The 1153433-nt window shown below is 41.7% G+C and overlaps 1 protein-coding gene across 1 annotated transcript; it reads right to left on the bottom strand.

Moving 5' to 3' along the window:
• Positions 1-455995: 455995 nt before the first annotated feature.
• LOC122792351 (aprataxin and PNK-like factor) lies at positions 455996-1093974 on the bottom strand. The gene is made up of 5 exons (XM_044060144.1): positions 1093937-1093974; positions 1093601-1093732; positions 813061-813107; positions 628338-628385; positions 455996-457091 (listed from the first exon to the last, which is right to left on the bottom strand). Exons 1-5 carry the CDS (start codon positions 1093972-1093974, stop codon positions 456886-456888), a joined length of 471 nt encoding a protein of 156 aa, XP_043916079.1. The 3' UTR covers positions 455996-456885.
• Positions 1093975-1153433: the final 59459 nt, after the last annotated feature.

Genomic DNA, 1153433 nt, shown 5'->3' with positions numbered 1-1153433 from the left:
GGGTTGGACAGGTGAAGGTTAGTGATGTTAAGGTTATTCTTAAATATTTTGTCCTCTAGTGGGGTCCTTTATGTTTTGATCGGTCAAATCTAAGTATATTATAGCCTTGTGGTATAATTTCAGTATCTTTAGTGATTCCTGTTGATTTGGAGTTCATCTGGTGTATTTAGGAACCTAGCATGTTTTTTTTTCTGGGAACAAAGATGGGATCCTGTAATGTGCTTTGATCTAACAGTTGGTCATGTTTAGTGTAATTTGTATCCCAATCAGTTCAGTTTCTGGGCCTCTAGGAATCTACCAATAAGTGATGTGGTCCTTAACAAATGTGATTCTCATCTGCAGTCATTATTGGGCCAAAAGGTGTGGGAGGGGCAAAATCCTGGAATGGAAGGAGTGCAGTTTCTGTAATAACACACACATATATATGTGCTCCAACACACATGTAGCAATATGTTATATGGATCCATAGCATTGATCAGAGACACTTTGATGTAGTAGTCTAGTGCTTGGATTTTTGAATTTTTTTTTTTTTTTTTAGATTTGGAGATCCATTAGCTGGACTCTGCCTAAAAAGGCACAATTGGGGCAGCAAAGGCTTTAGTGGGTATGTGGAAGCTCTGGAACAAAAGGTGCAAGCACTCCCTAGCAAATCAGGATTGACTATCTAGCATCTCCTCCTATGCTGACACATATTGGATCCCCTTAGAATGACACCAACTATGCAGCCAGTTGTTAAAGCCAATCATCTTCTCCCTGAACTTTGGTATAACTTCAGAAAAAGGAAGGATTCTGCTCAAAACCAGTGTCTTATCTGCATTTGTGTCATGGAGCTCTGTCATGTCTCTCTGCATAACGCTCAGAGTTCAGTGCACTAGGTCACTCACACCCATGTGGACCACTACCATGTCATAATCATAATCATATTTGTTTGGTTTAAGGGATTTAGGGCCATTGAAATGTTGGAAGTCTTTGCTCTTGAATGGTAACTCACTGTCACCATCTCTTTGTACAGTCGTGTGAGAATTGAGTCAGTGTATCTGACAAAAGAGTCACCAATCGCAAGTACACTTTTCTTAGAAGGGCATCTAAGTGCACTAATCATGAAGTGGTTAAATACCTTGTAAGCCTTTACAGTGATAATAGGTATTGTAGTGTTTAATTTCTGCTGAGCCCTAGATTCACTAAGTTTGGGAGGTTTAGGCATGGAAGAGCTGAAGACCATAACCATTATACCAAACCCATCCTTCCAAAACATTCATCTATGCCTCGTCAGGAAATTGAAATCTGGTCTCCCTTCTGACAGGCAGGGATACTTACCACTATACTAATGAGGAAGTTAAATCCACTGAAATTTTTTGACTGGGAATGAAACCCAAGGTGAGGTTGCCAAATCCTAACCACTAGACCACCAGGGATCCCCTAAAATGTTATTATTTATTTGTTTATAAGTAAGTACTATGCTAGCTGCCCATGTGGGCCACTTTAAGAACCGAAAATATTTTGAGTGAGAATCAAACCCTGTGTCTCATGTCTGTGAGGTAAACACCTTAACCATTATGCCAACTTCTAACCAAAATAGGTTACATTGGGATTTGAACCCACATAAGCAAGCAACAGTCACTTCTCCATACTGCGTAATCCGTTATGATATGGGACATCACTAAGAAATGCTTGAAATCTGGATGAATAGATTCATAGAAAAGCAGTCTGCAGACAACTACAAGCCTAGCCAATCAAACCATGTACCTTGTGTCTATGAGGTGAAGACCTTAACCGATATGCCAAAACTAATCTTTATTTTTTTTTAGGTAATTACTAAGCTAATGTCGCCAGAGACCTTTGCAAACCTCACTATGCATCCCAGGTTGAGAATCAAACCTTGTAGCTTGTGTCTGTAAGGTAATAACCATTACACTAATACATATATGTGTATATATATATATATATATATATATATATATAGTGGGACATTTTTGGTACAAACATCAGATTTTGCAGGCCGAAACATACCCACGGCCAGTACAAAGGACAGCACTTCACTTTTTTGCCTAAATAAAAGCTTATTCTTGTAGCATTTTAGTTGCTTATTCTGTTTCTTATAACATTTAAGTGTTTCAGATACAGAATAACTGTTTTATACAACTATCACATTAAATGTAGGAAATAATTTTGTCCTAAAATCTCAGGACATTTTCCATTTTTAACATTTTTTTGCAGGACACAACTGCCCAAAGAGGGACAGTACCTCTCAAAGTGGGACAGGTGGTAACCCTAACACACACACACACACACACACACACACAAATACAGTGAGGTATACTAAGTCCAACAAGCTGAGACTGACCTTCCATTTTAGTTAACTAAGTTAACTATAGTAACTGATTAATAGGTGTCTCACATTTCTAGTGTACAAAAGGGTACATAGTATTATGCGAACAAACCTCTCACTGTACAGATTTTCGCAGAATGTCCAGATTTGTGCCTCATATTTTTGGTACATTTTTCATAAAATGTCCTTTTCTGGCAAATTACTAGCAAATCATTAACCAATGAAGTTAGAAAATAATGACAGACAGAGTGGTGCCAATGCTGTCTATCCTAACAGGGGAAAACAAAAGAACCAATAGAAAATTAGCTATGAATTCTGCCAAAAATGCGTATTTATAGAATACCACAGCAGTTTATTTTTCATCCACAGAACTACTGCTACTAGTTCTTAGAAGCTAATACTTGACCAAAAACTAGAAAATATGTAAGGTAGCATCAAAATTTAGGAAAAGGAAAGAAAAACTGTTGTCAGATGATTAATGTAGACAGACTCTATATTCTTCTATTCTCTTTATTTTTTACTACTTTCCAACTTATATCTTCTTCCAAGTTCAACATTAAAGATTTGAATCCAGCCATTCAAAGCTACAACAGGTATGGACACATCAGTACAACAGGAACAGGAACATCCAGTCCTTATCACATCCACGGACTCGGTCTCCCTCCTTCTGTCTTCCTCTATCTCTACCTAGTGACACAAGACCAGAACACAACAAAAACTTTAAACTGGATAACTGAAACACTTCAGCAATGCAGTAATGGCCAGGCCACTGTATAAACACAACAGTATGTTTTTTTAACCAGACATTAAAAGTACAGTAAAACTGCATAAAATTGCACTTAAACTCTGTAATCATCTTATCTTATCTTATAATATATCCATTGTGATTTATTTAATAGTTCCAAGAAAATAAAAATTAGACACACCTAGGGCATCCGCTAAGGATGAATAGGTTACTCTTAAGACTAGCTGAGGGCATTCACCTAAACCCCTTACCAAGCAAGGGACATGAGTATAGATTAGAAACAAATCACAACTTTCTCTATGAAGGACTCCATACAACTTCAAGGCCTTATACCAGTGGACGAAGCCAAATGCAACATTCAGTATCCACAATAAAAGCAATGTTGTTTCCTCCCAAAAGTACATTTTGGAGATAAGCATGAAAGATTTAGATCATAAAGCCATTAATTAATGTATAAAAGCTATCAAGTGGCATAACTTGCATCTCCCCAACCATGCATTGAGGCAGTCTACTACTTTTCAAAACACCAAAGGCCAGCAAGAAGAGTACATAAGGCACTAGTAGACCAAGTAAAGTAAATAAAAAATTACTTTATTCAGACTGGTTTCGGCTATCCAGCCTTCCTCAGTGAAACAAAATCACAAACATATTCCTAATTAGGCTATATATACCCACCCCCAACCAATGGAAGACATGGTTCAACCTGGAAAATAAAAAAACTGAAAAAAATAATACAAAAGCATTACAAATAGAACAGTAAACTGAAATCACATTTAAGTATTGATATCTATGCATGTGTAAATAAAAAATATATAAAAAATACATATGAAGACATTATTTATACATATGGTAACATACCTACATATAAAAATATAAATGTATGAATATATATATATATATATATATGTGTGTGTGTGTGTGTGTGTGTGTGTGTGTGTGTGTGTGTGTGTGTGTGTGTGTGTGTGTGTGTGTGTGTGTGTGTGTGTGTAATTACACATATGTGTGATCAACACAAAATGTGATCAATAAAATTCTTTGATATACATAACAACAAAAAGAAAAAGAAACATAACCAACTATGGTGTCCTGCATATGCCTTGAAAAGTCATACTCTTATAAACTTATATATATATTTGAGTACAATAACTAGAATTACATAGAACCAGTCCATTATATATGAATATGTTGAATATAAACAACATATAATATATGGAACAAATACTACACACATACATAAAAATCAACAAAATAGACATGAAAATCCATAATGTCCTTCATAAATGGTCATTAAGTCCTGGGGAAAATAACGCCCCTAAGCTAATGATCCAATATTTTTCTTTATGGTTCAGAATTGTGTGCCAGCCCTGTTGGTTACTTCTATCCCCAATTATAGTATCAATAACCTTGAACCTGAACTCGGCATTAGTATGTTTAATTCTGTGTCTGTATAGGGCATTAGTTTCTCTTTTGTTACGGATGTCACTTCTGTGCTCCGACATCCTAATTCTCAATGAGTGGGAGGTTTGGCCAACATAAAAAGCAGAGCATTTGCATGTGGCTAAATAGACTATCCAACTACTACCACAATTTCCAAAAACCTGGAAATCATATACTCTACTAGTGTTGGCACTGGTGAATTGTTTCAGTTTGCTCACAAATTGGCATGACCCACAGTGTCCACATGGGAACATACCCAGTAGTTTGTCCCCAGTCATTGTCATTTGTTGATATACTGCTCCCCCACTCTCCTTATGCTTAAAGTGCGAAAAAAAAGCACTCAATGTTTTTCCACGTCGATAGGAGAATTGGCATCTGGGATCTAAATATTTCCTAAGTTCACCATTGGCCAAAAGTATATTCCAATGAGTATCTAATACATACACTGTGAGTGACAAACTGATAGCACTCGGAAATGAAAGGGACAAAGCATGGATTTAATGCCTTTCCCACAGACTCCAAGTACCATAAATGACTACAAGCAGCTGAGAAATGCCAACAAAAAAGAACATAAAAAGTGTTAATTGGACTATAAAAGACAAAAACATGTAATATCTGGGATGCTTATAGAGTAATGTCATTAAAGTATTGCATCCTGGAAAAACAACTACCCATCCGCCTTCCCATATATCCCTCATAAAAAACAACAGAATTACTTAGAATCTAATCTGAAAAGCTTTACATTTCAGATTTTCCATGCAAAAGATCATCAGACCAAAATTACTGCTTGTTTATTATTAATGAGTTCCACTTACCAGAGGTGAATATGCTCATAGTCTAAAAAAAATATATGCAAAGAGATAAAGTTCAGCCTAATCTGCCTATCTACAGATTAGGAATCTCAGATCTGCAATTCACTTTCCTCATAAAATAACCAAAAGCAGGAGACTAACTGTTCAGAAACTCATCAGGGATACTTGAAACTTGTTCCCTCCCACAGCAAACAAATCTAGTAGTCAACATACTTTAATACTTACCGTTCAAAGGAGATTTTGCCAAAAGATAAACTTCAAACTTACTTATTTCTTCACAACAGTTTACATCATTTAACATATTAAACATTGACAGTTTATAATCTTCAGTATTCATAATAATACTTATGTTACTTTTATCTGCTTTCATAACACGTATCTTATTATTGGTGTTTATGTTTAAATTAATTAAAGCTTCTCTTTCGTCGTTTGTTAAGTTATAAAACTTATTACCCTTGTTTTTACCTAACATTTCCCTAAGTCCACATTCACACACATCATTGAATTCTTTGGAAAGTTGACTGTAACACCACTGTATAAGTAGAGTTTTTTTTTTTTTTTTTTTTAAGAATATATGAACATATAACTGCTATTAAAATGTGATTCAAGTAACGCTTTAGCCAGACAAGCAAACCACTGTCAAAACTTCAGAAACATTTATATTTTTTCCTTCTGGATCATGTGCGTATAGAAGAACTTATAATAGAGTTTTAATATAATGTTAGAATGTAAAGAAGCAGAATAGCAGCTTGGATTGGCTTCTGAAAAAACAGGGTAATATTAAATGTTTTTTAATGGCTCAAAGGTTATAGAAAAATATCTATAAATGATTTCAATTTAAAATGTGTTTATAAATATGATTGATATAATTTTATGAGTAATTTCTTTTTATTTATATTTTGAATATGTCTTTAAACAGAATGTTTATTAATTAATTGGGGTTGGTCATGTGACTATGTTGTTATATAAAGAAGGCATGACTCCTTAATTATTTATTCCGAAGAAGTTCTGACAAATTAAAGAAAGAAAGCACTAAACATATCTGTGGCAAAATCTCCTTTGAATGCTTAGTGCGTTTTAAGTTTTTTATCATTCTTCAGCACTTTTGTGGTTTATACTTTAATACTTCACTCCTGCTTGAATAAGTCTTTAATGTGCTTGCAAAAAACTATTACTTAAGTCCCCTTGATCAGGTATTTTCATTACCATCTCCTGCCTCCCTAGGAATACATTCTCTGTGCTCTGGATTGGTTTAAAATTGCCAAAGATTCCAAAGACAACCACAAAGCATTCTATAACTATGTCAAGAATCTAAATGGCAATGCTCAGATCTGCTCTCAGCTAAAACAGAATGGCATTAAATATACTGATCCAAAGGATATTGCCAATATCCTGGCAGATCTATTCAGTGCCAACTTCACCCCCCTCTCACCCCCTAAATGGCCCATCTCAATACCAGAAGATTGCCAAATTCCAGTAATAACGGCCACACAGGTACAAAACGCACTCTCTAAAGCCAAGAATACAGCATCCATGGGACCAGATGACATCCCGGGCTGTGTACTACATGAACTACAATATGAACTGGCACCTCACCTAAGTGTCATGTTTAATCATAGCCTCACCTCAGGTTTCGTGCCCATTGAGTGGCGCAGAGCTACAGTTATCCCAATCCACAAGGGCGCATCCACCTTGGATCCCGGAAACTACCGTCCCATCAGTCTGACAAGCCTTATCTGCAAGGCCATGGAGCGTATTATCATGGAACTTATAAACAAAGACATTGGCAACCTTCAAACACAGGACCCCACCCAGTTTGGGTTTGTGAAGGGCCGATCTTGTCTCCTGAACCTGATTGACTTCTTTGAATCAGTCTCCAGAGCCATGGACAAGGGTAAGGTGGTCCACACAGCCTATCTAGACCTTGCCAAGGCCTTTGACACCATCCCCCACTCTGGAATCATAGATAAGCTTACTAAGTTGGGCATTAATCCCTATGTCACCTAATGGGTTGCTAAATGGCTTACTGATAGAACCCACACTGTAAAAGTAGCCGACTCCAAATCCAGCTCCAGACAAGTGACAAGTGGAGTACCTCAGGGTTCAGTCCTGGGGCCGCTCTTGTTTGGCATCTACTTCTCTGAAGTACAGGTCAACACTAAGGGACTCTGGCTAACAAAGTTTGCAGATAACTGCAAACTGGGAGCCATTATTGAATCCCCAAATGATGTGGATACTCTACAAAAGGGCCTTACAGAAACAGATGCTTGGTGCCAGAGCCATGGGCTCAAGCTCAATGCCAAGAAATGTATTGTTATCCCCTTTGGGAAAAAACATGTATCCATGAATTACCATATATGTGGCAGTACACTAAACACAGAAAGTGTGATAAGAGACTTAGGGACACAGGTGGACAGTGGTCTCACCTTCGATAACCACATCGCCACAACAGTCAGGAAATCCTTCTATGTGGCACACCTCATCACGAAGGGCTTTTCATCCAGAAAAAGGAGGTCATTGTCCCACTGTACTCATCCCTCATTAGACCCATTATAGAATACAATGCCCCATTTGGTATGTACCTCTCAAGACATCTGCAACAACTGGAAAGGCCTCATAAATACCTCACTAAAAGAATCACAGGCCTAAAGCAGATGCCCCTCGCTGACCGCCTTAAAAACTCCAGCTATACTCTGTCGCATATCGTCTACTCAGAGGCGATCTCTGCTTAACATACAAGGCCATGTCAAACCCAGAGCTGTTGGACATGCTACACTTAAAGAAATCCCAATCCCTCAGAGCTACACGCTCCAGGGATCTAAACCTTGTCATCACAATAAACAAAACATGCTGGAGGGATAGGTTCCTGACCCAGAGACTCCCCAGACTCTGGAATAGATTGCCCATACATGTCAAGCAGAGTGCCTCTTTGGACCTCTTCAAGAGGAACCTTGACGATTGGATGGGAGAAAGGAAATTCACCCCAGGGATCATGTCAGTCGCCCTGCTAGACAGGGGTCCAGGAAAGTAAATAATGTGGGAAGAAATAGCCAGGGAATTGTTATGGCTAGGCTTGTATAAGGCCCTAGGGCTGATAGCCTAGTACCAACCTATGAACCTATGAACCTATAAAAGTACTTCTGTCTATGTTTTTCAAATTATATTATTGTAAAATATAAATTCATGTCCGGAACTCAAAAGTTCTTTTGTTAGCCCAATTCACTATGTTTTTGTAAAGTTAAAAAGTTGACTACTACCATAAATCTTCTCAACTACTGATTTAACATTGACATACAAACTCATATCCAAAACTCATTTGTAACACCCCTACTCAACATATATCTTTAAAGGTAAATAGATTTCTGTCTGAAATTATTGTTGTTTGTCTTTCGGCTTTTTCCCGGTAAGGGGTCGCCACAGCATTACTCCGGTCTGCTAATGATTGGCAGTAGATTTTTACGAAATGCTGAGGTGCCAGCTCGGCGCCCAACCTTCAATGAAGGCATGCCCATTTACGCACGCATGTCTTTGAACGCTAACCTACCGCGAGGAAGATATGCAGACTCCACACAGAAGGCACTCCCAAGCCATGCCGAGAATCGAACGGGAGAACCTCTTGCTGTGAGGTAACAACGTTACCTCTGTACCACTGTGGCATACTTCTGTCTGAAATGATTACGTATCCTAAATGTTAAATTTTACAGTATAATTTACTGTTTATTACAATACTGCTTTTATAGCTGTGTGCATATGATGTGCGAAGACTTTTTGACCCACTGAAAATGGATAACCCAGCAATCAAAACTAATAAAATAAATTGCTCAGGATTTTTCTTCAATTATGATTAATCTGCATCCCCACAGATAAAGCCTAGTAGGTGATACTGCAGGTTATTTATATGAAGATTTACCACCACCACCCCCAGTGCCACCCACACACACACACACACACACACACACACACACACACAGACACACACAGTCAGTTGTTTGACAATGTGCCATTGTTATATTAATGACTTGGCATTTTTATCAGTCTAAAACATTAAGCACCATGTTATTCTTATCATAGTATTTAATAAACAACAGCATAAAACAAGTGTTCTGTAGTTTATCCTTTTGCTGCTCCATGAATCACTTCTCCAGCATGGCTATAACACCACTGGTGAAAATGATTGTTGTAGAAGTAACAAAACACCACAATATCTTTCATGTAGTTTGAAAAAGTAATACTTCTGCAAAAGCAAGGATCTTATTTCAGCTTTCAACTACTTCTCTCCTTGCCCCTCCTAATCTCTTTGCTGCCGGATATCTTCCACTATCACCTCTTCTTTCTTCTTCCTCCTACTCTTACTTTCTCTCATACTTTTACTCACCAAACTTACTGCTATAACTACCTTTCCTGACCTTTTCCTTAATTTTCCTTCTTCTCTAACTCCGTTCCTACTTAACTCTCTTTTTAATGGCCTCTTTTTCTAAATTTTTACTTTACTTATACAATTATGTTCAAATATTTTTCCTTATTTTTACATTAGCTTTTCATGATTTTATATATTTCTAGCATAATTTGTACTACATAGTATATACTTACGTTACTTTCTATTTTCTAGTTTAACCTGTACTGTGCATATTATCTTGCATATTTTTTACTGTGAGTATCCTATATATTTTGTATGGTGGAGCTTTTCTCCCCGGGCCTCCGCTGAAAAAGGGCACAAGTTCAGTCCGACTATCCTGGTCAACAAATGTCAAATAAATAAATAAATAAAGTGTAGACAGATGTTATCCATTTCTTTACTATTTCACATTCCCCACTGAAATCTGACACAAACTATAGCTCAAAAGACTGTGTGGACAGAATTATTTTGCTCCTTTCTGTCTAGAATTTACATTTAGCACCCATTCTGGGAACTCCATCACTTCTTTTACAGTTCTGTTTAAACTCTATTACGTTGTTTTCCTACAAGAATGATCAGAATGCACATGTAAGCTTTTACTTCTCACCTACTTACTCCTCAATCTTTTTAGCTGTAGAAAAGTCATAAAAGTGAGTACCAAGCTATTTGCCATCATGAAACAGAAACATAGCCTAGCAATAGTCAGCCAGCCAGTCCACCAACCTTAACTTCATGTGATTATTAAACTGTGAAAGACACCAATCCAAATCTGCTTACAAGTTTCTTGAAGCTGCCTACCTGATTGGAATGACGTTTTCACTCCAGAGGTTATCCTGGTTGGCTAAATCTACTGCACTGTCAGAAGAGCTAAAAATGCATTCCAGTACTGCCTGGAAACATACTGATGAAAATGATGATGAAATATTTTTGGAGTGGCTGGATGGGGTGTCACAGGAGGATATAGTACATGCTACTGGCCATGCTGCTTGCATTAGGCCTTTTCATAATGAACTATAAAAACATACTGATCTCATCTCTGTGATGCAGACAGATGCAGTCACTCCTGCATCCCAGGAAATTCTGACTAGCAGCCTGGAGGCTGGAGGAGCCAGTTGAAGAGGAGGGCCAATGCAGACTTTTCCATTCCAGGAGTGGCTGCTGGTTTTGTTCATTTGGAAAAGCCTCCTCTGGAGAAAGGCCTGCAGACCTGCTCTACATGTACAGGGATTTGGGTTCACAAGCCCTGGAAGGAGTGGATACACTTCAGCTAAGCAAGGAGAGCATGTACCCACAATGGACTCAACACTACAAGTATTGCACCTTGCCAGCTGAAGACAGATGGGGGGGCTATAGCAGCATTCAAAAAGTCCCATATCTCTTAACACTCTCCCTGCTTCCTGGTCCTTCCAGTGACAGGACAACAGGACATCAACAATTGGGCATTGTTATTCTGCTTTTAGGAGAGAGAGAGAGTGTGTGTGTGTGTGTGTGTGTGTGTGTGTGTGTGTGTGTGTGTGTGTGTGTGTGTGTGTGTGTGTGTGTGTGTGTGTGTGTGTGTGTGTGTGTGTGTGTGTGTGTGTGTGTGTGTGCGCACACATGTTCAGGAGTGGAGGGGTCACTAGCCCTCCATGTCCCTATATTCTGACACCCATTTCATAGAGTGCCTGCAACACAAAAGGTTGCACAGATCATCAATAGTGATTACGAGAGGTAGACGTAACAAAAATTTTATCTAAAAGATGATAATTACCCTGAACAGAGTGTCATCATCTGAAAAAAATTAATATCATAAGATTTTCCCTGAGTCTTCTGCTGACTGAGTCTGGGCTACACAGTCAGGTACGCATTGTAAACAGCTGCTACTTATTCACAACATTGCACAGCATTTGTGGAACTAAAATGGACTGAGTTTCCAAACCAACTTACTTATTCAAAACTACTGACTGCTTACTCACTAATCCACCATCCTGACAACTAAACATCCTTTAGAAACATCTTAGAGAGCTACAAAACAGCCAGAGATCTTCACTCCTTAGACCTAAATCTCATTTTCACAACCATAGCTAACAATTCAGTAGGTAAATCCTTATGCTCGTACTATGTTGTAAAACTGTGGAACTCTACCTCACTCCATCTAAAATAAATAGAAAAGCTACGCAGATTCAAACTATAACTAAAAGAGCACATCACCCAGTCATGGCACTGCTCATGTCATACACTTGACTAGCAACACCATCTCATCTTAACATCACCTTTCATATTACCATACTATAGAATCTAAGTTTTTTTCAATATCTCTTCATATCTGCCTAAATTCTATTCTTTCATGCTCTAGAAAAGTTAAACCTAACCTTTCTTTCTCATGAACTACCTTCAAAGTGTACCAACATACTCATTAGCAGTGCTTTAGCACTAATTACAGTAAGATGTGGTCATGTTCCCTACTTATTGCTAAACTTCCACTTCTTCTTATTCTGTACTATGTCATGCTTTTTCTGTTTATATGGCTGGTGTATATTTACCCTAATGTATTAGGACTATAACATGTTTGCTTTGCATTGTATATGTTTTTTATCTATTTATGGGAATTTGGGCCAGGGTCTTAGCAAACATCCCCTACTCTTTTCTGTAGGTGCCACTTGAGCTTCCACCAACTCAAGCAGATAGAGCCTCTGTTTAATATTTCATCCAAGAAGGGATACACTGACAAATATATCATTCCATCTTCCCATTGTGGGAATAGAACCCACAGCCTTCTGCACCAAAGGTAACTGGGTTATCTACTGTGCCACTGACACTGGGAATGGAGATAGATAGTTCAGAAGTTAATTTGCACTATTTCAGAATGAATATAGTATGATAAGTAGACACTAATAAAAGCTAGATAGAGAAACTTCAGGCATAAATTCATTTTTCCTCACTAACATACTGGAGAACAGGAACCAGACAAATGGGAATATGAACATATTCAAATATGAGTGGAGTGCATTTAGAAGTCTAGGCCATACTACAAGAAAATGGTTGGATGCAAAAGGAGAAATTAGGACATATACCTGTTCTACCTTTAAAGTTTGTTTGATAAAAGTGTTCATTAATACAAATAAAGGTGGCAAATGTTTGGAAAGATCTGAAGCCTCGTAAGTTTTTATTTTGATGTTTTGTTGGCGAAAGCTCTAAGTTTTGTAAGTTTAGTGCTCTGAGCCTTGGCTAACACCAGTTGTTCCCACACAGTCAGTGACAGGCAGGCATCAGAGTTTTTACTACCACCATTAGAGGTGTAGGAATAGTCTACATCATCTTAAAGACATGAGATTAGAACCCACACATACGTTATATACTCTGTGGAATTGTATATGGTCCTTCTCTCACAGGGAGAAGGACAGAAGGAAAACTCATGTATATTATGTAGAAGATGAGGAACGTAATAATTAAATAAATCAAGGATCATAGTAAATATGCAGAATACTTATACATAGAAAGAAAGACTTAGGTGACAAGCAGTGGCCACTCTGAGACAGAAGGCAATTTAGGTATGAATATTATTCACTGATCTCACACAGAAAGCCTAGCTACTAACACACATGTAGGAGAAAAAGAAGAGAAAAGAAAAACAGAGGGAGTGAGGGAACAATTAATAACATGACATTACCAAAGCTAGCAAAGCCCAAGTCTAAAAGAGGAATGGAAGGATTACATAGACCTAGATGTGTGTCTAGTAACAGCACTAGCATTTCATAAAAAGAAGGGACAGAAACTAGACAGGTCTAACCAAGGAGGTAGAACTGGATAAAAAAGGCCTTAAGCAGAAACCACAACATTCAGCACCTGTAAGAGTATGGTTTCATTTCAGGGATGCTGGATGTTTTTTTTTTTTGTACTCAAGTATTTTAATTTACATGGACTTTAGTCATTCTTGACTTATTTTATTGCAGGTGGTATTTCAGAAGACGTATGACCACATGACCACAGTAGGGCTCATTTGCAAAGGTTCCATTTCTATAATATAGCACATATACATCATTTAACCTAAGGCATTATATGCACATCACTGCATCACCTGTAACATAAAGTGTTATGATGAAGTCATAACAATTTTGTTATGTGTTCAACAAATGGGTTTCAAGAAATGCACCTCGAGGCTGAAGCCCAAGGGATGAATTTCTTGAAATTCAGTTTGGTAACTCATAACTATCTGAAGTTATGATTAGCAGCCTCAAAAACACAGACACACACACAAACACACACGCACACACGTGCACACACACACACACACACACACACACACACACACACACACACACACACACACACACACAAGCATGTACACGCACGCACACCTACACACATGCATGCATGCACACCCACATGCACACACATGCACACATTAACACATGCATATCCACACACACAAACAAACACATGCATGCATGAATGTGCACACACACACACACACACGCACACGCACACACACACATGCGCACACACACAAACACATGAATGCGCACACACGCGCACACACACACACACACACACACACACACACGCACACACACATGCAACACATGCGCACACACACAAACATATGAATGTGCACACACACGCATTGCACACACATGCACACAAACACACGCACACACGCACACACACATACACACGCACACACACAAACAAATGCATGCATGGGCGTGCACACACACATGCGCGTGGGTGCACACGCACACACACAAATACACATGAATGCGCATACACACACGCGCGCACGTGCACACACACACACACACACACACACACACACACACACACACACACACACACACACATACACAAACACTCATCATTGGAAAGCACCACCCTTAATCTTTAAATGCTGTCTCTGGTGATCTTGTGTGGTAGCACACGTTAATAAATGGAGATGAACTGGTACGGAACAATGTGTGGTATAATGTATGCATGCTGTGCCTTGTCAGTCTCTTCTCATCTGGTAGGGATTTGCTTTTTTTTATTTTTGCAATCATTTATTTGGGTCAACAACCGCAGTTTCATCTTGTTATACTGCTGTAGTTCATATGTATTTTATCTGAAGAACTAGTCAGACTCTATCAGCAGTAGGAAGCAGAAGTTAGTATTCCCAGATCCCATTTTCCTGCACTGCAATATTTCTGTTTGTAGCTTTTTGTATGTTTCCACTAAAAATTAATTTCAGGTCAATGGTTAATATTTTCAGTGGACTGAACCTGTCAGAGATGCAGCAGGTGAGGCAGGAAATATCTGAAGGGCTTCAGTGAACAGATTAAAGAATGTGGTTATTGAATTATGCTCTCTGCAAACCAAGCACCTAGTCTATGTAAAATCCATTTGGATCAATGTAACTTACGTATTTCGGCTTTCCAGAGGGAACTCACTATCTGCACTGTAACAGCTTTATAGCATGCTTTCCTTTTTATGAATTACTAGCATACTTTTTTATATTGAGTAGCTCTACCAAGATATCCTACATGTATGCATACATTGGTAAAATCATTAAAGAACACACCTGAGAAAGTGCCCTGTAGACTTAGCATTATGTGTGTTATGCTTAGTCTTCCTTTGGTAGGAAATGCATATTCTATGCCTTCCACCATTAAAACAGAAACAACTACACTTTTCCTATGATATTGCTTGCCTACTGAGTAGGGCATGCTTTTGTAAACATTTCAGTTACACAAACTATATAGCAAGGTCGTATGTTGTACAGAAATCTGAACTGCCAACAAATGGACAGGGAACAATATTAGTTCTTACTGTGTTTACCTAAATAATGTGCTTCAACTCTGCTTCTCATTCTGTGACACATACCTCTCAACTGTACAGATTTTCACAGAATGTCCAGATTTCTGCTTCATATTTTGGCCTGTTCCTCATAAAATGTATGCTTTTCTGCCAAATAATTGAGGACTGAAATCACTAAATAATGACATACATTTGAGTTTCAAACTTCATATCTATGCTTATAAGAGCAATATTTAAAAATTGGCCTGATTCACGGTTTTGATCCCCCCATTATTTTTTTTTTTCAGATTTGTTGCTCTCATGAAGAGAATGAGAGAGAGAAGGTTGGATGATGTGGGGATAGTGAATCAGGAAGTGAAACAGATTAGCAAGGAGGAAGTAAGGGCAGCTATGAAGAGGATGAAGAATGGAAAGGCTGTTGGCCCAGATGACATACCAATGGAAGCATGGAGGTGCTTAGGAGAAATGGCAGTGGAATTTCTAACTAGATTGTTTAATGAAATTTTGGAAAGTCAGAGGATGCCTGAGGAGTGGAGAAAAAGTGTTTTGGTACCTATCTTTAAGAATAAGGGTGATGTGCAGAGCTGCAGTAACTACAGAGGGATAAAACTGATTAGTCACAGCTTGAAGTTATGGGAAAGAGTAGTGGAAGCAAGGTTAAGAAGTGAGGTGATGATTAGTGATCAGCAGTATGGTTTCATGCCAGGAAAGAGCACTACAGATGCAATGTTTGCTCTGAGAGTGTTGTTGGAGAAATACAGAGAAGGTCAGAAGGAGTTGCATTGTGTCTTTGTAGACTTGGAGAAAGCATATGACAGGGTGCCTAGAGAAGAGTTGTGGTATTGTATGAGGAAGTCGGGAGTGGCAGAGAAGTACATAAGAGTGGTACAGGATATGTACGAGGGTAGTGTGACAGTGGTGACGACTGCAGTGGGAGTGACAGATCCGTTTAAGGTGGAGGTGGGATTACATCAAGGATCAGCTCTGAGTCCTTTCTTATTTGCAGTGGTGATGGACAGGTTGACAGATGAGATCAGACAGGAGGCCCGTGGACTATGATGTTTGCAGATGACATTGTGATCTGTAGTGAGAGTAGGAATCAGGTTGAGGAGACTCTGGAGAGGTGGAGATATGCTCTAGAGAGCAGAGGAATGAGGGTCAGCAGGGCTAAGACAGAATATATGTGTGTAAATGAGAGGGAGGGTAGAGGAATGGTGAGGATGCATGGAGTAGAGTTGGTAAAGGTGGACGAGTTTAAGTACTTGGGATCAACAGTTCAGAGTAATGGTGAATGTGGAAGAGAGGTGAAGAAGAGAGTACAGGCAGGGTGGAATGGGTGGAGAAGAGTGTCAGGAGTGATTTGTGACAGACGGGTACCAGTAAGAGTGAAAGGGAAGGTCTACAAGAGTGTAGTGAGACCAGCTATGTTATATGGGTTGGAGACAGTGGCATTGACAAAAAGGCAGGAGTCAGAGCTGGATGTGGCAGAGTTAAAGATGTTAAGATTTGCAATCGGTGTGACTAGGATGGATAGGATTAGGAATCAGTATATTAGAGGGTCAGCTCATGTTGGACAGTTTGGAGACAAAGCAAGAGAGACGAGATTGCGTTGGTTTGGACATGTGCTGAGGAGGGATGATGGGTATATTGGGAAAAAGATGCTAAGGATGGAGCTGCCAGGTAAGAGGAATAGAGGAAGACCTAAGATGAGGTTTATGGACGTGGTGAGAGAGGACATGCAGGCAGTTGGTGTGACAGAGCAAGATGCAGAGGATAGGAAGAAATGGAAATAGATGATCCGCTGTGGCGACCCCTAACAGGAAAAGCCGAAAGAGAATGATGAGATTTGTTGCTCTCAGAGGTTGAGACATATGCAGTGTGGCACAGTGTATTTTTTTATTGATACTGCTCCCAAGTTGATTTGGGAAAAATCTGATTTGTACATTACAAAAACAGAATATAAACACAAGCATTCACATTCAGATAATAAGTTTTAGTGAAAAATACAAATTGTCATAAAGAGGATGAAACCACAATTTTTATGCATATTTTACATAGACTAGATGAAACCGTATTTTTATACATATTTTATGTATATTTGATTAAGTACTGAACTGCTTAGAGGTTAGTGCTGCAGCTGCTTGCATGCTGTCTACACTACACCAGCTCAAAACACTACGGAGCTACTTACAAATCAAAATGTAAAAACATAACAGGTACATTTCTGCATGCAATTAATTTATATTTATATTGTATAAAATCTCCACCTTTCTACTATTATAAATATTAAGCATATTTATATGCTATGCAGCAATTAATATTTCTTTATACTCCATTCATCTCTGTTATGAGCTCTGTTTAATGTAATTGGCTAGGCTTTGTGCATATCTTATATGCAAAGTTTGTTTTTGTCCTGAAACTCATCTAGTGCAGATACAGATTCTTAGTTTTAGCACTTAAATTTGATTATTCATGCTCAGCACTTGTTCAGAACTTGTAAGCACTAAATAAGCTATTAATTACTATAGCACTCAATCTTCCTCATTACCTAGAGGAAAACAATTTTTGTACTAACAGCTCTTGTACTCACTTTCCACACTTATCTAGAGGAAAATAGTTTTTTTTATTCAGGCATGCCCAAGGGTCAGCTCCCAGTGTTCTCTCCTGTCTATCTGATGAATCTGGGCATCTTGAGGCAATGTAGAAATTGCCTCATGTGCACAGACAACCCTCTCCTCCTACCACCCAACACTACAACCTGTGAGAGATGCACTTATCTAGCCAAACTGGAGGTAAAGCTCTCACCAACCAAGACTGAACTTGACAGTCATGAGGAGAAGGTAAACATTTGCACCACACCACACTCATCACATAGTCTCACTAAATCTACACCACCAAAATCCACACATAGTAACACAAAAACATTCACAGAGGCTCTCAATAATAATCTGTCTAAGCAACAGAGACCTCCAAAGCAGAAACACAAGCAACCTCCATCCCCCAACACAACCCAAATGACACATAGCCCACAGACTCAGTGTGCCCCTCAACCACAGCCAATAAGGCAAAACAACGTACCCAACACACTAGTCATAGGTGACTCTATAGTCAGGCACACTGATGTCCCATTCACCAAGCTAAACAAGGAGAAGGTTACTGCCAGCTGCCTGTCGGTTGCCAGGATCCGCCACATAACCCACGCACTCAGGTGACTCCACAACAAGTACAAATATGAGTCTGTCATTGTCCATGTTGGTGTGAATGACCTGAGACATACCTCCTTGAACTACATGAAAAGAGACATGGAAGAGCTCTCAGAACTTGTAGCCCAGGCAGGTATGACAATAGCCCTGAGTAGCATTCTGCCATCACCCAGAATGATACTGCAGTACAAGGACAAAATGATTGACTTCAACAATTGTCTAAGCTTCTGGTGTCATTCTAAGGGGATCCAGTATCTGTCTGCTTGGGATGACATGGTCGACAGACCTCAATGCTTTGCCACAGATGGCCTACACCTGTCGCCCCTGGGATTCCGGATACTAGCTAAGGCTCTTGTTGCCCCTATATTGCCTTTTTTACACAGGGTTCAAATAACAAATTCACCACCATAACAGGAACAGGCAAGCAAAAACTGGTTCAAGGCTCCAGAGAGCACCCCTGCACTACTAGGCTATAACTTATACCACACTTTTCGGTCATGTAACCTGGACCAAAACACCAAAGTCGGAGGTGTGTCCATATTCATTAAGGATATCCACACCTCCAGGCTAGTTGCTCAGCATAATGCATCCGAGGTTATCCAAGTGCAACTAACTCTGGGCAAAACTGCAATACAAATTGTAGCTTGCTACAGATCCCCTACCATGTCCCAGGATTCCCACTCCTCTTTTCTTGATGTACTGGAAAATATTAGGGTTCAACCAAACACTCTAATAATGGGCAACTTCAACTACCTCACCATTAACTGGGAAAACTACTCGTGTACCAACAACTTAGCTCAACGCTTTCTGGAATTCATACATTCCAATGCCCTAGATCAACTTATCCACACCCCCACCAGGGGCAACAATATCCTAGACCTAGTCATTACCAACATGAGTGACCGGTGTTCCACACCTGAAGTCAACTCCTCGTTGGTCCGATCCGACCATAAGCTTATCACCCTTGATATCCACATCCCACCCCCCACCCCCATTAAGGAAATACACTCCGGGGATCACTTCTGTGTCTCTGCTTGACAGTGGCACAGGAAAATAACTTTCTTGGGTGGCGTAAGCCATGGAACATTGCTGGCTAGGCTTACGTAGGCCCTTGGACCAATAGCCTAGTACCTACCTATGAACCCCCTCACTGTATACAGGATATGAGTCAAAAATGTTAAGTGTTGTTGGTAGGAGTCCAGGTGCAATGCACTGCAAATGCTGGAGTACAGTCCATCCACCAACCATCACTCCCATCCAGCTTTTCAATGTAAAGAGATGCATTCCATCCAGTTCCTGGCACTGACAATATGCCATTACCATATCTAGTTCCCTGTCTTATCATAAATCTTCCTGCTCCCCCACCTGTAAGTGATCAGAGACCCCTATTGTCCACTCAGTTTGCTGCTTACTGGAAAACTCTGCCATCTCTCCACATTAACAATAGGAGAACTATGACAGTCCCCTGTCATCCACTGGGTATGTCCTTCCTTTTATCAGCCCCACATGTAAATGACTGGATTCTATGATCAACCCCCAAACACAGTGCCAGTGAGTGAAGTTACCTTCCAAAGGTCAGAGTCTGCAGAGGTGTGAGAAGGGCTGCGAGTCAGCTTTACTCAGCACAGACTCACTGCAAAGCATGTGGAAACACAAAGTTAGATTGGAGACAGTGCATATATGAACCCATGGATGTTACTGCACATAAAGGAATACTGTTACTGCTACACAAGGGCTATTACCCTTGCTACTCTCAGACATTGGCCATAAATGCGAATGAATTCTGAAGGGTAAATATGGAGTCACAGCTAGAAGACCACTAACTGGCGTGGCAGCTGAGGTAAAGGATAAATAAAAAAAAATACACATCTGAAGATACCAGATATAGCATGGTGAGTTCCATTAAAACTATCAACAAGCAGCAAAACTACTTTACACAACTGCCTTTCCTCAAGAAGTTATGCAGTGATCCCATGAAAAAAACGTAACCAGACTAGGCACAATTCCATGAAATAGGGACCACAGATGTCATATTAAGTGCTCGTCTGAAAAGCAGTAAAGTGTGTGGTGCAGCCTTGCTGGTGTGGGAAACAAAGGAAGCTATAGAAGTTAAGCTTAAGCAGCTAATTTATTTTGTGTACATTTATAAGCCTGTGGCAAAGATCATGCCTGAAAAGGCTCTTTTAAACAGATCATACACCCACTACTTACAAGTGAAAATGAGTAACAAACACTTTAATGGAGTATATTTTAAAGAAATGTGTGTGACTAGCAAACTGACTAAAAATGATAGCTCATCTACAAAAAAAACAGAGACAGCAAATTTAAGTCTCGGAGCACCATCTAGTTTCAGCAAAGTATAATGCAATAACAAACCTGTCAAGCAGATAAAAAATACAGCAACAAGATGAATCACAAAAATGGAAGTCCACTATATAAAATTAAAACAGACCCATATATTGTTTTCCTTTGTCAGACAAAAGTTTGAGCTGTACTCACAGTAAAGGGAATCCACCCTTTATAAAGAAAAATTAACTCTGGCTAGAGTTATTCCTACAAGACTTTTGTTTTTTGATTGGATAATTTGGCTGGTTCCTGTTTCTATGCCTTAAATAGCCAGTGTTTAAACCAGTTTGGCCTTCTGCCATTGCTTTGCTGTGAGACTGGAAAAGATAACTGCTTATTTTCAACTCTTTTCTGCACTTCTGATTAACTAAAACATTTGCTGCATATCTCTTTAAACTGTGCAACTATTTTTTAAACTTAGTGAATTCAGTCCTTACCTCTATTCTAATCTTTGTCTCCTTTTTGTTTCTATGTTTCGTTTTTTTTACTTGTTGCTCTACTTGAAAAAACACTAGCATAGAGCTGAATATCTATTACTGTTTGTGACCTTTGGAGGTGTAGTGAAATCTTTTGTCTAGAGAGGCCTAGCTGTTTCTTCGTGGAAGGGGGGTTCAGTCTGGTCTGATCTGGCTAGATTTATACTGCAAGGCTGTTTTTTTTTTTTTTGATTGAGTAATCTGGATGGTTCTTGTTTCTCAGCCTTAAATAGTCAGTGTTTGCTTGCTCAAAACTGCAGTGTGTTAGCCCTTCTGCTGTTGCTTTACCGTGAGACTGGAAAAGATAAGTGCTTATTTTCAATGGTTTTCTGCACTTCTGATTAACTAAAATGTTTGCTGCATATCTGTTTAAACTGTGGAACTATTTTTAGACATAGTGAATTCAATCCTAAACTCCATTCTGATCTTGTGTATCCCAGCCACGCTACTTTTGCGATATTAAAGCTTGGTGGCTTTGAGTTGCCCGCATCTAGTATATATTTAATATTGGACACTCCCCCAGTCCCATTACATCAGCTCATTGTACTGTGTACAGTGAGATAAGTTGTGAAGGCCCACCCCTTTAGCTTCTCAACCTTGAATTATCTTCTGTTTCCTCACCTAGTAAAAAAAAAATTATGCCTCTTCCTACTTCATTTTGCTGCTTGTGCTTAGGAGTTCAACTGCATTTAGTTTGCCACATTTATTACTGCTTATAAGTAGCCTTATTAAATTAATGACAGCATTCTACTGAATTGCTGCTTTATTTGAGTTGTTTTTTTACTGTTGCAATTGTGAGCTAATTTATCACATTTGCACTATTTTAAAGCAATTTACTGATTAACTATATTTCATTGCTATGTACTGCAATTCATTACTGTTTAACTACATTTTACTGCATTCCTTTACTGTTTAACTGTATTTTTTCATACTGAGTTCTGTTCTTTTGTCTGTAAGTGGTTAATTTGTGCTTCTTTGTTGAGTTTTACTATGTTTTTAACCTTAAATTGAGTAGCATAGTCTAGATACAGGTTTGTTGCATCCAGAGCTGCAGCTGCATGGTTTTTAACCCTTTTTGAGGTATTCCAGCTACAAATGTGGGACATTTTCCCTTAGGAGCACTTGAGTGATCACATAGTACTACTCATAGATCTTCTACCCTTTACCCTCTTAGATCTCTCTGGCCTCTCTCCCTCAGTTTATGACAAATATGTATGGAGAATTTTCTACATTTCTCCTGCCAGTCGGGTTGATATGGGCATCCTGAGACAGTGTAACAACTGCCTCATGTACACAGACAACCCTCTACTACTACCACCACCCAGGAACACAATTTGTGAGAGATACAGTTACATCAAAAACCTAGAGTCATTGCTCTCTCCCCCACAAGCCAATATATCTGGCACTGAGAAGGCTGTCAACACAAACACCACACCTCAAACACCAACCATACCTACACAACACATCCCCACATATGTAAAGGTCCTCCACAAAAACATACCCTAACAAGAGAGACCTCCGAGGCAAAAACCCACATGAACTCCATTGTCCACCACACCACACACCACAGATAGTCCACACACCTGTGTCTCACAGCCACTACAGCCTAAACATAAACCCAACATATACGTCATAGGAGACTCCAGTGTGAGACACACAGATGTGCTCCATGCCAGGCTGGAGAAGGAGAAAGTCACGGTTAGTTGTTTGTCAGATGCCAAAATCAGCCATATGACCCATGCACTCAAGTCTCTCAACAGGTACTGTTATGACTGTCATAGTCCATGTTGGCGTGAATGACTTGAGATGTACCTCCCTGGACTATATGAACTGAGACATGATCAGGCTTGCTGAATATGTGTCCCAGGTAGGTATGTTCCTAGCCTTAAACAGAATTCTACCATCACCCAGCACGATGCCTCAATACAAACAGAAAATGATTGACTTTAACAATTGGCTTAGTTTCTGGTGTTATTCCAAGGGGATCCAGTACCTGACAGCCTGGGATGACATGATTGACAAACCATGATACTTTGCCAGATATGGCCTGCATCTGTCTCCCTTAGGCTTCAGGCGCCTGGTAAAGGTGCTTGCCTTCCCCATAGTGCCTTTTTTAGGTAATGCCATGAGGTCAAAACTACCAACATGAAATTTTCATCAAAACGTAAATTAAAGGTCATGCTGCTAAATGCTAGGACTGTAAACATGAAACTGCACTCATTGAAAGCATTCTTAACCCTGGAAGATACTGACATTTGTGCAGTCACAGAAACCTGGTTCAAAGCTACAGAGAGCACCCCAGCCATACCAGGTTACTCATTCTATCATACATTCAGAACTCAAACCGTGGGCAGCAAAACAAAAGGATGTGGAGTTGCAATATATATAAAAGACATACACACCTCCAGGCTTGTCAAACAGTATGATGCACAGGAGACACCCCAGGTGCAGTTAACAATTGACAAGACCCCTATTCAAATCATAGCTAGCTACAGGCCCTCAACTTTGACTCAAGATGCCCACTACACCTGTGTGGACCTCTTCGAATCTATCAAGATTCAACTTTACCCTGATCCTGGGTGACTTTAACTATCCAACCATACATTGGAAGAAATACTCATGCCAAAACACAAATGCCCAGAAATGCCTTGATTTTGCCAATGCAAATCCCTTGGATGAGATGGTCGACACCCCTACAAGAGGTGAAACTATCTTGGACTTGGTATTAACCAACATGAGTAACAACTGCTGCATCCCTACAGTGTCATAATCCCTGGTAAGATCTGACCACAAAGCAGTCACTTTCGAAGTCACCATCTCCCCGACCCCCCCCCCCCCCAGCAAGGGAGCTAGGGTGAAACAAAAAACTTCTCCAAAGCTGATTACAACCTCCTGAGAGAAGGTTAGCTTCACAGCCACCTCCCCTTCCATAGGAACTGGCACATATGTCCAAACGTACACCAAAGTACCATACAAGCATTTATATAGCTGCATGGAATCAGGAATACTCAACAGGACAAAATCATCCTCCTCAAGGAAGAGTAAACCTGTCTGGTGGGCATCTGCAATAAATAAACTTTATAATAAAAGGAAACAATGCTGTTTGGGAACAGGAAGGAGCAGGTGCCTAATTGGAAGCAATCTCTCCTTATCCTGAGCAAGCAAATAACAGCACTAATAAAATCCTCCAAAGCAAACTTCAAGTGCAAACTGGCCACATCTGCTAAAGACAGTCATAAGACCTTCTTCACATATGTCCGCAATCTTAAAGGAAGCACCCAGATCTGCTCAGAACTGGTGGTCAAGGACACCACATAAACAAATGCCGTAGATATAGCCAACCTGCTGGCAGACAGGTTCAGTGAAAACTTCACCCCTCTGTTCCCCCATCAGTAAATCAGGACATCCCCAGCACCTGCTCCTCTCCTCTTTCCTCTAGGGAGCAAGTCATCACTGCCCTCTCAAAGGCAAAAAATACAGTCTCCATGGAACCCAATAACATCCCAGGCTACATCCTACATGAACTCAGGCAGGAACTTGCACCATTAGGCACCCTATTCAAGCAAAACCTAAGTACCGGTTTTGTCCCAGCTGAGTGGAGGACAGCCACTGTCATCCTTTCGCACAAAGGTGGAACATTCACCAATCCAGGAAATTCTAGACCTATCAGCCTAACTAGCCTGATCTGCAAGGCCATGGAGTAGATTATCATGGACTTCATTAACAAGGACATTGGCAACCTCCAGACACTCGATCCCAGACAGTTTGGTTTCATCAAGAGAAGGTCATGCCTATTAAATTTGGTCAACTTCTTTGAAACAGTCACCAAAGCCATGGACGAGGGGAAAACAGTGCTTGCCACCTACCTTGACCTGGCCAAAGCCTTTGATACTATTCCCCACTCAGATATAATAGGTAAACTCTCTCAGATAGGCATCAATCCATATGTTACCAGATGGGCAGTAAACTGACTCACTGATAAAACCCACCTAATACAAAACAGGGGAAGCCACCTCAGGCAGTAGAACCATAATGAGTGGTGTACCCCAGGGATTGGCCTTGGGGCTCCTGTTGCTTGGGATACACTTTTCTAAGGTGCAGGCTAAAACCAGTGGGCTATGGCTGACCAAGTTTACAGATGACTGCAAGCTGAGTACTGTCATCAGCTCCCCTAATGATGTGGACATCCTCCAAGAGGGTCTCACCCAAACAAATGACTGGTGCCAGAAACATGGCCTCAACCCGAATGCCAAAAAATGCATCATCATCATCATCATCTTCCCCTTTTGGGAGAGTGATGTCCTCACAAATGATCACATTAATAATAACATCCAAAGCACACATTCAGTTGTGAGGGACTTGAGCACTCGGGTTGATAGCAAACTGACTTTTGACCTCCATATTGCCTCCATTGTACGGAAAGCTTTCTACATAGCCCAACTAATTAGTAAGGGTATCTCACCCAGGGACAAGGTGGTCATAACATCCCTGTATTCTTCCCTTATAAGACCCATTATTGAGTACAATGCCCCTTTCAGCATGCACCTCACAAAGCACATGCAGCAGCTGGGGAGACCACAGAGGTTCCTCACCAGGAGAATCCAGGGCCTCAAACATCTACCCTACACAGATAGGCTAAAGGTCCTGTCCCTCTATTCAGTCACCTACAGACTCCTCAGAGGTGACCTCTGTCTGGCATACAAAGCAATCTCAGAGTCCACCTTGATGGGACTGCTGCATATCCGCAAGTCAAGCTCCACTCGAGTAACCTACATGTGCAACCTCAACCATAACCTATCAGGGCCTCTGGAATTACTTTTAAACTGTAGCCTCCAAACAGGCTTCATGCCTCATGAATGGAGAAAGGCAAAAGTCATCTCTCTGCACAAAGGTGGGCCATCTACAGACCCTGGAAACTACAGACTCATAAGTCTCCCTAGTCTTATATGCAAAGTCATAGAAATAATTATCATGGAGATGATCAATAGAGATATGGTAAACCTCCAGATACTGGACCCAATCCAGTTTGGTTTTGTCAAGGCAGATCATGCCTACTCAACCTGGTGGACTTCTTTGAGAAGGTCACCAAAGCAGTGGATGAGGGGAAAATCCTTCACACTGCTTACCTTGACCTGGCCAAGGCATTTGACACAACAACCCACTCAGGCATTGTTGACAAACTTAAAAAGGTTAGTTACAAACCTGTATGTCACCCAGTGGATAGCCAACTCACTCACAGATAGGACCCAGGAAGTTAGAATTGGGGAGTCCACCTCTACAAAGAGGCCAGTCACAAGTGGCGGCCCTCAAGGATCAGTTTTTGGACTGCTCCTTTTTGGCATTTACTTCTCAGAAGTCAAGGCTACTGTCAGTGGACTCTGGCTGACTAAATTTGCAGATGATTGCAAATTAAGAGCTGTCATTGAATCTCACACTGACATAAATGTTCTCCAGGAGGGGCTGACACAGACAAACAACTGGTGTCAGAGCCGTGGACTAAAACTAAATGCCAAGAAATGCATAATAGTATCCTTTGGGAAGTCATCCATCCCTGGTAACTATAATATTAGCAACACACCCCTGTAGTCAGGGACTTAGGGACACACATAGTAATCTAGCCTTTGACCATCGCATGTCTACAGTGGTGAGGAAATCATTCTATGTTGTGCAACTTATAAACAAAGGTATGGCATCTAAGTCCAAGGAAGTAATTGTTCCACTGTATTCGCAATCATCAGACCTATCAATGAGTACAATGCCCCCTTTAGTATGTACCTAACCAGACATATCCAACAATCGGAACGTCCACAGAGGTTCCTCACTAAAAGAATACAGAACAAAAGTAAAATGTCCTATGCAGACTGCCTCAAGGCTCTTTCCCTGTATTCTGTCTCCTACATGCTTTTGAGGAGAGATCTATGCCTGGCATACAGGGCATTGTCAGACCCCACTCTGATGGACCTCCTGCATATCCACAAAACAAACAGCACCAGAATTACCCATTCTAAAGACTTAAACCTTGCCTGTAATATAAATAGGACCTGCTGGAGAGATAGGTATGTGTCCCAGAGACTACCCCGTCTATGAAACAGGCTCCCCATCCCTGTGAAGCACAGCTCCTCCCTAACCCAATTCAAATGCAACTTGGATAATTGGATGGGAAACAGGTAATTCATCCCTGGCTTGGCACCTATATCTCTAATAGACACAGGTAACGTGGAAATGGTTCATCTCCCAGGTCTATGCTTACACTTATCAAGGGTATCAGAACTTGTCAGAGATTTGGGATGCACAGCTAGGCTTAAAAAGGCCCCTGTGGTCATTAGCTTAGTAAACACCTATGAACCTATGAGCCTAGTCTGTGACATCAATAGGACTTGTTGTCAGGACAGATTTGTGTCCCAGAGACTCCCCCTTTTGTGGAATAGACTCCCTCAGCACATCAAGCAGAGTACCTCATTAACCCTTTTTAAGAGCAACCTGGATAACTGGATGGGGAACAGAAAATACACCCCTGGGATTCCATCTGTGTCCCTGCTGGGGACAGTGAGATCAGGTGCTGACTTGCTAGAACATGGGCTAAATTCTTGGCTAGGCTTGTAAGGGCCTCAGGGCCAATAGCCTAGTAACTTCCTATGATCCTATAGACCATAAAAAAGTGAAAAAGCATTCTCAATATTCTAATCAATGCATGAACCAGGGGTATTCAGGTCATATCTCTCAACTTGCAGACATGGAAAAAAAGGTACAAAGGCTCTTGAAAAGTAGTTACATCCAGCAAAAAATGTAATTACCATAAAATTTGGGAACCAAATAGCACATGACCCTTCCCATTTCTGGTAGGAATATGGGATACTACTCAAAACATGTTTAAAAAACAAAGTGATAGAAATGTTATTCATTTAACATTTGTTTACCAGGAAAGTCCAACTTGGAATTTAACCAATTTTCAGGAGAGACCCGTGGAGAAACACTCCAGAAGCATGTCTGTGTAATGTGGGAGGAAACCGGACCACCTGGAGAAACCCCACATGAAGGACATGCAGACTCTGCACAGAAGATACTCCAGCAAGAATCGAACTAAATCACCTCTTGCTGTAGGTGACAACACTACCACTGCACCACTGTGCTATCCAATAACAGAAAGATGTAAGCACATTGTCAATGAGACAGTGTAAAATCTGTAATCTTTAACTGTATTGTAAAAGTCTATATCACACAAGGTCATTTATTTTTGCTTCTGAAAAAGTGAGATGGTGTCACTAGTATGTTTGTCATGTTGTGTAGATTTCTGTGTACCCGACAGCTTCAAAAATAAATCACACATAATGAGGGGATTCAGAAAATTGTGTGTAGGGATAAATCAAATCTGAAAATAGAGACGTACCTCCTAAAATAGGTACATCATGTGCAGGGGTAAATAATGTCTGAAAATAGGTATGTTTCACCAAAATAAGGACAGCTGAGGGGTCTGATTCATTTAATAAAATAAATGAAAATATAAATTGTCAGGATAGGCAAAAAATATAATGTCAGACATATATAGAGAAGATAAAGAATAGTTTGGGTCAAAGAAAGAAATAATAAATCTGATGGTAGTACAGAAGACATTAAAAATAAAATAAAAGAGACAGACATGAAGACTGAAGAGGATGCCAGATAGAAAATAACAGAAAAGTATTGTGAAAATGATGACATCTTATATAAAATGTTCTGTCAACAGGAAGACAGATAGGAGACCAGCTAACAGTTATTTAAGCAAAAGGAAAAGCACAGAGTCAAGTCCATTTTCAGAGAAAAATAATCTGAAATGGGCTTGCAGCTGTAACATTGGACAATGTTATAATGCCAAGGTAGGCTATGCTTTAATGTTTTTTTTTAGATCATGAAGTACATAGTGGGGTACTAGCTATCTAGATGATAGCCCTAGTCAATACATTATTGTGACAGCTACTGATTCTGCATAATATATTACAATTTAAAGAAAGCTTTTAAAAAAAGAGATTACATTCTATTTAGATATTTTCCTGCTCCCATAACATATGCATGTGTGTGCAGACCCCAACAAACACAGTGACATATATAGTCTGCAAGTAATAATGTGCAAGTGGATAAATGCATGACTTTTGTGTCCCTTATGATTACCTTTGTGTTCATCTGTCTTCACAGTCTGTTTCCTTCATGATGTTATAATTCGTTGTTTGAGCAGCTCAGTCTGTCATTCTAAGAACAAATGGTGTGCTACTGTGACCTATGGAAGGAAGACTGCAACAAAAATACATGAATTTATTATGAACAGATATTTAACTTTAAGGCATATTGCCTCAGTAGGAAATAACTGAAAAAATATACTTCCACAACAGAAAGTAGAAGGCAAAGTGGTTCAAACACTAATTCATTTAATCTGTCTAGAATGTGATATCTGCTCTTTATATCATATATTGTCTGGAAAACTAAGTACAGTCTTGTGTACTCTGCAGAATAACGTAATAAGTGGAAACATAGTTTAATAGACATTAAATTTAATGAAGCTGTCAGCATTAAAACAGCATTATTAAAAGTCTTGTACAGTGAAATATGTGTGTCTCAAACCAGAGAGATGTGCGCACGTGTGCACGATTGAAAACAAATGATAGTATTATCAAACAGTGTATTTCATAAAGCTGTTGACCTCTCCGCATTTGTGAAAGCTTGCAGTTAGTATATATAAGTTAAGATGCTATTTTACATAATTAATGGGAATTTGGTGGGTAATCCCCCCCCAACCTCACACCCAGCAAAAGATTTTGGTTTAACTGTTTTTTTTCCCATTGTTTTTGGAAAAGCAATGTTGCCTTTGTTATTCTATTTTAGACTGTATCATCCTTTGTGACGTCCAATTTATAGTTGTGTGGGCTTTTATTTTTATGTTTTCCATTGCATTTGCATTCACTGTCATGGGATTCATTTTACTGTCATGAATCCAAAACAGGTAAGAATGAAATAAAATATATGCAAGTTTTCCTTTTAGAAGCTTTACAAATATTTGAACCTCTCAGTTCTGATTATATCTTCTTTTATGTATATGGACGTGTTTACCAGCACAAATTAGCTGTTATTGATGCAGTTCATAATTCATAAATAACAAGTTTTATAAGCTGTCTCCCACTGCCAGCCTTTGTATAGAAGCTAAAAATCTATGTGTGGAAGATTCATAGATGCCTTGTGCTGCTTAAATAATAGCAATGCAATTTCCTTTTATTAAAATTGATTTCCTGGTACAAAAACAGTAGTTATGCCTTCTCCTGAATTATCTGTTTATTCTCAGAACTGCTTTCACCTCAGGGAAGACAGTATAACTGCTTTCAATAATTTCAACCTGCAGCTTTAAAATTCCTCTGAATGTCGTCACCATTAACAGATTAGCAGATCCTCTTGTGGCATACATAACTTCTTCTTCTGCAGGTGCTTAACATGACTCCATGACAGTACCTTACAAAGGTTCAAGTCCCAGGGACAGGCAGTTTCTGAAAGTGCAAAAGCAACATTATTCAAGTATTTATGTTGAATATTAAAAGTGAGCTCTGGAAAAGAGTCTTTCAACACACAGATGACTGGGATAATAAATATGCCAAATATTCTGTGAGACTGTGTCTTTCAACTCAGTGGTTTGTTACATTATATAAATTCACAGGCTGACTACAGACTGATTATATTTGTCACTGAACTAATGTCTTGTTAAGCCAGGTTACATGAATCAGTATTTATTCTACTGTGATGTTTTAGTTCTCCCTAAAATAATTTTATTTATAAAGTCATGCTGTCAACAAGCTGCACGCATTTGCTAACATAACTGGGATGTATCCAAAATGTCTTTCTTATCTTAATAACATACTGCAAAACAAATGTCTACAACATTATTAAACTGTTTAGATGCAGACATTTAAGTTGCTAAAAGCTATAGTCGAGATTTTTTTCATTCATAAAATACCCGAGAACCCGTTTCATTTCATACCTTCTAGTAATGTAAAACAAAGAGTGAGAAGGTGACACAGAAAAAACAATCAGTAAAAACTAAATGAAAACTCCAGCTAAGCTAGAACTTCCACTGAGTGACCTCTCAAACTTCTTGCATCAGAGGCACATGGGATATATGCAAATGACCCTTATGAACATCAGGTGTTTTAGCTATATGGCGATTCTGAATACCCATGACTTATTTATTTTTAAGTCGTTTCAATAGACACTTTCAGACCAATAAAGCTGACCCCGACTAGCTGTGGACATGCATATTTGGGCCTTGTTATGACCTCATTAGCACAGCACAAGCAGAGTGTTCGACTAAGCATAAGAAAAACAGGGCTGTTATACCCAGCTGATGTCCATTACCATTAGGGTGACTGGAAAATATCCCAACAACAAACTAAAACAAAAAGTGAGAAGGTGGCCCAGAAAAAAACAATTAGCAAAAACTAAATGAAAAGTCCAGTCAAGCTAAAGCTTCCACTGAGTGACCTCTCAAACCTCTTGTATCAGAAGCACATGGATTAAATGCAAATCACCCTTATGAACATAAGGTGTTTCAGCTATATGGCAGTTATGAATGCCCATGACTTATTTCTTTTCAAGTCATTTCAATAGACAATTTCAGGCCAATAAAGCCAAACCCCTTACCTGTGGATATGCGTATTTCATCCTTATTATGATCTCATAAGCACAGCACAAGAAGAGTATTTGCCTATGTATAAGAAACACAGGGCTGTTATACCCAGCTTATGTCCATTACCATTAGGGTGACTGCAAAATATCCTAACTGACAAACTAAAACAAAAAGTGAGAAGGTGACACACAAAAAACAATCAGTAGAAACTAAATGAAAACTCCAGCCAAGCTAGAACTTCTACTGAGTGGCCTCTCAAACCTCTTCTGTCAGAGGCGCATGGGATATATGCAAATGACCCATATGAACATCAGGTGTTTCAGCTATATGGGGATTCTGAATCCCCATGACTTAGTTCTTTTTAAGTCGCTTCAATGGACAATTTTAGGCCAGTAAAGCCAAACCCCACTAGCTGTGGATATGCATATTTCGGCCTTGTTATGACCTCATCAGCACAGCACAACCATGATTGTTTTTTCTGTGTCACCTGTTCTGTTTTAGTTTGTTAGTTGGGATATTTTGCAGTCACCCTAATGGTAATGGACATCAGCTGCTGTATAACAGCCCTGTGTTTGTTATGCTTAGTCAGACACTCTGCTTGTGCTGTGCTGATGAGATAATAACAAAGCTAAAATATGCATATACACAGCTAGTGGGGTTTGGCTTTATTGGTTCATAGGTGGGTACTAGGCTATTGGCCCTAGGTCCTATACAAGCCTAGCCAAAAAGGTACTCTGGCTTTTACCACCCAAGAAAATTATTTTCCTGTGCCCCTGTTGAGCAGAGCCAAAGAGGTGATTCCTGGGGTGAATTTCCTATTTCCCATCCAGTCATCAAGATTTTTCTTGAAGAGTGCTAATGAGGAGCTTTGTTTGATATAGATAGATAGTTTGTTCCAGAGTATGGGAAGTCTTTGGGACAGGAATCTATCCCTCCAGCATGTTCTGTTTATTGTGGTGACAATGTTTAGGTCCCTAGAGTGTGTAGCTTGGAGGGATTGGAATTTCTTTAAGTGGAGCATATCCAGCAGCTCTGGGTTTAACATAGCTTTGTATGTTAGGCAGAGATTGCCTCTGAGTAGGCGATATGCGACGGAGTAAAGCTGGAGTTTTTTGAGATGGTTTGCGTAGGGCATCTGTTTGAGACCGGTAATCCTGTTTGTGAGGTATTTCTGAAGCTTTTCCATTTGTTCTAGATGTCTTGTGAGGTACATACTAAAAGGGGCGTTGTACTCAATAATGGGTTTAATGAGTGATGAGTAGAGGGGAACAATGACCTCTTTTTTCCTGGATGAGAAACCTTTTGTGATGAGACGTGCCACGTAGAAGGATTACCTGACTACTGTGGTGATGTGATTATCAAAGGAGAGACTACTGTCCACCTGTAACCCAAGGTCTCGTATCACACTTTTGGTGTTAAGTAGACTACCACCTATGTGATAGCTCATGGGTACAGAGTTTTTACCAAAGAGGATGACAATGCACTTTTTGGAATTAAGCTTGAGGCCATGGCTTTGACACCAGGCATCTGTCTCAGTGAGGCCCTTTTGTAGGATGTCCACATCGTTAGGAGTTTCCATTATGGCTCCTAGTTTGCAGTCATCTGCAAACTTTGTTAACCAAGACCTTCTGTGTTAACCTGTATTTCAGAAAAGTAGACACCAAAGAGGAGAGGACCCAGGACTGAACCTTGTGGTACTCCACTTGTCACTGGTGTGAAGTCAGATTTGGAATCTGCTACTTTCACAGTGTGGGTTCTGTCAGTGAGCCAGTTGGCAACCCATCTTGTGACATAGGGATTTATACCTAGTTTAGTGAGTTTATCTATAATTCCAGAGTGGGGGATGGTGTCAAAAGCCTTGGCAAGATCTTGATAGGCTGTGTGAATCAGCTTACCCTAGTCTACGGCTTTGGTGACTGCTTCAAAGAAGTCAATCAGGTTTAGGAGACATGATCTGCCTTTTACAAACCCAAACTGGGTGGGGTCTAGAGTTTGGAGATTACCAATGTCTTTGTTTATAAGTTCCATGATGATACGTTCCATGGCCTTGCAGACCAGGCTCATTAGGCTAATGGGGCAGTAGGTCCCAGGGTCTGTGGTGGCTCCCCCTTTGTGGAGTGAGATAACCATCACTGTGTACCATTCAGTGGGCAGAAAGCCAAAGATGAGGCTATGACTGAACATGGTGCTTAGGTAGGGTGCCAGTTCATTCTGTAGTTCATGTAGAACGCAGCCTGGGAAGTTGTCAGGTCCCATGGATGCTGTGGTCTTGGCTTTGGAGAGTATGGTTTTTACCTGTGCAGCCGTGATTACAGGAACTTTGCATTCTTCTGGTATAGAGTTGGCCCTTTAGGGGGTAAGGGGGGTAAAGTTAGCACTGAACCTATCTGCCAGGATGTTGGCAATATCAGTTGGTTCTATATATTTAGTGCCATTTTGCTGTAACTCAGAGCAGATTTGAGTGTTGCCATTGAGATTTGTGACATAGCTATGGAATGCTTTGTGGTTGTCTTTAGAATAAGTGGAGATTTTGTTTTCATAACTAGCTTTGGAGGATTTTATGAGGGATCTCAGCTTCTTACTAAGGCTGACCAGGGAGTTGTTCCAGTCATGGGATTTTACTCTTTTTTGCAACAGTTTCTTTCATAGGTTCATAGGTTCGTAGGTAGGTACTAGGCTATCGGCCCTAGGACCCATACAAGCCTAGCCAAAAAATGTACCCTGGCTTTCGCCACCCAAGAAAATTATTTTCCTGTGCCCCTGTCAAGCAGAGCCACAGAAGTGATCCCCGGGGTGAATTTCCCATTTCCCATCCAATCATCAAGAGTTTTCTTGAAGAGTGCTAATGAGGAGCTCTGTTTGACATAGATAGGTAGTCTGTTCCAGAGTATAGGAAGTCTCTGGGACAGGAATCTATCCCGCCAGCATGTTCTGTTTATTGTGGTGACAAGGTTTATGTCCCTAGAGGGTGTAGCTTGGAGGGATTGAGATTTATTTAAGTGGAGCATGTCCAACAGCTCTGGGTTTGACATAGCTTTGTATGTTAGGCAGAGATCGGCCCTGAGTAGGCGATATGCGATGGAGTGAAGCTGTAGTTTTTTGAGACAGTCTGCATGGGGCATCTGTTTGAGGCCAGTAATCCTCTTTGTGAGGTATTTCTGTGGTCTTTCCAGTCATTGTAGATGTCTTGTGAGGTACATACCAAAAGGGGTGTTGTACTCTATAATGGGTCTAATAAGTGATGAGTAGAGGGGAACAATGACCTCTTTTTTTCTGGATGAGAATCCTTTTGTGATGAGATGAGCCACGTAGAAGGATTTCCTGACCACTGTGGCAATGTGATTATCAAAGGAGAGACTACTGTCCACCTGTGTCCTAAGGTCTCTTATCACATTTTCGGCATTAAGTAGACTACCAGCTATGTGGTAGTTCATGGGTACAAAGTTTTTACCAAAGGGGATGACAATACACTTTTTGGCATTGAGCTTTAGGCCATGGATTTGACACCAGGTATCTGTCTCAGTGAGGCCCTTTTGTAGTTTGTCCACATCATTAGGAGTTTTGATTATGGCTCCTAGTTTGCAGTCATCTGCAAATTTTGTTAGCCAAAGACCTTCTGTGTTGGCCTGCACTTCGGAGAAGTAGATACCAAACAGGAGAGGGCCCAGGACTGAACCCTGTGGTACTCCACTTGTCACTGGTCTGATGTCAGATTTAGAATCCGCTACTTTCACAGTGTGGGTTCTGTCCATGAGCCAGTTGGCAACCCATCTTGTGACATAGAGATTTATACCTAGTTTAGTGAGCTTATCTATAATTCCAGAGTGGGGGATAGTGTCGAAAGCCTTGGCGAGATCTAGATAAGCTGTGTGAACCATTTTACCCTCATCTATGGCTTTGGTGACTGCTTCGAAGAAGTCAATCAGGTTTAGGAGACATGATCTGCCTTTTACAAATCCAAACTGGGTAGGATCCAGAGTTTGGAGATTACCAATGTCTTTGTTTATGAGTTCCACAATGATACGTTCCATGGCCTTGCAGACCAGGCTCATCAGGCTAATGGGGCGGTAGTTCCCGGGGCCCATTGTGGCTCCCCCTTTGTGGAGTGGGATAACTGTCGTGGTGCACCATTCAGTGGGTACAAAGCCTGAGGTGAGGCTATGATTAAACATGGTACTTAGATAGGGTGCCAGTTCATTCTGTAGTTCGTGTAGAACACAGCCTGGGATATTGTTATGTCCTATGGATGCTGTGTTCTTGGCTTTGGAGAGTGTGTTTTTTACCTGTGCAGCCGTGATTATAGGAACTTTGCATTCTTCTGGTATAGAGATGGGCCCTCTAGGGGGTGAGAGGGGGGGTAAAGTTAGCACTGCACCTATCTACTAGAATGTTGGCAATATCAGTTGGTGCTGTATTTTTAGTGCCATTGTGCTGTAACTCAGAGCAGATCTGAGTGTTCCCATTTAGATTCTTGACATAGCTATAGAATGCTTTGTGGTTGTCTTTAGAGTCAGTGGCAATTTTGTTTTCATAACTAGCTTTGGAGGATTTTATGAGGGATCTCAGCTTCTTACTGAGGTTGACCAGGGAGTTCCTCCAGTCATGGGATTCTACTCTTTTTTGCAACAGTTTCTTTCTTCTGTTGTAGAGTTTGTTTATGGCAGAGGACCACCAGATTGGCTTCCTTTTTTTTAGAGGATAACATCTTGGTTCTATTAGGGATAGCATGATCCATGCACTCGTGTAAGTGCTTATAAAGTGCATTTGTGTAGGATTCGGCAGTCATACCTCTATTGTCCGCCTGCATGGATGTCATGAAGTTTGCCACTTCTGTCTAGTCATGGGATTTTACTCTTTTTTGCAACAGTTTCTTTCTTCTGTTGTAGAGTTTGTTTATGGCAAGGGACCACCAGATTGGCTTCCTTTTTTTTGGAGAATAACACCTTGGTTCTGTTAAGGATAGCACGATCCATGCACTCATGTAAGTGCTTATAAATTGCATTTGCGGATTCAGCAGTCGTACCTCTATTGTCCATCTGGCCTGAAATTGTCCATTGAAATGACTTATTGCTATATAGCTGAAACACTTGATGTTCATAAGGGTCATTTGCATATATCCCATGTTCCTCTGATACAAGAGGTTTGAGAGGTCACTCAGTGGAAGTTCCTGCTTAGCTGGAGTTTTCATTTAGTTTTTACTGATTGACCTTCTAGTAATGTGGAAAACAGTCTGTAAAGGCCGATTAGTTGAAATGATTCCTCCCCATTACCTTTTTCAATGTTGCTAGACTACTAGCCTTTATCCTGACCATGGTGCATTCTGTGACAGTGTATCAACTCAGGATCTGTAAGGTAATTCTGTAGGGATAAATCGCTGAATTACTGTATGAAATGTACTATGGAACTTGCACTACTGCTAATCAGATAATCTGATTAAATATCTTAATTTTAACATTTGCATCAGACACACACTAGCCTGCAGTTGCTATAACCTGCAAATTACATAGTGGAGATGTCACATTTTGGGGGACCCTGGCACGATACAGCATTTATGCACAGAGCAGTCTGGAAAACTGAAATTGTACATAACAGGATAGTCTAATGGGAATCTCAAAACAGGACAACTAAAACTTAGATTAAAGCAACTTGTTCTTTTAATTACTTACTATCCACTCAGTTTAAAGGCACACATCCAGAATGTATTCTAAAGGCTAGGCGCTGTGACATAAAAGTTTTTCATTGGCATAAGCTTGCTGAATGCTATTATAGATCCAGTACAATATATGGAAGGGAGGATGAGAGTAAGTGGGCAATGTCAACTCACCCACCCTTGGGAGAGGGAGATAGCCTGACATATTGTGTGACTGGACCCTAGTAGAGGCAGTAGGCTTGAGACACAGCACACAGTAATTGGGTCAAAGCAGCTACACTTACCAAACTGTTTATTATACAGCAGCTGTGTTACGATAACAACATGGGAACATGTGGGCACTACGCAGAAGCATTACAGGACCTTACAGAAGTCAGGCTCCTGCACTCATTCGCACACAGGCCAACCAAAACATTATCTACACACTTTGTCTGTCAGGATAATGGGCCACTTCTAGACAGCTCAAAGCACAAACCCATTTGGCATAAGAGTGGGACACCACTAGGTAAGATTCTAGTGGAGACTGAGATTTCTCCCTTCAGGGTTATGTATGATGTAAGAGGCTGGTGTAGAAGAATGATTAGGTGATAGTCTGCAAAGTGGAGGGAACTGATGGTTATCAGGCAATGAGAAAGGGAAAACATAATGAAAAAAATCCCACTATTGCTTTGTCTCTCCATCAAGAAAATGGCTTCCCCAGCTGTCCTTCATGATGCCCAGCTTCTCAGAAAATGTGGGTTTAGCATAATAGTTAAGGTCTTCACTTCATAGACACAAGGTAGAGGGGTTGATTCTGACCTTGGATTATTGAGTAGGCATAATATGTCCCTTCAGGGCAGTTAGTCTAGTATTCATCTATGAACCTATATGCATTTATGTCTGGTAATTTCAAAGCAAGGGGTGACTGCAGGAAGCAGCTGAATAAGTATGGCTAACTGGAATGCAGTGGGGGTCTATGACAGCAGGTCATGACAACTTTATCTATAATCAAACAGCAGAGGTGGGTAAGACAGCACTATGGCTTGGAGAGACAAAACTGTAACTGAGGTTGGGGTGACCTGGGTTCAGTTAGTGGCTCAGACATCTGAAGTCTGCAGGGAGGGATGGCATGCCCATCCAGGGAGCAGGGGGGGACATTCCTATAGATGTTCCCTGGAGGAAGGTGTTGTCCATAGAGGGGATTAGCCCACAAATTTAAAACAGGTAAATGCAGGAGGAACCAAGGGATAGGTCAAAATGAAAAAATAGCTCCATGAACACAGTCGATTATATGGCTCCCTAAGATGCCTTCATGTCTTCAAGGTCTGCACTGGCACTGGAGCTATAGGAGAGACTGGTAGACTTAACAATGGATAGGGTACTGTGGTAAATTGGAAAGAATGAAGCCAAAAGGGGAAAAAATAAGGTTATTCACTTTCATCCACAGACTACCACAGTATGTACCCACTACATGGAACCTAGGCAAAATACTGCACGGGTCACCCTATTGCTAACTAGTCCCCCTGAAATCCCCTAGCGCACCTCTCCAGTGGCCCTTTCTCTCCATCCTGGCCTCACACCATCCAGACAGATTAATTTATTTTCATACTTTGTCTTACTTTTTAGCTTTCCTCCATTGCTTTTACACACCTTAACTGGCCAATATACCAGAATAATAAGTCTGTAGGTGTTTGCTAAATTAACTGGGGAGTCTGTGAGCCACTGCATCCCAGAAGTCAAAGCATGCTAGATGCTCTGAGGTGCATCTTAGAGCTTGTTGTACAAACTTTTGATCTAGTCATGGCCTGAACAAAAAATCATGTGTCTTCTTCTTTCCACTGTTTCCATTTCTTCCTGTCCTCTGCATCTTGCTTTGTCACACCAACCACCTGCATGTCCTGTCTCACTATATCCATAAGCCTTACCTTAGACCTTTGTCTTTTCCTGTTACCTAGCAGCTCCATCCTTAGCATTCTTTTCCCAACATACTGAGCATCCCTCCTCAACACATATCCAAACCAAAGCAATCTCTTTTCTCTGACTTTGTCTCCAAACCTACCAAACTGAGCTGACCCTCTAATATACAAATTCTTAATAATGTTCACCCTCATTACACCTAATGCAAATCTTAACTTCTTTAATTCTGCTACCTCCAGGTCTGACTCCTGTCTTTTCATCAGTGCCACCATCTCCAACTCACATAACATAGCTGGTCTCACTACCCTCTTTTAAATCTTCCCTTTCACTCTTACTGGTACCCATCTGTCAGAAATCACTCCTGACACTCTTCTCCACCCACTCCATCCTGCCTATACTCTGTTCTTCACCTCTCTTCCATACTCATCATTACTCTGAACTGTTGATCCCAAGTATTTAAACTCATTGACCTTCTCCAGCTCTACTGCCTCCATACACGCCATTCCTCTATCCTCCTTCTCATTCACACGCATACACGCAGATCACAATGTCACCTATAAACATTGTAGTCCACAGAGACTCCTGTCTGATCTCATCTGTCAACCTGTCCATCACCATTGCAAATAAGAAAGGCCTCAGAGCTGATCCTTGATGTAATCCCACCTCTACCTTAAATGCATCCGTCACTCCCACCGCAGACCTCACCGTTGTCACACTACCCTCATACATATCCTGTACAACTTTTACATACTTCTCTTCCGCTCCTGACTTCCTCATACAATACCACAACTCCTCTCAAATCATGTGTAAGGAAGGAAATTCAGTCTTATTTTCCCCAGGATTCAATAAAATCCATGTAGGCTCTGTGTAGAACCTACACGGAATGTATTAGTGTACAAGACCATGGTTCCTCCTTGGCAGCGTGTCATACATATTAATTATGGCACGCTGCTAAAGGAGATCACAATAATATGGATATTGAATCCATGCAAGCAGAAGTGTACAGGATGTACCGTACTTGTGGTCTGTTCAGAAAACTCCTGGACAGATGGTAAGCACAGGACAAAAATCATTCTAATGTACTCTGCTATAGTTTAAATATTGTTGTGATGTTTTTCTATTTTTTTTTTCTTCTTAATGTGCCTGTTTATGTGGTGCGGTGTGGTGCTTAGTGATGCTGGGCTGTGTGTATACATACACAGCAGACATCTGTCATATATCTAAAAATAGAAACCAGCTGTAATCAATTTTTTCTTTTTTTTCTGCTTGTTTGCACAGCTCTGTGCTTAGTGATGCTGTACTGTGCTTATACTTACACAGTAGACACCTGCCATATAATCTAAAAATAGAAAACAGATGTGATCAACTGTTTTTTTTTTAATTTCTGCTTGTTTGCATGGAGTGGTGCTTAGCAACACCAACAGGCACCTTAATAGTATATATTAAGATATACCAGTTGTCTGTACTATCCAAGTGGCTAAATAGGTTGAGTCACGACCTAGAGTATAATAGGTCCCATGTTCAAGTCCTGAGGAGTTATACTTTTTACATTTATTGCTGTGTAAATGTATGAGGTGACTAAAATGCCAGTTTAATTCAAAATGCAAAATTGTTACATTTAGTAAAGCTGCACAATGCTAAGCACCACTTAAACATGGTCAACAGTCTATTCCTGTTTGCGGGTTGCTAAGATCCGCTTAAACATAGTTGTGTGAGGTTGCATGAGTTTGTGTGGAGCTAAGCAACACGGAGCTTTTTCTTGAAAGTTACAGTATGATGTGTAAGGGTGGGAATGCAGCCTATATTAAGGCCAATAGGTGGGAATTTCACACCATTCATTGGAGTTTTCATTTGGCTGCTGATATGCCTAGTGGTGTTGGTAAGGGAGCGTGCATTTAGGAGCCAGGGTGGGGTGTGCTGGAGTCTAAAGTGTTTGTTGGACTCCTGGTTAGGCACTATGAATGCCGGCTTCTGCAGGGCAGTTACCATGGCTCAGAATATAAGTCTGAGGCCTGGGATCATTTGGCTAAGGAACTTACCAATGCTACTGGTATCCCCTGCACTGGTGAGCAGTGTCATCACCACTACGATGACCTGATGTGGAGAAGAGGGGAACCTCGGACATCTGGGTCCAAGATGCTCAGGCTGGGCAGACCCCACAGATATGTAAGTAAGTTTAGTATAACTTTGTAAATGTTCATGCTGAATCTGAGCAAAACTGACATGCATAATGGTTTGCTTCTCTTACAACAGCTGCAGAAGAGTGAACTCACAAAGTCCAGTCCCATGCAGGGCAGCTGGTCAGGATGAGGTGTGAGTGTGGTAAATAGGGAAATATCAAAGTAATAACCTAATATATAATGTACTGTCAAAATAAATTATTTACATAGCAGTTGTAACAGTCATGTATGACATACCTGGTACATGTAATATGTATAGTAATGAGACACTGATACCGGAAATGGTAAAGCAAGTTAAATTAGGAAAACATGCAGTACTGTGTAGTTTAGCATCCAAACATCAGTTGATGATGGGGTCTACACATATTAACAGGCACTATTCTGCTCTGCTCATTGTGTGAATATGCTGTAGGCTACACGCAGGTAATGACAAAGGTATGTGGGTTATTTCTTAGAGGTCTGACACAGTTATCCATGCTGTACATGCCAGACTTGAAGCAACAGTAATCAATACATTTTAAAGGGTGATGGTGCTGTCATATGTATTGTTTTCAAACAAATAAATGTTCACTATTCTGTTATTCATTGCATGTGTGTTCTATCCTGAGTCCAGTTAACTGTAGAAGGGACATGAATAAAGAATGCAGAAAAAACTGCCTAATAAATGTAGTGCAATACCCACAGTAAGGTTTAATCCTGTGTTCTGTACATTTTGTGACAAATAATGCTGTGTATTCCACCCACTCAAGGAACAAGGTATATGGTTAAGGTAGGTGAAGTTCTACCCAGATATGCATGTGTATAAATGCCAGATTTTAACGTGCATCATCAATATAGTTTCAAGCAGGATTGTGCTTTGATAAGGACTCTTTCAAATAACTGTGCAGTATGTCTGTAGCACTAAATGTGTGTTCTAATCTGACAGTAGTCAAGTGTGAAAACAAACTGAATAAAGAATGCAGAAAAAACTGTTTGATAAATGGAGTGCAATACCCACAGTAAGGTTCAAGCCTGTGTTCTGGCCATTTTGTGACAGAAAATTCTGTGTATTCCACTCACTTGAGAAACAAGGTATACGGGTAATGTACTGAAGTTCTGGCCTGATCTGCATGTGTATAAATGCCAGATTTTAAGGTGCATTGTCAATAAAGTTTAAAGCAGGAATGTGCTATGATAAGGACTCTTTCAAATAACTATGCAGTATGCCTGTAGTCACTAAATGTGTGATATAATCTGAAAGAAGTGAACTGTTAAATTCAGTGAACATTTCCCTGGAAGTCACAGTTTGTGGGCTCTAATCCCATGGCAGACAATTAAGTATTCAATGGCTGTCTAGTCTATGTAGTGTACACGAGTATTACTTTCAACTGTCATGATTTTTCTGAATGTAATGAATAATGGCCCATATGTGTGGTCCTTGATCAGCAGATAAATGGCATTACTTGTAATGAAATTCAGTGGCAAATGTGTTAGCACAATACCTTGCTACTAATGTATGAGCACACTATGTTAATCTGTTCCCAGTAGGTGTGCCACCATTCCACCATGTGTTACAGCTTGGCCCATACTGTCCCATGCTAACAGGTTGAGAGCTATGTATGTGCAGCATCATCCATACATTACTTGCATTCACTGTACTCCCAACTGACATTGTACATTTGTAGAGGTATGCAGTAGTAGTCTGTATAGTAATATTGCCTGCAAAGTTGCTAATGGTATTTTTCTATCTCTCACCCCAACCCCTCTCTTCTTTAATATATTAATGTTATTTATTATTATGATTTCATATTAATATATATTTTTGTAGCAGCCTGTCATGTTGACCTTATGTATAATTTCATATTGGTTTGCTGTTAAAATAATTTTACTAACATTACTTATTGTTGTTTTCCTTATTATAATCCTTCATATTTCATTTGATTACTCATTATTCTTTTCTATAATGTCATTACTAACATCTGTTTGGTTATGTTTATTCTTACTTTATGTTTATATTTATTTTCTACAGCGTGACAAGGTAGGCCAGTTCCTGGTGATCTTTCTACCTTGGCTTCCCCCAGCTGTGGCAGCAGGGCCCAGCATGTCTGGGCTGCAGCCAAGTGGTGCCCCCTCTGTGAACCCTGCACTACCTGTGGTGTCAGGTAGTTCTGTCCCACAGACTGGGTCTAGGCCCTCCTCTGGGAGCAGAGGTGAAGGATGTGATTTTGTCAACCATGACGAACTGTCAGGTAAGGTGCATAGGTTGCTGCGCAGAATTCTTGGTGCATGCCTGTGCTGGATGGAGAGTGCAGCTGTCCATCCTGGTGGGGCAGTCCAACCCCAGAAGCTGGCGTCCACCAATGCCACCACTGGGGCAGTGAAGGAGCAGTGATGACAGTCCCATGGGTGGGGACTTGAGAGACACACTGCTGCCGTGTGTGATGCACATGGGACTGGGATTCCACAACACCCTCCCCATCTAAGGTGTTCACCCTCCTCATGTGTCACACACCAACCCTGTCTGCTATCTTGTCTGTCTTGTCTGTCTGCATAAACTTCCTCACCTACCCAACTTACCTCTTCCACATGTACCTATGTCCCTTCTCCAACATTCCACTCTCACCTTTAAAAAAATAAAAAGGGCACCTGTCCCAAAAAAAAAAAAAATGTATATATATATATATATATATATATATATATATATGTATGTATGTATATATATATATATATATATATATATATATATATATATATATATATATATATATATATATATCATCCCATACATAGCTCTCCATTTTGTGCACGTGTCCACTGGACACAGTTAATTTGGTATAATTAGCTTGACAACGCACTTCTGTTGTCCTTACCCCTCTCTGGGAGTGACAGTCCAAAATCAGCTAACAAATCTGTTAAAGTGGACAGTTGTTGCTGTAGAAGAAATGGACAGCTATGGTTCTTTCCTACACCTTTCCTGCACATACCTACCTGCCTTTCACTATGTTTTTCCCCTTGCTTGCACCCCATTTCACCACTGTCCTATCTCCCATTTTTTTCTTTTCTTTAAATATATTTTGTGCAATGCAGAGCAATGTGCTGCATCACTTAGCTATGCTAAATATTGCTACATTGATATATGGGTGTGAAAAAATATTAATCATGTTCAAAAAGTACACCTGTGCCCACCTGTAAACCCAGGACCATTGCACCTGCAGGTCAGTAGATGAACCTGCCGACCACACAGCTGCTAATTACTATCGGCGTTTCAATCAAAACATAGTAATGTTCAAGTTCCCATCATTAAGCATGTTTCAGTGATGCTGCCTCTCACGCCACACCGCTTAAATCGGCTAAAAGAAAAATAGTAAAATAGTGCTGCAATTGGGACTCTAGGACAGAAATACATCAGTATTATGCCATACACATAAGTAGAGACATAAGTAAGGTATCTAAGTTTGCAGATGACTGCAAGGTGGGTGCTGTCTTAAATTCCCCTAGTGATGTGAACATCCTCCAAGAGGGCCTTACCCAAACTAATGACTGGTGCCAAAAGCACAGCGTCAAACCTAATGCCAAGAAATGAATCATTATCCCCTTTGGGGAAAATGGTATCCCCACTAATTATCATATTAATAACAATGTACTAAGCATGCAATCAGTCATGAGGGACTTGGGCACCCAGGCTGATAGTAACCTGACTTTTGACCACCACATTGCTTCCATTGGACAAAAGGCTTTCTGCATGGTCCACCTCATAAATAAGAGTATTTCATCCAAGAGCAAGGAGGTCATAACATCCCTGTACTCTTCCCTTATCAGACCCATTATCAAATATAATGCCCCTTGCCAAGCACATGCAACAACTGGAGAGACAACCAAGGTTCCTTGACAGGAAATTCCAGGGTCTCAAATACCTATCCTATACAGACAGGCTAAAAGCCCTGTCCCTCTATTCAGTCTCATACAGACTGCTCAGAGTTGACCTGTGTCTGGCATACAAGGCCATCTCAGACCCAGCCTTGATGGAGTTGCTGCATATCCATAAGTCAAACTTCACTCGTGCAACCCATATGCGAGGCCTTAACCTGGTCTGTGACATTAATAGAACTTGTTGGTGGGATAGATTTGTGTCCCAAATACTCCCCCAACTGTGGAATAGACTCCCTCTCCATGTCAAGCAGAGTACCTCTCTATCACTCTTTAAGAAGAACCTGGATGAATGGATGGGAAACAGAAAATATACCCCTGGGATCCAATTGTGTCCCTGATGGACAGGGGAAACAGGTGCTGACTTTGAGGGAACATGGACAAAAGTTTTAGCTAGACTTATAAGAGCCTCCAAGACAATAGCCTAGTATCATCCTATAAACCTATGAATCTATAATAGTAGGTAACCCTGCAATTACATGTACAACATTTAAAAATACACTCCTAAAACATTAATGGAAAAATACAATGTTAATTGGGATTCTAGTAGATAAATACAGCACTTTAAAGCCATACACATGATAATACATGTAACTGAGGTATTTAAAAGTAGATAACTGTGGAATGATATCTGCAACATGTAAAAATACACTTTTGCAACAGTGATTCAGTAGCTCTGTAGGTAACATGAATTGAGAACATTAGGTTTTGGTACACATGGTCATGGGTTCAACTACAGCTGTGTCTAGCACTGAAAATACATTTATGTGGACATCAGCATTATAAACTGTGATATGTATGTATGTCTCATCACCTATTTATCCCCCCAATGCAGCACAGATTTAATGTCTGCTTCTAAGTAATATCAGTCAAAGGCCTACAGATAGGACCACTCTTACCTACTACTATTACAAAAGTACCAACTGCAGAGAATGTCAGTTCATGCATTAGTCTGCATTCCCAGAGGATTTTGAAGTGTGTGTACTGAAATTGTGGCCCAGTAATATCAAACTGCAGCCCACATTGATTTGCTAGTGATATTACAGACAACCACAGCTGCACAAGTAACATACATATATGGAGGTTGTGCTAGACGCAAGGGTTGCCAGCACAATCATAACAGGAGACTACTATGAAATAACACATGACGTGGTAGTTGCCCAACTGTGTGACATAATGGTTAATGTAACCCCTACCTTTTACTAGGACACACCAAGCATTTTCCCTTTTATACTGTGACTGATAGCTTTGGCTAACATACTTACATTGAACACATAACCTAATTTCCAGTGGGATGGGTTCCCTCCATCTTGCTCTGCCTATACAAAAAGGCTGCCACAGGCTCCACACTTACTCTTAAAACTTGTTGTCCTGCAAAGTGTTCACCCTCTCTGCCTATGCCTATTGCCTGCAGCATCAGCTTCAGCTTCAGCCTGTAGCACACACATCTGTATGTAAAAAGTAGCTGCTACAGACATTCTCATTGCGATGACATAGTATTTTTACCCCAGTAATTTTCACCCAAACATATGAGAAAGGGGTTGAAATCTACATTGACCCCTTATATCTTGTTCAGTGGGTGCATGGGATTGGCTGATTATACTACAATGCAGCTGTGTAGGCTACAATTAGCATTCCAGAAGCACAGATTGCTTCAGAGGCAATCACTTGCTGATAACCATGTTAAAAAGGCAAACATCAAGCTAGGGGAAGCATTGTGTATGAGAGTTGCTTTGCAGGGTGAACTCATTGGCACAACATTTATAAATCTGTACCTTTCAACAGAGGAGTATTGTACTCCATTAGGTATGTTACCATTTTATTTTCAACATAATGCATATGTTTGAATATAGTAAGGAAGAATGGTGATTTCATCATTAAGCCTTTCTTAGAACTGTACCGATGACATGTCATCGATCTCCACATGTGTTACACCTACAAAGAAGCTAGTGTACAGTAAAGGTAGAATGGTTTGCATTAATTAGGTACACTGGTCTCCTGGAGATTTCCCTTGACAGCAGTTGTAATAGTACACTGCTATTTGCTTGGCATGGTTGTGTTCATGTATTACAGGTGGTGGCTTAATCTTAGGGGCCACACTACAATGGGCTCCTATGTCAGGTGTGTGATCATACATCAGTATCCATCATGGCACAAACAGGAATAACTTACTATTGCTACTATCCCACATGCATCCACACCCTTTGTATGTTTGCACACTGTCAAGTATCACATGTGTAATCCTACAGTGAATAGTGATAACCATCCTTTATTGATGTATCTCTACATACTGTACTCCCATGTATGTGATCCTGACATGTGCTCCCATTTTCTTGTCTTTCAGGAAAAATGTATCTCTAACATTTGGGGTCCTTTTACAGATGCTGAAAATGATATAATCCTGGAAGCATTGCATCAATACCATCAACACCTGCTGTCCGGGGGAGGACAAACAGGGATGAGCGGGCAGCATTGTGGACTGAACTGGTCTATGATGTGAATGCTACTGGTCACCAGAGCAGGACATATGAGCAGGTGTGACATTGTGCAACCGACATGATCAACATCACACGCAGAAGAGCAGTGGATGAGGCCAGGGATCATGGTGTCACTGTTGGAGGCCATGCAGTAGAATAACCACTGTCAGCCACTGAGGAATTCCTGGCAAACCTAAGAATACAGTACAACTCCCAGGCATCCATCATACAGTATGTTGTGGATGTGGGTGCCACCGTCTCCACACAAGAGGAGCATCAAGGTATGCTTAGTTGGATCAACATTGGAATACTATAGCATTCAGTGTGTCAGGGTGTACAGTGGTTTACGTGGGTGTCATGTGTAGGTTTGTTTTATGGGGAAGGAGGTTAGTGCCACTTTGAATGACATACTCAGATTGTGACCACCATAACAATTAACAGTAGCTACTGTAAATGTGGGATCTTTGGACATATTACCCTGTTATAGTGCAACGTGTGGTACTGTTAATATTACTTCTCCCTCTAATTTCCACAGGATCATTAGGAAGAAGATGCGACCATGCTCCTACTCCTGGTAAGCACAACACTGTTTTGTTAGAGATGTAGATTTAGTGCAATGTATTCACTAAAGTATCATCCCAGGCCTGCTGGCTGCATTGATGCCTGCATGATTGCCAACTACACAGATAGTTTCTGTCTGTACACCATTTAGAATCATATCTATGCCTTGTAAGCGTGAGCAGACTGATAGATTTCACTGATTTTCAGGACATTACAGACTGCCTTATGTGTCAACTTTGCAGAGTGTTGCCAGATGTCAACAGTGTACATTGCTGTTGGTCATGAGATTCCTGTGTAAAGAGCTTTTATTTGCAAGAACTACAGATGTTTGTTAGAAAATAATGTCCTTATGTCCTGCCATATGAGGTTGGGGGTCAAACAAGTCTGTAATAGTGACACCAGTGTATACAGCTTAACATATATTGCAACATAGTACTGCAAAGCATAATAATGCAGCTATTCATGTACTGCTTTTCCCTTTTTATCACAGGTGACCAAGGGAGTTGGTCTCTGTCCCCTTCACAACCTGATGTTAGTGTCTCATCAGACTCTGATGATGATGGTGGGCAAGGCAAGGCACAGGTTGGGGTTGCAGGGGCTGAATCTGTCACAGAGGTTGACATCCCCCTTCTGCCCTCATTATGAGAGTACACAGTCAGTATGCCTACATATACCCAGTCCTCTGAGGCCACAGATATTGGACTGTCAGAGGGTCAGGACATTGAACAAGAAAGTATGCCTACTATGGTTGAAGTGAGTGGCAATATTGCCCATAGCCAAAGAGCTGGCAATGTTCCACACAGGTGGCTCAATAAGGGTTCTCGTAGGAAGCCTGCTCTCCCTCCACCACCTGTTGCAAGTGTCTCATCATGTGTCAACTGGCATATGTTTAAGGCCATTATGGAGGCAAAGGCACATTCTAAAAGGAACTCCAGATGAATGCTCAGGGTTATGGATGCAGCACAGTCTGGCATTGATGACTGCCTCCATCGTGTTGCTGATACCCTGGATTGGTTGACTGATGCAGTTGAAAGATGGTGGTCTCAGACAGATAGAACACTATCTGCCTTGGGACTCACATTGTCTGTGTTGGAGCATCTGGTTGGAGTTCAGAGTCAGACCCATGGGCATAGGTCAGCAACTACACCATTTGAGAGTCCACGTGGCCATGCACAATCACCCTTCCACAGTGGCAGTACATCCAGTGCTCCATAGGGGAGTGTGCTGTCCACACCAAGACATGGCAGGCCATGGGCTCATGTTCCTGGACGTTCCCATGCAGGACATGGTCCCAGCAGACAGATGTCACCCTCAGGTAGTAGCCCGGCTTCCGACTTTGGGCACGGAGGTGCCAGTGCAACTCCTGGCAGAGCCAGTTTCTGTGCTCGGGGGCAGAGACAGTGAACTGTCAGCTCTACCATGCACAGCTCACAGCTGTCCAACATACACATAGGGCTAGCATTGAGGTTGACTGTATTCATGCAGACATTCACACACACCGCTGTTACACTCAGGTGATCTACAGACACACACACACCACATTTACATGGTCCATCTTGCCTGCTTCCCTTCCTGACTCACACACACCTGCCAACCTACTGGGTCAGCCTAGGCCTCTTGCATCGCCATCTGTGCACATGAAGATACCTGTGCCACATCCTTGTCATTCTCCTCATCAATTCAGGGAAATGGAGCTATGTGCCTGATGCACAGAGTGACTATATAAATTACCATGTAATTGTTTAATCCATTGTTGCCTTTGAAATGCCACTTGGACTGGTCACTGAAATATATTATATGCTGCCATTTGTAATGAGTAAACCACATTATTTTGTGAACAGTATGTTGGATGATGTTGTAATGGCTGTATATTTATACAATGTAAGATAACTCATTGAACTGTTTATGTTTCAGTTTCAGGGTGTGTAGGACACACCTATGGGTACACAGGTACAATGAACCCATAGACATCAAACACAGGATGGAATGTCAGTACAGAAGGACAATGTCTTCAGACAGGTAATGCAGTACAAGTGCATGGCTGCATAGATTCATATGTGTATAGTAGGCTAACATGAATATCAGCTTCTTTTAGCCTAGTCATGCATCCCTAATCTCTGACAAAGTCTGTTACCCGTGATGAATGTACGCAGGGTTTGGGGAGCTGACACATCTACAAGCTGTGGCATGGGAGATGAACCATCTACAATTTCCCTGTGTCCATTAGACACATGTGTCCTACACCAGTTATGATTGTCTTGTTCTGCATCCCATTGTGTAACTTGCACATGATGTGCATTACAATGGAAGTGTGCTTTACATGGATGGGGAGCCTGTTACATATAGGGTGTAGACGCTGGGTTACATACCTGTCTCTCCAGCATGTCCTGCTTACACCACAGTCATTTAAGATAAAACACATATATTCCTACTGTAGACACTGATGAGTAGCTAAGTAGTTCAAATATCTGTTAGTAATTCTTTGAATTATAGGTAGGAGTGGTCAGTTAATAGCTTCTGGATTGCAATGATATTTTTAACACATCAAAAAGAATGTGAGAGAGAGTCTGTTAGCAGTCGGTCTAAAAATCAGAAGCCTTAAAACTAGCTAGTAAAATGATTTCCTTATGTTTTGCATGACTCATATAAAGGGATCTTTAAATGGATTTTGGAAAAATAACTCCAAGATCACTTTATAGCATCAGGTCCATTAAGATGTAATAAGCACAGCCACTTAATTATTCAGATATATTAAAATAGTTAAGAGTACAAAAATAATAATGAAAAAATGAGATATAGTGGCAACCATATTTATTTATTAATTCATGCATACTTTTTCTTGAGTGGGTTAGTCCCACTATGCCAATTAACCTCTTTTCAGGGGAGACCTGAGATGACTCCCTTGAAAAAAGGTTAACTGGCACAGTGGGGAATCTCTCCTACTCTTTTTGCTAAGTGCTATGAGACCCTTTATATTCGCCTAATATACCACTACCAATAGAGCTACCATTTTTCTGAAGTTTTTTGTTCAGTAGTAAAGAACAAAAGTGCTAAAAGTACCCATGGTGTCTGGAGCTTTGTCTTGGTGGTTATTTGTGGAACCTTTTCGATTTGGTTTTGTTGTTTAGTTCTTCACCACTGTCTGAGGTTTTTGCTGTGTCATTACTTAGTTACAGCAGTCCTCACTGATTTACCAGAAAAGTCACAAACTTTGAGGAACAGACAAAAATATGAGGAACAAAAATCAAAAACATTGTGTGAAATTAGTAACAATTGAAAGCATCTATCCCCTCATACACACACACACACACACACACACACACACACACACACACACACACACACACACACACACACACACACACACAATTAGATAATATACTTAAAAACTTGCTAGAATAAGAGATCAGGCTTACCAAGAGTAAGTCTAAAACTCAAATGTTTGTCATCACTGATTTGCCAGAAAAGTCACAAACTTTACACAAAACAGTCTAAAATATGAGGCAAAAAATTAGAGGTACTTTGTGAAATCAAGGTTAACTGAAACCATCTACACCCCAACACAGAGCATATGTAAACAATCCTACCTTAGTTTGTGATTTACTTTGGAGTTGACTGGTAATAGAAGTTTTATTTGAATTTATATTTTATGTTATCACTGTTTTTCACGGTTAGTAGGTAGGAAGGAATAGTTTGTTAACAAGATTTACTTTGATTCATATTTTGTTGTTTTACCTTAAATTTTACTGTTGGTTGTTAGAAAGTGATAAGTTTTAGACAGGCAAGTTCTAGCCATCCCAAGGGGTCTAGACAGCTATAAATTCACACAAACTGCAGAGAGAAAAATCTAGAGCATATCTAAACAATCCTACCTTGGCTTGTGATTTATTGATCTTTACTGTTAAAAAGAAGTATGACTGCGAGTGATAGTGAGCAGAAGCTACTGAGTGCCTTCGCACATGATGTAAAGGAATTACAGCTTTTGTCTGGCTTGCAGAACTTATACAGTCAGAAAAACTTTACTATACTTACTTTAGTATTTAGTTGTATATTGTTTGTGTCATTTTTGTCATAGAAGTTGATTTAAGTTCTCTTTGAATTCTGTAGTTACTGATTTTGATTATTCTTTTCTTTTACAATATTTTATTTGTTTGAAGCTGAATATGGATTCCTTAAATGAGTTTGCAATTAATGGTTTGCTAATACACAAATATCTTGTACAGTGTAATAAATGCTATGCATATTTAAAAGTAACAGTTGATAACACTGGTGATCTGTGTTCCTTGTGTCAAAAGTTGGATGATTTGCTTACCATTGTTAGAAGTAAATCTAGACTTAATGATGATTATTGCACAAGTGCAATTGGCACAGCTTGGAGAACTGCTGTTTCATATATTAATGACTGGACTGGTGAGATAAATAATGTTAGGCAAAGAACAAATAGAACACATTTAGTAGGAAATGATGCAGCATTGTCTCTAAATATCATTCAATCCCTATGAAACAAGACAATGACAACTTTGGAATTCTGGATGCAAATATTCAGCAGTCTGAGGATCTGGATTGTTTAGAAAGAAACAAAAAAGAAAGAAAGGAAGAAGTTCACAACAAATAAGGCAGAAAAAGAAACTGATTTCTGTAAAGTAAAGAGAATACACAATAAAAAGGACACTGTTTTGTTATGAAATATTTATGATGAATTAATGATTATATTTTTCTATCAGAAAACCTTCAGTCTACAGGAAAAAGGCACCATTTTTCCGAAAGAGAAGGTAGAAAAAAGAGGCAAGGGGAAGGCGAAAAGGAAGAAATCAAAATTGAATGTGGAAGGATTGAGGAACATTACTGTAAGAAAAAAAGAAGAGAAAGACAGATGTTGACTTCATGACTAAAACTGTGGATTTACAATGCCAACTGGATGAGAATTTAATACACAGTGAAAACAGTGGGGTTAATAAGAATAATGGTGATGAAGATCTATCCTTTATAACAACTGATATAGCAGATATTACTGAATTAGAAGCTGAAGTTTCTTCAGAGCTGGTCAACAAAGATATTCTTGTAATTGGAGATTCAACTATTAGAGGAACTGATACTTACATTTGCAGAGAAGATAATGAACATTGAATAGTGTTATGCTTCCCAGGAGCAAAAATAGAAGATGTGAGACAAGCCTTGGAACTCCTGTTAAAGTGTGGTTTAAATATATACATAAATAACCTTAATTACCTTTTAGTCTTGAGTCAAGAATAACTCTTCTGGATGTGCAAAACATTTTCTCTTTATTTAAATCCACATACATCTGTGCTGGGAGACTACCTTCACAATTTAAAAAAAATCAGTCTCACCAAGCAGTAAAAATACACAGTTTTTATTTTATTTTCTTATCAGTATCATGCATGCAGAATATTGACATTGACAAATAGGATCTCTGCAGACCCTTGTGCTTCTCGCTTAGTGCTGCACATGAACACTCAGCAATCGTGTTTTTAGTAACAATAATGTTTTAGAAAAACACAAGGCATCTGACTTGACAATCAGTCTTGTTTCCTGACCTTGTATATTTCAGTACTAGTAACATTCTAACTCCCCAACATTCCTTGTAACTACCCATCCCAGCCTGGGAAGGTCAGAGCTTACATACAGTGTTTCCTTTCTTGCTTTCAGAAACCAGTCTTTACAACATCCCTTAACCCCTTCAGCACTTCCTTTACCTTCAGTCATCTCTTAATACACTTGCAGCTTGATATTAGAATGCAGTTGTGAAACACTCAGAACTACAATAAGTATTTGTGGTTTGCATAGCTATGCATCTATACTACATATCATTTTTAACATAAATATTAAATAATTCATCAAACATATCTGTGAAGAAATTGTAAGTAGTTTGCATTTTGTGTAGAATAATCATGAGAGATGCATTTGTCTCTAACACGCCTTAATGTAATGAAGTACATATCTGTTTTTATTCATGTCAGTACAAATAATCTCATCCACAAGGATTATCTGACTGTTAGTAGGGAACTGACAGCCCTCTTAGATAGTATAGCTTGTACTGGTATTAGAACACATTTTTTCATAAATCACCTATAGAAAGGGTAGTCAGGTCACAGTGAATGAAAAGAGTTTTGGGGTAATAACCTACATGGAAAAAATGTCCCGTTTTAAAAAATGGAAATGTGTAAAGCATTGATGCCTAGTTTTGGGTGCACATACGTTCAGACAGATTGGCATGCATTTGTCAAGATCAGGGAAGAGAATTTTTGAAGCAGATATTTTGCAATATTTGGCAAACACTAGGCAGGATTTTTGCCAGGTCGAAAATTTTACAGTTCACAGATAGCAACATTTGATAGATCTCTGATGGTTGTTAATGCTAGGAGCATTAAAAATATATATTTTAATTGGAAATTTTGCTATGTCTATGTTCCCACAAGATTGATGTTATTGTTTGTGAAACATGGTTAAGAACAATGACTGGAAACCAGTTCTGTCAGGGTATAAATGTTTTTATTGTAACAGACATTCTAACAAAAGCTCAGGTGGAGGTGTTATGATAGAGATTAAAGATAATTATGAGACCTGTGATTATTACATGTTCAGTGATAACACCAATACTATGGACTGTGTAACTGTGACAATTAAGACAACCCTGGAACATATAACAACCAAAGCCAAGTGCAGATGACCTAGAGGAAATCATACATTTCTTGCATGAAACACAGGAGAGAAGAATAATATTAGCTGGGGACTTACATTTACCAGAAACAGACTGGAATGATATTGATTCAACAACATTATCAAGGAAATTATTCACAATGTATATTCAGGAATGGCAATTGCTCCAAGTTGTAAAAAAAGCCTACCAGGGGATGGAACATAATAGACATTGTTTGTGTTCCTAAAGAAATTACTGTTACTTCAAGTTAAGTTTTACCAATGTTGATGTGCAGTGATCATGAGGTTATAAAGGTTAATTTGTTGCTAGATAATTCTGCCAAACTGAAATCTAAAACAATGCACCGGAGGTTCATCACAGATTATATGCAAGCAAAACAGTCACTATGTAAAACTAACTGGAGTGAGGTGTTCAGTGGAAATATTGCAGATGGAATGTGGAAAGTTTTGAAAGAGAAATTGTTTGAGTGCAAAAAAAAAAAATGTTTAACATCAGGCTCTAGGCATACAGTGTCAGGGGGATCTATTTCCATAAGAACAAGATATCTGATTAAGGTGAGAGACAAAAATATAAGAAATGGAAGAGAGGTTGCACTACAACTTTGAAAACCGAAATAAACAAGCTAGATAAACAGATTAAGCATAGTGTGAGACAAGATCAAGAAACATTTGAAGATAATTTATGCAAAGATATTGAGCATAATAGGAAACCTTTTTATAGATACATAAGATGTGGAAAGAGTGAAGACATACAAATTGATAAACTTTGTGCAGATTCTAAAATTTATTCTCAGACACAGCAGATTATAGATATATTTACAAAATCTTAATCAAAACAGTTTGGCTCCACAAAAGAGTTGATGAGTTGTTCTAGTGATATTCAGCTAACATCAGATACTGGAATCAAATTAGATTTGTGTTGGCCTGCACTTCAGAGAAGTAGATACCAAACAGGAGGGGACACAGGACTGAACCCTGTGATACTCTACTTGTCACTGGTCTGATGTCGGATTTGGAATCCGCTACTTTCACAGTGTGGGTTCTGTCCATGAGCCAGTTGGCAACCCATCTTGTGACATAGGGATTTATACCTAGTTTAGTGAGCTTATCTATAATTCCAGAGTGGGGGGATGGTGTCGAAAGCCTTGGTGAGATCTAGATAAGCTGTGTGAACCATTTTACCCTCATCTATGGCTTTGGTGACAGCTTCAAAGAAGTCAATCAGGTTTAGTTGATCTGCCTTTTACAAATCCAAACTGAGTAGGGTCCAGAGTTTGGAGATTACCAATGTCTTTGTTTATGAGTTCCACAATGATATGCTCCATGGCCTTGCAGACCAGGCTCGTCAGGCTAATGGGGCAGTAGTTCCTGGGGTCCGTCGTGGCTCCACCTTTGTGGAGTGGGATAACTGTCGCGGTGCACCATTCAGTGGGTACAAAGCCTGAGGTGAGGCTATGATTGAACATGGTACTTAGGTAGGGTGCCAGTTCATTCTGTAGTTCATATAGAATGCAGCCTGGAATATTGTCAGGTCCCATGGATGCTGTGTTTTTGGCTTTGGAGAGTGCGTTTTTTACCTGTGCAGCCGTGATTATAGGAACTTTGCATTCTTCCGGTATAGAGATGGGCCCTCTAGAGGGTGAGAGGGGGGTAAAGTTAGCACTGAACCTATCTGCTAGGATGCTGGTAATATCAGTTGGTTCTGTATATTTAGTGCCATTATGCTGTAACTCAGAGAAGATCTGAGTGTTCCCATTTAGATTCTTGACATAGCTATAGAATGCTTTGTGGTTGTCTTTAGCGTCAGTGGCAATTTTGTTTTCATAACTAGCTTTGGAGGATTTTATGAAGGATCTCAGCTTCTTACTGAGGTTGACCAGGGAGTTCATCCAGTCATGGGATTTTACTCTTTTTTGCAACAGTTTCTTTCTTCTGTTGTAGAGTTTGTTTATGGCAGAGGACCACCAGATTGGCTTCCTTTTTTTAGAGGATAACATCTTGGTTCTATTAGGGATAGCATGATCCATGCACTCGTGTAAGTGCCTATAAAGTGCATTTGTGTAGGATTCGGCAGTCATACCTCTATTGTCCGTCTGCATGGGTGTCATGAAGTTTGCCACTTCTTTCTTAAGAAGTGTGAAGATGGCTTTTGAGAAGTTTTTTATGATGGTTTCCCTAATTGGGGCTGGGGGTGGGATGTGGATGTCTAGGCTGATAAGCTTGTGGTCGGATCTGACCAACGAGGAATTGACCTCTGGTGTGGAACACCGGTTTCCCATGTTGGTAATGACCAGGTCTAGGATATTGCTGCCCCTGGTGGGGGTGTGAATAAGTTGATCCAAGGCATTGGAATTCATGAATTCTAGAAAACGTTGAGCAAAAGAGTTGGTACATGAGTAGTTTTCCAAGTTAATGGTGGGGTAGTTGAAATCGCCCATTATTAGGGTGTTGGGTTGTACCCTAATACTTTCCAGTGTATCAAGAAATGAGGAGTGTGAATCCTGGGGCATGGTGGGGGGTCTGTAGCAAGCTACAATTTGGATTGCGGTCTTCCCCAGAGTTAGTTGCACTTGAATAATCTTGGATGCATTATGCTGTGCAACTAGCCTGGAGGTGTGGATATCCTTAATGAATATGGCCACACCTTCGCCTTTAGTGTTTCTTTCTGGGTTAGGTGGGTGAAAGGTGTGGTATGAATTGAAGCCTGGTAATGCAGGGGTGCTCTCTGGAGCTTTGAACCAGGTCTCTGTCACTGTACAGATGTCAATGTTTTCCATTTTAAGGAGTGCCTTGAGTGAGTGCATTTTGAGGTTTAGACTTCTAGCATTGAGTAGCATTACCCTCAGATTTTGCTTGCTTGTACCTGTTACAGTGGTGAATTTATCATTTGAACCTTGCCTAAAAAAGGCACTATAGGGGTGGCAAGAGCCTTATCCAGTATCCGGAATCCTAAGGGCGACAGGTGCAGGCCATCTCTGGCAAAGCATTGTGGACTGTCGATCATGTCGTCCCAGGCAGACAAATACTGGATCCCCTTAGAATGACACCAGAAGCTTAGCCAATTGTTGAAGTCAATTATTTTGTCCTTGTACTGTGGTATCATTCTGGGTGATGGAAGGATGCTACTCAGGGTTAGGGTCATACCTGCCTGGGATACAAGATTGGAGAGCTCCTCCATGTCTCTTTTCATGTAGTCCAGGGAGGTACGTCTCAGGTCATTCACACCAACATGGACAATGACAGTGTTATATTTGTACTTATTGTGGAGTTACCTGAGTGCATGCATTATGTGGCGGATCCTGGCACCTGACAGGCAGCTGACAGTAACTTTCTCCTTGTTTAGTCTAGTGAGTGGAACATCAGTGTGCCTGACTATAGAGTCACCTATGACTAGAGTGTTGGGTACGTTGTTACGCCTTATGGGCTGTGGTTGAGTGGCACACTGAGTTTGTGGGCTATGTGTCATTTGGGTTGTGTTGGGGGGGGGGTTTGCTTGTGTTTATGCTTTGGATGTCTCTGATGCTTGGGCAGGTTTTTATTGAGAGCCTCTGTGAATGTAGGTGTGTGTTTTGTGTTTCTATGTGTGTGTTTTGTGTTTCTATGTGTGTGTTTTGGTGGTGTAGGTTTTGAGGGACTATGAGATGAGTGTGGTGTGGTGCAAGTGTTTACCTTCTCCTCTTGACTGTCTAGTCCAGTCTTGGGTGAAGAGAGCTTTGCTTCCAGTTTGGCTATATAAGTGCATCTCTCACGGGTTGTAGTGTTGGGTGGTAGGAGGAGAGGGTTGTCTGTGTACATGAGGCAATTTCTGCATTGCCCCAAGATGCCCAGATTCATCAGGTAGACAGGAGAAATCACTGGGAGCTGACCCTTAGACATGCCTGGATAAGTGCTTATTTATTAAGTACTAAAAACTGCTTTCCACTAGACAAGTGAGGAAAGTTGAGTGCTGTAGTAATTTGCAGCTTATGTAGTGCTTACAATGAGTTCTGAACAAGTGCTGAGTTGAAAGAAACAGATTTGAGTGCTGAAACTAGATAACTGGCTAGTTATAAGAAAAAAAAACTAGGCTAGAAGGCTTCCCTCCAACACAGAAGGGATTTGGGCTCAGAAGCCTACAAACAGTCTATACCACTTAACAGGAAAGGCAGGAAACAAGCTTAAATTTTTTTTTTTTAAGATTTTACCTTATATGCCTTCAGTCAGGAACAGCACTTCAGGATATGCAAACAGAAATGTTATTCTTACAGCACTGGAAGACAATCTTCATAGAATTTGGTAAATCAGTCTCACTTTACCTAGAAAAACTGTATTTTTATACATTTTTCTTATCAAACTTTTCATGCAGCTTTCTTACGTTACAAGACTCTGACTAATAGAAAACTTTTCAAATGTCCTCATTGCTTGTGATTTCCACCTCGGACATCACGTGAATGCTTTCCTATACATGACCCACCTGCTTTTAAGGGGTCTTTTTTCAGACCTTGGATGTTTCAAACCTTCCCTAGTAACAACGCACTCCTAGCCTGGAGGAGTCAGGCTAACAAATTCCTTTTGCAGTAACTAACATGCCTCGACTTCATGCAACACTTACTTTTTCCTTGTTACATATTAAAAGACTGCAGTTGAGACACAGCAATAACTCTACCATAGGAAGCTGTATTTTTCCACAGCCATGCATACAAATTATATGTTTTTTTAACAATCATATTATAGCATCATTAATGAAACTGAAATTAATATACATTTTAATAAGCTGATCTTGCCCCATAACAGTTCCCCCCCCCTTTGACACTATCAGTGTCATACCATACATGTAATTATATTTTTATTTTCCTTAACTTGATAAAATACATTTCTGCATCATAATAATTATATTTTGTTATAATAGAACTGTCATTGATTGGTACATGTAGTGGCATTTCATGTGCAGATGATGTTAAACATTTTGTAGTCACAGCCTTTAGAATAGAAAATATCAAAATGACAACACCCTAGATTATGCTAGTTTCCAGGTTACCAAAAATACTGCCCAACCATCCAAAAAGTGTCCATTGTTTTGATGTGCTGTCCAGATCGTTGGCTCTTTGCTCCATGGCATTTGCCAGTTTTTCCTGTTCATTGTGATAGTCACTAATATATGAACAGCAATGACTCCCTATGAGGGCACATAACCCTTCTTTTGCAGAAAGCATTATATCAAGTGCCATTCAATTTTGCAACACCACAGTTCACATTTCAGTCATTTCTCGATTTGCCATCATGATGTGATGCAAAGTTTCACTGGCCACCTCTTGTAGAATTTAAGCAAGCATGGTGATTTCAAGCATTGTCCTTTGTACTGTGTACCCAGAATTAAAAAGTAAAAATAAATGCGCTGCCCAGTGGATTGCTCGCTTATTTCTCAGTCTACCTGCTGCTGGGTGTTCGAAATGTTGAACAGCAGGAGAAATATAGCATACAAAGTTTGTAGGCAACCAGGGGTAGGCATGATCACCACAGATGTAGTAACGGTCACTTATCATGCCCATGCCTCACCCCCAGTCATAGCTTTTTAAGTGCAAAGAGTCTAACACACTTTCATGCCTGATGTCATTACATTTGCTTTTCCTACTGATACAGCCCCATTTCTGGCATAACATGTGTCTCCATGATGTGTGGTCACATGTTGAAGAGACACAACCTTTGAAAAATCAGTTACATTATGCCAGGTTAAGCTAATGTCATTAAGGTCATTTTTAAATGACATATGTGATGCAGGGATGGGAATCATAGGAATCCCTGCCTTGGAGTGGTGAGGCATATGCGAACATATCCAGCAGTTTGTTTTGTTTAAATTTTTGGCATATTGCCAAGGGACCAGCAATAAAATGTTTCTCTTGACCAGTTTATAGAAGGAAATAGCAGCAAAAACAAATCAAAGGTACCTGTTGTTACTGGATTCATCATGGACTGCTACTGAAATTGACCTTTTTACTGGGCAGATGATTTGTCACACCTTGATTTCCCTTTGTTGGTTGCGATGATTTCTCTGGGGTCCCCACACAGCAGGTCTTCTTGCAATGAGTCGAATGGATCCACGTTGGTAGTCCTGCACATCGAACTACAGTCAAGGTCATTAGAAGGACCTGAAAAGGACCCTTCCACCTCAGGCTGAGGCTGTTTTTCTTGAAATAAAAAATAAGTACTGAACCAACACGGCTGGGCAAAAAAACCTGTTTATTAAACAAATTGGAAGGTAATAAAATGTGAGCACTTTTGTGATAACACTATTGCTTCTTCAGACTAATAAACAAGTAGAAAGGCCTGAGTTTAAAGAGGAAGCAAAACCAATCAGCTGTCATATGCAAATCTGATAAAATAATTAAAAGGTACACACACAAACAATGCAGCAATTGTTATAAATACAAGGGAAACAGTATGAATAAAATCTAAGTTTAAAAACAACATTAATGTTTAAGCGAGCGTGCTTTCAAGAAAGGTTTAAGGCTAGAAACACCATTAAAGCCAGGAAGTTTCTCTGCATTCAAGAGCACGATCCGTTTCTGTTCAGTCCTTTCTGTTTTATTAGATGTATCACCCCCTCTAATACTAACATCCAAAACCTGGAGTACAAAGAACTGAAAAGTCTGTTCTGAGCCATGCAAACCAATGTGCTGTGCTAAAGCGTTTGTGTCTTTCTGATTCCTAATGTCCCTATAGTGTTCGAGAATCCTGTCCTTCAGTGTTCTGTTAGTTTTGCCTATGTAGAAGGCATGACATACCTGGCAACTTGCAAAATAAACAATATTTTGAGTTCTGCAGTAAGTATAAAAATCAAATTCGATTTTAAAGTTAACGTGAAGATGTACGTGGGTTGAGCCCGTAAGTATTTATTTATTTATTTCCAGTTTGATAACCAGGGAGGTCCACTGGGCTCAAGGAGCCCGTTTTCAGTGGAGGCCTGGGGAAAAAAGCTCCATATTACATACAAGTAAAACAAAAGTAGAGTTATATAATGAGATGTAGCAAAGTACAAATGCAAAATTGAAGAAAGTTCATTACATACTTACATAGTTGATTAGAGAACCATTTGTACAGCATTTAAGTTGGAAGAGGCAATAGATAATGTGTACATGGTTATAAAAACTAACAATTGCAAATCATCTGTAAATAGTTATAAAAACTAATATTTGAAGGATTGTAGTAAATATAAGTTTAGTAGAATAGGGAAGAAATAAAGGTGGAAAGTACACTATTTGCTATGCATACATTCATGATTCTGGTGCATTCAGAGAGAGGTAGTTGAACAGTAGAAAAAGTAGAGTGCATACATGGCAGAGTTGATTGGCTTAGTAAGATAGCATCAACCTTTATATGTAGGTAGTAAAGAGAATCATTCCCAGCTGGGGAGAGAGAGTACAGATAGAAAACTATGTACAATATTTACAATATATACAATCAAGGTATTGATGTAATATTACGTTAGATTCAGAGAGATGCAGCTATTTAGGAGAACGTTAGATTCAGAGAGAGGCAGCTGTTTAAGAGTACAGCATGGAGTAGAGGTACATGCAGAGGAGGTACATGTTGAAGTACATGTAGAAAAGTCTTAGCAGGTTAGGTAGTTAGAGTCCAAATAAGAAAAGCCAGCAAGGGTTGGTAGATGCCAAGTCCAAATAAGTTTATTCAGACATAAGGGACAAATCTCCCATGAAACATATAATCAGACCGGTTTCGGCTCAACAGAGCCTTCTTCAGTGAAAATCAAATAATAAATGCAATAACAAACCCAGTTTCTATATATATATAAAACTGGAAAATCACATGAGAACCAATCAGAGTACATTCAAAATTGGTCATTAAGACCAGGTGGGAACAACACCCCAAGTTTGATGATCCATTTTCTCTCCTTAAAAGTAAGTGTCTCATGCCATTTGAGCTTATCTATACATTTGCCCTTAATACAGTCAATAGTAACAAACTTAAAAGAAGCTGTTGCATGTTTCAAACTGTGTTTATATAATGCATTGTTAGGGCGTTTGTTCTTAATATCACTCAAATGTTCACAAATTCTGAGACGAAAAGCTCTAGAGGTTTGGCCTACATAAAAAGCAGAACAGGTGCAGGTCACCAAATAGATGACCCACTCAGTACTGCAATTGGCCCAAAATCTAATATCAAAGACCTCAGAAGTATTTTTACTACTGAATTCACAAGTATGTATAACCCGGGTACAAAATGAACAGTGACCACATGGGATACATCCTAACACAGGTCCGCCTAAAAGGGAAAATTGAGTGGAAACTGTAGAGTCCGGAAGTGGCCTCTTATAATGACTGAGCTTGGAACCTATAGTTTGTCCCCTTCTAAATGAAAAGGAACACCTATCTCTAAGAAAAGTATGTAGTGTATTCTCAGCCATAAGCACATTCCAATGTCTCTGTATAATATTCATGAAACCCTTTGTGTTCCATCCATAAGTAGTGACCAGCCGTAAAGGCTGTTGTGCCAGATCCTAATTACGGTCTTTGTAACACAGTAGATCCTGTCTGTTCAAATTTGAAGCCCACCGTTTGGCCATATTAACTGTACCAGGATGATAACCTCTATCCCTGAATCTATGGGCCAGGTCATCACGAGTTTTAACAAAGGACTGTTGGCTAGAACATATTCTTCTGGCTCTTAAAAATTGCGATTTGGGTATATTCTGGATGATATGTTGTGGGTGGAAGCTGGTAGCATGTAATAAAGAGTTAAATTCTGGAAATTTCCTAAATAATGTGGTAGACAGGGTGTCATCATCATTCCTATTAATCTCCACATCCAGAAATATCATCTTAGATCTATGATAATTCATCTTAAATTCAATTCCCCATATGTTGTCATTAAGGTAATCCAGAAACTCTTGAAGATAATATTCATCAGCCTTCCACACCAACCAACAGTCATCCAGATAACGACGCCAAATGTCCATTTCACACATATAAATATTATGATTAGGGTTATAAATTATGACCTCCTCAATGTATGCCATAAAAAGATCCGCGTAAATGGGTGCAAAAGACGCACCCATAGCGGTACCTTTAATTTGCCAAAAACATTGGTTTTGATAGTAAAAAACATTGCTGGCCAATACATATTCTGTAAGACATACCAAAAAAGTATTAAATCCAGGTTTGTATAAACCAGATCTAGCCAACCAATAGTCCAAAGCTTGTAAGCCTGCCCAGTGTGGAATATTAGTATAAAGGGAGGTAATGTCTAAAGTACATAGCAGCCAATGAGGTTCAAGTTGTGTATCATTAATAATGTCCAAAAATTGAGTAGTGTCTTGGATCCTAGCCCTAACTGACAAAAGTAACGGTTTTAGATACTGGGTCAAATATTCAGACAGTGGTTCAGTAAGGGACCCATGTCCTGAAACAATGGGTCGGCCTGGTGGATTATTAGCATGTTTATGTATCTTAGGTAAAAGATAGAAATATTGTTTCTTAGGGGACAGAACCATCAGTTGTTCTTTTATAGCCTGTGTAATAATACCCTCCTCAACTGCTTGTGTTAAAAACTGTCCAATTTTACGCTGAAACTTCGGGGAGGGATCCAAAGGTATATACATATAGTATTCCTTATCCCCCAATTGTCTCATAGCCTCCTTATCATAAGAACCCTTATCTAATACCACAACGGTTCTGCCTTTGTCGGCTTGTGTTATAACCAAATTTTTATTAATAACAAGCTCATCAAGACTACGTACTTCATCCATGGACAAATTATTGTAAGATGTAGGAAAATCCCTAAAATAACAATGTAAATCCTGTAATACATTTTTCTGAAAAACACCAACCAAATGTGTCATCGGTGGGTTAAAAGTAGATTTCTTAAACTTGAACTCATGAGAAATGCCACCACCATTGTTCGCATAAAGAACTTTCAAATTTAACAATCGACAAAAATTCACCACATCCTGGGCTAAAGACTGCTCAGATACAAAAAAACCTGGAACAAAGTTAAACCCTTTATTCAATAACCTATTTTGTGTAGTAGTTAACAGAGGAAATATTGTGAACATTAGAATGACAAATTAATGTTCCGTCATCATTTTCAAAAGTGCCTCCAGACTCTGTTTTGATTTGTCTTTTCTTATGTTTCCGCCCCCCTCGTCTGTATCTAGACCAGGAGGGTGTGACAAATTATCTCGTTTGGCATTAGGCAAAACATCCGAATGATTCTCCTCAAGTTCACCTTCTGTAATAGAGGAAGTATCTTCCCCTGAGGTGAAACTGGAAGAATCAAAATTTTTCTTTAAAATGGATTTTGGTCTTTTTCTTTTGGGAGTTGAAAACCTCTTGTTACTATTGTTATTCTCCCTGGGTAGTCTAAAGGAGACATTTTTAAATGAGTCAAAAGGTTTCCCTTTCTCATAATCACCTACATCTCTAAAGATTTTTTTAAGTTTTCTTTCCTTTAGAGTAGATTCCATCTTAGATAAGTCAGTTGTTAATTTTTTCACTTGTATGGAAAAGGAGTCACAAGTTTCAAACTTGTTCACCTCCAAACAGGTGGTCTCCAAATCTTTAACCCCTTTCTGTACCTTCCGTTCATAAAAATCTGCCAAAGCATCGACAAATTTGGAAGATGCTAATTGATGGATATGACCCCAGTCCTCCAGTAATTTGTCATCAATATTTGAAACCAAAGGTTGCACCTTGACCCTGAGACCACGTGGAGTAATATGTTTCTGCTGATATGCCTTAAAAAGGTGTAGATGCCACACATTGGTCCTAACCATTTTCATGTTTTTGCTAAGTTGACTAAAAAACATGTCACATTGTGTATTTAGGTCAGAGCCACTGATGGTAGATGTGTGTACTGAACTATGCGGACCCAATCCAAACACAGATAAATCATCCATATCAGATGATAACCCCTTAATAAGAGGTGACAATGCCATGATTTATTCCAAAAGTCCAGACCACACATAACACAATACAGAAAACTGTATAGTTAAATATATGCAACACCAATAGCCATTAGTGTAGCAACAGCTATAGAAAAAATAATAAAAATCAGTATAATGGGGCCCAAAAAAAAGATAATCAATCATTAACCAAAGATTGGTAGGCTCATTTGAGAAAACCAAAAAAAAACAAACAAAGGAAAAAGGCCAATATACAATAAACAGTACTGATATATATTATATCCTCATACTGTGTATATGTCTTATAGGTAAGAAAACTGACAAATACAATAAGCAGCCCAAGCGACAAAAGTAAAACTATCCAGTCGTCTTACTGCGTATTTGTACAAACACCATATCCAGTAATGGTATAGAATTCACAAATAAGCCTCCAATCCACTATTTTTAAAAGAATATACAGCCCCATTAAAGAATATACATCCCCATTCAAGGTATGTATAACCATTAGCCACAAAATGCTTCTTTCAGTTGTCAATATCATGAGTTCACACTACTGAATCCATATAGCTGTAGCTATAGCAATGGCAAGTGAGCATCAGTATAGAATATATATAAAAAATGAGGTCTAAAAGGTCTTATAGGCAAAGAATAGTAATTAGAATAGGGTTTACAAAAACTAATGCTGCCAAAAAAACATGTTCAAGATAAGTCTACCCCTTCTAAACCCAACGTGGCAGGGTCAAACAAACATATGAGAAAAAACAATTCCCACCATGTTATTCAAAAAATATAAAAAATGAGAAAAAACTTCTGAGATACTGGAGTTCTAACTAACAACCAAATACATCAATGGTGGTATACAAATTGTTAGAGAACTAAATGTTAGCCCAATGTATAAATACGATACAGTCACAAGTTCACAATATGTTATCCCAAAATGAATATGTTATCTACGTAATCCATATGTAGAAAACACATTATCACATACAGAAACAATGTATAAATTATTACCGAAAAAACGGTATAATAAATTGAAAAACGCAAGTGAGTGACAAACCCACCTAAAAGTATATCAAATATACAAGTCCTTGAAGTATCAAAGGAAACATATACCCATTGTCCCAAAAGTCCAGTCAAATTCCCGTCGAGCTCAGTATGTCCAACCAAATCTCGTTCAGCAGACCTTAGCGAATGCAGCCACCGATCCAAAAATGTCCTTTCTGTCTCCGATAGCCAAAAGGGGAAAGCCACAGCAACGCCAAACCAAAAAAACCTCAAAGAAACGCTAGCGATAACGCTAGCAAGTAGGAACAGGAAATGGAACTGCATGTATCAGTCAAAGCACGACTGTGTGAACGCCAGCCCAAAGAAAGCATCCACTTGAAAAAGAGCATCCACTTGAAAAAAATAGGCAAACTAGCCTGACCAAAGTCGAGGCATAAAAAGCACACAGTTTGGAATTCTCATGTCATGAAAAACACCTCCGAAAATGTAAATAGCCTGAAAAAGGCCAGCACAAGCCAACATTGTTCCACAGCAACTGAAAAGGAAATGCAAACAAACAGAAAACAGATGCACGTGGAACCCTGCACAGCCAAACAGTAATGAATCCAAATAAGAAAAGGCAGCAAGGGTTGGTAGATGCCAAGTCCAAATAAGTTTATTCAGACATAAGGGACAAATCCCCCATGAAACATATAATCAGATCGGGTTATACATACTTGTGAATTCAGTAGTAAAAATACTTCTGAGATCTTTGATATTAGATTTTGGGCCAATTGCAGTACTGAGAGGGTCATCTATTTGGTGACCTGCACCTGTTCTGCTTTTTATGTAGGCCAGACCTCTAGAGCTTTTCGTCTCAGAATTTGTGAACATTTGAGTGATATTAAGAACAAACGCCCTAACAATGCATTATATAAACACAGTTTGAAACATGCAACAGCTTCTTTTAAGTTTGTTACTGTTGACTGTATTAAGGGCAAATGTATAGACAAGCTCAAATGGCATGAGACACTTACTTTTAAGGAGAGAAAATGGATCATCAAACTTGGGGCGTTGTTCCCACCTGGTCTTAATGACCAATTTTGAATGTACTCTGATTGGTTCTCATGTGATTTTCCAGTTTTTTATATATATATATATATATATATATATATATATATATATATATATATATATATAAACTGGGTTTGTTTTTGCATTTATTATTTTATTTTCACTGAAGAAGGCTCTGTTGAGCCGAAACCGGTCTGATTATATGTTTCATGGGGGATTTGTCCCTTATGTCTGAATAAACTTATTTGGACTTGGCATCTACCAACCCTTGCTGGCTTTTCTTATTTGGATTCATTACTGTTTGGCCGTGCAGGGTTCCACATGCATCTGTTTTCTGTTTGTAGGTATTTAGAGTGCAATTAAATTTCCAGTTATGGGAGAGGTAGGAATGGAGCTGGGTTTTAAAGTGTTCAAAGTTTTCAGAGATTCTTTGAGAGGGTGGGAGAGAGTTCCATTTTTTTGGCTAAGAAAAATGATAGGAGAAACTGACCAGTGGGACGTTTTGGTTTGTATACAGAAAGTAGATTTTGGTGGGCAGATCTTAGGGCTCTGTGAGGGGTGTAAAATGGTAAGATATTTGTTAGAGCAGGGCTTGTGGGCTTTAGTGAGTTGGAGGCAATCAAGGTGGTTGGGAAGTTCTAGCCACTTTAGCAGGTGGAGAGATGTACAGTGGTGGGAGGAGTAGTTAGATTTAGTTGCGAATTTAGAGATTTTGTTGTAACAGGTCTCTAGTTTTGAAGAGATGGTGGAAGATAGGTTGGTTATTAGGGGTGCACCATACAGTAGTGATGGTAGTAAGTAGGTAGTGGCGAGTGTTTGTCTTGTAGAAGAGGAGAGAAAGTGGGAGTTTCTATATAGCATGCCAAGTTTCTGATGGGTTTTATTAATATTTAGTTGCAAACTGGACAACTACTATGGTGGAGTTGGTATGGCTGATAATATTGAAAGAGCGTTTGTCTAGAGGGAATGTTCTTGAGGGAGAGAAAAGTAGGATTTTGGATTTATTGGCATTTAGGGAGAGGTGGTTTTGAATCATCCAGTTCTCAGTAGTTGAAAAGGCAAACTGAGTTTTTGCTTGGAGCTCAGGGAGATTAAGAGCAGAGCAAACGAATGTTGAGTCATCTGCTTATTGCACTATTTTAGTGTTATGAATGGAAGCATGGAAATCATTAATAGATACATTAAAGAGCATTGGAGCAAGTATGGATCCCTTGGGAACCCCGGTTGGGGTAGGTAGGAAGGCTGAGGTGCCAGTTTGACATTTCACACCCTGGGATCTGTCAGAGAGGTAGCTGTTGAACCAGATTACAGTGTTTTGAGAGAGATTAAGGTTAGAAAGGTGATTCAGAAGGTGAGTATGGGAGACAGTGTCAAACACCTTAGAAAGATCTAGAAGGACTGTGGATACAATTTCTCCAGAGTCACGGGTGTGGTTTACTATGTCTAAGGTTCATAGGTTCATAGGTAGGTACTAGGCTCTCGGCCCTGGGGCCTATACAAGCCCAGCCAAAAAGGTACTCTGGCTTTTGCCACACAAGAAAATTATTTTCCTGTGCCACTGTCGAGCAGAGCCATAGAGGTGATCCCCAGGGTGAATTTCCTATTTCCCATCCAATCATCAAGATTTTTCTTGAAGAGTGCTAATGAGGAGCTTTGTTTGATATAGATAGGTAGTTTATTTCCAGAGTATGGAAAGTCTCAGGGACAGGAATCTATCCCTCTGGCATGTTCTGTTTATTGTGTTGACAAGGTTTAGGTCCCTAGAACGTGTAGCTTGGAGGGATTGGGATTTCTTTAAGTGGAGCATGTCCAACAGCTCTGGGTTTGACATAGCTTTGTATGTTAGGCAGAGATCACCTCTGAGTAGGTGATATGCAATGGAGTAAAGCTGAAGTTTTTTGAGACGGTCAGCATAGGGCATCTGTTTGAGGCCAGTAATCCTCTTTGTGAGGTATTTCTGTGGCCTTTCCAGTTGTTGGAGATGTCTTGTGAGGTACATACCAAAAGGGGCGTTGTACTCTATAATGGGTCTAATGAGTGACGAGTAGAGGGGAACAATGACCTCTTTTTTTCTGGATGAGAAACCTTTTGTGATGAGGTGTGCCATGTAGAAGGATTTCCTGACCACTGTGGCGATGTGATTATCAAATGAGAGACTACTGTCCACCTGTGTCCCAAGGTCTCTTATCACACTTTCAGTGTTAAGTATACTACCACCTATGTTGTAGTTCATGGGTACAGAGTTTTTACCAAAGGGGTTGACATACACTTTTTGGCATTGAGCTTGAGGCCATGGCTTTGACACCAGGCATCTGTCTCAGTGAGGCCCTTTTGTAGGATGTCCACATTGCTAGGAGTTTCGATTATGGCTCCTAGTTTGCAGTCATCTGCGAATTTTCATTAGCCAAAGACCTTCGTGTTAGCCTGTACTTCAGAGAAGTAGATACCAAACAGGAGAGGACTCAGGACTGAACCCTGTGGTACTCCACTTGTCACTGGTCTGAAGTCGGATTTGGAGTCTGCTACTTTCACAGTGTGGGTTCTGTCAGTGAGCCAGTTGGCAACCCATCTTGTGACATAGGGATTTATACCTAGTTTAGTGAGTTTATCTATAATTCCAGAGTGGGGGATGGTGTCAAAAGCCTTGGCAAGATCTAAATAGGCTGTGTGAACCACCTTACCCTTGTCTACGGTTTTGGTGACTGCTTCAAAGAAGTCTATCAGGTTTAGGAGACATGATCTGCCTTTTACAAACCCAAACTGGGTGGGATCCAGAGTTTGGAGATTACCAATGTCTTTGTTTATAAGTTCCATGATGATACATTCCATGGCCTTGCAGACCAGGCTCCCCCCTTGTGGAGTGGGATAACCGTTACTGTGCGCCATTCAGCAGGCACAAAGCCTGAGGTGAGGCTATGACTGAACATGGTACTTAGGTGGTGTGCCAGTTTGTTCTGTAGTTCATGTAGAACGCAGCCTAGGATGTTGTCTGGTCCTATGGATGCTGTGTTCTTGGCTTTGGAGAGTGTGGTTTTTACCTGTGCAGCCGTGATTACAGGAACTTTGCATTCTTCCGGTATAGAGATGGGCTCTTTAGAGGGTGAGAGGGGGTTAAAGTTAGCACTGAACCTATCTGCCAGGATGTTGGCAATATCAGTTGGGTCTGTATATTTAGTGCCATTGCGCTGTAACTCAGAGCAAATCTGAGTGTTGCCATTCAGATTCTTGACATAGCTATAGAATGCTTTGTCGGTGTCTTTAGAATCAGTGGCGATTTTGTTTTCGTAACTAGCTTTGGAGGATTTTATCAGGGATCGCAGCTTCTTACTGAGGTGGACCAGGGAGCTCCTCCACTCGTGGGATTTTACTCTCTTTTGCAAGAGTTTCTTCCTTCTGTTGTACAGTTTGTTTATGTCAGGGGACCACCAGATTGACTTCCTTTTTTTGGAGGATAGCGTTTTGGTTCTGTTTGGGATAGCACGATCCATGCACTCATGTAAGTGATTATAAAGTGCAATTGTGTAGGATTCAGTAGTAATAACTGTATTGTCCATCTGCATGGGTGTCATGAAGTTCACCACGTCTGTCTTAAGAAGCATGAAGTTGGCTTTGGAGAAATTTTTTATTATGGTTTCCTTAATGGGGGGGGGTGGAGGCAGGATGTGGATATCTAGGGTAATTAGCTTATGGCCAGATCGGACCAATGAGGCATTGACTTCAGGTGTGGAACACCGGTCACTCATATTGGTAATGACTAGATCTAGGATATTGTTGCCCCTGGTGGGGGTGTGGATAAGTTGATCCAGGGCATTGGAGTTTATGAATTCCAGAAAGCGTTGAGCGAAGGAGTTGGTACATGAGTAGTTTTCCCAGTTAATGGTGGGGTAGTGGAAATCACTCATTATTAGGGTGTTTGGTTGAATCCTAATATTTTCCAGTACATCAAGAAAAGAGGAGTGGGAATCCTGGGGCATGGTCGGTGATCTGTAGCAAGCTACAATTTGGATTGCAGTTTTGCCCAGAGTTAGTTGCACTTGGATAACCTCGGCTGTATTATGCTGAGCAACTAGCCTGGAGGTGTGGATATCCTTAATGAATATGGACTCACCTCCACCTTTGGTGTTCTGGTCCAGGTTACATGGCCGAAAAGTGTGGTATGAGTTATAGCCTGGTAGTGCAGGGGTGCTCTCTGGAGCCTTGAACCAGGTCTCAGTCACTGCACAGATATCGATGTTCTCCATTTTAAGGAGTGCTTCGAGTAAGTGCATTTTGAGATTTTGACTTCTGGCATTGAGTAGCATCACCCTCAGTTTTTGAAAGAGAGGAGAACAGTTATTGTACTATGGCCAGGATGGAAACCATGTTGTGCAGGGGTGAGGATTTGATTATTGGTAAGGAAAGGCATGAGCTGGAGGTGGATGCATTTTTCAAGAATTTGTGAGATTGAGGAGAGAATGGCTATTGGTCGGAAGTTTGAGATGTTATTATTTTTGCCTCCTTTGTGGAGGGGTAGAATTAAGGCTGCATGCCACAGTTTGGGGACATAAGATTCCTGTATGGATCTATTAATGAGAATGTTGATGGGGATGGCGATACTATCTGCTGCAAGTTTTAGAAAGAGTGAGGCTTAAGTTTAGAGAGAAGTTTTTTATGTAAGAGGTGGAGATGGGTTTTAGATGAAATATTGGGGGAGTTTTGGGAATGGAAGGTTGGGTAGAGGTAGGGGAAGTGGGTTTGAGGAGAGGGGAGGAAATGTGATTAGGGAAGGTCTTGGTGAGTTTAGCTATAGAGTTGGTAAAGAAGGAGTTGAATAGGGTGTCTATTTCTGTGTCATTTACTGGTATCAGGACAAGGATTGCTTTTGGTACCTGGGTTCAGAAGAGCGTTGATGGAGTTCCAGAATTGTTTAGGGTTTTGGAATGGTTAGACTGGAGTTTAGTGCAGTAAGACTTTTTATCTTTTATAATGTGTTTTTTGGCTAGGTTGTGGAGTTGCTTATATTTAAGAAGTGTATCAGGGTGTTTATTTTGATTTCCTGTCCTTGTCTAGTTAAGTGGTGCATTGTGAAGTATTTTCTGCTTAAAAACCTCAGCTTTGGCCGGCTAACAACTTGGTTATATTCAACTGGACGTATAAGAGAATTTAAGTACCTTTAGCTGCACTTTTAAAAAAAAAAAATACGGTATTTAATTTGATTTAAACTGTGTTGAAGGAATTTTAACTGAACTGGCAGTTTTTCTGCTCTTCTGCTCTTTAGTAACTTGAACAGAAGCTAGTGTTTGCTGAATTTTGTTATTTGCTAGTAATTACAGGTGTGGGGGTAGCCACATTCTTTGATTTCCTGTCCTTGCCTAGTTAAGTGGTGCATTGTGAAGTATTTTCTGCTTAAAAACCTCAGCTTTGGCCGGCTAACAACTTGGTTATATTCAACTGGACGTATAAGAGAATTTAAGTACCTTTATCTGCACTTTTAAAAAAAAAAAAAAATACGGTATTTAATTTGATTTAAACTGTGTTGAAGGAATTTTAACTGAACTGGCAGTTTTTCTGCTCTTCTGCTCTTTAGTAACTTGAACAGAAGCTAGTGTTTGCTGAATTTTGTTATTTGCTAGTAATTACAGGTGTGGGGGTAGCCACATTCTTTGATTTCCTGTCCTTGCCTAGTTAAGTGGTGCATTGTGAAGTATTTTCTGCTTAAAAACCTCAGCTTTGGCCGGCTAACAACTTGGTTATATTCAACTGGACGTATAAGAGAATTTAAGTACCTTTATCTGCACTTTTTAAAAAAAAAAATACAGTATTTAATTTGATTTAAACTGTGTTGAAGGAATTTTAACTGAACTGGCAGTTTTTCTGCTCTTCTGCTCTTTAGTAACTTGAACAGAAGCTAGTGTTTGCTGAATTTTGTTATTTGCTAGTAATTACAGGTGTGGGGTAGCCACATTCTTTGATTTCCTGTCCTTGCCTAGTTAAGTGGTGCATTGTGAAGTATTTTCTGCTTAAAAACCTCAGCTTTGGCCGGCTAACAACTTGGTTATATTCAACTGGACGTATAAGAGAATTTAAGTACCTTTATCTGCACTTTTTAAAAAAAAAATACAGTATTTAATTTGATTTAAACTGTGTTGAAGGAATTTTAACTGAACTGGCAGTTTTCTGCTCTTCTGCTCTTTAGTAACTTGAACAGAAGCTAGTGTTTGCTGAATTTTGTTATTTGCTAGTAATTACAGGTGTGGGGTAGCCACATTCTTTGATTTCCTGTCCTTGCCTAGTTAAGTGGTGCATTGTGAAATATTTTCTGCTTAAAAACCTCAGCTTTGGCCGGCTAACAACTTGGTTATATTCAACTGGACGTATAAGAGAATTTAAGTACCTTTATCTGCACTTTTTAAAAAAAAAAAATACAGTATTTAATTTGATTTAAACTGTGTTGAAGGAATTTTAACTGAACTGGCAGTTTTTCTGCTCTTCAGTTATTCCCACCCACCCTCCCTGGTTTTCTTTTGGTGTTAATCTTAGTGGCCTTGAAACTGCCCGCCCCTCAGCCTGCCTCTGGGCTCATCTAATTTGCTCACTCAACTGAGTGCAGTGAGATCATATTCTGATTTCAGGCACTCCTACTGTGTACAAAGAGAGCATCTGGGAAACAGACAAAAAAAAAATAAGCTCATTTCCTGCCTTTCCTGTTAAGTGGTATAGACTATTTGTAGGCTTCTCAGCCCCCAAGCCCTTCTGTGTTTGAGGGAAGCCTTCTAGCTTGTTTTTTTTTTCTTATAACTAGCCAGATTTCTAGTTTCAGCTCTCAAATCTGTTTCTTTGATCTCAGCACTTGTTCAGATAAAAAAAAAAAAAAAAAAAAAAAAAATTTCATCTGCTTTTACTGTATTTGTGTTTCTACCTACTTCATTTTACTTTTGCATCATCTTAAAAATACTCAATTGTATTTATTACTGCTTGGTGTAACTCATTCTAAGCCTTTTGGTTTAAACACTTAGGCTTCGGACCAGTTGTTTTGCACTGAGAGGGTTTGTGGTCTGCACTGTTGTGGCAGAACAGGTAGCTTACATCCTTCTAGGTTGGGAACTGCTGATTGAGGGCTCAGTGTCTGTTATTCTAAAAGTGTATTAATTCTGGTTTAAGCACTTGGGCTTTCAGGCCAGTTATTTTACATTAAGAGGGTTCGTGGTCTGCACTCTTGTGGGAGGAGAGGCTGGACTCTGCCCTTCTGAGCTGGGAATTTCTGGTTAAAGGCTTATAGTGCATGCATATCTGAACTGCTTCTTACTGAAGTTGGTGCGCCTTGTTTGCTGTGGCATAGACTGGATTCGGGCCTGCTGGATCTAGCGTTGTTTGTGTAACTTGAGCACTAATCCAGACATTCTCTAAAGTATTCAATTGTATTTATTACTGCTTGGTTGTAACTTGATTAAAGTGTAGCTATCATTCTAAGTCTTTTGGATTAAGCACTTGGGCTTCAGACCAGTTGTTTTACATTAGGAAGGTTTGAGGCAAGCACTGTGGTGGCAGGACAGGTAGCTTTCATCCTTCTAAGTTGGGAACTGCTGATTGAGAGCCCAGTGTCCAAGTGTATTAGTTCTGGTTTAGGCACTTGGGCTTCAGGCCAGTTATTTTACATTAAGAAGGTTCGTGGTCTGCACTCTTGTGGGAGAAGAGGCTGGACTCTGCCCTTCTGAGCTGGGAATTTCTGGTTAAAGGTTTATAGTGCCTGAATATTTGAACTGTATCTTACTGAAATTGGTACACCTTGTTTGCTCTAGCATAGACTAGATCCAGGCCTGCTGAATCTAGCTTTGTTTATATGCTTGTTGTTTGTTTGCTTGTTATTTCCCTGGAAGCTAATTCCACCTAATACGAAGCTTCTCAGTGCTTCTGTGGATCACTAGTGATATCTGCATTGCTTACTGTACTTATTTCCTTGTTTCACTTGAAAGAAAGTTACTGTTTGTCGTTTTTGCATTTAGTTACTTGTAACACATTGCACTCAAGTTACCTGGCACTTGCTCACTAAAGCAATTATATAAGTCATCACTAAAAATTAAAAGCACTACACCCTCACTCCCCACTGGCCCTTGTTTTTAATTATTAAGGAATTCCCAATATTATTCTAGCATGTCCAAAGGTCAGTTGTCAATCTCCTCTCCAGTCCAGCTGGTGAATCTGGGAATCTTGAGGCAATGTTATAACTGCCTCATGTACACAGACAACCCTCTCCTCCTCCCACATAACACAAATACTTGCGAGAGATGCAGCTATTTAGCCAAACTGGAGGCTGAGCTCTCTCAACTCAGGACTGGCAAGACCAGACAGGAGGAGAAGGCAACTACAGACACCACAAAACCAGCCTCACATAATGCTACCACACCACTGAATCAAACACATAAACACACAAAGACATACTCGGAGACTCTGAGTAAAAATTTACCTAAACAGCAGAGGCCTCCAAAGCAGACACCCAAGCAACTGCTACCTCAAGACACCCCACAAGCAACACATAAACCACAAAAGCAGTGTGCAAAGCAGTCACAGCCCTTAAGGCCAAATACAACACCAAACATGCTTGTCATAGGTGACTCCATAGTCAGACACACTGACGTCCCACTCACCAGGCTGAACAAGGAGAGGGTCACAGTAAGCTGCCTATCGGGCGCTAGAATCCGCCACATAACACAAGCACTCGGGTCACTCCACGGCAAGTACAAATATGACACAGTCATTGTCCATGCTGGTGTGAACAACCTGAGACGTACCTCCCTGGACTACATGAAAAGAGACATAGAGGAGCTCTCTGATTATGTAGCCCAGGCAGGTATGACACTGACCCTGAGCAGTATCCTTCCTTCACCAAGAATGATGCCACAATATAGAGACAAGATGATCAGCTTTAACAATTGGCTTAATGTCTGGTGTCATTCAAAGGGGATCCAGTGTCTGTCTGCCTGGGATGACATGCTTGACAAGCCACGCTGCTTCACAAGGGACGGCTTGCACCTGTCACCCTGGGATTCGGATATTGGCTAAGGCTCTTGCCACCCCATAGTGCCTTTTTAGGCAAGGCTCAAATTCTAAACCTACCACCCTAGAAAACAAAATGGGAAGAAACTGGGGGTAATGCTGCTCAATGCCAGAAGTCTAAATCTCAAAATGCATGCACTCGAGGCCCTTCTCAGTATGGAGAACATTGATGTCTGTGCTGTAACTGAAACCTGGTTCAAAGCTCCTGAGAGCACCCCTGCACTATTAGGTTTTACCTCATATCATGCGTTCCGGCCCCAAAACCCAGACCACACCACAAAAGGAGGGGGTGTATCCATATTCATAAAGGATACCCACACCTCCAGGTTGGTGGCAACGCACGAAGCTTCGGAAACCATCCAGGTGCAACTAACCATAGGCAAAACTGCTCTACAAATTGTAGCATGCTACAGGCCACCCTCTCAAACTCAGGAACCCCACACAGCCTTCCTGAAGACACTGGAGGGTATAAATGTATCTCCAAACACCATCATATTGGGTGACTTCAACTACCCGAATATAGACTGGGAACATTACTCAAGCCCTAACTTTCTAGCCCAACAGTTCCTGGAGTTCATAAATTCAAATGCTATGGAACAGCTAGTCACTGTTCCCATGAGAGGAGAAAATATACTAGATCTCATTATCACAAACATGGGGACAAAATGCTCCACACCGGAAGTATATCCCTCATTGGTGAGATCTGATCATAAACTAATCTCACTGGAAATCCACATCCGTCCCCACCCCAAACAAAAGAGACCACAGTGAAGAACTTCTCTAAAGCAAACTTCACACTACTCAAGACTGGTGTGGTATCCTTCAAGGCCCCTGAGACAGTGGAAACCACAACCCAAGCTGCGGAAGCCCTTACAAATGCCTTCTATGAACACCTCCAGGACTGCATGGATCAGGCAATCCCAAATAAAACCAAGACTCTTTCCACAAAGGGCAAACGTCCAGTCTGGTGGACCCCAGCCATTAACAAACTTTACAATAAGAGGAGAAAGCTATTACATGATAGAACAAAATCCATAAAAGGGAAGTCACCCCTGATCATTATTAGTAAAAAAAATACGAGCACTCATAAAATCAACTAAGGCCAATTTTGAGAGAAAAACTGCCAAGGACAATCATAAGGCCTTTTTCAGCTATGTTAGGAACCTGGGTGGAAACTCCCAGATATGCTCAGAATTAGTCCAAAATGATACAAAAATCACTGAACCCACAGACATTGCCAACATACTGGCAGACAGGTTCAGTGCAAACTTCACCCCCCTCTCCCCCCCTAAAGGAGAGATAACTATCCCAGCAGAGTGTAGCCTCCCAGACATCTCAAATGCACAGGTGAAAGCTGCTCTCTCTAAAGCTAAAAACACAGCATCAATGGGACCGGATGGTGTCCCCGGCTGTGTGCTACACGAGCTAAATGAGGAATTAAACCTGCACATAAGACAGCTGTTTAATCTCAGCCTTACCACAGGATACGTGCCCAAGGAGTGGCATACGGCAACTGTGGTCCCACTCCACAAAGGCGGTGCCTCTATGGACCCTGGTAATTACCGCCACATAAGCTTAACAAGTCTAGTCTGCAAAGCTATGGAGAGGATCATAATGGAGCTCATAAACAAAGATATAGGGGACTTGCAGACATTGGACCCGACCCAGTTTGGCTTCGTCAAGGGCAGATCATGCCTTTTGAACTTGGTTGACTTCTTCGAAACAGTCACCAAGGCCATTGATGAGGGAAAGGCAGTCCATACAGCCTACCTTGACCTTGCAAAGGCCTTCGACACAATACCCCACTCGGGTATTGTAGAAAAACTTACCAGCTTAAATGTAAACCCATATGTCACAAGATGGGTTGCAAACTGGCTTAAGGACAGAACCCACAGGGTTAGAGTTGCTGGCGCTATGTCAGACTCCAAGCCGGTCACAAGTGGTGTCCCACAGGACTCGGTCCTTGGCCCCCTATTGTTCGGCATCTACTTCTCAGAAGTACAGGCCAACATGGGAGGACTTTGGCTGACAAAGTTTGCAGAGGACTGCAAACTGGGCACCATAGTGGAAAGTGCATCGGACACGGATATCCTTCAGAAGGGACTCACAGAAACAGATAGCTGGTGCCAGAGCCATGGCCTGAAGTTAAACACCAAAAAATGTATAGTCATACCCTTTGGGAAAAACAAGGTAACCCCAAGCTACCATATAGGTGGCAATCCACTAAGCACAGAAGAGGTTATCAGGGACCTGGGGATCCAGGTTGACAGTGGCCTTTCTTTTGACACTCACATTGCTAAAGTGGTTAGAAAGACCTTCTACATTGCCCACCTGATCATGAAGGGATTCACATCCAGATCTAGTGAGGTCATTGTTCCCCTGTACTCTTCACTTATCAGACCAATGATCGAGTACAATGCCCCATTCGGGATGTATCTCACCCGACATCTGCAGCAATTGGAGAGACACCCAAAGTTCCTCACCAAAAGGATAAAGGGACTCCAAAATCTGTCATATGCTGCCAGATTGAAGAATCTCCAGCTCTATTCAGTTGCATACCGTCTGCTCAGAGGTGACATGTGCCTGACATACAAGGCCATGTCCAACCCGGAATTAATGGACATGCTCCACCTCAAAAAATCCAAATCCACCAAAACCACTAGAGCAAGCGACTTAAACCTTAGCACGGATATAAATAGGACGTGCTGGAGGGATAGATTTATCACTCAGAGACTCCCTATGCTGTGGAATAAAATCCCGATCCATGTGAGGCAGAGCACCTCGCTGGCTCTGTTCAAGAGAAATCTTGACCTGTGGATGGGAGATCGTAGGTTTATCCCGGGAATCATCTCTGTCTCACTGCTGGACAGAGGCACAACAAACTAATGGGCACAGTATTTTTTCATATAAGGGGTGGCGTAAGCCACAAAAATTTGGGCTAGGCTTATAAATGCCTTAGGGCAGATAGCCTAGTATAAACCTATGAACCTATGAACCTATATACTTCAAGTTTACACAGTTTTCTTGTACCGCACCTTTCACCTGTTCCTGTATATTTTTGTTGTTTGAGGCTGTTTTTCATCTGGAAAATTTTCATGTAAACACAATTAACTGGATGTAGTTGATGACAGGGCTGGTCAGGAGGCTTTGATAATGCTGCTCATACTGTTCGATGATATTGCTGCAAAACATTATGGAGTTTTCAGCAGTAAGAAATCATAGCATTATCTAGCAAAGTTAAATTGGCATTTCCCATTGGAGGGGTAGCTGGAAGGGCCTGTGTCTCCCTATTAATATTTTATACTGACTCAATTTTCTGGTAGAATTCAGTGAGGCCCTCACACTCATTAATGCTAACGAAAGGGCTTTGGGCCACTTTAAGTGGATTTCAGCACAAATCTTTGAAATTTTATTTTTAAGGGTCCTATTTACCCCTTTCGCTAATCCAGATGACTGTGGATGGTTGGGGCAGTGAAGACTCAACTTAGTATTAAAAATGTTGCATAATTCCTTAAGCAATGCATTATTAAAATGTGTTCCCTGGTCACTATTAACAGTACATGGTATACAGAATTTTGGTATATAGTTATACAGAAACTTTTTAACAGCTATGACTGTATCAGCTTTGCGACATGGGTAAGCTTTCACCCATGCTGAGAACATACATACCACCACCAAAATAAATTGTAAGTTATTAGTCCTAGGCATCTGGGTGAAGTCCAGCTGCATGTTAACAAAAGGTCTCCAGGGTGGAGGTAAACATGCAGATTTGGTGCTGGCATGTTTACTTACATTGTACTCTAAACATATACTACAATTTTGAACATACTGAAGTATCAAATAGGAGACATGAGGGGCATATCAACTTTGGGTAATTTGATTAAATAAAGCTGTCTTACCTGTGTGGGGCAGGTAGATGATATGCCCTTACCAGGTAAGGTAGCAAAGAGGCAGGCACCACCAGTCAGCCATCCCGATGTCACCATATGCCATCAAAGGATTTTTTACATCCATTCTTGAGCCACCTCAGAACTTCTCCCTGTGATGCTTCAGCTTAAAAGGCTGACAACTTTTCAAAATTAAACATGTCATTACTGTTGTAGTTTGTTATCGTTAACATACACAGATTTTTGCAACAATCTACTACTGCTTGTTTAGCAGCTTGGTCTGCTAAATTGTTACCCTTTGTTATAACATCTTTGCCCTTTTTATGGGCAAAACATTTGGTTACAGGCAGTCTCTTAGGTAGAAAAAGAGCATCTAACAATGATTTTATGTACCCTGAATTTTGTATTTGATTTTCTGAAGAGGTCAACAACCCTCCCTCTTTTCAATGTTGCCCAAATCATGTACCACCCCAAAAGCATAACGGCTGTCTGTAAAAATATTGGCCACCTTGTCTTTGGCTAACTCACAGGCTTTTTGCATAGCCACTAGCTCAGCTATTTGAGCAGAGTGAACACCCTTTAATTTTTCTTGCAACAATATTGTCTCTTTGGTGCAGACAGCTATTCCCGAGATCAGCTTCCCTGTTTGATTTCTTTCACAGGAGCCATCTAGGAACAAGTTTGGTTTAGCATTGGGTATAGGAGTGTCCTTTAAGTTCTCCCTAGGAGAAATCAACTAGCAAATAGTTAGTTACACACACATAATCATGCTCTTCACCATCCTCAGCAGTAGGCAACAGAGATGCAGAATTTAAAACATGACAGCGGATCAGAGAAATAGATGGATCAGAAAGAAGCGTAAGTTCATATCTAGTTAGATGTGCAGTCAAGAGTGGTTGAGTTTTCATTTTAAGCAAAAGAGATGATACAGAATGAGGGACAGCTACTGTGAGATCATGCCCAAGCTCCAAAAATTGTGCCAGATTAACTAGACTGGCAGCAGTGTTAACTGCCTTTAAACAGGGTGGAAAACCTTTTGCAACAGAATCAAGTGTTGTGCTATAATAAGCTAATGGATGATACCTATCCCCATGTTTTTGTGCAAGTACTCCTTGAGCAAATCAATTTCTTTCATGACAGAATAAAATAAAAGGTTTATTATAGTCTTGTAACCCTAAAGCTGGGGCAGTAGCTAAAGCTTGTTTTAAATTCTGAAATGAATTTTTCTGTATACTATTCCAAAGGAGAGGCTCAAGTGTATTTTGCTTTAAAGGATTTGTCAAAGGTTTGGCAATTTCTGTGTAGTTAGGGATCCACTGTCTGCAATATCCTGTCATACCTACCAAAGACCTAAGCTGCCTCTGAGTAGTCAGACATGGGGCCTTAGATATTGCATCAACACAAGATGGTAACACTTGCCTGCTACCCTAAGATATTAAATGACCAAGATAACATACCTCAGATTACCACAATTGTAGTTTTTCTGTAGACACTTTGTGTCCCTTTTTTGCAAGGATAGTCAGAAGATGCAAGGTATCCTGCTGACATTGCTGAAAGAAATTTGATGCTATCAGTAAATTATCTGCGTATTGTACTAATGCAGACCCACCCGGAAATGTCATATTTTCAAAATCGTAGCAAAATCAATAGAACACCACTGAAGAACGTCTGTGGTGTAACTCTCCCTTTTTTCTGACATTTTCAAAATCGTTTTTCAGAATTTGAGAAAATAATGAAGGAGATTTGGTATATCCTTGTGGCAACCATGTCTGGGTATATTGCTGTCCTTGAAAAGTAAATAGGTTAGCATTAAGCTAACTGTCCTTGTAATCGTTTTTCAGAATTTGAGAAAATAATGAAGGAGATGTGGTATATCCTTGTGGCAACCATGTCTGGGTATATTGCTGTCCTTGAAAAGTAAATAGGTTAGCATTAAGCTAACTCTCCTTGTGAGCCATTTTAAGCCTAGCCAATTATCCCTTGTGAGACTTGAACTCTGTACCTTGTGCTTGTAAGGAAAGCACCTTAACCATTAGGCCACCCTCCCAATGAAAGGTAAACAAAAACAAACTGTTAGGGTGACTATGTATAGAAAAGAATGCTTATGTATAGAAAAGAATGCTGAACATAAATCTATTACAGAAAAGTAATTAGCTGTAGGTGGTATGCAAAACAGTATTGTTGCTGGATTTGGAACAACCAGAAAAGTAGCAGTACTGCATTATTTACAGCCCTTAAGTCTTATACAAATCTGTAAGTATCCTTCCCTGGCTTTTTCACTGGAAAAAATAGGAGTATTACAAGGGCTTTTAGCTGGTATTATTATTTCTTGCTGCATTAGAGACTGGATTATAGGTTTGATACCCTGCTCTGCCTCCGGCTTTAGTGGATATTGTGGAACTCTAAGGAGAGGCTCTGATGGATGTAATTTTATTTTTACTGGTTTTGCTGATTTCAGTATACCTATTTCATTTGCATGCTTAGCCCACAAGTTGGCAGGTACCTGCTGTAGTAACTCTTCATCTGCCTGTATGCTTTCAACAGGCTGTTCATCAGCTTCTGCTAAAACTGCCAATACTTCCCCCTCTGATTCTGTTGGAACATTTAGATACACTTCTTCTGGGGTACAGTAAATAGTACAACCCAGCTTGCATAACAAACCTTTTTCTAGCAGATTTACTGGTGCAGTAGTACTCAAAAAGAATGCTTTTGTTCGATCGGACCTAAAGAAATGGGGATGGGTTCTGAAACAGGATACATAACCGTAGTATTTGTTACTCCAACTGCCTTGACTTTATGCTCTGATACTAGTATTTGACTATCTGAAGTCATTTTTAATACTGACCCCTCTCCAATGTCCTGCTTTTACACAATTGAAGCAAGATGTGTTAGATGAAGCTGGAGGGGCACTGCCAGCTCATTGTTGTCAACCAGCTGCACTTTTTTCATCTCGACCAGCACTTTTGCTAAATCCTCTAGCAATTCTTCTACTCCTTCCTCTGCTTCTGCCTCAACCCCTTGGGTTTTCCAGCTGCTTGATTTGCAACATTAACAGCTTATCCTCAGTATCATTTCTCCATTTTCCCTGATACTCTTTACAGTGATTTGCAGCACTTAATAATTAAGACTCTAAGTCTGTTCCTTGCCAGTCTATGAACACTTGCTTTATTTAATTTTGTACAGGGGCTTGCACACCTTGCACAAAGGCTGTTGCAATAGCTTGCTTAGCTTGATCTTCTTGGTTTGGTATTCCTGAATGTCTAGCAAATGTGTCTTAAGGCAACTCAAGTAGTCTGCAGGGGTTTCCCCTTTATTTTATTTACAGGCCTGTATTTTAGACCAGTCAGTCCTAACTTGACACACATCTGTAATTTTGTTTAACAATGCTGTTCGTTTATCTGTTAATGCATTTCCTGTGAGATTGAAATTTATCTCAGCCTTTTTCAGTAACTGATTTTTTTTATTTCATCTAAAGCAACTACCCTCAGCAGTTGATTAAAATCTGTCAAAGTAGGATTGTAACACTTTATTATAGTTTTTAATTCTTCTTTGAATTTTAATGGATTTTCTCTAATATTTGGAAAAGTTTTAGACATAGAATGCAAATCAGCAGGGGTCCCAGGATGATGAACAAGTTCCCTATTGTTAGCCCCCAAAATTTCCCTGAGAAGTGCCAAAAGATTTCATCCAGAGGATGTAATCTTTTGTTGTACCCTGTCATGTGAGCGTGTATGGTAAGATACAGGAGTGTCAAATACTAATGCCCATGTTGGGGAAGTAAACGCGATCTTAGAAGGATAGGAAGAAGAACCCCCCTAAACTGTAGATGCCTACTTAGAAGATGAAGATTGAACAGGGGAACCAGTCTGAGATATACCAGTATCACGCAAACGGGGTGTCCAATGGACATCAGACCAAAAGGTAGGGGTCTGAGAAACAACACAGTTTTATACAGAAGGTACCCATACTGGTGCATATGGGGGTGGAGGTGCAGTAGCTACTGGAGGGTTATCATTCTCTTTAGAAGTTTTTACGTTTTGGCCATCCTCAGTTTGTTTCAAACCTGCTAAGACAGGATAAAGGTATCCCTTTTTACTGGTCTGTACTGCCCTTTTAACCTCTTTTACTTGTTGTGACAATTTCTTGTTAACATTTTGCAACCCTCTTAATGCTGACTCTTTTAAGTGCTTCACTGTACCAAGAATAAAATGGTGTCATTTGTTTCCCACTTACTTTGGTTTTCTTTTCTTCCAAAGTACCTTTTAATGTTATATGTTTAGTCATATCATAAGTTCCATTTAATGGAAATACCTCACCATAACAATTCTTAGTAAGCTGACACCAGTCATGCAAATATTTACAACTTTTTCCCCATAGTTAAACTACATACAATATGCAGGTGTTCCCTTTTCAGGGATTTGATCTTGCTTTTGCCTATCTTTGCTCCCATTTTTCTTATTTTATAAATAAGTAATAATAAAAATGTGAGGCTTACCTTACAACTCCTGGATTCTGGCAGCTTTGAAGACAGAGAATAACTGTAGTCATCCACACAACATACAGGGAAGGAAGGGTAGGAAGTCTGTTGGCGTGCAGCAACAGAGGAGAGGTTTTGATCAGCCTTTTCCTACAGCACCCCCTTGCTTTTTTCCCAGTGTGAGCTCAAAGGTTACAGCTTGAGCACTGAGGTCAGGATAATGGGGCAGATAGGTACTGTGTTCAGAACTGATTAGTCTTGGACCCTCTAAGGGTACTTCCACGCAATCACACTTTTAAGTCCCAGTGTGCTTTGAGCTCATTCATTTATTTTAACAACCCATACCTCTATGTCCTATCATGCGGTAGGCTCATGAATTTGTTTTAACAGTATATAGTCTATGTCCCAATCATGCTATGGGCTTATGAACTTGTTGTATAGTCTTCGTCCCAATCATGAGGTGGGCTCATGAATTTGTTTTAACAGTATATAGTCTATGTCCCAATCATGCAGTGGGCTCATGAACTTGTTTTAACTGTTTACAGTCTACATCCCAATCATGCGGTGGGCTCATGAACTTGTTGTAACTTTATCTTTAACTTTTAACTTTTTTATTTTCTTTCTCTCATACATTCATACATTGACAGAATAAAACATCTCTCATACTTCTTACCTTTTAATTCTAAGGGTACCACCCTTGACACAAGGTGCCTCCTTGTATTAAATTGTCCTTTACTATATGTGCACAACACTGACTATTCTCATTTGCTGTGGGGTCCTCCCACTATTACTTGTATACTTTACAAACAACTTAGTCAAACAAAAACACAGTCATGCAGTTATTCTACAAAAACACTCATGCATTTATTCTACATTTTGCTAAAATTGTCTAAAAGAGAGAAAGAAAAAAAAAATACAAACCAACCCTTTTCCCTTACAAAACAATTTCCCTGCCAAGGCTAGTATGTTTGTACACCCCGAGTCTCTGACTATTCCATACAAAGCAATGTGGAATTTACACAAAATCTGTGATGGACCCTATTCCAGAACTGCCTTGCATCAATACCAAAGTTTAGATCCAAGTCATAGCACCAAATTGTTAAAGTCATAAATAAATAACATTAATAATTTACCTTATATGCCATCAGTCAGGAACAACACTTCAGGATGTGCAAACTGAAATTGTATTCTTACAGCGCTGGGAGACAATCTTCATAGCAGTTGGTAAATTAGTCTCAGTTTACCTAGAAAAACGGTATTTTTATACATTTTTCTTATCAAACTTTTCATACAGCTTTCTTATATTACAATGACTCTGACTAATAGAAAATGTTGCCAATGTCCTCATCCCTTGTGATTTTTGCCTTGGACTTCACGTGAACACCTTCCTATACATGACTCACCTGCTTTCAAGGGGTCTTGTTATTGACCTTGGCTGTTTGAAACCTTTCATAGCAACAATGCACTCCTAGCCTGGAGGAGTCAGCTGTTCAAAGCTGCAGAAAGACTGGTTTTCTGCATTTTGCCCTGCTGTGATACTGGAAAAAGATGTGTTTATTTTCAATTGTTTTCTGCACTTCTGTTTTACTACATATCTCTGCAATCTGTACAACTGTTTTTTTCAATCAGTGCAACTGTTTTTAGTCTCCTTTTTGTTGTCTGATAGAGCTGAATATCTGTTACTGTTTGTGACCCTTTCAGCTTGTAGTGAAGTCTTTTGTCTAGAGAGGCCTAACTGTTCTTCTTTGTGGCAGAAAGTAATCAGTATGGTTTTATCTAGCTAAAAGCATTCCTGAAAAACTGTTATTTTTGATTGGATAATTGGGCTGGTTTCTGTTTCTCTGCCTTTACTAGCCAATGTTTTAAACCAGTTATACTTGTTTGCTCAAGCTGTTTAAAGCTGCAGAGAGACTGGCCTTTCTCCTTTTGCCCTGCTGTGATATTGGAAAAAGATGTGTTTATTTTCAATTGTTTTCTGCACTTTTGTTCATAGGTTCATAGGTTCATAGGTTCATACTAGGCTATCTGCCCGAGCATTTTTTTATAGCCCAGCCTTATCGCTTTGTGGCTTACGCCACCCCTTTAGTATGGGGAAAATAAACACATCTTGTTTTACTACATATCTCTGTAATGTGTACAACAGGTTTTTGCAATCTGTGCAACTGTTTTTAGACTCCTTACTGTTTTCTGATAGAGCTGAATGTCTGTTACTGTTTGTGACCCTTTCAGCTTGTAGTGAAATATTTTGTCTAGCAAGGCCTAGCTGTTTTTCTTTGTGGCAGAAAGTAATCAGTCTGGTTTAATCTAGCTAAAAGCTTTCCTGCAAAAATGTTGTTTTTGATTGGATAATTGGGCCGGTTTCTGTTTCTCTGTCTTTAATAGTCAGTGTTTTAAGCCAGTTATACTTGTTTTCTCAAGCTGTTCAAATCTACAGCAAGACTTTCCTTTTGCCTTTTGTCCTGCTGTGATATTGGAAAAAGATAAGTGTTTATTTTCAATTGTTTTCTGCACTTCTGTTTTACTACTTTTACTACATATCTCTGTAATCTGTACAACTGTTTTTTCTCACCCACCCAGTTGTTGTGGAGGTCTTAAATCTTGGTGGCTTTGAGTTGCCCACCTCTGGTATAAAGTTCATACTGGACGCAACCTCCAGTCATATTACATCAGCTCATTCTACTGTTTATAGTGAGAACTTAGTAAAGGTCCACCCCTTTAGCTTCTGAACCTTGAATTATCTCATTATCTTCTCTCTCTTCACATTCTACTAAAAAACTGTACCTCTTTCTACTTCATTTTGCTGTTTGCCATATTTATTACTGCTTGTTCATAGCCTCACTAAATTGATGACAGCATTCTACTAAATCACTGCTTTATTAGTGCTGTCTGTTACCATTGTGATTTGTGAGCAATTGTTTCAAAGCAATCTACTTATTAACTATATTTCATTGCTATCAACTGTAATTCATTAGTGGTTAACTGCCTTTTGCTACAGTTTGTTGCTGTTTAACTGTATTTTTTCATACTGCAAGTGCTATTCTTTTGAATATAAGTGATTCATTTGTGCTTCATTGTGAGTTTTTCTTACTGAGTTCTTAACCTTAAAATTGAGTAGCATAGTCTAAATATAGGTCTGCAGCATCCAGAGCTTCAGCTGCATGGTTTTAAGCCCTTTTTGAGGTATTCCAGCTACAAGTTAACTGTTTTGTCTAGAAAAAAAAGTTCTAAGCATTTTTCCACCTTTCATCTAACTAGAGTAGTCCAGATACAGACTTGCTGTATCCAGGACTGTTTTATAAGTTTCTGGGTTCCCCAGACCTTTCTGTGTTAGAAGTAAACCTTCCAGCTTATCAGTGGGAGTGGTAAGCACTAGGTAGCCTATCTATCACAAGAGGAGTGGTTTCTGGCTTTGCAATTGCAGTTTATTGGCTGTCTGGGCAGTTTTTCTATACCTTTCAACTTTCTGGTTTAAAAGCTCATGTTTGCAAGGGTTTGCACTTGTTTAAGCTCCCCAGATTCTGTTGTGGCACCCTGAAGACTACAAGAGCAACAGAACAGAGAAAGAGAGACTTAAAGTGCCTCCATTTTGATTTTTTCTGACTATACTGCTTTTTGCACTTCATTTAAGTAACTTTTCTCACGTAATTGCATTTAGTTTTAACTGTATTTGCTTTAATATTGCTACACACTCAAGTGTGCTAGCTTGCACTGCATTTAAAGTATTTTATTACTGTTTAACTGTTTTTTTCTGCAAAAAAAAGTTCTAAGCTTGTTTCCCACCTTTCCTGTCACTAGAGTAGTCCAGGTAGAGATTTGCTGTATCCAGGACTGTTTTTGTAAGTTTCTGAGTTTCCCCAGATCTTTCTGTGTTAGAAGGAAGCCTTCCAGCTTATCAGTGGGAGTGATAAGCACTAAGTAGTCTATCTACCACAAAAGAAGTGGTTTCTGGCACTGAAATTGTAGTTTATTGTCCATTTGGGCAGTTTTTTTATCCCTTTCAACTTTCTGGTTAAAAGCCCATGTTTGTTCAGGTTTGCACTTGTTTAAGCTCTGCAGATCCTGTTTTCACATCATGCAGGCTGCAAGAGCAACAGAAAGGAGAAAGAGAGACTTTAAGTGCCTCCATTTTTATTTTTCCTGATTATACTGCTTTCTGTACTTGATTTAAGTAGTTTTTTCATTTATCTGCATTTATTTTTAACTGTATTTGTTTTAATATTGCTACACACTCAAGTGTGCGAGCTTGCACTACAATTAAAGTATTTGTATTGTTCTTTTAACTGTTTTTTCTGCAAAAAAATCAAACAAAAAACGTTCTAAGCTTGTTTCCCACCTTTCCTGTTACTAGAGTAGTCCAGATACAGATTTTCTGTATCCAGGATTGTTTTGTAAGTTTCTGAGTTCCCCAGACCTTTCTGTGTTAGAAGGAAGCCTTCCAGCTTATCAGTGGGAGTGGTAAGCACTAGGTAGCCTATCTACCACATGAGGAGTGGTTTCTGGCTCTGACATTTTAGTTTATTAAATGTTTGGGCAGTTTTTCTATCCCTTTCAACTTTCTGGTTTAAAAGCCCATATTTGCGTGGGTTTGCACTTCACTTGTTTAAGCACCACAGATCCTATTTCAGTGTCCTGCAGACTACAAGATTAACAGAAAGGAGAAAGAGAGGCTTTGAGTGCCTCCATTTTGATTTTTTCTAATTATACTGCTTTCTGCACTTGATTTAGGTCATTTTTTTTTCATTTAACTGCATTTATTTTTAACTGTATTTTATTTAATATTGCCACACACTCAAGTGTGCTAGCTTGCACTGCATTTAAAGTATTTTATTACTGTTTTAACTGTTTTTTCGGAAAAAAAAGGTCTAAGTTTGTTTCCCACATTTCATGAACTAGATTATTCCAGATACAGATTTGTTGTATCCAGGTGTCAAAGGAAAAACTTCAAAGACCAATACACGTAAGGTTCAGGTTAAGGCACTTTAATTCTTGCAGCAAGGAGACAAAAACATGCATGCAAAAATACAGAGTTTGTCTAACTAAAATCAGGAAGTGAAGCCATTCTTATACTATTTTTACAGGACATTGCCTACTGAAGCTGACATAGTAAATCACAAGTTTACAATATTGTTTTTCACAGCAGATGTTGCTCATGATTTTCTGCTGACATGACATGACATTTCAAGATTCATGAGAAAACTTTGAAAAAATAGCATGGCCTTGGAGACCGGCAGCTAGTTGCAATTATTTCTACAGTGCTGTGTTACATTTCAAGGTACTCTACTCATTCGAACACAAAGCAATCACAGATTATAGTTCATATTCTTCAAGCGGTCTTTGTTCTACTTTATCTATCCTTCCTGCAGCTGTGTATGTTCTCATAAGACAGACAGGGCTAATTGTCTAAGTTTAATAACATTATAGAAAGCAGTATTGTTCTATTCATTATTTTCCTAACTTAGCAGAAAATCATCTGCTTCTCAGTTAATTTCCTAAGACATAAACAAGATTTTAGCTGCGCTGACAAAATACAAGGTCAGAAAGCATTTACCAGCAGAATAAATGTATTAACCCTTTTGGGCTTCTAAAAAAGCAGTAATGCACACATATTATTACACATTTTTCTAACACCAGGACTTTTTTGCAAGTTTCTGATTTTCCCAGACTTTTCTGTGTTAGAATGAAGCCTTCCAGCTTATCAGTGGATGTGGTAAGCACTAGGTAGCCAATCTACCACAAGTGGAGTGGTTTCTGGCACTGAAATTGTAGTTTATTGTTCATTTGGGCAGTTTTTCTATCCCTTTCAACTTTCTAGTTTAAAAGCCTATGTCTGCATGGGTTTGCACTTGTTTATGCTCCATGGATCCTGTTTTGGCATCCTGCAGGCTACAAGAGCAACAGAAAGGAGAAAGAGAGACTTTAAGTGCCTCCATTTTGATTTTTTTCTGATTATACTGCTTTCTGTACTTGATTTAAGTAGTTTTTTCATTTAACTGCATTTATTTGTTAACTGTATTTGCTTTAATTTTGCTACACACTCAAGTGTGCTAGCTTGCACTGCATTTAAAGTATTTTTATTACTGTTTTAACTTTTTTCTGCAAAAAAAAAAAAACAAACAAAAAAAGTTCTAAGCTTGTTTCCTGCCTTTCCTGTTAGTAGAGTTGTCCAGATACAGATTTGCTGTATCCAGGACTGTTTTAAAAATTTCTGAGGTCCCCAGAACTTTCTGTGCTAGAAGGAAGCCTTCCAGCTTATCAGTAGAAGTTGTAAGTACTAGGTAGCCTATCTACCACAAGATGAGTGGTTTCTGGCTCTGAAATTGTAGTTTATTAAACGCTTGGGCAGTTGTTCTATCCCTTTCAACTTTCTGGTTTAAAAGCCCATGTTTGCATTGGTCTGTGCTTGTTTAAGCACCACAGATCCTATTTCAGCATCCTGCAAACTACAAGAGCTACAGAAAGGAGAAAGAGATACTTTAAGTGCCTCCATTTTGATTTTTTCTGATTATACTGCTTTCTGCACTTGATTTAAGTCACTTTTTCATTTAACTGCATTTAGTTTTAACTATATTTGCTTTAATATTGCTACACACTCAAGTGTGCTAGCTTGCATTGCATTTAAAGTATTTTATTACTGTTTTAACTGTTTTTTCTGCAAAAAAAGTTCTAAGCTTATTTTCCACCTTTCCTGTTACTAGAGTAGTCCAGATACAGATATGCTGTATACAGGACTGTTTTGTAAGTTTCTGAGTTCCCCAGACATTTCTGTGTTAGAAGGAAGCCTTCCAGCTTATCAGTGGGAGTGGTAAGCACTATGTAGCCTATTTACCACAAGAGGAGTGGTTCCTGGCTCTGAAATTGTAGTTTATTGACTGGGCAGTTTTTCTATCCCTTTCAACTTTCTGATTTAAAAGCCTATGTTTGCATGGGGTTGCATGCTGTGCAATGCCGCTAAGCTGGAGTAAACTATTACCAGTTCCAGAAAGTCTGCTCTTCAATTTTTCCCTTAGATCTTGCTAGTTCTTGTCTGTCTTGTACTTCAATTAGCTTATTCACCTTGCACTTCTTCAGGCTTTTTGTAGCAATTATTGTAGCACACATAAGTGCTATCAGCACTAGATGTCCTATAAGGAAATAGCTCCAGTAATTAGTAATGACGACCATCCCCCCCGGCATGTCTAAAGGTCAATTCCCTGTGCTTTCTCCTATTAACCTGGTGAACTTGGGCATTCTGAGGCAGTGTAGCAACTGCTTCATGTGCACAGACAACCCTCTCCTCTTACCTCCCAACACTCAGACTTGTGGGAGATGCGCTTATATCTCCAAATTGGAAGCCATGCACTCTACAGCCAAGACTAGAATATCTGGTCAAGAGGAGAAGGTCAACACCTGCACCATGCCACATGGAACAATTAGCCCTCCAGAACACCCACCATCACACTCCTCACATAAAAACACAAACCACACACCCACCTTTGTGGAGGCTCTCAATAGAAATATACCCAAACAGTAGAGACCTCCAAGGCAGAAACACACTCGACCACCACAACACAGCACAAACCACAAGACACATAGCTCACCTACACAGTGTGCCCCTCAAACTAAGCACCTAAGGCAAAAAGGCTTGCCCAATACAATAATCATAGGTGACTCAATAGTGAGGCACACTGATGTCCCACTCACTAGGTTGAATAAGGAGGAGGTAACAGTCAGCTGTCAATCAGGTGCCAGAATCTGACACATAACACATGGAGTCAAGTCACTCCACAAAAAGTACAAGTATGACTCTGTCATTGTCCATGTGGGTGTGAATGACCTGAGACACACTTCCCTGGACTACATGAAAAGAGACATGGTGGAGCTCTTGGATTATGTGGCCCAGGCAGTTATGACCTTAGCCCTGAGTAGCATCCTATCATTGCCTAGAATGATACCACAGTACAAACAGAAAATGATTGACTTCAACATCTGGCTAAGTTTCTGGTGTCATTCTAAGGGGATCCAGTATCTGTCTGCTTAGGATGACATGATTAACAGACCTCAATGCTTTCCAGAGATGGTCTGCATCTGTCACCCCTGAGTTTCTGGGTACTGGCTAAGGCTCTTGCCACCCCTCTAGTGCCTTTTTTAGGTGGTGTTCCAAAGACCAAATTACCACCATAACAGCTATAAATAAATGCAATCTGAGGGTCATACTGCTCAGTGCTAGAAGTCTAAATCTCAAGAAGCACTTGCTTGAAGCACTCCTCAAAATGGAGAACATCGACATTTGTGCTGTAACGGAGATCTGGTTTTAAGCAGCAGAAAGCACCCCTGCACTACCAGGCTATAACTCATTCCACACCTCTCAGCCCCAGAACATGGACCAAAGCTCCAAAAGCAGTGGTGTCTCCATACTCATAAAGGATATGCACACCTCCAGACTAGTAGCCCAGCATAATGCATCTGAGATACTCCAGGTACTACTAACATTGAGTAAGATGGCGATTCAGGTCATAGCCTACTATAGGTCCCCAACCATGTCCCAAGACTCTCATTCCACATTCCTAAGCACCCTGGAAACTATTAAGATCCAACCCAACACTCATAATAGGTGACTTCAACTACCCCTCCATCAACTGGGAAAACTACTCATGCACCAATGCACTGGCCTGACGCTTCCTGGAATTTATTGATTCCAATGCCCTGGACCAGCTCATTCTTACCCCCATTAGAGGAAGCAACATCCTTGACCTGGTTAATACTAACATGGGCAACTGTTGCTCTACATCAATAGTCAATTCCACCCTGGTTAGATCTGATCACAAACTAATCACCGTGGAAATCCACATCTCACCAACTCCCCCAGCAAAGTTATCCACCATGAAAAATTTCTCCTAAGCTGACTTTGGACTCCTAAAAACAGAGGTGGCTAACTTTACGGCACCCATGCCAATGAAGAATAGATGCATGAAAAAGGTGAAGTCCCAAGACTGGAAAAATTCCCTTATTAGCCTCAACAAAAAGTTGAGATCCCTCATCAAAACCTCCAAAGCCAGCTATGAAGGCAGAATTGTGGCAGACACTAAAAACAACCACAAAGCCTTCTATAGTTATATCAAGAATCTTCACAGCAATACCCAGATTTGCTCTGAGATACCTTCTATACTAAGCCAACAGATATTGCCAACATACTAGCCAATAGATTCAGTGCCAACTTTACCCCTCTCTCCCCCCTAAAGGACCAATCTCAATACTGGAAGAATGCCAGGCACCCAGCATTACTGCAGCACAGGTTAAAGCTGCTTTGTCCAAGGTCAAGAATAGAGCTTCCATGGGACCCGACAATACTGCCGGCTGTGTTCTACATGAATTACAAGGTGAACTGGCACCACATCTGTGTGTCCTGTTCATTCACAGCCTCACCTCAGGCTTTGTCCCTCCCAAATGGTGTACTGTTACAGTCATCCCTCTCCATAAAGGAGGAGTGACTACAGACCCTGGAAATTATCACCTCATTAGCCTGACTAGTCTGATATGTAAGGCTATGCATCATCATGGACCTAATTAACAATGATAGAGGGAATCTCCAAACTCTAGATCCTATGCAATTTGGTTTTGTGAAAGGTAAATCATGCCTGTTCAACCTGGTTGACTTCCTTGAGTCAGTCACCAGAGCTGTGGATGAGGGTAAGGCAGTTCATACAGCCTGCCTAGATCTGGCCAAGGCCTTTGATACCATTCCTCATTTATGAATTATTGATAAACTCACCAAAGTAGGCATCAACTCCTATATCATTAGGTGGGTTGCAAACTGGCTCACAGATAGAACCCACAGTGTGAAAGTAGTGGACTCCAGGTTAGACTGCCGACCAGTCACAAGTGTAGTTCCACAGGGATCGGTCCTGGGTCCTCTCCTGTTTGGCATCTACTTCTCAGAAGTCCAGGCCAACACAGAGGGACTCTGGCTGACCAAGTTCGCACATGGCTGCAAGCTGGTAGCCATTATTAACTTCCTATGTAATGCAGAGATCCTACAGAAAGACCTCACTGAGACCAATGACTGGTGTCAAAACCATGGCCTTAAGCTTAATGCCAAAAACATGCGTCGTCATCCCCTTTGGGGAAAACTCAATTCCCACTAATTACCACATTGATGGGAGCCCACTGAACACTGAAGGCATTATAAGAAATCTGGGGACACAGGTTGACAGTAACCTCTCCTTCGACCACCACATTTCCCCTGTGGTCAGAAAGTCCTTATATGTGGCACATCTCATTACCAAGGGTTTTGCATCCAGGAAGAAAGAGGCCATCATTTCTCTCTACTCTTCCCTCATTAGACCAATCATAGAGTATAATGCCCTATTTGGCGTGTACCACACTAGACACCTGCAACACCTGGAGAGGCCACAAAAGTACATCATGAAGAGGAACCTAGGCCTTAAACACATGTCCTACATGGACAGACTAAAAAAACTCCAGCTATTCTCTGTCTCGTATCATCTACTAAAGCGATCTCTGCTTGACTTACAAAGCCATGTCTGACTCAGCTCTGTTAGAAATGCTACATCTAAAGAAATCCCAATCCCATCACACCACACGCTTTAGAGACCTCAACCTCATTACCACAATCAACAGAACATGCTGGAGGGACAGGTTCATAACCCAGAGACTGCCCATGCTCTGGAATAGACTTCCCATACATGTTAAGCAGAGCACCTCACTGGCCCTCTTCAAGAGAAATCTTGATGAGTGGCTGGGAAATAGAAAGTTCACCTCGGGGATCACTCCAGTGGTTCTACTTGATAGAGGCACTGGAAACTAATGTTGGGCTGCACAATGCCAGGGCACTTCTATGGGCTAGGCTTGTAAAGGCTCTAAGGCCATTAGCCTAGTACACACCTATAAACAAATTCCATTTGCAGTAACTAACATGCCTCAACTTCATGCAACACTTACTTTTTCCTTGTTACATATTAAAAGAATGCAGTTGAGACACAGCAATAACTCTAGCTTATGAAGCTGTTTTTTTCCACAGCCCTGCATACAAATTATATTTGCTTTTAACAATCATAGTATAGCATCATTAATGAAACTGAAATTAATATACATTTTAATAAGCTGATCTTGTCCCATAACAGGTGTAACAAATCTGGAGATTAATGACATATCATTACAGTTCTAAGAAAGACTTAATGCTGTAATCCCCATTCCCCCTAGGTATATTCACATGTATGCATCATTTTGTAAACAAAAAGGTTACATACCTGATAGATTACAATACTTTTCTGTAGGTATGTGGAGATATATAAAGTGTTTGGCAATGGGTTTACTGTCTGAAGAAAGTCTCATACAGACTGGTTCCCCTAGCCAGGTGTTTGCCTTTTTAACATAGTTCTCATTACCAGGTGATTGTCTCTTAACCAATCTGTGGTCTGAAATGCTAATTGCAGCCAGCACAGCTGATTTGCAGTATAATCAGTCAATGACATGCAACCACTGAACAAGATATAAGGCCTTCATGTAGATTATAAGCCCTTTCTGATATGTTGTGCTGGACATTCCTGGGGTGAAGACACTACACCATCACAGAGGTTATGTCTGTAGCAGCTACTTTTATATATAGATGTGTGTGCTACAGGCTGTAGCTGATGCTGCAGGCAATATGCATAGGCAGAGAATGTGAACACTTTGGAAGACAACAAGCTATAAGAATAACTGTAGTAGCTGTGGCAGCCTTGTTGTAGAGGCAGGGTAGAGTGAGAGTACCCATTCCACAGGAAATGAAGGCATGTGTTTAAGGTAAGTATGTTAGCCATGTTGCTTAGCATCACACAAACCTGCTTAGCATCATGCAAACTTGCCCAATCATGTTTTAGCGAAGCTTAGCAACACACAAACAGGGGTAGCCATTAACCATGTTTAAGCAGTGCTTAACACCATGCAGCTTTTTCAAATGTAACAAATTTGTTTTTACATTAAACCACCCTTTCAGTCACCTCACACATTAAAACAGCAATAAATGTAAAAAGATATGACTGCTGGGGATTTGAACCTGGGACCTACAACACTGTAGGCAGTAACTCTACCAATTAACTACTTGGATAGTTAGCAAATGAGTATACCTTCACATATATTACTAAGCTACATGATTGAGTTGCTAAGCACCACTCAGTGCAAACAGCCATTCAAAAAAATAAAATAAAAACATATAGACAAAAACACATAATTAATTGCATCCAATTTCTGTTTATAGATGTCTGGCAGATGTCACCTGTGCATGTGTAAGTGCACCTCAGCATTGCTGCGCTCTGTGCTGCACCACACAAATGAGCATTCAAAGAAAGAAAAATAATTAATTAAATCAGGTTTCTATTTTTAGATGTCTGGCAGGTGTCAGCTGTGTATGTGCAAGCACAGTTCGGCATTGCTGCACTCCGTGCTGTGCAAACAGGCATTAAAAAAATTTACAATTCACGCATATTTGTAGACTAGTAGGGTACATTACAGGTATGTACATTATCCTGTACATAACATCTGTCCAGGAATTCCCTGGACAAGCCACACCCATGGGACACTACACTGCTGCCTACATGGATTCAATATCCGTGTTACTGTGATCTCCCTCGGCAGCGTGCCATGATTAATATGCGTGACACGCTGCCAATGGGGAACCGTGGTAGCGTACATGGGTACAGTCCATCTAGGCTCTATACGGAGCCTACATGGATTTTATTGAATCCTGGGGTATGTCTACATTCTGCAAAAGTTAGGTAAGATTAGGTTAGGTTAGGTTAGGTTAGGTTAGGTTAGGTAGGTTAGGTTAAATTAGATGGTTTGAGAGATGGCAGAATGTGGACAAAGTATTCCCTTCAATATAAAATATGCAGTATCGGCACTCAACTCACATTTGATTTTACAAATGTAAACTATGACATTGCCAAAAATAAATTACTACTGCAGTGAACAATAATTTATTGTATGTACAATAAAAATAAAAATAATAATAACAATAATAAAAATAGAAATATGGTAAAAATACACATACAAACACATACATATAGATATAGGATCATAGCAAGTTAGTTACTAGGCTGCTGGTCCTGAAGCCCTTATAAGCCTAGCCAATAAATTAGCCCATGTTCCCACAAGTCAGCACCCTATGCCCCTGTCTAGCAGGTAGACAAGTGGAATCCCAGGGGTGTATTTTCTATTTCCCATCCAGTCATCTAGGTTCCTCTTAAACAAGGATAATGAAGTATTCTGCTTGACGTGGAGAGGGAGTCTATTCCACAGCTGGGGAAGTCTCTGGGAGACAGATCTGTCCCACCAGCAAGTCCTATTGATATTGCAGTCCAAGTTGAGGTTTTGCATGTGGGTCACGCGAGTGGAGTTTGGCTTGCGGATCAAGGTGGGGTCAGAGTTTGCTCTGTATGCCAGACATAGATCACCTCTGAAGAGTCTGTATGAGATAGAGTAGAGGACAGGGCTTTTAGCCTATCCATGTAAGATAAATGTTTGAAGCCCTGGATTCTCCTGGTCAGGAACCTCTGTGATCTCTTTAACTGCTGCATGTGCTTCGCGAGGTACATGCTGAAAGGAGCATTATACTCAATAATGTGCCTGATAAGGGAGGAATACAGGGAAGTTATGACTAACTTGTTCCTGGAAGAAATACCCTTACTAATGAGGTGAGCCATGTAGAAAGCTCTCTGTACAATGGAGGCAACATGGTGGTCAAAAGTTAGATTGCTGTAGACTTGGGTGCCCAGGTCCCTCACAACTGCTTGTGTGCTTAGGATGTTGTTATTAATGTGATAATTTGTGGAGACGTCTCTCTCCCCAAAGGGGATGATGATGCATTTTTGGCATTGAGTTTGAGGCCGTGTTTCTGGCAGCAGTCATTTGTCTGGGTGAGACCCTCTTGTAGTATGTCTGCATTACCAGGGGAGTTGATGACAGTGCCCAGCTTGCAGCCATCTGCAAACTTGATCAGCCATAGACCTCTGGTTTCGGCATGCACTTCAGAGAAGTATATCCAAACAGCAGGGGCCCCAAGACTGATCCCTGGGGTATGCTGCTCATTATGGGCCTACTACTTGTGGTAGTTTCCCATATTTTGACTGAATTCTATCAGTGAGCCAGATAGCTACCCATCTGGTCACACAGATTTATACCAAGCTGGGATAGTTTATCTATTATGCCTGAGTAGGGAACAGTGTTGAAGTTCTTGGCCAGGTCAAGGTAGGTGGTGTGCACTGTCTTCCCCTTGTCCATGGCTTTAGTGACTGACTCAAAGAAGTCTACCAAATTTAAAAGACATGATCTCCCCTTGACAAAACCAAACTGTGTAGGATCAAGTGTTTGGAAATTGCCGATGTCCTTGTTAATGTGATCCATGATCATGCATTCGATGGCCTTGCAAATCAGGCTAGTTAGGCTGATTGTTCTAAAATTGCCTGGATTGGTGGATGCTCCACTTTGTGCAGAGGGATGACAGTGGCTGTCCTCCACTCAGCTGGGGAAAACCGGTACTCAGGCTTAGGTTGAATAGGATGCCTAATGGTGCTGCGAGTTTCTGCCTGAGTTGATGCAGGATGCATCCTGGGATGTTATCAGGTCCCATGGAAGCTGTATTTTTAGCTTTTGAGAGGCCGGTAATGACTTGTTTCCTAGAGAAAAGGAGTGGGGGGGGGGGGCAGGTGCTGGGGATATCCTGGATTACAGATGGGTTGGACAGAGGGGTGAAGTTTTCACTGAACCTGTCTGCCAGCAGGTTTGCTATATCCACAGCATTTGTGTACGTGGTGTCCTTGACCATCAGTTCTGAGCAGATTTGGGTGTTTCCCCTTAGATTGTAGATGTATGTGAAGAAGGCCTTTTGATTATCTTTAGTAGATGTGGCCAAGTTGGACTTGAAGTTAGTTTTGTAGGACTTCACTAATACCCTTATTTGCCTGTTTAGGCCAAGGAGAGATTACTTCCAATTTGACACCTGTTCTATCTTGGTCCTGGACAGCAATTTTCTTTCCTTTTGTTGTAGAGTTTATTTATAGCCGATGTTCACCAGACAGGTTTACTCTTTCTTGAGGAGGAGGATTTAGTCCTGTCAGGCCTTGCTGAATCCATGCATTTATATAAATGGTTATATAGTACTTTAGTGTATGTTTGGACATTAGTGTCAGTTCCTCTTGTTGGGGAGGGGCTGTGAAGCTGTTTAGACCTTCCCTTAGGAGTTTGTAATCAGCTTTGGAGAAATTTTTCTGTTTAACCCTAGCTGGGGGGGGGGGGGTCAGGGGAAACGGTGACTTTGAAGGTGACCACTTTGTGGTCTGATCTTACCAGGGATGATGACACCATGGGGGTGCTGCAGTGGTTTCCTATGTTGGTTAATACCAAGTCCCAAGATGATGTCACCTCTTGTGAAGGTGTCAACCAGCTGGTCCAAGGCACTGGCATTGATGAAGTCAAGGAATCTTTGAGCATTTGTGTTCTGGCTCAAGTAGTTCTTCCAATCAGTGGTTGGGTAGTTAAAAATCACCCAGGATCAGGGTATAGGGTTGAATTGTAATAAATTTGAGGAGTTACAGATAGCTGGCATGGGTGTCTTGAATCAATGTTGGGGGCTTGTTGCTATCTATGATTTGAAAAGGGGTCTTGTCAACCATTAACTGCTCCTGGAGCATCTCCTGTGTGTCCAATGTTGTGCTAGTTACTTATAAAAGTAATGTTACTATTACTAGTTACTTTTATGTGAAAGTAATATATTACTATTACTTATTACTTTTCTAAAAAAATATATATTAGTATTACTAGTTACTAACTAAAGTGACATGTTACTTTTACATAAGTGTAGTTTATCAGTTATAATACTGAGATTTATTCACACAAGTATGCACATGCATGTAGGTGTATTATTAAAGTTGTATTCACAATGTTACAATAACGATGAATAGCATTTAACAGTTAAAAAACTCCAGCAGATTACTCTTTATACCTGGGTGGCACAGTGGTGCAGTGTTTAGTGCTGTCAACTCATAGCAAGAGGGTCTCTGGTTTGATTCTCGGCTGGGTGCCCCTTCTGTGGAGAGTCTGCCTGTCTTCCCTCTCACGTGTCTTGCATATTCAAATAAGATGATGAGGCTTGGGTGTTTGTTTAAGATGTTTATTACACAAAAAAACATCAGGATGGATGACTGGAACATAAAACTTAAATAAACTAGCTAACTGACTGACTGCTACACACATACATGCTTTCACTCTGGCTGCTTACACAAAATGGCACTCTGCTTGCATGTGCTCAGTATATATATGCATGTATCCACAAGCTACAGTGGCTTTAAAGGTACAACAAACACACTATGATCTACATCTTCCCTCATTGATAACTTTGTCATGCAAATGAAAAATTATGATCAGATATGCATAAAAATTATATGAACACATAAACAATGACAATCGTGTCCAGGTTGCCATGCATCTAGGATTAGGTCTTGAGATATGACCTGACCTCGTTATATAATGATTAGTACTGGGTTTAGCAACATGGACAGTTACTAGGGAATGCTCTTCATTACGAACTTCAGGAACAGGACCAAAAGATGAATTGTTCTCTGGAACAGGAACATTCATAGGTTCATAGGTTCATAGGATGATACAAGGCTATTGGCCTGGAGGCCCTTATAAGCCTAGCCAAGAATTTATCCCATGTTCTCTCAAAGTCAGCACCTGTTTCCCCTGTCCAGCAGGGACACAGGTGGGATCCCAGAGATATATTTTCTGTTTCCCATCCAGTTGTCCAGGTTCCTCCTAAAGAGGGCTAGAGAGGTACTCTGCTTGACATGGAGACGGAGTCTATTCCACAGATGGGGGAGTCTTTGGGACACTAATCTATCCTGCCAAAAAGTTCTATTAATGTCACAGACCAGGTTAAGGCTTTGTGTGTGGGTTGTGCGAGTGGAGTATCTACTGTGTGTCCAGTGTTGTGCTACTTACTTATAAAAGTAATAAGTTACTATTACTAGTTACTTTTCCATGAAAGTAACATATTACTATTACTAGCTATTTGATAGCATACTCTTTGAATTAGAGTCTCAGTTACAGTCAAGATGCTGTAACACTTGCACAGACACCAGCAATATATGTTTCTGATTCCGCCTAAATTCCATTCCTTGTGACTCAATGATGTATGATCTCAGTGCCACACATAGATGTTTCACAACTCCTATTTGATCAAAATCTTTTACTCTCTGCATCCTCACTATCTCTCCTTCTTTTAATGGTTTAAGAGGTTTGCCGGTTTTGTCATAATGGAATTTCTGTGACAAATGCTTTTTCATTAGTTGAGCTTTTACTGCTTTGTTGTTTTTATCACTTGGAATCAACAAATTCTTACCGATTGGTAGGTTTGTCTCAACATCAGTCTCTGAGCAGGTAAATTGTCTCGTGGAATGTTTCTGAGATTAAGCAAACTGAGAAAAATATAGGTTTTGTCTCTTTTGGATTTCCCCAACTGTTTCATACTTTGAACTGCATGTCCAGCCAAGCTGTTAGATTGTGGATACTCAGGACTACTAGTAACATGAATAAAGTCCCATGTCTCAGCACATCTTTTAAACTGCTGACTTGTAAACTGTGCACCATTGTCAGAAATGACTTTGTGCAGACTACCGTGGACTGAAAAATGTCTCTTCAATTTCATAATGACAGTACTGGAAGTTAGGTTAGGAAGTAGGTCAGTCTTGAACCAATCTGAATAAGAGTCTACTAATACCAAATAATGTTGACCATTCCATTCAAAAATATCTATAGCTACTGTCGACCAAGGTAGTTCAGGAATCTGGTTCAACTGAAGTGGTTCTTTTTGTTGGTGCGGTTTAGTACTATTACAAATTGAACAAGCTGATTTCTTTCTCAATATCTTTTGACATAGAAGGCCAAAATAGCAGACCTTTCATGATGATAACATCTTTCATCAAAATCTTGTCTCAATAAGGAAATACTGCTGCACATCTAGTGGTAAACAAGATTGTTTTGCTGGCCATCCATGACTGATCTGGAGAACTGGGTCAGAAGCTGTGTGATTTCTAAGCTCATCAAGATGTGTGGAAGAAAAATTTCTCATTTCCATAACTTCAAAATCAGCTTTTTCATTGTCATGCTGGTCAGTGGTTTGTCTGGGCAATCTGGATAAAGTATCATCAAGATAAAGAAGTTTGCCTTTTGTGTAAACCATATTGAAGTTGCACTTTTGCAGTTTTAACATCATGCATTCCAATCTAGCTGGAGCTGTGTGCATTCGTTTTCTCAGAATAGTAACCAGAGGTTGGTGATCAGTTTCACTCTGGATAGGTCAGCCATAAATATAATCATTGATTGAATATAAAAACATTGAGTAAATATGAGTTTAATGAACATCACATCAAGGTAGCAGGCAGTGGAACTCTGTTTGCCTTTGCCTCATGAACCTTTTTAAAATATGTGATGATGTTCTACCGCTTGATGGAAATCCTAATATAACTATTGGTAATCAACTGATAGAAGAAAAGAAATATCCATTTATTAAGGAATTAACTGTAAGGATTTATACCCCTTTCCTAGGAGTCTAGGGTGATATCTTAAATGATATCTTTCTTCCCATCTCTTATTTAATTATTATAAGGGCAGTTAAAGATTTTTTTAAAATTATTTTTTACCAGTAAAAATAAAAAAAAAACTAGTTATTTTAGGTCCATCTGTAGGAGCATTTGTCAAAACAAGAAAAATAATATATATCAAAATAAATATAGAAGCAAAAGAGAAAATAATATAATATTATCCAAATACTGATAGAAATCTGAGAGATTGCCATCCAAAGAGAGATAGTAAAGTAAATAGTAGAAATGCTTAATCCTAACATTAAAAACTTTAACTGGTCTTTACTCAATTGATGATGTTTACTATATTTATAATATTTAACATATTATATTATCAACAATTAAAACTTCATAAATTTCCACAAAGACCTAGACCTAGACAGCCATCAGACATAACACATTTTGCAAGCCTGCTGTTATTATGACCGCAATTTAAATTATTTAGGAAAATAAAGTAATATTACAGCTACAAAAACTTTTTACTCAAAACAACAATTTAACACTAAAACGAAATTTTCTGATTTTACATATTCACATTATTTCTAGTCAAAAAAAAAGATTATAATTGAAATTATAAACATTCTAATTTGGATATATATAGCCACAAATTGGTTGAATATAGCCACAAATTGGTGAAAAAATCAATAGGTTAATTAGCAATATTAAGAATAACAAAAATTTAATTAAATTCTTAATTAAAAGTATAAAATTAACAGCACAAAAAATAAATCGTTAATATTATTTATTATTTTTTTATGTGTCACAAATCATTGTGAATTATTGTATGTATGTTCAGTACCATCATTTTTCCGGGAAAGACAGAAGATAAATATAATCATTGAACTTTGAACATGCAAATACTATTGCCAAAAGCTCTTTTTTCAATTTGCACATACTGCATCCGAGTTTGCATTAGAGTTCTAGATGCATTGGCTACTGGTCTGCCCTCTTGAAGAATTACTGTACCAAGAACATATTTTGAAGCATCACAGGAAAGATTTACAGGTGTGTGAGCATCATAATATCTCAAAGTAGGTGGACTGGCAATTTTCTGTTTCAGGACATCAAATGCTGTTTGGTGTTGTTCCAACCAGGACCAAGTTACATTTCTGAGTGTCAGCTCCCATAGTGGTGCTGAACGCACACTTAAATCAGGAATGAACTTGCCTAAATAGTTGACCATGCTAAGAAAATGTTATAAATATGTGGCATTGTTTGGAGCTGGCATCTCAAAAATTGCAGCTTGCTTGGACAGATCTGGTTGTAAGCTTGAACTGGTGAACAGATGACCCACATAAGTAACTTCTTTTAGCCTGAATTTACATTTCTGAGGACTCAGTTTAAGATTCACGAGCACAATCTAGAGCTTTTCTGAGGTTTCTATCATGTTCGACTTCATTGCCTCCTACAAGAATATCATCTACTATAAGAGCACATTAATAACCAGAAAAAAATTGCTCCATCGCACATTGGAAGACTTCACTGGCAGAATTTATCACAAATGGCATTTTTAAAAATCTGTACCTTCCAAATGGTGTACTGAAAGTGGTTAGCAAGGAAGATTTTTGATCAAGTAAAATCTGCTAAAATTAACTTTTTCCATTTAAGACAGAAAAAATAGTGGCATTCGGCATGAGAGAAACAACTTCTTCAACTGTACACATTGGATGAAGAGGTTGTTTCAGTGCTTTGTTCAAATCTCTTGGATCAATTAATATTCAAATGTCATCTAAGCTTTTCTTATGAGCTACCACCATGGAGGATACCCATTTGATTGGTACTTCTACTGGAAAATTACTTCTAAATGTGCCATTCTGTCTATCTCCGCCTTTACTTTGCCCTGAATTGCTACTGGAACTTTCCATGCTGGTCTGCAAACTGGACTTACCTAGTGGTCTAACTTCATGGAGTACACAACTGGAGGTTTGCCAAGCCCATCGTTGAAAATATCACTTGTTGTTGTTTGTCTTTCGGCTTTTCCCACTTAGGGGTCGCCATCTTTGAAAATATCACTATATTCAGAAAAAATATTCTGAGTGAAACCTTCATTGTTGAGGTTTACATGGTGGACTTCCTTATTAAATGAAATCAGTCCCATTTTCAAACTATCTTTGAGGCCTAACAATGACTGCATGTGTCTTTTGACTATGTAAAACTGCAAGTCATGGCTGTTCCCAGCAGAATAGCATGGAAGCACTACTGATCCTTTGGTTAGGATCTCTTCACCACCATAAGTAACAAGCTTCACATACTTTGCCAAATCAAGTTTTTCACCAGCTGTTACCTTAGCAAACATTTCTGCTGACATAACATTGCACTTTGAACCAGCATCAACTTTGAGCCCCACAAGTCTCCCATTAATCAGTACAACACAAAATACTTTGCTCTTTGCCAACAAATCTACTGCATTAACCTTTTCCTCAAGCACAGAGACACCATCAACATAAAAAGTAGGGTCAAAGCTTTCAAATTTATCAACTTGCTTCTTGGAATGCTCTCTCTTAATAAAAGAGTGTGCCTCTTTAGATTTACAAAGCTTTCTGAAATTATTCCACTTTTTACATCTGTGGCACTGCTGACCAAACACTAAGCACTTTTCTCATTTAAGTTAATGATTGCCTCCACAATTACTACAGTTGACTATGAGGTTTACCATGGGTTTTGCTAAATCACCCCTCAGTTTTGCTGCATATGCCCTAGGGTTTACTAAAGCTGCCCTGGGTTTCATTGTGGGGAGCCACACCCTTTGGCCTATACCTCTTAACATCGTGCTGCATACTATCAACATTCGTGCTGGAAGAAGCTGCAAGCATGCTGTTCTCATTCGTAAGCATATTCATGTGCTTTTCTGTAAGCTCATATATCTGACAAATCTCGGTGGTTTTGCTTAAAGTTAAATCACTGTCTCTAAGCAAAATCTTTCTCACTGCATCATTATTAACACCACAAATGAGTCTGTCTTTTATCAACTCACCTCACAGATCACCAAATCTGCACATTTTTGCCTTGCTTCTGAAGTCAGTTATATATGCTTCAAAAGTTTCATCAGCTTTTGATCTCTTGTATAAAATATGTGCCTTTCCATTGTAATATTCGTTTGAGGGTTGCACATTTCTCTAAATTTATGTTTTAAGCACTCAGGGTCTTCTCGCGTTTCAGCCTGTGCCACAATATGTCTGTCCCCTCCTCCCCTGCATAACAGCAGGTACCTATACAAATGAATGTTCTCTCTCAATGGCTTCTGAACCAGCTAAATTAAGCAGAATAAATGCTTTTGTACATGAGTCTTTATCAGAAAAAGCAGCCTGTATGAAAATATCATATTCTTGCTTAAACACTCTCCAATTTTCAGCAATATTATTATCAAACACAAGCAGACCAGGTCTGTGAAATCACTCTGCCATGCCAAAGAAGTGTCAAACACACACCAGGTACTTGCAATTATATTCATCTGCACAACAGACTCTTTGAAATAACTATACTCTTTGAAAAGACTATACTGTAATACTGTACGCACTGCCAACACTTTGCACACTAGATATTTTGAATAGCTTTAGTTAATGCAAAAAAGTAGTACATTACAACAAAATACAGTCATTTCTCTTTTTCAAACATTTTATATGATTTGGATATTGTTTGAAATGTTTTCGTAATTATTTCAAGTACTTTTTTCAATATGTCGCAGTTTTGAACATTTTGTTTATTCGGTAATTCATTTTGAATGCTTCATTTTATATTCATTGAGGGAAAAGCCATTTAAATGAGTTTAAGTACCTGGACATATTTTCTGACCTGTTTATAAGTTGTTTGTGAGTTATTTGAGCCACTCTTGTATATTTCTCCATTTATGACCGTGCGCCTCATGGTTTTAAGAAGTTTTGACTTTGGATCCCATTCTGACACCATGTCACTCGTCTTGCGTGTTCAAATAAAATGATGAGCCTTGGTGTTTGTTTAAGATACTTATCACACACAAACACATCAGGATGGATGACTGGAACATAAAACTTAAACGAATTAGCTAACTGACTGACTGCTACACACATACATACTTTCATTCCAGCTGCTTACACAAAATGGCGCTGCTTGCACGTGCTCAGTACTTTTATGCACATGCCCATGAACTACACTGGCTTTAAAGGTACAACACACACTATGATCTACACTCCCTGTGTTTGAGTGGGTTTCCTCAGGGTGCTCTGGTTTCCTCCCACATTCCCAAGACATACTGCAGGTGGATTAGACATTCTAAATTGGCCTTAGGTGTGAATGTGTGCATGTGTGTGCCTTCTGAAGAAGGTTGGGCACTGGGCTGGCAACTCAACAATGTAAATCTCCACTGCCCTTGTTCTGCAGACTGATGATCCACAATGGCGATCCCTAAAGGGCACAGCCGAAAGGAGAAGAAGAAGACTAGTCTTTATAGCTAGAGAATCACAGATAATAATTAAACCAAACCAGCCAGCAGCACAAGACCTATAAAAACCTATCACATTTTGTCTATTTTCAGCAACTAAAACTCAAAACCCAAAAAGAATTTTAAATAGAACATAAAAAAAAATTGTCAATACAAAAGTTGGTTGATCACTGATTCACCTGAAGAGTCCTGCTTGGTGCAGTGGGTTGGGGCATTGGGTGTTAAACTGAAAAGTGATGAGTTTGATTATGATTGGCAGTGGTATGGAGAACCAATGTCATTTATTATACAGCAAGGTAAGGATATGATCTCTAGCAGCTAGAATTGTCCCAGTGTTAGGGGATGTTTTAGTGGGTGAGAGTCACACTGTACCAGGGCAGAGCCGGAGTATGGTCAGCATTAGCTTTCACCTCCTTGCAGTGCTAAAAATGAAGTAAATTTTGCTCTAGACTAATTCTAAAGATCTATTATGAATCCTGCGTGCTATGGGTTGTGTCAGCATTATGTTATAATTTTTTATCTAAATTACCACTTCAAAGTCTCTATTACCTCCTAACATTTGATTACTATCCATACCATATAGGGACCCTGGAAGTTTTCTGTCACTCTTTAGATGCCCATATTGAGAACCACTGGTTTAAGCAAAAGTAACGCACATTTAAGTTACTAGTTGCTAAAAAAAGTAATATATTACTATTGCTAGTTACTATTTTGAAAAAGTAACTAGTTATATTACTAGTTACTAGAAATTATAATATATTACAGTAATATAATACATATTGTAATATATTACTCCCATGACTGTGTGTGTGTGTCATACTGTTTGACCAGTCTGGAGGTGTGTATATCTTTAATATATATATTGAAGCACCACCTCCTTTGGCTTTGCTGCCCTCAGTTTAGGGTAAGTATGTGTAATAGGATGAGTAACCAGGTAAGGGTGGGATGTTCTCCACAGCTTTGAATCACATTTCTTTGACTGTACAAATGTTAGCATCTTCCAGAATTAAGAATGCTTGCAGTGAGTGCAGTTTCATGTTGAGACTCCTAGCGTTCAGCAGCATGACCTTTAAATTGCATTTAAATGAGACTCTCATGTTGGTAGTTTTGACCTCAAGACATTGCCTAAAAAAGGCACTATTGGGGAGGCAAGAGCCTTTACCAGGAGCCTGAAGCCCAAGGGAGATAGATGCAGGTCATCTCTTGCAAAGCATCGTGGTGTGTCAGTCATGTCTTCCCAGGACAACAGGTACTGGATCCCCTTAGAATGACACCAGAAACTAAGCCAATTGTTAAAGTCAATCATTTTTTGTTTGTATTGAGGCATGATTCTGGGTGACAGTAAAATGCCGTTTAAGGCTAGTGACATACCTGCCTAGAACAAATATTCAGTGAGCTCGATCATGTCTCTCGTCATATAGTTCAGAGAGGTATGTCTCAAGTCATTCATGCCAAAATGTACTATGACAGAGTCATAACAGTACTTGTTGAGGGAAATGAGTGCATGGGTGATGTGGCAGAGTCTGGCAACAAACAAACAACTTAACGTGACTTTGTCCTTATCCAGCCTGGTGAGGGGCACATCTATGTGTCTCACAATGAAGTCTCCTATGATTAATATATTCGGTTTATGGTTAAGCCTTGATGGCTGTGAGACACAGGCATGTGGATTATGTGCGGTGTGTTATGTGGTAGGCTGTGGAGTTTGTATGCGTTTTTGTCTCAGAGATCTCTTTTGTTTAGGTGAGTTTTAGTTAAGAACCTCCACATACGTGGGTGTGTGCTGTGTTGGTGTGGGTGATGTTTGAGGTGTGGTGTTTGTGCAGCCAACCTTCTCAGTGCCAGGTATACTGGCTTGTGAGGGAGAGAGCATAGGCTCCAGGTTTTTAATGTAATTGCATCTCTCACAAATTGTGTTCCTAGGTGGTCGTAAGAGAGGTTGTCCGTGTACATGAGACAGTTGCTACACTGTCTCAGGATGCCCATATCAACCAGATTGGCAGGAGAAACTGTAGGAAACTGTCTGTCCATATTTGTCAGAGGGGGATGAGCTAAGGGGGGACAAAGATGGAAAGATCTGAGATGGGTACTAGTAGCTTGTGTTTGTACGGTGGCTATAAAGAAGCTTCACTACCTCAGGACTGAGCAAGTGCTAGTAAGGGAAAATTTGAAGGTGGAATGCTTTGCAATGGGTTAAATCAGTGCAGCAGGCATGTGTCACATGTAAACAAGCACAGCCCCAAGCAAACACAGGGTTTAAATACCAGGAAAGATGGAAGAATCTAGAAGCTCAAATTGCTATCCAATATTGCTATAGAGTAATTTTGTAATGATTGATCAATAAAATATTAAAATATAAAATATACCCAAAGTCCAAAGCATTGACTTGCACATAAAAAAGAATACAATTACAGCCATAAAGTTATTAGTTCATTTTGCATTATTCCTTATCAAATATATATTTTATTCGAACAGTACTGTCCCAAAAATGCCCCAAACCAATCAGATTATGTAAAGTAAATACTGTATTGAAAAAAATGTTGTAGAAGTGAAACAATAGTTACAGTGGTGTTTGGGGAGGACAGAAGATGCACTGAGGAAAAATGACTAGGGTAAACTGTTGTAAAGGCAGTGCCCTCAACATGACCCACATGCATACTTACGTTGAACTTTCTACAAAGAATTCTGCCACTAGAAGTATAGTAAATGAGAAATAGGCCAGGTCTGCCACTTCCAAAAAACTCAACTGAATAAGCAAAATATAAAAATCTTATGCTAGAAAATAGAAATATCTCAGTAAATATGGGAACTGGAGGACTAGTTGGTGGCTAACAAAACAGCATAAATACACACATAAAAATATCATGCTTCTGTGCTAATTATGGATCAAGCTTATAAGCACACCTTGACATGTACATCTTTAACACTAAACACTAACAAAGATATAATTGAAAACTTACTAAAAACAAAGAAAAAGAAAATTTGGAGGAAAGAAAATCATACCACCCAACATCAATGCACTGAAAAAAAGTATTGGTTCATTCTCTACTAGACAGAAAGTCAGGTCATCAGAAGGGGCTCATTAGGATAAAGAGGTGAAAATCTGATTTTTGGTGTTAAAATGCACAAGCTAGATGAGTGCAGACTTCGTTGAGAATTCAGATGTCTTTTTATGGTTCTGATTGGCTCTAGCCTAAGGGCTGAGGCTGAGCTGTAGAACTATTTAGCTGTGCACCAACAAAGTATTTGAGGATCCAACTGCCAAAATGTAGATTCTGGCAAGCTCAATGAGCCCATACAGCTGGGAGTTCGGACACTACAAGTACCCAAGAAAATTTTGAAATTTGTCCAATTACAGGGGCATTTTGAGGCCATATGAAATGGGTATCAGACCATATTCTAACTTAGAATTTCTAAGGTCAGTATTAAGTACTTAAACTCATTGGCTTATGGTTCTATCATTAAAATAGCATTATTTTAATAACAAACACTTAAAAAATTCCATCAATTTTTGTTGAAAAATTCACTCATTAAAAAACAAAGTTGCTTCAGGGGCCTTCCAGGATTAGGGGTCCTGAAGCTTAAGCTTCATTGGTTTCATAGTAGATCCGCCACTGCCAGTCACTCTAGTCCTGTTCTTCCTGGTGGACATACTGCTTGAAGACTTCTAAGTGTATCTCAAAATGTTCCTCCCTGGTGAATTTCTTTTACAGCAGAATTGTATTTGCTGAATGACATTGCTTAGCCAATTAATACCATACACTCAGCAACATTGGCTCTGGTCTGTGGGATTTGCTCCACAGTGATCATCTTAGAGTTTAGGCAATTGTGATACAGGTGCAACCCAGTCAGAAAAGCTTAGGGAACACACCACAGGACCTTCCAAATTAGCAGAAGCCCAGAAGTGCTTTTTCAGATGGAGAAAATTTGCCTCAAACAGTTTGACTTAATCTATAGCTACTATCTGTCTTAAAGCAACAATACTATTTACATCCTGATTTTAAACAAGCAATTACATTTACAGTACTAACAGCAGCATTATTTACAATATTTCATGTCAGTTTTACATCACTTTGAATTAGCATTCAACAAGAATCACCACACTGTATTGTATACTATAAAACAACAGGAGTCCAAAATGGCACACAACAGGTGTTTTATTTAAAAGCAAATGATGTGTATTGGGCTACATTAAGTGGCAAGGCTTCAATGTAAATGTAGAAATATGAGCATACAAGCATACCAAAGTAAGGAGACATGCTGTCATACAAACCAAGTGCAGCTATTCTCCAAGTTTATGCATTGGAATTTATCTGAACTACTAGGATAAATGAAACTGATGCTGGAATCAAAATTGCCAGGAGAGATATTAACTACCTGAGAGATACAGATGACACTAATCTAATGACTGAAAGTGAGAAAGAGTTGAAGCTCCTGATGATGAAGGTGAACCCAACAGCAAGCACAAAAAGCTGGTTTGCTGCCCAGTTTAATATACATACATACATACATACATACATACATACATATATACATATATACATAAATAAATAAATGTATGTCATCTAGTCCAATTATCTGCAAATAGAAGAAATGGAGGCAGTTACAGATTTGATTTTTCTGGTTTCAAGGATTTCAGTAGATGGTGAGTGCAGTCAAGAAATTAAAAGACATTTGCTTCTTGAGAAGAAAGTTATATCAACACTCAATAAGGTATCAAAGAACAAAAACATATTGTCAAGAAAATTCCATATTGTCAAAACTATGGTTTTCCCAGTAATAGCATATGTCTGTGATAGGTAGACTATAGGTAAAGCTGTACACTAGAAGGGTGATGCTTTTGAACTGTAATGCTGGAGAAGACTTCTAAGAATTTTATGAACTACAATAAGATCTGATCAGTCAATACTTAAGGAAACAAATCCAGATTGTTCACTGGATGGCTTGAAAGTAAAACAAAATCTCAAATATATTGACTATAAAATGTGAAGACAATCAAAGGCAAAAGAAGGAATGAATGGCAGAGGCTAAGATGGATAGACACCATTATTGAAGTAACCCAGCACCTCACAAACCTCTGGAATAAACTTCCTGTGCATGTTAAGCAGCGTAACTTGCTGTCTTCCTTTAAACTTAAACTAGATGTCTGGATGGGTATTCATAAATTTACTTCAGCATTGACAGGTATGGCCTTCCTGGAGAAAGGGGATGTGGCCTGATGGAGCATTCTGGCAATACATGAATGGTCATAAGACCCAGTGACCTTGGAATATCTATGAGAAGATGAATATAAATTTGCAAGAACTAAAATTAAAAAAATGTTGACAAAGGCCTGGTGTACAACAGTTATTGAGGGCACAAAGCGTTGGACTCCACTAAACAAATAAACAAAGTTGAATAAAACTTGTCATAGAATATATATTTTAATACATGTATATTGCATGAGATCTGTAGTATATTGTACAACATATGAAAATATTCTAAAATTCACAATAACTGCTGTTTAGTCTTTTTGGAATATAATTAGACCAAACAACTGTCTTCTGATTAACAGAGTGGTACAAATGAAACATTTTTTTTCTAGTAAAGGATATATATATCCTGGCAAGAAGCATTGATAACACAAAACAGGCAATAGTCTAACTACAGCATTAGCTGTAGATTTACCAAATATCCCTGGGATGTTTACTGGATCTGTAGTGCTGCCAGTTTTGACTGAACATAACATGTTATCATATTTTGGTTCAGAAAACATATCTTGTCCACAACATATGCAGATTACAACTGTCACTATGATAGCTGTTCATATCTGTTACCAAATGTAAAGAAGTAAATTGTTTAATAAATTTGCCATAAAAAATATCCTTTAATTAAGTTTTCCATTGATGGTTAATGGACTGATATTAAGACTATCTGTTGTCCCGTACTTGGTGTAACATTTCATTTTCATATAAATCCAGAAAGTCTAGAGCATTCTGTTGAAATTATTGATGATAACTCAAAAGAGTTTTCTGCAATTAATATGATTGCTGTATTTTTATACAGAGCTGGATACTTTTTCTTTCCTTAATATTTATTTATTTATTTATTTATTGACATTTGGTGAATGGGAAAGTCTGGCTGGGTCAGAAACCCATTTCCAGTATAGGCCCAGGGAGAAAAGCTCCAGAATCATTAAAAAATATAGAAAATATCAAGTATTACGAATACATAAGAAAACATTTAGACATACAGAGTTTGTTACAATAATTTGTACATAGGTTACAATATTGGTACTGACATAGCAATAACAGAGAGAGTTGTCTGTTTGACAAGGTATAAATGTAAGACTTATGTCCAAAGTACATTCACTGTTAGACTGCAGGCAGATTCAAAGTAAGTACTGTATTAATCATTTGATAGTAAGTGGAAGAAGGTAGGTGTGGTTTAAATTGCAGTACATTATTAGTGGTAAGGGGGTGGGGGTTTGAGGAGAAAGCAAGGCAAGATAATAGATGTTTGAGGGATGAGTTAAGGAACAGGTTAGAAGGGAACAGGAGATAAAGGGCAAGAGGGGGTTAAGGGAAGAGTTACTGGGAGGTAGTGAGGGATAAAAAGTATGTAGGAGGGTGGTTGGAGGTAAGTGAAAAGAGAGAGAGTAGCATAGGCAGAATAATAGTTTAGGATAAAGGTGACAAAGTAGGGGTAATGAGGGAGAAGTGTGGGTTAGATATTAGTCTTTGAGCATAGGCAGGTGTGTGAGTTAAGAAGATGGATTTTAAGTGTAGTCATACATTCTTTTCATGGGGTATTTCTTTCATGCGTGTTATAGTGTTATTGATGCATGGTAGCTAGTCATTAATAATATTACAGAAATAACTGTAAAAATTTACCAAAGTAATTAACAGATTTACAAACCAAGTACTCAACATAAGCCTACATCATTTAACACTCTGTTAGCATTCTAAAAGCCACAATTAAAGATATTCATAAAGTTTGTAAATGACCTGCATGTACATACAGAGAATGCATTACAGTAAATGTAACTGAGCAATTATCTAAGATGTCCAGTGTTGATCTGACTGCAATGAGTTACTGCCATTTTAGGCAATAAGGTCTAGAATATTACCATGCATAATGGCATGTCAGTCATGAGTATTATGAGGGAAGGGCTGCTTAACAGTCTCAGGCATATGAAAGAACCCTGTCCATTGTGAAAATGAAGCAGAAACTTGCTGTTCTGGACCACTGGGGATACATGAGGCACATTTTAAAACATACAGTCACCTCAAACCCATACCTGATTCTCATAAGGACATTGAGATAATGATGATATGCTGTCCAGGGTTAGAAGACTATAAATTATCTTCACAGACTTCAGGGAATAAATCAACAAAGCTATCAGCAGCAGTCACAGCTGGAGAAGCAGTCTTATGTCCTATAGATCTGAATCTTTCCTTAATGAGTACCTTAACTGCATCACATTTGATGACATCCAGATGCACTCAGGAAGCGTACTAGTGCCAACAGAGCAGAAAAATGTCAGCTGTGTTTACAGTAAATCTTGGCTTCTTCAATCACAGCAGCAAAATAGCCAGAAGTACTTATAATAATGAAGCAACCCGTGTATTCTCATTGTCACTAATTTAACTGATATGCATCATAACATTGCATTTGGTTAAATGTTGTAGCCTTGATTCAACCTACTGTCACGTAAAACTACAGGATGCCTTCATTTACAAACCTTCAGCATGTAAAAGAAAACTTTTCACTTTGTAAGCGTTAAAGTTTCAGTCATGTTTTTATATAAACTGCAAATGTTTTTCAACATTGCTTAACTAATTTAGATACTTTTCAGTGTCACTATGTGACCTCAATCATGGCTGACAACGGTCAGGTTGAACAGCCCACCTAACTATCCTATTATCAAATTAAATTAAATAAACATCTAAGCATTTATTTATCATTTACTAAATGGATAATTTAGCTGGTCCATAAGTGGGTTTCAACCATGACCCAAGTACAATGAAAAGGGTAATTATGACACATATGGACAATTTAGTTTAACCATTCAACATACTATAGACAGATGCACACAAACATGTTCAGACACACATAAACACATACACAGTGGTTCTGTCTCTGAAGTGCATTTGTCATACTACAGGTCTGCTCTGCACATTTTTCTCAAACTGGCATTTTTCAAGGGCCTTTTTTAGCCAATAGAAAAAATGCATGAAGTTCCTTTTCTAGGCACAACTGGATATTTAAACGCTGTATATAACATCAATTACTTAATAACTTCCAAAGAAGGGCTTCTGCTACTTTGTCTATATTGGTCCAGTAAAAGGTATTATATACTGGGACAGATTTCCAAAAGAGTTGCTCTCAGTGTAAGTCTGCCTTATTCCAAAAGACCTGCTCTCAGTGTAAGTGACTTACTTCAGTGTAAGGCCTGTCTATAAACAGGCTTTCACTAAGGGCAAGATTCGTAGCAAACAGTTCCTACAGTTTGTATACCTGCCTGCATGGAGTCCTACAACACTCAGGTTTTAGTTAAAATAAAAACAAAAATTCTTCTTATAAACTGTAGCAAACAGTTGCCACAATTTATACCCTGTCTGCACAGAGCACTACAGCTGTCAGGTTTTAGATATAAAAAGAGATTTTATTTTCAAACTGTAGCAAACTGGTTGCTTGGCTGCTAAAGTTTAGACCACACACAGTGTGGTACAGTGTTCAGGTTAGACCACAAATGCAGTGCCAGCTTTTAAAATATAGTATTGCATTAGAGATCAAGATTGACTGAGAACACCCCTCGCAACACTTTGCACCCAGGGCAGTTACTCCTCTTGCCCTGCCCTAGCTATGCTACGCAACTGTCCACCCTGCTCATACATATCATCTGGAATCTCATTTGGGAAAGCAGTTGGTGATAGCTGAGAAACCTGTGGCTCAGTATTGGCATCATAACCTGCAGAAGGGGAGAGGGAGAAAGAAAGGGAAGGTGCCATTTTTGCGGATATTCCATAAATGGCAGAAAAAAAAACTACGGGCACTCATAAAATCGTCTAAGGCCAGCTTTGAGAGAAAAATTGCACAGGACACTAAGGATAATTACAAGGCTTCCTTTGGCTATGTTAGGAACCTGGGTGGGAATTCCCAGATATGCTCAGAATTAGTCCAAAATGACAAAAAATACACCGAACCCACAGACATTGCCAACATCCTAGCTGACAGGTTCAGAGCAAACTTCTCCCCCCCCCTCCCCACCAAAAGGGCAAATATCTATCCCAGCAGAGTGCTGCCTCCCTGACATCTCAGATGCGCAGGTAAGAGCCGCCCTCTCCAAATCAAAAAACACAGCATCAATGGGACCAGACGGTGTCCCGGGCTGCATCCTACATGAACTCCAAGAAGAGCTAAACCCAAACATAAAACTACTGTTCAGTCTCAGCCTTACTACAGGATATGTACCCAAAGAGTGGCATACAGCAACAGTGGTCCCTCTCCACAAAGGTGGTGCCTCAACGTATCCTGGATACTATCGCCCCATAAGCCTGACTAGCTTGGTCTGCAAAGCTATGGAAAGGATCATCATGGACCTCATAAATAAAGATATTGGGGACCTACAGACACTGGATCCTACCCAGTTTGGCTTTGTTAAGGGCAGATCCTGCCTCTTAAACCTGGTAGATTTCTTTGAAACAGTCACCAAGGCCATTGACGAGGGGAAGATGGCCCACACAGCCTACCTGGACCTCACAAAAGCCTTCGATACAATACCCCACTCGGGCATTATAGATAAGCTCACCAGCTTAAATATAAACCCCTATGTCACTAGATCAGTTGCAAACTGGCTCAAGGACAGAACCCATATGGTTAGAATTGCTGGAGCCATGTCAGACTCCAAACCAGTTACAAGTAGCATCCCACAAGGCTCAGTCCTGGGACTTCTCTTGTTCGGTATATATTTCTCGGAGGTACAGGCCAACATGGAAGGACTGTGGCTGACCAAGTTCGCAGATGACTGCAAACTGGGCACCATAATCGACTCTCCAGCCAACACAAGCATCCTCCAAAAGGGCCTCATAGAAACAGACAACTAGTGCCAGAGCCATGGCCTCAAGCTAAATGCCAAAAAGTGTATAGTCATCCCCTTTGGCAAAAACAAAGTGCCCACAAATTACCACATAGGTGGTAATCCATTAAGTACAGAAGAAGTAATTAGGGACCTGTGGACCCAAGTTGATAGCAATCTCTCATTTGACAACCACGTGGCCAAAGTGGTTAGAAAAACATTTTATATAGCCCACCTAATCATGAAGGGATTCACATCTAGATCAGGGGAGGTCATCATGCCTCTTTACTCATCCCTCATCAGGCCCATAATTGAGTACAATGCCCCTTTTGGGATATACCTTACCAGACACCTGCAGCAACTGGAAAGACCCCAAAAGCAACTCACCAAGAGGATCAAAGGGCTCAAACAGATGCCATATGCTGCCTGGTTAAAGAAACGCCAGCTCTACTCAGTGGCATACCGCCTGCTCATAGGCGATCTGTGCCTGACGATAAAGCCATGTCCAACCCCCACTTAATCGACATGCTGCACCTCAGAAAATCCAAATCCCAGCGAGCTACGCTTGAGAGACTTGAACCTCAGCACTGAAATAAATAGGACATGCTGGAGGGACAGATTCATAAGCCAGAGGCTCCCTTCACTCTGGAATAAAATCCCAGTCCAGGTAAGGCAGAGTCCCTCATTGACTCTCTTCAAGAGGAATCTTGATGAGTGGATGGGAGATCGTAGGTTTACCCTGGGTATCACTCCTGTGTCACTGTTAGACAGTGGCACAGTATACTAACCTCGAAAAAGGGCATAGCAAAATTAATTTAAAATGGGTGGCGAAAGCTAAACACACTCTGGCTAGGCTTATAAATGCCCTAGGGCAGACAGCCTAGTATGAACCTATGAACCTATGAACCTAAATCATATAGTGCAGGTAATGAGTTAAGAGTCCCACACATCCCACTGGACTGAAGGCCTTTGCTGTCTCCAGTGGCAGCCAGCAGCATTCATTTCTCACTTTGTCCATGCTAAAAGAGAAAAAGGACATACCAGCCATCATACGCAGATGTGGGTAAGATGCAATCAACAGTGCAAATGTGCATCTATACATGTATAATCAGTGAGCCATCCGGGTTCAGAAGGGTTTGGAAGTTTAATAATCTGTCACTTAGTTTGAGGTGAATGGCCTTAGCAAAATTCTTAACAGGTTTGTAGTTTGATGGGGATTCTAAGTTAGTTTTAATACTAAAGGAGATCATTTTGTAGTCAGATCTTGCCAGGGAGGAGTAAATGCACGGGAGGGAACAGCATCCCCCACGTCCGTAAGTAGCAAATCTAGGATATTTGTACCTCTAGTTGGGAAGCTAACTAGTTGCTCTTTTTTTTCATTTCTCCAAATCTTTGGGGTTTCTTAGTAAATCTGCCCTACAACAAATAAATTGGCTAGAATTCCCACGACAACTAACCCAACTTGTCTTTACTCACCAAGTAATATACCAGCCAAACAGAACCCCAGCCCTACAACAATTACTCCAACCATATGCCAACACTCGGCAACTCCGATCCTCACACAAAACACTCCTCCAAGTATCCAAAAGCAACAACAAAGCTGGGGACACCCTCTACTCCCACCACATTTCTAAACTTTGGAACCCAATCCTCCAACACATCCTAAATGCTACCAACTAATTCAAAACTCTGCTTAAAGACCACCTTACTAACAACTGGCTCTGCTCCTGCACCAAGCCAGACTAATATCACATAAGCCCACATCAAATTTCATCCCCTTAATTTTATAGTCTCCACGTATATCCCACTCTCACTTGTTAACAACACCTATCAACTACCTGCAGTAAGAGTATAATTTGATAATTCCTTTTCTTTTGTAAGGGTATATATATATATGTACACGTATTAAAGCATACTCAAATGATCAATTAAAGATAGACCCCTGTCCTCACAAAAAAAAAAAAATATATATATATATATATATATATATATATAGATATATACGACTTTAATATATTGTAATAACTTTCTCCTTTTCACTAAAGTGCCTATTGCATATTGTACTTTCTTTGTTGTCTCTAAATATTTCTGTTAAATTCTATGTAAAACCAACACTGTACCTGTCAATTTTGTTCTTGTTTTATTGGAGCTTGTCTTCCCGAGCCTCTGCTGAAAATGGGCTCATGCCCAGATGAACTATCCCGGTCAACAAATGTAAAATAAATAAATAGTATTGTTTCAATCTTTGATGTCAGCCAAAAGTGCTCTTCGCACCACCCATAATGTGCCCAGTAATGACTTCTTCTGCAATTCATATGGGGTTACATGGATTGGCAAAATATCTAAATATGATTGTAAATTCTTTTTTATTAGACCAGTTGGTCCTACTACTATTGAACTCTCTGGTATCTTTCTTCCACATTGCTCTCATTTCTGCATGCAGATCTTGATATTTTATGACTTTGTGTTTCTCTTTACACAAGACACTGGGCCGGATTCATGAAGGCTTGCACGGAGTCTAAGAGAAGAGTAAGACTCCATGCAGCCAACATGTCCGCCGAGCGATCCAGGAACAGCTGGTAGGGCCATGCAACTGAGCTCTCCAAACTAGTCCTACACGGACAGGGCTTGGATATGCAAATTACTTCAATTGCAGATGAAAGCTATGCAAATGAGGTACATTTGCGATCCAGGAAACCCGAACCTGTCCGAGTAGGAGTAGTGTTATTTGCAGAAATGTACTCAGTTGATAACTGAGTACAGTTCTGCAAATAGCAAAACGGAGCCATGACAGCTGCAAAAAAAGCATGCATTTACAGGAGGAAGCATGCCAATGGCCAAAAATATGGCCATTGGCAATGGGAAGTGATGCAAAATAGAAATAAAATAACTTTTTTTTATTCATCCCGATCTCCGGGGTTTAACTGTAGCGCAGCGCCATGCAAACGCGCTGTGCCCTAAAAACCAGAAAATTAATAATTAAGATCCACAAATGTGGATTTTATAGCTAAAATGAATTTACAATGCAAGTGAATGGCAGGCTGAAGACAACATGGCCACCGAGTAGAGGTTGCTTAGGGGGGAAGCTCAGTCTAAGAGATGTAACCAAGCATTAGTAGGCAATCCTATGCAAATGAGAGTTAGGATAGTGAATCGCAAGTTTACATAGGAAATGAGCACAGTCAGTGGAGTGTAGGAGTAGGATAAGGGGAGTAACAGAGTAGAAGATAGGTGACATCACGAGGGGGGTATGTATGAAAGGAGTGAAGTTCATTGGAGCAGAGTGTCATGTGTCAGCTGACAATTACATATTATTGAAAGAGGTGTGTCAACAGGTAGGCTAGGTAGAGTCAAGAAATCGAAGGTGTATGCCGTGGATAGTACCAAAGTTTCTTGCTGAGCGTGCATGCAAGCGTGTGCGTGCCAGTAAACCCGAGTAAGACAGTGTGCACGCGTGTTAGCGTGTGTGCACACGTGTAAGCTTGAGTAAGCATATGTAAAGCTGTGTAAACAGTTGTAAGCACATTTGCACCGGTGTGCGTGCGTTTTAACAAGAATAAGCAAGTTTTAGTCCATGTAAACATGTGTGCACGCGTGTTAGCTGCTGTGCACGTGTTTGCATTTGTGTGTGCGGCACTCCCCCCTGAGGAAACAGAAAGGAAAAAGGAAGCACACCAAATAGTAGGGAAGTTACCAGGGAGTACTAGCAGAGCTAGCAGGTGAAAACAATCAGAATCAGGCAATTACCCAGGCAGAACACTAGCCCAGCCCAGCCCAGCACTTAAAACTCTGCAAACAACAGTCCATTATGTTTCTCTCAAGAGACACTGCAACACTGCAGTAAGCTAATAGAAGTGAAAACTGAAAAAGCTTTACTGAGACAAAAAATGTTAGGGGCTGCCATTGCAGTTATAAGGCGACATATGCAACATGCTGAGGGTGGTGATAATGCAAATGCTGCTGGACAACCCACAGTGAGGAGATGGAGAAGAGTGTACAGGCCCAGGGTAACCTACCAGGGGCTACATGAGCTGGAGATAGTGGAGCGCTATAGAGTGGACAGAGACCTCTTGCAGCAAATTGTTGAGCTGTGCAGGCCATGCCTCACACACAGAACCAACAGAGGGGAACCCATCCCAGTGGAAACTAAGGTATGTGTTGGCCTAAGAATATTAGCAACAGGTACCTTCCAGAGACCAACTGGTGATATGATGGGGATATCACAGGCATCAGCATCCAGGGTACTGCACCAGTTCCTGGATGCCATGTCAGCACATGTCGGTGATCATGTATACTTCCCCAATTCCCGTGAGGTATTGGCCAGCAATATGCATCTCTTCCAGCAAATAGTGGAATACCCTGAGGTAGTGGGTGCAATAGACTGCACGCACATATGCATCAAAGCACCAGCCGGTGAGCAGGGTAGGGTCTACTTCAACTGCAAGGGCTTCCCCTCCATCAACTGCCAGGTCATGTGTGATGCCCAGGGCATAATACTGAATGTGTGTGCTGGCTGCCCTGGAAGCTACCATGATTCCCATATCTGGCATCTGACGCAGCTGTACCAGACATTTGCCAATGGGGACATCCCACATGGTCACCTAGTGGGGGATGCTGGCTATGCACTGGAGCCATGGCTGATGACACCCATCAGAAACGCACACACACACCTGAACAGGAAGGCCATAATGAGGCACACACACAAACATGAAATGTAATCGAGCATGTGTTTGGGCTGCTCAAGTCATGGTTTCGGTGCCTGGACACATCTGGTGGAGCCTTGCAGTACTCACCAACTACATGTACCCAAATTGTCATGGTATGTGCTATGCTATGTAATATGATCCTGCAAAAACAGCTGCAGCAGGACCAGCATAGGCCCAGGCCAAACAGCCCCCCACCATTGCCAAGGCCATCACAGGCAGACCGTGACTCAGAGGAGGAACAACCTGAGCCTGCCCCAGTAGGCAGAAGGAGGCATGCCCAGTATGCTTTGGCCTTGGCAAAGAGGCAACACATAGCACATACACTGGCTCAGTAGGAACTCTGGAAATGATACCTCTCTCTGACCCACACATATAGTAAAAGGGATGCCTACGTTGACACTACCTGCTTTCAAACATGTATAGGGAGTGTAGTATGTGCATCCGACATAGGCAGCCCTGCATCAACACCTGAGGCATGATTGCCATGTGTTAAGCAATATAAAGCAGTGCTAAACAGCATTTACCACCATGTAGTATATGTAAACAAAATCGCACACACCAACTAATACAAATGTGGTCAATGTTGAGTAATATTGGCCAACGTCCAGCAATGATGGTTAATATTGAGCAATGTTGGACAAGCTGGGTCTAAGTAGGGCATAGCTGAACAAAAGCCAACATGCTCATAGTTGCTCTACTGGCCCTTAAGCAGTCTGGTCTGCTCAGTATGAAAATATAAGCAGTGATGGGCCTCGAACCCAGGATACTGTGCACTGTAGTCATAGTATTAAACTACTAAACCATGACAGTACTGCAGTGGTTAGCCTGTATGAAGAAATGTTGATAAGTCTATGCAAAGTATTCCATGGAAACCCTGCAGGCACAGCATAATCCCTGTCGAGTTATGACACAAAGGTGAGTCCTGCAGTAAGAATAGAACCTGACTTTCAACACACACAGTAGAAATGTTAATATTGGACATGTACACATACATCAACAAATGTAGTAGACCTCAGACAGCAACATACTGAAAGGTCACACTGGGCATGCTCACACACTTGAATACATGAGACAAATGTCAGGCAACAGAACACTGACAGTCTGAACTGGGCATGCTCACACACTTAGGCCATGTTGGAGTACAGCAGTGGGCCACACATATCAGGCAGTTGCATGTGTTAACCCAGGAACCTCTCACTATCCAGCAATCTGCCCTGCACACACACTTGTATGACAACAGACACGTATATAATATAGTGGAACCCTGTCATAATCAAATATGTTCTGCAGATACCTAAGCGGTTCATAGAAAGTGGGAAAGCAAAGATGATAAAACCTGCAAACAGTATCAGCAATAAACATTGTGCATCATGAACATTATCATAGGTTCAGAGGTTGATACTAGGCTATCTGCCCTAGGGCATGTACAAGCATAGCCAGAGTGTGTTTGGCTTCTGCAACCCAGTCAAATCAGAACACTATGCCTGTGAATAGTAGGTCACACAAGATAGCCCATTTACATTTAGTGTATTGTGCCTCTGTCTAGCAGGGACCCAGAAGATATCCCATGGGTAAACATACGATCACCCATCCACTTGTCAAGATGTCACCTGTAGGTGGTCAGTGGGTGGCTCTGCCTATGCAAAACAGGGACTACACTCCACAGTGAGTGGAGCCTTTTGGATAATAATCTGTCCCCCCAGCATGTCCTATTAACATCTGTGCTGAGGTATATGTCCCTGGAGTGTGTAGCTCCAAGGGAGTTGGATATCCTGAGGTGGAGCATGTCCATTAATTCTGGGTCAGATATTGCCTTAAACTACAGGCACACAACACATCCGTGTAGGTGGTAAGTGACTGAGTAGAGCTGGAGTTACTGTATCTGAACTGTGCAGGGCATCCATGTGAGTCCCTACATCTGCTTGATGAGTAACATTTGTGGCCATTACAGTTGCTGCAGGTGTCGGGTAAGGTACATCCCAAATGTGGCATAGTAACCAAGCATGGTCGTGATCAGTATAGGGGCACAATGACCACACGTGATCAACATGTGAAACCATGTGGGATATGGTGGGCTATGTAGAAGTACTGTCTAACCACTTTGGCAATGTGATTGTCAAAGGCGAGAGTACGAACAGGTCATGTCCCCAAACCCATAACAACTACTACCATATGTAAAGGATTACTACCTATGTGGTAATGTGTGGGCATGTTGTCATTCTCAAAGGGGATGACTATGCAATTAATGGCATGTAGCCGTAGGCCATGGCTCAGGCAACCGTCATCCTATCTCTGTGAGACCCTGTATGAGTATGCATGTGCCAGCTGGAGAGTTGATTATGGCACCCAGTTTGCAGTCATCTGCGAACATGGGCAGCCATATCCCTCCTGTGATAGCCTGTACATCACACAAATATATACTGAACAAGAGAGGTCCCAGGACTGAGCCTTGTGGGATACCATGTGTAACTGGTGTATAGTCAGACATGGCACCTGCAACACTGAGCATGTGGGTGCTATCCCTGATCCAGGTAGCAATCCATCGTGTGAGATATGTGTCGATATTGATGCCGGTGAGCCTTTGCATAATGGTCGAGTGGGGTATTGTGTTGAAGGGTTGTGCAAGGTCCAGGCAGACTGTGTGGACAACTGTCCCAACACTGATGGACCTGGTAACTGTTTAAAGAATACGAACAGGTCCAACAGGCAAGATCTGCCCACAACAATGCTGTAATGTGTAGGACCCAGTGTCTGTAGGTTTCCCATGTCTATGTGCATGAGTCCCATTACAATACGCTCCATAGCTTTGCAGAACAGGCTAGTTAGCCTTATAGGCCGATATTGTCTGTGGTCTGTTGTGGCAGTATTCAGTGGAGCGGGACCACTATTGCTGTATGCCATTCTGTGGATACAAATCCTGCAGTAACTCTGATATTGAACAGTGATGTAATGTGAGGGTTACGTCTGTCATGAAGGCCATGTACGACACAGGCCAGGACACCGTCTGGTCCCATTGATGCTGTGTTGTCCACTGTGGGGAGAGCAGCACTCACCTGTTTATTCGTGATGTCAGGGTGGTTACACTCTGTTGGGATGGACAGTACCTCCTTGGGGGGATGGGGGGAGACATCTGCACTGAACCTGTTTGCCAGGATGTTGGCAATGTCTGTGGGTTCAGGGTATGTTCAGTCAGTATGCAGTAACACACAGCATATCAGTGAGTGTCCAGCCAGGTACCTGAATTAACTGAAGAAGGCCTTGTGAGTGTCCGATGTGTCTGGTGCAATTGTCCATTAGAAGCGGGCCTGACATAAATACATGAGTGATTGTAGCTGTCTGCTAGTACAGATCACAGATGCCTTCCCTGTCTGGGATTGTGCTCTATCATGTAGTAGCTTCCTCCTTTTGTTGTATAGCGTATTAATGGCTGGGGTCTACCAGACAGGTCCCCTGCCATTGGAGGAGTGAGTCCAGGTGTTATTTTGGATAGCACGATCCATGCAGTCCACTAGGTGTCCATAGAATGTGTATGTAAAGGATTCAGCAGTCTGAGCCATACTTACCACTGACCCAGGGTCTCTGAAGGATATCACCGCGGTATGAAGAAGTGTGACGTTTGCTTTTGGGAAGTTCACCAAGATTACCCAGGATGGGTGTGGGGATGGGATATGGATGTTCAGTGAGATAAAGTATGTTCTGACCTTACCAATGAGGGGTATATCGCAGGTGTGGAACATAGAGTCCCCATGTTGGTGATGATCATGTCCAATATGTTGTCCCCTCTTGTGGGTGTGGTGACTGGTTGTGCCATAGCATATGAGTTTACAAATAGTAGCAACTGTTGGGCGAGGGTGTTGGGGCCTGAGTACTATCCCCAGTCAATGTGTGGGTATTTGACGTCACCCAATATAATGGTGTTTGGGGAGACCTTCATATTGTCCAGTTTTCCCAGGAAAGCCGAGTGTGGTTGCTGAGTTTGTGAGTGTGGTCTGTAGCAGGCAACAAACCAAAAGGCAGATTTGCACAATGTTAGGTGCATATGTATGGTCTGTGATGCTTTGTGCAGTGCTACCAACCTGGAGGTATGTGTATCTTTGATGTATATGGATACTCCCCCTATTTGTGTTGGCCATTCTGAGTTATGTGGTCAGAAAGCATGGTACAAAATATAACCTGGTAGTGCTGGTGTGCATGTGGGAGCCTGAACCATGTGTCTGTTAGTGCACAGATATTGCTATTCTCCATACTGAGGAGATTCCTGAGTGGGCGCAATTTGAGGGTAATACATCTGGTGTTGAGCAGCATTACCCTCAGTGTCATGTACTCTGTAATGTCTATGGAAGTGGGTCTGTCTTATGAGCCCCGCTTAAATAAGGCAGTATGGTGGCAGCAAGTGCCTTAGCCAGTATTCAAAAGTCCAAGGGTGACAGGTGCAAGCTGTCCATAGGGAAGCTACGTGGCATGTCAAGCATGTCACCCCAGGCTGACAGACACTGTATCCCCTTTGAATAACACCAATATGTTAGCCAACTGTTAAACGTGATCAGTTTGTTGGTATACTGAGACATCATACTTGATGAGTGTAAGATGCTAGACAAGGTCAGGGTCATACTGGCCTGGGCTACATGATCAGAGAGTTCCTCTATGTATCATGTCATGTGGTCCAGGGAGGAACGTCTGAGGTTGTATGCAACAGCATGGACAATGATGGAGCCAGTCCTGGACTTGCTTTGGAGTGACCTGAGTGCATGTGTTATGTGGCGGATCCTGGCACCTGAGAGACAGCTCAAAGTGACTATTCCCTTGTTTGGCCTGGTGAGTGGGACGTCAGTGTGTCTGACATTAAGTGTCACCTATTACAAGTGTATCAGGTGTGTTGTTTAGCCTGAAGGGCAGTGACTGTGTGGCACACATGACATTGTGAACTATGTGATATGTGGGTATTGTAGTGGGGTAGCAGTTGTTTGTGTGTCTGCTTTGGAGAGCTCTGCTGCTTAAGCAGAGTGTATGTAGAGCCTCCGAGTATGTGTATGTGTGATAATGTGGTTTGATTGCTGTCACTATCGGTGTATGTGAGACTGATATGTGGTGTGTGTGGCCACCTTCACCATCTGATAGACTATGCCAGTCATGGGTCGAGAGAGCTCAGCCTCCTGTATGTCAATATTGTTGCATCTCTCACATATATCTGAGTGTGTTGGGAGGAGGAGAGGGTTGTCTGTGTACATGAGGCAGATGTGACATTGTGTCATAACCACAATATTCACTAGCTGGACTGGAGAGTACACATGAAACCGACCCCTGGTCATGCCAGTATACTATGATGACATACTCTGTAGCCTGATCACAAAGGATCAGTAGGGTGTTAAGTGTGTAAAAGAGTATAACCGGGATTAGTGCTCAGGTTTGTTGGTGTTTTGTAAAGAGTAGCTGAGAAGGAGTCCAGACTGAGAATCATGACATGTCCTTCAGCTATGTCATAAATAGTAATGTACACTCATATATGTCCTGAGTCAGGGCCAACTGTACCTTACTGTCAGACAGGCCCATATATACATACCCACCTCCCACTGACAATAGTCCCTGACATCATACCAGGAGATATCACATGTAGAATGGCTGAACAGCTCCCCCCAAAGCCAAAAGCATGGCAGCAATTGGATTACATTATTTCCCAATATGTGTCATGCATGCACTACAGAACAAACAGACCCTGCACCTGAACAGTCTGTTGAGCCTCACCCACTCCACAGGATCTGGAACCGTCAAATGTGTTACAGCAACATATGGCACTCCCCACAAGTGTGGGTGCACAACACACCATGGGAAGTATAGTCCAGTAAGCCTATAACGTCTGATCTGCAAGGCCATGGAGTGCATCATGGCTGAAGTCATAAACAGAGCTATTAGAAGCTGACAAACACACAACCCTACCAACTGTGGTATGTTCATGTACAGATCATGGTTCCCAAACATGCTACACCATTTGCAAGGCAGCCACCCAGGACATACATCACTGAACAGAGCTACACATGTCCCACATAGACTTTGAATAGCTCTTCATCAACATTACAGACACATGTCGTATCCACAAAACCAACAATCTATGCATAGATATGTGTTGACATATAAAGGGATGTCAATGTGTCCACAGATAGATCACATAAGGTGAGACTCACAGGGTCTTGTTCAAGCTGTTGATACCTGCCGGCCCACATGGATCATTCCTGGGATTGCATAAAAGAAAGTGTACACACATTACTATGTCCAGTCTGATGATGACAGCATCCTACAAATATACCAGGAGAACAGAAACCACCCAGGAAAGCATATAGTGTGCCATGTCAATGTGTATCTCTCTAGTATCATAACATAGTTAGGTAGGGATTTGAATCCTGCAAATGCTGTTAGTGTGTGTGGGGGGGTATGTGTGTGATTTCCTTTGAGAGGAGTAGCCTTTTTGGAGACTGGGAAAACACATTAAAAGAGGTACATCCCTCTTTGGAATGTCTGATGATGTCAGCATCCTACAAATATATCAGGAGAAACAATACCACCCAGTAAAGCATATAGCGCACCATGTCAAGGCATATCATAACATAGTTTGGTAGGGGTTTGAATCCTGCAAACACTGACTTTGTGTGTGGGGGGGTGTATGTATGTATGTGGTTTCCTTTGAGAGGGGTAGCCTTTTTTGGAGACTGGGAAAACACATTAAAAGGGTACATCCCTCTTTGGAATGTCTGATGATGTCAGCATCCTACAAATATATCAGGAGAACAAAAGCCACCCAGTAAAGCATATAATGCACCATGTTAATGCGTATCTCTCTAGTATCATAACATAGTTAGGTAGCCGTTTGAATCCTGTAAACACTGACTGTGTGTGTGGGGGGTGTATGTATGTATGTGGTTTTCTTTGAGAGGAGTAGCCTTTTTTAGAGACTGGGAAAACACATTAAAAGGGTACATCCCTCTTTGGAATGTCTGATGATGTCAGCATCCCACAAATATATCAGGAGAACAAAAACTACCCAGTAAAGCATATAACGTGCCATGTTAATGCGTATCTCTCTAGTATCGTAACCTAGCTAGGTAGGGGTTTGAATCCTGTAAACGCTGACAGTGTGTGGTAGTGGGGTTTGTGTGTGATTTCCTTGGAGAGGAGTAACCTTTGTGGAGACTGGGAAAACAAAATAAAAGAGGTATATCCCTCTTTGGAATGTCTGATGATGTCAGCATCCTACAAATATATCAGGAGAAGAATAACCCCCAGTAAAGTATATAGCACGCTTTGTTAATGCGTATCTGTCTAGTATCATAACATAATTAGGTAGGGGCTTGAATCTTGCAAATGCTGACAGTGTGTGGTAGTGGGGGGTATGTGTGTGATTTCCTTTGAGAGGAGTAGCCTTTTTGGAGACTGGGAAAACACAATAAAAGAGGTACATCCCTCTTTGGAATGTCTGATGATGTCAGCATTGCATCCTACAAATATATCAGGAGAACAGAAACCACCCAATAAAGCATATAGCGCGTTACGTTAATGTGTATCTGTTTAGTATCATAACATAGTTTGGTAGGGATTTGAATCCTGCAAACGCTGATAGTGTGTGTGTTGGGGGGGTGAGTGTATATGTGTGTGATTTCCTTTGAGAGGAGTAGCCTTTTTGGAGACTGGGAAAACACAATAAAAGAGGTACATCCCTCTTTGGAATGTCTGATGATGTCAGCATCCTACAAATATATGAGGAGAACAGAAACCACTGACTAAAGCATGTAGCGCACCATGTTAATGCATATCTCTCGAATATCATAACATAGTTAGGTAGGGGTATGAATCCTGCAAATGCTGAGTGTGTGTGTGTGTGCCACAGGTGGTCAATGCAGTGTGAGTTTTGCTTTTACTATGGTATGACATATGATTAAAACAGTATGTGCATTGCACACATCAGGTATCTGTGTGGCAAATAAATATGTGTACATGTGACCTCAATCAGTACATAGGTGTGAAGCCTGCATACTACATGAATACATTTGTTTCCTTTGACAGATTGTGCCGCTGCTTCTCAGATCATAGGTCACATATGTATGTATGCAACAAGCCCAGCCACTGTAGTGATCCGTGGCCAAGGTCATCTGTGCCACACACACCCATGACACGTACTATAGAGTACTGTGAGTGAGGGTAATTGCCTGGGGTATATGTCAGACATGTTCATACACAACAACGACTGGCAATAATGGACAGTCATTATAGGTGTACAACAGCCCTGTGGATATGCATGCAGGCCCCTAATGTGTTATGTGAAACACCGATGGACCCCACAATACCTATGGATACGTGGATACCAAGGGACAGATGACATAACACATGTCTGTTTGTACACATTGGTACCCAACATACATGTTGAGGGCTACCACCTATGTGGTACTGTCAGGATAGTATGTCTAGTAAATGTGGATGACTATGCCATAGTCGGCTTACTACTATACAGCATGTATTGGACAACAGGTATCTGTCTGTATGATACCCTTGTGTAGGATATGCGTCCCATCCAGGGAATGCAGTGTAGGCCAATGCATGCATTTCCAGATGTGGATGGACATATCCCTAGTGTGTTTGCATGTACCTAAGAGGGCTATATGCCACACAGGTGTGGTCCCAGGAATGTGTGGCAGTCAATACCACTGGTTACTGTTATAGTATAGTACTGGAAGGATCCAACTGTTACTGAGTTCCCTACAACTGTGTGTCATTTGTCAGGACATCATCTAATGATTGGTTATAGTCATGCTGTTGAGGTGGTGTATACTACCAGACTGCAGATCATTGACAGATATCAACAGTATCACCCACAGCATAGTGTCAACCCATGTCATACACACATGTGTACCCATGTTAGTACATATCTGTAGTAGAATGCATACTGGCCATCGAAAGATACCATGAGATGTTAACAATGTGTACAACAGGGTATGTTGCACATCCCACATGTCCACTATGCACGTACATGCAGACAGTGCACACACCATGTTCACAGATGTACACCTGCTAATTTGTAATGCACACATCACACACGTACTGTCCACTCACTAACACATGCTGGCAACACTGTACACTTCAGCCAAGTGGCACATGGGTGGACAATACATACTCAGACCTAACACTGGTGTAAACAATGCTACAATGACTATCAGAGCTGTGATGCATAATGCCTGCTCAGATATACCTACAAGGATATCATTACACTTTCCTGTTGGCAACTTGCTACTATTGCTACACTGCTATAATGTCACCCTGTGCATCAGAACCATGTTAGCCTATTCCTGCATCAATGTTACAGATGACAGGAGGTGGCACAGGTGTCATCATATGCACAGGGTGTGTTGTTGGTTTGCCAGAGCCCGACATTGACCCATCCAATCGACATGTCTGTGTGTGTGTGTGTGTGTGTGTGTGTGTGTGTGTGTGTGTGTGTGTGTGTGTGTGTGTGTGTGTGTGTGAGGGACAACAGTACAGCATGGGCCAATGTTGATGTAATGTGTGTGTGTATGTGTGAGCCCTAGTTGTTTGGTTAATGTGTGTGTGTCTGCATGCACACAACTCCACCATGTGGCTGCCATATATGGGCGGATGTGGGACAGCCACAGACTGTACCTGCTAGGCCATACAGATCACTGTCTCTGGCCACAGACATGGTACCTGTGCCTGGCAGGGGTGCTACGGGCAGTATCGGGTACCAACCCTGACTGGGTGCTATCATCAGAGGCAGAGGTATGATGACTGGACCCATGTCCCTGCTGGGACTGGCCAGTGCCACGTGCACATGGTCTAGTAGGATGGTCAATGGACAGGCCAGCCCCAGCATTGCTGGGGCTGGTACTGCCACTACGGGAGCGGCTGTGATCCATGGTCCATCCACGATGACTGCCAGCTGATGCTGTTGCTGGCATGCATCCGCATCGGCTTCCCATCCATCCCGCACGGTCCTGGCTCATGGCTAACACATTGTGGAGGACATCTAATGTCTCCCTCCAATGGCTATCAATGACCTCGGTGTAATTCTGGATGGCACCGGCAAGGTCATGGATGCTGTCATTGATAGCAGTGTAATGGGCCCTCTGTGCCCTTAGTCCCTGTCGGGTGTACTGTTCCATACATGCCTGTGCCTGCATTACATCCCAGAACATACTGGAGGTTGTAATACCTCTGGGGGCACATCTGCCAGGGGCAATACGACCAGTGGTGCTCCCCCGAGAACCCCTGGACATCCGCCTATGTGGTACCATTCCAGTAATCCGGCTATGGCTGCTGTGAGGGGATGCATTTGCCATGGGTACCACACTCTCCTGGTCAATGCCGACTGTATGCTGTCCCTCAGCTAAGGCCATTGGTGATGAGGGATGTATTGGCAGTATGAGTGTGCACATAGATGGGGTTGAACGCTGTGTACTGTCGATTGGTGGACCAACGACAGACCCTGTCAGACCTTCCTGTGCCACAATACATGTCTCATCATCTCCACTATTAGTGGCAGTGACATCAGGTTCCCTGCTGCAATCAGACACCCCTAACTCAGCACCTGTGGAAGGAAGACAGGAAACACACTTCACAATCTGTACATGATGTTAGCACACATGCACACATGCACACATGAACACATGCACACATGCACACATGAACACATGCACACATGAACATATGCACACATGAGCACATGCACACATGCACACATGAACACAAATACACTGCTCACCACAACACAAACACACACACACCAGCAATCCAACACATACACAATAGTGGGTGAAGGTGGGTGACAGTATCACAAGGCAAACAGTCACCTCACACGTGTCAGCATGCAGAATATGTGTTGCTCAAGACCATGCAGTGCAAGTGTAGATGGCCCTATTTAATGACATTATACATGGCTTTGATGCATGTGTGTAGTTGTTCAGTGATTGTCTACACCCTGGAACACAATGTGTACATGGACACAACATTGCTGTGCAAGTATTATCTGCTCTGCAATGTCCTGTGCACCATCACTCAATGGTATACATACCATGGCTGCATGTGTTATCTGTGTGACACATAGATTGCCATGTCTGATTACAGTGTCTGTGTCCATAGCAAATAATAGTGGGCACAGGTGTAGCAAATGCATGCAATGTACAGACATGGGATGAGTGGTGCATGTAGACATGAAGGAATCCCAATGCTCGACATGGCCATTGTACAGTGGTTATGGTGAGTGTGGGACATATTGCAGATATGTCGGTGCCAGCCATGACATGGCATGCTACACGACTGCAACATTAAACACCACACATACCCAATGTGTGTCATGTGACCTATACACCCAATAGCATTCCAGGACATATATGTGACTCTTTGTACAGATGGCGACAGCTGTGCATATTGTGTATACTGGCATATGTAAGCACACACACAACATGCTATGCATATTGTGTATAGGTGCATATGTTTGCACACACACAACAATGAGGTGCAAAGCAAAGACCGCTATGTGTAGTACTGTGGTCACTGTAACTGGATGGGGTGTAGTACCATGTGCCATCATCATCATCATCATGCATCTTGTGGTCACTCATGGCTACTACTGTGTGACAGACCACTGCCTAGCATGCTGTACCTGAACTGCAGTGCCATGGCTATGTTCACTATTACACAGCCACTTTGTACATGGGTGTATGAGGTGCCCAATAGGGAGCATTGCCTAACATGACTGTGTTATGTGTTGAAGAGTGTTGCACAGCCCCATGATAGGCCTCTACCCCTGAGGTACATCATGTGTGTGTGGATGACATGTGGGATACTGAAGTGTGACCTTACAGTGGGTGTGTGGTTATGCCATATGTAGCATGTCTTTGTGTACTGTGTATGATAAACATGTTATGTTGTGTACAGGTGTTGCAACTATGCCTATCCAATGTGCAGTACGGGGTTGCCACAACTGTGTCTTATGCTCTGTGTATTGCATGTCAGTGAGGCAGCTACTGACATTACTGAGCTGTGCAATGTCTTACAGCAAACATGCACAACATGCATTATGCGTAGGTGTGATATGTGTACATGGCCTACACCTCACCTATGACATGCATATTTCATTACCAACATTGCAGTTATAACACACTCACCAGCATGGATCGGCTGCCCTGCTGTCACACCAGAGGGACCTATGAGAATATGAGAGAGTTCATCAGTGGCCACAACTGTGGCATTGCTACAGTGGGTATGCTAAACTGCAGTATAACAACAGTCAACAGTCACAGGTGTAGAGATATTATTTGAAATATCAGTATTGCACAACACTAGGCAGCAGAACTGCTAAACACACAGTACACATCTCACGTAGACATAATCTAACAATACAGTTAACTGTCATCTACAGATAGGGCATGTTACCTGCTTGCTCCAGGTGGACATGCTGGGTGGCTCCGGCCTCCATGACAACACATGTCAGAGGTTGATGTTGCTGTTGTCCAGGAGCCACCACGCTTAGGAGCAGCTCCTCCACTCTGGTGAGGGGGGGATGAATGGCCACCCCACCACCTGTGGCAAGCTGTTGTCTTTGGATATCAGACGCACGCCGCCGGACATGTCTAATTAAATCACTGCAGTGATGGCGTACCTGCTCATATGTCCGGTTATGCATGCCTATGTCATTTACCCGATGAACAAGTTCCTGCCACAGTGCAGTCCGCTCCTGCTGGTGCTGGCTGCTTCTGGAGAACAGCATCGTGTACTGCTGCAATAGGCTTTGCAGTATCACCTCTTCCTCATCCGCTGTGTACGATGGGTTGCGTTGGTGGGCCATCTGGCTGAAAAAGATATGAACAATATGTGTGAGCGAGTCCTGTGGCACACTTTACACCTTTAACCACAGATATCACTTTACTGACATATATACCATCCTATTGTCTGTCAGAGGTTACACACATTCAATACCACTTATTGGTTCTCAGGCCACAACTAACTAACAGTGCCTGGCACACTCTATATATCACACCACTATACAACAGTACCCGACACATTGTTTGTGACACATTGCACAACCTCAAGACAGGGGTGTATATCACACCAATGCACGAACAGAGATGTCATCCATTGCAATGGATGTAAAGTACAGGTACAGTAGTACCAGTCAACCACCCTAGTCATTGATGCCATAGCCCTGCCTAACAGATGTGTACAGTTGTTACTATAGGTGGCATACTGCTGTAACAGAGTATATATGTTGCTGGATACACACGTATACCCTGTAACACACATATGATTGCAGCCATTGTACAGGCATAATTACACACACATCAGACAAACATACAACACACCACTGTATGCCAACACAGATGAGCATTACCTGTGTACCATACAGTACTGTGTGCCACTACTTACACACCCTTATGCCTGAGTTTTGTCCTCTGTGCAGACTACAGGAAACACACATGACAGTGTTTCCAAGCAATGTGAACACACACCATACTGTGCTGTTTAGGCCTACAGCTTCAGGTAGTACTACAGTTCATATGGGAGTTGGATTCACCAGCAGTACCACTCACTAAGCATACATGTATTGCTTTAGCCTACAATGAGACACCACATTCGTCAACAAGGAACTACGTCACATCATATGCCGTACTACTATGTCTGCCTAACAGTACATTACACATCATTTGCTGTCCTCACAGCTAGGATAGACACTACCATGTCAGATACAACTTCACACTAAGCTATCACACCTTTACAGACCTTGCACACATTCAGCATTACACTTATTCAACCTCACATAGCAGGTATTGCATTGAGTACATGTGTGAGTGCATAGTGTCATAGGTAGGTAATATGCTGTTGGCCCTAGGGCCTACGGCAGCCTAGCCATATGCTACCCTGGCCTTTGACACACATGTACTTTGATTTCACTTGCCCCTGCCAACCAGAACCACAGAGGTGTTTCCTGGGGTGTATTACCAATCTCCCACACAATCATCAGGGGTATTTATGACAACTGCTAATGAGGAGCCTTGTTTGCTATTGCTAGGTGGTCTATTCTGGTGTATGGCATATCTCTGAGATGGGAACCTATCCCTCCAGCATGTGCTGTTTAGTGAGCTGACAAGGTTTAGGGCCCTAGAGCGTGTATCCCGGAGGGATTGTGATATGTTGCCATGGTGGTTGTCACCCAGCTATGGGTGTGACATACCTCTGTATGTCTGGCAGAGGTCACCTCTGTGTGGCCAGTATGCAATACAGTGTAGATGTGGTTTTGTGAGTCAGTCTGCATAGGGCATCTGTTTGCGGCCAGTATTACCCTTTGGGAGGTATGTCTGTGGCCTTTTCACCTGGTGTAGTTGTCATGTGAGGTACATACCACACAGGGCATTGTGATGAGTAGAGGGGAACACTGCCCTATATTTCTATAGATGACACACCTGTTGTCATGACACATACCACACAGACTGATTACAGGTGTAGTGTGGCACTGTCTTCATCAAAGCGGAGGCTACTGTCCACCTGTGTCCCATGTTCCCTTATCACACCTTCACTGTTAGGTAGATCTCTACCTATGTGGTAGTTAATGGGTACAGTGTTTTGGAAAGGAGGAATGGCACTGCAGTATCAACACTTGTCTACAGTCCATGCCTTGGTCACCACACACCTGTTGCAGTACATATGACCCCGTGTCTCTCTGTCTCTCCCTCTCTCTCTCTATATGTATATATATATACATATATATATATATATATATATATATATATATATATATATATATATATATATATGCATATCTATACACATACATGTACACATCCATTGCTGTACACATGGATGTACATATAGGCACATGTACAGTCCACCTTTCATGGTGGGGATATCACTTATGCGACAGTTGTGGGATGTACAGTTATGTGATTATATTGCACAGTGTTGTGCAGAATGCATGTGGGTGTCCTCAGCCCATGTAGCATTAGCAGGCCTCACTGGCTGTAACACAGCAGATCTGACAAATCAGTCCCACAGCATTTAACCACCACATGACATATATCAGCACTGCATGCTGTTTTCTAGGCCACACACTACGACCTACATAGATATATGCACATATCAACTGTCAATGACAGATATCTGTCCACCCTTCACTAACTGTTGCAGTATGTCCCTTGCCCTATGCACATGTGCAGATACAGATAGATACATACTGCTGCCACACATGGATGATTTGCAGTGTGTAGAGTACTCTTCAGGAACTTCTACTACATGCCAACACATACATGTGAGTTACATACCTTACCTTTGTATTTCCCTGCTCCGTGTGTTACGGTTTTGTAGGTTTTTATTTATTTATTTATTTATTTTGGTTGTTTGTTTTGGGTTTTCCCCCTCCATTTCGGTTTATGTCTCAGTTTCTCTCTCTGTTGTGACTCTGTCTTTGTCTCTGTTTGTATCTACATCCGTGTCTCTCTCTCTCTCTCTCTCTCTCTCACTCTCTATCTCCCAGCACCTGCAATGATAGAATTGCATGTGTGGACTGCAGGTACAGCCTGCTTTTCTAGGTATCTGCACTTGTGCATGTGACAGCCTCTGCACCAGTTGCTGCCCACCATTCAGTAATTGCATGCAGCCTGCTGTGTGGTGATTGCATTACTCACTGTGATTGCAGCCCACTGCTATAAAATGCTAGGTTAGGTAGGCATAGCCCTTTCAGCTTTCCAAGGTGGGGCCCATGCTTGTTTGCTCTGGACACCGTTGTGTCAGTCAGAAGGTTGGTATATGTCTCTTATCTGAAGCTAGGGTTGTAGCCAGTTATATGCATGTTGTACTCAAACCTGAATGTTGCTGCTTCCAGTACACACTTCTCAGTGTAGACATGTACTCACGCCTCCAAATGCTAACACAGGATACATGGGAGTATGTACTTTATTTCTGACTTACACAATTAACTGCCATACAAATGTGGTTATTGCACTGTATTCCTGTGGCACATGCAGTGTTTGTGAACTGCTATACTGTAATTATTATGTTACTCACTTCTGAACAGTTTGTGGTTTGTTTGTGTTGACATTAGCACAGGCTGCTCAACACAACTGGACATAGTTCAGTACTGAGTATGCCTACCTACACCCTGGTTTTGCCTGAATACACAGGTGTGTTGTACCTTTGGGTAGGGGTGCAGAACTGCAAAGAGCATTTTTTATTATCATGTGAGGTTTATCTTACTGAACATACAGGGTTGCTGTGTACCTGTTAGTCTATCAAGGCAAGTAGTCTGTCTGTGTAGCTCACACCTGTGGACATATCCAGATGGTAGCTAGAGGTTAGCCTATTATACTTTGTCTGTGCACCACACCAGTCTTTTCAGCAGTGGCACATTGGCATTGTCACAGTTGTTTGCTAGCAGTACATGGCTACATCCTGTGATATTTCTGTGTTGTACTCCTACATAAGGGCATGCTTGTGGAACTCCTTCCAAAGCTATTTGCAGAGTGTGTAACAGCAGTAATGCTGATATGCCTGTGTGTTTCTGCCTCTGCCAGGCCTCAGATACTCTCAGGTATATATTTGAACAGCCTCAGTGAAAGGTACATATAAGTGAGATACACCTGCAATATATTACTGACATATTGCAGTTGAGACTTTCTTGGGAATCAGAGCATATGTATAAGTACACCTTTTCTGACATGCAAGCAGTGTCTACTCTCACCTATTGACATTATTCACTACGTGTGATTCCACACTTGTCTGCCTACAGTTAGTACTTTTCAGAGTGATTCAGTGGGGCACAGCTAACATTGGTTTACAAATCAGGGACATCCCTGTAAAGCAGTCACAGTTGAGGAGTCTGGCCTCTGCCCTATTCAACTTTGCCAGTATTTATCCTGGTCTGATACTGTGTGGTGTTTGTAAGGTGCTACTGTAACATTATTCCCTGCTAGGATGGCTGGTTCTCCTTTCACAGTCATGTCATGCAATTCCACAACAACTGCTGGTAAAGACCCACAGAACAGGATTTGTGTTATACCATTCCTAATTTCCATTTACATTCCCTCATTGTAATGCATGATATATTTATTTCAGAACCAAGTTATTTGTATATCTGCTGTGGCTTAGTGGTAATTCATGCAGTCTATTGTGTCAATGGTCTGGGGTTCGAGACTGGCAGAGATTTTTTCTTTTGCTGCTCAGCAGAACAAGGGCCCTGCCATAGAGTGACTAAGGCACTTTTAAGCAGTTGTAAGCGGGTTTGCGTGGGTTTGCGCGATGCTTAGCTAAATGCACACATGTGCACACTCGCTTAAACCCGCTTACTACTGCTTAAAAGTGCTTACTCCCACTAACCCCCGTGCTAATTTCTTTGAAAGAAAAGAAAATGGGGAGATAGGAAAGTGGTGCAAAAAGGGGCCACAAAGAGGGACAGACAGTAGGTAAACAAGCTCAGGATGTGCAGGACGGGTGTAGGGAAGGTCCATAGCTGCCCATTTCTTTACCAGCAACAGCTGTGCATATGCAATAAATTTGGAGTGATATTTGAAACCTTCCACCCCTGGGAGAGGGGTGAGGACAACAAAGTATGTTGTACTGCCAATTATAATTATCAGTTTACATGTCCAATGGACATGTGTGTGAAATGGGCAGCTATGTATGGGGCATAATTTTTTGTGGGTACAGATTGCCCTTTTTTTTTTTTCAGGTGAGAGTGGGAAGTGAGGTAGAGGAAGTAGGTATGTCCGGGGAGGTAGGTTGGGGAGGTAAACAGACAAGACAGACAAGACGCATACAGGGGTGGTGTATGACACATGGGGTGGGTGAACACAATTGACAGGGTCGGATGTTTGGAAATCGCAAGCCCATGAGCCCACAGATGGTAACAGTGGAACTGAGATCCCCACCCATGGGCAGTCACCACTGCACCTTCACAGCCCCGAGGGTGGCTGTGCTGGGGGCTGTGTAGGATGGGCAGGCTCACCTGTGAGATGCGCCACTCTCACCTCGAGCTGGCATAGGGGATCAGCGACTGAACGCTGGATCTCCCTATGCACCACAACCCGGACCCTTTGAAGGGTGACAGGTGGCCCTTCTCCACCCACGCTTGCACGGGGGGATGAGCCCCATCCCCTGCAGCGCTTCCACCCAAAGGTGGCACAGGACCAATGGAGGAGGGGAGCCTAGGCTGGGCACCGGACCTGCTGGTGCCAGGTGCACTTGCCAGCTGAGGAGGGACAGGTGGGTCCGCTGGGACCGGCCTTCCCATACGTTCTGTGATTAGGTGTGTTTAATTACAACATAAACAACAGCATTCCAGATTAGTTGTAACAGCATGCAGTAATATTCCCATTAACCCAACACACCAAGGTTCCAACAGTTGAACAGCAAGCATAACACATGCATATATTGAACCACAGTGGATATTCCAACAGCATGCAGGGATGTTTGGTAGCAACAGGCCACCATGATTGTGGTGTTTAAACAGGGCACATGCATCAATGTGAATGCAAATATTTATAGAACAATAGGACATATGTCCCAACAAATATTTAAGATTACACATACCCATTGAGGTGTGGAATTGCATGGTTTATGCACATACAGTAGGGTGCAGGAAAAAACCTCGGTTAACATATTATAATTACCTTTTAGTCTTACTACATTCCTAGTGACTGCAGGTATATATCCCCTACATGTATTATTACACTTGCCACCATACATTAGGTTGTGTAATGGGTTTGGCTAGTTCAATATATGCCTGACCTATATCTGACATACTAACTGTCCAGGATGCAGATGTTACTGCTACATATTTCTTGATTGCATTTCTATTTCTTTATCTACATATCTGGGATGTTTTCACATGACATTTTCACTTTGATTTGTACAGAACCCTGCATTTCTTGACATATACTCACATTTCTGCGGAAAAAATAACATGCTACACGTGTGCCAGATTTACTTATGCATGCCAGCCAGTAACTGACTGTTGCGGACTGTATATATGCTTCACAGCTACTAGCACTTCCATCACCCACTTTATATGGGACTGCACAACTCTGGGTTCCCAGCACTTTTTCAAACAGTACTATTTGTATAATGCAAGGGTACAACAATATTTCAAACTCTGTGATACAGACACACTCCTGGTTTTAGACCTTTATTAATGACATTACACACTTTTCCACAAGCTCACTCCTTTATTTGTTTTAACGGTGCATATGGCAAACATGTTCAAGACATATTATACCTTTATTAATAGGTTAGAACACTCTTTTTTCAGGCTCACTCACTTATTTTATATGACAGTGCCTGCAGAGATATTATTCCAGACATATGTTACCTTTCTTAATGGGTTACTACACTCTTTTTCTGCATCTCTGACGTTTTATCTGACAGTACATGCAGAGGACTTATTCAGGCAATTTTATGGCTGTATTATTGGACTACAACACTTTCTTTCATGCTCTCTCCCATATTTTATATAACAATACATGCAGAATAATCACTAACCTGCCTGGTGGCGCAGCCTTAGCAGCCTATCAGCATGGGCTTGCTGATTCGCAGCACGGTCACCTGCAGCTGTAAAGTAAATGAGGGGATATTGAGACATACCTATCCATTATACATACTCAATTATCAATTCTTACATACTGCATTCCATAGCTACATACTCAGTTGTGGGGCATCCTGCATCCCACGGGCCTCCTGTATCCATTGGTTCAGGCAGTCCTGCTTCTGTCTCTTCAGGTCTGCATGGTGGTGACGGACCTGCTCACCAGTCCGAGGAACATCTGTGGCACTGGTGAAGTCATGAGCTAACCGGTTCCAAGCCTCTGCCTTGTACTCCGTCCCTTGGAACTGGCCCTGCAGGAGTCTTGACTCATGATGGTGGACAAGGAACCAAACCATGTATTTGGACTCCTCGATGCCCCAACGTTGCACTCAGAAGTGTGTTGCCTCTCCGACACCAGCCATTCTAACTGCAGATGTGAGCTACAATCAGTTATGGCATGTATTCCCGCCTATGGGGCTTAAATATGCCACATTTCCTGCACTTTTTTGTGATTGGCCGTTTTTTTTAATTCTCAGCTGACTGCAGACCTGCTTAGTAATGGTTAAACTACCATTAGTAAGTATATGTATTTTTACAGTGGCTGTTTCCCCTAAGTTGTCATGGCTTAGTGGTTCTGTACTTTGCTTCTGATGCACAAAGTCCTGGGTTTGAGCCTTGTCATTCATTTTATTTTCATACTGTCCAGACAGGCTAGGGGGTGTGGCTGCGTTTAAGCAACTTTGCTCTACATTGCTCCTCAGTGCCCTACGGTGCCCTGCTTGGCATGGTGCACACGTCCGAGCAAACACATGGTGCTGGTTAAACCGCTATTTCACTATGGGTACCTCTATTGCACTGGGTTAAGAGTTATTAAACTATGGGCAACTCTATTGCGCTGGGTGAAGCGCTGATTAACTGCAGGCAATTACATATCAGGATCATTTAAAATATTTATTTTGTTCACTGATACATTGGCCATTTCACTGTGTTTTAGTACTGTTTAAACATATTTGTCTGGTATTATTTCATATACTGATTTAAAAATAAATATGAAGGGGAGTGCTGGGACTCAAACCGTGAATACTTCTTCTTTGTGAGAACGCTCTACCATTATGCTATTGCGATTTGGTGTGAGATGCATAAACAATCTTTCTTATGCTCTTCCATGTCAGAATTGCTAACTCTAGCTAAGTAATGGGTACACACGCGCAAATACGGGCAGCTATTTTGGGAATTTAAAAAATAAATTTAATGTTTTGCTTTTTATAACTGTGATGGGGGGGTTACAATATCAGGGAGTGTGGTGTTGGGTGCAGGGACATTTGAGCGGACTCACTCTTGTGTATTTGCTTTTACTTTTCAAACACTTGCAGGGGCGTGGACATTTAGACTGCTCGGCAGTCAGACAATCCCCCTGCTTTCTTACACAGTCCGTGTACAACTTAAGGTTGAGTCAGTGTGCCCTCATGCATATTCATGGCATGTTGACATTATACCGTTCAACTGCAGCCTCCAAGTAAGACTTATTAAGTCTTACACGGAGGATTCATGAATCCAGGGGACTGTAGTCACTGGGTGTAGCAATTTCAATGATCAATGCTACCTTTGTCTTCTTTTCTTAGGCCACTATATCCAGTTTTTAGCATCTATCTTTTGAACTGTTGGTAATGGATGATCCCATGTGATATAAACTTCATCATTTACTATGATGCTTTGTGGCTCATGTTTCCAGTGTTTTTCAGCCACTTCAATACCATAATGTTTGCACAATCCCCAGTGCAACAGTCTTGCCACATTATTATGCCTTTCAGTATACAGTCCTTCTACCATTAATACGTTGCAACCAGCAACAAAGTCTGCAACTGTTTCCAATTCATTTTTACAAAACCTACATTTGTTTGTTTCTCCCACATGTTCAATGGACTTTGTAAACCAGCGTGTATGCAGCCCACTATCTTGGGCCACCAATATTAATCTTTCATCTCTTGGTTTGAATTCACCTTTCCTTAATCATTCCTGCATCCGTTCCTGATCAACATGAGGTTCTTCCAGAAGTTTTCTATACTTGCAACTATATTTATGCTTCTTCCACATTTCTAGCCTTCTCATCTGGTCCTTCACCTTATATTCTTTCTTTTGTTTTTTGGCACATTCAGTTGCCACTTGATTTTATCTACTTCTGGTTTGATTTCCATTCCTGCTTGATGCCAACATGCTTCTGCTAAATTAAGCAGAGAAGTCATCTTAGATTTAGTCTCCTCATGTTTCAAAGCTTTCATTATGTTTGGGTCTTGTGAGGTCAGCAGGTATATGTGGAGTCCCACAGTTGCAGATCTATACATGTAATCAATTTCAAGGAGGGCCATCCCTCCTTCGGAGTGGGGAATATATAATCTTGGTATACAATGATTTTTATAAATCGTTTGGTGATCATGAAGCATGCTTCTTGTTTTACTATCTAATCTATCCAACACATTTTGGAGCTAGTCAGTCACTCCAAAACTGTAAGTCAGGATAGGAAGAGCAAGATGGTTTATAGCTTGGATTTTGTTCCTAGATGCCAATGCTGTTTTCAGAATTAAAGTCTTCTAAAGCATTCCTTAGTAAGTTTAATTCACATTTGTTCATGTTTTATTGTTGAGTCTTCATCAACTCCCAAATATTTATACACTCCTCCTTGCTCAAGTTCTTTTATATCAGATTCCTGTCCCAAACTGATGTTTTCTTGGTGCTGCAGTTTTCCTGATTTAAAGGTTGCTTTTGCACATTTATCAAGACCAAATGACATTCTTATGTCATCTGAAAAAGTTTTGACTACTTGCAGTTGTAATTTCAGTTCCTCATCTGATGAGCTATACAGTTTTAAATCATCGACAAAGAGAATATGAGAAGTCTTTACACTTTGTTATTTTCTAGGACCAAATTGTAGCCATGCCCTAAGCTGTTAAGTAAACATCTTAATGGGTTAATGGCAAGGCAGAATAGCAACGGTGACAGAGAGTCACCCTGAAATATCTCCCTTTGAACTTTTATGCCTGGAATAACAAGTTGTCCTTTATCATGGCTTAATTGCAAAGTGGTCTGCCACTGTTTCATGGTCACTGTAATGTAGTAGATCAGTGTTGGGTGTATCTTATACATTTTTAAGCACTCTTTTATCCATGAATGTGGGATACTGTCAAATGCTATTTTATAGTCAATCCATGCCATATTTAAATTATTTCCATCTTTACAACTAGTTGCTCCAGAGTGTGTGCATTGATGAAGTCCAAAAACCTCTGTGCAAGTGAATTATGGGTTGTATAAGTCTCCCAGTTTATGGAGTATAGTTGAAGTCAGCCATAATCATGCCATCAGGCTCTCCATGGGGCACCATGAATACACAGACAACTAAAATGACGAACTGTGATTCACATCATACTTGCACACTTACTGCTGCTGCTGCTGCATAGCAAGAAATGTGTTCATGTCCAGCCTACATGCACTACTGGACATGTAGTACAAGCAGACAGAGTAGACTGGACCATACTTGTGTCTCATGTCATGATGTGATTTGGCACAATGTACTACACATCCGTGACTTTTCTTGCTGACACACCATCTTAGACATCTTAATATTTGCTGTTTTTATTAAAAAATGTTTTTTATTATATATTGCGTCTATTCATGTTTATGTTGTAAAATACTGAAGCTTTTCATCTAATACCTCTGTATAACTATACAAACATTCTGTGTATACACTGTAAAATACTGAATCTTTTTATCTATTACTTCTGAATAAGTAATTGCAATACTATGGAGCTTTTCTCCCTGGGCCTCCACTGAAAAAGGGCTACTCAGCTCAGTCGGACCATCCCGGTCAAGAAATGTAAAATAAATAAAACACACCAAGACAGCAGCAGAGTAATTCAGTGGCCTGAAACCCTGACTGGGAGCACAGAAACAGTAGTTCTACAGAACCCAGAAGAGGTACACAGTATACCACAGTACTTTGATAAGGATTAGGTCACCATTGTCATACACATGTGAGCCCTTGACTAGAAGCGTCTATGGTAAACCCAGTGGTCATCGGTATGCCTCTGATAACAATAATGTTCTGTAAAATTGTTTACTGCAGCCTCTACCTACATGCAGAGCTGATATAACAAATGTTCTATATTTGTCTGTTTGTGTTTATGTACGTGCATATGCCACTCTTATTGCCCTATCCACCAGTGCTGCCAGTGGCGAGGAATGTGTGCATACTTAGAGTGTCCACTTAGGGGAGGCCATCGCAGGCTGTCACTCTCTACTCATAAAACACTAGGGTTATCTCACTCTACCAATTCATGCCATGGAAGGCCACAGCACTAAATCCTTAGTGACCCTTAGTGACAGACCACATAAGGGTCCTGTTCTGCCAGTGTTATGGGGTGCCTCAAGTCTCACCATGTCTATCTATCACTGTGATCCCACAACATGCTCATTTACTGGCTCACTTAGACTGACCACAGAGGACATTATCTATGACATAATTGTCTCCCCTAAATCTTCAACTCCACTGACCTGTACATCTGCACGGGTTGTTTTTCCAGCCACACATCAATATGTCCGTATGTACCTATGCAGATTATTCCAGCTATGACCTACAGCACCCTCCCTACAATGAAGTCTGATTCAACCATACACTGGCCTTTGTAGCCTACCTATAACATTGCATGCATCATTTCATTCTACATAACACTGCACTGCCACTGTGTTTTGGTCAAGGCTCATGGGGGGATAGAAGATCCCACTGTACTTCTGTTGATGTATACTGGGAAGAATGTTGTCTGGGGCATGTGATGCAACCACTGACTACTCTCTGCAAGCATACTTTTGTCACTTTTGGAGGGTGTAGTTACAGTAGCTGTGATGGAGCCTGATATTCTGGGCCAAAGACTCTCAGGACTGACAGCTGGGCTGTCTTATTACTAGTAATCATGTTATGGAGTATGAAGAATACTCCAATTACCTTGAAAACAGTGGCAGGGGGTGTATTATAGTGCCACCCCACATGTCTAGGTAGCAAAACTGAACTTTCTGCAGGCCAAACACTTGCTCTGCAATGTTCCTGGTTTATGAATGGATGGTGGCGTATTGCATTTAAGCCATGCTGTGTGAGTGACTTATGCATGTCATTAACCAGGTTTTAAGAAGGTATTCTGTTGTACCTGAAACAAGGTAGAAACATAAAAGAAGTTAGGACATGTCCATGGGCGTAAACCCATGTCTCCTGCTCTTATCTGCTAGGTGGAAGGAAGCAACAATATACATGATTTATATTCCATATGTATGTATGTATGTATGTATTTATTTATTTAGGTATTTTATTTGCTTTTGTTTACTGAAAAGGTCTGACTGGGTGCATTGCCTGTTGACTGGGTGCACTGCCTGTTTTCAGCAGATGTTAGGGGAGAAAAGCTGAAGAAATAGTACATGTGGAATAATAAAAAGTCTAAACAAACCCTACAAAAAGATGTACAAAAGAAGTAATGAAATTTATTACAATGGAATAAAGAGGAAATATCAGACAAAGATATAATGTGGGATAAGTTCTAGGAAGTGGCATTTGTGCACATTGCATTACATCACTGAAACAGGAAATTATCAGTATAGATATAATATGTAACATATAACATATAAGATGTAACATGTGTAACTCATAAACACTACCAGGATACTGTACAGCCACATTGGTTTTCAGCTTTTGGATGATGTTCTGAACTACATAGCAGCTGATAGAATGGTAACATTTCCTATTGAAACGTTGTACACAGACAACATGTGCAGCATTTATTGCCACGTGTGTGCAATTCACAGCTTCCAGCACTTCAGGGAGAAGATCAGTGCCACAAAAGCAACATATGGCAGGATGGCACACTTCTCTGCAGTGCTAGGGAAATGCATATGTTCATCCAGAAGCATAACTTTTTGTTAAAACAGCAAATTGTCGATCTACAACCAATAAAACACCACTCATACAAACAGAATAACATTGCTCCACAAGCAATTGAAAAAACATGTAAAACAAACACTTTTGAAGGAGTGCAAGCTCCCTCGAATCCTCCATACGCCCTACTAATTATATATATGTTATCCCCACTGAACTGCAATCTCTTACTAAAATGCCAGTACTTTTTGCACAGCTGATTTTTGATCAGCTGCACCAGCTTTACCACCACTGATGAAAATGTACATCAATGTATGGTTTTGCTCATCCACATGCAGGAGAAATTTATTGAGAAATGTTTTGGGCATTCTGCAGGCTTATACTTGTCACATATCCAGGGTGTCTCATTTGTCTCTAAAAGGTTCCTGTTGACACAACAGCAAGAGTTACACATACCTTGGTATCCACTTGAATAAGAAGTCTGTCCATTCCTCCAGACTCAATTTGTTGGCCATACATGTCAGCCAAACCCAAATAATATCTCCTTCACTGAGGAACTGGTCCATTAGCTGCAATTCACTTCATAACAGTTCCAACGGTGCCATCTGTGGCTTCACTATACTCCTGGGTAGAGACTAGTGGCACTTAGGAACATCAAGTGCTGCTGTACCGCAGAAGGTGCTCTGCTCCAAGGATGCTCTCCAATTGCAACTTTGCAGATTTTGGTCTGCTTTTTCCCCTTATTCTCAGGTGCCACTACTTATGCACCATGATGTCAGTGAATCATGACCTACTTTTGCAGGTCTTAATTTGCATATCATTCTACACATTAAACTGGGCCTGTGCCTCTTCATTTGTATACCATTATATATATATATATATATATATATATATATATATATATATATATATATATATATATATATATTATGTGTGTGTGTGTGTGTGTGTGTGTGTGTGTGTGTGTCATTATTTGCATACCCCCTTTCCTGTACCTTTTTTGTTTGTTGCCATTTAGCAACACCTGATCCTTTAGAAAATTATCTAGCTGTGTGTCTTTGATTTGAGCTCAATAGCATGCCAAAATTTAGCAAATTTGCAGAATTCAAGTTTGCAGTTAACAGACCTACATGCAGATGTCCTTGACACAAATACATGCACATGCCTGTGAATGCACACACACACACACACACACACACACACACACACACACACACACACACACACACGCACACACGCACACACGCACACAAGCACACATGCACACATGCACACATACACACATCCTGTTCTTTCTTTCTTATTCAGTCCATCACAAGTACTTTAAAAGACCTAACAAAAATATTACTCTACAGCTCAGTCTGATAATGAACTATATAACATAATTGTTTTTTGTAAAAGTATATTAATAATAGAACACACTATAATTGCCTTTATGTTGTAATGGAACGTAAATATGAGAAGAACAAAATAATTTAAAATAACCTAATAGGGGAAAAAAACTGAAATGCAACTAAATGAAGCTTGCAAAGCCATGAATTACATGGCAAGGCAGTAATAGAGTACATTATGGAATTATAACATACACAACTAAATCTTGTAAAATATTATTTGTACAGTCCATATACAAATGTATCTATTTATTTATTTACATTTGTTTACTGGGTAGTGTCCAACTGGGCTGGTGGCTCATTTTCAGTGGAGACCCAGGGAGAAAAGCTCCACACATAAACAATACAGAACAGAGCGCAAGAAAGGAAAAAAATCTACATTACTACATTAACAAACATCTGCATTACTACAGTAACTAAAAACATAAGAACATATTTATAATGAGTATTTGAAATTTTGCAAACAAAAATGATTCATTAGTAATTTTCTTTGTAGAAAAACAGCTTTAGTAGAGTACTCCATTGAACAGGAAAATTAATTATTACCTAATAACAAGCAGTGATCGGGCCTAGACTGTGAGGTATGCAACTTTGTTAAGCAAGAAAAAAATTTTGCTTATGAAAAAAAAAAATATAGAAGAAAATAAAAATGAACAGACCAAAGGCTGTGAGGATGCAGACTAAGGTGAGAAAAGCAGACAATAGGAGCTGCAATAGAGGAAAACTGTATAGTAGAGGTATAAAAGAGATAAGGTAAAGCGGTTATCCTGGTGGAGAACAAAGGCAGAGCCAGTTGCTTTTTAGATGTTAATTTAATCTATTTTTAAAAGATGAGAGACAAGGGGTGCATTGTAAGCTTTGGGGAAGAGCATTCCAGGGCTTAGCTACTTTGTTTGAGTAGAGGGAGTTGCCATGGTAGTTATGTGACTGTGTTATTCTACGTAATGGCCTATTGGAAGATCTAAGAGACCTACTGTTCAATTGTAGTTGGAGTAAGGTTAAGATTGCCAGGCAGCTATGCAGGTTGTGTGTGATTTTGTGTTCTAGAGTTAGTTAGCTTAAGGTTAATAGGTTAGGGAGTTATAGCCAGTTAAGCTGAAGAAGAGTGAAGCAATGGTGGGTTTTATGGGGGTGGTCAGTGGCAAACCTTTCAATTTTATTATAGCAGGATTCAAGGTTGTGCAGGTCTCTTTTACATAAGTTAGTAAAGATATGTGAGCAGTAGAGAAGAGTAGGTAGTAGTTATGACCTAGCAGTGGCAAGCCTGGCTTGGCAGGGGGGGGGGGGGGTTAGGTATGGTTTGGCCCTGTAGAGGGCACCTAGTTTGGAGATTACTTTTTTGATGGTTTGAGAGATGTGAATATGAAATTTGAGATGGTCATCTATTGTGATGCCTAGAAGTTTGGCCTGGTTTGAAGGCTCAAGTTTGGTACCATTTGATGAGTGAATATAGAGGGATGGGCAGTTAGATTTGTTAGTATTGTTTGAGAAGATTATTAATTTTGTCTTATTTGGATTTAGAATGAGTTGGTGGTTTGTTAAAAATGATTCTACTTCTAGAAAACCTTTTTGCATTTTTTTCTTTTAGTTCTTGCGGGGAAGGTGCGGAGCAAATAAGGGAAGTTTCATCAGCGTATTGTATGGTAGTTGTCAGTTGGGTAGCTGTATTAAGTGTATTATTAAATATGATAAATAGAAGGGGGCCAAGTATAGATCCTTGGGGTACCCCAGTGGTCACTGGTAGTAGAGGGGAGAGTTTGTTTTCCCATTTAGTAGCCTGTTGATGGTTAGAGAGATAACTGAGAAACCAAGACAGGGCGGCTGGACTGAGGTTGTATGTAGCGAGTCTGTTTTGAAGTAGTTGGTGGGAGATGGTGTCAAAGGCTTTTGACATGTCTAGGAATATTGTGGATACTAGTTGTCCGTTATTCATTAGGTGGTGAATGGTATTGGCGAAGGATAATAAGGCTGTGCTAGTACTATACTTGGGTCTAAAGCCATGCTGGGAATCTGATAGAAGGTTGTTGGTGGTCAGGTGGTTTAATAGTTGAAGTCGAATGCATTTCTGTAGGATTTTTGCTAAAGGTGGGAGGATAGCAATGAGGCAGTAGTTTGTGATTTCTCTGGAGGGGCCACCCTTGTGGAGGGGGATGATGTAAGCAATTTTCCATAGAAGGGCCACATATCGTTCAGAGATAGAACAATTGATTAATATTGAGATAGGATAAGCAATGGATGGGGCAGCAATTTTTAAGAATTTGTTAGGAAGTTGGTCGGCTGATAGGCAGCAAGGTTTTAGTTTGCTTAGTAACTTTTTAACGTAGGAAGTTTGAACTGGTTTAAAGGATAGGGAGTTGGTGATACTGGAGCATAGCGAGGGAAGGGAAAGGGGCAGTTGTTTTTTGGTGGCAAGCAGTGAGGAGATGGAGTTAATGAACTGTGAGTTGAATTGCGAGGCTAAGGGTGTGGTGATATTGGTTGTGGAAGGCGGGGGGAATTGGTTTACCAGGACTGAGGAGGAGGTTTACTGATTGCCAGAATTTCTGCAGGTTGTGAAGGAACTTTTATTGAGTGGTTTGGAAATAGTGCTTTTTATCACTGTTAATTTTTTCTTAGTCTGGATTCTTAATTGCTGATAAGTGGTGAAGTTGGATTTGTCTTTGGTCGACAGATATAGCAATTTGGCTCTATCTCTTTGTTTATTGAGTTGTTTTGCCTCATGGGAAAGCCATGGTAGTTATGATACCATAAACAAGCAAGAACAGATAAGGAACTTCTTGCCTTCGTACTGTATAGCTAACTTTATACAAATTGTTTCCTTAACCTTGTTAAAGTGTTTCTTAAAAATTATAATGTACAAATACTTATAGTTGACACTACCAATTGTATTACCAACATTATCAGATAAAAGCACTCCTAAATAAAATGACATAATTTTATTTTTAATAAATTGTTAACGTATTTTAGAAAACCATTCCAGAACTGGATGAAACTCACACTGGAAAAGGCAAAAAGATTAATCCAGACTTCAGACACTTAGTTAAGCTTGCACTGAGAAGAAGCTTCATATGACCAACTTACATACATAATAAATAGCAAAATCCCAATTATAAATCCCGGTTACAAAACATAGAAAGAAACAAAACCACTAATAAACAACAAACACTTTAATGAATGATGGCTTTTGCCTAATAAAATAAAGACTTTGTCAGTTCAAATTCATATACCAGTACTGAATTCATTAAATACTTTAAAATCAGAAAATATCTTATTTTAAGATCAGTGTACTACCCAGTAAACATATATATATATATATATATATATATATATATATATATATATATATATATATATATATATATATATATATAATATCAGGTGATACATTTCTTGAAACTTTAGAGATAAATAATTAAATGCTATGTTTTTTTTTTTTTTTTAAACAATAAAATATGTGTTTGTTAATACCTATTCAATGATGCCATCTTCTGGTCAAATAGTATTCCAAAATTACAAAACACAAAATACTTTCCAACTTTTCTTGCCAACTATTGTTTAAACACAAGGACTTGATAAAAATATATATTAAAAATATCCTTGTGAACACCAATAGTGGAAGTAAAAGTGGGGAAAGGAGAGTTGCTGTTTTAAAATTGTTTTAACTTAATAATGTTAATTACACTGATACTTTGATTGAGGCCGAGAAGTTTATCAGCCTGTATGCTTGGTTGCCATTCAAACTCGTTTTTTTTTTGTTTTTTTTTTTCGGTAGACTACAATACATACCAGACATGGAAATACAACAACATATATTACCAAGGGAACTTAAAAAAACATTTTAATGAGGGCTGAAGCCTATATGAAGCTAAAAATGTTTACAATATATACTATTAAAGAGTTTAAATGAAGAAGCAGTGCCACAGTTTATGCATTAATGTCAAAAGAAATGTACATAAAGTGCACAGATTTCATTAAATCTATATTCATACTCTATTATGAATGAAAACTACATTGAGCTTCACAAGGTGTTTGCATTTTCAAGTTATATCATTTACTGTTTTATGATCAGTTTCTCCAGCATTTTGGCAAGTGACAGTAGCAATGAGATGGATCTAATTATAAAACATATACTGGAAATTATTCATGTTTGTGTGTGTGTGTGTGTGTGTGTGTGTGTGTGTGTGTGTGTGTGTGTGTGTGTGTGTGTGTGTGTGTGTGTGTGTGTGTGTGTGTGTACAGAGAGAGAGAGAGAGAGAGAGTAATACTGAATAAAACTTTGAAATACCAAAACGTTGAAATATGAAAACATTGAAATCCCTGTAAGTGTAACTCACAACAAGTGCTAACATGGGTCCTGTGAGGGTTATAATAAAATCAGAATACCTACAACAGCATAATGTAGGAAACAGGACTTCTTATTCTCAGCTCAGTGTCAGACACCCATATGTATAATCTATATCTATATACATATTTATATCTATCTATCTATATATGTGTGTGTATACATGGAGGAATCAATGGGCGGCACAGTGGTGCAGCAGTTAACGCTGTTGCCTCACAGCAAGAGGTTCTCCAGTTCGATTCTCGGCTGGGGTGCCCTCTGTGTGGAGTTTGCATGTTCTCCCTGTGTTCGTGTGGGTTTCCTCCCACATTCCAAAGACATGCATCTGGAGCATTTCTCCCTGGGCCTCCGCTGAAAACAGGCTCTGTGGAACCTAGTCAGATTTTCCCGGTCAACAAATGATAAATAAATAAATAAATATACATTCCTATCACAGTGTGTAGGGGGGGGTGAATGTGGTTGTGTGAGTGCCTACAGAGAGCAATTAGGAAATATAAATACTTAGACAGCAGAAAGTAGAACGTTGTAGCTAAACACAGGCATCCTATGACAAGAAAAGGACTTATTTTAATATGTTTATGATGAATGGTAATAGACAACATGGATATGTGGCTAAGTTTCAGGTACTACACTATAATGGAATTCAAAGGACATTATTAGTTATAAAATGCAGCTGTGAAAAATGGGTTCCTATCAGTTAATTGAATGCAGTATTCCACGAACACCTCTTCATCGAACCCAGTTAAACAACATCTTATTCTGTTGAATGATTGTTTTACTGAAGTTATTCCCAGGGGGAAAAAACATGGGCCATCATCGGGGATTTGCCCTTTTCCCCATTGTAGTGTGATGTTGGAGTTGGTATATTTAGTTAGGGGGTGTGCCCACCAGAGTGGGTTTTAAATAGTGCTGTTTTTGTTGTGAGCACTGGATTGACCAAGTGGTTGTTTACCCTGGGAAAGTATTTTGTTTAAATGATCATTTGATGGATTAAGTTTCATTTATTTGGGTTTGATGAAGAGGTGTTCTCATTATAGTGTGTTCGATGAATTTATATAAATCCGTGATAGATACATCTTTTAAATAAAGTATAGCTACTAAAATAATAATTGCAGCGGGCAGGCAAATGTTGTCAGTCACAATCACAAAAAGAAAAAAAAAAGAAATAAAACAGATGTGTTTCTGTAAGGAGTATTCGCAGAACACTGGGAACTATGGTATCCAGCCAAATGATGTCAGTCGCAATTATAAAAAAAAAAAAAAAAATTAAAAAAAGAAATCAAACAAATGTGTTTCTGTAAGGAGTATTCTCAGAACACTAGGGACTACAGTATCCACCATTTGTTGTAGTGTCAGTGCATCACATTGAATGATGTGTCACACCTGACTCTTGTTAATTATGTTTGTTATGGTTCAGGTATCCACTGTTGGGCATCTGAGGTGCAAATGTTATTCACGTGTATACAGAAGGTCCTGTTCCCTTTTTAAAAACATTCATTTTTAGTTGAGTTGCTGTAATGGTAATGATTTAACTTAATTCTCTTACTTTTTAATGGAATCTGCTGTGTTTGCGTTAATTTAATTTATGTAGAATAAAGTCCCTATAACTCTTAGTCCGCAGACAAAGATGAACTGTAAAGATCAACAAATAGCTGTTATTCTGGTGTGGTATGGCAGATTCCTAACCTGCATCACACTTGTGACATTCTTTCTGGGCCATGTGTCTTGAACTAAAAGTGCTAAGGGAAAATGACGTAACATGAAGTGAGGGCACACGCAGTGGAAACAGGAAAAAGGAATACAACAAGGCAGCAGCTGAGATGGTTCAGAACTCCAGCTGCATTGGCTATAAAGAAAAACAGAAACTCTTTTCTTTGCCAGATGACAACCAAATTCAGGCAATGTCATTAGTTTTGCAGACAGAGCAGGTTAAAAATGATCCTTAAAATGCAACTAAATAATATCTTGCCTTGACGTGCTCAAGATTTTCAGAATAATACAAATGTTTTACTGAAGACAAGAAAGATTATTGTATTGATGCAACATTACAGCATTATGGTGTTGATGTTTTCGCATGTTCTTTGTGAGCCGTGACATATGTGCATGCTGTTTAATATATTTCACTGCAGAAAAAAATAATAATGGAGAAGCAACATTGAGCAGCATAGTTTGGCTGTTTTCATATGTTCCACATGTTCTCTGCAAGCTTTCTCAACAATGCATATTGTTTGACTGTTTTTAAAATGAATGCTTCGCCACAGAAAAACAAAAGATAATCATAAGAAAGTAATAGGCACCACTATAGTTTTAGTCCTTTCATGTGTTCCCTGAAAGATCTCACAAATGTTCACTTTTTATCTTCTACTGCAGTTATAAGTCATGCAAAATAAAGGAGAAAGACACAAAAGTGATAAGACACAAACATGCCTGTGAGCTGTCACAACTGCTCGTGCTGTTTTTATTTTTTATTTATTTATTTATTTATTTATTTATTTATTTATTTATTTTGTCTTCCAATACAGTCATAAATCAGACCACAAATAAAAGCACTCCAAAGCTGACCAAGTAATGGAATTCATGACTCCTTTTTGAAAAGCATGATTTTGATGTTGATTACACAATTTCCTTCTCCAAATTAAAGGAAAGCTCTAACTTGGAACTCAGAAGTTTTTCTCATTGTATTTTTGTTTTCTGGGCTATTTTAATATGGTAAAACAACTCTAAGTGCATCTTATAAAATTTTAATATGTTTTGGCACAAAATAACCAGCACAAGGCCTTTCATGCTTTCTTATTTCCTTCCCTAAAACCATTTCAAGTCCCGTTTATGTTAATCATGCTAGACACAAGCAAGTGATGACGTTTTCTTAGTCCAGTAAGATACAGTGGCAACAGTGTGAGTCACAGGCATCTTAGATACTGTAGCAGGAGTGCTTTTATTTTATTTCTGAATGACTATATACATTTCTCTCAGAGCCTGTTGCAAGCCATTCAAAGGAATTTTACAACTATAGTCAAAGAAAGCCAAATTCCAGGTATTGCAATGATTGTAATGTGTGGTCCTGTGTTATGAGCACTGGCAAACCCTTACCCACACTCTTCCTGTGATGTCAAAGTTACCACTGTAATCCAGGGAGCTGTTAACACTTTAAAGGACTTGTTCTGCTGCTCACCAGTGCCTGCAGCAGCAGGAAGATTGTTTTTTTGCTCTGCTGAATGTTGGAAAATGTGCTAATGTCTTTACTGTTTTTGCTCAAAAGTATTTTACAAACAGCAGTACAAAAAAGTACAACTATCTGTTCTTGAATTTGTGTTAGGAGAATTTTTAAACTAAGGCCTTCATGTATTACATTTCCCACTTTATTGCATAGCTGCCCCTAGATTTATATTTCAGCATACTGGCGATTTTATCAAATAATAATCCTTTAGCATGACATCAGTACTTATGTGTGCAAGTCTATCATTTTCTATAAAACTGTTGTAGTTACAGAAAATAACAATTATAAGTGGATCATTATACAAAATATTTAGTCAGCTATAAAGGCTGCCATTTTTTAAACATTTTATTATTTTTTAAAACAAACATACAAACCCATATAAAGAAAAAATATAACAAAAACAACTATTTACAGAGGTCCATAACAAAATTCAATACAGAAAACTAAATCATTGAAATATATCTAATAAATCACTTAATTTTAACCAAGACCTATATTATTGAATGATATTCAGTGTTCTCATTTTTACAGTTGACAATTCCTTTTTACAAACATTTTTAGAAAAAACAAATACATTCAGTAAAAGATAGAGCAGTTTTACATTTCCATTTCTTTGTAATTACTTTCATTGCTATGGCTAAAAAGGGCCAAAGAAGAGGAACATTAAATAAAATCAAGAGTTAGTTATAATACAATTATCTACCCACAACGTTTGAGCAGGATTTCTTAATTCAGCCAAAAAGGTCTTACCACTTTACATTCTATTGTCATATGAAGCCATTCTGCAGCAGAAACTTCATTACATCTCCAACAATTATTCTTTTCAGATTTATATATTAAAGCAAGGACTTTGAGTGAATAAAAGCGTGTTTGATTTTTTTCTACTATAATCCCAAGCTAATGTGATTTATCAGTGTTGGTTCGTGGATTTGCGGAATAAACAATCATCTGGGACTGGCTATCTGGCTTGTACCTTTTTTTGGTTTATCAGTGCAGTTTCGGGTACTTGTGAACAACTTGCTTGTTTCGTCGTTATATATTAAAGCAACTTTACGCAGAGTCAAAACAACTCTATGGAGACTACTTAAAATGTTAAACAAAAAGCTTAAGGCAGGATAACAAAAGACGATGAGTCCTCGGCTTGGACACACAGAGTTTATTTCAACAATAAAAAAGTGAATGCACGCTAAGCGCTTTCATCTGAAACCAGACTTCTTCACGTAACTGTACTGTTCTCTAAATTGTTTAAATAAGTAGCTGACTCACTGACTCAAAACATAAAACAAAACATAATATATATAATATATTACACATATTTCATATACTGTTATGTATATAGAATAATGCAAATAAAATAATAAAAAATATATAAAAATAAATATATAAATGCTATTATGCTGCTGCTAAAATACAATACTTGCAATAATATATAATTTACAAATTCATTTGTCTAAATAACTACTAAAAAAATGCAAATATAATAAATAAAATATAAATTAATAGTAATCATAAATATATATGATAGTACATGGCATATGATGAAAATTTGTTAAAACTGTAAAAAAAAGTGTCACAACAAAACAAATATTAATAATTCTAATAATTCCAACTTTCAACCAATTTAATAATTTAAAATTAATGCTAATTTTAATTGTCAATAATAATGTTGTAATTAATTGTTGCTAAATATTGCTCTGCTTTCACTTTCCTAATGTCCTAATTATATTTTATATTACCTCCATATACAGTTTTATCACCTTTGTATATAAATTAAATGAATCATGTTATTACTTCATACGTCGTGTTAAGCATATCTACCATGTTTTTACTTATAGTACTTTTTACTTATTATATCTTGATTTTGTTTTGCACATCGTCTTTTAAACAATCTTTCTGTCTTACAACATATAGTAAACGGCAGCACACATTATACACATATATGAGTTGCAGCTTATATATTATTGCCATGTAGAATTTAATATATATTATGTAACCCTCTCACTGTAATTATTACATTTTTATTGGCTGTGAACATTTTTCCACATTTTGTTTTATGTTTTGTTGTTTGGTTTATATTTTTGACCTTTCTTTTAGTTTCTTGATATTGTTACCTTTACTATTATAAACTATTTTCATATCAATTGAATATTCTATATTTAAACTCTATTTTACAACAAATTGGTTTATCTTTTCTTCCATTACTTTTAATTGGATAATTCAATGAGCTTTGACATACATATAATCTTACCATGCTCTGCTGAGCTTTGTACTCTTTGAATATCTCCTAATACTGGTTTGTTTTGATCTTTGTACTTATTACCCCATTCTTCTATAATGTATTCAATTGTATTTATTTATTTCTTTCATTTAGTATTCGATTTAAAAATTTCTCTCATCATCATATCCATCATCATTTTTCATTTTTCATCACACATTTGATTGATGTATATTATTATTCTTTGTCATTGTATATTTTATATTAATGCTAATACGGGGCAATTGTTCATTGTATAATCATTAGAAATAATAGACTTGGAATGGTGTCAAGCATGAGAGAAATGACTTAGAGCCGGTATCTTCATCTATATGTATTGTTATTGTAACATAACTCTTTGACAAATGTGTATTAGTTTTATTATTCTCTGTCTCTATGTATTATTGATGTGATTTTAGAATCCACCAAAATATACCATTCTAAAAATACATAAAATTGCTCATAGAATCTGCTCTATGGAGATATTTCGAAGTATAGAATTTCCTACACATTTTAAAATTAAACTTTTATCTTCATCAGAAAGAAGCAATCCCCCGGATTCAATAAATTCTGTGTAGGAATAGTAGTATTCCTACATGGAGTCAATGGTGTTCGTGTCCGCATCCGCCTCTCAGTAGCACACCTTTCATATTAATGAAGCCGCGCTACTGAAATTGATTTGGTGACATGAACACTGAATAAGTGCAGGGGGTGTGTTGCAGTAGTGCTCACAGATCCGTAACATGTCCCCTGCACTGTCAAAGTGCCGTACGGCACTTTTTAAATGCTTTCAGTGCCCGTGTACACTGAAAACAAATGAATACAATGCAATGCAATGCAGGGTGTGTGTGACAGGAACTCTAATACACCTCCTGCATTGTCAAAGTGCTGTACAGCACTTTACAGTAAAATTGTGTCCACAGACATACACCACAACCTCTGCCAGGAAGAAATCTGGATAAAGCCATAAAATAAATGTGGGACAAAGGTCCCAAAATTGGGGAAATTACTAAAATATTGCACAGACAGACATAGAAAGTTGATAGAATGCAGGTTGTGCATTAACAAATATTAATTATTAATAGTAATAATATAGCCAATTAAAGTTGTTGTATTAATTTTTTTTTTCTGTTATAAGTGAAGTTTAAGCATAGCTGAGCAAGTTTGCATGTTGCGGCACTTTGCTAAGCATTGCTTAAACTTCTTATAGGGGCTAAATACAAATGTATAACTGAAATGTTCACTGGCAAGTTAGTGTAGAGGTTAGAGTTCTGCCTTTGTGTGCAGTAGTTTACAGTTTGAGTACCAAGACAGGCCATTCATTTTTACATGGGAAAGCATTATTAAAAATTATGTTTTTTTAAATGATGTAGTAATTGATATTTCTTAACCAGGGTAGTGTAGCTGGTCCAAAATTGCAGTGTCAGTGGATATATGATGTGAAATCCCTCATGTAAACACAAGTGTCCCATACAGTACAGTCACACCTCAAGGTAATATAATTAAAACACATAGGGGTATAGCATGTAAAGTAAAATATATACACCTAATAATATGTCAGTAATGAGTAATTAATGTCCAATATGTGACCATTCATTGCATGAAGAGTGAGCAATGCTTAGCAGTGCTTAGCACCATTTAGCTGGTCTGAGCATTGCTTAGAAAGTATAATTCTAAGCACCATTCAGCTCAGCCAAGCCGATTTGCACACTGCTAAGCACTGCTTAGCATTTGCCACTTTAAGCACAGCTCAACTCAGTTTAGCGGGTTTGCGCATTGCTCAGCTTAGCTCAGCATTTTTGAAAATGGTCCAATGATGGCCAAGGGTGGGAATATGGCCTTATTTAAACCACATGGGGGGAATAAAGCCAGAACCTGTTGTAGTTTGATCACTGCAGGAGCTATGTCTGGAGTTGGAGATGGAGCATGCTTTCGGGTGCAGCGCTAGGGCATTTTGGAGTCCAGGGTCATGGCTGGGCTCCTTGTGCAACACCATGATGACAGACTGCTGCAGGGCCAGTACCAGGGCTCCCACTACAAATGTGAGGCATGGGACCATCTGGCAAGTGACCTCACCAGTGCCACTGGAATCCCCCAAACTGGTGAGCAGATATGACATCACTATGCTGACCTAAAATGGAGGAAGGGGAAACACTTGGTCCAATGGATCCAAGATGCTCAAGACAGCAATGCCCCAGTATTTTGCAAGTATTTCACCCATAGCTGTATCAAATTCTAGCCTGAGTATGTGATAGACAGGTATGCATAATGGTTGTTTTCTTCCTCTACAGCTGCAGAGGTGAGTGCTAGCAATATGGAGGCCCATGTGGACAGACTGGCAAGGCTGCACCGAGAGTGTGGTGAGTACAGATCTATCTTGCATTATATAATGCAATAAATAAGTACAAGTGCATTGTTTACTGCCAGTAGATATAGTGTGTTCTGAGTGTACTGAATAAATAAAGTTTGTCAGACCAATATTGACCTACAGGATATGCAGTACTACTGAATGTAGAATCTGAACTTAATAGAGTAGTGTGTCATGTTACAGAAATAATGATTTATACCACAAACTGTTGTGTTTAATCTGGTATGTTGTTGAAGAAATATAATGTGTACAGGTGCTTCACAGCAAATATGGCTTTGACAGCATGCATCGACTGAGGTTGTTCTGATAACCAGCCGTTATGCAAAACTGTAGATTGTGGAGCTGTAAAACAAAATATAAATATGTCCCGCACTAAGATCTGAACCTTGAATAGTAATGTGTAATGTATTATAGTGAGTCTCCTGCAGTGTCTCCTGCAGCATTGCCTCATGTTAATCTTTGCATTCCAGATCTTATTATTTCAAAGGATTAAGACAGTACACTAATTATCTGTCATGCATGAATCTCAGGCATGTATGTTCAACTGTCATCTCAGTCTTTGGTGACACTACACTTAGATTACAAGGACAGACTGTCTACTCAAGAGAATATTAGGCAGAATTCAGTCAAGCAAGAGACGACAGCAGTTCCCCAATAGCTCAGTGTGATGCGAAATAGCTCTGTCATTCATTTTTGCACATCCATACCATGGTTTTAATCCAGGGAGTGGTACTAAAATGTGTGAATATTTTACACTCAAGTAATCTTGAATATTTGTAAAAGCAGTCAGGTAGTGTTAACAGATATATTTCTCCACAGGTCTTACAGGTAAAGAAATGTTTGTAGCAGCTGTATGAAGGGTATACTAATAAACCATGTACAACTGCTCCACTGTCCAACCCCATGCCTACAAATGACAGCAGGAAAGGTACATACACTATGTACTCCTCCTGGTACATCTCTCAAGTGTCACTCTGTCATGGCTAGTGATTACTGCTGCCAATAACCTTGGACACAGATATGAATCCAGGTGAAGTATGCCAGTAGCACACTCGCACAACATCAGTGCAGGGTACACCTTCATCATATATGTAACCCTGACATGTACGAGTCCCCTCTAGTCATCTACCCAGAGTTGTCAAAGTTTGCCCCATACCATTCCAGGTTGACAGTTTAACAGTAATGTATGTGCTACAGAAACTATAGGCCATAGGTAGATGTAAAGTGAGGGCAGACCTGTAGAGTATTGAGCAGTACTGCTGTGAAAAATAGCAGCCTATTTAGTTGTTAATGGACTTTTTTTCTCTCCCTCCCTCCTTATCTGCATCAATAATTATTATTAATATGCTACATGTATGTTGTTCTCAAAACCTAATGTTGGGACTTGTGTTCTATTATTGTTCATATATTTAATTGGTTGCATGTTAATATACCTTGTTCAAATACCATTGTTGGTGGCCTGTTGCCGTAAATGTAACTAGCATGCTGTTACAATGCTGACTGTTATTACATTTATGCATGCATTCTGTTTGCTATGCAGTTGTTTCACTTCTCTTGTTCTGGGTTAATTGGAACAGCCTCGCATGCTGTTATAACTAATCTTGAAAAGTTTTGTTCATGACTAACCAATACATTTTGAAAAACCTTAACAACATAGCATGTTTGGGAAGGCAGATCCCAGCGGATCCACCTGTCCCACCTCATCTGACCATGACATCAGGCCCCTGCATGTCTGGGACCCAACCTGGAACTGCCTCCTCCACTGGTCCTTCACCACCCTTGGGTGGAACCACCTCAGGGGATAGAGCCTGCCCCCACAGGTGCAGGCTTGGAGAGGAACCTGTCACCCGCAAGGAGTTCCGAGATATGGTGTGCAGGGTCATCCAGGCAGACTTGGATGGATACCTGAGCCAGATCAAGGGCAGACTGGTGCGCCTTGAGGGGCAGGCTGCCCCTGTTGTCCAGCCCACAGCACAGCCACCTTTGGGGCCATGAAGGGATAGTGTTGACTGCCCATGGGTGGGGACCTCATTCCCACTGTTTCCATTTGAGGGCTCGTGGGCCTCTGATTACCAGCCACCCTCCTCATCCAAGATGTTTATCCTCCTCATGTATCATACACTGCCCCTCTCTGCTATCTTGTCTGTCTGTAAAAGCAACCTCTCCTACCCAACTTACCTCCCCAAATGTACCTACAACATTTCCCCAATATCCCACTTTCACGTTAAAAAGGGGGGGCATCTTCCTCCCCAAAAAACACATCCCATACATAGCTCTCCATTGCACCCCCACATACACTGACGTCAATCAATTTACCCCTGAATTACTCAAGCAATGTATGTCGCCCACACCCCTCCCTGTGTGGTGTGTGGCACTAAATTCCAAATTTTCTGCATCATTCACAGCTGTTGCTGCAGAAGAAATGGAGAGCTATGGTCCTTTCCTACACCCATCCTGCACATCCCTAGCTGCCTTTCACATTGTTTTTTTCCCCTGCTAGCCCCCATTTCACCACTTTCCTATCACACTTTTTTCTTTTCTTTTTTGAAATTAGCGTGGGTTTAAGTGGGAGTAAGCACCGCTAGGCAACGCTACAGGAAGCTAAGCATCCCTTGGCATGGCTTAGTGTCACACAAACCTGCCTAAAACTGCTTAAAACTGCTTTAAGCACTTTAACTCATTCAGCCTCTGTTCTGCCCAGCAACAAAATGCCAGGATCTGTGCACTAGGGTCAGAGCAACGTACCACTTCGCCATATGAGATGCTTTTTTAAACATATCATGCATTACAGTCATTTAGCAGTAGGGAAATTAGATATCACTGCCGAATCAAACTTGAGTCCAGAACCTTCTACAGTAGAGTCAGAGCAATGTACCACTATGCCAAATTGGCTCTGGGAATCTATTGATGCACATACCTCTCAACCTCTTAGTGTAAGAAACTGGATGAACACTGACTAAATAGGGAACAAAGGCCCAGCAATAGACACATATTTTACATAGTGCAGTTATACATATCAGAAAGTTGCTTGAGTGACATGGTTTGTTGTAACATACATTTTCTAAAGGATTCAAAGTCTGTCAATCAAACCTTGTCTTTATTTAGTGCCATCAGACCTCAGATTATCCTAGTTATCTGCCTGAAAACAACAAATAATCTGAGGAACAGACCAAACATATGAGCACAAACTCCAGACATTCTGTGATAATATGTACAGTTTTTTATATGCTGATGCATTTGTAAAGTTATCAGGCAGTACAAGGCTATACCTTTAGGGCGAAAAACATCACTGCCAAATTATTAACACAGAACCATTTGAACTGCAGTCAGAGTAACATACCAGTAGTATGCAAAAGTCAAAGATGTCCAGTAGGCTGAAGTTGTACAGATCTATAAATACTTTAATAAAATAACAAATAAAATCAGGTAAGTGCATTTGTAATGTGTTTGCTTCTTCAGACCATAAAATACACATTCAAACTATTTAAAAACAACCATTTGGCCAATCATAATGAAAATATTAGTCATGTGATATAATCATTGATTCAAACCTCTTCTTTTTAAAGCAGGTTTTAAAGAGATGGCACTGTTTAGTCCTGGAGACACATCTGCTCTAAAATCTAGGATCCATTTCAGCTCCAGAAATTCAGTTTCATTACTACCATCACCTTCTCTGATATTAGTATTAAATTGCTGCAAGACCAAAAACTTAAATTTGTGAGTGTCATCAAAATCTAACACATGCTTAGCTAGGGCATTAGTAGGTTTTCCATTCTATATCACAAACATGCTCCAGTATGCGCTCCCTAAGGATACGATTTGTCTTTCCTATGCTATGCATTGTGCCATATAAACAAGATTAACACTGTTACAGTCTGCATAAAAATGAAAACTGATGTCTTTAAAGGTCCTAGGATGAATAATAGAGGTAGTTGACCAAATAAATCTACATGCTTTTCAAGACCTACAGGTATTAATTAGTGCCTTGACGTTCAGACTGTGTCCTAGAAGGCCTAGATTGTTTATAACATAGGCGTTTTAAAGTTTTATTATTCCTAAAGACAAACTGCAGAGTATCACCAATAACTTTGCTTATATTATCGTCCGTCACTAAAATTGGCCAATTCTTTTTCATAATGTCACACACAAAGTTAATATTGCTGGAGTAAGTCAGAACCATTCTGTTTCTATCAGACTTATTGGTTAGCTTGCATTTCTACATTTCTGCTTGCATTATAATCTGTGCTGGTCACATTTTTTAATCATTCTGCTCATCTTCCAAGTGTTTGGCTGCTGAGATTCACCTGCATAAATCAGCTGACAAAAGCTGATTTAAGTATACTTTTCTCTGCACTTATTTAAGATTAGAAATTTGTAGATAATTGTTATATATAATATAATACAGGGAAATAATACTCCCTGGCTCTAGCTGCAGTTAGTTGCCTGAAGTGTGAAAATGTGTAGCCATCTGGATACATTGAAAGTTGTTAGACTGCTTTTGAAATTCTGTGTTACTTAGCCTGGGGGATTCTGCTTGCATTATAATCTGTGCTGGCCACATTTTTTTAATTATTCTGCTCATCTTCCGAGTGGTTGGCTGCTGAGATTTACCTGCATAAATCAACTGACAAAAACTGATTTAAATACGCTTTTCTCTGCACTTATTTAAGATTAGAAATTTGTAGATAATTGTTATATATAATATAATACAGGGAGATAATACTCCCTGTCTCTAGCTGAGCTAGTCTCTCCCCCCCCCCTCTCTGTTCTTGTTGTAGTATTAATCTTGGTGGCTTTGGAATTACCCGCCCCTGCTGTAAATCTGTTTTTGGACACTTCTACTGGGCCCATCTCATTTGCTCACTCAACTGAGTACAGTGAGATCATATTTTGATTTCAGACACTCCTACCAGTCACATCTCCTCTGCTGTGTACAGAGAGAGCACTTGGGAAGGACATCCCCTATAGCATTTTAATCTGCTCTGTTCCCTCCCTCTCCATAAAAAAAAAAAAAATACTTATAGTTTCTTGAGCTGCTATTACATAACTGTCTTCTACCTTAATACCTTAATTTGCCGTTCTGTGTACCTTTAAGTGTTCAAGTGCTCTTATCTGATTTTTCATAAACTTGTTTTTGTCATTTTTAACTTATCTGAATTTATTTAAACTGTATTTGCCTTAATATTGCTACACACTCAAGTCTGCTAGCTTGTACTGCATTTAAAGTGTTTTTGCTATTGTCATTAGTTCATTCTTTTTAATACAGAGAACTTTTTGAGAAAGCCAACCCACTTAACTAAAAAAATATATATATATATTTCTGCCTTTCCTGTAAGTAGTCTAATCCAGATACAGAATTGCTGTATCCAGGACTCTTTGTAAGCTTCTGTGCCCCAAGCCTTTCTGTGTTGGAAGGAAGCCTTCTAGCTTATCAGTGGGAGTGGTAAGCACTAAGTAGCCTATCTACCACAAGAGTGGTTTCTGGCACAGAAATTGTAGTTTATTGGCCATTTGGGCAGTTTTTCCATCTCTTTAAACTTTCTGGTTTAAAAGCCTGCATTTGCACTTGCTTCCCACCTTCCCTGTAACTAGTTCAGTCCAGATACAGATTTGTTGTATCCAGGACTGTTTGTAAGCTTCTGTGCCCCCAAGCCTTTCTGTGTTGGAGGGAAGCCTTCTAGCTTATCAGTGGGAGTGGTAAGCACTGGGTAGCCTATCTACAAGATCCAGATCCAGATTCTTAGTTTTAGCACTTGAATTTGCTTATCCGTGCTCAGCACTTGTTTAGAACTTGTTGTAAGCACTAAAAGAACTACAAATTACTACAGCACTCACCCTTCCTCATTACCTAGAGGAAAACAGTTTTGGTGCTTACTTTCCTCACTTGCTTAGAGAAAAACAGCTCTTGTACTCACTTTCCTCACTTGTCTAGAGGAAAATATTTTTTTTATTCATGCATGTCCAAGGGTCAGCTCCCAGTGTTCTCTCCTGTCTATCTGTTGAATCTGGGCATCTTGGGGCAATGTAGCAATTGCCTCGTGTACACAGACATCCCTCTCCTCCTCCTACCACCCAACACTACAACCTGTGAGAGGTGCACTTATCTAACCAAACTGGAGGTAAAGCTCTCTCCAACCAAGACTGAACTTGATAGTCAAAAGGAGAAGGTAAACACTTGCACCACACCACACTCATCACATAGTCCCACTAAACCTACACCACCAAAATCCACACATACAAACACAAAAACATTCGCAGAGTCTCTCAATAATAATCTGCTCAAGCAACAGAGACCTCCAAAGCAGAAACGCAAGCAACCTCCCACCACCAATACAACCCAAATGACACATAGCCCACAGACTCAGTGTGCCACTCAACCACAGCCCATAAGGCAAAACAATGTACCCAACACATTAGTCATAGGTGACTGTATAGTCAGGCACACTGATGTCCCACTCACCAGGCTAAACAAGGAGAAAGTCAATGTCAGCTGCCTGCCTGGTGCCAGGATCTGCCACATAACCCACGCACTCAGGTCACTCCACAATTACAAATATGACTCTGTGATTGTCCATGTTGGTGTGAATGACCTGAGATGTATCTCCCTGGACTACATGAAAAGGGACATGGAAGAACTCTTAAATCTTGTAGCCCAGGCAGGTATGACCCTAGCCCCGAGTAGCATCCTGCCATTGCCCAGAATGATACCGCAGTATAAGGACAAAATGATTGACTTGAACAATTGGTTAAGCTTTTAGTGTCATTCTAAGGGGATCCAGTATCTGTCTGCCTGGGATGACATGATCGACAGACCACGATGCTTTGCCAGAGATGGCCTGCACCTGTCACCCCTGGGATTCCGGATACTGGCAAAGGCTCTTGCCGCCCCTATAGTGCCTTTTTTAGGCAAGATTCAAATGACAAATTCACCACCATAACAGGAACAGGTAAGCAAAAACTGAGGGTAATGCTACTCAATGCTAGAAGTCTAAATCTCAAAATGCACTCACTCAAGTCACTCCTTAAAATGGAGAACATCGATGTCTGTGCAGTGACTGATACCTGGTTCAAGGCTCCAGAGATCATTACTGCATTACCAGGCTATAACTCATACCACACTCTTCGGCCATCTAACCTGGACTGGAACACCAAAGGCGGAGGTGTGTCCATATTCGTTAAGGATATCCACACCTCCAGGCTAGTTGCTCAGCATAATGCAGCCGAGGTTATCCAAGTGCAACTAACTCTGGGCAAAACTGCAATCCAAATTGTAGCTTGCTACAGATCCCCCACCATGCCCCAGGATTCCCACTCCTCTTTTCTTGATATACTGGAAAATATTAGGGTTCAACCAAACATCCTAATATTGGGCAATTTCAACTACCCCCACCATTAACTGGGAAAACTACTCATGTACCAACTCCTTCACTTAGCGCTTTCTGGAATTCATAAATTCCAAAGCCCTGGATCAACTTATCCACACCCCCACCAGGGGCAACAATATCCTAGACCTAGTCATTACCAACATGAGTGACTGGTGTTCCACACCTGAAGTCAACTCCTCGTTGGTCAGATCCGACCATAAGCTAATCACCCTAGATATCCACATCCTGTCCCCACACCCCCATTAAGGAAACCACGGTAAAAAAATTCTCCAAAGCCAATTTCATGCTTCTTAAGACAGAAGTGGTGAACTTCATGACACCCATGTAGATGAACAATACAGTTAAGACTGCTGAATCCTACACAAATGCACTCTATAAGCACTTACACGAGTGCATGGATCGTGCTATCCCAAACAGAACCAAGATGCTATTCCCCCAAAAAAAGGAAGCCAATCTGGTGGTCCCCAACCATAAACAAACTCTGCAACAGAAGGAAGAAATTGTTGTAAAAGAGAGTAAAAGCCCATGAGTGGAGGAGCTCCCTGGTCAGCCTCAGCAAGAAGCTGAGATCCCTTATAAGATCCTCCAAAGCTAGCTATGAAAACAAGATTGCCACTGATTCTAAGGATAACCACAAAGCATTCTATAGCTATGTCAAGAATCTCAGTGGCAACACCCAGATCTGCTATGAGTTACAGCAAAATGGCACAAAAATTACAGAACCAACTGATATTGCCAACATCCTGGCAGATAGGTTAAGTGCTAACTTTACCCCCCTATCACCCCCTAAAGGGCCCATATCTATACAGGAAGAATGCAGAGTCTCTGTAATCACAACTTCACAGGTAATAGCAGCACTCTCTAAAGCGACAAAACAGAGCATCCATGGGACCAGACAACATCCCAGGCTGCGTTTTATAGAAACTTCAGAACAAACAGGCTCCCCACCTAAGCACCATGTTCAATCATAGCCTCACATCAGGCTTTGTGCCCACTGAATGGCGCACAGCAACAGTTATCCCACTCCACAAAGGGGGAGCCACCACTGATCCTGGGAACTATCTCCTTATTAGCCTGACGAGCCTGGTCTGCAAGGCCGTGTACGTATCATCATGGAATTCATAAACAAAGACATTTGTAACCTCCAAACTCTGGACCCCACCCAGTTTGGGTTTGTGAAAGACAGATCTTGCCTCCTGAACCTGGCCAACTTCTTTGAGGCACCAAAGCCATAGATGTGGGTAAGGTGGTTCACACAGCCTATCTTGACCTCGCCAAGGCTTTCGACACCATCCCCCCATTCTGGAATCATAGCTAAACTCACTAAACTAGGTACAAATCCCTATGTCACAAGATAGGTTGCCAACTGGCTCACTGACAGAACCCACACTGTAAAAGTCGCAGACTCCAAATCTGACTTCAAACCAGTGACAAGTGGAGTACCATAGGGTTCAGTCCTGGGACCTCTCCTGTTTGGTATTTACTTCTCTGAAGTACAGGCTAACACAGAAGGCTCTGGCTAATGAAGTTCACAGATGACTGCAAACTAGGAGCTATAGTCGAGTCCCCAAATGATGTGAACATCCTACAGAGGGGCCTCACTGAGACAGATGTCTGGTGTCAGAGCCATGGCCTCAAGCTCAATGCCAAAAAGTGCATTGTTATCCCCTTTGGTAAAAACTCTGTACCCATGAACTACCACATAGGCAGCAGTCTTCTTAACACCAAATATGTGATAAGAGACCTTGGGACCCAGGTGGACAGTAGTCTCTCCTTTGATAATTACATTGCCACAGTAGTCAGGAAATCCTTCTACATGGCACACCTCATCACAAAAGGGTTCTCATCCAGGAAAAAAGAGGTCATTGTTCCCGTCTACTCGACACTCATTAGACCCATTATAGATTACAATGCCCCTTTTGAAATGTACCTCACAAGACATCTGCAGCAGCTGGAAAGGCCACAGAAGTACCTCATAAAGAGAATTAATGGCCTCAAACAGATGCCCTACACTGATCGTCTCAAAAAACTCCAGCTTTACTCTGTAACATATCGCCTACTCCAAGCTCTAGGGACCTAAACCTTGTCACCACAATAAACAGGACTTGCTGGAGGGATAGATTCCTGTCCCAGAGACTTCCCATATTCTGGAACAGGCTACCCATCTATGTCAAGCAAAGTTCCTCGTTAACACTCTTCAAGAAAAATCTTGTTGAGTGGATGGGAAATAGGAAATACACCCTGGGGATCACTTCTGTGGCTCTGCTCAACAGGGGCACAGGAAATTAACTTTCTTGGGTTGGCGTATACCAGGGAACTTTGTTGGCTAGGCTTACTTAGGCCCTTGAGCCGATAGCCTAGTACCTACCTATGAACCTATGAGCTGTGGACTAGTACGCTGTGTCTCAGATTTCTTATAAAAATAAGGGATAACTCCTTTCATATTAACTTCTTCTATGGGCCACTCTATTACTCCTATACTATATCCCCTTTGCAATAGTTCAATTTATAAAGTGTCTAAGGCTCTGTTCAAAGATGAGGCATCAGTATGTAAACGCATTAGTCTAAAAACTGGTCCGGGTACAGTTCCTTTTATAACAATATACCAGTAGGCCAACTGACCTCTTGAGTACAGCAACTGAGTTATATGAACATCCTGATTGCCAGTCACACAGTACTGTGAAATATGGTGGCTAAAATCACAGTGTACGTGGGCCTCTGACACAGACACAGAACCAGTATGCGGAACAATAAATGCTGCAAGTGTCACATGTGACTGTACAGATTTCTACAGAATGTCCAGGGTTATGGCTCATATTTATGGTCTGTTCCTCATAACAGTTGTGGTATTCTGCTAAATCACTGGGATGATATCAGGATGGAGGTTACTAAATAGTAATACACATTTGATTGTCAGACTTCAAATCCATCAGAAACTGAATGTCAAAACAAACACTGTTACTCTAGCAATTTTCTAAGGTTATGACACCAATATTTCTAATCTCTCCCTATTTGTGAACCTTTGTCCACACATTTTGTTGTGTTGTATGCACATTTCTTATGTTAACAGGTTGAAAGGTATGCAGACATAGCATCTAAAACTGTGGACACAACACATCAATCCAAACAGTGGACAGTATTTCCACCTACCCTCTGTGATGCTGTTGCTCCCACACCTCTTTAATGTTCTTCTCACAGGCCAGGAAAAGGGGCAAGGCCCATATGAAGACCTTAATTATAGCACTGTGTTGCCATGACATTGGCTAATAGGAAGGCAACCCAGCTGTTCTGGATGCAATTAGCAAATGGAAGCAACAGATTGGCGCACAGGTCATCACCTCTTTATGAGCATTACCAACAAAAGGCAAGCTGATGCATATGCTAAACAGGTCTTATTCTTTCATCAAGAAGACAGACTGTGACTATTCACAACACCTTTTGTGAATTTATTCTGAAAAAGGGGTACAGCACTATACCAGATATGTCAAACAATTAAGTATGTAATGGAATGCAAATGGGGGGATGCAATCATGGGAAATAGGAATGTAAACAGTAGCTCTCAACAACAACTCTGGGACTGTTATTTTGCATGCCATTCTGCTGGCCAGCACCTACAGCCATCCCTGATGGCTATGGTTGCAGCATACCTTTGAACTGTACAAGGTTTTGCAGAATATCCTGACATTTGCCTCACAATTCTGCCTATGTTTTCCATAAAAGTTTGTTTTTCTGGCAAATTAATGGCAAATCATGAAGGACTGCAGTCAGAAAATAATGATATCTGGTACTGCAGATGTCAGACACCTGTGAGTAGGTCACCCTACACCACATATGCACCGCTCTCTCTTATTGTGTACCTCAGATGATCCTGGAATGTCCACATCCACCTGTAGTACCAGTCACCTATTTGCCAGATGTAGGCTGGATGACCTGTTACTGTAATGTTGCCCATAGAGGGCACCCAGCAGTTGATGGCAGTGATGTGTGTGGACACATACCAACACAGTCTGTCACAGCAGTCAGGACATTTCTGGTAGTCATGCTACCATCTCAGGTTACTTTGCTATGAGCCATGAGCAGCCATATGCCTAGGCCACAAGTTAGCCCATGTGTATGCAAGCCAGCAGCTGATGTCCACATCCAACAGGGACACAGGTGATATCCCAAGGATGTATGTGCTGTTAACAATCCATTTTACCAGGTTACACCTGCAAAGGTATTGGTAGCTCCCCTACCTGATGTGGACATGGTGCCCATTCCGCTATAGGGTGAGTGCGTGTGACATGGATTCACTTCAGAATCTCGAAATTCTGAAACATCGAATTTCATACAATTGAGACTATATGATCAATGTTTCAAAATATCAAAATTCTGAAACAAATCCAAAAAAAGAAATAACAACAATTTAAATGTTTTTGCATGGGGGCAAGCCCCCCTGCACCCCCACACCCCTGCTACTTAAATATTCCAACTCTGAGATCACACGACAGCGAGGGAAAGGGAACTCTCCCATCCTGTGCTGTATGCAGATCTCCGTTCACAATGACGGAATTCCAAAAGTTCAATCATATGGTCTCGACCATATGAAATTCGATCTTTCACAATTTTGGCATTGTGAAGTGTTCCCGTGTGACACACATGTGAGCTGCCAACAAGGCCAGTCCAGGTCACTTACCAGATTGAGTGTGTGTGTGTGTGTGTGTGTGTGTGTGTGTGTGTGTGTGTGTGTGTGTGTGTGTGTGTTTGTGCAGCCAATAGTCCCAGCAATGTGGAGACCGTGATTTCCTCCCATGCCACAGTGAGGTCACTCCTGATAAGTATGTATGACACTGGGTAGAGGGTTGACCTTATAGCCTACAGGTGTACGGTAGATGTTTGATGGCCTGGTATTCCCTGACGTGGAACCTCCATGGTGTCCCCAGCTGCTGCATGTGCTGTGTGATGTAACTGATAAATGGTGGATTATGCACATTAATGGTCCTCAGTGGGGGGAACATAACACATCATGATAAGGGGGGCAATGCATGCGGTAATCCTGGTATGTTCACAATACTCACACACATAATGTACTGATAGATGGCAGGAGTATAATGTGGGTGTTAGCGGTTGATAGTGCTAGCAAATGTGTATGTGTATGGACTGTACATGATGGTAGGCAATGTATGCGGTCCTGTGATGTGTTCCCCTGTTCATGTCTTCCAGGTGGGATGTATCATAGATGTCACCCACCATACACAGAGGCTGAGACTGCAGTGATCTTGGAATCCCTGAGACTACATCACAGGATACTGTTGTGGAAAAGCCGGCAGCACATACAGCAATGAACTTCCCTGTGGGCAGAACTGGTGGGGACTGTCAACAACATTGGACACCATGACAGGGGCTATGAACAGGTCTGACACCATGCCACAGATGTAATACACAATGCACAACAAAGGGCTACAGCTGTGCCCAGGGACCATGCTGTCACTGGTGGAGAGCCTGCTACAGAAGCACCATGGACACCAACAGAGGAGTTCCTCACCAACATTGGTGGAGCCACCGCCTCCCAGGCACACATTGTCGTGGAGGTTGGTGGCACAGAGTCAACAGCCAAGGAGCATACATGTAAGACCTCAGTGGTCATCATGTCAATACTGTAGCATTCATAGTGGCAGCCTTTGCATACCTGGATGCATATGTCAGGTGAAACTGCATTTGTGGGTGGGGTTTTGTAATGCACACAAGTGCACACCTATTGTGAATGTCAGTGATTTGGGTAGTATCACAGCTCATACTGTACATGTTCATAAATGTACATATTATCCTAAACCAATGCCACGTGTGTGTGTGTGTGTGTGTGTGTGTGTGTGTGTGTGTGTGTGTGTGTGTGTGTGTGTGTGTGTGTTGAGGGACATGGCTGACCTGTGTGGGAGTTAACAGACTTTACAGATTCAGCAGATGTCTACATCGGTGCATAGCAGACTGGCCATGCTGCTAATGTGTGTGTTGAGGGACATGGCTGACCTGTGTGGGAGTTAACAGACTTTACAGATTCAACAGATGTCTACATCGGTGCATAGCAGACTGGCCATGCTGCTAATGTATTGTTTTCCTGACTGAGGACTATTCAGAGGTAACGTCCACCTTTTGGCTGAATGCAGTCCCTTCATCTATGTGGTGAACCACATACAAGTAATTCCTGCCAACTGCCAACACTTGGTGTCTGAAAGAAATTATGTTGCCATCCTGGGTACTCAGGCCTGTCATTGCAGTCTGTGTGTTTATGGGGTAGGTGCTGATGTGGAACTTAGTGGAAACATGTACTTGCTGCATGGCATACTGACACTGTTGTCTGCATACAGACTGAGGCTGGGACCTTCAGAGCATTCCATACCCACTCTATGACTCATAGCAGTGTGTTAACAGTAGCTTGTGGTTCAATGACAGAGTGCAAAATACTTACAGTTCACACAGCCTTAGGCTATACCTACATATGTGGGTGGAGCCAATTAGCATTCATGACTATATACGTGTGGGTTATTGGGGCCACCAGCTAGTGACAGGGCCTTCACATGTATACATATTACACACACATAAGTGATAATGAATGGCTTGGTGACATTATTAAATGTGGAGTGTAGGACATGGCCTGTAGTAATGTGACAGTTAGCAAGACATACCATGGCCATGGCAAGTGCAACACACAGGACTTCCTCTGGTTTGTTACTATGGCATCTTCTATGTGTGACATTACCTTAGCTTACACTATTTGTCAAACATTGAGGTGTTTCTGCTGTGCAATAACTGCTCTATGCAATCAGTACAGGAACATATGACATTTGTGTTGTCCTAATGTCTTGGGATCTCTTTATTATTTCACTTGTTGTCACAGGTCACACCTTGCCAAACATGGACTGCAACCTGCAGGGTGCTACAGATGGTGCCATACCTGTTACCTCTGCATATGTCTGCAGATTGTCCTGATGGCTGACACATACTTTCTTTCCATCTTTAATAAAATGTGGTTTTCTGGCGAACTGTGGGAAAAGCATGACAGACTAACATTGCAGATTGATGACAGCTATTGTCAAGTAATGACACATATACTTTGGAACGTGCATTCACATGCACAGCCTGTTCTGGTATCTACTTTCCATGCATGTTACAGCAATATGTGAAGGTTGTGCTCAATGTTTGATGTTTGCCTCATTTTTCCATATGGATTTAACCAGATGTCTTTCTGTGAGGTGTTGAGAGGTATGCTGGTGGCCATAACACAGGTAAACTGCTGCAACGGGATGTACATACATGCATACATACACATACACACACACACACACACACACACACACACACACACACACACACACACACACACACACTCATGACCTGCCCTTGCTGATAGCAGAACCTGAACCTGCCTAGTTGTACAAATGATACTGCTGTATACATAACACAAACACCATAGAGCTGTTATAGTGTTGCAGTGTCTCCCACTACTATTCAAGTGGGCAGCAATTGCAAGGGCTGTTAGGATTGCCAATAGTGGGTTCACAGGCCCTTAACATGGTATAGCCTTCTGAAACACAGACACACAGCTGCATGGGGACATGCACTCAGAGTTGGCACTTTTCCTATTACATGACCTACCTCTGTAGTTATGCACAATACAGACTGATATGACTACTGCATGTGCCACAGTGCCTTTGTGTTAGAAAATGTGTGACTGTGCTTGTAATATGGATGCCATCAACTGGATCTTTAAAGAAATGACATGGGGAGGGGGCAACAGGCCTTAACATGATATAACCAACACACACAACAGCCACAGGGGAAATGCTTCACACACAAACACACGCTAGTATAGTAGGCTGCATTTAGATTCAAACACCTACCTATCTACATGTACATACTACAGTGCTGCTATTTATCACACTCACCACAATGCTTATGGGCCGATAAGTGTCCAAAGGTACATCTAAGGTGAATGACTTTAGCAGTCCTTGTAAAGTAGGGCAATGGGAGGCCTCACAATGGTATAACCAACATGTACAGGGATATGGTTCTCACCCACACACATGCAGTATCACAGCTGCCAGTATTGAAATTAGAACCCCTACCTATCTAGTTATGTGTATTACAGTGTTATGCAGTTATTGCACATGCTACGGAGCTTAGAGGGCCAAAGAGTGTCCGAAGGTACATCTAAGGTGAATGACATCAACAGGTCTTCTAAAGTAGGGTGATGGGAAATGTACTGGGTGGAGCAGGCCTCAAAATGGTATAGCCAACACACACCCACACAGGATATGGTTCTCACCCACACACATGCAGTAGCACAGTTGTCAGTATTGAGATTAAAACCCATACTTATCTCATTATTTGTACTACAGTGCCATGCAGTTATCGCATGTGCCATGGAGCTTATAGGGCTGAGCACTGTGCAACAGTACAGCTAAGGTGAATGACATCAGCAGGTCTTCTAAAGTAGGACAATGGGAAGTGTACTGGTTGGAAAAGGCTTCAAAATACTGTAACCTACAAACAGACACATGTGCCAGAGCTGAGATTAGAACCCCTACATATATAATAATTTACACCACATTGTTATACAGCTATCACATGCGCCACAGAGCTTATAGGGCTGTTGAGTGTCCAAAGGTACTTCTAATGTGAATGACATCAACAGATCTTGCAAAGTAGAGCAATGGGAAATGTACTGGGTGGCAAAAGCTTCAAAATGCTTACACACACACACACACACACACACACACACACACACACACACACACACACACACACACACACACACACACACAGGCAGGTGATGTGATATTACAACCCCTTTCTCAGTACCAATACACAATAGAGCTCACATTCATGCTGACACATGCAACTGGTTACAACTGGTATGCAATTGTCCGCAGCAGGACATCACTCTATGCCTTTCAGGGTATCCTTGTCTATGACTCACTCTGTGTGTGTGTCTCCCTGTCTCTCTCAATCTATCACTCTGTCTGTCTCTCTCTTCTCCATGTCTATGTGTGGGTATGCTTGAAATATTGTTATATGTTGCCCATATATATGTCTGTGTATCACACACAACAGATGCAGATATATCACATATGGGCCACCTACAGCTAGCTGGGGGTAATCCTGTCTAATGGGTGTGGGTAAGGACAGTTAAGGTGTACATATGCACAATACAGTTATATAGTCCAATGTGGGTTTAGACATAGGCTGTAATTCTATAAGTGTGGGAGCATGCCCAGTATGACCTTCTATAGTAAGAGTGGGACTCCATTCCAGAGATAGCTGTAGTACTCCGGTCCAGGGTTTTGTGTGCTACAGTCGTACCTCTCAATGTGTTAGTGCAAGAAATTTGGAAATAGCCTGCCAAAATGGGACAATGGCCCAAACCTAGGGAGATACTGTAAGTAGTTCTCTTATAAACATAGAATGTTGCTAGAGTAACAGGGTTTGTTTTAGCAGACATTTTCTGACATATATGACGTCTGACACTGAAATGTACTGTGTCATTACTTACTGACAGAAATCCTCAGATCATCACAGTGATATATCTGACAAATACAAGCTGTATGATGCACAGACCAAACTTATGAGACAAACTATAGACATTCTCACCCAATCCGGCCAGTTGAGAGGTGTGGCTACAGCCGATTGACTGATTAAGCTGTGTAAATAGTCCAGCACCTCAGTGATATACTTGGCTGGGGATCTCCTGCTTGTGTGGTATTCTTCTTAACTGAAAAGTCATATCCTGGTGTGGGTACAGAGTGCATTCTACTGAGCAGAGATGTCCATTATATGTGTGGTGTATTCTACATAGCACTGTGATTTCCAGGTATGTCAGTAGCAGAGCAGTACAGAGTACTGTGGTGAACCACCAACAGACATTTGTTGATAGGTTAATATGAAGTTACTAGGCTATTGGCCCTGAAACCCTTATAATCCTCGCAGACAAGAGTGGAACCCATGTTAAGACATGTCAGCACCCAGAGCCCCTGTATAGCAGGGACACAGGTGGAATCACAGGACTGTATTTTCTGTTTCCCATGCACTTATACAGGGAGCACTTCACAAGGTGTATTGTGGTATTTGGCTTGATGTGGACAATCAGTGTATTCCCACAGATGGGGGAGTCTGTGGGACACGTATCTGTCACACCAACAAGCTCTACTGATATCACAGACCATGTTGATGCTGCGCTTACAGGTTGATCGAGTGGGTAAAACTCCCATCAAGGCAGGGTCTGGATTGCTTTGTATGCTAGACATAAGTCACCTCTGAGGAGTCTGTATGGAAATGAGTAGAGGGACAGTGCTTTTAGCCTATCTGTGTAGGGTAGGTGTTTGAGGTCCTGGATTCTCCCGGTGAGGAATTTCTGTGGTCTCTCCAGCTGCTGCATGTGCTTTGTGAGGTACATGCCGAAGGGGGCATTGTACAAAATAATTGACCTTATAAGCTTAGAATACATGGATCTAATGACCTATTTGTCCCTGGATGAGATACCCTTACTTTTGAATTGACCCATCTATGAAGCTTTCTGTACAACAGAAGCTACATGGTGCTCAGAATTCAGGTTGCTATCAACCTGGTTGGCCAAATGCCTCACTACTGATTGTGTATGTAAGATATTGTTGTTAATGTGATAACATGTGGGGATGTCACTCTCCCCAAAGGGGATGATGATGCATATGCAGGCATTCAGCTTGAGGCCATGTTTCTAGCAACAGTCATTTGTTTTGGTGTGACCCTGTTGTAGGATGTCCACATCACTTTGAGCATTGATGGGAGGGTTGGGAGGGTGGCCTAATGGTTGAGGTGTTTGCCTTACAAACACAAGGTGCAGGGTTTGAGTCTCACAAGGAATAATTGGCTAGGCTTAAAATGGCCCGCAAGGGCAGTTAGTCTAGTACTAACCCAACCCATGATGAACCCATGATGACTGTTCCCAGCTTGCAGTCATCTGCCAACTTGGTCAGCCATAGGCCAGTGTTTTTGGCCTGCACCTCAGATAAGTATATTCTGTATACCAGTGGCCCTGTAACCAATCCCTGGGGTATGCCACTCATTACAGGTGTACTGCTTGAGTTGGCTACCCCTATTATGATTATGTGGGTTCTATCAATGAACCAGTTTGCTACCCATCTGGTTACATATGGATTGATGCCTAGTTGACAGAGTTCATGTACTATGGCCAGGTGGGGAATAGTGTGTAAGGCTTTGGCCAAGTCAAGGTAGCTGGTGTGCACCATCTTTCCCTCATCCATGCCTTTGGTGGCTGTCACAGGAAAGTCAACCAGATTTCACTGACATACCTCCCCTTCAGAAAGGCAGACTGTGTGGGTTGAGTATTTGGAGTTTGCCAATGTCCCTGTTAATGTGGTCCATGATAATCCATTGTATGGCCTTGCAGATCAGGCTAGTTAGGCTGATGGATCTCTAATTTCCTGGATCGGTGAACACTCCACCTTTGTGTAAAGGGATGACAGTGGCTGTCCACCACTCGACTGTAACAAAGGCAGCACTTAGGCTTTGGTTGAGTAAGGTGCATAATGCTGCTGCCAGTTCATGCCTGAGTCCATGTAGATTGCAGCCTGGGAAGTATCCAGGGCCTATGGAAGCTGTCTTCTTGGCTTTGAGAGGACAGTGGTGCCCTGTTCCCTAGTGATAAGGGATAGGTGGTTCGGTACTGTGGATGTCCTGCTTTACTGAGGGGGAGGCAGAGGGGAGACATTTCCACTGAATCTGTCATCTAGTAGATTGGCTATATCTACAGCATTTGTGTAGGTGGTGTACTTGACCACCAGTTCTGCACAGATCTGGGAGCAGACATATGTGAGGAAGGCCTTATGATTGTCTGTCTTAGATGTGGGCAATTTGGATTCAGAGTTGCCTTTCGAGGGTTCACTGGTGCTCTTATTTGTTTGTTCAGGCTAAGGGGTGATTACTTCCAATTGTGCACCTGCTCCTTCTTGGTCCTGGACAGCAATGTTATCCTTTCGTTATATAGTTCCTTTATTGCAGATTTTTACAGACAGGTTTACTCTCCCTTACGGATGATGATGCTGTCCTGTCAAGTATTTCTGATTCCATGCATCTCTATATATATGTTGGTATAGTACTGCTGTGTACATTTGGGTGTTGGTGCCTGTTTGCCCAGTGGGGTAGGGGGCTGCTCAGCTGTTTATATCATCCCTCTGGTAGTTGTGATCATCTTTGGAGACATTTTCATTTTACCATGGCTAGAGGGGGGTCAGGAGAGATGGTGATATCGAACGTGAATGCTTTTTTGTCAGATCTTGCCAGGGAGGATGATACTATAGGGGTGCTGCAGTGGTTACGCATGCTGGTTACTGCCAAGTCCAACATATATATCACATCATGTGGGGGTATCAAGTAGCTGTCTTAAGGATTTAGCATAGATAAGATGGAGGAATCTCTGTGCATGTCTGTTCTGGCATGGTTGGTTTTCCAATCAATGCTTGGGTAACAGAAGTCAGCCAGGATCAGGGTAAAGGGTTGAATCTTGATAGATTTGTAGAGAGCCAGGTATGTGGCATGGGTATCCTAAGTCAGATATGTTGGCCTGTAGCTATCTATAATTTGCATAAGGGTCTTGTCAGCGGTTAACTGCACTTGGAATGTCTCAAGTGTGTCAGACTGTTTGACCAGCCTGGAGGTGTGTGTCTGTCTAATATATATTTATACTCCACCTCCTTTGGCTTTGCTGCCCATGTTTTTGGGTCTGGCTGTGTGATAGCATGAGTGATCAGGTAAGGATGGATTGCTCTCCACAGCTGTGTCCCAGGTTTCTGTGAGTGAACAAATGTCACCATCCTCCAGGGTTACGAATGCTTGCAATGTGGGCATTTTCCTTTTTAGACTCCAAGGGTTTAGTGGCATGGCCTTTAATTTCCATTTTGTTAAGTGTTTTATGTTGGTAGTATGGACCCCATGATGTTCCCTAAAAAGGCACTATGGGGGAAGCAAGGGCCTTTGCCAGAGGCCTGAAGGCCAAGTGAGACAGATGCAGGCCATCTCTAGCAAAGCAGCGTGGTCTGTCATTCATATGTTCCCAGGCTGCCAGGCAGTGGATCCCCCTGGGATGACACCAGTAAGTAAGCCAATTGTTACTGACAGTCATTTCCTGTTTGTACTGAGTCATCATTCTGAGTGATGGTAAAATGCTGCTTAAGGCTAGGGACATATCTGCATTTGGCACATATTCAGCAAGCTGAATCATGTCGGTCTTCTTATAGTCCAGGGAGGTACATCTGACATTGTTCACACTGCCATGGAGTAGGACAGAGTCATAACAGTACCTGTTGTGGAGTGACTTGAGTGCATGTGTGATATGGCAGAATCTGGCACCTGACAAACAAGTAAGCATGACTTTCTCCTTATCCAGCCTGGTGAGAGGCACATCTGTGTGTCTCACAATGGAGTCTCCTATGAGTAATATGTTGGATTTATGCTAAGGCCTTAGTGGTTGCAAGACACTGGTGTGTGGACTATGCATGGTCTGTGGTGTGTAGGCTTGTGGAGTTTTCATGTGGTTTTGCCTCTGAGGTGTCCTTTGTTTGGGTTTTTGTTTTGTTGAGGACCTCCACTTACGTAGATGTGTGTTTTGTACTTGTGGGTGATGTTTACTGACTCCATACACTGCATGGCACCTATGTTATTGCACAATTTTTTCTGGTGTGCACATTCTCCATTTGTCTGGCCATTGGTTCCCCTTCCCCTTATGTGTGTCTCTTTGTCCTTCTGCAGTCCAGTCGCAGGCTCTGCCCACAGTGCCTCCTGTTATGTATATGTATTTCTGGTGTGAGCAGGGTCAACACTGTAATATCACACACAGGGTTATGAACTTCACACCTCTGAGTGCACCATTTTAGCAGGTTGTCTATCATTGCACCACTACATCTGATGTGGTCTTCAGACGGTTTGTGTAGCTATGTTATTATGAGGCTACATGTTACAACTAGCTGTCAAACCATCACAGACTGACATCTGGACTGGCCTATATATGACAGTCAGACAGAGGCCTACACATGGGGACTGGGTGCTAATAATGATCTGCCAAACATAGACATTTAGGAAACCAGTTTGGTATTTGCTTGCTTTTTCTTATGGGTATGACGTCTGCTTCTCCACTGTCTGCCATTGATGTTTTGACATGAGCCTTTCTTGTTTTGCAAATAGTTTGGCAGGCAAATGCAATGTTAGGACAAGTAGAACAGATATATGAGGCATACATGTGGTCCTTCATTTATAACCCGGCAGTACACTGACTTTCAGGTACCTGCTGTCCTACTAGGTACTGTGTAGGTTACTCTGAGCAGTGTACTGTTCATCTGTGTGGCCCTCTGTCCCTGACTTGTCCAGCTTTCCTGCAGTAATGGATATTGACTTCTGGACAGTGTGTACAACTCCTACTGTAGGTGTAGCTGGCATGCAAAATAGTTGACAAAGAATGTCTTGGAACTGGGACCCTGTCAACCACAGCACTGTACCTAGGCCACCAAGCCACAATAGCCAAGATTAAGTGCTGCCCACTTCCTGACAGTATAAACCACACATATGAATAGCTCATTGACCCCTGTATATTGTGAACATGCAAAAAGTTATCAAGTTGATTGGGACAGCCCTGGTAATGTGTGCTCTGCTGCTATTACCCTACAAACATAAATGTGCATTTCTATGTGAACACGGGTGTGTTGGGGGGCATACCTGTCAACTGTACACATTTGCACAGACTGTGAAGATGCTGGCTTTACATTTTGGTTCCATTTAACATAGTGTTGTGCCTGTCTTGGAGAATAGTGGCATATCACTAAAGACCAGAGGTTAGAATGTAATAGCAAACATTTGAGTTTCAGACTTCTTACCCTTCAGCGAGTTAATGCAACTGCAAGATCTGCTGTGATACCTCTGTGGAAGTCTGTAAGATGAATATTTCATCATTGTCCCTATTTGTGGGCCTTTTCCAGACATTTCATTATGGTTTTCTATGGCTGACTTGCTGGGAGAAGCTGAGGGTTGAGTATGTAACCCCAACATTGACATTCATGCATGTGACCTATGACCGCCAGTTTGTTAGTCCCCCACATACATTGCAGTGAGTTTTGTCATTTACGGGATTACTGCATACTCTGGGGAAGAAAGTTTTGGGGGGACATTTCCTGCTGTCCCACATAGCTGTCAGTTGTTGGCTGCTATCCCATTAGGCCACCCCATTCCCTTGCATACATGCAGAGATACCTTAGATATGCTACCAAAATGTACTACTCCATTTATTTATTGTTAAGAAGAGTGACTTACCTTATGTCTATGGCAGTTGTGAGGATGGTGCTTGAGGTGTGTGTGTGCATGTCTGAGGGGTGTCATCATCCATGGTTCCAGTACATAGTCAGCATCCCCCACAAGATGGCCATACAGGATGTCCCCCCTGGTAAATGCCTGGTACAGCTGTGAGGCATGCCAGATGTGGGAGTCATATAACTGCCAGGGCTGCCAGCACACACATTCATGATAATGCCCTGGGCATTGCACATGACCTGGCAGTTGATGGAGTGATAGCCCTTGCAGTTGACATACACTCTACCGTCTTCACCGGGTGGTGCTTTGATGTGGATGTGAGTACAGTCTATGGCAAACAGTACCTCTGGGTAGTGTGCTACACGGTGGAAGAAACACATATTTCTGGTTGTTAGAAAAATATGTATTTGAACACATATAAAGTGTTAGTTAAAAAGCAAAAAGTATATAATGCATTTTATTCTATTAACAATATGGCAATAAGAATGATTTTACATGTAATTGCTTGAAGCTTTGGAGCTGCAGTGTATTTGAACTCTGACCCTGGCAGTAGCCAGCTCAGCAAGCTTATGTTTTTCACTAATGATTATCTGCTGGGTCAGGAAATTAAATGTATAAAGCATTGAAAATCTTCTTCCTTCCTCTGGGATAATTGGCCTTGTGAACGTTACCAAGATAAGACACAGCTGCTGAAGTAATGTTGCAAGAAGAACAAAGAAGTATATTACAAGACTGAACCAACTATTGTATTCGAGCAGGCCTGAAACCTTGAAGGAGTAACATTTACAGAAAGACATTATAACTGACCAGGTGCTTTGCAAGGCTGTATTATTCCCATGGGAAAACTTTTAAAATGTATAACATCAGCTTTTTCTTATGAATAGAATATTGTAGACCATAGTGATGTAGGTGCCCTGTGACTAACCACGTCAGTAAGGTGGGCACAGCTTGAGTGTTAAACCTATATAAAATTGTGTACTTCCTGCATCATGTCAGACAAAATTCTGTACTTGTACGTTTTTTTGTCTCCTTGTGTACACTAGTAAACTTTTGCATCTGAGCCTCCTGTGTTGTTATCTTTGTTTTTATTTAACAGTTTGGTCCTCCTTGAACCGGAAGCCCTCAGACAGCTACAGATCAGAGTGTACCGGTGGTCGAATACTGCGCAGGAGAAGCTACCGAAATGGTTCTTCTTGAAATACAAAGACCTCCAACTGAATTGTCGTTTTGAGAGGCTGGCCACTTTCTGATCTGCGGCCGAAGAGCGGTCTCGAACTGGTCGACTCAGGAGGCTCAGGTAGGAAGATATTTGCCTTTTTTCTGTTTTAGATCAGGGACTAGGTTGCAGTAAATACTATTGTCAGAAGATTTGTTATACAGATCAGGGACAAAAGGAAATTACTGTATACTTTGTCAGAGATCAGGGAAACAGAATAAGGTAGGCAGTTATTCTAGATAAACTGTGTAAGGAACTGAAATACCACGTGGTGAAAAGGGTTACGTAACATTTTCTTTTAGAATGGGAAATCAGTGCACTAAAACATCGCGAGATCCGCCCCTAACTGAAGACGCAAAATATATGCAATTACAACGGGCTGATAATGTAAGGTATTATACAAAATGGGTTAATAAATATGGATTTGACGGTAAATTAAATAAAATTTCATTAGTTAAACTTTTAAAACAGCTTAAATCTGACGCAGAAGGTCAGGCAAAAAAACAACAGCGATTAGGCATTCCTCAGGCACACAGGTGGATTGAGGAAGTAAACCAAAGGGAACAAAAAACTAAAAATGCTAAGACGTTATTTTTAGATAAAGAGGATAATAATACAGTAATAGCGACGGCTCCTCCTCCCCCGCCCCCTCCAATGCTTTTTTAGGATATGAAGCAGGAGGACAAGCTGGTCCACCACCACGTTATCCTGAAGTCACAAGAACACTAAAACCATTTGTTAGAGATCCTATTGAAACTAGGTCCCGGACGCGTAAAACACTTGGGGACACAGACTTATATCAAGTAGGGAGAAACACACTAGACGAGAGTGAGGAAGAAATCTGTCCACTAATCGAGGTACCAAATCCTCAGGCAGGACAGGAAGGGCAGGACCCAACTCTTCTAGTATACAGACCATGGACACCGGAAGATATTCGGAAAGCTACAGGGGGAATCCCTCATCCAAAAGTTAATTACACAAAGTTTTTACAAGATTTACAAGGTATGAGGCTAAGTTACCACTTGAATGGGGAAGAAGTAGAACAGGTAGTTAGACAAATTGTGGGTCCAGACTGGCACATGATTTGTGGCACCTGGAATCCTCATAATGCAGAGCTTAAACCACTCCCACATAGTGACGCAGAACTAGACAACAGAGTGAAAGGTCTTACAGATCGAATTTCTGAAAAATGGAAACCTAGAGCAAATTGGACTTGCATTAACCAATGCATACAACAAGAGAATGAAACTGTAGATGGGTACTATGGTAGATTATTGGAATGTTTCAATAACCATAGTGGTATGGCTATTCCTGAAAATCAGACATATGATACCTCGTATGAACAGCAACTGAAAAATGCGTTTTTGAAAGGTTGCATTGCACCTATCAGTAGCTTTATTACAAAGCATATGATAGATCATCGAACAAGTAGGCTACAAGCCTTACTTGAATATGCTAGACATGCTGAAAGACACTTTAATAGTAAAAAGAAAAAGAAGACACAGGTCTTCACAGCTGAAGACGGAGCTGAGGTCTTTGTAGTACAGACAGGTAAAAAGGGTAAGAAAAATGCCCAGGGAAATAGACAATCTGACAAAAGGTCAGAAGATTTTGAAGAGAGAAAAAAGAAAGGTGAGTGCTTTAAGTGCGGAAAGAAAGGACATTTAGCAAGGGATTGCAGGCTAAATAAAAAGGTGACTACAGAAAGCAAGGGTGATGAGGACTGACTATATGATAGTGATGAAAGTCAGAAATCATCAGGAAAAGCTAACAGACAAAGGACAAATGTAAATGTAGTGGAAGAAACAGAGGAAGTGCAAGCAGATGTAGAGGATGAAGAAAGTGAAATTTTAGATTTGGCATTACTGAGCTTGGAGCTCTATCTGGCAGACACAAAACCGGAAGTTACACTTCTGGTAGAAGGAAGGGAAGTAAAATTCCTGTGTGACTCAGGAGCGTCACGAACTTTGATACACCCTTCAAAGTTACCAGAATATTCTGAATCACCTGATTATATATTAGTGAAAGCAGCAAATGGACAGCTATATAGGGAGCCACTCTCCCATGATATAGCAATAACTGACCCTGTTTCGGGTATGACTCAGAAAAGTAAAATTGTAGTTTCTGCAAAATGTCCAGTAAACTTACTGGGAAGAGATCTTATGCAGATATTTGGCATAGCGGTGGTTCCCACTATGCAGTGTATGGAGGCACAAAGACAAATGGATACTTTTGTGGTGCGACCGGAGGGTGAAACTTTTTACTGGTACAGCCAGGTCCTAGTTACGACTGGTCCAGGGGCAGTAACCGAGGAACTGATGAATGTAGCCATCAGTAAGGCCCCCTCCCTTGACACTGACCAACAGCATTTGTTACATTGTACTCTATACTACTGTAGCATGCCAGGACCTGACAAAGAATATGAGCAAGAATTATTCAAAAATCCTGCTAACAGATTAGTATTACGAACCTTGTATTGGGATACTGAGGGAAACAGTGTGGTAAGCTGTTCATTACCTCAGGAATTCATGACACTGTACAAATCTAATCGACTACCACATGTCAGCTTGACAAAGAATAAGGATGTGAAATGGGCGGACTTAGGAGAAAAAGTAACAAGATGGGAAAAACAAACTGAGTTAGAGTTATCAGAACAGGGAATACAAAAACAGAAATTGAATTGGCTAACACAGACACATCTAGCTGTACACTTACAAACTAGTGAAGACAGCTGATTAGCATTCTTATTAGAAGAAGAAGAAAAAGCCTTGTGTGACATACCAAACATCCTTTGGTCAACAGGCAAATCAGATGTGGGACTTATTCAAACAGCAGGACCAGTAACTATTACACCAAAATCAGCATTTAGACCACAGAAAAGACAATACCCCTTGAGGAAAGATGCAGAGCAAGGAATCAAGCCTATAATAGCATTACTCAAGGAAGGAGTACTGGTAGAATCTCTTGATTCACCATGTAACACCCCTCTTTTTCCTGTTAAAAAGGAAAACGGGGAATGGCGGATGGTACAGGATTTACAAGCTGTAAACAATGCAATAATACCCAGAGCACCCACGGTGCCAGACCCACACACCTTGTTGAATGATTTGAAGCCACAACAAAAATATTTCACTGTGGTAGATATAAGCAATGCTTTCTTTTCAATACCTATACATCCTGATAGCCAGTATTGGTTTGCATTTACATTTCAGGGTAAAAGATATACCTATACTCGGCTACCGCAGGGATATTATGAAAGTCCAACGATATTTGCACAAGAAATGGCAAGCAACCTGGCAGGGTTTACCCCACCAGGAGGTAGTCAGATTCTACTTTATGTAGATGACATTTTGCTAGCAGCACTCACACAGCATCAATGCAGAGAGGATACGATAGCATTATTGAAATTTTTAGCAGCACAAGGACACAAAGTAAACAAAAGTAAGTTACAACTTTGGAGAAAACAGGTTAGATACCTAGGATATGTAATATCCAATGAAGGTAGAATATTAGACGAAGACAGAAAAACAGCAATTTTACAGGCACCTAAACCAGCAACCAAGAAGGAAATGATGTCCTTCTTGGGAATGACTAATTTTTGTCGAAGCTGGATATCAAACTATGCTTTAGAATCTGCTCCACTGGCTGATTTGATATATAAAACACCAAGCACAAAATGTATTACAATGGACACCTGAAGCAGAAACAGCTTTCTGCAGACTAAAACAATTGATAGCTTCATCATTAGTTTTAGGACTTCCAAATTACCACAAAAGATTTTTTCAGACCATAGATTGTAAACAGGGATACATGACGTCAGTTCTGACGCAACAGCATGGTGATAAGCAACGCCCCATAGCTTACTATTCATCACAGTTAGACCCAGTGGCACGATCGTTGCCTCACTGTGTACAAGCAGTAGTCGCAGCTGCAATGGCAGTACAGGCTTCGGCCTCAGTGGTATTATTCCACCCTCTCACATTGAGAGTGCCTCATGCAGTCGCAATAATTTTACTGCAAGAAAAAATAGCATATCTATCTCCTGCTAGACATCTTTCATGTATGACCATACTGCTGAGCTAACCTCATATGGTAATTGAACGTTGTACAACATTAAATCCATGAACGTTACTTCCAACTCCTGTGGATGGCACACCGCACAGTTGCCTGCAGGAAATTGAGCAAATAACTTTGCCCAGACAAGACCTCACTGATATGCCCTTGGATGATGCCGAGGTGACATTTTACATGGATGGCTCATACAGAAAGGGTCCTACAGGGAAAAATCTAGTAGGATATGCAGTAGTCACAGATACAGAGATTTTAGAAGCCCAACCCTTACAGCATAACCTGTCTGCTCAAGCAGCAGAACTGATAGCCTTAACACGGGCTTGCACTCTAGCGAAAGATAAATGTGTGAACATATATACTGATAGTCAGTATGCTTTCTCTACAGTGCATGTTTTTGCACAACAATGGAAAAATAGGGGAATGATAACATCTAATGGTAAACTGATTAATCATGCGCAACTTATTTTGAACTTGTTAGATTCCATTCAGTTACCTACTAAAGTAGCTATTTGTAAATGTTTAGCTCATACAAAACAACAGGATACAATTTCAAAAAGAAATGCAAAAGCTGATGCAGCTGCAAAGCAAGCAGCCTCAGACTCAGAAACTTTACTTTTAACCGAGGAATTACAGCCCTCTGAGATTTTAGATCTAGAAATGTTAAAAACGATGCAGACATTAACTACAAAGGCAGAGAAACAAAAATGGGAGAAACGAGGTGCAATCCTCGAAGATGGACTGTATGTCTCCAAAGAGAAAAAAACAATATTGCCGTCTAATTTATTTAGATATGCAGCTTTGTTGAGCCATGGGCAGTGCCATGTCTCAACAGGGGGGATGGTACAGTTAGTAAATCGAATATTCCAAACATATGGATTCACAAACTATACACAAAAATTTTGTGCAGCATGTCATATCTGTAACAAACATCATGCACAAGGGGCATTCAAACCCAAGCAAGGGAGTTTTCCTATACCACCATATCCGTTCCACACTATTTGTATGGATTTCATAGAATTGAATAAATGTGAAGGGAAAAATACTGTTTAGTAATTATAGACATGTTTTCCAAATGGGTAGAAGCTTTTCCAACTAAAAATCCGGATGCAGCAACAGTGGCAAAGGCCCTAATAAAAGAAATAATTCCTAGATTTGGCATACCGAAAGAATCTATAGTGACAATGGGACACATTTTGTTAATCAGACGATTCACCAATTTGGGAGATTCTTTGGGATCTCCTTGAAGAATCATTGTGCTTACCACCCACAGTCTGCAGGACTGGTGGAAAGGTACAATGGAATTTTAAAAGCAAGTTGAGGAAGTTAGTAAGAAACACAGAAGAACTGGATTTGCTGTTTGCCTTTGGCACTGCTGAACATGAGAACAGTTCCAAACGTAAAGGGTTTGACCCCCTTTGAAGTGATATTTGGAAGGGCATATTATGTGCCACAATGGAAAGCTCTCATGCCTGCAGAACTAGAGGCTGACAGCTCATTAGCTAGCTATATGAGGAAACTGTTAACAAATAAAGCTGTTTTGCAGTTGAACTCTTTTTCAGATAAAAGACAGACCAGACCGTTGGAAGCAGTGCTGACTCCGGGGTCCTGGGTGTGGTTGAAAGTTACGAAGAGGAAGAATTGGGCGAGTCCAAAGTGGGAAGGACCATACCAGGTACTGTTGGTGACACCTACTGCAGTCAAAGTTGCTGAGAGGTCGTCCTGGGTCCATCTGACACACCGGTAAAGAATTTTCAGCTTGATAAACATTTTGTGACTGACACACAACAAAGGCAGGATGGCCAAGAGCAAAACAAGTAAAAACACAGATCAACCCCAAAGATGTTGTTTAATCATCTTGCTGACTATGCATTTATTGACTATGATTGTGATGACCTTCCTTTTGTTGTGGTTTTTCCTACATGTAATCACACAAGTGAAAGTGGAGAGACGTGATGAACTGTCTATAGACTGGCATCCAAACTTTAACACATACCTAGCTATGAAGCATGTATATGTAGAGACTATGAACATTTCAAATTGCTGGGTTTGTACTGCTATACCAACAGCATATGGAGGACTGTTGATGTCCGCTGTCCCCTTGGGGATAAATGAGACTTGGGAGAATTTACTTTTGATACAGGTTCTGTAAGATCACAGGACAAAATTGCATTGTATTTGCCTATTACACAAAAGGGAATTGTATGTTTTTACAAAAATGATACACTTCAAGTGGGTTGGAGTAACTGTAATATAACCATATCTTACAAATGCTATATTAAAGCTAAAGATAAAGGCACTGTTTGTAACACAAATTATGATTCATATTTGAGTTTAATGAAAACAACATTAAGTGATGTGCAGAGAAATCCTGTTTTACATAAACAATTGTCTGTTATAGACAAGAAAATGTTTCATTCAGAATTAACCCGCATCAGTACTAAGGTAGAAAACTGTTATTTTGTTTGTGGGAAAAAGGCATACAAATGGCTACCTGAGAATTGGTCCGGCAGTTGTTTTTGGGTTATCTGGTTCCGCCATAAGGCATACTGCAGAATTACCTCTAGGTAAGATACGAAATGTGAGAGATGTAGCCCGGAAACCTGAAGGTCCAATCGGAAAACTTGTGAACCCAGTGGGAAAAATCGAAGCTGGTTGGAAGGACCATCATTCCGTAAAAGATAAAGAAAAATTGACTCATATGGACTTGAGTGACAGTGTTATATCCTGGGCTGGAATACTTCCAGCATATGGAGCAGTCAAATCGATCTGGGAGTTGAGAAAGCTGAAGTAATGAGTAACGCAACTTTTTCTGCTCTCGAACTAGTGACTGATGAACTGAATGTGATGAGAACTGTTGTGCTACAAAACCGAATGGCTCTTGACTTCACCCTAGCGGCGAGAGGTGGTACGTGCGCACTTATCAAAGAAGAATGCTGTGCATTTATACCAGACAATCGACATGAAATTAATGACCACCTAGAGGTAATACAGCAGATATCGGCCATGACTGAACCAGGCCCAAACCCACTGACGAACTTTTTCCAGGGTCTGTTTGGTGGGTGGGGTTCCATCCTAATGAACATTTTGATTGCTATTTGTGTTGGTCTGCTTCTATTGGGAGCATGTGTCTGTTGTGGGATCCCCTGCATGAAAAGATTGATCAAAGATTTTATTGATATATTTGTAACTGAAACTTTGTACCAAGACATTGAATTGGAACTATTAATTCCAGACGAAACTCTTTCTGATGTATAAACTAAATGACTTGCCTAGTTGAAAGTCCTTAAGGGAGAAGGCTAGGGGACGATATAACATTGTTTATATTTCAGAATAGAATAAAAGTATTAAAAGGGAGGAAAATGTTAGAAAAATATGTATTTGAACACATATAAAGTGTTAGTTAAAAAACAAAAAGTATATAATGCATTTTATTCTATTAACAATATGGCAATAAGAATGATTTTACATGTAATTGCTTGAAGCTTTGGAGCTGCAGTGTATTTGAACTCTGACCCTGGCAGTAGCCAGCTCAGCAAGCTTATGTTTTTCACTAATGATTATCTGCTGGGTCAGGAAATTAAATGTATAAAGCATTGAAAATCTTCTTCCTTCCTCTGGGATAATTGGCCTTGTGAATGTTACCAAGATAAGACACAGCTGCTGAAGTAATGTTGCAAGAAGAACAAAGAAGTATATTACAAGACTGAACCAACTATTGTATTCGAGCAGGCCTGAAACCTTGAAGGAGTAACATTTACAGAAAGACATTATAACTGACCAGGTGCTTTGAAAGGCTGTATTATTCCCATGGGAAAACTTTTAAAATGTATAACATCAGCTTTTTCTTATGAATAGAATATTGTAGACCATAGTGATGTAGGTGCCCTGTGACTAACCACGTCAGTAAGGTGGGCACAGCTTGAGTGTTAAACCTATATAAAATTGTGTACTTCCTGCATCATGTCAGACAAAATTCTGTACTTGTATGTTTTTTGCCTCCTGGTGTACACTAGTAAACTTTTGCATCTGAGCCTCCTGTGTTGTTATCTTTGTTTTTATTTAACACTGGTCCTCTCCTCAAAGGTGTTGGGAAATAAATGTGCTCGCTGGCATGTCTCAGCATGGCATCCAGGAACTGGTGAAGTACCCTTGATGCAAATGCCCGTGAGACCCCCATGATGTCTCCAGTAGGTCTTTGAAAAGTACCTGTAGCTAGTATTCTTAAGGCTACACATACCATGGTTTCGACTGGGATGGGTTCCCTTCTGTTGTCTCTGTGTCTGAGGTGAAGTCAGCAGAGCTCGATGAGTTGCTGTAGTATGACCCTGTCCACCCATTAGCACTCTAGTATCTCCAGCTCATGTAGCCTCTGAAAGGTTATCCTGGGTCTGAACACTCTCCTCAGTCTGGGCCAGTTGTCAGCAACATCCTCGTCACCATCCTCAGTCTGAAGCACATAGAGATGTAGCAAAGCAGCCCCTATCATTTTGTAGGTTAAAATTCCCAACTGTGTACTCCAATGGTGCAGAGTATGTGGGAAAAAACAGACTGAAGGGTGTTTACATAGTTTATACTGGTGTGCTGCAGATGCTGCCTGTGTGATTGGCTGACTATGATACATTCCACCTGCCAGCTATATTATTGGGGGTTTGAATGGGCCACTTTGAGTGGCAGAGGCCTTATTACTTATTTGTAGTTGATTGCCTTTATTCTGCTATTTCCCTTTTTTTTCACATTTCTGCCCCTTTTAAGCCCCGCAGCACACCACACAAACTGTAAACATTGTTGAGCAGAAAGGTCCCTTCCCTGGACACAAACATGCTCATCATTTCTTGAACCAGCTAAGCACAGCTAAGCAGCCTCACACACACACCCTGGCTTAGCTGTGTTTAGCTGTGCGCAAATAGAAGCCACAGAGCTCCAATGTGCTTACACCAAGCATGACACACCTCCTTTTCATGTCAGCTGCTTCTTCTGCTTACACCACCGTATTATATCTCCTACATGGTTAGGTACACACAGACATGGTCTCCCATTCCCATAAGTATACGGAATAATAGAAACAGTAATTCTTTAATTATATAATTGGTATTCATAAATTCCTCAGAAAATAAAATGTTCATATATTACAGACAGAAACGTAAGAGCTTTCGTTCTTTAATCTGTTGTAGACCTTCCTCATAAAATAAAATGTTCACACATTACATCATTTAAATATAGTGAAACAGTAACTACATGGTAGAAAGTAACCAACCAAAGTGAATGTGGACATACTGTATTTGCATAATTAAAATGATTAAAAGAGAAGTAATGAAATGCGCAAGAATAAAAATATTTATCATATAAATGCTGAATTATTTTAATTTTTAAAAGTGATCTAAATTAAGCCAACACACAGCACATGAGCAAACCAAGGCTGGAAATAACAGTCCACATCAATGAAAGTGCACAATATTCGAAATAAAAGGCTCCACAGGAATCCACAAAAATGGCAGTTGTAAAAAGTGAACAAGTCGATTTCAAATGTAAAACTGGCAAGTGCTTTCACCCAACAGGGCTTCTTCAGAACAAAAACATCTTTACTAATGTAGTACAGCAATATATACACCTGTTAAGCTAATCAGGACTGTGACATCATATCCTGTCCTTTAAAAATACATATATATAAAACATAAAAAATATATATATATATATATATATATATATATATATATATATATATAAAACTGCGGTGGTGGTGCTGCGGTAGCGTTGTCGCCTCACAGTAAGACGTTGTGCTGTTCGATTCTCAACTAGAGCGTCTTCAGTGTGGAGACATGCGTGAATGGGCGTACCTTCGTTGAAGGTTGTGCGTCAGGGCCGGCAACTCGGCATGTAAAAATCTACTGCCAATCATTAGCGGATTGGAGTTCCGCTGTGGCGACCCCTAACCGGGAAAAGCCGAAAGACACAACAACATATATATATATATATATATATATATATATATATATATATATATATATATATATATGTGGATGACCTGTTCCTTTTATGGACAGGTAATGATATGGACCTACAATACTTTTTTGATGAAATAAATACACTCACGCAGTATTTAAAGTTTACCATGGAAAAATCAGAGTCTTGGATTTCTTTTTTGGATGTATATATAGAAAGGTAAGCAAATGGTTTGTTAAATACAGGTGTATATAGAAAATTGTGCCACAAGAATACACTCTTACACAGAGAAAGCATGCACCCCAGTTTTATGTTTAAAAACGTAATTAGAGGGCAAGCTATGCGAGCCTCACATCTTAATCCTACAACCGAGGGGTTTGAATGTGAGTTATTAAACCTGAATGAGAGATTAATAGACAGGTCTTATAAATTAGAAGAAGTGATGGTGGCAATTGAAGGGGTTGATCTATTGAGGAAAGGTATTGCTTGCCCCTATTTTGCAGATAGGAGTAAGGTTGACAGTACTAGGAACAATGGAACTGAGAGTGAGATCACATGGAAAACAGAAGTTAAGGTATCCCTTTTTTACACAGAGGACATTAACAGCGTTAGAGATATTTTCTCTAAAAATTGGGGAGTTCTCACTGTAAACCCCAACCTTAGGGAGGTGGTAGGGGATAGACCTCATTTCCTTTATAGGAATAGGATGAACTTGCACAGATTATTGTGCTATCCCAAAGATCCTAATAGTTCTTTGAATGACTCCCCACAGTGTGGTACTTTACTATGCAACAGATGTAATTTCTGTGGATATATAGATAGCACTGCTACTTTTGTACATCCGGTTACTTTACAATATTTCCAGTTTAAGGTCACAGCAGATTTTCAGTCCAAACATGTTGTTTATTTGGCCAGTTGTATAGCATTCTCCACGTTTTATGTTGGTAAGACGGACAGGAGGTTAACAGACAGAGTCAGAGAACATTTGTATAACATCCATATTAAATCCACCAACAATGCCATGTCCAAACACGTGCTTGATACCAATGAACAGCATACTTTTAGGTTTCTAGTCTTACAGGTTAACACACCTAGCAATAGGGGTGGAGATGTCAGGAATTATACCGAAAAATGTGAGTTGAAGTGGATCATCAGGCTGAGGGCTGATCAGAAACCAGGCTTGAAGGATAAAGTACCTATTAGACCCATGTTAAAGAATAGGAAATTGAAGGTTATATGATTTTTTATATAAGATTATGCCAGGACTTTTCATGAAGTATTTTTTACATGAAGTACTATTTTTAAATGAACTATTATGAATGAATGATTCTTATATGACCCTGCTTTTGATAAAATGTTGAGATTAGTATATATTTTATATATATAAATGGTAATGGAAAGGGAAATAAGAAAGAAAAGTGCCAAGAAAGGAACTTATTTCTATCAGAATTTGACAAGGGAAGAGAACAAGTTATTGAAAGAAATTGTAGATGACAAAACAGTGAGAATCATGAAACCTGATAAAGGGGGTGGGATTGTGATAATGGATAAGATTCTATATGAAGCAAAGATGAATACCATCCTAAACAATGAAGACAATTATTGTGTAGTTTCACAACAAGAGGTTGAGACGGCACATAAAAAAATTGAGATATTAATTCATGATTTACATTTAGAAAAAGTTATAGATATTAAAATTGTTAATTATCTAAAGGTGGAAAAACCAAGGGTAGCCACAATCTTCGGCATACCCAAAATACACAAAAATCAGGAAAATCCCCCTTTAAGACCCATAGTGTCAGCAGCTGGGGCAATAACAGTTCCATTAGCCAAATATGTTGACACAAAAGCAAAGCATATATGGGTAAACAATAGTACTATTTTAAAAGACTCTTGGGATTTTCTAAGGGAAATAACACCTAAACTTTTTAGAGAAGACATTATATTTATAACTATAGACATAGTTGATTTGTTCTCTTGTATTCCGTATCACGAAGGAATGAAATTGTTCGAGGAAAGTATTTTTTTTGACAATACTATGACTCAAGAAGAAAAAATAGCTACAGTTAGTTTTATGGACGTGATATTGAAAAACAATTATTTACTTTTTAATGGTGAATACTACAAGCAAAAATCTGGAGTTTCAATGGGAGCGGCATGCGCTCCCACATATGCGAATTTAGTACTATCCAGATGGGAAGAAAAATATATTGTAAATTCCAAATATAAAGATAAATGGGTACTTTACCATAGATATTTGGACGATATGGTTATGTTTTGGATAGGGGATATAAATGACTTTTTTGAATTCATGGACTATTTAAACACCACCACAAGTTTCTTGAAATTCACTTATACTACAAATAAGGAAATATTAAACTATTTAGATGTTGAGATTTATAAGTACAAGAGTAGTTTTGAAACAAAGGTATACAGGAAACCAACGTATGTTAATTCTTTTTTACACTTTGAAAGTGCACACCCCTTCCATAGTAAGAAAAACATCTTAAAAGGACAATTTGTGAGGGGGTCTAGGATGACAAGTAGACAAGAGGACTTCCACGAAGAATGTGATAGATTAGAAAACATGTTTCTAGATAAAGGTTATCCTAGTGAATTTATAAAAAATATAAGGAAAGAAGTGGAAATAGGTAGAAGTGGAAGATTTCACCCTATTAAAGGGATTGAAAGAAATATTGATGTTGGTTTAGGGAACGAAAGGATAGAGAATACAAGAAACATAGATGGTGAAACAGAAAGTCATCAAAGAAGATTAATATTAGAGTACAACTCCCTAAACAAAGATATAGGAGGAATATTCAATAGAGAATGGAAAACATTCTTAACATACACTGACATTGAAGAGGTTAGAGAGATAGTACCTAAAATTGTTTATAAAAATCCACCTAATATTAAGAATATGGTTGAAAGTAAAGGGAAATTCAAGAGAATGAATTTGGGTGAACTAGTAGGAACTTTTAAGTGTGGAAGATGCCCCCAGTGTATTTTTATAATAAACAAGGAAGAAATACACTTGGAGAGCAGAAATAAAACAATAAAAAGTTTCAGGTATTATAATTGTGAAACCCAAAGAGTAGTATATTTAGTGACCTGCCAAAAATGTCAATTTTTCTATATTGGAAAGACAGAGAGACCATTAAAAAGGAGGGTCTATGAACATAATTATGATATTAAAAAAGAAAGAGAAACAAACGCCCTTTATAAACACACAAAAATTTGTTCAGGCGCAACCTGCTTGTTTTTTGTATTAGAACAGATTCAGATTGATCCCAGGGGAGGCCCATGGGAAGATACATTAGAAAGTAGGGAGCTTTGGTGGCAGGTACATTTAGACGCTAGTAAAAGTCCAGGGTTAAATGACTATATATCCATAGGAGCTATATTAAGACTAAAAGCAAATAAAATTTAAATGATTGAATCCCAGATTTTAACACTAGGGGGCAGTAGACCATAGAAGATTTAAATAAACATATACTAATATTATTAAACAAAAATAAAACTTTTTTATTTCAGTTTGGAATGTTATCCCCAACCTCACATAAAACAACAACAAAGATTTTATGAAATTTATTAGACATATTTATTAAGTCCCTATAAATTTAACATTTACAAGGTATACAATATTCATTTTGTTACTAGTTTGGTTTTAAACACACTTAATGCACTTTATATTTATTAATACTCTTATATAAATATTTATATATATTTATATATTTATTTATTCATATATTTATATATTTCACATGTCTATATATATATATATATATATATATACAGTTATGTTTTTAAGCATTTTTAACTTTTTATGTTAATCGGATGTGGCACAGGCAACATTGACTTTCCTTTCGTATCAAGAAGTGATCAAGGATTTCATAAATTAAACATTCTTTATAAGTACGTAATGTCAACACACTGTATGGCCTTAAGTTAACTGAGAATATATATATGTAATGGCAGATGCAAGCCTAACATTGAGATAAACCTTCACCAAGTGTATGGCATAACAGTGTGAGTAAGAACACAGAGGAATGTATGTCTTTTGGAATATGGGTCTGTGTGTGCACTACGGAGATGCTTAATAATTAATTTAATGCTCATGAATATTCATGAGAAACTGAAGCCGATAGGGCATTTTAAAATGTGGAAATTGAGTGTTATTGGCACATTTTTCTTAATTAGTAAGACATTTACCTATTTAAATGTTACATTGCACAACTACCTTACATCTGATGAAGTCCCACATTTGTGAGACGAAAACGCGAGTATTATATGTAGAAGAGCGTTAATTCATTTTAGTGTGGTTTATCAATAAAAGTGAACTGTTCACTCGACTGCCTGGAGGTTTTTCTGAGTACCTAGCTTCATCTACAGCAATCCGTTTACAAGTTTGTTTTTTCGCTGTGGAAGCTATACACTTCGGGGGTTATTGGTTTGATTTTGGGTGTGTACTCAGAGAACCAAGGGTAGTAGCCTGCCTTACTTACGCTATGAATTTAGAAGGGCAGGAAGAGCTTGGTTTGACCAGGAAGTTAATTGGTCAGCTTACGGAACTTGTGAATCTACTCACACCAGTGTGCTCGAACTTAATTCTGTTAAGAAGTGATGACAGATCGCAAGGAACCGAAGGGTTAGTTCAACAGCAGCACAAAAGGAAGAGGGAGCTTATGGGCGAGAACGAGGATGCCGGCGACCTAGGAACTTTACTAAATTCTGATTTTGATCCTCGTAATACGCCGAATATTTTCGGTGAAGGAAGTAGTGGTTCCGGTCAAAGGGGAACGATTCACAAGGACTTAGGAGCTAGACCTAAAACCACACCAGGTACTGTTGTTAATAATACTACTACTACCACTAATGAGTGGCTTCAAAAGAACTTTAATTTCCAAAATACTGACTATATGAGAAAAAGTGTTGCAGATGGTGACACATATAGTACTAAATTAGAGAAATTGTATAAATTAATGCTACAATATAGAACATGTGTTATTGAAAATGCCTATTTGAAGGAATGCATTAAAAAGGAAATAGTCCCAAAAGGACTTCGTATATGTAAATACCCCAATAATGTGCAAATGGGGACTGTTTTTTATGAAAATTTATTGAAAACGTTTAACAAATGTGGTTTGGAAGTTGTGCAACATATTATTGATGAAAATGAGAGAAAGTTAATACTTTTAGATAGGGACATTGTTGAAATTGATTTATGTATTAAAAGTGATATGATTTTTGGTATCAAAGAAGAGAAGGAGAAATATTTTCAAATTAGAGGTGACATAGATCTGAAATGTGATGAAATTATACAACGTAAATGGAATAAATTAAATAGGGATATTTATGAATACGCAAATGATTTGAGTTACCCCAAACCTTTACAAAAATACTTTAAAGTTAGTAAGAATTATGGTAACAATTATAACACTCACAATAATAACAATAATAATAATAATAACAACAACAAAAATGCAAGTAAATATCAAAGGAGGAATAGTAGGAATTATAACAGGGAAAGAATAGAAGAGCAATTATATGACCTAGATTTTCCCCCCCTTGGAAATGAAAACCATGAAATATTCTTTGAACAAGAAAATGATAGGAGAATGAATTTTCAGACACGAGGGGGAAAAGGGGAAGAGGGAGATTCAGTTATTAAATACCCTCACCCATTTGGATATGGGTCAAGAACAAAATCTTGATTCTGTACTTGAGACCAATTACGAAGTGGGAAATGACATGGTTATTAGTTCTAATATTAATTTGAACTTTAATTCGAACTTTAATATTGGCATAGTAGCTGAAAATAATGTCAATCATGAGATAGGGGACAACAATATTATTAGGGAAGATGTCAAAAATTGTTTTGAGGGATTTTCTATATATAATTTTAGTAATTATACGCTTGACAAAAAACATTTTAGTCTATTTAGTAAAGGATTAAAATATATTCCATCCAAAAAAGGTGATATGGCTAGTACTATAATAGATATGAAACTTTTCTTAAGGAAAATCAACCTAACTATTTTGGCTTCTAGAGCTGGTTTTAATAATATAAAAGGTTATAGAGAAAACAAAGAAAATAAGGAATTAAATAGGAAATCAACATACAATCCTCCCCTTTTACCACAAATTAAGAACTTGGAAATGGTAATGGAAAGGGAAATAAGAAAGAAAAGTGCCAAGAAAGGAACTTATTTCTATCAGAATTTGACAAGGGAAGAGAACAAGTTATTGAAAGAAATTGTAGATGACAAAACAGTGAGAATCATGAAACCTGATAAAGGGGGTGGGATTGTGATAATGGATAAGATTCTATATGAAGCAAAGATGAATACCATCCTAAACAATGAAGACAATTATTGTGTAGTTTCACAACAAGAGGTTGAGACGGCACATAAAAAAATTGAGATATTAATTCATGATTTACATTTAGAAAAAGTTATAGATATTAAAACTGTTAATTATCTAAAGGTGGAAAAACCAAGGGTAGCCACAATCTTTGGCATACCCAAAATACACAAAAATCAGGAAAATCCCCCTTTAAGACCCATAGTGTCAGCAGCTGGGGCAATAACAGTTCCATTAGCCAAATATGTTGACACAAAAGCAAAGCATATATGGGTAAACAATAGTACTATTTTAAAAGACTCTTGGGATTTTCTAAGGGAAATAACACCTAAACATTTTAGAGAAGACATTATATTTATAACTATAGACATAGTTGATTTGTTCTCTTGTATTCCGTATCACGAAGGAATGAAATTGTTCGAGGAAAGTATTTTTTTTGACAATACTATGACTCAAGAAGAAAAAATAGCTACAGTTAGTTTTATGGACGTGATATTGAAAAACAATTATTTACTTTTTAATGGTGAATACTACAAGCAAAAATCTGGAGTTTCAATGGGAGCGACATGCGCTCCCACATATGCAAATTTAGTACTATCCAGATGGGAAGAAAAATATATTGTAAATTCCAAATATAAAGATAAATGGGTACTTTACCATAGATATTTGGACGATATGGTTATGTTTTGGATAGGGGATATAAATGACTTTTTTGAATTCATGGACTATTTAAACACCACCACAAGTTTCTTGAAATTCACTTATACTACAAATAAGGAAATATTAAACTATTTAGATGTTGAGATTTATAAGTGCAAGAGTAGTTTTGAAACAAAGGTATACAGGAAACCAACGTATGTTAATTCTTTTTTACACTTTGAAAGTGCACACCCCTTCCATAGTAAGAAAAACATCTTAAAAGGACAATTTGTGAGGGGGTCTAGGATGACAAGTAGACAAGAGGACTTCCACGAAGAATGTGATAGATTAGAAAACATGTTTCTAGATAAAGGTTATCCTAGTGAATTTATAAAAAATATAAGGAAAGAAGTGGAAATAGGTAGAAGTGGAAGATTTCACCCTATTAAAGGGATTGAAAGAAATATTGATGTTGGTTTAGGGAACGAAAGGATAGAGAATATAAGAAACATAGATGGTGAAACAGAAAGTCATCAAAGAAGATTAATATTAGAGTACAACTCCCTAAACAAAGATATAGGAGGAATATTCAATAGAGAATGGAAAACATTCTTAACATACACTGACATTGAAGAGGTTAGAGAGATAGTACCTAAAATTGTTTATAAAAATCCACCTAATATTAAGAATATGGTTGAAAGTAAAGGGAAATTCAAGAGAATGAATTTGGGTGAACTAGTAGGAACTTTTAAGTGTGGAAGATGCCCCCAGTGTATTTTTATAATAAACAAGGAAGAAATACACTTGGAGAGCAGAAATAAAACAATAAAAAGTTTCAGGTATTATAATTGTGAAACCCAAAGAGTAGTATATTTAGTGACCTGCCAAAAATGTCAATCTTTCTATATTGGAAAGACAGAGAGACCACTAAAAAGGAGGGTCTATGAACATAATTATGATATTAAAAAAGAAAGAGAAACAAATGCCCTTTATAAACACACAAAAATTTGTTCAGGCGCAACCTACTTGTTTTTTGTATTAGAACAGATTCAGATTGATCCCAGGGGAGGCCCATGGGAAGATACATTAGAAAGTAGGGAGCTTTGGTGGCAGGTACATTTAGACGCTAGTAAAAGTCCAGGGTTAAATGACTATATATCCATAGGAGCTATATTAAGACTAAAAGCAAATAAAATTTAAATGATTGAATCCCAGATTTTAACACTAGGGGGCAGTAGACCATAGAAGATTTAAATAAACATATACTAATATTATTAAACAAAATAAAACTTTTTTATTTCAGTTTGGAATGTTATCCCCAACCTCACATAAAACAACAACAAAGATTTTATGAAATTTATTAGACATATTTATTAAGTCCCTATAAATTTAACATTTACAAGGTATACAATATTCATTTTGTTACTAGTTTGGTTTTAAACACACTTAATGCACTTTATATTTATTAATACTCTTATATAAATATTTATATATATTTATATATTTATTTATTCATATATTTATATATTTTATATGTCTATATATATATATACAGTTATGTTTTTAAGCATTTTTAACTTTTTATATTAATCGGATGTGGCACAGGCAACATTGACTTTCCTTTCGTATCAAGAAGTGATCAAGGATTTCATAAATTAAACATTCTTTATAAGTACGTAATGTCAACACACTGTATGGCCTTAAGTTAACTGAGAATATATATATGTAATGGCAGATGCAAGCCTAACATTGAGATAAACCTTCACCAAGTGTATGGCATAACAGTGTGAGTAAGAACACAGAGGAATGTATGTCTTTTGGAATATGGGTCTGTGTGCACTACGGAGATGCTTAATAATTAATTTAATGCTCATGAATATTCATGAGAAACTGAAGCCGATAGGGCATTTTAAAATGTGGAAATTGAGTGTTATTGGCACATTTTTCTTAATTAGTAAGACATTTACCTATTTAAATGTTACATTGCACAACTACCTTACATCTGATGAAGTCCCACATTTGTGAGACGAAAACGCGAGTATTATATGTAGAAGAGCGTTAATTCATTTTAGTGTGGTTTATCAATAAAAGTGAACTGTTCACTCGACTGCCTGGAGGTTTTTCTGAGTACCTAGCTTCATCTACAGCAATCCGTTTACAAGTTTGTTTTTTCGCTGTGGAAGCTATACACTTCGGAGGTTATTGGTTTGATTTTGGGTGTGTACTCAGAGAACCAAGGGTAGTAGCCTGCCTTACTTACGCTATGAATTTAGAAGGGCAGGAAGAGCTTGGTTTGACCAGGAAGTTAATTGTTCAGCTTACGGAACTTGTGAATCTGCTCACACCAGTGTGCTCGAACTTAATTCTGTTAAGAAGTGATGACAGATCGCAAGGAACCGAAGGGTTAGTTCAACAGCAGCACAAAAGGAAGAGGGAGCTTATGGGCGAGAACGAGGATGCCGGCGACCTAGGAACTTTACTAAATTCTGATTTTGATCCTCGTAATATCAATATTTTCGTGAAGGAAGTAGTGGTTCCGGTCAAAGGGGAACGATTCACAAGGACTTAGGAGCTAGACCTAAAACCACACCAGGTTCAACAGCAGCACAAAAGGAAGAGGGAGCTTATGGGCGAGAACGAGGATGCCGGCGACCTAGGAACTTTACTAAATTCTGATTTTGATCCTCGTAATACGCCGAATATTTTCGGTGAAGGAAGTAGTGGTTCCGGTCAAAGGGGAACGATTCACAAGGACTTAGGAGCTAGACCTAAAACCACACCAGGTACTGTTGTTAATAATACTACTACTACCACTAATGAGTGGCTTCAAAAGAACTTTAATTTCCAAAATACTGACTATATGAGAAAAAGTGTTGCAGATGGTGACACATATAGTACTAAATTAGAGAAATTGTATAAATTAATGCTACAATATAGAACATGTGTTATTGAAAATGCCTATTTGAAGGAATGCATTAAAAAGGAAATAGTCCCAAAAGGACTTCGTATATGTAAATACCCCAATAATGTGCAAATGGGGACTGTTTTTTATGAAAATTTATTGAAAACGTTTAACAAATGTGGTTTGGAAGTTGTGCAACATATTATTGATGAAAATGAGAGAAAGTTAATACTTTTAGATAGGGACATTGTTGAAATTGATTTATGTATTAAAAGTGATATGATTTTTGGTATCAAAGAAGAGAAGGAGAAATATTTTAAAATTAGAGGTGACATAGATCTGAAATGTGATGAAATTATACAACGTAAATGGAATAAATTAAATAGGGATATTTATGAATACGCAAATGATTTGAGTTACCCCAAACCTTTACAAAAATACTTTAAAGGTAGTAAGAATTATGGTAACAATTATAACACTCACAATAATAACAATAATAATAATAATAATAACAACAACAAAAATGCAAGTAAATATCAAAGGAGGAATAGTAGGAATTATAACAGGGAAAGAATAGAAGAGCAACTTTATGACCTAGATTTTCCCCCCCTTGGAAATGAAAACCATGAAATATTTTTTGAACAAGAAAATGATAGGAGAATTAATTTTCAGACACGAGGGGGGAAAAGGGGAAGAGGGAGATTCAGTTATTAAATACTTTCACCCATTTGGACATGGGTCAAGAACAAAATCTTGATTCTGTACTTGAGTCCAATTACGAAGTGGGAAATGACATGGTTATTAGTTCTAATATTAATTCAAACTTTAATTTGAACTTCAATATTGGCATAGTAGCTGAAAATAATGTCAATTATGAGATAGGGGACAACAATATTATTAGGGAAGATGTCAAAAATTGTTTTGAGGGATTTTCTATATACAATTTTAGTAATTATACGCTTGACAAAAAACATTTTAGTCTATTTAGTAAAGGATTAAAATATATTCCATCCAAAAAAGGTGATATGGCTAGTACTATAATATATATGAAACTTTTCTTAAGGAAAATCAACCTAACTATTTTGGCTTCTAGAGCTGGTTTTAATAATAAAAAAGATTATAGAGAAAACAAAGAAAATAAGGAATTAAATAGGAAATCAACATACAATCCTCCCCTTTTACCACAAATTAAGAACTTGGAAATGGTAATGGAAAGGGAAATAAGAAAGAAAAGTGCCAAGAAAGGAACTTATTTCTATCAGAATTTGACAAGGGAAGAGAACAAGTTATTGAAAGAAATTGTAGATGACAAAACAGTGAGAATCATGAAACCTGATAAAGGGGGTGGGATTGTGATAATGGATAAGATTCTATATGAAGCAAAGATGAATACCATCCTAAACAATGAAGACAATTATTGTGTAGTTTCACAACAAGAGGTTGAGACGGCACATAAAAAAATTGAGATATTAATTCATGATTTACATTTAGAAAAAGTTATAGATATTAAAACTGTTAATTATCTAAAGGTGGAAAAACCAAGGGTAGCCACAATCTTTGGCATACCCAAAATACACAAAAATCAGGAAAATCCCCCTTTAAGACCCATAGTGTCAGCAGCTGGGGCAATAACAGTTCCATTAGCCAAATATGTTGACACAAAAGCAAAGCATATATGGGTAAACAATAGTACTATTTTAAAAGACTCTTGGGATTTTCTAAGGGAAATAACACCTAAACTTTTTAGAGAAGACATTATATTTATAACTATAGACATAGTTGATTTGTTCTCTTGTATTCCGTATCACGAAGGAATGAAATTGTTCGAGGAAAGTATTTTTTTTGACAATACTATGACTCAAGAAGAAAAAATAGCTACAGTTAGTTTTATGGACGTGATACTGAAAAACAATTATTTACTTTTTAATGGTGAATACTACAAGCAAAAATCTGGAGTTTCAATGGGAGCGGCATGCGCTCCCACATATCCGAATTTAGTACTATCCAGATGGGAAGAAAAATATATTGTAAATTCCAAATATAAAGATAAATGGGTACTTTACCATAGATATTTGGACGATATGGTTATGTTTTGGATAGGGGATATAAATGACATTTTTGAATTCATGGACTATTTAAACACCACCACAAGTTTCTTGAAATTCACTTATACTATAAATAAGGAAATATTAAACTATTTAGATGTTGAGATTTATAAGTACAATAGTAATTTTGAAACAAAGGTATACAGGAAACCAACGTATGTTAATTCTTTTTACACTTTGAAAGTGCACACCCCTTCCATAGTAAGAAAAACATCTTAAAAGGACAATTTGTGAGGGGGTCTAGGATGACAAGTAGACAAGAGGACTTCCACGAAGAATGTGATAGATTAGAAAACATGTTTCTAGATAAAGGTTATCCTAGTGAATTTATAAAAAATATAAGGAAAGAAGTGGAAATAGGTAGAAGTGGAAGATTTCACCCTATTAAAGGGATTGAAAGAAATATTGATGTTGGTTTAGGGAACGAAAGGATAGAGAATACAAGAAACATAGATGGTGAAACAGAAAGTCATCAAAGAAGATTAATATTAGAGTACAACTCCCTAAACAAAGATATAGGAGGAATATTCAATAGAGAATGGAAAACATTCTTAACATACACTGACATTGAAGAGGTTAGAGAGATAGTACCTAAAATTGTTTATAAAAATCCACCTAATATTAAGAATATGGTTGAAAGTAAAGGGAAATTCAAGAGAATGAATTTGGGTGAACTAGTAGGAACTTTTAAGTGTGGAAGATGCCCCCAGTGTATTTTTATAATAAACAAGGAAGAAATACACTTGGAGAGCAGAAATAAAACAATAAAAAGTTTCAGGTATTATAATTGTGAAACCCAAAGAGTAGTATATTTAGTGACCTGCCAAAAATGTCAATCTTTCTATATTGGAAAGACAGAGAGACCACTAAAAAGGAGGGTCTATGAACATAATTATGATATTAAAAAAGAAAGAGAAACAAACACCCTTTATAAACACACAAAAATTTGTTCAGGCGCAACCTACTTGTTTTTTGTATTAGAACAGATTCAGATTGATCCCAGGGGAGGCCCATGGGAAGATACATTAGAAAGTAGGGAGCTTTGGTGGCAGGTACATTTAGACGCTAGTAAAAGTCCAGGGTTAAATGACTATATATCCATAGGAGCTATATTAAGACTAAAAGCAAATAAAATTTAAATGATTGAATCCCAGATTTTAACACTAGGGGGCAGTAGACCATAGAAGATTTAAATAAACATATATTAATATTATTAAACAAAAATAAAACTTTTTTATTTCAGTTTGGAATGTTATCCCCAACCTCACATAAAACAACAACAAAGATTTTATGAAATTTATTAGACATATTTATTAAGTCCCTATAAATTTAACATTTACAAGGTATACAATATTCATTTTGTTACTAGTTTGGTTTTAAACACACTTAATGCACTTTATATTTATTAATACCTTATATAAATATTTATATATATTTATATATTTATTTATTCATATATTTATATATTTTATATGTCTATATATATATATACAGTTATGTTTTTAAGCATTTTTAACTTTTTATATTAATCGGATGTGGCACAGGCAACATTGACTTTCCTTTCAGATCAAGAAGTGATCAAGGATTTCATAAATTAAACATTCTTTATAAGTACGTAATGTCAACACACTGTATGGCCTTAAGTTAACTGAGAATATATATATGTAATGGCAGATGCAAGCCTAACATTGAGATAAACCTTCACCAAGTGTATGGCATAACAGTGTGAGTAAGAACACAGAGGAATGTATGTCTTTTGGAATATGGGTCTGTGTGCACTACGGAGATGCTTAATAATTAATTTAATGCTCATGAATATTCATGAGAAACTGAAGCCGATAGGGCATTTTAAAATGTGGAAATTGAGTGTTATTGCCACATTTTTCTTAATTAGTAAGACATTTACCTATTTAAATGTTACATTGCACAACTACCTTATATCTGATGAAGTCCCACATTTGTGAGACGAAAATGCGAGTATTATATGTAGAAGAGCGTTAATTCATTTTAGTGTGGTTTATCAATAAAAGTGAACTGTTCACTCGACTGCCTGGAGGTTTTTCTGAGTACCTAGCTTCATCTACAGCAATTCGTTTACAAGTTTGTTTTTTCGCTGTGGAAGCTATACACTTCGGAGGTTATATATATATTATGTTTTATATATATATATATATATATATATATATATATATATATATATGTGTGTGTGTGTGTGTATTTTTAAAGGACAGGATGTGATGTCATAGTCCTGATTAGCTTAACAGGTGTATATATTGCTATGCTGCATTAGTAAAGATGTTGGGTGAAAGTGCTTGCCAGTTTTACATTTGAAATCGACTTGTTCACTTTTTACAACTGCCGTTTTTGTGGATTCCTGTGGAGCCTTTTATTTCAAATATCGTGCACTTCCATTGATGTGGACTGTCATTCCCAGCCATGGTTTGCTCCTGTGCTGTGTGTTGGTTTGTTGCACTTTTTTGCTTTTGTACAAGGAGCATTTATTCCCTGGTAGCTTTCTTTTTATTCTTATTTGATCTAAATTAAAATTTATAAAAACTATATGAATTATTTGATTTTTTTGGACTTGTAAAACCATTTAATATTAATGGCCTCTTACTGATATAATTGCACCGCTTACAGTGTCCACAACACGTAGAATTTACACCATCATCTCTATAATTAATTTTGCTTTCAAAAAGGTTCTTAATGTTACACAACTTTTTAAAGGTAAAAACCAGCCTACCACCTATGATTTGAATCAATTCCAGATTACCAGACAAAATTTTCCAGTTTTTTTACAATCTTCTTCTTCTGGCTTTTCCTGGTTAGGGGTCACCACAGAGGATCACCTGTCCTCTCATGACTGGCAGTGGGGTTTTATGGTGTTGAGTTGTCAGCCCGGTGCCCAACCTTCCACAGAAGGCACACACACATACGCACTCATGCCTAGGGCCAATTTAGAGTACCCAATCCACTTACAGCATGTCTTTGGGATGTGGAAGGAAACCGGAGCACCCGGAGGAAACCCATGATACCACAGGGAGGATATGCAGACTCCGCACAGAAGGCACTCCAGCCGAGGATCAAACCGAAGAACGTCTTGCTGTGAGGAGGCAATGCTAACCGCTGCACCACCATGGCCGCCCTTCCAGTTTTTTACAATGATTTTCTTAATCATTAGAGATGGGCAAAGGATTTCTGGATTTCAAAAAATGTTCTTTTTTCATTTCTGGATAAAGTAAATAATAGTTTTTTTTTGTCAGGAGACTTTAAAACTCTATTAGAGTGCTGGGAATCAGTCTGGCAAATAAGACTTGTGACAGATCATACACCAGGTCTAAATGAGGCTGTTAAAATTAAATGTTTTCTTTTCATCACATTGCTTTAGGATTTATTACATTAATAATTGTTAAACATTTCAGAGCAGAATATTTATTTCAGAGTGCACTTCAGGAACTGTCACTGACTTTGTAAAATTCATTTGGAAAAATAATTTCACAGTTGCTATGCATAAGTGATTTTCATCACAAGACTCTGAATTGGAAGTGCTATAGTAAATGAACTGTTAGTACTTAATATCTTAGTCATTAAGAAATAACAGCTAATTAAGAAAATAATTTACCTCTGTTTCATTGTCAGTTCCATTGGAGTGAAAATATGTTTTAAGTCTAAAAAAAGTTGCTGTTTTGTAGAGGATGCCAAGGAGGCCACCATAATCTGATGAAGATTTATAAGTTGTCTAAACACTCAACATCATCAATACTGTGTGAGTACCCAAGCACATGGTTCATACCATCCCTGGTACAGGTTCTCAAGAATTCACCCAAAATGCTTTATCAACTTCTTGAAAAGCTATAATGTCAATGAAATCAAAACCTAATGTACATAAATTATCACAGGATTCTTACTGCCTACAGTAAATCTCACACAGTCACCATAACACGATAGCTGTAAAAATATATAATAACAAAGTACCCCACCTAAAATGTGAACTAAAACAGACTCCGAAGGCTGTCACATGCACACAGTGTGGCACTTTGTTCACACTATCTATTTAACAATAAAACCTACTTAACAGAGTCCAAATCTATTTTTCTTGCTGCTAATCTAAATTTTCTGAAGTTTTACTTTCTCGAAGAGGAATGTCAAAGTCCAAAATACATTTCCTTCAGCTGAGACTACACGAAGATGAGAACTGAATGGCTGCAACTTGAAAAATAAGCTTGCGGTATTAATAAAACATTCTAACAAAAGATAATAGGTTTTGAGCAGGAAAAGTGACAGAAAAAAGATAGTTAATTTAGAAAGTGGCTCGTAATCATGTTTAACAAATAGCGAATTGAAGGTAAAGGCTGTTAGGCTCAGAATATATAAGAAAATAACATTTTGTTAAGTTTGTATAATAAAATCATGTCAGATAAAATTTTATTTATTATTTATTTTACATTTGTTAACCGGGCTAGTCTGGCTGGATACATGTCCATTTTCAGCAGAGGCCCGAGGAGAAAAGCTCCACTATCAGACTAATACACTATAATATATGAAGTCATTAATAATACTATCTATACAAATAAAACTAAAAACTAATATAGTATAATACGGCAAAATACAAATGCAAATACATTTTTCATGTACAAATCTGACTAGATGACAATCAAAATTCAGTCAGGGGCTGAGGAGAAAAGCTTCAGTATCAAAAACAATTTAAAGTTAAAACAATATCCATAGTAGCTAGTCATGACAACAAATAGGTCTTGGCTGAAAGCAAAAAAGAGGTTAATATATAGTGTTAAACAGGCAGGTTAGTAGTGTAAAAGATATTAAAAGGTTAGAGATAGGTAAAAGGCAGAAATGATGTAAAGAGAAAGGAAATAATAAAGTACAGTTACTGTTAGGTATAGGAATTCTGGACTTAGTGAGGCTAAGGAACAGGCAGTAGGTAAAGGAGAGGGGGAAAACAAAGATAGTGAGAAATATAAAAGGTAGCAGGATTATAGGAGGTCAGCTAAAAGACGCAAGAGACAGAAAAAACAGAGTGGTCAGAGGGGGAGTCAATACAGAACTAAGAACAGAAGAGTGAAGGTATAAAAAAAGGGACTGTGCAAGTCAGTTTAAGTTAGAACAGAGGAGCAAAAGTACACAGGAGCAGACTGGGGACCGTAATAAATTTGCTGAGGTCAGTCAGGATTAGAGCAGGGCATAGCCAGTGAGTTATTAGGTGAGTTTTCATCTGTTTTTTGAAAAGATGGCATGAGCCTAGGGAGGTCAGTTCTGTGGGGAGTTTATTCCAGTAAGAACCGACAGTGTTTGCAAATAAGGAATCACCTGACTTATTATGAGATTTCAAAGTAGTAACTAGTAGCTTGTTGGCTGATCTAAGTGTAGTAAGATTTTTATAAGGAGTGATGAGTTTATTTAGTGTGGGTGTGTTGGAGGGGTAATGTAGAATTTTAAAAGTGATGATTAGTTGCTGAAGTAGTATTAGATTTGGAAGTTCAAGCCAGTTTAGTTTCTTTGTTAAGACAGTGATGAGTTTGGAATAGAGAGCCAGTGGCAAATCTGGCTATACTGTGGTAGGCGGTATTTAGTTTTTGAAGATTAGCTTTAGATATATTGATAAAGGAAGGAGAGGCATACAATAATGTAGAAATGAGGTGAGTTTAAGAGCCACTCGAAGTGGCAGTAAGGAAGGGCTTAAGTCTGTAAAGGGCACCCATCTTTTTATTGACTGACTTGATAGTTAAGTCAATGTGATAGTCAAAATTTAGCTGATTGTCTATGGTTACGCCTAGCAGTTTAGTGGAAAAGTCAGGTTGGATGACAGTGCCATTGCACGATACAATGGAAAAAATGATAGGGGTGGATTTAGAGGTAGGGGTGAACAGTAGAAGTTTGGTTTTTTTCGGATTTAGGAGGAGACAGATATATTGAAACCATTTTTCTGCTGCAGTGAAGACCTCCTGGGTAGCAGAGTGGAGTTGTGCTGGGGAAGAAGCAGAGCAGATGAGAGTGGAATCATCTGCATACTGTATACAAGTGGATGTTGGGAGGGAAGTGGGCAGGTTATTTATGAAAATAGAGAAAAGTAGGGGACCTAGGATGGATCCTTGTGGGACGCCGATAGTAACAGGGAGTTGAGAGGATAGGTGGCTGTCCCAGAGGACTGCTTGTTTTCTATTAGTCAGGTATGAGTCGAACCACTGTAATGCTTGTGAATCAAGTGAGAGGGATTGTAGGGTATCGAGGAGAAGTTTATGGTTGACCATATCGAACGCTTTTGAGAGGTCTAAGAATAGAGCAGAGGAGAACAGGTTATTGTTGCGGTTTTTATTGATAGAGTCAGTGAAGGAGAGAAGGGCAGTTGAAGTACTATGGTAGGGTCTAAAACCATGTTGTGAGTCTACAAGCAAGTTGTTATTTAAGAGATAATGTAGAAGTTGATGGTGAATGCAGCGCTCGATTATTTTGGATAGAGGAGATAGAAGGGCAATAGGTCAAAATTGGAGAGTTCGTTGGAGTTTCCTCCTTTATGGAGGGGAATAATATGGGAGATTTTCCAACAGGATGGGATTTTGGATTCAGTTATGGTTCTGTTTATTAAGATGGAGACTGGGTAGGCTATCTCGGATGCAGCTAGTTGCAGATATTCAGCTGGAAGCTTGTCTGCAGAAGGGGTGCAGGGTTTGAGTTTAGATAGAAGCTTATGTATATAGGTTGTTGAGACAGTACTAAACTTTAGCATGTGTGTGCTGTTTTGAGTGGGGGTAGTTTGGAGGGTTGCGGGGGAGTCATGGTACTTGCAAGTGAGGTCACTGTTAGAGAGAAAAGTTGTTGAAAGTGTCGGCTATAATGTTAGGTTGGGTTTGTGCTAGGTTAGCTGGGGTAGGCGCTTTGGTGTTGCCAGGATGGAGTAGTTTGTTTATTCCTGACCAAAATAGTTTTGGGTTTTGGTGTTGGTTTTGTTGGTATTGAAGGTGGTAGTTTTTCTTGTCCAGAATGGTAAGCTTCTTTGTTTTATTTCTCAGCTGTTTGAAGTTTTGATGGTCAGTTGGGTTTTTGTGGACCTCCATTTAGACCATAGTTTATTTCTAGCTCGTATAGTTTGTTTAGTTGTTTTAGAGAGCCATGGGGCTGCTTTGGATTTGACTCTGACTAATCGGGATGGGGCATGTTGGTTTAGAATTTGTAGGAAGGTATTGTTGAAATGGGTTACAGCCTCATCTATTGGGAGGTATTTTAGAGTAGACCAGTTGTATTCCTTGAGTTCATTTTGAAAGGATGCTAGGTTGAATTCTGTTTTGTTGTGTTTGGTACGGAAAGTAGTTGGTTTGGGATTGTTGAATTTTTGTTTAGTGATAAAGGTAAGGAGGTGGTCACTGATATTGTCAGGGAGTATTCCTGTTTTATAGGAGAAGGGATTGTTGTTGGTTAGTATCCAGTCTAGGATGGTTTGTTTGTGGGTGGATTTATTTATTCTAGTAGGGGAGTTGATGGTTTGATGATAGTTAAAGAGATTAAGGTGAATGGAGGGTGTGGGGGATTTGCAGGAGTTCCAGTCAATGTTGAAATCACCTAAGATTATGGTTTCTTGGGGAAAGCTACAGGAGGCCCAGCTAAGGATATTTTCCAGGGTATTGATGTTCTTGCCTGGAGGGATGTAGGAACATATTATGTTAATAGCCTTGGATTTATTAACTTGGAGTTTGGTGCAAAGTATTTCAGGGGGGCAAGGAGTCAATTAAGGCTACCTGAAGTTGTGATTTGTATAGGACGGCCACTCCTCCGCCCTTTTTATTAAGACGATCTTGCCTTAAAGTGCTATAGCCTGGGGGAGTAAATTTGTTGTCTTTGGTATTGGGTTTAAGCCAGGTTTCTGTGAGACAGAGGATATCAAAGGCATAGAAATCAATTAAGGCATGGAGTTGTGTTAATTTGTTATTAATGCTACGAATATTTAAGTGAGCAATAGAGAGGAGTCAGTGGAGAAGGGTGTGCTAGTATAGTTAGCTGTATGGTTTGAAGGGGTGGGATTGAGGAGGGTATTGGGACCCGGGTTGGGGTGGATGTCCCCATGTATCAATAAAAGTGTTTGTGTGGTTTGAAAGATATTTGTGTATTTTATGGGTATTATATAGAACCGCTTTGGAGGTTGTGAATCTGTAATGGTGTACTTTATGGTAGAGAGGGGAAGGTAGGGGCAGGTTGAAAGTATATTAATATGGGTTTGGTCAGGTAGAGGAAGTGTAGTTGTAGTATGTTTGGCTAATACAGGAGTTTGGCTAAGCCTAAGATGTTCGAGGAGGTAAGAGTGTAGTAGTAAAGCAGGATGTTAAGTAGAAGAAGAGGAATGATTGAGTTAAGGGTTAAAGGCATGTTTTATAGAGTGAAAGGTTAGTAAGTGTAGGACTACACGGTAAAATAATAGTTTAATTAATTGATCTGATTGTAGTGGATGTCTTTGTAAATACTTTAGTTGTTTTGTTGAATGTTATAATCATATCTATTTTAATTACTTGTATAAAATTGTTATGATATTTCTCTTGTATGTTAAAACAATAAACCTGTTTTGGAAAAAAAAGTGTTTCAAAAATAGTCAATAAAATATTCCATGCAAAATCTGCAACAATATCATGCTCTATATGTCATCCAACAATAGCAAAAGAATCCCCAAAACTCACAAGGAACACAAAAAGTGTATACAATATGAGGACAGTACCCCTAGAATATAGGAGAGACAAAATCAGATCATAAAAATTATAGTACTGCAGCTTTTTATAATCTATGGTTTGTCTGAAGGAGGAAAATAATATCCTCTAGAAAGCGTCAATGATAAAAACTATACCCCAAATATATAGAGCCAAAGTGGTCATTGATGGACAAAATAATCAGGTAATGGTTATACTGTTAGACTGAACGTAGATGTGATAAATCATGTTCAAACACACCTAGTTAAGAGACATAAGGCACATAAATATTATTGGTGCCAATATTAAACTTTAATGGTCTATTTAATAATTAGGAAATATAAATACAGTGCCTGGATAATAGTATAGGTTACCTAATGGTGAAAAAATTATAAAAAATGTATGTAAGCACACTGAATAACAGATATTAAATGTTGTATAACAAATACTGCTAGACATATAAACATTGACAATCTCAGTAGAATGATATGTCCAAGATTATAAAAAGTATTAAATCCAAACGCAGAACCACTGTTGCACTAAGTCCCCGTTATACAGATAGTACAGGCATCTGGTGTGGAAAATATTGTAACAGATGCAAATCCTAGCGCAAACACTATGGTAAATAAACTAATAATAGTATAATATGACAAAGTTCAATGATAGATGTAGATGCAAGACACTCTTCTGTTGGCCCTAGATCATATGTCTCCAAGAGTACCAACCACCTACAAACAACAAATATCTTGGAAATATGTCCAAATGTTCAAATGAACGACTGGGCCCAAACAAAAAATACTATCTTGTGAAAAATATATGAAGCACTGATCGTTGCACCACAAACACTGGTGATATAGTCAAACTCTCTGTTTGTCGTTATAAGATAAATGGTACAGTACCTGAAGAATATTGTAGACTGCCCATGTGAGACATATTCCAGTAAAAAAACACATGAAATATCCTACTGGCCCTGGATATGCTGACGTTACTGGTACTTATTCAAAAAATGGAAACCCCAAATGAATATTTCCAAAATATGTCCGAAGTTGGAGTAATCGAAAATAGTTGCATCCTCATCGACCCTAAGAATCACATAAATGAAACACGTAGATGTAGAAATCCAAAAAATGGTGGATGCTAACAACTGGAAACCACGTGTGGAGTTTAGCGACTAAATGTGTAGCCAAACTGCATCTCAAACACACAATCAACACCCCAATTAGATATTTCTGAAGTTGGAGTGAATAAAAATTATAATAGTTGCCTCACCGACCCAATAAGAACGCTGAAGTCCACGAACTCCCAAAAGGCGATGAAACCACACAATTACGAGCACCAGCAAAACTTAACACCTGGAGCCAGGCCCCATTCCCACGAATGAAGCCCGGGTTCCCCGTGAACCAGACGGTGCAGTAAAACTCCCCTTCGTCCGCCTTGTTGACGTTGGAGATGGTCAGGAAAAAGCTGTTGTTAGCCGATGTGTTACGGGTGGGCACAAACCGATCGTAGTCCCCAGATATCTTCTGCTGTTTGTCCCCAGAACTTAACCAGGGCAGGCCAACAAAGCGAAAACTCTGTGCTGTTAGCAGTTCACCATCTTGGCCATGCCCCAAGGCCGCCATCTTTTTAGATGTCCAGTGTCGGAGAATCTTATTGAAACTTGAACTTTACAGGATAAACCATTACATCATCAAATTAAAAAATAATAATTTATTTCCATCTTATTACCAAGATAAAGACTCTATAGCATGCAGTGTTGGTTGTTTATATTACTTTATATGATATTAAGATGACTTAAATGTAGTATCAAAGATTTCTGTGACATTTCAATAAAAGTTAGAAAATATTTGTTCTTGTAACATATCAACACAGTTACCACTTTTCATGTTGTCGCCCCCAACCCATAAGACAGAACTGTCCAAATCAGGACTACTGTGCAGAAAGAGAGGCAGGTGGCAACCCTATCAACTAGGTGCACTGATACTGTTTCTTTTCCTCTCTGCAGTAAAGACAGTGGAAAACAGGTTCACAGCTCTCTGTCATTTTTATTTATTTTTATTTTATTTTACATTTGTTTACTGGGGAGGTCTGACTGGACAGAGCTGTCCATTTTCAGCAGAGGCCTGGGGAGAACAGCTCCAGAACAATTGCTAACATATTATACTGAAGATATTTACATGAGCATTGTGGTTTACACATTCAGTTATAAAATGTAGCAGATAATAACATATGATTGCATAAGATATTTACATAAGCATAGTGGTTTTTACAATTATAAGTATAGCAAGTAGTAACATATGATTGTTGTTCATACAGTATGTTTAGTAGAGATAATCTGGAAGATGTATTGAAGATAAGACAAGAAAGGAAAAACTAAAAAAGGAGAATATAGACAAGTTCATTTGAGGTATATTGATATTTTAAGGGAAAGCTTCTCAACTTAGTCAAGGGGAGAGTTAGTGAGTATAGAAGGGACAGTTGGGAGTAGGCAGCAGTATGTTGGTAAGTAACGTGATAATATATAGTGCATCTGTGGGAGTTTTAAAGAGGTTGTATAGTGGGTAAGGGAAAGGAGTTAGAATATGTCAGCCAGGTGCTAGGCAGTTACAAGTAATGTGTGATAATATATAGCGCATCTGTGGGAGTTTTAAAGAGGAGGTTGGATAGTGGGTAGGGGAAAGGAGTTAGAATATGTCAGCCAGGTGCTAGGCAGTTGCATGTCCAGGAGTTGTTTAGGTGGGAAATAAGCTGTTTTTTGAAGATGGTTTTATTAGGTTGTACCCTGATTTGTAGTGGTAGGGAGTTCCAAGTCTTGGCAATGTTATTAGAATACAGGGAGTCACCAGAGCTGTAATGGCTTTTGGAGATTGCAATTAGTGCCTTGTTAGTGGATCTAAGTTCTCGGTTATTGGAGTTGAGGATGATCAGGTCTTGTAAGACTGGAGTTTTTTATAGCATTCATTTAATTTAATTGGAATTTTTGTAGCAGCTGCTGAGATTCTGACATCAACAGGACTAATTGCCTAAGATTGTCAGCAGTACCTGACAGAGTAAACCACAGCTTTCTCCGTGACTATGGTATGTCGTGCAGGTGGAGGCAAATTTCTCTGCAAAATTATGTAAGAAGTTAAGCTTAAAAAGTGGGTGGGCTTTCCCTTATAATTATTCCATGGCAAGAAAATGAAAGTTTTATAAAGTGCAAGCAGGTTTCTGTTACCCAAACAATACTAGAACCATACTGTAGGTAGAAAAGCAACCCAATGGGTGAATTAAACTGTAGGACAAGGTGGAGTTTTCTTTTAATGTCACTGGCAGATAGCTCACTGCTGGCCTTTGCAGCAGTTCAATCCCAACAAAGCAGCAAGCTTACATTCCTAGAGTATGAATGTGCTTTTTGAGGAGCAATTAGCAATCCTCAGTCTTGACTCTGAGGTGAATGTATTACCTTGTGCATGCTCAGATCAACACAATAATATAATGAAACAAGGTGAGCATCCATAGTATTACTAAAAAAATGGAGAAGTACAACAAAAATCAGTTATCATTATACTGATTTATGTATGTGTTCCCACAACAGAGAAGCCCATTAAAATATAAAGCAATAAAGTAAAAATAACGCAACAGATAAGCAGCATTCGTTAACTACACTATATAGAGGTGAGTTATTATTATAATCTGTACAGTATTGTGGTACACTCACACATTTCCCCTGTAGCAGCCTTAACCAACAACAAGTGTTTTTGCAGGAGAAAGCCCCATACACCATGCTAATTATATATATATATATATATATATATATATAACTCTGAGATCCCACAGTCCCAGTAGAATGGGAGTATTCCCCTACCTAGGGATTGTTGATCTTGTGCACATCGACCATCTATTCCTTTCACCCAAATGGTGTTGACCAAACAGGTATCAACACTGGGCACATTCGACATGTTGTACAAGACCCATATATATAGGTCTACTTTGAGTCACTGAAAATTCATTTCACTGAATTTCAAAACACACACACCAAATTGCTGAAAGCTCAAATCACTGAAAACTCATTTCAATGAATGTAAGTACTGTTGGACAAATAAAACATATATGCCCTTTTCCCCACTGTAGTGCAATCCTGCAGTTAGTATATATAGTTCACACACATTGGCGGTGTCGGGGCATAGCCCCCACCTAGTTTTGGTTTTATATTGTTAGCTTTCAGTGAAATGAAATTCATAAATATCAAAGCTAAGCAGGTGGGAGGCTACACACCCCACACCTTCCAATGTATCACATCATCTCAGCACAGTTTTCATGTTGCCATCTGCAGCATACAAACACCACCAGTTAGAGAACACATTCATTTGTCCCTACACTTTTTTATTTAGAGCCTTGTAAACTAACAGTATGATAAATGATACTTATCATCTATACATATATATATATATATATATATATATATATATATATATATATATATATATATATATTAAAATGAGCTGGACTGTAACCAGATACTTATTAAACAACCTTTGTAAGCCACTGTGCAGGAGAAATCTATAAGCACATACACAGACCAAAGGAATGGCTCCCATGTGCTAAAAGGAGGATGCAGTAAGACAGCAACAATAGTGATGAAACTAATCACAACTATATGGGTTATCACACGTTTATGGAAAATACTAAGCATTGCTTTTCTAAAGTATGGCAATATCCATCATGATGATCATGGATGCAACTTTCTGCTACAACATGTTTCACATTTATATGGAAACATGTCTACATAAGTTCCCAGTGGTGTTGGTGGGCGGACAAGATGGCAGCAACCATTATTATAAATAGATAAATAAAGAAAGAAATTGACCAAACGACTGATAAATAGATAACAATGTAACATCTCTACTGAAAGTTTTATAACAATCATGTGATGTGACAGGCATTAGTTAATTACCACTATGGATCCTCATGAGGGCACTCTTGGTGCAACATTTTGTGCCCTCTCACGTGGTTTAACAGGCTTCTTATGCACAATGTTTCTGAGGCTATATCCATCTGGTCCACACCAATGCCACTTTATCTGTGTTAGAGGCTATGTGGACTTCATTGGTCTTTGGTTATTGGCCCTTTTTAAGCTGGGATTGGCCTGCAAGTATGAATACTCAACTACATAGTTATGCTGTCAAAGTCATGGATTAAAATTCAATGCCAAGAAATGCATTATATTGTATTTTGGGAAAACTGCCACCCAGGCTAATCACTCCATTGATAAGACACCCCTAAGAGTTGACCCAGTAGTCAGGAACACATGTAGACAGTAATCTGGCCTTTTATGAATATGTGTTCACGGTATTAAGAGAATAATTCTGTGTCACCCAACTTATAAGAGCATGGCATCTAGGTCTAAGGAGTTCATGCTGTCACTTTATTTGGCCCTCATCAGACCAAACACTGAGTATAATGCCCCTTTTGGCATGTACCTGACAAAACATATGCAACAGTTGGAACACCCACAAAGGTTCCTTACCAGGAGAATCCAGGTTATAAACATATTATCCTATACAGGTTACCTTAAAGCTCTATATCTATGCTCATTCTCTTAGAGATTACTGAGAGGCGATCTATACCTGGTATACAGGGCATCCATGGATAGAGCTCTGATGGACCTTTTGCACATCTGCAAAATTAACATCATCAGTACTGCTAGATCCATGGATTTAAATTTTGTTTGTAACATAAATAAAACAAGTTGTCAAGACAGATATGTGTCTCGGAGGATCCCCATGCTCTGGAACAGGCTCCCTATCCATGCAAAGCCAAGTCATCCCTAACCCTATTTAAGCATAAACTTGACCAATGGATGGGAAATCAGTTTCTCCTAGGTCTAGCCCCACTGTCTCTGATAGGCAGAGGTGGACAGTAATGCCCAACCTAACATACCTCCCCATAACCTCTAGAATCTTTCTAACATACCCCCTCCTAATAAATGCCCATGACAGATAAGGACACAGTTGGGGTGAGTTGCATGACTAGGCTTCTAAAGGCTCTGGTGGTTGTTAGCCTAGTATACACATATGAATCTATGAGCCTATGAAGCTATAGGCTTGAAGATGTAATTAAAAGTTTCACTGAAAGGTCAAAAATAGATGCAAAATCCAAAACAAAACATGATCTGGTAAACATCTTAACTTTCAGAAGTACTTTATAATCCTAATTAGCCTATTATAACTTCAGTGGGGAAAAATGAAAATGAATCTAAGGATGGTATTCAATACTTGACAAACGAGATTTGTACAGGAAATCTGCCATTTATAAAGTGTCCAGGGACAGCAATCTAAAATATTCACAACTGCAGCTTCATTTTTATTTAGGATGAGTTCCCCTGCAATTCTGCAAGTTTTAAAACAGGATGGGAGAGACAGAAACCAAACTTAAAATACACTACCTGACTTAGAACTGTGACAGTACTGGAGGTCAAAGAGTGTGGACTGATTTGAGTTTATGTTTTTACTGGCATAAACCCTCATGGTGACAGTATGTAATAATAAATTATGATTTATATACATATAGAGTGAAGGCAGATAAATATATACCCTGGGATTTAGTAAACTCTGTGTAGGCTTCGTGCAAAGCCTACATGGAGTTTATGTGTTGGTTTGGTGAGCAGTAGCGTTATTACATATTCATGCCGCACACAATGATTAAATGTAAACAAGCACAGTTTTGTGGCAGGTAACAGTGTTGCCAGCCAGGAAACCATACACAGCAACATGGATAGCGATCATGTTTACAACAGAGCAAACTAGGCTAGTGGAATCGCGCCGAATGCCACAATGATTACCAGGGTAACATATAATAGCATATAAGGTCCAAACACAGTACAGGACAGTGTATTCAGTGCAGAGTATTGTAAAATCCCATTCCAGGCATTCTGTGCAAAAGTTTTATAAATGATCTGTAAGGGTACATGGGCTGCCACTTAAAATAAACAGTCGAGGGAAGTGTGTGTATTGAATAGGGACAAACAGATGAATTGTAGGAATGAACACAGGGAAAGAGGGCAGGTAAAACATTCTAATGTACAGCTGATGAGGCCATGTCAATGGAAGACAGTTGTAGCAGGAACACTAATCACATGTCAATATGGTACAGTAGGGACTGCAAAGTGAAAATGTGTATTATGTGACTGTCATACAGGGTGACATAACAATGGAAAAGATGTCTTTGTGAGAAAAGTATCCTGACATGAACAATACAGAGGACCAAACCAGACATCCATCAGGGATGTTATATATAATTAGGTTTGGGTGCATATTTTGAAGATGTGCAAACTGATTTGCCTGAATATGAATGTAATGTCAGAAGAGGTTTCTAACAAGTGGGACACAGTTATAGGCTCATGGACAATATCAGAATAATAATATCAGTAATCCCATGTATCTGACAGAACATATGTGATTCTGAATGATCATAGATGGTTCTGTACAAACACACTTGTACAACTATTATGAAATGTCAGCAATCTATAAGGGTAATCAAGCACACCGCCCTAACACTGTAACATAGATTGTCGCTCGTATAGTCAGGATACAATAGACGAGACTTTGTGGGTTCTGTTCAAGCAGCTAAACATATAAACAAACTAGCTATTACACTCATAAATGTTCACTCTCTGGCTGCACTCTCAAAATGGCACTGAAGCTAGCACGTGCTGACTATTTATATGCGCGTTCAGTCCTTGAAATGCTACTTAAAGACACAGCACACATGCTCTATTCTACATCCTCCATCTTTGAGAAATAAGTCATGCAATGTTGACATTAATTTAACTGCAGTCAATAAAAATAATTCTTGGTCATGCAATTATACAAAATTAAATACACATATATACAGTTAGGTCTAGGTCACTGTGTGTTTCACACTAGGTCTGGAAATATGATCAAATCGTGTGACATAGAAATTAGAATCAGCTTTAGCAACTGAGGCTGTCTCTATGGAATGTTCAGCTTTCAGGACAAGAACATCATCAAGAATGGAAGTAGAAGTTAAGACACGTTCTGGAACAGGAACATTGTCTGGGTTGCTCTGAGATCTACAGTCTTTATTACAGGAACAATACCGCGATATCGATTTTGATACAGGAAGATGTCTGGAATTCCTCCTGAACTCCACACCTTCAGATTCTACAAAGTAGGATCTCGGCTCGGTACATATACCTGTAACTTAACCAATCCGGTCAAAACTTCTCACCATTTGTATCCTCACTGTCTCTCCTTCTTTCAATGGATGAAGAAATCTGCTCGATTTATCATAGCTGGACTTCTGGAAAGAACACTTTCTGAATAGTTAAGCTCTAATTGTCTTGTTGTTCTCAGCTTTAACCCTCAACAAACTGGTAGTGTTGTTCTGGTTTTCCTAGAAAGAAGTCTCTGAGCAGGTGAGCCAAGTATATCATCACGGGTATGTTTCTGAGATTAAGTAAATTCAAACAGACATCAGAATTGTCACGCTTTGACCTCTCAAGTAATTGCTTTGCACTCTACACTGCAAGTTCAGCTAGTCCATTTGACTATGGATAATCTGGACTACTAGCAACGTGTACAAAGTCACATTCTTTTGCAAATTTCTGAAACAACTGACTAGTAAATTGAGTACTGTTGCCACAAATAACTTTTTGTGGACTATCATGGACTGAGAAATGACATTTCAACTTAGTAATAGCAGCAGTGGACATTAGGTTAGGTAGTAAATCAATCTCAAACCAGTTTGAATAAGAGTCTACCAATACCAAGTAATGCTGATTGTTCCACTTGAATATATCAGTGGCTATTGTTGACCAAGTTAGTTCAGGAACATGACTAAGCTGAAGTGGTTCTTTTACAAATATGGTTTAGTACTACTGGGGCCTATATGAGAATCGCGAACATTCACAATGTCTAATCTGACATTGTCGACATGTAAACAGTGAAACCGCAGAACATCGAAGAGGTAAAAGGAAATATTCAATATAGTGCTGTCTCAGAGTTGGAATATTTAAGTAGTGGGGGGTGTGAGGGTGCAGGGGTGCTTGCCCCCCTGATTAAAGCAAGTAGTTCTATTTTTTGAGTTTTTATGTTTTTATTAGGTGTTCGATGTTACTGGACTTCAACAATATGTTGTCGATAATATCATATTCGAAGTTCAGTAACTTCGAGCATCTAATATAGACCCGTACTATTGCATACTGAACAAGATGAAAGTACTTTATCAATGTCTTTTGCTAGAGAAGGCCAAAATATTAGTCCTCTCACCCTTCTTTTGGTAGATTCGGAACCTGGGTGACCACGATGCAAAATCTGGATATATTCATGTTGTAAGGAAGCAGGAACAACAATTTTAGGACCTTTGAAAATAATGCCATCTCCCATCAACATCTCATCTCGGTAAGGAAATAAGTCTGCACTTCAGGTTTTACACTGGATTGCTTTGACGGCCATCCAACATTAATGTAGCGGTTAAGCTTTTGCAAAATTGGATCAGTCTCTGTATGATTTCTCAGCTCATCAAGTCTCGTGGTAGAAAAATTATGCACTTCCATTACGTCAAAGTCAAAATTTTCTGCATGAAACTGTTCCATTGTATTTTGGGTGATCTGGATAAGGTATCAGCCAGGTACCTTTTGTACAGACCATTTTGAAGTTGTACTTTTGCAGTTTGAGCATCATTTTTTGCAGTCTTGCTGGAGCTGAATGCATAGGCTTCTTTAAAATAGTAACTAGATGTTGGTGATGTTTCAATCTGAATAGCTCGACCATAGATATAATCATGAAACTTGGAACACGAAAACACTATCGCCAAAAGTTCTTTCTCAATTTGAGCATATTGCATTTCAGTTTGAGCATAGGCTACTGGTCTCCCTTCTTGAAGAATGAACTACACCAAAAACAATTTTTGAAGCATCACAGGAAAGGGTTACTGGTTTATGAACATCATAGTATCTTATTGTAGGTGGGGTAGCAATTTTCCGCTTAAGGTCTTCAAATGCTTTCTGGTGCTTTTCCAACCAAGACCATGTAACATTTTTGCATGTCAGCTCTCTCAAAGTTGCTGTCAGCTCACTGACGTTTAGTATAAACTTGGCTAAATAGCTGACCATACTAAGAAAATGTAGAGCTTGAACATCATCTGGTGCTGGTATCTCAAGAATGGCTGATTGTTTGGATGGGTCTGGTTGCAAGCCAGTGCTGGTAAATAAATGACCTACATGTAACTTCTGATAGTCTGAATTTGCACTTTAGAAGATTGAGCTTTAAGTTCACTTTACATGCTCTATCTAGAACTCTTAAAGTTTTTGTCATGCTCTGCTTCAAAATTGCCTCCAACCAATAAATCATCTACTGTTATGGCACAAGGATAACCTGAAAATAATTGCTCCATTGCATGCTGGAAGACTTCACTTGCAGAATTTATTCTAAATGGCAACCTTAGGAATCTATATCTGCCAAATGGGGTACTGAAAGAAGTCAGTAATGAGGATTTGCAATCAAGCATCACTTGCCAAAATGAACTCTTTGCATCTAAGACAGAAAAAAACAGTGGCATTCAGTATTAGGGCTGCAACTTCTTTGAATGTATGCATTGGATGATGTGGTCTCTTTAATGCGTTGTTCAAATCTCTTGGGTCAATACATATTCAGATTTCTTCTGAGCCTTTTTTTGTGGGCTGCTACCATGGACGACACCCATTCAGTTGGTTCTGTAACTGGACAAATTACACCTTGCTGCACCATTTTATCCAACTGAGCTTTAACTCTATCCTGCCTACCTATTGGAACTCATCTTGCTGGTCTGACCACTGCACTGACCTCTGGGTCTAACTTCATAGAATACACAACTGGATGTTTGCCAAACCTATCATTGAAAACATCAGCATACTCTGAGAAAATGACTTCAGTAAAACTGGAACTAGGAGATGTGCTTATATAATGAACTTTTTGGTAAAAGAAAGCAAATTCATTCTCAAACTGTCTTTGAGATGCAATATTGACTGCATGGGTCTTCAGACTGCATAGAATAACAAGTATAACAGTTCTTCGCCTAATGACATGAAAGTACCACTAAGCCTTCAATATGACATTCCTCACCTCGATAAGCAACAAGTTTCGCAAAACAGGCCACACTGAGTTGTTCATTAGCTCTCACTTTAGCAAAAGTATCTACTGACTTTGAACCAGTGTCTGCTTTAAGCTTGGTGGACTTACTATTGATTTGAACTGTACAAAACACTTAATTTCTTGTCAATAAATTCACTGCATCAACCTTTTCACCAACTACTTATACACCATCCACATAGAAAGTGGACTGCTGCAATTCTACTTGATCAGTTTGCATTCTTGAGTGACTCTTCTTTATAACTGTGTGAGGTTTACTTGATTTACATAACTTTTGAAAATGATTCTATTTTATTACACTTGTGGCATTGCTGACCAAATGCTAAGCATTTCTCTCTTTTAGATTCATGACTGGAACGACAATTGTGGCAGTTAACAATAAGACTGGACTTGGGTTTTGCTGACTCACGCCTGTACTGCACTGAGCACGCTTCTTTCTTAGAATTAGCTGGAAAGTTATGTGGTTTCCCCTGGTGAACCAGCAGGGGCTGTGGCGGCCATGTGCTTAGGCCTGCTTCTGTTTGCCATGTGTTGCATGGTGTCTACATTTTGCTCTGGAGTCTACTGAAACCATATTCCTATCACTTGCAAGCATGCTTGTGTGACTTTCTGTAACTTCATGGATTTGCAAATCTCTATAGCCTTTTTTAATGTTAAATCACTGTCACAAAGCAAAATCTTTCTCACAGCAGCACTATTAATAGCACACAAAAGCCTGTCCTTAATCAACTCATCTTTTAAGCCACCAAACCAACACGTCTTAGCGTTGCTTCTCGGGTCGGTTATATAAGCTGCAAATGTTTCCCCTGGTTTCTGATCTCTCATGTAAAACAAATGACTCGCTAATGTAATATTTGTCTGAAGGTTACACATCTCTCTGAATTTGCACTTCAAACACTCGGGGTCTTCCCTTGATTCAGCCTGTACAACAATATGACCGTTTTCACCTTCTCCTTCATATACTGCTGGTGCATACACAAATGAATGCTCTCTTTCTATGGCCTGTGACCCAGCTATGTTTAGCAAAATGAATGCCCTAGTGTGTGCATCTTTGTCAGAATAAGCTGCTTGTATAAAAATATCATACTCTTGCTCAAATATTCTCCAATTCTCTGCAATATTCTGATCAAATACAAGTGGTGATGACTTTCAAAGTCTGTCTGCTATATTAACACATACCAGTGAAGGGTTTTGCAAATATGCACAAACATACACACATATACATATGCCAGAAATTAATGCCAGTACTTGTAACTAAGCCCAATAGCACAACAAGCCTCTGAATAACTGAACTTTGCGAAATAAGTCTCTTGGGCACTGTAATACTCTTGAAATCACCACACTGTAATAAATCACCTCTTATCAGTGTAAGAAACATTTCAAATAACTGCACTGTGTGAATGAACTGGGCAGGAGAATCTCAGAGTAAGAAACATTTCAAAGTAATTTTACTTTGCGAATAAACAATACACAGCACACTAAAACTTCCCCCAAATGGCGGTACTTTGCAAAATAAGGGTCTATATCATAACATCGAAGTTGCAAAACTTCGAATGTTATAATATCTAACCCAAAACCACCAAAGCTAAAAACCTCAAATACTGCGAACAGCGATTTTATTTCACTGTTCCAGCACAAAACACGAAATACATAGACACTACAAACTATTTCTAATGTGGGGAGCATAGCACCCCACACCCCCACACACCCCCTACTTAAATATATCAACTCCGAGATCGCACCACAGTGGGGGAAATAGCAAAGCCGCAGAAACAGCCACCCAAATTCTTCGCTGTTGTCAGTCTTTGAGGTTTTGGGTTCGATATTATAACATTTGAAGTTTTGCAACTTCGATGTTATGATATAGATCCGCAAAATAACTCTTTACAGTGCAAGACACACTCTGTAATGGCGGCACTTTGCGAATAGACACACCCAGCACAAGAAACTTTTCAAAATGTCTGTACTTTGACTGTACTTCACAAAATAGTTGCACTTTGCACCCTAACAAACTCTTCAGAATAAATGCACAGTAATAAGCATACACTGTAAGCACTTTTACACACTTTGAGATACTTTGAATAACTCTAGTTATGCCCTGAATACAATATGAAGTCATAGTTATGCCAAAACACAGCACTTTGCCAAAAAACATGCAGTCACCTTGCTTTATTTATGCTTAATGTAGAAGTGCCCTTTTTGCCCTTATTACATTTGTTTTGTTTGTTTAATCTCTTTTCATGCCCATTGTGTTTTCTTATGCCCATTTTGCTTTAAGCACACTTGTTTTGCAATTCCAAGGTATTTCTGATCCTTAATGTGTTTTCCTGACAATCTTTTTATCAAATATCTTAATCTAAAACATTTCACTTAATCAATAAACCTTTTGTGCCTTTTGCTTGTTTAATAATGTGGTTTGTGCCCTTGCAATGCTCTATTTTAGCTTTTTATAAAATAAACTATTCATGCAAGCTTTTATTACCTTTGGTTCTTTTCTGGCTCTTTTTTGTGCTCATAGGTTCGTACTAGGCTAACTGCCCTTGGGAGCTACTGTAAGCCTAGCCAATTATCTCTTGTGAGACTCAAACCCTGCACCTTGTGTTTATAAGGCAAACACCTTAACCATTAGGCCATCCTCCCAACCCTCATTTCTCTTAGTTTACCTTCACTGTTGTCTCTGCACCTCTTAGCTCTTAATATCAGTCTCTGGCATCCTGGTTCTGACACCATGTCACTCGTCTAGTCAGGATACAATAGATAAGACTTTGTGGGTTTTGTTCAAGCAGCTTTATTATGAACAAACACATCAGGTTGAAGCTTATTAACTTTAACTCAAGGAAACATATAAACAAACTTGCTATTACATGCATACATGTTCATTCTCTGGCTGCACTCTCAAAATGTCACTGAAGCTAGCATGTGCTGACTATTTATATGCACGCTCAGTCCTTGAAATGCTTCTTAAAGATACAGCACACATACGCTATTCTACAGAGATGTTAGGAGGGGTACTGCTATACCTGTATGTGGGATTAGGATCAGTACAGGCTAGTTGACATGGTGTTCATGGCAGATATATATAGCACAATCAAGACTGTCATAAATATAACCCATGCCATCAAAGTTGTCAAAAAGCTATGTATGTACTGTGTGCATCACTGGAACAGGTAGTAGACATGCATCTGGTATAACACCTTGATGGGTGTTCTACACCATCAGACAGTGATGTTTATGCAACAAAAAAATACCTAGGTATGGCCAGTAAGATGTGTGACAGCTCATTATGGTAAAGGTGGTACACTTCAGTTACACATCACTGGAAGATATGTAGGGAGGTACATGAGGAACGGTGCATTGTACTCATCATTGGTGTGATGAAGGCTGTGAACTAAGGATGTATTATGGCCTTCGATGTAGATGTTCTTTACATACTCAGTAGTTGTGTTACATACAAGGAAGTAGTCGGCACTGTAGCCTCATGCTGGTGGATGATCCACCTACTATGTACTCAAGGACAAAGGTCACATACTTGTTGGTCTGCTTATAGGGTGTGATGACTACATAATCTTTGGGTTGTGCATGTGTTTTCATAAAGTAAGAAATCCCCCATGTTTTTGTTTCATCTCATGTGTTGTCATGGCCATGGCAACAATCTTTGGTGTGTGTTGATAATGTCTGTATTATGCTAATATCACAGTTGGAGTCAATGATCGTACACAATCTGTAGTCCATCAGACAGCTGTTTAGACACAGGATGTGTATGTCATTCGTGAAGTCTGTGACTTAAATAATGGACAGGAAAGGGCCTAGCAAACAGCCCTAATGCACAGACCTGATCCCTGGACCTGATATATAGGTCACTTCACACATTGCAACATATTTAGATCCACATCTGGCAGTGTTGAGTGAATACCTCAGTGTGGATCTGTGTCAAATGCCTTGGCCTGGTCAAGTTCCATAGGATGATAGTGTTGTCATCATGCATGCCCTCAATGACCTCTTTGAGGGCATCTAACATATGTAACAGACATGGATGTAGCATTAACAACTCACACATATCTGTTGCACACAGCCGGGATATTACAAGTGTCCATTTATAAAAGGTCCATGATAGCATTTTGGTCTACCTCAAAGATAAGGAGAGACAGGATGTGTCTATACATGGATGCATCAGGTGCTCCCCCCAACTCAGATGGATGCATGTTGATGTACACCCTTCTACGAGAATATAGTCCATATGGAGAGTCGGTTGAAGTGTGTATTCAACCATGTCAGGAAGGTACATGTGCTGAGTCATGCTATAGGTGATCTGTAATGTTGTCACAGCCCATTGATTCTGTATGATAGGCCTGGATGAAGGTAAGACAGTGCACACTGCCTATCTTGATCTAGCCTAGGGTTGTGACACAATCCCCCACTCAGGTATCATTGAGAAACTCTGCCAGCTGGGGACTAACCCTTACAACACTTAATGGTTAATCAATTAACTCACAAACAAAACACATACTATGAAATTTGGTGATTCAACTTCTACTAGTAGAGCTGTCACCACTGGTGTACCCCAGGGATCAGTGTTTGACCCTTTACTGTTTGGAATCTATTTCTCGACAGTCCAGGCTAAAGTATACAGCCTTTGGCTTACCAAGTTTGCTGATTCTTGCATATTGGGTGCAATCACCGAGTCAACTAATGATGATAACATACTACAGGAGGGGCTAACACACACAAAGGACTGGTGCCAAAAACATATGCTCTTCAAAGAAACACAAAAATGTGTCTTTATTTTGGCCTTCTGCAAAGTAGGATTACCTGATAATTGTAGCATTGACAACACTCCCCCTGTGCTGAAACCCAATGGTGTAAGACCTGGAAACACACATAGATAGCAATCTGAACTTTAACTACAAAGTGTCCACAGTTGTATGGAAAGGCTACATTGTGCATTTCATAAGTCAGGCCATTGTATTCATATCTGAGGATAATATAACCGCACTTTACTTGAACCTCATCAGAACACTAATAGAATATAATGCTCCCTTTTGCATGTACCTCATCAGACACCCACAGTAGCTGGAGAGAACACAGGGTTTCTCACCAAGAAAATACAGGGTCATCACATATGTGGAAAGACTGAAAGCCCTGTCACTGTAATCTGTATTGTATAGGATGAGGTGACTTGTGCCTGGCCTCCAGGCCAGTCTCTGACCCTGCTCTAATGGGAATAGTGCACATCCACAAATCAGATATAGCTAATGACATCAGCAGTGTCTGGTGAGGAGAGTATGATAATAACAGTGTCCCACATTCTGGTGTAAAATGCACTCTGTAATGTCAAGCAAGGGCACAAATACACACACACACACACCAGTTAACTGCATTGGGAACAGAACTCCTACGTAAATACAATGACTGGAGAACTTTGTATTTAAGGCAAGTGCCACAGCTCAAGTCTGACTTGGAGAGTGTCAGACAACACTTTATAGCTGATGACATCAGCAGAGTCTGTTCAAAAGAAAATGCTAATAGCAGTGTCCCACGTGTTGGTGTAAAATGCACTCTATAATGTCAAGCAAGGGGACAAACACACACACACACACACACACACACACACATGCACACACGCACACACGCACACACGCACACACACAGACACACACAGACACACACACACACACACACACACACACACACACACACACACACACACAGTTGACTGCAGTAAAAACAGAACCCCTGCCTAAGAACACATACTAGAGAGCTCAGTACTTTAAGCAAGCACCACACCACAAACCTGACTTCTACAAGGCTGCTGGCTAACTTATGGTGGATGACATAAGCACGGATGTTGGAGAGAAGATGTTGGGAAGCCTGCATGAAATGGATGTGTATGCATGTTCAGCTGTCAAGATGCTTCATGTTCTGCTTGTTGACAGATTGATGTGTGTGCAGTGTGTAGTATGTGGTGGTTGTGTTCCAAGGTGCAGCTATGCTTTAAGAAACAGCTTTCCAAACTGTATGCAAATAGGTATGAATATTACTACAAGTATTTGAAAATATGAATGTGTATTGTCATTCTCAAAATGTGCATGGTATGTAATACAACATTTGTTATTAATTTATGTAGTGTAGATGATATATTTGTGAACAAGTACTGACAGACCAGGGTTGCAGTGCATAGGTGAGGTAAGACATGGCTGTACTGTAAATAGGTGACATTTTCTTAGATACATTCTTTATTTATTTATTTATTTTTGCATTTCCACATGTAGTTTCATGTGATGAAGACTACATGGACAGTAAACAAAAGTAATACATGCTATGATTTACTTTGCATAGTGCAACAGCAAGCAGCAGGTTTGCGCGATGGTTGGCAAAGTGTTTGCACATGTGAGATAAACATTTCCACTGATTCCCTGTTTGTGTGTAGTTAAACAATATACAAACACAAGGCTCATTGCCAAAATTATGAGAGTTAGTAGTGAGTGTATGAAAAACACCTACTGCTTAGCTGGCTCTGTGGCAGCAGGTGTAAATGCATTGAAATATTTATTTTCAAGCCCAGATGATTCTGGGTTCAAATCCATATGTATGTAATAGTTTTAAATAAATAGTGATAATGCAATTAAATTATTATTTATACTACAGTCACCCTGTTTTACTGTGTGATGTCATAGCATAGCATGTTTAAAGGACCACTACGGGCAAACAATGAAAAAACATATATTTTTTATCTTACCATGATTTATTGCACCTCCTAAAGCTGCCTGCAGCAAAATAAGTACTCATTCCTAATTGTATTTATTTTTTTACTCTTGTCTGCCTCATGGGGGCAAACATTGTGATTCCTTTGGAAAGCTAAATCTGTCTCAATGCACAGACTGTGAGAACAAATAGCCCTACCATTTGCTGTCAGACTAGACTTCCATTCACTTAGAATGGACCACCTGAAAAAAAATGCCAAGTTTGGGAGTCGGAAGCTCATGTGTCATTGACTGGTATGTGCTGAGTTTTACAAATGTTGTCCCTACTGATGTACTACACATTCTCTGAAAGAAACTTGCAAAAGTGTCAACAAATTACTGAGATAAAAAAGCCTTTTCACAAGGAGCAGTTTTGCAAGTTTCAGTTCCTGGCCAAGTTACTCCTCCCATCTCCCCTCCTTCAGTGGGCTACAGTCTCACATTTCCAGCTTGGGTAGATTCAATTATTTCGTCAGCTTTGCATGACAATAGACATCAAAAAAATCACAGCCTGGTGTGCCACTAAAACTGTTCCCTTATATGTCTCTTCACTTCTGAATAGCATTTCCCAGGAATAAAAAAAAAAAAAAAAAAAAGAAAGAAAGAAAGCGCACACATCAGTCCAGAGTTTGGGCCAATCTATCCATTTCTTAATGTGCACAGTAAAACATTCAGTTTATAATGCGTTCTGGCTGCTGACATGGTTATCTTTACATAGTTATTCTCTTATAGCATAACCTGAACTTATGGTATTCAGTGCCAAGCTTTACAACAGTTCTCAGTTTCTGAACAATGACCTCCCAAACCTCTGATGTGACCCAGTACTTTGTCAATATACTGTAAATACATAGATTAATACAAATATTTGTGCACATATGACATGTACAATAATACATATATACCATCATTAAAACAAGATAAATGCAATATAAGTCATATCTCTATAGTTATGATTTCTACTTTATGACCCTCTGAGTATGGAAACTTCTTTTTGAATTTATGTTCAAGCAATTATTTATTTGTTGCATATTATCTTGTTTAAATGCTTCTCAATATTCTAACCACTGTATGCTGCATCAATTGTAAAACTCTGACTTTTCTCCTTTTATATTTTCTATGCTATTTGTACAAAATAGCTATGTCTGTATAATTTATTTTTATTATTTTTTGTAACTGTTTACTATGTATCTGGAGCTTTTCTCCCCAAGCCTCTGCTGAAAACGGACACCTTGTGTCCAGTCGGACTAACCTGGTAAACAAATGGAAAATAAATAAATAAAATATACTAAGAAAATCAATCAATATACCAAAAAAAATCCAAAACTTAAGAAAAAAACAGAGAAGGAAGGAAATGTTTCCTTGATGCCCTGATGAAATTCCCACTCACTTATTCAGATATTACGGGCAAACACACACACACACACACACACACACACACACACACACACACACACACATATATATATATATATATATATATATATATATATATATTATAACATATATAATATAATAGGCAAAACAACGTACCAAACACACTAGTCATAGGTGACACTATAGTCAGGCACAACAATGTCCCACTCACCAGGCTAATTAAGAAGGTTACTGTCAGCTGCCTGTCGGGTGCCAGAATCCACCATATAACCCACGCACTCAGGTCACTCCACAACAAGTACAAATATGACTCTCTCATTGTACATGTTGGTGTGAATGACCTGAAATGTACCTCCCTGGCCTACATGAAAAGAGACATGGAAGAGCTCTCCAATCCTGTAGCCCAGGTAGGTATGACCGTAGCCCTGAGTAGCATTGTTCCATCACCCAGAATGATACCGCAGTACAAGGACAAAATGATCGACTTCAACAATTGGCTAAGCTTCTGGTGTCATTCTTAGGGGATCCAGTATCTGTCTGCCTGGAATGACATGGTCGACAGACCATGATGCTTTGCCAGAGATGGCCTGCACCTGTCGCCCATGGGATTCCAGATACTGGCTAAGGCTTTTGCCTCTCCTATAGTGCCTTTTTTAGACAAGGTTCAAATGGCAAATTCACCACCATAACAGGAACAGGCAAGCAAAAACTGTGGGTAATGCTACTCAATGCTAGAAGTCTAAATCTCAAAATGTACTCACTCAAGGCACTCCTTAAAATGGAGAACATCAATATCTGTGCAGTGACTGAGACCTGGTTCAAGGCTCCAAAGAGCACCCCTGCACTACCAGGCTATAACTCATACCACACTTTTCGGCCACGTAACCTGGACTGGAACACCAAAGGTGGAGGTGTGTCCATATTCATTAAGGATATCCACACCTCCAGGCTAGTTGCTCAGCATAATGCATCCAAGGTTATCCAAGTGCAACTAACTCTGGGCAAAACTGCAGTCCAAATTGTGGCTTGCTACAGATCCCCCATCATACCCCAGGATTCCCACTCCTCTTTTCTTGATATGCTGGAAAATATTAGAGTTCAACCAAACACCCTAATAATGGGTGATTTCAACTACCCCAGTATTAACTGGGAAAACTACTCATGTATCAACTCCTTCACTCAATGCGTTCTGGAATTCATAAATTCCAGTGCCCTGGATCAATCCACACCCCCACCAAGGGCAACAATATCCTAGACCTAGTCATTATCAACATGAGTGACTGGTGTTCCACACCCGAAGTCAGCTCCTCATTGGTCAGATCCGACCATAAGCTAATCATCCTAGATATCCACATCCCGCCCCCACCCACCATTAAGGAAACCACAGTAAAATATTTCTCCACAGAAAGCTTCATGCTTCTTAAGACAGAAGTGGCGAACTTCATGCACCCATGCAGATGAATAATACAGTTATGACTGCTGAATCCTATACAAATGCACTCTATAAGCACTTACATGAGTGCATGGATTGTGTTATCCCAAACAGAACCAAGAAGCTATCCTCCAAAAAAAGGAAGCCAATATGGTGGTCCCCTGCCATAAACAAACTGTACTACAGAAGGAAGAAACTGTTGCAAAAGACAGTAAAATCCCATGAGTGGTGGAGCTCCCTGGTCAGCCTCAGTAAGAAGCTGAGATCCCTTATAAGAGCCTCCAAAGCTAGCTATGAAAATAAAATTGCCACTGATTCTAAGGACAACCACAAAGCATTCTATAGCTATGTCAAGAATCTCAATGGCAACACCCAGATCTGCTCTGAGTTACAGCACAACGGCATGAAAATTACAGAACCAACTGATATTGCCAACATCCTGGCAGGTAGGTTCAGTGCTAACTTTACCACCCTCTCACACCCTAAAGGGCCCATATCTATACAGGAAGAATGCAGAGTCCCTGTAATCACAACCACACAGGTAAAAGCTGCACTCTCTAAAGCCAAAAACACAGCATCCATGGGACTGGACAACATCCCAGACTGCATTTTACACAAACTTCAGAACAAACTGGCACTCCACCTAAGCACCACATTCAATCGTAGCCGCACATCAGGCTTTGTGCCCACTGAATGGTGCACAGCAACAGTTATTCCACTCCACAAAGGGGGAGCCACCACTGATCCCGGGAACTATCCCCCTATTAGCCTGATGAGCCTGGTTGGCAAGGCCATGGAACGTATCATCATGGAACACATAAACAAAGACATTGGTAACCTCCAAACTCTGGACCCCACCCAGTTTGGGTTTGTGAAAGGCAGATCATGCATCCTAAATCTAATCGACTTCTTTGAGGCAGTCACCAAAACCGTAGATGAGGCTTAGGTGGTTCACACAGCCTATCTTGACCTCGCCGAGGCTATTGACACCATCCCCCATTCTGGAATTATAGCTAAACTCACTAAACTAGGTATAAATCCCTATGTCACAAGATGGGTTGCCAAATGGCTCACTGACAGATCCCACACTGTAAAAGTTGCAGACTCCAAATCTGACATCAAACCAGTGACAAGTGGAGTACCATAGGGTTCAGTCCTGGGACCTCTCCTGTTTGGTATCTACTTCTCTGAAGTACAGGCTAACACAGAAGGCCTATGGCTAATGAAGTTCACAGATGACTGCAAACTAGGAGCCATAGTCGAGTCCCCAAATGATGTGGACATCCTACAGAAGGGCCTCACTGAGACAGATGCCTGCTGTCAGAACCATGGCCTCAAGCTCAATGTCAAAAAGTGCATTGTTATCCCCTTTGGTAAAAACTCAGTACCACATAGGCAGCAGTCTACTTAACATCGAATGTGTGATAAGAGATCTGGGGACCCAGGTGGACAGTTGTTTCTCCTTTGATAATTACATCACCACAGTAGTCAGGAAGTCCTTCTATGTGGCACACCGCATCAAAAAAGGGTTCTCATCTAGAAAAAAAGAGGTCATTGTTCCCCTCTACTCGACACTCATTAGACCCATTATAGAGTACAACGCCCCTTTTGGAATGTACCTCAGAAGACATCTGCAGCAGCTGGAAAGGCCACAGAAGTACCTCACAAATAGGATTACTGGCCTCAAAAAGATGCCCTACACTGACCATCTCAAAAAACTCCAGCTTTACTCCATAGCATGTCACCTACTCCGAGGTGACATATAAAGCTATGTCAAACCCAGAGCTGCTGGACATGCTACACCTAAAGAAATCCCAATCCCTCCAAGCTACACGTTCTAGGGACCTAAACCTTGCCACCACAATAAACAGGACATGCTGGAGGGATAGATTCCTGTCCCAGAGACTTCTCATACTCTGGAACAGGCTACCCATCTGTGTCAAGCAAAGTTCTTCATTAGCACTCTTCAAGAAAAATCTTGATGAGTGGATGAGAAATAGGAAATACATCCCGGGGATCACTTCTGTGTCTCTGCTCGACAGTGGCACAGGAAAATAACTTTCTTGGGTGGCATAAGCCAGGGAAACTTGTTGGCTAGGCTTACTTAGGCCGATAGCCTAGTAACTACCTATGAACCTATTATTAGACTAAATATAGTATTATGTAGCATTGAAATGTGCTGACATTATAAGGGTGACAGTTCATTATTTACTCATAAAGCAAATGTCAGAGTGGAAAAGTTCAAATAGTGGATAAAGAGGAGGAGAGGAAGAGAAGAAAAAGTATTTGTTAGAAGTAATAATTAGGGTATATATGGGAGGCAGGAGAAAAAAAATGAGTAAAAGCAACATTACAAATAAGAGAAACGAAACCAAGGAAAAGAAGAAATAACATGGACAACAAGATGAGGGGGACACTTGTGCAAGTGCAGTGGAGGGATGGCAGCATACCTCTCAAAGAACAAGAAATCTGGACAAGGCCATAAATAATAGGGGACATAGGCCCAAAAATTGGGGCAATTTATACATATTGCACTTACAAACTTAGAAAGTTGATAAACAGGTTTTGCTTTAGAGTGGATTTTCTTAAGGATATGAAGTCTGAAAATCAAATGCCTGTCAACTTTCTGACTTCAGTGTTCAATGACTTGCCAGTGATTTGACAGAAAACTGCAATTTTATGAAAAACAGACAAAAAAATCTGGACTTTCTGCAAAAATCTGTATTGTTGAGAGATATGGATGGGAGCCCTGAACCAACACCCATCAATCATTTTCATTTGTTTGCCAAAGCCATTACAGCAGTGTTTTGCAGAGAGGTGGGAAAAGCCTTAAATTTGACTGGTATGTTGTGTGGGTGTGGGTAGCTGTGTTTGTGAAAGGTGGAGGTGTGCCTTTGTAAGTGTGGTGTGAATGTTATGGACTATGAAATAGAGAGATTTAGTAAAATTGTGCTCAGTGAAGTCCCTAGCAATTTCATCACTGCTCGATTCAGACATATACATTCCCCTGTGTTTGTCAGTACTGATTGAGTGCATTGTTTTGGAGTGTGGTATCACTGCTACAGCTGCTGCTACTCTTTCAATACAAGTATCTGCTTTGGAAGTTTTCTCCAGGAGTCTGTTGATGAGAGACATGCTACAGGTATACAACTAAGACAAGTATAACTAGATAAAGCAATAGTAAGAAAAAGTACTAGGTCACATCAGAGGCTTGGGAGGTCATTGTTAAGAAACTGAGAACTGTTGTAAAATTTATCATTAAATACCATAAGTTCAGGTTATACTATAAGATAATAACTATGTAAAGATAACCATGCCAGCAGCCAAAATGCATTACAAGTTGAATATTTTACTGTGCACATTTTAAAAAATGGATAGACTGGCCTAAACTCTGGACTGATGTGTTTACTTTTTTTTTTTTTTATTCCTGAGAAATGCTATTCAGAAGTGAAGAGACATACAAGGGAACATATTTAGTGGCACACCAGGTTGTGATTTTTTTTTATCTATATTGTCATGCAAAGCTGACTAAATAGTTGAATCTAGTAAAGCTGGAAATGTGAGACTGTAGCCCACTGAAGGAGGTGAGATGGGAGGAGTAACCTGGCCAGGAACTGAAACTTGCAAAACTGCTCCTTATGAAAAGTCTTTTCTATCTCAGTAATTTGTTGACACTTTTGCAAGTTTCTTTCAGAGAATGTGTAGTACATCAGTAGGAACAACATTTGTAAAACTCAACGCATACCAGTCAATGACACATGAGCTGCAGACTCTCAAACTTGGCAGTTTTTTTTCAGGTGTTCCATTCTAAGTGAATGGAAGTCTAGTTTGACAACAAATGGTAGGGCTATTTGTCCTCACAGTCTGCATTATAGGACAGATTTAGCTTTCCAAAAGAATCATGATGTCTGCCCCCATGAGGGCAGACAAGAGTAAAAACAAAATAAAATTAGCAATGAGTACTTATTTTGCTGCAGGCAGCTTTGGGAGGTGTAGTAAATCATGGCAAGATATAAAATATATGTTTTCTTCATCATTTGCCCGTAGTGGTCCTTTAAGGAACATTGCACAGAGGTAACTACACCACAGGATAGCCATTCAACATTGCTTGGTATTGGTGCTTGATGCCAAACTCCACACAAACATAGATGCCAAAAAGTGAAGGGCTCCATTACTTTTTTGGGTACTTATGTGTGTTGTGTGTGATTCCATTTTTGACCAGTTTATAGGAGTTAAAATGGGAAAGATAGAAAAGTAATGAAATGGGGAGCAACAAGGGGAAGAACAAAGGGAAATAAATACAGGAATGTGCAGGAGGAAAGCAGGAAAGAACCATCGCTATCCACTTCTTTAACAGTGTAAACTGAAAATATGTCAAGATATTAGCTGAATATGGACTGCCACCTTCACAAAGAAAGGTGACAACAATGCAACCATGTTATATAGCCAGCTGGACAAAATCAAGTGTGTGTCAAGAAGACACATGTGCGAAATGGAGAGTCATGTATGGGATGATAATATTTTGTGGGGCAGGTGCCTTTTTTTTACTTCCGTAAGAAAGGAATGCTGAGTAAGAAACATTGGTATTTCTCAGTCAGGTAAGTTAGGTAGGTGAGAAAGCAAATGCAAACAAACAAGACAAGACACGGCAATGATGAGGAACACAAAAGGTTGGGGAGAACACCATAACTGGAGTGAGGGAGGGGACAACGTAAGCTCATGCCCATCAAACATGGGGACAGTGAGACTCTACTCCTCACCCAGAGGACTGTCATTCACTGTCTCTTAGTTTACTGGGTACTGGAGTGTTTGATTTCTTCTCCTCCTATGGAACATGAGGGAGAGCAGCCTCTCTATCTGGCATAGATGTACACAAATGCTGCTGTGCATGGCCCTATGCACCAACCCTGGCATCTCCTGATGGATGATGAAATCCCCACCTCTGCCACTACTCTCAGAGGGTACCACAGCACCAGCTGCTGAGGCAGTGCTAACTGAGGGTGCAGGTAGTGCAGGGGCAGCAGAGTAAGTGCTGCCAGGTTGGGTCCCAGATGTGCTGGGCATTGGTGCTGGAACCTGTGGAGTGGGGCAGGCTAACCTACTGGGATTGGCCTACCTCGCAGTGCTGTGAAGTATTTAGTGATTTGTTACAAATGGATAACATGGAGATATTTTGATGACACATAATAGAAAATAAGAAAAAAAGATAAGGGTTGGGGTGAGAGGAAAAAAGAGATACAACTAGTACCATCATATGTGACATACAATGCACTATCACAATTATACAACTATTTTTATCTGAACTATTTATTTAAGTATACGTCCCAACAACTACAAACTATAATTACAGATAGCTCAAATTAATCATTGCAATGTGCATATATTGCACATATGCTTGGTCCAAATATACTGATTACAGTTAACAGGAGGGCATTTATGCCACTTGTACAGAGTTTAATGCATGTAATATTATTAAAGAAATGCAGTATTGTATTGTTGCTATTCATGGTAATTAAGCTCACAACCTCTGACTACAGTCTTACACTGGTTTGTGCTACAAATTTATGCAGGCACACTTGCTTTTACAGTTAGGATATCCATATTCACTTTGATACAACTGTATAGAAAACAAAAAAAAAAATCTATCATTAACTTTTGAAACTACAATAATACTTATCTACAGAAATATAGCACACAGTATACCCCCAGTAATACATTGGAAAACAAAATAAGGGTATCTTATTCCCTCATACATGTAATTCATATCAGCTCCAATATCTAAAATGTTATAAGTGAGATTGAATATATGTGAAATGGGACAACAGTAAAAATGTCTGGAATGTCCTCCATTAGAACCCTGAACCATGTGTATGGCAGCCCTACACTTACACCTGTTGCCACAAGAATGTTTAAATAACAGTTGTATATTTTTCTGTTCATTGCTATAAACTGGACTGTCACAACAGTAAAGATATGTTGTACTTCCTGTATTAGAACCCAGGACCATCTGTATTACAGTTCTACATATATACCTGCTGCCGCAGGACTAGTTAAATAACAGTTGCATAATTTTCTGTTCATTCTTAAGTTCTGTGTTTTAGCTGCCATGCAATTCCGCCTAGCATGTTTGCTTGGTGCACAACAGAATTAATGGAATGTATCTATTTTAAATTATTGACTGCCTGTATCCTGTCTGCAGGTAGTCGATGGCTGCGGGTGCTGGGGGAACTTTGATAACTACCATGCAACATCGGTTAGTGGTGTTACGTGATACAAAGCAAAAATGCAGCAATGTATCATTTTTTACCTTTACACTGTCTACAACCTGTCTTCAGGTATTCTGTCTGTTTCCTGTGTGTGCCACTAGTTCTGGTTTGTGCACTGCTAAGCATCGTGCAAACAAGATAAGCACAGCTAAACCTGACATTCATTATGTTTCTCCATTACCCTCTTTGCGCTAAGCTGCACATCATGCAAACACTGGCATAAAAAAATGGAAAAAAAGGAAAATTAGGTGAAATGAAGAAAATAAATGTATTAAGTAAACAACACTACAAATTTTATGTTGGTACACATGAAATATTTTTACACAGGTCTGGATTTGAACTCTCACTCCAATAAACCTTCAAAACACAGTAAGGGTGTCTTATCCCTCTTTGCCACACAAAGAGCTTTGCATCAGAGAAATGAACTCATTGTGCATGCAACCAACTGCAACATCATCCACAGTGCTAACAAAACATATGACAGTTGTTTGTACATGTATTAATGTCAGATGCAGTGCACTGACTGCTTACCTAACCATTTATGACTATTGCTTGTAAAAATGCAACTCTGTCTTATTTCTCTTTGTTTGTTGCTCATTTTTGTCTTATCTGAGTAGTAATCTGAAGCCACCTCAAGCAGTAGACCACTGACAGAACCCATGTAGTCAAAACAGGGGAAGCCGCCTCAAGCAGTAGACCTGTAACAAGCGGCATACCACAGGGTTCGGTCTTGGGGCCTCTGTTATTTGGGATATACTTTTCTGAGGTGCAGGCCCAAACAATTGGGCTATGGCTGACCAAGTTTGCAGATAACTACAAGCTGGGTTCTGTTATCTGTTCCCCTAGTGATGTGAACATCCTCCAAGAGGGTCTCACTCAGACAAATACTAGTGCCAGAAACATGGCATTAAGCTGAATACCAAAAAATGCATCATCATCCCTTTTGGGGAGAGTGATGTCCCCAAAAATTATTACATTAATAACAACATCCTAAGCATGCAATCAGTTGATAGCAACCTGAATTTGGCCACCATGTTGCTTACGTTGTACAGAAAGCCTTCTACATGGCCCACCGCATAAATAAGGGTATCTCATCCAGGGACAAGGAGGTCATAACATCCTTGTATTCTTCCCTTATATGACCCATTATTGAGTACAACACTCCTTTCAGCATGTACCTCATAAAGCACATGCAGCAGCTGGAGAGACCACAGAGGTTCCCCACTAGGAGAATCCAGGGCCTCAAACATCTACCATACACAGATAGGTTAAAGGACCTCTCCCTCTACTCAGTTTCATACAGACTCCTCAGAGGTGACATCTGTCTGTCATACAAGGTGATCACAGACCCTACCTTGATGGGACTGCTGCATATCCGCAAATCAAGCTGCACTCGAGTAGCCCACACACTCAGCCTCAACCTGGTCTGTGATATCAAAAAGACTTGTTGGTGGGACAGATTTGTGTCCCAGAGACTCCCCCATCTATTGAACAGACTCCTTGTCCACATCAAGCAGAGTACCACTTTACCACTTTTTAAGCACAATCTGGATAACTGGATGTGAAACAGAAAATATACCCCTGGGATTCCACCCATGTCCCTGCTGGACATGGGCATCAGGTGCTGATTTGTCTAAACATGGGCTAAACTCTTGGCTAGGCTTATAAGGGCCTCAAGGTCAATAGCCTAGTAGCCTCCTATGATCCTATGATCCTATGCAGTCTGTAAGACATTCTGTACCATTGCTCTTAAATGTGTGAGGATATTAAATAGCAATAATATACAGCTGTCAACAAATGAAGGGGAGGTTGGATGTTACTGAACAGAAACTGTGAAATGTGTGTTGCTTACTTAAATTTAAAACCTTGATACAACTACTTCTGCGTTTTTGTAAGTATAACCTGGCTGACACTCCCATTGGGGGTAGGGCAGTCTGAATTGCTGTTGTGTTTTATTTTTCCCCACCAGTAATCATTCACAGTTGTAATCCATTAGCAACAAACACTGAAGGAGTTCCTGCACTATATTTACATCTGTGACACAGAACCAAGTAATTGGAATTCAGCAATTCTAATGAGTTCACATCTTATTTGCATATTCACCATGCTCACAGCCCTGAATCTACACCATAAAAAGGGAACTGTGTAGCTATGGAACCTGAAGGAGAGGAGAGTTGTTTATACGGATAATACAGAAGAGGATATCACTTTGGGACATACTTGCACAAAAGACTACTGACCTTGATAAGGTATGTTTGCATTTTTCAGCTTTATACTGCAAATGATGAAATGTCATTAAGAAATAAATCTGTTAGTGTGTGTGTGTGTGTGTGTGTGTGTGTGTGTGTGTGTGTGTGTGTGTGTGTGTGTGTGTGTGTGTGTGTGTGTGTGTGTGTGTGTGAGATATGTATAAAGATATATAGACATTAGCAAATGCTAGTTTTATCTGTATGCAATTCTTAGAAGTGTACTGATAATGTGGGCATGTTTGTCATGGCATTTTACTTTCTCAGATGCACAGCCTTTTTATCTGACATCACGAGTGCTAATATTACAACTGCTTTCTTCTGTACACTCTTCTATTGTTATTTCTGTGAAATATAAATGTCCTATATTGTCAATGACACAGGGTGTTAGTCTTCTAGGATGAACCATACAGACCTCTAGGTGAGTGCTGGCTACAGGTAGACATGACTGGCAATAGCTAAAAATGGAATGTTTTGTGTTAAATCTGTAAATGTTTCGAGGACAGTTTGTTTGATAGCACTTTTAGAATTTTGCTAATGGTTTGTTAGCAAAATGTGTCATTGCCTATTCTTTTCGGGGTGGGGGAGCAAAGTTGAATTTCTGTTTTGACACAAACAAGATATTTTGCTACTGTTACTCTCCTTGTTTTGGATACAATCTTGCTTTGTGTGTGATTGTAATATGTTACAACCATGCAACTCCAATTTTTTTGTATTTGAATATCTTCACTGTTTTATGTTTCTACAGTGGGTAATAGTGAAATGCTACCTTTTGTGTGTTACCAGAACTTTTAGTGATGCAATACTTATGTGTATTATCCTTCTGTAGTGTTTTAGGTTGCCTAGGACTATGGCACCCAGATGTCCCAACCCCCCCCCCAAAAAAAAAAACCTTCAGTGACCCAGAGGAGAAGGTAATTCTGGAAGCTTTTAGGTGACATTCTGCCTTTCTGCTTGAGAGGGAATGTGGAAATCTGTGAAACAGAATGCAAATTTGACAGCGGATAGCTGCTGATATGAATGCAGTAGGCAGCCACAACAGGACACATGATCAGGTGCAGCATAGGGCCACTGACATGATTTCATCTGCACTAACATCAAATTAATAGCTCCTCTCCACTGTCAGGGATCCAGGAAGCTCACTGGAAAGTGCAGAACAGCATATAACTGGTGTCATTGCTACTGTTTCAGGCAGGACACGTATGTCCCAGGAGGAGCTTCCAGGTAGGCTTATCTATCTCAATTGTTAAATACTTCTTGTATAGTAAAATATTGAGAGCAATATTTAAGTTCTCTTTAACATTAAATTAATTTGGGGGGATAGTTGTAGATTGATGCAGTTAACAACACATTCTGATTAATTACCCATGAGCCTTAGAGCGAACTTGTTATCCAAATTCTTGTTAAAAGTATTGCTAATGGACATATAAAAGGCTAAAAGTTTTAGCCCCTGTGTTACTCTCAATTGTGATAACAGTGTTCTTACCTTTTGCTTAACTTCTTCCAGGACCATCATCCATGGGAAGCATAGCATCATCTCCACATGGTAAGCCAAATATTTTTTGACTGCAGTGATGAGCAGTTCAAAGAAATATGTATTTTATCTAAATGTGTGATGTGAGTGTCAGGACTGTGTGTATTGCTGTACTGTCTGTAGTAGTGGTACCACTGTTATTTTGTTAGCATACATTTGAGTATAGTAGTGTAGCTATTAATTGTGTTCCTGTGTTTGTTGCTTACGATCACAGGTGATCCTGACAGTGGAAGTGTAGGGATCTCACCACCTGATGTCAGAGTATCAGCAGACTCTGATGATGATGGTGGCCAAACAAAGATGCAGTTGGGAGGGGGTACAGAGGTTAAATCTGACACTGAGGTTGACATTCAGCCATCCCCTGTAATTCCATCAGACACAGCCAGTAGGCCTGTGTCAACCCATTCCACTGAGCCCTCAGATATTGGACAGGTGGGAGGGTAAGACACTCAATCAAGGAAACGTGATTACTGTGGCTTCAGTGCCTGTTGACTCTGGCCTTAGCCAAAGTGTGGGTGAGGTGCCATGCAGGAGGGTTGTTAGGGGTGGTTGGATGAGATCTGCTGTTCATCATCCACCTGATAAAGGTATGTCTTCCCGTGCCACTCGATGTATATTTAGGGCTGTCATGGAGGCACAGACATGTTCCTATAGGTCCTCCAGAGAAATGCTTTGGATTGTATATATGGCAGAGGCTGACGTGTGTCTTCCTCCACCGTGAGGCTGATTCAATGGATCGGATGAATGACACATTAGAATGGGTGGTGTCTGTGATGGAATAGGATCCTTTTAAGCACAGGTCAGCCACATCATCTGCTGTTAGCCAATGTGGCCATGCCCAATCATGCTCCCATAGTGGCACCACTTCCACTGCTCCATCAGTGGATGAGGTGTCCACACCCAGATGTGAAAGGCCATGGGGTCATGGTTCTGGGTGGCTTCGTGAGGGAAGCTCATCCTGCTGACATCAGTCACATTCAGATAGCAGCAGTACATCTGACCATGGGTGTGGATGTGCCAGTGCAACTCCTGGCAGAGACAGTTTTCATGGCTGGGTATGACAAAGATGAACTAGCAGCTCTACCATGTGCAGCCCACACCTGTCTGACATACCAAGTTGTAGAGCTAGCACAGAGCTTGCCTGTGTTCCTGCAGACACTCACACACCAATTTCCCCTGGATAACCCATACAGACACACACACACAATAATAGCATGGTTCAGCCATGAAGCTTAAAGCTCATTTTGTCTCACTGGAAGTTGCTACTTTATCCAAATGTCTGTCTGCTTCTCTTTCTTACTCACACATACTCACCAACCTTTTGTGTCAGCCTAGGCTTCCTACCCCCACACACACACACACACACACACACAAAACATAAGTGATTATATCTGTGCCATATCCTTGCTTTCTTTCTGGATTCAGGGATACATATCATTTTTATCTGATGCTCATGGTACACAGCTGACTTAGTGCTTAGTATATCTGCATTTGTGATGTTGTTTTGCTAATTGTACCTTTGACATATTTTGGTCTTAGAAAGTTAGACAGTTGATAGAATCAAACATTTTTTGCATCAGTATTTTTAATAATCTTCTGATGGTTGTGAAGTCTGAAAATGAAATGTGTCTCATTGCTTTCTAACTTCTCTCTTTAATGATTTTCTAGTACAAACATATGAGGCTAAACTGAGGACATTCAGTGGCCATCAATACTTTTGAGAGGTATGAATGTGTAAATCTTTGATGCCTGAGGCCTACTACTTGATAGAGGAAACGTAGTCACATAAGTCTCTGCTGTCACATGTTAAAAGTCATTTCTGTACAAATCACCCACCTTTTACTTGCTTACATTACCAGGTAACAAACATGTAAGGATGTGCCATTCATTTGTACTATTACACAATACACTCTAGGTTCAAAACTTCCAGCAGTTACAACAGTTTTAGTTCAGGACTGACTCTGATGCTAGCAGTACATAGCCATTTCATGGGTAGGTAAAGGTTGTGAGCATTGCCCATCAACAATTTTACTATATGTAAGTCCACACCTTAGGTGGTGAGTTAGTGTACTATGCTTTGCCTCTTAGCCTATGCAAGGGCATACTGAGCACACCTACAACTGCCTACACCCACAGCAACTGCTGTATCCCCCTTTCACTCCTTACCTGAATGTGGCTGTGGTGATCTTGCCATTGTTTGTTGGATGTGTGCCTCTTCCCCTTGTTGATCCTGCTGAAGCTGCTTTCTCAGGATGATGTTGTGTAGCATGGCACAGATGGTGAATATGTCAGTATGTGTGTACTGCAAGGCTCCCCCATATGTATCTAAGTACTGAAACTGTGACTTCAGCAGCCCAAACATATGCTCTGTAATATTTCTGGTTTGGAGAGTGTGCCAGATTATGATTTTCTTTAGCATGTGTGTGTGCATTTCTGATGGGCGCCATCAGTCACAGTTCCAGTGAATAACCTGCATCCCCCAGTAAATGACCCTGTGGCATATCCTCCCAGTGAACATCTGATACAGCTGGGAGGTGTGCCAGATATGTGAGTTGTGATAACTGTCTGGATTGCCAGCACACATATTCAAAATGATTCCCTTGGTGTTACACATGACTTGGCAGTTAATAGAGTAGAAGAGCTTTCTATTTATATAGACCCTTCCCTGTTCCTCTGGTGGTGCCTTAATTTCTATATGCGTACAATCTGTGGCACCCGGTACTTCAGGGTAGTGTGCTACATAGTAGAACTCCTGCATATCCGTGGCTCTGCCCTCAGGAGTACAGGGAAAACATATGTGGTCACTAGCATGTTGGAGCATAGCATTCAGGAATTGATGTAGGATCCTGGATGCTGATGCCTGTGACACACCCAGCATGTCTCCAGTTGGTCTCTGAAAGGTTCTTGTAGCTAAGATTCTAAGTACTACACATCCCTTTGTCTCCACTGGTATGGGTTTCCCTCAATTTGCCCTGGGACTGAGTTAAGAACAACAGTGTTTACAGAGTTCCTGTAGTGTGTCTCTATCCACCCTGAAGTACTTTACAGTTTATACCCCATGCAAATTGTGATAAGTTACACAGGGTTTGAAAACTCTTCTCCTTCTTGGCCTTGGTCTATTAGCAGCAGCAGCATAGACCCAAGCCTGTTGCACATACACATGAATTAAAGCAACAGCAGCCCCTATCATTCTTTTTGTGTAGACTCTGTTCCATGGCTGTATTCCAATAGGTTTTGGAATTCACAGGGAAAACCACCACTGAGTCTACACGGTTGCTTTATAGCTTGTTGAATAGCTCCTCCATCTTGGACTGGTTGATTAGCATACAGTTCAGCTGCTTATGCTGTAATTAGCATGCCACAGTGTTTACAGTGTTTGCGCATCTCTACACACCATGTATAGCTGCTTACTGAATCCAAAACAGTGCACTTCCATGTGCATTGCAGCACAACGCGAGCACAGTCTTAACGGACCATGTAGGGTATATTGAATTTGCCCAGCAGAGTTTTTGCTGTGTTTCTGAACACTATGATATACACATACATATATAAATATATGTTTATTTTCCTATGTGTAGCAAAAAAAAAAAAAACTGTTTGCTATAATATTCCTGCCAATCAGTTGTATACTTATGTAATTATTTTGTATTTCCACTTTTTCTTGTGGACTATTTGTATAAAAATTTTCTTTTTTTTTCTTTATTATCTCAAAGCTTTTCTCCTCGGGCCTCTACTGAAAATGGACATATATCCAGTTAGACTAGACTAGCCCGGTCAACAAATGTAAAATAAATATATATATATATATATATATATATATATATATATATATATATATATATATATATATATATATATATATATTTATACATACATACACACACACACACACACACACACACACACACACACACACACATATATATACACATACATACATAGACACACAAACACACACACACACGCACATGCACACGCACACACACACACACACACATATATATATGTATATATATATATATATATATATATATATATATATATATATATATATATATGTATATATGTCTATAAGGTGGAAATAATACATGGGAGGTTAAGGATGTGTTTGTTAATTGCGAGAACAGTAGGACTGATTTGTTTTAGTGAACTGGACTCCATGAGGTTTCCATTGTTCCAGAAGCTTGTTACAGCCCAGACAAGCCTGACTCCTTCTTTCTTACCATGTTTACCAAAGAAATATAAAAGCTGAATGGAAGGAATGCAATCCAGTTTGGAGAATGCAACTTTGTGCTGGCCCCCAAATGGAATAGACTGTGAAGAATGAGCAAAGCTGAAAGATGGAGAAAGAAACAGTCTTGGACCCGAATGATCCCCTATGCACCCACCACCTGAACTTCACAAACTTTGAGCTTACATCCAGAGTATAAACACACACACATAATATATATATATATATATATATATATATATATATATATATATATATATATATATATATATATATATTAATGCTAACCAGTCCTTGTCGAGAAGTCAAAGATACCTTCAAAGGTACTTGCACATCACACTTTGATGACAAGTCTGGCTACCTGAGGTAGAAAGGCAGAGTCCAGTATGTTGACTATCACCAAGAATTTGGAAAGTTTAAGAACCTTCAAAAGTAATAACGAGATAGACTGGGGAGAGCACTGAAGAAAAAGGTTAGAGAGCACATAAAATGTTTTCACCACAAAGCATAATGGCTAAGAGATCTCAGATGCACAGGTAAAATTATTAAAAAATGCAACTGCCTGGGACTAATTGGTTGCAGGTATATTTGCTCAGAGATCCCTCTGAAGGGCCTTAAGCAAAGCTGGACAAAACAATATAAAGATACAAGGCACTGCAGGGCCAAAATTATGATGAAACATGTTTACTGTATGGTCCACTGTAGAGAAGACTTGCTCAATTAATGCAGAAGTCATTAGTTTGATTGTTGCATTCTGAAGAAAAAGCAAAGTAAGCATCAGAAACTGGATGGTGGGAAACATTGTTTATCTACATAGGTAACTTTTCAGGGAATATGGAGATTATTACAAGTTAGTCTAATGAGAAACCCAAATGTTTTCCAAGGATGGTGTTCTTGTGGGATTATCTGCTGGAAGCTAGCCCTAATGGTAGTACAAGAGCAGACTTTGCAGTATAGCTCTGCTGTGACAAAGTGCTCCTAATATAGAAGGCACCTGGCCCTGATAAACTGAGTAGAACTTTACAAACAAGTTGTGCATAGCCCTTAACCTCATGCTTTGTAAGTCTTCTCAGTTATGTAGCACAAGGAGGCACAGTTCAACAACCTTTGTAATTTAACTTGGGAAGAAGAGGATTTCAAGTTCTAGATTTATTTTTATTCCAAGATGGTGGACGTCCTCACCCTCTTCTTGAGGCTCCTACCTAAATAGTCTTTTTATGGTCATTTAGCCACTCGTCTACATCCAAAAAGTCAAATTTTAACTGCCTTTTACCTCTGCAAACTACATCAACATCAATTTTGAGTTTTTTTGGATACATATTGAGAGATTATATACTGCTCTAAGTCTCATTACCTCCAGGGAGCTATCCACTACTCGTATATTATAGGCCTGAATAGGCACATCACAAGCTGAATTTGGGAACAGACTCCTGTTGCTGCTAAAACATATTGATAGAATCTGAAAACATGGAGACACAAACCAGCAAAACTAAATTGTCTGCAATAGTTTCCCCTGAGAAGAAAACTCTTTCCAAAAGACAGAAAATTAACAAACAGCTAGACACTTCTAAATCCAATGCCAAACAGAAGCCAGAGGCTAACATTCATATGGAAGATCTTAAGGAAGCATTGTTACCACTACAGATGGCCGTGCAGGGTTTCTCTGAGCAGCTTTCAGGTTTCGTTAATAAATTAAATCAGGCTATGGAACGTATGGAAAACTTTGAACAGACTGACAAAAATAATAAACTGCTAAAGGAAAAACTGAGTGCCAAAAACTCCATTTTAACAGAAATCCAGCAAAAAATCATTGATTTCGAAGCCAGGAGTAGAAGAAACAATATTATAATAAGAGGTCTACCAGAATCATAGAGCGGCAATCAGTTGATTGAGAGCATGTTACAATTGTTTAACTTAAAACCTTAAAAAAATCTTAAAACCTGGTACACATGCTAGCAGTATTGTAATTGAGAGAGCTCATTGAGCTCTGCACACTAAACAGATGACAAATACCCGAGACAAATCTATGTTAAGCTGCTGAATTATCAAGATGTCCAAAGGATACTATTGGTGGCTAAAAAACAAGGGCAGATCTCCTGGAATGGCCATAAAATAACCTTATTGCAGGATCTCCCTGTAGCCATTAAAGAAAAGCGCCAAAAGCTTTCCCCGTACTGCACTGATCTCATTAAGAGAAACATCAAATTTTAAATGCATTACCCGAATACCCTAAGCTTCACATACAGAGACATCAAATATCCTGCAGACTCACCTAAGTTTGCAAAGGCTGCCTTTTTGAAGTGTTTTGGTAAAGCCCCAGATGCATAATCTCCTGCTCAGGAAAATATGCCTTGCTTCCTTTTCGGTAGCTGTCACTGGTTAAAATGCCAAATTTATAACAATAACAACCTTAATTAACCTAAAACAAGAAGAGTTGACTCTTATAACTTTAAAACACAAATCACTAGCATATTGTGCCTGAAAATGTTCGCCAGACAGGAAATGTCCCTGTAAGGAACATATCTTTTAGCTCCTGTTGGAAGGTAGGCGTGATTTCAAGATACAACTGCCTACCTACGTTCATATGCCTTCCATGGGCAAGATAAACAGACAAATGGCTGAGCTGCTTATCCACAATGCAAGACGCACCCAAACCAATTCGACTCGAGCAATAATAAGCAATCTAACTCTAAAGGTAAAGAGCTGACATATATATTTAAAGAATAAAAGTTTGAGGAAAAAATTAGGATTTTCAATAACTGGTTGCTATTCTGATGATAGATCTCATCTAAGCAACTTGAACTGACACTAGATAATTGCTTATCAGCAGGAGATACCTAGGGCAAATAGTATAAATTGTTGGAACTCAACTCTGAAATTGTTATAATATACAGCTCATTCCATATAATTAATGTTTAATATTAAGCATCTCTTATTTCAACCCTTGTTAGTCAGAATTTGAATATATGCACAAGCAGTGCAAATAGAGCCAAATATAATGGCTCCTATCCTCTACTGATGCTTTTGTTTTAATGAAGTTTAATGTGGTAACTAAATGAATAGTGATGCCAATTTTATAACTTTTGTGTAGCCACTTTGTATTAATAGCTGAGGTTAGTTAAAATGACAAGGGAGCTAGAATTTTTGGTCAGCCTTATTGTTTTAAATATTAAGAAGTGTTTTATTTTAATAAGCTATGTGCTGATGTGACAAGATATTATTGTACTAGGTTTGTTATACCAATCCTTGTCACCTTTTAGCATTTTGGTAAAATATGCCTTTCAGCATATATACACTAGTTTTTTTTCATATAAAGTTATATTCTTATGTTTCTCAGCTTAGATACTTTTCTTCACAAATAATATATTTCTTTTTTAAGCTTTTCTGCAATTATGTTATTGTTATCAACTAGAATTTAACCAAAATGCTTGTATTCAGCAAATAATGTGATGGTTATTTTGTACCTTACTTTACTGTACTTTCTTGTAGGAGAGGATTGGATTATTGTTAGAAGGGTAAGGATGATGACTCTAGGAATTGCATTGCTACTGTATATATGTTTTAGAGTTTTAAAAATGTTAAAAATGTTAAAAATACTGTGTGCAATATTATGCTTAGGTTACACAACCTTCAAATTGGTAAACACCTCATTGTATGTATGTATGTGTGTTCATCATACTTTTTCGTATAGTTTGGGTAAGTGGGTAGGCACAGGGTTGCTATTGGAAGAGTGTGTTAGTGCTACTGTGAACATGCTACTCTATTTATATCTATTTCCTGCCCCTATATTCATTATGTTTATTCTAATCTTCTGGAACCTTGTAATTCATAAGTACCACATCTCCTTAATAATAACATCTGTTTCACTAATCAAACCCTGGGAATGTGGATCATAGATTCCTGGAATGTGAGGGGACTACAAGATAAAAGTAAGAAAAATCTACTGATGCATTTAATTTTTAAATCTGAAGCACAGGAGACACACATGTTGAGTGAGGACTGGAAAGGAGCTTCAACCAAAAAGTGGATTAAAGAAATAGTTGCAGCTAGGGATAATTCAAAATCAAAAAGTATAGCTATTATTATTAAAAAATCTTTTCAGTTAACACTTTCAGATCAACGCTCAGATGAAAAGGTTAGATGGTGTTATTTTATAACTACTAATCCATTCAATAGAAAGTAAACACTTTTTCTTAATGTCTATGGTCCCTGTCAGAAACAACAGGACTTTATTTAAGAAATCTATAATATCCTATGCAATTTTCCTGACCATGAGCTTATATTAGGTGGGGACTGGAATGCGGTTATTTATCCTGGGATAGACCGTACTAGCAACCCCCTCTCTCAAAATCTGCAGGCCTCAACTGCCTTAGTTGAACTAATGACTGACTTATGTTTAATAGACCCTATCTCATTTGGTGAAGGGCAAGAGAGGAAGGGCCTATACACTTATTCTTCCAAATGTCATAATACATGGTCTAGGATAGACTTTTTCCTTATTTCAGAATCACTGGCAGAAGGAGACATTAAATATCATGCGGAACAGAGACACTTTTCAGTTCATTCTAGAATTACCTTAAGGCTACACTTTTCTACCAACTTGGCAAAAAGGGTCAAGAACTGAAACTGGTCCTTAGATGATAATCTACTATCTAATTCAGAGGTAATTCGGGAAATATCTGACATCTTAACACATCTAACTAATAATATAGAAGACATAAATATTCCGCATGATATCCAATGGGCAGCCTGTAAAACCCAGCTCGGGGGGGGGGGGGGGTCCGTATCCAAAAAGCTACCTATTTTAAAAAAGTTGCATTAGAAAGAGAAAGTAAGTTAGTTGCAGACTTGGTAGATTTAGAAAAGAAGTAGCAAAATAAACCTGATCCCGATACTGAAAACCTGATAAATTATACCCAAAGACAACTACATGAATTACATCAACAACATTATTCTATATATGAAATAAAGACATACCTGTGGAAGCATGGAGGTGTTTAGGTGAAATGGCAGTGGAGTTTTTGACCAGATTGTTTAATGAAATCTTGGAAAGTGAGAGGATGCCTGAGGAATGGAGAAAAAGTGTTCCGGTACCAATTTTTAAGAATAAGGGTGATGTGCAGAGCTGTAGTAACTACAGAGGGATTAAATTGATCAGTTACAGCATGAAGTTATGGGAAAGAGTAGTGGAAGTTAGGTTAAGAAGGGAGGTGATGATTAGTGATCAGCAGTATGGTTTCATGTCAGGAAAGAACACTACAGATGCAATGTTTGCTCTGAGAGTGTTGCTGGAGACGTACAGAGAATGTCAGAAGGAGTTGCATTGTGTTTTTGTAGACTTAGAGAAAGCATATGACAGGGTGCCTAGAGAGGAGTTGTGATATTGTATGAGGAAGTCAGGAGTGTCAGAGAAGTATGTAAGAGTGGTACAGCATATGTACGAGGGTAGTGTGATAGCGGTGAGGTCTGCTGTGGGAGTGACGGATGCGTTTAAGGTGGAGGTGGGGTTACATCAAGGATCAGCTCTGAGCCCTTTCTTATTTGCAATGGTGATGGACAGGTTGACAGATGAGATCAGACAGGAGCCCCCGTGGACTATGATGTTTGCAAATGACATTGTGATCTGTAGTGAGAGTAGGGAACAGGCGGAGGAGACCCTTGGAGAGATGGAGATATGCTCTAGAGAGAAGAGGAATGAAGGTCAGCAGGACTAAGACAGAATATATGTGTGTGTGTGAATGAGAGGGAGGATAGAAGAATGGTGAGGATGCAAGGAGTAGAGTTGGTGAAGGTGGATGAGTTTGAATACTTGGGGACAATAGTTCACAGTAACGCTGAGTGTGGAAGAGAGGTGAAGAAGAGAGTACAGGCAGGATGGAGTGGGTGGAGAAGAGTGTCAGGAGTGATTTGCGACAGATGAGTACCTGTAAGAGTGAAAGGGAAGGTCTACAAGAGGGTAGTGAGACCAGCTATGTTATATGGGTTTGAGACAGTGGCATTGACAAAAAGGCAGGAGTTTGAGCTGGATGTGGCAGAGTTAAATATGTTAAGATTTGCACTGGGTGTCACAGGGGTGGACAGGATTAGGAATAAGTATATTAGAGGGTCAGCCCAGGTTGGAAGGTTTGGAGACAAAGCCAGAGAGGCAAGATTATGTTGGTTTGGACATGTGCTGCGGAGGGATACTGAGTATATTGGGAAAAAGATGCTAAGGATGAAGCTACCAGGTAACAGGAAAAGAGGAAGGCCTAAGATAAGGTTTATGGATGTGGTGAGATAGGACATGCAAGTGGTTGGTGTGACAGAGCAAGATGCAGAGGACAGGAAGAAATGGAAACAGGTGATCTGCTGTGGTGACCCCTAACGGGAACAGCCGAAAGAAGATGATAATGAACTAAAATGCATAGCCAGATATTCAGAATGGGCACCGTTCCCAACCAAAGTCCTGGCAAGTATTATTGCAAATAGAAAAGAAACAGGCAGAATTTTGCTACTTCATCACCAAGATAGGGTACTTAGATCAGATACCCAAATACATGATCTTTTTCATCTGATCTGTTCTGAACTATACAGCATGAATAATCAACAACCCTCTTATGAAGAAATAACAGAATTCCCTGATAAAATAACATTCCTTAAATTAAGTAAAAAGCATGTAAAATTCCTAGATGCCCCCATTGAACTAAAATAAATAATTGATCCTATAAGGAGATTGAAAAGGGGCAAGGCACCCGGTCTGGATGGATACACTTTAGAATTTTATAAAGCTTTTAATGTAATTCTATCACCAATACTACTAAAAGTATACAACCATATTAAAATTTATGGAATATCTGATTATCATCTAAATAATTCCATAACAATTTTCATTCTCAAAAACCCCTGGATAAATCCAACCCACATAATTACAGACCTGTATCCCTATTAAATGTAGATATTCAAATGTTATCATCAATTTTAGCTGAAAGACTGAAGAAAGTTATGCCCTTCATAATCTCTCTGGAACAAACAGGTTTCATGCTAGACAGACTTGGGATAATACTCTAACATTAGATACAATGCTGCATCTCAATAAGAATAATAATAACCCGAAGTATGGATTAATACTTGATGCTTGTAAAGCCTTTGATAGAGTGAGCTGGAAGTTCTTATTTACTACCATGTCCCATTTCAACATTCTCAACAGTCTCATTAATCTTATTGAAAATGTATATAGCAAAACTTATACCTATCTCTACATTAATAAGACCTTATCTAAACCTATCAGAATACTGAATGGAACTAGACAGGGATATCCCCTATCACCCTATCTTTTTAACCTATACCTTGAGCCCCTATTACTTTCAATATCTGAAATCACATTTCACCCCATCCCCAAAACTTTAAGTGTCAAGGTAAGTCTATCGGCATACGCAGATGACTTAAATATCTATTTGGAACGCCCCATCTCAGACATTAAGAGATTATCTGATACAATAGATACATTTTCCAAAGTCTCAAACTATCTAATCAATCCAAAGAAATCAATGATTTTCCCTATAAACCCTATAGGCCATAAAGAATATCTATTCACAGAGTCCCCATTCAGAATTAACCACTCCTTTAAGTATCTAGGAATACAAGTTGATCATATCTCTCAATCCATGTATCAAAATAACCTTATGAAAGTATGGATGGGCATTTTACAAGATTTTCATAGATGGCAACAACTTAATCTGTCTTTCTTATCTAAAACAGCAATTATAAGGATGAATATCATACCTAAACTATTGTATCAATTCAACGCTTTAAATCTAGTCATCCCTAACAACTTATTTCAAAAGATTAATAAAGAAATGGCTAGGTTTATCTGGTTCCCAAAAGCGACTAGAATAAGCTATCATAAATTATGCTATCCTAAGTTAAAAGGAAGTCTAAGCTTGCTGGATTTTCATCTCTATTATTGGGTAATATGTGCAAGCAGGGTTATTAGAATCTCAAATTTTACTGAGAAGGACGATACATGGTGCCCTCAGTGGACTAAAATCTGGCATAGCCATGTAAATAGTAATAATTTCAACTCCAAAGCCTTACCCTTCTTAACAGTCAAAAACTTGAATAGCTCCTCTATAAATAGCATTCTGAGGCAAGGAGTTAAGGACTTCCAAAGCTTAATAAAATACATGGAGTTAGAAAGTACCCTCCATTTTTTACAACCAATTCATAAGAACCCAAACATCAGATTAAACAATAACATGATTAACCTATCTGACTATCCCTATGGGATATATACAGACATAAGGAGAAATCACTACGCAAACTCAGAGATGAGCTAAAACTTGGACAGTAGTACACTATCATTCTTTGTCAAATTAGGGAACTTCTCACAATGGTAGTTATGGATGAACCCGATATTGGAAAAGATATATATGATACTATGGAAGTCATAAAAAGCCTATCTAAAAGAAAAAGTATGACATCTAACACCTATAAATTGTTGATGGCCTCTAAACATCAGAATGTATTACTTTTTTTCCAATTACTGGAATCAACATAATAGTGACCTCAGTGAAGAACAAAAGCTCAGAGCAATAGAATCTACCCTTAAGTTTTCCCCTTTTAAAAAGGTAATTTATACACAATTGATGATTAATAATAACACTTATTTTACCCCATGTATTTTAAATAAATTCAGTTCTAATACGTCCCCATCATGTTCATGCTTATTTCCCCAAGCAGATCTCTGGCACATCCTCTGGTCCTGCAGCCACACATATAAACTTTGGTGGTCTCTCAAAGTTAGACTAGAAAAGATGGGTTATCAAAAGTCGACCCTATCATGGGAACTAGTAGTTTTACACATTACTGATCTCAGATTACCTAAACTGAAATTTCATGTACTTATCACCCTATGTTTATTGATTAAATTTTATATAACCAAAAATTGGTTAGACCGCACTAAATTATCTTGGTTTGGCCTCAGGAATCTAGTGATAAAATACATATCCTCACAAAAAATCTTTATTAATAACCATAATAAACAAGAGTATTATCAGAAATTCTGGAAAATTATTTTTGATATCATTCAGGGCGATTAAATAATTGGGTGAATTATTAATCCTGATGCCTTGATTTCAACTTTGGTATGTTAAAACAATGAGTGAGAAGGTCACTGAAAAACGAGTCAGTAAAAACAAAATGGAAACTCCAACAAAGCTAGAACTTCCACTGAGTGACCTCCCAAATCTCTTGTATCAGAGGCACATGGGATATATGCAAATGATCTTTATAAACATCAGGTGTTTCAGCTCATTGGCAATTATGAATGCCCATGACTTGTTTTGTCATTTTACTGGACAATTACAGGCCAATAAAGCCAAACCCCACTAGCTGTGAAAATGGCCGAAATATGCATATATATATATATATATATATATATATATATATATATATATATATATATATATATACAGAGAGACTGTACCTGTGAAAGTTTTCCAATGTTTAAACAGAAAATGGAGTAAAGGAACGGAGCAAGAAAGTTGACTAGAAGAATCAAGGGTATGTTTGAAATGAAGCAAAGATAGGATTTGGGAATTGGAGATAAACAGTAAAAAAAACAGTAACTTAATCTAGGATTACAATTCAATAAAATATATGTGTGAAATATGACAGAACAAGAAAATCTGGAAATATTGGACTTTCAGAATTTCTTGGACTTGGGGACTCTAAAGCATATGCCCTACTTCATGTTATCAATGTTCAAAAATGTTTTGGCGAGGGGAAGAAGAGGGAGAAAGTTAACTGTAAGTAAAGATTTTTTTCTTACTAGCATTATTTTTGTGGTGTATGGTTTTCTTTGCATTCTATAAAGTAAAGTTTTCTCAGTTATTTTTAAGTGCAAGTGGGATTCTATATAGGTGCTGATGTTCTTTATCTTTCTTCTCACTTCTATCTTTCTTCTTGTTCAGTTTAAAAAAAATGTAGGCAATACAATGAAAAAAAAAGTTTGGTTAAAAGAGCATGACAAAAGAAAAACTAATGCGATTTTTCTTATTCTTGCATGGGAAGATGACTGGATTAAGGACCTTAGATTGATTTAGTAAAACATGTTAAGAGTAAGCAAGTAAATGAAAAAGAATATGAAGGTCTCTCCAAACACCATTATATTGGGTGACTTTAACTTCCCAAACATAAACTGGGAGCACTACTCAAGCCCCAACACCCTAGCCCAACGGTTCCTAGAATTTATAAACTCAAATGTTATGGAACAACTGGTCACCACTCCCACAAGAGGGGAAAACATATTGGACCTGATCATCACCAACATGGGGACTCTATGTTCCATACCAGAGGTATACCCCTCATTGGTAAGATCTGACCATAAATTAATCACTATGGACATCCATATCCCATCCCCACCCCCAGCAAAGGAAACCATGGTCAAAAACTTCTCAAAAGCAAACTTCCCACTTCTCAAAACCTTGGTGGAATCCTTCAAAAATCCAGGGCCAGTGGAAAATATGGCCCAAACCATAGAATCCTTTACAAACGCATTCTATGGATACCTACAGGAATGCATGGATTGTGCTATCCCAAATAAAACCAAGACACGCTCCTCCAAAGGCAGGAGACCTGTCTGGTGGACCCCAGCCATAAATAAGCTGTACAACAGAAGGAGGAAGCTACTACATGATAGAGTAAAATCCCTGAAAGGGAAGGCAACTCTGATCAGTACTATTTTATTTATTTATTTTACATTTGTTAACCGGGGGTGTCTGACTGAGCCGAAAAGGCCCTTTTTCAGCAGAGGCCCGGGGAGAAAAGCTCCACAAAGAAAAATTACAGTCACATTTAGTTATTTAGACATAATCAGTATACACACAAATTACAAGAGACATGTTTTTACAGTGGCATGCGGCACAAACAGCAAGAAACTACGATCTCTCATAAAATCATCTAAGGCTAGCTTCAAAAGAAAAATTGCACAAGACGCTAAAGATAATCACAAGGCTTTCTTTAGTTATGTCAGAAACCTGGGTGGAAACTCCCAGATATGCTCTGAGTTAGTGCAAAATGACAAAAAATACACTGAACCCACAGACATTGCCAACATCCTGGCAGACAGGTTCAGTGCAAACTTCTCCCATAGGTGAGAGCTGCCCTTTCCAAAGCAAAAAAACACAGCAGCAATGGGACCGGACGGTGTCCCGGGCTGCGTTTTACATGAGCTCCAAGAAGAACTGAACCCTCACTTAAAATCACTGTTCAGTCTCAGCCTTACAACAGGATATGTACCCAAAGAATGGCTCCACTCCATAAAGGTGGTGCCACAATGGACCCCGGAAACTATGGCCCTATAAGCCTAACTAGCCTGGTCTGCAAAGCTATGGAGCATATCATCATGGAACTCATAAACTCACCAGCTTAAATATCAACCCCTATGTCGCAAGATGGGTTGCAAACTGGCTTAGGGATAGAACCCACATGGTCAGAATTGTAGGTGCCATGTCAGACTCTAAACCAGTTACAAGTGGCATCCCACAAGGCTCAGTCCTGGGACCTCTCTTGTTCGGTATATATTTCTCTGAGGTACAGGCTAACACAGGAGGACTATGGCTGACAAAGTTTGCAGATGACTGCAAACTGGGGGCCATAATTGACTCACCGGCTGACACAAGCATCCTCCAAAAAGGTCTTACAGAGACAGATAACTGGTGCCAGAGCCATGGCCTAAAGCTAAATGCCAAAAATGCATAGTCATCTCCTTTGGGAAAAACAAAATGCCCACAAATTACCACATAGGTGGTAATCCATTAAATACAGAAGAAGTAATTAAGGATTTGGGGACCCAAGTAGATTGCAATCTCTCCTTTGATAATCACATTGCCAAAGTGGTTAGAAAGACATTCTATATAGCCCACCTTATCACGAAGGGGTTCACATCTAGATCAAGAGAGGTCATTGTGCCCCTCTACTCATCAGGTCCATAATTGAATACAGTGCCCCATTTGGGATGTACCTTACCCAACACCTGCTACAACTAGAAAGACCCCAAAAGTACCTCATCAAGAGGATCAAGGGACTCAAACAGATGCCCTATGCAGTTAGGCTAAAGAAACTCCAGCTCTACTCAGTTGCTCACCGCCTACTCAGAGGCAATCTGTGCCTGACGTATAAAGCCATGTCCAACCCAGAATTAATGGACATGCTCCACCTCAAGAAATCCAAATCTATCAGAACTACACGCTCCAGTGACTTAAACCTCAGTACAGAAATAAATAGAACATGCTGGAGGGACAAATTCATATCACAGAGGCTCCCCTCACTCTGGAACAAAATCCCAATCCATGTCAGACAGAGCCCCTCAATGACCCTCTTCAAGAAGAATCTTGACATTTGGATGGGAGATCGTAAATTTACCCCTGGAATCTCTTCTGTGTCACTGCTAGACAGAGGCACGGTAAACTAACCTTAAATGGGCTATCTTCTGTGACCTACTATACAGAGGCACAGTCAACTAATCTAAGAAGGGTGGCGAAAGCCAAACACACTCTGGCTAGGCTTGTAAATGCCCTAGGGCAGATAGCCTAGTATCAACCTATGAACCTATGAACCTAATATTGAATATTATGAAGCTTTTATCTAGCAAATACATGTATGCTCAGTAGCAATTCTTCAGCTGGTCTTCATGTTTCCATGGAAACAATCTGATAAAGAGAAACTGGCTGTCTGGTTCTTGTGTCTCCATGGAGACAATCTGATAAAGATAAACTGGTTGCAATCTAGTGCAGAGGAACTAGCTAAAGGAAAAAATGAGAAGAGAAATTGGCTAGGAGATAATGTTCTCTGAAAGCATTCAGGGGTTTTCCCAGCTGAGAGACCTATAAAAAAAGACAATAGGGGCTATGAGTTTAAGGTTAGTTTTGTCCTACGTATCCTTGAAAAAAAATTTTTTTGCATGAGGAAGAAATGAGGAACAAGATGAAGTAAGGTTTGAATCTCTGGGAATGATGAGGCAGGTACTCTCCTGTTTCATGATGAAGTTGAAAGAAAACGTTTGGAGCTGATAGCACAGATGAGAGCAAACAGATTGATTTTTTTTCCCTGGGCCCTTGCTGAAAATGGGCTTCTTCCCAGCTGGACTTTCCTGATAATCAAGTGTCAATAAAATAATTATATTTATGGCATGCCTCACATCTAAACAATGGCCTTAAAATAGGTAGATCCACTTTCCATTCATGAAACAGCATTGATTTATTTGTGGAAAGAATATGCTACTTGGTTCTGTAGTCACTGTAAATACGTTACAGAGGTGACAATTATGTTGAAAGTTCTAGTGCCAAATAAAACAATAAATAAATAATTAAATAAAGACTATCATTTCTTGGAGTTGGAAAGATTCTGTTTCTGCTTCTTTATTGATGTTCCACATAAATGTGGTATTGCCTGTACTGATTTGAAAGTGTTCTCCAAGGAAGTTGTCCCAAATAGCTGTCAAGGGTCTCTATTCCCCAACCATAATATGAAGACACTGCTTTCATATGCAATGTTATTGAAGAAGCAAACTTGGGTGTCCTTTTGTAAAGGTTGGCAAGGTCATTGATCAAGGAATTATAGACTGAGGAAGGTTAGTTATAGTTTCTATGAAATATGATGCCTTGTTTTAGACAATCCTGAGATCTCATTCTGTTCCTGTCAGGTGGAGCTTAGCATGGAAAACTAGGAGGATGCAAGATGACATACTTCCAGGGTCCTAAAGTATTATCTTGCTGTAATTACATGCTGTTGGGAAAATGGTGTCATTACATTTTGAATTTCCTGCTGTTTTTCTTGGAGTGGTAACTGAGGCTGCAGGGATCGGGGATAGTTTCTGGCAGCTCAATGTGATGCACAAAGACCACGTCAGTGAAACTTTTGGAATAGTGTGTTTGTAGGTTCATAAGTTTGTAGGTTCATATGTGTTTAAGAGGGTAATGATTACAGGGACTTTATAAGTCTAGCCATGCATCCCAAATCTCTAACAAGTTCTGGTTCCCTTGATAAGTATAAGCAGGGCCTTGGGAGGTGAAACATTTACAAGCAGGTGCCTGGGAGATGAACCATTTACAGGCTGTCCATTTGATGCATAGGTGCCAAATCAGGGATTAATTTACTGTCCCCCATCCAATTTTCCAAGTTATACTTGAATTGGGTTAGGAAGGAACTTTGCTTCACATGAATGGGAAGATTGCTCCAGAGAAGGTGTAGTCTCTGGGATACATGCCTGTCTCCAGCAGATCCTATTTATATCACAGGCAATGCTTAAGTCTTTAGAATGGGCATTCCTGGTGTTGTTTGTTTTGCAGATATGCAGGATGGCCATCAGAGTGGGGTCTGCAAATGCCTTGTATGCCAGGTACAGATCTCCCCTCAACAGCCAGTAAGAGACAGAATACAGGGATAGTGCCTTTAGGTGGTCTGCATAGGACATGTTACTCACTCCCAGTATTCTTTTAGTGAGGAAAATATGTGGAAGTTCTAGTTGTTGGATATGCCTGATTAGGTATATATCATTGGGGGCATTGTACTTAATGATGAGTCTGATGAATGCCAAATACAGTGGAAGAATGACTTCCTTGGACCTAGATGCCATATCTTTGTTTATAAATTGCAAAACATAGAATGATTTCCTCACTACTGGAGTAACAATCCCTGTGACTAGGTTGACAGTAAGGAAAGACATTTGTGTCATTTACTAAGATGTACAAACACTGGAGCTAAATATTTGATAAATACACTGGAGGTTGTAGATAACCTAAATGTCAGAAATGTTAACTGAAAATGATGCTGAGATATTCAAACTTTGAGCTATTCCCTATGGCACAACCTTACTAGTATGTATTGTTAGCATCCTTTGAATGTATAAAGCAACAGTTTTTCCAATATTATCATTCTGAATTTCTTTATCTGAACAAATGTGTTAATTTCTGTCAAATCTAGTGTGGATCCCAAGAGTGTTTACATTTTTAGGGACTAGAAACAGCCTAATAAAAGTCTTACGAACCTAAGAACATAAGGACAGTATTGGGCAAGTGATTACAGGAGTCATAGGATGACCATTAGATGCACTTGTTTTTCACTGTGTAAGTGATCGCTGCTTGTATTTTGCAATTTTCTGAGTATTTAACGTGCATTTTTGCTACAGATTACCTTTTCTCCGTCATTGCTTAGCACCTGAACTGTTTTGTCTTGTTATCGCCTTGTAGAGGAATGATTAAGCTCAGGAACAAGGTGTTTGTTCTTGCATTGTAGTTGAGGGTCCTATGTTGCTGTGCTGTTACATTACGTGAGGGTCCTATGTTGCTGTGCTGTTAAATTAAGTGGACTAAGGACATCCATTTTGTGGCAGAATGTGTTTGCCTAGTCTATCTGAGCTAGAAAGCACTCCAGAGGGGTTCAAAATGTAAGTGTTTTACTGGCCAGAGAACTCAGGAGTTAGATTTCACTTTCATTTCTGCTTCTATACATTAAGCATATTTGCAAGGCTCTCTGCTTGTTTCCACAGAGCTCAACAAACCTTGGCTACTTGTCTGTGCTTCAAGAAGTATTTCCACTGAATCCAGTACCATCCAGACAAAGATAAGTTCCCAGACAGTATTATTGCACTTGTTTTTCTCGAAGTGATTGTTGCTTGCATTTTTGCAATTTTTTGAGTATTTAAAGTGGATTTTTGCTACAAATTACCCATTTCCTTTGTTGTTTGCTATTTGAATTGTTTTGTCTTGTAAACACCTTGTAGAGGGGCAATATAGTTAGGAAATAAGTTATATGAATTTGCATTACATTTGAGGATCCTTTTTTGCTCTATTTTTACGTTAAGTGGACTAAGGTCAACCATCTCGTGGCAAAAGGTGCTTGCCTGGTCTGTTTGAGTTGGGAAGCACTCCAGAGTGGCTCAAAATGTAATCATTTTACTGGTTAGAGGGCTTAGGAGTTAGATTTCACTTTCATTTCTGCTTTGACACATCTGATCAGAGCTACTCATCACATAGTGGCAGTTGACAGTGCCCTGGATAGTTAAGTTTACCTATGAAACTAGTACTAGGACTGTAAGGTGTAATTTAGTGAAACATTGCAAGGCGTTAAGCTCATGGCAGTTAGCTTGTGCATCAGATAGCACTAATATCATATCATAGCACTATCTAATACCATATCCTACCAGTATTCAGCTCTAGTCCCGAACCTTAGAGACCACCAACTGTAAAACCTAGTCCTTAAACCATAATAGTCTACCCTAATACAAGTTCATATGACAGGGATATGCAATTTCCAAATGTGTCCATAGCCAGCTTGCTGGATATGGCCATCCTGAGACAATTCGGCAATTGTCTCATGTTCACAGACAAACGTTTAATCCTTAAAGAAGCCAACACTGTATGCAACAGATGTATATATGCAACTTCCTTGGTGGCAAAAATATCACTTACAAACAAGGCTGACAAGAAAACAAACACATTATATCGACCACACATAGTGTCCATCACACACATAGACTGTCTCATACTGAGGCACTAAGAAGCAATCTCCCAAAAACCTGAAAGATCTCCTAAGCTTGCAAACTGTACTCCTGTCAACAGCAATCTCAAAAGCAACACCAAACACTACACATAAGCATACTCACAATGGATCCCCAAAAACCAAGTCCATAAGGCTAGCAAACAGTTTACCCAGGACTCATCATAGAGGACTCCATTGCATGACAAACAGATGCTCCACTCCCACACTGGACGAGGAGAACATTATAGTCAGTTGCTTATCTGGAGAAAGGATCTACCAAGTTACCTGTGCATTCAAGCCTTTGCACCACAAATACCAGTATGAGTCTATCATAGTCCATGTGGGTGTAAATGACCGGAGACGTATCTCTCTGGACTATATGAAGACATTATGGACCTCTTTGAATATGTGTCTCAGACTGGTATATGCCTTGCATTGGTCAGCATTCTGCCTTTCCAAAGATGATGCCACAGTATGAACAAAAAGGATGAAGTAACAATTGACTTAGTTTCTAGTCTCAATCTGGGGGGGGGGGGTTCAATATCTGTCAGCGTGGGAGGAAATAGTCAACAAACCATGTTGCTTTGTCAGCGACGGCCTGCAGCTGTCCCCCTTGGGCATCCAGATCTTGGCTAAACATTATCCACCCCCTTAGTGGCTTTTTTAGACAATACCAAAGTGACAAACCTACCAACATAGCTAATAAAACCCAAAGGAACCTAAAGGTGTTGCTGCTCAGTACTAGAAGTCTTAACAAGAAACACCACACCCAAAAATCTGACACCTGTGCTTTTACTGAGTCATAGTTTAAAGCCACAAAAGGTACTCCGACAGTGCAAGGCTATAGTGTCTTCCACACATTTAGACCATCGGTCACACAGACAGAGACTAAAGGTGGAGGTGTCTTGATCTACATCAGAAACAAATATACCTCAAGACTGGTTAAACAGCATGATACCCTGGAGCAATAGTTTGTCAAAATTCAATGCCCTGCCTAACTCCAAGTTCACAACAGCCTATGCAGAACTTTTCACAGAAACACTCTACAAACATATAAATGGCTACATGGAGACTGCTGTACCTAACAGATGAAAGTAGAAATCAAACCCCCAAACCAAACCAATCATACTGGTGGACTCCTAATCTTAACAAGATACATAACAAAAGGAAAAAAGTCACCATGAAAATAAGAAAGAGATAGTCTTATAATTACAACAGCTCACTAAATAAACTATATGAAACAGGAAACTAAGAGGACTTATTAAAGCCAACAAGACCAATTACAAGGTCAAGACAGTCTCTCAGGCTAAAGGCAACCACAAGACCTTCTACTGCTATGTCCGAAACCCCAAAAGTAATATGCAACAGTGTGGAGAACTTGAAGTAAATGGATGCAGAGTGACAAAGTGACTCTGTTGGCCAACAAATTCAGCTCAAACTTCAGCCCCCACTCCCCCAAACCACCCCCCCATGAAATCCCTACCAGCATAACCCCTCCAATGATTAGCAGGGATCAGGTCATAGTGGCACTCACTAAGGCCAAAAACACAGCCTCAGTGGGGCCTGATCCCAGGTTACCTCCTAATATAGCCTAAAACATGATCTGTCAGTACCACTTGAATCACTTTTCAACTACAGCCTCAAAACAGGCTACGTGCCAAGCAAATGGAAGATTGCAACTCTTCACAAGGGTGGGCCATTAAACAACCCTGAAAACTATAGACCCAATTATCTGACTAGTCTATTATACAAAGCCATGGAATTAATTATCATGGAAATGATCAACAAAGACATTGGCAACCTACAGATACTGGTGGACTTCTTTGAGAAGGTAACCAAGGCAATAAGATGAAGAGAAAATGGTGCATACTGCCTACCTATATCTGGCTAAGGTGTTAATTGCAACCTCCCACTCAGGCATTATGGATTAACTCACTGAACTAGGCATAAATCCATACATCATTTACTGGATTGCTAGCTGGATCACAGATAGGACCCAAGAAGTCAGAATTGATGAGACCACCTCCACCAAGAGGCAGATCACCAGTGGAGTTCCACAGGTCTCTTTGCTGGGCCCTCTCCTCTTTGGCTTCTACTTCTTGGAAGTCAAGATTAATGCCAAGGGCCTCTGGCTCACTAAGATTGCACATAACTGCAAATTGGGAGCTATCATAAATTCCCCCCATGACACCAACATCCTGCAAGAGGATTTAACACAGACTGGTGCCAAAGCAACAGATTAAAATGTAATGCAAAGAAGTGCATTATAGCATCTACTGGGAAAATGTCCACTCAGGCAAATTACTCCATTTGATAAGACACCCCTAAGAGCTGATTCAGTAGTTAGAGATCTGGGAATATATGTAAACAGTAATCTGATTTTTGTCCAACATATAACTAAGGTAGTAAGAAAATCATTCCACATCACCCAAGTTATAAGTAAGTGTATGGTAGCCAGGTCCAGGTAAGTTACACTACCACTTTACTTGGCCCTTATCAGACCCATCATTAAGTACAATGCCCCCCTTCAGCATGTACCTGATAAAGCATATGCAACAGCTGGAATGCCCACATAGGTTCCTCACCCAGAGAATGCAGGCTATTAACCCATTGCCCTCTACAGATAATCTTAGAGCTCTGTTTCTACACTCAATCTCTTGCAGGTTGCTGAACATTGATCTGTGTTTAGCATATAAGGCATCTTAGATGTAGTCCTGAATGAACTTTTACACATCTGGAAAATGAAAAGCATCAGAAACACTAGATCCATGGATATAAAATTTGCTTGAGGCATAAATAAAGTATGCCAGTAAGACAGATATGTGTCTGAAGTGATCCCCATGCTCTAGAATAAGCCTGCCATCCATGTGATACAGAGTCAGTCCCTTATCCAATTCAAATGTAATCTTCACTATTGGATGGGAAATCATAAATTCATCCCTGGAATGGCTCAGATGTCTCTTATAGATAGAGGTTGACAGTAAACATTCCCTAACTAACGTACCCCCCACATAACATTTTAGCAACCCCCTAACATACCCCTCCTAACTACCATACTCCTTCAATATAGATGCATATGCTACAAGGCGATGCAATTGGGCTGGGTTGCACTGCTTGGCTTATGAAGGCCCTGGTGGCCATTAGCCTAGTATATAGCTATGAACTAGCCATATATTCCTTTACACTTAAAAATTCTGCTGCTGTTTACAAGCACTTAATAATGCTCACTTCCAGTATCAGCCCCTAATATAAATTTGTGTCTGCCCATTCAATTGTCAAGACTAGTCTTAAAGATAGACAAAGAAGTATTCTGTTTAACATGTAGTAATAATTTATTCCATAGGCTAGGAATAAGAACAATTAGAAACCTATCCTTCCAACTAGCTGGTTTATTTGTTGTTGTAGATTTAGGTTCCCAGTATGAGTGTTGGCAGAGACATTGGCTTTGCAAAAAAAAGGAGATCAAATAGGATTGGATCTTTCATGACTCCAAAAGCGAGACACAGGTCATCTTGGAGCCGGTAGACTAATGAGAAAAAGGAGAGCTGTGCTAATCTTCTTGGATAGTTGAAGAATTTAAGGCCTTCAATTTTCTTGGTTAAAAATAATTGATAACTTTCCAGTTGAATGATATGCTTGGATTTGTACATACCAATACTGGTACTGTATTTAATGATGAGACTGATAAGGGTAGAGAGCAATTGTAGGCTGACTTTTGTGATCTTGAAGACATTCCTTTGGAAAGTAACTGGGCCATATACAATGACTTCCTGATTTTTAGTGAAAACATCATGACTGACTGTGAGAGAGAATAAGTATTCAGGTCTGTTATGACCGTATCTTTCTGAAGAGAAGTATTATTTATAACATATGAGGTAGGAGCAGATTTTTTCTGCCATATGCTACTATGCTGTAAATTTTTACATTTAAATTTAAATAATTTTCAGTTTACTCAGGCTATGCATACATCGGCCCTTGATGGGACAGATTAATATTAGTGGAGGAGAAGATAACAGGGTTTAACTTGCAGTCATTAACAAACTTGATCAACCAGACATCTAGGATATTAGTCTGAATGTCTACAAAGTAGATGTCAAACAGAAGAGGGGATCAGATTTGTTGATGATGTATTCCTGTTATGGAATGGCTCAGTTGCCATGTTAGATGATTTTGTTAAGTACTTAGAGGTGACTTCACCTTTTCTAAAGTTTACAGCCAGTTTTTCAAAATGGGAAATTGACCTTCTAGATGTCAAAATAACTAAAACAGTAGATTCTCATTTTTCCAGAAGTGTATATAGAAAACCCTGGAGGAGGAATGGTACTCTTCATATAAATTTCATGCATCCAGGGCATGTGTATAATAAGATTTTAAAGGGGTCAGTGTATGCAATTCTACAGACTAAATAATCAAGACAGAGGTTTTGATGAAGCAGTTACTGAGTTGTGCAGAGATTTTGTTAAAAGGGGTTACCCAAGGAAGGAAATAGACATCTCAATTAGTGAGGTGTATGGTAATACAGGGAATAGAGCAAAACCTTATTTTTCCACTGATGTTGAAGTTCAATGAACAGCAGATAATACACAGGAAGTTTGTTTTGATAATATCAATAGTGTTGGGGTATTCCTGTCTTATTCTAGTAACACCAATGCAGTATGTGAAATTATAAACAGAAATTGGCCTATCCTGACAGCAGATAATAAAATTAGACAAATCATGGGTAATAAGCCAAGATTCCTTTTTAAGAATAGGAAGTCCCTCAAGTGTCTGTTGTGTTATAGGGGTAATGACATCCCGAGAAGTTCATCAGAGCACTTAGGAACTTTCCCCCACGGATCATGTGCAGCTTACACCAATATAACTTTTGAACATACTTTTATCCACCCCACTACAGAGAAAGGTGATATCCCTGGTTTGTATGCAAACTGTTGCAGTAAATATCTTGTCTACTTCGTGAGTTGCATGGAGTGTCTGTGCTTCTATGTAGGCAAGACCGACCATTCATTGAAAGAAAGGATCCATGAGCATGTATTAGATATACAGAAGTCAAAGAGTACATGTGCTTTAACTAAGCACGGCAATCTTTATGATCCTATACATTCTTTTAGATTTATGGTACTGCAGTTGTTGCATGAACATCTTAGGCTAGGGGATATTGAAAACAAAAGTGAAAATAATGAGTTAATATGGATAATTTTATTACAGGCTGAAAAAAGATTCGGTATGAATGAAACTGTCCCTTTAAAACCGGTTTTGAAAGCGAGGCTCATTGTTTAATTAATTGACTGACTGGTACTGATTAATGTTGATTTGTGATTACTATTGTATACAAGACTTGATTTTTATAATGCATATGTAGTCCGATGACAGACTAGTTTTTCTAGAAGCAAAGTTATGTTGATTTGTTTGCTGCTGGAACTTAATCTGGAAAATAATGCTTTTGTCTTTGATGGTAATTATTATCTTCAGAAGACTGGGGTTGCCATGGGTACAGCCTGTGTGAACTCATGTGCTAATGTAGTGTTAACTCATTGCAAGCTTGAGAAAAAAATTTTAGTGACCTATTTACTACACATGTTCATTATTCTAAGTGTTTTCTGGATGATGTGTTCCTTATTTGGGAAGGTACGCATCATGAATTAATGGAATTTGTTACCTTTCTCCATAGTACTACTACTTTTCTTAAATTTACTCTACAACTTTCTTGTGATAGCCTTAAGTTTCATGATGTCACTATACATAGAGATATGTCGGGCAATTGAACACCAGTATTTACAAGAAACCTTGCAAAAAGAATAATTTACTGCATATGATTAGTATGCATCCCCGGCATGTGCTCAGAAAGATCTTGAAAGGGCAAGTTATTAGAGTAATGAGATTACATGATAGTGATGAGATGTTAGTTGGAGCCTTAGACTCCCTTAGACATGATTCCTTAGAGAGAGGTTATTCTCTCTCTGAGATTAATACCACTATTGAAGATGTGAGTCGCACTAGGCAGACCATAGTGAAACCCTATTTTTCAGCCATGAGTGATATAGTCAAGCATAATGAAACTAGTAATCAGAATGCTATACCTAGGATCTCATTAACATATTCCACTGATATTAATGTGATCTGTGATGTGATTAAGAAAAATTGGCCCATTACTATGACCAATATTGATCCGAAAAATGCACTAGGTGCAGCACCCAAAACTGTCTTTAAGAATAATAAGACCCTGAAACAGCACTTGTGCTTAAAGCAACTGTTTCATGAGGATAGAGTTAGATCAGAACAGCTTGGTACTTTTCCCTGCCGTTCTTGTAAAAGCTTCTAGCTCCATATGGGGCATACTTTATATTGAACATCCAAGGTCAGGGAAGTATATTTATTTTAATTTTTATGCAGATTGTAGATCAAGCAATTTAGTTTACTTAGCAGAGTGCAGCAAGTGTGCAGGGTTTTATATAGGGAAGATGAATCGTACACTTAAAGAAAGAATTTTAGAACATTGCAATGATATTAGGAATAAAAAAATCTACCAGTGTATTAGCAAAACACATAATGGGTAATGCTGCTGAACATGTATTTAAGTTTTTGGTCTTGAGTCTATCAAAGAATGGTATTAGGGAGGGTTATCTAAGTAACAAGACTGAATATACTGAATTACGGTGGACTGTTGATTTGAAAGCCAACTTCCCCTGGCCTGAAAGAGTATATCTCTTTAAAACCAGCTCTTAAGAGCAGACCTCTGTTTCATTAGTTTTTTTAATTGGTTCTTTTGGATTGGCTTTTGCCTTTTTTTAAATATTGTTAACCTTATGTACTTAGTGTACATGGTCTGAAGAAGCGGGAAGACTGTGAAAGCGATTACTGATTTTTATTCGCTTGTTTTTTTATTAAACAGTTTTTTACTTAACAGTTGTCTCAGCCTAATTGGGCATTGTTTCTGCTTTTACAATTTGGAATCTGTTGGATAGCCAACTTGCAGTCCAGTGGATAATATAGAGGGTTACATTAAATCTGTCTAATTTTTTCCAGAATACTAGCATGGCGGAAGTGTCAAAAGCAATGGCCAATTCAAAATAATCAATAGGCATGGTATGACCACTGTCTACAGCCACTGTAACCTTTTAAAGAAGTTTACTAAGTTCAGGAGACAAGACCTGTCTTTCCCAAACCCAAACTCAATGGGGTCTAGATCAGTTAAGTTACCCATCTCAGCATAAATAAGTTTGGCTATAATACTTTACATGACTTTGCATACACATTTGCCTGTGTCTGCATACATAAGGGAGTTCTGCTATGATACTTGCCAATGACTTTGCATACAAGTCTGGTTCACAGGTTCATAGATTGGTACTAGGCTAACTGCCTTTGTGGGCCATTTTAAGCCTAGCCAATTACCCACTGTGAGAATCAAACTCTGTACCTTGTGTCTGCGAAGCAAATTCCATAACCATCACACCACCCCCTCCCTAATGCAGACAGCCCCATAATTGTTTGTGTCTGTAGATGGGCAACCATCGCATACCAGAGTCACAGTGTCTTTTCTCCGAGCATCAAGCACAAACTCTGTGGTTAGGCTGAGGTTGAACAGTTTAAGGAGAGGTTCAGTACATACTTGGCATTAGATTAATGGTCTGAGATGTTATCTGGGCTCACAGAAGTATTATTTTTAACATTTGTCAGCAATTCTAAGACTTACTCAAAGGTGATTTCAGGAGAAACTGAATTTTTAGAGGTGGCTGGGTCAACTATGTGTAGGTGGGGTAAAGTTAGCACTAGGTATATCTGCTAATATATTGGCGAAATCATTGAGATCAAAATGTGTGACACTATTACAGATGAGCTCAGTGCATTATTGGACATTACTCCTTAATATCCTAACATAATTGAAGAAAGATTTGTAGTTCTCTTTGGTGTCTGCAGTGACCCTAAGTTTGTACTCTGCTCTACATTTTCTAATAGTGCTCTTAAGTTCCTTGCTGGCAAATTTCAGTGTCATCTTGAGGTAGAGTAACAGGGATTACCTACAACTTTTCATTGTTTGCCTTCTTTTATTATTTAGTTTGTTAATACAATAGTTAGACCAGAGAGGTTTATTCCTGAATTTTCCATTCTATTGAGGGCAGTTGAGTACAGAGGTTCTTATGCAGCTGTTTAGGTGCTCATAAAACCTGGAGGTGAATCCAGCAGCTCTTTCAGTTGGGTCCACTTATGGGGACCTTTAGCAATTTTGTATAGATCTTCTACAAGCTGGAATAGGTTTGCCCTGGAGATGTCTCTAAAGATGATCTCAATTTGATAGTGGGATGTTCGAGAAGATGACTGATTTGTGGTCAGATTTAACCAGAGATGGGCTGCAGGGTGGAGTAAGGAATGGTGAGAAGTTAGTAAAGACCAGGTCAAAGATATAAAAATCTCTAGTGATTAGTTTAATAATTTGCTCCTTTGCATTGGTGTTTACAAAATCTAGGAAATGCTGAGCATATCCACCTTTAGAGGTGTAAGTATGACAGTCACTACTTGGTTAACTAAAGTCAGACAACTTCAACAAGAAGGTTTGATAATTAATTCCTCAATGGTATTAAGATAATTTCCATGATCTGTAGAAGGTATTAATGGGGATATGCAACTTGCAACAATGAAGTAATGGCTGGATTTCTTAAGTGTGATTTGGCTTTCCAAGAACTCCACATTAGAGATGTGAGTAATTGATACTGAAGTGATAGTCTTTCAAACAAATACAGATACTCTCCAAAAGTTATCCAAAGATGGAATGCCTGAGGTTATTAATTTTTACATGGGTCACTACTAGGCTGTAGTAGGGACATTATGGCCCTTGTGACATTGCTGATCCTGGCAATGTATAAGCAGCTTACAGTTACCCTGATGCTTTTCAGTTCAGTGAATGCCTTACTATAGAGTCACAAATTACTTAAAATATTTCCCTATGCCTTGACCTGTCCAACTGAGAAATATCTACTGTGATGCCTTCTTAAACAATAACTGATTTGTCAAATACACAACCTGTGTTACCCGATGGATTTCTTATGGAATGGAATAGGCTTTTTGTGGTTTCTGTTGAAATGATATTATGTAACCCAGAGATATAGGTTCATAGGTAAATAATGAGCATGAGGTCCAGGCAGGGGCGGCTCGTGGCATCGGACTGCCAGACTGCAGCCCCCTCAGCAAAAAAGAACAGAAAAACGTACTGTTAGATTTTTAATATTTTATTTATTTTTTATGTCTCAGACTCAGTTGAGTTTAGTGTTGACTTACTTGTTTCTCCGTTGCCGACTCGGTGAGTACGCGCATGCACAGTTAGACCACTTCGGGTTGCGGACTCGCGGTAAATTTAAAACAAGACTTTTTTTCTTTTTCCTATCTGCTGCAGTCCGGAGAGCGAATTGCCGCATCAGTATGATGCCCAGCAGTCTATGCGGTTCCAAACCGCATAGAATTAGAAGGGGTTCGGACTGCGACATCCGCAGGCACGTACATGACATGCTTGGGCTAAATGGCTGCTGATTGGTTGTCACTCTCTTCCTGGGCTTTATGGGCTGGGAAAAGAGCGAGAAGCAAACAGTTACAGCCAGTTTCGGTCAGGACTTGTCTTGGGTGGAACAGGACAGGTGGATTATTATTTTGTGTTTTTAACTTTTTGCTTGCCTTGGAGTTGGCGGTCTAACTTTGTTTGCTGGAGCCTGGACGTGAGACACACAGCAGCTGCAGAAGTAGAGTACAGACTGAAGGGAGAGTTTATCTTTATCTTTTCTTCTTGGTGGTGGTACGTATGGTATATCATATGTTCATATAGGCTCTGTAAACCAACTCCTCTTAGAGACTTGTACTTGATATAAAATCATTATTTTATTTACTATGATACCAAATGATTATGGAATATTGTCCATTAAGTAATTTTTATGTAACTATGGCCAGATTTCAGGTAAACAGGTTGAGACATTATGTGAATTGCTTGAAATTGTATTGGAGAAAAATATTTTTTATCTTTGATAATAAGTATTACTACCTTAGTTCTAAATGGATGGGAGAATGAAAATATTTATAATGGTCATGAGTGTCATGTAGGTAAAGTGCGTTTTTTTTTTAAAGCTTTGTGGACAATGTATTCCTGATTTGGGAATGGGAGAGTGGTGAGTTGATACAGTTCATTGATTATTTGAATAATAGTACTCATTTTCTAAAATTTTCCATGCATAATTCCTCGAGTAGCATAGAATTTTTAGATGTTACCATTAATTATGATGGGACTGATTAACATACATACATACCTCAGTCAGTACATAGAAAGAATGTACATAATAATAACTACCTGCATAGGAAGAGCATGCACTCTTCCCATGTGTTTAAGGGAATTGTTAAAGCACAGATGACACAAATAAGTAGGCTGAATACTGATTTGGGTGGATGTGAACCACAAATGGATGATATAATGCATGAATTTATTGATAGTGGCTATGAATCTAGGTTACTAGCCATTATTAGACAAGATGTTATTGCATCTAGGAATTCTGTAGCTAGACCATATTTTGGTAATGCCCCAGTAGGAATGGAGACAACTGAGGTCCTTAGGAATAATAATACTGTACGCTATGTCACTACTTTTAGTATGTGTAGTGAAGGTATTAAAAATATTTATAACTGATAACTGGGGCATTTTAAAAACTTTGCATGAGTTACAAGCATACCTCTCAACTGTACAGATTTTTGCAGAATGTCCTGATTTTTGCCTTATATATTTGGTCCGTTTTTCATAAAATTGTGGCTTTCTGGCAAATTAGTGGCAAATCATTAAAGACTGAAGTTAGAAAATAAGGACAGACATTTGAGTTTCAGATTTCATACCCTTCAGAAAATTCATACTAATGCAAGACCTATTCTATTATCTTTCTAAGTTTATAAAAGCAATATTTAAAAATTGTCCTTATTTTTAGGCCTTTGTCCCACTTCTATGTATGGCTTTGTCCAGATTTCTTGTTCTGAGGTTGAGAGGAATGACAAATGTGTCAGGGCCATCACAGTCATCCGGAGATATTTCAAATTGTGACATACTTGTTGCACCCCACTCCCCCATGTAGTGACTCTGGATGTGTCCAAGCAAGGCAAGGTGTAGTTAAGCAATGTAAATGTGCAGATTATCCCCCCATCCAAGGTAGACACAAGTACTACAGTGGCTTTTCATCTGTCCTTGATTTTGCAGAATGGTCTGGTTTGTCATATTTATGTACTATTGGTTTATGCTTATTACTCAAAGTGCCTGTTGCTCTGTGTTTAAGTAGCAATGCTTTAATGACCATCAGGTAAGCTTGTCTGAGACCGTACAATGCAAGTAAGCTTTGATAAGCATACTGTTAAAGAATTGCCAGCATTGAAAGCCTTTCTGTTGCTGCCATGCAGAGAATACTTAACTAGATAATGTATAAGCCTTGGGTATTGAAATGCATATGACAGTATGTGTAATAAAGGACAGGATTACATTATTTTAAGAAGCTCATTACACTTGTTGGAAACTTCCAGTCATCTCTGCAGGCTTTACCCATCAACTAAACAGAATGCCAATCATGTGTGGTCCATAACCTGTACAGTAATCCTTTAAGCAGTGTATCTTGAGCTTGTTTCTTGTTTGCTTTTCTTTTTTACTTTGATCATGTTTTCCCCATGAAACAAGTAGATAGTTGTCAGGCAGCAGGTCTTTTTTGGATAAGAAACATTTTTACAAGTGAGGGTATCACAGAGATTGCTGCTTTCAGCATGTTACTTGGTACTTTAATAAAGCTGAATATAAATTATAATTAGAACTGCAGTGCAAGGAGAAGTGGTTTGAGTTGAGTGCTGCTTGTTTTTCTTATGCTTTATTTTGACTGGCATTCCATTAATGTATTTAAAAAGCAATTTATTTTTTCATGCCTCACGACCTTTCTGTTTCCATCTAGATATTAGATAAGCTGTCATGCAGCCAATGCATTGAAATATTTTTATTCTTCTGCACTTCCTTTTGTCTTGATTGGACTGCCATAATGACGGTTTGGCACCCAGGGCAGCGTATTTAATTAAAGTTAGTTTTTGTGGTTTTGAGCATAGCTGCTCCCCTTTCTAGTTGGCCGCACCCCTTCCCATTGACCCCACCCATTCAGCTGCCTCCTGCAGCCCCCCTTTGATTTGAAGTCACCAGCCACCACTGGGTCCAGGAGGCTTAGTTTCTCAGTTGCCCAAGTGCACTGTCTGTGTAAACGACTTGCTCAGAGTCACACAGTGAACAAATGGAGGCTGAGGAAATTAAACCCTGGATTACAGAAAATGGCTCATGTATTGTTTGAAATAACCACATCACTGTAGTTATTTTCTGCCAGGATATATAGCACTGGAAAATGTCTCCCTGGGATAACTGGGATAATTGGGAAGGGAAAGGAGACAAAATCCACTTGGATGACTTTGCACTAAGATTTTCTTGTACCATCAGAGTCTGAAGTAGTTGGGGATAGCTTCACTGCCTATGTTTTTTTTTTCCATAAAGTTGCAGGACAGGTGCATTCTAACTGTAAAGAAGTTTTATTTTACATTTATAAGACAGCTCCTTTGACACTGAGGGAGTAGCCCATGATACCTGTCTGTAAATGATGGCCTAGGTTTGCCTTTCTTTTCAAGAATTGTTATGATGTCATCTGCTGCCTAACCAAAAAGCAAGTCCTTAGTTACTAGGCATTCAATAATTACCATATAGTGCAACACAGGTTAGAGGCAACACTGCTGAGAGATACCAGGAAACAGCACCTACTAGACCAATTACATCTAATCATTTATTAAAAATAGATAGTAATGTACTAGTTATTGTTGACTCCATAATTAAACACATAGATTTTACACTCACAAGGGTCGATAAAAACAGGATGACATTAAGCTTCATCTCAGGTGCCAAATTTGCTGACATCACAAAGGCCCTTTAGCACCATTAAACCAGACAAATATGATTACTGCATGGTGGTAGTGCATGCTGGAGTAAAAAGTCTAGCACACAGAACCCTGAGAGATATGGAGAGAAACATGATGGTGCTCTACATGCATGTCACAAATGCAATTAAGAGGCTAGTTTTGAATAGAATCCTTCTATCACCAAAAATGATGCTGGGGTCTAAAGAAAAGATGACTGGCTTTAACAACTGGCTAAATACCACGTGTCATTTAAGGGGAATCCAACATCTGTCAGCCTGGGATGAGGTGCTTGACAACAGTATGAACTTCTCTAATAATGGCCTACACTCCTTATTATAAGGCTTCCCCTTAATAGTGAAAGCTTTTTCTGCCCCCATTGTGCCTTTTATGGACAAGGTCCTGGACCTCACAACCTAACCTCAAAAACAATTCTTCCACTGGACCATATCAGTCTGGCTTTACTTAATGCTAGAATTGTACACAACAATTTGCCAGACCTTTAAATCCTCCTGTATTTGGAGGACATCCATGTTTGTGTTGTTACAGAGACCTAGTTTAACTGCCCAGAGAGCATCTCCTTAGTACCTGGGTTTTGTGCTTACCAGTCATTCAGACCTCATGCAAACTATGCGGTGTCTCCATATTTGTTAGGGACCACATTACCTCAAGACAAATACCCAGAGACCCTCAAGTCAAGCTTAAAAAACTTCATATCATGCTAAGTAGGATTAACTATCATATTACTGTGGGCTCAGAACTCCCTTCATGTCTTTGTAAAATCACACAACATTCCTAAATATTATTGACTATCCCCAGATAAGTAGGAATGCTGTTATCCTAGGTGATTTTTAACTATCCAATAAGTAAATGGGGGACCTAAATCACCAATGAAGGATATACACAAAAATTCTTACATTTGTAAAGAACTCACTTTGCCAGATTGTAAATGAACCTGCTACAGAAAAGAATATCCTTCACCTGGTCTTAAAAAGCTTAGCTTCTCTACGTACTATCTCCAAGGTAGCCCCTCACTAGTAATCCTCTCTATCAAAGCATCCAAACCAATGGAAACAAATATCAAAGAATTCAAGGACTTTAAATGTACAAACCTCCTACAATTATATAATGACATCTCTAAATTAGAGTATAGCAGTATTACCTACAATGTCAATAATGCTTAGAGTTATGCAGAAAAGTTCTAATCACACCTGGACAAACGTATCATACTGACAGCTCCCGCCATATCTAAACCAATTTACAGGTTTACAAGCAAACCTGTGAGGTGATCCTCTAGCATTAACAAACTATGCAAAAAGGAAGAAATGCTCTGAATTGGTGGTCAAGGACACCACATATACAAAAGCCATCAATATAGCCAACCTGCCTGCAGACAGTTTCAGTGAAAACTTCCCCACCCTGTCCCCCCATCAGTAAACCAGGACATCCCCAGCACCTTTCCCCTCCCCTCATCACCAGGGAGCAGGTCTTTAATGCCCTCTCAAAGACAAAAATATGCAGCCTCCGTGGGACCTGACAACATCCCTGGCTGCATCCTGCAAAAACTCAGGCATGAGCTCTTAGAACCATTAGGCACCCTATTCAACCAAAGCCTGAGCACCAGCTTTATCCCAGCTGAATGGAGGACAGCCACTGTCATCCCTCTACTCAAAGGTGGAGTGTCCACTGATCCAGGCAAATATAGGCCCATCAGCCTAACTAGCCTGGTCTGCAAGGCCATACAACACATTATCACGGACCTTGTAAACAAGGACATTGGCAACCTCCAAACACATGACCCCACACTGTTTGTTTTTTTCAAAGGGAGATCATGCCTGTTAAATGTGGTCAACTTCTTCAAAACAGTCACCAAAACCATGGATGAGGGGAAGACGGTGCACACTGCCTACTTTGACCTAGCCAAAGCCTTTGACACTATTCCTCACTCAAGCATAATAGATAAACTCTCTCAGCTAGGCACCAATCGATATGTTACCAGATTGGTAGCTAACTGGCTCACTGATAGAACCCACTCAGTTAAAATAGTGGAAGCCACCTCTAGTAGTAGGCCTGTAATGAGCGGTGTACCCCAAGGATCGGTCTTGAGGCCACTCCTGTTTAGGATATATTTTTCTGAGGTGCAAGCCAAAACCGGTGGTCTGTGGTTAACTATGTGTTTAGATGACTGCAAGCTGGGTACTGTCTTAAATTCTCCTAGTGATGTGAGCATCCTGCAAGAGGGCCTTACCCAAACTAATGACTGTTGCCAGAAGCATGGCCTCAAACTGAATGCCAAGAAATGCATCATTATCCCCTTTGGGGAAAATGTCATCCCCAAAAATCATCACATTAATAACACATACTAAGCATGCAATCAGTCATGACGGACTTGGGCACCCAGGTTGATAGCAACCTGACTTTTGACCACCACGTTGCCTCTGTTGTACGGACGGCTTTCTACATGGCCTAACTCATAAGTAAGGGTATTTCATCCAGGAACAAGGAAGTCATAACATCCCTGTATTCCTCCCTTATCAGACCCATTATCAAGTACAATGCCCCCTTCAGCATGTAACTTGCCAAGCACATGTAGCAGCTGGACAGACCACAGAGATTCCTGACCAGTAAAATCCAGGGTCTCAATATCCTATACAAACAATCTAAAAGTCCTGTCCCTCTACTCAGTCTCATACAGACTGCTCAGAACTGACCTGTGTCTGGCATACAAGGCCATCTCAACCCAGCCTTGATGGAGTTGCTGCATATCCGTAAGTCAAACTCCACTCATGCAACCTGCATGCAAGGCCTCAACCTGTTCTGTGACATTAATAAAACTTGTTGGCAGGATAGATTTGTGTCCCAAAGACTCCCCCATCTGTGGAATAGACTCCCTCTCCATGTCAAGCAGATTACCTTACTAGCCCTTTTCAGAGGAACCTGGACAACTGGATGGGAAACAGAAAATACACCCATGAGATCCCACCTGTGTTGCTGCTGGGCAGGGGAAACAGGTGCTGGCTTTGTGGGAACATGGGCAAAATTCTTGGCAATGTTTATAAGGGCCTCCAGACCAATAGTCTAGTATCATCCTATGAACCTATGAATCTATAAAACTAAACAGCAGAATAAGCAACCCCAAACTTAAGAAATACATCAATCAGCTAGATAATAAGATAAAAAGGGACAAAAAAACAAAAGCATCCCACAAATTCAGTTTAGCCACAGAAGCCAAAGACTACTAAAAAATACTTCTTTAGTTACATCAGAAAAATTAAACAAATTAACACCCAACATTACTCCAACTTTATTCATCATGGTACCAACTACTCAGATCCAGTGAATATAACTAACACACCAGCTAATAAATTTAGTGACAACTTCACCCCAAGACCCCAATTCTAAACCCATCTATTCTTGATGGAATCACACCACCAATCATCACAAGAGAGATTGCACTGAAAGTACTCTACAAAACGAAGAATGTTTCATCCACCGGGCATGAGTACATGCCAGGTTGCCTAATTAATAGCACTAAGCAAGCACTAGTGGAGCCACTCCTCAAACTCTTCAACCTGAGCTTGCAATTGCCTTTGTCCCAGAAGTGGCATACAACCAATTTGATGCCACTCCACAAGGGGTGCTCTCCCTCAGACCCCAGAAATTACAGATTAGCCTAATAAGTTTTACATGCAATGCCATGGAATGTATCATTGCAGACCTATGATTTCAAAAATATTATCAGACTCGACCCCAGCAATTTGATTCTGTCAAGGGTAGATCCTGTCTAATGAGTCTTGTAAGCTTCTTCAAGAGGGTTACTCAGGCTGTTGACTGTGGACAGGTTGTCAAGTTAGCATACCTTCACCTCGTCAAGGCCTTCAATACCATACTACATGTAAATATAATAAACAAATTAAATGAACTCCAAATTGACCTGTATGTGTTTAGGTGTATAGCCAACCAGCTTAGGGATAAGACTGCCACTCAGAGTGAGGGTAGCAACCTCTGAGAACATGAAGTTGACCAGTGGAGTTCTGCAGGGATCAGTTCTGGGACTTCTGTTGTTCAGTATCTACTTCTCTGATCTCCAATTATTAAGTGAGTATCTCTTGTTAACAAAGTCTGTTGATGACTATAAGCTAGTAGCCATTGTCAAGTCTCCATCTGACATACATGCACTCCAGCAAGAGCTTGTACTTGTAAATAGGTTTTTCTAAAATGGGCTGAAGCTGAATGCCAAAAAGGTGCAGTACTGTAACATTTTGTAAGCAACCCCTAGCTCTTACTTAGAACACAGATAACACACCACTTCAAAACGTAAATGTCGTGAAAGACCTAAGCACATGAATGGACAGCTCCCTTACATTTGACCATCACACTGTAACATTGATTAGGAAATCATTTTACCTTGCACAGCTCATAGCTAAAGATATATCTTCTAGTCCTAAAGAAGTTCTCACCTCCTACTCATTAAACCCATCACTGTGTACAGTGCCCCCATCTTACTAAGTATATCAAGCAATTGGAGAGGCCTCAGTGGTTTCTAACTAAAAAAGATCAGAGACTTAAAAAGATTTTAACTACCAGGAAAGACTGGAGGCTTTTTCCCTCTACTCAGTTTCACATAGACTCCTTAGGGGTGACTTGTGCTTTGCTTATAGGGGTATAAGGGTCCCAGCAGTCAAAGAACTCTTGTACCTCAATAAATGAAACAGTCCAGATAACACTAGGGTCAAAGACCTAAATCTACTCCAACAAATAAATAAGATTACCAAGAGGGATAGATTTATTTTAGAGCACTACCCCTTCTCTGAATAAAATCTCCATCTCCAAATTAAGCAGTGTGACACACTGTCTCCTTTAAAAAATTGAACAATTGGATAGGTATTCAGAAATGCACACTTGGTAATACTGCCCTGGACCTTGAAAAGAGAGGCAGGGTCTATAGGCAACCTTTGGCAAGGCAGATATTGCCTTGTAGCTTGGTTGCCTTGTAAGGCACAGTTGTGTGAGTAAACTTACCACAGCAGCTTCCAAATCTTCAAGGCACCTTCCACGTGCCCTAACTGTCAAGCGGCTTGAGGTGAGCTAACTAAAATGACAGGTTTGGGCACCAAGCACTTCTGAGTTTCATGACAACTGAGAGAAGGAGTCTGAGTCCTGAGAAGAGAGAGATGAATAACAAAAAATAAATGTCCACAACTTACCATGAAAAACACACCAAAAAACAACGGGGATGTGGGGGGGGGCAGTTACTGCAGCAATGATCATTCGGACATCTACTGTTAAATAACTTTATTTACACAACTGCATTATGTTCTTCATATTGAGCTACTTGGGTACAGTACCATGGTTTAGAACAAATGGAAGGTGGAAGGGGAAGGACCAGCATCCACTGGAAAATGATCCTAGCAAAGCCTGGCCAAGACCTGGAGAAGGAATCCAGTTATAGTGCTTTGTAAAAGTACATACAGAGGACCAAGTTGCTGCTTCTTGAATAGTTCTAGAGTCCAACTCTTTCCAAAAAGCCATAGATGAAGCAAGGGCTCTAGTAGAATGTGCTTTGACCCTGTCCGTAATACTTTTGTCATAGTGAGAATAACAAAAGGTAATAGCACAAGAAAAACAAATAGATATAGTCTGCTTTGACACTGGCTGTCACTTTTTCTTGTCTTCACAAGAAAGTAATCACTGATCTGAAGTTCTGAAAGATATTCTTTTGTCAAGACAGCACCTTAGCTGTCTGTGGACTTCAAATGTACGACGTACACTTTCTCATTTTTGGACTCGGAAGAAAACAGGAAGAGTGATAGTTTAGCTTCAAGTAAACAAAGTTCTGACAAGGGAGAAAGCACCCAGCTCTTGTTTTAACTTAACAAACTGCAATTTAAACAAGCAATTCCAGCTTGATTCCATTTTTCTTATTTTTAACAAGAATGCAAAGTGATCTTTGGCACAGACCTTACATAAGAACTTGTGAAAATAGCACATTATTGTAATTTGCGGTGGTGGTGCTGCGGTAGCTTTGTCGCCTCACATTAAGACACTGTCCGGTTTGATTCTCAGCTACAGCGTCTTCTGCGTGGAGACATGAGTGAATGGGCATACCTTCGTTGAAGGTTGTGCATCAGGGCTGGTAACTCGGCATGTAAAAATCAACTACCAATCATTAGCAGACCGGTGTTCCGCTGTGGTGACCCCTAACTGGGAAAAGCCGAAAGACACAACAACAACAACATTGTAATTTGTACTCCAATATATAGAGCAGTTGATCCTGTACAACTAGTTTTCATTTTTGTTAATTTGTTCTACCTTAAGGAAAGTATGTACGGTAGAGAGTCGATTATCCAAACTAATTCGGACCTAGGGTAGTTCGGATAATCACACTGTTTTTATGATCAAACATATAATTGAAGTGGATAAAAAACTACTAAAATCTTCTCTTTTTTTATGCACACGGGAATATACTTTTCAAATATTCAGGAATTCCAGTGGACAATAAAGAATATTTTTCACACATGAGCTGGCTATAAGCTCAAAAATATGCTCAAGTGAATATGGATCATGCTATCCCAAACAGAACCAAGATGCTATCCTCCAAAAAAAAGAAGCCAATCTAGTGGTCCCCTGCCATAAACAAACTATACAACAGAAGGAAGAAACTGTTGCAAAAGAGAGTAAAATCCCATGAGTGGAGGAGCTCCCTGGTCAGCCTCAGTAAGAAGTTGAGATCCCTTATAAGATCCTCCAAAGATAGCTATGAAAACAAGATTTCCACTGATTCTATGGGCAACCACAAAGCGTTTTATAGCTATGTCAAGAATCTCAATGGCAACACCCAGATCTGTTCTGAGTTACATCACAACGGCATGAAAATTACAGAACCAACTGATATTGCCAACATCCTGACAGATAGGCTCAGTGCTAACTTTACCCCCCACCCCACCCCCCCCACCCCCTAAAGGGCCCATATCTATACAGGAAGAATGCAAAGTCCCTGTAATCACATCTATGCAGGTAAATGCTGCACTCTCAAAAACCAAAAATACAGCATCCATGGGACCTGACAACATCCCAGGCTGCGTTTTACACAAACTTCAGAACGAACTGGCTCCCCACCTAAGCACCATGTTCAGTCATAATCTCATGTCAGGCTTTGTTCCCACTGAATGGCACACAGCAACAGTTATCCCACTCCACAAAGGGGGAGCCACCACTGATCCTGGGAACTATCGCCCTATTAGCCTGACGAGCCTGGTCTGCAAGGCCATGGAACATATCATCATGGAACTGATAAACAAAGACATTGGTAACTTCCAAACTCTGGACCTCACCCAGTTCAGGTTTGTGAAAAGCAGATCATGCCTTCTGAACCTGATTGACTTCTTTGAGGCAGTCACCAAAGCCATAGATGAGCTTAAGGTGGTTCACACAGCCTATCTAGACCTTGCCAAGGCTTTCAACACCATTCCCCATTCTGGAATTATAGCTAAACTCACTAAACTAGGTATAAATCCCTACATCACAGGATGGGTTGCCAACTGGCTCACTGACAGAACCCACACTATAAAAGTTGCAGACTCCAAATCTGACTTCAAACCAGTGACAAGTGGAGTACCACAGGGTTCAGTCCTGGGACCTCTCCTGTTTGGTATCCACTTCTCTGAAGTATGGGCTAACACAGAAGGCATCTGGCTAATGAAGTTCACAGATGACTGCAAACTAGGAGCCATAGCTCAGTCCCCAAATGATGTGGACATCCTACAGAACATCCTCACTGAGACAGTTGCCTGGTGTCAGAGGCATGGCCTCAAGCTCAATGCCAAAAAGTGCATTGCTATCCCCGTTGATAAAAACTCTGTACTCATGAACTACCACATAAATGGCAGTCTACTTAATGCTGAATGTGTGATAAGAGACCTTGGGACCCAGGTGGACAGTAGTCTCTCCTTTGATAATCACATCTCCACAGTAGTCAGGAAATCCTTATATGTTGCACACCTCATCACAAAAGGGTTCTCATCCAGGAAAAAAGTGGTCATTGTTCCCCTCTACTCAGCACTCATGAGACCCATTATAGAGTACAACTCCCCTTTTGAAATGTACCTCACAAGACATTTGCAGCCGCTACAAAGGCCACAGAAGTACCTCACAAAGAGGATTACTGGCCTCAAACAGATGGCTTACACTGACCGTCTCAAAAAACTCCAGCTTTACTCTGTAGCATATCGCCTACTCTGAGGAGATCGCTGCCTAACATATAAAGCTATGTTAAACCCAGGGCTGTCCCTAGAGTGTGTAGTTCGGAGGGATTGGGATTTATTTAGGTCCTAAATAAATCCCAATCCCTCCGAACTACACACTCTAGGGACCTAAACCTTGTTACTACAATAAACAGATATTACAATACTTAAAAAAATAAACTTTAACCCACTCACATTCATCTCATCCCTCAAAGAATGTAACTGGCATGCTCTAAAGTACCTCAGTCTAGATGACGCAGTTGAATTTTTTAATACTACCTTCCTGAACATCCTTAATTACCATGCCCCCATAAGATTTTCCAGAACCAAAGCACAACCCTCCCCATGGCTACAGAAAACCACTAAGTCAGAAATGAAAAACAGGGATAAAGCCTGGGAGCACTGGCGCAAAACCAAAACCCCCACAGCTAGACAGAAATTCCGAGAACTACACAATAGAGTCAAAAAGCTAATAAAACGGGACAAATTCCAATACTACCAGTCTGCCCTAGACTCCTCACAACACAGCCCCAAACAATTCTGGTCCTCCATAAACTCCATCCTCCACCCAGGTAAAGTCAGTACCCCTCCTCCTAACATCCCTCACTCCTCAGAAAATATTGCTACCTCATTCAACACACACTTCACCCAAACAATACTATCACTACCTAAACAACACAACCCCCCTCCCCTCCAACCCACACCTTCAACTAGTAATCTCCCCACTGCCTTCTCTTTTTCTCCTGTACCTACCTCCAACATAAAAAACTCTTAACTAAACTTAAACCCACCAAATTAGCAGCAGACAACCTCCCAAGTGAATACCTACAAATCGCAGCTGATGCTCTGGCCTACCCAGTATCCATCTTGAGTAACCGATCTCTATCAGAAAGTTACGTTCCCACATTGTGGAAAGTCTCACATATAATTCCCCTCCACAAAGGTGGACCCTCTGCAGAACTAACCAATTACCGCCCCATAGCTATTCTCTCTCCACTCTCCAAAATACTAGAGAGATGCATACACTCTCAGGTCTCACACTACCTCCTTACTAACAACCTCCTTTCCAGTACTCAGCATGGTTTCCGACCAAACCATAGCACCACCACTGCCTTACTCTCCTTTACTAACACTATCCTTCAGCATAAAAACAATGGCTATCTCTCCTCTGCTACTTTCCTAGACCTATCTAAAGCATTTGACATGGTCCCACACAAACAACTTATCTCTGTCCTCAATAACCTATCCTTCTCACAATCAGTCACCAACTGGTTTCAGAGTTACCTGTCTGACCGCCAACAATCCATTGTATGGCAGAATGACATATCTCCCCAACTACCTGTCTCCATAGGGGTTTCCCAAGGATCCATCCTTGGACCCCTACTTTTCTCTGTTTACACCAATAATCTATCCTCTGCCACCAAACATGGCACACTCATCCAATACGCAGATGACTCAACCATCATCTGCTCAGCCCAGTCCCTACCCAAACTGCAAAAAGTCACACAGGAAGCCTTTTCCTCTGTTGAAACATGGTTATCCGATGCCCAATTAATACTCAACCCAAACAAAACTAAACTACTCATCTTCCAACCCACCAAACATACCCAAAACAACTCTCACTTTAACATCACAGCAAAAGACAACACCACTATATACCCAACTGAACACACCAAATTGCTAGGAGTGGAAATAGACAATAAACTAAAATCTGACATTCACATATCCATGACCATAAAAAAAGTCCACAAAAAACTAGGAGCATTATACAGAAATAAACAATTTCTCACCAAGGCAGCAAAGATTTCAATAGCAAATTCCCACCTTATCTCCACCCTACTTTATGCCTCTCCAGTATATACCAACCTAAGGCAATGTGATCTAAACAAGCTAGAGACCTGCTACAACAAAATTTCCAAATTCGCCACAGGGGCATCCTACCGTAGTCACCACTGTCTCTCACTTGCTGGCTGGGCTGGCTTGAACTCCCTCACCTCCTTCAGTGGTATCAACTCTCACTCGCCCACAAACTAGTAAACCATCCACTAAATATCCCATCCCTCCAGAATCTACTCCAACCCTATCGCACCACCAGACCACTAAGATCCAGCAACAAAAATCACTTGCAGATCACTAAAGCCAATAACTCTGCTGGTGAAGCACTATTCTCTTGCGCCATAGCCAAATTATGGAACTCACTCCCACCCACAATTACCTCCATACCATCATGCACCAACTTCAAAACTTTATTAAAAGCGCACCTAAAAACATGCTGGCTATGCCCTTGAAACTCCCACTCTAATATCATCCACCCCATCCAACTACTACCTTTCTTTCACCTCCACTAACTACCTTGATGATAGCAAGCTCAGATGCTCATAAGCCTAGTACTTATTATACAGCAGGAACTTCTCATTGTTACATTTGTTAATGCCTGTTATGTACTTCACAGATAAAGATTCTAGTTGTCTACTGATGTACTATGTTCTTCATCTGTAAATATGTTGTAAGTAATTTCTATGTTAAATTGTTAATCGCTATGTAATCCAATGTAACTACTGTCTGTTTATTTTACTGTGGAGCTTTTCTCCCCGGGCCTCCGCTGAAAATGGACCCATGTCCAGTCGGACACTCCCGGTCAACAGATTTAAATAAATAAATAAATAAATAAAAACAGAACATGCTGGAGGGATAGATTCCTGTCCCAGAGACTTCCTATACTCTGGAACAAGCTACCCATCTATGTCAAGCAAAGTTCCTCATTAGTACTCTTCAAGAAAAATATTGATGAGTGGATGGGAAATAGTAAATACATCCCAGGGATCACTTCTGTGGCTCTGCTTGACAGGGGCACAGGAAATTAACTTTCTTGGGTGGCGTAAGCCAGGGAACATTGTTGGCTAGGCTTACTTAGGCCCTTGGACTGATAGCCTAGTACCTACCTATGAATCTATGTATAATGTTTACATATTCAGACTTTATGACTTTTCCTACCCAAAAACTTTGGAAAGTTGGTTCTGATAATTGATGTTTCAGATTGAATTGGGAGGGAGGAGGATTTTCAGACACAGGTAGATGTAGCTGTGGACAACTTGAGAGAAAGAGGGTACAATGAATATATATATATATATATATATATATATACATACATAAATATATATATATATATATATATATATATATATATATATATATATATATATATATATATATATCCATCCAATTAGTCGAGGTGAGCAGGCCATGACTACTCATCCCACAGCCTTGTTTCACTCTCTCAGTCAGTGCTCCTAAGTGAACCCCAGAGTCATCTAGGTTAAAGTCAGGACCCCAGCCCTCTCTGTGAGGAAGCCAAGCTCCTAATGAATCCTTTTTCATCATCATGATATTACTCACCATACATACTTTGACCAATTTACCTCGAAGCACTGATGGTCCACCACTCACTCCTGTCAAACTCAGTATGTTTAGCCTTCACAAACATCTCCTGTTATGGAGTGCATTCAAATTCAAATCTTCCCCTGCAAAAATATATCACTATAGATAATCCCCAATATAGGACTACCAATCACTAGCACCAAGTTAACATACCATAACCATAGAACTTAGTCCCATGACACTTCAAATACTAGCCTGTCTATGTACATCATTAACTCATTAACACCTACTGAGAGTCAAATAACTAAGTGTGACATCCCTGACTGTTGGGAAGTTGGATCACAACTAACTAAAGCTCTGAGGCTGAAAGACAATTACATGTGAGAGTAACAAGCAAAGCTGGTTTTTGCATTTCTTTTCCAGCTAAAGTGATTTTCATACAATGAACATGAAAAACACAAACTGAGTACTGAGGTTAAGCTACTGCAAGATAAAAGCACTGTGCGTGATCTGCCTAGCAAGCACTATCAGTTTGAATGGGACAAGGCAGTCTACATAGCTAATGATACCAGCATGATTAACACCATGCCATAATCAGCACTGTCAGCATTAATAAGGGAAAACAACAAAACAAAAATTATGTATCAACCAAAAGCTGAAAATACCTGGAAAGTTGTTCAGTGACAACTTATATAACTTAAAAAGAGAATCATTCCTTTCCTCAACCATCAAGAAATAAATATCTTAAGCCCCCACATTCCCTCTAAATAAATTACAAACTACTAGCCAATATCAGCCCAGCTCAGTGCAGTACATTATTGCACTTATTTATTAATCATACTTCTTATCCAAACACCATACTGCGGTGGTGGTGCTGCGGTAGCATTGTCGCCTCACAATAAGACATCCTGTTCGATTCTCAGTTAGAGCGTCTTCTGTGTGGAGACATGCGTGAATGGGCATACCTTCGTTGAAGGTTGTGCATCAGGGCTGGCAACTCGGCACCTAAAAATCTGCTGCCAATCATTAGCAGACCGGAGTTCCGCTGTGGCGACCCCTAACCGGGAAAAGCCGAAAGACACAACAACTTCTTATCCAAACACAGAGACATGCCAGAAATGATGGAGATAATCATAAAGAGGTTGGTATTATACAAAAAAGTCCAGAATTTGCAGACAGAGGATGTTTAGCAAGAGTAAAAGAAATTAGAGGAAAGAAAAACATTTGCACAAGAACAAATCTCAGAAGTGACAAACAAAATGTAAGTTCTCTAATAGAAAGGATAAACAAAACAATGTTATATAGACAAAGAAATAGTGTACCACCTGGAAAAAGAAGCAACAGAGGAAGTGAGAAAATGTAACAAAAATAAAGGTTTTTGAAAGGTATAAAAAGAAATGTAGACATGAAAAAGAAAAAGAGATCTAATATGGTGCCATATAAAAATGCAAAGGAGAAAGACAAACTAATCAATACAAAAAATACAGCTCCGAAGATATTTGATGAGAAATACAAGCAAAGGCACTCAGGTATGAAAAATTTCACAATACAAGAAATAAGTTCACAAAGGGCGAATGTAGAAAAGAGTTTAGTGAGGTAGAAATTAAACAAATAGCACTTGAAGTGACAGAGTATCTGCAAAGTGAAGGGTTTAGTGTGGAGACTCCAAAACAGACAGTTTTGCAATATGATGAAACAATGGGTCCCTAGATTAAGACACAGCAGGAAGCATCTGAAAATTTGTCACAGGGTGATGTCCTGTTGCCTTCTGTAGGAGACCTACACAGGAGTCATGTTGAAGTTGTACAGCAAGAGAAGGGGCAGGAAACACTGGCAACCCTGGCACAGGTAATGCTGCAGCATAACAGGACAAAAAAGCTTATTTTGACAACAGCCTAAATGCATCATCAAACAATCCAAGAACAAAATATTACAACATAAATTAGTTCTATTACAGTAGATATCAGTAAGAATGTTATAGTACAGGAAGATATATCAATTGTCTTTGTGTCAAAAGCATTTACAGGTGCACAAAACAGATATGCTTAGATAAAAAGGAACTATCAGTAGTGTATGGATGGCAGAAATTCAATGAATGTGTGCAGGGTAAAAACGTTTGAGGGAATAGACCACAAATCCTTGCAAAGCTTACTCAGAAAGTCTTTGTACACGACACCAGCATTACTGGGGATAATGTTATATAATGTCAAGAAGTATGACATGGAAGGAACTACACACAGCAGATATGCTGAGTACAACTTATTTAGCACAGACACTTGAAGAACTGGTAGAAGAACTGATGACTGTCTGGGTAAAAAAGCAGTCATCAAAGACAGAAAAATAAATAAAAGAATTTAAGATGTGTACTGACTCTGGTTTAGAAATGAAAATATTGAAAGATGCTATAATGATAAGATATCTTAAGCAAAAATTATCAGTAAAGAAAGAAATTCAACCTTGTTTTTATTCAAGGAAAAAATAAGTTGTGTCCAAAGCTTAAAGATGAAAGCTGGCAAAATAATATTTTCCAATGAGCTGAAAAAATGCTTTAGAGGATATATAAACTGCACATGGGAGTGGTATAATGCAAATAAACAAAAATAGATGTAATGTTTGGCCCAGGACTGTCAAGTCAGATAGAAAAAGCAACACAGCACTATGCCATCTGCAGTGCATACCATGAGTACAATCCAGAGGAAGAGATGCTAGCATACTTAGTTTCATATCAGCCACAAATAAACCATGTATCTCATGTGTGTGGATTACTACTGCAAGTTCATTAAACTAATTAAAGTGACAAGCATGACTGGTGCATCAAAGGCCATATTCTCAAGGTTGGGGATACGCGATATCTGACAATGATCAGCAGCTCACAAGTCAAGAATTCAGATTTAAGCACAAATTACATCCATCAATCCAAAATGAAGAATCTCAATAGAGAGATGTAGCAAAAGCTATGAGAATTTGTCACCTTGCAGTGGAATACATGAATACATTACCAACTCAAATATTAATATGTAGAAGGTTGAAAAGCAGCTTGCCTATTTTATATACATTGTTGATGCCTGAAAATTAAAAATAAAGTTAAAGAAATTATGAAAGAAAAATCAAGAGGGAGACAGAAATACCACTAAAACAGAAGCTACAGAAGACTTCTAGACATACAAGTTGGTGGCAAAGAATCTAAAAGTTGTATAAAGCCTGCAACTTGAAACTTTAGTAGCTGGCAAAGAAGTTGAATCAAAATCATGGGTAGCTCATGGGGAGCTGGTAAGTTGCATAGGAGAAATTATTCAAAATCAAAGATACAGAAAGATGAGCAACCATAATTGTCACAACAGTTCATAAGAAAACAAAAATAAAGCTGTGATAGGCAAATGCTGCAGACAGGCACAAGAAGTCATGTTTCAGCTTGGAGTTGCATGCATCAAGAAGTGTTTCAAAGAAAGACCAGCATCCAGTAAACCAGTCCTGTTAAACTTTCCATATATGGTACCACTGCAAATGCCAAGCAGAAATAAGGACTCCTCCAGAGTTAAACATGATTATAAGATGTGAGAATTGCATTACAAAACTGTTTTTTTATATATTTTAATGTGTTAAAAGGGTGATTTTGATTTATGCAGCCCAAGACATGCACAGTACAGTATTAAAGTTACCCTACATTGATCAATGTATGCAAAGCATGCACTTCAAAGATACATTGTCTGTTTGTGTGTGTGTGTGTGTGTGTATATATATATATATATATATATATATATATATATATATATATATATATATATATACATACATACACACATACATATACACATACATATAGACAGACTGATAGATGGATATAAATATATATATATATATATATATATATATATATATATATAGTTATACTTGCCTTCATTGCACATATGTTACATCATCCGATATTACATCTCCCCACAGTATCAAGCAGCCAACACATTAAAAATAAGTAAAAAACAGAAAAAAAATTTCTTGCAGGAGAGCAAGTCCCTATAACTCCCCCACACCCTACTACCTTAATAACAATTTGCAACTTAGAGCCACCTGTTTATAATCAATGTGCTATAGCAACCCAACACCCACTTCAAAAAACCCTGTAGGAAATGACAAGTAGTAGGGTGGGACCAAACTCCCTAATTATTCATGACAGCATCATTCAGAGCCTTCTTTCTGAACTGCAAAATCCATGTAAATACTAGTTAAGCAGTTCAACATTAGGTGCTTGATATTTTCTGTAAATTCTACACTACCTGCTCAGTGGGTTCCTATCCACAACTCTTGTTTCAACATGTTCAAGAAATGTATGGACCTTCAGCCATGCATGTCTCCTAATATTAACAGTTGTAGACATCCCCTGTACTGCAGCCATGCTTAGCTAAAATGAGAAATAATAAGCACATACCTATCATAACAGATGTCAAATACATACTTGTCATAACAGATGATCTGTGAAAAGGCCTACAATGAGGAATTGTTTGGATTTCTTTTCTTGAATTGTTCAGTTCAGAACAATTCATACTTTTCTCTAGCTTCTGTGCTGAGGCACATTGCCTGAAGCTGAAACAATATATCATATTTCAGATTATGAGGGTGAGTTCGGCCCCTGTACTTCCTAGCTTGTCCCCTTCTGCAGTGAATGAACCCAATTTGAAAGACAAAAGCATTACAATAAAATAAACGAACACCTGACAAACTTTCAGGAAAGCTAGATGGAGAAACCTTCCACATGCAGAATATTTGGAGGAGAATAAGCAGCCACTGTAAATAAATCACATAATACAGTGAGTAAGTATGTAAGTATTAAAATATGTCAGTGATTTTCCACTATAAAACCCACTGCCAGAATCTTATAGTCTCTCTGCATATGGGGTTCAAGAATGTGACACCCTGTTTAATGTATTACGCTTTGGGCCTGGTTTCCTTACCTGAGTTTTCAGACCAAGAAACAATGCCCTTAGTACTAGTAGGTATATATGCAGCCTCCCAGCAGTCCCACGATATGAACAGTGCAGATAATCCACCAAATTAGAGCCTGGTAATGAAGGTCTATGACGGCATGATAGCTCTGTAGCCAAATACACTTTGCAGACTAGTCAACACCCACATCGTTAGCATAATGCAAAGGGAAGCAGGGAGGCCCAATCCTGCATCCTCTACTGCATCATACCCAGGTTGGCAAAACTACGACTTCCTGGGCCCTATTCATGGGTAGGGACAAATAAAAATGAGTGTCCAACTCTTTGTCAGTAAAGATAATTCTAAAAATTGATACAAGACAGGACTTCTTCCAGCTGATTAAGAACCTCAGGGCCCGTCACTATGGAAGCATCCAAACAAGGGATACTACTGTGGAGTCCTGTGACAATGACAAAAGCAGTTAGTCATCCAGGCAGAGGATTAGACATTGTTCCTTCTTTTGTAAAACATCTGTCACCATAAGTAACACCTTGGTAAATATTTTGGATGTAAAAGAGAAACAAACTGGCTATACCTTGTGCTGAAAGTGAAATCCACCTACAGGTAAATAAAGGAACCTCTTACAAGGAGTCTAGACAATGATTTGCCAAAGACATCCACCATGTTTGCCGGGTGCCCTGATGTAACAAGGGCATGACTCCACTGAGAGTCACCATCATGAATCTGACAAACCATATGTGATTACTGAAGCCATAGAGATCTCAGATCGTATATAGCAATCTCATCTCCTTTAGAATAGTGCAAAGGAAACAGAATCCTTCTACTTTCTAACAAGAAGAAATAGACTGAACCATTTTAGCAGTATGTTAAGAGCTCTGTAAAGATCATCTGCTTACTGAGTGATGTTCTGTCTGGGGGAAGTGAAGTAAGTCGAAGATAAGAATGTCCGTGACCATGGCTACAGTTCAGAGGTCCATGATTATGACTAAAAAATGAGGAAACTCATCTGTAGATTCTTCCTTCATGGAGTTTAGTAGGTGGAATACCGAGACTTAGAACTGTCTGATGTTTGGGCCTTACTCATCTTATGGGGAGTTTTCTTCTTTAAGAAAAATGGCTTGACCTAGAAGAAGAAAAGCTAAGGGTCATTACAAAGACCCTCCACAGCTGGCAATCCCTGCTTCCTGGAGATCCTTGTCTTGGCCCTAGGAGGCCTGCCCAAGTAAGATACCACCATGGAAAGGGGTATTCAGAATGGCTTGTCTGCACACATCCTTAAATAAGGACAGCCTATGTCAACTGCTGCTTTAGTTGTAACATTAGCAGAGTCAAAGATATAGTAGGCTATCTGAAACACCACTGCAAAACCTGTGGTAAGGGACTTTTCCAAAACCTCATTGATCTTAAAATCATGGAGGTTTAATAGCTCTGGAAAGAAAGGCTGGAATTGTGAAAAGTGAGACAAACAATTTGAGTGGAATTCAATACCTTCTGACAAAGTACAGTTGTGTACACTTACCATAAATGTAAATGTTCGAGTGTCTTCACTGTTGCAGTCATCACTGTAGGGTTCTTCCTGCCGGCAGGCAGCCCTCGGTCGGCCAGAATCCCAAAGTCTGGGTCCGGCGTCTGCTGTTCAGTCATGCTCCCTGACGTCAGAGCGTCAGGGGTACAAAGCTGCCAGCCGACGCCATGTTCTCCAGTTTTTCTTGCCCCAGACATCAGGTGCCCAAAAGTGAAGCCTAATAGTAAAAACAAAAATGTAACATACAACAAACCCTATACCCTGTAGCAAATACACCTCAGAAGAAGGGTGAAGTAGGAAACCACAGTAATAAAAGTATAAGAGGGGACAGAAGGGTGGGTAGCCCAGACTGCAACAGTGAAGACACTCGAACATCTACATTTATGGTAAGTGTACACAACTGTACTATGTTCATCGTGTTTCACTGTTGCAGTCATCACTGTAGGGTTGAATCCCAAAGTTGAGATAAAGGGTGGTGGTTATAGAGTAGAAGGGGTGGCTAGAAGGCCCTGCAAGACTGCAGAAGCAAAGCCTGCCCTAGACTTAGAATAAAGAGGGAGATTATAGTGCTTAGAGAAAGTATGCACTGAACTCTTTGGTAGGTACTCTCCTGAGAAAGGCAGCTGAGGTAGCAGCAGCTCTGGTAGAGTGAGTCCTAACTTTTCCTGGGATTTGCTTTCCATGATGAGAGTAACAAAATCTGATTCCATGAGCAATCCATTTAGAAATGGTCTGTTTTGAAATAGCTTTGCCTTGGGAATTTGCTGCATAAGAAACAAACAGTTGTTCTGCTTTCCTGATATCCTTGGTTCTGTCCAGGTAAAAACGAAGCTGCCTGTGCACATCCAAAGAATGCAAGATCCTCTTCCCCTTATTTTGTGGGTTAGTGAAAAAAGTTGGCAGGTGAATAGTTTGGTTTAAAGCCACTTTAGAAACCACTTTAGGCATGAAAGTAGGATTAGTCCTTAAAGACACCCTGTCTTGATGAAAAATAATATAAGGTTCCACAGCCATGAGTGCTTGTAACTCCGAGACTCTCCTGGCTGAAGTCAAAGCCAGTAGGATAGCTGTCTTCCATGATAAATACTTTATATCAGAAGTGGCAGCAGGCTCAAAAGGAGGTAGAGTAAGTTTTTCCAGAACATAGTTGAGGTCCCAGGCAGATATGGGTGGTGTCCTAGGAGGCCTTAAATTATTTGCTCCTCTGAGATATTGTTTCAGAAGTGGATGTGAAAAGATTGGAGGATCTGTATTGTAATGTGCAGAGATAGCTGAGGCATGTATTTTTATGGAGAAGGATAAACCCTTATGTAACATGTCTGTCAGGTAATGTAAAATCAATGGAATATTAGGAATGAGAGGATCTGAATCCTGAGCATGCATCCAGGTGCAAAATCTCTTCCATTTACCCTCATAAGATTTTCTAGTGCTAGGCCGTCTGGCTTCTAAGATGACATCCATGACCTGTTTGGAAAGAGTAGGATAAATCATAGATCCTGGATACGCCAGGCTGCCAGGCTGAGAGTTTTGATATGAGAGTGCAGAACCTGGCCCTGGTGTTGGGACAAAAGATTTGGAATCTGAGGTAGAATCCAAGGAGGCTCCTGGGATAGGTTCATCAGTGTTGAGTACCAAAACTGACGAGGCCAATTTGGGGCCAGTGAAATCATCTTGGGTTTGTCCTGCTTTATCTTTAATAACACCCGTGGAAGAAGAGGTAGAGGAGGAAAGGCATACCCCGAGAGGTTCCTCTAACTGAATGAGAGAGCATCCACTTTCCATGCTAGTTTGTGAAATGTCCTTGTGCAAAAAATCTGTAACTGGTAGTTGAGGGGGGGATGCAAATAGATCTATGTCCGGGCAGACCCAGGCTTCTGTAATCATCTTGAATATTTGGGTGTCTAGCATCCACTCGTGTGGTCTGACAGGTTCCTGCTCAGGCTGTCTGCCAGAATATTTTGTTTCCCTGGCAGGAACTGAGCTTGTAGATCCACTTTGCAAGCTAGAGCTGTGTTCCATAGAGTCATGGCTAGTCTGCAAAGGGGGTAGGAGTGTGAACCCCCTTGCTTGTTTATGTACCACATAACTGTGGTGTTGTCTGTCCATATCAGTAGTTCTCCTGGCTGTAGAAGATCTCTGAAAGCCAAGAGGGCATTCTGCATAGCTAACATCTCTTTTAAATTGATATGTAGGTGCTTCTGATCCTCTGTCCAAAAACCTTGCAGGCCTTTCCCCTGCAAGTGGGCTCCCCATGCGTAATCTGAGGCGTCCATGGTTAACACTTGGTTGGCTGGAGGCAGACTGAAGGCTTTCCCTTTGTTTTGAAGATATGCCATGGTCCACCAATGGAATTCCTTTTGTAGGCAAGGCATGACAGCAATCTGTGTGTCTAGACTGTGACAATGTTGGGACCATACGCTTTTTTAGGTACCATTGTATTTTTCTCTTATGCAGTCTTGCATATGGTATGAGAAGGATGCAGGAGGCCATGTAACCCAAAGCCTGCAGGAATTTCCTTGCAGTTAGCTGAGACATTAATGCCAGGGTTTTGAAAGTTGATGCCAGCTGAAGTTGTTTTTCGGATGCCAGGAATGCCATCTGGGTTGTTGTGTTTAGAAGAGCACCCAGAAAAGTTATCTGTTGTGTGGGTGTCAAGTTTGACTTTTTTATGTTCACAGTGAATCCCAGGTACTTGAGTAGATTTTGAACAAATTCCAGGTGCTGGAGTAGGACATCCTTGCTGTCTGCTTGAATAAGGCAGTCGTCCAGATAAGGGTAAATTTGAATTCCCTTGAGTCTGCAGTAAGCTACTACTGGTGCCAGGCACTGGGTGAAGACCCTGGGCGCAGTAGACAAGCCAAAGGGCAGCACAGAGAATTGGTAATGTTTCGAGCCGGCCTTGAACCTGAGGTATTTTCTGCACTCCTGTCTGATAGGGATGTGTAGGTAAGCCTCCTTTAAATCCAATGTCACCATCCATGCATTTTTGCTCAACATTGGCAGGAGCTGCTGCAGAGTAAGCATCTTGAACTTTGGTATCTCCAGGAAAGTATTTAAGACTGACAGATCCAGGATGGGTCTCCAAGAATTTTGTTTTCTGGGAACTAGAAAGAGCCTTGAGTAAAAACCTTGCTTGTGGAACCAGTTCTATGGCTCTCATAGTCATGAGGGATCCCACCTGGATTAATGCCTCTGCCCATTGGTGTTTTGGTAGGTCTGGCCATCCGTTTGGGCTTGGCAAGGTATGAAAGTGGAATTTGTCACCTCTTGAAACTACATCCAGAAGCCACTTGTCTTTGTTATGTAAGTCCAATTTTGCTGAAAAAGAGATAGTTTTCCTCCTAAAGGGGCTTCCAGGAGAGAGGTTCCTGGAGCCATGTAGGGGGAGTCATTGAGCCTGTTTCCTATAAGATTGAGGTCTGTCCTCTCCACCCCTGGGGGTGGAAGCAGTCCACTGTCTAGGTCTGTAAGAGGTATGTGCTTGGGCCCTCCCTCTGGTGCACCTATATCTACCCCTCTGAGGCCTGTCCGAGCTTGGAAAGGACCAATTTTTAGTTGGCCAATTTCTGCTAAATCTTGGGGGCTGAACTTGTAAGAAATCCTTAACCATGTGCATGGATTTTGCCTTATCCACCATTTTCTTTATCACCTCTTCAGCCTTAGACCCAAACAAAACATTATGTTGAACAGGAGCATCCAGTAGCTTTGCTTTCACTTGATTGGGAAAGTTTTGTTCCTTTAACCAAGCATGCCTTTTAATGACTGTGCCAGTGGCAGCCGCCCTGCATGAAGCCTCCAAGGCATCAAAACCACAGTGTAAGCCATGCTTCCCCACCTGCTCAGTAGCATGCATCAAATCGTGTAATTCCTTATTATCTGCACATGCAGAAATGGTACCTTGCTTTTATTTCATAACAGACAGGAGAAATTGCTGATATTTTAGCATATGGAATTGACAATTTAAAGCCCTAATGGATAAAGTAGCAGAAGTGTACACTTTTTTGCCCCATCTCTCCAAAGCTCTAGAATCCTTATCTGACGGAATAGGGTTCTTAGCAGAGGCGGCCTTAACACCCTTAGGACCCGTAGAAATGGTTTCTGGATCAGCAGTAGGATTTTTATAAAGAAACTGGTGGGAGTCAGGGACCCTGTAATATCTGTCAGGCTTTGCAGGGGCTGGAGGAAATGAGTCAGGAGTTAAATTAGCCTCAGAAAAGACATCATCCACAATATCCAAAATAGGAGGAATAGCCAGGGGTCTGTGTTGGGAAAGAAGAAGGAAATCCCTAAGCCTTCTCTTAGATTCAGAGTACTCCTGTCCTTCCCAGTGAAAATGTTCCCTCATGTCATGTAAAATTTCCCCAAAAGAAAAATCCTCAGAGGGAGAAGCTGAAGGAATGGATTCCTCAACATCAGAATCCTCATAAGGAGGGAAAGCATATTCCTGTTCAGAGGAAGACACTGAAGAAATAGATGCCTGATCAGAGGATTCATAATCCAATTCTTGTCTTGGCCTTTTGTCTGGAGGGGGATGTGAACCCCTAATCATAGTTAGCAAGTCCTCCGCCATTTTAAGCATTTGTTTTTGAGACTTGGGTCCTGGATCAGAGTAGGCCTGGGCTTGAGTCTTAGATTTAGAAAGAGTCTTTGCCTTTGTCTTTGCCTTTGCCTTTATCTGAAGCTGTGTAGGCCTGGAAACCCCCTCGGAAGCTGGTACCTGCACAGCGGCTCTGGACCCATCCGAGGGAGCATTGTCCGAATGTCCTGCACCTGGAGTACTCAAAGGCCTAGTTGGCTCCTCGTGGGAGTCCGTTTCGACAAGTGGTTCTGTAATGGCCGACGACAGGGGCTGCGAAACCGCATCATCGACGATGGCCGAACCCGCAGCTGGCTCTGCTTGTAAACCGTCATCTGATTTGGACCTCAGAGGCCTGTCCTTATCCTTGCGTCATTTGTGAACTCCGGTGATTAAATCTAGCACAAAACCGACAACTAGCTACGTCGTGGTCAGGGCCTAAACAAGGAATACAGTAAGAGTGGAAATCCTTATGAGGTATTTGCTTCCCACAAGAAATACAATTATTAACTTTTTCTGACATCGGTCTGGAGCAAGAAAAAAGTTTCCCCAACGGGGTACTTAGCTTTGTGAAGAAGAAGAAAGTCTTCGGAATGAAGTACAAAAAATATCAGGAGTCAGCCGACCGGCACTTGCGAACTGCTTCCACCGCACGGCAAGAAAGACTGGAGAACATGGCATCGGCTGGCAGCTTTGTACCCCTGGCGCTCTTACATCAGGGAGCATGACTGAACAGCCGACGCCGGACCCAGACTTTGGGATTCTGGCCAACCGAGGGCTGCCTGCCGGCAGGAAGAACCCTACAGTGATGACTGCAACAGTGAAACACGATGAACATCTTCAGATTTCCTGTCTGGACAACTTTCAACTGACATAAATTCTCACAAATACAATTTTGTAACCTACCTGTGAACAAATGTGCATGCCTCAAAATTAGGTGCAAAAAAGTTAAAATATTAAAGTTCCAGCACATACTGATCTTCACAATGATGATATTAATATGTCAGCCAGATGTAATGGTGCTTTTATATTGAAGTAATTAGATAATATGTCAATTTTATATCTCCCTAACCATAATAGACCCAAACTACCAATGCAACCTTTGCTCATGCAGATGTGATCTTGAATTTCTTGGAAAGTATTTTTGTAGATGTCTCTCCATTTTTGAAATATTTGCATAATTATGATTGTATGTGTATTTGCATATTTAATGGACAAATAAATGTAAATTTCTGCACAGCACTAACTATCAGGGCAAAGATTTCCAGCATTGCATATGCTTTCATTTTATACCATATAGTACCATTTATACATCTCCTGGTTCAAATTATTAATACAATTATTAACACAACATATATTCATAATATTTCTGGAAAATAACCCTAATTTTCTGTGGTACTATGCACCCCATTTGTGTATGGAACAAATCATGTCCTCTGTGGTGACTGGGCATGTCAAATCATGTTCCAAAATGCACCTAGGTGGAGAATGCCTGAAACATTTACAGAAATACAATACTTATGCATATATTCTTTATTACAAAGCAAGTAAATACACACTCACACACACACACATATACAAAGTACCATATATACTCTATCTTGGTCAAATTATTAACGTAAATATTAATATGGCACATATTCATAATTTGGCATAAAAGAAAATCACATGTTCCTGCTTACTGACCATTGTTTTTTGGGTCAACAGGCATTCCTAATGTGTGCTAAGCTGTCCTGTGAAATGCAGTTTCACTATGCTACAATGTGGATAATGACTGAAATATTTACATAAGGTAAGGAAATATGCACTCAAATGATAGTTATTGCTATACAAGTATAAATATCTGTAGAGTGATTACAGTTCTACACCAAGCAGCAGTGAAATGTTTTTCAGCATTATGTAAGCTTTCATTTGATACCATAACGTACCATATATGCTTGATCTGCCTAAGATATGTATATAAATATGAGAATTATACATATTTTATTGCCTGACAAAAATTTCTGGGAAATTGTGGTGCTTATAAAATAGCTATCAATGACATGTTTCTGAGTATTATATATATATATATATATATATATATATATATATATATATATATATATATATATATACATACTTTCATTTGACCTTACATCCCAAATAGTTTCTTTCAGGTTTAAGTCATAGTAAGAAAAAATTAAAATGGCACACTTTCATAATTTTACATGAAATAAAATCACAGTACTTCATGTTCCTAGTACCCTATATATGTTCAAAGCTTCTCCTAATTTCTGTGTTGACTCAGCCTGTTAAATGATGTTCCCCAATGCTTTGAAGGGGACATTGATTATGAACCTCAAGAGCTTACTGTAACACTGGTCACCATTACACAGGAAAATGCTTCTATGTACTGCCCACCAAATTAGTTAGTAAAGGACCCATAGCAGTAGGTTTTAATCTCTTCTTGCCTAAATGTACAAAGTGGAGTGCACTGTTACAAGCAAAGCAAACACATCAGCAAACATGACATTCCATGATCACAACACTGATAAGACTACAATGCAGCAGTACATTTATAGTGATTGCCAATACAAAACAACTTGTCAAAAAGTCCAGTGTAAAAACTTAATCTAAAATGTGATATGTTCCTTCTCCATTCATACAATACTGGTACCCATGAGGATTCATGTTGAGTTGCCAAAGATAATTTCAGAAAACAGAAATACCAGCTCTGAAGTTGCACAACAGTAAGCAAACTCCACTATTGGTAAAAGTAGTTTTGGTAAACAGCACTTGCTCTTTTTGATTTCGCAGAAACTACATTCATCCACATAACAGTTTTCCACCCATGAAACCCATAAAAAGCAGAGACGCATTTACACCACTACATACACCAAATTTGTTACTGTCAAGACACATACACTGCAACCCACTGCAACCTTTGTTAGACTCGTACACTGCAACCCATTACAACCTTTGTCAGACACATGCAGTGCAACTCATTGATAACCATTGTTACTGGCATACACATGCAGTGTAACTCATTGCAAAGTACAGTTGTGTAAGTAAATGTGCTGTAACTTTTGGTACTGAAATATATCACTATTGCAGTGGCATAAGACTATATGTCATTTATTCTGCCAAACTGTCCAGACAGTATGCAAAAGCTTTTGGCATCTTCCATGTACACTGTATGTCCAATAATGCACCAGGTATGAAAGGGGATGTACAGAGCCAAACATTTAGGGCTTTCTAGTCTCTAATTAAGGGAGGCTATAATCAGAAAAGATAACATGGCCTGATAGATCCAAATTTGCAACCTAATACCAGAAAGAGGGGAAGAGAACCCCACTTAGGTAAAGAAAAGTGGCTAAGGGACATAAATAAGAAAGTGGATGGGGGGAGGTGTTAATACTGCAACAGTGATGTATTCAAGCATCTACTGTTATAGCAAGCTTACTTACACAACTGCACTGTGTTCATCATTGTATCATTGTTGCAGTAACTTAAAGTTATATGGGATGATTGCCAAAGCTTAGAAAGTGTGGAAGATGCATGGTCAGCATACAGAAGCCCCTGGAGAATAGCTCTAGTGAATCCTATTCTGGCACTGGAAAAAGAATCAGTCTTGGTTTAGTGAAAATGTAAAATAAGGATCAAGTTGCCCCCGACTAGAATGGCTCTAGAGTCCATCCTTTCCAAAAAGTCTAAGATTTAGCCATGGCTCCATTGAAGTGTATCCTGACTTTCTGAGGATGGCTTTTTTCCATGGTGAGAATACCAGAACTGAGTAACCTGAGGCAGACATCTGGATATGGTCTTCTTGGAAACTGGTTGTTCTTTTTTCTTAACTTCAAAGAAATCGTTGACGGAGATGCTCCAAGTCTGGTAACCTTAGCCAGAAATCTGGAGTGAATCTGACCTAAATCAAAGGCATTCACTGTGTTCAACAACAACAAAAAAAAATTTCTAAGCTTGCATTGCACTTTTTTGAACTGCATTCTGACCAACTGCTGCTTAATTTTTTGCTGTTTCTACTGCTATGACAATTTTTTTCTGCACTTGAATTTCTAGTACTTAGGTATTTTATAACATGGGCTAGATTCAGACTTGATGAATCTAGACAGTTTGGTATTAATTGAGCACTAAAACCAGCCATCCTACATTAAGATGGCCCTCCATCACCATTGTGGCAGAAGTGTGTAGCCCAGATTCCATCTGAGTTGGGAATTGTTGGAATAAGGCTCAGTTTTGGGATTTCCTATTGGTTAGTTTGTATTAAAAGTGTTTAACTTTGCTTGTTTAAGCACTGCATTTGCACGTACCTGGGCACTGCGTAATGGGGTTTAGCACTGCATATAAAGACACAAATGCTTAGAAACACAGGTTTTCCCTTGATATCAGCTAGAAACTGCTCCTTAGCTTCACTGCCTCTCTGTGCACAACATAATTGCGCATTGCTACCCGGCGAGCAAGTCAGTTGCACATTCTAAGGTGCTGACGCACCCTTCCACTCTTAGCCCTCCACAAGATAGCTCCCTTTGTTAGTCTCACAAACAAACCCTGGTCCAGCTAGCTCATCCCCACTAGTTTCTACAATATATACCTGTCATAATGGATCAAACGTTTCCCACCATTTCTACAGCCAACCTGATTGACATGGGCATCTGAGGCAATGTAGCAATTGCCTCATGTATACTGACAACCACTTGCCCCTAAAGCAAACAAATACAGTATGTGAGAAATGTAACTATATCATGTAATTATAATCAGTTCTCTCCCCTAGCAGGTTGTCAGCACACACAACTCCCCTCTCACATAAGATAAAGTCAAGATACAAACCCACATATGTGGAGGTATTCACTAACAGCCTACCAAAAGACTAGAGACCTACCAAGTGCAAACAACCTACACATACTGGTACACGAACAGAATCTACCACTAAACATAACAACAAACATATCAGTGTCTCAACAATTAAGCTGCTAAGACAAAACACCTCAAAACCAAATGTCCTAGTCATAGATGACTCAATAGTGAGACACACAGATGTCCCCCTCACCAGGCTGGAAAAAGAGAAGGTCACGATCAGCTGCCTGTCAGGTGCCAGGATCCATCATATCATGCATGCACTCAAGTCACTCAGCAACAACAACCATTGTGACTCTGTCATAGTATATGTTGGTGTGAATGACTGAAGACATACCACTCTGGACTATATGAAGAAAGACATGACTGAACTCTGATGTTCAAGCCAGGTATGTCCCTAGCCCTAAGCAGCATTCTACCTTCACCTAGGATGATGCCAGAGTACGATCAAAAAATGATTGATTTCAATAATTGGCATAGCTTCTGGTCTCACTCTAAGGGGATTTACTATCTGTCTGCTTAGGAAGACATGGTTGACAGTCCATGCTGCTTTGCTAAAGATGGCCTTCACCTGTCTCCTCAAGGCTTTCAGATACTGGAAAACAAGGGCGCCCGCAGGCAGGTGCAAGGGAGTGCACTTGCATCCCCCTGGAATCCGCTGACTAGTTAATCATTTAATTTTAAAAAATATATATATATATTTTTAGGGCGTTCTTCTTTAAGAAGAAAGAAGTCTAGTCGTGGACGTGCTGACATCATCGCGTGCAGTGCACATATTTTCATGTTTGCGAGCGGGAACCGAAACGGACGGTTTAGAGGACTACTTGCGAGCGAGCAGTTTGGTTTAGAGGACTTCTTGCCTACTTGCGAGCAAGCGGTTCGGTTTAGAGGACTACTTGCAAGAGGGAACTGAAACGGAAGATGGGATTTCAGAAATGGATGGACGGAAGATGGGATTTCAGAAACGGAGTGGCAAAGATGCTTGCCCCCACCAGAGTGCCTATTTTTAGGCAATGTCTAAACAACAAAACTTCTGACATAAACAAATCCACTAAAGGCAAACTTAAGATCATCCTGCTTAATGCTAGGATCTTAAACAGTAAACTGCACTCACTGGAAGCACTACTCACATTGGGAGATGCTGATGTTTGTACAGTCACTGAGATTTGGTTCAAGGTCACTGAGAGCACCCCAACTGTACAAGGCTTCAATGCCTTTCACACATTCAGACCCCAAAATGAACATGAAAGAACCAAAGGAGGAGGTGCATCTATCTTCATTAAATCCAAATACACCCCGAGACTGGTGAAACAGGATGATTCTCTTGAGCTATTCCAGGTCCAATTAACTATAGGCAAAACACCTTACCATATCATCCCTAGCTACAGGTCCACCACCATGTGCCAGGAGAAGCACACCACCTACCTGGACTTGCTAGAGTCACTCAGTGTACAGCCAAACACCTTGGTTATGGGAGATTTCAACTATACTTCCATTGACTGAACAACTTACATGAGCACAAACATGAGCACTTCAAGATTCCTGGACGTTGTTAATTCAAATGCCCTGGAACAGTTAGTCTGCATCCCCACAAGTGGCTTCAATGTCCTGGACCTAGTGCTCACCAACATGGGAGGTTACTGCAGTACCCCCTGTGTGTTGCCCTCCCTGATAAGGTCAGACCATAATTCTATCTTGTTTGAAGTAAAGATCAAACCGGACATCCCCACAGGAGTAAAAAAAATAAAGAAAATTTTCTCCAAAGCAAACTATTGCCTACTAAGCAATGGTATAAGAAGTTTCAAAGCCCCTGGCAACATAGCCAACAATGACTCCTATGCAGAGGAATACATAAATGCCCTATATAGCCACTAAAACAAATGCATTGACTTGGCTATACCTAACAGGACAAAAAAAGGTCTTCCCGAAAAAAAACAAGCCACACTGGTGGACTGTCAGTATAAACAAGTTATACAACAAAAGAAAGAACTGATAACTATGGACAGGAGTGAACTTACTCAACAGAGGAAGAATACCCTCCTCGGCTTGAACAAGCAAATCAGATATCTTGTTATGTCCTCTAAGGCTAGTTATGAGTATAAATTAGCATCACTTACTAAAACAATCATAAGGCACTCTTTAGTTATATCTGAAACCTAAAAGGGAATGCCCAGCTGTGTGCCGAACTTATAGTGGACAGTACAACTCACACTAAACCATAGGAAATTGCCAACCTGCTAGCTGACAGATTTGGCAATAACTTCACCACCGTGCCCCCACCAGACATACCCAAAAGCATTCAAAATAACAGTCCTCCACCAAGTATCTCCAAAGAGCAGGTCATACATTCACTCTTCAGTGTCAAAAACACAGTCTCTGTGGGACCAGATAACATCCCAGGCTGCTTACTAGACAATCTGAAACAAGACTTAACAGAACCACTTGGCATTCCCTTTAACTATAGCCAGAGAACAGGCTTTGTCCCGGCAGAGTGGAGAACAGCAACAATAATTCCTCTTGCACAAAGGGGATCCATCAACTGACCCTGAGAACTATTGACCCATAAGCCTAACCAGCCTTATCTGCAAGGCTATGGAAAGAATCATAATGGACCTTATCCACAAGAACATACACAACCTTCAGACTCTTGACCTGATCCAGTTTGGTTTCGTCAAGGGTAGATGTTGCTTATTAAACCTAGTGGACTTCTTTGAGAAAAACACCAAAGCCCTGGATAAGGGTAAAACAGTACATACCACCAATCTTAATTTAGCCAAGCCCTTTGACACAATCCCCCATTCGGGTATCATAGAGAAATGATCCTATCTGGGGATTAAGCCATACATTACCAGACGAGTAGCCAACTGGCTCACCAACAGAATGCACACTGTCAAAATTGAAAAGTCCATCTCCACTAGTAGACCAGTTACCAGTAGAGTACCACAAGGATCTGTGCTGGGCCCTCTACTGTTTGGAATCTATTTCTCTGAAGTTCAGACAAAGGCAGATGGCCTGTGGCTTACCAGGTTTGCAGATGACTGTAAACTGAGCACAATCATAGAGACCCCCAATAATGTTAACATATTACAGAAAGGGTTGACCTAGACAAATGATTGGTGCCAAACTCACAGACTAAAACTTAATGCAAAAAATGCCTCATTATCCCCTCTGGCAAAGAAGTAGCCCCTGCTAATTATGATATAGACAGCCCCCTCTAAGCTCAAACCCAGTGGTGCAAGACTTGAGAACACAGGTTGATAGCACTCTAAACCTCAATCACCATGTGTCCATAGTGGTAAGAAAAGCATTGAGCAGTTCATTAATAAGGGCATCACATCCAAGACCAGGGAGGTCATAGCTCCACTGCACTTGACCCTTATCAGACCACTAATTGAGTACAATGCTCCCTTCTGTATGTACTTCACCAGACAGCTGTAGTAACTGTACTCTGTATCATACAGGGTGCTGAGCAGCAACCTGTGCCTGGCCTACCAAGCAGTGTCAGGCCCTGCCCTGATGGAAATGCTGTACATCCGCAAATCAAATGGGACAAGAATAACTCACTCCATGGATCTCAACCTAGCCTGTGACATGTGGGAGAAACAGCTATATCTCCCAGCAATTGCCACTCCTCTGGAATAAGCTCTCACTCAATGTGAAGCAGAGCTCCACAATGACCCTATTCACGAGCAACATTGACAGCTGGATGGGTGACCATAAATTCACCCCAGGGTAGCACCTACATCCCTCAAGGTCAGGGGCAGTCAGTGCTGATCACAAAATCGCTCTCCTAACAATGGGTATCTAACTGTGGTCAATAAGTGTACTCAGGTTTTTACACAGCTAGGCTTGTAAAGGCCCTAGGGTCATTAGCCTAGTAACCTCCTATAAACCTATGAAAAACAATGAATAAATAGTTGGTCTGAAACCCTGAGCTCTTTAACTTATCTAGGTAGTATGAACTATCTGTGGACACCCAGAGAAAGCAGAATTTTTCACCTTTGTTTTTAGGTTGGGGATAAAAAAACAGGAAGATGAACAGATTGATTTTGAGTAAACTCACAAACCACTTTTAGAATAAAAAAGCAATTTGTTCTAGGAGTAACTTTGTAATTATTGAAAATTAAAAAGGGCTGAAGACACATGAGGTCTTGCAACTCAGATACTCTTCCAGACAAGGTTAGAAGAATCAGTAGCAATCTTCTGAATAAGGAACTTTAGGGAAGAACTAGCTGCAAGTTCAAATGGAGGTACAGTTAACTTCTCCAATACAAAATTAAGATCCCAGGATGGAGACACATGTTTCTTTGGTGGTCTCATTTGTAACATTCCTTTCAAAAATTGTTTGACCTGAAAGGAAGAGGAAACAGTGATTCAAAGGAAAAAAAAACTGAAATGGACAGAAGATGCACTTTAACTGAAGTATAAGAAAGGAGAGATTTGAGCAGTTCAAATAGGTACTGGAATACCAGCTCCTGACCTCTGCTATGGCACCAAGGGGTAAATTTCCAATTTCCCATCCATTGGTCCAAGTTATATTTGAACTGGGTTAGGGAATAACACATATCTGTACTGTAAGCATGTCCTATTTATGTTGCAGATTATTTTTATGTCCCTAGATCAGGTAATTATGATGCTATTTGTTTTGTGGATCTGCAACAGGTCCATCAGAGTAGAATCCGAGGATGCTTTGTAGACCAGGTATAGATCACCTCTCAGTAGCATTCACTTCCTTTGGACAACACCCCCCCTTCCCAGCAAAGTCTGATATGTCTGCTGTTGCAGACTGAGTTGGACATCCTGTTAAAGCAGAACACTAAAGTAGACGTATTAAACAGATCCAGTGCAGAAACCGAGAGGTCTTCTAGGAGATTTTCCACCTGTTGTGAACTCCTCAAGTGAAGCTGCTTGCCTCCTTTCATAATTGTATCCAGATGTCTGCCTCAGGCTACTCAGTTCTGGTAATCTCACTATGGAAAAAGCCATCTCCAGAATGTCAGGGCATACTTCATTTTTTTTGAGGTTGATAAAGTTCTTCCTGAAATGGGGATTCCAAACTCTTGAACTTCAACTCCTTTGGCCACCATCTCCCAGAGAAAGTCTGATGCCTCTACTGTTACAAACTGAGTTGGAATTAGGAGAATAGGAAGACATGAATTTAGATTAAGCTGATATGCCCAGCATAAGAGTTCTTTCCTGATAAAGCAAAGAACTGGCATAGGAAAGGAGACAGAATGCATGCTGGTGCTGGGTCCAAACGAACTTAAGGAACCAATGTATTTTCCTCATATGAAGTCTGAGTCTGGCAAAAGGAACCATTAATATAGCTAAAGCCATATACCTTGCAGTGGTCATGGATTGGTGAGCCACATTTAAAAACTGTACATGGTAAAATGAAACCTTTTCTGATGGGAGACAGGTCATCATGATAGATGTGTCCAAAGGCATCTCAAAAATGTTAACCTGTAAGAGGGACGTACTGAGGATTTCTGCAAGTTTAGTTTGAAACCTAGATTTTAAAAGAGGCTTATACAAAAAAATGCATGCCTGGGTGTCTTGAACTGAATTTGCCAAGATGAAACAATATTCCAGAAAGGGATGTATTTGAATTTCCTGAAGTTTGCAGAAGGCATCTACTGGAGCTATACATTTTGGGGAAAGTCCAATGAGTTAGGTTGTAAATTGAAAATGTAACCTAGACACACACCAAAAAAGCTTAAATGACACCTGAACCCTTTTTGAATTAAGATAGGACGTTATGCATCTTTGAGATCTAGAGTTAATAAATAGGATGAAAAAAGAGGAAAACGAGATTGTAAGGTTAATATTGTGAACTTTGGAATCTTTAGAAAGGAACTGAAAACTAAAAGATCCAGTACTGGTCACCAACTGCCTTCTTTCTTGGCTACCAGAAATATCCTGGAGTAAAATCCCTTTCCAGCTAAAAGTGGGAAACTGGCTCTATAACACCTTGTACTAGCATTTCTGACAGTATTTAAGGAAACAAGTGTGTTTGATTTTTTTTTGGATGGAGGGAGATTCCCTGATCTTGGAAGAAAGGACTCCCACTGCCATTTGTAACACCAGTGGATTACTTCTAGCTCCCAAACATTGGTTATTTGTTTCCAAAAAGGCCGGAAAAGAGACAGGTTGCCTGCTATTTTGAAGGGTTGGCAGAGGTGAAAGGGAAGGCAGGGAAAGGTGCAATTAAATAGACATGCACTCTTTTTTGACAGGGAAGATCCACGGGGCTTTCCATTTCTTCTTATTTTATTGCTTTCCTGAATAATGTTGCCTCTGGCTTAAAAGGTTCCCTGAAGAAGAGAACAGGACTAGAGGTACAGTTTTGGATATAGTTTTGGACCACGGACAGAAAAGCAGCTTTGCTCCCTGCATTAACTTGTACCTTTCTTCAAATTGCTTTAAGACCTTAGCAGAGTAGCTACCAAAAATAACATTCTTCTCTAAGAGGATATTGAGGATCTGGGATTGAACATCCTCAAGTATGTTTTCTGACCTGGCATTCAGCTGAAAGTATATTAGACAGGGAAGAGTTGGAATTTGATGGAGGCAGATTAGACATTATGTGTTGAACACCTGCAAACCTAGTATGAAGATATGTGACAATAAGAGCATCAGAAGAAGGGGGGGGGGGGCTTTTCTATTTGGAATGAGAAGAAACTGATGTTGAGGACTGTAAACACTGAAAGGTTCTAAACAGTCCTTTTACAGAATTGTACCATTCCTCTTGGGACTCTTCAACATTAGTTGGAGTGGAAGGAGAGAAAATGTGCTTAGAATTAAGATTGATTCATGTGAGTGTCCAGCTTCACTGTTTGTCATCCGGACTTCCATATGGGAGTCTGCTGCATCCTCTTGTGCTAAGACTTGTGGTGTACCGTACATCCCTTCAGACAAAATAATGGTGTTATCCCTTCTCAGAAAATGCTTGATGCCTGGTCCTAGTGGACATGCCTGGTTCTTGACTCACAGTAATTTCCCACAAATCAGTACCAGAGGGGTCAGAAAGAGCAGGCTGATGGTCCAAGTGCTCCATGATGGGCATGATAGATTCATCTGTTCCAGACCATGAAAGTGAGATCAAAGGAGGGGATCCTTTAATACACTCTTTAGCAGTCTTCCTCTAAGCCTAAAGTAGGACTTCCAACAAAGAGGAGTCAGTAGCCAGCAGCCAGAGAGGTGTAAGCTAGGCCATCCAGACATCTGTTTTCTACAAAAATAGTTTAAGACTATTAGCTAATCATAAATGGTCTTAGAGTTAAAGTTCATACAAATATCACACAAATGGATGTTGTGTATTTCATTCACACACATGACACTGTCAAAGAAGTGTGGGAAGCCTTGTATGGGATTTGCTACCACACGTGCATTTTCCGCTTCTGCTCGATAAAAGAGAAAAAATATCTCAACATTTAGTCAAAAAATGAAGGAAGGTCCACAAAAGGATACTTTAACAAATCAGAAAGCTGATACATTGATACATGAGCTGATCACTGAAACTGAAGTCACAGCATAGGCAGAAGTCTGACTGAACTCTTCAATGACAACACAGTTCTGAATTCTAGAACCAATATGACCATTTTTATAACATCATACCCCTGTGTTTCAATGGATGTACAATGCATGTGGATTTGTGGAAGGTGCCCTAAAAGCTTTTTAAAGTGGCTAGACATCTGAGCCTTGACAGGATACATCCCATATAGCTTTATGATGCTGCAACAGTGATCAAATGATAAACATCCCCTGTTATTGTTGGATGCATACACTGTAACCCATCACAAGCACTATATGCATAAATAACAACCACCGTAGTGTACACTTCACCTCATTGTTATTAGACATGCAGAGTTCAACCCATTAAACACACCAGACACACATACATATGTGCCCACAAATTACAGTCAAATTACTGACTGTGTACACATTAGATGTCTGATTGAGATCAAATGAATGAATAATAAATAAATACACAAATAACACACACAGTCATATAGTCATATATTTCAGTTTGCTGCTGTCAGGCAACACATAGCATGTGGTGTGTCTGTTTGGCTATATAGAAAGATATAGATACATAGATATCGCTCTCTCGCTCTCTCTCTTTATCTCTCTCTCTCTCTCTATATATATATATATATATATGTGTGTGTGTGTGTGTGTGTGTGTGTGTGTGTGTGTGTGTGTGTATATATATATATATATATATATATATATATACGTGTGTGTGTGTGTGTGTGTGTGTGTGTGTGTGTGTGTGTGTATACACATATACATACGCACAACTCAGACACAGAATTTTACATACATACATACAAATATTTCAAGCATGGGCATTAATGCCCTTCTAGCTTGCCAGCATACCAAAACACTTGCTCTTATAATAAGTATCCAGGCTGTGCTTAAAAATATCTAAACTAGTACTTGCTTTAATGTAATCTGGTAGTCTATTCCATGTATCAGCTGCTCTGTCAGAGAACCAATTAGTACACTTCTCATTCCTATAGAATTTTCTACATAGGTTGTCTGATGATTCTCTAGTACTTTTTGATAACCCCAAACATTCCCAGAGGTAGTTGTCACTAAATGCCTTATATTCCTGAATAAGATCTCTTAGATATCTGTAAGAGACACTGCACAAGTTCACATATTTTAGTCTTTCATAATAACTTCAATTTTCACATCCACGGATACTCTTGGTATATTTCCATTGTAAAACATAAAATCACTGTGGCAGAGCTGTGGTAAACAGGCAGACAGCAAAAATATAATCCAAAAAGACTTTATTAGCGCTTTCATCCAACAAAATGAACTTCCTCAGACAACAAACCATATTGAAGCTATAATGTATATACATCAATCAGTTAATATTAATTAATCAATTAACTTATTACATCACCCTCAGTTTTTAAAGTAACAGTCCTAACCATTAAAATACATCCATAACTCAAAATTTAAACATTTTCTTTAAACAGTTTAAAAAAAAACTGTTTAAATAAAATGTTTAAATTTTTAGTTATGGGTGTATTTTAATGGTTAGGGTTGTTGCTTTAAAAACTGGGGGTGATGTAATAAGTTAATTGATTAATTAATATAAATTGATTGATGTACTTTAGTTATAGTTTCAATATAGGTTCATAGGTAGGTATTGGGCTATCTGCCCGAGGGCATTTATAAGCCTAGCTAGAGTGTGTCAGCTTTTGCCACCCCATTGATTAATTAACTGAGCCTCTGTCAAGAAAGCCAATGAAGTGATCCCAGGGGTGTATTTTCTGTTACCCATCCACTCGTCAAGGTTTCTCTTAAAGAGTGTTAGTGAGGGACTCTGCCTAATGTAGTTAGGAATTTTGTTCCAAAGCATGGGGAGTCTCTGTGACAGGAATCTATCCCTCCAGCATGTTCTATTTATTGTTGTGACGAGGTTTAGCTTACTAGAGCGAGTGGTTCACAGTGACTTGGATTTCTTTAGGTGGAGCATGTCCATCAATTCTGAGTTGGACATGGCTTTGTAAGTCAGGCAGAGATCACTTCTGAGTAAGCGATATGCCACTGAGTACAGCCAGAGTTTTTCCAGTCGGGCTGCATAGGACATATGTTTGAGGCCAGTAATCCTCTTGGTGAGGTACTTTTGTGGTCTTTCCAGCTGTTGGAAGTGTTTTGTGAGGTACATCCCAAATGGGGCATTGTACTCTATGATGGGTCTGATGAGTGACGAGTAGAGGGGCACTATAGCCTCTTTATTTCTAGATGCAAACCCTTTAGTAATTAGATGGGCTACATAGAAGGATTTCCTAACTCTTTGGCAATATGATTGTCAAAGAAGAGATTACTATCTACCTGGGTCTCCAGATCTCTTATTACCTCTTCTGTATTAAGGGGGCTGCCACCTATGTGGTAATTCATGGGTGTTTTGCTTTTCCCAAACAGGATGACTATCCATTTTTTGTTATTTAGCTTGAGACCATGACTTTGACACCAGGTGTCCATCTCAGTAAGGCCCTTTTGCAGAATGCCCGTGTCAGCCAGAGAGTCAATTATGGCTCCCAGTTTGCAGTCATCGACGAACTTGGTTATCCATAGTCCTACCGTGTTTGCCTGCACTTCTGAGAAGTGTATGCCGAACAGTAGGGGTCCCAGGACCAAGCCTTGTGGGACACCACTTGTAACTGTTTTAGAGTTGGACCTGGAGCCCGCTATTCTTACCATGTGAGTTCTGTCTGCAAGCCAGTTGGCAACTCATCTCATGACATAGGGGTTTATGTTCAGGCTGGTGAGTTTTTCTATAATTCCCGAGTGGGGAATGCTGTCAAAAGCCTTGGCAAGGTCAAGGTAGGCTGTGTGAACCACCTTCCCCTCATCTATGGCCTTGGTGACTGTCTTGATGAAGTCAACCAGGTTTAGTAGGCATGATCTGCCCTTAACAAAGCCGAACTGGGTTGGGTCAAGTGTTTGGAGGTTCTCAATGTCTTTGTTAATGAGTTCCATGATGATGCGCCCATAGCCTTGCAGACCAGGCTAGTCAGGCTTATGGGGCAATAGTTACCAGGGTCAGTTGTGGCCCCTCCTTTGTGGAGTGGAATAACCATTGCTGTGCACCATTCTATGGCACATAGCCTGTGGAGAGGCTGAGGCTGAACAGTGTGTTTAAGTGGGGGGTTAGTTCGTTCTGTAGTTCATGCAAGACGCAGCCTGGGACACCATCTGGCCCCATTGACGCTGTGCTTTTGAAAGGACTGTTTTCACCTGTGCATCTGTGATTTCTGGGACACTACACTTTTCCGGTATTGTTGCGGGCCCTTTTGGGGGTGAGAGGGGGGTGAAGTTTGCACTGAATCTATCTGCCAGGATGTTGGCAATATCAGTAGGTTCAGTATATTTTGTGCTATTTTGCACTAGCTCAGAGCATATCTGCGAGTTGCCACTTAGATTCTTGACATAGCTTAAGAAGGCTTTGTGGTTATCTTTTGAATCCTTGGCTATTTTTCTTTCGAAGTTAGCTTTGGATGATTTTATGAGGGACCTTAGTTTCTTACTGATACTGATCAGGGATGCCTTTCCTTCTCGGGATTTGCTTTTTTTCTGAACTAGTTTCCTCCTTCTATTGTATAGCCTGTTTATGGCAGGGGTCCACCAGACTGGTTTCCTTCTCTTAGGGGAATGAGTCTTGGTTTTGCTAGGCATGCCACGATCCATGCATCCTTGTAGGTGCTCATAGAGTGCAATTGTAAAGGTTCTTGCATTTTGGACACTGTTATCCTTTAGCGTGGGGGCTGTGAAACTTACCACTTCTGTCTTACGTAAGGTGAAGTTTGCTATAGGAAAGTTTTTCACTGTGGTTTCCTTGGTTGGGGGTGGTGGTGTGATGTGGACATACAGAGTAATTAGTTTATGGTTTGAGCTAACCAGTGATGGGTTGACCTCTGGTGCGGAACACCTGTCACCCATGTTGGTGATGACCAGGTCCAATATGTTTTCATCTCTAGTAAGGGAGTTTACCAGCTGATCCAGGGCATTTGAGTTGATAAATTCCAGGAAGTGCTGGACCTGGGAGTTTGTACTTGAGTAGTTTTCCCAGTTAACGGTAGGGTAATTGAAATCACTCGATATCAGGGTAGGACCCTCATGTTTTCCAGTGTCTCCAGAAAGGTGGAGTGGTGGTCCTGGGTCATGGAGGGTGATCTGTAGCAGGCCACAATTTAAATTGCAGATTTGCCTGATGTTAGTTGCACATGGATGATCTCAGAGGTATCATGCTGCACCACTAACCTGGAGGTGTAGGTATCCTTGATGAATATGGATACACCCCCTCCTTTTGTGTTTCGGTCCATGTTCTGTGGCCAAAATGTGTGGTATGAGTTGTAGCCCGGTAGTGCTGGGGTGCTCTGTGGAGCCTTGAACCAGGTTTCAGTTACTGCACAGATGTCAACGTTCTCCATACTGAGGAGTGCTTCAAGCGCGTGCATTTTGAGATTTAAAATCCTGGCGTTGAGTAGCATAACCCTCATTTTTTTATTTGTGCTGTTTACGGAGGTGGGTTTGACTTTTGAGCCTTGCCTAAAAAAGGCACTATGGGGGCAGCAAGAGCCTTGGCCAGTATTCGAAAGCCTAGGGGTGACAGGTGCAAGTCATCTCTTCTGAAGCAATGAGGCTTGTCGAACATGTTGTCCCAGGCTGACAGACACTGGATCCCCTTTGAATTGAATATGGTGTGTTATCTGAGGAAGTTAATTTTGTTGGACGAAAGCACTAATAAAATCTTTTTGGATTATGTTTTTGCTCTCTGCCTGTTTACCACAGCTCTACCATAGAGATTTTATGTTTTACCTGGTTTGTTGGATGTTACATGTCTGTTGTACTCTTTCCAGTTTACTCATGCTTGTTTTCTTATAGGGTTTCCATACTATTATTCCATACTCAAGTCTGGGTCGAATGTAACTAACAAACAATGACTTCATTATTTTTGATTTCCTAGACTTTATAAATGTTCTTATACAACCTATAGTTCTATAACTATCATTAACCAATTGGTTGATATGATTAGCAAAACTCATAGCTGAAGCTACCCATATACCCAGGTCCTTAAATGAGTCTACAGTTTCAATCACTGTGTGCTGTATTAAATATTCACCTTTCAACTTATGCCTACCAAATCTCATATGCATAATTTTTGATGTATTTATCAGCATATTATTCTCCTGTGCCCAATGGTCAATTAGTCAAGTTATTTTGCAGACATGCCTTGTCTGTAACTCATGTAATCAGTTTGCCCAATTTCAGGTCATCTGCATCTAGACAGTAGAACACCTCAGATGAAAAAAGTCTGAAAGATACAATCTAAACAAGTAAGGGCCTAGGACAGAGCCCTGAGGGACACCCTGACTGTAACCAATGATTTTGCCTGTCCAGTTGCTGTATGATACTTGCCATGTCCTATTTGTAAGCCATGCAGCTATCCATCTAATCAAGAGTACATAAATACCTAGTTGTACTAATTTATTGATCAGTGTTATTCATATGACCCTGTCAAATCCAGAAGTTAAATTTATATAAATTACATCACAGCACAATTGTCATTCATAGCTGTTATTATATTGTTATAGAACATCATGTTACAGGTGGTAATAGATCTGTTTTCAACATATGCATGCTGATATATGGTTTCAAGCCCCAACCTATCCAGTTCTGACAATAACTTATCTAGTATTATCTTTTCCCCTATTTTTCCACAATATAAAAGTAGACTTAAGGGTCTATATGACTCTGGGCTTATCCTACTCCCCTTTCCCTTAAAAATAGGTTTAATAAGCACATGTCTCCAATCTTGAGGAATCTCGCCATATTTATATGACCTAGTGAATAACAGATATAATGGTACTGGAAGTTCTTGCTATAGTGTTCTCAGGTCATTGTTACTAATTCTGTTTCTTCCCCTGTACTTTGTTTGGATCCAGTTTGCAGAGTTTTATTTCAATATACTCTCATTTGATTCTAGTATCTGAGGTTAACTGGATGTCACTAGAACAACTTACCACCCCTTTTGTGGATCCAAACTGCTTTGCATAAGATTTTGTAAATGTATCTCTAATCTGTTGTGTCTGAGAATAAATTTTAGAATCTGCACACAGTTTATCAATTTGTGTGTCTTTACTCATTCCACATCTTAAGTATCTATAAAAAGGTTTCATATTATGCTCAATATCTTTATATAAATTTTCTTCAAATTTTTCTTGAACTTTGTCTCACACTATGTTTAATCTGTTTATCCAGCTTGTTTATTTCAGTTTTCAAAGTTGTAGTTCGATCTCTCTTCCATTTCTTATATTTTTTGTCTCTCACCTTAATCAGATATCTTGTTCTTATGGAAATATATCTTCCTGATGTATGCCTAGATCCTGATGTTAAACATTTTTTTGATTTTTTTTTGTTCTCAAACAATTTCTCTTTCAAAACTTTCCACATTCCATCTGCAGTTTTTCCACTGAACACCTCACTCCAGTTAGTTTTACTTAGTGACTGTTTTGCTTCCATGTCATCTGTAATTAACCTTCTGTGCATTGGCTTAGATTTCAGTTTGGCAGAATTATCTAGCAACAATTTAACTTTAAAACCCCATGATCACTGCACTTCAATGGTGGTTAAACTTGACTTGAAGTTAGAGTAATTTCTTTGGGAACACAAGCAATGTCTAGTATGTTCCGTCTCCTGGTAAGTTTTTTTACAATCTGAATCAATTATTGCTCCTGAATATACACTGCGAATAATCTCCTTACTAACATTGTAGAATCAATATTATTTCAGACTGTTTCTGGCAAATTTAAGTCCCCAGCTAATATTATTCATCCCTCCTGTGTTTCATGCAAGAAATGTATGAATTCCTCTAGGTCATCTGCACTTGACTTTGGTGGTCTATACATGCCAACAATTGTTATATGTTCCAGGGTTGTCTTTATTGTCACAGTTGCACAGTCTATAGTGTTGGTGTTATCACTGAACATGTAGTAATTACATGTCTCATAGTTATCTTTAATCCCCATCATAACACCTCCACCTGATTTTTTATTAGAATGTCTGTTACAATAAAAACATTTATACCCTGACAGAACTAGTTTCCAGTCTTTGTTCTTTAGCCATGTTTAACAAACAATAACAACATCAAGATTGTGGGAACATAGCAAATTTTCCAATAAAAAAACTTTATTATTAATGCTCCTAGCATTAGAAACAATCAGAGATGCATCAAATGTTACTATCTGTAGGCTGTTAAATTTTTAACATGGCAAAAATCCTGCCTAGTGTTTGTCAAATATTGCAAAATATCTGCTGAAAAATTCTCTTTCCTGATCTAGACAAATGCACACCATCCTGTCTGAACATGTGTGCCCAAAACAAAGCTTGGATGTTCTACACATTTCCATTTTTTAAAACAGGACCCTGCATAGTAGGCTTTCTTCCCTTGCTTTGTATCTTAAAAACCAGCACCTTAAGCTTCTTGCTAAGGATACAATGGAAGGAACTTCCTGCCCCAAGGGTCAGCCATTAGGGAAGAAGAAGAAGGTTAAAAAAACTAAGACCAGAATTTTCTGCTGTTCAGCCTCCGTCGGGCATTTCTGCTGAAGTCACTGACAACCTGGAGGCTTGCCTGGCTTTGTACTCCGATTCCTCTGCTACGACCGGGTTGGAGGCTGGCGAGGATCTGGCTTGCAGCATGTCTTATGAGGCTTTGCAGACGTCCATGTCTGATGTTCAGTGGGAACCACTGTTGATTATTTCCCAGGGGCCCAGGAGTGTTCTGCAAATTTTAGTGAAGGAAGAAACTCCAACTATGGTTATTTAATGCTGTCCTGGGATAGAGATTCTATGTTTTATAGGACACGTGTTCCTTTAAAGAAGAAACAAAAAACTAAACATGTTTCTCCAGCTCCTAGGGAGCTACAGAGTGAGTGGCAAGCCTTTACTCAGGGTTTGTTTAATGCTTTAATGGCATTAGAACCTCCTCATGGGGTTTCTATTCCAGCTCCCCCTTGGTCCTGTTCGCCTTTTAAAAGGCCCAGAGAACAGCATTCCTCTGAGGACGAGTCAGATTCTGATGAGGAATCCCTTGTTTACTCTTTCCAAATTCCTTCTTTAGACTGTGGGTGAGAGGAAGAGGAATCTAATAGTCCTGATACTCCCTTTGAAGAAATTTCCTTGGGAACACAGTCTCCAGAATGATGGAGTTTTTGAATGGGATTGTGCACAGGTCTCTGATATTTATAAGAGGTACTATGAGTTGTTGCAGATGGAATCTCCCAAACCTTCTGCTACTGCACCTGTTTTCGCTGCTTTGTTAGATGCTTTTTCCAATTCCTCTAAAGCTCCTGATTCTCTGATAGGTTTTATACAGTGCCTGAGAATTGTAATATTTTGTATAAATGTCCTGCTACTGACCCCTCAATGGTGTCTGTAGCCTCTGACAGGCCCTCTGAACTGCTTCCTTCACTGAAGTTACTGCCTTCTGATAAAGACAGTAGAACCATGGAAAGACTAGGTAAGAAGGTTTACACCTCAGCTACCCTGGCCTTTAGGGCTATTAATTATCAGACCCATATGTCCAGGTATGTGTTGGTTTTCTTTTCTCAGGCGTGTCAGCTTATTTCTGATCTTCCTGACTCTGAGGGTAAAACTTCTGCTCTTTTCTTGTTTCTTGCTAGGGACTTCTTCTCACGTGGTTCATCACTCCATCAAGTGTAGTTATGATGCAGCACATGCCTCTTCTAGGGATGCTGCTTTTGGATCAGTGATGAGGAGGTATTCTTGGCTTAGGCTTCAGCCTTTACCTGATGTTATCAAGGCTAAGTTGATGAATGCTCTTCTTGATAATAAACATTTGTTTGGGGAAGGTGCTGCTGGTTTGTTTAAGTCCTTTCAGGATAAGGGAAATGCCTTACAGGAACTCAAAGATGTGTTTGTCTCTCCTGTGCCTAAATCTCAGAGAAACTACCCCAATAAGCCAGCCTTTGTTCATAGACAATCTCACCCTCCTACTAAGGATAAAAAAGTGGCAAGCGGGCTCCTGCTGATAAGGCTACTCAAACTTCAAGGACTCAGAAGTCTTCCTTTCTTGATAAACCAGCTGCTGTATGACTATCAGTCTCTTCCCAGCCACATTCCTTTTTCTCTTCACCTTTCTCTTTCTCTTCCTGTTTGGCTTCAGATTACTCAAGATTGTTGGGTTCTGTCCATTATTCGCCAGGATATCTTTTGGTGTGAAAATCCCATCCCCCTTTTATAGGCATTCCTCATCCTCCTTGGGAACAACTTCCTTTTTACCCAGAGGTTCTTCAAGACCTTTCGACTTGGTACTATTCAAGAAGTATCTGTGTCCCAAAGGGGGAGGGGTTTTTATAACAGAATGTTTCTAGTGCCCAGAAAAGAGGGTACTTGGAGACCAGTTCTAAACCTCCGTCATCTAAGCACTTTTCTGATGGTGCCTACCTCTTGGATGTTGTCCCTTCAGACTATGTTTCCTCTTAAGCTTCCTCGGGCCTATATGGTGCCTCTGGATTTCAGGGATGCTTATCTCCATATTCCAATCCATCCTCAGGAAGGTTTTGCATTTGTATGTTGCTTCTTGGAATTTTCAGTTCTCTGTTTTACCCTTTGGCCTTTCTACTACCCCAAGGATATTCACCAAATACCTAGCCCCATGATTGCTTTTTGCAGGCTTCAGGGAATCCAAATATTTTCGTACTTGGATGTCCTGCTGAATCAGGCATCCTCTCCAGAGATTCTTTTACAAAATCTTCAGTTTGCCATTTCTCTTCTTCAAAGCCTGGTGTTCACAATACACTTCAAAAAAGCCTTCTCTGACTCCTTTTCAGGATCATGTGTTTCTGGGTTACAGTATTCAGATGGTGCCTATGCTGGCATCCCTGCCTCCTCCAAAGGCCTTCACTCTCATCTCCTTCTTTCAAACTCTTCTTCCTCTGTACTCCATTACAGCTAGGGAGTTTATGAGAGCTCTGAGTTTCATGGCATCCAACATTCCTCTGCTCCCTTTGGCCAAACTGCACATGAGAAAGTTTCAGTGGTTTCTGAAGTCTGTTTGGCTTCACTATGCACATCCTCTAGACTTTGTAGTTCCTCATCTTCCTTCTCTCAAGAAAGAACTTCATTGGTGGATCCAGGAGATGTCTCTAAATCCAGGGATCCCTTTTCATCCCTCTCTTCCTCTCAGGAGCTGTTCACAGATGCCTCAAACATGGGACACGGAGCAGCTTTTGGCTCCCTAAAAGTACAGGGGGTGTGATCGCCTCTTCAGCAGAAGCAGCATATCAGTGTTAAAGAGATGAGAGCTATTCTGCATGGCTCTTCAGGCTTTTTATCCTCTTTTCTCTCCAGGGCCTCTCAAAGTATTCACAGACAATACCACAGTGATGTGATATATATAAAAAAAAAAAAAAAAGGGAGGAACAAGATCTTACTTTCTTTGCACTCATGGTATGAGATCTTGCTGTCCAGTTTCAAGTGACTCTTCAGGCAGTGTACATCCCTTCAGGTCAAAACATTGTGGCAAACACACTGAGCAGGTCATTAACTCACATCCCTGTAAAGCATCCATTCATGGGATTGTTTCTGAACATTGTCCACCAGTGGGGTGCCCCTCAAGTAGCTCTATTTGCCTCCCCTCTGAACAGGCAACTTCCTCTATTATGTGCCAGAGTCCCAGGTCCTCTGGTGTGGAAGGTAGATGCCCTCTCTTTTTCTTGGAAGGGGATATTTCTTTATGCATTCCCACCTCTTCCTCTAATTCCTAAAGTCCTGTTCAAAATTCAACAGGATGCTCGCAAAATTTCATTGGTGACTCCCTTTTAGCCACAGCATCATTTGTTCCCTCTTCGTTTGCATTTAGCTAAGGGCAATCATAACAAGTTACCTCACAGGGTGGGTCTCTCATCCATCCCCACCTCTCCACTCTTCAGCTGCCACTGTGAGTGACATGATTTTGATTATATCCACATAGACACCTTTGTTCTGAGGATGTACTGAGGGTCCTAAAAGAGGCCAGAAAGTCCACTACTAGGAAATCCCACTTATCCAAATGGAAGATGTTTTCTGTTTGGTGTCTCTCTCATAACCTGGACCCACTTACTGTAGATGTTCCTCTGATTCTCTCTTATTTGTATGAGTTGTTCAGTGCTGGTTTGGCCTATTTTTCTATTAAGGCCCACTTATCAGCTGTCTCTGCTTGTCTACCTTTATCTCCTCCATTAGCTTTAAGATTTGAGGCTAAACAATTCCTTAAAGGCATCCTTCATATGAGACCTCCCAGGAAGCCTGTTCCTCCTCCCTCAGATCTTAAATTTGTTTTATAGAAATTGACTCAGGCTCCCTTTGAGCCTACTGCTTCAGCTTCCTTGTATTATTGTTCTTGGGAGATAGTTATTTTTTGTCTCTTACTTCTGCCAGATGGGTGTCTGAGCTTCAAGCCCTTATGGCTTGTCCTCCTTTTTTGGTATTTCTTAAGGACAGGGTATTCTTGCATACTAATCCTTCTTTTATGCCTATGGTGGTTATTCAGTTGTCACTTAATCAGCCTACTCGTTTGCCTACTTTTTTCCTCTCTTCTCAATCGGACAGTGAGAGTGTACTGCATACTTTGGATGTACATAGACAACTCAGATTTTATTTAGATAAGACTAAAGCTATTAGAAAATCTGATCAGTTATTTGTTCTGTTTCATCCTAGGTCCTTAGGATTAGGTGTATCCAAGCAAACCATTTCTTCTTGGATTTCAACGACTATTTCTTTTTGTTATACCTTTCATGGTAAGAGCCTTCCTTCTTCTGTAAATGCTCATTCTACTAGAGCTGTGGCTTCTTTTGTTGCTTTTTTCAAGGGGTTGGATACTAACTCTATTCTTGAAACAGCTACCTGGACTTCTGTGAATACTTTTATCAAGCACTACAAGTTGAATGGTATCTCCAGAGCTAGAGCTGGTTGTGCTAGGGCCATTCTTCATGGCTTCTTAGAGTACTCTACTGCTCCTTCCTCCTCCCAAGTTTCTTCTTGAGCTTTGAAACTCTTCCATAGGTAAAGAATACTGCAACCAGTTATAGAATGGACATAGTACAGTTGTGTAAAATCTTACCATAACCCTAGATGTCCTTTCTTTCAGTGTTGCATTACTTAGTCCCTCCCTCCTTCTCCCTGTTCCTTTTCCTTCCTGGATGTACTGGTTACCTGCTGGGTTTCCTTGGAATGGTGTTCCTACAGGAGCAATCAGTTCTGAGGATGCTACATCCAGACATCGCCTGTGAGGAGCATATGTGAGGCATTCAGCGCACATTAAAGCAACAGTAGGCTTTAGTATACTGGCTGGAAGTTGGGATACCCATGACAGGGAATCCCATAGGTAAAGAATACTGCAACAGTGAGGGAAAGGACATCTACTGTTATGATAAGATTTTACACAACTGTACTGTCTCCTCTAGTTTAATGGGTTACCAGATACATTTCGGTCATTGTTGATTTCAAGATGGGGTGTTTATTGTTTCTCATACTAAATCTATTTTCAATGTGAGAGTATTTTGCTTTGTTTAGAAAATAGATGTTAGTGATTTTGCTGTAATATTTGAAACAGAAGATACAAATGAAATCCAAATCTCTGTGATAATGGTAAAAGTAAAAAAGAAAATAGTATGTGAGCTGACATGTTTGAAAAATATTTTATGGTAACTTGGGAGAGAGAACCAAGTAATGGGATATTGGTATGACTGATGGGGACTTGGTTTATTACCCTGCATGAGGCCACATTTGATCCAGGTCCGTTAGCTCTAGAGGCATATTCTGAAGCAATACAACATTATCAGCCATTCACTTGACAACACGGAAGATGTCAAGAGGTGAAAAATGAGATGTTGATGTCCTGCAAACATAAAAACTCCCCAAAAAAACAATATGCAGTAATATTTCTGATTTGCTTGTATGACTTATGGATTATTGAACAAAAGCTGCTGCAACTTCTATATTGTTTTTAATTGTTTGCTTTATTCATTGCATTAAAAGATGAATTAATCGGGGGTGGAGCCTGAATGACTAACTGAAAAGCAGCATTTTTTGGAGCTCTATAGATTAGTACTAAATTCAGGAAATTAAATTAACTATTACTAATAAAACTACTAAAAATATTTAGTTAATAGTCTAAAGCAACTAAATACAAATTATGGTGGATTTCTAAAAGAAATTTCCGGTCAAATTACTTAGAAGTCTATACACAGCATCTGAAGAGATGAGCAACCTAAAGAATTCTCATGCTGACTTGACACTAAAAAAGGAACTACAACTGGTGACTACCACATTACAAGAATTATCAACAAAAATGGATGATTTTAAGATTAATCTACAGAACCTAGAAGAGAACTCACAGAAGCAAACAGAAATCTTCAAAGAAATACTTCAGCAACACCAGTCAAAGTTAACAAACATTGAAACTTCTTTGACTGCCATTGATCAAAGGCTCAAAGAGGAGGAAACACAAACAGAGTTTCTCTTGAAGCAAAATACTTGGTTATCTAACAAACTAGATGATCTTGAAAATAGAGAGAGAAGGTCAAACATCAGGATTTTTGGTTTACCTGAGAAAACAGAAGGAGGGGACAGTATATCTTTCCTAAACTCTTGGATACCAGATGTTCTAAATCTTAAATAAGGTTTTTCCTTTGGAATAGAAAGGGCCCATTGTGATCTGGGGAATAAAACTTCAGCAACAACTTCATCAACATCCATCATACCACCAAGATCAATTATAGTAAAATTCTTATCTTTTATGGCCAAAGAACCGGTGTTAAAAACAGCTTGAAGGAAAAGTCCTATAAAATATAACTAGAACACAATAAGATTTGACAATGACTATTCCACTAAAGTGCTGGAACAGAGAAAAAAGGTATGGCCTCTAATAAAAACTCTAAAACATAATAATATTAAAGCTCACATAGCCTTTCCTGCAAAAATTAAAATAATGCACCTAAGTGAGATGAGAACCTTCAACACTCTGGAAGAAGCCTTGCATTTCATTCAAAACAATAACATTATAACCATTTCTGTAGATATGGAATGGGCATCCCCATCCCTGAAGAGAACCACTGACAAAAATGGCTGGACTGATGTAAAAAAAAAAAGAAACAGAAAACTGAATCCAAAGTACCAACTTCTATGAAATCTCTCAAAGTGTCAACTGCAACCTAACTATTAAAATCATCTATATGGTCTCAATATGTATTAATACATTTAATCTCATGCATTTATTCATAACATATACATACAAGAAAAGGTATGTTTCCTATAACTATTTATACATGTCTTATCATCTTATTAAGTTTCTCTTCTTCTCTTTGTTTTAATAAATAAATGTTACAAATTTCTACTACTTAATATAGCTATTTATTTAATCTGGTAATATCAAAGTTAAATTATTATATTTTATAACTATGTATTTCAGCCTACTAATGTCATGTCTATTATTTAATTAATTAATTTTCCTTTTATTAAAATGCTTAGTTATTTTCAGTCCGAGTCTCATACAGTAGCACTTATAGCCTTTTTAGACTATATTAATGAAATGTTCCTTGTAGCTAAGAAACATTCTCATTTTTAAATGGAGAAATGCTATTGAGCTCTGTCAGTTAAAATTAAAGTAACAAGAAGGTATTTCCTCATTGCTGATGCGAATGAGGATGTTAAGAAAGAGACTCGTTTTGAGTTGCAGTTATTACATGTAGTAAATTGTCTATAATATAAAACTGGAGTTTACCTTGCTTATCATTTAGTAATGGTAGAGTAAAAATATATATATGCTTTATCTGATTGGCTTTGATTGTTCCAAACTGGTGTGTGGTTGTCAGTCTAGGTGAGTATACAACAGTTATTTTTTTTCCTCTATTTTTGTTTTTACATTTTAAATATGCTACCTAAATTTCATTCCATGTTAAAATGTTAGATCGATTAGTAACTAACATACTGTGATCGGGAATAGTATAGAATTATTTGAATTAAGCGAAAATGAATGTCCTGCCTTTAGACGATGCATTAGAGTAATGTATGGAAGAGGTGATCTAATGAACTGCAAATACACACAGACTACACATTAATTTATATTCATTACAGTATTAAAACATCAATTTCCTTCCCTGGCATAAATGACAATTATTAGATACCTATTTATTTTTACCTTTGTTATACTGCCCACAGCCTATTGCATAATATATACATTGCAGTCATTGATAATTAGCTGAGGTCTTCGCAATGGCCTTAAATAATGTGTATACTAATGGAGAGTATTGCCGTAATCATCGCTGTTGGTATTATGGTGAAAAACTTTTTTTTTGCTTCTTGCCTCAGATGCACTGATGAAGAAAGGTTGTACACCAGGGTTATGCACTATTTAAAATTTTGTCTGGTCTATCATTGTGTGCTTGCTGCAAGGACTGGGATTATTGTTACAGCTATAGGAAAAAATTGTTACTGAAAGTAGGGTTTGGGTTTCTTAGATGGCTGCATTACTGAGATAGTTGTTACTTGGAATGGCTTGACGATTGTTTCTATTTCGGGAAGTTGGCTGACAGTGGAGTGATTTTCTGGGCAGGGTTTGTTGAAATATCTGGCGATCTCTACTTGTCGGGGATAATTGGTGGGATTTCTCTGTGGAATAGAGGCCGGGAACTGTAATTCTGGTGATGTACTGCTTTGCCGTCTGAATTGATAATGAATGGTGCGGTTTTTGTTGGTTGTAGTTGCAGATTATGTGGAACTGATGTACAGTTGTGTCGGGTCAGATTGGAGAAGCACTGTCGGTCGAGTGAATTGGTGTTGTATGAGGTCAGATAGTATGCAGAGAGTGGGGTTAAAGGTGCAATGGACATGATGTGACCTGACCCTGGTGTCTTTGGGTCAGGGGTGGTGTGTTCCTTGCGAGGGAGAGTGTCAGTGTTTTGAGACTTTTTTTTTTCTCTCTCTCTCTTCTGTTTTCACAGCAGTTGTTTGAGTGGGAAATAAGTGCTTGTGAAGTTTTATAAAAGTCTATTTAGACTGCAGTTTGCACGAGCTAGGGAAAAAGCTTTCTCCTATCTTTAGAATTGCAGAGTAGTTTAATGTTGTCATAACAATGAGTAGATAAGGTTTTGATTGGCTGTTGGTATACTCGTACCCTACAGAAGAACATTCACAACACACTTTAGGAAACAAGCTAGATTTCCCTTATCTAGTTATACCCCGTACAAGAGAATATAAAATTAAATCTGATTGTTGTTTGAACCATATTTTAACAAAACCATTATTAAAGTAAACCAAGCAACTAAAATGATATAAGTACCTGATCAATACATTCATAGAAACTACTATGCTTTACACCACTTAGATAATTTAAACATAAGCATTTTTTGACTGCCTTTCTAAAGCATTACTATAACTATTAGCTGAAATATAATAAGATTAAGCCTATATTCAGATTATAATGTAATTATACAGTCTCTTTTAAATCTGATGAACAGTTCTTGAAAGCATATGTTTATATATTATAAGATATTATATTCTTTTTTAATTTATGTTATTGCTTGAAAGCCTTGTGATTAAGGATTAAAGCGTCTGTGTGCTTAAACAAGTGAATTCATATCCAATATGGAAAGTTATGTTGATGCAATGAGCTGAATAAGTTAATAATTAGTATAATTCAACTGCATTTGTTTTCTATGTTTAGATGGTAATGATATAGTAGTTAATTCATATTAAGCAATGCCTTCTACAACCAAATGTTTTTAAATCACAATAATTGTTGGTTATTAGACTTCTTGATTATTTACAGTATATATGGAGCTCAAAGGAATGGAAAAAGGAAATTAGAGTGATAGTTCACCAGATGTTTCAATCTGTTGGACTAGGAATGTATTTCATTCCATGGTGGGTAGGGATTAATGAGCTAATTAGTATTTATTTTAGTTTTTAAATTGTTCATTATTTTTACCGAGCCTGACATATACTTATTGAGTACCTTAATGATAACATGCTTCACTGAGATAATTGATTATGTACTAATCAATAATACTATATTTTTTAAGGAGGGGATGATTTCAGGTAAAGTTAATGACACCTTTAAATATTTCCTCAAAATAATTTGATATGGACCTTTCTATATTATCGTTAAACATTAATGGTCTAAATAGTCCAAATAAAAGAACTAACTTACTAAGATATCTAAACTTAAATAGATCACAAATAATTTTTTTACAGGAAACACATTTCAAGAGCAATGATAATTTCACATGGAACCCAAGTGAGTTCAAGACCTTAGCATGTTCCAATTTTAAAACAAAGAAGAGGGGGGTAATAATTCTATAGAGAAACAATTTATTAAATCCTGAAATAATACATTAATATATAGACAATGAGGGCCTTATAGCTATAGTCATTCTGAAGTTTAGTAACAGGTTGTGGACACTAGTAAACCTATATTGGTTTCCGGGTATTGGGATGGGGACAGTCAAAAAGCATTTAGATCAAATTACAAGCATATTTAAAGGTAATTTAATAATAGGGGGGACTTTAATTGTATTACAGATATGTCTGAAACTACTAATAAAAATTATCCACGTCTAACAGCTACTGCAAAATTACTAAAAAATGGACCGAATCCTTAAAATTAAAAGATACCTTTAATGTTATAGATAGTAATTCCTTGGTATTCTCCCATCACGATTATAGATATGGTACCCAAACCAGAATTGATAAGATATATATTTCCCAGTATCTTCAAATAAAAATTACTTCCTTTACAATAATTCCTTGCCCCCTCTCAGATCATAATTCTCTAGTTCTAAAAGTGCAAATAAATTTTAAATCACTTGCTTTTCTTACTAGAATTCCTTCATATATTACAAAAATTAAAGAATTTAAGCAATGGTTAGTGAATGAACTCAATTACTTTGCAGATGTAAACTACAATTCAGAAGCGAATATAGTAATGGTATAGGATTCATTAAAAGCTTACATCTATGGAAAAACAATTGCTTGGTATAAAAATAAAATCAAGGAATGGAAATCAGAACTTCAAGAACTACAAAGGAAGCTCACATTATTTAAATCTAAAAAAAATCTCCTAATTTATTAGAGAATAAGAAGACAATAGAAGACTTAAATAAAAGATATATTGAAATCTTAAATCACAAAACGAATTTAGCCATTGAGAGGTTAAAAATAAATTCTTATGCCACCTCTCCAAAACACTTAAATAACTTATCTGTTAAAGTTAAAATGCAATCTAAAGCTAATACTATTGTTAATATACTACATGAAGAAAAAGGTAAGAAAGTTTCGGAAATAGGAGATATTCTAAATGCTTTCAAATGTCATTTCAAAAATCATTTTAAAGATAACAAAAATTTGCCAGAACATCCCCTTTTAGAAAATGTGTTTTCAAATATTAAACCAATCCCTGAAAGTTTACAAAATGAATTACAAAAATCCATTACGCACAAAGAAGTCATAGGTACAATCAAAGAAAGTAAAACTAGTAAATCTCCCGGAATGGATGGCTTAATCACAGAAATTTACAAACTATTCCCCAAAAATATAACCTCATTACTACATAAAACATTTATTGAAATTCAAACTCATGCATTAATTCCTCCTTCATGGAGATACTCCTTAATCATACCCATTTTAAAAGAAAACAAGGGTGATAGTCAATGCAGCTCATACAGGCCAATTTCATTATTAAATAATGATTATAAAATATTTATATCTATATTGGTTAAAAAAATAAAAAAATCCTATGAATGAAATTATCAACTATGACCAAACTGGATTTATTCAAAATAGACATCCACATGATAACATTAAAAGAATATTGACATTAATTGATTATTTAAACAAAGAAAATATAGAAACCTTAATAACTGGACTAGATATTGAGAAAGCTTTCGATTCCTTGAACTGGGATTATTTAATTAAAATCTTAGAAGCTTATAAATTTCCCATCTCCTTCATTACATTTATTAAAAAGGTTTATTAAAACAATTTAACCTATGTTAAATTAGGACCCTTTACCTCAGAAGCTATACAAGTTATGAGCGGTACTAAACAAGGATGCCCTATGTCAACCATTTTATTTGCATTAGCTATAGAACTATTGGCAATATTAATACAAAACAATCCAAAGATAAAAGGAATAAATATATGTGGTCAATATAACTCCAAGATCATGCTCTTTGCTGATGACATACTTCTTACACTACTGAATTCAAAAGAAACATTAGTTGAATTAGACAATCTGATAAAGAAATTTCATAAGATCTCAGGACTCCGATTTAATAAACAAAAGTCTAATTACTTATTATTAAATAAAAAAAAGGATTTTCAAATAGATAAGAATCATATCATAGGAGAACATGTCTCATCAATAAAATACTTAGGGATAGACTTGTGTGAAAATATTCAAGATATATTGAATATTAATTATAGAAGGATCATAGCTACAATAGACTCTCTAGTGGGTAAATATAATAAGTTATTTATAGTTTTTGAAGATAGATTACAGTTAAGTAAAATGATTCTTCTCCCTAAAATTTTGTATGTTGTACAAGCCACTTTGTTAATTCCTGAGAAAACTCACCTTAAGAAAATAACATCAATATTGCTAAGATTTCTCTGGTTTCCTAAAAGAAACAAAATTGCATATACCCATCATATCAGACAATGGGACCAGGGAGGAATAAATTTCCCAGATATTGAATCTTATATAAGAGCAACTTTACTTAAAACTGTGGTTGAATGGATCAAGTCCAAATTATATGTCTAATTGGAAATTGTTACATACAACTATAATAATAAATGAAAATAATTTACTTAAAAATTCTACTTTTCTAGACAAGGACAATATATTATGGTACTCACTGACCTTAAATTATCAATACAATATAACTAAGCTAACCAGGACAAATTTAATAAATCATTTATTTGACTATTTTAGGAAATTTATAAACATGAATATGGATTTAAAGCTTTGGTTTGCAACATTAATTCCCTTCAGCATTACTAAAAACTTTCCAGATAGAATTCATAGAGATCTATTCCTCTCTTGGGAACAGAAAAATCTAATCTGTTGGTTACACTGTCTAAAAAATCAGCAAGTATGGGATTTACAATATACAATGTCAACTTACAAAGTGAATTCTCATGAACGGTTAAATGCTTCAGAATATATTGATGTACTCCAAGGATCTATGTAGGATAATAAATAATTCTTCTTTTTCAAATGCACCAAATTTTATATCCAGATTGTTTGAAATTTTATATAATAATAAGAAATTGGAAAATGGTACTTCATATTTATATAATCTAATAAAAAAATTACAAAACACAACCTAAACCAGCAATATATTACTAAAGGATATATGCTTCAGTTAACCTCAGAAAATAAATCTAATTTACTTCTCTCAGTAAAATTAAATTCTTGTTCTCATTATTGGAGAATATTTACCTGGAAATTCCTTCATAGATCCTTTTTAAGCCCTGATAAAGTTTCAAAAATCAATCCTTCTAATGATGGGTTATGCTGAAGATGTCAACAGTATAATAAAGCTGATTGCTCTCACATTTTCTATGATTGTATAAAAATTAAACCCTTTTGGGAAAGTATTAACAATTTCTTGCAGGCGATTTATACAGATAATTTTGTCATGACCAAGACTTTGTTATTACTGAATATAACTGATAATGCTTATTCTTCAAATAAGACTGACCTTCATTTACTTTGGACTATACTAGCTATAGCTAGGAAATGCATAACAAAGAGATGGAATTCTACCACAGCTCCTGGCAAAGAAGATTTCATATGTCTATTGAAGAGGACAGCCTTAATGGAAATAAAAAAACAAAGAATTTAGACTGTTTCCTAGACCATTAACTAAAAACCCTTGGAAAAAAGTTCTAACTTTGATTGATATTTTGCAAATGGATCTAACCTCCTCATGAAGCAAGTATTATTTAACTTTAATTAAACTATATCTGTGTAATTTGTTATCACGCAAGTTTTAAAATGTCAGGCTAAATGTAAATTTGTATATAGTTAATAATTATCTAACTTGATTGTAAATTGTGATAAGTTTTCATTTATTGTTTATGGCAAATTTAAAATAAAAATCATCTGAGTAAAAAAAAAGATGAATTAATCCATTAATAGGCCTTTGTTACATAATATAGTCTAAGTATATTGCATGTTAGTATTACATTTTTGCAGTACGTTCTTTATAGCCAACAACAGTGAAGGGGTTGATATTTGTCTGATAAGTATAGTCTGCATTATTTGGAGTGATTATCAGAACCATTTGATCTGATGTCAGTTTTCATTCTTCCTCAATGTATGGGTTCAGATCCAATACTCAGATCCAGCAACAAACTCTCAAGCTCCTTCCCTACCCATAATGCACCACCCTTAACATCCCAGATCTCATTTGCTGCTTTACAGTTCAGATGTGGTCACCTTCAGCTCTTGAATTTTCTGTGAAAGATAAGTTATTTTTTATTTTTTCTTCCTAAATTTAACAAATTACTATTTCTTCAATTTTAATCTGAGGTCGAGCTAATCAACCTTACTCCTTTACTTCTAGGACAAATCTCCTTACCTTTACCTCTTGAACTGTTTTATAACTATTAATGCAGAAAATCTGAACTGGAGTAAAATTCTAAAGCTTTTTTGTCATTTACCAGCCATTTTTCTCCATTATTGTGACAGTTTATTTTACAGCTTTCTTTTTCCATTATAGTGTCAGTGTTTTATTAATAACGATGTTTCTTTTATATACATTTATTGCAGTTCTTTAAATTCCATTGCGACAACCTTAGTTATATTGTTTAGGACTGCAGTTTTTATCACAAGTTTCTGTGGACAAGAAAGAATAAACTGATGTTAAAGGCTTTATTGTCATCTTTTTTTCCAAAGTCATTGCCAGGGCTCAACCCCCCCCCCCCCACCATAAAAAATGTAAAGCCCTGTCAAAAGGTCTAGTTTCTCGGCTTCTCTAGTCCCTGCTTCTTCAGAAACAATAAAAAAAAACAAAATCTGCATCCAAAGTTATGCCCGATCTGACCATCATGGGATCCGACCACACAGTTCTTCAGAATTTGAACGAAAGAAGAAATAAATTTTATATTGAAAGGTTTGCTGCTAACTACCTTTTTCCTCAGAACATTGCTGGAGTTTGATATTCAAGGACCCTTCAAAAGGTCCGGGTATTCAAATTCTTTGGCTTCATTTTCATTATAAACAAAAAAAAAAAAAAAAAAAAAAAAGGAAGTGAGAGAGTCTTAAAGAGTTCGGATTCACCCACCTCGGATCTGACATCTCTAAGATCTCTTCCAGATCTTAAATACTCCTTGGATCCAACAAGTTCAACTCCTATCATCGGATCCTAAGTTTTTTCAGCAGACATATTTTTTATCCAACAGACATATTTTTTATCTTCAGATAATAATTATGAATCCAAAATCCTGTAGGGCACTTTTCGGATCATAAGTTCTCCTTAGATCCGACAGGCTTGCTGTTACTTCTGCATTAGATCCTAAGCCTTCAGATCTGACAGACATAAGTCTTATTAAGGAGACAAGAAATGATTTTGGATCTAAGCTCTCTAGTTCCAAAACATTTTCAGCCTTCTTTGGTTCCTAAACTTTCAGATCTGACAGACACAAGTTTGACTCCAGAGAAAATTGGAAGTTTTTTTTAATCCAAATGCACTTTTTGATCCTAATTTCTCCTTGGATCCAACAGGTCTTAGTTGTTACTTCTACATCAGATACTAAGTCTTGGTTCCAACAGACACAAGTCTTATTCCAGAGAATTTGAAAGATTTCCAATCCAAGCTCTCCCTCTGCTCCAACAAACAAATTTTAACTCCAGAGAAAAACTATGAAGACTTTGACTCCAAAGCCCTAGTGCTTCCTTGGGTCGTAAGTCTTCTCCAGATCTGATAGGTTTGCTGTTCCTTCTTCACTGGATCCTAAGCTTTGGATCTGACAGACAAATTTTATTCTACAGAATATGAAATATTGCACATCCAAACTCTTGGGTTGCAAAAACTTTAGAACCTATTTAGGATCTTAAGTACTATTTGGATGCAACAGGCTTGTTTCCTGTGGTGATTAGTTCCTTTCCTTCCAAGTTTGCCTTCCCACTTAATTTTTATTCAGGATGTGAATAAGATGTTGTGAAATTTTCTGCAGCTCAAATCCAGATGGGGATCTTATCAATACCACTCTCTCATGGATTTCTGAGTGCATCTGCTAAGTCTAATTTGCCCCCTTTTCCTACCCAGCCAGTGGTACCCCTGAGAGCTTCAGATATGGATAAAAGAAAGGTACTCTCATTCACTCTTTAAATATACCTAACCATTTCTTTTTAGATACCCTCAGATCAGAATGAGTCTGGAACACCAGATCTAAGAGTGTTTTGGTTCGGTCCCAACCTCTTACCTGCCTTCCTTGAAAGTTCTGATTCTGAGTAACTGGGGGGGGGGGGTTCCCCAAGTGCATCACGTTTCTCTTACACGGTACCCAGGACCTATTTTTGGATCCTACTCACTTTTATCACCTACACAGCCATTCAATCCTAAAGTATCTTTAAAAGGCTACAAACAGATTTGATTAAAGGACTATCTAATTCACTTTCTAGAATGAAAATTGCTGACACTCATCCTTAGTAGTCTCTCTTAGGCTACCCTAAGGACGATATTCTATTCATCCATGAGGTTTATCTTGCATCTTAAGGCATCTCTAGGGCTGTGGGTTCAGGCATTTCCATCAGGAGACATGCCTGGATGAGCCTCTATGATTTTGTGCTGTCTTTCAAGTTATCTTTCAACAGTGCTACCTTTGACAGTTCAGAATGTACACATTTATTTCTTTTAATTCTTAGCTATGTCCTCTCGGGGCTCAGACTGCCTCTCCCAGTTGGCATAAATGCTTGAAGAGCTTGGTGCCCCAACCTAACTCTTGTCAGCTAAGCTTGAGCTGTCTAATGGTTTGCATGCATGGAAGATGCCCTGAAGCTTTGAAAACTTGTCGGCTGTTATATTATTAGCAGGATATGTCCCATATAGGTATGGCTACTGCACCAGTGATCACTCAAATATCTGCTGTTATGGTAAGTTTACTTACATAACCGTACTTTATGTTTGCCCTAATTTACTCTCAGAATGAGATAGAAAACTTAACATTATCTTTTGTTGTGTCAGTTTCTATGGACAGGAGTAATTTATTAGGCTTACCTCAGGTCTTGAGCAAGCTATTGGTCCTTCTTGTAAGGCTGTTTCTGTAAAAAGAAAAAGGGATTCCTCTTTCGGTGAAAAGGTTGACGATCGGGAATCTGTAGGGCTGTGTGAAGGCACAGATGCAATACTTTCTCCTCAGGTTTGTGATACAAATTCTAAAGGAGAGTATGGTTTCTGAAACTTCCTCAGAGGGATTCTCTTTTTCTGAGACTATTTCCAGGATGAACTAGTGTTTTCATTGAGAAAACACTGATATTTGTCAGTCCCTTAATGAATACTATGATTTGCTACAACTGTTTTTCCAGAACCTTTACCCATTCCCCCAGTGCGGTCAGCAATGGAGGATACGTTTTTCACAGCCTGTGGTTTCCCTGACAGCCAAACTGCAGCTCCTAAGAAAGTAGATGGAATGTATAAAGTTCCTCATTCTTTAAAGATTTATACATGTATCCCAGACTTGAACCAGCAGCTATAGCTTTAGTTAATGCAGCCTCAGTCAAGCATTTTGTTAACTCTAATTATTCTGTTTCTGAAAAGGATTGTAAAGCTATTGACATGGTTCAGAAAGAAAGTATATGTTTTTGCAACTTTGTTTTTTAGAATTTTAAGCTGTCAGACTCATATGCTAAAGTTTATCTTGACATTTTGTGAAAGTATAAGGACTATTTTGGCTGTAGTTTCATCATGCGAGGAAAAATCTGCCTTGTGTAATTTAGTTTCCTCCATTTCTCAGGTCACTACTCATTCATTGTTTGAAGTGTGTTTATAACTCTGTAGGTACTGCTTCCAGGGCTGTTACCACTGGTACTGTTCTGAAAAAGTTTGCCTGGCTCTGTTCTCAGAACAGCCCAGAGGATGTTAAAAATAAAGTTTTAATTCTTTGGATACAAGTGAGTTTTTTTTGTTCCTCTACTGCAGAGGTTATCAAAAAGTGTGAAAAAAAGGTAAGCTGATTCAGGGAATTTCTCAGATTTTTCAGCCCTCCTCATCTAAATTTTCCAAGAGATGTTTTGTTCCTTCATCCATTTTTAGCAAGGAACAAAATAAACAAACTTTGCAGAATGCTAGTAAGCAGATGCTTGAAAAGCAATGTCAGGAAGGTTCCAGAAAGAATGCAGGAACTCCAAAAGAACAAAGTACAGTCAGACAAGGCAGAATGACTATATAAAGATAACCCCCACTACCTCTACAACAACCACCACCACCCTAACAGTCCCTTGCCGCTTATAGAAAGTGTGAATCTGTATTTCTCTCCCTTTGTCAACAGATTGTTTCAGACAAATGGGTCCTGAATGTAATTAATCGAGGATACAAATGGCAGTGAGTGGAAATTCCTCCTTTCCAGAGGATTCCTCCTCATCCGCTTGACCAAACCCTAGTTTTTCCTCCCCTCCTATGCTACATCACACGTTGTCCCCCAAGGATAATAAAAGGGGCTCCTCCTTCCCAGGTGGGGAAAGGATTTTATTCAAGAATGTTTTAGTGCCAAAGAAAGAATTTTTGGAGATCATTTCTGGATATTTCTTTCCTGAATCAGTTTGTGATAATGCCAAGTTTAAAATGTTTTCACTTCACAAAGTTATCCCTTTTTCCTCATTTGAGATTGTTCATAATGTAAGATTTAAAAGATTCATATCATCACATTCCCATTCATCTTTATTTCAGGTGTTTCTTAAGGTTTTGTGTGTCTGGATCACATTATCAGTTCTCTGCCTTACTCTCTGGGCTGTGCACTGTTCTAAGAGTGCTCACAAAGTCTCTGACTCCAGTCCTAGTCTATTGCAGACTACAGGGTATCCACATTTTCCATATTTACATGGCTTGTTTATCTTTGAATAGTCTTTTTCAAAGAGTCTGAAATCTCTGTCCAAGATAAGAGATCTCCTACACAGGTTGGGATTCCAAGACAACATAGAAAATTCTTTTTGACACCATCACACAGAATTGTGTTTCTGGGGTGCCTGCTAGACACCTCAGTACAAAAATATTTTTTCCATGGAAAGAATTTGATTTGTATTTAAATCTGTTCCTGGGGTTTTTCATTCAGACTTCTGTCTCAGCGAGGGAGAATCTCAGGATTCTGGGTCCATGGCATCAGTGATTCTCATGATACCTCTTGCAAGGTTTCACATCAGAAAGATACAGTGGTGTCTGAAATCTCTTTGGTTCTTGCATCAACATCCATTGTCTTTTTAAATTCCATTTCTGGGATTTGTGAGAAGGGAAATCTATTGGTGGAGACATCAGATATCTCTCAATCCAGGTCTCACATCCTCCCTTCCTGCTCTGAAGCAGTCAATCAGTACAGATGCCTTGAATTTTGCTTACAGAGCAGTGTCAGGGGGGATAAAGAGCAAGGTCACCTGGACAAGAGAAACAGACCAAATCACATAAATATAAAAGAGATTCTAGCTCTTATAAAGGTTGTCACCTTTCTGAATCATCTGTGATGTCCAGGACCTCTTCACGTAGTTACAAACAATAGCTCAGTGATGTGGTATGTAAAGAAGAACAGGAAGTAAGATCTCACCATCTTTGCAGACTAACCATGTTAGCATGGGATAAAGCTTTGCAGCACAATCTCACTCTTACAGGCATCGTACGTTCTTTCAGAGCAAAACCGTGTAGGAGACAAGCTGAGGAGGACCAAGGCAAGCCCTTAGAAATGGAAACTGAATAAGAGGGTTTTCCAAGATTTAATTCATCTGTGGGGAATTCCTCAGGCACACCTTTTTTCCTCCTCCTCTCTAACGATCAAGGTTGTTTGATATGTCCCAGCCTCATACAATTTCAACTGACTGCTTGGATGATAGGGTCTTAATACCTGTAGGTACCTGTTTTCTAAGTATGTGCAGCAGGTACTAATGGAGGCAAGAAATTCTGCTACTAGAAAATCAATAGATTATTAAATGGAAAAGTGTTTCTAGTTTGTTACAAGAAATGAATCAGCACCCATTCAGGGCCAGTTTTCTCTGGCTCTATATTGTTTATGTGACTTATTATCTTTTGGCCTATCTTGTCCCTTCATCAGGATTCATTTGTTGACAATTTCAGTAGGTCTTCCCATGACACTTCTTCTTTCAATGCAATCTGATGTGAATATGTTTTTGAAAGGGGTATTGCATACCAAGCCTCTTAGAAAATAGGTATTTCCTTCTTGTCATCTAAATTTTGTATTAGAAAAACTAACTTTTCCTCCATTTGAGCCAGCTCATTAGGCCAACACAAGGTTTTGAACATATAAAACAGTGGTGTTCATCATTCCCACTCCTGCAGGAGCCTTTAAGCTAAATGGGTAGTGTCTTACCCAAGACACAACAACTGGCTAGCTTCCAGAAGCTCTGGCTCCATCCCACACTTCCACTCTGACTGTTGATTACTTAGCCCAGAGGAGAGAATATTAACAGTCAGAGAAGAAAATCTTCAGTATTTTTTGTCACCCCATGAGGTAGAAGAGTAGAGGCTTCACAAGACCGGCAGCTGGCATTGCAGCTCCTTTCTGGCAGATAAGTCCCCTTTGGGGAACATTTTCACACAAAAAATTGTAATTCTTATATATTTTTTACTTTTATTTGGTTTTAACTGTTCTGTCACTTGTATTACTGTAATATCAGAAGTTTCCTGCCTGGCATTGCTGTTTTCAACATTGGCTAATTTAGGGGCTTATTTTGGGACTAAATGTACTGCTTATGTAAACTTTTTATTATTTTAAGAAAAGTTTTTGTGGGAAAGTGTTTTACTTGGGCAAGTAGTACAAGTTATGTAGTGCTTGTGTGCTTGCTGTGACAACTACCCTGACATTTTTTCCTGTCAGGCTAAATTTGCTTTAAAGGGGTCTGTGTAGTTTAGTGTGCTGCTTGCGCATTACAATGTTTTGGGGGCTCTGGGTGTATGCAAGTGTGTGTGTGCTGTAGTGGTCTTAACCATTTGAAAATGTACCTTCTGAATGAATCATTCCAAAGCTTCCTACTACATGCAAAGCATCCACCTTGGTAACAGCGAGGATACTTACCCTGCTTCTGCTGGTCCAACCTCTATAGTTCCTAGGAAGGAAGGAAGGAAAACTTACCAGATAGCCTTTGCTGATTCCGTAGCCTCAGTCTTTACCTTGGACATTGATGGGTGACTCTGCAGTGGCCAGCAGTCTTTCTTCAGACCACTCACTTACCTCTCCAGCTTCCTATGGTGTAGTCTTTTCAGCCACCATGATCCAGGGGTCAACCATGTCCTCTTCAGCTGTTCTAGTGTCTGAAGTGGGCATGGAAAAGCTATCTTTATTGGGGCATAGAGGCATAGGGGATGCTGATGGATATGGCCATCAAGAGAAACCTCTTGATGGGGCAGATATTCCATATCTTACTAGATCATCAAGAATACCTGTAAAGAAAGAAATTCAGTAAAGGAAAAAATAGGATTATAAAGCTCCAGTGTGTATGGAGCTAAAGCAATAAATCCTAGCTAGTTTCACTTGTACAAGCCCAAGAAAACTCCAATAATTCATTTTTAGACATGCATACATGGTTAAATTGGTCATGTGTTATCATCCTTAAAAGGACGTGCGTCTAAAGATCTATGCATAAAATCAAATTAAACTTCAATGGAAAGTTCTGAAATGGAAACACTGGATAATGCAGATGCTAAAAGATGGTTTAATGGCAGATGAGTGCTGTTAGCTGTGATCCAGGCCTTAAAATGTTTTTCATTCATTTGATGTCCCCAGGACCTCTCCAGGTGAATACAGAGCTTCATTTTATTTTTCCCACCCTTCCCATCCTTTTCTTGTGGTTTTTAAAGGCTGTGTCTTTGTAGTCTGCTCCTTATGGTAATCTGACTTCCAAAGTCCTTTCCTTGTTGTTGTCTGTTGTGTAACCTGTTTAAGTATTTTCCCACCTATTATTTTCCATTTATCCATACTACTAAGTGCCCACCCATCAAACCAGTATTACACGTGTGTAAACCTCCCTTACAACAGATTGTCTCCCTCTGATTTTCTCAGAGTTTCCATCTGCTTGGCACCCTAGCCACACTCTGAGGGGGTCATGAGTTAATTGTGCTCTATCCTTGGCAGACAAGAGGCTTATTTTACTGCTTTGCACTTCCATTAACTGTTTAGAGTGTGGCTGCTTTTTGTTTTATTTCTTTATTTTGCCTTTAAATCATTCTAAAGGTCCTGAATACTTTAAATTGCCCTGTCAATGTAGTTTAAGTTTTATTGCAGAATTACATTTGCAAGCAGTCTTCTTTGTGTTATAATATCAAGAGTTTAGCAGTGGCCTGTATAGACGCAAACACCCAGAAAGTAAATTTTAACTATAAAACTTCCCTTAGAACTGAAACTTGTAATTTAATGTGGCTAAAACAAAATCATTGTGAGGAGACAACCTTAGAGCAGCTAGTTTGCATTTAAACAGCACTGCTGTCAAATCTTAGTACAATCACACCTAGTGTAGTGCCAAACCCAGAGACCACCAAAGGAGACCTCTGTATAACCTAGTCCATGATTCACAGTAGCCCATGCAAATACAAGTCCAGACACCATGGATATGCAATTTCCAAATGTTTCTGTAGCCAGCATGGTAGATATGAGCATCCTGAGACAATGTAGCAATTTTCTCATGTTTTCAGGCAACCATGTAATCCTTAAAAAAAAGCAAACGCTGTATGCAAGAGATGCATATACACAGTTTCACAGGAGGCAAAAATCTCACATACAAACAAGGTTGTCAAGAACACACGTGCTACACCACACACATAGACCAACCTATGCTGAAACACTAAAAAACAATCTTCCCAAACCTAAAAGACCACCTAAGCCTAAAAATGGTAAAGCCTATCCTCAGCAATCTCTAAAGTACTTATCAAAAGCCAGCACCAAACACCACACACACTCCTATACCCAGTGGAGCCCCAAGAGCAAAGCCTATAAAGAGAAAAACTACCAGCCAGTAAATCCACCAGAATTTATTTAAAACTTTAGAAACTGTTCTCTAACGTCTCGGCTAAACACAAAAGCCTTCAAGGAGTGAAGTGAATTTATAAAATATATAAGTTATGAAATATAAATTATGATAAATTATAAATAAAAATAAAAATATACCAAGCAGTTAGAATGCCGTTCATGGGTACAACCTATAGTTTTAGTTTGTTCTTTACACATAAGATTTTTTTAAAAAAGGGTTTATTAGGAATTTTAGTGGGGATTGTGTATAAATGTTTAAAATTCATAATTTATATTTCATAACTTATATATTTTATAAATTAGTATTTTGAAGGGTTTAGTTTCAAATGAAGGGCATTATGTATAGTTGGATATACTATACTTATATTAATGTAAAAGTGTTATTGTTTTTAACAGACATACAATTTGTAATTTGAAGTTTGATCACATGGCCTTTATGTGGTATTTAAATGAAAGGAAATTATGTGTTCTTTCTATCTGATGAAGTTCCGTTTTTATGGTTGAATAAAGGAACGAAAGCGCTTATGCAGCCTTTCTTGAAGCTGGTGTTGTTGCCTTATTTCAGAGAAGAACCTTGTGCTGTGTAATTTTACATTTGTGATTTTTTGGACTATTACCTGGTTTTTGTGGTTGTGGAACTTGTGAGTTCAAGGGTTCAGACCGGGGAAAGGACAACAGACACGAGAGCCCGTTTTACAATTCCTGCTATTTTAAAAACTTTGTGTATCAGTGCTGGTGTAAATGGATAATTCGCAGATAGAGGAGTCCGTGACTTTAACCCAGTTGTTGGCGCTGATTAATGAAACCAACGCAAAAGTGGATGTGGAATGTTCAAACATGAAAGAAATTGCCAGTTTAAGGGACAGTTTTACTGTAGTGAGTGAAAACGCTGGTTTTGCGACTGTTAGAGACAACACTAGAGATAATTTAAGTGGGAGCGTCTCAACTGAGAAGGCTAATTGATGGAGGTGTGTCTACAGGTGATAACTAAAGGAGTAGGATGGGTCTAGTGGGTTTGAGTACCCCTCCTGTACTTCCCCCAGTGAATAACAGAGACTTTATTAGCTGGTTGAATAGAGAGCTGAAACCGACTGGTCTCCAAGGGGGAACATTTAATGAAGGAGATCCAGTTTTGAACTTGAGTCAGAAAATCTACAAACTTGAAAAAACCCTTAAAAAATTTAGGGGTTTGCAACTAGACATTGGTTTCTTTGAGGACTGCATAAAAGTGCGGTGAGTCCTGAAAGGACTAAGAATGTGGAACTTTCCAAATAACTTAGTGAATGGTTCTGTATTGCACCAGGAACTTTTGGAGCTTTTCAACCACATGGGGATGAATTTCATGCAGTTATTGATTCGGGACAATCAACAACAGCTGGTTAAGCTGAAGGAAGAAATTATCAAGCTGAGAGATCACTGAACATGAGGTGTTTGGTGAAAATAAGGGACAATACCACAGTATTTTTCAGTGTGTGTGGAACAGCACGAGAATGCAGTTAAGACAAGGAAAGGAAAAAAGCTGAAAAGAGACGGAGAGGATTATATACAAAAGAGGGCATATCTGGTCCCAAAGGCTAATGTCCAACATAGGGTTTCATTTGTGGATTCGGATGAGGTATTAATGGAGGCATCTTGTACGGATGAGGGAGAAGAAAGGGAGGTGTTCAGAGATTCCAACACTAATAACGGTCAGGATTTTCAACAAACTCTGAGACAGTCAGTGAGGTTAAAAAACAAAAATGGACAGTGGACTCCAAGGAATGATGGACAGAACCACGGGGGGTATTGAGGTCAACAGGGGGGGTCAAGGAAGGTGGGCAGGTGGACCCTCATGATACCACCAGCGGTAAGTGAACTATTTTTAACAGCTCCTTGGTGACTGATAATGAACTTAACAGTTTGTTAGAGGGTGTTGAAACTTGCAAAAGCACATTTAATGTTCTGAATCAAGAATGTTTAACTAATAAAGAACCTGTTTCTGTTGGTAATTGTGGAGGTGCTGCTAATAAAATGTATGAAGGAAAATTTCCACAAAATATGCATGAATATGTACCTTGGATTGACAATGAGTTAGCAGAGTTTATACTGAATATACCTGAATGTGAGAGTTTTGAACAACTGTAACCTAATTCAAATTTAAATTTGTTGGAAGTTGGGGGGACTAAAGTTTCAGTTAGTGAATATAAGGGGTTAAAGATCTATAATTACACTAATGAAATTTTGGATGTACACCATGGTGAACTGCTTTCTAAAGGGTTCACGTTTGTTCCTAAGGGGCAGAACCATGGGGTGGATACTATAATGGATGTGAAATTGTTTGCCAGAACTGTCAATTTGAATTTATTGTTGGAAAAGGGAAGTAAGAATGATGCCAACAGAACCCCATTGATAAGAAGAAGTGCTTACAATCCCCCCGTAGCAATTTTTGAAAAACTAACTGAAATGGAAATTAGGAACTTGTTGGGTAATCGAACTAAACAGGTATGTGATAATTTAACCAAGTAAGAAGATTGTGTACTGAGGGAATTGAAGGATAATCATCAGGTTAGGATCATGAAAGTGGATAAGGGGGAGGGGTTGTGATTATGGGACAATATGATTACACTAGTAGAATGCTGACCTATTTAAACAATAGTACATTCTTTAGTGTAGCCTCTTTAAATGAGATAAATATCTTTAATAGTAGACTGGATATGGTTTTGGAGGAATTATTCCAGGAATATAGTTTTAGTGAGTAAGAAATAAAGTATTTGAAAGTTAAGTACCCTAAGGTCCCCTCGTTTTTTGGGATTCTGAAGATCCATAAATCTCTGGAAGACCCCCCAATGAGGCCAATAGTGGTGGGGAAGGGGAGTAAAACTGAACCTCTGGCAAAAATGGTGGATTTCCACCTAAAACATTTCTTTGACGGAAAAGATCATGTGCTTAAGGATTCTTGGCACCTCTTAAAAAGTCTAACAAGGAGTGAGTTTAGGGAACATTTGTTATTTGTAAGTATTGATTTGAAGGATCTGTACTTGAGTATCCCGCATAAGAAAGGGATGGAAATGTTTCAAAATGCACTCAGAGAGGATACTAGGTTTTCTAGTGACACGGTGTATGTGTTGCCTACATTGATGGAGCTAGTGTTAAAGAATAATTTTGTATGGTTTCAGGGCGAGTATTTTAAACAAACCCAAGGGGTAGCAATGGGTGCAATTGTAGCACCAGTATATGCAAACAATGTGCTTTGGTATTGGGAAACCAAGTTGGTATTGGACTCTAAGTTTAAGAAGAACATTTACAAGTACTATAGATTCCTTGACAACATTCTGATATTATGGGATGGCACAGAGGGCAAGGTTGTTGAATTTGTGGAATCTATAAATACCACGACAAGTTTTTTAAAATGTACATACACAGTGGGGAATGAGATGGCTGTACACTTGTATAAAAATGTTTTGGAAGGTTGTTTTGAGTCAGGGATATACAGAAAACCTACATTCTCAAATAGTTTCCTGCACTTTGAGAGCGAACACCCATTTTGGCAGAAGAAGAACCTTGTAAAAGGGCAGATGATTAGGATCTCTAGATTAACTAGTGATAATAATAGGTTTTTGGAGGAACTGGGTATTTTGAAGGATTTGTTAAGTGATAGTGGGTACCCTGAATTTCTTCTTGAGGGGCAGGAGCAATATGTGATTGGTAGAAGGAATGAATGGTATCCACCGTTGTTAAAAAATCCTGAGGTACAGATGAGGAAGGAAAAACAGTCTAAGGCTGACTCATTTTGTTGTGTTATGACGTACAATAATTATTCACCTGAGATCCGAAGGATGTTGGAAAAGAACTGGCGTGGGGTGTTTGGAGCTTTTTGTCTACTAGACAAGGTGGGTCCTAACCCTAAGACTGTATATAGAAAAGGAAGTAATATGAAATCATTATTTGAAAGAAATCAGGAGAAAGATAATAGGGTGGCTTTAGGGAGGACGAGTAAGTGCAGAAACTGTAGGGAATGTAGGTTTATGTATGAGACTACAAATATAGTTATTGCAGGTTACTAAAGGGTTATCCACATTAAAGTTGTATACAACTGCCAGACTAAGGGGATTGTTTATGTAGTCCTATGTCAGTCATGTAATTCTTATTACATAGGAAAAATGGAAAATGAACTGAGAAAAGGGTGTACCAGCACAACTATGCTATTAGGAGGCAGGATGGGACTAATGTGTTATTGAGGTATAGTATTATATGTAAAGATTTTTAAAAAATTAGGTTTTGTGTGTTGCAAAAAGTCAAAAGACAGGAAAGAGGTGGAAATTGGTCCAACTTTTTGGAATATAGGGAAACCTTTTGGCAGGTTTTATTAAATGCAAATACCCTGCCTGGCTTAAACGATAGAATTTCGATTAGTAGTTTGCTGAATTTAAAGGTAGAAGAAATATGAAAGAACAAAACTAAATATAAATAAAAATAAAAATATACCAAGTAGTTAGAATACTGTTCATGGGTACAACCTATAGTTTTAGTTTGTTCTTTACCCATAAGATTATTTTAAAAAAGGGTTTATTAGGAATTTTAGCAGGGATTGTGTATAAATGTTTAAAATTCATAATTTATATTTCATAACTTATATATTTTATAAATTAATATTTTGAAGGGTTTAGTTTCAAATGAAGGGCATTATGTATAGTTAGATTTACTGCACTTATAGTAATGTAAAAGTGTTATTGTTTAATTTGTAATTTGAAGTTTGATCACATGGCCTTTATGTGGTATTTAAATGAAAGGAAATTATGTGTTCTTTCTGTCTGATGAAGTTCCGTTTTTATGGTTGAATAAAGTAACAAAATCACTTATACAGCCTTTCTTGAAGTTGGTGTTGTTGCCTTATTTCAGAGAAGCACCTTGTGCCATGTATTTTTGGATTTGTGATTTTTTTGGACTATTACCTGTTTTTTTGTGGTCATAGACAAAGTTCTATATCATATCCTAGCAAGCTATAGGTCACCCTCTATGTCCCTAGAATCCCATAGCTCGTGCCTAGACCTACTGGAGACACTCATCATTAAACTAAATAAAATATTTATGGGACATTTTAACTACCCCTCTTTAGACTGGGAAATATGCACTACCTCATACTTGCAGGCACGATTCCTGGACTTTATTAACACAAATACCCTTGACCAAATTTTGGGCACACCCCCCGCCCCCAGTGGTTCAAACATGCTAGACCTGGTACTCACTAGTATGGGAGAGTGCTGCACCCCCCCCCCTCCCATGTCACATCCTCATAGGTGAGGTTGGACAAAAAACTGTCTCCTTCAAGATAACAATCAACTTGGTAACCCCATCAGACCCTGTAACAGGAAATATTCCAAAGCAAACTGTATTAAACGATAGTTTATCAAAATTCATTGCCCTTGCAACCCTAAGTTCACAACAACCTATGCAGAATTGCTCATAGAGACATTATACAATCACGTAAATGGCTGTATAGGGGGTGTTGTACCTACTGAAAGTAAGCCCAAAACAAACTCTGAAAACAAACCACACTGGTGGAATCCTAACCTTAACTGGGTATATTATAAAAGGGAAAAAACTCATGGCTAAAATCAGGAAGAGCAATTTCCATAATGCTTGGAGCTCTCTAATTAAACTAAACAGGAAACTAAGAGGACTAATTAATTCCAAAAAGGCCAATTACAAGGTCAAGATAGCCTCACGTGTAAAGACATCCATAAGGCATTCTACAGTTATGTCCAAAACCTCAAAGGCAGCACACATCAGTATGTCAAACTGGTGGTCAGTGGAGCCACCTTCAGTGAGAAGAATGAAATATGAATTTGCTAGGTGACAGATTCAGCTAAAACTTCACCCCCACTCCCCTCTGCCTCCCTCCATGAAATACCTACTAGCATTACCCCGCCCACCCCAAAACTATTAACAGGGAGCAGGTCCTAGTGGCACTCGCTAAGGCCAAGAAAACAACCTCAATGGGCCCCGGCAATATCCTGGGATGCCTCTTAAAATAGCTGGAAACATAGGTTAATAGGTAGGTACTAGGCTTTCGGCCCTGGGGCCTATACAAGCCCAGCCAAAAAGGTATCCTGGCTTTTGCCACCCAAGAAAATTTTTTTCCCGTGCCACTGTCGAGCAGAGCCACAGAGGTGATCCCTGGGGTGAATATCCTATTTCCCATCCAATGATCAAGATTTTTCTTGAAGAGTGCTAATGAGGAGCTTTGTTTGATATAGATAGGTAGTTTATTCTAGAGTATGGGAAGTCTCTGGGACAGGAATCTATCCCACTGGCATGTTCTGTTTATTGTGGTGACAAGGTTTAGGTCCCTAGAGCGTGTAACATGACCTATTAGGACCACTTGTGTAACTTTACAACTATAGCCTCAAAAGAGGCTTTGTACTATGAGAATGGAAGACTGAAAAGGTTATCCCCTTCACAAGGGTGGACCATCAACTGACCCCATAAACTACAGACCTATTAGTCTGACTAGTCTAATATGCAAAGCCATAAATTAATTATCATAGAAATGGTTAATAAAGACATAGGCAGCCTGGCGGTGTGGTCAAGTAGTGAAAAGCTAACAATGCCTTGAACAGGAGAATTTATCAACACAATTACAATATTTGTAAAAAAAAAATGAGAAAAGTGTATTGGCTAGGCATTCTCTTGTCTTTGATAATTTTATTAAATTTAAGTTTTCAGTAGTGGAAAAATTAATTTTATGATTTACTGTGGTGACTGGAAAAATAATTTGCCTCATAGAGAAATGATTTGGCAGTTGCGAATGGACACAACCACCTTACTAGGATTAAATGACTTTATAACCATCATCAGTGAGTTAAAGAAACATGCTTTGAGCATTTAAATATTAATAGCTAAATGCAGTCTTTTTAGGGATTTTTATAATTATTTTTGATATTTGTTGTTTTCTCATTTCAGTCATTTAATGAACTGGATTACTAAGTAATTTAACATTTTACAAAGTAGTTGGTTTAGGGGGTGGTTTGATTGATATTTATTTGTAGACTGCTATTAGCAAGTACAATTCTGATGAATTTCTGGATCTAAAGGGGACAAAAGTGCTGCATTGGCTTGGATTTTTTATTCTTTTCCATTCTGCTTTTACATTAAAGTTCAACATATTCTTATGAGCAGTGGATTGGTCATTTTTTTAAGTTCACTACATGGAAAACTCTCAGTTTCATTGCTGTGACGTCTACAAGCCAAGTCTCTGAGTTGCATGCTGTCATAGTAAGTGAACCCTTTCTGGTCTTCTATAAGTATAGGATGTCATTATGACCACATGCCTCATTCATGTTTCATAGTTTACTTTGAATCAAGCCATCAGTCTCTCAGGGTTCTATCCAAATCCTCAGAACCAGGGAGAAAGGATTCTACATACTCTGAACTTGCATACGCCACTTGGGTACTGTCTTGACAGAAGCAAGGCCTTTAAAAAAGCTGATCAGCTATTCATTTCTTATATCGGGACTAAAAATAAGATTGGAATGTGGACGTTTTTCAAAAGATTATGGTATGACTAAAAGCAGCATGAGCACTGAATAGCTGAAAGCCACTGTCAGAAAATGGGGGTCTTGCACTTTATCCACTGTTGTGTGACCATAGAGTTGGTATATGTAAGTTAGTGGGATATGTATGGAGACTCCTCCCACACAGGAGGTTCAGGGGAGCCTTGCACCCCTGGAAAAAAAAGATTGAAATCATGTTAGCTGTGTTTTTCAGTGAATCACATTTGTGATTCTGTTAAAGAATAATCCTTTGGATAATCATGAATCCAAAAGGACAACCAGTGATCAAACAGACTCTTTTCAGATAGTTATCCTTAGATATTGCCTTTTGTTATGCCCACAATGGTAAAGCAGTTACAAACAGTATTAAGGCTGAATCTACAAGGGCCTTGTCTTCTTTAGTGGTATATTAGGAAGGAGTTAACTCTAGAAGCATTCTAGAGGCAGTTACATAGTCCTCTTTGCATAGCTTTACAAGACATTATAGACTGGATTCTTATAGGTTCATAGGTATATACTAGGCTAATCACCACCTGAGCCTCTATAAACCTAGCAATGCAACCCAAATGTATCCCACAAGTTATTGTGCCTTAGATGTTATTTTAAGTGGGTGTACGTTAATTAGGGCATACTTTAATGGCTGCATCTGTCCATCAAAGATATAAGTGTCAGACTGGGGATGAAGTTCCAGTTTCCCATCCACTGGTCCAAGTTGCAAGTGAATAGGGTTAGGGAATAGCTCTGCTTCACATGGATGGAGGTTCTCTGAGATACATACATATCCCTCCAACATGTCTTATGTGTCCTTCCAAAGTACCCTATTTGTCTCTTCAACATGTCTTGTTCTAGATTCAGGACTGGCTTTGCTAGGACCATTCTCCAGGAGCTCCTGGATCCTTATCCTTCCTCCTTCCAGGTTGTATAGGCTTTGGTAATCAACCCATGTAGCCTAAAGACTACTGCAGCAGTGGGAATTTAACTTGCACTTATTTAGAACAGTAGATGTTCAGATTCCTCACTGCTGCAGTAGCCACACCCACATTCCATTCCATGTTATTGTATATAGTTATTGTTGGAAAATTGTTTGGTGGTTATTTCTTGATCTTACAGCTCAGCACAAGTATGCTGCTACTTAACTTTTGGGCAAGAAGTTTAGATTTTCCTCACTGACTGCTTACTTTTCTTTCTCAGGGCTCACCAGTTAGTAGTCAGAGTAGAATTTTGGGAGGTAGTCAGAGCTTTTGGAAGCTGGCTGGTTGTTGCTTCTTGGGTAAGACACAACCTATATAGCCTAAAGGCTACTGCAGTAGTGAGGAATTCGAATATCTAGTGTTATGGGTTAGTGCAACTTGTACAACTGCACTTTAACTAATTTCTCTGACCTCTGCAAGAAGAGTATCTGAGTTGTACACTGTTATGTTGAGACAACCCCTATCTCATTTACCAGAAAGAGTTTAATTTGAGCCAAGCTATCCACCTCCCTGTCTTCTCACCAGAACTTGCAGATGAGGGAGAAATGATATTCTATAACTTGGATATCCACAGACGACTTAGGTACTATCTTGACAGAATAAAAATTTTTCAGTAACTCAGATCAGTTGTTCATTTCTTATGAAGGAAAAAAAAACAAGGGCAACCTGTGTCACAACAGGCTATTTCCAAGAGGTTGTCTCATGCTATTACATTTTATTATACCTCCCCCAACTCGACAGTTCCAGGCATGGTCAAGTCTCATTCTACCATTGACTTCTTCTGTTTTTGTTTTTTTTTCCTGAGAAAAGGTTGGACTTTAGAAGTATTTCCAAAGCAGCAACTTGGTCATTTCTGCAGTCTGCACACTTCTGCAAAGCCCTATAAAGTAGATTCCTTCTCCAGGATTAGCACAGGCTTTGGTAGTGCCATTCTCTAGAAGCAAACAAAAAGGGCCAGATTCAGGAAGCCTCCGTGTAAGAGTTATAACTCTTACACGGAGGCTGCAGTTAAACGGTGTGATGTCAGCATGTCATGCATATGCATGAGGTGCATGAGGCATGCTGAATCACACTGTAACTCTTACACGGTCCGTGTAAGAGAGTAGGGGGCGTGTCCGTAGGCTAAGCCCTGCATGCGGACACGCCCCCGGAAGTGTAGAATGGCTGAAAGTAAACAGCCACGAGAGAGGCCATGGAAATGTAAATAAACACACTACACAACACATTCCCCCACAGACCATCAGTGTACAAAGTGAACAGATGCTATAAAATGAAAATAAAAACTGTTTTATTTTTTTAAAACCCGTAAATGTGTGCTACTGTGTGCGCTCGTGTGCGCGGGTGTGCTACTAGCGCAATTGCAGTTAGCAGGCAGTGGAGAAGGATATGAGAACTAAATATGCAAAGTAAGCCAAGAAGAAATAGCTTAGCGGTACAGTTGCCGGCTTAAGAGTAGGCAGGCAGGGTTTGAGCCCACACAACAACCTTTTTTTTTTTTTGTAAATAAGCACTAAAAAGGCCCCTGACAGTATTGTACAAATGTAAAAGTATACCCTTTTGTAAAATGGAATGAAATTGAGCATATATTTTGAAGTAACACAATAATAAAAATATTTATAAATGTACTGATAGCTAAGCTGCAGTGAGACAGAATGCTTGTAGCTGAGTAGTGTTTAAAAAGCAGCAAATTGCTTGCCCATAGCTAAGCACTGGTTTAACAGGCTCAAACTGTGTGCAACTAGCTGTGCTCAGCTTAACATGTGTGTCACCAGCCAATTAAGGTTTATCCCAGCGCACACCGTTTGCGCGCCGCTCCCACAAGCTAACTGCCAGTGCGCATGCGTTAGCTCTGCGCAAACGAGCGCAGACCTGGTTTTAAGTGCTTAAAAGTGCTTTTGGCATGTTTGATTGACAGGTCCTCAACTCATTTCTAAACAGTCTTGAAAATTAAAAATCAGTGGTCAGATTCGAACCCAGGATACCATGCACTAGAGTCAAGGTACTAAACCACTAAGCCATGACAGCAGTACTTAGCAATGCAGAAATAGCATATATAGGTTCATAGGTTCATAGGTTCATACTAGGCTATCTGCCCGAGGGCATTTACAAGCCTAGCCCATAGTTTTGTGGCTTACGCCACCCCTTTAGTATGGGGAACTATACCCATTATTTTGCTGTGCCTCTGTTGAGCAGTGACACTGAGGTAATCCCTGGGGTATATCTGTGATCTCCCATCCATTGGTCAAGATTTCTCTTGAACAAGGCCAGCGAGGTGCTCTGCCTCACATATATCGGGATTTTATTCCACAGCATAGGGAGTCTTTGGGTGATGAATCTATCCCTCCAGCACGTCCTATTAATAGCCGTGTCGAGGTTTAAGTCTCCCGCCCTTGTGGCTCTGACGGATCTAGATTTTTTGAGGTGAAGCATATTCATCAAATCTGGGTTTGACATGGCCTTGTATGTTAGGCAAAGGTCACCTCTGAGCAAGCGGTAAGCGACTGAATAGAGCTCGAGTTCTTTCAGTCGGGCAGCATAGGACAGATGTTTGAGACCCTTTATCCTTTTGGTGAGGAACTTTTGTGGCCTCTCCAGCTGCTGCAAGTGTCGGGTCAGATATCCAGAATGGAGCATGATAAAGCAGTTTCTGTGAAGTAGATACAATTCCAAAACGGCCAATCATAGAAATGTGCGGGAAAATTGGCATATATAAGCCCCATAGGCGGGAATACACAGCAGAACCGATTGTAGAACAGACCTGCAGGCAGAATGAGTGGAGTAGGGGAAGGACGTTACTTTCGAGCACAGCGGTGGGGCGTTGAGGAGTCCAGATACATGGTCTGACTCCTAGTTCACCATCATGAGGCCCAACTCATGCAGGGCCAGGTCTCATGGGGAGCGTACAGGGCGGAGGCATGGGACCAGTTGGCTCATGATCTTACTAGTACTACTGGCATACCACGCACTGGTGAGCAGGTCCATCACCACCATGCGGACCTGAAGCGGCGTAAGCAAGACCAGTTGACCCAATGGATCCAGGAGGCCCGGGATATGCCCAATGCCCCACTACTGAGTAAGTTACATTTTACTTATGTATGTAAGGAATTCAACTAGCTGATACCATGGAGATGTGTATTCCAATATTACTTGTTTTGTATTACAGCTGCAGGTGTCCGCTCTGTGAACCGAAGGGCGCATGACTGCAAGCTGGTGCGGCTGCGCCACCATGCAGGTTAGTAACCCCACATAGTACTTGTAAATAAATATTATAGTGTAGCACGTATCAGAACACTGCACTGTATTGATTAAAAGAAATATAATGTGCAAGCAAGAAGTGAAAGTCTGCAGGTATGGCTGCAACAATTTCAGCAGTATGCAAGTGTAACTGGAAATATAATTGATAGAAATAAATAGTGCTGTAATACAGATGTCCCACCATTAATTAAATATAGTATAACCTGCAGTAGTCTCAAGAGTACAGCTTCAGAATCCGAGGTAATCACATGTGAGATATATCCCCTGTTGAAATGCTGAATCATGACAGAAGTGAGGCTGCTGGAAAGTGTTTGAATCACCACAGGTCTAATATGTGAACAAAGCCTAGAAGTACCAACCTGAACTGTGAAATTGCAGGATGTGTGAGAGTGACAGAAAGGGTCATGTATAAATAAATAAATTAGTAATAACCCCCGAATATATAAGCCTCAGTGTGTCTCCACAGAACTAAATGCATGTGGGAATTACAAATTAACATCCCAAACTGATTTCAGTGTGTCTGAATCTTGAATGTTTAAGCCAGAATCTGTATATGGTGATGACAGTAAACAATTTGCAGATAGAATGAATGATTGTCTGACAAACTAAACAGCCATAGTTGTCCCCTGTCCTGTCATCGAAGTGTAGCAGGATGATGTAGGTGATCAAATTCAAAATAACTAGGATAGTGATGCATCTGTAACAGGTCTAGCATGACAGTCAAATAAAAATCATTTTGAAACATCAGCCTCAAGTTAATTGTGTACCTATTACAAATGTATATCAATGTATAACTTATGAATGTGTCATCATTTTCTTTCTCCACCCCACCCTATAATTGCAAATTAAAACACTCACTAAATATTGGTATGTGAACATTTCATTAGCCATGGACATTTGTCCTGTTCACAAATATATGCATGTCTGTTTGTGCATGTGCCCTGTTCATACCTGCAAACCTGATGGCCTGTTGCCATTAATCAACCCTGCATGTTGTTTGATTGTGTATTTCCGTTCAAATAATGCATGTGATATTGATATGCCCGTTGTTCAATGGTGTTAATATCTGGGTGTTTGTTTAATGGGAATACCAATGCATGCTGTTACAACTAATTGGAATGGAATAATATGCCACTAACCCAAACTAACATAACATACCCACAAACCTAGAACGCTTGGGAAGGCAGGTCCCAGCGGACCCACCTCTCCCACCTCAGCTGGCGACTGCACCTGGCACTAGTGCCCAGGCTGGACCCTCCTCCGCTGGCCCTGTGCCACCTTCGGGTGGAAGCGCTGCAGGGGATGGGGCCCGTCCCCCCTCTGCAAGCGTGGCCGGAGGAGTACGTCCACTCACCCTCCAAGGTGTCCGGTCTGTGGTGCGAAGGGAGATCCAAGACTCTGTTCTTGGGCCCCTACGCCAGCTCGAGGCACGGGTGGCACAGCTTACGGGCATGCCCGTTGTCCCACCTGCACAGCCCCCAGCACAGCCCCGTCCTGGGCTGTGAAGGAACAGTGGCAACTGCCTATGGGTGGGGATATCAGTTCCACTGTTGCCATCTGTGGGCTCATGCACCTTGGATATCCCAACCTCCATCCCCGTCAATTGTGTAACCCCCCCACTTGTGTCATACACCGCCCCTGTATGCGTCTTGTCTGTCTTGTCTGTTAACCTACCCAACCTACCTCCCCAGCTATACCGACTTCCTTCACCTGACATACCACTCTCACCTGAAAAAAAAAAAGGGCACTCTGTACCCACAAAAAAATTACGCCCCATACATAGCTGTCCATGTCGCACACATGTCCGCTGGACATTGAAACTGTTAATTACAATTGGCTTTACAACAAATATTAATGTTGTCCTGGCACCTCTCTCAGAGGTGGAAGGTTTCAAATGTCCCACCAAAATACTCAGAAATACACAGCTGTTGCTGCTAAAGACATGGGCATCTATGGGCCTTACCCACATCCTTCCTGCAAATCCCATGCTTGTTTCCCTACTGTCTTACCCTCTTTGTGACCCCTTTTTCACCACTTTCCTGTCACTCCTTTTTCTTTTCTTTCAAAGAAAATAGCGCGGGTGTGCGCTTGTGTGCACGGAGCTCACCGCCAGTGCGCATGCGTGAGCTCCGCGCAAACGAGCGCAGACCTGGTTTTAAGTGCTTAAAAGTGCCTTTGGAACTTTTGATTGACAGGTCTTGTACACATTTCGAAAGAAAAATAAATTCCCATTGTCAGTCTCGAACCCAGGACCCTGGTAACACTAGACTGCATGACCTACCACTAAGCCATGACTCTAATACAAGAACATAGTGCTAAAATAAATATAACATGTAATACTAGAAATCAATAGAAAGGTAATATAGGATGTGTACTACCCAAAGCATGTCAGGTAGATTTTAATGCCTGAATTACTGGATTCCCACACTAGTTTAGTGTTCACGGAAACAGCCCTGCTAATCGTTAGCTTGTACATAATAATGTGAGGTAATGTTCATATATGAAAGTATTATATGTACACATATGTATATATATATATATATATAAATATATTAATACATGTGAAATATAGTGGTAGGTGTCAGTATTCACACACACTCACTACAGGAAACAGTGAAGATAAATGCAGCAACCAGAATCTGCAACACAGCCTGACTCCTGTGAGACTTAATAACCCTTTTAACTGCGTAAGGGTGCCTTCAGCACTTTGATTGCCAGGTCCTAAACTCAGTTTGAAAGAAAATAATTCCTACTGTCAGTTCCAAGCCCCTTGGTAACACTAGTCTGTATGACCTACCACTAAGCCATAACTCTCGTACAAGAACATAGTGCTGAAATAAATCTTACATGTAATAGTAGGAATCAATATATAGGTAATATAGGATGTGTACTACCCAAAGCATGTCAGGTAGATTTGTAATGCCTGAATGACTGTATTCCCATACTAGTTTAGTGTTAACAGTAACAGCCCTGCTAATTGTTAGCTTGTACATAATAATGTAAGGTAATGTACATATATGAAAGTATGTATATGTACACATACATACATATATATATATATATATATATATATATATATATATATATATTAATACATATGAAATATAGTGGTAGGTGTCAGTATCCATACACACTCACTACAGGAAACAGTGAAGATAAATGCAGCAACCAGAATCTGCAACACAGCCTGACTCCTGTGAGACCTACTAACCACTTTAACTGCTTAAAGGTGCCCCTAGCACTCTGATTGATAGGCCCTATACTCAATTTGAAAGCAAAATATAAGCATACTAGTAGGCCCTACCACAAGACCATTGTAACACTAGTCTGTATGACCTACCAGTAAGCCATGACTCTCATACAGGAATATAGTGCTAAATAAGTGGAACATGTAATAGTAGGAATGAAGATAAAGGCAATATAGTATGTGTACTACCCTAAGCATGTCAGACAGACTTTCACTGTCCCAATTACTGGACTGCCATACTAGTGTGTGTTAACAGAAACAGCCCTGCAAATTGTTAGCTTGTACCCAATATTGTCAGCTAATGTACATATATGAAAGTATGTATATGTACACATATGTATATATAGCAATACATATGAAATATAGTTGTAGGCGTCAGTACATATACACACTCACTACAGGGAACAGGCGGGAGAAATGCAGCAACCTGAATTCACAACACAGCATGAAGCATGAGAGATGTACTAACCTTCACACTCACAGAACATTTTCCAACAGCATACCAGCATGGTCCACACCCTTACAATCTGAAAGGGCAACGCCTATCTCACATACCCTTTTATAGCACTGTCCTGAAATCACAGTGAGACATGCAATCAGTACACAACTGGCTGTATGCAATTAGCCAATGCTGCCTTACAATTGGTGCAGAGGCCATCACATGGACCTATGCAGATACCTACAAAAGCATTCAGTACCCACACTCCACACATGCAATACAGTCATTGCACAAACCTACTGAGAAAGAGAGAGAGAGAGAGAGACAGAGAGAGAAATAAAAAAAATATACAGACAGCCAGCAGCAAAACCAGCAGCAGCAGCAGCAAACAGCAAGCAGCAAGCAGCACCACTGACACAGCAACAGCTACCACAAACACAGGTAATGCAAAGTAGCAGGTTAATACTGTGTTTACTGTGACACCTCCAAATGTATCATAGTTCACTATCTATAGGTATGTCCATGAGATAGGGTGTGTGTACATAGTCCTGAAATATATACATATGTAATATTGCTGTACATGTTGCCCATACTTAAAACTTCCATAGCTTAGAACACAAGGCCAGTTGTGCATATGATGCAGTAGTTACCAGGGTCAGTAGAGGTTACTCCTCATTGGTGTGGGACCACTGTGTATGTATGGCACTGTTCAGGTACATATCCTGTAGTATGGCCAGGGATTAATATCAGACTGTCATGTGGTGCTATGTCCTCCAGGGGTGAATGTAGCACACATCCAGGGATACCATTTCGTAACAGTGATGCTATGTGTTCTGCAATGTTGAGGGTGGCCCTCACCTGGACATGTGAGAGGATAGGGAGGTTAAAGTCATCTGTGATAACTAATACCGCATGTGTAGCAGAATGGGGGGGGTACCTGCACCTAAAATGTCTGCAACAATGTTGCCAATATCTGTGCATTTGGTGAATGTGAAGCATCTTAACACTGATGACCACAGATGCCTTGCCTTCATGTGAATCTGCCCTGTGCTGCAGTAGCCTCCTGCTATTGTTATACAATGTGCATGTATCTGTAGTCCACTGGACAGGATAAATAAGTGGTGTGCATATGTTCTGGGTTAGATATGTGTGTGCACAGTACATGCAGTATGTGGGATGTCTGTGTTAAGCATATGCAAAGGGGCCAGCAGTGTGTGTTGTGGCTTCCACTGGCCCAATGGGTTGCATGGATAGCTTCACAGTTATAACTAGTGAATAACTGTGTAATTACATGCATACATAGCAAGGTAGTGTACTGTGCTTGTGGTGTTGTTGGGATATGTATATCCAGGCTGAGTAATGTGTGTCCACATCACAGGGTTGGATGGCAACACACATCCAGTATGTAGGGATGAACACCCAGAGTGTTTCAGACGTGTCGCCTGTGCAGAAATATCTGGCCATTACCTGTGCATCCCCCACAACACACACACATGCAACATATGGCAGAAGTACTATAGCAGTACACATAGGTTCATAGGTTCATACTAGGCTATTTGCCCTAGGGCATTGATAAGCCTAGTAGAATGTGTTTGTCTTTCGCCACCCAATTACAAGTTATGCTGCTATGCCCTTGTCCAACGTTAGTATACTGTGCCTCTGTCTAACAGTGACATAGAAGTGATACCTGGGGTACAACTATGATCTCCATCCACTTATCCAGATTCCTATAGAAGAGAGTCAATGACTCTGCCTAACCTGTAGTGTGAGTTCATTACAGAGTGAAGGGAGCCTCTTGGTTAGGAATATGCCCCTCCAGCATGTCCTATTTATGTCAGTGCTGAGGTTCAGGTCTCCTGAGCATGTGGCTGTATGGGACTCTGATTTCCTGAGGTGCAGCATGTTCATTACTGCTGGGTTGGACATGGCTGTATATGGCACGCACAGATTGCCTCTGAACAGGCAGTATGCCACTGAGTCCAGCTGGATTTCCTTTAACTGGGCAGCATATGACATCTGTTTGAGCCATTTCATCCTCTTGATGAGGTACTGTTGTCCTGTACCAGTTGCTGTAGGTGTCTGGTTAGGTACATCCCAAAAGGTGCATTGTACGCAATTATAGGCCTGATGATGGATGAGTAAAGAGGCACAATGACCTCCCCTGCCATACATGTGAATCCCTCATGATTAGCTGGGCTATATAACATGTCTTTCAATCCACGTTGGCCATGTGGTTGACAAATGACAGACTGCTATCATGTTTGTTCCCCAAGTCCCCAATTGCGTCTTCTGTACTCAATGGCCTAACACCTATGTGGTACTTTGTCACCAATGTAGAGGTGTGGGAATCTGCGTTGAATATTGATACTCCCCCTCCTTTGTTCAAGTGTTGGGGCCGACAAGAATGGTAACAGCTATAACTTGGTAGTGCTGGTGTGCTCCTGGGAAACCTGAAACAGGTTTATGTTACTGCACAGATATCGATGTCCATAATGCTAAGTAGGGTTTTGAGTGCGTGTATCCTGAGGTCTAGACTTCTGGTGTTGAGTAGCATCACTCTTACTTCCTCATCCTTTGTGATACAAATGGATGTGGGTTTGCCTTATGAGCCTTGCCTAATACAGGCACTATGGGTGTAGCAAGAGCCTCCGCCAAAATCCAATAGGCCAGGGGTGACAGGTGCAAGCTGTCCCTAGCAAAGCATACCACCCCAAGATGACAGGCATTGGCACACCTGTGAATGACACCAGTATGTCAGTCAATTGTTGGAAGGGATCATCGTGCCTTGATATTGTGGCATCATTCTTGGTGAGGGTAAGATGCTACTCAAGGTCAGGGTCATACTGTCTTGGGCTACATGCTCAGAGAGCTCCTTACTGTCTCATGTCATGTAGTCCAGGGAGGTATGTGTCAGGTCATTCACACCAGCATGGACATTGACTGAGTCATACCTGTACTTGCCTTGGAGTTACTTGAGTGTTTGTGTTATGTGGCGGGTCGTAGTGCCCGACAGGCTGCACACTGTGACCCTCACCTCGTTAAGCCTGGTGAACGTGATGTCAGTGTGCCTGATGATAGAGGCACCTAGTACAGGTGTATGAGGTGTGTTGTTTACTGTTAATGGCTGTGAGTATTCAGCACATTGGCTTTGTGTGATATGTGTTGCACGTGTTTGTTTCCATGGTAGTGGTTGCTTGAGTGTCTGCTTAGGAGGTCTCTGCTGCATAGGCAGACCTGTAGTCCGAGCCTACGAGTATGTTCATGTGTGATCATGTGTTAGTTCTGCTGTCGTGGTAGGTCTTTGTGAGACTGGAAGTGTAGTGAGTGTGGTTTCCTTCTCCACCTGACTGGTTATGGCAGTATTGAGTTGAGAGAGCCTAGCCTCCAGTTTGGTATATGGTTGCATCACTCACATGAGTTTGAATTTGTTGTTAGGAGGAGGGGGTTGTCTGTGTACATGCAGCTGTTATAACATTGCCTCTGGATTACCACACTCACCAGCTGGACTGGAGAGGAGACTGACAACTGACCTTTGGACATGCTAGAATACTATTGTGAATTCCGTAATAATTGAAAACAAGGTCCAGTGGGGAGTGAGGGTGTACTGATATTACCTACTACTGCTGACTGATATAATAGCTACAGTGAGCAAGTGCCAGGTAACCTAAGTGCAATGTGTCACAATTAAGCAAATGCAACAATGACAAGCAGTCACTTGCTGTCATGTGTAACATGGAAATACGTACAGTAAGCAATGCAGATATCAGTAGTGAGTCACAGAAGTGTTGAGAAGCTGTGTATTATGTGGAAGTAGCGTACCAGTGAAATAACAAGCTAAGAAATAACAAGCATATGAACAAAGCTAGATTCAGGAGGCCTGGATGTAGTGTTTGCTACAGCAAACAAGGTGTACCAATGTCAGTAAGATACAGCTCAAAAATGCAGGCACTATAAACCTGAAACCAGACGTCCCCAGCTATGAATGGCAGAGTACAGCCTATTGTCACACAAGAGTGCAGACCACAAACCTTGTTAATGTTAAATAACTGGCCTGAAGGCCAACTGCCTATACCAGAACTAATACACTTGGACACTGGGCTCTCAATCAGCAGTTCCCAACTTCAAAGGATGAAAGATATGTGTCCTGCCACCACAGTGCTTGCCACAAAACTCCCTAATGTAAAACAACTGGTCTGAAGGCCAAGTGCTTATTCCAAATGACTTAGAATGATAGCTACACTTTAATCAAGTTACAACCAAGCAGTAATAAGTACAATTTAATACTCCCTGTATAGAATGTGTACCATGTATTGCTGAGATACTATGCTGATAACCTGTTTGTGTACCTTTCCAGGGGAACATGACTCCAAAAAGGAACCCCGCATATTCTGCTGCAGAGGAGGAAGTGATCCACCAGAGCCTGGTGTGTGACTATGCCATCCTGTTCTCACGCACCACCCAGAATCAGCAGGAGAGGTCTGCACTGTGGCAAAATCTTGTTAGCAGGATAAATGATGTTGGCATGCATGATAGGACATATGAGCAGGTGAGACATCATTGCAGTGATTTGATTAGAAATGTCCGCCAGCGTGCTGCAGATATCCGCAGGCAACAGGTTGCCACAGGTGGGGTGGCCACACATCCCCCCCTCACCAGACAGGAGGGGCTACTGCTAAGTGTTGTGGATCCAGCCCCAGAACAACAACAGCAACAGTCATGCATCATGATGGAGGTTGGATCCACACAGCAGCAAGACACCGAGCGTGCAGGTAAGATGCCATATTTATTTATTGTTATTACTTTTACATTTGTTGACCGAGATAGTCTAGCTGGATATATGTCCATTTTCAGTAGAGGCCTGGGGAGAAAAGCTCCACACATAACATTATAAAGGCAGACAGACAAGTTGTTAATACAGACATCCAACATAATAGAAATATACACCAGCTTGTTAATTAAATCAACATACATCTAAGGAACTCAAACAGTTTAAAGTCATACACAATGTACTGTCGGTTTCAAAGCAATTCTACCTAAAACATAACGGTTATGCAATAAGGCAAAAGCCATATAGATAATAGTTAAAGCTCAGAAGGGTAGAGAAGTAGAAGGAGTATGAAAGATAAAATAATAGGGAAGAGGCAGGAGTCAAGAAGGGAAGTGAGGAAAAGAAGGAAGACAGTCAAGAGGAGGTGGGAGGGATGGGAGAAGTAGGTCAGAGCATAGAAGGACATCAAGGGGAAAGAAACAGGGTAGAAGCTAGTTTTTATGCACAATGAGAGGTTAAAGGTAAAGAGAGGGTGGGGAGAGGGACGTTAGCCTGGAGTACTACAAGAACAAAGCCAGTAGTTTTGGAAGTACAGTTTGAGTTGTTGTTTGAAAAGAGGTAAGGGTGAGATTACAGTTAACTCCTGGTATGTACATATGACTGTTCTGTACACTGTTACTTCATGCACACATAAGGTGTGCATGTGGTATGTATCTGTCATCATGATATGTAATTGTGCATGTGTGATACAGACATTATGAGCAGCTGATGTGTATAAGGGAACTAGTGTACTACTGTACTGTATCATGTGCAAAGCAAATGGCACACTTGTGCCCACTGACATTACTCTCTTCATACTTCCAGGTCCCTCCCATCTAGCAATGAGGCAGGCCATACATGCTGGTGAGTGTGTTTAACATTACCTGAAAAACAATTTATAATACTAGTAAGAGTAGTGTAACTCTGTAGTATACATGCTGGTGAGTGTGTTTAATAATACCTGCAATACCCAGTTTAACAATATTAAGAGTAGTGTAACACAGTACTGATGTGTGTGTTTACTGTGGGGTGTGCATGTGTGCGAGTGTGCCTGTGCCCATGTGTGCATGTGTGTTTGTGTCCATGAGTGCATGTGTCCATTTCTGAATGTGTGCATTAGTATTGAAGTGCATCTCTGTCAAATATGTGTTGAGACTGTAATCTGTGTTCCCTGTTTTCCTCCCGTAGGTTCTGGTGCTGCTCTGGTGACCTGCAGCAGGGAACCTGAATCTTGTGCCCCAGGTACTGATGATGATGAAATGTCTGTAATGGTGCAGGAAGGTGTGTCTGGGTCCACCAGTGGTCAGCCAATTGACAGTACACAGCTGTCAACCCCGTCAATGCGCACAGTCATCCTGCCGTTACATCCTTTGTCACCATTGTCCCTAGGTGATGGACAGTATGCAGTGGGCATAGATCAGGGTAATGTGGTACCTGTGGTACATGCATCCCCACAAGGCAGCCATGAGCAGGGTCCTCCAATGGTACCACGCAGACAGTCGCCCATGGGTTCTCGTGGGGGCATCCATGGCCGTACTGCCTCTGGCCGACGTGCCCAAGGAGGTATGTCAACCTCCACTATGTTTTGGACTGTTATGCAGGCACAGGTACGTATGGAAACGTACACGAGACAGGGTCTGAGGGAGCTGAGAGCATGTCGCACAGCCATGACAGACGGCATGCGTGACGTTGCGAATGCTATCCGTAACTTCACAGATGTCATTGACAGATGTTGTGGGGACATACAACAGCTGCTCCACAACCAGATGTCCATGGGCCAGGGCGATGGTGTGCGTTTACAACGTCGACATGGCCGTATGCCAGCAACAGCACCAGCTGGCAGTGGCCGAGGATGACAACAGGCCCACTCACACACCTCAAATGCCAGCACCAGCCCCAGCAATGCTGGGTCTGTGCTGTCATCAGGACGCCCCAGGAGACCACATGCACGTGGCTCTGGACAGTCCCAACAGGGAACTGTGTCTAGTCAACACACCCCTGCTTCCGATGACAGTACCCAGTCTGGGTTAGTACCGGATACGGCCCGTAGCACCCCTGCCAGGCACAGGTACCGTGTCCGTGCTCACAGACACTGATCTGGATGACCTGACAGGTGCAGTCTGTGGCTGTCCACAAAACCCTGTACATGGCAGCCATTATGTGGGACTGTGTGCGTGCTTACACACATGCAGAAATCTAACACCTAGGTCAAACACATACACACACACTGCACCAACACTGGTCCACCCTGTACTGCTGCCCCTCACAAACACACATACACACACGTGTCAATTGGTGTTACCAGTGGCTGGCTTGGGCATACCTAACCCACACCCTGTGCATATGATGACACTGTGCCACCTCCTGCATACTACAACATTAGTGCAGGAAAAGGTAAACACGTTGCTCATGCACAGGGTGACTACATAGATGTGTATAAGTAGTAACATGTTGGTAACTGTTCACTGTTCCACTATGATTGTGTGTATATCCCAGCAGTCCTGCTGCAGTAACTGTATGAATGTCCTCAATTGTTATCTGCACCCATACTACTTACCAAAGTGTACCAGCTGCACACCATCACATGCTAACATTGACTATGGGAATGTGCATCATGTGCTGTTATGTAGATTCAGCTATATGTATCTGTTCTGTCAAACATACATTTATACACACTCTGCTACCCCCACACATGCACACGCTCACCTGCCATTCCCATTATTTATTACCCTACATGAGTAGCTGTCGATACATGACAGGTACACATTTGAGAAGTGCACTATGTTGTTTACTACCGATTTCCTCCTCTCTACCTGTACTCACAGGGTGCAGGCAACCTCATCAGTTCAAAGGTGTAATGTGCATCAGGTACTGTGGTACCCTGATTGCCACATCAAACATGTTTCCCATACGGAAATGCACACACAGACACATCCCACATCCACACACTTGCCACATTCAGGCTTCAAAACACTATCTAGGTATATTCTGGTACATGTGCGTGTTACAGTAGCATGTAACACTATACTGAGTACTGGCAGTTGTCTGTTGTCATGTTGTTTGTATAGAGTAAAATAATTGTTCGTTTATCCTACTTCGTTTTGTGGACATTACTTGAAGAAGTGTTACCTTACATGTGTTATTGGTACCACCACCTTCTCTTTTGTAGTTTTGTTTGTATAGGGTGCTGTCAACATCACTGCTTGTTAAGGGAAATGTGAACCTGCAGTGCATAGCCCCATTTGGCAAAAGCCACATCCCACCCCCATCATTGTGCACACACACTAACCCCACCCACAGTAAAACACATACTTTCCATTTGCAAGATTCAAACCCATGCCTAACTGTGTTATGACAGTAGAAGCAGACACATTAGCAGAGTGTGCTATTTGCATTAATGGGAGAAATCCTTTCTAATGCTGTACTTAGAGGGTGCTGACATCATCTGTGTGTAGGAGGAGGGATGTGCACCCTGTAGTGTGTTCTCCCAGTTGGCAAAAGGCACTTATCCCTCCCAGCATAGTGCACACACATAAACCCCACTCATACTAACACACATACATTCCCAGGATTCAAACCCCTACCTAACTATGTTATGACACTGGAGAAAGACGCATTAGCAGAGCTCGCTATACGAATTACTGGAGGACTTTAATTCAGGTAATATAGTTATAGAGTCCTGACATCATCAGTGTTTCAAAAGGGGGATCTGCATCCAGTACTGTACTGTCACAGTTGCTAATAGGGGTATTTCCCACACACACATCGATGTGTTCGAGGTTTGCATATGTGGGGGATCCAGTACTCCAGTGTGATTAGTATATGGTTCGATTGCAACAATGAGGGATATACTTCCAGTGGTGAGCATTTTGTACTCATGTTTGTGACGATCAGGTCTAGTATATCTGCCCCTCTTGTGGGAAGGTTGATTACCTGTTCCATAGCTAAAGAATGTCTGATCTATGGGAACCCTAGAGCTTGGGTATTGTGGCTTGTGTAATGTTCACAGTCTATGTTTGGGTAGCTGACGTCACCCAGTATGATGGTGTTTGCAGAGAAATCTATACTCTCCTGTGTGAGCATGAAGACTGTGTGGGAGTCCTGAGTTTGAGAGGGTGCTGTAAGAGCTCCTCTGTGTTTCTTTCCATGTGGTCCAGGGAGGTACGTCTCAGGTTGTTTGCACCAGCATGGACAATGACTGCCTCATAGTTGTACTTGCTGTGGAGTGACCTGTGTGCCTGTGTTATGTGGCACATTCTATCACCCGACAGGTAGCTAAATGTGACCCTCACCTTGCTCAGTCTGGAGGGCGGGACGTCAGTCAACAGCTCATGTCAAGCATGTTCACACCCCTCATAAATGATGTGGAAACCTTCAAAGGCCCCAGGCCTGTTGAAAATATGGACCAGACTGCAGATACCTGTATAAAGGCATTCTATGGACACATTCAGGAATGCATGGATCATGAAACCACATATGAAAGCATGACCCAATCCTCCAAAGGCAGACGTCCTGTGTGCCGGACACCAGCCATAAACAAACTATACAATAGAAGGATGAAGCCACTACATGATACAACTAACTCCCAAAATGTGAAGGCATCACTGCTGAGTATTGGAAGACAACTACAGGCACCCATACGATTGTCTAAGGCCATCTTTGAGAGACGATTCCACAAGCCACTGAGGATAATCACAAGGCTTTCTGTAGTTATGTTAGGAAACTGGGTGGTAATACCCAGATATGCTCAGAGGTAATCCAAGATGTCACACGAAATACAAAACACACAGACATTGCCATCATCCTAGTGGACAGATTCACTGCTGCCTTCCCCCCACCACCACACCAAAAGGGCAAATATGTCTCACATCAGAGTGCTGCCCCCCTGACATCACAGATGCTCAGGTAAGATATGCCCTTCTCAAAGCAATAAACACTGCATCAATGGGACCAGACAGTGTCCCAGGCTGTGTCCTACATGAACCACAAGAAGAGCTACACCCAGACATAACACTACTGTTCAATCCCAGCCTTACTACACGATATGTGGCCAAAGAGTGGCGTACAGCAACAGTGGTCCCTCTACATTCAGGTGGTGCCTTAACGGATCCTGGACACTATTCGCCCCATATGTCTGACTAGCTTGGTCTGCAAAGCTATGGCAAGGATCATCATGAACCTCACATATATAGATATCGGGGACCTACAGACATGTCACCATACACAGTTTGGCTTTGCTAATGGCAGATCCTGCCTCTCAAACCTGTTTGATTTCTTTGAAACAGTCACCAAGGCCACTGTCAAGGGGAAGGAGGTCTACACAGCCTACCTGGACCTTGCATAAGCCTTTGATACAATACCCCACTTGTGCATTCTAGGCAAGCTCACCAGTGTACATATTAACCCCTATGTCACTATGGATATTGCACAGTGGCTCAAGGGCAGAACACACATGGTTAGAATTGCTGGAGCCATGTCAGCCTCCAACCAGGTACAAGTGGTGTCCCACAAGGCTCAGCCCTGGGAGCTGTCATGTTCATTATATATTTATCATAGGTACAGGCCAACATGGAAGTACTGTGGCTGAGCAAGTCGCAGATGACTGCAAACCGGACGCCATAATCAACTCTCCAGCTAACACACGCATCCTCCAAAAGGGCCTCTTGCAAACACACGACTTGTGCCACAGCCATGGCCTCAAGGTGAATGACAAAAGCGTATAGTCATCCCTTTGTCAAACACAAAGTGACCACAAAGTACCACATATGTGTTAATCCATTAAGTGCAGACGAAGGAATTATGGACCTTGGGGTACACAGCTTGATAGCATTCTACCATTTGACAACAACATGGACAAAGTGGTTAGGAAAACATTTTATATGGGCCACATCATCATGATGGGATCCACATGTAGATCAGGGAGGACATTGTGCCCCTTTACTCATCCCTCATCATGCCCATAATTGACTATAATGACCCTGTCGGCATGCACCTTACCAGACACCTGCAGCAACTGGAAAGACCACATATGTACCTCGACAAGAGGATCAAAGGGCTCAAACAGATGCCACATACTGACTGGTTAAAGAAACAGCAGCTCTACTCAGTGGCATACTGCCTCTTCATAGGCAATCTGTGCCTGACATATAAAGCCATGTCAAACCCTCACTTAATGGCCATGCTGCACCTCAGAATATCCAGATCCCATCAGGATACACGCTGGAAAGACTTGAACCTCAGGAGTGATGAACATAGGACATGCTGGAGGGGCACATTCATAACTCAGAGGCTCCCTTCATTCTGGAATATTATCCCAATAGAGGTTAGGCAGAGTGACTCAGTGACTATCTTCAAGAGTGATATTAATGACTGGATGTGACATTGTAGGGTTACCCTGGGTATCACTTATGTGTCACTGTGAGACAGAGGCACAGTATACTAACCTTGGAAAAGGGCATAGCAAGACAGATTTACAATGCATGTTGAAAGCCACACACATACTGGCTAGGTGGATACATGCCCTGGGCAGACATCCCTGTATGAACCTATGGACCTATGTATCTTGTTCACCATTGGCCCTATGTGCTGTTAATCACCAATGCAATCTCAATACTATGGTAGCATGTGCAAAGGTCAGTTGTCAGTCACCTCTATGGTACAGTTGTGGAATATGTGTGTCATGTAGTAATGTCACAGCTGCCACATGTACACAGTCAACCCTATCCCCTACCCACGGATGTACAACACATGTATGAGATGGAAACACATGGCCAAACTGTGGACTAAGCACTCTGAACCCAGTACTGGCATAACCTGTCGGGTGGCATGAAATACTACAGTGACAGCAATACCAATCTGATGTGGACCTACACTGACAGCAATACAAGCATGGAAACACACCGGGCCATTTGTGGAGCCTAAGGATAGCATCCTGCATGACTGGCAGACATCTCTGCAGCTGGCACACAGGCATACATTAGGCCTGCACACAGCACGCATAACACATAGCACACAAATCCTGTGTGCCAAACAAGCACAGTCTGTACAGCTATACAACACTACTGCTGCAGTTGTGTTAGGTACTTTTATTGTCCAGTACAGTGAGGACATGCTCACCAGGCTGGACAAGGTGTAGGTCACAGTGATATGCTCATGGGGCACTGTGGTCCACCACATAACACAAGCATACAGGTCAGTCAGACACATATGACTCAGTCATTGTCCATGCCACCACAGCTGATGTGGGATGTCCCTCACTGGGATACATGATAGGGAACATGGAAGGGATCCCTGAGCAAGTGACACAGGCTGGTAGAACCCTGACCTTGGTTGGCATCAGACCCTCACCAGGGATTCTGACATATTACTGAATGCTAATGAATTACTGTAGCTACAGCACCCTAGCTGAATGGTTCTTAGCATGCGGTCACTGCATTGCTATGGAATAACGTCTTACCACTCCCACAACAGGTGAAAACATGCAGCACCTGTTCATCAACAACAGGTAGACTATATGCCCCAGACCAGGTGTGTATCCCTCACTACTAGGCTGATAGCATCTACAGCTCACACTGTATATACACATCCCACATGCAGCACCTGCACAGAAGACCACAGTCATAATGTTACCCTGTGCAAATACCATGTATTCACATGTGGCAGGCATCACACATGGTAACTATTGAAGGTCACAGGTACATATGTGTATTTGGCACACACATACATCATGTGTGCATTGCCATAACTGGTTTAATCAATGTCATGCATTATTGTGAGGGACAACCCGCACACATGGGCATTCTGTGTGGGCAAAACACACGTGGCATGTCTGTAATCAAAAGCCATAAATAACTGTGATATAGTTTAGAAAGGGGTATGTGCATCCTGTAGTGTGTTTTCCCAGTTGCCAAAAGGGATATTTCAATCATACACACTTGCCAGTTGGTAGATTCAAACCCCTACCTAACTATATTATGACACTAGAGACAGACGCATTAGTAGAGCGTGCTATTCGCATTACTGGGAGATTTTCTTTCTCCTGATATACTTATAGGGTGCTGACATCATCAGAGTTTAGAAAGTGGAATGAGCATCCTGTGGTGTGTTTTCCCAGTTGCCAAAAGGGATGTTCCTTTCATACACACTTACACCCCTTCACACACACTTGCTGGATTCAAACCCCTACCTAACTATGTTATGACACTAGAGACGGACGCATTAGCGGAGCACGCTATTCACATTACTGGGAGATTTCCTTTCTCCTGATATACTTATAGGGTGCTGACATCATCAGAGTTTAGAAAGTGGAATGAGCATCCTGTGGTGTGTTTTCCCAGTTGCCAAAAGGGATATTCCTTTCATACACACTTACCCCACTTCACACACACTTGCCACTTGCTGGATTCAAACCCCTATCTAACTATGTTATGACACTTGAGACGGACACATTAGCAGAGCGCGCTATTCGCATTACTGGGAGATTCCATTTCCCCTGATATAGTTATAGGGTGCTGACATCATCAGAGTTTAGAAAGTGGAATGAGCATCCTGTGGTGTGTTTTCCCAGTTGCCAAAAGGGATGTTCCTTTCATACACACTTACCCCCCTTCACACACACTTGCACTTGCTGGATTCAAACCCCTACCTAACTATGTTATGACACTAGAGACGGACACATTAGCAGAGCGCACTATTCACATTACTGGGAGATTTCCTTTCCCCTGATATACTTATAGGGTGCTGACATCATCAGTGTTTAGAAAGGGGAATGAGCATCCTGTGGTGTGTTTTCACAGTTGTCAAAAGGGATGCTTTTTTCATACACACTTACCAGATTCAAACCCCTACCTAACTATGCTATGACACTAGAGACAGACGCATTAGCAGAGCGCACTATTCAGATTGCTGGGAGATTTTTTTTCTCCTGATATACTTATATGGTGCTGACATCATCAGTGTTTAGAAAGGGGAATGAGCATCCTGTGGTGTGTTTTCACAGTTGCTAAGAGGAACATTTGGACTAAGTGTGTGAGCATGCCCAGTTCAGCCTTCCCATGGCATGTTGTGTGAAAGATGTCTCATTTATCAAAGTGTGTGAGCATGCCCAGTGTGAGCTTTCCATATGTTGAACTCTGCAGCCCATCACATTTGTGGATGAGTGTGACCTTCAACAAATACCTCCAGTTTATGGTTGTGTGTTCTGTGCCATGTTGTGTAGTTACTGTCCAAATGCTTTTTGTGTGAACACAACAGGGAGTATACTGTGCCTGCAGGTTTTGCATGGGATACTTTGCACACAATTGTCAACATCCGTTCATACTGACCTAACACTGTAGTACTGTATAGTGTAGTGGTTCAGTACTTTCACTGTGGTGGTCAGTATCCTGGGCTTTAGTCCTATCACTGCTTTACATTTCCATAGTGTGCACAACAGCCTGGTTAGGGTCCAGTTGTGCACATCTGCACAAAGGCGGTGCCTCTACGGACCCTGGTAATTACTGCCCCATAAGCTTAACAAGTCTAGTCTGCAAAGCTATGGAGAGGATCATAATTGAGCTCATAAACAAAGATACAGGGGACATGCAGACATTGTACTCGTCCCAGTTTGGCTTGGTCAAGGGCAGATCATGCCTTTTGTACTTGGTTGACATCTTCAAAACGGTCACTTAGGCCATTGTTGAGGGAAAGGCAGTCCATACAGCCTACCTTGGCCTTGCAAACACTTTCAACACAATACCCCACTCAGGTATTGTAGAAAACCCTACCAACTGAAATGTAAACCCATATGTCACAAGATGGGTTGCAAACTGGCTTAAGGACGGGACCCACAGGGTTAGAGTTGCTGGCACTATGTCAGACTCCAGGCCGGTCAAAAGTGGTGTCATACAGGGCTCAGTCCTTGGCCCCCTATTGTTTGTCATGTACTTCTCAGAAGTACAGGCCAACATGGGAGGACTTTGGCTGACAAAGATTGCAGATGACTGCACACTGGGCACCATAGTGGACAGTGCATCAGACACGGATATTCTTCAGAAGGGACTCACGGAAACTGATAGCTGGTGCCAGAGCCATGGCCTGAAGTCAAATTGCACAACATGTGTAGTCATACCCTTCGGGAAAAGCAAGGTAACCCCAAGCTACCATATAGGTGGCAATCCTCTAAGCACAGAGAAGGTTATCATGGACCTGGGGACACAGGTTGACAGTCGCCGTTCTTCTGACACTCACATTGCTAAAGTGGCTAGAAAGACCTTCTACATTGCCCACCTGATCAGGAAGGGATTCACATCCAGATCTAGTGGGTCATTGTTCCCCTGTACTCTTCACTTATCAGACCGGTGATCGAGTACAATGCCCTATTCTGGATGTATCTCACCTGACATCTGCAGCAATTGGAGAGACCCTGAATGTCCCCCACCAAAAGGATAAAGGGACTCCAACATCTGTCATATGCTGCCAGATTGAAGACACTCCCTCTCTATTCAGTCACATACCGTCTGCTTAGAGGTGACATGTGCCTGACATGCAAGGACATATCCAAACAGGAATTAATGGACATGCTCCACCTCAAAATCGGCAGATCCACCTGAACCACTAGTGCAAGTGACTTACACCTTAGCATGGATGTACGTTGGACATGTTGGAGGGATGGATTTATCACTCGGAGACTCCCTATGCTGTGGAATACAATCCCAGTCCATGTGAGGCAGAGCACCTTGCTGGCTCTGTTCAAGAGGTATCTTGACCTGTGGATGGGAGATCATAGGTTTACCCCAGGGATCGTCACTGTGTCACTGCTGGAGAGAGGCACGACAAAATAATGGGCACAGTACTGTTTCCATATAAGGGGTGGTGTACGCCAACAAACTCTGGGCTAGGCTTATACCTGCCTTAGGGAAGATAGCCTAGTATAAACCTATGTACCTATGAACCTATCTGACCATGTTGCATTATGTTCAGATGTGAACTACTTACAACAGCCTCATCCAACATCAGTAGTGTATTCCACAACATGGGTGTACATTGGCAAACACTACCGATGTGCCCTAGGCCATTTCTAATGCTAGTCGGAGAGTGTGTTTATCCGTCAACACATTGTAAGTGTAGTTTGCCATGACATATGTCTTGTTTAGTATACTGTGCCTCTGTCTACCTGTGACATAACATTGATACCCAGGGTAAACCTACCATCTCCCATCCACTCATTAGGATTCCTGTTGAGGGGAATCAACGAGTGACTCTATGGATAACCTGTACTGGTAGTTTACTCATGCATGGGGGTGGCTTCTGTGCTATGGATAATGCAGTACAGCTTGTCCTATGTATGTCAGTGCTGGGGTTCAGGTCCCTCATGTGCATAGCTCCCTGCCATTCAGATTGTACAAGGTGCAGCATGTGCATTGATTCCAGCTTGGACATGGCTTTCTACATCAGGCACAGCTTGCGTCTGGGTGGACAGCATGGCAGTGTGTGGAGCTGCACTCTGTTTAATCAAGTGACACATTACATGTGTTTCAGCTCTTTCATACTCCTGGTGAGGTACTGTTGTGGACTTTACAGTTGCTGGATGTGTCTGCTGAGGTACACCCCACAGGGGCTGTTGTGGTCATTTCTAATGCTGATGAAAGATAACTGCAGAACCACAATGACCTCCCCTTAGCTAGATGTCAGAAAGCATGGACCATGCAATCACAAATAAAAACAAGACCCTCTCCACAAAGGGAAAGTGGCCTGTCTGGTGGACCCCAGCCATAAACAAACTGTATAACAGATGAGGGATACTAATGCAAGACAGAGCTACATCTCCAAAAGGGAAGACAGCTGTGATCAGCACTAGTAGAAAGCTACATTATCTCATAAAGACATCCAAGGTCAACTTGGGGACATAAATCACCAAAGACAATGAAGGTAACCACACTGCTTTCTTCAGTTATGTCAGACACCTGGTTGGGTACCCTCAAATATGCTCAGAGTTGGTACACAATAACATATATTCCAGTGACCTGACAGATATTGGCAACATTCCGGCAGACAGCTTCAGTGCAATTTACCCCCTCCCTCACCCCCAAAAGAAGATAGTTATCACAGCTGTATGTAACCTCACTGTCATCTTGGATGTCCATGTGAGAGCCGCACTCAGCAAAGACAAGTACACAGCATCAATGGGACCTGATGGTATCCCCGGTTGCATGCTATGTGAACTCCAGAAGGAGCTGGACCCGTATATACAAATGCTATTTAACCTTAGCCTTGCTACAGGATATGTACCTGAACACTGGCGTACGGCAACAGTGGTCCCACTCCACAAAGGAGATGCCTCCACAGACCATGGCAACTACCACCACACAAGCTTAACCAGCCTTGTCTGCAAAGCTATGGGAAGAGTCATTATGGAGTTCTTACACAGAGACATTGGTGACCTACAGACCCTTGATCCCACCCAGTTCAGCTTTGTACAGGGCAGATCCTGCCTTTTGCACCTAGTTGACTACTATGAAACTGTCAGTAGGGCCATTGATGAGGGCTATGCAGTCCACACAGCCTACCTGCACTTGGCTAAGGCCTTTGACACAATACCCCACTCAGGCATCATAGACAAGCTCAACAGCTGAAATATAACACCATATGTCACAGGATAGGTTGCAAAATGGCTAAGAAACAGAACCCATAAAGTCAACATTGCAGGTGCCTTGTCAGATTCAAAGCCAGTCACAGGTGGTGTCCCACAAGGATGTGTCCTGGGACCCCTCTTATTTGGAATTTAATTTTCAGATGTGAATGAAAACATAGGAGGGTTGTGGCTGACAAAGTTTGCAGATGACTGCAACCTAGGCACCATAGTGAATACATCAGCCGGCACACACATCCTACAGAATGCCGTCACAAAGACGGATAGCTGGTGCCGGACTCATGGCCTGAAACTGAATGCAACTGATGCGTAGTCATCCCCTTTGGGAGGAACAAAGTACCCACAGATCAATACATAGACAGCAACCCACTGAGCACAGAAAACAAATCAGACACCTGGGGACACGTGTAGATAGTGACATCTTGTTTGACATCCATGTTGCCAAAGTGGTTAGAAAGACTTTCTATCTTGCCCACCTTATCATGGAGGGTTTTCCATCCAGATCAAAGGAGGTCATTGTACCACTATACTTCTCCCTTATCAAGCCCATGATTGAATACAAAGCCCCATTTGGTATGTACCTCACCCAGCACTTGCAACAGCTGGAGAGACCCCAAAAGTACCTTACCATGAAGATCAGGGGTCTACAACACATGTCATATGCTAACAGAATAAAGGAAATCCAGCTTTATTCAGTGTCATACCGCATACTTACAGGTGACCTATGCCTGACATACAAGACCATGTCCAATCAGGATTTGGTGGACATGCTCCACAGCAAGCACTCCAAATCCACCAGAACCATGAGAGCTAAAGATTTGAACCTCAGCACATACATGTATAGGACATGCTGGAGGGACAGAGTCATAACTCAGAAGCATCTCACACTCTAGCAGAGTATCCCAGTTCATGTTAGACAGAGTCCCTCACTGACTCTCTTCAAGAGACATCTGGACAACTGCATATGAGACAGAGGCACAGACTAGACAGAGGCACAGTCAAGTTATTCAGTTATGTAAGGGGGTCATAATGTGTCACTACTAAGTCAGAGGCACAATATTCGGAATCTATTCTGTACACTTATTACCACTATAAGAGGTGGCAATAGCCACATCAGTATGGCTAGGCTTATACATGCACTAGGGCAGATAGCCTAGTAGTAAACTATGAAACTATGAAACTATGGTGTATGTATAGGTATTGTCAGTCAAGCACTATAATGTGGTTTGGGGGGCTTGATATCTCCCTGTATTCCAACATTGTTTTGTCTATTCCTTCTAGCATGTCTAGGGATCAGTTGCTAGTGTCGACTCCTGCTCAGCTGGTGAACCTGGGAATATTGAGGCAATGCTACAATTGCCTCATGTACACTGACAACCCTCTCCTTCTCCCATAAAACACACATACATGTGAGAGATGCAACAATATAGCCAAAGTGGAGGCTGAGCTCTCTCAACATAGGACTAGCAAGACCAGAGAGAAGGTGAAGGTAACCACACACACCACAAACCCAGTCTCACATAGCACTATCACAACTTAAAATCATACACATAGACACACAAAGACATACTCGGAGGCTCTGATCAGAATTCTACCAAAACAGCAGCGGCCACCACAGCAGACACCCACACAACTGCCTCCACAGGGCACAGCACATGCAACACATAGACCACAGAGTCAGTGTGCCAAACAGTCACAGCCCTTAAGGCCAAATACAATGCCAGACACACTTGTCATAGGTGACTCCATAGTCAGACACACTAACGTCCCGCTCACCAGATCGAGTACGGAGGAGGTCACAGTAAGCTGCCTATTGGGCACTGGAATCCACCACATAATGCAAGCACTCAGGTCACTCAACTGCAAGTACAAGTCTGACTCAGTCATTATCCATGCTGGTGTGAACGACCTGAGATGTACCTCCCTGGACTACATGAAAAGAGACATAGAGGATCTCTCTGATTATGTAGGCCAGGCAGGTATGACCCTGACCTTGAGCAGTATCCTACCTTCACCAAGTATGATGCCACATAAACAGAGACAAGATGATCAGCTGTACTAATTGGCTTAAACTATGGTGTCATTCAAAGGGGGTCCAATGTCTGTCTGCCTGGGATGACATGCTTGACAGGCCACGCTGATTTGCAAGGGACGACTTGCACCTGTCACCCCTGGGCTTCCGGATTTTGGCTGAGGCTCTTGCCACCCCCATTGTGCCTTTTTTATGCAAGAATCAGATTCTACACCTACCACCCTAGAACACAGAATAGGAAAAACACTAAGGGTAATGCTGCTCAATGCCAGAAGTCTCAACCTCAAGCTGCACACACTCGACGCCCTTCTCAGTATGGAGAACATTGATGTCTGTGCTGTGACTGAAACCTGGTTCACGGCTTCTGACAGCACCCCGGCACTATCGGGTGTTACCTCATATCATGCTTTCCGGCCCCAAAATCCGGACAACACCAAGAAAGGAGGGTGGGTGTCCATATTCATCAAGGACACCCTCACCTCAAGGTTGGTGGCAACACACGATGCATCGGAGACCATCCAGGTGCAAGTAACCGTAGGCAAGACTGCTCTGCAGTTTGTAGCATGTTACATGCCACCCTCTCAAACTCAGGTACCTCACACAGCTTTCCTGAAAACACTAGAGGGGATAAATGTATCTCCGAACACCATCATACTGGGTGATTCCAACTATCCAAATATAGACTGGGATCACTACTCAAGCCCCAACACTCTAACCCAAAGGTTCCTAGAGTTCATACATTCAAATGCCATGGAACAACTAGTCACCATCCCCACAAGAGGAGACAACATACTAAAACTCATCATCACAAACACGGGGTCACAATGTTCAACACCAGAAGTATACCCATCATTGGTGAGATCAGATCATGAACTAATCTCAGTGGGAGTCCACATCCCACCCCCACCCCAGATAGAAAAGACAACAGTGAAGACCTTCTCAGAAGCCAACTTCACACTTCTGAAGACTGGTGTGGTCTCTTTCAAGGCCCCCAAGCCAGCAGACACCATTACCCAAGCCGCTGTATCACTTACAAATGCCTTCTACCAGCACCTCCAGGACTGCATGGATCAGGCAATCCCAAACAAAACAAAGACTCTTTGTACCACAGGCAAGCATCCAGTCTGGTGGACCCCAGCCATAACCAAGCTCTACAACAAAAGGAAGGAGCTACTACAAGATAGAGCAAAATCCGTAGAAGGGAAGACACCCCTGCTCATTATGAGTAAAACACTGAGTTCTCCCATAAAATCATCCAAGGCAAATTTTGAGAGTAAACCCGCTCAGGACTCAAGGGACAATCATGAGGCCTTTTTTACCTATGTTTGACACCTGGGAGGGTACTCCCAGATATGCTCAGAATTAGTTCGAAATTATGTAAATATCACTGTACCTACAGACATTGCCAACATACTGGCTGACAGGTTCAGTGCAGATTTCTCCCCCCCTCCCCCCAATTGGAGGGATATCTATACCAGAGGATTGTAGCCCCCCAAACATCTCAAATGCTGGGGTGAGAACTGCTCTATCCCAGGCGGAGAACACTTTATCCATGGGACCAGATGGTGTCCCCGGTTGTGTGCTCCATGAACTCAATGATGAATTAAACCCGCAGTTAGGGCAGCTGTTTAATCTTAGCCTCACCTCAGGATATGTGCCCAAGGAGTGGCATACAGCAATGGTGGGCCCACTTCACAAAGGAGGTGCCTCCACCAAGCCCGGAAACTACCATCCCATCAGCTTGACAAGCCTGGTCTGCTAAGCTATGGAGAGGATCATAATGGGAATCCTAAATGAAGACATAGGGGACTTGCAGATGTTGGATCCAACCCAGTTTGGCTTTGTCAAGGGCAGATCATGCCTTTTAAACTTGGTTGACTTTTTCAAGACAGTCACCAAGGCCATTGACGAGGGCAAGGCAGTCCACACAGCCTACCTTGACCTGGCAAAGGCTTTCGACACAATACCCCATTCGGGTATCATTGAAAACATCACCAGCTTAAATGTGAACCCATACATCACAGGATGGGTTGCAAACTGGCTAAGTGACAGAACACACAGGGTCAAAGTTGCTGGTGCCATGTCACACTCCAAAACTGTCACAAGTGGTGTCCCACAGGGCTCAGTCCTGGGCCCACTTTTGTTCAGCATCTACTTTTCAGAAGTACAAGCAAACACAGGAGGATTATGGCTGACAAAGTTTGAAGATGACTGCAAAGTGGGAACCATAGTTGGAAACCCATCTGACACAGACATCCTTCGGAAGGGTCTCATAGACACGGATAACTGGTGCCAGAGACATGGCCTTACATTAAACGCTGAACAATGCATAGTCATACCCTTCGGGAACAACAGGGTTACCCCTAGTTCCCATCTAGGTGGCAATCCTCTAAGCACAGAAGAGGTTATCAGGGACCTGGGCACCCGGGTTGACAGTAATATTTCGTTTGACACTCACATTGCCAGAGTAGGCCTGGGGCAGTTCCTGCTATTAGGACAGTGGTCTGCAGCAAGCTATATAGTAGTAGTCAGTTTTAGCCATTGGTATTTGACCATGGCTAATCAATGTTGCTTCTTGTTGTGGTACCAACATGGGGGTGTGGTTATCCATGCCATTTATTGCTAGTCACCCTCATTTTGTAGCTTGATCCATGTTTTTGCACATGTACATCACTGTATGAGGTGTGACCTGGTAGTGTCAGGGTGCTGATGTGGGCTTTGACCCTGTTTTCTATTACAGCACTGATATCTACATTCTCTATACTATGTGCATTTACACTGCACACATTTATACTTCTGGCATTGGGTAGCATTACATCTAGGTTCCTATCCCTTGTGGTACCTATGAGGTAGGTTTGTGTTTTTTGTGGTTTATGATTGGTGAGGGTGGATGTTAGTCGGGTCCTCAGGTGTGCATATGGTACATGGTATTACATTACTTAACACATCACATTCATGCCTCAGGTGGTGCTGCAGGGCTGCCTCTGTCGGATGCACATACTACACTCCCTGTACATGCTTGGAAGCAGGTTGTGTTATGTTAGGCATCCCTGTTACTATATGAGTGAGTCAGAGTGGGTATCAGTCCCAGTGTTCCTACTGACCAAGTGTATGTGCTATGCGTTGCCTCTTTGCCAAGGCCAGGGCATACTGGGCACGCCTCCTTCTGCCTACTGGGACAAGATCAGGTTGTTCCACCTCCGAGTCACCCTCTGCCTGTGGTGGCCTTAGCAATGGTGGGGGGATGTTAGGCCCAGCCCTGTGCTGGTCCTGCTGCAGCTGTTTCCGCAGGATCATATTAAGTAGCACAGCACATATCATGACCATTTGGGTACATGTAGTTGGTGTGTACTGCAAGGCTCCACCAGATGTGTCCAGACACCGGAACCGTGACTTGAGCAGCCCAAACACACGCTCTATGACATTACGTGTTTGTGTGTGTGCCTCATTATGGCGATCCTGTTCAGGTGTGTGTGCATTTCTGATGGGTGTCATCAGCCATGGCTCAAGTGCATAACCTGCATCCCCCACTAGGTGTCCGTGTGGGAAGTCCCCACTGGCAAATGATTGGTACAGCTGCGTCAGATGCCAGATGTGGGAATCGTGGTAGCTCCCAGGGCAGCCAGCACACACATTCATTATTATGCCCTGGGCATCACACACGACCTGGCAGTTGATGGAGGGGTATCCCTTGCGGTTAATGTAGGCTCTACCCCGCTCACCAGCTGGTGCTTTGATGCGTATGTGCGTGCAGTCTATTGCACCCAGCACCTCAGGGTATCCCGCTATTTGCTGGAAGAGACGATATTGCTGGCCACAACCTCACGGTCATTAGGGACATATATATGATCACTGACATGTGCTGACATGGCATCCAGGAACTGGTGCAGTACCCTGGAGGCTGATGCCTGTGATATCCCCATCATATCACCAGTTGGTCTCTGAAAGGTACCTGTTGCTAGTATTCTTAGGCCAACACATACCTTGGTTTCCACTGGGATGGGTTCCCCTCTGTTGGTTCTGTGTGTGAGATGTGGCCTGCACAGCTCAACAATCTGCTGCAGAAGGTCTCTGTCCACTCTGTAGCGCTCTACTATCTCCAGCTCATGTAACCCATGGTAGGTGACCCTGGGCCTGTATACTCTTCTTCTTCTCCTCACTCTGGGTTGTCTGTCAGCATCTGCATTGTCACCACCCTCAACAATTCACCTATGCCTGATTATAACAGCTATGGCAGCCCCTAGCATTTCTGCTCTGAGTTCAGCTTTTTTCAGTTTTCAATTCTGATAGCTTACTTTCTTGCAGTATCTCTTGTGAGAAACACCCTGCACTGCTGTTTGCAGTGTTTTAAGTGCTGGGTTGGGCTTCTAGTCTGCCTGTGTAATTGCCTGCTTCCAATTGTTATCACAAATTAACTCCAGCAGTTTTCCGACAGTTTCCTAGTAATCTGGTTGTTTTCTTTTTCCTCTCTGTTTCCTCAGGGGGAGCAATGTGCACAACAGCTTAAGCACGCTCACAGTTACTTAAACGCGCGCACACATCCCTACACGGTGTTACACGTGCGCACACATCCTTACATGGTGTGAACTAGGCTGATTCATGTTAAAACATGCGCACACTGCCTTCCACACGTGCACGCCCGCGCAAACCGTTGTAAACGGTTTGCAACACGCTCCCACATGTTGAGCCTGCCTTACACGCGCGCACACACGCGCATGCACTTATATCAAGAAACTTTGAGTGTAGGGATAGCATATACCCTCAATTTCTTGACTTTCCTAGTGTTCTGTTGGGACACACCTCCCTCCCTGATGTCTGTCTGTCATCTGTCACCTTACATTGCCCTCCAATCTGGTACATTTGTTTCTATCCTTCCCCCCGTGATGTCACCTACCTCTTACTCTGTTCCTCCCCCTTCTCTAACTCTTACACTACTCAGAAAGTGCTCATTACCTATGTGGCAGTGTGATTCAGTATTGTAACCCTCATTTACATAGGATTGCCTAGTAATGCTTAGTTACATGTTTTACACGGAGCTTCCCCCCCTTGACAACCACTAAACGGAGGCCATATTGTTTTTGGTCTGCAAGTCCCTCCATTGACATTCCATGTAATACATAAATCCCACAATTGTGGGCTTATAAGCTTCGGTTTTCAGTTTTAGGTAGCGCACCCCGTTTGCGCGGGTGTGCGCTGCAGTTACACATCATAATCCCACGAAAAAAAAAAAAGTTATATAACATATTTTTGCAACACTTTATCATGCCAATGGCCACATATTTGGCAATTGGCATGCTTAATGAAACATATGCACCCTTTATTTGGAGCTGACATAGCTCTGTTTTTGATTTTGCAGAAATGTACTCAGTTGTCAGCTGAGTACATTTCTGCAGCTAACACGTCCGTTACACGGACTGGTTTCAGCTTCGTGGATCGCTCAAATACCTCATTTGCATATCTTTGAGCTGCAAATGAGGTATTGAGCATTTCCACGCCTGGTCCGTGTAAGAGACATGTTAGCTGTCTCTTACATGGAGGTTTGGGCTGTACCTGAATTGGGAGGCTTACACGGAGGCTGACACGGAGGCTTACACTACTCTTGAACTCCGTGTAAGCCTTCCTGAATCTGGCCCAAAATAAATAAATAAATAAATAAATAAATAAGATACCGCGCCTGCCAGGCTGAAAGGTAAACAAACAGTTTATTAACCAAAGACACAGGTAAGTGCTTTCATGGTTAACTTATCACTTCATCAAAAACTAGTGAAAAGACAACTTACATTTATATCCAATAACAGCCAATCAAGTATTAAAACCAATTAAGCACCTTCTAAAAAACATTAGTACATAGTATACCAAAAATACAAAAATATCTAGAAAATACCCTAAAGAATACAGTCTAAATAAAAAACAATTAAGACATACTGAAAAATGGATAATAAGCATGAGTTAAAGTCAGTAAACCATACATAAAAAGCTATTTAAAAATTTTCCTAGTAAATGCATATAACATCCACACTTAATGCTTCAGAGGGCGTGACTTCAAAAAGGGCTTTAAAGTAAAAACCCCATTTATGACTGGTAGTTTCTCATCATTAAAGAGCAAAATCCATTTCTGCTCAGCTCCTTCTGTCTAATTAACTATGTCCCCACCTCTCATGCTAATGTCTAAAACCTGTAAAACATAAACTAAAAGGCGTGTTCAGAGCCACACTGCATAGCATGTTGTGCTAAGGCATTTGTATCTTTCTTATTCTTGATATCTCTATAATTTTCTAAAATCCTGTCATTTAGGCATCTGTTCATCTTCCCTATGTAGAAGGCATGGCAAATTTGGCAAAAAGCAAAGTAAACTATGTTTATAGATCTGCAGTCTGCATAAAAGTCAAGTTCTATTCTAAACCTAAGGGTGGGATGGGTATACTTCAGAATACACCACGAAACACTCAGAGAGAGAAGTTCCCATTGAAGGCGAATAGCTGAGGTACCAGGACAGACTGAATAAAATGGATTAATGCCACTTCTGTGTTCTCTCTCTGAGTGTTTCGTGGTGTATTCTGAAGGATTTGTGGTTTGGTTTCCTGAGTTTTTTTTGGGATGGGTATACACCTGTGCAGTATGAATGTGTCTACATGCTGTACACCTTCTGCATGCAAAAGTTCCCAATCTACTAGATTCAAACACAAGCACTGTTGAGTCTTATAACATAAATGCTTTTGAAGAGATTTGTTGTTTCTAAATGAGAAGCATGGTGTGTCACTTATAGTGCCTTTTAATTCATCTATAGTATGTAATAAGCTTGGGTTACATTTAATAATGCTGCAGTAACTGTTGCTGTCACTTGAGTACTGTAAAGAGATCCTAAATACATCATTATTCAGTCTGGAAACATTACCTGTGGTAGCTACCACTCTATCTGTGAAATAAGCCTTACACCTACCTTCCCTCTCCTTCCAGGCATCAGATATAGATAAATCTATTTCTTCTTCCTTGTAACCTCTACTTACAAATTCTAGCTTAAGGGAGCCTAAAGCCTCTCGTAACTGTAAGTCATTACTGTGCAATCTCATCAACGGATAAACCTGACCTTTTAACACATTACGTGAAACATGGCCAGGGTGCATGCTGTTTTTATGTAAATAACTATTTTTCCTCATGGGTTTTCTATATACACTCATAAATACATTTCTCAAACCAGTCTTACTGAGTTTAACGTCTAAGAATTCAATTACACCAAAAGAATAACTGTAAGTGAACTTTAGAAACCCAGTAGTCATGTGCATGTAGGCAATAAAAGCCCTCAGTTCATCCAAAGTGCCATGCCATAATAAAACAAGTCATCCACAAAATGAACATACCAAAGAATATGTTGATAAAAACATTATTTGACAGAATGTTGGTAGTCTACCATTGCACGAGGGCTAGGTTGGCAGCTATTGGCACAGGCAGTGCCCATTGCTACACCAACCTTCTGCAAAAATAATTATTTTTCAAAAACACAAACGTTATTCTCCAGAACTATATAAAGAGATGAGCAAATGAGCTTCACTTTATCATCTGCAAAACATCTTTTGTCATTCTGAAAAGCCCTGATATTTTCAACACCCCAGTCAGTGGGGATCACCGTGAACAAAGACTCAATGTCAAGCGTGACAAACATAAACTCATCTACAATATTAACACACCTTAAATACAATCTTTCAGAAAGTAAGATTCTAATTGTAATCCAATGAGGATAATCTTGGCAGTTGGAACCTTGCTGTCCTTTCCAGGGGATTCCCTTTTGCTCAGAGAACCAGATCGTTCTTCATCTCATTCTGCAAAAACATGCTGCCTTAGGGAACAATGGAACCAGTGCCTTTCAATCTCCTAGGCAAAGGTGATTATTCAAGGATTTTTCCAGTTCCCAAATCAGAAGGATCCTGGAGGCCAGTACTGGAACTTTCGGCTATTCATCTCCATGTCGAGATTCCCAAGTTTAAGATATTATCCCTTCAAAATCTTGTACCTTTAATTCCAAGTTTATCTTCCATGGTAAAACTGCCTTTATCACCACATTCCTTTGCCAAGCAGTTCTTATAGGTTCATTGGTATATACTAGGCTAACAACCACTAGGGCACTTAAATGCCTTACCGTGCAACTCAATTGTGCCACACAAATTTGATTTATAGGGGTGATTTACTGACTGCCTCTGTCCATCAGAGACACTGGAGCCAGATCACTGTAAATTTCCAATTGCCTATCCATTTGTGCAAGTTATGCTTAAATAAGGATAGGGAGGAACTGTACTTGACATGGATGGGAAGCCTGTCCCAGAGAAAGAGAAATCTCTGAGAAACATCTCTGTCTCTCCAACATGTTCTATTTATGTCGCAAGCAAAATTTAGGTCTTTTAATCTTGTAGTTCTGATGTAGTTTGTTTTGCAGATGTGCAAAAGATGATTCATCAAAACAGGGTCCTGGAATGCCTTGAATGCTAGGCAAAGATTACCTATCAGAAGTCTGTATGATACTGAGTAAAGAGAGAGAGCTTTGAGGTGATCCGTGTAGGACATTGTGTTTACTCCTTGTATTATTGTGAGTTACAATTGCTCATGTGTCTGGTCAGGTACATATTGATGGATTAATGAAGGTCAAGTACAGTGGTATGGTGACTTCTCTGGACCTAGATGCCATGCCCATGCTTATAAGTTGGACAAATGTTGGTCAAAGGCTAGGTTATTATCTACATGAGTTCCTAGATCCCTGACTAGTGAATCAACTTTTAAGGGTGTTTTATTGATGATGTAGTTAACAGGGATGGCAGACCTCTGAAAAGGTACTAAAATGCATTTTTTCTTATTGAATTTTAAGCCATAGCTTTGGCACCAAGCATTTGTCTGTATTAGACCTTTCTGAACAGTGCTCTTATCTTGGGGGGGATTCATTAACTGCTCCCAGTTTGTAATAATCTGTGAACTTCTTTACCCAAAAGTCTTTGTCATTGGTTTTGACATCTGAGAAGTGAATGGCTAAGATTAGTGGGCCTATCACAGAGCCCTGGGGACTCCACTGGTGATCAGCCTCTTTGTGGAAGTGGCCTCACTAATTCTAACCTCCAGGGTCCAGGTTTCAGGGTATTAATGAGCCAGCTAGCTATCCAGCATGTTATAAAGGGATTTATACTTAATTTTGTAAGTTTGTTCATAATGACCATACACAGTATTGTATAAAATGCCTTAGCCAAGTCTAGGTAGGTAGTATGCACCGTTTTCCACTCATCCATTAACTTAGTGAACTTTCAAAGAAGTCCACCAGATTCAGTAAGCATGACCTTCCTTTGACAAAACCAAACTGGGATGGATCCAGTGTCTGGAGGTGTTCTATGTCCTTGATAATTTCCATGATAATTCTTTCCATAGTTTTGCAAATAAGACTAGTCAGGCTAATGGGTCTGTAGTTTCCAGGATCTGTTGAAGGTCCTCCCTTATGAATGAGGATGACCATTGAAGTCCTCCATTCATGTGTCACATAGCCTGTTTTATGACTACAGTTAAATATGTGGGCACAAAATTTCACAACATGATCTCAACAACCTCTTTGTTGTGGGTTTGGGTTTCCCCCTAATTCTCCATGAGCTGCAAGATTTGTTCAGGATTTGAGCTGAGGACCTTAGCAGACAGGAGGAGCAAATTAATATTGACAAGCCTTCATTCACCAGATCCAGAGGTGGCAAAAGACAAGAAATCCTCCAAGAAGCCCACCAAGCATAAAGACCTGGATCCTAAGAAAAGGTATGTAGAAACGGCCACTCTGAACTCAGCTCCAAAAATTCCAAGGTTTGAAGTTCTGATGCCTGCACCCTGACATACACTCTCTCTCCAGATTTGGAACTTCTGTATCCTATCATAGTGCATGACTCCACTAGAAAACAAATAGCTATAGAGAAGTCGGATCAGCACCCTCCATCCAGGCCACTTTCAGCGCTATCTATCAAGTCCTTTAGGTCTTATAACAGCAGTTCTGAAGCAGACTTAGACAATTCGATGCAGAAATTTCTGAGAACACAGATCTGAAGGTGGCTGGATCCACATAAATACCCCTAATTTTGGTTTCTTTACCAGTCCAACTATTGGGTCCAGTGGCTTTGGACCCATTGTTCCACTCAGGTTCTGTGGCCTTGGTACACACCCTTACTTTAGCTTCAGAACCAGGATTTGCAAATCTGACTCATTCGACTCCTGCTTTGTTGGAGCCAATGCAGTCTCAGAGATGAGGACTCAAGATGATGACTTTGGCTGCAGCATCACAGCTGATGGGTTTGGCTCAGTTGCTGTAGTTGGAGTCATCAGCCTTTGAAATTTTGATTACAATCCCCTCATTGAGACCTTCCATTCTTCCAGCTTTGGAGCCCACACAGCAACCTGGACAATTTCTCTGAAAGGACAGTGGAATCTGACAGCTGGGGCAGTGTCCTCATATTCAGTGGAAGTAGGATCAGTCTTTCAGACACTGGGGAGGATGATTGCATTTCCCAGTAGAGCAGATTCACAGATACCATTCGATACAGTTCCATCTCATGAACCATCTCCCTCTTGTCCTCTTCTCATCAGATGTCCATGAAGCAGGACCATCCTGTAAACTTCAATCCCTCTGTACAAAAGGAAATTCAGTACACTGAGGAGTCAGCTGACACCTCCCATAATGTGTCCAAGAGAAGAACTTGCAAGAGGAAGTGCCTGGACTCCTCATCAGACTTTCGCACCTTAAATACCTACTGGAAGGATTGGGAGGGCTCCCCACAATCCCCTCTGAAGGATGCTTCTTTCAGCAGAATATTAGAGCTAATGCACCTGAAGTGGACTTAGCCTGTTGACCGCTCTCAGGACAAGATGGTATCATTTGAGGCTTACAGCTTGGCACCATATATATCCTGAGTTGTACTTCCAGCTCATAAGTTGATTGATTTTGTCATTAGAAGGTCAAGGAAGGAGCCTGACACTTGCAAAACAGTCCCTTGCAAACCAGACAAAATTCTCTGCTCACCAAAGGATAAACAACATGGGGTTAAATCTCATGCAGTTGACTCCATCTTTATGGTGGAAGCTACCAAAATAGAACTGTCCAAAGACTCTACTTTCATTTACCCACCCAAAAAAGTAGTCAAGGACAATGGATATATACTTGGGAAGTGGGTATACACTTTGGGCAGTTTTGCATTAAGAGCCCTGAACTTTGCTACACACATGAACAGGTTTCAGCGAGATTTGTACAATAGGCTTTATCTGTGCTGAATAAGTCCCCCCAAAAAAGAGTCCAGAAAACAGCTGGAAGCTACCTTGTCTGGCATTATGAACCTTTTCATGCACCTTATGCATAACACAATGGATGGAGCGACTAGGGTAGCTGGACTCAGCATAGTAATGAGACTCCATGTTGTGTGACTTTGAGGACCACTTAAGGGTGTCATTCACTAATGCCCCATTTGATGAGTCTTCCCTGCTTGTAGCCTCAGTGATAGAAAGGATGCAGAAGTGTGAGTATAATATTAAGACCCTTTCTGTCAATGGAGAGAGGTTTGAGGTTCTTCAGAGAAGATACAGTAGGAACCAAAAAGGACCTTGTTTACTTTGGTCCAGGAAGTCTAAGCATCAGCAATCTGATTCACCTTTTAACAGGGACAGCTGCAGCAGAGGTACCCCTTCAATGGAAACAGACTCAGAGGCCAAAGGGTAAGCAGAACCATGGATATTGCAGGTTCTTTTCAGATCATAGACAGCAGCAGCGTCCCTGAAGGTCTGCTGACTGCTTCACAATGGGGCAGCTGGGAGCCGACCGCATGGCAGATAATCATGCAGGACAAATGAGTAAACAGGATAATATGTACAGATTGTTCCATATCATTTGCACTAACTCCAGCTCCAGTCTAACAAATAGTAACAGACATCCTATCTAGGCAGGCAGTAGGGGCACAAAAAGAGACAGTTTCTCTTCACAAAAAAGAGAAATCCAAGAGGCCCCACCAGACCAGAGAGGGTAAGGATTCTATTCTAAGTTCCTTTTGGTTCTGAAGAAATCTCAGGACCACGAGCCCATTCTGGACCTCAGCCTGTTGAACCAATATGTTCGAAAGACCAGCTTCAGAATGGTCATGGTACAATCAATTCTACTCTTTCTTGGGATAAACAAATGGATGTTCTCTCTCAATCTCCATGACACTTATTTTCATATAAATATTGTGAAATAGTATATGAGATCCCTATACTTCCAGAGAGATCCCAGTCATTATAAATGTATGATTGTGCCATTTGGGCTCACCACAGCCCCCGGGTTGTTCACCAAATGCATGGCTGTCATAGCAGCTCATTTATAACTCAAGGTATGCAAGATTTTCTCATAGCTAGATGACTTGCTCCTGCTGCCCCATTAATGGAGTTTCTTGTGGAAGCCAGGGACTACTTCTTAAGATTCCCAACTCCCTGGGAATCTTACTAAATCTTCAGAAATCCAGTCTCCAACCAGTCCAGAGAATAATATTCATAAGCTGCCAACCAGACACCATCAGATCTGTAGTCCCTTGCCCCAAGAAAGAATTCAAACCTTGAAGTCAGCTATTCAGACTTTTCTATGCAATCATTATTTTACTGCAGCATTCATTCTGAAAGTACTGAAGCTCATGACAATTTCAATATTAATGGTCATTTTGCTCACTTCATATAAGGATTTTGCAATAGCTTCTTCAAGCTCAGTGGTCTCAGCACATTCATCCTCTTTCCAAAACTATCATAGTAACAAATTCATGCAGGAGTCATCTGAAGTGATGGTTATAATTGCCAATAGTACAGTCAGGCAGACCCTTCATAACTTGTGCTCCAGTAGCAATTGTGACCATGGATGCATCCTTCCTTGGGTGGCAGGGGCATTATGAAAGGAGGATGGTCCATGGTCTATGAACAAACAAAGAGACCAACACTCTCATAAATGTCTTGGAGCTGAGAGTGCTCCTCCTTGTGTTGCAAGAACTTTAGGACTACCCCCAAGGCATGATATTGATCCAAGCAGTCAACATGACAGTAGTTTGGTACATCAACAAGCAAGAATGAACAAGATCTTACCCCCTGTTTAGGAAAGCAGTGAGGGTTTTGCAATGGACAATGGCCTTGCAGTGTTTCCTTATAGCAACACACACCTCAGGAGTACTCAATTGCCTTGCAGACAGGCTGAGCAGGTCTCTTCTCATGCCTCACAAGTAGTTCCTCAACCAAATTTTTGATCATTGGGGCACCCTTTGATGCAATCTATTTCCATCCTCCTACAAGAACAAATACAGCAACTATTTTGCCCTGATTTCCACCACAAAGACAGTTACCAAGGAAAGCCCTGTCTCAGCAGTGGCATGTGGGGCTTCTTTATGCTTATTCCCTCTTCCCTTGATATTCAGAAAATGAAAGCAATGAAGTTCAAGGCAACAATCCTCTTCATAGCACCCTTCTGGCCCAGAGAGATCTAGTTTCCCCTTTTAAAAATCTCATCTCAAGGAGCCAACCGGCTCTTGGATCCAGTCTATGATCTGATCACACATTTGCCCAGGAAGCCACACCTGGATCTCCTCAACCTGAAACTGATCGCATGTTTTTTCCAATTCTACTAAAAGCCAACAATAAATCCCTCTCCATGGAGGTGATTAGAATCCTAACAGCATCTCAGAAAGATTCTACCCACAGAATCCATCACAGTATGTGAAAACAATTTGTATTTTGGGTGTACCTCAGAACATTCATCCTTCTTCAGCTTCAGCTTCAGTTTGGCTCAGGTTCTAGTTACTTTGCAAACAAAGTAGAATTGGTTACGATCTCTAATTTTCATGTTTGCTTTCAAGAGATCTCATTTGTTTCCCATAATCTCTGCAAAGCATTTGTCAAAGGAAACTTTTTACTTAGAGCATCTGTCAAGTCTCTGGTCTCTCCCTGGGATCTAAACCTTTTCTTAGAAGCACCGACTAAACCTCCTGTCAAAACTAGCATCCCCAGCAGAACTAAAGTTTCTCTCATTAAAAACTTTTTGGGAGGCATCACTTCACCCAGAAGAATTTTTTGAACTCATTGCCTTGTCTTTATCCCCTCTTTACCTAGTTTTTCACAAGGATAGGGTTTCCTTGTAAACCAACTTATACTTTCTTCCCAAGGTGTCTTCTGAATCTCATATTTCAAAATCTATCCATTTGCCAGTATTCTTTCCTAATTAAACAAACAAAAGGGAACACATCCTATACTCTTTGGATATACCGAGGCAAATGTGTTTCTACCATCTCAGAACCAAATATTTCAGAAAGGATGATCAGCTGTTTGTTTCCTTTGCTCCTAACAAGATGGGTCAAAAAATGTCAAAAGTTTCTATTTCTAGATGGCTGTCATACAAGATTCTACCCATTAAGGTGAGAGTTCATTCTACCAGAACTGAGCCACCTTCTACAGCCTTCTTTAGATCCTCCGCAATGGATGACATTTGTATTGCTGTCACGTGGTCTTCCATGCACAGTTTCATCATGTATTCTAAATTGAACTGTTTCTCTATGGTTAGAGCATCTTTCAGTGCTGATGTCCTGAAAGATCTCCTGTCATGGGGCCACCCTGCATTTTTTATAGCTGGGGATTTTGACCCACATGTTGGATCAGACACAGAATGAATGAATAGGATATGAAAGTTATGTTCTTACTATAATGGTGGATCGTTTCATTCATGTCCATCAGATATAACAGCACTCCCTCCATTCTTCTTCCTAATCTTACAAGACCTGATTGACTACTTAGCTTCTAGAGCCATTGTTTCTTCTTCAGGCACCAGAAAGATACCGAGGTCTTCCGTCATCAAGCTAGATCGTGGTACTTAGGGGTACTGGTGCATTATGAGAGAGAAAATGCTTTACAGGCCTGAGGCTAGAGCACTGATGCTGCCTGTTCAGATCTGACAAGCAGCTTGAGAATCAATATGTTGCATTGGACGGACATGAATGAAAGCATTTACTGTTATGGTACATAACTTTTGTTTCTCTTGTTTCCTAGTACAGGTTTTCCTCCTTCCTAAGCAAAGAAATGCTCAGAAAATTTTAGCACTTCTGTCTTTTTTTATAGAGATCCCCACATGCTTCTGGTAGGGGTAACATCTAGAAGGCACCCAAACCTTTGAGAAGCTGGCCAGTGCAGGAGGGGTAAACCCATATAGCTTTAGGCTACTGCTTCTGTGATGTCTCTGTCCCCTTTTCTTCATCTTCTCATTTTGTACATTTTTATTTAACTTTTGTTGACTGGGAAAGCTCAACTTGGAATGAAGCTAATTTTCAGCAGAGGCCTAGGCAGAAACACTCCAGACAATGTCTTTCTAATGTGGGAGGAAACCGGAGTACCCAGAGAAAACCCACATGAACACAGGGAGGACACACAGACTCTGCACAGAGGGCACTCCAGCCAAGAATTGAACTGGAGAACCTCTTGCTGTGAGGTGACAATGCTACCGCTGCACTACTGCGCTGTCCAAATAGAACAGGTCATATGGTCAGGAGAGGCTCCTAGACAAAATAAACAATTATTGTGGTGGCCTTTATGGGGAATCTGTCTCCCATACTGGCATATATCCTTCCTGGATGACATTAATCCCCAGAAGCAACAGGAAAGCCAAGAAAAAACAAAACCCCAATTGGGTACTTATCTGCAATGACTCAGACTTCAGCAAATAAGACATAGGCTTTCAACAGAAGAACAAAAATGCATTCAAACTGGCAGAAAAGGATGTAGGCATTCAGACCGATGGCCGAAGGATGCTTTCAGACTGGCGTCAAAGAAGTTCTGAGGATGGTATGTTGAGAAGTCACCTGAGGATGGTATGTTGAGAAGTCACCTTTATGCCCTATGCTACACTAGCAGCATATGTGTGATGTTTGACGTAACTTAAAGCAAAAGCAGGTTTTGGTATACTGGCCAGACATTAGGCTATCCATGTGTAAAGAATACTGCAATCAGTGAATGGAAGGATATATACTGAGATCCACAGTCAAATAGCCTACAGTGAAGAAATAATTAGCAGCTATGTAAAGGGTGCAGGAACTGATAAATGTGTAATGCATTTGCTAAAAGCCTAGGACAGTATTCTGTATATATATATATATATATATATATATATATATATATATATATATATATATGTATGTATATATATATATATATATATATATATATATATATACATACATACACATACATACACGTGTGTGTGTGTGTGTGTGTGTGTGTGTGTGTATATATATATATATATATATATATATATATATATATATAAGCATGAATGCAAATATGTGACATAAAGAAAAAAATAAGCAAACAATCCAGCAGCTCTGGCTAATAAGGAAACTAAGGTGTTTCAAAGTTTCACATCCCTTTACAACTGCTCCCTCAAACTGCAGTTCTTTAAAAAAATAATTAAGTAAAGTTAAATGAAAAAAAAATAAAATAGATCATTATGTCAGTTTACTGTCCTACTTCCTAATCAACTCAGTCTAAAACTGAACAAAGCGAAATCATTCAACATAAACATACCTTTCAGCCTGGAAACATCAAAACTCTGGATAAAGGCCCATGAAAAATAGGTACAAATCTGTACAGTGATTAACATAAAAGTTGCATACATAATTATGTAGCTCCACCCACTCTACTGGAATTGTGGGATACCAACTTTCACATGCAAACTGAAGAACAGGCAGTGCCCTATATAAGCATTCCCTTACACACACAACTGAAAACTGAAAACACAGCCATAGTATTCAATATAAAATTTTTGGCTACCTGCAATACAGATTGGGTCATTTATCTTGCTCAGCATTTTACATTGGACAGACATCACAACCACATAGACTACGTATGACTGAACACTTCGGTGATATTAGAAATAAAAGACAATCCAGTGCCTATATAAGCATTCCCTTACACACAAAACTGCAAATTTCAGATTTACTATCATTGATAGGATTATAGCAGACAAATGTAATAAAATTGGTTGGCACTCTATCCTCAATAATAAAGAAAAAAAGTGAATAATTAAGTTGGGTGGTTTATTCCCCCTAGATTAAATGAACAGTTTTATTCCCCCCTAGATTAAATGAACAGTTTTAATTATCCAATGAGAAGGGCTGACATTGGTAACTGTATGGTACATGGCATTAGTGAATTGTATGGCTTACACTGAGGAAGGCTTTATGTAGTTAAAATCGGTCTGGTTCTTGGATTTTTGTAACTGTTTTTTGCCTATATGCCATAATTAAACAATACATTTTACACCACTTTGTGCTGGCCCTGCTTGCCTCATAAACAAAATATGGCCATAGACACTGTAGTAAATGGTAATCATTTTTTTAAATGTGCAACAATGATGTTCACTGGGAAGGGAGAAGATGATGAACCTTAGGATTTTGATTTTGGTGAATTGCAGTATGTGGGTTTTGTGGTAAAAGTAGGGTATTTAATGTTAGGCAATATTCTAATCTTAGCAAAATAATATTATTGTTTGCTAGGATCTCCAAAAGTCATTCTCCATGGCCTACTGATCAGTGGCATAGCTAGGATTTGTGCCGCCCAGGACTATCTTTGAGTTTGCTGCCCTTCCCCTCACAAAATCATGGTCAAATGGGGCACCCCATACACAGCCCTCCCCCCTGCAGCCATTCCAATGTATCATTACTTGGTTATTTCATCCCATTTACCATAAACATTGTAATGTGCATACTGCTTTACTTCTACAATGATTATCTGGATTTCATTTAAAACTTTTTATTTTACATTTTATAGCACAAACACTAATAGACATCTGCTAAACAAAGCAATACAGTCGCAGACTTAATCTTAAAACTTTTCTGCCCTTGAAACTCACATTCATTGAAACAGCATTGAAACCCACATTCAAAGAACATGCATCTCGCCAGTGGTGGATAAAGATTACATTTGGGCTGTTTTCAAATCATGAGTTCATCATCATACATGTGTTCTTTGATACACCTTCCTGGATGCATTAAATTATATTCCTTGTATAATACAGCACACTTGTTAGAGCGAGTTTTAAATTTATTATTTTGAACATTTTTCCAGGAAGCAATAAAACAAAATGCATGAACCAATAATAACAAAACTGCCCAGTTCAGAACATTTCCATCATAAAAGTCTACTCAAACTTCTACAATCTAACAGTATCAATAAATATGCACAATTTCTGCAGAAGTAAAAGTCATCCAAATAGTTCCACATTAAAGAGATCTGTAACTAATGAAGAGGTTGCTGCTAGCAAACAACTTTATATTTCATTGTTTCATCTACAAATAAAGTGCCTGTTGCCCTTGAGGAATAAATTGCCTATGTTACATTAAAAAAATGATAAGCTACTAATATTGTAATAGGAAATGGATGGAAAACTGAGAACAGGTTCATAGTTACTAGGTATCTCTGCCAAAGAGGATATTCTCAGGACTGCAGTGTCCACCCCCTTTAAAAGTACAACACAGTACAGTATCAGCAAGCCATCTACATACTGTGAGAGTAGAGCCCACAGCCTTCTGCATCAAAAGCAAGTATTCTACCTGTTGTGCTGCTAGCAATGCAAACAGACTTGGCATACACAACACTAAACTTAATTTAAAGGGATCAATGGAAATTTGCTCTTTCTTAATTAATTGTAAAATTGGTATTTTACAGCAAATACCAGTCATATGAGTGATAAACTCTCAACAGTCTCTAATTTTGACTTGTATGTTTGCCCTCTCCCTTGTTGGATGTTTGACTGTTCTGGTGAATCACTGAGGGTCAGTTACGGTGCTATATCCATAAACCAGCTTAACAGGTGAAAAGCAATTATTTCCACAGTGTTTTTTGGGGGGTTTTGTGTAGCAAACTGCAGTGGTGTGAAGTTAGCCAGCCAGTAAGATGCACAAAAGGAGTACATTCAGTTCATATTTCAATTTTTTTTTGTAAGATGGGTAGGGCACATTCATGCATCTGTTTAAAGTGGAGGGGCACTTGCCCCCCCCCCCCTTGCCCTATGGTTCAGGCATCCTTGCAGGAGGGGTATGTAGCATACTCTACTGCAATGGTGTTACATGTATAAACTTCTACAAGTCTTTAAGAGAAGACAAACATATAGAGACAGGAAGCATTAAAAAAATCTGCAAAGTGCAGAAGGAAGAGGGGAAAAAAGAGACTAAAGTCAGTTCAATGTGGAGCTGACAAACATTCAGCAGAAAGGCAAGCAGGTGACAGGTACATAAAAATGTTATGTGCATGAAGTGATTTCACCTTTGATGTAAGAACATATTTCTCTGTTATAATAGAATATTAAATATTTTTTTCAAATAGTGTATTAATTACATATTTTATGTTAAATGCATAGTCAGAAAAAATGTCCAGTATGGTATAGATCTACTACAAGTGCTTAAGTCTCAAGTGCTCAGAGACCATTTGAAGGCTCCCTACTGAAGTGCTGACACTCTGAAGAAAAAAAAAAAATAAGACCAATAATGCAGAAGAATGAATAATTAACATTGCTCTTCTCCTTTAAAATGAAAGTTAGATACTCACCATAATGATAGATCCATGTTGTCTGATTTTCATCCAGTTCAACACATAGATTGTTTGGTCCGACCAGATCAGACCTCAGCATAGACTGTGAAGTTTTTGGTGGCATGACTCTAACTCCTCCCTTACCCATAATTCCATGTACTCCACCCTAATACCTCAGGTCGAATTTGCTCCGTCTAACACAAAATGATCTACTACTGTGTAAATATAATAATAGCTGCAACTAAAATAAAGAGGGAAATGGAAGGCAACAGTCAGAACAGGAGTCTTCACAGACAGGGAGTTGAACAGTAAGGGTCTATATTAGAACATCGAAGTTTCAAAACTTCGAATGTTCTATCGACCCGTATTCAGCGAATGCTGAAAATATCAAAGCAACAGAAAACCAAATTTTTTCCTAGAGAAAGAATTCGGTTGTCTGTTTCTGTTGCTTTGGTATTTTCAGTGCTGTGGTGGAAAGTTACGGGTCGGGTTCAGGTAAGTGTGCAATTTAGCGTGGGTTAGGTTAGTTAGGGTTAGGGTGCGGGTTAGGTATGTGTGCGATTGTGTGAACTGAGGGTTAGGGCAGGTTAGGTGAGTTAGGGTTAGGGTGTGGGTCAGGTAAGTGTGCGATTGTGTGGACATGAGGGTTAGGGCAGGGTAGGTGAGTTAGGGTTAGGGCATAGGTGAGGTGAGTGTGCGATAGCGACGAACCTTAGGGTTAGGGTTGGGGTTAAGGTAAGTGGATAGTTAGTGGGTATGTATAGTTTAATGTAGGGTTAGGAGTAAGATTTTAGGTGTTTGTGTGTGGATTGCTGTTTGTTTGGTGTGCTTGTGTTGTGTGTATGTGTTTTGGAACAGCAATTTTTTTCCCTAGGAAAAAATTTGCTGTTCTGTATGTTCGATGTTTATAATTTTCATTTAATAGGGTTCGATATTAGAACATTCGAAGTTTTGAAACTTCAGTGTTCTAATATAGACCCAACAGTAAGCCCCCTGGTCATCCTGAAGTCATATGTGCCAATTTAGAAAGGGGGGAGGAGGGAGGGAGGTTGAACCAGATGAAAATCAAACAACATGGCTCTATTGTTATGGTAAGTACATAACTTCTGTATACGGTGCTGTCAATTTCCAACTTATTCAACATATAGGATAAATTCACAAGTTGTCTCTGTGGGTGGTATCAAGAAAGGATGTTCCAGAGGATGAGGGAGTCAAACGAAGAACATTATCTAAATTTTACATACAGCTTGTAATGAGACACAGAAATATAAACTGTGGACCATGTCGCTGCAGCACAAATGTTGTCAATGGGAAGCCTTCTAGAAAAGACTGTTGAAGTAGATATTGCTCTTATGAAAAGAGCCTTAGGCTTAGATTGTAGAGCCAATTTATTTTGTTATAGATAAAAGAATTGCAGTCTAACAACCATCTTAAAAGTGTAATTTTGGCAAAAGCTTTACCTAATTTTGTCTTTGAAAAAGCGATAAACAACTGATCAGATTTCCTGAATTTTGTTCTATGAAGGTAGAACCTCAGTTGATGAAAACCATCCAACATATGCAAAACATATTCACCTCTGTGTGAGTATCTGAGGAAAAATAATTGTACATTTATACTGACTGATTTAAGTTTCTCTCAGATGACACCTTAGGGAGAAAGTACACATTAGTTCTCAGGAAAAACTCTTCTCAGGATTCAATAAACTCTGTGTAGGCTTCCAGCAGACACTACACAGAGTTTACGTGTTTGTGCGATGGCATGCAGCAGTGCACAATGCATATTAATGAGGCATGTTGCCCCTAATCTATGTTTCGTGGCTCACAACAGAGTTGCTGGCCATGAAACCTCATAAGCGAACACAGATAATTCCTTGTAAAGGAGAGCATCTACAGTGTGCAGATTTGTGCGGAATGCCACAATGATCACCAGGGCTTTATACATTGCAAAACCTTTTCAGCGACCGCAGATAGCAATTCCATGCAAGGAGGAGCACCTATGTTGCATGGATTTGCACGCAATGCCACAATGATCACCAGGGGTTTTACAAATAGCTCTCGCTGTGTTACTGAAACACATTTGCACAGAGGTCAGCTTAATGAGAGGACAAATAACCAGTGGTAGGTAACATGCCTCTCAACCTCTTACAGTAAGAAATCTGGACAAATCCATAAATAAAAGTGAGACAAAGTCCCAAAAATAGGGACAATTTTTAAATATGGCTCGTACAAACTTAGAACATTGATAGAATAACAGGTTTTGAATTAGCATGAATTTTCCGTAGGGTATGAAGCCTGAAACTCAAATGTCTGTCATTATTTTCTAACTTCAATCTTTAATGATTTGCCACTGATTTGGCAGAAAACAACAATTTTATGAAAAATGGACCAAACATAAGAAGCAAAAATCTAAACATTCTGCAAAAATCTATACAGTTGAGAGGTATGGTAGGGACATATTTGGCATAGATGTCACACAGAAATGTGTTAGAATGTAACACTCACAACCTCTTAGAGCAACAAATGTGGACAAAGCCATAATAATGGGGGGATAAAGGGCCATAAATAGGGACAGGCTTTTAATATTGCAATTACAAACTTAGGAAGTTGATAGAATATACCGGTTGTACATTAGCATGTACTTTCTGAGGAACATGAAGTTTGAAACTCAAATGTCAGTCATGAGTTTCTGACTACACTCTGCAATGACATGCCAATGATTTGCCAGGAAAAAAAATGTTACGAGGAAAAGATCACAAATATGAGACAAAAACTGGACATTCTGCACAGATCAGAACAGTTGAGAGGTATGCACTCAAATGTATGCAATACTGAGTCATATTAGTCCAGAGATCATCCCATTGATATGTCAGGAAGCCACATATTTGTTAAGAAAAATATCTGGACATCCTGGGAATATCTGAACAGTTGAGAGGTATGAATGTGAAGTATATGGTCCAAACACAGTACACGATGATGTACTTAAAGTGCAGAGTATTGTGACAGCCCATTCCTGGCATTCTGTACTGAAGCTGTTTTAATGGTCTGTAACAGGACATGGGACTGCCATGTAAAATGATCATCCAGGGGAAGTGTGGGTACTGAATAGGGACACCCAGATGAATTGTAGGAATGAACATGGATAGAGGGGAAACTCTCACATATACAGCAGAGGAGGGCATGTCAATGGAAGATGGTTGTAGCAGCAACACCAAGTACATATCTATATGGTACAGTACAGACTGTACAGTGAAAATGTGTTATCTGTGACAGTCACACAATGTGACATAACAACGGGGGGGATGTCTGTGTGAAATAAGCATCCTTACATGAATAATGCAGAGGACACCTATCAGGGATCTGACATGCAATTGGGGTAGGGTGCATGTTGGGAAGTGCTAAATGATATACCTGCATATGAGTGTTCTCTCAGCAGAGATCTCCAGCAAGATGGCCACAGGTAAAGGATCATGGCAAACATTACAAGAACCAACCACAATCATGGACAATATCAGAATGATACCACTACTAATCGAAAGCCTCTGATGTAATATATATGATGTGGAGTGATAATAGATGAGCCTGCCCACACACACTCATCAACTATTATGATACATCCACACTATATGAGGGTAACCATGCACACTGTCCTAGTACTGCAATGTTTGCAGGAAGCATTAGGAGGGATGCTGCTATACTTGCATATGACAATATGATTAGTACAGGCTACTTGCCTTGTATGCATGGCATATATCTATGGCACAATCCACATTGTCACGAATAATATATATGCCATTAATGTTGTCGAATACTTATGTATGCAGTGTGCACATAAGCTGAACAGGTAGCACACATGCATCTGGTGTAACAACTCTCTAAAGCCAAGAACACTTATTAATGGGCCTCAACAACATCCCAGGATGCCATCTAAATAGTATGAAACATGACCTAACAGGCCCTCTGGAATAGCAATTTAACTCTTGCCTCCAAACAGGTTTCATGTGTCACAAATGGAGAACAGCAACAGTCATCCCTCTGCATGAAGTGGTCTATCTACAGAGCTTGGAAACTACAGACCCATAAGTCTCACTAGTGTTATATGTACAGCCATAGAAAGAATTACCATAGAAATTATTAATAGTGATATAGTAAACCTCCAGACACTGGACCTAACCCAATTTGGCTTACTCAAGAGCAAGATAAGCCTATTTAACCTGGTGAACTTCTTTGAGAAGGTCACCAAAGTGATGGACGAGGACAAAATGGTTCACACTGCCTACCTTCACCTAGCAAAGACATTTGACACAATACTCCACTTGAGCATTGTTGAAAAACTCAAGAAGATAGGTACAAATCTGTATATCAGCCGGTGGCTAGCCGGGTCTATATTGCAACATCGAATGCTTAAAACAGTGAACAATGTTACATTAACACATTTTCAGTGAAAGCTGAAAATGTCAAATCCAAAGAACAGCGATTTCTTTCCTAGGGAAAGAAATTGCTGTTCCAACCCCCGCAAAAAAAAAAAACACATTACACACTTCCAAACACATACACACATACCCAATCCTAGTTATACCCCCCAAAAAAACAGTAAACAACTAAATACAAATATGCACATAACCCAAACATGCATTTAATGGAAAAAAAACCAGTAAATTTTAAACCATATGCACTTACCTTAACCCGCATCCTAACCCTAAGGTCAGTAACTCTCACGCATTTGCATAAACAGCTCCAAACACATACACACTTACCTTAACCCTAATTCTACCCCCCCAAAAACAAAAGGAAACAACTGAAAACACATACACACGTAACTCAACCATACATTTAACACAAAATATAAAACAGTAAACACTTTCATACATATGCACTTACCTTAACCCACACCCTAACCCTAAGGTCAGTAACTGTTGCACAATCCCGCTCGGGAGCTATACCAGACAAGGGACCACACTACACTTCAGAACACAGAAAAACAACGAAGCGGTCAAATGACTTCTTTCTCAGGGAAAGAATTTGCTGAACAGCTGCTTCGCTGTTTTGCCTGTTCGCCCTACACGTGTCGACGAAAACACATTCCACATAATGCATTTTTGTTGTACTCATAGGAACCCGGCTAGCCAACTGACTCATAGACAGGACCCATGAAGTTAGAACTGAGGAGTCCACCTCTACAAAGAGGTCAGTCACAAGTAGAGTCTATCAGGGTCCTGTCCTTGGACCACACCTTTTTGGCACTTACCTCTCAGAAGTCAAGACCAATGTCAATGGTCTCTGGCTGACTACATTTGTAGATGATTGGAAATTAGGAGCTGTCATTGAATCCCACATTGACACAAATGTTCTCCAGGAAGGGACAGCTGTCAGAGCCATGGACTAAAACTAAATGACAAGAAATGCATAATAGCATCCATCAGGAAATCATCCACCCCTAGTAACGATCATTGACCACACACCTTTTTGAGCTGACCCAGTAGTTATGGACACACATAGACAGTAATCTAGCCTTTGATCATCACATGTCTACAGTAGTGAGGAAATAATTCTATGTTATGCAATTTATAAACAAAGGTATCATATCTAGGTCCAAGGAAGTTATTGTTCCACTATATTCTGGATTTATCAGACCTATCACTGAGTACAATGCCCCCTTTGGTACATAACTAACCAGGCGTATCCAAATTATAGACCCATCAGCCTAACTAGCCTGATCTGCAAGCCCATGGAGTGGATTATCATGGACATCATTAACAAGGACATTGGCAACCTCCAGACACTTGATGCGACACAGTCTGGTTTTGTCAAGTGGAGGTCATGCCTATTAAATTTTGTCAACTTCTTTGAGACAGTCACCAAGGCCATAGATGAGGCGAAGACGGCACACACCGCCTACCTTGACCTGGCCAAGGCCTTTCGATACTATTCCCAACTCAGGTATAATAGATAAACTCTCTCAACTAGGCATCAATCCATATGTTACCAGATGGGTAGCAAACTGGCTTATGGATAGAACCCACCTAGTCAAAATAGGGGAAGACACCTCAAGTAGTAAACCTGTAACAAGCCGTGTTCCCCCAGGGATTGGTCTTGGGGCCTCTGCTGTTTGGGATATACTTATCAGAGGTGCAGGCTAAATCTAGTGGGCTATGGCTGACCAAGTTTGCAGATGACTGCAAGATGGGTGCTGTCATCACTTCCCCTAGTGATGTGGACATCCTCCAAGAAGGTCTCAGCCAAACAAATGACTGGTGCCAGAAACATGGCCTCACACTGAAATGTCTAAAAATGCATCATCATCACTTTGGGGCAGAATGATATCCCCACAAATTATCACATTAATAATAAAGCACTAAGCATGCAATCAGTTGTGAGGGACTTGGGAACCCAGGTTGATAGCAAACTGACTTTTGACCACTATATTGCCTCCATTGTATGGAAAGCATTCTACATGGCTCACCTCATTAGTAAGGGTATCTCATCCAGGGACAAGGTGGTCATAACATCCCTGTATTCTTCCCTTATAAGATCAATTATTTAATACAATGCCCCTTTCGGCATGTACCTTGCAAAGCACATGCAGCAGCTGGAGAGACCACAGACATTCCTCACCCAGAGAATCCAGGGCCTCGAATATCTACCCTACACAGATAGGCTAAAAGCCCTGTCCCTCTACTCAGTCTCCTACAGACTCCTCAGAGGTGACCTCTGTCTGGCATAGAAAGCAATCTCAGACCCCACCCTGATGGGACTGCTGCATATATGTAAGTCAAGCTCCACTCAAGTAGCCCACACGTGAGATCTCAACCTGGTCTGTGACAACAATAAGACTTGTTGGCAGGACAGATTTGTGTCCCAGAGACTCCCCCTTTTGTGGAATGGACTCCCTCTCCACATAAAGCAGAGTACCTCATTAAACCTTTTTAAGCACAACCTAGATAACTGGATGGGGAACAGAAAATAAACTCCTGGGATTCCACCTATGTCCCTGCTGGACAGTGGCATAGGGTGCTGACTTGTTGGAACATGGGCTAATTTCTTGACTAGGCTTGTAAGGGCCTCAGGGCCAATAGCCTAGTAACTTCCTATGATCCTATGAGCTGGAGCATTCACAGAAGTTCCTCACTAAAGTAATACAGGGTGTATATAATACATCCTATGCAGGCCACCTCAAGGCCCTATCCCTGTATTATGTCTCCTACAGGCTTTTGAGGGGAGATCTATTCCTGAAATACAGGGCAATGTCAGACCCCACTCTGATGGGCCTCCGGCATATCCACAAAACAAACAACACCAGAATTACCCATTCTAAAGGCTTAAACTTTGCCTGTGATATAAACAGGACCTGCTGGAGAGACAGGTATGTATCCCAGAGACTTCCCCGTCTCTGGAACAGGCTCCTCCATCCACATGAAGTAGAGTTCCTCCCTAATCTAATTCAAGTGCAACTTGGACAATTGGATGGGGAACAGGAAATTCATCTCTGGTTTGTCACCTATGTCTGTAATGGACACAGGCGACCTATAAATGGTTTATCTCCAAAATGGGCAGAGTCAAGTGTGCTGAAGGTCACCTCTGTCCCCTGTGGATACAGTCAATGTTAATTCCTGCAGTAGCCATGCAGATAAGGTTTTTTAGGAGTATGGGGTCAGTCGTTGTAGTTCTGCATGTGACCAGATTGATGTGCATTGCACAGCACACAATATTTGATATTACATTTTGTACTGTGGTTGATATATGTGTGGAAAAAGTACTGAGACCCTAGGGTTGTAGTGCTTGGGGGGTGCAACACATGGATGTACTTTAAATATATGACATACAGTTAGATAGGACCCTCATTTTGTAATGTTTCTACATATATTTTCATGTCATGCAAAGGAAGTAGACAGTAAACAGCAGAAATGCAGGACAATATGTGCATTTCCATAGAGCAAAGAGCAGCGTGTTTGCACGATGGTTAGCAAAATGTATATGCATGTGAGATACACCTGTTTAAGCATTGCTAAGCGCTGCACAAGTGTGAGCAGCACTGCAAATGTCTGACAGTATTGAGTCTGTGGAATACACCTGCTAATTAACTGACTCTGTGGTAGCAGGTGTTAACACAGTGATACATTCCTTTTTGGGGCCAGATGATACTGGATTTGAATACAACTGAATGTAACACTTTTAAGTATTTTTGCTTTACTGTTGCTGCTCATTGGTGCATGATGCACACCATCGAACAATAATGCATTAAAGAAAAGAAATGAGAAAGATAAGACAGTGGTGAAATGGGGAGCAAATAGGTGGAAGAATAAATGGAAGGCAATACAGGAATGTGCAGGAGGGGGGTAGGAAATAACCAAAGCTATCCATTTCAACAGTAAAAACTGATAGGATATGCAGAATATTGCCTGAATTTGGACTGTCACCTCCAGAGAGAGGTGACCACTACACAATCATATTGTATAGCCAATTGGACCAAATCAAGTGTGTCAAGACAACACGTATGCAAAATGGAGAGCTATGTATGGGATTTATTTTCTGTGGGACAGGTGCCCATTTTGTTTTTTGTTTTTTGTTTCTTTCTTTTTTTTTTTTTTGGAGAGAGACTGGAATGTTGGGGAGGGGTTAGGTATGTCTGGGTTTGGTAAGTTGGGTAGGTGTGGAAGCAATTGCAGACAGACAAGACAAACAAGACCAAACAAGGGATGGTGATGGACGCAAGAAGTCAGTGGACACCATAAATGGGGTAAGAATGGGGACATCCAGGACCCACATATGGTGCTCGGGGGTCTGCCCTGCTGAGCTAAGTGCATGATGGTTAGCGGTATGCAACAGCAGCAAAGCAATGCAATTTCAAGGTTATTTGATGTACAGGCACTTGTATAAGTGTGTTTGTCAAATGCTAAGGCCATGCCAGTCCAGAGAAGAGCTATATACTTACAGGAACACCGTACACCCACAGTCATACATTTGATAATAAATGTGATAATACATAGATAAATAACTGACACAATATTAGTGTCTCAGCTCTCATACATATAATTAATAACTACACTATGTCAAGTGTTATATGTGAGAGTGACTATAATGGGAAGTGGAATTACAGTAAAAGTGTATGGAATATGCTGTATTTGAATCCAGGACCATGTGTATGGCAGTCCTACACTTACACCTATTTCCACAAGAAGGTTAAGAAAACACTTGTCTATGTTGCAGTTCATTGCTGTAAACTACAATGTCACAACAGTAAAACAAAGGTTGCACACCCTGTACTAGAACCCAGGACCATCTGTACTCCAGCCCTACATTTACACCTGCTGCCACAGGATTAGTTACATGATATTGCCTATTTTAGTATTCATTCTTAAGGTCTTGCTTTTAACCATTGGGCAGCGTCTTTTAGTGAGTGGTGCGTAATGCCAAGTAGTATTAATTGAATACATCCAGTTTCTATTTTTGGCTATCTGGTTCCTGTCTGCTCCTGGGTTCGAGTTTGTGCACACCAGATAAACACGGCCAAAGCTGACATTCATTTTCTTCTGTTTCCTGTGTTTGCTCTGAGTGGTGTAGCTTGCAAACACAGAAAAAGAAAAAAATAGGGGGAGAGAAAAAGATTTAAATCCAGTACCATCTGGCTCAAAAGAAGGAAAGTATTAATGCATTAACACATGCAGCCACAGAATCAGTTAAGTAGCAGGTGTATTTTACAAACTCAATAGTAACTGTCAGACCTTAGGAATGCAGTTCACATTTGCACATGTTTATCTTGCATGCGTATACACTTTGCTATTTGTTGTGCAATGGAAAACTACATATTACTAAGTATAACTGCTGTTTATTGTCCATTTATGGAAAACTACATATTACTAAGTATAACTGCTGTTTATTGTCCATTTCTTGTGTATGACATGACATTATGTGTGGGAAATTGAAAAATAAAGGCCCTATCTCATAGTATGTCACATATTTACAATACAGTCATGTGTTCCCCTCCCCGCAAGCACTGCAAACCTGGTGTCTCTGTACTTCTTCCACACATATATAACCTACACTACAGAAAATAATATCAAATGTTATGTCATATGCAATGCACATCAATCTAGTAACATGCAGAACTACAGCTGTTGAAACATAAGCCTAACCAGCATTATCTGCAAGGACAAGGAAGGTATCATCATGGACGTTATCCACAGGGACACAGTTAACCTTCTACATACTTGAGTCGACCCATGTTGTGTTTGTCAAGGATCGATCTTGCCTATTGAACCTCGTGGACTTATTTGATACTAACCCTGAAGACCTGGATGACAGATAACAGGACATACCATCTACGTTCAGTTATCCAATGCCTTTGACAATATCCCCCATGCATGTGTTGTAGTGAAAATGTCCCATCTGGGAATTAAACCATACAGTCCTAGCTGGATAGGCAACTGGCTCAGCAACAGAACACACACTCTCAAAGTTGGGACAGCATCTCCACCAGTAGCGCACTCACCAGTGGAATACCACAAGGATCTGTGCTGGGCCATCAACTGTGTGGAAACTACCTCCCTGAAGTGCAGTCAATGGTAGGTGGCCTGTGGTGTATCACATTTCCAGATGACTGTTAACTGGACACACTCATACAGATTTCCTCAATGATGGTAAGATATTACAGAAGGGGCTGACAGAGACAAATTATTGCTGCCAAACTCACAGATTGAACCTTACAGCAAACAATGCCTCATTGCCCCCTTTGTCAATGAAGTACCTCTTGCTAATTATGATGCACATAGTATCCCTCTCAGCTCAAACACAATGTTATGAGACTTGTGAACACATGTTCATAGTAATCTACACTTTCATCACTATGTGTCCATATTGCTGAGGCACACATCCTGCACTGTGCACATCATATATATGAAAATCACTTCCAAGACAACTGAGATCATAGCTCTGTTGTACTCTATCCTTATCAGACCACTAATTGAATACAAGGCTCCCTTCTGATTGCACCTTACCAGACAGTTGCAGCAATTGGAAAAGAAATAGAGGTTTGTGACTGGGAGAATGCAAGTCCTCCAAACATTACATGGAAAGACTACACGACCTGTCACTGTACTCAGTTTCCTGCAAGCTGCTGAGAGGTGACCTAGGACTGACCTACAGAGAAGTCTTAGACCCTGCCCTACTGGAAATGCTGGACATCTGAAAATCAAATGGGACAGGAATAACTTGGGCCAGGGTTCTCAGCCTAGCCCATAAACAGAACATGCAGGGAAGACAGATATATCCCCCAGTGACTCACACTCCTCTGTTATAGGCTCCCACAGCATGTAAAGTAGTGCTCCTCAGTGCCCCTGTTCAAGTGCAACCTCCACTACTGGTTGGGTGACTGTAAAGTCACCTCTGGCCTCCCACCTATGTTCCTCAGAGACAGGCCCAGTTGTTGCTGCTCAAAAAAAATCACTCTGCTAACAATGACCATCTAAATATGCTTAATAAGGGAACTTGTTTTTTTTTACAAAGCTAGGCTTCTATTGCCTCATGTATACTGACAACCATGTACTTGTAAAAACTGCAAATACAATATGTGAAAGATGCAACTATATAATGAATCTAGAATAAATGCTCTCTAACAAAAAAAAACAGATATCAAACAGGTTGTCAACACACACACACACTTCACCTCCACAACAAAACAAGTGCACAACACATAACCTCACATAGGCAGAGGTAGTCAGTAGCTTATCAAAAGAGCAGAGTCCTCGCAAATACAAACACAAAACAAATCACCCAAAGGGTGAATAATAATCCTCACAAATACAAACCTTCTGCACACATTACAGTCCCAATAGAACCCACTACACATAAAAACAAACATATCAATGTGTCAGCCATTAAGCCCTTAAGGAAGAACACTTGAAAAACAATGTCTCGGTCATTGGTGAATCCATAGTGAAAATTAAAAACGGACGCCAAACTCACAGAGCGGTTTATTAATATGAAATAAAAACAATAAAGATAAGCACTTTCATCTATCAAAGCACAGACATCTTCAGATAAAATGCAACGTTCATTCAAATACAATAAATAGATTTCCTGCAAGTCATGTGATACAAAATTGTTTAAAATTTAGATACAGGATGTATTTCTAAAACTTAACACGTTCCACCTTAGTAACCTGTTCAAATACAATAGACCCATATTATGCATTGTATTAAATATCAATCGGTGTAAAACTCATGCTTTTAAACTACTTTTCAAATAATAATAAAACATCTTTGAAATACTAAAAATGCTATCAATGGACCTGTCCCTGAAACATTTGTACATATTTATCACTCAGCCCCCACAAAAAACAGGCAAATTACCCATTTTGCTAACAAAACATCTTTGAAATGTTGAAAGTGCTATCAAAGGACCTGTCTCTAAAACATTTGTACACATTTATCACACAGCATTCCATTGTCATGTTATGCCAATCATGTGTACCTCTGAAATGGCTTGACAAACATGCACACGCCATCAGTACTATTCTAACTAATGTTGTTGTTGTCTTTCAGCTTTTCCCGGTTATGGGTCGCCACAGCGGAATCTGGTCCGCTAATGATCGGCAATAGATTTTGACGAATGCCGCAGTGCCAGTGCGACATTCAACCTTCAACAAAGGCATGCCCTTTTACGCATGTCTTTTGAACGCCCACCCAATCGCAGGGAGGACATGCAGACTCCACACAGAAGGCACTCCCGCACCCCAGCCAAGAATCAAATGGGAGAACCTCTTGCTGCGAGGCAACAATGCTACCGGATGCATACAGATAAAAGTGTAAAAAACTTTGCTTCACATTATTCTTAAATACATTCCAGTATATACAGTATGTAGGTGAGAAAATGGGAGCATACCTACTAAAGTTCAGTACTCTGTACAGAAGCATCCTGAAGAAAAAGCATTTTTGCAGTCTTCCAAACATATACAACTCCCTCACCATCACTTTGCCTTTTTATAATGGTACAGGTTATTAATGGATTGCATCTGTCTTTGTCTGTGTTTCATAGATTCTAATTACAACATAAGCAGCTGAACTGCATGCTATTCAACCAATCCAAAATGGTAGAGCTACTCAACAAGCTATAAAGCATCCAAGTAGACTCCATGCTGGTTTTTCCTGCAGATGTCAAAACATTTGGAGTACAGACACAGAAAGTATACACAGACAAAATGTTAGGGGCTGCTGCTGATTTAATCCATTTGTATGTGCTAAAGGCTGAAGCCAATGCTGCTGATGTTGCCAACAAGGCTAGGTCAAGAAGGAGAAGAGCTTTCGGGCTATGTTTAACTTATCACAGCCTACATGACATGGAAATTGTACAACACTACAGGGTGGACAGGGACCCACTACAGGAACTCTGCAACCTCTGCATGCTCAACTCAGAGCCAGAGCCGACCAAGGGCAACCCATCCCAGTGGAAAATGTCATATATAGCCCTTAGAATTTTAGCTACAGGTACCTTTCAGAGACCAACAGGGGACATGCTGGGGATTTCACAAACATCAGCATCCAGGATCCTCCACCAGTTACTAGATGCTATGTTCCAACATGCCAGTGTGCACATATATTTTCCCCATAGCTCTGCAGAGAGGACCAGAAATATGCAACAGTTCTACCAGGTAGCGCACCACCCTGAAGTACGGATGCCATAGATTGCAGAAATTGAAGCACCACCTGGGGAACAGGTTAGGCTCTACATTAACATAAAGGGCTATCACTCTATCAACTGCTAAGTCATGTGTAATGCCAAGGGAATCACCTTGAATGTGTGTGCTGGCAACCCTGGCAGTTACCATGACTCAGAAATTTGGAACACCTCCCAAATGAACCAGATGTATGCTGGGGGGCGGTATCCCACATGGTCATTTACTGGGGAATGCAGACTATGCATCAGAACTGTGGCTGATGACACCCATCAGAAATGCACACACACCCACAGAAGAATGCCATAATGAGACACACCCTCAAATGAGAAATGTCACAGAGTGTGTGTTTGGGCTGCTGAAGTCATGGTTCCAGTGCCTAGATACATCTGGGGGAGTCCTGCAGTACAATGCATGGACATGAACAGAAATCTTCACAGTATGTGCCATGCTACACAACATAATCCTGAGGAAACAGCTGCAGCAGGATCAGCAAGGGGAAGGAGCACACATCCCACCACCAATGCCAAGGTCAGCACAGTCACAGGCAGATGAGGAGTCAGAGGGAGATCCACCAGCTGCTGTGGATGTAGGAAGATATAGGTGTGCTCAGTATGCCCTTCCACTGGCTAAGAGGCAATGCATAGCATACTCACTCACCACTCAAATACATATATTAATGTACTGGCTGTGTAGTGCTTGCATCAGAGTCAGCCCTGCAGTAAAACTGTGGCAACTGCTGTATTTACAAGGTAAGTCCTGAACCTGGAGCGTATTGTTTAATAACATTATAGTATATCCTTGCATTTCATCACTTGGTATAGTAAGCAAGTAAAAGGTGGGAGATTTGTACGGAAATTACCTTAACATGTGACAACAGAGACTTATTTGAATTGTATGTGCCCATTAGTAAGTAGTAGTCCTCAGGCATCAAAGATTCACACAGTCATACCTCTCAAAAGTACTAATGATCACTGCATGTCCTCAGTTTATCACCATATGTTTGTACTGAAAAATCATTAAAGAGAGAAGTTAAAAAAATAAGTTATGTTTTACCATAATGTTCCATCTGTGTTGTAGATCTTCATTCATTACTGATAGGATTTTGGTTCCGTCCTCGGAACCGACAGCCGTTTCCAAGCTCACACCAGCCAAAAACTCTCAGCTAAGACCTACCCATAATGCCACTCTCATAGTCTCTTCAGATCATGTTTGCCCGCCCTTATATTATACAGATAGTAAAAAAGAGAGTAGGAGGCCCTGTCTGAGCAAATACCTTAACCAGGAGTTCCTAAAGTCCACCAGGAGTCCAGGCAGGGGGAAGGAGGGCGGGAAGTAATGAATGATGAAAGATCTACAACACAGATAGAACATTATGGTAAGACATAACTTCTTTATCTGATGCTGTCAATCTTTATTCATTTCTTACTGATAGAACAGAGTCCCCAGCTACTTGAGTCCTGGGTGGCCCTAAGGAAGGATATTCCTGAGCACCATAGAATCAAAAGATGCTCATCTCCTGGAGGCCAAATCCAATTTGTAATGAGTGATAAAGGTATGAGGTCTTGCCCAAGTGGCTGTTGCGCACATATCAACCATAGAGGCTCTGGAATGAAAAGCCACAGAAGTAGCCATTGATCTAGTGGAATGAGCCTTTACTCTGGAAGGTAAAGACAGTTTATTTTGATGGTAGATAAAGGTAATGACATTTCTAAGCCAGGAGGATAGAGGCATTTTGAAGACAGGTTTACCCAATATTGGTCCTGCAAAGGCCACAAACAACTGATCTGTTTTCCTGAAAGATTTAGTTCTGTCCAAATAAAAATGCAAATATACTCCCCTCTGTTTGAATGCTGAGGGAAGAAAACCAGCAATTCAATAGATTGGTTAATTGAAAATCCAGAAATGACCTTGGGCAAAAAGGATGGGTCAGTAGGTAGGGACACTCTATCCCTGTGGAAACTCAAGTAAGGTCTCTTGACACTCAAGGCCTGCAACTCAGATACTCTTCTCGCTGAGGTAAGAGCTACTAGAAGTAGAGTCTTCCAAGATAAAAATTTTATATCACATGAATTATAAGGTTGAAAAGGATGGCTTGTTAATGACTGAAGTACCAAAGTCAAGCCCCAAGGCTCTATGGGGGGCTTGACAGGAGGTTTAACATGTAATACTCCTTTCAAGAAAGTTTTGCACAGATGGTGTGACATAACAGAAGAATTATTGAATCCATTATGAAAAGTTGCGATAGCTGCTAAATGTACAGTGATTGTCGATGCTGAAGCTCCTGCATGTAGAAGAGTAGTCAGGTACTATAGGATTTTCTGAATAGGCATAGAGAAAGGGTCAATGTCCTGATCTTTGGCCCAAGTAGAGAACCTAGCCAGCTTACTAGAATACATTTTTCTGGTAGAAGGTTTGTGTGAAGCCAGAAGAATCTCACAGGCAGGAGATGAAATATCAGGCAGCCTGGAAATCATCAGAAGTGGAGGAACCAAGCTGTGAGCTTGAGGCTGTGGAGATTGGGGTGAATCAGTCCCTGAGGGTGAGATAGCAGACCTTGGGATTGATCCAGGATCCACAAGCTGTGAATCAGATGAGGTCGTAGGAAAGGAAACCAGACTTGATGGGGCCAATAAGAGGCAATGAGAATCACTTTGCTTCTCTACCTTTGGGCTTTCTGGAGGAATTTCAGGATGAGAGGAAATGGGGGAAAGGCATACAGTAGACCTGGGGCCAATCATGCATTAGAGCATCCCTCGGTGACTCTCCCTGAGGGGGGATCAGGGCAAAGTAGCTTCTGCATTTGTTGTTTAGGGGGGAAGCAAACAGGTCACAGCAAGGCCTGCCCCAATGGCGGAAGATCCGATCTGCTATTACAGGACTGAGGGACCACTCGTGAGGCATTAGGATGTTCCTGTTCAGATTGTTCACAATAAGGTTGGAACTCCCAGGAATGTGTTAAAAGAAAGTGGTTGGAAGCTATCGCCTAGTGCCAAATTCTCATCATAGTTTCCAGGCATAGGGGGTAAGACCTGGTTCTGCCTTGTTTGTTTATATACCAGACAACTGACATGTTGTCTGATTGAATTTCAATGGTCCTGGATGGGAGGGATGTATGGAACACTCAATTCCAGGACATTTATGTGCAAATTGGCCTCTATGGGGGACCAGGTGCCTTGGACCATCTTTTCCTGAAAATGCCCCCCCACCCCCCACCCCCACCCTAACAAGGAAGCGTCCGTGGTCATCATTTCCCTGGGCTGGGGGAAACAGAATGGTCGACACCAAAGATTTGTTTCTGGCTTCATCCATCATAGCATTTCTTTTTTGCAACGGTTTGTAAGGCGAATCATTTGGTCGAGTGGGTGGGTTAAGATCACCATTGTGATGAAAGGAGCTACTCTAGTAGTCTCATGTGCAACCTCGCCAGTGATATTAGAGTAATGGTTGCTGCCATAGAACCTAATAGTTGTAGTACAAGGTGTGCTGGTACAAATGTCAGTGGAAGGAAGGCTTGAATCTGGTTTCCTATTTTTGAAAGCCTGTGAGGAGGGAGGGAAGCTTGACAGGATGTTGTGTCGAAGATCGCTTCAATAAATTCCAGTGTTTTTGTTGGGGACATTTGAGATTTGTCCTTGTTGATCATAATCCCTAAGTGAAGAGCAAGGCCTTGAGTGTAAGAGAGGCTGTGGATGAGAAGATTCCAGGCCATGGCGATAAGGAGCCAATCGTCTAGATATGGAAACACCTGGAATCCTTATAGTTGAAGATGAGCTACTACAACTGCCGTACATTTGGTGAACACTCAGGGGGCTGTCAAGAGACTGAATGGCAGTACCTTGAACTGGTAGTGATTGGCTCCCAGCCAGAAGTGGAGAAATCTCCAGGAGCACTGGTCCATCTTTATGTGGTAATACGCATCCTGGAGATCTATAGAGCACATCCAGTTGTTGTTCCCTAGAAAGAGGAGGATGGACTGTACCATGACCATCCGGAATTTTTGAGGTTTTATAAATTTGTTCAATAGGCTGAGATCCAGGATTGTTCTCCAGTCCTTTGTCTTTTGTGGCACTAAAAAGAACCTCGAGTAAAAGCCAGATCCTCTCTGGTCTGGTTGGAATGGCTGGATGAATCTTTTTCTTAGCAGCTTTTCAATTTCTAAGGCTGCTACCTCCCTTTGATTGGGTGGAACATTGGGGATTCATTTGGCAGGTCTGGGAGAAAGATCGAATGGGATATGGTAACCTCTAGATATTATTCTCTGCACCCATACATCAGTAGTAATAAGTTGCCAGGCTGGTAGCTGCAGAGAAAAATGACCCCCAACTGCTTCCAGAGGAAAGCAATTGGGCCGCTGCTCAGGAGCGCTGGTAGGGTCGGCCGGAGAAGGAATCTCTAGCACCCTGGTTACACGGACCCCCTCTGCCCCAAAAGGGGAGTCTTCCAGATGAGTTGCCCCTTCTGCCCCAGAGGGATTGCTCACCACGAGTTTCACAAAAAGATCCTTGGGACTTTTTGAACCACAATTTCCCTCCCCTCTGGTTCCTGGAATAGGATCTCTGGGGGGGTGGAAAAGCATATACCCACAGCAAACAAAGTCTTTCTATCTTTCTTACTTCGTGATAGTGTGTCTCATATTTTGGGACCAAAGAATGAAGATTTGTCGACAGGTGGCTTGGCAAAGGGAGATTTAAAAGGGTCTGCGAAATCGCACAAATGCATCCAAGCATGTTGTCTCATGACGATGCCTGGTGCGGCTGCTCGAGCTGCCCCTTTGGTAGTGTGAGATATCAATCGCATCAAGGAGTTTGAGATAGATTTCAGCGTAGCTAGCTGCGAGGCGACAGTGTCATGCACCTCATCAGGCAGTACCCCCACCTAAGAGGTAGACATTTCAGAAATTAGGTCTCTTTGGAGGCAAGTGAAGTGTGCCAGATAGTTCAGTGACCAAATGGCAAAGGTCGCTGAAGCATAGGTCTGCTTTCCCAGTCTGTCCATGGCCTGAGACTCCCTGTTTGGGGGATGAACAGTGGAACTATCTTCTGCCAGTTCCCTCTTGGTAGCTGCCACCACGACCATGGAATCAACTACCAACAGCTTGGACCAATTGGGCTGGTCTTCAGGAGTGGATAATATTTTGTCCGACCTCCAGCGAACAGGTTCTATGTAGTTCGGGGCCTTCCAGGCATGCTGCACAATCAGCTTTACAAGCTCATCTGCAGGTGGGGTCACCCAGGAAGTAGATGGCCGGGCACGGAAGGCCTGTAAGAACACCAATTCTTCCAAAGAAGGGTTAGAGGACTTCCAGTCTCCCCTCTGCTTCAGGATTTTGAGAATGTCTCCAAATGAGATGTCATCTGGGGGAGCCCGTGTGGACCCTTCTCCCTCATCACAATTGGTGTCCTCAGAGATAGATTCCTCAGGGGAATCAAGGTGCTTCCTCTTGCACCGTTTATTCCAAGTTGGCTCCCCAGTGGGATCTTCTAAGGATGACTCCGGAGAAAGAGTTCCCTTCAAGGGAAGGTCTTGCGGCTCCTGTGCCTGAGATCCTACAGTAGGGGATTGGGACAGCTGCATGCTAGAGGGGGGCTCTGGAATTGATGCCATTGGTGCTGACTGCGAGCCTGTTGAGGCAAGGACCCTCTCCATCACCTGGAAAGCAGGCCTTTCCAAGGAGGGATGGGAGCCCAGAACCGAGAAGGACAACCTCGGAACTGGGGTCACACCTCGCCCTGATGAGCCCGCCCTCCAGGTGAGGAGCTCTGAGAGGACTGGTAGCTGACTGCGAGCCTGTTGAGACAAGGATCCTCTCCATCACCTGGAAAGCAGGCCCGCCCGAGGATGGATGGGAGCCCGGATTCAAGAAGGACAACCTCGGAACCAGGGTCACACCCCACCCAGAGGAGCCCACCTCCAGGTGAGGAGCTCCGAGATGACTGGTAGCTGTGGGTGGAGCTGTGGACATAGATGGTGCCAGCGAAAAAATAGGCACTGAACTAGGAACTATGGTGCTGACAGCCCAAACACTGCTCCGAGAGTACACCGGTTTCAGTGGAGCCAAGGGTAGTCAGTGCCGACAAAGGAAACTCAGCAGTTGGAATATAGACAGTATTCATCAGGGTGGTCATCGGTACTGAAATCTCTGGAGCCTGGGAAGAGGCCAGAGGAGGATATACTGGTGAGTATGCTGTGAAAGGTTCCATTCCAAAGGGGACGGAAGATCTAGCAGGGGTGGGCAATCCTCCAGCTACCAGCAGCTGGTCCACAACCCGTACTACATCTTGTTCTGAAAGGCTTCTGGTGGATCTATAGGAGGCTGCTGAAGGAGAGTCAGGTCTTTCAAGAAAGGGGCTAAACTGGTGCCCCAAAAAAGGGTCATAAGTTGGAAAATATTTGGTTCTGGGAAGGTGTTCAACCTTTGGAATTGACAGGGTCATAGTCTGTGGAGCCGAATAAGCTATCGGCACCATGGCCGGGGATGGTGCCGAAGTGGGTATGGTTGTCAAGGCTGGTGTCAGAACCAAGGATGGCACCGAAGACGATGGTGCCAAAGCTGGAACTGTAATAGAAGTCAACATCAGAGGCGGCACCGAGGGAGAAGATGCAGAGCCTGGTGCCGAGGTTGTCTGCACTGAAGGTGCCAGAGAAGCTCGGTGTCGACTCGGTTCCAAAACAGACGGATGTGTAGGAACTGAGTGACTCTGTTTCCCTCTGTGTTTTTTTGGTCTTAGGAGGTGGTGAGACCTCCGTCTCAGAGAGAGCCTCCGAAAAAGGTGTTTTCATTATACCTCTCAAAATCAATTTGTTTTTGCGCTCAGCTAAAGTGTGATTACTGAAACTGGAGCAGATGTCACATGAAGCATTTATATGATCAACACCCAAACAATAAACGCACTGAGCATGACCATCTGAGTTGGGCATCTTACGCCCACACTTATCGCACTGCTTAAACCGCAATTTAGCCTTTTCTGACAATCTACTCTGACAAAAAAGCAGTCAAGAAAAGGAAACAACAGCAACAGCAAAGTGAAAAGAGAATTTTTTTTATAAATATATATATATATATATATATATATATATATATATTTATATATACAGAAGGAAAGAGAAGAGTACCAACAATGGTACCTAAAAATACCACAAGTGGTAAAAACAGGGCCTACCATAGGTAGGCGAGAGAGACAGTACCAACGATGGTATAAGGGTAACTATCAAAGGTAGAGGGTATGAAGTAGAAGAAGTTTACAAGTGAGAGGAGAAATAAGCGGGAACTAAAAGGTAAAGTTTTGAGAGAAACTACACAAAATTACACAAATTGTACACTTAGCTTTGAGAGAGAAGGCTTGGCATGTCTGATGAGGAATGCGGCAAACGAGATCTGAAGAGACTATGAGAGGGGCATTATGGGTAGGTCTTAGCTGAGAGTTTTTGGCTGGTGTGAGCTTCAAAATGGCCATGGCGGTTGGTCCTATCAGTAAGGAATGAATAAAGATTTACATCAGATGTAATGATACACACATTGCAGCTTCTGACTTCACAACCCTCACAAGATCATACAACAGGCAGGACTCAAAACAAGGAAAGTAACAAGAGCAACATGTCCTTGTTTGTGCCACAGCAGTAACTTACATTTTCTCCCCCCCCCAAAAGAACAGTCCATTCTTGATTGCATCATAACATTAACTCACCTTTGCTCACTCCAAAAGAACAGTCTATGCTTGTTTGTACCATAACAGCAACTCAGCTTTGCCCCCCCCCCTCAAAAGAACAATGTACCCTTGTATGTGCCATAACGGTAACTCACCTTTGCTTCCACCCAAAAGAGTATTCTCTGCTTGTTTGTGCCATCCAACTTGCCCTTCAGTTGTTGGCAACTGCATTTCATATTATTCCCAGTTAATATCCTCACACATTTTAAGGCCAATGATACAGAATGGTTTAAATACTCCATGTGTCAGAGTACTGATGAGTTAACTGATGAATGACCAAGAAACACAGACAGATAAGACAGAGCTGCATTTGCAAGCAATAATCACAACGGGTTGTGTGGCCACTAAGTGCCCCATGTCCAAATATATTTAATAAATGTACAAATAGTTTGTTTGAAATCAGTGTACTGTACATTCTATAGCAGTTGGTTGTATGAAGAATGACTTCAGTTCTTTGCTGCAAAGCTGTTTTTGTAACAAAGAGGGATAAGGCACCCATCCTGTTTTCTGAAGGTGCATTGGAGTGAGAGTTGAAATCCAGACCTATGTAGAAATATCGTGTGTACTAACATTTTCTACTGTGTGTGTCATAGATTGTTTTTCCTCATTTCAAGTATTTTTCCTTTTTTACTGGATAAGAAGACCACCCAGAAAGTAGACAGCCAAAAACAGAAACCAGATCCAATCAATGCTACTGCATGTGGCAGCAGATATAAGTGTAGGACTGGAATACAGATGGCCCTGGGTTCTAGTACACCGTGTGAAACTTCTGTTTTACTGTTGTGATATTGCAGTTTATAGCAATGAGCCAAAACATGAACAGCTGTTATTTAAACTCACTTGTGGCAACAGGCGTTAGTGAAGGACTTTCATGCACATGGTCCTGGGTTCATATACGTTGTATTCCATGCACATTTACTGTTGTTCCACTTCCTATTATGGTCACTCTCACATATAACACTTGACATAGTGTAGGTGATATAAATTGTATGTATGAGCCTGAGACACTAATATTGTGTCAGCTATTTATTTATCTATGTATTATCACATTTATTATCAAATGTATGACAGTGGGTATACTGTGTACTATATTCTTGTAAGTATATTTCTGCTGTCTTGACTGCCACTGACCTTCACATTTGCCGAACACACATACACAACTGCCTGTACATCAAAAAACCTTGAAATTACATTGCTTACCACTGTTGCACACCGCTTACCATCTCGCACCATGTTTGCGAGATGGTGCACAGTGAGCAACAATTTCAAAAAGTGTGCACACTCCCAGTAAATGAGATAACTGGAACTGGTGGGAAACCATCATTCTATATTGCTCTTAATCTGTGATAGACATGGCAGGTGTTTGTGGAGAGGGTGTGAGATTTAGGGTTTAGTGATTGGGTGTCCAAAATTTTTGTTGGACTCTAGTGAAACACCACAGTGCCAGGTTGCTGCAGGTGGACTAGTCTGGGTCCCCGTATAAGTCAGAGGCTTTGGATAGGTTGGCCCGGGCTGGGACCATTGCCACCGGTATCCCCCACACTGGTGAACAATGTAGGCTGCACTACAAAGACCTCTGCGGGAGGAAGAGGGATACCCTCAGTGCTTGGATCAAGGAATTTAGGACAAAGGACATTCCACAGATGTGTAAGTATCAACTACAGAAAGTACTTGTAAGGCTTAAAAGCTGAATGTAGGCAAGACTGGTATTCATAATGGCATTCTGTATTGTTTTTTTCAACAGCTGCATGGAGAGGGAGTGTAATGTTAGGACCCATGCCACTAGATTGGCGAGAATGAGGGGAGGCATGTGGTATGTACACAGCAGAAGAGTAGTGATACTGTAGCATTAAAAGTTAAAGTTAGTTTTTTTTTGTATTTTATAAAGTATCAAATTAAGCATGCATATCTCAACTGTAAAAGCAAGTGTACATGCATTAGTCTGAACCACAGAGATAGCTTTTTTGGTATTTTATACAGTTGTATTAAATTGAACATGCATATTCCAAATGTAAAAGCAAGTATGCATGCATTAGTCTGAAGCACAAACCAAAAGTACAATATTACACTTTAGTCAGAAGTTGTGGGTTCAAATACTGCACTTCCCAACTATACAATAACTGTTAATCCTTCAATTATGTGCAACTTAAAGATTTAAAGTTAAAGCTCTATACCAGTGGCACACACGCCCTGCTGTAAACTGTAATCTGTATAACTGGAACATGCATATTTGCAATATATGCACATGCAAAGGAGTACTTGCTGCAATCTGCAGTGTAGTGTGCATCTGGTAGGAGTCTTGAAAGTAATAAGTTATCTGTTAGGGAGTGGTAATCTTAACAGTAATGGTTAAGATAATAGAGTCAAATAATTGTATTAATACATGGTATGTTACATATGAAGATATTAATCTTATCTTTTTTCTCTCTCTCACCCCAACCCTTATCACTTTTTTGTTGTTTTATTTTGTGTGTCATCAAAATGAGTCCATGTCATTCATGTGTACCACATCACGAAATGCTCCACAGCACAGTGGGGTATGCCTACCTCACAGGATCAACCTGTCCCGACACCATTGCCCAGCACATCTGGGAGCCATCCTGGCTGCACCATCTCTGCTGCCCCTACACTACCTGCCCTCTCAGGTAGTTCTACCCCAGAGGATAGGGCAGTGGTTCCCTCTGGGAGCAGTAGTAGGGGTTGTACATTTATCACCTGCGCTGTACTGCCAGGGATGGTGCATAGGGTTGTGCACCACATTATTGGTGCATGCCTACACCTGATGGAGGGGCTGCTCTCCCTCATTTTACATAGGACGAGTAGGAGGAAATGGAGATGTCAAGCGCTATAACCAGCGGTGGAGTGAGGTGACAGTGATGACAGTCCTGTGGGTGAGGACTCAATTCTCACTGCCAACTAGCTAGACAGTCCTGGATGATCCCACCCTCATCCCATCCATGGTGTCCACTGACCTTTTGAATCCATCACCGTCCCTGTGTCTTGTCTGTCTGCAGTTGCTTCTTCACCTACTCAACTTACCAGACCCAGACATACCTACGTTCCTTCCCCAACATTCCTGGTGGCAGTCCAAATTCAGCTAATATTTTGCATATCTTATCAGTTTTTACTGTTGAAGAAATGGAAAGCTATGGTTCTTTCCTACCACCCTCCTCTACATTCCTGTATTGCTTTCCATTTGTTATTCCCCTTGCTTGCTCCCCATTTCACCACTGTCCTATCTTCCCCATTTCTTTTCTTTAATGCATTATTGTGTGATGATGCGCATCACTCACCAACTCACACCAACAATAAAGCAAAAGTAGTTAAAAGTATTAGATACACCTCCTATTCAAACCCAGTACAATTTGATCCCAAAAAGGAAGGTATCACTGCATTAACACCTGCTGCCACAGAGTCAGTTAAGTAGCAGATGTATTCCAGAAACTCAAAACTGTCATACTTTAGCAATGCTGCCACTGGAAGAGTTGCATGACATTCCCTTATGTATTAGTAATTTTTGAGGTCTCCCTTTTGCCAATCGTGAAATGCAGTGCAAACAAGATAAGCATAGCCAAACATTCCATTAATTCCTCTGTGTGCTACATCACACAATCGCCAAAAAATAATAAAAAGCTGACAGAAAAAACACAATTTGCACACAAATGAAGAGGAGGTTAGATACTAATGAAACAGAACCAGTGAAGTGTGCACTTCTTCCTTGCATTTCCAACCTTGACAGACATACATGTAACACTTGTAAGTCTAACCTGACACACCTACCAGATGTAAGCATTCACAGTTGCCATCCATACACTGAGGGAGTGTTTACACAATGTTTACATCTGCTACACAGAGCCAAGGATTTGGGATTTAGCAATTTTAATGAGTTCAAACCTCATTTGTATCTTCACCATGCTGACAGTCCTGAATTTACACCAGAAGGCAACTGTGTAGATAGGGAAACTGAAGGGCAGACGAATTGTTTATGTGTTGAACACGGAGGAGTACTGATTTTTAGATGATATGCTTGCATTTCGTCAACTACATATTGCATATGCTGACATAACTATAAATAGTCTGTTTCATGTTTTTTATAATTATTTTGATTAGCACACACTTTTATCTGTCTGCATTACTTACAAGAGTACTGTTTGTTTAGGGATGGGGAGAAAAGCTGCATTTGTGTTTTTGCACAGAAAAAGGATTTATGTTGCTATCGTTACTCTCCTTTTGTTGCATTCAGCCAAATGTCATATCTTAAGGTCAGCTCTGTACAAATCTCATACATTTTACTTTTTATTCTGCCCTTGTAGTCTTCTTTCTGTGGCTGCATTCCAAAAGTTTTGGAATTCACAGGGAACACCAGCACGGAGTCTACACAGTTGCTTTATAGCTTGTTGAATAGCTCCAACATGTTGCCTTGGTTGATTATCATGCAGTTCTGCTACTTATGCAGTAATTAGAATGTCACAGTGTTTACCTTGTTTACGCAGGTGGTGCATGTCACTACATGGCACTTACTGAATTTAAAAGTGCCTGCATCTGTGTGCACACCATGTGTAAGCTTTATCAAATACCACTGTCTTTATGACAAACCAGAAAGGGAGGTTTGCAAGAAAGTGCATGTAATTCCAAAATCCATCTGGCAGATGTGACTGTCACCAGAAAAATTGTTTTCCAGATCAAGAATTTTAAATCTATTGTGGCTGCATGCTGAAAGGGGAGTTGAGTTACAATAGCCTGAAGCATAATGACAATATCCCATTGGTGAACTGGGTCCCTGATGGAAGTCAAAAAAGAAAAGTCCCTCCCAAAAAGGCTTTAGAAATCTTTTGGGAAGCAATAGAATAATCATAATGACCAATGTGGAAGCTTGAGATAGCTGCCAGTTGAGCTTTGATGGCAGAATAACTAGAACCCTTGTCAAAAAGTTCAGATAAAAATTCTAATAAGGATGGAATGGGTGCAGAAAAGGGGTTAAATCCTCTGGAGACTAACCACATACAGAACCCTTTCAATTTATTGTGGTATACCTTTTTTGTGGCTGGCTCTAGAGAAGCCAGTATGATTCTGACAACCATTGTGGGGAGCCTAGCATCTCTGGCTATGTTCAAAACTGGAGTAACCATGTAGTTAATTTCCTGGACTTCTGGTTCAGAGGAAGCAATCCAGATGGGTGTGCTAGCAGATCTGCATATTGATCCAAGGGGGATGTACTAGTGGAGGCCACAGGAAGGGAAACCATGCCTGTCGTGGCCAGAAGTGGCAAATGAGGATCACCCTGACCTTGCACTATCTGGCTTTCTGCATGAACATGTTCATTAGAGCCAAGGAAGGAAAAGCATACAGGAGGCCTGAGGGCCAACTGTCTTCCAGAGTGTCCCTTGGTGATTGACCCTATGGTGGGGTCAGGGAGAAGTAACTGCTGCATTTCACAGAGGTCACTGCCAGATTGGCCCCATAGACAGAAAATTAACGTTGCCACTATTGGATTGAGGGACCACTCATAAGTTGTCAAAAGAACCCTGCTCAATCTGTCCACTAAAATAGTGGATGACCCCAGGATGTGGTCTGCTATCAGAAAGCAGTGTGAAGACATCTTCCATTGCCAAACTCTCACAGCCTACTGACACAGTGGGTAGGAACCCCCCCATTTGTTGCTGTACCATACCACTGTCATACTGCCTGTCTCTATGAAAATCACACCCTTGGGGATGAGATCTTGGAATGCCTGCAACTATAGGAGGACCACCCTCATCTCCAAGATATTGATGTGAAGATTGTTCTCTATGGGTGACCATGCACCTTGGACCATCCTCCCTTTGAAATGTCCCCTCATCCTACAAAGGAGATGTCCATGGTTACTACTGCTATCAGAGTTTCTGTATGGAACGAGCAATCCTTGGTTACTGAAGAGGATGTAATCCAACATGTAATGTGACATTTGCAGATTTGAGTGAGCTGAATCTTTGCATGTAATCGGTGCATGTTCTGAGACCAGTGAAGCACTCTCATGTGGTATCTAGCTAGTTGGACCATCAGAATCGTGGATCTAATTAGACCTATGAGGTGTAAGATGAATCTTGCTGGAAGTAAGGTATGATGTAGCACCACATGGCTGCTAGATGTAAGGATAAAACTCTGGACTGAGGAAGGATGGTTATCCTTTCACTACTCTACACCCTTCCCTGAACTAATTAACTCATTCTGGTGATGTGTAATGGTGTTTAAAGGTGGCTAAGCCCTGACCTAAAGGAATCACTCTGCAAGGCACTCATTTTAACTAGAGTGAAGCCTATTTGAACACCCAGCAAATGGACTTTCACCCCTTGTAATCTGGACAGCATTTTGATTAATGTGGCTAAGCCCTGACTAAAGGAATCACTCTGCAAAGCACTCATTTTAACTAGAGTGAAGCCTATTTGAACACCCAGTAAATGGACTTTGACCCCTTGTAATCTGGACAGCATTTTGATTAGTGTATATTATGTATTACTACATTTTAACTGCACCGTATTTGCTGTAAGATAGGCTACCTGCACATCAGCTGAGTCGTTCTACCAGCCCACCTCCCCTTACTTCATTTCTTTTTCTCTTTACGCTAGAAGGACATTTTCTGCTAGTACCCACTTTACTCAACTGTGCTCTCTCTCTTAGAACCAGTGACCCATTAATAGGTCAGTCTAATCTAGCATTTGTTTGCCTCCAAAGAGTTAATCTAGGCAAGTAATACCCAAGAGAATTAATCTGGCTCATAATTCTAAACTGAAACTGCAAAAACACCATGACTCACATCTTAAACATGATAAAGTAGCTTCTGGAAACAAAGTGATAGCCAAGACCGTAATTTATTCACTTAAAAACAATAAATATGAAGAGATTTTCGTTTGATCGGTGATACAAACTTCATCAGATACAAGTTCATTTACTCTCAAACACTGTTTAAATTAAAATTAAAAGTCATGTGATTCTAGTCATTTGGATAATTAATTACTTGATCAACTCTTAAAAAACTAGTTGTGTTACTATCGTGTTTTAAGCCCTAATTCAAAACTACTGTAATGCAACTTTACTATGTAGCCTTTTGCCTCCCCCACACATCACCTTCTAAACTGCATGTAAGTAAATAATTATAGTAGGGCACCAACTACTAGAGTAAAAGTAATCCCTGTATAAATAGACAGTTCGGTACTTTTCCCTTATCGGGGCAACACTTCTAATGACTGTTTTGGATTCTTAGTACGTGGTTGCAGTGATAGCACAGCTGCTGTTGATGTGGCTATCACACACACTTTTTTCCTGTGAGATTTACAGTCCTTATTTCCTGTGGCTTATTTTTTTGTTGTAATAATAGTTCTGCTGCTTGGAAGACAAATGCATAGATAAACCTTTGACATGTCTTCACTGCATTTTATGGCTTCTGAGTGAGGTTGATATTGCAGTTATGTTTACGATTTTTCCACCGTGAGACACAGACTACAACAGCAAGATGAAAGGATGTGCCTGATTTCATACGAGCATATTCTAAGAGGTAACATAATTAATGTAAACCAGTGTAAGTAATTTTGTAGTCATGCTACAATAACACAGAGCAGTAGTCAGCATTAAGCCAGGTTAAATCTGTTGTGAGAAGGGGCGTCATGGTGGTTATTTACTTATGCTCACTAAGGCTTGGCAATGACAGTGAAAGCAAAGCAATCAATTAGTCCAGCTACGAATCAGTCAATGTCATCACTGCAGCCCCACCACATGGGTGACCTGTATTACAGTTCAGCTCTGGAGCAGTAAATTTCATTGCTGCCGGCCCAGCACATGGACATGTACAGCAACACAGTTTACAGGGAGAGGCTTGTAGCGCAGCTATGAAATATTTCATTACAGTTTCATGGAAAATAAAACCCCTATGTTTTCGGGAATTGGTTGCATTTCTTAACTTTGATGTATCCGCTTGGTATGCAGGAAACAAACACTTGCAACATGGTTGTTGAGCTTAAATCCAGTGCCTTAGCATGTTTTTAACCAGGTGTGTGCAAAATTTACAGAGCGACATCTCCTGTTTTGAAATATTATGCAGTAAAATAATTTTATACAAGTCTGGTTATGTTCAGTACACAAAGACATAAGTAACTGGATTTAGAGCACAGTAACCTCTTTTAAACTGTTGCCCCGATAACTGAAAATGGACAGTTCTCTGTTTTTTGCTTACTTGGTCTGTGACAGTATCCTTGGTCTCTCCCCTCTAAAAACATGCTTCTTGTCATAATAAATGTACGCAGTATCTGTAATAAAATTACTAACTTTCATGCATGGCTCACACAATACTCTCCTAATATAGTTGCAGTCACTGAAACCTGGTTAAAACCACACATTAAATATACATAAATAGTTCTGCCAGGATATATTCTAAGAAATGACAGACTCCCATAGAAAAGCAGGAGGTGTTTCACTAATGTACTGCAATACCTATGCTCTCTCTCCCCTATTAAAACCAGTCCCTTCTTTTGCTAATGCAGAAATTCTCTTTATATACTTACAATTAAATAAGTCTAAACAAATAAGTGTTGCAGTAGTCTACATACCCCCTGGTCAAAACATTTCTACAATAGAAAACTTCCCTTCCTGGACCCCTACAAATATTAACAATGAAACTATTATGGGACACTTAAATATCAACTGGCAAACTCTTCTCACGGTCTTCCCAGAAAATAGTATTAATCTTCATGGATTTACACAGCTCATTACTACCCCTACCTGAATGCAAAATAATAATCACCATGGCGATACCTCAGACTGGATCTTGGTATCATAACCCCTCAAATACACTAATTCTAATACACTCACAAATACCCTAAGTGACCAGCTACCAGTTTATACCCACAGATCACCCCCCATAGGACTCAACTCCATACCTATAAAACTACAAGGAATCTTACCAAATTTAACCATTCAATAATGTCTTGAAAACAATCCACTGGTCCTCATTAAAAACTTCACCTCTGGATGATGCTGTTTACCACTTTAACAAAATCTTCTTAGATACTCTTAATATCATAGCCCCACTTCGTACCAAAAGAATAAAAAACAATCATGTATCATGGCTTACTAAAACCACAAAACAAGTAATGTAAACTAGAGACCAAGCATGGAACAACTGCATAAGAATAAAAATGACACCAACCTACTTGCATACTATGTAATAAATCCAAAAAATAGTCACTGCTGACAAAAAAAAAAAACGACTTTTCTCAACAACTAGCCAACCAAAACAAAATCCCCCAAAATTCTGGAAATCCATCTTAAAACTCCTGGGTCCACTCAAAACCCTTCACCAGCACCTGACAAAGATCAATCTGAAATAGCTAACAATTTTAACTCCCACTTCATAGAAAGTATACTTTAACTCATAAAATATCCTACAGTAAATACAAACTCCACCTCAATACCAAATCCATTCAAACCTGAATCACTAAATACTAATACCAGCACTAACAACCTCCTTAACCATGAAATCCATGCAGCTATCTCTGCAACTCCTACTTTCACACTACAACCTATTCCCACCTCTCTAATACAGAAGCTTCTTCTCAAATTAAAACCTTGCTCCCTCTCCTCAGACAGCCAAAACTTGCAGCAAATGCAACAGCCTACCCTGCTAGTATTTTGATTACTAGATCTATCACAGAATCTGAAGTTCCTCAACTTTGGGAAAAAAATCTATTGGAACACCCCTATATAAGGGTGGAAATCCCAATGAACTGACAAACTATCGTCCCATCTCTATCCTCTCCCCTTTATCTAAAGTACTGGAAAAGTGCATTCATATGCAACTACTGAAACATCTTACTGATGACAATCTCATTGCTCCCACCCAACATGGGTTTTGCCCAGGACACAGCACATCCACTGCACTTATGTCTTTCACAGATACTGTAAACAAAGCCTTGGATTCTGGCTAGCTAACCTCAATAATCCTACTGGGCGTATCTAAGACCTTTGATACAGTATTACATCAAAAATTATTACAATTATCTAGACTAGCATACTCTCCACCAACTCTAAACTGGTTTGCCATCTACTTAATCAACAGAAAACAATGCATTTTATAACAAGCTATGTCCCAATACCTGGAAAACAAAAGTAAAGTCCCCCAGGGTTTCATTCTTGGACCTCTACTTTTCAATATTTTTATTAACCATCTTCAAACTGCCTCTCTTCAAAGCATACTCATTCAATACACTGATGATTATTCCACCATTATCTCCTCTTCCAATAACCTTCAACATCTCCAAAAATAACTCAAAATGCCTTCACCTCCATTGAAACCTGGTTAAATGATGCACAATTACTACTTAAACCCAAAAAAGACCAAACTGTTCATGTTTCACACTGAAACCTCTTCTTCACGATTTCAAAATATATCCACTAAATAATACAGAAATAAAAATCATAACTCAGGCAAAGCTATTGGGTATTACCATTGACAATAAACTCTCATTTGAACATCATATACCAAATATCATACAAAATATACACCAAGTTGGCAAACTCTATAGGTACAAGCATTTCATGGACATCCACACCAAAGGGGGAAAAAAAACACTTGCCAATACGTACTTGCTCTCCTCCCTCTAGTACAGCGGCCCCATCCTAACCTCCACAGGTCTCTTAAAAACAAGCTGCAATCATGCTACTACAAAAACTGCTACATTTGCTATTGGCTTATCATATTGCACACATCACTGTTATGCCCTCAGTGAATTAAATTGGCTAGATTTTCTCCAATAGCTTAGTTATGTAGAACAAACTCAACCCCATAAAATAATATACAAGCCAGTTGTCCAGCATTAAAACCTATCCTACAGCTATATACCCCATTCAGAAGTCTCTGCTTTACCAATAAACAACTTTTAGAAATATACAAGCTAAAACAAATATGGTCAAAACCTCTACTCTTTTACCATTGTAAAACTATGGAATACCCTGCCCTCAAATATCAGTATTATAGATTGCTTTACGTCCTTCAAACTCACTTAAAAATCACTTTCTTAACACTTACATTTGTCCCTGTTCCTCTCCCAAAGACTAGCATACTCCACTCTTATCTCTTTAACTATAAGCTTAAACTACCTGTTTTTTCCCTCCTCCCACCACCCCGTCACCACCTTTATCTCCCACTACCTTGCCCTAACTCACTACCTAGCATCTCCCACTCTCTTCCCCTAATTCATTACCTACCATCATATTTCCCCCTCTTCCAATCCCTACATCTCAAACTACATATTTCATGTACCCATATACCTAGCCTTTTAATCTCTCTCTCTCTCTCTATGCTACTATCCTTAACCTATCCTCTTAATATCTCTCTATCTCTATGCTACTATCCTCAACCATCACACTTCCTCTGTCTCAGTAATCCTACACTTAAACCTTCACTCTCTGAAACCCCACAAACTAACAACTTATTATCTACAATGATTTATTTAGATTCTTACAAATATAATTCTACTTTGTATCCTAGACCGACTTAACTGTAAATTGCTACTCTATTTACATATTAAGCTTTACTATGTCTATAACTGCATGTAATAATGTATTAAGTTAAATGGTATTTTTCTGTAATAGAATAGAATGTAATATGTAAACACAACTGTAAAGTGTAAAAATGTCTGTACTTTATATGGAGCTCTTCTCCCTGGGGCTCCACAAAAAATGGGTTTCTGACCCAGTCAGACTTTCCTGGCCAAGAAATGTCAATAAGTAAATAACTAAATAAATAAATAGCTTGGTATTGAGGTGCATCCTATAAATTACATTTGTTGGGTTGCTCTCAGATGACGCTTGGGAACATTTACTGTTATTCCTAAGTTCAGTAACAAATGAACCACAAGATCCAGGTGGTGTAGCAGCAGATGCTCAAATGGAGCAGTTAGGAACCAGTCATCAAAGTAGGGGAAAAATGGGATCCCTAATGGTCACAAGTGCAGTGTTACCACTACCATTTATCTTGGTGAACACCCTGTGCGCTATGGTGAAACCAAAATGCAGGGCTCTTAGCTGACAGTGATTGGCTCTCAGACAAAAATGGAGGAATCTTCTGGAGTGTCTATCTTCACATGATAGTAAGCATCCTGGAGATCTAATGATCACATCCAATCATCCTTCCTCAGCAGAGGGAGTATGGACTGAATTGGCCATAAGGAATTTTGCAAGTTTTACAAATTTAGATGACTGAGATCCAGAAATGGTTTGAGGTAGTAGTCCTCTTTGGCACTAAAGAACTTTGAGTAGACTCCAGATACTAACTAGTGTTGGGAGACCGGCTGGATGACTTTTTTCTAGTAGCTTTGAAACTTCTACTGTTGCTGGTTACCACTGACTGGATGGAACATTGGGGACTTTCCTCTTTTTCAGAGGTGGAAACAAAAAGGGAATTTAATAGTCTCTGGAAGTTATCTTTAGCACCATGACTTTGTAGTTACATTTTGCCAGGCTTGTGGGTAAAAAGACAAGCACCCCCTGACTGCCTCCAGAGTGCAGCAGTTGGGCAACCTTTCAGAGATTATGATAGGACTTCTCTAAAAAGAGACTGCGGAAGCCCTGGTTGTGTGGTCCACCTCTGCCTCTTGGGTGATGTCTGTTTGAATTACCTCTGCCACGAAGATGTCTATCACCAGGACAGTCATGAAAAGAACTCAGATTTTTTGGAACCGCATATTTTTCCCCATCCTTTGATTCTTTGAGAAGGATCTTTGTGGAATGGAAAACCGGATACCCACTGCAGACAGAGATAGAGAAAGACAAAGTCTTACCATTTTGTTGACTCCTGGTAAGACTGTTTTTAACGTTGGGTCTGAAAAGTGCCAACCAATCATAGGAAGCATTTACAAAGGATGATTTAAAGCTTTCAGTGAAGTCACAAAGACGCATTCAGGTGTGTCGGCTCATGGTGATGCCTGTGCCTGCTGCCCTAGTCATGCCATCAGCTGCACAGGAAAGTAGTCGCATGACTACACTGGAGTTTGACTGTAAAGTAGACTGCTGGGAGCCCACTATCTTCTGAACATCCATAAGCAATATACCAGAAAGTTGCAGTATTCCTTAGTCCAATCCCTCTGGAACCTACTAACATGAGCCAAATAATTCATCCATCTGACAGCATCAGTTGCTGATGTCCATTTCCCAAACCTGTACATCACCCTATACAATCTGTTAGAGGGATGAACAGAGGCACTTTCCTCAGATAATTCCTTTCTCGTGGCTGTTCCTATCACTACAGCATCTACTGTAAGACCTTTGCTCCAATGGTTTCTCTCTTTTGGAGCTGTCAAAATTAAATTATGTCTGCTTTCTTGGGGATGGGCTCTACTGAATCAGGGTCCATCCTTGCCTGATAAGCCTCAAGACTGATTACTGGATCAATGGCTGGTACCACCCAGGAAGATGTGCCAGAACCAAAAGTTTCCAAAGAACACTGACTCAGTGGGTGAGAGGTCTTGGATGGACCATCCCCCTTCTCTGCTTCAATAATTCAAGGATTTTGCCAGAGATGGTGTTTTCTGAGGGGGAGTGAGAATACCCTTCAGCTTCAGCTACATCAGTGTCTTCAGTGAAGTACTCTGAAAATGAATCTATGTGCTTCTGCTTGCATATCTGTTTCTTACAGACCATTTCTGGTGGGAGATCAGAAGGCTTAGAATCAGACTGGGAGCTAACACAGCAAAGATTCTCAGAAACTTGTGATTCTGACTGTCCCTGTATGGCAGGAGGAAGAACTAGAATCCTGTTGGGGTTGAATGGAACTGAGCTGGCTGGAAGGGTCTTCTCCTTAGGCATAGCTAAGACCGTGTGAAAAGCCTTGAAGGTAGAGGATGCAATCAGCTCTGAAGACCTACCCTTGTCTTGGGACAAAAGAGATCACTTGGCACAGATGAACCTTGACTCCAAAGGTGGCCTTGAATCCATGAGGGTTGAAGCACCAAGCGGTAGAGATGGCTCCTAAAGCCATAGTTTCTAGATAAACTGGAGGCAAGGAGAAGAGGAGATGTTGGTTCTGACCTCCAAAATGATTTTGAATCCAGCCCGACTGGTACCGTCGGATCCAGAGTCCTAGATGAATCTCAACAGGGCTTTTCAATCCTCTCAGGCTCATCTTTCTCCTATTCTTTACTTTCATCCTTGACTTTTTCTTTAAGCTTAGATTTATCCACTCTCTTAGAAGGAGAAGCAGACATAAAAGAAAAGCCTGCAGACATCGGAACCCCTGTCTGCGGATGGGATAAACCCTTTACAAGTGTCTGAAGAGCCTTGGCACTAAAAGATGGACAAGATTGGCAATCTGAATCCAGATGGGCAGGGTCTAGACAATACACACAGAGCAAATGAAGGTCTTCAGGAGGCAACTTGTGCCCACAAAGAGAACACTTCTTAAACTCCTGGGAATCAGACATGGTAAAGTCACAGCACCCAAAATCACAAAAAACAGAGTAAATACTACTGTACCATACAATACTATAAATCTATGTAACTATATATATATATATATATATATATATATATATATATATATACATTTCTAAACCTTGACAATGAATAATAGCTTGTACACTATCAAAATATCTAATACTATCTAAAAAACAGCTACTTATCTAACTATGCTATAAATGCCACATAAAGGCCTAACACTACAGCTACTTATGCTATACTAACAGAAAAGGCTAAATATGAAAAACACACATATACTTTAACTAGAAAACTACTGAGTTTCAAGAAACTCTCAGTAGCAAAGGAGTGATAGCTTGAATCCCTGAAAAAAGGATACACACTGCAAAAGGAAACCCTCAAAAATACATCCAAAGTCTTTAGCAGCAAATGAGATCTGAGGTATTAGGGTATTATGCAGGAATTATTTGTAGGGGCACAGTCAGAAAGTACAGTTTTGTACCTACCATAAATGTAGATGTCCGATAGACATGCAACTGCAGTCATAAAATGTGGGTTGTCCTGCCTCAGGCAGCCCTCGGTCGGCCGGATTCCAAAGTCTGGGTCCGACGTCGGCTGATGTCGCATTTCTCTCCGACGTCAGAGCGGCTGGAGTACATAAGCATCAGCCGACGCCATTTTCTTCAGTGTTTCTTGCCCCAGATGGCAGGTGCCCTCCAAGGAAGGCTGTAATCAAATTGGAAGACAAAAACAGGATTCCAAACAAATAAATGAGCAATAAAACAAATACACCATAACAGATATCCCCAGCTAAGAGTAACAGGGATAGGAGTGGACCCTAGGCATAGAGGGGTATGGAGGGAGGGAAAATCCGACTGCAGTTGCATGTCTATCGGACATCTACATTTATGGTAGGTACAAAACTGTACTATGTCCTTCAAGAATGCAACTGCAGTCATAACATGTGGGTAGAATACCATAGCTTAGCTGGGGAGGAGGTATGCTCTAGGAAAGAGATGGTGTGGCAATCAAACCCTGCAGGACTGCCAAGCAAAGCCTGCTCTGGATCTGGAATATAGAGGGAGATTGTAGTGTTTGGAGAATGTATGCACGGAGCTCCATGTAGCAGCTTCTAGAATGTCCTTGGTAGGCACCTCTCTTAAAAATGCTGTAGAGGTGGCCGTAGCTCTGGTGGAATGTGGTCTGACATTGGCTGGAACAGTCTTTCCATGAAAGGAATAACAGAATCTGATGCAATGTCCAATCCATTTAGAAATAGTCTGTTTTGAAATTGCTTTTCCTTGGACTGCAGGGGCGTAAGCTACAAAAAGTTGTTCAGACTTCCTACTGGCCTTGGTTCTGTCCAGGTAGTATCGAAGTTGTCTGTGAATGTCCAAGATATGCAAAAGTCTTTCCCCCCTATTCTCAGGATTGGGGAAGAAAGCAGGCAGATGAATGGCTTGATTTAGAGAAACCCTAGATACCACCTTTGGCATAAATGTAGGGTTGGGCCTTAATGAAACCCTGTCTCTGTGGAAAATAATAAAGGGTGGTATTGCCATTAGGGCCTGTAGCTCCGAAACCCTTCTTGCTGAAGTAATTGCCAACAGGAAAGCTGTCTTCCATGAGAGAAATTGCAAGTCAACTGAAGCTGCTGGCTCAAAAGGAGGTAGAGTCAGTTTTTCTAAGACAAAATTGAGGTCCCAGGCTGGCACTGGGGCCTTTCTTGGTGGCTTAATGTTCTTGATTCCCCTGAGGAATTGTCTTAGTAAGGGGTGAGAGAAAACAGGAGGATCAGTGTTGTATCTAGCTGAAATAGCAGATGCATGTATCTTTATGGAAGAATATGAGAGGCCGTTCTTTAACATATCTGCCAAATATTCCAAGATAAGTGGGATGTTCAGCAATGATGCATCGTGTCCCTTGCTGGTATTCCAATTGCTGAATCTTTTCCACTTTGCTAAATAAACCTTTTTGGTGGATGGTCTTCGAGCCTCTGTTAGTATCTGCTGAACTTCCTTGGAGAGAGATAAGCTGAAGTTATTTATGGGATCTCCCAGGCTGTTAGCTGCAGTGTCTGAAGATTTAGATGCAATGTTTCGAAATTGTGTTGAGTCAAAAGTAGAGGCCACTGAGGGAGGGCCCACCTCCTGGTGTGACATATGCTCCGTAGTAGTGGGTACCAGTGTTGTCTTGGCCAATCCGGAGCTATTATGATTCCCTTGGGCTTCTCTGCTTTGATCTTTAGTAATACTGAGGTCATCAGTGGCAGAGGTGGGGAATGCATAGATTGCTAGGGAGTTCCAGTTGAATGAGAGGGCATCTATTTTCCAAGCTTTTGGATGGTATGTCCTTGTGCAAAATTTTGGTAGAAGATGGTTGAGGTGAGAGGCAAATAGGTCCACTTCTGGCTTGCCCCATGTCGAAGTGAGTTTTCTGAAGGCCTTCAGATGTAATCTCCACTCGTGTGGATCTGTGAAATTCCTGCTTAGGCTGTCCGCCAATACATTGTCTTTTACTGGAACAAACTGGGATTGTAACTGGATGTTTAGGCTCAGTGATTTCTCCCAAAGCTGCATTGTCAGTCTGCAAAGGGGGTAAGAGTGGGTGCCCCCCTGCTTGTTTATGTACCACATCACAGTGGTGTTGTCTGTCCGTATCATTAAATGGCCTTGCTGGAGTTGGTGTTGAAAAGCCTCGATGGCATGCATTACTGCCAGCATTTCCTTTTGGTTTATATGCAGATGTGTTTCCTTTGGAGACCATTGTCCTTGTATACACCTGCCTTCCATGTGTGCCCCCCATCCAAGGTCTGAGGCATCTGTAGTCATGGTCTGTGTTATCTGTGGTTTTTTGAATGACATACCTGTGTTTTCCTGGCTGACCTTGGCCCACCATAGGAATTCCTTTTGTAGGCATGGAATGAGTGGTATGATTGTCTCCAAGTTGTTGCTGTGCTGAGACCAAATGCTTTTTAGGTACCATTGAAGCTTTCTCATGTGTAGTTTTGCTAATGGAACCAGTAGAATGCAGGATGCCATGTAACCCAGGGCCTGTAGGAATCTCCTTGCAGTCATCTGGGTGAGTTTTGCTAAACCTTTGAAGTAATGAGTTAACTTCTCTTGCTTGTCTTCTGTCAGGTACGCCATCTGAGAGGCTGTGTCTAGTTTGGCTCCTAAGAAGATTATTTGCTGGGATGGCTGCAGTCTTGACTTTTGGAAGTTGACTGTGTATCCCAGAGCTTGAAGTAATCGTATGACATAATCCAGGTTTTTGTCAACATCAATTTGTCGTCCGCTTGTATGAGGCAGTCGTCCAGGTACGGGTAAATTTGTATACCCTGGAGCCTGCAATGAGCAATTACTGAAGCCAGGCATTTTGTAAATACTCTGGGCGCAGTAGATAAGCCAAATGGCAATGCTGAGAATTGATAATGCTCTGGCCCTGCAAGAAATCTGAGGTATCTTCTGCAGCTGAGTCTGATAGGGACATGCAGGTATGCCTCCTTGAGGTCCAGAGTAATCAGCCACGACTCCTTGCCCAGCATGGGAAGGAGTTGCTGTAGAGTCAGCATTTTGAACTTTGGTACTATGAGAAAGGTGTTTAATGCAGACAAGTCCAGTATTGGTCTCCACTGAGATTCTTTTCTTGGAACAAGGAACAGTCTTGAGTAAAACCCCTGTTCTTGTTCTTGTTGTGGAACTCTTTCTATTGCTTTCATTCAAGTCAGCAGAGTGATTTGCTTGATAGCCTCTGCCCTTTGATTTTGTGGTAGGTTTGGCATGCCTTGTTTTCTTGGCAAGGTATGAAAATGAAACCTGTACCCTCGGTCTATAATTTCCAAAATCCATTTGTTCTTTGTCAGTCTGTGCCAGTTTTCTGCAAACAGAGATAATTTCCCACCCAAGGGAGCTTCTAGTTGTTCCCTGGTAGGCGGTAGTAGAGGAAAGTCATTGAGTTTGTGGTTGTTGGGCAGGTGAAACCCCTGCGTCACTTCTTTGATTTCCTGGCTGCCATTGTCGTCCCCTGTAAGGGCCTCTGTATTGGCCTCTTCCTCGGCCACATCTGTTCTTACCCCTTTGAAACTTTTCTGGATTAGGAAAGGACCAGTTTTTTGAAGGCCAATTCCTGCTGAATCTGGGGGGTTGAACCTGGAGGAAATCTTTCACAGTCTGAACTGATTTTGCTTTTTCTTCGATGGTCTTTAACACATCCTTAGCATTTGCACCAAAAAGCTTGTTCTTTTCCAAAAGTGCATCCAGAAGTTTTGCTTTTACATGATCTGGTAGAGGTTGATCTTTTAACCAAGCATGTCTACGAATCACTGCCCCTGTCATAGCTGCCCTACATGAAGCTTCCAGTGCATCATATCCACACTGCAGGAAGTGATTGCTTACTTGCTGAGTGTTATGTACAGCTTCCTGCAAGGTCTTCCTGTCTAAAGGATCAGGAGAAGCTAATGTTTTTTGTAAATCTTCTAAGAGATAATCCTGATATTGTAACATATGAAAAAGGCAATTTAAAGCTCTCATAGACAAGGTAGTGGATGTGTAAACTTTTTTGCCCCATCTCTCTAATGACCTTGCTTCCCTGTTGGAGGGCAAAGGATTTTCTGAGGTGGAGGTTGAAACTCCTTTAGGCCCCTGTGAAATAGTTTCCAAATCAGCAGAATGGGCCCTGAATAAATGGGAATGAGTTTCTGGGACCCTGTAATACCTGTCTGGCTTGGCTGGAGCAGGAGGAAGAGAATCAGGGGTAGCACTAGAGTCAGAATACAAATCATCGAGAACATCAAGTACAGGAGGAATAGCTAAGGGCCTGTGCTGAGGCTTCTTAAGGAAAGTCCTAAGGCGTTTCCTAGTATCAGAATATTCCTGACCCTGCCACTTGAAATGTTCCCTCATGGTGTGCAGAACTTCCCCAAAAGAAATATCCTCAGGAGGGGAGGCCAAAGGGATGGAATCCTCTGCATCAGAGTCCTCATAGGTCTGGAAGAGCTCTTCCTGGCTATCAGAGTGGACAGAGCACTCAGAGTCTTCATCTGAAGGAGTAGGGTCAGAGGGTTCAACCCGGGGCCTTTTATCAGGAGGAGGCTGGGATGCTCGCTCAGGATGGGCCTGTGAACCTCTAATCATGGAAATTAAATCAGCAGCCATGGACATAATTTGTGTCTCCGGAGTCGGCTGAGGTAAGGATTTAGGAGTAATATGCTTTGTTTTGCTGGCTGCCTTAGCCCTAGTGTAGGCCTTAATAGACATGGCCATAGGAGGCCTGGCAGCTCCACGTGCAGGAGTGACCTTGTCTACAGCAATGGTCTCGGGCATTTCCTCGGTTTCGGTATCCGGAGGAAAATCTGTAACTGGCGTCGGAGTAATGTCTGGAATTGGAGTCGTCGGTAATGCGGTGTCTTCGGTTCGGAGCGGTGGAGAGACCGTCTCAGAGGGAACCGGAGCACTCGCGCTAGGTTTTGGCGTGGAGTCAGTGGTAGACGCGGGCCGAGGATGTCGGTCCCGGTCTTTTCGCTTTTTGGGAGTTTGCGATGTCGGAAGATCCGACGGCATGGTGTAAGCGAATTTATCGCCGAAAAAATCTTCAGCGAATTCCGCCCGGCGCCTGAGAGTGCGCTTGTTGAAGCGAGCACAGGCTACACAGGCCGAGACGTCGTGGTCTGGGCCCAGGCAAGGGAGGCAGTAAGAGTGGAAATCCTTATGAGGTATTTGTTTACCACAAAAAAGACAATTGTTAACTTTTTCAGTAATTTCTGACATCGGCTGAGGCAAGAAAAGGTCCCCAACGGGGTACTTAGCTTTTTTGATGACTTTGGTATCGTAGAATACAGGAGCTGACCGACCGGCACTTGCGAACTGCTTCTGCTTCGGGCACCGCGCGGCAAGAAAGACTGAAGAAAATGGCGTCGGCTGATGCTTATGTACTCCAGCCGCTCTGACGTCGGAGAGAAATGCGACATCAGCCGACGTCGGACCCAGACTTTGGAATCTGGCCAACCGAGGGCTGCCTGAGGCAGGACAACCCACATGTTATGACTGCAGTTGCATTCTTGAAGGACATCACTGGAACTGAAAAAAGATTCAGAGTCGCTGCCAAGGTTGGATTCGACAAATGTGTTGAATTGGATGAAAGCAGACAACATTGGATCTTGTTTTTTTGCACAGATACAAGCCCCCCCTCCAAAAAAAAAAAAAAAAAAAATATATATATATATATATATATACCAACTCTGAGGTCACCATACCTCAGAGAAATGGCGACCTTGTACTTAGTATATGTAAGTCCGTTTTATCGGCCGGTACGTCTACATATTACAGGAGTCACTGAAGTTGGTCCTCACATTTCAAATGACACTTTTCCCAACCCATAATGCAATTCTCCTACTACCCAAGATCTTGTTTCCCCCTATCAGTGAGCAGGACATAGCATCGCAAAATTATCTTGTATAAGAATGCTATAAATCACACTCATTCAGAGGCTGTACAGACCTATAAAAAGTCAAGATGTGCCTTGCTGATAGACTCCTACCCAAGAAGACTGAATGCTGTAATTAAATCAAAAGGTGCTTCAATAAAGTATTAGTTTACAGGTGTGCACACTTATGCAACCAGCTTATTGTACGTTTTTTATATTTTCCCAACAGATTTGTTTTTCAATTGAACTGTACAGGTTATAGGTCACATTAAAGGTGGGAAAAGTTTTGAATTGATTTATTGTGGTCTTTTTATATCACAAAAACTTGGCATTTTAACAGTGTTGTGTAAACTTTTTATATCCACTGTATGTTGCTTAGCCCATGTTGCTGTGGTACAGATGCTGTCCAAGGGTATTTCTGGCTTGGAAAACCACTGTAGTGGCTGCTGGCCTGGTAGAATGGGCTTTGATAGGATTAGGGATAGTCTGTATATGAAAGATATACATTGTGAAAGCCAATTGGATAGTGTTACTTTAACTACTTGGCCCTTCCTAATGTCTGAATAAGTGATGAAGAGTTGATCTGACTTTCTAAATTGTGATGTCCTGTGCAAATAGAAACATAACTGTCTGAGAACATCCAGAAGGTGCAGAATGTACTCTCTGTTATTTTGAAAATTTGGAAAGAACACTGGTAAGTCAATAGACTCATTGACATTATCTTCCAAAACCACTTTAGGTAAAAAGGAGGGGTTAGTTTGTAAACAGACTCTGTCCTTATGAAACATTATGTATGGAGGCTTGGAGGATAAGGCCTGTAACTCTGAAATTCTCCTTGCTGAAGTAATAGCTACCAAAAGGAGTATTTTCCAGGAAAGGTATTTCAAATCACATGCAGCAGAAGGTTCAAATGGATGGGAGACAATGTTTGTCAATACAAAATTCAAGTCCCAAGGTGGAATATGGTTCCTGTATGGTGGGTGAATTAAGGTAGTTCCCCTGAGGAATGCTTTACAAAGTCTATTTAAAATTATAGCAGAACCATTATCTCCTATGTGAAAATTTGAGATTGCTGCTAACTGAACCCTAATAGTAGCTGCAGCGGTTCCCTCACTGAATAACTTGGCTAAGAATTCTAGGATAGAATGCAAAGGTGCTGTGAATAGATCTATCTGATTAAGACTGGACCAGGCCACAAATCTTTGCCATTTGTTTTTGTACAGTTTTCTACTAGAATATTTGTGGGAATATAGCAAAATGTAAAACCAAGACTCAGGATTACAACGAGGCAACCAGGCCTTTGGCTGAAAAATTCAAACAGCATATATTCTTCAAACAGAAAGATTTATCCAAGTAACAACAAGTCCAGTCTGTGTAAAATTCACAACTCACAGTTCATTTATTTGAGTGACAAAAACGGTAAGCGCTTTTGCTAGATAGCTTCCTCAGACCTTAAAGAACAAACACACCTTTTCTTATATACTACCTTCAAATATTTCAAAATGCGTCATTACCAATCAGAACACTTCTTACATGGTCATGTGCCTAATTTAAATATTTATACAAAAATGCAAAAATAAAAGCAAAGGTAAAAATGCAGAAGTAAAATGATAAAAGCACAGTAACAACTTGCTCAGTATAAATGTATAAAAGTTATACAGCACAAATATAACGCATATAACATGCACTTATTTATATAGAAATAAAATAATAAATGCACAGCAACAGCTTGCTCAAAACACAATTCAAGACTATAGTTCAAAATATGTAAGGGTTATACAGCACAGTTATAACATATATAACCTGCACTGATTTATAGTATAGCCACAATACAACCATAAAAGTCAGAAATCAAATAAATTGAGTTTCTGACTTCACTTTTTCATCTTCCTATTCTTTAGGTAAGGTTTAATAGAGGCTCTTTGAGTCCTCTTCCTTTGTCGGCTCTAAAGGCTATTATCCATCATGCCTCTCTATTTTCAGTAAAATTTCTATGTCACCTTCTCTAATACTTGGTACAATACCCTCTATAACTCTGAATTTAAATGTGTGTCTCCCCTTCTTGCATAACATGTTTGGACAGAGCTTTATGCTCACTTTTAGTATGAATATTATAAAGATGTTCCCTTATATGATCTTTAAAAACTCTGTTGGTTTTACCAACATAGAATGAGTGGCAACACTGGCAATCTGCTAAGTAGACCACATGAGATGTCAAGCAAGTAGCTGCTGAAGTAAATATGAATTCTTGACCTGTATCAGGATGTACAAATGTATTACTGGTATTAATATATGAACAAAATTTACATTTACCACAGGGCTGAGTACTGTATTCATCTTTATGTGTTTCTGCATTTTTTCCATGACAAAGCAGTCTTTTTAAATTATTCTTATTTTTATACAAGAAACTGGGTTTGATGCCTAGCAAACTATATCAGAGTCTACTGTAAGTATGGAACAATTCTTCATAAACACTTCCCTCAGCTCTTTGTTATCACATGTATAAAACAAAAGGAATTTTCAGTTGTTTACTTACTGAGGTATTGACAGACTCTACAGTGTTTTTCTGTTGCGGTCCATAGTATGGTTGGGCCCTACTATCCCTAAGACTAGTGACATCACTTAAATTTCTCTTGATTTTATTGGTGTGATAGCCCCTCTTTGTCAACATCTTTTCTAAGCCAACAATTTCATTCTTGAAGCCTTCTTCTGTGGGGTTCAGCCTTGAGGCTCTCATCCCTTGTCCTTTTATTAAGTTTCTAAAGACATAGTTTGGGTGCATACTTTGTATAGATAATAAAGAATTCTTATGACAGGGTTTTCTAAATACCCTTGTATTTATAGAACCATTATGTAGTCTCTCTATATATAGATCGAGGTATTCCACTCTTTTACTAGATGAGGCCATGGTAAATCTTAGACATTCAGTTAAGGTGTTAATCTGATTCTTAAAAATTAGTAACTATGCCTGAGTTCCTGTCCAAATTAGGAAGAGGCCGTCCACGAAATGACGGCAAAACATAACATAACATATTGCATATACATATCATTCTTAAAAAGGACAGTGTGCTCCCAGTGTGCTAAAAACACGTTGGCGTAGCTACTGGCACATGACGTGCCCATAGCTACTCCATCACACTGGACATACATGCCCCCGTCATAGGTGAAGATGTTATTCTTGAGTATAATCATGAGGAAATGACATACAAGATCTATTTGTATCAAACTATAGTCACTATTCATAACCAGATATTCATGTATATATTTTATACCAAACTCATTTGATATTATAGTAAATAGTGATTGGACGTCTAATGTGACAGAGATGGTTTCTCCTGGAGTTCTCTCTAAATTCGTATTCTCATATAAATCAATGAGAAATTGTTTAGTGTCTCTTAAAACTATTTTATTTTTATCAATGACTGGGTGTAGATGTTTTTCTACAGAGTGGCTCTGTAGCCCATCCTGCACCTGCCACTATAGGTCTCATTGGAGGTTTTTTGCTATGTTTGTGTACTTTAGGTAAGCCCTGTATTATTGGGAACAAAGGATTCGCCACTCTTAAATATTTATAAAGTTTTCCATTAATAACACTACTTCTTAAATCATCCAGTAAAGTGGCAGAAACAGAGTCCATCACTTGATGAACATAATCTATAGGTACTAACTTGTAAAACTTTTCATCACTTAGCATTTCTCTCATGAGTGCAATATATTGTTTCGTGTCTAAAATGACAATTGGACCGCCTTTATCAGCCGGTCTGATAGTGATTTCTGAGTTACTTTGTAGCCTTTTGAGTGCTTCTCTCTATATATAATTCAGATTGTTCTTATTTTTAATTGCTTTTTATTACCATAGAACTTGTATAGTTCTTCTTTTAACTTAAAATATGCATCCACCAAAGGGTGGTTGTTAGGGACATATGTACTCAGTTTCTTGAACATCATCCTATGCTCATTAGAGTCACTTCCAAAATCTAAATGCAGCATAACATTTCTGCAAAATATTTTTAAATCTAGTGTCAGCTAAGGTACTATCATGACTTGGAATGAAATGTAAACCTTTTTCAAGGACATTAATCTCATCAGCAGTTAATTTATAGCTGGAGATGTTCCAAATCAGTGACTTTCCATTCTGTCGCACATTTTCTTGATTGGTTGGTTGGCATTCCTGTCTCCAGAAAATTTCCTTTTCTCGCGGCCTCGGCTCATCGACCTGGGCTTCCTCATACCTCTGTCTGTATTGATAGGCAGGGGAAAAGGGGAGGCATTATTGAGTGATCCTACAGTATTCTCATTTTCATTCACTGTGGTGGTCTTGGGTCTAACTACCCTTCCTTGCTCATTTAATAAAGCATTATTTACTTTTACTGCAGGATATAAATTCCTTTTATGGATATTATCATTCACGTTATCATTTCTATCAACATTACTTTCAATACCAATACATTCATTGACAACAACGGAACATGCATTTATGTTGGGCATAGCAGCTTCACTAGGCCCCTTGTTAATTTGTACAACTGCTGTATCAGTAACATCATGCGTACTATCCTGATACTCTGAACGTGGCCTATTCTTGAGCCACATAAAGTCATGTCCATTTTTAAAATCGGTCAAGTCTCTAGTGATTTTAACCTTTTCCTGCTGTATTATTTTACGTTCATATACAGCTACACTGTCCAACATGCTTTCAATTAAAGGATTAGCAACAGTCTCAGAATATTTACTAAAAATGTCATTCTGTATGTCTTGTAAACGCTCTTTCAGCCTCTCCACTTCAGGTTGAAAAAAATCAATTAACAGTCTCATATAACTTGCGCTTACCTCAAAGTTGATTTTTTTGCCAGTGTGCAAGTAATTCAGGATATTGTGACCCCTGCGCTGGCATATTAAACACTCGTAGTCCACGAGGAACAATTTTCCTCGCTAGACATGTTTCAAAATGATGGCATTGTGCTTGTAAATGTTTTAATTTAAAAAAGTCTTGTACCAGCCCTTCGACTGCCTGTTGTAGCTGTTCAGCCACTTCTCCCACGCCTATAAATTACACGTCTCCAGGAGTGACGTCAAATTGGAGTAGGAGATTCCCTTCCTTCTGGATATATTGTGCAAGTCTTTCAGAAATATTGGAGTAGGAGATTCCCTTCCTTCTGGATATATTGTGCAAGTCTTTCAGAAATACTTTTGTTTATCTCAAAGTCATTTTTAGGATTATAAGCAAGGTCAATACCATCATTCTGTGATGCTGCCATGTCCCCACAAAGTACAGTATGAATAAAAAAGTAGTAGTAAACAACAAAATCGACTATACTTCACAAGATAAATGCCTCGTTGATAAAATTCAGCAAGAAAATCAAACCAAGACTCAGGATTACAACGAGGCAACCAGGCCTTTGGCTGAAAAATTCAAACAGCATATATTCTTCAAACAGAAGGATTTATCCAAGTAATAGAAGGATTTATCCAAGTATAGTGCTGTGAACAGATCTGATTGGATCAGGCCACAAATCTTTGCCATTTGTTATTGTACAGTTTTCTACTAGAATATTTGTGGGAATATAGCAAAATGTGTTTAACTGGAGAAGAAAGTAGAGGAAACCTGGCTATCACGGGAAGGGGAGCAACTGAGCAGTCAGCATGAGATTGTCTAGTCTGGGATGAACCCGTCCTGATGGATGTGTCAGTAAATCCGGAGCTGGGTCTAGGAACCATGGTCCCTCCTGCACAGGAGGCCAAATAAAGGGAAACCATACCTGTTGAGGCCAAATGGGGCAATTAAAATTATTGTGGTCTACAATTCTGCTTTCTGTAGGACTTTGGGGATTAGAGGTATTGGTGGGAAAGTGTAAAGAAATCCCGGGGGCCAGTTGTGAACAAGTGCATCCCTTGGTGACTCCCCTCATTGGAAAGTAGTTGCTGCATTTGGCATTGATGGCTGATATGAGATCGCAGCAAGGCTGGCCCCATTTCCAGATTTCTTCTGCAACTTTCTGACAGAGGGACCACTTGTGCGGCCAAAGAAGGGCTCTGCTCAGTTTGTCTGCAAACACGTTGGATTTCCCCTGAATACACATTGCTGTGAGAAAGCAGTTGGAGGCCACTTGCCCATAGCCACACCCACAGGGCTTCTTGACATAAGAGGTTAGATCTGGTTCCCCCTTGTTTATGAACCAGACCACAGACAAGTCTGACTGAATTGCTATTGTACCTAGAGGGAGGGAGTCCTGAAATGCCTGCAACCGCAAGAGCACCGCCCCCATCTCTAGAACATTTATGTGCAAATGGGCCTCATTTTCTTGCTAAGTGCCTTGGAGTGTCTTTCCCAGAAAATGCCCCCCCCCCCAACCCTATCTAGGATGCACCCGTGGTCACTGTAGCTTGGGGCTGAAGAGGAACAAAGGGGTGTCCATGAGAGACCAGGGGAGAGTTGAGCCACCACTGATGGTCTGATTTGCATGAGTCGGTTATTACAATCTTGTGAGACAGTGGAAGATCCTGAAATGACAATTGTGTCCAAAGTAGCCATTGGACGATTCTCATTTGATAACAAGCTAGTGGTATTAGAACAAGTGAAGCTGCCATTTTGCCTAGCACCTGTAGAACTAGCTTGGCAGAAGCCTGTTTCTTCCTGATCAGCATCCCTACAGAACATTGAAGGTTGTGTACCCTTTATTGGGAAAGTTTTGCTCACATAACTGCTGTGTTTATCTGTGCTCCTATGAATACTAAGGCTTGACATGGCTCTAGAGCAGCCTTTTCATAATTTATGGGAATTCCAAGTGAGGAATAAAGTTGTAGGGTGTAGTCTTTGGTTTGCTGAAGAAGATGCATAGTCGGGGCAGTGATGAGCCAGTCATCCAGATATGGAAACGTGCGGAATCCTTTGTATCTCGGGTGAGCTGCCACTAGTGTCATACATTTGGTGAACATTGGCGGCTGTAGTGAGACCAAAGGGTAGAGCTCGAAACTGGAAGTGACTGGCTCCTAGCTGGAAGCGTAAGAACCTTCTGGACTGTCTGTTCATTAGAATATGGTAGGACACATCCTGAAAGTCTAAGGAGCACATCCAACTGTCTTTTTCCAGGAGGGGAAGTATCGACTGCAGTGTTACCATCCGGAACTTGAATTTCTGAATGTATTTGTTCAGATTGCTGAGATCCAGAATGGGTCTCCAGTCCCATTTTCTTTGAAACTTAAAAAGAATCTTGAGTAAGTTCGGGATCCTCTCTGGTCTGCAGAGACTTCTTGGATGACTCTTTTTTTTTTTAGCAACTTTTGAATTTCTAAGGTTGCCTGTTCCTTTTGACTGGGTGGAATGTCTGGAACTGGTGTGTTTACAGGAGTGGGATAGGAGAAGGGAATGACATATCCCTTGGATATTATGTTCTGCACCCAATTGTTGGTTGTGATGTTTTGGCAGGTTTTTTGGTGCAGAGACAACTGCCTCCCTGACTACCTCCAGAGGCGAGCAATGGGCACTCCTTCAGGAGCACTGAAACCACTCCCCCAAAGAAAAATTCTCTGGAGCCCTGATTATGTGGGCCTCCTCTGCCGTGAGGGTGGTGTCTACCGTTATTGTCCCCCCCCTGCCCCTGGGGGAACTTTCACCTTGTGTGTCATGGAAAGACTTCTGGGATTTTTTGAACCACATCTTCCCTCTGACCCATAGGAAAAGGTCTGGTGGGTGTGGAAAAATGTACTCCAATGGCAGACAAGGTCTTGCCTTCGTGTTCACACCTGGTGAGCGTTTCCTTCACTTTCAGCCCAAAAAGAGAAAAGCCATCAAAAAGGGCATTAATGATGGTAGACTAAGTATCCGCGGTCGCACAGGCACATCCAAGCCTGTCTCCGAAGAGCAATACCTGAAGCTGCAGCCCTATTCGGTGCATCTGCTGCATATGATATGAGCCTCATGGAAGTGTTTACAACCAAACTGAGGGTGGCGAGCTGAGCATTAACTTTGTCTGCTACTGCATCAACTACAGCTCCTTGGAGGGAGTCTGAGTTCCTTTAACAGGTCCCTCTGCAGCCTGGTAAAATGGGTATGGTAGCTCAGAGACTGAAAGGCAAAAGTCGCTGATGAAAACACACACTTTCTATTTCTATCCACAGTCCTAGAATCCTTATTAAGAGCATGGATAGAGGAGCTGTTCTCAGATAGCTCCTTTTTAGTGCCTGGTGCCACGACCATGGTATCAACTGCAACACCCTTTGTTAGAAAGGCCTTATTCTTTGGAGAAGTAATATATTTGTTTGGCCTTCTAGGAGTGGGCTCTATGGAATCTGGGGTCTCCCAGGCTTTCCTAGAGATTAAATCTCTAAGCTGGTCAGAAGGATGGGTCCACACAAGAGGTAGAAGGGCAAGACCCGAAGGCCTTCAGGTACAGACTCCTCAGCAGAAGGGGGTGTGGACTGCCAATCATCCCTCTGTTTCAAAATTTCAAGGATCTCTCCAAAGCAGACATCTTCAGGAGGTAACCGTGGATCCCTTCTGCACCAGTGAGGTCAGTATCTGAAGTGATATACTCTTCCAGGGAGTCAAGATGCTTCCTCTTCAAGGTCTTCTTCCTAGACACCTCCTGAGTGGAATACTCTGGGGAGGTTTTGGAAGGGGTGAGGGGGATTCCCTTGCTGGACATCCTGAGGCCTTGGGTCTCTGCGATCCTGTGGCAGTGTTATGTGAGAGGATAAATACAAATAACCAGAACTGGGAGGAAGATCCAATAAAGGCTGTGTCTTTGACTGGGTTGGAGTCAAAACCTTCCTCATAACCTCAAAAGCTGATGGTCCCTGCTCCGAGGACTCCCCCTGATCTGACAAGGACATTTTCGGAGCTGAAGGCATCAGCGTTGCCAGGGACAGAAACTGTGAGGCTGAGGTAGGAGGCAAACTCACCCGCGCCAAAGCCCCCCGAGACAGGGTTGGATCCAGAAAGATCCGAGCCGGCTCAGAGGATCTGACTGGGGAGTACTGGCACTCCTAGAGGTGTCCTACTCTGACTGGAGGGAACACTCAATGGCTCAGAGAAAACTGAGGGTCTCATGGCCGATACAGACACAATCTGGAGATCAGAATCTTCTGGCTCTAAAAACATGGGATGGAATGGAGGTTGAACAAGTACTGTAGGAGAGGGCTGTGTTTTATCCAATTCCTTTGGGCTTGGATCCAGTAAAAGTTTAGCTAGGGCTAGGGTCTTTAGCAACCTCTGCACAACCTTGTCCACATCTTCATCAGAAAGGCTCCTGGTAGACTGAGTAGACAATGCTGGAGATCTAGACTTTGAAAACAGAGAAGAAGGGAGCCGTGATGTTACTTGTTCCAGGTAGGGTGAATGGCTCCGGTGTAGAATTTCATTAGGCGCCGAAGATGTTGGAGCCGTGGGTTCAGATGGCTCCGTGACCGTCTTGGATTCTGCAGATACTGTCTGCTCTGATGGTTCTGATGGAGAAGACAGTCGAGGAGATTTCTGACTCTGCTCTGAAGAGTATTTCGGATCTGAAAATGACCATTTCAGAGATTTCTGAGAACTTTTGGAGGACTCTGGAGAAATTGCCTCTGAGAAGTGGGGGTTTTAGTAAACTCTTCAGTATCAATATGTTTTTGTGCTCCATGAGTGCTCGTTGATTAAAGCCATGACAAATTGCACAGGTTTCCTGAAGGTGAAGAGGCCCAAGCAGTATACCCATAAGGTGTGTGAATCACTAAGGGGCATCATCTTCCCGCATTTCTCACATTTTTTTAAATCCTAGAAGTTTTCCTTCCTGTTTTTGAGACATAGCAAAGGAAAACTGCAATAAGGAAAAATACAATAATCGAAATACAATAAATAAAGATTATAATAATTAAAGCACGTACAGGCCACAAACACACCAATGGGGAGAGACAGACAGAAAAAAAAAAAAAATATATATATATATATATATATATATATATATATATATATATATTTTTTTTTTTTTTACTTAAATTGTCCTCTAACTAAAACAGACAATAGGGAGAGAAATAAAGTCCTCTAAATTAAGCAGACTGGTTATACACCCTCTAACTAAAATGGATAACAGGGGTAGGGAACTCTCATGCTATATATTTTAATTAAGGAAAAGGAGAACTATCAACTACAAATACAGGTTAATACAGAAAACAGCAAAATATGTACAAAAATTGAAAACACTTAGCCCAGAGCAAGCTTTTGGAACCTCTTTACTGAATGGCAAATGAGATCTGGGGTGGTAGCAGAGTTGCATTATGGGTAGGGAAATGTCCATGGGCTTAATTTAAGTTCTCGAGCTTATATAACGGCAGAGATGGATCTGAACCATCAGTGAGACTAAAGGAGACTGACATGATCACATTATTAGTTTAGGCTAGGGAAATGAGCATTCAGGTTACGAAATGGGTATGAGTTTTAGGGTTATAATTAGGGTTTTGGTAAAGCTATACAATTTTATAAGGTGAGAGTTGGGAGGGCTAAGTAGTTATGGAAAATCAGGCTAGTGGAAGTTGGAGCATTTGCTTTTTTGAGAAACGGGCAGCGAGTAAGTGTGCCGCAAGCTACTGGCGCACAAGCACTTGCAGTAGACCCGTATAAGATATACTTTCCAGATTTATACATTGTTTTAAATGAACATATCTCTTTTGAGTTTCAACTAAAATACAAGTGAAAAAGGAAAGACTCAACAAGAGGTGTTTACTGCATAAATCACTTTTGGAGATGCCATTATATCATTAAAAAAAGGCCAGGAGAACAAATGTAAGTCCACTTATTACTCATGTTAACAAACATAACCTGTCACTTCAAAATTCCAGAAAATTAGTTATCATTCAACAACCTATCAATTAGCAGGAAAAAAAAATAAAATAATATGCTGCTTGCCAGAGCAAAAAAAGCTCCAAAAACTCTCATTCATAAAGAATGATCTATTTTTTCTTTCTGTACATTAACAAAGATACCCAGGGGTTATATGTTGTATTAAACTGTTACTCTCATGCAGTAACTCATTCTGGAAAAAAAAAAAAAAAACTCAGGACAGTTTACTTATTTATTAACCTACTTACCATTTGTTAACTGGGTTAATGCACACTACCAAAGACCCTTTTCAGGCACATGCTTGAGCCCTACAGCAACACTAACACTGATTATAATCAAACTGTATGTGGTGTGGACAAAAGTACAGTCAAAGCAAAACACAAAATACAGTTACAGCAAGACCATGAAGAACAGTAAGAAGCAAACTATGAACTGCAACAGACAAATGTAAAACAATACAAACCTAAGATAATATATTTCCTTAAAATTGTTGTAAATGTAAAATTTATAAGGCAAAAAATTTAGAAAAATAGATTTATACATACTATGAAACACTGCAAGATTGAGAATCAATATGCTATGCCTAAAAAGGTAGTGCAAAGGAGAGGATGAAGCAGCTTAAAAGAAAAAAAATGTTAAACTAAACATTAGAAATGTTCTAACCTCTAATTACTAAAGCAAGAAAAGCCACAGCCCTTAATGTGCTCATCCCAGGCTAGGATATGCCTAACAGACAGTAATTCAGATCAAAACATCTGTTCTACACAATAAAATTCATTTATCTAGCCCAAAGTTATAAGCATCAATTGTACATCAATATAAAGGATAACTCGTTTCTTATAACTGAAAGACTGACTTATGTTTTTTTTTTTTTTTTTACCTACAAGTACTTCAGAAATCCTACTACACCAATCCTAGACCTCATATCTCAATCCACTTCTCTGACTACTCACGCAGAAGTCTAGAGCTAATACAAGTAAATAGTCCCCCACCACCACTATATCTCAGTAGATTAAACAGTTTTCTCTAAAACAGTTGCTACCACCTAGAGTTTACTACTTGCAGAATTACAGGGAAAAAAACTTTGCACATTTCAAGAAGCAGTTTAAACATCATCAAACTAAACTATCACGATGCACATAATTCATTGATAAAAGGTCAACTGCAGCATTTCTCCCTATCCACAGATATATCTTCCACTTTGTCAACATTTACTGGAGTATTAGCCTCATTTAGACTACATTCTTTTACTAACTGCCTTCTTGTTTTATAGTGTCTTCTTCTCCACTGCAGATACTTTACATTCTTTTAACACATTTTCATTTATACTCACTGCTTGTTTAGTGACATTTTTTATTTTACATTTTCTACACAAATATTTCTATTAAGATTTAAAGAATATAAAAACTCAAAACAGAAAAAAAAATTTTTTAGAACCAATATAAGTAGACAAATGAAAAAAACATACTTTATTTTACTTTTTCAATTGTAGTGTACAATTATATATACTTTCTCACTGTAACAAATTTTTCTGTGCAACTTTCATTGCCTTTAGGGGAGGGACATGACGGAAAAGGATCGGATGACCAACTCAACTACCTGGTTAACAAACTGAAATAAAGACAAAGGATAAAAGATTATAAACAGCTGATAATAATTTTGTTTCAAATAAAAATGGAAGCTAAAGTTCTGCATATCTTTATTTTTGAATGTATACAGACTTCAGTGAAGAAAATATTCATTTTTATTGCATTTTGGACACTGACAGCTAGACATTACAAAATGTGAACACTGCAAACACCTTTAAAATTCCAGGCTTTAATTCTTCTTCATAATGAATACATTACTTTGTAGTGTTTAGGAATACACCATTCAAAATGTATCCCAAATTACCTTCAACAAACATGTTATATAGTTCTAGTATGGGCTTATTACCTCTGAAAACAGACTGAATTGCACTGAACAGAGGCAATCTTGGACACAAAGATTATGCAGCTTAAATCCAGACAGCTACAGAAGAGAAGTATAAAAGCTCTATACACAAAATAAACATATTCTCTGACTTAACCATGATTTAAATAATTCATAATTTTAACACTAAAACCATATATATACAGTAGAAAATATATTCAAATCTGGTCAGTTAAAATATTGTACATTAGAAGCATAAGACAATACAGGTTTCATTTTCTAAAGTTATTTACATAAGGAATTAAAATTTAATACAATGAATTCAAAGAGCATGAGTGGTTTAATGTGCATTAAAAACAGCACACAGATTGCAGCGGTACTTAAAGTGATAAAGTAATCAGCAAATGTTTTGCAATCTTCCTTAGCGTTTACTCTTAACAAATTGTGTTGCTTCCTTTACTAAAACATCAACTTCTTCTGACTCTGGCTCCCAATCAGAATCTTCATCACTCTGATCAAATTCTTCTTCTTCTTCTTCAGAAATCTCATCATCTATGAAACTATCATTCAGGTCATAGTCATTTGGCTCCCCATCATCATCACTGTCACCGTCCAGAACACTTTTGCCTAAATATGTATAAAAATAAGTCATTATAAGGATTCAAACTAAATTTTTCTAATTTAGTTAACTGTGTATGATATGCAAAGTACAGTTGTTTAAGTAAACTTACCTTAATGGCAGATGTTTGAATGATCACTGCTTCAGTAGCCTAAGCTATATATGGGTTGTATCCTGTTAAGTATATACCAGCCTGTGATGATATGAAGCACTGCCAGCTAAGCCAGGAGAAGTAGGACAGTGGATGTGTAACATATGCCAGCATAGCTAGCTAAATTTTGTAAAGAATTTTATGTCATTTATATATCAAACTGATTTGTACAAATGCTTGTGTTGAAAAATGTATTTGTAAAGCTGTATTACAAAATGTACCAATAGTGGGTCCTGACTGTACTGTAACTGATTAAATGTATATGTTTTAACAGAGGATACTGGAAGAGAAGAGGTTAAGCTCAGCCCCAGCTAACTTTTACATAAATATCCTGAAATTAATTTACCTGGTTTAGGCCATAAATATTGTATCTTACAGTTCTGATTGCAACCAGAGACTAAATGCCTGTGACACAGAATGGTTTATTACCTCCTGTAGGAAGTGTGTAACTGTTTTATGGTTTTATAGCTTCCAGATGCTATAACACATCTCAGCACAGTTCTATCTGTGTGTATGGTAACACACATGTACTAAATTCTGGTTCAGTTTCTAGTAGTGGGGGGTTGCATGGGTACCAGAAGTCAGATGAATATGTTATGTCATTCTGTAATCTAGGGCAACATTATGTTTTAATACCAGATGAGAGAGAAGTCTTTGAGCACTCTGCTTTTGGAACCTGGCAAAAAAGGACCCCTGACCTACTTCATTCTTGCCTTGCTCTAGTAAGTGACCAGGGAAGAGTAGTTCTTTACATCAGTCAGGAAAATATAGTGAGATTAGTTAAGTACTGTTTTTCTGTATCTGTGTGAATCTATTCATCTGTGTTATTTTAATATTTTCTGTGACTGAAACTCTGGTGTTTATTGTAAATAGATATTTTGTATCTGTATTTTCATGTTCTTTTATTATTTATTATTAAATATATTTAAACTTTTCATTGTGGTTGGTTCTTTAGAAAATATTTTAATCTTTGGAGTACTTGCATCTATTTGATGACTCTGTGGCCACTCCTGAAAACCCTACTGCACTGGTCAAACACTACCACAGGTATTAATAGTAATTTCACTCAGTACAATTGGATACCCTTATAAGACCCTTAGAGTGGCTGGCTTTGGAATGTCTGGTAGCAGTAACTACCTTATGGTCGGCACAGAAGGGGGCATAGCTAGCAAATCTGTGCCAGCCTTTCTCATTTGTGTGTGTATGAAAATCACATCTCAAGGAATATGTGTGTTAGCTGCTTGGAACAGGGACACAAAGCACTGGTTTCACAGACATGGTGCTGAAGGATTTGGCTTGGACACAAGGCTCTTCAGGTGTGCCAGTGAGGAATCTTACAGGGGACCTGAAGAGAGACAGACAGAAACCCAGAACCTGGACTGGGTGTGTTCCCTGTGTGCTCTTAAGGGAAATGGTGCTTGATGCAGAGAACTGCATCTGGAAATACCGTGTGTATCTATTTTTATTCCAAGTGAACATCCCTCTCCCGTGTCAGTGGTGAGGGTTCAGGCTCCTTGATTACTGGCCCAGAGTGGGGACGTCACACAGCCAACCAGAATTTAAAGCTTCAGGATACCTTTCACATGCCTAAACTATTAGACAGCTCTAGCTGAGCTGATTAGAAGACAGGTTTGGGCACTAAACCCTTTATGCTAACTTGAGAAATGGAGGCTGAGCCCTGAGAGGACTTATCCAGGAGTAAAAAAGAAATAAATGCCAACACTCTGGCATCCAAAACGCTAAAAAATAAGAAGGAAGGAGGAGGGAGTGGCTACTGCAGCAGGATCATTTGGACATACGACTGTATTATGCTCATAATCAGGATCACTGCTACAGTAGCCTTAGCAATAGCAGTAGACTACCACAGCTTGGACTGACTGGGAGGAGGATGGATGAGGGTCTACGAACATCCAGGAAATGGTACTAGAAAAGCCAGTTCTAGACCTGGAGATGGAAAGTATTGTTGTCCCTACTTACTAAAAATGTAGATGTTTAGTGTCTTCACTGTTCCAGTAAAATCAACCCCGGATTTCCTTGCTGTGGTTGTCTTGATCAGCCTAGGTATGACAGAAATATCCCCCCTCTTTCAGGCTGGCAGACACCCTCTCTTTGATGTGAGGATGTCTGTCTAGAAGGGTTGCTGGCCAGCATCATGTTATCAAGTCTTTTTTGCCTCCGCGCCCCCCAGAAATGGAGGCCCACACTCCCCAGAGACTCCCCAGACTCTGGAATAGACTGCCACCCATACATGTCAAGCAGAGTGCCTCTTTGGCCCTCTTCAAAAGGAACCTTGGTGATTGGATGGGAGAAAGGAAATACAACCCGGGGATTACGTCAGCTGCCCTGCTAGACAGGGGTCCAGGGAAGTAAATAGTGTGGGAAGAAATAGCCAGGGAATTGTTATGGCTAGGCTTGTATAGGCCCTAGGGCCAATAGCCTACTACCAACCTATGAACCTATAAACCTCAGGTCAGGAGTGCAAGGTGCCCAATCTTCTTCCAATGGACCACTTCATAGGGGGACCTGAATCATAAACTAGTGGTGGATGGATCCTGAAGATTAGGGAAAGGAGGGAACCTTCCTCTAGTCTAGTGACATACAGAGGAAGGTGGGTGAGAAAGAATATTGCAACTGAAGACACTCAAACATCTATATTTATGTTAAGTATACACAACTGTACTATATTCTTCATGTTTCACTGCTGCAGTAGTAACAACCTGGGAGGAATCCCAAATTAGAGGAGTGTGTGGCTGGAAACAGGTTATGCTGAAGCCAAAATGGGCTGCCAGATAGCAGAGGCAAACATGGCACTGGTCCTGGAAAAGATAAGCAGACTGTAATGCTAAGTAAAAATGTCAACAGATTATCAAGTAGCATCATCATGACTTTTTTGGTGGGAATACCCCTAAAAAAGCCTGTATTAGCTGCTGTGGCCCTGGTGGAATGTGTTCTGATTCATCCTGGGTCTTGTTTAGCATGGTGGCTATAGCAGAAACCAATACAGTTAAAGAGCCACTTGGAAATTGTTTTGTTGCTTACTGATTTTTCTGTTTTGTTGTTTGCAAATGCCACAAAAGCTAGTCTGTTTTCCTCGTGTTACTGACCTTGTCCAAGTAATACTTGAACTGTCTATGGAATTAAGTGAGTAAAGGATACATGTTTTAGGGATTAGGGATTAGGGAAGAAGGCGGGAAGGTATACAGACTGGTTTAAAAAGACTTCATTGATTAACTTAGACATGAAGGAGGGATTTGCCCTGACAGTAACTCTGTCAGGGTGGAAAATCAAGATGGATTCAAGTACATATTAGAGCTTGCAATTCTGAGATCCTCCTAGCTGAGTTTACAGCCACCAGTAAATCGGTCTTCAAAGTAAGAAACTTGATTTCAGAAGTGGCTTCAGGTTAAAAACCTGAAAGTAAGAAACTTGATGTCAGAAGTGGCTGCAGGTTATAAACCTGAGAGGCCTCAGATAGACAATACTCTTCAAAAAATTGTTTCAAAAGGGATTAGAAAAAAGAGGGAGGTAGACATAGATGATTGATACATGAATAAGACCCAAGCTAAATTGGTTAATACCAAAGGAAGTTCTGCTGACCTTTGGAGTAGCACCAGACTGAAAATATTTTCCATTTTGATATTCATGATTTCCCAGTACTTGGTCTTCTAGCCTGTTTCAGAATGGTCAGGATGTCCTTATCAAAATATAATCAACCTCAAGGTGCTCAGACCGGGATGTACGATGGTGCACAAATTCTGAGCTAACACGTTTATTTTATTTTTATTTAGCATTTGTTTACCAAGATAGTCTGACTTTGAACAAAGCCAATTTTCAGCGGAGGCCCAAGGAGAAATGCTCCAGACGCATGTCTTTGAAAAGATTGCAGGTTTACCTACAGAAGTAGCAGCCAAGATTCCTGCTTGTTTAGGCTGTAGAGCAGATAAAACCAATGCTGCCTTGGCCAAAAGGGCGCTGTTATGATCACCCTTGGCCATTCCTCCCTGATCTTCAGTAGTAACCTGGGGATGAGATGTATGGGAGGGAAGACATACAGAAACAGACCTGTCCATTTAAAGAAGAATGTATCCTTCTCTCCAGGCCTTGCTGTTTACAACCCTTCTGAAATACTTTTCTAATTGCCTGTTTTGTTTTGTGGGCAAAAGGTCTATTTCTGGCACACTCCATTTCTGTGTTATTTTTAGAACAATGCCCTTGTTTAGTGTTCACTTGTGTGGGTCTATCTCTGACCTGCTGAGGTGGTCTGCTAGATGGTTGTTGTCTCCTGGCAGGTACTGGAACACCAGGTGTTGACCCATAGCTGTGCAATTCTGGGAAGTAGATCAGTCAAAGTAAGACAGAGGATAAGAGTGTGCTCCTCCTTTGATTATGTACCCCATCACTGTGATACTGTCTGTCTTTATTAAGAGAATTCCTGTTTTTTGAGTTCTTTGAATGCCATCATGCCTTTGGGGGCTAACAACATTCCTTTTAGGCTTATATAATTTCTTAGGAACATTTGGTCCCATCTTCCTTGGACTTGAAGACCACTAGAATGTGCATCATGGGCCAGATATGAAACCTCTGTAGTTAAGATTTGATTTTACTGACCAAATTCAAAAGGGTATCTTTTAGTGCAAGGTTGGATCCATCACTTTTGTTTTTTTATTAAAGGGAGAAGCTGTATCTTGTGGCTGATGGAATGTCTGTGTCGATATCACTCATTTTGAGGTACCACTAAATCCTTCTCGTGTGCAATGTTGCCAGGGGAACTATGATGCCATTACCTCAAGGCACTCAGGTCTTTCCTGGTTGAGATGTCTGTTTGGCTCAAAATGGACTGGAAGTACTGGATCAGGAAAGCGACTTCCCCACAACAGGAAGGCCATTTAATTTTCTGTGTCTAGAAATGATCCTAGGAGCGCCAGCTTGCATGTTGAAATCAAGTTTGACTTCTTTATATTGAAAGCAAAACCCAGTTTTAAGAAGATGATCATGGTCAGTTGAAGAGATGACTACAGTTCCTGGACAAGTTTAGCCTGAATCAGGCAATCATTCAGACAGGGATAAATATGAATATCTTTTGTCTTGCAGAAAGCAATTACTGGGGACGCACACTCTGTGAAAACTATAAGCCACTCTATGAAAACTGATAATGCTTTCCCCCTGCTGAGAAGCTCAGATACCTCCTGTGAACTCTTGCAATGGAATGAGGAGATATGCATCTTTTAGATCCATGATGACAAAGAATGCCTGAGTGATAATATGGGCAGAAGCTTCTGTAGGGTAAGCATTATGAATTTAGGGACCACCATGAACTTGTTTAGTCTTGACATGTCCAAGATAGGCCTACAGGTTTCTTCATTCCTTGGCACTAGTCATGGTCATGAGTAATATCCTGTGTCCCTTTGCTTTAGATTGAATGGTTCAATGGATCCCTGAGCTAACAGCTTGATTTTGCTCCAGTACTTGTCTTTAACCCAAGGAATTCTGTCTTCTCACTTGGAAGAGTTGGTATAGAGACTGGAAGCTGAGACCTCCAAAGCAGCCCCAGACCTAACAGACAACCCAAGTTCTTCGATCCGTGCCGGCATGGAGGATGCAGCTAGGACATCCAACTCCAAAAGGGACTTAGAAGCATCAGCTGACTGCTCTGTTATTGGAGCAGACTGTGAAGGTCCCTCATCTCCAACAATCTCTTGGTGGATTACAAATGACTGCTGTCTGCTACCCTAATGTGCTTGGGACACTTCTCCCTTTGTTTACAAGAAGGATTAAAGTCAAAGTGACTGGCGGATGCCATGCTGTGCAAATACCCCTGATGTACTCTTTCCTTAACTAAAAACTCGGTTAATGACTCGAATGCTTAACTGTATGACTATTAAAATGATCACAGAGGGGACAGTGGGGCATGTCCTGCTCCAAGCCTAGGCAAACAGGATAAAGTCTTGATGTGGAATTTCCTTTCTAAACATAACACAAGTATTTCTGTTACAGAACATATAGTCCAGCACTACAATGAAACAAAGCAAATAGTTCTGCAATGAGCCACTTGGCTTTGGAAGTTCTCTGACATGGAATGACCAATGCACTCTACTTAATGGATGCTTCTGGCTCCAACAGCAAGAAAAAATGGAAAACATGGTGCCAACTGAAAACCTTTACACCGAGATGCCCTGATGTCAGGGGGAGGGTGTTCTCTGGGCTTGGAGAATCCAGGGACAATCCAGATCATCACTACTATAACAGTGAAATATGATGAAACATCCTAGTTTATTGTGCATTGTAAAAGTGTGTACAGAGGACCAAGTTGCTGCTTCCAGAATCCAACATTTTCCAAAAACCACAGATGAAGCTAATGCCTTGGTAGAATGAAACGTGGCCATGCCTGGAATTGTCTTGTTGGGGTGAGTATAACAAAAGGTAATAGCAAGAGACAACTACATGGAAACAGTCTGTTTTGACCTTTTTTCTTACCTTCACAAAAATGAACAATTGATCAGAGTTCCTGATTCCTGAATTATTTTGTTCTGTCAAGACTGTACCTGCGTTGATATCCAAGAAAACAATGTAAACAATTACTTGATGACCAGGGAGCCCAGGCACACGCGTTGTCTGTGGACACTGAAGGTGTGGGGTATCCTTTCTCCTTCATTTTTAGGTCCTGCAAAGAAGATAGGGATATGGATAGCTTGTGTCAAAGTAAACTCGGACAGCACTTGAGGCATAAGTGAAGAATTAGTTTTTAAGGAATCCTTTTCTCTGTGGAAGCCATCTATACTGAGCCAAAAGATATAGTAATCCTACTGGCCGACAAATTCAGCTCCAACTTTACCCCTCCCCCCCCTCAACCTTCCGTTAAGAAATACCATCAAATATAATTCCCCCTGCTATCACAAGACAGCAGGTCCTTAATGCTCTCTCTAAGGCCAAGAACACTGCATCAATGGGCCCAGATAATATCCCAGAATGCCTCCTAAATAGCATGAAACATGACCTATCAGGACCCCTGGAATTGCTATGTAACTGTAGCCTCCAAATATGGAGAACAGTAAAAGTCATCCTTCTGCACAAAGGTGGGCCAACTACAGACCCATAAGTCTCACTAGTCTCATATGCAAAGCCATGGAAGGAATTATCATGGAAATGATCAATAATGATATAATAAACCTTCAGACACAGGACCCAACCCAATTTGCTTTCGTCACGGGCAGGAAATGCCTACTCAACCTGGTGGACTTCTTTGAGAAGGTCACCAAAGCAATGGATGGGGGCAAAGTAGTTCACATTGCCTACCTTGACCTGGCCAAGGCATTTGACACAATACCCTACTCAAGCATTGTTGACAAACTCAACAGATTAGGTACAAACCCTTATGTCACCCAGTGGACAGCTAGCTGGCTCTCAAACAGGACCCAAGAAGCTAGAATTGGGGGGGGGGGTGTTCACCTCTACAAAGAGGCCATTCACAAGCAGAATCTCTCAGGGATCGGTTCTGGTACTGTTCCTTTTTGACATTTACTTCTCTGAACTCAAGGCCAATGTCAACAGCCTCTGGTTGACTAAAATTGTAGATGATTGCAAACCCTATTGTCACCCGGTGGATAGCCAAAGTGGCTCACAAACAGGACCCAGGAAGTAGAACTGGGGAATGCACCCCTGCAAAGAGGTCAGTCACAAGTGGAGTCATTAAAGTGATCGGTCCTGGGACCACTCCTTTGTGGCATTTACTTCTCTGAAGTCAAAGCCAATGTCAATGGCATCCAGCTGGCTAAATCTGCAGATGATTGCAAATTAGGAGCTGTCATTGAATCCTACACTGACACACATGTTCTCCAAGAAGGGCTGACACAGACTAATAACTGGTGTCAGGGCCATGGCCTAAAATGAAATGCCAAGAAATGCATAATAGTATCCTTTGGAAGTCATCTACCTCTGGTAACTATCATATTCAGAACACATCCCTTAGAGTTGACCCAGTAGTCAGGGACTTAGGGACACACACAGACAGTAAACTAGCCTTTGAGAATCACATGTCTACAGTAGTGAGGAAATCATTCTATGCTGCACAACTTATAAACAAAGGTATGGCATCTAAGTCCAAGGAAGTTTTTCTTCCATTGTATTCGATATTCATCGGACCTATCAATGAGTACAATGTGTCCTTTGATATGTACTTAACCAGGCATATCCAACAATCATAGCATCCACACAGGTTCCTCACTAAAAGTAAACAGGGTGTAAGTAGCATGTCTTATGCAGACTGTGTCAAGGCCCTATCCCTGTATTCTGTTTTCTACAGGCTGTTGAGAGGAGATCTGTGCCATACAGGGCATTGTCAGGCCCCTCTCTGATGGATCTCCTGCATAACTGCAAAACAAACAACACCAGAATGACCCATGCTAAAGACTGAAACCGCGCCTACAATATAAACAGGATCTGCTGGTGAGACAGGTATGTATCCCAGAGACTACCCCATCTCTGGAACACGCTCCCCATGCATGTGAAGCAGAGTTCCTCACTAACTCCAACTCAAGTGTAACTTCAACAATTAGATGGGGAACAAGAAATTCATCCCTGATTTGGCACCCATGTCTCTAATGGGCATAGACAGCCTGTATATGGTTAATTTCCCAGCCCCTGCTTGTAAATGTTTCATCTCTCATGCCCCTGCTTACACTTATCAAGGGTACCAGAACCTGTCAGAGATTTGGCATGCATGGCTAGGCTTAAAAAGGTCCTAGTAAACCTAGTAAACACCTATGAACCTATGAAAATGATAGGGTTGACCCATCATAAAGGCTTGCAACTCAGACACTCTTACTGCACAGGTTAGAGCAATTAGAAGCACTATTTTTCATGTTAAGAACCTTAGGTCAGCCTGATGAGCTATTTCAAATGGAAAAAACAGTTATTTTTTTCTAACAAAAAAATTAAGATCCCAAGGAGGACCCACGTGCTTTTTAGGAGGCTTGGTATACAATACCCCATTCAAAAATATTTTCGCACGCCATTGCATTGAAAGAGGTGGCTTCATGGACAGACATGCTGAAAAGGTCATCAAATGACCCTTGATGGAGGAGTACAAGCTAGAGGACAGTAATTCACACAAATAATGCAGAACCAAAGAAACGCTACCCATGATAAGGTGCTGGTTACTTTCTTGGCATCAACTAGAAAAACTCCATTTACTAATAAATGATTTTCTAGTCGCAATTTTTCTTGACTCCATTAATACTTACTGCACCATCCTCAGAAAACAGGTGCTTAAAAGGTATTAAGATTCTAGCATCTAGGCAGTTAGTTGCAGTTGTTTGAGGACAGGATGCAACAAACGCCTATTGTTATGTGTGAGTAGGTCCAGTCTTTGTGGAAGCTTGTGGTAACTTCCCTTGCCATTTCCAAAAGAAGGGAGGAACCACTGTTGCTTGGGCCTGAAGGAAGTCATCAAAATAATCTTTGGAGAATCCTTATAAATATTCAGAATGACCCTTCACATTAGTGGAAAGGATGGAAACGCATACAAGAACACTTCTGTCCATGGAAAAGGAAAAATGTGCGTCTTCCAGGCCTAGTTACATAGAAACTTAGAGAAGAATTTTGCCAAATGTTTGCTGTATACTGGTCCTGCTCAGCATGTCTGTGTTGACGGTATGTACGATACTTGTAGAGTGAGGTTGTGCTGAAAAGCCATATCTCGGATTACCATGGCTAGTCTGCACAGAAAGTAAGATCTGGTCCTCTGTTTATGTACCACATTACGGTGGTGCTGGCTCTAAATACCTGTAGAGGTCCAAGGGAAGAGAAATGACACAGTTGAGAGCATTTATAACAGCCAACATCTCTTCTGTTTGTGTTTTTGGTCAGTTGTTTCTGTTCCAAAGGCCCTGCACTTTTCTCCTCATAGACTGTGATCCCCTTGTAAGGTCTGATGCATCCATTGTTACATACTGTGCTGGAGATAACAGTGAGAGTGGGAGATCTGGATTCTGATAAATGTGGTGCCTCCACCAAAAAAATCTCCCTTTTCACAACCCCCCCAAACAGGAATCTGGAATGTATGTTAGTGGATGCTGATGTTGGGACCATACAGATTTCTGGTACCACTGGATTTTTCTCATGTGGACTCAAAATCCTGAGAATTCCCTAGCTGAAACAGTCATCTAAGTGCAAGGGTGCTGGAACCATAGGACAGGTGGGGGGGTGAGCGCCCTCCCACTTTTACAGCTGCAGGTTGACCAGGAGGCTTCAACAATTAAAAAAAAAAATTCTTCACTCCGCAATGCAAGCATCTTCTCCTTTAAGGAGGACCATGTATGTGTCGCATGCATGTACACAAACGCAGATGTAAACACATTCCACACTCACACATGGAATTTAAGCTAGCAGTTTCCTCAAGAGAGGAGGTAAATGCCTATGTGCATGTGTGTCTGGTAGGTTGACAAACAAGGTAAGTGTGTGTGTGTGTGTGTGTGTCTGTATGTATGTATGCCAGCTTATATAGTACCATGCACAATTTTAATAACCAGTGTTACAGACTGTCTTTTTCTTTAATCAATCATGATATTTTGCTCATACTTGTAAGAAAATTCAGATTTGTGTTTACTTTTGGTGGGTTGCGAGCTGAATAATCTACATAAATATTCCCAGACCTGTATTCCAAAGTTGGGTTTCCACTTTGTAGTAAATGACTGAAAATGTATATCCACAATAAATCATTTTTAAAGAATACAGTGTCCTTCAGAAGACACATTTGGCAGTGATTTTGATGTGTTGTTTAAAGGCAGCTTACTAACTACTATTACTCTATGGCATTTCCAGCTAGATGCTACCTCATTGGGTTACTCTAAGGGTGGTTTTCATAATGAGAGACTGAAAAATATTCAAGGGAAACTGGTAAATAGCTGCACTATGTAAATATATAAATGAGGTATGATCAAAGTGGTTCTAGATTTTGCATATGAGCACCTAAGAACAATCCTTATATCCGAACTATGCAGAACTGAAATTGCACAAGAAAGTATGCAGAAAAATTCCTGCACAGATGCATGAGACATGCACATGTGAAAGTTGTCTGTAACTTCTTACGTTTATTTATTAAACAATGAAGACTGGTCATACACAGATATGAGATTTGGTTGTGCTATATACTTGGCTGTGCTATGTACTATGTGCCTTGGAATAGCAGTGAACCAAGAATAAACCAGCTGTACTGGTAGCCTAAATCTGAAGGTGTCAATTAATAAAGAACAATTTATTTACATTACATGGATGAAAAGGGATGGACAGGAAAGTAGAAAAAAAGAGGAAAGAAAAGACAAGGGAAATACAGATGGATAAAGTAATGAGCAGAAGGTAGGAGAGGAGGGTACATAATTTCTTTTTATGGGGATAGAATGACCTTTTTGTAGACTGTATGAAGGGAAGAGTGGGAAGGTATAAGGAAGCAAGAATAAGAATAGCAATTAGGGAAGACATAAGGATAAAGATATCAACATAAAACAAGACAAGCAGAGAAGGGTGGATGACCACTCAACAGGGAAGTTTCACAAATGATTTCACCATTTTTAACTTTCCCCATAAGGACTTTTCGGCTCAACATGCTGACTTGTTGGCTAAAGGGTTTGGGTTCATTCCAGCAACTACAGCGAGAATTGACCAAACTTTGACTGATTTAAAGCTGTTTATCTGCAAGCTTAATTTGGCTGTTATATTTTGTGGAAATTCATGTTATGACACTAACGGTGATGGTAATAATGTTTTAAAGAGATTCAGTAAGTTTAACCCTCCAGTTCATGGATCTTTATTGACATCTGAACAAGTTTGTGCTAATGATTTTAGAAATATTACCAAACAACCAGGGGTTGGATACACTAATTTAAGCCATATTGAAAATAATTTGTTTGAATTTATGACAAATCTCTTCGTATAATGAAACTGGACAAAGGGGGAGGGGTTATTATGAACCTTGTAGATTATAACAGAATGAATGAATTATTACTATCTGACACATAACCAAGAAATTTCAAGAAATGAGCTTAACATCGCTTATGCTAAAATTGAAGTTCAGTTGTTAGATATGTTATTTCAGAGACAGATTGGTTTGGATGAATATGATTTTTTGCATAACAAGTGGTCCGTGGTAGCAGGTATATTCTGGATTCCAAAAATCCTTAAGGATATACAACCCCCCAAACCCATTGTGGATTGTAATAGGTGTAACCCTAGTATTTTGCTAAGTTTATTGACCATTGGTTAAAATCTTCAGTGGGGAGCCTTTCTCAGATTTGTAAGGATTCATGGAACTTTTTAATGAAATTAGGAAATGTTCCCTTTCAGAATGACTATGTGTTGGTTACTATTGATGTTTGTGACCTATATTCAATTATTAACAAATTTCAAAAAAAGCTGCAAAGTTACCAACACACCACACGAAGGGCAGCAAGCAGACGAGGAGAATCCACAAGAAGAAGGAAGCCAAAACACTATAAGGCACAACAATATACCAGTAGCTGAAAAACCATAAAGCAAACTGCACAGAAATTCTTTATTGTAAACGCCACAACAGATCCACGTTTTCATTGCCAATGCAACTTCTTCAGATAAAGCCTGATACACATACCCACATTTAAATATAATAGTTAATCAACTAATTGAATAAGTATCCATGTAGAGTGAGTCATTCTTAAAGCTGCAGCTACATTTACATTGATATTAAAAATTGTGTGTAAACATAAACCTTGCAAGTTCAAACAGAAACTGCACTTGCAATACTAATAAATATATTCAATTATTCCTCGTGACATAGGTCTTAGGTGGCTTGAGGATATTCTGGGGGAAATACAAATTTTGTCTCAAGATCGTATTAATACCATTAGTGCCCTTATGGAATTGGTCCTGTCGAGTAACAATTTTTTGTTTTTTGAAGGACAATTGTTTAAGCAAGTCAAGGGTGCAGCAATGGGGGCAGCATGTGCCCCCAGTTTTGCAAATTTAGTGATGGGTTTTTGAGAAAAATTCAGCAGAACGGCAGTTCTAAAACTCCAATAAACAAACAAAAAGAACGCCTTGGACCACGGTCTTCTCCTCTATAGTGCCAACACCAAAATCACAGAGCGCCAGTGAAATTAACGCTTTTATTCACCAAGAAAAAATAAATACATACGTTTTCATCCTACATACAGGACTTCATCAGTCTGATGAAGTCCTGTATGTAGGATGAAAACGTATGTATTTATTTTTTCTTGGTGAATAAAAGCGTTAATTTCACTGGCGCTCTGTGATTTTGGTGTTGACACTATAGAGGAGACGACCGTGGTCCAAGGCGTTCTTTTTGTTTGTTTTTTGAGAAAAATACTTTATTTTTGATTCTCCCTTTAGTTCAGGATTTGCCTTCAACACTCGTTTTCTGGACGATATTTTTATTGTTTGGAAGGATAGTATGGACAAGCCTAATAGCTTTTTCTAATATATAAATTCTGCTACATCCTTTTTGAGGTTTGTACATACCTACAGAGATGTATTTCTTTTTTGGATGTGATCATTACTAAGGATTATGTAAAAAGGTGCTTTGTATCTAACATTTTTTGTAAATCCACCTTTTCTTACAGTTATTTTCATTTTGAGAGTCATCATCCCTATTATCAAAAGAAATTAGTTGTAAAAGGCCAATCGGTTAGATTGGCCAGGATGATTTCTAAGAATGATTCTTTTGAAGAAGAATGTGGGGTTCTTTTGGATATTTATTAAGCGTGGGTACCCTATGGATTTTTTGAGATCCACATTTGATGAAGTGACTGTTAAAAGGAAAAATGTTTTTTATGTTCCCTTGTTACACACCAACACTACGAGGGCTCAAGAAAGAGATATTGAGGTTGGTGGTTTGGTTTCCAACCTACCCCTTGATAGGGTGGAATTACAGAGGGTTATTGGTAAAAACTTCAATAGGTCTTTTCTTTGTACCTATTCCCTGGACAGTTCAGAGATTGTTCAGGCATTAAGATGCAATTGGTTATTGATTTCCGCTAACCCACAATTGTGTAAAACACTTGGTGATGGACCAGTAGTGGTCTATGGGAAGGACTCTAGTATTAAATAATTGTTAGAGAGAAGGCATAAGGCTGATTCTAGTAGATGTGATTTTATTGGACTACAAGGTATGTTTAAGTGTGGATGTTGCAAAATATGTCCGCATATTTTGGTAGGATGGCAGTTTTTCCTGAATGGACAAAAAAATTTTGGTTAAGGAAAAGTATAATTGCCACACTAAATGGGCTAGCTATGCTGCTTGTTGTTTACATTGTTCAGCCTATTATATAAGTAAAACTATTAGACGTGTTAGAGACAGGATTTATAAACATGAAAGGGACATTTCTAATAAAAAGGACACTAATGCATTGTATAAGCATGTTGAAAAATTCCCTGGTCACAGTTTTGGTTATTTTGTAACTGAACAACTTAAAAGAGATGAAAGGGGGAGAATTGTTGAAGAACATTTGTTGGTTAGGGAGTTAAAATGGCAACTTTCTTGTGTGGAGCCTGGGTTGAATGACACTTGCTCTTTTTCATCTATTTTACATCTTAAAAGTTTGGAATGTTAATTAATTGTTTTTGTATTTTAATATTTCGTTAGTATATAAAGCAATATGATATACATATGTAATATATATATATATATATATATATATTTTTTTTTTTACACATTTTTATTATGTTTTTTATCTTCTTAAATTTAAATAGTATTAATAGATTATGTGACTGGTTTTATTGCTACTTAAACTGTTGATTGGGTTGTGCTTTTTCTGATGATGTCCTAACGGATGAAAGCGCTTAACTGCATACTAACTGAAAATTATTGGTAGAAAAAAAATAAAAAAAATAAGACACCTGAATGATGTCATGAAATTAACCACAGTTGATTGGTGCTGGTAATATAAACTGTGATTGTTGTTGTACCAGATGACTCTGAAGAAGCCAGACTTAGTTTCTGGAGAAAGTGCTCAGTTATTTGGTACTATTAAAGTGTTGCGAATTACCTTGGTGGTCTGGTTATATATATTTTCTTCTTACATGTGCTTTTGAAGTCCCTTGTGGACTGTTTTGTGTTTTACTTGAAAACTATTGGTGTCGGAATAAAGCATAATTCACTGGTATTTTGTCTTCTTTGGCTTGGTTCTCAGTTCGTGTTAAGGAGTGGAGTTTTTGGTATAAGTTTCACAAATGGAATGGAAAGAGACTCAAATGACTTGTATATGGTGATGGGGAAGATGTGGGATAATCGTTGCCTCACAGCAAAAGGTTCCCCAGTTCAATTCTTGGCTGGAGTGCCTTCTGTGTGGAATCTGCATGTCCTCCCTGTGGTCGCGTGGGTTTCCTCCAGGTGCTCCGGTTTCCTCCTCCACTCCAAGCACATGCAGTAGGTGGACTGGACAACTGGCCACAGGTGCGAGTGTGTGCGCGAGTGAGTGGCACAGATGAACTAATGTGGCAGGGCTAGCCACCCAGGGGTGTAAAGCTTGGCTTGAGATGATTGTCACTGTTGAACTGACATCCTGACCCCATGTGGAAAAATGGGAAAGAAGGGTTGAGGATGGATGTTACAGAAATGTACTGTACATGTCTGTGCATGGCTGAAGTATATGTGCAACATTTGGAACAGTATTACAGTTTTATATAAATACCCATATGAAATGAAAATGTTTACTAAAACTGATGCTCCTGTTTCACATTAAGACCAAACGCTTTTACGTGAACTGTAGTGTCTGTGGCAGTTGTCTTGTTCTGTTATATTCTAAATATGTTATCTTTTAGTAGAATTTTTTATTAATAATTAACCATTAATTTTTTTCTGTTTTTTTTGTTTCTACTCATGGTATTTTATTCTAGCCTAAATGTTTCTAAATAACTCTGCTTAACCCTATCTTTTAATGTAAACATTGTACCAATTTTAATTTTACTGTATTATTGCTGCTTGGAGCTTTTCTCCCCGGGCCTCTACTGAAAATGGACATGTATCCAGTTAGACTAGCCCGGTCAACAAATGTAAAATAAATAAATAAATAAATTAACCATTATAAAGGGAATTTCAGGCACCACATTTTTCCAGTTTTAAACAGTTGCTTTTAGAATCTACTTTCAGCTACTTTCTGCCTGTGTTATACTGCTAAGAGCAAACAAGAAAAGTCTGGGACAGCTGGCTTCATTATAATAACCCCCACAAAGAAGCTGCATTTTGTTTAACCTTTCGGTTGAACAGAGCTTATCAATGACTGCTTACAAAATGCATAGAATATACACTTAATAGCTTTAGGATTATAATATCTAGTTTCTGAGAACAGTTTGATTATTATTAGTTATCTATACATGATTAATGTTAAAGAAAGCTTTTTGAAGTGTGTAAAAACAAATAGTGACAGTGAATGGACTTATCAGGATCAGTGGTGGTCCAGTCATTTAGATACTTGGATAGCATAGTTCAGCATGAAAGAAACAAGAATATCAGAAATTAAAGTGCATGGGTCATAGCTAGCAAAACAAAACATGGCATTGTAAAAGGTGGAATAAACACACAATTCAAGTGGAAACCATAATTAAAAGGAAAGTAATATATACATTTTGAATCCTGTGTTAAGATGGCTGTTAAAACATTTATTAAAATGATCTTCAGAAATACAAAACAGTAGTAGTATTTTTTGTGGACTCAAGTGGATGAAAGTGTGAATGAGGGCACATCAACTGCCATCATCTACATAACAGCAGGGACAATCCTGTGTTGAAGGGTTGAATGACACTGTGGTTATCCAGTAACATTAAAGAAGTGATAAGGAGCAAACTGGTTTTTGTGGTGATCTAGCCCACTGAAAATTGATATTTTGCTTTTGCAGAATAACACGGTGGGAAGATGGCCTGCAAAGGCATTATGCAAATTCTGAAACATGGTGACAAAAAAATAAATAAATAATTAAAAAAAAAAAAAAAAAAAGATGGCTGCAGTTCTCGGAGTGGCATCTTATATTGATTAAGCCACTGACATATCTGTATGCTTTATGCAAGTGCATGTGTGGATGTATGTGTATGGAATTTCTCTCTCATACAAACAGAATGGCTAATTTAAAGTGTGTGTGTGTATTATAGTGTGACAGAATAGGTGTGTGTATGGAATTTAAACTAGCCATTCGTTGCTCTATGAAAGAGAAGGGGTGTGTGTGATTGTGTTTGCTGCTGTGTAAGACAATAGGTGTGTGTATGTCTGTGTTGCTGTGTGAGAGAGTTGGTGTGTGTACGTCTGTGTTGCTGTGTGAGAGAGTAGGTGTGTGTATGTGTGTGCTGCTGTGTGAGAAAAGAGAGAGGATAGGTGTGTGTATAATTTAAACTAGTGGTTCTATTTGTTTCTGTATGAGAGAGAGAACATGTGTGTGTGTTGTGTGAGACAGTAGGACTGTGTGGAATTTAAACTAGCCGTTAATTGCTGTATGAAAGAGGTGTGTGTGTGTGTGCGTTGCTATGAGACAGAGTAGGTGTGTATGTGCTGCTGTGTAAGAGAGTAGGTATGTATATGTGTATGTGTGTGTGTGTTGCCATGTGAGATAGTAGGTGTGTGTGTGTGTGTGTGTGTGTGTGTGTGTGTGTGTGTGTGTATTTAACATAACTCTTAACTGTCCAGATATAGCCTCATAGTTTTGGTCTGTTTCTCATAAAATTTGTGGTTTTCTGACAAATCAGGGAGGACTGAAGTCATTGAATAATGACATATGCCATATCCTTCAGAAAATACATGATAACACAAATCATGGTATTCTAGCAACTTTCTAAGTTAAAAAGAGCAATATTTAAAATCTATCCCTATTTTGGGCCATTGTATTCCCATTATTTCAGGCTTTGTCCAGACTTCTTGCAAGCGTATCTCTCAACTGTTCAGAATTTTACAGAATGCCCTGATTTTTTCCCTCATATTTTTGGCCTATTCCAAAACATTTGTGGCTTTCTGGCAAATCACTGAGGACTGGAATAATTAAATAATGCCATACTTTTGGGTTTCAGATTTCATTTCCTTCAGAAAATGCCTGCTAAGACCGATGTCATTATTTTAGCAACTTTCTAAGTCTGTAAGAGCAATATTTAAAATCTGTCACTATTTTTTGGGCCTTCGCTCCCTGTTATTTTAGGCTTTGTCCAGATTTATTATGCTAAGAGTTTGAAAAGTATGGAGGTATGGTATGTAATGCCCTAGTTTGGGGGGGGGGGTGCAGGTTAGTCTATTACCTTGATCAGGCTTGACCCTATAACTTGATTGCAGGAAGCAAATCCTGAATCTTCTACACCAGCTACCAAAATGCAGATGGAATTGTGAGCTTCAGTGGAGACAAGAGCCTGAATCCTCTACACCAACTACCAGACTGGTAACAGAACTGTGAGCATGAGTTTCAGTACATTTTTAGGGAATTATGATTTTCATTGCATTTTCAAGGGCTTATGAGTTTCAGTTCATTTTCATGGAATTGTGAGCTTCAAGGGAATAAAGTTTACTGTTGCTCACGTTTTCAATGTGCAACTAACTGTTTCGTTTATCAAATGGCAGTCACTGTTTGTGTTGTAGAATTTAAAAGCAGTGTTAGTAGCATAATTGCCTTTGGTACAGAAAGCTGTGGATTCTACTCCCATACCATGTAGATGGAGTGCTGACATTGCAGTGCCCATTTGATTGCTAATTTGGTGCATTTTAAGAGGGGTAGGGGTTCTACACTCCTGAGTATGTCCTCCTTTGTATGAGATGCCTAGTAACTATGAACTTGTTGTCGGCTTGTCAGTCATTCCCTATTGCAATATTACCAGATTATCAATGTTTTAATATAATATAGACAATTATTTCTTCAAGGGCAGCAGGCACTGAATTTGTAGATGAAGCACCGAAATGTAAAGTTGTTTGGCAGTAGCAACCTCTTCATTGGTTACAGATTTTCTTTACTGTGGAATTGTTTGGATGACTTTTACTTCTGAAGAGATTGTGCTTATTGAGCGATATTGGTGGATTGTAATGACAGACGTCTGAGTGGCCTTTTATGGTTGAAATTTTCTGAAATAGGTAGTTTTGTCATTATTGGTTCATACATTTTATTTCATTGTTTATTAAAAGAATAGTTAAAACTACAAATTTAAAACACATTCTAACAAGCTGTGCTGTATTATACAAGGAATATAACTTAATACAGTCAGGAAGGTGAATCAAAGAATACCTACATATATGCATGGCCCTAAAAATGTGTGCAAGGAATCTATGTTTTGAAAACAGCCCAAAGGCAAACTTAATCCTCCACTGGTCAGATGCATTTTCAATGAATGTGAGTTTCAAGATGCAGAGAACTTTATTGTTTATGCCAAGTCTGTTTTCACTGTGAGACTGTATTGTTTGTTTAGTAAAAAGCTATCCATGTTTGTGCTATTTTATTTCAATATCTGTAATCATTGTAGAAGTAAATATGACAGGTTTGAACAGTGTTTATGGTAAATGGGGAGAAATAGCCAAGTAATGGAACACTGGAATGGCTGCAGAGGGGGCTGCTGCTGGGGAAGGGGGGGTAGAGGGTTGCTGCAGGAGGGGCTGCTCTTGGGGAGGGGGTGATCTATTATTCTGTCTAGGGCCCTATTTAACCATGATCCAGCTCTGGTGTTTTGCACTGTTATTTAGTATAAACCATCAGAAGTTGGAATGAAACAATGAAGAGCTAGTTGTAAAAAATAAGAAGCCCTTTTATTCCATGTTTGGCAGTAAAAGAATGAAAGCTCTTATTATTTTACAACTGACACTTTTTCATTTCAGTATCTGATAATTTATGTTTTTCACTGTTATGTACTGTCAGTAACAGTCACATTGATGAACATACCAGTGCAGTTCTGTGGACTGTGGACCTCAACTGAAGTGGCATCAGCCCACCCAGGTACATTCTTGGCAAACAGTAAAAATAATAATGACAATGGTGATGATAAAATACAACTTAAAGCAGGCAAGAAACTGGAATAACTTTGACTCTGCTGTTAGCGTATTTTCAGAAGTTCATACAATGTCTTCTGTGTCTTAAGTCTTAATTTTTCTCATTTTTTTCATTGCTGCAGGTTGGTCTCGGATTTGTTAGATTTTTAAAGTCATGCAAGAAACATTAACTTGTTTAAAAGAATAAAAATACTGTGTAATTTTTATTCTGCTTATAAAACATGTTATTAAAGCACCTTGCCTAACTTTAAGCCTTCAATTAAGCTTATTTATTATTTTTCAAGTTGTCCAGTTTTTGTTGCACTTGTTTTATTTAATTGAACAAATGAAAACACAATACTTGAAAGTGGTAAATGGCTTTTGCTCACAGTTCTTATTTAAACCTCAAAATCTCATAGCTCAAGGAATAAAAAGTACAGTTTTGTACCTACCATAAATGTAGGTGTCCGAAAGGTATGCATCTGCAGTCATAACAAATGGGTTGTCCTGCCTCAGGCAGCCTTTCGGTCGGCCGGATTCCAAAGTCTGGGTCTGGTCTCGGCTGATATCGCACTTCACCCGACGTCATAGCTGCTGGGGTATAAAGGCATCAGCCGACGCCATTTCCTCAGTGTTTCTTGCCCCAGATGCCAGGTGCCCTCTAGGAAGGCTAAATTTGGATAAATGTAGATAATTCCAAACAGTAGAAAGCAAAATATATATACATATATACATACAAACAAATACACCATAATAGATTCCCCCAGCTAGCTAAAAGAGGGGTAAGTACCCTAGGAATACCACAGAGGGGAAGGAGGGTGGGTAATCCTGACTGCAGATACATACCTATCGGACATCTACATTTATGGTAGGTACAAAACTGTACTATGTCCTTCAAGGATGCATCTGCAGTCATAACAAATGGGTAGAATACCATAGCCAAACTGGGGGAGGAGGCACTAAGATAATGATGGTGTAGTTAAGATCCCTTGTAAAACAGCAGTTGCAAAACCTGCTCGGGATCTGGAGTATAAAGGAAGATTATAATGCTTGGCAAATGTATGCACGGAGCTCCAAGTAGCAGCTTCTAAAATGTCTTTGGTAGCCACTCCTCGTAGGAAAGCTGTAGTGGTGGCTGTAGCTCTTGTGGAGTGAGGCCTGATATTTTCAGGAGTTGCCTTTCCATAAAATGAGTAGCAGAATCAAATGCAATTTCCTATCCATTTTGAGATTGTCTGTTTTGAAATTGCTTTTCCTTGCACTCCTGTTGCATATGCTACCAGAAGCTGGTCAGTTTTTCTGCTGGCCTTGGTTCTGTCCAGATAGTAGCGCAGTTGTCTGTGTACATCCAAGGTGTGTAGTAGTTTTTCCCCCCTGTTCTGTGGGTTGGGGAAGAATGTAGGTAAATGTATGGCTTGGTTCAAGGATACCCTGGATACCACCTTTGGCATAAAAGTAGGATTGGTTCTCAGAGACACTCTATCCTGATGGAAGGTAAGGAAAGGCTGCACTGCCATTAATGCCTGTAACTCAGATACCCTTCTTGCTGAAGTGATTGCTAGCAGGAAGGCAGTTTTCCAAGATAAGAACTGTAAGTCTGCTGTTGCTGCTGGTTCAAAAGGGGGAAGTGTTAATTTTTCTAGCACAAAATTGAGATCCCATGCAGGCAAAGGTGGTTTCCTTGGAGGCTTTACATTTTTGATCCCTCTCAAAAATTGTCTGAGGAGTGGGTGAGAGAAGACAGGAGGATCCAAGTTGTACTCTGCTGAAAGTGCTGATGCATGAATCTTAATGGAAGAATAGGACAGGCCATTGTGGTACAATTCTGCTAAGTATTCCAGGATGTGTGCTAGATTTGCTAGTGTGACATTTTCTCCCCTTTCTGCACTCCAAATGAGGAATCTTTTCCATTTGGCTGAATATGTTTTCCTTGTGGAGGGTCTGCGAGCCTCCAGGATAATGTCCTTAACCCTCTGAGATAAATCAAGTTGGTTTTGTTTTATGCAATTTTCCAAGCAGTTAGCTGCAGTGTTTTTAAGTTTGGATGCAGGGTCTTGTAGTTGTTCTGCGTTAGAAGTAAAGGACATAGAGGTAGATGCCATGAATGCGTCCGAGACATGCTTCTCAGTAGCGGGTACCAATGTTGCCTTGGCCAGTCTGGAGCTATCAGAATTACCTTTGGCTGTTCCTCTCTGATCTTCAGAAGAACTTTGTACATCAAAGGAAGAGGTGGAAAGGCATATACTGTCAGGTCCTTCCAGCTGAAAGAAAGGGAGTCCACCCTCCAGGCAAGTGGGTGGTATACTCTTGAGCAGAATTTCTTCAGTTGGTGGTTGTGTGGGGAGGCAAACAGGTCTATCTCTGGCATTCCCCATTTCTTTGTTATGGTTTTGAAAATATCTGGATGCAGCATCCGTGGTAGTCCTGCTCAAGCTGTCTGCTAGTGAATTCTCTTTTCCTGGTACAAATTTGGCCTGCAGTTGGATGTTGAGATTCAGGGCCAAGTTCCACAGGTCCATTGCCGTCCGGCATAGAGGGTATGAATGTGTGCCTCCATGTTTGTTGATGTACCACATGACTGTGGTATTGTCCGTCCTTATCAGCAGGTGTCCTTGCTGGATGAATGGTCTGAATGCCTCGATTGCATGTTTCATTGCCAGCATTTCCTTTAGGTTTATGTGTAGATTCAGCTGGTCTTGTGACCATAGGCCTTGGATACACTTGTCTTCCATGTGTGCCCCCCAGCCTAGGTCTGAGGCGTCCGTGGTGATGGTCTGCCTTGGATGTGGTTTGTGGAAAGGCAATCCTCTGTTTATCTGACAGGCCTGAGCCCACCACAGGAATTCTTTTTTCAGACATGGAATGATTGGTATCTGGGCTTCTAGACTGTGTCTGTGCTGAGACCATACATTCCTTAGGTACCATTGTAACTTTCTCATATGCAGTCTGGCATGTGGGATCAATATTATGCAGGATGCCATGTAACCCAGGGCCTGCAGGACTTTCCTTGCAGTAAGCTGAATTTGTCTTGTTAATGCCATCAAATAGACTGGTAGTTGCTTTTGTTTTTCCTCTGTGAGAAAAGCCATCTGAGTTATTGTGTCCAGTTCTGCACCCAAAAATGTTATCCTTTGAGATGGCACTAGTCTTGACTTTTGTATGTTGACTGTGTATCCCAAGGCTTGCAGCAGTTGTATGACATTGGCCAAATCCTTTATTAATTTTGTCTTGTTGTCCGCTTGTATTAGGCAGTCGTCCAGGTATGGGTAGATTTGAATTCCCTGAAGCCTGCAATGAGCAATTACTGATGCCTGGCATTTCGTGAATACTCTGGGCGCAGTAGATAAGCCAAAGGGCAATGCTGAGAATTGATAATGCTCTGATCCTGCAAGAAATCTGAGGTGTCTTCTGCAATCTGGTCGTATAGGGACGTGCAGGTATGCCTCCTTGAGATCTAGAGTCACCAGCCAAGACTCCTTGCCCAACATGGGAAAAAGTTGCTGTAGGGTCAGCATTTTGAATTTTGGAACAATGAGGTATGTGTTCAGTGCGGACAAATCGAGAATAGGCCTCCATTGATTTTCTTTTCTTGGTACAAGGAATAGTCTGGAGTAAAATCCTTGGCCTTGTTCCATAGATGGTACCTTTTCTATTGCTCTCATCCTTAGTAAACTGATGATTTGTTTTAGAGCCTCTGATTTCTGGCTTGGTGGAAGGTTTGGCATTCCTCTCTTTTTTGCTAGAGTGTGGAAGTGAAACCTGTAGCCCTTGTCTATTGTTTGTAAAGTCCATTTGTCTCCTGTAATACAATGCCAATTTCTTGAGAATAAGGCTAGCTTTCCGCCCAAGGGTGCTTCCAGTTGTTCCCTGGTAGGCGGAATCAGAGCCAAGTCATTGTGTCTGTCCTGTAGAAGTGGTTGCAGTCGCAGCTGTGGCGGCACTTCTTTGGTTGGCAGGTTGCCACTGACGACCCCTGTAGGCACCCCTAGATTGACCTCTGCCTCTTGGGCGTCTATTTCTGCCTCTCTGTGCTCTGGAGTTGTCTGGAAAGGACCAATTCTTTGAAGGCCAATTTCTGCTAAACCTCGGAGGTTGGACCTGCAAAAAATCCTTGACTGTTTGGGCAGATTTTGCTTTTTCTTCCACTTTCTTTAGAACCTCCTGTGCAGGGGAGCCAAACAAACTTTGTTTCTCCATAGGGGCATCCAGGAGTTTAGACTTAACATGGTCTGGTAAGGATTGTTCTTTTAACCAGGCATGCCTTCGAATCACTGCTCCAGTCATAGCTGATCTAAATGAAGCCTCCAGTGCATCATAGCCACATTTTAAGAAATGATTACTGACCTGTTGAGAATTGTGTACCAAATCCTGAAGGGACTTACGGTCTAAAGGTTCAGGAGAGGCCAGCTTTTTATTCAGCTGATCTAACAAAAATTCCTGGTACTGTATCATGTGAAATTGACAGTTTAAAGCCCTGGCAGAAAGAGTAGCAGATGTATAAACCTTTTTACCCCATCTCTCTAAAGCTCTAGATTCTCTTTCAGATGGTAGTGGGTTTTTGGCAGAGGCAGCTGCAACACCTTTAGGGCCCTGAGAAATGGTTTCTGGGTCTGCAGCATGAGCCTTATACAAGTGGTAGTGAGAATCCGGGACCCTGTAGTATCTGTCAGGCTTTGCAGGGGCCGGGGGAAGAGAATCAGGGGCAGTACTGACATCATTGTATGCATCATCAACAACAGATAATACAGGTGGAATGGCTAAAGGCCTATGCTGTGGTAAGTGTAAAAAAGTCCTTAGCCTTTTCCTAGAATCAGAAAAATCCTGACCCTGCCCATTGGAAGTGTCCCCTCATTGAGTGTAGGGTTTCCCCAAAAGAAAATTCTTCTGGAGGTGAGGCAGAAAGAATGGAGTCTTCTGCATCAGAATCCTCATAAGGTGAGTACGGGCCTTCCTGATGGTCCGATACATTTGAACCATCCGAGGAGTAGTCAGAGGACAGAGGTTCAGGGGGTTCAGTCCTAGGCCTCTTTTCAGGAGGGGGTTGTGAGGCCCTGTCTGGGTGAGGATGGGTTCCCCTGATCAGAGAAATAAGGTCCTCAGCAAGGCTGAGAATCTGGGAACTTGAGGTAGGCCTGTGAGAGGGAGCTTTTGAAGGTAAGGCCTTGGAAAGTTTGGCTGCTTTAGCCCTGGAAAAGGCCTTGATAGACATAGAAGCAGGGGGTCTAGAGTAGAGATGTCCAACGGAATAGTGTCAGACAACTCTTGTGTGCCTGCTACTTCAGCAGGAATTTCTGTAGCCGACTCAGCCATGGCCTGTGTGGCCTCGGTTATCGGAGGCATGTTTTCGGCCGAAGGGAGAACCGAGGTAACAGAGACACTCGCAGTAGGCCTAACCGTGGTTTCAGCCGAAACCGCGGGCCGCGAGTGTCGGTCCTTTTCTTTGCGTTTTTTAGCTAAATGTGTAGTCGGAGTCTCCGACGGCATTTTATATGCAAAAGTGGAGCAAAAAAACTCTTCTGCAAACTCCGACCGACGTCTAAGAGTCCGTCGGTTGAAGGAAGCACAGGCTAAACAAGCTGATACGTCGTGGTCTGGGCCTAAGAAAGGAAGGCAGTAAGAGTGGAAATCCTTATGAGGTATTTGTTTCCCACAAGTTAAACAATTATTTACTTTGTCTGACATCGGCTGAGGCAAGAAAGTGCCCCCAACGGGGTACTTGGCTCTTTAGAAGTCTTCGGTACGTTGAAATCTCTGGATCTGACCGACCGGCACTTGCGAACAGCTTCTGCTTCGGGCACCGCGCGGCAAGAAAGACTGAGGAAAATGGCGTCGGCTGATGCCTTTATACCCCAGCAGCTATGACGTCGGGTGAAGTGCGACATCAGCCAAGGCCAGACCCAGACTTTGGAATCCGGCCGACCGAAGGGCTGCCTGAGGCAGGACAACCCATTTGTTATGACTGCAGATGCATCCTTGAAGGACATCCACAAAGGCAACGGGGTCAGGAAAAAGGTCAAAGGTCCAGAATCAGGGACAGATTTTAAGTATAACATCGTTCTTATATGCTTAGTTGCAGTAGGTTTTCCATTAGCATGCATTTTCTAAAGGATATGAAGTCTGCCATTTTTAAGTTTTGCAGTCCTCATAAATTTGTCAGAAAACCACAAATGTTATGAGGAAGAGACCAAAAGTATGACACAAAATCAGGAACAGTCAAATGTATGCTCTGATCTCTCAACCTCTTAGGGCAAGAATCATGGAGAAAGTGTGTGAAAGGCTCAAAATCATGGGCAAATTTTAAGCTTTACTCTTGTCACCAAATCTATGGATGAAGGTAAAAAAGTTCACACCACATTACATTGACCTAGCCAAGCCTTCTGACATAATCCCCTACTCAGGTGTAGTAGAAACGTTGAATAAACTTTTACATAACTAGATGGACTGCCAACTGGCTCACAGGATACAGGAGATCAAATGGGAAGCTACCTCTAGAAAGAGACCAGTCAGCAATGGAGTCCCCCGGGGTTTGGTGCTGAGACTTTTCCTGTTTGACATCTACTTCTCGGATGTAAAAGCTAATACCAAAGGGATTTGGCTGACTAAGTTTGAGATGACTGCAAGCTAGGAGGAGCCATTGAAATGACAACCATCATGCAGCTAGGTTTGTCCCAAACAATAACTGGTGCCAAAATCATGAACTGAAAATACATTATCGTAACCTTTGGGAAGTAGTCTACCCCAGAGCACTACAAAATTGACAATACCCTCCTGAGAGTTGACCCAGTTGTTTGGCATTTGGGAACTTGTGTGGACAGTGACCTAACTTTCGACCAGCTTGTGCCCTGTGTCATAAGATAATCTTTTTATATTGCACGGCTTATGAACAAATTGACTGCAGTTACATCTAGAGATGCTATTGTCCCATTTACGAAGTCCTCATTAGGTCAATCATTTTGCATAATGCCCACTTTGGCATGTATCTGTCCAAAAAAAACATGCAACAACTGGAATGCCCACAGAGATACTTTACTAAAAAGATACAAGTCCTACACAACAGGTCTTGCATGGACCACCTCCTAGCCTTATCACTATACTTGGTATCCTACAGAGTGCTAAGAGGTGACCTGTGTCTGGCATGAAAGGAATCCCTTGACCCCTTACTGATACTGTTTATATCAGCAAGCCAAATGCCATCAGAAATACTCAGTTCGGGTATCTAAACAGAATAGTGTGGAGATCTGGATATATATCACAGAGGATATCACTGTTCCAGAACAGGCTCAAGTAAAATAAAGCTCATCCCTGTCCATATTCAAATGCAACTTGGATATAAGGAAGGATGATAGAAAATGGACGCCATGACTGCCCTTCATGACACTAATGGATAGAGGCAGTTCCTAAATGTTGCATCCCTTACATGGGTCCCCTCAAATTATCTATGGTAAGATCACAGTTATTCTAACTAGGGCTAATATACAATTATCAGCCATGGGATGGGGAAGACCAATCAGGAAATGCTAATTCAAGCACGAAAAAGGAAATTGGCTAAGCTTAAAATGTCCTCCAGGTGAACCTATGTTGAAGTAGTAAATAGTTTTAAAAAACTGCCCTTTTTAGATCACTAAGCGTACCTCTCACCCCCCCCCCCCCCCCAGCCTTCAACAGCTTCTGGCACCTCTGTCTGAGTGGAAACACTGAGGAACAGGTCTAAATAAAGATCTATTATTTTGGGGTGGGTGGGTGAGAAAAGCTCTTTGAACTAAGCTATCTTGGAGACATCCTAGGGAAACAATCCTGGAAGAAGGAGTTGAACAAGACTTAAGCTTTCCTGGAACCCCAGTCTCTGTAGGAGATCCCATACCAATGCAAGAGATTCCTGACACTTTGAAAAAGGCAATGCAAAACTAAGCTAGTCATCTAAAGAAGGAAAAAAATGGGAATACCTTGCAGTCTGCAGTAGGCTACCATAGAAACTAGACACTTCATGAATACCTTTGGAGCAGTGGATAAACCAAAGGGTAATGCAAATAATTCATAATGAGATCCAGACACAAAAAAAAATGTAGAAACATCTGAAATGTGCAGCTAAAGAAACGTGATGATAAGCATCTTTTAAATCTGAAGTCACCAGAAAATTCAAATGGGAAATAAAGGGTAATAAGTTATGAAGGGATAACACTTTGATCTTGAGCATTATCACAAACAGGTTCAGAAAGGAAAGATTCAGAAATGTTCTCAAAGAAGCTTCTTTCTTTGGCACCATAAACATTGTTAAATAAATCTCCTAACCGAGGAGGAGGGACTGCTTCTATCATAACCTGAGACAGCAGATGCTGAAGGAGAGGAACAAAAACTTTTAGTTATGTACTTACCATAACTTTAGATGTTTGGGATCCATCTCGCCTACATTCTGTACTGATGGGTTCGGAGCCGATCCTCGGCTCCGACTCGGCACGCTATGCTATAGAGCGAAGTCTCTTATTGGCTGAGCTATTCTATATCCCAGGATGCACCACCACTACTTCCCCAGATCTTGTTTGTCCGCACTCATGCACACCCACATAACTGTTTATATAACATTGCCAGATGTTTCAAGATGAAACGATAGTACTCGGACCGTCCGGTCTCTTCTGATCTCCAAGGCAGGAGGAAGGAGGGTGGGTTATTAGGAATGTAGGTGAGATGGATCCCAAACATCTAAAGTTATGGTAAGTACATAACTAAAAGATGTTATGTGATCCTATCTTGCCTACATTCTGTACTGATGGGACAGCGTCCCTAGCACCTGATTCCTGGGTGGCTCACTGGAAAACACTCCTGAGAACTGTGGAACCAAATGAAGCTCGCCCCCGAGATGCCACATCCAATTTGTAGTGGGAAATGAAGGTGTGCGGAAAAGACCACGTAGCATAGCACAAATGTCGCTAATGGCAAGCTTAGAATGGAATGCTATTGAAGTAGCCATAGCTCTTGTAGAGTGAGCTTTGACAGAGGTTGTAAGCTCTTTATTAGAAGAGGAATAAGCCTGACTAATACAGTCCCTGATCCACTTGGCAATAGTGACCTTTGTGACGGCTTTGCCCAATTTATTGTCGAAAAGGACACAAACAATTGATCTGTTTTCCGTGTTTGTTGGGTCCTATCTAAATAAAAGCGCAATTGCCTGTGAACATCCAATGTGTGGAAGATGTATTCCGCTTTGTTTGAGTACTTTGGGAAGAAAACTGGAAGTTCTAATGACTGTTGCAGGCAAAAACTGGAACAAACTTTAGGGACAAAGGATGGGTTAGGCCTGAGGGATACTCTATCTTTGTGAAAAAACAGGATGCGGTGGTTTGACAGATAGAGCTTGAAGCTCTGAAACCCTTCTGGCTGAAGTAATGCGACCAGAAAGGCAGTTTTCCAAGAAAGAAATTTCAAATCACAGGTTGCTGCCGGTTCGAAGGGGGAGGAGGTTAAGGCACGTAATACCACATCGAGATCCCACGGAGGAGCAGGATGAGAAATCGGAGGTCGTAAAAGCGCAGCACCTTTTATGAAGGTTTTACACAATCTGTTGCTCATCAAAGGTGGGTTTATAGATTCATGAAAATTGGAAATAGATGCCAATTGGACCTTGATGGTAGAGACTGAAGAACCTTGATTGAATAGGGAAGTTAGAACGGGACAGTGATGGGATCTAGACCCCAGAGTTGAGCCCAAATAGCAAATCTCTTCCATTTGCTAGTATACAATTTCCTAGTGGCAGACTTGTGGGCCGAGGATAAGATACGTATGACTTCCGGGTCTAAAGTATGATTCCTGACTATAGTCGGAAGAGGAGGAGCCAAGCTGTTAACTTCAAAGAGTGAAGGGACTAATGGAGTTGTCCCGACTGGTGAATTAATAGGTCCGGGATCTGATCCAGGAACCATGGACTGTCCAGTGCATACTTCCGAAGATAGGGGAACCATACCTGACGAGGCCAGTAAGGGGCAACTAAAATCATTTTGCTCCCTAAGTGAGTCGCCTTTTGGATCACTCTGGGAAGGAGGGGAACCGGAGGGAAGGCGTATAGCAAGCCGGTGGGCCAAGGATGGGCTAAGGCATCCATGGGAATCTCCCCCGGAGCTGGAGTGAGAGAGAAGAATTTTCTGCACTTCGTGTTCAGCGGGGTTGCGAAAAGGTCGCAACAAGGAGTTCCCCATCTTCTGAAGATCTGAGTTGCCACTGCATCATTCAGAGACCACTCGTGAGGAGAGAGACTGGTTCTGCTTAGTCTGTCGGCTATCACGTTGGATCTCCCAGGGATATGAGTCGCTACCAGAAAATGTCTGGTCGCCACTGCCCATTCCCAAACTCTCATGGCCTCTCTGCAAAGGGGGTAGGATCTGGTCCCTCCCTGCTTGTTCAGATACCAGACTACTGACATGTTGTCGGACTGAATGGCAATTACGCCCTGAGGGAGGTAATCGTGGAGGGCTTGTAGAGATAGAAGCACCGCCCTCATTTCTAGAATGTTGATGTGAAGGAGACTCTCGTCAGAATGCCAATTGCCTTGGACTGACCTGCCCAGGTAATGCCCCCCCCCACCCCGTCTGGGAGGCGTCCATCGTCAATGTGGCCATAGGAGGAGGTGGAACAAAGGGTCGTCCCTGATCCAGAGTGGAGGACACCAGCCACCAGCGAAGGTCCCATTTGCAGGTTTCCGTGATCCGTATGAGGTGACAGAGGGAGATCCTGAAAGGACCACTGGGTCGATAGGAGCCACTGGAGAATTCTCATATGCAAACTTGAACAGTGGCCGACATGGAGCCTAATAGCTGCAGGACCATCCTGGCTGGGGCTTTGGATTTGAGAAGCAAGGCTCGGACTTGAGCCTGTATAGTCTGTATCCTTTCTGTAGGAAGATAGACCCGCATTTGGTTTGAGTCTATCTCTACTCCGATGAACCTTATGCGCTGAGATGGCAGCAACACAGACTTTGGCCAATTGAAGGTGATACCAAGGGAAGTGCCTAGTGATATGGTGGCTGCTAGGTTCTGCAATAGTAGACGCCTGGAGGTGGCAGTTAGGAGCCAGTCGTCCAGATACGGAAACACCTGGAATCCTAGACTCCTCAGGTGAGCAGTCACGACCACCAAACATTTGGTGAACACCCTGGGGGCTGTGGTGAGACCAAAGGGCAGTGCGCAGAACTGAAAATGACTGTCTCCCAGGCTGAAGCGCAAATGTCTCCTGGACGCCTGATCTATCAGGATGTGATAATAGGCATCCTTGAGATCTATGGAGCACATCCAAACACCTTTCTCCAGCAGTGGGAGAATGGATGGTAAGGTGACCATTTGGAACTTGGACTTCTTGACTGATCGATTTAGGTTGCTGAGATCCAAAATGGGCCTCAAGTCCCCGGTCTTTTTTGGCACCAAAAAGAATTTTGAGTAAGTCCCTAATCCGATCTGGTCTGCGGGGACCGGTTGGATGACTCCTTTTTGAAGCAGCTTTGAGATTTCGAAGGCTGCGATTTCCCGCTGACTGGGTGGCGGGTCCGGGATTTTCCTGGACGGCGGAGGGGGGTGAGAAAAGGGGATGGCGTAACCTCCGGCGAGATGATTCGAAGCACCCATCGGTCCTGAGTGATACCCTCCCAGGCTTTTAGGTGCCTCAAAAAACGACCCCCGACTGGCTCCGGAGCTGCACAGTCGGGCAATCCTTCAGGGATTGTGGAAGGCTGAAGAGCCACGAAAGGACTCGCGGTCTCCTCTCCAGTGTTGCGGGGGCCTCTGCCGCCTCTGGGACGGCGTCTTCCAGAAAAATTTCCCCCTCCTCTGCCTCTAGAAGGGGGATCGTCCTGCTGCGAGGGATAAGACCTCTGGGATTTACGGAACCACATTTTCCCTCCTCTTTTAGCCTTGGGGTAAGGCCGAAAGGGAGTGGAATACCGTGCCCCTACGGCAGTCAAAGTCTTACCGTCTTGCTCACAGCGGGTCAATGTGTCCTTTACCTTGGGTCCAAACAAAGAGGATCCATCAAAGGGAGCGTCAGCAAAGGAAGACTTAAAGGCTTCCGCAAAATGACACAGGCACAGACAGGCCTGCCTCCGTAGAGCAACACCCGTACCCGCCGCTCTACTCGCCCCCTCGGCTGCATACGAAATGAGCCTCATGGACGAGTTTGATATCAATGACAGAGTAGCCAACTGAGAGCCAACCGTCTGGGCCAGCTGCTCAGGTAGGTTACCCAAGAGGGTATCTGAAAGCTCCTTGACCAGATCCCTCTGAAGTCTAGTGAAGTGCGTCAAATAGTGCAGGGACCTTAAGGTAAAGGCCACTGAACTGAGGGTGCGCTTCCCGTACCGATCCATGCTCCTAGACTCCTTATTAGGAGGATGGACGGACGTCGAAGCCTCTGCTACATCTTGTTGGGTAGCAGATGCCACCACCAGGGCATCTACAGCCACACCTTTGGTCAGAAACTCCTTCTCTGGGGGTGCTGATAAGAATTTATTTGGGCGAGCCGGCACCGGTTCCACAGAGTCTGGATGCTCCCACGCCCTTCGACAGATCAAATCTAGGAGCTCGTCGAAGGGCAGAGACACCCAGGAGGCGGAGGGCTGAGCCCCGAAGGCCTTGAGGAACACCGACTCGTCAGCGGAAGGGGGTTTGGAATGCCAGCCGCCTCGTTGTTTGAGGGCTTCCAAGATGTCTGCAAAGGAGACATCATCCGAGGACGACTTAGGGGACCCCTCCGCATCATCAAGATCGGTGTCCGACGTGAGGGACCTCCAGGAGGGGGGGAAACCCCACTGGGGGTGACCTCAGGACCCGGGGCTCCGCTGTCTAGCGACAGGGGGACTACAAAAGACCCAGTCTCCGTGTAGGAAAGGTGCCGGTGAGACCGTGGAGGTAGCCAAAGAAGATTTGGCCAAAGCACTCCTCATGGCCCTGAAGGCCGGACCGCCAGAGTCCTGGGAAGGTCCAACCCCCGGGGCCACAACAGTAGACGGCACCCCCGCAGCCGAAGCACCGAGAAGAAGGCTCGGAACCGAAAACATCGGTCCCGAAGCGTCACCCCCGGAGCCGACCGAGGAGGTCCGTGTACCGAACTCCAACCCGAAAGCCGGGGTTGGAGTAAGGGTCGGAGCCGACCCGAAAACCTCCATCGGCTCCACCAGCACCGGCTCCAACGGTGCCGAGGCTGTTGGAGGAGGAACCACAACTACAGGGTGAGCCATCGGCTCCGAAGCTGATTGGGCTGGAGCCGAAACTAATTTCTGGAATACAGGAGACTGAAACAGCCTTTGGAGCACCCTGTCGATGTCCAAATCCGACATCCTGGAAGATCGGGAGGAGACCGACCGGGTCCGAGCAGACTTCTCCATCGGCTCCGAAGGACTGGGGGACCGGCTCCGAATAGACTCGATCAATGTCGGTGCCGAGGGAGATTCCATAGCAATTTCCCTCGGTGCCAAAGAGGGCTTTGGCGCCGAAGGGGAAGAGTCTGAGCCGGCAACCCTCATCGGCTCCAAAATCAGTGGAGCCAATGAAGGTGACCCGCCTCTCGAAGCCCCAGCCATCGGCTCTGAAACCAGAGGGGTCGAGGCTGGAGGCATCGAGGCAGACCGTTCCGCCCTCGGCTCCGAAGTCCGTGGAGCCGATGGAGAAGCCTGCCTAGATTTCTTAGTGGTCGGTTCCGACGGGCTGGTCGGAGCCGACGATTTATTTTTCTTAGCTGGAGAGGAAGAGGAAGATAAGGCCTCTTCGAAGGAGGGTTTGATAAGCCCTTTTAAGATCAATTTATTTTTCCTCTCTTGGAGGACCCGAGAGGAAAAAGCGTGACACACGCCGTAAGACTCCTGAAGGTGTTTGGCGCCTAAACAGTACACGCATAAGGAGTGATCGTCCGTGATGGACATTTTGTAGTTGCATCTTGTACATTTTTTAAATCCTGAGGGTCTATGCTCCTTAGACATAATGCTTGTAGACACTATTCACTTTGTCAGAGAAAAAACACTATGGAACTCAGTACCAATGGTTTACACAACAAAAAATTCCTTTTTTTTTTTTTTTTTTTTTAAACAAGAGAGGCGCGAAAGCCCAAGACAAAAATCACACAAATGACAAACACACCAACAGGAGGGCCAAGAACCCTCTAACTAAACAGGTACTTGACCACTCCGAAACAACAAGAAGACTCACTAAAGAGCAGGGAAGGCCCTCTAACTTAAACGGAAACCTTTCCCTGTCCAGTCACAAAATTTTACCACAAAATTTCCACAAAAACACAATTATACACAACGATAGCTGTTAAAACAGCTTTTGGGTTAAGATTAAAGAAATTCCTGTCAGAAAAAACTCTCAGAAAAAAGCACTTAGCTCAGCCAAGTTCGAGACCACGTCCTAGCTTGTAAGTGGCAAACGAGATCTGGGGAAGTAGTGGTGGTGCATCCTGGGATACAGAATAGCTCAGCCAATAAGAGACTTCGCTCTATAGCATAGCGTGCCGAGTTGGAGCCGAGGATGGGCTCCGAACCCATCAGAACAGAATGTAGGCGAGATAGGATCACATAACATCAGGATTTTGGTTTAGTGGATGAAGGAGAATCTCTCGAAAAGGAGGGACAGACTCCCACTGCCATCCATAATCTTGGTGGATAACTTTTAGAACTGATCTGTATGAAACTATCTGTTGCTAAAGAGTTTTCTGGAAGGATTAAGAGTTTGCCAGGGAGTGAAGCTGGAGGGGAGTCTTGCAAACAGTCATTCAGGCATATTAGAATGTCCTTTGTTCTGGGTGGGTCCTCCCTTCTTCTTAGAACCTCCGTACCTTTGTTTTTAAATGTTTGCTTACGAACTTGGTGAGTTTTTTGTTTTGCTTTTTAAAGAAGGTTGTAGGGGTAGCTTTAAATCCCTTGGCAAACTTGGAGAAGGATGACTGAAAAATATGAAGATTGCTTGAATTGGCTTACCTCTCTCAGAAAGCTTTTTAAGGACCTCTGCAGCAGATGGTCCACAAAGTAACTCTCTATTCAAGGGAGAATTCAAAATTTCTATGTTGATATTTTCAGGAAGGTTTTGAGAATGCAACCAAGCAAACCTCCTCAAAAGAGTTCCAGTGGTAGCAGCCGTAGAAGTGGCATCTTCAGACTCGAACACACATTTCAGATAGTGAGCAGCCACTTGAGAGAGAGAGAAGCAATTGAGTTACACAAATATGTTTTATTTCCCTCAGAAGCAGGGAAACAGATGCCATAATATTCCTCATGTTCTCAAATGAGCTTGACAGATGAGCATTCTAAAAATAAGTGTTGCAGAAGAGCACACTTTGCTTCTCACATCTGTCAAAAGCTTTCCCATTCTTGTCAGGAGAGGGACTAGCATTAACCAGAAGTTAAGAAGCAGCTGGATTGAATAAAGCAATAGCTGCTGGGTGTGATCTGGGATGAGTGTATAAAAACATATAAGCTTGAGGAACTTGATACAATCTATCTGATTTCTTGGGGGCAGCAGGCTGGCTGGTTGTCAGGCAAGTTTACAAGCTGTGACAAAAACATCCTCCAATGCAGAAAGAACAGAAGGAATAGGAGTAGGTGCCGGAAATTCCAGCTGTAATAAACCATAATAGTTTTTCAGTGACAGCAGAATGCCATTATGTTCCCACTGAAATAACAATCATTCTGGAAAAAGTTTCATAGGTAGAAAATTCTTTAAAGGAACTGGTAGAAGTCACTCTCTCCTCAAAATCTGAATAAGAAACCCGAGGAGACAAAACAGAATGGGCAGGATTCAGGAAGCCTCCGTGTAAGAGTTATAACTCTTACACGGAGGCTGCAGTTAAACGGTGTGATGTCAGCATGTCATGCATATGCATGAGGTGCATGAGGCATGCTGAATCACACTGTAAGTCTTACACGGTCCGTGTAAGACAGTAGAAGCGTGTCCGTAGGCTAAGCCCTGCAAGGACACGCCCGGAAGTCTAGAATGGCAGAAAGTAAACACCCACGAGAGAGGCCATGGAAATGTGAATAAACACACTACACAACACATGCCCCCACAGACCAGCAATGTAAAATGTAAAAAGTGAACAGATGTTATAAAATGTAAAATGAAAACTTTTTATTTTTTTAAAACCCGTAAATGTTTGCTAATGCGTGTCTTGTGGTGTGCTACTAAGCGCAACTGCAGTTAGCAATCAGTGGAAAAGGATATAAGAACTAAATATGCAAAGTAAGCCAAGAAGTAATAGCATAGCGGTAGAGTTTTCGGCTTAAGAGCAGGCAGGCAAGGTTCGAGCCCACACAACATCCTTTTTATTTTTGTAAATAAGCACTAAAAAGGCCCCTGACAGTATTGTACAAATGTAAAAGTATTTCCTTTTGTAAAATGGAATGAAATGGATCATATATTTTCAAGTAATACAATAATAAAAATATTTAGAAATGTACTGATAGCTAAGCTGCTGTCAAACAAGGTGAGACAGAGTGCCCGTAGCTGAGTAGTGTTTCAAAGGCTGAAAATTGCTTGCCCGTAGCTAAGCACTGGTTTAACAGACTCAAACTGTGTGCAACTAGCTGTGCTTAGCTTAACGTGTGTTAATAGCCAATTAAAGTTTAACCCAGCGCACACCGTTTGCGCGGAGGTGCGCGCCGCGCCCACAAGCTAACCGCTGGGCAACGTTAAGCAAGCTGTATCAAAAGTGCCTTTACACAGACACACCCCTCAGCCTGTCTAGACCGTCATAAAAATTAAAAATCAGTGGTCAGATTCGAACCCAGGATACCATGCACTAGAGTCAAGGTACTAAACCACTAAGCCATGACAGCAGTACTTAGAAATGCAGAAATAGCATATATATATATAGGATGTAATCCAAACTGGAGCATGATAAAGCAGTTTCTGTGAAGTTGATACAATTCCAAAACGACCAATCATAGAAATGTGCGTGAAAATTGGCATATATAAGCCCCATAGGCGGGAATACACAGCATAAACAATTGTAGAATAGACCTGCAAGCAGAATGAGTGGAGTAGGGGAGGGACGTTGCTTTCGAGCACAGCGGTGGGGCGTTGAGGAGTCCAGATACATGGCCTGGCTCCTAGTTCATCATCATGAGGCCCAACTCATGCAGGGCCAGGTCTCATGGGGAGCATACAGGGCGGAGGCATGGGACCAGTTGGCTCATGATCTCACCAGTGCTACTGGGATTCCACGTACCGGTGAGCAGGTCCATCACCACCATGCGGACTTGAAGCGACGCAAACAAGACCAGTTGACCCAATGGATCCAGGAGGCCCGGGATATGCCCAACACCCCACTACTGAGTAAGTTACATTTTACTTATGTATGTAGGGAATTCAACTAGCTGATACCATGGAGATGTGTATTCCAATATTACTTGTCTTGTATTACAGCTGCAGGTGTCCGCTCTGCGAATCGCAGGGCACATGACAGCAGGCTGGTGCGGCTGCGCCACCATGCAGGTTAGTAACCCCACCTAGTACTTGTAAATAAATATTATAGTGTAGCACTTAGCAGAACACTGCAGTGTATTCATTAAAAGTAAATAAATGTCCACGCAACAAGTGAAAGTGTGCAGGTATGGCTGCATCAAGTTCATCAGTATGTAAGTGAAACTGGAAATATAATTGATAGAAATAAATAGTTCTATAAAACAGATGTCCCACCATTAATTAAATGTAGTATAACCTGCAGTAGTCTCAAGAGTACAGCTTCAGAAGCTGAGTTAATTACATGTGAGATATATCCCCTGTTGAAATGCTGAATCATGACAGAAGTGAGGCTGCTGGAAAGTGTTTGAATCACCACAGGTCTAATATGTGAACAAAGCCTAGAAGTACCAACCTGAACTGTGAAATAGCAGGATGTGTGAGAGTGACAGAAAGGGTCATGTATCAATAAATAAAGTAGTAATAACTCCTGAATATATATGCCTCAGTGTGGTTCTACAGAACTAAATGTATGTGGGAATTAAAAATTAACATCCCAAACTGATTTCAGTATGTCTGAATCTTGAATGTTTAAGCCAAAATCTGTATATGGTGATCACAGTCAACAATTTTCAGATAGAATGAATGATTGTCTGACATACTAAACATCCATAGTTGTCCCCTGCCCTGTCATCAAAATGTAGCAGGATGATGTATCTGATCAAATTCAAAATAACTAGGATAGTGATGTATCTGTAACAGGTCTAGCATGACAGTCAATTAAAAATCATTTGAAAACTATCACCCACAAGTTAATTGTGTTTCTATTACAAATGTATATCAATGTATAATTTATGAATGTGTCAACATTTTCATTCTCCACCCACCCTATAATTGCAAATTAAAAACTCACTAAATATTGGTATGTGAAAATTTCATTAACCATGGACATTTGTCCTGTTGTTTCAAAAATATATGCATGTCCGTTGTTGCATGTGCCCTGTTCATACCTGCAAACCTGATGGCCTGTTGCTATTAATCAACCCTGCATGTTGTTTGATTGTGTATTTCTGTTCAAATAATGCATGTGATATTGATATGCCTGTTGTTCAATGGTGTTAATATCTGGGTGTTTGTTTAATGGGAATACCAATGCATGCTGTTACAACTAATTTGAATGGAATAATATGCTACTAACCCAAACTAACATAACATACTCACAAACCTAGAACGCTTGGGAAGGCGGGTCCCAGCGGACCCACCTCTCCCACCTCATCTGGCGATTGCACCTGGCACTAGTGCCCAGGCCAGACCCTCCTCCAGTGGCCCTGTGCCACCTTCGGGTGGAAGCGCTGCAGGGGATGGGGTCTGTCCCCCCTCTGCAAGTGTGGCCGGAGGAGCCCGTCCACTCACCCTCCAAGGTGTCCGGTCTGTGGTGCGAAGGGAGATTCAAGACTCTGTTCTTGGGCCCCTACGCCAGCTTGAGGCCTGGGTGGCACAGCTTACGGGCATGCCCGTTGTCCCGCCTGCACAGCCCCCAGCACAGCCCCGTCCTGGGCTGTGAAGGAACAGTGGCAACTGCCTATGGGTGGGGATATCAGTTCCACTGTTGCCATCTGTGGGCTCATGTGCCCTGGATATCCCAACCTCCGTCCCTGTCAATTGTGTAACCCCCCCACGTGTCATACACCGCCCCTGTATGCGTCTTGTCTGTCAACCTACCTCCCCAGCTATACCGACTACCTTCACCTGACATACCACTCTCACCTGAAAAAAAAAAAAAAAGGGCACTCTGTACCCACAAAAAAATTACGCCCCATAAATAGCTGTCCATGTTGCACACATGTCCGCTGGACATTGAAACTGTTAATTACAACTGGCTGTACAACAGGTATTAATGTTATCCTGACACCTCTCTCAGGGGTGGAAGGTTTCAAATGTCACACCAAATTACATACAAATGCACAGCTGTTGCTGAGAAAGACATGGGCAGCTTTGGGCCTCACCTACATCCCTCCTGCAAATCCCAAGCTTGTTTCCCTACTGTCTTACCCTCTTTGTGACCCCTTTTTCACCACTTTCCTGTCACCCCTTTTTCTTTTCTTTCAAAGAAAATAGCGCGGGTGTGCGCGTGTGTTAGAGGAGCTCACTGCCAGTGCGCATGCGTGAGCTCCAGCAACAGAGCAGACCTGGTTTTAAGTGCTTAAAAGTGCCTTTGGCATCGTTTGATTGACAGGTCCTGTACTCATTTGAAAGAAAAATAAATTCCCACTGTCAGTCTCGAACCCAGGACCTTGGTAACACTAGTCTGTATGACCTACCACTAAGCCATGACTCTCATACAAGAACATAGTGCTAAAATAAATATAACATGTAATAGTAGGAATGAATATAAAGGCAATAAAGGATGTGTACTACCCAAAGCATGTCAGGTAGATTTTTAATGTCCAGATTAGATTCCCATACTAGTTTAGTGTTAACAGAAACAGCCCTGCTAATTGTTAGCTTGTACATAATAATGTAAGGTAATGTACATATATGAAAGTATGTATATGTACACACACACACACACACACACATATATATATATATATATATATATATATATATATATATATATATATTAATACATATGAAATATAGTTGTTGGTGTCAGTATTCATACACACTCACTACAGGAAACAGTGAAGATAAATGCAGCAACCAGAATCTACAACACAGCCTGACTCCTGTGAGACTTACTAACCCTTTTAACTGCTTAAAGGTGCCTTCAGCACTTTGATTGACAGGCCCTGTACTCAATTTGAAAGCAAAATAAAAGCATACTATTAGGCCCTACCACAAGACCATTGTAACACTAGTCTGTATGACCTACCACTAAGCCATGACTCTCATACAGGAATATAGTGCTAAAATAAGTATAACATGTAATAGTAGGAATGAAGATAAAGGCAATATAGGATGTGTACTACCCAAAGCATGTCAGGTAGACTTTTACTGTCCTAATTACTGGATTCCCATACTAGTTTAGTGCTAACAGAAACAGCCCTGCTAATTGTTAGCTTGTACTTAATAATGTAAGCTAATGTACATATATGAAAGTATGTATATGTACACACACACACACACATATATATATATTAATACATATGGAAATATAGTTGTAGGTGTCAGTATGCATACACACTCACTACAGGGAACAGGTGAGAGAAATGCAGCAACCTGAATTTACAACACAGCATGAATCATGAGAGACTTACTACCCTTCACACTCACAGAAAGTACAGTTTTGTACCTACCATAAATGTAGATGTCCGATAGATATGCAACTGCAGTCCTGACATATGGGTTGTCCTGCCTCAGGCAGCCCTTCGGTCGGCCGGATTCCAAAGTCTGGGTCCGGCGTCAGCTGATGTCGCCTTTTCCCCGACGTCAGAGCGGCTGGGGTATAAAAGCATCAGTCGACGCCATCTTCTTCAGTGTTTCTTGCCCCAGATGCCAGGTGCCCTCCAAAGAAGGCTACATTTGGTGAATGGATAAAAAATTCCAGACATGCACAATAGTAATAAACAGATACATCATAACAGATATCCCCAGCTAATAGAGGAAAGGGGGAATGGACCCAAAATGAAAAATGCAGAGGGGTAGGAGGGGGGGAAAACCTGACTGCAGTTGCATATCTATCGGACATCTACATTTATGGTAGGTACAAAACTGTACTATGTCCTTCAAGAATGCAACTGCAGTCCTGACATATGGGTTGAATACCATAGCCAAGCTGGGGGTGGTAGGATCTAAGAAAGGGATGGTGTAGCTAAAATGCCCTGCAGGACTGCCGAAGCAAAGCCTGCTTGGGATCTGGAGTATAAAGGCTGGTTGTAGTGTTTGGTAAATGTATGCACGGAGCTCCATGTAGCAGCCTCTAGAATGTCCTTTGTAGCCACTCCTCTTAGAAAGGCTGCGGATGTGGCTATAGCTCGGGTGGAGTGTGGCCTAATATTGGCTGGCACACCTTTTCCATGGAAAGAGTAACAGAATCTGATGCAGTGTCCAATCCATTTTGAAATTGTTTGTTTGGAGATTGCCTTTCATTGCACTCCAGCAGCATAAGCTACAAATAGTTGATCAGACTTTCTGGTGGTCTTTGTTCTGTCCAAGTAGTAGCGTAATTGTGTATGTCCAAAGTGTGCAGCAGCTTTTCCCCGTTATTTTGAGGATTGGGGGAAGAAGGTAGGCAGGTGAATTGCTTGATTTAGAGACACCCTGGATATCACTTTTGGCATGAATGAAGGATTGGTTCTTAGAGAAACTCTGTCCTGATGAAAAATGAGAAAGGGAGGTACTGCCATCAGGGCCTGTATCTCCGAGACTCTTCTTGCTGAGGTAACTGCCAACAGGAAAACCGTTTTCCAGGAGAGAAATTGCATTTCTGAAGATGCTGCTGGTTCAAAAGGAGGGAGAGTTAATTTTTCCAAGACGAAACTGAGGTCCCATGCAGGTACTGGTGGTTTTCTGGGAGGTTTGATATTCTTTATCCCTCTTAGAAACTGTCTTAGCAAGGGATGTGAAAACACAGGTGGATGACAGTTGTATTTTGCTGAGATTGCTGAAGCGTGAATTTTTATGGAAGAATATGAGAGGCCACAATGAAACATTTCTGCCAAGTATTCTAATATCTGTGGTATGCTCATTACTGATGCATCCTGACCCTTGTTGGCATTCCAGATGGTGAATCTCTTCCACTTGGCTGAATAGGTTTTTCTGGTGGAAGGTCTGCGTGCTTCCAGCAAGATTTCTTGTACTTTTTCGGAAAGAGAGATATGGGTGAAAGTCATGGAACCCTCCAAGCTGTCAGCTGCAATGTTTGCAGGTTTTGATGAACAGTCCTGTAATTGTGCTGTGTTAGAAGCAGAGGCCATTGAGGCAAGGGCCACGGTTTGGTGCAAGTTATGCTCAGTAGCAGTGGATACCAGTGCTGCCTTGGCCAGTCTGGAGCTATCAAAATTCCTTTTGGCTGTTCTGCTTTGATCTTCAGTAACACCTTGGTCAGTAATGGTAGAGGAGGGAATGCATAAATTGTTAGGGAATTCCAGCTGAAGGAGAGGGCATCTGTTCTCCAGGCTAGAGGATGGTGCGTCCTTGAACAGAACTTCTCCAGGTGATGATTGAGGTGAGAAGCAAAGAGATCTATGTCCGGTCTTCCCCATGCACTTGTTATGTGAGAAAATGTGTGGATGCAGCATCCATTCGTGCGGATCCAAGAAATTTCTGCTCAGCCTGTCCGCCAGAACATTGTCCTTGCCTGGAACAAACTGGGATTGCAAGTGGATGTTCAGTTTCAGGGACTTTTCCCAAAGAGTCATTGTTAGTCTGCAGAGGGGGTAAGAGTGAGTGCCTCCCTGCTTGTTTATATACCACATGACAGTGGTGTTGTCTGTCCTTATTAGCAGATGACCTTGTTGAAGGGATTTTCCGAAGGCCTCGATTGCATGTATCACTGCCAACATCTCTTTTTGATTTATGTGCAGATGCATTTCCCTGGGAGTCCATTGCCCTTGAATGCATCTGTCCTCCATGTGCGCCCCCCCATCCATGATCTGAGGCATCTGTTGTAATGGTTTGACTTGCTAGAGGTTTGTTGAAAGACATGCCCTTGTTTAAATGACTTGCTTGAGCCCACCACAAAAATTCCCTTTGCAGGCATGGAATGAGTGGTATTACGTCTTCTAGATTTTAGCTGTGTTGAGACCATAAGCTTTTTAGGTACCATTGTAGCTTTCTCATGTGTAGTCTTGCCAGAGGTACCAGAAGAACGCAAGATGCCATGAACCCCAGGGCCTGCAGGATTTTCCTTGCGGTCAGCTGGGTGAGCTTTGCTAGGCTTTTGAAGTAATCTGGTAAATGTTCTTGTTTCTCCTCTGTGAGGAAAGCCATTTGTGATTGTGTGTCCAATTTGGCTCCTAGAAAAATAATCTGTTGGGATGGCAGTACTCTTGATTTTTGAATGTTGACTGTGTATCCCAAAACCTGTAGTAATTGAATGACATAATCCAAGTTTCTTAACTAGGTTTGTTTGCTGTCTGCTTGTATAAGGCAGTCGTCCAGGTAAGGGTATATTTGAATCCCCTGGAGCCTGCAATGTGCAACTACTAATGCCAGGCATTTCGTGAATACTCTGGGCGCAGTAGATAAGCCAAACGGCAATGCTGAGAATTGATAATGCTCGGATCCTGCAAGAAATCTGAGGTATCTTCTGCAACTGTGTCTGATTGGGACATGCAGGTATGCCTCCTTGAGGTCCAGAGTAACCAGCCAAGACCCCTTGCCCAGCATGGGAAGGAGTTGCTGTAAAGTCAGCATTTTGAATTTTGGCACAATGAGAAAAGTGTTCAGAGCGGACAAATCCAGTATAGGTCTCCACTGCTTTTCTTTTCTGGAACAAGGAACAGCCTTGAATAGAATCCCTGGCCTTGTTCCTGAGGAGGAACCTTTTCTATTGCTTTCATTTGTAACAGCTTTGAAACTTGTATGAGTGCCTCTGCCCTTTGATTTTGTGGCTGGTTTGGCATGCCTTGTCTCGTTGGTAAGGTATGGAAGTGGAACCTGTAACCTTGGTCTACTATGTCCAGAATCCATTTGTTCTTGGTTAAAATGTGCCAGTTCTTTGAGAATAAGGATAATTTTCCGCCTAGAGGTGCTTCTCTTTGAGCCTTGGTCGGCAGAGTGAAAGTCAAGTCATTGTGATTGTCCCTGTGGTGCAGCTGAACTCCCTGCCACTTCTCTGATTTGGTGGTTGCCATTGGCGGCCTGTAGGAGCCTCGGTATTGCCCTCTACCTCGAAAGCGCCTGTTTTTCCCCTTTGAAACTTGCCAGTGTCTGGAAAGGACCAATTCTTTGAAGGCCAATTCCTGCTGAATCTGGGTGGCTGAACCTGGAGGAAATCCTTGACTGTTTGTACTGATTTAGCCTTTTCCTCAATAGACTTCAACACATCCTGTGCATTAGCACCAAAAAGCTTCTGTTTTTCCAGAGGTGCATCTAGGAGCTTTACTTTAACATGGTCTGGCAGTGGCTGTTCTTTCAGCCAAGCATGTCTACGTATAACGGCCCCTGTCATAGCTGCCCTACATGAAGCTTCCAATGCATCATAACCACACTGAAGAAAATGATTGCTAACCTGTTGAGTGTTATGAACCAAATCCTGCAATGCCTTTCTATGTATAGGCACAGGAGAGGCTAGCTTTTTCTGCAAATCATCCATTAAGTAATCCTGGTACTGAAACACATGAAAAAGACAGTTAAGAGACCTCATGGCAAGGGTGGAAGAGGTATAAACTTTTTTGCCCCATCTCTCCAGGGACCTTGATTCCCTGTCTGCGGGCAAAGGGTTTTTGGCCGAGGAAGTAGCCACTCCTTTGGGCCCCTGAGAAATAGTTTCTATATCCACAGAGTGGGCCTTAAAGAGATGCTTATGAGTTTCAGGAACCCTGTAATATCTGTCTGGCTTGACAGGAGCAGGAGGGAGAGTCAGGGGAAGCACTGGAGTCTGAGTATACATCATCCAAGACATCCAACACTGGAGGGATAGCTAATGGTCTGTGCTGGGGTAACTTGAGGAAGGTACGTAGCCTTTTCCTGGAATCAGAAAATTCCTGGCCCTGCCACTGAAAATGTTCTCTCATGGAGTGGAGAACTTCTCCGAAAGAAATATCCTCTGGAGGAGAGGCAGAAGGAATTGATTCCTCAGCATCAGAGTCCTCGTAGGCCTGGAAGGATTCTTCCAGGGTATCTGAGAGCTCTGAATCCCTAGAGGTTTCATCTGAAGAGAGGGTATCTGGCTGCTCTGTCCTAGGCCTTTTATCTGCAGGAGGCTGAAAACCTCTGTCTGGGTGCGACTGAGAACCTCTGATTAGAGAGATTAGATCTGCAGCTAGGGTCATGATCTGTTTATCAGAAGAAAGGCCCTGGGAAAAAGTTTTAGGAGGATGGGCCTTAGCCTGGCTGGCAGCCTTAGCACTTGTGTAGGCCTTGATGGACATGGAGACCGGAGGCCTAGCTGCCCCACGTGCAGGAGTAACTTTATCCACTGGTATGGTGTCAGGTAATTCTAGAGCTTTGGTTTCGGGAGGAAAATCAACAACCGGCACCGGGGAAACCTCCGGGACTGAAGTATGCGGTAAAGCGGTGCCGTCGGCCTGGAGCGGTTGAATTACCGCCTCGGAAGAGGCCGATGCACTCGCGGTAGGCTTAGGCGTAGTATCGGTGGACAACGTGGGCCGAGGATGTCGGTCCAGGTCCTTACGCTTTTTGGAAATATGTGCTGTCGGTTGTTCCGACGGCATGATATAAGTGTAATTTTCGCCAATGAAGTGTTCGGCAAATTCTGCCCGGCGCCTGAGTGTGCGCTTATTAAAGCAAGCACAGGCAGCACAGGCCGAGACGTCGTGGTCTGGGCCCAGGCAGAGAAGGCAGTATGAGTGGAAGTCCTTATGAGGTATTTGTTTACCACAAGACAAACAATTGTTAACCTTTTCAATTTTTTCTGACATCGGCTGAGGCAAGAAAAATGTTCCCCAACGGGGTACTTAGCTTTTTGATGACTTCGGTAACTGAAAACACAGGAGCTGACCGACCGGCACTTGCGAACTGCTTCTGCTTCGGGCACCGCGCGGCAAGAAAGACTGAAGAAGATGGCATCGACTGATGCTTTTATACCCCAGCCGCTCTGACATCGGGGAAAAGGCGACATCAGCCGACGCCGGACCCAGACTTTGGAATCCGGCCGACCGAAGGGCTGCCTGAGGCAGGACAACCCATATGTCAGGACTGCAGTTGCATTCTTGAAGGACATCACTGTCGACAGCATACCAGCATGGTCCACGCCCTTACAATCTGAAAGGGCAACGCCTATCTCACATACCCTTTTATAGCACTGTCCTGAAATCACAGTGAGACATGCAATCAGTACACAACTGGCTGCATGCAATTAGCAAATGCTGCCTTACAATTGGTGCAGAGGCCATCACATGGACCTATGCAGATACCTACAAAAGCATCCAGTACTAACACTCCACACATGCAATACATTCACTGTACCAAACCGATGGAGAGAGAGAGAGAGAGAGAGAGAGAGAGAGAAATAAATAAATAAATAAATAAAGGCAGTGATAAAAAAAAAACTGCATCATCACAGCAACAAAACCAGCAGCAGCAGCAGCAAACAGCAATTAGCACCAGTGACACAGCAACAGCTGACACAAACACAGGTAATGCAAAGTAGCAGGTTAATACTGTGTTTACTGTGAAACCTCCAAATGTATCATAGTTCACTATCTATAGGTATGTCCATGAGATAGGTTGTGTGTACATAGTCCTGATATATATACCTATGGAATATTGCTGTACATGTCTTCCATACTTAAAACTTCCATAGCTTAGAACACAAGGCCAGTTATCAGCAGTGATTCACAGAAGTGCTGAGAAGCTGTGTATTATGTGGAATTAGCGTACCAGTGAAATAACAAGCTAACAAATAACAAGCATATAAACAAAGTTAGCTTCAGGAGGCTTGGATGTAGTGTATGCTACAGCAAACAAGGTGTACCAATGTCAGTAAGATACAGTTCAAATATGCAGGCACTATAAACCTTAAACCAGAAGTTCCCAGCTATGAATGACAGAGTACAGCCTATTCTCACACAAGAGTGCAGACCACAAACCTTGTTAATGTTAAATAACTAGCCTGAAGCCCAACTGCTTATACCAGAACTAATACACTTGGACACTGGGCTCTCAATCAGCAGTTCCCAACTTAGAAGGATGAAAGCTACCTGTCCTGCCACAACAGTGCTTGCCACAAACCTTCCTAATGTAAAACAACTGGTCTGAAGGCCAAGTGCTTAATCCAAAAGACTTAGAATGATAGCTACACTTTAACCAAGTTACAACCAAGCAGTAATAACTACAATTTAATACTTTATGTATATAATGTGTACCATATATTGCTGACATACTCTGCTGATATCCTGTTTGTGTACTTTTCCAGGGAGATATGGCTCCAAAAAGGAACCCTGCATACTCTGCTGCAGAGGACAAAGTGATCCACCAGAGCCTGGTGCGAGACTATGACATCCTGTTTTCACGCACCACCCAGAATCAGCAGGAAAGGTCTGCACTGTGGCAAAACCTTGTCAGCAGGATAAATGATGTTGGCATGCATGATAGGACATATGAGCAGGTGAGACATCACTGCAGTGATTTGATCAGAAATGTCCGCCAGCGTGCTGCAGATATCCGCAGGCAACAGGTTGCCACAGGTGGGTGGCCACATCCCCCTCACCAGACAGGAGGGGCTACTGCTAAGTGTCGTGGATCCAGCCCCAGAACAACAACAGCATCAGACTTGCATCATGATGGAGGTTGGATCCACACAGCAGCAAGACACTGAGCGTGCAGGTAAGATGCCATATGTACATATGACTGTTCTGTACACTGTTACTTCATGCATGCATAAGGTGTGCACGTGGTATGTATCTGTCATCATGATATGTAATTGTGCATGTGTGATACTGGCATTACGAGCAGCTGATGTGTATAAGGGAACTGGTGTACTACTGTATTGTATCATATGCAAAACCAATGGCACACTTGTGCCCACTGACATTACTTTCTTCATATTTCCAGGTCCCTCCCATCTAGCAACGAGGCAGGTCATACATGCTGGTGAGTGTGTTTATCATTACCTGAAAAACTATTTATAATACTAGTAAGAGTAGTGTAACTCAGTAGTATACATGCTGGTGAGTGTGTTTAATAATACCTGCAATACTCAAGGTAATACTAGTAAGAGTAGTGTAACTCAGTACTGATGTGTGTGTGTACTGTGGGGTGTGCATGTGTGCAAATGTGCCTGTGCCCATGTGTGCATGTGTGTGTGTGTCCATGAGTGCATGTGTCCATTTCTGAATGTGTGCATTTGTAAAGTGCATCACCGTAAAATATGTCTTGAGACTGTAATTTGTGTTCCCTGTTTTCCTCCCGTAGGTTCTGGTGCTGCTCTGGTGACCTGCAGCAGGGAACCTGAATCTTGTGCCCCAGGTACTGATGATGAGGAAATGTCTATAATGATGCAGGAAGGTGTGTCTGGGTCCGCCATTGGTCAGCCAATTGACAGTACACAGCTGTCAACCCCTTCAATGTGCACAGTCATCCTGCCGTTACATCCTTTGTCATCATTGTCCCTAGGTGATGGACAGTATGCATTGGGCATAGATCAGGGTAATGTGGTACCTGTGGTACATGCATCCCCACAAAGCAGCCATGAGCAGGGTCCTCCAATGGTACCACGCAGACAGTCGCCCATGGGTTCTCGTGGGGGCATCCGTGGCCGTACTGCCTCTGGCCGACGTGCCCAAGGAGGTATGTCAACCTCCACTATGTTTCGGACTGTTATGCAGGCACAGGCGTATGGAAAGGTACACCAGACAGGGTCTGAGGGAGCTGACAGCATGTCGCACAGCCATGACAGATGGCATGCATGACATTGCGAATGCTATTCGTAATTTCACAGATGTCGTTGACAGACGTTGTGGGGACATACAACAGCTGCTCCACAACCAGATGTCCATGGGCCAGGGCGATGGTGTGCGTTTGTGGCGTCGGCGTGGCGTATCCGGCAACAGCACCAGCTGGCAGTCGCCATGGACGACAACAGGCCCACTCACGCACCTCAAGTGCCAGCAGCAGCCCCAGCAATGCTGGGTTAGTGCTGTCATCAGGACGCCCCAGGAGATCACGTGCACGTGGCTCTGGACAGTCCCAACAGGGAACTGTGTCCAGTCAACACACACCCGCTTCCGATGACAGTACCCAGTCTGGGTTAGTACCAGATACGGTCCGTAGCACCCCTGCCAGGCACAGGTACCGTGTCCGTGCCCACAGACACTGATCTGGATGACCTGACAGGTGCAGTCTGTGGCTGTCCACAAAACCCTGTACATGGCAGCCATTATGTGGGACTGTGTGCGTGCTTACACACATGCAGAAATTTAACACCTAGGGCAAACACATACACACACACACTGCACCAACACTGGTCCACCCTGTACTGCTGCCCCTCACAAACACATATACACACAAATGTCAATTGGTGGTACCAGTGGCTGGCTTGGGCATACCTAACCCACACCCTGTGCATATGATGACACTGTGCCACCTCCTGCATACTACAACATCAGTGCAGGAAAAGGTAAACACGTTGCTGATGCACAGGGTGACTACATAGATATGTGTATAAGTAGTAACATGTTGGTAACTGTTCACTGTTCCACTATGATTGTGTGTATATCCCAGCATTCCTGCTGCAGTAACTGTATGAATGTCCTGAATTGTTATCCGCACCCATACTACTTACCAAAGTGTACCAGCTGCACACCATCACATGCTACCATTGACTATGGGAATGTGCATCATGTGCTGTATTGTAGATTCAGCTATATGTATCTGTTCTGTCACACATGCATTTACACACACCCTGCTACCCCCACACATGCACACGCTCACCTGCCATTTCCATTAATTATTACCCTACATGAGTAGCTGTCGACACATGACAGGTACACATTTGAAAAGTGCACTATTTGGATTACTACCGCTGTCCTCTTCTCTACCTGTACTCACAGGATGCAGGCAACCTCATTAGTTTAAAAGTGTAATGTGCATCAGGTACTGTGGTTCCCTGATTGCCACATTCAACATGTTTTCCATACGGAAATGCACACACAGAAACATCCCACATCCACACACTTGCCACATTCAGGTTTCAAAACACTATCTAGGTATGTTCTGGTACATGTGCGTGTTACAGTAGCATGTAGCACTATACTGAGTACTGGCAGTTGTCTGTTGTCATGTTGTTTGTATAGGGTGCTGTCAACATCACTGTTTGTTAAGGGAAATGTGCACCCTGCAGTGCGTAGCCCCATTTGGCAAAAGCCACATCCCACCTCCAGCATTGTGCACACACACTAACCCCACTCACACTAAAACACATACTTTCCATTTGCAAGATTCAAACCCCTACCTAACTGTGTTATGACACTGGAGACAGACACATTAGCAGAGTGCGCTATTTGCATTAGTGGGAGAAATCCTTTCTAATGCTGTACTTAGAGGGTGCTGACATCATCTGTGTTTAGGAAGAGGGATGTGCACCCTGTAGTGTGTTCTCCCAGTTGGCAAAAGGCACTTTTCCCTCACAGCATTATGCACACACACAAACCCCACTCACACTAACTCACATACATTCCCTTTGCAGGATTCAAACCCCTACCTAACTATGTTATGACACTAGAGACAGGTGCATTAGCAGAACGCTATATGAATTACTGGGGAGCTTTAATTCAGGTAATATAGTTATAGAGTGCTGACATCATCAGTGTTTCAAAAGGGGAATCTGCATCCTGTAGTGTACTTTCACAGTTGCTAATAGGAGCATTTCCCACACACACATAGATGTGTTTGAGGTTTGCATATGTGGGGGATCCAGTACTCCAGTGTGATTAGTATATGGTTCGATTGCAACAATGAGGGATATACTTCAAGTGGTGAGCATTTTGTACTCATGTTTGTGATGATCAGGTCTAGTATATTTTCCCCTCTTGTGGGAATGTTGACTACTTGTTCCATAGCTAAAGAGTTTCTGAACTATTGGAACCCTAGAGCTTGGGTATTGTGGCTTGAGTAATGTTCACAGTCTATGTTTGGGTAGTTGAAGTCACCCAGTATGATGGTGTTTGCAGAGAAATCTATACTCTCCTGTGTCTTCATGAAGGCTGTGTGGGATTCCTGAGTTTGAGAGGGTGATGTAAGAGCTCCTCTGTGTCTCTTTTCATGTGGTCCAAGGAGGTACGTCTCAGGTTGTTCACACCAGCATGGACAATGACTGCCTCATACTTGTACTTGCTGTGGAGTGACCTGAGTGCTTGTGTTATGTGGCACATTCTATCACCCGACAGGTAGCTAAATGTGACCCCCACCTTGCTCAGTCTGGAGAGTGGGACGTCAGTGTGTCTGACTATGGCATCACCTATTATAGGTGTGTCACACATTGTGTTTGGCCTTATGGGCTGTGCCTGTTAAGAACACTGACTTTGTGAGGTCTGTGTTGCTTGTGATATGTGTTCATGTGGGATGCAGCGTGTCTGGCCATGTCATTTCTGTCCGTGGTCTGGTAAGTATCACCTTTGGTGACATAGGTATTCATATGTCAGCTGGTGAGCATTTGCAGTGTTACCTACTGAAAGTGGTACAGCTTGTTTGTTGTACAATGGACTACATGCAGCCCTGTTTACAGTAGCTATGTTTGCATGCATGTTTCCTTGCAGTTACCCTGGAATACTGATCCCACCTGCCATGCAGAGTTACACAGCTTCTGTGGACTCCTAATGACATCTGCATAGCTTACTATATGTATGTTCATGTCTCACTTGACAGAATGTCACTGTTTCTCCTGTGCACATGTACGTTGCCTGTGACACTTTGCATATGACTTACCTGGCATCTGTCCACGTGAGCAGTCATATATGCCACTGCAGGACTCTAAACCTGATGATGCACACACTCGAAACGTTCCTCAGCATGGAGAACATCGCTATCTGTGCAGTAACATATACCGGATTCAGGGCTACCAACAGCACCCCAGCACTACCAAGTTATACCTCATACCATGCTTTTCAGGCCCAAAACTTGCACAAAACCACAAAAGGAGGGGGTGTATTGATACTCATCCAAGATACCCACACCTCCAGGTTGGTGGCAAAGCACCAAACATTAGAGACTATCCATATGCAAGTAACAATGGGTAAAACTGCCTTCCAGGTTATAGCCTGCTACAGACCACCCTCACAAACACAAGAACTGCACTTGGCCTTCCTGAAAACAGTTGGAAATATGTAGGTCTGTCCATACACCATTATATTGGGTGAGTTAAACTACCCAAACATAGACTGGGAGCATGACTGTAGCTCCAACACCCTAGCCCAAAGATTACTAGAATTTATATAACAAAATGCTATGGAACAACTTGTTACCACTCACACAAGAGGGGAAAACATACTGAACCTGATCATCACCAACATGGGGACTCTATGCTCCAGACCAGAAGTGTATCCCTCACTGGTAAGATCAGACCATAAACTAATCTCACTGGATATTCACATCCTAAGGCCACCCCCTGCACAGAAGAATACAGTCAACAACTCATGTAAAGCAAGTTCACACTCTTCATAAATGATGTGGAAACCTTCAAAGCCCCCAGGCCTGTTGAAAATATGGACCAGACTGCAGATACCTGTATAAAGGCATTCTATGGACACCTTCAGGAATGCATGGATCATGCAATCCCAAATAAAAGCAAGACCCAATCCTCCAAAGGCAGACGTCCTGTGTGGTGGACACCAGCCATAAACAAACTATACAATAGAAGGATGAAGCTACTAAATGATACAACAAACTCCCAAAATGTGAAGGCATCACTGATGAGTATTAGACGAAAACTACAGGCACTCATAAGATTGTCTAAGGCCATCTTTGAGAGAAAATTCCACAAGACACTGAGGATAATCACAAGGCTTTCTTTAGTTATGTTAGGAACCTGGGTGGTAATTCCCAGATATGCTCAGAGGTAGTCAAAATGTCAAAAGAAATACCAAACACACAGACATTGCCAACATCCTAGTGGACAGGTTCACTGCTAACTTCTCCCCCCCTCCACACCAAAGGGCAAATATTTCTCCCAGCAGAGTGCTGCCCCCCCTGACATCTCAGATGCTCAGGTAAGAGCTGCCCTCTCCAAAGCAATAAACACTGCATCAATGGGACCAGACAGTGTCCCAGGCCGTGTCCTACATGAACTCCAAGAAGAGCTACACCCAGACATAACACTACTGTTCAATCCCAGCCTTACTACACGATATGTGGCCAAAGAGTGGCGTACAGCAACAGTGGTCCCTCTACATTTAGGTGGTGCCTTAACAGATCCTGGACACTATCGCCCCATAAGTCTGAATAGCTTGGTCTGCAAAGCTATGGCAAGGATCATCATGAACTTCATAAATATAGATATTGGGGACCTACAGACACTGCATCATACACAGTTTGGCTTTGTTAATGGCAGATCCTGCCTCTCAAACCTGTTTGATTTCTTTGAAACAGTCACCAAGGCCACCGACAAGGGTAAGGTGGTCTACACAGCCTACCTGGACCTTGCATAAGACTTTGATACAATACCCCACTTGTGCATTCTAGGGAAGCTCACCAGTGTACATATTAACCCCTATGTCACTACAGATATTGCACAGTGGCTCAAGGGCAGAACACACATGGTTAGAATTGCTGGAGCCATGTCAGCCTCAAAACCAGTTACAAGTGGTGTCCCACAAGGCTCAGCCCTGGGATCTGTCTTGTTCAGTATATATTTATCAGAGGTACAGGCCAACATGGAAGGACTGTGGCTGAGCAAGTCGCAGATGACTGCAAACTGGACGCCATAATCAACTCTCCAGCCAACACACGCATCCTCCAAAAGGGCCTCTTAGAAACAGACGACTTGTGCCACAGCCATGGCCTCAAGCTGAATGCCAAAAAGTGTATAGTCATCACCTTTGGCAAAACAAAGTGACCACAAAGTACCACATATGTGTTAATCCATTAAGTACAGAAGAAGGAATTATGGACCTTGGGGTACACAAGTTGATAGCATTCTCTCATTTGACAACCACAAGGCCAAAGTGGTTAGAAAAACATTTTATATAGGCCACCTCATCATGAAGGGATTCACATGTAGATCAGGGGAGGACATTGTGCCTCTTTACTCATCCCTCATCATGCCCATAATTGACTACAATGCCCCTGTTGGCATGCACCTTACCAGACACCTGCAGCAACTGGAAAGATCACAAAAGTACCTCAACAAGAGGATCAAAGGGCTCAAACAGATGCCACATACTGACTGGTTAAAGAAACAGCAGCTCTACTCAGTGGCATACTGCCTCTTCATAGGCAATCTGTGCCTGACATATAAAGCCATGTCAAACCCTGACTTAATGGTCATGCTGCACCTCAGAATATCCAAATCCCGTCAAGCTACACGCTGGAAAGACTTGAACATCAGGAATGATATACACAGGACATGCTGGAGGGACACATTCATAACTCAGAGGCTCCCTTCACTCTGGAATATTATCCCAATACAGGTTAGGCAGAGTCCTCAGTGACTGTCTTCAAGAGGAATATTAATGACTGGATGGGACATTGTAGGTTTACCCTGGGTATCTCTTATGTGTCACTGTTAGAGGCACAGTATACTAACCTTGGAAAAGGGCATAGCAAGATAGATTTACAATGCATGGTGAAAGCCACACACATTCTGGCTAGGTTTATAAATGCCCTAGGGCAGATAGCCTAGTATGAACCTATGTATCTTGTTCACCATTGGCCCTATGTGCTGTTAATCACCAATGCAATCTCAATACTATGGTAGCATATGCAAAGGTCAGTTGTCAGTCACCTCTATGGTACAGTTGTGGAATATGTGAGTCATGTAGTAATGTCACAGCTGCCACATGTACACAGTCAACCCTATCCCCTACCCATGGATGTACAACACATGTTTGAGATGGCAACACATAGCCAAACTGTGGACTAAGAACTCTGAACCCAGTACTGGCATAACCTGTCAGGTGGCATGAAATACTACAGTGACTGCAATACCAGTCTGATGTAGACCTACACTGACAGCAATACAAGCACGGGAACACACCGGGCCATTCGTGGAGCCTAAGAATGGCATCCTGCCTGAGTGGCAGACACCTCTGCAGCTGGCACACAGGCATACATTAGGCCTGAACACAGCACGCATAACACATAGCACACAAATCCTGTGTGCCAAACAAGCACAGTCTGTACAGCTATACAACACTCCTGCTGCAGTTGTGTTAGGTACTTTTATTGTCCGGTACAGTGAGGTCATGCTCACCAGGCTGAACAGGGTGAAGGTCACAGTGATATGCTCATGGGGCACTATGGTCCACCACATAACACAAGCATACAGGTCAGTCAGATGCATGGACACATATGACTCAGTCATTGTCCATGCCACTACAACTGACGTGTGATGTCCCTCACTGGAATACATGATAGGGAACATGGAAGGGCTCACTGAGCAAGTGGCACAGGCTGGTAGAACCCTGACCTTGGTTGGCATCATACCCTCACCAGGAATGCTGACATATTACTGAATGCTAATGAATTACTGTAGCTACAACACCCTAGATGAAAGGTTCTTAGCATGCAGTCACTGCATTGCTATGGAACAACTTCTTACCACTCCCACAACAGGTGAAAACATGCAGCACCTGTTCATCAACAACATGTAGACTATATGCCCTAGACCAGCTGTGTATCCCTCACTGCTAGGTTGATAGCATCTACATCTCACACTGTATATACACATCCCACATGCAGCACCTGCACAGAAGACCACAGCCATAATGTTACCCAGTGCAAATACCATGTATTCACATGTGGCAGGCATCACACATGGTAACTATTGAAGGTCACAGGTACATATGTGTATTTGGCACACACATACATCATGTGTGCATTGCCATAACTGGTTTAATCGATGTCATGCATTATTGTGAGAAACAACCTGCACACATGGGCATTCTGTGTGAGCAAAACACACGTGACATGTCTGGAATCAAAAGCCATAAATAATTGTGCTATTGTTTACAAAGGGGTATGTGCATCCTGTAGTGTGTTTTCCCAGTTGCCAAAAGGGATGTTCCTTTCATACAAACTTACACACACTTGCCACTTGCTGGATTCAAACCCCTACCTAACTATGTTATGACACTAGAGATGGACGCATTAGCAGAGTGCGCTATTCGCATTACTGGGAGATTTCCTTTCTCCTGATATACTTATAGGGTGCTGACATCATCAGTGTTTAGAAAGGGGAATGGGCATCCTGTGGTGTGTTTTCACAGTTGCCAAAAGGGATGTTCCTTTCATACACACTTACACACACACTATCCCCACTTCACACACACTTGCTGGATTCAAACCCCTACCTAACTATGTTATGATACTAGAGATGGACGCATTAGCAGAGCGCGCTATTCGCATTACTGGGAGATTTCCTTTCTCCTGATATACTTATAGGGTGCTGACATCATCAGTGTTTAGAAAGGGGAATGGGCATCCTGTGGTGTGTTTTCACAGTTGCCAAAAGGGATGTTCCTTTCATACACACTTACACACACACTAACCCCCCTTCACACACACTTGCCACTTGCTGGATTCAAACCCCTACCTAACTATGTTATGACACTAGAGACGGACGCATTAGCAGAGCGTGCTATTCGCATTACTGGGAGATTTCCTTTCTCCTGATATACTTATAGGGTGCTGACATCATCAGTGTTTAGAAAGGGGAATGGGCATCCTGTGGTGTGTTTTCACAGTTGCCAAAAGGGATGTTCCTTTCATACACACACACACACACTAACCCCCCTTCACACACACTTGCCACTTACTGGATTCAAACCCCTACCTAACTATGTTATGACACTAGAGACGGACGCATTAGCAGAGCGTGCTATTCGCATTACTGGGAGATTTCCTTTCTCCTGATATACTTATAGGGTGCTGACATCATCAGTGTTTAGAAAGGGGAATGAGCATCCTGTGGTGTGTTTTCCCAGTTGCTAAAAGGAACATTTCCCTCACACAGACTTGCACACAGACCAACCACAATCACCCACACACACACACTCTGGATAAACTGTCATTCCCTAGGGCAAACAGCCTAGTGTTGACCTCTACACCCATATGTTTAACTGTCAGATGCACATTATTTGGTGCTGATAGCAGTGTTTGCAGGTCTTTATTGCCATAACATTTCCTGTTTGTATGAACAACTTGTGTATCTGTGGAAGATGTTTGCATATGGGGAAATCCACTATATCATGTATGTCTCTGTAGTCATTTAAGTGTGAGCACTGGTCAGATTGCTATAATGTTGTTGGTTACTGGAATAACACGTACATATACCAGATATATGTGGCAAAATGCTAAACTGATATTTGGACTAAGTGTGCGAGCATGCCCAGTTCAGCCTTCCCATGGCATGTTGTGTGAAAGATGTCTCATTTATCAAAGTGTGTGAGCATGCCCAGTGTGAGCTTTCCATATGTTGAACTCTGCAGCCCATCACATTTGTGGATGAGTGTGAACTTCAACAAATATCTCCTGTTTATGGTTGTGTGTTCTGTGTCATGTTGTGTAGTTACTGTCCAAATGCTTTTGTGTGAACACAACAGGGATTATACTGTGCCTGCAGGTTTTGCATGGGATACTTTGCATACAATTGTCAACATCCGTTCATACTGCCCTAACACTGTAGTACTGTATAGTGTAGTGGTTCAGTACTTTCACTGTGGTGGACAGTATCCTGGGCTTTAGTCCTATCACTGCTTTACATTTCCATAGTGAGCACAACAGCCTGGTTAGGGTCCAGTTGTGCACATCTGACCATGTTGCATTATGTTCAGATATTAACTACTTACAACAGCCTCGTCCAACATCAGTAGTGTATTCCACAACATAGGTGTACATTGGCAAACACTACCGATGTGCCCTAGGCCATTTCTAATGCTAGTCAGAGAGTGTGCTTGTCCTTCAACACATTGTAAGTGTAGTTTGCCATGACATATGTCATGTTTAGTATACTGTGCCTCTGTCTACCCGTGACATAACAGTGATACCCAGGGTAAACCTACCATCTCCCATCCACTCATTAAGATTCCTGTTGAGGAAAATCAACGAGTGACTCTATGGATAACCTGTACTGGTAGTTTACTCATGCGTGGGGGTGGCTTCTGTGTTATGGATAATGAAGTACAGCTTGTCCTATGTATGTCAGTGATGGGGTTCAGGTCCCTCATGTGCATAGCTCACTGCCATTCAGATTGTACAAGGTGCAGCATGTTCATTGATTCCAGCTTGGACATGGCTTTCTACATCAGGCACAGCTTGCGTCTGGGTGGCCGGCATGGCAGTGTGTGGAGTTGCACTCTGTTTAATCAAGCAACACATTACATCTGCTCAAGCTCTTTGATACTCCTGGTGAGGTACTGTTGTGGACTTTACAGTTGATGGAGGTGTCTGCTGAGGTACACCCCACAGGGGCTGTTGTAGTCAACTGTAACGCTGATGAAGGATAACTGCAGAACCACAATGACCTCCCCTTATCTAGATGTCATAACCTTCATGATTAGGTTGGTATATGGATTGTTTCTGTTAACACTACAGCCACATGTTTGTCCAATGCAGGATATCTATCACCTTGTGTACCAGGTCTGTCATTACATGTTAAGTATGTAATGGGTTAACACCTATGTGGTAATTGGTGGTCACTTACTGTATATCCACAGAGGTTGACTATACAGTTTTCTCCATTTAACTTGCTGACATGGCTATGGCACCAGTTGTCTGTTTCTATGTGGCCCTTTTGTGGGATGCTTGCGTCAGCTGGAGTGTCAGATATGTTGGGCAGTTTGTAGTCCTCTGCAAACATGTTCAGGCACAGTCCTTACATGTTGGCCTGTACCTATGGGGCATATATACCAGACGGGGAAGGTCACAGGACCAAGCTTTGTGGGATACCTGTTATATGTGGTTTGCAGTCGGACATGGCTGCAGCATGTCTGACCATGTCAGTTCTGTCTTTGGTCTGGTTTGCAACCCCTCTAGTGACATAGGGGTGTATATATAAGCTGGTGAGCATATCTATATTGAACACGTAGGGTATTGTATGGAAGGCTTTGCAAGGCCCAGCTACGCTGTGTGGACCACATTGCCCTCATCAGTGACCTCAATTACTGTTTCAACTGAGTCACACATGTTTAGGGGCAGGGTCTGCACTTAATAAACCCACACTGGGTAGGGTCGGGTGTCAATAGATCCCCAATATCTTTATGTCTGCGGTACATGCTGATCCTTTCCATAGCTGTGCAGACCAAGCTTCTCAGGATTCTGTGGTGGTTGTTTTTAGTATCCATTCAGGCGACACCTTTCTTGAGAACGACCACTGTTGTTATACACTGCTCTTTGGGTACATATCCTGTGGTAAGGCTGACAATGTCAGGGAGGCAGCAGTCTGCTGGGAAAGATATTTTGCATTACGGGGGGGGGGGGGTTTGCACTGCACCTGTCAGGATGTATGTTGGCAATACGTGTGTGTGTTTGGTATGTTGTTTGTAATATTTGTGTGATCCAGAGCATATCTGGGAATTCACAACACGTTTCCTACCATCAGTTGCAGCAGCCTTGGGATTATCCTTAGTGTTCTGTACAATTTGTATCATAATAGGTTCATACTAGGCTATCCACCCTAGGGCATTTGTAAGCCTAGCCACAGTGTGTGTGGCTTTTGCCACCCCTTGCTATGTGAATATTATGGCCATTTATGATTTACTTAGCTGTGCCTCTGTCTGGACATGACACAGTAAAGACCCCCAGTGTACATCTACAATTATCCATCCATTTTGCCAACTTCCTGTTGAAGAGTGTCAGTGAGGGGCTCTGCCTAACATGTAGTGGTATTCTGTTCCAGGGTGTGGAGAGCCTCAGGGTTAGGTATCTGTCCCTCCAGCACATCCTATTTCATTATGTGTTGAGGTTGACATCTCTGACTCACACAGCTCCGATGGCTTTGAGTTTTCTGGGGTGGAGCATGTCCATTACTTCTGTGTTGGACATGGACTTGTACAACAGACATACAATGCCTCTGTGTAGGCTGTATGTGACTGCATTCAGCTGTGGTGTCTACAGCCAGGCAGCATATGACATATATTTGAGACCCTTTCTAACTCTTGGTGAGGTACCTTTGAGGTCTTTCTAACTGCTGCAGGTGCCAGGTAATGTACATCCCAAATGAGGCATTGTACTACATTATGGGTCTGATAAGGGAACAGTATAGGGGCACAATGACCTTTGTTGACGTAGATGTGACTCCTTTCATGATACAGTGTCCAATATAGACAGTCTTCCTAGCCAGATTGGCAATGTGACCGTCACATAACAGGTTACTGTCCACTTGTGTCACTAGGTCCCTGATTACTCCTTCCATACATAATGGTTTACCACCTATGTGGTAATTTGTGTGTACCTTGTTTTGTATTTGGTGGTACATTCATACTGTCCACTGTCTTCAGGACAGCGGGTGGGGTTCCTGTGTGTGAGAGTGTGGTCTGTAGCATGCTACAGACTGTACAGCAGTCTTGCCTACGGTTAGTTGCACATGGGTGGACTGCAATGACGTAAGCATTGTCAGTTAACTGGACGTATAGGTGTCTGTGCTGAATATGGATACTCACCCTCCTTTTATGTTTTGTTCCCGGTTTTGTGGCCATAACACATGATATGTGGTATTACCTGGTAGTGCTGGTGTGCTGTCACGAGGCTTGCAGCAGGTTTCTATCACTGGACAGACATCGATGTTCTCCATACTGGGGAGGGCCTCAGGAGTATGCATATTGAGGTTTACACGTCTGGCATTGATAAGCATTACCCTTCTGTTTCTTTCCAGTTTTGTTTTCTATGGTGGTGGGTTAGTCTTTTCGGCCTTGCCTACAAAAGGATCTCTGTAGGTTGCAACAGCCTTAGGCAATATCCAGACGCCCATGGGTAACAGGTGCAAGCCATCCCTGGAACAGCAGCATGTCTCACTATGGAGTCACCTATTACAACTGTATCAGGCATGTTGTTTCTCCTTCTGTCCTGTGACTGTTTGGCACACCAGCTTTGTGTACTATGTGTTACATGTGCTATGTCTGGAGGTTGTTTTATTGGGTGTCTGCTTTGGAGGATTGTGTTGGTGTTGTGTGTTTGTAATTAGGGCCTCTGGGAATGTTTTTGTGTTTATGTGTTTGGTTTACAGTCATTGTAGGTCTATGCGGGACTGGGTTTGTGGTGTATGTGGTTACCTTCTCCTCCTGACTAGTTTTGACACTACTGATTTGGGGATGCTCAGGCTCCGGTTTGGCTACCTGGTTGCGTCTATCACATATATTTGTATTTATTGGGGTGAGTTGTTGTTGTGTGTGTACTTGGGACAGGTGTCACATTGCCTCTGGATTCACAGATTCTACTTGTTTTGTCTGGCCTTAGTGGATTGTATGTGTGGACACATTTTATTGCCATACTAGTGATCACTGATTACTTCACTTTTTATGTTTGATCCATCATGTGGTAGCTTCCTCATTCTCTTCAATGGTTTAGTAATTGCTGGAGTCCAGCATGCCAGATGCCTGGGTGTATGGCATTGTGTCTTGTTGTTATTTGTGACTGCAGACTCCAAGCACTCTTGGCTGTGTTCATGGAATGCCTGTATAACATGTTCTGCAGTGTGTCCCATATTCTGGACTTGCACAGGGCCTTTCATGGATTCCACATTGGTTTGTAGGGGTGCAAGCTATGCTTTATACATGTGCTTCACTGTGGTATTCTGGCCAGGGACTGGGGTCGGGATGTGTAACTACAGTGTGATTACTCTATGGTCTGGTCTTACCAGTGAGGGATACACTTCTCATCTTGACATCCAGTACACATATTTCTGATTATCACATCCAGTATGCTTACCCCTCTTGTGGAAGTGTTACATTTTGCATGTCCATTTTGTTTGATGGATTCTGGGAAATTTTCTACAAATGTGTCGGTGCTAGTATAATACAAAGAGTATAGTGACAAACTTCTCAAAAGCTGACTTCACACTTCTTCAGACTGAGATGGTATCCTTTAAGCCCACTGGGCCAGTGGAAACCACAACACACAATGGTGACACCTTCACAAACGCTTTCTACGGACATCTACAAGAAAGCATGGACCATGCAATCACAAATAAAACCAAGACCCTCTCCACCAAGGGAAAGTGGCCTGTCTGGTGGACCCCAGCCATAAACGAACTGTATCACAAAAGAAGGATACTAATGCAAAACAGAGCTAAATCTCCTAAAGGGAAGGCAGCTGTGATCAGCACTAGTAAAAAGCTACATTCTCTCATAAAGACATCCAAGGTCAACTTTGAGACAAAAATCACCAAAGACAATAAAGATAACCACAATGCCTTCTTCAGTTATGTCAGAAACCTGGGTGGGAACCCTCAGATATGCTCAGAGTTGGTACACAACAACATAAATTTCAGTGACCTGACAGATATTGGCAACATTCTGGCAGACAGGTCCAGTGCAATTTTCTCCCTCCCTCACCCCCAAAAGACGACAGTTATCACAGCTGAATGTAACCTCACTGTCATCTCAGATGTCCATGTGAGAGCCGCACTCAGCAAAGACAAAAACACAGCATCAATGGGACCTGATGGTATCCCCAGTTGCGTGCTACGTGAACTCCAAGAGGAGCTAAGCCCGTATATAAAAATGATATTTAACCTTAGCCTTGCTACAGGATATGTACCTGAACATTGGCGTACAGCAACAGTGGTCCCACTCCACAAAGGAGATGCCTCCACAGACCCTGGGAACTACCACCACACAAGCTTAACCAGCCTTGTCTGCAAAGCTATGGAAAGAGTCATTATGGAGCTCTTAAACAGAGACATTGGTAACCTACAGACTCTTGATCCCACCCAGTTCAGCTTTGTAAAGGGCAGATCCTGCCTTTTGAACCTAGTTGACTATTTTGAAACTGTCAGTAGGGCCATTGATGAGGGCTAAGCGGTCCACACAGCCTACCTGCACTTGGCTAAGGCCTTTGACACAATACCCCACTCAGGCATCATAGACAAGCTCAACAGCTGAAATATAAATCCATATGTCACAGGATAGGTTGCAAAATGGCTAAAAACCAAAACCCATAAAGTTGACATTGCAGGTGCCTTGTCAGATTCAAAGCCAGTCACAAGTGGTGTCCCACAGGGATCTGCCCTGGGACCCCTCTTATTTGGCATTTACTTTTCAGATGTGAAAGCAAACATAGGAGGGTTGTGGCTGACACAGTTTGCAGATGACTGCAACCTAGGCACCATAGTGAATACATCAGCTGGCACACACATCCTACAGAATGCCCTCACAAAAACAGATAGCTGGTGCCGGAATCATGGCCTGAAACTGAATGCAACTGATGTGTAGTCATCCCCTTTGGGAGGAACAAAGTACCCACAAATTAACACATAGACAGCAACCCACTGAGCACAGAAAAAAAAATCAGACACCTGGGGACCCATGTAGATAGTGACCTCTCGTTTGACACCCATGTTGTCAAAGTGGTTAGAAAGACTTTCTATCTTGCCCACCTTATCATGAAGGGTTTTCCATCCAGATCAAAGGAGGTCATTGTACCCCTATACTTCTCCCTTATCAGGCCCATGATTGAATACAAAGCCCCATTTGGTATGTACCTCACCCAGCACTTGCAACAGCTGGAGAGACCCCAAAAGTACCTTACCAAGAGGATCAAGGGTCTACAACACATGTCATATGCTTCCAGACTAAAGAAAATCCAGCTCTATTCAGTAGCATTCCGCCTACTTAAAGGTAACCTATGCCTCACATACAAGACCATATCCAATCAGGATTTGGTGGACATGCTCCACTACAAGCAATCCAAATCCACCAGAACCATGAGAGCTAAAGATTTGAACCTCAGCACATACATGTATAGGACATGCTGGAGGGACAGATTCATAACTCAGAGGCTTCTCACACTCTAGCACAGAATCCCAGTTCATGTTAGACAGAGTCCCTCACTGACTCTCTTCAAGAGAAATCTGGACAAGTGGATGTGAGATCCAGGGGTGTAGCTAGGATTTTCAAATTTGTACTGACAGCTCTCAAACTGCTACCCCCCTCCCCAGCCAAGCTACGGCCTTTCTCGTAATTCACGGTTCGCTCTTTTAGTGTCGATGAAGAGGCATTCGCTGTAATGCCTCTTCAGTAATCTAATATAAATTCACTCAAACTCGGTTCCCTGAATTGAAAATTAATCTGAAATGTCAGTTCTTTGAAAAATGCAGCATGGTAGTTGGGGTAGAGACTTTATGCTTTTGTTTTCTGTAACCAAGGTACAGGTTTTGAGCTTGAGTAAATTACTAACCACCTGCTACCACTAACTAGGATGTTTCATTCACACACACACCCCTACCTACCTCTTAGTGCAAGAAATATGGACAAATTCTAAAATAAACAGGGACAGATATTAAATAATGTTCTCGTGAACTTAGAAAGTTGCTAGAATAACAGGATTTGTGCTAGTTTGAATTTTTCTAAAGGACATGAAGTCTGAAGCTCAAATGTCTGTCATTATTTAGCAACTTCAGCCTTCAATGATTTTCTAGAAAATCACAAAATTTATGAGGAGCAGACAAAAATATGGGGCAAAATCTGGACATTCTGCAAAATGTGGACAGTTGAGAGGTATGCTACCTACCACACACACACACACACACACACACACACACACACACACACACACACAAAACCTCTCAACCTCTTACAGCAACAAACTCATAAATAAAACTGAGGCAAAGGCCCAAAAATAAGGACATTTTTTAAATATTGCTCTTATAAACTTAGAAAATAATAGAATAGTAGTAGGTCTTGCATCAGTACAATTTTCTGAAAGGTATGAAATCTGAAACTGAAATGTCTGCATTATTTTCTAACTTCAGTCTTTAACAATTTGCCACTAATTTGCCAGAAAACTGCAATTTTATGAAAACGGACCAAAATGTGATGCAAAAATATAAAATTGCCAGACAATACAGCTGGGAACCTGTCAAAGGAGGGACACCATTTTAATATGAGCACAGTTAACTTAGAGCAGCTGACAAAATTAGAGAATCTACATGCATTTCTGAAATAAAAGTAATGTATAACTCTGATCATTACAGTTATTTATAAAAGTAAAGTAAACCCTCTATGTTTTCTTCCAAAATTGCTATTTTGTGGAGGGATCATTAGGGAAGAGCAACATTTTGAGCCAAAATCAGGGACAGTTGAGGTTTGGCTACGCCTAATTCTATAAAGCAATTTATTTGCATGTACCTCTCAACCTGTTAATGCAATAAATCTGGACAAGGCCAAATATATTGAGGGAACATATAAACAGTACTAAAATTGCTCTTGTATAAACTGGGACAGTTGATAGAACATGTCTTATTTTAGCATGCATTTTTCTGAAGGTTATAAAGTCTGAAACTAGTGTGTCATTATTTAGTGACTTAATTCCTAAATCATTTGCCAGAAAACCACAAATTGAGGAACAAACCAAAATAAGAAGCAAAAATCTATTCATTCTTTGAAAATCTGGTCAGTTGGGAGGTATAGTTCAGCTGGGGCTGTCTATGTTTGCCGCCCTTCCCCTCACAAAACCATGGTCGAATGGAGCCTCCCCCTGCAGCCATTCCAATGATCCATTACTATTTCACTCCATTTACCATAAACACTAATGTACATACTGATTTACTTCTATGATGATTTGAACTTCATTTGAAAGTTTTATTTTGCATTTTACAGCACAAACACTAAGACATCTGCTAAACAAACTTGGCATTAAAACTTCTCTGCCCTTGAAACTCACATTCATTGAAACAACATTAAAACCCACATTCAAAGAAAAATACATTTTACCCGTGGCAGATAAAAATGAATTCTGGGCTGCTTTTAAATCATAGGCCCCTTGCATATGAAACATACATGTGCTCTTTGATACACCTTCCTATTGCTTTGAACATTTTTCCAGTAAACAATGAAACAAAACTGCCCAATTCAGAACATTTCCATCATAAAAGTCTAGTCAAACTTTTACAGTCCACCATTATCAGTAAATAATATGCACAATCTCTGAAGTAGTAAAAAGTCATCTAAATAATTCCACGTTAAATAAATCTAAGTAATGAAGAGGTTGCTGCTAGCAATCACCTTTATATTTCATGACTTCACCGAAAAATAAAGTCTCTGATGCCCCTGAGGAATAAATTGCCTAAATTACATTAATAATAAGCTAGTAATATTGCAATAGGAAATGGATGGCAAACTGATAACAGGCTCATAGTTAGTGTCTTAACTTTCAGTACAGCAGCATTCACCCCTTATGGGAGTAGAACCAACAACCTTCTGCATTAAAAGCAAGTACACAACATTTTGTGCTACTAGCAATGTGAGCTGATTTAGCATAATCAGCACTAAACTTCTCTTCCCCTGCAGCTCTCAGCTCCTTGTAAAATCTAAGCAATACTCAACTACATCTCAACTTCGCAGCACAAGAAGTCTGGAAAAAGCCAAATTTATTGGGGTGGGTCAAAAGGGCAAAAACAGGAACACATTAAACATTGCTTGTATAATCTTGGAAAGATGCTAGAATAAAATGCTGTGTTACCATCATACATTTTACTGCCAAGGTCACTGTGCAAAATAGTCAGAACAACATACCACTATGCCAAATCACCTGCTTTGTGAAAGAGAGGAAGACTGAAACTTAAATGGCTATCATTTAATGAATTCAGTTCTCACCATAGCTGTCAACCTCTTAGCACAAAACACCTGGACAAACCCAGTAATGAGGGAATACAGCCCTCAAACATATTCAGTGAATTCAGTTCTTGCCATAGCTGTCAACCTTAGCACAAAAAACCTGGACAAAGCCAATAACAGGGTTTTACAGTCCCAAAAATAAGGAGAAATTTCAAATAGTCATAAACTTAAAAATATTGCTATAAAAAAGGTTGTGTTAGTATATATTTATTGCTAGAACAAAAAGTTGTTTTACTATGTCACAAACACAGGGATAAGATGCAGACTCCACACAGAAGGCACCCCAGCCAAGAATCAAACCAGAAAACCTATAGCTGTGAGGCAACAATACTGCCACTGCACCATCAAATATGTAAGGAAGTAAACATTCAGAAACCTGAAGTCTGAAATTTAAATGCCTGTCAATTTGTTAATCAGGACAGTCTGACTTGGAACAAAAAAAAAACAATTTTCAGCAGAGGCCCAGGAAAAAATAATGCAGACATGTCTTTGTATAACATGGGAGGACACAAAAGCAAACCCACACAAACACATGGAGAAGATACTGACCCTCCCCCCCACAAAGAAGTCACCCCAGCCAATAACCAAACCCAAGAACCTATAGCTGTGAGGCATCAATGCTACGTTGCTACCACTGCACCATCAAATTTCAAGCATTGCAATATTTAAAAAACACATATATGATACATATATTGATCAGATCAAATATGAGGCAAAAATCTGCAATTTTTTTTTTTAAATGGTGGTGGATAGGGAATTCAGGTCTTTAACACCTGCATACAAGGTACAGGGTTCAAGCCTGAGTATTCCCTACCACACCATCATGAGTAATCACCAGTACATCCCACCTGGGGCATTTACACACACACACACACACACACACACACACACACACACACACACACACACACACACACACACACACACACACACACACACACACACACACTTCATATTACTCACCAACCCTCGGTTCTCCTAACTAATGTCCTTGACCCGCTCATACAAATGCTTGCATCCACGACCCGCTCGTACATCCAAATGTAATGCTTACATCCACATGCTTGAATCCTTCGGTTCTCAATAAAGTCCTTGCAGGTGAAGCTGCTTCAATCTCCCGCTCGTGTACATAACGCTTGAAAACGGCCGGAAATACATGCGCAGTGAGCTGCTGACGTCATCGTGCAGAAAAGCGCGAAAAAGTGAAGCTTTAAAAAGCTACCCCCTTCTAAATAATTTGTACTGAAATCAGTACAGTGCGTATGCCTCCCGACGTCCCTGGTGAGATCGTAGGTTTACCCCAGGGGTCCTCCCTGTGTCACTACTAGACAGAGGCACAGTCAATTAATTAGATTAAGTAAAGGGGTCATAATGTGTCACTACTAAGTCAGAGGCACAATATTTGGAATCTATTCTGTACACTTATTACCACTATAAGGGGTGGCAATAGCCACATCACTATGGCTAGGCTTATAAATGCACTAGGGCAGATAGCCTAGTAGTAAACTATGAAACTATGGTGTATGTGTAGGTATTTTCAGTCAAGCAATATAATGTGGTTTGGGGGGCTTGATATCTTCATGTATTCCAACATAGGCCTGGTGCAGTTCCTGCTATTAGGACAGTGGTCTGCAGTAAGCTATATAGTGGTAGGCAGTTTTAGCCATTGGTATTTGACCATGGCTAATCCATGCTGCTTCCTGTTGTGGTACCAACATGGGGGTGTGGTTATCCATGACTTTTATTGCTAGTCATCCTCGTTTTGTAGCTTGTTCCATGTTTTGCAGCTGTACATCACTGTATGAGGTGTGACCTGGTAGTGTTAGGGTGCTGATGTGGGCTTTGACCCAGTTTTCTATTACAGCACTGATATCTACATTCTCTATACTGTGTGCGTTTACACTGCACGCATCTTGCTGTTTATACTTCTGGCATTGGGTAGCGTTACATCTAGGTTCCTATCCCTTGTGGTACCTATGAAGGTGGGTTTGTGTTTTTGTGGTTCATGATTGGTGAGGGTGGATGTTAGTCAGGGTCCTCAGGTGTGCATATGGTACATGGTGTTACATTACTTAACACATGGCCTTCATGCCTCAGGTGGTGCTGCAGGGCTGCCTCTGTCGGATGCACATACTACACTCCCTGTACATGTTTGGAAGCAGGTTGTGTCATGTTAGGCGTCCCTGTTACTATATGAGTGAGTCGGAGGGGTTATCAGTCCAAGTGTTCCTACTGAGCCAGTGTATGTGCTATGCGTTGCCTCTTTGCCAAGGCCAGGGCATACTGGGCATGCCTCCTTCTGCCTACTGGGGCAAGGTCAGGTTGTTCCTCCTCCGAGTCACCCTCTGCCTGTGGTGGCCTTGGCAATGGTGGGGGCATGTTTGGCCCAGCCCTATGCTGGTCCTGCTGCAGCTGTTTCCGCAGGATCATATTATGTAGCATAGCACATATCATGATCATTTGGGTACATGTAGTTGGTGTGTACTGCAAGGCTCCACCAGATATGTCCAGACACCGGAACCGTGACTTGAGCAGCCCAAACACACGCTCTATGACATTACGTGTTTGTGCGTGTGCCTCATTATGACGTTCCTGTTCAGGTGTGTGTGTGCATTTCTGATGGGTGTCATCAGCCACGGCTCAAGTGCATAACCTGCATCCCCCACTAGGTGTCCGTGTGGGAAGTCCCCACTGGCAAATGATTGGTACAGCTGCGTCAGATGCCAGATGTGGGAATCGTGGTAGCTCCCAGGGCAGCCAGCACACACATTCATTATTATGCCCTGGGCATCACACACGACCTGGCAGTTGATGGAGGGGAATCCCTTGCAGTTAATATAGGCTCTACCCCACTCACCGGCTGGTGCTTTGATGCGTATGTGCGTGCAGTCTACTGCACCCAGTACCTCAGGGTATCCCGCTATTTGCTGGAAGAGACGCATATTGCTGGCCACAACCTCACGGGCATTACGGAAATATACATGATCACTGACATGTGCTGACATGGCATCCAGGAACTGGTGCAGTACCCTGGAGGCTGATGCCTATGATATCCCCATCATATCACCAGTTGGTCTCTGGAAGGTACCTGTTGCTAGTATTCTTAGGCCAACACATACCTTGGTTTCCACTGGGATGGGTTCCCCTCTGTTGGTTCTGTGTGTGAGACGTGGCCTGCACAGCTCAACAATTTGCTGCAGAAGGTCTCTATCCACTCTGTAGCACTCTACTATCTCCAGCTCATGTAACCCCTGGTAGGTGACCCTGGGCCTGTATACTCTTCTCCTTCTCCTCACTCTGGGTTGTCTGTCAGAATCTGCATTGTCACCACCCTCAGCAATTCGCCTATGCCTGATTATAACAGCTATGGCAGTCCCTAGCATTTCTGCTCTGAGTTCAGCTTTTTCAGTTTTCAATTCTGATAGCTTACTCCTTTTCTTGCAGTATCTCTTGAGAGAAACACCCTGCACTGCTGTTTGCAGTGTTTTAAGTGCTGGGTTGGGCTTCTAGTCTGCCTGTGTAATTGCCTGCTTCTAATTGTTATCACCAATTAACTCCAGCAGTATTCTCTGACAGCTTCCTTGTAATCCGGTTGTTTCCTTTTTCCTCTCTGTTTCCTCAGGGGGAGCAATGTGCACACCAGCATAAGCACACTCACAGTGACTTAAACGCGCGCACACATACTTACACGGTTTGGACTTGGCTGATTCATGGTAAAACGCGCGCACACAGCCTTATACATCAGGCTTCCTGATGTTTACATTGCCTTACACACATGCACGCCCGCGCAAACCGTTTTAAACGGTTTGCGACACGCTCCCACATGGTGAACCTGCCTTACACGTGCGCATGCACGTATATCAAGAAAGTTTGGGTGTAGGGATAGTGTACACCCTCTATTTCTTGACTTTCCTAGTGTTCTGTTGGGACACACCTCTCTCCCTGATGTCTGTCTGTCATCTGTCATGTTACACTGCTCTCCAATGTGATACATTTACTTCTATCATTCCCCCCCGTGATGTCACCTACCTCTTACTCTATTCCTCCCCCTTCTGTAACTCTTACACTACTCGAAAAGTGCTCATTAGCTATGTGGCAGTGTGATTCAGTATTGTAACTCTCATTTACATAGGATTGCCTAGTAATGTTTAGTTACATCTCTTACACTGAGCTTCCCCCCCTTGGCAACCACTACACGGTGACCATATTGTTTTTGGTCTGCTAGTCCCTGCATTGTCATTCCATGTACTACATAAAACCCACAATTGTGGGCTTATAAGCTTCGGTTTTCACTTTTAGGCAGCGCACCCTGTTTGCACGGGTGTGCGCTGCAGTTAAACATCAAAATCCCCCCCCCCAAAAAAATGTTATTTTAAATAATTTTGCATCACTTTTTAATGCCAATGGCCACATATTTGGCCATTGGCATGCTAGATGACACATATGCAACCTTTATTTGGAGCTGACATAGCTCCGTTGTAAATTTTGCAGAAATGTACTCAGTTGTCAGCTGAGTACATTTCTGCAGCTAAAACGTCCATTACACGGACTGGTTTGGGCTTCCTGGATCGCTCAAATACCTCATTTGCATATCTTTGAGCTGCAAATGAGGTATTGAGCATTTCCACGCCCAGTCCGTGTAAGAGACGTTTTAGCTAGTCTCTTACATGGAGGTTTGGGCTGTTCCTGGATCGGGAGGCTTACACGGAGGCTTACACTACTCAAACTCCGTGTAAGCCTTTGTGAATCCTGCCCAATGTCTCTTCACAATTGTTTTGTTTTTTTCAAAAATATGAACCTCTTCACAAAATGGGCAATCTGTACTTCTTTTACCAGAAACAACTGAACTGGAAGGGTCAAGAGCCTGAACTGAACACTGAGCTAAGCCCAATAAATAACTCCTAGCCGAAGTGACTGAGATGGGAGAAGAAATATGTCCAAGACTTTGCTTCTTTTTGACAGACATTTATGAAGAAGCAGACACACTTTTGCCAGGAAGAGCCTCCTTTGTGATGGACATAGAATTCTGGCTACTCAGAGTGGTACACTCCTGACCTTCTCCAAAGACTGACAAGAGTGACGCTCCTTTCCCTACCAAGGGTAATTCAACAGAGAAAGTCTAACCTGTTGGTTCACAGTAGCCACAGGACACCAGAAGGAGCCAAGGAAAAAGATGAATGGTCTGATGATCTGGAAATGGCCATAGCACAGTGACCTATCTGCGGCTGAGGCACTTTAGCAATCTACTGTAGTGGCAAAGTCTGTTTATTAATGTTCTTCTTTTTATGACTGGAATAAGGAAGAACCAAGGAAGTGGTAGATTGTTCCATGGTAAAGCTGAATTCCTGAAGTCACATGACAGCAGTAGTAAGTAACTAAAAAAGAAAACAAAAGCAAACCGATGGAAACAAAAACGAGGTCCTTGTCAGCAAAATAACTCCACAAGAAAGTCCTTAACGCAGTTTATTCATAAAAGGAAAACAAAGCGTTTTCGCCACAGAATTCTGTGGCTTCTTCAGAGGAAGTATAAGATAAAAGAAGTACACTCCATGTATATCAGGAAATTCAGGAAGTGACATCTTCCAATTTCCTGGAATCCATCAATTATAAAATTACAAATTAGTACAAAATTGTATACATATACCTCTGTATAGGTTCTTTATAACCATAAAAATTGTTAAAATTAATATAAAAACATATGCATGGAGCACATATGTGAAAACATGTATTATAGGATACATTTAAATACATTTAAATAGAAGGGACCAGCTAACCTATATGGTCGAATGTATGACATACAATTTACAAGTTACTACTTTATCTGTTATTGACACAATAGTTTGTGTGTAAAAAAATGTTGTCTAAGCCAAAAACCAACATAAATTAAATTTGTTTGACATCAAAAATAGTGCCCATTTATTGCTAATAAAGATGGGTTTCATGTATAAAATACTCCAACATACACCTATCCACATAAGTAAAGGCATTTTTTCACTGCTTTTATTATTCAGTGCTACGAACATAATGGTTTACTGTTGGTTTTTGGCTTAGACAACATTTTTTTACACACAAACTATTGTGTCAATAACAGATAAAGTAGTAACTTGTAAATTGTATGTCATACATTCAACCATATAGGTTAGCTGGTCCCTTCTATTTAAATGTATTTAAATGTATCCTATAATACATGTTTTCACATATGTGCTCCATGCATATGTTTTTATATTAATTTTAACAATTTTTATGGTTATAAAGAACCTATACAGAGGTATATGTATACAATTTTGTACTAATTTGTAATTTTATAATTGATGGATTCCAGGAAATTGGAAGATGTCACTTCCTGAATTTCCTGATATACATGGAGTGTACTTCTTTTATCTTATACTTCCTCTGAAGAAGCCACAGAATTCTGTGGCAAAAACGCTTTGTTTTCCTTTTATGAATAAACTGCGTTAAGGACTTTCTTGTGGAGTTATTTTGCTGACAAGGACCTCGTTTTTGTTTCCAGCAGTAGTAAGTAAAACAAGTAAGTAGAAGAAAAGGAACTTTCTCCTTGAAAAAACAGTTACCTTGGTCCCAAAAGTAAACTAACACAACCTTTACAAGAGAAAAGGTAGCTTTAACTTAGTTTAAATAACTTTTTTTCCACATAAGTGAAAAATGAAAGTTATATACTTATCATAACAATAGATCCATGTTGTTTCTTTCACTCCAGTTCAATATGTGGGTTATCAGATCCAGCTTGGATCCGAGACCATCCAAATCCAAGAGACTTCAGTTCCCTGAGCTCCACCTTCTCTACCCATAATGGCTAGCTCTTACCAATAACCCTCATGTTGAGTTTACCCCACTCCAACCAAAATCTGCACTGTCCAACTCCAGAAAACTGCTAATAGCAAGCACCCACAAACAGAAGGAACTAATTCCCCGACCTGGTCGACCAAAGGATTGAGAAAACACAACGGAGGAGGCAGATGGGTTGGGTGGTTGAACTGGACGGAAAGAGTCAACAAGGATCCATTGTTATGGTAAGTATGTAACTTTCGTAGCCAGTGCTGTCTTTTCTGATAGAGTCCCCAGACACATTACACCTTAGGGAGGCTCTAGGAGAACATATTCCTTTATACAGTGGAACTCAAAGATGCTCTAGACCCCGAATGTATATCCAGTCTGCAGTGAGACACAAAGGTGTGAGGACCCATCCAAGTAGCAGTGGCACAAAGTCATCCATAGCTGCCCTCAGACAGAAAGGCCATGAAGATTGCCATGGCTCTAGTAGAATTACCCTTCAGTTTGCAGGACAACTTCTTTCCTTTCAAAGAATAAACAATAGAAATGCAATCAGATAACCATGTAGACCGGTAGATTTGGATACTGTTTTTTTCCAAAATCGGCTTTAGAAAAAGAAACAAACTGCTGGTTGGACTTTCAGAAGGACTTGGTCCTATCCAGACAGAATCTCAGCTATCTATGAGCAATGAGATAATGGTGCAAATATTCTACTTTATTTGAAAACTCAGGGAAGAACACTAATAGGTGGATGACCTGATTCAAATTGTTTTCTGACCATTTTGGGCAAAAAAGAAGGATCCTCCTTCCTTGTGAAAAGTCAGGTATGATGGTACTAAGGATAAGGCCTGCAGTTCTGACACCCACTTGGCCAAAGTAATGGCCACCAAAAGGAGCATCATCCAAGACAGCAGCTTCAAGGAAACCATGGCTGACGGTTCAAAGGCAAGCCCAGAAAGCACTGGAAGCATAAATGGTAGGACCTACAGAGGAACTGGGTCCTAGATGGGAGGGCGATATAAAAAGGTTCCCTTAAGAAAGACCTTAGAAATCTTTAGAGTCGCTACTGGTGTACTATCTTTTCCCACATGAACATTAGAAATGGCAGTCAACTGTCCCTCAAACAGTGGAAAAACTAAATCCTAAATGAAATAAACCAGACAGAAAATCAAGGATAGCCTCTACTAGTGGGGTTCTAAATCTTTTGATTGAGCCCAGAGTGAAATAATAACATCTGCTGCACTTGGTGTTGGACATGGAAGCAAACAGATCTCAAGACAGGGTGCCCTAGCACTGAAAAATCCAAGCAGTAACCCACTGATATGGGGACCACTCATGAGGAAGTAGAATGTTCCTGCTCAGGTTGCCTGCTAAAATGTTGGACTTCCTGAGGATGTGCATTAAATTACCCACTGCCAAACCCTTATGGCTTCCTGATAAAGCTGATATGAAAGGGTTCCTCTTTGTTCAGGTACCAGATGAAAGACATATTGCCCATCTGTACTGAGATCACAATGTTGGGGAGGAGGTCCTGAATGGCCTGCAATGCAAGGTGGACCACCCTCATTTCCAAGATACTGAAGTGAAGATTGGCCTCATCACAGATCATGTCACCTGGACTGTCTTCTCTTCGAAATACACCCCCCAGTTGAGAACAGAGGTGTCCTTCTTGACATCTTGACCAAGAACAAATGGTCTTCCAGCCAAAACCAGGGGAGTCACCAACCGCTACAGCACCTGACCCCAGCAAGTCCATGTCAATACATCTCTACATCTCTGTCTTATCCTATCTCAAACTAGACTCCATTCTACACTTAATATCCCTACTTCCTTATATCTCCCTCATGTCTTTGATTTGTCCATTCCAGCCATTGACTGTAAACTGACATTATACAGCAAGGAATATTTGCATCATATATTGTTTTCTCTCCAAGCATGTATAAAGGAAACTTCATTCTTCTTCGATGCATAATAGATCATTCTTCTATCACTTGTTTGTTTGCTTAATTATGTACTTCATTGTAACAAATTCTTTTGCAGCTTTTCTCCTCAGGTCTCTGCTGAAAAAGGGCCCCCGGCCAAGCCGGACCAACCTGGTTAACAAAAGGCAAATAAATAATAAAATAAAAACAATTACTGGAAAATCCATCTGGTGAGTCAGGTAGACTATTGTGGTGGTAGTGTCCACTGTAGAATCCTCATGTGGTACCTCACCAGAGGAACTACGCAAATTGCCATGGCCATGTGACCTAACAGTTTGAGAACCATGAAAGGCAAATGTTTCTATAGAACAGCAAAATGGTGGCCTGAAGATGAAGGGTGGTTACCCTGAGTGCTGGACGTTTGGCAATCAGACACTGTATCCAAATGACAGCCTATAAATTCCAAGTCATGAACTGGAAGCAGATTGGATTTCTGATAGTTTATAGTGATTCCCAAGGACAGGCACAATGGGTGTAAGGAATCCCTGGACCTGACTAGAAATGCACTTGTGGAGGTGGTGAGAAGCCAGTTGTTCAGGTATGGATGATCTGGAATCCCTGCAGCCTCAGCCTAGCTGCCACGACTGCAATGCACTTGGTGAACACTCAGAGGGTGATGGTGAGGCCAAAGGCCAGCACTCGGAAATGGTAATGATTTGCTCCAATTCAGAAGTACAGAAACCTTCTGGACTGCCTCGCTAACTTTATATGATGTTAGGTGCCCTTGAGATTGATCGAGCACATTCAATTCCCCTTCTTCAAAGGAGTTATAGACTGCACTGTGACTAGCCAGAACTTGGTTACTACACAAAATGATTTAAACTGCTCAAACTCAAGATTGGCCTAAGGTCCTTGTTTTTCTTGGGAACCAAAAAGAAACTGGAATAGACATTTGTCTGATGGATGACTCTACTTTCTAATAGCTTTTTGATGTCAACAGCTGTGGACTATCTTCTAATGGTATGGCACATCTGGAAGGTAATTTGCATTCTTTTTTGGAGGGAATAAAAATGTAATCATGTAGCCTCTGGATAGAACTAACACCCAAGCATCTGATGTAATAGCCTCCTAAACTTCTAGGTGCAGAGCCAAATAACCACTGACTGTCTCCAGAGTAGGACAGTTGGGCAACCCTTCAGGGATACTGGAACAGCCTCCCAGAGAAAGATCCACAAAAGCCTTGATTTTAATGTCAAGTGCTGTGGGGAGAACCTTCTGCAGCAGCATCTTGAAAACGTTGCTGTTTTATTTATTTATTTGAATTTGTTTACTGGGAAAGTCCGACTGGGTAATACTCATTTTCAGCAGAGGCCCAGGGAGAAAAGCTCCATTTGCTTAAATTGCATTTTACTAAGTTCTAGTTAAACACATTAGTTACATTGCTGTTTACATTTATACACAAATTAGAAGTTATGTACTCACCATAACGTTCCATCTGAGTAGGTAACTTCATTTGGATGCAACCTGTGGGTTTCGGATCCGACTTCGGATCCGAGCCGGCATTTCAAAAGCTTAGGATCTGAGCTCCTAGCTCCTCCCTCTACCCATAATCCCCTGCCAAGCCCTAACTGACCTCAGATTGAGTTTGCCTAGTGAATACTAGTAAAAAATACCTGGACACAGGAATAAACTCTTACTCTAAATAGGTCAGGGGGATGGAGGGGGGGAATGGTTGCATCCAAATGAAGTCACCTACTCAGATGGAATGTTATGGTGAGTACATAACTTCTAAATCTGAAGTAGGCAGACTTCATTTGTCTGCAACCTGTGGGACAGAGTCCCCAGCTACCTAAATCTTGGGCGGCCGTCATGGAAGGATGTTCCGGAGCACCGCAGAGCCAAAGGATGCTCTCCCCCTGGAAACAACATCCACCTTATAATGAGAAATGAAGGTATGAGACGAGGCCCAAGTGGCTGCTGCACAGATATCATCCAATGACACTCGGGACTTAAAAGCGGCTGAAGTGGAAATTGCCCTAGTAGAGTGAGCTGTAACCCTCTGAGGAGCAGGCCTACCTGAAGTGTCATAAGCCTGCAAAATACAATTAGTAATCCATCTCGACAGTGTGACTTTGGAGACTGCTTTACCCATAGCAAATTTAGCAAAGGAGACGAACAGTTGATCTGATTGTCTATGACCAACCGTTCTGTGAATGTAGAAGCGCAATTGTCTGTGAACATCTAAAGAATGCAGCTTATATTCTCCTTTGTTTTTATAGTTGGGGAAAAAAAACGGCAAGTTGATTGATTGGTTAATATTAGATTCCGAAGAAACTTTAGGAAGAAAAGAAGGATTGGTCCTGAGGAACACCCTGTCGGGAAAAAAGGAGAGGTAAGGCGGCTTGATGCATAGAGCCTGGAGTTCCGACACTCTTCTGGCTGAGGTGATGGCTACCAAGAAGGCAGTCTTCCAGGAAAGGTACTTTAGATCTACAGAAGCTGCAGGCTCAAAGGGAGGAGCAGTAAGGGCCTGCAGGACTAAAGATAGGTCCCAAGGTGGCACAGCTTCTTTGACTGGGGGCCTCAACAGAAAAACTCCTTTAAGAAAGGTCTTGCAAAGTTTCACAGTCATGAGGGGAGCTGACTCATGACCCACATGATAATGGGAAATCGCTGCCATTTGCACCTTTACCGTGGAAGAACTGGCCCCCTGATGAAAGAGGTCTGTTAAGAAGTCCAGTACCGCAGACATTGGTGCAGAAAAAGGATCAATATTGTTCTGAATCGCCCAAATAGAAAACCTTTTCCATTTGCTCCGGTAAACCTTCCTAGTGGAAGGTTTATGAGCGGCCACTAAAATGGCCTTGACTGGTGACGAGATACCGGGAGTCCTAATCAAGGATGGAACTGGAGCAGCCAGGCTGTCAATCTCAAGGTGTGTAGATTCGGAATCGGGAGCCCTTGAGGATGGGAAATGAGATCCGGGATCGGATCTAGAATCCAGGGCGGATTCACTTTGTGAGACCATGCATAAGGGAACCAAGGTTGACGAGGCCAGAACGGGGCAATGAGAATCATTCTGCTCCCCAAACTGTTGGCTTTCTGCAAGAGCCTCTGCATCAGAGGTAGTGGAGGATAAGCATAAAGGAGACCGGGAGGCCAAGCATGCAGCAGTGCGTCTCTCGGGGATTCCCCAGGTGGGGGAAGCAGAGCGAAGAAACTGTCGCATTTGGCGTTTGAGTGAGAAGCAAAAAGATCGCAACAGGGTTGCCCCCAGACGGCAAAAATCTTCTTCACTACCAGAGGATTAAGAGACCATTCGTGAGGAGAAAGAATGGTGCGACTGAGCTTGTCCGCAAGGATGTTGGACCTTCCCGGAATGTGCGTTGCTACAAGAAAGCGTTTGGTGGAGATTGCAAATTCCCAGACTCTCATGGCCTCTCGACAAAGGGGATAGGACCTGGTTCCCCCCTGCTTGTTGATGTACCAGACTACTGACATGTTGTCCGTCTGGATCGCAATAGTCCCTGCAGGGAGAAGGCTGTGAAGTGCTTGCAACGCTAAGAGCACCGCCCTCATCTCCAGGACATTTATATGCAACGAGGTCTCTGAACTGTTCCACGTGCCTTGGACAATCTTGCCCGCAGAATGCCCCCCCCACCCGAGGCGAGAAGCGTCCGTGGTCACCGTGGTTAGGGGGAATGTTGCACAAAAGGGTCTCCCTGCTAGGAGCTCCGGTGACTGGAGCCACCAAAACAGGGAGTCCCTGCATGCCTTGCTGATAGCTATCGGGCTGTTGAGAGAAGAGAGTTGCGGAGACCACTGGACCTGTAGGGTCCATTGAAGAACCCGCATGTGTAAGCGAGCATGGAGAAGAAGTGGAATAGCTGCTGCCATTGAACCCAGGGCCCTCAGGACCGAAGCCGCCGTCGGAAACGGTTGCAGGACTGCTGTGACATGACACTTCAGGCTGAACAGCCGATCTGGAGTGAGGAAGGCCCGCATTGATCTTGTGTCCAACCTTCCTCCTATGAAATCTATAAGTTGTGTGGGATGCAGTAAAGATTTTTCCATGTTTATGGTGATGCCCAGCCTCGGAGCTACAAAGAGGAAATAGTCTCTGGCTGAGCAAAGTAGATGCCCTGATGATGCCGTGAGGAGCCAGTCGTCCAGGTACGGAAAGACCTGTATTCCCTGGAGTCTCAGGTGGGCCTCTACCACTGCTAGTACCTTGGTGAACACCCTGGGGGCAGAGGTGAGACCAAAGGGAAGGACCCTGAACTGGTAGTGGCTGGCTCCCAGCCGGAAGCGAAGGAACCTCCTGGACCGTCTGTCCATCCGAATGTGGTAGTACGCGTCCTTGAGGTCGATAGAGCACATCCAATCATTCTCCCGCAAAAGGGGGAGTATAGATTGTAGAGTGACCATCTGGAATTTTTGCTTGGTTACAGACAGGTTCAGCAGGGAAAGGTCTAAGATCGGTCTTAAGTCCCCCGTTTTCTTTGGCACCAAGAAGAACCTGGAGTAAAACCCTGATCCGGTCTGATCTCAGGGGACGCGCTGGATGGCTCTTTTTTCTAACAGCTGCTTGATTTCGACAGCTGCCGCCTCCCTTTGGTCGGGTGGTACATCGGGGAGGCTTTGGGATCTGGGGATTTTGCTCAGGGGAATGGCATAACCTCTGGATATCACACGAAGCACCCAACGGTCTGACGTGATTGACTCCCAAGACGTCAGGTGCCTCGAAAAACGCCCTCCCCCCCCGACTGCCTCCAGAAATGGACAGCTGGGCAACCCTTCAGGGCTGTTGCGTGGGTCTGTCAGAGAAAGGTTCTCTGGACCCAAAGTTCCTAGGAGCCCCTCTGCCTCTAGGACGGTGACCTCCCTGTCCTCCTCTGCCACGGAAGGACTGGTTGTCCGGAGCAGGTTGGGATTGCTGCGACTTCCGGAACCACATCTTCTTCTGTCCCTTTTGGTTCTTTGAGAAGGACCTCTGGGGAGCTGAGAAGCGGACTCCGACAGCAGACAGCGTCTTCCCGTCCTTCTCGCTCTGGACTAACGTTTCGCGAACAGTTTTGCCAAACAGGGCAGAACCATCAAAGGGGGCATTCGCGAAGGTCACTTTGAAGGGCTCTGCAAAATCACAGTGGCTGAGCCAGGCCTGACGCCTCATGACGAGGCCCGCTCCACTAGCTCTAGCGGCTCCCTCAGTTGCGTGAGAAAGTAGCCGCATAGAAGTATTAGAAACTGATCTGAGAGTGGCCATACGGGTGGAGTACACGTGCTTGTCCTCTGCCGACATGGACTCTGGGGGAGATGCCGCGTACTCTTTAATCAGGTCCTGCTGCATCCTGATGACATGTGCCATGTAGTTCAGCGCTCTCATAGAGAAGGTTGCTGAACTAAAAACTCGCTTCCCAATGCGATCCATCGAGCGGGACTCTTTGCTCGGAGGATGCATAGAGGGACTTTCCTGGGCTAATTCCCTCTTTGTGGCTGCGGCCATCATCATAGCATCTACCGGGGGCCTTTGCTCCAATGAATGCGGTCCGCTGGTGGGCTCAGGATTCGATCCGGATGCTTGGGGACAGGCTCAACGGTGTCCGGTTCCTTCCATGCTCTGGTGGAAATAAGGTCCACCAGAACCCAAGAGGTAGATGGGCCCGCCTCGAATGCCTCCAAGAACACAGACTCGTCTGAGGAGGCCTTGGGGGCAGACCCCCCCCCCGATTCTAAGCATCTCCATAATGTCTCCAAAGGAGACGTCCTCCGGGGGTGACCTTGGGGAGCCCTCCCCTTCATCCAAGTCTGTGTCTTCGGTAATGGACTCAGGCTAGTCCACGTGTCTCCTTTTACACTTACGCTTCCGAGGCACTTCCGAGGGGGGAGTGTCCGAGGAGTCCTCTTCAGCAGCCAGATGTTCTAAAGGAACTACTTGGGACATCAAGGCGGGCTGTCCCTGGGACCGGCTGATGGGAGCCTGGCCCAGCTGCAAGGGAGTGCGGGGTGGAGCCACGGCAGGGACCGGGAGTCCGGAAGTCCTCAACAGTGCCCTTTCCACTACGTTGAAAGCCGAGGGAGAGCCGGCCTCTCTAAGCCCCGAGAGCTGACCCCCACTCGGATCCGACGCACGGATCGGAGCCGGAGCAGAGACCGTCGGATCCGAGAGACCGATGTGCCCCGACCTAGACGGAGTCGAAGACACACCAGTTCCCTCGGATCCGAGGCTCGGCCCTTGGCTCCGAGAGGTCGGGTCCGAAGTACCCGAAGCACTCAAGGGATGGATCGGATCAGAGGTGCTCCAACCAATCGGATCCGAACCACCCCCGGATCCAACTCTGCCCGGCTCCGACAGCTCCGAACCTGGGAGACGGGTCGGAGAAGGAGCCAAGGGGGCGAAAAATGGGGTCGAAGCCCCTCCCGGTTGGGGGGGGCTAAGAGCACTCTCATTTGCATCTGGGCCTGGATGAAACGCCTCATCATCCGGTCCATGTCTGCTTCTGACATTGAAAAAGTGGATCTAGATGAGGCCACTGAAGCGGACCTAGAGAACCGCCTCGGGGACCTCACCGAAGGGCTAGTCTCCCCCTCCTCGGGTCCGGGAGAGAACCGAGGGGAATGGAGCCGAGCAGGAGAAGATCTAGAAGACACACGAGAGGCCCACTTAGACGGAGGGGCCGAGCTAGAGGTCTCGGCCCGCCGTTTGTGGTGCCTCTCCTTATGTCTCTCCTTCTGTCTCTCCTTCTCTCTAATGGTCTCCCTATCCTCCGGCTTCTTGGAGGGAGGTTGAGTCCCTGCCGGGGAAAGGGAGACCGTAGCACCCGAAGTAGGTTGCTGGCTAACAGTGGCAGAGGCCGAAGCAGCATCTGGAGGGAGAAGTCCCGCCAGTACTAACTTCGACCTCCGCTCCCTTAAAGCTCGGGGGTTGAACCCTGCGCATATGGTACAACCAGATGACAGGTGTTCAACCCCCAAGATGACGCACCGAGTGTGGCCATCAGCTGGGGACAGCTTGTGGCCACACTCGGTACATTTTGAGAAAACTGCCTTAGGGGCTTCTGACATGGTACACCCTAGGCCTCACACACACAAAAAATAGAAAAACTCACACAAAAACTATGCAAAACCCGTGAAAATTATTTAAGGTAAAGAGAGGAAAGCCTAAAACACACACACAACTAGAAAAAGGAGTAAAACTCTAAGTTTTCCTGTCAAAACTTATCTGAACAATTTGCTGCCAGGAGCTCGAGGAATCCGTTGCTACTTGAAACGCGGCAAACGAAATCTGAGGTCAGTTAGGGCTTGGCAGGGGATTATGGGTAGAGGGAGGAGGGAGGAGCTAGGAGCTCGGATCCTAAGCTTTTGAAATGCCGGCTCGGATCCGAAGTCGGATCCGAAACCCACAGGTTGCAGACAAATGAAGTCTGCCTACTTCAGATCAGTAGTTACATTTATACATTCTAAGATTTTACAATGGTAGATGTTATTAAAGTGAAAGCCCATGTGCAACTCAGTGGATTGTACAGGCAGCAGTTATGTATAAAAATTGTTTTGTCACATCAGTGAGAGGTTGATACTATTCTATTTACGGAGACTATTTGGAGAGCACCATACAGTGAACACAAAGTCTTAACCTTGTGATAAGCATGTGGAGAAGGAGGATTGGTTAAGATGTTGTTTATGCAGTGGTTTAAAACTATTGAGTTTGTCGGAGATTTTTATTTGTATGGGGATACTCTTCCAGAGTTTAGCAAAGTATTGGTAGCAGAGCGAGTCTCCGGTAGCATTTCTGACTTTGTTGTAATTAATAAGAATTTGTTACTAGAGTGGAGGTCCCTTGCTGGACAGTAGGGCAATAATAAGTTTTGTAGTGCAGGGCATTTTTCTGGATGATGAACGAGTTTGAATGCTGTAGTTAGTTTTGTAGTTCAAGACAGTTTAATTGCTTTAAGCTATGACAATGGTGGGCCCTATGAAGGAGACTGGTGGCAAATTCAGCTTTTTTGTAACACAAGGCAAGTTTCTTTGAGTATTGTTTAAGTTTGTTAGGATAGGAGCAGTGTATAAGAGTTGGCAATAAGAAGGTGGTGGCTAGAGTTTTTCTTGCAGTATCTGTAAAGATTCCATTGATCCTATAAAGCGAACCTAGTTTCTGATATGTAGATTTAATGGTGCACAGTATATGCTGGTCATATTTGAGACTGTCATCTATTAAATTCCTAGAAGTTTACTGTGAGTGCAGTGTCAATGACGGTATTATTTGCTGACTTCATAGTAAAAAATGCTTTTGATTTTGGAAACTTTATGGCGTAAAAGCATTAAAAAGAAGTTATGTACTCACCATAACGTGCCATCTGAGTAGGTAAACTTCATTTTTCAGCAACCTGTGGGTTACGGATCAGACATGGATCCGAGCCGGCAGCATACCAAGCAAAAAGATTGGAGCTCCAAGCTTCTCCCCCTTACCCATACTACACTGCAACCTCCTTCCAATCCTCAGATCTCGTTTGCCACCTGCATATAACAACAAAATAACTAACAACCTGCGACACACGACTCAAGGACAAAGTAACGCTCATAAGTCCAAACCTCGAGCTCAGCTAAATAACCATGAAGGTCAGGGGGAAGGAGGAAGGGACGGTTGCTGACAAATGAAGTTTACCTACTCAGATGGAACGTTATGGTGAGTACATAACTTCTTTATCAAAAGTAGTTAACTTCATTTGATCAGCAACCTGTGGGACAGAGTCCCCAGCTACCCGAATCTTGGGAGGCCCTTAAGGAAGGATATTCCGGAGCATTGCAGAGCCAAAGGCAGCCCTTCCTCTAGACACCAAATCCAGTTTATAATGAGAGATAAAGGTGTGAGAGGACGTCCAGGTAGCCGCTGAACAAATGTCATCCAGCGAAACTCTAGACCAGAATGCAGCAGACATTGCCATAGAATGCGTAGAATGAGCATGAACCCCCATTGGTTCTGGTAAGCCAGACTCTCTCTATGCTTGTAAGATACAACTCGAAATCCACCTAGAGAGAGTCACCTTAGAAACTGGTTTCCCTAGAAAAGGCTTAGCAAAGGAGACAAAAAGTGATCAGATTTACGAAAGACAGCCGTCCTGTGCAAATAAAAACGTAACTGTCTGTGAAAATCCAGCAAATGAAGTTTATATTCTCCTTTGCTCTGGAAATTAGGGAAAAAGACATGTAAATTAATGGAGTGATTAATGTTCGTCTCGGAAGCAACTTTAGGGAGAAAGGAGGGATTAGTCCTAAGAGATACCCTATCCTTATGAAACACAAGGTATGGACGTTTGATGCAGAGAGCCTGAAGCTCCGACACTCTCCTGGCTGATGTAATTGCTACCAAAAAGGCCGTCTTCCATGACAAGAACTTCAGATCAACGGAAGCTGCAGGTTCAAAGAGAGGCGCAACTAACGCCTGAAGAACTAAGGTCAGATCCCATGGCGGGGATGAATTTCTAACAGGGGTCTCAAAAGAAAAGTGCCTTTTAGAAAGGTCTTACAAATTCTGGCAGCAGCGAGGGAACCAAAGTTGTCCCCAATATGAAAATGGGAATGGCAGCCAGCTGGACCTTCACAGTAGATGAGCTGGCCCCTTGCTGAAAAATATAAGACAAGAATTCCAGTACCGCTGAAATAGGAGCGGTGAAAGGGTCCAAGTTCTTTTGTGAAACCCAAATAGAAAAATCTTTCCATTTGCTACTGTAAATCTTCCTGGTAGAGGGTTTATGTGCCGCCACCAGGATAGACTTGACTCTGGAAGAGATACCGGGAGTCCTGGCAACTATGGGAACTGGATCAGCCAAGCTGAGAGATTGAGACCATCCAAGTTCGGAGGAGCCATTCCCGAAGGATGAGAAATCATATCCGGAATGGGATCCAAGATCCAGAGTGGAGCTATGAGATGAGACGCAGGCAAAGGAACCAGACTTGATGAGGCCAGAATGGGGCTATGAGGATAATCTTGCTCCCCAACCAGAGAGCTTTCTGCAGAAATTTTGTCATAAGCGGAAGTGGAGGATATGCATAAAGAAGACCGGGCAGCCAAGCATGGACTAGAGCGTCTCTGGGGGCTTCTCCCAAAGGAGGAATTAGAGCGAAAAACTCGCTGCACTTCATGTTGGAAGGTGATATGAAGAGATTGCAGCAAGGCTGACCCCACTTGAGGAAGATCTGTTCCGCTACACAAGGATTTAGAGACCACTCATAAGGAGAGAGGATAGTTCTACTCAATTTTCCCGCCAGCATGTTGGACCGACCCAGAATGTGCGCTGCTAACAGGAAGCGGTTGGTGGAGATCGCCCATTCTCAAACTCCTTCTCGGCAAAGTAGGTAAGACCTGGTTCCCCCCTGTTTGTTGATATACCAGACCACTGACATATCGTCTGAATGGATCGCAACAGTCCCCGAAGGAAGAAAGGCATGGAGGGCCTGCAACACCAAGAGGACCGCCCCTCATCTCCAGGACATTTATATGCAGTACTATCTCGGTCTGAGTCCACGTGCCTTGGACAGTCCTGCCCACACAATGCCTCCCCTCCCTAGGTGGGAGGCATCCGTGGTCACTGTGGACTGGGGTGGTGACATAACAAAAGGTAGTCCTTCTTGAAGGGCTCGGGATTGAAGCCACCACATGAGGGAGTTCCTGCAAACCCTGCTGAGGGGAATCAGGAAGTCTAGAGGGTGGTGTAGAATAGACCACTGGACCTGCAACATCCACTGTAGAACCCTCATGTGCAGACGAGCGTAAGGAATTAGACTGATCCCCAAAGCTCTCAGGACTAATTCTGCTGGGGGAGCAGGGGACTGAAAGAGGGCTAGCACATGCAGAGTCATGCTGTGAAGTCTGTCTGACGTTAGGAAGGCGCTGGCCTGGAGGATATCTATCCTGGCCCCTATGAAGTCTTAGCACTTGAACAGGCTGGAGAGGAAGGACCTCTTGACATTTATGGTTATCCCCAACCGGGGTGACATCTGGAGGAAGAAATCCCTGGCTAGACAAAGTAGATGCCTGGTGGGGGCGGTGAGGAGCCAGTCGTCTAGGTACGGGAAGACCTGTATGCCCTGGAGCCTCAGGTGGGCCGCTATAACTGGCATGACCTTGGTGAACACCCTGGGGGCTGTGGTGAGACCGAAGGGTAGGACCCTGAACTGGTAATGACTAGCTCCTAGCCAAAAGCGGAGAAACCTCCTGGATCATCTTTCCATGAGAATATGGTAGTATGCATCCTTGAGGTCTTTGGAGCACATCCAGTCCTCCTCCTGCAAGAGGGGCAGAGTGGATTGAATCGTGACCATCTGGAATTTCTCCTTGGCAACAAAAAGGTTCATTGTTGACAGGTCGAGAATCGGCCATAAGTCCCCCGTCTTTTTTGGCACCAGAAAGAACCTGGAGTAGATGCCTGATCCAGACTGGCCTGGAGGCACATGCTGGATGGCTCTTTTTTCTAACAGCTTTTTTATTTCCAAAGCCGCAGCCTCCCTTTGAGTGGGTGGGACATCTGGGAGGTGTCTTGAGTAAGGGGGCTTGTTGATAAAGGGGATTGAATAGCCTCTGGATATTATCTGAAGCACCCAGCGATCTGTTGTGATGGACTCCCATTGAGCCAGGTGCCTCGAAAGGAACCCCCCGACTGCCTGCAGAGAGGAGCAGTTGAGCAACCCCTCAGGGCTGTTGCGCCGGTCGGTCGGAAAAAGGTTCCCGTGACCCAAAGTTCTTCGGTCCCCCTCTGCCTCTGGGGGAGGAGGAGTCCTGAGCATTCCGGGACTGCTGAGATTTCCGAAACCACATCTTCTTCTGCCCTCGATGGTTCCTAGAAAAGGACCTTTGAGGGGTAGAGAAGCATATTCTGACAGCTGACAGGGTTTTCTCATCTTTCTCGCTCTGGACCAGCGTCTCGCGGACGGTCTTCCCGAAGAGGGCCGACCCGTCAAAGGGTGTATTTGCGAAGGACGCCTTGACGGGTTCCGAGAAGTCGCAAAGTTGAAGCCAGGCATGATGCCTTAAGGCGATACCGGACCTGCTGGCTCTAGCGGCTCCTTCCTTCCGTGGCATGGGAAAGTAGTCGCATAGAAGTACTGGACACTGACTTGAGAGTGGCCATACGAGTCGAGAAAGTCTGTTTATCCTCGGCCGACATGGACTCTGAGGGAGACTCAGCGTATTCCTTGACCAGGTCCCACCTGCAGTCTGATTACATGGGCCAAGTAATTCAGCGCCCTTATAGAAAAGGTAGCTGAAGCAAAAGTCTGCTTTCCAATATGGTCCATTGCCTGAGACTCCTTGTCAGGGAGATGGACCGAATAACTTTCCTGGGATAGTTCCTGTTTGGTGGCCGCCGCCGCTACCACCATGGCATCAACCGGGGAACCCTTGCTCCACAAAGCTCTGTCTGCAGGGGGACTGAGAACCTTATCAGGCCTTCTAGGTATTGACTCTACAGTGTCCGGCTCCTTCCATGCCCTGGTGGTAATCAGGTCGACCAGGGGCTCGGCTGGGGGGGGGGACACCCAAGAGGTAGATGGGCTTGTGTTGAACGCCTCCAGGAATACAGACTCGTCCAAGGAGGGTTTTTGGGCGGACCCCCCCTTTGGCGGAGTATTTCCATAATATCTCCAAAGGAGACATTGTCGGGGGGTGATTTGGGGGAACCTCCCCTTCCTCCAAATCAGTATCCTCGGTGAGAGACTCGGGGGGAGTCCAAGTGCCTCCTTTTGCACAGACGTTTGTGAGGGACTTCCTCGAGGGGACTGTCCAAGGGGGCTCACCCATGGATTCATGTTCCTCCAAGGGAACTGGCTGGGGCATCAACAACACAGGTTGTCCCTGGGGGGGACTGGATGATGGAGGACAAACTGAGCTGCGAAGGAGCAGGGGCAGACCCTGAGGAAAGAGTGAGGGGTCTCGATCCTCCACAGAGAACTCTCTCCACCACATCGAACGCCGAAGGGGAACAGGCCTCTCTAAGACAGGTGGCCGGGTCCCTCGGATCCGACGAGGGGATCGGTGCCAGAGCCAAAGCGATCGGACCCGAGAGGATGGTGTGCTCTGACCGCAAAGGAGCCGAAGACACACTCACCCCCTCGGATCCGACCCCTAGCTCTCGGCTCTGAGAGCTCGGATCCGATAAGCTCGAGGGCATGGCCGGCATCGAGGTAGTAATAACCATCGGCGCCGACCCCCTGGCTCCGGAGCTCCTTGGATTTGAAGACTCCGAAATCCGGTGGTGGATCAGAAAAGGAGCTATCTGGGCGAACAGTGGAGCTGAACCACCCCCCCCCCAGAGTGGGGGGGGGAGGCAGCAGCACTCCCATCTGCAGCTGAATTTGCAAAAATCAACGCATCATCTGGTCCATATCTGCCTTTCGAAATGCTTTGAGTAGACCTAGAGGAAGCCGCTGATGCCAGCCGGGAGGGCCGACGCGACGACAACCTCGAGGTTGGTTGGGTCTCCTCCTCCGGCTCTGGGGAGAAACATGGAGAACGGAGCCGTGGGGAGGAAGGCTTGGACATTCAGAGGAGAAGAGACCACCTTCGCGGGAGGGGCAGAGGGGTCCAATTCGGCCTGCAGCTTGCAGCTTCTTTCTCTCTCTCTCTCCCTTCTCTCTTTTTTATCTTTCTTGGCCTCTCGTTCTCCCTGAGACAAGGTGGGAGGGTGAGTCCCAGACAGGGGAAGAGGGCCAGTCGGCTGGGCAGTTGCAGCCGCGGATGTTGCTACTGACAGGGAAGAGGAAGAAGCTGATTCCGCGGTTAGAAGACCTGCCAGAATCAACTTGTTCTTCCTAGCCCTTAGGGCTTGAGGGTTAAAGGCCGCACAAATCTGGCAGCCCGAGGAAAGATGCGTAACCCCCAAGCAAATCACACACTGAGTGTGACCATCTGCTGGCGTCAGCTTATGACCACACTCAGAGCATTTAGAAAAGGTCACTTTGTGGCTTTCAGTCATACCAAAAGCACACACAGGCTCACCTGAAAGAGGGAAAAATAGGGGCCTACAAAGGGATGAGAAACTACCAAAGGTAAAGGGGAAATAAAGGCTAGGTAGAAGGAAAATCTGTAGAAAGGTATTAAAATACACTCACACACCAAGTAAAGAAGACCAAAAGAGAAGTTTGAAGAAAAAAATTAGCTAAACTTGTCTGGAGCTCTAAGAATCCTGTGCTTGGCAAAGCCGCGGCAAACAAGATCTGGGGATTGGAAGGAGGTTGCAGTGTAGTATGGGTAAGGGGGAGGAGCTTGGAGCTTGGATGTTTTTGCTTGGAATGCTGCCGGCTCGGATCCGTGTCGGATCCGTAACCCACAGGTTGCTGATCAAATGAAGTTAACTACTTCAGATATTAATTTTCTTGGGGTGAGTAGGAGGTTTTATTCTTTCAGACAGGTTTCTACAGAGTTGAAAGATTTCTGGGTGATGCTTTGGAGCTTATTTATTATTCAGGCCACACATATTAATGTTGAGTTGTCTGCATAATAAACTAAACTAGCATGGTGAGTGGAGGTCATTAATAAATATGTTATATAGGAAAGTACCCAGGATAGATCCCTGAGGGATACCTGTAGTAATTGGTTGAAAGGACGTGTAGGTTTGTTGCCATTTAACCACATTGTTTTAAGCACATATTGTTTGTGTTTCACTGAAAATATCTTTGCTGAAATTGGTTGTATTTCATATTTGATTATTGATAATTTGTTTATCTATGTTATGGTGAGTTCTAATAGCATATGTTGGTATATAGTCACTTATGCTACCCAAGAGGCAGCCTACTTTTGTCAGTTTGTCTGATTTGATTGTAAAAATACAGTCTAATGGTGAGGGTCTCCCTGCAGTTTTACTGATTCTAGTAGGTGTGGTTATTAACTGTCTGAAGTTGAACAAGTTTATGGATACTGTGGGGGTAGTTGAATTTATGAGTTGCCAGTCAGTATTTAAGTCTCCAAGGATTATAGTTTCATGGTTAATTTGTTGGGATATCCAATACATTATGGTTTCAGCAGTATCAATGTTACTCAATGGTAGTATATACAAACTGCTATTAAACATATAGTTTTCCTATTGTTGCTTTTAAGGAGTGTTATCAAAAGTTCAGCATTGTTAAATTTGGGTATTTCCTGTGGAAGTAAGGTAATGATTAGAGAATTTGTACAGATGATTGCTACACCACCTGCACACTAGTTTTGTCTGTCATGTCCGAGGATATTGTATCCTGGTGGGGTATTCTCATTATCCCTTATTTCTTTTTTTTTACCCAGGTTTCAGTAGCTATGACTACATCAGGAATGTATGTGGCAAGGTAGGCACATATGTCATGGATTTTATTGCACAAACTTCTTAGGTTCATATTTAGTAAGGTGAGTTTGGATTCTGTTTCTTTGCTGAGATATATTAGGTGACCAGTTTATTTTGGGGTTGGAAGTGATGGTTTTACCCCCTTCTGATTCCTGAAGAAAGTCCACTGGGAGTAGTAAAATGCACTCCAGTGGCAGACAGCGTCTTTCTATCCAAGTGTCTTTAACTTTCATCCCAAAAAGTGATGAGCCATCATACAGAGCAGTAGTAAAGGATGGCTTGAAACAGTCCACACAGTTACAGTCTCATCCAAGCATGGCGACACATGGCAATGCCAGCACCAGCAGCCCAGGTTGTGCCATCAGCTGTATTAGACAGCAAATGCATGAACACTTTAGTGATCGACAGCAAGATGAAAACTGAGTCTCCACAGTCTTCTGAGACTCTGGAATCTGTTGTGCCTTAACCACTCTTGTTACTTTGGACATGATATCCCACTTGAAGTCTCATCAAGCGGGTAACGTAACTTAACCCTCTCAGCACAAAACTGACTAATGCATAGCAGTGCCTCCTCAACTAGTCTAACACTCTAGACTCCCTATTAGGGAGGTGGACAAAAGAACTCTCTTGAGACATAGCTTTTTTGGTGGCTGCTGCCACCACAACAGCATCAATGGTGGAACCCTTACACAAGTGTTGAGAGTCCTTGGGAGGGGCCAAAATATTGTCAGGTTTCTTCCGGGCAGGTTCCACCATATTGTGCTCTCTCCAGGTCCTCCAAGACACCAAATCAATAAGTGCATTGATACGGGGGACCGCTCAAGATGTTGAAGGTCCACCCCAAAAGCTTCCAGAAATATCAACTCCTCCAGAAATGGGGCTTCAGTTGTCCATCCTCTGTGCTGATGCAGCAGCTCCATAAAGTCGTCAAAAGAGGCATCATTGTAGGGCTATTTTGGAGGCCTCCTCTCCTCCTCTAGTTTGGTGTCCTCAGTGAATGATTCCTCTGGTGAATCCAGGTGTTTCCTCTTGGAACATCTCTTGCCAAAACCTTCCCAACTAGGGGAATATTAGTGGCCAGGGGTCCTAAATGCTGGATAGATTTGATGCTATCCCGAAGCAGACTAAAGCAGATCTGCAAACAAAGATGAAAATGGGGGGGGGGGGTGCCAACCACTACTTCTTCAGATGGGAGAACATCCTCTATATGACGTCAAAGGCAGAAGCAGAAACAGAAGCTGGTTGCCTGGAGTCAGCACACTTGGGATCTGAAGACTCCAAGGACATGCTAGACCTGGAGCTGCTCCCCCCTGCCCCAATACCGAGACTGGAGCAAAGCTGTCAACAGCTGAAATGCTGAGAAGTAGAAATGATACAGAGACCCAAAGTGTCGAACCTGACCAAGCAAGTTCTGAGGTCCACTTGGCTCCAATGCAGTCTGAGTTGAGAAGGCCAAGGCAGGGGAGGGAGCTAAAATGACCCACACAATTGGCTCCAACTCCACTAGAGGCAAGGCCAACAACTCTGAAAACTCTGTAGTCACTGGGCACGAGGGAGAAAATACATTGTATGGAACTGAGACCTCAGGTTGCAGATCTGAGGTGGAAGGAATGAAGCCTAACTGCATCTGGACTTGCAGGAAGGACTGCATCAGCTGCTCCAACTCAGCAGGTCACAAACTCCTAAATGATCAGACCGATAAAGTCAAAGAAGATAACAAGGAAGGTTTGGATGTCTGGCGGCTCATAGAAGGTTCTGAGGACCGGACCCAAACCAGAGAAGTTCAGATCCACAGTAAAGGTGAAAAGGACTCCGGGGAGAACTCTGAGGAGTCGAGATAGAAAAAGGTGACTAAACCCTGTCTGAGGGAGCGCATCTTGACAAAAAAGGGCTATATATGGTTAAGGCCGGAGAAGGAGCGTTTCCCATAGTTGGCACTGTAGGAGAAAGAGTCTGAGGAACTGGACCTGATGGCAGTGCCAGTAGGAGAAGAAGAAGATCTTAGAATTTTTGGATCTAGCTGACTAGATAGGGGATGCTAGTTTGCACTCCCCCTTGGACGATTTGGAGTCCTTGGATCCCTCCTTCTGACACTGATCACCCTTACTCTGTTCACTGGAAGGCAGACCAGATGAAGAAGCAGCAGCCTTACTGGTCTTTCAATACTAACTTCACTCTCATCTCACTGACGGCTCAAAAGCCAAAGCTGTCACAGATAGCACACTGAGTATTAAAGTGAAGTCATGGGCATCTTGCAAGGATAGCTAATGGCCACAATCAATGGACTTCTGAAACCCTTTGTCCATGCCAACAATACAAAAAAAACACATTCCATGCTTGAGACAAAAAGGGGGAAAGGAACACATTAGACACACTTTACACAGGACTAAGTAACTATGGAAAACCAACACTAAAGTAGGAAAAGCCCAATAACGCTACGACATTACTTAATCTACCTAATTATACTAACAAAAATAAACAAACAAAATAAAAAATAAAAAGTACTAGTCACTAAACAGAAAAAGGAAGCAGGGCAGAGGACAACAGGTACAAATATAAGTAATTCTCTAAGTCAAAAGATACAACCCCCAAAGGAGATCAATCTTCAGTCCTGGAAAGTGGCAAATGATTATCTTCAGTCCTGGAAAGTGGCAAATGATTTCTCGGGGTTGCGTGTTAAGCCTACGCAAAAAATTGGTAGAGAAGATGGTGCTTAGGGAGCTAAATCTTTTGGATTTGGCCAGTCTTGAATCAGATAACCCACAGTTTGAACCCGGACGGAAAAGACAGCACCGTATCTAAAGCTACGGTTTAAAAGTTACTAAAAGTCACATGATACTCAATAAAACACTTTTTTTCTGGCCTGAAATTAATATTTTCACAGAAAAAGTTCAGTTTCTGTTATAAAAAGTAGACATGGAAGATTTTTTTCCCTGGAAGGGAACTTATCTGCTCAGCAATGGAAAGCTTTAGCTGACCACTGAGCCTTAAAAGCTACCAAGAAGAGCACTCTTTGTTGAAAGGAAAGCTCTTGGTCTTGGTATCTAGAGATGACTAATGGGTTGGATGTAGGGAAGGTGCCCTGAAGTTTAAAAAAACTTACTTCTATTTTATCCTTACCATGATATAAATGTCATATAGCTAAGGCTACTGCAACAGTAATCCTAATGATGAACATTATCTGTACAACACCTAACTATATTTAATGACATCACTGTAAATGAGAAATTAATCACTTTTTGTAGTGTTAGATACCCATATGCAATATTTTCCAGAATGGGAAGCTTTGTAGCTAGTCCAATGAGGTATGGACAAAGCAACTGCTTGCCTTTTCACTAAGATTTGTGAAACATTTCTGGCTGTTAAAGGATCAATTTAGTGGGTCAGAAAACAAAGGAATATGCAGTCATTTTTTTATCATGTGTTTTCAAATGCACAGGAAAACTGATAGCCATACTTTCACGGACAAAAATGTACAGCTGACTGCGCAGCAAAATACAGTTATCTCTGCTAACTTGCACCTTAAAGTACTGTTGCCAAAAGCTATTTAGTTATACGCCCATCTCTCATTGAACAGCACATGTATGCAGAGAGTTCCTAAACAGTCAACTTGAAGGAATTAATTTCCCATACAAGCATCATGTGACTCCACTCTTAGTAAAGAAAAATGTTCAGCTATTTTTTTCTACATCCTTCTTCCCCTGTTGCCTGCAGATAATCCGCTCTACTGTGCTGTTCCTAGTTGGCCTATTTGTTCCTCTCTGGGTAAGAGTTGGTCACACGAGCTGTGATTGAAGAACATGTCAAAAGGGTTTTATTATTACAACTCTAAACCATCCCTTTGGCGAAGAATGTGTGACATGCATCTCTGTGGCAGCCACTACTCCTTTTCCCTTTGAGTACATGCTTCTGTGCAATTGGGATGAAGGCTACTGTGTCTACAATTAGTGAAATGACTGCACAGTCCAGGATTATTTCTGTGTGTTACTGTCTATCCTTAGAGAGGAATGTGGCACTTTATTATTTGGTCTGCCCCCTCCTGTCACAGGAAATGCACACTAATCATACTTATACTATCTCCAAGAGATGCCCAGGCCACTAGTCAAATCCAAGTTGCACTGGTTATAATCAGGACCTTATTTCTCTACTCCACTGGAGCTGGCACGCACATTTTGATTATTTTTTTATAAGTGTTATGTTTTTAAACACAGTAGTAAAGAATACAAGGCACTTCAATATAAACAGTGTAAGTACCATATATTTTTTGGTCATAACAGTACTTAGTTTATTACTATATGCCCAGCAGAAAAAAAGTTATGTACTCACTATAACGTTCCAGCTATGTCTTTATTCTTCCTCAACCAATGAATTCGGATCTGACTTGGCCACATTCTAAAGATTCTAGAATCTGGATCTCGAGCGCCTCCCTTACCCATAATGCCCCTGACCACTACAGCACCTCAGATAGAGTTTGCTGCTATTATACACATTATATACATATAATACAATAATAATGCTATGAGAGGAAACCAACAGCCGAAAGATCAGGAGCTCAAACAGAAACTATGGCTCCTAACAACACTTCCGTAAGGTCTCTCCCAAAAAGAAGAACAGGGGGAAGAAGGGGGGAAATTGAAGAAGAATGAAAATGGACAACACAGATGGAATGTTACAGTGAGTACATAACTTCTTTATCTGATGTTGTCATTTTCATTCATTCCTCAACCAATGAGACAGGGCCTCCAGCTACAATAACCTTGGGTGGCCCTCAAAGAAGGATGTTCCGGAGCACCGTGGAACCAAAGGTAGCTATGTTCCTGGAAATGACATCTAATTTGTAATGCACAATAAAGGTATTAGTATTTGACTAGGAGGAAGCTGTGTAATCATCATCAATAGAGGCTCTAGACCAGAAAGCTGAAGTAGACATTAACCTGCTGGAATGTGCCTTCAATTGTCTAGGTAATGCAATACCTTTCAAAGAGTAGATACAGGAAATGCAATCTGTTATCCATTTGGACAAGGTAGTCTTAGATACTGGCCTACCAATTCTTAATTTAGAAAAGGAAATAAATAGTTGATCAGATTTTCTGAATGCCTTTGTTCTGTCCAGATACAAACGCAACTGTCTATGCACACCGAGAAGATGAAGGGTATATTCTCCTTTATTTTCAAATTTAGGGAAGAAAACTAGTAAATTGATGACCTGATTGACATTATTTTCAGAGGCAACTTTTGGTAAAAAAGAAGGATTTGTGCATACGGTAACAACTTCTTCTAGTTTCGGCTTTTTCCGGTTAGGGATTGCCACAGCGGATCACCTTTCCGCTCATGATTGGCAGTGAGTTTTACGGTGCCGAGTTGCCAGCCCGGTGCCCAACCTTCCACAGAAGGCACACACTCATGCCTAGGGCCAATTTAGAGTGTCCAATCCACCTACAGCATGCCTTTGGGATGTGGGAGAAAACCGGAGCACCCGGAGGAAACCCATGTAACCACAGGGAGGACTTGCAGACTCCGCACAGAAGGCACCCTAGCCGAGATTCGAACCAGAGAACTTCATGCTGTGCGGCGACAACGCTAACTGCTGCACCACCGTGTCCGCCCTGTGTGTAAGGTAACTATCTTTGTGAAAAATCAAATATGGTGATTTGGAAGATGGTGCTTCTAAGTTCCAATACTCATCCTGCAGAGGTTATAGCTACCAAAAAAAGCAGTTTTCCAAGAAAGAAATTTGAGATTCGCTTTGGCGGATGGCTCAAAAGGGAAATGCACTAAGGCTTGTAAAACCACTGTGAGATTCCAAGGTGGAATGGAGTCCTTCACTGGAGGTCTAAGAAAGAAGGTACCCCTAAGAAATGCTTTACACAATTGAGCTGATGCTAAACAGGAAGCATTAGCCCCTATATGATGGTTGGAGATGGCTGCCAATTGAAATTTAATAGTAGAGAAACTTGCTCCATCCTGGAAAATTAAGGCGAGGAAGTCCAATACTACTGGAACTGGAGCAGTGAAGGGATCCAGTTGTTTCTGTTGAGCCCAAATCATGAATCTTTTCCATTTGCTCTTGTAGATTTTTCTAGTAGAAGCTTTATGGGAAGATATTAAAATATTTTGAATTGGCAAGGAAAGCCTGGAATGTCTAGCCATCAACAGAATTGGAGAAACCAAGTGGTCAATTTGGGGGCTACAATACCTGGGTAAATCTGTCCTGATGGATGAAATAGAAAGTCTGGACTGGGATCCAGTGTCCAAGGAGGATGTACTAAGTGAGACCAAAGGAAGGGGAACCAAACCTGTCGAGGCCAACAGGAAGCAATGAGGATCATTCTGCTCTTCAACTGCAGTGTTTTCTGAAGAAATTAGGGGATGAGAGTTAAGGGAGGATAAGCATAAAGGAGACCGGATGGCCAAGCATGAACAGCATCTCTTGGTCAATGTCCCTGAGGAGGGATCAAGTCAAAGAACCTGATGCATTTGTTGTTGGATGGGGGATGCAAATAGGTCACAGTGAGGTTGACCCCAATTGTGGAAGAGCATGTTTGCCACTGACTGAGAGACCACTTGTAAGGCATGAGAATGGTTTTGCTGAGTCTGTCTACTAGTGTCGGACTTCCCCAGTATGTACATTGCTACTAGAAAGTGTTTGGAAGAGATCGCCCATTGCCAAACTTCATTACTTCTCAGCAATGGGTGTAAGATGTGGTCCCACCTGTATGTCGATGCACCAGACTACTGACATGTTGTCCATCTGTACTGCAACAGTCCATGGAGGGCGAAATCTCTGAAAGGCCTGCAATGCTAGAAACACTGCTCTCAACTCTAAGATGTTGATATGCAGTTTGGTTTCTTGTGTCGACCATGTGCTTTAGTCTATCTGTCCCAAGAAATGCCCCGCACGGCAACAAAGAGGCATCTGTGGTCAATGTGGAGCTGGGGGGGGGGGAGCATTGGCGAGGAAATGTAAATGAATGCCCTCGTTCGATTTCTTCAGAGTGAAACCACCAAAAAAGAGAATTTCTGCACATATGAGAAAATTTTATGGAATGACTCAAGAGATAGCAGTGAAAAAAACATTGCACCGCTAGAGTCCATTGGAGAATTCTCATGTGTAAGCGAGTTGTGCGAATGAAGTTTACAGTGGCAGCCATCAAAAAATGCTTTGAGGATCAATCATGCTCGGGGCACTGGAATAGTAAGGATCAGCCTGATGTGTGTTCTCAATGCAAGAATACTATTTTGAGGCAAGAAAGGAAGACAACTGACTATGTCCAAATTGGCCCCTATGAAATCTATCACTTGAACTGGTTGTAGATGAGATTTTTGAATGCTGATGGTGATTCCCAGCGCAGTTGCTTGGTGGAGCAGGTAATCTCTGGCTTGTATTAGTTGATGCCTGGCTGGTGCAGTCAGGAGCCAGACGTTTAAACAGGAAAACCTCTGAATCCAAACAGTTTCATATAAGCTACTATAACTGCAATACATCTGGTGAACACCCTGAGGGCTGTGGTGAGACCAAAGGGCAGGACTCTGAATTGGTAATGACTGTCTCTCAACCAGAAATGGAGATACCTTTGTCAGCGTCTGTTCATTCTTATATGATAGAATGTATCTTGAAGGTCGATTTAGCACATCCAGTCATCCTTCTGAAGACCATGACCATCCAGAATTTAGACTTCTTTGCAAAATGGTTCACACAAGTTAGACCCAGAACTGGCCACAGGTCCCCTGCCTTTTTTGGCACTGAAAGGAACCTTGAGTAAATTCCAGATCCTGTTTGGTCTGGTGGGACCTTCTGGATGACTTTTTTGTCTAGTAACTTGGCAATTTCCCTCTGATTATGTGGAACATCGGGAAGAATTTTCTTTGGTTTTACTGGAATGAAATATCCTCTGGATATGATCCTTTGCACCCAAAAGTCGTTTATGATGGCTAGCCAGGTGTCTTGGTGCAAGGATAAGCACCCCACCCCCAACTGGCTCCAGACAGGGACAGCTGGGCAACGTTCCAAAAGTGCTGGAAGGACCTGTCCGAGAAAGAATCTCGAGCTCCATGATTCTGTGGACCCCCTCTGCCATGCGGGTGGCATCTACCATTATAATTGTTTCCCCTTTTAACTCTGGGGGAAATTCTCCATGCGACTCCTGGAAAGGACCTCAAGACTTCTTGATCCACATTTTCTTACCACTATGCTGGTTCCTGAAAAGGATCTCTGTGGGGTAGAAAAGCGAATTCCAATGGCAGACAAGGTCTTTACATCCTGTTCACTTTACGAGAGAATCTCTTTCACTGTTGGGCCAAACAGTGACAATTCACCAAAGGCAGCATTGATATATGATGTCTTGAAAGGTTCCACAAAGTCACATAATCGTATCCAGGCATATCTCCTCATGGCTATGCCTGAACCAGCCTCTCTTGAGGTACCATGTACCAGCGTGTGAGATTAACCTCATAAACGCGTTCAAGATGGACCATAGCATGGCCATTCTTGAGGAAAAGAGTTTCTGTTCCTCTGCAGAATTAGAGAGTTCCTTTACTAAGTCCCTCTGTAATATGGTGAAGTGTGCCAGGTAATGCAGTGATCTCAAAGCAAAAGTCGCTGACGCATAGACCCGCTTCCCAAAACTGTCCAAAGCCCTATACTCCCTGTTAGGGGGATGGACAGTGGAGCTCTGTTCTGCTAGCACCTTCTTTGTGGCTGCCACAACAGCCATGGCATCTAAGGGAATTCCTTTCATTCAGTGCTGTCAAGGCACTAAGAATTTTATCCGGTCATTTTGGAATACATTTCTACCCCCTGCAGCAGACAAGCTCTATAAGTTCATCTGCAGTGGGGGGTAATCCAAGATGTAGATGGGCCAGACCCAAAGGCTTCCAAAAACACAGATTCCTCCTGGGAAGGGTTATGGGCAGACCAACCACCTTTCTGGAAAAGAACCTCTAACATGTCTCCAAATGAGACATCTTCTGGTGGAGATCTAGGGGACCCTTCACCCTCACAGAAGTCTGCGTCTTCTGTGAGGGATTCCTGAGGGGAATCCAGGTGCCTCTGCTTGCACGTCCTCTTGCGAGGAACTTTCTCAGTGGGATGTTCCCGGGAGGTATCTGTAGAAACAGCAAGCTCCAGAGGTGGAACAGTTTGGAAGCTCTTTTGGGTTGGCTGTCCCGGAGGTGGAGGATGTGAAGGCTCAGACACAGGATCCAGAGAAGAGGCAAGATCAGAAAATGGGAGAGTCAGAGCTACTCTTGGCTTGAAGAAAACCATCTTCATCACCTCAATGTCAGAGGGACAAGGAGAAACCAAGGACAATTCCTCCAGAGTCAAAACTCTTGGAGCAGACAACCTTCGAGTCTCACAGATCCCTTGCTGCGAGGGGGGTGTCAGAGCTGAGCTATCAAGTGACAACTCCAAAAACTTCAGAGTCAAAGTAAACCCTTTGGACTTTATGTCTCCTCTTTGGCTCTGACAGACATTGTGCTCCAACAGCATCAGATCCGAATGGGTCAGGGAGACAGACAGAGTCAAAGTAGGAAGAACTGTCGGATCCAACGTGCCAACTCCCAGGGCCTTACGATCTGTGGACACTAAAATGAGTGGTCAGATCAGAGGAGTAACAATGGGAAGAAAAGCAGGTTGGAGATTCACAGATCAGGTGGGGGACGAAGCTGGCAAAACCCCTATCTGGATCTGTGTCCTGAGGAATTTCCTCATCATCTTGTCCACCTCCGCTTCAGAAAGATTACTAGAGGACCTAATGGAAGAGGATGTGGAGGGTGGCCTAGAGGACTTTCTGGGAGACTCCTGTAGAAAGAGTGGCTATAACTGCGGGGACACCGGTTCAGAGGAGAATCTGGGAACATGGATCCAAGGTGGCTTAAAGGTAGACTGTTTCAGATCAGACAGGTTTGGAACCTTTATGGGAGGTTCTGAAGATGAAGTCTGTGGAGCAGTCCAAGCAGGGGAGTGCTTGCAGTGCTCCCTGGACTTCCTGGATTTTTTAGTGGAGGTTTGAACCACTGAAGAAGTACCTGTGGAGTTAGCTGAAGTAGGGAGGAGACCTTTTTACTACTCCCATCGCTAATGACCCTTTGATTGAAGGCAGCACAGAACAGCACATGGGGATTCCAGATGTGCTGGGCCGAAACAATAAACGCACTCCCTGTGGGCATCAGAATTAGGGATCCTATACTCACAGGAAGTGCATTTTCTGAATCCAGTTGGTTTAGCAGTCATACTGGAACAAAGTTTATAAGAACTCGAAAATTCAGAAACTGATTACCAAAAAGTTATTCAAAACACAGGTAAGGAGGGTATAGAGTAGAAAGGGAGAAAAATGTATTTATTTAAGAAGAGCATAATCACTCACAACCCAATGGAGCTTGAGAAGTCACAATCCCGACCGTCTTGAAGAGTGGCAAATGAAATCTGAAGTGTTGCAGTGGTCAGGAGCATTATGGGTAAGGGATGAGCTCGAGATTCAGATCTTAGAATCTTTAGAAAGTGACCAAGTTGGATCCGAGGGTCGGATCCAAACCCATTGGTTGAGGAATTAATGACAACTCTGGATAAAAAGATTAATACTGCTTTGTGATTCCCACATTAGAAAAATGCGGATACACTAGACAATCTCGATGTACTGAAATGTCAAAATTCAGTACGTCGAGACCGAATAGTGGAATGTGCAGTTACCTGAAACTACACTATGCCGAATCCACAAATGTCGAATCCGCCGCTATTGTGGTGTCGCGTTCGTGACGTGTGGTGCGGTTTGTGGATTTATCTGGGGTTTCAGGTAAGTGTTATGTGTTTGAGGATATTTGGTAGGGATTTTAGTGCGTGTGTGTATGTGTGTGTGCGGTGGTGTTTTTTGTGTGTTTGTGTGTTTAGTGTGACCTTGGAGTTAGAATATATAAGTAGGGGGTGTGGGGGTGCAGGGGGGCTTGCCCCCTGCTTATAGGTAGGTTAGGTGTGTTTGTGGGTGTTGTTATGTTTGTTTAGTTAGGTAGGTGTATGTGTGTGTGATTATGTCCTGGTTTGTGTGTGTGTGAATGGTTGTGGTATTCGTGATTATGGGTTTTCATGTATGTGGGTTTTCGACTATTCAGTCTCGAAATACTGAAATTTGACATTTCAGTATTTCAAGATTGTATAGTGAATCCTAAAAATACAACTCTTTACAACTTACCAAGCATACATAATTAACACAAAGCCCCAAAGTATAGTGTATTAAAAGGGGGTACTCCAGAGCTCAGTAAAATCAGAGAAATGTGTAAGTGCTTTCAAGGTGTCAAAATAAAGAGAAGTTATATAACATTCTCAAACTAATTACTGATTTTCTGAGGTACCTCTTGCAATAACTACATTACAAGGGGTGCTATATGGCAAACACAATAATCACAAATATGAATGCCAAAGATTGCAAAACGCACACAAATAACATTTTGCCAAATGTGTGGTAATTAATCTTTATACAGAGGAGCACAGAGTTGACTGCATTAACTAAGGATGTATAGTGGGTGAAACCCCCAAGTAGGTAAAACCTTTGCTTGAATCCAATTTAACTGTATTAATGTGAATAGAATCTGAACTTCTGTTATTCACCCATGCGACATGGGTCCTTAATAGTGAAATCTGTCCTACCTGGAATTACTAATATCCAGTGTCAGATTTCAAGCATTCTTATGCAGCATCACAACCTAGCATCAATGACCAAATAACAGGTAAAATCTTCATCTGCCATATAGTTATTTCTGGACCACTGAATGACTAACTAGGCCTTATCTGGATGTGACAACAGTTTGATAAAATCAGATGATCAAAAGTAATACTCCAAACAGGCAGGATGAAGCATAATGGACAGAAAAACCTAAAGATTTTTGTAACCATCTTCAAAGACCAAATATTATAATATGTTCCTCTCTTTTTTTCTTTGAGGGTGTGCATATCCATTACATGAGACAGCTTCAGGAAGTAACCAGAAACAACGAGAAGCCAAACACCACCAAGAAGAACTTCCCAATAAGGTGCAGAAAACTGTTCTTCCCTTGGAAGTCATGTTATGACTGTAGTGCTTGACAAATGTTTGTGCAACAAACCAAGTTACAGTCGCCAAGATATCTTCCAAAGGTACATTACGAAGGAGGTCCTAAAGGGAACACAGCTGTTCCTGAAAATGAGAAGTTATGTACCTACCATAACGTTCCATGTTAGTTGTCTTCTTCTCGCCTTCTTTCTTGCTGGATGGGTCCGGAGCTGATCCTCAGCACCGACTCGGCCAATACTAAAGCTCGAGAGCTATTTTTACTGGCTCGAGGCTCCCCTATATCCCACAATGCTAGGCAGTAAATACCCAGATCTCGTTTGATAGCTAAAAGTATAGCAGTGCTGATCTCCTAGAGACAGAGAAAAAAAGAAATCCACCTCTATAGAAACTACCTGTCGAACTATCAATCAGGGGCCATAGAGGTGGTTGACGCTGTGGAAGATAAAAGATCCCAAGGATCCTCTTGGTCTGTCCAGGCTAGGGGGATGGAGGGTGGGACGCAAGAAAGAAGGCGAGAAGAAGACAACTAACATGGAACGTTATGGTAGGTACATAACTTCTCAATGTTAAGTTGTCAATCTCGCCTTCATTCTTGCTGGATGGGACCGCATCCCTAGCACCCTTATCCTGGGTGGCTCATCGGAACAGACTCTTGAGTATGGTGGAACCAAAGTTAGCCCGGTTTCTGGAGGCCATATCCAATTTATAATGTGAAATAAAGGTATGAGGAGAAGCCCATGTAGCTGCTTGACAGATGGAATCTATGGGCAGTCTGTCTTGAAATGCTACTGACGTAGCTAACGCCCTGGTTGAATGAGCTCTAGGTCGTGATGGTAGCTTTTGGTGTCTGAGTTCATAAATGAAGGAAATTACAGATGCCAGCCATCTCGAAAGGGACACTTTGGAAACTGGAAGGCCCATCTTCCCTTCCGCATAAGATAGGAATAGCTGGTTAGACTTCCTAAACTGTTTAGTCCTATCCAAATAATAACGGAGCTGGCGATGAACATCTAGGAAATGTAACTTTTGTTCTGCCTTGTTGGAATAATTAGGGAAGAAAACTGGAAGGTCGATTGTCTGGTTCAGATTCGCCTCAGAAGAAACCTTGGGTAAAAAGGAAGGGTTGGTCCGAAGGGACACCCTGTCTTTGTGGAAAACTAAGTATGGAGGACGACTGCAAAGAGCATGAAGTTCAGATACCCGTCTAGCTGATGTTATGGCTACTAGAAAAAGGGTTTTCCATGAAAGCAATTTCAGAGAGCAGGAAGCGGCCAGTTCGAAGGGGGGGGAGAATCAAGGAGGCTAGAACCAAATTTAAGTCCCACTGAGGTGGGGGATCTCTAATTGAGGGCTTGAGCAAAAAGATACCTTTTAGAAAGGCTTTGCAAAGTTTATGGGACATGATGCTGGAGTCTGAAAAGCCTACATGGAAATTAGATATAGCTGCCAATTGTACTCTAATAGTAGATGAAGAAGAACCTGAGTAAAAAAGTTCTGCCAGGAAGTCTAGTATAGACTGGATAGGTGCAGTGAAAGGGTCTATGTTATTAGTTGCTGCCCAGAAGGAAAAACGTTTCCACTTGCTATTGTAAATCCTTCTTGTAGAAGACATGTGGGAGGCTATAAGGATGTTACGGACCGAATGGGAAATTAAAGGAAGCCTGGCTAGGGTAGGAAGTGGAGCAACCAAGCTGTGAGGTTGAGAGATAGGAGGGAGTGGTGCAGCTGACCCGATTGATGGGTCAAAAGATCTGGCACTGGATCCAGATGCCAAGGCTGCTCCAACAGAAACCAGTGAAGGAACGGAAACCATATCTGACGAGGCCAGTAGGGGCAATGAGGATCATGTTGACTCTCAATGCGGTAGCTTTCTGAATTACTTGAGAGATGAGTGGAAAGGGGGGAAAGGCATACAGAAGTCCCCGAGGCCAATCGTGGACTAGAGCGTCCCTGGCGGGTTGATCTGGTAGGGGAAAGAGGGTGAAGAAATCGTGACACTTGCTGTTTTGGGGAGTAGCAAAAACATCGCAGCAAGGTTGGCCCCATCTCTGAAAAATTTCTTCCAGCACTGAGTGTTTGAGAGACCACTCGTGTGGCATGAGTATGGCCCTGCTCAACTTGTCCGCTATCACGTTGGACTTCCCGGGGATGTGCGTTGCTATCAGAAACCACTGAGATGAGATCTCCCACTGCCAAAGTCTGAGTGCCTCTTGACATAAGGGATAAGACTTGGTTCCGCCCTGTTTGTTGATGTACCATACTACAGACATATTGTCTGTCTGAATTGCAATAGTCCTGGTGGGAAGAGAGTGCAGAAGGGCTTGCAACGCTAAAAGTACTGCTCTCATCTCCAGGACATTTATGTGCAAATGACTCTCGAAAGGTTGCCATGTGCCCTGGACTGTCCTGCCCTGACAATGCCCCCCCCCCCACCCGATCTGGGAGGCGTCCGTTGTCACCGTGGCAACCGGGGGATGACGACGAAGGATCTGCCCTGAAGAACTTGAGGGGAAGTCATCCACCAAGATAGATGCTTCTTGCATGACTGGGTCAGTAGAATACTGTGAGACATTGGGAGCTGTCAGAAGGACCACTGAGAAAACCGCATCCACTGGAGGATCCGCATGTGAAAGCGGACTAGGGGAAGAAGTGTAATGGCAGCTGCCATGAGACCTAAAACCTTCAAGACAAACCTGGCTTTGATCCTGTCGCACTGAAGAAGAATGTGAACATGTTTGCGGATATCTGATACTCTTTGCTCTGTTAGCTTCACGGAAAGATGAATTGTGTCTAAGGTGGCACCTATAAAGGTAATAGACTGACAAGGCAACAAGGCAAATTTTTCGAAATTTATGGAAATGCCTAGAGCTTGAAGTATGAATGGTGTAGTCTCTGGATAAGAGAAGTTGACGCATGGTGGTAGCGGTAAGGAGCCAGTCGTCTAAATATGGAAACACCTGGAATCCTTGTCATCTCAGATGAGCCGTGACCACTGCCATGCATTTGGTGAACACTCGGGGGGCTGTAGTGAGACCAAAGGGCAGGGCTCTGAACTGATAGTGACTGGCTCCCAGCCGGAAGCGGAGGAACCTTCTGGAGCATCTGTGCATCTTGATATGATAGTACGCATCCTGAAGGTCTATTGAGCACATCCAATTGTCCTGACCCAAGAAGGGTAGAATGGACTGAAGCGTGACCATCCGGAATTTTGTTTTGTTTACAGACTTGTTTAGTCTGCTGAGATCCAATATCAGTCTCCAGTCCCCTGTCTTTTTTGGAACCAAAAAGAATCTGGAATAGATTCCGGATCCTTGCTGGTCTGCCGGGACTGGCTGGATAGCTCTTTTTGACAGCAGCTTTGATATTTCTAGCGCTGCTTGTTCCCTTAGACCGGGTGGAACATCTGGAAGGGGCCCTTTTGGTTGAGATGGGATGTGGACAAAGGGAATTTTGTAACCCTCGGATATAATCGACTGTACCCATTTGTCTTGAGTGAGAGAAAGCCAGGCTTCTGGATACAGTGATAATCTTCATCCGACTGCCTCCGAAGGTGGACAGTGAGGCAGCTCCTCAGGGATGCTGGAAAGGTTAGTCAGAGAGAGTCTCTCTGCTACCTTGATTCTGCAGACCCCCTCTGCCCCTAGGGCGGCGTCTATTGTTGTTGCCCCCTCTGCCTCTAGAGGGGAACTGACTCCGTGCATCAGGCAAGACTCCCTGTGATTTGCGGAACCACATCCCCCCCCCCCTTCTGACCCTTGGGATACAGTCTAGAAGGGGTTGAAAAACAGACTCCCATCGCAGAGAGAGTCTTGCCATCCTGTTCGCACCTAGTCAACGTGTCCTTCACCTGAGGTCCAAACAACGCTGAACCATCAAAAGGGGAATTGATGAAGGATGCCTTGAAAGGGTCCGCAAAGTTACAAAGCTGTATCCAGGCATGACGTCGCAAAGCTACACCTGTGCCAGTGGCCCTACTCACCCCAACGGCCGCATAGGAAATAAGCCGCATGGAGGAGTTGACGATTGAATTCAGGGTTGCCAACTGGGAGTTCATTTTGTCTCAAAACCCCTCAGTTGTTGGATCCTGCAAAGCATCACCCATTTCCTTGAGCATATCTCTCTGAAGACGGGTGAAGTGACACAAGTAGTTCAGCGAATGCATAGCAAAGGTCGCTGAGGAGAACATCCTCTTACCGTACCTATCCATAGTCCTAGATTCCTCATTAGGAGGACGGATAGGTACCAAAGGATCGGCTAATTCCTTCTTAGTGGCTGTGGCCACCACCATAGCATCAAAAGAGACGCCCTTGGATAAGAATTCTTTGTCCTTAGGAGCTGTAACAAACTTGGACGGCCTTCGTGGGGTAGGTTCCACCGTATCAGGGGCTGTCCACGCCTTCCTTGCCACCACTTCCATGAGGGGGTCAAAGGGAGGAGATACCCAGGAAGTGGAAGGGCGAGAGCCAAAAGCCTCAAGGTAGACCGACTCGTCCTCTGAAGGGTTAAGGGTGGACCAGTTCCCCCTCTGTCTAAGGATCTCAAGGATGTCTGAAAAGGAGACATCCTCAGAGGAGGACCGTGGGGACCCTTCCGACTCATCCAAGTCGGTATACGAGGTAATAGACTCAGGGGAGTCAATATGCTTCCTCTTGCATTGTTTCTTCCGAGGGGGTTCCCCTGAAGGATCAGGAGAAGCCTCGGTAGAGGAGGATACTCCCAGTGGGGAAACTTGAGACGTTAGCTCTCTACGGTCTGGGGTGAGAGGGTGGGTAGAGACCATCGCAGGCACTGTAGAGGGAGGAGCTGAGGGAGCCGACCGTGGAGCAGACACCGGGTCTAGCATGCTCCGCATGACCTCGAAGGCACCCCGATCAGGCAGGGCCGAAGATCCCCACTCCGAAGAGACGAGGACACCTCCCGGCACCGAAAGGGATGGCTCCGAGGCCGATGTCGGGGCCGAGCTCACCAGCGCCGAAGCTCCGAGAGGGAGAACGGGCTCGGACAAGGGTCCGATGCCACTCGCCCCGTCGGAGCCGTCGAGGGAAGTCCGGCGCCCAGATCCCGCCAAGGAGGAGATCGGAGCCAAAAGTGGAAGTATCTGCTCCGACGCACCGACAGTCACGGCTCCCAGAAGCTCCGGCTCCGAACTCATGGGAATCGGAGGAGGAACTGAGGAAGGGATGGGTATAGCCACTGACTGTTGAGTAGGGCTATGCAGCATTTGGGCCAGTGCCTGGGACTTGAGAAGTTTGCTCACCACCCTCTCTAAGTCATGGTTGGACAGTCTGGAGGACCAAGAGGAGTGGGACCTATGGCTCCTCTCTGATAAAAGTGGAGATCCCGGGGCCGAGTGATAGAGCCAATGGATGGGGATCTCGACCTCTTCCTAGTAGATGGCTCCGACAAAACTATCATAGCCATCTGAGTCTCGGACTTCTCGGCTCCAGCTGGAGCCGAGGAAACAGCTTGAATCTTCGAAACATCGGCTCCAGGCAGAGTCGATGTCGAAGCAGCCTTAGAGCCACCAGTGGACGGCTCCGAAGCTGGAGCCGACGCCTTGGAAGGCTTAGGTTTTCCTGACGCGGTCTGGGTCAGGGAGCCTTCAGGCTTTAATAAGCCTCGAAGTATCAGTTTATTTTTGCATTCCTGCAGAACTCTTGGACTGAAAGCGTGGCAGACAGAGCAAGAGTCCTGCAGGTGCAAAGGTCCCAGGCAATATACACAAGAAGTGTGACCATCTGTCAGAGACATTTTCTGACAGCACGAGTCAAACTTCTTGAAGCCTGAGACCTTGGAGTCTTTAGACATCCTAAAAGTGGCTGTAAAACACAGACACACACACAGACACACCTTTAAAGAAAGGGGAAAACTAAGCTAATCACTCACACAAAAAAGTATGACTATGGGAAAGAAGTGGGGAGGGCCCGAAGGCCTAAGGAAATTAACAGGGGATAAACAGGAAAAACAATTAGGGGAACCCGAATGAAACTAGGGATAGATAACTAAAAGACTATTTAAAGAAACTATCCTAAAGAAAAATAAGGGGATTTAGAGACTGACAACTGTAAAAGGTCACTAACCTGCAGAGCACCTCGCAGCTAAAGCGGCAAACTAGATCTGGGTATTTACCTCCTAGCATTGTGGGATATAGGGGAGCCTCGAGCCAGTAAAAATAGCTCTCGAGCTTTAGTATTGGCCGAGTCGGAGCCGAGGATCGGCTCCGGACCCATCCAGCAAGAATGAAGGTGAGATTGACAACTTAACATCTAAGTCTTAACATAATCCAGTAAAGGTCCACTTAAACAATGCACATATTAATGCAGTTTTGAGCCTTGCTTGACAATAATTATCCTTCTTAATTTTTTTTGCAAAGGAAATGAATATCTGAGTAGCATAGCTTTATTAATTGCTTTACTTCTGTAAACAAAATATCTGCTCTGTCTATGAACATCTAAGCAGTAAAGCAATGTCTTTCTTCCATTCTTTGGAGCAGGAAGAAGAAATGGATTCACTGATTGAGATTTGTGACAAAAGCCACAAAGCTGAACTTTAATTGTAGAAAAGCTAGCTCTATCATTAAAAATTGATGTAAAAAATTATAGTATGCTATGTATAAAGAGCTGAGAAGGGGTCATTGTGAACCTTTTCCATTTACTTGTGTATAGTCTTTTTCTAGAAGTCTTATTATGGGAAGATAAAAGAATATGACGGACAGGGGAAGAGAGCATACATTGGCTATTAATGAAATTGGAAAAACTACTCTGTCAGCTCGAGGTTTGAGATATCAGGATGAATCATGCCTGTCAGGTGAGACAGACGGCCTGGAAATGTATCCAGAATCCCAGGTTGGTAAAGTACATGAGGCCAGAGAAAGGGGAACCAAATCTGTCAAGGCCAATAAAGGTGCAATGAGGATGATCTTGCTCCATACCTCTCAACTGTCCAGATTTTCCCAGACTGTCCAGATTTTTCTGTCATATTTTGGTCTTTTTCTCCAAAACTTGTGGTTTTCTGGCACATCATTAAGGATTGAAGTCAGAAGATAATGAAAGAAATTTGAATTTTAGACTTCATATACTTTACAAAATTCATGCTAATGCAAAATCTGTTATTCTATCAACTTTCTAAGTTTGTAAGAACAACATTTAAAAATTCTCCCTATTTTTGGGCCTTTGTCCCCTCATTTATTATGGCTTTGTCCAGATTTATTGCTCTAAGAGGTTGAAAGGTATGTCTCGCTCTTCAACCTGGCAGCTTTCTGCAGGTATTTTGGGAGTAGGGGAATTGGTGGATAAGCATAAAGTAGACCTGGGGGCCAATCGTGGAGTAGAGCATCCCTTGGTGATTCTCCCAGTGGGAGATTAGATCTAAGTACCTGCTGCATTTGTTGTCTAGAGGAGAAGCAAAAAGATTGCAGCAAGGCTGACCCCATTGATGGAAAATCATTTCTCTCACTTTCACATTGAGAGACCACTCGTGAGGTAGAAGAATGGACCTGCTCAATTTGTTTGCTATCACACTGGACTTCCCGGAATGTGCATTGATATGAGAAAGCAGCTGGATGAGATCACCCATTGCCACACTCTCAGTTTTTCTCGACACAAGGGGGTAAGATCTGGTTCCCCCTTGTTTGCTGATGTACCAAACTATTTGCATATTGTCTGTTTGAATTTCAACTGTCCCTAACGGGACAGTCTCCTGGAAGGCCTGCAACACTAACAGCACCTCTCTCATCTCTAGGACATTGATATGCAAATTGGCCTCTTTGGGGGACCAACTGCCTTGAACCGATTTTCCCATGAAGTGCCCCCTATACCCAATCTGGGAGGCATCCATGGTCACTACTGCCTTTGGCTGAGGGAGAATGAAGGGATGACTTTGTTGAACCTGATCTGACTGAATCCTCCACCAGAGGTATGTCTTGCATGCCTGAGTGATTCTTATATGTACTGACATGTGCTGGTAAAGAATCAACCACTGTGTTGCTAGCATCCATTGAAGAATTCTCATATAAAATCTGGTTACAGAAACTAAGATTATGGCAGCTGACAGTGATCCTAAGGCTTGAAGGATCAAGCACGCTGAAATCTTGGCACTGCAAATTACTTTCATAATCTGACAATCTGTACTCCTGAAAGAGGGAGAAGCTGTCACTGATATTGTGTTGAAAACTGCTCCTATGACTTCCAAGGTCCAATTTAGTTGTAATCGACACTTCTGGTAATTTATGGTTATTCCTAAATGAGAACAAATCTGAAGAACCTGACCTCTTGCTCTTATTAGCAGATGCCTGGTTGGGGCAGTAATGAGTCAGTCGTCTAAATATGGAAACACTCTGAATCCCTGCAGACTCAGGTGAGCTGCTACTACTGCCACGCATTCTGTGAACACCCTGGGGGCTGCGTTGAGACTAGCGGCAGAGCTCTGAACTAACAGTGACTGGCTCCCAGCCAGAAATGTAAATACCTTCTAGATTACCTGTTCATCTTTATGTGATAATACGCATCCTGAAGGTCTACTGCGCATATCCAGTTGTCCTTGCCCAAGAAGGGTAGAATGGACTGAACTGTGACCATCCAAAACTTTGTCTGTTGAACTGATTAGTTCAAAATGCTGAGCTACAAAACTGGTCTTCAGTCCCCTGTTTTCTTTGGCACTAAAAAGAATCTTGAGTAAGTTCTGGATTCTATCTGGTCTGGTGGGCCCTCTTGGATGACTCTATTTTACTAGCAGCTTTTGTATTTCTAGTGCTGCTGCTTTACTCTGACTGCGTGGAACTCTGGGAATTTTGCATACAAATGGAGGAGTAAGCGAAAAGGGAATTATATAACCTCTGGAAATAATCCTCTGCACCCAAGTGTCTCTTGTTATATCTAGCCAGGTTCTCTTGTGCAGGAATAATCAAACCTCATCTGCCTCCAGAGGTGGACAACTGGGCTTCCTTTCAGGAGTGCTGGTAGGGTCCATCAGAGAAAAAATCTCTGGACCCCTGGTTTTGAGGGCTTCCTCTGTTGCAAGGGCATCGTCGTCCATCAGAGTTCCCTCCTCTGCCCTTACGGGAAATATCTCCACATGTGTACTGGAAAAGACCCTGGGATTTTCTGAACCACATCTTCCACCCACCCCGTTAACTCCTAGAAAAAGATATTTGGGGGGGGGGGTCACAAAATGAATGTCCACTGCAGAAAGAGAGTCTTTTCATCCTTTTCACACCTGGACAGTGTGTCTTTCACTTCTGGGCCAAACAATTAACTGCTGTCAAAGACAGCATTGATGAATAAGGACTTGAAAGGCTCTGCAAAGTCACATAAGCACATCCAGGCATGTCTCCTAATGGATATGCCCAAACCTGTTGCCCTTTAAACACTTTCAGCTGCATGTGAGATAAGCCTCATGGACAAATTTGAAATGGACTGCAGGGTAGTCAACTGAGAGGTCAATGACAACTGAGCCTCAGCAGTAACAGTCCCTGAAAGGGATTTTGAAAGTTCCTTGATCAAGTCCCTTTGTAGCCTAGTAAAATGTGCCAAATAATTCAGCGACATAAGAGCTAAGGCCAGTGATGCCTAAACATGCTTCCCAAATCTGTCCATCACCCTAGATTCCCTGTTAGGAGGATGAACTTTGTTCAGCAAGTTCCTTTTCAGTGGCCGCCGCCAAGACCATGGCATCTACTGGCACCCGCTTACTCCAGAAATCCTTGCCAAGTGGAGGCAAAATCCAATCTGGTCTATTAGGGACTGGCTCAACTGAGTCAGGTTCCTTCCACTCCCACCTAGAGACCTAATCAATGAGCTCATCAGCAAGCAGAGTAACCCAGGAGTTAGATGTGCCAGCTCTGAAGGTTTCCAGAAATACTAATTCCTCCGGTGAAGGGTTGCTGGAGGACCAACCACCTCTCTGTTTAAGGATCTCGAGAATGTCTCCAAATGAGACATCTTTGGGAGGTGACCGTGGGGAGCCTTCTCCCTCATTGAAATCAGTATCCTCAGTGACTGACTGTTGTGGAGAGTCAAGTGCCTCCTCTTGCACTTCTTCTTCTGAGGAACTTCTTCGTTGGGATGCCCCAGAAGTGTTGGAAGAGATTGTAAGACACTACTGTGTGGTCTGCATGCCTTGAGCTGGCTGTCCCTGTGGTGTAGAATGATGTGGCTCTAAGTGCAGAGACATCTGGGAACCGGATGGAAGATCTGAGGGGGCTGGATCCATCTTGCCTGAACAGAAAACACTCTCCTCACTACCTCGAAGGTGGATCTCTCTGGAGAGAAGGAAGATACTGGCTCTGAGAAGATGAGCTTCTGGACCACTGCCTCCCTCCACTCCAAGAGCAACTTACCTGAGGTGGAAGTCGGAGCTGAGCTATCCAATGCCGAAGCTCCAAGGGACAGAGATGGCTCTGAAAACCTCAGAGTCTATTCCAAAGCTTCAGACCCAAAAAGGCAGCTTTGGCTCAGAGAGTCATCTGGATCCAAAGAAATTGGAGCCAGTGCACTCACAGTAGTCTTCGGATCTGAAGATAACAGTATCTTCGGATCCAAGCCAGACATACCCAAGAGTTTTGGATCCAGGGATTCAAACAACCCGAATCAGAGGAGTAGGCAATGGAAGTATAACAGATGGAGGAACTCCTTGAACCGAGTGGGTAGAAACCAAGAGAACACCCATATGTATCTGCGCTGAGAGGAATTTCCTCATCATTCTGTCCACATCTTCCTTGGTTAGTCTTCTGGATGAACGAGTTGAAGCAAGGGATGGTGACCTGAAGCTGTCTAGAAAGGGAGACGAAAAGTACAGTTTTGTACCTACCATAAATGTAAATGTCCGACAGACATGCAACTGCAGTCATAACATGTGGGTTGTCCTGCCTCAGGCAGCCCTCGGTCGGCCGGATTCCAAAGTCTGGGTCCAACGTCGGCTGATGTCGCATTCCTCTCCGACGTCATAGCGGCTGGAGTATATAAGCATCAGCCAACGCCATTTTCTTCAGTGTTTCTTGCCCCAGATGCCAGGTGCCCTCCAAGGAAGGCTGTAATCAAATTGGAAGACAAAAACAGGATTCCAAACAAATACATGAGCAATAAAACAAATACACCATAACAGATATCCCCAGCTAAGAGAGAGGGGGATAGGAGTGGACCCTAAGCATAGAGGGGTATGGAGGGAGGGAAAACCCGACTGCAGTTGCATGTCTCTCGGACATCTACATTTATGGTAGGTACAAAACTGTACTATGTCCTTCAAGAATGCAACTGCAGTCATAACATGTGGGTAGAATACCATAGCTTAGCTGGGGGAGGAGGTATGCTCTAGGAGAGTGATGGTGTGGCAATCAAACCCAGCAGGACTGCCGAAGCAAAGCCTGCTCTGGATCTGGAATATAGGGGGAGATTGTAGTGTTTTGAGAATGTATGCATGGAGCTCCATGTAGCAGCTTCTAGAATGTCCTTTGTAGGCACCCCTCTTAAAAATGCTGTAGAGGTGGCTGTAGCTCTGGTGGAATGTGGTCTGACATAGGCTGGAACAGTCTTTCCATGAAAGGAATAACAGAATCTGATGCAATGTCCAATCCATTTAGAAATAGTCTGTTTTGAAATTGCTTTTCCTTGGACTGCAGGGGCGTAAGCTACAAAAAGCTGTTCAGACTTCCTACTTGCCTTGGTTCTGTCCAGGTAGTATCGAAGTTGTCTATGAATGTCCAAGGTATGTAAAAGCCTTTCTCCCTTATTCTCAGGATTGGGGAAAAAGGCAGGCAGATGAATGGCTTGATTTAGAGAAACCCTAGATACCACCTTTGGCATAAAGGTAGGGTTGGTCCTTAATGAAACCCTGTCTCTGTGGAAAATAATAAAGGGTGGTATTGCCATTAGGGCCTGTAGTTCTGAAACCCTTCTTGCTGAGGTAATTGCCAACAGGAAAGCTGTTTTCCATGATAGAAATTGCAAGTCAACTGATGCTGCTGGCTCAAAAGGAGGTAGAGTCAGTTTTTCTAAGACAAAATTGAGGTCCCAGGCTGGCACTGGGGGCCTTTCTTGGTGGCTTAATGTTCTTGATTCCCCTGAGGAATTGTCTTAGTAAGGGGTGAGAAAAAACAGGAGGATCAGTGTTGTATCTAGATGAAATGGCAGATGCATGTATTTTTAGTGATGAATATGAGAGGCCACTCTGTAACATATCTGCCAAAAATTCCAAGATAAGTGGGATGTTCAGTAATGATGCATCATGCCCTTTGCTGGTATTCCAATTGCTGAATCTTTTCCACTTGGCTAAGTAGACCTTTCTGGTGGACGGTCTTCGTGCCTCTGTTAGTATCCGCTGAACTTCCTTAGAGAGAGGTAAGTTGAATTTATTTATGGGATCTCCCAGGCTGTTAGCTGCAGAGTCTGAAGGTTTGGATGCAGTGTTCCGAAATTGTGCTGAGTCAAAAGTAGAGGCCACTGAGGGAGGGCCCACCTCCTGGTGTGACATATGCTCCGTAGTAGTGGGTACCAGTGTTGTCTTGGCCAGTCCTGAGCTATTATGATTCCCTTGGGCTTCTCTGCTTTGATCTTTAGTAATACTCAGGTCATCAGTGGCAGAGGTGGGAATGCATAGATTGCTAGGGAGCTCCAGTTGAATGAAAGAGCATCTATTTTCCAAGCCTTTGGATGGTATGTCCTTGTGCAAAATTTTGGTAGTAGATGATTGAGGTGAGAGGCAAATAGGTCCACTTCTGGCTTGCCCCATGTCGAAGTGAGTTGTCTGAAAGCCTTCGGATGCAACCTCCACTCGTGTGGATCTGTGAAATTCCTGCTTAGGCTGTCCGCCAACACATTGTCTTTTCCTGGAACAAACTGTGATTGTACCTGGATGTTTAGACTCAGTGATTTCTCCCAAAGCTGCATTGTCAGTCTGCAAAGGGGATAAGAGTGAGTGCCCCCCTGCTTGTTTATGTACCACATCACAGTGGTGTTGTCTGTCCGTATCATTAAGTGACCTTGCTGGAGTTGGTTTTGAAAAGCCTCGAAAGCATGCATTACTGCCAGCATTTCCTTTTGATTTATATGCAGATGTGTTTCCTTTGGAGACCATTGTCCTTGTATACATCTGCCTTCCATGTGCGCCCCCCATCCGAGGTCTGAGGCGTCTGTAGTCATGGTCTGTGTTATCTGTGGTTTTTTGAATGACAAACCTGTGTTTTCCTTGCTCACCGAAGCCCACCATAGGAATTCCTTTTGTAAGCATGGAATGAGTGGTATGATTGTCTCCAAGTTGTTGCTGTGCTGAGACCAAATGCTTTTTAGGTACCATTGAAGCTTTCTCATGTGTAGTTTTGCTAATGGAACCAGTAGAATGCAGGATGCCATGTAACCCAGGGCCTGTAGGAATCTCCTTGCCGTCATCTGGGTGAGTTTTGCTAATTCTTTGAAGTATTGAGTTAACTTCTCTTGCTTGTCTTCTGTCAGGTAAGCCATTTGAGAGGCTGTGTCTAGTTTGGCTCCTAAGAAGATTATTTGCTGGGATGGCTGCAGTCTTGACTTTTGGAAGTTGACTGTGTATCCCAGAGCTTGAAGTAATCGTATGACATATTCCAGATTTTTTGTCAACATCAGTTTGTCGTCCGCTTGTATGAGGCAGTCGTCCAGGTACGGGTAAGTTTGTATACCCTGGAGCCTGCAATGAGCAATTACTGAAGCCAGGCATTTTGTAAACACTCTGGGCGCAGTAGATAAGCCAAATGGCAATGCTGAGAATTGATAATGCTCTGGCCCTGCAAGAAATCTGAGGTATCTTCTGCAACTGTGTCTGATAGGGACATGCAGGTATGCCTCCTTGAGGTCCAGAGTAATCAGCCACGACTCCTTGTCCAGCATGGGAAGGAGTTGCTGCAGAGTCAGCATTTTGAACTTTGGTACTATGAGAAAGGTGTTTAATGCGGACAAGTCCAGTATTGGTCTCCATTGAGTTTCTTTTCTTGGAACAAGGAACAGTCCTGAGTAAAATCCCTGTTCTTGTTCTTGTTGTGGAACTCTTTCTATTGCTTTCATTTGAGCTAGCAGAGAGATTTGCTTGATAGCCTCTGCCCTTTGATGTTGTGGTAGATTTGGCATGCCTTGTTTTCTTGGTAGGGTATGAAAATGAAACCTGTACCCTCGGTCTATAATGTCCAAAATCCATTTGTCCTTTGTCAGTCTGTGCCAGTTTTCTGCAAACAGAGATAATTTTCCGCCCAAGGGAGCTTCTAGTTGTTCCCTGGTAGGCGGTAGTAGAGGAAAGTCATTGAAATTGTAGTTGTTGGGCAGGAGAAACCCCTGCGTCACTTCTTTGGTTTCCTGGCTGCCATTGACGTCCCCTGTAAGGGCCTCTGTATTGGCCTCTTCCTAGGCCACGTCTGTTCTTACCCCTTTGAAACTTTTCTGGATTAGGAAAGGACCAGTTTTTTGAAGGCCAGTTCCTACTGAATCTGGGGGGTTGAACCTGGAGGAAATCCTTTACAGTTTGAACTGATTTTGCTTTTTCTTCAATGGTCTTTAGCACATCCTTAGCATTTGCACCAAAAAGCTTGTTCTTTTCCAAAGGTGCATCCAGAAGTTTTGCTTTTACATGATCTGGTAGAGGTTGATCTTTTAACCAAGCATGTCTTCGCATCACTGCCCCTGTCATAGCTGCCCTACATGAAGCTTCCAGTGCATCATATCCACACTGCAGGAAGTGATTGCTTACTTGCTGAGTGTTATGTACAGCTTCCTGCAAAGTCTTCCTGTCTAAAGGATCAGGAGAAGCTAGTGTTTTTTGTAAATCTTCTAAGAGATAATCCTGATATTGGAACATTTGAAAAAGGCAATTTAAAGCTCTCATAGATAAAGTAGTGGAAGTGTAAACCTTTTTACCCCATCTCTCTAAAGACCTTGCCTCCCTGTTGGAGGGCAAAGGATTTTTAGAGGTGGAGGCTGAAACTCCTTTAGGCCCCTGTGAAATAGTTTCCAAATCAACAGTATGGGCCTTGAATAAATGGGAATGAGTTTCTGGGACCCTGTAATATCTGTCTGGCTTGGCTGGTGCAGGAGGGAGAGTATCAGGGGTAGCACTAGAATCAGAATACAAATCATCCAGAACATCAAGTACAGGAGGAATAGCTAAGGGCCTGTGCTGAGGCTTCTTAAGGAAAGTCCTACGGCGTTTCCTGGAATCAGAATATTCTTGGCCCTGCCACTTGAAATGTTCCCTCATGGTGTGCAGAACTTCCCCAAAGGAAATATCCTCAGGAGGGGAGGCCAAAGGGATGGAATCTTCTGCCTCGGAGTCCTCATAGGTCTGGAAGAGCTCTTCCTGGCTATCAGAGTGGACAGAGCCCTCAGAGTCTTCATCTGAAGGAGTAGGGTCAGAGGGTTCAACCCGGGGCCTTTTATCAGGAGGAGGCTGGGATGCTCTCTCTGGATGGGTCTGTGAACCTCTAATCATGGAAATTAAATCAGCAGCCATGGACATAATTTGTGTCTCTGGAGTCGGCTGAGGTAAGGATCTTGAAGTAATATGCTTTGTTTTGCTGGCGGCCTTAGCCCTAGTGTAGGCCTGAATAGACATGGCCATAGGAGGCCTGGCAGCTCCACGTGCAGGAGTGACCTTGTCTACAGCAATGGTCTCGGGCATCTCCTCGGTTTCAGTATCCGGAGGAAAATCTATAACTGGCGTCGGAGTAATGTCTGGAATCGGAGTCGTCGGTACTGCGGTGTCTTCGGTTCGGAGCGGTGGAGAGACCGTCTCAGAGGGAACCGGAGCACTCGCGCTAGGTTTTGGCGTGGAGTCGGTAGTAGACGCGGGCCGAGGATGTCAGTCCCGGTCTTTTCGCTTTTTGGGAGTTTGCGATGTCGGAAGATCCGACGGCATGGTATAAGCAAATTTATCGCTGAAAAAGTCTTCAGCGAACTCCGCCCGGCACCTGAGAGTGCGCTTGTTGAAGTGAGCACAGGCTACACAGGCTGCGACATCGTGGTCTGGGCCCAGGCAAGGGAGGCAGTAAGAGTGGAAATCCTTATGAGGTATTTGTTTACCACAAAAAAGACAATTGTTAACTTTTTCAGTAATTTCTGACATCGGCTGAGGCAAGAAAAGGTCCCCAACGGGGTACTTAGCTTTTTTGATGACTTCGGTATCGTAGAATACAGGAGCTGACCGACCGGCACTTGCGAACTGCTTCTGCTTCGGGCACCGCGCGGCAAGAAAGACTGAAGAAAATGGCGTCGGCTGATGCTTATATACTCCAGCCGCTCTGACGTCCGAGAGAAATGCGCAGACTTTGGAATACGGCCGACCGAGGGCTGCCTGAGGCAGGACAACCCACATGTTATGACTGCAGTTGCATTCTTGAAGGACATCCCTAGAAGGCACTGGATCCAAGCTAGGAGAATACTTTGTTTTTGGCAAAGTCTTTGGGTCTGAAGAAATTAGATCCGAAGATTTTTTTCATAGAATCCAAAGGGGATTGGATCTGACTGGCTTTTGGATCCACTCTAGATTTCTTCTTTGGCAGCTCCAATGAAGAAAGAGAAAAAGTGGACAGTCTAGGAGTCTTGGGGGACTAAGCCCCAGCAATGGCCTCTCCAAATGACGAAGGGAGTAATCCTTTTAAGATCATTTTATTTTATTCTGTCTGCTATGGCCCTTGGATTGAAGTTTTTACAGACAGAACAATCCTCCTGCAAATGCTGACAGTCTAAACAATAAACACATAAAATGTAGGTATCAGAAAGAGGTAGTTTATGCCCACACTTTTGATACATTTTGAAGCTGGTAGGTCCTTTATCAGACATGACTACCGATGGTAGGGAAAGTGTTTTTTTTTTTCAACTTAGCAGAGAGAAGGAGAAAGGGAAAAAATACCAAGAATGGTATTGAGAACTGCACCAATGTGTAAGAAACTGATTATAAGGGGAAAAAATGACCAATGATGATAAAGTAGAATACACGTATACAGGGTAAGAGAGAAACATATCATTTTTAAGTCAAACAGAAAAATATGTAAAGAATAATTTACCTTAATACACACTTGCGAGCTAAGGCTAACCACATCTTTTACTAAAAGCGGCAAACAAGATCTGAGGTATGTTAGGGGTTGGTGAATTATGAGTAATGGAGGAGCTCAACGGCTTTTTGGTTGCCACGAGCTTTAGTTAAGGATAGAATGAAAACTGACACCATCAGCTCAACTGTTTCAATAAGTCAATGTCTGAGGAAAAGGTGAACAATTAAAATCTGCCATTTAGAAAATATGAATCTTCTACATTGACAAAAAGTATGTCAAGGCGAAGCTTTTTAGCTGTTTACAATATTTGTGTAACATAATTCAGATATTCTAAAATTTTGGCTAGCACTGTATAAGATGTGTAAGGATTTTACACTGTAAAACAACAACTTGCTGTCACAGAGTTTCCAACACTTTGGGTGAATGAAAATCTGCATTAAGAATTCTAAAACAAGAAGTAGATATTGTCTGTTCCACAACCTGGGGGTGGGGGTGGTGAAGGCCAAATCTCCGGAATAGTTTGACAATTTGTAGTAAAACTTTCTGAACAGTGTGAAGGTGAAAATGGGCTATAGTCCTTAGAATTACTTCAATGCTCACAGTTGTCTGATCCTTACCAGATGGTATGATCTTATGATTCGCACTACTGGCATCATGCAATTTAAAATATGAAATGTACAAAGACGCAAATCACTAGCCAACTCACAAAGTGAAGCTTGGCCTCAAAAATCATACAGGAAATATACACTGTTGACTTAGGCTATAAACAGACACTGTCCACACTTAAGAAAAAGCTTCACACAGAACACTCACTGATAAAGATGTTTTTGAGTATAGAGTTGTAGGGCCCTTTCCCGCTTCCCCCAAACTGACTGCTTTCAGTGGTCCTTTCCCCATAGCAAGAGTATACTGAATAAACTATTATATTTACACAAACACACACACACACACACACACACACACACACACACACACACACACACACACACACACACAAGCAATACTTTCCAAGGAAAACGTATAATATTTCCCAGTACTACATCTTTCTATCCTAGCCAGAGGTAGATTACTGTCATCAAACTAGACTACCTGACTGGACTACTCTAGTGACTGTTCCACTCTTGAGAAATAAGCCAAAGGACTACAAGCAGAAATAGTAATGTACAGCAGAGCAGTCAGGTCAATCAAAAATGGATAGCAGTTGGCCACTATGCACAGTAGGTATCTTTTTATATATTAATACATAAAAAAATCAGCCACGAGCCTTTAAGGGTAAATAACCTTACCTTGGACTACCATGTGGCCAGAGTGGTGAGTACATCTTTGTATGTTGTGTAACTTATAAGTAAGGGCATGTAAACTAAGTCCAAAGAGGGCATTAATGTATTCCACTTTTAACAGACCAATCATATAATACAATGCTCCCTTTGGTATGTTCCTGACCAGGCATATGCAGCAACTAGAGTGACCTCAGAGGATCCTTACAAAAAGAATACAAGGTGTAACAAACTTGACTTATGTAGAGTGCCTTAAAGCCCTTTCCCTCTACTCACTCTCCTACAGATTGCTGAGGGGTGATCTATGCCTAGCTTACAAGGCATCCGTAAACCCCACACTTATGAATGTCCTACATATCTGTAAATCAAAGAGTACCAGAAATACAACACCTAGGGACCTGAATTTTACATATGACTTAAACAGAACATGCTGGAGAGAGACATATTTGTCCCAGAGACTGCCTCTGATATGGAATAGGCTTCACATCCATGTGAAGTTGAATTCCTCTACTAGAGAATTATTAATTTACACCAGGTCTGCACATATGTTCTTTATGGGCAGAAGTAGCTTATAAATGTCTGGCTTTCAATGTCCTATTTGGATACAAGACATCATTATTCTTTTGGGAAAACTTGGCTGGGCTTAGGCAGGCCCCCTGGGTCATTAGCATAGTACAAATCTATGAATCCATAAGATGTGACAGATCCCCCAGATACTAAAACTGTGGAGTAGACTCAAGGAAGGATATTCTGAAGTATGTTGCAGCCAAAGGATTCATGGGATCTAGATTACATATCCAGCTTGTAAGTGAGAAATAAAGGTGTGAACAGTAGACTGAACTGATGCAGCACAAATTTCATCCACAGGTACTCTGGCAATACAGGCTGCAGAAGTCACAACCACTCTGGCTGAATGAGCTCTTGGCTTGTTAGGTAGAGACAGACCCTATTCTTTACAAATAAAGGTAATACAATCAGAAAGTTACCTGGATAATGTTGCTTTTGAAACACCATGTCCTAATTTGGTTCTTCAGAAGGAAAGAGAGTTATCTGTTTTTCTAATGCTCCTAGTGTGATGCAAGTAAAATCTTAACTGTTGGAGACCATCCATCAAATATAAGGTATATTTCTCATTTATTAGATAAAATTTGGGAACTAAACTGATAAATTAATATACTGGTTAAAGGCAGCTTCTGAGGCCACTTTTGGAATGTGATGCTCACTTGGATGACAGAATTTCAGGATAGAAATTTTATTTCTGATGACATTATTCTTTCTAAAGCTGAGTTAAGGCCTGAAACATCAATGCTATGTTTCCAAGCAGGGAATGGATTCCCAATAGGAGCTCTGAGAAGGAAACTTCCCCATAAGCCTTAGAGAGTTTTAAGGATGCAATGGAATTTTGGTTTTCTTCCACATGAAAATTTGATGTAGCTGCTAACCACAGCTTAATGGTATAAAAGCTAGTATCTTTTTAATATAATCCTGCCAAAAAAAATCCAGAATAGATGATGAAGCTGATGAGAATGGAACTAAACCTTCTGACAATGCTCAGATAGTAAACCTCTTCTATTTACTTTTGTAAACCTTTCTAGTATACAGTTTTTGGCAAAGAGGATAAAATGTGAATCAATACCATGGAAATCCTGGCACCGCTAGCCATCACAGTAATTAGAGGAATCATGCAATTAATTTCAGGGCTTTTATGTCTCATTGAGGCTGAACAGATGGGTGAGATGGAAGATCTCAAAGAGGTTCCAGCTTCAAGGGAGGGTGTTTAATGTGAGACCAAAGGAAGAGGCAACAAACCTGACAGGGTCATAAGGCAGCATGGAGAATCACTGCTGCCTTGCCCTGGATGGCTTTCTGAAGAAGCTTCATTATTGGGGGGGGGGGGCGCTTAAGTATATAGGTGACCTGAGGGACAACTGCGAACCAGAGCATCCCTCAGTGATAGACCTTTTTGGGGATCAGGGCAAAACAGACGCTGCACTTGGTGATAAGATAGGACACAAAGAGGAAAACCATGGCTGGCCTCAGTGACTGAAAATCACAGCTGCCACTGACTGGTTGAGGGACCACAAATGAGGCAGAAGAATGGATGTGCTCAGTTTGCTAAAACAATGGAGCTCTCCAGGTTGTGAATTGCTACTAGAAAGTGTTGGGAAGACACTGCTCACTGCCACACTCTCATGGCTTCCTGACTTCCCTCTTGCTTGTTCATATACCAGACAACAGCTATCTTGTCCATTTGGATGGATATCACACTCCTGGTGAAAAAGTCCTGCAAAGCCTGCAATGTTAGGAGGACTGCCCTCATCTCCAAGATGTTAATGTGAAGTCTGTCCTCTTCTGTTAACCACATGCCTTAAACTGTCTTCCCTTTGACATTCCCACTCCCACCCAAGAAATGCAGTATCCATAGTCACTCTGGCTTTTGGGGGTGGAAAAATGAAAGGTTGACCTCATATTACTAGTGGGGAGGTCAACCACCAATGAATATGACATTTGCATACTGGCATGAGAGACTGGGAATTGCATGGATTCAAACATCATTAACCATAGGACAGAAGGGGTCCATTGCAGTACCCTCATATAAAATCTTGCCTGAGGTACCAGTATAATGGATGCAGCCACTGATCCCAGTAGGTGAAGTATTAGTCTTGCTGGGGGATTTGATCAAGACAGGACATCACAGGCTTGGTGACAGATGGAGAACACTCTAGAATCTAGAAGTTTAGCAATGTGAGATGTTGCGTCCAGGTGGCACCCTATGAATTCTGTTGTCTGGATTGGTGTCAGCTGTTTTTCTTTTTTTTAGATTCACAGTAATCCCCAAATAATGAAATAATTGGAACAAGTCGTCCCTGGACTGGATACTTAGATCCTTGGTGGGTGCAGTGAGGAGCCAGTCTTCTAGATAAGGGAGCTCCCAGGACCCTTGCAGCCTTAGATACACAGTCACCATTGTCATGCACTTGGTGAACACCCTGGAGGCTGTGGTGAGACCAAAGGGCAGTGCTCTAAACTGGAAGTGACTGAGTCCCCCAGCAAAAGCAGAAAAAATTCCTGGTCTGTCTCACTATCTTGACATGGTAGTAGGCATCCAGAAGGTCTATCTAGCAGATCCATTTGTCCTTCCTCAGAAGAGGTAGAATGGACCAAACAGTAACCATCTGGAACTTTGTCTGTTTCACAAAATGACTGAGGTGAGGTGACTAACGTCCAGAATGGGTCTGAGGTCCACAGACTTTTTTGTAATCAAAAAGAATCTTGAAAAGATTCCAGATCCTTGCTGGTCTGGTGGGACCTTCTGGATGACTCACTTTTCTGGCTGCAACAGAAGTTTCAAAGCTGCTAATTTCCTCTGAATGGGTGGGCCATTGGGATGTTTTTGTTGTTTACTGGGGGAAAAACAAAGGGGATAACATAGCTTCTGGTGATTATTTTCTGCAACCAAGAATTTTGAGTGATGGCTAGCTAGGGTTGAGGGTGCAAAGAACAGCTCCCTGATTACATCCAGAGTGTGGCAGGTGGGCAATCATTCAGGAGCACTGGAAGAGTTTCTCAATAAAGGGACCTCGAAACCCTTGATTATGCAATCTGTGTCTGTGCCTGCGGCAATATCTATTAAAATAATTTCCTCCTCTATCCCAGGGCGGGGTGGGGTTTGTCACCATAAGAGTCCTGGTCAAAATTCAGGGATTTACCAAAACATAACTTCTTTTAACTTTTTTCCTTCTGGGAAAAAGTCCTTTGGGGAGTAGAAAAATATATGCTTACGTCAACGTTTTGCCCTCCTGTTCACTTCTGGTGAACATATCTGTGACTTTGTGAACAAAGGGTGTTGAAACATCAAAGGAAGCAGTGACGAAGGACATCTTTATGCTCTCCACAAAACTGCAAAGATACATCCGGGTATGCAGGGACTAAAATATTCCCCAACGGGGTACTTAGCCAACTTTGACTCGGTCTGAAACTCCGAATTCGAAAAATTTCAGAACGCCGAACGGCACTTGCAACGCTGCTTCTGCATCGGACCATGCGGCAAAAAAGACTGAGGATATGACGTCGGTCATGCGCATTTGTACCCTGACGTTCTGATGTCAGTCTTAAGCGCCTTGACCGACGTCAGCCTAATACTTTGATATTCGGGCCAACCGAGGACAGCGGACTACCCAAGTGTAAGGACTGCAGCAATGTGAGATGAAGAACATCTGCAAAGATACATCCGGGTATGCAGGGAACAGCAATGCCAGTGCCTGAACTCTTGATGTGCCATCAGCTGCACTGGAGAAAAGTTGCATGGGCACATTAGACATTGACTGAAGAGTAGATACAGAGGTTCCACACTTTTCTGTATGTCAGCAGGCAAATTAACCAAGAGGGACTTGGAGAGCTCTTTGGTAAAGTCCCTGTGGAATCAAGTCATACAGGTAGGTAAATTCAGCATGCGAAGAGCAAATGTCGCTGAAGAGTAAAGACTGCTTTCTAAAACTGTCCAGCACCCTGCCTCCCTGTTAGGGGGATTGGACATTGGTGCTCTCCTCGGAAAGTTCCTTTTTTAATGGCTGTCACAACTGCTCTGACATCTACAGTGGGACCCCTTGCTCTAACACCACCTATTTCTGAGATACAAGTATTTTGTCAGATTTTCTCGGGATCGGCTCCACTACAACAGGTTACTTCCAAGCCGGTTGAGAGATCAAATCAATGAGCTCATCAGCAGGTGGGACATCCAGGAAGCTGAAGAGCCAGCCCAAAAAGCCTTGAGGAATACAGATTCCTATTGAGAGGGGGCTTCGATGGACCCCCCCCTTGTTTCAGCAATTCCAGAATGTCTACAAAGGACATATCTTCTAGGTGGGATCTTGGAGATCCCTCCCCTTCCTCAAAGTTGGTATCTTCAGTAAGAGACTCCTCTTACAAACAATGTCCTATGACCTTCTCCAGTGGGAGACTCCAGACATGGCTCAGAACCAGAAGAGAAATTCGCCAGGTGAGCTCCCTCAGTTTTATAAAGCTAGCCATCCTTCTCAGACAGGATGAGCAGGAGGAGGAGCAACAGTAGCCAGAGGAAGTCAGGACAGTGTTGAGTGTGTACAAGAGACCTCCTTTCTCATTTTGGAAAACCCTCTTAAGCACCTTGAAAGCTGAAGCCAAAACTGGTGCTGAGGAAGACTCTTTAGGGTCCAAATATCCCAACAAAGAAACTTTCCTGGCTCTGACCAGACTCAGCTCTGAAGCCTACAACTGAGCCAAGCTGTCTAGAAATGAAGAACCCAAGGGTAGGGATGTCTTTGAAAGCCTTGGAATTGATATCAAGCCCCAACCACTCAGCTCTAAGACCCTTCGTGATCTGACAGCAGCCAAGTCAAAAGGGTGAGGGAGAGGGACATGGTCGTGTTCAAAGCTGATCAAGCTCCTGGCTCCTACAAAGTTCTCTTGTGGGTATCACTCTGAGTTGTGGGCACCAGGTCTGATGGGCGGACCAGGAAGGAGATATTACTAAGAATGATGCTGGGACCTGTTCTGAAGCCTCCAGGTTGGGGTGGTGCTGGGAGAACCCACATCTGCGTCTGTGTCCTAAAAACCATATGCATTCTGCTGTAAATACTGGCTTTCAAACGGCTTCTCGATAATCAAAAAGACCTAAAGGAGGATGCCACAAGGGACTGCTTGGAGGAACAGTTGGTTGACCTTTCCTGGAGGATCAGAGTAAAAATTTGCTGTGCCATCCACTGGGAGAAACACAGAAAAAAGAAACCAGCAAGGAGAAAAATAAATATTTGGGAGTCTACTACAGGAGGAGTTTGCTGATGGAACTAAAACACATACTTAATATTTACTGCTTTACTGGTTGATCAGTGGAATTTATCACAAAGACTTGCAAGAACTTAAGAGAAACAAACTATGTAATTGCAAATGATAGAGAGGCATGATTGAGAAGCATCTGCAAGGGAAGGACATGCATAAGATTCATAAAGCTTGAGAGGTGAATGTTGTTATCCATGATGAGAACATATAAAAACATGGGCTATAATTAGACAGACCTAATCATAACTCTTTGTAATGCATGGAATTTTATCTGTACCCATGTACTACAAATGTTAAGAAAAAAGTGTAGTATTGCTAAGTGTTTTACAGCTCTGAAAGTTGTAACATACTTACTGCTGCTTCACAGATAGCAACAACCACAGACGTCAAGAAGTTGTTAACATACTTCACTTGGATTTAAAAACATTATTTAACAGCTTCCCACTGCTGTTCTGTGGTGGCCACTGACCACAATTAATGCTCCAACATGAGACAAGAGCTTAACAGCAATGAGGAGTCATTAACAAAAGCTTGTTAAACACCTTTCTGATACCAGATAGAAGCAGTAAAAGATAAAGTTACATAGATTTCTCAACAGCAACAGGCTTGTAAAAAGGCTATTAAGGAGAAAGTTGCTAGTGTTGCTAGTAAGAGTTGGGAAATGAGTTACAACCATCAAGCTAACAAGTCCACTTGAAGAAAGGAAAGCAGGGTATTAACACAGTTGTTTCCAACCCTGTGCAGGAGGAGGATGTCTTCTTCTGTTGAGGCTGTGCCTGAACATCATGACATCAACGGAGTCCATAAAGAAGTCCAGATGAAGCCTAACTTGACACAGAGCATGTGACGACACAAAAGCTATCATCTGATGTACCAAAGAGGGAAAACAGGTGAATACTCCAAGGAAGACTGTAAGTCTTCATTTTGAGGTAAAAACTGGGGAACAGCAGCACAATGACAATAAAGAAGAACCAGAGCCACAGAGAGACTGAATGGACTCAACTATGATGTTACCAGCTTGGACATTTATTTAGAAACTGTCCCAAGTTACAGTCTAATGAATGTAACACTGATGCTAAAAAACTTTTGAACACGATTGCTGCTGTGTTAAGTTCTCTGCAAAATATACTCCTTATGTATACACTACAGCAAGGTCAACCCATGATATGTATAGTATGCATAATATGCAAAACAATGTATATAAGGTTTTATGTCTGTGCATAACATATTCATAGAATTAATCCATGATGTTGCTAACTGTTTACATAAGCATATTGGCAGTTTATTGGAAAAATTTCAACACTTGTATTCATAGTATGAGTAATGTACTCGTCCACAAGAATACAAACTATTACAAATGTGGGCAGGTACTGGGTCACTCCGTGAGTGGCCTGTGCAAAGGCCAGTCAAATGAGCTGTCTGACTGTAGGCTTGACAGTGCCAATCAGTACAGTGTGAGTGGATGGGCTTGTCACATTAGATTGCAACCTTCTGCCAATATTTTAGCTCTGCCTCAGCCAACTTTATCTGAGCTTGGAGGTGAGGCATGGTAATATAGCCCATTCATTTGAGCTGGGGGAAGGGCAATGTAATATGATGACCGAATTTGGGTCTGGCTAAAATGTGTTTAATTTTCTAAGCCTAGCAGAAAAGTATGTGGCTGCTGCACCCATAGTGACAAGGTCAAAAGTGGAGAATTCAGTTAGAAAGAATCAGTACACAGTAAGAAAGAAGCCCCACTGTGAAAAGTTAAGAATGAATTTATGAGTTCAGGGACAGCTTTTTTTGAGTGAGTACTGCTGATCAGAATGGAGGAAGCTGTTAATCTGCAGTGGGACAGCAGAAGGCAGTAGAGTTCCTGTGCATGAGGATGTTCTACTGGGTTGAGAAGGAAACCTAGAGTTTTGGAGCATGAAGCCAGAAGAAGAATGACTTGTAACTGTGGATGTCCTAACTGAAAATTGAAACCAGTGTCTCGGTATTCATCAGAGATGGGTTTTCATTGCTGATGTCTGGCCAGGGTACCAGAGCTTTACTGAGAGTGTACATCTGACATATGACCTCATCTCATGCGGATTAGGGTATAAAGGACAGACATACATGAGAGATCCTCAGACTATGTCACAGCCAGCCTGAACACAGGTTGCACACCCACTGGACTGATCCACATTTGGTCAAAGGTACTGTTGGCTTTGCTAATTGTGGTCAGATAAGTGCCCAGTTGGGCAGCCCTCCTTTTCTTACTTCTTAGTGTGTGGTTTAAAATTCTTAGATGTCAGCTTGGAGGGGTACGTGTGAGTGTGGTAGGCAAATTCTATACAAAGACTCACACACAAAGTACGTTTTTGCCTAGGCCCACAACACAATTACAAATCCTGTTCCAATTGTAAGTTGTTCATAACTGAGGCACTCAGATCAAGACTATCCTCGTTTAATACCTTTCTTGAAACCCAGTGACTGAAATGCCTAGCTCAATCTAAGATGGCAGACTCACAGGATCCTGATGTCATCCTTCCCCTTAAGAAGAAACCCAAGTGGCCCAGAGATGTTTCCCAGTCCAACACCTCTAAGTCAGATGTACCTGATGAGGTGGTTAAACTCCAGTACATCCAATTACCTCTCAGGTGCCTGCTAAAAAGACCACTTTTAAGGCTGGTATGGCCCCTGAGGTCTTGCAGACTATGGATACCTTGGATGAACCACTTCTTATCATCTCAGAGGGCCCAAATGGAATCCTTCAGATCTTAGTATGGGAGGAGGCTCCTGGTATGCTTACTGAAATGAGGAAAAGTTCTGAACCTCCAAGGTTCCTGCAGGCAGATATCACCCCAAAATAGAACAAATATCTGACATCTCCCACTCCTTCCAGAGAAAACATCTGACATCCCCTACTCCTTCCAGAGAAAAAGAATGGACGGACTTCTCCAAAGGCTTATTTAAAGCTATCATGGCCCTGAAGCCTCCTTTTGTGATTCAGCTATCTCAAGGCACACCACAAAAGCAAGCTTTGGATTCTTCCTCCTCCGCTGAAGAGGATCCTGAGCCAGCTTCTGATCATTCGCTGAATTACTCTGAACAACTGCACTCTCCTGAGCAAGTCTCCTTGGACGAAAGGGACTCCCTTTAACCTCAATCTCCACCAGAAAAGTCTTCCTTTGGAGAAACTATTCAGAACATGATGAAACACTTGAGTGGCAGTCAAGGGAAATCTTTGAGGTATAAAACAGTTATTACAGCCTTCTGGAAATGGGTAGTACAGCTCCTTCACCAGTTCCCTCAGTCTCAAGCTTGTCTTGATGCCATACATTCTTCTTCATTAATACACGACTCCCAGCCACCTGCTCCTAAAAGACTAAACAGGTATTATAAGGTTCCTGATGAACTTAAATACCTGTATAAAAATCCCCTGGCTGACCCTGCAGTTGCTTGCCACTGTTACTGCCCTCCCCTCAGACAAGGACAGCAGGGCCATGGATAGTTGGGGTAAAAAAGTTTACACCTCCTCTACTTTGGTAATTAATAGTTCTGAATGCTAAACATAAATGACTTAAGGTCTACTTTCCATAGAGTCTCTGCATAAAGTCATATCTGAACCTGACAGCAGACGCTAAATAGCAAATGCACACTCTACTGTCCCAAGCTACAGAAATAGGCAGACACAGCATCAAATGCAGTTATGATGCAGTGGATGCTATGTCCAGGGCTGCTGTCAGTGGCTCATCAGACAATATGCATGGTTACAGGGTCAGTCCATCTTTGAAGACTTCAAATCAAAACTCTTTGATTCACCCTTGGACAATGACCTTTTGTTTGGACCCCACTCTACCAGTCTTTTAGAAACTCTGCAAGAGCAAGGCAAGACCATGAAAGACTGTAGGCAGATTCTCCTTTCTACAGTCCCTAGCTAACACAGGAACCATCTGTCCAAATCCCCTTCCTTGATTAAGAGGGACACTAGGCCCTCTCAGAAACACAGAAAAGTGGCTAGGAAAAGATTTTCTGACAAACCACAGAGTGACTCACCTTCACTGAGGCCTCCCTTTGGGGGTAAAACTCTGTGAATATCCTCCTCTGCACCCTATATTGCCTACACTCCACTGCCACTTATTCCAATGATCGTCCTAAAAATCCAAAAGGACACTCCAAAGCTGCTGCTCCTGGCTCCTTTCCGGCCAAGACAACATTGGTTTCTCACCCTGTTCTACCTATCCAAGGGAAACCACTGGAAAATTCCATTAAAACCCAACCTAATCACTCAACAGAGGGGTCAGCATCTACACCTCAACATAGCCTCTCTCAATTTCACTCTGTGGATGATTGGGTTCTGATCCCTAAGACATCTATTTTTAGAGGTGGTGGTACAAATTTTACAGGAGGTCAGGAAACCCAATACTAGGAAATCGTGCACAGCCAAGTGGAAAAGATTCTCCATTTGGTGATACAATCACAGCTTGGAACCACTCTTATCTGAGGTCCCCACTGTACCTCAGTATCTCTGTGAGCTTCTTCATTCTGGGTTGGCTTACTCATCTATTAAAGCACACTTGCCAGGCATCAATGCCGGTTTACCTCTAGACCATCCTCCTATGTCGAAGACAGAGGTAAAACTCTTCTTGTAAGGTGTCCTGCACCTTAACACTCCAAGGAAACTGATCACCCCACCAGGGGACCTTAATTTTGTTCTGGAAAAACTCATTCTACCTCTTTTTGAGTCAGCCACATTGACTATCTTAAAAGTCTACATGTGGAAAACTGCCCTACTGGCTCTAACCTTGGCTCACAGTGTATCTGAGCAATGGGCACTCATGGCTACTCCACCCTTTCTTATTTTCCACAAGGACATATAATGCTTAGGACCAATCCTTCTTTCATGTCTAAGATTGTGAATGCGCTATCCCTCAATCAAGCTATTCACCTTCCAACTTTCTCTCCCAATTCTCAAAACAGGGGGAAAGAATCTTGCATTTCTTACACATTCACAGGCAGCTGAGGTTCTATTTGGACAAAATTAAGACAATCAGAAAAAACTGAGCAACTGTTTGTTTCTTTCATGGATGCCAAGCTAGGCCAACCAGTCTCAAAGGAAACCATTGCATGATGGATATCCAAGGCTATATCTTTCTGATACTTACAACATGATAAATCCCTGCCCTCCTGCCCTAAAGCACATTCCACTTGGGTGGTTGCCTCTTCTGGTGCTTTCCATAAAGGGGTTGAAGCCAGGTCCATTTTTGAAGTGGACACTTGGGTCCTCTCTGCACTGCTTCACCAAGCACTACAAGACTGCCCTCTCCAGGTCTAGGATGACTTTTGCCAGATCAGTGCTCTCTGGTCTCCTGGAGAGTTCTTTTTTACTTTAGCCAGCCATCCCACTGACTTTTCTCTCTTCATCTTTGGGAGTCACCCATCTGTTATGAATACTAAAATAGTGATTTCAGTTAGGACATACTACAGTTGTATAGGAAGTTAGCATAACAGTAAATGTCCTACACATCACTGTTACAGTATCCCTTCCCTCTCACCTTCCCCTCTGTTCTCTTGCTTATGGATCTCACATACACATACATGCTTTCTTGGGGGAGTTTCCTACTTGCTCAGACTAAGCCCCTCTTAGCTGATTAGTTTCCTTTCTCAGCTGTCTTCAGGTCATTGGCTTGGAGATAGTCTGAGGATCTCTTGCATATGTCCATCTTATACCTTGATGCACATGAGCTAAGGACATACATCAGACATACAACCTTGGGAAGGTAAAGCTCTGGTACCCTGGTCAGACATCAGTGACAAACACCCATTTGTGACGAATACCAACAGTGATCACTAAGAAATCTACTGTTATGGTAAGTTCTTACAAAACTGTACTATGATAAGTGCTTTCTGGCTCCAATGCTTTAAAAAGTATCTTCAGGCAAAACTACTTTATGTTCTTGTCGATGGTTTAAATTCAATATGTCTTGAATTAATTCTCAGCATTTAAAACCCCGTTTTTTTTTTCCATTTCTTATACCACAAATGATGCCATTATCAAAAAATGCAATTCAGCAAACTCACAGTCTTTAGCTCGGTCTCTCTGAAGAGTGTCATATGCTTGTGCAGCACTAACATTTGGAAGTTCACTAGGTAGAGTAAGACTTCCAGGGATGCATACCTGAACAGCTAAGAAGACGTACATTATCCATTGTACCTGAATCCTCACAACCTTTGCATGACCACTAATTAGTTTTGCTATGCACAATTTCTGTAATCCTAGCTTTTGTCTCTGCTCATCAGCTCAGTAATATATCTAGAGTTTATGCATGAACTTTGCTGCCATTCTTTGTCCCCTTCCAGAAAAGTAAAAGTATTATAAGTTTCTTCTACAGCAACACACAGGAATGAAACACACTGTACTTTTTTCAGACTTCTCAGTTAACCAGTTTTCTATAAGAATACATCAAATTTCTAAATTCAAAGTGTCCAGTTTCCTGCTATTTTTTTTACAGCCAAAGAATTTCTAATGTTTGTAGTTGAGCCCTTTTTCTAACACCAAAGAACATTTCTGCAATCCCAAACGCATAAGCTCTTGAAATTGAAATATATTTATCAGACATATAATTCTTTAGTTCTGGGGAATATTTATTCAGTTCTGACGTTAAACAGTATGTACAGGGGTTTGTCAGAATGCTGAATAAATAATGCAAAAGATGTGGTCTAACTTCCAAAAGGCCCACATTCAAAGTGAAGTCTCTAAAGTAAAGCTGCACTATATGAAATGCAATGTCTGGAAAGGAGCTTATTACGCTTTAAAGATACAGATCCCACATCCTACAACCCCCCTCATTTAGCACTTATCTATAAAGAGCCACATATCAGTCTTCCCTAAAGAACTGTTAACAAAATACACAAAAAACTTATAAGAGGATACTTGGGTGCAAGATGAATCTAAGACTGTTAATTTCCTCTTAGGAGTTTAATGTCACTGAGTGTTAAACTTGACTGCAATACTCTACCCCTCATAGTACAGGGAGCTTTGATTATGCAAGTTTGCAGTCACGATAATATTACTTTTTTGGCGTACTTTGTTTTACTTCTAATGTAATGATAACGCAGTACACAGACATACATTCCATATCCTGATCAGAAGACATATGCCATCCCTACATGAAACAAGTATCATGCACTATGCCAGACTTTTACAGTGAAATAACTGCACAGGCCTATTTCTAAGATATGGCATTTCAACCCCATCTGAAAGTTCTTGAGAAAACTACAAGGGAATTATCCTCGAGTCCTCATGTATAAAATACTCCTATGACTGCAATTCTACCCTCAAGAATTTCAGTGCAGCTCAGTGATAAATCTGAATGGAAAGAGAAGACAATGTAACATGCAAGGCTGTCTCTGTAAAATGACTGTGCAAGACTATGTCTAAAACGTGTTATCTCAATCCCTCTTTTACTTTTAGAGTTCTTAACAAAATGCTCAAGGAATTATCCTTTTGATACAAAGAAGTAAAATGAATCTAAGAATGCTGTTCTACCTTTATGGATTTCCATGCAACTCATTGCTGTTTTGATCTCACCACACTGACCTTTGTTAGTATAGGGAGTACTGCGTCAATATAGCAATAACCCACGCCTAGGTGTGGGTAATGCTGGATTTACCCACGGTTGGTGTGATTTGGTTACGAGGGCGAAGCCCGAGTGGCCAAACAAAGACAACCGTGGGTAAATCCAGCATTACCCACACCCAGGCATGGGTTATTGCTATTATACAATGACATTATTTACGAAAAAAAATACTTACTTTTCTTAAATAATGGCATTGTATAATGCCTCCTTGCTGCCCTCCCGCAGCTGTCTGCTATTCTGCGGCAGTTCTGATATACTGCGCATGCGTATGCTTACGCAGTACATCAGAGCTGTGGGTAGAAGCAACGGAGAAAGCAAGATCTCTGGTGCTTTTTACAAACTGTCTCGCTATGTTAAAGGAGTTTAACATAGCGAGACAGCTTTAAAAAAAGCAACGGAGAAAGGAAGATCTCCGTTACTTTTTTTAAAGCTGTTTCGCTGTGTTAAACTCCTTTAACATAGCGAGACAGTGTCTAAACAGCAATAGAGATCTTGTGTTCTCCGTTGCTGTACAAAAAAAAAGACTTATACTAATGGAAAAAAATCTGGGCGACTGGACCTTTTTCCATTAGTATAAGTCTGATTTACAACGTGCACGCTGACCAATCAGCGTGCACGTTTTGGAATATTAACGGGAGGGTCGTTGTATAATAGCATGTATTCACTGGAAAAACAATCTAATCCGTAAACTACTAATGTAATGACAACTAAGTATAGATATATTCTAAAAGAAGAACTACATATCCCATCGTAATGGGAACAGAGAGTAGGACAACATGATAAACTATGATAGTGAAAGACCTATGAAATTAGAAGTTATGTACTCACCATAACGTTCCATCTGAGTAGGTGTATTCATTTGTCTGCAACCTGTGGGTTATGGATCCGATATCGGATCCGAACCGGCATGGTTTTCCAGCTATGGATCCAAGCTCTCAGCTCCTCCCCTCACCCATAATGCCCTGCTCTACCCTCATGACCTCAGATCGAGTTTGCCAAAGCAACAAAACCCTAAAAAGGGTAACACAGAATATGCAGGAAACTGAAAGGCCAGGGGGATAGGAGGGCGGGATGGTTGCAGACAAATGAATACACCTACTCAGATGGAACGCGTTATGGTGAGTACATAACTTCTAAATCTGAAGTAGGAGATTCATTTGTCTGCAACCTGTGGGACAGAGTCCCCAGCTACCTGAATCTTGGGCGGCCATCATGGAAGGATATTCCGGAGCACCGCTGAGCCAAAGGATGCTCTACTCCTAGATGCAAGATCCAACTTATAGTGGGAAATAAACGTATGAGATGAAGCCCACGTGGCTGCTGCACAAATATCATCTAGAGGAATCCTAGCCTTGAAGGCTGCCGAGGTAGATACTGACCGGGTTGAATGGGCATGAACACCCTCCGGTGCGGGCCTTCCTGAAGCTTGATAAGCCAATAAAATGCACTGTGAAATCCAGCGGGACAGAGAAACTTTAGAGATTGGCTTGCCCAAATTGAATTTTGCAAAGGAAATAAACAGCTGGTCGGATTGCCTATGACCAGCTGTCCTGTTCAGATAAAATCTAAGTTGCCTGTGAACATCTAGTGAATGTAGCTTATATTCACCTTTGTTTTCATATTTAGGGAAGAAAACAGGGAGGTTAATGGACTGATTGATGTTCGCTTCAGAAGCGATTTTAGGAAGAAAGGACGGGTTGGTCCTGAGGGAGACACGGTCCGGATGAAATACCAAGTAAGGAGGTTTAGCTGATAATGCTTGAAGTTCAGAAACTCTCTTGGCTGATGTAATGGCTACCAAAAAGGCTGTCTTGTAGGACAAGAATTTGAGATCCACCGTAGCCGCTGGCTCGAAAGGAGGGGCGGTCAAGGCCTGTAGGACCAGAGAAAGGTCCCAAGGAGGAACTGCTTGTTTTATAGGGGGCCTGAGAAGAAAAGTACCTTTGAGAAAAATTTTACACAATTTGGCTGACATAAGAGGATTAGAGTCATGGCCAATGTGATAGTGAGAAATTGCCGCCAGCTGTACTTTGACTGTGGAACTGCTGGCACCATCGTTAAAGAGAGTGGTTAGAAAGTCAAGTACTAAAGGAAGAGGAACCGTGAAGGGATTCAGGCCTTGCCGCTCCGCCCACAAAGAGAAACGTTTCCACTTGCTTCGTAAACCTTTCTAGTGGATGGTTTATGAGCTGCCACCAAGATTGCCTTAACCGGTGATGAAATACCGAGTCCTTATCAAGAGTGGAACTGGAGCAGCCAAGCGGTCAGCTTCAGGTTGTCCAGATTCGGAGGAGGAATGCAGGATGGATGGGAAATCAGATCCGGGATGGGATCTAGAATCCAAGGAGGATTCACCGAGTGAGACCTTAGGAAGGGGAACCAGATCTGTCGAGGCCAGAATGGAGCAATGTGAATCATTCTGCAACCCACCCGAGAGGCTTTCTGAAGAACTTGGAGCATCAGAGGCAAGGGTGGATAGGCATACAGAAGACCGGGTGGCCAAGCATGCACCAGAGCGTCTCTTGGGGTACCTCCGGGAGGAGGTATTAGAGCGAAAAAACTGTTGCACTTGGTGTTTGAGGGAGAAGCAAAAAGATCGCATGAAGGGGTTCCCCACCGTGCGAATATGCGTTCCGCTACTTGACAATTGAGAGACCACTCGTAAGGGGTCAGAATGGTGCGACTGAGCTTGTCCGCTAGGATGTTGGACCGACCGGAATGTGCGTTGCTATTAGAAAGCGATTGGTGGAGATTGCCCATTCCCAAACTCTCATGGCCTCTCGACAAAGAGGGTAAGACCTTGTTCCCCTTGCTTGTTGATGTACCAGACAACAGACATGTTGTCCGATTGAATCGCAATTGTTCCCAAGGGAAGAAAGTCCTGAAGTGCTAGCAACGCTAAGAGCACTGCTCTCATCTCTAGAACATTGATATGCAGTAAGGTCTCTGAATCGCTCCACGTGCCTTGGACGGTCCGGCCCAAAGTGCCCCCACCCGAGGCGGGAGGCGTCCGTGGTCACCGTGGCGAGAGGGGAGAAGCACAAAATGGGCGGCCTTTGTGGAGATCCGGGAGTGGAGCCACCACAAGAGGGACCGCTTGCAAGCCTTGCTGATCGCTATGGGATGATGCATGGGGAGAGCAAGGTATGACCACTGTACTAAGAGTGTCCACTGTAGAATGCGATATTGAGCCTGGCAAGAGGAAGAAGTGCTATAGCCGATGCCATGGACCCTAGAGCCCTCAGGACCAACTCCGCTGGAACAGAACTTGAATGGAGAATGGCCCGCACCTGGAGCTGCAGATTTAGAACCCTGTCCGCAGTGAGGAAGGCTCAGAACTCCTTGTGTCTAGCCTGGCCCCTATAAAATCTAAGAGCTGTGTGGGCCAGGTTGGACTTTTTTGTATTTATTGTGATGCCCAGAAAGGGAGCAAGATGGAGAAAGGAGTCTCGCGCCAATAGAAGTAGATGCCTTGTTGGGGCGGTAAGAAGCCAGTCGTCCAGGTAGGGAAAGACCTGCACCCCCTGAAGCCTCAGGTGGGCCGCTACCACTGCTAATACTTTGGTGAACACCCTGGGGGCTGTGGTGAGACCAAAGGGAAGGACCCAGAACTGGTAGTGACTGGCTCCCAGCCGGAAGCGGAGAAACCTCCTGGAGCACCTGTCCATCAGGATGTGGTAGTACGGCCCTTGAGGTCTATCGAGCACATCCAGTGATTTTCTCCCAGAAGGGGAGAATAGATTGCAGAGTGACCATTCGAATTTTTCTTTGGGGACTGCCAGATTCAAGAGAGAGAGGTCTAGGATTGGTCTTAGTTCCCCGTCTTTTGGCACTAAAAGAATCTGGAGTAGAACCCTGATCCGATCTGGTCTGGGGAACGGGCTGGATGGCTCTTTTCTTTAGCAGATGGCCAATTTCTGCCAAAGCGGCCTCCCGTTGACCGGGTGGGACGCCTGGGAGGGACTTCAACTTTGGAAGGTGAAGGAAAGAATGCGATATCCCTGGATATGATTTGCAGAACCCAGCGGTCCGATGTTATGGACTCCCATGCCGCTAGGTGCCCCGAAAAACGCCCCCGACTGCCTCCAGAGTAGAGCAGTCGGGCAACCCCTCAGGGTTGCTGCGCGGGCCGTTCAGAGAAAGGTTCCCTGGACCCGAAGTTTCTGGGAGCCCCTCTGCCTCTAGGGCGGCGTCCTCCCTGTCCTCCTCTGCCACGGAAGGACTGGTTGTCGCGAGCAGGCTGGGACTGCTGCGACTTCCGGAACCACATCTTCTTCTGACCCTTTTGGTTCCTAGAATAGGGCCTCTGGGGTGCAGAGAAGCGGATTCCGACGGCAGACAGCGTCTTCCGTCCTTTCGCTCTGGGTCAACGTCTCGAACGGTCTTGCCAAACAGAGCAGAACCATCAAAGGGGGCGTTCGCAAACGACGCTTTGAAGGGCTCAGAAAAATCGCAGTGACGGAGCCAGGCCTGACGTCTAGTGACCAGTCCTGTCCCCGCAGCTCTAGCGGCGCCTTCCGTTGCATGGGAGAGTAGCCGCATAGAAGTATTTGTAACTGACCTAAGAGTGGCCATACGGGTGGAGTGCAGAACTCTGTCCTCCTCCGAAATGGACTCAGGGGGGGATGCAGCGTATTCCTTAATAAGATCTCGCTGCATCCTAATGACATGTGCCAAATAGTTCAGCGCCCTTACCGAGAAGGTCGCCGAACTGAACATCCGCTTCCCCAAGCGGTCCATCATCCGAGACTCCTTGCTCGGTGGGTGGACTGAGGGACTCTCCTGAGCCAGTTCCCTCTTTGTGGCCGCCGTCAACATGGCATCTACCGGAGGCCCCTTACTCCAATGGGCCCGGTCGGATGGCGGACTAAGGATCCTATCCGGTCTTTTGGGAATTGGCTCCACGGTGTCCGGTTCCTTCCACGCCCTGGTGGTAATAAGGTCCACCAGGGGTCGGCAGGGGACACCCAAGAGGTAGACGGGCCCGCTTCAAATGCCTCCAAGAACACGGACTCGTCCGAGGAAGACTTGGGGCAGACCACCCCTTATACGGAGTATTTCCATGATGTCTCCAAAGGAGACATCCTCGGGGTGACCGTGGGGAGCCTTCCCCTTCCTCCAAGTCCGTGTCTTCTGTAAGAGACTCGGGGGAGTCAATGTGCCTCCTTTTGCACGTATGCTTGCGAGGGACATCCTCTGGGGGGCTGTCAGAGGAGTCCTCGCAAGCACCAATTTGCTCCATAGGAGCAACTTGGGGCACAGAAACGGGCTGTCCCAGGGGCCGGATGGTGGAAGCCTGGCCCAGTGCAGAGGGAGCGCGGGACGGAGCCGAACAAGTGCCGGGGTCCGGAGACCCTCAACACTGCCGTCTCCACTACATCAAATGCCGAAGGGGAGCCGACCTCGACCAATGGAACTGTGTATCGGCTCCTCCTCGGATCCGAAGAGTGGATCGAGCCGGCGCCAAGCGCCGGATCCGGCGACAGTACGCCCGACACAGACGGCGCCGAAGGAGCACTGATCCCCCCGGATCCGAAGCTCGGATCCAGGCTCCGAGAGGTCGGGTCCGACGCACTCGAGGGCAGGGTCGGATCCGAAGTACCAAGTACTATCGGCGCGGACCCACCCCGCCCGGCTGCTCGGCTCAGCTGCTCCGAACCCGGATAGCGGGTCGGAGAAGGAGCAATAGGCTTAAAAGGGTGTTGAGCTCCCCGAGGGGAGGCAAGAGCACTCCCATCTGCATCTGGGCCTGGATGAACCTTCTCATCATCCGTCCAGATCAGCATCAGAAAGGCTATGAGTAGATCTCGACGAGGCTACCGAGGTAGGCCTGGAGTGCCTCCTCGATAGCCTCGACGGAGATCGGGTCTCCTCCTCCTCAGGACCCGTGAAAAGCACACAGGTGACCGGAGCCGAGAAGGAGGAGACCGAACCGACAACGGAGCCGGGGAGAAGCCGCTTGGCTGGCGGGGCCGAAACAGAGGTCTCGGCCCGCTTGTGGTGCTTCTCCCTCCGTCCTTTACCAGCATCCCTCTCCTCTCCAGAAGCGGGAGGTTGAGTCCCAGGAGCAGGAGGGTGCCACAGGGGAACAACCGTAGCCACAGCTGTTCCCGAAGGAGCGGAGGCCGGAGCCGAGTCTGGCGGTAAAGACCCGCCAAGACAAGCTTGGACCTCCGCTCCCTCAGTGCCCTGGGGTTGAACCCTGCACAAATGGAACAACCAGATGTGAGGTGTTCAACCCCGAGACACTTAACACACCGAGTGTGGCCATCAGCCGGTGAGAGCTTATGGCCACACTCGAGCATTTTGAAAAAATAGATTTAGGCTGATCAGCCATAATCTATAAAGTACTAAAAGCTACTAAAAGTAACTTAAAACAAAAGACACACAGGCCCAACACACACACTCTACGCAACAGCGAGGGGAGGGAAAAAAAATTACTTAATTTAACTCAAATTAAACTTTTTAGAAAGGGAAACCTAAACTTTCACACAGAATTACTTAAAGAACCAAAAAATTTTCTGATTTTACAGGTAATAAAATACCACTTAGCTGAGAGCTATGAATGCAAATCCAGTCACCAGCGCGGCAAACGAGATCTGAGGTCATGAGGGTAGAGCAGGGCATTATGGGTGAGGGGAGGAGCTGAGAGCTTGGATCCATAGCTGGAAAACCATGCCGGTTCGGATCCGATATCGGATCCATAACCCACAGGTTGCAGACAAATGAATCTCCTACTTCAGATCTCTAGGTTTGGTACCACTATATGAAATACCATATATCAATCTAGCATGGAGAGTGCCTAACAAAATGTCCAACATTGCAAATGGATACTTGGGTACAAAATGTGTACAAGACTGCAGTTGTACCCTCAAAGACTTTAAGGCAGCTCTATGCTGAATTTAATTGCAGGATTATCTCCCCTAACCATGTGAAACTGTGATAATTACAATTCTGCAGTTATAAAATTATTCTTTGATGAAATTTATATGAGCTTTCCTTTTGATATAATGACAGCACAATAAATATGCATTGTACACATGCTACATTCACTCTGTGCAGAAGTCATATACCCACCATTAGTGTTAACCAAGAATAATTCATCTTGTCAAGCTGGAACATTCCAGCTGCCATGCAAGACTAATGGTGGAGCTTAGGAATACATGTTTATATTTCTGAAAGTGTCTCTCATTCTCCAGTAATTTTTTTAGACAAAAAATAAACATTTAATTGCAAGCTTTACTTAGGTTGTGCTTTTGAGAACAGCTACACAGTGGTGGCTGGTGACTTCAAATCAAAGGGGGGCTGCAGGAGACAGCTGAATGGGTGGGGTCAATGGGAAGGGGTGCGGCCAACTAGAAAGGGGAGGAGCTATGCTCAAAACCACAAAAACTAAATATACTGCCCTGGGTGTCATACCGTCATTATGAGAGTCCAATCAAGACAAAAGGAAGTGTAGAAGAATAAAACTATTTCAATGCATTGGCTGCATGACAGCTTAATATCTAGATGGAAACAAAAAAGGTTGTAAGGCATGAAAAAATAAATTACTTTTTTTAAATACATTAATGGAATGCCAGTCAAAATCAAGTATGAGAAAAACAAGCAGCACTCAACTCAAACCACTTCTTGCACTGCAGTTCTAATTATAATTTATATTCAGCTTTATTAAAGTACCAAGTAACATGCTAAAAGTAGAAATCTCTGATGCCCCACTTGTAAAAATGTTCCTTATCCAAAAAAAGACCAGCTGCCTGACATCTACTTTGATCATGTTTTCCCCATGAAACAAGTAAAAAATGAAAAGCAAACAAGAAATAAGCTCAATATACATTGCTTAAAAGGATTACTGTACAGGTTATGGACCACACGACTGGCATTCTGTTTACGTGTAAAGCCTGCAGATATGACTGGAAGTCTCCAAGTATAATGAGACTCTTAAAATAATGTAATCCTGTTCTTTATTACAAATACTGGCATATGCATTTCAATACCCAAGGCTTATACATTATCTAGTTAAGTATTCTCTACATGGCAACAGAAAGGCTTTCAATGCTGACAATTCTTTAACAGTATGCTTATTAAAGTTTACTTGCATCTTGCAATCTCATTCAAGCTTACCTGATGGTCATTAAAGTATTGCTACTTAAACAGAGAGCAACAGGCACTTGAGTAATAAGCATAAATCAACAGTACAAAAAATATGACAGAAACCAGACCATTCTGTAAAAATCAAGGACAGATGAAAAGCCACTCTAGTACCTGTGTCTACCTTGGATGGGGGGGGGGGGATACTCTGCACGTTTACACTGCATAACTACTCCTTGCCTTGCTTCGACACATCCAGAGTCACTACATGGGGGAGTGGGGTGCAACAAGTACGTCACAGTTTGAAATGTCTCTGGCTGACTTGTGATGGCCCTGACCAGGGACGTCAGGAGACATACTCACTGTACGCACTTCAGTACAGTGTTTGTGTGGAGGGGTAGCACAAGGCAGGCACTACGATCCAGGGGAAAAGCTAAAGAAGAGACTTCTCCTTTAAGGAAATCCATGAATGCGCAGCACATACGCTAACGCGAATGTAAACTTATTTCCCACTCTCGCGTGGAATTTAAAATAGCCGTTAGCTTAGTAATCTGCTATGAATAGTAAAGGCAATTGGGATGGGACAGAACTCTCCTGAAATTATGCAGGATGTTCCAGAGCCACTTGGTGACTTTCATGTTACTTAGGTGAGTAGATTCCCTGATCAGAATTGCCACACTAAATTAAGAAGTTTTGAGATGGATTTATTTTATGTTAAAGGGACTATGACTTGAGATGCTATGCATGTATCTATTTAGGAGGTTCACAGTTGGTATCTCAATTATACGTGGTTATTAGGCTGCAGGAGAATATTCAGTCAGGCTAAAGATTTGTATGCTAAGTGATGGCAAGAGTTCCCCTGTAATGAACACAATGTTGTTATGATTTAGAAGTGCCATTAATTACCAACCGACTTAGAGCTTAACAATGTTCACTGGCAGTGTACACCATATAAGTTGACTTGTGATTAACAAATTGTATATACAAGTGCAGATTCTAATGATTAAATATTGCTCTCACTTTTAGAAAACATATCTAGTGTAGTTTCAGTCTTTTTGCAGGTGCTCCTAATTTCAGAACAGGAAAGCAGCTGTTGGGTTTCCAAATGACTGTAGTTTCTCACGGATTGGTTAAAAGTTAGGTAGATGGTGAAGGATCTCAGTGGTGTCATTTATTACACTGCAGTTCAAGTCTTTTGTAGGTTTTCTTGATTTCAGAGGTGGAAAGCAGCTGATGGGCTTCCGACTGATTGTAGTTTTTCACAGGCTGGTTAAAAATTAGGTACTTGGCACAGGATCTCACAGGTCTCACTTTTTACAATTGGCATGCACACTGCAGGATGAACATGCTGAGGGGGAGGCAGATGGCATATGACCTGTGTAGCTTTCCTTTTTCCATGACCATGCATCCTATAACCACGACCAAAAAAGTAACTAGGCAGTTTAAGGCCTAGACATTGTTTTAGAGATATATAGTACTTGTGCTAATAATGAACTGACTTCTTTCTTTAAAAGTGTTTGCAAAATAGAATTTTCATTATGTTTTATCTAGCCACACATTTAATAAAATACTGATGTGTGTGTGTGGTCGCTTGTCGAGGGACACTAGTTGTTATTTGTCCCATTTCTGTTGTAGTACATCCTATCAAAAAGAGAAGCATCGGTGCTTAATGTCTTTGCCTTATAGACCCAAAATCTAGGGATTATAAATTGTCTGTGTAAAACTTGCGTGTTTTTCCCATGCCTCTAGGGATTTTTATTTATCAATTGATTGTGTGACTTTTTTGTGTGTGTTCCAGTTTTCTCCTGAAATACAGTGGTTAAAATAGTGACAGAAAAATATGTATTAAATGTACTGTTAACCCTTTTGGCTCAGTCATGGTTGAAAAGTGCCTGCAGTAGAACAGTTTGCTTTCCCAATTAACAAATAAATTAATTAAGAAGGTTGAATACTACCAGTGGAGTAAACTTCTTGATAAGGACCCAAATTAAAGTGAAGAGTTAAGCTACAGATTTAATTGTAAACTTCAGTCTGTAACTCCTTTTATGGGTCTAAATTAATGATTTAATATGTAAGAGATTTAAATATTTACTGAATTGAAGGCTACCTCCTTACTTCAAAACACATGTGGTAAGCAGAATGCAAATACATATGTACAGCACAAAACACCCTCACTACACTAGCATTTGCACCGGTAAAGAAAACAATGCCTAAGTCTACCAGAATAAGGACAAGGTATCAGATGTAGAAGATTAAAGATATGATATAAATTAAGATTAAAGGTATGGTACCCAGATCCAATGAAATTATATTCCCACTATACTTAGCCCTCATTAGACCAGTAATCAAGTACAATGTGCCATTTGGCATTTACATGACTAGGCACTTACAGCAGCTGGAGTGACCTCAGAGGTTCCTCACAAAGAAAATACAGGGCGTAAACAACATGTCCTGTGCGCTTAGACAAAGTCCTGCCCTTTTACTCTGTCTCCTACACACTGTTAAGGGGTGACCTATCTCTGACCTTCAAAGCACTTACAATCCCACCCTGATGAAGCTGCTACACATCCACAAGTCAAACAGCATGAGGGTCACCTGATCTAGGGATCTAAACTTAGTCAGCGACTCAAATAAAACATGTTAGAGACAGATACGTGTCTCAGAGATTGTCCTCACTTTTGAAGAGGCTTCCTATTCACATTATGTAGAGCCCTTCCCTGGCCCACTTCAAATGCATTTTGGATCAATGGATGGGGAATCACAAATTCACACCTGGGGTAGTGCTTATGTCCCTTATGAACAGGTGCCATCTGTAAGATACTCAAGGCATAAACACAAACGCATGCCATCCTCTTGTCCCTAGGGGGCCATATACTGGGTAAAATCAAGTTATATTGCCTAGGTTTTCAAGGGCTGTTAAGCTGTTAGCCTAGTAATCCCCTATGAACCTATTTAAAATATATCCCTATCACACCTCTCGACTGTCCAGATTTTCACAGAATATTCAGATTTTGCCTCATATTTTTGTTCCATTTCTCCTAAAATTGGTGGTTTTCCAAATTACTGGCTAACCATTGAAGACTGAAGTGAGAAAATAATGTCAGACATTTGAGTTTCAAACTCTGTATCCTTCAGAAAATTCATGCTAATGCAATCCCTGTAATTATATCAACTTTCTAAGTCCATAAGGGCAATATTTAAAAAAGTTTCTCTATTTTTGGGCCTTTGTTCCCCCATTACTATTGGTTTTGTCCAGATTTCTTGCTTGAAGTGGTTGAGAGGCATGATCCATATTTTGGGCTATTGTATGTTTATTTATTTCAGGCATTGTCCAGACTTCTTGCACTAAGAGACATATGCGTACCTCTCAACTGTCCAGATTTTTGCAGAATGTCCTGATTTTTGCCTCATATTTTTGGCCTGTTTCTCAATATTTGTGGTTTTCTTGCAAATCATTTGAGGACTGAAATAACTAAATATCATTCATTTGAGTTTTAGACTTCATTTCCTTTAGAAAATGCATGCTAAGACAAACACTGTTATTCTAGCAACTTTCTAAGTCTGTAAGAGCAATATTTAAAATCTGTCCCCATTTTGGGACCTTTGTCCTCACATTATTTTAGGATTTGTCCAGATTTCTCATGCTGAGAGATCTTATGAGAGGCATGGTGTGTAATGCTCTAGTTAAGGAGAGGGCAGGTTAGTCAATTAACTCGATCAAGTTTAACCCTGTAACTTGGTTACAGGAGACAAGAATCTGAATCCTCTATAGCAACTACAAAACTGCCGACGGACTTGTGAGTTTGAGTTTCAATACATTTTCAGAGAACTAAGTTTTTCAAGGGAATGAGTTTCATTTCATTTTCATGGAATTGTGAGTTTCAAGGGAAGATAAGTTTACTTGTTGCTCATGCTAAGTCTGTTTTAAATATGCAACTAACTGCTTTGTTTAGCAAATGGCAGTCACTGTTTGTGCTGTAGAATCTGAAAGCAGTGTTAGTAGCATGATTGCCTTTGGTGCCGAAGGCTGTGGATTCTATTTCCACACCATGTAGATGGAGTGCTGATACCGTAGTGCCATTTTGATTGCTGATTATTTGGTGCAGTTTAAGGGGGGGATAGGAGTTCTGCACTCTTGAGTGTGTCCTCCTTTGTATGAGATACATAGTAACTATGAACTTGTCACTTTGTCAGTCATTCCCTTTTGCAATATTACCACCTTACCAATTTTTTTTTAATATTCCACAGGCAATTCTTCAAGGGCAGCAGGCACTGAATTTGCAGATGAAACACTGAAATGTAAAGTTGTTTGCCAGTAGCAACCTTTTTATTTGTTACAGATCTCTCTAATGCGGAATTATTCTGGTGATTTTTTAATTCTGTAGACATTGTGTTTATTGAGTAATATTGGTGGATTGTAAAGACTGACATTTGAGTGGCCATTTATGGTTGAAATTTTCTGAAATGGGTAGTTTTTTCATTATTGGTTCATATGTTTTGGTTCATTGTTTACTAGAAGAATGTTCATAACTACACATTTAAAACACCATTCTAATAAATGGTGCTGCATTACACAAGGAATATAATTTAATAAATCAGGAAGCTGAATCAAAGAACACGTGCACGGCCCTATAAATGTGTGGAAGGAGCCTATGGTTTGAAAACAGCTCAAAGGTAAACTTAATCCTCCACTGGCCAGATGCATTTTCTTTTAATATGGGTTTTCATGCCATTTCAATGAATGTGAGTTGCAAGGGCATAGAAGTTTGCTGCTCATGCTACGTCTGTTTTCAATGTGAGACAGTATTATTTGTTTAGCAAATGGCTATCAGTGCTTGTGCTATTTTATTTCAATATCTGTAATCACTGTAGAAGTAAATAAGAGGTTCCTTTACTTAAAATACAAGACTAGTAAGGCTTATGGTCTGTAGTTATCCAGGTCCATAGAAGGCCAAACCTTGTGTTGAGGATTAACTGTTGCAGTCCTCCATTCACTAAGCATGGAGCCAGTTAGAAGGCTAATGCTGAGGAGTGATTTTAGAGCATTTGATAGCTCATATGTCATGCTATCCAAGAGGTACCCCAGGGTATTATCAGGGTCCATTGTTGTAGTATTATTTGCTTTAAAGAGTGCACTGAAGACTTGTTTGCTAGTGATAGCCAGAAGAGTTATGGTCGGGGGTGTCTCCTGAGAGGTATTGAGGGAAAGAAGAGGTGAAATTGGGATTACATTTATCAGTCAACAGGTTTGCTATATTCTCTGATTTCTTTTAGGTGGTTCTATTTACAATTTGTTCAGTACAGTGTTGTGTTACCTTTGAGGTTGCAGTCAAAGCTGATGAAGACCTTGCGGTTATCCTTTGTCTTTGAGGATATTTCTGCCTCAAATTTGGCTTTGGTGGGCTTGATAATTTAGTTTGAGTGGTTTCTCACCTTGCTAGGTATTGCACTTCCTATTTTGGCCATAATTGTCCTCCTTTTGTAATACAACATGTTGATATTGGGATTCCACCAGGGTGGCTTGTTACTCGAGTTAGTTCTCTGCTAATTCCTTGTGAGTACAGCTGTTTACATGATGTTACATGGTTTCTGTAAACAATTTCAAACTGGTAGCAGAGTTCACATGGTTTGGGGGGGATGAACATTTTTACCATGGCAGGAGCTTTGATTTGGAATAATTCTTAAATGTTTGAGAGTTAGATGACATCCACTTGTGACAAATGTTTGGACAGGTACATACCAGAAGGGGCATTACACTCAGTGATTGGCCTAATGAGTGCCAAGTAGAGGGAAACAATTATGTGCCTGAATATGAATGCTATACCTTTAGATATAAGCTGTACAATGACAAAGAACTTCCTTATAATAGTGAATATGTGGTGATCCAGATCAGATCATTGTTCTCATAAGCTCCCATATGAGACTAATTAGGCTTATGTGTATAGAATTGCCAGGGCCCACTGAAGTCTCTGTTCCAGTCTTTCATTCATCCAGCACAAAACCTATTTTTAGATATGTACTGAATAGCCTTTGTAGGGGGTTCAACATATCAGGCAGCCTGATATGTTATCCAGTCCCAACAGACATTATTCTCTTGGCCTTGGGTAGTAACTTCAAAAATTGTTGAGAGATTTGAGGGGGTTACAGATGCAGGTATTTGATGCGAGAAGATTGGGGGGGGGGGGTGAAGTTCAATCTGAATTAGTTGGCCAGTGGATTGGCTATATCCTCTGGTCCAAGCATGTGATATAATTTGTTATCAGCTCACTGTAGTGCCAGTCAGTGAGATTTCTAGCACAGTTAAAAAAATACTATGTGGCTATCTTTCACCTGGGTTTATATTTTACATCACATTAGGCTTTGGTTGATTTAATCACAGTTCTGAGTTCCTTGTTTAGTTTAGCAAAAATGTTTTTGGCTTTCTGAGAGTTACATTTATTTTTGCATGCAATGAGTATTTGTTTTTCTTTTATTATGCTTCCCATAGGGCTTTATTTTTGAATTTAGTGTTGTGTTAATTTCTGAGGGGGGGGGTGTCTATGCATCTATTTAAATATACAGCTTGGCAGTAAATTATTCTGTACAGTAGAAGTTTGAAACAGGCTTAGTAGAGGGACCCCATCCCCAACTAATGCTCTTTACTCAGCTTAGTCAGAAACCAGCACTACTCAGATATGTGCACACAAGATCACTTATACTAGCGTACAAGGGAGCTGAGAATGGTGTGGTAATTTTTTCTTTAACATTTTTCACAATGAAACTTGAGTGTCTTCATTTGTTCTTTCAGCGTGTAACAGCAGGGTCTATATTATATCAGCGAACGCTTAAAAAAGCGAACGCTGATTGATCGACCTTATGTAAGCGAAAGCTTACAATCTCGAACTGTCAGATCAGTGATTTATTTTCCTAGGGGAAAAAAATCGCTGATCCAAAACACACATACACACAACACATGCACACCAAACAAACAGAAATCCACACACATACACCTAAAATCTGACACCTAACCCTACACTAAACTATGCACACACCACTAACTATCCACTTACCTTAACCCAAACCCTAACCCTAAGGTCCGTCACTATCGCACACTCACCTCACCCGCTCCCTAAATCTAACTCACTTAAATCCGCCCTAACCCTCATGTCCACACAATCACACACATACCTAACCTGAGCCCTAACCCTAGCTCACCTAAACCACCCTAACACTCACATCCACAGAATCACACACTTACCTGAATCCGACCTATAACTTTCCACCACAGCACTGAAAATACCGAAGCAACAGAAACGGACAACCAAATTCTTTCCCTAGGAAAAAATTCGGGTTTCTGCTGCTTCAATATTTTTCACTTTCACTAAAATAAGGTCGATCAATCAGCGTTCGCTTGTTTAAGCGTTCGCTGAGCTAATATAGACCTTAACAGCATAGGGCTATACATAAAGTGACTATGTTTTCATTTTGTGGGAGGGTAGGGGGGCAGCCTGCATTTGCAGATATGCTTTTTGTCTTTAGAAGCTATTGTCTTCTCAGCATATTGGGTGGTATTGTGTCAGCTCTGAACATTATGCTTTAGAAAAAAACTTATCTCTTTGTTGAATTTCTTTTCATTTCTTTCCAATAATTTTTCTCAGACTATCACTGGCTTATTAGACTAGAAACAACTCCAAAAAAGTGCCTTAGAGCATGTACAGTTCCATTGGTTCTGGGGCCTAGGGCAATTTTCTTGCTTTAATCAATTTCCTTTCAGCAAAGGCTTGAGATTCATATGTAGGGTAGTAAGGATGTAACTTTCAACAGCTTTAGTTTTTGCTTGATTGACTCCCATGGGTACACATCTTCATTTATTGTCAGTGGAAGTATGACAGGGCCCAGCTAAAATGTATTTGTTGTTGGGGAATGTAAGGTTTACTACTCCAAAAGGCTTAGTGTGAGTGTAGGCTGTAGGATTGAATAGCCATTGCCAGGTGACCCATGTGGGTGGAAGGGAGGCAGTTGTGGCTCATAGCTTGGGTGTTACCTAGGGAGTGCTCTGTATGTTATACCTATAGACCACAACACTGTGGAGCATGTGCTGCCTAGAGTCTACCAGTCCTTCAGTCAGCAGCACTACTGGAGCTCTAATGAGCCACTATAGGGGATAGGAGCTGCAAGGGGAAGAAGTGTAGTCTTGGGGGGCAAACCGATTGATCTACCCTAGTGTAAATGGAAAGGCATTTTGTTTTTTGACTTAAGGAAGGTGCACTTTTGGAATAAATGTTCATGCTGCTTCATCATGGAAGTAATTACTACTCTGGCATATATTTGCCAGTGATCTGTTCAGAGATCAGCAATATGAAGGGGGTGTGGATTGGTCATCAATGTTAATGTGGGTGAGGCTTGTAGAGGGGGCAGCAATCTGGGAGCTGGGAGTACAAATTTGAAAATCCTGGCTACACCCCTGGCCCTGACACATTTATCATACCTCTCAACCTCAGAGCAAGAAATCTGGACAAAGTCATACAAAGAAATGGGACAAAGGCCCAAAAATAAGGACAATTTTTAAAATATTGCTCTTATAAACATAGAAAGATAATAGAGGTCTTGCATTAGTATGAATTTTCTGAATGGTATGAAATCTGAAACTCAAATGTCTATCATTATTTTCTAACTTCAGTCTTTAATGATTTGTCACTAATTTGCCAAAAAAACACAATTTTATGAAAAATGGGCCAAAAATGTGATGTAAAAATATAAAATAGCAACACAATACAGCTGGGAACCTGTCAAAGAAGGGACACTTTAATATTAGTACCGCTAACTTGAGCGGCTGACAAAATAAAATAATCTACATGCATTTCTGAAATAAAAGTAATCTAACGGATTATTACAGTTATTTCTTAATTATAAACCCTACATGTTTTCTTCCAAAATTGCTATTTTGCGGAGGGATCATTAGGGGAAGAGCAACATTTTGAGCCAAAATCAGGGACAGTTGAGAGGTTTGGCTATGCCTAATTCTATAAAGCAATTTATTTGCATGTACCTCTCAACCTGTTAATGCAATAAATCAGGACAAGGCCAAATATATTGGGGGAACATATAAACAGTACTAAAAATTGCTCTTGTATAAACTGAGACAGTTGATACAATTAGAAGTTATGTACCTACCATAACGTTCCATGTTAGTTGTCTTCTCTCACCTTCTTTCTTGCTGGATGGGTTCGGCTCCGACTCGGCACTAGCTTTAGCTCGAGAACTCCTTTTACCAGCTCGAGGCAACCCTATATCCCATGATGCAAGGCGGAACTACCTCAGATCTCGTTTGGCAGCTAACTAGCCCTGCTAAAGACTCATCCTAATATAATTAGGAACCATGGTTCCTAAAAGAAGTCCTCATAACAATGCTCCAGAGGAAGCAATCTAATAGGAACTCTCCAAGATCTGTCCAGGCCAGGGGGAAGGAGGGAGGGACGCAAGAAAGAAGGCGAGAGAAGACAACTAACATGGAACGTTATGGTAGGTACATAACTTCTAAATGTTAAGTTGTCAATCTCGCCTTCATTCTTGCTGGATGGGACCACGTCCCTAGCACCTGTATCCCGGGTGGCTCAATGGAACAGACTCTTGAGAACAGTGGAACCAAAACTGGCCCTATCTCTGGAGGCCAAATCCAACTTGTAATGAGACACAAAGGTATGAGGCGTGGCCCAAGTAGCTGCTGCACAAATAGTGTCAATGGGAAGTCTATCCTGAAAGGCTACAGAAGTGGATAGACTCCTGGTGGAATGTGCTTTTGGCTTAGAAGATAGTTGTTTGCCCTTAGAGAGTACACATAGGAAATGGTGGAAGTCAACCATCTAGATAAGGTCACTTTAGATACTGGAAGACCCAACCTGTTTTCTGCATAGGAGACAAACAATTGGTCTGATTTTCTAATTTGTTTAGTCCTATGTAAGTAGTACCTGAGCTGACGATGAACATCCAAAAATGCAGCTTCTGTTCAGCTCTGTCAGAATAGTTAGGAAAGAAAACTGGTAGATCAATAGATTGGTTAATATTGGCTTGAGATACAACCTTGGGAAGAAAGGAAGGGTTAGTTCTGAGCGAAACCCTATCCTTATGAAACACCAGATAAGGTGAACGAATACAGAGGGCCTGAATCTCAGAAACTCTTCTTGCAGAAGTAACAGCCAGCAAAAATATAGTTTTCCATGTCAACAACTTTAAAGAACACGTAGCAGACGGTTCGAAAGGAGGTAGAATTAGGGATGCCAACATTAAGTTCAGATCCCATTGCGGAGGAGGATGTTTCACAGGCGGTTTTAGGAGAAAAACTCCTCTCAAAAAGGCTTTGCATAACCTATGAGACATGATGTTATTGTCCTGCAAGCCAACATGGAATTTGGAAATAGCAGCCAGTTGTACTTTGACTGTAGATGATGACGATCCTGAATGAAAAACCTCCGCCAGGAAATCCAAAACAGAATGTATAGGAGCGGTGAAAGGATCAATATTTCTGGCGTTTGCCCAAATAGAAAACGCCGCCACTTGCTAGCATAAACAGTTCTAGTGGACGACTTTAAAGAAGACACTAAAATGTCTCTGACTGAGTCAGAAATCATTGGTAGCCTGGCTAGGGAAGGAAGTGGAGTAACCAAGCAGTGAGGTTGAGAGAATGAATGGCCCGGTGCTGCTGACCCGACTGGTGGATCAAAAGATCCGGAAATGGGTCCAGATGCCAGGGCTGCACCAGAAGGTGATGATGTAGAGACGGAAACCAAATTTGTCGAGGCCAATATGGAGCAATGAGGATCAATTTGGCACTCAAACCGGTGGCTTTCTGAATGACTTGTGGAATCAATGGAAAGGGAGGAAAAGCATAAAGAAGTCCCCGAGGCCAATCCTGGGCTAGAGAGTCTCTCAAGGGTTGGCCTGGAAGAGGAAATAGTGTGAAGTAATCTGGGCACTTGCTGTTTTGAGGGGTAGCGAAAAGATCGCAACAAGGGGTGCCCCACTTCAGAAAAATCTGATCCACTACAGACTGATTGAGAGACCACTCGTGAGGCATCAGAATAGATCTGCTTAGCCTGTCCGCCAATAGGTTGGACCTGCCGGGGATGTGCATTGCTATCAGAAACCGCTGAGAAGAGAGCGCCCATTGCCAAAGTCTGAGAGCTTCTCGACATAAGGGATAGGACCTGGTTCCGCCCTGTTTGTTGATGTACCAGACCACGGACATGTTGTCCGTCTGTACTGCAATAGTCCCTGTGGGAAGAAAGTCGTCGAGGGCTTGCAACGTTAAAAGCACTGCTCTCATCTCCAGGACATTTATGTGCAGGTGGTATTCTATGGGTTGCCACGTCCGTGGACCATCCTGCCCTGATAATGCCCCCACCCGATCAGAGAGGCATCCGTGGTGACTGTGGCAACTGGAGGAGGGGGAACAAAGGGTCGGCCCTGATGAAGAAGAGGGGACGATATCCACCATCGTAGATGAGCCCTGCAAGACTGTGTCACTAAGATCTCGTGTCTCATGGGCAGATCGTGGTACGACCACTGTGTGAACAACATCCACTGCAGGAGACGCATGTGGAAGCGAGCCAGTGGAAGAAGAACAATGGCTGCAGCCATCAGGCCTAGAACTTTCAAGACAAACCTGGCTTTGACCTTGTTGCATTGTAACAGAAGCTGAACAAATTTCTGGATGTCCAGAATCCTTTGATCTGTTAGCCTGGCTAACATTTTGACGGTATCTAACTCTGCGCCTATAAAGGTGATAGACTGGCAAGGCAGCAGAGAGGATTTTTCGAAATTCACCGAAATTCCTAGACTCTTGCAAAGCTGTAAGGTGTAGTCTCTGGACCGAAGAAGCTGATCCTTGGAGGTGGCGGAGAGGAGCCAGTCGTCCAAATAAGGAAACACCTGGAATCCTCGGCGTCTCAGGTGAGCTGTGACCACTGCCATGCATTTGGTGAACACTCTGGGGCTGAAGTGAGGCCAAAGGGCAGTGCTCTGAATTGGTAATGACTGGCTCCCAGCCGAAAGCGGAGAAACCTTCTGGAGCGTCTGTGAATCTTTATATGATAGTACGCATCCTGAAGGTCTATCGAGCACATCCAGTTGTCCTTGCCCAGAAAGGGCAGAATGGATTGCAGCGTGACCATCCGGAATCTTGCCTTTCTGACAGACTTGTTTAGTCTGCTTAGGTCTAGTATTGGTCTCCAATCTCCCGTCCTTTTGGGGACCAAAAAGAATCTTGAGTAGAAGCCGGATCCTACTTGGTCTGCTGGCACTGTTTGGATGGCTCTTTTTCCCAGGAGTTTTGAAACTTCCTGTTTTGCCAAATCCCTTTGACCGGGTGAGATGTCTGGAAGGGATTGTAGAGGTACGGAAACCTTCAAGGGGATTTTGTAACCCTCGGATATAATCGACTGTACCCACTTCTCTTGTGATAGGGATTGCCAGGCTACTGGGTACAGCGAAATTCTTCCCCCGACTGCCTCCAAGGGTGGACAGTCGGGCAACACCTCAGGGATGCTGAAAGGGCTTCTCAGGAAGAGACTCCCTGTTGCCCTGGTTTTGAGGACCCCCCCCCTGCCTCTAGGGCGGCGACTATTATTGTTACCCCCTCTGCCTCTGGGGGTAAACTGACCACATGTGTCCGGTGTAGCTCCTTGGGCTTTACGGAACCACATCTTCCCCCCCTTCTGACCCTTGGGATATGGTCTGGAAGGAGTGGAAAACTGGACTCCAACGGCAGAAAGAGTTTTACCGTCCTGTTCACATCTGGTCAAAGTATCCTTCACCTGAGGTCCGAACAAAGCCGAACCGTCAAAGGGGGTGTTGGTGAAGGACGCCTTAAAGGGGTCTGCAAAATTACACAGCCGCATCCAGGCTTGGCGTCTAAGAGCAACACCTGTGCCTGCAGCCCTGCTCGTTCCATCGGCTGCATAAGATATGAGCCGCATGGAGGAGTTAGATATCGAATTCAGGATAGCAAGCTGAGAGGCAATCTTTTCCTGAGCCCCAGCAGCTGAAGGATCCTGGACTACTTCTCCCAGTTCCTTGAGAATATCTCGTTGAAGCCTGGTGAAGTGACAAAGGTAATTCAGCGAACGCATAGCAAAGGTCGCTGAAGAAAACATCCGCTTCCCATACCTGTCCATGGTCCTAGAATCCTTATTAGGAGGATGGACAGGTACTGAAGGATCCGCCAGTTCCTTCTTAGTGGCCGCCGCCACCACCATAGCATCCACAGAGACACCTTTGGACAGGAACTGTTTGTCCGAAGGGGCCGTGATGAACTTGGATGGTCTCCTGGGGACAGGTTCCACAGAATCTGGAGCCGCCCATGCCTTCCGAGCCACTACCTGCATGAGTGGGTCGAAAGGCGGAGACATCCAGGAGGTGGAGGGTCGGGATCCAAAAGCCTCCAGGTATACCGACTCATCCTCGGAGGGGTCAATGGAGGGCCAATTCCCCCTCTGTTTGAGGAGCTCAAGGATGTCTGAAAATGAGACATCCTCAGAGGGGGACCGTGGGGAACCCTCCGACTCATCTAAGTCGGTATCAGATGTAGTAGACTCAGGGGAGTCTGTGTGTTTCCTCTTACACGTCCTCTTCCGAGGGGGTTCACCTGCAGGGTCAGGAGAAACCTCGGAAGAGGAGGAAATTCCCAGTGGGGAAACCTGGGGCGATGGATCCCTGGGCCTGAGAGCAAGAGGCTGGAAAGAGGCATCTGCAGGCACTGATGAGGGAGGAGCTAGAGGGATAGACCCGTTGACCAGGCTCAGAGGCCAGGACACTCCTCATCACCTCAAAGGCTTCTCTCCCCGGGAGACATGAACACACCCGCTCCGAAGAAATAGGAATGGTCGGCTCCAAGGAGAGAGAAGGCTCCGAGGCCGATGTCGGCGCCGAGCTTACCAAAGCCGAAGCTCCGAGAGGGAGAGCGGGGTCGGACAAGGGTCCGATGCCACTAGCCCCCTCGGAGCCGACAGTGGAAACCCGACGACCGGATCCCTCCAAGGAAGGTCTCAAGGAGGAGATCGGAGCCGAGGATGACGGAGCCGAAGGATGTATCGGCTCCGGCATCGAAACAGTCGCTGTCCCAAGAAGCTCCGGCTCCGAACTCTGGTGTGGAGTCGGAGGAGGAATCTCAAGAATCGGGGCTATAGCCGAAGTCTGTTGAGATGGGCTATGGAGCATTTGGGCCAGTGCCTGAGATTTCAACAGTCTGCTTACCACCCTCTCCAAATCGTGGTCAGACAGCCTGGAAGATCTCGAAGATCGGCTCCGATGGCTCCGCTCCGACAAAAGAGGAGACCCCGGAGCCGAGTGAATACTTAGTATCGAAGGGGACCGGGATCTCTTACGGGCCGAAGCCATCGGAGCCGAAGTCCCTTGAACCCCAGATGGAGCCGAGGATCTCTCGGCTCCGATGCTAGATAAAGTGTCGGCTCCAGCCGGAGCCGACAAGGCAACAGTAGTCAGGGTATCGGAGCCGGCCGGCACCGAACCCACTACTCTGGCAGAAGAAGTATCGGCTCCAGCCGGAGCCGATATCGGCTCCGACGGAGCCAGAGCCACCGGAGGAGGCTTGGACACTGTAGCCTGAACCTTCGGTGGCTTAAGAGGTTTTCCTGCCCCTTGCTTAGGAGGAGAACCTTCAGGTTTTAACAAACCTCGGAGGATCAATTTGTTCCTCCTTTCCTGCAGGACTCTCTGGCTAAAGGCATGACACAACGCACAGGAGTCCTGCAGGTGCAAAGGCCCCAGGCAATACACACAAGAAGTGTGACCGTCTGTCAGGGACATTTTCTGACAGCACTGGTCACACTTCTTGAAGCCTGAGACCTTGCCTTCCCTAGACATCCTAAAAGGATATACACAAACAGTCCCCACAAACACACAACTTAATCCCTACACAGACACACAGGAAGGGAATAACTTGGGGAACTAGGCCTGACTAAAACTTTAACTGAAAAAACTGTTTTAAAAGTTTAAAAAGGAAGGGAATAGGGTGGGCTGTACTAAATACAGGCTAACCTAACACTGAAGGGAAATTAAACCCCTAACTAAACTTTTTCTTCTTTAACAAGAAAAAACTTACCTCAGCTGGCAAAGGAGACCTCTTTCGCTAAGCGGCAAACGAGATCTGAGGTAGTTCCGCCTTGCATCATGGGATATAGGGTTGCCTCGAGCTGGTAAAAGGAGTTCTCGAGCTAAAGCTAGTGCCGAGTCGGAGCCGAGGATCGGCTCCGAACCCATCCAGCAAGAATGAAGGCGAGATTGACAACTTAACATCAGGTCTTACTTTAGCATGCATTTTTCTGAAGGTTATGAAGTCTGAAACTCTGTGTCATTAGTGACTTAATTCCTAAATGATTTGCCAGAAAACCACAAATTTTATGAGGAACAAACCAAAAATAAGAAGCAAAAAATCTATTCATTCTTTGAAAATCTGGACAGTTGGGAGGTATGGTTCAGCTGGGGCTGCCTAAGTTTGCCGCCCTTCCCCCTCACAAAACCATGGTCGAATGGAGCCTCCCCCTGCAGCCATTCCAATGATCCATTACTTGGCTGTTTCACTTTATTTACCATAAACACTAATGTGCATACTGATTTACGTCTATGATGATTTGAACTACATTTGAAAGTTTTATTTTGCATTTTACAGCACAAGCACTAAGACATCTGCTAAACAAACTTGGCATTAAAACTTCTCTGCCATTGAAACTCACATTCATTGAAACCCACATTCAAAGAAGATACACCCGTGGCAGATAAAGATTAATTCTGGGCTGTTTTCAAATCATAGGCCCCTTGCATATGAAACATACATGTGCTCTTTGATACACCTCCCTATTGCTTTGAACATTTTTCCAGTAAACAATGAAACAAAATGCATGCACCAATGACAAAACTGCCCAATTCAGAACATTTCCATCATAAAAGTCTACTCAAACTTCTACAGTCCACTATTATCAGTAAATATGCACAATTCTACAGTCCACCATTATCAGTAAATATGCACAATCTCTGAAGTAGTAAAAAAGTCATCTAAATAATTCCACATTAAATAAATCTGTAATGAAGAGGTTACTGCTAATCACCTTTATATTTCATGGTTTCATCGAAAAATAAAGTGTCTGATGCCCCTGAGGAATAAGTTGCCTAAATTACATTAAAAATAAGCTAGTAATATTGCAATAGGAAATGGATGGCAAACTGATAACAGGCTCATAGTTAATATCTTAACTTTCAGTACGGCAGCATTCACCCCTTATGGGAGTAGAACCAACAACCTTCTGCATCAAAAGCAAGTACACAACCTGTTGTGCTATTAGCAATGTGAGCTGACTTAGCATAATCAGCACTAAACTTCTCTTCCCCTGCAGCTCTCAGCTCCTTGTAAAATCTACTCAATACTCAACTGCATCTCAACTTCGCAGCACAAGAAATCTGGAAAAAGCCAAATTTATTGGGGTGGGTCAAAACGGCAAAAACCAGAGACACATTAAACATTGCTTGTATAATCTTGGAAATCTGCTAGAATAAAATGCTGTGTTACCACCATACATTTTACTGCCAAGGTCCCTGTGTAAAAAAAGAGTCAGAACAACATACCACTATGCCAAATCACCTGCTTTGTGAAAGAAAAATGCGGTGTTACCACCGTACATTTTACTGCCAAGGTCCCTGTGCAAAACAGTCAAGAGCAACATACCACTACACCAAATCATCTGTTTTGTGAAAGAGAGGAAGACTGATACTTAAATGGCTATCATTTAATGAATTCAGTTCTCACCATAGCTGTCAACCTCTTAACACAAAACACCTGGACAAACCCAGTAATGAGGGAATACAGCCCTCAAACATATTCAGTGAATTCAGTTCTTGCCATAGCTGTCAACCTTAGCACAAAAAACCTGGACAAAGCCAATAACAGGGTATTACAGTCCAACAAATAAGGACACATTTCAAATAGTCATCTTATAAACTTAAAAAATTGCTATAATAAAAGGTTGGGTTACTATATATCTATTGCTAGAATAAAAAGTTGTTTTACTATGTATCTTCTGAAGAATATGAAGTCTGAAATTCAAATGTCTGTCAATTTTACTTCTGACGGAACAAAAACAATTTTCAGCAGAAGCCCTGGGAGGAATACTATAGACACACGTCTTTGTAAAATGGCAGGACACCAGAGCAAATTCACACAAACCCAGGGATAAGATGCAGACTCCATACAGAAGGCACTCCAGCCAAGAATCAAACCAGAAAACCTATAGCTGTGAGGCAACAATACTGCCACTGCACCATCAAATATGTAAGGAATTAAACATTCAGAAACCTGAAGTCTGAAATTCAAATGCCTGTCAATTTTATTTAACATGTGTTAATCAGGACAGTCTGACTTGGAACAAATAAACAATTTTCAGCAGAGGCCCAGGAAGAAATAATGCAGACATGTCTTTGTAACATGGGAGGACACAAAAGCAAACCCACACAAACACAGGGAGAAGATACAGACCCCCACAAAGAAGGCACCCCAGCCAAGCATCAAACCCAAGAACCTGCAGCTGTGAGGCACCAATGCTACCACTACACCATCAAATATCAAGCATTGCAATATTTACAAACCACAGATATTATGAGGAACAGATCAGATCAAATATGAGGCAAAAATCTGCAATTTTTTTTGCAAATGGTGGTGGGTAGGGAATTCAGGTCTTTAACGCCTGCATACAAGGTACAGGGTTCAAGCCTGAGGTATTCTCTACCACACCAGCATGAGTCTAACCACCAGTATACTACACACACACACACACACACACACACACACACAAACACCATTGTTCTCAGTAAGGAATACTTCAGAAGACTAACACTGATACTGAAAACTGTCTTGACATCTAAGAACAAAGTCCAACCAATTCCTCTTCTTGTTTTTCTTAGTTTTCAGGTGACTGACTAGCACCAAAATTACTGAATTGATTAGAGAGGAAAACAAGAAAAATGCTTCTTTATAATCAGATGATATATAAAAAACAGTGTTTATCAAGATTGCATATTCCTCACTCTGAAGGATATATGGGCTTCCTCAAAACTGACTACATGTTGTTGTATCTTTCGGCTTTTCCCAGTTAGGGGTCGCCACAGCGGAACTCCAGTCCTCTAATGATTGGCAGTAGATTTTTACGTACCAAGTTGCCAGCCCTGACGTACAACCTTCAACGAAGGTATGCCCATTCATGCATGTCTCCACACAGAAGACGCTTTTGCTTAGAATCGAACAGGACAATGTCAATAAATGCAGTAAATGTTTAAACAACACTGTGAATTGGTAATTATGAGGTTAGGATCATTACATAATGCCACTGGTTAAGCAAATGTGGATGGAGTTTGCAAGTTCTTTGTTGACTTTTAGACAGCTGGATTTCCATCTCTTAACTACACAGGTAGGCATTCTACTTTACAGGAACATGGTTCTGTATGCACTGTCTCCAGGTTTATTGTAATTATAATGTGACCTGAACTCACCAGAAGAGAGAAAAAAAAATTAAGCAAAAATAGTTTCCATGTAAGAGCAGTAACACTGCGGAATGTCACTGTCAATTTATTGCACTGCAACCCCAACCAGCAAATGTTACTTCTACTGGAGCACCTAGAACAAACAGATAGCATTACAGTTGCTAAGCAATGTTACCGCAACTCACTTGATGGACCACCGACCACGTCTTATTAAGCAGTTACTTTAAGACACGTGTATGCAACCAGTTATTATACATACAACAGCTATCTTGCTCTGCTAAAATGTTTGTCTTCATGGGTGGTTTTAAGCACTTCATGCGTTCTGCATTTTTCTGGGTACACCCATGCTAATACAGGAGATTTTTTTTTTGCATTTTATTTTTACTAAAAGTAGGAATGATAGGGGCGGCAGCTTACAATAACATAAATGTCTGTCCATACTTATCTGCTTAAGTGTTGCTTCCGGCAGGCTAGAACAGAGAATATGCTGTCTGTATTAGTCTCTGTCTAATGTAAATAACAGAACCCCCCCCCCCAAACTCATTGTTATTAAAGAAAGATTATTTTATTTTACTGGAATAGGGCACTGATCAATTCTGACAAATTTCAGGTGCTGTCTAGGAAATAAGTATGGGGGGGGGGAAGGAAAATTTCACATAAGGTAGATGCAGTTTTAGTTAACAGCAATCTTCAAGGTACAGTGTTTGCAATTGAACATTACAGAAAAATACAAAACGTAACATAACTACAGAGTTAAACAACCAACATGTATCTGCAAATCAGCATAAAACTACTTAGACTTCTAATTTTACATATGACAATTTTAAATTTCAATGTTACTAATGTTGCGAGCTTACAGATCAACTATGCTTATGTTACGCCCACATACTGTTACATAGTAAATATAAAACCTTGCCGCATTTTTGCTGGGTCCATTTAGTTAACAAATGAAAATTACAACGTTAGCAAACCAAGAGTGACCCTGGAACTCTACACCAATGAAAAACACACATGTGCAATCGGCAGCTAAACAACCAAAACGTGTTACTGCCACATTACATCCATAAACAGGAGTCTAAGAGAGCCAGCCGGCAGTTCCGTGGTTTGCACATGAATAAATAATTACAATTTCAGAAGACAAGAAGTGCCCATAAAACACTACAAGTCAAAGACTAAAGAAAGACACAACACACACAAACAAACAGCAACTAAGCAACCAGAACGTAACTACTGTCAATGCAACTTACTGTCCGGAAAACCACCATAAATCCTGTGAAATGCATCTTCCCCCGACGAGACTGCAGCAAACTCCACCATAAATCCTATGAAAACCCGCGCAAATCCGACCCTGCCCGTCGCAAGATCTTTCCCTGCAGCAAACTCCAATCCAGACCCTGCCCGTCGCGAGATCCTTCCCCTGACGAACTCCTGACTGCTGACATTGCAGTCCGACCCCGAAGCATTTTCCCAGCGAGTTCCAGGACAGTCTATGCAGTTTAAAACTGCATAGACTTCTGGGAACTCCGTTCTTCATGTTTTCCAATCAGGACTGCTGCTGAGACAATCCGCGCATGCTCCAGACTGTCTCAACAGCAGTCCGGACTAGTGTGCATGCGCGAAAGTCCGCAATTTTTTTCCTTCTTTTTATTTCTTTATTTTTTCTTTTTATTTCTTTATTTTGTAGTTGAGGGGGCTGCAGTCTGGCAGTCCAATAGCACTGGCAGCTACAACCTGAACTGCAGAGTCCTATGCCAAAGCTTTTAGCAATGCTTTTGTTTCATGCTTCTGTCTAAACATTTTTAATGCTGAAAACATCACTTTCATGACAAAGTTTTTGTTTTTAATGTTATAAAAGTAAAACATACGGAACACTTTTAGAATTATGTAACCATCCTATAAGAAAAATGAAATATGAATGTTTACTATCTCAAGTCCATATACATTTGCACTAAGAATGCCATAAAATTATAATAAAAACAGCAAATGATTTAAAACACTGGTGCCTGCTCTTTTCACTCTCTCTCACACACACACACACACACACACACACACACACACACACACACACACACACACACACACACTCTACTCCAGAAGAATGCACACATGTTGTTGAGGTTTACCTCCTCTGATTCTAAAGATACCACAAAAACTGGGGAGAAGACATCACAAATTACCCACGTATAAAAACAGTGACAATTACATTTGTACACACATTTTGCTAATCAACACACATATTTACAGAGGCCCTAATAAGTCAGATCAATGATTGTTTAATTCTAGTCATTTCACTCACGGCCTACCAAACTTGCATACGTACATACACAATATTAACAGAAAGAATGTAATTCAGCTTGTTGCTTTCAAACACATTCAGTAACTCCAGCCCCAACAAGAAACATCAATGAATGGTTAACAGAGATCAGTGGAAATTCCCTTTGCATTCACACAGAGCCTGATGCACCCAAACATAGTCACTTCATGTGTACAGTGCTGTTTTACTGCAATGAAAGGTGAAACAAATAATGAATACAATGATATCTTTCAACTTGTTTGTGTAATACAGAAGCAATGTCCTCCCCTCCTGGCAAGTCATATCAAAGACTATTTAACAATGATGTTAGTAATGACCCTTTTTTTTCACACATTGTCTCCCTATCTCCCACCCTAACAATCATTACATTCTGACTGCTCGATCCTCTTATGTTTGGCTGATAAAAGTGGAATAACTAATGATCACAGGAATCTGCTGTTATCACACCAATACACTGCCCATTTCCTGTAAGCAACAGTGATGACTGTGCCCACCAAATAGCCACTTCCATTTCACATAGTCTGCTTTCCACCTCCCACCCTTGGCTGCTGCTTATATTTGTAACTTCAGTGAAAAATGAAATAAATAACGGCCACAGTAATGTATTTCAACTTGCTACTCTTGCTCATGTATTCTCCTCCCTACCAAGCCATACCTATGATGAAGCAATGTCTGTTTGCTTTTGCACAGTGTGACTTGATATCAAATAGCCCTGCATTTTATCCCAATCTGATTTCTGTGATGAATGTAAAAGAAATAATGGGCAAAGTAATGTATTCTAACTTGCTGCTCTTATACACAAGCTACACCCCACAAAATATTGACATAAAAATAATGGATTGATGATGTGGACAGTGTGCTTTTAGCAATGCCAATAAATAAATCTGCTGCTCTGTATTACAACCATATTATGTAACAAACATACCAGCAAGAGAAACTTATCTGCTTCCATTGGTATTTAGTCAACTGAGTAAAGGTTGCAGGATTAGTAATGGCAGCAGTTTTTCAAATCTTACTTCACATAGAGACAGGACTTGGACTACATTCCTATGTGCATGTATTTGTGTCTGGGGGGGGTAGTGAGAAGTCATGCTAATATACACCATGATGTCTTACTTTCAGTTGGGATTTTTAATTCAGTTACACTGGGAGCTTTAGGTACATTTTTCATTACTACAATTAATGTACTAAATAAATAATTACAAAGAGAATGCTCTGAGAGAGAGATGTTTGTATTTTTACTTACTTTAAATGTGAAAAATGAAAAAACTGACTTAATTTGAGAACCTGTTCTGGTTCTCCGCTATAATACTGAGAAAACTGATGCCAACTACCTCTGTCCATGAGTGACATTGGTGCCACCTCCGGGGTGAATTTGCTGTTACCCATCCAGTTGTCCAGGTTGCACTTGAATAGGGTCATTGAGGAGCTCTGTTTCACATGAACTGGAAGCTTATTCCAGAGCAATGGCAATCTCAGGGAGACATAACCTGTCTCTTCAGCATGTTCTGTTTATGTCACTGGCACAGTTGAGATCCCTAGAGTGAGTAACTCTAGTGTCATATGATTTGCAAATATGCAGCATTTCCATCAGGTCAGGGTCACAGACTGCCCTGTAGCCAGGCACAAGTCACTGCTCAGTAACCCAAATGATACAGAGTACAGTGACAGGGCTTTCAGTCTATCCACATAGGTCATGGTTTGAAGGCCCTGTACCTTCTTAATGAGAAACCTCTGTGGTCTCTCCAGCTACTGCAGGTGTCTGATGAGACAGAAGAAGGGAGCATTGTACTCTATTAATGGTCTGATTAGGGTAGAGTAAAGTGGGGTTATAACATCCTTAGATCTGGATGCAATGCCTTTACTTATGAGATGTGCTATGTAGAAGTCTTTCCTTAACACTGTATTATCCTGGTGGTCAAAGTTCAGATTGCTGTGAACCTGTGTTCCCAGATCTTGCACCACTGGGTTTGAACTTAAAGGGGTGCTGTTAATATTGTAATTACTGGCAACTTCCACTTTGCCAAATGGGATAATAGTGCACTTTTTTGCATTTAGTTTTAGACTGTGACTTTGGTACCAGTTATTTGTTTGTGTTAGCCCTTCCTGTAATAAGTTAACATTGCTGGGGACTCAACGACTGCACACAGTTTACAATCATCAGTGAACATAGTAACCCAAAGGATGTCTAATTTAGCCTGGACTTCCAAGAAATAGATTCCAAATCGTAAAGGGGCCAGTACAGTTCCTTGCGGTATGCCACTGGTGACGGGTCCACTGGTAGAGGTGGAGTCACCAACTCTGACAGTATTTGTTCTGTTAGCTTGCCAGCTAGCTACCCATCTAGTGATGTAAGGATAAACACCAAGCTGGGAGAGTTTTTCAATGATACCCGAGTGGGGTCAAGAAATAGATTCTAAATAGTACAGGACCCAGTACAGTTCCTTGCGGTATGCCACTGGTGACGGGTCCACTGGTAGAGGTGGAGTCACCAACTCTGACAGTATTTGTTCTGTTAGCTTGTCAGTTAGCTACCCATCTAGTGATGTAAGGGTAAACACCAAGCTGGGAGAGTTTTTCAGTGATACCCGAGTGGGGGATTCTGTCAAAGGCTTTGGCTAGGTCCAGATAGGCGGTATGCACTCTCTTACCTTCATCCAGGTCTTTGGTGACTTTCTCGAAGAAGTCTACCAGCTTCAATAAGCAAAATCTATCCTTAACGAAGTCAAACTGGGTTGGGTCTAGAGTTTGATGGTCACTTATGTCCTTGTAAAGGTCCATGATGATCCTGGTCTTGCAAATGAGGTTGGTTAAACTTGTGCATCTACAGCTCCCAGGATCAGTTGATGGCCTCCCTTTATCCAAGGGGTTTACTGCTGCTGTTCTTCATTCTACTGGTACAAAGCCAGTTCTCAAGCTATGGTTAAAGAGAAAGGCAACTGGGTCATCTAGGTCCTGTTTTAGACTGCTTAGTAAGCAACCAAAAATGTTATCTGGTCCCATTGAGGCCATGTTTTTGGTCTTTGAGAGAGTAGATATGACTTGATCTCTAGAGATACTAGGTAGAGAACTGGTGTCAGGTATGCTTTGGGGTATGACTGGTGGGGAAAGGAGGGTGAAGTTTGCACCAAGTCTGTCAGCTAGCAGGTTGTCAATTTCCTCTGGTATAGTGTGACTGGTACCATCTACCATCAATTTGGCACACAGCTGGGCACTCCTGTTTAGACTTCATACATAGTTAAAGAATGCCTTATGATTGTCCTTGGCTAGGGATGTTATGTTAGCTTCATAATTAACTTCACAGGACTTTACAATACTTCTGATTTGCTTGTTCAATCTGTGTAGGGGAATTCTCCCTCTGCAGAGGCAGTTGTCTCTTGTTCTTCAGTTTCTTCCTTTTTTATACAATCTGTTTATACTAGATGTCCACCAAAGTGGCTTGTTTTTTTCTGGAGGGCCTGTTTTTAATCCGGTCAGGTACAAATGAGTCTATACAGTTGCTAAGATGATTATACAGGGCATCTGTGTAAATCTCTGCATAGGAGTCATTACTGCCTGTGATTGCACAAGCTATAAAACTTGTTACACAATCACTTAAGTAGGCTGCAGTTTGCTTTGGAGAAGTTCCTTAGATTTTTTTGCTCCTTTGGAGGCATGGGGACCAACAGTTACTTCGAACGAGACTGATTTATGGTCTGACCTTACCAAGAAGGGCATCGCAGTGGTCATCCATGTTGGTGAGTACTATCGCACAGGGGGTAGTGCACTGGGCACCCATGTTTGTTTTGCTCCTTTGGAGGCATGGGGACCAACAGTTACTTCGAAAGAGACTGATTTATGGTCTGACCTTACCAGGGAGGGCATCGCACAGGGGGCAGTGCAGTGGTCATCCATGTTGGTAAGTACTATCGCACAGGGGGTAGTGCAGTGGGCACCCATATTGGTGAGTACTATGTCAAGGACATTAGAATCCCTTGTGGGGATGCAGACTATCTGTTCCAGAGAATTTGCATTCACAAAGTCCAGGAAGCTCTGGGCTAGCATGTTTGAGCTCATGTATGTTACTCAGTCAATGGAGGGATAATTGAAATTTCCCATAACTAAGGTGTTGGGCTGTATGGCGAGTGACTCCAGTAAGTTCAGGTAGGCATTGTGCTTCTCTCTGTTCACGGATGGGGATCTATAGCTACCAATGGTGGGTAGGGTGTTTTGTCTATAGTTAATTGGGCATGGAGTAGTTCATGACAGTCATACTGTTTGACCAATCTGGAAGTGTACTTGGCTTTAATGAAGATGGGTACACCTCCATATTTGGTTCTTTCATGCTCTGTCTGAGGTCTGAACGTGTGGAAGGCATTGCAGCCTTACACACCTGGGTGATCTCAGCAGCTTTGAACCATGTTTCCGTGACTGCACAGACATCAACATCTTCCAGGAGTGAGGAGTGCTTCCAGGCAGTGCAGTTTACTGTTTTGACTCCTAGCATTAAGCAGCCGAACCTGAAGTTTGTCTCAAGTGGATTTTGTTATGTCTGGAAATGCTGTTGTTTTGATATTGCCTAAAAAAGGCACCATGGGGGAGGCAAGCACCGAGGCAAGCACCTTCACCAGTATCCAAAAGCCTATGGGAGACAGGTGCAGACCATCCCTGGCAAAGCAGTGAGGCTTGTCAACCATGTCTTCCCAGGCTGGCCAATACTGGATCCCCTGGAATGACAGCAGTAGCTAAGCCAATTGCTGAAGTCAATCATTTTTTGTTTATATTGTTGCATCATCCTGGGTGAAGGTAGAATGCTGTTTAGGGCTAGGGTCATACCTGCCTGAGACACATAATCTGAGTTCAGTCATTTCTCTCTTTATATAGTCCTGGGAGTCAAGTCATTCACCTCAACATGGACTATGACAGAGTTATAATGGTACTTGCTGTTGAGTGACCCGAGTGCATGCATGATCTGATGGATCCTGGTACCTGATAAGCAGCTGAAGGTGACTGTCCCCTTGTCCTGGCTGGTGAGAAGGATATTTGTGTATCTCACTATGGACTCTCCTATGACAGAGATTAGGTTTTGAGCTGTTTTGCTTTAGGAGCTTATTTGGTGAGACACTGATGTGTCAAGTGCAGTGGTTTCTATACATGTTGAGGTGTGTGCAGATAATTTGCACTTGGGAAGTCTCTGATCTTTTGGCAGGCTTCTAGTGAGTACCTACGCGAATGTGGGTTAAATGTGTTGTGTCCTGAAGTTGTGTGAGAAGTGAAGTGTGTGAGCTGACAACCTGTTTGATGTCTTGTTTTTTGTTATGTGAGAGGACTGTTTCCAAATCGATAGTGTAATTACATCTCTCACATATGGTATTTGTTTGTTTCGGACTAAGTGATTGTCAGTATAGATGAGGCAATTACTCCATTGCCTCAGGATGCCCAAGTCAATCAGGCTGGCTGGAGAAATGGTGGGAAAGTGACCTTCCATAATGGCAGGTCTATACCGTAGTACTGTTGGGGAGTGGATAAGTTAGATCAGTTTATGATGTAGGAATAACAGATGGGCTTATTCTGTTTATGGTTTAGGGTGAAAAGTTGGGGCAATGCTGCTCAGTGTGCAGTTGAGTTGCCTGCAGACTAACAAAGGACTTGGGAGGGTTCTACTGACATACATATAGGGAAGATTTAAGCTTCCAGGCATTTGCATCTATACAGGTCAGTGCTAGACCCCACTGTGCAATGTGCAGTAATGTGTAAATGTGAGGCTTAAATACAGGCGAAATTCAACAGTTTTAAGACAAACTACCAACAGGAAAGCCCCAAACTGAGCCTTTCTCCAGCAAATCCCAACTCAGATATAATCTGAGCTACACACTTCTGCCACAAGGGCGCGGGGAGGCCCTTTTAATGTAAAAGGGCTGGTTTAGAGCACAGTGATACCAAACAGTCTATATTCAACAAGTCTGAATCTAGCCTATGATATATAAGGCAGTGCAGAAAAAATTCAGACACAATCAGCAAAAATAAAGCAGCAATTCAAATGAATACAGTTAAAGTGCAATACAGGCTTTAAATATACTTATTTTTCAGTTGTTTGCAGTGGATGCCTTGGATTTCAGTTTACATGCACTGCAGAGCTCTGGCTAAAGTTGCCAAACACTGAGTAGCTCAGGTTAACTGAGCAGTAGATACCCATTGTTTTATGGATGGATTATATACATCCTGACCTATCTTTATAACTTTCACAGAGCTTCATCACAGATGTGGAAAAATTCCATACAATGAACATAAATACTCTGCAACTTCTGAAGTGGTTTATGGAAGTAGTGCTACAGGTCCATATAAGTATCTGTGTCAGTGGGGGATTCAGTGGCTCTAAATCCAATAAATATCGGTATATGTCTAAAAGAAAACTTAAAAACAAATCCAAACCTGAAATACTACAGTCTTGGTTTATTTATTTTTATAATTATACACATATTTATTGCAAACTATGACTAAATTAATTATTTTATTACATAAAAAAACTTTAGCAATTGGCATAGAGTATTAAAACTGTGCGCTGTAGCTCCTGAGGTACAGGGTTTGATTTCCTCTGCCCTAACTTACTTACTGTGTTACCCTGAAGAAGTCAAGTAACCAGACAGTGCTTAGGGGTAACTGGGAAGTTGTGCCAGACTCTACCAGACAGTGCTTGGGGACTACAGAGAATTTGGACTAGGCTTCTCAATGGTCCCCTGGACTGCAAAGCCTAGTAACTATCTATAAACTTAAACAAACAGAAATTAAGTAAAGATATAAACCAGCAATGGCAAATCTGTGACAACAGCAATATACTGTACCTAAATGCTGTTTATTTGGGGGGGTTACTTATCAGGTGTAAGTAAAATGAAAATTGCCCCAGTCAGGCTTTGTCCTCATTATAAAACCACATCCCACATAAGTAAATAAATCCCACTCTAATACACACACCACTAAACTATTGTAAAAGCACTACTCGTCGGAGGTCATATAATTTTGCTTCATTTAAAAATTTGAATCATCCCTGAAGTGCTATTAAATAAAAGCATAACAAAACTGCCAGGGTCTGGGACTATGCAAGCATTTATTCCAATCTCATATTTGCAATCTAACTCAAAAGGCATGATTATATTACAGAATAACTTACATAAAGTAAAAAAGCTAAAATTACACATATTCCCTGAAACATCTTACTTCATATACATATATCTATCTATCTATCTATCTATCTATCTATACCCCCGTGATCAAACAGAAGCAGTCAAGACCATGTTTGCAGCATGACCTATACCCTGACCATGTATTAATGGTGTGCCAACACATGACATTCCTCTCCTTTCATATCCTATGCCAAATAAAACACAAGCAGAGCTTTGCAATGACATTTACATTTCTAGACCACACAGTCTTACCTTTATTAGCTGCTCTCTGTTTTGGTCTCTTCCTCTTAGCCTCTGGAACTTAAACAAAGAGAAGTTTTAAAACAAAGAAAGCAGGAAAGACGTTTTGTTTCCTAACATATCATAAGACCAACAAAATGGTTCCTTATTGAAATGTCGGCCCTTGAAATGATGAGTGTTGGAAAAAAAAGACTAAAATACAGGAGAAGATCTAATCTCAAAAATCACTCTTCTCCTTAAAACTTCTTTTTGTAAGCACCTCACTTGACTTAGTATGTGTATTTCTGTTCTTTCAACTACTCCGTCTCTACATTATGCCCATGTTTAGGATGACTGGTCTTTGAAAAGCTGTCTTCTGCAATGAATCTGAACAAAATCAAAATATCATTCTCACCACAGTGATGCTCATTTGAAAACTATGCTGAGTGATTGCTTCTGTTAAACTGCTCCAAATGTTGGTAGCCTAGCCTAAATACTGCCAAGCATCAAGACGTAACATACAAATCTTCAATGTCAAGTACCAGGGGAATTTCAGATGAAGACTATTGATCTGCTGTACGAGTCTTTACTGAAGGATACATTCAGTGCAGCTGTTGACAGTGGAAGAGTTTTTTTTTTTACTACTACACAGATTCAAAATATCACAGGTTAACATTTTGGATGCAATGTTTATTTCCATGTTCACAAATTATGTCTGGGAATACCTGTTCATGTTACAAATCTGACTATTTTTCTGCAAGAATTACATCCACCTTCAAAACAACTTACATCTGTGAATAGCTGTTTCCTGTTCTGCAACTAAGTCAAACTATAACCTTCAACTCAGTAATGAGAACTTGACTGCTCAGTTACTTGCTCCAAACTTTGATTCTGTTTTCTAAGCTAAGTGCTGTCAGGCACTGAAAAACTAGTAGTGACATAAATATACAAAAATGTCAAGTACAATATTAAAACTTTTTACTGATTTTTAATGGTTCAAAATTGATTGGTGTTTAGAAAAAACGTTCTTACATATGAATAATGCTTACAAAGCAACTTCAGTAATGCTCATTTAAACAGTATTCTGAAGCTTGCCACTGTTAACTCACTTCCTCCTCCAGAATGGTATCTTGTTTAATTAAACAGCTATCAAGCATTAGGAAGCAATTAGATGTCAAGTATGATAATGACACATTTTTACTTATTTGTATTTTATAATTTCAAAAATGAATTTTCAGTAATAGTGGTGCTAATAAATGGCCAATACTGAATCATTATGAAACCACTTTAGGTGGATATATAATATTTAACAAATTTACAGTCACTGTGAATACTGCCTACTGACCCTGGTAGTCATTGCTTCTATTATACAAATGTTACTGTGTGTGTATAAATAAATATATATATATATATATATATATATATATATATATATATACACACACACACACACACACACACACACACACACACACAGACGCATCCTGGGTTTTATTCCAGCACACTGTATTAAACAAGGAATTTCACAACTGAGATTTTAGAAAGTGTTTGCTTAATTACAGAGGAACCTTGTTTGCCTCTCCCAAAAAAGAAATACACTGATAAAATGCTGTAATCTTCATCCTTTCTTTTAAATAATATCCCAGAGAAAGAAGGAATTTATTTTTATTCTCAGACTTAGGAAAACTCTTAAGCAAGAAAATTAATAGATTCAAATGCACTGAAGAAACTACATAAGGCATACTTTATCAATTCAGTTTCACTCAAAATGTCTTTATTTCAGATTTAGCCCAGTAATATAGCATGTACAGTGGATATAAAAAGTTTACACACCCCTGTTAAAAATGCCAGGTTTTTGTGATATAAAAAATGAGAACACAATAAATCATTTCAAAACTTTTCCCACCTTTAATGTGATCTGTAACCTGCACAATTTAATTGAAAAACAAACAAATCTGTTAGAGGGAAAATATATTAAAAAAAAAAACTACAATAAGCTGGTTGTATAAGTGTGCACACCCTTAAACTAATACTTTGTTGAAGCGCCTTTTGCTTTAATTACATCATTCAGTCTTCTTAGGTACACACCTGCCATCAATTAGAGAGACTCTGATTAACAGCAAATAAAGTTCAGCTGTCCTAGTAGGAATTTCCTGACATTTGCTCAGTTGCCTGCTACAGCAAAAGCCATGGTTCACAGAACTTACAAAGCATCAAAGGGATCTCATTGTTGAAAGTTATCAGTTAGGAGAAGGGTACAAAATAGTGAAGACAGTCACCATAAAGTGGAGAGAATATGGGACATCAGTGACATTGCAAAGAACTGGACGTTCCTTCACAATTGAAAAGACAAGATGAAAACTGGTCAGGGAGGCTGCCAAGAGACCTACAGCAACAATGAAAGAGCTGCAGGACTTTCTGGCAAGTACTGGTTGTGTACTACATGTAACAACAATATCTCGTCTTCTCCGTATGTCTGGCCTATGGGGTGGAGTTGCAAGATGGAAGCCTTTTCTTACACAGAAAAACATTCAGGCCCAGCTAAAATTTGCAAAACAATACATCAAATCTCCCAAAAGCATGTGGGAAAATGTGTTGTTGTCTGATGCGACCAAGGTTGAACTTTTTGGCCACAATTCCAAAAGGCACGTTTGGCGCAAAAACAACACTTTGTATCAGCAAAAGAACACCATCCCCATGGTGAAGCATGGTGGTGGCAGTATCATGCTTTGAGATTGCTTTTCTTCAGCTGGAACTGGGGCTTTAGTCAAGGTGGAGAGAATTATAAATAGTTCGAAATACCCATCACTTTTGGCCCAAAAACCTTCAAGCGTCTGCTAGAAAGCTGAAGATGAAGAGGAATTTCACCTTTCAACATGACAATGAACCCAAACATACATGCAAAGCCACAAAAGAATGGCTTCACCAGAAGAAAATGTAAGTTTTTGGAATGGCCCAGCCAGAGCCCAGACCTAAATCCAATAGAAAATCTGTGGGGTAACCTGAAGAGGGTTGTGCACAAGAAATGCCCTCACAATCTGACAGATTTGGAGAGCTTTTGCAAGGAAGAGTGGGCAAATACTGCCAAGTCAAGATGTGCCATGCTGAAAGACTCCTACCCAAGAAGACTGAATGCTGTTATTAAATCAAAAGGTGCTTCAACAAAGTATTAGTTTAAGGGTGTGCACACTTGTGCAACCAGCTTATTGTACTTTTTTATTTTTTATATTTTTCCCCCTAACAGATTTGTTTGTTTTTGAACTGAATTGTACAGGTTATATGTCACATTAAAGGTGGGAAAAGTTTTGAAATTATTTATTGCGGTCTCATTTTTTTATATCACAAAAACCTGGCATTTTAATAGGGATACACTTTATATATCCACTGTATGTGTATCTTTTAACTAGCATATAGGCCTGTTTCAGACTCATCCCAGGAATACAAACTCAAGAAAGTCACACAACACAGAAGTAAACATCTGAAATACAATAATTAATATAAAATGTTTGAATATACAATATATACACTATGTATAACATGATAAAAATGCAATAGCTTAACAAATACAAATAATAAAGGTGTGACAGTAGCCTAATATGTACAGTACTATCTATCCACATATACTGAGTGTTCATTTGAGAAAGACAATTACCAATGGCATATATAACATAGACATGAAAAAAATCCACACTATATATGGTACCCTAACATTCCTGGCATTTATGCTTTACACTTGGAAAAAGAAAAGACTCACAGCACTACAGGCCAGATTCATTAACGCCTACACTAAGTGTACAACTATATGTATTCAAGAAAGTACAGTTTTGTACCTACCATAAATGTAGATGTCTGATAGATATGCAACTGCAGTCCTTACATATGGGTTGTCCTGCCTCAGGCAGCCCTTCGGTCGGCCGGATTCCAAAGTCTGGGTCCGGCGTCGGCTGATGTCACCTCTTCCCCGACGTCAGAGCGGCTGGGGTATAAAAGCATCAGCCGACGCCATCTTCTTCAGTGTTTCTTGCCCCAGATGCCAGGTGCCCTCCAAGGAAGGCTAAATTTAGTGAATGGATAAAAATTCCAGACATGCAAAACAGTAATAAACAGATACACCATAACAGACATCCCCAGCTAATATGAAAAGGGGGGAGTGGACCCTAAAAAAGAGAATTACAGAGGGGTAGGAGGGAGGGAAAACCCGAATGCAGTTGCATATCTATCGGACATCTACATTTATGGTAGGTACAAAACTGTACTATGTCCTTCAAGAATGCAACTGCAGTCCTTACATATGGGTTGAATACCATAGCCAAGCTGGGGTGGTAGGATCTAAGATAAGGATGGTGTAGCTAAAATGCCCTGCAGGACTGCAGAAGCAAAGCCTGCTCGGGATCTGGAATATAAGGGCAGGTTGTAATGTTTGGAAAATGTATGCACGGAGCTCCATGTAGCAGCTTCTAGAATGTCCTTTGTAGCCACCCCTCTTAGAAAAGCTGTGGAGGTGGCTGTCGCTCTGGTGGAGTGTGGCCTGATATTGGCTGGCACACCTTTTCCATGGAAAGAGTAGCAGAATCTGATGCAGTTTCCAATCCATTTTGAAATTGTTTGTTTGGAAATTGCCTTTCCTTGTACTCCAGCAGCGTAAGCTACAAATAACTGGTCAGATTTTCTGTTGGCCTTTGTTCTGTCCAAGTAGTAGCGCAATTGCCTGTGTATGTCCGAAGTGTGCAGAAGCTTTTCTCCTTTATTTTGAGGATTGGGAAAGAAAGTAGGCAGGTGAATTGCTTGATTTAGAGAAACCCTGGATATCACTTTTGGTATGAATGAAGGATTGGTTCTTAAAGAGACTCTGCCCTGATGGAAAATGAGAAATGGAGGTACTGCCATGAGGGCCTGTATTTCCGAAACTCTTCTTGCTGAAGTAATTGCCAACAGGAAAACTGTTTTCCAGGGGAGAAATTGCAATTCTGAAGATGCTGCTGGCTCAAAAGGAGGAAGAGTTAATTTTTCCAAGACGAAGTTGAGGTCCCATGCAGGTACTGGTAGTTTTCTTGGAGGTTTAATATTCTTTATCCCTCTTAGAAACTGTCTTAGCAAAGGATGTGAAAACACAGGTGGATCACAGTTGTATTTTGCTGAAATTGCTGAAGCGTGTATTTTTATGGAAGAATATGAAAGGCCATTGTGAAGCATTTCTGCCAAGTATTCTAGTATCTGTGGGATACTCATTACTGATGCATCCTGACCCTTGTTGGCATTCCAGATGTTGAATCTCTTCCATTTGGCTGAATAAGTTTTTCTGGTGGAAGGTCTGCGTGTTTCCAGTAAGATCTCTTGAACTTTTTTGGAGAGAGAGATATGGGGTGAAGTCATGGAACTCTCCAAGCTGTCAGTTGCAATGTTTGCAGGTTGGGATGAACAGTCCTGTAATTGTGCTGAGTTATAAGCAGAGGCCATTGAGGCAGGAGCCACGGCTTGGTGCGAGTTATGCTCCTTAGTAATGGATACCAGTGCTGTCTTGGCCAGTCTGGAGCTATCAAAATGCCTTTCGGTTGTTCTGCTTTGATCTTCAGTAACACCTTGGTCATTAATGGTAGAGGTGGAAATGCATAGATTGTTAGAGAATTCCAGCTGAAGGAGAGAGCATCCATTCTCCAGGCTTGAGGATGGTGTGTCCTTGAGCAGAACGTCTTCAGATGATGATTGAGGTGTGAGGCAAATAGATCTATGTCTGGCCTTCCCCATGCATGAGTTATTTGTGAAAAAATGTCTGAATGCAACATCCATTCGTGCGGGTCCATAATGTTTCTGCTTAGACTGTCCGCCAGAACATTGTCCTTGCCTGGGACAAACTGGGATTGCAACTGTATGTTCAGTTTCAGGGACTTTTCCCAAAGAGTCATTGTTAGTCTGCAGAGGGGGTAAGAATGGGTACCTCCTTGCTTGTTTATGTACCACATAACAGTGGTGTTGTCTGTCTTTATTAGCAGATGGCCTTGCTGAAGAAATTTTCCGAAGGCCTCGATTGCATGAATCATCGCCAACATCTCTTTTTGATTGATGTGCAGATGCAATTCTCGGGGTGTCCATTGCCCTTGAATGCATCTGCCCTCCATGTGCGCCCCCCCATCCATGATCTGAGGCGTCTGATGTAATGGTTTGGCTTGCTTGAGGTTTGTTGAAAGACATGCCTTTGTTTAGCTGGCTTGCTTGTGCCCACCACAAAAATTCCTTTTGTAGACATGGAATAAGTGGAATAATTGCTTCCAAGTTGTGGCTGTGTTGAGACCATAAACTTTTTAGGTACCATTGTAGTTTTCTCATGTGTAGTCTTGCCAGTGGAATCAGAAGAATGCAAGATGCCATGAAACCCAGGGCCTGCAGGATTTTCCTTGCAGTCATCTGGGTGTGCTTTGCTAGGCTTTTGAAGTAATCTGGTAATTGTTCTTGTTTTTCTTCTGTGAGGAAAGCCATTTGTGAGTTTGTGTCCAGTTTGGCTCCTAGAAAAATTATTTGTTGGGATGGCAGTAGTCTTGATTTTTGAATGTTGACTGTGTATCCCAAAGCCTGTAGTAAGTGAATGACATAGTCCAAGTGTCTTATCAAGGCTTGCTTGCTGTCCGCTTGTATAAGGCAGTCGTCCAGGTAAGGGTATATTTGTATCCCCTGAAGTCTGCAATGTGCAATTGCTGATGCCAGGCATTTTGTGAATACTCTGGGCGCAGTAGATAAGCCAAAAGGCAATGCTGAGAATTGATAATGCTCTGACCCTGCAAGAAATCTGAGGTATCTTCTGCAGCTGTGTCTGATTGGGACATGCAGGTATGCCTCCTTGAGGTCCAGAGTAACCAGCCAAGACCCCTTGCCCAGCATGGGAAGGAGTTGCTGTAACGTCAGCATTTTGAATTTTGGCACAATGAGAAAAGTGTTTAGAGCGGACAAGTCCAGTATAGGCCTCCATTGCTTTTCTTTTCTTGGAACAAGGAACAGTCTTGAGTAGAATCCCTGGCCTTGTTCCTGAGGAGGAACCTTTTCTTTTGCTTTGATCTGTAGTAGCTCTGAAACTTGTATGAGTGCCTCTGCCCTTTGATTTTGTGGCAGGTTTGGCATGCCTTGTCTTGTTGGTAAGGTATGGAAGTGGAACCTGTAACCCTTGTCTATTATGTACAAAATCCATTTGTCCTTTGTAAAAACGTGCCAATTTTTTGAAAATATAGATAATTTTCCGCCTAAAGGTGCTTCTCTTTGAGCCTTGGTCGGCGGTGTCAAAGTCAGGTCATTGTGATTGTCCCTGCGGAGCAGTAGAAGTTCCTGCGCCACTTCTCTGATTAGTCGGTTGCCATTGGCGGCCCCTGTAGGAGCCTCGGTATTGCCCTCTACCTCGAGCACGCCTGTTTTTTTCCCTTTTGGAACTTGTCAGTGTCTGGAAAGGACCAATTCTTCGAAGGCCAATTCCTACTGAACCTTGGTGGCTGAACCTGGAGGAAATCTTTGACTGTTTGTACTGATTTAGCCTTTTCCTCAATTGATTTCAACACACCCTGTGCATTAGCACCAAATAGCCTGTCTTTTTCCAGAGGTGCATCTAGAAGCTTTACTTTAACATGATCTGGTAATGTCTGCTCTTTCAACCAAGCATGTCTACGTATGACGGTCCCTGTCATAGCTGCCCTACATGAAGCTTCCAATGCATCATAACCACACTGAAGAAAATTATTGCTAACCTGCTGAGTATTATGAACCAAATCCTGCAAGGCCTTTCTATCTAAAGGCTCAGGAGAGGCTAACTTTTTCTGCAAATCATCCATCAAGAAATCCTGATACTGAAACATATAAAAAAGGCAGTTAAGTGCCCTCATGGCAAGGGTGGATGAGGTATAAACTTTTTTACCCCACCTCTCCAGGGACCTAGATTCCCTGTCTGCGGGCAAAGGATTTTTGGCCGTGGAAGTGGCCACTCCTTTGGGCCCCTGAGAAATAGTTTCTAGATCAACAGAGTGGGCCTTAAAGAGATGTTTATGAGTTTCAGGAACCCTGTAATATCTGTCTGGCTTGACAGGAGCAGGAGGGAGAGAATCAGGAGCAGGAGGGAGAGAATCAGGAGAAGTACTGGAGTCTGCGAACACATCATCCAATACCTCTAACACAGGGGGTATAGCTAAAGGCCTGTGCTGGGGTAACTTAAGGAAGGTCCGAAGCCTTTTCCTGGAGTCGGAGAAATCCTGGCCCTGCCACTGAAAATGCTCTCTCATGGAATGGAGAATTTCCCCGAAAGAAATATCCTCAGGAGGAGAGGCAGAGGGAATGGATTCATCAGCATCAGAATCCTCGTAGGCCGGGAAGGATTCTTCCTGGGAGTCTGAAAGGCCTGACTCACCAGAGGCTTCATCTGAGGAAAGGGTATCTGCCTGCTCAACCCTAGGCCTTTTGCTTGAAGGCGGCTGAGAACCTCTGTCTGGATGAGCCTGAGAGCCCCTGATTAAAGAAATTAGATCTGCAGCTAAAGTCATGATCTGTTTATCAGAAGTGGGACCCTGTGAAAAAGATTTAGGAGGGTGAGACTTAACCTGGCTGGCAGCCTTAGCACGTGTGTAGGCCTTGATAGACATAGACACAGGAAGCCTAGCTGCCCCATGTGCTGGAGTAACTTTGTCCACCGGTATGGTGTCAGGCAAATCTTGGGCTTCGGTTTCAGGAGGAAAATCAACAACCGGCACCGGGGTAGCCTCCGGGACCGAAGTGTGCGGTAAAACGGTGTCGTCGGCCTGGAGCAGTAGAATTACTGCCTCCGAAGAGACCAATGCACTCGCAGTAGGCTTTAGCATGGTGTCTGTGGAAGTCGTGGGCCGCGAATGTCGGTTCCGGTCCTTCCGTTTTTTGGAAATATGAGCTGTCGGTTGTTCCGACGGCATGATATAGGAGTAATTTTCCCCAAAAAAGTCTTCAGCAAATTCTGCCCGGCGCCTAAGTGTGTGCTTATTAAAGCAAGCACAGGCAGCACAGGCCGAGACGTCGTGGTCTGGGCCGAGGCAGGGAAGGCAGTAAGAATGGAAGTCCTTATGAGGTATTTGTTTACCACAAGACAAGCAATTATTAACTTTTGCAGTTTTATCTGACATCGGCTGAGGCAAGAAAAGGTTCCCCAATGGGGTACTTAGCTTTTTGATGACTTCGGATCTGAAAACACAGGAGCTGGCCGACCGGCACTTGCAAACTGCTTCTGCTTCGGGCACTGCGCGGCAAGAAAGACTGAAGAAGATGGCGTCGGCTGATGCTTTTATACCCCAGCCGCTCTGACGTCGGGGAAGAGGCGACATCAGCCGACGCCGGACCAGACTTTGGAATCCGGCCGACCGAAGGGCTGCCTGAGGCAGGACAACCCACATGTAAGGACTGCAGTTGCATTCTTGAAGGACATCATCCTTATCACATTTTTAAGCTTCCTAGTCACTCAGAAAAATTACACTAAGTGTACATGTAATCTACACTTTGTAGTAATCTTTATGAATCCTCCTCACTATTTAAGGCTACAAGAAAATCAGTAGGAAAACAAAAATTAGGAGGAAGAAGGTATAACATCCCCACTCTGGGCCAGTAAATGAAGGAGCCTGAATCCTCACCACTGACACTGGAGGGGAGTGTTCACTTGGAATACAACCGGATACACACAGTATTTCCAGATGCAGACCTCTCTGCATCAAGCACAAATTTCCTTTAAGAGCACACAGGGCACACACTCAGCCAGGGTCTGGGTGTCTCTGTCTCCAAACAGATCCCCAGTAAGGCTCCCCACTGACAATGATGCTTCGTGTCCCTGCCCCAAGTAGCTGGCACACACACACTGAGATTTAATTTTCACATACACATGCCTGGGAAAGGCTGGCACAGATTACTCGCTCTACCAACTTTACCCACACTATAATGTAGTTTCGCTGCCGCCAGTCAGTTACTATAAGGTTCTTAAAGAGGTACCCAATTACAATGAGTAAAATTAATGTTAATACAAATGGTAATGTTGACCAATCAGCAAGGCTTTCAGGAGTGGCAAGAGTTATCACCAAATAAATATGTGTAAATACTCTCAAAACATAAATATTTTTCTAAAAGAACCAGCTAAAATGAGAAGTTTAATTATATTTAATAATAAATAATAAAAGAACATGAAAATACTAAATATCTATTTACAGTAAACACCAGAGTTTCAGTCACAGAGAATATTAAAAATAACACTGATGAAAAGTTTAACACAGTTATAGAAAAACATTACTTCTACTCACACTATATTTTCCTGACTAATCTAAAGAGAATTACTGCTCCCTAGTTAAGTTACTTACTGAATAGAGGAAGGCAAGACCGTTGTCAGATCCAAGACGGAATACAGAATACTGACAGCAATCTCCTACTAATATTTAAATATTATTTCTGAGTTGATTACACAATGACATCACATTTGGTCATCTGACTCTGTTTCCCACACTCACCAACACTAGAAGCTGACAGGAATTTAGCACCTATGTGCTACCATAAACACAGAAAGAGCTTTGCTCATATCTTCTGGAAGTCATAAAACCATAAAATACTTCCCTTCTTCCTAGAGGAGTTGCAACCTATTCTCTAGCACAGACATTGCGTCTCTGGCTTCATTCATAATTGTGGGATAATATCTTTATGGCTTAACCCATAAAATAATTTAATTTCAGATATATTTTGAAGTTTAAGATTAACCTCTTCCCTTCTGTTGAAATATATACATTTAATTCAGTTGCAATAATACATATACATTTCTTTTCCTTCCAGCAGGGCACACTGTTGATACATTTTAACACAAACCTCACAAATACATTTTCAGCACAAGCATCTGTACAAATGAGTTTGACATACAAATGACATATAATTATTTACAAAATTCCAGCTAGCTGTGCTGGCATAAGTTACATACATACAAATGTTTCAAGCATGGGTATTACTGCCCTTCTAGCTTGCCAATATACCAAAACACTTGTTCCCATAATAAATGTCCAGGCTGTTCTTAAAAATATCTAAACTAGTACTTGCTATAATGTAATTTGGTAGTCTGTTCCAAGCATCAGCCAATACCATATTCATGGGTGACTTTAATTACTCCACTATTCATTGGGAATCCTATACAACATCAAACATACATGCACAGAGATTTCTGGATTTTGTAAACACAAACTCCCTGGACCAGATAGTCAATACACCAACCAGGGGTGCAACCATACTGGATCTGGTCCTCATTAATATGGGAGACTGCTACGCACTCCCTACTGTAATGCCTTCCCTGGGAAGGTCAGACAACAAAATGGTCTCCTTTGAAGTAAAAATAAAACCTGGACCCCCCCCCAACCTAACCTGGAATATTCAGGAACTACTTTAAGTCTAACCTCCTGCTATTAAGTGAGAACCTGGCAAAATCCCAAGCCCCCACAAACCCTGAGAACATTTCTGCCTATGCAGAACTGTTGACAGAAACCCTGTACAAGCATGTTAATAGCTGCATAGAGGCAGCTGTACGCACCAGGAAGAAGTACAGAACTAACTTAAGAAACATGCCACCCTGGTGGAATCACAAAATCAATTGGCTGTATAACAGGAGGAAGAAAATCATGGTAAAAATTAGGAGGTGCAGCACCCAGCAGAATAAAAGCACTCTCATCAAACTAAACTCAGAGGACAAATAAAGTCTACCAAAGCCAAATTTGAGCTAAGTTTGGCCTCCCACGTCAAGGACAACCACAACACATTCTTTAGCCATGCCCGTAACTTCAAAGGCAATACACAATTGTGTGCAGAGCTCATTGTAAATGCAGCCAGCTATACTGAGCCAGAATATATAGCAAACCTCCTGGCTGATAAATTCAGCTCCAACTTTACCCTCGCTCCCCCTCAACCTTCCCTCAGAAAATATCATCAAATATAACTCCCCCAACTATCACTAGGGAGCAGGTCCTTAAAGCTCTCTCTAAGACGAAGAACACTGCATCAATGGATCCAGACAATATTCCAGGATCCCTTCTAAATAGCATGAAACATGACCTATCAGGGCCTCTGGAATTACTATTTTACTGTAGTCTCCAAACAGGCTTCATGCCTCATGAATAGAGAAAGGCAACAATCATCCCTCTGCACAAAGGTGGGCCATCAATAGACCCTGGAAACTACAGACCTATGTCTCACTAGTCTTATATGTAAAGCCATGGAAAGAATTATTATGTAGATGATCAACAGATGTAGTAAACCTTCAGACACGGAATCCAACCCAGTTTGGTTTTGTCAAGGGCAACCTGGTGGACTTCTTCGAGAAGGTCACCAAAGCAATGGATGAGGGCAAAGTCATTCACACTGCCTGCCTTCACCTGGCCAAGGCATTTGACACAATACCCCACTCAGGTATTGTTGACAAACTCAAGAGGTTAGGTGCAAACCCGTATGTCACCTGGTGGATAGCCAACTGGCTCACAGACAGGACCCAGGTAGTTAGAATTGGAGAGTCCATCTCTACAAAGAGGCCAGTCACAAGTGGAGTCCCTCACGGATAAGTCCTTGAACAGCTCCTTTTTGGCATTGACTGCTCAGAAGTCAAGGCCAATGTCAGTGGACTCTGGCTGACTAAACTGGCAGATGATTGCAAATAAGGAGCTCTCATAGAATCTCACACTGACACAAATGTTCTCCAGAAGGGGCTGACATAGACAAACAAATGGTGTCAAAGACATGGACTACAACTAAATGCCAAGAAATGCATAACAGTATCCTTTGAAAAGTCATCCATCCCTGGTAACTATCATATTGACAACACACCCCTTAGAGTTGACCCAGTAGTCAGGGACTTGGGGACACGCATAGATAGCAATCTAGCCTTTGATCATCATGTGTCTACAGTGGTGAGGAAATCATTCTATGTTGCGCAACGTATAAACAAAGGTATGGTATCTAAGTCCAAGGAAGTCACTATTCCACTGTATTAGGCATTCATCAGACCTGTCATTGAATACAATGCCCCCTTTGGTATGTACCTAACCAGGCATATCCAACAATTGGAACGTCCACAGAGGTTCCTCACTAAAAGAATACACGGCATAAGTAATATGTCCTACGCAGACCAACTCAAGGCCTGGTCCCTGTATTCTGTCTCCTACAGGCTTTTGAGGGGAGATCTATGCCTAGCATGAGTGGCATTGTCACACCCCACTAATAATGGACCTCCTGCATATCCACAAAACAAACAGTACCAGATTTACCCATTCTAAAGACTTTAACCTTGTCTGTGATATAAACAGGACCTGATGGAGAGATAGGTTATGTATCCCACAGACTACCCCATCTATGGAACAGGCTCCCAATCCATGTGAAGCAGAGTTCCTCTTTAACCCAATTCAAGTGCAACTTGGACAACAGGATGAGAAACCGGAAATTCATCTTGGTTTGGCACCTATGTCTCTAATGGACAGAGGTAACCTGTAAATGGTTCATCTCTTAGGCCAATGCTTACACTTATCAAGGGTATCAGAACTTGTCAGAGATTTTGGATGCACGGCTAGGCTTAAAAAAGCCCTTGTGGTTGTTAGCCTAGTAAACACCTATGAATCTATACATCCACTAACCTACTTCTCTTGGTATGGCTGGCAGTATCTCCTATCGTCACTAAAGGTGTGACTTACGCTTGTGTTGTCTGTTCACTCAGAACGGTGTACATTTAGCGTAGGTGTTAATGAATCCCATGGGGCATTTTTTTTTGGGGGGGGGTACCTTGAGGATTACATAGCTGTGATTACTGGTGTTAGGTAAAGTTTAGGAAGAGAAGAAGCAGAAGCAGCTAAAGAAGTTGTGGGGACATGTTATGAAGAATTTGCAAGTTTTCAACATTTGTTATGAAATATACAATATGTCTTACTACTTTTCATGGAGGCAGGCAATGATCCCCACAGTTTGAGGACTAGCGCTGAAAAGCTATAGTTCCCGCAAGTAAATTATGAGAAGTATGAAATAATAAAATGAAAACTAATGGTGTGAATAACCTAAGGCTGTACTGGGGGTATCACAAAGACAGCCTGCTTGCTATGATGGGAAATGAATGTAATTTAAGCAGTTTATAAAAGACGGTTTCCAGGAGTAAGTGTGCATTTCTGGTGGGCAGGATACCATCTGGCCGTTGTTAAGACTCAACAGTGGTGCTCATGAGTTACAGCAAAAATTTTGAACAGACATTTTATGTGAAGCTATCCACAGAAAGGACAAGTTTTTCCATTAGTTAGCAGAAACATGAGTGAGGTCTTTCTCATATTATGCTTTCTTATTACTGCTCTATTTTTCTGGAGTCAAAAAATTAGAAAAGTGCATCCCCAAAAAGTAATTGTTAACTTTTAGCTTTGGTTATTTATATGTGATACTGAAAGCTTAATGTTTGGTATGCCAAAATCCTGATACACCCGAATGTGTTAGTGGTCTCTACGATATAACTGATTTGATTTTCCCAGTTTTTGGTTAATAGGGTAGCTTTTTATTGGTCCCAAAATAACAGGGTTTTAGTTTAATTGCAGTTTTATAATTTTTTTTATTGTTGTAGAAGAAAGGATCGATCTATAAATGATGACATCATCTGTATACAAGATTACTGGAAAGGTAAGGAAGTGAGTCAGAAGTCTGGAAGTGAATGCATAATGAAGTAGATTAGACAGAATTTTCTCTTGGGAAATTGCTTTAACTGAAGGGACTCAATCCAAGAGAGATGGTCCTACTTTGACCTGGATGTATCTGTTAAACTGTAAAGTTTTTAAACTAGTCTGCTGCCTTGTCACCAATGCCTACGGTTCAGAAGACAATGAAAAGTAGTTTGCTACCCACCAGCTGAACATGCTATGGTGAGGTCCACAAATACAGCACCTAATTGCATTTAATAGTTAAAATGGCATTGGAGAGAGTCCAAACAGCAGTCATAGTGACTCTCCCATTCCAGAACCTATGCTGGTGTCTGGAAAGGAGACAGTATTACTGGTAATAATTGAACACTGGAGAATTTGCTAGTTTATTTAAAATTCCCTTTGGGTAGAAGAAATTGAACTGTGATGAACCCCGAGGAAGTAGAAGGTTTTTTTTTTTGTATTTTTGTCAGGGGCTTTGTTATTGCACATTTCCAAATGGACAATAAGACATTCGATACAAATCATAAGTTGAAAATGTGCTGAAAGGAAGTTTACAAGGTAATCTTTACAAAGGGAATGAAGCCATGTTAGAAACTGGCCGTATCCACGAGGGGTGTCTTATGGGATTTGGTTTAAGAGGTCTTCAATTTTTTTTAACATAATGGAAGAAAAATGGGGGTATGAACTTAGGGGGCTAGCGGTGGAAGTTGTTTTTTTTTTGCCAGGTATTACTGGTATAAGGGAGTTCCTTAAGAGGGTAAGGTCAGAATTATTTAGATTAGAAAACTCCTTTTAATGACATGGTAGCAGAGGTGGTGGTGACGTACAGTTGACTTTAAGACCCTCAGTTCACAGGTTCATAACTGTACATCAGGAAATCAATCTAAAGGACCATTAAGAGCCTAGCCTCTGCATTTTACCTACTTCCCCTGTCTAAAAGGGACGAGAGAGCTAGACCCGGGTTGAGTTTATGGTTACCCATCCTTTTATCTAAGATAGATTTAAACGTCATCATCTATGACAGAGTGAGGCAGTTTCTTTGACTGATTTGGAGTAGGAATTTAATCCAAAGGCAAGCTAGACTTTAGGAACGATAACTATCTTGCTGCCAGGTTTGTTTACATTATAATGTAAGACTGCATCCCTAGAGTGGGCATTTGTGCTACTGACAGTTTTACTAAATGTAAGAGTCAAGCAGGATAGGGTCCTTTTTCGACCTTGGAGGTCAAGCAGACATTCCCAAGAAGTTTATAAAAGACAAGATAGAGAAATAAAAACTTTCAGACACTCTGCAGAGCTTAGGCAGCTCGGACCATGATTTTTTTGGGTGAGTAAATGTGTTTTTTTCTAGATGAACCATATGCTTGGACAGCTACACACCAAAGAGGACATTATATTTTAATATGGGCCTAATAATGAGTGAGTAGGGTGGGACAATATATTCAGAGAAACTGGAGGACATGCCTTTCATAATTACTTGGATTTGGTAGAAGGACTTCCTAATGACAGTTCACATGTGGTAGCTGAAAGAGATCTCAGTTCATCATCCATGAACGTTCTTTGGTGTCTAATGGCAGAATCTATTTTAAGGGAGATGTCATTTATGTGGTAGGTGCAGGGGTGCTCCTTTTCCCCGAAAAACGTGCAATACTATATTTTTTGCATTTTAGATTTAGTACATGGCCATGACACCATGAATTTGTACATGGATGGCCATATAGGAAGATGTGGTGTCACAGAATGTACTGATGATAACCTTGAGATGGCAGTCATTACTAAACCTGGTCATCGAACAACCCTTGACAAAAGTTTTGATTTCAGTGAAGCATATTCCACACAGTACTGGTCCTAGAACAGAGACTTAGGAGGCATCAGTGCTGACCACTCATTTTGAGGGTTATGTCTTGTCAGCCAGTTTGCTTTCCACTGAGTTATGTGTTTAAATTTAGCTGGGTCAGTTTATCGATAATGCCAGATTGCAGGACAGTGCAGAAAGCCTTGACTTGGTCTAGGTTAAGGTAATCCATGGTGGGGGTGACTGGATGTTGTCTGGGGAAAGTGGACATGGAGAAGTTTGAGCTACCTTAGTTTGCTCACATGTCTACGATATTATCAGGGTCAGAGTGGGTGATGCCATTTGATAACAGCTCAAGCAGTGCTGGATATTATTTCTGAAGTTCCTGTCACAGTTAAAGAAAACTTTGTGGTTACATTTGGATTTGGTAGCAATATTTAGTTCATACTTAGCTTTGTAAATTTTGATCTGTTGCCTTAGTTCCTTATTTCTTCTTCTGACATTGCTTTTGGAGAAAAAGGAATTTGAGTTTATTTTGTTTCTTAAGGATAAGCAGTTTTCTCCTGTTCTAGGTTTGCTGATACTGGGGTTCTACTAAAATGGTTTGTTTCTGAACTTAGCATTGTATTATAATGAAAGGGACAAACACTTCAATGCTGGAATTTAGGTGGGAAGAAAAATCTGTTGTTTAAGTGCCCATTTTAGCTATGGGGTTCTTGCAAGGTGGGGAGCTTCTAAATCTCCTTTGGTCAGAAGCTAATGCTAGGATGTTAGCCCTGAAGAAGTCTCTAAAGACATTGGAATATAAGGGCATCTTAGGCTGGACTTGTACGGATAATACTATGGCATGGTGTTCAGATATGACCAAGGAGAGGACAAATCCAGGTATGGTGCCTAACTGTATTACATTCGTAAGGACCAGATCTAGTAGGTTTAAGACCCTACAAAGGGTGGTCACTAACTGGTCAAGAGGATTGGCATTAATGTTTACCAGGAACCACTGTGAATATTTATTCCTTGTAGTGTATGCTAATTATGGACAGATACTTGAAAATACCCATAATTACTGTGTTATGCTCAACAGTTTGGGGTTCAAATTTGTTGAGGAGAGCTTCATGGGGTGCAAGAATGATGGAGATGATCCAGTAATTGGCTTTTGATACAGAATGTGAACTTGGTTATATTTTCTAGGATATGGAAGAGTTCTAGTTTGCTATCTTGCTGGACTGAACGCAAGGTATTGGAATTTCACATAAAATCAGACACCAGAGAGACAGGCACATTCCATAGAGGGTCTAAACAAACAGTAGGTTTTAAAACCAGAAAGAGAAGTGCTGACACTACACTGGAGCTGCTTTTCTGTAACTATACAGATATCTATGTTTTCTAAGGTTAGCAAGGCCTTGAGACTGGGCAATGTTTTGTATAAGTTTATAACACTGAGCAGAGGCACAGTAATATAGGAGTGGTCTGAAACTTCTAGTTTGGCAGGTGTAAGATAATGACTGCAAAAAAAAGGTACTATGGGGGCAGAAAACATTTTGGCCAATATGGAGAAGCCTTAGGGAAAGAGGTGCAGGCCATACCTAGTAAAGCAGCTTGGACTGCTGACCATTTCTCTCCGATATGGCACAAAGTGCTCCACCTCTCCCCCGAATGACATCAATTACTGAATCAGTTGTTGAAGTTGATTATTTTCTGTTTCCATTGTGGCATCATTTGCAGTGATAACAGGCTACCGCTCAAGACTATTTGCTCACCAGCCTCAGAAACATATACAGAAAACTTAGACATGTCTCTCTTTATGTCATCCAAAATGGAGAACTGAACTTTGTTCACTCCTGCATGTGCAATAACCATATCATAACTTACATTTAGGGAGAAGGGGTGTAAAAGTCTTTGAGACACTGAATTCTGGCAGCTGAAAAACAGTGACAGCTGACAGTCACTGGGCAGGATTCACGAAGCCCGAGGCTGCAGTTAAACGGAGTGACGTCAGCATGCTCTGCATATTCATGAGAGCATGCTGAATCACACCTAAGTCTAACACGGTCCGTGTAAGACAGTAGGGGGCATGTCCGTAGGCCGAGCCCTGCAAGCGGACACGCCCCCAGAAGAGTAAAAGTGCCCAAAGTAAACACCCACGACAGAGTCCACGGAAATGTGAATAAACACAACACAACACATGCCCCCACAGACTATGAACAGAAAATATATAAATGAACATGTGATATATTTTTTTAAATTGTAAAGATGTTTAACCGTGAGTGCGCTTGTTTGCACGGGCGTGCCCGTAGCGCAGCTACAGTTAGCAGTCAGTGGGAAAGCATATAAGAACTAAATATGCAAAGTAAGCCAACACGCAATAGTGTAGCAGTAGAGAAGTCAGCTGAAGAGCAAGCATTCATGGTTTGAGCCCCCACAACACCAACTTTTATATTTCGCAAAATAAGCAAGAAACAAGTCCCTGACAAACATGTACACATATAAAATCACATTTTATGTAAAATGTAATGAACTAGTCCATTTATTTTGAAGAAATGTGAGGTAACAAAACAATAAAAAAATGCCAGATGTGCCTATAGCTGAGCTACAGTTTAACAAGCTGAGTGCATCTGCCCGTAGGTGAGCAGTGGTTTAACAGGTGCAAAATGAGTGCCCATAGGTGAGCAGTGGTTTCACACGCTGAAACTGTGTGCCCCTAGCTGAGCTGAGGGTACTATGCGTGCTGACAGCCAAATGAGGTGTAAGCCAGCGCAACGTTGAGCAAGCTGTAACAAAACCGCCTTTACATAGACACACCCCCTAGCCTGTCTAGACAGTCATAAAATATAAAAAGCAGTGGCCAGGTTCGAACCCAGGATACCATGCACCATAGTCAAGTTACTGAACCACTAAGCAACGACAGCTGTACTCAGAAATGCAGTAATAGCAAATATATAGGAATGAATAGAAAGTGGAGCATGACAAAGCAGGTTTTGTGAAGTGGATACAATTCCAAAATGGCCAATCACAGATAAGTGCGGGAAAAACGGCATATATAAGCCCCATAGGCGGGAATATACAGCATAAACGATTGTAGAACTGACTTGCAGCCAAGAATGTCAGGTGTAGGTGAGGGTAGTTGCTTTCGAGCACAGAGGTGGGGCGTTGAGGAGTCCAGATACATGGTCGGGCTCCTAGTCCACAATCATGAGGCCCAACTCATGCAGGGCCAGGTCCTGTGGGGAGCATATAGGGCTGAGGCGTGGGACCGGTTGGCTCATGATCTTACCAGTGCCACAGGGATTCCAAGGACTGGTGAGCAGGTCCGTCACCACCATGCGGACCTGAAGAGACGCAAGCAGGACCAATTGAACCTTTGGATCCAGGAGGCCCGGCAAATGCCCAACACCCCACTACTGAGTAAGTTACATTTAATTATGTATGTAAGAAATGAAATTAGCTGATATTATGGAGATGTGTATTCCAATATTACTTCATTTATATTAAAGCTGCAGGTGTCCGTTCTCCGAATTGCAGAGCCTATGGCGATAGGCTGGTGCGGTTGCGCCACCAGGCACGTCAGTAATCCACTCCCAGTAACTGTAAAGAAATATAAAAGTATGACAGTTAGCAAGAGTGTGCAGTGTAGTCACTAAGTAATAAAATGTGCAAGTAACTGTGTAAAAGTGTTTGCAAGTACTGCTTGATTACAAAAGTGTGTTGGAGTCTGAAATCCAAACAGAAAAATGAAAATGTCTGAAATAAAGTCTGAAATAAAGATGCCCCACCTATAATATCATAGTGCGCAACCTGCAGCAGGCTGAAAAGTACAGCTGAAGAAGATGAGCAACTCACATGTGTGAAATATATCCCTGTTGAAATACTGAAACATGACAGAAGTGAGACTGCTGGAAAGGATTGTAATAACTACAGGTAAAACATGTCAATAAAGCCTAGAAGTAAGTACCATCCTGAATAGTAAAATGAAAACAAGTGAGAGGGTGTGAGAAAGAGTTATGAATCCACCAATAAAGTAGTAATAACCCCTGTATAAAGTATACTGCAGTCAGTACAGAATGAAATGAATGTGACAAGGAGAACCAAACTGCGAAATGTGTCCAAGGTGTTGCTGCAGCAGGAATGTGTATCCCAAAATCTGGATATGCTACTCTCAGTCTGCAATATGCAGATAGTATGATTGTCTGAAATATCAAACATCCACAGTTGTCTACAGCTATATAAAGCAAATGTAGCAGGATGATGTAGCTGAACAAAGCCAGATATGAACGTCTATGAATAACAATAAAATGTATATTGATGTAGCAGTAACAGTCCTATCACCAAATTGAAGTAGTTATCATATAGGAAACTGTAGTTAGAACAGCAGTGTGTATATATCTGTAGCTATTAGAAATGTACAGCATATGTATTGGTATTCAAAGGTGTTAATAATATTTTCTTCATCCCACCCAACAACCACATATAATCCATTCCACGTGAAAATGGTATGTGCAATCACAATTAACACCCCTGGACATTTGTCCTCATGGGTCATAAATATTTGCATGTACGTTGATGCATCTGCCCTGTTCATATATCCAAACCTGATGGCCTGTTGCCATCAATCAACCCTGCATGTTGCTGGACTGTGTATTGCTGTTCAAATTATGCATGTGTTATGCTTGCTGTTCAATGGTGTGAATATCTGGGTGTTTGGTTAATGGGAATACTAATGCATGCTGTTACAACTAATTGCGAATGGTATTGTATGTTACTAACCCAAACTGTCATGACATAATGCAAAACATAGGACGACAGGGAAGGCAGGTTCCAGCGGACCCACCTCTCCCACCTCAGCTGGCGAGTGCACCTGGCACTAGTGCCCAGTCTGGACCCTCCTCCGGTGGCCCTGTGCCACCTGCGGGTGGAAGCGCTGCAGGGGATGGGGCCCGTCCCCCCTCTGCAAGCGTGGCCGGAGGAGAACCACCACTCACCCTCCGTAGTGTCCGGACTGTGGTGCGTAGGGAGATCCGGGACTCTGTTCTCGAGCCCCTACGCCAGCTTGAGGCAAAGGTGGCACAACGTACGGGCATGCCTGTTGCCCGGCCTACACAGCCCCAGCACAGCCCCGTCCTGGGCAGTGAAGGAACAGTGGCAACTGCCCATGGGTGGGGATATCAGTTCCACTGTTGCCATCTGTGGGCTCATGGGCTCTGGATATACAAACCTCCGTCCCCGTCAATTGTGTAACCCCCTCCACACGTGTCATACACCGCCCCTGTATGCGTCTTGTTTGTCTTGTCTGTTGACCTACCCAACTTACCTCCCCAGCTATACCGACTTCCTTCACCTGACATACCACTCTCACCTGAAAAAAAAAAAAAGGGCACTCTGTACCACAAAAAAATTAGCCCCATACATAGCTGCCCATTCCGCACATATGTCTACCAGACATGGAAACTATCAATTACAATTGGCTGTACAAGTATTATTGTTGTCCTTACACCTCTCTCAGGGGTTGAAGGTATCAAATGTCACACCAAATTACAAACATATGCACAGCTGTTGCTGATGAAGAAATGGGCAGCTATGGGCCTTACCTACATCCCCCCTGCAAATCCCAAGCTTGTTTCCCTACTGTCTTACCCTCTTTGTGACCCCTTTTTCACCACTTTCCTGTCTCCCCATTTTCATTTCTTTGAAAGAAAATAGCGCGGGTGTGCGCAAGAGTAAGCATGTTTAAGCGGTTGTAAGCGGGTGTGCGCTTGTGTGCGCGGAGCTAAACGCTGCTGCGCATGCGTGAGCTCCGCGCCAACCCAGTTACAACTGCTTAAAAGAGCCTTAGTCACTCTGATTGACAGGTCCTGTAGTCAGTTCAAAAGCAAAATAAAATCCCACTGTCAGTTCCGAACCCAGGACCTTGGTAACAGTAGTCTGCATGACTTACCACTAAGCCATGACTCTTATACAAGAACATTGTGCTAAAATAAATATATCATGTAATAGTAGTAATGAATGTAAAGGGAATATAGGATGTGTAGCACACAATGCATGTCATTTAGAATTACTGTCAAAACTAGTGGATTTCCATAATAGTAGTGTGTGAACAGAAACAGCCATGCTAGTTGGTAGCTAGTAGGTAATAATATCACTGTAGCACCTTGCAAGCCACACACATACTCACAGCAGGATAATCACTGCCCATACCCCACAACCTCTTACAGGAACACATCCAGACCAAGTAATAAAATATGTGGAGCAAAGGCCCAAAACCAGGGACACATTACAAATAATGTTACAACAAACGCAGACAGTTCAAAGAGTAACAGGGTCTGCATTTTGTGGGATGTTTGGAAGGGTATGAAGTCTGAAACTTGAATGTTTGTCACTATATTCTGACTTGAGCTCAGAGTGATTTGCCAGAAAAAGCTGTGCATGAGATATTGACCAAAATATGAGGCAGAAATGTGGACAACCTGCAAATATTTGTACACATGAGAGGTCTGACACCACCATATTTGAATAGTTAAAAGCCTAGACATAGCAACAGTGAATGACTTACAGGGATGCCCCACAAACTCCATGTGAAATGTACAAACAGTAGGCAGAACGGTGCAACAACACATGCAATGGTAACTATGGAGTCCTGAAAGTATTCACCACTTGCATGGCAGAATAAGTGTCGTAATACATATGCTCATGCTAACCCACAGTCATAACTGCAGCATACCAGACAATTTAATGGGTGTACCCCACTGATATGTACCATTCCATGAGGCAGATAGATGGACCTGAGAGTCTCTGGGGCCTGCTCAGCAGCATACTCAAATACCCTAATAGATGTCAAGGCCCACACCATAGCCAGACCACACTGCATGCTGTAACACCCTAGCAGATATAGCAAGCACTCCAAGGTGTGAATGTACATGGAAAATAGGAAAGCTACAGCAGCACACTACAGTCAGGACACCTAGAAGGCATACAAGTAGTGACTGTAAAGAGCAAATATTGAAGCCTTAGCAACAAAGTGCAAGCAAAAGTGAAAGGAAAGCACACATACACACACATTAACAGTAGTAGTAGTTGTAGGTGTCAGTGTACATACACAGTTAGTACAGGAAACTGGAGAAATGAATGGAGGAATGTTAATCTACAACACAGCTGGAAATATGAGAGAGATACCAACCTTTACACTCACAGAACATTGTCCACAGCATACCAGCATGGTCCCTGCCCTTAAAATCTGAAAGGGCTACGCCTATCTCACATACCTTTTCATAGCACTGTTCTGAAATCACAGTGAGAACTGCAATCAGTACACAACTGGCTGCATGCAATTAGCAAATGCTGGCTAACAATTGGTGCAGAGGCCACCACATGGACATATGCAGATACCTACAAAAGTATGCTGTACTCCCAGTCCACACATGCAATACTTTCATTGCACCCTGAGGAGGAAGTGAGAGACAGACAGAGAGAGAGAGAGACAGAGACAGAGACAGAGACAGAAACAGAAACAGAGAAAATTGAAATTAAGCAGACACAAACAAATCTGTTCAACAACAGCCACCTGAAAGCTGACAAATGGCAAGTGGAGCAGCAGGACAGAAAACCAGATGGCAACACAAGCAGCTGTGACAAACACAGGTAATGTAAAGTAATACTATAAAGGTCTACATACTGTGAACCCTCCATATGTGTCACTGGTCTGTATCCATATGTATATGAAGATGTGTAAAGGGCAGGGGACATACAGCAACTATCAGTGAAGGCTGTACATACATTTGCATGTGAGAGCATCTATGTGGACATATCAATGTAGGTTGACTGTAGGTTGTAGTTCAATGTACAAAGTAGGTTTCACAGTTATGTATGTTTAGCAGTATGTTAGTGTGTGTATACAGTATGGTAGACAAACATGTTGATATACCTGTCTATCATATGGATACGTATGTATGTCAAAATATGTATGTATGTGTGTGTGTGTATATATATATATATATATATATATATATATATATATATATGATATGCATATATGTATACATACATAGAGAGAGATGTAGGAATACATAGACAGATGTAGATAGATAGAATATGTACAAACATATATATGTAATGCACACATACAGATATAGATATATGTAGATACATATACATAGACAGACTGATCTGACTATCTACAGGTATGACTGTATATGACAACCTCAACAACCTCTGTCCCACCCCCTCTGTCACTCTCACCCCCTCTGTGTCCCCCTCTCTCCATATCTATAGCAATATATGTACATCAATATATATATATGTGTACACAGACATATATATATATATATATATATACATATAGATATATCTATATATATATATATATATAGAGAGAGAGAGAGATGTATATATATTCTGAGTGAGGCACATGTGTACAGATGTATTGCAACAGGTGCCTGGTGATAAAGGCATGGAGTGAACACCAGTGTCAAAACTGGAGTACCATACCCCATTTCAAATCACCTACACCAGTAACCACCAGAAATGTGATTGGCTGCCCACCACTGCATGTGTCAGGGGTGAACAGGGTCAATAATGTGTACAATAGTGCCCCCAATGATATTCACAGTGGTACACTATTCCTGGAATACCTGCACATGGTATGTGTCAGCAGACATGGTGTGTCAGCTATGGACATGTAGGTCGGTGTACCCCTCCACACCACATAATGGATGCCATGGTATGGACCTCACATGACAGCTACAGATATGGAGAAGGACACAGTGACATGTACAACACTGTGACAATGCACTCAAACACATTACCAATGCACAGTGACTGACAACACCACAGAGTACACACATACTACCCACATAGAGGTTACCACTCCCGGATTTACATATGTAAGTCACACCCATGACAGATGACCAACAACCATAGTAACAGATCACACCATCCACAACCTAAATGACTGCTGTGTGTCGTCCATGCCACTGCAATAGAGAGCACATGTGTAGGTAAAAGTTCCTACCCACAGATAAGACATACCCTGCAATAAACCACACAGTGTTAAGAAGCAAGACTCCCCATGAGTACATGTCACACATACCCCTGCTGAATGTTAGTCAGATAGGTAATATGCCATATGAGTCACCCTGTGTAACTGTGTGACAGCAGCAGGTACCATCACACCACGTGTCACAATGGTCAGGGTAGCAGAACAGTATGCTGCTGTAGTCCCAGGGGCAATAGCATATTGCATAGTATTGTATTGTAATGTAATGTATTGTGTTGTATTGTATTGGTATGTTGAGGTGCCTCCTTCGTGGAGTGGAACCACTGCTGCTGTGTGCCAGTGTACAGGCACATATCCTTGTAGTCAGGCTAGTGTTACACAGCACTTCTATATGTGTGTTTAGCTCCTGTCAGAGTTTATGTAGCATGCAACTGGGGATACCATCAGGTCCCAGTCATGTTGTGTATTCTGCTTTCATGAGGGCGGCTCTCACCTGGACATCTGTGATGACAGGGAGGTTACAGTCAGCTGGGATAACTATGTCTTATTTTGGGGGAGAGGGCGGGGTGACACCTGCACTGAACCTGTCTGCCACAATGTTGTCAATATCTGTGGTTTCAGTGAAATATTTGTTGTTGTGTACTAACTATGAGCATAGAGGATGGATTCTGACCAGGTTGCTAACATAACTGAAGAAGGCCTTCTGGTTATCTGTAGTGTCCCTCTTGATTTCCCTCTCAAAGTTGCCCATGGATGTTTGTATGATGGAAAATAGATCCTTACTAGTGCTGCTCAGACATGCCTTCCCTTTATGGAATTATGCTCTGTCTTGCAGTAGCTGCCATCTTTTGTAATACAATCCGTCTATGGCTGGGGTCCACCAGACAGGATGCTGTCCCTTTCTGGAGAGTGTCTTGGTCATATATGGGATTGCATGATCCATGCATTCTCGGAGATGTCTGTAGAAAGCATTTGGGTAGGGGTCAGCAATGTGGGTTGTATCTGCCACTGGCCCAGTGGGCTGAAAGGCTATCATGTCACTGTTACAAAGTGTAAAGTTTGCATCTGCAATGTTATTCACTATAGTCGTTTGTGCTGGTGGTGGAGGTGGGATATGTATACCCAGGGCAATTAGTGTGTGGTCAGCTCACAGTAGTTGATGATGTAGACCATACAGTACCTAGATACAAACCCCCAGAGTGAGGAGGTGCTCTGGACCTGAATCAGTGTTCTGACTGCTGGGGTTTGGTAGTATGTCATATGGAGTGTGCCAGGTACTGTTGCACAGTTGCTGGCTGAGCACTGATACCTGGCCATTTACATGTGTATCCACCAATAGACAGACAGATGCTATATATGTGAGAAATGTTGTATCATAACAGTCGAGTAGCATGTGTAGTACGTGTGCCAAATTCTGCTGACATATATTGCTGATATCAGGTTATTTTCTTTTTCAGGTACATGGCTCACCCGCGGAATCCCGCTTACTCCACAGCTGAGGATGAGGAGATACACCAGAGCCTGGTGCGGGATTATGTAATACTCTTTTCCCGCACCAGCCAGAATCAGCAGGAGAGGGCTGCACTGTGGCAAGACCTGGTCCATCGGGTAAATGACATAGGCACGCATAATAGGACATATGAGCAGGTACGACATCACTGCAGTGATTTAATCAGAAATGTCCGTCAGCGTGCGTCGGATATCCACAGGCAACAGGTCGCCACAGGTGGTGGGGTGGCTACACATCCCCCACTCACTAGACTGGAGGGACTACTCATGAGTGTAGTGGCTCCAGTCTGCCAGCAACAACAGCAGCAGCAGACATGCATTATGATGGAGGCTGGAGCGACGCAGCATCAAGACAGTGAGCTTGCAGGTAATATGCCATATGTATAGTTGACTGTTGTGTACACTGGTAGTTAATGCATGTGTGAGGTGTGTCCTTGGTTTGTAGCTGTCACCATAGTATTTAATGTGCAAGTGTGATATCCTCAATATTAGCAGCTGACCTGTGAAAGGCGACTGTTGTACTACTGACCTGTATCATACTCAGTAACAATGGCACAGTTGTGCCCACTGACATTAGTTTCTTCACGTCTGCAGGCCCCTCCGGTGTAACAGCAATGCAGCCTATCCATGCTGGTGTGTGTGTATTAACAATACCTGTAATAGGCTTAATAGTAATAGTAATATTAGGCTCACTTAGTAGTGCTCTTTGTATGCATGTAGGTGTGCCTGTGTGTTGATATCACGCATACTGAGTACTGTACAATTGTGTGCAACTGTGTGCATGTGTACGTGTGCATGTGTGCACCTGTGCATGTGTGCACCTGTGCATGTGTGCATGTGCGTACCTGTGCATGTGCACACCTGTGCATGTGTGCATGTCTGGACCTGTGCATATGTGGATGTGTACATCACTGGTAATGTGTAGACATTGTAAACTGTGCTTCCTGTTTCCCTCCCACAGGTTCTGGTGCTGCTCTGTGTCATGCAGCAGGGAACCTGAATCAGGTGCCATGGGTGCTGATAATGATGACATCTGTGTAATGGCACAGGAAGGTATGCCAGGTGGTCAGCCGATTGACAGTACACAGCTGTCGACCCCATCAATGCGCACAGTTATCCTGCCAATACACCCTTTGTCACCAATGTCACTAGGTGATGGACAGCATACAGTGGGCATTGACCAGGGTAATGTGGTATCTGTGGCACATGCCTCCCCACACAGCAGCCATGGGCATGGCCCAGAGATGGTACCACACAGACAGATGTCCAGGGGTTCTCGTGGGAGCATCCGTGGGCGTACTGCCCCTGTCAGACGTGCCCACAGAGGTCTTGCAACCTCAGCTATGTTTTGGGCTGTCATGCAGGCACAGTCACGTATGGAACGGTACACCAGACAGGGTCTGAGGGAGCTGACAGCATGTCGCATGGGCATGACTTGACAGTATGCGTGACATTGCGGCTGCTATCCGTAATTTCACCGATGTCATAGACAGACGTTGTGGGGACATATTAGACCGGTTCCACAACTACATGTCCATGAGCCAGGGCGATGGTGGACGGTTGAGGCGTCGATGTGGGAGTATGCCAGCAACAGCAGCAACTTGCAGTCGTCGCGGACGACAACAGGGCCGCGGCCACCCCCATAGTGCCAGCAGCAGCCCCAGCAATGCTGGGTCTGTGCTGTCATCAGACCGCCCCAGGAGACCACGTGCACGTGGCTCTGGCCAGGCCCGACAGGGATCTGTGTCCAGTCAATGAACACCTGCTTCTGATGACAGTACCCAGTCTGGGTTGGTACTGGATACGGTCCGTAGCACCCCTGCAAGGCACAGGTACCGTGTCCGTGGCCAGAGACACTGATCTGTATGACCTGGCAGGTACAGTCTGTGGCTGTCCACAAACACCAGTATATGGCAGCCATGAGGTGGAACTGTGTGCATCCATACACACATGCGAACTGACAACACCTAGGGTTACCGCATACATGCACACACTGCATCAACATTGCCCCACCTTTTACTGCTGTCCCTCACCAACACACATACACATACATGTCAATCGGTGGTATCGGTGGCTGACTCAGGCATACCAAGTTCACACCCTGTGCATATGATGAAACTGTGCCACCTCCTGCAATCTGTAACATCAGTGCAGGTACAGGTTAACATGTTGCTGATGCACAGGGTGACTACATAGACGTGTAGTAATAGTATCATGTTGTTAACAGTACTGTGTGCTGAATTAATTGTGGGTATATCACAGCATGCCTGATGCAGTAAGGGTGTGATTGTCATGTACTGCTGTCTACACCCATGGTAAGTACCATAGTGTATCATCTGCACATGTTGGCATACTGGGGGTAAGGATGTCAACAGAAGGCTACATACATAGGTAGCACAGGGGATAAGGTAATGAATGTATTAATACGCAATGATGGACACGTAAACTGCAAGTGGCATGATGCCCACACTGGACTCTGCAATGCGGATGTTTGAGGATGTTGATATGTGTGCAGTACTACACGACTGGTACAGGACACACAGGAGCACCCTAGCACTGCAAGCTCACATCTCATACCATGCTAGACAGCCCCAACACACAAAACTAACTGTCACAGGAGGGAGAGCCCCCATACATGTCATGGATACTGTGGTGGCAGGCCAGGTAGCACACATCCTACTACGTATGGAACCACTGAGTGAAGGCTCAGTGTCTGTTATTTGACATGTGTATTACTGCAGGTATGAGCACATGGGTTTCCATCCAGTTATTGTACATCCTGACAGTACATGGTCTGTACACTTGTGTGCACTGAGACTGGACCCTAGCCATCTGACCTGTGTATTTCCATGTACATGTGCATAGTGCCTGCATATTTGCAGTGTTACCTACTGGAAGTGGTACAGCTTGTTTGTTGTACAATGGACTACATGCAGCCCTGCTTACTGTAGCTTTGTTTGCATGCACGTTTGCTTGCAATTACCCTGGAATACTGATCCCACCTGCAATGCATAGTTACAGAGCTTCTGTGGACTCCTAGTGACATCTGCATAGCTTACTATATGTATGTCCATGTCTCACTTGACAGAATGTCACTGTTTGTCCTGTTCACACGTACGTTGCCTGTGACACATTGCATATGACTTACCTGGCATTTGTCCACGTGAGCAGTCATATATGCTACTGCTAACTAATCACAGGCACTACACCCTCACATATTCATCTTCTGTTGAACCACCTGCTTCGCTAGGGACGGCTTGCACCTGTCACCTCTGGGCTTTCAGATATTGGCAAAGGCTCTTACTACCCCCATAGTACCTATGTTAGGCAGGGCTCAAATGACAAACCCACCTTCATAGGTAACACAAGGGATAAGAAACTAAGAGTAATGCTACCCAACGCCAGATGTCTAAACCTCAAGATGCATGCACCCAAAACTCTCCTTGGCATGGAGAACAGCGATATCTGTGCAGTAACAGATGCCTGGTTCAGGGCTACCGAGAGCACCCCAGCACTACCAGGTTATACCTCATACCATGCTTTTCAGCCCCAAAACTTGGAAGAACCACAAATGGAGGGGGAGTATTGATACTGATCAAAGATACCCACACCTCCAGGTTGGTGGCAAAGCACCAAGCATCAGAGACTATCCATGTGCAACTAACAATGGGTGAAACTGCCTTCCAGGTTATAGCCTGCTACAGACCACCCTCCCAAACCCAAGAACTGCACTCAGCCGTCCTGTGAACAGTGGAAATATGAAGGTCTCTCCAAACACCATTATATTGGGTGACGTCAACTACCCAAACATGGACTGGGAGCATGACTCTAGCTCCAACATCCTAGGCCAAAGATCCCTAGAATATATGAGCTCAAATGCTATGGAACAACTTGTTACCACTCCCACAAGAAGGTGAAACATACTGGACCTGATCATCACCAACATGGGGACTCTATGCTCCAGACCAGAAGTGTATCCCTCACTGGTAAGATCGGACCATAAACTAATCTCACTGGATATTCACATCCCGACCCCATCCCCTGCCCAGAACACCACAGTGAACAACTTCTCTAAAGCAAATTCACACTCCTCAAAACTGAGGTGGAAACCTTCAAAGCCCCCGGGCCTGTGGAAACTAAAGACCAGACCGCAGATTCCTCTATAAACGCATTCTATGGACACCTTCAGGAATGCATGGGCCATGTGATCCCGAATAAAACCAAGACCCAATCCTCCAAAGGCAGACATCCTGTCTGGTGGACCCCAGCCATAAACAAATTACACAATAGCAGGAGGAAGCTACTAAATGATACAGCAAAATCCCAAAAAGGGACGGCATCACTGATCAGTATTAGCAAACAACTACAGGCACTCATAAGAATGTCTAAGGTCAGCTTCGAGAGAAATTGCACAGGACACTAAGGATAATCACAAGGCTTTCTTCAGTTATGTTAGGAACCTGGGTGGTAATTCCCAGATATGCTCAGAGGTAGTCCAAAATGTCAATAGAAACACCAAACCCACAGACACTGCCAACATTCTAGCTGACAGGTTCAGTGCAAACTTCTCACCCCCCTCCACACTGAAAGGGCAAATATGTATCCCAGCAGAGTGCTGCCCCCCTGACATCTCAGATGCTCAGGTAAGAGCCGCCCTCTCCAAAGCAATACACACTGCATCAATGGGACCAGACAGTGTCCCGGGCTGTGTCCTACATGACCTCCAAGACGTGCTACAACCAAACATAAAACTACTGTTCAATCCCAGCCTTACTACAGGATATGTGTCCAAAGTGTGGCATACAGCAACAGTGGTCCCTCTACAGATAGGTGGTGCCTCAACGTATCGCCCCATAAGCCACACTAGCTTGGTCTGCAGAGCTATGGAAAGGATCATCATGGACCACATAATTATAGATATTGGGGACCTACAGACACTGGTTCATACCCAGTTTGGCTTTGTTAAGGACAGATCCTGCCTCTCAAACCCGGTTGATTTCTTTGAAACAGTCACCAAGGCCATTGACGAGGGGAAGGTGGTCCACACAGCCTACCTGGACCTCGCAAAAGCCTACAAAACAATACCCCACTCGGGCATTCTAGAGAAGCTCACCAGCTTAAATATGAGCCGCTATGTCACTAGATGGATTGCACACTGGCTCAAGGACAGAACCCACATGGTTAGAATTGCTGGAGCCATGCCAGACTCCAAACCAGTTACAAGTGGTGTCCCACAAGGCTCAGTCCTGGGACCTCTCTTGTTTGGTATATATTTATCGGAGGTACAGGCCAACACGGAAGGACTGTGGCTGACCAAATATGCAGATGACTGCAAACTGGCCGCCATAATCGACTCTCCAGCCGACACAAGCAACTTCCAAAGGGGCCTCATAGAAACAGACAACTTGTGCCAGAGCCATGGCCTCCAGCTGAATGCAAAAATGTGTATAGTCATCCCCTTTGGCAAAAACAAAGTGCCCACAAAGTACCACATAGGTGGTACTCCATTACGTACAGAAGACGTAATTAGGGACCTGGGGACCCAAGTTGATAGCAATCTCTCATTTGACAACCACGTGGTCAAAGTGGTTAGAAAGGCATTGTATATAGCCCACCCCATCATGAAGGGATTCACATCTACATCAGGGGAGGACATTGTGCCTCTTTACTCATCCCTCATCAGGCCCATAATTGAGTACAATCCCCCTGTTGGGATGTACCTTACAAGACAGCTGCAGCAACTGGAAAGACCCCACAAGTACCTCACCAAGAGGATCAAAGGGCTCAAACAGATGCCATATGCTGACCGGTTAAAGAAACCCCAGCTCTACTCAGTGGCATACCGCCTGTGCAGAGGCGATCTGTGCCTAATGTATAACGCCATGTCAAACCCGGAATTAATGGGCATGCTGCACCTGAGAATATCCAAATCCCATCGGGCTACACGCTTGAGAGACCTGAACCTCAGCACTGAAATAAATAGGACATGCTGGAGGGACAGATTCATAACCCAGAGGCTCACTTCACTCTGGAAAAAAATCCCAGTCCAGGTTAGGCAGAGTCCCTCATTGACTCTCTTCAAGAGGAATCTTGATGAGTGGATGGGACATTGTCGGTTTACCCCGGGTATCACTTCTGTGTCACTGTTAGACAGAGGCACAGTATACTAACCTCGGAAAAGGGCAAGGCAAGATATATTTACAATGGATGGCAACAGCCAAACACATTCTGGCTAGGTTCTTAAATGCCCTAGGGCAGATAGCCTAGTATGAAGCTATGAACCTATGTACCTTGTTCCCCATTGGCCCTATGTGCTGTTAATCACCATGGCAATCACAATACTATGGTAGCATGTGCAAAGGTCAGTTGTCAGTCACCTCTATGGTACAGTTGTGGAATATGTGGGTCATGTGGCAATGTCACAGCTGCCACATGTACACAGTCAACCCTCTCCCCTACACATGGACGTACAACACATGTATGAGATAGAACCACATAGCCAAACTGGGGACTAAGCACTCTGAACCCAGTACTGGCATAACCTGTCAGGTGGCATGCAATACTACAGTGACTACAATACCAGTCTGATTTAGACCTACACTGACAGCAATACAAGCACGTGTACACACTAGGCCATTCGTGGAGCCTTAGAATAGCATCCTGCCTGAGCGGCACACACCTCTGCAGCCGGCAGACAGGCATACGTTATGCCTGAACACATCACACACAACACACAAATCCTGTGTACCAAACAGTCACAGCCTGTACGGCTAGACAACATACCTGCCACAGTTGTGTTAGCTACCTTTATTGTCCGGTACAGTGTGGTCATGCTCAGCAGGCTGGACAAGGTGAAGGTCACAGTGATATGTCCGTGGGGCACTATGGTCCACCACATAACACAAGCATACATGTCAGTCAGAGGCATGGACACATATGACTCAGTCATTGTCCATGCCACATACCTTCTCCTGCTGTACTTGTAGGGTGCTGACATCATCAGTGTTTAGAAAGGGGAATGTGCATCCTGTATTATGTTTTCCCAGTTGACAAAAGGGACATTTCCCTCACACAGACTTGCACACACACCAACCCCACTCACACACACCCACACACAAACTGAGCATTTGCAGGATTCAAACCCCTACCTAACTATGTTATGACACTTGAGACGGACGCATTAGCAGAGCGCGCTATTCGCATTACTGGGAGGTTTCCCTTCTCCTGCTGTACTTATAGGGTGCTGACATCATCAGTGTTTAGAAAGGGGAATGTGCATCCTGTAGTGTGTTTTGCCAGTTGCCAAAAGGGACATTTCCTTCACACAGACTTGCACACACACCAGCCCCACTCACACTTGCCATTTGCAGGATTCAAACCCCTACCTGACTATGTTATGACACTCGAGACAGACGCATTAGCAGAGCGCTATTCGCATTACTGGGAGGTTTCCCTTCTCCTGCTGTACTTATAGGGTGCTGACATCATCAGTGTTTAGAAAGGGGAATGTGCATCCTGTAGTGTGTTTTCCCAGTTGCCAAAAGGGACATTTCCTTCACACAGACTTGCACACACACCAACCCCACTCACACACACACCCACACCCACACCCACACCCACACACACACACTGAGCATTTGCAGGATTCAAACCCCTACCTAACTATGTTATGACACCTGAGACGGACGCATTAGCGGAGCGAGCTATTCGCATTACTGGGAGGTTTCCCTTCTCCTGCTGTACTTAGAGGGTGCTGACATCATCAGTGTTTAGAAAGGGGAATGTGCATCCTGTAGTGTGTTTTCCCAGTTGCCAAAAGGGACATTTCCTTCACACAGACTTGCACACACACCAGCCCCACTCACACTTGCCATTTGCAGGATTCAAACCCCTACCTGACTATGTTATGACACTCGAGACAGACGCATTAGCAGAGCGCGCTATTCGCATTACTGGGAGGTTTCCCTTCTCCTGCTGTACTTAGAGGGTGCTGACATCATCAGTGTTTAGAAAGGGGAATGTGCATCCTGTGGGGAGGCAGACGCCAAGCACAGTCTGGCTAAGCTGTCATTCCCTAAGGCAAACAGCCTAGTGTTGACCTCTACACCCATATGTTTAATTGTCAAATGCACATTATTTGTTGCTGATAGACTGTTTGCAGGTCTTTATTGCCATAGCATTCCCTGTTTGTATGAACAACTTGTGTATCTGTGGAAGATGTTTGCATATGGGAGGGATCCACTATATCACGTATGTCTCTGTAGTCATTTAACTGTGTGCCCTGGGCAGATTGCTGAAATGTGGTTGGTTCCTGGAATAACACGTACAAATACCAGATATGTGTGGCCAACTGCTAAACTGAGATTTGGCCTAAGTGTGTGAGCATGCCCAGTTCAGCCTTCCCATGGCATGTTGTCTGACATATGTCTCATTTATCAAAGTGTGTGAGCATGCCCAGTGTGAGCTTTCCATATCTTGAACTCTGCAGCCCACCACATTTGTGGATGAGTGTGAACTTCAACAAATATCTCCCGTTTATGGTTGTGTGTTGTGTGTCATGTTGTGTAGTTACTATCCAACTGCTTTGTGTGTGAACACAACAGGGATTATACTGTGCCTGCAGGGTTTGCATGGGATACTTTGCATACAGTTGTCAACATCCTTTCACACTGACCTAACACTGTAGTACTGTATAGTGTACTGGTTCAGTACTTTGACTGTGGTGGACAGTATCCTGGGCTTTAGTCCTATCACTGCTTTACATTTCCATAGTGAGCACAACCCTGGTTAGGGGCCAGTTGTGCACATCTGACCATGTTGCATTATGTTCAGATATGAACTACTTAAACCAGGCTTGTCCAACATTGGTAGTGTATTCCACAACATAGGTGTACATTTGCAAACACTAGCGATGTGCCCTAGGCCATTTCTAATGCTAGTCGGAGAGTGTGTTTGTCCTTCGACACACATTGTAAGTGGAGTTTGCCATGACATATGTCATGGTTAGTACACTGTGCCTCTGTCTACCTCTGACATAACAGTGATACCCAGGGTAAAGCTACCATCTCCCATCCACTCATCAAGATTCCTCTTGAGGAGAATCGATGAGTGACTCTATGGATAGCCTGTACTGGGAGTTTACTCATGGGTGGGGGTGGCTTCTGTGTTATGGATCAGGCAGTACAGCTTGTCCTATGTAAGTCAGTACTGGGGTTCAGGTCTCTCGTGCATAGCTCACTGCCATTCAGATTGTACAAGGTGCAGCATGTTTATTGATACCAGCTTTACAGCATGTTTATTGATACCAGCTTGGACATGGCTTTATACATCAGGCACAGCTTGCCTCTGGGTGGGCAGTATGGCAGTGTGTGTAGCTGCAGTTTGTTTAATCAGGAAACACATGGCATCTGTGCAAGCTCTTTGATACTCCTGGTGAGGTACTGTTGGGGACTTTACAGTTGATGGAGGTGTCTGCTGAGGTACATCCCACAGGGGCTATTGTAGTCAATTGTAACGCTGATGAAGGATGACTGCAGAGCCACAATGACCTCCCCTTATCTAGATCTGACAACCTACATGATTAGGTGGGTATATGGTATGTTTCTGTGAACACTACAGCCACATGTTTGTCCAATGCAGGATATCTATCACCTTGTGTCCCCAGGTCTCTCATTACATGTTAAGTACGTAATGGGTTAACACCTATGTGGTAATTGGTGGGCACTTACTGTATATCCACGGGGGTTAACTATACACTTTTCTGCAATTAGCTTGCTGACATGGCTATGGCACCAGTTGTCTGTTTCTATGTGGCCCTTTTGTGGGATGCTTGTGTCAGCTGGAGGGTCATACATGGTGAGCAGTTTGTAGTCCTCTGCAAACATGTTCAGACACAGTCCTTCCATGTTGGCCTGTACCTATGGGACATATATACCAGACGAGGGAGATCCCAGGACCAAGCCTTGTGGGATGCCAGTTATATCTGGTTTGTAGTCTGACATGGCTGCAGCATGTCTGACCATGTCTGTTCTGTCGTTGGTCTGGTTTGCAACCGCTCCACTGACATAGGGGTTTATATTTAAGCTGGTGAGCATATCTATAATGAACACGTAGGGTATTGTACAGAAGCCTTTGCAAGGTCCAGCTACGCTGTGTGGACCACAATACCCTCATCAATGACCTTAATGACTGTTTCAAATGAGTCAAACATGTTTAGGGGCAGGATCTGCACTTAAGAAAGCCACACTGGGTAGGGTCCGGTGTCAGTAGGTCCCCAATATCTTTATGTCTGCGGTACATGCTGATCCTTTCCATAGCTGTGCAGACCGAGCTTCTCAGGATTCTGGGATGGTAGTTTTCAGTATCCATTCAGGCAACACCTTTGTTGAGAAGGACCACTGTTGTTGTACACTGCTCTTTGGGTACATATCCTGTGGTAAGGCTGACATTGAGCAGTAGTGTGATTTGGCATTCCATTCGTCTTGAAGTCCATGTTGGACTCAGCCCAGGACACCATCTCATACCACTGCTGCTGTGTGTTTTGCTTTGTAGATGCTGGCTGTTACCTCAGCATCTGCAATGTTAGGGGGCCAGCAGTCTGCTGGGATAGATATTTTGCATTCTGGGCGGGGGGGGGGGGGGTTTGCACTGCAACTGTCAGGATGTATGTTGGCAATAAGTGTGTGTGTCTGGTATGTTGTTTGTGATATCTGTGTGATTCAGAGCATATCTGTGAATTCTCAACACGGTTCCTACCATCAGTTGTGGAAGCCTTGGGATTATCCTTAGTGTCCTGTACAATTTGTATCTTCATAGGTTCATAGGTTCATACTAGGCTATCCACCCTAGGGCATTTGTTAGCCTAGCCAGAGTGTGTGTGGCTTTCGCCACCCCTTGCTATGTGAATATTATGGCCATTTATGATTTGCTTTGCTGTGCCTCTGTCTGGACATGACACAGTGAAGATGCCCCAGTGTAACTCTACGATCATCCATCCACTTGGCAAGATTCCTGTTGAAGAGTGTCAGTGAGGGGCTCTGCCTAACATGGAGTGGGATTCTGTTCCAGGGTGTGGGGAGCCTCTGGGTTATGTATCTGTCCCTCCAGCACATCCTATTTCATTATGTGTTGAGGTTGACATCTCTCACTCTCACAGCTCCGATGGCTTTGAGTTTTCTGGGGTGGAGCATGTCCATTACTCCTGTGTTGGGCATGGCCTTGTACAATAGGCATGCAATGCCTCTGTGTAGGCAGTATGTGACTGCATTCAGCAGGGGTGTCTACAGCCAGGCAGCATATGACATATATTTGATGCCCTTTATCTTCTTGGTGAGGTAACTTTGAAGTCTTTCTAACTGCTGCAGGTGTCAGGTAAGGTACATCCCATATGAGGCATTGTACTAGATTATGGGTGTGATAAGAGAACAGTATAGGGGCACAATGACCTCTGTTGACGTAGATGTGAATCCTTTCATGATACGGTGTCCAATGTAGACAGTCTTCCTAGCCACACTGGCAATGTGAGTGTCACATAACAGGTTACTGTCCACTTGTGTCCCTAGGTCCCTGATTACTCCTTCCATACATAATGGTTTACCACCTATGTGGTAATTTGTGAGTACCTTGTTTGGTATTTGGTGGGACATTCATACTGTCCAGTGTCTTCAGGACGGCTGGGTGGGGTTCCTGTGTGTGAGGGTGTGGTCTGTAGCATGCTACAGACTGTACAGCAGTCTTGCCTATGGTTAGTTGCACATGGGTGGACTCCAATGCCTTGTGCATTGTCAGTTACCTGGACGTATGGGTATCTGTGCTGAATATGGATACTCACCCTCCTTTTATGTTTTGTTCCAGGTTTTGCGGCCATGACGCATGATATGTGTTATAACCTGGTAGTGCTGGTGTGCTGTCAGGAGGCTTGCAGCAGGTTTCTGTCACTGCACAGACATCGATGTTCTCCATACTGGGGATGGCCTCGGGAGCATGCATATTGGGGTTTACACATCTCGCATTGGTCAGCATCACCCTTATGTTTCTTTCCACTTATGTTTTGTAGGGTGGTGGGTTAGTCTTTTCAGCCTTGCCTACGAAAGGCTCTATGGAGGTGGCAAAAGCCTTATCCAATATCCAGACGCCCAGGGGTAACAGGTGCAAGCCATCCCTGGAACAGCTGCGTGGCTTGTCAAGCATGACATCCCAAGCAGACAGACATTGGATCCCCTTGGAATGACACCAGTAATTGTGCCACTTGTTATAACTGATCATTCCGTGTTTGTACTGTGGCATCATTCTTGGTGAGGGTAGGATGCTGCAAACGGTCAGTGTCATACCAGCCTGGACTACATAATCAGAGAGCTCACCTATGTCTCTTTTCATGTAGTCGGGGAGGTACATCTCAGGTCATTCACACCAGTATGGACTATGACTGCATCATATTTCTAATTGCTTTGGGGTGACCTGCATACTTGTGTTATGTGGCGTATTGTGGCAGCCTACAAGCAGCTTACTGTACCCTTTTCTTTGTTCAGTCTGTTGTGTGGGACAGCAGTGTGTCTCGCTATGGAGTCACCTATTACAACTGTATCAGGCATGTTGTTTCTCCTTCTGGCCTGTGACTGTTTGGCACACCAGCTTTGTGTACTATGTGTTGCATGTGCTATGTTTGGAGGTTGTTTGATTGGGTGTCTGCTTTGGAGGCCTCTGTTGGTGTGGTGTGTTTGTGATTTGGGCCTCCGGGAAAGTTTTTCTGTGTTTATGTCTTTGGTTTGCAGTTGTGATAGGTCTATGTGGGACTGGGTTTGTGGTGTGTGTGTGGTTACCTTCTCCTCCTGACTAGTTTTGCGAGTACTGAGTTGAGGGAGCTCAGCCTCCAGTTTGGATAGATGGTTGCGTCTCTCACATATATTTGTATTTCTTGGGGGGAGTTGGGGGTTGTCTGTGTACTTGGGGCAGGTGTAACATTGCCTCAAGATTCACAGATTCAACTTGTTGTGGCTGGCCTTAGTGGATTGTATGTGTGGACATATTTTATTGCCATACTATTGATCAGTGATTACTTCATTTTTTATGTTTGCTCTATCATGTAGTAGCTTCCTCATTCTCTTGCATGGTTTGGTTATGGCTGGTGTCCACCATGCCAGATGCCTGCATGTATGGCATTGTGTCTTGTTTTAATTTAGGATTGCATAATCCAAGCATTCTTGAAAGTGCTCATGGAATGGCTGTATTACAGGTTCTGAGGTGTGGCCCATATTTTGCACCTGCACAGGACCTTTAATGGATTCCACATCAGTTTGGAGGAGTGCAAATATTGCTTTACACATGTTTTTCACTGTGGTTTTCTGGCCAGGGACTGTGGTCAGGATTTGTATATACAGTGTGATTACTCAATGGTCTGGTTTTACCAGTGAGTAATACACTTCTCGTCTTGCCATCCAGTACCCATGTTGCTGATTATCACATCCAGTATGCTTACCCCTCTTGTGGGAGTGGTATGTTGTTCCTGGGCATTTTGGTTTATGGATTCTATGAACTTTTGTCCTACAGTGTTGGGGCTAGTACAATGTTCCCAGTCTATGTCTGGGTATTTTCAGTCACCCAATATAATGTGGTTTGGAGGACTTGATATATTCATGTATTCCAGCATAGGCCAGGTGCAGTTCCTGGTGTTGGGACGGTAGTCTGTAGCAGGCTATAAACTGGGGGGCAGTTTTAGCCACTTTTACTTGACCATGGCTAGTCCATGCTGCTTCTTGTTCTGGGACCAACATGGGGGTGTGATTATCCTTGACAATTATTGCTAGTCACCCTCCTTTTGTAGCTTGTTCCATGTTTTGAGGCTGTACAGCACAGTATGAGGTGTAACCTGGTAGTGTTAGGGTGCTGTTGTGAGCCTTGACCCAGTTTTCTGTTACAGCACAGATATCAACATTCTCCATACTGGGTGAGTTTAGACCGCATGCATCTTGCTGTTTAGACTTCTGGCATTGGGTAGCATTACATCTAGGTTCTTATCCCTTCTGATACCTATGGAGGTAGGTTTGTGTTTTGAGCCTTACCTATTCAGAGCACGCTGTGGGTAACAACAGCCTTTGCCAGTATCCATACGGCCTGCACTAATAGGTGCACGCCAGTCCTAGCAGGTGGAGCATCATGTCATGCTCAGCATGTCATCTCAGGCTGGCACACATTGGATCCCCTTTGACTAACTGCGATACTTCAGCCAATTATTGCACTTGATCATCTCATTGTCATATTGTGGCATGATGCTTGGTGAGGGTAGGATGTTAGTCAGGGTCCTCAGGTGTGCATATAGTACATGGTGTTACATTACTTAACATATGGCATTCATGCCTCAGGTGGTGCTGCAGGGCTGCCTCTGTCGGATGTACATATTACACTCCCTGTACATGTTTGTGAGCAGGTCATGTCATTTTAGGCATCCCTGTTATTATTTGAGTGAGTCAGAGGGGGTATCATTCCCAGGGTTCCTACTGAGCCAGTGTATGTGCTATGCGTTGCCTCTTTGCCAAGGCCAGGGCATACTGGGCACACCTCCTTCTGCCTACTGGGGCAGGCTCAGGTTGTTCCTCCTCCGGGTCACGCTCTGCCTGTGATGGCCTTGGCAATGGTGGGGGGCTGTTTGGCCCAGCCCTATGCTGGTCCTGCTGCAGCTGTTTTCGCAAGATCATATTATGTAGCATAGCACATGCCATGACAATTTGGGTACATGTAGTTGGTGTGTACTGCAAGGCTCCACCAGATGTGTCCAGACACCGGAACCGTGACTTGAGCAGCCCAAACACACACTCTATTACATTACGTGTTTGTGCGTGTGCCTCATTATGGCGTTCCTGTTCAGGTGTGTGTGCGTTTCTGATGGGTGTCATCAGCCACGGCTCCAGTGCATAACCTGCATCCCCCACTAGGTGTCCGTGTGGGATGTCCCCATTGGCAAATGTCTGGTACAGCTGCGTCAAATGCCAGATGTGGGAATCATGGTAGCTCCCAGGGCAGCCAGCACACACATTCATTATTATGCCCTGGGCATCACACATGACCTGGCAGTTGATGGAGGGGAAGCCCTTGCGGTTAATGTAGGCCCTACCCCTCTCACCGGCTGGTGCTTTGATGCGTATGTGCGTGCAGTCTATTGCACCCACTACCTCAGGGTATTCCGCTATTTGCTGGAAGAGACGCATATTGCTGGCCAATACCTCACGGGCATTGGGGAAGTATACATAATCACCGACATGTGCTGACATGGCATCCAGGAACTGGTGCAGTACCCTGGAGGCTGATGCCTGTGATATCCCCACCATATCACCAGTTGGTCACTGGAAGGTACCTGTTGCTAGTATTCTTAGGCCAACACATACCTTGGTTTCCACCGGGATGGGTTCCCCTCTGTTGGTTCTGTGTGTGAGGCGTGGCCTGCACAGCTCCACTATTTGCTGCAGGAGGTCTCTGTCCACTCTATAGCGCTCTATCTCCAGCTCATGTAACCCGTGGTAGGTGACCCTGGGCCTGTACACTCTTCTCCGTCTCCTCACTGTGGGTTGTCTGGCACCATCTGCATTGTCACCACCCTCAGCAAGTCGCCTATGTCTCATTATGACAGCTATGGCAGCCCCTAGCTATGGCAGCCCCTAACATTTCTGCTCTGAGTTCAGCTTTTTCAGTTTTCACTTCTAATAGCTTACTCCTGTCTTGCAGTGTCTCTTAAGAGAAACATCTTGCACTGCTGTTGGCAGATTTTTTATGTGTTGGGCTGAGCAACTATTCTGCCTGTGTAATTGCCTGCTTCTAATTGTTTTCACCTGCTAGCTCCAGCAGTATTCCCTGCTAGCTTCCTACTAATTCTGTAGCTTCCTTTTTCCTTTCTGTTTCCTCAGGGGGGAGCAGCATGTATACCAGCAGAAACACGCTCACAGTGGCTTACACGCGCGCACACATGCTTACACGGTTCAGAATCTGCTTATTGGGGTTAAAACGCGCGCACACCCGCGCAAACAGTCTTAGAAGTCTGCCAACACGCTCCCACATGCTCAGTCTGCCTTACACACGCACACTGTCTTACTCGCGCTTCATGGCGCACACACGTGCGCATGCACGCCCAGCAAGAAACTTTGGTGTAGGCAACAGTGTACACCTTCCATTTCTTGACTTTCCCATGCTTATGTTGTGGCACTCCTCTTTCCATGATATGTGTCTGACATCTGTCATGTAACTTTCGCCTCCAATGAACTGCATTTCTTTCTGCCATTCCCCCCTGTGATGTCACCTATCTCCTACTCTGTTCCTCCCCCTTCTGTAACTCTTACACTACTCAGAATACGCTCATTTGCTATGTGACAGTGGAATTCAGTATCCTAACACTCATTTGCATCAGATTGCCTACTAATGCTTAGTTACATCTCTTAGACTCAGCTTCCCCCCTTAGCAACCACTAAACGGTGGACATGTTGTTTTTGGTCTGCTGGTCCCTGCATTGTAAATCCATGTATTGCATAAAACCCACATTTGTGGGGTTATAACCTTCATTTTTATGTTTTATACAGCGCAGCCCGTTTGCGTGGGGCTGCGCTGGGAAAAAAAAATTATATTTTTATTACTTTTGCATCAGGTTACCCTGCCAATGGCCACATATTTGGCCATTGGCATGCTGCCTGACACATATGCACCCTTTATTTGGAGCTGACATGGCTCCGTTGTGAATTTTGCAGAAACGTACTCAGTTGTCAACTGAGTACAATTCTGCAGCTAAAACAGCTCTTACACGGGCTGTTTTGGGCTTCCTGGATCGCTAATCAACCTCATTTGCATGCTATTCGGCTGCAAGTGAGGTGATTAGCTTATCCACACCCACTCCGTGTAAGAGACGTTTTAGCTGGTCTCTTACACGGACTTTGGGCTGTTCCTGGATCGCAAAGGCTGCATGGAGTCTTACACTACTCTTAGACTCCGTGCAAGCCTTCGCGAATCCTGCCCACTATCTTTGCTTAGTCTTCTGAGTTCTGTATCAGTACGTTTAACTATTCATTCAAATAGTACAAGGACATTCTCATGTCTGGCAGCATGCCCTGGCCACTTTTGGGGCTTCTGCATTCACTCTGCGACACCTGCTTGCAACAGAAACAGTAGTGTGCTTGCTGGATGAGAAGTGATTGCACTGAGGAGGTAATTCCTTGCTTGGGTAGCCAAGGAGGATTTGGGAGTTTTTTTTTTTATTTTAGATATTTCTACATATGTAGGTTTGGTATGAGACTTTTAACATGCTGATGCAGATGTGCAGTTTACAATGACATCCTGGGTAGATGAGGGTCATGAAAAGCAGACTCGTACATAGGGTTGGGCAAAGGAGGCAGCTTCCCCTGATGCAAGGTGTTAGGGGGGCAACTGGCACATGCTGATGTTGTGGCAATGCAGTAGCTGCACTCAGAAATGAATTCCAATACTGTACTTGCTTATGGTCTATTATAAAGCACTTCTGTGTGGCATTTGCTGAATTTGAAGTGATAAGTCCGACAGTTCTTTTTGTGTGTTTGTGGGTGTGGAAGTAGGGGTGGGGATTCTCAACTCTGACAGTCATTTTTTTTTAATTCTTCTCAACTTACAGTTGAGGGGGTTGTCAGATTGGGGATCTGCACAGGTCACCAGAAAACCTAGCTACATTTCTGATGAAATTTCCAGTTGAAATATGTATCAACACCTCTTAGAAGTGGATTCTGTGCCTAGTAACAATGAGGGATTTGTCCATGAAATATGGCAGGTCCTACACTACTTCAAAGTGCTCAAAGTGCCTAATGGCAAATGAAAGGGTACACGCACAGTATGACCTTACAGTGTTTGGAATTCAAACAAGAGTGATAAGTACTGTATGTTCTTGGTGGTATGTTTATAACAAATTGGCAACAACAGCCTAGAAGCTTAACTGACACAAGTTAAAGCAGTGGTAGTCTGGTGTAATAACAGTAACACAGTCAAAACAAAGAGACACCCAGTGAAAATGTTCCAAGTACTATATGGCAAGAAAAGTACAGTTGTATAGGTAAACTTACCATAACAGTAGATGTCTGAGTAAATCACTGTAGAAGCAGCCTTAGCTCTAGGAATCTTATCCTGTTATAGATGTAACAGGTGGCCAGCCTTCCAAAGCCAAAAGAAATCCAAGGCAGAAGGTCACGTGCAGCAACTGTTTTATTTGGTAAATCACTTTAAACCAAAACAAAACATTACATATATATTAAGCGCTTTCGTCCCTTATTGGAACTTCATCAAAATATGAAAACAGTTAAGTTACAAAACCTTTATACACAAATCCATGAGCAATGACAACACTTCCTTTGATGTTTCAGGAGGGAGTGTCTCTAACCATTCTAAGGCAAAGTACTATCACAATACCATCTAGTGTTTGGAAGATTTAAGTGCACTTCATTTTAACAGTGTGTAATCTTGCAAACCAGCTAGAAAATTGTAACATTTTGTATAAAACAGATATACACATATATATATATATGTGTGTGTGTGTATTTGTGTTTCTGTGAAAAATCTTAAATAAAAAATAAAAATCACATTAAGATGAGAAATGTGTAATCCTTTAATCATGTAAAACATAACTATGTTAAAATCGTATACATAAAAATCGCCCCAAACAACCTAGTACCTAAAAATAACTCAACATTCAATCCATCCAGTGAGATGGTAAAAAATATTAAAACCAATAGTAACGGGCAATAGGGCCATTCAATTAAAGAGTATACAAAATGTAAGTCATACATCATTTCCTTGAAGAAGCTTGAATAGGAGGAAAAATGTGCGTTAAATATAATGTTCACATAAATAACTTTATTTGTTAGCGTGCTGTGCACTTAAAATATAAAAAGGGTAATTAAAGTGTGAACCCGTAACGAAGCGGCCAGAGATATTATTGTACCATTCGCCACTAGCTCTGTTTCATTACTTAGTCAATGCTGTGATGTCCCACCACTGGCAACAGTAATCAAGGAGCCTCAATCCTCACCACTAGCAACAGTGGGGGATGTACATTGGGAGGATGGCAAGTATACACACAGTATTTCCAGATGCAGTTCTCTGCATCAAGTGAAATTTCCCTTAAGAGCACACAGAAACTCCCCACTGGCAGAGGTATAGAGTTGAGATCTTAGCTGAGTGACCAAACCAAGACCTCCAGCACCCTCTCTATCCAAGTAGAGAGTTCTTAAATTAATATTGCAAATATTACTGCTGGGATAGCTTGCAGAATGACCTCGTTTCTTGCTATCTAACTCTATTCCAGGTGAAAACCCCCACTTCTGGAAGCTAGAAGTATTTAGCATCTACCTGTGAAAATACATAGACCTAAGCTATTTGGCAAATGGTGGAAGTCATGAAGCAATAAAACACTTCCAAAACAATGCAGGAAGCTCCCTAGTTTTAGACAATGTGTCTCTTGCTGCACTGAGTGGGGGACATACATAGTGAGGATGACAAGAACACGCACAGTATTTCCAGATGCAGCTCTGCATCACTTGCAATTTCCCTTAAGAGCACACAGACACCACAGTCAGTTTGGGGCTGGTTTCTCCCTCTTTCTCCAGATCCCCAATAAGACTCCACACTGGCACAGCTACAGAGTTGAGATCTCAGCTGAGTGACCAAGCCAAGACCTCCAGCACCATCTCTGTCCAAAAAGTGCTGCGGGACCTGCCCAAGTAGCTGACACACACACACTCTTTGAGGTTTGATTTATATATACACACACACATACACACACACACACACACCTGGGAAAGGCTGACACAGGTTTACTAACTACGCCTCCTGCTGCCCAGACTATAAGGTAGTTTTCCCTGTCACCAGTCACTCCTTATCATCTACTTTAAGGCCCTTAGCAAAGGGTGTCCAATCTTAATGTGTAATGTTACTACTAATACAAATGGTAGTTTGACCAAGAGCAAAGCTATTAGGAGTGACCTGCACAATGTCACCAAATAAATATACAAGTATTCTGAGAACTTAAATATCTCTAGAGAGATCAGCCACAATGAAAGGTTTAATATATACTTAATAATAAATAATACAAGAACTAGAAAATATTCAGTATATATTTACTGTGATATCAGAATTCAAAATCACAGGAAATATTTAAGACAACATTGCAGGACATTCTCAAATAAATAAAGAAAAACATCTAAACTAAGTGCTGCTATATTCCTGACTGTATCTAAGAGAATTACACTGTTCCCTAGACTTACTTACTCATAAGCAAGGCAGATGTTTGGTGAATGGATTTTGTCAGGTCCAAGACAGAACACATAATGCTTAGTCTCTGTCTCGCTCAGAGAGTTCTTAAATTAATATCTCAAATATTACTGCTGGGATCATTTGCAGAATTACCTCATTTCTTGTCATCTGAATCTATGCCAGGTGAACCCCCCCCCCCATTGCTGGAAGCTAGAAGTATTTATCATCTGCCTGTGAAAATACATAGACCTAAGAACTTTGGCAAATGGTGGAAGTCATGAAGCAATAAAACATTTCCAAGACAATGCCATGGTGACCATTCTAGCAGCTCTAACAAATTGCCCTTTAAACACAGATTTCTTCTGATGGAAAGGGTGGTAGCTGTCGAAATGGAGAAAGGAGTTTGAATAAGAGGGTTTTCTAAAAATTGTAGCTATAAATCTGCGTTTATTCTTGTCCTTACTAATGAGGACATCCAGGTAAGATATTTTCTCACTGTCGAATTCATACATAAATTTTAAAAAGTTACTAGTGTTGTTGATGTATGTTAAAATGCCTCAATCCCTTCTACCCCAACTCTCAATAAAATAAAAATATCATCCAGGTAATGTGTGTAAATCATAAGTCTATCCTTGTACTCTGGATGATCTAAAACACATTGGTAGATTAATGTTGAGTTATTTTTAGGTACTAAGTTGTTTAGAGTAATTTTTATGTATACAATTTTAACATAGTTATGTTTTACATGGTTAAAGGATTATACATTTCTCATTTTAGTGTGATTTTTATTTTTTTTATTTAAGACTTTTCACAGAAACGAATATATATATATATATATATATATATATATATATATCTATATATAAACATAATCTGTTTGATACAAAAAGTTTACAGTTTTCTAGCTGGCTTGCAAAATTACACACTGTCAAGTTGAAGTACACTTAAATCTTCCAAACACTAGATGGAAGTGTGATACTACTCTGCCTAGGAATGGTTGGAGTCTGAGATGCTCCCTCTTGAAACATCAAAAGAAGTGTTGTCATTGGTCATGGCTGTGTATATAAAAGTTTTGTAACTTAACTGTTTTTATATTCTGATGAAGTTCTGATAAGGGACGAGCGCACTTAATATATATGTAATTTTTTTGTTTTGGTTTCAAGTTGTTTACCAAATGAAACAGTTGCTGCTCATGACCTTCTGCCTTGGATTGGTTTTGGAGTCTTGTGGATTTTGTGTTTTACCAGGCTTACAATGCCTTTAGGTACCTTCCACTCATCTCCAGCCTGCTGTTTGTATGAGTTCCCATAGGAGGAACCAGCAGTTTGGGTTCTACAATCTTCAGAACTTTCTTAACAACTGAGAAAAGGGAAGTTATGGTTTTGATAAAAATGGTAAATGCTAGCTATAAACAAAGGAGCAAATCCTGGCAACAACACAGAAAAACAACAGGCTGGAGAGATGGAAGGAGGGCAGGAAGTATTAGCTACTGCTGCAGGGAAGTTTGATTTGGTGGATGTAGAGGAATCCCTTGAAAAGGAGGAAAAGATGTCCACTGCCAATAGTAACCCCTATGAATTAAATCAAGAATCCATTTTAATGTGTCAACTAGCTGCCAGAGGAAAATGAAGAACCGAGTACTGGGACTAATTAATGGGATTGTCAAGGTGGGCGGGGAGAATACTGCAATAGTCATTCCAAAATATTGGACTGTCTTTTTTTCTAGGAGGTTCCCTCTTTCTTTGAATCTCCCTGCAACTTTTGTTTGCAAGACTGCTTTCTAGAAGCTTGTTGTGACTACATGTTCTGTTTCTTGTAAAAAGATCCAGGGTTTGAGGAAAAGATTTTGTAAACTTAGAAAAAGAAGTTGAAAATCTGAGTAACCACCTGGATTAGTTTCTACTCTTTCAACAAACTGTTTCAGGACCTGTGTAGCAGAGGGCCCAAATAAAAAAAATGCTTATCGAAAGGAGAATTCAAAAAGAACAGTTGTTTAACATGAACTTACATTAACAGCACATGTTCGAATGATCACTACTGCATAGGCCTGCACTATAGGGGTTATATTCTGCCAAGGATATATAACAGCCGACCAACTTCCAAAACTTCAGGGCAGCACTCACTCACCAAACTGACAAGCAGCTCAAGATGAGCTGACTAAAAAAGTTTGGGTGCAAAGCCCTTCAGAGTTTTCCTGCCAGCCAAGAGAAGGAGGTTGAGCCCTGAAAGGGCAATGTTAGGAACAACAAAAATAAATGTCCAGACCCTGACCTGAAAAAAACGCACCAAAAAACAAGGGGATGGAGGGAGAGACAGACTACTGCAGCAGTGATTGTTCAGTCATCTACATTTTTGGTTAGTTCAACTTTCACAAATGTACTGTGTTCATCGTACTGATCACTGCTGCTGTAGCCTTAGCTCTAAGGGTAGGTTACCTTAGCTAATGACATTTGGGAGGTTGAAGGAGAAGAGTCCAGAACTTCTGGAGAATGGTCCTAAAAAACCTGATCTGGATCTAGAGAAGGAATCATGCTTATAGTGCTTTGCAAATGTATGCAGAGAGGACCAAGTAGAAACTTCCAGAATACTTCTAGAATCCAATCCTTTCCAAAAAGTCAGAGATAAGGCCAAGGCCCTGGTAGAGTGGACCTTGACCCTGCCTGGAATAGTTTTGTTATGGTAAGCATAACAAAAGGTAATAGCCTTAAAACGCATTTGGAAATAAGTCGGTTTTGATGTTTACCCTTATTAACTTAAAAAAAAAATAACACTTCTTAAATAAACCCTGTTCCTATGGAAACTGAGATAGGGTTGACTCACCATAACTGCAACTCAGATACCCTTCTTGCAGATGTCAGAACAATAAATAAAACTGTTCCCCATGTTAAGAACCTGAATCAGCCATATAACCTGATTCAACTGGAGCAAATGTTGGCTTCTCTAACACAAAATAAAGGAGAGGCCAGCAATTTTCTTTGTGGTTTCTTATGCAGAACCCCTTTCAAGAAGATTTTGACATGAAATTGCATTGAAAGATCCATGGGCAGACATGCTGAAACGGCCAATGAATGAACCTCGACAGAGGAATAAGACAGGCCATAGGATAGTAACTCACACAAAATTGCATAACCAAAGAACAGCTAGCCCTCAATGGGTGCTGGTTATGTTGGTGGCACCAACTAGAAAACATTTTCCATTTGCTAATATATGAATTTCAGGTAGCAGACTTTCTTGCATCCATTCCTCAGTAAACAGGTGCATAAAAAGGAATTGTGGCAATCAAATGAAGATGATTGATGTTGGGGTGCATCAAACACAACTGTTCTTGTATGAGTAGGTATAGTCTGTGAGGATGACTATGGTAATTGTCCCTGGCTATTTCAAAAAGAAGGGAGAACTACAGTTACCTGGGTCAGAAGGGAGTCACCACAATGATCATGGGGGTTCCCTCTGAATCATCAGAAATATCCTTAATATTAGAGGAAAGGGTGGAAAAGCATACAGGAACATTCCTGTCTAATGAAAAGAAAAGGCATCTGTTCTCCTGGCCTTTTTGCATGGAGTTCTGGAACAGAATCTTGGCAGGTAATTATTCAGAGAGGAGGCAAAAATGTCTACTTGAGGAACTCTCCACAGATGGATCAAGTCTTGGAAGACCCCCTTATCTAGTTTCTATTCGTGAGGATCTTCCTGGTCCAGTGCAGTTTGTCGGCCAAACAATTTTGCTTTGACAGAAAGACATGGCTAGTCTGCAAAGGGAGTTTGACCTTACTTACTTGCTGATGTACCACATCATTGTGATATTCTCTGTAATCACTTGAAAAGGACCAAGGGACCAAAGATGGCCTAGAGAGTCTAGCGCCTCCCATCAGGGCAATCATCATCTTGACATTTATCTACTTGAGTCTGCCCCTGGTGTTCCACACTCCCTGCACTTTTATCCCTCCTGAAACTGCTCCCCAAGCAAAGTCCAAAGCATCTGTGGTGACTGACTGCAGGAAGGGAGAAGGGGAAACCTGGACTTAAGGATATCTGTGGTCTCCATCAAATGATTTATTTTCTGACATACCCAACACTGGGACTTCAAAAGATAAAGGGTATCTTTCTCATAGAAGGTCTTGCCAGGGGGATCATGAGAATCATAGATGCCACGAGACCCAAAATTCTGAAGTATTCCCTTCTCAGTGATTATAGTCTTTGTGGAAAACCAAGGATCTATTTTGCCTCTGGAAATAAAGCTGTTTGAACTAAGGTGCCTAGTTGACATCCAAAAAACAAAATCCTGCATTAGGGAGTCGAGAAAGACTTTTGACTGTTCTCTTAGAATCCCAGGTTGTGTAAGAGAACTCTTACCCAAAAGAGAGAGACAGAAGGAGAGGGATAGATTCTTGACACTTTGAAAAAGACTGTAAAGATAAAGAAATCATCTAAATATGGAAAAATCTGGATACCCAGTAGGATGCAATGAGCTGGTGCTAGACACTTTGTGAACACTCTTGGTGCATATAATAGTCCAAAGGCTAAACCAGAGAACTGATAATGTGCTCTAGACACACAAAACCTTAAGAAATGTCTGAAATCCAGATGAATAGGGAATGCAGTGATAAACATCTTTTAACTCAAGTGTTACCAGGAAACTTAAAAGAGCAAGAAAAAAGAGCAAGAACCGCCTTCAAGCATTTTTCTTTCTTTGGCACTAGGAACATCCTTAAATAAGAACCCTTCTCCACCTAACACTCTTTGTGACAACATTTGATGCAGAACTGGAGGATCAAATGAGTCTGACCTGGAGGATGGGGAAAGATCCCCTGAAAAGGAGTTTCCTCTCAATGCCATCTGTGACCCTGATTAATGATTTTCAGAACCTAGTTGTCTGAATCAATCTACTGCCAAAGAGAAAAATGGAGATTCAAACTTTATCTAAGAAATAAAAAGGGGCTAGGGTGGGAGGGGGGGGTTGCAAGGTCTTTTGAAAATTAATTCAAACCTGTTGGACTGTCCCCGGTTTTGGGAGGTTCAAGACTTCTTTTTCTAACCCCTAACCATTTCTTCTTAAATGTCGATTTACCTATTTATTTATTTTTATTTAACATGTAAACCTTTTTAAAACCATACCAGTGGCCATAGCCCTGGAAAACATATCAACAGAGTCAAACACATACTGCAAACAATGAGTAGTGACCTGTGCAACAGAAAGAACTGTTAGTTGAAGACGATTTTTCCTCACAAGAAGAAACTACAGATAAAACATTCCTCACAGTTTCACAATTTGTCAGACCAAACTTCAACATATGAGCCTGACAATTCAAAAATTCTGACAACCATAGTTGCAGAAGTATAAACTTTTTCCCATACCTATCAATAATGTTCCCATCTTTATCAGAAAGAGTAGGGTTGGAATTCCCCAAGTGTTTAGCAGCAATGGAATCAACTAAAGCTACAATTGCTGGGTCAAGTTTGAGAACAGTGTATAAAATGTAAAGGACTGAGGATTTTTTTTTACATCCTAGCTGCCTTTTTAGGGGAGCTGGCTGACTATCAGAAAAATTGCAGACAGTAATGCACACTTCCTCTAAAGCTGACAAAGGAGGAATGGGTGCAGATTCTAGAAAATCCTTCTGTATTTTCTCCCTCTGAAAACAGTGGTACATTCTATCAACAGTCTAACAGAAACAGAAACACCAACAGAACGAATCAGAAACCGAGCTGTAATCTGAGTCTGAATCAGAAATCTGAGGAAAAAACAATGTATCCATCCCTGCACCTTCTTGTTCAGTCAGAATACTGAATATGTTTGGGAAAAGAATAATCCATCTTTCACCTGAAACTACTTTACAAGAAGGATCAATAGTCTGAATTAAATCCTGAGTTAGACCCAGTAAACGACTCCTATCCAAAGACATTTGAGGAGGATTACATGCTTGGTTTTCTGTTCCTTTTTGATTGGAAAAATGGGGCTAACTGTGTTACCAGCAGCTGCTTCCCCGGGGATAGGCACAGCATTCTGACACAACAGGGAAACCTTCCCTGTTTCCTCTCACTGGATGGACAAGTGTGGCTCTACCTGGCCCATTAAGGGGACACCAACAACCACTGAGGACATGGCTAACTACTGGTCCATACTGGCTGTAAGTGCTACACTACAGGGATCTGTGGTAAAAGATGAGTGGTCTGAGGTACAACAAATAAACAAAGCAGAGTCATCCACCTGTGGCTGAAGCAAACTGCTAGACTGCTGAATTTTTTTCTTTTTGTGTCTGGAAGAAAGACCAACCATTGGACTAGTAGTATGTTCCATGGTGAATCAAAAATGGTGCCACTTTCCTGGGAATATGATCAGCAATTGCCAGTAAATAATCCCAGTCCACAAGTTACTTTTTTGACAGAAAAACACCGTAAAAAGCACTTGAAAAACTATGCCAGCCTCACAAAAGAAAAATGAAGACTCCCCCTGCAAAAAAGTTTTTCAGTTGTTTGACAGTACTTTTTAACTGAGAGGAAAAAAATGAGAGCTCCCTTTAAAAGTACATTATAGTCTCGAGACAGTCTGTCAAAACAAAACACTCCTAGCTTTAAAATAACTCTTCTGAAGAGGACAGTAATAAAATATCAACAAAATTAAGAAAACATTTTTTCCCCCAAAAGGAACTTGCCTGCCCAGCAACAAAGGAAAGCACAAGCCAACTGTTGATCCTTGAAAGCCTTATAGGAGTGTATTCTTTGGCGGCATTAAAGCTCTGAAGGGCTTTCTGTCCAGACTTGTTTTTTGGTCAGCTCAGCTCTAGCTGCTTGACAGTTTGAGCATGTGGAAGGTGCTTTGAAGCTTTGGAAGCTGACCAGCTGTTATATCCTTGACAGAATACAACCCATATAGCTAAGGCTACTGCAGCAATGATGAATGTGATGATCATATGTAGATTCAATGTCCTCAGGAAATTTAAAGAACATCTAGTTATCTAGGAAACAGAAATAAGAATTCAGAGCAAACTTTTTTCTGAAGAGAAAAAAACAGCAGTTATGTTCCTCACTGCTAAAAAATTCTAAAAGAAACAAAAATGTTAACAAGTGAGCTTGGCCACTGAGAAATGTAAAAGATAAAGTGGCATAAGAAAAAGAAGTTATGTACTCACCATAACATTCCATGCGAGTTTTTCATCTCGCCTTCATTCTTACTGATGGGTCCGGAGCTGATTTTCAGCTCCGACTCGGCCAAATGCAAAAGCTCGAGGTCTTCAACCAGATGGCCTACTCCCTATCTCATGATGCACTGGTGCTTCCCTCAGATCTTGTTTGCTGCCAATAAAGGTATAAGCCAGTCTTGGGATTTCTGCATCGAATGCTGTCGCCTCTTCCATGACGTCAGGTCATCAGGGGCATAAAACATGCAGATGATGCCATTACATCAGTTTTTCTTGCCCCAAGTGTCAGGAGCCCCCCAAACAGGAAACTATTATATGGAGTGGAACATCCCCAGTAAAAAGTAAATACCACTGCCATTAAAAATGGCCATAAAGAGGAGAGGTAGAAAGGATAGAGAAAACCAGGGGGCTGGAGGGAGGGAAACCAGGACTGCAACAGTGAATACACTCGAACATCTACATTTACGGTAAGTGTACACAACTGTACTATGTTCTTTGTGTTTCACTGTTGCAGTCATCACACTTGGGTTGATTCCCAAAGTTGAGGAAGGGTGGAGGCAGTCAAATAGTGTTAGGGCTGGCTAGCAGGCCTTGTAAGACGGCTGTAGCAAATCCAGCTCTGGATTTAGAAAAAATCGGTAAGTGATGATGCTTGGTGAAGGTGTGTACAGAACTGCAGGTTGCAGCTTCCAGAATGTCCTTGGCAGGGAGTCCCCTGAGAAATGCAGTAGATGTGGAAGTAGCCCTAGTGAAATGTGTTCTGATCCCCTGTGGTGTAGGTTTTCCATGGTGCTTGTAGCAGAAATGGATGCAGTGTGCTATCCATTTGGAAATGGTTTGCTTTGAAATGGCCTTGCCCTCTGCCCCTGTAGCAAAGCTGACTAGCAGCTGGTCAGATTTTCTGAAAGGCTTAGTCCTGCCAGGGTAAAACCTGAGCTGTCTGTGCACGTCCAAGTAGTGCAGGATCCTTTCCCCTTTATTCTGAGGAATAGGGAAGAAGGTTGGCAAATGGATGGATTGGTTTACAGCCACACTGGACACCACCTTAGGCATAAAGGATGGGCTAGTCCCGAGGGAAACCCTGTCGGCATGGAAAATAATGAAGGGTTCCACAGCCATTAGTGCCTGTAACTCAAACACTCTTCTTGCTGAAGTTATGGCTAGAAGCAAGGCTGTTTTCCAAGAGAGAAATTGTAACTCTGCTGAAGCAGCAGGTTCAAAACGGAGAAGCATGAGCTTTTCCAGTACAAAGTTAAGGTCCCAGGCAGTGGTGGGAGCTCTCCTAGGGGCCCTTAAGTTGTTGGCCCCTCTCAGGAACTGTTTGAGGAAAGGGTGAGAAAATAGAGGTGGCTCAGTATTATAATAAGCTGAGATGACAGAGGCATGAATCTTAATGGAGGAGAAGGACAGGCCTCTGTGGAGTAACTCTGCTTGGTAATCAAGGATTTGAGGTAAGGTGGGCACTGCACTGTCCTTTCCTTGAGAATGATTCCAAGAACAATATCTTTTCCACTTTTCAGCATAGGATTTCCTAGTACTAGACCTTCTGGCCTCAAGAATGACATCCAGCACCTGTTTGCTGAGGGTTGCTGGTGGTGTATTCAGGGGATAAGTCAGGCTGCAAAATTTAGGGTTTGCAATTGTGGATGCAAAATCTGTCCCTCCTGCTGAGACAGCATGGAAGGTGTCTGATGGAGGTGCCAGGGTGGCACTGTTGTCAGTCTATGTAGGAGTGGGTACCAGTGCTGGTGTGGCCAGTCTGGGCTGGGGCAGTAAGAATTGCCCTTGGCCTGTCCTGTTTGGTCTTGAGTAGTACATTTGAGAGGAGGGGCAGAGGGGGAAAGGCATAAATTGAGAGGTTTTCCCATTTGAAGGATAGGGTATCCACCTTCCAGGCCCTGCTGTGAGGGTTCCTGGTGCTTCTGCTCAACTGGTGGTTCTCGGGGGAGGCAAATAGGTCCACCTCTAGTGTCCCTCACCTCTGGATTAGAAGGTTGAAGGTGTTGGGCTCCAATTTCCACTTGTGTGGGTCCAGGAGATTTCTGCTTAAGTCATCTACCAGTGAATTATGTTTGCCTGGCAGGAACTGAGCTTGTAGATGCACTTGGTTGCTCAAGGCTGTGTTCCACAGGGGCATGGCTAACCTGCAGAGTGGGTAAGAATGGGTTCCCCCGCTTGTTTATGAACCACATAACTGTGGTGTTGTCCGTTTTTATCAGCAGCTGTCTTGGAAGGATTAGGTATTTGAAGGCTGTCAGAGCATTCTGTACAGCTAGCATCTCTTTTTGATTGATATGCAGGAGAATTTGCCCTGGGCTCCACTTGCCCTGAATGCATTTGCCTGCCATGTGAGCCCCTCATGCATAGCCTGATGCGTCTGTTGTCAGAGTTTGGGTGGTGAGGAGTTGAGTGAAAGGCAGTCCCATGTTGTGGTTGCATGCTTTTTCCCACCAAAGGAACTCTGCCCTTAGACAAGGTATGAGAGGAATGACTGTTCCCAGGTCCTGAGAATGTTGACACCAAAGACTTTTTAAGTACCATTTAAGTTTCCTCATATGCAGTCTTGCATATGGAATTAGAAGAATGCATGAGGCCATGAACCCTAGGGCTTGCAGTATTTTCCTTGCAGATAGCTGGGTTTTGGTGGCCATTTGTTTGAAGTAGATGGTCAAACAGACCTGTTTTTCTGGAGTGAGAAATGCCATCTGGGGAGTTGTGTTCAAGCTTGCTCCCAAGAATACAATTTTTTGACTGGGCACCAGTTGTGATTTCTTTTCGTTAATGGTGTACCCCAATGAAGCTAGGAGTCTTTTTTTCAAATGCCAGGTGCTGAAGTAGCAATTCCTGGCTGTCCAACTGAATCAGGCAATCATCCAAGTATGGTAAAATTTGGATATTTCTCTGCCTGCAGTATGCAATGGCTGGAGCCAGGCACTTTGTGAATACTCTGGGTGCAGTAGATAAGCCAAAGGGAAGTGCAGAGAACGTAATTATATTTCCTGCAAGACTCCCCTTATGGGGATGTGCAGATAAGCTTCTTTTAAGTCTAGGGTGACTAACCAGGCATCCTTGGCTAGCATAGGAAGAAGCTGTTGCAGGGTAAGCAATCTGAATTTTAGGACCACCAGGAAGGTGTTGAGAACCGATTGATCCAGGATTGGGCGCCAAGAGCCCTCTTTTCTGGGCACCAGGAACAGTTTGGAATAGAAACCCTGTCCCCTTTTTTCTACTGGAACAGGTTGAATAGCCGTGATATTGAGCAGGGAAAGTACTTGCCTTTGAGCCTCTGCCCACTGGTTTGGGGGAAGATTTGGAAACTCTCTTGGGGTTGGCAGTGAATGGAAGTAGAATCTGTATCCCTTGGATACAGTGTTTAGAACTCATCGGTCCTGAGTAATGGACAACCATTTTTTTGCATGAAGGGCAAGTTTTCCTCCTAGGGTCGCAAGTAATTGGGCAAGGCTGGGAAGGATAACTGAAAAGTCACTGTGAACTTTTTCCATAAGGGGGTGGCTTACCACTCCTCTGTTTATGAGGTGGGATCACTCCATTGTTTAGATCTCTCCATACCCTGAAACTGTAGTCTTGGTGGTCTGTTTCCCCTGGGTTTGGACTGAGAAGTCCTGGAAGGAGCTGGAAAGGACCAGTTTTTAGAAGGCCAGTGCCTACTGAATCTAGGTGGCTGCACCTGTAAGAATTCTTTGACAGTTTGCGTAGATTTAGCTTTTTCTTCCATCTTTTTAAGAACTACTTCTGCTTTGGTGCTAAACAGTCCTGATTTAAAGGAGCTTCTAGTAATTTTGATTTGACATGATCTGGCAAGATTTGTTCCTTCAGCTAAGCATCCCTTCTCAGTAAAGACCCAGTGACTGCAGCCCTGCAATATGCTTCTAGGGCATCAAAGCCACACTGCAACATACGCTTACTAACTTGGTTTGCAGAATGCATTAACTCTTGTAAATCTTTATTTTATGCACAATCTGGAAGTAACACCACTTTTTGTTTAATTAATTCCATAACATGTTGCTGGTACTTCAGCATGTGAAACTGACAATTCAATGCCCTGATGGCAAGAGTTTCAGAGGTATATACCTTCTTACCCCATCTGTCTAAAGCTCTGGAATCCCTGTCTGAAGGGGTAGAATTTTTGGCTGTAGTAGCCTTAATGGCTTTAGGTCCCTGGGAAATGGTCTCTGGATCCACAGTAGGATTCTTAAAGAGAAATTTGTGAGAATCAGGTACTTTGTACTACCTGTCAGGTTTTCTAGGGGCCAGTGGTAAAGTGTCTGGAGTAAGACTGGATTCCATGAAGACATCATCTACAATATCCAGGACAGGGGGTATAGCTAGAGGCCTGTGCTGAGGCAACTCTAAAAATTCTCTGAGTCTCTTTTTGGACTGATGGAAGTCCAGGCATTTCCAGCGGAAATGCTCTCTTAAAGTATGCAAAGTTTCACCAAAAGAAAAATCCTCTGGAGGGGAGGCAGAGGGAATGGGCTCTTCTGCATCGGAATCCTCATAGGATGATAAAGGTATGTCCTGGTAATCAGAAAGGTCAGAGTCATCGGACTTCTGGTCTGTAGTATCAGAAGGAAACTCAATTCTTTGTCTTTTAGCAGGGGAAGGTTGGCTTCCCCTAATTGGGGTAATAAGGTCTTCAGCCATTCTAAGCATTTGTTTTTGTGGCATGGGAGCTTGAGCATGCGCTTTGGTCTTTTCTAGGAGTAGCGCGTACTCTGGGCCTGAGAAACTCGGTAGTTTTAGCTAAATATGAAATTGTCAGTTTAATGCGAACATCAGTAGGTCGGAATACACCCTCAGAAGCTGGTGCCTGCACCGAGGCTCCGGACCCATCCAAGGTAGAGACATCCGCAGGTTCCATAGTCGAAGAATCATCTCACGGCATACTGGACTCCGAATGAGTCTCAGCACAGGTCTGCGAATCTGTAGAAGCGGGCATCAGGGGCTGCAAAGGAGGCTCAATGAGTACTGGCAGACTGGCAACGAGCTTAACTGAAGCGCCGTCGGCAGTTGTGGACTTAAGGTCTGTCTCTGTCTTTATCTTTACGTTTTTCAGAAGATCGGTAGTCGGATGGCTTATCGAAGCCATTTCGGAATCCGGAGAACGAGAGCGAAAGAATTTAGCTACAAAGATAGCCCGACGATGAATGGTTCGGGCATTAAACAAGGCACAAAACCGACAGCGAGGGACATCGTGGTCTGGGCCTAAACAGGTGATGCAGTAAGAATGAAAATCTCTCTGAGGTATTTGCTTTCCACAGGCAAGACAATTGTTAACTTTTTCTGACATCGGTTAGAGCAAGAAAAAAGGATCCCCAATGGGGTACTTTGCATTAAAAGACTTCAGATTTGAAACTTGAAAAATGAAAATTTCAGTTAGCGGCCGACCGGCACTTATGAACTGCTTTGGGCTCCTTCTCGGCAAGAAAGACTGATGTAATGGCGTCGGCTGCATATTTTATATCCCTGACAACCTGACGTCATGGAAGAGGCGACAGCATCCGAAGCAGAAATATTTATAAGACTGAGAAGCTAGTGTACCTGACTTTTTAATGGCTGCTGGTTGACTGTCAGGCAAATTTGGGGCAATTAAAAATATATCCTCAAAAGCTTGGAAAAGTGGAGGAACAGTAGCTGGTTGAAGAAATTCATTTTTTGAAATAAATCAAAATATTTTTTCAAATATGTTGGAAAATTATTGCGTTCCCACTGACATTTTTATTCATTTTGGGGATAGTTTCAGAGAAAGAAAATTCCTCAATTGAAGAGTGAAGAAAATTAGATACCTGTACTTCAGCAACAGGCACATAAAATGTAACTTCCTAGCCTATTCCCAGTTCTGCAGACAGGGATCATCAGAGTCTGAGGAAATAGTTTTATTTTTACACAAATTCCAGTCAGAATGTTATGATTTTAATGCCTATAATACACCTTGAGCCAATCCAAAAGAATCTTCCTTATCCACAGATTAACTGAGGCTGATTAGGTTCAAAGGTTGGTACTAGGGTATCGGCCCTAGGGCCTATACAAGCCTAGCCATAACAATTCACTGGCTATTTCTTCCCACACTATTTACTTCCATGGACCCCTATCTAGCAGACAATTGTTTAACTTTTTGTTTCCTTTTCCTAAGGACATCCCTTGAAGGGGACTGACTGCAATCTGGAGCTTTGTCTTGGGGAAAAGGTCTCTTTCTCCAGCCACTGACAGAAGCCCTTCCCACTACACCTCTGAGACAGACAAATGACTCTCCCATGCCTGCCATGGGTACTTGAACAACTGCAGAGGACATGTCTGACCCCCCCCCCCCCCCGCCACATCCCCGGTCCTTAGTGGTTGAAGGGACAACACCAGAGGGATCTGGAGAAAAAAGTTAATGGTCTGAGGAACCACAAATGGCCATAGCAGTGTCACCCACCAAAGGGTAAAGCAGAGACTGTGCTAGCTACGTTGGCAAGGGCTCCTTATTATTTTTCTTTTTCTTGGGTCTGGAGTACTGTCCCATGGTTCTGCTGATAAAGAAGCCTGATTTGTGGTTAATGAAGCTATCAAGAATAGGTGACAGACAAACTGCAAAAGTAGTGTTCACAAACAAAATATACAATGTTAGTTCACACAAGCACTAGCCCCTGTCCAGAAAAAGTAAACTTATATAAAATTTGCCCATATGTTCCCAGGCAATTTGTTAAATTAAACACAAGTAGTAAAAGTTAAAAAGAAAAGGTGACAAGTCTGTTGAACAAGCTAGTCTCAAGATGATCCCAAAAAAGCACAGTTTCATCAAAATGCATGTTTCCTGTCAAAAACAGCAACAGTTTTCACTGAAAAATATATACTGTGGAAGGTTTTTCCCAAAGGGAACTTATTGGCCCAACAAAGGAAAATTATTAATTGGGTCTTTGTTAGTTTATCAAATGAAAATTTGTCTAAACCCATATGTCCGAGTCCATATGGTCAACTATTTGGTTCATCAAGCCATTCTGACAGACTGCTGTACAGTAGGGAATCAGGGAATTTGCCATTTTACCCACTGTAGTGGGATCTTGGAGTTGGTATAAATAATCAGACGGGGTGTGAGGGGTACAGGAGGCTTGACCGACGCAAAATCATTGTTTGTGGATGCTGTTTGGGTTTAATGTTGTTTGCCGACAAACTGAATTGTTGACCATATGTGTTTCAACAATTTGGTCGTTTGATAAACTCTGACGGATCCACTAGCTGACCTTTGATCCTCTGAAGCTTGCAAGAGGAGTGCGGTGTTTGCAAGAACGTACTAAGGATTTTGGAACTCAGACTGCTGGTTTTCTTCCTCGGGATCTTGTGCACCAGCAGTCTGGGTACATATGTGGAAGGTAACCAAATGCACTGGAGAGTTGGCCAGCTGCTATATCCTTAACAGGATATAACTCATATAGCTAAGTGTACTACAGTAGCGATTAGCTGGCCAGCTGCTATATCCTTGACAGGATATAACTCATATAGCTAAGTGTACTACAGTATCGATTTAATGATCATCAGCATGAATTATATGGGCAGGTGCCACAAAAGTTAGCAAGTATTATATGACAGTTCACAACTCGTGTTACAGGCATAGGTGCCACAAAAAAGCAGAAACTCAGCAACATAACAAACTCTGGATCCCACCCAGTTCGGGTTTGTAAAAGCAGATCATGTCTCCTAAACCTGATAGACTTCTTTGAAGCAGTCACCAAAGCCGTAGACAAGGGTAAGGTGGTTCACACAGCCTATCTAGATCTTACCAAGGCTTTTGACACCATCCCCCACTCTGGAATTATAGATAAACTCACTAAACTAGGTATAAATCCCTATGTCACAAGATGGGTTGCCAACTAGCTCACTGACAGAACCCACACTGTGAAAGTAGCAGACTCCAAATCTGACTTCAGACCAGTGACAAGTGGAGTCCCACAGGGTTCAGTCCTGGGTCCTCTCCTGTTTGGTATCTACTTCTCTGAAGTACAGGCTAACACAGAAGGTCTTTGGCTAACGAAGTTCGCAGATGACTGCAAACTAGGAGCCATAATCGAAACTCCTAATGATGTGGACATCCTACAAAAGGGCCTCACTGAGACAGATGCCTGGTGTCAAAGCCATGGCCTCAAGCTCAATGCCAAAAAGTGCACTGTCATCTCATTTTGGCAAAAACTCTGTACCCATGAACTACAACATAGGCGGTAATATACTTAACACCGAAAGTGTGATAAGAGACCTTGGGACACAGGTGGACAGTAGTCTCTCCTTTAATAATCACATTGCCACAGTAGTCAGGAAATCCTTCTATGTGGCACACCTCATCACAAAAGGTTTCTCATCCAGAAAAAAAGAGGTCATTGTTCCCCTCTACTCATCACTCATTAGACCCATTATAGTGTACAACGCCCCTTTTGGTATGTACCTCACAAGGCATCTCCAACAACTGGAAAGGCCGCAGAAATACCTCACAAAGAGGATTACCGGCGTCAAACAGATGCCCTACGCAGACCGTCTCAAAAAACTCCAGCTTTACTCCGTCGCATATTGCCTACTCAGAGGTGATCTCTGCCTATACAAAGCTATGTCAAACCCAGAGCTGTTGGACATGCTCCACTTAAAGAAATCCCAATCCCTCTGAGCTACATGCTCTAGGGACCTAAACTTGATCAAATATTGCTTTTATTGAGGAAACTTGCAAATGGCAATGCTGAAACTTTCAGATATACCAAAAGTTTCTGCACTGGAGGTGAGAATGTGCATACAGGTGTTATTGGGTTAGAGTAAGGGTTAGGGAAGAGGGGCCAGATGTTGTGTTTTCTGTGAGTATAGATAGATACATAGATGTGTGTGTGTGTGTGTGTGTGTGTGTGTGTGTGTGTGTGTGTGTGTGTGTCGTGCACTGTGTCCATCTTACATATGGTTCTGTTAGGGAAATGTTTTTTGGTCGGGTAATGTGTAGTGTTGGGGTTAGGGACAGCAGACATAAGTAAAATGGTACAATGGAGCTCATGAAGCCCTGCTCTCCCTTACTCATGTGCTAAACCTTACACATTACCTTACTTAAACTGTTACTACCACAGTACAGATAGTCTGTGTCTGCAAGTTAGTGGTGGATCTTTTTGTTTTGTTTTTTTTCTTTTCTTGGCTCACACTGCAAAAGGAGATCAGTGTAGTTTCCACAAGTTTTGTTTATACGTAAATGTGGTGTTGATGTATTGGTAATGATATGTGTATTAATGTTTGTGCACATCGGCAATACCATGCTCATTTCTGAGCAAAGTGACCTTCTGACAAGATATACAAGACATAGTACCCTCACTAAGTTTTGACCCTGTCTAGCCGCCACTCTTAAGTAGAGACACTGGGCAGCTGAGAAAAAAATGCCAAATTGTTGGGATGTCTTAACAGATGCATCTGGTGAAATTAAGAATGCAAGCCATTGCACATGTTCAGATAAATACTGCCTCTTAATGGGTCTTTGGTCCCCACTGTTGTAGATGTTGCACTACTATCCTGATCAAAAGTGTTCGAATCAGCAAGTTTAGTTTGAATGCCATTAAATCATAAGTGAATCAGTTCATAAGTTGGTGTTAAAACAATAATCTTAAACTGTCAACAAGACCAAAGAAATAATTGCGGACTACAGGAAGAACAACAGAGAACACTCTCCACCCGTAATCAATGAAGTAACAGTTGAGTGAGTAAAAAGCACAAAATTTCTGGGAGTGCACATTGCAGAAGACTTGACGTGGTCAGCCAACACAAATGCCATCATTAAGAAGGCGCACCAATGGCTTCACTTCTTGTGTAGGTTGAGGACAGCAAACCTACCATCAACGGCTCTCCTTCAACAGGAGCACCATCGAAAGTATACTGACAAACAGCTTATAAATGATTTGTTGTGGTCTAATTTTTTTATATCACAAAAACATGCCATTTTAACAGGGGTGTTTAAACTTTTTATATCTACTGTGTGTGTGTGTGTGTGTGTGTGTGTGTGTGTGTGTGTGTGTGTGTGTGTGTGTATATATATATATATACATATATATAGATATAGCTATATATATAGATATAGGTATAGATATAGGTATATATATATATATATATATATATATATATATATATATATATATATACACACATAAATACATACATATGTATGTGTATATATACACGCACACAGTCTGAGGACACAGTCCTGCCTTTCTAATTTACACTGTCCAAAAAATGTTTACTAGGTTTTTCTCAAAGTGTGTATTTTAGTTTTGTCCTTTAATGGCTCTTTTTGCATCTTTTTTTTTAAAGAACGTCACTGTAATTTTACTGTTAAAAATTCATAAGTACAGGCTCATTGTCTTTTGGCAGCATTTAAGTTCCAGATTTTCAGCTACAGAAATGCTGCCTAAAGCATTTTGTCTTATTTATCCAGCTTTTATATATCAATTACTCATTTTATTTGTGTTACTTGGTAAAAAGAAATTAGATTAATGCTATATTTGATATCTGTCTAGATGTACTATACGGAAGCTAAGAATTAATGAGAATTCAAAAAATATAGTGTTACATGTAATATGGGTTTGCAACATAAACGTGGAGAATTCAACAGCTGATGTAAGTGTATTATGCAAAGAGTATGATATAATCAGATATTTGTTTCATAGTTGTTTGAGTGGGTCTGCAATAATCAAAAGCCTGAAATTCCATTCTTTCTGTTACTGTCATGCATTTTTAAGTAGCATACAGAACACACACTGCTTTCCTCTACCTTTCAACACGTGCAAATCATTAATCATTTTCTGTCCCTTGCATAGACTCTGCTTTAATTATTCATGATTTAGCTTCAGATATATATACTTTATATTTGTTTTTTCATGTGCTTCTCCTTTCTGACATAGTTACAGATACTGTTCTGTTGAATACACATTTCTTCTAATAGAATATTCAAGGACTTCTACTGAGATGTATGTTACAGTTTTAGGTAGCTAATAGTCTGAATGCAATGATAGCTTTATTGGCATAACATTCCATTCTGCTGACCTTTAGCTAACAGAACTTACCTTCATGTTAAGTTTGAGCAAAGTGGAAAACTGACATTGTATTTCCTGAAGATCACCTATCCCAACCATAGCTTTCATCTGCCTTTTTATAGAAATTAATTTTAATCAATTAAATATACATTTATACTGGTAGTTGTGCTTTTGATAGAGATAGGAAGTATTACACAAGTACTAGAAATGTGTAACCTATCTTGACTGAGGCTCTTTTAGCCAGGCAATGAAGAAGTGTGTATTTTATTGCAGCTTTTTATACCTTTATTAATTCTTGACATGTTCCAGATACACCATAGTGAGATTTATGTCTCAACTGTTTCCCACATCTACTCAGGGAGATTTTTGTTAGCTGGTATTCCATTTTTTTTGAGTTCCCAATATTATAACAGGGTCAACTGAGTTTTTGCAATATACAGCCTTGTGCGGAAAGATACCGAGATGCAAAAAGATATTAAAGACAGAGACCCAAAGTAACCTCCTGCTGTGTGTGTAAGTATTGACATGCCTCTTAAAGGGGGCTATCTCCAGCAGTTGTCATTGGGTAGAAACATGTTGATGGTTGTGCAGTTAAAACTGTTCCTACAAACTGAGCCTTGTAAGAGGGTTGCAAGACTTGTTCTAGTTCAATGCAATGCCAAGAACAACGAAGGTCTCCAATATCATTAAAAGTTATAAATGCACTGGTAGAAAATATTCTGTTACAAGAAAGTTGTCATCCAGACATGAGTAGCTTTGAAATGCCAGGATCCTATGAAATGAAATAAGGAGTTCAGAAATTTGTGAGAAATCCCGCAGCTGTAGCCAGCTCAAAATAGCAGATAAACAGGTTTGGGTGCATCCCATCTGAAACCTAAGGTATGTGTACTGAGTTGGAAGGCAACAGATGTTAATAAGCATCCTGGATGCAGAATGTTTATGGATAACATCCTCAACATTCCAGCTAACAAAAAATGGCTTGGATATAAAATATCTCACATTAGTTCCAATATCTTGTCCTTCTCTGGACTACAAGAACAACACACAAAATCCCATTTCTAAATGTTGAGATGGAACACACTAGAGCGTCCATTTTACTAAAAGCTGTCAGACCATATCCAAGGCAACACTAAACAGTTTTGATGGGTTACAAGTATTTGGGCCGGGGCTGCAGTCTGCAGAAATTATACTGTACGCCCTTCATAAATCTGCTGCAGAACCTGCTTGTGTCCAGTGATCATATTCAAAATGGAAAGAAGGTGGTGAAATCTCATTCTCACTGAAGAATGGGAATCTGGAAGGAGAGAGAGAGAAGACAAAGCAGAGCATCATACTGACTTTCTATCCTGCCTGAACCTGCTTTGATAAATCCATAAGGATTTTCTGAAATACCACTGTTGCTACCATTATCAAGGAAATGCTCTGAAAAGGATCACTTGGCTAAATGAAAGTTCCCTAGAAATTTTAACAGTGATAAGCATCTGTGAAATGGCTTGTCTGCCTTTAACCCTTCTCTCCAAGCCAAGTAGAAGACAATCTACTGGTTTACTAAATAAGTAACTTTTACTTCAGCTGCATTGAGCACCGCTTGTCTGACATCACTTACATAAGACTGGTATCAGCAGTGGCAGCCAATTTTATTGAGATGTCCACAGAATCATGTATCACAAACTCCTAAGGGCATTCTCCTCAATTATCCCTAATACAGCCACCTTGTAAAAGCTGTGAGGTATCTAAGACATGGTCCCAGATGAAGGCTTAGACTGCTGCACATAAGTCGAGTAACTAACAGACGTGGGTAGGCAGAGCTATCAACAAAGGTGCAAGCACCGTTTTCCAAGTGTTTTGGCTGTAGAAGCCTGTTTTTTTTTATTAAAATTCCCTTTCTTAATAGATTAAACAAGCTCCAGTTGACTAAATCAACAATTCATACCCTACTGGCAATGGACTGGATAGACCATGTCACCCATTTAAATCACTTACACAGAGAGTAACACTTTTGGAATCTGGACCCCACTGTAAGCCTGTTTTTTAGACAGGCCTTAACTCATAAACCAAGTCTTTTGGAATTGGGGCAGGCTTACGCTGGAGAAAGTCACTTACACTGAGAGCAATTCTTTTGGAATTTGGCCCAATGTTTTTTTTTTTTGCATTCCCTACACTAACCTCAAATCCCTTCCACTTCCTTTGTCTACTGACTCACTCATTACCAACTGGTTGCCCAGGATTCATGCATTAAATTAATAAATTATTGTTTGTATGGCCTATTCATTGTCCAGTTTGCATATTTTGTATTTTTAATCCCTGTTGGTTGGTGTTAGTGCATATACAGTTGGGAGAGAGGGCATGTAGTTGTGAACTTTCCCACGTTAGCATATGTGTGTTACATATTTTGTTAGTTATTTAGGTGATATACTTTATGCTGTCATTGGTGCTGCGGTAGCATTGTCGCCTCACAGCAAGACATTGTCCCGTTCGATTATCAGCTAGTGTGTCTTCTGTGGAGACATGCGTGAATGGGCGTACCTTCGTTGAAGGTTGTGCGTTAGGGCCGGCAACTCAGTATGTAAAAATCAACTGCCGACCATTAGCAGACCGGAGTTTCGCTGTGGCAACCCCTAACCGGGAAAAGCCGAAAGACACAACCAACTTTATGCTGTCATTAAGGGAAAGAAGTGGAGTTTTGACAGTGTGTGTTAATGCCAAAAATATTTTGGATAAGAAGTGCTTGTATTCCTCTTTGGACTTTAAGTAACTGAATTTAACTTGCAAGTTCAATGATTTGAAACTTGTATGCATCAGTTGTGTCAATTAATGTGGTACATTTGTTGCTGGTTATGCATTTTGAGTCATTTCATTTAATAGTATATTTGATGGGGAATTACTGCGAGTAATTACATTTCATTAAATCAGCACTTGACCATTTTATCCCAAAACATCCAAAGCCTTGTCAGGTTACAGCTGAAAACAGCAACACTCATAGGGTTTTAAAAACATTTTTTTTTCTTTTTTTTGCAGGGTGGCAAGCCTCCTTCACCTCGGAACTATACATATATATATAGATATATATATATATATATATATATATATATATATATATATATACATACGTGCGTGCATTTATATATATACACACACACACACACACACACACACACACACACACACACACACACACACACACACACACAGTAGATATAAAAAGTTTAAACACCCCTGTTAAAATGGCATGTTTTTGTGATATAAAAAAAATTAGACCACAACAAATCATTTCAGATAGACCTCGATGCTTTAGAAATAGTAGGTCCTTGAAAAGACAACTGTGTTATGAGTACAACCAAGGGTTATACACCCCAGTCACAAAGAGAGGGTACCTTCTCTTGTAGATGTTGTAAATCCTGTAGATACATCCACTCCACTCTGGTAATTATTCTGAGCACCCACATAAGGGCTTTATTGTAGAGACATCACTATACGCTGATTGCGGTACAAATCATTTAATTTATTTTTCATATTGCATTGAATGTTATGTTTATTATATAGGTAAGACCAACAGGAGTTTCAGGGAATGCATCTTACAACATGGTGGGTGATATAAGGAATAGGAGAACTAAGAGTGCATTGGCATTTCATTTAATAGAGAAAGGTAATGAACACAGTTTTACATTTCTAGTGCTGGAAGTGATAGGTAAGAATATGAGAGGAGGTGACATTAAGACTTTCACTGAAGAGAGGGAATTGCAATGGATTATACGCCTGGAAGCGGATAAGTTTCCAGGCATTAATGAACAAATCTCCCTGAAATCCCACCTGAAGCTACGCCCTTTGAAGCATTGAGTATGTTGTTTTATGCTGCATTTTTTGTATAATATTTTTAAATATGTTTTTAATGATTTTTGGATACATTTTGAATTTTGTGAGGTGTAGAATTATTGAGGTTAAGATTTATTTAATATATAAAAAGTTTTTTACAATGTTTGTACGCATCATAACCAATAGGCTTTTATACTAGGTTCACTGTGTTTTTAAATGATGATTGACATCTTAATCAGTTCTTTTTTCTGATTGGCTTCATTGCATTTAAATACAGATGGTTTGACTGTTATGATTTAGGTCTGAAGAAGCTACCTGGCAGGTAGCGAAAGTGTTTACCTTTTTTGCCTGTTTTATTATTTTGTAGCATTCTATGTCTATTTACTAAAGTTTCACTTACTTCACCGTGGTGTGCATCTAGCGTTTTCTCAGTTTTTCTCTTTGGTGCCTGTTGGTGCACTTTACCGACCACAAGAAACTTTGTTTCAAAGACCTCAATGCTTTGCCAGAGATGGCCTGCATCTGTCACCCCTGGGCTTCCAGAAACTGGCCAAGGCTCTTGTCACCCCTATAGCGCCTTTTTTAGGCGGTGTTCCAAAGACCAAATTACCACTGTAACAGCTACAAACAAATGCAATCTGAGGGTCATGCTGCTCAATGCTACAAGCCTAAATCTCAAAATGCACTCGCTCAAAGCACTCCTTAAAATGGAGAACATCAATATTTATGCTGCAACAGAGACCTGGTTCAAAGCAGCAGAAAGCACCCCTGCACTACCAAGCTACAACTCATTCCACACCTTTTGGTCCCAGAACTTGGATCGAAGCTCCAAAGGTGGTGGTGTTTCCATATTCATAAAGGATGTGCACACCTCCAGACTGGTAGCCCAACGTGATGCATCAGAGATACTTCAGGTGCAGCCAATATTGGGTAAGACATCAATTCAGGTCGTAGCCTGTTACAGGTCCCAAACCATGTCCCAAGACTCACACTCCACATTCCTAAGCACCCTGGAATCCAACCTAACACTCTCATACTGGGTGACTTCAACTACCCCTCCATTAACTGGGAAAACTACTCATGTAACAATACACTTGCCCAACGTTTCCTGGAATTCATTAATTCCAGTGCCCTGGACCAGCTCGTTCTTACCCGCACTAGAGGTAGAAAAGTACAGTTGTGTACCTACCATAAATGTAGATGTTCGAGTGTATTCACTGTTGCAGTCATTACACTTGGGTTATCCTGCTGGCAGGTGACCTTCTCCAGTACTTCTCAACTCTATACAACCTATGTGGTGTATTTGCTTTTAGAAGAAGAAAATGTTTTTATGATATATGCATGGTTGTTTGGCATATTGTTATATTTACAGCCTTCATATCTGGGGGCACCTGACATCTGGGGCAAGAAAAACTGAAGAAAATGGCATCAGTTGCAACTTTTATACCCCTGGCACACTGACGTCAGGGAAGAGGAGACAGCAACCGACGCCGGACCAAGACTTTGGAACTCGGGCCAACTACGGGTCGCCTGCCAGCAGGATAACCCAAGTGTAATGACTGCAACAGTGAAACACGATGAACATCATCCTTGACCTGGTCATTACTAACATGGGCGACCATTGCTCTACACCAATAATCAATTCCTCCCTGGTTAGAGCTGACTACAAATTAATCACCTTGGAAAGCCACATTCCTCATAACACCCCCCCCCCCCCTGCAAAGGTAACCACCATGAAAAACTTCTCCAAAGCTAACTTTGAGCTTCTAAAAAGAGAAGTGCAAATGGAAAATAGTTGCATGACCACCGAATTACACACCAATGCACTGTACGAACACATACACAAATGCATGGATCTCGCCATACCCAATAGAACCAAGATGCTCTCCTTCAAAAAAAGGAAGCCATCTGGTGGTCCCCTGCCATAAACAAACTCTACAACAGAAGGAGGAAACTGATGCAGAATAAGGTGAAGTCCCAAGACTGGAAAAACTCCCTTATCAGCCTCAACAAAAAGTTGAGATCCCTCATCATATCCTCTAAAGCTAGCTATGAAAACAGAATTGCAGCAGATAGTAAAGAAAACCACAAAGTCTTCTATAGTTATGTAAAGAATCTCCATGGCAATACCCAGACTTGCTCTGAGCTACTGCACAATGGTACCTCCTATACTAAGCCAACACATATTGCCTATATCCTGGCCGACACATTCAGTGCCAACTTTATCCCTCTCTCCCCCCACAAAGGACCAATCACAACACCAGTAGATTGCCAGGCATCCAGTATTACTGCTGCACAGGTTAAAACAGCACTGTCCAAGGCCAAGAATACAGCTTCTATGGGACCTGACAATATCCTTGGCTGTGTTCTACATGAACTATAGAGTGAACAAGCATCTCACCTGTGTGCCCTGTTCAATCACAGCCTCACCTCAGGCTTTGTCCCTACCAAATGGCGTACTGCTAGTGTCATCCCTCTCCACAAAGGAGGAGTGACTACAGACCCTGGGGACTATTGCCCCATTAGCATAACAAGTCTGATATGCAAAGCTATAGAACCCATCATCATGGACCTACTAAACAAGGATATAGGGAATCTCCAAACTCTGATCCCATACAGTTTGGTTTTGTGAAGGGTAGAGCATGCCTGCTCAACTTGGTAAACTTCTTTGAGTCAGCAACCAGCGCTGTGGATGAAGGCAAGGTGGTTCATACAGCCTACCTTGATCTGGCCAAGGCCTTTGATACCATTCCCCACTCAAGAATCATAGAAAAACTCACTAAGTTAGGCATCAACCGCTATATCACTAGGTGGGTTGCAAACTGGCTCAAAGATAGAACCCACAGTGTGAAAGTAGCTGACTCCAAGTCAGACTGCTGACCAGTCACGAGTTGAGTACCACAGGGAACGGTCCTGGGCCCTCTTCTGTTTGGTATCTATTTCTCAGACATCCAGGCCAACATGAAGGGACTCTGACTGACAAAGTTCGCAGATGATTGCAAGTTGGGAGCCATTATTAACTACCCAAGTGATGCTGACATCCTACAGAAAGGCCTCACTGAGACCGACTGGTGTCAGAACCATGGCCTTAAGCTCAATGCCAAAAAATGTGTTGCCACCCCCTTCGGGAAAAACCCAGTTCCCATGAATTACCACATCGATGGTAGTCTACTGATCACAGAAGGTGTTATAAGAGATCTGGGAACACAGGTTGACAGCAGCCTCTCTTTTGACCACTACATTGCCACTGTGGCCAGAAAGTCCTTCTATGTGGCACATCTTATTACTAAGGGTTTTGCATCCGGGAAGAAAGATGTCACTGTCTCCCTCTACTCTTCCCTCATTAGGCCAATCATAGAGTACAATGCCCCATTTGGCATGTACCTCACTAGACACCTGCAACAACTGGAGAGGCTGCAAAAGTACCTCACAAAGAGGATCCCAGGCCTTAAACACTTGTCCTATATTGACAGATTAAGAAAACTCCCAGCTATTCCTGTCTCATAACGCCTACCCAGAGGAAATCTCTGCTTGACTTACAAAGCCATGTCTGACCCAACTCTGTTAGAAATGCTACATCTAAAGAAATCCCTCCGCACCACACACGCCAGAGACCTCAATCTCATTACCACAATCAACAGAACGTGCTGGAGGGACAGGTTCATAACCCAGAGACTACCCATGCTATGGAATAGACTTCCCATACATGTCAAACAGAGCACTTCACTGGCCCTCTTCAAGAGAAATCTTGATGAGTGGATGGGAAATAGAAAATTCACCCCAGGGATCACTCCAGTGGCTCTACTCGAAAGAGGCACTGGGAACTAAGGTCGGGTGGCCAGGGTAATCCTATGGGCTAGGCGTGTAAAGGCTCCAGGGCCATTGGCCTAGTACACACCTATGAACCTATGGAAACTTTTCCCACCTTTAATGTGACCTATAGCCTGACAATTCAATTGAAAAATAAACAAATCTGTTACGGGAAAAAATATAAAAAATAAAAAAACGTATACTACGTTGGCTGCATAAGTGTGCACACCCTTAAACTAATACTTTGTTGTGTGCACACACCCTTAAACTAATACTTTGTTGAAGCACCTTTTGATTTAATTACAGCATTCATTTTTCTCGAGTACACACCTGCTATCAACAAGGGAATCTCTGATTAACCCCAAATAAAGTTCAGCTGTCCTAGAAGGATTTTCCTGACATTTACTCAGTTGCTTGCTACAGCAAATGCCATGGCTAATAGAAATCTAAGTAGGCCAAAATTCAAACAGCTGAGACCAGAAACATGAAGTTTCACATAAGCGAAACAGCACAACATCAACGTTCAGAACACTGAATGTGTGAATGTCCGACAGTCCAATCTGAGTGGAACAGGAAATCTTTATTTTATTTTTATTTTTATTTATTTATCATTTGTTGACCGGGAAAGTCCGACTAGGTTCCCCACAAGCCTGTTTTTCAGGAGAGGGGGAAAATGCTCTCTCCATGTGTCTCTTTGAATCTACTCATGTCCACACTGCAGTGCGATCTTGGAGATGGTATATTTAATTAGCAGGGGGTTTAAAGTTAAAATTACATATTTATTTTTCTTAATTTAAGTATTTGTTATGAATATTCATGCTGTTGCTCTCGAGACCGCCATGAATATTCAGTGGAATTTTTTATAGGTTTGGGTTTATTGGTTGGTGGGTTGGGTCTAGTGAGGTCAGTTAGGTAGTTTGGGTTGGACTGCTTTAGTATGCTCTTCCAATGTTCCAACGGTGTTCGTGTCTGCTATGGTTATTTCACTGAATGGGGGTAAGTCAGGATTTTGTTGTTTTGCTGTTATGTCTGTCTTGTATTTTATGTTTCTGGTTTTTGGGATTTAGGTGTTGTGGTCTTGGCTTTATGAATGTCGGTTTACTGAGATTTTGGCTATCTCAAGTAGACTCATATATATTTATATAGACACATACACAAACATATACACATACACACACTTCGAACCTACACAAACTCAGACAAGAGTAAAAAACTTAAAGCAGTAGGGCTCCTGTCTGACTGACTGCAGGTTAGATGCATTGTTATTTATTTCTATGGTGTTTTCAGTTATTTTATTTTTCTATATTTATTAATACGGTTGGCTGGCCATAGTCAAATTATCAGCTGAAGCAATAGGCAAGCTGAAGCAATTCTCAATCCAAGGGTAGTCTGGAATTTTTGTTACGCTTTACCAACAGTCCACCCTTATGCACAGCATGCAACAATTTTCATAATATACTTATGTCTGAGGATGATCTACTGGTACGCATACCACACTTTTGCATCATGGCTGTCTGCCCCCCACACACACACACAAAACATGCCCCTTTTTCCACTGTGGAATGTAGTCTAAATTGTGAATTTCTTTTCTCTTCCTGAGTTAGAGATGCCAGTAAAATGTTGCTGATTTGCACTTGCTTACCAATTCTTATCTGAGCTGAAGTGTAGAAGCCACAATAAAAAGAAGTTATGTCCTTACCATAACGTTCCATGTAGAGTGTTCATCTCGCCTTTGTTCTTACACACGGGTTCGGAGCCGATCCTCGGCTCTGAGTCGGCCGAATTGCAAAGCTCTGAATCTCAGAGAAGCTCGAGACCAGCCCATATCCCACAATCCTCCCTGCCATTACTCAGATCTAGTTTGCAAACAAACCAGACCAAAAGATCCAACACCTCCGGTGCTAGAAGTATACACTCTCTTCAGCCATTCAGAGACACTCTCTCACCATAGCAATAAATAATGATCTAAACATATATCCCATGATGCACAGGACCATATACCCCAGAAGGGGTCAAGACACGTCGATCAGACTCTAATCCTACCAGTTCTTCCAAACACGTGTGGGGGGGGGATGTAAGAACAAAGGCGAGATGAACACTCTACATGGAATGTTATGGTAAGGACATAACTTCTTTATGTAAGAGTGTTTAATCTCGCCGTTTGTTCTTACACACGGGTAGCGTCCCTAGCTCAGTCACCCCGAGTGACTCATGGAAGAACGTTCCTAAGCACAGTAGAACCAAATGATGTCCTATCCTTGGAGGCTTTGTCCACTCTATAATGAGTGATGAAAGTATGTGGTTTAGACCACGTGGCTGCTGCACAAATAATGTCCAAAGGCAAACGAGCTGCATGAGCTAAGGAAGTGGAGACGGATCTGGTAGAATGGGCCTTAGGTTCGGTGGGTAAGGATTGCTTTGATTTAGAGTATACAAATGTTATACAGTCAGCAAGCCATTTAGATAGTGTACATTTAGTAATTGCCATGCCCTTTTTATTGTCTGCAAATGCGACGAAGAGCTGATCCGTTTTCCTGTAAGCTTTGGTCCTATCCAAATAAAATCTTAATTGCCTATGAACATCCAACTTGTGCAACATATACTCCAGTTTGTTAGTATGGCTTTTGAAAAAGGTAGGGAGTTCTATAGACTGGTTAACATTTGTAACTGAGCATACTTTTGGAAGGAAAGATGGATTTGTACACAAAGAGACCCTGTCTGAATGGAATATCAAGTAAGGTGGTCTGACCGATAATGCTTGCAACTCTGATACTCTACGAGCTGAGGTCACGGCGACGAGAAACAGCGTCTTCCACGATAAGAACTTTAAGAGACATGACGAAGCAGGTTCAAAAGGTGGCAACATGAGTTGCGACAGCAACAAATTCAGGCTCCATGGAAAGAAAGGTTTTCTGACAGGCGGTCTAAGATGGAAGGTTCCTTTCATAAAGGCCTTACAAAGTCTGTGAGACATAATGGGAGAACCTTCCTCACCAATATGGAAGTTTGATATGGCCGCCAACTGTACTCTTAGCGTGGAAGTAGAAGCTCCTTCATGAAAAAGGATAGATAAGAATTCTAAAATTTTATGTAGAGGAGCTACCAAGGGGTCTAAGTTTTGGCTAGATGCCCAATATACAAAGCGTTTCCACTTACTCGTATAGAGTTTAGTAGTGGAAGCTTTATGAGAAGCAACCAGAATGTGTTGAACTGCCGGGGGGAGTAGATGAGACCTGGCTAGGCAGGGAAGTGGAGCAGCCAAGCTGCTAGTTTGAGGGACTGTAGAGACGGGTGACGAACTCCCGACGAATGTGTCAGTAGATCTGGTACTGGGTCCAGAATCCATGGTTCCTCTATTTGATGGGCTCGAAGAAAGGGGAACCATATTTGACGAGGCCAGAATGGGGCTATGAGTATTATAGTCCTTTCCAGGTTCCTGGCTTTCTGTAGAAATCTGGGAATCAAGGGAGTAGGCGGAAATGCATATAGGAGACCCGGGGGCCAATCATGTATCAGTGCGTCCCTGGGGACATCCCCCGGAGGGGGTAGAAGGGCAAAGTAGCTTCTGCATTTTGCATTCAACGGGGAAGCAAACAGATCGCAGCAAGGCTGGCCCCATTTGCGGAAGATCTTTTCTGCCGTCTGTGAATTGAGGGACCACTCGTGAGGTAACAGGATGGCTCTGCTCAACCTGTCCGCAATGACGTTGGATGACCCCGGGATGTGCATTGCTATCAGAAAGCGACCCGTGGACTCTGCCCATTGCCAAATTCTCATGGCCTCTCTGCATAACGGGTAAGATCTGGTTCCCCCTTGCTTGTTTATGTACCAGACTACAGACATGTTGTCTGTCTGAACTGCTGCTGTTCCTAGAGGTAAGAGGGCTTGGAAGTGTTGCAAAGCCAGGAACACCGCCCTCAACTCCAGAACATTTATATGTAGAGTGTACTCCATGATGGACCATTCTCCTTGGACTGTTCTTCCCTGAAAAAGGCCCCCCCCACCCTATCAGGGAAGCGTCCGTGGTTACTATGGCTGTTGGACTGGGTAGAACGAACGGATGACCCATAGTTAGGTTCTGATCGCGCACCCGGCATGAGAGGTCCCATCTGCAAGAGTCTGTTATCCTGATCTCGTGCGCTAGGGGTAGGTGTTGGAACGACCACTGCGTGAAGAGCAGCCATTGTAGGATCCTCATGTGTAACCTTCCCATAGGAACTGCAATTAGTGTGGCTGCCATCAGTCCCAACACTTTTAACACCAGTTTGGCTGGGGCTTTCTTGCTGACCAGAAGAAGAACCTGCTGTTTGAGGGTTGAGGCTCTTATTGGAGGGAGCTTCAGTAGTGTCGATCGTGTATTTAGGTCTGCTCCGATGAAGGAAATACACTGTGAGGGCGATAAGCAAGACTTTTCGAAGTTTATGGAAATCCCTAAGTGGGAACACAGGCTGATTGTGTAGTCTCTGGCTTGCAATAGACGATGCTCGGTGGTGGCGGTGAGGAGCCAGTCGTCCAGATAGGGAAACACCTGGAATCCTTGTCGTCTCAAGTGAGACGCAACTACTGCCATGCATTTGGTGAATACCCTGGAGGCTGAGGTGAGTACAAAGGGAAGAGCTCGAAACTGAAAGTGACTGCCTCCCAGCCGGAAGCGCAGGTGATCTCTGGACGGTCTGGCCATTTTGATGTGGTAGTGCACATCTTTGAGATCTAGAGAGCACATCCAATCATCCTTCTGTAACAATGGAAGGATCGATTGAAGCGTGACCATCCAGAACTTTTCCTTCTTCACGAAGTTGTTGAGATGGCTGAGATCTAAGATCGGTCTCCAGTCCCCTGTCTTTTTTGGAACTAAAAAGAACCTTGAGTAAGACTGGTTGGATGACTCTGTTTTTGAGCAGCTTTGAAATTTCTACAGCTGCTAGATTTCGCAGATGGGCTGGCACATCTGGAAACTTTCTTTGTAGAGGTGGCATTGATGTGAAGGGGATTTTGTATCCTCTGGTTATAATGCTTTTTACCCAAGAATCCGAAGTAATGTTTAGCCAGGCCAGTGGGTATAAAGCCAAGCAACCCCCGACTGCCTCCAGAGCAGGACAGCCGGGCCTCCCTTCAGGAGTGCTGGAAAGGCTTCCCAGGGACGGAATCCCTGTCGCCTTGGTTATGCAGACCCCCTCTGCCGCCGGGGCGGCATCTTCCATTTCTACCCCCTCCTCTCCCTCTGGAGGGAGTATCACTCTGTGTGGTCTGGAAAGATCCCGGATTCTTACGGAACCACATTTTTCTGCCTCATTGCCCTTTGGGGTACGGTCTAGTAGGAGCGGAAAAACGGACGCCGACAGCAGACCGGGTCTTTCCCTCTTACTCGCACCGAGTGAGAGTCTCCTTAACCTTGGGCCCGAAAAGTGTGGCACCATCAAAAGGGGCATTGGCAAAGGAAGACTTGAAGGCTTCCGCAAAGGAGCACAGCCGCATCCATGATTGTCTTCGAAGAGCAATCGCTGAAGCTGCAGCTCTACTTGATCCCTCGGCTGCATATGAGACGAGCATCATGGATGAGTTTACTATGGAGGTGAGGGTGTTAAGTTGTGCTGTTACTTTTTCTGAAACAGCAGCATCTGTGTTACCCTGGAGGCTATCTGTCAGCTCCTTGATGAGATCTCTCTGCAAACGTGTGAAGTGAGTCAAATAGTTTAGCGAACGCATGGAAAAAGTCGCTGAACTAAAAACGCGCTTCCCATATCTGTCCATAGTCCTAGAATCCTTATTAGGAGGATGAACAGATGAGGAAGACTCAGACATCTCCTTTTTAGTGGCTGCGCCACCACCATAGCGTCGACTTGGTGAGATAAGAGTTATCTTGGGGGGCAGTGATGAACTTGTTTGGTTTCCTAGGGACTGGTTCCACTGTGTCAGGTGCCTCTCACGCCCTTCGAGCAATCAAATCCATTAATTTATCGAAGGGCGGAGTCACCCAGAAGGTAGAAGGTTGAGCCCCAAAAGCCTTCAGCAGCACCAACTCGTCCTCAGTGGGGGCTAGGGATTGCCAATCACCCCTCTGTTTCAAGATCTCCAGGATGTCTGCAAATGACACATCCTCCGAGGGTGATTTGGGGGACCCCTCTGCCTCATCCAAGTCGGTGTCAGACGTTAGAGATTCCTGTGGGGAATCTTATGTGCCTCCTCTTACACAACCATTTCCTCGGGACCTCATCAGAGGGGGCTTCTGGTGAGGCCTCCAAGGAACAGGGGGAACCCTCTGGGGGTGGCTGAGGCAATTGGGCTCTACGCTTGGGATGGATCATGGAAGCAGAAACAGAAAGTGGCCCTTTTGGGGAAGGAGAAGATTCCCCTGATGATGTGGTTGTCTGTGCAGACAATACTTTCCTCATAAGGTCAAAGGCCCCCGAACCCCTGGCCGAGGGCTCCCCCGGTTCTGAAGAACACGGAAGCATCCCAGACCCAGGTGCTGTGGGATCCGACCCCGAGGACGGATCCGAGCCAGTCTGTGCCGAGGCCCCGAGAGGGAGAGTCGGTACGACTCTCGGTCCCAGAACCGAGGAGAGACCGTCGGCTTCGCGACTCCCCTATCGGTTCCGAAGGAGTCGAAGTCAATGGTGTTGATTGTGCAATGGACGGTTTCGGCACCGAGGGCTCCACTATCATCAGGTCATCCTCTCCCGGCTCCGAGATCTGGATGGGTCTCGAAGGAGGACCCGTTGGAGATATGGGGAGGCCTTCTAGTTTCGACACCAACTGGGAGGAAACTGCAATTAACTTGGAAAGGGCCGTGTTTTACATGAGTTTCTGCACGACACGATCCACATCTGTCTCAGATAAAGGTCTGGAAGAACGGGTTGAAGGTGCCGAAGATGGCACCGATGAAGAATGGATGGTGGTGGCAGCTCCGACACCGGTTCCAAGATCTGGGGCTCAGGAAAAGATAAATGTTCGACGGTTGGCCCAGAGATCTGTGGAACCGGCGAATGAACCCTAGAAGATGAACTCGGAGCCGATGACATGGGCTCCGACATCTTCGACCCCTTCGATGATTTAGAAGCCTGATCCGACTTGTCCAAAGCATCTTTGAAAGGCAGGCTTCAGTAACCCTCTGTCTATGAGCTTCCTGCGCCTATCTGTCATGACCCTCCTGCTAAAGGAATGGCAAATAGAGCAATCCTCTTGAAGATGGAGAGGGCCAAGACAGTAGACGCAGGAAGCATGATTGTCAGTAATGGACATTTTCTGCCCACACTGACATCTTTTAAAGCCAGATTTAGCTTTTTCTGACATATTAATATAACAACAATAGCTAATGAGTATAGAAAAACTGCAAATCCTATATGTATATAGATATGTAGAAAGGGCTGTATAAAAGAAGACACTCACAAAACCACACCCAAAGAAGAAGGGTTAGGCCACAAAAGGGTGCCTGAAGAAAAAAAGGGTGTATGTATACATATATATATATATATATATATATATATATATATATATATATATACATACATATATACATATATACATATATATACATATAACACACACATACAGCACTTCTATAACAATCTAAGAAATATAAGGTTATATTAGGAAAAAAGTCAGTATCTTATCTGTAAATAGTAAGCAAATCTCAATTTTCTATCTGGTCTGAGCTCTCCTCGATCCGATCTGTTGCAGCGGCAAACTAGATCTGGGTAATGGCAGGGAGGATTGTGAGATATGGGCTGGTCTCGAGCTTCTCTGAGATTCAGAGCTTTGCAATTCGGCCGACTCGGAGCCGAGGATCAGCTCCGAACCCGTGTGTAAGAACAAACGGTGAGATTGAACACTCTTACATTGTGATTTTATGTAGCCTTAGAAGCAACCATCTTTTCAACTACTTTGTCATTAAAACCCCCCTCTGAAATTTGCTGTGCTGAATTGTGTGTCTACTTTCTACTGCAGACGAATGCATGTTGTCTACTGTCTGAGAGCCATATAAAGCAAACTGCATATGGGTTATTTTATGTAGAACTAAGATACACTGAACATTCTGAAGCAGGGCATTAGGATTGTTCTGTAACATGGAAACTATTTAACTCATGCTGTATTAACAGGATGAGTTCCTGCAACAATAGAATAATATTGTTAGGGGCCTTTAACTCATTAGCATTTATCTGGAGTGAAATGTCACACTTCTAGCAGCTTATACACATCTTGTACTCCAGAGTATTTTCTGAAATATAAACTTAAAAAGCATAATATAAACAAATGCAAGTATTTTGTGAACAATAAAAACTATTAAAACTGTACAAAGAGCAGGATCATAGGAAGTTATTAAGCTATTGGGCCTCAGGCCCTTAGAAGCCTAGCCAAAGGTTTAGCCCATGTTTAGACAAATCAGCACCCAAAGTCCCTGTGCAGCAAGGACACAGGTGGAACACCAGGGGGTGCATTTTCTGTTTCCCATCCAATTATCCATGTTGCGCTTAAAAAAGGATAATGAGGTACTCTGCTTGACGTGGACAGGGAGTCTATTCTACGGATGGGGGAGTCTCTGGGACACAAATCTGTCCTGCCACCAAGTCCTATTGATGTCACAGACCAGGTTGAGGTTGTGCGTGTGGTTTACTCGAGTGGAGCCTGACTTGCGGATATGCAGCAGTCCCTTCAAGGCGGGGTCTGAGATTGCTTTGTATGCTAGACAGAGGTCACCTCTGAGGAGTTTGTATGAAACTGAGTAGAGGGACAGGGCTTTTAGCCTGTGTAGGGGAGATGTTTGAGGCCCTGGATTCTCCTGGTGAGGAACCTCTGTGGTCTCTCCAGCTGCTGCATGTGCTTTGCAAGGTACATGCCGAAGAGAGCATTGTATTCAATAATTGGCCTTATAAGGGAAGCATTTGTGTCCACTGCCATACTCATTAATATGTTTAGCCAGAGAGTTAGTATCAACATTTCTCCTAATCTCTGAATGGTATAAGGGAAGAATACAGGGATGTTATGACCTCCTTGTCCCTGGATGAGATACCCTTACTTATAAGGTGGGCCATGTAGAAAGCTTTCCATACAGTGGAAGCAACATGGTGGTCAAAAATGAAGTTGCTATCAACCTGGGTGCCCAAATCCCTCATGACTGACTGCGTGCTTAAGACATTGTTATTAATGTGATAATATGTGGGGACGTCACTCTTCCCAAAGGGGATAATGATGCATTTTTTGGCATTCAGCTTCAGGCCATGTTTCTGGCACCAGTCATTTGTTTGGGTGAGACCCTCTTGCAGGTTGTCCACAAAACTTGGGGAACTGATGACCACGCCCATCTTGCAGTCATCTGCAAACCTGCTCAGCCATAACCCACTGGTTTTGGCCTGCACCTCAGAGAAGTACACCCAAATAACATTGGCCCCAAGGCTGATCCTGGGGTACGCCGCTCGTTACGCATCTACTGCTTGAGGTGGCTTCCCCTATTTTGATTAGGTGGGTTCTATCAGTAAGCCAGTTTGCTACCCATCTGGCAATATATGGACTGATGCCTAGTTGAATTTATCTATTATGCCAGAGTGGGGAATATTGTTGAAAGCTTTGGCCAGGTCAGGGTAGGAGGTGTGCACCATCTTCTGCTCGTTCATGGCTTTGGTGACCGTCTCAAATACGTCAATCAAATTTAACAGACACAACCTCCCCTTGATGAAGCCAAACTTTGTGGGGTCGAGTGTTTGGAAGTTGCCAATGTCCTTGTTAATGAGGTCCATGATAATCCGTTCCATGGGCTTGCAGATCAGGCTAGTTAGGCTGATAGTTCTATAATTTCCCAGATCGGTGGATGCTCCACCTTTGTGTAAAGGGATGACAATGGCTGTCCTCTACTTGGCTGGGACAAAGCCGGTACTCAGGCTTTGGTTGAATAGGGTGCCTAAAGGTGCTGCAAGTTCATGCCTGAGATCATGTAGGATGTAGCCTGGGATGTTATTGTGTCCCATGGAGGCTGTATTTTTTGCCTTTGAGAGGGCACTGATGACCTGTTCCCTAGAGATAAGGGGAGGGGGCAGGTACTGCAGATGTCCTGATTTACTGGGGGACAGAGGAGTGGGTGAAGTTTTCGCTGAATCTGACACCCAGTAGTTTGGCTCTATCTACAGCGTTTGTGTATGTGGTGTCCTTGACCACCAGTTCTGAAGAGATCTGGGTGCTTCCTTTCAGACTGCGGACATATGTGAAGAAGGCCTTATTTTATTTATTTATTTCATAGGTTCATAGGTTCATACTAAGCTATCTGCCCTAGAGCATTTATAAGCCTAGCCAGAGTGTGTTTGGCTTTTGCCACCCATTTTAAATTAATTTTGCTATGCCTTTTTTTGAGGTTAATATACTGTGCCTCTGTCTAACAGTGACACAGAAGTGATAGCCGGGGTAAACCTACGATCTCCCATCCACTCATCAAGATTCCTCTTGAAGAGAGTCAATGTGGGACTCTGCCTAACCTGGACTGGGATTTTATTCCAGAGTGAAGGGAGCCTCTGGGTTATGAATCTGTCCCTCCAGCATGTCCTATTTATTTCAGTGCTGATGTTCAAGTCTCTCGAGCGCATAGCTCGATGGGATTTGGATTTTCTGAGGTGCAGCATGTCCATTAATTCCGGGTTGGGCATGGCTTTATACGTCAGGCACAGATCGCCTCTGAGCAGACGGTATGCCACTGAGTAGAGCTGGAGTTTCTTTAACTGGGCAGCATATGGCATCTGTTTGAGCCCTTTGATCCTCTTGGTGAGGTACTTTTGGGGTCTTTCCAGTTGCTGCAGGTGTCTGGTAAGGTACATCCCAAAAGGGGCATTGTACTCAATTATGGGCCTGATGAGGGATGAGTAAAGAGGTACGATGACCTCCCCTGATCTAGATGTGAATCCCTTCATGATTAGGTGGGCTATATAAAATGTTTTTCTAACCACTTTGGCCACGTGGTTGTCAAATGAGAGATTGCTATCAACTTGGGTCCCCAGGTCCCTAATGACTTCTTCTGTACTTAATGGATTACCATCTATGTGGTAATTTGTGGGCACTTTGTTTTTGCCAAAGGGGATGACTATACACTTTTTGGTGTTTAGCTTGAGGCCATGGCTCTGGCACCAGTTGTCTGTTTCTATGAGGCCCTTTTGGAGGATGCTTGTGTCGGCTGGAGAGTTGATTATGGCGCCCAGTTTACAGTCATCTGCGAACTTGGTCAGCCACAGTCCTTCCGTGTTGGCCTGTACCGCCGAGAAATATATACCAAACAAGAGAGGTCCCAGGACTGAGCCTTGTGGGACGCCACTTGTAACTGGTTTGGAGTCTGACATGGCTCCAGCAATTCCAACCATGTGGGTTCTGTCCTTGAGCCAGTTTGCAACCCATCTAGTGACATAGGGGTTTATATTTAAGCTGGTGAGCTTATCTATAATGCCTGAGTGGGGTATTGTATCGAAGGCTTTTGCGAGGTCCAGGTAGGCTGTGTGGATCACCTTCCCCTCGTCAATGGCCTTGGTGACTGTTTCAAAGAAATCGACCAGGTTTAAGAGGCAGGATCTGCCCTTAAAGCCAAACTGGGTAGGATCCAGTGTCTGTAGGTCCCCAGTATCTTTATTTATGAGGTCCATGATAATCCTTTCCATAGCTTTGCAGACCAAGCTAGTCAGGCTTATGGGGCGATAGTTTCCAGGATCCGTTGAGGCACCACCTTTGTGGAGAGGGACCACTGTTGCTGTACGCCACTCTTTGGGTACATATCCTGTAGTAAGGCTAAGACTGAACAGTAGTTTTATGTTTGGGTTTAGCTCTTCTTGGAGTTCATGTAGGACGAGCCGGGACACCATCTGGTCCCATTGATGCTGTGTTTTTGCTTTGGAGAGGCGGCTCTTACCTGAGCATCTGAGATGTCAGGGGCAAGCACTCTGTTGGGATAGATATTTGCCCTTTGGTGGGGAGGGGAGAAGTTTGCACTGAACCTGTCAGCTAGGATGTTGGCAATGTCTGTGGGCTCGGTGTATTTTTGTCATTTTGGACTAATTCTGAGCATATCTGGGAATTCCCACCCAGGTTCCTAACATAACTAAAGAAAGCCTTGTGATTATCCTTAGTGTCCTGTACAATTTTTCTCTCGAAGCTGGCCTTAGACGATTTTATGAGTGCCCGTAGTTTTTTGCTAATACTGATCAGAGATGCCTTCCCTTTTTGGGATTTTGCTCTATCATGTAGTAGCTTCCTCCTTCTATTGTATAGTTTGTTTATGGCTGGGGTCCACCAGACAGGACATCTGCCTTTGGAGGATTGGGTCTTGGTTTTATTTGGGATTGCATGATCCATGCATTCCTGAAGGTGTTCATAGAATGCGTTTATAAAGGATTCTGTGGTGTGGGCCGTATTTTCCACAGGCCCGGGGGCTTTGAAGGATTTCACCTCGGTTTTGAGGCATGTGAAATTTGCTTTAGAGAAGTTTTTCACTGTGGTTTTCTGGGCAGGGGGTGGGGTCAGGATGTGAATATCCAGTGAGATTAGTTTATGGTCTGATCTTACCAGTGAGGGATACACTTCAGGTCTGGAGCATAGTGTCCCCATGTTGGTGATGATCAGGTCCAGTATGTTTTCCCCTCTTGTGGGAGTGGTAACAAGTTGTTCCATAGCATTTGAGTTTATAAATTCTAGGAACCTTTGGGCTAGGGTGTTGGAACTAGAGTAATGCTCCCAGTCTATGTTTGGGTAGTTGAAGTCGCCCAATATAATGGTGTTTGGAGAGACCTTCATATTTTCCAGTATTCTCAGGAAGGCCAAGTGGGGTTCCTGTGTTTGGGAGGGTGGTCTGTAGCAGGCTATAAACTGGAAGGCAGTTTTACCCACAGTTAGTTGCACATGGATAGTCTCTGATGCTTCGTGCTGTGCCACCAACCTGGAGGTGTGGGTATCTTTGACGAATATTGATACTCCCCCTCCTTTTGTGGTTCGGTCCAAGTTTTGGGACCGAAAAGCATGGTATGAGGTATAACCTGGTAGTGCTGGGGTGCTCTTGGCAGCCTTGAACCAGGTTTCTGTTACTGCACAGATATCGATGTTCTCCATGCTAAGGAGAGTTTCGAGTGCGTGCATCTTGAGGTTTAGACTTCTGGCGTTGAGTAGCATTACTCTTAGTTTCTTATCCCTTGTGATACCTATGGAGGTGGGTTTGTCTTTTGAGCCTTGCCTAAAAAAGGCACTATGGGGGTAGCAAGAGCCTTTGCCAATATCCGAAAGCCCAGGGGTGACAGGTGCAAGCCGTCCCTAGCGAAGCATCGTGGCTTGTTGAGCATGTCATCCCAGGCTGACAGGCATTGGATCCCCTTTGAATGACACCAACACTTAAGCCAATTGTTGAAATTGATCATCTTGTCTTCATATTGTGGCATCATTCTTGGTGAGGGTAAGATGCTACTCAAGGTCAGGGTCATACCGGCCTGGGCTACATGCTCAGAGAGCTCCTCTATGTCTCTTTTCATGTAGTCCAGGGAGGTACGTCTCAGGTCATTCACACCAGCATGGACAATGACTGAGTCATATTTGTACTTGCCTTGGAGTGACCCGAGTGCTTGTGTTATGTGGCGGATCCTAGCGCCTGACAGGCAGCTCACTGTGACCTTCTCCTTGTTCAGCCTGGTGAGCGGGACGTCAGTGTGCCTGACGATAGAGTCACCTATTACAAGTGTATCAGGTGTGTTGTTTAGCCTTAAGGGCTGTGACTGTTCGGCACACTGGCTTTGTGAGCTATGTGTTGCACGTGTTTTGTTTTGTTTTATTTAACATCTGTTTACCAGGAAAGTCCGACTGGACACAGGTCCTTTTTTAGCAGAGGCCTGGGGAGAAAAGCTCAGTGAGTAACAGTAAATTTTCATGCACACATTACAATAATCAAAAAGTATAAAGTAAACAAAATGTAGTATACATAAGACAATACAAATTTGTTACATCTTGACAACAAAACCTAGGGTTTGAACAAAGCTGCTACTATTTGTAGGTATGACTTATGTCAAGATATAAGGTAAAGAAAGGTCGGTAGGAACAAAGGATTAAACACCGGGGGAGAAGTTGGATATGTTTTGGGTATACTGCAATGTATCAGAGCACTCATGAGGGGTTAGAGTACAGGAACATAGCCACTTATTTTTTAGATAAGCTTTAAGTGATGGCTTAAAGTGGTTGGTGGATGAGATTCAGAGAACGGAGTTAGGAAGGGAGTTCCAGATAAGAGATATATAGTTGGAAAATAAAAATTCTCGTGCAGTGTTGTTGGCCTTGGAGACAGTGAGTAAGTTCTTGTTGTTAGAGCAAAGTGGTCTGCTGGAACTGTAAGGAAGGATGAGATTTTGTAGTGCAGGGGTTCTAGTTGGTTGTGTTACAATTTTGTGAGTTAAAGAGAGTTGGTTGTGAAGAATAATGTTGGGAAGCTCAAGCCATTCTAGTATCCTTAAAGCTGTACAATGATGTGTTCTATATGGGCAGTCAGATGCAAACTTAGCAACTTTATTATATTATGTATATTAAATTATGACTGTCTCTAGCAGATGTGGCCAATTTGGACTCGAAATTGGCTTTAGAGGATTTCACTAGTGCTCTTATTTGCTTGTTCAGGCTAAGGAGAGATTGCTCCCAACTGAGCACTTACTCCTCTTTGGTCCTGGACAGCAATTTTTTTCCTTTTGTTGTATAGTTTCTGCAGATGTCCACCAGACGGGTTTACTCTTCCTTGCAGGGGATGATTTTGTCCTGTTGGGTATTCCTGATTCCATGAATCTACAGAAATACGTGTATAGTAAATTGGTGTAGATTTGGACATTGGTGCTACTTCCTACAGAGGGGGTGGGGGCTGTGAAGCTGTTTATACCATCCCTCAAGGAGACTGTAATCAGCTTTGGAGAAGTTTTTTTTTTGTTTGACCCTAGCTACAGGGGGATTTAGGGGAGATGGTGACCTTCAAAAGTGACTGCTTTATAGTTGGATTTTTCTAGGGAGGATGATACATGTAGGGGTGCTGCAGTGGTTCCTCATGTTGGTTAATACCAAATCCAATATATTATCACCACTTGTGGGAGTAACGACTAGCTGTTCCAAGGCATTTGCATTGATAAAATCGAGGAATCTCTGGGCATTTGTGATCTGGCATGAGTAGTTTTTCCAATCCATGGTTGGGTACTTAAAGTCGCCCAGAATCAGGGTAAAGGGTTATTAGTAAGGTATACTGTTAAAAATGTTATCAGTAAGAAGTATTCTTTACAGTGATAACAGTCTGTGCATTCACAGTCTTTTCAACAAATACTGTAATATACAATAATGCACACAAACCCTAAATTATACTTTTTGTAACCTTTCACAGACAAATTCACATCTTGAAAACTGTACAACCTAGACATACATTATTAGAATATTTTTATTAACCAGACGTAAGCTTTCACATGAAAAGAAATTCCTCTGTAAGTACATGTTTACTGAGATATTTACAGAAATAAGAAAATATATGCTGAATTGTATAATTCACAAAGTGTAATACTGGATATCTCTCAAGATGCGCAACTTGCAGTCCAAATATCAAAGTTTTCTTTAACAACATCCTAGGTTTCACTTAATGTTATGCAGCAGTTTGTAAGTCACTCGGTTTTTAAGTATTAAGAACATATGGGAATACTGCTTATTTTTGTAATTACTAGCAATAACAACTAGCAATATTTCCAGTACAGTGTGATATAAACTAGCACTGGCAGTGAATTGTCCTATTTCCCAAATGGGTGCTTCACACCATACACCTCAATAACATATAGCTCTCTCAGTTATGAAAATATGATCAAAAATTTGAAAATATGAATCATAAGCGGCAAAGATTAATTTAGCCACATCAGGATATCCATGACTAACAATCTTAGTGTTATTTTATTAATAACTCCTTGCCCTTCCTAACACTGCATATTATTAGTTGGTAAATCACTTGGTTAAAGAAGCCAAACCCAAAAAACGTTCTGGATGCCATACCCATAAGAAGTTATGGGTATGAACCGGGAGCATGCAAAATAAGAAGTTATGTACTCACCATAATGTTCCATCTGAGTAGGTAGCTTCATTTGTCTGCAACCTGTGGGTCTTGGATCCGATATAGGATCCGAGCTGGCAACTTGTTTCAAGCTAATGGATCCGAGCTCCTAGCTCCTCCCCTCACCCATAATCCCCTGCCAACCCTCCATGACCTCAGATCGAGTTTGCCCCTCAATATATATACCCAAAAACGGGTATCCAACTAAGATAGATCCGAAGAAGGCCGGGGGGAAGGAGGGGGGGATGGTTGCAGACAAATGAAGCTACCTACTCAGATGGAACGTTATGGTGAGTACATAACTTCTTAATCTGAAGTAGGGAGTTCATTTGTCAGCAATCTGTGGGATAGAGTCCCCAGCTACCTGAACCTTGGGTGGCCATCATGGAAGGATATTGCGAAGCACCGCAGAGCCAAAGGATGCTCTCCCTCTAGAAATCACGTCCAGTTTGTAGTGGTTAATAAAGGTATGAGATGAAGCCCAAGTGGCTGCCGAACAAATATCATCCAATGGGACTCTAGACTTGAAGGCCACAGAAGTAGAAATGGAACGAGTGGAATGTGCGCGAACTCCTTCAGGTGCGGGTCTCCCAGAGGCTTGGTATGCCAATAGGATACATTGAGAAATCCAGCGTGATAGAGATACTTTTGATATTGCTTTCCCCAAATTAAATTTGGCAAAGGAAACGAACAGCTGGTCAGATTGTCTATGACCGGCTGTTCTATGAGTATAAAAGCGTAGCTGCCTATGAACATCTAATGAGTGCAGCTTGTACTCTCCTTTATTCTGATATTTAGGGAAGAAAACCGGTAAATTTATGGATTGATTAATATTGGTTTCTGATGCTATTTTGGGAAGAAAAGAGGGATTGATCCTGAAGTACACTCTGTCCGGGTGAAAGATCAAATAAGGAGGCTTCACAGAAAGAGCTTGAAGCTCCAAAACTCTTTTTGCAGAAGTGATGGCTACAAGGAATGCTGTTTTCCAGGACAAGAATTTGAGATCTACTGAAGCAGCGGGTTCAAAAGGTGGAGCAGTCAAGGCTTGAAGAACTAGTGAAAGATCCCACGGTGGTACGGCTTCTTTTATAGGGGGTCTAAGCAAGAAGGTGCCTTTGAGAAAGGTTTTACACAACTTGGCCGACATCAAAGGCCCTGTATCATGTCCCACATGGTAATGTGAGATGGCTGCCAATTGCACTTTGACGGTTGAACAACTAGCGGCTTCCTGAAAAAGTTCGGTTAGGAATTCTAATATGGACGGGAGAGGAGTCGTAAAGGGATCTAGATCATTATGCTCCGCCCAGATGGAGAAATGTTTCCATTTACTGCGGTACACTTTCCTGGTGGAGGGCTTATGCGCTGCCACAAGGATGGCTTTGACTGGTGAAGAGATACCGGGAGTCCTAACTAGGAGTGGAACTGGAGCAACCAAGCTGTCAGTTTCAGATTGTCCAGGTTTGGGGTCGGTAAGTCCGACGGATGGGAGATTAGATCCAGCCTGGGATCCAGAATCCCAGGAGGATTCACTAGGTGAGACCACAGGTAAGGGAACCAAATTTGTCGAGGCTAGAATGGGGCAATGGGGATCATCCTGCCCCCCAACCGCAAGGCTTTCTGTAAGAGTTGCATCATCAGGGGTAGAGGAGGATAGGCATAAAGTAGACTGGGTGGCCAAGGATGCACCAGAGAGTCTCTTGGAGTTTCCCCTGGAGGGGGAATCAGAGCAAAGAAATTGCCGCATTTGGTGTTTGAGGGAGACGCAAAAAGATCGCAGCAGGGTTGCCCCCATATTGCGAATATCTGCTTCGCTACTAGTGGATTGAGAGACCACTCGTACGGGGTAAGAAGGGTGCGACTGAGTTTGTCTGCTAGGATGTTGGTCCGTCCCGGAATGTGCATTGCAATCAGAAAGCGGTTGGTGGAGATCGCCCATTCCCACACTCTCATGGCTTCGCGGCATAGAGGGTAAGATCTGGTTCCCCCCTGTTTGTTGATGTACCAGACAACCGACATGTTGTCCGAATGAATTGCAATCGTTCCTATGGGGAGGAGATTCTGAAGTGCATGCAACGCGTACAGCACCGCTCTCATCTCCAGAACGTTGATATGCAGGGAGGTCTCTGTGTCGTTCCACGTGCCTTGGACCGTCCTGCCTGAATAATGCCCCCCCCCCACCTGAGGTGGGAGGTGTCCATGGTCACCGTGGCGAGAGGGGGAGAGGTGCAGAAGGGACGGCCCGTATGGAGGTCCGAAGCTTGGAGCCACCATAATAGAGCCCTCCTGCAAGCCTTGCTGATAGCAATGGGGTGGTGAAGAGGAAGAAACAGAAAGGACCATTGCACTAGAAGAGTCCATTGCAGTACCCGCATGTTCAGACGGGCGCATGGAAGGAGCGTAATCGCTGCCGCCATGGAGCCTAGTGCCCTCAGGACCAATTCCGCTGGTGGGGTCTCTGATTGGAGGATAGCCCGCACATGGAGTTGCAAATTCCGAATTCTCTCGGACGTTAGAAAGGCTCGTAGCTCTCTGGTGTCTATTCTGGCTCCTATGAATTCTATGACTTGTGTCGGGGCCAGAAGGGATTTGTCGGCATTGATGGTGATGCCTAACTGTGGGGCTAGGCGGAGAAAGAAATCTCTGGCTGAGCAAAGTAGATGCCTTGTTGGGGCAGTCAGGAGACAGTCGTCCTGGTACGGAAAAACCTGTATTCCTGGAGTCTCAGGTGGGCCTCAATCACTGCTAATACCTTGGTGAACACCCTGGGGGCTGTGGTGAGGCCAAAGGGAAGGACCCTGAACTGGTAGTGACTGGCTCCCAGCCGGAAGCGGAGGAACCTCCTGGATCGTCTGTCCATTAGAATGTGGTAGTACGCATCCTTGAGGTCTTTAGAGCACATCCAATAGTTCTCCCTTAGAAGGGGGAGAATAGATTGAAGAGTGACCATTCGGAATTTTTCCTTGGTTACTGACAGGTTCAAGCGGGAAAGGTCTAGAATCGGTCTCAAGTCCCCTGTATTTTTTGGCACCAAAAAGAACCTGGAGTAGAACCCTAATTCGAGCTGGTCTTGGGGGACGGGCTGGATGGCTCTTTTTCTTAGCAGCTGCTGAATTTCTGCGGCTGTGGCCTCCCTCTGATCGGGTGGTACATCGGGGAGGTTTTTGAATTTGGGGACATGGAGTAATGGTATTTTGTACCCTCTGGATATAATGCAAAGCACCCAGCGGTGAGCGGTCTGTCGTGATGGACTCCCATGCCGCTAGGTGCTCTGAGAAGCGCCCCCCGACTGCCTCCAGAGTGGAGCAGCCAGGCAACCCTTCAGGGCTGCTGCGTGGGCCATTCAGAGAAAGGTTCTCTGGACCCAAAGTTTCTCGGAGCCCCTCTGCCCCTGGGGTGGTGTCCTCCCTGTCCTCCTCTGCCACGGAAGGACTGGTTGTCCGGAGCGGGTTGGGAATGTTGCGATTTCCGGAACCACATCTTCTTCTGACCCTTTTGGTTCTTCGAAAAGGACCGCTGGGGAGCAGAGAAGCGGACTCCGATGGCAGACAACGTCTTCCCATCTTTCTCGCTCTGGACAAGTGTCTCGCGAACCGTTTTGCCAAAAGTACAGTTTTGTACCTACCATAAATGTAGATGTCCGATAGACATGCAACTGCAGTCATAACATGTGGGGTTGTCCTGCCTCAGGCAGCCCTCGGTTGGCCGGATTCCAAAGTCTGGGTCCGACGTCGGCTGATGTCGCATTTCTCTCCGACATCAGAGCGGCTGGAGTACATAAGCATCAGCCGACGCCATTTTCTTCAGTGTTTCTTGCCCCAGATGCCAGGTGCCCTCCAAGGAAGGCTGTAATCAAATTGGAAGACAAAAACAGGATTCCAAACAAATAAATGAGCAATAAAACAAATACACCATAACAGATATCCCCAGCTAAGAGTAACAGGGATAGGAGTGGACCCTAGGCATAGAGGGGTATGGAGGGAGGGAAAATCCGACTGCAGTTGCATGTCTATCGGACATCTACATTTATGGTAGGTACAAAACTGTACTATGTCCTTCAAGAATGCAACTGCAGTCATAACATGTGGGTAGAATACCATAGCTTAGCTGGGGGAGGAGGCATGCACTAGGAAAGAGATGGTGTGGCAATCAACCCCTGCAGGACTGCCGAACCAAAGCCTGCTCTGGATCTGGAATATAGAGGGAGATTGTAGTGTCTGGCGAATGTATGCACGGAGCTCCATGTAGCAGCTTCTAGAATGTCCTTGGTAGGCACCCCTCTTAAAAATGCTGTAGAGGTGGCTGTAGCTCTGGTGGAATGTGGTCTGACATTGGCTGGAACAGTCTTTCCATGAAAGGAATAACAGAATCTGATGCAATGTCCAATCCATTTAGAAATAGTCTGTTTTGAAATTGATTTTCCTTGGACTGCAGGGGCGTAAGCTACAAAAAGTTGTTCAGACTTCCTACTGGCCTTGGTTCTGTCCAGGTAGTATCGAAGTTGTCTGTGAATGTCCAAGGTATGCAAAAGTCTTTCCCCCTTATTCCCAGGATTGGGGAAGAAAGCAGGCAGATGAATGGCTTGATTTAGAGAAACCCTATATACCACCTTTGGCATAAAAGTAAGGTTGGTCCTTAATGAAACTCTGTCTCTGTGGAAAATAATAAAGGGTGGTATTGCCATTAGGGCCTGTAGCTCCGAAACCCTTCTTGCTGTGGTAATTGCCAACAGGAAAGCTGTCTTCCATGAGAGAAATTGCAAGTCAACTGAAGCTGCTGGCTCAAAGGGAGGTAGAGTCAGTTTTTCTAAGACAAAATTGAGGTCCCAGGCTGGCACTGGGGCCTTTCTTGGTGGCTTAATGTTCTTGATTCCCCTGAGGAATTGTCTTAGTAAGGGGTGAGAGAAAACAGGAGGATCAGTGTTGTATCTAGCTGAAATAGCAGATGCATGTATCTTTATGGAAGAATATGAGAGGCCGTTCTTTAACATATCTGCCAAATATTCCAAGATAAGTGGGATGTTCAGTAATGATGCATCATGTCCCTTGCTGGTATTCCAATTGCTGAATCTTTTCCACTTTGCTAAGTAAACCTTTCTGGTGGATGGTCTTGAGCCTCTGTTAGTATCCGCTGAACTTCCTTGGAGAGAGATAAGCTCAAGTTATTGAGGGCATCTCCCAGGCTGTTAGCTGCAGTGTCTGAAGGTTTGGATGCAGTGTTTCGAAATTGTGTTGAGTCAAAAGTAGAGGCCACTGAGGGAGGGCCCACCTCCTGGTGTGACATATGCTCCGTAGTAGTGGGTACCAGTGTTGTCTTGGCCAATCCGAGCTATTATGATTCCCTTGGGCTTCTCTGCTTTGATCTTTAGTAATACTGAGGTCATCACTGGCAGAGGTGGGAATGCATAGATTGCTAGGGAGTTCCAGTTGAATGAGAGGGCATCTATTTTCCAAGCTTTGGATGGTATGTCCTTGTGCAAAATTTTGGTAGAAGATGGTTGAGGTGAGAGGCAAATAGGTCCACTTCTGGCTTGCCCCATGTCGAAGTGAGTTGTCTGAAGGCCTTCGGATGTAACCTCCACTCGTGTGGATCTGTGAAATTCCTGCTTAGGCTGTCCGCCAACACATTGTCTTTTCCTGGAACAAACTGGGATTGTAACTGGATGTTTAGGCTCAGTGATTTCTCCCAAAGCTGCATTGTCAGTCTGCAAAGGGGGTAACAGTGAGTGCCCCCCTGCTTGTTTATGTACCACATCACAGTGGTGTTGTCTGTCCGTATCATTAAATGGCCTTGCTGGAGTTGGTGTTGAAAAGCCTCGATGGCATGCATTACTGCCAGCATTTCCTTGTGGTTTATATGCAGATGTGTTTCCTTTGGAGACCATTGTCCTTGTATGCACCTGCCTTCCATGTGCGCCCCCCATCCAAGGTCTGAGGCGTCTGTAGTCATGGTCTGTGTTATCTGTGGTTTTTTGAATGACATACCTGTGTTTTCCTTGCTCACCGAGGCCCACCATAGGAATTCCTTTTGTAGGCATGGAATGAGTGGTATGATTGTCTCCAAGTTGTTGCTGTGTTGAGACCAAATGCTTTTTAGGTACCACTGAAGCTTTCTCGTGTGTAGTTTTGCTAATGGAACCAGTAGAATGCAGGATGCCATGTAACCCAGGGCCTGTAGGAATCTCCTTGCAGTCATCTGGGTGAGTTTTGCTAAACCTTTGAAGTAATGAGTTAACTTCTCTTGCTTGTCTTCTGTCAGGTAAGCCATCTGAGAGGCTGTGTCTAGTTTGGCTCCTAAGAAGATTATTTGCTGGGATGGCTGCAGTCTTGACTTTTGGAAGTTGACTGTGTATCCCAGAGCTTGAAGTAATCGTATGACATAATCCAGGTTTTTTGTCAACATCAATTTGTCGTCCGCTTGTATGAGGCAGTCGTCCAGGTACGGGTAAATTTGTATACCCTGGAGCCTGCAATGAGCAATTACTGAAGCCAGGTATTTTGTAAATACTCTGGGCGCAGTAGATAAGCCAAATGGCAATGCTGAGAATTGATAATGCTCTGGCCCTGCAAGAAATCTGAGGTATCTTCTGCAGCTGTGTCTGATAGGGACATGCAGGTATGCCTCCTTGAGGTCCAGAGTAATCAGCCATGACTGCTTGCCCAGCATGGGAAGGAGCTGCTGTGGAGTCAGCATTTTGAACTTTGGTACTATGAGAAAGGTGTTTAATCCGGACAAGTCCAGTATTGGTCTCCATTGAGATTCTTTTCTTGGAACAAGGAACAGTCTTGAGTAAAACCCCTGTTCTTGTTCTTGTTGTGGAACTCTTTCTATTGCTTTCATTCGAGTCAGCAGAGTGATTTGCTTGATAGCCTCTGCCCTTTGATTTTGTGGTAGGTTTGGCATGCCTTGTTTTCTTGGTAGAGTATGAAAATGAAACCTGTACCCTCGGTCTATAATGTCCAAAATCCATTTGTCCTTTGTCAGTCTGTGCCAGTTTTCTGCAAACAGAGATAATTTCCCGCCCAAGGGAGCTTCTAGTTGTTCCCTGGTAGGCGGTAGGAGAGGAAAGTCATTGAGTTTGTGGTTGTTGGGAAGGTGAAACCCCTGCGTCACTTCTTTGGTTTCCTGGCTGCCATTGTTGTCCCCTGTAAGGGCCTCTGTATTGGCCTCTTCCTCGGCCACGTCTGTTCTTACCCCTTTGAAACTTTTCTGGATTAGGAAAGGACCAATTTTTTGAAGGCCAATTCCTACTGAATCTGGGGGGTTGAACCTGGAGGAAATGTTTCACAGTCTGAACTGATTTTGCTTTTTCTTCAATGGTCTTTAACACATCCTTAGCATTTGCACCAAAGAGCTTGTTCTTTTCCAAAGGTGCATCCAGAAGTTTTGCTTTTACGTGATCTGGTAGAGGTTGATCTTTTAACCGAGCATGACTACGAATCACTGCCCCTGTCATAGCTGCCCTACATGAAGCTTCCAGTGCATCATATCCACACTGCAGGAAGTGATTGCTTACTTGCTGAGAGTTATGTACAGCTTCCTGCAAAGTCTTCCTGTCTAAAGGATCAGGAGAAGCTAATGTTTTTTGTAAATCTTCTAAGAGATAATCCTGATATTGTAACATATGAAAAAGGAAATTTAAAGCTCTCATAGATAAGGTAGTGGATGTGTAAACCTTTTTGCCCCATCTCTCTAATGACCTTGCTTCCCTGTTGGAGGGCAAAGGATTTTTGAGGTGGAGGCTGAAACTCCTTTAGGCCCCTGTGAAATAGTTTCCAAATCAGCAGTATGGGCCCTGAATAAATGGGAATGAGTTTCTGGGACCCTGTAATACCTGTCTGGCTTGGCTGGAGCAGGAGGAAGAGAATCAGGGGTAGCACTAGAGTCAGAATACAAATCATCCAGAACATCAAGTACAGGAGGAATAGCTAAGGGCCTGTGCTGAGGCTTCTTAAGGAAAGTCCTAAGGCATTTCCTAGAATCAGAATATTCCTGACCCTGCCACTTGAAATGTTCCCTCATGGTGTGCAGAACTTCCCCAAAAGAAATATCCTCAGGAGGGGAGGCCGAAGGGATGGAATCTTCTGCATCCGAGTCCTCATAGGTCTGGAAGAGCTCTTCCTGGCTATCAGCGTGGACAGAGCCCTCAGAGTCTTCATCTGAAGGAGTAGGGTCAGAGGGGTCAACCCGGGGCCTTTTATCAGGAGGAGGCTGTGATGCTTTCTCAGGATGGGCCTGTGAACCTCTAATCATGGAAATTAAATCAGCAGCCATGGACATAATTTGTGACTCCGGAGTCGGCTGAGGTAAGGATTTAGAAGTAATATGCTTTGTTTTGCTGGCTGCCTTAGCCCTAGTGTAGGCCTTAATAGACATGGCCATAGGAGGCCTGGCAGCTCCACGTGCAGGAGTGACCTTGTCTACAGCAATGGTCTTGGGCATTTCCTCGGTTTCGGTATCCGGAGGAAAGTCTATAACTGGCGGAGTAATGTCTGGAATCGGAGTAGTCGGTAATGCGGTGTCTTCGGTTCGGAGCGGTGGAGAGACCGTCTCAGAGGGAACCGGAGCACTCGCGCTAGTTTTTGGCGTGGAGTCGGTGGTAGACGCGGGCCGAGGATGTTGGTCCCGGTCTTTTCGCTTTTTGGGAGTTTGCGATGTCGGAAGATCCGACGGCATGGTGTAGGCAAATTTATCGCCGAAAAAATCTTCAGCGAACTCCGCCCGGATCCGAAGGGCCAGTGCGCTCTGACCTGGACGGAGCCGAAGGCACACTGAATCTCTCGGATCCGAAGCTCGGGCCACGGCTCTGAGAGGTCGGATCCGACAGGCTCGAGGGCAGGGTCGGATCTGAAGTACCAAGTACTGTCGGCGCCGACCCACCCCCGGCTCCAACGCTGCTCGGCTCCGAACGCTCCGAACCCGGATAGCGGGTCAGAGAAGGAGCAATAGGATGGAAAAAAGGTGTCGAGCTCCCCCCCGAAGGGGAGGGAGGCAAGAGCACTCCCATCTGCAGCTGGGCCTGGATGAACCTTCGCATCATCCGGTCCAAGTCTGCATCGGACATACTGAAGGTTGATCTCGAAGAGGTCACCGAGGCAGGCCTGGAGTGCCGCCTCGATGGAGATCGGGCCTCCTCCTCCTCGGGCCCCAGGGAGAAACAAGAGGATCGGAGCCGAGGAGGAGACCTAGAAGCAGTGGAGGGAGAAGCCCGCTTAGCTGGCAGGGCCGAAACGGAGGTCTCGGCCCGCCGCTTGTGGTGCTTCTCCCTCCGTTTCTCCCTCCTGGCCTCCCTGTCCTCCGGCGCTTTAGCGGGAGTTTGAGTCCCGGTCAGAGGGAGGGGGGCAGGAATGGCAGCAACCACAGCCTGTGGTGGAGCCACGGGAACAGCGGAGGCCGGAGCTGAGTCCGGGGGTAAAAGTCCCGCCAAGACCAGCTTCGGCCTCCACTCTTTCAGTGCCCTGGGGTTGAACGCTGCACAAATGGTACAGCCTGAGGTGAGGTGTTCAACCCCAAGGCACCGAACGCTCCGAGTGTGGCCATCAGCCGGGGAGAGCTTATGGCCACACTCGGTACATTTAGAAAAAATGGCTTTTGGGGCCTCAGCCATACTTAAAAAAAAAAAAGTAATGTTACACACACACACAGGCCCCAAAACACAACACACACTCTCTAACGACAGCGAAGGGAGGGAAAAAACTACTTAAAAGAAAATATTTTTACTTTTTAATGGGAACCTAACACTTACACACTTTATTTTGTGAAAAAAAGAAGAAAGTTGACAGAAAATTTAAACTTAACTGCCAGTTACTAGACGAGCTCTCAGGAATCCAGCTATCCACAAGCGCGGCAAACTAGATCTGAGGTCATGGAGGGTTGGCAGGGGATTATGGGTGAGGGGAGGAGCTAGGAGCTCGGATCCATTAGCTTGAAACAAGTTGCCGGCTCGGATCCGATATCGGATCCAAGACCCACAGGTTTCTGACAAATGAACTCCCTACTTCAGATAAGGTGTTTTAGGCCTGAGTAACTTAAATGTGATACAGATCACAAGCCTAGTATGGAAATGTGACAGATGAGGTTATGTTTATAAAGTGAAACTGCTAACGTGCATTTACACAGCTAGTCTAGCACAATAAATATTAAGGTTAAACAGTACATATAAGGAAACTATGGACAAGAAAAAATAAAATTTATAAGTGGCTGAAGAGAGTTCTTGTTTTAGAATATGAGCAGTCAAAACATGATTAATCTGGTGGTTTAGTGCACAAGATTAGGGCTACAAGCAGCTAATGAGTTAGTTTCCGCTTTTAGTCTAGGGTTTGACTCCCTCTAACTCCATTTATCTAGTCACTTAAACAGCATTCCAAAATAATCATACCTGAAAAAAGGTGCGTGCCTAGTGGGATTTTATTCATAGACTGTTACTACGCTAACGGCCCTGAGTAAAAATGACAAATGAGAAAAAAAAATTAGGAAAAGAAAAAGCAGCAAAAGATGAAAAAAATAAGGAGACGAAGAAAAAAAGGAATTAATATAAATAACAGGGAAGCAAAATTAAGAAAAGTTGTCATGCAGATATGTAAGGAAGATAAAAAGAAAATAATAATAATAAAAAAAAAATATATATATATATATATATATATATACACGTGTGTGTGTGTGCGCGCGCACAGTGGATATAAAAAGTATACACACCCCTGTTCAAATGCCAGGTTTTTGTGATATAAAAAAATGAGACCACAATAAATCATTTCAGAAATTTTCCCACCTTTAATGTGACCTATAAACTGTACAATTCAATTGAAAAACAAACAAAGCTGTTAGGGGAAAAAATATAAAAAATAAAAAAACGTACAATACGCTGGTTGCATAAGTGTGTACACCCTTAAACTAATACTTTGTTGTGCGTGCACACCCTTAAACTTATACTTTGTAGAAGCACCTTTTGATTTAATTACAAAATTCAGTCTTTTTGGGTACACACCTGCCATCAATTAAAGAGATTTTGATTAACCCCAAATGAAGTTCAGCTGTCCTAGTAGGATTTTCCTGACATTTACTCAGTTGTTTGCTACAGCAAAAGCCACGGTTCGCAGAGAGCTTACAAAGCATCAAAGGGATCTCATTGTTGAAAAGTATCAGTCAGGAGAAGGTTACGAAAAAAAATTTCCACATCATTGGTTATACTATGGAACACAGTGAAGACCGTCATCAAAAAGTTGAGAAAATATGGGACAACACTGACATTGCGAAGAACTGGATGTCCCTCCAAAATTGATGAAAACACAAGACGAAAACTGGTCAGAGAGGCTGCCAAGAGACCTACAGCAACACTGAAGGAGCTGCAGTAATTTCTGGCAAGTACTGGTTGTGTACTACATGTGACAACAATCTCCCATATTCTCCATATGTCTGGACTATGGGGTAGGATTGCAATATAGAAGCCTTTTCTTACACAGACAAACATCCAGGCCAAGGTACAACTTGCAAAACAATACATCAAGTCTCCCAAAAGCATGTGGGAAAATGTGTTATGGTCTGATGAGACCAAGGTTGAACTTTTTGGCCATAATTCCAAAAGGTACGTTTGGCACAAAAACAACACTTTGCATCACTAAAAGAACACCATCCCTAAGGTGAAACATGGTGGTGGCAGTATCATGCTTTGCGGTTGCTTTTCTTCAGCTGGATCTGGTGCTTTAGTCAAGGTGGAGAGAGGTATCAACAGTTCGAAACACCAGTCACTTTTAGCCCGGAATTTCACCTTTCAACATGACAATGACCTCAAGCGTACATCCAAATCAACAAAAGAATGGCTTCACCAGAAGAAAATTAAAGTTTTGGAATGGCCCAGCCACAGCCCAGACCTAAATCCAATAGAAAATCTGTGGTGTGACTTGAAGTGGGCTGTGCACAAGAGATGCCCTCACAATCTGACAGATTTGGAGCACTTTTGCAAGGAAGAGTGGGCAAATATTGCCAAGTCAAGATGTGCCATGCTGATAGACTCCTACCCAAGAAGACTGAATGCTGTAATTAAATCAAAAGGTATTCAACAAAGTATTAGTTTAAGGGTGTGCAAACTTATGCAACCAGCTTATTGTATGTTTTTTATTTTTTATATGTTTTCCCCTAACAGATTTGTTTTTCAATTGAATTGTACAGGTTACAAGTCACATTAAAGGTGGGGAAAAGTTTTGAAATTATTTATTGTGGTCTCATCTTTTTTTAGATTACAAAACCCCGGCATTTTAATAGGGGTGTGTAAACTTTGTTGATGGAAGGATAGCTGAAATCTCCCATGACCAAGGTGTTTGGCAGTATACTGAGTGACTACAGCAAGAACAGTAGTGGTGTGCCTCTCCTGGTTCATGGTGGGGGATCTGTAGCTAGTGATGATGTGGTAGGTTATTTGGCTATAGTTATTTGGACCTGGAGTAGCACAAGAGAGTTGTATTGTTTTACCAGTCTCAAGGTGTATTTGGATTTAACTCATTACATCCGAGTGACGCCTCCAGGTACATCTGCAGTTAACTCCTACTGATGCCTCTAGGCGTCAAATATTCCTTATTCATATTTGCATAAAACATTCCAAGACCATGCTATGTACAAGGTTTTAAAAGATTTCATCTTAAAGCTTACACAATGGCAAACTCAACTGCATTAATATTTTACTTATGTGTAGTGCAGGTAAATGGATATTAACTGTTTTGTTTTTATGATATTAATTTATATAGATATAATTCTCACATTTTTCTAAATTTTTCAACATCCAAGTAACACAGACAGAACTCATCAGTCTCACATGGAAGCTCTCATCTGGATGAATAAAATACTGCTGACAGTATGTTTGTAACTTGAGCGCTTGCTGAGATGTTGTAAGCTGTTTACAAAATATTACAAATGTAATAGTTACTGTATTTACTGTGAGTTATAAAATTCGGTTTAAGATTTAGAACCTAAAGAATAGTACCACTATAAAAAATAGTTTGTGCTGAATAGTGTGCCATTTATACTTCTTTCATAACCCCTACGGTACCAGAGATATGAACATTTGTTTCTGTCAAAAGGCTTAGGCTCCACCCATTGGAAGTTACAGTGCAAACTTTCTGAGCTCCATTGGAGAGAATGAGTTAATGAAGATGATACACCTCTGCCTTTGGTTCTTTCAAGCTCATTTTGAGGTCTGAACACATAAAAGGCATTGTGGCCAGGGTGCTCTCTGTGGCCTTGAACCAAGACTCAGTGACTGCACAGACGTCAGCATCTTCCAAGGTGAGGAGTGCTTCCAGGCAGTGCAGTTTCCTGTTTAGGCTCTTAGCATTAAACAGCATGACCATGAGTTTGTCTCTAGTGGATTTCTTTATTTCAGAAGTTTAGTTATTTTGACACTGCCTAAAAAGGCAATATGGGGGAGACGAGCATTTTTGCCAGTACTGGCAAGTCTTTTGGAGACAGTTAAAGGCCATCTCTGGCACAGCAGCGTGGTCTATCGACATGTCTTCCCAGGCTGTCAGATACTGGATCCCCCTGGAATGACACCAGAAGCTAAGGCAATTACTGAAATCAGTCATTTTTTGTCTATTTTATGGCATCATCCTAGATGAAGTTAGAATGGTGGAACATATCTGCCTGGGACACAAAATCTGAGAGTTCAGTCATGTCTCTCTTCATGTCTCTCTCCATATAATCCAGAGAGGTACAGCTCAAGTCATTCACTCCAACATGTACTATGACAGAGTCATAATGGGAACTGTTTCTGAGCGACTTGTACAGTAAAAAAAAAAAGTACAGCAGATTATACTGAAAAAAAAAAAAGATGACAATTGTTAGATTTGGGTAGAAGAGATTTAATTGGAGGACTGGCTGTACTGCTTCAGCTGAACACAAAGAGGGAGATAAAAAAATGAGGAATGAAAAGAAATAGACAAAGCAATAATGGTAGAGACACTGAGACAGGTAAATCAACTCAGTAAGCCATAAATAATAAAAAACGAACAGCTAAAAACACAAATTGACTTTATTAAATAAAAATCCAACTGGTAAGCGCTTTCATTCCCATCATGGAGCTTCTTCTGAATGAAAGCACTTACCAATTGGATTTTTATGTAATAAAGTCGATTTGTGTTTTTAGCCGTTCGCTTTTTATTATTTTGCCTTTTTACAGCTATTTTATTTGTTTGTTTGGAAGTTTCGTGAGGTAAAATTAGTAAGTCAGTCATAATTAGGTAAGGCATCCATTTGCATTTTGCCTGTGCCTGCGTTTGATAGCAAAAGTTGCCTTTGAATTAACACCTCAGTGGAATTTTGGGTAATTGGATGCCCCGAGGTTGCTATTTGCTCCTCAATTTGAAGTATTCAAGCACAGGGTAGTGCATGTAGTGGGAGAAAGGGGCATCAGTGGACCTAGCTGCTATTACATGCAGAGACAGTAATTTTCTTGTGTGTCTGCATATGATTTGGGGCACTTGGGGAATAAAATCTTTGACTTCACTGCTAATTCTGATGTATAAATATTATTACTCTGATTGTATATTAATTTTTCTGAATCTATTTCTGCAAATGTGGCAGTGTAGGAATTGCTGTTTAAAAATTCAGTGCAGTGGCACTGACAAACTGTAGTGAAATGTTTAAACAAAAGGGCAAGTAACTAATGGTACAACCAGGTTTTAGGTTAATGTTCATGTATCCATGTAGAAGATGGCACCATGTTAGCAGTGTACAAATGACAACAGAAGACACATTGAAGCTTTGTTCTTCTATCGTTACATCCTACAATGTCTTCTTATTTATGTCATTGGGTTGAACTACTGTAGTTGTTCCGACACAAATAAAACAGTTGTCAGCTGAGTGTTTTTAATGAACTTGGTCATCTGACCTGGATTCACTCCCATGCATTCAGCACATCAAGCAACGAGCGCCTTTCAGCATGCATTGTTTCTGTAGCAGATATGGGTTTTACGGGACTGGGTTGCTAGCCTGATGCCCAACCCTCCTCAGAGGGTGCACCACACACTCGCATGCACACACTCACACTTAGGGCCAGTGTCTAATCCAACTACTGCATGTTTTTAGAATGTGGGAGGAAACCACAGCACCTGGAAGAAACGCACATGAATGCAGGGAGGACATGCAGACTCCACACAGAAGGCACTTGAGCCGAGAATTGAACTGGAGAACCTCTTGCTGTGAGGCGACAGTGCTAACTGCTACACCACTGCTCCATCCTTGGTCATCGGACCACTGAAGTAATTTTTAATGTACTGTTTGAAATATCTTTGCCACTGAGACTTTTATTAGTATATCAGATTATGGTTTACAATCAGATTCTAAACATTGTGGATGTGCGTATTGACGGATATTGGTGGACTGTAATAGGTTCATAGGTTAGGTTCATAGGTTCATACTAGGCTATCTGCCCAAGGGCATTTATAAGCCTAGCCCAGAGTTTTGTGGCTTTCGCCACCCCTTTAGTTTGGAGGATACTATGGCCATTATTTTGCTGTGCCTCTGTCAAGCAGTGACACTGAGATAATCCCTGGGGTATATCTGCGATCTCCCATCCATTGGTCAAGATTTCTCTTGAACAAAGCCAGCGAGGTACTCTGCCTCACATGTACCGGGATTTTGTTCCACAGCATAGGGAGTCTCTGGGTGATGAATCTGTCCCTCCAGCACGTTCTATTAATAACCGTGTCAGGTTTAAGTCTCCCGCCCTTGTAGTTCTGAGGGATCTAGATTTTTTGAGGTGAAGCATGTTCATCAATTCTGGGTTGGACATGGCCTTGTATGTCAGGCACAGGTCACCTCTCAGCAGACGGTAAGCGACTGAATAGAGCTGAAGTTCCTTCAGTCGGGCAGCATAGGACATATTTTTGAGACCCTTTATCCTTTTGGTGAGGAACTTTTGGGGCCTTTCCAGTTGCTGCAGGTGTCGTGTCAGATACATTCCGAATGGGGCATTGTACTCAATCATTGGTCTGATGAGTGATGAGTACAGGGGGACGATGACTTCCCTTGATCTAGATGTGAATCCCTTCATTATCAGGTGGGCAATGTAGAAGGTCTTCCTAACTACTTTGGCAATGTGAGTGTCAAATGAAAGGTTACTGTCAACCTGGGTACCCAGATCCCTGATAACCTCTTCTGTGCTTAGTGGGTTGCCACCTATATGGTAGCTAGGGGTAACCTTGTTTTTCCCGAAGGGTATGACTATGCATTTTTTGGCGTTTAACTTTAGGCCATGGCTCTGGCACCAGTTTTCCATTTCTATAAGACCCTTCTGAAGGATATCTGTGTCAGATGTGTTCTCAACTATGGCGCCCAGTTTGCAGTCATCTGCAAATTTTGTCAGCCATAATCCTCCTGTGTTTGCTTGTACTTCCGAAAAGTAGATGCCGAACAGCAGAGGGCCCAGGACCGAGCCCTGTGGGACACCACTTGTGACAGGCTTTGAGTCTGACATGGCACCAGCAACTCTGACCCTGTGGGTTCTGTCACTTAGCCAGTTTGCAACCCATCTTGTGACATATGGGTTTACATTTAAGCTGATTAGTTTTTCAATGGTACCTGAGTGGGGTATTGTGTCGAAAGCCTTTGCCAGGTCGAGGTAGGCTGTGTGGACTGCCTTTCCCTCATCAATGGCCTTGGTGACTGTTTCGAAAAAGTCAACCAGGTTTAAAAGGCATGATCTGCCCTTGACAAAGCCAAACTGGGTCGGATCCAAAGTCTGCAAGTCTCCTATGTCTTTATTTATGAGTTCCATTATGATCCTCTCCATAGCTTTGCAGATCAAGCTTGTCAAGCTGATGGAACAGTAATTTCCCGGGTCGGTGGACGCACCGCCTTTGTGAAGTGGGACCACAGTTGCCGTACGCCACTCCTTAGGCACGTATCCTGAGGTGAGGCTAAGATTAAACAGCTGCCCTAACTGTGGGTTTAATTCCTCATTGAATTCGTGGAGCACACATCCGGGGACACCATCTGGTCCCATGGATGCTGTGTTTTTTGCCTTGGAGACAGCAGTTCTCACCTGAGCGTTAGAGATGTTTGGGGGGCTATAATTCTCTGGTATAGATATCTCACCTTTTGGGAAGGGGAGAAGTTTGCACTGAACCTGTCAGCCAGTATGTTGGCTATGTCTGTAGGTTCAGTAATTTTTACATCATTTTGAACTAATTCTGAGCATATCTGGGAGTTTCCTCCCAGGTTTCTAACATAGCTAAAGAAGGCCTTATGATTGTCCTTTGAGTCCTTAGCGACTTTTCTCTCAAAATTTGCCTTGGATGATTTTATGAGAGATCTTAGTTTTTTACTTCTAATGATCAAGGGTGTTTTCCCTTTTAAGGATTTTGCTCTATCTTGTAGTAGCTTCCTCCTTTAGTTGTAGAGCTTGTTTATGGCTGGGGTCCACCAGACTGGACGCTTGCCTTTGGTACAAAGAGTCTTTGTTTTGTTTGGGATTGCCTGATCCATGCAGTCCTGTAGGTGCTGGTAGAAGGCATTTGTAAGTGATTCAGCGGATTGAGTAATGGTTTCCGCAGTCTCGGGGGCCTTAAAAGAGACCACACTAACCTTTAGAAGTGTGAAGTCGGCTTTTGAGAAGTTCTTCACTGTGGTCTTTTTTTATCTCAGGTGGGGCGGGATGTGGACTTCCAGTGAGATTAGTTTATGGTCTGATCTCACTAGTGAGGGGTATACTTCCGGTGTTGAACATTGTGACCCCATGTTCGTGATGATGAGATCTAGTATGTTATCTCCTCTTGTGGGGATGGTGACTAGTTGTTCCATGGCATTTGAGTTTATGAACTCTAGGTACCTTTGGGCTAGAGTGTTGGGGCTTGAGTAGTGATCCCAGTCTATATTCGGGTAGTTGAAATCACCTAGTATGATGGTGTTTGGAGATACATTTGTCCCCTCCAGTGTTTTCAGGAAAGCTATGTGAGGTTCCTGAGATTGAGAGGGTGGCCTGTAACATGCTACAAATTGCAGAGCAGTCTTGCCTATGGTTAATTGCAATGACAGACGTTTGAGTGGTCTTTTATGATTGAAATGTCCTGAACCGGACCGTTTTGTTATTATTGGTTCTATGTTTTGTTTCACTGCTTACTGGAAAAAAATGTTCAAAACAATAAATTTAAAACATGCTCTAACAAGTATTGCTGTATTATTATACAAGGGATATAATTTAATTATCATATATTATAATTTAATACAATCAGGAAGGTGAATCAAAGAACTTCTGCATGGTCCTAAAAATGTGTGCAAGGGGCCTACGATCTGAAAACAGCCCAAAGGCAAACTTAATCCGCCAATGGCCAGATGCATTTTCTTTGAATGTGGGTTTCAATGCTGTTTCAGTGAATGTGAGTTTCAAAGGCAAAGAAGTTTTAATGCTATGTCTGTTTTCATTGTGAGACTGTATTGCTTTGTTTAGCAAATGTCTATCAGTTTTTGTGCTATAAAATTTGAAATAAAAGTTTTAAATTAAATCCAAGTATCTGTCATAATTGTAGAAGTAAAGCAGAAAACAGTATGCACACTGAGAGCTTTGAACAGTGTTTATGACTGGGGAGAAATGAAGAAATAGCCAAGTAATGGGACAGTGGAAGAGCTGCGTGGTGGTGGCGGGGTAGCAAAATTGCACACATTTGGCTCTCAGGTACATGTCCAGAATTCAATTTTTAAATTAAGCACAAACCATACCTCTCAACCTGTTACTGCATGAAATCTGGACAAACCCTCACACAAAGTGGGGACAAAAGCTCAAAAAAAGGGACATATTTTAAATATTGCTCTTATAAACTTAGAAAGTTGCTAGAAAAACAGGATTTGTGCTATCATACATTTTCTGAAGGATATAAAGTCTGAAACTCAAATGACTGTCATTATTTATTTACTTTAATCCTTAAATCATCCCAATGTTTGTCTTTTCGGCTTTTCCCAGTTAGGGGTCGCCACAGTGGACCTCCGGTCCGCTAATGATTGGCAGTAGATTTTTTTATGGTGCTGAGCTGCCAGCCCGACTCCTAACCTTCAGCAAAGGCACACCCATTCACGCATGTCTTTCGAATGCCACTCGACCACAGGGAGGACATGCAGACTCAACACAGAAGGCACTCCAGCCGAGAATTGAACAGGAGAACCTCTTGCTGTGAGCAACAACGCTACCGCTGCACCACCGCGGCTTCAGGAAACCCTTAAATCATCCCAATGATTTGTAAAAAAAAAAAAAAAAAAAAAAAATTTATGAGGAACAGACCAAAAATATGAGGCAAAAATCTGGACAGTCTGTGAAAATGTGTATGTATTTATGCAAGCAGCATTTTCAGCACTGACGATTATAAAATCAAAATAAGCATCAATTCTGAAAAATGTTGAAGATGACCTGCGTCCTGCACTATCAAATATTTAGCCAAGATTTACTTCTTTATGTAAGAATAAACAAGCACATCCATCTCGTTAGTATGCACATTTGCCTTTGTCTTTAATAAATGGTAATGAATGGTAAAATTATATGTATACCAAAAATTGTTTTGAAATAAATTTATTTTTGATTACCAGTAAAAGTAAATGGTAATAAGTGGTAAAATTATATGTACACCAAAGAACTGTTTTGAAATAAATTTATTTTTGATGTATTATTTGTAAATGATAATAAGTGGTAAAATTATATATATATATATATATATATATATATATATATATATATATATATACACCAAAGAATTGTTTTGAAATAAATTTATTTTTGATTTATCAGTATATCAGTAAATGTAAATGGCAAGAAGTGGTAAAATGATATGTATACCAAAGAAATGTTTTGAAATACAAATCTTTTTGATTTATTATCAGTAAATGTTATTACTTGTATACCTATTTTACATTTCTATATATCTAGAGTCACGTAAAATCTTCTCTTGCGAAAACTCAGTTGCTAGTGGAAAAGTTTACGAAGCCCTGACCTATTTTATATACCTATATGCTTGGGGGGGGGGGGGTCACGTAAAATATTCTTTTGTGGAAATTGGGTCATGAGTGGAAAACATTTAAGAAGTCCTGGTCTATATAACATTCCTAGCTTCTTAAGAGTTTTGGATACAGCATAATTGATGTGTTGATCAAACATCAGAAGCTAGTCAACAATGATGCCTGGTAGTTTAGTTTGTGTCACATGCTCACTTGGACTGTGTGCAATAGATTTCAGATAATTAAAATTGGAAGCATTATATTAGAGTGATGTTTTAAAATAAACAGAATTCTTGATTCTCATTCCAAATCTTCAGACAAGACCCAGATCAACATAACTTGCTTTTGGATGACGGAAACATAGTATTAAACACTCACTAAAAAGAAATAAAAATGAATACAAGTACAGGAATGATATTTCTGAGCACAGTTGGACCATATGATGCTCTACCCTCAGAGACTAGAGATTGTAACAGTTCATATGTGGTAATACCCAATTTGTTAAAGATAAATGCAATACAATCAGTTGGCCATCTAGCTAAAGTCAATTTTGCAACTGGTTTACCCAATTTCAATTCTGCAAATGAAACTTACTGGTCTGTTATTCTGATTTCTTTTGTTCTACGTAGTTAAAAATGTAATTGTCTGTGAACATGCAATAAATGCAACATGTATTCGCCCTTGTCTGCAAAACATTAGAAAAGAATACAGGTAAATTAATGGACTGATTAAAAAGAATAAAACCAACGAACCTTGGATCCTGGTGATAAGTTTTCCTTTATTGCAAAGCACCAACAAAATCCGCAGACAGCAAAAAAAAAAACACACAGCAAGGACTAAGCGCTTTCACCCTAGAAAACAGGGCATCTTCAGAGTACTGAATGTGCACTACCAACATCCTTATATAGCAAACAATTCCCTAAATTATACCTTGTTGACACTTACATTATTAAACTTAATTAATTAATTGACAATCAAACTGAATTAAAGTGAAAGAAGTAGGAAATCAACTAAAAACTCAGATTGTAGTTAACTCGCTAAATTTGATGTCTAAATGTAAAACCTGTACAAATATATATATTCTATACAACTATATGTGTGTATATATAAATGTATGTTTATCGCAAGTTAAAAATCAGTTGAATGTTGGATGTTAAAATTTAATTAATCTGTATATTACTGATTCATTTTATTTAGTATAGTATATTGATGTAGCAGCATGGTGTATATTATAAAATATTATTGTAGGGAAACTGAAGAAAATTCACTCATCGAACTGTGACATCCGTGAGAGCTAAAAATAAATAAAAATATATAAAATTGTAAAATGCACACAGTATCACGGAATGTATTTGTGTAATGTAGTGTGTGTTGTGAAACAATCTAGTCTTATTAAATAGTGTAACCATATTAAAAATCTATTACAATTTTCATAATATCAAAAATTCTATCAAAATTCATCTAAAAAATCGTCTGAAAAATATATGTATGTATATAAATAATTTAATTTAATTTAATTTAAATATGAAAAAATAAATACTAATAATAATAAAAACTATATGAATGTTGATAATTCATTATTTAACTATACTTGTAAAAAAATATAATGATGTCAATATAGTTGTAAATATAAATTTAATAGTGTGATATAATACCTACCTTCATTATATAAATAATCAAAAATAAAATATATAAATGTACTATACTATAAATTATAAACATAATAATTTAATATATGTACTCATTTAATAATTATGTACAGGTAACATATATAATTTAATAAATTATAAAATATGAAAAATGTAAAAATAATAATAAATATCAAGATTATTACACATTAATTTACAATAAAATAAGATGGTGTGGTGATATGTAAGGTGATATAAAATGTTGACTACTAACCATAAAAATTAATAATTAAATCAACATTAAGAATTTTTATATAATAATCAACCTTTCAAAAATAAGATGGTGTGATGATATGTGAAGGTGATATAAGATGTTGACTACTAACCTTAAAAATAAGTAATTAAATCAACATTAACAAATTTTTATATAATAATCAACCTTTCAAATGAATTGCGATCTAAGCTTTAATATACTAGATATCGAGATTTGTTCATTAATACCAGGCAATGCTGTGGCATTTAATCTAAGTTGCCACAAACATTCCTTTGCTTCTAAGATCATCTTTTCATCACCACCACTGCTTTCTTTGTTAAAAGTTCTGTCAATAATAAAAAATATAAATTTTTTAAAATTACAACAATTGATACTGTGGTTATATAAAGCGCTGGTTATTTTATGTTTTTTTATATCACGCAGATGTTCACTAATTCTTGTTTTGAGTTTTCTAATAGTTTTCCCTACATAAAATGCATGACAGGAGGTACAAGATGCAACATAGACAACCATTTTTGTGTTACAATTGCATAGCCCTGGACATCTAATCGTCTTGACATAATTATAAATATATAGGTAGGGACCATCATTGATGAATCTACAAACGTGACATGCTCCACACTTGTTCATTTTAGAATTTTTAAACACATCGTAATTATTATGCTGTTCAAATAGATTCTTTAGATTTTTACCTCTACTAAAAGTTATTTTAACTGTGTTACCTATTATGTCCCTAAATTCTTGATTTAATTCTAAAATACTAGACCAGGCTTCTTGCATAGCATTAACAATTTGTTGAGAGCAGTTGTTAAAAGGTAAAATAAAAGTGTCATGTCTTGAAGTAGATGGTTTCATGTTTGTATTAATGTTAGTAGCAAGAGAAATAATTGGTTTGTATAGTGTGTTCCTTTTGGTTAAAATTTCCCTACCCATCTCTTGAACAATATCCATAGGGTATCCTCTAGCCAAAAACATATTAATAATTGTCTCCAATTATGTTGCTTGGTGCTTTGCAGTAAAGGAAAACTTATCACCAGGATCCAAGGTTCGTTGGTTTTATTCGTTACAAGTGTTTCGCGTTTGGAGGGTTTACTGATTAAAAAGAAGTTATGTAACGTTATGTAACATAACGTTCCATGTGAGTTGTTTATCTCGTCTTTATTCTCACTGATGGGTTCGGAGCCGATCCTCGGCTCCGACACGGCTGATAGCAAAGCTCAAGGTTTGCCAGTAGACCGAGACCAAGCCCCTTATCCCACAGTGCACTGCTGGAATTACCTCAGACCTTGTTTGCTGTGAGTAACAGTATATATATATATATATATATATATATATATATATATATATATATATATATATACATACACCCTTTTATTTATTTCTATCAAGAACACCTCCCGAAGGGGAAGAAGAAATATTGAATAACCAGGATGGTACTAGCCTCTAAGTCAACAGTCAGCCAGGAGGGGGAAAGAGGGAGGGACGTGAGAATAAAGGTGAGATAAACAACTCACATGGAACGTTATGGTAAGTACATAACTTCTTTATGTGAACTTGTTAAATCTCGCCATTTATTCTCACTGATGGGTAGCGTCCCTAGCACCCTCAATCTTGGGTGGCTCATGGAAGTATGTTCTTCAGTACCATGGAACCAAAGGAAGACCTGTCACTTGAAGCCTTATCTACTTTGTAATGCGTGATAAAGGTATGAGGCTTAGACCAAGTGGCTGCAGCGCAAATATTGTCAAGGGGCAATTTAGCTTGAAAGGCAGAAGACGTAGAGACGGCTCTGGTAGAATGAGCCTTAGGTTTGTGTGTTAATGGCATGCTCGCATTTTCATAAACAAAGGATATACAATCGGATAACCATTTGGATAAGGTTGTTTTAGCCACTGGATTGCCTTTTCTGGCTTCTGAGAAGGATACAAAAAGTTGATCTGATTTTCTAATATCCTTAGTTCTGTCAAGATAAAATCTGAGCTGTCTGTGTACATCAAGTTTGTGCAGCATGTACTACAATTTGCTAGAGTGGTTAGGAAAAAAGACTGGCAGCTCAATGACCTGATTGATATTTGATTTAGAACAGTCTTTAGGTAAAAATGAGGGGTTTGTTCTGACAGATACTCTATCAGCATGGAAAATCATGTAAGGTGGTCTGATAGATAATGCTTGAAGTTCTGACATTCTGCGGGCAGAAGTAATGGCCACAAGAAAAATAGTTTTCCAGGATAAATATTTGAGATCACAAGAAGATGTTGGTTCAAAAGGGGGAAGAATAATTTGAGACAGCATAAAGTTTAAATTCCAGGGAGAATAGGGAATTTTGAAGAACGCCTTTAAGAAAAGTCTTAGATAATTTATGGCCCATAACATTTGAGCCACCAAACCCAAGGTGAAAATTTGAGATGGCAGCTAACTGGACTTGAAAACTGTAGCAGCTGCTGCCCCTTCCTTAAAAAAATTTGTCATGAATTCTAAAATAGATGAAAGTGGAGCTTGGAAAGGGTCAATCTTCTGCGTGTTGGCCCAAATTGAGAACCTTTTCCATTTACTGCCATATAATTTCCTGGTAGATGGCCTGTGAGAAGACAGGAGAATTTGTCTTGTATCTTCTGAAATTGAATGAAGCCTGGCAATTAGGGGAAGTGGCTTAGCCAAGGAGTCAGTTTCAGGGACTGCAGTGAAGGATGAAGGTCCCCTGACGGGTGCATCAGAAGGTCCGGAACTGGGTCCAGGATCCATGAATCTTCCAACAGATGATGGTGGAGAAACGGGAACCAAATCTGTCGAGGCCAGTAGGGGGCTATGATAATAACAGTCCTTCCCAGCGATTTTGCTTTCTGTAAAAATCTGGGTATCAATGGGAAGGGTGGAAATGTACAAAGGAGACCTGGGGGCCAATCGTGTAAAAGTGCATCTCTCGGGGGATGATCGGGAGGTGGTATTTGGGCAAAGTAATTTCTGCATTTTGAATTGATGTGGCTGGCAAAGAGGTCACAGCCCCATTTGCGGAAAATCAACTCTGCAACCTGTTGTTTGAGAGACCACTCGTGAGGGAGCAATATCGTCCTGCTTAGCTTGTCCACTATCATGTTGGATTTCCCCGGGATGTGCGTTGCTAACAGAAAATGCTGGGACGATACAGCGCATTGCCAGACCCTGACAGCTTCTTGACAAAGGGGTACGACATGGTTCCGCCTTGCTTGTTCAAGTACCAGACTACTGACATGTTGTCCATCTGAATTGCAATAGTTCCTAGAGGGAGAGAGTCCTGAAAGTACTGCAACGCCAGAAGTACTGCTCTCAACTCTAGAACATTGATGTGCAGATGTGATTCTTGATCTGTTCATGTGCCTTGGGCAGTCTTTCCCTGAAAATGACCCCCCCCCCTATCAGGGAAGCGTCCGTGGTCACAGTGGCTACTGGGGGGGGGGGGACAAAGGGTCTTCCGATTGTGACATGAAGAGATGTCAACCACCACTGAAGGTCTCTCTTGCAAGAATTCGTGATGAGAATCATGTGGTGCATCGGTAGTTTCTGGTACGACCACTGAGCAAAGAGGAGCCATTGAAGAATTCGCATATGCATCCTTGTGAGTGGTATAGCCAGGATTTATGCTGCCATCAAACCTAGTACCTTCAATACCTCTGCTGCTGTAGCTTTGTTGTTTGACACCAGTGAGCTGATGTGCTGGCGGAGAAGTGAGACTCATTCGATAGAAAGACGTAGAGTGGTAGTTGAGGTATCTAACTCTGCTCCTATAAAAACAGTATGCTGCGATGGCGATAAGGCAGACATTTTGAAGTTGATTGTAATGCCTAATTGGTGTCAGAGTGTATTGTGTTGCCCGAGTCAATTGATGCCTGGTGGTAGCGGTGAGGAGCCAATCGTCTAGGTATGGAAACACCTGGAATCCTAAACGTCTCAGGTGAGCCGTGTCCACTGCCATGTATTTGGTGAACACTCTGGGGGGCTGTAGTGAGACCAAAGGGCAGAGCTTGAAACTAGTAATGACTGACTCCCAGCCGGAAAGGCAGATGATCTCTGGAGCGTATGTTCATCTTTATGTGATAGTATGCGTCCTTGAGATCTATGGAGCACATCCAATCACCTTTCTCTAGGAAGGGAAGAATGGACTGAAGCGTGACCATTCGGAACTTCTTTTTCTTTACGAACTGGTTGAGTCTGCTGAGGTCCAAAATAGGTCTCCAGTCCCCTGTTTTCGTTGGTACCAAAAAGAATCTTGAGTAAGTTCCAAATCCAACTTGGTCTGCTGGGACTGGTTGGATCACTCTTTTTTTCTAGCAATCTGTGGACCTCTACAATTGCTTGTTCCCTGAGATTGGGTGGAACATCTGGGATTCTCTTTACAGGAATGGGAGGGGAAGAGAACGGTATAAAATATCCTCTGGAAATGATGCTTTATACCCATGTATCTGTTATGTTTAGCCGGGATTCTGGGTACAAAGACAAGCGACCCCCGACTGCCTCCAGAGCCGAACAGTCGGGCCACCTTTCGGGGGCGCTGGTAGGGTTGACCAGTGAACTGACCCCTGTCACCCTGCTGCGGACCCCCTCTGCCGCGGGGGCGTCGTCTTCTTTTATAACCCCCTCCTCTGCCTATAGAGGGGGTTTCTCCACGTGTGTCCTGAAAGGCTCCCTGTGCTTTTTGGAACCACATTTTCCCTCCCCTAGGGCCCTTAGGGTAGGGCTGGGTAGGGATAGAAAAACGGACTCCAACGGCAGATAAGGTCTTGCCTTCCTGCTCAAACCTGGTTAAAGTTTCCTTTACTTTGGGCCCAAACAGTGATGAGCCATCGAATGGGGTGTTAATAAAGGAAGACTTAAAGGGTTCCGCAAAGGAACAGAGACGCATTCAGGCTTGTCTTCAAAGAGCAATAACCGAACTAGGGGCTCTACTAGAACCATCAGCTAGATAGGATATGAGACGCATGGACGAGTTTACCACTGAGTTTAGGGTAGCGAGCTGCGTGTTGACTTTGTCAGTCACCGCTGCAGCTACCATACTCTGGAGAGCATCTCCTAGTTCTTTCAGGAGATCTCTTTGTAGTCTCGTAAAGTGGGTTAAGTAGTTCAGTGATCGCAGAGAAAAGGTCGCTGAACTAAACATGTGGTTTCTCATATCTATCCATGACCCTAGAATCTCTGTTAGGAGGATGGATAGATGTGGATGTCTCAGACACTTCCTTTTTGGTGGCTGCAGCTACCACCATGGCATCAACGGGCACTCCCTTTGTCAAAAATGGCTTGTCCACTGGGACAGACATGAATTTATTGGGCTTACAAGGAACAGGTTCCATGGCCTCTGGTGACTCCCATGCCATACGAGAGATCAGTTCCATGAGCTTGTTGTAAGGCAGAGACACCCAAGAAGTGGAAGGTTGAGACTCAAAAGTATTCAAGAGCACGAACTCGTCCTCAGTAGGGGTCTTGGACTGCCAATCGCCCCTCTGACGAAGGATCGCTAGTATTTCTGCAAAGGAGATATCCTCAGAATGGGATCGAGGGGACCCTTCTAACATATCCAAGTCCGTGTCAAATGTCAAAGACTCCTGTGAAGAGTCTAAGTGCCTCCTCTTGCACAGTCTCTTCCTGGGCACCTCCTCAGTGGGGGGACCTGGGGAGGTCTCAGAAGAGAAGGGGACGCCCTGTGGGGGTAGTTGAGGCTCAGGGTCTCTACGCTTATGGGGACCAGTAGACAAAGAAGCAGACACAGCAGCTTGAGGGGAGAGGGAAGGCTGAAACTATGCTGACGTTGTCTTTGGAGATAAAACTCTCCTCATAGCATCAAAGGCATCATGGCTCCGACGAGAAGGAGTGGACGGACCCGAGAGTACTGTCCGATCCTCCCGCACCGAAACCCTGGGTTCCGAGCCCGAGGTAGGAGCCGAGCTCATCCGAGCTGAAGCCCCGAGAGGAAGAGTCGGCACCGACAAATCGGTGCGACTATCCTCCCCGGACCCGATGGGAGAGCGTCGGCTCCTAGAGTCCTCGGTCACCACCGAGGACATACGAGTAGATGGAGCCGATAACACCGGTGTGGGTATCGGTTCCAAGGGTTCAACAATCATTGGTTCAGTATCCTTCAGCTTCGAGAGTCCAGTACGGCTCGGAGGAGGAGTAGACAAATCCGGTTCCATGGTCTTCGGCACCGATGAGCTGGTTGGGGCCGACAACAATTTGGCAAGTCCTGGTGCCTGTAAAAGCTTCTGCACTAGCCGATCCATGTCCAAATCTGAAAGGCTGACTGAGGACTTGGCTGAATGCACCAAAGGTGCTGACTGGAGCAGAGGAGAAGTGGGAACTTCAGAGACCGGCTCCAATACTGAGAGCTGGCTCCGAATCAAAGGTACACTTGATTCCGAGGTCTGTGGAACCAATGACCCTCCCTCTGAAGTTTTCGCCTTTTTTGTCACTTTAGGATCTGTAGATTTTGTGGATTTTGAGGATTTGGAGGACGTGCTAGTACCCTCATGGCTACTCAACACCTCTGAAAAGGAATACTGTAATAATCCCCTGTCTATAAGCTTCTTCCTTCTCTCCAAAAGGACTCTTGAAGAAAAGGAATGGCAAATGCTGCAAGCGTCTTGGAGGTGTTTAGCCTCCAGACAGTAGACACATTGAATGTGTCCATCAGTGACGGACTTTCTGCCCACACTCTGGGCATTTTTTGAATCCCGATTTAGGATGGGATTTCTCCTTTTCATCCGACATAGTTAAGTAAAACAAAACAGTAAACTGCAAAAAGTAAGACTGTAAAGTCCTTACTTATGACCCACAAAACAACTAAGCCCAATCCGGGCACTATCTATAACAAATAATTATAGATTACAAATATAGGGCTAAAGAGGCCCACACAGAAAACCCTGACTATTAGAAAAGACTAATAAGTGTAAATAGGGCTAAAGGCCCACATAAAACCAACTAAGCCAACAGGGCACTAACTATCTAAACTATAGATTCTATTATCTAATTATCTAATACTATCTTAGAAAAACAAAAAAGAAAGGTTTTTTTTTTTTTTTTTTTTTTTTTTTTTTAATAAAACTTGTGTTTTTTTCCCCCACAATCGTCCAAGCTAGCTGGATCACCGAGATCTCTCTTGCCGTGGCAAACTAGATCTGAGGTAATTCCAGCAGTGCATTGTGGGATAAGGGGCTTGGTCTCGAGCTACTGCCAAACCTTGAGCTTTGCTACCAGCCGTGTCGGAGCCGAGGATCGTCTCCGAACCCATCAGTGAGAATAAACGGCGAGATTTAACAATTTCACATTATTAGATTCTGACACCACCTTGGGAAGGAAGGAGGCATTTATTTGTAGAGTCACTCAATCCTTGTGAAGAAATCAAATATGGAGGTTTTGAAAACAGGCCTTGAATGTCTTATACTCCTCTAATGCAGGTAATAGCTACTAAAAAAACACAGTTTTTCAAGTAAGATAAACAAGGCCACATTTAGCTGCTGGTTCAAAAAGGGGGAATGTGTAAGTGCCTGCAATACCAGACTGAAATCTCATGGGGGGTAGAATCTCTAAACAGAGGTCTCAAAAGAAGAGTGTCTCGGAAGATAGCTCTGCACAATTTATGAGAGGCTACTGGAGAAACTTCAATCCAATGTGAAATTTTGTTGTGCCCAGTAAACAAATATTTTCCATTTACTTGTATACAGTTATAGTGTTGAAGGTTTATGGGAAAATAAAAATATATATAACGGACAGGAGAAGAGAGCATCAGCTGTCAGGCCATTAACAGAATTGGAGAAACCAGGACATCAGCATGAGGTTTGAGATGACTGGATGGATCATACCCATCAGGTGAGACAGAAGATCTGGAATTAGATCCAGAAGCCAAGGTTGATGAAATAAGTGAGGCCGAAGGAAGGGAAACCAAATCTGTCGAGGTCATTAAGGTGCAATGAGGATGACTTTGCTCTCCAACATGGCAGCTTTCTGTAGAAATTTCAAAATTAATAGAATTGGTGGGTAGGCATAAAGTAGACTGGGGGGCCAAATGTGAAGAAGAGCATCCCTCACTGATTTCTCCATTGGGGGGATTAGGGAAAAGTAGTTGCTGCATTTGTTGTTTGGGGAAGAAGCAAAAAGGTTGTAGCAAGGCTGACCTCATCGATGAAAAATAATTTCCATCACGTTCTTGTTGAGAGACCCACTTGTGAGGTAGAAGAATGGACTTTCTCAGTTTATCTGTTATCACATTGGACTTCCCTGGAATGTGAGTTGCTATGAAAATGCAGTTGAATGAGTTCACCCACTGACACACACTGAGCGCTTCTCAGCACAAGGCATTATGATTTGGTCCCTCGTTTGTTGATGTAACAAACCACTGACATGTTGTCTGTCTGAATTGTGGTCATCCCCAAAAGGGGAGCATTCTGAAAGGCCTGCAATGCTAAATGGACTGCTCTCATCTCTTGGACATTGATACACAAGTTGGCCTTCAGAGGGCCAAGTGCCTTGGATCATCTTGCCCAGAAATTGACCCCCCACACACAAACTGGGAAGTGTCTGTGGTCTGTGGAGAATGAATGGATGGCTTTGTAGAATGTGATCTGTATTGTTAGCACCCATTTGAGAATCCTCATATAAAATCTTGCTAAAGGTACTAATGTTATTGCCGCTGCCACTGATCCTAAGGCTTGAAGGACCAACCAGACTGAACTCTTGGTACTGCAGATTATTATTTTGATCTGATATTCTGTACACTTGATATAAGTAGTGAAGCTGTCATAGACTTTATGTTGAAGATTGCAAATTCTACACTTTAAGTCAGCTGTAGATGAGATTTGTCGTAATTTATGGTTATTCCCAGATGTGAGAAAGCCAATTTATGGTTATTCCCAGATGTGAGAAAGCCTGCAGAATCTGACTCCATGCTCTTATCAACAGATGTCCAGTCAAGGCAGTAAGGACCCGGTTTTTAGATACAGAAACACCCGGAAGCCCTGCAGTCTCAAGTGAGCTGCTACTACTGCCCAACACTGGTAAATACCCTTGGGGCTGTGGTGAGGCAACAGGGCAGAGCTCTGAAATGGAAGTGAATGGCTCTCTACCGGAAGTGTAAAAACCTACTGGATTGTCTGTTCATCTTTATATGATGGTACATATCCTGACGGTCTATACAATACATCCAGTTGTCCTTGCCCAGAAAAGGGAGAATGGACTGAACCTTGACCATCCAAAACTTGGGATTCGAACTGAATTGTTCAAGTTGCTGAGATCCAAAACTGGTCACCAGTCCCATGTTTTCTTGGCAAAAAAAGGAAACTTGAGTAAGTTCCAGATTCTACCTGGTCTGGCAGGACATCTTGGGTGACTTTCTCTAGCAGCTTTAGAATCTGAATTGCTGCTTTTTCCCTGTGACTGGGTGGAACATCATGGATTTTTCTTGGAGGTGAAAGGGACAAAATGGTATTATATCACTTTTGAATATAATCATCTGCACTCAAGTCTTTTTTTTTTTTTTTTTTTTTTATGTCTAGCCAGGATCTCTGGCGCAGAGACAGTCATCCCCAGTTGCCTTCAAAGGTGAGCAATCAGGCCTCCTTTCAGGAGTGCTGAAAGGGTCTGTCAGAGAAAGAATCTCTGGACCCCTGGTGTTGGAATCCTTCTCTGCCTTGGGGGCCTGAGAGCCTTTTGGTTTCCACGAACTTTAGTAACGGCCAGATTGGATCTGAGGATCGGATCAGAACCCACCAGTTGATGATAGAATGAAAATTGACATCAGATCTATTCTCTCCTGTGGAAGAAAAGCTCTTCAAACTGAGGTCTCTAACTGACATCACAGGAACACAATACTGTGTGAAGGAGTCAAGAAAGACTTTTGAATGTTCTCATGGAGTCTCAGCATGTACAAAATCTCTCTCACCCAAAAGACAGATTCCTAACATTTTGAAAAAGACTCTGCAAAGATATGCAAGTTATCTAAATATGGAAAAATACTGACATCCCGTAGCTTGCAATGAACTATAAATTAAGCTAGAAACTTTGTGAACAATCTTGGTGCAGTGACTAGCCCAAAGGGAAAGGCAGAGAACTGATAATGTGATCTTAACACACAAAATCTTAAGAAATGCCTGAAGTCTGGATGAACAGGAATGTGATAAGCATTTGTTAAGTCTAGTATTACCAAGAAATTTGAAAGAGGAAGAGGCAACAGGTTGTGAAGTGACGTCATTTCTGAATTTGGACAATATCATAAACAGGTTTAGAAAACAAAGATCCATAACTGATCTCCAAGATTTTTCTTTCTTTGGGAGTAGGAACATCCTTGAATAAAACTCCTTCCCCACCTGAGAAGGACAGACTGGTTCTATCATTCCTTGGAATAGCATGTGATAAAGAATAGGTGGAAACAAAACAGTCTGATCTGCAGGCTAAGAAATGACCCCCTGGAAAGGAGGAATTTTCTCCTACTGCCATTTGTAACCCTTTTGAATTATTTTCAGAACCCATTTGTCTGAAACAATCTGTTGCCAAGGAGAAAAAAATGGAGATTCAGACTTTCTGGAAAAGAAAGAGGGCCAGGGTGGGAGGAGGTCACAATGTCTCTTGAACAGTTATTCAGACTTGTTGGATTGTCCTTGGTTTTGGGAGGCTTGAGGCGACTTCGTTTTAGAACCTCATTGCTATTTCTTCATAAATATCTGTTTACCTGAATTCTTTTGAGACTGTTTACTCTGTTTATTGCCAAAACTGAATGAGGAGAAAGAAAATCCCTTGGAAAATTTGGAAAGGAGGGCTGAAAAATCATAGAGATTCCCTGGATTAACTTGCCCCTTTCATCACACTTTTTGATCTTCTCTGCAGCACAATGGCCAAACACTAAATCCCTATCCAAGAGAGATTTTAAAATCTCAGTTTTAACCATCATCTGGAAGGTTCAGAGAATGCAGCCAAGCAAACCTCCTTAAACGTTACCAGTGGCCGCAGCCCTGGAAGAAGTATCAACACAGCACAAACAGTGTGAAAACAATGAATTGTGACCTGTGCAACAGAAGAAACTAAGTTATTTAAAGCAGATTTTTCTACAGAAGAAAAAAATGTATATAAAACATTACTCATACTTTCACAATATGTCAGAATACATTTTAACATATGAGCCTGAGAATTTATAATTTTGAAATTTAAAGTTGCAGTAGTATCCATTTTTACCCACACCTATCAGTAATTTCCCCTTCCTTATTAGAAAGAATAGGACTGGAATTAAGTAAGTGCTTAGCAGCAGAGGAGTCAACTAAGGCTATAGCTGCTAAGTCAGGTTTGGGAATAGTATATAAACATTTAAAAACTGAGGAACATGTACATTCTATCAGTCATTTTAGGGATAGCTGGGTGACTATCAGAAAAAAACGCAGGCAGTAAGACACGCATCCTCTACAGCAGACAGGACATGAGAAATGGGTGCAGGTTTTGGAAAATCCTTTTGTACCAACTGGGACTGAGAAACCTCAGTGTTCTCTCACTGGGACATTCTAGCAATAGCCTGAAGAGAAAGAGAAACCCCCACAGGGAAAATCAGAAAGTGAGCTCTTCTGAGACTAAATCAGAGATTGGAGGACTGAACCCTGAATCTTTCCTTGCATCTTCCTATTCAGATTCAGAATCTTTAATCTCTTCAGGAAAGGAAGCATCCCTCTTTCTTTTAACAGAAACTACTCTACAAGAAGGATCAATAGCCTGAATCAAACCCTGAGCCGGTCCCAGTGCACTACTCTTATCCAATGAAATTTGAGGAGGATTAGATACATGGCATGGTTTTCTGTTTCTTTTTGACAGAAAAAACGGGGCCAGCCGTGTTATAATGGCAGCTGCTGCTTCCTCGGGGATGGGCACAGCATTCTAACACAGCAGGAAAATCTTTCCTGTTCTCTCTGCCAAGGCCAGCAAGTAGTTCTTCCTTGCCCACTGAGGGGATCTCAAAAAGCCGCAGAGGACATGGCTAACCCCCAGTCCATAGTGGCTGTAGGTGCTACACCAGAGGGATCTGGGGTTAAAGATGAGTGCTCTGAGATACAACAAATAGCCACAGCAGGGTCATCCACCTGTGGCTGAGACAAATTGCTAGCTTGCTGCAGTGGCAAAGGATTCTAAGTGGGCCATTTTTTCCCTTTTGATTTAAATTACTTAAGGCTCCAGCCCATTCAGTCAAGGTACAATTTTTTTTTTTTTACTGTAGATTTTTATGTGCCTGTTCCTGCTAAGCACTAAGTCACTAAGGGACCATCAATCCAGGCAGCAATAAAAATGCTTTGTACGCTAGCTGCCATCTTGGTAATGAGAGAGTTTTTCTTTTATGTATCTGTCAGGGGAGACATGAGTACTCACATCATCACAAGCCTGTGCATGCTCATTCTCCCACATGTACAAACAGGGGCTACCATCAACAGCTTAGGCAGCCATGTCTACATCATCCTGACCAATTCTTTCACTGCCTAGCACGCCTTCACTCTCAAAAAGGACAAAAAGACCCTGTCATTGGAGCTGTGGCTTGAGGCAGGTGAGAACAGTCCCGTCCCCCCCCCCGCCCAGGATGGGCACACCCATCCTCCCTGTTTGCACCACTAAATGCCTGACCTGCTATATCAAACTTAGGTCACCTTAGCTGTACCATTTCTAACCCATGAAGACATACGGATCAACAAACTAAAAGATGACACCAACCTGGAGCAGTTCTGACACATCTGGCAGATCAATCTGGACTGCAGGGATATTTGGATACTGAGCAGCCAACTGCTCCTGATTGTGCGGAACGCTACGCATTTGTAATCAATTAAGCCCCCTGTTCCACTGTTCCGCATTTTGCAGCTGTGGTTCCGCTTTGCAATTTTTGTCAAGTTAGTAAGTTACATCTAAACTGTGTCTATCTAAATTTTCCAAAACTGGATAGGGACAGGCAGGCTTGCTGAGTTTAATGAAAAGTTGATGGGGAACAGACAATCACAGATGTCACAAGGTGGGCATGACTTACCAACCTAGGTAGTAATTTTGAAGTGTGGGACACGTCTTGAAAGTAGAAAAGAAGGCAGTGACTCGTTTAAGTAGCTTTTTCATAACTGAACATTCCAGTTCTTCATTTTGCTCATCCAGCTTCTGAAACATGACGGCCATGAAAAAATTAGACAGGTGCAGTGACGACCTTTACATACCGTAAGTGAGACAAAAAAATAAGTTATGTACTTACTATAACGTTCCATGTGAGTTGTTTATCTCGCCTTTATTGTAACTGATGTGTTCGGAGCCGATCCTCGGCTCTGACACGGCCGATAGCAAAGCTCAAGGTTTGCCAGTAGCTCGAAACCAAGAACCATATCCCACAATGCACTGCTGGAATTACCTCAGATCTTGTTTGCTGTGAGTATATATACCCTTTTATTTATTTCTAAAAGGAAGCACTTCACGAAGGGGAAGAAGAAGTATTGAATAACCAGGTTGGTACTAGCCTCTAAGTCAACTGTCAGCCAGGAGGGGGAAGGAGGGAGGGACGTGAGAATAAAGGTGAGATAAACAACTCACATGGAACGTTATGGTAAGTACATAACGTCTTTATGTGAAGTTGTTAAATCTCGCCGTTTATTCTCACTGACGGGTAGTGTCCTTAGCACCCTCGATCTTGGGTGGTTCATGGAAGTATGTTTTTCAGTACCGTGGAACCAAAGGCCTGTCCCTGGAAGCCTTACCTACTTTGTAATGTGCGATGAAGGTACGAGGCTTAGACCAAGTGGCTGCAGCACAAATACTGTCAAGGGGCAATTTAGCTTGAAAAGCAGAAGACGTAGAAACGGCTCTGGTAGAATGAGCCTTAGGTTTGTGTGTCAATGGCATGCTTGCATTCGTATAAACAAAGGATATACAATCTGATAACCATTTCGATAGGGCTGTTTTAGCCACTGGATTACCTTTTCTGGCCTCCGAAAAGGATACAAAAAGTTGATCTGATTTTCTAATATCCTTAGTTCTGTCAAGATAAAATCAGAGCTGTCTGTGTACATCAAGTTTGTGCAGCATGTATTCCAATTTGTTAGAGTGGTTGGGAAAAAAGACTGGCAACTCAATGACCTGATTGATATTGGATTCAGAACCGACTATAGGCAAAAAGGAGGGGTTTGTTCTGAGAGATACTCTATCAGCATGGAAAATCATGTAAGGAGGCCTGACAGATAATGCTTGAAGTTCTGACACACTGCGGGCAGAAGTAATGGCTACTAGAAATATAGTCTTCCAGGACAAATATCTGAGATCACAAGAAGATGCTGGTTCGAAAGGGGGGAGAATTATTTGAGACAGTATAAAATTCAAATTCCAGGGAGAATAAGGGATTTTGACAGGAGGTCTCATGTGAAAAGCACCTTTAAGAAAAGCCTTAGCTAACTTATGGCACATAACATTCAACCCATCGAATCCAAGGTGGAAATTTGATATGGCAGCTAACTGGACTCGAACTGTGGCAGCTGCTGCTCCTTCTTTGAAAATCTGTGCCAAAAATTCTAAAATGGACGATAGAGGAGCTCGGAAAGGGTCGATTTTCTGTATATTGGCCAAATTGAGAACCTATTCCACTTACTGTGGTATAGTTTCCTGGTGGATGGCTTGTGAGAAGACAAAAGGATTTGTCTTGTATCATCTGAGAGCGAATGAAGCCTGGCAATTAGGGGGAAGTGGATTAGCCAAGTAGTCAGTTTTAGGGATTGCAGTGAAGGATGGAGGTCCCCTGACGGCTGTGTCAGAAGGTCCAGAACTGGGTCCAGGATCCATGGATCCTCCAGTAGATGATGGTGAAGGAAAGGGAACCAAATCTGTCAAGGCCAGTAGGGAGCTATGAGGATAACTGTCCTTCTCAGCGACTTTGCTTTCTGTAAAACCTTGGGTATCAATGGAATAGGTGGGAATGCATATAAGAGACCCGGAGGCCAATTGTGTATGAGTGCGTCTCTCGGGGAATGTCCTGGAGGTGGTATGAGGGCAAAACAGCTTCTGCATTTGGTATTGATGTGACTAGCAAAGAGGTCGCAGCAAGGCTGGCCCCATTTGCGGAAAATCAAATCCGCAACTCGTTGGTTGAGAGACCACTCGTGAGGCAACAGTATTGCCCTGCTTAGCTTGTCCGCTATCACACTGGATTTCCCCGGGATGTGCATTGCTATCAGAAAACGGTGGGACAACACAGCCCATTGCCATACCCTGAGGGGTTCCTGACAAAGGGGGTAAGACTTGGTTCCACCTTGTTTGTTCAAGTACCAGACCACTGACATGTTGTCCGTCTGAACTGCAATTGTCCCTAGAGGAAGAGAGTCCTGAAAGTACTGCAACGCCAGAAGTACCGCTCTCAACTCCAGAACATTGATATGCAGATGTGACTCTTGATCCGTCCATGTGCCTTGAGCAGTCTTTCCCTGAAAATGCCCCCCCACCCTATCAAGGAAGCGTCCGTGGTCACAGTGGCTACTGGGGAGGGGGAGAACAAAGGGTCTTTCGATTGTAACATGAAGAGACCTCAACCACCACCGAAGGACTCTCTTGCAAGAATCTGTGATGAGAATCATGTGGTGCATCAGTAGCTTTTGGTAAGACCATTGAGTGAAGAGGAGCCATTGAAGGATTCGCATATGCATCCTTGCGAGTGGTACAGCCAGGATTGCTGCCACCATCAAACCTCGCACCTTCAAGACCTTTGCTGCTGTAGCTTTGTTCTTTGACACCAGTGAGATGACGTGTTGGCGAAGAAGTGAGACTCTTTTGATTGGAAGACATAGAGTGGTGGTTGAGGTATGTAACTCTGCTCCTATAAAAACGGTATGCTGCGATGGCAATAAGGCAGACTTTTCAAAGTTGATTGTAATGCCTAATTGATGGTAGAGTGTCAGAGTACATTGTGTTGCCTGAGTCAATTGACGCCTGGTGGTGCAGTGAGGAGCCAATCATCTAGGTATGGAAACACCTGGAATCCTAGACGCCTCAGGTGAGCCATGACCACTGCTATGCATTTCCTGAACACCCTGGGCCTGTAGTGAGACCAAAGGGCAGGGCTCGAAACTGGTAATGATTGGCTCCCAGCCAGAAACGCAGGTGACCCCTGGAGCATCTGTTCATCATTATGTGATAGTATGCGTCCTTGAGATCTATGGAGCACATTCAATCGCCTTTCCCTAGGAAGGGAAGAATGGACTGAAGCATGACCATTCAGAACTTCTCTTTTTTTACAAATTGGTTGAGTCTGCTGAGGTCCAAGATAGGTCTCCAGTCCCCTGTTTTCTTTGGTACCAAAAAGAATCTTGAGTAAGTTCTGAATCCCTCTTGATCTGCTGGGATTGGTTGGATGACTCTTTTTTCTAGCAATTTTTGTACCTCTACAATTGCTTTTTCCCTGAGACTGGGTGGAACATCTGGGATTCTGCTTGCAGGGGTAGGAGGGGAAAAGAACGTATGAAATATCCTCTGGAAATGATGCTTTGTACCCATGTATCTGATGTTATGTTTAGCCAGGCTTCTGGGTACAAAGACAAGCAACCCCCGACTGCCTCCAGAGCCGGACAGCCGGGCCTCCTTTCAGGAGCGCTGGTAGGGTTGACCAGAGAACTGGCCTCTGTTACCCTGTTGCTGCGGACCCCCTCTGCTGTGCGGGCGGCTTCTTCCGTTATAACCCCCTCCTCTGCCTCTAGAGGGGGTTTCTCCACGTGTGTCCTGAAAGGCTCCCTGTGCTTTTTGGAACCACATTTTCTTGCCCCTAGGGCCCTTGGGGTAGGGCCGCGTAGGGGTAGAAAAAATAAACTCCAACGGCAGATAGGGTCTTGCCTTCCTGCTCACACCTGGTTAAAGTTTCCTTTACTTTAGGCCCAAACAGTGATGAGCCATCAAATAGGGTGTTGATGAAGAAAGACTTAAAGGGCTCCGCAAAGGAACAGAGATGCATCCAGGCTTGTCTCTGCAGAGCATGGATGAGTTCACAACCGAGTTTAGGGTAGCAAGCTTGTGTTGACTTTGTCAGCAACCCCTGCAGCTACCGTACCCTGGAGAGTATCTCCTAGCTCTTTCAGGAAATCTCTTTGTAGTCTCGTAAAATGGGTTAAATAGTTCAGCGATCACAGAGAAAAAGTCACTGAACTAAACATGCATTTCCCATATCTATCCATGATCCTAGAATCTTTGTTAGGAGGATGGATAGATGCGGATGTTTCAGACACTTCCTTTTTGGTGGCTGCAGCTTCCACCGTGGCATCAACAGGCACTCCTTTGGTCAAAAAGGCTTTGTCCACTGGGGCAGAGATGAACTTATTCAGCTTCTGAGTGACAGGTTCCATGGCCTCCGGTGACTCCCACACCTTACGAGAGATCAGCTCCATGAGCTCATCATAAGGCGGAGAAACCCAAGAAGTGGAAGATTGAGACCCAAAAGCCTTCAAGAGCATAAACTCATCCTCAGTAGGGGTTTTGGACTGCCAATCGCCCCTCTGACTAAGGATCTCTAATATCTCCGCAAAGGAGATATCCTCATAGGAGGATCGAATGGACCCTTCTGACTCATCCAAGTCCTTGTCGGATGTCAAAGACTCCTGTGGAGAGTCTAAGTGCCTCCTCTTGCACAGTCTCTTCCTGGATACCTCCTCAGTGGGGAGATCTGGGGAGGCCTGGGAAGAGCAGGGGATGCCCTGTGGGGCCACTTGAGGCTCAGGGTCTCTACGGTTAGGGGGACCGGTAGACATAGAAGTGGACACAGGAGCTTGAGGGGAGAAGAAAGCCTGAACTGATGCCGACGATGTCTTAGGAGACAGGACTCTCCTCATGGCATTGAAAGCACCATGGCTCCGACGAGAAGGGGTAGACGGATCCGGAGGGACCGTCCGATCCTCCTGCACCGAAACCATGGGCTCCGAGCCCTAGGTAGGAGCCGAGCTCATCCGAGCCGAAGTCCCGAGAGGAAGAGTCGGCACCGACAAATCGGTCTGACTATCCTCCCCGGACCCGACAGGAGAGTGTCGGCTCCTAGCTTCCTCGGTCGGCACAGAGGACGGCCGAGTAGATGGAACCAATAACACCGGTGCAGCTCTCGGTTCCATAGGTTCAACAACTATCGGTTCGTGCTCCTTCGGCTCAGACAGTCCAGTACGGCTCAGAGGAGGAGTAGTTAGGTCCGGTTCAATGGTCTTCGGCTCAGATGAAGTGGTCGGGCCCGACAACAATTTAGCAAGTCCTGGTGCCCGTAGAAGCTTCTGCACTAGCTGATCCATATCCATATCAGAGAGGCTGACCGAAGACTTTGAGGAATGCACCGATGATGCTAACTGGAGCAGAGGAGATGAGGGAATCTCAGAGACCGGCTCCAAGACTGGGAGCTGGCTCCGAACCAAAGGGACACTGTGTTCCGAGGACTGTGGAACCCATGACCCTGTACCCTCTGATCTTTTTACCTTCTTGGTTCGTTTAGAATCAGAAGATTTTGAAGAAGTGCTGGCACCTTCCTGTTCCTGGCTACCCAACGCCTCAGAGAAAGTATGCTGCAGCAACCCTCCTATCTATGCATTTTCTCCTTCTCTCTAAGAGAACCCTAGATGAAAAAGAGTGGAAAATACTGCAAGAGTCTTGGAGGTGTTTGGCCCCCAGACAGTAAACATGTTGGACATGTCCGTTTCTGTCCACAATCTGGACATTTCTTAAACCCCGATTTGGGGTGAGACTTTTCTCTCAAATCCGACATGTTATAAAGAGACACACCACAAAATTAACCTGTAAAGGTTAAATACAGGGCTAACTAAGCCCACATTAAAAATATACTAATAACAAGTATAAATTGTAAAACTAAATAGGGTTAAGAAAGGGCCCAACACTAAGAAAAACTAAGCCAACACAGGGCACTATCTCTACAATCTAACCTACTTAAAACTAAATATAAATAAGTAAATATTGTGGGAAAAAATATCCAGGGAAATGTTATGGCTAGGCTTGTATAGGCCCTAGGGCCGATAGCCTAGTACCAACCTATGAACCTAGCCTAGTACCAACCTATGAACCTATGAACTACATTATTTTTAACAAGAAACACACACACACACACACACACACACACACACACACACACACACACACACACACACACACACACACACACACTAAATGAGAATAATCTTTGAAAAAGTAGTAGAAGAAAGTTTTTTAAACTTGCGATTTAGCAAAAAATGGTCCAATCTGACTGGATCACCGAGATCTCTCTTGCCGCGGCAAACTAGATCTGAGGTAATTCCAGCAGTGCATTGTGGGATAAGGGGCTTGGTCTCGAGCTACTGGCAAACCCTGAGCTTTGCTATCGGCCGTGTCGGAGCCGAGAATCAGCTCCGAACCCATCAGTGAGAATAAATGACGAGATTTAACAACTTCACATACTTTATTTTCTTTTTACAGCAACAAAAAGAAAGCAATAATGAGCAGTCATTCCAGGATCACATCATCTAACCAATTAATTATCAAACAAGGCAAATTTGTTATCAGCTTAATTTATTTGTTCTTCCCTCCCTCTATTGGGGCGGATCTCCTACCTTCACCCCTTTAGTTTCTCAACTCCTCACTAACTAAGCTCTTGGCCATACCAACCTGAGAGAACATATTCGGCCACTTGCTTCAAAAGTAGGAGCAAAAAAATCATAGCAAAGTTTTTTTGGGGGGATAACACTATTTTGAAAAGCAATCCTTTACAACGTTATTCACGATTCAAAGTAAAATATATCCCTCTCTACTCAAAAAAACAGTGATTCTGAACACTAGTCACCAAATTTTTCAAAGTTTCTGGCAGAAAATAAAGTAATTCTGTTTCAGGCGCATGCGCTGCTTTGCAGAGCAAGCACGAAATTCAAACAACTTGAGCTAAGTTTTGGAAGTACAACTCTAAAGACAGGAGGAGAGTGTATGTGAAGATTAGTTAAGGAACTTAAAAAAAAAAAACACTTGTTGCAATTTGTTTAGTATTCGAGCTTACGATGGTGGACTGTGGACCTGTCTTAACATCTGCTATAATTTTTTACTTGTCTATTGGCGCTGCAATATTTCACGTGCTAGAAGAGCCAAATTTTCAGAATGCTGTGACAGAATACACAAATAAAAAGGTAAAAATCCTGGAACAGTACCCCTGCCTTTCCCCTGAAGAAAATTCTTGAGGTATGACCAGCTAACCTGTTTTGCATTCTCTCTGTGTTACTAGAGGTCTGCTTTGTCGGCACCCATTCTGATTGTTGAGTTCTTAACAGGTTTTGCTTACAAGTCCAAAAACTCATGGCTTTTATAGTATTGTTTTTGGTGGTTTATTAAAATGTGTTACTTAGTCTCCTGTACCATTCATTACTCAGCTTATTTTTCACCATCCACTTATTTTTGCAATGTGCAGGTTCATAATGCTACTGTGACCCTTTTGGGAACAGGGGAAGTTGATCTTCTGTTTTGGTATATATAGCTGTTTAAAACACGTTGCAATGTTTCTATGTTAAGCCACTAATTACTAATTTGCTTAAAACACATTTAACATTGAATTTTTGCAAAAGTTTAGTTAGGCTTTATCCTGCAGTTTACTATACAGAGGTAGCAAAATCATCATTTATGAATGAAAGTTAGGTGCTTGACATAAGGATAGACGTGCTTGGAGAATTCAGTCTTCATTAACCTGTAGGACTTAGCACATAATGTGTGCTCAACTCAGAACTTTCCCAGGCTACCTTGACATGTCCCCATTTCCTTCATTGCCTAATTCATATCTTGTCTCCTCACTTACCTGACCTTCTTGATTCCTGCTGCACCCACTACCGACTGCTTCTGACCTTGTTATCCCCTCTTGCAGTCAAATCCTGTTGAGTCATCAGTGCTTAGACCTTCAGCTATTGCATTAGAATGGAAATAGATTCAATATGGTGCCCTATAAGGGGAAGAGTTGTATAGACCAGCTGCTCTGGCATCTACTGTGGTGAGCAGTAGGAGAACCCAGATCACAGACAGAGCGCAGTGGCAGGGCTAGCCACCTGATGGTGTAAAATGAGGCTCTGAGTGATTTGATCATGTTGACTGTCACCAAATGGACATGGGTATGTGCCAGTGATAAGTGGGTTGAGGACCTGGCCTACTCTGACTTACACCACGGACTCATGCTAACAGTGGATGGGGTGTATGTGTCCCTATTAGCTAGTGTATGCTGGCCATAAACCCCAATGGTGTGTGTCCAGCTGCCCAGCAAGATAGGAACTGGGAATTTCAGCTAGGCTGTTCGGCGATATATTGGCAGGCTAGAACAGCAGATTATAAAATAAAGGTTTTGGATCTGAGAAGTGTCTTATTGAATTTTACAGATGTTCTACCATTCTCCAAGGCAATGGCACACTTCGCGCAGTGTGAAAATAGGGTGTTCCACATTTTGACCATTTGTCACATATTGTTAGGGTCTGTGTTCCACATTGGCCTCTTAAGAGGTTGAGACCTATGTTTGGATAAGAATGAGGAATGGGCAATAAACAGCAGTATGATCTTTAACACTAAGAAGTCAAAAACACTCCATTTTGGTGTCAATCATCTAAGGTACCCATATGCAACAGGCAGTACAATAATACCTGTGGACTTTATAGTTAAGGACTAAGGAGTCATTGTTGACTTAGGACTATGTTTCGATAATGTACAAACTGTAATAAGGAAAACATACTCAGCTATAAAAGACATCCTACACAGTCTATCTACCAGGGGTGCCGAGGTATTGTTACCTGCCTGTAAAGCTGTGGCAAGAACAAACAATTAATACTGTATAGCAGTATGCAGTTATAATATGGCTTAGATTAGTAGCTTAGAAACAATTCAAAAGTATTATACACAACAGCTTAATAAAATAAGGCACTTAAAAGCAGATGCCAGAAGTTATGATTAACTACAATAGGTTATAGGTTAGTAAGAAGGGACCGCATTCTGATCTGTAAGTGTAAAGAAAATGATATTGCAGCAACAATTGGCATAGTATTCAATAACCATTAGCAGAATACAATGAATTATGGTGCATTTGTTGAACTGCCAAAAGTAAATACGGAATTTAGGAAAAATAGCTTTCATATAAGATCAGGGCTGTTACTCTTCCCCAAGAATTAGAAATGTAGAGATCGTACAAACATTTAAAAGGACTTTGGATAAGGCCACTGAAATTACGGAAAATGACACAACAATGTTAGGAGGCAAGCTCTTAGAAAGCTTTAAGTAGGGTTTAGAATTTGATGTTACACACACTGAACATTGTTAGGACTTTACCCTTCTATGCCACTGTTGCAAGTTTGAAGAACTAGTTGATTTTATGTCTCATTAAAAGTTTTGCTTAAATTTTGCTTGAACTTCATTTCAAACCTTCGTGACCTCAAGTTTATAAAAACAAAAAAACAGGTTAGCTGCAGATCAACAGACAATGTTATCCAAAAATTCACAGCCATTTATGACACAGCATTCTAATTTCCCTACAGCTGGCATAAAACAAGAACCCATGACTATCCACTTGGTTTGAAGGAAATAATTTGATTGAAACTTGAAAAAATACTGTGGAAACAAAATGACAGATGTTCTAGACAATAAGCATCATATTTGTCTGCGTGAAGATATCTGGAAATCACCTTTGATACTCACTTGGAACTATGTGACCCTAACTCATAGTACAAATTGCTGATGTCATCTGTGATCCAAATAAAATTATAAGATCATCATATACTGCGTAAGCTATGAATGACAGCTATAGTGTCTTCCAAATTAATCTGTGATTCAAAGTACAATAAGAGTTGATTATCCGAAACGTCAGTTATCCAAATGCAGCCTTCCAAAGTTTTTGTGTAGGAAAAATCATTAAATCTAAATATATAAACATTATATCTATTTGCCTGTGTGTGTTTTTTGAGCTTGTAGCCCTCCCATGTGTGAAAAATATTCTTTATTGTTCACTGCAATCGCTGAATGGTTAAAAAGCGTATTTCCTGTGTGCAGGACAAACAAGATTTTAGAAGTTTTTTTATCCAGTTCAGTTGCATGTCTGATTATCTATATTACCCTAGGTCCCAATTAGTTCTGATAACTGACTCTCCACTGTACATAAGGTAGTCTTACCATGTCAAGTACAGTGCATCTTTCCTCATACTTATGTGAATTTTAGGATGTGTGCAGAAGTAAGATTGTGAGATAAAGTGGATATAAAAAGTGTACACACACCTGTTAAAATGCCATGTTTTTGATATAAAAAAAATGAGACCATCATAAATCATTTCAAAACGTTCCCCACCTTTAATGTGACCTATAACCTGTACAGTTCAATTGAAAAACAAACAAATCTGTTAAGGGAAAAATATAAAAAATAAAAAACGTACAATAAGCTGGTTACATAAGTGTGCACACCCTTAAACTAATACTTTGTTGAAGCATCTTTTAATTTAATTACAGCATTCAGTCTTCTTGGGTAGGAGTCTATCAGCATGGCACATCCTGATATGGCCATATTTGCTACTCTTCCTTGCAAAAGCGCTCCAATTCTCTCAGATTTTGAGGGCGTCTCTTGTGCACAGCCCTCTTCAAGTTACCCCACAGATTTTCTATTGGATTTAGGTCTGGACTCTGGCTGGTCCATTTCAAAGCTTTAATTCTGTTCTGGTGAAGCCATTCTTTTGTTGATTTGGCTGTATGCTTGTGGTCACTGTCATGCTGAAGTGTGAAATTCCTCTTCATCTTCAGCTTTCTAGCAGATGCCTGAAGGTTTTGGGCAAAAGTGACTGGTATTTGGAACTGTTCATAATTCCCTCCACCTTGACTAAAGCCCTAGTTCTAGCTGAGGAAAAGCAACCCCAAAGCATGATACTGCCACCACCATGCTTCACCGTGGGGGTGGTGTTCTTTTGCTGATGCAAAGTGTTATTTTTGTTCCAAACATACCTTTTGGAATTGTGGTCAAAAAGTTCAACCTTGGTCTCAACAGACCATAACACATTTTTCCCACATGCTTTTGGGAGACTTGATGTATTGTTTTGCAAATTTTAGCTGGGCCGGGATGTTTGTCTGTGCAAGAAAAGGCTTCCGTCTTGTAAACATACTCCATAGCTCAGACATATGGAGAATATGGGAGATTGTTGTCACATGCCCAGTACTTGCCAGAAATTCCTGCAGGTCCTTCAGTGTTGCTGTAGGTCTCTTTGCAGCCTCCCTGACAAGTTTTCATCTCGTCTTTCCATCAATTTTGGAGGGATGTCCAGTTCTTTGCAAAGTCACTGTTGTCCCATATTTTCTCCACTTTTTGATGACTGTCTTCACTGTGTTCCATGGTATATCCACTGCTGTGGAAATTTTTTTGTACCCTTCTCTTGACTGATACCTTTTAACAATGAGATCCCTTTGATGCTTTGCAAACTCTCTGCGAAGCATGGCTTTTTCCGTAGCAGACAACTGAATAAATGTCAGGAAAATCCTACTAGGACAGCTGAACTTTATCTGAGTTTAATCATGAGTCTCTTTAATTGATGGCAAGTGTGTACCCAAGAAGACTGAAAGTTGTAATTAAATCAAAATGTGCTTCAACAAAGTATTAGTTTAAGGGTATGCACACTTATGCAATCAGCTTATTGCACATTTTTTATTTTTTATATTTTTCCCCTAACAGATTTGTTTTTCAATTGAACTGTACAGGTTATAGGTCACATTAAAGGTGGGAAAAGTTTTGAAATTATCTTATTTCTTTCACATTTGTTAACCCGGTTGGTCCAACTGAGCACATGCCCATTTTCAGTGGAGACCTGAGGAGAAAAGCCCCAAAAGCAAATTCTTTACATAATAGCATAGTTTAGAGTATAAATTAGATAACATACAGTGAAGTAAAAATTACATCATAATTGTTAACAAATAAAGAGGTATCATTTGCAGCTAAGAAATTCTTTAAGATTAAGTAGATTAGGAAAAAAAAAGTTAAAGGAATAAAGAAAAAGAGAGGTCAAGTAGGATCCTGACAGGAGCAGATCCAGTTTTTCTGGAAGTAGTGTTTTAGTTCTTTTTTGAAGCCGTTTGTTTGTGTGATGATTTGCAAGTTAGAGGGGAGGTTGTTCCAGATATTTGTTATGGATGTTTTATATAGGAGATTGCCTATATTGATTTTGGGTGCACATGTTTCTAAAAGAAGTTTCTATGAACTGCTGTGGGCACGAGGGGGGGTATAGTAGGTAACCAGATTAGTGAGAGAGGGACAAACAGTGGGTATATTTAGTATGAGGTGGAATAAATGTAGTTAGGATAGTTTAAGAAGGCGGGAGAATTCAAGCCATTGTAACATATAATGGTGAGTAGGATTAGGAAAATTAGCTGCAAATTTGGCAATTTTATTATAGGTTTGTTCTAAACTGGAAAGTAGACAGGTTTGAAGGTTGGTGAGGACTGGTGAACCATATGGGAGGCTTGGAAGGAGATAGGCTTAGGCCAGTTTGTGTCTAGAATCAGGAAAGAGGGAATTTATCATTGTGATATAGCATGCCACGTTTTTGGTTAGTTTTCTTAATTGCTTGGTGAATGTGCAAGTCAAATTTTAGTTGGTCATCAATAGTCATTCCCAGTAATTTTGTGTGAGAATCTACATTTATGATGGTGTTATTTATTGAAGAGATAAAGAAGGTAATTTTAAGGTGGTCTTTGTTTTTTGGGGAGAAAGAGAAGTAGCTTTGTTTTTTAGGGTTTAAGATAAGCTGATTATCATTTAGCCAGTTTTCAACAAGAAGGAAAGATTGTTTTGTGTGTGTGTGTGTGTGTGTGTGTGTGTGTGTGTGTGTGTGTGTGTGTGTGTGTGTGTCTGAAATTGTGAATAGAGTTGGAGGATATAATCAGAGTGGCGTTGTCAGCGTATTGTATGAGGCTAGAAAGGGGGGTGGAGGAGTAGAGGTCATTAATAAAGATACTGCAGAGAAGGGGTCCAAGAATAGAACCCTGGGGTACACCAGTGTGTATAGGTAAGAAAGAAGAAGAAGAAGAGTGCCATCTGACTGATTGTAGCCTGTCTGTGAAACAACCAGAAAACCAAGAGAGAGTAGAGCTGGATAGATTAAGGATAGCGAATTTAGTCAGACATTTGGAATGTGATACTGTATCAAATGCCTTAGATAAGCCTAGGAACAGACATGATACTAAATAATTGCAGTTCCTAGATTCAGCAATGGTGTGGTGAAGGCTAGAAGAGCTGTAGTAGTGCTGTGATGAGGTCGAAAGCTGTGTTGGGTAGGGGTGAGAAGGCTATTTTGGAGGAGGAAGCTAAGTATTTGGTTGTGAATGCATTTTTCTAGAATCTTGCATAGTGGGGAAAGTACAGCAACAGGCCTGTAATTAGAGGGATCAACAGAGTTGCCACCTTTGTGAAGGGAGATAATGTAGAAGGATTTCCAGATTTTGGGTACAGTATCTTCTTGAACAGAATGATTAATAAGAAGAGACTGGATAGGCAATAGAGTTAGCTGCAAGCCTGAGGAAGTGAGGAGGGAGCTTATCGAACGAGGGAGAACAGGGTTTAAGTTTGAGAGACAGTGACTTTATGTAGGAAGTAGAAATAGGATTGAGAGAGAAACTAGTATTGTTATTTGCAGATTGAGGTGCTGAGATTTTGGCTTGTATTAGTCAATTTGCTGACGGAGTCTATGAAAAACTGATTGAAGATAGAGGTAGTTACTTGGTCTGGGAGGTTAGGGCAGGGATTGGGAGTTTGAGGTTTACCAGAGTGGAGGACAGAGTTAATACTTCTCCAGACTTTTTGAGGGTTCAATTGAGCAGCTTTTTATATCACAAAAACCTGGCATTTTAACAGGGGTGTGTACACGTTTTATAACCACTGCATGTTTAACAGTGAGTTAAACACAGCCCCTTAAAAAGATCCACTTATTTACTCTTATGTCAACATTTTAGATAATCTCTGTTTCAGAGTACTAATAGTATCTCTATGCATGTCTAGAAAAGTCACTGTTATTTAAGAGCTCCAAACATTTTGTTTTGCTTATATATTATTAGTGTGGCCCATGTATCAGCTTTTTAACAACAGTCTGTATACTACTACTAAACTAGGGCTTCCAATTCTGGCATACTCCAGGTGCAATTTTAAAAAAGTACACTTGTGCGAGTTAACTTACCATAAAAAACAGTTGCAGAAGTCCTACTTACTTGTAACTGTAGATGCTCAAATTCCTTACTGTCACAGCTCTCAACTGAATAGGGACAAATCACAACTGAATCAGAGATACTTTATAAAATATTACTATTGTTAACTTGAGATGTTGACAGAATAAGAGAATGTGAATCAATATAAATTTTGTGAAGTGAAAGTCATTGATAACTAATTGTTGTCATTATTTATAAAGTTTAACTGTAAACCATTTCTCCAAATGTCACCAGTTTTAGCAGGGATTAAAAGGAACAGAGCTAAAATTTGAGTCAAAATCAGGGACAGTTAAGAGCAATGCTTACTGCCTCAGTCACATTTTCAGTTATCTGCCACGGTAATCCAGTACTGGCCAGCTTTCCAAAGCTCAGACTTTCCTCCCTCTCTCTTCCTGTGACAGATGATTGGCTGAGCATATTCTGAGAAGGAAGCCTTCAGCTATCACAGGAAATGAGCGTTCAGGCCTTTTCATTTCCACAAAAGAGGAGAGACAGGAAAAGTACCTGAAGCCAGAATCATCTAGCAAGAGTAAATTCACAGCCAATCACAATACCGTACAAAAACCAAATCCAGCAACAACTGAATTAAAGAGGCTGAAACCCACCTCAGCTATGCACACTGGGCACTGCCACTGAGGAATTCAAAAATCAACTGTTACAGGTAAGTAGTACTTAAGCAACTGTATCATATTCATAATTAACACTGCCTTGGTGGAATTTTGGGTAGATTTCCAAACCTTACTCTACCTGGGAGATGGAAGGATAATGATCCATGAGCCACTGGAGAATTGTTCTAGCAATGCTTGCTCTGGACTTTGAAAATGAATCCAGTTTGTAAGTGCTTTGTGAAGATATGAAAAGAGGACCAGGTTGCTGCCTTTAGAATGCTTCTAGAATCCATCCCCTCGCAACATGCCATCAAAGAGGACTCTAGATGAGTAAGCTTTAACCATTATTGGAAAAGATTTACCATGGTGGTATTAACAGAAAACAGTAGAAGAGGACAAACATCATACAATATGCTTAGAGAAAGGCAGACCTTTCTTAGCCCCTGTATAGGAGACAAATAGAAGTTATGTTCTTACCATAACGTTCCATGTTAGTTGTCTTCTTCTCGCCTTCTTCTTGCTGGATGGGTTCGGAGCCGACCTCGGCTCCGACTCGGCCACTCTAAAAGCTCGAGAGTTGGTTCCACCGGCTCGAGGCTCCCCTTATATCCCACAATGCTAGGCGAGAGTTACCTCAGATCTTGTTTGTAAGCTAACCCCAGCTTATAACAGTAACAGTATAACTGTAAAACAGAATCCACGTCTAACAACAGGAAGAAAGAAGGGTGACCTACATCCTGAACCAAGAAATATGCATAATAGCATATGACTAAGAAAGAGGTGGTAGAAAGAGAGGTCACGATCACAACTCCTCTAGGTCTGTCCAGGCCAGGGGGAAGGAGGGTGGGATGCAAGAAGAAGGCGAGAAGAAGACAACTAACATGGAACGTTATGGTAAGAACATAACTTCTATATGTTAAGTTGTCTATCTCGCCTTCATTCTTGCTGGATGGGACAGCGTCCCTAGCACCTTGTCCCGGGTGGCCTAACGGAACAGACTCCTGAGAACAGTGGAACCAAAGTTAGCTCTATGCCTAGAAGCTAAATCCAACTTATAATGAGAAATAAAAGTGTGAGGAGTAGCCCAAGTAGCCGCTGCACAAATGGTGTCAATAGGCAGTCTGTCTTGGAAGGCTAAAGAAGTAGCCAAAGCTCTGGTGGAATGGGCTTTAGGTTTATTAGGCAATTTCTGTTGTCTAATTTCATATACCAGGGAAATCAAAGATGTTAGCCATTTGGATAATGATACCTTTGAAACTGAAAGTCCCTTTCTGCTTTCCGCATAGGAGACAAACAGCTGATCAGATTTTCTGAATTGTTTTGTTCTATCCAAGTAGTACCTTAATTGACGATGAACATCCAGGCAGTGTAACTTTTGTTCAGACCTATTGGAATACTCTGGAAAAAGACAGGGAGGTCAATGCTTTGGTTTAGATTTGATGTTGAAACCACCTTAGGCAAAAGGACGGGTTAGTTCGTAAGGATACTCTGTCCTTATGGAACAAAAGATAAGGAGGACGACAACTGAGTGCTTGAAGTTCTGAAACTCTTCTGGCTGATGTAATAGCCACCAGAAAGAGAGTTTTCCATGATAATAATTTCAAGGAACATGAAGCTGCAGGTTCGAAAGGGGAAAGAATCAAAGAAGCAAGAACTAAATTTAGGTCCCAAGGAGAAGGAGGATTTCTTATAGGAGGTCTGAGAAGAAAAACTCCTTTCAAAAAGGCTTTGCAAAGTTTGTGGGACATTAGGGCAGATTCAGAAATACCCACATGGAAGTTAGAAATAGCTGCCAATTGAACCTTAAGAGTAGATGGAGATGAACCTGCATGGAAGAGTTCAGCTAAAAAATCAAGGACTAGTTGGATGGAAGCGGTGAAAGAATCTATGTCCTTTCCTTGTGCCCAATATGAGAAGCGTTTCCACTTACTCAAATAAATCTTATGAGTGGAAGATTTATGGGAAGCTATCAATATATCTCTAACAGAGTGAGATAATTGAGGAAGCCTGGCTACGGTTGGAATTGGAGGAACCAAGCAGTGAGGTTCAGAGAGGAAGGAGCGATGAAACTGACCCGACTGGTGGATCAAAAGATCTGGAACTAGGTCCAGATTCCACGGTCGCTCCAAAAGAAATTGATGTAGAAAGGGGAACCACACTTGTCGAGGCCAGTAAGGAGCAATGAGGATCAATGAGGCCTTCTGAGCGATAGCTTTCTGTATTACTTGAGAGATCAGTGGGAAAGGAGGAAATGCATACAGAAGTCCCCGGGGCCAAACTTGGACTAGAGCTTCCCTGCTGGGTTGGCCTGGTAAAGGGACTAGAGTGAAATATTCTCTGCACTTGCTGTTTTGGGGAGTAGCAAAAAGATCGCAGCAAGGCTGACCCCACTTGAGAAAGATTTCTCTCACTACAGAGTCTTTCAGAGACCACTCGTGAGGCATGAGTATAGCTCTGCTCAACTTGTCCGCAATGTGATTGGACTTCCCGGGGATGTGCGTTGCTACCAGAAAACGCTGAGAAGAAATCGCCCATTGCCACAGTCTGAGTGCTTCTCGACACAGGGGTATGATCTGGTTCCGCCTTGTTTGTTGATGTACCACACTACAGACATATTGTCTGTCTGGATTGCAATCGTTCCCAAGGGAAGAGAGTCTTGAAGGGCTTGCAACGCTAAAAGCACTGCTCTCATCTCCAGAACATTTATGTGCAAGTGGCATTTGTTTGGTTGCCATGTGCCCTGGACTGTCCTGCCCTGATAATGCCCCCCCCACCCGATCAGGGAGGCATCCGTTGTCAGAGTAGCAACCGGAGGAGGTGGGACAAATGGTCTTCCCGACAGGAGCTGGGGGGAAGACATCCACCACATGAGATGCTTTTTGCACGCTTGCGTGATCATAATGGTGTGAGACATTGGAAGTTCCTGGTATGACCATTGAGTAAAAAGCATCCACTGAAGGATCCGCATGTGGTATCTGGCCAATGGAAGGAGAGGTATGGCGCTGCCATGATTCCCAACACCTTTAGAACTAACCTGGCTTTGACTCTGTTGTTGTTGAGAAGAAGTGACACCAATTTGTGAATGTCTGATATCCTTTGGTTCGTTAGCCTTGCAGACATGTTTATAGTATCTAAATTTGCCTATGTAGGGAATAGTACGACAAGGGGACAAAACAGACTTTTCGCAATTTATTGAAATACCCAGTTTTGACAAAGCGAAAAGTATAATCTCTGGCCATCAGAAGGAGATGCTTGGTGGGAGCTGTGAGAAGCCAGTCGTCCAAATATGGAAACACCTGGAATCCTTGTCGTCTCAGGTGAGAAGCTACCACTGCCATGCATTTGGTAAACACCGGGGCAGTGGTGAGACCAAAGGGCAGGGCCCTGAACTGAAAATGACTGGTTCCCAGCCTGAAGCGGAGGAATCTTCTGGAGCGTCTGTTCATTTTTATGTGATAGCACGCATCCCGAAGGTCTATAGAGCACATCCAGTTTCCTTTGCCCAAAAGGGGAAGAATGGATTGCAGCATGACCATCCGAAATCTTGTTTTCTTGACTGATTTGTTCAAGACACTGAGATCCAAAATCGGTCTCCAGTCCCCTGTTTTCTTTGGAACTAAAAAGAACCTTGAGTAGATTCCGGATCCTTGTTGGTCTGCTGGCACTGGCTGAATTGCTCTTTTTGCAAGCAGTTTTGAAATTTCCAAAGCTGCTATATCCCTTTGAGCGGGTGTAACATCTGGAAGGGATTTTTGACTGATTTGGAAAAGCGAAGAAAGGGGATAGAATAGCCTTCGAAATGATGGACTGTACCCATTTGTCTTGAGACAGGGATAGCCAGGCTTCTGGGTACAGTGACAATCTTCCCGGGACTGCCCCCGAAGAGGGGCAGTCGGGCAACACCTCAGGGATGCTGAAAGGGCTTGTCAGGAAAGGCTTCCCGATTGCCCTGGTTCTCATGGACCCCCTGCCCCTAGGGCGGCGTCTACCATTGTTATTCCCACCTCTGCCTTTGGTAGGAAAGCGACTCTGTCGTCAGGCGAAGTCCCTTGAGATTGTTTACGGAACCACATCTTCCCACCCTTCTGGCCTTTGGGGTAAGGCCTAGAAGGAGTCGAAAACGGACTCCGGCGGCAGAAAGGGTCTTGCCATCAGTCTCGCACCTAGTCAGGGTTTCTTTCACTTGAGGACCAAAGAGAGATGATCCATCAAAAGGGGAGTTCGTGAAAGACGTCTTGAAAGGGTCCGCAAAATTGCATAGCCGCATCCAGGCGTGCCTACGTAAGGCTACACCTGTCCCTGCGGCTCTGCTCTCCATCGGCCGCATAAGAGGAGGCGCATGGAGGAGTTGGATATGGAATTAAGGGTAGCCAGCTGCGTGTTCATCTTTTCTTGGAAACCCGCAGCTGTAGGATCCTTTAACATTTCACTCGCTTCCTTGATCAAGTCCCTTTGAAGACGAGTGAAATGGCACAGGTAGTTCAGCGAACGCATGGTAAATGTCGCTGAGGAGAACATCCGCTTCCGCACCTATCCATGGACCTAGATTCCTTGTTAGGTGGATGGACAGGCACTGAAGGATCAGCCAGTTCCTTCTTTGTGGCAGCAGCTACCACCATAGCATCCACAGAAACTCCTTTTGATAAAAATTGCTTGTCTGATGGAGCTGTGATGAACTTAGAGGGTCTCCTGGGAGTGGGGTCCACTGAATCAGGAGCCGTCCATGCCTTCTTAGCAACCACCTGCATGAGGGGGTCAAGGGAGGGACATCCAGGAGGTGGAAGGACGAGAGCCAAACGCCTCAAGATACACAGATTCGTCCTCCGAAGGGTTGAGGGCTGGCCAATTTCCCCTCTGTTTCAGGATCTCCAGAATGTCTGCAAATGAGACATCTTCAGAAGGGGAACGGGGGAAACCCTCAGAATCATCCAAATCTGTGTCTGACGTGATAGACTCAGGTGAGTCAATGTGTTTCCTCTTGCACTTCCTCTTCCGAGGGGCTCTTCTGCCAAATCAGGAGAGGCCTCGGAAGAGGATGAAATCCCCACAGGGGCTCCTGAGGAGCTGGCTCTCTGCAGTCCGGGATGAGGGAGTGAGTCGACTTACCCTGAGGCAGCATAGAGGGAGGGGCGGACGGAGCCGACTGTGGAGTAGAGCCAGGCTCTAACACACTCCGCATGACCTCGAATGCACCCCTGTCAGGCAGAGCCAGAGGTCCCCGCTCCGAGGAGCTAAGAACCCCCTCGGCACCGACAGTGATGGCTCGAGGCCGATGTCGAGCCGAACTCACCAGCGCCGAAGCCCGAGAGGAGAGGGGTCGGACAAGGGTCCGATGCCACTCACCCCTCGGAGCCGACGAGGGAAGTCCGGCGCCGAGATTCTTCCAAAGAAGAAAACGGAGCCGATGACGGAGCCGAAGACAATTGTCTCGGCTCCGAAGTAATCACAGTCTCGGTTCCGACGCGACCCGGCTCCGAACTCAAGAGAGTCAAGGAGGAAAAGTTGATGGACGGGGCAGGCACCGACTGATGAGTCGGGCTCTGAAGCATCTGGGCTAGTGCCTCGGACTTAAGTAGTCGACTCACTACCCTCTGAAGGTCATGATCGGACAGCCTCGATGACCTAGAGGAATGAGACCTTTGGCTCCGTTCAGACAGCAGGGGAGATCCTGGAGCCGAATGAACGGAGCCAAGAGATGGTGACCTAGACCTCTTCCTAGTTGTCGGCTCCGAAGGTCTGGTCGGAGCCGGCACGGAACTCAATAACCTCGGCTCCGGCCGAGCCGAGGAGCCACAGAAACTGTGGACTGAGACTTATCGGCTCCAGCCGGAGCCGATAAAGGCAAAGGTTGAGCAACCTGAGGTCTCGGCTCAGAAGCCGGAGCCGAAGACCTCGATGCCTTAGAGGGCTTCCCTGTTGAAACTGACAGGGAATCCTCTGGCTTCAGTAAGCCTCTAAGAATTAATTTGTTTTTCTTTCCTGCAGGACCCTGGGGCTGAAGCCATGGCACACAGCACAGGAGTCCTGCAGGTGCAAAGGCCCCAGACAATAGACACAAGAAGTGTGAGCGTCTGTCAGAGACATTTTCTGACAGCACGCATCACACTTCTTGAATCCGGAGACCTTTGCTTCTTTAGACATTTCCCTGACTGACAGGTGTACACAAACACACACCCAAACACACAAGTTATACCCTGTCAGGAAAAATAATAATTTTAGTAGTAATACTAGAATTTAAAGTACACTAAACTAAAGTAAACTACAAGAAACACAAACACTCCACTAGGGAAGGGAAGGCCTAAGGCCCAAAGGAAGAACCAAAGGTTCTTTGGTAAAGAAACGGAAAATTTTACGGTCGGCCATAAAGTTTTGTAATCTACACTAACTAAGAAAGAAATTTAACTTAAAAGGGGTTTAAAAGAGTAACTTTTACAAGAAAAATTAACACTCACCAGGAACCGGTAGAAGCAACCAACCTCGAAGCTGTAGCGGCAAACGAGATCTGAGGTAACTCTCGCCTAGCATTGTGGGATATAAGGGGAGCCTCGAGCCGGTGGAACCAACTCTCGAGCTTTTAGAGTGGCCGAGTCGGAGCCGAGGTCGGCTCCGAACCCATCCAGCAAGAATGAAGGCGAGATAGACAACTTAACATGACAGCTGTTTAGCACTGTTAAAGGGATTTGTTCTGCCAAGGTTGTACCTGAGATGTCCGAGTGCATCCAAGGTATGTAGAATTTTTTTTCCCCTTGGTTTTTGGATCAGTATAGAACACTGGGAGATTGATGGCTTGATTCAAGTTATATTCAGAAACAACTTTAGGCATGAATGATGGATTAATGCATAACACATTCCTGTCCTTGTTAAAAATCAGATAGGGTTGTCCCACAATGAGAGCTTGCAGCTCAGACACTCGCCTTGCAGGTGTAAGAGCAATTAGTAACACAGTCTTCCAAGTAATGAACCATAACCCAGCCTGACAGGCAAGTTCAAAAGCAGATAAGGAAAAGCAGATAATGTCAGTTTTTCAAGAACAAAGCTGAAATCACAGGGAGGAGAAATTTGCTTTTGGGGGGTGTTCTATGTGCAACACTCTTTTCATAATTGGATTCATGGGTGCCAAAGCTAAGATGGCTGCAAGTTGCACTTTGTCAGAAGTATATGACAAACACCTCTAAGTAGCTCACACAAACTTCAAAAACAGAGGGGTCGAAACCCTTTTGTGACCTCTGTTATTGGCTAGGCACCTCTTAATAAAACTCTTCCACTTGTAGGTTTTCTTACCTGCTGCACATCCTCATGGAACAAGTGCCTAAAAGGTATCAAAAGAGAATCATCTAGGCTGTCAGCTGCAATTGATCAGTTCAGGTGTACCATTCGCACCCGATGTGGTATAAGCAGATCCAGTCTGAGAGGAAGCTTATGATAATTGCCCTTAGCGAACTCCAGTGAAAGGGAGAAACAACTTTCACTGTGTCAAAAGTGCATTACCACAATTATCTTTGGTAATTCTTTCTAAATCTTTAGAAATACCTTGGGAATCAACAGAAAGAGTGTAAATGCATAACACAACATTCCCAACTATGGGAATTATAGGGTAATCTGTCTTTCAAGCATGGCTGCATGGATATCTAGAACAGAATTAATTTTTTTCAGCTGTTTTAAAAACAGGAACACAGATCTACTTGAGGTGTTCCCCATGTCTGGAACAAGTCCTAGAAGACCACTACATGGAGTTTCCACTAGTCAGGGTCTGGCAGGATCTGCTTAGTCTGTCTGCTGTGTTTTGCTCTGATAGAATGCAGGAGGATTGAAGAATCACAGAATGCTGCACAGCCAAATCAAAGGCCATTACTGCTAATCGACAAAGAGGTTTGACATTGTACCCCCTTGCTTTCTGAAGTACCTCATCACAGTAATGTTGTCTATGACCACTACAAAAGGACAAAAAGTTTGTAAGTGGTGAAGAACTTTTAAGACATGAATCACTGCCAAGAGCTTTTTTACATTAATGTCCTGAGAACCCCACAAGCTCTGCACTTGAACTTCAATAGATGCTGCTCCCTGTGCAAAAGCTGAAGATCCTCTTTGGACAAATTTGACTGGGGTCTGAAGAGAGAAAGGGAGTCCTGGATTCAGAGACAGTTGATTCCTCCACCACTGCAGTTCCTGTTTCACAAATCTCAGTATCAGTACCTGGAAATGCACAGGATTCAGGTGCTGGGTCCAACAATTCTTCAAGTGCCACTGAATTTTTCTCATGTGTGGTCTGGCTAGTGGCATCATGAGCATCATTGAAGCCATGAGGCCTAGGATTCTAAGGGACTCTCTTGCTGAAGCCACACCTAGAAGAGAGATATCCAAGAGAATGCCCTGAAAAGTCAGAATTTTGTCTAATGGCAGGAAGGCCATACTTTTTACTGGTGTCTATCAAACATCTCAGATAAACAATTCATTGACAGGGTGTGAGGAAGGTCTTTTGAAGGTTCAATTTGAAGTCCAGGTGGGAATGGACAATGCAACCCTGTCTAAGGACTCCAAGCACACATGGATACATAATCTGCAGTAATCAGCAAGTTGTCTAAATAAGTAAAAACATGGTTGCCTAGGGTTTTGCAACAGGCAACCACTAGGGCCAGACACTTTGTAAACACATAAAGTGCAGTAGATAGCCCAAAGGGTAATGCAGAAAACTGATAACATAAGCCAGACACAGCAAATTTCAAAAAAATTCTGAAATTGGGAGCAATAGGAATGTGATGACAAGCATCCTTGAAATCTAGAGTCACCGTGAAACAGTGGTTGGAAGCAGCGCTATGACGGACTGAAAGTAAGCTTTGAATTTTGTAACTTTTACAAAGGTGTTTAGAAAAGGACAAATCTAGGACAAGTCTACAGGAATGCTTGGTACATAAATGTTTCTGGAGTAAAATAATTTTGTCTCTCTGTATCGCAGACACTAGTTCTATAACCCCTGCTTCCATCATGTGATGGAGCACTGCAGGAAACAGTTCTGTCTGGTCGGGTGGGCGCGTGTGTGTGTGTGTGTGTGTGGGGGGGGGGGGGGATTCCTCTGAAAGGGGAGGATTTTCTATTCCCTGACAAGTGTATCTTCCCTGAATTATTCTCAGAAACCATTTGCCTGAGACTACTTACGGACAGGCTGGAAGGTTAAGAAATAGCCAGGGAAGGAGGAAGAGAAAGAAGGGCAGGAGGGAAGTAGGGGTGCTTTGTGACTTGACATAGTCATTCCTTTGCAGAAAGTTGATTCTTTTTTGGAAAGGAGCCCCTATGTTTGGTAATGAAGAATTTTGTTTGGTTGGGATTTCTGTTTGTTCTATCCCTTGAAGGAAGATGCCTTGTTTGGGGAGAACTTGGGTACATGAAACATCTCAGATACCCCATGCATTAATTTGCTTCTATAATCCCACTTTTGAGAATCTGTTTAACAAAGCGACCAAACACCAATTCAGAACTTAATGGTGCGTTCAAAATTTCAGCTTTTAAACCATCAGAGAAGTTCTGATTACATAACCAAGCATACTATCTTAATACAACAAAAGAAGCAGCATATATCAAGACTGCATCTGCACATTCGTGAACACCTCTAAAAACATGTTTCGAAACCTGAGACAAATTAGAAACAATAATCTGACTACTGGTTGTATGATGAAGCTTCTGTTTCTTTTTCTTGTGAATTTCACTGCTATATAAAATATCTGGGGACAGAGTATTACATCTGGCAAGGAGTCTCTTAGCCCGGACTACTCCTGCACCTAAATGACTTGTTTCTCAAATACCCTCTGAGGACATGTCTAAAGTTCTGAAAACTGGCCAGTATTGGGTTACCTTTGATGGCAAAACTACATTAGAGGGAGGTACAAGAAAAGGTAAGTGGTCTGCAGGTTAACTGCTGGCCCCCAATAGAATTAATAACTGAAGGATGAGGATGATTTCTATTTAATTTTTAGGTACAAGTTGATTGGATGGGGAGGGATACCAGAGTTAGGAACCATCAAGTCAAGGAGAGAACACCAGTCAGAATAACAAATGACAGTACTAGATAATGTATCACAATAAGCACTTAAGTTTCTAGTAATAACTATATTTTCACACAATTAAACTGCCGACTGTCCTGTTATCACAAAAAACATCTTGAAATGTGTTCACAATTCTTTTAGAACTGACAGAAGTTGAAGAATTTCCAGTACACAATGTCCAAACACCAAAGCAAAATCTCAGTCTGATGTTAAAAACACACAGAGCACAGCCATATATTTAGGAAATAAAGTACAAATGCTTAAAAATCCATATTCTGCAACATTTTCTTGTCCAAAGATGAAAGTAATGCAGAGTAATGACAATAAAGAGGTTCTGACTGCATGAGTCAGTCCGTACTAACAGCACACAAACACATTGCATGTCTGAAAGAAATGCTAAAAGTTTGGTCAGAATCGGTAAAAACAAGAAGCCAAATAAACACTGCTACAAGTAGAAATTCCCACAAGTTAATTAATACACTGAAAAAATAAAACATTAAAATAAATATTTTAAATAAGCAAAAACAGAAAGGCAATACAAAAATCTAATAATAAAATGACAGGAAGAAGACTCCCAAATGGGGCTTATCTGAGCAGTAAGCAGGAGAAGTCAACACTGGATCCTGAGAAAAGTCAGAGGGCTTTCTTATCAACTGTCAAAGGGAGGGAGTCTGAACTTCTGAAACCTGGCCAGTACTGGGTTACCTTGGCAGGTAACCTAAAATGACACTGAGGCAGTGGGAAAGATGAACATCATTAGATTTTCAAATAGATAACCATTGTAGTAGTTTAAGCCTAAACTATATGGTTTATGTCCATTGCTGATAAGCTAGAGTAGAGATGTATAAAGTCAGTGGTTAGATTGCCAAACCTTCAGAACTTTACTGCTATCAAAGTTCTCTCTTCCTGTGGGCTTTGAGTGATCAACAGTCATCTAGTGCTTCACCACAGCTGAGCAGATAAGTACCCCTTTACGGAAAGCCTTTTAGGAAAACTGATTTAAAATATATTTTTTTTTTTGTGAGAAAGTCTAGTATCTTTTGGTTGACAATTAAAAATAAGGTTTGGACGGCAGGTTTTGGGGGACTGTCACTTAAAACTGTACACCAATACTTTAAAAATCCCACTTATTGGAAATCTTTATTGTTTAGAACATGAAGCAGACTTCAGGTTCTAACCACAAGAAGAAGAAAGTTTTATGGGAGTCTTTGGTAATTAACACTGCTTCCTCACCACCTCCGCTGCAGATGGTTTCTCAGACTGCTCACTGTCTTCTTTTGATCTCTCTGGCACTGTTCCTCAAGAAGCTACTAAAGAATGGGAAACAGGCACATCCTCTGCAGACATTCAGCTGTCCACTGCGAGCAATGCTTCCATGTTTGGGACAATCTTAGGTTCTCATAAGTACAGAAAAATCAGGAATGTGTCTTCGCCTGCTTTATACAGGATGGACAGAGAAGATTATGTTTTGTAACAGTTTTATTTCAAGCATTTAATTCTTATAATTCTGTTTCCTCATAAAATTTTAAAAGAAAAAGATTTCTAAGATTTCTATCTATTAAAGACACTGATTTCCAGTCTGAAGGACAGGAATTAGACTGGGATTATTTTTCTCTAATGCCTATGACACAGGGAGGGGAATCAGATTAGAAAGAAAATTTCTTTAGATTCTCAACAGTCACCTTTTTCTGAGACTTATAGCCAGAATAAGACTTGTTTCAGAGGCCTCCCCTGTGCCTCACCTCCCCCAGACTTTTATTTACCAACTCTAAGATCGCCATACCTCAGAGAAAAGGGAATATTCTGTGAAACTGCATCTTGGACTTAGTATGGGTAAATCCAATCTTTCAGCCATTCAGTCTTCACATTGTGTGACTCGGTCTAGTGGGTTCCAACATTTCAAAAGATTACCTGTCAGCTGTAGTCAGAAACAGACTACACTTGCCATTTGTTGTTCTCATGTTTTTGCTCCATCTGCTGCATCCATCTTCCCATAAATGCAGACTGTCTCTCTCAACTCTAAATTTGGTACAAACAAGACAGCTGTGAGGATCAACAAACTGGCAACCTTCACAAAAGCAGATTTGTATTTCTACATGGTAAACTCTCATTCTCAAACATGAATAAAAAATGTATGGCAGCAAAACTGAAACTGACCCACATTTGCTCCACTAGGTATCCTATCGTCATTCCTATTTTTACATAAACTTAAGCTGCCAAACAAATTCGACATTACTGTTAGAAATATCAGTGTCTGAATTCTACTACCTACCCATACCAACCTACTTTTTCCAGTACTTCCAAGAACTCTCTTTTCTAGGTAACTTTAATCTTATCAAAACTCTCAGGATGGTACAATTGTACAGCAGTTTACATTACTGCCTCTGGGTGAATGATTCATTTTATTTTCTAGCTGGCATGCCCTTATGTGTGGATTCGACATGCCATCTTTCTGTCCACATGGATTTCTGTTATTCATCATCCCAAGAAAGAAGGTAGGTGAGCTTGTGATGCCTAAAAATTGTGTGTGTGTGTGTGTGTGTGTGTGTGTGTGTGTGTGTGTGTGTGTGTGTGTGTGTGTGTGTGTGTGTGTGTGTGTGTGTGTGTGTGTATGAATCCTGCAATGGATTGGTTTCCTGGCGAGGACTAACTCCTGCTATGCTAAGCTGCCTGCCAACACATGGTCTGGATTCCAGTGACCCTAGGCTAGATAAATAAAGTGTTAAAATAGGGACAGAATGACTACCATTCTAGCTTCTTTGCTTAGGGCCTTACACATACTACTCACAACATGCCCCTGAAGCCTTACCAACATTAGATTTTCCTCAGTCTCCTATTGAAGCTACTCGTCCCATTCTAATGGGATTATCTGCAAAACCCTCTCAACAAGCCTTAACCTAAAGAACTCTTGAAGTGGTAAAATAAATTCCCCCTATTAAATGCCCCACCACCATAATATGACATGATGCAGTATGCTACTTCCCTCCCAGTTTTTTAAGTTCCTATTCCACATATGGCCCATCCAAATTTATGATGAACAAAAATGGGTCACCAACTTTTTCATTATCAAAAGTGCTTTATTCTCAAGACCTGCTTCCAGTTCTGCAAAATATTGACACACTACTCACTCACTCATATCTTTTTCCATTTATTAATAACCTCTGTACAATTCCTTCTCCACAATAAAATCCATCTTCGGGGGGAAAAGTGATGCCCCTCATTAACACAGAACAGGCCTTGTGCAGTATCCCCAAATAAGCAGCCTTAACATTTTGGCGTGCTGAACATATCTCTGTTTCTTGTCTTCACAAACCTGAACTTGAAATAATATGCCTAATCAACTTTTCATATGCACATTACTGTCCTTGTCTAATGGTCAAGGAGCGTATTATGTAAAGTACAGCAGAACCACTTGTTGCAAAGCAATTATCCAATCCAAAAAGGAATGGAACATTTTCTGCCAAGCAGCAATTTGCCCCTGTATCTTAAAAGTTATCTTTTCATAACTTAAGGAAGGAATCTGATGTACTTCCTCAGTAAGTGTAATGCTAAATATGACACTGCTCTAACATTCCATTCACTTTTCATCCTTTCATTCAACCCCTGGAAGGGCATAAATTGAAACAGTAAAGCCTTTGATTTAGCAATTTTACTTTTATAAACATTTTTCTTATCAAAATCCTTCAGAACCTTACAGTTTCCAAAACCCTTCTGGATTGGTCATCAAAAAACAGCATATCACTGACATAAAAACTGACTATTTTATTAGCCAGTCATATCATTCAAACCCTCACTTTCCTGATTTTCTTCTATAAACAAAAGGAGGAAGCTAAAGAACAACCTATCTGGTACTCTTACATACTCTAGAGGCTCTATCATTCAATCCTTTAGCACTAAACTGGGCATAAGTAATATGAATACATTGACTTAAATGCTACATAATCCAGTCAAAATCCTGAAAGTTTTTCAAACTAATTAGTGCCACTGACTAACCCCTTTCCTGCCATGATATAGCCCATCTACAAAACTACCACCTCACATCACTTGCCTGTCTTGTTGTCATAAGCCCAATTTGACATTTATGCACTAAAGAGAAGTACCCATTTAAATCTACTGGCAATAATACTGGCAGACAGCTTTTTTTCTGTTTTAAATACAGCTACCCATTATCTTTGCTATGCTTCAAATTGGACAACCCCCCCCCCACAATGCCAGTATCAAGGGAACTTAACCAAACCCCCTGACAGTAAAGTGCTCCAATTCCTATAAGACTCCCCACCAAAACCAACTTTTTAAGAAACTTTCCCACCTTTAAATTTTAACTGCCATCTTCACCCCTCACAGATGCATACCCTGCTCCAACATGTCCGTTTGTTTTAGAAGTCAGGGGTCTCAAAGTATACCTTTCTCATCATCTCCAGCTTCCCAACAAGATGCATACATTTTTTACAACACTTTTAAAATTCCTTTGTCATTGTTAAAGGGTCCGTCACCATAATTCATACCTTACAGCTCAGTCTCAGTACTGTCCTTGGTACTTGTTCACTCTGAATTATCTTAGCTCCTGTGTGCTTATGTTGAAGCAGTGGCCTATCCCTTTCAATTACTACAGAGAATTAAACATCCCCCAAATACATCTAGTAATACTCTCTTCTTCCTCCTCAACCAGATTATTTCACCCTAACCCAGCTAACTTGCCCCACTACTTTATCATCTTATGATCCCACTCATAAGTTTCTACTTTTTTTTCTAAACTGTGAGGTCTAGCTGCCACAAAACATGGAAGTCTACCTGACATCTATACTCAGCTCATTTGTCTGTCATTTGATCTATTCCAAGCTTTTAACTATCCAACTCGATCTTTACTTCCTAATGTAACATCATCAAATGGTGCAACTAACATCATCTGGATAGGTTCCCCCTGCCAATATTGAATTCTAAAAGTATTAGGGTGGTCTGTAAATGGGCATAATTCCTGCCAAACATATCTGACCTGTCCCATCATGTGGAAGGTGATAAAAATGCAATCTTATTTTAGCACCCCAACAAGATTTAAAGGTACATCATTTGTTCTTATAAATGAACTTCTAAATATTCTCTAACCCATTCTTAATGCCTCTTACTTCCATTATTTCCTTCCTTGTCTTTTCCTTCAAACGTTGATGGATTTAAATTAATATCATCATCTACTATTAGAGTCCTAGCTGTGAACTTAGATGTTTTAATCTTCTAATGAGTAAAGGGCAAAGATATAATGATATCAAAGTGTTATTTCACCTCAGCATCCATAAATTAATAATGGTAAAACACTCCACTGGATCCAATTTAACTGCCTATATCTACTTCCTTTATTTTGCTTAGCACATCCTTACTATACGGGCCAGGTCTGCATGCTATGCCCTGCATAAATGGCAGTATCTAAAAATGAATAAACACACCCTGGGACTTTCTGAATCTCCAGATCATTCATGTGTAATACCAAAACAAAGCACATCCACTCCCCCCCCCCCTAGACTGATGTGGTAATGACAAGAACATTCATTAACATACAAAGACTGGTTTCTGTCGTATCCACTGTTGTTAATTTTGTTCCCATCTAGTCTCCCAAGAGACTGTCTATCCAACAAAGGCCAATGAGTAGTAATCTCTCCTCTTCTCCTCCACTCCAATCAAATGCCTCCAGTCAGTCCCCAGTAAGCCATAAAAACAACCCTTATCGATTCTCTCCTTTACTTTAACTTTGTACCACCCAACACTTAGTTCACAGGTTATTAGGCAGCTGATGTAAGATGGTCATCTGGAGTTTAGACAAGCAGTAACTCTATATGATTATCCCCTCCATAAGGGATTGTGCAAATGGCGCATTTGTGATTTCCCATCCATTCACCCAGGTGCATTTAAAGATGGTTAAGGAAGCAGCTAATTTGTTTTAAGTGTAGGAATCTACTCCAGAGAAGGGGGATTCTTTAGGAGGTGACCCTAACCCTCCAACAGGTTCAGTTTATGCTGCTGTGGAAGTTTAGGAGTCTATTGTGGTGTTTATAGTATTATACGTTTTGTGAATGTACTGAATGTCACACAAGAAATGATTAATTGAGGCCTTGTAAGCCAGACAGAGGTTACCCGCAAGACTAAGTAGGAGACTGAGAAAAAGGAATAGGGCTTTAAGGCATTCTGTATTGAGCACAAAACCCATTGATTTTCTTGATGAGGAAGTGTTGCAGTTTTTCAAGCTGGGTCATTGTGTTTTGTCAGATATATGTAGAACACAGCTTCAATTATGGGTCTAATAAGTGAGGACAAGAGAGAAAGGAGAATCCCTAGAGCAGGAAGTTATACCTTTGGTAATCAGCCTACTAACTACAATAGACATATGGTAATTTAAGGGAGAGCTTGTTGTCAGTGAAAGTGCCAAGGTCCTTGACAACTGTATCAATTTGAAGGTGGAGGTGTCATCTATGTAACAGATGCAAGGATACCCATGTTTAACTAAGTACCCAGTACTCCATCTTTTTACATTTAACTTCAGACTGTGGTCCTGGCACATGTTTCCACGAGACAAACCCTTCTTGGAGAATAAGGGAATCAGCAGAAAAGCTGATTATGACTTCAGGTTTGCAGTCATCTGCAAACTTTGTCAACAAGAAACTCTTTGTATCAGCCTGAACATCAGAGAAATAAATACTAAATAACAGCAGACCTAGCAAGGATCCCTGAAGAACCTCATTGGTGATGTCTTTTTTGGTTGCAAGGGTACTTCTGATTTCTATCCATAAACTGGTGGGCTGCCAGTATACTACATACAACTTTACATTTAGTTTTTGTTTGTCCACAATGTCTCAGTAAGGGATGGTGTAAAAGGCCCTGGCCAAACTGAGGTAAGCAGTGTTCACTGTTTTGCCCTTGTCCAAAGACTTTGTGACTTTTAAAAAAAGCAGTTCACAGGATTTAGTAGGTAAAACCTACCTATACAAACTCAAACTGATTTGTGTCAAAAGATGGTAGGTAGAGAATGTCCTTCTTTATGAGGCCTAAAATGTTTAGAATGACACTAAAGAAAAAAAAAAAGAAGCAGTAAGTAACCGTTTTTGTTATTCATATTTATATAAAACATTTGATATAAAATGCACATTATACTAAATAGCAGTTTTGCATCAAGTGCACTTAGGGGTACTTTAGGTGATTATGTTGGGGGTGGGGTATTTTCAGTGGAAAAAAAAGTACTTTTTTAAATTGTAAGCTGGACAGAAGCATGTTTAAGTTAATATAAACTGGGAACTAATGTCAGGTGGCATGATGCCAAGGTAATCCTATGGGCTAGGCTTGTAAAGGCTCCAGGGCCATTAGCCTAGTATACACCTATGAACCTATAATGTACAGCTGTGTTTACTTACTATAACGTACAGTTGTGTTTACTTACGAAAAATGTAGACGTTTGAGTGTCTTCACTGTTACAGTAATAACTATATGGGTTTTTCTTGATGTGGCAACCCTTGGCCGGCCTGAGTACTGGACACTTGATCACTCCTTCTGGGCTGGCATTCGCTCTGTACCTGATGGCAGGATGTCAGAGTATGAGGACTGGTTTGTGCAATCTTACAGGTCATTCTTGCCCCTGGAAAAGGAGGATCCCCCAGGAGAAGTTTCAGGACCAGAGCAAAAAGCAACCAAAGGTTCCAAATGCGTCAGAGCAGGGACTCTAAACACCTAAAAAGGATGAAAAGAAAGAGGGAGAGGGAGTGGAAAAGGGTAGTAGAAGGGTGCCCACTCCAACCAAAGTTATAAAAGAAAGAGAGGGGATGGAGGAAGGGAAGATGTACTGTAAAAATGAAGATACTCTAACATCTACATTTACGGTAAGTAAACAAAGTAAAGTTGTGTAAAACCTTACTATAACCATAAACGTCCTTCTCTTCTCTGGTGCAGTATTCTTCACTTGAAGGATATCCCCACCAGATGGCACCCTGACGTTAGGCAGTATACAAAAGACTTTCACCACTGTAGGATACCTGGTACATCTGGTGTAGGCTGTAGTCAAAAGTAGGCCATAAAATGGGAGTACACAAATACCATCCTCAGAACTGAATGCCCTGGGAGGAAAGACTGGCTAAGGATTAAGTGGTGTTGTGCATCCAGGAAAGACAAGAGTCCAATAGGGAATGCAGGAGGGATAGAATACTGCAGCAGTGAAAAGGACATCTATGGTTATGGAAAGTTTTTACACAACTTTACAACGTCCTTCTGTTCACTTGCTGTAGTATTCTTCATTTGAGGGAGAGTGCCAAAGCTCAAGAGGGAAGGGAGGAGGCAGGAGTAGAGGAGCTTTCAATGAAGCCATGGAGAATGGCTCTGGAAAAAAAAGTTCTGGCTCTGGAGATGGAATCCAGTTTGTAATATTTGGTGAAGGTATGTATGGTAGACCAGGTGGCTGCTTCAAGAAAGGCACCATTATCCAAACCCTTGAAGAAAGCCTTGCAAGAAGCCATGGCTCTGGTAGAGTGGGCTTTTACTGGTGTGGAAAGGGTCCTTCCATGGTCGTTGTAACTAAAGGAGATGGTTTAGGAGATCCAGGACAATATGGTCTGCTTGGAAGCAGGGAGACCCAGCACCCTGGTATGGAAATTAATGAAGAGATGGTCAGATTTCCTGAAGGGTTTAGCCTTGTCCAGGTAGACCCTCAGTTGCCTGTGAACATCCAAGGAATGTAAGATCCTCTCACTGCGGTTTTGTGGGGTGTGGAAGAAGGTGGGGAATTGGATGGATTGGATGAGACAGAGCTCATTAACCACTTTTGGCATAAAGGATGGGTTAGTCCTCAGAGACACCTTGTCCTTATGGAAGACTAGAAAAGGGGAACAGCCATTTGGGCTTGGAGTTCCGACACCCTTCTAGCCGAAGTCAAGGCAACCAGCAAGACCGTCTCCAAGGTGCAATGCTTAAGAGAAGTGGATGCTGCTGGTTCAAAGGGGGGGGGGGCAGAGTCAATTTCTCTAGTACAAAGTTGAGGTCCCAGGAAGGAGGGGTGAGTTTCCTGGGAGGTCTAATGTGGAGGACATCTTTAAGGAACTGCTTCACCTCGAACCTGGAGGCGAAAGGAGGAGATAAGGGCAGACATGCAGATATGGCTGACATGTGGGCTTTGACTGATGAATAAGCCAAGCCAGCACTGAGCACCTCACACAAGTAGGATAAAACCACTGAACTATCCATGGTTAATGGATTTTGATACTTAAATTGACACCATAATGAAAATCTTTTCCATATGGGAGTATATGATTTTCTACTGTTGGGTTTTCCAGCCTCCTGCAAAACCCTGAGCACGTCTTCAGGAAAAAATGTGTCTGAAAGGAATTGGAACCCTATCACACACAAAGTCAACTGAAGAGTCAATAGGTGTGGGTGAACAAAGGATCCTTTGTTCTGTGTGAGAAGATCCACTCTGTGGAGTAACTTGTGGTGATGGCCCTAGGCTAATTGAAGCAGAAGGGGAAACAAGTCCTGTCTTGGCCAGAAGGGAGTCACCAGCAAGACTTTTGACTGGTCCTGCCTGATTTTGAGCAGGACTTTTGGTATTAGAGGAAGGGGAGGGAATGCACAGAGAAACATCCCCTTCCACGAGAAAGAGAGGGCATCCGCTTTCCAAGCCAGAGGACTTGAGAGACTAGCACAAAATGTTGAAAGTTGCCTGTTCAGAGAGGAGGAAAATAGTCCACCAGTGGGATACTCCGAAAGAAGACCTATGTCCAGGAACACATCCCTGTGAAGCATCCATTTGTGGGATTGAGTCCAGGATCTGCTCAGTAAGTCTGCCACAAGGTTTCTGTTGGAGGGGATGTACACCGTCTAAATGGCCATGTTGTGCTTTTCCAGGAAGTCTCATACTAGGAGGGCCAACCTGTCCCCCACCCTGCTTATTCACATACCAGAACACATTCATGCTGTCGGTGAACTTCAGTGGGCCTGGGCAAACAAGGGTTTTGAACGGCCAGGAGAAATGCTCTCATTTCCCTTATGTTGGTGAGAGGGACCACCTTCCTTGGAAAGTGTATTTTCCCATGGCCGCTCCCCAGCCCATGTCAGAAGCATCTGTGTAAAATTTTTGGACTGGATCTAGAGAGTGGAGAGGTAGTCCTGAATTTAGGTTGACATGTTGAGACCACCAGAAAGTTTCCTTTTTCAAGCATGGGATCAGGAGAATGGGGAATTCTACAGGGTGTGTATGTTGAGTCCTGATAGACCTGAGGAACCACTTTAGCTTCCTCATGTGCAGTCTTACCAGATGTACCACGGGAATAGTAGAGGCCATGAACCCTAGTGCCCGGAGAAATTCCCCAGCTGTGATGTGACGTAAAGGTAGAACAGACAGGAAGAAAGTGTGCCGTGTGCATTTTGTGGGGTAGAGATACTCTTAGTATGTCTGTCTGAATTCTGCACCAACGGAAAATGTGGCCTTGGGTTGGAGAGGGTAGATTTTTGTTGTAATTTATTGTGAACCCCAGGTTTCCCAGTAGGGAAATGGTGGTCTGAAGATTCTGTTGCAGGATATCTGGGCTCGGGGCCTGTAAGAATAGGTCATCCAGGTACAGGAATATCTAGATTCCTAGTAGCCTGCAATGGACAATGACAAGAGCCAAACATTTGATAAAAACCTTTGGAGTTGTAAACAGGCCAAAGGGCAAAGCAGAGAATTTAAAATGCCAGGAACCCAGAGAAAAACACATATTTCCTTTAATGTGGGTGAATAGGGATGTGGAGATAGGCATATTTTATGTCCAGAGATGCCATGAAATCCTGAGGAAGGAGCAAAGGGAAAAGAGTCTGGAGAGTAAACATTCTGAAGGAAGGGACTTTTAAGAATGTGTTGAGGTGGGACAAGTCCAGAACTGGCCCCAGGAGTCATCCTTTCTGGGAACCAGAAACATCCTTGAATAGAATCCTTTTCCCTTGGAACTGGCAGGGACTTTCTGAGTGGAGCCATGTAAGCAGAGGTCTGGGAAGAGCTGTAGCTGATCTTGGGGGGGCGGGGGGTTGGGGTACACCCTGGGAGGTGGGAGTGGATTGCCAGATTATAAAATATCCATTTCTTATGACTAAAAGGACCCAGTTGTCTTGGGTAATGCCTTCCTTCACCCTTTGAGAGGCAGAGGGTGGGGCACAAACAGGGTAGTCACAGACTCCTTGCTCTGTCAGGAAAGGGCTGCTTTTGCTGAGGAGGTTCTGCGGAGCCCTGGTCCTCTGATGTCTCTTTCCTCCCCTAGAAGACTTACTACTCTGGTGCTGGAAGCACCTATGGACAAAGACAGGTACTGAAGGAAAGTTCCTATGGAAACTTGGCACTGGTGAAACTAGGAGATGTTTTAACTCCTTGAGTTCATTGGTCTTTTTCTTGCAGGGACTTGAAAAGTGACGCAGCAGCTGGGCCAAACAGAAAAGAGTTATTTAGAGGGGCATCCATGAGTTTGGATTTGAAATCATCTTAAAGTGGTTGAAGTCTGAGCCAGGAAAACCTTCTAAGCATTCTAAGCACAGACCCTGTTGCAGCTTCCCTAGCACATGCCTCAGCAACATCACAGCTGCATTTTATGGAATATTTGGCCACTTGAAAAGAGGATCACAACAGAGACAGGGCTAAGGTTTTTCCCTCCAATTCAGGGAGGTTGTAGATGGCAGCAGGAGCCTGTGACAGCAATTCTAGAGAATATTTAGTCATATGAGTCTGGTAGTTTATAGCCCTGAAAGCCAAGGCTGCTGAGTTGTAGGTCTTTTTACCTAGTCTTTCCAAGGTTCTACTTTCCCTGAACGAAGGCAACAGGGAGGTAGAAGGGAGAATTCTGGAAGGCTTGTCAGTAGCAACCAAGATAACTGCTGGGTCTGCTGCAGGCCATCTGAAAAGAAAATTACAGTCCTCAGGGACTTTATAAAAATGATCAGGCTTCTTAGGGCCTGGGGACAGAGTCTGGATTTTGACAGGCATTGTTTAATACATTCAGAACTGCTGGATGAACAGGTGGAACTGGCAAATCCATTTGTAGCAATCAGTAGTACCTTTTTTGTACATCTGAAATTCGGGTGGTATCTCACTTGAAGTTTTCCTCCATTTTCAAGATGGTTTCCCCAAAGGAAATTTTTTCCATGGGGGATTCAGCTCCTTCAGGTGATACATATTCTAAAGGAGGGGGTATCTTGGTTGAGTAATTTAAGGATTCCTCTTCTTCAGAAGAGGAATCCTCTGATGATTCAGGATCCCTAACCCCTTTCTGGGAGATTAAGGGACGGGGAAGGAGGAAGCACTGTTGAAATCAGTTTAAGGGCACCAAAGGCCTGGAAAAGATTTTGAGAAAAGGCCTGCCATTCAGAAAGGGCTCTTCAGTAGTGGATAAACGTTTTGTCTTTTTTTCTTAGCTGGAGACACTATCTTTTGAAGGGTTGAATGGCCAGACATCGACCTAGTACTGGATAGAGACTTCAGATGCAGAGCTGTGGGCTAACCCCCTAGGGTCCTCAAAGCATTCAAGCCACAAACAAACAATTGGCAAATACTATATGACCTATGGTTGTGACTGGGGTCTAGGCAGAAGAAGCACTTTGTATGGCTGTCCTTATGTGGAATTTTTCTACAATGGCACTTGCCCTTCCTGGATAACATAACAAAAAGGTACAAAGATAAAATTCCACGACAGGGCACATATTTGAGTAAATGACGACAAAAACACTGGAAACTGCAAGACAGCCATTTGTTGGCTTGCTTTCTGATTGGCAGCAGAAAAGTTCTGAGGATGGTATGTGTGTATGTCCATTTTATTGCCTATGTATGACTACAGCCTGCGCCAGACATACCACGTACCCTACAGTGGTGAAAGTCTTTTGTATACTGGCTAATGTCAGGGAGCCATCTGGCAGGGACAGTCTCAAGTGAAGAATACTGTAGTACGTGAATAGAAGGACATCTTTACTATGTTCATTGTGTTTCACTGTTATAGTAATAACCATATGGGAGCATGTTCAAAGGTGATAAGCTGGTTGGACTGGAAGAACAAGTGGTTTACGCAGAAGCTGAAATGCCCTGCAAGACTGCAGAAGGAAATCCAGCCACGGATTTAGAAAAATGGGCAAATTATGTGTTTGATAAATGTGTGGACAAAAGACCAAGTAGCAGCCTCTAAAATTTCCATGGTGGGAATCCCTCTAAGAAAGGCACTGGAGGTACCAGTAGTTCTGGTGGAATGGGATTAGATGTAAGATGGAATTTGTTTTCCATGATGCTTGTAACAAAAGGCAATACAGCTAAACATCCACTTTGTGATGTTTGTTGATACAGCTTCCCAGCTTGTTAGTGGCAGATGCTACAAAAACTTGGTTGTGGTTCCTAATTGCTTTGGTACTGTCCAGATAGTATCTAAGCTGTGAACATTAACAGAATGAAAGATACGTTCTCCCCTATTTTGGGGATGGGGAAAAATGCAGGCAGGTGAATGGACTGAGTGAGGGTAAATTCAGAAACCACCTTTGGCATGAAAGAAGAATTAGTTCTGAGAGAAACTGTCCTGGTGAAAAATAAGAAAAGGTTCAGTGCACATGAATGTTTGGAATTATGAAATTCATCTAGCTGAGGTGGTAGCCATGAAGAAGGCTAATTTTCAGGACAGAAATGAAATGTCAGCTGTAGCAGCAGGCTCAAATGAGTGTAGACTAAGTTTTCCAGCATAAAAACCGAGATCCTAAGGAAGACAGGAAAATCTTCTGGGAGGTCTCAAACAGATAAACCCTTAAGGAACTGCTTCATAAAGGGTTGACAGAACAGAGAAAGTTACATAGGTAGGCAGACAAAGATGGCTGAAGACTGAATTTTAATAAGAGAGTAAGAGAGGCTTGATTTGAATATAAACACAAGAGGCAAGCAAGCAGGTGGTTGATCTCTGCTGCACTTGGGAAAATATTCAGTTGTTGCAGTTGGCACCAGATATAAATCCTTTTCTATTTTAAAGCGAATGACTTTCTGATACCAGGTTTTCTGGCTTCTTTTAAAATGTCTAGTATATCCTTGTCCAAAAGGAGATCTTAGGAAACAGTTAATGGATTAACCACACAGTCAATTTCAAGGTGCTGAGATTACGGTATAAGATGGAACCCCTGTCTTGTGCGAGTAGGTCCACCTGTTTGAAGAAGCAACCATGATTTTACTCCTACTTAGGCTGTGTAGGAATGAGGAACCAATGCTTTTTCAACCGAGAACTGAGCAATAAGTATCACCCTTGGCCCTTCCTCCCTAATTTTCAGCAATACTCTTGGGATTAGATATATAGGAGGGAATGCATAAAGGAACAGTGCTGTCCTTGGGAAGGAGAAGGCATCCGTCTTCCTGGTCTTTGGATGTTTGGCCACTGTGCAAAATATTTGGAGCCGATTGCTTTGGTCTGAAACTAGAAGGTCTACTTTTGACACACCCAAGAAAGGCAGATGAGTTTAAACATTCTCTTGATCAGGATCTGGCCATGAGGATTCACTTCTTACCTGCTGACATGGTCTACAAGAGAAAGGTTTTCTCCTGGAAGGTTGTGAAGTAGAAAGTGCAGGCCTAGATTTTGTGCTATGTCTCATAAGGACATGGTTAGATGGCACACAGGATGAGAGTGCATGCCCCCCTGTTTGATTATGTACTACATGCTGTGGTGTGTCTTTATCAGCAGAGTCCCTAGCGTCAAAAGTTCCTTGAAAGCTAGAATGCCCTTGAGCACAGCCATAATTTCCTTTAGATTTACGTAATTTTCCAGAAGAGTTTGATCCTATTTTCCCAACATGGAGGCCACTGGAATATTCTCCCCATGCTAAGTCTTTGACATCTGTAGTCAAAGTCTGATTTGGTTGAGGGGTCCTTGAGCACAGACATAATTTCCTTTAGATTAACAGAAATTTCCTGAAGATTTTGATCCTATTTTCCTCAACATGGAGTCCACTAGAATGTTCTCCCCATGCTAAGTCTGAGACATCTGTTGTCAAAGTCTGATTTGGGTGAGTGACCCAGAAAGGTATCCATAAGTTCTGATTGCAAGCAGAGGTCTCTTAAGACATGGGAGGAGTGGCAGATTTTTGGTTGAGGTATTGGATGTGCTGATTCCAAACATTCTTCAAATACCACTGGAGCATTCTCATGTGCAGCTTGCTATGGGAATCATTAAGATGCATGAGGCCATGTATCTCACAAGTCTGAGAACCTCCTGTGATGGAACTGAGTTGAGCAGAAGAAGAGATTGGATGTTGTTTTGTAAGGAAGGAAGGAGATCTTTTCCACTAGAGGAAAACTATTTATAGGTCCGTATCCAGCAAAGCTCTCAGAAAGACTAACTTTCTGGATGGTTTAGGGTGTAAACTAGAGTGGAGAGAATTGTTGTAGTTTGTTGTACAGCAGACATAAGCTCCATCACAGAGTCGCCTTAGATTAGGCAGTCAGAATGACCTTAGTCCTGCACTGTGTTATTACTAGAGCCAGAGTTTTGGTGAATACTCTGGACACAGTAGACAAGTCAAAGGGCAGAGTAGAGAAATGGTAATGATTTCCACCTGCTTTGAAGCACAGATGCTTCCTGTGAGATTTTACAATGGGAATATGAAGGTAAGCATCTTCAAGCTCCAAGGTGACTATGTAGGTCTGAGTTGCAAGCATAGGTGGGAGCATCTGAAGAGAAAGCATTTTGAATTTTGGGACCAGGAGAAATCCATTTAGTTTTGATAAATCCATTATGGACCTCCACATTCCGTCTTTTCTTGGTAGATGAAAAAGTCTCAAGTATTACCCTCTTTCCCTTTCCTAGGAGGGTACCTCTTCTATAGTGCCTTTCTCTAAGACCAGACCTACTTTGATAAGTACTTCTTTTAGGTGGTTGGTTTGAATGGAAGGAATACCAGCAGACTTTGGGAAAGTAGCACAAGCAAGTCTATAGCCTGATTTTATGATGCTCAGTACACATCTGTCTTGGGTAATCTTGGCCCATTGGTCAAAAAAGATGGCTAACCTTTCTCCTAACTTTGACAGAGTAGAATGGATTGGAGGAAGGAAGGAAGGAGGGAGGGAGGGAGAGGTTGGGGTGGTACTTGAGGGGAAAGGGACAATCATTGTTGTTCTCTGCTGGGAGCGTGGGGATTGGGTCAATTAGGTCTAGAAGTACTGCCATCCTTTATGTTGCTTTGGTGTTCTATCCCTTCTGATTCTTTTCCCTCTGGCTGTGCTGAGAGGAAAAACAAAACCAGGAGTTAGTCGGATAATTTCTATTAAACCTAGGTGGTTGAACCTGCAGAAAGCCCTCAACAGTTTGCATAAATTTTGCCTTCTCCTCTTGTTTCTTGAAAACAGCCTCGGCTTTGGTTCCAAACAAAAAGTCTGTCTAGAGGAGTATCTAGAATTTTAGACTTAACATGGTCTGGAAGGGACTGACTCCTTAACCAGGCATGTTGATATATAACAGACCCTAAAGCAGGCAACCTGCTACATACTTCTACAGCATCACAGCCGCAATGCAAAGAATGGTTTACAACTTAAGAAGCATAGTTGCAGATGTTCATCAGTTCTTTGGAGGGAGCTCTGTCTTTCTTTCTTTCCACTTTTTCTTTCATATGGTCTAGCAACATCCCCTGGTAATTTACCACTGGCAACTGACAGCTCTTATAGCCAGGGAGGCAGAGATATAAACTTTTTTGCCAAAATGATTCAGAGTTTTCCCCTCTATATAATTAGGCAGTGGATTCTTGGAAGTGTTACCTTTAGTCCCCTTACGACCCTGAGTTGCCACTTCATGATCAGCAGTAGGATTCCTAAAAAGATGTTTGTGAGAATCCAGGACCCTGTAGAAATGGTCTGGCTTCCTAGGAGCCAGTGGTTGGGAATCAGACTGTAGGGATGTCTCTAAAATCACAAAATCCACTGCTTCCAACACTGGAGGAATGGCCAAAGGTTTGTATTCAGGGTTCTTAAAAATTCTCTAACACGCCTCTTATACTGACAGTAGGCTTGAACTTTCCAATGGAAGTACTCCCTCATTTTATGGTGCTTGTTCCCAAAAGTGAAGTTCCCAGGTGGAGAAGCTGAGGCTAGGCTGTCCTCTAAGTCAGAATCAACATACGAGCCTATGGGTAGTTCATCTACATAAGCTAACTCATCCTCGTCGGAATCATAAGGATCTGAAGATTCCTGTGTGTGTGTGTGTGTGTGTGTGTGGGGGGGGGGGGGGGGGCTCTCCTCCTTTTCCTGGAAACAGATTCAGTAGTGGCAGAGATTCTAGTAGGACTGTCCTGTTTGAATGCTACAATGTCAATCAAATCCTAAGTCATTCTAAGTAGATACTACCAGTAGGCCTGTGGGTGTTGAGTGCCTGAAGGCCTAAGCTGAGGCATGCCAAGAAGGATTATTTTACATTTGATCTTATCCTGGGTGTGGTACTGGGACCAGGATGCAGTTTGCACATGGTCAACTGATGACACCTGATAGGCAATCGTGATTCCACACTCCCTAACTGAAGCCCTAGCATGGGAGTCAGAAGCTGTGGCCTGCAAAGCTGTCTCAGATTCAGCTGGCAAACCTAGTCCTTCTGCCTATGTGGATGTTGAGGGGACAGGAAGAATGTTGGGCTCCAAAGGGCATACAACAGCAGCCTCTGACACTTCCTTAGTCATTGGAAAGAACTGCAAAGGCTTTGTCTGTCCTTCAACAATCACAAACCTGGGCAGACTAATTAATGACAAAGGTGTGTCATCTGCCACCTTATGAATTTTTGGACATTTCTCCTTGTACTTTTGAGAGGGGTTGAGAGAAGGACTGTGGGCACCATAACGTGTGAAGATCCCCGATACCCTTTCTCTAAGAACTGTATGAGAGATTTGGCCCTATGACGAATAGTGTGCTTGTTAACTCTTTCACAACTAGCCTGAGTGGAATGTCACACGTTCTGATATCTGCAGAGTTCCTGCTTGGACAGCTTTCACCTGAGGCAAAATTCTGAGACTGCACTTTTCCAACCTACCTGTAAACAAATGCAAGCATCTCAAAAACTATAAGGGTTCCAAAAAAAAAGTTAAAATACGAAAGCTACTCAACACACACTCCTCTTCATAATGGTGATATTAATATGACACACCAAATGGTAGTTTTATACCAAACAAGAAATCTGGTTAGAAGTAAAAAGAAGTTATGCACTTACCATAACTTGGTATCTGTGTTGTCCAATTTCATTATGCATCACCACTGGGTCTACAGATCCGACTTTGGATCTAACTTGTCCATTTCTCCAGACTTACGAACAGAGCCTTTATCTCCTCCCTCTCCCACAATGTGTCACTCCTTCTCTAACCCCTCAGATCGAGGGTGCTGCCCTCTCAAAACTGATTTAGATTTATACTACTGGAAAAAAACATAAGAAAGCGACCACAATGAAGCTCAAACTAGGAACCTGAGTTCCTATAGCCTCTCTATCACTCTCAACTGATTAAGGATGGGAGAAGGAGGTTGGGATGTGATACATAATGAAAGTGGACAACGCAGATGCCAAGTTATGGTAAGTACATAACTTCTAATCTGATATTGTCCATTTCATTATGCATTACCACTGGGTCACCGAGTCCCCAGCTACATAAAGCCTGGGTGGTCCTCAAGGAAAGATATGCCTGAGCGATGCGGAGCTAAAGGATGCTCTATTTCTAGAAATAATGTAAAAATAATAGTTAAGATGCAAACATATGAGATTTGGACCAGGTTGCTGCTGCATAAAATTCGTCAACAGGAGTTCTTACGGAAAAAGCAGACAAAGTAGACATGGACATGGTAGAGTGAGCTCTAATAGGACGGGGAAGTAGAAATACAGCATGCCAAGCTGGGAGTAGATCATAGAAATACAATCAGTAATGCACTTAGCTAAAGTAATTTTGGATACGGCCTGACAATCTATTTGGTGAGAAAGAAGTGAACAACTGTTCAAATTTCCTATGTGGTTTAGTTCTGTGTAAATAAAAACACAATTGTCTACATTCATCCAGTGAATGCAGCAAATATTTGCCCTTATTGGACTAATTGGGGGAGAATACAGGCAAGTAAATGGTCTGGTTAGTATTTGTCTCTGTGGCAACCTTCAGTATGAAGGAAGGATTCTTTCTGAGGGAGACTCTATCTTTGAAGAAGGTAATGTAAGGAGGCTGGGAAGATAGAGCTTGTAATTCGAACACTTTTCTTGCTGAAGTAATGGCCACCAGAAAAACAGTCACAACAATTTTAAGTCACGTGACCTGGGTTCGAAGGGTCCCTGAGTAAGGCCTTGAAGCACAAGAATGAGATCCCAAGGAGGGGACAGATTGTTTATTGGAGGTCCGAGATGAAAGAGTCCTCTCACGAACACCCTGCATAATCTTGAAGTGGAGAGGGAAGACGAAAGATTGTTACCTTTCCCTACATGAAAACTCATAATAGCTGCTAGTTGTAACTTCATAGCAGAAAAACTTTTTCCATGCTGAAAAAGTGAACTGAGAAACATAAGAATATCGAAAAAGAGGCAGAAAAAGGATCAATATTTTGCTCCGATGCACAAATGGAAAATCTCTTCCATTTACTGTTATGTACTTTCTTGGTGGAAGACTTCTGAGAAGCAAGTATAATTTCTCGAACTAAGGAGGCCAGCCAGGACTTTCATAGAATCACTGGAAGTGGAGAAACCAAGATGTTAGCCTCAGGGATCAGACATGGGGAATCTGACGTTCCGCTGGAAGGGAGATTAGATCTTGCCAATATCCATAGGGATACTTGCAGTGAGACCGCAGGAAGGGGAACTATACCTGACAAGTCCAGAAGGGAGCAACAAGGATTAGAGTGGTCTTCAACCTGCTGGCCTTCTTTAAGACTTTGGGAATCAGGGGATAAGCATACAGGAGACCCAGGGGCCAATCGTGGACTAGAGCGTCCCTGGGTGACTCCCCAAGGGGGAGGGGGATCAGAGCAAAGTACTTGTTCAGAGGAGAGGCAAACAGGTCGCAGTGAGGTTGGCCCCAAGGGCTGAATATTTGATTTGCTACTGATTGATTCAGGGACCACTCGTGTGGACTTCGATCAGCTCAGTGTGTCTGCCAAAATAAGAAGTTATGTACCTACCATAACGTTCCATGTTAGTTGTCTTCTCTCGCCTTCTTTCTTGCTTGATGGGTTCGGAGCCGATCCTCGGCTCCGACTCGGCACTTGCTTTAGCTCGAGAACTCCTTTTACCAGCTCGAGGCAGCCCCATATCCCATGATGCAAGGCAGTAAGTACCCAGATCTCGTTTGTTGACAAAGGGCAATAACACCAAGCATAAAAAACTTCCGAAAGGAAGAAGAAACTTACAGATGGAAAAAGGACCAGGTCTGAATGGTCTTAGCATAATAGTTTCTTATACAAGGTCTGTCCAGGCCAGGGGGAAGGAGGGAGGGTCGCAAGAAAGAAGGCGAGAGAAGACAACTAACATGGAACGTTATGGTAGGTACATAACTTCTTAATGTTAAGTTGTCAATCTCGCCTTCATTCTTGCTTGATGGGACCGTCCTAGCACCTCTATCCTGGGTGGCTCAATGGAACAAACTCTTGAGGACTGTAGAGCCAAAACTGGCTCTGTCCCTGGAGGCCAAGTCCAATTTGTAATGGGAAACAAAAGTGTGAGGAGTGGCCCAAGTGGCGCTGCACAAATAGTGTCCAAAGGAAGTCTAGCTTGAAAAGCTGTAGAAGTAGCTAAACTCCTAGTTGAATGTGCTTTAGGTTTTGAGCACAGCTGTTTTCCCCTGATCGTATAAATTTCAGTGATGACCGAAGAAAGCCATCTGGACAAAGTCACTTTAGAAACAGGAAGGCCTTTTTATTATCCGCATAGGAAACAAAAAGTTGATCAGATTTTCTAAATTTTTTGTTCTGTCCAAATAATATCTAAGCTGACGGTGGACGTCAAGATAATGTAGCTTTTGTTCAGCTCTATCTGAATAGTTAGGAAAAATACAGGAGATCAATGGATTGATTCAGATTGTTTTTGAAGCGACCTTAGGTAAAAAGGATGGATTAGTTCTCAAAGATACTCTGTCTTTGTGAAAAATCAAATAGGGGTCGAACCGAAGAGCATGAAGTTCAGACACCCTCCTGGCAGATGTAATAGCCACTAGGAATAAAGTTTTCCAAGAAAGATATTTCAGGGAACAAGAAACAGCTGGCTCGAAGGGGAAGAATTAAGGATGTCAGCACTAAATTTAGATCCCACTGAGGAGGAGGATTCCTGATTGGAGGCTTTAGTAGGAAAATTCCTTTCAAGAAGGCCCTGCAGAGCCTATGGGACATAATATTATGATCTGCTATCCCGACATGAAAATTAGAAATAGCAGCCAACTGAACTCTGACTGTGGAAGAAGAGGAGCCTGCATGAAAAATCTCTGCTAAGAAGTCCAGAACTGCCTGAACAGGGGCAGTAAAGGATCAATATTTTGGGCCTTAGCCCAATAAGAGAAACGTTCCATTTGCTTGTGTAAATCCTCCTGGTAGAGGATTTTAGTGAAGTTACTATGATGTCTCTAACTGGGTTAGAGATCAAAGGAAGCCTGGCTAAGGAAGGAAGTGGAGCAACCATGCTGTGAGGTTGAGAGAAGGGATTGACTGGTGCAGCTGACCGGATTGGTGAATCAGTAGATCTGGCACTGGGTCCAGATGCCACGGCTGCACCAAAAGGTGATGATGGAGGAACGGGAACCAAACTTGTCGAGGCCAGTAAGGGGCAATGAGAATCAATTTGGCTCTCAAAGCGGTAGCTTTCTGGATCACCTGAGGGATCAGAGGAAATGGAGGGAAGGCATAAAGAAGTCCCTGGGGCCAATCCTGGGTCAGAGCGTCTCTGGGGGGATGGCCTGATAGAGGGAAGAGGCTGAAGAAGTCTGGACATTTGCTGTTTTGGGGAGTAGCAAAAGATCGCAACATGGACGACCCCATTCCAGAAAAATCTCTTCCGCTATGGATTGCTTGAGAGACCACTCGTGAGGCATGAGAATAGCTCTGCTCAATCTGTCCGCTATAATGTTGGTTTTCCCAGGGATATGCATTGCTACCAGAAACCGATGAGAGGAGATCGCCCATTGCCATAGTCTGAGCGCTTCTCGACACAAGGGGTAGGACTTGGTTCCGCCCTGTTTGTTGATATACCAAACTACAGACATGTTGTCTGTGTGGACTGCAATTGTCCCTACGGGAAGAAAGTCGTTGAGGGCTTGCAACGTTAAAAGCACTGCTCTCATCTCCAGGACATTTATGTGCAGATGGTACTCGAGCGGTTGCCACGTCCCATGAACCATCCTGCCCTGATAATGACCCCCCCACCCGATCAGGGAGGCATCCGTGGTGACAGTGGCTATCGGGGACGGAGGTACAAAGCACCTGCCTTGGTGAACCTGAGACGATGTGATCCACCAAGCAAGATGTTCTTTGCATGTTTGTGTCACCAGAATCTGGTGACGCATTGGGAGCTGCTGGTATGACCACTGTGTGAACAGCATCCACTGAAGGAGGCGCATGTAGAATCGAGCCAGGGAAGAAGAGTAATGGCCGCAGCCATGAGACCTAATACCTTTAGAACCATTCTGGCCTGTACTTTCTTGCTGGCCAGAATGATCCTGACATGAGTCTGAATGTCTGAAACTCTTTGTTCTGTAAGGGTAGCTGACATCCGAACAGTGTTTAAGTTTGCCTATGAAGGTAATAGACTGGCAGGGCGATAAGGATGACTTTTCAAGTTGACTGAGATGCCTAAATGAGAACAAAGGTCTATTGTGTAATCCCTGGCTTGTATAAGCTGATGCCTGGTGGTGGCTGACAGGAGCCAGTCGTCGAGATACGGAAACACCTGGAATCCTTGACGTCTCAGGTGAGCCGTGACCACTGCCATGCATTTGGTGAACACTCTGGGGGCTGTAGTGAGACCAAAGGGCAGGGCTCTGAACTGGAAGTGACTGGACCCCAGCCGAAGCGGAGAAATCTCCTGGAGCGTCTGTGAATTTTGATGTGATAGTACGCATCCTGAAGATCTATTGAGCACATCCAGTTGTCCTTCTGTAAGAAGGGCAGAATTGACTGAAGAGTGACCATTCGAATCTTGTCTTCCTGACAGACTTGTTGAGTCTGCTGAGATCCAATATTGGTCTCCAGTCTCCCGTCTTTTGGGGACCAAAAGAACCTTGAGTAGATTCCGGCTCTGAATGGTCTATTGTAACTGGCTGAATGGCTCTTTTTGCAGTAGTTTTGCGATTTCTAACTCTGCAATCTCCCTTAGACCGGTGGTACATCTGGAAGGGAACTTGAGGAAGGGACTTTCCTCGAAAGGAATTATGTAACCCTTGGATATGATCGACTGTACCCAACTGTCTTGAGTGAGGGAATGCCAGGCTTCTGGGTACAGTGATAATCTTCCCGACTGCCTCCAAGGAGGGACAGCTGGGCAACACCTCAGGGATGCTGAAAGGGCTTATCAGAGAGAGGCTCCCTGTTTCCCTGGTTCTTGGACCCCTCTGCCTCTAGAGCGGCGTCTGTTGTTGTTACCCCTCTGCCTCTAGGGGTAAACTGACCACGTGAATCGGCGTGACTCCTTGGGATTTACGGAAGCACATCTTCCCACCCTTCTGTCCTTTGGGATAAGCCCTAGAAGGGGTGGAAAACCGGACTCCAACAGCAGAAAGAGTCTTGCCGTCCTGCTCACACCTGGTCAAGGTTTCCTTCACCTGAGGGCCAAACAAAGCTGACCCATCAAAGGGAGAATTTGTGAAGGACGCTTTAAAGGGATCCGCAAAATCACATAGCCGCATCCAGGCTTGGCGTCTAAGAGCCACACCTGTGCCTGCGGCTCTACTCGCTCCATCCGCAGCATAAGATATTAGCCGCATGGAGGAGTTAGCAATGGAATTGAGGGTTCCTAGCTGCGAAGCAATCTTTTCTTGAGCCCCTGCAGCTGTAGGATCCTGAACTACTTCTCCCAGCTCCTTCAGGATATCTCTCTGGAGTCTGGTGAAGTGACAAAGATAATTCAGCGAACGCATAGCAAAGGTCGCTGAGGAAAACATCCGCTTGCCGTACCTATCCATGGTCCTAGAGTCCTTATTAGGAGGATGGACGGGCACGGAAGGATCTGCAAGTTCCTTTTGGTGGCCGCAGCCACCACCATGGCATCAGCGGGGACACCCTTGGTAAGGAATTGTTTGTCACTCGGGGCAGTGATAAATTTTGAAGGCCTCCTAGGGACTGGCTCTACAGAGTCAGGAGCTGCCCACGCCTTCGTGCAATAACTTGCATAAGGGGTCGAAGGCGGAGACACCCAGGAGGTGGAGGGCCGAGATCCAAACGCCTCTAGGTATACTGACTCATCCTCAGAGGGATTGTTGGTGGGCCAGTTTCCCTCTGTTTCAGAAGTTCTAGGATGTCTGAGAAGGAGACATCCTCAGAGGGGATCTAGGGATCCCTCTGACTCATCAAAGTCAGTATCCAAGTGACAGACTCGGGAGTCTACATGCTTCCTCTTACAAGTCCTCTTCCTAGGAGGATCTCCCGAAACATCAGGAGAGTCCTCGGAAGAGGAGGAAATTCCCAATGGGGAAACCTGAGGCGGAGGATCTCTGGGTCCTGTAGCAAGAGAAGTGGCAGAGATGTCAACAGGTACTATAGAGGGAGGAGCTACGGGAACAGACTGCTGACTGATACCAGTGGCCAGTACACTCTTCATTACCTCGAATGCTCCCCTCCCAGGCAGGTCCGAGAGAACCCGCTCCAAAGAGCTAGGAACTCCCGGGACCACCGAAAGGGAAGTCTCCGAGGCAGATGTCGGAGCCGAGCTCACCAAGGCCGAGGCTCCAAGGGGAAGAGCGGGCTCGGACAAGGGTCCGATGCCACTCACCCCCTCGGAGGAGACCATGGAAGCCCGACCACCGAATCCCTCTAAGGAAGAGGAGATAAGAGTAGAGGCTGAAGGAACAGAAGGGGTATCCGTCCTCCAGCCGTAGCAGTAACCATGCCCGAAGACTCCAACTCCAAACTCTGGGGTAGAGTTGAAGGAGGAACTGTAACGGGGTGTGGACCAACAGTCGTCTGCTGAGACGGACTGTGTAGCATTTGGGCCAGTACCTGTGACTTGAGTAATCTACTGACCACTCTCTCTAGGTCATGATCTGACAACCTGGATGACCTTGAAGATCGGCTCCGATGGCTCCGTTCCGATAGAAGAGGCGGCCGAGCCGAAAGTATCGGCCCCAAGGAAGGAGACCTCGACCTCTTCCTGGAATGAGCCATCGGAGCCGATACTACAGATCCTGTCGGCGCCGACTTCTCGGAGCCGACAGAACGTCTCGATGTATCGGCTCCGCCGAGCCGATACAGCCACCAAAGTAACGGTGTCGGAGCCGATCGAGCCGACCCCGATGCCTGTGCCACATGGGTGTCGGAGCCGATCGGAACCGACATCGAAGTGGTCAAAATAGGTTCGGCACCGATAGCCATCGGTGCCGAGCGCTAACAAAGCCAGAATCGGCTCCAGCCGGAGCCGATCTCGACTCACGAGTCGGAGCCGAGGCCGCAGGCTTAGGAACAGAAGCCTGGGCCTTGGAAACTCTTGCTGGTTTTGATGGAGCCGACTTAGCCGGAGAGCCCTCCGGCTTAAGAAGGCCCCTAAGAACCAGTTTGTTATGTCTCCTGCAGGACTCTCTGGCTGAAGGAGTGACAAATAGCACAGGAGTCCTGCAGGTGAAGAGGGCCCAGACAATACAGGCAAGAAGTGTGACCGTCTGTCAGAGACATCTTCTGACAGCACGAGTCACACTTCTTAAAACCTGAGACCCTCTCCTTTGACATGGTGCCGAAAAACACACACACACACACACCAGTCAAAAATTAACTTAAATAAATACCAAAAGGTATTCTACAAAACCAATACACACACCCTAACAGGGGGGGGGATGGGAAGGGTTTTTTTAAGATACACTAACAAAAAGTAAAGGAGACAGGAAATTTCTGTCAGAAAAGGTATAATATAAGTTTAAAACTATCAATACAAGGTTTTTTAGTAAAAAGGGGCTTAAAACTCACAAAAGTGAACAACTTACCAGGAGCTGGTAAAGAGAAGACCTCCCAAGCGAAGCGGCAAACGAGATCTGGGTACTTACTGCCTTGCATCATGGGATATGGGGCTGCCTCGAGCTGGTAAAAGGAGTTCTCGAGCTAAAGCAAGTGCCGAGTCGGAGCCGAGGATCGGCTCCGAACCCATCAAGCAAGAATGAAGGCGAGATTGACAACTTAACATTGTTGGATTCCCCCAGAATGTCTGTTGCAATGTGAAAGCAGTTTGAAGAGATCTCCCATCTCTGAACCCTCATGGCCTCCTTGCACAATGGGTATGATCGGGTTCCCCCTGCTTGTTGATGTACTAAACAACAGACGTATCCCTGTGCCTCTCTATTTCCTTTACTACTCAGAAGCCGACCTAAAACCAGCTCCCACCAAAGCCTCTGGCTAAGCATACTGCCCCTTGCAAAGGATAAAACTAAACAGATTTTGTATACTGCAATGTATGTTTTATTTTATTTGCCTTTTATGTAATGAGCCATTTTTTTTGTTTTTTCTTTTTCATTTTTGCATACCCTATCGTTTTCTATTAGTGGCGTGCACACCAACCAGGCCGAGTACCATACACCCCCCCTTTACTTCCCTGTAGTCTGCACCCGACCCTCCAGCTGGACTTTCTGAACTCCGGAACCTAGTAAAATACCGTGGCTTAACTTTCCCAGCCTTTAAAGTCCGCTATGTCAGAGGCTTCCTCTCCTAAGTAGAAGGTACTCTAATTAGGTTTACCTAACTGCATTCCATTGAAACTCTCCGTCTTAGTTTTGCACTACCTGTGACAACTGCGCAATCAGTGATACGGAATGTTCAACCTTATTTTACACTGCAATAACTGAACGTTTTAAACAGTGGCCACTTTTATACATTTACTGTATTAACCCTAATTTCAGTCAGTCGCATTACATCTCTTGGTTTTGCTTCCTATTGGCAACAGACACTGTGACACATTTTTCTTATAGTAGGTTTGTGATTCCTTTTGGCAACTTACACTGGGGTTATAGTTTTCTTACACCTACCTGTGTTGCTACCTGCATACTGAACAGAGCACTCAGTATCTCGCTCATGACTGACTGATTATTTTTCTCTGTTCTTTGCATAGTAGAACACAGTATTTGGTGGTCAGGTTCTGATATATTGGTTTCCATAGCACAACCTACATGTGGTGCTTCTTGTTAGGTCATGTCTCGGACTTCACTATAACCCTTATACCCATATACCCCCCACTGATTGACAAACTTCCAGACAAAAAGTTACTAATATTGGCCTACCTGCTTGTCACCATTTTTAAATCTTGTTTCCTCATACTAAGACGCCTACGTGTCCTCTTGGTTGGTGTGCTCACCAAATAAGATATTTTTTATGTTATTTTGTGATATTCACATGGTTTCTACATACTGATTGCATAGATGCTAAGGAATACTTCATTGATTGTTTTATAGACATGTGATTACATTATATGTAGCTACTATTGGAACTGAGGTTAATATCTAAAATGTGAAAGCAGTCGCAGAACTTGTCCTTGTCGGTGAAGTCTTCTTTCGCCTACATGTGTTCCTACCTGCATACTGAAAAGAGCACTCAGTATCTCATTCATGACTGATTGACTGTTTTTCTCTGCTCTTTGCATAGTAGTATGCAGTATTTGGTGGTCAGGTTCTATCACTCAGGCATCCTTTAACTCATTTGAAACCTGGCTATCTAACAACCAACTTATTCTGAACCCAAAACTCCTATTAGTCTTACCTAAAAATGTTAACCACCTTACACCTACTATCACTATTCTGTCTCTCAATAACACTCCTATCAAAGTTGAATCTAGCACCAAACTCTTAGGTGTGATTATAGATGATCAACTCAAATTCGACTTGCATATTAATAACTGTGTATCCATAAGACTCATCTAAAACTGGGCCTCCTTTATAGAAATAAAAAAGCTTCTAACAAACAAAGCAAAAGTAACCCTCTCTCATACTTACCTCCTACCCAGTCTGTTGTATAGCTCCCAAATCTCAACTCTTCTCTCCTTACTAAACTCAAATCAACCTATAACAATGTTGCCAGATTTGCAGCACACCAAATGTATAAATCACATCACTGTCTCTCATTAAAACACTTAAACTGGCTAGAATTACCTCACCAGCTCCTGCTCTCTCAGCTCCAAATTATTCATTCCATTCTATGTCACCCTTCCTATTGCCTCAGCTTATCTACATCTCTCAATATTCTCCCACAAGATCTCTTCATAGCTCATACCAAAACCTTCTACAAATCTATAAACCCAAGACCAAACAGCGATGCAACCTCCTTAGCTACTATCCTACCATCTCATGGAACAGGCTGCCATTAGAAATCAGGTCCCTTAATCCCCCAAAAAAATTCAAAGCATCCACTAAGGAATACTTAAAAAGTCACTGGTCCTGCCACTGTTCTCTCCCCCCATAATCTTACACCACTTTCCCTAAGACAGTCCTCCACCTGTCCCCTAAGTTGACTTTCTCTTCTTTTACCTCTTAGCTCTGTCTTGCCTTCCACTTCCTCTCTTGGACCTTGCACCCCTCTATGAAGGCAAATTCTTAACACTACTATTAAAACAACACACCGTTCACTTCCTTCCACAAACCTGATGTACAGTAACAGAAATAATACTATGTATCTTTACTTCTTGCTCAGTTGATATAATTATGTGTTTTTTTGTCATGCTGCTTCCTTCCTTACTTTTTTTGTACATAATCCTTATGCTTTTTAATTGCTTATGTTTTTGTTATGTTTAAACCTTATGTAAATGTGTGTGGAGCTTTTCTCCCTGGGCCTCTACTAAAAAAGGGCTAATCAGCTCAGTCAGACTACCCTGGTCAACAAATTTAAAATAAAATAAATAAATAAATAAATATTATCTGAAAGAACTGCAATTGTTCCCAGAGGGAAGCAGTCCTGAAAGGCTTGCAATGTCAGAACTGCCTTCATCTCCAAGACATTTATGTGCAATTTGGTCTCTCTCGTGGACCACATGCCTTGGACCATTCTTCACTGAAAATGACGCTCCACCTCAACAAGGAAGTGTCCGTGGTCACTGTGGCTACAGGTGGAAAAAAGGTGAAGGGTCTGCTGAGATAGAGGTCATCTGTCAGCATCCACCATTGCAGATGACAAATACAAAATGGAGTTAGCCTGATGGAGGTTGACAACGGATGATACAGAATAGACCACTGGACCATTAGGGTCCACTGGAAAACTCGCATGAAGAATCTTGCTAGAGAGGCCACAAGAATGGCAGCTGACATGGACCCTAGTGCCATGAGGACCAGACATCCTGGAGTTGTTGGGATATCTAGTAACAGCTGAACTTGCTGTCTCAGTGATCTTATTCTCTAATGGAAAAGTAAAAATACTGGGAAAGATTTTTTTGTTAGGAAAGAGGAGAAGGAAAAAGAGAAAGGGGAGAACTGTTAGAGAGAAACGCGAAGGGTGGAAAACAACCCTAATGCTGGCAATAAACTTGACAAGAACTAGCTAAAAAGGGAGAGGGGGTACAAAATGCTAACATGACAAATATTTATATATATCTAAAGAAACTAAGAAAGAAAAGGGACAAAACTCACTTTAAGCTAGAAGAATAAAAACCACGTATTTTTAAGCTGAGACTCCGGAAATGCGTCTGTGCTGTAAAATGGCAAACGAGAGCTGAGGGAGTTAGAGAAGAAGTAGGGCATTATGGCAGAGGGAGGAGCCTGATGCTCAGATCGTAAATATGATGAAATGGCCGAGTTGGACCTGAGGTCGGAGCCATAGATCCAGTGGAGATGCATAATGAAATGGACAACATCAGATATTAATTATTATATCTATGCAAAAAAGTATTAATATCTCTGTAGCCATGGTAGACAGACCCCAACTATCAGTGTGACTTTTGTTCACGTAGATTTGCTCTTCCTGTCTCTGCAAAGCAGTATTGTGAGTGTCACTCCATTTTTGAGATATTAGTATAATTATAAATTACATGCACATGGGCATACTGAATGGACAAATAAATGTGAATATCTGGAAAGCAATGCAAGTTGGAGACCAACTATCGGCTGTGTGCATGCTTTCATTTGATACCATGGAGTATCATATAAATACCCTCTGGTTCAAGTTATTAAAATAATTAACATGACATACATTAATATTATTTCTAGAAAATAATCTATATTTTATCTGGTAGAGAGTACCCCACTTGTCTGACAAGTCATTCCTGACCTCTGTGGTGGCTGGACATGTGAAATACTGTTATACAACACATCCAAGGTGGACATGCCTGAGATATTTACAGAAATATATTTATGTTAATGTGAATATTGCATTGCCAAGCAAATATAAATATCTGCAGATCAGAAGCAGGCAGAAAACATATCGGTGACAACTTTTACAGAATTATGATGCTTTCATTTGATACTATGGAATATCATATAAACATCCTCTAGTTCTAAGTTTCAAATATACTTTAAGGTTGGTAAAGTTATTAATAGAAATATTCATATGCCAATTATTCATAATTTGGTACAGAAAGTAATCCTACTTTCTCACTTGCTGATCACTGTATTTGGTCATCAGATATCCCCAACTTGTGTACTGAGCTGCCCTGTGAAATGTTATTATATGGATGTGGACTGAGATATTTACATACAACATGCAAATATGAATACATATTTATTGCTAAACAAGTATAAATATATGGGTACTACCCTACTACTTCCAGACAGTTTTTCAAAGCTAAAGGGCACCTTCTATGTGCTGTAACTGTCATGAACTCGAGAGGAGCTAAATCAGAGAGCTAAAAGCGAAGAGTTTTCTTTCTGAAGTTTACCTACGTAATGTGTTTCTGCTGATTGCTGTAAAAGCAATTACAGGATCACACTCTCGCAACCTAGCCCTCTGACCCACATCTAAGCACCTATTTCCACCCCATTTCAATCATGAGGCCTTCCATAAATTAATATTTATTCCACTAGGTGGCAGTATATTCCCAATTATCCCACTCCTGGAACAGATACCAGTAAAACGGTTCTAGCCGTTACTTCTGCCTACCTGAAATCTATTCCCACCTGTGAGCTCCTAGCTCTAAACCATTCAGTGCAGGGTGCCTCTCTCACCAGGTAAAACATACTCCTAACCGCCTAGCCCTCACAAGTTCAGCACACTGCCATAAATAACCAGGATCTCAGTCCTCAGACCCTTGGTGCAGATAAGGCCGACTTACTTACCAGGCTGAATAATGTTTATTCATTGATTGTTTTTTTTGGTGCCAATTCTGTGTTCCTGGTGTAGCCCCGCTCCTTTCCCCCCTCACTTCGCTTGAGCTCACTCTCCTCCCCTATGTTGCCCCCATTTCCCACTCACCCCCACTACTTCTACACTTATCCATCCCCCAATCAGCTGACCCACTGTACCACCCCCACCAGCCAATAAACTCTACCCATCCATTACCTTCTCTCCAAACATCCACAACCCCAACACCTCCCACAACTTCCCCCACTCTGGTTTGGCTCCTCCTATTCAACACTCATCAACGAGCTCTCAACACATCCACTCCACACCCCTCTTCTAATACAAGAACTTCCTGCCTGTACCAATTCCCACTCCAATATGCCTCTTTATCAATATAATACTCTTCTGTCACTAGCCTCCCTACTCACGTCTCACCATAGCCACCATCAGCACCAATTATCTCCCAACCACCCACTATAGCAACCTGAAATCACTCACCCGACCCTGCATCAACCCCTCTAAGCTTACAAGCATATACCCAACACCCAACTACCAAACTCCCATTTACCCTATCTCCCCAAGTACCTTTCCACTCCATCCAAAGAACAACCAAATTTCCAATTCCACTCCCTAATAATACTGTATCTCAGAATTATTACATCCATATCTACCTAACCATTACTAGGTTGTGATATTCACCCTAAACCAGGCCCTGTAACCCCCAGGAATAACAATAATTACTACCTTCCTTCTAAACAAAACCCAACAACTTACTAATTCTGAACCTAAACCTCCACAGTATAATGAACAAAATAGAACAGCTTCATTCCACCATCTCTTTACACAAACCTGATATCATAGTCATCACTGAAACGTGGCTTAAACCACATATCAGTGACAACTCCATAGCCCCACCTGGTTACAATATTCTCAGGTCTGACTGGGTACACAAAAGAGGCGGTGAAATAGCCTACTTCATAAAACTAACTTAAAAGATCAATTCCTACATATAGAGACCCCAGACTTCAAAAATGCTGAAACCTTACTTGCAAAACTCTCCCTAAATGAACACAATCACCTTAACTTAATTGGCATCTATATACCCAGAGGTGAAAACTTACCAATCCTTGAAACCATACTTCACTGGGCCTCCCACTCTCTACCCCAGGAAACCATCATACTAGGCTATGTTAATGTCGACTGGAGCTCTATGCACTCTCCCACTCCCACCTGCAATATCAGTCTATATAACTTCACTCAACTCATCCAGTCCCCTACACATATAGACAAGGCTACTAACAAGGAATCCACATTAGAATGGATCCTCAATCAGCACAATACTTCCCACCTATGTGGCACACTGGCCAATGCTCTCAGTGACCATATCACCACCTTTATCCTTTAGACATAGGCTAAAAACCACCAACTCCCCCTCCCTCCTATAAACCCGCTTTCGCAAAAACTTCTCCAGAGAGGACTTCCTCAGGGCCTTAAAATTCTGACTGGTCTCCCATCAAAATGCTTCCATTAGACAGAGCAGTTGAATACTTCAACTCCACATTTCTAAACATCCTCAACCAACTAGCCTCCACAAAAACAATTAGGGTATGCAGCAATCCCACCCCCTGACTCCAAAAAAACACAAGAACCTTACTCCAATGTAGGGACAAAGCCTGGAAAACCTAGCGCCATCCTAGAACACCCACAACTAGGCAAGCCTTTCTTGAACTTCGGAATAAGGCAAAAAAAAAAGTAAAGCTAGATAAGGAAAATTACTAAAATCTCCCTACAAATGAAATATAATACCAACCCTCAGAAATTCTGGGCAACAGTAAATAGTATCCTCCATACCAGCACTCCACCACACCACCCCCCAAAACATCCGTCTCAGATCTCAACACAGCCTCAAGCTTTAACAACTACTTCACCTCCTCCATACTTAAATTCAGAAACGACTCTACCCCCACCAACATCCCCCAATCCCCTATGACCCAACAAAACATCATCCACTTCACACTCAAGCTAGTACAAACATCTTCTATACAAAAATTCTTAACTCAAACCTACCATCCTTGCCGCTGACAACCTCCCCGTCAAATACCTCCAACTCTCATCCACAGTCACAGCCTATTCTATTTCATTACTAATTAACAGATTCATTACAAAAAAAAACATGGCAACCTTGTGGAAAACCTCATTCATTATTCACCTTCACAAAGGTGGCCCCTCTACCGAACCCTCTAACTATCACCCAATAGCAATTCCTTCACTCCTCTCAAAGATTCTACAGAGGTGCATACATCACCAAATCCTCTCCCACCTCCTCTCCAATAACCTTCTCTCCCCCCAAACCAACAAAATTTCCTCCCATCCCAAAGTACCTCCACTGCCCTACTTAGATTCACCAACACTATAAACTCCTACAGGAACCAAGGTAAACTAGTCGCAGCTAGGTAAACTAGTCTGAGCTATCTTCCTTGATTTATCCACGGCATCTGACATAGTATCTGACAAGAAACTTCTAATCTGTCTCTCTGACCTCAACTTTGACACCCCCACTCTGGTCTGGTTCAACAGCTATATTTTTTCCCCCTAACAGGTTTGTTTTTCAACTGAATTGTACAGGTTATAGGTCACATTAAAGGTGGGAAAAGTTTTGAAATGATTTATTGTGATCTCATTTTTTTATATCACAAAAACCTGGCATTTTAACAGGGGTGTGTACACTTTTTTATTCTATATATATATATATATATATATATATATATATATATATATATATACACACACACACACACATATATATATATATATATATATATATATATATATATATATATATATCTATATACACATATATACATACATACACACATGCACATATTTATGTCGTGGAGCGCTTTTGGAGCTGTTGATGCTGATCAAAAAGCAGCTGTTCAAATAGTGCTTGCTTTTTATGTTAGATTGTGGTACAGTGGGGAATACACCCTTTCCACACTATACTGCAATCTCTGAGATGGCATATATAATTAGCACAAGGTGCGGAAGGGGGGGGGGGGCTTCCTTCACTGCAAAAACATTTGATTTATTTTTTGAGCCTTTGTGGATTGATGTTTTTTGTACATGATGTGTTGGTATCAATGATTTTGCAATCAATGACTTTTGCTGTCAAATATTCTTTCTGCTTCTCTCTCTTGCTACACACACACATAAGAAAATCATATTTATTTTGGGCTTCTGACACCTCTGTTTTTATGACCTAATCAATTAAAATTTGGTCATTTGACCTTCTAACAATTGCTTACTTAAAGGCACCAATTATTTTACAAAACATACTACATATAACATAATGCTTTACATACCAAGAGAACAAATGTAATATTAAATAGCTATGATATTTTAATAAATAAATAAAGAAATGCAACTCGTACAAAAGCCTCCACTGACAACACATTAATTCCATTGGTCAAATTGTCTTACACTTCAATAAATAAACTGCTTCTGGATTTATAAGTATTTTTATTCTGGGTCCTAGTCTACCTTCTGCTGTTATTAAAATAAATGTGTCATGCTACACTGAAGCATCTTTACCATGTTTCGCTCCAAAAAGCCTTACAGCATTTATATAATTTTCATTTAAAATATCCCAGAGGTGTTCCCAGATTCTGTCTTTGAAACTCAGCACTGTGTCTGCAATAAACTGCTAGTGAAATGAATAAAATATAACTACAAGTCAGTTTCTTCATTTTACAAGTTACAAAATTATTAATCTAAGATTGTAGTCCATTTATGAATCACATTTTGCATTGTTCACATGCAAACATATGTTACATGGCACATATGATAATGATGGAAACAATCAGTGTTTAAGCTTTACCATATTTCATGTAATCCTTTAAAGAATAGCCTCAAACACAACAACTAGGCTTTAGAGAAAATAAATACATAATGCTACAGCACTTCAGTGTGAACTAATTGATACAAGTTTTCATTCATTGCCAAAATCTCCTTATCCAGTTCAAGGCTATGAGGAGCCACAGACTTCCAGGCTTGCCTGCCTTCATTCATTTCTGTCACCTAATCATCCAGTTCAGAGTTATGTGCAGCCACAGACCATGATGACAAGTTAAGAAATTAAAGTGGGAAGCCAATCTTGGATGGGATGCCAGCCCACTGCAGTACACATATACAATGTACACATACTTTATGGCAGTTTAGAAACCTGTTAGGTCACCTACTTGTAACACTGAGGTATGAGCTCTTGATGAAAACCCACAAGTGCACAGGAGTATATGCAGAGCCCACATAAAAAGCACCCTAGCTAATAAACAAACTGGACAACCAAGCCCTGTGGGAGTTGACAAAGCATTCAACTTAGCTGTACAGTTTCATTAATCGGCTGCCAAAAAACTAGACCACATCACGTGAAGGGAAGGATGACGTAAATACTATGAAAGGCATATTAAGGACAAGTTGCTGACCATTAATTTTACTGACAAACAGCAGCTAAACATGGCATCAAGCTTTACTGAAAATATTTTCATTTACTTTTAGACAGCAAAGTATGCATGTTGCAGAGTAACTACTGCTTGAAAAGGAAAATAAACTGAAATTGAAGTGATAGATACCTGGGTTTTCTGTATGCTTGTACTCTATTTTATGTTGAGGGTTCTTTCTGAAAAATTAGAAATAAAAAATGTTGGAATACTTATTGGCACTATATTAATAGTACATCATCACTTACAGTTCTCAATACAAAAAAAATACCATGATAAGAGCATTGAGCTTGAGTTTTACAGTATGGGTTAGACAATACACTTGAAAAATTATGCCACCTGCAATACTGAATAAACAATTTATGTTTACTGGTATAAGAGAAGAATGAGATAATATCCGGTAAATGGTATCAGATATGTCAGCTTTATGATTCTTTTGAAACTAAGGCCACTTGGCGGCATCTGCATCACTGCTCACAGCTGCTATTCATAAAGCATGGTCATTTACAACATGCTTTGCTTCTATAAAGTCAGGCAACTATTAACTATTAAAGACTTTAACAAATCAAGAAACTGGTGTTGAAGAACTACAATACAGACAATCAGAGATCAATTATCAGCTCAGACAGTGGAGGAGACTGTGAGGGAGGGGTGGGAAAGGAGTAGCTTTGCAGGCTCACCTACACCAGGAGACAGAAAGACATTTCTGCCTGTGATAAGGTGATGCAGATAGTGTCATTTTCAAGGGGCAAATTGCTGTTAACTTTGGCACTGGAGAGGAACACAACTAACTGCCATTATCTGTGGCAATGCAGATGATGTTACTAGCTCTGCCCAATTAGCAAATACCAAAAAAAAAAGCCTCTCGCATGGAGGATCAGCGTATATGACTCTGCAGGTTGCTCCACTCTAACTCCCTTTCCCAACCCACCATTGGTGCAGCCACAGTCCCAATCCCAGGGGAATAATACTGGCGATACTTAAGGTAATATTGTGCATATAAGCAGCTAATGGTCAGTTGGGGGCATGCAAATTGTAGCTCAATGTGTGTGTATGTACCTTTAAGAAGTTATCCAAGGGATGCACAAGTGTATAAATACTAACCACATGTGAACCTAACTGCCATTTTGTAGTAAGCTGTTGAGATGTAAGCATGTATGTATGTAAGGTCTGTCGGTTAACCAGTTCATTTATATTTTATGAAGCTGCGATCGATCCTGATGTGTTTTTATGTATTAAGGCATCTATACAAAATACCCCGCCTGCTTGTTATCTATGTTAGAAAGGAAAGAGTGACATGGTGTCAGAAAATACATGTCTAACAAGACTTGAAGCCAGGATGGAATCCAAATTCTTCAGTTTGAGTTCGAGGGGCACCCGGTTGGAACTGGAGGAATATACAGGAGTGAATCATCCCTACTGTACATATACTTTGCAGAAAAGGTCAGAAATTAATTTCAGATATTAAACTTGCTCAGCAATATTTCTTATTCGCAAAATATGAAACAAGGCACACAGAATGCTCTGAACGATATATGCATAAACTATGTCCGATATTAATAAAAATATTCAAATTACTACGGAAAATGTTTGAATTAAAGTCCGAATTGCATAAAATGAATAAAATAGGAGGAAATTACCGCATTTTCGCAAAGCATGTATTTATCATATTAGTCAAAGATAACTAAGTTATCAGAAGAGTATAAAGTGTTCGCATGTTTGTGCAATATTACACTAAAGTTAGTTTGCAGAATACAGCCATTTCAGAGCATATTTCACAAAGTACAGTATTCTGAAGAGTTTATTGTGCATTTGAATGTTATTGCAAGCTCACAGAACAGTTTGTTCATATATAATTACAAGGGCCAGTGTGCTTGTACATACTTTGTGGGCATGGCAGATGGATTCCAAAAACCCAGTGCACTTGTGACAGTAATATTGCTGAAAACTGGAGAGTGTTTGAGCAAGAGAATGACATTCTTATACAGGCTGCATTTTCTGATAAAGACCGTACAACGGCATTTATTCTGCTTAATTTAGTTGGGTCAGAAGTCATAGAAAGGGAATGTTCTTTTGTGTATGCACCTGCTATTTATGCTGGAGAGGGAGAAAACCATCATAATGTACCGGCTGAGTCAAGGGAGGACCCTGAGTGCTTAAAACATAAATTTAGAGAAATGTGTAACCCCCAGACAAATGTTACAATGGAAAAGCATTTATTTTACACAACAGATCAAAAAGCCTGGTGAAACTTTTGCAGCATATATTACTGACTTGAGAAACAAAAACAAACCAAAGCAGTATGGAATAAATAAAGCTCCAAAAATCCCATGTAAACAGCAAAGCTAAAATCCACAAGATGGAGTAGGTTTACTAAACATATACTTAAAACACTTTAAAACAACTATAGGGTGGATAAGCACTTTCGAAAAACATCCTTCAGATCCATATAACCATTAAAGCACAACAGACTTTTTAAAGGGGGGCTTGACCAATCAGATCTCTTTCCTGAGCCGATGCCTCTTATGCCGGTTTTAAAGGGAGAATACCATTTAATCCTGGTTCACAGTCCGCTCTTAAGTCTGCAATCCATTGACGTTCTTTGAACTCAGTAGTATTAAATAAGTCACCTCTTCTAGGTCTATTCATTACACATTCTAGCACTATAAAGGAAAATTTATGTCCAGGAAATTGCATAAGATGGTGTGACAATGCATCCGTATTGACCTTATGTTTGATCTCATTTAAATGTTTTAAGATCCTGGTCTTGAACAGACAGTTTTTTTTCCAACATAAAACTGCACACAGTGTTGGCATGTAGCAATATACACCACATTCTTGGTGTTACAATCTGCAAAAGTATTAAACTGATATGTTCTCTTAGTAACTGGATATACAAATTTATTTGTAATATTAATAAAAGACATGCTCTACATCGGACACACTTACAGGTACCTTTCTTCTGGGTATATAACTTATTAGTCATTGCCTTGTCACCACATAGTAATCATTTCAGATTCGGTTTATTGTTGAAGCAGAATTTAGGGGTTTCTCCTACAATTCTCTTCAATGACACATCTGCTGTTAGTATTTTTCTAATTATTTCTTACTATATCACATATCTGCTGGATATCCTTGGCTATACATAAGGGTACATCTTATATTCTCACTTTCTTCCCTTCTTTGAGTTTTAATTCTTCCTACATCATGATGAAAGTATGGTTTCTTCCTTACTAGACTCATTGAATCAACTGCCATTTCCCCTATCTCTATTTCCTTCAGTCTATAGCCCCTTTCATACAGGCATTTATTTACATTGGAAATTTCAACAGCTTGATCTTCCTGCTTAGTAGTCAACCTCAAACTTCTTAAAAACTGCTTTTTTTATAACCTGCAGAAAAATGTGAGCAGGATGCATATTATTAAGATGTAACAAATAATTATGTCAGCAAGCTTTACGGTACATCCTTGTATCTATAGTACCATTTTAGTTTTCAAAACAGTAAAGTCCAGGAAATCAATTCTATCTAAAGCACTATGGACTTCAAAATCTAGGAAATGTGTAGTAGATTTCAAAAACTCAACAAATGCACTCAGTTGTTTCTATTCACCTTCCCATAAAAGAAAAATATCATCCACAAACCCTTTATAAAACAGCAGTTGTTTTATCCATACATTACGATAATTGAAGATGTATTCCTTTTCCCATTGTACCACTACAATATTAGAATATGAATTAGCACATGGGGTGCCCACTGCAACACCCCATTTCTGCAGAAAATACTGATTTTCATATGATAGTATGTTATTCTCGAATATCTCCAAAAGTATACAAATCTGTACAACTTCCTGTTTCTCATAGGTATTATCTGACATCAAAAACCTTCACACATTCTCTATGCCATATTCATTTGGGATGACCGTAAATAAACTCCTGATGTCCATCATGACCATGAGTACTGTTTCCAAAGAACAATACATCTTGCTAAACGTAGATAAACATAAAATAAAGTCTTCTGTGTCGTTCAATACTGTGGTAGCTTTACTTAATCCTCTTTTTAACTGATGTTCCACATAGATAGATATTGGTTCCATGATCCAGCCATTGCCTAAAACAATCGGATGCGTGGGTGGATCAATAGGGTCTTTGTGAATCTTAGGTAATCCTCTAATAACAGGAACCATAGGAAAGTTCACCTGAAAGTAATTAAACAAATCTTGGCTAATGACTCTTGTCAACAAAAGATCATGTAGATCTATATCTACCTTATTTATCATTTTATCCAGTTCAAATTTCTGTATCAGCTTATATGTATTTACATCCTTAAGTAATTGCATCATTCTGTTGTCATACCAGGTCTTATCTAACACCACCAATGTTCCTCCTTTATCTGCTGTTCTAAAAACTAATTGGTTGTTATTCATTAAGTCTCTCAAAGCCTGTCGCTCATCCATACATAAATTATAAAAACGTTTTCTATTCCCATTACATCTATTATTCCATAATTTTGTAGCTTCATCCTCACATACCTTAACAAAGGTCTCTATTACCAGATGTAAAGGTGGAATCAAAGAACTTGGTTTCTTAAACATAACTGCTTCCATATCGGCTCGTGTCTTTCCATCATCTTAATACATATTCCTTAAAGTCAAGTTCCTTGCAAAACATTTAAGGTCTATTATAAACTCACTAAGTCCTGATGGCAGTGAGGGAATTAATGTTAATACCTTGTTCAGAAGGTTGCATTCAACTTCACTTAGTGAATACTGAGATAAATCCACAACTAGCATGGTGTCCATAACAGAAGAAAGGTCTCCTCTTCTTCCTGTCTCTGCTTAGAGACTGATATTTCCTGCGTGAATGTCTTTGTTTCAACAAGATGGCAGGTCCAAAAAAACGGTATATGCATAGTCGTTTCCTTCGGACGAGTTCTTATGGCATTATGGATTGCTGTACCCTGTGTGGTGTACTCTTGGAGAATTAAGGAATTTATTGAACTAATATCTATATTTATAGTTGTACATCCACCTACAGCATCATCTCTATGTTCTTCAGATGCCATATTTTCCCTTTTTTTCTTTCTAATATCCTTATTTTCTGATATAACATCATGCCCCTTTTGCTCAGAGGCATTTGCTTCACTCCCTTTGAACTTTGGAGTATTCATACCTATTTTTTCTTTCTTCTCAAATGTTTTATATGGCAACTCAAAGATATTAAGTTCTTTAAAATCCTTGAAATCCCTGGCCAACTTCCTGGTCTTGATCTGTTTTAATTTATCATCATAAGTAGTGAGAACACATTGCAGATTCTCTATTTCCAAAAGAAACATTTCTGTTAACGCAGCATCTTCCAACTCGTCGTGTTTACTTTCTATGAAGCAATCAGCCTTTTCTTCCTTTGGCTTGAAATAATCAATTAGCAATCTGATATACTTAAAGCTAGTTTTCAGGTAAATCGTTTGCCACCTAGCTAACAATTCAGGGTATAAATTCCCATATGATGGCATACATTTTACTCTCAAACTTCTAGGTAATATATTACAGTGCAAGCATGCTTCCAAGTGAAACCGCTGCTATTGTAACCTTTTCAATCTAAAGGCAGTAGCTTCTATCTGTTTAAAAACCATATTAAAATGTTCCGTTGACAAGTCCACATAGTTATCTTGACAGTCTGTTTGAGCAAGATTAAGATGTAGCAGCGGGTTCATACTCACTGTCAACATATTCTTTACACAATTACATCTCATTCTTTTACTGCTACAAGCACTTACTGTCCAAACATCTTTCTTCGGTCGATAACAACTCTACATTCTCACCTTCCGCCATGTGCCATTCTGTAAGCAAAAACCAAGTAACAAAAACAAACCAAAGCAGAACAAAATAAATAAAGCTCCAAAAATCCAATGTAAACAGCAAAGCTAAAATCCATAAGATGGAGTAGGTTTATTAAAAATATATTTAAAACACTTAAAACACTTTAAAACAATGATAGGGTGGATAAGCACTTTCGGAAAACCTTCTTCCGATCCATTTAACCATTAAAACACAACAGGCTTTTTTAAGGGGGGCTTGAACAATCAAATCTCTTTCCTGAGCCGATGCCTCTTCAATGCCCGTTTTAAAGGGAGAATACAATTTAATCCTGGTTCACAGTCCGCTCTTAAGTCTGCAATCCATTGATGTTCTTTGAACTCGGTAGTATAAGTCACCTCTTCTAGGTCTATTCATTACACATTCTAGCACCATAAAGGAAAATGTATGCCCAGGAAATCACATGTTGTGACAATGCATTCGTACTGACCTTATGTTTGATCTCATTTAATTGTTTAAAAATCCTGGTCTTGAACAGACAGTTGTTTTTCCAACATAAAACTGCACACAGTGTTGGCACATAGTAATATACACCACATTCTTGGTGTTAAAATCCGCAAAAGTATTCACCTGATATGTTCTGTTAGTAATTGGATGTACAAATGTATTTGTAATATTAATAAAGGGACATGCTCTACATCTGCCACACTTATAGGTACCTTTCTTCTGGGTATATAACTTAGTTGTCATTGCCTTGTCACCACAGTGTAATCATTTCAGATTCAGTTTATTCTTGAAGCAGAATTTAGGGATTTCTCCTACAATTCCCTTCAATGACACATCTGCCGTTAGTATTTTCCAATTATAGTAAGAACTCACTGAGTCAGCGAACTCAAAGCATGGACCCCAACCTTCTTTCATTGCCAACTGTCGTAATTGTGGTGGAAATCACTAATCTAAAAGGGAAAAGTGTTTAGCTTTTGGTCAGCAATGCCAAAAATGCAATATGTTGCATCATTTTAAGAGGTTTTGTAAATCAAAAGGCCCACATTCTTTTATTAAAAGGGAACATTTTTAGAAACAAGTCGATCGATTAGAAAGCTGCAACCCTACTTTTTATGTTGATGGCGTGCTGGTGCTTCATGACATAGTCAATGCAGTACATTTAAGGGCAAAGAATGAAGTATTTTGTACTGTTCAGATAAATGGCAAACCCACAGAGCTCAAAGTTGACACCGGTTCCAAGTGCAATGTTATGTCAGCAGAAACATTTGCTAGTGTGTGTTACGGTGGAAAGCTTGATTTGGCAAGGTGTGCGAAGCTTGTTGCTTATGGAGGTGAAGAAATTCACACTGTCTCAGTAGTGCTTTCATGTTACTCTGCTGGAAGAAGATACGACTTGTTATTCTATGTGGTCAAGAGGCACATCCAGTCACTGTTGGGCTCTGAGACAGTTTGAAAATGGGACTGCTTTTATTTAATAAGGAAGTCTATCATGTTAGCTTAAAAGACCACTACTCTAATTTTGTCCAGTACATTTTTTCTACCTATGCTGGTCTTTTTGAAGACAAACTAGGGAAATTTCCAGTTGTGCATTCCATGAAGTTAGATCCAGATGTCATTCCAGTTATCAGGCCAGCTTGAAAAGTTCCAATAGCCACGCAGGACAGAGTCAAAGCTGAGTTAGATAAAATGGTGCAACAAGGTGTAATTTATCCAGTTGCAACACCAACTGAATGGGTATCTTCCATGGTGGTAGTTCATAAGAAAAGTTCAGATGACATCAGAATATGTATTGATCCATGAGATTTGAACAAAGCACCAAAAAAACCTCTTCATCCAATGCACACAGTTGAAGAAGTCACAGCCTTGATGCCAAAGGCCACTGTTTTTTCTGTCTTAGATGCAAAGACTTCATTTTGGCAGATTCAGCTCGACAAGAAATCCTCATTGCTCACTACTTTCAGTACTCCATCTGGCAGGTACAGATTTTTGAGAATGCCATTTGGGATGGAGCAATTTTTCTGGGTATCCTTGCGCTATTACAGTAGACAACATACTAGTAAGAGGTAATGGTGAAGTTGAGCATGACAGAAACCTCAGAAAAGTTCTAGAAAGAGCATGTCAAGTGAATCTCAAGCTCAATCCACAAAATGCAAAATTAGACTACAAGAAGTTACTTATGTTAGTCATTTATTTACCAGTTCGAGCTTAAGACCAGACCCTTCAAAGCAGACAGCCAATCTCAAGATGCCAGCTCCAGACAATGTTCAAGCCTTACAATGTTTTCTTGGCATGGTTAACTATTTAGGCAAGTTCATTCCAGACATCAGCCAACTTTCAGCACCGCTTACAGAGCTGACACGTAAAGATGCATCATGGTCTTGGTTAGAGCAGCACAAAACAGCATTTGATGTCCTGAAACAGAGAACTGCTAGTCCACCAACTCTCAGATACTATGATGTTCACAAGCCAGTTACACTTTCATGTGATGCTTCAGAATTTGGGTGTGGTGAGTTGTCCAGTGTTCCAATTCCAGAGGAAGTTCCAGTGAATATTCCCATCCCTGTGATGAATCCAGAAGTTCCTAATAGGAGTTGTTCACTGAAAACTGCCTCTGTTGCTAAATTTAGTCCAGACTGTTATGTTACGAGATTTGGTCGTATCTCTAAACCATGTAACAGATACACAGCAACTTGGACATGAACACTGTGTTTTGCTTCTAAAGTCTATAGCAATGCATGCCTAACTCTAATACTGTTTTTACAAAGGGTAATCTTTTTAAGAGGGAGGATGTAGATCAATGTGCGTGTCTGTACCTTTAAGAAGCTATCCAAGGGCTTGCACAAGTGTATAAATACTGAGCATGTGTCAGTCTGACTGCCATTTTGTAGTAAATTACTGAGATCTAAGCATGTATGTATCTAAGGTCTGTCTGTTAACCAGTTTTGTTTATATTTTATGAAGCTGCTATCTATCCTGACATGTTTTTATGTATTAAATCATCTAAACGAAATACCCCACCTGCTTGTCATCTATGTTAGAGAGGGATCAAAGGAAACAATTCTAAATACTGCACTGAAGTGTAAAATCGATGCATTTCTGCCAATCCTTCATTTATTTTATAAGAAGACAAATCACATTCATGTGCTACTTTAATACAAAGGATTTACAAAGCATTGCAGCCCACAGAAAAGCTTTACTGGGTGCAAAGTGCTCAGTATATGTTAATGATGTTGACTCTGCAATTCCTATACTCTCTTTCTGTGTTACTGATCATCTTTTCTACTTGGGATATTTTCTTTCCACTTAAGTGCTCAAAATCAAATGCTTGTAAATAAAACACATGGACACACCTATAGCATAAACACACCGTCACATATAAACATACACCCAATAACATTCACATTTATATAAGGTCTGTTAGACCAAGTAGTGGAATATTACTCCTTAGGTAAATAAACGTGTATCAATTTAACTATGTACTCTGTTTTACCCATTGTTCTATATTTTTGTCAGTTTCTCAAGTATTTATTTATGCTTATTCATATGCTCAGCTTTATGTATTGTTAAATATTCCTGCTAGAATCTAAAGTTCCTAATTATGTATTTATTTTCATTTATAAGTTTAATTGGGGTCACGTACTGATCTGTGTGGAATTAGTTTAGCCATTTTCTGGGTGAAGAGTACAAGCAGAAACCCAAAGAATAATTTACAAAATTTTATGCAGTAGAAGGGTACTCGAGTTCCTCAAAACGTGTATGCATTAATTTACAGTACAAAGTCCAGTTGGGTAAATTAAACTTACCAAAAAGTCTGTGCTTGAATGACCACTGCTGCAGTCGCCTTAGCTATAGAGATTATATGCTGTCAAGGATATAACAGCCAGTCATCTTCCAAAGCTTCAGGGCACCTTCAATTTGCCGAAACTGTCAAGCAGCGTGAGCTGAGCTGACTAAATGACAAGTTTGGGCACAAAGCCCTTCAGTGCTTTCCTGCCAGCTCAGAAAGGGAGGCTGAGCCCTGAAAGGGAAATGCTAGGAGCAGCAAAAACTAAATGTCCACACTCTGGCATAAAAATAAAAAACACCAAAAAACAAGGGAGATGGAGGAAGGGAGGAAGTGGCTAATGCAGCAGTGATCATTCAAACATCTACTGTTATGGTAAGTTTAACTTGCATAATTGTACTATGTTCAAAATGTTAATCATCGCTGCAGTAGCCTTAGCCATACGAGTAGATTACCTTAGCTAAGTACACTTGGGAGGTGGAAGAAAAAGACTCCAGAAGCTCCTGGAAAATGTTTGTTCTGGACCTACAGAAGGACTTCAACTTACAGTGCTTTACAAAAGTATGTACAGAGGACCAAGTTAAGGTTTCTAGAATACTTCTAGAATCCAAACCTTTCCAAAAAGCCAGAAATTAAGCTAAGGCCTTGGTAGTGTGGGCCTTGACCCTGCTTGGAATTGTTTTGTAATGGTGAGTATAACAAAAGGTAATAGTGCCTTGAACAACTATTTGGGAATAGTCTGTTGTGACAAAGGTTGCCCCTTTTCTTACTTTCACAAGAAATAAATAATTGATCTAAATATCTGAAAGATTTAATTCTGTCAAGATAATACCAGAGTTGTCTGTGGACATCCAAGGTATGGAGTATCCTTTCTCCCTCATTTTTAGGTTCGGTAAAGAAAATGGGCAGATGGATAGTTTGGCTTAAAGTAAACTCAGACATCATTTTAAGCATAAAAGAAGGATTAGTTCTCAAAGAAACCCTGTCCTGCTGCAAAATGAGGTAGGGTAAACTCTCCATAAGAGCTTGCAACTCAGATACCCTTTTGCAGAGGTCAGAACAATCAGTAAAACTGCTTTACATGTAAAGAACTTCAACTCAGACAGGCTAAATGGTTCAAATGGAGCAAGTGTTAGCTTGTCTAACACAAAATAAAGATCCCAAGGAGAAGTCACTGGTTTTCTTGGAGACCTCTTATGCATAACCCCTTTTAAGAACATTTTGACATGAGACTGCACTGAAAGAGTGGGATCCATAGGCTGACATGCAGAAATGGCCAATAAATGAACCATGACAGAGGAAAAAGAAAGCCCACAGGATAGTAATTCTTACAAACATTGTAAAACCAGAGAACAACTAACCCCAAATGAGTGCTGGTTATATTGTTGTCACCAACTAGAAAACCTTTTCTATGTACTAACATACGACTTTCCAGTAGCAGGCTTTCTTGCCTCCATTAGCACTGCTGCATGTTCTCAGTACAAGGGTGCTTAAAAGGAATTAAGACCCTATCATCTAGGCAGTCAATTAAAGCTGACTGATGTTGGGGTATATCAAACATTCCTGTTCTTGTGTTTGTAGATGGAGTCTGTGAAGAAGCATGTGGTAAATGCCCCTTACTATTTCCAAAAGAAGGGAGAACCAAAAATGCTGAGGCCAAAAGGGAGTCACCACAATGATCTTGGGGCAATGTTTCTGAATCTTCATTAGTTACACTGGATAATAGTGGAAAGGCTGGAAAAACACACACAGACATTCCTATCCATGGAAAAGAAAAGGCATCTGTCTTCCCAGCCTTCTTGTATGGAGTCCTAGAACAAAATCTTGATTTGATTATTCAGAGAGGAGGCAAAGTGTTTTATGTGAAGAACTCCCCAGTGATGGAGCATATCTTAGAAGACCCCCGGATCTAGTTTCCTTTCGTGAGGGTCTGCTCTGATCCTGCTCAGCCTGTCACACAATTTTGCTCTGACAGAATGTAGGATGCCTGGAAAATGAGACTGTCTGTGAAATTAAATCACAAACTAAGATGGCTAGTCTGCAAAGGGGAGTACAACCTGGTTCTCCCTTGCTTCTTGATGTACCACATAACCGTGGTATTTTGTCTGCAACCTCCTGAAGAGGTCCCAGGGACAAAAGATGATTCAGAGAGTTAAGTGCCTTGATCACTGTAAGCATCTACTTAATATTTATGTGCCTGCATCTGTTCTTGGTGTCCCACACCCCCTGCACTTTTATCTTTCCTGAAACTGCTCTCCAAGCAAAGTTCCAAGCATCTGTGGTGACTAATTGCTTTGGAGGGGGGGTCTGAATTCAAGGATATCTGTTGTCTCCACCAAAAGATTTCTCTTGTAACAAAACCTAGCACTGGGATTTGAAAAGATAAAGGGTGTTGTAGCTAGGACCAAAGAGACTTCAGATACCAATGTAACTTTCTCATGAGGAGATTTGACAGGTGTGTCATGAGAATCATAGATGTTGTGAGACTCAAAATTCTGAGTTATTCCCTTGCAGTGACCAAAGTCTGCATGGTAAACCGTAGAAATATATCTAGATAAAAATGTATTTTTTCTGTGTAAGAAAGGGTCTTTGAACTGATATCCCAAAAACTCAATCATGTGTGAAGGAGTCAAGAAAGACTTTTGAATGTTCTCTTGGAATCCCAGCTTGTGTATCAGATCTCTCACCCAACAGAGAGATTCCTTACACTTTGAATACGACTCTACAAAGATAAGCAAGTCATCTACATTTGGAAAAATTTGGATACCCTGTAGCAATACACTCTTGGTGCAGTGGATAGTTCTCCAACTGATAATGTGATCTAGACACACAAAACCTTAAAAAAATCTGAAGTCTAAATGAAAAGGGATGTGATAATAAGCATCTTTTAAATCCAGTGTTACCAGGAAACCTGAAAGAGGAAGAAGAGGTAACAGGTTGTGAATAGCATCATTTTGAATTTGGGCACTATCACAAACAGGTTTAAGAAAAAAGATCCAGAACTGTTTTTTTTTTCTTTGGCACTAGGAACATCCTTGAATAAAACCCTCTCCCCACCCGGGAAAGAGGAAAGTACAGTTTTGTACCTACCATAAATGTAGATGTTCGAGTGCTAATACAGCTGCAGTCATAACAGATGAGTTTTCCTGCCTTCAGGCGGGTCCTCGGTCGGCCGAATTCCAAAGTCGAGGTCCGGCGTCGGATGTCGTCGCTTCCTCCCTGACGTCAGTGCGACAGGGGTATAAAAGAACCAGCCGACGCCATTTTCTTCAGTTTTTCTTGCCCCAGATGTCAGGTGCCCCCAGAAGGAAGGCAATACATAAATTTATGTAATAATGCAATGCAGTATAATCAAAAAACAGTAGTTGCAAGCAAATACACCATAAAAGAATACCCCAATCAGGTTGTATGAGGAAGTGTTAGCCATTAGGCCTGTCCCAGAGGTGAAGGAGGGAGGGAAACCTGGACTGCAGCTGTAGTAGCACTCGAACATCTACATTTATGGTAGGTACAAAACTGTACTATGTTCATCGTGCATACAGCTGCAGTCATAACAGATGGGTAGAATACCAAAGCTAAAAAAGGGGTGGTAGGCACTAGGTGGAACTAGGAGGAGCCAGGATGCCCTGCAAGACTGCAGTGGCAAAGCCTGCTCTAGATTTGGAGTATAATGGTAGGTGATAGTGCTTGGAGAAAGTATGTACAGAACTCCAAGTGGCAGCTTCCAAAATATCTTTGGTAGGAACCCCCCTGAGGAAAGCTGCAGAGGTAGCTGTGGCCCTTGTGGAGTGAGACTTGATGCCTGCAGGTACAGTTTTACCACGAAAAGAGTAACAAAAGCGTATGCACTGGGCTATCCATTTTGAGATTGTCTGTTTGGAAATAGGTTTCCCTTGAGCTCCTGTAGCATAGGACACAAAGAGTTGCTCTGATTTTCTGAAAGGCTTTGTTCTGTCCAAATAATAACGTAGCTGTCTGTGAATGTCCAAGGAATGTAGTAGTCTCTCCCCTTTGTTCTGAGAATTGGGGTAAAAGGTAGGTAAGTGGACAGCCTGATTCAAGGCTACCCTGGATACTACCTTTGGCATAAAGGAAGGATTGGTTCGTAAGGAAACTCTGTCCTGATGGAAAATGATGAAAGGCTGCACAGCCATGAGGGCTTGTAGTTCCGAAACCCTGCGAGCTGAGGTGATAGCCAGCAGGAAGGCTATTTTCCAGGACAAATATTGCAGTTCTGTTGAGGCAACTGTCTCAAAGGGAGGCAAACTCAGTTTTTCTAGAATGAAATTGAGGTCTCAAGCAGGTACTGGTTGTTTCCTTGGGGGTTTTATATTCTTAGCCCCTCTGAGGAACTGTCTTAAGAGGGGGTGAGAGAATAAAGGAGGAACAGTGTTGTATTCTGCAGAAATGGCTGAGGCATGGATTTTGATGGAGGAGAATGAAAGTCCACTGCTTAGCATCTCAGCTACGTACTGTAATATTTGAGGTAAATTCAGTATTCCAGGGTTCTGGCCCTTTTTCTCATTCCAAGCACAAAACCGTTTCCATTTTGCGGAGTAGGCTTTTCTAGTAGAAGGTCTTCTGGCCTCCAAAATGACATCCTGCACCTCCTTGGAGAGTAGGGTCTGTTGTGATTTTAAGGAATCTTCCATGCGGCTAGATTGAGTGTTTTCAGCTGACTGTGAAGAGTTTTGAAGTTGTGCTGAGTCAGTAGAAGAGGCATTAGAGGCAGGATCCATGGTGGGGAATGCGTCAGGCTCCTCAGGAGTGGGTACCAGTGTTGTCTTGGCCAGTCTGGAGCAATGAGAATCATCTTTGGTCGGTCTGCTCTGGTTTTTAATAGAACTTTGGGCAGCAGAGGAAGAGGTGGAAAGGCATAAACTGTCATCATTGTCCAACTGAAAGAGAGTGCGTCCACTTTCCAGGCCTGTGGATGAAAGGTCCTTGAGCAGAATTTTGCCAATTGGTGATTTCTGTGGGAGGCAAAGAGATCTATGTCTGGCCTTCCCCATGCTTGAATTATCTTTGAAAAAACTTGAGGATGCAACTTCCATTCGTGTGGATCTGTCATATTTCTGCTTAGGTTGTCTGCCAGCGTGTTTTCCTTGCCTGGCAGGAACTGTGCTTGAAGCTCGATTTGCAATTCCAGAGCCATGTTCCAAAGAGACATGGCTAGCCTGCATAGGGGGTATGAATGGGTTCCTCCTAGTTTGTTTATGTACCACATTACTGTGGTGTTGTCTGTCCTTATCAATAGCTGGCCTGGATGCAGCAGGTCTTTGAAAGCTATAACAACATTTATTACTGCTAGCATTTCCTTTTCATTGATGTGTAGGTGCTTTTCTTTTTGGGACCATTTGCCCTGAATGCACCGATCTGTGATGTGTGCCCCCCAGGCGTAATCCGAGGCGTCTGTTGTGATGACTTGATTTGCTTGAGGCTTGCAGAATGGGAGACCTGTGTTTCTTTGGCATGCTTGAGCCCACCACAGAAATTCCTTTTGAAGACATGGAATCAGTGGTATTATTGTTTCCAAACTGTGGCTGTGTTGAGACCATAGGTTTTTTAGGTACCACTGAAGTTTCCTCATATGCAGCTTTGTACATGTGATTAGTAGGATGCAAGATGCCATGAATCCCAGAGCCTGCAGGATTTTCCTTGCAGTCAGCCTGGTGAAAGTTGCCAGTTTTCTGAAGTACTGAGTTAGTTGCCCTTGTTTCTCTGGCGTGAGGTAGGCCATCTGGGTGTTTGTATCCAAGTTGGCACCCAGGAAAATTATTGTTTGAGAGGGTATTAGCCTTGATTTCTTTTTGTTGACTGTGTATTCCAGAGAATTCAACAACATTATTGCAAACGCCAGATGTTTCAGAAGTATGTGCTTGCTGTCCGCTTGGATCAGGCAGTCGTCCAAATATGGGTATATTTGTATCCCTTGAAGTCTGCAGTAGGCAATTACTGATGCCAGGCATTTCGTGAACACTCTGGGCGCAGTAGATAAGCCAAAGGGCAATGCAGACAATTGATAATGTGTTGAACCTGCAAGAAATCTGAGGTATCTTCTGCAATCTTGTCTGATTGGGACATGCAGGTATGCCTCCTTGAGGTCCAATGTTACCAGCCAAGACTCCTTGCCCAGCATGGGAAGAAGCTGCTGTAATGTGAGCATCTTGAATTTTGGCACGAGTAAAAATGTGTTTAGGATGGATAGGTCCAAAATAGGTCTCCAATCTTTGCCCTTCCTTGGTACCAGGAATAGTCTGGAATAAAAACCTTGACCCTGTTCTTGTGCAGGTACCTCTTGAATAGCTTTCATGTCCATGAGATCTGAAATTTGTTTTTGTGCCTCTGCCCTTTGATTCTGTGGCAGGTTTGGCATGCCTCTCATTTTTGGAAGGGTGTGAAAGTGGAATCTGTAGCCTCTGTCTATAATGTCCAGGATCCATTTGTCTTTTGTGACAATATGCCAATTTTTCGAAAATAATGCCAGTTTTCCGACTAAAGGTGCTGCCATTTGAGCCTTGCTTGGCATGCAAAGGGGAAAGTCATTGGGCATGCTTTCTGAATGGCTGTGAATTATCCTCACCACCTCTTTGTGTAGGTGCTTGCCATTGTCTGCCTCTAAACGATCCTTGAGATTGACCACTACCCCTCGGGCGCCTGTATCTACCTCTTTGGGGTTTGTCCGTGGCTGGAAAGGACCAATTTTTTTGAAGGCCAATTTTTACTGAAACGTGGAGGTTGTACCTGTAGGAAATCTTTCACTGTTTGCATTGATTTTGCCTTTTCCTCCGTTTTCTTTAATACCTCCTCAGCTTTAACACCAAAGAATACATCTTTTTGCAGAGGTGCATCCAGTAATTTAGCTTTAACATGATCTGGTAAGGTTTGCTCCTTGAGCCAAGCATGTCTACGTATGACTGATCCTGTAACAGCAGCTCTACATGAGCATCAAAACCACATTGCAAGGTATGTTTACCCACTTGTTCTGCACTATGTAACAAATCCTGCAACTCCTTCAAGTCTGGTTGTTCAGGTAGTGACATTTTGCTTTTCAACTGTGATAACAGAAACTGTTGGTACTTTAACATATGGAACTGACAGTTTAATGCCCTCATGGTTAAGGTGCCTGAGGTGTATACCTTCTTCCCCCACCTTTCTAAAGCTCTGGAATCTCTCTCTGAAGGTAATGGATTTTTAGCAGTGGAGGCCTTAATTCCCTTGGGACCCTGTGAAATAGTTTCTGGGTCAGCCGCATGGCTTTTGTATAGAAATTGGTGTGAATCAGGAACCCAGTAATACCTATCAGGCTTGACTGGAGCTGGAGGTAAAGAATATGGGTTAAGGCAGGCCTCCGAATACACATCATCTAGTATGTCTAAGACAGGAGGTATAGCCAGAGGCCTGTGCTGAGGGAGCAAGAGGAAATCCCTAAGCCTTTTCTTGGAGTCTGAGTACTCTTGGCCTTCCCAGTGGAAGTGTTCCCTCAAGGTATGTAAGGTTTCCCCAAAAGAGTAATCCTCAGGGGGGGAGACAGAGGGAATGGACTCCTCTGCATCAGAGTCTTCAAAAGGGGAGTATGAATGTTCCTGGTCTTCAGAATGTTCTGAAATAATGGAGGCCTGGTCTGAGGAAGGGGATTCTTCCTCCACTCTGGGCCTTTTGTCCGGGGGGTGGGGGTTGAGAACCCCTGATAAGAATAATCAAATCCTCAGCCATTTTGAGCATCTGCTTTTTAGGCATGGGGCCCTGTGGAGCTTGTCTTTTAGTATGCATGGCTGCTTTAGACTTAGTGAAAGCCTTGATGGAAAAAGAAGAGGAAGGCCTGAAGACACCTTGAGAGGTGGCAGGTCTGTCTAAACTCTAAGTTTCACTGCCAAGAGTGGCTTCGGTATCTGTAGTCGGGGTGTGGGCCGAAGAGCCTGCGACCTCGGGCACTGAAGACACCGCCAAAGAAGTGTCATCGGTAGTCAGGGGCTGCGTAGGCGCCTCACTGAGAACCGGACCACCTGTAGTCGGCTTTGGCGTGGTGTCGGTAGAAGTCGCGGACCTCGTATGTCGGTCCTTATCTTTGCATCTTTTACTTAAAACTGGAGTCGGAGTATCCGATGACATAATGTAATTAAACTTTTTGCCAAAATAGTGTTGGGCGAACTCCGCCCAACACTTAATAGTGCGTCTGTTGAATGTAGCACAAAAACGACAGGCCGAGACGTTGTGGTCTGGGCCTAAGCAAGGAATGCAGAGGGAATGAAAATCCTTATGCGGTATTTGCTTCCCACATGAAAAGCAATTATTAACTTTGTCTGACATCGGTCTGAGGCAAGAAAAGTTTCAACGGGTACTTAGCTTTCAAGAAGACTTCGGTTGAAAAATATTCGTAATCTCAGGAGCTGGCCGACTGGCACTTGCGAACTGCTTCTGCTTCGGGCACCGCGCGGCAAGGAAGACTGAAGAAAATGGCATCGGCTGGTTCTTTTATACCCCTGTCGCACTGACGTCAGGGAGGAAGCGACGACATCCGACGCTGGACCTAGACTTTGGAATTCGGCCGACCAAGGACCCGCCTGACGGCAGGAAAACCCATCTGTTATGACTGCAGCTGTATGCACGATGAACATCTGGTTCTACTACGCCTTGGGCCAGCATTTGATGAAGAACTGGTGGAAACAAGAGAGTCTGATCTGGAGAAGGAGGAGGAATGACTCCTTATAAAGGAAGGATTTCTTCCCAATAACATCCCACAGGCATATGTAACTTTGTTGAATGATTTTCAGAGCCTGTATATCTGAAACAATGTGTTGCCAAAGAAAAAACTTGCGATTCGGGCTTTCTGGCAGAAAAAGAGAGGCCAGGCTGGGAGGGGATCACAAAGTCTCTTGAATAATCATTTAGACTTATTGGACTGTCCTTGGTTTTGAGAGGTTCAAAAGTTCTTTTTGGAACCCCCTTGCCATTTCTTTTTAAATGTCTGTTCACATGTATTGTATTGAAACTGTTTATTATGTTTTTGCCAAAAATTGGAGGAAGATATCGAAAAGTCCTTGCCAAATTTGAAGAAGGTTGGTGGAAAAATCTTACAGACTCCCTAGATCAGCTTGCTCCTTTCATCTCTGCAGCTGAGGGGCCAATGTCTAAATCTCTATCTAAGGGAGAATTTAAAATTTCATTTCTAACATCATCTGGGAGGTTCTGAGACTGCATCTATGCAAACCTCCTCAAAACACCACCTGAGGCCATAACCCTGGAAGAAAATATAAGAGTCATACACACACTGCAAACAATGAGCAGTGACCTGTGCAATAGAAAAAACTAAGTTATTTGAAGCAGATTTTCACTCACAAGAAAAAACTGCACATAAAATATTCACCATACTTTCACAACTTGACAAAACAAACTTTAACATATGAGCATGACAATTCAAAATTCTGAAAAATCAAAGTTGCACAAGTGTGCAATTTTTCCCAAACTTATCAATAATTTTTCCATCTTTATCAGAAAGCGTAGGATTGGAATCAACTAAGTGCTTAGCAGCAGTGGGATAAACTAAAGCTATAGCTGTCGGGTTTGGGAATACTGTATAAAAATTTAAAAGATGGAGGAACTTCCTACATGTTATTTGTCTTTTTATGGGTAGCTGGCTGACTACTAGGAAAATTGCAGACAGACACACACACACACACACACACACACACACACACACACACACACACACACACACACACACACACACACACACACAATCTAAAGGAATGGGTGTAGGTTCTGGAAAATACTTCTGAAACAACTCATGGTATTTTCCGAGGGACTGAGAAGCCTTAGTGTTCTACTGAAAATACTGGCACATTCCTGCAATAGTCTCAGAAAAATAAAGACACCCCCCCCCTAAGAATCAGAATATGAGCTCTCCTTTGAGTCTGAATCAGAGATCTGAGGAAAAAAATGTATCTATCACTGCATCGTCCTGTTCAGATTCAGAATCTTGACTGTGTTCAGGACAAGAAGAAACCCTTTCTTTTACCAGAATCTACTTTACAAGAAGGATCAGTGGCCCAAATTAAACCCTGAGCCACACCCAGTAAACTATAAAGAAACTTGAGCCACACCCAGTAAACTATAAAGAAACTTGAGCCACACCCAGTAAACTATAAAGAAACTTGAGGAGGAGTACACAGACTTGGTTTTCAGTTTCTTTTTGACAGGAAACATATGGTCAACCATGTTTTTATTTTATTTTTTTTATTTACTTTTATTTACTTCACATTTGTTAACTGGGATAATCCAACTGGACTAGTCCATTTTCAGTGGAGGCCCGGGGAGAAAAGCTCCACAATTACATACAACAATATTAATACAGACAAAAACAAACAAGATGTTCAAAGGTAGTGACATACAAATTAAATATTCTGAGATTAGCTGTCATTAAAGAAAACTCTCCATAATTAGATACAACAATGCCAAATACAATGAAAAATAGGTATGTGCAATAACAATGCTGAGATTAACTGTCTTAATAGACTGCAAGTTTAGATCTAAGACATATGTTCTGCTTTAGGTTGAAATGGGTAGGATAGGCGGGAGACAGTATGGAATAAGTCTTAAAGAGATTGCTATGTTATACATGGACAGATCCAGGTTTTCCTGTGATGTGATTTAAGTAATTTTGAATTGTGTGATAGTTATGGTAAAAGTTATGGCGGGGGGGGGGTTATTCCAGGTTTTAGCTATGGTATGAGAGTATAGAGCTTTTCCTGCAGTATTGTTGGGAGTAGTGATACAGAGGAGATATTTATTAGAAGAGCAAACGGATGACTAGTAGAATAGTGGGAGAGCAGTTGTTTAGTGCTGGAGTTTTGTCAGGGTAGTTCAGTATGTTAAAGGCACAGGTTAGCTGTTGGTAGATGAGTAATTGAGGAAATTCAAGCCATTGAATACCTCTTAGTACCTGGCAGTGATGGGTTCTGAAGGAGAAGTTGTTAGCAAATGTTGTTATAACATTGACTCAATTTTGTCAAGATCAGTTTTTCTAATATGGGTTAAGACTGGTGCTGAATACATAAGTGTGGACAGAAAGTGAGTTTGGCTAAAGTGATTCTTGCTTTATCTGTGAGAAAATTCTTGTGTCTACAGAGAGTACCCATTTTTTGTGAACCTTTTGGATGGTTTCTGCTATATGAACATCTATTTCTACCCTTAGGTGTTTAATATGGGCTGAAGGAGAGATGACCGTGCCATTTCTGGATGTAACAGAGAAAGTTAGGGGAGTAGATTTAGATTTACTAGGGGCGAACAAGAGTAATTTAGTTTTGTTGGGGCTAAGAATTATTTGGATGTCAGTGATCCAACCTTCGACAGAGGAAAAGGATTCTTGGGCCAGCTGTTTTAGGGTAGTAAGAGATGGAGCTGAGCAGATAGGTATCGAGTCATCTGCATATAGTACAAGTGCGGCTTGTTTGGTGGTGGTATGTAGGTTATTTGTGAAGATAGAGAAAAGAAGTGGGCCCAATATTGAGCCTTGAGGTACACCTATAGAGGGGGGAAGTAGAAGAGATAATTCATCTTGCCATTGGACAAATTGCTGTCAGCTAGATAACTTTTGAACCAGGAGATAGTAGAAGAGGCAAAAGATACGGAAGATAGAGCATCTAGTAGTTTAGGGTGTGAGACCATGTTGAATGCTTTGGAGAGGTCTAAGAAGATAGCAGTCACAATGCTGTTATTATTTCTGTGGTGATTAACCTGATTAGTAAAAGAGAGGAGAGGGGTAGTTGCGCTATAGTGTGGGCAGAAGGTGTGTTGAGTGGAGGAGAGAAGATTATGTGAGCTCAAGGACTGCATAACTTGAGAGTGAATACATTTCTCAAAAGCTTAGATAAGGGGGAAAAGTATGGCTATTGGCCGGTAGTTAAGAGAAATCATAGGAATTGCCACCTTTATGTAGAGGTATAACGTATGAGATTTTCCATATTTGAGGGACATAGGCTTCGTGAATAGACTGGTTGATAAGGATTGAGACTGGGTAAGATAAGAAGTCAGCTGCTATTTTTAGCAGGTATACCGTCGGCTGCAAGAATGGTAGGCTTCAAGTTAAGGAGGAGTTTTTTAATTATAGAGGTAGGAACATGTGAGAGAGTGAAGGAGGGTATGTTATGCGGGACTTTGGTAGAGTTGAATGCCAAAAGAATGAGAACAGTCACCACGAACAAATCACTTCTGTATACAAATCCGAGGATAATCACAGTTAAGTCCAATAATATCCACCATGAAAATGTAAAAAATCATTTATTTGAAACGTAAGATGAGCGCTTTCGCATAGTTAGACTATGCTTCATCAGATACAATAACATAAAACAATTCAGAAGCAAATAAGTACCCTACATTTTGGCGGGCTCATTAAGCTAACTACCCATTATCGCCTAACTAGATTGACAATCATAATGAACTCGAAATAAGTTACATTAAGGTCAGTACACTTCCTTTGCCATTCAATGCCAAACTTACGTTGCATGACATTCCAAGACATTTCTAAAAACATTCATTAGAGAACATCAAACTTGCAAGATTCTGATAATGCATAAATATAAAAACTTCAATAATGCAAGTATTAAATAAAATCACTAATAAAAACGCTAACTCTAGGGCGTGTGATGCTCACAAACATTTTGCACTAGTTACTTACATAAAGCTTTTACGATGAGATCCATCACTGAACTCCATATGCCTATTTCCTAAAGTATAAACATCCATCTAGAAGCTGTACCTTAATCACTAAGAGTTCGGTTAGGAAGCGGACTCTTAATTCACAATTTCATCAATGGGGTAAACTCCGTACTGAAGCATCAACACAATGACATCATCACCTACGAGGTGAACCTTACTTCATTCGCTGATGGTATCACATGCTTTCAGTGCTCTTGAAGGAGTACCTCCGGCAGTGAGAAGTAATCCCCCAGGTCCTAATGCCAAGCCCTTAGCCTATAAAAAAAGAAACGTTCATTGAACACCAAAAGCTTTATACAATTTACAAAGCTTAGCAATCTTAGTGGTATTCAGGAAGCCGATAACAGCTCCTAATACCTAAACTATTGTAAATGAAACTAAAAACTTTACTTTGGTAGAGTTACATGAAGAGTTATCTTTAGTAGTGGTGGATAAGGTGTTAGTTTTGGATAGCTGGGTGGACAGTGTCTGGATTGAGTTTGTAAAGTGATGACTAAGTTGGGAAGCTACGTCTTTATTATCATTATTGGGGGAGGTGAGGGCAGGGGTAGTTGTTTTACCAGGTTTTAATAAGGAGTTGATAGCATGCCAAAACTTTTGTTTTTTTTTTTGAATGTTTGTTTTGGAAACCTAGGAAGTAATTTTATTTATCTAGTTTGGTTTGTTTTTTGGCCAGATTCCTAAGTTGTTTGTAGTTTTGTTTGGCTTGGTTGGAGCTGTCTTTTTTCCATTGCTTCCAGGCCTTGTCTCTAGACTTTAGTAAGGCTCTTGTGTTCCTATTTAGCCATGAAGCATAATTTGCTTTGTTTTTTATTTTCCTGATTGGTGAGAATTGGTAAACATATTGTTGAAGTAGTCCACTACCTGGTCTAGCCCCAGGATTTCTAGAGGTTCCCAAATACATTGTTTTAAGATGTTGTTTAGGTTCTGTGGGTTTCAGTTTCGGTCATCCCTGATTTGCCTATAGATTATAGGCTTTGGAATACTGGTACGTTTCCTTAGGAGAAAAGTAGGGTGATGGTCACTAAGCCCATCTGGTAGGCATCCTGTGTGGTAGTATTGTTTGGGGCTGTTCACTAATGTCCAGTCAATAACGGATTGTTTTTGGGATTTTTTTTATCTATTCTGGTGGGTTCTTGAATACGCTGAGTAAATCTATAGAGGTTCATTTGGTTAGTGGGGTTGATGGAGTTACAGGCTGACCAGTCAGTATTTAGGTCACCATAGTTTCTTGTGGAGGGTTATGATTAAGCCATTGAAGGATTTCTTCTATAGTGGGAGAGTTATTTTCTGGGGGGATGTAGCTACAGTGAATGTTGATTTTTTTTTTATTATTTAAAGCTAGGACAGAGCCTATGGTTTCAGCATTTTGAAATATGGGTACAGGGGTTTGAAGAGGTTGGAGGTTAACTGTACTTTTGAAAAGAATAGCAACTCCACCTCACTCCTTACCAGATCTGTCTAACTATAGGACATTGTATCCTGGAGGGAGGAATTCGTTGCTTGGGGTAGTTGGTTTTAGCCAGATCTCTCTAATAGTTAGTATGTCAGAGGAGTAGTGGGTTATGAATGCATGTAGGTCAGGGAGTTTGTTAGAGATACTTCTGGTACTGATGCTACTGATCAGTAGGTCAGATTTTATTTTGTTGGGAAGGGCGCTGAAACCTGGTCCTGGGTTAGGATGTATGTCTCCTGAGATTTGGAGTATTGTGCTGACAATTAAAATATGTTTAATTGTGCATGCTAAATTTGTGAATGATATTTGTGGTGTTTTTCTAATATATGGATATGGTAAGTGGGTCTTATTAGTGTGTAATATAATGCTATCATTAAATAATGTGGAACAGATGGTAAGTTTATATGGGTATTAGTATGTGTTGTGCAGTGGGAAATACTGTCTAGAGGTGTAGCTGTACGTTTGGATGTAATGTGGGCTAAGGTAGAGAGAGCTAGTAGGATCAGTGATAGTAAGATATGCATTGTAGGGTAGGATTAGATAAATAGTGTACAGGCCTAGTTATAGAGGCAGGTGGCGTGTGTGGCTGCAATCATAACTATTAGGTAAGGAATTACTTAGGAGGTGTGGTAGTTTTATACTAGTAATTGAGTGGTGTAGAGCATAGTCAGGTGACGATTGGTTTGAATAAATGTAGATGTAGTGGGGCGTGTGGGAATTGGGGCAGGGTAGGGGAGCGGAGTGAGCCGAGCGAAGCAAGGCGGGCTCAGCCAGACCACAATACTGCAGAGCCAATCTGTATGTGCTGTTCAGGGAAGAACAAGCATGCAGGTTGCTAGGGTATGAGTTACAAGTAAAAGTGTTTTATCTAAAAAAAAAAAAAACATTTTCCTTATACTATTTTGGCTGTAAAAAGACATAGGGGGACCTAGACTGTTTGTGCTAGTGCTGCGGATTCCCAGGCGGAGCTATGGCAATATTAGTGCCCATAACTAGGTAGGATAAAGTACAAGAGAATATTAACCTTGTTTCCCTGGTAGAAAACACTTGTTAAGTTGAACAAAGTTTAGGACTGCTACTTGATTTTAAGATATTGAGAAGCAGCAGTCTTCTAGTGTTGGGAGCCTTTCAATGGGGTGGATTGGGGGTTGACTGAAAGAAGACAGAGTAAAGATCCTAGGAAGGAGAGGGAAAGTACAGATAAATTATTAGATTACGTAAAGATCTCTTGACTTTTAATATTTACAACTTACTGACAACAGTATTTAAGCAGATAGCACAGAGCCCGAAGTTAGAAATAGGTAGCAAAACACCCTTTACGAGTGAAGCACAATTCAAGTTTGGTAAATGCATTGCATATACCTCATTATAAATAAAGGTAGTTCAGAAAGAATAAGAATCCTTTACATTGAGGTTTATCTGCTCATTCACATCAAACTATAAACGTATTCAGCTCGTATCACGTTAAAGATCACAAACATAACACATAAACACTGTTTTATACTGTATGACCTTTTACAACAGTCAGTATACTCAGGATTATCTAATTGCCACAGTAAAATGTTGCGACCGTTAATTTCACATTACATTCATGCCCTGATACTGAATACTGACTCTCATTCTGCTTTCATATAACACAACTGTTTATCTATCGTCTACTTTCACATTACTGCTAGCCATTCACAGAGGATTTCTATCTTAATACTGTGTTTTAAATGTGGCTTTTATGGTGTTCTGCTAAATAAATATTTATTGTTAAAATGCCACCTATATTTTTCTTTTTTTCCTTTAAAAAAATTCTGAATTACAAGTAGTAATGACTTACAGCACTTTACAGAGTAATATTACAGAAATTCCTACAGGCACCGCCGGGTTCTGCAAGCACTAACATGTTTTTTGAATGAGTGAGAAAATGGCACGAAGCTGAGGGCTTATACAACTTCACTTCCATATTCCAGGTTGCTAGGAGACAAAGTTCCTAGAATAAAAGTCTGCTACCATGTGGTCATCAGCCCGACTGCGATACTGCAGAGCCAATCTGTATGTGCCTGTTTGGGGAAGAACAGGCATGCAAGGTTGCTAGGGTAAGAGTTATAAGTGAAAGCGTTTTATCTAAAAAAAAAACATTTTCCTTATACTATTTTGGCTGTAAAAAGACATAGGGGCACCTAGACTTTTCGTGCTAGTGCTGCAGATTCCCTGGCGGAGCTATAGCAATATTAGTGTCCTTAACTGGGTAGGATAAAGTAGAAGAGAATATTAACCTTGTTTCCTGGTAGAAAACACTTGTTTAGTTGAACAACGTTTAGGACTGCTACTTGATTTTAAAATATTGAGAAGTAGCAGTCTTCTAGCATTGCAAGCCTTTCAATGGGGTGGGTTGGAGTTGACTGAAAGAAGACTGTGTAAAGTTCCTTGTTTCCCTGGTAGAAAACACTTGTTTAGTTGAACAAAGTTTAGGACTGATACTTGATTTACATGTTACTAAAGGTGGCAGCAGCAGCTTCCCCAGGGATGGGCACATCATTCTGCCACAACACAGAAACCTTCCCTGTTCCCTCTAGAGAGTGGTTCTACTTTGCCCACTGATGGGAACCCAAAAGCCACAGAGGATGTAATTCCCTGGTTCATAGTGACTAAGTACTACACCAGAGGGATCCTGGTCTGAGGGAAAACAAATGGCTACAGCAGAGTCACCCACCTGCTATGGAGGCAAACTGCTAGCCTACTGTGATGGCAAAGGCTGTTTGCTTATGTTTTCCTTTTGTGGCTAGAAGACAGGTTGACCTTGGGACTTGTAGTCTATTTCACGGTCAAGCCAAAAATGGTGTTTCTTTCCTGGGGAGGACAAGTAGTAATTGCCAGTAAACAGTACCAGTTCAGAAAAGTTACTTTTTGACAGAAAATCACAGTAAAGGTGCTTTGAAACACTATGCTAGACAAGCAAAAGGAAAATAAACACAATTTCTCCACAAAATTTTTTTTTCATTTACTTTACCCAACTTTTAAATAAACAGAAAACACAAGCACTGGGTTGAAAAGTACATTAGTCTTGAGACAGTCCATTAAAACACAACACTCTTGAAGAGGAAATTAATAAAACATCAACAAAATTAAGAAAATGGAAGGTTTTCCCCACAAACAGGACCTATCTGCCCAGCAAAGGAAAGCACAGCATGATCATCAATTCTCAAAAGCCTCAGAGTAGTGTAGTTTTTGGCAGAAATAAAGCTCTGAAAGGCTTTGCACCAAAACTTGTCTTTTAGTCAGCTCAGCTTGAGCTGCCTGATAGTTTGGGTATATGGCAGATGCTTCAAGCTTTGGAAGCTGGCTGGCTGTTATATCCTTGGCAAAATAAAACCTTTATAGCTAAGGCTACTGCAGCAGTGATCAATATGATGAACATCGCTAGATGCAGTACATTTTGCATGTAGTTTATCGGACTTAGCTCAGCATTATACTCACATACACAAAAGTGATACAAAATACAAAAGAGTTGTTCTTAGCAATTAGAGCAGCTGGCTAAGTAGGACAAGTTGAGATGAAAACAGAAGTGGTATTAGTTGCATATCACAACACAGCAGACTGCCTGACGGGGCTGGAGTGTTGTTTAGTGCTACCATATACATAATCCTTTAAAAGGATTATTAGTGACAGAAAAAGGATATGATATGAGCTACATGGATGTTTTCAGAGAGATAGAGAGAGAGAGAGAGAGACCTCTTTCCTCAAGATCTGAGGTCCGTTGGACTTCCAAGATGGCTGCATATTGAGTGACAACTTAATTCTAGCTCTCTCAGTGTGGAAACAGAAACTTAGCAGAGAAAGCCAATGGACCTAGGCTTCTTGGTAAATTTCAGTAACTGGCTAGTAAGTGCACTGCCTGGATGCCAAGAAAAAAGAAATACAGAGGACTTGAAGGAAAATCAGCTACGAAAGGTGACAGAAAAACACTGACTGGGAAAAGTACTGTAGCTGTTCAGCAAAAAAACAGAGCAAGATCCAGACATGACTTCCAATAACCTACAGGAAAGTAGAAGGCAACTGCACACATGCCTAACTAAAATAAATGAAACACTGATGGCATACATCAACTCAAGTAAAAGGCTAGAAAAATGAAAGAAGCTTTAAACAGATATTTAAATAAGGTGATAAAACTGCAAAACTCAAAGGCTGAAATGAATAAAATGCTGGCTTAATTTGAGACTACACAAGAAGAGATGTTTCAAAAAATAATACAATTAGAGGACACTGCATGTAGGGAAAAAAAGAAGTTATGTACTCACCATAACGTTCCATCTGAGTAGATAACTTCACTTGATCAGCAACCTGTATCGGATCTGACCTGGATCCGAGCCGGCAGCTTTCCAAGCTAAAGATCCGAGCTCTCAGCTCCTCCCCCTTACCCATAATACCCTGCTACATCCCTCCAGTCCTCAGATCGAGTTTGCCAACTTATCAAGCAACATACAGACAAACCATACTCGAAAAAGAAAAACGCTAACCTGATGCCTAACAGAAGGAAGACATTCCATCATGACGATGACCACGAAACAGGTTAGGGGGAAGGAGGTTGCTGACAAATGAAGCTACCTACTCAGATGGAACGTTATGCTGAGTACATAACTTCTTTATCTGAAGTAGTTAACTTCATTTGATCAGCAACCTGTGGGACAGAGTCCCCAGCTACCAAAAAACTTGGGAGGTCCTCAGGGAAGAATATTCCGGAGCACTGCAGAGCCAAAGGTTGCCCTCCCTCTGGATATCAGATCCAGCTTGTAGTTTGAGATAAAGGTATGAGAAGAAACCCCAAGTAGCCGCCGAACAGATGTCTAACGGAATTCTTGACCAAAATGCTGCAGAGGTAGCCATAGAACGGGTAGAGTGAGCATGAACCCCTAAGGGTTCTGACCGACCAGAAGCTTTATACGCGTGTAAGATGCAGTGGGATATCCATCAAGCTAGAGTCACTTTCATAACTGGTTTGCCTAAGGATGGCTTAGTGAAAGAAATGAAAAGTTGCTCCGATTTGCGAGAAGCAGCTGTCCTGTGCAAGTAAAATCGCAATTGTCTATGCACATCTAACAAGTGCAGTCTGTATTCCCCTTTGTTCTGAAAGTTGGGGAAGAAAACAGGTAAATTGATGGCTTGATTGATATTAGCCTCAGAGACCACTTTAGGCAAGAAGGAAGGATTAGTCCTGAGAGATACTCTGTCCTTATGGAAGGCCAGATATGGGGGCTTTGTACAAAGGGCCTGAAGTTCAGAAACCCTTTTAGCTGAGGTAATTGCAGTCAAGAAGGCAGCTTTCCAAGATAAGAATTTTATGTCAACAGAGGCTGCAGGCTCGAAAGGTGGGCCAGTTAGAGCCTGAAGACCTAAGGTTAGGTCCCATGGAGGAACCGCATTCTTGACAGGAGGTCTTAACAGAAAAGTGCCCTGCAAGAAGGTCTTACATATCTTAGAGGAATCCAAGGGTCCAAGATCGTCTCCAATGTGAAAATGGCTGCCATCTGAACCTTCTCAGTAGAAGAACTGGCCCCTTGATGGAAAATGTGGGACAGAAATTCAAGAACTGCTGGAATGGGAGCCGTAAATGGGTCCAAATCCCTATGTCTGGCCCAAATGGAAAAACACTTCCATTTACTGTTGTAGATCTTCCTGGTAGAAGGCTTATGTGCCGCTACCAGGATAGATTTTACAGGAGACGGGATACTGGGAGGCCTAGCCACTAACGGAAATGGATCAACCAAGCCGTAAACTTGAGGTCGTCCAGATTCGGAGTTTGCAATCCCGAAGGATGAGAAATCAGATCCGGAATGGGATCTAAGACCCAAGGAGGAGCTATGATGTGAGACCATAGGTATGGGAACCAGATCTGACGAGGCCAGAATGGGGCTATGAGGATCAGTTTGCTCCCCAACCAACAAGCTTTCTGTAGAAATTTTGTCATTAGCGGGAGAAGAGGATAAGCATAAAGAACACTGGGTGGCCAAGCATGAACTAGAGCGTCTCTGGGGCTCTACCCCGGTGGGGGAATTAGAGCGAAAAATTTGCTGCACTTTGCGGTCGAAGGAAACGCGAAGAGATCGCAGCAAGGCTGACCCCATCTGAGGAAGATCTGTTTCGCTACTGAGGGGTTCAAGAGACCACTCGTAAGGTGTGAGGATAGATTGACTCAGCTTGTCCACTAGAATGTTGGACCGACCCGGAATGTGCATTGCTATCAGAAAACAGTTGCTGGAAATCGCCCATTCCCAAACTCTCATGGCCTCTCGACAAAGAGGGCAAGACTTGGTTCCTCCTTGTTTGTTGATGTACCAGACCACCGCCATGTTGTCTGTCTGAATTGCAATAGTCCCTGGAGGAAGAATGTCCTGAAGAGCTTGCAACTCTAAAAGCACCGCCCTCATCTCCAGAACACTGATATGCAGAACGGTCTCTATAGGGGTCCACGTGCCTTGGATGGTTCTGCCCATGCAATGCCCCCCCCCACCCCAGGCGAGAAGCGTCCGTGGTCACAGTGGCTTGGGGGTTGAGGCATCAAGAACGGTCTCCCTTCCCGAAGCTCTCGGGAATGAAGTCACCAAATAAGGGAGTCCCTGCAAATCCTGCTTAGGGGAATCGGTGAATCCAATGGATGTAGAAGGGGGACCATTGGACCTGTAAGGTCCATTGAAGAACTCTCATGTGTAAACGGGCAAGAGGTGAAAGGCTGATGGCTGCTGCCATGGATCCTAGAGCTCTCAGGACTAATTCCGCGGGTGGGGCTGGGGACTGTAAAAGCGCTATTACATGATGTGATAAGGTGCGGAGCCTGTCCGCTGTCAGAAAGGCCTTGGACTGAAGTGTGTCTATTCTGGCCCCTATGAAATCCAGAACCTGAACAGGATGAAGAGACGACTTTCTGAAATTTATGGTAATGCCTAGGTGACGGGTCAAGAGTAAAAAATAATCCCTGGCAGAACACAGTAGATGCCTGGTGGGGGCGGCGAGGAGCCAGTCGTCCAGGTATGGAAAGACCTGAATTCCCTGAAGTCTCAGGTGGGCTGCCACAACTACCATGACCTTGGTGAACACCCTGGGGGCTATGGTGAGGCCAAACGGGAGGACCCTGAACTGATGATGACTGGCCCCCAGCCGAAAGTGGAGAAACCTCCTGGATTGCCTGTCCATGAGAATGTGGTAGTACGCATCCTCGAGGTCTATGGAGCATATCTTTTAGTTATGTACTTACCATAACTTTAGATGTTTGGGATCCATCTCGCCTACATTCTGTACTGATGGGCTCGGAGCCAATCCTCGGCTCCGACTCGGCACGCTATGCTATAGAGCGAAGCCTCTTATTGGCTGAGCTATTCTCTATCCCAGGATGCACCACCACTAATTCCCCAGATCTTGTTTGTCCGCACTCATCCACACACACATAACTGTTTATATAACATTGCCAGATGTTTCAAGATGAAACAATAGAATTCGGACCGTCCGATCTCTTCTGATCTCCAAGGCAGGTGGAAGGAGGGTGGGTTATTAAGAATGTAGGCGAGATGGATCCCAAACATCTAAAGTTATGGTAAGTACATAACTAAAAGATGTTATGTGATCCTATCTCGCCTACATTCTGTACTGATGGGACAGCGTCCCTAGCACCTAATTCCTGGGTGGCTCACTGGAAAACACTCCTGAGCACTGTGGAACCAAATGAAGCTCGCCCCCGAGATGCCACATCCAATTTGTAGTGGGAAATGAAGGTGTGCGGGGAAGACCACGAGCAGCACAAATGTCACTAATGGCAAGCTTAGAATGGAATGCTATTGAAGTAGCCATAGCTCTTGTAGAGTGAGCTTTGACAGAGGTTGAAAGCTCTTTATTAGAAGAGGAATAAGCCTGACTAATACAGTCCCTGATCCATTTGGCAATGGTTACATTTGTGACGGCTTTGCCCAATTTATTATCCGAAAAGGACACAAACAATTGATCTGTTTTCCTTGTTTGTTGGGTCCTGTCTAAATAAAAACGCAATTGCCTGTGAACATCCAATGTGTGGAAGATGTATTCCACTTTGTTTGAGTACTTTGGAAAGAAAACTGGAAGTTCTAATGACTGTTGCAGGCAAAAACTGGAACAAACTTTAGGGACAAAAGATGGATTAGGCCTGAGGGATACTCTATCTTTGTGAAAAAACAGGTACGGTGGTTTTACAGATAGAGCTTGAAGCTCTGAAACCCTTCTGGCAGAAGTAATCGCGACCAGAAAGGCAGTTTTCCAAGAAAGAAATTTCAAATCACATGTTGCTGCCGGTTCAAAGGGGGAGGAGGTTAAGGCACGTAATACCACATCGAGATCCCACGGAGGAGCAGGATGAGAAATCGGAGGTCGTAAAAGCGCAGCACCTTTCATGAAGGTTTTACACAATCTGTTGCTCATTAAAGGTGGGTTTATAGATTCATGAAAATTGGAAATAGCTGCCAATTGGACCTTGATGATAGAGACTGAAGAACCGTGGTTGAATACAGAAGTTAGAAATTTCAGGACTTCCGATACCGGAACAGTGATGGGATCCAGATCCCGGAGTTGAGCCCAAATAGTAAATCTCTTCCATTTGCTAGTATACAATTTCTTAGTGGCAGACTTGTGGGCCGATGATAAGATATGTATTACTTCCGGGTCTAAAGTATGATTCCTGACTATAGTCGGAAGAGGAGGAGCCAAGCTGTTAACTTCAAAGTGTGAAGGGACTGATGGAGTTGTCCCGACTGATGAATTAATAGGTCTGGGATCTGATCCAGGAACCATGGACCGTCCAGTGCATATTTCCGAAGATAGGGGAACCATACCTGACGAGGCCAGTAAGGGGCAACTAAAATCATTTTGCTCCCCAAGTGGGACGCCTTTTGGATCACTCTGGGAAGAAGGGGAACTGGAGGGAAGGCGTATAGCAAGCCGGTGGGCCAAGGATGGGCTAATGCGTCCATAGGACTCTCCCCCGGAGCTGGAGTGAGAGAGAAGAACTTTCTGCACTTCGCGTTCAGCGGGGTTGCGAAGAGGTCGCAACAAGGAGTTCCCCATCTGCTGAAGATCTGAGTTGTCACTGCATCGTTCAGAGACCACTCGTGAGGAGAGAGAATAGTTCTGCTTAGTCTGTCGGCTATCACGTTGGACTTGCCAGGGATATGAGTCGCTACCAGAAAACGTCTGTTCGCCACTGCCCATTCCCAAACTCTCATGGCTTCTCTGCAAAGGGGGTAGGATCTGGTCCCTCCCTGCTTGTTCAGATACCAGACTACTGACATGTTGTCGGAGTGAATGGCAATTACGCCCTGAGGGAGGTAATCGTGAAGGGCTTGTAGAGACAGAAACACCGCCCTCATTTCTAAAATGTTGATATGAAGGAGACTCTCTTCTGAATGCCATTTGCCTTGGACTGACCTGCCCAAGTAATGCCCCCCCCCCCCCATCTGGGAGGTGTCCGTCGTCAATGTAGCCATAGGAGGAGGTGGAACAAAGGGTCGTCCCTGATCCAGATTGGAGGGCACCAGCCACCAGCGAAGGTCCCATTTGCAAGTTTCCGTGATCCGTATGAGGTGACTGAGAGGGAGATCCTGAAAGGACCACTGTGTCGATAGGAGCCACTGGAGAATTCTCATATGCAATCTTGCTAAGGGGACTAGGAGAACAGTGGCTGACATAGAGCCTAATAGCTGCAGGACCATCCTGGCTGGAGCTTTGGATCTGAGAAGCAAGGCTTGGACTTGAGCCTGTATAGTCTGTATCCTTTCTGTAAGAAGATAGACCCGCATTTGGTTTGAGTCTATCTCTACTCCGATGAACCTTATGCGCTGAGATGGCAGCAACACAGACTTTGGCCAATTGAAGGTAATTCCAAGGGAAGTGCCTAGTGATATGGTGGCTTGTAGGTTCTGCAATAGTAGACGCCTGGAGGTGGCAGTTAGGAGCCAGTCGTCCAGATACGGAAACACCTGGAATCCTAGACTCCTCAGGTGAGCAGTCACGACCGCCAAACATTTGGTGAACACCCTGGGGCTGTGGTGAGACCAAAGGGCAGTGCGCAGAACTGAAAATGACTGTCTCCCAGGCTGAAGCGCAAATGTCTCCTGGACGCCTGATCTATCAGGATGTGATAATAGGCGTCCTTGAGATCTATGGAGCACATCCAAACACCTTTCTCCAGCAGTGGGAGAATGGATTGTAAGGTGACCATTCGGAACTTGGACTTTTTGACTGATCGATTTATGATGCTGAGATCCAAAATGGGCCTCAAGTCCCCGGTCTTTTTTGGCACTAAAAAGAACCTTGAGTAAGTCCCTAATCCGATCTGGTCTGCGGGGACCGGTTGGATGACCCCTTTTTGAAGCAGCTTTGAGATTTCTAATGCTGCGATTTCCCGTTGACTGGGTGGTGGGTCCGGGATTTTCTTGGACGGCGGTGGGGGGTGTGAAAAGGGAATGTTGTAACCTCCGGCGATGATTCGAAGCACCCATCAGTCCTGAGTGATACCTTCCCAGGCTTTTAGGTTCCTCGAAAAACGACCCCCGACTGGCTCCGGAGCTGCACAGTCGGGCAATCCTTCAGGGATTGTGGAAGGCTGAAGAGCCACGAAAGGACTCGCGGTCTCCAGTGTTGCGGGGGCCTCTGCCGCCTCTGGGACGGCGTCTTACAGAAAAATTTCCCCCTTCTCTGCCTCTAGAAGGGGGATCGTCCTGCTGCGAGGGATAAAACTTCTGGGATTTACGGAACCACATTTTCCCTCCTCTTTTAGTCTTGGGGTAAGGCCGAAAGGGAGTGGAAAATCGTGCCCCTACGGCAGTCAAAGTCTTACCTTCTTGCTCGCAGCGGGTCAATGTGTCCTTTACCTTGGGTCCAAACAAAGAGGACCCATCAAAGGGAGCGTCGGCAAAGGAAGACTTAAAGGCTTCCGCAAAATGACACAGGCGGAGCCAGGCTTGCCTCCGTGAGCAACACCCGCCGCTCTACTTCCCCTCGGCTGCATATGAAATGAGCCTCATGGACGAAGTTTGATATCGATGACAGCGTAGCCAACTGAGAGCCAACCGTCTGGGCCAGCTGCTCAGGTAGGTTACCCAAGAGGGTATCTGAAAGCTCCTTGATCAGATCCCTCTGAAATCTAGTGAAGTCGTTAAATAGTTCAGGGACCTTAAGGTAAAGGCCGCTGAACTGAGGGTGCGCTTCCCGTACCGATCCATGCTCCTAGACTCCTTATTAGGAGGATGGACGGACGTCGAAGCCTCTGCTACATCTTGTTGGGTAGCAGATGCCACCACCAAGGCATCTACAGCCACACCTTTGGTCAAAAACTCCTTCTCTGGGGGTGCTGATAAGAACTTATTTGGGTGAGCAGGCACCGGTTCCACAGAGTCTGGATGTTCCCACGCCCTTCGACAGATCAAATCTAGGAGCTCGTCGAAGGGCGGAGACACCCAGGAGGCGGAGGGCTGAGCCCCGAAGGCCTTGAGGAACACCGACTCGTCAGCGGAAGGGGGTTTGGAATGCCAGCCGCCTTGTTGTTTGAGGGCTTCCAAGATGTCTGCAAAGGAGACATCATCTGAGGACGACTTAGGGGACCCCTCCGCATCATCAAGATCGGTGTCCGACGTGAGAGACTCATCGGGGGAGTCGACGTGCTTCCTCTTGCACAGTCTTTTCCTTTGGGGTTCCACCGAAGAAGCTTCAGAGGGACCTCCAGGAGGGGGGGAACCCCCACTGGGGGTGACCTCAGGCCCCGGGGCTCCGCTGTCTAGGGACAGGGGGACTACCAAAGACCCAGTCTCCGTGTGTAGGGAAGGTGCTGGTGAGACCGTGGAGGTAGCCAAAGAAGATTTGGCCACAGCACTCCTCATGGCCCTGAAGGCCGGACCACCAGAGTCCTGGGAAGGTCCAACCCCCGTGGCCACAACAGCAGACGGTACCCCTGCAGCCGACGCACCGAGAGGAAGGCTCGGAACCAAAAACATCGGTCCCGAAGCGTCCCCCCCAGGGCCGACGGAGGAGGTCCGTGTACCGAACTCCGACTCGAGAGCCGGGGTTGGAGTAAGGGTCGGGGCCGACCCGAAAACCTCCATCGGCTCCACCAGCACCGGCTCCAACGGTGCCGAGGCTGTTGGAGGAGGAACCAGAACTACAGGGTGGCCATCGGCTCTGAAGCCGAATGGGCTGGAGCCGAAACTAATTTCTGGAATACAGGAGACTGAAACAGTCTTAGGAGCACCCTGTCGATGTCCGAATCCGACATCTTGGAAGATCGGGAGGAGACCGACCGGGTCTGAACCGACTTCTCCATCGGCTCCGAAGGACTGGGGGACCGGCTCCGAATAGACTCGACCAGTATCGGTGCCGAGGGAGATTCCAAAACAATTTCCCTCGGTGCTGAGGAGGGCTTCGGCGCCGAAGGGGAAGAGTCTGAGCCAGTAACCCTCATCGGCTCCAAAATCAGTGGAGCCGATGAAGGTGACCCACCTCTCAAAGCCCCAGCCATCGGCTCCGAAACCAGAGGAGTCGAGACTGGAGGCATCGAGGCAGACCATTCCGCCCTCGGCTCCGAAGTCCGTGGAGCCAATGGAGAAGCCTGCCTAGGTTTCTTACTGGTCAGTTCCGACGGACTGGTCGGAGCCGACGATTTCTTTTTCTTCGCTGGAGAGGAAGAGGAAGATAAGGCCTTTTTTTTTTTTTTTTTTAACGAAGGGCGAAAGCCCAAGAAACTCAACAATAACAAATAACAACTACAATACACTAAACAAAAGAGGGCCAAGAACCCTCTAACTCAAACAGGTACTTGACCTCTCCAAATACAAAAAACTCACTGAAGAACTAGGGGAAGGCCCCTCTAACTCAAATGGAAACCTTTCCCTATTCAGTCACACAAATTACCACAGAAAAATCACGAAAACACACTTATACACAACGATAGCTGTTAAAACAGCTTTTGGGTAAAGTTCAAAGAATTTTCTGACAGAAAAACTTTCAGAAAAAAAGCACTTGGCTCAGCCAAGTTCAAGACCACGTCCTAGCTTGTAAGCGGCAAACGAGATCTAGGGAATTAGTGGTGGTGCATCCTGGGATAGAGAATAGCTCAGCCAATAAGAGGCTTCGCTCTATAGCATAGCGTGCCGAGTCGGAGCCGAGGATCGGCTCCGAGCCCATCAGTACAGAATGTAGGCGAGATAGGATAACATAACATCCAGTTATTCTCCTGCAGGAGGGGGAGAATAGATTGTAGAGTGACCATCCGGAATTTCTCCTTGGCAATGAACAGGTTCAAAGCTGACAGGTCGAGAAATAGAAGTTATGTTCTTACCATAACGTTCCATGTTAGTTGTCTTCTCGCCTTCTTCTTGCTGGATGGGTTCGGAGCCGACCTCGGCTCCGACTCGGCCACTCTAAAAGCTCGAGAGTTGGTTTTACCGGCTCGAGGCTCCCCTTATATCCCACAATGCTAGGCGTGAGTTACCTCAGATCTCGTTTGTAAGCTAGGCCCAGATTATAATAGTAGCAGAATAACTAGAAACAAAGTCCACCTCTATAAACAAGGGAGAAGAGAAGGGTGACCTACATCCTGATCCAGGAAAATATGCACAGCAGAGCATATACCTAAAGAAAGAGGTGGTAGAAAGAGAGGTCACAATCAAAACTCCTCTAGGTCTGTCCAGGCCAGGGGGAAGGAGGGTGGACGAAGAAGAAGGCGAGAAGAAGACAACTAACATGGAACGTTATGGTAAGAACATAACTTCTATATGTTAAGTTGTCTATCTCGCCTTCATTCTTGCTGGATGGGACCGGCCCCTAGCACCTTGTCCCGGTGGCCTAACGGAACAGACTCTTGAGAACAGTGGAACCAAAGTTAGCTCTATGCCTAGAAGCTAAATCCAACTTATAATGAGAAATGAAAGTGTGAGGAGTAGCCCAAGTAGCCGCTGCACAAATGGTGTCAATAGGCAGTCTGTCTTGGAAGGCTATAGAAGTAGCCAAAGCTCTGGTGGAATGGGCTTTAGGTTTGTTAGGCAGCTTTTGGTGTCTAATTTCATAAACAAGGGAAATCAGAGATGTTAGCCATCTAGATAATGATACCTTTGAAACTGAAAGTCCCTTTCTGCCTTCTGCATAAGAGACAAACAGCTGGTCAGATTTTCTGAATTGTTTGGTTCTATCCAAATAGTACCTTAACTGACGATGAACATCTAGCCAATGCAATTTTTGTTCAGACCTGTTAGAATATTCTGGAAAAAACACAGGAGGGTCAATGCTTTGATTTAGGTTAGACGCCGAGGCTATCTTAGGTAAAAAGGACGGGTTGGTTCGTAAAGATACTCTGTCCTTATGGAAAAACAGATAAGGAGGTCGACAGCTGAGTGCATGAAGTTCCGAAACTCTTCTAGCTGAAGTAATAGCTACCAGAAAGAGAGTCTTCCATGATAGCAATTTTAAAGAACAGGAGGCTGCAGGTTCGAAAGGGGGAAGAATCAAAGAACTAAGAACTAAATTTAGGTCCCAAGGAAGAGGAGGATTTCTTATAGGAGGTCTGAGTAGAAAAACTCCCTTCAAAAAGGCTTTACAAAGCTTGTGGGACATTATGGCAGACTCTGAAATGCCCACATGAAAGTTAGAAATAGCTGCCAATTGAACTTTAAGAGTAGAAGGAGATGAACCTGCATGGAAGAGTTCAGCTAGAAAATCAAGGACCATTTGGATGGAAGCAGTGAAAGGATCTACGTCCCTTCCTTGAGCCCAATAGGCGAAACGTTTCCACTTACTCAAATAAATCTTTCGAGTGGAAGATTTATGAGAAGCTATCAAAATATCTCGAACAGAGTGAGATATTTGAGGAAGCCTGGCTAAGGTTGGAATTGGAGGAACCAAGCAGTGAGGTTCAGAGAGGGGAGGGAGCGATGTAACTGACCCGATTGATGGATCAAAAGATCTGGAACTAGGTCCAGATGCCAAGGTTGCTCCAACAGAAAATGATGTAGAAAGGGGAACCAAACCTGTCGAGGCCAGTAAGGAGCAATGAGGATCAATGAGGCCTTCTGAGCGATAGCTTTCTGTATCACTTGAGAGATTAGTGGGAAGGGAGGAAATGCATACAGAAGTCCCCGGGGCCAAACCTGGACTAGAGCGTCTCTGCTGGGCTGGCCTGGTAACGGGAATAGGGTGAAATAATCTCTGCACTTGCTGTTTTGGGGAGTAGCAAAAGGTCGCAGCAAGGCTGACCCCACTTGAGAAAAATTTCTCTCACAACAGAGTCTTTCAGAGACCACTCGTGAGGCATGAGGATAGCTCTGCTCAACTTGTCTGCGATTTGATTGGACTTCCCGGGGATGTGCGTTGCTATCAGAAACCGCTGAGAAGAAATCGCCCATTGCCACAGTCTGAGTGCTTCTCGACACAGGGGGTAGGACCTGGTTCCGCCTTGTTTGTTGATATACCACACTACAGACATATTGTCCGTCTGGATTGCTATCGCTCCCAAGGGAAGAGAGTCTTGAAGGGCTTGCAACGCTAAAAGCACTGCTCTCATCTCTAGAACATTTATGTGCAAGTGGCATTCGTCTGGTTGCCATGTGCCCTGGACAGTTCTGCCCTGATAATGCCCCCCCACCCGATCAGGGAGGCGTCCGTTGTCAGAGTAGCAACCGGAGGGGGAGGAACAAAGGGTCTTCCCAAGAAGAGCTGAGGGGAAGACATCCACCACAGAAGATGATTCCTGCATGTTTGCGTGATCATAATGGTGTGGGACATTGGAAGTTGCTGGTATGACCATTGTGTGAAGAGCATCCATTGAAGGATTCTCATGTGGAATCTGGCTAATGGAAGCAAAGGTATGGCAGCCGCCATAATCCCCAATACTTTCAGAACTAACCTGGCTTTGACTCTGTTGCTGCTGAAGATGAGTGAGACCAGTTTTTGTATGTCTGTTATTCTCTGATCTGTTAGCCTCGCAGACATGTTGACTGTGTCTAGAATTGCGCCTATGAAGGTAATAACACGACAAGGCGACAAAACAGACTTTTTGCAATTTATTGAAATGCCTAAGTTTTGACAAATGCGGAAGGAGTAGTCCCTGGCCCTTAGAAGGAGATGCTTGGTGGGAGCTGTGAGGAGCCAGTCGTCCAAATATGGAAACACCTGGAATCCCTGACGTCTCAGGTGAGAAGCTACCACTGCCATGCATTTGGTAAACACCCGGGGGGCAGTGGTGAGTCCAAAGGGCAGGGCTCTGAATTGAAAATGACTGGTTCCCAGCCTGAAGCGGAGAAATCTTCTGGAGCGTCTGTTCATTTTTATATGATAGTACGCATCCTGAAGGTCTATAGAGCACATCCAGTTTTTTCTTCCCAATAGGGGAAGGATGGACTGTAGCGTGACCATCCGAAATCGTGTTTTCTTGACTGACTTGTTCAAGATACTGAGATCCAAAATTGGTCTCCAGTCCCCTGTTTTTTTTGGAACTAAAAAGAACCTGGAGTAGATTCCGGATCCTTGCTGGTCTGCTGGAACTGGCTGAATTGCTCTTTTTGCAAGCAGCTTTGAAATTTCCAAAGCTGCAAGATCCCTTTGAGCGGGTGGAACATCTGGAAGGGATTTTTTTGATCGGTTTGGAATGCAAACGAAGGGAATGGAATAGCCTTCGGAAATGATGGACTGTACCCACTTGTCTCGAGTTAGGGATAGCCAGGCTTCTGGGTACAGTGACAATCTTCCCCCGACTTCCTCCGAAGGTGGACAGTCGGGCAACACCTCAGGGGTGCTGAAAGGGCTTATCGGAGAAAGTTTCTCGATTGCCCTGGTTCTGCGGACCCCCCCTGCCTCTAGGGCGACGTCTACCATTGTTGTTCCCCCCTCTGCCTCTGGGGAACCGACTTTGTCGTCAGGCTAAGCCCTTGAGAATGTTTATGAACCACATTTTCCCACTTTTCTGGCCTTTGGGGTAAGGCCTAGAAGGAGTAGAAAAACGGACTCCGACGGCAGAAAGAGTCTTGCCATCCGTCTCGCACCTAGTCAAGGTTTCTTTCACTTGAGGACCAAAAAGAGATGATCCATCAAACGGGGAATTAGTGAAAGACGTTTTAAAGGGGTCCGCAAAGTTGCATAGCCGCATCCAGGCATGCCTGCGTAAGGCTACACCTGTCCCTGCGGCCCTGCTCGCTCCATCAGCCGCATACGAAAGGAGGCGCATGGAGGAGTTAGCTATGGAGTTCAGGGTAGCCAGCTGAGTGTTCATCTTGTCCTGAAAACCCGCAGCTGTAGGATCCTTCAACATGTCACTCGCTTCTTTGATCAAGTCTCTTTGAAGACGAGTAAAATGGCATAGGTAGTTCAGCGAACGCATTGCAAAGGTCGCTGATGAGAACATCCGCTTCCCGTACCTGTCCATAGACCTAGATTCCTTGTTAGGTGGATGGACAGGCACTGAAGGATCAGCTAGTTCCTTCTTAGTGGCAGCAGCAACCACCATAGCATCCACAGAAACTCCCTTGGTCAGAAATTGTTTAGCCGCTGGTGCCGTGATAAATTTTGAGGGTCTCCTGGGAGTGGGGTCCACTGAGTCAGGAGCCGTCCATGCCTTTTTTGCTACCACCTGCATGAGGGGTCAAAGGGGAGACACCCAGGAGGTGGAAGGGCGAGAGCCAAACGCCTCAAGGTACACAGATTCATCCTCCGAAGGGCTGAGGGCTGGCCAATTTCCCCTCTGTTTGAGGATTTCGAGAATGTCTGCAAATGAGACATCTTCAGAAGGGGAACGGGGGGAACCCTCGGAATCCTCTAAATCTGTGTCAGAGGTGACGGACTCAGGTGAGTCTATGTGTTTCCTCTTACACTTTCTCTTCCGAGGGGGCTCTTCTGCCAATTCATGAGAGGCCTCGGAAGAGGATGAGATCCCCACAGGGGATTCCTGACGAGCTGGCTCTCTGCGGTCTGGGATGAGGGAGTGAGTCGACTTGACCTGAGGCACCGAAGAGGGAGGGGCGGACGGAGTCGACTGTGGAGTTGAACCAGGTTCCAACACACTCCGCATGACCTCGAACGCACCCCTGTCAGGCAGAGCCAGAGGTCCCCGCTCCGAAAAGCTGAAAACCTCCCTCGGCACCGACAGTGATGGTTCCGAGGCCGATGTTGGAGCCGAACTCACCAGCGCCGAAGCACCGAGAGGGAGAGCGGGGTCGGACAAGGGTCCGATGCCACTCACCCCCTCGGAGCCGACGAGGGAAGTCCGGCGCCGAGATTCTTCTAAGGAAGAAATCGGAGCCGACGACGGAGCCGAAGACATTTGTATCGGCTCCGACGCTACCACAGTCTCGGTTCAACGCCCGGCCCGAGCTCAAAGGAGTCGGAGGAGGAACATAATGAGGGACAGGGTCAGGCATCGACTGATGAGTCGGGCTCTGAAGCATTTGGGCCAGTGCCTCGGACTTAAGAAGTCGACTCACTACCCTCTGAAGGTCATGGTCCGAAAGCCTCGATGACCTAGAGGAGTGAGATCTATGGCTCCGTTCAGACAGCAAGGGGGATGCTGGAGCCGAATGAACGGAGCTAAGGGACGGTGACCTGGACCTCTTTCTAGATGTCGGTTCCGAAGGTCTAGTCGGAACCGACACAGGAATTTCCAATACCTCGGCTCTAGCCGGAGCCGAGGAAACCACAGAAACTGCAGTCTGAGACTCATCGGCTCCAGCCGGAGCCGATGTAGACGGAGGTTTCTAAGCCTTAGGCCTCGGCTCAGAAGCTGGAGCCGAGGACCTAGAAGCCTTGGAGGGTTTTCCCGAAGGAACAGTAAGGGAACCCTCAGGCTTAAGTAAACCTCTCAAAATAAGTTTATTTTTTCTTTCCTGCAGGACTCTGGGGCTGAAGCCATGGCATACAGCACAAGAGTCCTGCAGGTGTAAAGGTCCCAGGCAGTATACACAAGAAGTGTGACCATCTGTCAGAGACATTTTCTGACAGCACGAGTCACACTTCTTGAAGCCTGAGACCTTTGAGTCCTTAGACATTATTGAAGAGAGTGTAACCACACACACAGTCAAACACACTGATTACACCTTATACAAATTTAACTCAAAAATTAAAACTTACTATCACAAGTTTTAAATTCCTGACAAAATCACACACACACCACTAGGGGATGGAAAGGCCCGAATGCCCGAGGGAAGAACTTATAAGTTCTTTGTGGAAAAAAAAAAGGGATAATAGAAGAAAAAAGGGGCTAAATCCACTAAGCTAAGGGAAATAACTATTATAAATTAAACTAAAGGGGTTTAAGTAGACTAAATTTTACTCTACAATAACTCACCTAGAAGCCGGTAGAAACCAAACACCTCGATCGCTGTAGCGGCAAACGAGATCTGAGGTAACTCACGCCTAGCATTGTGGGATATAAGGGGAGCCTCGAGCCGGTAAAACCAACTCTCGAGCTTTTAGAGTGGCCGAGTCGGAGCCGAGGTCGGCTCCGAACCCATCCAGCAAGAATGAAGGCGAGATAGACAACTTAACATCTGGCCTTAAGTCCCCCATCTTTTTTGACACCAAAAAGAATCTGGAGTAATTGCCCGACCCGGACTGTCCTGGGGGGGGGGGGGGGGGGGGCATGCTGGATGGCCTTTTTTTCTAGCAATTTCTTTATTTCTGAAGCCGCAGCCTCCCCGAGAACTGGCCTTAAGTCCCCAGTCTTTTTATGGCACCAAAAAGAACCTGGAGTAATTGCCCGACCCGGACTGTCCTGGGGGGGGGGGTGCTGGATGGCCTTTTTTTCTAGCAATTTCTTTATTTCTGAAGCCGCAGCCTCCCTCTGACTGGGTGGGACATCGGGGAGGCGCTTCACTAGAGGTGGAAAATTCATGAAGGGGAAAGAGTAACCTCTGGATATTATTCAGAGCACCCAGCGATCTGTAATAATGAACTCCCAACTTGCTAGACGCTCCGAAAAACACCCCCCCGACTGCCACCAGAGAGGGGCCAGTCAGGCAACCCCTCAGGGTTGCTGCACAGGTCAGTCGGAGAAGGGTTCTCTTGACCAGAAATTCTTCAGCCCCCCTCTGCCTCTGGGCCGGCATCCACCTTGTCCTCCCCTGCCTCTGAAGGACGAAGTGTCTGGAGCGGAACGGGACTGCTGAGACTTCTGGAACCACATCTTCTTTTGTCCTCTCTGGTTCCTTGAGAAGGACCTTTGAGGAGCCGAGAAGCGGATTCCGAAGGCAGACAGCGTCTTTCAGTCTTTCTCACTCTGAAGCAGCATATCGCAGACAGTCTTGCCTAACAGCGTAGAACCGTCAAAGGGAACATTCGCGAAGGATGCCTTGAAGGGTTCCGCAAAGTCACAAAGTCGGAGCAAGGCGTGTTGCCACAAGGTGACCCTGCTCCGCTGGCTCTAGCCACCCCCTCCATGGCATGTGAGAGAAGCTGCATAGATGTGTTAGATATCGATTTTAGAGTGGCCATGTGAGCCAAGAAGGTTTGTTTGTCCTCGGCCGCCATGGACTTCGCGGGAGACCCAGCGTACTCTTTTATCAGATCTCGCTGAAACCTAATGATGTGTGCCAAGTAATTCAGCGCCCTTATGGAAAAGGTGGCTGAGGCAAACATCCGCTTTCCAATGCGGCCCATCGTCCGAGACACCTTGTCAGGAGGATGGACCGAGGAACTTTCTTGCGCCAGTTCCTTCTTGGTGGCAGCCGCCACCACCATGGCATCTACCGGGGAACCTTTATTCCACGCTGGCTTGTCTGCGGGGGGGGACTAAGGATTTTATCCGGTCTCCTAGGGATTGGCTCCACAGTGTCTGGCTCCTTCTATGCCCTGGTAGTAATCAGGTCTACCAGGGGGTCGGCCTGAGGGGACACCCAAGAGGTAGACGGGCCTGCGTCAAATGGCTCCAGAAACACTGACATCCGAGGAAGGTTTCTGGGCTGACCACCCCCCTCTAATGCGCAGCATCTCCATAATGTCTAGAAAGGAGATGTCCTCGGGGGGGTGACCTGGGGGAACCTTCCCCTTCCTCCAAGTCCGTGTCTTCCGTGAGGGACTTGGGGGATTCCAAGTGCCTCCTTTTACACTTTTGTTTGTGGGGGACCTCCTCGGCGGAACTGTCCGATGAGGGCTCACCAACGAGGTCATGTTACTCTACAGGAACTAGCTGGGGTGCAGACACAGGCTGTCCCTGGGGCCGGATGATGGAATACAGGCCCATATGCGAGGGAATGAAGGGTGGATCCATAGCACGAACCGGGGACCTCGAACCCTTCGACAGCACCCTCTCCACCACGTCAAAGGCCGAAGGTGAACCACTCTCCCCGGGCTCCGAGAGCAGTCCCCTCAGATCTGATGTGAGGACTGCCGCTGGAGCTGACGCGATCGGACCCGAAAGGGAAGTGTGCTCCAACCGCAATGGAGCCGAAGACACATTCACCCCTGCGGATCCGAAGCTTGGCTCTCTGCCCCGAGAGCTCGGATCTGAATGATGACCCGATAAACTCGAGGGTAAGGCCGGCATTGAAGTAGCGAATACTATCGGCGCCGACTCCTTGGCTCCGAGGCTACTCGGATCCGATGGCTCCGAAACCCAATAGTGGATCGGAGAAGGAGCGATGGGTGCAAAGAAGGGGGGGAGGCAAGAGCACTTCCATCTGCATCTGGGCCTGAAGGAATCGACGCATCATCCGGTATATATCTGCATCGGAAAGACTCCTAGTAGACCTAGAAGAAGTCGCTGAGGCAGGCCGGGAAGGCTGCCTAGATGACCTCGAAGGTGAGTGGGACTCCTCCTCCGGCTCCGGAGAGAAGCGTGGAGAACGGAGCCAAGAGAGGGAGGACCTGGAAACCCTCATGGAGGAACAGATCTGTTTAACCGGCGGGGCAGAAGGGGCCGAGTCGGCCCGCCGCTTGTGACTTTTATGTCTATCTCTGCTCTCTTTCTCCCTCTCTCTATGCCTCTTCAATTTCTTAGTCCCCCTCTCCCTGGGAAACAGTGGGAGGTTGAGTCCCAGCGAGGGGTGGGGGAGCTGATGGCTGAACAGTCGCTGCCGCGACTGGTGCCACTGAGGGAGAGGAGGAAGAAGAATCCGTGGGCAAGAGTCCCACCAGGATTAACTTGTTCCTCCTGTTTCTCAGCGCCCAGGGGTTAAAGGCCGCACATATCTGGCAGCTCGATGTTAAATGGGCTACCCCCAGGCAAAGGACGCACTGAGCGTGGCCATCCACTGGGTTCAGCTTATGACCACACAGCGCATTTTGAAAAAATGGCCTTAGGACCCTCGGCCATGACACTCACGCACACACCCTAACACTTAAATAAGGGGAAGGGGAACACACTAAAATTCAACTAAAATTAAACCAAAACTGATTTCAATTAACTAAGGGGTCTGAAACACACACACGCACACAAAAAACGCTACAAATCTGAAGAAAGATTTTAGAAAATTTCCCAACTTACTCTCACCTAACAGCCAAGTGCTCGTCACTCATGCTTCTAGAAGCCGCGGCAAACGAGATCTGGGGACTGGAGGGAGGTAGCAGGGTATTATGGGTAAGTGGGAGGAGCTGAGAGCTCGGATCTTTAGCTTGGAAAGCTGCCGGCTCACATCCAGGTTGGATCCGATACCCACAGGTTGCTGATCAAATGAAGTTAACTACTTCAGATCCATAGATTTTCTACTGTTCCTGAGAAGCTAGAAGGAACAAACTATATTAATTTCATGAATGCACAAATACGCAACTAGACTGGTATTCCACAACAGGAACTGTAAATTGAAAGGGCACATCATGTGTATGCTCCAAATCTGGCTAGTAGAAAACAACCTAGACCTTTAATAGCGAAGATGCAATCTTACCAACAGAAGGAGATGATTCTGACAAAACTGTCACAGAAGGACAAAACACTAAAAGTGGAAGACAGCAGTGTGCGGAGAATGACTATTCATTGCACACTAGGCAGAAGAGGAGTATATTGTTGAGAAGCAGACTTGAAATTCAAACTGCAGTACCCAGCTATCTTCAAAATATTTTTTCTTGGAAGAACAAAATCATTTTCTGATGAAGTACATACTAAGGAAATACAAAAGTTTGTCCAACAAAAAAAGTGAGCTAGGACACGGAAGGTCAGGCTGCTTCTTGTTCATCTGGTGATAAGGACCACAGAGAGACTGCGAGAGTGAAACCTTTTCCAGAGTTGCAAAAGAAAATGTTTGCGAAAGGAAAAAAAGCACAAGAGTTGACTAGAAGAATCGAGAATACACTGGAAATGAAGCAGAGACAGGGTTTGGGAGTAGGAGATGAACAGGAATAGAACAAGAAAATCTGGAAATATTGGATTTCCTTGGACTCTGTTAAACTTGTAGGGGACTCTAAAGCATATACCCTACTTCATGTCATTAATGCTCACAAAAATACTCAGGACAGGGGAAGAGGAGGGGGAAAGTTAACTGTAAGTAAAATAATATTTTTCTTAATAGTACTATTTAAAGAGTGCATGATTTTTTTTGCATGTTATACTTTTTTCTGTTATTTTTAAGTTTAATGGGGATACTAATATAAAGATGTGCTCCTGTTTTTTTTTCTGTTTCTTTCTCCCTTTGTCTCTCTTTCTCCTTGTTCAGTTTTAAGAAATGTAGTCACTCCAATGTAATAAAAAAAGAAGATCTGCTTAAACAGCATAACAAAAGAAAACTGTGTGTGCTTTTTCTCATTCGTAGGGAAATGGCTGAGTTAGGGGTATTAAGTTAATCTAGTAACAGGTTTTAAGAAAAAGAAAGTAAATGAAATAGAATACTAGGAAAAAAAGTCTTATATTATTCAGTAAACAGTTTTGTGTCTGGTTCTCGTGTCTCTAGCAGACAATCTGATAAAGAGAAATTACTTGGTGAATATGTTTTCTGAAAGCAAGTGTTTTCCCAGCTGAGAGAGCTATAAAGAGAAGACAAAACCAGACAGCGCTTACTAGATCTACAGGCTATACCATGTGTCTTAGCATGGTTAACCTTTCTTTTTGGTTAGCTTGAGTCTGTGTGTGTGGCTATTAGTTTGGAACATTTGTTTCTATTAGGACGGTAAAACTTCAATATTTGAAAATGTACATAGTTTTGTGTATTATTAAATGAATACATTTTAGAGATTATTGGGTGCGTCTGTGTTTTTGTTTGAGACTTTTCAATAAAACAAAAAGTTCTGCAAGACATAACAGAGGCTAAAATGGAGATGACAAGAAACAACTGTATAAAAGATACATGCATGTAACACAAAAGCTGAAACGAGACATTTAACAAAAAAGCTGTTATACATAAAAGGTGAGAATAATAATCGCTCAAGAATATGATGCTTTGTATCATCATCATCTTCTTTTTGCTGTTCCCGTTAGTGGTCACCACAGCGGATCATCTGTTTCCATTTCTTCCTGTCCTCTGCATCATGCTCTTTCACACCAACCGCTTTCATGTCCACTCTCACCACATCCATAAACCTTATCTTAGGCCTTCCTCTATTCCTCTTACCTGGCAGCTCCATCCTTAGGTTCATAGGTTGGTACTAGGCTATCAGCCCTAGAGCCTATACAAGCCTAGCCATAACAATTCCCTGGCTATTTCTTCCCACATTATTTACTTTCCTGGACCCCTGTCTAGCAGGGTGACTGACGTGATCCCTGGGGTGAATTTCCTTTCTCCCATCCAATCGTCAAGGTTCCTCTTGAAGAGGTCCATAGAGGCACTCTGCTTTACATGTATGGGCAATCTATTCCAGAGTCTGGGGAGTCTCTGGGTCAGGAACCTATCCCTCCAGCATGTTTTGTTTATTGTGATGACAAGGTTTAGATCCCTGGAGTGTGTAGCTCTGAGGGATTGGGATTTCTTTAAGTGTAGCATGTCCAACAGCTCTGGGTTTGACATGGCCTTGTATGTTAAGCAGAGATCGCCTCTGAGTAGACGATATGCGACAGAGTATAGCTGGAGTTTTCTAAGGCTGTCAGCGTAGGGCATCTGCTTTAGGCCTGTGATTCTTTTAGTGAGGTATTTCTGAGGCCTTTCCAGTTGTTGCAGATGTCTTGAGAGGTACATACCAAATGGGGCGTTGTATTCTATAATGGGTCTAATGAGGGATGAGTACAGTGGGACAATGACCTCCTTTTTTCTGGATGAAAAGCCCTTCGTGATGAGGTGTGCCACATAGAAGGATTTCCTGACTGTTGTGGCGATGTGGTTATCGAATGTGAGACCACTGTCCACCTGTGTCCCTAAGTCTCTTATCACACTTTCTGTGTTTAGTGTACTGCCACCTATATGGTAATTCATGGATACATGTTTTTTTCCCAATGGGGATAACAATACATTTCTTGGCATTGAGCTTGAGCCCATGGCTCTGGCACCAAGCATCTGTTTCTGTAAGGCCCTTTTGTAGAGTATCCACATCATTTGGGGATTCAATAATGGCTCCCAGTTTGCAGTCATCTGCAAACTTTGTTAGCCAGAGTCCTTTAGTGTTGACCTGTACTTCAGAGAAGTAGATGCCAAACAAGAGCGGCCCCAGGACTGAACCCTGAGGTACTCCACTTGTCACTTGTCTGGAGCTGGATTTGGAGTCGGCTACTTTTACAGTGTGGGTTCTATCAGTAAGCCATTTAGCAACTCATTGGGTGACATAGGGATTAATGCCCAACTTAGTAAATTTATCTATGATTCCAGAGTGGGGGATGGTGTCAAAGGCCTTGCCAAGGTCTAGAAGGCTGTGTGGACCACCTTACCCTTGTCCATGGCTCTGGAGACTGATTCAAAGAAGTCAATCAGGTTCAGGAGACAAGATCGGCCCTTCACAAACCCAAACTGGGTGGGGTCCAGTGTTTGAAGGTTGCCAATGTCTTTGTTTATAAGTTCCATGATAATACGCTCCATGGCCTTGCAGATAAGGCTGGTCAGACTGATGGGATGGTAGTTTCCGGGATCCAAGGTGGATCCCCCCTTGTGGATTGGGATAACTGTACCTCTGCGCCACTCAGTGGGCACAAAACCTGAGGTGAGGCTATGATTAAACATGACACTTACAGGTGCCAGTTCATATTGTAGTTCATGTAGTACACAGCCCGGGATGTCATCTGGTCCCATGGATGCTGTATTCTTGGCTTTAGAGAGTGTGTTTTGTACCTGTGTGGCCGTTATTACTGGAATTTGGCAATCTTCCAGTATTGAGATGGGCCATTTAGGGGGTGAGAGGGGGGGTGAAGTTGGCACTGAATCGATCTGCCAGGATATTGGCAATATCCTTCGGATCAGTATATTTAATGCCATTCTGTTTTAGCTCAGAGCAGATCTGAGCATTGCCATTTAGATTCTTGACATAGTTATACAATGCTTTGTGGTTGTCTTTGGAATCTTTGGCGATTTTATTTTCGTAACTAGCTTTGGAGGATTTTAGGAGGCATCTCAGTTTCTTACTGAGGCTAGTAAGGGAGTTTTTTGCATCCTGGGATTTTCCTCTTTTCTGCAAAAGTTTCTTCCTTTTGTTGTAAAGTTTGTTTATGGCAGGGGACCACCAGATTGGCTTCCTTTCTTTGGATGAGAGCATTTTGGTTCTATTTGGGATGGCACGATTCATGCATGAGTGGATGTGCTCGTACAGTGCCTTAGTGTAGGATTCAGCAGTTGAAGTCTGCATGGGTGTCATGAAGTTTGTCACTTCTGACTTGAGTAGCATGAAGTTGGCTTTGGAGAAGTTTTTTATGGTGGTTTCTTTACTGGGGGGTGGGGGTGGGATGTGGATGTTAAGGGTGATTAGCTTATGGTCAGACCTGACTAACGAGGGGGTGACCATAGGTATGGGGCATTGATTTCCCATGTTGGTAATGACCAGGTCTAGGATATTGGAGCCCCTGGTGGGACTATGGATTAGTTGATCCAGGGCGTTGGAATTTATGGATTCCAAGAACTGTTGCGCAAAGGTGTTGGGACATGAGTAGTTTTCCCAGTTAATGGCAGGGTAGTTAAAATCACCCAGTATTAGGGTGTTTGGTTCTATCTTAATATTTTCCAGTATGTTTAGAAAGTTGTTGTGAGAATCTTGGGGTATGGTGGGGGATCTGTAGCAAGCTACAATTTGGACTGCAGTCTTACCTAGTGTTAGTTGCACTTGGAGAATTTCAGACACATTGTGTTGGCCAACTAGCCTGGTGGTGTGAATATCCTTGGTGAATATTGACACTCCCCCACCTTTAGTGTTTCGGTCCTGGTTTGGTGGCCAAAAAGTGTGGTAAGAGTTGTAGCCTGGTATTGCAGGGGTGCTCTCTGGAGCCTTGAACCAGGTCTCAGTTACTGCACAGATATCGATGTTCTCCATTTTTAGGAGTGCCTCGAGAGAGTGCATTTTGAGGTTTAGACTTCTAGCATTGAGTAGCATTACCTTCAGATTTTGCATGCTTGTACCTGTTACGGTACTGGTTTTGTCCTTTGAAGTTTGTGTAAAAAAGGCACTATAGGGGTGGCAAGAGCCTTAGCCAGTAACCTGAATCCCAGGGGCGACAGGTGCAGACCATCTCCGGCAAAGCATCGTGGTCTGTCAATCATGTCATCCCAGGCAGACAGATACTGGATCCCCTTTGAATGACACCATAAGCTTAGCCAATTGTTGAAGTCAATCATTTTATCCTTATATTGTGGTATCATTCTGGGCGAAGGCAGGATGCTACTCAGGGCTAGGGTCATACCTGCCTGGGCCACATGATCCGAGAGCTCTTCCATGTCTCTTTTCATGTAGTCCAGGGAGGTACGTCTCAAGTCATTCACTCCAACATGGACAATGACAGAGTCATATTTGTACTTGTTGTGGAGTGACTTGAGTGCATGCGTTGTGGCGGATCCTGGCACCAGACAGGCAGCTGACTGTAATTTTCTCCTTATTCAACCTGGTGAGAGGGACATCAGTGTGCGGACTATAGAGTCACCTATGACTAAAGTGTTAGGTACATTGTCTTGCCTTAGGGGCTGTTGCTGGGTGGCACACTGGTGTTGTGAACTATGTGACACATTGGTTGTGATTGGTGTTTGTTTGCGTTTCAGCTTCAGAGGTCTTTGTTGCTTGGGCAGGTTACAGTTAAGGGCCTCTGCATATGTGGATTTAGTGTTGCTATATGTGGGTGTTGGTGGTGCGGGTTTAGAAGGGCTATGTGTTGCTTGGGGTGTAGTGTGGGTGTTAACCTTCTCCTCTTGATTGTTTAGCACAATCTTGGGTGGAGAGAGCTTTGCTTCCATTTTGGCTATGTAAGTGCATCTCTCACAGGTTGTAGTGTTGGGTGGTAGGAGGAGAGGGTTGTCTGTGTACATGAGGCAATTGCTGCATTGCCCCAGTATGCCCAGATTCACCAAGTGGACAGGAGAAATCACCGGAAGCTGACCCTTGGACATGCCTGGTTTGGGGCTTTTTTTTTTTTCTTTGTAAAGTATAGGAGCTGTTTCCTTAGCAAGGTACTTTGCAATTATAGGCTGTTTAGTGCCTACTATTAATTTCTCCTTGTTAACAATCATGCATCCTTTTCCCAATATACCCAGCATCCCTCCTCAGCACATGTCCAAACCAACACAATCTCGCCTCTCTTGCTTTGTCTCCAAACTGTCCAACCTGAGCTGACCCTCTAATATACTGATTCCTAATCCTGTCCATCCTAGTCACACCCAGTGCAAATCTTAACATCTTTAACTCTGCGACATCCAGCTCTGACTCCTGCCTTTTCGTTAATGCTACCGTCTCCAAACCATATAACATAGCTGGTCTCACTACCCTCTTGTAGACCTTCCATTTCACTCTTACTGGTACCCGTCTGTCACAAATCACTCCTGACACTCTTCTCCACCCATTCCACCCTGCCTGTACTCTCTTCCACACTCAGCATTACTCTGAACTGTCGATCCCAAGTACTTAAACTCATTCACCTTTACCAACTCTACTCCCTGCATCCTCACCATTCCTCTACCCTCCCTCTCATTTACACACATATATTCTGTTTTAGCCCTGCTGCCCTCCATTCCTCCCCTCTCTAAAGCATATCTCCACCTCTCCAGGGTCTCCTCAACCTGGTTCCTACTCTCACTACATATCACAATGTCATCTGCAAACATCATAGTCTATGGGGCCTCCTGTCTAATCTCATATGTCAACCTGTCCATCACCACTGCAAATAATAAAGGGCTCAGAGCTGATCCTTGATGTAATCCCACCTCCACCTTAAACGTATCTGTCACTCCCATCGCAGTCCTCACCAATGTCACACTACCCTTGTACATATCCTGTACAACTCTTACATACTTCTCTGCCAATCCCGACTTCCTCATACAATACCACAACTCCTCTCTAGGCACCCTGTCATATGCTTTCTATAAGTCCACAAAGACCGCTGCAACTCCTTCTGACCTTCTCTGTATTTCAACAACACTCTCAGAGCAAATATTGCATCTGTAGTGCTCTTTCCTGGCATGAAACCATACTGCTGATCACTAATCATCACCTCCCTTCTTAACCTAGCTACTCTTTCCCATAACTTCAACCTGTGACTGATCAATTTTATCCCTCTGTAGTTAATGCAGCTCTGCACATCACCCTTATTCTTAAAGATAGGTACCAAAACACTTTTTCTCCACTCCTCAGGCATCCTCTGACTTTCCAAAATTTCATTAAACAATCTGGTTAAAAATTCCACTGCCATTTCTCCTAAGCACCTCCATGTTTCCACTGGTATGTCAACTGGGCCAAGAGCCTTTCCATTCTTCATCCTCTTCATAGCTGTTCTTATGTCCTCCTTGCTAATCTGCTTCACTTACTGATTCACTATCCCCACATCATCCAACCTTCTCTCTCTCTCATTCTCTTCATTCAATAGCCCTTCAAAGTACTCTTTCCATCTACTCAACACATTCTCCTCACTTGTGAGTACGTTTCCCTCACTGTCCTTTATCACCCTTACCTGCTGCACATCTTTCCCAGCTCTGTCCTTCTGTCTAGCCAATCGGTATAGGTCCTTTTCTCCCTCTTTAGTGTCCAATCTCTCATACAACTCTCCATATGCCTTATTCTTAGCCTTCACCACCTCTCTCTTTGCCATGCGCCTCATCTCCTTATACTCACGTCTACTTTCTTCATCTCTTTGACAATCCCACTTCTTCTTCTCCAGCCTCTTCCTCTGTATACTCTCCTGTACTTCCTCATTCCACCACCATGTCTCCTTGTCCTCCTTCCTCTGTCCAGATGTCACACCAAGCACCTTCCTAGCAGTCTCCCTTACTAGCTCTGCTGTAGTTACCCAGCTATTTGGTAACTCTTCATTCCCTCCTAGTGCCTGTCTCAACTCTTTCCTGAACTCCACCTCACAATCACCCTTTTTTAACTTCCACCATTTAATCCTTGGCACTGCTTTCACACTCCTCCTCCTCTTCTTGATTACCAACGTCATCCTACAGACCACCATTCTATGCTGCTTAACTACACTTTCCCCAGTCACCACTTTACAGTCTCCAATCTCCTTCAGACTGGCCCTCCTACATAGGATATAATCCACCTGTGTGCATCTTCATCCACTCTTGTACATCACCCTATGCTCCTCCCTCTTCTTAAAATATGTATTCACCACAGCCATGTCCATCCTTTTCGCAAAATCCACAATTATCTGACCTTCTGCATTCCTCTCCTTAACACCATACCTACCCATCACTTCCTCATCCCCTCTGTTCACTTCACCAACATGCCCACTGAAGTCCGCTCCAATCACTAGTCTCTCACCCTTGGGTACACTCACCACCACTTCATCCAACTCACTCCAAAATTTTTCTTTCTCATCCATCGCACACCCAACTTGTGGAGCATATGCACTAACATTCATCATTACACCATCAATTTCAAGCTTCATAAACATCACTCTATCAGACACTCTCTTCACCTCCAAAACACTCTTGGCATACTGTTACATTAGGATAACCCCTACCCCATTTCTTCTCCCATCCACACCATGATAGAACAATTTGAATCCGCCTCCTATACACTTGGCCTTACTTCCCTTCCATCTGGTCTCTTGCACGTAAAATATATCACCCTTCCTTCTCTCCATCATATCAGCTAGTTCTCTCCTTATATCAGTCATACTGCCAACATTCAAAGTTCCTACCTTCAGTACTACACTCCTAACCTTCCTCCTCTCTTCTTGCCTTTGGGCATTCCTTCCCCGTCCTCTTCTTCTTCGGCCAACAGTAGCCCAATTTCCGCCAGCACCCTGCTGGCTAACAGTACTGGTGGCGGTCGTTGTTAACCCAGGCCTAGACCGATCCGGTATGTAAATATGAAATGTTCTCCGCATCAGTAATTTGGCAAAGGTTTTATGCCGGACGCCCTTCCTGACGCAACCCTCCCAGTTTATCCGGGCTTGGGACCGGCACAAAGAAATGCACTGGCTTGTGCATCCCCAGTGGCTGGGTTAATATGATGCTTTGTATAATGTCTTTAAACATTAATGGTCTCACAGATAAATACAAAAAAGAAAGAGTAGTGAACTATATTAAAAAATATAAAGTGAAAATAGGTAGGCTACAGGAGAGACACTTGGAAAGAAATGAACGTGTGAATTTGATAAAGAAAGGTTTTCAGGATGGTTATTCAGGGGAATACCTGGGGTAAAAGTAGAAACAAGTACTTATGCTTACTACAAGACAAGCTTCAATAGTAATAGAAGAGGATAAAAGAAGACAACAATGGTAAATTTGTAGTACTAAGGGGCTACTGGCAAGGGAGGAGGATTACACTGGCATGTATTTATATTCCAACGAAAACTGCTATAATGGGGCTTAAGAAAATTCTGGAAGAAATAATCAACTTTCAGAAAGGAATATTACTTAAAGGTGGGGAATGAAATTTGATTTGCAACAGTGAAGATGTGTCTGGGGCCCAGAAGGGAAAATATAACAAAGGAGGGTAGATTTCTTAAAAAAAAATGTATGAAAATATTTGGCATGGTAAATGTGAATTCAGTACTACGAGTTTGTAGAGAAGTTACATATCCCCCAAGATGCAAAAAATGGGCTAGCCTAGATAGCATTTACATTTCACAGGAACATGTGCATTTAATTGAAGGTCTTGATACACACCAAATAACTATTTCAGATCATGTGCCAATAATAACTAAAATAAAAACACAGGGTAATGAAATACAAATGAGACACTGACATTTTCCCACCTATCTGTTAAAAAGAGACAAATTTAAGAAATGGGTAATGGACATTATTTAGGAGCTATTGGAGAAGATAGACATTTCTTCTGAAAATATAGCTAGGGAGTGGGATAAAATTAAAGTGGAGTTTAAAAATAGGGTGGGAATATAAGAAAGGGTTAAGTAACAAGAATTATTTAGAGGGACTGACAAATGTTGAAATATTGTAAAATAGGGGGAATCTCACAAAATAAGAAGAGGAGCAACTGCAGAATGCTGAACAGAAAATAAGGAATTACCTCAATAATATGCATGAGTTTAGAAATATTGCTGTTAAGCAAATACTTTTGACGATAATAAGAAGTTATGTACCTACCATAACGTTCCATGTTAGTTGTATTCTCCCGCCTTCTTTCTTGCTTGATGGGTTCGGAGCCGATCCCTCGGCTCCGACTCGGCACTTGCTAAGCTCGAGAGTTTCTTCTACCAGCTCGAGGCAGCCCCATATCCCATGATGCAAGGCGGTAAGTACCCAGATCTCGTTTGTAAACAAAGGGCAATAGCACCAAGCATACAATACTTCCCAAAGGAAGAAGAAACTTACAGATGTAAAAAGGACCAGGTCTGAATGGTCTTTAGCATAATAGTTTCTTATACAAGGTCTGTCCAGGCCAGGGGAAGGAGGGAGGGTCGCAGAAAGAAGGCGAGAGAAGACAACTAACATGGAACGTTATGGTAGGTACATAACTTCTTAATGTTAAGTTGTCAATCTCGCCTTCATTCTTGCTTGATGGGACCGCGTCCCTAGCACCTCTATCCTGGGTGGCTCAATGGAACAAACTCTTGAGGACTGTAGAGCCAAAACTGGCTCTGTCCCTGGAGGCCAAGTCCAATTTGTAATGGGAAACAAAAGTGTGAGGAGTGGCCCAAGTGGCGCTGCACAAATAGTGTCCAAAGGCAGTCTAGCTTGAAAAGCTGTAGAAGTAGCTAAACTCCTAGTTGAATGTGCTTTAGGTTTTGAGCACAGCTGTTTTCCCCTGATCGTATAAATTTCAGTGATGACCGAAGAAAGCCATCTGGACAAAGTCACTTTAGAAACAGGAAGGCCTTTTTATTATCCGCATAGGAAACAAAAAGTTGATCAGATTTTCTAAATTTTTTGTTCTGTCCAAATAATATCTAAGCTGACGGTGGACGTCAAGATAATGTAGCTTTTGTTCAGCTCTATCTGAATAGTTAGGAAAAATACAGGAGATCAATGGATTGATTCAGATTGTTTTTGAAGCGACCTTAGGTAAAAGGATGGATTAGTTCTCAAAGATACTCTGTCTTTGTGAAAAATCAAATAGGGGGTCGAACCGAAAGAGCATGAAGTTCAGACACCCTCCTGGCAGATGTAATAGCCACTAGGAATAAAGTTTTCCAAGAAAGATATTTCAGGGAACAAGAAACAGCTGGCTCGAAATGGGGAAGAATCAAGGATGTCAGCACTAAATTTAGATCCCACTGAGGAGGAGGATTCCTGATTGGAGGCTTTAGTAGGAAAATTCCTTTCAAGAAGGCCCTGCAGAGCCTATGGGACATAATATTATGATCTGCTATCCCGACATGAAAATTAGAAATAGCAGCCAACTGAACTCTGACTGTGGAAGAAGAGGAGCCTGCATGAAAAATCTCTGCTAAGAAGTCCAGAACTGCCTGAACAGGGGCAGTAAAAGGATCAATATTTTGGGCCTTAGCCCAATAAGAGAAACGTTTCCATTTGCTTGTGTAAATCCTCCTGGTAGAGGATTTTAGTGAAGCTACTATGATGTCTCTAACTGGGTTAGAGATCAAAGGAAGCCTGGCTAAGGAAGGAAGTGGAGCAACCATGCTGTGAGGTTGAGAGAAGGGATTGACCGGTGCAGCTGACCGGATTGGTGAATCAGTAGATCTGGCACTGGGTCCAGATGCCACGGCTGCACCAAAAGGTGATGATGGAGGAACGGAAACCAAACTTGTAGAGGCCAGTAAGGGGCAATGAGAATCAATTTGGCTCTCAAAACGGTAGCTTTCTGGATCACCTGAGGGATCAGAGGAAATGGAGGGAAGGCATAACGAGGTCCCTGGGGCCAATCCTGGGTCAGAGCGTCTCTGGGGATGGCCTGATAGAGGGAAGAGGCTGAAGAAGTCTGGACATTTGCTGTTTTGGGGAGTAGAAAAAAGATCGCAACATGGACGACCCCATTCCAGAAAAATCTCTTCCGCTATGGATTGCTTGAGAGACCACTCATGAGGCATGAGAATAGCTCTGCTCAATCTGTCCGCTATAATGTTGGTTTTCCCAGGGATATGCGTTGCTACCAGAAACCGATGAGAGGAGATCGCCCATTGCAATAGTCTGAGCGCTTCTCGACACAAGGGGTAGGACTTGGTTCCGCCCTGTTTGTTGATATACCAAACTACAGACATGTTGTCTGTGTGGACTGCAATTGTCCCTACGGGAAGAAAGTCGTTGAGGGCTTGCAACGTTAAAAGCACTGCTCTCATCTCCAGGACATTTATGTGCAGATGGTACTCGAACGGTTGCCACGTCCCATGAACCATCCTGCCCTGATAATGACCCCCCCACCCGATCAGGGAGGCATCCGTGGTGACAGTGGCTATCGGGGACGGAGGTACAAAGCACCTGCCTTGGTGAACCTGAGACGATGTGATCCACCAAGCAAGATGTTCTTTGCATGTTTGTGTCACCAGAATCTGGTGACGCATTGGGAGTTGTTGGTATGACCACTGTGTGAACAGCATCCACTGAAGGAGGTGCATGTAGAATCGAGCCAGGGGAAGAAGAGTAATGGCCGCAGCCATGAGACCTAATACCTTTAGAACCATTCTGGCCTGTACTTTCTTGCTGGCCAGAATGATCCTAACATGAGTCTGAATGTCTGAAACTCTTTGTTCTGTAAGGGTAGCTGACATCCGAACAGTGTTTAAGTTTGCCTATGAAGGTAATAGACTGGCAGGGCGATAAGGATGACTTTTCGAAGTTGATTGAGATGCCTAAATGAGAACAAAGGTCTATTGTGTAATCCCTGGCTTGTATAAGCTGATGCCTGGTGGTGGCTGACAGGAGCCAGTCGTCGAGATACGGAAACACCTGGAATCCTTGGCGTCTCAGGTGAGCCGTGACCACTGCCATGCATTTGGTGAACACTCTGGGGGCTGTAGTGAGACCAAAGGGCAGGGCTCTGAACTGGAAGTGACTGGACCCCAGCCGAAAGCGGAGAAATCTCCTGGGCGTCTGTGAATTTTGATGTGATAGTACGCATCCTGAAGATCTATTGAGCACATCCAGTTGTCCTTCTGTAAGAAGGGCAGAATTGACTGAAGAGTGACCATTCGAATCTTGTCTTCCTGACAGACTTGTTGAGTCTGCTGAGATCCAATATTGGTCTCCAGTCTCCCGTCTTTTGGGGACCAAAAAGAACCTTGAGTAGATTCCGGCTCTGAATGGTCTATTGTAACTGGCTGAATGGCTCTTTTTGCAGTAGTTTTGCGATTTCTAACTCTGCAATCTCCCTTAGACCGGGTGGTACATCTGGAAGGGAACTTGAGGGAAGGGACTTTCCTCGAAAGGAATTATGTAACCCTTGGATATGATCGACTGTACCCATCTGTCTTGAGTGAGGGAATGCCAGGCTTCTGGGTACAGTGATAATCTTCCCCGACTGCCTCCAAGGAGGGACAGCCGGGCAACACCTCAGGGATGCTGAAAGGGCTTATCAGAGAGAGGCTCCCTGTTTCCCTGGTTCTTCGGACCCCTCTGCCTCTAGAGCGGCGTCTGTTGTTGTTACCCCTCTGCCTCTAGGGGTAAACTGACCACGTGAATCGGCGTGACTCCTTGGGATTTCTGGAACCACATCTTCCCACCCTTCTGTCCTTTGGGATAAGGCCTAGAAGGGGTGGAAAACGGACTCCAACAGCAGAAAGAGTCTTGCCGTCCTGCTCACACCTGGTCAAGGTTTCCTTCACCTGAGGGCCAAACAAAGCTGACCCATCAAAGGGAGAATTTGTGAAGGACGCCTTAAAGGATCCATAAAATCACATAGCCACATCCAGGCTTGGCGTCTAAGAGCCACACCTGTGCCTGCGGCTCTACTCGCTCCATCCGCAGCATAAGATATTAGCCGCATGGAGGAGTTAGCAATGGAATTGAGGGTTCCTAGCTGCGAAGCAATCTTTTCTTGAGCCCCTGCAGCTGTAGGATCCTGAACTACTTCTCCCAGCTCCTTCAGGATATCTCTCTGGAGTCTGGTGAAGTGACAAAGATAATTCAGTGAACGCATAGCAAAGGTCGCTGAGGAAAACATCCGCTTGCCGTACCTATCCATGGTCCTAGAGTCCTTATTAGGAGGATGGACGGGCACGGAAGGATCTGCAAGTTCCTTTTTGGTGGCCGCAGCCACCACCATGGCATCAGCGGGGACACCCTTGGTAAGGAATTGTTTGTCACTCGGGGCAGTGATAAATTTTGAAGGCCTCCTAGGGACTGGCTCTACAGAGTCAGGAGCTGCCCACGCCTTTCGTGCAATAACTTGCATAAGGGGTCGAAGGCGGAGACACCCAGGAGGTGGAGGGCCGAGATCCAAACGCCTCTAGGTATACTGACTCATCCTCAGAGGGATTGTTGGTGGGCCAGTTTCCCTCTGTTTCAGAAGTTCTAGGATGTCTGAGAAGGAGACATCCTCAGAGGGGATCTAGGGGATCCCTCTGACTCATCAAAGTCAGTATCCGAAGTGACAGACTCCCGGGAGTCTACATGCTTCCTCTTACAAGTCCTCTTCCTAGGAGGCTCTCCCGACACATCAGGAGGCTCCTCGGAAGAGGCGGAAATTCCCAATGGGGAAACCTGAGGCGGAGGATCTCTGGGTCCTGTAGCAAGAGAAGTGGCAGAGATGTCAACAGGTACTATAGAGGGAGGAGCTACGGGAACAGACTGCTGACTGATACCAGTGGCCAGTACACTCTTCATTACCTCGAATGCTCCCCTCCCAGGCAGGTCCGAGAGAACCCGCTCCGAAGAGCTAGGAACTCCCGGGACCACCGAAAGGGAAGTCTCAGAGGCAGATGTCGGAGCCGAGCTCACCAAGGCCGAGGCTCCAAGGGGAAGAGCGGGCTCGGACAAGGGTCCGATGCCACTCACCCCCTCGGAGGAGACCATGGAAGCCCGACCACCGAATCCCTCTAAGGAAGAGGAGATAAGAGTAGAGGCTGAAGGAACAGAAGGGGGTATCCGTCCTCCAGCCGTAGCAGTAACCATGCCCGAAGACTCCAACTCCAAACTCTGGGGTAGAGTTGAAGGAGGAACTGTAACGGGGTGTGGACCAACAGTCGTCTGCTGAGACGGACTGTGTAGCATTTGGGCCAGTACCTGTGACTTGAGTAATCTACTGACCACTCTCTAGGTCATGATCTGACAACCTGGATGACCTTGAAGATCGGCTCCGATGGCTCCGTTCCGATAGAAGAGGCGAGCCGAAAGTATCGGCTCAAAGGAAGGAGACCCCGACCTCTTCCTGGAATGAGCCATCGGAGCCGATACTACAGATCCTGTCGGCGCCGACTTCTCGGAGCCGACAGAACGTCTCGATGTATCGGCTCCAGCCGGAGCCGATACAGCCACCAAAGTAACGGTGTCGGAGCCGATCGAGCCGACCCCGATGCCTGTGCCACATGGGTGTCGGAACCGATCGGCGCCGACATCGAAGTGGACAATACAGATTCGGCACCGATAGCCATCGGTGCGAAGCTGTCAATCCAGAATCGGCTCCAGCCGAGCCGATCTCGACTCAACGAGTCGGAGCCGAGGCCGCAGGCTTAGATACAGAAGCCTGGGCCTTGGCAGGTTTTGTTGATTTTGGTGGAGCCGACTTAGCCGGAGAGCCCTCCGGCTTAAGAAGGCCCCTAAGAATCAACTTGTTACGTCTCTCCTGCAGGACTCTCTGGCTGAAGGAGTGACAAATAGCACAGGAGTCTTGCAGGTGAAGAGGGCCCAGACAATACAGGCAAGAAGTGTGACCGTCTGTCAGAGACATCTTCTGACAGCACGAGTCACACTTCTTAAAACCTGAAACCCTCTCCTTTGACATGGTGCCGAACACACAATACACACACACCAGTCAAATTAAATTAAATTAAATTAAACAAAATACCAAGAGTATTCTATAAAACACCAACACACACACCCTAACGGGGGGGGGGGGGTGGGATAGGGAATTGACTAACAAAAAATTAAAAGAGACAGGGAATTTCTGTCAGAAAGGGATAGAAATTAAATTTAAACTATCAAAAAATTAGTTTTAGACTAAAAAAGGGGCTTGAAAAATCACAAAAGTGAACAACTTACCAGGAGCTGGTAAAAAGAAGACCTCCTAAGCGAAGCGGCAAACGAGATCTGGGTACTTACCGCCTTGCATCATGGGATATGGGGCTGCCTCGAGCTGGTAGAAGAAACTCTCGAGCTTAGCAAGTGCCGAGTCGGAGCCGAGGGATCGGCTCCGAACCCATCAAGCAAGAATGAAGGCGAGATTGACAACTTAACATCCATATAGCGCAAAAACTTTTAGCACAAGGACTCAGGCAACAGAAAGTAGAAAGGGCTGTAACTAAGCTTAGGAAGCCTATATCAAGGAAGATAACTAGAGATGCTGTAGAAGTATAAGACATATTTTGAAAATTATATGAAAGTCTGTGTAAAGCAAAGAAATATGGAAATCAAGAAAAGGTACAAATGGGAATGTTTATGGAAAAATTAAACATACCAAGGTTTGAGGTAGAGGAGGCTCAATCACTAACAGTTGGGATAGGAGGAAATGAGATATAAATGGTGATGTATAACCAATCTACAGGAAAGTCCTCAGAAATAGATGGTATTCCTATGGAAGTTTGGAAGCTAGAAGGGAAAAAAAACTGCTGAAGATCTGGAAGGTTTTATTTAACACTATTTTAAGAGGAAAAGTACCGACATCTTGGGAAAAAAGTGGTGGTAGCTATAAAACCTAAAGAGGGTAAAGATCCATCAGATCCAGCTTCATACAGGCCATTTCAATACTAAACCATTACTATAAAGTTGTCATGAACTGTGAATGTAAACAAGTACTGTGCAAGACTCACCCAGGCAGTTTTAGGTCACAAATATAAACTATGCTGCAAATGTCTCTTCAGACCAATGTCCCAACAAAAACAGTTTATCTTCCAAAAGAAGCTAGGTTGTTTAAAGCATAAACTGTGCTGCAGATGTCTGTTCAGACCAGTACTCCAACAAAATCAGTTTCTTTTTCAAAAAAGCGATGTTGTAAAATCATGTATAAAACTGCTTTTTATTAATAACAAGGAGGTGAGCTTTGGCTTTACAGCTTCTTCAGACCATGATATAACTGAACTAAAAACTTGACTTATATACACATGCTCATAGATAATTAATCAAACAATTAAACAATTAATTCTGCTTTTAAAAAATCAGCTTAAGAAAGGCAAACCATTCACATAAGCTGCATTGAATTCTATTACTTCAATGAATGTTTATATTCATATAAAACCATGTAGCAAGTTAATATAAAAAAGTTTATACAAATATAGGGTAAAATACATCTCATATAATATGATATTACATCTAATATTTAAATTTTCTACTTTTTAATTTGGGTTTTAAAGGAATCTTGTCATTCAGTCCTGGGGGGATGTGTGCTTGCAATCTAATTATCCAGTCTGTTTCTAACTGTTCAGTTCGGTTCCTTACATCTCCCCCTCTCCTGCTAGGTAAGTTAGTTTGTAAAATCATGAACTTAAACCTATGTCTAGCCCCTTCCTATGATGTAGGTTTGGTTAAGGATGTGTTAAATAAACACTGGGAAATCCTTACCACAAATTCTGATATAAAGGAATTAGTAGGTGAACATCCACGATATACATATAGAAACAAAAAGAATCTACATCGGCTTTTATGTTTTCCAGACAGTACTACACTAAACACATCAGGTTTCGGAGGTACTGCAGCTTGTGGTAAATGTAATTTTTGCACATATATAGATAGTAGTAATATGTTTATACATCCTGTAACTTCAAAAATTTATACATTCAAGGCTACTGGTTCATGTCACACAGAACACTTAGTTTATTTAGCTACCTGCCTGGAATGTAGTGGTTTTTATGTAGGAAAAACAGACAGGCAGTTGAGGAATAGAATCAGGGAGCATGTGTACCAAATCAGAATAAAATCTGAAGTAAATGCATTATCCAAACATGTCCTAAAGGAAGGCGCTCACCTCCTTGTTATTAATAAAAAGCAGTTTTATACATGATTTTACAACATCGCTTTTTTGAAAAAGAAACTGATTTTGTTGGAGTACTGGTCTGAACAGACATCTGCAGCACAGTTTATGCTTTAAACAACCTAGCTTCTTTTGGAAGATAAACTGTTTTTGTTGGGACATTGGTCTGAAGAGACATTTGCAGCATAGTTTATATTTGTGACCTAAAACTGCCTGGGTGAGTCTTGCACAGTACTTGTTTACATTCACAGTTCATGACATTTTTATTGGAACTGTGCAGGCACCTTTGCTCTGTCGTGGTATTTCTTGTTATTATCATTACTATAAAGTGTTTATGTCTATAATTGCTAAAAAAAATGGCAAAGGTGATGGCAAAATTGATAGATATGTATCTATGAAGTTTTGTGGAAGGGAGACAAACATTTGACAATAACAGAACACTGATCCAGCAGGAAGCAGAATATAAGAAATTACCACTGCTGTTGGTGGGTCTTGATGCAGAAGAAAGCATTTGACAGAGTAAGCTGGGACATAATTAACAGAGCAACTGAAGCATTTTTACTCCCTGATAAAATGATAAGGCTGATTAGGAGGATATATGAGGACTGGAGGTAAAAATTAAAGTGGGTGGGGTCCTCTCTGATAATCTCTGCTTGAGCAGAAGAACTAGGTAAGGGTGTCCTCTCTCCCCTTTGTTATTTGCATTATACTTAGAACCACTGGCAAATAAAATAAGGGACTCAGAAATTCAAGGATACAAGTGATATGGTAGTCAAGAAAAGCTGTCTCTATCTGCAGATGACATTATTTTATACTTGACAAAACCAGAATGGCGCATTACAATGCTGAGAAACATATTAGGACAGTTTCAAACTTTTTTAGGATATAAAATGAATGAACCTAAATCAAAGGCAATAGCAATAAATTATGTACCCACATACAAATTGGTTCAGCAATATACAGATAATAAAATAAAGTATTTAGGAATATGGATTAAAAATGATTCTAGTGTGGCAGCAAGGATATGTGGGAAGAAAATGGAAGTTTTGTTATATGGACAACAATAGTAAGATACAAACAGTTAAAATGTTTTTAGTCCCGTTAGTCCTGTATACAAGTAAGGCATTTTTTTTATCAACCAGAGGAGAAGTTGTGGATAGCAATTAATAAAGAGCTGAAGGATTTTACCTGTGAGGTGAAGACAGCAAGAATCAAGTGAGATAAGCTTATTCTTCCAAAACAACAGGGCTGATTGGGATTAACCAACTTGAAGGAGAATTTCAGAGCAACACAATTAAGGCTTTTATACATAGCACAAGCAGAAAACTATAATTCAAAGTGGAAAGAGATGATGATGAAATGGGGGGGGGGGCTCAGATTTTAGATGCAAACCTTTAAGGAGAATAACAATGATCATACAGAATATTATATTCATAAAGTGGCAGAAAGTATTTTAAGAACTAAGCCAACATGGGAATGGAGAAAGGATATTCTGCTAATAGCAATGACTGCAATTAGGGATACAGACAACAGGCAAGAGGGGTCTGGAACTCACTGGAGAAAATGGCAAAGGAATCAAGGTATTGGGAGCAAATAAGACGGGGAAAAGTAAAAGAATGGGAAGACGCCAATAACATATTGGACTGCAGGTTAGAAATTGCCTTCCCTAGTTATTAGTAAAATGTAGAACAGAAATTGCCATTAAGAAAAGAATAATTAATACAGCATAAAAAATATTGCCCGATAACTATAAGAACCAATCAGACGACAAGGTATACTGGAAGCACATAACTTGAGAGGGAAAGCGGATAGAATAGGAAGACTCCAAGAATTTATTTGTACTGCAGGTTAGAGACTGTCTTCCCTATCAAGTATTGATATCAGTATAGGCAAAGAGAAATAAATATGGGGGTCCTAAATGAAAGACCAGCACTGGCTAAAATAGAAGCTGACATAAAAAATGAATAATTAGTAGAACATATAAAATACTGCATAACTATAAGAATCAGTGGAGATGTATGTCTCCCAAATATACAATAAAATCTAGAAGATTAGGATTTTTTACTTGGAAATGCTTACACAGATATTTTTATACCTAAAGTAGACAACACAGAATTTTTCCTCAGGCAGACAGCAAATACTGGAGGTGCGACAGGGAAGAAAGAGGTAATTGGGAACATATTTTCTGGGAATGCAGTGAGTTGGCGGACTTTAACGATTCCCTGCAGGATATACTGGCAGAGATGCTGGGTGGGCAGACTGGTGTGACTGTGACAAGGGAGATGATTTTTCTGAACTATGATACAGAATCGGAATTGCCTAGACATGGTAAGGCCTTGCTGTGTCGAATTAAGGCAGCTGCCAAAAAAGTAATTACCAGAAAATGGAAATCAAAATCAAACCAGCTATACTAGAAGTACTGAATATAGTAACAAAGCTAAAACAATTGGAAGTGAGATCTTTATAAAATGGGAGTTGCAAACTACATAGGAAAATGGGTATTGTGGGAACAATACATATAGGGAAGGAAAGAGATTTAAAAGAAGGCAGGACTTAAATGAGCTATGTAATGTTTGACTGAAAATGATAGGGTAGGTTATAAGTGATGTATAATGTCTGCAGTTTGGAAGGTGTCAGTATGGGTTGTGATGTAAAACACTTGCAACTAAGATTATGTTGGTGTGGTTTGCTTTCATTTACATAAATGTATGATTGTGTCATAAGTGATGGTTTAATAAAGATGCTTCTTGTTTTTTAAAAAAAGAAAAGGGCAGGACTTGAATAATTTATGTAGTGTTGCTTAGGTTATATGATATATATCAATATATGTGAAGTATAATGTTTGTAAATGTGAACTTGTTAATACAGTTTGATTTATTTTATATAAATGCAACTTTGCCTATGTCACAAGTGATAATTTAATTGCTTTTGTTGAAGGTTGGGCGTCGGGCTGGCAACTCGGAACCATAAAAATCTACTGCCAATCATTAGCAGACCAGAGTTCCACTGAGACGTCCTGTAACCGGGAAAAGCCGAAAAGACAAAGTGGTAATTTAATAAAAGTATTTAAAAAAGAATCAATGAGAGGAGGTTAGAAAGGAACTGGAAAAGAGATTGGGTAAGCACTTCACAAAGAAACAAGTGTGGATATATGTATGTCTCCCAAATATGTAACAAACTCTACAAGATCTAGGATCTTTGCTTGAAAGTGTTTACATAGGTACTTTTATACTCCATGGAATTTGAACCCAGGCAGCCAGCAAATGTTGGAGGTGTGATGGGAAAGAAACAGGTAACTGGGAACAAATTTTCTGTGTGTGTAATGAGTTGGCAGATTTTAAAGATTCCCTGTAGTCTGCTTTGTCGGAGATGCTGGGTGAGCAAATTGGTGTAACTAAGGAAATTAATTTTTCGAGCTATGGTACAGAATCGGAATTGCCTAGACATGGTAAGGTCTTGTTGAGTCTAATTATGATGGCTGCCAAAAAAGCAGTTACCAGAAAATAGAAGTCAAAATCTAAACCAACTTTACTAGAAGTAGCGAAGAAAGCAACAGAGATAAAACAATTGGAATAGGGAACTTTAGAAAAGGGTAGGAGCAAATTATATAATAATAAATAGGAAGTGTGGGATCAATACAATCAGAGGAGGAACAAGGTTTAAAAGAAGGCAGGAATTGAATGACCTATGTAATGGTTGACTGACAATTACTGGATATATAGAAGAGTGGTATAATGTTTGCAGCTACAGTTGTGTCGGCATGGTTTGTAATGTATAATATTTGCAACTGAGATTGTGTTAGTATGGTTTATCTTCACTAATGTAAATGTAAGACTGCCTATGTCATACATGATAATTTAATAAATATGTTTTTTCTTTATAGGTAGGTACTAGGCTATCGGCCCTGGGGCCTATACAAGCCCAGCCAAAAAGGTACCCTGGCTTTTGCCACCCAAGAAAATTATTTTCCTATGCCACTGTCGAGCAGAGCCACAGAGGTGACCCCGGGGTGAATTTCCTATTTCCCCATCCAATCATCAAGATTTTTCTTGAAGAGTGCTAATGAGGAGCTTTGTTTGATATAGATAGGTAGTTTATTCCAGAGTATGGGAAGTCTCTGGACAAGAGTCTATCCCTCCGGCATGTTCTGTTTACTGTGGTGACAAGATTTAGGTCCCTGGAGTGTAGCTCAGAGGGATTGGGATTTCTTTAAGTGGAGCATGTCCATCAGCTCTGGGTTTGACATAGCTTTGTATGTTAGGCAGAGATCACTCTGATTAGGCGATATGTGACGGAGTAAAGCTGGAATTTTTTGAGACAGTCTGCGTAGAGCATCTGTTTGAGGCCGGTAATGCTCTTTGTGAGGTATTTCTGTGACCTTTCCAGTTGTTGTAGATGTCTTGTGAGGTACATTCCAAAAGGGGCGTTGTACTCTATAATAGGTCTAATGAGTGATGAGTAGAGGGGAACAATGATCTCTTTTTTTCTGGATGAGAAACCTTTTGTGATGAGGAGGTGTGCCACGTAGAAGGATTTCCTGACTACTGTGGCAATGTGATTATCAAAGGAGATACTACTGTCCACCTATGTCCCAAGGTCTCATCACACTTTTGGTGTTAAGTATACTACCGCATATGTTACAGTTCATGGGTACAGAGTTTTTACCAAAGGGGATGACAATGCACTTTTTGAAATTGGGCTTGAGGCCATGGCTTTGACACCAGGCATCTGTCTCAGTGAGGCCCTTTTGTAGTATGTCCACATCGTTAGGAGTTTCGATTATGGCTCCTAGTTTGCAGTTATCTGCGAACTTCGTTAGCCAAAGACCTTCTGTGTGGCTAACAGGAGAGGACCCAGGACTGAACCCTGTGGTACTCCACTTGTCACTGGTCTGAAGTCGGATTTGGAGTCTGCTAATTTCACAGTGTGGGTTCTGTCAATAAGCCAGTTGGCAACCCATCTTGTGACTTAGGGATTTCTACCTAGTTTAGTGAGTTTATCTATAATTCCAGAGTGGGGGATGGGGTCGAAAGCTTTGGCAAGATCTGGATAGGCTGTGTGAACCACCTTACCCTTGTCCACGGCTTTAGTGACTGCTTCAAAGAAGTCTATCAGGTTTAGGAGACATGATCTACCTTTTACAAACCCGAACTGGGTGGGGTCCAGAGTTTGGAGATAACCAATGTCTTTGTTTATAAGTTCCATGATGATACGTTCCATGGCCTTGCAGACCACGCTCGTCAGGCTAATGGGGCGGTAGTTCCCAGGGTCCGCGGTGGCTCCCCCCTTGTGGAGTGGGATAACCATTGCAGTGCGCCATTCAGCAGGCACAAAGCCTGAGGTGAGGCTATGATTGAACATGGTACTTAAGTGGGGTGCCAGTTCGTTCTGTAGTTCATGTAGAACGCAGCCTGGGATGTTGTCTAGTCCCATGGACGCTGTGTTCTTGGCTTTGGAGAGTGTGTTTTTTACCTGTGCAGCCGTGATTACAGGAACTTTGCATTCTTCCGGTATAGAGATGGGCTCTTTAGGGTGAGAGAGGGGGGGGGGGGTAAAGTTAGCACTGAACCTATCTGCCAAGATGTTGGCAATATCAGTTGGGTCTGTACATTTAGTGCCATTGTGCTGTAACTCAGAGTAGATCTGAGTGTTGCCATTGAGATTCTTGACATAACTATAGAATGCTTTGTGGTTGTCTTTAGAATTAGTCACGATTTTGTTTTCATAACTAGCTTTGGAGGATTTTATCAGGGATCGCAGCTTCTTACTGAGGCTGACCAGGGAGCTCCTCCACTCATGGGATTTTACTCTCTTTTGCAACAGTTTCTTCCTTCTGTTGTACAGCTGGTTTATGGCAGGGGACCACCAGATTGGCTTCCTTTTTCTGGAGGACAGCATCTTCGTTCTGTCTGGGATAGCGCAATCCATGCACTCATGTAAGTGCTTATAAAGTGCAATTGTGTAGGATTCAGTAGTCGTAACTGTATTGTCCATCTGCATGGGTGTCATGAAGTTCACCACTTCTGTCTTGAGAAGCATGAAGTTGGCTTTGGAGAAATTTTTTATCATGGTTTCCTTAATGGGGGGTAGGGGCAGGATGTGGATATCTAGGGTAATTAGCTTATGGTCGGATTGGACCAATGAGGCGTTGACTTCAGGTTTGGAACACCAGTCACTCATGTTGGTAATAACTAGATCTAGGATATTGTTGCCCCTGGTGGGGGTGTGGATAAGTTGATCCAGGGCATTGGAGTTTATGAATTCTAGAAAGCGTTGAGCAAAGGAGTTGGTACATGAGTAGTTTTCCCAGTTAATGGTGGGGTAGTTGAAATCGCCCATTATTAGGGTGTTTGGTTGAACCCTAATATTTTCCAGTACATCAAGAAAAGAGGAGTGGGAATCCTGGGGCATGGTGGGTGATCTGTAGCAAGCTACAATTTGGACTGCAGTTTTGCCCAGAGTTAGTTGCACTTGGATAACCTTGGCTGCATTATGCTGAGCAACTAGTCTGGAGGTGTGGATATCCTTAATGAATATGGCCACACCTCCGCCTTTGATGTTCTGGTCTAGGTTACATGGCCGAAAAGTGTGGTATGAGTTATAGCCTGGTAGTGCAGGGGTGCTCTCTGGAGCCTTGAACCAGGTCTCATTCACTGCACAGATATCAATGTTCTTCATTTTAAGGAGTGCCTCGAGTGAGTGCATTTTGAGATTTAGACTTCTAGCATTGAGTAGTATCACCCTCAGTTTTTGCTTGCCTATTCCTGTTACGGTGGTGAATTTGTCATTTGAGCCTTGCCTAAAAAAGGCACTAAAGGGGCGGCAAGAACCTTAGCCAGTATCTGGAATCCCAGGGGTGACAGGTGCAGGTCATCTCTGGCAAAGCATCGTGGTCTGTCAACCATGTCATCCCAGACAGACAGATACTGGATCCCTTTAGAATGGCACCAGAAGCTTAGCCAATTGTTGAAGTCAATCATTTTGTCCTTGTACTGCGGCATCATTCTGGGTGACAGCAGAATGCTACTCAGGGCTAGGGTCATACCTGCCTGGGCTACAAGATCGGAGAACTCTTCCATGTCTCTTTTCATGTAGTCCAGGGAGGTACGTCTCAGGTCATTCACACCAACATGGAGAATAAGAGAGTCATATTTGTACTTGTTCTGGAGTGACCTGAGTGCGTGGATTATGTGGCGGATCCTGGCACCTGACAGTAACCTTCTCCTTGTTTAGCCTGGTGAGTGGGACATCAGTGTGCCTGACTATAGAGTCACTTATGACTAGTGTGTTGGGTACGTTGTTTTGCCTTATTGGCTGTGGTTGAGTGGCACACTGAGTCTGCGGGCTGTGTATCATTTGGGTTGTGTTGGGGGGTGGAGATGCTTGCATTTCTGCCTTAGAGGTCTCTGTTGCTTGAGCAGATTATTATTGAGAGCCTCCGCGAATGTTTTTGTGTTTCTATGGGTGGATTCTGGTGGTGTAGATTTAGTGTGACTATGTGATGAGTGTGGTGTGGTGCAAGTGTTTACCTTCTCCTCTTGACTGTCAAGTTCAGTCTTGATTGGAGAGAGCTTTACCTCCAGTTTGGATACACAAGTGCATCTCTCACAGGTTGTAGTGTTGGGTAGTAGGAGGAGAGGGTTGTCTGTGTACATGAGGCAATTTCTACATTGCCCCAAGATGTCCAGATTCATCAGATAGACAGGAGAGAACACTGGGAGCTGACCCTTGGACATGCCTGAATAAAAAACTATTTTCCTCTAGATAAGTGAGGAAAGTGAGTACAATTTCTCTAAGCAAGTGAGGAAAGTAAGTACCAAAACTGTTTTCCTCTAGGTAATGAGGAAGGTTGAGTGCTGTAGTAATTAGTAGGTTATTTAGTGCTTACAAGTTCTGAACAAGTGCTGATCACGAATAAGCAAATTCAAGTGCTAAAACTAAGAATCTGTATCTGGACTAAACTAGTTACAGGAAAGAGGGGAAACAAGTGCAAATGAGGGCTTTTAAATCAGAAAGTTGAGAGAGATAGGAAAACTGCCCAAACGGCCAATAACTACAATTTCTGGGCCAGAACCACTCCTTATGTGGTAGATAGGTTACCTAGTGCTTACCACTCCCACTGATAAGCTAGAAGGCTTCCCTCCAACACAGAAAGCTTGGGGAGGCTCAGAAGCTTACATACAGTCCTGAATACATCAAATCTGAACTACACTAGTTACAGGAAAGGTATTTTTTTTTCATATATATATATATATATATATATATATATATATATACATACACAGAAAAGTAGCTAAAACAGCAGTCACAACAATTCAAATGCAGTGCAAGCTAGCACACTTGAGTATGTAGCAATGTTAGACCAAACAGTTTAAAAAAATGCAATTAAATTAAAAATGACTAAAAAGTGCAGAAAAAAGTAAAAAAAAAAAGGATGTTTTCATAAGGATTCCCTTCTTTCTTTTCAGTATGTTATACCCTACAACTTAACTTAGTGCAACATATCTCCCTATACCTCTGGCCACATTATCTTCCTTGCAAGGTTGCTATGCCCTACTCGTTCCTGCTTGCTGCAGCTAAAGTGCCTTGACTAGTGTATGTATAAATGCGCCACATACTTAGGTATATATGTGTACACACACACACACACATATATATATATATATGTATATATATGTGTGTGTGTGTGTGTGTGTGTGTGGATACACTTTACATGCTCGAAATTCTGAAATATCGAATTTCAAAATTGCGAGCCCAGAAAGTGGAAATCCTAAAAGATCGAAAACCCAGAAGCACGAAATTCTAAATAGCCACTTCTATACTACACACACAACACACACATACACACACTGTCCTCCCCACACACAAACACACAACCCTATCCTACATACAAGCAGGGGGGCAAGCCCCTCTGCACCTCCCACACACCCCCTACTTAAATATACTAACTCCAAGGTCGTACTACATACACAAATAAAAGAAACACCACCACACAAGCTACATTCTCCTCTCGCACACACATCACAGTAACAAAACACACTAACACACACTACAGCCCCTACCCAAAACCCTTAAAACATAAACACTTACCTGAATCCATGAACATAGCGCAACACCAGAACCACTAATTCAACATCTCCGAAATGCAAGATTTTGAATTTCGTGCTTCTGGATTTTCAATCTTTTAGGATTTCCACTTTATGGGCTCGAGATTCTGATATTTGATATTTCAGAATTTCGAGCATGTAAAGTGATTCCGTGTATGTGTGTGTGTGTATATATATATATATATATATATATATATATATATATATATATATATATATATATATACACACACACACACACACATACATATACATACACACACACAGTGTCACTGCAATGATGAACCAAGTGCTAGATCTGTTTAATATCTATCTCAAAGTTCACATGAAAAAAAAGTTTTGCTTTGGCAAGAACAGCGCTGAATTAGGCACAAGAAAGTCTTGGCTATGAGAAGAGGTGGACATTAGCTGGTATTGCCCAGAAAACACTACCTCAGCCGTGCTCTTTCTGTATGTGAGGTTCCTTGAGACATGGTAACTCTCACCATAACACTGAGGCACACTCCTTTCTAGTGAAAGTACATTTATTAAAGTTGTATATACAAATGTAAAATATAAAATGAAGGTATTATTCCAGTTGAAATTTTCTTGCTTAATGCTGGATTATATATATTGTTTTGGGTCAGGAAACAAACTGAAAAAAATTAAACTTTTACATTTAAGGAAAGCATGTTTATAAAAAAAAACAACAAATCTATCTTCATCCTAAAACACACATTTTTCACACTAAACCATGATACCAGTGTGTGTGTGTGTGTGTGTGTGTGTGTGTGTGTGTCCATCACTACAACTATGATGTTTGTAGACAAACCATTGCACCCTGTACAGTGGCAAAGGCTCACTCAATACAAATCATCATAATAAATCGAAGACTTGCATGTTGTGTACCATCACTGCAAACACAGCAAACTTTTTAGCCCTGGTTCTGCGTGTCCCTGATGACAAAGGCTTGCATGTGATTTTTGTTTATGAGATCTCTAATGCCAGGGGGAGATGCTGTAGTCAGATACTTCCTTACTCTGAAAACCAGACCATGAAGTCAAGGTACAATATTATACTAATATGTCACCCAGAAAGTAATACAATTTTTTTAATCAGATAACACCAACAAGGTAAAAATATTTCCGTTTGCTGAGATGACAGAAAAAATGTACAGTAAACCCACTCAATAATGAATGCCAGAGAATGAATGAATGAATGAATGAATGAACAGATAATAAATACAGTCTGCATTGAATGAAACACAGAATGCTGCCTTTTCTTTGACCGTTTGCTTTCTCCAAGATGTTGTCCTGCTTCTAAAGCTACATGCAAACATTTTTGCAAATAAGATCTGTAATCATGTTAAAAAATAGAGAGATCTGTCAATTATATTTCACAATCAAGTAATGGAAAATGCCCGGATAAACACATTAATAAATAAATGAACTGTATTCTACTGTATCTTCTCCCAAGCTGAGAAAGGACAGCATTAACACAAATCAAGGAAACAGTGTTACTGACTGCAGGAATTAATCAGTTGTCTGGAGCTGTACTGAAAAAAAGTGCCAAATCTCACTATTTCATTCTTCTTGCACTTTAAATAAAAGTCACAATAATACTATGGTTGTCTGATAAATGCAGTTTATTATGTAATAAACATGATGCATTTAGTCAGCTGCAAAATACAGTGGTGGTAGCAGCATAGATAAAGTCATATATTATTGAAAGTGTCTCAACTGACGGTGCTGATGAACTGAATGAAACTGAAACTTCTGTAACTAAAGATTGCAAACTGAATACTCAAAACGTCTATAACACTGAAGACCGAACTGTACTGTACTAAACTGACTACTGTCTTGAAAGTAGCCATATTATATTGCTCTTCTCTTTATAATTCCGCTGTCAGCTTTACTTGCCTCCTTAACCTTGTTTCCCAAACCTTGCACCATCTAAATAAGAAAGCGCCTAATCTGTGAATGTCTGCTGTCTGCCTCTATCTTTGTAAGGTCTTTCTGACACTTAAAATGTTCCCTTGAAAATCTGAGTTCTGCACTTCAGTGTTTTGGCCTGAAGGTTATTCACTGAAACATTTCTTTCTATTGAAACTATAATTACTAAATCTGGACGTCTATGACCTGCGTCTTTGGATATCCTGTCAGTGTCCCTTTAATTATCATCCAATGTGCAATAATCATTATGTAATGTGCCCTTTATTCTGTAACAAACGAAGCATGACCTGGGATGCCAGGAGTATCATTAAATGACTCTGTAACTATTCAATCTTTAGGATATTATATAATTTGCTTTGATAAGTCACTTTTCATTAAAACTGGCAACCGAATATTGTGAACTGTGATGTAATCTAGTAAAGTATGTTTTGATCTTATATGCCTGCTATTTATGCATGTTGTAGAAACTGTTTGGTAATACTGTTAGAAATTTATCATACTGAGTGAACATAAGAAACAACTGTGTATGAATGTTATATCCTGAAAGCTAACTTGAGACTGACACTAAAGGAAGACCTTTTCCTACCTGTAACACTAACACAAAAGCATAAACTGAAATTAGTACATTTCCTTTTGCCATGATTGATCTGGAAACATAACCTGAATTTGAAAATCAGCTTGAAATACTCCATGTTATATCACTAACTAACATGCATGAATATACATCTGTATCTATACTACATACATGTCTTAAGTCTAAAACTTTCTTTTGAATATTTGAGAAAAATATATATAAATTAAATTAGCATACTGTTAACATAGTAATATATGATAACTATATTTCATCAATATTTAAATAAAAACTGAAAAAGCAATAGACTTTACATGATAAACTGGTTCACACACACTTATGGCCTTCACATCTTTCTTTTCTATTGATAATCAAGAAGTCTTGATGCTTTACTGTTTAACACATCACCTGCTGAATCAAAAAAAGTAAAAGAGTAAGCCTCATCTTGCACTGTCCCAAGTCACTGCTGAGGTACTGGAAAAGACACCCTAAAGTATTTACGGTTAGTTCCGGAGTCTCTGGTACAATCTGGCCTTCCAAAATACCTCTTTAATCCCTCTATGGCAAGGCTGTGTGATAAACTTAATAAACGTTATTACTGAACTTTTAAAGAACTTATAAATTAAAATTCTTTTAGTATCCAAAAAAAAAATTATCCTGACAAACTTGTCCTTTTAATATATCTGTAAAAATACAAAAAGGCAGTATCAATTTATTTCAGAGATCATATCCAGTTTATAATGAGCAACAAAAGTGTGATGAGTGTACCAAGTGGCCGCAGCACAAATCTAAGGACATCCTGGCAGTGAAGGCTGAAGAAGTAGCCACTGACTGAAGAGAATAAGCCTTAGGAGGATGAGACAGCTCCATCTTCCTCATAGTGTAAACCAGGAAAATACAACTAGAGATCCATTTAGAAATTGTTAACTTTGTGACCGCTTGGCCACGCCTGTACAGGGAAAAGGCCAGAAATAACTAACGAGATTTTCTGAAGGGCTTAGTCCGATGTAAACAGAATCTCAGCTGACAATGAATATCAAAGTTATGCAGGAGATATTCTCCCTTATTAGAGTGATTAGGGAAGAAAACAGGCAACTGGACATCCTAGTTAAGATTCCTTTCAGTAGCAACTTTAGGCATAAAGGGAGGATTAGTTCGTCAAGTCAACCTGTCCTTATGAGAAACAATATATGGAGGTTTTGAAGATACAGACTGCAATTCAGAAACCCTCTTGGCTGAGGTAACAGCAACCACAAAGGTGGTTTCCATGAAAGATATTTGAGATCGCAGGAATGAGCAGGCTCAAAAGGACTTGGGGTGAGAGATTGCAGCATCAATGCCAGATTTCAAGGAGGGGTAGGATCTCTAACTGGAGGCCTAAGAAGAAAGATGCCCTTCATGAAGCCCTTACATAACCTAGAGGAAAAGGTGCGTCCAGCATTGGCATAAAAATTAGAAATGGCCTTCAACTGCAGTTTGATAGTTGAAAATCCTTCCTGAAACAGGGATGTCAAGAAGAGAAGGATATCTGGAATAGCAGCTGAAAAAGTGTCCAGATTTCATTCCGCTGCCCAAAAGGAAACACGTTTCCACTAACTACGGTAGACCTTTTGAGTAGAAGGCTTCTGCGAGGCCAGAATAATTTTCCTGATGGAATACGCCCTGGAGTGCTTTAATAGGACTGGAAGTGGAGAAACCACATGGTCAGATGAAGTGACTGAAGATTGGGTGGTGGTCCCGACTGGTGAGAGATGAGATTCAGAATGGGATCCAGTATCCAGGGACTACTGGAGATGAGACCCAAGGAAGGAGAATCGCACCTGATGAGGCCAGAAGGGAGCAATGAGTATCACGGAACTCCTCAGTTTGAAGGCTTTCTGAAGTACCTTGGGGATTACAGGAAGAGGAGAGTAAGCATACAGGAGACCTGGGGACCAACTGTGTAAAAGTGCATCCCTTGGGGACTGCCTCTTTCGGGGAATCAGGGCAAAGTACCTTCTGCATTTGTTGTTCAATAGGGAAGCAAACAGACTGCAGCAAGGTTGGCCCCAACGGGCGAAAATCTGTGATGCCATTGACTGATTGTGGGGCCACTCATGAGGAGTCAGGATAGATCTGCTGAGCTTGTCTGCCAAGACAGTGAACTCCCTGGGTATGTGTGTTTGTTTATTTATTTTTTATTTTATATTTGTTGACCGGGCTAGTCTAGCTGGATACATATCCATTTTCAGTAGAGGCCCGGGGAAAAAAGCTCCAAGCATGAGTAAATTATAACATTCAAAACATCAAAAAAAATGACTAGTTTCAATTACATAGCAAGACAAGATAAGAAAAGCTATTAATTTGTGAACAAAGCATGGTTTCATTAAAGTAGGTGTACAAAATAATCAAGTATTGATTCTTTAGTGGGTTTCATGTACAATCAAGCAAGAGTTAATAAAGTATTTGAGCATTAACATTCCTTTGAAAAAAAGAATCATTAAGTTAGAAAAAAGAAGAGAATAGGAAGGAAAAAATTGAAAGTAAAAAGAGTGGGTAAGTAATAAATTATTCAAGAATTGTAGGGGGGTATTTGTCCTGGAAGCAGGAGAAAAACGGGGGGAGGAGAATAAAAAAGAAAAGTATGATTCAATTAGGCTTTGAGGTGTTTTAGGTGTTGCAAGGAGAAAGCGAGTGGAAAAGATCGCCCATTCCCACACTCTCACTGCCTCTCTGCACAACAGGCAGGATCATATTCCCCCCTTGTTTGTTTGCATACCAGACCACTGACCTGTTGTCTGTCTGAATCACCACTGTTCCCAGAGGAAAGCAATCCTGAACAGCATGCAATAAGAGGAGGACCACCCTTATCTCCAAGATGTTTATGTGCAATTTGGTCTCTGAGGGAGACCACACGCCTTGGACAGTCCTGCCATGAAAATGAACGCCCCACCCCAACAGGGAAGTGTCCGTGCTCACTGTGGCCGTGGGAACAGAAAATGGCCTACCCCGAAGGAGATTCTCCAATTGAAGCCACCACTACAGGTGCCATCTACAAATGGGAGTCAATGGAATAGGCATAGACACTGGATGAGATAGAATAGACAACTGCATCATCAGTGTTCATTGAAGCACCCGCATGTGGAATCTTGCTAGAGGAAAGAGGAGAATAGCCACAGCCATGGACCCCAGTGCTCTCAGAATGAGGTGTGCCTGCAGCGATGGAACCTCCAAGATGGCCCTGCCTTGCTGTCTGATAAAGTCTACTCTATGGGAAGGCAAAGCTGCAATCTCTTGTCACTTGTGTTGAGATGAGTCCCAATGAATTACTGCTTTTGTACCGGAGAAAGCTACGACTTTGCCAAGTTAAAGGTAATCCCTAGCCTTTTGAAAGTAAGAGGTACTGTGTGACAAAAAGCAGTCGATGCCTCATGGGGGCTGTGAGCAGCCAATCATCCAGGTACAGAAAAACCTGAAACCCCTGAAGCCTCAGGTAAGCCGCTACAACTGCCAAGCATTTGGTAAACATCCTGGGGGCTGTGGTGAGTCCAAATAGTAGAGCTCTGAACTGAAAATAATGGGCTCCATTCCAAAAGTGCAGGTGCCTCCTGCAGCACCTGTCTATCTTGACATGAAAGTAGGTGTCCTGGAGGTCTATGGAGCACATCCATTCATCCTTCTGCAGTAGGGGCAGGATGGACTGAACAGTGACCATCCAGAACTTTGCCTTCTTGACTGATAAGTTCATTTTGTTGATGTCCAAAATTTGATGTAGGTCCCCTGTCTTATTTTGGCAGCAAAAAGAAATGGAAATATGTTCCAGATCCTCTTTGACCTGTCGGGACCTCCTGGATGGCTCTTTTTTCTAGAAGTGTCAGAGCTTCTTGTTGGGCCAGTTCTCTCGGACTGGGTGGCACATCTGGGAGAACCATCTTGGAAATAGGGGGTGGATGGGAAAAGGGAATGTAATAACCCCTGGATATAATCTTGAGCACCCATTGATCATTTGTTATGGGTACCCAGGCATATGGGTGCAATGAAAAATGACCCCCGACTGCCTCCACAGTAGGACAGATGGGCAATGCCTCAGGGGAGCTGAAAAGGTTTCTCAGAGAAAGGCTCACTGGAGCCCTGATTTTGAGGACTCCCTCTGCCTCTAGGGAGATATCTACCACTAAATTCCCTTCCGCTGCCTCTGGAAGAAGATTCTTCTGGAGCATTTTGGAAGGAACCCTGAGACTTGCAAAACTATACTTTCTTACTACCCCGTTGGTATTTGGAAAAGGACCTTTGGGGAGTAGAACATTTGATCCCGACCACTGAATGAGTCTTGCCTCCCTGCTCACTGTGAATTAAGGTATCTTTGACAGAAGGCCTAAATAGTGAGGAACCATCGAATGGGGCATTAGTAAAGGACGTCTTGAAGGGTTATGCAAACCAACATAGCCGCATCTAGGCATGATACCTGATGGCAATGCCTGCACCAGCCACTCGAGAGGCACCTTCTGCCACACTGGAAATTAACCTCATCAAGGAATTGGTAATAAAGGACAGAGTGTTGAGCTTGGGAGATACCTTCTTTAGGTTCTCCTCTGACATCAACTTGGAAAGAGACTTGGTCAGCATGGAGACCAGATCTCTTTGGAGGTGAGTAAAACCCACCAAATAACTTAGGGCTCTCAGACCAAAAGTGGCTGAAATGAAAATGCACTTCCCACATCTGTCAATTTTCCAAGATTCACTATTTGGGGGAAGACCACCGGAGCTCTGTTCTACAAGCTCCTTCTTTGTGGCTGCAGCAACCAATATAGCATTGACGGTCACTCCACTGTTCCAGTGCGTTCGGTCCACGGGGGGGCGTCAGAAAATGACCTGCTTTCATAGGAACTGGTTCCGTGTCAGATTCCTTCCATGCCCTGCATAAGTTCACCTGTGGGGGCAGGAAATAGCTGGGCCCATCGTGAACACCTTCAGAAACACAGATTCCTCCGAGGATGGGTGCTGGGGAGACCTACCGCCTTTCTGCTTCAAAAGCAGGACCCATCCCCTTCATAAAAATTCGTGCTCTGTGAGGGACTTCATAGGGTAGTCCAAGTGCCTCCTCTTGCACAGTCTCTTCTGAGGTGGCTTTTCTGTAAGGGCCTCAGGAGAGGACTCAGAAGAGAGGGGAATTCCTGGGATTCTCAATACCTGAAGGCTGTCTCGGGACCATACCTCTCAACCTGGAAACATCAAAAATCTGGACAAAGGCCCATGAAAAATAGGCACAAATCTGTATGCTGGTTAACATAAAATTTGTATACATAATTATGTAGCCCTTCCCATTCCAATGGAACTGTGGGATACCAACTTTCAAACACAAACTGAAGAATAGGCAACCAAAATATGGCCCCAGCCCAGAGTCCCCCTGTAGCCATTCCAATGTCCCATTACTTGGTTATTTCGCCCCATTTACCACAAACACTGTAATGTGCATACTGCTTTACTTCTACAACGATTTGGATTTTATTTTACATTTTATGTTACAAACACTAATAAAAATCTGCTAAACAAAGCAATAGAGTCTCACAATGAAAACAGAGTTAGCATTAAAAAGTACAGTTTTGTACCTACCATAAATGTAGATGTTCGAGTGTAAACACTGCTGCTGTCATTACACTTGGGTTATCCTGCGGTCCCACAGTCCGCCAGAGTTCCAAAGTCTTGGTCTGGCGTGGGTTGCTGTCGCCTCCTCCCTGACGTCAGTGTGACAGGGGTGTATAAGATGCAGCCAATGCCATTTTCTTCAGTTTTTCTTGCCCCAGATGTCAGGTGCCCCCAAATAGGTAGGCAATACAACTTGCTAGTAAACAATACAAAAGTAAAGCAAACAACCATTTTTAGTTACCTGCAAATACTCCCCATAGGTAATAAAGGGTAGATGTCCTAGGTAAATACTTGAAAGTAAGAGGGGAAGGAGGGAGGGTAACCTGGACTGCAGCAGTGTTTACACTCGAACATCTGCATTTATGGTAGGTACAAAACTGTACTATGTTCATCGTGTTACACTGCTGCAGTCATTACACTTGGGTGGAATCCCAAAGCTGAGGTAGGGAGGCTGGATCTATAAGGCATTAGGGGTGGCTATAAGGCCCTGCAGTACAGTAGTGGTGAAGCCTGCTCTGGATTTGGAGTATAAAGGCAAATGGTAATGTTTGGTGACGGTATACACGGAACTCCATGTTGCAGCTTCCAAAATATCCTTGGTAGGTACTCCTCTGAGGTAGGCAGTTGAAGTGGCTGTTGCCCTGGTGGAGTGAGATCTAATGCTGCTAGGTACAGGTTTCCCATGGTGGGTATAGCAGAAACATATACAGTGTCCTATCCAGTTTGAAATTGTCTGCTTTGAAATGGCTTTTCCCTGTGCTCCTGCAGCGTATGCTACCAATAATTGCTCAGATTTTCTGAAAGCTTTGGTTTTGTCCAAGTAGAAGCTTAACGGCCTGTGAATGTCCAAAGAATGTAGCAGTCTCTCCCCTTTGTTCTGTGGTTTTGGATAAAAAGTTGGCAAGTGAATAGTTTGGTTTAGAGCCACACTTGATACCACCTTTGGCATAAACGTAGGGTTGGTTCTTAAGGACACCCTGTCCTGGTGGAAGATGAGGAAAGGTTCCACTGCCATTGGTGCCTGTAATTCTGAAACTCTTCGTGCTGATGTTATTGCCAGTAGCAGAGCAGTTTTCCAACAGTTGTATTTTAATTCTGCTGCGTTAGCTGGCTCAAAAGGAGGTAACGTTAATTTTTCCAAAACAAAGTTGAGGTCCCAAGTAGGTGTAGGTGCTCTACGGGGCGGTCTTATGTTTTTAGCCCCTCTGAGGTATTGTTTGAGCAAAGGATTAGAAAGAATTGGTGGATCCGTGTTGTAATGAGCAGAGATAGCTGAGGCGTGGATCTTGATGGATGAAAAAGAAAGGCCCTTGTCCAGCATCTCAGTTAAGTATTGCAGTATCTGAGGAATGTCTGGGACTAGAGGGTCAAGGCTGTGCGCTTGGTTCCAGGCACAGAATCTCTTCCATTTGTCCGAGTATGCTTTCCTGGTGCTAGGCCTTCTGGCCTCCAGAATGACATCCATAAAAGCTTTGGAGAGAGGCATTGCTTGCTTGACTAAGGGATTTTCCATGCAGCTAGGTTTAAGGTCTTTAGCTGGCTGTGAAGTATCTGTTTGTTGTACTGTGTCAGCAACTGTGGAATTTGTGGTAAAACCCAGGGTGGTTCTTGTGTTAAGTTCTTTAAGATTGGGTACCAGTGCTGGCGTGGCCAGTCTGGTGCAATCAGGATCATTTTTGGCTTTTCCTGCCTGGCTTTTATGAGTACCTTTGGAAGGAGAGGTAAAGGTGGGAAAGCGTATACTTGTAGTTTTTTCCAGCTGAATGAGAGGGCATCCACTTTCCACGCTTGTGGATGGTAGCTTCTTGTGCAGAATTTCTGTAATTGGTAGTTCTTTGGGGTGGCAAACAGATCTATGTTCGGGCTCCCCCATTTTTGTGTTATCATTCTGAATATTTGTGGGTTTAGTTCCCATTCGTGTGGGTCCATAATGTTTCTGCTTAGGTTGTCTGCCAGTGTGTTTTTTTCTCCTGGCAGGAATTGTGCTTGCAGATGAACTTGGTAGTTTAGAGCTGTGTTCCACAAGGTCATGACTTGTCTGCAGAGGGGGTAGGAGTGTGTGCCCCCTTGCTAGTTTATGTACCACATAACTGTGGTGTTGTCTGTCTTCAGCAATAACTGTCCTGGATGCAGTAGGTCCTTGAAAGCTATAATAGCATTTTGTACAGCAAGCATTTCTTTTTGATTGATGTGGAGATGTCTTTGCTATGTGGGCCACTCACCCTGGATACATTTTCCTGCCATGTGTGCTCCCCAGGCGTAATCCGATGCATCTGTTGTCAGTGTCTGCCTGGCTGTGGGTTGAGTGAAAGGCTGTCCCTTGTTGAGGTGACAAGCTTGTGCCCACCATTGAAACTCCTGTTGTAGGCAAGGAATTAGTGGTATAACTGTTTCCAAACTTTGACAGTGTTGAGACCATACACTCTTTAGGTACCATTGTAGTTTCCTCATATGCAGTCTGGCATATGGAATTAGTAGTATAGAACGAAAAAACGTTGCTGGATACTGCTTGTTCAATAAAACACGGTTTATTGTGGTACAAAACAAATAAAAGATGAGCGCTTTCGGGCTATGGCCCTTCATCAGATAAAATATCTCTATTGAGCAAAACTATTTAAAAAACATTGCAACCAATAAGAAATTAGTAAAAAACCCGCCTTTTACTAAGGGCTGGCTTAAGGGGGACCACATCATTCAGCCCTGGATCCCTGTGGGCTGTCATTTCCAAAATCCATTTGGATTCAGCCAATTCTGTCAATTGTTTGATGTCACCCCCCCTACTGGTTAGTTTTAAATTTACTATCACTCTAAACTTAAAATTGTGTGTGGGATTGTCTCTTATATGTCTATATAAGGCATTATGCTCATCACAATTTCTTATACAAGACATATGTTGTAAAATTCTGACTTTTAACATGTTATTCGTCTTTCCTATATAAAAACTAGGACAAAGAGAGCATTCTGCCATGTACACAACATCCGTTGTCCTACATGTCGCCCTACCTTTTAGGGAAAATATTTTTCCATTAACCGGATGTTTAAATACAGTTCCTTTATTGATGTGAGCACAAGCCTTACAGGAACCACATGGAATAGTACCTGCAGTGCTTTTAAAAGATCTACCTCCATTTATTTTCCTTTCTTTACAAAGCATATCCTTTAAATTCTTATTTCTCCTATAAATGAATTGTGGGCCAGTACCCACCAATTCCCTCAAACTGGTGTCACTAGTAATTATGTTCCAGTTTCTTCGTATAATCTCACATACACCTCTAATGTCACTACCATAAGTAAGCATCACCTTTTGTCTATTTTGCCTTGAGTTTCTGACCTGTGTCAGAATTGGATTTTGGAAATGACAGCCCACAGGGATCCAGGGCTGAATGATGTGGTCCCCCTTAAGCCAGCCCTTAGTAAAAGGCGGGTTTTTTACTAATTTCTTATTGGTTGCAATGTTTTTTAAATAGTTTTGCTCAATAGAGATATTTTATCTGATGAAGGGCCATAGCCCGAAAGCGCTCATCTTTTATTTGTTTTGTACCACAATAAACTGTGTTTTATTGAACAAGCAGTATCCAGCAACGTTTTTTCGTTCTATTTTGGATTTAATTTGACTTTAACGCTTGCTGGGTTTTGGTATAGCTTTGACCTCTTGTTTTTTCTTTTCTTTTTCTTTTTCTTGGAATTAGTAGTATGCAAGATGCCATGTAGCCCAAGGCCTGCAGAATTTTTCTTGCAGGGAGTTGAGTCTTTGTTGCCATTAATTGAAAATATTGAGTCAGTTGTCCTTGCTTGTCTGGCATGAGATAAGCCATCTGGGCCATTGTGTTCAAGCTGGCACCCAGGAATATTATCTCTTGTGAGGGCACTAGTTTTGATTTCTTTTCATTTACTGTGTACCCTAGGCAACTTAATAACTTTTTTACGTAATCCAGATGTTTTAGTAGAATGTCCTTGCTCTCTGCTTGAATCAGGCAGTCGTCCAGGTACGGGTAAATTTGAATTCCTTTTTGCCTGCAAAATGCAATTACTGGTGCCAGGCACTTTGTGAAGACCCTGGCGCAGTAGATAAGCCAAAGGGCAGTGCAGAGAATTGATAGTACATTGAACCAGCAAAAAATCTGAGGTATCTTCTGCAATTTTGTCTGATAGGGACATGCAGGCATGCTTCTTTGAGGTTCAAAGTCACGAGCCAAGCTTTCTTGCCCAGCATGGGAAGAAGCTGCTGTAGTGTCAACATCTTGAATTTCGGAACATCCAGGTAAGTGTTTAGTGTAGAAAGGTCCAGAATGGGTCTCCAGGCTTTGTCTTTTCTGGGAACCAGAAAGAGTCTTGAGTAAAATCCTTGTCCTTGTTCTTGTGGTGGTACCTTTTGAATAGCCCTCATGTCCATGAGTGCTGTAATCTGTTTTTGAGCCTCTGCCCCTTGATTTGGTGGCAGATTTGGAATTCCTTTTAACCATGGCAAGGTGTGGAAATGGAACCTGTAACCTTGAGATACGATGTTGAGAACCCATTTGTCTTTGGTGATGCAATGCCAGTTGTGATAGAAAAGTGCCAGTTTTCCTCCTAAGGGGGCTGCCAAGAGAGAGCTGTTTGGCAGCTGTAGTGGAAAGTCATTGAGGCTGTTTTTTATAAGGTTGAGGCCTGTCTTCCCCTTCTTTCTGGCCTGGTGTGCCCCATTGTCGAGGCCTGTAAGGACCTTGTGTCTGACCTCTACCTCTTGGACGTCTGTATCTGCCCCTTTGAGGTCTATCTGTGACTGGAAAGGACCAATTCTTTGTTGGCCAATTTCTGCTAAAACGAGGAGGTTGAACCTGTAAAAAGTCTTTTACCGTTTGCATTGATTTTGCCTTATCCTCCATCTTCTTTAATACCGCCTCTGCCTTAACTCCAAACAACACATCCCGCTGCAAAGGTGCATCCAATAATTTGACCTTAGCATGATCTGGTAACGTATATTCTTTTAACCAAGCATGCCTTCTAATGATAGAGCCTGTAACTGCGGCTCTACAGGAGGCCTCTAAGGAATCAAACCCACATTGCAAAGTATGTTTTCCCACTTGTTCAGCTGCATGCAATAAATCCTGCATTTCTTTTAAGTTAGGAGGATCTGATTCTGGTAGCATCTTTTGTTTCAACTGAGACATCAAAAATTGCTGATATTTTAGCATGTGAAACTGGCAATTCAAGGCTCTCATTGCTAAAGTTGCAGACGTATATACCTTTTTTCCCCATCTGTCTAATGCTCTGGAATCTCTGTCAGAGGGGACTGGGTTCTTTTGCTGATGAGGCCTTAATCCCTTTGGGTCCCTGAGAAATTGTTTCAGGGTCAGCAACAGGGCTTTTGTACAGAAATATGTGAGAGTCAGGGACTCTGTAATACCTATCAGGCTTAACTGGGGCTGGAGGTAAGGAGTCCGGGTTCAAAGTGGATTCACCACATCATCCACAATGTCTAAAACTAGTGGAATAGCAAGGGGTCTGTGTTGGGGCAATAAAAGGAAGTCTCTGAGTCTTTTCTTGGATTCAGAGAAATCCTGGCCCTCCCAATGGAAATGCTCTCTCATGGTATGTAAGGTCTCCCCAAAGGAGTAATCCTCAGGCGGAGAGGCTGATAGAATTGATTCCTCAGCATTAGAATCCTCATAAGGGGGTAAAGAATATCCTAGGTCCAAGGAAGAGTCAGGGAAGAGGGACACCTGGTCAGAAGATTCATAGTCTGCATCCTGCCTGGGCCTTTTATCAGGAGGGGGATGGGACCTCCTGATCAGAGTGATCAGGTCCTCGGCCATTTTTCGCATCTGTTTCTTAAGCATGGAAGCCTGTCTTGGAGAGAGTTGTGTCTGTTTCTTTGCTTTTAAGGGGGTCTTAGATTTAACAGAGGGTTTAATAGTTAACTGGGTAGGTCTGAAAACACCCTCTGTAGCTGTGGAATGCTCAGCTACTTCGGTTTCCTCTGTAGGTTTAGGATCGGTAAACTGAAGGCCTAGAGCGTCCGAAGGCCCAGCCAGCTCCACGTGGGAGTCGGAGGCGGTCTGTGGAAGCGGTCGTCAGGGGCTGCGTAGGCGCCTCGCTGAAAACCAGAGAACCGGCAACCGGCCTAGAAGAGGCCTCGTCGTCCGTTTTGGGCCTCGGATGCCTGTCCTTGTCCTTGCGCTTTTTATGCATTGCGGTCATCGGAATTTCCGACGGCATGGCATAATTGAATTTTCTACCAAAATAATGTCGGGCAAAATCAAACCAACGTTTAATAGTGCGCTTGTTAAACCTAGCACAAAACCGACAACCAGTGATGTTGTGGTCAGGGCCTAGGCATGGAATAAAATAGGAGTGAAAATCCTTATGAGGTATTTGCTTCCCACAAGAAATACAGTTATTAACTTTTACGAACATCGGTCTGAGGCAAGAAAAAGTTTCCCCAACGGGGTACTTAGCTTTTTTAGAAGACTTTGGTTCTGGATTCAGAATGAAAATCTCAGGAGTCGGCCGACTGGCACTTGCGAACTGCTTCTGCTTCGGGCACCGCGCGGCAAGAAAAACTGAAGAAAATGACGTCGGCTGCATCTTATATACCCCTGTCGCACTGACATCAGGGAGGAGGCGACAGCAACCGACGCCGGACCAAGACTTTGGAACTGTGGCCGACTGGGGGACAGCCTGACGGCAGGATAACCCAAGTGTAATGACTGCAGCAGTGTAACACGATGAACATCTTCTCTGCCCTTGAAACTCATATTCATTGAAACAGCACTGAAAGCCACATCAAAGAAAATGCATCTGGCCAGTGGTGGATAAAGATTACCTTTGGGCTCTTTTCAAATCATAGGCTCCTTGCACACGAAACATACATGTGTTCTTTGATACACCTTCCTGACTGTATTAAATTATATTCCTTGTATAATACAGCACACTTGTTGGAGCATGTTTTAAATTTATTGTTTTGAACATTTTTTCAGTAAGCAATGAAACAAAATGCATGAACCAGTAATGACAAAGCTGCCCAGTTCAGAACATTTCCATTATAAAAGTCCAAATCATAGGCCCCTTGCACACAAAACATGCATGTGTTCTTTGATACACCTTCTTGACTGTATTAAATTACATTTCTTGTATAATACAGCATACTTGTTAGAGCACGTTTTAAATTTGTTTTGAACATTTTCTCACTAAGCAATGAAACAATAATGACAAAGCTGCCCAATTCAGAACATTTTTATCATAAAAGTCTATTCAAACATCTACAAGCCACCAGTATCAGTAAATATGCACAATCACTGCAGAATAATTCCACATTAAAGAGATCTGCAGCTAATGAAAAGGTTGCTGCTAGCAAACAACTTTTTATTTAATTTCCTCTACAAGTAAAGTGCCTGTTGCCCTTGAAGAATAAATTGCATATGTTACAGTAAGAAAATGATAAGCTAGTAATATTTTAATAGGGAATGGATGGCAAACTGATAACAGGTTCATAGTTACTAGGTATCTCTGCCAAAGGAGGACATTCTCAGGATGGCAGCATCCACCCCGTTTAAAAGTACAACACAGTACAGTATCAGCAATCCATCTACATACTGTGAGAGCAGAACCCACAGACTTTCTCAGCAAAAGCAAGTATACTACCTGTTGTGCTACTAACAATGCAAGTAGACTTTGCATAAGCAGCACTAAACTTCTCTTTCCCTGAAGAACTATGCAGAACAAGTCGTCAGGAAAAAGCCAAAGTTTACTGGGAAGGGGACAAAGGGACAAAACCGGGGACACACTTTAAACATTGCTTATATAATCTTAGAAAGTTGCTAGAATAAAATGCATTACCATGTGTTTCCTGAAAGATAGGAAGACTGAAACTTAAATGGCTATCATTATTTAGTGAATTCATTTCTCACTGATTTGCCAGAAAACCATAAATTTTATTTTAACATTTGTTTACTGTGAAAATGCAGAGTCCAGACATATGTCTTTGTATCGTGGGAGGCAACTGGAGCACCCAGAGGAAACCCACACAAATGCAGGCAGGACATGCAGACTCCACACAGAAGGCACTTCAGCCAAGAATCAAACCAGAGAACCTCTTGCTGTGAGGCAACAACACTACCACGGCACCATCCAAATTTTAAGAGGAATGAGCCAAACATTCCAGACATTCTGTGAAAATTTATACAGTTGAGAGCTATAACTCCTTCAGTCAGAAGTGGTGGTATGGGTAGAGAACTCAGGCTCTTGCCTATTTACCTAAGGTACAGGGTTTGAGCCAGAGTAACCCTACCTGCCAGGTATACCTACCTGGGGCATTTCTCTCACACACACACAAACACACATCTATAGCTTAAAACTAAATAAATGTGAATGCAGCCGTGGATACAAGCAGTTGAAAGAGAACCAGTTAATAATGTGAATGCAGCAGCAACGGTTATGTACGTTACACTGAATGCACCACAGCCAGTTAAAATAAATGTAGCACGGAATGCAGCAATGGTTGAACCAAAATAAATAAATGCACGATAAAGTGAATGCAGCAACTTCCACAATTTTTCACAACAATTTTTTTTCCTCTTACCTGGACTAGAGGACTCTGCAAAATTTAATTTATGCCACCCACCATCACTGTTATACTCCCTATTTCCTATTTCACTCAGAGTCCAACATGCAGTAGCTGATGTCATCACGGCTCACGCACACCCCTATAAGCTGGTGATGCATAGTGACATCAGTAAAAATTTAAAGTGGTAATACCAAAAAAAAAAAAAACCCAGAGAAATTTGAAAATTAAGGGGGCCACTCGGGAACATGTGGCAGCCCAATATTTTGCCCTCAAAACAGGTAAATACTGAGGAATTCTGTACAGCTGAGAGTTATGCTTTGGAGGGCAGACCGTGGGCAGGCTGAATGGGCTCAGGACACCTGATATCGACAGGCTGGGATGTTCCTGGAATGGGAGAGGATGCTGCTCCTGACTTGGAGAAGGTCTGCTCTACCACCCAAAAGGCCAAAAGATTTGAGGTAACCCCGGCTCCCATAGCCGAATCCCCAAGGGAAGGGGGAGCGGAGCCCACCCCGGGCCTGGGTCCCTCGGACAGTACCATCTCTGTGCTATCAAAGGCCGATGCCTCCAAAGGAAGGGCCCAATTAGAAAACCCTGGACCAGAATCCGTCCCCGGGGACCCAGAGCTGACCTCTTGGAGCAGAGACCCGCACTGGTCCGAAGTCACAGGGACTGAGCTAGTCAAGGACCCTGGGGGAACAGGTAAAATAGACACTCCCTGATCCCCCAATGCCTCCCTAGGGAAAACTGGGACCTGGGATTCCAAAACCGCAGGAATCAGAACATAAGAAGCAAATTTAGGAGCTTGGGATCTCCCCGAGCCTGAATTGGCTGGGGACACCAAAAGACCCATCTCTATCTGGGCCCTAAGGAAATTTCTCATCATCCTGTCCATGTCTGTGGGTAAGATGCTCCTGGAGGATCTGGAAGAGGCTGAAGAATGAGTGGATTTTGAAGGGGAAGCCTGCTGGAATACCACCACTCAGTGGCATTCCCGATCCGGGGAACAACTTTTGTGTCTAGGATCTGAAGCCTTCGGATACCTAGGGGATCTAACTGGGGAGCTCAAAATAACAAACTCCAGATGAAACAAATGCATCGGATCCAAGCCCTGAAGCACAACCTGCCTCAGATCCAGGGGAGCCAACAGAGCCGAGAGAACAGAGGTAGGATCTGAGGATCTCCAATCAGAGGAAACCTCAGCACCGGATGATGGAGCCTGAGCCTTCGGATCCAAATTTGCCAAAGAATGCTTTGGATCCAAGGGACTGTAATCATACAGTCTTGGCAGTTTCTAAGCAGCCAGAGGAGCAGTCCCCAGAGAGGCAGAGGAGTCTTTTCCCTTAGGGTCTTTACAGCTGCTAGAAGAGGGGAAGCCTGAAACAAAGGGACCCCTTTCAGCAGAAGCTAATTCCGGTGATTCCCCCCCAATGTCTGAGGATTGAACACAGTGCACACGGAACATTCAGCCTTTCTTGTGGGCATCAGAATTAGACATCTTTCGCCCACAAGAACATCTTTTAAATCCGGTAGGCTTGTCTGACATGTCCTACCAGCAAGCACACACACACACACACACACACAACATAAGTTATACAGCTAAGAAGAAAAAAACTAACAACAAAGCCCCAAACTACCCACAGAGTTACTAACCAGTAGCCGGGACTAAATACACAGACAAACCAAAAGGAAATAACCACAACAAAACCCCTACAAGCCCCAAAAACTAAACTAAGGGGGAGGGACATGGAAAAAAAGGGTACCAAGTGCCGAAAGGGAAAGTAAGGCAATGGAGAGAAAGTGTAATGCTGTACGAGAGCTAAACAGAGAAGGGAGGAAGATAGAAAAACTAACTACTAACTACCCAAAAAGTAGAGAAAAGATGCACTGACCCAAAGAAAACACCTTAATAGATGCTGCGAACCAAAAATCATGTCTGTAGCTAAATGTGGCAAACGAGATCTGAGGGTTTGAAGGTAGAAATGGATTATGGGAGTGGGAGGAGCTCGAGCCTTGAATCTGTTCTGTAAAGTGCCGGATCAGATCCAAAATCGGATCCAACACCCAGACGTGCTGAATAATGAAATGGATAACACCAGATATTTATATTTATGGTAAAACATTACCGTGGTACAAAAAGAAAACAAAAGAATGGGAATTGAAGTTAACCAATATCCAATCTCCACTGTTAGAAATGAAAGCCAAATATTCTAATGAAAACAAAACCATGCTTAAAGAAATAGAAATTTTAAACAAAAAAGATATTCAGATATTTTATCACACAAAACAGCATTGGCTTTACTAAAGTTAAAAATGGTCTCTTATGCTATGTCACCCAAACATATTCATAACCTTACAAGAAGAATTAAAATTCAATCTAAAAATAATATCTTATAAATTAAAAATGATACAGATAAGATTTGTAAAGAAATTGGTGACATACTTTAAGCTTTCAGAATTCATTATATTTGACTAAACCAAAAAAGAATACTGAACTTGACTTTTTCAAGTTTGAGTTTGAACAATCTCTGATCAAGAAGATCCTTTCAGTTTTAAAAGATAACTTATATAACCCAAATTCTCTTAAAAATGTCTGAAGAGCGCTGTCTGGATATCAAGGTATAAGAGGGGTGTACGTAGATACTATCTTCAGGTCTTTCTAGGCAGTGAACAGCAGTCTGATGTCTGAGGACAGCATGACTCTACCAGATGTCAAAGTTTAATACATGGATAAGGAAATATTCCTATTATGTGGTAATAGTAGAAGTCGTCATGGGGATGAAGGTGGGTAATTAATACCTACCAAAACTACTCCTCCACAAACCTGGGAGAGAGGGAAGCAGACAGAGGGGAAGAAGGGTGATAGTTTGTACTGCAACTATAATCTACTCGGACATCTACAATTATTGTAAGTGTGATACAACTGTACTACGTTATTTGCAGTCAATGTTGGAGAACTGATTCTTGGGAGGACGTCTAAAGCTACAAGTTGAGTGGCAGGTTGTCTGGTTGCCCCTGAGACAGCAGGCTCTGTAGGATGGCAATAGCAAGACCTGCCATGGAGGAATTAAAATGGTAATGTCCAGTAAAGATGTGGACAGATATCCATGTGCCCACTTCCAGGATGACCTGGGGAGGGACACCTTTATGAAAGGCAGTGGTGGCTGCCCTGTGTCTGGTGGAGTGGCACACTGACATGGGTTAGTAATGGTTTACCATTATGGGTGTAACAGAAGGCAATGCAGTTGGCTATCCATTTTGAGACAATCCGTTTGGACATGGGTCTGTCTTATTTTCCTTTTGCAAAGACCACTTAGTTGTGATCTGCCGTATTAGAGAACTTGTCCTAAGTAATACCAGATCTGTCAGCGTACATTTAAGGAATGTAAGATTTGCTCAGCTTTGCTCTGTGAGTTTGGAAAGAACACAGTCAAGTGAATAGTTTGATTCAAGGAAAGTTCTTATATCCCTTTGAACATAACAGAAGGGTTAGTTCTAAGTGTTACCCTGTACCTGCAAAACATAATGAAGGGTTCTTTGCACATCAGAGCTTGCATTCTGAGACCTGTCTGGTTGAGATTATGGCTATCAGTAGGGTAGTCTTCTATGTCAGCATCTTTAAAAGAGCAGAGGCTACTGGCTCAAAATGTGGTACGGTAAGTTTTTCTAATACATCGTTTATATACTGGTGGGGACAGTGTTTCTCCTGGAAGGTCTGAGATGCATGACCTCTTAGGAATTGTTTCAGACTTTTAGGTGAGGGTGAGATCAGATAGTGGGACAGCAAGCCAGAAAGGCAAAGATGGCAGAAGCAAGCACATTAATACTGGAATAAGAAAGGCACTGTTGAAACATTATCAGTAGGTATTCCAACACTAGATTAAATGTCTACAAGGGGGATGGGACTGATGTCTTTGTTCTTGCAGCAAGAAAAAAACCTTTTCCATTTAGATAAGTATGACTTTCTGGTATTAGGTTTTCTTGCCTCTCTCGGGGTCACTTCCGTAGAATAGTTTGTATTATTTGGGGTCAAATGCCAACTAGTTTGAGAGTGGTCAGGTGGGGACAAATGACAGACCCCTTTTGCTGGGTGAGTAGATCTATCACCTGCAGAAGAATGTAGCATCTCCCCTTGCTCAGAGTCAAGAGAAGGGAGAACAATGTTGTCGTGGCCAGAAGGGGGCTATGACTATCATACTCAGCCTGACCTCACTTTTCTAAGTACCCGGGTAATCAGAAGCAGTGGTTGAAAGGCATACAGAAAGAGGTCTGTACATTTGAAAGCGAAAGCATCCACTATATACGTCTCTGTCTGTTGGGTTCTGGAGCAGAACCTTTACAACTGTCTGTTCTGCTGACAGGTGAAGAGTATACTGGGATGACCTCAATGATGGGTTAGGTCCAGGAAGATCTCTCTTTTCTGCATTCACTTGTTGAGGTATAGAAGATCCCTGCTCAAAGAATCTGGTAGGTTGCTGTTCTGAACTGGATGTAGGGTGCCATAAGTGTTAATTGTAAATCCTGTGCCAAAAGCCAAATTTTCATTGTAAGACTATATAGGCGGTAAGAATGGATTCCACCTTGCTTGTTTTAGTACCACATAACTGTAGTGCTGTTTGTCCAAATTTGTAATGTTCCTGGTTCAGGCTATATTGAAAAGCTTTGATGGCTACAATGACTGCCAGCATTTCCATCTTGGTTGTGTGTAGCTGTCTTTGTTTTGGGGTCCAAGCACACTGCACATTCAAGTGTATTTCCCATGTAATATCGGAGTTGTCTGTGAGATAGTCTTGTCTGCTTCTGGCTGGGAAAAGTTCATCCATGGATTCTGCAAGATGGAGTTTTTTCACCAGAGTATTTCACTTTTCAAGCTGTGAAGGAGGGGCAGTAGGGTTTTCAGAGGCTGAGAATTCTGTTTCCCAGGTGTTTTCTGGGAACCACAGTAGTTTTCTTATGTGACGTTTTGCAAGGTAAACCATTAAAATGCAGGCTGCCATGTATCCCAAGGCTTTTAGGTATTCCCTTACACTGACTGCGTGTTTTAGAAGCAAGCTGACCTTGTTTTGGGGGAGGAAGGCTTTCTGTTGCACTGAATCTATCAGTGCACCCAGGAACAGAATTCTTGTCTAAATGGAATAGCTCTTTTCTATGAAGTGAATGACCCACTGGGTCTCTGGTGATGAGTTCCCTAGTGTTGCAGGAGAGAGGACAGTCTCCCAGCTAGAAGGAGGCAGAGGTAGGATTGGGAATGGGTGGCTGTTAGTCACAGCTGTTCCCTGGGGGAATAGGGCTCTTGGAACTTCCAGATCTACAGCGCTGTTCAGGTTGCCACCTACTAGACTGTCTGGGACGTCTTGCACAGGAAGATCTCCCCTTGTCTTTTCTAAGGGGAAAGGGCCAAAGTTTAGAGGATAACTTCTATTATATATAAGAGGAGTGGGAGATGGATAGAATTCCTTTACAGTTTTTCTTTTCAATTTTTGACAAACTTCTCAAAAACTTTTTCTGCAGGCAGGTCAAAAGGAACACCATATCCAGTGGGGCCATCCAAGAGTTTGGCCTTTACCTGGTCAGACAGTGGCTAAGTCCTCCGCCATGCATGTCTACAAACGACAGAGTTTGTAGTAGACGCTCTTATGAAATGCATCTAGTGCATCACACCCACATTTAAGTGAGTGTCTAGAGGCTTGTAATGCTGGTCTAGATGTTTTCCTGTACTTCTCTATGTAAGGCCTTGCCAGTAATGCTCTCTGTTTTGGAAATGATTTGTTCTGTTAGAGAGACTAAATATTTCAACATATGGAACTAGCAAATAAAGGCCCTCAAAGAAAGGTGTTGGAAGTATATGCATTTTTTTCCAACTTTATCCAGCAATGTACCTTCTCTGTCATGAGATAATGGATGTCTAGTATCTTTGGGAGATTTAGTAGATACTACTGTAGAGTCAGCTTGTGGATTTTTGTAGAGATGCTTGTGCCTGTCAAGCACTCTGCAGAATCAATCTGGCTTCCTAGGTGCAGACGGCAGTGAGTCTGGGTACAGAGAAATGATCAAAAACATCATCTAGCATTACCTGTATTTGGGGGAATAGACACTGTTCTGGGGGGTGGCAGACTAAGAAGCTCTCTACAATGGGTTTGGGCTGGAGAGAATTTGTTGTTCTCCCAATTAAAATCATCCTTTATCATATGCAGGGTAATCTCCAAAAGATAAGTTCTCAGCGGACAGGCAGAGGTCAGGGTGTCATCTTAATCTTATTCTGGATAGGACTGAGGAGGAAGGTGCTCAGAACGGGATAATTATTCCTCATTCTCAGATCCTGAGGATGCAGAATTTTCCTGAAAAGAAACATCTCTTCTCCTCCTACTGAGAGAAGCTTCTGGAGTAGTCGACTGTGTTTGGCTGGGCTCCCCAGATTTCATGAAGGCCATGAATTCCTGGGCTATTGCAGATCCTGTGCTTCAACCTTGGTAGTAACAGCTGAGGGCTGGGTAGCTGACTGAGACAAACTGAATGGTCTCTTAGGCTTAGGTATCCATTTGGAAAACAAGGAGTCTAGTCGTGGTCGGCCAACCATGATCTTTGTCCATGCTCCTGAAGTTTGATCATACCCCATTGCTGAAGAAGAATTTTCTTCTATGGTGACCAACACTCGCATGTTAGAAGCTGAAGCTTGTGGAGTGGCTTCGACCCAACCGATGACAGAGATGGGGAAGTCATAGTCAAGTGTCCTGCTCCCATGATGACTTCCTGTGTGGTCATCTCACAGGGCTTTGGCCTAGTAGTCTTTGGACCAGGAGGCTGCAAAGGCACCTCACGAGTCGTTCATTGACCAACACAGGCAAAGTTTCACCGGCATTCACTGTATCCCTGTCCCTTAACTTTTTGTCCTTATGTTTCTTGAGCAAGATAGCAGCCGAAGCAGAGGAAAGACAGGAGCATGGGAGAGCCATGTCTGAAGATTCCAGCCCTACTCTTAAGCATCTTAGTTCGAAACCTAGCAGAACCTTTCCATATAGACAGATATTATGAGAGGAGTCATGTACAAGATAGCATAAATGTATAATATCAAAAATAAACCATTCCTTCCCAAATGTTGTTAGTTCTACAGTTGATAATATTAAGCAAGGGAGTGTGCAACATTACCCACAATGCCCAGAAAAAAAAATAAAATGTATTGGGATTTACTAATTCTTCCTACAATACAAACATTTTTGGGATGTCTTTAGCTTATTAACATCTAAAACATTTGAGATTTCTTTAATTGGATAAGAGTATACTTTTTCAGAACTGATTTGAACAAACTGCTATATTGAAAACAAGCTTAAAAAATGAAAGTAGCCATGACAGAAATGGGGAGCAAGTTCTTCCATCCTATGGGGAGCAAGTTCTTCCATCCTATGACCTCATGCAGGATGAGCATCCCCTTACTTTGGATATGTCAGACTTAAATGACCATGAGGACTATATAGTATAAGCACACTTAGCTGAAGGCTACAATCTCCAAAACAAAAAGGAATGTAATCAGTGTAGAGTGTAGCAGCTTCCCTCACTGAGAATTACGTTGGGTTAAGGCCTGCTTGAGCCCTGAAGGTTAGAAATTTGAGATGCATTCCTTAGTTAATATAACCTGCACTAAGGTCATGCAACCATGGGGGTAGTTAAACCCTTTTAACAAAGTGGTCCATCACTAAATTCAGGCTCTCAAAGTGTAGAGTTACCCTGTATGGATACTACACTACAAATTTTATTCATTAATATGTTTCCGTGCTTGTACAGAAAGTAATGAAAATGAAAATTGAAAAAAATTCCAGGTAATAAGGCATTCACAGCATGATTACTACCCCACGACAGTACACACGTAAATACTTCTGACCTAATAAAATAAGTCATAGTCAACTAAGCTTATCCTGGTGCTGTGGTTGAAATGAGGTGCCTTAACAGGAATGTTAAAATACAGTAAACAACTTCTGTTTCAGATGTTTTCTGTATCCATCAAATACAAGTGAAGCATATGAATCAGGGGTAGAGTCTATCTAAAATAACAGACACCATTAGCTGTCTTATTAGTTTATTTTAAAATGTTGGAAATATGTGCCAAAGCTGAGGTCATACTGATTAAAAGCAGAATTCATTATTAAAGTTATGAAGTCAGACTGCACATCAATAAATACTGGAATGTGCAGATGAATTTAAATGATATATTTAGTCCAAAATACACTACTTCTGATGAGCCTTAATTATAACTAATCCACACAAAAAGTACAGCTGCAAACACCATTTCAACTTTTCTGCTCATGATTAAAGTATAATACAATCAAACAAAACTGAATATGGCTCACACTGGTTTCTTATGCATATAAGCAACTGATATGGCAAATTAATGAATATCAAGTTTATATTATTAAAACTCTGCTGACAGAGAGGCAAGCAACTATAAATTGTCAGCAGTAAGCTGTGATTCTCCAAATGGGATATTTACATGCATCCCTAAGCTATTAGAATGGAAAAGAAAAGAGCAGCAGTACCAAACTCTGATACCAGAAATGCCAGCGTTACAGGTACTGGCTAAACGACTCTGTAAAGGCAGGGTAGCAAAGCAACGTCTCCTGAACAAAAAAACAAAAGGATCCATTTCTGGAACCCTGAGGCTAAGTGGCAGAGCTGAGATCTGGCAGCAGTCATTCTCAAAATTCTTTATAGCTGCAGCCAGCTGTCTATATCCTATCTTTGGCTGATAAAGAGACCTGTTGTGGTTGAGGAGAAAAAATTGGGTATTGTCATCAGTGATGGCTCCCCCATTGCTGATTCGGCAAAAATCCAAGCTGGACATAGCTGGCACCCTCCTGTTCAAAGAACTCCTTTCTCCATTTCAGATCTAGGTACTGCCAACATTTTCTGAGTTCTCAGAAGGCAATGACTTGGGTGGGTAAATCTCATGAAGTGACTGGGGTAAAATCCTCTTTCCTGAAGCTCCCATGATTTGTTTTGTGCATACCATATTCCTTGCTTGTATGTCTGTAAACAGTAGAACAAGAAACTACAGATGAAAACGTGTCAGGGGAAGTTTTGTTACCAGTATGGGAAAGTTTTATCTACTAAACATATGAATACCAAGGGTCTCAGTCCTAACAGTTACTGCAGAAGGACCTCTTCATTAACAGATAAACATTTACACAAAAAGTATTTATCTTAACTGCTCACCATAACAGAACACTTTGAGGCAAAGAGTACTGTGGTATTAAAATACATACAGCCACCTTTCTTTCAAATACCAGTTAAAATCTAGCTCCCCACAAACTGCTGAAGATTCTCATTTTTAAAGTACTATGGAAAATATGGGAGGAGAGAATCCGTAGACTGAAAGCAGTGCTGATACACTTAAGAAAAAAAAAAAGTGCAGCAGTAACCTGATTACACCCATTCAGTGCAAGAATTGGGGGGGGTGAACAAGGCATAATACTCATACATAGATCCAGACTCAAAACCAAGAAAAGGAAGTTGTCACTGAAGCTACAAATTGGTCTTTGGTTGTACTTCATAGGTGTTTACTAGGCTAATGACCACAAGGGCCTTTTTAAACCTAGCCATGCATCCCAAATCTGATACCCTTGATTAGTGGAAGCAGGAACATTTAGAAGCTAGGGCCTGGGAGATGAACCATTTATAGGTTGTCTGTGTCCATTAGAGACATAGGTGCCAAACCAGAGATGAATTTCCTATTCCCCATCCAATTGTCCAGGGTGAACTTGAATTGAGTTAGAGAGGATCTCTGCTTCACATGGATGGGGAGCCTGTTCCAGAGACAGGGTAATCTTTGGGATACATACCTATCTCTCCAGCAGGTCCTATTTGTATCACAGGCAAGGTTTAAGTCTTTAGAATGGGTAATTCTGGTGCCATTTGTTTTGCGGAAATGCAGGAGGTTCATCAGAGTGGGGTCTGACAATGCCCTGTATGTCAGGCATAGATCTCCCCTCAAAAGCCAGAGAGACAGAATATAGGGATAGAACCTTGAGGCGGTCTGCATTGGACATTTTACTTAAGCCCTGTATTCTTTTAGTGAGGAACATCCGTGGACGTTACGATTGTTGGATATGCCTGGTTAGGTACATACCAAAGGGGGCACTGTACTCAATGATCAGTCTGATGAATGCAAAATACAGTGGAACAATGACTTCCTTGGACTTAGATGCCTTACCTTTGTTTATAAGTTGTGCAGCACAGAATGCTTTCCTCACAACTGTAGACATATGATGGTCAAAGGCCAGATTACTGTGTGTGTCCTTAAGTCTCTGACTAGTGGGGTCAACTTTAAAGAGTGTGTAAGACCATAAAACTAATCTTGTCTGTTGTAAGAAAGCTGCCCCACTGATAAAACAACAGAAACCTGAAATATCAGTATAGGAACTAATGGTGAACTGACACAAAACCTGGAAATAAATAGTGCAAGACAGATGTCTGCAAAAAGATTTACAAGTTAGCACAGAAAGAGAGTGGGCAAAACTGGAAGAAAAGGACACTTATGTGATGACTTAATTGATGATCCTTAGTACACAGTGAGTACAAGTGACACAGATAAGGAAATGAAGAGTTCTAACCCAACTTCTATAAGTGTAAAGCAAAAAACTTGAGTAAAAGTAGAACCTAAGCAACATGTGTCTATATGTACGGAAAGAAGCAAAACTTAAGAAACATTTTGTTTTGTGATACCCTTTGCAGAGGGAGGGCAACCTGGAGAAGGAAGATACCGTGAGAGGGAGGTGTCCACTTACACTAAAATAAAGAGGGAGACAGAGCAATCTAAAATAAAAGAGAACCCCCGAGAGGCTTGCACTGATAACAGGGACATTAAAAAGAAGGCAATTTTTATTTAGGACAAGACCGAAGGAAAAGATATAAAAGAAACTGCAATGTTAGTAGTTTTGTCGAAGAAGCCTCTATCTCAAGTCAAACTACAGAAGAAAGTAACCATGAGATGGAGGACTTACAAGTTACACAAATTAAAAAAAATGTAGAGTAGGAAGATAAGACAATACAGTCAGGACTGTTGGAGGTTGATAGTGAACAGAATGTTCCAGTAACCTTTGCCCTTACTTTGAGTTAAAAATCTAAACTCATATAGAGTAAGTTATAGAACAAATACAGCATTTTCCAGCACCAAAATCTTACAGAACACCAGCAGACGCCTGTCTATAATTAAATATTATGACATCACCTTGGAATTAACAAAGCTATGGTAAGAAAACTAACCAGATTTCACTCACTAGGCATAATGAGGGACTTAGAAATCTTTTGTTTTTGTTCAGAATGAGAGAACTGCACCCCATCGTGGATATGAGTCCCTTGATCCCAACAAAGTTCCATCTGAATGTAATGCTATGGACATTTGGAGGCCACTAGTAAATCTAGCAATAGCTATTAGTAAATACTAGTAACACATAAAAACTTCCAGAAATGATGAGTCATAATGGGAATGGAGCAGTCTGATACTGCTAGCTCTTAAATCCTGATGGAACTATCAGATTCCCCAATGACTTTAGGAAACTGTATAGCATTTCAATGTTTGCCTGCTATCCCATGCCCAGAACTGATGAGTTCACAGAGAACCTAGAAAAGGATAGATATTTAGTATCACTGGACTTGATGAAAGGATACTAGCAAATACCACTTACCCCATTTGCCGAAGAAAAAAACAGCCTTTGTAAACTCGGTCTGTTTCAGTAAAAAGCCTATGTGGAGCCCCAGCTACCTTCCAAAGGTTGAGTGATACAGTACTGAAGCCTCACTCGATGTGTTGTAGCAAAACTGGAAGACAATCCTTCATTCAGAGGACTGGCAGTCTCACCAAATGTGTACACTATACTACACTATAAAACAGGTAGGCTTGACTATAAAAGTAAAGAAAAGTACAAAAATAAATTATTTTTACCACTCAAGCTATATACATGTGTGTATATATTAACAGTTGCATTCTGACTGACTACTTAAAATTTGAATGACAAAAACATAGTGGGAAAACGTCTGTCTCCAAATGTTTTGTTGAAAATGGTTAAACAGGATGGAAGTTGGGGAGATAATTGTATATGTGAAATCATGAAGATGCAGAACTCAGGTCAGATGAAAGGTGGTGTTTGCTGCCCATCTTATCCATTTTAGATATGATTGGATTATATGCGCACAGAAGATTTAATTAAAAAATAATCTGAATTTACTGAAGTAAATAAAACAAATAACTTCAGGAACGTGTGTCTGTCATTCAAATACAAACTATTATCGTTTACTTGGAATACATTCTGACAATCAGTCTAGCCTATATCCCCCTAGATGAAAAGAATTAGGTGCCAGTCAAAACAACAGCTCTGAAACAGTTGAGGTTTTCACCTGATTTTAGCAGCAAAAAGCAAGAAAAAATTTAAAGAAATGCCGTGTTGGTCCACTAGCAGAAAATGCAAAGACAATGGAACACAGCTGCGATGTAATTAATACCTTTTAACGGACCAACATAGATTTTGAGCTAACATGAGCCTTTCATCAGGAGTTATTAAGTTACTGATGTCAAATATAGTGCTAAAACATCTACTTGGGCAGAAAGGGAGGTACCATCATTCATTTCCACTTAGTTTAAAACAAATCTTGAAAAACGCTAGGGTGTAAAACATGCAATTCATGCTACACCTCAGAGACAGGCAGTATGTGTGTGAGAATGTATGCTTGAAAGTGTGGAACAGAGTCACAAAATGATATAAAATCAATGTTTGGTACATTACATTAGAGTTGGTGTTCAGTAAGCAGAGAAGATAGCTCTGACATTTATTGAGACAATACGGATGAGTAATTGCAAAAACCTATGCAGGCCCAGTAACAGATATGCAAAATGCAAGTGAGCTCTGAACAGCAACCTTAATAAAATGTGCCCAGATGAAGATGCCTTTGGGCATTTTGTCAACAAATGAGATTATTTTAAATAAAATACAAGGAGAAGCATATGATTGGTTTATAAATTGTGAATTCAATTTTGTTTTATTTGACTACTAAATCCATCTGCCTAATGATCATGTTCACGAGTGAGGTGTTTTACTAAAAGTGCAATAGGATGTCTGAAGCGAAAAATCACTATTTGTTTGACCACACATCATGTAGCTTGCACCAAACTAACAATATCAAATATCCATTTCTGTTTCCCTAAACAACACATTTCTTGCACTGACACGTGCCCATTAACAAAGCATCCTGCACTCCAATCAATAATGAACTGCCACCAATGACCATGTCCTCACTGTAATTTCCATCAATCGATTCTCTTATGTTCTTCAGATTAGACTAGCACACTGAGGCAAAGGTATACATGCAACTCATGTTCTGCTTTGATTTACTAAGATTTATTACTTCTCTTCCATGTCTTTGGGAGCAATTTGCACCTCCCCTATGATGTCTTGATCACAGGAGGTTTGCAAGTGTTTTTTTATAAAGATGTTACTTTGTTTCGCTATGGTTTGTCTGGCTGGGTCTTGTGCATCTACTATAGCACTCTGCTCTTTTGTCTGATCCTTATTTACTACCCACCTCTGAGGTAATGGACCAGGCTTTTGTATTTTACAAGATATGTGACAGCAGAGTTAAGCTCTCCACTTATGCTGTAACTATGAACTGAAACAAGGATAAGGCATGTCTACAGCTAATTGGGCGTATGCCATTGTGCAAGCATGTGCTTGTGCACTGAAATAACTTCATGCCCATTCATGCCCACAGAGGTAATCTGTCTCTCTCCTACAGGGGTAATTTGTGTATCTCACATGAATTCTTGAACAAGGGAGGTTTATGAATTTTTTTACACAGATGCTAAGTTTTGTCCGAGTCGATCTGGTTGGGTCCTACATATGTGTACTGAGAGAACTTGATTTGCTCTCATTTAAACCATACTTGTTATCCAACCTAGTATTAACTACATCAAGCTTTTTTTTATAAACCAAGTACTGTTGCAGCATAGCTAGAATCTACACTTACATACTGATGATTCCAAATAAATGATGAAACTTGTCTACAACTAGTAAAGCCTTGCTTACTGGCCTAAGCGCATTAATAAAGACTTGCATCTCAATTAATTCAAGAGCCAGTATGCTGGAAAAGGTGTATGGTCCCAGGGGAACTTGCACATCTACCACTATGCCTTGATTAAGAGAGCTGTATGTCTAGTTTGCATTAATCTCTTTGGTTAAGGCAATCTGCTGTGGGACATCTTTGCTCTTTAATTTACCAAGAGGAATCTGCAAAGAGCTACAAATCAAACGTTATACCTTCAAAAAGTTCAGATCCATCATGAAGTATAATGCCCCTATTGGCATGCACCTGATCAGACATATACAACAGCTGTAACTCCAACAAAGTTCCTTACAAGGAGAATCCTGGGTATAAAAATACTGCCCTATACAGATCACCTTAAAGCCCTATCTCTATACTCTGTATTCTACAGACTACTGAGAGGTGATCTATGCCTGGCATACAAGGCATCTTCGGATCCAGCTCTGATGGTCCTTTTGAAAATCCACAAAACAAACAGCATCAAAACCGCTATATCCACGTATTTAAACTTTGCTTGCGACATAAATATGACATGTTGGCAAGACAGATTCATGGCTCAGAGGATCTCTCTACTCTGGAACAGGGTCCTCATCCTTGTGAAGCAGAGTCCATCCCTAACTCTATTTAAGCTTAACCTTGAAAAATGGATGGTAAACTTACCTTAGGTCTGGCCGCCACCATGTCTCTTGATAGACAGAGGCAGACAGTAACTATGCCCAAACTAACATACACCCTCCACGTGGCCTTTACAAACTTCTTAACTAACATACCCCTTATTTACCTATGAGGACTTCAAACCCTATCATGTTGAGAAAGAGCTCTCATCTATGATGCCAGACACCATCTGATTAGCTTTCTTGATACCAGAGTACTGGCTGCAAAGCTGGGAAGGGATAATCTATGCATATGAGACACAACTCTCCTCTTTTGTGTTTGTGTGTGTGTGTGTGGGGGGGGGGGTGGCACTGTCTGGTACCTCCACAGAAGAGTGCAAAGGCCTGCAGCAAAAAGGCAAGTGGAGATGCAGAGAAATGAATACCTCAGTGTCAGTGAGCTTCTCAGAATGACTCTGTTGCACATCTGACACCAGGGAGTGGGTGGGCTATAGCAGGTAGGACATTAATTAAAAAAGCTATCTAGTCTTTAATGTCATGAACTTTGTGGTCTACCTCCCAGACTTTCTGCAAAAGAAACACTAATTTATCTAGTATGCTGAATTAGTATATTCTCCAATGAAGGACTCAGCAGCAAAATTCAAGTGTTATATGAGAATAAAATCCTCATCGCAACAGAGCACACTGATGCAGCATATAGATCCTGATCAAATTTGTTTTTCTGCTGCCTAGTACTCAGTTCCTAATATCCTTACATTACAAAAAAAAATTCTTTATAAAGGCAGCTGTCAACTGCCATTTCTTCTGCATGGGACAATAAATGCAGTGTTGCGTTGGGTGGTTGAACACTGTTTTTGCAATATTCAAACAATGTTATTAACAGCTATGCTGTCATATTAGTCGCTTCTGTAATGCGGGTATTATTTAAGAATTATAGACAGAATATACAAGATAAAGAGAACTAAAATAACTTGTTGGCTACTTTGCAAGCCTATTAACTCATTTATATCTTTCTGTAGTATTTGCATTTGTTTGTTTTACACATCCAACTAATTGACCTTAAAGGAATAAAAAATAAATAAAAATACATAAAATTCAGTGGATTTATAATCAGTATCATTATTTACAACAGATGCATAAACTCATACATTCAGTGCTTTACTGACACACTGGCCAGCTCTGGCGGTTAGTGCAAAGGATTATGTCTATGAACTGATGAAGAGCTGCTTCCTGCAGCCCAGGGCTTAACTACCTCACCATCTATTTGCCTCAATCCTCAGACTCCGAGTAATAAAACTTGGCTCAGCAGAAGTCTAGGATGTCTGTGTGAGACTCGCTGCAGCACACCATGGGTGCATGGATGCAAGGACTGCCTAATGTTGCTAAGCAAATCTACATAAATGCTTGTCATGTGCCCCTTTCTCTTTCCTATTGTCACAGAGAGAAGTAATCCAAGTGATGTTAGTTCAACTTTTCTACAGGATGTGAAGTATCTCTTTCAAACTGTCCATTTTGAAACTGGGAATCTGCCCATATCCTCAGAGCCATAAAGAATGATCTGCTTATCTTTCTCCCTTTTTGGCATTGGTGTTTGTTTAATGTCCTATGTAAAAATATGTTTAACTGGCTGCCTAAAACTCCTCACCCTTGCATTGCTCATCACTTCTTATGCTAAAAAGCTCAGCCAAACGGTGACAGATAACTATACCGTGACACAATTACCTGTACTTCAGATTGCCAAATACTTGTTTCTTCCCCATGCCTCATACCCTGAGTGACTAAAAGAGATGTGATACACACAAGGGTAGAATTACAAGGATATAATTGTGTGTTTATTAATCAAGTCAGTTAAAGCTTTTCCAGTTCGGGAGTTGTGAGCCAGAGCTGGATCTTGAGAGAGGAGATTACTGAAATTGTACATCTACAAGACTCCATGCATTGTGCTTTCCCTTCTCTTTTCACAAAAATTATAATTGTAACCCTGTTGGAATCCACTCAGCTTTATACCATGGGCTGCCCTAAGCATGCCAGAGGAAGGGTCATGGCTGAAGGGTCTTATGAGCCTTCCCTTAGTCAACTGTATCCTGTGGGAAGGCTGGCCAATTTGTCCTGTGATGTGCCAATCTCTTTTTACTTAGTCCTTCTCCCTTACTAATCCTGCCTTCCATGTGTGTGTGTGTGTGTGTGTGTGTGTGTCTGTGTGTCCGCACGTATGTTTTGGTTAAAAGACCATGGCCATGTATAAGGTACGCTTTTTTGCCCAGTGCAAAAATAAGGTGTTCCACATTTTGACAGTTTGTCACACACTGCTCTGGTCTGTGTTCCACACTGGCCTCTTAGCAGGTTGAGACTTATGTGCCAAATAAATAAGAAAATATTCAGCCTACATTAGTTATGAAAAGTATAATTGTGCTAGAACTTATCATAAATGGAGCTTTTCAAAAACATTCTAGGTCCTCCAGATACATCCTCACTGTTGCAAATCAAGTTCCAGTCCCTACCTGTAAGTAATATTTTCTGCTGAAAGCTGATTATTTCTCCCAAAAATTTCTTAAGCTCCATACGAGCAGTTTTAGGAGGACTATAGATACATGCCAGCATAATCCTCCTCCCTGGCCAGTAGGCCCTTACTACCACAAATCTACCATTACTTTCTTTTTTTTTCTTCTATCACTATTGGAGTTTCTCTAGGAATTAGTATAAGTACTCCACTTTTCCTTTGTTCCTGACACTATGCTGAATATTCATCCTGAAATTCTTTCTTTATGAAATTCGCATGCTCATTTCTTTTCAAGCATTTTTCTTGCAACACTGCTTTTTGTACTCTGCATTTCATAAAATAATTTAATATCCTCTCTTTTTTGAATAAACCTATGAGGTAATTTTTGTTCCAAAATAATATGTTCAGTGTAGCCATTATGATAATAAGTTATTATTTCACCTATTACATAGGACAGCTTTTTTTAAAGTTTATTTCCAGCTTTTGTGTTACAAGCACCCACTGATGTTTGGCAGGTTGATCTTTTATACTTTTTTGTCATCTCCATTTGAACTGCATTTACAAGACTTTTTGCTTGAACAAAAACCCTCAAAAAAAGAAAGAAAGAAAGAAAAGAAACAAGAAAAACAAGCACACCCCCAGAACATCCCAATAACCCATTAACTTAAATGGAAAAAACAATGTATATCTTCAAATAATGAAGTTTAACCCTCCTGATATGAACAACTGTGCCAAACTGACAGCTGCACACAAAGGAAAAACCTAAATTAAAATTAACATTATCCATGCTAAGATGCATGTTACAGCCTGTGCTTCTACTTACAGTACTTGCTGCCTGTTCTTGCCTTATCTTTTTTCCCCTCCCATATGTAAAAACAACTTGCATGTTTTCAAAAACATTAACTTTTAGACTTGAGAAATAGTGCACTGGCTATCTTTAAATAAAACTGAATTATACACTGAGTAAATGCATTACAGTATTTACTTACCAGAAAAGCTGCTATTTCTTATTCATTTCCAATAATTTCAAACTTTATTTTTTACTGAACTGCTTGCCCTTGTACACTTTAATTTTTCATTCTCAGTAAACAATATCCAGACCTCTCAATTTACTGTCTTCACCTTTAGTCAGCTTGATTCCATGGAAACATAAGATCAAAATTTAGAGCTGCCCTCTGCTCCAGATTTCTCAACTGGCAATGAACATTTATTTGCTTAAAGGAAACTATATCATTGTGGTTTCTCATTTTTAAAATCCACTTGCATTCACAAAAAAAAAACTGTCATTAGATTAAGCCAAGGGCATTAATCCAGATATTACCTATGCACAAGTAAAAGAAAACATTTCAATTCTATATACATTGTAATTAGTGCACTTTTACACTCAACCCCCACTCCAGCAGCTGGAGGTTAAAACCTATTGACTTGAAACATGCTTTTGTCCAGCCTTTCTTCTACTTTTACATTGTAATGCCTACATTTCTTAAAACTAAAATAAAACAGAAAAGAAAAAAAACACCTGTTTACGTTAGTATCTTTATCACATACAACAATTACTAAAAATATTTTACTATATGACATGTTTTATACAAATAAAGTTAATAAAATTGTTTTACTTAGTCAAATTTCCCTCCCTCTCCCTCTTTTTTTTTCCTTACAGTGTCCTTCCAAACATTAATGACATGAACCGGGGCATATGCCTGTCAGTCCCCCAGCAAGTTAACAAAATCAATTCTTTCTCAGCCACTTTTTCTTGTAAAGCCATATTTCACAAATGTGACTGATTATAGCCCCACATTTATTCGCTAAGCTCAGTGTTGCTGGTCTTCTTCCTGTTCATCTCCATCTCCCAGTCCTGGACTCTGGTTCAAGTCCAAGGTATTCCTGATTCTTCTAGTCAGCTCCTGTGTTTTTTCTCTCTCTCCAGCATTTTCCTTTGAAACTCTGGAAAAGGATTCACTGGCAAAGTCTCTCTCTATGAGCCTTACCATCAGAAGAATGAGAAGCAGAGTCCCCTTTTGCTTGAAGGATCACTCCTTGTTGGACAAACTTTTGTGTTTCCCTTTAGAGTGTTCTGCATCAAAAAATGACTCTGATCCTCCAGGAAAAAATACTATGAAGACAGCTGGATACAGCAACTCGAATCTCACACCTGCCTCTTGACGTTCTCTGATTGCTGGGATAAATTTGCTTCTCTTCTGCCTGGCGTACAGTGTATATTTATTTCCAAAAACATTCTACTGTCTCCAGTTTTTAATGTTTTGCCCTTCTGCCAATTTTGTGAGGCTCAACTCTTTCTGCTGGTATAACTGCATCTTTATTAATGCAGGTCTTAGCTGCTTTCAAACGGTCAGGTTTGAGGTATACATGCAATGCGCCCTTTCAATTAACAAATCCTGTTGTGGAATACCAGTCCAGTTTTATTTGTGCTTTCATAAAATCAATACATATCATACGATATGCACGATTGTGCAGAACACTATTTTGCTACTGATATATTATATATGAATACATTTTTAAAGTTTGTAAAAAAATCAAACTACAATAAGTGTTTATTGGGATGTAAACAATGATATAAGTAATGTCACGGTGTTCATTCATCTCAGCTGACACAAATAAGGATGTTTTCAAAACACACTTACAAAAAGTAAAGTATGGAGCTAATAATGGTGATGGGGTTCCTATTATATGATCGAAGATGCATTCTTTCGAAAGCGTCTTCATCGAACTTGAAAGCACGAAACTGCATATAAGCGATTTTTTTCCCCCAGGGAAATAAATTGCTTGGCTGCCTCCGTTACTTTGCCGTTTTGGTCACTCTAGTGAGATCTCGGAGTTGGTATGTTTAAATGGGGGGGTGGGGGCCAAAGCCCCCCACTTTAGGTAATGGTTTAAAGTTTTTTTTTTCTTTCTTTTGTGGAACAGTGATTTTTTTTTTCTTGGAAAAAAAATCGCTGTTCTAAGTGTTTGGGATTGTAAGCCTTTACTTACATGGGGTTGATAAATCAGCGTTCGCTTTTTTAAGCGTTCACTGATTTAATATAGACCCTGGTGATGCAGGTAGACAGTAATGCCTCCCTGTTAGAAGATCAGCATCTCGGTACATTCTATAAAAAGCATGCTCAGTTATATGGCCCTTGTACTCAACAAGAAGAGCAGTAGAAAATGAAGATTTGAAGGTATACACATGAGTGTGAACTTTATGTCTAGTAAGTATTTATGAAAAACATAAATCTGGACATTCAGCCAACAATCATGCCAGTACAGTGCTATGGTAACATGGACAGAATGTATACAATGGACAAAACTAAACTGCAAAGTCCTACACTGCACACGACAGGGTAAAACTTTTCTTGACCATGTTCTTTACAGCAAATTATCCTCTATTTGTTTAGGGGAAGAAATATACAGGGGAAAAGTAGGTGGAGTCAATCACCAGTGAGGCAGTGTTGGATGTGTAAAATAACACCAATCTGGTAAGGACAATGATGGAGTCAACTTCTGCCAGAAGAATTTCAGAGCTCCTTACCCTCATACATAAGAAATCAAATTTGATGTTCCTTTAAAGATCAAATTAGTGATCTTAACTATTCTTATGTTTTTCTTGTATAAGTTAGTGTTTCACATGGAAGCATTCATGCAAATATTGTATATATATTTGGTGTTATTGTTAGTGATATTAGTTAGTAGTTCTTTCTAAATTTTGTTTTTGTTCTTAACTGTGTATGGAAAATAATGAAACAATAAAGATTTATTATTGAAAAAAAAAAATTCAAAGGGACAAAAAGGATTTAATTCCCACAATTCCTTTTTCATCTTTCTGCAGTGTTGACATCATGGACAAATAAGGTGTGTAGTCTAGGATGTTTAATATTCATGGTATCAATAATAAAAAAAGTTTTACAATAACTTGTATCACCCACAATTTTACTGCAGTTACTTGTGTCTGTTTTTGAAGAACACTTTTGAATGAAAGGTAGCCACATCATTCTGGGTGGTTGCTTTGTTTTATGGTCATGAAAACTGCAGAAGAGCCATATAGGTACAGTTTACTGTTTTGGGAAGACCACCAGACATTACAAAGCACTAGCTGCACATTTAAGCAGAAATATGACCCAAACTGCTGTTAGTGCTATGAACTATTGTGAACCACTTATTAAGCAGTAAAACTGAGATAAGCATGATCAACAGTATACAGCATATCCTATTATGGAAACTTCAGTCTTAGTTAACACATCTATCCTGTGTTTTAATTAAAGAGTTTTCCCTTTAATAGTTTTGTCATGTCCTATCCTAGGAAAGTAGTTACACAAGTAGACTTACTATTAAAGTATATGTTTTCATAGGTCACTTTTGTAGTAGCCTAAGCTATATGGGTTTTACGCCCTGCACCAGCTAGCCTATCAGAGCTTTGAGCTCCTTCCCTGCAATTGACCAGCAAGGGTTCACGCTGGGTTCCATATAATAAGCAGCTGGAGTACAAAACAAACTTCAAGAGCATGTTTTGCCTGGGAAGGAGGCAAGAGCCAAGAAAACTTATGCTAAGAAACAAAGTCAACTATAAACTATATACAAAAGGGCATAAACATTCCCACCCTGGCAACATAAAATGAAATCCCACAAGAAAAGGGTGCTGGAGAGCGGGAAGGCTACTGCATATGAGCTAAAACCCTGCCTGGAAGTGGCTTTTTTATGATGAGTATAAAGAAAAGCAATAGCATGAGACATCTATCTGGAAATAATCTGTTTAAACACCGGCTGCTCTTTCTTCTTATCTTCATAGGAGATAAATGGCTGATCAGCTTTCCTGAAAAAACATGTTTTGTCTAGGTAGTATCTGAGTTTTCTATATACAACCAGAGGTGAAGAATCTTTTCTCCCTTGATCTTTGAAAGAGGGAAGAAGACTGGGAGATGAACAGTCTGGCTAGAGGTAAACTCTGAGATAACTTTAGGTATTAAGGTAGGAATTCTCAAACACTTATCCTATACAGATGGGCTAAAAGCCCTGTCCCTCTACCCAGTCTCATACAGACTGCTCAGAGGTGACCTGTGTCTGGCATACAAAGCCATTTCAGACCCAGCCTTGATGGAGTTGCTTTATATCCATAAGACAAACTCCATTCATGCAACACACATGCAAGGCCTTAACCTGATCTGTGACATTAACAGAACTTGTTGGCGGGACAGATTTATGTCCCAAAGACTCTCCCGTCTGTGGAATAGATGCCCTCTCCATGTCAAGCACAGTACCTCTCTAGCCTTCTTTAAGAGGAATCTGGATGGGAAACAGAAAACATACCCCTGGGATCCCACCTGTGTCCCCGCTGGACAGGAGAGACAGGTGCTGACTTTGAGGGAACATGGGCAAAATTCTTGGCTAGGCTTATAATGGCCTCCAAGCCAATAGTCTAGTATCATCCTATGAACCTAATTGTTCTCAAAGAAATCCCATTCTTGTGAAAAATGAGGTAGGGTTGACTCACCATAAGAGACTGTAACTCATATACTCTAACAGACATCACAGTAATAGGCCAAACACTCTTCCATGTTAAAAACCTCAAATCAGACAGATGAGCTGGTAAGCAGAGAGACAAAGTAAACTTTTAAAGCACAAAATTAAGATCCCAGGCAGTACTACCCATTTCCTAGGTGGGCAAGTATGTATAATTCATTTCAAAAACTGTTTAAATTGAGCAGTTTTAGATAAGGGTACTCAAAGGTAGTTAAGCAGAAACGGCTGACAAATGCACCTTGAAAGGAGAGTACGACATGACAGGCCATTGGACAGTATCTCACGCAAATAATAAAGAATCAGAGACAGCCGGGCCTGAAGAGGGTCCTGGTTCTTTGACTGGCACTGACTAGAAAATCTTTTCCACTAACACAGATAGGATTTTCTAGTAGAAGATTTTCTCACCTCCTTTAGTACCAGCTGCACATCCTCAGAAAAAAAAGGTGCCTAAACTGTACTGAAATTCTATCATCTAAGTAGTTAGCTGAAGCGTTTCAGATCGGAGTATCAGATTTCCTCTTGTCTTGTGTAATTATATCGTGTCTGTGGGAAAGCTTGTGGTAATCCGTCTTGGCCAGATTAAAAAGAAGGGAGAGCAACTGTTGTCTTGACCAGAAAGAAGTCACCACCACAATATTTGGGAGCCTTTCTGAATCTTTAGTACCCTAGCAATTAGTGGAAAAGCATACAGGAACATTCTCATCCATGAGAACGAGAAAGCACCCATCTTCCAGGCCTGTCTAAGAATCCTGGAGCAGATTTCGTTAGTTGACTATTCTGACAGAAAGCAACCAGCTCTTCTTGTGGTGTTCCCCAGAACTGGACTAATTCTTAGAAGACCACAGAATGAAGTTTCCATGTGTGAGGGGTCTGTCCTGGTCCTGCTGAACTTGGTATGCAATAATGTTTTGCTCTGATAGAATGTATGAAGCCTAAAGAGTCACAGTGAGCTGAATTACTGCCTCACTGGTGTTTATAGAGAGAGTAAGCTCTGGTACCCTCCTTTTGCTTATGTGCTATATCACTGTAGTGTTATCTGTGTACACTTGCAGAGGTCCTGGGACCCGACATGATTCAAGGCCTTCAAAGCACTGATAACATCTCTCTCACCTTGGAGCCTGCAGTAAGCAATGAATGGAGCTAGGCATTTTGTGAATATCCCTGGTGCAGTGCAGATGCAAATGGTAAAACAGAAATGACAACACAAGTCAAATACAACAAATCTTAAGAAATGCTTGACATACTTGGCAAAAGGAATGTAATGATAGGCGTTCTTTAGATCTAGCTTCACCAGGAAAGCTAGACGAAGGATCAGAGGTTCAAGACAGACTGAAGCTGACAACATCCTGAACTTTGGAATCTTAATAAAAAAGTTTACAAAAGAAAGATCTGGCAATAACTTACAGGATCCTTCTGGTGTGGGAACTAGAAACATTTGTGAATAACAGCCTTTGCCTAGGATATTGAGAAGCACTGGTTCTAGTACTGCATTGGACAGCATATTGTGTAGGATGACAGGAAAGAGAGACATCTAGTTCTCTGGACAAGAGGGAATCTCCTGGAAAGGAGCGAGGAATTCCCATTGCAAAGTGTACCACCACTGGCTTACACTCAGAAACAAATGCCTGAAACAATCTGATGTCAAAAGGGAAGATGAAGTCTCAGACATAGAAAAGTTGCCAGAGTGGGAAGGGGTGCGGGCTGAACAGGCAAACATTCATGCTGACTGGAATAACAGTCTTTGCATTTTACAAGTCTTTCCTTTATTTTTGAGCCTCTTTTCCATTGTTTTTAAAATCCTGACTACTCAGTCCTTATTGCTTAAACTGTTTATTCGATAAGGGAGTAGAGGAAGAGGGACTACCACCATTTGGTCTGAAAAAGGAGGGTTGAAAAATATGAACCAAACTTCTTAAGCACCTCAGCTGCAGAATGGCCAGACACGGTCTATTTATCTAATGGTGAAATTAAAATCTCAGATTTAACATCAGAAAGATTTTGAGAATGAAGCCAACTAAATCTCCTCAAAACTGATCTAGAAGCAACAGCTCTGGAAGATGAACCAGCAGTATTTGTAACATGAGAAACAGCTGTCACAGAAGCAACTAATGAATTATTTACCTCAGAAGGAAGGTTAACCACTAACTTCTACATACTCTCAAAAGCCACAAGCAAAAACGTTAAGATATGTGCTTGACAGATTAAAATCCTGAACGTTAAAGTACTTTAAGAGTACATCTTCCCCTGCAAACAGGAAGAACTGCTGGGTCTGCTTTAGGATTAGAAAACCGGCACTTGTATATCTGTGGCACCTTGTATAACTTGTCAAACCTCTTGGGAGCAGGAGGCTGACTGTCAGGTAAACTAGAACCAATAAGAAAATCATTTAATAAAGTAGGCTATACAAGAGGAATTGATGCAGCTTGAGGTGCCTGCAACTGTAATAAATAATACATTTTCTGTGTTATAGGACTCTCACTCTGGCTCAACTGAAAGATTACATTTATGCTGGATAAAGTCTCAGTGAAAGAAAACTCTTCAGCAGGGAAATCTGATGCTACACCTTTCTCAGAATCAAAATGCTCAGATTGAGAAGAAACTCCAGAAGTACACATATTCCCCTCCAAGGTTTGTTCTTCTGACAGAAATAATGTTAGAATGAGAAAAAAATTAAATTTATTTACTCACCATAACTATGCATCTGTGTTGTCCATTTTCATTCTACCTCAATGTATGGGTCTCAGATCCGATCCTTGGATCTGAGTAGACCAATCTCTACATTCTTGGATCTGACCCGTGAGCTCCTCCCATTACCCTTAAAGCCCCTTACTTGCTAGATTACCTCAGATCGAAATTGCTGCTTCTAAATATGCCTGAAGGCATAAATACTTTTAATAATAATTATAACAAGAAACAGACTACAGTTAGAGTATGGGCTCAGATTGGGAACAATGGTTCCTATATACCTCATCAGGTCACTCCCAAAGGATAAGGACTGAGGGAAGGAAGGTGGGGAGTTTAGGAAGAATGAAAATGGACAACACAGATGCATAGTTATGCTGAGTACCATAACTTTAATATCTGATGGTGTCATTTTCATTCATTCCTCAACATATGGGATAGAGTCCCTAGCTTCGATAATCTTGGGTGGCCACCATGGAAGGACATTTCGTAGAACCGCAGAGCCAAAAGCAGCTCTGTTCCTGAATATGATGTCCAACTTGTAATGAGCAATAAAGGTATGGGAATTGGACCACGTGGCTGCAGCAAAAATGTCATCAATTGAAGATATGGCCCAAAAGGCAAATAATGTAACAATGGATCTAGCTGAATGGGCCTTTGGAGATTTAGGTAAGAATAATCCTCAAAGAATATACAAAGGAAATGCAATATGTTATCCATTTATAGGCTCATAGGTAAGTACCGGGCTATCTGCCCATGGGCATTTATAAGCCTAGCCACAGAGTGATGGCTTTCGCCTCCCCATTAGATTAGTAACCTGGGCCTCTGTCAACAGGGCTCCTTGAAGTGATCCCAGGGTAGAACTTACGATTACCCACCCACTCATCAAGATTTCTCTTGAAGAGGGTCAGAGAGGAGCTCTGTCGAATATAGATTGGGATTCTATTCCAGAGTGAGGGGAGTCGCTGGGACAGGAATCTATCCCTCCAGCATGCCTGTTTATTGTTGCACATAGGTTCAAGTCGCTAGAACGAGTGGTTCTTAGGGATCTAGTTTTTTTGAGGTGAAGCATGTCCATTAGTTCAGGGTTTGACATGGCCCTATAGGTCAGGCACAGGTCACCTCTGAGCAGACGGTAAGCAACTGAGAAGAGCTGGAGCTTTTTTAGTCGTGCTTCATAGGGTAATTGTTTAAGGCCCTTAATCCTCTTAGTGAGGTACTTCTGTGGTCTTTCTAGTTGTTGCAGGTGTCTAGTGAGGTACATCCCAAATGGGGCATTGTACTCTATTATGGGGCTAATGAGTGAGGAATAAAGGGGCACCATCACCTCCTTGGATCTGGATGAGAAACCCTTTGTGATCAGGTGTGCCACATAGAAGGATTTCCTGACCGTTTTGCTATGTGGTTATCAAAGGAGAGCATGATATCTACTTGGGTACCCAGGTCCCTAATTACTTCTTCTGTACTTAGTGGATTCCCATCTATGTGGTAGTTTGTAGGTACTTTGTTTTTCCCAAATGGGATTACTATGCATTTTTTGGCATTCAGCTTGAGGCCTTGACTTTGACACCAGGTGTTTGTCTCTGTGAGACCCTTTTGCAGGATGTCTGTGTCAGCTGGAGAGTCAGTTATTGCACCCGATTTACAGTCATCTGTGAACTTGGTTAGCCACAGTCCCTCTGCCTTTCCCTGTACTTCGGAGAAATATATACCGAACAGGAGGGGTCCCAGGACTGAGCCCTGTGGGACTCTGCTTGTGACTGGTTTAGAGGCAGACATGGTGCCTGCCACTCTTACTGCGTGGGTTCTGTCTGAGAGCCAATTGGCAAACTCATCTCGTGACATGGAGGTTGATATTTAAGCTGGTGAGTTTGTCTATGATTCCTGAGTATGGGATGGTGTTGAACGCCTCAGCGAGGTCCAGATATGCTGTGTGGACCACCTTCCCTTCATCTATGGCCTTGGTGACTGTTTCGAAGAAGTTGACCAAGTTCAGGAGGCAAGATCTGCCTTTAACAAAGTCGAACTGGGTGGGGTCCAGTGTCTGGAGGTTCCCAATGTCCCTGTTAATGAGATCCATGATAATGCATTCCATGGCTTTGTAGACCAAGCTAGTCAAGCTTATAAGGCGATAGTTCCCAGGGTCAGTTGTGGCACCACCTTTGTGGAGTGGTACGACTGTTGCTATATGCCATTCTTTGGGTACATAGCCTGTAGAGAGGCTCAGTTTGTATAGTGATTTGAGATGGGGGCTTAGTTCATTCTGAAGCTCTTGTAAGACACAACCTGGGGATAGCATCTGGTCCCATTGATGCTGTGTTTTTGGCCTTTGCAAGGCCTGTCTTTACTTGTGTGTCTGAGATATCTGGAGCACCACATTCTTCTGGGATGGGTGCTAGCCCCTTTGGTGGAGGGGGGGGGGGTGAAGTTTGCACTGAACTTGTCAGCCAGGATGTTGGCAATGTCGGTTGGTTCAGTGTATTTATGGCCATTATGCACTAGCTCGGAGCATATCTGACAGTTTGCCCCTAGACTCATGACATAGTTAAAGAAGGCCTTGTGGTTATCCTTAGAGTCATTGGCTATTTTTCTTTCAAAGTTGGCCTTGGATGATTTAATGAGGGAGCGCAGTTTTTTTACTGATGTTAATCAGAGATGCCTTCGTATTTTGGGATTTTGTTCTATCTCGCAGGAGTTTCCTCCTTCTGCTGTAAAGTTTATTTATGGCCGGGGTCCACCAGACTGGCTTCCTCTTTTTTTGAGGAGTTGGTCTTGGTTTTACTTGGGATGGCTCGATCCATGCATTCTTGAAGGTGTTCACAGAATGCACTTGTAAAGGATTCTGCCAATGGGTCATCATTTTCCATTTGATTGGGAGCTTTGAAACTTCCAACCTCTTTCATGAGGAGTGTGAAGTTGGCTTTAGAGAAGTTTTTTACCTTGATTTCCTTGACTGGGGAGGTCAGGATGTGGATGTCCAGTGTGATTAGTTTGTGATCTGATCTTACCAATGACGAGTTTAGCTCAGGAGTGGAACATAGGTTCCCCATGTTGGTGATGACCAGGTCCAGTATGTTGTCACCTCTTGTGGGAGTGGTGACCAGCTGTTCAAGGGCGTTTGAGTTTATAAACTCAAGGAAGCATTGGGCTAGGGCGTTTGAGCTTGAGTAGTTTTCCCAGTCGATGTCTGGATAGTTGAAGTCACCCAGTAGCATGGTGTTGGGTAGAATCTTCATACTTTCTAATGTTCACAGGAATGCTGCGTGAGGGTCCTGAGAAAAGGTGGGAGATCTGTAGCAAGCTATAAATTGAACAGTCAATTTACCCGCTGTCAGTTGCACTTGGATGGTCTCAGATTCCGCATGCTGTACTACTAACCTGGAGGTGTGGGTGTTTTTGATGAATATGGACACACACCCTCCTTTTGCGTTCCGGTCCTGGTTTTGGGACCTAAAGGTATGGTAGGAGTTATAGCCTGGTAGTGCTGGGGTGCTCTCTGGAGCCTTGAACCAGGTTTCTGTCACTGCACATACGTCAATTTCTTCCACACTAAGGAGAGCCTTGAGTGCGTGCATTTTGAGGTTTAGACTTCTGGCATTGAGCAGCATTACCCTCAGTTTTTGTTTATTATTGTTGTTTATGGAGGCGGGTTTGTCATTTGAGCCTTGCCTAAAAAGGCAGTATTGGGGTGGCAAGAGTCTTGGCCAGTATTCGAAAGCCCAGGGGCAACAGGTGCAAGCCGTCTCTGGCGAAGCAACGTGGCTTGTCAAGCATGTCGTCCCAGGCTGACAAGTACTGGATCCCCTTTGAATGACACCAGTAGTTTAACCAATTGTTAAAACTGATAATTTTTTCTTCATATGCTGGCATCATTTTGGGTGAGGGGCAGGATGCTACTCAGAGTCAGAGTCATACCAGCCTGGGCTACATGGTCAGAGAGCTCCTCCATGTCTCTTTTCATGTAGTCCAGGGAGGTACGTCTCAGGTCATTTATGCCAACCTAAGGTAACTTTAAGCTACTGGTTTTCCCAATTTGTTTTTAGCAAAGGAAATAAACAGTTGATCAGTTTTTTGAAATCCTTTCATTAAACAAAGTTGTCTATGTGCATCTAAAAGATGTAGCATGTAATCGCCTTTACTGTCAAATTTTGGAAAAAACACTGGTAAAATGATTGCTTGATTCATGTTTGACTCAGAAACAACTTTGGGCAGGAAGGATTGGTGTGCACGTAAGATCACTCTGTCTTTGTGAAAAGCCAAACAAGTTGGTCTTGAAGAGAGTGCTTGGAGTTCAGAAATTCAACTTGCTGATGTAAGGGCAACAAGAAAATTGTTTTCCAAGACAGACATTTTAGTTCTGACTTAGATGAAGGTTGAAAGGGGGATTGGATTAAAGTTTGAAATAAAACAGTAAGATCCCAGTGTGGAGTAGGTTTTCTTAATGGAGGTCAAAGCATAACAGTATCCTTCAAAAAGGCCTTACAGATTTTAGCAGAAGCTAGGGGAAGGCATGATGTCCTATGTGGTTAATTAGAGATGGCTGCAAGCTGGAATTTTACGGTGGAGAAACTGGTACCACCCTGAAAAACTGAAGCCAGAAAATCTAATACAGCAGGAACTGGAGCAATCAAGGGGATCCAACTTTCTTTGTTCTGTCCTGTATGAAAATCTCTTCCATTTACTCCTGCAAATGTTCCTGGTAGAAGGTTTTTGAGACTGATGAACTGGACAGGAAAGCCTGGACTGTCTAGCCATCACTAGAATTGTTGCTAACATGAGCCCTCGAATGTCCAATGAATCATTCCAGATAGGTGTGATAGTAAATCTGGCTGGGGTCCAGTGTCCAAGGCAGACACAGAAAATAAGACCATAGGAATGGGAACCACACCTGTTGAAGACACAGAAAATAAGACCATAGGAATGGGAACCACACCTGTTGAGGTCAGAAGGGAGCCATGTGGATTACTTTGCTCTTCAACCGTTGTGCATTCAGGAGAAATATGGGTATTAAGGGAAGGGGAGGATAACCATACAGGAGACCATGGGGAGGGCAAATGTGGACTACAGCATCTCTTGGTTCCACCCCCTGAGGGGAAATTAGGGCAAAGAACCTGCAGCACTTATTGTTGAGGTGAGAGGCAAACAGCTCGCAGCAACGTTGACCACAGTCATGAAAAATCATTTCCGTCACTACAGGATTGACAGACCACTCGTGCAGCATCAGGGTGAATCTGCTGAGCTTGTTGGCTAAGACATGGGATACCCCAGAATGTGCATTGCTACACAAAAGCATTTGGAAGAGATTGCCCAGTGCCAGACTCTCACTGCTTCTCAGCAAAGGGGATAAGGATTTGGTTGCCTCCCTATTTGCTGATGTACCAAACCACTGACATACTGTCTGCCTATCGGGATAGCAATCGTACCTAGAGGGAGAGTATTCTGAAGGTCTTGCAATGCTAATAGGACCACTCTCATCACTAAGACACTGATGTACAAATTGGTTTCTTCTGGAGACCATGTATCCTGAACAGTCTGTCTCAAGAAATGCCCCCACCCCAACTGTGTGGTGTCCGTGGTCAGCCAGAGGAGGAAAGATAAACGGTTGTCCCTGACAAAGCTCATTGGACTGGATCCACCAAAGTAGGGAAGCTTTGCAGACTTGCGAAATCTTTATAGGATACTATACTGGAAATTTTTCATGTGAAAGTGAGCCATGGGTAATAGAGTGATCGCTACAGCCATAGAACCTAAGGCTTGAAGAACCAGTCTCAAAGGAGGAGAGGGATGGTCCAGAATCTGTCTGACATGCAATCTTAGGGAATGAATTCTGCTCTGGGGTAAGAATACAAGCTGTCTGACTGTGTCCAGGTATGCTCCTATAAACTCCAAGACTTGACCTAGTTAAAGTTGGGACTTGGAAAGATTTACTGTGATCCCTAGGAATGGACACAACTGGAGGAAGGAATCCCTGGCCTTCTCTAGGAGATGATTGGTTGGTGCAGAAAGGAGCCAGCCATCTAAAGGAAATACTCTGAATCTGTGTATTCTGAGATGAGCTGCTACCACTGCCATGCATTTGATGAACACCCTGGGGGCTGTGGTGAGACCAAAGGGCAGGGCTCTGAACTGGTAATGACTGGCTCCCAGCTGAAAGCACAGATATCTTCAAGAGGGCCTATTTATTTTGATGTTACAATATGCATCTTGAAGATTTACACACCACATCCAGTCGTCCTTATGTAGAACAGGCAGAATGGACTGAACGGTGACCATCTGGAACCTGGAAATGTTCACAAACTGATTTAGTTGACTGAGATTTAGGATAGGTCTCAGGTCTCCTCACTTCTTTGGCACTTAAAACAACCTTGAGTAATTTCCATATCCTGCTTGGTCTGATGGGACCTTTTGGACGACTCTCTTTTCCAGCAGCTCTTGAATTTCTAAGGCCGCTGACTCCGTCCGAATGGGTGGGACATCGAACAGACGTATCTTTTGTGAGGGATTTTGTGAAAGAGGAATGAAGTATCCTCTGGATATGATCCTTTGCACCCAAGAATCTCCTGTGCTGGCTGTCCAGGCATTTGGGCATAAGGAAAAGCACCCCCCCCCCCAACAGCTTCCACAAAAGAACAGCCAGGCAAACTTTCAGGAGTGCTGAAAGGACCTGTCTGAGAAAGAGTCTCAAGACCCTTGGTTCTGTGGGCCCCCTCTGTAATGAAGATGGCATCTTCTGTTATTATTTCCCCCTCTGCCTCTGGGAGAAAAATTCCCATGGGAGTCCTGAAAAGCTCCTTGACACTTTTGGAAACACATCTTCTTACCACTGTGCTGATTCCTAGAGAAAGATCTTTACGAGGTAGAGAGACGGATTTCAACAGCAGACAAGGTCTTTCCATCTTTCTCACTGCAGCATTGATGAAAGAGGATTTAAAGGGCTCTGCAAAAATCACACAGTCTCATCCAGGCATATGTCCTGATGGCTATGCCTAAACCAGCAGCCCATGAGAAACCTTCAGCAGTGTGAGTTACTAACCTCATGGATGCACTGAATACAGATTGCTGGGTGTGCAGTTGGAAGGAGTAAGTTTTCTCTTCCTCTGCCGACATGGGCTCTGGGGTAGACTTAGAGAGTTTCTTGATCAAATCTCTCTGTAATCTAGTAAAATGTGACAGGCAGTTAAGCCATAAGGTGAAGGTTGTGGATGCATAAACCCGCTTTCCCAATCTGTCCAATGCCCTAGACTCTCCATTAGGAGGATGGACAGAGGACCTCTGTTTGGCTAGTTCCTTTTTGGAGATTTCCTTACTCCAAAATTGCCCGTCTTTGGGGGCTGCTAGAATCTTGTCTGTTTGATGGGGGATAGGCTCCATGATGTCCGGTACCTTTCATATCCAATGGGAGACAAGGTCTATAAGGTCATCTGCCGGGGGGGTAAATCTGGCCCCAAACCAAGGGATTCCAGGGACACCAATTCCTCTTTGGAAGGGCTTTGGGAAGCCCAATCACCTTTATGGTGCAGGATCTCTAAAATGTCTCCAAAGGAGACATCCTCAGGTGGGGACCTAGAGGACCCTTTTCCCTCATCAATATCAGTGTCCTCGGTCAAAGGTTCCTGATAGGAATCTAAATACCTCCTTTTCCACATTCTCTTCTGGTTGACCTCTTCAGCTGGATGTTCTGGGGAGGCATTGGAAGAGATAGGGAGTTTCTGAACAAGAACTGCCTGGAAGGTCTTATGGGCTGGCTGTCTCTGTGGGGAAGGGTGACAAGACTTGGAGCTCAAATCCTTTGGGGAAATGGGTACAGGATCTGAGGAAGTGACAGCAGAAGATTCCCTGGGATGGGAGAAAATCCTCTCCACTACCTTAAAGGCAGTGTATCCAGGAGAAGTAGATATCAACCTCACCAGAGACGAAGCTCTCGGCTCAGTTGGTTCTCAACCCCTTCCAGATCACTCCTCTGAGGAAGGAGTCAGACCCAAGCTGTCCAGCGCTGAGACTCCAAGGGGAGGCAATGGCTCCAAAAACCTTGGAGTGGAAGTCAGCCCCTCCCTCCCAGATCCAGCAATGACGCATTGGCTTTGAGACTCATCCTGCTTAGTGGAGATTGGAGCCAAAAGAGTCAGGGAAAACATTAAATCCAAAGAAGAAAATGGTATCCTCAGATTTTACACTTCAACTGTCAGTCCTCTCAGATCTGATGGCTCCAAAGCTATGGGTTAGGTTGGATTGGAGAAGGAGTTACTATGGGGTGTGAAGGTGGTTGAAGGCTTGTGGATCTGATGGGAGATGGAGACAGCAATGCCCCCATCTGGACTTGTGCTCTAAGGAATTTCCTCATCGGCCTCACAGAGACTTCAGGAGGATCTGAGTGAGGAAGTTTTTGGGTGGGATAACTTCCTAGGAGTCTCCTGTAAAAATGGAGAACCAAGTCTAGGAGACACAGGCTCCAGAGAAAATCTAGGACTCCGTTCAGAGGAGATTTAACTGTAGAGGTTGTCATATCCGAAGGTGTTGGATCCAACACTTTCTGGACATTGGAGGGTGGGTCCTCTGCTTTTCTGACTGGGTTTGAGCACCAGAAGTAAAAGCAGTAGTGGAAGAAGAAGCTGGCAAAAGGCCCTTCAGAACCTACTTATTCTGCCTGTCACTGACTGGCCTCGAATTAAAGCTGGCATAGATCTCACATGGTACCTGCAAATAAGAAGGGCCTAATGAATATATGTACTCCCTGGCTAAGACGGGAAGTGGAGAAACCAAGCTGTCAGCTTGAGGGTCTGTTAAGGAAGGGTGGAGTTGTGCCCAGCTGATGCACCAGCAGATCTGGAACTGGGTCCAGAATCCAAGGCTCCTCCTGAAGATGGGGCCATAGAAACGGGAACAAGATTTGATGAGACCAGTAGGGGGTAATGAGTATTAGCTTACAACTCAACGATTTTGCTTTTTGAAGAGCCTTGGTTATCAGAGGGAACAGGGGAAATACATACAGAAGTCCCGGGGGCCAATCATGAACAAGTGCATCCCTGAGTGATTGTCCTGGTGGGGGGACTAGGGCAAAATCGTTGCTGCATTTGGCATTGATGGAGGTGGCAAAAAGGTTGCATCGAGGCTGGCTCCACTTGCGAAAAATCTGCTTCAGGGACCACTCATGAGGCATAAGGATAACCCAGCTTAGCTTGTCCGCTACCACACTGGATTTCCCTGGAATGTGCGTCACAATCAGAAAGCATTGGGAAGACACTGCTCATTGCCACACTCTTAGAGCCTCTCGACACAAGGGGTAGGATCTGGTTCCGCCTTGCTTGTTGATGTAACATACCACTGACATGTTGTCCATCTGAATTGCAATCATCCCCGTGGGCAGAGAGCTGTGAAGTGCTTTCAATGCCAGGAGTACCGCTCTCATCTCTAGAACGTTTATGTGCAAGTGGTACTCATGTTATTGCCAAGTCCCATGAACAGTATGTCCCAGATAATGCCCCCCCCAATCTGGGAAGCATCCGTGGTCACTGTGGCCACTGCTTGGGGGAGGACGAACGGTCTGCCTATCGTCAGCAGCATAGACTGAAGCCACCATTTTAGGTCCTTCTTGCAGATCTCCATGATGAGAATTTCGTGGGACATGGGTAGATCTTGCATGGACCATTGAGCAAATAGGAGCCACTGTAATAACCTCATGTGGAAGCGCGCCAAGGGAACAAGCATTACTGCTGCCTCCATTGAGCCCAGGACTTTTAGAACAAATCTTGCTTGATCTTTTTTCTCCCGATTAATATTGCAACCTGATGTCGAATGGTCGACACCCTCCTCCTGAGGCAATTTTGCTATCATGTCTTTGGTATCTACATCTGCCCCTACAAATGTAATATATTCACAGGGCAACAAGACAGACTTTTCGTAGTTTATAATGATGCCTAGCTGAGAGCAGAGGCGAATTGTGGTGTACCTTGTCTTGGTTAATCGATGCTCGGTGGTGGCAGTAAGGAGACAGTCCAGATATGGAAAAACCCAGAATCCTAGATGCCTCAGATGAGCCGTGGGGGCTGTGCCAAAGGGCAGAGCTCTGAACTGGTAGTGACTGGCTCCCAGCCAGAAGCGTAGAAATCTCCTGGATCACCTGTCCATCTTGATATGATAGTACGCATCCTGGAGATCGAGGCAGCACACCCAACTGTCCTTTCCCAGGAAGGGAAGTATGGACTGTAGTCTCCTGTTTTCTTTGGTACTAAAAAGAATCTTGAGTAAATTCCGGACCCGAGTTGGTCTGCAGGGATTTCTTGGATGACTCATTTTCTTAGCAACTTTTGAACTTCTAGGGTTGCTTGTTCCCTTAGATTGGGTGGCACATCTGGGATGGATTTTCATTTTCTGGGGAGAGGTGGCATGGAGAAAGGAATACTGTATCCCCCGGATATGACCAAATGTACCCGTGTGTCTTTTGTGATACTTTGCCAGGCTTCTTGGTACAGTGACAATCTGCCCCCGACTACCTCCAGAGGTGGACAGGCGGGCCTCCTTTCAGGAGTGCTGGAAAGGCCTACCAGAGAACGTATCGCTGTTGCCCTGACTCTGCAAACTCCCTCTGCTGTGAAGGTGGCATCTCCCATTACTATACTCCCCCGACCCAGGGGGAAAAATCACCATGTGCATCAGGCGAAGCACTCAGGGATTTCCGGAACTAAATTTTTCCGCCTTTCTGACCTTTGGGATAAGGTCTAGTAGGCGTGGAAAAATGTACTCCCATGGCAGAGAGTCATGCCATCCTGTTTGCACCTGGAGAGTCTCTTTTACCTTAGGCCCGAATAATGATGAGCCATCAAAAGGGGCGCTGGTAAAGGAGGACTTGACGGGCTCCTCAAACTGACAAAGGCGCATCCAGGAATGTCTCTGTAAGGTGACTCCTGTGTCCTGTGCCTGCTGCCTTGCTGCATAGGAAATAAGCCGCATGGGGGAGTTAACTACCGAAGATAAGGTCGCAAGCTGAGAAGCAGTTCTATCTGTAGCTCCCGCAGCTGTAGGATCCTGTAGGATATCTCCTAGCTCTTTCAGGAGATCCCTCTGGAGATGGGTGAAATGGGATAAATAATTCAGTGACCTAAGGGTAAAGGCTGCTGAAGAAAAGACACAGTTCCCATATCTGTCCATCGTACGGGACTCTGTTCGGCGAATGGACAGAAGTAGAGGTTTCTGCTAATTCCTTCTTTGTGGCTGCCGCCGCCACCATAGCATCAACTGGCACATCCTTGGTCAGGAAAGATTTGTTGTCTGGTGCAGTTATGAACTTATTGGGCCTTCGCTGAACTGGTTCCATCTGTTCCGGGGAGCTCCATGCCTTTCGATTTACTACCCCTAGCAGCGGGTCAAAGGGCGGAGACCCCCAAGAGGTGGAAGGTTGGGAAGTGTAGGCGACCAGGTACACGGACTAGTCTTCAGAAGGGGAAAGGGACTTCCAGCCACCCCTCTGCTTGAGGATTTCCAGGACATTCGAAAATGAGATGTCCTCAGAGGGGGACCGTGGGTACCCTTCTGAGTCTTCCAAGTCCGTGTCCGATGTCAGGACTCAGGGGAGTCCAAATGCTTCCTCTTACATGTCTTCTTACGAGGGACCTCCTCTGGGGAGGTTTTCAAAAGAGTAGGGGTCACCCAATGGGGCGTTCTAGGGCATTGGTTTCGTACGCTTAGAATGGAGGGGTGGTGACAGAGAAGACACTGGCTCCATAGGGTATGGAGTAGCTGAAGCCGAGGGAGAAGCTGTTTGAGAAGACAGTACACTACTCTTCACCTCAAAGGCACCAAGATCCCGGCCCGAGAGGGTCCCCGGCTCCGAAGAGCCGAGACACCTTTCCCTCACCGATGGCTCCGAGGCTGATGTGGGAGCCGAGCTCACCTGCGCTGAAGCACCAAGATGGAGAGTAGGGTTCGACAAGGGTCTGATGCTACTCCCTCCACCAGAGCTGAGGGAGAGTCTGCCCCCATATCCCCCGACAGAAGGTAGTATCGAGGAGATCAGAGTGGATGTCAGAACCAAGAGATTGGAGGTTTTCGGAACAGACGGTTCCACCACAATGACTTCCATGCACTCCGGTTCCGAGCTCAAGTGAGTCGAAGGAGGAATAGACAGTCCGGTGGGTTGAATAGTTGGCTCCACATTCATACGGGCTGGGTTCGTTAAGATGTTTGCAAGAGCCGGTGTCTTGAGTAGCCTCTTCACCACCCTCTCCACATCATCATCTGAAAGGCTCCTGGACGACCGAGAGGAGTGGGTGGTCGATCAGTGACTGCCCACCACAGACTGGAGAAGCGGTGACTTTGGAGCATACCACACCAGTTCCAAGGAAGGAGACCTTGTTCTTTTGTGACTCCTAGACGGTTCCGACGACACTGACAGAACTGCAGGAGATAAAAGTCTTGTCGGACCTGAGAGGTTTCAGATCCGACAAACTGGAAGATTTGTCTTTCTGCTTCGATGGCTCCGAGGTCAGAACCGACGAAGATGTCGGTTCGAAGGATTTGTTTGGTTTTCTTGCCTGATTCCCTTCCACTGGTGTGTCAAAAGGCCCTTTTAATAAACCTCTCAAAATGAGTTTGTTTTTCTGCTCCTGCAGGACTCTAGTACTGAATGAATGACAAATGGAACACGAGTCCTGCAGGTGGCACCACTCCCAGGCAATAAACGCAGCTAGTATGTCTGTCAGTCAGGGACATTGTTTTGGAGCAAGAGTCGCATATTTTGAATCCAGAAGGCTTGGATTCTTTGGATGCTTCTTTGGACAATTACTGATATGCACAAACAGCAACAAGCACAACAAAACCACAGCTACAAGTATCAAAAAAGGAGGAATACACCACTCTACAATAAACAACAACAGCATATCATCTAAATTATTTTTTTTTAATAGAAGGTAACGGAAGGGGGAGAGCTTCTAAGTTAAACGACAACCCCCCCAACCAAGGAGAGCCTCTAACTTAAATGGCTAACTCCTTAAGCTGAAAGGGGAGAAGGAGGGAATAAGTGGAAACCCTCCAACTGAAACGGGCCAAAAGCAAAGGGTGAATCCTCCAACTAAAAACAGATTCATAAGGGAGGGTAATAAGCCTGAAGGAAAAACAATGGCCTGAACAACAGCAACAACAAAACAGAGATAGGTGGGATACTAAGAACAAACACTAACTACTACTAATCTGCAGTAAAGTCTTCCTTAAAGATTTTATGATATTAGAGCGAAGAATATAATAACAAAACTGAAACCTTAGCCTGAGCCAGTCTCCAGCAATCTCAAAGTTACAAGCGGCAAACGAGATCTGGGTAACTCCTGCTAGGCATGATGGGATAGGGTCTAGTCTCAAGCCAGTGGAAGGTCTCGAGCTTTAGAATACGGCCGAGTCAGAGCTCCGAACCCCAACAAACAAGAAGGAAGGCGAGATAGGGACAACATAACATCAGTAATTAAACTGAAAAGAGAAACTCTAAAAGTTACTGTATACAAAGAGTTTTTTTTTTTTAAAGGAAGATGTAAGAAAGAAAAATAAAGATTACCTACCAACAATGGTAGAGAGAATACCTCTACAGGTACAGAAAGAAAGACTAGTACCAACAATGGTACAAAAAATTACCTAAATGGCATCACAAAGTAATGAAAGAGTAAAGGGAGGAAGGCTAAATAAATATAAATAGAAAATAGAAGAAACAGAAGTAAAAATAAATTCTATTTTTTTACTCACAATACCTAACAAGGTGGTGGTGGTGCTGCGGTAGCATTGCCGCTTCACAGTAAGACTTTGTTCTGTTCGATTCTCAGCTAGAGCGTCTTGTGTGTGGAGACATGAGTGAATGGGCGTACCTTCGTTGAAGGTTGTGCGTCAGGGCCGGCAACTCGGCATGTAAAAATCTACTGCTAATCATTAGCGGACCTGAGTTCCGCTGTGGCAACCCCTAACCGGGAAAAGCCGAAAGACGCAACAACCTAACAAGGCACCCAAGAGCTCTAGAGAATGCAATCGTGATCGGCATTGTTAAAGTGGAAAATGAGATCTGGGGTAATCTGACAAGTACAGGGCATTATAGGTAAAGGGAGAAGCTTGAGAATCAGATCCAGGATCCAGAGAGATTCTGATCCAAAACTTATACATTGAGAAATGAATGAAAATGACATATCTCTTTATTTTCTTGTATGAAGACTGTGAATGCAAGGAACAATCAGTAAATATTTCTTTGGCAAATCCTAGTAAACCTACCCTAGACATAAAAACATAAACAAGAGACTGAAGGTTTTACTTGTGAAATATACTCTTCCTGAACAAGGTTTGAGTTTTAGGCATAATGGACCCCTCTTCCATATATCTGTCCTGGCCAAGTTAAGACCCTTCACCTGCCCCTTCTCCTGACATTGACCAAAGTGGCTCTCTCATGCCCACCAAAGGCAACCCTAGAGCTACACAGTAAGTAGCTATCTCTCAGTCTCTGATGGCTGGGAAGGCTTAATTAAATAACTAAGAGGACTGGGGATAAAGATCGGTGGTCTGAGGAGCAACAAGCTCACACAGCAGTCGCTCACCAGCACTTGAGGCAACATTAGAGCTGGTCTGACTCTCGACTCCTTAATGAGTTTCTTTTTTTCATGCAGGAGAAGGTAGAATTGCAGAGACTGAAGGTAGCTCCATAGGCAAGTCAAAAGAAAGCTGAAAAATGGCTAATGCAGCCTGGACGAGTTGGTAAAACAATCAGCAGAGCAAAAAGTGGTTCTAAGATAAGTAAACAGTTGACTGTCTCCTGCAACCACAAATGCATATGACTTTAAAAATCTGAGTAACTATTTAGTTCAACTTCAAGTGTTTTCTCACAAAAAGTTTGCACATCTTTTAGCATAATTCCTTTAGTAATGCAAATACAGTTAATTTCCTAGCAGCAATCAAAATCTTTTAAAATAAAAAAAATGATTTTTTGTTATAAATAAGTAGTGATAGGAAAGTTTTCCCAATGGGGACTTATCTACCCAGCTCTTAAAGGATCTCTAATGGAATGAAAGTTAAATCTGGCCCAACAAAGAAGTGCTCACTTTGGTGGCAAAAAGCTCTGAAGCTTTTTGTGCTCCAATTGTTTTTTTATGGAGCTCTGTAAGAGCTCCTGGCAGCTGAAGCACAGGGAAGGCATTCAAAGCTGGCTGGTGTAGGGGATAAGACCCATACAGCTTTGGCTAATGCAACAGTGATCTATACATAAAACGTCTGGCATTCTCATGGCTGACCCTAGATTCACTTTAGTAGTGAAGGGCTGCTCTCATTCACTACACTGTCATCTGTCCAGAAACAGAATATTTCTGGACACTGCTGATCACCGAAAAGACTAACAACTGCTTCATATATGCCAGCTTGGAATTTGTGCTTATATTTTGCTTCTGGTGAGAGAAGGAGTAGAGTGCATTGATTCTTGACTGTTTCTGGTTGGACAGTGGGTGTCCGTGTTTGACCTTCCTGACTGGTCTTGTTGCTAATCAAGGCATCTACCAGGAAAAGACTACAACAACCCTAAAGACCCTTGCATCATCTGGAAAAAGACTGTGGATCACCAAACAGCCTGTGGCTTGCTTCACATCTTGGGATTGGTGCTACTGTTTTGCTTCTGGTGAGAGAAGAAGGAAAGAAGTATTGTACCCCCCCCCCCCCCCCAGAGTTAAGCTGTGGTGACACCAGCACTAGAAGTAGTCAGACAGTAGCTACCCAGGTGACTGCTCTCATTTCATTGTTCTTGACAAGCTAATTCTTTCTTTTCAGTAAATACTGCTTGATTTGCTTCTAACTTCAGAATATCTGCCTAAATATTTCATCCATAAATCATCACGGTCTACTTATTAGCTTCCCCTCAACTGTTTGGCAGTGCAGTGTCTGATGATGTGAGGTACTGCCTGCTATACCAGGAGTAGTAGGGCAGCAATAGTGTAACATATGTCAGCACAGCTAGCTGGAGTTTTGTAAAGAATTATGTCTTTTGTATATCAACTGATTTGCACAGGTGCTTGTGTTAAAAATGTAGTTGTAAAGCTGCTTGTGTTAAAAATGTACCAACAGTGGGTTCTGCTGGACTGAAAAGAAATACACCTGTATGTCATACTGTATTGTAACTTTTGAAATGAATACATTGTAACAGAGGATACTGGAAGATAAGAGTGAATTTCAGTCCAACTAAATTTGAAAAATAGTCTGAAATTAAATATCCTGGTTTAGGCCATCAAGATTGTATCTTACAGTTCTGGGTGTAGCCAAAGACAAAATATCCATGAAAACCAGGACTAGGAATCCTACTGCATTGTCCTTATAGGTGAACCAATTGCTACCCTGAAATGGTGGAAGCTTTAGAAATGGTTCTGTAGCTTTCAGATGGTGTAACACATCTTAGCAAAGCTTTATGAGTGTCTATTATTGACACATGTGCTAGATTCCGGTTCAGTTGCTAGTAAAGGGAGTAAGCGTAGGAACCAGAAATAAGATGACCAGATGTGTGTGATGTCATTCTGTAAGCCAACACTGAAATTACATTTTAATACTAGATGAGACACAAGTCTCAGTGCAGTCTGTTTCTGAAACCTGACAAAGAAGGAAGACTGCTCACTTACATCATATTGCCTTGCTTTAGTAAGTAACCAGGGAATAGTAATTCTTTAGATCAGTCAGGAAAATATAGTGAGATTGGTTAAGTATTTTTTTTTCTGTATCTGTGTGAATCTTTCCATCTGTGTTATTTCTAATATTTCCTATGTCTGAAACTCCGATGTTTATTGTAAATATTTAGTGTTTTCATGTTCTTTTATTATTTATTAAATATATTTAAACTTTTCATTGTGGCTGGTCTTTCAGAGAATAATTTAACTTTGGTGACACTGTGGCCGCTCCTAAAAGCCTTGCTGCATTGGTCAAACACTACAATTTGTATTAGTATTAATTTTACTCAGTATAATTGGGTACCCTTGAAACAGCCTTAGGGTAGCTGGCTTTGGAGTGTCCTGGTGGCAGCAGAACTAACTTATAGTCTGGGCATAACTGGTAAATCTCTGCCAGTCTTCCCCAGATGTGTGTGTGTGTGTGTGTGTGTGTGTGTGTGTGTGTGTGTGTGTGTGTGTGTGTGTGTGTGAGAAAATCAAACCTCAAAGAGTGTGGGTGTCAGGGACACAGAGCACTGGTTTCACAGACAAGGTGGTGGAAGACTTGGCTTGGAACACACGACTAAGGACTCAACTCAATAGTGTCAGTGGGGAGTCTTACTGGGAGTATGGAGACAGAAAGGGAAACCCAGCCCCCAGACTGAGTGTGTTCCGTGTGTGCTCTTAAAGGAAATTGTGCTTGATGCAGAGAGCTGCATCTGAAAATACTGTGTGTAGCTATTTTTGTTCCAGATGAACGTCCCTCACCAGTGTCCGTGGTGAGGAATAAGACTCCTTGATCACTGGCCCAGAGCAGGGACGTCATACCCTGTACAGATGTAGACACCTTGAGTTGACATTTTTCCTTTAAAAGAACTATTACATTTCACCAATACCTAGATGCACACAGGACAAGTAGTTTGAAGTGACAAGCACTGCCCTAAGAGCTGCAGACCAGATACTCCTGACATTACTTTATATTCTCACTCCAACTGTCTACTCATTAAAAAGTGTCTATTGCCATGCATATGAACTTTCCCACTATTGTGGTAACCATCTTGATGGATATGGGCATCCTGAGGCAATGCAGAAATTGTCTCATGTTTACTGACAACCAGTTACCTCTTAAATAAACCGATATGATATGTGAGAGATGCATTTACACAATGTCATTGGAGGCAAAGCTCTGAAATAATGGCACTCCTAATGTCAATAAGGTTGTCAGTAGTACACATGCTGCACCCACCACACACAATTCAAAGCAGACACACAGACTCACATATGCTGAGGCACTTAAATGTAAACTTTCTAAAACCCACAGATCTCCTAGATGAAGTACACGTAACAAATACCCTCAGCAGCCTTAAGTGGACTCTTTCAAAATTACACCTACATCAGCACATACAGAAGCATCTCAATGACCCTCTAGTTCAAAGCCCATAAGGGCAAGCCACCACACAGTCCAAAATTCTGGTCACTGGAGACTCCATTGTGAGACACAATGATGTCCTTCTCACCAGGCTGAGTAAAGAGAAAATCATAGTCAATTGCTTATCAGGGGCCAGTAATTGCCATTACAAGCAGAGACTCAGGTCACTTGACCACAGGTACCAGTATGACTTAGTCACATCCATGTCGGTGTAAATGACCTGAGATTTACCTCCCTAGACTATACGAAGTCAGACAACATGGAGCTCTCAGAATGTGTCACTCAAGCTGGTATGAGCCTAGCACTGAGCAGCATTTTACCTTCTTCAAGGATGATGCCACAATATGAACAAAATGTGACTAACTTTAATAACTGGGATAGTTACTGGTGTCATTCTAAGGGGGTGCCAATATTTGTCAGCATGGAAGCAGATGATCAACAGACCATGCTGCTTTGCAAGGGATGGTCTGCATTTCTCCCCTCTAGGCTTTCGAATATTAGCTAAAATATTGTCCTCCCCACAGTGCCTTTTTTATGCAATGCCAGACTGAAAGTACAACACAGAAAATCAAAACCAAAAAAAATATAAAGGTGTTACTGCTCAATGCTTGGAGTCTAAATAAAAAAAAATATCTACTGCCCAGAAGCACTCTTCACCCCAGAGAGTGATGACGTTTGTACAGTCACTGAGGCATGGTCGACAGTGCCTGGTTATAATGCCTTCCAGATGTTTAGACCAGTTACTACACAGACAGGGACTGAAGGTGGAGGTGTCTCAGCTTACATCAAAAATAAATATACCTCAAAGCTGGTCAAACAGAACAATGCACTTGAGCTTCTCTAATTTCAAAGTAGCAGGGGCAAAATCCAATACCACATTCTTGTAAGTTCTAGGTCCTCCTCTATGATCCACCCATACTATGTATTTAAACGTACTGGAAACACTTGCCATCCAACCCAATATCATATCTGTGGGGGACTTTAATTAAAAAAAAGTCAAAGTAAACTTTATTGTCATTCAGAAATCACACAAGTGCAAAAACTGAATGAAATTCCGTATCTCCGGACTCAATGTGCAGACAGCATATAAACTATTTTCACATACATTTACACATATAACACCTAGCTATTACATCACGGACATGCGTTAGACAGACTAATATTGCACATAATTAGAAATACATTTTACCACTCTTCGAAGTGAGCACTTACTTGCATGAGACTTCACTATTCCACAGGTACTTGGTTAAGACATTGCACTGATCAACAAAGAAAGTGGAAAAAAGTGCCAAAAACATACTTTGAAATGTGCAGGAGCTGATTTTCATTTTTATATAATTGAAACATTGCCCACTGATCCTAGGGGTGTCTCTTGGGAAACACGCTTAGAATACAGGGAACTGTACTGGCAACTAGTTCTTGAAGCTACTAGGTATCCTGGTTTAAATTAAATGGTTTCATTGAAGCCTGTCTTAAAGCTCAGGGCAGCTAAACTTGTGACTTTCAGGCAGATGGTGTTGTTCAACAATTTGTATGACTTATACAACAGTGTTTTAAATGTGGTTTTATAAGGGTTTTAAACTTTTAAATATTTATTTTCTGTTTGCAAGTTTTTACAAATTGTAATTAATGTATGTGTTTTACAAGATTTTTGCTTGACCCACAAATGATTTTCTATGCACTTCTTTACTTATTGTGTTTCACTGTGTCTATAGTAGTTTTGCACTGTGTTTTTAAAAGTGTAACATTTTGCTAATTGATTAATTGTGGATGTTTCTGTATATAAAGGGGTTTCAGAAGTTGGCATGCTCATCTGAAGAAGGTTTTGTGAAGAAAATGAGGTGATACAGTTAATGCGTTCTGAATGTGCTTTATGCTTTTTTATTATTGTGTGCGATTAATAAAACGGTGGATTTTGTTGTGGTGAACCTTCCAGTGCCTTACTTTTTGGTTATCACAATGCACTGATCTTTGGGCAGAAACAGACATTTGAGTATTGCACTGTGAACATTAGAGTATTGCACTATGGATCTTAAGAGTATTGCATTATGGCTAATTTACTAATTCACAACATTTATTGCACTAAAAGAAGAGATATTTTACTGCATTGCTACTCCCCTGGATGGCCTATAAGTTACAATCATGGTGAATATTGCACTAAGTACTAGATGAGACTGGTAACCAGGTTAATGCACAATTTGAGACAGTTTCTACTGATCCAGGTAGCTATCATGGAGTGTAGTGGTTACTAGAGTTCAGCAGCCTGATGACATTAGGGAAGTGCTGTTCCTGAACCTGGAAGTTCTGCAACGTGTGCTTTGGAAGCGCTATCTGGATGATGATAGATGCAGGAACAGTCTGTAAGCAGGGTGAGTGCAGTGTTTAACTATTCCTCCTGCCCTGCTGAGACATCTGGATAAGTACAAGTCATGGATAGGTGGGTAAGATGGTCTTAATGATCCTCTTGGCTGTCTTCATCACTCTCTGGAGGGATTTATGCTCAGAGGTAGAGCAACTTCCATACCATACTATGAGGTTGTTCATTAGGATGCCTTCTATAGTACCTCTGTAGAAGGTAGTGAGAACTGTTGATGGGATATTCGCTCTCCTCAGCCTTCTCTATTATTACTCCACTATTAACTAGGAATCATATCTGACACCAAACTCACTGGTGCAGAGATTCCTAGATTTTGTAAACACAAACTCCCTGGACTAGACTGTCAGTACACCGACTGGGGGTGCAAACATACTAGCTCTGTTCCTCACTAATATGGGACACTGCTGCACACCCTCCTGGTATAATGCCTTCTCTGGTAAGGTCAGACCACAAAATGGTCTCCTTTGAAGTAAACATAAAATCTGGAACCCCAATTAAACCTTGAACATTCAGAAACTACTCTAAAGCTAACTTCCTACTATTTATTGATAACCTGGCAAAAATGTCAAGCCCCCATAAGCCCTGAGAACACTGCTGCCTACATGGAACTGTTCAAAGAAACCCTATACAAGCATGTTAACAGCTGCACAAAGGCAGCTGTACCCACCAGGAAGACGTATATAACTAAATCAAAAATCAAGCCACCCTGGTGGAATCACATCATCAATAGGCTGTATAATAGAAGGCAGAAAATCATGGCAAAAACTAGGAGGTGCAGTACCTATAAGGATAAAGGCACTCATCAAAAATAAAGAACTCAGAGGGCAAATAAAGTCTACAAAAGACAAATTTGAGGGAAATTTGGTCTCCCAGGCCAAGGACAACCACAAAGCATTCCTTAGCAATGTTCGCAACCTCAAAGGCAATACAGAGCTCACTGTTAATGAAGTCAACAATATGGAGTCAGAATATACAGAAAATCAACTGGCCGACAAATTCAGTTCTAAATTTACCCCCCTCTCTCCCCCTCCCTGCTTTCCATCAGGAAATACCAAATATAACTCCCCCTGCTATCACTAGGGAACAGGTCTTTAATGTTCTCTCTAAGGCCAAGAACACTGCATCAATGGGCCCAGACATTATCTCAGGATGCCTTCTAAACAGCATGAAATATGACCTGTCAGGCCCTCTGGAATTGTTATTTAGCTGTAGTCCCCAAACGGGCTTCATGCCTCATGAATGGAGAAGAGCAACAGTCATCCCTCTGCACAAAGGTGGGTCATCTATAGACCCTGGAAACTAGAGATCCATAAGTCTCTCTAGTCTCATATGCAAAGCCATGGAAAGAATCATCATGAAAATTATCAATAATCTTCAGATACTGAATCCAACTCAGTTTGGTTTCATCAAAGGCACATCATGCTTACTCAACCTGGTAGATTTCTTTGAAAAGGTCATCAAAGCAATGGATGAGGGCAAAATTGCTCACACTGCTTACCTTGACCTGGCCAAGACATGTGACACAATACCCCACTCAAGCACTGTTGACAGACTCGAGAGTTTATATAAAAGCCCTTATTTAACGAGGTGGATAGCCAGCTGGCTCACAGACAGGACCCAAGTTAGAACTGGGGAGTCCACCTCTACAAAGGGGCCAGTCACAAGTGGAGTCCCTCAAAGATCGGTCCTGGAACCGCTCCTTTTTGGTATACTTCTCTGAAGTCAAGACCAATGTCAGTGGCCTCTGGCTGACTGAATTTGCAGATGATTGCAAATTAGGAGCTGTCTCTGAATTCTCCACTGACACAAATGTTCGCCAGGAAGGGCTAACACAATCAGATAACTGGTGTCAGAGTCACTGACTAAAGTTAAATGCCAAGAAATGCATAATAGTACCTTTCAGGATGTCATCCTCCCCTGGTAACTATCATATTGACAACATCCCCCGAAGGGATGACCCAGTAGTCAGGGACCTGGGGACATACAGAGAGTAATCTAGTCTTTGACCATCATATGTCTACAGTAGTGAAGAAATCATCCTATGTTGTGGAATTTTTAACATAGGTATGGCATCCAGGTCCAAGGAAGTCATTATTCTGCCATATTCGGCATTCTTTAAACCTATCAATAAGTGCATTGCCCCCTTTGGTATGTACATAACCAGGCATATCCAACAACTGGAATGTCCACAGAGATTCCTCACTAAAAGAACACAGTGTGTAAGTAACATGCCCTCTGCAGACCATCTCAAGGCCCTCAGAATTACCCATTCTAAAGACTTAAACCTTGCCTGTGATATAAATAGAACCTGCTGGAGATACAGGTGTATATCCCAGAGACTACCCCCTTCTCTGGAACAGGTTCCCTGTCCATGTGAAGCAGAGTTCCTCCCTAACCCAATTCAAGTGTAGCTTACAAGTATCAAGGGTACCAGAACTAGTCAGATATTTGGGAGGCATGGCTAGGTTTACAAAGGCCCTTGTTTTCATTAGCCTAATAAACACCTATGAACCTATTAAATACAAGTTCATTACATACCCTTAAGAATAATTGTATTTTTCAAGTTATCTGCCAGCATAACATTTTAGTATACAGCTATGCAAAATATAAATACAAACCTTTAGCTATAGCTTTAACATTCTTCAAGCTATGTCAGTATTCCAGCTCAATGATACTGGACAGAATCACTCTTTCTGCATCTGGATGAATGTCATCAAAACATGGTACGTGATTATGCTAATTTGGGAAATGGGAAACAGGAAACTGCATACATCACGTATAGGCACACAAATGCCTATTTTAAACTTATTTTTGTACATTTTGAAACAAAACAAATATCTGAAAGCATTTGTAAACATAAATGCAATGCCTCCTCAATCAGGATACTCATTTTGTATTTCAAAATACGGCACAATGACTCTCTGTATTTTATCTTTAAACCAGATCATACTTCCTGATTACAATGGTCTTATAAGTGTGAATCGGTCTAAAGTCATAATCTTTTGGGAGAAAGAAAAAAACAGAAGTCCAAAGTGTGTGTTTTGCCCCTTGCCTAATGCACACTACTTCCCTTTCAAAGTTGTTGTTCTTCTTTCGGCTTTTCCCGGTTAGGGTTGCCACAGCGGAACTCCAGTCAGCTAATGATTGGCAGTAGATTTTTACAGTGCCGAGGTGCCAGCCCGACGCTCAACCTTCAACAAAGGTACCCCATTTACGCATGTCTTTCGAACGCCACTTGACCACGGGGAGGACATGCAGACTCCACACAGAAGGTGTTCCGCTCCAGCCGAGAATCGAACGGGAGAACCTCTTGCTGTGAGGTGACAACTCTACCGCTGCACCACCGCAGCTTTTCGCTTCCAAAGTAATTGCAAAAATTACATTAAATAAACTTTAAACACTGTCATTAATACATTACTGTAAAATCACCATAAAACATGATATAATTATTATGATGATGAAATTATTCCATTGAACAAAAATAACAAATAGAAGCTTACCTTATCAGCTGATCTAACAGGAAGCTTTCTTCTATGGGTAAAAGCTGGGATTAGCTGTTCTGATATTTCCACCCTAGCACACTTTTGAATGTTTCTCATACCTGCATTCAGGAGTGCAAACACTTTCATCAAATACCTGTCAGGGCATAAGACTACAATAATGCGCTCAACCCCTGCACCTCAGAGTTCAACACCCATCCAAAAAGCAAGCATGAAATGCAAGAAAAGGGGGTAAATAAAACATACAAGAATACAGTACATTACATAATTGCCCTACTTATCCGCAGTGGTGGTGCTGCGGTAGCGTTGTCGCCTCACAGCAAAATGTTGTCCCGTTCGATTCTTAGCCAGAGCGTCTTCCCTGTGGAGACATGCGTGAATGGGCATACCTTCGTTGAAGGTTGTGCGTCAGGGCCAGCAACTCGGCACGTAAAAATCAACTGCCAATCATTAGTGGACCGGAGGTCCGCTGTGGCGACCCCTAACCGGGAAAAGCCGAAAGAAACAACAACAACATAACTGCCCTACTTAAAGAGAAAATCTATTTGCAGTTGATACAAAGGGGTGGGGGAGTGAAATGACTGCCTACTGCAGAAGGCCTCATAATATATAAATTAACATATGAATATATATTTCTATTATATTTAAGCTCTCAGCAGTGGATAACCAGTAGGAAGAAACCAAAACAGTGGGGATAACTGTTGAGAAGAATCCAAAGTAATGAAAACAAAACATTTTGGGAGTCCAGACTTGGAGGATAGCCTGAAGGCAAGAGTACAAAGGAAAAGTTCTGAAGCAATGACATGTCAAAGGAGGCCTGACAAATAGAATTATGGTCCAAGCAACAATGCCTGGTGAAACCATGACCTGATGGTCAAATAACCTTGCCAGTAATATTATCAAAAGAGAATTTTGAAACAAATACTGGATGCGGGCATGTGGCTGGTGGAGCAGCTTTGATAGCAACATTTTCTGATGGGCAGATAACTGCCAAATAGCAAACTCATGCAGTTAACATTCCCAAGGAAACAATTTGCTTAACAAGCACAAAGCTTTCCTTGTTTGGAGCAAAAGACACTTCCATAATCTGGAACTAATGCACCTTTCTCCTTTTTAGGTCTAACCACAGTTGGTGGTATTATAAGGATAATGAAACTTTTCAAGAGTTGTTTTACTTTTTAATCTGGTAGATTCCAGGAGAATTATTCAAAATAGAAGAAGGCAAAACACCTCTAAAGCTAGACCTGACATTTTTTTCTGCTTTTAGAATCGTATTTACCTAGAATACTTACTAACAAGATTTACCCTGCGTACTTAGCACTCATACCCCTACTCACCATACTGTTATTTTTTTAGGCTGAGTTCCTCTGTTGGTCATTCTGACATCGCAAACTCAAACTCCAATTTGGACAACATTATGGTGGCACAACTCAATGTTAGGAGTCTAAACAGAAAGATGCCTAAACATGAGGCCCTACAGCAACTCAAACACATTTATATTAGTGTGGTTACTGGGACATGATTTTAATTCAGTGACAGCACCTCCTCCAGACAAGGGTTTAGCAGTGTGTGTGTGTGTGTGTGTGTGTGTGTGTGTGTGTGTGTGTGTGGTGTTTATGTGTTTATCAGAAATGCCATCATGTTAAATTAACCACAACCATGATTTGAAACTCCTGGAGACCCAAATCACCATTAACAAATCCAACTATTACTTCTTTCCTACCTAGAGCTCCCCATCAATGTCCCCCAGAAATTACTTTAATGCTATTGAGAAGTTAAATATTAAACCAAACACTTTCTTGCTAGGGGATTTCAATTACCCAAGCATTAAATAAGACAATTACACCTCTAAAACTGGATATGCTAAGCATTTTCTGGACTTTGCCAATGTCAATGCACTGTAGCAAACTGTAAAGCTACTCACTAGAGGCTCTAATATCCCTGACTTGAGCCTTACCAACCTAGCCACTGCCTGAACTCCACTCTACATCTTCTCATCACGAGTTATATCGGACCACACTTCAGTCACCATCTCTGTCAGGCCTATTTTACCACCCCACCACCAAGGGACTTCACTAGGGTAACCTGCATCAGCTTGTAGAAGACCTAAGCAAAATTCCCAATAATTCTCTTCAAACAGACCTAGCTGAGAGGGCTGACACATTTACCTCTGACATTTACCAACACCCTAAACAGCTGCAGAGAAAAGTCAGTACCTGTCCTCCTTAAATGTAATGGTATATTAAAAAAAAAGAAAAGCAACACTGAATCCATTGTTTCAGGAATAAACCAAAGAATCCATGCAGCAAATCACCAATTTATACAAAATCCATAGGTTATATACTTTTGTCCCTAATATCTCTGGACTTTTTCCAGAACATTTACTTGTCATCATTACCATTATTTTATAGAACTGTAATAGTCATGTAATCAGGTCATATGATCTCCCAGAAAGAATCACTGAAAATGACAATGACTGTAACATAAAATTATTGCGTACAAAAAAATATATGGGCACAACACTCGCTTTACTCCATTAGAAACTTACACTTCTCACAAGTGAAAATTCTAAAACAGACATAAGAAAAATCATATTGAAAATTGATGATAGACATCAAATCCTGGCCTATCTCTGCTTTAAAACAGTACTTATACTAATAGTTTCATTTAGCCCTGGACTACTAGCTGCATTCTGCCCAGAGCTGCCGTTCAAACTTATTGTTCTAACATGTTAATCTAGTTGCCATCTTGAATTGGAAAATCTACTTTTGTTTCCCAATAACAAAAATGGAAATTATCTAAAACTGGGGAATGCTGTACAGCATCTGCCTTATAATAATATACTCCTGTTGGCAAATTATTGTCCTTAAACATTTTTTGGTCTTCCAATTTAAAAAGTATTGCAAAAATTACAGCAAACAAAATACAATATTTCGTTAGTAAACTTGACAGGGTGCCCCCACAGATTTAGTGATTGTATTATAGCACCCTTCTTGTTCACATTAATAATAGATGTAGCCGTAAAAGTCCTGACCATTTCAGTGTTCCCTTATGTTGTTCTCTCAAATGCATTATTCAAGTTACATTTTTTTTTGTATATAAAATATGGGGCTGTTCCTATGATATCAGTAGGTATAGCTAGATGGGTAAAAGTTCCCCAATGCTTTCTAACAATCTCTTCAATTCTGTGACTAAGCAACACTAATCCTTTCTTAAAAGAGCTAGCTTCTCATCTCATTTAGTCCACTAGTAGCACTAATATGTGGTGCCTCACCCTTCAAGATCAGTCTAAATTTTGTTGACCTCACCACTGTAGTCTCCTGGGACATCTGGTCTATCAAAACTTCTGGATAACTCCTTTCCAGAAACCTGTCTTTTAATTATTGTACTTCAACAAGATAAATAAATACTATCACCCGATACCAATCTGGAAGTTTTAGCAACTGATTTTTCACTAAACTTTTTTTCTGGCTTAACGGGTTGCAACTTGTGAATTGTAAAATAAAAATTGTTTATGGTGGATTTCTGTGTAATTCTGAAGTCGCTGTTGTAATCTCCAGGATGTGTGTTCTACCAATGATTTCCAAAAAGACATATAGTGGACATAAAAAGTGTACACACCCCTGTTAAAATGCCAGGTTTTTGTGATATAAAAAAATGAGACCACAATAAAACATTTCAAAACTTTTCACACCTTTAATATGACCTATAACCTGTACAATTCACTTGAAAACATACAAATCTGTTAGGGGAAAAATATAAAAAATAAAAAACGTTAAATAAGCTCATTGCATAAGTGTGCACACCCTTAAACTAATACTTTGTTGAAGCACCTTTTGATTTAAATTACAGCATTCAGCCTTCTTGAGTACACACCTGCCATCAATTAAAGAGACTTTGATTAACCCAAAGTAAGTTTCAGCTGTCCTAGTAGGATTTTCCTGACATTTACTCAGTTGCCTGCTATAGCAAAAGCCATGGTTCGCAGAGAGCTTACAAAGCATCAAAGGGATCTCATTGTTGAAAGTTATCAGTCAAGAAAAGGGTACAAAAAATGTCCACAGCATTGGATATACTATGGAACACAGTGAAGACAGTCATCAAAAAGTGGAGAAAATATGGGACAACAGTGACGTTGCAAAGAACTGGACGTACCTCCAAAATTGATGAAAAGACAAGACAAAAACTGATCAGGGAGGCTGCCAAGAGACCTACAGCAACACTGAAGGACCTGCAGGAATTTCTGGCAAGTACTGGTTGTGTACTACATGTGACAACAATCTCCGGTATTCTCCATATGTCTGGACTATGGGGGTAGGGTTGCAAGTCGGAAGCCTTTTCTTACACAGAAAAACAACCAGCCCCAGCTAAAATTTGCAAAACAATATATTAAGTCTCCCAAAAGCATGTGGGAAAATGTCATGGTCTGATGATACCAAAGTTGAACTTTCTGGCCACAATTCCAAAAGGTACATTTAGTGCAAAAACAACACTTCGCATCACCAAAAGAACACCATCCACATGGTGAAGCATGGTGGTGGCAGTATCATGCTTTGGGGTTGCTTTTCTTCAGCTGGAACTGGGGCTTTTGTCAAGGTGGAGGGAATTAAGAACAGTTCCAAATAACAGTCACTTTTGGCCCAAAACCTTCAGGCGTCTGCTAGAAAACTGAAGATGAAGAGGAATTTCACCTTTCAACACGACAATGACCACAAGCATACATCCACATCAGCAAAAAAATTGATTCACCAGAAGAAAATTAAAGTTTTGCAATGACCCAGCCACAACCCAGACCTAAATCCAACAGAAAATCTGTGGGGTGACCTGGAGAGGGCTGTGCACAAGAGATGGTCTCACAATCTGACAGATTTGGAGCGCTTTTGCAAGGAAGAGTGGGCAAATATTGCCAAGTCAAGATGTGCCATACTGACAGACTCCTACCCAAGAAGACTAAATGCTGTAATTAAATCAAAATGTGCTTCAACAAAGTATTAGTGTAAGGGTGCGCGCTCTTATGCATCCAGCTTATTGTACATTTTTAATTTTTTATATTTTTCCCATTTTTTATATTTTTTTCCCCTAACTGATTTGTTTGTTTTTCAACTGAATTGTACCGGTTGTAGCTCACATTACAGGTGGGAAAAATTTTGAAATGATTTATTGTGGTCTCATTTTTTTATATCACAAAAACCTGGCATTTTAACAGGGGTGTGTACACTTTTTATATTTACTGTAGTATATTTCTGTACTTCCACAAGTTAAATAAGTTCATATTGACTTTTCAATAGACTTTTTTTGTTCGTGTAATGGGTGGTAACTTGTGAACTGTAAAGAAAAAAAAAATGTATGTTGGTTTTCTAAATAACCCTGAAGACATAACTCCATTACTGCCCTTACTCAGTCTAACATCCAAGTAGTATATGTACTCTTTGACAAACATACAGGTGAATCTTAAAAAAATCTCTCAAGGTAGGACAAGAACTCATCAAATTGTGTTCTCTGTCACTACCCAAATCAAGAAATATTGCCCAGAAATCTGTGATAATCCCTACAAAATGTAAAATAATCAATTAAATATGTAAGACTTTTCCCACCACCACAGGACTAGGTTGGCATAGATGGTAATACAAGCTGCTCCCATTGTAGATACAAGCTGCTCACATTGCTATCCCATTTTTCTGCTTACAGCATTGTTCATTAAAGAATATAACATTACTATGCAAAACAATTCCCATAAATGTTTTCAGTAATCTAATGTCAATGTTTTTTAGGTTATCAAAGCTTAAAATAGCTTCCCCAAACCATTCAAGTCCTGTTTGTGTGGGGTATCACAGAAAACAATTTTTTGACATCAGTTGTTACAAAATAAAAAAAAGCATCCTCAAATTTCACTTTTCTCACATGTTCTAGAAAGCTCCTGGATTTCCTTAAAATACACACACAAAGGTGATACATTATTCTTTCTCTCTTGTCATATAACTTAACCTCCTCCTACTCTACTTCCCTCTACACCACTTCCTCTGACTCTCCTTTTCAGTGTGAGTCTTTCAACCTGGCAACTCAGATAACCGCTCTACATATTATATATGTATATATTGTGTTTTGTCAGCCAATCAATATCTAATGTCATGTATTTACTGACATATCCTCAAGTCAACTACGATATTTACTTTATATATAATAAACATTTATACTGTATTGTTATGTATACATTGTGTTTGCTATGGGCTGAGACTGAAATAGTCGAATGGGATCAGTGCTCTACCCCAGTTAACAAATTCAAATAACATAAACAAAACAGAGAAATGGTCCAGTTTTAAACAACAGAACAGCTGGGGAGTAACAAATCCATTAAACATATATGATCTTCCCAGAAAAAGGTTATTTTCCTATAAGCAATTATTTCATTTCTGCACACATCATTCTTCCCATAGACTAAACAGTCAGTTATACCCATTCACCCATTTTTGTCAGGCTTCATCAACCTTATAGTCTTGTCAGTAGAAAGCTCTTTCATCAACCTCTTCCGTTGTCATGTCATATTATCATTTATTAGGTTGATTAACAGAATGTTTCCTGATATCCTCTTAAAGCTTTTGTGAATAAGTTTATTGAGGGGCATAGTGGAGGATTTATGGTACTTTTCCTTTTAAAAGTTTAATCATGTACTACTCTGGGGCCTTGCTCATGAAAAACTAAACTTGGGCTGATATTCTCAGAAAAAACTTTAAATCAGTGAGGATTTCAGCCAATTCTGAGCATAAAGTTTGCATAAACATAAACCCTTTAAAAAATAAATTATGATATAATTTATTAATCTGTAGATATCTGCAGTTAAATCATTTAAAGTTACTTATGAATGTCAGTAAATTTTACAATACCTGTGTCCTCTGTTCAAAACTATCTGCTTGATTCTTTTAACTGTCAGTTTCAAACTGCAGCCCTCTTGATCTCACCATAATTTTTTCTGATTGTAGGCTCTGTTCACTATCCTTTCTGAACAATGTAGAGTTGGCTCTTCTAAAGGGAAATCCTCAGTAAAGTTATTTAAATTAGGGTACAAATTTTCATCAGCAGGGCCTGTCATTCCAGCCTTATGCTCCAATTTGTAATGTCATTGCACCCCATCCTGACAGGTATACTTTTTTGACAACACAGTCCCAGTCATCTCATAATAATCTTTTATCCTTCCTTCAATAGCCTCCATTTTTTCATCAACCATGGAGAAAATACCCTGACAGGTAGTTTGTTGCCTTAAAAAGTAGGGCTTCAGTGAAAGATTTAATCAAACATGAAATCTCATTACATAAATTGTGCAGCTGCCTCTCATTGTCATCTGACAATTTTCACATACTCAGTTTCATTTATCAGAAAACTCAATAGGTTCGCCATTGCAGAGGTGAATTAGCTTCCACGTCATTTCAAAAAGCCAAAGCCTTTTGTGTACATAATGTCTGCTTATGCTTTCTGTAAAAAAAATAATAATAGTCCAGCTGCAGTGAATTAAATTTATATAGCTTTTTCTCCAGTTTGTCCATCTGCTGCAAAATGTTCTCACCCTCTCTACTGGCAACTGTTATTTCCTCTTTCAAATGCAGTGTCCAACCACCCATAAAATGCTGGAAAAGAGTTAAACAATGGTATTCTTTGTTCCATAGACAATGGTGCAGTATTCTCAACATGTGATGTTTCCTCAGTGGGGGGGTGCTGGAGGAATTTGCAAATCCATACTACCATCCTGTTAGGTTAAGCACATCCGTCCCTAGTATCTCTGGACTTCAGCAGAATATTTACTAGTCATCATTGCCTTTCTTTTATATAACTCTAACAGACTTGTGATTAGGTCATATGATCCCTTAATCTGTCAAAAACATAACAGAAAAAAGTATTTAAAGTGACCATGATTACAACACAAAATTATTAACACAAAAAATATTGATACTACACTTGCTTTATTTAACTAGAAACTTACACTTAAAAATGCAAGTGAAACTTCTACAAAACATAATAAAATCCTCTTAAAAATTACAGCTGGTGATGAAATCATGACTGATCTCTGCTTTAAAACACTATTTATATTAGCACACTTAGATGAACCAGTAGAAGTCTTTCCCATTTCAGTGCCCCTGCTGTATTTCCCTCAAATATATTTTTCAAAGTTCCTTTTTATACATAAAATGTACAGCCATCCCTATGACATCAATGGGTAAATCTACAAGGGTAAAAAAACAGTGCTTTCTAGCAATCTTTAATTCTGAGACTATCATATATGCCAACACCAACCCTTGTCTCATTCAATCCAATGACAGGACTATTATGTGTTGTCTCAACCTTCAAGATCAATCTAAATTTTGTTGCCCTTGCCATGGTAATCTATTGGTACATCTGGTCAATCAAACCTTCTTGATAACCCTTTCCAAAAACATATCTTTTCATTTTTGAATTTCAACAAGATAAATACTGTCAGCTGACAGAAGTTCTTAGCAATTGATTTTTCACTAAACTTTTTTTTGGTGTAATGGGCGGCAACCTGTAAACTGTACAAAAAGAATTGTTTTTATTGCTTTTCTGTATAACCCTTATGGTAAGTTCAGGAGTAAACTGCTCTGGCTAGGTCCCATATTAATAAACTGCATAATAAAAGAAAATGATGAAAATTTATAAGAAATCTCAATCCCCTTATCTCTGAGCCACACTGAAACTTGCCAGCAAGGAACTAAATGGTTCTATTAGAAAATATAAAGCAGAATATGAAATTATTAAAGTCACTACAGATAGATACCAAAGGAAACTACAAATCTTTCTCCAGTTATTTTACTTATTTATTTCATTTACATTTGTTGACTGGGTGAGTCCACTGGGTCATAGCGACCCTTTTTTAGTGGAGGCCTGGGGAGCAAAGCACCACAAGAAGTTACATTAATAATAATAGTGAAAGAGAGGTTACATAATAGACAAAACTCAGAGTCACAAACATTAACGTAACATTATAGTATTTCGTGTGTAACACTCATTGCAAAAGAAAATGAAGAATAATTAGAGGTTACATATTTACAGAAGTATTCAGTATAAAAAACATTATAGTAAGCTATAGGCTTTCATGAGTAACATTAATTGCAAAAGAAAGGGAGGTTACCTAATAGATAGGTAATCAATATATACACATTTAAAACAATTCTGGCAAAGAAAATACACATTAGGTAGTAATGCATTTTTAGGGTATTCTGTGGAAAAAAAAGAAAAAAAAAATTTAGAACATTCACAGAGAGGATACAGGACCTTATGAGTTGGGGTGGTGCTTAGGTAAGAGCATGAGAAGGGCATTTCCATTTGGAGGACAGTTGTGAGAGCAGGTGGGTCTTGATGTTGTTGTGGTTAGACATGTTGCGTAATGGAGAGATGAGAAAGTTTCATTGTTTAGCTATGGTGCAAGCTAGTAGTAGTTGGCCAGGGGATGAGAGGGTTTGTGCACTCATAGGAAATTTTGGCTCTCAGATCTTAGGGAGCGGGAGGGTGTGTAGGGTATTACGGCTGTGCCCAGGGACGGATAGTCTGCTGGTTTGAAGATGAGCCTGTGGGTAGTGGTACGCTGCAGATATCTGAGGTAGCTGGGGAGTTCTAGCCATTTGAGAGTGTGTAGAGAGTGGCAGTGATGAGATTAATTTTTGGTGTTGGCTGCAAATTCGCTAATTTTGTAGTAGCAGGATTCAAGTTTGGAATGTAGGCCTAGTTGAAGGTTGGTAAATAGGGGAGTGCCATACATGAGAGACGGGAGGAGGAGGGTAGTTGCGTTTGTCAGGTGAAGGGGCTGAGATAACGGCTGTGTGTGTAGAGGAGACCGATTTGTTGATGGGTTTTCTTAATAGCCGAGTATATTTTCATCAATGATGATGCCTAGCAGTTTGGTATGGGAACTATTTCCAATGGGGTTTTATTTTGGCTCGTAATGCAGAATAGGTTTCTGTCAAAAGTGGAGTTTCTAGTGGGGGTAAAATCATTAGTTTTGTTTTGCTAGTGTTTAGGGCAAGGTGATTTGGATTTTATCCAGGATTCTGTTTTGAAAAAGGCAAGTTGGGTTTTTAGCAGGAGGAGGCTGAGCAGATGATGGTGGAGTCATATGCATACTGGATAACAGAGGCTTCAGGGATGGAAAGGTGGAAGTTGTTGATAAATATGTTAAAGAGTGGAGGGCCTAGTACTGAACCTTGAGGAACACCGGTGGGTGTAAGTAGGAAAGGAAAGGTAGATTCTTTCCGTTGGACAGCTTGTTGGTGGTTGGATAGGTAGTTGGCGAACCAGGCTAGGGTGGAGGGAGAGAGATGTAAGGATGAAAGCTGGGATAGGAGTAAGGAGTGGGACATGGTGTTGAATGTCTTTGAAAGGTCTACAAATAGTGATGATACGTGTTTGCCCTTGTCACGTGCCAGGTTGATGGTCTCTAGAAAGGAAAAGAGGGCAGTCATGGTACTGTGGCCGGGGCGAAAACTGTGTTGGGTATGGGAGAGGAGTTTGTTCAGGGTTAGATATTGCATGATTTGTGCATGGATAGTTTTTTCTAGTGTTTTTGAGAGAGGGGTAAGTATGGCTGTGTGTCTAAAATTAGTTGAGTCTATGTTGTTACTACCTTTGAGTAGTGGGATGATGTATGCGTGGCGCCAGATGGTTGGGACGTATGATTCCTGTATTGATCTACTTATGAGAATAGATATGGGATAGGCTATTATTTCAGCAGATTGCTTTAGTTAGGTGTGTGGTAGATTATCTGGTGCGTTACGACAGGGTTTTAGCTGGAGGAGAAGCCTTTTTATTGTGTTTGTGGGCATGAGTTTTAGGCTGAAGGGGGAGCAGGAGGGGGGCTCAGGGAAGGAGGAGGATAGTTTTGCTATGCAATCTATAACGAATGAGTTGAATTTAGTGGCAGTTTCTAGGCTGGTAAGAGTAGGGTCTGGCATGGGTTGCTTTTACTGTCAGGATGAAGAATGGAGAAAATGGAGTTCCAAATTTTTTGGGGATTGGATGAGTGCATGGATTGGAGTTTACTGTAGTAGGTTTTGCGATCTTTAGTTATTAACTTTTTGGATAAGTTCCGCAGTTGTGTAAATTCTAGGAGGGAGTTGGTGGTGTTTTGTTTTTGGTATTGTTTCCATTTTGTGTCTTGTTGATGCATGATATGTTTAGTTTCATAGGATAGCAAAGGCAGGGATTGGCTTTGATTTGTTTGGATCTAAGGGGGGGGGGGCTAGTTGATTTAAAATGGTAAGGAATGTTTTGCTGAAATAGGATACTGCACTGTCTAGTGGGAGGGTTTTTAGGGGTGACCAGTCAGTGTGTTTTAGGCATTCTAAGAATATTTCAGGATTGAAGGAGGCTAGGTTGCGGTTTGGCTATATTGATAATGTTTTTTGTGGGGGGGTATGTGGTCAATGAAGGCAGGTAGGTGGTCGCTGAGATGCTAGGGTAGAACACCAGTATTTGAGGCAAGGTTGGGATGGGTAGTCAATATCCAGTCTATGATGGTACCAGATGTTCCATCTTTGCTTGGCCTGGTTGGAAGGTTTATAAGTTGGGTGAAGTTGTATAGATTGATTGTCACTAAGGATATAGGTTTCGATTTTGATATTGGAGCTAAACCAGGACAGTATGTCTTCTAGTGTTTTGGTATTTTCACCTGGAGGGATACAGATGGAACTGATGCATAAAGATTTGAAATTATTAAGTTTTAAATAGCCTATTGTCATTTCGGCATTGGAAAAGGTAGGGATGGGGTTGGTATATGGAGTTAGTGTATGGGTGGACAGGTAGATAACAGCTACTCCACCTCCTTTTTCTGGGTTCTGTCATTGTGAAGCATCTGGTAGCCTGGTGGAAGGATTTCACTGTCAGTGATGGAAGGTTTAAGCCAGGTCTCAGAGATGGCGGTTATGTCAGGTTGGTTGTGAGCAAGCCAAGCGTGGAGACTGGGGATTTTATTTTTGAATCTTTGTGCATCGATTGCGGCAAGGCGGAATGTTTTGAGTTTTAGGGGTTTGTTAGGATGGTTACTGAGATTTCTGGTGGAGTTAGGTCCAGGGTTAGGGTGGCTGTCACTTGAGAGAGAGAGAGGGAGATATAGAGGAAGAGTTGCTTGAGATGGTGTATGGGAGATAGGAAGGAATGGTTGAGAAGGCGGAGGGTGTTTTTCGAATTAATAATTTGAGAAGGGTAAGGGGAGGGTGGGGGTTGAAAAAATGGGTTGGAGGAATAGAGTGCAGGGGAAATTTGGCTATAAGTAGGGGATGTAATTGGGAGGTAGGGGATGGTGGCTTGGGGTTGAGAGGTGTGTGTGTGTTAGGGAGGAGTGTAGGGAAGGTGAGACAGGAGAGGGAGATAAGTAGGCTAGTTTGGATTAAAGTGTTTGGAGAGAGTAGTCATAGTTATTGGAGCATGTGGGTTGACATGTGACTGGGAATGGGTGGGGTTTGTTGGAGGATAGACTGTGGTTGGATGGGGTGTGACTGGAGGGAGGGGTTTGGTTAGGTATAAATGTACAAGTAGTGGGGGCGGGTGGAAAAAGGGGCAGGGTAGAGGAGTGGGGTGAGCCCATAGGGTGAACAGAGCGGGATGAGCCAAGAAGGAGTGAGTAGTCCACAGAACAAAATAAGTACAGTTTTGTACCTACCATAAATGTAGATGTTCGAGTGTTCACACTGCTGCAGTCATTACACTTGGGTTATCCTGCCATCAGGCTGTCCTGCAGTCGGCCCGAATTCCAAAGTCTTGGTCCGGCGTCGGTTGCTGTCGCTTCTTCCCTGAAGTCAGTGCGCCAGGGGTATACAAGATGCATCCGACGCCATTTTCTTCAGTTTTTCTTGCCCCGGATGTCAGGAGCCCCCATGTAGGTAGGCAATACATATTGCTAATCAAAAATATACAATAAAAACAACACCTTCAGTTACCAGCAAATACACCCCAAAGGTTGTATAGGATAGAAAGGTATAGATAAGTCCAGCTAGTTCAGAGGTGATGGAGGGAGGGTAACCTGGACTGCAGCAGTGTGAACACTCTAACATCTGCATTTATGGCAGTTACAAAACTGTACTATGTTCATCGTGTTACACTGCTGCAGTCATTACACTTGGGTAGAATCCCAAAGCTGAGGTTGGGTGGCTGGTCTATAAAGAGTTAGGATTGGCTATGAGGCCCTGCAGAACTGCAGTGGCAAATCCTGCTCTGGATTTAGAGTAAAGAGGCAGGTGGTAATGCTTGGTAAAGGTGTGCACTGAACTCCAAGTTGCAGCCTCCAAAATTTCCTTGGTAAGTACTCCTGTGAGAAAGGCTGTTGAAGTGGCTGTTGCCCTGGTGGAATGTGGCCTAATGTTATTTGGGATTGATTTTCCATGCTGTGTGTAGCAGTACCGAATACAGTGTCCTATCCATTTGGATATAGTCTGCTTTGAGATAGCCTTGCCCTGTGATCCTGCAGCATATGCTACAAACAGTTGCTCAGTTTTCCTGAAAGCCTTTGTTTTGTCCAAGTAGAAGCATAGCTGCCTGTGTATGTCCAAAGAATGCAGAAGTTTCTCCCCTTTATTCTGGGGGTTTGGATAAAAAGTTGGCAAATGGATGGTTTGGTTAAGAGCCACACTACATACCACCTTTGGCATAAAGGTAGGGTTTGTCCTTAAAGATACCCTGTCCTGATGAAAAATTATAAAAGGTTCGACTGCCATTAATGCCTGTAGCTCTGAGACTCTTCGTGCTGAAGTTACTGCCAGGAGCAGAGCTGTTTTCCATGATAAAAATTTTAGATCGGCTGTATTGGCTGGCTCAAAAGGTAGTAGGGTCAGTTTTTCCAAAACGAAATTGAAGTCCCAAGTTGGTGTTGGTGCTCTCCGGGGCGGTCTTATGTTTTTAGCCCCTCTAAGGTACTGCTTTAGCAAGGGGTGAGAGAATAAAGGAGGATCCGTGTTGTAATGTGCAGAAATGGCAGTGGCGTGGATCTTAATTGATGAGAAGGATAGGCCTCTGTCCAGCATCTCAGTTAAGTATTGTAAAATCTGAGGAATGTTTGGAACAAGAGGGTCAAGGCTATGAGCTTGGTTCAGGCGCAGAATCTCTTCCATTTTTCTGAGTAAGCTTTCCTGGTGCTAGGCCTTCTGGCCTCCAAAATGACATCCATAACAGCTTTAGAGAGAGGTGTTGTCTGTTTGACTAATGTATGTGCCATGCAGCCAGGTTTAGGGTTTTGAGCTGTCCGTGCAGGATTGGATTGTTTTGTTGAGTCAGAAGGTGTGGAATTTGAGGCAAAATCCATGGTGGGCCTTGAGCCAAGTTCCTTAAAAGATAGGGTACCAGTGCTGGTGTGGCCAGTCTGGAGCAATCAGGATCATCTGTGTTTTTTCTTGTCTGGCTTTTAGGAGTACCTCTGAAAGGAGAGGCAGTGGCGAGAAGGCATAAACCTTTAGGTTTTTCCAGCTGAACAGAAGAGCATCCACTTTCCATGCTTGTTTGTGATAAGTCCCTGTGCACAATTTTTGCAGTTGGCAATTCAGTGGGGAGGCAAAAAGATCTATGTCTGGGCATCCCCACTTTTGCGTTACCATGCTGAAGATTTGTGGATTCAATTTCCATTCATGAGGGTCCATGATATTTCTGCTTAGATTGCTGCCAGAATATTTTTCTTTCCTGGCAGGAATTGTGCTTGTAGGTGAACTTGATACGTTAGAGCTGTGTTCCACAAGGTCATAGTTTGCCTGCATAGGGGATAAGAATGAGTGCCCCCTTGCTTGTTAATGTACCACATTACTCTGGTGTTGTCTGTCTTTAGTAGTAATTGTCCTGGATGTAGAAGGTCCTTGAAAGCTGTTAGGGCATTTTGAATAGCCAACATCTCTTTTTGATTGATGTGAAGATGCATCTGGTCTGTGGTCCACTTGCCCTGAATGCATTTTCCTGCCATGTGTGCTCCCCAGGCATAATCCGAAGCATCTGTTGTTAGAGTTTGCCTGGCTGTGGGTTGGGTAAAAGGCTGACCCTTGTTTAGGTGACATGCCTGTGCCCACCATTGAAACTCCTGTTGTAGGCAGGGAATCATTGGCGTTACTGCTTCTAAACTGTGAGTGTGTTGAGTCCAAACACTTTTCAGGTATCAGTGTAATTTCCTCATATGCAGTCTGGCATATGGTATTAGTAGTATGCAGGATGCCATGAATCCCAGGGCCTGCAGAATTTTTCTTGCAGGGAGATGGGACTTTTTTGCCAACAATTGAAAATATTGAGTTAGTTGAACTTGTTTGTCTGGCGTGAGGTAAGCCATCTAGGCCGTTATATTTAAGCTGGCACCCAGGAATATAATCTGTTGCGAGGGCACTAGTTTTTACTTCTTTTCATTTACCGTGTACCCTAGAGAAATTAGCAACCTTTTTACAAATGCCAGATGCTGTAGAAGAATGTCCTTTGTCTCTGCTTGAATGAGGCAGTCGTCCAGATATGGATATATTTGAATTCCTTTTTGCCTGCAAAATGCAATTACTGGTGCCAGGCACTTTGTGAAGACCCTGGGTGCAGTAGATAAGCCAAAGGGCAGTGCAGAGAATTGGTAGTGCATTGTACCAGCTTTGAATCTGAGGTATCTTCTGCAATTTTGTCTGATATGGACATGCAGGTATGCCTCTTTGAGGTCCAGAGTAACAAGCCAAGTCTTCTTGCCCAGCATGGGTAGAAGCTGCTGTAATGTCAACATTTTGAATTTCGGAATATCCAGGTAAACATTCAGAATTGAAAGGTCTAGTATGGGCCTCCAGGCCTTGTCCTTTCTGTGGACCAGGAAGAGTCTCGAGTAAAATCCTTGTCCTTGTTCCTGTTGTGGTACTTTTTGAATAGCTCTCATGTCCATGAGGGCTGAAATTTGTTTTTGTGCCTCTGCCCATTGATTTTGTGGCAGGGCTGGCATTCCTTTTAGCCTTGGTAAAGTATGAAAGTGGAATCTGTAACCTTGAGACACAATATTCAGGACCCGTTTGTCTTGGGTGATTGTTTGCCAGTTTTGAGTAAAAAAAATGCTAGTTTTCCCCCTAAGGGGGCTTCCAAAAGGGACGTGCTTGGCATACGAAGGGGAAAGTCATTGTGACCGTTTCCTGTAAGGTTGAGACTTGTCCTCACCACCTTTTGGGGTTGAGGTGCCCCACTGTCATTGTCTGTTTGAGCCTTGGGGTTGAGATCTGCCTCTTGGGTGTCTGTATCTGCCTCTCTGTGGCCTGTCTGACACTGGAAAGGACCAATTCTTTGTTGGCCAATTTCTGCTAAACCGAGGTGGCTGTACCTGTAAGAAATCCTTGACTGTTTGCATAGATTTAGCTTTATCCTCCATTTTCTTTAACACCAAACAAAGTATCATGCTGTAAAGGAGCATCCAATAATTTTGCCTTAACATGATCGGGTAAACTTTGTTCTTTTAAACAAGCATGTCTTCGAATCACAGAACCTGTAACTGCGGCTCTACAAGAGGCCTCTAAAGAATCAAAACCACTTCGCAGAGTATGTTTTCCCACCTGTTCAACTGCATGCAATAAATCCTGCATTTCTTTACAATCAGGAGCTTCTGTGCTTGCAAGCATTTTCTGTTTTAACTGAGCCATTAAATATTGTAGGTACTTAAGCATGTGAAACTGGCAATTTAAAGTTCTCACTGCTAAAGTTGCAGAAGTGTATACTTTCTTCCCCCATCTATCCAAAGCTCTGGAATCTCTGTCAGAGGGTACTGGATTTTTTGCAATGGAAGCCTTAACCCCTTTTGGACCCTGGGAAATAGTTTCTGGATCAGCAGAAGGGTTTTTGTAAAGAAACTTGTGAGAGTTGGGGACTCTATAATACCTATCTGGCTTGGCTGGAGCAGGGGGCAAAGAGTCAGGAGATAAGCTGGATTCAGAGAACACATCATCCACAATATCTAGCACAGGCTGAATAGCCCGGGGCCTGTGTTGAGGCAATAAGAGGAAATCCCTGAGCCTTATGAGTAATCCTGGCTTTCCCAATGGAAATGCTCCCTCATGGTATGTAAAGTTTCCCCAAAAGAATAATCCTCAGGAGGAGAGGCTGAAGGGATAGATTCTTCAGCATCAGAGTCCTCATAGGGTGTAGAGAGTATCCCTGGTCTGAAGAGGAATCAGAGGAAATGGAAGCCTGATCAGAGGAGTCATAGTCTGTATCCTGCCTAGGCCTTTTCTCAGGAGGGGGATGAAAACCCCCGATTCTGATTAGAGTAATGAGGTCTTTGGCCATTTTAAGCATCTGTTTCTTAGGCATGGAGGACTGTCCAGGAGAATGCTGTACTTGTTTCATTGTCTTTAATGGTACCTTTGTCTTGGCTGTTGTTTTAATGGTAAGTTGTGAAGGTCTGAAAACACCCGCAGAAGCCTATGCCTGCTCAGCGGCTCCGGACCCATCTGAGGGATTAGTTTCCATAGGCCCAATACCTTGAGTTTCCACGGGCCTAGATGTCTCCACGTGGGAGTTGGAAGCGGCCTGTGGCTCTGAGGTAGCGGGTGTCAGGGGCTGCAAAAGCACCTCACTGAGAACCGGCGACTGGCCTAGAAGAGGTTTCGTCGTCGGTTTTGGACCTCGGATGCCTGTCTTTATCCTTGTCTTTGTGTTTTTTCGGTATTGAGGTCATCGGCTGATCCAACAGCATCGTATAATTGAACCTTAGGCCAAAGTAGTGCAAAGCAAAATCAAAACGTCTTTTTATAGTGCGTTTGTTAAATCTAGCACAAAACCGACAACTAGTGACGTCGTGATCAGGGCCTAGGCATGGAATACAGTAAGAGTGGAAGTCCTTATGAGGTATTTGCTTCCCACAAGAAATACAATTATTAACTTTTTCTGACATCGGTCTGAGGCAAGAAAAAGTTTCCCCAACGGGGTACTTAGCTTTATTGAAGACTTCGGATCTGAAATTCGACTTCGAAAATCTCAGGAGTCTGCCGACTGGCACTTGTGAACTGCTTCTGCTTCGGGCACCGCGCAGCAAGAAAGACTGAAGAAAATGGCATCGGATGCATCTTATATACCCCTGGCACACTGCCGCCAGGGAAGAAGTGACAGCAACCGATGCCGGACCAAGACTTTGGAATTCGGGCCAACTGCGGGACCGCCTGACGGCAGGATAACCCAAGTGTAATGACTGCAGCAGTGTAACACGATGAACATCAATCAGTTACTGGGACTCTGTAGTTGGGATTGTGTTATAGTCAGAGGGTATGTAATTGATGCAGTTCTGAGGGAAAAGCATGGGATTCAAACAAATTCTGTAGCATAGGGCAGAGCAAGTATGTATCTGTAAATGAAAGTGTTTTATATAAAAAATAAAATAAAGTATAGTAGTGGAGACAAGGCAAGCACTGTAGTGGGTGTGTATGCTGCCACCTAGTGGTGAAATGGGGATGGGAAACAGAGATTTAATAGTTGGTCATTTTGTTATTGATTTATCTCCATTGGTTATTTCATAATTATAGTAGAAGCGTTCAGGGGAGTATATAATAAAAAGAGAATGGAGTGGAGGTGATGGGCTGCAGTAGGCTGCTAACATGCTCGCTGAAGGTAGATTACCTTTAATATTAGACAGTCTTTCAAATGCAAGATAAGTTACATACATGCTAGTTTTTTTATGAGGGGAAACCATACTTTAAGTTATGTCAGGAAATTAAGGAATAACTGTCCAACAATGCATAGAGTTCTTCTACAATGAAATCATGTATTCCAATCCCAAGGATATAAGTATTAGTAGACAAATTTATTGATAATTTTATCCTACATATACCTACAATGTTGCCCACAGTATCCCTGAAAATTTATTTTCCCCTGAATTCAACTTGAAACTAGTCTTAAAATACCAGTCAAGGACTAAAAGTAATACTTCCATGGAACCAGACAACATACCAGGCTGCCTCCTCATCAGTGCAAGTACATACTGTGCATTGTCCTACATAAACTTTTCAACCTCAGGCTATCCATAAGGTTTGCGCCTGATATATGGAGAACAGCCACTGTGACTACCCTACAGATTCAAGCAATTACAGGCCTATCAGCCTCACCAGCCTTATATGCAAAGCCATAGAACTTCCTATAGCAGAACTAATTTTTGCAGAGACACGACAATTTACCCAGTGTAGATCCAAATCAGTTTAGTTTTGTGAAGGGCAGGTCCTGTCTCTTGAACCTAGTAAGCAACTACGAAAACTTACAAAGGCTGTGAACAGTCAGTGCACACTGCTTATCTTGAACTGGTCAAGACCTTTGACAATAGCTCCCATGCTGGTATTGTTAAAAAATAGAAATACTTAATGTAAACCCCTTATGCTGTTTGGTGCATTGCAAATTGGATACCAAACAGATCCAGTGTTGTGAAAGTTGCTGGTACCTTTTCAGAATTTTAAATTGTAATGAGTGGGTACTATGAAAATCATAGTTAGAATCTCTCCTGTTTGGAATTTATTCTGCAGATATTCAAGCTAATATTCAAAAAGTGTGGTTGTTCAAGTTTGCGGATGACTCCAAGCCTGGCACTGTTACGTTACCTTTTCTAACTTTTCAATAACACCAGCATGGGGAATACAGTCAAAAGCCTTAGCCAGGTCAAGATAAGCAGTGTGCACAGAGTAACCAATGTCCACAGCCTCTGTAACATTTTCAAATAATTTTATTAAGTTCAGAAAACATGACCTGGCTTTCACAAAATACAAATGGACTGTGGTCCAGATCACATGGGATATATTTAAGCACTTTCACTAGATGAGGGTTACCTCTCTAGGTGAAAGCATCATCTGGCTTGTATGGGTTCTTTTATGCCTCAGCAGCTGAGGTGTAGAGAGACAAGGCATGGTCATCATATGTTTGCTGATTAGTGGATAAGGTGTGTTTTGGTAGAGGCCCTCTATCTCTCTGACATGACAGTCCCTTTGTTGTTCACTGAAGCCTGCTTTCTCCTAAATTATTATGCTGCTCACGAACTCACCCTCCTAATCTCCCAGTCTTCACTGGGCAACAGGCAATAGCCAGTCTGCTAAAACATCACCCCATTCCTCTTGGCAAAGCCCCACTGTTCTTCTAATTAGAAGAGATATGTTTCTAGGAAATTTCTAACCATGAGTAAGTAAGGATCATAAATAAGCATCAAATATTATGGCCCTGTCTGGCTTGACGTTGGTTTTAAAATGTGGAAGCAACCAACTACTTCCAGTACTGATACTTGGACACAAGAATTTAAAATAATTTACCCTGTCATACAAAGTTAAATGGTAAACATCTCTGACAAATGCTCCTACTGCATACGCTATCTTACTTTTTATACATGTTAGGGTCAGTAGTTCACTTAAGGGAGCAGCATAAAGAAAAGGTAAAAGAGGGAGGTAATCCATAGCTTTGTCACAGTGCAATTAGTGTTTTGGACTGGATCAATGTTACAACTGCGACAAAAATCTGTAGGCTTTTCCAGCCAGTCTGCTGTATTTCACTACTGATCATCAGTACAGTCTGTGATATCACTCTGTTTATGTTAATTTTCATTTTATTTTTTTATCTGTTGCATGCAAAAAAAATAAAAAAAAACATGTTTCTCTCCAAAAAAAAAGTTTTTGTAGAGAAGGCATAGGAACAACTGGCCCATACATGGCACAGTACCTCATCCCAACAGTTTTTCCTAAGAAAAGTTCATCCAGGAGGAGTTATAGAGGGAGAAGGAATAAGAAGTTATGTACCTACCATAACGTTCCATGTTAGTTGTCTTCTCTCGCCTTCTTTCTTGCTTGATGGGTTCGGAGCCGATCCTTGGCTCTGACTCGGCACTTGCTTTAGCTCGAGAACTCCTTTTACCAGCTCGAGGCAGCCCCATATCCCATGATGCAAGGCAGTAAGTACCCAGATCTCGTTTGTTGACAAAGGGCAATAACACCAAGCATAAAATACTTCCCAAGGGAAGAAGAAACTTACAGATGGAAAAAGGACCAGGTCTGAATGGTCTTTAGCATAATAGTTTCTTATACAAGGTCTGTCCAGGCCAGGGGAAGGAGGAGGGTCGCAAGAAAGAAGCGAGAAGACAACTAACATGGAACGTTATGGTAGGTACATAACTTCTTAATGTTAAGTTGTCAATCTTGCCTTCATTCTTGCTTGATGGGACCGCGTCCCTAGCACCTCTATCCTGGGTGGCTCAATGGAACAAACTCTTGAGGACTGTAGAGCCAAAACTGGCTCTGTCCCTGGAGGCCAAGTCCAATTTGTAATGGGAAACAAAAGTGTGAGGAGTGGCCCAAGTGGCCGCTGCACAAATAGTGTCCAAAGGAAGTCTAGCTTGAAAAGCTGTAGAAGTAGCTAAACTCCTAGTTGAATGTGCTTTGGGTTTTGAGCACAGCTGTTTTCCCCTGAGCGTATAAATTTCAGTGATGACCGAAGAAAGCCATCTGGACAAAGTCACTTTGGAAACAGGAAGGCCTTTTTTATTATCCGCATATGACACAAAAAGTTGATCAGATTTTCTAAATTTTTGTTCTGTCCAAATAATATCTAAGTTGACGGTGGACGTCAAGATAATGTAGCTTTTGTTCAGCTCTATCTGAATAGTTAGGAAAAAATACAGGGAGATCAATGGATTGATTCAGATTGTTCTTTGAAGCGACCTTAGGTAAAAAGGATGGATTAGTTCTCAAAGATACTCTGTCTTTGTGAAAAATCAAATAGGGGGGTCGAACCGAAAGAGCATGAAGTTCAGACACCCTCCTGGCAGATGTAATAGCCACTAGGAATAAAGTTTTCCAAGAAAGATATTTCAGGGAACAAGAAACAGCTGGCTCGAAGGGGGGAAGAATCAAGGATGTCAGCACAAAATTTAGATCCCACTGAGGAGGAGGATTCCTGATTGGAGGCTTTAGAAGGAAAATTCCTTTCAAGAAGGCCCTGCAGAGCCTATGGGACATAATATTATGATCTGCTATACCGACATGAAAATTAGAAATAGCAGCCAATTGAACTCTGACTGTGGAAGAAGAGGAACCTGCATGAAAAATCTCTGCTAAGAAGTCCAGAACTGCCTGAACAGGGGCAGTAAAAGGATCAATATTTTGGGCCTTAGCCCAATAAGAGAAACGTTTCCATTTGCTTGTGTAAATCCTCCTGGTAGAGGATTTTAGTGAAGCTACTATGATGTCTCTAACTGGGTTAGAGATCAAAGGAAGCCTGGCTAAGGAAGGAAGTGGAGCAACCATGCTGTGAGGTTGAGAGAAGGGATTGACCGGTGCAGCTGACCGGATTGGTGAATCAGTAGATCTGGCACTGGGTCCAGATGCCAAGGCTGCACCAAAAGGTGATGATGGAGGAACGGGAACCAAACTTGTCGAGGCCAGTAAGGGGCAATGAGAATCAATTTGGCTCTCAAACGGTAGCTTTCTGGATCACCTGAGGGATCAGAGGAAAAGGAGGGAAGGCATAAAGAAGTCCCTGGGGCCAATCCTGGGTCAGAGCGTCTCTGGGGGGATGGCCTGATAGAGGGAAGAGGCTGAAGAAGTCTGGACATTTGCTGTTTTGGGGAGTAGCAAAAGATCGCAACATGGACGACCCCATTCCAGAAAAATCTCTTCCGCTATAGATTGCTTGAGAGACCACTCGTGAGGCATGAGGATAGCTCTGCTCAAACTGTCCGCTATAATGTTGGTTTTCCCAGGGATATGCGTTGCTACCAGAAACCGATGAGAGGAGATCGCCCATTGCCAAAGTCTGAGCGCTTCGACACAAGGGGTAGGACTTGGTTCCGCCCTGTTTGTTGATATACCAAACTACAGACATGTTGTCTGTGTGGACTGCAATTGTCCCTACGGGAAGAAAGTCGTTGAGGGCTTGCAACGTTAAAAGCACTGCTCTCATCTCCAGGACATTTATGTGCAGATGGTACTCGAACGGTTGCCACGTCCCATGAACCATCCTGCCCTGATAATGACCCCCACCCGATCAGGGAGGCAGCCGTGCTGACAGTGGCTATCGGGACGGGGTACAAAGCACCTGCCTTGGTGAACCTGAGACGATGTGATCCACCAAGCAAGATGCTGTTTGCATGTCTGTGTCACCAGAATCTGGTGACGCATTGGGAGTTGCTGGTATGACCACTGTGTGAACAGCATCCACTGAAGGAGGCGCATGTAGAATCGAGCCAGGAAGAAGAGTAATGGCCGCAGCCATGAGACCTAATACCTTTAGAACCATTCTGGCCTGTATTTTCTTGCTGGCCAGAATGATCCTGACATGAGTCTGAATGTCTGAAACTCTTTGTTCTGTAAGGGTAGCTGACATCCGAACAGTGTTTAAGTTTGCGCCTATGAAGGTAATAGACTGGCAGGGCGATAAGGATGACTTTTCAAGTTGATTGAGATGCCTAGATGAGAACAAAGGTCTATTGTGTAATCCCTGGCTTGTATAAGCTGATGCCTGGTGGTGGCTGACAGGAGCCAGTCGTCGAGATACGGAAACACCTGGAATCCTTGACGTCTCAGGTGAGCCGTGACCACTGCCATGCATTTGGTGAACACTCTGGGGCTGTAGTGAGACCAAAGGGCAGGGCTCTGAACTGGAAGTGACTGGACCCCAGCCGAAAGCGGAGAAATCTCCTGGAGCGTCTGTGAATTTTGATGTGATAGTACGCATCCTGAAGATCTATTGAGCACATCCAGTTGTCCTTCTGTAAGAAGGGCAGAATTGACTGAAGAGTGACCATTCGAATCTTGTCTTCCTGACAGACTTGTTGAGTCTGCTGAGATCCAATATTGGTCTCCAGTCTCCTGTCTTTTGGGGACCAAAAAGAACCTTGAGTAGATTCCGGCTCTGAATGGTCTATTGTAACTGGCTGAATGGCTCTTTTGCAGTAGTTTTGCGATTTCTAACTCTGCAATGTCCCTTAGACCGGGTGGTACATCTGGAAGGGAACTTGAGGGGAAGGGACTTTCCTCGAAAGGAATTATGTAACCCTTGGATATGATCGACTGTACCCATCTGTCTTGAGTGAGGGAATGCCAGGCTTCTGGGTACAGTGATAATCTTCCCGACTGCCTCCAAGGAGGGACAGCCGGGCAACACCTCAGGGATGCTGAAAGGGCTTATCAGAGAGAGGCTCCCTGTTTCTTCGACCCCTCTGCCTCTAGAGCGTCTGTTGTTGTTACCCCTCTGCCTCTAGGGGTAAACTGACCACGTGAATCCGGCGTGACTCCTTGGGATTTACGGAACCACATCTTCCCACCCTTCTGTCCTTTGGGATAAGGCCTAGAAGGGGTGGAAAAACGGACTCCAACAGCAGAAAGAGTCTTGCCGTCCTGCTCACACCTGGTCAAGGTTTCCTTCACCTGAGGGCCAAACAAAGCTGACCCATCAAAGGGAGAATTTGTGAAGGACGCCTTAAAGGGATCCGCAAAATCACATAGCCGCATCCAGGCTTGGCGTCTAAGAGCCACACCTGTGCCTGCGGCTCTACTCGCTCCATCCGCAGCATAAGATATTAGCCGCATGGAGGAGTTAGCAATGGAATTGAGGGTTCCTAGTTGCGAAGCAATCTTATCTTGAGCCCCTGCAGCTGTAGGATCCTGAACTACTTCTCCCAGCTCCTTCAGGATATCTCTGGAGTCTGGTGAAGTGACAAAGATAATTCAGCGAGCATAGCAAAGGTCGCTGAGGAAAACATCCGCTTGCCGTACCTATCCATGGTCCTAGAGTCCTTATTAGGAGGATGGACGGGCACGGAAGGATCTGCAAGTTCCTTTTTGGTGGCCGCAGCCACCACCATGGCATCAGCGGGGACACCCTTGGTAAGGAATTGTTTGTCACTCGGGGCAGTGATAAATTTTGAAGGCCTCCTAGGGACTGGCTCTACAGAGTCAGGAGCTGCCCACGCCTTTCGCGCAATAACCTGCATAAGGGGGTCGAAAGGCGGAGACACCCAGGAGGTGGAGGGCCGAGATCCAAACGCCTCTAGGTATACTGACTCATCCTCAGAGGGATTGTTGGTGGGCCAGTTTCCCCTCTGTTTAAGAAGTTCTAGGATGTCTGCGAAGGAGACATCCTCAGAGGGGGATCTAGGGGATCCCTCTGACTCATCAAAGTCAGTATCCGAAGTGACAGACTCGGGGGAGTCTACATGCTTCCTCTTACAAGTCCTCTTCCTAGGAGGATCTCCCGAAACATCAGGAGAATCCTCGGAAGAGGGGGAAATTCCCAATGGGGAAACCTGAGGCGGAGGATCTCTGGGTCCTGTAGCAAGAGAAGTGGCAGAGATGTCAACAGGTACTATAGAGGGAGGAGCTACGGGAACAGACTGCTGACTGATACCAGTGGCCAGTACACTCTTCATTACCTCGAATGCTCCCCTCCCAGGCAGGTCCGAGAGAACCCGCTCCGAAGAGCTAGGAACTCCAGGGACCACCGAAGGGAAGTCTCCGAGGCAGATGTCGGAGCCGAGCTCACCAAGGCCGAGGCTCCAAGGGGAAGAGCGGGCTCGGACAAGGGTCCGATGCCACTCACCCCCTCGGAGGAGACCATGGAAGCCCGACCACCGAATCCCTCTAAGGAAGAGGAGATAAGAGTAGAGGCTGAAGGAACAGAAGGGGGTATCCGTCCTCCAGCCGTAGCAGTAACCATGCCCGAAGACTCCAACTCCAAGCTCTGGGGTAGAGTTGAAGGAGGAACTGTAACGGGGTGTGGACCAACAGTCGTCTGCTGAGACGGACTGTGTAACATTTGGGCCAGTACCTGTGACTTGAGTAATCTACTGACCACTCTCTCTAGGTCATGATCTGACAACCTGGATGACCTTGAAGATCGGCTCCGATGGCTCCGTTCCGAAAGAAGAGGTGAAGCCGGAGCCGAAAGTATCGGCTCCAAGGAAGGAGACCTCGACCTCTTCCTGGAATGAGCCATCGGAGCCGATACTATGGATCCTGTCGGCGCCGACTTCTCGGAGCCGACAGAACGCCTCGATGTATCGGCTCCAGCCGGAGCCGATACAGCCACCAAAGTAACGGTGTCGGAGCCGATCGGAGCCGACACCGATGCCTGTGTCACATGGGTGTCGGAACCGATCGGAGCCGACATCGAAGTGGACAATACAGATTCGGCACCGATAGCCATCGGTGCAGAAAACTTTGTCAAGCCAGAATCGGCTCCAGCCGGAGCCGATCTCGACTCAGTACGAGTCGGAGCCGAGGCCGCAGGCTTAGATACAGAAGCCTGGGCCTTGGCAGGTTTTGTTGATTTTGGTGGAGCCGACTTAGCCGGAGAGCCCTCCGGCTTAAGAAGGCCCCTAAGAATCAACTTATTACGTCTCTCCTGCAGGACTCTCTGGCTGAAGGAGTGACAAATAGCACAGGAGTCCTGCAGGTGAAGAGGGCCCAGACAATACAGGCAAGAAGTGTGACCGTCTGTCAGAGACATCTTCTGACAGCACGAGTCACACTTCTTAAAACCTGAGACCCTCTCCTTTGACATGGTGCCGGAAAACACAACACACACACACCAGTCAAATTAAATTAAACAAAATACCAAGAGGTATTCTATAAAACACCAACACACACACCCTATTGACTAACAAAAAATTAAAAGAGACAGGGAATTTCTGTCAGAAAGGATAGAAAAATAAACTTAAACTATCAAAAAATTAGTTTTATACTAAAAAGGGGCTTGAAAAGTCACAAAAGTGAACAACTTACCAGGAGCTGGTAAAAAGAAGACCTCCTAAGCGAAGCGGCAAACGAGATCTGGGTACTTACTGCCTTGCATCATGGGATATGGGGCTGCCTCGAGCTGGTAAAAGGAGTTCTCGAGCTAAAGCAAGTGCCGAGTCGGAGCCGAGGATCGGCTCCGAACCCATCAAGCAAGAATGAAGGCGAGATTGACAACTTAACATGTATTGTTATCCTTGTCGGTCTCAGAGATAAGGATCTCTGGGTATTTCAAGACTCCTGGAGGGAAACGGTGCACTTCACCTATCCCAAGTTCTTGAGGTTGTAAGCCTGGTGACAAGTGTACAACATAAGGTGACATGGCCCTTGCACTGGGGAATAGGCTGACCCACAGGAGGTGTTAGGTCTTGAGAGGTCAGTGTAAAGTTTAATGATGGCATCAGCTCATGAGTCCTATGAGTTTGCCTTGAAATTGTGTGACCGCATTCCATAGACGCTGAAGTGCTGGTGTACATCGGACTGATGGACCACCCATGTGGGACCAGCTGTCACCAGGAGAGCAAAAGGAATCTACTCTACTATGACAGGCAAGTTCTACATGATTGAATAGCAGAGGGAGGCATTCAAGTAAGACTTCTTGCTCTCAATCTCTGAGCCTACACTAAGAGACTTAAAGTGCCACTCCAACATGTGTTAAGTTCCACATACTGTTCACATGACAGATGTGGTGCAGATAGCCAGGGAAGTATCCCCCATCAACTGCTAGGGTGACTTCTCATGCACATCTTGCCATTGCCCAAGATGTACAGACAAGACCCTTTGCTAGGTGAAGAGAGATCAGAACATGAAGTCTAGGAGGGCAACTTAGGATGAAGTTGCAATTGATGTCTGGCCTCTGATCCTGCTTCCTGTTCATAATGTTCCAGATGCAGTGTCTGCACTTTTCAACCCCCACAGCTATCCTCTTAAATCTTTGTCAGTGTCTGGGCTGAAGCACTGGTATTTGTCAAAATGTTTCATACCATGCTCCTCTCCCAAGCAGAAGAAAGCATGTTGGTATAGGTCCTGGGTTCTCCTTCAGAAGCTCAAATGCCCAAATACTCGAATTGCACAAGACTGAGCCAAAATGATCAAAAACTGTAAAACTGAACTGGCAAAAAGCAACCGAACAGGATTTTTTTTTGGTAAGGACCTAGACTGTGTGGTACTGCACCACAGCAGGGATTGGAGTATTGGTTCTTTCCCCATTGTGGTGTGATCTCGGAGTTGTAATCTATATGCAAAAGTAGGTGTCCAGTGTGTTGTTCGATCTCACTGGTATTGAGAATTTTGGATTGATACTGTGTGATTCATGTATTTCGGCATTCAAGCGTCTGAAGGAAAACCAGGTCCTGGCTTGTATAATAGTTAATAAAAATGGCTTTAGCATTTTAGACACTAAATCTGAAATTCCGCCATGACAAACATCTAGACTGATAGCAATACTTGGCATGTGGCAAACAAAACTGAGGGGGAGCAAAGCTGGGAATGCTTTCTCAGCTCAAAGTGCAATACCATAGCATGTGCTGATTAAAAAGCATGCATATTCCCCGAGCCAAGGAATGATGAAATGCTAAGAAATGCTCCAAGAAGGCACTAGCAAGAGAAAATCTCAACAGCTACCTACAGCAGAAATTTTCTAAGTCATCTCATTAATTAATCAATTAATTCAGTTAATCATTTTCTGAAATCCATTTTATACCATTCAAGCTTTTTATCTCAGCACCTACCCTGGATAGGATGCACATGCATTGCGGCATACCTGCCGGCAATGACTTGTTAATTCACCTCTTGGCATATCCTTTAGACAAAGGAAGAAATATGGGATCCCAGCAAAAAAAAAAAAAAAGTGTGCACAGAAAGGACATACAGACTCTGTACAGAAGGAATCTCAGTCAAGAACTGAACCAGACAAACAAGTGCTTTGAGCCTGCATATTCTCCCATTATCTTTTACCCCATTTGTGGAACCAATGGTTTCTCTAGTAGTTTCATATGTAAAAATAATCCCCTCAGAAACAATGTTGACATAAGCCTGTAGGTGAATGAAGGTTCCCAAGGAAAACAAGTCAATAAAACAGCAAAGAGGAGCCTAACAGAAGAATAAGTTTAGCCGTTACACACTGAGAAAGAATAGGTAGTCAACAGTACAGTCTCAAAACACAGGTTCAAAGGTAAGAACAAGGCAATCAGTCCACAGACCATTACAAACATAGCCAAATAGCAATAATAAACTATATTCAAAATTTTCTTCAAACCCAATGAAAGTACAGTTGTGCACACTTACCATAAATGTAGATGTTCGAGTGTATTCACTGTTGCAGTCATTACATTTGGGTTATCTGCCTGCAGGTAGCCCTCAGCCAGCCTGAATACCAGAGTCTTGGATTCCTGCATCGGATGCAGTCTCTTCTTCCATGACGTCAGGTCATCAGAGGTATAAAACATGCAGCCAATGCCATTACATCAGTTTTTCTTGCCCCAGACGTCAGGTGCCCCCTCAACAGGAAGCAATTATATATTATGGTACACCTCCATCAAAAAGCAAATACACCAGAAAACTTAAATACACTAAAGAAGAAGGAAAGGTAGAGCCAAGAGAAATCAGGGGGCTGGAGGGAGGGTAACCAGGACTGCAACAGTGAATACACTCGAACATCTGCATTTATGGTAAGTGTACACAACTGTACTATGTTCTTCGTGTTTCTCTGTTGCAGTCAACACATTTGGGTTGATTCCCAAAGCTAAGGAAGGGAGGAGGAAGTTAGAGAGCATTAGGGCCAGCTATTAAGCCCTGCAAGCCTGCAGTGGCAAAACCAGCTCTGGAATTAGAAAAAATGGGCATGTGGTAATGCTTGGTGAAGGCGTGTACAGAGCTCCAGGTAGTAGCTTCTAGGACATCCCTGGTAGGGACTCCTCTGAGAAAGGCTGCAGAGGCAGATGCAGCTCTGGTGGAATGTGACCTTATCCCCTGTGATGTAGGTTTTCCATGGTGCTTGTAGCAGATGAATGCAATGGGCTATCCATTTAGAAATAGTTTGCTTTGAAATAGCCTTCCCCTCTGCTCCTGCAGCAAATCCAACTAGCAGCTGTTCAGATTTTCTGAGAGGCTTAGTCCTGTCCAAATAAAATCTAAGTTGTCTGTGTACGTCCAAAGAGTGCAGTGTTCATTCTCCTTTGTTTTGCGGATTAGGGAAAAAGGTAGGCAAATTAATGGACTGATTTAGGGAAACACTAGACAGCACCTTGGGCATAAAGGAAGGATTGGTCCTGAGGGAAACCCTGTCTGCATGGAAGACAATGAAGGGTTCCACTGCCATGAAAGCCTGCAATTCACACACTCTTCTTGCTGAAGTGATGGCTAGAAGGAAGGCTGTTTTCCATGAAAGGAATTTCAACTCTGCAGTTGCAGCTGGCCTAAAGGGGGGAGAGTGAGCTTTTCCAATACAAAGTTAAGGTCCCAGGCTGGAGTAGGGGCTTTAGTGTGAGGTCTTAAGTTTTTGGCCCTTCTAAGGAATTGCTTTAGCAGGGGTGAAAGAAGAGGGGTGTGCTCGGTATTATAACGTGGTGAAATGGCAGAGGCATGAATTTTAATTGATAAGAAGGATAGGCCCTTGGGGAGCATTTCTGTTAAGTACTGAAGAATATGAGGTAATCTGGGCACTGTTGTGCCCATCCCTTGAGTCTGGCTCCAGGAACAGTATCTTTTCCACTTTTCAGCAAAGGATTTTCTAGTACTAGGCCTCCTTGCCTCCATAATGACATCTAGCACCTGCTTACTGAGGGATGCTACTGGAGAGCTCAAGGAATTAGCCAGGCTGCAAGGTTCAGGGTTTGAAGCTGAGGGTGCAGAATCTGGCCCGCCTGCTGGGACAGCAGGGAAGGGGTCTGAGGCAGGTGCCATGGTTCCAGCACAGTCATACTGCGCAAGAGGGGGTACCAGTGCTGGCATGGCCGGTCTGGTGCAATCAGAATTGTCCTTGGCTTGTCCTGTTTGATCTTTAGCAGGACCTTTGAGAGGAGAGGCAGAGGGGGAAAGGCATAAACCAAGAGGCTTTCCCAGGTAAAGGACAGGGCATCCACTTTCCAAGCTTGACTGTGGAAAGTCCTTGTGCAGAATTTGTCCAATTGGTAGTTCTGATGGGAGGCAAACAGGTCTACCTCCTGAGTCCCCCATTTGTTCCTCAAGAGGTTGAATATGCTTGGTTCCAGTTTCCATTCGTGTAGGTCCATGAGATTCCTGCTTAGGCCGTCTGCCAGTGAATTTAGCTTGCCTGGCAGGAACTGAGCTTATAGGTGCACTTGGAAGCTCAAGACTGTGTTCCACAGAGCCATGGCTAGTCTGTAGAAAGGGTATGAGTGGGTTCCCCCCTGCTTGTTTATGTACCACGTAACTGTGGTTTTGTCTGTCTTTACCAATAATTGCTCTGGAAGGATGCGGTCTTTGAAGGCTGTCAGGGAATTCTGTACAGCTAACATTTCTTTTTGGTTGATATGCAGGTGCATCTGTCTCGGGTTCCATTTGCCCTGAATGCACTGCCCTGCCAAGTGAGCCCCCCATGCATAGTCTGATGTGTCTGTTGTTAGGGTTTGGGCAGTAGGGGGTAGAGTGAAAGGGAGACCCTTGTTGTGGTAGCAGGCCTCTGCCAACCAAAGGAACTCTGTCTTTATACAAGGAATGACAGGAATCATTGATTCCAGGTCCTGAGAATGTTGACCACATAGGCTTTTTAGATACCATTGTAGTTTACTCATATGCAGTCTTGCATATGGAATTAGTAGAATGCAAGAGGCCATGAACCCCAGGGCTTGCAGAATTTTCCTTGCAAATAGCTGGGGCTTTGTGGCCAAAAGTTTGAAGTACGTTGTCAAATAAACTTGTTTCTCTGGAGTGAGGAAAGCCATCTGGGAAGTTGTGTTCAAGCTTGCTCCCATGAATACAATCTGTTGGCAGGGTACTAGGTGAGATTTCTTTTCATTTATGGTGTACCCTAGTGAGTTTAGAAGTTTCTTTACGACAGATGTTTTAATAGCAAGTCCTGGCTTTCTGCCTGAATCAGACAATCATCCAAGTATGGGTATATTTGAATATCTCTCTGCCTGCAAAATGCAATGGATGGGGCTAGACACTTTGTGAATACACTGGGTGCAGTAGATAAGCCAAAGGGAAGTGCAATGAACTGGTAGTGCATGAAGCCTGCCCTGAAGCGTAGGTATCTCCTGCAAGATTCCCTTACTGGAATGTGCAGGTAAGCTTCCTTTAAGTTTAAGGTTGACAAGCAGGCATCTTTGCCTAGCATAGGAAGCAGCTGTTGAAGTGTTAGCATTTTGAATTTTGGGATTACCAGGAAGGTGTTTAGAATAGAGAGGTCCAGGATAGGACGCGAGGAGCTGTCTTTTCTGGGTACCAGGAAACGTCTGGAATAAAACTCTTGTTCCCTTTCTTCTGCTGGCACAGGTTGAATAGCCCTGATACTTAGAAGAGCGAGAACCTGCTGTTGGGCCTCCGCCCACTGATTTGGGGGTAGGTCTGGCCAACTGCTTGGGGTTGGTAGGGTATGGAAGTGGAATCTGTATCCTTGGGAAACTATATTTAAAGCCCATTTGTCCTGGGTAATGAGTTCCCAGGTTTTTGCATGCAGGGCGAGTTTTCCTCTTAAGGGAGCAGGCAATTGAGCAGGGCTTGGAAGGGCTAAGGGTAAGTCATTGCGCCATTTTTCTGTAGGGGGGTGGTTTACTACTCCCTGCTTTGGAAGTCGGAGCCCCCCACTGTTTAGGCCTGTGTGCAGCCTGAGACTGTAACCTGGGTAGTCTGCTGTTCCTGGGTTTGGACTGAGAAGGCCTGGAAGAGACTGGAAAGGACCAATTCTTAGAAGGCCAATGCCTACTAAATCTGGGAGGCTGTAACCTGTAGGAAATCTTTAACAGTTTGCATAGATTTAGCTTTTTCCTCCATCCTTTTGAGGAACACGTCTGCTTTGTTGCCAAACAGCCGGTCTTGGTTTAAGGGAGCATCCAATAATTTAGCTTTAACATGATCTGGCAAGTTTTGCTCCTTAAGCCAAGCATGCCTTCTAAGTACAGACCCAGTCTCATAAGCCCTGCAAGATGCTTCTAAAGAGTCAAAACTACATTGCAAAGTATGTTTACCAACTTGTTCTGCAGAAGGCATTAAATCCTGTAATTCTTTGTGTTCAGCACAGTCAGGAATCAACATAATTTTTTGTTCCAAGTAGTCCCATAATATGCTGCTGGTACTTCAACATATGAAACTGGCAATTTAAAGCCCTAATGGCCAAAGTAGCAGAAGTGTATACCTTCTTATCCCATCTGTCCATGGCTCTAGAATCTCTATCAGAAGGGGTAGGATTTTTGGCAGCAGTAGCCTTAATGCCCTTTGGTCCTTGGGAAATGGTCTCTGGATCCGCAGTAGGATTCTTGAACGGGAACTTGTGAGAGTCAGGTGCTCTGTAATACCAGTCAGGTTTTCTGGGAGCTGGAGGTAAAGTGTCTGGGGAAAGGCTAGATTCCAAGAAAGCATTATCTACAATGTCCAGAACAGGAGGGATAGCTAAAGGCCTGTGTTGAGGAAGGAGTAAGAATTCCCTAAGCCTCTTTTTGGAGTCAGAGTAATCTTGACTTTCCCAGCGGAAATGCTCCCTAAGAGTGTGTAAGATTTCACCAAAAGAAACATCGTCTGGAGGGGAAGCAGAGGGAATGGAATCCTCTGCATCAGAATCCTCATAGGTAGATAAGGGCAAATCCTGGTCATCAGAAGGAACAGAAGTATCAGATTCCTGATCAGAAGAATCAGAAGGAAATTCAATTCTAGGTCTCTTAGACGGGGAAGGCTGGCTTCCCCTAATTAATGTAATAAGGTCTTCGGCCATTCTACGCATTTGTTTTTTAGGAATATGAGCCTGAGCATGCAGTTTGGACATCGGTTTTCTAGGCGTGTATCGTGTTTTAGGCCTGGATGAACAAGATGCCATCAGTTTAAAATGCAAGTCTGTAGGCCTGAATACACCCTCAGAAGCCAGTGCCTCCGGACCAATCCAAGGTAGAGCCATCCGCAGGTTCCATTGTCGAAGAAGCATCTCGCGGCATACTGGACTCCGAATGGGTCTCAGTAGAGGCCTGCGCATCTGAGGTAGCAGGTATCAGGTATCAGGGGCTGAGAAAGCACCTCACTGAGTACCGGTGGACTGGCAACTAGCTTAATGGAAGCGTCATCGGTAGTTTTGGACCTATGCAGTCTGTCTCTGTCTTTATCTCTACGTTTTTTCGGAAGATCGGTAGTCGGATGGCTTAATGAAGCCATTTCGGAGTACTAATACAGAGTACCAAAATAATTTGCTGCAAAGATAGCCCGACAACAAATAGTTTGTGGGTTGAACAAGGCACAAAACCGACAGCAAGGGACGTTGTGGTCTGGGCTTAAGCAAGGGATGCAGTACAAATGAAAATCTTTATAAGGTATTTGCTTTCCACAGGTAAGACAAATGTTAACTGTTACTGACATCGGTTGGAGCAAGAAAAAAGATCCCCAACCGGGTACTTATCTTTTTTGACGACTTCGGTTCTGAAACTCGAAAATGAAAATTGCAGGAGTCAGCCGACCGGCACCTGCGAATTACTTCTGCTTCGGGCATCGCACGGCAAGAAAGACTGATGTAATGGCGTCGACTGCATGTTTTATACCACTGATGGCCTGACGTCATGGAAGAAGAGACAGCATCCAATGCAGGAATCCAAAACTCTGGTATTCAGGCCGGCTGAGGGCTACCTGCAGGCAAATAACCCAAATGTGATGACTGCAACAGTGAAACACGAAGAACATGTGCAAGACAAGATAGACTATGAAAGAAATTGAGACTACCCATTCAATTATCTAGGTTTACCTTGAAGGTGGCAAGGGTGCTATTCTGTCTGACATGTAGTGGTAGTTTGTTTCAGAAGTGGGATCCATTGAATATGACTCATGCCAATGCACAGAGTTTATCTGCTGATGAAGATTTAGTGCCTTTAATTAAGCTATTTGGGGAACCATTGTTCTGCAAAGGAATAGAAGGTCAAAGATGGTTGGATTTTATGGCTCAAAAAACTGGACACAGTTCCTCATAGAGGTGTTTATAAGAGAATGATTACAGAGAAAGGGCTGCCAGTTTGTCCTGGTAACTTACGATTTTCGAGACCACTGATGTTTTTTATTAGGAATCTCTGAGGTCTTACAAGATGAGTAATACATTTAGACAAATACATGTCAACAGAGGCACTCTATTCAATAAAGGATCCCATGCTAATTGAGTAAAGGGGAATTAAGACTTTTTTTTGGATCTAGAAGAAATGCCTTTGGAAATCTGATGAGCCAGATAGAAGGCTTTCCAAACTACACTGGAGTCATTATGGTAAAAAAATAAGGAATTATCAATAGAAGTGTCTGACTGGAGGGGTGTGTCACATATATGCTATGTGAAGATGGTTTGTTTACCAGAATGAACTATGCTACACATTTTCATAATTAATGTGAGACCTTGTCCTTACACCTTTTCTTAACTAACTCATGCTGGAACAATTGTGGGTCACTGCAAGAGTGAGTCACTGGTAGATCAAATAACACCCCATTTACAGTCTTCTGCAAATTTAGATAACCATTGGCCAGGAAAGTTAGTCTGAAGGTCTGAGAAGTACATGCCAAATAGAAGAGGGCCCATCACTGAGCCCTATGGTATACCACTGGTAGCATTTTTGCTTTCAGAAGTGACACGTGTCACTCTAAGCACACTAGTTCTATCAGACAACCATTCAGCTATCCAGTCCACAACATAAGGCTTTACATTTAGACTTACAATCCTCTCAATAATACCTGCATGGGGAATAATGCCAAAGACCTAGACCAGGTTCAGATATGTTGTATGTACCATGTTAACTGTTATGCACTGTTGTGCTGACCTTTTCAATGAAATTAATGAGGTAGAAGAAGCAGAACCTCTCTTTGAAAAAGACAAATTGATGAGGGTCCACAGTTAAAAAAAAAAAAAACAATGTCCAGATTAATGAGTAGAGTAGTGATTCTAATTACCAATTATCAAGGTTTGTGGTTGTGCCACCTTTCTGCAACAGCATTACAATGGCTATTTTCTAGGCTTCAGGAATGTAACCAATGGAGAGACTTAGCTTAAAGAGGTGTTGATAATCAGGCCCCCTGGTACAGTATCGGGGGCTAGGGACTACACATGAGGTGTTCTTTACTTCTAAGAGGGCTGAGAGGACTTGTTTCATAACAGTTAAAGGGTATTTGCAGGGTCTGTCAAATAGTTATAAATGTGGGCAGAGTAAACTTTGCACTCATTTTTTTAGCTAGGATATTAATGGTTTCCTTTGGGTCAGCATAGGCAGTGATATTGCAGGCTAGCTTCAAACATTGCTGGGTGTTAGTTCTTAATTTTCTGACATACATACATAAATATTTGCACTTATTTTTGTTTTTGTGGGTATTTTAAGTTCATATGCCACTATGAGCTTCCTTAAAGTTTCCTAAGTTTTTTACTAGTTTGCATAAATGTGTTCTTAATCTAGGTAGAATGTAACCGCTTATAAATATTACGTTATTTTCCTTCACGTGTTATACAATTTATATTCCACCACATGGGTGTGTTTGTAGTTTCTCATTATATTTGGTGCAGCCAGGAACTGCTTATCAATTCACCTATTAAGTAAAGATAGAAGTCATAGGCATAGGCTTTAGCGATGTAAAATATTTGTAGACGTTTCCCATTTTGTACTAATCTCAAAGAACTATAACATCTAAACACAGGAAACAGATGTTTAGTGAATTATTGTAAAAATAAGAGAAATATCTTTAAATCATTTCTGTTTAGCAGAAGTCATAAAAAGCCAACCACTGAGTGTCCTGAGATTGGATTTAAAACAAAAATCACAGTCCTAACAGAGTACAAAAAAAGATTTTATTCTCTTGAAATAACAAGAAAAATCTGATAAACAGGTAGCATACTGTGCCTGATTTCAGAGGTGCACCTAGAAAGATGAAACAAACCACGCACTGCACGTTTCTCCTCAAATTCCCAAAACAGACAAATCAATGAATGGAAGTCCTGGAAGAGGACTGCAACCATAAACATGTACCTTTGAGACTCTATCAAACACTGAATGGCTTAAATCAGGACTACTGTGCAAGATCACAGTCCGAGTACAAACAAATGTTCTTAAACCTTCTGTACAATTTTCTATAGACACATACAGCTAAGTCATGTACTATGTCAGCGGTAATAAGACACCAAATAACAAGCGTGAAAGACCTTCTAGGCTTCTGAAGACAAACTACAGAATGAAGCTTACAGTTCTCTACAGAATGAGGCTTACAAGTTCTCTCATGCAAGATTAAGGAAAAAAGTAAAACAAATATTTCTTTACTGTCCTCCATAACACACAGCTTATAGTTTTTCATGCATTTCTTGTGCTTACTCACATAATTTGTTGTGTCAGAAAAGCCCAAAATACATTCTTACTAGATAAGACAGCAAATATAAATGGAAGGCAGACACATTTTATGATGAATTAAAACAAGGTCCAGACTTTTTACATCTTTTGGGGCTCAACATGAACAGGATTAGTTTGATTAGATTAATTATCAAGTCACATAATCTACACCACACAGTAGTGTGTGCCCAAACAAAAACTCATAATGTCACATGAATTGAAGTATAACTTTAAAATGCAAGGGACACAAAATGCAGTGTGAGAAACATTTTAAATATGAAATAATTGGAATGAATTAAAATACTTGACAAGCCAAGCACACACCAAAAACAGATTTCACAAGAGAAACCACGAATTGTAATGAAAAACAGCAAACATAAGCCAGTTCTATCGACTTAACTTTTTAGAAACTAAAGCTGTGGTTACATACACTTTCTTGATGAAGATGGAGGAGATAAAGAAAAAGGCTGCTTATAAGGACTGGAGTAAACGAACAATACAGCATGCCTATAGGTAGGGAAATGCTTTCCAGCTGATTTATGCACTAGATCTGTGCTGTGGCCAATGCATGTTGCAGATTATTCTGGCGATATTACAGTTGGGTAAAACCTTGTCATAACAGCAGATATCCTTCTCTTCACTGTTAGAGTATTCTTTACATAAAGAATTCCCTGCCAAGGACAGCCCAACGACCAGATAGTATACCAAAACCTTAGGAATACATAGACATTGTACGTCACACATATGCTCTTCGCTTAAGGCATAGGGAATAAAGGTGACCTAATGTGTCAGAACTGAAAAGCCCCAGGGGGAACAAATATTCCTAGAACTAAGAGGAATATGTGCATCCATAAGTAGAAAAAGGAAAAGAATTCCAGACCAGGAAGAAAGAAGGAATAGGGCAGAGCAGGCGGAGGAGGGAGGGAATGAATACCTTCAGAAAGGTGTTGAGCTGAAAACGATCCAGAATTGGTCTCCAGGTGGCTTCCTTCCTGGGAACCAGAAACATCCTGGAATAAAACCCCTTCCCTTCCTGGGCAGGGGCCCTGACTTGAATAGGGCCCTGAGCCAAAAGACCCTGAAGCAGTTCTGGAAAGAAAGGAAGCTCTTCCTGAGGAGGTTGACAGATTCCCAGAAAAGGAGGAAGGGATTTCCTCACCATGAAGTATCCTGGCAGATAAGGGACAGAACCAGAGTCTTGAGTAATCCTTAACCAACTGGCAATGGACAGGGAAAGAAGAGGGGGCAAGGGAATCTGACCCAAGGAAAGGGTAGGCAAACTGTCAGATAGAACCTGGTTTGTATTGAAAAGGAGGCTTCTGAGAAGACTTAGCAGGAGATACACACCTAGAACTTTTAATACCTTTAGTAGGAGGGCAAGGCTGTCTACAATACAAAAGCAGATTTGGATGGATAATTCTGCTGGAACTTAGGAGACACAAAAATATGTTTCAATTCCTGCAAGAAGTTGCCTTTATCCTGGAAGGACTTAAAAAGCTCAGCAGCAGCAGAACCAAAAAGGCACTTATTATCAAGAAAAGCATCTAACAACTTAGCCTTAATATCATCAGGTAAGGGCTACAGATGAAGTTGTCACAAAACAGAACCAAAGGCAGCTGCCCCAAAGGAAGCATCAGCTGCAACTATATTTAATAGAATGGAGACCCACTTGAGAGGTAGAACACAGTAGAGAAAGGGCTGACACCTTTTCCTCCGAATAAGGGAGGTCAAAGATTGCCTGAGAATCTTGCGAAAGAAGGGCTAAAACATACCAGGTCATGTCAGTTTGGTAATTAATACCCAAAAAAAACAGGGTGGTAGCAGTATACACCTTTCCGCCTAAACGTTCCAAAGCTTTACTGTCCTTATCTAAAGGAAATAGTTTAGTAAAAGGCAAAAGTTTAGAAGAAACAGACACTACAAATGATCAACAGAAGGACATTTATACAAGAATTGACAATCATCAGGCACTTTGTAAGATCTATCAGGTTTCTTAGGGGCTAGAGGTTAAGAATCAGGGGCTACAGAAGCTGCTGAAAAGGCATCTAGAAGGGCAGCTAAGACTGAAGGTACAGCAGAAGGCTTAGGAGACTCCATCTGGATGAGTTCATAATACCTCTTTTGAACATCAGAAACCTGAGAACAGTCCCATTTGAAACATTCCATCATGCGAGAAATAGTGTCCCCAACGGAGAGAGTTCTTCCAAGGGAGAGTGAACTAATAGAATATTTCTCCTCAGATCCATAATCCAATGGAAAAGGGATTTGAAAGGAATATGCCAAAGACTTTTCACCAGAGTCCAAATCATCTTCAGAGGAGTACTGCTTTTTGGTCTTATTAAGGGGAGTAGAGGACCAAGGGGGGAGCAAGCAAAGAAACTCATTGGGGAGGCTTTAAGGCCATTAAGGCATTAAACAACTACTGGGTAAAATTCTGCTATTCATGCTGAAGATCTTTAGGTGCAGGGGGAACATTCTTGTTTTTTTTTTTCTTTTGAGGGACATCTGGTCTAAAAATCCTAGGAGGTTCAGACCCTTGTCTACACTCAACCAACAAAGTAGGAATCTCCTCCCAAACTAAGATTTGCAGTATCCCCCTCGGTCCCTTAGAAATAATCAGCCCCTTTTCCCCCTCAACATCTGGAGTGGACTTTACAGAGCTTCTGAGGACATACGAGAAGTCAGTTCAATGCCAGCCACCAATATGGTCACGACAGAGAAATCCAAGATAACAACCGTGTGATCCTCTAGGCTTTCACTAGCCTTAAGAGAGATGTCTGGGGAAAGCAGCCGAATCAGACGTGCTTTTTGTTGTCTTTCTTGGCAGGCAGCTGACCTTTGGGACATGAAGATTCTGCCATAGCACCTTACGCCAACAATTTAAGACACTGGTTCTCCAGGTAAATCAGCAAGGAGGAGAAACGGGGTTGTGAGAAGGACCTTAACAGAAAACGAGACACTGCTCATGACAATCTTTATGGGGAATCTGCCTCCCACACTATGGTTTTTCCTTTCGGGATGACTTGTAAACTCATAAAAATAAAAGTAAAAATAGATAAAGAGAGACCCCAATGGGGCACTTTATCTGAAATAAGGCTCGGTAACCAGCTAAGAAGAAGAAGCATTCAGACCGACAATCAATGATGGCATTAAGACTGGCAGCAAAGGAGTTCTGCGGTATGTACATCCATGCATCACCTTTATACCCTATGCCTTGTGCAGGGAGCATATGTATGACGGAAGCCATGTACATATTCCTAAGGCTTTGGTATACTGGCTGGATGTTGGGCTACCATTAGCAGGAAATCCCTTATGTAAAGAATACTGCAACAGTGATATGGAAAGACATCATCATATACAATCTTGATATAAGGTACCTCATAAATGTGACAGTGCCACAGCTTCTAAATCCCTGACCAAGGAAGATCAGAGAATGGGGCTGACCAGTACTGTATGGTTCAACAGTAAGATGCCAAGTGAACTCCTGTAGTCCGAAAATATCCAATGACCTTGTTTCGTTAAAAAAAATTCTCTTATGTTAGAATGTCCTACATGCCTTGTGTCTGCACATAAGTGTCAAACAAGGGTGCAGTTCATTCCATCACAGGCAAACAAATGAAGATGCCTAACAGGCACTCATTCAGTTGATGTTACAAGACCAGGATTCAGCCATCTTATAAGATGCATTATCTATTTAAAGAATGCATACACAATAGCTCTATCAACCTATAAACACATGGAGGCTGGTCCGTACAGAAAATAAATAGGCACGCCAAAATAACTTTAAGTGGGATATTACCATGGAAATTCAAGGTAAAAGTGTCAGTTAAAACTAAACAGCTGGTTTTGTCCTGTGTAATAGCCAAAAATGAAGGAAACTGAGGCCTTCTGTACTAATGAGAAAATAACTTAGACTGGGGCCCACTGGTAGGCAAAGCAGGATTTACCACTGTAGGTGATCTCTGATGGAGTATGGAGTACTGTTCTCATACAATTCAGCAGCACAAAATACAAGAATTATGTGCCCAGCTTGCCATTAATGTTCAGATAGTTAGCTACTGTATATATAATACAAAGAATATATATATATATATATATATGGATCTAGGACTTTTGAACGAAAGTTCAAAAGCCCGAATCCAATACCATCGAACACACTTTAACGAAAGCGCTTTCATCGAAAAAGCGCTTTCGTTAAAGTATGTTAAAAAAAAACACAACTACTTGAATGCAGGGAGGCAAACCCCCCCTACACCCCCCGATGTGGGGGACTGTGACCCCCACACACCCCCAATTTAACAGTCTCACTCAGAGGTCGCACTACAGTGGGGGAAAAGGGAATTTTCCCTTACCGCACCATAGTATGACCAGAACAACAAGCATACTTACGCGGAAGTGCTGCTTCGGTGAACAGCACTTTCCCGGAAGTATGCTAACCAAATTGGGATTCGGTGAAAGATGCAGTCGAGCATCTGTATGGATCCCATATATATATAGATATATATATATATATATATATATACACACACACACACACACACACACACACACACGTGTCAGTATGCAAAACTACGTATTCCCATAAAAATATATCCACATACACATAAAATATTTATTATGTTTTGCAAAACACATCAAATGAAAACAAATATCAAAAACAGCAATCAAAGCAGAACTCACTGACAAAAAAAAATATCTCCTCCACACCCTAGCTACTAAAATATACCAGCTTTGAGTGTACACCAAGTAGGGAAAGGACAAGTTCTCCAACTCAACTGTAATGTGATCTCACATAACCAAATACTTAAATTCTGTGATAAAATGAACATTCAAACAGAAATGCCATGGCTCAGTCTGTTCAGCAAAATGAGCATTCAGTCGAATGTATAGCTCTCATACACACACACTTGTGAACTGATGACCTGTTCATAAGTCTCCCAACTGATTCAGTCATAGGACAAACATAAAGGTTTGATTTATGCATCAGAAAGCAAAACCAGTACTGGTCTAACATAAACAGCAGGCTGAGCATTTCAGTAACATGTTCACTGACGGTTTTAAACTCAGTAGACAAATGTCTGCAACTTCACAGGAAAGTGTCTGAAAGGACTAAATTCTGGTATGCAGTTCTGAAGCAGAAAGAATCTAAGTACCATCGTTCTCAGAAACAAATGTACTCAACAGGCATCTGGCTCTACAGAAACATGAAGAATAAAGAGTGCATGTGTATAGGGGTGGTTTTGCCCTGAAAGACAAGCTGAAAACTCTGGCAACCACAAGTGAAATAATGCAGCCTAAATGACCCCAGGAAATAACCTCTGAAACACTAAAACTACAAGTGCAACTGAATTACCAAAACTGGATGGGAAGTACTCTCATGGCCATCGTCTGGAAGCCAACACCTATTCTGGAGGCTCTACCTGAGCTACTTATCTTAATGAAGTCAATATGAAAGGCAAGCACTTGGGAACTGTTGCATAGTTCTACTATAATTGCTAAGTCAATGTGAAAGGCAAGCACTTGGGAACTGTTGCATAGTTCTACTATAATTGCTAAATACAGAAAAGTAGATGATAGTCACAGAGACATTAGCAAGCAGATGCTGGGGACTGCTGCTAAGCTGGTGATATGTTTTGTTACCTGGAGGTAACAAATACAGCAATATTTTCTGTAGGTGAAGCAATACCGGGCAGCAACCTGGTAAACAAAATGCATTAATGCAGTCCTTCAGTGAGGTAGACATCTGGGTCTAATAACCAATAACCAAATAACTATTTGAATCAGTGAGGGAGGGACCTGTGATCACCACCAAGAAACACAAATGCTTGCCATCATTGAAGCAGTTAGCAGATATCTGGGAATGCCAGCCAGTAAACCAAACTTTCTGCTTTCCTCTACTAGGCAAACTAAATCAACTAAGCACAAGGATTTCTTCAAGCTGAAAATATTATCCATAATGTTCACTGATGGGGAATGCATTACTATATCAGAAAAAAACTCTCTAAAGGTGAAAGAAACATTTTAAAAGACATATATCCCAGAAGAAGATATCATGAGACTTTTAGATATCATGAGATTAACAAAAGCCCAGATGCTGGGCAATATCCACCTCAAACCTGGCAAAGTTAATTTATCATTAACAAGATTAAGTGTTAATTAGCTAGAACATGTCTAAGAGGCATAAACTGCAAAACCACTTTTAAAAACTGTTTCACAGTCAAATTAGAGATTATAGGTATCTTACGGGCAAGAAAGCAGAAATCACTATGATGTACTTTTGTGAAACAGTAGGCAAGGTCAGCATTAAACAGAATCACAAGGTACTGTACAATGTGGGGTAGTAAACTAGAAGTAGGATTATCATCTGTCCAGTCAGAACAGTAAGAAAATCACGTTCGTTATGACAGGTAATAGGATCAAAAGCCGTGCTTATGACCTATAGGCCCTCATAAAGATCGACTGCTCTCAGGGCTGTAACAGGAAAGAAGGGGGCAGTTACACTGGGTGAAAGTTGAAAGGAGACAGAGAACCTGCAGGAAATCAACAGGGCACAAGTGCAGTACTGATGTTCATTTACAAAGCTGAAATAATACTTCAGCTTCATAAATGAACGGCAATACTACATTTGCAGTTGAAGTTAGGAACTTTTTTCTTTTCAGTCTTCAAGTTTGGGTTGTGGGAGGTGTCAGTCTGGGGAACTGCCCGGGTACCAGATGTCCTAGCTATGATTCCGAATGCTGCAACTTTATCTGTGTCAATATTATTAACAATCTATATTTATAGTTATATCTACATCTATGACTTCTGCTAGCAAGGGGAAGCTTATTCCACAATCTTGGAAGGTGATGTATAATGTAGCCGTCATTTTATTGATGTTTATTTCTAGTATTCAGTTCCATGATCTCATGTTAGCTCCCACAGCAGCATGTTCCAGATGAAGACTTTCAGTCAGAAGTGGATCAGACACTGCATTAGAGACCAGGTACAGTCACCTATAAATAATATGTAAGAACCAGAATATTATGTCAGTTCTTGTCTGAATAGCTCATACTTTCAAGCTTTGCAGCTTTTTTAATATAAAGACAACTCAGCACAAAAAGACGGGTATGAGAACTATACACAAAATCTTCCAAACTATCAGAATATGGAATTTGAGATTTTGATCCAGCACCTTGTCTTCCTGTTGTGCACAGTTTGTTGTCTACAAACAATGCTAAAGGCTGTACCACTGATAACTATGTTAGAAGATGTCTCCCCTTATAACAGTGACCTAGGGTACGTTTCCTTACTCCTCCTAGCATTTTCCTTCCATTGTTAACAAAATACAAAGCAACTAAAGAGAAAAGATTAGCCAGTTCGCTGTAACTATCTGCAGAAGTTACTTAAAGAATAAAGGGCATTAAAACAAACATTGTGCCATCCTTTCCTGAGGAGTGCAATTTTAACGTAAGGGATTTTTCACTTTCTATTGTGTACAGTTCGATCCCAACCCCACTGTCAGAATAGCAGTTGGTCTATAGATACCTGTGACCTCCAACCCCATTTTGAATGCTGTTCAGCTTCTTCTTTTTTTTTTAATACTGTTACTGACCTCTCCACTTTACTACAACAGCTCTCCATCTTTGGCTTATCCTTTACGGTTTATTCCTAATCATGACAAGCACTGCTCAGGCTCAATAATTTAGACACATTTTGATAACAAAAGCTTTCTTTGTTTTTGTGTTCCCATATTATACCATGTCAGGCAGTCAATACTGTTTTTTTTTATGTGCAGCAACTATATTGTTAAATGATACCTCCTCAGTCAGTTTGCTATTGCTTTGTTGTACCCCACTAAGGGCATAGATTTTTTTTTTGTTACAACTACATAGTCTTCCTGAACTAGCCAGCTCCAGCATTTGACATATCTGCTGACACCATCACCTCCCGTCCTCTTTCCAGTAATATTGCCTTGTTCCTCATTGGCCACTCCTCACCGCTTAACAGCCACCTAGTATCGGTTCCTTACAGCTCTCCACACCTCTCCGTAGGTTCACTGTCTGAAATGTTACATACATATTTTTCTCTTGCTTATATTCTATTTTTGAATACTTTATGAGTATGTCCTGGTTTAACTGATTAACTGGTAGCTTTCACGTATGCTTTTAAATAGCTGGATAAATCAGATTTGCCTGTTATTGCAGATACTCATAGAAATGTTTCTTATTTTGTATGACTGCATTAAGAAAAGGTACTGTGAGTGATTTCAAGCAGTTTAAAATTACCAGAATTTCACTGCAGTATTTCTTGCTGCCAATGACTGCTTTACTTACTGATAAGGTATGTGATTTAACCTGCTTAAAGTTAGCAGACTGGTATATTCATAGGTTGTTTATACTATGTTAAGGTTGAAGACCATTAATACACAGGTCCACATTTCCAGAATACATACTGTTTCTAAACAAAGAGTCTAACGACTTCTTAAATGCATCAAGTGTTGGACAACATCTTACATTTAGAGGTAGCCTACTCCAAGATCTCACTAACAATTGTGTTACAAATTTGGCCTTAGTAGCAGTTTTACAATTTGGAGTCAGGAATGTATCTTTTCCTCTTGATGATTTACAAGATGGCAACATTTCAATGTTTAACAATAATGCAGATTCTTCATCATGCACCGCATTATATGCCAGACAACCTTCCATATAACCAACGATAATTTATGGGATATAACAAAAGCCTCTTCAAATGTTCTTCACAACATAAATTTTGGCATTCAGTAATACATTTGGTGAACTTCTTTAAATATTTTCCATTAATGTTAGATCTTTTGAAATGAAACCTTTATGCATCATACTAGCAAGACAGACACTGTACAGTGTTCACTAAGGTAAACCTGTGGTATATTATTTGCTGCTGGGTCAACATCCTAAAAAAAGTTTTAGTAGCTGATAGTTTTTTAGTAAAGCACTGTGCTTTCTAGATCCTTCACCAAACAGGCTTACATTTTGATTAGTCACATACTGCCTTGAGTACCACTACCACAGTGCACTTGATTTATTAGTTAACCAGCTGTGCCATCTGGTTCAGTGTTAGGTGTGAGGCATTCATTCAACCTGTACACTCCTGTGTTGAGTTTCAAGCACTTTTACATAAAACCTCTGCTATATTGCTGAATACTTACTGCCTCCCCCCACACACACACATAGTTTACAACATAAAAAGTAACAAATGACAAAATATCAGCCTGCTTGCTGTGACTATCTGCAGGAGTTACTCAAAAGACATTAAAACAGATATTGTGGTGTTCCTTCCTAGCTGTGCAGATTCTGTGCAAGAGACTTTTCACTTTCTGCTGTGCTCAGTTCTACCCCCTCCCCACCGTCAGAATAACAGTCAGACTATTGGTGTCTGTGAGCGTATTCCCCACTCTGAATTCTGTTTATTTTCTATTATCATCCCTCCATTTTACTGTAGTAATTAATCTTTGGTTTATCTTTTAGTGGTTATTCCAAATCTTGACAGCCAATGCTGAAACTCAATAATTTACACACACCTTGGTAACAAAAACTCTTCTAATTGTAGACCTATTAGTAAACCAGATACTTTAAAACTACTTTTTTAATGTGTACAAACTATTTGCTAAGTGATACTTAATCACTCTGTTACTGCTTTGCTTTACCTCACTGCAGGCATCAGTACATGCTTTTTTCTTTTTTTTCTGCTACAGCTGCAAAGCCTTCCACTGTTAGCCCAGCTCAGTTGTGCTTCACTTCCACACCCACCATATACATCACTAGCTTTATAATTACAGACTACTCCCCACTGACATGTCCCTTCTGCTCTCATACCATTTCTACCCACCCAATACTTAATTTCTTTAATATGTTCTGATGACTCCCACAGATAAACATCATTTCCTGTTGTCCCACCCTGTCCATCCCATACATCATATTCTTTACACTTTCTGACCACTCCTATAAACATGATTTCCTGTTGTTCCACCCTGTCCATCACATACATCATTATCCTTTATACTTTCTGACCACTCCTATAGACAAAATCACTTTTTATTCACACACCACTTCAAGCTCAATCTTTCAGAGTTATACAAATCTTCTTACTTCTGCTGTAACTGTCAAACTTCCTGTTTTTCATCTTTGCAAACATGTTCCATGTTGCACTTCTTATAAGCTTATTCCTGCTTAGAATAATAATATTCTTAAAAAACTGGACTTCACCCCCAAATGGTTACTCAATCCATCAGTCCAATATTTTTTCAGTAAAACATGCTTGCTATGTTCAGATTCCTTTGTAGTAGCAGAAATTCCTTTATTACATCCCAGCTCTAAACAGATACTGTCCTCAGGTTACTGCACAACAACTCCCAGTACATTTCCCTTTGTTAAAGTCCAGAAATATTTAATTCTTCATTATGATATTAATCTTACAATCCAAAAACACTGAACCTACCGGGCCCACCAGTTGGGACTCAAATCACACCCAATAATCCAATCTAAGATCTTTCAATAGCCTATATGAACACTGACAGGATTAACTATAAATAGTCAATATACAGTCTTGGAAAACAAGTAACAGTATTAAAATAATAGCAATTACTGAATCCTGGTTAAAAGAGGACAAGCAGCTGGATATCACCCTTCATAAAGCAAGCTCCCTTCAATATGCAGATAATAAATCTGGCTCTACAGCACAATGAGAGAGAATACCCTAAAATAATCATCCTAAATGGACAATTATGGACATACTAAAATATTACTTGCAAATATATAAATCTCTCTGCCACAAAACTCATCCAGGGCACATTAAAAGAATACTGCCATACTCTAAAACATAAAAAGCTGACTATATTTGGTGACTTAAATATCAAGTTGCATGGCATTCCTAAATGCACTATCAATTGATTACTCCTGAGAAGCAACCAGACCTAACAAAAACACAGGAAAAAGTTCAATTATAGTGCTTATTACATGGACACTAAAAACACTGAAAACAGTCTTTCAAACTACTCTTATCAGGAATATTGCTGATGGTATACATGATACACGGCTGAGTGACTTAATACAGATAGACTGGTTCATAGTCTTTATCTTACTTATAAGCCCAAAGTATCTCCAGAAACATTATGTAATCTCCTAATGTTGATTCAAGATGGTCTTTTTTCTCTTAGGCAGGATTGTAAATCTGGGAAAAGGTTATTGAGGGCTACACATGAACTTAAGCAAAAGGTCAATGACAAAGTTCAAGCATGGTCTACTTAGAAAGCCAACCCTTCTTATCAAGAAAAGCATACAAGTCTTAAAACTGTGGATAGTAACAAGAATTGATATTAATGCTGCAAAAGCAGCTTTCCTTTGGCACAGTCATGAGAAGCAAATTGGCAATCCCAGATTGTTCTGGCAAACTATTAAAAAAAATCAGAACAGACAAACTATTTCCCAAAGCACACAACAAAAAATCATGCATACTGAACAAATAAATGATCTTGGTAATCACATTTCTCCATCACCTACACTGCCAAATAAAGCATTTAATAAATATCTTCCAAATCATTAATCCCCCTGCACTAGTACCTAGACTATCCACCCTTTCTATGTAAAGCCATCACCAGGAAATAAGTTAAAAATGTACTAGACAATTTACATTGCATGTACAATTCATGCATTCACTATCTTTACTCTAGGTTGTTGGAAATTGGTTAATTTATTCTAGCAGGACCACTCACTCATATTTCACCCTCACTCTGACAATTACAATTATCCTACTAAGCTTTAACCATTCTCTTATAACACCCATCCATAAAATATCTCACTCGCACCTCAGTTAATCATTACAAACCCATAGCAAATATCTGCCTATTGGCAAAAATCCTTGAGAAACTGTATATGAGAAAATCTTGAAATGTATTATGAACTACGATATACCAACTAACAGGTGAAGTAGCTTAAAACTAAAATACTGTACCACCACCATATAAAATGACTGACAGGCTCTATCATAATATTTAAAATTGTGACCTGATGGGAGAAATATTTTTAGACCTTAAATGTGCACTTGAAAATGCTGATAACACTTTGCTTATGAACAAACTAAAATAATTGTTTTTTGCACCCCAAGTATTACAGTGGTTTGATAGCTACCTGTCAAAGAACTTTTACAGTTCTCACAAATAAAAAACTCAGACCTTGGCACTACCTCCAAAGGTGTACTGCAGGGCTGTGTCCTTGGAACACATTTGTTCTCACTTATTATTTATGACTTACCATCATGCCTACCCAACATACATTGTATACTGTACACTGATGACTTAATACTACTAATATCCCACAAAAATGGAATTTACAATATGGTTTCTGTTTTTTAATTTCTCCAAATCTTTTGTGTTTCTAATACCATAATGGCAATGGACCCCACTCCTAAGTCAAAGTATGATTATAGTTCATGAAATTAGTATTGTTTCAATCTTTGATGTTAGCCAGCACTGCTCTTTGCAGCACCTGCAATGTGTCAAATAATGACTCCTCCTGCAATTCATATTGAGTTTTATATATATATATATATATATATACATATATATATATATATATATATATACACACACACATATATATATATATACACACACACACACACACACATAAATCAGTAATATATCTAAGTACGATTGTAAATTATTTTTTATAAGACCCCTTGCTCTTACTACTATTGCAACTGTCTGGGTATCCTTCTTTCACATCGCCCTCATTTCAGCCTGCAAATCCTGGTACTTTATGACTTTGTCTCTCTCTGTATGCAAGACACTGTAGTGACTGGCTGTAGCAATTTCAATGATCAATGCTATTTCTGTCTTCTTTCCATGGACTACTATATCTGTTTTTCTCGCATCTATTTTTGGAACTGTTGGTAATGGGTGATGCCATGTGATATAACCTTCATCTTTTCTATAATGCTTTGCGGTTCATGTTTCCAATGTTTTTCATCTACTTTAATATTATAGCGTTATAATGTTTGCACAATCCCCAATGCAACAGTCTTGCCACATTGTTATTCATTTCAGTAAAACCTTCTGCCATTAGTGTATTGCAACCAGCAACAAGATGTGAGACTGTTTCCAATTCTATTTTACAAAACCCACATTTGCCTGTTTCTTCCCCATGTTCAATGGGCTTTACAACTCGGCTTGTACATAGTCTGCTATCTTGGGCCACCAATATTAACCTTTCGTCTTTTGGTTTAAATTCACCTCTCCTTAACCATTCCTGCGTTTCATCCTGATCAACATGAGGATGTTCCAAGAGTTTTCTGACTTGCAACTGTATTTATGCATTTTTACACATTTCTTGCAATCTCATCTGACCCTTCACCTTTTATTCTTTCTTTTGTTTTTTGGAACATTCAGTTGCTGCCTGATTTATTCTACTTCTGCTTTGACTTCCATTCCGCTTGACACCAATATGCGTCTGCTAAACTAAGCAGAAAAGTCATCTTAGACTTATTCTCCTCATGTTTTAAAACTTTCGCTATGTTTGGGTCTTGTGCCATCAGGAGATATGTATGCAGTCCTACAACTGCAGATCTATACATGTAATAAATTTCGAGGAGGCCCATACCTCCTTCAGAATGGGGATTATATAGTCTTTGTATACACTTGTTTGTGTCTTTCGGCTTTTCCCGGTTAGGGGTCGCCACAGCAGAACTCCAGTCCGCTAATGATTGGCAGTTGATTTTTACGTACCGGCTTGCCAGGCCTGACGCACAACCTTCAACGAAGGTACGTCCATTCACGCATGTCTCCACGCAGAAGATGCTCTAGCTGAGAATCGAACCGGACAGCGTCTTACTGTGAGGCGACAACGCTACCGCAGCACCACGACCGCAGGACAGTCTTTGTATACACTGATTTTTATAAATCATTTGATAAGCATGAAGCATCCTTCTTGTTTTCCTGTCCAGCCGATCCAACACCTTTTGGGGCCAGTCAATCACTCCAGAAATTTAAGTTAGGACAGGAAGAGCAAATTGATTTATAGCTTGGACTTTGTTCCTAGATGTCAGCACTCTTTTCAGTATTAATTTTAGTCTTCTAAAATATCCCTTACTAAGTTTTATACGCCTTTGATCATGTCTTACTGCTGATCCTTCATCAATTCCCCAAATATTTATACACTCCCTCTTGCTCATGTTCTTTTATATCACAATCTTGTCCCAGGCTGATGTTTTCTTGGTGATGCAGCTTTTCTGCTTTAAAGGTTTCTTTTCCACATTTATCAAGACAAAATAACATTCTTGTACCATCTGAAAAAGTATTGACTACTTGCAGTTGTGTTTTCAGTTCCTCATCTGATAACTATACAGTTTTAAATCATCCACAAAAAGAAGATGAGAAATCTTTACACTTTTTTTAGTTTTCTATGAGCCAAATTGTAGCCATAACCTTATCTGTTAAGTAGACAGCTTAATGGGTTAAGGGCAAGACAAAAGAGCAGCAGGGGACAAAGAGTCACCCTGGAATATCCCCTTTTGAATTTTTATTCCTGGAATAATAACTTATCCCTTATCATGGCTTAACTGCAAAGTGGTTTGCCACTGTTTCATGGTCACTGCAATGTAATTGATTAGTGTATTGTGTGTCTTATACATTTTTAAGCACTCGGTTATCCATGAATGTGAGATGCTATCAAATGATTTTTTGTAGTCTATCTATGCCATACTTAGACGCTTCCCCTTTTTACAATTCTCCATTATGACCTTATTTAACAAATGATTCTTTGTTCCACATGACTTTCTTTTGTTACTTTTTTGCTCTATTGCTATAATAGAGTTTTCTTCTAAATGACTATAAACCGTGAGAAAATATAATAAAGAACACTATGGTTTCCTAAAATGGCTTAATTCAGGAAAAGATAAACACTTTCATCTAAGGTATCAAAACTTCATCAGATAATTAAAACAGCCATCTAAACTGAATTTATAGAACCAGCAGCAATCACATGATCAAAGACTTTACTGACTTGAAACAGTATAAGAATTAAGTATGCACGACCAAATACAATGTTAAAACTCACTTCTTAAAACAATATTAAGATTAAAACATCAATTCAAACAGACACTACTAATATAATGCTGACATATACAAAATTCATACATCGCTAATACAACAGATAAAAGCAAGATATATCTAGTTCTCATAAGCTCGCAACCTTAAACTACTGATGGATATTGTGATGACCCACCACTGGACCAGTAATCAAGGAGCCTCAATCCTCATCACTGGCAACAATGGGGGACGTTCACTGGGAGGATAAAGTACAGTTGTGTACACTTAACATAAATGTAGATGTTCGAGTGTATTCACTGTTGCAGTCATTACATTTGGGTAATCTGCTGGCAGGTTGCCCTCAGTCAGCCTGATTAACAAAGTCTTTGGTCCTGCGTTGGTTCCTGTCCCTTCTTCCATGACTTCAGGGGGTATAAAACATGCAGCCGACGCCATTACATCAGTTTTTCTTGCCCCAGATGTCAGGTGCCCCCCAAATGGGGAGCAAATAAAATTAAAAACACAAAAAATATACCTCCAATCCCAAAAGCAAATACATCAAAAGGGCTTTTAAGCATAGTGAAAGAAAGTAGAGGTATAGCCAGAGAAAAATAGGGGGTTGGAGGGAGGGTAACCTGGACTGCAACAGTGAATACACTCGAACATCTATATTTATGGTGTACACAACTGTACTATGTTTTTCGTGTTTCACTGTTGCAGTCATTACATTTGGGTAGATTCCCAGAGCTATGGTTGGGTGGAGGGAATTATACAGCATCAGGAGCAGCTATAAGGCCCTGCAGGACAGCAGTAGCAAAGCCAGCTCTAGATTTAGAGAAAAGTGGTAAATGGTAATGCTTGGTGAACGTATGAACTGAGCTCCAGGTAGCAGCTTCTAGAATGTCCCTGGTAGGAACACCTCTGAGAAACACTGTAGAGGTAGATGCAGCCCTGGTGGAATGGGATCTGATCCCCTGAGGGATAGTTTTTCCATGGTGCATATAGCAGAAACGAATACAATGGCTTATCCATTTGGAAATTGTTTGCTTTGAAATAGCCTTTCCCTCTGCCCCTGCAGCAAATACCACCAGCAGTTGTTCAGATTTTCTTTGAGATTTTGTCTCGTTTAAGTAAAATCTAAGTTGTCTATGTACATCCAATGAATGCAGAATCCGCTACCCCTTGTTCTGTGGATTGGGAAAGAAAGTTGGCATATGAATGGTCTTATTAAGAGCCACACTGGATACGACCTTAGGCATGAAGGATGGATTGGTCCTGAGAGATACCCTGTCCGCATGAAAAATGATGAAAGGCTCCACTGCCATAACAGCCTGTAATTCGGACATCCTTCCAGCTGAAGTGACTGCTAAAACAAATGCTGTTTTCAAGGAGAGAAATTTTATGTTTGCAGTAGCAGCTGGCTCGAAAGGAGGGAGATTGAGCTTTTCCAATACAAAAATGGAGGTCCCAGGCAGGGGTTGGAGCGCTCCTGGGTGGTCTTAAGTGTTTGGCCCCTCTGAGATACTGCTTTAGCAGAGGACGAGAGAAGAGGGGAGGCTCTGTGTTGTAATGAGCTGAAATGGCTGAGGCATGGATTTTTATGGAAGAAAAGGACAGGCCCTTGTGAAGCATCTCAGTTAAGTATTGTAAAATCTGAGGAATGTTGGGCACTGCTGTGCTTATCTCTTGAGATTGATTCCAGGCACAGAATCTTTTCCATTTGTCAGCATAAAATTTTCTAGTACTAGGCCTTCTCGCCTCCAAAATGACATCCAACACAGGTTTGCTGAGGGATGCCAAGGGTGAATTTAGGTGATTAGCCACGCTGCAAGATTCAAAGTTTGGAGCTGAGTGTGCAGAATTTGGTTGCTCTGCTGAGACAGTAAGTAAGGTGTCTGAGGCAGGTGCCACGGTGGAAGGTGTGATACATTGCGCAGGAGTGGGTACCAGTGTTGGCGAGGCCAGTCTGGAGCAATCAAAATCATTTTTGGTTTGTCCTGTTTGACTTTTAGTAGAACTTTGGAGAGCAGAGGCAGAGGGGGAAAGGCATAGACTGATGAAGGATAGAGCATCCACTTTCCAGGCTTTTTTTGTGATGAGTTCTTGTCCAAAATTTGTCCAACTGATAGTGCTGGGGTGAGGCAAAAAGATCTATGTCTGGGCTACCCCATTTGCATGTCAACATGTTGAAAATCCATGGTTCCAGTCTCCATTCATGTGGGTCCATGAGATTTCTGCTTAGTTCGTCTGCCAGAGTATTCAGCTTTTCTGGCAGGAATTGAGCTTGTAGTTGTACTTGATAGGTCAAGGCCGTGTTCCACAATGCCATGGTTAGTCTGCAAAGGGGGTAGGAGTGTGTACCCCCCTGCTTGTTTATGTACCACATAACCGTGGTGTTGTCTGTCTTTATCATTAATTGTTTTGGATGAAGGTAGTCCTTGAAAGCTGCCAGTGCATTCTGTTCGGCTAGCATTTCTTTTTGATTGATATGAAAGTGCATTTGATTTGGGCTCCATTTGCTCTGAATGCACTTCCCTGCCAGATGTGCCCCCCCAAGCATAGTCTGATGGGTCTGTAGTTAGGGTGTGGGTGGCAGGGGGTGGTGTGAATGGCAGTCCCTTGTTTTGGTGGCAGGCCTCTGCCCACCATAGGAACTCTAGTTGCAGGCAAGGTATGATAGGAATCATTGTTTTCCGGCTGTGACAATGTTGACTCCATAAACTTTTTAAGTACCACTGAAGTTTCCTCATATGCAGTCTTGCATATGGAATTAAAAGAATGCAGGAGGCCATGAACCCCAAGGCTTGCAGTATTTGTCTTGCAGATAGCAGGGTTTTTGTGGCCACCTGTTTGAAGTAAGTCACTAAATGAATTTGCTTTTCTGGCGTAAGGAAAGCCATATGGGCAGTTGTATTCAAGATTGCACCCAGGAATGTAGGGTACCAGTTGTGATTTCTTTTCATTTATAGTGTACCCTAGACAAGTAAGAACCCTTTTTACAAATGCCAGATGTTTTAGAAGAATGTCCCTGTTTTCTGCCTGAATTAGACAATCGTCCAGGTATGGATATATTTGAATATTTCTTTGCCTGCAAAATGCAATCACTGGAGCCAGGCACTTTGTAAAGACCCTGGGCGCAGTAGATAAGCCAAAGGGCAGTGCAGAGAACTGGTAATGCAACTAGCCTGCTTTGAAGCAGAGGTATCTTCTGCAAGATTCCCTGATTGAGATATGCAGGTAAGCCTCTTTTAAATCTAGAGTTGCCAACCAGGCATCTTTGCCTAGCATAGGAAGTAACTGTTGAAGCATCAGCATCTTGAATTTTGGAATGTCCAGGAAGGTGTTTAGACTAGATAAGTCCAGAAATGGACGCCATGATTTGTCTTTTCTGGGTACCAGGAAAAGTCTTGAATAGAAACCTTGTCCCTTTTCCTCTTCTAGTACTGGTTGAATAGCCCCCATGCTCATGAGGGAAAGTACTTGTTTCTGGGCATCTGCCCACTGATTTGGGGGCAGGTCTGGCCATCCGTTTGGAATTGGCAATGTGTGGAAATGAAATATGTATCCCTGGGATACTATATTTAAAACCCATATGTCCTGGGTTATAAGTTGCCAGTTTCTTGCATGAAGAGCCAGTTTTCCCCCCAAAGGGGCAGCTAAAAGGTAAGTGCTTGGTAAGTGTAAAGGGAAGTCACTGAGACTGCTTACCCTAGGGAGGTGTCTTGTTGTTTCCAGATTTGGAAGAGGAGGCACCCCATTGTTTTGTTCTGAAAGTCCCTTGGGACTGAAACCTGGAGCCTTTGGAATGTCTGGGTTTGGCTTGAGTGGCTCTTGAAGGGACTGGAAAGGACCAGTTCTTAGTAGGCCAGTGCCTACTAAATCTTGGAGGTTGCACTTGTAAGAAATCTTTCACAGTTTGCATAGCTTTAGCTTTATCTTCCATCTGTTTTAGACGGGTTGGGAGGGTGGCCTAATGGTTAAGGTGTTTGCCTTACAAACACAAGGTGCAGAGTTTGAGTCTCACAAGGGATAATTGGCTAGGCTTAAAATGGCTCACAAGGGCAGTTAGCTTAGTACTAATCTATGAACCTATGAATCTATGAACTTCTTCAGCCTTATTACCAAAGAGACGGTCCTGTTGTAACGGAGTATCTAACAATTTTGCTTTAACATGATCAGGCAGATTTTGCTCTTTGAGCCAAGCATGCCTTCTTAGCACAGACCCCATTACAGCAGCCCTGCAAAAGGCCACCAAAGAATCAAAACCACATTGTGAAATATGTTTTCCAACTTGTTCAGCTGAATGCAATAAATCCTGTAAATCTTTATTTTCCACACAATCAGAAATCAACATAATTTTCTGTTTCAGCAGGCCCATGATATGCTGTTGATATTTTGGCATATTAAATTGACAGTTTAAAGCCCTGATTGCCAAGGTTGCCGAAGTGTAAACCTTCTTACCCCATCTATCCGGCGCCCTGGAATCTCTATCAGAAGGGGTAGGGTTTTAGCAGTATAAGCCTTAATGCCCTTGGAACCCTGAGAAATGGTTTCAGGATCTGCAACAGAATTTTTGAAAAGGAATTGATGGGAGTCAGGAACCCTGTAATATCTGTCTGGCTTAGAAGGAGCCGGAGGCAGAGAATCAGGAGCCATACTAGATTCTGAAAAAACATCATCAACAATGTGTAGAACAGGAGGTATAGCCAAAGGCCTATGCTGAGGAAGAAGAAGAAAATCCCCAAGTCTCTTTTTAGATTCAGAAAAATCCTCACTTTCCCAGTGGAAATGTTCCCTTAAGGTATGTAAAGTTTACCCAAAAGAAAAAGCCTCAGGGGGAGAAGCAGAAGGAATGGAATCCTCTGCATCAGAGTCCTGATAAGTAGGTATAGCCAGTTCCTGTTCATTAGAAGAGTCAGAAGAAACAGAATCCTGTTCAGAAGATTCATAATCAATGTCTTGCCTAGGCCCCTTAGAAGGGGGGGGGGGGTTTGACTACCCCTGATCAGAGTAATTAAATTTTCAGCCATTTTGATCATTTGTTTTTTAGGCATAGGGGCCTGCACACGTGGCCCAGGCGTTGTTTATTTTAGGCATAGGTCGAGATTTTGGCCTTAGTTTTGAAGATGGTGTCGGTCTAATATACAAATCTGTAGGCCTGAAAACACCCTCAGAAGCCGGTGCCTGCACAGCGGCACTGGACCTATCCAAGGTAGAGACATCCGCGGGTTCCATAACTGAAGCATCTCGCGGCATACCGGACTCCAAATGGGTCTCAGTAGAGGCCTGCGAATCAGAAGTAGCGGGTATCAGGGGCTGCGAAAGCGCCTCACTGAGTACCGGCGAACTGGCGACTGGCTTAGGAGAAGCATTGTCGACAGTTTTGGACCTCAACGGCCTGTCTCTGTCTTTTTCTTTGTGTTTTTTTTAGGTATTCCGGTAGTCGGATTGCTAACCGACGACATTTCTGGATAATTAAAGCATGAGCCAAAGTACTTAGAAGCAAAAATGTACCGACGTTTGATAGTGCGCTGATTAAATAAAGCACAAAACTGACAGCAAAGTACGTTGTCGTCAGGGCCTAGGCAAGGAATACAGTACAAATTAAAATTCTTATGCGGTATTTGCTTCCCACAAGTAGACTTCGGATCTGAAACTCGAAAACGAAAATTTCAGGACCGGCACTTGTGAACTGCTTCTGCTTCGGGCACCACGCGGCAAGAAAGACTGATGTAATGGCGTCGGCTGCATGTTTTATACCCCTGATGATCTGATGTCATGGAAGAAGGGACAGCAACTGACTTTGTTAATCAGGCCGACTGAGGGCAACTTGCCAGCAGATTACCCAAATGTAATGACTGCAACAGTGAAACACGAAGAACATGAAGTACACACAGTATTTCCAGATGCAGCTCTCTGCATCAAGTGCAATTTCCCTTAAGAACACACAGGGACCACAGTCAGTCTAGGGCTGGTTTCTCTACCTTTCTGCAGATCCCCAATAAGACTCCCCAATGGCACTGCTATAGAGTTAAGTCCTTAGACAGGATTTCAAGCCAAGTCCTACAACACTCTTTCTATCCAACCAGTGCTTCGTATCCCTGCCCAAGTAGCGGACTGACACACACACACACACACACACACACACACACACACACACACACTCTTTGAGGTTTTGATTTGCATACACACACAAACCTGGGAAAGGCTAGCACAGGTTTACTAGCTATGCCTCCTTTTGTTCTCACTATAAGGTAGTTTTCACTGCCACCAGAACACTTCTGCCAGCTACCTTAAGGCCCTTAACAAAGGGTGCCCAATCTTACTGTGTAATACTAATACAAATGGTAGTTCAACCAAGAGCATGGCTATTAGGAGTGGCCCACACAGTGTCACCAAATAAATATGCAAGTACTTTCAAAACTTAAATATCTGTATACACATTAGCCACAATTAAAGGCTTAAACATATTTAATAATAAAAGAACAAGACAACACTAAATATATATTCACAGTGACATCAGAGGTGAAAACTACAGGAAATATTTAAAACAACACTGCAGTATAAGCTGAAACAAAAACATCTAAACTAAACCTTGCTATATTCTTGACTGTATCTAAGAGAGTTATACTGTTCCCTAGAAACTTACTTCATTAGAGCAAGGCAGCTGTTGTGGTGAATGGTTCTTGTCAGGTCCAAGACAGAATACAGAATGCTCTGTTTCACTAAGAGACCTCTGAAAGTAATATCTAAAATATTACTGCTGGGATAGCTTGTAGAATTACATCACTTCTTGTCATCTGACCCTAGTTCCCAGGCAAAACAACCATTGATGGCAGCTGGTAGCATTCAGCATCTACCTGTAAAAATATACAGACAAGGGCTTCTCCTCAGATCTCTGGCAGATGCTGGAAGTCATAAAACAAATTAATTCTCTCATGTTTTCAAGACTAGTAATTAGTTCACCTTAAATACAATACAGAAACTTTCCTAGTACAGGCATTGTGCAACTTCCTGCATTGAAAACTGAAAGATACCATCTTTTATGGCCTAGCCATAAAGTAATTTAATTTCAGTTATTTTCTGAAGTTAACCTCCTGTATTTAATTTTCCACTGATAAAATACATACATTTAAATAGTTACAATAGTGCATGTACATATTTATGTTCTCTTCCAGTAGGGCACACTGTGGTTACATTTCAAACACAGCATTTTGCAAATACCTTTTAAACACACGTCTGTACAAGCAGTTTCATATACACATGACATACAGTTCTAATACATTTGAAACAGAAGCATCTTGTATAAATCATTTCGATATTCAACAATGACATATAATTATTTACAAAATTCAGGATAGTTGTGCTAGCAGTATCTCATTTTGTCACAGATATATCATTTAATCCAGGGGGTGCTGAGGCATTAAGGTGTAGTTGCCACCATAATTCTCGCTGCTTGAGAATAATGCCCCATGGACCACCCCCCGAGGGTTGCATTCATCCCATTCAAGTACAGAAAACAAAAAGTAATGTTCACTATGATCCTTGACGTGCTTATACAAGGCATTAATAGTCTCTTCTTTATCAATCTCTTATATATGTTCACATACGCATTCTTTGAGCTTACACTTTGTCTTTCCTACATAAAATGTGTTAGCTTACACTTTGTCTTTCTTACATAAAATGCGTTGCATTTTTGCAATAATGCAATATAGACCATGCCATAAGAATTACAATTAAAATGTATTTTAAGTTTATAGCGCTTAGATCCAATACTTACAATATCACCTGTCAGTATATATTTACACTGACTGCATGTACCACATTTGGCAATTTTACCCATTATAGTATTTTGATCAATTGTGATATTATCAAAGATGTTCTTACACCTGGTGCTACTTTTGTATACTATGTTAGCTAGTTCACTCAACTTAACACTGACATTCCTATCATTCTATATAAATTGTCAGTTCTTAGTTTGTATATTACATATCTTTTGACTATCAGCAAAAAAAGTAATTACAAAAGCGTGGCTAGGTTGACTTTTCTGATTAATGTTATCGCTTACTACATTAGCTGTTTTCAACTGGTAATTTTCCATGGGCTAATGTCTGCATTATTTTCAAAGCATGTGCATGCTACATCAGTTCTTCTCAAAAATAGAACAAAGTTTCTATATATTTTTTATGAATCACCTCTTGTTTGATAGAATTTACCAAGGCCAGGAATAATCCCTGTTAACAAACATATCCTGCAATAAATTACATTCTTTGATAAATTCATAATAGTCAGATACAATTCTTGCAGCCTTAACCATCTGTCCCTTGAGAACAGCCTGTTTTGGTGGTAAGGGTGGCTGCTGGAAAAGTGCAAGAAAGAATTTGAATAAGTAGGTTTTCTATATACACAATATGTTAAACATTTATTCATTATATTGTTAGACAATTTTACATCCAAGTAAGATACAGAATTCTGGCCAATAGTATTACTGAATCTGAGAAATGGGAGTGGATTTTATACAATCAACAAATTATTGTATCCTATCTGGTTTATCTACCACATGCAAAGAAGATATCATCCAAGAAGTGTATATACATGCTCTATGATGTTTTAAATTCACTAGTAAATAGAAATTTTTACTCCAATCTGCCATGATAATATTTGCATACAAAGGCTCGCAGGCTGCTCCCATGATGATACCAGCTTTCTGTTGAAAATAATGTCCCTCAAAAAATATAGCTGCTGTACAGGATAATTTCAACAACATTACTTAGGGTATTCATTTTATCTTGTTCTAAACATAATGTTTCCATAAAACACTTGATAAACCACTCTATTCCTATGATGTGTAGGATACAGGTAAATAATTCTTTAACATCAATGGTAAGAAATATCACATATGAAATATCTTCCAGTTGTTGACACTTAGCAAAAAAAATGCCATGAATCTTTACAAAAATGTTCTATATTCATAACTTCATATTTTAGTTGATAGTCAATGTACCTAGCAATAGAGCTTGTTTTTCAGGTGCCCACATCCAAAATAGGCCTAAAAGGTGGATCACATAGTTAACTTGTGGATCTTGGGCACCCAAAAAATTGTTGGTATTTTGTTACTGAACCAAAAATACCAACAAATGTTGGGGTACCCCAAGATCCACAAGTGACTATGTGGTCAACCTTGTAGGCCTAGTGTGGATGCAGGCACCTCAAAAACAAGCACTGTGGTCACAGAAGGCTGTAAGGTCAAAAGAGACTAGGCTGAAGACATGGAAGCTGAATGGAGTGAAAGCACATGGAGTTCAAGGAAATACTCGGGGCTATAGCACCTTGGAAGAAGAGGCAGGTAGAGAATGTCAGTGTCTCAAAACAGCATATGTGAAGACTATAGAACAGATATGCAGCCAAGCTACGTATGGACAATACGTATACAAGGAACACTTGTGGTAGAATTGTATAAGTCCAGGAAGTCATCAAAAGAAAGTAGTAGTGTGGAAAAAGGTGGAAGACAGAAAAGATGGACCAAACTAAGAAGCAATTCTGGTTGGTTAACAAAGAGGCTAAGAGGGCAATCACAACAGCAAAGAACAAGCCATCAGAGGCACTCTACGCTTCTGAAAAGTGACTCAGCTGATGGTGCAAAGAAACTATCAGGTTGCAGGCCAAAGATAATAAAATAAAGGAGAAAGCATCAGACACCATTCATAAGATACAGTGGATATAAAAAGTGTACACACCCCTGTTAAAATGCCAGGTTTTGTGATATAAAAAATGAGACCACAATAAATCATTTCAAAACATTTCCCACCTTTAATGTGAACTGTACAATTCAATTGAAAAACAAAACAAATCTGTTAGGGGGGAAAAATAAAATGTGTAATACGCTGGTTGCATAAGCGTGCACACCATTAAACTAATACTTTGCTGAAGCACCTTTTGATTTAATTACAGCATTTAGTCTTCTTGGGTACAAAACTGCCATCAATTAAAGAGACTCTGATTAACCCCAAATAAAGTTCAGCTGTCCTAGTAGGATTTTCCTGACATTTACTCAGTTGCCTGCTATAGCAAAAGCCATGGTTCGCACAGAGCTTACAAAGCATAAAAGGGATCTCATTGTTGAAAGGTATCAGTCAGGAGAAGGGTACAACAAAAATTTCCACCAGGGAACACAGTGAAGACAGTAATCAAAAAGTGGAGAAAATATGGGAGAACAGTGACATTGCAAAGAACTGGATGTCTCTCCAAAATTGAAAAAAAGACAAGATGAAAACTGGTCAGGGAGGCTGCCAAGAGACCTACAGTAACACTGAAGGAACATCAGGAATTTCTGGGAAATACTGGTTGTGTACTACATGTGACAACAATCTCCCGTATTGTCCATTTATCTGGGGTATGGGGTACTGTTGCAAGGTGGAAGTCTTTTCTTACACAGAAAAACATACAGGCCAGCTAAAATTTGCAAAACAATACATCAAATCTCCCAAAAGCATGCGGGAAAATATATTATGGTCTGATGAGACCAAGGTTAAACCTTTTGGCTACAATTCCAAAAGGTATGTTTGACGCAAAAACAACACTTTGCATCACCAAAAGAACACCACCCCATGGTGAAGCATGGTGGTAGCAGTATCATGCTTTGGGGTTGCTTTTCTTCAGCTCAAACTGGGGCTTTAGTCAAGGTGGCGGGAATTATGAACAGTTCCAAATACCACTTACTTTTGGCCCAAAACCTTCAGGTATCTGCTAGAAAGTTGAAGATGAAGAGGAATTTCAACTTTCAACATGACAATGACCACAAGCATATATCCAAATCAACAAAAGGATGGCTTCACCAGAAGAAAATTAAAGTTTTGGAATGGCCCAGCCAGAGCCCATATGTAAATCCAATAGAAAATTCATGGGGTGACCTGAAGAGGGCTGTGCACAAGAGATGCCCTCGCAATCTGACAGATTTGGAGTGATTTGTAAGGAAGAGTGGGCAAATATTGTCAAGTCAAGATGTGCCATGCTGATAGACACCTACCCAAGAAGACTGAATGCTGTAATTAAATCAAAAGGTGCTTCAACAAAGTATAGTTTAATGGTGTGCACATTTACACAACCAGCTTATAGTACATTTTTTATTTTTCCCCTAACAGATTTGTTTGTTTTTCAATTGAATTGTACAGGTTTATAGGTCACATGATTTATTGTGGTCTCTTCATGGTCTCTTTTTTATATCACAAAACCCTGGCTTTTTAACAGGGGTGTGTAAACTTTTTATATCTACTGTATGCCAGCAATAACCCGTTCATCACTCCACAGGACAAAAAGGCAAATGGAAGAAGACTTCGAGCAGCTTCTGAATGAAGAAAATCCCACAAGAAGTTGTACTGCCCAACAGATTACCTAAAATGAAAGAAGAAGGGTCCACCCTAGAAGATGACGCAAGAATAGCATGAAAGAAAACAATGTCAAGGAAAGCAGAGGCCACAGCAGACATGATCAAAATGTTGGGTGAGTTAAGGGAAAAATGGCTCCTGAGGGTACTCATAACATTACTGGGGGGGGGGGGTATCCTAGATGATTGGATAATAAACATCTGAGTGCCAATGTACAAGAACAAAGGGGTTATTCAAAACTGTGTAGTACATTGACATCCAACACCTGTCACACTGCATGAAAGTGCTGTTGGTGATTGATAAAAAATACAGAGAGTAATAGAAACTAACTTTTGAGATAAGCAGTTTGGATTCAGATCAAGATGCAGCACAATGGACCTGATATTGTAGTATGATAAATAGCAAAAATGAATTTAGAGATGAGGAAAGAGTCCAACTGGACATTCCTAGACTTGAAGAACGCATATGACAAGGTCCCAAGAAAGCCAATTTGGTCAGTCCTGAGATGGTTCGAAACCCCAAAAAACATTGGTGAAAATGGTGCAGACTATGTACAAGGACCCAATGACACATTTACATACAGCACTCAGACTCACAGAAGAGTTCCAAGTAGGAGTGGGTGTGCATCAGGGTTCAGCTCTGAGCTCATTGTTGTTCATACTGTTGATGGACTAAATTAACAAACTTGTCAGAGGGAACAGCTCGACATAGCTGTTGTATGCGGACAACATGGTATTACAAGCAGAATCTGAACATGAACTTCAGCAAATGATAAGCAAATGGAATGCAAAACTGAAGGCACATGGGATGCAACTGAGTACAAACAAGACACTTCAAAGCAGCAAATGGGGGAAATCAGAAGAAGATGAAAACTGAGATAGAAGGGAAAATAGTAGAACAGGGTAACAGCTTCAAGTAACTAGGAGGGATGGTTGTGGAGAAGGGAAGCCTGAATGAGGAGGTCAAAGCTAGAATCAGAGGTGCATTAACCAGCTAGCACAAAGTATCAGCAATAGTTTGCGACAGATGAATGCCAAAGAAGCTGAAAAGTAAGGATTACAAAAGAGTGGTTCAACCAGTACTACTGCATGATATAGAAACCTGGGCAATGAAGGCAGAGCAGTTGTGGAAGCTAGTGATGAACATTGTGGGACAGATGAAAAATGATGACATCAGAAGAGAAGCCAAAGTATCTCCAATTACAGAAAATGTCAAAGATAATACAAAATGGTGGTTCAGACAGAGCTGCAGAAAAAGCAGAGGATGATTTGGGTAAGACAGGAAGAAGGCTAGGAAATTAAGACGTTCAGCAAAGAGATGGATGGACTGTGTGAGAGAAGACCTACAACAGTCAGGCATGACTATCGAGGAAGAAAGAACAATGACAATGAAATGAGAGATTGCAGCAGTTGATGCAACATCCTGACCACATGCACAAAAATCAGGAAAAAGGGGGTTAATGTTGATGGGTCTGCAGCATAAGTCTGGCTTGTCAGGTTAAGGTGGGCATGTCAAACAATATATTTACATGATGATGAGATGAAATGAGAGAGTGCTAGCATCAGGTGACTGCACATGTGCAACATGTGAAGGAAACATTTGGGTTCCTTTCTGAATACTTTAAGGGAAAAGTATTCTTTAACAGAAGAAAGAAAGAGACTTGAGAACCTATGTTGGAGACACTGTGGGATGATCAGTACAGCTTCAGCTCTGATGTTTGGAAGGGCAGGCATGACTATCGAGGAAGAAAGAACAATGACAATGAAATGAGAGATTGCAGCAGTTGATGCAACATCCTGACCACATGCACAAAAATCAGGAAAAAGGGGGTTAATGTTGATGGGTCTACAGCATAAGTCTGGCTTGTCAGGTTAAGGTGGGCATGTCAAACAATATATTTACATGATGATGAGATGAAATGAGAGAGTGCTAGCATCAGGTGACTGCACATGTGCAACATGTGAAGGAAACATTTGGGTTCCTTTCTGAATACTTTAAGGGAAAAGTATTCTTTAACAGAAGAAAGAAAGAGACTTGAGAACCTATGTTGGAGACACTGTGGGATGATCAGTACAGCTTCAGCTCTGATGTTTGGAAGGAGGTTATGCTATGAAGTAGTGACCTCAAGTTGTAGTGAAAATACATGGCTAGAAAGGTAAAGCTTGAAGGCTGATAATTTTGAATATTAAAGAACCCAAAGAACGGTTAGCCTTTGTGAGATGGGCAGCCAGTGAGCTTTGGCTAGAACTTGGCAATGATGTTGCATCTTGGGGAGAGTGCAATAATCTTCACATATTGTCAAAAGATGTATGAGGAGATGTTTTTCTTGAAAGCTGAAGCCACCAGGTTGCCTATATGTGAGTTGTAAAAAGAGTATCCATTTTCCAATGGCCATCTGTCCTTCAGGGAACAGAAAGTGGGAAATTGTAGCTGCCCAGAATAGTTCTAAGTTGCTTTATACTTTGGTTATTGCTTAGTCCTGAATATCATACATTTTGACTTTTTGATGTTTAGAAGTAATTTTCTTCTGAGTTAGCCTGCTGTAAAGTAAGGAAAAGTCATCCTGAAGTTGGCTTTTAGCTGCAGAATAGAAGAAATGCAATTAATGCAATCTACAGGTGACCATGTCATTAGCATAAAAGATGACAGGTAAGTGTGGAAGGTCAGCAGGATGCATGTTGTCGAAAGGTGAGAAGAGTAGGGGATAAAGGACAGAGTATTAGGGTACACCTGAATGTACTGGAGTTGAGTATGATAAGGAATTATCATAGGTTCATAGGAGGTTACTAGGCTAAATGGCCCTAGAGCCCTTACAAGCAACTATTATAGAGCTTGGGTAATGATCCTGCAGAAGTAAGTGAAGTATGAGGGAATGGTCAACCAGATCAATTGATTTGGTTATGTCTATAAGAATAGCACTGGTTAAATTCCCTTTCTCAAAGTTTAGTAGGATAAGTATGTATATTGCTGTCAGCTTATACAGGGCCCATGCTGTCTACCAGAGAGTATTCTGCGGGTTTGTAGACAGTTATCCAACTGGGTATAGATTTGCTTTTCAAATATTTTTCCAAGGATGGGTAAGATGGACATGAGCTGAAAAGAGGAGAATGAAGGCTTGTGTAACTTTTGGTGGGGTATGATATGGGCTTTCTTCCAGACAGAGGGCATGACGTCATTGGCAAGACAGCTAGTGTATAGTATTTTGACTGGTCCCATAAGTCAGTCTCTAAAATGGGAAATTAATCATGGGTGGATACCATCGGAACCCAGTTGGCGCATTAGTGGAGATGGGGTTGAAAAAACTTGTGATAATGGTTTTGAAGAAGATGAGGAAGCTCTGGTTCTAGGACTGAATGGTTGTGGGAGAGGGAGGGGTGGGTGGTAGACTGGAGAACTCTTTGAGGAAATCATTAACTGAAAGTTGTCCAGAGATGGAAGGCACAGTGTTGTGACATTAAGGAGGTGGAAGATGGTACCTGGCTAGTGATTTGCTTTACAATTTTCCAGAAATGTTTGGAGCTAATCGGGGAAGTTTTGGGGAGAAGACAAGGTTATGGGCTGTATTCCTACTAGTAGCCTGTTTGGCCAGGTTTCTCAGGTTAGTGAATTCATGTCTATTTTTGGGGATGAGATTTATTTTTTCCAGGATTTCCAGGTTTACTCTCTTAAGCTGAATAGGGCAATTAATTCTTTAGTTATTCATTGTTTGTTAGAAGCTTTAAAGAGTCAGGTATTTTTTAGGAAGTGTTAATTTTGCACTTGTAAGAGAAAGTCTGCAAATGCTGAAGTGGCCAGAAAGGAGGGTCTGGAATGGAGGCAACGGAAGACCAGTTTATATTGGCTATTTTGTTATGTATGGCTTAAATGTCTTGTTTTTAGGGAAGAAGGTAACTGGGGATAGGGAAGTATCTTTAGTGGGAATTTGGACTGTGAAACTAAGAATGCAGTGGTCACTGACAGAGAAAGGAAGTACTTGGATGTTAGGGGAGTTACATATGCTGGATGTAAGAAGGAATGCAATCCAGGGGATATCTTTGTGATGAAAAAACAGCTGGATTGCATTTACCGCTGCCAGTGTGGAAGAAGAAGATATTTGGCTTACAAGTGCTGAAGGAATTGTAAATTGAGTTGCTACACTGTTGTGAGGTCCCTAAGTACTATTCATTTACACTGGCAGCTTCTGTGCCAAAGCCCTGTCTACAAGGAAATACTTCATCTGAATGTAAAGAAAAAAAAGATCTGAAGTAGTTAACTTCATTTGTTCATCAACCTGTGGGTATTGGATCCGAGCCGGCAGCTTTATTCAGCTAAGATCCGAGCTCCAAGCTCCTCCCTCTTACCCATAACCCCCTGCCATCCTTCTCTGTCCTCAGATCTCATTTGCTGCGGCTTATTCAAGCACCTAGAACGTGTTCCAGGCGTAGGGTTTTGTGAGTTTTTGAAGAAAAATTCCTCTGTTTTTTACCTAGTTTTTAACGAGTGAGTGTTGTTCCCTTTGGTAGTTGATTTAGCTAATTTTTGTTGCTAAAACTTTGTATATTTTCAGTTTCTCTAGTCTCCCTCTTCCCATGTGTGTGAAGGTGTGTTTGGGTTAGGCCCTTTTTACAACTATGGCCGAGGCCCCTAAAACTTTCTTTTCTAAATGCACTGAGAGTGGCCATAAGCTATCCCCGGCGGATGGCCACACTCAGTGTGTTATCTGCCTTGGGGTTGATCATATTTCTTCGGGCTGCACAATTTGTGCAGCCTTCAACCCCAGGGCTTTGAGGGATAGGAGGTCGAAGTTGATTCTGGCGGGACTTCTTCCCCCGGACTCGGCTTCGTCCTCTTCTCCCTCGGCGGCACCGGCTGCTACCGCAGCGGTGCCGCCTTCCATCCCTGCTCCCCTGGCCGGGGCTCACCCTCCCACGGAGGTTCAGGAGGAGAGGGAATCTAGGAGGGAGAGAAAAAAGGACAGGCACCACAAGCGGCGAGCCAAAGCTTCCTCTTCGGCTCCACCACAGAAGCAGCTAGTCTTCTCCTAGGGCCTCCGGGCCTTCTCCTTCCCGGCTCCATTCACCCCGTTTTTCCCCGGGGCCGGAGGAGGAGGAGGAGACCCGGTTGCCTTCGAGGTGTCACTCCAGGCCTGCCTCTGTGGCCTCGTCAAGATCAACAAGAAGCTTGTCAGATGCAGATATGGACTGGATGATGCGTAGGTTTCTCCAGGCCCAACTGCAGATGGGAGTGATCCTGCCTCCCCCCCCCCCCTCCAGGGGAGGAGCTCGACCCCCTTTTTTGCCCAGATTGCTCCTTCTCCGACCCACTTCCAGGGTTTGGAGCCATCGGATCCAGGCAGCATCGGAGCCGGGGAAGGCTCGGCGCCGATAGTACACCCTTCTTCAGCTCCGACTGCACCCTCGAGCTTGTCGGGTCCCTTTTCGGATCTGAGCTCTCAGAGCTGTGAGCTGAGCTTCGGATCCGGAGGTGTTAGTGTGTCTTCGGCTCCGTCTCGGTCGGAGCACACTGGCCCTTCGGATCTGACTGCATAGGCGCCGGCTCCGGTCAGCACCTCGGATCCGAAGGGGCTGCTCTCGGAGCTTAGAGAGAGCAGTTCTCCTTCGGCGTTCGATGTTGTGGAGAGGGTCTTGTCGAGGGACTCGAGGCCCCAGGCTCCTGCTGTGGTTCCACCCATCACTCCCTCTCAGATGGTCCTACCTTCCATCACTCGGCCCCAGGGACAGCCTGCGCCTACGTCCCAGATGGTTCCCTTAGAGGAACAGGATGTGGTTGGTGAGGCATCCTCGGACAGCCCCACCCGAGGAGGTTCCTCACAAACGTAAGTGCAAGAGGAGGCACTTGGACTCACCTGAGTCCCTGACAGAGGACACAGACTTAAGAGGAAGGGGAAGGTTCCCCAAGGTCACCCCCCCCCGAGGACTTCTCCTTCGGAGACATTATGGAAATGCTTCGTATTAGAGGGGGGTGGTCAGCCCAAAAGCCTTCCTCCGATGAGTCTGTGTTTCTGGAGGCGTTTGACGCAGGCCCATCTACCTCTTGGGTGTCCCCTCCCACCGATCCCCTGGTAGATTTGATAACTACCAGGGCATGGAAGGAACCGGACACTGTGGAGCCCATATCAAAGAGACCTGACAAAATCCTTAGTCCACCCACAGATAAGACGGTTTGGACCAAGGGTGCTCCAGTAGATGCCATGTTGGTGGCGGCTGCCACCAAGAAGGAACTGGCCCAGGAGAGTTCCTCGGTCCATCCTCCCGACAAGGAGTCTCGGACGATGGACCGCATAGGGAAATGGATGTTTGCTTCAGCCACCGTCTCTGTAAGGTCGCTGAACTACATGGCACATGTGATACGACTCCAGCGGGATCTCATCAAAGAATACGCAGGGTCGCCCCCAGAGTCTATGTCGGCCGAGGATAAGAAAGTATTCTCAGCCTGAATGGCCACTCAAGTCCATTTCGAACACATCTATGCGTCTCCTTTCCCATGCCACGGAAGGAGCAGCTAGCGGAGCGGGCATTGTCTTACGGCGGCATGCTTGGCTCCGCCTCTGTGACTTTGCGGAACCCTTTAAGGCATCCTTCGCAAATGCCCCTTTTGATGGCTCTTTGCTGTTTGGGAAGACCGTCCATGACACGCTGGTCCAGAGCGAGAAAGACGGGAAGATGTTGTCTGCCATCGGGATACGCTTCTCGGCTCCCCAGAGGTCCTTCTCCAGGAACCAAAGGGGATAAAAGAAGATGTGGTTTCGGAAATCTCAACAGTCCTGTTTCGCTCTGGAACCCTCGTCCTTCAAAGGCAGAGAAGGACCGAAGAATTTCGGGTCGAGAGAACCCTTTTCGGATCGGCCCGTGCAGCAACCCTGAGGGGTTACCCGGCTGCTCCACTCTGGAGGCAGTTGGGGGGGGGCACTTCTCGAGGCACCTAGCAGTTTGGGAGTCAATTACAATGGATCGCTGGGTGCTTCGAATCATATCCAGAGGTTACACTATCCCTTTTCTGAATCGTCCTTTCAGACCCCGGAGCCTTCCCGATGTCTCACCCAAAGGGATGCAGCAGCCGCAGAAATAAAGCAGCTGCTAGAAAAAAGAGCAATCCAGCCCATCCCCCAAGACCAGTCCGGATCAGGCTTCTACTCCAGGTTATTTTTGGTGCCAAAAAAGACGGGGGGCTTAAGACCAATCTTCGACCTGTCCCTTCTGAACCTAGTGGTCACCAAAGAAAAATTCCGGATGGTCACCATTCAATCCATTCTCCCACTCCTACAGGAGAACGACTGGATGTGCTCTATAGACCTCAAGGATACGTACTACCACATTTTGATGGACAGACGATCCAGGAGGTTTCTCCACTTCCGGCTGGGAGCCAGTCACTATCAGTTCAGGGTCCTTCCCTTTGGTCTCACCACAGCCCCCAGGGTGTTCACCAAAGTGATGGCAGTTGTAGCGGCCCACCTGAGGCTTCAGGGAATACAGGTCTTTCCGTACCTAGACGACTGGCTCCTCACCGCCCCCACCAGGCATCTACTCTGTTCAGCCAGGAATTACTTCCTTCACTTGGCCTCTCCACTGGGAATTTCTATCAATCTCAAGAAATCCTCCCTTCTGCCAACTCAGACCTTAGATTTCATAGGGGCCAGGCTAGATACAAACCTGTTGAGGGCCTTCCTAACTCCGGACAGGCTTCGAACTTTGACATTCCATGTGATGGCTCTCTTCCAATCCCCGGCCCCCCCCCAGCGGAACTGGTCCTGAGGGCACTAGGTTTCATGGCGGCTGCCATCAATCTTTCACCATTGGCTCATCTGAACATGAGGGTTCTGCAATGGACATTGCAGGTCCAATGGTCCAACATCCGCAAAATACGGCTATTCCCCTCAGCAATGCTTGCAAAAGGTCCCTACTCTGGTGGATCCAATCCTCGGATCTCCGGGAAGGGCACCCCTTTTCGATGACCCCACCCCAAGCCACGGTGACCACGGACGCTTCTCGCCTTGGGTAGGGGGGGCATTGCATGGGCAGAACCATCCAAGGCATGTGGACACACTCAGAGACCTTGTTGCACATCAATGACCTAGAGATGAGGGGGGTGATTTTAGCGTTGCAAGCACTCCAGGCCCTTCTTCCCTTAGGGACAATTGCGATTCAATCAGACAACATGTTAGTAGTCTGGTATATCAACAAACGGGGGGGAACCAGATCCTATCCGCTGTGTCGAGAGGCCATGAGAGCTTGGGAATGGGCGATCACCACCAACTGCTTTCTCATAGCAGCGCACATTCCGGGTCAGTCCAACATTTTGGCAGACAAGCTGAGTCGAACCATCCTCTCACCTTACGAGTGGTCTCTGAACCCAAGAGTAGCAAAGCAGAGCTTCCTCAAGTGGGGTCAACCTTGCTGCGATCTTTTCGTGTCGCCTTCGAACACAAAGTGCAGCGAGTACTTCACTCTACTACCCCCACCAGGGGAATCCCCCAGAGACGCTCTAGTCCATGCTTGGCCATCCGGTCTACTTTACGCTTATTCCACCTCTTCCCCTCATGGTAAGATTATTGCAGAAAGCTCGTCGGTTGAGGAGCAGAGTGATCCTCATAGCCCCATTCTGGCCTCGTCAAACGTGATTCCCTTGCCTATGGTCTCATCTGGTCAATCCTCCATGGATTCTGGATCCCACTCCGGATCTGATTTCTCACCCCCTGGAGTTGACAACTCCAAATCTGGACAATCTCAAGCTCATAGCTTGGTTGATCCAGTTCCAATCATAGCTAGGACTCCCGGTATCTCCTCTTCTGTTAAAGCTATTTTAGTACCCACTCATAAACCTTCTACCAGAAAGGTCTACAAGAGCAAATGGGAACGTTTTTCGATCTGGGCAGAACATAGACATATGGATCCCTTTACAGCCCCGATACCAGCTGTATTAGAGTTTTTGTCGCACTTATTTGATCAAGGTGCCAGCTCCAACACCGTCAAAGTCCAATTAGCAGCAATTTCATACTTTCATGTGGGAAGTGATCTCGGTTCATTAGCTTCTTCCAAGATCTGCAAGACTTTCGTAAAAGGTACTTTCTTATTAAGGCCTCCTATGAAGGAGGCAGTTCCTCCGTGGGATTTAACTCTTGTTCTTCAGGCTCTTACTGGCCCCCACTTTGAACCTGCAGCTTCAGTGGACCTTAAATACTTATCTTGGAAGACGGCTTTTCTCATTGCCATCACTTCGGCTAGAAGGGTTTCAGAACTTCAAGCCCTTTGCGCCAAACCTCCATATCTGGTCTTCCATAAAGATAGAGTTTCCCTCAGGACCAATCCCTCCTTCTTACCTAAAGTCACCTCTGAGTCCAACATTAATCAATCTATCAATTTACCAGTGTTTTTCCCGAATTATCAAAACAAAGGTGAATACAAATTACACTCTTTAGATGTGCACAGACAATTGAGGTTCTATTAACACAGGACTGCTGGTCATAGAAAATCTGAGCAGCTCCTTGTATCCTTTGCTAAACCCTTTTTGGGCAAACCTGTGTCAAAAGCTACATTGTCCAGATGGATTTCACAATGCATACTTCTTGCATATAAGAGTTCTGGCTGACCAGAACCTGTCGAAGTTCACGCCCATTCTACTCGATCGATTTCAACTTCTGCTGCCTTTTGGTCAAGGGTGTCCTTGGATGATATTTGTTCTGCAGCCACTTGGGCTTCATCCCATACCTTTATTACACATTACAAGCTGGATTTAATTTCTAGAGGAAGTCGTCCTTTGGCTCTGCAGTGCTCCGGAATATTCTTCCATGAGGACCTCCCAAGTTTAGGTAGCTGGAGACTCTGTCCCAACAGGCTGATGAACAAATGAAGTTAACTATTTTAGATAAAGAAGTTATGTACTTACCATAATGTTCCATCTGAGTAGGTAACTTCATTTGTCAGCAACCAACCCCCCCTCCATCCCCCTAACCTGTAGTTCATCCCTTTTAGGACCTTGTGTTCTCTGTACCAGATGACAGCAGGTTAGGATGTTTAGTTGATCCTGATTGTAGTAGTTTATAAGGCTAAGCAAACTCGATCTGAGAACAGAGAAGGATGGCAGGGGGTTATGGGTAAGAGGGAGGAGCCTGGAGCTCAGATCTTAGCCGAATAAAGCTGCCGGCTTGGATCCGATACCCACAGGTTGCTGACAAATGAAGTTACCTACTCAGATGGAACATTATGTTAAGTACATAACTTCTTTTAATGTACTGACTATAACGTTCCATCTGAGTTGTTGCTTTTCATTTGTCTTCAACCTATGGGAATACGGTCCAGCACAAATCCAACTCTGCCGCATTTACCAGCATCAGATCCAAGCTCCAAGCTCTTCCCCCTACCCTTAATACTCCTGTCTCCATCCTCCCCTCAGACTGAGTTTGCTGCAGACAGTAGCACCCCAACCCAGAACATAAGTCTAACACCCTGGTTTTACCACCATTTTGCTCGCCAGAGTAGAGGGGTTATGCCTCTTTCATCTGGTATACTAGACAGCCCATACAAGGCAAGGGTAGGATGGAGGGACGGCTGAAGACAAATGAAAAGCAACAACTTGGAACGTTATAGTGACTACATAACCTTTTTATCTGAAGTTGTTTTCATTTGATCTTCAACCTGTGGGACAGAGTCCCCAGCTACCAAAGAGCCCTGAGAGGTCCTCATGGAAGGATGTTCCAGAGCATGGCTGAGCCAAAGAATACCCTAATCCTGGAAAGAAGATGAAATTTGTAATGGGAGATGAACATATGCGACAAAGCCCAGGTAGCTGCAGTGAAAATATCATCCAAGGAAACCCTGGACCAAAAAGCTGCAGAAGTAGCTACAGACCTGGTAGAATGCACCTGGACATTTCCTCATGGAGATAACTATTTGGCTTGATAGGTCAACGAACTGCACTCAGAAATCCATCGAGCAATAGTCACTTTTGAGGCAGGCCTTCCCAAGAAGGGTTTAGAAAAGGAAACAAAAAGTTGATCAGACGTACAAAAGGATTTTGTTCTATGCAAAAAGAAACGCAGATGCTTGTGAATATCAAGCAAGCGTAATTTATACTTTCCTTTATTCTGGAAACTGGGGAAGAAAATAGGAAGATTAATAACTTGGATAATATTAGACTCTGATGCAACTTTTGGAAGGAATGAGGGATTTGTCCGTAAGTAAACCTTATCTTTATGAAACACCATATAAGGGGGCTTGACAGACAAGGCTTGGATCTCCAAAACTCTCTTGCCCAGGGTAATGGCAACCTCATGATTTTCTCTAATAAATCTTCCAAACCATGTACACAATCCATCTCCATACTATCTAACAACGGTACAAAAATCAAACCCACCAATCAGACCAAACTGCTAGGGGTAACCATAGATGACTCACTAAAATCTGATAACATCTATCTGCCCATCAAAAAAATCCACTCTAAACTAGGTGCTCTATACATGGTTAAACCTTAGCTTACACAGCAAGCTTGACTGGTCACTGCAATATCCCACTTGCTATCCACCCTTCTATACTGCTCTGAGGTCCTTACTAACCTATCAAAAAACAACCTAAATAAACTAGAATCCTGCTATAACAGAATAGCTAAGTTTGTCACCAAGCAACCCCACAGAACACACCACTGCACTGCTCTCCGACAACTCAACTGGCTAGAACTTCCCAACCTATTATTACTAAAACAACTTTCACTTGCCCATAAAATCATATTCAACCCTACCGACTGCCCAGCTCTGTCAAACCTAGTCCAGCCAAACACAAACTGTAGACTCCTCAGGTCATCCAACAAACTAATGCTAAAAGTAACCTAGTCTCACAACTATCATGGAGACTCCCTCTACTCCCATAAACAGCCAAAGATTGGAACACCCTTCCTCAACATTTACCTAAAAACCCCAACCTGTCCACATTTAAAATGACCCTGAAAGACTATTTAAATGATAATTGGCTATGCCCCTGTACTGCTCCCAACTAATATTCTTCCTGTTTTTCCCACTCATCTCACACATGTTAGCCCACATAGTGCTCATCCCACATAGGGCTATCTGTCTTATCTTTATTAATCTTTGTTCCTTCAGATGACCTAACTTGTAAAACTACATGATCACTTTTGGTCTTTCAGAAGTGACTCACCTTGTAAAGCTACATGACTTATGTACTATATATATATATATATATATATATATATATATATATATATAGAGAGAGAGAGAGAGAGTATAAAAAAAAATAGTATTCCTGTATGTCTGAAACATGCATGTTTATATTGTATTCTGTTATTATATTTTGCTATATTTTTTGTTAAGCTCATTTACATATTATTAGCAATGTACTAATTAAACTAAGTTTACTGCTTGTCCCTTAATAACGTTCTTTTTGTTGTGGAGCTTTTCTCCCCAGGTCTCCAATGAAAATGTTTTTTTTTCAACCCAGTCGGACACTACCTGGTTAACAAATATAAATAAATAAATAAATAAATAAAATGAAAAAGGCCATCTTCCAAGACAGGAACTGCAAGTCAACCATGGTCACTGGTTTTAAGGGGGGGAGAAACCAGAGCTTGCAGCACTAGGGTGAGATCCCAAGGGGGCGTTGGGTCCTTGACTGAAGGCCAAAGTGAAAAGGTACCTTTCAAAAAGGCCTTACAAAGCTTGGAGGAAGCAAAATTCTCTCTTATGTAGAAATTACAGATCGCTGCCAACTGTATCTTTACCATAGAAAAACTGGCGCCATGATTAAAAATATCTGCCAAAAACTCCAAAATGCCAGGAACTGGGGCAGTAAAAGAATCCAGATCATACCGAGAAGCCCATATGGAGAAACGCTTCCACATACCGGAGTAAACCATCCTGGTGGAAGACTGGTGAGCAGCTACCAAAATCTTATTACCAGGAGAAGACAACCCGGGAGTCCTATCACTAGAACTGGAGCAGCCAAGCCGTGAGCTTCAGACTGACTAAGTATGGGTATGGAATCCCTGAGGGATGCGTGATCAGATCCGGAACCGGATCTAGCATCCAAGGAGGACACACTGTAAGAGACCAGAGAGAAGGGAACCAAACTTGGTGAGGCCAGAAAGGGGCAATGAGGATCAATAAACTCCTCAGCCATCAAGCTTTCTGAATGAATTTTGGAATTAAAGGGAGTGGAGGATAAGCATACAGTAGACCGTCTCTCGGGGGCTCCCCCTGAGGGGGGTTCAGAGTGAAATACTCACTGCACTTCGTGTTGGAAGGAGAGGCAAATAGATTGCAGCAAGGCTAACCCCATTTTGGAAAGATCTATTCCGCTACTGCAGAATTCAGAGACCACTCATAAGGCATCAGACTAGACCTGCTAAGCCTGTCTTCCAGTATGTTGAACCTCCCCAGAATGTGGGTTGCCACCAGAAAACGGCCAGAGGAGATCAGCCACTCCTACAGTCTCATGGCTTTGTGACAAAGAGGTTAAGATCTAGCCCCCCCTATATGTTGATGTACCAGACTACAGACAAATTGTCTGTCTGGATGGCAATCATCCCTTGGGGAAGATGGGCATGTAGAGCTCACAATGCCAACAGTACTACTCTAATCTCCAAGACACTGATATGCAGATGGGTCTCCTGGGAAGACCACCTGCCTAGGACGGTCTTTCCCTTGCAATGCCCCCCCACCTGAGCATGGAGGAGTCTGTGGTCAACGGTGCGGGAAGGATGAAAGGATGACCCAGAAGAAGATCTGGGGATTGAGGCCACCAGAGGAGTGAATCCTTGCAAGCTCGAGATAACTGAACTGGTTGAGACAAGGCCAGGTCTAGCTATGACCACTGAACCACCAGAGTCCATTGGAGGCCCCTCATATGAAAGCATGCTGTTGGAACAAGAGTGATCGTGGCTGCCATAGACCTCAATGCCCAAAGAACTGAATCCACTGGGGGACACCGGGCTTGAACAATGTAAGACGTGATGTCAGAGAGATAACCGTCTGTCCTGAGTTAGAAACACCTTGTGCTGAATAGTGTCTAAGCGAGCCCCAATAAAGTCCAGAACTTGTACTGGTTCCAAGTGGGACTTATTCAGATTTATGGTTATGCCGAGATGGTGAATGGTCTTGAGGAGCAGATCCATGGCTTGACCCAGCTGATGCCTGGAAGGAGCGGAAAGGAGCCAATCGTCCAGGTACGGAAAGATCTGGAACCCCTGCAGCCACAGTTGAGCCACCACTACTGCCATCAATTTGGTGAACACCCTGGGGCAGTGGTGAGCCCAAAGGGAGGAGCTCTGAACTGATAATGACTGGCTCCCAGCTGGAAGTAGAGAAACTTCAGAGCACCTGTTCATCTTGATGTGATAGTATGGGTCCTGAAGGTCCACCGAGCACATCCAGCCATTTATCTGCAGAAAGGGTAGAATGGATTGGAGAGTGACCATCCAAACGTTTGTCTTGGCAACTGACAGGTTTAGGATTGAAATATCCAGGATGGATTTTAAGTCCCCAGTTTTCTTTGGCACTAAAAAGAACCTGGAATAGCTGCCTGATCCGGACTCGTCTGGGGGATGGGTTGGATGATTTGCTTTTCGAGCAGCCTGGAAATTTCCACGGATGCCTGCTCCTGTTGCATGGGTGGGATATCCGGGGGATGTTTGGGAGGGACTGGGGGATGAAGGAAGGGGATTGAGTATTCTCTGGATATTATCTTCAACACCCACTGATCGTCTGTGATAGACTCCCAAGGCTGCTCGGTGCAGAGAAACATGTCCCCCAACTGCCTCCATAGACAAGCAGCTGGGCAACCCTTCAGGGCTGCAGCGAGGGTCTGGCTGGGAAAGAATCCCGAGACCCTTGGTTCCTCGGGCCCCTCTGCCATGAGGGCAGCTTCTATTGTATCCCCCTCTGCCTCTGGGGGAAGGAGAGTCACAAGTGTCATGGGAAAACCCTGAGACTTTTGGAACCACATCTTCTTCACCCCACGCGGATTCCTAGAAAAAGGATAGTTGCTGGGATGAGAAGCGAATCCTGATGGCAGACAAAATGGTGTATGCTTGTTACGGCAGCCCGAGAGGCACTTTCAGTGGAGTGTGACAGGAGCCTCATGGAAGTATTGGATATGGAAGTAAGATGGCCATACAGGAGGAGAACACCTTTTTCTCCTCTGCCGACATGGACCCTGGGGCAGACTCAACGACCTCTTTAACCAGGTCTCGCTTGGCTGCCCTTCCCTTGCAATGCCCCCCCCCAAGCAGGGAGGCGTCCATGGTCACTGTGGTCACAGGGGCAAGAAGCATGAAAGGACGACCAAGAAGATGACCTGGGGATTGAAGCCATCAGAGGAACAAATCCTTGCAAGCTCGAGATAATCGAACCAGATAAGACAAGGGCAGGTCTAGCAATGAACACTGAACTGACAGTGTCCATTGGAGGACCCACATATGAAGGCAAGCCGTTGGAACAAGAGTGATCGTGGCTGCCATGGACCCCAACACCTGAAGAACTGAATCCGCTGGGGGACACCAGGCTTGAACAATGTAAGAGACATGATGTCGGAGGGTTAACAGTCTGTCCCGAGTCAGAAACACCTTGCTCTGAATAGTGCTTAAGCGAGCCCCAATAAAGTCGAGAACTTGTACTGGTTCCAAATGCCACTCAGGGCAATGGTCGGCGTCGAGGTACCTGGTACCACCGGCGCCAACCCCTCGACACCAGGACACCTTGTACTCGATGACTCCGAAGCCGGAGGTCAGACTGGAGAAGGAACAATGGGAAGGAAAGTAGACTGCATGCTCCCAGCCACAGACGGGGAGGGAGCAGGCAAGACTCCCATCTGAATCTGAGTCCGGATAAACTTCCGCATCATCCTGTCCACCTCGGCTTCGGAAAGACTATATGTGGACTGAATGGAAGAAGCCACAGACCCGGGCCTGGAGTGACGTTGAGGAGAGGCAGATGGGGGGGGGGTGGCCCCAGAAAATCTCCAGCGAAAAATGCAGAGATCAGAGTCGAGGCGAGCTCGGGTCGGATCAGGATGAGACTTGGCTGGGGGTTCCTCAACAGAAGAGCGGTCAGGGGACCGCTTCACAGGCCTGCCCCAATCCTTGGGACGAGACCTCTCCCGTCCCTGGACTTCTTAGAGGGAAGTTGAGTCCCAGAAGCCAGGGCAAAAGATGGAGAGGGAGTAGCAGCCTTCTGGGAAAGGAGGCCCTTAAGAATTAACTTGTTCCTCCTGTTTATCAAAGCACGGAGATTGAAACCCATGCAGATCAAACAAGAGGTATCTAAGTGCTTTTTCCCCAAGCACAAAACACCAGAGTGTGGCCATCAGTGGGGGACAGCTTGTGGCCCCACTCAGCACACTTCCTGAAGCCTGGCTTAAGGGGTTCTGCCATGGCTAAAGGAATCACACACACACACCAGAAAGAGGGAAAGACAGAGAGAGACTATAGAGAGAAGACTTTTTTTTTTTTTTGTAGGAACCGATGCAACTAGAGCAAAGGGATAGGGTAGGCAAGGTAAGATAGATAATGATACAGAGTTATACAGCTAGAAAGGAAGAAATACTCACAACAAAATTCACCTAAATGCTTAGGGAACTTAGAGATGCTGTCTCTCTCACGAGCGGCAAACAAGGTCTGAGGGGAGGAGGGAGACAGGAGTGTTATGGGTAGGGGAGGATCTTGGATATGATGCTGGTAAATGCGGCTGAGTCGGATCCATGCTGGATTCATATTCCCACATGTTGAAGATCAAATGAAAGCAACAACTTCAGATCACTGCTTTTGACCTGAACTGTGAGAAGTCTGAAAAAGAGCAAACTGAGAAGAGAATCTGACTGAATTGCTTGGCATAAACTTAATTTTCCTTATGTCTGAACTATACTTACTATAAACAAATGAGTTTTACACTGGAAATCTGGCTCCAGTGACTACTTTGCTTGCTACAGTTTACATATCACATGTATATGTTTGCGTGTGTATGCCAGTGTACATCAAATCTATGTACAAAAGTCAGGCTCAGGCTATAAGGGTAAACCAAAAGAAATACATACAGGTACCGGATAACAGCTCGGTATTCACCTCAAAGCTTCAGGCATAAACAAAAAATTAAGCCGAACCACCACGGCTAAACGAAAAAACTCACTTTAATATCAAAACAAATAAAAGCAGAAGTAAGTGCTTTTGCAATATTCCTGATCACTTCAGCACACTATAATTACATTTCAACTTCTCCAGATTTAAATATTTCAGGCAGCCAATCAGCTTATACAATCAATTAAACAAATTATTCAATGCAAATGCTAAAAGGCATAGCTGAGTTAAAAAATACATCTTAATAATTTCCCCTCAATTCTTAAAACACAACATATCTTACAGTATCAACCCTAAATAAATAAATAGAAAACAGATCCAGCATTTTTAAAAAGGGGGTTCAGTGCTGAAGTGCTCTTGCTTTTAGGAACGGTTTCAATAATACTGTTTCATTAATGCCTGGGGGTCTATCTGCATTCAGCTGTAGTATCCATTTCTGTTCAGCTTCTTCAGTTCTATTTTATGGTATAAGGGTATCAAGATTAACAACAGAAGACTGACTGTTTATGAATCAACTACAGACTTTAAAAGAAATGTCTTTAGATGGATAATATGACACAGCCAATATAGATTGCATTTTCAAATAGTTATAAGAAAAAGGCAGACACAAGAGATGCCTAAACTAACACACAGATCAAAAAGGAAAGACAGAGAAACTTAAGGGATGGGCAAATGCCTCCTACGACCTGGAATTCTCAGCAGATTGCCTAGCTGTAAAGAGTAATTTAACTGTCATCTGGAAAATAATCCCAGGAAATGCTGAAGTACTGAAGCATGTGGGTGACAAATTTTAATTTACTTTAAAAGAAATGCTAACTGTAAATATATGTTTGACAGAAACAGAACAAAAGAAAATGAACAAGGACTCACAATGAAAATGAACCGCACTTTTAAAAGCAGGTTCTGTAATCAAGGAAGATATATATCCAATAGTTCATACGTTGCTGTTGTTGTTAAAAATTATAACAAAACAACTGGGTCTATTTATACTTGCAGCAGCAAAGGACTTTTATATCTTGCCACGTGAGGCATATGAGACGTATACAATGTAGGTGAACCATGGCAAAAATTATCACAGAAAATATATAACCATGTGTTAGCTATCAGAAAGAATGAACTAAAAATACATAAACATTCTAAAAACTGTACTAATTTTACTTTTTCTTTTTATATTACATCAAATGAACTGCATAACTTTACAAACTTTACAGCTTGTTGGAAATCAAAGAAGTGTGCTGGCAGTTTAGATTAGGAACTAACCTCTTTCCTGGCCTCAATGACACTATAACTACTGAGTGTATTTTAAAACGACGGCAGCAAAAGTGTGAGAGTCTGAATATAAACAGGTTAATTACACATGGTGGTGCACCGGTTAGCATTGTCACCTCACAGCAAGATGTTCTTCGGCTCGATTCTCGGCTGGAGCATCTTCTATGCGGAGTCTGCATGTCCTCACTATGGTCAAGTGAGTTTTAAAGGGGTGTGGTGTGTGTGTTTGTGTCTTCTGTGAAGGTTGGGCACCGGGCTGGCAACTCAGCACCGTAAAAACTCGACTGCCAATCTGCAGATCGGTGATCCACTTTGGCAACCCCTAACTGGGAAAAGCCGAAAGACATTGCTTTTAGTTACATACTTGGGTGTAAGTCTTTTTAAACCATTTAGCAAAGAGTTGTTATTTTGAAGGAGGCTTTTGAGCAGAGACAAAAGTGCAAAACTATTTTTCCAGGTTAGTAATTCCTTAATTTAGAATGTAGCTGCTTGCGTACTCTTCTGCGTCCGTGTGTGTGTTTTACATGCAGGAATACATACATATACAGTCACATATATATTTGTTATCTCTTTCACTCCTTCATTTTGTTGTATTCATCAATATACCTGCAGGTTTCCACATTGCATAATCCCCAACTATGTCTGGTATAAGACTGCATTTAGCTATAACAACACAGCTGCACATTTTCAAGCATTTCAAAATCTAATGCCCACTGTCTTACCATATGCCTATATGTTCGAACCTTACACTCTCCTGTATTATTCCCCTGATCCTACTTGTTACTTTAATTTCCTTTCCCTCTCTCACCCACAGTAGCAGCCTATGCTCAGTGGAAGTCTGTTCTGGTCAGTGACAATTATTATTTGCATGCCCTTATAAAAATATGGCACTTCCTAGCTATTAAGAATAACAGTACTTTTAATTCATCAAGTCAGCTGTGATTCTCATTCTACTCATGTCTACTAGGTGCAGCAAACTGGATCTGATCTCTAAAGACTCGTGAACACAGAAATGCAGTAAAGCTAACACATTCTGTGACATATGAATTGTGGACCCAGTGCATTTTGTCAGGGACACAAATTAAACATTACATATTTTTACTTCATTTATTTATTTCTTCACTCATTTCTCAATACCCATTTTATGTTGATTTACTGACTACTAAAACACTTGCATTGTATTTAGCACTGCCGGTATTATATAATTTGAGGAAACTTATTTTATTACATTCTTCATAAATAATTCCATGTCAGGTTCTGTAGTATGTGGTTCCCTGTGTAGAGAAATCTCCAGGCTTAGACCAATATGTACACTGATATATGGAATGCTGCAAATAGCAGCACCAACGGTTTCCTAATGCATTAAAATTAGCAATGACACTGAAAGTGAAAATATAATACACGCTAGTGTGGCAGCAGAATCTAAAAGGTGAGATACTGTTCCAGTTTAAAACGTCTGCTTAATTTGCCAGTTAAATAAGAAACCTGTGCCTTTTAAAGAAGTAATATGCAAGAGACAAGGAAGCACTTAATCATTAGTAATATATGGCTAAAGATTCTGCAGCTCATTCTGAAAAGTAATGAGCAACAACCGTAAGAAAATGAATCATGATTCATTTTATTTACTACTACTATCTTAATTGAAGGGCAAGCACATTAACAAGATTCCAATACCTACTGTTCTAAAAATCAAACTACTTAAAATTCACTAGAAACTGTATCAATTTATATTTAAATTAAACTGTTTATAAATGTTTTCACAAGACCAATGACAGACTATGAACCCTTTCATAGTCTTAAACTACAATTACTACTTCAATTCAGTTTCTGTGGCTAAGTTTTAATGCTGATTCAGTCATCTCACCACACTAAGTAGAAAAACATTCCAGATGAAAATGACCACACTTAAGTGTGTATACAAGCTAACAGCTTTTATTTATGACTAGACATTTTACATCTATCAGTATGTCAACTACTTAATACAAAATTGCAAACTGATGACAAGATGGTCTTAGATCATCTATACCTTAATTGCATAATACAGAGATCAATGAATTGGTAGGAAATCCATAGATTCAGATCTACAATTTCCCACAAACAGGGCCGCACCCAGCACAAGGTGACCTAGGCAGCTACCTAGGGTCTGGTGTTGGCAGAAGGGTCTCACCTGGCCATAAAAAAACGATTACTTGCTCCATTCATCTTTTCTGTATGTGACAGTTCCAGTCACTTTCATTACTCAAATCTACTTGAGCCAATCAGTGCCTTTTTGGAGCTGCTCTGCTGTTCTCTTTGGCTATGTGCCACTGCAGGAGGAGAGATCAGTACCATGAGTTTTTTTTGTTGGTGCTGTATGCCATACATTGAGGGTTTTGCTTGTTAGCTATCGAGAGACTGGAGAAGCATCAGCATTGCAAGAAAGGACAGAGTAGTAGTCTTCATATTTTCTAGAAAAGATAGGAGGAGCTGCAGAAGGGGCGGGTGGGTATATTCCCTTCTTCCCTCTCATTTACTCCGCTTCTCAGCTGATCCAGAATTCTGCAAATGAGCCTCTCCCCCGACCGATCCAAATCTCCGGAAATATGAAACTGTAAACATTTTCTCACTAAGGATTACAGTTAGCCAGTAATGCCAGTCATCAGTTTTTAGTTATTCTCATTCAGAAAATGCATAGGAACATCTTTGCTTTTTGTCTAATATTTATGCCTTTTCTTTTTTTTTGTTATACTTGGTAAGTCCCAGGAGCACTATCCGATTAAGTGACTTGCTCAGATTCATACAGTAGGCAAATGGAGCTAGAAATCATCAAATCCTGTATATTTGACTATATGTAGCAGTGTGTGTGTTCGCACGAACATGTATGTGTACGCGAGCGCGCACGTGTGTGTGTGTGTGTGTGTGTGTGTGTGTGTGTGTGTGTGTGTGTGTGTTTAAATACTTGATTCCTGTAACCCACAGCAGTTATGGAGTAAAGGAAAAAATCAATTGTATTAAACAGAAACATTGTCAAATGAGCCAAGTTCTTTGAGCATGACCCATAGTTTCCTTGTTTTGTTAACTGTTAGTGTGTTTTATTATCTGGGCTGTGAATAAACTGGACAATAGAAGTCTACAAGGTTAATGTAAACATTTTATCTGTGAATACATATTTAATTTAGCTTTTTTTTTTTTTTTGTATGCACATAGGAATGAAGTGGACTACAGCAGTCTATCTGGTACTTATGTACAAAATGGGGAAAAAAGGGGGTTGATGCCAATGTGGAGCTATTAATTAGCTGATTCTGTAATGCAGAATTTGATTCCCTCAGCTTCCATTTGTCTACTGTGTGACTCAACTTCACCATACAGTGCTCCTCGGCTGCCACTCAAAAGGAACACTTGCATCAACTGGGCTATCTCTAACTGTTAGCAAGTGTGTCGCACATCTGACATTTGAATTCCACCATATTTCATGCAGACGCTAATTAGCGTTTCACTATATGTTATCTACCTGAATCCCACCATGTGTCTTGCAGTTTAATGGGTCGCCAGATGCATTTTCAACAAGTGTGAATTTCAATGAAACAGAACTTCACTGTTGCTCATACCAAGTCTGTTTTCAGCTTGAGGCTACTTTGCTTTGTTAGCAACTGGCTGTCAGTGTTTTGCTGTAAAATTTGAAATAAAAGTTTTAAATTAAATGCAAACTTCTGAGATCAATGTAAAAGTAAACAAAAATAATAATAATAATAATAATAATAATATGCACAACACTGACAGGCTTGAATAGTGTTTTATGGAAATTGGGGAGGGACAGACAAGTCATGGAATACTGGTATGGCAGGGGGGGGGCAGTCCATTATCCTCAGTATGGCCCCATTTGACCATGATCCTGTTCTTCCCACAAATACATTTTGACTTTAAAAATTGTATATGCTCCATTTATTCTGTGTTGAGTACTGGGTGTTTACTGACGTTCATTAATATTTAGCATATTATGCCTGTAAAAGAGTTTTTTTTTCTCTTTGAGCCTCCTCCAAAAAAAAAGTCCAGCAAGACTTTACAAGTCAATAAATGTACAGACATTAACTATATAAATAAACTACAGTGCAATGGCTTCACTATCAGTACATGTGTGTTTTAATGCAGCATCCATTAAATACAGAAAATGCCTTTGAAAACTGATAGACTGAGCCTACGTTTTGGAATTTCAGATTTACTACTTGATATCTAAATCATAACCAAAATTAAAATGCAACAGCATTTGTCCTTTAAAGTAAGATTAGCCAGTACAGTGCTATAATTACACACTGTTGGAAACTAAAAGTTTTAATTCCAAGTAAAATGACAGTATGTTACGTTTTTTTCGAAGAATTTGTACAGACAAGAATACATGGTTAGCTTTTAGTTTACATATTCATTTGTAAGAATAGCTGCACTTAGTTGTGCTGTAGTCAGCTGTTGCAGAACACCTGAATGAAATTAGAAAGTTAATTGTATTGTATAGAATGCACATTTTACAACTCCATTTAGGTATTCCAATAGTTAACCAAAAACAAAAGAGGATGAACCAAACCACAGCAGGCAGCAAATAAAAAAGAATTCCGTTTAATGGTAAGCGCTTTCACAGCACATCAAGCTGCTTCATCAGACACCCAAGAAATACAACGCCTTACTTTTAAACTAAAAACAACCAATAAAATCATTTGTTCAATTACATGGAATAATAAGTGCAGTCCTTGTTTAAAGACATATACAAAAACATATCTACAACACATTCTTGTTCTTTTGTATTCCAATAGTTAGTTTGCTCTTTTATGAATGTGTGTGTGAATTTATTTTACTTTATTTATCATTTGTTATACAGGTAAGTGAAATGCTTACAGAATCCTTTTAGCCACTACCTGGGCCATTAGGAATAGACAAAAACGATACAGTGCATAAATAATACATTAACAGTAACATTAGAGATGAAGACAGACACTTCGTATGCAATAGCAAAAGGTAGTAGTTATTTCATAGATTCGCATTTGGTTATTAGGAAATAGCACACAGAAGCTCACCTCATGCTGCAATACAGTAAAGAATCTATTAGTAGCAGCATGTTAAGGTTATCTCAGAATAAAGAAAATGAGTTGCAACATCGTGTAAACATTCATATATATGCATACATGCATAGAGAATGGTCATAGCACAGCCTGGCAAGACCTGGAGAAGGAATCAAGTTAACTGTGCTTTATAAAAGTACGTATAGAAGACCAAGTTGTTGCTTCTAGAATACTTTAAGAGTCCAGCTCTTTCTAAAAAGCCAACACCTTTGTAGCGTGAGCCTTGACCCTGTCTAGAATACTTTTGTTGTTGGGGGAATAACAAAAGGTAATAGTCTGTCATAACTGTTTTGAAATAATTTGCTTTGACATAGGTTCATAGGTATCGGCCCAAGGGCCTACGTAAGCCTAGCCAGCAAGGTTCCATAGCTTACTCCACCCAAGAAAGTTATTTTCCTATTCCACTGTCCAGCAGAGACACAGAAGTGATCCCCGGGGTGCATTTCCTATTTCCCATCCACTCATCAAGATTTTTCTTTAAGAGTGCTAATGAAGAACTTTGCTTGACATAGATGGGTAGCTTGTTCCAGAGTACAGGAAGCCTCTGGGACAGGAATCTATCCCTCCAGCATGTCTTGTTTATTGTGGTGACAAGGTTTAGGTCCCTAGAGCGTGTAGCTCGGAGGGATTGGGATTTCTTTAGGTGTAGCATGTCCAACAGCTCTGGGTTTGGCATAACTTTATATGTTAGGCAGAGATCACCTTGGAGTAGGCGATATGCTATGGAGTAAAGCTGGAGTTTTTTGAGGCGGTCAGTGTAGGGCATTTGTTTAAGGCCAGTAATCCTCTTTGTGAGGTACTTCTGTGGCCTTTCCAGCTGCTGCAGATGTCTTGTGAGGTACATTCCAAAAGGGGCGTTGTACTCTATAATGGGTCTAATGAGTGACGAGTAGAGGGGAACAATGACCTCTTTTTTCCTGGATGAGAACCCTTTTATGATGAGGTGTACCATGTTGAAGGACTTCCTGACTACTGTGGCGATGCGACTATCAAAGGAGAGACTACTGTCCACCTGGGTCCCAAGGTCTCTTATCACGCATTCGGTGTTAAGCAGATTGCTGCCTGTGTGGTAGTTCATTGGTACAGAGTTTTTACCAAAGGGGATGACACTGCACATTTTGGCATTGAGCTTGAGGCCATGGCTCTGACACCAGGCATCTGTCTCAGTGGGGCCCTTCTGTAGGATGTCCACATCATTTGGGGACTTGACTATGGCTCTTAGTTTGCAACCATCTGCGAACTTCATTAGCCAGAGGCCTTCTGTGTTAGCCTGTACTTCAGAGAAGAAGATACCAAACAGGAGAGGTCCCAGGACGGAACCCTGTGGTACTCCACTTGTCACTGCTTTGAGGTCAGATTTGGAGTCTGCAACTTTTACAGTGTGGGTACTGTCAGTGAGCCAATTGGCAACCCATCTTGTGACGTAGGGATTTATACCTAGTTTAGTGAGTTTAGCTATAATTCCAGAAAGGAACAAGTGAACAGAACTGAAAGATTTTGTTCTGTCAAGGAAGCACCTGAATTGTCTGTGGAGTCAAAGGGTTCTGCAAATTAAACAGTGATATGGATAGATTGGCTTAAAGTAAATTCAGATACCACTTTAGGCATAAAAAAAGGCTAATGTTCAAAGAACCCCTATCTATGTGAAGTTGAGACAAGGCTGACCCACCATAAGAGCTTACAACTCAGATACTCTTCTTACAGAGGTCAGAGCAGTCAGTAAAACTGTCTTCTGTGCTAAAAACCTCATGTTAGCCAGATGAGCTGTTTCAAATGGTGGAAGTGTTAGCTACTCTAAAACAAAATTAAGATCCCAAGGAGAAGCCGCCTGCAAAACCCTTTTTAAAAAACATTTTCACGAGACTGCATTGAAAGAGGGGGATCCGTGGGCAGACATGCTGAAATAGTCGATAAAAGAACCCTGATACAGGAGTAAGACATGCCACAGGATAGCAACTCACAAAAATACTGGAAAACCAGAGAAGCACTAGCCCTGAATGGGTGATGATTTTTTGTTGGCACCAGACAGAAATCATTTTCCATTTGCTAATATATGATTTTCTAGTAGCAGACTTTCTTGCCTCCATTAATGCCTGCTGCACATGCTCAGATAACAGGTGCCTAAACGGTATTAAAACCTCATAATCCAGGCAATCAGATGTAGTTGTTTGGGGGCTGGGATGCATCAAAAATTCATTCCAAAAGAAGGGAGAAACACCATTGCCAGGGCCAGAAGGGAGTCATTACAATCATCTTTGGGGAGTCCTTTCTTCAGAAGTACTGTGAAAAATCAGTGGAAAAGGTGAAGAAGCACAAATAAGCATTCCTGACCAAGGAAAGGAAAAGGCATCTCTCCTCCAGGTCATCTTACATGGAGATCAAGTACAGAATTTTGTCATTTGATTGTTTAGAGAAAAGGCAAAAATGGATCAAATCTTGGAAGACCTCAGTTTCTATTCATGACGGTCTGCCTTGGTCCTGCTCAGCTTGTCTGCACACAGTTTTGCTCTGGCAGAATGTAAGATGCCTATAGTGCCTAGACTGAAGTTGTATTGTGAAGCTATACCCCATGCTAACACAGCCAGTCTGCATATACAGGTAAAGTCTGGTACTTCTTTGCTTGTTTATGTATCACATCATTGTGGTATTGCCTGTAAACACTTGCATAGTTCCCATGGCCACAGATAATTCAGAGTTGTGAGCATTTGCAAGAACGAACATCTTTTTTTATGTTTGTGTGTTTTGGTTTGTCTTTCTTGTACCAAAGACCATGCACTTTTATATGCATTGACACTGCTCCCCATGCAAAGTCTAAGGTAACTGACTTCTTTGGAGTAGAACGGAAGACCTGGATTCGGGGAAATGTGATGTCTCCACCGACTTATTTCCTTTTTCACAAACCCCAGAACTGGAGTTTGAATGGAAAACAGGTGTTGATGTTGGGACCAAGAGATTTTAGTTATCATTATATCTTGCAAGAGGTGTTGTGACAATTATGGAGGCTATGACACCTAGACTCCTGAGGTATTCTCTTACGGTGATAGAAGTCTGAGTTGAAAACCACTGGAATAAATCTAAATAGAGATCTGTATTTTCCTGTGGAAGAAAATCTCTTGGTACGGAGGTGTCTAGCAAAAATCCTACAAACAATCTTGTGACATGGGAGTAAAAAATCAAAACTTCTAAATGTTCTACTGGAACCCCAAGTCTGAGCCAGAGATCTCTTCCCCAGAAGATAGATTCCTGACACTTTGAAAATGGCACTGCAAAGATAAGAAAGTCATGCTGTTAACACTCTTGGAGCAGTGGATACCCCAAAGGTAGAGTACTGATAATGTGAATGAAACAAACAAAACCTTGTTTAGCACCTTTATTGAATTATCCACTTATGATACTGGCAAACATACACTTATATAAATAAAAAAAAACAAAACAATGTTAATGGGTTTACAGTTATAAACATTATACATCACATACATGCTTTTATATAATCAATTCCACCATTACATAAATTGATCAGTTCCCGCCTTCCCTTAAACGTCACTCCTCCTATGAAAAATATTTTGCATATATTGTTGCCTCAATTTCAAATTTTTCTATGTAGTTTGTTCATACCCTTTTCTAAAGATCCACTTCCATTTCTTGTATCTCTGTTACAATATTCACTACTTCAGGTACAGACGGTTAAGATTTTGATATCCATTTTCTAATATTGCCTCTTTGGCAGCCACCAGAATTGAATTTAACGAGGCCTTACTATGTCTAGGCAATTCAGATCATGTTTCACAGCTTAAAAAGTAATTTTCTTAGTTAGACCCACTTGTTCACCCATGATTTCTGACAGAGTAGTCTGTAGGAAATTTTTAAAGGTCTGCCAACGCATTACACTCCCAAAAGCATATGTTCCCAGTTAACTCTTTCTCTCACATCACACTTCCAACATCTGTCTTCTACCTGAGGAAAAATTCTTTGGCGTCTGTGGTATAATATACCTATGCAAACCCTTCCAGGCAATAACCTTCTAGACTCTGTTGCACATTTGGGAGCCATACATATGTCCTCTAATTATTTCCTTGTGCATTGCTTATCCAATCTCTTTCCAATCTTTCCTAACTTCTTCCAACTGATTCCTACAGTTATCATGCAATATTTTGTGTCTTACTAATTATCCCTTTTTAACAGCAGCTTCTATTTTGAATTCAACTACAAACTCTACCAGACACACAAAATCTTAAGAAGCACCTGCAATGTGCATGAATGGGAATGTGATTAAATCTAAGGAGATTAGACAACTCACATGAGAAACAAGGGCAACATGTTGTGCAGTGAAAGAATTCTGAACTTGGGCACTAGCACAAACTGATTTAAGAAAGAAAGATGAAGAATTAGTCTTCAAAAGTTTTCTTTCTTTGGCACTAAAGCATTCTTGAGTAAACGTCTTCCCTGAGGGGGATGAACAGCTTTTATAACCCCCTGAGACAGCATATGATGCAAGTTAGGAGGAAAGAGAAAGGTTATGGAGAATCTGCTGGAAAGAAGGAATTTCCTCCCACTGCCACTTGTATCACAGATAGATTACATTCAGCATCCATGCTAAAGTTTATATCTGTGACAGTAACAGTACTTGGAACACATCTAGAGCCTGTTTACTGCTTTTCCTGTGTTGCACTTAATTTAAAATCGTTTTTTTCTCTAAAAACTGCATTGTACCTGATTTTGGCCTAGCACTCAAGTGTGGGGTCATTTATTGCACTGTTATGATTATTTTGCTGCTTGTGTATCTCTGCTACCTTTAAACTACAACAAAAAGGAAAAAAAAATATTGCTTTTTTCCCACTTTCTGAAAAGTTAAGAAAGTTCAGTTACAGATTTGCTGTTCTGAACTGTTTGGAAGTTTCTAGAAGGCCAGTGCTTGCTTGGGCTAAAGGGAAGTCTCTGTGTTCACCAGTGGGAGTGGTTAACACTGAACAGCCTGCCTGTCCCTGGAGGAGTGGTTACTACCTAGAAGCTGTAGTTTTATTGGCCATTTTGGGTCAATTCTAAACTCCTTGATCTCTCTCTTAAAACCAGGCTGCCTCGTGGTTTTGGCGTCTTTTCAGGCTTGCTAGTTGTTGCTGAAGCACCTACCAAGAGGAGAAAATGCTGAGTGAAGAAAAGGAGCCACTTTTGTGATTTTAAGTATTTTCTTCTGATTTTTTGTTAAGTTTTACTGCTTTGCCGGCTACTTTTTGGCATTTTCCAGCTTGCTAAAGTTTATATCTGTAACAGTAACAGTACTTAGAACACATCTAGAGCCTGTTTACTGCATTTCCTGTGTTGCACTTAATTTAAAGTCGTTTTTTTCTCTAAAAACTGCATTTTACCTGATTTTGGCTTAGCACTCAAGTGTGGGGTCATTTACTGCACTGTTGTGATTATTTTGCTGCTTGTGTATCTCTGCTACCTTTAAACTACAACAAAAAGAAAAAAAAATCTTGCTTTTTTCCCACTTTCTGAAAGTTAAGAAAGTTCAGTTACAGATTTGCTGTTCTGAACTGTTTGGAAGTTTCTAGAAGGCCAGTTATACACTTATATAAATAAAAAAAAAAAAACAATGTTAATGGGTTTACAGTGACAAACATTATACATCACATACATGCTTTTATATAATCAATTCCACCATTACATAAATTGATCAGTTCCTGCCTTCCCTTAAACGTCACTCCTCCTATGAAAATTATTTTGCATATATTGTTGCCTCACTTTCAAATTTTTCTATGTAGTTTGTTCATACCCTTTTCTAAAGATCCACTTCCATTTCTTGTATCTCTGTTACAATATTAACTACTTCAGGTACAGATGGTTAAGATTTTGATATCCATTTTCTAATATTGCCTCTTTGGCAGCCACCAGAATTGAATTTAACGAGGCCTTACTATGTCTAGGCAATTCAGATCATGTTTCACAGCTTAAAAAGTAATTTTCTTAGTTAGACCCACTTGTTCACCCATCATTTCTGACAGAGTAGTCTGTAGGAAATTTTTAAAGGTCTGCCAACTCATTACACTCCCAAAAACATATGTTCCCAGTTAACTCTTTCTCTCCCATCACACTTCCAACATCTGTCTTCTACCCGAGGAAAAATTCGTTGGCGTCTGTGGTATAATATACCTATGCAAACCCTTCCAGGCAATAATCTTCTAGACTCTGTTGCACATTTGGGAGCCATACATATGTCCTCTAATTATTTCCTTATGCATTGCTTATCCAATCTCTTTCCAATCTTTCCTAACTTCTTCCAACTGATTCCTACAGTTATCATGCAATATTTTGTGTCTTACTAATTATCCCTTTTTAACAGCAGCTTCTATTTTGAATTCAACTACAAACTCTACCAGACACACAAAATCTTAAGAAGCACCTGCAATGTGCATGAATGGGAATGTGATGATATGCACCTTTAAATCTAAGGAGATTAGACAACTCACATGAGAAACAAGGGCAACATGTTGTGCAGTGAAAGAATTCTGAACTTGGGTACTAGCACAAACTGATTTAAGAAAGAAAGATGAAGAATTTTTCTTCAAAAGTTTTCTTTCTTTGGCACTAAAGCATTCTTGAGTAAACGTCTTCCCTGAGGGGATGAACAGCTTTTATAACCCCCTGAGACAGCATATGATGCAAGTTAGGAGGAAAGAGAAAGGTTAGGGAGGAATCCGCTGGAAAGAAGGAATTTCCTCCCACTACCACTTGTATCATAGATAGATTACATTCAGCATCCATGCTAAAGTTTATATCTGTAACAGTAACAGTACTTGGAACACATCTAGAGCCTGTTTACTGCTTTTCCTGTGTTGCACTTAATTTAAAATCGTTTTTTTCTCTAAAAACTGCATTGTACCTGATTTTGGCCTAGCACTCAAGTGTGGGGTCATTTATTGCACTGTTATGATTATTTTGCTGCTTGTGTATCTCTGCTACCTTTAAACTACAACAAAAAGAAAAAAAATATATTGCTTTTTTCCCACTTTCTGAAAGTTAAGAAAGTTCAGTTACAGATTTGCTGTTCTGAACTGTTTGGAAGTTTCTAGAAGGCCAGTGCTTGCTTGGGCTAAAGGGAAGTCTCTGTGTTCACCAGTGGGAGTGGTTAACACTGAACAGCCTGCCTGTCCCTGGAGAAGTGGTTACTACCTAGAGGCTGTAGTTTTATTGGCCATTTTGGGTCAATTCTAAACTCCTTGATCTCTCTCTCTTAAAACCAGGCTGCCTCGTGGTTTTGGCATCTTTTCAGGCTTGCTAGTTGTTGCTGAAGCACCTACCAAGAGGAGAAAATGCTGAGTGAAGAAAAGGAGCCACTTTTGTGATTTTAAGTATTTTCTTCTGATTTTTTGTTAAGTTTTACTGCTTTGCCGCCTACTTTTTGGCATTTTCCAGCTTGCTAAAGTTTATATCTGTAACAGTAACAGTACTTGGAACACATCTAGAGCCTGTTTACTGCATTTCCTGTGTTGCACTTAATTTAAAGTTGTTTTTTTCTCTAAAAACTGCATTTTACCTGATTTTGGCCTAGCACTCAAGTGTGGGGTCATTTACTGCACTGTTGTGATTATTTTGCTGCTTGTGTATCTCTGCTACCTTTAAACTACAACAAAAAGAAAAAAAATCTTGCTTTTTTCCCACTTTCTGAAAGTTAAGAAAGTTCAGTTACAGATTTGCTGTTCTGAACTGTTTGGAAGTTTCTAGAAGGCCAGTGCTTGCTTGGGCTAAAGGGAAGTCTCTGTGTTCACCAGTGGGAGTGGTTAACACTGAACAGCCTGCCTGTCCCTGGAGGAGTGGTTACTACCTAGAAGCTGTAGTTTTATTGGCCATTTTGGGTCAATTCTAAACTCCTTGATCTCTCTCTTAAAACCCTACAACTCTCTTTTTGCGCGGTTTTGCGCACTGAGCAGCATCGGGCAGCGCCGCCTAAACATGTTTAAACTATTTCAGGCTCCACAAAGTCTGCTCTTCACTTTTTCCCTTAGAACTGTTCAAACTCTCAAAGTAATCACTCTATTCTCTTTCTAAAGCCCTGCACTTGCTCAGCTCTTATAAGGAAACACTAACTAACTAAAGCACTACACCCTCCTTGACTTCTCATAAGTATTAGACTCCCGATTGGTCCTTCCTGATCACGTGAAAAATCAGTTCCCTTCCCTAATCTGATCAGTAAAAAAAAAACAGTTCCCTATACTAATCTGGTATGTCCAAGGGTCAGTTTCAAGGTTACTCTCCAGTCCAGCTGGTGAATCTGGGAATTTTGAGGCAATGTTACAATTGCCTTATGTACACAGACAACCCTCTCCTCTTTCCAACAAACTCTAATGCATGTGAGAGATGCAGTTACACAGCCAAACTGGAGGCAGAGCTCTCTCAACCCAAGACTGGCACAGTCAGTCAGGAGGAAAAGGTAACCACCCACACCACAAATCCAGTCTCACACAGACCTATTGCATCTGCATACCCAACACATAAACACACAAAAACATACTCGGAGGCTCTAAATAAAAATCTGCCTAAACAGCAAAGACCTCCTAAGCAGATATCCAAGAAACAGCCACCCATCAACAATACCCATAAATCACATATCTCACAAAATCAGTGTGCCTCACAGTCACAGCCCATAAGGCCAAACAACACACCAAATACACTTGTTATAGGGGACTCTATTGTCCGGCACACTGACGTCCCACTCACCAGACTGAACAAGGAGAAGGTCACTGTAAGCTGCCTGTCGGGTGCCAGGATCCGCCACATAACGCAAGCACTCGGGTCACTCCAAAGCAAGTACAAGTATGACTCCGTCATTGTCCATGCTGGTGTGAATGACCTGAGACGTACCTCCCTGGACTACATGAAAAGAGACAGAGGAGCTCTCTGACCATGTAGCCCAGGCTGGTATGTCCCTGACCTTGAGTAGCATCTTGCCCTCACCAAGAATGATGCCACAGTATAAAGACAAAATGATCAGTTTCAACAATTGGCTAAAGTATTGGTGTCAATCAAAGGGGATCCAGTGTATGTCAGCCTGAGATGATATGCTCGACAAGCCACGTTGCTTTGCTAGGGACGGCTTGCACCTGTCACCCTTAGGCTTTCGTATACTGGCCAAGGCTCTTGCCACCCCCATAGTGCCTTTTTTAGGCAAGGCTCAAAGGACAAACCCACCTCCATAGACAACCCAAAGATAAAAAAACTAAAGGTAATGCTACTCAATGCCAGAAGTCTAGACCTCAAGATGCACGCTCTCGAGACTCTCCTCAGTATGGAGGAAATCGATGTCTAACAGAAACCTGGTTCAAGACTCCTGAGAGCACCCCAGCACTACCAGGTTATAACTCATACCATGCGTTTCGGCCCCAAAACTAGGACCAAAGCACAAAAGAAGGGGGAGTATCTATATTCATCAAAGATACCTACACCTCCAGGTTAGTGGCACTGCACGAAGCATCGGAAACCATCCATGTGCAACTAACAGTGGGCAAAACTGCCTTTCAGTTTGTAGCCTGCTACAGAAAACCCTCCCTATTACAGGAACCCCACTTGGCATTCCTGAGAACACTGGAGAATATCAAGGTCTCTCCAAACACTATGTTATTGGGTGACTTCAACTACCCAAACATTGACTGGGAAAACTACTCAAGCCCAAATACCCTCGCCCAACGGTTCCTTGAATTTATAAACTCTAATGCAATCAAACAACTGGTCACCACTCCCACAAGAGGGAACAACATATTGGACCTGATCATCTCCAACATGGGGACTCTATGTTCCACACCATAGGTAAACCCCTCATTGGTAAGATCAGACCATAAACAAATTTCCCTGGACATCCATATCCTGTCCCCACCCCCAGCCAAGGAAATCACTGTAAAGAATTTCTCCAAAGCCAACTTTGCACTTCTCAAGACTGAGGTGGAATCCTTCAAAGCCCCTGGGCCAGAGGATAATACAGCCCAATCCGCAGAATTCTTTACAAATGCATTCTATGAGCACCTGCAGGAATGCATGGATCGTGCTATCCCAAATAAAACCAAGACTCACTCCTCCAAAAACAGGAGACTGGTCTGGTGGACCCCGGCCATAAATAATCTATACAACAGAAGGAGGACGCTACTACATGACAGAGCAAAATCCCAAAAAGGGAAGGCATCTCTGATCAGTATTAGCAAGAAACTTTAATCCCTCATAAAATCATCAAAGGCCAGTTTCGAAAGAAAAATTGCTCTAGACACTAAAGATAATCACAAGGCCTTCTTTAGTTATGTCAGAAACATGGGCGGAAACTCCCAGATATGCTCTGAATTGTTGCATAACGGTAGAAAAATATACCGAACCTACAAACATAGCCAACATCCTGGCAGACAGATTCAGCGCAAACTCCCCCCCCCTTCCCCCCCAAAGGAGCAAACGCCTATCCCAACTGAATGCACAGGTGAAAGCTGCCCACTCCAAAGCAAAAAACACAGCATCTATGGGACCGGACGGTGTCCCAGGCTGTGTCTTACACGAGCTCCAAGAAGAACTGAACCCTCACATTAAGTCACTGTTCAAACTTAGCCTTACTAGAGGATATGTACCCAAAGAATGGCATACAGCTACAGTGGTCCCACTCCACAAAGGTGGTGCCAAAACGGACCCCGGAAACTATCGCCCTATAAGCCTGACTAGTCTGGTCTGTAAAGCTATGGAGTGTATTATCATGGAACTCATAAACAAAGACATTGGGAGCCTCCAGACACTGGACCCTACCCAATTTGGCTTTAAGGGCAGATCCTGCCTCTTAAACCTAGTTAATTTCTTTGAAACAGTTACCAAAGCCATAGATGAGGGCAAGGTAGTCCACACAGCCTACCTGGACCTCGCAAAAGCCTTCGACACAATACCCCACTCAGGCATCATAAATAAGCTTACCAGCTTAAATATCAACCCCTATAACACAAGATGGGTTGCAAACTGGCTCAGAGATAGAACTCACATGGTCAGAATCGCAGGTGCCATGTCCGAATCCAAACCAGTTACAAGTGGCGTCCCACAGGGCTCAGTTCTGGGACCTCTCTTGTTCGGTATATACTTCTCTGAGGTTCAGGCTAACACGGGGGGATTATGGCTGACAAAGTTCGCAGATGACTGCAAACTGGGGGCCATAATCGAATCTCCAGCTGACACAAGCATCCTCTAAAAGGGTCTCACAGAGATGGATGCTTGGTGCCAGAGCCACGGCCTCAAGCTAAATGCTAAAAAGTGCATAGTCATCCCCTTTGGAAAAACAAGGTGCCCACAAATTACCACATAGGTGGTAATCCATTAAGTATGGAAGAAGTAATTAGAGATTTGGGAACCAACGTAGATAGTAATCTTTCCATTGATAATCACGTTGCCAAAGTGGTTAGAAAGACCTTCTATATAGCCCATCTTATCACGAAAGGGTTCGCATCTAGATCAAGAGAGGTCATTGTGCCCCTCTACTCGTCACTCATCAGGCCCATAATTGAATACAATGCCCCTTTTGGGATGTACCTTACCCGACACCTGCAGCAACTGGAGAGACCCCAAAAGTTCCTCACCAAGAGGATCATGGGCTACAAACAGATGTCCTATGCAGCTCGACTAAAGAAACTCCAGCTCTACTCAGTTGCTTACCGCCTACTCAGAGGCGATCTATGCCTGATGTACAAAGCCATGTCAAACCCAGAATTAATGGACATGCTCCACCTAAAAAAATCCAAGTCCCTTAGAGCTACACGCTCCAGGGACCTAAACCTCAGCACAAAAATAAATAGGACATGCTGGAGGGACAGATTCATTTCCCAAAGGTTCCCCTCACTCTGGAATAGAATCCCAATTCATGTTAGACATAGCCCCTCGCTGACCCTCTTCAAGCAAAATTTGGACGCGTGGATGTGAAATCGCAAATTCACCCCTGGGATCTCTCCTGTGTCCCTGCTAGACAGAGGCACAGTAAACTAATCTTAAAAGGGTACCTTCTGTGACCTACTTTACAGAGGCACAGTAGGCTAATCTAATAGGGAGGCGGAAGCCAAATACACTCTGGCTAGGCTTATAAATGCCCTAGGGCAGATAGCCTAGTATCTACCTATGACTTCCACCATTTGCCAATGATCTGAGGAAAAGCCCCTGTCTATGTATTTTTACAGGTAGATGCTAAATGCTACCAGCTGCCATCAATGGTTGTTTTGGGCCTGGGGACTAGAAGTCAGATGACAAAAAATAATGTCATTCTGGAAGCTAGCCCAGCAGTAATATTTGAGATATTAACTTCAGACCTCACGGAGGGTGAGACAAAGCATTCTGTACTCTGTCTTGGAACTGACAACACCAAGATCCATTCACCCCATCTGCCTTGCTATGTAAGTAAATTAACTGGGGTATAGTAATTCTCTTAGATTCAGTCAGGAATATAGTGAAGCATAGTTTAGATGTTTTTTTTTCTTTCTTTATTTGAGACTGTCCTGCAATGTTGTTTTAACTATTTCCTGTGATTCTGAAATCTGATGTCACTGTGATTATATACTGAGTATATTTTTGTTTTTTGATTATTTATTATTAAATATATTTAAACATTTCATTGTGGCTGGTCTGTGTAGAGATATTTAAGTTCTGCGAGTACTTGCATATTTATTTGGTGACACTGTGTAGGCCATGCCTAACAGCCTTGCTCTTTGTCAAACTACCATTTGTATTAACAGTAACATTACACAGTAAGATTGGACACCCAAGTAGCTGATAAGAAGAGTGGCTGGTGACAGTGATAACTACCTTATAGTCTGGGCAAAAGGGGGCATAGCTAGTAAACCCGTGCCATCATTTCTCATGTGTGTGTGTGTGTGTGTGTGTGTGTGTGTGTGTGTGTGCTTAAATCAAACCTCAAAGTGTGTGTGCGTCAGCTACTTGGGGAGGGACACGAATCAGTGGCTGGACAGAGAGGGTGCTGGAGGTCTTGGCTTGGCCACTCAGCTGAAATCTCAACTCTATAACTGTGCCAGTGGGGAGTCTTACTGAGGATCTGGAGAAATCAGCCCAGGACTAACTGTGGTCTCTGTGTGCTGTTAAGAGAAACTGCACTTGATGCGAAGAACTGCATCTGCAAGTAATGTGTGATGCAGAGAAATGCATCTGAAAGTAATGTGTGTGTATCTTGTAATCTTCCCAGTGTACGTGCCCCACTGTTGCCAGTTGTGAGGACTAAGGCTCCTTGATTACTGGTCCAGTGGTGGGGCGTTACAGGATGTAAGACTATTCTTGCTAGGATATTCAATCATTTAGTAATACTACATCAGTGATCTTGAAGGACATATTGGCTGAGACCTGCAAACATGGTAAAAAGCAGATGGTGGGATTTGCAAGGGTATATATAGACCGAGATTTCTCTTCTCAAACATGGAGAAGAAGAGGGATGTTTGCGCCAGCGGTGAAGATATGGAAACAGAAAGGGATCATATGGAAGCTGCTATATCCTGTGGTGATGAGGATATTCCTACAAGGTGCAGCAAGGATATTTATAGATCAGGAGAAGCTATCATAGTGCTTAAAGTAAAACAGTGTACCACAGGGTGTCTGCTGTAACTCTGCCTCCTTCATTGCTGGAAGGTGAAAGAATGGAAGGGCAGATGATAATAAAAACACAGGGTGAACAAAATGATCTAATCCTGTTACCCAAGCAGCAAAAAGAATAATGGAAAAGGTGGACATTATACAGGCTGCAAGGAGGAGGACTGAACAAGCAGTGCAGTGTTAACCATGAACTGTAAGTGTTAAGGGAAGATTAATAAGGGGTCCCCTACTGAACTGTTGGCACTCAAAATGCTGTGTGTCGATAAGCTGAAAAAAAGAACAAAACTACAGGAGAAGAGCGAATCTCAAAACATCACTGTTCTACCTCTGCACCTCCCATTATGGCTTGAAGATCTCCTCATCGTCTTAACGTATATACACCACTTCTAAGATAACCATACCATGGAGAAAAGGAAGTAGTCCAAGAAATATCCATCTCAAACTTAGTATATTTAATTATTCAGTCTCCATGTTTCGCACCTCACTCTAGCGAGTCCCAATATTTCAAAAGGTTACATTAGCAAGGACTTGTTATAAAGGGACAATCCAGATTTGTGGAAAAGGATATGAAATGCAGCGAGTGGACAAAAACACTACAAGTACATAAATTTAGAACAGCCCAAATATTCCAGTGAACATCGATGTGAAGGGAAAGCTAACAGGTTGCTAAAATATGGGGAAGATCAAAATAAGGCTTTGGGAAATGAATAAGGAATGTAAAATAAGTATGGTGGCTATTTACACAAAAATGAGATTAGCTTTAACAATTGGCTTAATGTCTGGTGTCATTCAAAGGGGATCCAGTGTCTGTCTGCCTGGGATGACATGCTTGACAAGCCACGCTGCTTCGCAAGGGACGGCTTGCACCTGTCACCCCTGGGATTCCGGATATTGGCTAAGGCTCTTGCCACCCCCATAGTGCCTTTTTAGGCAAGGCTCAAATTCTAAACCTACCACCCTAGAAAACAAAAATGGGAAGAAACTGAGGGTAATGCTGCTCAATGCCAGAAGTCTAAATCTCAAAATGCACGCACTCGAGGCCCTTCTCAGTATGGAGAACATCGATGTCTGTGCTGTAACTGAAACCTGGTTCAAGGCTCCTGAGAGCACCCCGGCACTATTAGGTTTTACCTCATATCATGCGTTAAGGCCCCAAAACCCGGACCACACCACAAAAGGAGGGGGTGTATCCATATTCATAAAGGATACCCACACCTCCAGGTTGGTGGCAACGCACGGCTTCGAAACCATCCAGGTGCAACTAACCATAGGCAAAACTTCTCTACAAATTGTAGCATGCTACAGGCCACCCTCTCAAACTCAGGAACCCCACACAGCCTTCCTGAAGACACTGGAGGGTATAAATGTATCTCCAAACACCATCATATTGGGTGACTTCAACTACCCGAATATAGACTGGGAACATTACTCAAGCCCTAACTTTCTAGCCCAACGGTTCCTGGAGTTCATAAATTCAAATGCCATGGAACAGCTAGTCACTGTTCCCACGAGATGAGAAAATATACTAGATCTCATTATCACAAACATGGGGACAAAATGCTCCACACCGGAAGTATATCCCTCATTGGTGAGATCTGATCATAAACTAATCTCACTGGAAATCCACATCCCGCCCCACCCCAAACAAAAAAGACCACAGTGAAGAACTTCTCTAAAGCAAACTTCACACTACTCAAGACTGGTGTGGTATCCTTCAAGGCCCCTGAGCCAGTGGAAACCACAACCCAAGCTGCGGAAGCCCTTACAAATGCCTTCTATGAACACCTCCAGGACTGCATGGATCAGGCAATCCCAAATCCCCGGTCTGATGAAGTCTTATGTGGTGATGTGGACGAAAACGCACTGTGTTTATAAAGCATTTACAATTTGTGGTCATACTCAACAAAGCGTACTCTTTTTCCAGTTGGTGCACAGTTTCCGTGTTTTTGGACTTATCAATCCCAAATAAAACCAAGACTCTTTCCACAAAGGGCAAACGTCCAGTCTGGTGGACCCCAGCCATTAACAAACTTTACAATAAGAGGAGAAAGCTATTACATGATAGAACAAAATCCATAAAAGGGAAGTCACCCCTGATCATTATTAGTAAAAAAATACGAGCACTCATAAAATCAACTAAGGCCAATTTTGAGAGAAAAATTGCCATGGATTCAAAGGACAATCATAAGGCCTTTTTCAGCTATGTTAGGAACCTGGGTGGAAACTCCCAGATATGCTCAGAATTAGTCCAAAATGATACAAAATCACTGAACCCACAGACATTGCCAACATACTGGCAGACAGGTTCAGTGCAAACTTCACCCCCCCTCTCCCCCCCTAAAGGAGAGATAACTATCCCAGCAGAGTGTAGCCTCCCAGACATCTCAAATGCGCAGGTGAAAGCTGCTCTCTCTAAAGCTAAAAACACAGCATCAACGGGACCGGATGGTGTCCCCGGCTGTGTGCTACACGAGCTAAATGAGGAATTAAACCCGCACATAAGGCAGCTGTTTAATCTCAGCCTTACCACAGGATACGTGCCCAAGGAGTGGTGTACGGCAACTGTGGTCCCACTCCACAAAGGCGGTGCCTCTACGGACCCTGGTAATTACTGCCCCATAAGCTTAACAAGTCTAGTCTGCAAAGCTATGGAGAGGATCATAATGGAGCTCATAAACAAAGATATAGGGACTTGCAGACATTGGACCCGACCCAGTTTGGCTTCGTCAAGGGCAGATCATGCCTTTTGAACTTGGTCGACTTCTTCGAAACAGTCACCAAGGCCATTGATGAGGGAAAGGCAGTCCATACAGCCTACCTTGACCTTGCAAAGGCCTTCGACACAATACCCCACTCGGGTATTGTAGAAAAACTTACCAGCTTAAATGTAAACCCATATGTCACAAGATGGGTTGCAAACTGGCTTAAGGACAGAACCCACAGGGTTAGAGTTGCTGGCGCTATGTCAGACTCCAAGCCGGTCACATGTGGTGTCCCACAGGGCTCGGTCCTTGGCCCCCTATTGTCCGGCATCTACTTCTCAGAAGTACAGGCCAACATGGGAGGACTTTGGCTGACAAAGTTTGCAGACGACTGCAAACTGGGCGCCATAGTGGAAAGTGCATCGGACACGGATATCCTTCAGAAGGGACTCACAGAAACAGATAGCTGGTGCCAGAGCCATGGCCTGAAGTTAAACGCCAAAAAATGTATAGTCATACCCTTCGGGAAAAACAAGGTAACCCCAAGCTACCATATAGGTGGCAATCCACTAAGCACAGAAGAGGTTATCAGGGACCTGGGGACCCAGGTTGACAGTGGCCTTTCTTTTGACACTCACGTTGCTAAAGTGGTTAGAAAGACCTTCTACATTGCCCACCTGATCATGAAGGGATTCACATCCAGATCTAGTGAGGTCATTGTTCCCCTGTACTCTTCACTTATCAGACCAATGATCGAGTACAATGCCCCATTCGGGATGTATCTCACCCGACATCTGCAGCAAATGGAGAGACCCCAAAAGTTCCTCACCAAAAGGATAAAGGGACTCCAAAATCTGTCATATGCTGCCAGATTGAAGAAACTCCAGCTCTATTCAGTCACATACCGTCTGCTCAGAGGTGACATGTGCCTGACATACAAGGCCATGTCCAACCTGGAATTAATGGACATGCTCCACCTCAAAAAATCCAAATCCACCAAAACCACTAGAGCAAGCGACTTAAACCTTAGCACAGATATAAATAGGACGTGCTGGAGGGATAGATTTATCACTCAGAGACTCCCTATGCTGTGGAATAAAATCCCGATCCATGTGAGGCAGAGCACCTCGCTGGCTCTGTTCAAGAGAAATCTTGACCTGTGGATGGGAGATCATAGGTTTATCCCGGGAATCATCTCTGTGCCACTGCTGGACAGAGGCACAACAAACTAATGGGCACAGTATTTTTTCATATAAGGGGTGGCGTAAGCCACAAAAATTTGGGCTACGCTTATAAATGCCTTAGGGCAGATAGCCTAGTATAAACCTATGAACCTATGAACCTAAGGGAGGACTTAACAATGGATAAGCATGTTAAAAAGGAAAAAATACAGAAGGAGCAAGTATGTCTAAGGTATGTACGTCCATTTTCAATAGGTCCATAAGTAAAATATAAACCAGCAGGTTAGATACAGCATTTGTACCAGTAGAAGAGGATGTAAAACTGCCCATGCTATGGAACAGACTTCCCACACATGTCAAGCAGAGCGCCTCACTGGCCCTCTTCAAGAGAAATCTTGACGAGTGGATGGGAAATAAAAAATTCACCCCGGGGATCACTCCAGTGGCTCTACTCGACAGAGGCACTGGGAAATAAGGTTGGGTAGCACAATGCCAAGGTAATCCTATGGGCTAGGCTTGTAGAGGCTCCAGGGCCATTAGCCTAGTACAAACCTATGAAACTATAAAAATTATGTAAAATATATTACAGTTCAATGTGCGTGCGTGTGTGTGCGCAGGGATGCCAGGATAATAATGGCAGGCAAACCTACGGTAAATAATATCAATTAAATGTAATACTGAATTTTTGGCACTTCATGAGAATACTTGTTAGGTTGGGACAAAAGTTCTGGGAAGATATTAGTTAAAGTTATGCAAAAGTAGCTCTGAAAAGTTAAACATTGTCTGGAGTTGTTTACATATCATTTATTCCTTTACCATGTGTGCTTTATGTAAATGGCAACTCAGTAAACTTACTAAACACTGCATGAGAATCTGGGCTGAAGACGTGTTCTGCTTTAAGTTAGTCTGAATAAATGAAAAGTTAAGAGTGAAGATATTAAAAGGGAAAGAGGAAGCTGAAGCAATGTAAGGTAAACTGCAGTTAAAGAAATATGCATAACCTCGATTTGAACAGATTGCCAATTGTGAGACACGTTTAATCAACTAAATGTGAAACAAATATTCAAAAGCTGAGCATAGCTGAGAAACGTAAATCAAGCATTTGTCCTTCTTGTGATAACTCACTTTACGGACAGTGTGTAATCGGAATGTGGAAGGGAAAAGGTTAAAAGATGGGATGGGTGGGAAAACATAGTGCAGAAACCTAAGTTTGTGAGGGAAACTGAACTACAAAAAAAAGGTCATGCAGAGGGAGGAAGTCAAACTGCCCTAAATGAGTACTGTGCCGTAGAGTTATGACACAAATGAGAGCAGTAAGAGGGGTTGGTTTGGATAGATTGATATGGACTCCAATTCAGGAAGCAAGTGACGTAAATATGTACATAATTACTGAATGGTTGTTAAAGAGGAGAGGGATAAGACTAAAAGCAGGAAGACCCAAAAGAAAAAGGAAAGAGGAATAAAAACAGTGAAAATGGATAAAGTATAGTGACCAAAGAAGGGGACAACTAGGGAAAAACCTGCAGAGGATAAATGCAGAATGGGAATGAGGAAATGTATTAGGATAATCATGGAAATGGATAAAAATCACAGAAGGATAATTAAGAAAAGTGCAGCAGAGCAAAGAGGTAGATGGTATATAGAAATATGCATGACAGTTGACAGAGATCAAGATAGCATCATGGAATGTAAATGGGTTAGGGCATGTAGTCAAATGAGGTAGAATATTGAGGTATATGAAGAAAAGTGAAGCACAATTCCTGGCCTTGCAAAAAATACAGTTATTACAACATAAGCATAAGCAATTAAATAGGGCAGGATAAAATATACTAAGCTAGTTCCACAAAGGGAGATAGAAGACAGAGGGGAACAGCCTGGTTAATGAAAATAAGCACTACTTTTACGGTAGACGTGATAGTGAAAGATACAAAAGGGGAATACACTGGAATTAAAGGGTGGATAGGAGAAATAAATCGTATTCTAGTGTCAATTAATATACCACCCATAGCCAACAAAAAGCATAAGTGCCAGAACGATAGGGCAAGGGGGAGCCCTCCCACTTTTACAGCTGTGGAGGGAGAAGGACCCAACAGAGGACTCATGCATGCATGCTTTGCATGCTAACATGAAGAATTTGAAAATAAAAGTGCGAGGAACTATACTTTTAAACACAGCTGCCAGAGTCAACCACGGTAAGACAATGTTTTTATGCGCTCCGTTCAGCTGCATTTAGCTATTATGGGGTGTGTGGGTTTGTTATGGCTGGTGGTTAGAATTACCCAGGCTCACACCTTGTACCTTACACCTTAGGTACAAGGGCCTGCATTCTCTACCCATACCACCACTTTTGATTCAGGGAGTTGAGTTAGCTCTCAACTATCTGTATTTTCACAGAATATTTGGCTCAAAATTTGTGGTTGTCTGGCAAATCAGCGAGAACACAATTCACTAAATAATGATACCCCTTTAAGTTTCAGTCTTCCTATCTTTTTAGGAAACACACGGTAACGCAAAACACTATTTTAGCAACTTTCTAAGATTATAGAAGCAATATTTAAAATGTGTCCCTGGTTTTGCCCCCCCCCCCCAAAAAAAAAAAAAAGAAATTTTGGCTTTTCCCAGATTTCTTCTGCTGTACAATTGAGAGATTTAGTTGTGTCAAGTGGGTGGTGCAGTGGTAGTATTGTTGCCTTACAGCAAGAAGTTCTCTGGTTCAATTCTCAGCTGGGGTGTCTTCTGTGTGGAGTTTGTATATCTTCCTTGTGTTTGTGTGGGTTCCCTCTCAGTGCTTTGGTTTCCTCCCATGTTACAAAGACATGTCTGGTGCAGTTCTCCCTGAGCCTCTGCTGAAAACTGGCTTCATTCCAAGTCAGACTTTGCCGGTAAACAAATGTTAAAAAAAATTACAAGGAGCTGGGAGCTTCAGGGGAAGAGATGTTTAGTGCTATTTATTCCAAGTCTGTTTGCAGTATTAGTAGCACAACAGGTAGTAGCCTTACTTTTGATGCAGAAGGCTGTGGGTTCTACTCCCACAGTATGCAGTTGGATCGCTAATTCTGTACTGTGTGTTATACTTTAAAGGGAGTGGATGCTGCAGTCCTGCGAATGTCCTCCACTGGAGGAGTTACCTAGTAACTATGAACCTGTTATCAGTTTGCCATCCATTCCCTATTGAAATATTACTAGCTTATCATTTTTGAATGTAACATAGGCAAGTTATTCTTCAAGGGCAACAGCCACTTTATTTGTAGATGAAACAATGAAATATAAAGTTTTCTAGCAGCAACCTCTTCATTAGTTAGAGATCCCTTTAACGTGGAATTATTTAGATGACTTACTTCTGCAGAGATTTTGTATATTTACTGACATTGGTGGACTGTAATAACAAGTTTGAGTGGCCTTTTATGGTTGAAATTTTATGAAATGCGTAGTTTTGTTATTAATGGTTCATACATTTTATTTCATTGCTTACTAGAAGACTGTTCAAAACTACAAATTTAAAACACATTCTAACTGGTGATATATTATACAAGGAATATAATTTAATACAATCAGGAAGGTGAATCAAAGAATGCATACATGTACGCATGGCCCTAAATATTTGTTTGAAAACAGCCTAGAGGAAAGTGTGAAATGCTCAAAATCATGGGCAAATATTAAGCTTTACTCTTGTTATCAAAGCAATGGATGAAGGTAAAACAGTTCACACCACATTAGCTTGACCTAACCATGCCTTTTGACACAATCCCCTACTCGGGTGAAGTACAAAAGATGAATAATGTAGAAGGAAACACTTGCATCACTAGCTGGATTGTCAACTTGCTCACAGGATGCAGTAGATCAATATAGGGTAAGAGACCAGTCACCAATGGAGTCCCCCAGGATTCGGTGCTGAAACTTTTTCTGTTTGGCATATGCATCTCAAAAGTAAAAGGAAATACCAAAGGGCTTTGGCCGGCTAAGTTTGAGATGACTGCAAACTAGGAGAAGTTACTGAATCTCCAAATGACTTAATCATCATGCAGGAAGGTTTGTCCCATTAATAACTGGTGTCAAAATCATGACAATGCCCTCTGAGAACTGAACCAATTGTTTGGCATTTGGGAACTTGTGTGTACAGTGACCTAACTTTTGACCAACATGTGCCCATAGTTATAAGAAAGTCTTTCTATACTACACAGCTTATAAATAAATTGATTGTGACTAGATCTAGAGATGTTGTTGTCCCCCTTTACAAAGCTCTCATTAGGTCAATCATTTTGTATAATGGCCACTTTGTCATGTTATCTGTCCAGCACCATGCAACAACTGGAATACCTTCAGAGATACCTTACTAAAAGGATACAAGTCCTACACAAGAGGTCTTGCATGGACCACCTCAAAGATTTATTACTATACTCAGTATCCTACAGAGTGCTTAGATGTGACGTGTCTGGTATACAAGGCATCCTCCAACCTAATACAGATGGACCTACTGAACATCAGCAAGTCAAATGGCATCAGAAATACTCAGTCCAGGTATCTAAACTGAATGTCGTGGAGAGATGGATCTATATCAGAGAGGCTACCACTGTTCCAGAGCAGACTATCCATAAAAATAAAACAAAGTTCATCTGCCCATATTCAAATGCAACTTGGATCTATGGATGGGTAACAGAAAATGTACTCCAGAACTGCCCCTCATGCCACTAATGGATACAGGCAGTTCCTAAATGCTGCATCCTTTACATGGGTCTCCTCAAATTATCTATGGTATGATCACAGTTATTCTTACTAGAGCTAATATACAATTATCAACCATGGGATAGTTAAGACCAATCAGAAAATGTTAATTCAAGCACCAAAAGGGAATTGGTAAGCTTAAAATGTCCTCCAAGTGAGCCTATGTTGTGGTAGTAAATAGTTATAAAGAATTGCCCTTTTTAGATCACTAAGTGCCCCTCTCACCCTCCACCCCCACCCCCCGGTCTTCAACAGCATCCAGCGCATATGACAATAAGAGCATTGCAGGAGATTTTAATTAAATTAATAGTGTTTCAGGAAGGACAATGTTAATGACAGGTGATTTGAATATAGTTACAAGACTGGCTAGAAAGTTGTATGTAACATGGGTGAAAAGGAAGACAAGAAGAAGGGTATGCTTATTTTTCCTACAAATTTCAGAGTCTCTCCAGGCTGGACAAGGGATATGTTAACACAGAAAAACAACAGGGAGTGAGTAAGGTTAAGAATAAGACATTCACCCTTTCTGAATGTGCACTGTTAACAGAAGAGCTGAGGATAAGACAGGGAAAGGAGCTACATAGGCACTCAAGGTTACCAGGAAGTATACTGGATAGGGGGAAAAATAAAGAAAGGTTAGAAGGATTGTAAGAGAGGCACTTGCATTTAAAACGGGCTACTGGGGGGAAAAGTGGAATAGATGTAAAATGGAAATAAAAAAATAGGATACCTGATAGGAAGGTGCAAAGAAAGTGTCAAATAAGGGTAATTTGGAAAGCAATGTTAAATTAGTTAGCAGAGTCAGAGGTCTAGACCAGGAAAAACACAAGGGAAAGGGAGACAGAAGGAAATAAAGTGGAAGCTGCAGGAATGGGAAGATGAAAAGATAATGGAGTAGAGTAGGAATGGAGAAATTATATTTTAATACCACATCAAAGATAACTAAAGCATCAGTGATCAGGCTGAGGCAACAGGAAGTGGATAAAAGGATATTTCAGATACAGGAGGATGAGGGAGGAGAAGTAAAGAAAACAGAACAAAAATTGGAGCGTTTTAATAGGTACTTTGGTAGTATCTATACAAAGGAAGTGGAAATTCAAGGGTTAGGTGAGGGTTACAGTGTCACGGTGCGAACCAGTATTATCAAGAAGACAGGCAGAAATTAATGCAGGATGAACTAGATAGGATCTGTGGAAAACACTGATAAGTGATACTTTCAACAGAACTATGGGAAGTAGTAAATAGCACAGTGCTTGCCAATATGGGTGCATTTATTTAACAATATTTTAGAAGGAGGGGTAGTGCCAAACTCAAAGAAAGAAACTGGTGTAACAGTTATATAAAAAGAAGGAAGGGATCCACTGTTGCCACCCTCCTACAGACCCATTTCAGTTTTGAACCATGATAATAAGTGTCTCATGCTGATTATGACAGAGAGACTGACAGGACTGCTTCCTACAGTAATTCCTACAGACCAGATAGAGTTTGTGTGCATGTGGGGAGGAGATGAGAACAGTGGATAATATACTGAGGACATTGATGATACCGCAAGGTACTTAAAAAGAAGGGAAAGTGTTGGCCCTTTTGTCACTGGCTGCAGAAAAAGCATCTGACAGGGTAAAGTGGCAGTATTTATTTGAGTTGTAGACTCGCAGAATGTTAGACAGAGTTATTAAAAACAATATACAATAGATCAAGAGCAAAAATTAGAGAAGAGTACTAGACTGTCTGAAAATATCAGTGTAGAAAGAGGAGCAAGGCGGGGATGCCTGCTGCCCCCCTCTTCTTTTTGACTTATATCTGGCGCTTGTTAGCAATAGCTATAAGGAAATCTCTTCTTTTAATTTCTTCACGTCTTTTGGGTTTCTAATAAGATGATGGGAATGGACCCCATTCCTAAGTCAAAGTATGATTATAGTTCATGAAATTAGTATTGTTTCAATCTTTGATGTTAGCCAAAAGTGCTCTTCACAGCACCTGCAATGTGCCCAGTAATAACTTCTTCTGCAATTCATATGGAGTTACATGTATCAGTAACATATCTAAGTATGATTGTAAATTCTTTTTTTATAAGACCCGTTGCTCCTACTATATTGGAAATGTCTGGGTGCCCTTCCTCCACAATGCCCTCATTTCTGCCTGCAAATCCTGGTATTTTATGACTTTGTGTCTCTCTGCACTTAAGACACTGTAGTCTCTGGGTGTAACAGTTTCAATGATCAAGTGTACTACTGTCTTCTTTTTATGGACTACTATATCTGGTTTTCTCCTATCTATTTTTGAACTACTGGTAATAGGGGAACCCATGTAAGATAAACTTCATTTTCTATAATGCTTTCTGGCTCATGTTTCCAATGTTTTTCAGCTACTTCAATATTATAATGTTTGCACAATCCCCAATGCAATAGTCTTGCCACATTATTACGCCTTTCAGTATACAGTCCTTCTGCCATCAGTACATCACAACCAGCAACAAGATGTGCAACTGTTTCGAATTATGTTTTAAAAAAAACATTTGTCTGTTTCTCCCACATGCTGAATGGACTTTGTAAACCAGTGTGTACATACCCCACTATCTTGGGCCAACAATATTAACTTTTCGTCTTTTGGTTTAAATTCACCTCTCCTTAACCATTCCTGCGTTTGACCATGATCAACATGAGGTTGTTCCAAGAGTTTTCTGTACTTGCAACTATAATTATGCATTTTCCACATTTCTTGCCTTCTCATCTGATCCTTTACTTTATATTCCTTCTTTAATTTATTGGCACATTCAGTTGCTGCCTGGTTTTCATCTACGTCTGGTTTGTTTTCTATTCCAGCTTGACACCGATATGCTTCAGCTAAACTAAGCAGGGAAGTCATCTTAGACTTATTCTCCTCATGTTTTAAAACTTTCACTACATTTGGGTCTTGTGAGGTCAGTAGAAAAGTATGCAGTCCTACGATTGCAGATCTATACATGTAATCAATTTCGAGGAGGCCCATACCTCCTTCAGAATGAGGAATATATAGTCTTGGTATACACTGATTTTTATAAATCATTTGATAAGCATGAAGCATCCTTTTTGTTTTCCTGTCCAACTAATCCAGTACCTTTTTGGGCCAGTCGATCACTCCAAAATAAGACAGGACAGGAAGAGAAAATCGGTTTATAGCTTGGACTTTGTTCCTAGATGTCAGCACTGCTTTCATATTAATTTTACTCTTCTAAAATATTCCTAAGTTTTATTCATATTTGTTCATGTTTTATTGTTGATCCTCCATCAATTTCGAAATATTTACACACTCCCTCTTGCTTAAGAACTTTTAGATCATATTCTTGTCCCAGGCTGGCATTTTCTTGATGCTGCAGCTTTCCAACTTTAAAGGTTGTTTTTGCACATTTATCAAGACCAAATTGCATTCTTATATCATCTGAAAAAGTTTTGACCACTTGCAGTTGTGCTTTCAGGTCCTCGTCTGATGAACTATACAATTTTAAATCATCCACAAACAGAAAATGAGAAATCTTTACACTTTGTTGTTTTCTGGGAGCCAAATTGTAACCATGACCTAATCTGTTAAGTAAACAACTTAACGGGTTAAGGGCAAGACAAAAGAGAAGCAGTGACAGAGTCATCCTGGAATATCCCACTTTGAATTTTTATCCCTGGAATAATAATTTGTCCTTAACATGGTATAACTGCAAACTGGTTTGCTACTACTTAATGGTCGCTGTAAAGTAAATGATCTTTGTAGGGTGTATCTTATACATTTTTAAGCAATCTTATGTATGAATGTGGGATACTGTCAAATGCTTTTTGTAGTCTATCCATGCCAAACTTAGCTTCTTCCCCTTTTTACAGTTCTCCATTATGACTACTTAAAAACAAACAATCCTCTGTTTCATATGACTTTCTTTTGTTAACCATTTGTTCTCTAGCCATGACTGAAGTTTTCTTCTAAATGACTATAAACTCTGTCTGCATAAATTCCATTGTCTAGTTTATACATCATTAGAAGGTAAGTTATTGTTCTATAGTTTTTAGGACAGCTTGCGATTTTACTCAAGCAGGAGCATTGTTTTTCCTGTTGTTAACCAGGTTGGTGACTATTCAAGGTGTGCATATAAATAGTTCTTACTCATGGCTAAATCTTCATGTCGAGACATTAATACTTTTAGTCAGAAGTTAGGTACTGCTTCTGGGCCTGGGGTTTTCCAATAAGGAGCTTTTCTTAACTTTGTTTCAATCTCTCTGGCCACGATTTCATCCCATTTCATATCCTGCACATTTGAACTTCTTATTCTTTCTTTTACTTCTTCTGTCCATTCAGCATATCTGTTATGTTCCTTTTCCAAGGTCCTTCTCTGGTCTACTTAAGTTGCATAAAGGGTATACAGATTGGAGGAGAAGCAAAAAAAAAAAAATTACCCTTTATGCACCATGAGTAGACCACAGAAGGACTCTGGAAAAGTGTTGTGCTACTTAAGAAGTTTAGAGCAACAAATGGGATATAGAGTGAATCAAGAAAAGATGCAACAGCCATAAATATGAACATTCATGGAAAACAGGAAGTAATGAAACAAGGGATTTGGAAGACACAAATTAATAGTTAGGAATATGGTTAAGAGATACGGTGGTAAAGTATCAAGGTAGATTTACATCAGAGGATATAGATTCTGCAGCTGTTCTGGGCATCCCCCAAGGTGGCTTACTTTAAAAAATAAATAAATAAAGTAGCTGCTGAGGACCACGTCTGGGATGGAGGAAAACCTAGATGCCACATGGGAAATCCTCACTCTGGAGAAAGAAACAGAGGTAATCTAGTGGGCTCGAGTGAAGTCTGGTATCCCACCTGTGACCCAGAGTGTGAAAGGACCATCAAGAAACAGAGTACAAATGATTAGTTCAGATAAAAATACTTTAGATAGCAGATCTAGTAGACCATTTTCCTCTGATACCCTCCCTGTGGGACGAATAAAGACTTCTTGTTGAAGTTTCTAGTAGCTTTTTCAGTTAAGCAGGTAGATGGACAAGTATTCTTGTTCTAATGAACTGTTAGAACAAGAACACTCATCCATCTACCTGCTAAGCTGAATTAACTACTGGAAACTTCAACAAGGTGTCTTTAGTCCTCCAGTATTAGAGAGAGAGAGACTCCTAGATCTGCTAGCTAAAGTGATTTTATCTGAACTAATTCTTTATACTCTGGAGAAGGAGGGGAAGGGCTAGAGGTTCATAACTTTTTACGCTGACAGCTAGCATTAATAATGAGACTGATTGATATGCAATATCAAGCTAAATTGGAAATCAGTGATTTAGATAGTGAATAAAAGGTTCAGCAGAGGAGAAAACTTGGAAGTGTTCTTGGTGCCCAGAGAGATGGTGTTAAGACCCCATTGTTAAAATGGTTGCATTAGTTATTTAATGACATATGGCAATCAAAGCAGCTGAGCAAATTGCTCTATATAAGGGGTACAAAGCAAGACAGAAGACAACTAATGGTGCTGTAGTGATTGCACAGAAAGTAGGGGGTAGTAAAGTACTGGTAGCAGATAACTACAGAAAACAGTCCTAAAACCTAGGCAGAAATACTGGAGGACTTTATGTTAACAAATGATTTGCAGTGGGAATATGGAAGAGTACTAGAAAATGGAAAAAGAAAAGAAAAGAGAGCAGGGACAGCCTGAAATGCTAAAAGAGAGAGATACATAACAGAAGGTTAGAATGAGGAGGGATAATTTTATAAAGTTGTAAACTCTTAAGTCAGACAGGTTTAATGCAAGTAAAATGAAGGAAGGATGGGAAAAAGAGATGCAGCAACAGCTAACAGAATTGGCAGAGATAATCTAACTGCCAAGGTACATTACATAGTACTTTTATATGCTAGTTAGACTGGTAAGGATGTTTCATGGGACATCGAGTAGATGTTGGAGATGCGACAGTGAGGAGAGGGGCACTTGGGTGCACATTTTCAAGGACTGCCAAAAACTAAACAGTTCTATGGAACAGATACAGTGATACCAGGATTATGGTTAGAGTAAACATTGTTTCTAGTGGGTAACAGTGAGCAGATTCTTCAGGAAAACAGAAACCTGATGGGAATAATAATGACAATAAGAAGGCAATCATGAAAAATGGAAATTCTATGAACCCACAAAGACAGAGGAAGTGCAATCTTTAATAATCTGTTTAGGTTGTAAAGAAAAAGATATCTCTGTGGGGGTAAAATGGGGTCCACAGGAGCAAAGGGATGAGATTTCCATTGGCTAATATATGGCTTCCAAGTGACATGTTTCTTTGTCTCCTTTAATGCCTACTGCACGTCCCCAGAAAAGATGCATCTAAAAGGTATTAAAAAAGGGAGTTCGTTGAAGTTCTTTTAAGTTGGTGTGTATCAAACAACACCTGTATTATGCGAGTAGGTCTAGTCCGTGAGAAAACTTGTGGTAACTGCTCTTGGCCATTTCTAAAATAAGGGAGTCACCATAGTATTCTTTGGAGAGTCTTTCTTCATCTTCTGAATGACCCTGGATATCAGTGGAAACGCATACAGGAACATTCTTATTCAAGGAAATGAGAATGTGTCTGTTTTCCCGGATGCTTGCAAGGAGTACTGCAACAGAATTTTGCTAGTTGTTTGTTCTGAATGGAAGCAAACAGATCTATATGAGGAGTTCCCCCATAGTTGGATCAAATCCTGGAAGACCCCTTGATATTACTTCCATCTGTGAGGGTCTGTCTTGGCCGTGGTCCTGTTCAGCTCATCTGCCAGACTGTCTTCCTCTGACTGAATATAAGATCCCTGTACAGTGAGACTGTGCTGAACAGCTATATCCCAGGCTACCAAGGCTAATCTATACAGAAGGTAAGATCTGGTACCCCCTGTTTGTTTAGATACCACCTCACTGTGGTATAGCTTTGAGGACAACAGAAATTGAAAGAGAGTTCAGTGCATGTATAACTGCCAACATCACTTTTTTTATTTTTGTGTTTTGGTCCGTCTTTTTTGGTCCAAAGACTTTGCTTTTTTAACACCAAAGACACAGCTTCTTAAGCAAAGTCTGAGGCATCTGTTGTTTCAGACTGTTTTGGAGCTGGAAGAGAGAATGGAGACCTGGATCCACATAAAACTGGCTTCTCCACAAAAACATTTCCCTTTTTACAAATCCCAGAACTTAAATATGAAACATTAGGGGGTGTTGATGTTGAGATCACACAGATTTCAGATGCCACTGAATCTTTCTCATGTGGAGTCTGGCTACAGAAACCATAAGAAGCAGAAATGACATGAATCATAATATCCTGAGAAAGTCCCTTGCTGAAACCCTGAACTGAGTGTAAAAACAGAACAGATCTAGATACAGACCTACTTTTTGCTGTGTAATAAAAGCTTTTTCCACTGAGGTACTTATAAGACACTTCAGGAATACAATCCTGTGGGAAGAAGTCAAACAAGAAGTAAAATATTATCCTGGAAACTCAATCTGTGGAGATCTCTTATCCATTTGGGAGATTCTTGGCACTTTGAAAAAGACTCTGCAAAGATAAGCAAGTCATCTAAACCATGAAAAATATGGATATGTTGCAGTCTTCAAAAGGCTATCACTGGAGCTAGACACTTTGTGAACACCCACAGAGTACTGGATAACAATGAATAATTGTGTAAAGCAGAGAACTGAAAGTATACTCCAAACACAGAAAACCTTACAACAAATTTAAAATCTGTGGTTAAAGGTATATGATGAGAAGCATCCTTTAAATCTAGACTTACCAAGAATTTGAAAGTGGGAATAAGCAGTAACAGACTGTGAAGGTCTACCATTTTGAACTTTGGAACTTTCACACACTGACTGAGCAAGGAAAGATCTAGGCTTCTTCTCCATGAAGCATCTTTTTTGGTACCAAAAACATTTTGAAACAGGTTGTATCCCCCCAAGTCAGCAGATTCTAAATGACAGGATGGAAAAGTTTGAACTGGTGGATTAGGAGAAAGAAAGGACTCCCACTGCCATTCACAACCCTGGTAGATCACTCTCAGAACCCATTTGTCTGAGATTATCTGTTGCCAAAGAGAGAAATGAAGAGCCAGATTCTGGGGAAAACTTCATGGATTTCCAGAGTGGGAAGGGGCGATAAAAGTTGTAAGTAGCCATTCACACTTGTTGGACTGCCCTGGCTTCTAAGAAGTTCTACTTTTGGAAACTCTTTGCCATTGCCTTTTGAACATCTACTTGTCAGAAATTTGCAGAGTCTGATTTTTTTTTAAATAAAGTAGTCCTGAGTTAATGATGAAACACTTAAACTTGGAGAAGGAAGGGAGCAACCCCCATGAATCAGTTTCTCTCCTTCCCCCATCACATTTTTAAAACATTATCAGCAGATATTCAAAAAAACAATCACCCTATCAAGGGGAGAATTCAAAATCTCATCTTTAACATCATAAGGCAGATTCTGGGAACAAAACCATGCAAACCTTCCCATAACAGACTCATCAGCTGTTGTTCTGGAAGAAGCATCAGCCGAATCTTAAGCATACATCAAAGAATATTTGGCTACTTGAGACACAGAAGCAATAAGAGAACCCACAAAAGATCTTCCCTCAGAAGGAGAAAAATCTGCAATGATGTTCTTCATTTTTCAAATGAAGCCAGCAAAACTTAATGTGACCTTGGGAATTAAGAATCCTAAAAATAAGTGTGGCAGAGGAATACATTCATTTTTCAAGTCTATCTAAAACATTCATGTCCTTATGGGAGTGTCAGCATTTACTAAATGCAGAAGGATTTACCAAGAAAATCACTGCATGGACAGATCTTGGCTTAGAAAATAAATATTTGTAAGACTGATGAACTTTACACAATCTACCTGCCTTCTTACTGGCTGCAGGCTTGCTGTCAGGCATGTTTGCAGGGTATAATAAAAATATTCCCCAAAGCCTGGAAGAAGACAAGGAACAGGAGTATAAGGAAATACTAGTTGTAAAATATCACATTTTTCAAAGAAATTGGAATGTTATTGTTTGACTGAAACAGTTCATCCTAGGTATAGTTTCAAAAAATGGACAATTAGAAGAAATGCTGTAATCAGAATCATTTTTCTGAGAAGGGAAAAAAATCAGAAGCTGTTTCCTTACAATCATTTTCCTGTTCATCGTACTGGGAATCTTCAAAAAAAGAAAAACTTTTCTTGTACCAGTAAATCCAGAATGTGAAGGTTTAAGAGCTTGAACTAAGCCTTGAGCTACGTCCATAAATCATTGATCTAAAGTAACAGACAAAAAAAAAATGTTTAACTTTCTACTTCTTTCCAACAGGAATCTCCATATCAGACCAGCTCCTGTATGGGGCATCACCCAGAGGAGTCTAGCTAGACAGAAAAACATTCTCTGTTCCTTCCTCTAAGACTGACAAGAGTGGTTCTTCTATGCCTGCTATATACAATCAACAGCTGCAAAGAATGAGTCATACACCTGGGCAATGGCAGCTGAGGGGACTACACTAGAGTAAACCAAGTAAAAAGGTGAGTGGTCTGAGCATCCAGACATGGCCACTGTAAAGTTACCCATCTGCAGATGAGGCAAAGTGGTACCCTGTTGAAGAGGCAAAGGCTTCCTGGAAATGATGTTCTTTTTGTGGCAGGAAAAAAGTAGTAGTAAGGGACCAGTAAGTTGTTCCACGGAAAAGCCAAGAAGTAAGCTTGAAACCAGGTAAAATTGACAGCAGCAGCAGTCGATAAAAGCTTAAGTATCAAAAAAGTAGTGTTTTCAACATAAAAACATCATGACAAGTACAGCATGCATTTGCCCCAACCACTAAACACAATTTATAAAAACTTTTCTCGAAACAATTAGAGTAAACATGAGGGAAAAAAGTAATCTTGTGTAAACTGTACTTAACCATAAGTGTAGCAGTTCAAATTCCTCACTGCTACTGTAGGTTTTAGGCTATATGAGTTGTGTGTAATCCAAGACACAACAACCATCCAGCTCCCAAAAGCTCTGGCTCCCTCCCAAATCTTCACTCTGACTGCTAATTGGTTAGCAACAAGGAAGGAGAATCATCAGTTAGAGTGGAAAATCTTCTGGACTTTCTTGCCTAAAAGTTAAGATGTAGTGTACTCAACCTGAACTAAATAAACAAGAAATAACCACTGAAGTACTTCCCAACAATAACTGAATACAATACTAGGGGGATTTAGGATGGATGCAGCTACTACAGCAGCGAGGAAGTTGAACGTTTATTTATTTTACATTTGTTGACTGGGATAGTCCGAATGGATACATGTCCATTTTCAGTGGAGGTCCGGGGAGAAAAGCTCCAACGATAGTTACATAAGCAATCTTAAAGTATATATAAAACAAGAGTCATCCTAACATAGTACAAATAAAACACAATTTACAGACTCAGTTGAGGAGTTAAATTTATACAATCTCACAAACTTCTAATCTGGCTTAACAATTAAAAACAGTTGAATTCCATTTACAAAAATAGTACTGGTACACTAGTAAGACTAATGATTTAGTTAGGCTTGGAGCAGGGGACATAACCACTGAGACTTGAAATACTGCTTGAGAGCTTTCTTGAACTGAGATAGGGTGGTGTCTAGGGTAATGCTAGCAGGTAGTGAGTTCCAAGTTTTGCCAATAGAGTTGGCGAACAGGGAGTCTCCGGCTGAGATGTTGGATTTGATGGTTTGCACTACCAGTCTATTAGATGAGTGAAGTGATCTGAGGTTGGAGTGGGGATAGATGATGTTTTTCAGTGCCAATGTATTTTCAGGTTGGGTAAGTACTTTGTGAGCCACAAAAAGTTGGTTAAACTGAATCTGCCTGGGTAGCTCTAGCCATCCGAGATTATTTAGGTTTATACAGTGATGCGTTCTATAGGGCACACCAGTGGCAAATCTAGCTATGCTATTATAGCAGCTTGAGAGTTTGATAAATTCAGTTTTATTTAGGTTGGCAAGTAAAGGGGAAGCATAGAAGAGGGTAGAGAGTAGATGGGAGTGGTCAATGGCAGCCCTAGCAGGGGGGGGGGTTAGGAATGGCTTCTTCCTATATTGTCAGCCCAGTTTTTTTATTAATGGTTTTGACAGTTTTGTTGACATGCACATCAAATTTAAGATCATCTACAATAACTCCTAGGAGTTTGTATGGGTATCTGGGGAGATTATGGGACCATTATTAGACTTAATAGAGAGAGAGAACGCCAGGGATCTTTGGGTGGGAGAGAAAAGTAGGAGCTTTGTTTTGTTGGGATTTAGAATAAGACAGTGAGCAGCAAGCCAATTTTCAACTAAGTTAAAAGTACTCTGAGTAGTTGTTAGCAGCTCTGTTTGTGAGGTGCCAGTGCAGATCAACGTGGAGTTGTCCGCATACTGAATGCAATTTGCTTTGGGGATAACAGTGTGGAGGTCATTAATAAAAATGGAAAACAGACGTTTTCCCAGAATAGACCCCTGGGGACACCTAGGGTGTTGAGTAGGAGGTTTGATAGTTTGTTCTGTCATAAGACGGCCTGCTGTCTATTGTGGAGATTCAAACCACTGGAGAGAGTGATTGCCTAGAGACATTGTTGCCAGGGTGTGGATGAGTAGATAGTGATTAACCATATCAAAAGCCTTAGACAGATCCAAAAAAAGGGCCGAGTATAACTTGTTGTTGTTCCTGTTACAGTTTATAGCACTAGAGAAAGTGAGCAGGGCTGTGGCAGCACTATGATGTGGCCAGAAGCCATGCTGAGAATTAGCCAGTAGGTTGTTTTGGGTTACAAAGTACAGAAGTTGTTTATGGACGCACTTTTCCATAATTTTTGCCAGAGGGGACAAGATGGCTATGGGTCTATAATTAGATAATTCAGTAGAGCTACCACCTTTATGGAGTTGTATGACATGAGATATTTTCCAGATAGAGGGGACTGAGGCTTCTGATATGGACCAATTAAGTACAATTCATTGTTATGGGTAAGTGCAACTTACACAATTGTACTATGTTGATCATTTCCGCTGCTACAGTAGCCTTTAGGCTATATGGACTGATTACCAAAGCCTATGCATCCTGAGAGAAGGAAGTTTATGGATCTAGGAGCCCTTGGAGAATGCTCCTAGCCAAGATGGTCCTGGATCTAGAGAACAAATCCAGGTTGCAATGCCTTGTAAAGGTATGTGCAGAGGATTATTTAGCACGCTCTAGAATGCTTTTAGAGTTCACCCTTTTCCATAACCCTACTGAAAAAGACAAGGCTCTCATAAAGCCTTGATACTGCCTGGAACTGGTGTGCCATGGTTGGCAAATTAAAAGGCAATGGTAGAGAACAACCATATAAAAAAAGACTTTTTTTTGACATGGATTGTCCTTTCTTAGGCCCAATATAAAAAAATAATCAGCTTTTCAAAAGGACTTGGTTATGTCAAGACCTTACCTAAGCCTCCTATGTATGCCCAGAGTATGCAGAATATTTTCTCCTGGTTTCTGAGGGCCAGGATGGACCACTAGAAAATTAAAGGCCTGATTCAATGTAAACTCTGAAACAGCCTTGGGCATGAATGAGGGATTTGTTCTTAATGATATTCTATTGCCACAAAACCTTACAGGTTCAAATGGAGATGGGTTAACTTATCCAGCACAAAGTTAAGATCCCAGTAAGGAGCAACCCGCTTGCATAGTGGTCTCAGTTGTTACACTCCCTTAGGGAATTGCTTTACTAAAAAAATGAAATGGCAACAAGATATACCTTGACAGAGGAGTATGAAAGGTCACTCATACAAATATTACAGTGGTACATAATCCCCTGATATGGCTATGGCTATTGGCTACACATGAACTAGAAAATCTCTTCCACTTACCAATATAAGATCCTTTAGTACATGCTGCATCTTCTCAGAGGTGCCTAAAATGTATTAGAACTGAATTATCCCGGCAGTTAGCTGAAGATATATGAGAATGGAGTGTATCAAATTCTCACTGTCTTTTGTAACCAGGTTTGGTTTGTGAGGAAGGTTCTGGTAACTGCCCTTGGCCAGTTCCATAAGAATAAAAAAACACTGCTGCCTGGGCCAAAAGGGGATCACCACAATTATTTTCAGAGTCATTCTGAATGTTCAGAATTACCGTAGATATCAGTGGAAAGGGTGGAAATGCATTAAAGAACATTCTCGTCCATGGGAATATGAAAACATCTACTTTCCAGGCATGTCTGCACTGAGTCCTAGAGCAGAATCTTTTGAGTAGTCTGTTTTGAAAGGAGGAAAACCAGATAAATTCCTGGAAGACCCCCCCCCCCCCATTTGATTTCTATTCATGAGGGTCTGTTCTGGTCCTACTCAGCTTGTCTGCTAAGACTGCTGAGGATCTGACTCCCAAGAAATCACAGCAAGCCAGCATGCAGGTTATGACATTGTGCATCACAGCTGGTTGATGTACCACATCACCGTGTTGTTAGTTATCACCTGAAAAAGTCCTGAGGATCACAGATGAAGAAGAGATTTTAAGGCATGGATCACAGCCAATAACTCTCTTAAATTTAAGTGGTTTGGTCTGTCTGAAGAATCCCACAGGGCTTGCACTTTTACCCCTATGGAAAGTCTACACCAAGCAAAATCTAAAGTATCTGTAGTTACAGACCGACTTGGAGGTAGAGGAGGAGAAAAGGGAATACTTGCATCTCCACCAGCACAGTTCTTATTTTACAAAGCCCAAGATTGATATTTAACAATCTAGAGGAAGCAAATGTTGGAGTCACTTGTTATTTAGATATCACTGGATGTTTTTTATGCGTAATCTGGCACTAGGAAACATGAGAATCATAAATGTCCTGACTCCCCGAATCCAAGAACAAGCCTCAGGCTGGACTGCGAAGCTCAGGACGTTTTCCAGATAACAATCCACCTTCTCCTGCATCAAAAATGCCTTTTGATATAGAGTGTCTATAAGACATCCTAGAAAGACAATCCTGTGTGATAGAATCAAGGAGGATTTCTGAATATTTCTCAGGAATTCCAGACTAGTCAAAACAGATGAAACACTTTGTAAACACCCTTGGAGCAGTAGATACCTCAAATGACAATGCACAAACTGATAATGTGACCTAGGCTCAGAAAATCTGAGAAATTTCCTGAAGCTTTTGGTGTTGGGAATGTGATGGTATACATCTTTTAGGTCCAATGCTGCCATAAAGCTTCTCCGGATAATTTTGGAACTTACACATACATATTTAGGAAGGAAATATCTAGAACTGGTCTCCAAGAAGATTCTTTCTTTAGTGCTAGAAAAAATCTGGAAAAGAAGCCTTTGCCCTTTGATTTAGTGGCACTGATTCTATGACTCCTAAGGTGAGCAAGTGCTGAAGTACCTGAGGAAAATGTTGTTCTGTTGTCCAGTGCCAAATGTATCTCACCTCAACCACCTGTAATAACACTGAATCTGTCACAATCTTTTGCCAAAGGGAAATATACAAGAGAGAGTTGTTGGGAGAGGTTCTAAGAGATTTAAGAAGAATGTTAGCATAGTCATTCTGAAGTTATAGCCTGTCCCTTTTTTTGGAAAGGATTCTTGTTTCTTATTGTTCCCCTCTTACCATCTATTTTTGTTTCTCTGTTTAACCTGAGAAGGCATGGACTGCTTGTTTTGAGGATTTGGAAGATTTTTCGGGGGGGGGGGTAAAAATTCTTAGAAACTCCTTCAATTAATTTCCTTTTCCCTTCAAATTGTTTGAGGACTTGAGTAACAGATGGGCCAAATAAAACCTCCATATCTAATAAATTAATTCAACATTTCAGACTTTACCTCACAGGATCATGGGAAGTTACTAGGCTATTGGCTCTGAGGCCCTTACAAGCCTAGCCAAGAATTTAGCCCATGTAACAACAAGTCAGCACCCTATGGCACTGTCCAGCATGGACACAGGTGTAATCTCAGGGGTATATTTTCTGTACGCCATCCAGTTATCCAGGTTGCACTTAAAAAGGGTTAATGAGGTACTCTGCTTTACATGGAGAGGGAGTCTATTCCACAAAAGGGGGAGTTCTCTGGGACACAAATCTGTCCTGCCAAGTCCTATTGATGTCACAGACCAGGTTGAGGTCGCAAGTGCAGGTTACTCGAGTGGAGCTTGACTTGCAGATGTGCAACAGTCCCATCAGGGCGGGGCTTGAGATGGCTTTGCATGCCAGACAGAAGTCACCCTCTGAGGAGTCTGTAGGAGATGGAGTAGAGAGACAGGGCTTTTAGCCAATCTGTGTAGGGTAGATATTTGAGGCCCTGGATTATCTGGGTGAGAAAAAACTGTGGTTTCTTCAGCTGCTGCATGCGCTTTGTGAGGTACATGCCGAATGGGGCATTGTACTCAATAAAAGGTCTTATAAGAGGAAGAATACAGGGATGTTATGACCACCTTGTCACTGGATGAGATACCCTTACTAATGAGGTGGGCCATGTAGAATGCTTTCTGTACAATGGTGGCAATATGGTGGTCAAAATTCAGTTTGCTGTCAACCTGGGTGCCCAAGTCTCTCACAAGTGATTGCGTGCTTAGGACCTTATTATCAATGTGATAATTTGTAGGGTCATCACTCTCCCCAGAAGGGATGACGATACATTTTTTGGCATTCGGTTTGAGGCCATGTTTCTGGCACCAGTCATTTGTTTGGGTGAGACAGTGAGTGATGACAGCACCCAGCTTAGAGTCATCTGCAAACTTGGTCAGCCATAGCCCACTAGATTTGGCCTGCACGTCCGAGACGTATATCCCAAATAGCAAGGCCCCAAGACCGATCCCTGGGGTACACTGCGTGTTACGGGTCTACTACTTGAGGTGGCTTCCCCTATTTTGACTAGGTGTGTTCTATCAATGAGAGAATTTGCTACCTATCTGGTAACATATGGATTGATGCCTAGTTGAAAGAGTTTACCTATTATACCGGAGTGGGGAACAGTATTGAAGTCCTTGGTCAGGTCAAGGTAGACGGTGCTCACTGTCTTCCCTTTGTCTATGGCCTTGGTGACTGTCTCAAAGAAGTTGAACAAATTTAACAGGCATGACCTCCCCTTGACAAAAACCAAACCGTGTGGGATCAAGTGTCTGGAGGTTGCCAATTTCCTTGTTAATGAAGTCCACGATAATCTGCTCCATGGCCATGCAGATAGTACAGTTTTGTACCTACCATAAATGTAGATGTCCGATAGGTATGCATCTGCAGTCATAACATATGGGTTGTCCTGCCTCAGGCAGCCCTTCGGTCGGCTGGATTCCAAAGTCTGGGTCTGGCCTCGGCTGATGTCGCACTTTCCCCGACGTCAGAGCGCCTGGGATATAAAAGCATCAGCCGACGCCATTTTCCTCAGTTTTTCTTGCCCCAGATGCCAGGTGCCCTCTATGAAGGCTAAATTTGGATAAAATGCCAAAAAATTCCAAACATATTGCAAAAATATATACATATATACATATATATACATACAAACAAATACACCATAACAGATTCCCCCAGCTAGCTAATGGAGGGGTAAGCACCCTAGGAATACCACAGAGGGGAAGGAGGGAGGGTAAACCTGACTGCAGATGCATACCTATCGGACATCTACATTTATGGTAGGTATAAAACTGTACTATGTCCTTCAAGGATGCATCTGCAGTCATAACATATGGGTAGAATACCATAGCCAATCTGGGGGTGGAGGTACTAAGAAAATGATGGTGTAGTTAAGATACCCTGCAGGACTGCTGTAGAAAAACCTGCTCTGGATCTGGAGTATAACGGTAAATTGTAATGCTTGGCAAATGTATGCACGGAGCTCCATGTAGCAGCTTCTAAAATGTCCTTGGTAGCCACCCCTCTTAGGAAGGCTGTAGTGGTGGCTTTGGCTCTCGTGGAATGAGGCCTAATGTTTACAGGAACAGTCTTTCCATGAAAGGAGTAACAAAAGCGAATGCAATTTCCTATCCATTTTGAAATTGTCTGTTTGGAAATTGCTTTTCCTTGTGCCCCAGCAGCATATGCTACAAACAGTTGGTCAGTCTTTCTGTAACTTTTAGTTCTGTCCAAATAGTAGCGTAATTGTCTGTGTATATCCAGAGTGTGTAGAAGTTTCTCCCCTTTATTTTGTGGATTTGGGAAGAATGTAGGCAAGTGAATTGCTTGGTTCAAGGATACCCTAGATACCACCTTTGGCATAAAAGTAGGATTGGTTCTCAATGAAACTCTGTCTTGATGAAAAATAAGAAATGGCTGCACTGCCATTAAAGCTTGTAACTCAGATACTCTTCTTGCTGAAGTTATGGCCAGAAGGAATGCAGTTTTCCAAGACAAAAACTGTAGATCCGCCAATGCTGCTGGTTCAAAGGGAGGAAGTGTTAGTTTCTCCAGCACAAAGTTAAGGTCCCAAGTAGGTAAAGGTGGTTTTCTTGGAGGATTGATGTTTTTGATTCCCCTGAGAAATTGTCTTAAGAGAGGATGCGAGAAGACAGGTGGATTTGCATTGTATTCTGCTGAAATTGCTGAGGCATGTATCTTAATGGAAGAATAAGACAGGCCATTGTGGAACAATTCTGCTAAGTATTCCAGTATATGTGTCATGCTCATCACTGTCACATCTAGGCCTTTTGTTGTGTTCCAAATGAGAAATCTTTTCCATTTTGCTGAGTATGCCTTCCTTGTGGAAGGACGGCGAGCTTCCATAATAATGTCCTTTACTCTCTGGGATAAGCTATTCTGAGGAGGAATCATGGTATTCTCCAGGCAGTTAGCTGCAAGGTTTTTAGGTTGGGATGCAGGATCTTGAAATTGTTCTGCGTTAGAAGAAGTGGCCATAGGGGGAGAGGCCACGGTTTCGTCTGTGACATGCTCTTCAACAGTGGGTACCAGTGCTGCCTTGGCCAGTCTGGAGCTATCAGAATCACTCTTGGCTGTTCTGCCCTGATCTTCAGTAAAACCTTGGACATTAATGGGAGTGGTGGGAAAGCAAAGACTTTTCGAGCTTTCCAGCTGAAAGAGCGTCCACCTTCCATGCTTGTGGGTGGTATGTCCTTGAGCAAAAAGTCTTCAGTTGATGATTGTGGGGTGAGGCAAACAGAACCATCTCCGGCCTCCCCCATGATTGTGTTATGAGTAAGAAGATGTCTGGGTGCAGCATCCATTTGTGTGCATCCATGGTAGTTCTGCTTAAGCTGTCTGCCAGAGTATTGTCTTTCCCTGGCACGAACTGGGACTGTAGTTGTATATTGAGTTTCAAGCAAAGTTCCCATAGATTCATGGCCAGTCTGCATAGAGGGTAGGAATGCGTGCCTCCTTGCTTGTTTATGTACCACATAACTGTGGTGTTGTCTGTCCTTATTAGCAGGTGGCCCTGATGAAGGAAAGGTTTGAAGGCCTCGATTGCGTGTATCACTGCCAGCATTTCCTTTTGGTTTATGTGCATGCGCAGCTGTCCTTGAGACCATAGCCCTTGGATACATTTGTCCTCCATGTGTGCTCCCCAACCTCAGTCTGAAGCGTCCGTGGTGATGGTTTGGTTTGCTTTTGGTTTGTTGAAAGGCAACCCTCTGTTGGACTGACAGGCTTGAGCCCACCACAGGAATTCCTTTTGAAGACAAGGAATGAGTGGGATCAAAGTTTCTAAGCTGTGACTGTGCTGAGTCCATACACTCCTTAGGTACCATTGCAATTTTCTCATATGCAGCCTGGCTTGTGGAATTAGAATTATGCAGGATGCCATGTAACCCAGGGCCTGCAGGATTTTCCTTGCAGTCAGCTGAGTTTGTTTTCTCAGATTCTTGAAGTAATCTGGAAGTTGTTTTTGTTTTTCTTCTGTGAGGAAGGCCATTTGGGTGGTTGTGTCTAGATCTGCACCCAAAAAGGTTATTCTTTGGGATGGAACAAGTCTTGATTTTTGGATGTTGACTGTGTATCCCAAGGCCTGTAATAGGTGGATGGCATAGTCCAAGTCCTTTAACAAAATTTTCTTGTTGTCCGCTTGTATAAGGCAGTCGTCCAGATATGGGTAGATTTGAATCCCCTGAAGTCTGCAGTGTGCAAATACTGATGCCAGGCATTTTGTGAATACTCTGGGCGCAGTAGATAAGCCAAAGGGCAATGCTGAGAATTGATAATGCTCTGATCCTGCAAGAAATCTGAGGTGTCTTCTGCAACTTTGTCGAATAGGGACATGCAGGTATGCCTCCTTGAGATCTAGAGTCACCAGCCAAGACTCCTTGCCCAGCATGGGAAGAAGCTGCTGTAGGGTCAGCATCTTGAATTTTGGCACAATGAGGTAAGTATTCAGTGTGGACAGGTCGAGAATAGGCCTCCATTGATTTTCTTTTCTTGGAACAAGGAATAATCTGGAATAAAATCCTTGGCCTTGTTCTGAAAGAGGTACCTTTTCTATGGCTTTCATTTGTATCAATTTGGTGATTTGCTTCAAAGCCTCTGCCCTCTGATTTGGTGGCAGGTCTGGCATTCCTTTTCTTTTTGGCAATGTGTGGAAATGGAACCTGTATCCTTTGTCTATTATTTGCAGTGTCCATGAGTCCCTTGTAATGTAATGCCAATTTTTTGAAAATAAAGAAAGCTTTCCGCCCAATGGTGCTTATAATTGAGACCTGGTCGGCGGAGTCAAAATAAAGTCATTGAGTCTGTCCTGGTGTAGCAGTTGTTGTTGTTGTTGTTCCTGCACTACCTCTCTGGTTGGGAGGCTGCCACTGACAGCCTCTGTAGGAGCCTCTAGCTTGCCCTCTACCTCTGGCACGCCTGTTCCTGCCTCTCTGGGATCTGTCTGAGTCCGGAAAGGACCAATTCTTAGTAGGCCAATTTCTGCTGAATCTCGGTGGTTGTACCTGCAGAAAGTCCTTGACTGTTTGCACAGATTTTGCTTTTTCTTCAAACTTCTTTAAGACCTCCTGAGCCGTGGAACCAAATAATTTTGGTTTTTCCATTGGAGCATCCAGGAGCTTAGCTTTAACATGGTCCGGTAGAGATTGTTCCTTCAACCAGGCATGCCTACGTATAACTGCCCCTGTCATAGCTGACCTACATGAAGCTTCCAGTGCATCATAACCACACTGCAAAAAATGGTTGCTAACCTGCTGTGAGTTATGTACCAGATCCTGAAGTGATTTATGGTCAAGGGGTTCAGAGGAGGAAAGCTTCTTATACAATTCATCTAACAAATACTCTTGGTACTGAATCATATGAAATTGACAATTTAATGCCCTCATGGAAAGAGTTGCAGAAGTATAAACTTTCTTTCCCCATCTCTCTAAAGCTCTAGACTCCCTTTCAGAAGGAAGAGGATTTTTAGCAGTGGCAGCTGCAACCCCTTTTGGGCCCTGGGAAATAGTTTCTGGGTCTGCAGTGTGGGCCTTGTACAGGTGTAGATGAGAATCCGGGACCCTGCAGTACCTATCAGGTTTGGCAGGAGCCGGAGGGAGAGAATAGTACAGTTTTGTACCTACCATAAATGTAGATGTTCGAAGATCCACATTGCTGCAGTCCTTACATATGGGTAGTCCGCTGTCCTCGGTCGGCCCGAATACCAAAGTATAAGGCTGACGTCGGTCAAGGCGCTTAAGACTGACATCAGGACGTCAGGGTACAAATGCGCATGACCGACGTCATATCCTCAGTCTTTTCTTGCCCCAGATGTCAGAAGGCCCTAAAAAGAAAGGCCAAACCAAAAGACAGCAAAAAACAACCAACCACCCCTGCACTAATCCTATTTACAATATTTACAATATTCACAAACCAAACCACACAACCGCCTCTAACTACAGAGGGAAGGAGGGAGGTAATTGGACTGCAGCAATGTGGATCTTCGAACATCTACATTTATGGTAGGTACAAAACTGTACTATGTTCTTCATCTCACATTGCTGCAGTCCTTACATATGGGTAGAATCCCAAAGCAGAGGTAAGGGAGGATGGCAAAACTATAAAGCATTAGGAGCTGCCAAAATGCCCTGTAAAATTGCAGTGGCAAAACCAGCCCTAGATTTAGAGTAAAGTGGAAGGTGGTAATGCTTAGAGAAAGTATGCACTGAACTCCAAGTAGCTGCCTCCAAAATATCTTTAGTAGCCACCCCTTAAAAAGCTGTAGAAGTGGCAGTAGCCCTAGTGGAATGAGGCCTAATCCCAGCTGGAATCTCCTTACCATGATGGGAATAACAGAAAGCAATACAAAACCAATCCACTTAGAAATAGTTTGTTTTGAAACAGGCTTGCCCTGAGAACCCAAAGCAAATGAAACAAATAACTGCTGAGGCTGCCTGAACCCTTTAGTTCTGCTCAAATAATATCGCAACTGCCTGTGTATATCCAAAGTGTGCAAAATCTTTTCCCCTTTATTTTGGGGGTTTGCATAAAAAGTAGGCAAATGAATAGTTTGGTTTAAAGCCACACTAGAAACCACTTTAGGCATAAAGGAAGGATTAGTACGCAAAGATACCCTATCCTTATGGAAAATTAAGAAAGGCTCAACCGCCATGAGGGCCTGTAATTCAGAAACCCTTCTTGCAGAGGTAATGGCCAACAAAAAAGCAGTCTTCCATGATAAATATTTCAACTCGGCAGTAGCTGCAGGCTCAAAAGGTTGTAGAGTGAGTTTCTCCAACACAAAATTGAGATCCCAAGCAGGAGTAGGAGCTCTACGTGGGGGTCTTATATTCTTTGCCCCTCTAAGGAATTGCTTAAACAAAGGATGAGAAAACAAAGGTGGGTCACAGTCATAGTGAGCAGAAATTGCTGCAGCATGAACCTTAATAGAGGAGAAGGACAAACCTTTGTCCAGTAACTCAGTAAGATATTGAAGAGCCACACTTAAATTAGGCTTAGAAACATCAAATTCCTTTGCTGTACTCCAAAATAAAAATCTCCTCCATTTATCTGAGTACACCTTCCTTGTACTAGACCTTCTGGCCTCCAAAATAACATTCAAAACTTGCTGTGGAAGCGGAGACCCTCCAGGGTTTAAAACAGAATATGCCAGGCTGTTAGATGTAGAGAGTGAAGTTTGACATTGAGTAAATGACTGTTCTCCTGAGACAGCAGGTGTGGAATCAAGGCAAAGGCCATGGAGGCTCCCGTACCAGACTTCTCAGTAATGGGTACCAGTGCTGTCGAGGCCAATCTGGAGCTATTAAAATCATCTTTGGCTTGTCCTGTCTGACCTTCAGGAGTACCTTTGGGAGGAGAGGCAGAGGCGGAAAGGCATACACATGAAGATTGCTCCAATTGAATGAGAGAGCATCCACTTTCCAGGCTGTGGGCTGAAACCTTTTTGTGCAAAACTTTGGCAGCTGGTAGTTTAGTGGAGAAGCGAACAGATCTATGTCTGGAGTTCCCCATAACACTGTCAATTTCTGAAATACATGAGGATCCAATTTCCACTCGTGGGGATCCATAATTTGTCTGCTCAACACATCTACTAAGGAGTTCTGTACTCCCGGCAGAAACCTTGCCTGAAGATTTAGCTGTAAACTGAGAGCAGTCTCCCACAAAATCATTGCTTGTCTGCATAGAGGATAAGAATGAGTTCCCCCTTGCTTGTTGATGTACCACATGACAGTTGTGTTGTCTGTTAGAACCAACACCTGCCCTGGAAGAAGTAAATCCTTGAAAGCCATTAATGCAAATTGGACTGCTAACATCTCCTTCAAGTTGATATGTAGATGTTGAAGTCTGGCAGGCCACGTGTCTTGTACCCACTTTCCATGTAGATGAGCTCCCCAAGCTTTGTCTGAGGCATCTGTTGTTAGAATCTGACTCGCCTCTGGCCGGGTCACAGAGAGTCCCTTGTTTAGGTGACATTCCTGAGCCCACCACAAAAATTCCTTTTGAATGCAAGGTATTATCTGAATGACAGTGTCCATATCTTGGCAGTGCTGTGTCCATACATTTTTGAGATACCATTGTAGCTTCCTCATATGCAGTTTGGCATTGGGAAGTACCAGAATACAAGATGCCATGAACCCCAAGGCTTGAAGGACTGTCCTTGCAGTCAGCCTGGACTGACGAGACAATTGATGGAAGTAAAGAGAAAGATTCTTTTGTTTGTCCGGGGTCAAAAGGCCATCTGGGATGCTGTATTCAGTCTCACACCCAGAAAGCACATGTCCTGAGAGGGTACTAGACTGGACTTTATTTCGTTCACAGAATACCCCAGGCATCTTAACACTGCTATCACATACTGTAAATGATGAAGAAGTCCGTCCTTTCCTTGGGCCAGAATCAGGCAATCGTCCAAATAAGGATAGATTTGTATTCCTCTTAGCCTGAAGAAAGCTATAACTGGAGCCAGAACCTTCGTGAACACTCTGGGCGCAGTAGATAAGCCAAAGGGCAATGCAGAGAACTGATAATGAGAAGTCCCAGCCCGAAAACGCAGATACTTTCTGCAACTGAGCCTGATAGGAACATGAAGGTAAGCCTCCTTGAGATCCAGAGTCACCATCCAGTGATCTTTGCCCAGCAGAGGTAAAAGCTGTTGTAACGTCAACATTTTGAACTTGGGAATGTCCAGATATGTGTTGAGGATGGATAAATCCAAGATTGGTCTCCACGTGTCCCCTTTCTTTGGTACTAGGAACAGGCGAGAATAAAATCCTAGGCCCACTTCTGGCTGAGGGACCGGTTGTATGGCCCTTATTTGAAGTAGCAGAGAAATTTGTTTGTGAGCCTCTAGTCTTTGCTGAGGAGGAACGTCCGGCATGCCTTTGAAAGGAGGCAAGGTATGGAAATAAAACTTGTAACCTCGGTGTATGATATCCAATACCCATTTGTCTTGGGTAATCAAATTCCAATTTTCCTTGAAGAGTGCCAACCTTCCTCCCAAAGGTGCTGCCAGGCAAGAAGGATCTGGCAGCTGAAAAGGTAGGTCATTGGGCCTGTTTACGAAAGGACTGGCCCCTGCCCTCACCCGAAGATTGTGCAGGTGGTCTGAAAGAACTCTGAGCTCTGCCCCTACCACGTCTAGATCTACCCCTAGACTGAGAATCATAAGAAGGATACGTCCACCCCTTAGCAGGCCAATTCCTACTAAACTTCGGAGGCTGAACTTGCAAAAAATATTTAACAGCCTGCATAGACTTAGCCTTGTCTTCCATTTTCTTCAAGACTGACTCCACAGGTGAACCAAACAACACATCAGACTGTAAAGGAGCATCCAAAATCCTTGTCTTAACATGGTCAGATAAATTCTGATCCCTCAGCCATGCGTGCCTGAAGAACTGAACCAGTGGCAGCCACCCTAGACGCAGGCCTGTACAGCATCAAAACCACATTGTAAAGAATGCTTACCCACCTGTTCAGAAACATGCACCAAATCTTGTAATTCTTTACACTCAATGCCTTCCGCCAGAGCATCCACCTTAGACTTCAATTGAGAAAGAAGATAGTTTTGATATTTCAACATATGAAACTGGCAATTCAAAGCCCTCATAGCTAAGGTAGAAGATGTATAGACTTTCTTTCCCCATCTATCCAAAGCTCTGGCCTCTTTATCTGGAGGAACCGGATTTTTCACAACAGAAGCCTTGACACCCTTAGGTCCCTGACTAACAGTTTCTGGGTCCGCCCTAGGACTCTTATAAAGATATTTATGAGCCTCAGGCACCCTGTAATACCTATCCGGTTTAACAGGAGCAGGAGGCAGAGAATCAGGATTAAGTGAAGCCTCTGCAAACACATCCTCCACAACATCCAGAACAGGGGGTATAGCCAAGGGCCTATGCTGGGGTAAAAGCAAAAATTCCCTAAGCCTCTTCCTGGAATCAGAGAAGTCCTGACCTTCCCACTTAAAATGTTCCCTCATGGAATGCAGAGTCTCTGAAAAAGAAAAATACTCTGGAGGAGAAGCAGAAGGAGTGGAATCATCTGCATCAGAATCAGAATAAGGAGAGTACTCCTGCAAGTCTTCAGCCGAAGACTCAGAAACATCCGAAGCCTGCTCAAAACTCTCCAACTCTGGCTCCACCCTAGGCCTCTTATCCGGAGGGGGCAAAGAACCTCTAATCAGAGTAATCAAATCTTCTGCCATTTTAAGCATGTGCTTCTTGGGCACAGACCCTGCTGCACTAGGAGTGACACCAACAGAAGCTAAACCTGGCCTGCCTCTGTGAGAAGCCTTGGAAACAGAAGGAGAGGGCCTAACCACCCTAGGAAGGGAGGGGAGTACAGTAACCTGAGAAGCCCCTTCAGCCTGACCTGCCTCCTGAGAGGCCACATCCTGCAATATCAAAGTCTCCCCCTGGGACTCCAGAGAAGCCTCCGTCGGAACCACCGGTTCCACTGACGCCTCTAAAGAACTGGCATCCGGAACGGACGACTCTTCTTGCCTGGGTTTAACTGCTTTGTCTTTGCGCTTCTTCGAAGAAGCGGGCGCCGGAGAATCCGACGGCATATTATAATTGCACCGCTTCCCGAAGACCAGCCTAGCACAATCTAACCTTCGCTTAATAGTGCGCTTATTGAACCTAGCACAAAAGCGACACCCAACAACGTCGTGCTCAGGCCCCAAACAAGGAATACACAAAGAATGATAATCCCTATGCGGTATCTGTTTCCCACAAGAAATACAGTTATTCACTTTTTCTGACATCCGGTAAAACACTGAGGCAAGAAAAAACCAAAATATTCCCCAACGGGGTACTTAGCCAACTTTGATTCGGTCTGAAACTCCGAACTCGAAAAATTTCAGAACGCCGAACGGCACTTGCAACGCTGCTTCTGCATCGGACCATGCGGCAAATGACGTCGGTCATGCGCATTTGTACCCTGACGTCCTGATGTCAGTCTTAAGCGCCTTGACCGACGTCAGCCTTATACTTTGGTATTCGGGCCGACCGAGGACAGCGGACTACCCATATGTAAGGACTGCAGCAATGTGAGATGAAGAACATCAGGGGCTGTACTAGCATCAGAGTACACATCATCAATAACATTCAAAACAGGAGGTATAGCTAAAGGCCTATGCTGAGGTAAATGTAAAAAGGTCCTTAATCTCTTTCTAGAATCAGAAAATTCCTGGCCCTGCCATTGAAAATGTTCTCTCATAGAGTGCAGTGTCTCACCAAAAGAAAACTCTTCAGGAGGGGAGGCTGAAGGAATAGATTCTTCAGCATCAGAATCCTCGTAGGCCGAATAAGCCTCCTGCTGGTGGTCTGACAACACAGATCCATCCGTAGACTCATCTGAAGAGTGGGGGTCAGAGGGCTCAACCCTGTGCCTTTTGTCTGGTGGTGGAAGAGAGCCCCTGTCTGGGTGAGGTTGAGAACCTCTAATTAAAGAGATAAGATCCTCTGCTAGGCTGAGAATCTGAGAGCCAGTAGAAGGCCTCTGAGAGGTAGTCTTGGGAGGCAAAGCTTTAGCAAGTTTGGCAGCTTTAACCCTAGAAAAGGCCTTAATGGACATGGATGCAGGGGGTCTGGCTGCACCACGTGCAGGAGTAGACTTGTCTAAAGGAATGGTGTCGGACATGTCCTGGACACCGGTTTCAGTAGGTAATTCAATAACCGACTCGGCCGGAGCCTCCGGGGCCGAGGTAGTCGGTTGAGTGGATTCGGTAATAGGAAGCACATGCGAAGTCGGAGTCTCCGACGGCATCTTGTATGCAAAATTAGCCCCAAAAAATTCCTCTGCAAACTCCGACCGACGTCTAAGAGTTCATCGGTTGAAGGAAGCACAAGCAGCGCAGGCCGAGACGACGTGGTCTGGGCCTAAGCAAGGGAGGCAGTAAGAGTGGAAATCCTTATGAGGTATTTGTTTCCCACAAGTTAAACAATTATTTACTTTATCTGACATCGGCTGAGGCAAGAAAGAGTCCCCAACGGGTTACTTAGCTTTTTCGAAGTCTTTGGTAGCTGAATCACAGGAGCTGGCCGACCGGCACTTGCGAACTGCTTCTGCTTCGGGCACCACGCGGCAAGAAAGACTGGGGAAAATGGCGTTGGCTGATGCTTTTATACCCCAGGCGTTCTGACGTCGGGGAAAGTGCGACATCAGCCGAGGCCAGACCCAGACTTTGGAATCCGGCCGACCGAAGGGCTGCCTGAGGCAGGACAACCCATATGTTATGACTGCAGATGCATCCTTGAAGGACATCAGGCTAGTTAGGCTGATGGGTCTATAATATCCTGGATAAGTGTGCAAAGTGATGACAGTAGCTGTCCTCCACTCAGCTGGGATGAAGACTGTACCCAGGCTTTGGTTGAACAGGGTACCTAATTGTGCTGCAAGTTCCTGCCTGAGTTCATATATAGGGATGCAGCCTGGAAAGTTATCGGGTCCAATGGAGGCTGCATTTTTGCCTTTGAGAAGGCAGTGATGACTTGCTCCCTATAGATAAGGGGAGGGGGGCAGGTACTGGGCATGTCCTGTTTTACTGATGGGGAAGCAGAGGAGTGATGTTTTCACTGAACCTGTCTGCCAGCAGGTTGGCTATATCTGCAGTGTTTGTGGTGTCCTTGACCACCAGTTCTGAGCAGATCTGTGTGCTTCCCTTGAGACTGCAGACATATGTGAAGAAGGCCTTATAATTGTCTTTAGTAGATGTGGCCAGTTTAGACTCGAAGTTTGCTTTGGAGGATTTCACTAGTGCTCTTATTTGCTTGTTCAAGCTAAGGAGATATTGCTTCCAGTTAGGCACCTGCTCCTTCCTGGTCCTGGGCAGCATTTTTTCCTTTTATTATAGAGTTTATTTATTGTATATGTCCATTACATAGGTTTACTCTTCCTTGAGAAGGAGGATTTCATTCTGTCTTGTATTCCTGATTCCATCTCCTTTTGTTTTGCTGCCCACAGTTTGGGGTCTGAATGAATAACCGGATGAGTAACCTGGTACAGCTGAGGTGCTCTCTGTAGCTTTGAACTAGGTTTGTGTGACTGCACAAATGTCAGCTTCTTCCAGGGTTAAGAATGCTTGCAATGTGTGCAGTTTCATGTTCAGACTCCTAGCATTTAGCAGCATGATCTTTAGTTTACGTTTTGATAAAATTCTCATGTTGGTAGTTTTGACCTCATGGCATTGCCTAAAAAAGGCACTATGGGGAGGCAAGAGCCTTTGCCAGGAGCCTGAAGCCCAAGGAAAACAAATGCAGGCCATCTCTGGCAAAGCATTGTGGTTTGTCAATCATGTCATCCCAGGCTGTCAGGTACTGGATGCCCTTGGAATGACACCAGAAACTAAACCAATTATTAAAGTCAATCATTTTCTGTTTGTATTGAAGCATCATTCTGGGTGATGGTAGAATGCTGCTTAAGGCTAAGAACATACCTGTTTCGAAAGCTTTTGGTTTTATACCCAGGCATACTTCCTCAAAACAATGGCAGAAGCAGAGGCCCTAGACACAATATCTGCACAATCATATACACTCCTCAAGACAAGTTTAGATACTTGCAAAATGTTGTAAACAACAGAAATGAAATAGGCACTACCTTCCACTGAAGGGTCTGATAGTTAACAATTCTATACACCAAAGTGGAAGGAGAACAAAAAAAATCTCTTAAATCTGTCCAAAACCTTTGTCCACTGTGAAAAGATGATATTGTGGCAGGATAGCATTTGTTAGACTGAAAACTTTATAAAGCTTAATCTGCTTTTTGGAGACTAAAGTATGTGAATCACAGTGGTTATGGGCAGAATTATATACATCCTCTAGGACTGGCACTAGAGAAGGAATAGGTATAAAATGAGGCATATCCACTTAATATCTCACTTCAGGGGAACATCCATTTCTGCCCATGGAAACACCTCATTTACTCTGGCAATAACCTGAAAAAAAGAAAATTCCTCCAAAGGAGCTTGTGAGAACCAAGTTTCCTTAGGATCAAAGTTTTGGGTTTGCGAATCTACAGATCAGGAAGCCCTGTCTCTGTCATTGTCAGAATCATCTGACATGTCTTCCTCAGGAATATTTTGACTGATCTGACTTAAAGGTACTGAATTCTGTGTGCCATAACTGACTGACTGTTGCAATTTTTGGTTAAAGAATGAGAATCATCTTTTCTTACAGATACCATGTCTTCTGATAAACAATATTTAACTGTGTAACTTTTTTTTCTTTACAGGTATCAACAGTGACTAACGTGGAAAAGGAATACCTGCTCCATCAAGAAGTCTCGTCCTCTAGATACACACAGCACCATCCCCACAGTACACCTCCATGCCCTAGTAATGTTTTTTTCATGCCTGGCTCAAATACTGTAACAGCTGAAGAGGACATAGCTGACCTCCTGTTTGTGGTGGCTGGAAGGACTACACCAGCGAAGGCAGAGTGAGTTGTCTGAAGAATGACTGCTGACCTCTATAGTGTCATCCACCATCAAAAGAGGTGAAGACGGAGTCTGTGGAGTCAGCAGGTACTCTCTGGTAAGTTGCTCTTTTTTTTCTCCTTTTTAGGTACAACAGAAGTCGAACCAGCAGGAGAGGTGGTAAGTATCCATGCTGCGACCAAGGATGATGTTTTAGATGCAGTCAGAAATGTTAGAATGAGTCAGTCAGAATGTAAGTTGTCAAATAGTTTGCACAAACAGCCCACTTGCACTTTCACACACATAAAAAGTCCCCAAAACACTGTAATGAATAATCAGCAGACTAAATTCCTGTCAGGAAACCCCTTTAGAATAAAATCAGTCTGACAGAAAATAATGGCAGGTAAGTTGTCATGTTGTGAAAACAAGCACTATATCACTCATAGAATTTCTTACAAATAAAATCACTTCTCCATGCAAAACTTTTGTTTTAAAACAAAAACATTTACATAAGCAGTACATTTCCTCACCAAATATTCTCCCAAATTAGCTGAAGCTAAGAATAATGGTCTCTGATAGGAAACTTCCAAAATTAAAGAAATACTGGGTTACTTAAAGGACTAGAATCACTAAAGAAAATAAAAGTAAAAAAATGTCTATAAATGCACACACACAATTTTTTATATATATATATATATATATATATATATATATATATATATATATATATATATATATATATATATATATATATATAGATATATATATATATATATATATATATATATATATATATATATATATATATATATATATATACACACACACACACACACACACACAAACATATGTATGTAGTTACACACACACACACACACACACACACACACACACACACACATTAAAACTTCTGTGTAGATGGACTCCCCAAAGGGGACTTTTCCACCAGAAAGGGTATGAAGTGTGGGGCTGCTGTTTTTGTGAAACTTCTGAGCTGCTTCTTTACGAGGTGGCAAAAAGTACTGAAGAATTTCCACTCTGCTGATTTTCCCTCCACAGGGCTGACCAATTAGCAGTCGGTGTGGAAATTCGGGAGGGAGCCAGAGGTTTTGGAAGCTGGCTGGTTATTGTGCCATTGGCAAGTGACAACTCACATAGCCTAAATGCTATTGCAGCAATGAGAACTATGAATACTGAAGTTTACATTTAAAGTAATAACAGAACTACAGCCTCTCAATGTGACAGCCCAAAACAAATTAAATTTCTAGCAAAAAATATTTTTACTACTTTAGTCATTAATAAATTATTCAAGTTTTCTTCCTCAAAGGAGAAAAGCTAGCTAATAGTTGATCCTCAAAAACCTACAAGAGGAGTACTCTTCAGTGGGAGGAAAGCTCTTATGAAGAACTCGGTGCCCACACCACTGAATTTATCCAGCTCTGCTAAAGCTCTCAATGGTCTGGGTGTGTGAAAGGTGCCCTTACATGGACAGATCTTATTATGCCACCAAGTCTTGTAAGCTTCGTTGGATTCAGCTATTTGGTTAACCAGAGAATCACATGGCTGGAATTTCTGCAAAATAATTCTGCTTGACACTTGGAAGACTTGCATCCATTACTTTCTTGACAAAAACAATATTAAACCTAAATGTCTGGGGAAAAACACAATAAACATGAACCTGGAAGACCAGTGCATGTGTTGCTTAAAATGTCCCTTCTCTGGAATACAAATACTGCACTAGATTGTTACATAAAACTGAAACAGGGGAGCACTTGGGTACTTCTAAGAATAACAGATTCACACAAAATAAAACACAGTAGTGAAACATGAGTTGAAGCCACAAATACACTGAAACACTTTACAAGTAGTCGCATTGTTTGTTTATTACTAAATGAAAGTTACTTGTAACATTTTAGGTCTAATTAAAAGCAACAAGCCTGAGGGATAACAAATGCATTTTCTTGGTTAAAAGTGTGACTTGAGATAAAAAAACAAATACAAGGTGCTAACTTTATCAAAGCATGTACTGCTATAAACACCCTGCACAATTTTAGGACAAGTCATTTTGCATCTATGTGTCCTCACTACCCTATCAGTACTACCCTTCTTATGTCTCCCTAAAGCTATCCTAACCTTTCTCAAACCCCCTGCTTAACATCTATTTACAAAAACTGTGACTTTTAGCAATATTGCTGCAAATATAACAGATTATTCTATCTGGAATTATAATTACTGCTTTTTCTTCTATTTGTAACATTTCTATGTATTTTGCCTTTTTAACATTTTATTAATTGAAAGTATGCTACTCAGATGTTTTACTTAATATGTTACTGAAAATTGTTCTGTTATTTGGAGCATTTCTCCCCAGGCCTCGGATATAAATTGGCTATTTCTGACCCAGTTGGACTTTCATAGGTTGTTACTAGGCTACTGGCCCAATGGCCTATACAAGCTTAGCCATAACAATTCCCTGTATATTTCTTCCCACAATATTTACTTCCCTGGACCCCTGTCTAGCAGGGCGACTGACGTGATCCCCGGGGTGAATTTCCTATTTCCCATCCAATCGTCAAGGTTCCTTTTGAAGAGGGCCAAGGAGGTGCTCTGCTTGACATGTATGGGCAGTCTATTCCTGTTAAACAAATGTTGATACATAAAAATAAATCAATCGGTTCTTTGTGCATGGTTTTCTCTTGACAGCACACAGTGTAATGTCTATGTGGTTTAAATACAAAAGCAGTACACTGTTTATTTGCATTACAATAATGAAAACAAGATAAAAACAATTATAAGTAGTCACTTACCGATAACAAGCTGTCCCATAGGGACACTCTGGTCTGTCATCATCACTGTCACTCACATTAACATCCTGTGCAGATTGATTGTAGTCCTCATCACCAGGGTGGCTGAATTCTTTAAAGTGATTGGGGTTCTTCCTGTGAAATACAACAAATAATTAGGAAATTAACAGCACAAAGGTCCTGGATTTGAAGAAAATTAGCCTTCCAAGATAATGTAGCTTTCACACATTGGCTAATTCTTGCTAAATCTGGACAAAATACTGTCACTATTTCTACAGAAAATAAATGCATTTTTATCACTACTAGATACCTGAATACTGATACTAAACTAGTACTTACATGACAGATACTGCACAGAAAACTGAATCAAAAATCATGATGCGACAATTAGTGTCTAACAAGGAAAAGATTAACCTTCCCTTTAGCAAACACAATTCTGACTGGGTAAAAAACTGTTTTCTACTCATCCATAATGTAATGGTGTAGTTTATAATTTAGTTCATTGTCGCTTCACAGCAAGAGGTTCTTCCATTCGATTCTCGGCTGGAGCGCCTTCTGTGTGGAGTCTGCATGTCCTCCCCGCGGTCGAGTGGCCTTCGAAAGACATGCGTGAATGGGCATGCCTTCGTTGAAGGTTGGCCATCGAGCTGGCACCTCGGCACCATAAAAATCTACTGCCAATCATTAGCAGACCGGAGTTCTGCTGTGGCAACCCCTAACCGGGAAAAGCCGAAAGAAGAACAACATTGCATGCAACAGAATCATACAAACAGCAAATACAGCATGAAGTCTGACTAAGCCACTGTTTGACTGCTGAATGTCACTAACATGAAGTAATGCAAACTTGTGCAGTTTTATTAAGAAATAACATGCTTAATAAGCTTTACAGAATACACTGTACACAAAGAAAATAAGCACAAATCACCCAATCATTCTGTCTTCTATAAATCTGACGTTGCTTCTTAATTCTGCTGTGCCAGTTTCTAATTCATGACCAACCTAAATTTAAAGAGAGTGAATATTTCTACTTGTGTTGTATCTAAGTGAACCTCATTTTATTTTTCTAGCAACTTCCTAATCAAATAATACTTTCTTTGGTGTCCTGTTTTAGTTCTCCATGTCAAGACATCAAAGCATGACATAAATCTACAAAGTTCCATCTGCTGAAGAATACTGAATAGGCTACACTATACACTATAAGAGAAAAGCAAAAGGGAGGGTTAAGTGTTGCTCATGGCTTACATGATGCCTAAGGGCACTGTAAGGCACAAGCACAAAAAATAATGCAAGAGTTCAGTCCCTCTGTGGCATTTATCTTAAGTCAACTTCCTCAGTGCACACAATGCTAAGGATGAATACAATCTCATGATACTTTCTTTAAGAATCTGCCTGTCTTGCTCTTACATCATTTTACCTATCACACTGAAAGTTTACTGCCAAGAAAACATACACAGCAAAGTACCTGTAACACATTTTACTAATGTATACTCACTGGGACCATAAAGCTATTCAAGCTATATAAAAACAGACTTTTAATGCGTATATCAAAAATAGTTTCATTCTCTCCCTCCCCTGGGGTCATACACTTATTCAGCCTTTTGCAGTCTGAAGATAAAGAATTCTGATAATTGCAGACAGTAAGTACTCTATTTAATGAAGACTTAAAAGTCAGTATATGTGATACTCAAGGAAGGAAGGAGGGAGGCATGACCTGAAGCTAGCAAAATTTCACTTTTTAAAAAGATGTATGGCTGTGGTAGTGCAGTGGTTAGCGCTGTTGCCTCACAGCAAGAGGGTCTCTGGTTTGATTCTCGGCTGGAGCGCCTTCTGTCCAGAGTCTGCATGTCCTCCCTGCAGTCGAGTGAGTTTTAAAGACATGCAGATAGGTGTGTGTGTGTGTGTGTGTGTGTGTGTGTGTGTGTGTGTGTGTGTGTGTGTGTGTGTGTGTGTGTGCATGTGCCTTCTGTGAAGGCTGGGTGCCGGGCTGGCAACTTGACACTGTAAAAACTACACTATGTATCAATCTGCAGACCGGTGGTCCGCTGTGGAAACCCCTAACTGGGAAAAGCCAAAAGACATTGCAAGAAAAAGCTGCTACCTTAACTATGTCTTTACTATACAGCAACAAATTTTTACAAACTACGCCACACACATTATAAACACGTGTAAAATTCTAAGCAAATCAATCACTGGAACTTTCATTCTCACACACACACACACACACACACACACACACACACAGGTGTCGGAACCATAGGGTTACAGCGGCAGAGGGAGGAGGACCCAACAGAGGATTCATGCATGTTTTGCACACTAACGTGAAGAATTTGAAAACAAAAGTGCGAGGAACTATCCTTTTAAATACAGTTGCTAGAGTCAACCACAGCAAGAAGATGTTTTTATGTGCTCCATTCAGCTGCATTTAGCTATTATGGGTGTGTGTGTGTGTGTGTGTGTGTGTGTGTGTGTGTGTGTGTGTGTGTGTGTGTGTGTGTGTGTGTGTGTGTGTGTGTGTTATGGCTGGTGGTTAGAATTACCCAAGCTCAAACCTTGTACCTTAGGTACAAGGGCCTGCACTCTCTACCCATACCACCACTTGTGATTCAGGGAGTTGAGTTAGCCCTCAACTGTCTATATTTTCACAGAATATTTCACTCAAAATTTGTGGTTGTTTGGCAAATCATTGAGAACGGAATTCACTAAACACATGGTAACACAAAACACTATTTTAGCAACTTTCTAAGATTATATAAGCAATTTTTAAAATGTGTCCCTGGTTTTGGGCCCTTGACCCCCCCCCCCCCGCAAATACATTTTGATTTTTACAGATTTCGTCTGCTGTGAAATTGAGAGATGCGGTTGTGTCAAGTGGGTGGTGTAGTGGTAGCGGTTTTGTCTTACAGCAAGCAGTTGTCTGGTTCAATTCTCAGTTGGGGTGCCTTCTATGTGGAGTCTGTATATCCTCCTTGTGTTTGTGTGGGTTCCCTATGGGTGCTTTGGTTTGCTCCCATGTTACTAAGACATGTGTCTGATGAAGTTCTCCCTGAGCCTCTGCTGAAAATTGGCTTCATTCCAAGTCAGATTTTCCCGGTAAACAAATGTTAAAAAAATTTACAAGGAGCTGAGAGCTTCAGGGGAAGAGAAGTTTAGTGCTGCTTACTCCATTACTGTTTGCATTGTTAGTAGCACAACAGGTAGTAGCCTTACTTTTGATGCAGAAGGCTGTGGGTTCTACTCCCACAGTATGCAGATGGATTGCTGATACTGTACTGTGTTGTACTTTAAAGGGAGTGGATGCTGCAGTCCTGTGAATGTCCTCCTTTGGAGGAGTTACCTAGTAACTATGAACCTGTTATCAGTTTGCCATCCATTCCCTATTGCAATATTGCTAGCTTACCATTTTTAATGTAACATAGGCAATTTATTCTTCAATTGCAACAGCCACTTTATTTGTAGATGAAACAATGAAATATAAAGTTGTTTTCTAGCAGCAACCTCTTCATTAGTTAGAGATCCCTTTAATGTGAAATTATTTAGATGACTTACTTCTGCAGATATTTTGCATATTTACTGATATTGGTGGATTGTAATGACAGAAGTTTGAGTGGCCTTTTATGGTTGAAATTTTCTGAAATGCGTAGTTTTGTCATTATTGGTTCATATATTTTGTTTCATTGCTTACTAGAAGACTGTTCAAAACTACAAATTTAAAACACATTCTAACAACTGGCGATATATTATACAAGGAATATAATTTAAAACAATCAGGAAGGTGAATCAAAGAATGCATATATGTATGCATGGTCCTAAAATGTGTTTGAAAACAGTCCAGAGGAAAATGTGAAACGCTCAAAATCATGGGCAAATTTTAAGCTTTACTCTTGTTACCAAAGCAATGGATGAAGGTAAAACAGTCCACACCACATTACCTTGACCTGGCCAAGCCTTTTGATACAATCCCCTACTCAGGTGAAGTACAAAAGATGAATAATGTAGGAGCAAACACTTGCATCACTAGCTGGATTGCCAACTTGCTCACAGGATGCAGGAGATCAAAATAGGGGAAGAGACCAGTCACTAATGGAGTCACCCAGGGTTCAGTGCTGAGACTTTTTTTGTTTGGCATATACATCTCACAAGTAAAAGGAAATAACAAAGGGCTTTGGCCAGCTAAGTTTGAGATGACTGCAAGCTAGGTGCAATTATTGAATCCCCAAATGACTTAATCATCATGCAGGAAGGTTTGTCCCAAATAATAACTGCTGTCAAAATCATGACAATGCCCTCTGAGAACTGAGCCAATTGTTTGGCATTTGGGAACTTGTGTGTACAGTGACCTAACGTTTGACCAACGTGCCCAGAATCATAAAGTCTTTCTATATTACACAGCTTATAAATAAATTGTGACTAGACCTAGAGATGTTGCTGTCCCCTTTACAAAGCTCTCATTAAGTCATTTTGTATAATGGCCACTTTGCCATGTATCTGTCCAGCCCCATGCAACAATTGGAACACCCTCAGAGATACCTTACTAAAAGGATACAAGTCCTAAACAATAGGTCTTGCATGGACCACCTCAAAGATTTATTACTATACTCAGTATCCTACAGAGTGCTTAGAGGTTACGTGTCTGGGATACAAGGCATCTTCCGACCTAATACAGATGGACCTACTGAACATCAGCAAGTCAAATGGCATCAGAAATACTCAGTCCAGGTATCTAAACTGATTGTTGTGAATAGATGGATATATATCACAGAGGCTACCACTGTTCCAGAATGGACTATCCATAAAAATAAAACAAAGTTCATCTGCCCATATTCAAATGCAACTTGGATCTAAGGATGGGTAACAAAACTGTACTCCAGGATTGCCCCACATGCCACTAATGGATACAGGCAGTTCCTAAATGCTGCATCCCTTACATGGATCCCCTTAAATTATCTATGGTATAATCACAGTGATTCTTACTAGGGCTAATATATAATTATCAGCCATGGGACAGTTAAGACCAATCAGAAAATGTTAATTCAAGCACCAAAAGGGGATTGGATAAGCTTAAAATGTCCTCCAAGTGAACCTATGTTGTAGTAGTAAATAGTTATAAAAAATTGCCCTTTTTAGATCACTAAGTGCCCCTCTCACCCCCCCCCCAAGTCTTCAACAGCTTCTGGCACCTACACACACACACACACACACACACACACACACACACACACACACACACTCACACACACACACTCACTCACTCACTCACTCACTCACTCACTCACTCACTCACTCACTCACTCACTCACTCACTCACTCACTCACTCACTCGCGCTCACACAAACAAACCTAAACAATAACTTAGAGAAGTACAGTTTTCTAATTGAAAAGTCTTTGTAACAATAAAAACAGACAAAAAAATATCTGACTGGTAGAAATGCAGCCATCTCCAACTAAAAAAGCATGGACTAGCATTCTGCAGAGCAGCAGACTGGATACAAGTCTGCAGCGAGAAGGCTGCTGCTTAAGGATAGAGTGTTTGAAGAGTAATTAACTTCTTATTTTTTAAATTGTATAAGCTTAGGTTTAAACATTTTGCTTTAAATAAATAAAAGGAGAAAAACTTTCAAATAATTAGAAAAAGAAAAAATCTGACCAAAAGAGTGCTGCAACACAAAAATGATTAATCAGACAGATAATTTACACTGGAATAAGACAGGAAAAACAGACATGACAAATAGTATGAGGCCAGTTCTCTGTGCAAGTTCAACAAGAAGAAGACAGACCAAGACAGTTAAAGAAAAAGGATCATTATGAGTAAGGGGGTGAGCTGCAGCTTGGGAAAGCTTCATGTGCTTTGCTTAGACATATGATCTAAATCCTTATGGTTTTGGAGAAGGAGGACTAGACCAAGTCAGATTAAATATTACTGGCATTAAATATATAATTATAGAAACCATATCCATATTGCCCATTTCCCCTATCGAGCATGGTGTCTTTTCCAGATTAAAAACTCTAGGTTCTAAAAATAAATAACGCAATACTTATGGGAGATTATAGCCTCTAAAAATAACGCATAAGCACCTTAATACTAAATAAATATTTCCAAATAATGATCTGCTATGTGGAACAAATAATACAAAGGCCAACTAGAAGGGGCAATATATTTAATATTAAACAATGACTGACCATTAACATTCAAAAAAGAGCATGCTGATTCGTCAGCCCAACCAGCATGCCTGTTGTAAATCGAACATGTGCCAAAAGAAAAAAGTCAGGTCGTCAGGACTTTCCTTTACTAATATATGCTATAATTCTTTAAGATTTCCTCACCAAAAAAAAAACGTAATAATAATAAACTTTGAAATCCTGACAGTGCACGGTTAATGCTTTCCACTGTATCTCACATTAACGCTGTTTATATCATATTTTCCCCCATATATTTCACTAGATCTTTTAGAAATATTAAATGCCACCATTCAAATAGGAATGGTGAGAGTTGCTCCTGCTGGCAACAACAGTTTGTGCATACTTTAAAAAAAAAAAAAAAAAAAAAAACAGCAGCAACAAAGACCTTCCTTTCTCCGCTGCTTCCGTTTCAAAGCACTGATGTACTGTGTAAGCATGAGAATGTAAACACCATTCTCCTGGGCAGTACATCAAGAAAGCCCTAGGATACAAAAAGAAAGTGGGAGAGCACCATGGTGCCATTATACAAGAACGGTATTTGTGAAAAGTAAGTAATTTTTTTTTCTTAAATGATGTCATTGTATAACTGTATAACAGCAATAACCCATGGCTGGGTGTGGGTAATGCTGATTTACCTACAGTTTAGCTTTGTTTGGTCACTTGGGCTTTGTCTCCATGACAAAACCACACCAACTGTGGGTAAAATCCAGGATTACCCACACCAAGCCGTGGGTTACTGCTATATTATACAAATAAGCCTACAATCTTTTCACTCTCCAACCATGGTGATACACTGTAATTTATCATCATCACTATTAGCCAATAAAATCAAACCACTTTGTAAATAAGTTATCCTTCTAGGACTTTGCAAATAGAACCCATGTTGCAACAATTTTAAAAACAGACTGGCAACATGTTCACAATGACTGAACTAAATCTGCTCAGGTTATTGTCTGGGAATTTGAGGTCATTATCAATCTTTGTATTCAAGAATGGATAACAACACAAGTTCATTTGTATAAGTAATTCGGTCAGGTACCTTAAGAGAATATTTGCAAAACATTAACACTGTGTAGTCCAAAAAAGCATGAGCTGAATTTTTTTTGTGCAATTCTTTTTTTTTTTTGGTTCTCCACAGATGACCATTGCTCTCAATGAATCAGAGACGCATTTAAAATTTTAGTACTATTAACTTGAGCTATTAACTGAATAAGAAAATGTGAATTAACAAGTCTATAAAAAAGTTATGTAATCACCATAACACTCCATCTGTGTTGTCCATTTTCATACTTCCTCAACTGTTGGGTCCAGATCCAATCCTCGAATCTGACTCAGTTGCTTTTTCTAGATCTCACAACACCTGAACTCTTGAGCTCCTCCCTTTACTCACAATGTCCCAGGCGCCTAACTTACCTCAGATCTAGTTTGCTGCCCATAGAGTAACTATATGTATATATAAAAATATAGACAGCAGTGGAAAGCAAGCTGGAGCTCAAACAAGGAAAGTACAGTTGTGTACACTTACTTTAAATGTAGATGTTCGCGTGTATTCACTGTTGCAGTCATCACACTTGGGTTATCCTGCCAGGGGTAGTCCTCACTCAGCCCGAACACCAAAGGCTTAGTATTTCTGTGTCAGTTGCTGTCACTCCAGGACTGACGTCAGGTCGTCAGTGGTATAAAAACAGGCAGCCGACTCCATTACATCAGTTTTTCTTGCCCCAAAGGTCAGGAGCCCCCAAACAGGGAGCTAAGTTATAGTGGAGTAACACCACCAGTAGAAAATAAATACCAATAGCCCTGTAAGGAGTGAGGAAGAGAGAGAGAGAGAAGGGGGCTGGAGGGTGGGAAAAGTACAGTTTTGTACCTACCATAAATGTAGATGTTCGAGTGCTAATACAGCTGCAGTAATCACAGATGGGTTCTCTGCCGTCAGGCGGGTCCTCGGTCGGCCGAATTCCAAAGTCTAGGTCCGGCGTCGGTTGTTGTCGCTTTCTTTCCTGACGTCAGTGAGGCAGGGGTATATAAGACACAGCCAACGCCATTTTCTTCAGTCTTTCTTGCCCCAGATGTCAGGTGCCCCCAGTAGGAAGGCAATACATAAATTATATTTATATACATGCAATGCAATATAATCAAAAAACAGTAGCTGCAAGCAAATATACCATAGAAGGATAACCCAATCAGGTTGTATGAAGAGGGGTTAGGCCCCAGGCCTTTACCAAGAGGGGAAGGAGGGAGGGAAAACTGTACTGCAGCTGTATTAGCACTCGAACATCTACATTTATGGTAGGTACAAAACTGTACTATGTTCATCGTGCATACAGCTACAGTAATCACAGATGGGTAGAATCCCAAAGCTACGCACAGGGTGGTAGGCACTAGGTGGAACTGGGATGAGCCAGAATGCCCTGCAACACAGCAGTGGCAAAGCCTGCTCTAGTTTTGGAATATAAAGGCAGGTGGTAGTGTTTTGTGAAGGTATGCAGAGAACTCCAAGTGGCTGCCTCCAAAATATCTTTGGTAGGAACTCCTCTGAGGAAGGCTGTAGAGGTAGCTGTGGCCCTGGTGGAGTGGGATCTGATGCCTGTAGGGACAGATTTTCCATGATAGGAGTAACAAAACCGTATGCAGTGGCCTATTCATTTTGAAATTGTCTGTTTGGTAACTGGCTTCCCTTGAGCTCCTACAGCATAGGACACAAAAAGTTGTTCTGATTTCCTGAAAGGCTTTGTTCTGTCCAAATAATAACGTAGCTGTCTATGGATGTCTAAGGAGTGTAGCAGCCTTTCCCCTTTGTTTTGAGGATTGGGGTAAAAGGTAGGTAAGTGTATGGCTTGATTTAAAGCTACCCTGGATACCACTTTAGGCATAAATGACGGGTTGGTTCAAGGGAAACCCTGTCCTGATGGAAGATGAGAAAGGGCTGCACAGCCATGAGGGCTTGTAGTTCAAACCCTACGAGCTGAGGTAATGGCCAGAAGGAAAGCTGTTTTCCAGGACAAATATTGCAAATCAGTTGAGGCAGCTGGTTCAAAGGGAGGCAATGTTAATTTTTCTAGAATGTAATTAAGATCCCAGGCTGGCACTGGTTGTTTCCTTGGTGGTCTTATATTCTTAGCCCCTCTGAGGAACTGTCTTAAGAGTGGGTGAGAGAATACGGGTGGATCCGTGTTGAATTCTGCAGAAATGGCTGAGGCATGGATTTTTATGGAGGAAAATGAAAGTCCACTGTTCAGCAGCTCAGCTAGATACTGTAATACCTGAGGGAGATTCAGTTTTCTAGGGTCCTGGCCTTTTTTCTCATTCCAAGAGCAAAACCGTTTCCATTTTGCAGAGTAAGCCTTTCTAGTAGATGGCCTTCTGGCCTCCAAAATGACATCCTGCACCTCTTTGGAGAGTAGGGTCTGTTGTGGTGTTAAGGAATTTTCCATGCAGCGAGATTGAGTGTTTTCAGCTGACTGTGAAGAGTTTTGTAGCTGTGCTGAGTCAGCAGAAGAGGCATTAGAGGTAGGGGCCAGGGAGGAGTATGTGTTAGGCTCCTCAGGTGTGGGTACCAGTGTTGTCTTGGCCAGTCTGGAGCAATCGGTATCATCTTCGGTCTGTCTGCTCTTGCTTTCAAGAGCACCTTGGGCAGAAGACGCAGAGGTGGGAAAGCGTAAACTGTCCATGCTGTCCAACTGAATGAAAGGGCGTCCACTCTCCAGGCCTTTGGATGAAAGGTCCTTGAACAAAACTTTTCCAATTGATGATTCCTGTGGGAGGCGAAGAGATCTATGTCTGGCCTCCCCCACGCTTGGATTATCTTTGTAAACACTTGAGGATGCAACTTCCATTCGTGTGGATCTGTCATATTTCTGCTTAGATTGTCTGCCAGCATGTTTTCCAAGCCTGGCAAGTACTGTGCTTGAAGTTCGATTTGCCATTCCAGAGCCAAGTTCCAAAGCGTCATGGCTAGTCTGCACAGGGGGTATGAATGTGTTCCTCCTTGTTTGTTTATGTACCACATTACTGTGGTGTTGTCTGTTCTTATCAATAATTGTCCTGGATGCAGGAGGTCCTTGAAAGCTGTAATTGCATTTATCACTGCTAGCATTTCTTTTTGATTGATGTGAAGGTGCTTTTCCTTTTGGGACCATTTGCCCTGAATGCACCTGTCTGTCATGTGCCCCAGGCGTAATCTGAGGCGCCTGTTCTGATGACTTGATTTGCTTGAGGCTTGCAGAATGGGAGACCTGTGTTTGTTTGACATGCTTGGGCCCACCATAGAAATTCCTTTTGCAAACATGGAATTATTGGTATTATTGTTTCCAAACTGTGGCTGTGTTGAGACCATAGGTTTTTAGGTACCATTGAAGTTTCCTCATATGCAACTTTGCACATGGGATTAAAAGAATGCAAGATGCCATGAAGCCCAGAGCCTGCAGGATTTTCCTTGCAGTAAGCCTGGTACAATTTGCTAGTGTTTTGAAGTACTGAGTTAGTTGCCCCTGTTTTTCTGGCGTAAGATAGGCCATCTGGGTGTTTGTGTCCAAGTTGGCACCCAGGAAAGTTATTTTCTGAGATGGTGTTAGCCTGGATTTCTCTTTGTTGATTGTGTATCCCAGAGAATTCAGTAACCGTGTTGCATAAGCCAGATGTTCCAGAAGTATGTGCTTGCTGTCCGCTTGGATCAGGCAGTCGTCCAAATAAGGGTAAATTTGTATCCCTTGAAGTCTGCAGTAGGCAATTACTGATGCCAGGCATTTAGTGAATACTCTGGGCACAGCAGATAAGCCAAAGGGCAATGCAGAGAACTGATAGTGGATTGAACCTGCAAGAAATCTGAGGTATCTTCTGCAGCTTTGTCTGATTGGGACATGCAGGTATGCGTCCTAGAGGTCCAATGTGACCAGCCAAAACTCCTTGCCCAGCATGGGAAGAAGCTGCTGTAATGTGAGCATCTTGAATTTTGGTATGAGTAAGAATCTGTTTAGGATGGATAAATCCAAAATGGGTCTCCAGTCGGTTCCTTTCCTTGGTACCAGAAATAGCCTGGAATAAAAACCTTGACCTTGTTCGTGAGTAGGTACCTCTTGAATAGCTTTCATGTCTATGAGTTTTGAAATTTGTAGTTGTGCCTCTGCCCTTTGATTGTGTGGCAGGTTTGGCATGCCTCTCATTTTTGGGAGAGTGTGAAAATGAAATCTGTAGCCTCTGTTTATAATGTCCAGGATCCATTTGTCTGTTGTGACAATATGCCAATTTCTTGTAAATAATGCCAGCTTTCCTCCCAAGGGTGCTGCCAGCTGAGACTTGCTTGGCATGGAAAGGAGGAAGTCATTGGGTTTGTTTCCTGTATTGTTGTGCACTGTCTTCGCCACCTCTTGGTGCTGGAGTTTGCCATTGCCTGCCTCTATATGATCCTTGTGATTGCCCTCTGCCCCTTGTGCGCCTGTATCTACCTCTTTGGGGCTTGTCCGTGGCTGGAAAGGACCAGTTTTTGGAAGGCCAATTTCTGCTAAAACGTGGTGGTTGAACCTGTAGAAAAGCTTTGACAGTTTGCATAGATTTGGCTTTTTCTTCCATTTTCCATAGTATCTCCTCAGCATTAGTACCAAATAGCACATCCTTTTGTAAAGGAGCATCTAGTAGTTTAACTTTCACATGATCAGGCAAGATTTGTTCCCTAAGCCATGCATGTCTACGAATGACTGATCCTGTAACAGCAGCTCTACTTGAGGCCTCTAGGGCATCATAGCCACATTGTAAGGTGTGTTTACCCACTTGTTCTGCACTATGCATCATATCCTGCAACTCCTTCAAATCTGGTTGTTCAGGTTGAGACATTTTATTTCTTAATTGTGATAACAGAAACTGCTGATATTTAAGCATATGAAACTGACAATTTAAGGCCCTCATGGCTAGGGTGGCTGAGGTATATACCTTTTTTCCCCACCTTTCTAAGGATCTTGACTCTCTTTTGGAAGGTAGTGGATTCTTAGCAGTAGAGGCCTTCATTCCCTTGGGGCCTTGAGAAATGGTTTCAGGGTCAGCATTATGGCTTTTGTAAAGAAATTGGTGAGAGTTAGGAACTCTGTAGTACCTATCAGGCTTGACTGGGGCAGGAGGCAGGGAATCCGGATTAAGGCAAGCCTCCGAATAAACATCATCCAGTACGTCCAAGACAGGAGGTATTGCCAGAGGTCTGTGTTGAGGTAACAAAATAAATTCCCTAAGTCTTTTCTTGGAATCAGAAAAGTCTTGGCCTTCCCAATGGAAGTATTCCCTCAAGGTGTGCAAGGTTTCCCCAAAAGAAAAATCCTCAGGCGGAGATACTGAAGGAATGGACTGCTCTACATCAGAATCTTCAAATGGGGAATAAGAGTGTTCCTCTACATCAGAATGTTCTGAAAAAATGGAGCCCTGATCAGAAGAGGGAGAATCTTCCTCCACTCTGGGTCTCTTGTCTGGAGGGGGTTGGGAACCCCTGATAAGAGTAATTAAATCCTCAGCCATTTTAAGCATCTGCTTTTTAGGCATGGGGCCTGGTCCTGGGCCCTGTGCAACAGGCCTCTTGGGATGCCTGGCTGATTTGGACTTAGTAAAGGCCTTAATGGAAAAGGAAGAAGAGGGTCTAAAGACACCAAGGGTGGAAGTGGACCTGTCCACATTAGGAGGCTCAATGCTCACAGTGGCTTCGGTGGTCGTAGTCTGGGTATGGGCCGAGGTACCTGCGGTCTCGGTTACAGAAGACACCGCCAAAGAAGTGTCGTCGGTAGTCAGGGACTGCATAGGCGTCTCGCTGAGAACCGGACCACGTGTAGCCGGTTTTGGCGTGGTGTCGGTGGGGACCGCGGACCTTGCGTGTCGGTCCTTGTCCTTGCGTTTTTTTGGACAAAACGGTAGTCGGAGTCTCCGACGACATTTTATAATCAAAAGCTATACCAAAAAAGTGTTGGGCGAACTCCGCCCGACACTTAATAGTGCGTTTATTGAAAGTAGCGCAAAAGCGACAGCCCGAGACGTCGTGGTCTGGGCCTAAACAAGGTATGCAGAGGGAATGGAAATCCTTATGCGGTATTTGCTTCCCACAAGAAATACAATTGTTAACTTTTTCTGACATCGGTCTGAGGCAAGAAAAGTTTCCCCAACGGGGTACTTAGCTTTAATGAAGACTTCGGTTTCCAATTTTTCGTAAATTCAGGAGCTGGCCGACCGGCACTTGCGAACTGCTTCTGCTTCGGGCACCGCGCGGAAAAAAGACTGAAGAAAATGGCGTCGGCTGTGTCTTATATACCCCTGCCTCACTGACGTCAGGAAAGAAAGCGACAACAACCGACGCCGGACCTAGACTTTGGAATTCGGCTGACCGAGGACCCGCCTGACGCCAGAGAACCCATCTGTGATTACTGCAGCTGTATGCACGATGAACATCCTGGACTGCAACAGTGAATACACTTGAACGTCTACATTTATGGTAAGAGTACACAACTGTACTATGTTCTTCATGTTTCACCGTTGCAGTCATCACACCTTGGTTGATTCCCAAAGCTGAAGAATGGGTGGAGGATGTCAAGAGGGGTTGGGGCTGGCTAGTATGCTCTGCAGGACTCCTGTTGCAAAGCCTGCCCTGGATTTGGAAAAGATAGACAGGTGGCAATGCTTGGTGAAGGTATGAACAGAACTCCATGTTGCAGCTTCCAGGATGTCCCTGGTAGGGACTCCTCTGAGAAAGGCTGTAGAGGTTAATGTTGCCCTAGTGGAATGTGTTCTGACCCCCTGTGGGGTTGATTTTCCATGGTGTTTGTAACAGAAATTAATACAGTGTGCTATTCATTTGGAGATGGTTTGTTTTGCTAAGGCCTTGCTCTCTGCCCCTGGAGTAAAGCTGACTAGTAACTGGTCAGATTTCCTAAAGGGCTTAGTCCTATCCAGGTAGAATCTGAGCTGTCTGTGCACATCTTAAGAGTGCAGGAACCTTTCCCCCTTATTTTGAGGTTTAGGGAAAAAGGTGGGCAAATGAATAGATTGGTTGAGAGCCACACTGGACACTACTTTAGGCATGAAAGTAGTTAGTTCTGAGGGAGACCCTGTCAGCATGGAAAATGATGAAGGGTTCAACAGCCATAGGTGCTTGTAGCTCAGACACTCTTCTCCCTGAAGTGATGGCCAAAAGCAAGGCTGTTTTCCAAGAGGGGAATTTTAACTCTGCTTGAGCTGCAGGCTCAAAGGTGGGTGGGTGTGAGCTTCTCCAACACAAAGTTAAGGTCCCAAGCAGGAGTAGGGGTTCTTCTTGGTGGGCTTAAGTTGTTAGTCCCTCTCAGGAACTTGATGAGAGGGTGTAGAAAGAGAGGTGGTTCAATGCTGTAATGTGCAGAGATGGCAGAGGTATGCATTTTAATGGAAGAGAAGGATAGGCTCCTGTGGAGTAGGTCTGCTAGGTAATCCAGGATGAGAGGTGAGCATGGCTGTGCTGGGTCAGCTCCTTTAGTCTGGATCCAGGAACAATACCTTTTCCACTTGTCAGCGTAAGATTTTCTAGTACTGGGTCGTCTGGCTTCATAGGTAGGTACTAGGCTATCGGCCCAAGGGCCTATGTAAGCCTAGCCAGCAAGGTTCCATAGCTTACGCCACCCAAGAAAGTTATTTTCCTGTGCCACTGTCCAGCAGAGACACAGAAGTGATCCCCAGGGTGTATTTCCTATTTCCCATCCACTCATCAAAATTTTTCTTGAAGAGTGCTAATGAAGAACTTTGCTTGACATAGATGGGTAGCTTGTTCCAGAGCATAGGAAGTCTCTGGGACAGGAATTTATCCCTCCAGCATGTCCTGTTTATTGTGGTGACACGGTTTAGGTCCCTAGAGCGTGCAGCCCGGAGGGATTGGGATTTCTTTAGGTGTAGCATGTCCAACAGCTCTGGGTTTGACATAGCTTTATATGTTAGGCAGAGATCACCTCAGAGTAGGCGATATGCTACGGAGTAAAGCTGGAGTTTTTTGAGGCGGTTAGTGTAGGGCATTTGTTTGAGGCCAGTAATCCTCTTTGTGAGGTACTTCTGTGGCCTTCCCAGCTGCTGCAGATGTCTTGTGAGGTACATTCCAAAAGGGGCGTTGTACTCTATAATGGGTCTAATGAGTGATGAGTAGAGGGGAACAATGACCTCTTTTTTCCTGGATGAGAACCCTTTTATGATGAGGTGTGCCACGTAGAAGGACTTCCTGACTACTGTGGCGATGTGACTATCAAAGGAGAGACTACTGTCCACCTGGGTCCCAAGGTCTCTTATTACGTATTTGGGTTTAAGTAGATTGCTGCCTATGTGGTAGTTCATGGGTACAGAGTTTTTACCAAAGGGGATGAGACTGCACTGTTTGGCATTGAGCTTGACTCCATGGCTCTGACACCAGGCATCTGTCTCAGTGAGGCCCTTCTGTAGGATGTCCACATCATTTGGGGACTTGACTATGGCTTCTAGTTTGCAGTCATCTGCGAACTTCGTTAGCCAGAGGCCTTCTGTGTTAGCCTGTACTTCAGAGAAGTAGATACCAAACAGGAGAGGTCCCAGGACAGAACCCTGTGGTACTCCACTTGTCACTGCTTTGAGGTCAGATTTGGAGTCTGCAACCTTTACAGTGTGGGTTCTGTCAGTGAGCCAGTTGGCAACCCATCTTGTGACGTAGGGATTTATACCTAGTTTAGTGAATTTAGCGATAATTCCAGAATGGGGGATGTTGTTGAAAGCCTTGGCGAGGTCACGATAGGCTGTGTGAATCACCTTACCCTCATCCACGGCTTTGGTGACTGCCTCAAAGAAGTCGATCAGGTTCAGGAGGCATGATCTGCCTTTCACAAACCCGAACTGGGTGGGATCCAGAGTTTGGAGGTTACAAATGTCTTTGTTTATGAGTTACATGATGATACGTTCCACTGCCTTGCAGACCAGGCTCATCAGGCTAATAGGTCGATAGTTCACGGGATCAGTGGTGGCTCCCCCTTTGTGGAGTGGGATAAAGTACAGTTGTGTACCTACCATAAATGTAGATGTTCGAGTGTATTCACTGTTGCAGTCATTACACTTGGGTTATCATGCTGGCAGGCGACCCGCAGTCAGCCTGAGTTCCAAAGTCTTAGTCCGGCGTCGGTTGCTGTCGCCTCTTCCCTGACGTCAGTGCGCCAGGGGTATAAAAGTTGCAACCGACGCCATTTTCTTCAGTTTTTCTTGTCCCAGATGTCAGGTGCCCCCAGATAGGAAGGCTGAAAAGATAAAAGTATGCCAAACAAGCATGCATATATCACTATAATCACTTCCTTCTTCTACAAGCAAATACACCACATGGGTTGTATAGAGTTGAGAAGTACAGAGTAGTCCCAGCAAAGAGGGGGGTGGTGGGATGGTAACCTGGACTGCAACAGTGAATACACTCGAACATCTACATTTATGGTAGGTACACAACTGTACTAAGTTCATAGTGTTTCACTGTTGCAGTCATTACACTTGGGTAGAATCCCAAAGCTGAGGTTGGGTGGCTGGGTCTAGATTGGATTTGGAGAGGCTAACAAGCCTTGCAGAAATGCAGTGGCAAAACCTGCTCTGGATTTGGAGTAGAGAGGTAGGTGGTAGTGCTTGGTAAAAGTGTGCACTGAGCTCCAGGTTGCAACTTCTAATATGTCTTTGGTTGGTACCCCTCTGAGGAAAGCTGCTGAAGTGGCTGCTGCTCTGGTAGAATGAGGCCTAATGCCCTTAGGCACAGATTTGCCATGTTGTGCATAACAGAAGCGGATGCAGTGTCCTATCCATTTGGAGATTGTCTGCTTTGTAATAGGCTTTCCTTGTGATCCTGCAGCATAAGCTACAAACAGTTGCTCAGTTTTTCTGAAAGTTTTGTTTTGTCCAAGTAAAATCGTAGCTGCTTGTGTATATCCAAAGCATGCAGAAGTCTTTCCCCTTTATTCTGGGGATTTGGGTAGAAAGTAGGTAAATGAATGGTTTGGTTTAAGGCCACATTGGAGGCCACTTTTGGCATGAATGTTGGGTTTGTCCTAAGAGAATCCCTGTCCTGATGAAAAATGAGGAAAGGTTCCCCAGCCGTCAATGCCTGCAACTCTGAGACTCTTCTTGCTGAAGTTATTGCTAGGAGCAGAGCAGTTTTCCATGACAAGAATTTTAGATCAGCTGTGCTGGCTGGTTCAAATGGAGGCAGTGTTAGTTTTTCTAAAACAAAATTGAGGTCCCAAGTAGGTACTGGTTCTCTCCTAGGGGGTCTTATATTCTTTGCCCCTCTGAGGTACTGTCGTAGTAGAGGATGTGAAAAAATAGGAGGATCCGTATTGTAATGAGATGAAATGGCAGAGGCATGGATTTTAATAGATGAAAAAGATAGGCTTTTGTCCAACATCTCAGTCAGGTATTGCAAAATCAGGGACCAGTGGGTCGAGTCGTTGTGCCTGGTTCCAAGCACAGACTCGCTTCCATTTTTCTGCATAAGATTTCCTAGTGCTGGGCCTGCTGGCTTCCAAAATTACATCCATAACAGCTTTAGAGAGAGGTGCAGTCTGAGTGGCTACATTATCTGCCATGCTGACAGGTTTAAGGTTCTGAGTTGACTGTGCAGAATCTGACTGTTTTGCTGTGTCAGAAGATGAGGGATTTGAGGTAGAGGCCAAGGTGGGCCTTGGGACAAAGTTTTTAGGATTGGGTACCAGTGCTGGCATGGCCAGTCTGGTGCAATCAGGATCATTTTTGGCCTCTCTTGTCTGACATTTAGAAGCACCTTGGTGAGAAGAGGCATCGGAGGGAAGGCATAGACTGTCAGGTTTTTCCAGCTGAATGATAGAGCATCCACTTTCCATGCTTGAGAGTGATAAGTCCTTGTGCAAAATTTCTGTATTTGGCAATTGTGAGGTGAAGCAAAAAGATCTATGTCTGGGCGTCCCCATTTCCTTGTTATCATGTTGAACACTTGTGGATTTAGCTTCCATTCATGAGGATCCATGAGATTTCTGCTTAGTTCGTCTGCCAGTGTATTTTTTGTTCCTGGCAGGAATTGTGCTTACAGATGTACCTGGTAGGTCAGTGCTGTGTTCCACAAAGTCATGGCTTGTCTGAATAGGGGGTAGGAATGTGTGCCCCCTTGCTTATGTACCACATAACTGTGGTATTGTCTGTCTTTATTAGTAGTTGTCCTGGATGTATTAGGTCCTTGAAGGCTGTCAGGGCATTCTGTACAGCTAGCATCTCTTTTTGATTGATATGAAGATGCATTTGTTCCTTGGGTCACGTGCCCTGAATACATTTTCCTGCCATATGTGCTCCCTAGGCATAATCCGATGCATCCATTGTTGTCTGGCTGTAGGTAAGGTGAAAGGCTGTCCCTTGTTGTGGTGACAGGCCTGGGACCACCATCAAAACTCCTGTTGTAGGCAGGGAATCAAGGTTCTGATTGTCTCTAGGCTGCGACAATGCTGAGTCCAAACACTTTTTAGATACCACTGTAGTTTCCTCATATGCAGTTTTGCATATGGAATTAGTAGAATGCAGATGCCATGAAACCCAGGGCCTGCAGAATTTTTCTTGCAGGGAGCTGGGTCTTTGTTGCCATCATTTGAAAGTAATGAGTCAGTTGCCTTTGTTTGTCTGGCGTGAGATAAGCCATCTGGGCAGATGTATTTAAGCTTGCACCCAGGAATATTATCTCTTGAGAGGGCATTCGTTTTGATTTCTTTTCATTTACTGTGTACCCTAGGCAAATTAGCAATCTTTTTTACAAATGCCACGTGCTTTAGAAGAATGTCCTTGCTCTCTGCTTGAATAAGGCAGTCGTCCAAGTAGGGATATATCTGAATTCCTTTTTGTCTGCAAAATGCAATTACTGGTGCCAGGCATTTTGTGAAGACCCTGGGCGCAGTAGATAAGCCAAAGGGCAGTGCAGAGAATTGGTTAATGCATTGAGCCTGCTATAAATCTGAGGTATCTTCTGCACGACTGTCTGATTGGGACATGCAGGTATGCTTCCTTGAGATCCAAAGTAACTAGCCAAGCCTCCTTGCCCAGCATGGGCAGAAGTTGTTTTAGTGTTAACATTTTGAATTTTGGAACATCCAGGAAAGTATTTAGGATTGACAGGTCCAGTACTGGTCTCCTGGCTTTGTCTTTTCTGGGTACTAAGAAAAGTCTTGAGTAAAATCCTTGTCCCTGTTCTTCTTGTGGAACTTTTTGAATAGCTCCCATATCCATAACGGGCGGCGCAGTGGTGCAGCGGTTAACATTGTCACCTCACAGCAAGAGGTTCTCTGGTTCGATTCTCGGCTGGGGTGCCTTCTGTGTGGAGTTTGCATGTTCTCCCTGTGTTCGCGTGGGTTTCCTCCGGGTACTCCGGTTTCCTCCCACATTCCAAAGACATGCATCTGGAGCATTTCTCCCCGGGCCTCCGCTGAAAACAGGCTCTGTGGAACCTAGTCGGACATTCCCGGTCAACAAATGTTAAATAAATAAATAAATAACAGCAGCAATCTGTGTTTGTGCCTCTACCCATTGGTTTTGTGGCTGGTTTGGCATACCTTTTGGTTTTGGAAGCATGTGGAAGTGGAACCTGTACCCCTGAGAAACTATATTCAGCACCCATTGGTCTTGGGTGATCATGTGCCAATTTTTTGAGAAAAGTGCTAGCTTTCCCCCAGGGGTGCTGTCAACTGGTAAGAGCTTGGCATTTGCAGAGGGAAGTCATTGTGACTGTTCCTATAAGGTTGTGATTTGTCTTCTCCTCCTTTGGGGTCTGAAGCTCCCCATTGTTTATGTCTGTAGGAGCCTTGGGGCTGAGATCTGACTCTTGGGCATCTGTATCTGCCTCTTTGTGGCCTGTCTGACACTGGAAAAGACCAATTTTTTGAAGGCCAGTTTCTGCTAACTCTAGGTGGTTGAACCTGTAAGAAATCTTTTACCATTTGCATTGACTTTGCTTTATCCTCCATTTTCTTTAACACCTCTTCTGCCTTAACACCAAACAAAGTATCATGCTGTAGTGGAGCATCCAATAATTTTACTTTAACATGGTCAGGTAAACTTTGTTCTTTCAACCAAGCATGTCTTCGAATTACTGAGCCTGTAACTGCGGCTCTACAAGAAGCCTCTAATGAATCAAAACCACATTGCAGAGTATGCTTTCCCACTTGTTTAACTGCATGCAATAAATCCTGCATTTCTTTACTGTCAGGACTTTCTATATTTGTAACCATTTTCTGCTTTAACAATGACATGAGATACTGTTGATTTTTAAGCATGTGGAACTGACAGTTTAAAGCTCTTACAGCTAAAGTAGCAGAAGTGTAAACTTTTTTCCCCCATCTGTCCAGAGCTCTAGAATCCCTATCTAAGGGGACAGGATTTTTGGCAGTGGAAGCTTTAACCCCTTTAGGACCCTGAGAAATTGTTTCTGGGTCTGCAGCAAGGTTTTTATAAAGAGATTTATGAGAGTCAGGGACCCTGTGGTACCTGTCAGGCTTTACTGGTGCAGGGGGTAAAGAATCTGGAGACAGACTGGATTCAGAAAAAACATCATCTACAATATCAAGCACAGGGGGATAGCCAGGGGCCTGTGCTGAGGCAATAAAAGGAAATCTCTGAGCCTTTTCTTGGATTCTGAGTAATCCTGGCTCTACCAATGGTAATGCTCCCTCATGGTGTGCAGGGTTTCCCCAAAAGAATCACCCTCAAGCGGTGAGGCTGAAGGAATGGACTCTTCAGCATCAGAGTCCTCATAGGGAGGGAGAGAATAGCCCTGATCAGAAGAAGAATCAGAGGAAATGGAAACCTGATCAGAGGAATCATAATCAGTGTCTTGCCTAGGCCTTTTGTCTGGAGGGGGATGGGAGCCCCTGATTAAAGTAATAAGGTCTTTGGCCATTTTAAGCATCTGTTTCTTTGGCATGAATGACTGTTCTGGAGAATGCTGCACTTGTTTCCTTGTCTTTAATGGTGTTTTTGACTTTACCTTTGCTGCTGTAGTAGCCTTAATTGTAAGCTGTGATGGTCTGAAAACACCCTCAGAAGCCGGTGCCTGCTTAGCGGCTCCAGACCCATCTGGGGGTATAGTTTCCGTAGGCCCAATACCTTGAGTTTCCACAGGCCTCGGTGTCTCCACGTGGCTGTCAGATAGGGCCTGTGGCACTGAGGTAGCAGGTGTCAGGGGCTGCGAAAGCGCCTCACTGAGAACCGGCGACTGACCTAGAAGAGGCTTCGTTGTCAGTTTTGGGCCTCGGATGCCTGTCTTTTTCTTTGTCTTTGCGTTTTTTATACATTCCGGTCGTCGGTTGTTCCGACGGCATTATATAATTAAATCTTTGTCCAAAATAATGTAAAGCAAAATCAAACCAACGTTTAATAGTGCGTTTATTGAATCTAGCACAAAACCGACAATTAGTAATGTCGTGATCAGGGCCTAGGCAAGGAATGCAGTAAGAGTGAAAGTCCTTATGAAGTATTTGCTTCCGACAAGAAATACAATTATTAACTTTTACTGACATCAGTCTGGAGCAAGAAAAAGTTTCCCCAACGGGGTACTTAGCTTTATTGAAGACTTTGGTTCTGAAATTCAATTTTGAAAATCTCAGGAGTCGGCCGACCGGCACTTGTTAACAGCTTTTGCTTCAGGCACCGTGCGGCAAGGAAGACTGAAGAAAATGGCGTCAGTTGCAACTTTTATACCCCTGGCGCACTGACGTCAGGGAAGAGGCGACAGCAACCGACACCAGACCAAGACTTTGGAACTTGGGCCGACTGCGGGTCGCCTGCCAGCAGGATAACCCAAGTGTTATGACTGCAACAGTGAAACAAGATGAACATCTGTTGCTGTGTGCCATTCAGTGGGCACAAAGCCTGATGTGAGGCTATTATTGAACATGGTGCTTAAGTGGGGAGCCAGTTCGTTCTGAATTTTGTGTAAAACGCAGCCTGGGATGTTGTCCGGTCCCATGGATGCTGTGTTTTTGGCTTTAGAGAATGCAGCTTTTACCTGCGTAGTTGTGATTACAGGAACTCTGCATTCTTCCTGTATAGATATGGGCCCTTTAAGGGGTGAGACGGGGGTAAAGTTAGCACTGAACCGATCTGCCAGGATGTTGGCAATATCAGTTGGTTCTGTAAATTTCGTGTCTTTGTGCTGTAACTCAGAGCAGATCTGGGTGTTGCCATCTAGAGTCTTGACATAGCTATAGAATGCTTTGTGGTTGTCCTTCGATTTAGTGGCGATTTTGTTTTTGTAGCTAGCTTTGGAGGATCTTATAAGGGATCTCGGCTTCTTACTGAGGCTGACCAGGGAGCTCCTCCACTCATGGGATTTTACTCTCTTTTGCAACAGTTTCTTCCTTCTGTTGTGCAGTTTGTTTACGGCAGGGGACCACCAGATTGGCTTCCTTATTTTGGAGGATAGCGCCTTGGTTCTGTTTGGGATAGCACGATCCATGCACTAGTGTAAGTGCTTATAGAGTGCATTTGTGTAGGATTCAGCAGTTGTAACTGTATTGTCCATCTGCATGGGTGTCATGAAGTTCACCACTTCTGTCTTAAGAAGCATGAAGTTGGCTTTGGAGAATTTTTTTACTGTGGTTTCCTTAACGCTTGGTGGGGCGGGATGTGGATATCAAGGGTGATAAGCTTATGGTCGGATCGGACCAACAAGGAGTTGACTTCAGGTGTGGAACACCGGTCACTTATATTGGTAATGACTAGGTCTAGGATATTGTTGCCCCTGGTGGGGGTGTGGATAAGTTGATCTAGGGCATTGGAGTTTATGAATTCCAGAAAGCGTTGAGCTAAGGAGTTGGTACACGAGTAGTTTTCCCAGTTAATAGTGGGGTAGTTGAAGTCGCCCATTATTAGGGTGTTTGGTTGAACCCTAATATTTTCCAGTACATCAAGAAAAGAGGAGTGGGAATCCTGGGGCATGGTGGGGGATCTGTAGCAAGCTACAATTTGGATTGCAGTTTTGCCCAGAGTTAGTTGCACTTAGTTGCACTTGGATAACCTCGGATGCATTATGCTGAGCAACTAGCCTGGAGGTCTGGATATCCTTAATGAATATGGATACACCTCCGCCTTTGGTGTTTCAGTCCAGGTTACATGGCCGAAATGTGTGGTATGATTTATAGACTAGTAGTGCAGGGGTGCTCTCTGGAGCCTTGAACCAGGTCTCAGTCACTGCACAGATATCTATGTTCTCCATTTTAAGGAGTGCCTCGAGTGAGTTCATTTTGAGATTTAGAATTCTAGCACTGAGTAGCATTACCCTCAGTTTTTGCTTACCTGTTCCCATTATGGTGGTGAATTTGTTATTTGAACCCTGCCTACAAAAGGCACTACAGGGGCAGCAAGAGCGTTAGCCAGTATCCGGACTCCCAGGGGCAACAGGTACAGGCCATCTGTGGCAAAGCATCGTGGTCTGTCGACCATGTCATCCCAAACAGACAGATACTGGATCCCCTTAGAATGACACCAGAACCTATTTGCTTCGGCTAGCCACTGGAGAAGTCAAGGAATAAGCCAGGCTTCCAGGTTCAGGGTGTGTAATTGTGGATGCAAGAACTCTCCCTCCTGCTGAGTCAGGAGAGTTGGAATCTGAGGGAGGTGCCATGGAGGCAACAGAGACAGACTGCACAGTAGTGGGTACCAGTGCTGGTGTTGCTAGTCTGAAGCAATCAGGATTGCCCTTGGTCTCTCCTCCCTTATTTTGAGTATTACTCTGATAAAGAAGAGGAAGGGGGGGGGTGCATAGATTGAAAGGTTTTCCCAGTGGAAGGAAAGGGCATCTACTTTCCAGGCCTTGCTGTGAGGTTTCCTGGTGCAGAATTTGCTGAGCTGGTGGTTGTAGGGAGAGGCAATAGGTCCACCTTCGGGGTACCCCATTTCTGGGTCACAAGGCTGAAGGTGTTGTGGTTTAATTGACACTCATGTGGGTCTAGGAGATTTCTGCTTAAGTTGTCTGCCAGAGAGTTTTGGTTGCCTGGCAGGAATTGGATTTGCAGGTGAATATGCATGGCTGAGGCCGTGTTCCAAAGGGTCATGGCTAGCCTGAAGAGTGGGTTACCCCCTGCTTGTTGATATACCACATCACTGTGGTTTTGTCGATATTGATTAGAAGAGGTCCCAGAGAGAGTAGAGATCTGAAAGCTGTCAGAGCGTGCTGAACAGCTAGCATCTCTTTCTGGTTGATGTACAGATGGATTTGATTTGGAATTTGGGTTCCAGTGGCCCTGAATGCACCAGCTGTCCAGATGTGCACCCCAGGTATAGTCTGACGCATCTGTGGTTAGGGTCTGGGTGGCATGGGGTTGTGCAAAGGGAAGTCCCTTGTTGTGGTTGCAAGTTGCTGCCCACCAAAGGAACTCTTTCCTTAGACAAGGTATCACAGGTATGATGGTTTCCAGGTCCTGAGAATGTTGGCACCAAAGACTTTTTAAGTACCATTTAAGTTTCCTCATATGCAGTCTGGCATATGGAATTAGTAGAATGCAGGAAGCCATGAACCCTATAGCTTGCATGATTTTCCTTGAGGATAACTGGTTCTGGTGGCCATTTGAGAGAAGTAGTCTGTCAGATACGCTTGTTTTTCTGGAGTAAAGAATGACATCTGGGATGCTGTGTCCAAGCTTGCTCTCAAGAATACAATTTTTTTGACTGGGAACTAGTTTGGATTTCATTTCATTGATAGTGTACCCCAGTGAGGTTAGAATGTGCTTTACAAATGTCAGGTGCTGCAACAGCTTTTCCTGACTGTCTGCCTGAATCAGGCAGTCGTCCAAGTAGGGGTAAATTTGAATATTTCTTTGTCTGCAAAAGGCAATGGCTGGAGCCAGGCATTTTGTGAAAACTCTGGGAGCAGTGGATAAGCCAAAGGGAAGTGAAGAGAACTGATAATGCATAGATCCTGCCCTGAAACGTAGATATTTTCTGCAGGAGTCCCTGATTGGGATATGCAGATAGGCCTCCTTTAGGTCTAGTGTGGCTAACCAGGCATCTTTGGACAGCATAGGGAGAAGCTGCTGTAGGTGAGCATTTTGAATTTTGGTACCACCAGAAAGGTGTTTAGAAAGGATAGATCTAAGATTGGGCACCAGGTTCCCTCTTTTCTGGGTACCAGGAAAAGTCTGGAATACAAACCTTGGCCCATCTGCTCTGCAGGAACAGGCTGAATTGCCCTTATGGAGAGCAGGGACTGAACTTGGTTTTATGCCTCTGCCCACTGGTTTGGAGGAAGATCTGGGAACCCTTTTGTGGATACTATGTACCCCTGTGATACTATGTTGAGGACCCACCAGTCGTTGGTGATGGAGGCCCAGTTATTTGCATGGTAGGCAAGTTTTCCTCCTGGGGGCACGAGCAGTTGGGCAGAGGTGAGGAGGAGGAGTTGAGAAGTCATTGTGAATTCTTTCCATAAGGGGATGGCTTATCACTCTCTGTTTTAGAAGTGGAGGTACTCCGTTGCTTAGATCTCTGCATACCTTGAGACTGTTGTCTGGGGGGTCTGCTTCCTCTAGGTCTAGTCTGTGGTGGCCTTGAGGGGGCTGAAAAAGACCAATGTTTTGAGGGACAATGCCTACTGAATCTTGGAGACTTGCAAAAAGTCTTTGACTGGCTGCATAGACTTAGCTTTTTCTTCCATCTTTTTAAAAACCTCTTCTACTTTGGCGCCAAATAGATTGTCTTTGTTCAGAGGTGCATCCAATAATTTTGCTTTGACAAGGTCTGGTCAAGGTCTGTTCCTGAAGCCAGACATGCCTTCTAAGTACAGAACCTGTGACTGCTGCCCTGCGAGATGCTTCTAGGGCGTCACACCCACATTGCAGGGTATGTTTGCTGACTTGGCATGCAGAATGCATACTCCTGTAATTCTTTATTTTCTGCACAGTCAGGGAAGGTAGATAACTTTTGTTTAATAAGTTCCATAGTATGTTGCTGGTATTACAGCATATGAAAATGACAATTTAATGCTCTATAGGCAGGAGTTGCAGAGGTGTATACTTTTTTACCCCATCTGTCTAACGCTTGGGAATCCCTGTCTGAGGGGGTGGGATTCTTAGCTGTAGTTGTTTTTATTCCTTTAGGTCCTTGGGAGATGACCTCTGGGTCAGCAATAGGATTCTTGAAAAGAAATTTGTGAGAGTCAGGGACTCTGTAGTACCTTGTCAGGTTTCCTTGGAGCAGGAGGTAAAGTATCAGGAGTTAGACTGGATTCCATAAAGACTTCATCCACAACATCCAGAACAGGAGGGATAGCTAAGGGTTTGAGCTGTGGATCTAAAAATTCCCCGAGTCTCTTTTTGGACTGAGGATAATGAAATGCTCTCTCAAGGTATGTAAGCTTTCACAAAAAGAAAAATCCTCTGGAGGAGAGGCAAAATGAATGAATTCCTCTGCATCTGAATCCTCATAAGCAGATAAGGGCATGTCTTCATAATCAGAAACCACAGAGTCGTCGCACTCTTGGTCAGATAAAGCTGCTGGGGACAAGTCTCTTTTCTGTTTAGCAGGGGAAGGCTGGCTTCCCCTAATCAGCATGATAAGTTCTTCTGCCATTTTAAGCATCTGTGATTGTGGCAAGGAAGCAGGCGCTTGAGTTTGGGTCGTCGTTTTTTTAGGCGTAGTTCATACTCTGGGCCTTAGAAACTCGGTAGTTTTAGAAAGAACTGAAGACGCGAAAGAAGTCGTCGGTTTGTGTCAAATATCGGTAGTGTGAAGAAATTCCTCAGAAGCTGGCTCCTGTCCATCCAAGGTAGAGACATCGACAGGTTCTGTAGTCAAAGAAGAGTCGTGTGGCACACCAGACTCCGAAAGGGTCTCAGTAGCAGCTGGCGAATCCATCGAGGCAGGCATCAGAAGCTGCAAAAGCACCTCACTGAGTACCGGGGTGAACTGTTGATTAGCTAAACGGAAGCATAGTCTGCAGTTTTGGACCTGAGCGGTCTGTCTCTGTCTTTATCCTTACGTTTTTTCTGAAGATCGGTAGTCGGATGGCTTACCAAAACCATTTCGGAATACGGAGATAGAGAGCAAAAGTATTTAGCTACAATAAGGGCCCGGCGACGTATAGTTCGGGCATTGAACAAAGCACAAAACCGGCAGCGAGGGACGTCGTGGTCTGGGCCTAGACAGGTGACGCAGTAACAATGGAAATCTCGGTGTAGTATTTGCTTTCCACAGGTGAGACAATTTGTTAACTTTTTCCTGACATCGGTTAGAGCAAGAAAAAAGGATCCCCAATGGGGTACTTAGCTTCAGAAGACTTAACTTCAATTTCGGAAATGAAAATTCAGGTAGCGGCCAACCGGCACTCATGCAAACTGCTTCTGCTTCAGGCTCCTCAGCAAGAAAGATTGATGTAATGGCGTTGGCTGAATATTTTTATACCACTGACGACCTGACATCAATCCTGGAGCGACAGCAACTGATGCAGAAATACTAAGCCTCTGGTATTCCGGCCAACTGAGGGCTACCCCTGGCAGGATAACCCAAGTGTGATGACTGCAACAGTGAAACACAAAGAACATCAGTGGTTCCACCAATACCATTAGATCGTTCCAGGAGTAAACAAGAAAGGGGGGTAGGTAGGTAGGAAACTGAGGAAAAATGAAAATGGACAACACAGATGGAACTATTATAATGAGTACATAACTTTACCTGATGTTGTCATTTTCATTCATTTCTCGACTGTTGGGACAATCTCCAGCTATCTAAATCTTGGGAGATCTCCAAGGAAGAAAATTCCACAGCACATCTGAGGTAAAGGCCACTCTCTAGGCAACAGATCCAATTTGTAATGAGCAATAAAGGTATGAGGACTAGCCCAGGTTGTGGCTGCACAAATATCATCCAAGGAAGTTCTAGACATAAAGGCTGAGGAAGCTGCCATAGACTTGTGGAATGGGCTCTTGGAGGCTTTGGTAAAGGCAAAACCACTTTCTCATAAACAAATGTAATACAACCAGTCAACCATTTGGCCAAAATCGCTTTGGATACTGGTGTCCAAGTTTTGAATAAGAAAATGAAACAAACAATTGATCACATTTTCGTAATTCTTTTGTTCTCTGAAGGTAGACATGTAAATGCATGTTGAGATCCAATAAATGTAATACATAATCTCTTTTCTTAGAAAAATTAGGAAAGAAGACTGGAATGTTGATGACCTGATGAATGTTGGATTCTGACACCACCTTTGGTGAAAATTAAATATTGGTTCATAAAGAAACTCTTTCCCTATGAACAATTACATAAGGAGTTTTAGAAGACAATGCTTGAAGTTCAGCCACTTTTCTTGCAAAAGTGATAGCAACTAGGAAAACAGTTTCCCAGGTCAAAAACTTCAAATTGCACTTAGATGATGGTTTGAAGGGGGTTGACTCAAGGTCTGATGAACAATATTCAAATCCTAAGGAGGAGTAGGATCCTATAAGGGAGGTCTAAGTAAGTAGGTTCCACTAAGAAAGGCTTTACAAAGCTTGGAGGAAGCTAAAGTAGAATTATTTATTCCTATATGAAAGCTCGAAATTGCTGCTAATTGTACTCTGATAGTTGAAAGGCTAGTGCCTTCATCAAAAACTGCAGCTAAAAAGTCAAGAACCTTTGAAATCAGTGCTGAAAAGGGGTCTAATTTCTTTTTATGGGCACAAAAAAACAGGTCTTTTCATTTGTTTTTGTAATTATACTCAATGGAAGATTTATGGCAAACCAACACAATATGGTAGAGAGGGGAGGAGAGCCCAGGCTGTCTAGCAATCAACAGAACTAGAGAAACCATGTGGTCAACTTGAGGCCTGAAATGTCTGGACGAGTCATGCCTGTTGGGCGAGACAGGAGGTCTGGGGTTGGATTTAGATTCCAGGCCAGATGTAGATGCTGCCAAAGGAAGGGAAACCAGATCCGACAAGGCTAGAAAGAGGCAATGAGGATAACTGTGCTCTTCAATTGAGATGCTTTTTGGAAAAATTTAGGGATGAGGGGTAAGCATAAAGGAGACTGGAAGGCCAAGCATGAAGTAGAGCATCCCTCAGGGACTTCCCCACTGGGGGGATCAGGGTAAAGAACCTACTCAACTTCTTGATGAGGGGAGACGCAAAAATATCTTAGCATGGTTGGGCCCACTGGCAGAAAATCATCTCCACCATACTGATATTGACAGACCACTCAGGAGGCATCAGAATGGACCTGCTTAACTTGTCTGCAGTCACGTTGGACTTTCCCGGGATGTGCATTGCTATCAGAAAGCAATTGGAGAAGATCTCCCATTGCCATACTCTCATAGCTTCTTAACAAAGAGGGTAAAGGTCTGGCTCTCCCTTGCTTGTTGATGTACTAGACCACCGATATATTGTCTGTCTGAATGGGTCTATATTACCACCTAGAAACTTCCATTTCACGAATACCAAAATGTCGACACGTAAACAGCAAAATACGAAAAGTACAAACGGCTGCTTGCATGAATTTTTTCAGAGGGAAAAAATTTGCTTGGCCGACCAACAGCAAAACAAACTTTGAAACCCTAATCAAGTGGGGGGCTTCGCCCACCACACCCATGATGTGGGAAGCTGTGCCCCCCACCAACTAAATATACCAACTCCGAGATTGCTCTACATTGGAGAAAAGGGCAAAATCCCGATAAGCCAAGCAATTTTTTTCCCTGTGAAAAAATTCACGGAAGTGGCCATTCATACTTTTTGTATTTTACTGTTTATGTGTCGACGTTTTGGTATTCGCAAAACTGAAGTTTGAGGTAGTAATGTAGACCAGTCTGAATAGAGATAGTCCTGGTTGGGAAAGTGTCTTGAAAGGCCTGCAATGCTAGGAGGATAACTCTCATTTCCAGGACATTGATATGTGTGTTGGCTTCTTGAGGTGAACATGCGCCTTGGGCTGTCCTTCCAAAGTAGTGCCTCCCTTACCCGACTTGACAGGCATCTGTGGTCACTGTGGCCTTGGGCTGAGGGAAAACAAAGAGGCAGCCTTTGGTGTATTTGATTGGAGTAGATCCACCAGAGAAGGTAATTCTTGGAAGTTTGAGCTTTTCTGACTGGTCTGGATACTGCATGTTGGAGAACAGACCACCGAGTTGTGAGTGTCCAATGGAGGATTCTCTTAATGAGCCTGGCCAGCAGTACAAGTATAACTGCCTATGACATGGATCCCCAGGGTTGGAGTATCGGGTCTATATTACAGAAATGAAGTTTTAAATATTCAAACACCATATGGGTGACACCAAATGGTTGAATGTTTAAAACCTCATAAGTGAGAAATGGAGATCACCATAGGGAATTCTTCCCTTTACTTCAACGTACTGCGATCTCGGAGTTGGTATATTTAAGTAGCAGGGGGTGTGGGGGTGCAGGGGGGCTTGTCCCCCTGCTCAGAACGATCGGGTAGGTTTTTCTTTTATTTTTACATCTTTTATTTTGGTTTCGATGTTTTACAACTTCGTTCATATGGTGTCACCCATATGGTGTTCGAAGTTGTAAAACTTTGTTCTTATAATATAAACCCTGGAGTATCAGACGTGCAGAAAGAGAAGAATTCTGAATAATCTTCTTGACCTGGAAATGAATAGTTTGAATCTGTGACAGAGGGAGAAGGAGAGAAGCTAGTTGACTAAGCGAACTGAAATGAGCACTGATGAATTCCAGATTTTGAGTTGAACTGAGCCGAGATTTGTTGTAAATGATGGATATCCCCAGATGACAGCATAGATGGAGTAAGTAGTGCCTTGCTTGAGTTAATTCACGCCTGGTTGGAGTAGTCAGTAGAAAGTCGTTCAGGTATGGAAATACTTGGAATCCCAGCAGTCTCAGGTGTGCTGCTACTACTGGCATGCTCTTGTTAAACACTCTGAGAGCTGTGGTGAGACCAAAGGGCAGTGCTCTGAATAGGTAATGACTGGCTCCAGCTGGAGGAGTAGATTCCTCTGGATCACCTATTCATTTTGATGTGATAGTGTGCATCCTGAAGATCTATCCAGCACATCCAGTTATCCTTGTGCAGAAATGGCAGAATGGACTGAACTGTGACCCCTTGGAACTTTGTATGCTGAACTGATTGATTTAGTTTGCTGAGATCCAAGATTGGTCTCCAGTGCACTCTTTTTTGACACTAAAAAGAATCTTGAATAAGTTCCGGACTCTCTCTCTGGTCTGGGGGGACCTCTTGGATGACTCTTTTTTTTCTAGTAGCTTGTTTCTAGTGCTGCTGCTTCCCTCTGACTGGGTGAAGCATTGGGGATTTTCTTTGAAACTGTCAGAGGTGAATGGGAAAATGGTATGATATAACTTCTGGATATTATTCGCCACATCCATGGATCTTTTGTGATTTCTAACCAGGCTCTCTGGTGCAGGGATAGACAAGCCTTCAGAGATGGACAATTAGGCTTCCTTTTAGGAGCACTGATACGATTTGTAAGAGAAGGTATCCATAGATCCTTAACTGTGTGGACCACCTCTGCCATAGGGACATCATCTTCCATTTGAATCCCCCCACCCCCCCCGGAGAAACTGTCTCCATGTGGCTCTCGAAAGGGACCCTGGAATTTCTTGAACTACATTTTTCTTCCTACTCATTGGTTTCTACAAAAGGACCGTTGAGGGGTTGAAAAATGTACAACTACAGCAGACAGGGATTTCCCTACCTGTCTGCACCTAGAAAGTGCATCTTTCCCTTCGGGGCCAAACAAAGAGGTTCCATCAAAGGGCACATTGACAAAAGAAGATTTGAAGGGTTCCGCAAAATCACATAAGCGCATCCAGGCATGTCTCCTAATGGAAATGCCTGATCCTGCCATCCAAGACGTACCTTTAGCAGCGTGAGAGCTAAGCCTCATGGATGAATCTGCAATAAACTGTAGAGTAGCCTCATGGATGAATCTGCAATAAACTGTAAAGTAGCCAAGTGTGAGGAAACAGTACTCTCTTCTCTGGAGGATATAGTCCCAGACAGAGAGATTTAGAAAGCTCCTTGATCAAACCATTCTTTAGCCCTGTGAAATGTGCCAAGTAATAAACTGACCTAAGCGTGAAGGTCACTGAAACATAGACAGCTTCCCAAATCTGTCTGACTTCTTGTTTGGGGGGGACAGAGGAACTTTGCTCTGCCAGCTGCTTTCTAGAAGCCACCGCTATGACAATGGCATCAATAGGTACTCCTTTACTCCAGTGTGGCAGTGTGGTCTGTCTTTAGGTGGTTCCAGGATCTTATCTGGTCTCTTAGGGATTGGCTCAACTGTGTTTGATTCCTTCCAGAGAGACTAAATCTATTAGCTCATAGGTGGGCAGAGTCCCACAGGAGGTAGATAGGCCAGACTCAAAGACCTCCAGAAACACTGATTCCTCTTGAGAAGGGTTATTGGGGGACAAAACTCTCATTTGATTGAGGAGCTCTAGAAGTCTCTAAATAAGATATCATCAGGTGGTGATCTGGGTGACCCTTCCGCCTCATCAAAATCAGTGTCCTCAGTGGCAGACTCTTGTGGAGAGTCTAAGTGCCTCCTTTTCACTTTCTCTTCTGAGGGACCTCTTTGATAGGGTGCTCTGGGGAGGTATCTGAAGAGATAACTATATCCTGCTGGGTGGCCTGGAGAATTGTTCAAGCTGGCTGTCCCAATGAAATGGATGACCGAGGCTCTGGACACAAAATCGAATAAGACTGAGAAGTTGGAACCAAGGATGACAGAGTTGTCAGAACTCTAGATATAGAGAATGCTCTCTCCAATACCTCAAAAGCAGAATGCCTGGGAGAAACAGAAACTGACTGATCCAACAAGGCAGGCTTGCGGATCGTTGAATCCTGCTGTCCTGCAGGTAAGCCACCCGAGGAGAAAGTCAAAGCCAAATGCCAATGCTGTGAGGGGAAGAAACTGCTCAGACAACTTCAGAGTCGAATCCAACACCCAGGAGCCAGCACCAACTCTTTGGTTCCGAGAGTCATCTGGTTCTGAAGTACTTGGAACTGGACAGCTTACAGACACCATTGGAGTTGATGATGTCAACATCTTTGGATCCGAGGCAGATGACTCTAAGGCTTTTGGATCTGAAGGCTCTGAAACTAAAGCATGGATTGGAAAAGAAGCTATGAGCAGACATGTGGCTCTAAGGAGGGTCTCCAGACCTGATGAGGTCAGAGCTGAAAGGACTACCATTTGAATTTGCGCCCTGAGGAGCTTCCTCATCATCCTATCCATATCTGCTTCAGACAGGCTCCTAGAAGATCTAAGGGAGGAAGCCGTGGATGAGGGTTTCAAGTGTCGATGAGCGTACTGCTCCAGAAAAGGTGATGGAAGTTGAAACGTAATCAGGAACCCATCCAAGGTGATTATTCAAATGTCGACTTCATATCCGATCCACTCGGTTCTGACTTTTTAGCCTGTTTAACTTGTGGCTCTGAAAATGAAGCTGAGGTCGAAGCTGAAGGGTGTTCTAGTGATCTCTTACAAGATTCCTGGGAAGAAGAATCAGCTTTCTTCTCTTGCCTTTTGTGGCTTTGAGCCCCAGTAACCACTGATGAAGATTTAGAAAGTAGTAAAGCCCTGAGGATTAACTTGCTTTTTCTGTCTATTAATGTACAGGAGTTGAATCCCTTACAAATGTCACAATTCGTATCTAGATGGTTAGCTCCTAAACAATAAACACATTCAGAATGTGTGCCACAGTCTGGAATTTTGTAGCCACAAGTCACACATTTCATAAATCCTGAGGGCTTACATTTTGATATGTTAACACTATCACAGAAACGATAAAAAAAAAAAAAAAGTTTCTAAGAAAAGAAAAAAGGGTAAAGGGGAAAGAATTACCAACAATGGTACAGAAAAAGAAAAAAGGGGAAAAATGGTAATAATAAGAGATGCTATGAAATAAGGGTTAAAGGCAAACAAAGATAATAATAAGAAAAACAGTATATGAGAATAAAATCACTGACTTTTGAGATGTAGATGAAATCAGAAATTCCCAACTACTTGAGACCTTGCGATCTACGTCCGAACACTATGGTGGCAAATGAAATCGGAGTTATGTTAGGTGCGTGGGTATTATGGGTAAAGGGAGTAGCTTGAGAGCTCAAGAGTTCTATGATCTGGTGGAATTGTCAAAATCGAAATCGGAGTTATGTTAGGTGCGTGGGTATTATGGGTAAAGGGAGTAGCTTGAGAGTTCAAGAGTTCTATGATCTGGTGGAATTGTCAAAATCATATCAGAGGTTCAGATCCGGAACCAACAGTTGAGGAATGAATGAAAATTACATCAGATCTCAAATTATTGTCATGATTTATTAAGTGTAATTCACCACCTCAGTTTTAGGAGGGATTAAGAGGGACAGAGCTAAAATTTGAGTCAAAATCAGGGGCATCCCTGAAAACTGAGAACAGCTGAGAGGTATGCAGATGACCATCAGCTGCACTCTGGACTTTTCCTCAACCAGTAGGTCTACCAGACTGGCCTTAGCCTCTCCAGGGCTACACCTAACCCATGTTGGAGGCCAGTGTGGAAGCTGAGGATGAAGGGGTAGCTCTGAACTACTGTAAAGGAGTGTTTACGTAATACCTCAGCTCTGAATTTTGTTATTTGCTAGTAATTACAGGTGTGGGGGTAGCCACATTCTTTGATTTCCTGTCCTTGCATATTTAAACTGGTGCATGTGAAATAATTCCTGCTTTAAAACTTCAGCTTGGCCAGCTAAGAACTTGGTTATATTCAACTGGACGTATAAGAGAATTTAAGTACCTTTTTCTGCACTTTTTTTTAAAAAAATACAGTATTTAAATTGATTTAAACTGTGTATGAAGGAGTGTTGAAGGAATTTTTAACTGAAGTTATTCTGCTCTTCAGTAACTTGAACTGAAGCTAGTGTTGGCTGAATTTTGTTATTTGCTAGTAATTACAGGTGTGGGGGTAGCCACATTCTTTGATTTCCTGTCCTTGCATATTTAAACTGGTGCATGTGAAATAATTCCTGCTTTAAAACTTCAGCTTGGCCAGCTAAGAACTTGGTTATATTCAACTGGACGTATAAGAGAATTTAAGTACCTTTTTCTGCACTTTTTTTTAAAAATACAGTATTTAAATTGATTTAAACTGTGTATGAAGGAGTGTTGAAGGAATTTTTAACTGAAGTTATTCTGCTCTTCAGTAACTTGAACTGAAGCTAGTGTTGGCTGAATTTTGTTATTTGCTAGTAATTACAGGTGTGGGGGTAGCCACATTCTTTGATTTCCTGTCCTTGCATATTTAAACTGGTGCATGTGAAATAATTCCTGCTTTAAAACTTCAGCTTGGCCAGCTAAGAACTTGGTTATATTCAACTGGACGTATAAGAGAATTTAAGTACCTTTTTCTGCACTTTTTTTTAAAAAAATACAGTATTTAAATTGATTTAAACTGTGTATGAAGGAGTGTTGAAGGAATTTTTAACTGAAGTTATTCTGCTCTTCAGTAACTTGAACTGAAGCTAGTGTTGGCTGAATTTTGTTATTTGCTAGTAATTACAGGTGTGGGGGTAGCCACATTCTTTGATTTCCTGTCCTTGCATATTTAAACTGGTGCATGTGAAATAATTCCTGCTTTAAAACTTCAGCTTGGCCAGCTAAGAACTTGGTTATATTCAACTGGACGTATAAGAGAATTTAAGTACCTTTTTCTGCACTTTTTTTTAAAAAAATACAGTATTTAAATTGATTTAAACTGTGTATGAAGGAGTGTTGAAGGAATTTTTAACTGAAGTTATTCTGCTCTTCAGTAACTTGAACTGAAGCTAGTGTTGGCTGAATTTTGTTATTTGCTAGTAATTACAGGTGTGGGGGTAGCCACATTCTTTGATTTCCTGTCCTTGCATATTTAAACTGGTGCATGTGAAATAATTCCTGCTTTAAAACTTCAGCTTGGCCAGCTAAGAACTTGGTTATATTCAACTGGACGTATAAGAGAATTTAAGTACCTTTTTCTGCACTTTTTTTTAAAAAAATACAGTATTTAAATTGATTTAAACTGTGTATGAAGGAGTGTTGAAGGAATTTTTAACTGAAGTTATTCTGCTCTTCAGTAACTTGAACTGAAGCTAGTGTTGGCTGAATTTTGTTATTTGCTAGTAATTACAGGTGTGGGGGTAGCCACATTCTTTGATTTCCTGTCCTTGCATATTTAAACTGGTGCATGTGAAATAATTCCTGCTTTAAAACTTCAGCTTGGCCAGCTAAGAACTTGGTTATATTCAACTGGACGTATAAGAGAATTTAAGTACCTTTTTCTGCACTTTTTTTTAAAAAAATACAGTATTTAAATTGATTTAAACTGTGTATGAAGGAGTGTTGAAGGAATTTTTAACTGAAGTTATTCTGCTCTTCAGTAACTTGAACTGAAGCTAGTGTTGGCTGAATTTTGTTATTTGCTAGTAATTACAGGTGTGGGGGTAGCCACATTCTTTGATTTCCTGTCCTTGCATATTTAAACTGGTGCATGTGAAATAATTCCTGCTTTAAAACTTCAGCTTGGCCAGCTAAGAACTTGGTTATATTCAACTGGACGTATAAGAGAATTTAAGTACCTTTTTCTGCACTTTTTTTTAAAAAAATACAGTATTTAAATTGATTTAAACTGTGTATGAAGGAGTGTTGAAGGAATTTTTAACTGAAGTTATTCTGCTCTTCAGTAACTTGAACTGAAGCTAGTGTTGGCTGAATTTTGTTATTTGCTAGTAATTACAGGTGTGGGGGTAGCCACATTCTTTGATTTCCTGTCCTTGCATATTTAAACTGGTGCATGTGAAATAATTCCTGCTTTAAAACTTCAGCTTGGCCAGCTAAGAACTTGGTTATATTCAACTGGACGTATAAGAGAATTTAAGTACCTTTTTCTGCACTTTTTTTTAAAAAAATACAGTATTTAAATTGATTTAAACTGTGTATGAAGGAGTGTTGAAGGAATTTTTAACTGAAGTTATTCTGCTCTTCAGTAACTTGAACTGAAGCTAGTGTTGGCTGAATTTTGTTATTTGCTAGTAATTACAGGTGTGGGGGTAGCCACATTCTTTGATTTCCTGTCCTTGCATATTTAAACTGGTGCATGTGAAATAATTCCTGCTTTAAAACTTCAGCTTGGCCAGCTAAGAACTTGGTTATATTCAACTGGACGTATAAGAGAATTTAAGTACCTTTTTCTGCACTTTTTTTTAAAAATACAGTATTTAAATTGATTTAAACTGTGTATGAAGGAGTGTTGAAGGAATTTTTAACTGAAGTTATTCTGCTCTTCAGTAACTTGAACTGAAGCTAGTGTTGGCTGAATTTTGTTATTTGCTAGTAATTACAGGTGTGGGGGTAGCCACATTCTTTGATTTCCTGTCCTTGCATATTTAAACTGGTGCATGTGAAATAATTCCTGCTTTAAAACTTCAGCTTGGCCAGCTAAGAACTTGGTTATATTCAACTGGACGTATAAGAGAATTTAAGTACCTTTTTCTGCACTTTTTTTTAAAAAAATACAGTATTTAAATTGATTTAAACTGTGTATGAAGGAGTGTTGAAGGAATTTTTAACTGAAGTTATTCTGCTCTTCAGTAACTTGAACTGAAGCTAGTGTTGGCTGAATTTTGTTATTTGCTAGTAATTACAGGTGTGGGGGTAGCCACATTCTTTGATTTCCTGTCCTTGCATATTTAAACTGGTGCATGTGAAATAATTCCTGCTTTAAAACTTCAGCTTGGCCAGCTAAGAACTTGGTTATATTCAACTGGACGTATAAGAGAATTTAAGTACCTTTTTCTGCACTTTTTTTTAAAAATACAGTATTTAAATTGATTTAAACTGTGTATGAAGGAGTGTTGAAGGAATTTTTAACTGAAGTTATTCTGCTCTTCAGTAACTTGAACTGAAGCTAGTGTTGGCTGAATTTTGTTATTTGCTAGTAATTACAGGTGTGGGGGTAGCCACATTCTTTGATTTCCTGTCCTTGCATATTTAAACTGGTGCATGTGAAATAATTCCTGCTTTAAAACTTCAGCTTGGCCAGCTAAGAACTTGGTTATATTCAACTGGACGTATAAGAGAATTTAAGTACCTTTTCTGCACTTTTTTTTAAAAATACAGTATTTAAATTGATTTAAACTGTGTATGAAGGAGTGTTGAAGGAATTTTTAACTGAAGTTATTCTGCTCTTCAGTAACTTGAACTGAAGCTAGTGTTGGCTGAATTTTGTTATTTGCTAGTAATTACAGGTGTGGGGGTAGCCACATTCTTTGATTTCCTGTCCTTGCATATTTAAACTGGTGCATGTGAAATAATTCCTGCTTTAAAACTTCAGCTTGGCCAGCTAAGAACTTGGTTATATTCAACTGGACGTATAAGAGAATTTAAGTACCTTTTTCTGCACTTTTTTTTAAAAATACAGTATTTAAATTGATTTAAACTGTGTATGAAGGAGTGTTGAAGGAATTTTTAACTGAAGTTATTCTGCTCTTCAGTAACTTGAACTGAAGCTAGTGTTGGCTGAATTTTGTTATTTGCTAGTAATTACAGGTGTGGGGGTAGCCACATTCTTTGATTTCCTGTCCTTGCATATTTAAACTGGTGCATGTGAAATAATTCCTGCTTTAAAACTTCAGCTTGGCCAGCTAAGAACTTGGTTATATTCAACTGGACGTATAAGAGAATTTAAGTACCTTTTTCTGCACTTTTTTTTAAAAAAATACAGTATTTAAATTGATTTAAACTGTGTATGAAGGAGTGTTGAAGGAATTTTTAACTGAAGTTATTCTGCTCTTCAGTAACTTGAACTGAAGCTAGTGTTGGCTGAATTTTGTTATTTGCTAGTAATTACAGGTGTGGGGGTAGCCACATTCTTTGATTTCCTGTCCTTGCATATTTAAACTGGTGCATGTGAAATAATTCCTGCTTTAAAACTTCAGCTTGGCCAGCTAAGAACTTGGTTATATTCAACTGGACGTATAAGAGAATTTAAGTACCTTTTTCTGCACTTTTTTTTAAAAATACAGTATTTAAATTGATTTAAACTGTGTATGAAGGAGTGTTGAAGGAATTTTTAACTGAAGTTATTCTGCTCTTCAGTAACTTGAACTGAAGCTAGTGTTGGCTGAATTTTGTTATTTGCTAGTAATTACAGGTGTGGGGGTAGCCACATTCTTTGATTTCCTGTCCTTGCATATTTAAACTGGTGCATGTGAAATAATTCCTGCTTTAAAACTTCAGCTTGGCCAGCTAAGAACTTGGTTATATTCAACTGGACGTATAAGAGAATTTAAGTACCTTTTTCTGCACTTTTTTTTAAAAATACAGTATTTAAATTGATTTAAACTGTGTATGAAGGAGTGTTGAAGGAATTTTTAACTGAAGTTATTCTGCTCTTCAGTAACTTGAACTGAAGCTAGTGTTGGCTGAATTTTGTTATTTGCTAGTAATTACAGGTGTGGGGGTAGCCACATTCTTTGATTTCCTGTCCTTGCATATTTAAACTGGTGCATGTGAAATAATTCCTGCTTTAAAACTTCAGCTTGGCCAGCTAAGAACTTGGTTATATTCAACTGGACGTATAAGAGAATTTAAGTACCTTTTTCTGCACTTTTTTTTAAAAAAATACAGTATTTAAATTGATTTAAACTGTGTATGAAGGAGTGTTGAAGGAATTTTTAACTGAAGTTATTCTGCTCTTCAGTAACTTGAACTGAAGCTAGTGTTGGCTGAATTTTGTTATTTGCTAGTAATTACAGGTGTGGGGGTAGCCACATTCTTTGATTTCCTGTCCTTGCATATTTAAACTGGTGCATGTGAAATAATTCCTGCTTTAAAACTTCAGCTTGGCCAGCTAAGAACTTGGTTATATTCAACTGGACGTATAAGAGAATTTAAGTACCTTTTTCTGCACTTTTTTTTAAAAAAATACAGTATTTAAATTGATTTAAACTGTGTATGAAGGAGTGTTGAAGGAATTTTTAACTGAAGTTATTCTGCTCTTCAGTAACTTGAACTGAAGCTAGTGTTGGCTGAATTTTGTTATTTGCTAGTAATTACAGGTGTGGGGGTAGCCACATTCTTTGATTTCCTGTCCTTGCATATTTAAACTGGTGCATGTGAAATAATTCCTGCTTTAAAACTTCAGCTTGGCCAGCTAAGAACTTGGTTATATTCAACTGGACGTATAAGAGAATTTAAGTACCTTTTTCTGCACTTTTTTTTAAAAAAATACAGTATTTAAATTGATTTAAACTGTGTATGAAGGAGTGTTGAAGGAATTTTTAACTGAAGTTATTCTGCTCTTCAGTAACTTGAACTGAAGCTAGTGTTGGCTGAATTTTGTTATTTGCTAGTAATTACAGGTGTGGGGGTAGCCACATTCTTTGATTTCCTGTCCTTGCATATTTAAACTGGTGCATGTGAAATAATTCCTGCTTTAAAACTTCAGCTTGGCCAGCTAAGAACTTGGTTATATTCAACTGGACGTATAAGAGAATTTAAGTACCTTTTTCTGCACTTTTTTTAAAAATACAGTATTTAAATTGATTTAAACTGTGTATGAAGGAGTGTTGAAGGAATTTTTAACTGAAGTTATTCTGCTCTTCAGTAACTTGAACTGAAGCTAGTGTTGGCTGAATTTTGTTATTTGCTAGTAATTACAGGTGTGGGGGTAGCCACATTCTTTGATTTCCTGTCCTTGCATATTTAAACTGGTGCATGTGAAATAATTCCTGCTTTAAAACTTCAGCTTGGCCAGCTAAGAACTTGGTTATATTCAACTGGACGTATAAGAGAATTTAAGTACCTTTTTCTGCACTTTTTTTTAAAAAAATACAGTATTTAAATTGATTTAAACTGTGTATGAAGGAGTGTTGAAGGAATTTTTAACTGAAGTTATTCTGCTCTTCAGTAACTTGAACTGAAGCTAGTGTTGGCTGAATTTTGTTATTTGCTAGTAATTACAGGTGTGGGGGTAGCCACATTCTTTGATTTCCTGTCCTTGCATATTTAAACTGGTGCATGTGAAATAATTCCTGCTTTAAAACTTCAGCTTGGCCAGCTAAGAACTTGGTTATATTCAACTGGACGTATAAGAGAATTTAAGTACCTTTTTCTGCACTTTTTTTTAAAAATACAGTATTTAAATTGATTTAAACTGTGTATGAAGGAGTGTTGAAGGAATTTTTAACTGAAGTTATTCTGCTCTTCAGTAACTTGAACTGAAGCTAGTGTTGGCTGAATTTTGTTATTTGCTAGTAATTACAGGTGTGGGGGTAGCCACATTCTTTGATTTCCTGTCCTTGCATATTTAAACTGGTGCATGTGAAATAATTCCTGCTTTAAAACTTCAGCTTGGCCAGCTAAGAACTTGGTTATATTCAACTGGACGTATAAGAGAATTTAAGTACCTTTTTCTGCACTTTTTTTTAAAAAAATACAGTATTTAAATTGATTTAAACTGTGTATGAAGGAGTGTTGAAGGAATTTTTAACTGAAGTTATTCTGCTCTTCAGTAACTTGAACTGAAGCTAGTGTTGGCTGAATTTTGTTATTTGCTAGTAATTACAGGTGTGGGGGTAGCCACATTCTTTGATTTCCTGTCCTTGCATATTTAAACTGGTGCATGTGAAATAATTCCTGCTTTAAAACTTCAGCTTGGCCAGCTAAGAACTTGGTTATATTCAACTGGACGTATAAGAGAATTTAAGTACCTTTTTCTGCACTTTTTTTTAAAAATACAGTATTTAAATTGATTTAAACTGTGTATGAAGGAGTGTTGAAGGAATTTTTAACTGAAGTTATTCTGCTCTTCAGTAACTTGAACTGAAGCTAGTGTTGGCTGAATTTTGTTATTTGCTAGTAATTACAGGTGTGGGGGTAGCCACATTCTTTGATTTCCTGTCCTTGCATATTTAAACTGGTGCATGTGAAATAATTCCTGCTTTAAAACTTCAGCTTGGCCAGCTAAGAACTTGGTTATATTCAACTGGACGTATAAGAGAATTTAAGTACCTTTTTCTGCACTTTTTTTTAAAAAAATACAGTATTTAAATTGATTTAAACTGTGTATGAAGGAGTGTTGAAGGAATTTTTAACTGAAGTTATTCTGCTCTTCAGTAACTTGAACTGAAGCTAGTGTTGGCTGAATTTTGTTATTTGCTAGTAATTACAGGTGTGGGGGTAGCCACATTCTTTGATTTCCTGTCCTTGCATATTTAAACTGGTGCATGTGAAATAATTCCTGCTTTAAAACTTCAGCTTGGCCAGCTAAGAACTTGGTTATATTCAACTGGACGTATAAGAGAATTTAAGTACCTTTTTCTGCACTTTTTTTTAAAAATACAGTATTTAAATTGATTTAAACTGTGTATGAAGGAGTGTTGAAGGAATTTTTAACTGAAGTTATTCTGCTCTTCAGTAACTTGAACTGAAGCTAGTGTTGGCTGAATTTTGTTATTTGCTAGTAATTACAGGTGTGGGGGTAGCCACATTCTTTGATTTCCTGTCCTTGCATATTTAAACTGGTGCATGTGAAATAATTCCTGCTTTAAAACTTCAGCTTGGCCAGCTAAGAACTTGGTTATATTCAACTGGACGTATAAGAGAATTTAAGTACCTTTTTCTGCACTTTTTTTTAAAAATACAGTATTTAAATTGATTTAAACTGTGTATGAAGGAGTGTTGAAGGAATTTTTAACTGAAGTTATTCTGCTCTTCAGTAACTTGAACTGAAGCTAGTGTTGGCTGAATTTTGTTATTTGCTAGTAATTACAGGTGTGGGGGTAGCCACATTCTTTGATTTCCTGTCCTTGCATATTTAAACTGGTGCATGTGAAATAATTCCTGCTTTAAAACTTCAGCTTGGCCAGCTAAGAACTTGGTTATATTCAACTGGACGTATAAGAGAATTTAAGTACCTTTTTCTGCACTTTTTTTTAAAAATACAGTATTTAAATTGATTTAAACTGTGTATGAAGGAGTGTTGAAGGAATTTTTAACTGAAGTTATTCTGCTCTTCAGTAACTTGAACTGAAGCTAGTGTTGGCTGAATTTTGTTATTTGCTAGTAATTACAGGTGTGGGGGTAGCCACATTCTTTGATTTCCTGTCCTTGCATATTTAAACTGGTGCATGTGAAATAATTCCTGCTTTAAAACTTCAGCTTGGCCAGCTAAGAACTTGGTTATATTCAACTGGACGTATAAGAGAATTTAAGTACCTTTTTCTGCACTTTTTTTTAAAAAAATACAGTATTTAAATTGATTTAAACTGTGTATGAAGGAGTGTTGAAGGAATTTTTAACTGAAGTTATTCTGCTCTTCAGTAACTTGAACTGAAGCTAGTGTTGGCTGAATTTTGTTATTTGCTAGTAATTACAGGTGTGGGGGTAGCCACATTCTTTGATTTCCTGTCCTTGCATATTTAAACTGGTGCATGTGAAATAATTCCTGCTTTAAAACTTCAGCTTGGCCAGCTAAGAACTTGGTTATATTCAACTGGACGTATAAGAGAATTTAAGTACCTTTTTCTGCACTTTTTTTTTTAAAAAATACAGTATTTAAATTGATTTAAACTGTGTATGAAGGAGTGTTGAAGGAATTTTTAACTGAAGTTATTCTGCTCTTCAGTAACTTGAACTGAAGCTAGTGTTGGCTGAATTTTGTTATTTGCTAGTAATTACAGGTGTGGGGGTAGCCACATTCTTTGATTTCCTGTCCTTGCATATTTAAACTGGTGCATGTGAAATAATTCCTGCTTTAAAACTTCAGCTTGGCCAGCTAAGAACTTGGTTATATTCAACTGGACGTATAAGAGAATTTAAGTACCTTTTCTGCACTTTTTTTTAAAAAAATACAGTATTTAAATTGATTTAAACTGTGTATGAAGGAGTGTTGAAGGAATTTTTAACTGAAGTTATTCTGCTCTTCAGTAACTTGAACTGAAGCTAGTGTTGGCTGAATTTTGTTATTTGCTAGTAATTACAGGTGTGGGGGTAGCCACATTCTTTGATTTCCTGTCCTTGCATATTTAAACTGGTGCATGTGAAATAATTCCTGCTTTAAAACTTCAGCTTGGCCAGCTAAGAACTTGGTTATATTCAACTGGACGTATAAGAGAATTTAAGTACCTTTTTCTGCACTTTTTTTTAAAAAAATACAGTATTTAAATTGATTTAAACTGTGTATGAAGGAGTGTTGAAGGAATTTTTAACTGAAGTTATTCTGCTCTTCAGTAACTTGAACTGAAGCTAGTGTTGGCTGAATTTTGTTATTTGCTAGTAATTACAGGTGTGGGGGTAGCCACATTCTTTGATTTCCTGTCCTTGCATATTTAAACTGGTGCATGTGAAATAATTCCTGCTTTAAAACTTCAGCTTGGCCAGCTAAGAACTTGGTTATATTCAACTGGACGTATAAGAGAATTTAAGTACCTTTTTCTGCACTTTTTTTTAAAAAAATACAGTATTTAAATTGATTTAAACTGTGTATGAAGGAGTGTTGAAGGAATTTTTAACTGAAGTTATTCTGCTCTTCAGTAACTTGAACTGAAGCTAGTGTTGGCTGAATTTTGTTATTTGCTAGTAATTACAGGTGTGGGGGTAGCCACATTCTTTGATTTCCTGTCCTTGCATATTTAAACTGGTGCATGTGAAATAATTCCTGCTTTAAAACTTCAGCTTGGCCAGCTAAGAACTTGGTTATATTCAACTGGACGTATAAGAGAATTTAAGTACCTTTTTCTGCACTTTTTTTTAAAAAAATACAGTATTTAAATTGATTTAAACTGTGTATGAAGGAGTGTTGAAGGAATTTTTAACTGAAGTTATTCTGCTCTTCAGTAACTTGAACTGAAGCTAGTGTTGGCTGAATTTTGTTATTTGCTAGTAATTACAGGTGTGGGGGTAGCCACATTCTTTGATTTCCTGTCCTTGCATATTTAAACTGGTGCATGTGAAATAATTCCTGCTTTAAAACTTCAGCTTGGCCAGCTAAGAACTTGGTTATATTCAACTGGACGTATAAGAGAATTTAAGTACCTTTTTCTGCACTTTTTTTTAAAAAAATACAGTATTTAAATTGATTTAAACTGTGTATGAAGGAGTGTTGAAGGAATTTTTAACTGAAGTTATTCTGCTCTTCAGTAACTTGAACTGAAGCTAGTGTTGGCTGAATTTTGTTATTTGCTAGTAATTACAGGTGTGGGGGTAGCCACATTCTTTGATTTCCTGTCCTTGCATATTTAAACTGGTGCATGTGAAATAATTCCTGCTTTAAAACTTCAGCTTGGCCAGCTAAGAACTTGGTTATATTCAACTGGACGTATAAGAGAATTTAAGTACCTTTTTCTGCACTTTTTTTTAAAAAATACAGTATTTAAATTGATTTAAACTGTGTATGAAGGAGTGTTGAAGGAATTTTTAACTGAAGTTATTCTGCTCTTCAGTAACTTGAACTGAAGCTAGTGTTGGCTGAATTTTGTTATTTGCTAGTAATTACAGGTGTGGGGGTAGCCACATTCTTTGATTTCCTGTCCTTGCATATTTAAACTGGTGCATGTGAAATAATTCCTGCTTTAAAACTTCAGCTTGGCCAGCTAAGAACTTGGTTATATTCAACTGGACGTATAAGAGAATTTAAGTACCTTTTTCTGCACTTTTTTTTAAAAATACAGTATTTAAATTGATTTAAACTGTGTATGAAGGAGTGTTGAAGGAATTTTTAACTGAAGTTATTCTGCTCTTCAGTAACTTGAACTGAAGCTAGTGTTGGCTGAATTTTGTTATTTGCTAGTAATTACAGGTGTGGGGGTAGCCACATTCTTTGATTTCCTGTCCTTGCATATTTAAACTGGTGCATGTGAAATAATTCCTGCTTTAAAACTTCAGCTTGGCCAGCTAAGAACTTGGTTATATTCAACTGGACGTATAAGAGAATTTAAGTACCTTTTTCTGCACTTTTTTTTAAAAAATACAGTATTTAAATTGATTTAAACTGTGTATGAAGGAGTGTTGAAGGAATTTTTAACTGAAGTTATTCTGCTCTTCAGTAACTTGAACTGAAGCTAGTGTTGGCTGAATTTTGTTATTTGCTAGTAATTACAGGTGTGGGGGTAGCCACATTCTTTGATTTCCTGTCCTTGCATATTTAAACTGGTGCATGTGAAATAATTCCTGCTTTAAAACTTCAGCTTGGCCAGCTAAGAACTTGGTTATATTCAACTGGACGTATAAGAGAATTTAAGTACCTTTTTCTGCACTTTTTTTTTAAAAATACAGTATTTAAATTGATTTAAACTGTGTATGAAGGAGTGTTGAAGGAATTTTTAACTGAAGTTATTCTGCTCTTCAGTAACTTGAACTGAAGCTAGTGTTGGCTGAATTTTGTTATTTGCTAGTAATTACAGGTGTGGGGGTAGCCACATTCTTTGATTTCCTGTCCTTGCATATTTAAACTGGTGCATGTGAAATAATTCCTGCTTTAAAACTTCAGCTTGGCCAGCTAAGAACTTGGTTATATTCAACTGGACGTATAAGAGAATTTAAGTACCTTTTTCTGCACTTTTTTTTAAAAATACAGTATTTAAATTGATTTAAACTGTGTATGAAGGAGTGTTGAAGGAATTTTTAACTGAAGTTATTCTGCTCTTCAGTAACTTGAACTGAAGCTAGTGTTGGCTGAATTTTGTTATTTGCTAGTAATTACAGGTGTGGGGGTAGCCACATTCTTTGATTTCCTGTCCTTGCATATTTAAACTGGTGCATGTGAAATAATTCCTGCTTTAAAACTTCAGCTTGGCCAGCTAAGAACTTGGTTATATTCAACTGGACGTATAAGAGAATTTAAGTACCTTTTTCTGCACTTTTTTTTAAAAAAATACAGTATTTAAATTGATTTAAACTGTGTATGAAGGAGTGTTGAAGGAATTTTTAACTGAAGTTATTCTGCTCTTCAGTAACTTGAACTGAAGCTAGTGTTGGCTGAATTTTGTTATTTGCTAGTAATTACAGGTGTGGGGGTAGCCACATTCTTTGATTTCCTGTCCTTGCATATTTAAACTGGTGCATGTGAAATAATTCCTGCTTTAAAACTTCAGCTTGGCCAGCTAAGAACTTGGTTATATTCAACTGGACGTATAAGAGAATTTAAGTACCTTTTTCTGCACTTTTTTTTAAAAAAATACAGTATTTAAATTGATTTAAACTGTGTATGAAGGAGTGTTGAAGGAATTTTTAACTGAAGTTATTCTGCTCTTCAGTAACTTGAACTGAAGCTAGTGTTGGCTGAATTTTGTTATTTGCTAGTAATTACAGGTGTGGGGGTAGCCACATTCTTTGATTTCCTGTCCTTGCATATTTAAACTGGTGCATGTGAAATAATTCCTGCTTTAAAACTTCAGCTTGGCCAGCTAAGAACTTGGTTATATTCAACTGGACGTATAAGAGAATTTAAGTACCTTTTTCTGCACTTTTTTTTAAAAAATACAGTATTTAAATTGATTTAAACTGTGTATGAAGGAGTGTTGAAGGAATTTTTAACTGAAGTTATTCTGCTCTTCAGTAACTTGAACTGAAGCTAGTGTTGGCTGAATTTTGTTATTTGCTAGTAATTACAGGTGTGGGGGTAGCCACATTCTTTGATTTCCTGTCCTTGCATATTTAAACTGGTGCATGTGAAATAATTCCTGCTTTAAAACTTCAGCTTGGCCAGCTAAGAACTTGGTTATATTCAACTGGACGTATAAGAGAATTTAAGTACCTTTTTCTGCACTTTTTTTTAAAAATACAGTATTTAAATTGATTTAAACTGTGTATGAAGGAGTGTTGAAGGAATTTTTAACTGAAGTTATTCTGCTCTTCAGTAACTTGAACTGAAGCTAGTGTTGGCTGAATTTTGTTATTTGCTAGTAATTACAGGTGTGGGGGTAGCCACATTCTTTGATTTCCTGTCCTTGCATATTTAAACTGGTGCATGTGAAATAATTCCTGCTTTAAAACTTCAGCTTGGCCAGCTAAGAACTTGGTTATATTCAACTGGACGTATAAGAGAATTTAAGTACCTTTTTCTGCACTTTTTTTTTAAAAATACAGTATTTAAATTGATTTAAACTGTGTATGAAGGAGTGTTGAAGGAATTTTTAACTGAAGTTATTCTGCTCTTCAGTAACTTGAACTGAAGCTAGTGTTGGCTGAATTTTGTTATTTGCTAGTAATTACAGGTGTGGGGGTAGCCACATTCTTTGATTTCCTGTCCTTGCATATTTAAACTGGTGCATGTGAAATAATTCCTGCTTTAAAACTTCAGCTTGGCCAGCTAAGAACTTGGTTATATTCAACTGGACGTATAAGAGAATTTAAGTACCTTTTTCTGCACTTTTTTTTAAAAAAATACAGTATTTAAATTGATTTAAACTGTGTATGAAGGAGTGTTGAAGGAATTTTTAACTGAAGTTATTCTGCTCTTCAGTAACTTGAACTGAAGCTAGTGTTGGCTGAATTTTGTTATTTGCTAGTAATTACAGGTGTGGGGGTAGCCACATTCTTTGATTTCCTGTCCTTGCATATTTAAACTGGTGCATGTGAAATAATTCCTGCTTTAAAACTTCAGCTTGGCCAGCTAAGAACTTGGTTATATTCAACTGGACGTATAAGAGAATTTAAGTACCTTTTTCTGCACTTTTTTTTAAAAAATACAGTATTTAAATTGATTTAAACTGTGTATGAAGGAGTGTTGAAGGAATTTTTAACTGAAGTTATTCTGCTCTTCAGTAACTTGAACTGAAGCTAGTGTTGGCTGAATTTTGTTATTTGCTAGTAATTACAGGTGTGGGGGTAGCCACATTCTTTGATTTCCTGTCCTTGCATATTTAAACTGGTGCATGTGAAATAATTCCTGCTTTAAAACTTCAGCTTGGCCAGCTAAGAACTTGGTTATATTCAACTGGACGTATAAGAGAATTTAAGTACCTTTTTCTGCACTTTTTTTTAAAAATACAGTATTTAAATTGATTTAAACTGTGTATGAAGGAGTGTTGAAGGAATTTTTAACTGAAGTTATTCTGCTCTTCAGTAACTTGAACTGAAGCTAGTGTTGGCTGAATTTTGTTATTTGCTAGTAATTACAGGTGTGGGGGTAGCCACATTCTTTGATTTCCTGTCCTTGCATATTTAAACTGGTGCATGTGAAATAATTCCTGCTTTAAAACTTCAGCTTGGCCAGCTAAGAACTTGGTTATATTCAACTGGACGTATAAGAGAATTTAAGTACCTTTTTCTGCACTTTTTTTTAAAAATACAGTATTTAAATTGATTTAAACTGTGTATGAAGGAGTGTTGAAGGAATTTTTAACTGAAGTTATTCTGCTCTTCAGTAACTTGAACTGAAGCTAGTGTTGGCTGAATTTTGTTATTTGCTAGTAATTACAGGTGTGGGGGTAGCCACATTCTTTGATTTCCTGTCCTTGCATATTTAAACTGGTGCATGTGAAATAATTCCTGCTTTAAAACTTCAGCTTGGCCAGCTAAGAACTTGGTTATATTCAACTGGACGTATAAGAGAATTTAAGTACCTTTTCTGCACTTTTTGTTAAAAATACAGTATTTAAATTGATTTAAACTGTGTATGAAGGAGTGTTGAAGGAATTTTTAACTGAAGTTATTCTGCTCTTCAGTAACTTGAACTGAAGCTAGTGTTGGCTGAATTTTGTTATTTGCTAGTAATTACAGGTGTGGGGGTAGCCACATTCTTTGATTTCCTGTCCTTGCATATTTAAACTGGTGCATGTGAAATAATTCCTGCTTTAAAACTTCAGCTTGGCCAGCTAAGAACTTGGTTATATTCAACTGGACGTATAAGAGAATTTAAGTACCTTTTTCTGCACTTTTTTTTAAAAAATACAGTATTTAAATTGATTTAAACTGTGTATGAAGGAGTGTTGAAGGAATTTTTAACTGAAGTTATTCTGCTCTTCAGTAACTTGAACTGAAGCTAGTGTTGGCTGAATTTTGTTATTTGCTAGTAATTACAGGTGTGGGGGTAGCCACATTCTTTGATTTCCTGTCCTTGCATATTTAAACTGGTGCATGTGAAATAATTCCTGCTTTAAAACTTCAGCTTGGCCAGCTAAGAACTTGGTTATATTCAACTGGACGTATAAGAGAATTTAAGTACCTTTTTCTGCACTTTTTTTTAAAAATACAGTATTTAAATTGATTTAAACTGTGTATGAAGGAGTGTTGAAGGAATTTTTAACTGAAGTTATTCTGCTCTTCAGTAACTTGAACTGAAGCTAGTGTTGGCTGAATTTTGTTATTTGCTAGTAATTACAGGTGTGGGGGTAGCCACATTCTTTGATTTCCTGTCCTTGCATATTTAAACTGGTGCATGTGAAATAATTCCTGCTTTAAAACTTCAGCTTGGCCAGCTAAGAACTTGGTTATATTCAACTGGACGTATAAGAGAATTTAAGTACCTTTTTCTGCACTTTTTTTTAAAAAATACAGTATTTAAATTGATTTAAACTGTGTATGAAGGAGTGTTGAAGGAATTTTTAACTGAAGTTATTCTGCTCTTCAGTAACTTGAACTGAAGCTAGTGTTGGCTGAATTTTGTTATTTGCTAGTAATTACAGGTGTGGGGGTAGCCACATTCTTTGATTTCCTGTCCTTGCATATTTAAACTGGTGCATGTGAAATAATTCCTGCTTTAAAACTTCAGCTTGGCCAGCTAAGAACTTGGTTATATTCAACTGGACGTATAAGAGAATTTAAGTACCTTTTTCTGCACTTTTTTTTAAAAAAATACAGTATTTAAATTGATTTAAACTGTGTATGAAGGAGTGTTGAAGGAATTTTTAACTGAAGTTATTCTGCTCTTCAGTAACTTGAACTGAAGCTAGTGTTGGCTGAATTTTGTTATTTGCTAGTAATTACAGGTGTGGGGGTAGCCACATTCTTTGATTTCCTGTCCTTGCATATTTAAACTGGTGCATGTGAAATAATTCCTGCTTTAAAACTTCAGCTTGGCCAGCTAAGAACTTGGTTATATTCAACTGGACGTATAAGAGAATTTAAGTACCTTTTTCTGCACTTTTTTTTAAAAAAATACAGTATTTAAATTGATTTAAACTGTGTATGAAGGAGTGTTGAAGGAATTTTTAACTGAAGTTATTCTGCTCTTCAGTAACTTGAACTGAAGCTAGTGTTGGCTGAATTTTGTTATTTGCTAGTAATTACAGGTGTGGGGGTAGCCACATTCTTTGATTTCCTGTCCTTGCATATTTAAACTGGTGCATGTGAAATAATTCCTGCTTTAAAACTTCAGCTTGGCCAGCTAAGAACTTGGTTATATTCAACTGGACGTATAAGAGAATTTAAGTACCTTTTTCTGCACTTTTTTTTAAAAAAATACAGTATTTAAATTGATTTAAACTGTGTATGAAGGAGTGTTGAAGGAATTTTTAACTGAAGTTATTCTGCTCTTCAGTAACTTGAACTGAAGCTAGTGTTGGCTGAATTTTGTTATTTGCTAGTAATTACAGGTGTGGGGGTAGCCACATTCTTTGATTTCCTGTCCTTGCATATTTAAACTGGTGCATGTGAAATAATTCCTGCTTTAAAACTTCAGCTTGGCCAGCTAAGAACTTGGTTATATTCAACTGGACGTATAAGAGAATTTAAGTACCTTTTTCTGCACTTTTTTTTAAAAATACAGTATTTAAATTGATTTAAACTGTGTATGAAGGAGTGTTGAAGGAATTTTTAACTGAAGTTATTCTGCTCTTCAGTAACTTGAACTGAAGCTAGTGTTGGCTGAATTTTGTTATTTGCTAGTAATTACAGGTGTGGGGGTAGCCACATTCTTTGATTTCCTGTCCTTGCATATTTAAACTGGTGCATGTGAAATAATTCCTGCTTTAAAACTTCAGCTTGGCCAGCTAAGAACTTGGTTATATTCAACTGGACGTATAAGAGAATTTAAGTACCTTTTTCTGCACTTTTTTTTAAAAAATACAGTATTTAAATTGATTTAAACTGTGTATGAAGGAGTGTTGAAGGAATTTTTAACTGAAGTTATTCTGCTCTTCAGTAACTTGAACTGAAGCTAGTGTTGGCTGAATTTTGTTATTTGCTAGTAATTACAGGTGTGGGGGTAGCCACATTCTTTGATTTCCTGTCCTTGCATATTTAAACTGGTGCATGTGAAATAATTCCTGCTTTAAAACTTCAGCTTGGCCAGCTAAGAACTTGGTTATATTCAACTGGACGTATAAGAGAATTTAAGTACCTTTTTCTGCACTTTTTTTTAAAAAAATACAGTATTTAAATTGATTTAAACTGTGTATGAAGGAGTGTTGAAGGAATTTTTAACTGAAGTTATTCTGCTCTTCAGTAACTTGAACTGAAGCTAGTGTTGGCTGAATTTTGTTATTTGCTAGTAATTACAGGTGTGGGGGTAGCCACATTCTTTGATTTCCTGTCCTTGCATATTTAAACTGGTGCATGTGAAATAATTCCTGCTTTAAAACTTCAGCTTGGCCAGCTAAGAACTTGGTTATATTCAACTGGACGTATAAGAGAATTTAAGTACCTTTTTCTGCACTTTTTTTTAAAAATACAGTATTTAAATTGATTTAAACTGTGTATGAAGGAGTGTTGAAGGAATTTTTAACTGAAGTTATTCTGCTCTTCAGTAACTTGAACTGAAGCTAGTGTTGGCTGAATTTTGTTATTTGCTAGTAATTACAGGTGTGGGGGTAGCCACATTCTTTGATTTCCTGTCCTTGCATATTTAAACTGGTGCATGTGAAATAATTCCTGCTTTAAAACTTCAGCTTGGCCAGCTAAGAACTTGGTTATATTCAACTGGACGTATAAGAGAATTTAAGTACCTTTTTCTGCACTTTTTTTAAAAAATACAGTATTTAAATTGATTTAAACTGTGTATGAAGGAGTGTTGAAGGAATTTTTAACTGAAGTTATTCTGCTCTTCAGTAACTTGAACTGAAGCTAGTGTTGGCTGAATTTTGTTATTTGCTAGTAATTACAGGTGTGGGGGTAGCCACATTCTTTGATTTCCTGTCCTTGCATATTTAAACTGGTGCATGTGAAATAATTCCTGCTTTAAAACTTCAGCTTGGCCAGCTAAGAACTTGGTTATATTCAACTGGACGTATAAGAGAATTTAAGTACCTTTTCTGCACTTTTTTTTAAAAATACAGTATTTAAATTGATTTAAACTGTGTATGAAGGAGTGTTGAAGGAATTTTTAACTGAAGTTATTCTGCTCTTCAGTAACTTGAACTGAAGCTAGTGTTGGCTGAATTTTGTTATTTGCTAGTAATTACAGGTGTGGGGGTAGCCACATTCTTTGATTTCCTGTCCTTGCATATTTAAACTGGTGCATGTGAAATAATTCCTGCTTTAAAACTTCAGCTTGGCCAGCTAAGAACTTGGTTATATTCAACTGGACGTATAAGAGAATTTAAGTACCTTTTTCTGCACTTTTTTTTTAAAAAAATACAGTATTTAAATTGATTTAAACTGTGTATGAAGGAGTGTTGAAGGAATTTTTAACTGAAGTTATTCTGCTCTTCAGTAACTTGAACTGAAGCTAGTGTTGGCTGAATTTTGTTATTTGCTAGTAATTACAGGTGTGGGGGTAGCCACATTCTTTGATTTCCTGTCCTTGCATATTTAAACTGGTGCATGTGAAATAATTCCTGCTTTAAAACTTCAGCTTGGCCAGCTAAGAACTTGGTTATATTCAACTGGACGTATAAGAGAATTTAAGTACCTTTTTCTGCACTTTTTTTTAAAAAAAAATACAGTATTTAAATTGATTTAAACTGTGTATGAAGGAGTGTTGAAGGAATTTTTAACTGAAGTTATTCTGCTCTTCAGTAACTTGAACTGAAGCTAGTGTTGGCTGAATTTTGTTATTTGCTAGTAATTACAGGTGTGGGGGTAGCCACATTCTTTGATTTCCTGTCCTTGCATATTTAAACTGGTGCATGTGAAATAATTCCTGCTTTAAAACTTCAGCTTGGCCAGCTAAGAACTTGGTTATATTCAACTGGACGTATAAGAGAATTTAAGTACCTTTTCTGCACTTTTTTTTTAAAAAATACAGTATTTAAATTGATTTAAACTGTGTATGAAGGAGTGTTGAAGGAATTTTTAACTGAAGTTATTCTGCTCTTCAGTAACTTGAACTGAAGCTAGTGTTGGCTGAATTTTGTTATTTGCTAGTAATTACAGGTGTGGGGGTAGCCACATTCTTTGATTTCCTGTCCTTGCATATTTAAACTGGTGCATGTGAAATAATTCCTGCTTTAAAACTTCAGCTTGGCCAGCTAAGAACTTGGTTATATTCAACTGGACGTATAAGAGAATTTAAGTACCTTTTTCTGCACTTTTTTTTTAAAAATACAGTATTTAAATTGATTTAAACTGTGTATGAAGGAGTGTTGAAGGAATTTTTAACTGAAGTTATTCTGCTCTTCAGTAACTTGAACTGAAGCTAGTGTTGGCTGAATTTTGTTATTTGCTAGTAATTACAGGTGTGGGGGTAGCCACATTCTTTGATTTCCTGTCCTTGCATATTTAAACTGGTGCATGTGAAATAATTCCTGCTTTAAAACTTCAGCTTGGCCAGCTAAGAACTTGGTTATATTCAACTGGACGTATAAGAGAATTTAAGTACCTTTTTCTGCACTTTTTTTTTAAAAATACAGTATTTAAATTGATTTAAACTGTGTATGAAGGAGTGTTGAAGGAATTTTTAACTGAAGTTATTCTGCTCTTCAGTAACTTGAACTGAAGCTAGTGTTGGCTGAATTTTGTTATTTGCTAGTAATTACAGGTGTGGGGGTAGCCACATTCTTTGATTTCCTGTCCTTGCATATTTAAACTGGTGCATGTGAAATAATTCCTGCTTTAAAACTTCAGCTTGGCCAGCTAAGAACTTGGTTATATTCAACTGGACGTATAAGAGAATTTAAGTACCTTTTTCTGCACTTTTTTTTAAAAATACAGTATTTAAATTGATTTAAACTGTGTATGAAGGAGTGTTGAAGGAATTTTTAACTGAAGTTATTCTGCTCTTCAGTAACTTGAACTGAAGCTAGTGTTGGCTGAATTTTGTTATTTGCTAGTAATTACAGGTGTGGGGGTAGCCACATTCTTTGATTTCCTGTCCTTGCATATTTAAACTGGTGCATGTGAAATAATTCCTGCTTTAAAACTTCAGCTTGGCCAGCTAAGAACTTGGTTATATTCAACTGGACGTATAAGAGAATTTAAGTACCTTTTTCTGCACTTTTTTTTAAAAAAATACAGTATTTAAATTGATTTAAACTGTGTATGAAGGAGTGTTGAAGGAATTTTTAACTGAAGTTATTCTGCTCTTCAGTAACTTGAACTGAAGCTAGTGTTGGCTGAATTTTGTTATTTGCTAGTAATTACAGGTGTGGGGGTAGCCACATTCTTTGATTTCCTGTCCTTGCATATTTAAACTGGTGCATGTGAAATAATTCCTGCTTTAAAACTTCAGCTTGGCCAGCTAAGAACTTGGTTATATTCAACTGGACGTATAAGAGAATTTAAGTACCTTTTTCTGCACTTTTTTTTAAAAATACAGTATTTAAATTGATTTAAACTGTGTATGAAGGAGTGTTGAAGGAATTTTTAACTGAAGTTATTCTGCTCTTCAGTAACTTGAACTGAAGCTAGTGTTGGCTGAATTTTGTTATTTGCTAGTAATTACAGGTGTGGGGGTAGCCACATTCTTTGATTTCCTGTCCTTGCATATTTAAACTGGTGCATGTGAAATAATTCCTGCTTTAAAACTTCAGCTTGGCCAGCTAAGAACTTGGTTATATTCAACTGGACGTATAAGAGAATTTAAGTACCTTTTTCTGCACTTTTTTTTAAAAAAATACAGTATTTAAATTGATTTAAACTGTGTATGAAGGAGTGTTGAAGGAATTTTTAACTGAAGTTATTCTGCTCTTCAGTAACTTGAACTGAAGCTAGTGTTGGCTGAATTTTGTTATTTGCTAGTAATTACAGGTGTGGGGGTAGCCACATTCTTTGATTTCCTGTCCTTGCATATTTAAACTGGTGCATGTGAAATAATTCCTGCTTTAAAACTTCAGCTTGGCCAGCTAAGAACTTGGTTATATTCAACTGGACGTATAAGAGAATTTAAGTACCTTTTTCTGCACTTTTTTTTAAAAAATACAGTATTTAAATTGATTTAAACTGTGTATGAAGGAGTGTTGAAGGAATTTTTAACTGAAGTTATTCTGCTCTTCAGTAACTTGAACTGAAGCTAGTGTTGGCTGAATTTTGTTATTTGCTAGTAATTACAGGTGTGGGGGTAGCCACATTCTTTGATTTCCTGTCCTTGCATATTTAAACTGGTGCATGTGAAATAATTCCTGCTTTAAAACTTCAGCTTGGCCAGCTAAGAACTTGGTTATATTCAACTGGACGTATAAGAGAATTTAAGTACCTTTTTCTGCACTTTTTTTTAAAAAATACAGTATTTAAATTGATTTAAACTGTGTATGAAGGAGTGTTGAAGGAATTTTTAACTGAAGTTATTCTGCTCTTCAGTAACTTGAACTGAAGCTAGTGTTGGCTGAATTTTGTTATTTGCTAGTAATTACAGGTGTGGGGGTAGCCACATTCTTTGATTTCCTGTCCTTGCATATTTAAACTGGTGCATGTGAAATAATTCCTGCTTTAAAACTTCAGCTTGGCCAGCTAAGAACTTGGTTATATTCAACTGGACGTATAAGAGAATTTAAGTACCTTTTCTGCACTTTTTTTTAAAAATACAGTATTTAAATTGATTTAAACTGTGTATGAAGGAGTGTTGAAGGAATTTTTAACTGAAGTTATTCTGCTCTTCAGTAACTTGAACTGAAGCTAGTGTTGGCTGAATTTTGTTATTTGCTAGTAATTACAGGTGTGGGGGTAGCCACATTCTTTGATTTCCTGTCCTTGCATATTTAAACTGGTGCATGTGAAATAATTCCTGCTTTAAAACTTCAGCTTGGCCAGCTAAGAACTTGGTTATATTCAACTGGACGTATAAGAGAATTTAAGTACCTTTTTCTGCACTTTTTTTTTAAAAATACAGTATTTAAATTGATTTAAACTGTGTATGAAGGAGTGTTGAAGGAATTTTTAACTGAAGTTATTCTGCTCTTCAGTAACTTGAACTGAAGCTAGTGTTGGCTGAATTTTGTTATTTGCTAGTAATTACAGGTGTGGGGGTAGCCACATTCTTTGATTTCCTGTCCTTGCATATTTAAACTGGTGCATGTGAAATAATTCCTGCTTTAAAACTTCAGCTTGGCCAGCTAAGAACTTGGTTATATTCAACTGGACGTATAAGAGAATTTAAGTACCTTTTTCTGCACTTTTTTTTTAAAAATACAGTATTTAAATTGATTTAAACTGTGTATGAAGGAGTGTTGAAGGAATTTTTAACTGAAGTTATTCTGCTCTTCAGTAACTTGAACTGAAGCTAGTGTTGGCTGAATTTTGTTATTTGCTAGTAATTACAGGTGTGGGGGTAGCCACATTCTTTGATTTCCTGTCCTTGCATATTTAAACTGGTGCATGTGAAATAATTCCTGCTTTAAAACTTCAGCTTGGCCAGCTAAGAACTTGGTTATATTCAACTGGACGTATAAGAGAATTTAAGTACCTTTTTCTGCACTTTTTTTTTAAAAATACAGTATTTAAATTGATTTAAACTGTGTATGAAGGAGTGTTGAAGGAATTTTTAACTGAAGTTATTCTGCTCTTCAGTAACTTGAACTGAAGCTAGTGTTGGCTGAATTTTGTTATTTGCTAGTAATTACAGGTGTGGGGGTAGCCACATTCTTTGATTTCCTGTCCTTGCATATTTAAACTGGTGCATGTGAAATAATTCCTGCTTTAAAACTTCAGCTTGGCCAGCTAAGAACTTGGTTATATTCAACTGGACGTATAAGAGAATTTAAGTACCTTTTTCTGCACTTTTTTTTAAAAAATACAGTATTTAAATTGATTTAAACTGTGTATGAAGGAGTGTTGAAGGAATTTTTAACTGAAGTTATTCTGCTCTTCAGTAACTTGAACTGAAGCTAGTGTTGGCTGAATTTTGTTATTTGCTAGTAATTACAGGTGTGGGGGTAGCCACATTCTTTGATTTCCTGTCCTTGCATATTTAAACTGGTGCATGTGAAATAATTCCTGCTTTAAAACTTCAGCTTGGCCAGCTAAGAACTTGGTTATATTCAACTGGACGTATAAGAGAATTTAAGTACCTTTTTCTGCACTTTTTTTTTAAAAATACAGTATTTAAATTGATTTAAACTGTGTATGAAGGAGTGTTGAAGGAATTTTTAACTGAAGTTATTCTGCTCTTCAGTAACTTGAACTGAAGCTAGTGTTGGCTGAATTTTGTTATTTGCTAGTAATTACAGGTGTGGGGGTAGCCACATTCTTTGATTTCCTGTCCTTGCATATTTAAACTGGTGCATGTGAAATAATTCCTGCTTTAAAACTTCAGCTTGGCCAGCTAAGAACTTGGTTATATTCAACTGGACGTATAAGAGAATTTAAGTACCTTTTTCTGCACTTTTTTTTAAAAATACAGTATTTAAATTGATTTAAACTGTGTATGAAGGAGTGTTGAAGGAATTTTTAACTGAAGTTATTCTGCTCTTCAGTAACTTGAACTGAAGCTAGTGTTGGCTGAATTTTGTTATTTGCTAGTAATTACAGGTGTGGGGGTAGCCACATTCTTTGATTTCCTGTCCTTGCATATTTAAACTGGTGCATGTGAAATAATTCCTGCTTTAAAACTTCAGCTTGGCCAGCTAAGAACTTGGTTATATTCAACTGGACGTATAAGAGAATTTAAGTACCTTTTTCTGCACTTTTTTTTTAAAAATACAGTATTTAAATTGATTTAAACTGTGTATGAAGGAGTGTTGAAGGAATTTTTAACTGAAGTTATTCTGCTCTTCAGTAACTTGAACTGAAGCTAGTGTTGGCTGAATTTTGTTATTTGCTAGTAATTACAGGTGTGGGGGTAGCCACATTCTTTGATTTCCTGTCCTTGCATATTTAAACTGGTGCATGTGAAATAATTCCTGCTTTAAAACTTCAGCTTGGCCAGCTAAGAACTTGGTTATATTCAACTGGACGTATAAGAGAATTTAAGTACCTTTTTCTGCACTTTTTTTTTAAAAATACAGTATTTAAATTGATTTAAACTGTGTATGAAGGAGTGTTGAAGGAATTTTTAACTGAAGTTATTCTGCTCTTCAGTAACTTGAACTGAAGCTAGTGTTGGCTGAATTTTGTTATTTGCTAGTAATTACAGGTGTGGGGGTAGCCACATTCTTTGATTTCCTGTCCTTGCATATTTAAACTGGTGCATGTGAAATAATTCCTGCTTTAAAACTTCAGCTTGGCCAGCTAAGAACTTGGTTATATTCAACTGGACGTATAAGAGAATTTAAGTACCTTTTTCTGCACTTTTTTTTAAAAAAATACAGTATTTAAATTGATTTAAACTGTGTATGAAGGAGTGTTGAAGGAATTTTTAACTGAAGTTATTCTGCTCTTCAGTAACTTGAACTGAAGCTAGTGTTGGCTGAATTTTGTTATTTGCTAGTAATTACAGGTGTGGGGGTA

Source organism: Protopterus annectens, chromosome 1.part2, assembly GCF_019279795.1.
Source record: "Protopterus annectens isolate FY-2018-M chromosome 1.part2, PAN1.0, whole genome shotgun sequence".
Lineage (NCBI taxonomy): Eukaryota > Metazoa > Chordata > Ceratodontiformes > Protopteridae > Protopterus > Protopterus annectens.
This window is presented reverse-complemented; position numbering and strand designations above follow the sequence as displayed.

Coding starts and splice junctions, on each gene's coding strand:
- LOC122792351 (XM_044060144.1), bottom strand. CDS start 1,093,974: ATGATTTTTGATTCAGTTTTCTGTGCAGTATCTGTCAT. Junction 813,108..1,093,600: donor TATGGGACAGCTTGTTATCG/GTAAGTGACTAC, acceptor CTAATTTTTCAG/AAAGAACCCTCAACATAAAA. Junction 628,386..813,060: donor CAAGCATACAGAAAACCCAG/GTATCTATCACT, acceptor TCTTTGTTTAAG/TTCCAGAGGCTAAGAGGAAG.